This window comes from Halichoerus grypus, chromosome 1, assembly GCF_964656455.1.
Source record: "Halichoerus grypus chromosome 1, mHalGry1.hap1.1, whole genome shotgun sequence".
Taxonomy (NCBI): Eukaryota; Metazoa; Chordata; class Mammalia; order Carnivora; family Phocidae; genus Halichoerus; species Halichoerus grypus.
Window position 1 is genome coordinate 60,450,618 of NC_135712.1, and position 1,153,433 is coordinate 61,604,050.

Genomic DNA, 1,153,433 nt, shown 5'->3' on the forward strand with positions numbered 1-1,153,433 from the left:
AATGTGGAATGGGAAAGGATTTGTCCTGTGTCTCATGGCAGCTGGATGGCTATTAGGTGATTCAGAGAGGAGAATCTTGGGTACCATTCCTGACACTGATTCATTCGTGTATGTGCTACTTTGAGAGCTGAAGTCCGCTCTAGGGATGTGTTAGGTGGTGAGTCAGGACACTGTCAGCTCTGATTGATCCCATTCATAGTCTAGGAACAGGAACTGTGCTTTCCTTAGCTTAGTATCCCCTACCCCCATGCCCTGAATAGTCAGGAGTGCACAATACAGTGTTGTGTGTTTAATTTACTGAGCTATAACTCAGCATATGCACAATACAGCTGTGTTGAATGAATAAATTTATTCAAAAGTCAGTGGTATTCTTTCAGGCAAGAACATTTATTAGGCCCCCCAAAATCCTCATTCATTTACTTACTGGTATAAGGAGTTTTATTTCTTTTTCTCAAAGTTCTAATACCTATGAAAACTCAGATGTTCCCAAGACTAGTAATAATAACAATAAAATTTAACAATAACAATAAAATGTAACCTTTAATGAATGCTTATTGTGGGCCCATGCTGTGCTAAGCATTTTGTGTGCCTTTTCTCATTTACTCATTACAACATCCCGTTGAGGGAGGCACTATTATCAACTCTATTTTATGGCTGAGGAAGCTGAGGCTCAGAGGTCATACAATTTGTCCCAGGTCAAAGAGCTAATAAGGGGGAAAGCAGGGTTTGAATGAAGGTCTGTAGACCCCAAAACCTCACTTGCTACGGCATCAAGGACTTCCCAGTTTTCCTCAAAATGGTCGTTTACACCTTAGGAAAAAACCATGAAAAAAAGTAGGTAAGCATTTAAGAAAAAATACTGCAGAGTTGAGGATACTGGTGTTCACGTTAGACCACCGCAGGCGCAATTAAAAAGAAAACATTTGCAGAACTGAAAGAAAGAAGAGAAATTGAAGGCCAGTCAAACACTGGTGTTCTTCATGCTTGACTGTGAGCCAGTCTTGCCCATTCAGGTTATATTGACCAGGATACTTACAGATTTCCTCTCACTGCCTCTCCGCCGGGTTTTAGGATGCCTCACATGACTTTGACATGGCCTTCTCCAAGCATTTCTCTGCCTGAGAGCCAGCAAGTAAAATCCTTGCAGTTGCCATTAGAAATAGTGTTGATACAAGCATCATATAATATTGCAAGTTGAAGGTGATAGTTGGAGTTGACAACTGATGGCAAGGTACTCTGAAGATTTTTGAAATGCACATCTACTTTATGTATCTATATATGTAAATATCTAATATATTTATAATTTATATATAATTATATGTAATACCTATTTAATGTGTATATATTTATCTTACCTGTAATTTCCTGTACTCCAAGTTAGCCCTTCGACACCTGAGTCCTTTGGATACACCAGAGAATCCACAGGCTTCACTCTGGAGGTAAATGGACTTAGTCAACCACATATGGAAGAGAGCAGTTGTTGCTCCAAGCAGACAGATGGAACTGTGCCCCAAGTATTTTTCCAAAAGGAAATAAGAACAAGAAAAGAAAAGATATGGGGATAGGAGCCTGAGGAGAAAAAGTGTAGGCAGGAACACCAAGTTCAATGGACTCAAGCTGAACAGAGGAGTGGGCGGGACAGGGGAGGAGATTCACCCCACACTTGTCTGACGTTCTACACGTGTTACTCTCACAATAGTGGTTCCCAGCAGCATCATTATCTGGAGATCTTCTAAAATGTTCAGATTCCTGGGCCCCAGCCATGGCTTGGGGACCCTAAGAAAGTCAAGTCGTTTCCTATTTGTGCATCACTGGGTAATCTGAGCACCTGGGAGCTTGGGAAAGCTATTGTGTTTGCAGACTCTGTCTTGTTATGTCGTGGAGGCCATGAGTTGACTTGCACCTGCTACCGACTTGCTGTGTGACATGTGGCAGACTACGTGATAGTTTTCACCATCTCCATCTTTAAAATCGAGACATAGAATGCTCCCTCCTATGACAAAGGAAAGGGGGGTCAAAGCATAAAAGGCAGTTTGAGCATCTTGATAGGAATAAAGAATTCAGATACAACATGAGCTCCACATTTTATTTAGGTAAACCAAACATATCGGCATGTTTTGCCTCCTTTCACTGGCTTCCAGAACTGTGTATCTGGCAGGGGGGTGGTGACCCAGACTTGGGGCATCTCTGTCCTAGAATAGTGTTCTTAAAGTATCCACAGGAGCCCTGCAGCGGTTCTCTGGGGAGGGGAGAAATGCTTATTAAAAATGCAGATTCTCGAGCCCTACTCTACAACAGCGGACTTATCATCTCTGAGTTATGGCACCTGGGTCTCTGTGTTTTAACAAACTCCCCAGGAGATTCTTATGCACAATGAAGTTTAAAGACTATTGCTCTGGACTGTAAGCCTTCTGAGACAGGAATGGAAATCTATTCCTCATTGTAGCCTTTGCATTGTATTTAGGATAATAGATGGCTAAATAACATCTGTGTAGTAAAAGAAGGCGTGAAGAAAGAAATTATTTCATCCTTGGTCCTTCTGGGGGCATGTTTCATAATCAGAGGCCTTGGTAGGCGTGTACACGATGGCTAAGGCAAGCTTGCGGCTGTACGTCCTGACGAGGGCGCTTTATATTAAGGAAATGCCCCTTTCAAAATGATCCAGAATGACTTTTAAGAAAAGCCTCTGGGGAGCTAATTAAAGAGCCAGAGGCAGACAGGCTGCTGAATTAGGTCTTGGGTAAGCCACTGGACTCAAGGACAAAAATCATAGAGCAGGAATAGCCATGAGAAGCCTGAGGCTAGGGAAATGCACACTCTCAGGGAAAGGCCAGATAGCAGATCTGGTCAGTAACTTGGTAGCTAGAAGGGACAAGGCAGCCATACATCCAGATTCTAGAAAGTGTTCAGTCTCTATCCAGAGCAAGACAGAACACTGGGACTAGAGACACTTCTGAGTCTACCGTTAGTGATGCTTGATGGGTGAGGAGAAGTGTGGTTTGGTTGGAGGGTGTTCAGGGAGCAGAAGAGCCGCCTGGGGAGTAAAGCGCAAAACACAACGTTGTTGGCTCCTTCGTTTTTTTTGTTTGTTTGTTTTTTAAGATTTTATTTGTTTATTTGACAGAGAGAGAGAGACCGCGAGAGAGGGAACACAAGCAGGCGGAGTGGGAGAGGGAGAAGCAGGCCTCCCTCGGAGCAGGGAGCCTGATGCGGGGCCTGATCCCAGGACCCTGGGATCATGACCTGAGCCGAACGCAGACACTTAACAACTGAGCCACCCAGGCGCCCTGGCTCCCTTGTTTTAAAAGGACTTCCACTTTATCAGTTTGGTCCCTTTGAACAAACACCTGAGGCTTCTGCAGGGCCGGTGGAAACAGACCTCCCTGAAGAGTTAATTGTTACGAATTGCTTCTTATGATGAACATATAATTACATTTTGCGTTCTAGTGTTACTTGTAAGCCACATTATAGTGTAACCCCTAGTGAACTCTGTTCTGCTGTTATCCCACATGTCCCCACATGTTTTGACATTTCCCAAATAAAGAATTCCTTTCTTCCAGCTTTTAGTTAGGTAGAACCTTTAAAAGTGTATTTATTTATTAGAGAGAGAGAGAAAGAGAGAGAGCAAGAGCGCATGAGAGCCGGGGGAAGGGCAGAGGAAGAGGGAGAGAGAATCCCAAGCTGACTTCACGTGAGCGAGCGCGGAGCCTGACACGAGGCTCCATCTCATGACCCTGAGATCACGACCTGAGCCAAAACCAAGAGTCAGACCCTTAACCATCTGTGATACCCAGGCGCCCCTAGATGGAACCTTTAGACAAACCATGTAGTAGGAAGAACTTAGGAGACTCTCCCAAGAATCAGTGGTGCAGATGCTAAAACTTCACAGTACAAGAGCTGTGCAAATGGCAGAGGCCCTGGTGACAGTCTGCTAACACATATTGCTTCATCCACAGCTTCACACGACATTGTAGGAGCTGAGCCAGCACGAGTGATGTAATTACTCTGAAATAGGCAGTGGAGTCCCAGCTTCCTTCCTCAGCACGCTAATGGATCATCCTTGACCTCAGTTCTCTAAAACCCTTGAATAGCGTGAAAGAAACCCTAGAAAGGGGTAGGACTTCCCTAGACTTCCTTTAAGATGCAAACAATCTGGCCCAGGCCTGCAGAAACCACATAGATCACAGCCAAGGACTGCTAAATAAAGCAGCAAATCCCTCTAATTAGGAAGGCCAATTAGAGAATTCAAAGGGAAATGGTGAATCCCTTGTCGTGGAAGAAAGGTGTTTTTTCTTCTTTCTTGAAAATTTTAATCATCTGTGTGGTATTGTCCCAGGATAAGTACCCTCAGGACCACTTGTGACTAGCATCGTGGCAGAGAGTGTGTCATCCAGGACTAACAACGTGAGTGAGCCGAGGCAGTCCAAATCTGCTAAGTGTGTGCTCTTTTCTCCTTTGCTCTGCTTATCTCCACTCAAGCATTTTTGCTCAGTTTTCTGAACCTCGCTCGCAGGAACCGTGGTTTTCCTATGAATGGGAGGATAGTGGATGAGAGAAGAGAGGCTGGGTTAGGCAAACGATTAGTGGCAGGCAGGGGGTCACATGAAGAGCTAGGTCACGAAGCTGCACTAGGTGAGTGCCCATGCCCACCTGTGGTGCAGCCTCCTCACTCATACCCCTGACTTAGAGCTTAAGGAGAGCCTTCCTATTCAATCCAGTTAGGTTCTTAGGTAGGGAAAACATACTAAATTGTCTTACGAGGGATGTACAAAGGAACTGTGTCCACTTGAGATTCTAGAATGATGCTGACCTGTCTTTGATCTACTTTTGTATGAGCTAACATTTATTGAGCTGTTTACTCAGTACCAAGGATTGGTCTGTGCCCTCTCCCTGAATTCTCTCACTTCATCCTCACAATGACTTCTTGAAGCCAGTGCTACTATTATCTTCCTTTGACAGATGAGAAAACTGAAGCCTAGACAGGTTCAGTAATTTGCCTGAGGTCACAAATCCAGTAAGTAGCAGAGACAGGACTTGGACCGCTGGCAGTCAGATCCCCAGCAGGTTCTCCTAATTAGTTAATACACTCTGCTACCTTTGGTAAGATTGCCTTTGTAAAGTGCTTGTTAACTACAAAGTCATATCCACACATAAAATATTCTTCTTATTATTAAAATCCATTTAGTTTCTCTGATTCATTAAGATGATATAATAGACCTATTAAAATTTAGATATATGAGAAAATGTGGAACAAACCAACCTATTTCTAGTGATGATCTATCTTCTTTAAGTTCAATCATTGAGGACTAGAAGCTCTGGCTATGATTTCTTTTCATTTTTCATGTATCTGTAAAAAATAAAATAGACTCATTTGACCTAGCCCCTATACTTTTATTGAAGCCTAGTGAAAATAAAAGAAAGTATAGTTAAGGATAACAAGAGAGAGAAGAAATATAAACAAAGTAGTTTATAACATTATTTAATGCTTTCCCTAAGTCATTTGAATGATTCTGCATGAAGCCATAATGATATGCTCTTCTTTGAGACAAACTGCTTATTTTCTTGATTTCAAGATGCAAATTTTTTTCACATCTTGATGTTTTTGAAATTAGTAGATGTCTCCTAATCAATGTGAACGTTTAATGTAGGATTCTTTACCCTCCTTGCACCGTCCAAGAAGCCATTATTAAAACTAGTACCTGGCATTCTTGTTAAGATGTAGAACACTGGGTCAGCCAATATAGGTTGCCCACTGTTTTGCTCTATGGACACAGTTAGCTTTGCCCATACTGGCACTTCAGACACAACAGAGGAAACACTGAATATCTTGTAAAGCCTATGTTTTAAGATCGAATCGTATGCCTACATTTCCAATTCTAAGTATCATTTCTCCATGAAAAGGGACTACAGTTGATTCCAGGACTGGGGCAGAGAAAATCCAAGATGAGCTCAGAACATACTGCTGTGGTTCAAAGAAAGAACTGAAAAATGATGAGGACAAAGGGATACAAGAGCCAACTTGAAAGGGCTCCGTCTGATCAAATCTGTCATAATTTGTGCTTTGAAATGGATAATTACAGTAATTTATTGAATAAATTAAGCCCACTGAGCAAAATAAGAACCCATGGGCCCATATTGATAATAAATAAATAAATATATAAATAAATAATAGGGGAGAAAGGGAAGCTCTTCTTACAGTAGAATGTTACATCATAAATGTAGAAAGAACGATAAATTAAAAAACCACCATTTTGCAGTTACCCATAGTCATTAGGTAAAGAATTATCAAGGGATGCTATAATTTTTGGTGAAAAGTTGAGTAAGAAACAGTGTATTTCTATAGTCTCCAAAGATCTCTCCACAGATTTCTTAATACAAAGGGGAAAATGATAATCTTTCTAATGGAGAAACCTAACACAGAGCACCTCAACCAAGTGATCAAAATTAATGTCACCAACAATGGGACAACCTGACATCATGGGCCTCCTGATTGGATGCACATGGAAGGATACAGCATTTCTTACATACTATACATGCTAGAAGATGCATAACCTGCATGGAAATGTGAGGAAGTACCACACAAACTCCCAACAGTTGGGCTGTACTCTTTTAAAAATGTCAATGTCATAAAACACAATGAAAGTCTAAGAAAACATGACAACCAAATGAAATGTGTTATCTTGGATTGGATTCTGAATTGGGCATGGGGGTGGGGAGGATTGCTATAATGGACATTATTGGGACCACTGGTAATATTTTTATTTTTTATTTTTTTTCATCATGATAAGTGTACTCTTTAATCCCCGTGGCCTATTTTACCCATCCTCCCCCCCCCCCCCCACCAGACCCATCTCACTTCTTATAACCATCAGCTTGTTCTCTGTAGTTAAGGATCTCTTTCTTGGTTTGTCTCTCTCTCTTTTTTTTCCCCCTTTGTTCATTTGTCTTGTCTCTTAAATTCCATATATGAGTAAAATCATATGGTATTTGTCTTTCTCTGACTGGCTTATTTCACGTAGCATTTTACTCTCTAGCTTCATCCATGTTGTTGTAAATGGCAAGCTTTCATTCTTTTTATCACTGAATAATATTCCATTGTGTATATATATATATATATATAGATATATATACCACATCTTCTTGATCCATTCATCTATCAGTGGACACTTGGGCTATTTCTGTAGTTTGGCTATTGTAAATAATGCTGCAGTAAACATGGGGGTGCATGTATCCCTTTGAATTAGTGTTTTTGTATTTTTTGAGTAAATACACAGTACTGCTATTAGTGGATCATTGGGTGGTTCTATTTTTATTTTTTTGAGGAACCTCCATACTGTTTTCCAGAGTGGCCGCATCAGTTTGCATTCCCACCAACAGTGCAAGGGGGCTCCCTTTTCTCCACATCCTCATCAACACTTGTTATTGCTTGGACAATTGGTAAAATTTGATAATGAACCTTCTGTTAGGTAATAATACAGTGTGAATATTAAATATCCTCAATTAAATAAGTTTACTATGTTTATGTAAGAGCATGCCCTTGTTCTTAAGAAAAATTGAAGTATTTAGGAGTAAAGAGGCATGATTTCTACAACGTACTTTCAAATGGTTCAGGATAAAAACATTTTGAAGATTTGTGTCAATGGGTCTCATAGATAACAGTTAAGGATTACATTGGTATCTTATATCATGTATTTATATTTCTTTAACTTATATGTGCTGAGATTCCTCCAAGTAGCCTATCTTTTTTTTTTTTTTTACTATCTACTCGTTAGTTTTTTGTATTTTGTCATTTGTTTTTTTGTTCTGTTTATTATCTTCTGGTTAGTTCACTGTTCAATTCTGATCTCATGATAAAGTTCAATTTTAAAGGAAAAGGAATGTTGGCTGTAGCATGCACTATGGTCTAGGCCTCAATTATTCATGATCATGGTCCATGGAGTCATATAAAAATACCACTGTTAACTAAGAGAACATTACCTGATTTGTATGAAAGCTGCAAAATTGTTCACTTTGGAATCCAAATGTACAAAACAGGGAACATGCCGTGATGTCTAGTACATGTCTTGCTATCAGAGTCACACTCATTTTTAACTGAGATCTTGAAAGACCAATGCTGGTATATGCAGGAAGACTTTCTTTTTGGTTCTTGTTGATAACTGATGATTATGATGGGCAGCCCTGGGAACTTTGAAGCAACTGACTTCTTTTTTTTTTAAATGATATCAATATTTAAGTTTACAGAAATGTGTTTTCCTCCTACACTCTTGGTAAAACCCTTGAAAGCTGCAGTTTTTTTTTTATTTGAATGTCTAGACTCATAAAATCAAAATACTTGATAGTATAATGAGGCTGACCTTGACACAGGCATTAATTAGGCCTGAATTAGGAGCTCCTGGGTGGCTCAGTCGGTTGAGCATCCGACTCTTGATTTCAGCTCAGACCATGATCTCCGAGTCATGAGACTGAGCCCGACGTGGGGCTCTGAGCCCAGCGTGAAGGCTGCTGGAGATTCTCTCTCCCTCTGTCCCTCCCCTCGCTCGCTTTCGCTCTCTCAAATAAATAAATAAAATCTTTAAAAAAAATTAGGCCTTAATTAGAGAACCCAAAAGTACAAAATCATTAGTCCACAAGTAGTTATTGAATACGATGTGGGAAGCATTATGCTGGCTGCTCTAGGGGAAACACAATTAAAATGGTTCCTCTATGCTCCTGGAGCTTGACTTTACTTGGAAGATAGCATATTCACAATTTAGCTACAATGCAGGCATATATACCCTAAGGCTCATGGGGGTGGTAGAGAGTGGGGACCAGTGAGCCGTGGGTCATCTCTCCTTACTTCGTTTATCTCTGGAACCAGCCTCATTGTTAAAGGAGAGCCAAAGACCACAGATTATCAGTCCCAGAAGGAGCCCTCTAATACCACAAATGCAAAACCAAACTCAGAGAGGTTGTTATTTGATGAGAAGCACTTGTTACAATTCAAGTCTCCTGCTTTTTCTGATGTGAATAGAAGATTTTTCTTAGCTTGGGTTCTTAAAGCATCTGAGGGATGGTGGAAAGGGGACAAGACGCTAGAATGGATTCTCATTAATTACAATTTAGGACCCTTAATCATTTACAAACTCAATTTTATCATTGTAAAAATGAGCATAATAGTACATGCTTTGCATTTTATACCCGGTGGGTTGGTTAGGAGAATCATGTGAAACTACGTGAAAATACTTTGAAAGTAATTAAGTGTTATAAAAATGTAGAGGGTTATTAACAGCATCTGACATTTATTAAGTACCTAGTATGTGCCAGGCATTGTGCTGGCACTTTATATTCATTACCTCAGTTAACCCTTCCACAACCCTCTGAAGTAGATACTATTATTAACATTTCACTGAGAAAGAAACTGAGGTTTAGAGTGATTAATTTCATAAGAGTAAGTGCCCCGGAGAGATCTCAAGCTCAGGCAACCTGATTCAAGAGCCTCCACATAATCACTTCTTACCAGCTCTCAGTTATTACAGGAGAAGCCAAAAAGGATGCAAGACCATTGCCTACAGCTGGACAGGAACAAATCCTGCTCACTCTCCTAATGAAGCCCAGGTTTGAGGTTGGGGGGTCAGCATGGGGATAAAATCATGCACCTTGCTGGGACAGCCGGGAGCGCATGGAGCAGGTAAGTCTTAGGGAAAAGAGCATTTCTCAGGAGACTCACTAAATCCCTTTGCCTCATGTATGCACCAGCATGCACACTCCAGCCCTCGGTATTTAACCAAGCTAATTTCAAACTAATATTCAAGGCTTTGCAAGGAAGGCTCTGATTAATCTATTAGCTGCACTTGGTAACGACCTGAGGAATTATGGCTTCAACTGCTCTATTCCTGCTCATCAGCCTCAAGGGGCTGCCCCATGTTCTCTCCACAGCCACGGGGTTTAATGGAAGCCCCCAAGTCGGTAAACGAGACCACCCAGGGACACAGTTTGAGGCCGAAGCAAGAAGCAGCCAGGAAGATGGCTGGTGATTCTAGAGATTTGGGTTTCTGTTTATAAAGGTGAATCCGAATGCCGCATTAGCTCTCCACCACTGCTTGGCAAAAGCCTGAAGCTGAAAGCAAAAGGTGAGATGGATTTTGCAAATAGACCGCCAGAGAAAATGTGCGTGCGCCTGTGTATTGTGCAAGAAGCAGGAAGGAGAGAAGAGACTGAAGGTCGGCTGCGAGGGAGGGGCTTTATGTTTGCTGTTAGAGTGGTAGCGTTCCCAGCTCTGAGGGGGTTTGGCCAGCAGCAAGGAAGCTGCTTCACTCCATCCTCACCTGTAACATCTCCTGTTCCAGGCCCCAACAGGAACTAGCAATCATGCAGAATTGTGTACTGGCAGGAGGAACAGCAACGAGAGATGAAAGTCACTGTGCACTGAGGTAAATGCTTCCAGGCCATCCAGTTTGGAAGATAAATCTCTGTGCAGATGGTGGCCAGGCCAGCATGAACAGCAAAGCACATCACCTGTGCTACCCTACCTATACCCCTCCTTCCTAACCCCTTCCAGATGAATAAGGCAACAGCCATGATGGAAGTGACCTGGGGTCTTCTGACCTGCCTCCTACAAGCCTGGGATCCTCCCGAACGCAGCCAGAAGCTCACTGCCCTTGGTTTTGTTATGTGTCAGGCCTTGCCGGTCAGCCAATGTATATCATCTTACGTGATCCTCACAACACTCCTAAGAAATAGGTGTCGTTATTCGCCCCCCCTTCAATTTTTTTTAAAGATTTATTTATTTGAGAGAGAGAGTGTATGCGGGGGAGGGAGAAGGGGGGAGGGGCAGAGGGAGAGGGAGAGAAATCCTCAAGCAGACTCCCCACTGAACACAGAGCCCAACACAGGGTTCCAATCCCAGGATCCTGAGATCATGACCTGAGCCGAAATCAAGGGTCAGACATTTAACCGACTGAGCCACCCAGGCGTTCCCCCCACCCCCCTTCATTTTTACAGCTAAGGAAATTAAGGCTCAGAGAGATTCAATAACTCAGGTGTACAGACATGAAGTCAGAGTTAGAACCCATTTTGTCCAAGTCCAGAGCTTGAGCACTTACCCCTACAACTTACTGCTGAATTACCACACCTTGGGGATGTCCCAAGCAAGAATACTGAAGGAAGAGTTTGGCTTTGGTAATTTTAGGAAATGTGCATGCATGTGTCCCCTACCTCTCTACACCCCATATACACTTTTTCTCTGCTTGGCAGTTTTCTTATTCTCAGTTCTCCTGTCAACTGCCTGAGGAATTAATTCACATCTATGTGTTAGGAACTTACTAATTTAACTCTCCCTTGATTGTTTGCATTTTAAGAGGAAATAAAGAGTAAGACATTAATAAAAATGTATTAGTCCTTCAAGAAGGAGTAGATCCAGGGGCTCCTGGCTGGCTCGGTCAGTAGAGCATGAGACTCTTGATCTCAGGGTTGTGAGTTCAAGCTCCACGTTGGGTGTAGAGATTACTTAAAAAATTAAAAAAAAAAAAAAAGGAGTGGATCCAGGTGTTTTCTTGGAGAGGGGAAAATGATTTTAGGGATTATGCATCCCATCCTTGGCACAGAATGAACAAACACAAAAACTCACACTCAGACTAGCATCAGAAGCATAGGTACTGGAGGAGGGGGGAGAGACCAGCCAGATCCTGTTTGAGATTGCCCAAATAAGCACATCTGGGGTCTCCAAAACGAGAATCCTCCTAAGCCATATAAGGAACAAGGATCTCCCCGCATCACTGCGGCCCAGGCCAGGCAGGGCTGCGCCAGGAGAGTGAGCAAGGTGAAGTATGTGCTCTTCCCTGGCAATGCTACTTCATGCTGCCCACCACCCGGAGTAGACAGCCTCATTCTCTCCCTCGGCACGTATTACCTATTCCTTGTCAGCCGTGATGCACAACCTCAGCTGTCTGTGGCATCCAAAGCAGCAGAACCTGTGCTACAAGCTTCACAGTGAACAAGAAACATCCTTCCTACTTTCATATTCAGTGCAGAAATGCAGGCTCCAAAGGAAGAGGAGGATGGTGAGGTGGATCCTTCCCAGCATCATTGTTTTTCCCAGTCTAAGTCTGTCCCAAATATAGCAATTTTGAGAGTGACAGTCCTGGGCAGAGAAGGCCATGCACAGTGCAACTTTCTCAGGTATGATGTTCGGTTGGTCTCTTCTACCTCTTCCAATGCATATGCCTTTGATGTTGGTCTGAGTGTTTGCCTGTTCTCTTCTCTTTTGCAGACCTAGTTATGGTCTTTGTTTCCTTTTTCCCAACACCTCTCCCCCCAGACAAAATACAGCAAATTCTATAAGGACTAGAACTTTTGATAATTTTGTCAACTGTTGTATTCCCAGTGCCTACCTAGACCTGTGCCTATACATAGTAGTTGCTCAATAAATATTTATTTAATGAGGTGAAAGAATGAATATGTAGGCTTATGAGAAAATATATAGCTTGGTTTTAATATCTATAGACCCCCCCATTGGCATTTAGCCAAATATTCCTAGTGAAGAACTCGAAATTCCCATTCCTGGGCCGCTTGTTAGGACACAGCTGTAGCTGTGTTGCTTACTCCCATCAGTGCACAGGGCAGGGGATGATGTATCTAGCAGATCAATTTTCCCTTCCTGGGAATTTTAAACCAGATCTTAGCTATCCCACCTTCTGAGTTTCTGATGAGAGCCGTAACATTAAAATGCAGTTTTAAAAGACAATCAACAGAATGGGGGAAAAAATATCTCCAAAGCATATATCTGATAAGGGGTTGGTTAATATCCAAAATACAGAAAACATCCATGCAACTCAATAGCAAAAAAACAAAATAAAATACACACACACACAAAATCAAATAACCTGATTACAAAATGGGCAAAGGGCAAATGAGTAGATATTTCTCCAATAAACATATACAAGAAATCAACGGGTACATGAAAAGATGCTCAAAATTATTAGCCATTAGGGAAATGCAAATTAAAACCACAATAAGTTACCACCTCACACCTGTTAGAATGGCCATAATCAAAGACAAGAGATAAAAAATGCTGGCATGAACGTGGAGAAAATGGAACCCTTGTTCATTGTTAGTGAAATTGTAAATTGGAGCCATTATGGAAAACAGTATGGAGGATCCTCAAAAAATTAAAGATAGAACTACCATATGATCCAGCAATTCTACTTCTCAGACTATATCCAAAGGAAATGAAAACACTAACTTGAAGAGATATCGGCACCCCCATGCTCACAGCAGCATTATTTCCAATAGCCAAGACATGAGAACAACCTGAGTGTCCACTGATGGATGAATAGATAAAGAAGAAGTTGTGGTATTATATATATATATATATATTCCAGATTATTATTCAGCCATGATAAACAAGGAAATCCTCCTCAATGTTTATAGCAGCAATGTCCACAATTGCCAAAATATGGAAAGAGCCCAGATGTCCATCGACAGATGAATAGACAAAGATGTGGTGTGTATATGTATATACAATGGAATATTACTCAGCCATCAAAAAGAATGAAATCTTGCCATTTGCAATGATGTGTTTGAACTAGAGGGTATTATGCTAAGTGAAATAAGTCAGTCAGAGAAAGATACCATATGATTTCACTCATTTGTAGAATTTAAGAAACAAAACAGATGAACATAGGGGAAGGGAAGGAAAATAAGAGGAAAACAGAGAGGGAGGCAAATCATAAGAGACTCTTAACTATAGGGAAGAAATTGAGGGTTGCTGGAGGGGAGGTGAGTGAATGGATGGGGTAACTGGGTGATGGGCATTATGGAAGGCACTTGAAGTAATGAGCACTGGGTGTTGTATACAACTGATAAGTCACTGAATTCTACCTCTGAAACTAATAATACAATATACATTAATTAAATTGAATTTAAATAATAAAAAAAGGAAATCCTACCATTTGTGACAACATGGATGGATCATGAAGGCATGTGCTAAATAAAGTCAGACAGAGAAAGACAAGTACTGTATGATCTTATATGTGGAATCTTTAAAAAAAATTAAAAACTCAGAAAAGGAGTTCTTGTTTTTAGTAACTAGAAGCCAGGGTCAGGGGTGGGGGGCAGGGAGAGAACTGAAGAAAGTTGGTCAAAAAGTACAGACTTCCAGTCATAAAATAATTAAGTACTAGGGATATAAGGTACAACATGACTGTAGCTAACACTGTTGTATGATATGTAGGAAAGTTGTTAATACAGAAAATCCTAAGAGTTCTCATCACAAGGAGAACACTGTTATCCTTTTTTTTCTTCTTTTTATTGCATCCATATGAGAAGATAGGTGTTAGTTGAACCTACTGTGGTAATCATTTTATAATACATGTAAATCAGACCATCATGCTGTGTGCCTTAAGCTTATACTGTGTTGTATGTCAACTGTTTCTCAATAAAACTGGGAAGAAATTCAGTTTGTTCATTCATTTATTCAGCCAACATTTAGTGAGTACTGGTGCATCAACCACTCTTCTAGGGACTGGAGCTCAAACAGTGACCAAAACATGGGCTTGGAGCGTATACTCCAATGGAGTCATTTATGAAGAAGAAAGGGCTCTGCAGTAAGACATCTTCTACTCATCCCCGCCCCCAGGAGATATTTAGTGAGGTGTGCACTAATCAAAGAGGCTGCATTTTGCCTAACAACCAACATTTCAGAGATGGCTGGATGACTGAGGTGGAGAGGACACCAGCCACCAGAATTTCATTCTTTGGTTCAAAACATTAGAAAAAATATCCACAAAAAGGAAACGAGTTGATTAAAAAGGAAAGAGAAAAGTGTCTCTTTCTGAGGGGTGCTGGCATTGAAGGTTCTGTAAATAAGCACGGAGATGAAAAGTACAGCAGAGGGAATATAGTTAGTAATATTATAATAATGTCTAGTGATAGATGGTAACTACACTTACCATGGTGAGTGCTGAGTAATGTACGAGATTGTTGAATCAATATGTTGTCCACATGAAACTAACATAATATTGTATATTAATTATACTTCAATTAAAAAAAAAAAAACAGGGATGGCCACCAGGCAGATGCAGGGACATTCCCACATGTGAAACCTAACACCCCTAACACTGTGATGTGGAATGAGTTTCTCAGGCAAGTGAGCAGAGAATGGATGAGGGCTCAAATCCTAGCTCTACCTTACTTAGCTCCTGGTCTGGACAAGTTCCATAACTTCAGTGAACCTCCGTATCCTCACTTGCAACATGGGGAGGTGGTACTATTCCTTATTCCATAAGATTTTGTGAGCCTCAAGGCCCAGTGCCTAGCTCATGGTGTTAGCTGAACAAATGACACGGACTGTTGAATTACCGAAGAATGAGAGGGAGCAAAGATGGAAGGGAGATGAAAAGGTCTCCAAACACAAACCTTAGTTCTGACTTTTGCCGGAATCAGATCTTGCCCCTCCTCTCAGAAGCTAAACATGAATATTATTTAACTCAGGTTGGGTCTCATGCCCTATTTTTGTCTTCCCCTGTATAACAGTGATTCTTGAACTTTAGCATACATGAACATGGACATTTGTCGAAAAGGACCCAGATTCCTGAATTCAAACCTAAGAACTCTGATGTTGTAGGTCTGAGGCAAGGTTCAGGGATCTATATTTTAAAATGGCACTTCAAGTAATTTTCGTGAGTGTTATAGGTGGATCCTACTTTGAATCCTGCAAGAGAACTGCAAACAGAGGGTATCTAAATGAATCCATGACACAGAAGCAGAAATATATCAAAAATTAGAAGGTGTAAGCAGAGATTAATGTACAGAGTGCAATAGTAATTATATTTGGGAGAGGCCTGACTCAGGATCACATTTGGAATGAGTAATTTGATGGACTGAGGCCCTGCTATTTTTTAACCTCTCAATAAGACAGCTATCAGTTTGGCTCTCTTTATGTGACTCAAAAGCCCAAAGATACTCCCAAACATATAAATATTTGGTGGTCAGATAGTAGCCTGGATATCCCCTTTTTATCTCACTGACTCAGACTCATGTAGATGACCTTAATTGTCTAAGTCTTTACAATTCTAGGCTTAAGTAAGTTATTTCTGTAATCAAGTAACTATTCACAAATAACCAATTTCACAAAATTAGCAAGACAGGAAATAAGCAAGAGCAGACTGCCATAAGCAGCACGTGTTCCCATGTGGATAATTGCTGAAGACTAGCTCTTCTCAGAATGTCAGTGTAACCAAAGGAATCTATGTAAGTAAAAGGAACAGGAAAAATGACAGCAATGAAAACAAAATTTTTAGGTAGAAAGAAAATCTCATAGTCCCAAATAGGGTTAGCCACAGTAGGCCTCTTTAATAGTGATGGGGATATCCATGAAATAAAAGCTTACTGGCAGCGTAATGCCATTTAATCCCAGAGTAAGATGTGGTCTAGGAAAATGAAAATTTGTGTCTTTAGAATGCCAGCATGGCTAATTGAGTAGTGAAAAATCAAATCCTTCCGAATTGTCTTGTCTACATCCATATCTTGCAGACCTTGTCTTCACCACATCACAGCATACATACATTCTCTGCTGTACTCCATGGGCTTTTCCCTAAAGCAAAAAGAAACTTCGAATGGCATTATCATACTGGTATGGTAGACTATTACCTTGATGGCCCCAGAGGACCCATACCTCTTAGTACTTTCAGCCCTTGGGTAGTCCCCTCCCACATAGAGTGTGAACTGGCTGATGGTTTGGCCATTGAGATAGTAGCAAGTGTGACTCAGAGGCTTGATAAATATTTGCACACTGGGGATTATCTTCTGGAATGTTCGCTTTTAGAAGCCAGCTGCCATATTATAAAGAAATTTGGTCTTGACTACTGAATGATAAGAAGACAGAGTGAGGCCCTGGAAGGTATCTTGGACATTCCATCCCCAAAGTGAGCTCCCAGCTGAATGCAACCACTTGAGTGACCTCATTTCCACCATATGGAGCAGAAGAATGCTCGGCTGAGCCAGTCAACCCACAGAATTGTAAGAAATAAAAAATAACTGACATTTTAATCCATTGGATTTGGGGGTGACTGTTATGTAGCAACAAATAATTAGCATAGAAATTGGTACCTAAAAGTAGGGGGCTATTATAACAAAAACCTTAAGTATATGGCAATGGATTTCTTTATGCCTAGGAATTTGTTTTTACTGAGGTACAGTGAGGTCAACAGATCAGGAGATGATTGCCATTGGAAAGGCAATTTGTTCTCTTACGGTTCTCAAGAGGAAGAGGCATGCCACACTATGCGGGGCCACATGGGGAAGCATCAGGGTCTGTTAGGAAAGAGGAGTAAAGGAATAGCATGGGTAAGAGCCTTTATCGTGGTTTTCATGGGGAAGAATGGGCAAGGCAGATCATCAGGGTAAGCAGGTTTAGGATTGGTTAGTTTGAATAATTTCAGCAGGCTCTGGGGAGTAGCGATTGAGTTGTGTGATACCTGGCCCTGGAGTAATTAGGGCAGGGGCTAATGTGTGAGGGCTGGTGGTATGGGCTCAGGATTACTTTTTCATATGCGAAGGGTAGTCGTTTTTGTTTTGTTTTGTTTTGTTTTTAAAGATTTTATTTATTTATTTGACAGAGAGAGACACAGCGAGAGAGGGAACACAAGCAGGGGCAGTGGAAGAGGGAGAAGCAGGCTTCCCGCCGAGCAGGGAGCCCGACGCGGGGCTCGATGCCAGGACCCTGGGATCATGACCTGAGCCGAAGGCAGACGCTTAACAACTGAGCCACCCAGGCACCCCAAGGGTAGTCGTTTTTATCTCTAGGAATTAGCTAACCAGGTGAGGGACTGTCCCTCCTGGGTCAGCAAGGCCCCAAGATCCTTCAAAGCATCATGAAATACAAAAAATAAAAAACATGATTAATTCAGAATTTGGACTGCATGGAAGATGGAAAAATGAGGAGACTGCAAGTAGATCCTGGAAGAACTAAACTTCTATTAAAGACTGGAGAAAAAGGGACTGTGTTATATATTGGTAGAGGAATGAAGGAAATTTTTACACGTGGTTGTTACAGGATTTCTTTTCCTTCGGTGTCTGCAGTTCTTGGTCACGCCGCTTCAAAGAATGAAGAGGTAGATGGTGCCTGGGTGGCTCAGTCAGTTAAGTGTCTGCCTTCCATGATCCCAGGGTTCTGGGATGGAGCCCCGGTCTCATCAGGCTCCCTGCTCAGTGGGGAGCCTGCTTCTCCCACTCCAAGTGCTTGTGCACTCGTGCTCTCTCTTTCTCTGTCAGGTATATAAATAAAAATCTTTAAAAAAAAAAAAATGAAGAGAGAGACCAAAGAGTGGTGGGCAGCAAGGCAAAGTTTATTGAGTGATATTGAGCCATAGTACAAAGCTCCCCGAGAGGGTTGCTGATTTGGCCTTTAGATGTAGGGGTTTTTATGGGCTTGTTGGCAGGCTGTTTTAATCTGATTAATCCTCCATGCACCTGTCACCCAATCAGGTTTTTGTCATCTACCTATCACATGGGAAATAGTGGTGCGTTCCTTCCAGAACAGTGTAAAAATCCTTGTAAGGGTGGTTTCCCCTTAGGGCAGGGCCCTTGACCCTGCCTGCCTGCCTTCCAACTATCCTTCATTAGTGGTAACTTTGAAGATAGAAAAATTAGATATCTAATAAAGTTGAGAATTTAGCTAAGAATTTCGCTAAATTTAAGCAGAATACTGAATGTGCCAATTGGTGCTTTAAGCCACTTACAGTAAGATATTGCAAGAGAAATAGAAGCTAAAGAAAGTACTATTAAGTTTTCAGGCAGAACATAGAGAAAATATTTCCAACTCAGGACTTTTTGAGGTAGACAAGATAGCTCTTCTCATTTTCAGTCTTTCAAGTGGGTAAAACATCTTTAAGAATTTTCCTCTGGGAAAAAGATCACGCCAAGATGCTATCATCCTGGAGGCCTGAGGGCAAATAGAGAATCAAAGTTGCAGCTGTTTAATCCCTTGTTTAGGCCCCTGAAAGATTTAAGGCAATGCTTCATAGATCCTCTCACCTGAACAAAATCACTTCTGAGAATCTTAAGGGCATTTTACCACAAAACATGTATTCTGAGCTCAAATCAGGGAGACCTCTGGCACGTTATTTGCAGGTATGGGCTTTTGCCTAATGGATTTTAAAACTGGATATCTACAAGTCCACAGCATTTTTTAAAGAGCTGTATCAAGCTTGGACTCAGAGGAATAGGTCAAAATGAAAAGATGTCTCTGAGCCACCAACTTACTATTGGCCAGAAGCCATCTGAAAGTACCACTTAGCGGTAGGCATAGCCATTACTTATAGAAAGGAAGACCATCTCCGAAAGTGGAACCAAGAATCCAGAAGATCAAAAAGTGGAGGAGAGCAATGGATTAAGGAACCAGTTCTAGGGTTCGCAACAAACATTCTGTTCCCCCAAGTGACATGTGTCCCAGTGGATTACAAAATTGCTATGGAACAATAACTATACACCTTCTGCCTCCTCCCCCTGCTGCCATTTTTGGAAAGGTTATTATTGAGGTTATCCTTTCCTATTTTCACCATTGAATGTTGGATGTATGGGGACATCCTAGGAACCACATCTTCATGTGAAACTGATTTATATAACAAAGTGCTGGACCCCAAGCCTGAACCTGATGCTGAAGTGGGATGGTATTGTATGTCTGGGAAGGAACTGAATGTACTCTGAATGTAGGAGAGACATGTATCATTGAGGGCTAGAAGGCAGACTGTGGTGTTTTCTCACATTGGTGTCCCCAGCGATCCATGCTTCTGGGTATTCATACCCTTGTGTAGCCCTGTCCCACTTCAGCTCTGGGATTGGCCCTGTGACTTGTGTTGGCCAATGAGAATTTCACAAAGTGATACAAGCAGAGGCTTGATAAGCACTTGCAATCTGGAGCTTGACCTCTTGGTCCACTGCTGTAAAGGAGCTCAGACTAGACTACTGAATAACGAGAAGCTATATGGAAAGGGGCCCTGGAGGATGAGAAGCCATTTGGGATGTTCCATCTCCAGTTGAACTATCTATTAAATACAACCAAATAAGTGACCTCAGTTATACCACATGGAATAGAAAAACTGCCCTGCTCAATCAACTCACAGAATCATGAGAAATGATAAATCATTGTTGTTTTAAGTCAAGGGATGGCAAACTATAGCCTGAGGGCTAAATTTAGCCCACCGCCTGTTTATAAATAAAGTTTTATTGAGAAACAGTTATACCCATTTGTTTACATATCATCTGTGGGGGCCTTTGCACGACAATGGCAGAGACCACAGAGCTCATAAAGCTAAAATGTTTACTATACAGTCCTTACAGAAAAGTTTGCTGACCCTGCGTTAAGCCACTAACTTCAGCAGTGGTTTGTTATGTAATAGAATATTAACGAAATAGGGGTTTCAGTTAATGGAAGTAGAGTCTGAATTTTTACTAAAAGTAAGTATATGTTACAAAGGAGGAGAAAAGAGGAAGAAAAGTAAGGAGAGAAGAGAGGACAAAATATCTAGAAAGGGAGATGAAATATAGGAAAGAGATTTGATTTTTAAAAAAGAATGGGAAGAAAAGAGGAGAGGGAGAAAGAAAAAAGAGGAGTAAGTTTCCTGTGGAGTAGATATTAAAGTCAAGAGTAATATTTGAAACTTGGAATTTTTTGGTTATAAGCTATGAAGTCATGTTTTTGTTTTGTAGGTTGTCATCATTTATAACTAGTGAAAGCATCAGTGCTAGTGGTTAACACAATATTCATTATCCCTTAATCGGTACCTCAGAATTATGATTTTTATTAAGTGTACAATATACTCAGCTAAACTGCTAAGGAATGACTCCTGACCAACTGCAGCAAGAAATGGTCACGTGTCTTAGTTCCTTCAGGGTGCTGTAACAAAATATCATAAACTGGGTAGCTTATAAACAACAAGAATTTGCTTCGCACAGTTCTGGAGGCTGGGAAGTCCCAAGAGCAAGGCACCAGCAGATTCAGTGTCTGATGAGAGCCCTTTTTCTGGCTTATAGAAGACGCCCTCCAGCTGTAACTTCCCATGGCAAAAAGGCGGGAAGTTTCTCAGCTTCTTTTATAAAGACGCTAATTCTGTTTATGAGGCTCTGCCCTCATGACCCAGTTACCTCCCAAAGGCTCCCCCTCCTGATACCATCACATTGCCATTAGGTTTTCAATACACACTAGTCTTCCCCCATCCCAAGGGAGTATGTTCCAAGACCCCCAGTGGATAGTACCGGACCCCATATACGCAGCTCTTCCCCGACTTAAAATGGTTGAACTTACGATTTTTCAACTTTGCAAAGCAAAAGCAATATATATTCAGTAGAAACTGTACTTCAAATTTTTAGTTTTGATCTTTTCCCAGACTAGCAGTATGTGGTAGGATGCTATCTTGTGACATTGGGCAGTGGCAGCGAGCCACAGCTCCCAGTCAGCCAGGCAGTCATGAGCGTGAACAATGAGTATATGCTTACCGTTTGTACCCATACAGCCATTCTGGTTTTCACTTCCAATAGAGTATTCAATAAATTACATAAGGAATTCAACTCTTTATTAGAAAACAAGTTTTGTGTGAGATGATTTGCCCAACTGTAAGCTAATGGGAGTGTTCTGAGCACATTTAAGGTAGGCTAGACTAAGATATGATGTTGAGTAGCTTAGGTGTATTAAATGAATTATCACCTTATGATATTTCCCACTTACAAAGGGTTTATTAGGATGTTACTCCATCATAAGTCAAGGAAGATCTGTACTATGTTTTTTCCTATATATAGATACCTATGATAAAGCTTAATTTAGGGACGCCTGGGTGGCTCAGTCGGTTAAGCGTCTGCCTTCGGCTCAGGTCATGATCCCAGGGTCCTGGGATCGAGTCCCGCATCGGGCTCCCTGCTCCGCGGGGAGCCTGCTTCTCCCTCTGCCTCTGTCTCTCTCTCTGTCTCTCATGAATAAATAAATAAAATCTTTAAAAAAAAAAAAAAAAAGCTTAATTTATAAATTAGGCACAGTAAGAAATTAACAACTAATAATAAACTGGAACACTTAAAACAATATACTGTAATAAAAGTTATATGAGTATGGTCTCTCTCTCTCCCCCCCGCCAGTATCTTATTGTACTATATTTACCTTTCTTCTTCTTGTGATGATGTGAGACGATAAGATGCCTACATGCTTAGATGAAGTGAGGCGAATGATGTAGGCCTTGTGACGTAGCTTTAGACCACTATTGACCTTCTGATAGTACATCAGAAGTAGGATCATCTGCTTCCCAGCCATGGTTGACCATAGGTAACTGAAACCACAGAAAGGGAAACCATGAATGACAAGGGACTACTGCATGAATTCTGAGGTGGCACATTCAGTCAATACTATCTTGTGACTCAGTTCTGGCCAACGAGATATAAGAAGAAATCACTGGTAAGGACTTTATGGAAAGCCTTTTAGAAGGACAGACTACTGGCTTTTTGCTTCCTTTTGCCCTTTGCTTTTGTCATTTCACTCATTCTACCTGGAACATAGATGTGATTTGTGTAATTATAATTATCATCTTGTAACCACAAAGATGAAGCCCTGAGCCATGGTTGGTAAAGCAAGAATATAGAATGAGCCTTGGTCCCGAAGAGCACCTCTGAACGGCCAAATCAGCCCTGGACTACATATCCCTTATATCTTTTGTTATGTGAGAACAATAAGTCGCTTCTCTGTTTATGCCATTATTTTCCAGTTTTCTTTCACTTACAGCACCAATAAATCATAACTAAATACAGATGAAGATGTAGGTGAAGAATCCAGCTACAACGTGAAAGCAGCTCTGTTCTTCTCTGGAAGTATAATTTAGTGTCGATCAAGCAGCCCCAACTTTTAACATTTTGTAAATGATGAAGAATAAATGTATTCTTCTGCTATTTTGGCTTCTTCAGAGTGATATATAGAAATTAAACTTAATTACCGGCAAAATTATATTAGACTATGTAACCAGTGCATCATAAATTTCCCTTAAATTGCACATTCCTTTTAACCCGCTAATAAGGTAGATAGATTTTTTTTTTAAGTTTTAGTATGGAAACATCTACAGAACCATTAAAACAAAACCCCTGTGCCTGCTTTTTTGTTTTGTTTTTAACTTACCAATTGACTGACTGAGTTCTGCAAAGACCTTCAAACTAATCTTCCCCTCTGGACTATTTTTCCTGACACCAGCCAATTCTCTAATTTTCTGACACCAACTTGGTGTCCAACAATTCAACTCAATTATGACATTAACTATCAGTTAGCCCAGGCTCCACAGGTTACTGGGCTTAGTCCCATAAGACTGCCCCCACACCACACACCAGCCCCTGACCACTAGCACCTCTGACTGACCAGTTATAAATTGGAAGTTCCCATGACTCCCTCTTCAAGTTCAATTATTTATTAGAATGGCTCACAGAACTCAGAAAAACACTTTAAACATGTTTACCAATTTATTACAAAGGACAAAACTCAGAACAGCCAAATGGAAGAGGCCCATAACAAGGTATGGGGAGCAGGGGCACAAAGCTTCCCTGCCCTTTCTGGGTACGCCACCCTCCCTGCAAGTGGATGTGTTCAGCAACCCAGAAGCTCTCTGAACCTTATTGTTTAAGAGTTTTTATAATCCAATCTCCAGCCTCACCTCCTATCCCAAAATTTGGGAGGTGGGGCTGGAAGTTCCCATCTCTAATCAGTTTAGTCTTTCTGGTAACCAGTCCCCATCCTGAGGCTGTCTAAGGCCCCACCCTAAGCCACCTCATTAGCATAAACTCAGAGGTGATCAAAATGAGCTTCTTAGGAATAACAACTACAAAAAAAAAAACCCCTTTATCACTCAGGAAATGCCAAGGGTTTTAGGAGCTCTGTGACAGAAACTGGGGACAAAGACCAACTATATTTCTTATTATACTACATCCCCCATTCTTTTTCTTCTTCTACTTACCATAACAATGACATATACACAAATTCTATATTTTCCTAAGCAATTAATGAAATGAGTATGAACTTCGGGTGCCTGGGTGGCTCAGTCCGTTAATGGGCTGCCTTCGGCTCAGGTCATGATTTCAGGGTCCTGGGATGGAGTCGCGCATCAGGCTCCTTGCTCAGCGGGAAGTCTGCTTCTCCCTCTGACCGTTCTCTCTCTCAAATAAATAAATAAAAATCTTTAAAAAAAAATGAGTATGAACTTCATAAAATCTTTAACTCTTATACCTGTTAGAGCAGGCAATAATAGCCAATTTTTTAATTCCCCAGGTAATTCTTGAGTACTAGTTGATATAAGTGCATCTGCTCTGACATTTCCACCACAAGCTCTCCATAAAGTCCAGGTTTTTCCAAGACAGATGGAAATCATTTTGTATGGAAGAAGGTGTAAAGGCCCTTAACCTGGGTCAATCTACTCAGACAGATGGATTCGCTGAAAGATGGATCATGTATTTATAAAGAGTAAAAGTTTCTTCCTTTTCAGCTTGTCAAACCTTTCAGAGTCTTTGACATCTCTGAACAGCCCAGTTCAGCACAGTAAAAAAATGGTATTTCTGTCTGAGATGGAGATCCACAGCTGTTTAGATTATGGAGATGACTGTGTTCATATAGACTAAGGATAAGAGGAAATCCATACATGGAACAAAGGTTTGAGTTGGCTATTCTAACTGAAGTTCTACTATATAGAAGGGACAACCTTGGAAGTCTGGAACTTTGACAATAAAAGGCCTCCAGGTGATGTAGGAAACAAAGACAAAAGAAAAATTAAATTCCCTTACTACTTAGAGCCCATTGCAAGTCCTTGAAAAAGGCAGAGTGACATTCCTCTAGGAACTCAGCTGCCTCAATGTTAATACTTCACAAAGGGCAAAAGGCAATCTTAGCCGGACCCCCAGAATCCTGTGAATCTACTTGAATATATAAAAGTTCCTTTGAAAACTTCCTTTAACTACCCTCCAAGATACATGTTGGCAATCATCCCCCAAGTATATGACCCACTGATACACATCTGAAGGGTCTCATGACTGAGTTTTTACTAAAAAGTAATAAATGACATTTTCCTAACAATAACTGGCCCCCTCGAGGTCCTGGAAACCTTGTTCCTAAAATACCTTGGAGGCTTATGCTATCCCTATTCCCCTCCCAACTTGAAAGTATATAATGGGCCACTCATGACTTCAGTGCAGCCCTTTCTGCCCATGGGTCCTGTCCCCTTAAATAAAACCACCTTTCTGCACCAAAGATGTCTCAAGAATTCTTTCTTGGCTGTCGGCTCCAAACCCCAACATCTTTCCTACATCACAGGGACCATGGTATTTGTTAAACCTACTTCAGGGAAGCTGCCCAGACCATGGTTAGTTTCTGTCTGAAGCACTTTCTTAACTCCCACTTTCAGAGCCCACCCATACGCCTAAGTGCCTTGCCTGGAAATTTGTTTCTCTGACTTCAACTACCCCAAATAGCAGCTGCCTCCCCTGACCCTTATCACGCCCTCACCTGCCCACCATTCATCCTTATAATCAGTTCCCTGCTCCAATTGGTTAGACCTGACCTCACCTGACCTCAACTACCATCTGTTCCTGTAGCAGAGCCTGAGGCACATACACTCTGTGTCTGTAATCCAGTTATTGCAGTGAGTCTCCCATCGCTACCGTTTAACTATGGTAACTGCCTCCCCCCAAAAAATGCATCCACACATATGCCCTCTTGTGCATGCATGCACACAGTATACACACCTAAAAACACAAAGAGCTCAGTACTCAAGCTAATTATCAGATGGTTACAAAGCTAATTCCTGGAAAATAGAGATGATTCTGATCCTTTTCACCTTTTGTTTGCTGAAGCTATATTGTTACTATAAAACTTTCTCTTTAGTCAAAAATTTTTTCAGGAAATAAAGGTTTCACAAAATTATTTTCTGTGCCTACATGTACCAAAGCATTTAGGCAATTCTAATAATTTCATTAAAATAAAGAAATCAGTAAAGAAAAGAAGTTAGTCTGCTTTTCCGCCCCAAATGCATACCAAAAAAACAACTATTAGATTACCAAATATTTAGCTTCTGTTTGATGAAGTATTGTGTGGACCAGCCTAGAAAACAGAAGGAGTACAAAGCAACGGTAAAAACTTAGTAGAATCTGACCACTATAGAAAGATAGGAAAATGAAAGCTGGACATACAGTTAAGTATAATTCCACAAGGAAAAAAATAGATCAATCCATTTGCAAGATACAAACCTAATATATCTAGAATAAATGGTCTCAGTATTTGGGCATGGATTGTAGCTAATCCAAAAACTACATAGGCAGATATATGTGTATTCAAATATATACCCAGGCAAAAGCTTAAAAAACATATGTATCTATTATATTTGGCTTATATGTAAAATATAATTTATACCACTGTTCTGTTTGAATTAATGCTTTCAAAGAGAAATGAGGCAAATTGGAAAGCTCATACATACATGTAGCACCAAAAAATGGAATACACACAAAAAGAAATTTTCTAATAAGGCATAATAAATAAGTAGGGATATAAAATGAATGATGACTTTAAAAAATGAAGTACCGATTGCTTTAAAAATCTGTCACAAACAAGATAATTGAAGAAAGTAAAGTAGACAGAAACTAATGGCAAAGAGCAAGCTGGAGATAAACACTTGGGAGAGTTGAGTATTCCTAAGTAATCAGAATGAAGGAAATGCATCTGGACCACAAAAGGCATAAAAACTAGGAGCCAGCATATGCTTGGCAATCTTGTCTGTGTAGCTTTACTAAGCTGACCAAAATACTGCCAATTTGTTTTGTTTTGTTTTCTGCCATCATAATGGATAGTTATTGAGCAATTGATTGTATCATTGTGCAGTTGGTTGGCTTTGGTCATTAAGATGGATGGAATGATTGGACCAAGTGTTTCATGGTCTGGTGATCTTGGTCACCTTAATGACCCAGTTGTATTGACTGCAGAATCCTGACCGCCATGCATTCTCTCCATCTCCAATGGATATATTTTTATAATGCATATACTGTCCTTATAGCTATTTCCATGCTGTCTCTATTTTTTAAAAGTCTCAGAGAACTAAGGTGCTGCGAAAGAAGATCTAAAATTAACATAAACCAACGATGTGACTATATTAAGACATACAAATCTGTAAACACACTGTAGATAATGAATTCATGAACACCACCTACTACTGAGATGCTTTTTTAAAAAGCTGCAAGATAACTTTTCCTATGGAAATACTAAATTGAGGTTTGTAGATCCTGACATGCCTTCTGCTATCCCCCACCCCAAAATAATTTTAGGTCAAACATTAAGTATAACCTGGATTCTAGCAACTTCCGGGTGTTGTGCTCTGATCTCCTGATTCAGACAGAATCAGTCACTAGTGCTGCAAACCTACAGACTTGGTCCTGCCTCCCATCCTGAGCCAGTGCTGACCAAGGCTGGTGAGACTTTGAATTAAATCCTGACCCTAGACCTGAGGTCTGAAAATTCAGCTGTGGTTGTTGGGTTTTCTTCATGCCTTACAAGCATCTTGTACTGCCCTAGAGATCCACATGCTGAAGCTCTGGGTGAGTGAGTCCTGGGTGCCTGAGTGGCCTGTGTCATGAGATTGGCCCTGGCCATGTTCTCTTCCTTCTGCCTAACTTCCTCTTCCTCAGTTTGCAACCAGTCATCCAGGGACTGTCATCCCCCCTCCCTGTGACCAGAGCCGCACTCCGAACTGCAGTACATCTGGCTAGTGCCGGGGCCCCACCTGGCACCTGTCAGCTCTCCACTCCAGGAACTGGAGCCTCGCCCAAACTCAGCCTTCTGGCGGGGATTCTGCAACATATGGGCACAACTCCCAGAATCATGACTGCCACCTGCCTAGCTCCCAAGGGCTCACCCACTGCTGTGCCCTGTCTTACCAGATTGGACCTTGTGCCCAAGATCACTTAAACCATTCCTCAGCTCCATGATTTTCAGCTGGGCTTAGTCCTTGTCCTTTCTGGGACTAATACTATAGCCCATTTCCTTGGCTCCTGTTCCACTGGCCCAGTGTTTCTGTTATCGCAAATATTTCTCATGCAAAACCCACTCACACCTCAATCAAGTGGAGAAAACATCGAACTGGAGACCAGAATACCAAGGTTTCTAGCATTGTCTCAAACACTAACTACTCATTTTGACTTTTTCAGTCTCAGTTATCTGACCTATAAAATGAAAAATGTTGGAAGCTCCTTTTAGTTCTGGTCTTCTTTAACTCTATGAAAAGGCTTAAGATTTGGTTTAGAGATGTGAGGAAATTATAAAATGAGTACGTATACAGTTGGTGAGAGATGTTTTCATTAGGATGATTCAAAGGTTAATATTATACAATCTGATTTGTTGGTTTTTTTAAACATTTTTGTTTGTTTTTATTTTTTATTTGAGAGAGAGTGAGAGTGAGAGAGATCACAGAGAGAGAGGGAGAGGGAGAGGCAGACTCCCCGCTGAGCAGAGAGCCCAATGTGAGGCTTGATCCCTGGACCCAGAGATCATGACCCGAGCCGAAGGCAGACGCTTAACCAACTGAGCCATCCAGGCACCCCTGATTTGGTTTTATTTAGTATTATATTCATGATCTAGAAAAGGAAGTAAGCAGAACTCTAGTAAAATTAGCAAATTATATTAAATTTTGAGTTATATATCAGCACTGGTAAAAACAAAATAATATAAATGAACCTAAAGAGGTTAGAAAGATGAGTAGAAAAAATGAGATTTTTGTCTACTAAAATGCCAATGACCAGGGGTGCCTGGGTGGCTCAGTCGGTTAAGCCTCAGACTCTTGGTTTCAGCTGAGGTCCTGATCTCCAGGTCCTGGGATCGAGCCCCATGTCAGGCTTCATGCTCAGTGGGGAGTCTGCTTGGGATTCTTTCTTTCTCCCTCTGCTCCTCAACCTGCCCTCTCTCTCTCTCTCTCTCAAATAAATAAATAAAATCTTTAAAAAATGCCAATGATCAGGAGAGAGGTGAGGGGAGAAAAATTGTTCAAAACTGATGCTGTGCAGGTGGGAAAGGCAGCAGAAACATTGTCAAGTTATCCAGAGACAAGTTCAGTACAATTTTTGAATTAAGAAAACAATGGAGGGCGCCTGGGTGGCTCAGTTGGTTAAGCGACTGCCTTCGGCTCAGGTCATGATCTTGGAGTCCCTGGATCGAGTCCCACATCGGGCTCCCTGCTCGGCAAGGAGTCCACTTCTCCCTCTGACCCTAACCCCTCTCATGTGCTCTCTCTCATTCTCTCTCTCTCAAATAAATAAAATCTTAAGAAAAAAAACAACAACAATGGAGTAATGTAAGGTAAAAGCCAATACATATTGGGAAACAGGACAGCGATCAGACAGTCACATCTGATCTTATCCCCCAAGGCAGACAAGAGTTGGTTTTCAACCCTATTCTCCCTTACTTTTCTTCCACTGTGAAGGCTAAAAAAAAGTAAAATGGTTACTTTTCCAATCTCCCTGATGTCCAGGTATGGTCATTCACCTTAGATCCAACCAATACAATGTAGGGCAAAATCTGCCTGAAGGATTCTGCAAAGGTGTTACTTTGTTATAAAAGGGGCAGATATTGGTGCTGTTTCCTCCCTTTTCCTGTCTGAAAAGTATCCATAATACCAGGAGCTATAGCAGCCATTTTACTGTCAGAGGCAGCATACATGGGATTGAAAACAAACAAATGAACAAAATAGTTCAAGATATAAGAACAAAGAAAGTACAAAGAAAATCAAAGAACCTGGGTCCCTAATGATTCCATCCATGAGATGAATGAATGCAATCACCTACCATCATATTTCTTGTTATAAAATACGGAAATGACATTTTAAAGTCATCTTTAATTGGGTTTAGTTAATTACTTTGAGCTCTAAAATAGCTCTTTTGTCCCTGGTTTTGTATCAGTACACACACACACACACACACACACACACACACACACACACACACATATACACTCCAAAAGCTTTTACCCAACAGTGGTGGCTTTTATGTAAATGGCAGAGTTTTATCTATAGTACCATTTCTGGAACAGGAGAGTTGAACTTGGAAAAATTTTAGGTCCGTTGAGAAAAGAAAGTTATCCCACAAGCTAAGGAGTTTAATATTGGTACATTTATCTAGAGTTGAATATTGAAATTTTGGTTTGAGAACATAAATGAAAAAGTACCGATCCCAAACAGCCAGCATCTATTCACCAAAAATAAATCATGCTAGTTTCCACATATCTTTCTTTGATCGAGTATAAAATATTAAGTAAGGAAAAGTTATCCACTCAGTGAAAATATACTGAGTTACCTAAGATATGCTGGGCTTGTGCTAAGAACCGGAGACGCAAAGATAAATAGAATTCAATTTCTTCCTTTAAGAAATTTGTTAGTTTCTTAACTTCCATGTAACAATGAAGATAGCCAGGTAAGTAGACACTATCATAATGGATGGTAAGTGCTTGACAGGAGCCAGCACGAGAAAGAATAGTAACACAAGAAACGGTGGCATAGGGATGTCTTCATGATTCACGGAAGAGAGATTATTTTAGCTGTTATTTGGAAGAATGAGAATTTCATCACTAAACATGGGGGAAATTTTTCTGTGAATCAAAGTCAGTATGTGTAAAGGCACAGAGATAATTAAGGCATAAACCTCTTTGGAAAATGCAGTGAATTTGGTGTTCAGGGGATGTCGCTGGAGAGGTGGATAGGCAGACTGCCTGGTGGTGAGGCATTTGGACTTTCTCCTGCTGTTAACTGGGAGTTAAGCGGGGTATTACGTAAAGGAGGTCCATGATCTGGTATGGTTGTTTTAGAACAATGACTCTGGCTGTGGATAGAGAATAGATTAAAGAAGTGAGAGATTACAGGCAAGGCAGTAATTAGAAATCTATCACAAACAAATCAGACAAGAAATGAGAACCTGAAGAATTGATACCTCGAGGGTTTCCTGACCTACTGACTGACTTGTGAGGAGGAAGAGAGCACACTGTTGGCCTGGGCAAGTGAGTGAGCGGCAGTCCTATAAACCAGAATAGAGATTCCAGGAGGAGGTGCATATTTTGGTGAGAGGACGCGGGAGGAAGATAAGATGTTCATTTTGGGAGAGTGAATCATGCATATGGAGATCTGTGTTTGAAGCAGAATTCCAACAAGGTCTGGGCTGAAAATACAGAATTGGGAGTCACACAGAAAGAGGTGGTGGTGGTGGAGGAAGCTGTGGGCAGTGCTGAGAAGGCCCAGGCAAGTGGTGATTGAGGAAGAGAGATCTGACAAGAAGAAAGAGGAGGCATCCAGAGCTGGAGGAGGAAAATTAGGAGAATGAGTGTCAGTGAAACAAAGATAAAAGGAAATTAAAGGAAAAAAAACCCACAAGGAGTGGTTAGTCTTGAAGCTGCAGAGAAGCCTTGTAAGGTAAGGAATGAAAAGGTGTGTGTGAGTGTGTGTGTGTGTGTGTGTGTGTGTGAGAGAGAGAGAGAGAGAGAGAGGGAAAGAGAGAGAGAGAGTGATGGCAACTATGGGCACCTAATTAGAGCCAATGGATTGGTGAACACAAAGGCAAATCACCAATCAATGAGAATGGAAGAGGTGAAGAGGTAAAGATGGTGGGCAGAATATGATGCAGGGTTAGAGTTGAAGGAGAACATTTCATTTATGAGGAAATGGAAGAAGCTAGCGTCTTTTAAAAGATGAGGCTTAGAGATTCAGTTGAGAGGAAGAGGGGGATGAGAAAAGAGAGCCAAGATCTTGAGGAATTTTGAGAAGATACTATTCCAGATATGCAGGGGAAACTTCCACCTACCTCCACTTTGCCAGGTTCAGATTAAGTCTGAAGGTGTCAAAGCAGCAAATGAGTGAAGTCTCACCTGAATGCATCCACTTTCCAAGTGGAACAAGGTCACAGGATCAGTCATGCTGAGAATAGAAGGGTGAGATGAAATAGTAAGCCCCAAAAAAGTGGAAAAAATGGAATTCTGCAATATTCCAAATGGGAAACAGAAGCAGAGAGAAACAAAGATTTTTCCGGCACTGTTTATATGCTATGTTCACATGCTACGGGGGTGGAGGTAGAAGAAGAGGCAGATTGAATAGACAAAAGAGAGGAGGCATAACTGATGAATCCTGGAGAAAGTGCTCAGCTTTGCATAGGGGGTCGGTAATCTTTTCCTCTGACATGAGAAGAAAGAAAGTGAGGCTTCTGGACTTGAGTCATATACTTTGTAAATAATCTCTTGAGAATCTTACGAACAAGGTGGAGAAATTTGGACTGGATGCAAAGGCTATTAAGTAGACAAATATCTCATTGACTCAATGCTGATTAATGGTTTGATGCCTGTGTGGAAGGAGAATTCTATTTGCATGGCCAGGGATTCTGTCCTTGGCCCTGTCCTGTCAAGCAATTTTTTTTTTTTTTAAATTCAGTGCCTTGGATGAGACACATAAGGCTTGCTCATCAAATATATGGATGATATGAAGCCAGAAGGGATAAAGATGACAGAAATATGGGATGACAGAATTAGGATCTAAAGAGTTATTGACAGGATGAAATAATTGGTTGAATCTAACAAAACAAAAATAAATAAAAATACATATGCAATATTTTACCCAGATGAAAAAATAAAACAAACATCAACAATGGCACTAGACAGTTTCAGAAAGGTGTAGGAGGTACTTAGTTTAGCAGGGTCACACATAAACAAATGTTTCAAAATATCAGTTGGAGTAAATAAGTGGTATGATATATGGCCATATGAGCTTTTGCAAACTAATTGTTGAATTTTCAGGAATTTTGCAAGCCAGTTGTTAAACACAGCCATTATTAAAAATTAAACTATGCAAATTTAAAATTAAGTAAATTATATTAAAAACAAAAGTAATAAATACTCAAAATGTTTCACTTCCTTTTTTGGTTTTGTTTGGTTTTGTTTTGTTTTTACTACTGTCTATACTCTGCAGATGATTTATTTCTATTGTTTCTATTTGGTGGAAATACTATATAATGCTGTTTTGCTGTGCATCTCTTCCCAGCTCTGAATTCAGTGATGCCACATTTGTAGTTTGAAATAGGACATGGTGAGAGTATTTACACCATGGAAATGGGCAAAAGCTACAAATCATGTCTTCCTCATCCCTAGCCCCTTGAGAGCCAGTTGTTAAACATTTACCAGCACACGCATGAATAGGTTCACAATTTAATGGTATGGTGGTGGGACACACACACAGAGATCTTACAATTTGGTCATGTATTGATTGATATTGAACATCTAAAATTATGGCACTGATTTATTGCTTTCTCACTTCAAGTGTAATTATTAGGTAGGGATGCTACATTTTAAGGACTATTGATAAATTATAGTATAGTAAAAGGAGATAGGAGAGTAACCAGAATGAAAGGACTCAAAATCTTGTTAAATGAAAAATAGCTCAAGAGATGCTTAGTATGCAAGAGACAGGGAATATGGATGAGCTATATTTAAACACTTGCTGAAATAGTATGTGATTATCCTAAGTGGCCCCAAGGTTTACAAACAGGACTAACAGGTAGGAGACAAATATCAATTTCTATAGGAAAGAATAAGGACAACGAATAGGGACAACAAATACCCCAAGCGTTGTCAAAAGTGAATGAATGAAAATGAAGTGAAAAAAAAATGAAAAACTTTGGAAGTAACATTCTTTCCTTCAAGCACAGGATGTTTTAACATTTGGTAACATCAGATGAGGACCCGGGCCAGATGACCTTACAGGGATCATCCAACCTTCTGGAATCTTTGAAGTTCAGGAGCATTCAATACAAATGACTGAAGGCATGCAGGGTCCAGTTTCTGTGAAACTGATTACCTCAAGACTTGTTAAGATGGGCCCCATGTCCTCATTTTCCTTCAGACCATGAAACACATCCATTCAATGAAGGCCCCCAGAAGACAACAATATGCTAAAATGAGGGGAAAAGACTCCTCTAATACATCAGATATTAGAAATGAGGATGACAAAACCTTAATGAGAGACTCCCTCATCTTAAAAAAAGTAAATAAAACTTTAGTCATTAGTTAGTGTTTAGGACATAGACAAGATGACATTTTTGAGCTCCAGTTTCAGTAACTCAAACCTTTCAGTGCTGTACAGTCTAAATAAATGGATTAAAATATAAGTAAACTAATATGAATATAATATCACTTTCTAGTAGTAAACGTCTTTATGTGGGTCAAAGAGACTAGGGTGTGGACTGAAGTACAGGGCAATTGTAGATGGCCTGGGAGAATTATTACATGCTAATTTTGCCTGGAAAATTGAGGGAGGTGTATTTCAAACAACAGAGAGTCTTAAAACTTGAATGGTGGAATTTTTTTGTTGAATTTTAGAGAAGTTTGGGGCTTTGAGATGAAGGAAAGAATAGAGACTTGGAAATAGAGAGCCAAATAATCAGCAGAGGAATTTTGGAGGATCTAACAGGTACTGGAAGGGATTTAAAGGAATACCAGATGAAAATTGTTGGAAATAAATACCCCGGGGCATTAAGGACAGAGAATGGGGAAGTCTGTTCAAGAAAATTCTGTGGACAGAGTACAGTGGCAACTCTAAGTATGTTTTGAATGGCTTCACTATGAAGAATTTTAATGTAAAGGAGAGTAGACTTGGATTTCAGACAGAAAAGGGTCAAAGTTGTTTAAGCAAAAAAAGTTCAGTTCTAGACTTGACAGAATCACAGTGGACTGGAGAAAGGGAACAAGAAGAAAAATAAACCAAGGGATTGTATTGTAGGATGAGCTGCCCTGTTTGAATGAAGGTTGAAGTTAATAATGTTTAAGTGAACTCTATCAATGCTTCAAGTCAGGATGAGCAAATTAAATAATATGAAGCCATATATCTGAAATTTCTCTTACTGTCCAACTATACGTTGTGTAGTATACAATACCTCCCAACAGCTGTAGTCTATCAAAAATAGTAAAAGAGGTATCACAAGACATGGGAGAGGATAAAAGGTGATGAGTTTAGGGATATAGGCTTTGGAGGACACCTATCTGATTCCCCACAGAGTGGCAGTTAACATTTAATGGAACACAAATGGGGAGACTCATGTTCGGATCCCACCAAGAAGGCTGCATTTTGTCATTCCCCAAGCCACGTACACTCCAGAAGGAAGTTTAGAATGGGACAAATTCAGGATATGAGTGGAGCTGGTGAGAAACAGCCATTCTGTGTAGAACAAAAATCACAATTACAGATTAAAACGACTGGGAATCCTGAGAGTTAATGGTTGAAATTTAGTTCAAACAGCCTTCCTCCCTCTTTTTTTCCCCTTCTCTTCTCTCCCTTTCTCCCACCCTCCTATTCTTTAACAACTGTTTATTGAAGACTTACTGGCTCTGTGTCAATACTAGAAACCAGAAGCAAATTTACAAAGAAGCTAATTCAGCTTAAGCTTTAGGACTCCCCACTCACATGGACCATGAGCCACAGGTTTGTACATTTGTATAAAATTTGAAATAGTAAGATATTTTAATAACAACCCATTCGACTTCTGTCTCTTTCCACTCAAACTTCCTCTCGGCAACATTTCCCCTCATGTCAGGTTGTGTTGAGTGGCTGTGGGCAGTTCCGGGAACTGGGTAAGATGTGGTTGTATTGGTGTTACATTTAAATTGGGTTTAGTGGGATATATTTATGTTTCTTCTCAGGGCTTTTATGTACAGTTAAGTTATTGCTAGCCATTTATGGCTCCAAGGAATACAGTGAGCCAACTCACTGGGCATGGTAACCTGAAGTGCAGAACCAGAGGTTGAATTCAAATATAAACATCACTTGGCTTATGTTACGTAGCGCCTGAGTCATGTGGTAAAGATGAGAAACAAGATTTGAAATGTATGAACCAACAGCTAGTCTGTGGGAAATTTTTCCAATCATCAGCTGTATAAAATTTAATGTGAGAGAATCAGTTTTCACCAAAGCCTAACCAAAACTGAAGTTCTTTTCTGTTAGGAATAAATTTGATAATGACACATAATTAATAATTCATAATTTATAAATATACCATGCATATTTTTTTCTTTCCAGAGCAATTACTTGGAATTTCTCAGAATTCCTGTGTTTTTGTATTACCACTTGTGCCCTTTACCAAAAACGCATCGGTATGTGAAGTCTCATGGTTTAAGCCCCCCCAACTATCAAGAATAAAAACAAATCCAATCAACTGTGTTAGAAGAAAGGCTAGATTATCTTTCCATTCTTCTTTAGAATATTATATTATAAAGTCATTGTTATACAAAGAGATGATGAGAGAACATGTAGCCAAAAATGTAGGAATTATAGAGATGTGTCAGGTAGTTATTTTAAAATGTTACATTTATTTTTCTGAATTTTGTGATATTTATGGTAAAAATCAGTTTTATATATATATATATATATATATATATATATAACTTGTTGTGGTTTCTTATTCCAAATAAATATCCACTTTCATACTTGACTTGAATTCTTTTTCTTTTTCTTTTTCAAAGATTTTATTTATTTATTTGATAGAGACAGAGACAGCGAGAGAGGGAACACAACCAGGGGGAGTGGTAGAGGGAGAAGCAGGCTTCCCGCTGAGCAGGGAGCCCGATGTGGGACTCAGTCCCAGGACCCTGGGATCATGACCTGAGCTGAAGGCAGACGCTTAACAACTGAGCCACCCAGGCGCCCTTGTACTCTTTTTCTTAAGGAAGTCTCCCCTAAATCCTAAAAGCTTTAGGTCCCATAAAACCCACCCATACCCCTGCTGAAGACACCAGAAACAAATTAAAAAAAAAAACAAAAAAAGAAAAACTAAGACATCCAGTCAGAGAAAGACAAACACCATATGATTTCACTCATATGTGGAGTTTAAGAAACAAAACAGATGAACATAGGGGAAGGGAAGGAAGAATAAAATAAGATAAAAACAGAGAGGGAGGCAAACCATGAGACTCTTGACTATAGGAAACAAACTGAGGGTCACTGGAGGGGAGGGGGGTGGGGGATGGGGTCACTGGGTGATGGACATTAAGGAGGGCACTTGATGTAATGAGCACTGGGTGTTATACACAATTGATGAATCACTAAATTCTACCTCTGAGACTAAAAAAAAAAAAAGGTAAGTCACGGTGCTTGCCATTCAGGAATGTGCTTTACAGGGAGGAGACAGGCTGGCAAATAAGCTGTCACAAAACTTCAGGGGGAATAGAGAAGTATGGGAAATATTCTGTGGTTCTTTTCATGACCAAATCAAATGAGACTCTTATTTCAGCCCCTGATCCTGTGTTGGTGGTGGAGGTTTGTGTAACCTGATGGAATTTTTCACATCGGCTGCTATTAATAACTCCATAAGCCACTGAGTTAGATCTGTTCACTCAGGTAATCACAAACTTCCTCAGGAGCTGCATGGCTACTGAGTCTTAGCTTATGGGCCACGTGTCTTTCATCTCCTCCCGTGCCACCAGTACATGGTTCCCTCACTGAGATTCCTGTGTTCTGGGATATTGGCTACTCACAGATTCGGATGGCCTCCAGTGCGCTGGAAAGAGAAACTCTGAGGGGATTTGTGGCAAGTTTGGAAAGATGGCTAGAGACTTAGAGGGTCCTAAAAACCATCCGGGTCCTTGTCTGTCTGCAGGAAGCAGGATGAATTCTGGCAATGAGGCCATACTGAAATACTATCAGCCTAATTAATGTGGTGACATCATTTCATAGAGGCTCGCCTCTCCCTGGATCCCGATGTAGCCATGTCTGCCTGGAAACCTTTGGCAGGCTCACACAACTTCTGAGTCTTCTTTCTTACGATCTGATCCTGCGACACACTTGAAACTTTCAATGCTTTCTGAAAATGAATGCTTTCAGAACTGATTCATCACCTCCCTTACAGTACCAGCCCTTTTTCTGGACCTCCTCACATCTGGGTTTGGTATTTTCATTCTCCAGGCTGCCCAGGCCCAATCTCCAAACAACTTTCAGTTCTCCCATTTGTCTCTTCCCCAGGAGATTCTTCTGTGAGGTGAATGCGACAGAATAGGGAGAGTGCAGTATATGTGATACCTGGAACATACTAGGCACTCAGCAAGTGACAGTTCACTTTTTCTCCACCTTTCCTCCCTGAACTAAGCATTAGAACAATTCCACGATTCTCTCACCAGGTCCCAGTGTACCCTTCTCTCTATTCCATACTGTACAACATTACCACCACAGGTATTGTCTAAACTATTCCTATAACAAATCTTATGTCTAATCCGCTGCAGGAGGTTGACTTGTGTTCCTCAGAAAACTATCTAAATCCTAACCCCCACTTCTATGAATGTGACCTTACTTGGATAAAGGATCTTTGCAGATATAATTAATTTAAGGATCCTGAAATGAGATCATCCTGGATTTAGAGTGGACCCTAGATTCAATGACAGGTGTTCTTATAAAAAGAAGGAAAGACAGAGGGAGGGAAAGCCGTGTGGAGATGGAGGTAGAGATTGGAGTGATGCATCTTCAGACCAAGGAATGCCAAGGACTGCCCACAGCCACAAGAGGCTAGGTGAAAGGTATAGAATGAATTCTCCCCCAGAGGATCCAGAAGGAACTAATCCTGTCAACATTAAATTTGGACTTCCAGAAATGTGAAAGAATACATTTTTTTAAAAGATTTACTTACTTGAGAGAGAGACAGAGAGAAAGAGCACAAGTGGGGCATAGGGACAGAAGGAGATGGAGCAGCAGGCCCCCCGCTGAGCAGGGAGCCCAACATGGGGCTCGATCCCAGGACCCTGAGATCATGACCTGAGCTGAAGGCAGATGCTTCACCGACTGAGCCACCCAGGTGCCCCTGAAAGAATAAATTTATGTTATGTTAAGCCCCCAAGTTTGTGGAAATTTGTATGGCAGCCCTAGGACACTAATACACCCCCTTTGCCTGACGCTTGAGGTTCTTCCCATCCGGGTGTGGCCTGCCCTTCTAAGGTTCTCTCTTTACAACCCTCCTGTACAACTGCCCCTCTTCTCCATATTGACAATCTCTTGATCATGCAGTGATCAGTGGTACATTTTACCTTTTCCAACGTGACCCCTTTCCCTTCTCTAAAACCCATCGTGTCTTCTGTACTTGTCCAAATCCTAATCATGAAATGGAAGGTCTACCATAGTCCATGGCAATTTCTCTTATGTTCTAAATTCTTGTAACACACATTTGACATTGAATCGTGTTTTGTCCAAATAGCATTTGTTTCGCTTTTCACATATGTGTGTATCTCCTTGAGGGCAGGATGTTTTTGTAACCAGAAAATTTTGAATAAGTAAGTGATGTCCAAAAGTGCTGATGGAGAATGCACATGTAATGGGCAGAATTGGGTCCTTCGAAAGACATTATGTTGAAGCCCTAACCAGTACCTCAGAATGGGACTGTATTCAGAGATAGGGTTTTTGAAGAGGTAATTGAGGTTAAATGAGGTCATATGAGTGGGCTCTAACCCAATATGACTGATGTCCTTTAAGAAGAAGATATTTGGACACACACAGACACCGGGAATTCAAGTGCATAGGACAACCATGTGAAGAGGCAGTAAGAGGGTGGCCATCTACAAATCCATGGACAGAAGCCTGGAATAAATACTTCCTGTAGAGCCCTCAGAGGAAACCAATCCTCTGGACTTCCAGTCTCCAGAACAGTGAGAAAATAAATGTCTATTGTTTAAGCCATGCAGCTTGTGGTATTTTGTTACGGCAGCCGTAGCACAAGAATACAACAGGTAAAAAGCTAAGATTGAAAGTCAAAAAAATAAGCTCCTGAAAGGGGGAGTAAAAAGATGAACATATTTCTACCTGCACTGCTGACACTCTTCTCTCAAGGGCCAGTCCTTTTCCTAAAATGACACACTCTCTGATGGAGCCCTTCGTAAAGCCCAGAGTCTTCCAGGTTTATTATGAAAACAATATCACTTTAGTATGAAGTTTAAAGAGATCTGAGAGTGGAACTGGCACCTGGCCTCCACCACTCTTCACCCTCTTCTAGAATGATGTTGCTGCCTAACCTACAGTTAGGAATTTACCTGACAGTCTCATGAGTTAACCTGCCAATTAAAATTATATAAGGTTTAACCATGGGGCTTAAGCCTAGGCATTTTCTGGGATTGGTTGTAAGAGGATAAAGATTAGTGGCTCCACTGAATAGTTGGCTGGTGGGGATCAGGGTAATACTGGTATTTTATTTTATTTTATTTATTTTATTTATTTTAATTTGCCAAGATTAGATCAGTGTGCTTTTCCTCTTCTCATTCTTTTACCATCCTATAATCTCCATTGCTCAGGGGAAAAAAATGTATTGGAATTGAGTCCATAATATTTGAACTGAATTTGGAATTCTGAGCTCCCTTCTGGAAATTAATTTTAGGGGTTCATTGACTGAATGTAGTATGTCCAGAAGGAGGCATTCAGAATGGCGAGGACCCTAAATACTGAGGCACCTGAGGGTGATTGAAGTATGTGATGTTTGGTCAGAAGTATACAGAGGGCTTGCTGTTGGATGAGGGTATCAGCTTGTTCTCCATGGCTCTTGAGGTAAGGGCTGGATCTGTTAGGTGGACCTTGCAGAATGCTGGTGTCATTTCAACACAAAAACTTCCACTGTATTGTCTAATCCCCTAAGGACCAGAGGTAAAGAGGTGTAGCAGTCCATTGAATGCCATGTAGCTTAGTGGCTAAGAGGGTTTTGGAGTCCTAGCTTTACCTCTTATTAGCTGTGTGACCTAGGCTAGGTACTTAATTCACTTAGCTTTCGTATCCCGTATCCCTATCAGAATGGGATTAACGATCACACCTCCCTCATTTGGGTATTAGATGAATTAGTGCACGTCAACCGCTGGGGAAACTGGTGCCAAGAGGGTGGTTTAATGTATTAAGTCAAAGAGTTCATCCATGCCTATGCCTGGTTTTGAGCTCTAGGCTCTGCCTGACTTCATTATGTCATGTTGTTTCCAAGGTCCCTTCCAAAAAATAAAAGGGAAAAAGATATAATTGGGAGGGCAGAGGGGAGTGCATTGAAAAGGAAAGGAGATGGGCCCTTTCTATGGCCAACTAGGTTGCCATAGTTGACAAAATGATCTTATCAGTGAAGTTATGTGTCTCTTTAAACACCAAAAGAAGCAATTTCTTCTGCTTTGCCCCCAGTCCTCACCTCCTCGTTTTCCTTTCTTCTCCACTCTTCAACCCAGGGCAAGCCAGTAGGGCCATCATACCCACAACTGGAATGTCTCTAATGGAGCCCGTTCTTACCCATTCTTTGTCCTCTTCTACCACTTACATCCATAGAAGGTTGTTTTTGAAAGCTCACTCTGACTCACTATAACATTAAAAAAAATATTAAACTCAGAGTCTAACTCTGTTTCTTATCATAAAACATGAAAATTAAGAAGCCAACAAGGGAGTAAAAGAGCAGGTAAGGAAGGATTTGAAGCAGGTCACGCTCAGAAAAACCTCTGGGGATAATTTATAACCATCACCTCTTGGGTGTCTCTTTGAGATAGTCCATTCTGAGATGGATGTACCTTGAATTTTGTTAAAATGTATTAAGCACCTATTAAGCTCAGTGATCCTGATAATATGTATGATAATAAGCTGTCTGGTTGACACCCATTAACTAGGCTTGTGTCCAGGAGAGAATAGAAAGAATATAAGGTGTTTAATTGGGAATGCTTGTCACTAATGAACAACAAGAAATAGTTTGTTAAGTTCTTTGAGATATTCATTTAAAAATGCCATCAAAATTTCAGAAAAGTACAATCTCTGAGGTAAAGCTACTATGTAGTAAGAATGGCTCCATCCTAATGCTTTACATACATTATATTATTTGGTCCTCACAACTTGTTGGCATTGTAATCCATATTTGACAGATTAGAAAATTAGGTCAGAGAGGGTCAGTAACATTCTCAAGATCACACAGTACCATACATCTAAAAATTGTGTTAGATACACTTTTTCTTAAAGTCATATTTTCCTCTACTCAAATTATGAAAAAGCATAGAAGGAATTGAAGACATAGACATCATGATACATGTTTTCTTCTTACAACAATTACGTTTAGTTTTATTCTTCTTTTTAAAGATTTTATTTATTAATTTGAGAGCGAGAGAAAGCGAGAGACAGAGCACAAGCAGAGGGGGAGCAGCAGAGGGAGAGGGAGAAGCAGACTCCCCAGTGAACAGGGAGCCTGGCGACGTGGGGCTCGATCCCAGGATTCTGGGATCACGACCTGAGCCAAATCCAGACGCTAAACTGACCGAGCCACCCAGGCGCCCCGACTTTTACTCTTCTTGACCAAACTGTAAAATATCATTTTGGGCACCGTTAGTATTACAGACTTATTTTTCAAATGTGCTCTGCTTTTTAAATAAAATTAGAAGAAACCTCAATTTTCAAACAGGTGTGAGTGCATTAAGAACCACCATGTGATTTTAGATATGAATGCTAATTCCTAAACATTAGTTATCATTTCTTAACTTAAGTGCTTCGAATGTTTAAAATGCTACATATTCATGTGGATTTCTCAAGGATATTGGAGCATATATGAGATATGTTCTTTGTGCATATTTAAGCTTATATATATGTATTTTAGATTATATGAATACTGAGAACAGTATACATAGTGTATATTTACATACTATTTCATTTTTTTGAGAGAACTTAACCCTCACAATTATTAAATGTACATAAAATCTAAATAGCAAATATAACATATTGGTACAGGTCTGACTAAGCTGTTCTTTGCTCTTATGATATTGGAAAAGAGAAGAGTTAGTAAAGAAATACAAGCGTTCCTCAAGCCCCTCTTCCCTAAAACACATTCCATCCAATCTCCTGAACCGGCTGGAATATCCGTCTCTACCCCCACCCCACCATCTCAATGCAGTGGGAAAGTCGGTGGGTAATTGGGTCCAGATTGGAGATGTTTAAATATTCATGAGGCTGGCAGGGGACTGGGAGGGGGTGACTGTCTGGAATAGGGGTGGGGGCTGGGGAAATGATTAGTCATTGAAAGCTAGTGAACAATTCTGAGAAAGAGAAAGGGAAGAAAAAGACGGAGGGAAAGGGGGAGAAAAGAGGGGAAGAGAGGGAAGAGGAGAGAGGAGAGAGCCAGAGAGAGGAAGAGGGAGAGGGAGCGAGCGAGCATGTGCGATGAGCAGTAGCTGTGGACCTTACAGTTGCTGCTAACTGCCCTGGTGTGTGTGAGGGAGAGAGAGAGAGGGAGGGAGGGAGAGGGAGAGCGCGCTAGCGCGAGAGAGCGAGTGAGCAAGCGAGCAGAAAAGAGGTGGAGAGGGGGGGAATAAGAAAGAGAGAGGAGGAAGGAGAGAAGGCAGGAAGAAGGCAAGGGACGATACAACCATGCTGTGCTGTATGAGAAGAACCAAACAGGTAGAGCTAAAGATTTTTACTTCTTGCTGTTGTGAAATTACCAGACTACAATATTTCCCTGTAAAGGCAGAAAAAAAAATATTTTAACTGCTTCTGCTCTGGCCATGGTGCTCGCGTTTCCTTAGCATATGGTAACTGATGGTTGCATCCCAGCTTTTATTCCATTCTGTCTTTCATGCTCTGGTTTGGGAACGCTGCTACTAATTAGGATGAGGTTAGAAAAAAATATGCCTGTTTGGCTAGAAATAAGATTTGTGGGGTTCTTAGTGAATGCTCAGCGTTTTAGGTCTCTGGTTTTGCGGGTGTGGGTACAGGAAGGGGTGTGGGGAAAAGATGTGGACTCTACCTACAAGATGGGGAGGCAATCCTTTAAATTATTTGCAAAAAGCGGGGTCGAAGGAATCATATTCAGTAATGAGTGTTGCTTGTTCTGTCCTACGATTTTCTCACATGTGCTGCGGAAGAAGCCTTATTTCGTACATGCATGAGCTTCAAATGGGCGCAGGTATTAATGGAAAAACATGTGAAGGATTTATTTATTTATTTTTCAATGAATGAATGAAACTGTGATTTGGAAGATGTTTTTTTAAAAAGAGATTCTAAAGACAACTGGGGCTGGGGGAGAAATTGGCCGTGTGGAGGGGGAAAATCGCCTTCCCAAGATCGGTAGCCGATTGTGCACCAGCTGGTCGGAGGAGAAGGTGGACCACGCCCCTAGGAGCTTTGGGCTCCGATGGGATGGGAAAGACGAGCCGAGTATTACCTGTTGGAAATCAGGTCTTTTCCCTTCTCCCTACCCTTGCATCTTTCCGGGGATTGTCAGTGACTGGAGAGGGGCTAACATTTTGGATACTAAGCATGGTGACTCATTTTCATCAGAAGAGGGACACATACAAGCTTAGCGAGAATCCGCGTCCCTCCGTCCCTCCCCCACTACCCAGGTTTCTCTTCTATTTCAAATTGCTCACTTATTTCTTGAAAGACATTTTAGAAACTTGATTGGGCTGAGGGTGGGGAGGAATGACGAGTTCAGTATTCTGCAGCAACAGACAGTGCCCTGGCATTCTCCAAATGAAGCTTTCAAACATTTATTGGAACATGTTTGAGTGATTTTGGCGAAGGTTAAAGAGAAAAATGGGTGTGAGATGTGGGTGAGTATGTGTGTGTGTGTGTGTGCGCGCGCGCGCGCGTGTGTGCATACTCGTGGGGGGGGGCAGGTCTTGGTCAAAAAAGCCCTTTGCAGATTGATTGCCTTAGGGGTGGGGTGCAAGAGATAGGATTTGGGCATTATTCCTGTGCAGGTATTGGATATTGGGCAATTTGTAATACACTCGCTGAATCCGAAGTGGGTGGAGGGGAGCAGAGAAGAAACAGCCTGCCAGCTTTGCACATTTAGCCATCGCCCTGGAAGGGGCGGGGGTGGGGGGGTGGGGGGGATGAGGATGAAGAAGGAGAGGGAGGGGAAGGGAAACAGAAGCAGAATATAGATCAGTGGGTGCAGAGGGGTGGAGAGGCATGGGAAAAAATAAGTTAAATAAATAAATAAATAAATAGATAGATAAATAAATAAATAAATTTTTCGAAGTAGCAGACACCCCGGGGTTTTGTGTGTGGCTTGTGTAGGGGTGTTTGAAAAAGAGCATGAGGGTCTTACACGTACCACTTCCCTAAACTGCTATATGGTTCCAGAGATTGCTGCTTCCATTGGCTCATTTTTCAAACCAGGACATTTCCTTTTCTTGTCTCCCTTCATTCTAATACATAAATGCAATGGATACAGGTGGCTGGGTTAAGCACACTGTCAAGGAAACGTTCTGAGGTTACCCCACTGGTGAGCTGAGGAAATAAAATTTAGGAAGGCGGAGCCCTAAGGAAGCCAATGCTATTCATTAAAAAAGGTTTCATTTTGGATAGAAAAATATGCCGGTTTACAACTTTTTGCTACCCCATGTAGACACATACAAGTATACACACACCCCCTCCGACAAAAGAAACCAAGCATAATTTTAGAAAGGGAATTGAAGCTAAAAGAATTCCCTTCCCAAAAAGGGGGACAGCTGCCTTCGCTTGGGTTCTATCTCACTAACAGCCCCAAGTATTCACTGTGATGTGCAAAGTGATAAAGCTGAAATTGTGTTTGGGGAGTTGTAGAAATTCGCATGTAAATGTCTAGAGCCTCCGCATGCTTCATGTACAACAGTCAGGCATGTACTCTGCACAGATTCCACATGCCCGCATGTGTTTTAGCATAAATCATATTCAAGAGAGAACATGAAAGGTATAGAAATGGTCATATTTGCCCATGCATTTTATACATGCGTACCTCTGTGTGAAATGGCCATGTGCCCTGTTGAGTACTGTTGTGTATCATTCACGTAAGTCAGTATTTAGGATACCATTAAATCAGACAGAAGGAATGGTGTATTCAGGGCGTGGGCTCCACACTATACTGACTGGCATTTAGATAGCGTGAGTACTTAAGTCTCACACAGGTTTCCTGCTTGTGGGTGAAATGATCCTCTATCATTCAGGGCAGAACCCGATTGTGTTTATCCCTCTGCCATCTATTCATCATCCTAGTCCTTAACAGGGAATAAAACAAGGGCAAAAACCTGCAAAGGTCTAAACTCTGCCACACCCATGAAATCCAGCAGAAACGTGGGAGGGGGCTGGAGGGACTGCACTTCCTTCCTCTTCCACTTGAGCCGCATAAAGAAGCAATCTTGGATTTCTGAGTTGTAATACATGGCCAGTGGGTGAGAAGAAAGCGTAAATGATCTTTATTAGCCATTAGTTATCACTATGGATTATTATAGCAGGAAGAAGAGCATGAGAGTCGGGTGGCAATGAGAACATGATAAAGGAGTGGGCAAAGGAGGAATAAAAGAATCCCTGAGATTTTATTGGTTTCTGATTTTCAAATATCTTGGGGCTAACTTTAAATAGCTTAATTACCATGCGTATTGCAGATGATGAAAAACTTGCAAGATGTGATCTGTGTCCACAAAGCCAGAAAACTGAGGTGCTTCCTTTGTTTAAAAATAAGGATTTTAAATTGTAATCGAAGTGTAAAGAATACCAGTGCAAGCCAGTGGCCCCTCCGTCCCCCACCTCTCAACCCCACCAATATCTGCTTTTTTCCTCGTAAAACAAATAATTCTTATCTGAGGGAGTGTGATCTGTGGTTTGGAATTCCAGCCTCACTGCGCCTTTCCCTTGCGGTGTTGGAAAGGTGTGGAAGGATGCCGCCTTGCTGCTTGGTGCAGACCATTCCTCCTAGTGATAAATTGGATTCCTCCTAAATCTCCCTGAGCCACACCCAGTGTCACCCAGGGACTAAGTGAATTAATTAAATGGAGGCATTCTACTTAATATAATTGAAACTGTGTGTTTTTTTTTTTTTTAATGGTGATTTCTATCACACATTTCCGAATTTAAACAGAAGAGGAAATTATTTAAGGGCTTTTTTTTTTTTCTGCCAAATTATCTGGACTTGCAGAGAACCTTAGAAAATTCACAGTAAATCTAGAAATGAGTTCATATCTGGTGACTGTAATTCCTTCTAAGCCATGCCAAGGTGCATACACAATGAGCCCAGCTTCCTCATGCTGTCAATCTACAACTCAAGTCCCCCCACCCCCCCTAGGCTGAGGCAATGGGGATAAGAAAATGTAGGGTTAATTTTCTCTCTTGCTGAGTTGGCAAAACTACAGAAACCTCCTTTCATGTTTTATGCGAAAGGGCAAAGCTCCCGCTCACTGAGAGGGAGAGTAGCTTGGGTCTCCTTTGCCTCCCTCATGGCGAAATTGTCAGTGCAGTGCGTGGGGCTGATTAATCCACATACTTCAGTTTTACCTGACCCCATAAAGAAGGGGGGGTGTCTTTTAGTCAACAGGAGTGCATATATATTAACCAAATATTCCCCTTGTTCTCATTGATAGAGTAAGACAAGTCTAAAATCTTCCTCTATTTCAAAGGATGAACATACGCAGGTCATCTCAAGAGAAGATACAGCATTTAATTATTCACTTCCCTATTAGCTATCAGAGAGGCATTCAGGCAACCAAGCATGTCTGTTATCAATCAAGAAAGTGATTGTGGGCAATTCTCCCTTCTGAGTTTCTGAAGTGTGGTCGGATTGCCTCTGCACCATTGTACTGAAGTCTGCTTAACATTCTCTGAGGTGTTGGGAAGAGCACTGTGCTGAGAGTCCTCAGTTTATGCCACTTACTCATTCTGTGATCTTGAATGAATCAGATAATACCAGGCTTCAGTTACCTCCTGTAAGATGAAGACTAAAAAAATAAAACCAAACAAACAAAAACCCCACCTTGCTGACCCTAAAGGGCTTTTGTAGAGATTAAACAAAATTCATGTGAAGACAAAATCAATACAAATGTAAGAAAATTTTCTCTCCAAGCTGGTGCGATGGGAGTCTTGGCTTGGGATTGCCTGTTTGTCAGGATTGTGGTGTGCCTACTGTCAGTGAGCAATTCCTTCTGGTCAGGGGTGATTCCTTCTCTTTAGCACTCCTCATTCACTATTCCATTTACTTTAATAAAGCTTCTGTTCTCATATTCTAAAAAAGACACCACCTCCAGTGACTCTTTGGTTTCCATCTTATTTGATATCTCTTTGGCATTTTGTATTGTTGTCCTTTCCTCTTCCTGAAATTCCTCACTTGGCTCCCATGAGAGCTGCCTTAGCTCTCCTCCCTCTCAGTCTTCCTTGTTGACTTTCTCACTCTCTTCCCCTCAAATATCAATTATCTTTTCGTTAATGATCTTGATCCACTTCTCTTCTCATTTGACACACTAATTCTAGGTGGTCTCATCCATTTTGGAAGTTTTAACTGCCAGGGTGATTTCCCAATCTGTAGACTAGATATCTTTCCTCGGTGCCTGATCCGTGGATATCACTAGGTCTAGGTATTTCAGAGACACCCGCACTCATTATGTACAAAACCAGACTCAGTGTCTTCTGTGTGGTACCACTTAGTCTTCCTCCAAATTCCATCCCTTATGCTATAACACCATCTATCCAGCTTCCAAGCTCTAGGAACCTGGGTGTAATCTGAAGGCAGTCCTTGCTTTCAATCCTCACATCCAGATACTAAATTTTTCGATTATAGGTAAAAAGCTTTTGAATCCGTCCTCTGCTTTTCAACTCCATCACAAATAACCTGGTTCTGACTTTTGTTACCTCTCATCTAGACCAAGGCAATAAGCTTCTTGCTTGGACTTCCCATCTCCATCTTGCTCTTCAATTCTCCTTGCATAGAATACCACACTTATCTTTACCTAATGCAAATCTGGTCATATTATTTTCCTTGTTAAAATCCACCAGTGGTTCCCTGTTAACTGTAAGCTAAAATACAAAGTTCTTGGCATGGATGACATGATCTAGTCTTGCCTACCTTTCCAGTCCCATCCTCAAATACCTGCTCCTCCAACCTGATGATACCACATCTATATTTCAGGCCCTGGTGCTCTTGCTCATACTGTATACTTTGTCCACATGACACTTCTGTCTCTGCCTGGAAAATTCCCATTTCCTCTGTCAGAGTTAGCTCTTTGAAGCCATTCTTGACCTCCCTAAGTTAAGTTCCACTTTCTTTGTGACCATTCTATATTTTGTAGCATCACTATTAAATCACTTGTTGCACTATATAGCTTTTTTTTTTTTCATAAACCAGTGTCTCTACTGTGAGCTGCTTGGGTGGAATCTTAATTCTTTCCCTAGTTCCAGGCCTATCACAATGTTGGACACGTAGAGTAACTGGCTTTATCTGTGGATAATATGTTTCCTAAATAAATATAAAACCAGGTTTACAAACTTTCCATAACTTGTGGCATGGCTAAATGGATGGAACCACTAGCAGATTTTTGCTTAATCTATTGGCATCAAATTTTGAGATGAAGCTAATCATCATTGATTCTAATTATTGATGTATAAATATGACAATCATCAGTTTTTAATGAAAGCAGACACAAAATGAGCCCATTTATATTGTGGTTCTCCAAACTACGTAACTGGTGCTATCTGGAAACATCCTTTCAGTGTCTTCCCACAGCCACCCAGCAAACTAGTCCACCCTCTGAGGTTAGCAGAGTGCCAGGTTAGACACATGGTTACCAGTCTCGGATCTTCTATTGCCCTTCCTTTAAGATCCCACAGTGCTTACACATGGTGCTTTGCCCACAACTGTTCCAAATAGAATTTGACTCAGTTTCTCGCTACTTAGTTGATTTACCTCATTGACACACAAACTTCCAAAAATATATGTAGTGTTGGCCTGTGCCCTGGGGTCTGTGCTCAAGAATCAATTTTACCTTTACTTGGGTTTCTTTCCTTCCCACTGAAGTATCCAATTACTATTCCACAAAGGGAAATCTCTCATGGAGGTAAAAGGAGGTTGAATGGTAAGTAGCCCCTCAAATGTCTGTTACATGAATGAGAATCAGATCAACTTTATCTTTCTTACATTTCAATGGACTGAAGGGATTTGGCTTCTGAAATAGGCCTATTGTGGTTAATATAGGGCAAATTGCAACCACAGCTCTCCATGAAAATGCTCTTTGCCAGACTCTACATAGTTTATTTTCTCTGACTGAATTGGCATGGCCTTGAGAAGAACAGTAAGACAAAATGATTTATAGGTGAAGTTTGTCTTCAACTGCTAAAGCTGGGTAATGTTTTCTAATCTCCACACCTTTATTCCATATCTTGCTCATTGCTCTCAATCTCTTTCAATCTCTTTCTTTGAGTTTTTCTTTTTTTTCCCTCCTCAGGTCCAGGGGGAGGTTTCTGATTATGTAATACCGGCCTATGCTAGTGTTTGATGCATGAGGCTATGAAAAGAGAACTTAAAAAAAAAAAAAAAAAGAGTGTTCCTTCCAACTTTCCAAAGAGGTGTTTTAGACAAAATAGATATTTTAAGCTATGTCTAGCACATAGTAGCTTCTCAATAAAAAATATTCATCGAAGGAATAAAAGTAGGAAGGGAAAAGGGGCACCTGGGTGGTTCAGTTGGTTGAGCTTCCGACTCTTGTTTTCAGCTCAGGTCATGATCTCAGGGTCCTGAGATTGAGCCCTGGGTAGGGCTCATTCATCAAGGAGTTTGCTTCTTTCTTTCTCCCTCTGCCCCTGCACCTGCTCGCTTGTGCTCTCTCTCTTTCTCTCTCTCCCTAAAATAAAAATTAAATAAAATCTTAAAAAAAAAATAGGAAGGGAGAGATGGATAATGGGCCATTAGGGGAGGTGTTTTGGAGCAGACTATTCCTGTGAACTTATTCAGAGCTGGCTTTGTGTAAATGCATACTCAATTCCATTGGTCCTCCTCACAAAGTGGTTGTGGTCAAAGTTACAATTCCCTCTCCTGTCTGCTGAGATCAGAGTGCCACACTTGCAGAGAGTTCAGGTTATAGTATGGGAGTGTGACCCTCCAGATTCCCTATCCTTAATTATTTACAGATCTTATTCTTTTAGATATTCTTTGTTTAATGTCCTGTTTCATGTCTTTGTAGTGAAATAAACCCTTCCCCTGAGTTCTAGACCTGGCTCTGCCAATTGCTTGTCCTGTGACCTTGGGTAAGTAACTTAATCTTTCTGAGCCTCAGTTTATCCATCGATATAGTGGGCACATAAAAAGAACACTCCAAATCCTGACTTGCCTTTTCTACTAGGTTGGTGTGAGGCTCAAATAAAGTGATAAAAATAAAAGTGTTTTGCAAACAATGTGTTTTCAAGTGTAAGATATTATTAACTGAGGAATATCACATACTGAAACCCAAAGTGTTCATGGTTCTATGCAAAGAAGTACCCTTGCTTTCTGTATAAAATCCATTCCCACCTCTCCTTATTCTCTACAGAGTAAATAGGAACCATGCTAATGGATGGGAGCATAGTATATCTTTATCATTTCCTTCAAAAACTTTAGTGACAGAATTTAAATAAGCCAATGTTCAAATTGTCATGCAACCCCAGGGTCAGTTCAAATGCATTTAGAAATCTCCACTATTTTTTCTTTGATCTTTTTCTGTTTTAGTCTTTCCTTCATATTTAGATTTCTTCTCTTCTCCATTTGTTAAACTGGCTGCTTCTCCCCCATCCCCATCCCCATCCCCACCCCCACCTCACTTCTAAACCGGGTTCTCGGCACTCAGATTACCAGGCATGCTGTGCTCACATCCATCACATGAGGGCCCAGTCAGGCAGAAGAATAGGCGTGTGGGGCTGGTTGGGAGTGACTGACTATTGTGATGAAACCTGATTGGGGGAAGCACAGTTCAAAGATTATCACCTGAGCACCATTTTCATACTTCAAGGTTCCCCGATGCATCAGGAGTTAACCTTGATCAGAAGAAGTGATATGCAATCCTGAACCTTTTCCAACCCAACTCTTTTTTTTTTTTTTTAAGATTTTATTTATTTATTTGACAGAGAGAGACACAGCGAGAGAGGGAACACAAGCAGGGGGAGTGGGAGAGGGAGAAGCAGGCTCCCCACGGAGCAGGGAGCCCGATGCGGGGCTTGATCCCAGGACTCTGGGATCATGACCTGAGCTGAAGGCAGACGCTTAACGACTGAGCCACCCAGGCGCCTCTCCAACCCAACTCTAATGCCATATATAATCTTCTAAACTCAGGATCTCTACAAAGGACATTTCAGTTCTCCTGTGTCCCTGATTGATAGACATAAATTACCAATTTAATAAAATTTATCAAATTCTCATATAGGCAATGGAATTTTGCAACCTAAAGAATTTGATTTCTTAATATATGGGTAATATTTGAAATATTTTAAAGTGTAATAATTGGATCAAGTTTGTCCAGGACATTCTGTTTCTCCTAGAAGTAAAAGTCTAATATAGAAAAATTAATATCATGCATATTTTGGAAAATCTTTCATATGTCAGGCTGATATAGAGTTTAATAGAAAAGCATATTAACTAGAAATTTCAAAATAAGCTGGTGTCCAGAGGAAACAATCATTTCTTTGATTATGTTTACAGTTTATTAAGGGTCAATATCACCCCTTAATCCCTCACTCTCGCCACCTCTCTCTCTCTCTGTCTCTTTCTGTCTCTCAGTCTGTCTCTCTCTACACACACACACACACAAACACATACACACACACACTTCTATTATTTATATGTACTTGGATGGGGTATAATAGAAACCAACTTTAAGTCTATGAAAGAGATCTATCAAAGGGAAACTAGGTATCACACAAAACTAAGAAGTTGAACAGCCAAGCTCATAGAAACCTCAAGAGCAGGAATTCATAGACTTTATTTCTGGAGCCCTGAATTTAAAAGACCCAGTTACTAATAACCTTAGCTTCTCTATCTCACAATTCAAAATTCTAAATGAGAGATAAATATAAATATGTATATGTGTGTGTATATATATCATCTGTTCACATTCAAAGAGAGAGAGAGGATATAGAGAAAGAATGAGAATGAATGAATCTAATTCGTCCTTCTTGGATCAGCTAGTTACCAGTAATCCAATTATCTCTGATTGGAGGAAGGACCAAGTCGCACTCCATACACAATTTCTAGAGACCCACACCAGTGAATCTATTAAGAGAGTAAATTGGCTGAGAAAGAGTCTCCTGTATATATATGTATATGTGTATAATAGGGTAGCTAACCAGATCAGGAGGGACTTACCTCAGATGTGGTGGACACTAATTTTTCCCATTGGTTGCTTTCAATTTGTCCTGTATTGTGTATTCCTATTATTGGTAGGGTTATCATCCCTGACGATTCAAAAAAGGAAGCAGTAACCAAACAGATAACTGATCCCATAAAAAAGAAGGTTAGGGCAAATCTCCACACCTGGAATTGATAAGCACTGGGTTTTCAAGGTCTTCCAGGAGCTGAACTCTGGCAGGTACTACCTGTCTAAGAGGAATACTAGCTACCATATATTCTTGCTAATTTCACATAGGGTAACTTTGCTCTAGTTTTTCTTTTTTAGTTTTTGGGATCCATTTCTGCAAAAGGATTGGGCAATAATGGGTGTAGAACATCTCCCTTGGATTTGTATCAGAGAAATGCTACCCCTTGATATTAGTCATCTCATTTTGAATGTCCTTGAATTAATTCCAGCAATAATCATCATATGTATCTATTTTTAGCAAATTGGCACTTTCTGAAATATTGAGCTGTTGTCTCCATATGCACCAGTTTGCTCTAAATGTAGAATTTTGGTAATTAGCCTTACAGCCATTATTTATAATCCCAGTTCCAATAACTATTCAGAAAATGTTATTTTTAAATGAAAATTTGAAAGACCCTAATATCTTCCCATTAACAACTATATAAAAGAACTAGATAAGGAGAGTAAAAAATAAATTAATTAAATGATCTCCAAAGGTTAAGCAAAAATTGGCTGCTTCAGAATCTAAATCTAAATGACTTCAGAATCCCTTAGCACGACTAGCCAAGGAACTGGCATAGACCAGGGGCTGTTAGAATGCAAATCCTCTTCCCACTCTTTGTTTTGGTTCAGAAACCAACTTACCTGCTTGGGGTATAAGATGAGAAGTAAAATCTCCTCCTAATTACCAAACTAGATCCTTAACAGCTATTCCAAAGATGCCTTCCACAGTTCCATCTAAACTCCAGTAGAAGCAATTGTCTTCATTATTTACTTCCCCACCCCACCAATTAAACCAGAATTTCTTTAAAAAGAAAATTCTCAATTTCTAATAATTAACTTGCAGTTTAATTTCTAGGTATATGTCCTATTGAGGGCAGCTCAATTTGGCTATCCAGACTCTTACATATAGGGCTCTGGGGGGGGAAGGGCAATAGGTATTGGGTATGATTTGGTGGACATTGCATTGGAAGGTCCTTTCTCTTTAAATCACTTTTAAAAAGGTGTTATTTTATTTGAGAGATGTAAATTAATAGTGAGACTTTATAAGTGGCCCATCATCAACTTACTCCATTTCATCTTTACCTAGGCATTGAAGAATTTTTCTTCCAAAGTTTTATTGGATTAATGTTTCTAAAAACTTCTGAGATTTTCAAAAGGAGGGAGAGCATGATATCATCTCATTTAAAAAAACATTCGCTTTTTCTTTACTCAGATCTGACGTGGGGGTTTGGTTTATTCAAATGTATTTTGTTCTGAAGAGTATCTTTTGCAATCTTCCCTTAACCTTGTATCTCAAGGACTTGTTTACTCAGATCACCTGGGAAAGCTACTCTGGAGAAATCAGGTTGGTATTTAGTATTCATTTGAATAAGTCTTTCATGCTAATATAAATTCAATGTTCCTCATGGCTTTGATTGCCTTTGATTGAAAGACACTGGGGTGATAGCTTTTGATAACTCAGCCAGATTTGTGCTCCATACTGAGAGTTGTATAGAAAACATGAAGACCTTGTTTCTTGCATATTTTTTCTTCCATCTTGAACTTCATACCTTACACCTCTGGGGTGAAACCACTATAGAGGAGGAAATGAAGATTACTATAATTGAAAAGGGAGGAGGAGCTGTAAAACAGAATTACTCAGTTTGGAATTGGGCCATAACCCTCTAGTAAAAACTGTCATGGGAAATTTAATGACCACAGATGGCTCCGACTTCACTTCTGAACGTCAGCTGGAAGATGTAATAAGCCCACAATAAGCCCAAGAACAGGCGTATTCAGGAAAGAATACAAGAAGTTTGGGCATTAGTTTACTTATGTATATTCAAGCACACTCAGGACCAAATTCAGGTTTATCCTCACTTAAGCGGGAAGAAACTATTGATTCTTTTCTTTTCCTTTTTTTTTTTTTTTACCTTTTATTTATTTATTTGAGAGAGAGAAAGAGAACAAGAGAGAGCCAGAGCATACGCAGGGGGAGGAGCAGAGGGAGAGAGAGAAGCAGGCTCTCCGCTGAGCAGGGAGCCCGATGTGGGGCTTGATCCCAGGACCCTGGGATCATGACCTGAACCTAAGGCAGACGCTTAACCAACTGAGCCATCCAGGCACCCGAAACTATTGATTCTTGACTTAGAAAAGAAATGCCAATTTTGTCATCACAGGTATTGCCCTATTTTATGCAAGACTGTATCTTTCAATACTTAACGGGTTTTTCTGCAGGCCTCTCCAATTCTACGTTATCATTCTAGTGACGTTGGAAACTGATTGGCTCATGAACAAACTGAAATTTATTTTATTAAATATATTTTATCAATATTGTTACTTTGAACTTGGGTGTACTGTAAAAATCTATCCATAAAGAATCAAACTATAAGAACCATAGGAAAACCAACAGAAAATTTAATTTTCCCATAATCCAAGATTTTCGGATACTAGAAATATATATTTTTTTCTTTTTATTCTTTGTTGGTGCCTCAGAAAGTCTCATGTTAAACTAATTATCTTCTCCCTAGGTTAGAACTCTGACTCCTCTACTCTTGATAATATCTTTGAGAGATAACAGCACATTCCCAATTTCCCAGCTCATAACCTGGGAATAACTGATTATTCTTCCTTCTCTCACAAAAGCCATAATATCAGTTAGCAAATTCTACTTGTGGTATCTTTCACATCTGTCCTTTCCTTCTTCTGCCAGCCTTTTTCAACCAGCAATCTAAAAGACAACCAAGCCTTAAGGCCTATGAATATACATAATGAATTAACCTCTTTCCTGTGTGTCTAGACTGGTACTAGGAACACACCATCCTTGTGAGAATGGAGAAGATCATCACTCAAGTCATTTATTTATGTTCTGTGGTTTAGATGAGAAGCTCCAGGTGAGAAAGGCTGGATAGTCACCAAAATTCCTTGCTTTTGGCATTGGCTTTGCACACTGCCTTTTGGTTAATCTTACATTTCACTCCACTTTTTCTCAAAATGTCAATGGTATTTCTTTGTTTACAGGGTTAATTCCAATTTATTTATTTATGATTGTTTTTAAGGGCTCCTCAGAATCTTGCCCTGCCTTCTACTGGTTCCGTCATTGACTGGGCTTGTGAATTTATTTATTTATTTGTTTGTTTGTTTATTTATTTATTTATTTGACAGAGAGAGACACAGCGAGAGAGGGAACACAAGCAGGGGGAGTGGGAGAGGGAGAAGCAGGCTCTCCGCTGAGCAGGGAGCCCAATGTGGGGCTCGATTCCAGGACCCCGGGATCATGACCTGAGCCGACGGCAGACACTTAACGACTGAGCCACCCAGGTGCCCCTAGGCTTGTGAATTTAAACAAATTTAATCTCTTTGGGTTGCCATCTCCTTTAAATTAGACTAAGTTGTGTCTAAGGCCTTCCAGCTTACAAAATAATGTGTTCTGTAGCTAAGCTCCTCCTCCACTTCGGCATCCTGTCCCAGCCAGACTTAATATGAATTTAAGTATTAAATGGACCTTTGTTCATTGTCATTCCCACTACTTGCTAAGTCCCCTTTCTGCCTACTTCAATCTTACCCAACCTGAGTCCTGAATCAAGAGTTATCTCATGTTGAAGGCCTTTCTGACTACCACAGTTCTCTGTGATTTCTTCCCCTCTTAGATCTTCAGTAGCATATACTACCTGTCCCATTTCTTCAGCATACATTAAACAGAGCCTTACTTAATTGGCCGTATGTATTTATATGTACCTGATTTCTCCCAACTAGTTACAAACTCTTTGAAGGTAAGTTATCAAGTTCAGTATCTGGTTCAAGAAACACATATTGATTGATATCTTGATATCTACTCTTCAGTAGCTCTGCATTAGACTCCAAGGCAGTATACAATACAAACAGAAGTCTCAGTAAACTCTGGGAAAGACAAGTGGAGCTATCTTGAATGATCTCGCTAGGACATCTGAAACCATGAAACATGTTTTCTCTCTTAAATATCTTTACTTCCTTGGCTTCCATAATGCCTATTTTAGCTCCTTTTTCTCTCTTGCATCTTTGGTTGCATATTTTTTATTTCCGCCCCCCTCCCTTGGCTCCTCTTTCTCTACTAACTGAAAAGTTGGTGTTACCCAGGCTTTCGACCTTTTTCTTGAATGTTCTTCCTCAAAAGAAGCTCCATGAGTAATCTAATTCATGCCCACAACTCCTACATGGACAAGTGGGTCTCAAATTCTCTAGGCTCTCCAGTCAAACCTACCCGTGTGGGGTCTACCTCGCTTTATATCTAACTGTCCCCTGGAAATCTTTTTCTGACTGCCAACAGGATCCCCAGTCTCAACATACTTTAAAGATCAGTCATCATTTCTTGTCCCCAAATCTCTTCTCCTTTCTCATCCAGTCATTTAAATGGAAATGGAATCCTGATTCATTCCTCCCATCTCTATTTGATCATTAGATGCCACTATTTTTTCCAGTTTCTATAAGTAAAAAGCCCCTTTCATTCTTCCTTTCCCTCACTCTCTACCTCAAAAATATGTCTTGGCTCTGTCCACTTTTCTCCATCTCCTCTGTCATTGCTAACCCACTCATCTCTCATGGAGACAAATGCAATAGGTTTGGGCTCCTGGGTGGCTTGGTTGGGCATCTGCCTTCGGCTTGGGCCATGATCCTGGGGTCCTAGGATTGAGTCCTGCATCTGGCTCCCTGCTCAGCAGGGAGTCTGCTTCTCCCTCTGCCCATACCCCCGACTCAGGCACGTGTGGGCATGCGCTCTCTCTCTCTCTCTCTCTCGCAAAAATAAATAAATAAAACCTTTAAAACAAACAAACAAACAAAAAACTCAAATGCAGTAGCTTTCCCTTCTAATCTCTTTCCTTTTAACCTCAATCCCTTACAACTGTTCTCTCCTCAGTAGCCAGAGTTGTCTTTTATAAAGTGTCTATCAGATCATGTGACTCTCTCACTTAAAAACTTTTGATAGCTTTTGGAGTGCCTGGGTGACTCAGTCGGTTTAGTGTCTGACTCTTGATTTCTGCTCAGGTTATGATCTCAGGGTCTTGAGATCAAGCCAGGATCAGGCTCCGTGCTGGGTGGGGGGCCTGCTTAAGATTCTCTCTTTTTGGGGCACCTGGGTAGCTCAGTCGGTTAAGCGGCTGCCTTCTGCTTGGGTCCTGATCCCAGGGTCCTGGGATGGAGCCCCACATTGGACTCTTTGCTCAGTGGGGAGCCTGCTTCTCCCTCTGCCTGCTGCCCCCCCTGCTTGTGCTTGCTCTCCCCCTCCCTTTCTCTCTGTGTCAAATAAATAAATAAAATCTTTAAAAAAAAAAAAAGATTCTCTCTCTTCCTCTCCCTCTGCCCCACCCCCATCACACTCTCTCTTTCCAAAAAAACAAAAACCAAAAAAAAAAAAACCCCACTTTTGATAGCCTCCCATTCCACTTAGAATCAAAACCAAACTCATTACCACCAAGGCTTATAAAATATACTCTTGGTCACCACGTCTACTGGACTTTTAGTTTTTAAAACTCATCACACAACATTCCTTTTTCAAGGCTTTGCATGTATTACTCCCTCTACCAGGAATGCTCTTTCTCTGGCCTTTACTTGAGAGGTCTTTTGTGACAAATACATCTGAGTGGTATCCAGGAAGTCACTTTCTAACACATCAACCCACTTCTTTTATTTTCTTTTAGGATTTGCCCGCAATCTGGTTTTTAAAAAAATATTTACTTGTTAAATTTCTGGTCCCTGCCTATCTCTTTGAACATCAAAATCTACCCCTCTTCACATCCTACACTCCATTGCAATTATATAATTTCATGGAATAACCCATATTTCATCTTTTCCCTCTTTCTAAACACCATTCCTTTCACCTGGAATGTCTTCCTTTCTCTTCTTTTTATATAACGCATTTCTAATTTATTTCCATAATGTGGCTAGAGTGGGTTTCTTCTTTGTGGAGACTCTCTCATCCTCCAGGCAGATATGATGATCCTCTCCTTTCTGCCGTTATTGTGTTAGTATATATTTCTGCTACAACTTTCAACAGACTTAATTATAAATATTCATTAACATGAATGTCTGTCTCTTTTACTATACCAGAGCTCCTTTAAGGTAGTAATCATGTTTTGTTTATTGCTTATGTATAGCCCTAGTTCAATGCTTTGCACATACTAGGCTCCCATTAAATAAAAGTTGAGTAAATGGAACCTATACAAATGGACAAATATCAGTGTCTAGTAAGTAGTATGTGATGGCAAAATTTGGTTAGATCTAAGGCAAAAATCTCCTAGTTCCCACCGATCAATCATGGAACCTGCTCACTCTGGCACAGTTTATAATTGGGCACCTAATAGATATCTCACAGAGCTAAGACTACACAGACTTGGATTTCGCCCAAGTGGTGCCAGCTGGTTGCTTCAGCAAATAACAGGCACCATTTTGTAGAGAGATACTTCAACATTGACAGAAAGATAGCCATACTTGACACTATGAACTTCTTATGATCTGGGCTAAGGATGAGATAGCCATTTAAAATATATTGCTATAGTCGTTTTAACCCATTAATCTGCCTCCTAAGCCTAGTGCTAAATATCAGCCCTTTCCTAATACCTATAACTGGTGTCTTCTAGTACCGCTCCCACAGGAATCTTGGTGAGGTTTCATATCCTTCTTCTGTATGTTAATGATCTGACCTATATATCTGTATGTACATGTACACACTCTCCCTCTCCTTTCACTCTTTTAAATTTCTAGTTAGAAAAAATATGCATGTTTAATTGTTTTTCCTGGTCCCTGTATATGTGCTATGGAAGCATCCATCCGTCTGATATTGTATTTATCCCCAAACTGGTAAACAAATGGAAAGATACTAGTCCATTTACCTACAGGGGAATGAAGAAACAAATGGCCAGGTAATCACTGAGTTAGCAACATCTACTTTATGTCTCTTACACACAAAAATATGATTCCTTCTGGGGAATGGAGCTGAAAAGAAACAGGCTCTCCCTTGGAATTCTGGAGAGGGAGAAATATTTTTCAACTTAGCCTGTCTCCTTTTTAAGAATACTTATGAGAATCAAGAAGGGAGAAGAATGATCCATGCATGGATCCATGGTCACTAGGGAAGGGGGTCCTTTAAACCAAAAGTCACTTTAAAAGGGGGGGGTCCCTTTAAACCAAAGCTAAATGACATCGAGATTAAATATACATTTTTGGTCTGGAAAACTTAAACACTTTTTCAAATTTATTTCTTTAGGAAATGATATTCTAGGTTTCAAGCTGCTAACTTGCAAAACAAACTTTGGAAACACTTCTCATTTATAGGTTGGGGTAATGCTCACTCCAAAATCATATTGGGAAGGACCAAAAGAATATAATTTGCCTGCTTAAGGAATGGATGAACATAAGGAAGGCAAGATGAAGCAGATTCAGCTGAAAAAAAATGAGTCACTTTTCTCAGTTGTACATTTTTTATTTTGGTGATTATGTGGGAGGTGGAGAAGATGCTTGAGTAGTTTGGGTTGCTGAGAGAGTAGATGAGAGAAGCAAGTATTCAACATTGGTTGGTTTGGTGGGATATGGTGGAACTTTGAGAGACCCACCACACATAGGTGGAACGACTTGGAACCATTTCTAGAAGAGGATTTATTTTCCATCCCAGTGATCTAGCCATATATTTTTTGTTTCCACTTTCCACAGACTTTTCCGTAGACTGTTCTCTCAACAGAACCCTTAATAGGGTGGAAAACCATTTTCACATCAAGGTTCTGGGCTTCTCAATTGATGTATACCCGGAGACATTGCAGTGTCAGGCCACTATAAATTTTAAGTTGCCAATAATTTTATTATATTCCAGGAATAGCCAATAAATCTGGGTTGTTCTGATTAAGCCAAACTTCAGCCACACTGGAAATAATGGAGGTTCTCTCTGGATTCCAGTGGAAGGTCTACAGGTCAGACCTATGTTGGTACAAGAAGACTAGAGAATAGAATAACAAGACCTTCAAGGCATTCTGTACATACAAGCTTTTATTACCTCCTAACATTAAGTGGTGCTATTTTCTCCACCTGAAATACTTTCTTTTCCTCTATTCTGCCAAACCATGTTCTGCCTCCAAAAATTCTGTTGAAATATCACCTCTTTATAAAATCATTTCAGACATTTCCTCATTCCCCATCTGGTTCCATACTGCAATCACTATAGTAACCTCCCTAGTAAATCCTCCTTCTCCATATTGTTTGTGTATATTGGTATATGTTGCATAAATATACATACACACATATACATAGTCAGAGAAAGAGAGAGAGTATTTATATACATTTTATATGTGTATTTGTGTGTTGTCTTTTCCTGTTTCCCTAGACACTGCTTCGGTGTCATTCCTGAGTTCTCTTTCTAGATTTCACAAGGCACTGTACAATATTTGCCCATCCTGGGTCTGCAGTTTACCCTACTATCTTTTTATTTAATCTCCCAGGGAAAAGTTTTCATCCTTTTTCACTATATGTCTGATGGTGATAATTATCATTGACTAGTAGAGCTAAAGGGATTTTACAGTTTATGTAGCTTGTTTGTTTGTTTAATTTCTCTTTAGCCATAGAAACTTTTTGTCCCAGATATTTATCAGAATCCCAAATATGTAAAACAGATAAAGGTGCTGTTGTGGCTAAACAGAGTTTGGTGGTTCAGAGATCTGTCTGGTCAGCATCCCCCTCCTTCCTCTGAGGCCCCTCTGAGGAAGCCTAGGAAGCAGAGTTTTGGAAACACTGATCTACGTCCAGTCCTTCATGGTGCAGATGTTGGGAGTTGTGTGATCAAGGTCATTCAGCACAGGAAGGTTTGAACAGAAATTCCTTCCTATATCAGTACTACTTCTTTCAGAGGATGAAAGAGGATCAGGCTCTCAATTTCTACATGTACAAATTCCTAAATAGTCTAAATTTGTGATGTTAGCATTTATGTGGTTCATCAATAGACAGGATTCTTCTACAAATGAAGAAGTACCTTTTTTCCCCCCCACTTTTGACTTATTCATCTTATTTTTCAATTAGTCTTCTTTATCAGGATGAATTTTGTGGGATAATATTTTCCTCAAATATTATATGGATGTCATTCATTCATTCAACAGACATTTATGAATCATGTACTAAGCCAGAAACTATGTGAAATACTGGAAATATAGAAGTAATTTTTTAAAAAAGAAACAATCTTTACCCTCAAGTATAGTGTGGTAGACCTATGTGTGTCTATTTTAAAGTCTGTGTCCTAGAAAGTGCTCCTAAATAATTTTATTAATTTCAGTTGCATTTTCCTATTGCTCAGGGAAGCTTCCCATTATAGGCATAAATTAGTGTTTCTTCTCATTAGATATGAGTACCCAACTTGCTTTGGAGGCCTGGAGGGTGAGTTTTGTGAATAAGATAACATTCGCAAGTATTAAGGCTTAAATGCCAGAACTCTAAAGGGTTTTTAAGGATTACATGTGTTAATTCATGTAAATACTTAGAACTATACCTGGCATATATAAGCACTTAATGTTAGCTATTGCTCATTATAGTTGATGTTGTTGATGATGATGTTGTATCTATATTAAATGAATCCTATGTCTCAGTATCTTTTGGTAGGAATTCTTCAAGGACTAGCTTCTGGACTTTGGGGTGTGTGTGTGTACGTGTATGCATGTCTGAGGTTTAACGAACATATAATTGGTTAACTGAAAAATGAGTTATTAATGTCACGGATTTAGATTTTGTACACTCTGCACTCTCAATGCTCTTTAGGGCTAATATATATTGGTTCTTAGAGTCTAGAACTCAGAGATATAACTAGCCTGTCTTACAGATGTGGCCAATAAAATAGGAATGGAACTTTGAGCTTGCCTCATACTTAGAAGCTAAAGGAGCCCATCATTTCCAGGCAACTGGAATGTGAGCATCTCAAGATCTAGACTTAGACATTTTGAATCTTCAAGGAAAAATGCAAACATGCAGTGACAATTCTAAATTATCCTCAGTGGTATGGGCATCCAGGATCTGGTGGCTGGGGTGCCCAGTCTGATGTGCTAATCCGTCGGTGGTCTTGGCTTGTCTGTGTTTCCTGAGTTCAGCTTGCTTCCTGCCTGTTTTTCAAGTCGCCTTCTCTGGCTTTCCCATTAATAATGTCAGCTCCAATACTGTCCTAATGAAGTCTAGTTTCTGTTGCTTGCACCCCAGAATTTGACTGATGAAACCCAATACTCAAGAAATCAGGCCCGAGCTACTATTTTTCACCTGGATTACTGCAAAAGCCTCAGGACTTTGCACTCGCTGTTCCTTCTGGCTGAAATGCTTTGTTCACACCTATTCTCTTGACTCGCTTCCTGACTTCCTTAGGGCTCTGCTAGACTCTCACCTGTGTAGATCTCATCAAGGACACTTTCTCTCTTCACTCCATATAAAGCAGCACCCACTCTGACACTCCCTCTCTGGCCCCTTTTATACTTTTCATTTTTCTCTCTAGCCCTTGTATCCACCCAAGGTATTCATTTATTATTATCAGCTCATCCCAGGGGCATGTAAACTCCCTGACTCTTAGTCACTGATATTTTCTGACACCTAGTACAGTGCCTGGCACCTATTAGATGCTCAATAAATATTTCTTGAATGAATGAATGAATTTAAATTCTGCTCAGATGCCAGAATAACAATAAGCTAAAAATGTGCTATAGCTAATGCGTCCATTCCACCTTCCTTCATGTCCTTCTTGATTCCTGTCCTTTAATCTCAACCAGTAGCATCCTGTATATGTCTTTCTGCCTATCTGTCAGTCTCAGACACGTGACACAGTAGATTTGCTAAGAATAATGAAAGAGAAATTTGGTCCTGCCTACCACTACAAAATGCTTATTTTCTCTTCTTTTACATTTTAATTGTTTAAATATTTGGGGAGGATTTTCCTGCTGTGGTAAATTTATACTCATTAAATTGTCAAACGTGACGGTATTAGTTATTTATGTATTGCGGGCGCCGTAAGGGGAAACGCTTGCTTTTGCCACTGGCACCATCTGGCTTTGACTGATTATTGTATTTTACCTGATAGTCTTTGGACAGGACTATCAGGATGATGAATGGGTGAGAGTGGGAGGGGTTCAAACACTGGTTAAGAAAGGATAACAAACCTGTAGCCGTAAGTCAGACACCATGAGGCATTCTAAACACTGAATAAGATAGAACATCCATCGCATGTCCTATTTGCATTCCAGGTTAATCTTCAAAGAGCCAACATGGCAAAAACATTCCAAGATAAAAATAGCAAGATCATCTAGAAAAGATTCAAGTTGCAAAGAAAAAAGAAAAATCCTTTATGGTTGCTGAGTATGCCATGACTCCACATGATTATGGTTGTAGCTAGAATTCTGTGTATATCTTTTAACAGCATTGGTGACTTATAAAATGAGATTTTTTTTTTAAATGAACCTTTTAAAGACATCCCAAGACATTCTAAGAAGAAATTTGATTTGTAGGACTTGAAGATTAAAATATATAATGGCAAATGGCACCATGTCAGGCACTGAGGTCTGTGGTTATAAGCTGATCTTGAATCAAAACCTAGTCTCCCACTGACATTCTCAAAGTCCCGTTTTCATCAGAGGCTTTATTCCAGACAGAAGTATGGTGATAACTCTGCTAATGTAGGGTGTCTTCAGCCTACCTGGATCCATCTGACAGTCTTGTTGAAGCAGGAAGCCTAAAGATGCTATTATTTAATCTTTCATCTTTCACCAGAGAAAGGTATCTTTAAGGCACATGTGTGGCTGGTCCCTATATTATTTTGGTTTATCAATAGTTCACTTCTTTCATAGTATCTCAATGCTAGAAGAGATTTTAGAAGTAAAGTCATCCATGAATCTTTCATTTATTCATCAGGACATATTTACTGAGTGCCTACTACAAATTAAAAGATGTAGACTGAAAATATGAATTAGATATGGTTGTCCCCTCTATGGGATTCATTAATTCCTCTTCATGATATCCTTGTTAGGTTGGAGTTCAGCCTAACACTTTGTGTGTTGCTATGCATTTACAACACTCTACAAATGAGAGAAATTAGGTTAACCTCACTTACAAGGGTAGAGAGGCACAACTAAAAATGTGCTTACCCTTCATCATTCAAAAAGTCAGATGCAGAGATCAAAGGAGAGTCCTCAAAGCTCTGAACAGTTAATTCAGTGACCTCTTTTACCTTTGTATTCTTGTCTTGGTCCTGTCAAACTTCACTGTACCTGACCATTCTCCATACTCACCCAGAGATGGGAGCTAAATACTGAATTTGGATATTTGTAACCCAATGAGTATTAGTCTCCTGTTGCCACAAAGAATATCTCTAACCCTCTTAATGTATTTCAGAACACTTTCCCTTCTTATTGAATGGAGCCTCATTAACTCAGATTAGTTTTATTTGCATAGAAAAATTAAGTTTTAGAATAAATCTACAGTATTAAAATGAAATTCCTACATTTGTAAAATGTTTAGAGACATCTCAAGAAAAACATTTCTTAAGGCTTTTCAGCATTGGCCTTGGCAAGAATTAAGGCATTAAGATTTCCCACAAAATGAAAAATAAAATGGCATGCAAACACATACATATACACAAAAACTCGAGGTATGGAATTTTAGGGATTATTGAGATTTCTAGTTTGGGTCTAAGGTAATGGTCAATTGTCACTTATCAGAATGTTGGTTCAATAATAATTTAGAAAAATTAAACATTGAACTAATTTTTAAAATTTAAAATATGATGCTAAAACCAAAGCATATTAGATTATGCCTCTTGATAAGACTAAACCATGATTTCAGATTCTCCTAATATTTCCTCACTGTCAGGGTCCAGAAACTCAGGGCCAAGGGTAAGTCAGCCTTAGATAAACAGATTGTCTGGCTTAGGCCACCAATCTGTCCAACATTTGTGACCTATAAAGATTTTTCCTGCAAGCAGCTCTGCTTATGCCGACTGTTTATATGCACAGTGGAAACTTCCAACGCTGTCATTCCCAGGTTTTCTTTGCTTATACAACTAATTACCACTGTGCTGGGTCATTCTTTCTATCTTTCTTTATCTTTTTTTTTTTTTTTTTTTTTTTGCTATGTATTGGAGCCAAGAAAGGCTCAATTAACCTATGCCTTTTGGTCAAAGATAGAAGTCAAAGAAGAAGCCCTCAAGATTATAATGTTCAAGCTTTGTATAGTATGCCTTGGTCATGTAGCAAGGACTTAGGGACAGTTGCTGTAGGTGGAGATTCAGAAAGGGTATAATGAGAGAAAAGGAAAGAGAGACTGAGTACATGCTTCAAATCATTCTGAAGAAAGGGAAAACTGTAGAAATAATTCAAGACAAAGGAGGGAAAGCTCAACAGGTATCTTGGATTAAACATAAGCCCTCAGGGGCGCCTGTGTGGCTCAGTCATTAGGCGTCTGCCTTCGGCTCAGGTCATGATCCCAGGGTCCTGGGATAGAGCCCCGCATCTGGCTCCCTGCTCTGCGGGAAGCCTGCTTCTCCCTCTCCTACTCCCCCTGCTTGTGTTCCCTCTCTCACTGTGTCTCTCTCTGTTAAATAAATAAATAAAATCTTAAAAAAAAAAAAAAAAGCCTTCAGAAGTATTTGTGGTGCCCTAAGTAGATTGCCATTTCTTATATTGAAGATATAATCAGCAAAAACCTTAATCACAGGAGACCTCTCCATTGAGACTCATTTGCAATTTGATACCATATTATATGTTAGAAATCCCCTTCTCACATTGTTTTTTCTTAAGTATCTTTTTCCAGGAAAGTAACAACCAACTTGTCTTTCCTGAGCCCTTGCTGTGAGCCTAACTCCATGAGGACATATTGTGATGGCCAAGAGAATGTAAACCCCACCATTTAGGAGAGGAAAGAAGACTGATGTTTAAGAAATATGTACAAACTGAGGAATGACACTCATGAAAATAATGAAATAGCCAGTCTATAATTAAAGGATACAGGTGTTATGACAGATCCTTGTTGGAAGAGGCAGGGGAACATGAAGACTTTAAAGATGGGAAAAGCAGAGAGTGGTCAAGATGAGAGAGGAGAAATGGTATTCCAGCTACATGGGATGACACAGGGCAAATTGTGGAGCTTTGAGGGGACCATCCTGAAAAAAGTGAAGAGTGTTTGATGATAAGAATTAGGGGAGGAAATAGGTGTGTAGATGAGGCCTAGCCAAAAAAAAAAGGCCTGTTCTGGTAAGAAATTTGTATCATCAGCAACTTTTGGCTAAAGGAGTGACATGATGGAAGACGTATTTCGGGCATGAGTGCATGCAGCGTTTCCTGGGGAGACTGGAGGCAGGAAGGTGAGTTCAGAGCTCAGTATTTTTTCATATATAAGTAGGGAAATGAAACCTTGGACTGGGGTGTTCACAGGTGGAATTGAAATATAAAGCTGATGGTGGCCCTTTTGAAGAAAATGGACCAATTTCAGAGGCTAGGGGCATGAAGCAAAGTCTCTGTCAATGCATGTGGTCTGTGACTCTTCCTAGTCATTGGACTAGGTGACAGGTGGCATAGGTAGGATGACAAAGCAAGTCATAAGAGCAGCTCTTGTTTTAGGCAATTATTCTGGGCCCTTCTATGGATCTACTTGTTCCTCATTTTCAATTTCCTAGTTCTTGGATCACTAGCTCTATTTCCCACCCTTATTTTCTGCTTCTGACCCCTTCATGTGTACTCTATCAGGCATTCCTTCTTGGCCTGAGATTGGGGATTTTCCTCTACTGGCCTCTCAGTCCTGTTGTCTTCTCTGGCCTTGGAGACCATTTCTAACATTGAACTTTGTCACCCATTTCAAATCCAATGAACCCTATAAGCCACGCCAGTGCCCCTAACTCGCCCTGTGATGGGTAGAGAAATAAAATATGATTGTAAGATTTCCAGCTTAGATAAGTAGAGTGGAAATAGTATTGGCAGAATTGATAAACTTGAAAGTTAAGAGCTGATTTGTTAAGGAAGACCATGGTTTTTATTTCCAGCATGGGTTGTATGAGTAAGGTATCCAGAAATAAATGCTTAATTGAAAATTCAGAAGTGGCGGGAGAGGAGACAGGGCAAGTGACTCAAAGGATGATTGAAAACTTATTCAAGTCCATGGGCTTCAGTTAAAGGAGAGTTAGAAAAAGAAGAGCTGAGGGAAAGGCTTACTGTCCCTTCAGTGGCAGAAGATACTTCATTAAAAGAAAAGAAACAGTGGCACCTGGGTGGCTCAGTTGGTTAAGTGTCTGCCTTTGGCTCAGGTCATGATTCTGGGTTCCTGGGATTGAGCCTCGTCTCAGACTCCCCGCTCAGCGGGAAGTCTGCTTCTCCCTCTCCCTCTGCCTCTCCCCCGCTCGTGTGCTCTCTCTCTCTCTCTCTCAAATAAATAAATAAAATCTTAAAAAAAAAAGAAAGAAAGAAACAGATGAGTTAGTAAAAAACTAGCATACAGAATCAAAGAAGCCAGTAAGGAGAAAGCTCCAAAATAGAATGGTCAACATGACTAAATCAGAGTGATCAAAAAGGATGAAAATGGAGAATAGACCACTGCATGTGGGAGGACCATTGATAGCCTCCAAGTGGGCAATTTAGTAGAATGGTGAAGATGAGAGCCAGATTGTAGGGACGTAGGAGGGGACTGAGGTGGAAGAAATACAGGCAATTGGCAGAGACCACACACAAGAAATTTGGCACTGAACAGAGGGAGAGAGATGAAATTGTAATAAAAGGGTGCTATTTTTTGAGCTACGGAGAGACCTATGTTAAAGCAGAGAGAGGAATAGCGAAGGGAAGACTGAAAAGCTAACGCAGGAAACAAAAGTGACATCAATGACCAGACAGGTTCAAATTCCTAAATTTCAAGAGAGTTCCTTGTGGAGAAATATCCTTCAGAATAAAAAGGAAAAAGAAGAGGATGAGAGATTTGTTGGATTGGGATGTTATATATTCAGGGGATCCTGTCATATTCTAACACCCCTTCCTTTTTTTCTTGGTGAAGAACTTCAGCCAGTTGCTCAGAGTAAAAATGAGAAACAAACACTGTTAGGAGAGCTTACAAAGCAACAAGAGTGAGTTAAGTAGCATGTTCCCCAGTGGTTTATGAATTTGCATCACCTAGAGATTTTTCAAATGCAGTTTTCTGGAGGAGAGACTTCATATACAAGCTCCTCAGAGGACTCTGAAGCATGTGAGGTCAGGAGTCAGTGCCTTACTGAGAGGTGGAGCCATCTTGAAAATACTGTGAATTTAGGAAGCTAACAAGAAACTACAATGTCTCTCACCCCGCGGCCATTTTAATCTTCACAATCCTCAGAGTGCTTCCTTCACTAGGTGTATTTATATGGGAAAGAGAGTGAAACTCACCCCAGCATATACTGACAAGAGCTCTTGGTTAGGTCCATAACATCTGGGAAAGCGCTAAGGTGTATCTACAGCCAAGAAGAAAACCTCAATTTAATTAGGTATGTACCTGAAGTTTAGAGGATGATGTAAACCACTTATTTTTTCCACTGAATTTCCTTTTAGTTCATTAGGAATTTCCTTTGGGCATCTGGGAGTCCCTATCTCTCTCTGGGCTCCCTTATTGTTCTCTTTTCACTCATCCCCATTTTCTAGCACTTTGTCTGTCCCTCCTTCTCCCGCACCCCAGTTCCATCCCAGATTTGAGGTGGGATATTAGATCTTTATAGTTCTGTGCCTGCTCTATTCTAGTTCTTGGATCAGCATTAGAAGCTTCAGACATTTGGTCCCTAGAGTTTTCAAAGCTGCACATGTAGATCAACTGACATTTGCTTGGTAACCTTGCCCCCCTCTCTGTAGCATAACTTTGATATATTATTTTATATTTAAGAAGTCAGTGTTTCTTAATCTTGTCTTACTCCTCATAAAGAGTAAAGAGGAAAGAAAAAGTGTGTGGAAGAAAGTAAAATTCAGTTCTGCCACATGGGGATACCTTTAATTATTTAGAACTCATATACCAGGAGGCCCACAATAGCAGGAGCACAGGATTCGTGGTGGAGTTCTGGGAGTTGTAGCATTATTAGTTTCCTGCTAGGTGAAGTTTTAGTCTCTCTCTCTCTCTCACTCTCCTCTCTCATACACACACACACACACACACACACACACACACACATACACACACACACGAACTGTTATTTTATTTTGTTTGAAAAGTTAGGCTTAGTGTTTGAAGATTATCTCATTAGTTTTTAGTTTGGTTGGTTGGTTGATTGATTGAGTTTTTTGTTTGTTTGGTAGAAAAAAATTTACTACCACCTGGGGTGAGAGAGCGTCAACACTGAATGCTGGAACACTGAATTGGACCCTATCATCAAGAGTAAACATATCCTAAACTCATTTCATATGTAAATTCTATATTTTTGTTTCTTACACTGCATTCCATTTTACTTACCAATGCAGAAATGGGAGGTTTTAGTTTATTTCCTTCAACCAATATACCAATATACTTAAAAGAGTATAGTAGTTTCCTCCATTTTTATCTGTCCCACGCTTCTCTTAAACACATATAATTGGTCCTCCCCACACTCCTTCCCTGTTCTAAAATTGCTGTCTGAGGTCCTTAGTGACCTCTGCATTTCCATTTCCGAAGACCTTCTCTCAATTTTCACTCAACATTTTCACTGCATTGGACTCTGCTGGACACACCTTCTTGGGATTCTCTCTTCTCTTGGTTCCTATTCTGGTTTTTCTCAATGCTTATCAAGGCTGGTTTTCACTGGATCAACTTTCTCCTCCTGTCTTCTATATACAGATATCCCCCAGAACAAGATCTTAGTCTTTCTGACCTTTTATCTTCATCAGAAATCTCATTCACCTTCCTAGCTTCAGCAATCACCTTTTCATAAATCACTCCCAAATTTATGTTTCCTGTATTAAAATGATTCTTACTAGATATCTTTAATTGAATTCCCCTTCCAGACCCTTATGATCGAAACTGAATCCATCATCTTTCTCCAAAATCCATCTTCCCCTTTGGACTCCCCCCTTTCTGTTATTTCTTCCCGTCTCAGTGATGATTTTCTCATCTGAATTTGTAAAGCACATACTAACTGTACCACCCATTTAATTCTGAGCGTATGCTGCTTTGTGTTATTTATTTAATTCTTTCATTTTATTTCTTGTTACCATTTTATTGCTTGTTTACTTAAACACTAAATAGTTTGAGGGCAAGAATTGCATTTTCTCTGTCCCTATATTCCTGATTCTGATGCAGTGTTAATAAATTATTTTTATTGTTAAGATGTTTCAACTAAGTTGCTAATATTTTGTATATCTCTTTCATTGTTGTCACTTTTGAAAGGTTGACAGATTTTGATAAAAAGTAGTAGTTACAAAGATTTAATTGTGTTCGGACTACCATCTTGAGACAAAATGGCAGCTAATAAATTTACTTGTAGGAGAATTTCTGTAACATTATTAACAGTGGATTTTTTTTTTTTTGAAGATTTTATGTATTTATTTTAGAGACAGAACATGCACATGTGGGGGGGAGTGGGGAGGGGCAAAGGGAGAGGGAGAGAGAATCTCAAGCAGACTCTGCTGCTGAGTATGGAGCCCCACATGGGGCTTGATCTCATGACTCTGAGATCACGATCTGAGCCGAAAAAGAGTCAGTTGCTTAACCGACTAAGCCACCCAGGCACCCCAAACAGTGGATTCTGTACAATTTTATACATGCTTACACTGAATGTGTCCTGTTATTCATAACCTCTGGTAGAGGGAAGCTACAAAAAATTTATGAGGCAAGCTGAAGGGTCTAGAGTTAGGTTAGGTTAAATAGACAGCCAAATGAGAGGTAAGGCTGAACTAAGAATTGGACACTGGACTTCTACACCTCATTTGGAAAAATACTGACATCAGGGGATCTGCATTTTCTTATTTTTTCTTGACCAAATTATGGGATAGTTTTTCCAGCGTCAAAGGAGGCTAAGGAAGATCTGAGAAATGGTTTCTGCTCTTACCTTGTGTTTTGTGCCATTAGTTTACCAAGAGTAACCTCTACCTTAAACTCCTATTTCTCTCAGGAGTAGGTTTATAGATTCTTAGAATTAATGAGCTGGAAAGACTTGGCCATCTAGTTCAAGTCCCGTGTTTACAGATATGCAACCGCTGGGTCTTATCTCTGAAGCCTCAATTTGGTACTAGTCCTAGAGTTTGGGTAATTCCATCCAAATGAAAATATTGCTGTTATATTAAAAATAACATTTAAATTTTATTTATTTATTTATTTTTAAAGATTTTATTTATTTTTTGACAGAGAGAGAGAGACAGAGAGAGAGGGAACACAAGCAGGGGGAGTGGGAGAAGGAAAATCAGGCCTCCCAAGGAGCAGGGAGCCTGATGCGGGGCTTGATCCCAGGACCCTGGGATCATGACCTGAGCCAAAGGCAGACACTTAACTACTGAGCCATCCAGGTACCCCAACATTCTAAATTTTAAATGCTTTGTTTGTGTTTAATAGATTTTTCCACGAAAAAGTAGATTCACTTCTCACTTCTCAGATACTTAACATTTGAAATTTAAAAATTACTCCTAAAGAGTATTTCCCAAAATATATGTAACAATAGTGGAAAGGAGATATTACTCCCTTTGTCCTGTCCACTTTTCCCTCTACCCCAAATCTACTGTATATAAGCACTTATGCATTGCCTCTGTGATAAGATAATTCTGCCATTCTTAAGGCTGGAAAACTCAGCTCAGTTAAGTCTTATTGGTTTTAAGTTTTCTGCTCTGTATTTCAAGTTTTCCATTGTTTTCACTTTAATTTTTCAGTTGCCCACTATCTGTATAAAACAGAATTGGCACTGAGAGGAAAGTACCAAGTGATTCAAATATTGACTATTATATTCATTTTTAGTATGACTTTAAGCAAATCACATACTTGTCCACTTAGCCACCTACAGTGGATGAAATAGCAAATTACACAAGTTTATCTGAAAAGTTCTTCTCTGGAGAAAGAGACTTAGGAAATACAAACTCTCTCTTTATTGAAGAGCTCAGCTCTTCCCAGGAAGATCTGAGGAAATGGTGAGCAAACCCAATACTACTTCAGCACACCTCTCTCACAGTCTTGTTTTAAAAGCCCTATTTTATTTGAACACTGTGTTCCTGAGTCAAAAGAGTACTTCAGCAAAATCTGTCTTCCTGGGGGCAAAGCAATCTCACACAGTCACACTCCCAGAAAGACAGATACTGCTGAACACTGGACAAAAGACGTTGTGGGTTTGTTTTTTTTTCCTCCAGCAAAAATTACTCAAATTGCTTGAGAAAAAGACACAATATGATGTTTATCCCTGTTTACAGATGTTTAACCAGTGCCCCTTCAGAGGGTCATGTGCCTACGAACAGCATCGTAGTAATTATATCCATTGCTGCAAAGAACAGATGTGTAAATTGGTGGTTTCTTGGGGGAAAATAATACCAAGTCCACTTTCCAGAAATGTACACAGTGCAGTGCAGCTGTAATATTCTGTATGGAGGTCTCTTTAGTGTCTGTAACTGAATGTGCCTACATTTAAAGAGTATGAAAGTTCAGTTGCGCATCTAACAGGGAAGTCCAGGGTTACCCAGAAAATAATTCAGATTGTTTGGTGTGTTTAAAAATTCCTAGTGATATTGGACAAATTTCCATATCCAGAGAAGGTAATAACAAATCTTTGATTCTAAAGTTTTCAATCAAGAAATATGTATCGAGTAAAAAGTGGAATTAGGAAACCTCTGTGCATTTAAGATACAAAAACCAGATTTCAGTGAAACCAGATTGCATCAAAGTGATCATACTTTTGACCTGTGAACACCAGAATATTCCTAAACTCACCACTGCAGGGGCTGGCAAGGATTGGGGGTCCCTGGATCCTCCCCTGACAGCTAGAATCCAATAATTCCTTATTTTAAAAGCCTATGTTACCTTGGATATAAGAAGAATTAGATGAAATTATTTCTACTATTGAATTTATTGTATTGAAAATACTAGCTTTCCCTGAGGATATATATTTATGTGAATATATGGAAATCAGTGTGACCCCTAAAAATTAAAACAAAACACAAAGTGAACAAGGTAAGCTTATTGTTTTGGAATAGCTTATTGAACAGGCCTGTTACCACAGATATGGATATCACTATAAGCTTCACTACCTTCTTTCTGTATAAATTCTCTTCCTCTTAAACTGTGTCAAATTTCACGTGTAGAATGTTATACAGTGATTCAGTGTGTGCCTAAAGGATGCGATTTCTCCTGGACCCAGGCTATCTGTACCTTCACATGTTCCAAAACTTTGCAGAAGATCAGTATGTATCCTATAACTTAGTAAATGTGCTAAAACATCGTTAATTTGTACTTACATTACAAACTATAATAAGCAATGACATTATGCCTGACTTGGGAATTTTGCTTCTGGGGCAGAAGCATAATCTTTTATCAGGCTATGCTTTTCTGCATTCATGATTCCATACAAACTACCCATCAGCACCAAACCATGGTTCTATGATTGAAATGTAACAGAGGAACAATCTAGTCTGCTAATCTGGATCATTCAGGCCCAGAATGGAAGGATTATAAAGAGACCTGCCAATTGCCTTAGGCCAAAGCATGCCTTTTGACACTAATGATCTAATTCAGTTATCTACTTTGTTCCAAATTCAGCCTTCTCATTCTCTGTGGCCTTGGGGACTCAAACAAAAACACAGGAGATGATGAAGGCTAACCCAGCTCTGCCACTCACCTCTAGGCCTCAGTTCCCATGGCTGTGAAATGACATGGTTTGATGACCTCTTCTAGACTTCCGTGTTCATTGTGTCTGCGCATACTGGAATTTAGAATAGAAATTCTTGGTCATATGTGTGGGTTAGTGCAAATTGTCTCTAAAATCAGGAGGCAATGGGGTAGGAATAGAAAATTCTCACTGTTGCTTAATATAGACATTTCAAGAAAATCAAGGAAGCTATTTCCAAACCGGAGTGTGGGTCAGATTATAGCCCTTATTGTGGTCTAAGCCCATGAGGGTACTTATTAAAATGCATTTCATGTGCTCCGCAGCTAGCTCTATACCATACTCCCTCAGTGAGCATCATGGGAGATGGGGCCATGAATCTGACTTACACAAGCACTCCTGGTGGTAAATATGCATGCTGAGGTTTGGAAACCCCTAGTCCCAATGAAAGAGCACTTTTTCTGCTAACCTGAAGTTTTCTTGGGAGCAAAATCACTTAATTTGCCCTAAACCTCAATTTTGTAATAATGGAAACAGTATCAGGGCACCTGGGTGGCTCAGCTGGTTGAGTCTGACTCTTGGTTTCCACTCAGGTCATGATCTCATGGTTGCAGGACAGAGCCTTGTATTGGAATCTGGGCTTCCCCCTCAGCAGGGAGTCTGCTTCAGATTCTTTCTCCCTCTCCTCCTCCTCTGCCCTCCCCGCCAGGCTCACGAGTGCATGGGTGCGCGCTCTAGCTCTCTTTCTCTCAAATAAATAAATAAAATATTAAAAAAAAAAATGGAAACATTAGCCTTTCCCAATTTCCCAGAAAGTAAAAGTGTTAGTGTCTTAGTGGAACAGCCTTTTAGAAAACAGCTTCTTAGAAAAGCAAGCAATTTCCTAGTTACAAATGGATTGTATTTCAAAAATACAATGTTAAACTTAAAATGTACAATGCTTTCCCCACAGAAATAACATAAAATCCTCTTAAGATTTCTAGACCTGTCTATAAAATTCAGGTTAAGCCAAATGTAGCTCAAATTCGGTACATTGGTAATGGAAGCACAGGAGAAAACAATGTTATTGGGTTTTGGAAGGTAACAGAACCAGTTTTTTATATCTAATTTCATTTGAAAAAGGAAATACACAAACTTCCCTTTTCTGGGAAACAGTAGTAGGAATGAAAACTATAGCAAAATTCTTGTTTATTAGGCAACTTTGGGTCATAATGGGATTCTCTCTCTCTCTTCTTTTTTTAGAGAGGGAGAGATGGGAAGGGTGGAGGGAGAAAGAGAGAATCATAAGCCAGCTCCAGGCCCAGCACAGAGCCTACACGTGGGGCTTAATCTCACAACCCTGAGATCATGACCTCAGCTGAGTCAGAAGCTTAACCGACTGAGCCACAGCACCCTCATAAAAGGATTCTCTTGAGGAATGAAAAGAGGGGTGGTTAAATGGAAATTTCCAATGCTGACTGGATAAAAGTCAGGAGAAATACCATTGGGGGTGGGGTAAGGTCAGGACAGAGAGAAAATGGAGAAAAAGAGGAGTAAAGAGGAAATGAGTGGTTTATGTGAGCATGTGATGGCCTGAAGTGGAAGTGTAGGAGAGGTGAGTTGTTTAGGTCTAAGGAGAAAAACCTACTGGGTGCCTGTTTACCAACCCCAGACAGAAGAAAGGAACACTGGGTAAGAGATTTTGTCAATTACCTATATTTACCACCAGATGGCAAAATTGATCCAAGGCCTCTTGGGTACTGGTCAGTTTATAGAGAAGAGGGGAGATTATGTGGTATTATTGTGGCAATTCAATTATTTACTCCACAAATACTTATTGAGCGCTCACTATGTCCTATCAGCTATGCTAGGAACGGGTATTGAAATGGCCAACCAAAGTCCTTGCCCTCAATGAACTTACAGTTGAGTGGGGGGTTAAGCAAGCACAAGAGTGGCCCTAGAATATTAGTTAATATTCTTCTGCAGTGAGATACAGGCTTGCTCCTTTGACGACTTGCCTCAATGTCAGCCCAGACAAAACCAAAGACAGGCCAGGAATTCTTTCTCTCCACTCACTTATATGCCCACAGCGCCTCCTGAACTTCTACTCCAACCCGATTTCTTGGGTCTTTCAGAACCAAGTGTTCAGTCTTCCTTTAAACAAAGCTTACTCTCCTTTGGCCTTTCTCCATCAAAATATCCTGGTTAGGGTGACTGATATTAACCCGATTAACCAAAAAGAAGAGGTGTTACAGAATTCCTCAAACCTGGTGTCATTTGCATGTTAGGTGTTTTTTTGTTTGTTTGTTCTCTTTTTCCTTTTCTTTCCTACAATGCCGCAGTCTAGTAACATTTAATCTCCTGGGGGGTAATGGACACCTCTTACATTCGTAGTAAAGCTATGGACATTCAACAGAAAAATAATCATATAAACATAATTATATAAACAACCTACATCACATACTACTTCAGATTCAGGAACCCATCCTTAGAACACCCCAGACATTTTTTGAAAAATCATGCAATTCAAAGAACTGACAGAAACCATGGGAGTTTGTGGAACAGCATGACGGGGAGCAGCGGAGAGGGTTTAAGCAAACTTTTTCATCTTTCCTCAGGAAAGCTGGTTCTGCCGGGTCTCTCCGCACTCCGTTTCTCGCGGCACAGACAACTGTGCGCCTGGCCTCCCTTTCCCGAGTCGGGCGTCGTTGCTCAGCCTTTGTCCCCCGGCCTCCTCCCCCTGCACTTGGACTCGGGTTTCCGTCTCACTGACCCGCTTCGCGTCTCCTTCTCCGTCCCCTTCGGGCGTTCCCTCCCGCCTCTCTTTAGGGTGACCTCATCCCTTTGTTTCTCCCCGGCTGCGCCGCCGGCCCCCCGCCCCCTCCCCGCCCCGCCGGCCCCTCCCCGCCCCGCCGGCCCCTCCCCGCCCCGCCGGCCCCTCCCCGCACCCCGGCCCCTCCCCACGCCGCCGGCCCCTCCCCGCGCCACCGCCCCGACTCTGGGCGGAGCTGCGGGAGCGGTGGGCGGGGCCTGGCCGCGGGGCGTTGCTCGCACGGCACAGCTCCTCTTTTAAATCCTCGCTTTCGGGTTTGGCTTCCTGTTTTCCGCAGCACCGCGGAGTGCTGTTTTAACGAATCTCCGCCAGCTCCTGTTTGGGCGGTAACTGCTGCTTTCGGTGGCCCGGAGAACAAAAGCCTTGGGCCTGTCCACGGTGGAGGAGTACCAGGGGCGCCGCGCGGGCTCCCTCCCTCGCCCTTCATTAGTCTGTTGGCCTTCACCCCTTGCTTGCAGGACCAGCAGCAGCCTGCTTGCAGGGACTGGGCCCTCAGTCATGTCAAGGTTACTCTGCGGGGCGGGGGTGGCGGGGGTGAGGGGGAAGGAAGAGAGTGAAAGCTGGGTCAACTGGAAGTCGCAGTCTTGTCCCTCCCAGTTTTCCTTGCCTGGAGGCTGCAAAAAGCACATTAGCATTCCTTGGGTTGTGCGCGCCTGTTTCTCCAGCACCAGAAAAGGAGGAAGGTTTCTGTTTGTCCGCAGGAAAAGACCTTTGGAAACTAAGCAGCAATGCCTTGTCATTAGAGTATAACAGTGAGAAAACCAGCTAGGTCAGAGCCAGAGACAATGATCCTTCATTATTAAAAAGAGAAAAAAAAAAGAAAAGAAAAGAAAAAAGTTTCCTAGGCTGCTTCATTTGAGCTTACCATTTCCCACGATGAAATGCAGGCTCCTTAGACAATTGGGGGAAGGAAGATGACTGAGGCAAAAGGGAAGAAATGAGATGACTTCTGGAGATGTGGCCGAATTTAGACTTGGTGTGAGATTTTCTCTTAACCTGGAAACATACGGTACCAGCATGTATTCGTTCGTTCATCCAATAATATTGTTAAAAAATGGTTAAGGAAGTCAATTTAGGTGTTACAAACAGACTTTAACACTTCATGAAGCCAGCAGTCTCTGGTCTCAAGGGTCCCAGGGAACTGCAAAATGGGGTGAAAGGAAGCTTTTATAGGATAAACAATGAGGAACAAGGAAATAAATACAGAGACCAGGGTTGGCTTGACATTTGGGGATGGGCTGACTGGATATACTGTGTTTCTGGTTAAGTGGAGCATTTACAGGGACATGAAAAGTAACTTTCAGTTTACTGACATGGTGCCAGGGGCAGGAGCGCCTCCATCTTGGGCCTAGAAATTTACTTCAAAAATATGTATTGAACATTGAGCACTTACTCTATGATGGACTTTGTCTCTGGCTGTAAGTGACTTCAGGTCCACTTGAGGGCATAGCTCTGAGGAAGAGGAGGGGAGAGCCAGGGTGTGGCCTTAGCTCCTCTAGGGCCTGGATGCCCCTGTGCCACTCCCCCCCCCCCCAATGAGAGAATGTGAAGGGACCTGGAGAGTAGAGGAGCTGGAGAGGAAGACCAGCCACACTTGTAAGTGATGTGGGTAAGAAGTTGATGGGGCTTAGAGCCTTCTCTCTCTTTTTCTGACCTCTTTTTCTTAAGTAGGTTAAAACCAACTGTGGCAAAGAATGAGTGATTTGCATCGCCTCTTTATTTTTAGCAGTCTTGGTTTTTCCCCCCAACTAGGACAGTAAATCTCATTCAGATTTTCCACACAGACTGACAGTGAGGCCTTAAGAATTGTAAAGTAAGGTGTTCTTTAGAATTGCTACAGTCTCTCACATCAAGGCTTTGGGGAAGGTGGGGAAGAGGCAGCTTTTGGCTGACTGAGGAATGATGTGCTCCTGCATTCTGAAAGGGTTGAAATTAGGCGCCAGAAGGAAGGTGGTGTCTGCCTTCCTGATGAGGTGGGTCATTACTAGTTCATAGAAGCACCTGAGCAAAGTCATCCTGAACTGTGCAGATTCAAGAGTCTTAGTGCATGGGAGGCTGGTCAGTGGAAAAATCCTGTGCTCCCTCAGTTTGGTGATCCCCTTTGGAGATTGGCACATTTTGAGAATGATCTTAGTCTCATGAATGTTCAATGTATATAACTAATTTTAGAAGGTAAGTGACTGTGTGGGGGAGACCCTGTCCATTCCAGGTGGTAGGATTGGATGACAGTCAACTTCTCTGAGGCTTTCTTTTCTAGGGAAATAGGAAAATGGAGCATATATACGTTTGCACACAACTAGGACTCTGATACTTAGAATGTTTGAGTCTTAGATCTCCTAGTCAACTCCCTTCATGTAGAGACACAGAAACTGAGGCCCAGGGAAGTGAAGGGACTTCCATGAGGTTGCAAATTTGGGATGTATCCTGTTTCTAGCCCTGCTCTCCTGATGGCTAGTCCACAGCTTCTGCTACTTTGCCTGCAGCTTCTTATTTCTCTGTGCTTTATAAGAGAAGAGAAGCACCTCTGAAATCATATTTTTGTGTAAAGAAATATTCAAAAGGAACTGTGGATTTCCTGGGATGGGTCTGTTTGGTCTGGGTGTTGTAGGCCACATTGTGATGTGCAGAAGGTTTGTGGAAATGCAGATCCTGATGAGTAGATCTGGGGCGGGAGGAGAGTGCATTGCCACCCAGCTCTTGGTGGTACAGAGGCTGCTGATCTGAGTGCTGAGCCGCCCAACTGTGAACAGCATTTACTCCTCATCTTTTCTTTCTCACTGATAGAACAGCCCTGGGGATTTAAGGAGCCCCCCTTTTTCCCCTGTTACCAGGTCACTGTGTTCCTTCAGCTAATCTAGATGCCTTTCACTCCGTTGTCCTCACTCAGACCCAAGACTGTTGGAAACAGTCCCTGGAGACAGGTAGCTTGAGCTGGAGGGTGTGATCTTTTGTCTAGTGACTTAGCACCATCTAACTTGGTTCCACAAAAGCTTTCGCACATAAGCAACTTACTCAATTCTGATGGTAAAAAAAAAAAAAAAGTCTTTTTTCTCCCACGAGTGTCCTCCCAGCTGCAGCTCACTTCTCTCCTTCTGGGACTACAGCTGTTCTGCGGCTCGCTCACAGCCGCGGCCCTCCCCCGGGGGCTCAGCCATTCTCCGGGCATTTTTCCCACCGCTCACTTCTGCCCTGCATTTCTTCTCAAGCTGTGTGTGATACCTGGATTCAGGTCTCAGTGTCTTTGTGACCCCTTTGAGTTGAGCAGGCGTTGAAGGGATCACAGGACAGAAACCCCTCTAAGGTAGGCAAGCTTCAGTGCCACTCCGTTCTCAGTTCTCTGAAGCTTGCCTGCCTTGGAAGGGCCTCTGCCTTTGCTCTCTATATTGCTCTGAGAGCTCACTTTCAATCTTCCTTATTATTTCCTCACCTGTAAAAATAATAATATCGTTTCCTCACTAAAAATAATAGTCCCTCCCTCACACAGTTATTATTGTTGTTATTTTCCACGGAAAACACTTAGCTCAGTGCCTGGCACAAAGTGATCTATAAATGTTAGCCTCTGGAAGGGTCCAGAACCCAATTCCACTGTGGGGGTGGGGCTTTCCTATACCAACAGTGCCCCGGACACCAGCTAGGCGTCCTACAATTCAACTCAATTCTGACACTGTTTATTTGAAGATAGCATCAGTTCCCCAGGTAAAGAGCTCAGTCCCAAAATCTTGCCTTCCTCCCCAGACACCAATGGCAAGCTCAGGTTGTTACCTGTACTTCTGAACGGCGGCCTGTAAGTCAGAGGTTCCCAGAACCCCCTCTTTGGGTTCAATTAATTTGCTTGAGTGGCTCACAGAATTTGGGAAAACTCTTTATTCGCTAGATCCCCGGTTTATTATAAAAGGGTATAGCTCAGGAACAGCCAGGGGGAAGAGATGTACAAGGCAAGGTTTGGGGAAAGGGTGCAGTGCTTCCCTGCCCCCTCCCAGGATGCCGCTCTCCCCAAACCTCCATATATTCAGCAACCGGGGTGCTCTTGAGACTCTGATCTTTTGTATTTTCATGGAGGCTTTATTACTTAGGCCAAATTGATTAAATCATTGGCCATTGGTGATGGATTCAACCTCCAGTTCCCACTTCTCCCCAGAGGTCAGGGGGCTGGAACGGAAAGTTTCAACCCTCCAATCACTTGGTGGTTCGGAGCCACCAGCCCCATCTCTAGGTGCTCTCCCAAAGTCGCCTCATTAACATAACAAAAGCTGCCTTTATTGCAATCATCACAGGTGATTCAAAGGGTTTTAGGAACTCTGTGCCAAAAATGGGGACAAAGACCTAATATATATTTCTTAATAAAAGTCACAATATCACAGTCTCTAATAATAAGATAATATTCTTGCCCTCAAAAATCTTATAATGGAGTTTGGTGATTAAGTACACCAATAACTGCAATACAAAAAAAATTAATGAAAATACAACCAAGGATGCTGTGGGAGCTTAATGTAAAGGTATACCCTGCCCCAGAGATTGGTAAATGACAGTGTACGGGCTAAGAATGTTTTTATTTTCCCTACATTTTTAAGTGGTTGACAGGAAATTAAAAGTAATGATATTTTGTGACACTTTAAAATTGCAAGCGATACAAATTTCAGTGTTCATAAATAAAGTTTTATTGGAACACAGCCATGCTCATTCATTTACGCAGCATCTATAGTTTTTTTACACTACAATGATAGAATTGAGGAGTTGTGACAGACACCATATAGCTCAGAAGCACCCCCCCCCCAAAATTACTTTCTGGCCCTTTGCAGAAAAAATTTGCTGACCCCTGGACTGTTCATTTAGGGTGATGCAAGAAAACTCTCTTGCCAAGGAGGTAAGGATTGGGATGAGCCGTGAAGGGCAGGCGGGGTTTCAGCAGACATGGGACAGAGAAATGTTTGAGGGGGACCACATCATAAGTGAAGTCAGAGAACTCAGGGAGTGAGGTGCGTGTTCAGTGAGCAGCACATCAATTACTTGGCTAAAGTAAAGAGTGTACTCACACAAGAAGTTGGAAGGGCAGACTGGGTCCATTCCATAAATTTCTCAAATGCTGAAACAATGCATTTCTTTCTAGTGTGATAAGCAGTGGGAATATTTTAAGTGTTTTGGGAGGGGCAGAGGGTGGTTTGGGGTGGCAGAAGTGGACAAATTATAAAACCATAATTCTGCTTTCGCTTAATCCGATAAAATGTGTAGCAGAAGGTGGAAGGCAGACCAATTAAGTGAGTGTCTATAGTTTTAGCTTTCAGGGAATAATAATAATAAGGGAATAAGGGAATCATGCTCCAAGGTGGAATTTCAGCCTTTTGGCAGAAGGAGAATCTTTGTCTGAGTTCTCCCTGCACACCCCCTCAGCTACTGCCGCCAGCCACCCCCATTATTCCCTTAGCTCTCCACAGTGATTTAAGCCTTCTGTTGTTTATTCCTGGCTTGCTCGTACACCATGGCGCAGCCAGACTGTACACACACAGGCTGCAGAGGTACCAGGCAGTTTTACTTTTTTAAGCTCATGAGCTTTTCTTTTTTTTTTTGTAAGATTTTATTTTTAAATAATCTTTACACCCAACCTGGGGCTTGAATTTGCAACCTCGAGATCAAGAGTCACACGTTCAACTGACTGAGCAGCCAGGGGTCCCAGACTCACTGCGCTTTTATATGTGACTTTAAACTGTGAGTTCAGCCTGGGTAGAAAGTAGGGAATTATTCTAGCTTGGAGCTGTCCAGTTGCCCCAACTTGAGTTGCCCCAACCACAATGAAAAATGCTTATCAGATTGCCCTGGAATCTTTTTTTTTTTAGATTTTATTTCTTTGTCAGAGAGAGAGAAAGAGAGAGCCCACAAGCTGGGGAGCGGCAGGCAGAGGGAGAGGGAGACGCAGGCTCCCCCACTGAGCAGGGAGCCTGATGCGGGGCTCAATCCCAGGACCCTTGGACCATGACCTGAGCTGAAGGCAGATGTTTAGCTGACTGAGCCACCCAGGCGTCCCAACCCTGGAATCTTCGTAGTCTTGGGTCTAGTCCTGAGCAGACACAGGCATATGGGGAATCACTGACTTGTGATGAGTAAATCGGAACTCAGGGAAACGTGGGGGCATCACCCTACCTTCTGGGACTCTGAAGCTCAGGACAGTTTCCAAGGCCTCTCCGTGTTGTGACACATCCATAAAGCCCGTCATTTTTTGCAGTTTCACAGTGCCGGGCCGACTTGGTGCTCTCTGTGGCTCTTTGGGTCAAGCGATACCACTTAGGAGAGGGTCATGGCACATCTCATAGTTGTCTATGCCTCAAAAAGAAAGGAAAGTGATTTTCATTCACCTCAAGACCTCAGAATCAGACTTGATATTTCCTCATTTTTACCCAATTCTGGCTCAAAGATCAGATTATGATGGATCCCTGTACAGCTCATACAGACTCATTCAGAAGTTGTAGAATTTGCCTGTTTAGTTTCAAAAACTTTCTCTCTTTGGTGGTACCAAACAGTGTTTCTCCCTACAGAACCACAAAGTGGGAGGTATGCTGGTTCTTTGTGCCATGATGAACCCTGTCACTAAATTCCTCCAATGAACTATGTGGCATAAATAGTATGACAGTTTTTGAGAATATAATCAGAGCGACTAGTATGACATCCATGGAATGTTCTAGATGGATTTCCCTGTTTGCTTCACTACAATTGTGAGAAAAAGAACTAGAGTAGTTGGTTCAAAGAAAAGGCAGTGTCTCATTCAGGAACTCTGGCTGAATTAAATCCTCAGATTTGGGAATAAGTCACAGAACCTGCTCTTTACCACCTGCTCAACCCCTTCCTTCTGATAAGAATGCATATCGGTGACTCTGGTTCATTCATCTGCCTTTCTCATGTAATTACATAGCCCTAATTCCTGACTTGGAGTCCTCTCCCTGCCACTTTCCCCTGATCTCTGATATTTTTTCTCTCCTGCTTTCAGAATTAATAGGGAACCTGGTCTTTGGGCTGTTCTCAACATCTCAAGTGTGAATCTTCCCTGTCAACATCTTCACAAGGAAAATGAGTCATGGCATCAACCTGGGTGATGAGGTCCTGATACCACAGCCCCTGCTTTGAGAATGTATTTGTACTTTTCTTTGGTAAAGAGATTTTTGAAAGGGGAAGATGAAATTGTGGTGACAGCTCTGAAGCCTGGTCCTTTAGACACTCGGAACTGGCCCAACCCTAGTAGGCACTGGCCATAAGAAAGTCCTGCTCTGAATTACCGCATCCTCCTCTCCACATTTCATCTTGCCTGGGAGCCTGCAGGGAAAACCTGGCAGAGAGTAGATCAGCCCTGTCTTCTTGGGATGATTTTATCTCACATGCAACCTATACAAGTCTTTTGAGTTCAAATCCTAGCTCCGCCACTTATCAGCTGTGTGATTTTGAGCAGTTACTTAATGTCCTGTGCCTCAGTTCCTTTATCTGTAAGACAATAGTACCCCCGGTATAGCCTTGTTAGAATTAAGCCAGTCAATATATATAATATATTTCATAAATATATTTTTGTGTGTATATAAAATATGTAATAAAATACTTGGACGAAGAGTACTGGGCACATAGTACTATATATTTTTTTCAATTTATTATTGGTATTACTTCCTCCAAGGATCGGATGGTATTTTATAGTCTTTACCTTTAAAAGGTTTTGTTGTTGTTGTTGTTGTTTTTGGAGAGGGGCATTTATTATTTTTATGAAATGTGCATAGTCCTGAAAAAAATTCCTTCATGAGTCATCAAGGAAAGAAAATCATAAAATATTTATCAAATAATGCACTCAGTCCCTAGTCTCCAGAAAGTAGTAATTTTCACTTCACTCATAATATCTTCTTCCAACCAGTTATTTATGGAGTTCTTAAGTATTGGGCACTTTACAAATACTACTTTCTTTCATCTAAAGAAAATTTTGCACAGTAGGTATTAGTATCCCAATCTGAAGGTTCGTGAAGACCCTGCGTTCTAAAGGAATTGGGTAGTTTACTCTGGGTCATACATTTGAGTAGTGGCTAAGTCAGGATTTGAACTCAAATCATTTGACCCCAAAACCATGCCAGGGAACATGTGATCAGTGAGTGTCAGTGACTGATGATCAAGAGAGAGCTAGATGCCAAAAACAAAGGGAGGGATAAGAAAGGAAGAACAACAAAGACAAACACATCATGAGCAAATTTAGACTCAGTTATGATTTACTGTCTAGTAGCTTGGGAATAGAAGCCCCGTTAAATGGAAGTCTATTTGTCCTCAAATTCTATGCCCTTTACCTGACATCCCTGCCTCACCCCAACAAAAACACTCCATTGTTTTTTCCACACATGGAAGAATACCACAACACATCTTCTAGAATCAGAGAGGATACATACTTGCACTTAAAAAAAAAAAAAAAAGATTTTATTTATTTATTTGTCAGAGAGAGTGAGCGAGAGCACAAGCAGGGGGAGCAGCAGAGAGAGAGGGAGAAGCAGACTCCCTGCTGAGCAGGGACCCCGATGTAGGACTAGATCCCAGGACCCTGGGATCATGACCTGAGCCCAAGGCAGATGCTTAACTGACTGAGCCACCCAGACATCCCCACACCTGCACTTTTTGAAAGATTTCTAAAGTACTACTGTAAATGGGCAATCACTTACCTGGTGATTGATCTAGTACATTAAGCCATGTGCAAACTATTGCTGATCGATAGCAGTCGCCCTGTAAAATCATCCCACCAGCCACCTCATATAAATAAGCCTACGGTAAGAATCTTGCCATACGAGTGCAATTTCAGGCAGAATCACCTAACTCCCCCTTCCAAACGGGTCTCTGCCCCTAACCCCTCCTACATAGAGATTCTGGAGCTACCTCTGTCCCAGGATCTGAAATAAAGACCAATTCTGTTAAGTAAAAAGTGCTTCGAGTAGTCTACATGCTGATGTGAGGGTTGCTACTTCTTCAATGATAACTTCTGAGTGTTTAGTGTTGAATTCTTAGATTGAATTCTCTGTTAAGTTCCTTAAAATGTAGGAGATTGGAGGCCTAGGGTTAAGACCCATTCTGCCATTTGTGGGGCTTTCCATTCTGTTTCAATGTCTTCATTTTGTAAAAGGCATAGCACACTTGCTCAGCCTAGAGGGACAGTTTTATGAAGTTGAAAGTACTTCATAACCGGTAATACAAAAATTCAAGCTATTCTCTCTCTCTCTCTTTTTTTTCCTTAGCAAATGGAGTCCCGGTTCTTGTCCATCTGCCATCAGCTAGGTTTTATAATCACATGCATTCTGATGACAAGTTATGAACCATCACTAGACATTAGGTAAAATGACATTCAAAGAGTTCTACTAACTATCCAGTGGGGGTGTGGTGGATAGAGTTAGAAATCCCAAATCATGAAGCCCCTCTCTCCTCAGGACCAGATGTTCCTAAGCTAAGCCCCCACAAAATGTCGGGCAGCTGCATCCACAGCTTTTACCAGGTATGAGTATGACCAGACATGAGTAAACAGAGTAGCTCTCAGAACTTAAACTGGCAATTGTTTCACTGATGTGTAAGGTCTAGAGCTTGATCCCTGGGATAGATATATGAAATAGTAGCTGAATGAGATTTTTTTTCCAAGCAGGTGGTGGTCAAGTGAAGGGCATATATTTTGAAAATGAATAGATATGCAGTTTGGGTGAATTTTCATCACTGGATGCTGGACCATGTGGAGGTTTAGGGATGGATATAGTTAGGATTGATGTGTGCTCGGTGGCAGAGGAGAGGGATTATGGTTTATGCTTGACACTGTGAACAGATCCTCCCCCTTCCCCAGGATAGAAAGAATGGGTATTGTGGCACATTTTAGACAGATTTCTGCTCATTTCTTTGAGGATAGATAGCTCTGGAGCACTACAGAGTTAAGGAAATGGACTCTCCCCTCCCTGGGTAGGGATACCAGTAATCATGGAGATGAATAAGGTCTTAGGGCCAAACCTCATCGGTATGGTAGGGAGGGAAAAATTTTTCCTGTACCTTTCAAGGTCTTTCCAGCTTAACTAAGAATTAAATTAACATGAGACAGGAGAAAATTACATGTGCATGAAGGCCCAATAATGAACCTGAGATCCAAAGAAATGACCACGGCAGGCAGTTTTCATACATTTTAGACAACGAGATGATAAATGTGTGAGTAATTGACAGGATAAAGGAAACAGGTATTTGGGAACTTTAAAAAGGAATCCTAAGCAGAATTTAGGCTGAGGTAATAGGTTAGGAAAAAAAAAATAATAATAACAAGGTTTGTTTCTGCAGCTTTCTCTCAATTTTAAAGTCCCTATCTCTGGTGATAAGGATATCATTTTACTTCTTAGTACAGGGAAGGTATTTCTCATATGGGAGATTTGTTTCCTGCTTTTAGGGGGACAGAGGAGGGCTTGAGTGTCCTTGAACCAGTTGTTTCCCAAGTAGTTTCAATTCAAAATAATTAATATGCCAGTGTGGTATATTTTGGGGTGGCCTGGCCTGGGCCTCTACAGTACTTATCTTATTAATATGTCTTAACTTAGTTTAATGGTAATGTAGAAATTACTATAAGTGCGCCTGGGTGGCTCAGTCAGTTAAGCATCTGCCTTTGGCTTGGGTCATGATCCTGGGGTCCTGGCTTTGAGTCCTGCATTGGGCTCCCTCCTCAGCGGGGAGTCTGCTTCTCCCTCTACCCCCTCCCCCTGCTCCTGATCTCTCTCTCTCTCTCTTTCACTCTCTCTTGGATAAGTAAATAAAATCTTAAAAAAAGAAAGAAATTACTGTGAGAGGATAGTGATGAGGATAATGATCAAGATGAGAAAAAGTAGCAGCTAGCCGGTTTTGAATGTGACAGGGACTGTGCTAAGAACTTTATCTGTCATACTCACTCATGTGATCCTCACAGCAATCCAGTGTGAGAGACTTGTTCTCCCCTCCGTCATACAGGTAAGGACACTGAAGCTGACCAGCCAAGCTCGAGCTGGGGATCAAGTGACAGAGTCGAGATCCAACCTGACACACATTGGACTCTACAGCCCGTGCTCTTAAATACCAGGGAATCCTGGCTTCCTCATTCTTTAAAACGCACTGGATGAGGAGTAAGATTGAGGGAGGGTCCTGTCACTCCGAGGCTGGATAACACAGGCCCCTTTCTGTTTTCTCAGTTATCCTGACTATAAAATAGGCACCGCGATGTGTTCCTCACATGGTTATGCTGAGGACTGGGTTGAAATACTACCTGCATATGCTGTTTACTCTCGATACGTGTAAGAGGAGAGAGAGACCCCAAGCATTGGTGTCCCAGAGTGGAGACGGGACACCTGGCCAGTCAGCGGGCTGCCACTCGTGGACACCAGCTGTGCTCTGGTCACTAGCACAGTGTGGCACAGAGTCACTTGACGACAACTACAAATAAACGTTTTTGGGGCACCAACCACGAGCTGGCACTATTTTAGCTACTGAGGTTTTGAGGGTTGTAGAAAATGGACAAGGTCCTGCTCTCCAAAAATTTATAGTCCAAGGAAAGAGTCAGTTAGTAATGAAATAAAAATATGTCAACTAATTATAAGCACAAAGAAGGAAAAGCAAGTTAAGTAGACCAAGAGGAAGGGTGTGCATTAGAGTGGTTGAGGGAGGTCTCTCTCATTCATGCATTCATTGAACAAAATACTTCAAGTACGACTGACTTAGAATATAATTGATGAAAGAGGCTTAATTAGGGAATAACAAATCAGTAATCACTGTTCATTATAAGAGGAAGAATATAATAATTTATTTAAAAGCTCATTGTGTCCTGTATTCCTGAGTGTCTAACAAGAGACTTTTGGAGCATCTTGTCTGGAAGGAGGATAGTTTTCTATCAGGTTCCCTGGGGCCTGGGGCTTCTTTTCCCACTGCTTGGCTCTTAGCACCTTCTCCGGCAGCTTGGGGCGTGGTTTGCTCTTGGGAACTCACACCTGGGAGCAATTCACCCGTGATGGTGGTACGAGGGGCGGTCTGTTGGTTGGCTGCTTTTCTGTCTTCTCCCAGATGTACTGGCTGCCCGCGGTTCTCCCTCTTTGTCCAGGCGTTAGCAGAAGAAGCCCCCCAGTCTCTCTCACACTCTCCTGTGTAAGCCCAGCCTTCTCAGCACTTGACGGGGAGTGCCTCCCTTTTGTTGCCCGCTCAGTGGCCTCTGTAGGCATAGAAACCCCTCCAAGAGCAGGATTTAGTGTCTCCCTCACCTTGCCTGCCTTTTTCTCCTTTCAGTGTGCCACTTGTCAAGGCAGTGAACACTTGTAGAGGTAGTGAATACTTATAGAGGTCGTGAACTACAATGGACACTTGTCAGAGGGGCTCGTCCTACTCCCAGACCTGACTCTTAGCGAGTATTTGCTTGGACACCATGTTTGCCATACTCAAAGGTTTTCTGAAAGAGTTTTGTCAAATTCTGTCCACCGTATGTCCTGATAGATGGACCAGCATTAAGTATGTGCCTCATCTCAACTTGGGGCTCTCCGCAGCTCCAGTTTCTGGAGGGAGAGCTTTCTTCTTTGAATAACTAAGGGATTAGTAGTTATCCCCAGCTCACAATTATAGGCCCTGGAGCTTATTATACAGATTAAGTATAAATAGAGGGAAGGGGGAGGAGTCTCCAACAATCCCCAATGCATATTTTCACCTGTTTTACAAATGAAGCATCAGAGATATATATTTGAAAAATAATTTGATTGATATGACTCTAGCCAATTCATAGATAAGATAAATATAAATCATTTGTCTTTATCTTAGATTTATTGCCATTTTCAAGTGCCTTTTATTATCAATGCCATTCTATAGGTTTGCGATCTCTCTTCTTCTCTGATTTCTACTCATTCATTTCTGTAATTGGTTTTTGTGTTCAACCTCACCATATGAGGTCAGTTATTCAGGTACTGGGGGACACATACCTGTTTTAGTCAGATGCTCTTGAATTCCATCCCTGCGAAATCAAGGATTTTAAGGAAAGTTGACAAAATGGAACCCCAGACTTCCTTGTCTGTCATCATCTTTCTGAAATGATACTGACAGGGTCACATTTTGGAATCATTCAATAAATATTAATCAAACGCCTACCAAGTGCCAGACACCATTCTAGAAACTGGAAATCCAGCTGTGAGCAAAATGGGCAAGGTCTTTCATGTGCTGACTTTTGTCTGTTAGAAGCTACCAATTATCATATGCCCTTTACCTCTTCTCTCTGTCTTTGTAGGACAGAAAGAGTTACAAATACATAATACAAAATAAAAGAGAGCCCTTTTGAAAGGAAACTGAGTTCTCCTCCAGTAGCACCTTACACTGTGTTGTATATGCCACCTCATATTCTATAGCAGGTGGGCTGTGCATGTCCAATAAATAATATATGAGAGTGAGCTAAAGACCCACGTCTTGATCACTAGCTGTTATCTGAAAAGTTAACATTATTATTCCAGTTTCCAAAATGGGATATTTAGTCCTCTAATTTAGTCAAACAAGGAGCATTTCTTACTCATTTATTATAACTCTGGAGCTGCAGCAATATGTGGCACCCTTTACTTGACGGGAAAAAGAGAGTTCCCTCACCACCACTCTGCCGGGATTTGCAAAATCACTCTTGATGTTTTACATGCTCTCAGTCATTATATATTTGCTGTGCTCCCACCTGACCAGAAACTTAAAAAAAAAAAAAAAAAAAAGGGACTTTGCCCTGGACTGAAAATCAGAGTTGTTTTTTTTTTTTTTTTTTAAAGATTTATTTATTTCAGTGGGGGAGAGGCAGAGGGAGACGGGAAGCAGACTCCCCACAGAGTGAGGAGCTCCCTCACCCTACTGGGAGATCATGACCTGAGCTGAAACCAGGAGTGCGGTGTTTAGCCTACCGAGCCACTCAGGTGCGCCTGAAAATCGGAGTTTAAAAATGTGATGACAGTTGTTGGCAAAAACCCCCACAATTTCCTTGTTCTCACCTGCATTCTGCTCCTCCCACCCACTGCCTCACACCCTTAGTTAGATCTTCAAACCAGACTGAGTGTTGAGGGAACCTTGTGTATCCCAGCTGTGTCAATTCATCTTTTTACCAGACACTTCCTTACAACTGCCAAGAAACCTGAAGACATTTTATCCTCACAACTGGGAGAGGTTGGTCCATCTTCCTTTTTCTCCTCCATAAAGGGCATTTCACTAGATTCCTGATCTTTGACTAGGTTTGAAGAAATACAGAAACTTCAGCATGAACTTTAATGCTTGGGCATTTTTTCTAAAGTATATGCCAACTATATTTAAAATAAACTAAGCTTAAAAATAGAGTGAAATTTTCTATGTGAATTTTATCTCAATAAATTATTAATAAAACTAAAGTGAGCCATAGTAGATGTCTGCCAAATTTTATATACATCATCAATACTTTATTCTGGTTCCTTTATGGATTGCATAAGATGATAGGCATGAAAACTATAGTATGATAAAGAAAATGTTGCTTAAGATATCTCTGGCCCTTCAATTTTGCTTCTCAGAAATATTTTTTGCTCAGATGGAAAATACTTTGATTTACTAAAGATATTCTTAGGAAGAATTGGTATACACAAATGACTTTTTAAAAGCATTTACAATTCAATCTTATTTAAGAGAGAATTTGAAGTATTTTAATAGTAGTATTTATGGCTGGCAGAAATAGATACAGGGCCAAGTTTTTCTGTGCTTGGAAGGTTGAAGCAGTCCTATGATAATTGGAAAACATTGAATGAATTGAGATGTCCCAGTTGAACAGATGATGTTATTTTAGTTATGAAAGTCAGGCATTCATAGATTTTTGCCTAAAGTTCTTTTGCAACTTAATAAATGCAAATGTTTGGTCATCTTAGAATGAATCCTAAGTTGTGCCCTCCACCTTCCCCAAAGGGAAAGGAAACTATTAACCAGAGCAACAGTGTTGGATATTAAATAACTACATCTTATATGTGGCTTTCTTACCTGTGATTCTTAAACACTGTTGAAAATTATTGCCCCTTCACCTAATGGACTGAGAAATCTGACTGGGTTCCAACAAGTTAGTATGATGGTATCCATCTTCAGACCAATATTCATCCAAGATTTTAGCATTGGATGAAAGGTAAAGATTTTACATACTTTGAATTCCTTTGAGACTTTGTAAATTACAGAGCTCCCAAAAAATTGGTCAATAAAAACAAAAAGCTATAGAAGTGAAGATTCCTGAAAAAGTTATTGCAACTTATAATGAGACTGTTCCTACATATAATGCACTGCCCTGGAAAGTCCTCCTCAGTTAATTCACAGATAGCAACAGTCCCATGTGAAAAATGAAAGAATTTTGAAGTTCCCTCAGAAACATCAGAGCTCAGCATAAAGCTTATTTGTTACAGGACTAAGTTGAAAAAGTAAATGTTTATTTTTTTTATTTTTATTTTTAAGTAATCTCTGCACCCAGTGTGGGATTCAAACTCATGCTCTCCCAATGGAGCCAGGCAGGCGCCCCAAAAGTAAATCTATCTTGATGAGACTTATGAACTGATTCTTTAGCTATTGAATACCAGGATCCTCTTTTTTTCCAGACCTCCTCCATCTATAACTCACTGTGTAGACTATCGGCCCTACTTTACAAAATGAGCATAAGATCAGGTGTCTAATGTGAATTCCTGGGAAATTTCTGATTGTTAAGGCAGCATGAGGTTATCCCCCCAAAAAAGCATATTTAAAAAAGAATCTTATGTGGATAAATACAGTACCATCTGTTCACTAGTGTGTCCACGGTGCCTAGCATAGGTACTCAGTATTTTTAGATGAATAAATGAATGGTGGTGTTGGCATGATGCTTTATGGATTATCTGTCACAAGAAAGCCTAAGCTATTCCAGGTTACTAATGCAATAAAATCAGACTTGGGTTTGGGTAGGAAGGAAGAGGGCCTTAGTTCAAATACAAGCTGGGCTGCTGACTCACCCACACACACTATAAATTTAGGCAAGTCACTTAACTTCTCGGGGCCATTTTTAGAAACTGAAAGAGTTGTGCTGAATTTGCTGAGTGACCTCTGGTTTCTCTGGGCTCAAATGACCTTTGTCTTGGGTTATTCTTCTATTTCCAATTGGAAAAAGTCTCTGTGGCCTGACACGTTAGGGTTACCCTGCAGCCACTCTTGGGAAATGTCCTCTTTCTTGGTCCTCTCTCAAGAACATACACTCTTAGTCCAGTTACCTCTAATACTGTGAAAGGAATTTTATCAGAAAATAACCTATAGTTTAAGTCATATTAATAGAATCAATTACAGGTACAAAAGAAAGACATGCACACTCACAATCTAGCACTGTCTAGCTTAAGACCCAGTTTTTATTTAAAATATTTTTGTCTTTGGATGTTTTTATTCAATCACTTAAGTCTGACCTTATCTTAGGCTGGTTTCTTCCCTCTCCTCCCTTCCTCCCTCCCCTTTCTTCTCTTCTCCTCTTCTCTCTTCCCCTCACCTTCCATTTCTGTCTCAGTCTCTTTCCCTCTGACTCTCTGAAACATTTATGAGTTCTTTTTTTCAACCAATCTCTAAAATCCAGTTTCTCTAAATTTCTAATGATGTTAAGTGGTCCAGCAGTTTCTCCAGAATGAGCTGCAAGCCCATGGCATACTTTCAGCACCTCTTTGGTTCTATCTGCCTATTTTGGTGCCTAGCTCTTACAAGATTACCTTCACCTCTCCCCTAACTTTGGTCTTCCCTGATTCTCTCCCTTCCTACCTACCTCTTCTTCTCTTGTGTTCCTTATACTCTTGGATTGTTCCGATGAGGCTGGTCCCACAATCTTGGCACCCAAGCCTAGTCTGAGCCCTTCTAAATAGATATTTTAGCGTAGATGCTATGTACAAATCTCAAGCCCTGATCATTTGGAAAGTTAAAGTGGCAGATAATCTGAAAAAGTAAAAGAGAGAGAGAGAGAGAGAAGGAGAAAGAGAGAGAGGGTAGGAGAGAAAGGGAGATGAGTGGGTTGGGGGGAAGAATCAAGAGGAGCTCTTGCTGTATCCATGTAAAGTTTCTTTCGTTATAGCAGGCAGAGTCTCAGCTTCCTTCTTTTTATGTTTCCAGCTTTTTAAAAGTTTCATCCACTTTGCTTTGTGTTCTTAAAGAGAAAAAGGGAGTGTAAAATTGTAGCTTTTTTTTCTGCACACCTGCCCACTCTGAAATAATTGGTTTGTCTACTTTCACAAGGAGCAGTATTTGTATTAAAGAGCCACTTGGCATCAATGCCCAAGTGCAGATGTCCTATCATATACGACTGTGCCTCATTCAGAAAACTCAAGATAGAGTAAAATAAATTAACAACATCTTGGCTCTGTGCTCCATTCACAACTGTTAATTTAACAGGGTTATGCTTCCATCTCTGAGCGGAGAGTTCCTGGCAGGGACAGCTGCTCCCGTGCCCCAGATTGCGCTGTGTGCATCCCAGTAGGAGTTATCAAAAGCAGCAGGATGGAGGAAGGTGGTGGTGCATCAGAGAACTGAACAGTGTCGCAGCATGGCACTGGGAGGAGGGAGAGGAATGGGCCTCTCCAAAATGCTTTTCACCCACTCCTTCATTCTTTGTATGAATACATGCACATTTAACCGAGGAAAAAGAAAAACTTGTCTTAAATTTTACCGGAAAATTGTCAATCCTGCTTTTACTCTCAAATGTGGCTAATTTTCCAAAATATATGTATACCCACTAGCATGTTGATGAATCTACATAGCAACAGGCCCATCTGCCTGTCCAAAGAATGTCAAACACACCCACATCATGATTCACAGGATCTGGGTCACTGGGGCAGAGCTGGTATGATGGATAGAAAATACACCCTTGTGTTGGGCCTGCTGTGGCTTACCTCCTAAACTGGAGTAAAGGCCAAGATCAGGCCAAAGTCAAGATTGGGGCCAAACACAGCACTTGGTACATGATAAGCACTCTTCTATTATTAGTCTTTTGAAGGAAATTTGCTGTATTGTTCACTACTGTATTTCCCCATTGCCTAGAACAGTGCTCACAAAAGTGAACAAAAGTTAGATGTTCCAAAGTTAAAGGAAGAAGTGAATGGAGACTATAAGTAACCACATTAGGGCACCACGGTGAGCGGTGAGCAATGGAGCTATATAGAATTTTGTGTACTTCCTTATACATTTCTTTCCATGACTATACCTTTTCTGCCTATCTTCTGATTTAATTTCCTTATTGAAAAAAGTTATTTGCAGCATATGTTATTCCATAAATGTTACAACCAAATGGTAAAAAAAAAAAAAAAAATTGTGTTCTAGTCTCCTGCCTTCAGTACCAAGATGACTCCATTAATGATAATATAAAACTAATTTTAGGTTTAAATTGCTTTGGGAGTAAGAAATTGTGATTTAGTAAATATATACTCTTTCAAAAGTGGAAGCAGTGTTTTCCATTCTTTTGTTTTTTTAACTCAAAATAATGGCCATTTTCTGCATTCAAATTTTGAAGGTTTCTATGTTGATTACTGATGTTAGACCGCATACAGGTGAAAGTAGGCATCATTTTGTGACCAGCATTCTGAGTTTTCACAACCCGAACAAATCCCTCCAAGCCCTGAAACTCATTTGCGTTTTGCACCAAACCCTGATAGATCTGTCGTCTAAACCTTTATCATACTCTTGGCCTCCATCTATTGGTTTCCTGACCAGATTTGAAATCCTGGGGAAACGAATAGACTTTTCCATAATAATTTCTAAGCCGTCACATATTTCACAGAGGTTTCTTTCAGGAACTCTGAAAAACAGTATCTTTCGGAGCTCTTTGATTAAAACCTAGGATGAATGTAATTTGAATTATCAAGGTACATCCAAAAAAAAGTCTGGTTTAAGTTTAGTAATGGAGAGACATTGAGCTGGGGAAAGAAACACGTATAAAATAATGCCAGTGATTCTGGAAGTCCAAAAGGACATTAGTTTTGCCATAAGATAATGTGTGCGCCACTTAATTCCCCATCAAGGAGAGAGGAAAGGCTTGATTTGAATCCAGGGTATTGTTGATTTCTTAACTTCAAATCTGGAGCCTGACACAAAAGAAATCATTTAACGAATATTTGTTGAATGCTGTGATCTGAAGGAAAAGAACATCACTTCACCTCTTCTGTTTGTTTTTTTTTTTTAACCCCCCTTTTCTCCACAAAGGTTGAAAAAAATGATGAGGACCAAAAGATCGAACAAGATGGCATCAAACCAGAAGATAAAGCTCATAAGGCCGCGACCAAAATTCAGGCTAGCTTCCGTGGACACATAACAAGGAAAAAGCTCAAAGGAGAGAAGAAGGGTGATGCCCAAGCTGCTGAGGCGGAAGCGAATGAGAAGGATGAAGCCCCTGCTGCCGATGGCGCGGAGAAGAAGGAGGGAGAAGGTCCCACTCCCACTGACGCGGCCCCGGCCTCGGGCCCCAAGCCGGAGGAAACCGGCAAGGCAGGCGAAACTCCTTCCGAGGAGAAGAAGGGGGAGGGCGCCCCTGATGCTGCCACAGAGCAGGCAGCCCCCCAGGCTCCTGCCCCCTCAGAGGAGAAGGCTGGCTCTGCTGAGACAGAAAGTGCTACTCAAGCTTCCACTGACAACTCGCCGTCCTCCAAGGCCGAAGACGCCCCAGCCAAGGAGGACCCTAAACAAGCCGATGTGCCTGCTGCTGTCACCGCTGCTGCCGCCACCACCGCCCCTGCTGCAGAGGATGCTGCTGCCAAGGCAACAGCCCAGCCTCCAACGGATGCTGTGGAGAGCAGCCAAGCCGAGGAGAAGATAGGTGAGCCGCCGCGAGGGTCCCGCGCCGCGGGTGGGTGGGCCACCAAGGGCCGACGGGGGAGACGGAAAAAGTCTAGAAGGCTTTTCAAGGAAATCCGGGGAAGCTGCGCTTAATTCCCCAAAGTGGCGGCGCAGAGGGCTGACTCTGGCCACTTACATTCCCCCGTATCTCCAAGCCTGAGAGAGAACTCGGGCAGGTCTGTGTAGCAGTCAGTACTGGAGAGGTCTGGCAATCGTCTTGTTAATTGAATTTGCATAAATAGCAAAACTAGGTAAATCCCGGTTTTAAAAAAAAATATTAAGTGTGCTGGTTACACTTAGTTTACTAAGTAATCACGGAGGCTACATATATTTTATAGAAGGGAATTAGCTAATATGATTATTTGGCTCTAGGAAGTGCGTGGTTATAAGTACAGCCAACTCCCTATTGATCTAGATGATCTATTTGTGAATTGCTGGCAGCAAAAACATAATCTCAGACCACCTTTGCCTATCCCTCAGTATGTTTCTGGGCATTCTCCCCACCACCAATTGGTGAGTAGTGTGCGTATGTGTGTGTACGCTCAGAGAATGTTAATTGTACCATTGAATCAGGGTCAAACTAATTAGGAAAATAAGTCTGTTGATGTTGCCAAAAACAAAAGAAAAACCCCAAATACAGAACATGCTGTGAAGTCAAACATAAATTATCATTTTACTATTGAAGATACTACTTTCTACCATATGCACAAATAATTGAGGGTTGACTATGATTACAAAAAGGAACTGGGTTCTCTTCAGTTTGGAGCTTAACTTGAAAGCTGGAGTGTTTTCACTATTATGGCCCAAATAGCCTGTGCAGAATTGGAATAGAGCATTCCCAGAGCAAGATCAATCTATCAGAATGTCACCTCTGGAGACTAGACCCATCCCTCACCCTAACCATCCATAGTGGTGAAGGAGGCCAACAGTCTCCAAGACTTTTCTCTAGCCTAATATGACCCATGAATACCTTTCAGCCTCAAAGACTTTAAAGTTGCTTCTGTGCCTGTTTAAAAGTTTGGGTTTACTGCTTTCAAACTTCGTGAATTTAACCCATGATGTGTCCAAGGACCCACACTTGGACTGGACCACATTGTGCCCTTGAGAAAGGACCTACTACATGGGAAAATGTTTGGCATCTGACCATTATATTGAGAAAGTAATCATTGGACATTTGCCTTGATATTCATGTTAGATACTAAATTAGATATTACAATTGGCAGATGATTATTTTAGGTATTTTCAAGGCTACTTCTTTCATCTTACCCCCAAAATACTGTAAGAAGCCAGACTGTATTAATTCTTATTGTTATTAACATTCTCTAGCTCCAGACAAATCACACACCTCTTTCTCCCAGTGACTCATTCTAAATCTTTATTCTAACTACATACCTGCCCCAGGGGCTGGACCTTGTGGTTAAGAAGATGGGAATATTTCCCTAGAAAAGGTAAGGCATGTGATAAATAACGGGGAGTTGGTTTTAATTTTCTCAGCAAAACCAACCTTGTTAACTACTTTTTTGTTGTTGTTTTGTTTTGTTTTTTTAAGTTTTTATTTTAATTCTGGTTAGTTAACATACAGTGTTATATTAGTTTCAGGTATACAATATAGGGATTCAATAGATCCATACATCACCTGGTGCTCATCACAACAAATGTACTCCTTAATCCCCATCACCTTTTTCACCCATCCCTCCACCCACCTCCCCTCTGGTAACCATCAGTTTGTTCTCTATAATTAAAAGAGTTAACTGCTTCTCTTTAGGCTTAAGGTTATAATCTCAGATATGATGGCTGGAAATCATATCCTCATAAATTTAGAAATTGATCATGATTTTAAAAACAAAATATTTGAATGGCTGAAGTCATATTTTTTAATTGAAATTTCTCAAGTGTGAGAATAAACAAGGACATTTTGATTTTAGGTATGTGCTCATGATTTGGATTAATAGAAAGAAGGAAAGCTTGAATCAATGAGAAGCCTAAAATATATTTTTAAGGAAATTCAGTTTTGTTATTTTGCAAAGTATGGCAATTCCAAATGATTTAATAAAGTACTTTATGTAGTACATGCTCAATAAATGTCAAGTGATGAATGAATGAATGAAATTGACTAGATTTAATTTATAATGATTTGTTCACTCATTCTTATTCCTCCTGCAACCTTGCTTACTCCATTCACTTATTTGATTAAACATGTGTTTGGTTTTTGTAGGCAAATAAAGATTGTGCTCTGTCCTAAGTTTTACAGATTCCAACTGAAAAATGTCTCAATTAGTCTAATTTTTAATATGTATATCGAAAGGTAATTGAAAGTGTAGGTGAAGTTCCACTTGAAGGTAATCACAAAGGACAATTTATTTTACATTGTTTCTGAGTTTGGGGTAGGTATTGTCTTCTTGGTTAGATTCTGAAATGCTGCCGGTAGCTTCTTTCTGGACTGATGTGTCTATTAGCCTTGCCTGCTGTATGTGACAAGCACAAATTATCCAGATGTGGTGAGTCTCAGGAATCACAGAAACTAGAGGTGGCAGGGAGATCTATCACAGCATAGCAGGCCCAAATTCCCAGGAGCCCTGTACCACATTTTCTTCTATATCCCATTGCATTTCATTCTAATCCAAGTTAAAATAACAGTATTTCCAATTGAGCTCCACTGTCTGGAAATGGATGGCTACCCTGGGTTGCTGTAGGATTCTATGGCTGCCTGGATGGGTTTAGAGAGATAAGCAGAGAATGTGGAGCAGGGTTTGGGGCAAAACAAGTCACTAGAGAGAATTCAGGACAATAATTTCTGTCAGCGGGAGGGTAAAAAAAATTTGGACCAAATCTGATCACTGCTTTAATACAAATGGCAATGCTTTATAAATTATAAATATGTCATCTTACTTCCTTTACCATTTGTGGGTTTATTACACATAGATGCCATTTACATTAACCTCTGGAGTTGGTTAGTTCTTTTTCTTTCCTTTTGTTTTTTAAAATCCTCCAAGTATATCTCCCTCACTCTCTGCTCTGCCACTCTCCCTGCCTATCTCTTGATATGCCTATGACCAAAAGATTTCAGTGCATTTCTGATGATGATTCCTTTATAGGAGGAGGAGTATTTAGGCATATCTAGGACACTGCTCCCCGTTAGCCATGAGGAGAGAACGTTCAAGCCAACTTCAGTGATAGTGTCCTTGGTGTCTCTTGCTAAACAGTGTCACTCTCCTCATTGGGTTTTCCAGTGAAGAAATTCTGCTGTGTCTCTTCTCCATGATATTATATTGACTTTCCCCAATAGAGGACTCCAAAATTTCTGCTGTGGCCATATTCAGTGATGTAGTACTACCAAAGTAATACATCCAGGTGGCTAGAAACCAGAGAGGTTGAAGAGGTGGTTCCACGGGGTACTTGACTGATGCTAGTGGGGGGTGTAACTCTGTATTACCCTAGGCTTTCTGTATATTGAACTTGGCTGCATTTTAATTTCATGGTCTCATTACTTCTTTCTAACTGGAGTCACCAATAATGATCTTCAAAACAAGGGAGTTTTTTTTCCTTCACATTTTTATTTAAATTCTAGTTAGTTAACATACAGTGTAATATTGGTTTCAGGAGTAGAATTTAGTGATTCATTACTTACATACAACACCCAGTGCTCATCACAACAAGTGCCCTCCTTAATACCCATCACCCATTTAGCCCATCCTCCACCTACCTCCCTCCATCAACCCTCAGTTTATTCTCTATTGTTAAGAGTCTCTTATGGTTTATTCCCCCCCCCACTTTTTTCCCTTCCCATATGTTCATCTGTTTTATTTCTTAAATTCCACATATGAATGAAATCATATGGTATTTGTCTTTCTCTGACTGACTTATTTCACTTAGCATAATACCCTCTAATTCCATCCATGTCATTGCAAATGGCAAGATTTCATTCCTCTTGATGGGTGAGTAATATTCCATTGTATATACATACCACCTCTTCTTTATCCATTCGTCCATCAGTGAACATCTGGGCTCTTTCCATAGTTTGGCTATTGTTGATAATGCTGCTATAAACCTCGGGGTGCATATACTCCTTTGAATCTGTATTTTTGTATCCTTTGGGTAAAAACCTAGTAGTGCAATTGCTGGATCATAGGGTAGTTCTATTTTTAACTTTTTGAGGAACCTCCATACTGTTTTCCAGAGTGGTGGCACCAGTTTGCATTCCCACTAACAGCGTAAGAGGGTTCCCCTTTCTCTGCATGCTCACTAACATCTGTTGTTTCCTGTGTTAATTTTAGCCATTCTAACAGGTGTAAGGTGGTATATCATGGTTTCGATTTGTATTTCCCTGATGATGAGTGATGTTGAGCATCTTTTCATGTGCTGAAACGGGAGTTTGTCATTGTCATACCTCTTTTCCTTTTCCTTCTTCTGCTTCCTTCCTCCTTCCCTCTCTGCCTTCCTTCTTCCTTTTTTTTTTTTTTTTTTGTCTTCCATTTATATTAACTTTCTACTGTGCTAGGCATTAAGATCACAAAGATGAGTAAGATATGGCCACTGATCTTAAGGAGTCCCGATCCAGTAGTGGGTGTGGGGTGAAATTCAGGGAGTGGTGTTGAAAACAATCATAGTAATAATCTCAACTAAATTAAATTCTGCAAGAAGGTATGGACTACTTCTGTATGCCAAGGCACCATGGGACAAAATATGAATGAGACAGTGCTTCATGCAATTTGAAGCATGCTAAAAAAAAAGTTTCTATATAATGTGTGTCTCTATTGCCAAATTGTTAGCCAAAAGAATGGATGCAAAATTTATAGTTTCTGGAATCATAATTAAGTGTCCAGCCCATGTTTCTGGATTTGGGGCAATTCTTTATGTTCCTCTAAACAAAGTTTTCCTAAGTCCCAGGGTAACCATCCATAACATTTTTAGCTCTCCAAAGGACAGATCCTCTTCCACCAAACTCTGTGTTAGCTGTGAGATTTCCCAAGTATATTTACACTTATTTGGCAGGGTGCCTCATAAGCAGTTTTGATTTGAAATGTGGTTTCAACCACTTCCCAAATTTATACACAACTCATAAAGAGTGAAAATTTGGGTTGTGCAAGTCCATAAATGTTGTCTATAAAACATGGGCACCCCATCAGATACTCAGTGGCATGCTGCTTAAACCTGTTGATTATTAAGTTTTTATGGAGCGTTTTTATATTGCTAGAGTAATCATTTTTATTGGCTTTTCTTGACAACAATCCAGTGGCACTTGAAAATATTTTACTTTCTGCTTTTATGTTCTGAGAATAGGGGCAAAGTAAATGCATATTCTGCCCACAGACACAGTCAGTGATGAACCAGGGGTCAAACTGATAGGATTCTAAATTCTCACCTTAATTTTAGCCTTGCAGTTCTTTACATCTCTTTTAAGGTGCTGTTTTATCTCAATTCCTGCATTTTCTCTTTTTCTTAGCAGTTGCAACATTTTCTGATTATTGCCATACAATACCAACCAGGATTTTCTGGGCTGTTCTGTGTCCTGTGTGCCCAGTAAGATAATGCAGAGAAAAGAACACTGGACTAGAATAAGGAGACTAGGGTTCTATCTCAGTATTTCTGCTAACCAGCTGTGAGATTTTAGGCAAGTCGGTTCCAGTTTTAAGAGGAGGGGCTAGGAGAGTTGGCTTTTAAAGTTTTTTCAAGGTTTAAAATGCATAATTTTTATAATGGCTAGCACTTAAGGAGCATTTGACAAGTGTCTGACCCTTTGCTGACTGCTATATGGGGATTACCCCATTTAGTCATCAAAAGCACTCTGTGGTATAAGTACTTTGACAGACGAGGAGTCTGAGGTTCAGAGAGATTGCAGCACCTAGTCATTGTTAACAGCTAGCAAGTAACTGAACCAGGTGCTGAGCCTTACGTTGAACCCTGACACCACTATGAGTACTATTCCAAAAGAAACAAAGACAAGGGGGAGATCTAAGAACCCCAACATTGTGTCTTAATCTAAGAACATCCCTCTCGGCTCCTCCAGGAATCATAAGTGATCACTTTGACAGATGAGTTTTTAGTAATTATCCTTACTCCTGGCCATAATTCCCTCATAGCTCCATCACCCCAAAGTTATTGGGAATATTAAACTAGTTCTGAGTCTTGGGTTCCTAGTTTGAAAATCCTTAAGCACTGTCTTATTAAGTCTAAGAGAGTTATAAAGATCAGTTGAAATTGGTTGTCCTTAACAGAAGTACTACTGACTCCATCGAATATGCTGGGAGAGCTGAACATTAGAAAGTGAAACTTTCAGATCTCAATCAGATGAAGGTAATTTCATGTGTTCTAGGTGATGCCTACTCTGAATTTGGCTTATCAGAATTAGCATCTTTTAAAATTCTTGTTTATATCTTTTTCCTCCCTTTTGGCAAGTACATTTCTAAAGGACCCCGATACATTTATATTTGTAACTAAAATAATATAAAGAACTTAATAGAGAGGGCAGGTTGGAGAGCAATCACTCTCTCTTCAGTTTAAAAAATGGAAGCTGACAAAAGATCAGAAGAGATGTTTTAGAACCAAGAAACTCATATTTTGAAGCCTTTCACTGATTCTTTCATAGCTCATATTAAATTAATTGCTGTTCCCTCATAAAGAAGCTAATAATCAGAAAGGCATGTAAGTAACTCTACTAATTTTAAAGTGTAGAATTATATTTGGAACTGAAAATGAAAGAGTTTTTCTTAAAATACAGAATACTTCCAGATGCTAATGTATATTCATCAAATATATTTTCTCGTTTTCTCTACACACATACACATGCACACAGCAGAAGGATTGAAAGGAGGAGGAGGAGGAGGCAGAACTAAGAGCAGCGAGGGTTATACCGTCCATTTGGCTAAACATGGAGAGAGAGCAGAGCACTCAATTTAATGGACTAGAAAGCACTGAGCGGTCATTACTCTTATTTTCTTCTCACAATCATAGCTTCATTAAATAAAGAATGGAAAGCTTTCTATAACCAGACATAGAAGGAGGGGAAGAAGGAAATCAATGTTGCTGCTTCGAGCTACAGAACCTGAGCCCTTGAAGATCTCCCAAGATGATATGGTTTACAGCACGCATAAAGAGGAGGGAGGGTTTTGAGCGGATATGTAAGATTTGCCAACCCTCAGTCATGTGTGAATTTTGTGTCATAAGGAAATGACTGAATCAGGTGCTGAACCTCAGACCAATTCCTATAATCAAGAAAATCTGAACCTCTGCCTTCTTCAAAAATTTTTTGCCAATTATTGATCTCACAGCAATAAAGCTTGGCTCTCTAAGCAAATAATTTATTTCTGGGCTTATTTAAAAGAATTGCCCATAAATTGTTTTCATGAAGATGATGAATAGAATCCATATTTTTAATGGATCCACTATCTTATAGGCACTATTTGGTTCAAGTGCTCTGTGTTTTCAGCATAAATAGACTAAACCTACGTCTAAAGTCAAGAGAGTTGGGTTCTCGTTCAGGTCCTGCTGTGATTCCAGGCCAGCCCTTCTACCCTCTGAGCTTAGTTCCAACACCTGCAAAGTAAGTGTGTTCGACTAGGTCTGCTCTGCCTTCTAGTTCCAAAAGGCAATATGCAATGATAGACTGAAGAGAAATCTTTCAAGTGTGGCTGCATGGCCTCTTATTCAACCTTCCTTGCTTTCCTGCAGTCCCTTATTTTCTAAACTATTAAAAAGTGGGTTTAGGGGACAGGGCAGATAATAAACAAGTCTAAATAGAGGGGCAAAGAATCCAGGAAGAGTCAGCTTTAAGAAAGTTTATGGTTACACTGGAGGCCCAGGAGACTGCAAAAAAAACCAAAAACCAAAAAACAAAACAAAACAAAAAAAACAACTCAATGAAATTTTCTAACCCACCTTATACTTGAGATTGAAAATGAGGAGTTGACAATGATGTTTTCTGATATGGTTAGACTCTTGCTTATGTCTCTCCCGACCCTGTCTCTGAGATGGAAATCTATAGCTATAATTTGCTGTCAGCAGTTTCACTTTCATCTTGGACTTAATTCACTTTTTATTTTTTACCCGTCTTATTTGTTAAAATAATTAAAGCAACTCCAACAGTACATGGAGCCTTGGATTCCTGTGTAGAGAAATGGCTGCATCTGACAGACAATTGTGGTTGATAAGCATTTTAAAAATTTTGTCAGTGGAGTGTCACTAAAACATAAGGTTATGTGGATAGGCCCAATCCTGTGTCCCTCCAATTCTTTCATTCATTCTACCGTCATAGAAATTGGATCTTAGGCCGTGAGTGAAATTAGCTGACAGGTCTAAGTGGTTGGACTTAGGCTACCGAACATTCCAAGAAGAGACGGTTCAGGTGAGGCACAGGTTGGTTGTGAGGACTTAGCAATTCTCACGCATATTTTCAACCTTCAAATCACAAATTAGGGGAATGTAGAAGACAAAATATTTCAGTTTGATCATCTCATAGTATTCTGTTTGGAATAGAATACCATTCTTAAGGTATCTTCAAGGGAAAAAAAGTACCCTAAGAAGGCTAGGTGCTTTTTCTTATAAATCATGTTTAGTATTAATGTTCTTTCCTGGAGGCATAAATATAGTCAAGTAAGTTCTGAGCCTAGCGTTTTGTTTTTACTTTTTTCCAGTAGTAGTTGGTAGAAACTTTTGGATTTTGTAATACAAACCAGAAACCATTCCCCTAAAATAGTCCCTTCTTGCTGGTGCATGGTGAATGTGTGTATTTCTCAGATAGAGATGAACATTTTTGTAGCCTTGCAAGAATCTTCTCTTTGGGGTATGAAAAGGTGAAAAATATAATTGAGATATGTTTAAGCATTTCTGTGTATGGGCGTGTATCTATGCCTGTAGCAATACTCTTCTGCCAACTCACCAGCACATATGTACACACACACACACACACACACACACACACATCTGACATGTGGGAAGGGCCTGCCCATGTGAGTTCAGGCTATCAGAGAAGATCTGGAAGAACAATGAACTACATGTTTTTCCACTCTTAAGGCCATCAAGAAGCCAGGAGTAGGGGGAGGGGGCGGATGGCTCTGGGAACACCTGTGTGTCCTCTCAGAGGATCTCTGTGGAGGGTGCCCCTGCTTCCTCTGCTGGATGTGTCACTGGAATGTGTCTGTGAGTGTACGGTGAGATGGGAGGGGGGCTGGGAGTCAGGACTGAGGCTGTCTATGATGAAATCCATAGTGTGTGAAAATGAGACTTCTGTGTAGGCTAAATAGGGGAAAAGAGTCCAGGCAGACTTCTTGGTGTAGAGGTTACCTCTGCTGAGTCTTGAAGGACAAGATGTATCTACTAAAAAAAGGATATCTTTTGTTAAAAAAAAAAAAAAAACCTCGAGAAACTACCTTTCATTTGAACTAACACAAAAATACAAATAATTAAGTCATAATTCGGCAGCAGCTATTGAAGATTAATCCATAGGGGAAAAAGTAGCTCCATGACATGTTCTGTTTATTGTGGAGTCCCTGGCACCTGTAACAATGACTGGGAAATAGAAGGCAGCCAGTAAGTATTTGATGAATGAATTAAGAATGAGCGAACAATGGTATTATAATAGAGAAAGTCCTAAACTGACTTAAGAGACTGGATTCTAACCTGAATGCTTGGGGCAGGCAAATTCCTTGCATTCTCTGGAAGTGAGTTTACCCTTTCGTGGAACAAAAATATCAGACAGAGGATCTCAGGATCACCGCTGTTTCTAAAATAGCTCCACAGGGTGCCTGGGTGGCTCAGTCGGTTAAGCGTCTGCCTTCGGCTCAGGTCATGATCCCAGGGTCCTGGGATCGAGCCCCACATCGGGCTCCCTGCTCAGCGGGAAGCCTGCTTCTCCCTCTCTGACTCCCTCTGCTGTGTTCCTTCTCTCACTGTGTCTCTCTCTGTCAAATAAATAAATCTTTAAAATAAATAAATAAATAAATAAATAAAATAGATCCACAGTGCCCATTTATGACACATGCCAACCTCTATGCAGATTCTAAGTGCTTAACCAGAAAGCTGTGCTGCTGTCAACTTTCTGCTATTTTGGAGGCTGAATACAGAGCTTGCTGGAAATTTTGCTGTTACTCAGAGGCATACGTCATCCCTGAGGTAGCTAGATTTCAAGCCATTCGGAGACCAAAGTGAGCATTTTGCATCATGTTCAGAAACATATTGAAAACTAGAGGAAACCAAAGCTGCTCCCTTCTGAAAGCAGGTGATTAATTTCATTCCAGCACCATGAGTGACCTGTGTGAGGTTCGTGCCAGTGTGTGACAGGTACACCCGGGGAAGGAATGATCTGCCAGGTTCCTTGGCTCCTTTTCCTGCTCTGACATGTTTAAGTAATCTTCACAGGGTGTTAAGAGTCTCCTGAACCTGCTGTGCCCCACTATAGGATGAATTAATACGTTCCCAAGCCCACAGTGTCGGGACAGAGACCAGAAAACAGGCTTTCCCACTCCTGTTGCCTAGTCTCCTTTCCCACAGTGGTGTAAACATAATTTGTGTACAGCTTGCGAGCCATTTAGGCCACAGACCGTAAGGAACGTTGGAGTGGAAGGTTGAATAAATTTCTTCCCGCATATAAACTCTAACCTGAAGCCACTCTCATGGATTCAATAAAAAGAAAGACAGACTCTGTGAAATGTCTCTAGTCCAGTGGAAAGGGCTGAGCAAACCCAGAGTTTAGCCATGCGTTTGCAGCATTTGCCCACCGGTCAGTTTCCTCTTTCTTGCCAGTTTTTAAAAAAGGAAAAGCAGGGGTAAAAATGAAGCAAAGCCTTGTCAGTCTCTGATTCGCTATTTATCCATGTTTCTCACCCCAGCAGAAAGGTAGACCTGTAAGATGTAACACTGTTTTTGTACTACATTGAGTGTGGTCTGGATACCAGTTGGGTGCAATTGTCAAATTACTTATTGCTCTTGAACGTCTATAAGCCGAAACCCTTCTCTACTTTCCTAACATCCTGATAAAGCAGGCTTTTGCAAGAGTATCACACAATAAATGAATAGGTTTTCATGTTCCAATTAATGTGGGAACTCTGGCTGCATCGCATCAGAAGTCTCCACCGGAGGATTAGTTTGAAAGATGAGTTAGAAGGAGCATTTATCACATTTTCAGGTATTATAGAATAATGTTTCTCTTTCCCACTCTCTCCCTATCTTCATTGTAGTCATTGTCTGGCCATTTGCCCTGAGTTTCCTGATGATTACACATGGATATCGTTACAGTGTAACAAACAAACAAGCAAACAAACCCAAAACATAAATCATTCGTGATTGATGGCTTTATCAGATATCTGTAGTGATGTACTAGTAAACTGGCTCTCCAAAACAAGAAAAAACCCAAACCAAACAAAACAAAACCCCAAATTGAAAAAACCCTGGTTTGTAGTATTTGCCAACTTCTGTGGTATAAATCCTCCCATCATAGCTGATTTCAGGCTACCAATGTGTTGTCACTGAACACACAGATGGGAAGTGATGCTAACAACTTACTTTCAGTAGCCGATGTGAGCCAGCTCCATCATATCCCAAATGAATATATTCTAGAAGTTAATAAACTTAACTTTTGGTGACTAAAATACTGGACAGTAGTTATCAGCTCCCAAACAGTGATAAATATCTATCTATAACACTCACAAACTTACATATATATGCATTAACGTATGCCTTGAGAACTAGTTTTAACCCTTGCAGTGATTTCTGTTATGCATTGTACACTCATCAAAGGTTAAGGAAAAGGGTGAAGTTCAGAATCGTACCTGCTATACAACTAGGAAAATAGTTGCTTCAGGAGGAATTGATACATTTCTTGCCCTCAAAAGTGTGATCTCAGCTGCATCTTTTTAATTAGTTGAAAGGCTTTTTATCTTTTCAGAGGTGAATTCAGGGTTCAGATTGAATCACGACCATGCTGGCTTTTCTTACCTTTATTGTAGAGGAAGGGTTGCCTCTTTCCTTTCCTCATATTAATTTTTAGGGAGCACGATGCTTTTAAACCTAGGCCGAGCATTGTGACACCGTGAGGCCACAGAAGGTAGGATCAGATTAGTGAGTCATTATTGAGGACAGAAGTTTTAAAAAAATTTTAACCAGGGTACCACTTGTTCAAATGAGTTTCAAATATATGTACATGAAACCCCCAAACCGAGCTGATCTGGTTGGGAATGGCAGGGGGAAATGAGGCCCAGGGCTCCTTTTACTCTGCTTCTATCCTTCCCTTCTAAATGAGAAATACATTAAGAAATCTCTCTCTTACTGGCTTTCAACACATGGCCAGCAAAATGGTCAATGTCAGGTCCAAACCTGTCGATCTCACTCACTGCAGCTGGTCTTCACCACGAGTATGGTTACCTGGAGCCATGTTGATTTAGGAGTAGATTATGTGTATTATTTAGAAGGTCAACATAACACCCTCCCCCTTTATTATAGTCCAGTTGTTTAGACACAGATAGAATTGGTCTGAGGAACCTCTCAGCGTGGTGTTGGGTACATTAAACAGTGTTCTATTTTATTTTGATTCTAAACAGTATTGAAGTGATGCAAAATTTATTTTATAAATCACAAATCCAAGGAAAATTTATTTTCTAAAACCTTGTTTTAAAATCTGAAATCAGTGAATTTTGAACCGTGTTCCTTGGAGCCCTGAAATTCCATGGGGTAGCACCTCAGAAGTGGTTTCTGGAAACTGGGTTGTCTTGCAGAGCCAGGTTGGCAAAGATCCGGGTCCTCCACTATCCCATAATCCCTGTTTCCTCCACTAACTGTTTCTGGCTCTTGGTAAAATTTTGACATTCTAACTAATAATAACTGAAAATTACTGTTCTAAACTTAAGGCCAATTTCAAAAGTCCTTGAATGTTGGCATGATTCAGACTCAACTGAGCATAATTCAGAACTCATCTTTTCACTCAGGCATCCACTCTATATGTAGCCTGAATTGTTTATTTTACTAACAGATGATCTTCCCAGATATATTATAGGAACTGTTCAAATTCTAGTTGTTCAGATTCAAATAGGAGTTGTTCAAATTGTTGAAATCTATAAGAATTTGCTCATATTGCAAATTGTTAACAAATGGCGGTTAGGGAACTCACCCAGGGTTACTAACCAACGCTAAATAAAATTACTGCATCTGTAGTTTCTGGGTCTTTGAGAAAAAGAAACCAATTAATAATGCAATAATATTTTTTAGTTCTACTCCAATTTTCAACGTAATTATATAAACAAAACATCCTCTGTGATGCAATACCATTTAAAGAATTCCATCTATGTAGTTTCGAAATATCTACCAAAAGAAAAAAAGAAAGAAAAAGAAAAAAGATTTCTAGAAAGCTAAGCCCAAAATCTGTCTCAAAAATTCCAAAAAAATCTGCCACTTTCTTTTTTCCACTCCTCAGCCATGGTGGATACCTCTGTCTAAAAGGATGCCTAAAAGGGAAACACCCATGGGCAATGGGGCCAGTTCTTATTTTACTCCAGAGATTAACATCCTAAATGTCACTTGAATGATTAAAATCACAGTGTGAAACAACCCAGCTGGGTAAAAGGAGTAGATCCAATCATGCCATGATAAACTTAGGCTTAGGGTTTGAGGGTCTTTGATTTCATCTTACAATTTCTAATAGATTATCCTTTTTTTTTTTTTTAAGATTTACTTATTTATTTTAGAGACGGGGGAGGGGCAGAGGGAGAGAATCTCACTCAGCACTGAGTGTGGAGCAAACGTGAGGCTCGATCCCACGACCCATAAGATCATGACCTGAGCTGAAACCAAGAGCCCGATGCTTAACCGACTGAGCCACCCAGGTATCCCAGTCTAACAGATTATTCTGAAGACCACTCATACAAAGCTGCAAATGTATACCTATCCATATAAATGCCCTATATAAAGCCTTCCAGTACTTACCTTTAGAATGAAATCTAAAGGATTACCATGGCCTATAAGGCCCCGTGTGCTCTGACTTCTGCTTACCTCTCTGATCTAATGTCTTTCTACTCTGTCCTTCACTCTTCTTTAGCCACACTACATTTTTAACGTCTCTAACACTCTTCTCGTTCCTATGTCCGGGACTTTGCACTTGCTTTCTCCTTTGATCTTCCCTAGCTGGTTCCTAGTGCTGAGGTCTCCATTTGCAGTCACTTGCTCAGAGAAGACTTCCCTGACCATTTGACCAGAACATTACCCTGGTCAACCCCATCAATTCTTACCACATTACCCAATTTGTTTTCTCCATATTACTTTCAGTGCCTAAAAGGACTATATTTATCTATCTAACCTGACTTATTTCAGGTGCCTGGGTGGCTCAGTCAGTGAAGCATCTGCCTTTGGCTCAGGTCGTGATCCCAGGGTTCTGGGATCAAGCCCCACATCAGGCTCCTTGCTCAGCAGGGAATCTGCTTCTCCTCTGCCCCTCCCCCCCCACTCATGCTCTCTCTCTCTCTCACAAAAATAAATAAAATCTTTAAAATAAAATAAAATTACTTATTTCTCTATCTCTTGCTAGACTTCCCATTCCTCAAAGGCAGGGACTTGCATTTTTCAACCCTGTAGCCCCAGTCCTCAGGATGGAGCCTGGCGCATAGATAGCCCTTGATGGACATCACTGATGGACTAATAACATGAATTTCACCTATGGAGAGATTTCTCTTCATAAGCAGCTTGAGAAAAGGACAGAATTATTTCAGTTGTCAAATTTGAAGACCCACAATAAAAGTTAAGAGTTTTTAAGGCAAGAATCCAATTTTATTGCTTACAGCCCAACTTGTTTAGACTTTATAAATCAGGAACCTCCTTTCGATGACTTTCTGAGTATCAACCAGGCACCCAGACACTTTGCATCTGGATGTTTGGCTCAGAAGGAAAATTGGTTGAAGTATGAAAAGAAGCTGGGGCCCCTAGAAAAACCAGGTAGGTTGTGGGTGGGGACCCTTCAGTGAACAAAGAGGAGAGAGGAAGTAGAAGGGAAGAAGAATAAGAGAGGCTAGAAAATAGGAGAGGAAAAAAGTAGTAGAAAAGTAGATGAGGACCAGAAATGAAAGTATCAGGGGGACCAGAAAGAATAAGAAAGGAAAGAGAGAAAGAAAAGAAGGTAGAAAAAAGGAAGAGAGGAAAGCATGAAGCATGGGGGGCAGGACTGGGAGGGACAGGGAAGAGCAGAGGAAAGGCATGGAGCTAGGCACCAGGAGACTGTGTCCCTGCAGCTTTAGATAGAACATGCTCTCTGAAGTGGGCAGGACATATTTACCTTTCTCTCTGATAAAAGGATATGGTTTTGAAAGTATCTTCCATCTCTAGCACTCTCTCTTCTTGACCTCACAAATAGCAGGCCTGAAGACCTCCCTAGCAAATGGATTTTCTGTCTCTGAGCAGAGCTAAGTGGCAGATGGGGCTGCTCCCCAAGGAGACACACCCTGCCCCAGCCCCCAGGCTGGGTTCACTGTTGTTAGAGCCCTCTACAGCGTCAGTCCCCAGCCTCTGCCACCAAGAAACACTGTCTCTGCTTGCTTCCAGGCAGCAGAAGGAAAAAGGAGTTGAGCTTCATTACCCCACAAGTTTCAATGGGTGGCTCTTTTCATACAAACCCATTATGGATGCCAAGGCATGTTTGAGAAATATTTTTTTATGTAAAACGCCCCATAGGCAGACAGTACTGGGTCCTGGTTTCAGCTCCAGGTTTCCTACTGTGTGGCTTTCATGATTCTTTTAACCCCCAATCTCTTCATTCCTAAGATGGAGGTAATAACCTAATGCTCAAACAGTTGTTGTGGGGATTCAGTAATGTAACATATTTAGAGAACCTGGTACAGTATAGGTCCGCAGTGAACATCATTTTGCCTTCCCTGTCTTCTGATAACCTGAAATAAATAGTTCTCAATGCTCCCCTCTCCCCATATGGAGATCCCCTGGGCAGATCTTTGAATTGGAGGTGGTAGAAGCAAGGATTATCTGTCATCTGTCCATAGGTAAAATATTGAAAGAGATTCTTTCATCCAGTAAATAAAGAGAAACTTTTTTTTTTTTTTGCAATCCAAAGTAAAGTATCTCAAAGAGTATATAAGTACTACAGAAGAAAAATGTATTGCTTAATGGATACTGCAACAGTAGGCAGAGAGTTGCAACAGCCCTGGATTTAGCCAACTTTCTTCCTTAGAGACTTGCAGTGCAAGGAGAAGATCACAGGTGTTAGAATTGGACCTATCTGTGTTTGGATGAAAGGCCTGGTCTCTAACCAGCTTTATGGCACTAGCTCAACATCAGTTTTATCATCTCTGAAATAATGTAATATCCTCATTGCTGAACTTGGTGGTTGTTAGCATTACATAGATCACATGTAAAGTGCCTACCATGGTATTTTATTGAACACATCGTAAGTGTCTAATGGAAAGTCACCATTGCTCCTGGTTCTTTTCTGCTAAAGCTATCAGGAAACTTTTTTTTCCTATGGCGTTACACCTCTGATTTTATAAAGGAAATTAATGGGCAAATAGGACATGTTTTATGGCCAGCAAGAGAGACACATAATGATTTGCAGTCTCTTTTGGGAGTCGAGACTATTCTATTTGGCCTACCTTGTAGTTCAGCAAGATTACTGAGTCCTTACATTATCAGTAATGATTGAGCCTGTAAGTCAGCCAAGGCCACAGGTAGTGATGTTAGGATTAATTTAGGCTCCACGTAATTGGTCCCTCGGAAACTGTGATCTAGGGATTCAACAGAAACTGTTGGGGTCCCTTAAGGGAAATTGCTAATATACTCTTTCTAGGTAGATACCAGCTTATAAACTGTAACATCTTGGATTTCAGTCTTACATTCTTAGACCTAAAAGGAAACTTAACTATCGCCTAGATCTGTGGAATGGGTGGGCTTCGAGAGGGTCCTTTAATCCCCCAAAATCATTTGCAACATATTATATTATGTGTGTATATGGATGACATTCTTGTGTCCTTGTCTTTCATCAGATACTCAGCTGGGACCATGACACAAAAAGATTAAGATCCATTGTACTCAAACAATCTTCAGGAGATGTATGTTTTAATGAAAGATGAAACATGCTCGGGGATTCAGGTTGCATGGTCTGCCCATGGTCACACAATGCTTATCAGAATAGAGGCAGGAAACCCAGATGTTCCAACGACTGAATTTTCCTATCATTCAATTGATTTTTATTTTTAATATGCATAATTTCCATACTGCATTAGGCACGATGGGGGGTATAGATGTATAAATGTGAATATCTGCTGTCAAGAAAGTTGCAATCTGGTTGAGAGAAAAAAGTAGGGGTCTTTAAAGAAAAAAGAAACCCAGGACCAGTAAAGAACAATATGTCTGCTTGCAAGCTGCAGCCTGTAATTGCAGAGAAGGAATTCAGAAGTCAGGATGGTGGGTAGTGTCCAAAGGAAAGAAATGAACATCACTATGGGATATTGGTAGGAATACTGGCCCTAGTAGTTTGTGTCCATGCGGGGAAGGTGAATCTGCTGGATTTGCTTATTAAAAAGACTTAAAGTGTTCAAAGGACTTGACAGTGCAAATAAATAGAGGGTGCCTTATTATATTATTTTTCTCCAAGAAGGACTCTGATGTTTCTGCAAGATCTATGCAAATCACAATCTACACTTTACTAATTCACTTCAAAGACTAATAATAGTTTCAGTTTATTCCTTAAAGCACTTTAAATGAACAGTACTTGGACTGATCATTTCCGAAGGACTGAAAAATAAAAATTAATTTCAGGATGGCATTACAGTAGGACCCAGTCACAATAGGTTGTACCAACCCTACTGATTGCATCTGCTCTGTCACTTGCCTGGAGTCATTTCTTCCCGGAGAGTAAATCCTGACTTAGCATTCCACCCAAGCGCGACGTCTGGGAATGGAATTACGCTGGTGCCCTCTGCTGGGCAGAGATGGGAAGTTCAGCAGGAAACAATGGTGTCTTGGTCTCCGCAGTGTAGGGGCTGAGTCCCAGATTCTGAGCCCACAGCAGCCTCCAGGCTGGATCCATTCAGTGCTCTTTACAACCATCCCAGTCAGGTATGCTCTGGCATCATGCCTGAATTCATTAACCAAAAGCAGTAATCGGATTTTTATTGTAAAGAGGTTGTCAGCTAATTTTTAAAAGTAGTCCAAGAAAACTGGCCCCTTTTACTTGACAGTTTGAGAGCTGGACTCTCCTTTCACTGAACACAATACCATGACTCATTGTGGGTGGTGGCCATCTTGCTACAGAACAATACCTCTTGAGAGGCCAGTGAGAAACTCTGAGGCCATGTTTTTTTATCCTGTTCAATTATTGTTGGTTTTTTTTTTCAATTTTAATGGTGGGTAAAGCGCATTGATATTCATCACTGATTTCTTGCCTCAAATAATCAGAATTAATGCCATGGTGTTAAATTAAATTTCGAGTGTCTACTCTGGGGTTCCTGTAGTACCCTGCTCAGCTGATTTTTTGCTAGGGGTGCAAACACATTCAGTTGTAAGTAAGAAAGGGCTGGGGGAGTGATGAGAAGGAAAGCAGAAGAGAGAAGAGTTGTGAATTCTCCTGTGTGCACACGGGAAGCGAACTTCTGAAATAAAACGATGGGGGGAGTGGATGAAATGATCATTTCCAACACTCCACTTTTATTTTATTTTTTTTTAAGATCAATAGCATGGACATGGAGGTCTGCCTCTGGTTTCCATAACAACCTGGCTTATTGAAAGACTGCAGGCTCCACAAATCCCCAATTATCAGCCTTGCAGGGCTTATTAATGGAGCTGAGGATCCCAGCGAGGCAGGCAGCTCATTGCTGGCACGTGCCTGGTGGGCTGGCAGGAGGGTGGAGGAGATGGGAAGGGGAGATGTGTGGCGAGACAGCAGCCATTTGTCCCGCTGTCACTTAGGGGAGTGCAGTCATTCAGGAGGCTGTGTGAGCCCCCCCCCCCATGCCTTGAGTGGCTGTGGCTGCTATTGCAGGCAGCCCAGAAATCTGAGTGGAGACGGTTTTTTCCAGCCCCACCCTAAAAGCCATCCATCTGGAGTAAATCCATATGAAGATATCACATACCCTGTATGTTTATTGAGCTCCTATAATTAATTGAGGCTCCCTCACAAAGACAATGGCGACTCTATATTTCTAATATTAACTCAAGCCTTAATTAACATGTGAAGCCAATGCATATTCGCATCTAATGCATATTTGATAGCTCTGAATCGCTCAGTCTTTGGTGTGGTGCTCGCTTGTTAGGTCCTCACCCTAGAACAACTGCAGCAGCAACAATAAAAGTGCTGTCGGTAACAATATAGAGAACATTTACTTGCCTTGTACCAGGCTCTCTGCTATGATCCTTGATGAGTGGCATCATTGTCCCTTATAGGGAAGTAAGAGAACTTAAACAACTTATCTTAGGCCACATGGCTAGCGAGTGTCAGTACACCGGGGTCTCATTTCTGCTCCCTCTATATAATTACTTTTATTCTTCCCATTTTATCTAACTCGGGTGTCCTCAAGATAGAAAAGGAACAATGCATTTACAGTAAATTATATGTTCTCCAGTGTGATTGGGGAATGGAACATTCTGATAAATCAAATGTTTTGATTAAGAATTACCATCTGAGTTATAATTGGATTTCCATTTGGGAAAGGTTTAGGACATCATAAAATATACACAACATTAGAAGTATAGTAATCATAGTCATAAAATGCTTCAGCATCATTATACAAATGTCAATTTTTATTGTAATGCAGAAGTGTTAGTTGATAAAGATGTCTGTTTGACAGAATGCCAGATGAATTGTTTTGTAGCACAGACATATCAATGCCATAACACTTTTGAGTGTTCTATATTTTGAAGTACTTTATGTGAACCACCACTGGAGCTTATTGTGATCGGAAAAAAATCTTTTGGGATCTTTCAGAGTAAAGAATATTAGTGCTTGGAAAAGCTCAATCTCATTAAATATTCTGGATCACTGTGTATTTTATTAAACTGTTTTTACTAAACCAGAATGTTACACTATGTGGAAAATGAAATATGACATTCCCTTGAGGTAGTTCGATCCAAATCTGTTATAAAGCGCTATAGTAGATCAAGGTTAGCAGAATTTTCATCATAGCTGCTCAAACAACAATTTTTATGATTTTAGTCTCCAGAACGGGTAATAGAACTCATTCACAAGGACCCTGTCTTATTGAGGATTGAGAAAATCAATGATAAGGACTGTTTTAGTTAATACTTAGCATATCATCTGTGCATTTTATGTCGATACAACAACCCCTTTATGAGGTAGGTACTGTATCCCCATTGTATAGATAGAGAAATTAAGGTACTGAAAGGTTATATAACTTGTTGGGAGGGGCACATGTGTGGCTCAGTTGGTTAAGCGTGGGACTCTTGATTTCAGCTCAGGTCATTATCTTAGGGTCATGAAATCAAGCCCTGCGTCGGGCTCCGTGCTGCTGAGCATGGAGACTGCTTGGGATTCTCTCTCCCTCTCCTTCTGCCCCTGCCCCCTCTCAAAACAAAACAAAACAAACCAACAACAAAAAAAAAAACTTGTTTGGAAGTGGTTGTTTCCAGATTCAAACTCAGGCTGTCTAGCCCTTGAGTCTGTGTTCTTAACCAGAGTTGTCTATACTCACTGTCTACAATTTTCTTCTTAATCTCTCTTGAATGCACAACAGTCACACCTACCCTCCCACCCTGTACTGAAACAACTTTTGCTGAAGTCACAAATGACCTCTACTTTGCTAAAATCCAGTGGTCAATTCTAAGACCTCATCTTCTTTGGCCTACCTACAGCGTTTGATAGTTGACCACTTTCTACTCTTTGAAATGCTTTCATTACTCCTCTTCCAGCATATTGTCTCTTCCTGATTTTTCTCACATGTTGTCTATTCCCTTCCAGTTTCCTTTGCCCTTCTTTCTTCATGCCCTGGCTTCTAAATGTTGGGGTACCCCACAGCTTAGTCTTGGACCTCCTCTTCTCCATTCACGTCTAGTCCTTTGGTGATCTCTCTCGGTTCATGGCTGTAATTATTGTCTACAATCTGATAAGTCCCAATGTTCCATCTGCAGCCCAAATCTCTGTTCCCACTCCAGACAACTGCTTACTCTACATCTCAATTTGTATATCTAATAAATACCCAAAACTAAATATTTTGAAAACCAAACTCCTGCCTTTTCTCCCTACACCTGCACCTTCTCTAGTCTTTCCCATCTCAGGAAATAGCAGGCCCATCTCTTCCTGAGGCTCAGGCCATGTATCTTGGAATTATCCCTGAATTTTTTTTTTTTTTAATGATGTGAAATGTGTCAGCAAATCTTGGTGGCTCCACCTTCAAAATACATCTAGAACCTAAGCCCATCTCAATTTCTCTGACACCCATCTGGCTTCAACAAAAGCCACAGTTTTACAATGGCCTCAAAGCCCTCCACAATTAACATCCGCCTAGGTCCCTGCTTGGATCTCATCTTCTTTTACTCTCCCTTTCTTGCTCTATCCTAGCACTACTAATGCCCTTGCTACATCTCCAGCAACCAAGTGCGCTTACAGCTAGGGTGTGTGCACTTCCTGTGCCCTCTGCCTGGAAATCTCCCTCCTCTAGGGGCTCATATCATCCAATCCCTAACTCTCCTCAGCTTCTCTTCACATGTCACCTCCTCAGAGAGACTTTCCTTGTTTGATATTGTCACCCCACCCTCATCCCAGCATTCTCTATTCTCCTTCCCCCCATTATTATCTCTCTGTCGCACCACCTGACATGCTATACGTTCCACTTGTCTATTTATAGTATAATATAAGCTCCAGAGGAGAGGAGATTGTTTGTTTCATTATTGTTTTGTACACTGCTCTATCCCCAGCAACTAGAACAGGTAGTGAGTGCTCAATAGGCGTGCGTGATTCAACGGGTGAGGAAGAAGATACCTACTTAGCCAAACAGAGTAGCTGAGTCATCCCGATGGTCAATGGTTAGGTGGCAGAGTGACCCCAAATCACTCTGACATTCAGTTGGTTCACTCCTTATTGCCACTAAAGAAACTTTTCCTCTGCCACCTGGACAGATGTTCCCCCATCTTCCTTTGGCCCTGCAAGTTCCTTGGTGGCTCATATAGTTCTCACATGTGATGCTGTTCCTCCTATTGACCAGAGATGTTGGCAGCTGGACAGTGACTATATCTGGGCTGTGTTGGTGGCACCAGGGGACCAGCGTGGCCGTGTCCTAGTCTCACTGCTTCACAGTCATTCTCTACATGGAGCAAAAGTCCAAGGGCTGAAATCGGTTTCATCTCCCCATACAAAGACATGTCTCTAAAAGCAGAGAATCATTTTAGCAATCAGAACCACTGGGAATTCTACCCTGACTGGAAATAGCTGACAAAAACACACCTTTGCTTAGGAGTGAGCTGCCTTTCTCTCATGTGAAATCATCCAATCAAAGTCATGGAAGCTTTTATGTCTAATAAAGAGTCCCTGGTGGATTGAAATGTTCTATTTATCATAAATTACTGTTAAGTCAGCGTTTACCTCTTAGTAACCCTTTTTCAAGTATGTTGAATTTGCCTAATGTTGATTATAGCTCAATATGATAATGATGGGGGCATTTTTTTTTTTTTTTTCGCTCAGGAGCATTTCAGGAGGAAACCACTGTATACACATCTGCAGACTATATGTGTATATGTATATAATCAGGCATCTCTGTTGGTTTTGATTAGTCAGACTAGCAAGGATTAACTCTCACACCATCTATAAACTTCGCACAATTGGAAAGCAGTTCTGTGACCCAGATACCTCTAATAAAACCCGCAGATCTTCTGTTAGAGTCTATTAGGTGGGCAAGGTTGCCTGAGTAAAAGCAAAACACTGGAAACAAGAAACTCGAGTCTGTATAGCTGTGACGAACTTTGGTGAGAAAGGACTGTTTTGCAGGAGCAAAGAGCCTGGAGGTCCCTAGGGGTATGTTTGTCTGTGGTGAGGTGGAATGGAGACATGTGGGTGGGGGGTGGGGCTGGGAACAAAATTAGGTGATGAGAGGGAGGGTGCTGCCTGAAAAATCCCGATCCAGAAGGAATGGGTAGTGGAAGGAACCAGGATTATAGCACACAACTGGAAAGCATTAAAGTCTATGGATTGGAAACCTCTGATGATAAGAATCTGTTTATGAATAAAGAACAAAATACATTAATATGATTGATGATTTTGTTCAAGATTGGTAACTCTTCATTTCTTACTCATTCCCTCCAGATTCCCACCACCATCAGCAGCCAAACCTTGCATATAACAAGGGAAAATGGGGGCAGCAGGCAGGGAGGACACTTCAGGTATAAAGGGCTGTGATTAATCTTCATTGCTGACGGCTTGTAAAACTGGCAGCCAGTCTTGGGGATTGGAATTTCCTACTCCCAAGACTTCCACAGACAATTGTTGATCGTGTCTGTTTACTGTGGGAAGCTTTAGTTTACTGAGGAAGTACTTTGGCACTGGCAGGTGGTTGATGGGAATATAATCCTTCCAGCTCAGCTTTTCATCTTTAGCAACCTGTGTCCTGACACCTGCTGGGTATGGCAGATTTGTACTTTGTCACCATGTGTGTAATGTGCACAAGAAAACCAGTAACAAGGTTAATGCCCCTGTTCACAAAGAGAGTTTTGTTTGCTCTCGCTTTCTCTGCTACTACTCTAACACTCTCAGCCATTACTCCCACTTTCCTTCCTCCACCCCCACCACCATGTTCCCACCAGATCTCCTGAGAGTCGTTACTCCTCAGCCCATCAGCCAAAGTTAGTGGGTTTCCATGGTTACCAGGCAGCTGGTGTCTAGACACCCAGAGATGCCTTGCAATTGAGCTGCAAATCTAGCTTCTATCATACACACCCCTCTCTTCCCTCCTCCTCTTTCCTCCCATTTCCTCTTTATTTACAGTAGGCATTAATGCCAACACAGGATGGGAGTTCCTTTTGATAGGCCATTAAAGAAGGAGGGAAGAGAGAGAGGGTAGAAGAGCCAAACTTGCTGTCTTGTCATATCAGTGAAGTGCGAAAAAACTGAGGTGACAGACCCCAATCTGGCTTCTCTTTCTTCTTCACAAATGATTTTATTTAATTAAAATATTTTAAATTAGAAAACAGTGCCACTTGTCCATTGGGAGCCATAAGCATCTTTCAGAGCCAGTAAAAGCATTTCAGGATAGGCTTCAGCTGATGGCACTGGATTGAGGTAGAACCTTTCACCGTCTCTGGACAATCAATGTAATATCTCTTTCTCTGATGCTCAGGGGAATCATACATCCCTAAGTATTACCAGATGGAAAACTTTGGAGTGGGATACAGGCACATGCAAGGAAGGGCTTTAACAGCAACACATCAGATCTGGAAGAGTCAAGTTTAATCTCCCCTATTTCTTCTGAGAAAGAGAAAAGCAGCTCCTGATAACTAGGAGCTGGCCTGGCACTCACAGATAGGCCTTGGTATTCTCCTGTTGACAACCAATTTTATAGAATGCCAATATCAGACTTTGTGTGATGGCTCAAGACCACCATAATCATGTCTGAACACAGACTAATTATGGGCATTGTCTAAACCATAAAATAGCCAAATATTTCCCTAGCTGGCTAATGTGAGTGCTGATACTCACCTCATTCCTCCTTCCTTCTAGATAATGTTTGTTGAGATGCCCAATCATAAAATGACCCCTGTTTCATGGTAGCATCCAATTCAGACCAAAGCTCTGCTTCCTTGAATCTAACTCCAAATCCCCTAGCACAAGCCCAGATAAGTCCTTTCTAACCCTGTCTTACTGCGATGCCTTATGGTTTCCTTCCCACTGTCTATGTTCTCCCTGGGAGCAACATGTCAATAAATCCAACTTTATTCAACTACAGGTGTTCTTGGTAGTCCTTGGCTGGAAGGTGCTGATAATCCATAGAATTTCTTTTTATATTATAATTTATAGTCAAATTACTTCAGTCAAAAATCTTTTTCTCATTTTCTCCCACATCTTCTATTTCCAATGTTATCTTTATCCCCAAATTTATTACTATATCTCCCTGAGTTTACCAATTCTCCTTCTAAGATCTCATAAAAATCTAACTCAGAAAACAAAATTAACTCCTAATTTATCTTTCCTATCCCTAGTATTTTCTTGCTTTTGGTCTCAACATGAGACAGGATGACCCAGGCCCTTGGATGAGTTTAAAAGCCTCTCTACTCACATGAAAAAATGCTCAACATCACTCAGTTCAGGGAAATACAAATCAAAACCATGATGAGTACCACCTCACACCTGTCAGAATGGCTAAAATTAACAGCTCAGGAAACAACAGATGTTGGTGAGGATCCAGAGAAAGGGGAACCCTCTTACACTGTTGGTGGGAATGCAAACTGGTGCAACCATTCTGGAAAACAGTGTGGAGTTTCCTCAAAAGGTTAAAAATAGAACTACCCTATGACCCAGCAATTGCACTACTAGGTATTTATCCAAAAGATACAAAAATAGTGATTCAAAGCGACACGTGTTGCCCAATGTTTATAGCAGCAATGTGCACAATAGCCAAAATATAGAAAGAGCCCAGATGTCCATCGACAGATGAATGGATAAAGATGTGGTATATATATAAAATAGGATGTTACTCAGCCATCAAAAAGAAGGAAATCTTGCCATTTGCAATGACATGGATGGAATTAGAGGGTATTATGCTAAGTGAAATAAGTCATTCAGAGAGAGACAAATACCATATGATTTCACTCATATGTGGAATTTAAGAAACAAAACAGATGAACTTAGGGGAAGGGAAGGAAAAATAAAATAAGATAAAAACAGAGGGAGACAAATCATAAGAGACTCTTAACTATAGGAAACAAACTGGGGGTTGCTGGAGGGCAAGTCAGTGGGGGGGGAGGTGGACATTAAGGAGGGCACTTGTTGTAATGAGCACCGGGTGTTATAAGCAACTGATGAATCACTAAATTCTACCCCTGAAACTAATAATACACTATATGTTAACTAAATTGAATTTAAATAAAAATTTTTTTTAAAAGCCTACTACTCTTCAGAAATTTTGTAATCCGAATCAGCAGTGATGGCAAAGAAGTGGGTCAGACAGAGTGCAAACATCAAACATGTCTAAGCAAAATTATAGCGAGACTATGACCAAAAAATTTTTGATTTAGTACATTCTCATTTAAAACAGGAGGAAAGACATTTCCCCTGTTTCAAACTATGATGACAGAGAATTTGGTGAAGCAGGAACCATCTCTTCTCTCTTTCACATTATCATTTGCTGGCTTTAAATAACTATTTTAGCTACCACTATCAATGGTAGGGAAGACACTTTCAAGAGGGCCACCTTGGAAACAGAAAGACACATTGAAAGATGACTGCACTGGTTCAGACTTTAATGTCTCCACTGCCCCCTTTCTAGAATAGGTAAAATTAAAGAGCACTATACACAAGCAGTAGTAATATGGCTAGTCTCTATTCCCTTTGAGTTTGGCACATTTTTCCAACAAAAGTGTCAATACAGTTCTTATTTTTTTCTTTCCATTTCATGGCCTCAAGTAGAGAGATAAGTTGCTGAGAAAGAAGAATCAACAGATATAAATAAGGTGCTATAAAGAGAAGATTTTAAGGAATGATAAGGCCAAACTGGTTATATCTATAGTAATAATGATTGTGTGATGTCCAGTATAGATTGAGATATAGGATTGGAACCAGGAGTAGATCCAAGGATATAGAGAAATATTTGGCAGTAGAAATTGGAACTTAATGTATATGAGGCCAGGAGTCATTAAAATTTTGTGATAAAGAAAGTAATATGTTTTCAGTGATGTATAAGGATTAATAATATGATGGTGATGATATAAATTGGGCAGTTATTTGGTTATGAGGTCAGCGTTGAAGTCATTAGAATGTTTTCTGTTGCAGAGTCTACAAAAAAAGGTAGGATTCTTGAATTGCAGTCATGTTAGGGGACAGGGAATTAAAAACTAGACCCATAATGGCAAGAGAAGACCTAGGAAACAGCAGAAATAAATCTAGAACACAGTCTTCACTAAAGTTAAGAAAAAAAGGAATATTTTAAGAAACAAAAATGCATCAACAACTAAAGAGATTATTTTATTTAAGCTATTGCAATAGAGACTCCAACTCCCAAGATCATAGTAGCTTGGTAGGCGGTAGCTTTCCCTTAGACTTATAGGGAGGAGCAGTCTAGTCAAGTTACTGGTGGGGTGATTTACAACTGGGGTTGTGCAGTCAGCAGAAGTATATAGTCCATTAGCTGAACAGGATTTGTTTATCTCTGTATCTAGCTTGTTTCAAAGGGACAAACAGTTCTAATCTCAGCTACTCATGAGACAAAGAAGGGGCAGTTGGAGCGTCTGTGTCTGGCTTTGTCAGCAGGTGTAGGCAAAGATGGGGGAAGAACCATGTTCAGTCTTGTTTTTTTTCATGACCCGAGCCAAAGGCAGACGCCCAAGGACTGAGCCACCCAGGTGCCCCCATGTTTGGTCTTGTTACAGGTAAACAAGGGAGTCACCCACAAGTCTTCTGAGAATCATGAGAAAGTGTGTACAGCATATCATGGGGAGAAGGGTGTTTTGCAATAAGCCATTTTCTGGAGCACAAAAGGGTGGGGAGACTTCCTTAACTGTCACTGTATTCTGGAGCATGGAGCTCAATTAAAGGTCAACAACTGTCAAAAGAAGTAGTTATCAAAAAAAGATCTAGGACAACAGTAAATGACAAAAGACCTTATGACTTGGAATATATATATATATTTGGTGAATTTGAGGAGAGTACTGTCAGAAAAATGGTAAAGTTAAAGTCAGCTTATAGAGAAATAAAAGATGATGTGAAGAAATGATAGCATAACTGCAACTTGGCTTTTCATGCAGTTTGATCAAAGAGGAAAAGAACAGGTTTGTAAACTTCTCAAACAAGGAGGTAGTTATCTTTGTGTTTTTGGACTGTCTTGTACAAAAAAATATATATATTTAGGATATATTTTGTTCCATGTTATTCTATAATAAAGAGCTCTATGAAGGCTTAAGGGAGGTAGATTTTAGCTGGATATCAGGAATAAGTTACTGTTAAAGTTGGAATGGCCTGTTGAAGCAGAGGCTGTCCATCCACTAAGAGTGTTCTAGGGGATTCCTGTATTTAAGGTGAGGCATTGCTGGAGGGTCTCCAAAGCCCCTTTCTACTCTATAGTTTCTGTATGTACATAGTCTGATTACTTTCAAATAAATAGGGTTTTGAAAGAAGGAAGAGAGGAGAAGGTAAATTATAGACATAAGGTGTGCCTTGGAAAATGGCTTTCTTAGAGAAAAACACTGGGTGGAAAAAAGAGAGAAAGCCTTCAGTGGGATGAGCTTTCAAATGGGAGTATTATATGATGGGCAGAACATATATGATTGTATATCTATTCCAGGTAAACCACAGGCTCACTGTGAATCTTTATTCTTTAACTGCTTATTTTCCCAATGTCCTCAAATAGCCAAAGCTATTACATTCTTTGCCACTAAGTAAAGAACTTTCAGCTCTTTGACTAAAGAGAGAAAAATCAGTACAAATACAAATATTACTTTTTCGATAGTGTTCTGGTTGTATTCCAGTGAATGCTATTGATTTTTAAAGCAGTTTTTCACTCAAAGGCAGTGTCATAATTTGACAAGCCCCAGGAAGCCAAAACACACAATGAGTGCAAAACAAATTGTCCCAGTAAGAGATGGGGATTGCATTTATTTACCCACATGCAAGCATATAACACAAGCACCTTTTATAGGGCTTTCTTGTTACAATAATATTTTTAAAATTAATTTCAAAATTGAGTTAAACCTTCTCAGTTGGTTTTTTTAACACCCTGCTTCCATTGGGAAGTGAAGGGGGTGGTAGGTGGGATGACGTGCATTTTCATTTCCTCTTCTTCAGGACATAGTAATGGTCTTTTACAGGTTCCTAGATATGACAGCATTTGTAGTAATTTTAGCAATTCTGGAATTTTATTATCTGGTAACTCTTTAGTCACTTAGTTTATGAAACCTACCGTAGTTGGTGATAAATTTTCAGCCCAAGTTACTAATTTTAGAGGTCCCCATGTTTTTCCTCTCTGCATAGAATATCTGCTTCACCCCTCACAATCTGTACACAATATATTAAAGTTTGATACAACGATGATCCTTAGTCCTGGTTCTGAAAACATCCAGAGTATCTAAAAGTACTTCTGGTGACCCTTAAAGCAAAATTATATTGAATTTACCTTTCATTTCACAAAGGAGAAAAGGAATGGAGGGAGGGAGTGGAGAAGGGAGGTGAGAGAGAAAGGGGGAAAGGGGTAAGAACAGAGTTGGCAGGGGGTGGAGAAATAGATTTATGGAGTGCATTTAGGACCACTGGGGAGAGATGCAAGTTAAAATCAAGCAGTGGAATCCACTCATCCCCAAAGGCTGTGAGAGGTATAATGGTATTATGGCAGGGTCTGAATTCTAATTAGCTGTGTGATTTTGGGCAAGTCATAGAGACTCTCCATCGTCAGTTTTTGTCAGAGGGAATGAGGGGCTGAGATCAGATAATTTCCAAGACCTCCTTCAACTCCCACTATTCTGTAATTTTATGAACAGTTACAAGCCAACTCTATGACAATACATATAGTTTTTGTATTTTTGTCCTGAATTATGTGGTTTATCCACTTGCATTGATAAAATTAGCAACTGCCACATCTTTAGTTTTCTTTTGTACTATATAGATACAGCCATAAGGGAAAATTCAGCAACAAAGTTAAATAACAGTCTGGTTAATCTCAAGTACCACCCAAACATATCCTAGCGAGTCACAGCAAGGCACAAGCTGAATAGGACTCATAAATGTAGTGCTTTTATTTAAAAATCTAAATGTTACCTAAGCAATAGATACTCACAAGTAGGAAAAATTCTTAGGCAGCTATAGTCATTGTTGAAGTGACTCTGACACAGTTACAATTATGTCTAACTTTGGTTTCTGTATTTTAACTATCAGGTCAGATAATCAAATCATTTAATCAAATATCAGATCTTGGGATTTGACAACCTAGGATCTGTTTTTGTTTTAAATACAAATGTTGAAAATATAATCTCTGTAATAGGCATATTAACTCAGTCTGTTAAAACATTACAAATGATTATTTGAACTTTTATTTTTATTTTTTTTAAGTTTATTTATTTAAGTAATCTCTACACCCAACATGAGGCTCAAACTCACAATCCCGGATCAAGAGTTGCATGCTCTTCTGACAGAGCTAGCCAAGCGCCCCTGATGAGTTGAATTTTTAAATGAAAACCAGTATAGTGGTGGCTCAGTTGGTTGAGCGACTGCCTTTGGTTCAGGTCATGATCCCAGAGTCCCAGGATCAAGTCCCTCATCGGGCTCCCTGCTGAGCTGGGAATCTGCCTCTCCCTCTGACCATCCCCACTCTCTCGCTCTCTCTCATTCTCTTTCTCTCTTAAATAAATAAAATCTTAAAAAAGAAAAAGAAAAAGAAGATCAGTATAGTCCAGAAGATTGTTCATGAAATCTCTTAAGGTCTGACAAACACAAATGACCACACTTGCATAACTGATCTCTAGATGAGATCTATAGTGACTATAATAGAAATACCTAAGGAAAAACAAACTTGAAAAGGCTGGTACAATATCTAAGCAGCCTGTTTGAGTGAAAAGGAAAAATTGTGAGAAAGAAAAGCTGAGAAGTAGATTCAGTGAAAAATGACCAACAAATGATAATCCTGTTTAATTTTTCCCATCTCTTAAGTAGGGACCTAAATAATTAATATCAAATACCTGAGGGTCTGATTTTTTTGAAAATTACTAACTTTCTCCAGAATGCAGCAGGAGAAATTATAGATAAGCCTTGGTGGGGGGAATGCTAAATTAACCATATTTTAACAAGATTCCAAAAAGTATGGTATTTCCTTGCCTAGAATTTTTAAAAGAGAACAATCCTTCCTACTCTATCTTTACTCTGTCCTTCAAAGTCTGCTATAATTCCTTGCTTTAGAAGGTCCAGAAATGAGAGAGTGTTGTGCATAGGTGGGAAGAAAAACCCATCAGAGCAGTCTCTACACAGCCCCCAAGGACTTATCCCCCAACATACGCCCTGTCCCCAGATGACTGTAAGTCTTCTTGGAAATGAAAAGATCTTTCTCATAATGAAGTTGAAGAATCTCACTGTATCTAATAGTTTTCCTTAAGGTTAAAGGACAAGAAGTCTTAGGTCTCTTTCAAGTCTTAGATTCGGTGATTATTATCAAATAAGGAAATTTTTCTTAAAATTGGATATGATGTCTTGTGCCTGGAGAATTGCCATAACCTCTGTAAGTTGCCTACTGGATGCAAGATTTACTGCATATCTGGGGATGGGGGTGACTTAGTTCTTGTTCATTCAGTGTGGTAAACTTTTGCTACAAAATTTATGGAATCAAATGGAGCCAAAGCCAAAGATAAGGTTATTTCCTTTTGAAATCAATTAGCTGCTATTCTTTGGGTATGAAATAGAGGAGATTGTTCTGTTCTTAAGCAGAAGCAATAGCAGAGAAGTTCCTGCCTTTTGAAACATTACTGTTTAGCAGCCTTGATTCTTTCATCATACATCATAGACTCATGCCCTTCAAGTTTGGTCAGTTGTCATCTTTGCTGTTATAATCATTTCTGGACTTTGGCCCTTGACTTCAAAACCTTTTCTCAAAGAATGATTTTTTTTCCACTCTACAAGCAAAAAACTTTGTAAGCCACAGGCTATTCTTCCCTTTCTTGGGCTATTTGAAAAAAAAAAAATTGGGCCTGTGCACTAAGATTGGATAAGCATGAATTAGTGGAGATAGGGAGATGATAACTCTCATTTCTTAGGCACATAGGTAAGCAAGGTATCTTATAGTGTTACCATAAGGTGGGTAACAATACTAGCACCAATTACAGATTTTCCTTACAGATAAGGAAAATGAGGCAATGAGAGGTTAAGTAACTCACTCAAAGTCATGGTGTCAGAGATAGAATTTAAATGCAAATAGTCTGACTGAAGAACCAGCTTTCTTATTCACTACTCTACGCCATCATCTAAAAATAGTTATGCTTTTAGTACATATCTATTTTTTACATTTGGGGTTTTTTTTTATCTGAGTAATTTGTTATAAAATTAGAAGATAGACATAAAATTAAAGTTAACCAAAAAAAAAAAAAAAAAGGAGGAAAGGAGGAGAATGGGATAATGCTTTTCATGGCTATGAGCCAGGATAATGTTGAGGTTCCTTTTTATAATCCAATGTTTTGAAATTCAGACAGACCCCTGCTATTCAAACATTACAGGTCCACAGTTTTTCTGCTTGAGGCAATACAGGTTTTATTTACATGTCACAAAGCATTCCTGGGATTTTCCCTTCTTCCATATTTTCTTTCCCCTATAAATATTAAATGCCTATCTTGTGATAAGCATGATACTAAGAGTTGGGGTTAATGTAAATGAATTGATTCACTAAAACATATATATGTGCCTGGTACTTTTCTAGGCATTTGGGATTTATTAATGAATAAAATAAATTAAAAAAAATCTCTGCCTGAGGATCATAACAGAGGAACTGGTCTAAAGGATCATGGATGACTTTCTTGAGAAGTTAGCCTGGATGCTAAAACCTAAAAGCAGTGTCATACCAAGAGTGGTGTGGGTTGGTGGGAGTGGTCTTCCCTGATGAAGGGAAGTGCTTTATTATTTACTTTGTTTATAATTGTCAGAACATGGTTTTAATAAAAGGTAGACCAACTTAAAAAAAAAAATCTCTGCCTTTGTGAAGTTTAAATTCTAGCAAATGTATCCTTTGCCTTTGAAAAGTTAGTTCACGGTCAAGAAGACTCAAAGGATACCACAAACTGATGTATAATGCAAGAGTATAATTTCCATATAAATAAAGAGAAGGAACTGACTAATTACACCTAGGATAGTTTTGGAGGTGCGGAAACAACATTTGAGCTGTGTCATGAGGGAAAATTAAGCAGCCAACTCAAATGATTCAGACCTTGAAGACTCGCTATGCACATTGACTAAGATAATTGACTGGCCTGCCTCCCAACTCCAGTCCTTAATTTTTAGTTAAAGGAATAACTTTGGTCCCAGTCTCTAAAATCTGCACCTGAGATGGGACTCTTGTGTGAATACTTTATCGGTGGAAATCTGGAAGGGAGTGAAAAAGAGGACACACCAGGGGAAGAAGACAGTCAAAGATGTGAGTTCAGGAAAAGTGAAGTCTCAACCTGATCCCACAGAGAGCTCTAAAGTACAAACTGTACCACAGCCAGACTGTTTTGCCCCAAAACAAGGGCACTAGAGTCATGGGGGGCAAACGGGGCATCACCTTTCAGGCACCTCAGGTTGTGGTGATTCACAATTCATACCCCCACCCGAGGGGCAAGAGTGTGCTATTGGCGGCCAACACCTCCAGCAGCTGGGAGATGGCAAAGGGATCTGAGAGGGCACCGACAGCATCTGTGACAAGGAGCATAGGACATCTGGAAGGCCTCAGTAGGGATACAGAGATGTATCGAAAACTTGAATGGCAAGCAAAGGGAGAGATAATATTGTGAATTAACTTTTTGCTACCTCTTTTTGCTTTGGTAGGCCATTTATAAAACCTGAAATAGGCATTGCCTATTTTTATTCCATTCACTAAAAAAATCTTGAAATATGAATACAGATGGTCTCCGACTTAACGATGATTTGGCTTACGATTTTTGACTTTATAATGGAGTGAAAGTGATACACATTCAGTAGAAACCATACTTTGCAGTTTGATCTTTCCTCAGGCTAGCAGTATGTGGTACGATCTTCTCTCGTGATGCTGGGTGGTGGCAGCGATCTGAAGCTCCCAGTCAGCCAGGCGATCAAAAGGGTTAATAACAGATACACTTACCACCATTCTGCACCCACACAGCCATTCTGTTTTTCACTTTCAGTACAGCATTCAATAAATTCCATGAGATATCCAACACTTTATTATAGAGCAGGCTTTGTGTGAGATGATGTTGCCCAACTGTAGGCTAGTGTAAATGTTCTGAGCCTGTTTTAGATAGGCAAGGCTAATTAATGATGTTCAGTAGGTTAGGTGTATTAAATGCATTTTTGACTTACGATACTTTCTTTTTTTCAAGATTTATTTATTTTAGAGAGAGAGAAAGAGAGAGCACATACATGAGTGAGCAGGAGGAGGGGCAGAGAGAGAGGGAGAGAATCCTCAGGCTCCCCATTGAGTGTGGAGCCCAGCGCAGGGCTTGATCCCAGGACCCCAAGATCATGACCTGAGCCAAAATCAAAAGCTGGCTGCCTAACCGACTGAGCCACCCAGGCACCCCTGACTTATGATACTTTCAAATTACAATGGGGTTTTGGGAACATAACCCCATTGTAAGTCGAAGATCTGTAATTTAAAATTAACAAAATGAAAGAGGCATTATTCTTCAGGATTCCTGATTTAAAGTTGGTTCTTGAAGACAAATATGACTTTTATTCTGATTAAAAGGAACCTCTTTCATTTTGAAATCAGAGTCCACAAATGTATCTTCTTGGTACAATTAAAAAATCTTACTCCAGACACCCTGCCTCCTTTTATTTTTCCAGTGAGAGTGTTTTAAAATTTTTGAATGCCTTTTGACCCTACCACTGGTTTTACCAGTGGCCAGATTTTTCACATTAATGTTATCTGCCTGGCCTCTAAGACAATTGAGTTTGTAAAGGCCAGAGACATGCAACTAAGCCTTTCTCCCAGCTAGGATTCTCCTCACCTGGGATCCTGTGAAGTGAAAAGGGGCCATGGAGAGTTGAACTCCTGTCAGATGGAATTTTGAAGTATTTAAAAAATACACAATTCCACAGAAAAGAGGAAAACAAACTCAATTTTTAGGCTAAACTGTTTCTGATCATCACTATTAGCAACACTCAATATCACAACATCACTTTTGCATCCCTAACATGGCCCTTCTCCAAGTTTCTGTGTCATAGGAGCTGTCACTGTTTGTGCTGACCCCTCAGACTAACGGTCTGACGGAGAGCGGTGTCTCACTAGATCTCCAGATTCAACTGCCGGCGTAGCACATAGTTTAGCTAAGGGGAAGAATGAAGGGGTGAAGTTACTTGACTGTTATGCTAGAGTGAAAATCCCCCCAATTTTTGTTTTCATTTTTAACCTTTAAAAGTTGACTCGTTCATTGTGAGAACGGTAAGAAATACTATTAACAGTTTAATTTTATATATTTATTCCATCTTGTCCCAGAAATGACTTAGGGCAACTATGTGAGCCACATAAATTTCAATTTTTTAAAAATCTTTCTGCACGTTTCTAATGGGGGAAGAAGATAGAACACTAATTTTGATGGTTTGGCAGACATTTTACATAGAGAATGTTTAAGAAGTTTTCAAGGCCAGTCAACTTGTATGTTCTTTGACTTTTGCTTTGATTTTTTTCAAAACAAAAATATCTGGGTCATTTTTCTTTCAGGAAAGAAGGAAGGAAGGGATGATGGGAGAAAGAGAAGAAGGAAGGAAGGAAGGAGGGAGGGAAGAAAGGGAAGAAGGAAGCAAGGAAGCAAGGAAGCAAGGAAGCAGGACCAAAAAAACACCAACTTTTGCTCCAAATGTTAGAGATCTTAGATTCTTTCCCAACCTCTGTAACTGAATAGCTATTTAATTAATAAATCACTTGCATACTTATTTTCTGATCAGAGTCAGAGACTACAGGAACATTCTAGGGGAGAAGTGCTTTTAATCATTTATCTGGGAAAGAAGTTTTTTATCCCTTTGGGAATTTTTTTTTCCCCTCCTGGGATGAGAATGTTAAACTTGATGGGTGTTTTTCACCAGAATCTCACAGCTTGGATTAAAGTCTCAACATACTGCATTCTACACTTTAAATTTTATAAAGTCCTCTTAAATGCTTTCTTTGAGCTTTTATACAACCTGCAATAAGGTGGGGTGGTCAATATTATTCATATTTTGTATAGATTAGGAAACTGAGGCAAAGAAAGGAAAAGTAATTTCTTTGAGATCATATGACTAATTGGTGGCAAGGTCAAGGTTGGAATACAAATCAGCTTGGTCCTAGGCCTAAACTTTTGAGAGGAGTAAACATGTGTATGTATGTGTCAGGTATCACTGGGACCCCGCCACCATGCTGCCTTTGAGTTTTCTCCTTGGTTAAATTTTTGTTTGTTACTCTTTGAAATCCTCAAGTGAATAGTATAAGCAGTAAAATTATCCTCTCTTTCAAAGGCTCAGAAAGCAAGAGGTGGGGGCAGAGGTAAAATTTGCACCTTTCTGCTGACATCAAAATGGTGTATACTGGCTCAGTGCTTTGAAAGGAATTTAAACTGTAAAACATAGTTTAAAAAAGGGTGTTCAAAACGTGGATCCCGGTGACCATCCAAAGCCATGATCCAGGCTCCAAATTGACATCTGGTCCATAGCTCAAGAGGAAGACCATGTGAGCGACAAAGGGATGTATGTGAGTTAGCTACAGAATGCTTTTTAAATTACTTTCCTTTGAGCCTTCGAGGTGATAATGTTTAATATTCAAGAAAAGTGAAAATAAAAAGGGAAAGCAAACACCGCAGCCCCGTGTGATTGGTAGAGTAATTGTGGGCATGGCCCCAGGATGATAGCAGCTTCTATTTAATCAATGTTGACAAGGCTGGGGAGAGCTGGGCAGGTCCCAAGAGATAATGTTTTACTCGGAAATCCACTCAACCTAATTTCAGTAATGTAGGGCTGTGGAGGGGCCTGGAGCGGAGCCAGTAAACAGGGCCATTAGAGCTGAGGGTAGGCGATGGCAGCTGGGAACACGGCCATCCCTCCAGCAGCACTGCAGCCTGCAGCCGGGCCGCCCGACAGCACGCGAGCAGTCGCTGCTTCATATGCTCCTGCTGTGTGCTCACCGACAGAATGCACAGACGTGCTATTCTCACCCTTTCGAGGAAATGAACGGGATGCGTAAAGTCAAGAGCTGCTTCCAGACTTGATTTCGATAAAGATCAGAAAGCCAGTTTGGCATGCATCTTTCAAGGACCACTGTGAAGTCATCTGCCTGAGTCCCCTTACTCTTTTAAGGCCACCACCACACTGTTTCAAGCGCATACGGAAATGACTTCCATCTTTCTTGCTGTTTTAATGTGGTCTTGATCTTTCCTAGGAATGGTGGTTGTGGATCCAGAATGTGAAAAGTGCCAGGGTTTTCCATACTTTGAAACTTATATGGCTTATTAAAGATACTCAAATTTGCAAATCCAGGAGAAATTATGCCCCTTTGGGCTGAGTTCTTCTTGTCCAGTTGTGACTTTTTCCTTTAGCACTCCTTCTCCAACAAACAATACACATGACATATAAATATGCCAGTAATTACTAGCATATAAATTCCAGGAAGGTAGAGATTCTTACTTGGTCTTTTCATTGCGATAGCACCACTGCTGTATGTGCAATGCGTAGAATGGTGTGTGGCACATAGTGAGGCTCAGGACCTTTCACCGAATAAATACATGAATGAATGAAGACATTTTGTCTTCCCTTTTTTGTGTCTTCAACTTTAGAACTGTAAGAATTCATGACTTTACTCTCTGTGATGTTAATTTTCTTCTTAACACAGACATGGTAAAATTCATGGAGACCCCTAGTGAACACGGTCATTTCTAAGAGGTCTTTGGGTCTGAAAGAAGTAATGGTTTTGTCAAGGCTAAAATGCCAGTGCCAGAGAAGGTTACAGTTCTTTACCAGATGTGGACGTCATCTGTTCAAATTGACTACATGTAATTTTTGAGAATTTAAATATTTAATATATTTAATATCAATAATTATAAAAAAATGCCCAATTTCATTTTTTTTAAAAACAACTTTTTACCCCTTTAAACCAAACTGCTAAAATGCATCATCAGTTTTCAGTTTGGGTTTTTTGTTGTTGTTTGTTTGGGGGATACATTCTGCCTTATAATAAAACTGAATTTACAGGGTTGTTTTCCCTTGGTGAAGACTGATTTGTGGGGAGAAGCCATTGCTAGGTAGCGAATAGTAATGTCTGTTAATGAGAATAAGTTCACTGGTCACCTGAAATATCTGTGATTCCTGTGAATAACTTGTAATTCCTTTAATCTTGCTTTTTCTATAGTATCTTAACCATAATATTAGGTTTCCATGTTTAATATGAGCAAAAATGCTCTTGAGAGCTAACCCAAAAAAAGAGAAAGCATTTGCTACCCCTTAACTTGCTGGATTTCAACAATCACATGAGCAACTCCAAGCTTTCCTTGTTTGCTAGCTCTGGGCCCATTTACTTCCACTTGCTTGTTCTGTATCACCGGGTACTAAAAATCCCATTCAATCTTTAGCTTCCACAGCCTCTTCTTAAGCAGTAACTGTCTCAGAGGGAGGTTGATCCTCTAGATGGGGAAGGTGATTATTTACCCTAATTGGATCATGATAATTGGAGTGACCAGCTGGCCTCAGCCATTCATCTATCTCTGACACTCACCATGGTGATCAAAGTTTTCGTACAAAATACTAAAGATTACATATTAACTCATCTCTAGCATTTACAATTATGTAATTAGTGCCAGAGAGTGCCAAGACCAGATTTCATATTGTTCAAGACTAATCAAGATTCTTCCCTCCATTCTGAGCTGCTTTTATTAAGGCCAGTTTTTGGACTTTGTAGGCTGCAGGAGTAGGTACCAATGGACCCCCTACTCTAGTTCCCACTGTGAGCCCACCCATTCTTCTTGGGCAAAGATAAGGGCGGGGTGGGGGGTGGGCAATCTAAAATAGAACCTGCCTAGATGTCTCTGTCCTAGTTTGAAATTTACAGCTGCCATTGACAAACAGTCTAGCCTTAGGAAAGTTACTTCATCTCACTATACCTCAGCTTCCCGAGCTGTAAAATGGGACAATTAAAGAGCTGCAAGGATTCAATGACATGACACAAGTACATGTAGAACTGCTTTGAGTGAGCATATAGTAAGTGCTCAACTATGTTAGCTACAGCTAAATACTTTATACAACGGGTCAGGAAAGTCATAATTTGTGGTTCTTTCCAGGCAGTGAGGTTGCTGAATAGAAGAGGTAAAAAACTGTAGCTATACAAGTATGTGGTCAACATGATTTATTAACTACAATGACTTGTCTAGAGTTGGTATCGGAAGGAGAAGGAACAAGTTCGCAATATCCAGAAGTTCTCTCTGGCATTCAGGCTCAAATGGATGCATTTATACATAGCTCTTGGATTCTGTTTCCAATAACTTCCCCTTTGTCTAAGGTTAAAACCTTGCCCAAACTCATACACAGTCTCCCATCAAAGTGGATCTAGCTAGAGCAGGTATATGCTCCACATCTGATTACTGTTTCCTTCATTTGCATGTAAGTTTATTTTGGCTTGTTTCTGTTTTTGTGTAGGTCCTAAAAAATATTATTATGAGTTCTTAGCTTGCTTTACTTTTGTGGTTGTAGAAGATTCTTACTTTAGATTGTTTCCTTCCTCCATATTTTTTCTCCCCATAATTTCCTGGGGGCCTATATAAATTTCACTGAATCCACTGACTTGACACATTTTATTTCTACCCGCTAGTCATCCCTTCTTCTAATACAAAGATGATGCCTTTTTTCATTATTCAGTAATATCAAGTAAATAAAATTTAAAAAACTCATCTCATATAAAATATAATGTATATATAATTGTATGTATTCAGTTAAATTGAGTTCCAGCTAACTGACTGACATGTTCCCTTTTGTAGTCAACTAATTGAACTTCATCAGTTTTAATTTTATGGTTTTTATTTATTTATTTATTTATTTATAGATTTTATTTATTTATTTGAGAGAGAGAGAATGAGAGACAGCACGAGAGGGAAGAGGGCAGAGGGAGAAGCTGAGCAGGGAGCCCGATGTGGGACTCGATCCTGGGACTCCAGGATCATGACCTGAGCCGAAGGCAGTCACTTAACCAACTGAGCCACCCAGGCGCCCTTATGGTTTTTATTTTAAATTTTGGAACCAATGATTCGTTCTTAATGTCAGAGATTTTTTAGATCACTGAAAGCCTGTGGACCCTAGCTACTCATTTCTAATGCTGAATTGATAAAACTGATTTGATCTTGCCCTCCTCTGGTCAAGTTTGTCCACCTGATATAATGGGGAAACCAAGATTAGTCGAACTTCTAGGTTTTAGTCCTGGCTAGGTCATGAGAAAACCATATGGTTCAGGGAAATACCTGGACTTCTGATTCCTCATCTATAAAGTGAGGATGTCCATTCATTCTTTCATTCAACAAATGTTTACTGAGGGCCCTTTCTGCACTAGGTTCTGTGCTAGACACGGGGGAGTTCAAAGTTGAGCAAAATGATATTGTTGTTACCCTTGAAGAGTTATGTCTAGTAACTAGATGTTCTTTGAGGCCCCTCTCCCTGACAACATTCTATGATTATGGATTTCATTGTCTGTTCAGGGTATATTGTTGAAAGGCTTAAATGAGAGCAAGAATATTTGCTGTTTTTTTTCACCTCTTCTTCTCAATATCTAGAAGAATGTCTGACACATTGCGGGTATTCAATAACAACTTACTGAACAAGTAAATGAATAAATAATTATATTTCAAATACTTTGAAGCTTTTAAAGGAAATTAGATATTGAAGCTCTTTTAATAGGGAGTGGACAGCAGCACTTCCTGTCACAATAAACAGATGTATACAAGTTTCGCCCTTTCTCCCAGGGCCAGACAAAGGGTGACAAGATAAAGTATGGGAATTTGGGAGGATTTAACCTGATTCTACTCCAACAGAGGACAGAAAGTATGGCTGCTTCTCAGGATTCCTTGAATCTTTGTTCTTTTGTTTTCCCTTTTGGAATGTTGTTCCCTTATTCTACAAACAGTTCTTCTCACCTTCCCTATCCTGCTTCTACCTTTTCTCTCAAGTTCCCTAATCTCCCTCAAAACTACCTCATAGCTCCCAAGTTTTTATTTTAGAAAGAAAAGCTTAAAGTCTTGTCTTGTTCCTACAACTGAACCTTCTCTATGCTTCTGGCCACTTTAAATCAAGGTTCTCTTTCTTTCATGGTTTGAAGAGGACACTAAATATATTTTCTCTGGGTGGTAAGGATAGTAAACCACCTTGGGCATACTTTTGGTATCCAAAGCTTTGAGCAGGGCTGGGAACAAAGTAAACTCTCTAAAAGAATTCCAAATTGCTATAAATGAACCTCACCGAAATAAATCTGAGAATTTTCTTCTGGCAGAAAATCAGCTGATTCATTAGTACACTGAAGTTCTATAATCCATGAGAACAATGCTGGTACATAAAGCATTACAATGATCAGAACTGAGTTAGTCTTTTCATACAAAAATTTTTTCCTGGAAAATATGATTGGTATGCCAATAATGGTCAACTTAGAAGGTTATAGCCTTAAAATATCTTTATGAGTAATGGTAGGTAGCCTTACTGTAATAATTACATTTTGGAAATAACTTATGGTCAATGACAAATCCCCAAAATAAATCAGACTTAAAAACTTTGGCCAAAAATGAGTCATTGCAGGGGTGCCTGGGTAACTCAGTTGGTTAAGCACCCAACTCTTGATTTTGGCTCAGGTTATGATCTCAGGATCCTGGGATCAAGCCCCACATTGGGCTCCCCACTCAGTGGGGAGTCTGCTTGTCTCTCTCTCCCTCTGCCCCTCCCCCCACTTGTATTCTCTCTCTCTCAAATAAATAAATAAATCTTTAAAAAACGAGTCATTGTAACATTAAAATTATCCATCATAGCTGCTACCTTATTTACCAGACCAGCCTCATTTCATTCTAAAAATCAAATCTATTTTCAAGGAGATAAGCATTTTCTGCTACTGAAAGATTTAAGAGAATATTATTAGATGCTTGTTCCAAAGAAAGAACTCCAAAAATGTATTTCCAGTGGTGGTCTTATTTGGATGTGGACATTGAGCTTTATCTGAATATAAATATATAGCTGAATGATTTGAAAGAGGCATACATTTGTATGAATTCTTTTAATGGTCTCCTATAAGGCCCTGATTTCTCTAGTCTCAACATTTCTCAATTCTTAGAAAGGCTGCTTGTGAAGTTGATCCTTGGCTGGCATCTAGCAACTTGGATTTTGAGAGGGTTCTTACCATTCCCTAACTAAGAGTCTTTACTATGCCTAAACTCTTTTGCAAACAATGTGGTTTATGCTGGACATCTGTTTTCCTTCTGGGAGTCTGGATTTGGTACATGCTAGGTAGAGGGTGCCCACATGATCAGCCTCTGGTAAGAACTCGGTATTTGTAAGCTCAGGTGATCTTCCCTACTGGATGACATTTCATACATGTCACAGTTCATTGCTGAAGGAATTCAGCACATCCTGTATAACTCCATAGGGAACGGACTCTTGGAAGCTTGTGTGTAATTTCCTCCAGACTTCATCCCATGCAACTTTTCCCTTTGCTGATTTTGTTTTATATCCTTTCACTGTAGTAAATCATAGCCATGAATAGGACTGTATACTGAGTATTGTGAGTCCTAACAAATTACTGAGCCTGGGGGTAATCTGAGGGACACCCAACACAGGGAGTTTAGGTTACCAACACAGGTGATTGTAGGGCAAAGGAATTCTCTTTTCACTAGCTGGCATATTAGTAAACTGACTGTAACATGAAATCAGTTGACTGAGTCTATCAGGAAATCAGGCAGAAGAGTTAGAAAATTTGCCTACTTCCTGAGGAAAAATTATCCTTTAAAAAGATGCAGTCTTCCTTGCTAAGCAAAGCACATTGCCTTATGGATAAGTATATTGAGTTGGAATGTTCCTTGACTGCAAGAAACTAAGAACTACTATGGTTTAGTTTAGAGGTTAGCTATTTGTCTCATAATAATAAAAAAAAAAAAAGTCTGAGGAAAAGATGTGTAGGAGGGATAGGTCACTCAATGATAGTTTTTTTTCCCCATCTTTCTGCCCCACCGTCCTTAGTGTATAGTTTTTGTCTTCATGGTCAGGAGATAGCTGCTACACTATCAGGTACTGATCTATGTCTCAGTCATCAGGAATAGCAGAAAGTAAAGGGCAACCTCCTCCTCTGGGATCCTCCCCAGGGAATTCTTTCTCTATCTAATTGGCCATCACTGTGTTATATGGACACCCCTAGCTGCAAGGGGATCTGGAAACTCAAGTATTTTACTTTCCAGCCTAACACCACAAATAAGGGGTGAGAGAGTTGGAATGGCTGTTCAATGATCCCCCAAAACTATCTGTCACAATTAGCCTGACCTTGATGGAAAAGAGATAGAAGATTGTTGTTGATTCCTTATTTGAAGAGCCTATGTATGGATATCTTAATTCCAAGACTGAGAGATTAAAGACCATGGTAATTTCTGTTTAGTGGCTCCTTCCTCCAATGCATAGCTTTGTTCCTGAGCTCGTACATACCTGTCACTGAACAGCCTCCTGGAGGTAACATCTTCTGAACTTGGAAAATATATTACTGGGATAGCAAAATCTCTTTTTATCTTAAATCTCTTATGAAATGGTATGAAAAGGAGAAATGCATTGCATTATCATATTCACAAATGAGACAAAATACTAACCCCCTCTCCCCCCCTCCCCACCTTGTTTTCTTCCTCAGAAGCTGTAGATGAAACCAAACCTAAGGAAAGTGCCCGGCAGGATGAGGGTAAAGGAGAAGAACGTGAGGCGGACCAAGAACATGCCTGAACTTTAAGAAATGGCTTTCCACGTCCCCACCCTCCCCTCTCCTGAACCCTGTCTCTCCCCACCCTCTTCTCAACTCCACTCTGAAGTTTCCCTTCCTGTCCTGCTCACGTCCGTGAGTCTGTCCTCTCCTACCCACTAGCCCTCTTTCTCTCTGTGTGGCAAACATTTAAAAAAAAAAAAAAAAAAAGCAGGAAAGATCCCAAGTCAAACAGTGTGGCTTAAACATTTTTTGTTTCTTGGTGTTGTTATGGCGAGTTTTTGGTAATGATGATCCAATCATTTTGGGAAATTCTTGCACTGTATCCAAGTTTTTTGATCTGGTGCGTGTGGCCCTGTGGGAGTCCACTTTCCTCTCTATCTCTCTGTTCCAAGTGTGTGTGCAATGTTCCGTTCATCTGAGGAGTCCAAAATATCGAGTGAATTCAAAACCATTTTTCTTTTCCTCCTTTTAATGTGATGGAATGAACAAAAAGGAAAAAAATCAAAAACCCAGTTTGTTTTGAAAATAAATAAATAAACAAATAAATAAATAAAGCAAATGTGCCAATTAGCTTAACTTGCGGCTCTAAGGCTCCTTTTTCAATCTGAATATTAATAAATCATGAGAGTAATCAAACTCCAGTGGCTCTGTGTTTCTGTTCCACCTTCTCATTAATTGATTTGACATACTGGCGTCTCACATTTCGTCTTCTTTCTGGCCTCCCAGTCTGGCATCAATGACCCTGACAAGGAAAAGATGGATGAAGCCTAAGACTCTGGTCAGGACCAATCGCTTTGGTCCTTGATGGGATTGTTGCAGACTGTATTAGTTTGCTGGGGCACTATAACAAAGTACCCCAGCCTGGGTAGCTTAACCAACATAAATTTATTTTCTCACAATTTTGGAGACTAGAAATCCAAAATCAAGGTGTTGGTAGGGTGGGTTCCTTCTGAGGGTGAGGAGGGAAGGATCTGTTTCAGGCCTCTCTCCTTAATGTATACATGGCCATCTTCTTCCTGTGTCTCTTCACATCACCAGTGGGTATCTCTATGTCCACATGTCCCCTTTTTGTAAGGACACCAGCCCACCCTAATGACTTCATCTTAACTTTATTACCTCTGTCAAGACCCTATCTCCAAATAAAGTCACATATGCATTTGGGGAGGAGGGGCACAATTCAACCCCTATCAGGCACTAAGGCTTGCTTTAACTCAAATCACCTTAGAGTATTTTCATGACTCCGGAGAATTATGCAGTGGAAAGTTATTCTAGGTTTTGTTAAGTTTTATAGAGACATACATAACTCAGAAAACGCCTGGCTTTTGTTTAGATGATTTATTTTAATCCAAGTATTGACATAATACATTATATCTTTTTCAGCCTTAATAAGTTAATACTTCTATTGGGCTTATCCCCTCGCAAGGCAGCTGCCATACTCTCGATTACTTATAGTCATTGTTCCTGCAGGGGTGATACTATATGATGAAAAGGTGTACATTTAGCACATCCATCCTTTTCAAATTTCCTTCTAGTTCCCATTTTCTGAGCACTCTCTGTCAGAAGGTAAACAGTTCCCATGAGAAACAGCAATGTTCCTAAATCTTGAAGTGTCTGTTGCTGTTCTTTTTCCCTCTAACTTTCCTAAATCAATCCCAGAGCAAATTCCTAACATGTCCTACTCTGCCTTGTCCTTGAGTCCCCTCATAGACAGGCATGGCCAGTGGTCTCCCTTCAGCTTCCTATACTCATCTCCACATAGAATTCCCTGGCAAGGAAAAGAAAATTATGTCGAAGCCTTCACAGTAATGAAGAGCATGGAAATACGTGATTTTAGGAGGAACAACCTACACCCTGCTAACTCAGCTCTGTGTGGAGCTAGTGCCTACTGAATAAATTGAAGAAAGCTGATGTCACAGAAGGGGTGAGTCCTCACTGGATCAAGGGGTCTTTCCTCGTCACTGTTATTGAGTGAAATTTTCACTGGGAGAAACAGCCACACAGAAAAAGGTCAGAAAGCATCAGTAACATATTCAAACAATTTAAGAGCTTTTTTTTTTACTTCATTCTGAGTTGGTGTGATTTCCACAGAAGACTTTGGAGCAAGGATCTGGGACTCAATCATAATCTGATTAAAGTCTCAACAGGTGTGAGATAAGGTGTTGGAGAAGGTCATCCATGGGTTGGAGTCATACTGGCAGTATTTATTTAGGCATTCTCTTTTACCCTAAAGTTTTTTTTGTTTTTTGTTTTTGGTAAGATAAATGCTTTCATTTCTCTCCCAAATCTATAGTTAAAAGTAACATCCTTGTGACTTAGCACGGTTCAACTTCTTTTTCAAAGTATAATTCTAAACTTCTTCCACTGAATCCATGGTCACACTGAAAACAATAGCATTTTAAGTCTATACTAATATACACTGTTTGGTGGTCTTAGTGGTTGTGTTAAAGTTGGGATTTTGTTTTTTACATGTGAATAATCTGTTTTTTTGCTTTATAAACTCTTGGTTCCTTAAATAGAATTTTCAAGGTGGAGGAGGACACATCAGAGAAGCTTGTGATAATCCTAAAAGATATACCAAGGATAATTGCAGTCCTCACACTGACACAAAACAATGTGACTCAAACTTATACATAACACACACAAAGTCAGGGTGATACTGGCTAGTATAGACCATTCAAGATACAGAAATAAATAGATTCTAATTCTGGCCAGAAAGCAACATAATTTGTTGATTCCAAAAAATCTACATCTGGAGTACTTAATAAAAATTAAAACTAGGTTGGCCTTTCTCTTTCCCTCATCTTGGAACCTGTGGAGGCCTCCTGGGAACAGGACTCCTAAAATGATAAATATGTCTGGAATCCTGGTCCAAGGCCATTTTTGCTGGCTATAAGAGGGGTCTCTAGAACCAGAAGGAGCACACAGCTCTTCTTAAAATTGAAGGTATTTATGCTCGAGATGAAACGGAATTCAATCCAGGCAAGAGATGTGCTTATGTGTACAAAGCAAAGAACAACACAGTGACTCCTGTGGGCAAACCAAACAAAACCAGAGTAATCTGGAGAAAAGTGACTTGTGCTCATGGAAACAGTGGCATGGTTCACGCCAAATTCCAAAGCAACCTTCCTGCTAAAGCCACTGGCCACAGAATCCATGTGATGCTGTACCTCTCAAGGATTTAAACTTACTGAAAAGTAAATAAAGGTATAGATTTGTTCTCTTATATTTTTGTTAAAAAAAAAATTAGGGATGCCTGGGTGCCTCAGTCAGTTAAGTGTCTGGCTCTTGATTTCAGCTCAGGTCATGATCTCAGGGTCTTGAGACTGAGCCCTGAGTTGGGCTCCATACTCAGCTGGGGGTCTACTGGACACTCTCTCTCTCTCCCTCTCCCTCTGCCCTTCCCCCAGCTTGTGTTCTCTCTGTCTCTCAAATAAATAAATCTTTTTAATATATGTGCTGCCGAAGCGAGCACTAAATAAATCTTTTTAAAAAATTAAAACTAGGTTGAGGACAAGTAAAAAAAGCCTCACCATCAACAGGTGAATTTTTCAAATAGTGATAAAACCGTATTTTATTCCCAATATTCTACTGATAGCAGAACTATGGCCATGTCTACATGAAGTAGTCTTTTCATTGAGCTATATTATTTGGGTCTAAAATGTTCAGTCATGTTGTAATACAGTTCCTATCATTCTACTCACACTTTGCCCATCCTTCAATCTTTTTCCACCATCATCCATCCTGTGACTTATTTCAGGAATTTGGAAAGCGGGCTGGTATCTCTTTTCCTCATATATTTAATTATGAGCAAATTATGAGATAAACTTGGGCCTGCTGCTCTGACCAAATCTTCACTTTCCTTGCTCAGTTTTAAGTGTTCTGGAGGTCTTTTATAGTGGTCCCTGCCCATATTCAGCTCAGGGAGGGATTCTCAAACTGTCTCAACTCCTAAGGAAAAAGGCACTTCGGAGCTCTCAAAAATGCATTATTTCCAACATCAGCCAGCCCCAGAAAATCCAGTTCTGCAGTTGGCATGGAAGCCTGAGAAATAGGAAAATCAGATTAATGAATGATTTCCATAGAGCATTATTGAGATTACCACAAATCCCATTAACTTTTTTTTTAAACCTTTCCATACATTGTCTGTTGTCATGGAAACACAGCTTCTGCTAAGCTGCCTATAAAAATAATTTAATGATTGGTGACCCTTCTAGCTAAATGTTAGCTAATAAGCATTAGAAATGTGGGCCTTCTTTATTTCAAAAAAATGAAACAAAACAACCCCCTCCCCCCAAAAAAAACCCCACCTAGCTTTTTTTCCTGGGGGGTTAAAACTCATGCCTGCCTATCATGTAGGTAAGGCCTGCATCCACACCCACCAATTCTTTCAGTCACATATTTACTCTGATATAATTGCAATTTTGTCCTGTATTCCTGGGAAGAAATTCATCGTCATCAGGAATGAGGGCAAGATTATAGCTAAGAATGATGTGTTACTAAATGCTCTTGGAGAATTCTATTAAAGTGGCAAACATATTTTGAGTGTACATTTTCCAGCAGATCGATTACTTGATTTGTTTTTTTACAGGTGTGTGTCATTGTTGGTAATGGCTGCGTATTTAGTGTTGCAGATGGTACCTTAATAAGTACCTTTTTATTGAGGTGATGCTTCTATACCAAGAAAAACATTTCTGGTTAACATTGCATCACATGTGATCAGACTATGAAAACACATGGGCTTGTCAAAAGAATCTTAAAGTAATTTTATTGTTTAATTACCCAAATAATACTGTTTCATTTTAGAGAGGTAAAAAAATATAAATAAGAAAAGGAAGATAAAAATACTCCACGGTTTGCCACCCAAAATTGAGCATTTTAACATTTAGAGATATAGCTTTATATAGTCTGCTTCTCTGCCTTCTTCCCTTTCTATACACCTTCCACTTATCTATTTATCTATATCTCTATGTATATGTAGATATGTATTTAAAATGGGTTCATGGTGCACATATTTTGTAAATTGCTCCACAAGAGACATTTTCATAATGATTGCTAAAATTACAGACCGATGATTTAAAATTCATGGTTCCTATTGCTGCTTCCCAGTGCTTTATGGATGGCCAAGGTAAAGGGGGAAAATGTGCAACGCTATACATATACACTTATTAGAACATTATCCTATATTTTGGAACAAGTGGGAAGGCTAATAAATCTCTACAATCAAAGACATATCTCAATACAAAGCCTCACGTTGGTTGCCCAACCTGTTGTCACACCATTGTTACCCCTCATAAACCCGCCTGTGGGTGGCCATGGATCCCTTGTCAGGCCAGGGATCTAGGGCTGATTGAAAAGAACTGATGTCATTGTGCAAAAATACAGGGTTGCGGATATACGAACAGAAGCTTGTCTTTATTTGAAATTTTGATATTTTGTTTATCGCTAATGCATTTATCAGTGCCTTCATTTTGATTTGTCAAATATTGCATTAAAATATTATTTATCTTGGGCGCCTGGGTGGCTCAGTCGTTAAGCGTCTGCCTTCGGCTCAGGTCATGATCCCAGGGTCCTGGGATCGAGTCCCACATTGGGCTCCCTGCTCAGCAGGAAGCCTGCTTCTTCCTCTCCCACTCCCCCTGCTTGTGTTCCTGCTCTCGCTCTCTCTCTGTCAAATAAATAAATAAAATCTTTAAAAAAAAAAAAATATATTATTTATCTTAATTTTGGATTTTTTTGATGTGACCTTAAAGTTCACACTTGGGGCAAGCACCTCACTTGCCCCACCCTAATCCTGGCCTTGAGGCTCCCAAAGGGAATGCTAGAATTATTGTTTTCTCAACAGACACTTTCTGTTGACTGGCAGCCGTGACTACGTGGGCTCTTAGGGACACACAGGGACTGTAAGGCTTGAGAGCGGGTGGGCCCATGAGGACTTCAGAATTAAATGTCTAATATTCCTAGGAAGTTAATAGAATTACTTTAAGACGTTTCCTTGCCTTCAAGAGAAGGTAGAGACGGTGAAACACGTGGATATAGGCAGTATGGAGTGGTCCAAAGCTGGTTGGGGCTGTGGCAAAATGAATTCATGCCCTACCTAAATGCTCTGGAAATAAACTAAAAAAGTAAAGAAGAAGAACACTGGCCTGCCAAACCAAACCACCAGTTTGCAATGCCTGGTGGGCTCTACCACTCCTCACGGCCTGGGAAGCGCGCAGCTGTGAAACTAGACTTGGTCACTTCAAAACTGGGGTTGGTGGAGAAGCTGATCAACCAGGGTCTCTTAGAACCTGGAGCTAACGGTTACTAAGTGTTGTGAGAACAAAGTGTTCCTTTATTCACTCACCATGAGTGCAAATTTGTGTTTAAACTGTAGATAAGGGGCGCCTGGGTGGCTCAGTTGGTTAAGCGACTGCCTTCGGCTCAGGTCATGATCCTGGAGTCCCTGGATCGAGTCCCGCATCAGGCTCCCTGCTCGGCAGGGAGTCTGCTTCTCCCTCTGACCCTTCCCCCTCTCATGTGCTCTCTCTCTCTCAAATAAATAAATAAAATCTTAAAAAAAAAAAAAAATAAACTGTAGATAAGAAGATGACTATTTCACTTTATACTTAGGGATAAAAAAGAAGGCATCTCTCTTGTTTGGATTTTTTTATGCAAGGGAGGTAGAATTCTGCTTTTTAAAAATTTCTTTTCCACCATGTTGGAAAAAGAAGATGCAGGTTCGAAACAAAAGGAGAAATTTTGTGTCCATCTGTTCTTGTTTTTCTACCCTCCATAGCCCTTCCCCTCTATCTTGAGTAAGTGGAGGCAGGGAAGAGCCTGGAGACACTGGGGGGGAGGGGTTCAGTGAACAAGGGGGAATGCAAATGGCAGCCAGAGGGAGGCAGCCCCTGCGTGCTGAGTCACCTCCACCCCGGGAGGGTAGGCAGCCTCTGCCCTTCCCATAGGAGATCACCAACAGTGCTCTCCAGTGCTGCCTTTGCTGACTTTCTGACCTCCTACCAGCCTGGGCCTGTGTCCTGCCTTCCTCCCCCACCCCCTGCCAACGTAGCCCACCCTGTCTGTGTAGACGACTCCTGCCAGCCAGACTGTAAACCACTTAGGTGGTGGGATTTTTGTCATACTCAGTTTCATACTCTGGTTACCTGAGTGTCTGAAAATAGCAAGTGGATATCAAGCAAATGCTTCAAGAACACACGAATGGGTGAATGAATAAATGAATGGATGAGCTTTGATTCTTGCCTGTCAGTCTCTACCTCCTTTTCCCTTCCTTTGGTTTTGCAAACTTCTCACAGGAGCTCCAAGTTGCAACTAAGGCTCCTGTCTAAGAGAAAGAAGTACTTCCCTGAGAATTCAGCACTCTCGCATATCATACCCAGCGATGAACTTGGAGAAGCAAAGGCCCCGTCAATCTTACAAGTTGCAGTTCAGTCACAAATGGTGGATGGCTGAGAGATTTCAGCAACAGTATCCCCATTGTCCCTCCCTGCTTGCTCCACACCTGATTTTGCATCTTGGCCCTCCTTTACTTCATCATTGCCTTTGCACTTGCTGTCCCTTTCTGTTTGGAATGCTCTTCCCCTAGATACCTCTTTCAGGTCTTTCCTCAAATAGCATCTTCTCACCAAAGCCTTTCATGACCAGCTTGCTCAATATTTTGTATCACCTTTTCCTGTGAAAGTATTTCAGGTGGGAACAAGTCTTGTCTCCATTTAAAGTACTATTTCCTTGGGGTGCCTGGATGACTCCGTTGGTTAAGTGTGGGACTCTTGATTTCGGCTCAGGTCATGATCTCAGGGTTGCTAGGTGTGGAGCCTGCTTAAGATTCTCTCTCTGCCCTCTACCTCTGCCTCTCCCCACCCCCCACAGCTCATGATCAGGCTTTCTCTCTAAAATAAATAAATACATAAATAAATAAATAAATAATAAATATGATATCCTTTACTCAATTGTTTTATTCACCTATTTTCCATCATTACAATGTAAGATTCATGAAGTTAGGAACTTCCTCTGTTTTGTTTCTGTCTTCAGCTCTTAAGACACTGCTGGCATTGAGTAGGATCTCAGTAAACAGCGAATGACTAAATCTCTCTCAAAATTACAACCACAAACTTTACTTAAGTCTTTTATTTGCTCCCTGAATTTAGCACATATTTTTTGACCTTCTCACTTTTAAAACTGGTTTCTCCTAACTGGTCATCTAGTTCTAACAATGCCTGAAGCAACTACTAATCTTGGACTTTTCATTTATCCGTGTTAATACCCTTTTGTGCTTAAGTGAGTTTGAATTGGATTTCTGCCATGTACAACTTAAAATACTCCTGATATATCAACCCTTCTATGCTTGACCAGTCCCAGTAACCTCCTACATATAAGTAACCCCCTGGGTGATGCTCCCACTGGCTGGTCCTGGTTTCTCTTGGCCCCTGGACATTTTCACAACATCTGTGGCATAAGCATGGTGATTTGTTATCCAAGTATATAACACATTCCTTTTTCACCCCACATGTTGATCACATATTTTCAAGATTTAATGAATAAACTGAAATGCTGAGAGCTAACACCATTGTGTCTACAGAGGAGAAAAACATGATAATATAGAGCTGAGGTTGGAAGTGAGGTTTAGGGATGCCAATGATACTTTTCCCAGCCCCAAACTCTGACTGAAAGTCATAAAACATGTTATATGCTTAGAAGAACAGGATATCAAGTGTAATCTAGTCTTGAAATCATAGGTATCTCTCTCAAATATCAAACCTTAATTTATATCAGAACAGCATATGGTATGAAAGTAATTACACATCTCAATGAACATGAGTCCTTTGCTATTAGCAAACTATGTTGAACAAATATTTTAAAATATTTACTCTGGGTATATTACTGTTACACTGAAATAGAGTGGGTGTTGAATGAAATAAAAATTAGTATAGTTTTCTTGCCCAGAGTAGAAACACTGCATATATGTGAGTATGTATGTATGCATATATACACACATAATATATATGTATGTATGTGTATATATATATACACATATATGGTAATTTGATAAAATGCAGGAAGTGAGATAAGAAACTAAAATTTGAAAACAAAAATAAAACGAAAACACAGGAGGCTCACTTTAACAGCTATAATGCAGAATCAGTTGTCACTAGCATCTATCCCGGATCTCTTCCAGAGGAAGAGCTCATTTTGCACTTAAAATAAGGATGATTAGCTAGTATCCAAGGCCTGCCTAGAAGGGGGCTTTATTGTATTTTTGAAAAGACCAAGTCGGGTTTTTTTTCTTTCCCCTTTTGGCTTGACTTTCTCCAAATAGTCTTTGTGAGGCCTAAGTTGGACCTCACAACACATCGTGTTGTGTATTATTAACCAAGTCCTCATCTGTTACTTTAAAGCTATTACCAGGGCAACTCACATGGAATCACTTCTTCTATTTGTCTATGCTCAGTCTAGAAGCTACTCCAGGTTCAAGTCATCATCAGGTGATTCCACAGAAATGTGTTAAACATGTGTGCTGCCCAAAGGAGATACCACAAGAAATAAGATGTGGTCCATAAGATTAAAGGGTGCCAAAGTAAAACAAGGGCAGTGCAAGGTTGTAATGACTACTGTAGAGGAATAGTGCTGTGAGAACCAGGTAGAGGTGCACCCAAACTGTGCAGACAATAAGGAAGGCTTCCTGGAGGAGGGGGAGAAATTAGAGACATTTAGTTTTTAGTGATGTGGAAGTTTATTGGCAAAGAAATAGGAGAAAGAAATCCCGCCTAGAGTGACCACCTTTACAGACCTCAATGTACAAGAGAGCTTGAAATGACTGGAAAAGGCAAGAGGTCTCTATGACTATAAATGAGAGTACAAAGAGATATATGGTTTTATACAGGTAAGAGGCTGTAAAAAAGTGTTGGAGATACTTATAAAGAGTTTAGAAAACTAAGGAATTTGGACTCTATTGTATAAGCAATGGTGTATAGGGACTCAACCACTAGAATCCGTCTGGGATAAAATTCAATGGCTTTGTAAACTCAGATGAAAAAATAAAATAAATCTTTATCATGTGAAACATAGTCTCCTTCTGTCTCAGTCTGCTTGGCCTGCTATAACAAAATTCCATAAACTTGTGGTTTAAACAACTGACCTTTATTGCTCTTAGATCTGGAGGTTGGGAAGTCCAAGATCAAGGTGACAAGCAGATTATTTGATTCTTAGTGAAGGCTCTTTTCCTTTCTTATAGATGGCCACCACCTTCTTGCTCTATCTTCACATGGCAGTGAGAAAGGGAGCTCTTCTGTCTTTTCCTCTTCTTATGAGAGCACTGATCCCATCATGGGAGCTCCACCTTCATGACCTCATCTAAATCTATTTGCTTCTCAAGGCTCTCCCCCTCCTAACACCATAATATTGAGGGTTAGGGCCTCAGCATAAGAATTTTGGGAGAAAACATTCAGTCATAACACCTTCAATTATGAATGTAGCTAACAAAACACAGTTGTACCAACAGTACCTATGACTTTGTCACCAAAAGAAATCAGTTATTTTCTTTTCACATTACAGTCATTGCAAATACCTCAAAAAGATGTTTATGCTAATCACCTCTTCAAAATTTTGGTAATGAAATCTACTGCTACATCCTGTTGTTACCAAAGAAGCATATTAATAACCATATTACACATTTTTGAAAAAAAAATTGGTAACTATTTCACAATAAATTTGTGTTATAATTGTATGCATATTATTATTTTCAACTAATATTCTGAGAAAGAGGATAATGGATGCATATGCTTATACTACAGAAATTTTAGAGACTGGATTTGTGGTTTAAAAAGAAAACTGGCAATACTGCAGGGCACAAAGAAGTTGTGAAGATGAAGATTAGTCAGAAGGCTAAAATTATTGCTTAGATGGGAGATGGGGAAAAAGCAGAAACACTGGAAATAAGGGTTGAGAAGAAGGAAGCTGTGGGAAGAAGGGAGGAGGAAAAGATGAGGCCATGGAAATAGCAAGTGTGGGCCCTGAAGTGGGCAAGAGCTGGCTGTGTTCTAGCAAACAAATGCAGAGGAGTGTGGCGAGAGGTGATGAGTAAGGGAAATTGGGACAGCTTGAGACTGTCAGGTAGAAGGACCACATCGTTAGGTCACCGTCGCCTTGATAAGGAGATTGTACCCGACGTAGCATGAGAAGCCATTTAAGAACTTTAAGCAAGAGAGTCAATGTGATTTCATGTATCTTATAAGAAGGGGACTGGTTTTCTGAAAAGTGAGGCTAGTGGGCAAAAAAGAATGGAAATGGGATACCAGTGAGAGATGATGGTGGCTGGGATGGGGGAAACAGTGGTAAAGGTGGGAAGAAATTAAACATGGTGTGGTGGTTTAATTTAATATGTCAACTTGGCTGGGCCATGGTGTCCAGAGAATTGATTGAACATTATTCCAGAGTTTCTGTGAGGGTATTTTTGGATTAGATTAACACATAAATTGGAAGACTTTGAGTAAAGTAGATACCTCTGAATAATGTGGTTGGGCCTCATCCAATCAGCTGAAGGGCTGAACAGATAAAAGGCTTGACCCTTCCCCAAGTAAGAGAGAATTCTCCAGCAGACAGACTGGACTCAAACTGGAAAACTGGCTATTCCTGGTTCTCCAGCGTGATGGCTTTCAGACTCAAACTACAATATTGGCCCTTCAAAGTCTCCAGCTTGCCAGCCCACTCTGCAGATTTTGGACTCATCAGCCTCCACAATCATGCGAGCCAATTCTTTATAATCAATCTCTTTCTCTATATATACATGCCCTATTGGCTTTATTTCTCTGGAGAATGGTGACTAGTACATGTGGTATGGTTAAGAGTTGATTCAACAAAAAAACAAAAAAACAAAAAAACAAAAAAAAAAAGAGTTGATTCAACAAAGCTTGCTGACAGACTGTCTGGAGAGTGAGGAAAAGGGAGGTATAAAAGATATTTCTCAAACTCTTGTCATGAGCAACTGCATACATTGGTGCCATTTTTTGGGAAAGCAAAGAGGGAGGGAGAAACAGGTTTGAAAGATTAAATGAGTTTAGTTTGCATATGTTAATTTTGAGATGCCTATGATACATTTAATTGGAGATGCCAAATAGGAAGATGGATTTATGAGTCTCTAACATGGAAGAAAGAGCTAAGCTGGAGCTATAAAAGTTAAATATTATAGAGAGTATTTCAATTGACCTGGAGAGGGAAGAGAGAAAATGCTCAGGACCAAGCTCCAGGGCATTCATAGATAAGAACCAATAAAGGAAACCAAGAGGCAACAACCAGAAAGGCAGGAGAAAGACCATGAAAGTGTAAAATTCTTGGGAAAGAAGAGTGTTTCAAGAAGGAAATAGAAGTCAACAGTATTAACTATAAAAGCGATTTCACTGATGTATAATATACATGTAATTAAATGCACATATTTTAACTGTAGTGTTCAATAGGCTTTGAAAATGTATACACCTGTGTAATCTGTAATCCTTATCACAAGATATAGAACATTTCCATTATTCCCCAAAAGGTTCCTTTTTGCATTTTCCCAGTCGATTTCCAACCCTACCCCAACTCTCCAGCACCAATTGGTCCTCCTTCTACCACTATTTATTTGAACTATCTTTTCATATAAACTGAATCACATGGTGTCTGGCTTCTTTCAAGCAGCATCTTTTTGAAATTCATCCATGTAGTTTAGTGTACCAGATGTACCAGTAGTTCAGACTTTTCTGTTGCTGAACATTATTCTACTGTTTATCCACTCACATGTTGTTGGACATTTGAGTTGTTTCTGGTTTGAGACTATTACAAATTAAATTGCTATTAACATTTATGCACAGGTCTTTGTGTTAACATGTGTTTTTATTTCTCTTGAGTAAATAACTAAGATTGAAATTGCTGGACCACATAGTAAGTGAACGTTTCATTTCTTAAGAAGCTGATGACCTGTTTTCTGAAATGGTTATACCATTTTCATTCTAATCAGCAACGCCAGCAGGACTCCATTTGTTCCAAATCCTCCCTCACCAGCACTGGATGTGTTGTCAGTTTTTATAATTTTAGCCATTGTATTGGATGTGTAGAAGTATCTCACTGTGCTTTTAATTTGCTTTTCATAGATGATTAAAAATCAAAATCCCAGCAAGATTTTTTTTTTTTAAGGAAAGATTGGCAAACTGATTTTAAAATTTATTTGGAAAGGCAAAGGACCTAAAATAGGCAATGTAATTTTGAAAAAGAACTAGCTTGTACTACCTGATTTTAAAATTCACTATAAAGCTACAGTAATTAAGACAGTATGATGTTGCCCTATCTCAAAGGAAAATAACAGAGTTCAGAAATAGACCCACACTTATATATTCAATTGATTTTTTATAAAAAGCCAAGGTAATTCAATGGGGAAAGAATAGTTGTTTCAAAAAAGGGCACTAAACCAATATATCTGTAAAGAATAAAATAAACCTCAGGTCTTACATCAAATCATACACAAAATTTAACTTAATTCAAACTGCATCATAGGCTTAAGGTAAAAACTAAAACTATAAAAGGCCAAAAAATATAGGACAAAATCTTTGTAATCCTGGAATAGGCAAAGGACCTAACGATGTGGTCCTTTTTATATAGGACACAAAAAGTATGATTTATAAGAGAAAAAAATTGATAAATGAATGTCATCAAAACATCTGATCTTTGAAAGATAGCATAAAGAAAATAAATAGACAAGCTAGAGATTGAGAGAAAATTTTTTATATATTATATATATTTTTGTATATTTCATGTGTATTCTTACTATTGAGTTGTAAGAATTCTTTGATATACTCTGGATACATACAAATATAACCTGGAAAATGATTGTATCCAGAATATGTCAAAAATTCTTACAATCAACAGTTAGAATATATGTTTGTGTATATATATAATATTATATAATATATAATATAAATTTAATATATATGATTCAATTAAACACTGGCCAAAAGATTTTAACGGACATTTCACACAAATGGCCAATAAAATAGTTCTAAATAACTGCTTCTTTAACAAAAAAATAAATAAAAACAGGAACTTTATCACATTAGGTATATACACCCTTGAAGATGAATCTCATTTTAGAAGTATTGACATATGAAATATCCATGTTTTCAGAATCAGGAAACATACACTATGTTCCTGCCAAGTTGTCTACCTTCAGATTATCACTGTCCTATTACTCAAGGACCCCTGATCCTCAGTTTCTCCACAAATCTTTTAAGAGTATATTAAAGAGATCAGAGGAGCAAGATGGCGGAAGAGTAGGAGAGCCAAATTTTGTCTGGTCCCAGGAATTCAGCTAGATAGCTATCTAACCATTCTGAACACCTACGAACTCAACAGGAGATTGAAAAAAAGAATAGCAGCAACTCTCTGAACAGAAAAGCGACCATTTTCTGGAAGGTAGGATGTGCGGAGAAGTGAATCCGAGGCGATATTCACGAGGATAGACGGTGGAGAAGGGGGCCTCTGTCAGCCACTACTGGCAAGTGATAGAGCAACGGAGCACAAAATTGGAACTTTTAGAAGTCCGCTCTGCTGCGGGACATCACTCCAGTGGCTAAGCAGGGGGTGGAACCCTCGCGGGACAGTGTGCTCTCAGGACCCTCGGGGTCACAGAAAGACCGGGGGTGCCTGAGTGCGGCAGAGCTCCCAGGGATTGGAGCGGGGAAGTCTGCTGCAAAGATGGAGCCGAGGAGCGGGCTCTCAGCTCGGGGTTGCCATAAACCATGATCCCTGGCACAGTCGGGCCACTGCTCCTCCAGCAGGGACCCAACAAGCAGCAGATCCGGGGAGGAGAGGTGCGGGAGCACACCACAGGGATCTGCTGGGTTTGGAGACTCCACACGGGGTCGGGTGCCAGAGATAGAAACACTTGGTCACAGGCTGGGTGAGCACGGAGTGTGGCCAGAGACCAGAGAGATGGGAGTGATTGACTGCTTTTCTCTGGGGGTGCACTGAAGAGTGGGGCCCCGAGTTCTCGGCTCCTCCAGGTTGGAGATTGGGAAGCCACCATTTTCACTCTCGTCCTCCAAAGCTGTACAGAAAGCTTGCAAGGAACAGAAGCTACCAACCGGAGCAGATTGCTTAGCCCAGCCCCTGGCAAGGCTGGAGCAATTCCACCTCCGGCAAAGACATTTGGGAACCATGGCAACAGGCCCCTCCCCCAAAAGATCAGCAAGAACAGCTAGCCAAGACCAAGTTTACCAATCAATGAGAACGGCAGAACCCAGCACTAGGGGAATACAGCACATAGAATTCATGGCTTTTCCCCCCACCGATTCTTTAGTCTTTCAAAGTTAATTTTTTTAATTTTCTTTTTTTCTTTTTCTATTTTTTTTTAATTTTTCTTTTTCCCTTTTTCAACCAACATCTTATCAATCCCTTTTTTAAAAATCTTTTTTGTTTTTCATTTTTAGAGTCATATTCTATCCCTTCATAGTAGTTAACCTTATTTTTGGTATATATATAAGTTGTTTTCTCTTTAAAATTTTGGGATACAGTTTCTTCTAGCAGGCCGAAATATACCCTAAATCTCTAGTGTATGGTTTTGTTCTAGTGTCCTGCCTGATCACATTTTCTCCCTTTTTTTTTTTTAAATCCTCTTCTTTCTTTTTTCAACCAACTTCTTATCAATTCCTTTTATAAAATCTTTTATAATTTTCATCCTTACAGTCATATTCCATCCCTTCCTTGTATTTACCCTTTTTTTGGTACATATATAAGTTTTTCTTTCTTTAAAATTTTGGGAGGCACTTTCTTCTAACAGACCAAAAAACGCCAAAATCTAGTGTATGGCACTGATCTATTCACTAGCCTGATCATATTTGATCATATTCTTTTTTTTTTAATCTTTTTCTTTTTCTTTTTTCTTTCTTTCCCTTTCTTTTCCCCCGGTTTCAGGTCTCTTCTGATTTGTTTAGTGTATATTTTTCTGGGGTTGTTGTTACCCTGTTAGCATTTTGTTCTCTCATTCATCTATTCTCCTCTGGACAAAATAACAAGACAGAAAAAATCACCTCAAAAAAAAGAACAAGAGGCTGTACCGACTGCCAGGGACCCAATCAATACGGACATTAGTAAGATGTTGGAACTAGAGTTCAGAATGACAATTATAAAGATACTAGCTGGGCTTGAAAAAAGCATGGAAGATACTAGAGAAACCCTTTCTGGAGAAATAAAAGAACTAAAATCTAACCAAGTCAAAATCAAAAAGGCTATTAATGAGGTGCAAAAAAATGGAGGCTCTAACTGCTAGGATAAATGAGGCAGAAGAAAGAATTAGTGATATAGAAGACCAAATGATAGAAAATAAAGAAGCTGAGAAAAAGAGAGATAAATTACTGGATCACGAGGGCAGAATTCGAGAGATAAGTGATACCATAAGATGAAACAGTATTAGAATAACTGGGATCCCAGAAGAAGAAGAAAGAGAGAGGGAGCAGAAGGTATATTGAAGCAAATTATAGCAGAGGACTTCCCTAATTTGGGGAAGGAAACAGGCATCAAAATCCAGGAGGCACAGAGAACTCCCCCTCAAAAATCAATAAAAGTAGGTCAACACCCCGACATCTAATAGTAAAATTTACGAGTTTCAGAGGCAAAGAGAAAATCCTGAAAGCAGCTCGGGACAAGAGGTCTGTAACCTACAATGGTAGAAACATTAGATTGGCAACAGACCTATCCACAGAGACCTGGCAGGCCAGAAAGGACTGGCATGATATATTCAGAGCACTAAATGAGAAAAATATGCAGCCAAGAATACTATAACCAGCTAGGCTGTCATTGAAAATAGAAGGAGAGATAGACTCCAAATGGTAGAAAGACCTAAATGTGAGACAGGAGTCCATCAAAATCCTAAAGGAGAACGCAGGCAACAACCTCTTCAACCTCAGCTGCAGCAACTTCTTCCTAGCAACATTGCCAAAGGCAAGGGAAGCAAGGGCAAAAATGAACTATTGGGACTTCGTCAAGATAAAAAGCTTTTGCACAGCAAAGGAAACAGTCAACAAAACCAAAAGACAACCGACAGAATGGGAGAAGATATTTGCAAATGACATATCAGATAAAGGGCTAGTATCCAAAATCTATAAAGCACTTATCAAACTCAACACCCAAAGAACAAATGATCCAATCAAGAAATGGGCAGAAGACATGAACAGACATTTTTCCAAAGAAGACATCCAAATGGCCAACAGACACATGAAAAAGTGCTCAACATCGCTCGGCATCAGGGAAATCCAAATCAAAACCTCAATGAGATACCACCTCACACCAGTCAGAATGGCTAAAATTAACAAGTCAGGAAATGGCAGATATTGGCAAGGATGCCAAGAAAGGGGAACCCTCCTACACTGTTGGTGGGAATGCAAGCTGGTGCAGCCACTCTGGAAAACAGTATGGAGGTTCCTCAAAAAGTTGAAAATAGAGCTACCCTATGACCCAGCAATTGCACTACTGGGTATTTACCCCAAAGATACAAATGTAGTGATCTGAAGGGGCATGTGTACCCCAATGTTTATAGCAGCAATGTCCACAATAGCCAAACTATGGAAAGAGCCAAGATGTCCATCAACAAATGATTGGATAAAGAAGATGTGGTATATATATACAATGGAATATTATGCAGCCATCAAAAAAACCGAAATCTTGCCATTTGCAACGACATGGATGGAACTAGAGGGTATTATGCTAAGGGAAATAAGTCAATCAGAGAAAGACATGTATCATATGATCTCACTGATATGAGGATTTCTTAATCTCAGGAAACTGAGGGTTGCTGGATTGGTGAAGGGTTGGAGGGACGGGGTGGCTGGGTGATAGACATTGGGGAGGGTATGTGCTATGGTGTGCACTGTGAATTGTGTGTAAGACTGTTGAATCAAGACCTGTACCTCTGAAACAAATAATACATTATATGTTAAAAAAAAAAAAAAGGAGAAGATAGTAGGAAGGGAAAAATGAAGAGGGGGAAATCGGAGGGAGAGACGAACCATGAGAGACTATGGACTCTGAGAAACAAACTGAGGGTTCTAGAGGGGAGAGGGGTGGGGGGATGGGTTAGCCTGGTGGTGGGTATTAAAGAGGGCATGTATTCAATGGAGCACTGGGTGTTATACACAAACAATGAATCATGGAACACTACATCAAAAACTAATGATGTAATGTATGGTGATTAACATAACATAAAATAAAATTAACAACAAAAAGAATATATTAGAGAGTACCTTTTTTACCCCCCATTAGCTATGTAGATTCAGAACTAATACTGTTCCTCCCCTTACTTAAGACTCCTCCAAATCTCATATTGGAGAATCTTTTCAAACATCTCCAAACCAGTTTAGAGGACATCTTTCAGGTTTATTATAACTACTTTATATTCAATTAAAATGAAATTGCTTAGAAAATTTGAGGAAATATAATGCTACCTGCAGAATGGCACCTCCCTCCCCATCTTTGGCCTCCTACTGGCTAAATCTTCCTTAACGCAGGGAAGCCCTTACCCAAGAGATTCTCAAGTCATATAAAGTACTAGCAAGCTATATCATGCATCATGCAAAATTTTCAGATCATTTCTAACTGTTTGGTCTCTATTTCATATTTCATCATAAGTCAAAGAAAGAATAGCTGGGTTTTCTGCTGATGATAAAATTTATAATGCTGACCACTGGGAAAAAAGAAAAGAGCATGTACTGATTGGTATAACCAGGTGGGATAGTTAAGAGACTGAGTAGAACATAAATCCAGAGTCCTCAAAATATATATAAATATTCTGTACTTATTCTTTCTCCATTTCTTCTACACTAAGTTGGCTCATTTAGCAAAAGAAAATGGAAGTTTTTAAAAAAAGAGAAAAATCTTCCCTTACATTCTTGTAAGGAGCTAAAAGAGGGAAACCTGTGCAGGGAAATGCTTAAGCATCGTTATTATGAGTAGGGTCCCCTTTACTGTTTTTCCAGCTTTAGCTTACACCTTCAGAAACAATCACATTTCATTCTTCCTTCTCCCTTTGCCAGCATCAGACAGAGCTAAACTGGCAGTTTAGCTGAAGCTGGGTGAGAAAAACAGCTTTGCCCTGCTCCCACGACATTGGCTTCAGCTCTGCTGATGATGGGGAAACATGTCTATTTCAGCAACGTAAGCAGATAGAGGGCCATGATTACACCAGGCAATGCTCCTGTCCTCCAGACAACCACCCTCTTTGAGATTTGGTTATTTAGTGCACTCTTGAGAAATAACACAAGGAAGAATTTATCCGAAGTTGGTGATAGATTGCCAATGGGATGGAAAGGGTGAAAAGGAGAGAGAAATGGAAGGTGGCTGTAGGGTTATGAATCTGATAATTTAGAAGGATGCTGGTGGCAAGGAAGACAGATGGAAATGTGTGATCGCAGGGACATTTGACATTAGATAAACAACTTGGCTGTTTGCCTCTTTAAGCCCCATTTATTACTACTTAGACTGAATTGATTTCTGCATGGCAAATATTGACTCATCTTTCAAAAACCCCAGCTAAAATGTCACCTCCATGGAGAAACCTTTCAGATACTCCCCAGGCATTTAGTTGCCTCTCCAGGGCCCACAGAGTACACACTGCACACACTGTTCCTGCTGTTATATTTCCCATGCTGTAATTTGCTTACACATTTTTTCTCTCTGACCAGTGAGTCTGCATGCTGTGGTAAAAGAGCACTGCTTTTTGGAATAGACGGATCTGGTTCCAATTCCAGCTCTGTCATCATAACATAGGGACCTTGGAGAAGACTGGGTTTCACGAAATGTGGGAACACTAGCAATTTTGTAGGATTGCGGCGAGGATTAAATCAGAAATATACCCCCGAGGTTGGCATAAAAGTGGCACTTAATTCATGCTCTTCTTGTCTCTTTCTTTATCTTATCAAGACCATGTCATCCTTGAAGGCAGGAATTGGGTTCTTGGGATCCCTGGTCCCAAGCACAGTGTAGGTGTTCAATCAGTGTTTCTTGAATGAATGAATTGGCCCACTATCTGTGCCCCTTAGCTCCATGAAGTCACCTCTTCTTTTATAGTCATTGTGCAGTCTTTATTTGTTCATCTTCTTCATGACACTGTGGGCTACTCAAAGGCAGTGGACCATTAATACCCAGTACCACCAGGACACTCCTGCTGTTCACTAACTCCCCATGGTGCTCTGCCTTCTGGCTACAGGTTAGGATTGTACTTCTTGTGGCTGTGTGTGGATCATATGATTAGCTCTAGCCTTTGAGTTGTAAGTAGTAGTGACTTCCTGGCAGAAGCAAGTGTGTGCCCATGTGAGACTCTCAAATTCTTTCTTTCTGTCTCTGCAACTGGCAGTACTCAAGAAGGTATTTGGCCAATCGCTTGTGTCCCTGAGTAACTATAAGAGCAGAGCTCTCATCTTCCACACATGTCTAGGGGGACAAGTTAAATAACTAAGGACATACCCTAGTTGGTTTCAGTCACTGAGATTACTATAGCCTAATCTCACCTCTCCTGAGTGATGCAGACAGCAATGCACAGAATGTCTAGCATTATATTAAATAAAAGGCAATTATCAAGAGGCATGTTCAGCAAACCAATCTTATAGTATGTTGCCATTTAAGAAGAATTTTAGAAGTATTCTATCATTAATATTACGCAATCCTATTTGGTGGCTGAAAGGGGGATATTATCCCCATTTTATAGATGGGGCAACTGAAATTGGCAATTGTTATTCACGAGATTTTCAGCGTCATGCCAACACTTTCAGAGCCAGAAGTAGAATCCATGGTTTTTGTCTTCTAGATAGGTGACCTTTGACAAAACCTCACAGGAAATATTAGAAATGTAAAATTCACGTTGCTAAAACCTCTACTCTTAAGAAAACTATGTGGGGAGTGAAAAGACCTGAAGTACTTGCACAACAGTTTTAGCTCTAAATTATAGATACATGTGAATCAGCTATAGAAGATCAAAAACAGAGGAGATTAATTTTCGATAGAAGAGGTGGAGGGGTCTTCATAAAAAGATGAGATATGAGATCAAGTATGTAGCCTTTTATTTGAAAGAACTTTCTCTGATGAAACTAGAAACTTGTGTCTTGTACCAGTCAGTTAATTCATACTCACATTTCAGGACTCAGTTCAGTCACCGCTATGCCTGAGAGGCCTTTCCTGACTCCCCCATCTGCTTTTAGGGGGCCTCCCACATGTGTCTTAACTTCTGTGCTAGCCTGCCACTGCATTATAATCACCCGTTTCGTTGTCTGCCCAGTTAGTTGCTCTTAGACGCTCAATTCAGTTGTCTGTTAGACTCCGAGACACTAAGGGCAGGGATCACTAAAATGTTCTTTGCATTGCCAGCCTCTAGTACCGAGACTATTAAGTAGTCCTGTAATAATGTTTGTGTTGTGGACTAAACGCTTGTGCCCCTCTCCCCACCACTCCCCTACAAAAATTCTTATGTTGAAAATCTTATGTTATGGAATTAGGAGGTGGGGCCTTTGGGAGTTGCTTAGGTCATGAGGGTAGAACCCTTATGAATGGGATCAGTGCTATTACTAAAGCTGCCCGGCAGAGCTCCCTTCTGCCACATGGGGACACAGAGAGAGGTCAACAGTCTGCAACCCAGAAGAGCATCTTCTCCAGAACCTGACCATGCTGGCGCCTTGAACTTGGACTTTCAGCCTCCAGACCTGTGAGAAATAAATTTCTGTTGTTCCTAAGTCACCCAGTCTATGGTATTCTGGTAGAGTGAACTGAATGAAGATAGTTTGTGAGTAGGAACCGTGGTGTTTTTCAATGGCTCAGAGAAAGTTCTGTAATCAGGAGGGGGCTTTACTGATGAACTGATTCCAAAACATCTCGGTCGGTTTCTGCGCCATCTCTGCCCTCAGGGAGTTTACCCAGAGCTGATCACTAGGAGAACAGTTCCCGTTTTTTCTACTCCAGCAGTGCCAGTGTTCAAAAGACATACCCACTTGGGCTCTGAGTCGATAATGACAAATACGGATGGTTGGACAATTCAAAAGTGATTTTTACGTTGTGTGGAGGTAGCTAAAGAAAGGGAAAGAAAAGAGGCATATTTTGCGTCCAGCTCAGAAAACAGAAGGTATCGCCTCTTCCACACCTACTGACTTAACCGGTCCTAACAGCACAGAGGCCATTAATGAAGGCTTTCTAGCCTGTTGTATGCATGTGTGGGTTTAAAAGCCCTGTTCCCCTATGGCCATTAGACAGAGGACTGGGTCTGTCAGGCAGACAGTCCGCTTGCTCCTGGAAATGCCAGGGCTGGCTGCTGACCTGACCGACGGGCAGAGGCCTCGCACGGCTGGAGTTTGGTAAGAATTTGGGAGACGAAGACAGTTTCTACACACGTAGGAAAAGAATGTGGAGGAGGAAGACATGATACAAAGAAAAATCATTTCCTAGGCAATCAGTCTGTGCTCTGAGATTTATGTGCTTTGCCATACTCGATTCTCATCACACCATTCTAACGTGGGTGTTGTTATCACTGTCCCCCGGATCCTGAATTTTTTCATCTTGATATGCAGGTAAAATTCCTTCTGAGGTAATGCAGCCAGTCCATGTGAGAAACCGGATTCCAACCAGGACTCTTGGACTGGAAAGGTTTGTCCTTAACCATTGTGCTACATGGCCTCCCATGTCGTCGTTTTGTGCTGATAGGCACACAAATGTGGGAAGTCTGAAAAGAACTGGCTGAGAGAGAAGGCTGGAGAGGAAAGGGAGGTTTTGTCATGGTGAGAAGCATTTTATTTCATATCTGCCTGTCTTGCTCTGAAATCGCCTTAGCAGCTCTGAGTATTTCATTATTCAGTCGCTTTCCCCATTTATAGAAGAGTGTACGAGGTTTAATGGAGTCCCTTGGCTTTTCCCTTTGAAATATTCATGGGCCTTTAGCAGTTTCTTCCATGCTCACCTTTTCCCCCATTAGGGAAGAGACCTTGAGGAGGCAAGGAGAGGAAGCAGGTGCAGAAGATGTGTGGGTTGGTGGGTGTGGCAGGTGCTTAGTCCCAGCTCTAGGAGGGGAGGGGAAGTGCTCAGCTCTCCAGGAACCATGCCTGCTGTCCCCAGATCTGAAAGAAAGGGAGTGTAGAAACGGCCCGTTCTGGGACAAGGGATTTGACTGTCATTTCTCTGCCTGTGTCTGCTCTCTCCACTAGATAAGAGTTTTCCAAGGCTCAAAAGAATATTGAGCAATTGCCTCCAAGGAAGGGGCTTGGTGAAGGGTCAGCAAACAAGAAAAAAGCATGAATTGACCTCACACTTCTCAAAATAGCACCTTCATGTGTAGGCTCTGGGCCCTGCTCTACCTTCAGACCCACTCCCTCAGCTCCCTCCCTACTACCCTCCATGTGCCCCTCTTAATCGTAGGAGAGACATAGCAATCACATAGGCAGAGAGCAGGGCCCCCCAGGGGTTTTAATCCTGGTTTACTGAGGTGGAAGGAGAAAAGCAATCAATCAATCAATCGATTGATCAATTTTTATATAGTGCTTTCACTTAAAAGCTACTGCCTATCTACCAAACATGAGTCTCTTTCTAGAATAAAGGCTAGCCCTTTTAATAGCTGTCCTTTACAGAGTACCTATTATGTGCCAGGTACCCTAACAATCTTGAGATTGTCAAGTAAATACAATCCTCTCTGAGAGAGAAGGGAATGGAGGAATGGAGATTCAGAAATAAAATAATTTTAAGCCTCTTTTGGAAGAGCTGAGATTTGAAACCCACTCTGATTCCAAGGCCCAAACTCTTTTTATTTTTCTGCCTCTCTTGCTAAAGGCAGTTTGAGAGTTTCACCCCTTAATATCATTATAAAAAAGTAAACTAAAGAAAGTGTTTTGCAAGCAGAATATAGATACTCTAATGTTAAGCTTGGAGAATCCATGAATAGCCCTAATTAAATGAATAAGTTAAAAATAAATTAAGAGCATAAATTAAGTAAAAACCATAATAATTGTTCATTGTAAGCTTATATAACTATCATGAAATCAGACTATAAATCATGTGGTATGGGAGAATTCCTGCAGGAAGAATCTAGGAAACTGCATTTATGTGCACAAAGGAAAAACTACATAAAACTTAAAGATGGAGTAGCAGGCAAGATAACAAAATAGCATCTAGCAAAAAAAAAAAAAAAAAGCCCTAGACTATTAATTAATATTGTTTCTTTAGGTTCTAAAAATTGTCCTCCCTTCCCTGAGGAATTCTTCCATTTAATATAATCTATAGTCAGATGATATGATACTATTATAACATTTCTTTCTATCTACTGAATATACTAAGCAATGATAACTAGTATTTACTGAGTACTTATGTTCTAGGTACTCATTTAAGTATTTTATATATATTGCCAAATTTCATCCTCATAATAATATGAAGTAGACATTACTTTTATTGCCATTTAGAGATGAACACAGAAAGGCACAGAAAGGTTATGTAACTTGCCTGAAGTCCTCAGCATGTGGCGGACACAGAAACCAAACTTGGGAAGTCCGTTTCCAGATTGCAATCTCTGATCCAGTGTCCTATAATCCTCACCTAAGTATCAGGCACTGAACTAGGCCATGAGATGATGAAAGGAACTCTTTTAAGGATCTCACAGTCTCATAGGAAATAAAGCCTGGGACCAAGCCTCTCACCTATGACCTCTGACCCAAGCCCCCCAAACATCCAGTGCTCTGTTGATATCTCAGCGAAAACAGGCCCAGAGACCAGAAAAAATAAGTTTGTTCCCCCATAAGAGGCTAATGTGGAGTTGCCACCAAATTAATTGTGTAAGAAATGTCAAATAAGTACAAAAGAGCATTAAATTATTTTATACCATTCTCCTATAACACACCTTCCAAGGTAGAAAAGTCAAAATTGACAGGAGGTCTAAAAATGAGCTGCGATTTTATCTGAGAAATCATTTGGCTCGCTTGCCCTGATATGCTGAAAAGGCAGTTCTGCTTGGCCATATAAAAATAGAGCTTTTCCCCCTCGGTTCTGTAAGGAGGGGCTAGGCTCCTGCTTTAACTACTGAGATAAGAGAAGCAGAGATGGGAAATGGCACAGCAGGTTGAACGGGGCTGGTGCAGGGCCAGAAACCTAGTTCTTGTCCCTCATTGCTATGTATTTTTTCCCTTTATAAAAGTTAACTTTTCTTACAGAGGTTTTAAAACACAAAACGATATTATATAATCATCCCAGCTGGGATAGAGACTTGATAGTCTTCTTTGCAACCTCAATTAACTAGATCACCAGGCAATCTCTCCCCAAAGGTCAAATGAGTATAATCCTCCAGTTTCCCATTGCGGAGGCCTGTGATGGAGCTGAAGGTATGTGCCAGCCATGGTTGCACCAACCGCGTATGCCCCACTGTGTCAGAATCTGACAAAATAAATCAGGATTAGGGTTCAAAAGAGGGCTGTGAGATCTAACTGAAACAGAATCTGGAATGCAACCACTTCTTTCATAAAATAGCTCCATCTCACAACATCAGCACATTTACACTTGAATCCTGTCTCCCTGCCAAACTGGTAATGACTTCATCTTCTGCTTCCTGTTTAAGTTAAAATATTTATCTGCAAACTGTACCTGAAACATGTCCTGACACATCATTAGCAATGGTTTTACCATTCTCTGGGATGCCTGCGGTCCCTTGTCTTCAGTAAAACAAGGCTAATACTACATACTTCATCAGGTTATTGTGACAATTTCATGAAATAACATGCAATAGTGATAAAGAAATAGATGCTTTTGGTCTGTCTATTGCAAAAGTGGCTACAGTTCTTGATCTCTCCTTGTGTCCATGTGCTTTATAATATGACTTTAGAGCTGCTCCCCTTAAGAGATAGAGTCTATTTTTCAATCCGGGCATCTGGACTGGTCTTGTCCTTGCTTTGATAGCAAGCATAGAATATGGCAGAAGAGATACTGTGTCTGGCAGGTTTCTGCTTTCTCTATTGCTCTGCCTTCTTTGCTGTGAAAAAGCCGGGCCAGCCTTGCAGAGGGATGTAGGGGTAACATGGAGAAGAACCAAGGCTATCCCAAACCAATAGACAGCCAATAGACAGCCAGCCCCCAACATGTGAGAGACTCCAGCCAACATCAGCAAAGCCAATACCCAGATTACTGTAAATGCATGGGTGAAACCCATTGTGACCAGAAGAAGCCCCCATATCCTTCTGAGCAATAATAAATTGCTGTTTCAAGTCATTACATTTTGAGGTGATTCATTATGAAGCCAGAGCTTTCTGACGTATCAAGTCTTACCTTGATTCTCTGGATCAGAAAACCCAGGGCTGGAGCCCAGGCTTTTGTAACCTTATAATATCCCAACCCCAAGCCTATGATGTTGGTTAAAAAATGCACATCTCTAGGGGTGCCTGGGTGGTGCCGTTGGTTAAGGGGCCAACTCTTGGTTTCAGCTCAGGTCATGATCTCAGGGTCCTGAGATTGAGCCCCATGTTGGGCTCCATGCTCAGTGGGGAGTCTGCTTCAGGATTTTCTCTCTCCCTCTCTCTCTGCCCCACCCCTGCCTAAAATAAATAAAATAAATCTTTTTTTTTTAATCTATCCCAGGCAAAAATCAGAAATTAGGGATAGAGGAACCTGGGATTGGCCTGTTTAACAAGCTCCTCAAATTATTCTTTTTTTTTTTTTTTAGAAGTGGGGGCAGAGGCAGAGGGATCGGGAAAATCTTAAGCAGGCTCCACGTCCTGCGTGGAGCCCAATACAGGGCTCAATCTCACAACCCTGAGATCATGACCTGAGCTGAAATCAAGAGTTCCATGCTTAACCGACTGAGCCACCCAGGTGCCCCTACAAACATTGTAGTGTTCAAAGACCCTGGTTCTAAAGCTTGGCTGCATATTATATCACTTGGGTAGCCTTAAAAACTGTTCAGCTTGAGTCCAAGTTCCAGAAACTCTTATTTAATTGGTATCTAGCGTAGCCTGGGCACATCATATTTTAAAAACATCCCCAGATGATCCTAATGTACAACCAACTTTGAGAACCACAACTCTAAATTTTGCTGTTTAGAGTTAAATGAGAAAAAAAATAAAAATAAATCAAACAAAACTGGTGTATATGGTGTGGTCATTAAGATTCCCTGTGATGGTCCAAATTACCTACTCTTCAGGAGGCCTTGTAGCTCAGTTGACATCATTTATCAGCTACCTGCCTTTATCCTAATATAGATTTAGAATGGAAGGAATCATGGGACATAGAAATCTGAGAAGATCCTTCTTAAATTGCAAACACATTAAATTTTCCCACAAGGTTGAATGGTTTGGCAGTTGGATATTCTACACGTATTTTTTAAAAATATGCACTTATCCTAGAAGTATTTTTCACAGTACAGGTGCTCACCATTAAGCTTACTGTCAGATACTGACTGGAGCACATATTTGATGACAAATCTTTGATTGAACAAAGAGCAACCTTGCCATAGCCTTGAGTGGTTTTAGCCTGGGTTGTGGCCCAACTCTACAAGCATCATCATGAGTAGAAGCCTTGATTAAATTGTCAGTTGTATCACTAATACAGTGTGTTGATGTAATGCACAGGACTTTACTACCCTCTTTCCTTGTTACTTGAAATCCAGATTGATTTCTCAACACAAGCAAGGATAGGGAAAGAAAGAACATGGCACAAAAGTTAATGCTTAAAATTTTTGCCTACTCATTGGCTGTTAACTAAGCACTTTTAAAGCTATGATTTTAATTATTCAATCAAGCATAGTCTGAAGCAGCTCTTCTTCTACTGGCCTGGTTCTTTCCTGCTGAGTCCTGATTGTGAAATAGGAATTTAAAGATATCAGTGCTCCTAATTGCCTTATCTGTGATGATTATGATACTATCACTGCCAACAAATACAAAACAATTATTGAGCACTTACTGTGTTCTAGGAACTATGCTAAGGCCCTTATAAGCATTAGCTTATTTAATTTAATTCTTCCAATTGCCTTGCAAGGCAGGAGCTATTATTATTATCCCCATTTTATGCATGAAGAAACTAAAGCACAGAAAAGTTTAATAATCTCCATGAGGTCCTTCAACAAATAAGTAAATAAATTCACTGGAGTCTGGATTGGATCTTTAGCTGATGAACTCATTAACCACTAGATTATATTTCTGTCTGTAGCATGCAATGTTCTATAATGGCACTTACCAGAATCAATGTACGTAGAGTTGGGTAGAGACTTAGAGATATTTCCAAACACTATGTTTTATTTCATGGATGACAAAACAAGATCCCAGAAAGGTGAAGTGATTTGTTCCAGGTCATTGTGCAAGTTTCTGGCAGCAAAAAAAATTAGGATCCATGATTCCTCAGGAAATATACATATAGCTCCACATTTTTAAAAAGTTCTTAAATCTTGAATTATTATCCATAAAACCCAAGTTCTGGAAATGTTTTCACGTTCCAACACATATGCAAAATGATTATCTCAATGCCTGGTACACAGGGGGTACTCAAAAAGTATTATTATCTCCCTTGGCATTTTTACTGAGATGCTTTCTATCCTTATTAATTATTTAGAAGAATAAAAAATATATTTGATCTCTACCGTACACCCTCTTAAAACCTTCTCTCTTTTTGGCTTCTCCTGATTATATTTTACCTCTGAAAAGATCATTTCCGTATTCTTCAAAGTATTCTTTTCCTTTACCTCTTCCTTAGTGCTAATGTTTCCAGATTTTGTCTGCCATTCTCATTCCTTCCCGGTTTGTGCATCCTCCCTGGGCAGTCTCCTCTTTTTCTCTTGTTTCATCCACTTCCTGTGTGCCAGTGAGTTCAAAAACTGTGTCTTGAGGTTAGATATCTCTCCTGAGCTACAATCCTGTAGCTTAAACTGCCTACTATATACCTAGATGTCGTCTTCTGATGTTTAGGGACAACATGACTCAATGCAGAACATTTGAGGGGATGGTGGTGGTGGCAGATACTTGTTTGGGACAACTAAAGTTCTCACCCGGTTGTCTGAAACAGATCACCTGCCCTCCATGACATTTATCAGCAAAAGCAGACTAATTTAAATCTGCAGAGATGTCCAGTGGGTTAACCTGCCCTGCTTGCAGGTAGAGTCCAGAACTCACCATTTCAAAGATCTATCTCAAAGCCTCTATTTTAGGATATAAGTCTTTTTTTCTTCTTCCATTTTTTTTTTGTAGGCACAACTATGTATTTATATATGTGTGGAAGTGTATGTGTATATTCACATGCGTACCTATATGTATACATGTACATTTATATGCGTATATAAGCATACATATATACATACATATGAACATATATGTTTCCCCCTCCCTTTCTCACAGCATGGTTAAAAGGTAGTGGGGTAGGGTGCGGGCAGAGGCCACAGCACTCACACATTTATTCGTAGCATGAAAATATTCATCCGACTGCCTACACTCTTTCCAGGAGTGAAATGTTTATCAAAGTGTTCACAGATTGTTCCATGCTGCCATGAAATCGTCCTAATGTGTCCAGAATCATCCCAATTACCAGGTATTCATTTGCTTCCCACAGATCTTTCTACAGGGGCATGTCATTGATGAGGCATTTTGTTTTTGTCCTCTTGCCTTCCACATTCACAGAGCCAACCAGAAGCCAAATCATTTCAGCTGTTATCCAGGGGAAGTGAAAATCGGGCAGAAGGATACACTTCCCTGGTGACAACCAGCGTAAATTCCTACCACTTCTGCGGTGCCTCAGTTACAGGGATGGAAATGGCCACCTCCAGGTGGCATTTGGTACATAGCTTACAAGGGTATTATTTCTGAGTTAGGTTTTCTGTGGTGATGCATATTCCTAAATTCAATTTCCTATAGGCACAAAATATATTACCTTTGTTTTGCCATACTCTGGATATGGAAAAACATATGGAGAAGGGAGACAAGTTTTATTTCTACTTCCCACCTCAATTTATCAACCAACCATCCCATCCTAAAATAGAATTGTCTTAATATTAGTGTTATTTCAAATTCCCCCTGAACATGGATCATTGCCTATACAACTGAGTGCTTAATTAGCACTATTATTTTATAAAATTCAGAAAACTGCATGTATAAATTCTATAATTAAAGATCTCCATGAATTAGCATTTGTTATATGTATATAATTAAAACGTATCCCTTCATCAGGTTTTCAATTTTTACACATAAAATTTTACATTAATTTTAAAACCTTGAAATCAGGGTAGCATAGTAGAAAGGGTATGAGTCCACACAATGCTTGGATTTTAAACTTCTTTCCCATTCAGGAGCTATGTGACCTTGGCCAAGTTACCTTCCACCTTTTAGCTTGATTTTCCTGTCTGAAAATTGGTAATAACAATGCCTACATCTCAGGTTGTTTCTAGGATTACATTAAACACCTTCTAGTTAGTTAGTTGGGAGCCCCTCACCTTCCCCGGGACCTGGGAGAAAAGGTGAAGGGAATCTTCATCCTGTTGTGCATGGAGGGAATGGATGTTAGGATGCAGGGACTGACAGCTGAGGGACAGCATTTGTGCCCATGCAGCAGGAGCTCTGCTAGTAACAGTAATAACCATGTGCTTCATCCCTGATTCTTCAGGTCCTAGCTAGGCTCAGAATCTCTCCTTTGCTAATCTCTGAAGCTCTCACATGAGCTGACCCTCTGGTCTTGCAATTCTCAACTCCTCCTTCCTCCCAGTAGAGGATTAATTTTTATGAATGGCTCTGGATGGTAGTGCGGAATCACCCCTTTGCTTTTTCTCCATCCCCCACACCAAGAGGGTGTGATGATACAGATAAAACCAATTTGGAGTAAACCCTTCAAAGCAGTGGGATTGTTTTGTTGCAAAAGAATTCTGTTGATGTCATTGAAAGCAAACACGCTCTTAGACTATAGCAAGAAAAGAGGGAAGATAGTCACTTCTCTCAGGTTTTGCTCTTGTCAGGTAGAGCTGGAGGGTGATTTACATGGGAGCAAGACGAAGGAAGTATAAAGAGCCCAGTTTATGGCTTAGCTCATCTCTCCTCCTTGCCCACAGGGCACAAAAACAGATTCTTCAAAGAGTTAGAAGGACCAGAGAAGGAAAATCTGCAAAGGAAAGTCTTCAAAAAGGAGATGGTATAGGGCCGGATGTACAAAGCTGATTGTCCCTGGTTTAAAATATCCTCATGGCACAAGGCTTTTTATTCTGGATAAAGTGGGCTCTAGAGAAGGTGATGGATGACTCGCCCGCCCTGACAAACTGGAACTGATGATTTGATATCCTGAAGTAAACCAGAAAAGGTAAAAGGATGGGAAAGGTGAGGCCACGTTAATTCACTGCAGGAGCTTAGGGAGAGGACAGAAGGAGCCAAGGTCTCCATGAATTCTCTTTCTCACGGTAGCCACTTGTGTTCTCATTGAGCCCCGAGAGCGAGAAGCAGACAGATCAGAAAAGTGATTTCTCATCCCACTCTATTCAGCATTAATGGCATAAAATCCCATTAGTGCACTCTAGGGGTTCATTTCAAAACAGACAATGGCCTCTGAATCAGCCTGCCATGCATAATCATCTGGCAATAGGGAAATTACACAATCAAAAATTTAGTGAGGGACCATGAAAGGCAGCTATGTGAGGTCATGCCCATTCCTTCCTCTTTTGTGCAGAGGAGAAGAATTATTTTAAGGCCAGCAAGACAGTCTTTTTTCCAGCCCTAGCCGAATTCTCATGATCAGGCCAAGAAAGGTACCCTATGCTCTTTTGGAAGAGAAAGTAAGAGGAAGGAGTCTTATAAAATGATGAAAATGATTTTACTTGCCTTAGACAGTCCTGTGTTCCTTACCAGCCTTTTTAAAGGAAACTCACTCCCTTTTCTTATGATCAAGTCTGGGAGGATTTGTCCCTGTCATCGACCTGTACTCTCCCCTCAGCTCCAGACCTGCTTTTCCAATAGTTTGTCAGACTTTATCACATGCATGCATGTCTGGTATCAAAATATCATCTTCATGCTTCTCATTCTTTATTTTCAGACACGTTTATTGCTACATTTATACAGTTCCTTTCTGTTCTTAACATGCATCCATATACATTATCTTGGTTCCCACAACGAGGCTGCAACAAATTCTATCAGGATTCTCTCAAATCCTTCTTTCTGTTTCTACTCTCACTGCCATCAGTCAGCTTAAAATCTTATTATGCCAAGCTAAGGTTATTGCCATCTTTACTCTGGTCTTTGTGGCTTCAGTCATTCCCTTCTTTAGTTTCTTCTGCTGCTGGAGTAATTGTATAATAGCAATCCTTTGTTTAATTCTCTTTGCTTAAACGGCTTAAATTATGAGCTTAAATAAGTGGATTAAATTATTTGCCATACAAAAATGAAAGTCCTTCAGCCTAGCATTCAAGGCCTTCATTGAAAAAGGCACAAGTTACTTTTTTTCTTTTTTTAAACTTTCATTTTGTTCACCATTTCCTACCTGCCTCTATACTTCTTTCTGTAAAAGCTCTGTGCTGGGTCTCCCAGATGAGCCCCGTGGCCCCACCCATCTGACCACAGATGATTGGATAAGGGCAGACAACTGACTGGACTGGACCAATCACATCCTCTGTTCAAGGAATCTGGATTTGGTAGCAACAACTCAGTTCGTTATCTAATATTACCAGGGCTGGATGGTAATGTTGATGCAAGGGTGTGTGGCTGTCATTTCACCTCAGCTATTCAGGGCCTATGGATGCTGAGTCTTGGACGAAAGGAGAGCTCTGCAGAGAGAAGCAGATAAATGGAACCAAAAATGCAGAAAAGTACGAAAATGAGAGGCCCACCCAGAAAGAGAGAGAGAGATGAAAAGTTAATGACTTGGGGCTCTTGGGTGGCTCAGTCGGTTGAGCCTTAGACTCTCGATTGTGGCACAGTCCCTGATATCAGGGTCGTGAGATCGAGCCCTGCCACTGGTTCCCACTGGGCGTGGAGTCTGCTTAAGATTCTCTCTCTTCCGTTCCCTCTGCCTCCCCACTCCCTGCTCCCGCCCACGCAAATTTTCCCTCTCTCTTTCTCTTAAAAAAAAAAAAAAAGTAGATGCCTTGGTTCTTTATCCATGGCTCTTGTCTTAGTTCTACACAAACAGGAAACTTAGCTGGTCTTCCTGCCCTTGGGTTCCATGAAGCACTCTAGTTCTTTGAAGAAATCCCCATTAACGTAAGCTAGTTTGAGTGAATTTCTGTTTCTTGCAACTAAGAAGTCCCTGACTAATAAATGTGCTTTAGGGCCAACAAGATCAGCCTTCTTGCCAGGCCTGAAATACATCTTGCCAGTTCTGGCACCATCTGTCAGAAAGGCCCTGGACTTCATTTCCTCACATTCTTCAGCATTCCCTTCAATGCCATTTCTTTTATCTACACTTCCATAACAAGTCTCCTCTCAAAGATAAAACAACTTTCAGCAATTCCACAATCTGAAAGTGCCAACAGAATTTCAGGAATTGACTTCTGATCTATTGGATCTTTATGCAAAATGTTCAGGAGAAAAAACGAGGATAATCCTCCATTTTGTTTCAGAAGAAGAAAAAAATCCTCTCCGATTCATACTAAGGGACACACCAATTTAACAAATGAAAAGAGTTTGGGGGTGTTGAACCAAATCTTCTGTCTTTAGTCCCCAGTTGCTGATGCCTTGCCTCTACCCACTGCCTCTCAACCAAAACACGATTTTATTTTATTTTTTTTAAGATTTTTTTTTTAAGATTTTATTTATTTATTTGCCAGAGAGAGAGAGAGAGAGAGCGAGAGCGCGCGCACAAGCAGGGGGAGCAACAGGCAGAGAGAGAAGCAGGTTCCCCTCTGAGCAGGAAGCCTGATGTGGGGCTCGATTCCAGGACCCTGGGCATGACCTGAGCCAAAGGCAGATGCTTAGCCAACGGAGCCAGGCCCAAACTGGCCACTTCTACTACTGACACCTCAAGGTTTCTTTCATTATCATCATTGTTACATGTGCTCCTGATCATCCACTATATGGTACTTTGGATATTTTCCCCAGGTGATCTAGTTAGCATTGATTCAACCTGAAACTCATTTTCCTCCTATTTTCACAGATCCTGTTTTGTACTGCAGGACAATTTCTTTGTATCTTTTATTTTGTGTGTTAGAGAAGCCTACTGAATTGTGTGCTTAAAGGTTTTGGCCCTAGCTTTGTCCTGACAGCTTTGCAGTTATAATCTGGACCAGTTTTGAAACTGGTTGTGGTAGTAATTCTCCTTTATTGGGTGATTTCCATTGAAGAAATCTCATTTGATAGCAAACATTATTCTAACATACACTATGTTTAGAACTTCCTTTTAAAAATCACTTACAGGCGTGCCTGGGTGGCTCAGTCGTTAAGCATCTCCCTTCGGCTCAGGTCATGATCCCAGGGTCCTGGGATCAAGTCCCGCATCAGGCTCCCTGCTCAGCGGGGAGTCTGCTTCTCCCTCTCCCTCTGTCTGCTACTCCCCCTGCTTGTGCGCGCTCTCTCTCTCTGTGTCAAATAAATAAATAAAATATTTTAAAAATTTAAAAAAAATAAAAATCACTTATATATTTGTTAATTCTAGTTTTATTTTTATCTTTCTCTTCCAGATAAGTCTTTGAGTCTATAAAAATCCTATTAAGGATTTCCGATATGATTCTACCTCTTATTCTCCTTTGGGGCTGTTTCTGACCCTCATAGATCCTGACCCTTGCCAATTGGTCTAGAGTTGATATGTCTTTCTTAAATACTTCTCTTTGGCTCCCTGGACTTAGGAACCTATCTTTTTAGTCCTATGGTACCCTTCTCTTTATCCTCTTTCTGCTTCCTCCTAATCATCCTGTTCTTGAACTTCCCATACTTTGTTATGCTGAATTCTTTCTGAAAAATAGTCATATAATACGCATATTAGTAGCATCTAAGCAGACTTTTTTCCCCCTAGTCTTCTGGAAGCCAGATTTCAATTTTGTGACCTTATTCCCTTCACCATAGCTGGACAATTAATCCAAGGTTAACCATTTATCTTTGTTCTTTTGGGAATTTGAACTGAGGGATACAAGAGTAGGAGCATCATCTTTATTTGGCTATGGGAACAATTCAACAGAGAGCAAATATTTGATGAATTAGGAGAGAAAAGAGGACTTGCTAGATCAATGTCCTTGAGTAGACAAGAATGAATAGAATCTGGTCCACAAAAAAGGAGAAATTAGCTTTGTATAAGAGTATGGACCTGCCATCCATTTTAACAGGAAGGGATGTGGTGTATGTAGATACAGATTCTGGTAGATGGCTGTATGTGTTAGTGTGATGGGAATGTTTGGATATTTCTCTGTTGATTCAACTTTTTCAGGAACATGGGAAATTAAGTAATCAGCTGAGGGTAAGAATGGGTAATGTTGAAAGTTAGAGAAGAAAAAATTGGAATAGTTGTACATGCATTGGGAGAGGGAAGTGAATCATACAGTTTGACTGCCTACCAGTAATAGGGATTCACTTGGGATTCAAGATCATAAATTTCAAGTGAGTGAGATTGTGTATTTTTCTCCAATTAAGTTCAATGGCACAGGTGCAGTTTGGAGTAGGCAAAGAGTTAGAATCCAGCATGGAATTTAGCTAAGCATGTACAAGGAAGCAAAAAAGTGGGATTAAGGGAGTGATTTTAGTGACTGACTACAGAATTTAACTGGGTAAGGAGAAGAGTAAAGATATCAAGGGAGCAAGAAACAATAGTGGGGTGGTAGGGTCAAAGTTCAGAGATAACCCTAGAGAGGAAGCATAGTGCAGATTGGGATACTAGAGAGAATGAGGCAGAAATTAGGAAAATGATAGAGCATAAGAGGCAAGGAGATAAGATTATAGAGGGTCTGCTATTATTGGTAATGAAAGATAATGTAGGAGTAAGTGACTGAGGTTGGGGAAGAACAAGATGTTCTTGAAAGGAGTTAGAAAAAACTGAAAGGAGAGGGTATTGGAAAGATCATCTAGTGTGTATAGAAATCATAAAAAGAATAAAGGCAATCATATTAGAGAGAATTACAATGAGTCAAAAGTGCAGATCATTGAGAAATGAGGGGAAATGGCTTAGGTGTTGGTAAGGGGGATATAACCTAGTGTCATGCAATTCAAAGTCAGGGGGGCTTTCATGGAGAAGAAAGAAAGAATGGTCTATAAGTGGCAATGGGGAACAGCTACTCAGACTCGGCTCAGTGGTATCAGCTTTGTGGGAGAACTCAAGAATGTAGCAGACAAAGCAGAATCTTCAAGAATGAGGAAGGTTTACATCAGAGGAAAAAGGGAAGGGGACATTCACAGAACAGTTTATGGTAAGGGGACTTCTGTTAACAATAACCATCAATTCCAGAAGACCTGTGAATGGATTTTAGACGTTGGAAGAGTGGTGTAGTGATTAATTTTGTGTCAATTTGGAGGGTGTTTTGGATGAGATCTACATTTATGTTAGTGAACTTTAAGTAGATTGCCCTCCATGATATGGGTGGGCCTCATCCAATCAGCTGATGGCCTGAATAAAACAAAAAGACTGACTTTCTCCAGCAAGAGGGAATTATCTGGCAGACTGCCTTCAGTCTTCATTTGCCCTATTGGCACTTTTGGGTCTCTCGTCTGGGGGCCTACACTGCAGATTATGGATTTGCCAGCCTCCATAATTTCATGAGCCACTTCCTTAAAATAAATTTCTTTATGTATGTATATCTCCTAGTAGTTCTGTTTTTCTGAAGAAACCTGACTAATACGGGTGGGGAGTCAGGGGGAAAGGGGACTGAGTAGGGTATGTACAGAGTCTAATATGGATTAGTGTTCAAGAGATGAGGAATGACCTGGATGTCTGGAAATTTCTTGTTCTCACAGATATAAAGAGACATGAAAGTCCTGCTAAGATTAATCCCAGGGATGACAAGGCTCTGTGTGTGTGGAGTAGGGAAGAATATGTTTCTAGGGTCCACTCTTCCCCCATGATGATGGGATTAGAAGACCTATAGGTGTCATGAGTTTGGTCTCAATTCACATTTCTCTTGACTCCAGATGCTGGGATGGAAAGCTTAGGAAAGTTTTGATTGTAGACCTACTGTTTAGATTCACTTTTGATCCCTTTTGGTAGAAAGATTATTTTTCTCTGAGTGTACATGGCCTATCGTGAACACTGTTGATAGACTGAAGGAGTACTGTGGAAGGTGAGTGCAATATCAGGAGCGTGAGACTCTCCTCCCCCTTTAATGATGTGGGGAAAAGTGCCAGGGAAGGCTTGGTCTCAGACCTGGTGCACAGCTTCTGTTCCAAGGTCCCAGAGGAGAATATGGTAGGCAAGATATTTGCCCTCAGAGGGCTTACATTTTAGTGGAGGGAAATCGGAAATAAATAAGCCTACCAAATTTTAACATTTTCAGATAATATTAAAAGTAATGAAGTAAATAAAATAGGTTGATTTGTTAGTCAAAGAATAGTCAAGAAAAGACTCTCTGAAGATCCAATATTTGATCTTTCTCTTTGCAGAGAAGTGTAAATGTTAAGTAGAAGAAAAATGTAATGAAGTTGAGAATTTTATTCACTAGATATTTCTTGTAAAATATCACCCAGAGAAACTAAATGTATCAAGGGTACTAGTTGCCTTTCTTGTCAGAAAGCAAGGGAGAAAAGGGTACATGCAGTGATTGTGTCCTCCAGATTCTCTAGGCTGGCTTGGTACAGGTCAGGGTGGAAGGCCCAGGGGGTGACTTCCCAAAGGGAGCTGAGGCAGCAGGGTGCAGGGGACAAAGAAAGAGGGTAAAAGAAGCAGCGTGGGGAGAGGCAGATGGACCGGAGTAAGAGGGAGTGATGTAGAGGCTGCTGTGAGTTTGCAGATGTGGAAAAAGAAAAACATAACTAAATGGAATATTTGAGAAGGGGTCTCTGTGTTAGATGGCATAATGCTAGGATGACTATCTATCTAGGTTTGCTTAAGTTAGTCTTAGTTTAGGCCTGTTGACCCAGCATGATTTTTTTTACTATTTTTTATTTTTTTAATTTAATTTAATTTTATTATGTTATGTGAGCACTGGGTGTTATATGAAAACAATGAATCGCGGATCACTACATCAAAAACTAATGATGTATTGTATGGTGACTAACCCAGCATGATTTTTTTTTTTTTTTTTTTTTTTTTTTCCCAGCATGATTTTTAAGAGAAATTTCTCTCTTTCAAAAGCATCCCAGTTTGGAGAGTAGTTTACATAAAACCCCTTCACTGGGCCCTATATGAAACCCACAATAAAAATCTACATCATTTTTCAAGATTTGTAGAGTTAGATTTATGTTTCCTTTGAATACCGCTCCACGTAAGGCTGGACTATTTGGCACCCTGATTCATATGTGGATTATAAAAGCATTTACTGTGACATTTTAAAATTGGAATTTGTCAATCTTTATATGATTTTTATAGAAATAGTTTATGATCTTCCTGCAATGGAGTAAAGGTGAAACAGGTCTAGAAATAAGTAAATGCATTTTTATACCAAACTGAAAGTTGGATATTTAGGGAAAGCTATTACTTTTGCTTTTATCTCAGTCTGGGATATTATGTTAGAAAGAATTGAAGCTCACTCAAACTAGCTTAAGCAAAAGGAGAGAATGTATTGGATTTCCTTATATGTCCCCAGATCCTAACAAGGGCAGGATGTGCAACCAGGATTTTCCATGGATATGTAGCAAGAACTATAAACTCCTAGGAACCAAAAAAGCTATGTTCTCTCTCTCTTTCTCTCTCTCACTCTCTCTCTCCCTTCTTTCTCTTTCTCTTTCTCTTTCTCTTTCTAGGGACTCAGTCTCTCACTTCTACTGTACTCTTCTGTTCCCTGCAGACCGGCTCTTCTCAAAATTTATAGTCACTGTTCTAAAATGGGGCTCTCAGTCTGAGTAACAGTATACTCCCGATCCAGCTCCTAGAGTTAGTTGACCCAATCTTTCTGTTTCCATATTGTAAATTATTTCAGGAGCTTGTCTGATGGCCCCATCTTAGCCCTGGCATTGCCTTGCTCTCTATTAATGTAGAACCATTGTTTGGAGGGAGGTAGAAATCATATTGTCAGTAGGGCTGAAACCTCTGGCACTAAATGTGGGCCACGTTTCTAGAAAAAAAAAAAAGCGTAGGGTTAGGGAGCAAATCCAACTCCTGGTATACTTATTCACTTTAAGAAGCACGGATTTAGCATTTACTATGTGCATACTGTTGTGCTAGTCAGTGTGTGGGGGTGTCTGTGTGTGTCTTATTTACGTGATGTGTGTATGGTATGTTTGTGTGTTTCTGTGCATCAGAAGTGAAGGTTCTAGGGTAAGTGAAGCCTGTCAAGATGAATAAGATATATTTATCGTTTATTAGAAGGAGGGAAAATGGAAACATAACTAATGCTTATAAAATGCCTTCTATGAGTCAGTGGGCTTTGCTAGACACTTCACATACATTATATCACAGTCTCACAAAACCCTATGGACATTATATTCATATCCATTTTTATATGTAACTTGCCTAAACTCATGTTCAAGCATAAATCTGAACTCAGGTAAGCTTGTTTCTAAAAACTAGGAATAGTCTGCAATGGAAGGCCAACTATGTGTTAAATGATCTGATAATGAGAGAAAGTATTATGGGAACATGGAGGAACGCAGATATAATACAGGGAAAATGAGTTTATTAAGTGCCAGGCACTGTCTTAAGGCACTAATATGTTTTAACTCATTTAATCCTCATAGCCAATCGATAAAGTAAATACTATTATTACCTTTGTTTTAAGGGTGAGAAAATCAAGACATTGAAGTATAACTTGCCCAAAGTCATACAACTAATACATGGTAAACCAGGATTTAGATCCAGGCTGACTGGCTTCAGGGGATGTGCTTTTTTTTTTTAAAACCTTTTCATTTATAAATAATTTTAGACTTACAGAAAAGATGCAAAAATAGTACAAAAGAGTCCCCATATTTACCTCACTCGGCTTACTCTGATGTTAACGTCTTGCATAACCACAGTCCCCTTAGGAGAAACCAGGACATGAATGTTGGTGCAATATTATTAACTGACCTACAGACATTATTAGAATTTCTCCAATTTTAACCTAATGTCCTTTTTCTGGTCCAGGATTGAGTCTAGGATCACATACTGCATTTAGTTTTTGTGTTTCCTTAGTCTCCCCTAGTTTGTGACAGATCCTATTCTTTTCTTTCATTAACTTGACACTTTTGAAGAGCACTGGTCAGTCATTTTGTAAAAGGCCTCTCGATTTTGGCCTGGCTGATGTTTTCTCACAATTAGATGGAAGTCATGCATTTTGGATGCGAATATCATGTAAGTGATGGTGTGTCCTTCTCAGAGCCTCATTTCAGGAAGTACATGATGCCAATATATCTTTTACTGGTGAACACTTGCATTTTGAACACTTAGTTAAGGTGGTGTCTGCTAAATTCCTCTATCATAAAATTACTATTTTTTCCTTTACAATTAATTAATATCCCAGGACATGTACTTTGAGACTGTACAAATATTCTGTTTCTTCTCAACAAAGGATCTGCTCTTAACCACCATTCTATATTTTTCCTAAGCAGAATAATCTTATTAGGGAATCAAGGACATGTTCATAGAAAAAAAGGCATTCCATTTGAATCAAAAGCTAGATTTTAATAGGCAGGAATGAAGGGGAAGAATGTTCCCAGCTGAAGGAACAGAATCAGCAAAGCCTCAGAAGATGGGGTATGCATGATGCATTCTGTGAGACTGTGTGTGGAGAAAGTGAGAAATGAGTCTTAGAAGATATAGGGGCATAGATCATCCATGCCTTGAATTCTCTGCTCAAGGGCTTGGACCTTTGCCCACATGGCTCATATTCCTCATTTCCAACAAATTGCCATGGAGGGAGGGATTGTCATACTTCTTGGAGTCTGTATTTCTATCCCTAAAAGGACTCTTAGGTAGACTCTAATGTCCCTCTCCCTCAGGAAGCTTTACAATTATGTGAATTGGTAACATATAGATTCTTTCCATGCCCTGTACGTAGAAGACTCCAACGTTCACAGCTTAATGGTTTTAAAAAATCTATCCCATGAGGCCACTTTCTCTTTTCCTCTCGTGAAATCATACTCATAATCTGAATTTCCTCCACTGAAGAAGATGCAGGAAATTACTAGCCAAACTCTCCCTCCCCCCACCCCATTGTCTCAGATCAAAAATAGGGGAAGAGAAGGAAAGGGGTTGGTATATCGGCAAAAATTATGGGCTTAAATTTGGACATAGCTGCATGGAAAGGATAACAGGGTTTGTTCTTTAATCAGATGCAAAATTAGGATTAGTCAGGATCCATCACTTTATTGTACAGTCTGCCATGGGTAGGTGGAACAGCTTCCTTTCCTTGTATCATGAATTGAAGATAGTTGTAGACAGAAAAAGGAAAAAATCAGAGGGGAAAATTGGCAAAGCACAGAAGGATTTTAACAAATTAATAGGAAATATAAAAAGCATTGGTTCTGCCATGAATTTACAGAGCTTTCAGAAGGGTCACCTTGATCCTTCCCTTAGAAAAATAAAAGTGTACTCACATTAGCAGTTAGCAAGGCTTCCTAAATTCACTCAATTGTATTAGCAAACATAGCTTTGTAGCAGACCATATTGATAAAGATAATTTTACACTGTCTTCTTTTTATTACTGAATGCCACCATGCTTTTTACGGGAGTCCCAGACCAATGTTAAAATTGCAGATCAATGAGACACCAACTATGATGGATTGTCACTGGTTTCTTGATGTTCTCCATAAGCTTATTCTGTAATGACTCTCTGTGTACTGGATGGTGCATTTGATAGCTCCCTGATGTAGAAATATAAAATTTTGAAACCTAGCGCACTCAGGGGACTTGTTACCTTAGAATGCTCATCTCATATTAAGAATTATTTAACAGTTTGTGTGATGTTAACCATTCTAATTTTTTTCAAGTGCATTGTCATAAATCATATCACGGGTTTTGCTTTCTGGGTTATCAGTATTGGGAATATTTTATTTTATATCTGCATTACTCCAAAAAAGATTTAAGATGGCTTCATAGATACATGCCATACAACAAGATAACATAAATTAGAAGCAAATGAGAAAAAAAAAAGTGAAGCAGTGGGTCAAGACATAAATTAGAATCAGAAATGAAACTAATGCAAAAATAGATTCCTATTCCAAGCTTTCCAGCATCAATTTATATAAATTGTAAGACTATAAGCTCTTAGCAAACAAGTTTTTTCTCAGCAAGAAATAGGTTTACTTCTTAAACTATAAAGACATTTTTCCTGAGGGTTTTTATTAAAAAGATACACAATCATGAACAAATTCCTCAACAACATTCTTATGTTTGAAGTAAAGCATTTCGTAGGGCTGCTTCTTGAAGAGCCCCTCAAAAAAAGACTGGTGGCATCACACACTAGACGTAATTCAGAAAACGCTATCCTATGGGGCTTGGATAGGGTTTGGCAATACAAAATTCATCTAGTTAGCAGCTCTCTGCTAGCTTGACTGAATCCAGAGGTAGATTTTTATAGTATCTGGAGAAACGGATGTATTGCAGACCTATCAGCCTTCACTCACTCTCCGAGCTAAGCTTATGACAGATGCTGTGTAGCAGTCATGCTTTAGTGGGGGACATTGTTCATTGGAGGGAACAGAGAACCACATATATCGGTACAAGGAAAAGATGTACAGAGAGGACTCCCATAATTTAAACACGAGAAATAAAGAATAGCTGGGCTTTGGGGGAAATGTGTCTGGGAACCGCAAAGAGGCAAAAGCAGCTGATTTATCTGTCTCTCTCTGGACTCACTCTGGCATCTCTACACCTCTGGCACTTTGTGTCTGCTATTTTCTTCCCACTAGGGAGGCTTTGCCACCATGACATCCACGTTAGCCCTCAGGACTAACAACTTAGCACCACAGATAATAAACATTATTCACTTGAATTGCCCAAACCTGAATTCCCAGGAAGGGAACCTGACCCAGCTTTTCTTTTTGACCTACCATAGGCAGCTACCTGTCCAGCGTTGGAGAAAGAATCAAAAGTGTCCTATGGGGGGTGGGAGGAGGCACCTGGGTGGCTCAGTTGGTTGAATGTCCAGCTCTTGGTTTCGGCGGGGGTCACAATCTCAGGGTCATGAAATCGGGCCTGCCTGTGTCGGGCTCCGCACTCAGGCGGGAGAATGCTTGAGAGATTCTCTCCCTCCCTCTCCCTCCCCTTCTCCCCCTCCCCTGCTCATGCTCTCTGTCTCTCTCTTTCTAAAATAAATAAATAAATGAAATCTTTTTTTTAAAAAAACAGTGTCCTTTGGTCCAAAGAGTACGGCTCAATTTGTGGGAACACTTGATACAGATCTTAGGTGTAATACTTTAACATAAGAGCTGTAAGTGAGGGGAGGTTCCAAATGTGACCGGATCAGGGATGTCTTCTTGACAGGGCAGCTTGGTCCAAACTAATTCAGAATAGCCTCTTGGGGGTAAGAAGAGAGATTTATCTGCTGGCACCTTTCATCTTCTGTCTGTCCTTGGTCAAAATTAGCCTCAGAGAGTATTAATGATACCACACTTCCAGTGCATGCTACCCAGGTGCTTAGCAGCTGCTAGAGGCCAGACCCCATACTCCGTAGCTTCAGGTTAAGTCCAAAGCAGTGGGAGAAGCCACAAAGTTTAATCAGTCCTAACTGATATAAACTTTATCATAACTCAGTCCTTAGCCCATTTTTCCAAACTTGGAATCCCTTTTCATTGTCTAGTTATATAAAGAGGAAGTGCTTTATATCCAAAGGGAATTTATGTCCAGTCTTTGCTTATCTTACCTTTTTGCAGGACTTCCCTGGCCCCAGCCCCCATTAACTGGGGTGCGTAATAGGGGTGGGGATGGGGTGAAAGGTCACACATCCACTGTTCCTTTCTCATCCTTCCTCCTAGTCGTACCAAAATCCAAGATAATTTACTTGTTTAATTGCATATTTTGTAACATTTGGGATTAAACTTTTTATCTGTTAAAATATTTGAAAAATAAATAGGTCTGTTCATTTAATCAGTGGTCTCTAAAGTAGGCCATGATCCAATAGAGTGCAAAAAGAAAATACTAGATTTCTATTCATATGTTTTTATTTCACCCTCTAAAAATATTTATTATTTGTGTATGGTTTTAATTATATGTAACACATTCATACAGAAATGCAAGTACATACTTTATAAATAAATATACACATTTGAGGGCACATGCTCAAATGATTTTTTTCAAGATTGGGGACATGATCTAAAGTTTGGAGCCCATTGGTATTGAAGTCTCAATGAATGGGCATTATAGTTTTTATATCTATATAGATGAGCAGTTCCCATTTTGGGTCTGTGGCTAATTCTGACTCTAACTTCCTCATGAGGACCTGGTCCCCTAACACATTACATTATTCAGCATGTTACGCTTTCAAACCACTCACTCGTTATTTTATTATTTATTTAGTATGAAACCTAGGAGACAGATTGGATTATGGTATTTTATTTATGGGTTTAATTTTGAATCAGCAAGTCTGAAACAGCAGGTCTGTGATCACCACAGGGTGAACATCAGCTTATATCAGCTTAGAGTTCTCTGGGATCCTTGTCAAAACAGTAAAGTTTGAACCAGGGAACCAGAAATGCAGGCATCTGTTCCTTGGGACTGCTCCGTTAGAAAAATGTATCACATGCCCTGTAGCATATATGTCCTCCATGTGTACGGCAATTCCTAATATGTAGATGGTCAGTGATTGTTGAACTGGACGGGGCTGGAGATCAAAGAGGACTCAAGGATGACTCTTCCCCATGGTCAGTGAGGGGATGGAAGGTAGAGAACGATGGGTCTGGGAAGGGAGGGGCACTGATATTTAAGTGAGCACTTTCTGTAGCTGCTACTTACGCCAGACAGATAGGAATAAGCAGTTTCTCTTCGTGCCTTATTTTTCTTTGTAACTCCTGAAGCTGCTTTTCTATTTATCTTGTAGGACCTTGCTGAATCCCCCTGTGTCTTAATTTCTGTCCAAAGGCCTGGACTATGTGGCTCTATCCAAGGTGGCCTATCATGTCCCCTGGAGTCCATGTTCTAGAATCACCCACAGCACTTTCCTCCTTCCTGATCATGATCCCATTGAATTTCCATAGCCCCCCAATTGGGAAAGTTGATAAGTATCTAAAAGGATACTATTGGGGTCTATAGAGCTATAATTTATTTTTTAATACTCAAGATACTCTGCTTTCTCTTACATAATACAGGGACTTTTATGGTACATTCATATAGAGATTCCTGTGTACATGTGGTGGCTTTGTGCTATGTCTACTTGGCTGAGCTGGAGCCATATTCCAAGAATTCCCGTTGTTTCCGGGCTAGGGCTGGTCACGAGAGAGACGCGTATGAGATTTGGAAAGCAGAAGAGAAGGACCAGCCATCTTTATGCTTTGAAGTTGGGTATGGAACCAAATGTGGCTGCCGCTTACTCAGGTTGATGCTCATCTGCTGGCTCATCTGCTGGCTCATCTTGCTGGCCTAGGGCTCCACCAGCTCCTGCCAGCTTCTCTGGGCAGCTCTGGGGTGAACCGATCAGCTTATCCTATAAGTCACTCCCGTGGAGGCCATAAGAAACAGGCAAGGGTCCCAGTTTGTTCTTGTTCTACCCATTGCACAGCCTGTACCCGTTTCATCATCCCTTCTTGACTACTACTGGCCCTGCTGACTCAGGCCCAAGAGCACATGCAGAGACAGTGGCCTTATGTAGACTGCTTAACCCATTCCCATAATTGCATATATGGGAGAAATAACAATCACTCCTAAAATAACTTCCTGATTCTGTATTATTCACAGTGGCTCTGCTTCTCCGATAAAACCGTAACATAAATATGCAATGCGGTATGGCCTAGCTAGGGTTTCTATACAGTATAGAAGAATATTAATTTTTTTCACTACCATTTTGATTTCTATATCCGATCACATCTCTTTTAGCTCCATAGTTAGGCCTAAAATTTTCTATGGATCAAAATAATTATAAAAAGGGTGTTTCAGTTACTTTTTAGTATTTCTCACATTATTACTATGTCTGATTACCAAGGAGCAAAATATTTATTTTATAATTAAGTGCACATACATTAATCTTGTTGTATGTTTTATTTGCTTTCAACATCAGATTCTGTTAATACATGCATGCATGCATAGCAGAGATGGTATGCTTTGTATAAATGTTCTCCTAGACTTTAAAAAAATCATAGAGACAATCTTTGTGGTAGTCTGACACTTGAAGTATTATCCCATTGCCCATTTCTCAATAAGCTTCCATTCAATAGTATTTATCGAATACCTACATATGTCTGGGTCTATGAATTTCTATGAGGGATTCAAAAGAAATATAAGGCATGATTCATGTTCTTATGAAATTTATAATCTATTACTTTTCTTTTTATGCATGTTCAATTTTTTTTTTTTTTTTTAAAGATTTTATTTGTTTATTCATGAGAGACACAGAGAGAGAGAGAGGCAGAGGGAGAAGCAGGCTCCCAAGGAGCAGGGAGCCTGATGCGGGACTCGATCCCAGGACCCTGGGATCATGACCTGAGCTGAAGGCAGACGCTTAACCATCTGAGCCACCCGGGCGCCCCGTATGCATGTTCAATTTTTAAATAATTTTAGGGTTCCAGAAAATTTCAGAGTTTAGTATAGAGATATTTTTTTTCCCCTGAGCCATTTGAGAATAAGTTACCAACACAATGCTTCATCATCTCTGAGTGCTTTATTGTGTACTGTATTCCCCTCCCCCAAAAATCACAGCTATTATCAAAATCAGGAATTCACATTGATAATTTACTCCTATTCTGTTTCCCGACTTCCATCATTTCACCAATTATCCCAATAATGGTTTTTATAGCAAAAAGATTTAGTTCAGAACATGAGTTGCATTTAGTGATCATGTCCCTTCAAGTTTCCTTCAATCTGGAACAGTTCATTACAGAAGTAATGCTGTGCTTTCCTCTCTGCATCCTATCAGGTGCCCATGATTTTGATTTGTGCCATTTCTTACAATGTTCACTTTGATCCCTTGATTAAAATAGTGTCTCCCAGCCTTCTCCACTGCATATTCCTCTGTTCCCTCTGTATCTAATGGGTATTCACTGTGTGTGTGTGTGTGTGTGTGTGTGTGTTAGGGGTGGGGTGAGGATTATTCTGAAACTATGTAAATATTGCTTTCTTCATTAACCATCCATTCATTCATTCATTTGTATCAGTAGGGACTCACCTGTTTTATTCAACAATTAGTATTCTATTGCTATTATGATTTAGCTTAATGTTCAAATTATCCCAGATTTGGCCAGTGAAAGCCCTTTTAAGTTGGCTTCTAAGAGACACATGTGTCTCTCTCATTCTCTGAGCTTTCTCTTTTTTCTTTTTCTTTTTTTACTTTTTGGCACAATAAAATGTTCCAGGTTTATTTATACTTTCTTTTTTCCAGCCCTGGAATCAGCCATTTGTCCAAGGACGCTGGTTCCTTTTTTTTAGAGGAAATAAAACAAGTTAGGTATTTAGAAAACAAGGTCTGGGAACTAAGTGAGCTCATTACTTGTGGGTTGTTGCTGCTCTTAGTGGATAGTGCTGGGTTATGTATGTGTGCACACATATGTATGTGCATACATTGATAACTACATATACCCACTATTATCTATCATCTTTATTTGCATCTGTATTGGAAATTAACAGTTCACACCAATACCTCTGCTTTTATCCCAACACTATAGAGTTTATTTTATTTTCAATATTTCTACCTCCCTTCTCTGACAATGAGAAACTTAGCTTCCATTTTCTTTAATATGTGTATTTATTTGATCAATTCCCCTCCATGTTACCACCTTCTCACTGCTGCTACCACAGCATTACACTAAGCTTCAGGGCCCTGACTTGCACGGACCTCTATGAATGCTGTGCTTTGCTGGGACTTCTAGCATGTCCTTGATGAGGACATGGTCATAAACAGGACAATTCTGCATGTAAGCATTTTTGGTAAATTGCCTGGAGAAATATCATAAGAAAACTACCTGCATCTCTAAGGCTCCTGTATTTGTTGGGATTTCTTTCTCATTTTAAATAAATATTTACTTTTAACAGTTAGTTCTTTAATAAAAATTTTATATTCTTTTTCTTAGGCAAAGTCCCCCAAGTTGAATAAAGTTTAAGCATCTCAAATTCTGAACTTGCCTGTCTATACTTTATAGTTTATGTGCTTTGTCTGATCTAATGCCATAGTTAACTTTTGAGGTAAGCATTGTGATTGATAAATGAAGACACCGAACCTCTAACAACCTGGGTCATTTGCTCAAAGTTACACAGTTTGGAATTTGAAGCCACTTTTTCTAATGTCCACTGCCTTTTCCAATATGTCATACTCCCTCATGGAATATAATCTTGATGTAATCATGGCTTGGTGTTGAAGAGCTACTTCTTTAGGAAGTGGACAGTTTTTAAAGCTCTTAAAATGTGAGTAGGCAAAATGTCTTTGATTTTTCTCTACTAGGGCTGGCTCACTTAGGTCCAGAAGCAGAATGTACCTGCAAACTATACAGATTAGTGTAGACACTGGAGCAGGAGTTGACAAACTATAGCCCACAAGTCAAATCTGGTCCTCCACATGTCGTGTTTTTTTTTTTTTTCCTGCCTGTTTTTGTACAGTGTGAAAGCCAAGTTAAGAATGGTATTTACATTTTTTAATTGTTGAAAAAAATTTAAAGAATAATGCTTTGTGACAAGTAGAAATTACAAAAATTTCACCTTCTGGTGTTCATAAATAAAGTTTTATTCGGACACAGATACGCTCATTTATTTATGTATCATTTTATACAATAACACAGACTTGAGTGGGTGCAACAGAGACTATATGGCCAACAAAGCTGAAAACATATTTACTGTTTGGCCCTTTCCAGAAAAAATTTGCTGATCCCTGAGCTGGAGTCACACACATACTTGCATTTGAGACTTGGCTCCACCATTTGCTAGTTGTATAATTATGAGTATTTATCTAAGTCTTATTTTCCTCAGATATAGAGTGCAGATAACAATGGTGTCCACTTTTTAGCTTGAAAAGCTCTCTATAAATGTGTTACAAACATTTGGATACTAAAAAAATTGCACTTCTTTATTTGTCTAAGGCAAAGTGAATGATGGTCCGGCTCCCACATATCAGGATTGGCAGGTAAACTCACCTCAGTCATGGTAAGGGGCAGGGTGGGGGGGTTCCCTTCCACCTCCCTTGGGATCATGCAAGAACCCCAAGGACTCAGGAGCATGCCTAAAGAAGTTCTTGTAGGTGATCCTGTTTGTCTCCTTGATCAAGCCTACATGGCTTGTCCCAAGGCAGGAAGCTTTGCTGGTGTTCCCCCTTTCAGTGCTATCACAAGAGGCCACGGGATCTTCACCATAGCTCCCATTCCTGGGGCTCCAGATATCACAACACCCTTCTTTCTCAAGGTTTGGCCACCCCCCACCCAGGGGCACTGTGTATAAGCAGAGACCAGGTCTATTGGTGACACTTTTATTCAGGCTATTCTTGCCAGGCTCCTGTATTCAACTCTTTGCTCCGATCAGCCAGTCCCTTCCTCTTCAACCCATGGAGAATCCTTCTTCTCTGGTAGTTCACTCCTCCATCTCCACAAGCCCCTAGTACCCAGGAATCCCAGGCTCAGGTGCCTCCCAGGGGCATACAGTAGAAAGAGCTGAGAGTAAGACAATAGGGTGAAGTGGGTACTGTGGCAAACTCCTCCCTTCTAATGGTAGGAACAGCTCCTCAGCTCCTACCGATGGTTGCCTTTTAGGTCCAGTGTCTCCAGATGTTCTGCTTGTTCAAGGGAAGTTATATGTCTGAACAGTTACAAGAAAATTCCCATAAAAAAGACATTGTGGGGGAAAACAATCTGGAGCTGAATCCTGTCTAAAGGTAGCCAAATAATCCTACCTTTTCTAAAAATAAAGAAATGAATAAGGCTTCTTGCCCATCTGAATGTAGAGGGACCCCCAGACCTAGCTACTTTCTTGGAAAGGAAAAAGTACCTCTCATGCTCTCAACCTGAAACCAAGGAAATAAGATACAGTTAATTTCTTAAGCAACGTTACTTCGGCATATTGCTATTAATTATAATTATTTTATTACTGATCATGTAAAAACAGTACATGTCTGGCATATAGTTAGCACTGAATAAACGTTTATTATTAGTATTATATTAGTGTTATTACCCCTCTCCACCCTATTTTGGAATATGTTAGAAAGAGTGGAACCCTAGAGGGGCACCAGGACCCCGCGTGTGCGCGCGCACACGGTGTATAAATGTGTGTTGGGGCCTCAAGGAGGCTGACCGATGACAAACACATTCGTAGAGCTCCGATTCCAGCTACGAAGTTGCAGGTTAACAGGTCGCGTTACCGCCACCTGCCGCCCAGTCCGCCAAACTGGCACTGCTCACGGTCGCTCCCGCCGGGGAGGGCGGCTCGCCGGGCTCCCCTTTCTGGGCTGCAAATCAACCTTCTCCTCCCAACGCGCACACACTCTGCGGGCCGGCTGCACAACTGCCGGTCCCCCAAGTGGCCAAACAACGCTGTCTTTTAGATTCCTCCTGACCTGGTGACAGGGGTGACCGGTCCAACTCCCAGGGGAGAGGGACGACGCTGAGCTCGAGCGGGCGCGGGGGCCGGTGCCGCACCGCGCTGTGCGGACCACGGGGGCGAAGACTGGGGACAGTGAGCAGGAGCGTCGGGAAGACGCACGGCTGCGGGGGACCCAGCGGGCTCGCCCAGCTTTGCCTCTTTTCCTTCCCTAATCAGAGGCGGCATGACTCACTCCTTTGTTTCTGGAAAAGATGTATCTGTACTAGCCCGAGGCGGAATTCACCCTCCCGCACTCATCAGGAATCGCTTGCTTATTCGCTGCGCCTCCGCGCCCGCCCGGAACGCGGGCAGAATCCTTACGCGGGCTGTCAGCCGCTGTGGCGGGCTGTCAGCCGCTGTGACGGGTGACACCCAACCAGCAACCTGGCGAGCCCGCCTTCCCAGCGCCCGGTGGTGCGCTTCGCAGGGGCGGGAGCCCGCCAGCGCTCACCTCTGCCCCCTCGCGGCGGGTGCGGGCATCGCAGCAGCTCCCACGCCACCGCCCACCCGCAGTCCCCGCGGCGTCACTTCTGGGTGTTTTTCAAACAGCATTTTTACAGCTCCATTCAACTGCTGGGGGTAGATGTGGTTCTCAGATTAATTACTAATGAATGAGGTGTGTGTGTGTGTGTGTGTGTGTGTGTGTCTGTGCGTGTGCGTTGTGTGTGTGTGAGGGAGAGGGAGAGAGAGAAAGGGGGAGAACAGCTATAAGAGCATGTTTGTGACAGGATAATGGAGAGGAGAGAAAGGAATAGGAAAAAATGAAGGAAATTAAGAAGCAAGAGAGGCAAAATGACAGTGATGAGGGAATAGAGTGACAGCAAAGGATGCAGAAAGAAGGCAGGGAGCAACAGTTTGATGGGAAATGGGAGGGGACTTATGCATGAAAGAGAAGGGAGGATTTGACATCCGTGAGAGGTAAAGTTTCATTTTGGTGAAGTGAACCTTGTGAACATTTCAGAATACCTCTCCCCTATTTTACATCCCATTTTGTTTGGCAGCTGCTAGAAATGAGTTTCCATTCTCCTGCCTTGTTTTAATATGCTCGTGTCTCCCACATCACTAGATCATTAGAGGCAGAAACAATTATGCCGTACCTTCCGTGTGTCTGACAGAACCCTGGGTGCGCGCGGGCTTGTTCCCTCCCCGTCGCCCGGCGCCATCAGCCGCATCTGCTTTCCTTATTTGATCCAGGTTTTACACGGTCTCTCTCTCCACTGACCTCTATGGGCTGACTTGTCCTTTGGGAAACAGACCAGTAGCTGCTCAGAATCCAAATGTGTGTGTCAGACACTCTCACAAAGGCTTCTGCTACCTACCTATCAACAAACAAACAAAGCAAAGCCCAGCGGCAACATAGAGCCTCAAAAATGGGTTCTTTTGAATCACATTTGTAGCTTCTGACCTAATCGCTTTCATCTCTGGAAGAACAAAAGACAGAGGGAGATTTTGCAAGGTCTGTGCTAGCTGTAGCTGGGTACAAGCGGTAAAAAGGTTGAAAGGGATTTTCCATATCTCAGTCTCAGTTACTATTTTGCCAACATTACCCAATCTTGTTCCAAATTTGAGGGAGGGGGGTCACATTTAGAAAGCCTGGACAAGATGATAAAAACTGTTTTGGCAGGAGATGAATCAATGCATATGGGCGTGGGCAGTAATGCCCAAACTCACTTACCACAACAAATGGTTTTATGAAAATGTTTTGGCCAATACAGTTTATTTTGCCATATGAGAAGTGGTTGCCTATCTGTATGATTGAATGGAGGGGATGGGCATCTGATGGGTCACTCAGAGGGAGCTCTCCGGAGAGTGGACATCCTCGGTGTTCGACCCTTATTCTGGCACCTGACAGGAACATTCAAGGAATGCGGTTTGGAGAGAAATCATTTCTTATTGTGATTAACAGACTGTGATGCGGATAAGTAATAGGAAGAGAAAAAATGCGTTGGTCCCTCAAAATGCAAAACCTTTCTGTAACATGGTTATTATCAAATAGGGAGAGTTACGTTATTCTTGTCTCAGTAAATTGTTGTGAGGTTAAAAAGATAATGGTTGTGGACATGCTTTGCGAAGTCGGAAGATGCTCCCCAGAGCCAGGGCGAAACAATGCTTGGGAGAGAAGCATGGTTGCCACCGTTTTTTCAAAACCAATTAACGCTAGATCTCCAAATCATTAAATAATTGTTTAATTAATCCCCTAACAGTCAAACATTTACATTTTATTTCTTGTTTTCCTTTCACTCTTCCTTGATATCTCTTTCTGCTTGAATCTGTTTAGTATATTTCCTTATGATCCTCATCAGGGTTCAGCCAAAGAACCCATACTTTCATTGGGCTTTACCAAAGCTGTGGCAAGGTTAGTCTCCCATAGTGGTCAGTGAGCTTCTCAGTTCCATGCTTGGCTTCTGTACCACAAAGAGAGCTCATGGCAAAGAATTCAGATGAATCTGTGAATTTATACTACAGAGTGGGGTGGGAACCTCTCTAAATGTCTTTTCTATTGGTAGAAATCAATTGAAATGCATCCCTCTGTGTGTGTGTGTATATATACATATATATAATCTAATATTTTATACACATTACCCTCCTCCCACACACATACACACATCTAACTTTTGTTTTTTACCCCTATCTACACGATTTACTACTTTATAGGACTCAGTGGTTTGTTTGCCTTTAGATTTGGAGTGAGAGTAGAAATACATGTCCCTACGTAGTAGCTTCACCCTAAGGTTGAAAAGTAAGAACATTTAGCAAAACTTCACATGGACCAATGAATTTGCTCTCTGTATTGGATTTCTGCGACTGCATAAAACAGCACACACTGGTGGCTCATTTAATAGAAATTTATTTTCTCACAGTTCTGGAGGCTGGAGGTGCAAGATCAAGATGGGGGCAGGGTTGGTTTCTCCGGAGCTGTCTCTCTCTCTGTCTTGCAAATGACCACTAAATGGGATTCTGAGACCCGATTGCCAATGGGTATATGTGTGTGTGTGTGTGTGTGTGTGTGTGTGTGTGTAGGGGGTCCCCACACTAACAAGCAATTCTCCCACACCAGCTGGGTGTCCTACAATTCAATTCAGTTCCCACACCAGCTACCTGGAGATCGCGTCAGATCCCACTGGTTAAAGGCACAGGTCCACACAACCGCCCCTCCCCTTCAGATGCCAGTCACAAGCCCAGGGTGTTGCGCCTGCTTCTGAGCAACAAGCTACAGATTGGAAGCTCTTATGAGCAACCCCTGTCCTTGGGTTCAATTAATTTGCTAGAGCAGCTCACAGAACTCAGAGAAACATTTTACTACTAGATCACCAGTTTATTATAAAAGGACATAACTCAGGAACAGCCCGAACGGAAGAGGTGCACAGGGCAAGGTGTGGGGGAAAGGACATAGAGCTTCCACATGCTCTCAGAACACAGACCTCCCTATGCTCACCAACCCAAAAGCTCTCTGAACCCAGTCCTTTAGGGCTTTTGTGGAGGCCTCATTACATAGGCATAATTGATTAAATCATTGGCTATTGGTGATCAATTCAACCTCCAGCCCCTCTCCCATGCCCAGAAATGGGGGGATATGAATGAAAGTTCCAACCCTCTATTCATGGTTGATCCCCTCCTGGCAGCCAGCCCCCATCCTTAGGTGCTTTCCAAAAGTTACCTTATTCAAATAGACCCAGTTGTGGTGTAAAGGGACTTGTTATGAATAAAAAGACACCCATTTCACCTTTATGGTCCTGAAGCCATTTTAGGAACTGAGGACAAGAAACCAAATGTCATGACAAAAGATGTGCCTATTTCTTATATCACTCAGTAAATTCCAACGGTTTTGAGAGCTGTGAAACAAGAACCATGAATTTAGACCAAATATATATGGATAAGAAATATATTTTAGTCATCTGAGTGAGCAAATATATATTTCTAGTAAGTCACAATATCACAGTGACCTTCTTGCTGTGTCCTCACGTGGCCTTTTCTCTGTGCAAGAGCCTCCCTGGTGTCTCTTCCCCCTTCTTATAAGGGTGCCAGTAATATTGGATTAGGGCCCCACCTTCATTTAACCTTAATTATCTCTTTACAGGCTCCATCTCCAAATTCAGTCACAATCTAAGGTACTAGGGGCTTAGAGCTTCAACTGTGAATTTTGAGGGAACACAATTCAGCCCATTACCCTCTCTCAGCATATTCACATGGGCTACTGAAGCTGACAACTGAGAGTCCTCTTTTGGGTTCCACAGAGAAAGAGGTCTGTGGTAGAAACAACCCTAACATTATTAGACCCACACGGCCCAGGGATGGGGTGCTGGGGTCCCACTATTCAACTCGCTGTGTGACTGGGACAGACAGTTAATTTTCTGAGCCTCAGTCTCCTTATCTTTGAAACATGGCCTGCTAGTTCTCCATCATTATTCATGCATGATGCTTTAAATCTTTAAAGTATTTTTATGCTGCATCTTCGGACTGGTAATTCTTTGTGCTAAAAGTTAGTGCCGGGGTTAAGAGCAATGCCTGTGGAAGCATATAGATCTGAATTTGGATTCCAGTCTATTGATTTCCTTTGGGCCATCATTTAACTTTGGAAAAATTCAGTTTCTTCTTATGTAAAATAGGACTAATAATATTAGCGACCACCCAAATTCATGTGAAGCTTAACAAAAATAATACATAAAAATTTGAGGACATGAAAATAGTTTATCATCATCATCAATAGTTTATTCCTGTAAAGTCTTTCCCTTGCCCTTTTCCACAGGACCTTAACCTCCAAATGGAGCTCAGGCCTACTCCTGATTTGGGTTCCCTGCCTAATCTTTGTGATACTCTTTTGTGCTCATGACCATTTATTCTTCAGGAGGTTCTCTCTCCTCTTCCTCCTTTCCCCAAGCCAGCTTTCAGTGGTGTGCACCTCCACACATCATTCACATATTCTCATCGCCTCCTCTCCGGACAGCAAGCCCTCAACAGTCCCTCATGAGCATCACAGCCATTTCTTTCAATGTGCAATGCTGATTTGCTGCCACAATTTCACCTCACTTAACGCTCTTTCAAAATGATCTTCTCAACCAGAAGCTTGAGTAAGCAGGTAGAGATAAGGATCAAAAAACAGCAGTCACCTTTACTTGCAAGGCATCCCGGGTCCTAGCACAGAGCCCGGCAAAGAGTAAGGACCCACAAATAACCGGGTAATGAATGAAGAAATGAATGGTGTGTTGACAAGGGTGTAGCCAGAACACTAACCCTGTTTTCAGTGACAGATCATAAATGGGGGAAATTCCAGGGGGCTCATGATGCAGGACAGCTGTGAGGAAACATCGCTATGGACGCAGGTGTGTGTGTGTGTGTGTGTGTGTGTGTGTGTGTGTGTGTGACATATTCTGAGAGAACAGCAGAAATACCTTCCAGAATCAAATAGTTTAAAAGGGAAAGGAGGAATTAGGACACTGCATGTGGTAAAGAGTTCTGAAAAGTTGCACCCTCCATTCATAAAAGGTGTTCACGGCCCCATTTTTAGTGATCCCAATTTCACCTACACACAGCTCTAGGCGTAGGCCAAATGGCAGGACTCTAAAAGGGTTGTTAAAATACCTTATTTGCATCATGAAATGATTGACTTATAAATCTTTGTTAAACGTCTATCTTCCTGGGGCACCTGGCTTGCTCAGTCGGTAGCGTGTGTGACTCTTGATCTTGGGGTTGTGCGTTCAAGCCCCACATTGGATGTAGAGATTACTTAAAAATAAGATCTTAAAAAACCCCTCAAAACAGGGCGCCTGGGTGGTTCAGTCAGCCAAGCAGCCGACTCTTGATGTCGGCTCAATCATGATCTCAGGGTCCTGGGATCGAACCCTGCATTGAGCTCCAAGTCGGGCTCCGCGCTTAGCGGGCAGTCTGCTTGAGGATTCTCTCTCTCCCTTTCCCTCTGCACCTCCCCCCACCTCTCTCTCTCTCTCTTTCTTGCTCTCTCTCTCTAAAATAAATAAATAAATCTTTAAAACAAAAACAAAAGTCTCTCTGCCTGGATAGACATAAAGTCCGGAGGACAAGAGCTTGTCCTTGGGGAGCAGGTGAGTAATTAGGCATGGTGCCTGGCCCACACTAGTCTCTTCTTGGAGCCTTGTGAGTGAACAAGCGAATGAATGAATGCACAGTAATTGGCATCTGTGTATTCACACCTTCCCAGAGGTTTTTCCCACCACTCCCACTGGACAACGTGTTAAACAGTGAGAAGTGACCTTGCATTTGCAGCGCCACACCCCTCTATGTGAACCCTTTCAAGTGGACATCGTCAGGCCGTGTAATCACTGTCAGGCCACGGAGGTAGCATTCTCTCTCTTTTCTTTTCATCATCATGTCTCCCATGCCGATCTTGGATTAGTTCCATTGTTATTGGTGTGATAATATTTTAGGGTGTATTTATTTCAAAAACAATAAGGTATTTAGCAAATGTTATATATACAGGAGGTTTTAAGTGAGACAAAATGCAGCAATTAATGCTAATGAGGCTGCTGTTAGCATATAATATTCTTGGTGTTATAATCATGCATCACTGAACATGGGCCTCAGTTTGTTCAACAGATGCCGATCTTAATGGCCACATTCTCTTCCCACGGATAAGTTAGCTTTAGTTAAATGTACCATTAAAAATAACCATTTAAAATGTTAATGACAACAGTGACTCTATCCACCAGGAATTTTTGTTTTAACCTCTGCTTTATTACTTCTTTATTTTCAAAGGGACTTTGGGAAGATGAAAACCTTCGTGCCTATTTAGGGTACAAAAGAGAGAGAGGGAGAAAGAAAAGCTCAGTTAACTCCAATTAAGATCTGGTGTGAAAATTCACGGTGGCCTGGGGCTGCAGGCCTGTGTCGTTAGCACTAACCACTGGGAAACTAACTCTCCTGTGTTTTTATCTCTTGTTTCTTCTCAGTATTAATTTACAATGTGAATCAATGCAAAACAGTAATCTGAACAGTGACTACAAGCATATTATACATAAATATTGCATAATTATATTATCAAAAAAGTGGAGAGACATAATACCAAGACTGTATGGGTATTATTTTCACACACAAAAAATGCAGGTGTATATTACTACATTCCATAAATATTAATTTAAAAGAATTCATAAAAAAAGAAAAAAATTAGAATGTGAGGCAGAATTAGGTAATTGGGGTCCTTGCCAGTCCAACTACTTAATATCCAAATATCTTGTCATCCTGAAAGTACCATTATTTTATCACAAATTAGGATTAAAGAGGGAAAAACACCAGAATGTTGTTACTTAGGGATAAGAATATGATCCTTCTAGAACAACAAGAGAAAGCCTGAGCCAGGCTTTTTTCGCTGAAAGATGGAGTTTGTCAAACAAGGACTAATAGATGCAGAGGGAGAGCTGTGTATCTTTTCACATTTTACCACTGGTCATGCGTGCCCTGAGACAGATTCTCCAAGTCCTAGAATGTGGCTGCATGTTGAGTGAGTGTAGGGGCAGAGGAATGTGTGTGTCTTGGGAAAGCCCATGTGTATTTAATGGCCATGACTCAGGCCTCCTTCTGGCTCATTTCTTTCTTGGTCCAGCTACATAACTCTCCAGGCCAGGTGAAATCGGTTCAGGGCAGTGTATTGTAGCAGGTCTGGGCTGGTGAGAGGCGAAGCGGGGAAGGGTTGGCCAGACTTGTGGGCCATGTTTATGAGGAGCTTTTTCAAGTGCACAACCCAAATGTCCAGCAAGTGCGAAATGTCTCCATTCCGGAGGGGTTCTCAATCCTTTCCTTGGGGAATCCTCTTGGTTCTGGGAGGTTTTGTTTTCTTTTCTTTTCTTTCAGAATTTGCTGAAATATTAACGTATCTGGGTGAATCGGTGCTACTTGAAAGCTATTCCATCTCGACTGCTGGTATAGAGCCTGGGAATTTACATATTAAGAATAAGGCAAGGGGCGTCTGCCTTCGGCTCAGGTCATGATCCCAGGGTCCTGGGATGGAGCCCCGCATCGGGCTCCCTGCTCAGCGGGAAGCCTGCTTCTCCCTCTCCCACTCCTCCTGCTTGTGTTCCTGCTCTCCCTGTCTCTCTCTCTCTCTGTCAATTAAATAAATAAAACCTTAAAAAAAAAAGAATAAGGAAAAAACTCAACAGTACAGGTTACGCTAATAATCTAGGAGCCAGGAAAGAATAAAAGGACAGAGAAGTATGTTCAGAGTCCAGGGATTTGGAGTCAAAATGTTAATGCGGTAGAGGTCTGCGGATGGAGCCCGCGGTTGCTGTAGTAAAAACCATAATACAGGTCCTTTTTCATTGACAGCTGCCTGGGAGCTTCTGGACTCTTCAGCTGGAGCTGCTTGGGACTATAACCACACCATTTCTCTTGACCTAACCCGTGTCCTTCCCCATTCCTGAGGTTTTGATCAGGGTCTGTAACCCTCCTAGAGTTAACAGGTAGAGACTACCGGGGGGATGGGCAGGGGTTGTCACACAAAATAATCTTTATTTGCAGCAAATAAGGAGATCATGGAGAATAACTTTCAAACAGTGGTTCCCTGAGCAGGGGTGAGCGGGTTCTTTTTATTTAGGGTTTAGGACAGATAGTCACAAGGGGAGCTTTGTCATCTCCCGTAAAGGGCAAGCATGCAGTTGCGCAGGCATAGTTAGGCATCCTATGTTATGTTAATGAAGCTTGTGCCCCTCCTAGGGCGGAGACTTTGACATTATAATGAAGCAGAGGCGACTGGGGATAGGAGCTCTGGGCATGCTCCTAGAGCCCGGTATAAACTGGATAGGGTCTTGGGCTTATTATCTCAGGGTAAGGAATGCAGGGTTTTGCTTGTTCAGAGGCTGGAATTTCAGTTGACCTTGAGTCCAGGCTTCTGTAAAAACAGCTAATGGATTTATGAGTAGGGTGTGAAAAGATACAATAGCTGATTAGGGGAGAAACAGTTCTCTGAAAAAAATAAGGTTTAAGTTTTCTGCTAGTTTTAACTTCATTAACCCTATGGGGCACGGTTTCGATCCTGCAAAAACAATTCAGGAATGTACGTTGGATCAGCCTTTACTTTTGAAACAGCACTGGGAGTTTTACCATTGATTTATTGTCTCTGGTATGGTTAGGCTAATTCCTGGCTTGATAGAGACTGTTAGTTTTTGCATTCCATTTGTTCCCTTAAATCCTCAACTACTGAGGTTTTTGCATTTGTAATTCTAACACTCTGCTGGAAGTGTGCTTGGGCAAGAAGAGCTGGTAGGGCATAGGTCACAAAAATAGCTGGGGGAGGGGCGCCTGGGTGGCTCAGTCATTAAGCGCCTGCTTTCGGCTCAGGTCATGATCCCAGGGTTCTGGAATCGAGCCCCACATCAGGCTCCCTCCTCGGCGGGAAGCCTGCTTCTCTCTCTCCCACTCCCTCTGCTTGTGCTCCTGCTCTCGCTATCTCTGTCTCTGTCAAATAAATAAATAAAATCTTAAAAAACAAAAAATAGCTGGGGGACTAAAATGACTTGTGTCCTGAAAGTTGTCTTTCTTTTTCCGGGGACCCCTAACTTTTTCTGTTTTGAGGTCCACCTCTGGTGCCTGTGCCCACTGTCTTCTCCATGCGGACAGACCCGAGGTAGAAGTTCTTTGGACCAACAGATCTCGAGTTTGATCTGGGAGGCCAGACAGGGGCAGGGTGAGCAAGTAGAATGACACAAAGTAGAGAGAACATGGCCAGTCCCAATTTCACATGACCTTATGTAGTAAAAACTGTCTTGTTTTAAAAGCACATGACAAGTTAACCCACACCTTTTCATTGAGAATGGTTGGGTCTGTAAGAGGTGATTAAGTTAGAAGACCTCCCCTTCTCTGTTCTCAAACACAACTCCCAGGGTTTTCTAAAGATCCTCAACAGTTTGAGATTTGCGGGCCAGGAAGTAGCTTTAACTGATGAAAGTCTACGCCAATGGCCCAGTCTAAGGAGTAGAAGAGAAGGAACTTGGCGGGGAGAGTGGAGAAAGGGCCTTTTCCTCTTCACACCAAAGACCAGTAAGTCTCCACTCTCGGGCTTACAGGCAGCCAAGTGTTCCATGTTTGTGTAACAATTTTGTGTGTGTGTGAGGGAGGGTTCTGCCTTTTGTTCCATAGATTTGAATTTAGAAGTCTTCTGCCACTGTGGTGAGGTTACAGTGATTGGTAGAAAATAATTCCACATGAAGTACATTTGTTGGTTGCATTGAACACAACTCAATTCTATTTTGACAAATGTTTGCTAAATTATTAGCCATTCACTGTGCTAGGTCTGAAAGGATCACAAAGGTGAAAAAGACATGGCCCTTTCATTAAGAGGTTAGATTCACAGACTCCCTTCTTTCCAGCTCTCAGTTGCTGCTTTGAACATACTTTTAAATACATGGGTATAAAGGGAGTAGAAAGTGGGATATACAACAAGGAATTTCTTCTGGGCCACTCAGAAGGCAAAGCCTCAAGGTGGTGTTAACTTTCTAACCCTGTAGCTTTTGTGGCTAAAAGGAAAAAAAAATCTCAAGCCACTTGGGGACAATGCTATTAGAGACTCCCAAGTGGTTTTTTTTTTTGTTTTGTTTTGTTTTGTCTTTTTATGTAAGATTGGAAATGGGAGGTATATGGCTACCCTTTGCCCCAGGTTCTTGGGAGGTAACCTTTAGGTCCTTGGAATTTTCCAAGTAGTAGGAGTTTCTTTGTTATTCATGTTGGGCCCTTGGGTCACACCTGATAGTTCATGCTAATGAGGTAACTTCTGGTGGGCCCCTAGAGAGTTTATGACAGCAAGATGATTCAGGATTGGGGCTGGCATGCCAGAAAGACCAGCCAGGTGGTTAGAGTAGTGGGGCTTTGGGTCTTGTGGTAGTGACATCAGTCTGACCTGGAGAAGGAGTTCAGCTGTTCTGCCAATGATTCAATCAATCATGCCTAAGTGACAAAACTCTAATAAAAACTCTGTGCACCAAAGACTGGGCATTGTCACACATCAGTGTGCTGGGAGGGTAGTGTGTCCTGACTCCATGCGATAAGGACAAAGGAAACTTCATGTTTGGGATTCTCTCAGACTTTGCCCTATGTGTCTCTCTTTAACTGTTCTGATTTGCGTCTTTTTGCTATAATAAAACTGTAATCATAAGGATAACACTTTCCTGCGTTCTGTGACATTCTAGAAATTATTACATCTGAGAGGATAGTGGGAACCCTGAAATTGTGGCTCAGACATGAGCCACAAATTCAGGGACCTCAAGCCACCCTCATTTGTGACGTGAGGGCTATTTTGTTTGAGAACTATGTCTTTAACTTTGAGTTTGGTAAACTCATTGAAGAAAGGCATTTCCAGAATTTTATATAAAATTCAAATTTGGGAAGATTAGGCCCTTAAACGGTCTCTTTAAACCAGAGGGGACCAGGGGTTTGCTTCTGTCTGAGACCTTTTGCCAATCATTGGATTTGATCATGAGTGCTTACTTCCTCACCCTCTCCCTCAGCCACACTCTGATTCAGCATCAGTTCTCTTGTTTTTTCCTGATCTAATTTGGCTACTAAGAGTCAAACTTCAGACCCTCCCAATCACTTCTCATGTACAACGAACCAACCTCACCTCTTCAGATTGTGAATTGCTTATTTCTCATTTTCTTTCGCTATCTCCTGTCTGTCCTGTGCAATGCTATAGGAATTCTATAGAGATTCTGGACGCATTTTGTGAAGGTAATGGCTCTCAGTAAGAATAGACAACACTTTCTTTTTCACAAGTAGAAAAAAAAATAGGTGGCTTTAGAAAGTAATTTTGTTCCTTCTATTGCTATCAAGTAGGATCTTATTAAAACCAATCCTTAAAGATACCCCTACTATGGAGACTTTAATGAAAGAGTATACTCCCTAATGTTTTTTTGGGGATTATGTCCTAAGGTCTCATTCAAATATAACAATCTGGAACTTCTTAATGCTTTACCTGTAGCTTCCCAATGGTAATTAATGCTCTTTCTTATGATCCCTTAAGGGAGAAAAAGAAAAAGCTTGCAGGGAACCTCTTTGCTTAGTTGAAGACAATTATTATAAATGCCACATTCCCTTCTGTGATAGGAGAGATACTGATAGAGCCTGCAAGAGATTCTCTGGCATTCTGTCCACCCCTTCTTCACATTATTTTCATCATTGGCTCCGTTTCCTATCTTATTCGTGAGCACCAACCTCCAAGAGGCAGTGCGGTCGGCCACAAGATCACTGACTCAGGGCAATGAAGACATGTCTCCTTTTCACATTTATTTCATTTTGTTTTAAGATCACAGAAGAGCAGAGCATTCATACGTGTAAAGTAACAGAAGAGAGAAACAGAATTTAAATACATTTTAAAAGAAAAGAAAAAAAGCTTTTTTTAATTTTAATTTTTTTTTAAACACACATTGCGCTTTTTATTTTCCTTCACAGAGCTAGTGTCCAGGGAAAAAAATCCATCCAATAAACTTTGAACAACAACAACAAAAAAACAAATAAAAAATGGCCATGTGTTTGTATCATCAAGGAAAAGTTTTGTTTATGTCTACAGGGCTGAAAAAAAGGAATATATTTATATATATATATATTTATATGTATATAACACTGTTAATAAGGAGAATTCTAACCAAGAGCAGGATTTATACACCCTTCAGTAGAGCGGTGATAAGGAAGGGGTGAGGCAAGGTTGGGGGGAAAGAAGGCGGAGGTTTTGTCCCATGCTTCTCTCCCCCTGCATCTTTTTCCCTTTAACCTTCCCTCAAACCCAGTGAATACTTAGGGAGCAGGACTTGGCCATAATCACCAGAATGAACCATTTACATTCTCTGGTGAAAAGCAAAGACTTAGGGAAGTGGGTCCAGAAAAGGCCACAGATATCTTAGAATTACTGCCACATGCCATGAAGCTAGTAGCTCCATGTTTTTTCTTCATTTGCAAGAAGCAGATTTTTACTCTGTGCCTGGCTTTACATAGAGAAGGCTTGTGCAGAGGAAAATGTAGCTGTAGGAGTAGATCCAGGAGCACCACTCAAAGAGACACCTCTGAAGTAACCATGAAAATGGGGAGTTGTCCTATGGGCAGGTCATTCTCCCACTTAAAGAGAGCTTGGTAAGTGCTCTAAGCACATCCCACATCCTTATCTACATCAAGTGATACTAACGCTGGGAAGTTACGGATAATCCCTGCTCTACAGTACACAGGAGACTCAGATGGTTTCTGTTCTCCTAGGCAATGACTGAAAAAGCTAATTTGAGCCTCCAGGATAGCGTGGGGCTACGCTTCGATGGGTTAAAACAAGTGGGCCTGTGCTCAATCCCTTCAGAATATGGCACAAGAAAGTAATTCCTCATTAACTGCCTGAGAAGCATCATTTCTGTGTCCCCTCTTCTCAGAGAACTGAACTTCCACATTTGATCTTGGCTTTCACAATGACTCTTACTGTATTTGACTCTGTCACCTCCTGAAATGTGTTTCTTTTTGTCCTATTTTTAACTTGTCTTCTTTAAATGATATCGACCTGTACTTTTTGAAAATGAGGCTTGTTTTCTCTCTGTCCATTTGCTTGACTTCACAGCCTCTAAGTCAAGTTTAGGGAAACTCATGTCATGAGAAATTCCTTACAAAACAAAATGTATTGTCTTGCCTTTTTCTCACAGAACAGCCTTTTGAACCTGCCCGGGACCACATGCCTACTGCCACCAGCACAAGCAGAATTTTCAAGGATACACATTTACTGAAATGAGGCACTTGGCCCAGGATGAGGAAAAAAACAAAAACAAAAACAAAAAAAACCCCTGATGTTTCCTTTCATATGCACAGCATGCATAATACTCAATCTGGCTACTTTCCTTCCTATGAAAGATTATTAGAATACAGTGCAACAGTTCGATTTTTTATTATAAGGAAAAAACTCCAGCTATTTCAATGCCTTCAGTATCATCTGAATGTGTCCCTTCTCTACATTGCTAAGAAGTTTTGATCAGAAGAGGATTTTAGAACCAGTCCAGGGACCCTGTATTCTAGACGTTTTGGCTTTTGAAATGGAGATGATGGAATGATGGTACCGAGAAATGAAGGTGGTACAGAGGCCAAACTGAAGGTGACACACAGCTCCTTGGAATGACCAGCTGGCCACATGCTACATGAGCGTGAAATTCTTATTCAGAATCAGAGTTTAGAGCTGACAGAGGTCTTAGAGATGTGATCCAAATTCCTTACTTTCAGTATGAGAAAACCAGGTCTCAGGAAGGTTAAATGACTTGCTTAAGGTCACCTAGCTTGTTTGTGGGCAGACCCCAGCCAGAATCCAATTCTCTTGACTTTCTGCTTCACCTTGAAGTTGCCATTTATCTTGGGTGGAGGAGTGTACTTTAAGTGTAATGTCAATTTGACCTAAGTTGCTTTCTATAACAATCCATGCAGAAAGTTCATGTGATTCCCAAAGTCATCTCTTTGATAGCTCTTTGTGGCTGTTCAGATTGTAGAAAATACATATATGTCACTCTTTTAAACACATCAGACCCTTCAAAAAGACTCCAAGAGAAGGTGCCTGAGAGAGATAGTCCCAATTAAAGTAATTATGTCCTCATTTGCAATATTCAGGATAGATATGTAGAAATACAGGTCTATCAGATTAAGTAAAAGTAATCATTTCCTAGGGTAACTTGGCAAGATATTTCTCAAGGATATAGCATATTTCTTATATCCTACAATTTCTTAGAATCAAGATGAAAAAGAAGCTTTCCCAATGTCTTTCTCTGATGGAAGATAAAAACTGAGTAATATTTTGCTCACCAAGCTGTAGGTGACCTCCTTGGATCCATTTAAATAAGCCATCCTAGATGGTGGGTAAGAAGTAACAAGAAGACACTGGGAGTTGATGCAACAGATACATGAGACCTTAAAACTCCTTCCTCCCTGTCTTCTCATTTCCCTTGCTTTGGGGTCAGGTGAGACAGCTGTGGCAACAGTTGGGAGAAACTCCACTTAGGTCTCTCAGGAACAAAGAGGTGGCCTCCTGTGACTTGAGCAGGATGTCACCTTTAATAGTTCCTGTGGGTCTGCTTCCTTTTGCTGAGGCAACCTTCTTGTTCGGGACATTAGTCATACTCCTTCCTATTCTCACCTGTGAAATGCTTTAGTTTTTATTTGATTTTTTTTTCTTTAAGATTCATAGATTTAGCTGAACCTGGGCACTGCATGAAAAATGAAGTTTACATAGTTTATATTATGTACATAAACTAGTGATTTACATTGATTTACACATGATTGGTGCCTAATTTATTAATCAGCACACAGTATGTAAATGCACTGAAAGGAAATCAAGATTTTAAAATAAGTTTTCCATAATATCCATAAACATTTGCACTGGTGTAAATGTTAAACCTAAACCTAACGTTACCACCAGCTTCCTTGCCAAGAGGAAAGTGACGTATGTTGCTGGGGGAAAACAAGTTCTCTCTTGAATTTCAGTTGGGCCGCATTTGACAGCACAGCTACATGCAAATGAGAAGAGTTTACTTCTCTTCCACTAGTATGCACATAAATGTAAACTCCATTTTGCATTTAGTGAGATGTTTACAGATATTATGCCAACCATGATGGAAAATTTACATCACTGGGGCAAATGTAGTCTTTGAAAGAGAAATATTTTAAGTACGGAAGAAAGAAGAAGCCTTCCTGAACTGAATTTGAGTTTTTTAATTTAGGGTCCTATCTCACCATTTTTGTGCTATGTTTAACATTTGTCTTCAAAATATTAATAGTTTTTATAGGTCAGATATAACACTGCACTTAAATTTCTATAAAAAATTGATAGTTACTTGTAACCAAGACTAAATTCAGGCTAAAAAGTTAATGAAGATGAAGAGAAAAATAAGGCCATGGTTAATCCCATGGAACTTGGTCCACAAAAAATTCCTCTTAAACAAGTAATTACGAAGTGGAAAAAATGGGGCTCCGTATCTTTCTAAATGAAGCATAGCTCTTTTTTTTTTTTAACCAAATTCAGTATTTTTCTTCCTTTTAACCATTATTCTAGATTTGTCTTATAATACATACAATATTGTAAATATAGCATCTGTAAAGATAAGATTAAAAAAAATACATACACATATATATTATTTTTCCACAAATAATTCAAGGCCTGCAAAAAGCAAAAGGAGAGATTCCGGGAGACAAGCCAATAGAAACAGTCAAACCACAACCACCCTGGGGATGGAAACTGTGACTCTGGAGTAGTTAAGAAGCTAACAACTTGGTAGGTAATAACTCAGAAATAATTTCATGCTGAGGAGTTTAGTTTTTGTGTGCAAAGGAGGTAAGTCCATTTTTGGAGGAGAAACAGATTTGTGTTTCTGTCTCCAAGAACATGAATATCACGAGTACTTTTACAAGGTCTCTATGAATAGCCCCAGTTGACTGAATATGTAGTAAAAAAATGCCCATGGCAAGGGAGAAGTCTGACTTGGAAGAGAAGGCAAAGGTCAATAGGACACTTCTTCCCCAACAGAAGACACAATTTTTCCCTAAGCCTTAGTTCTTTTAGGGCAGAGGGATTTCATGTCTCAAAACAAGTAAGACTGTTCCTCCAACAAGGCAACACCTTCTGATGAACAGTTAATTGCACAGAAGATATAATTCTGCAGTTGTAAAACCTAGGGTAGTTCTCATTCTTCAGGAAGTGCCCTTGGTCAAGGTCATTTCTGCTTTCGTTAACTGAAGGTCGGTTCTAAGAATTTTGTTTTATGAATGGTGGAGTTTCGTTTTGCATACAGAGGACATTAAATATATTAGCCATTCAGATTAATTCATGAATTTCACTCCTCTCAGGGTATTATTTCCAACCAGTTGGTTCTTTTCAGTGCAGGGTTTCAAGTTTTGATTACCAATGGACAAGATTCTTGAAGGGATTTATAGCAATATGATGAACTAAATTCCAAGAAGTCCCATGTTCAGACTCAATTTCTTGGTGTCAGTCCTCCGGCTGCCACCTTTTTCCTGACCTTTCTCCAAATTAGGTTCTCCTCCATTCTTCACATTGCTTAGAGACATTCTCAAACCTAGGAGATTTCTGGGGCCAATGTTTGCTCTGAAACAGGAGCCAGGACAATTTTTTTTAAATTCCCAGATCCTGCCAGAGATATATGCAAACACCACAATATTCAATATATGTTTAATTATGTTTAATATATGGTCCATTATATTAAAACTCAGGGAACAAATGGTGCTGACAAGGCAGACATTCCTTTCTGCGGAGAATCTCCTTCCATAAAATCAAGACCTTGTCGTTATGATAGGGTGGAGACAATACGAAATGTAGGCGTATGATTAAAATATGTCACATGCCACAAGGATCTGTTCCTGAAACTGATACTAAACCAAATTAACTCCTGCTACTTTTCTTTTCTTATATATCTTTAAATTAGCATGCATTCCTCTAAAGCTTCCACCTAAGAATGTGACTGGCTCTTCAATATGTGGGAAACATTTATCATCAATGATGATAAACTTTTATTCCTGTACTAAGACCAAAATGTTAGAGAAACCCCGATTGTCAATAAACTGATGCTGGATAGGAATATGGCTCACCTTCCCTATATTTTAGTAGCTACTTTCTGGGATAAGAATTTCTGTACTATGCGAGGATCTGCCACAAATACTCTTATCCATCCCCAAGCCCAATTTGCCCTTCAGTTTCATGTCTAAACCCCAATCATAAAAGAAGACTGGTAATAAGCTTTCTAAAACAAACAATAGAATCCCCTAGAACAGATTTAAAATGTTGCTTATCAAAGAGATCATTACCTTCAAAGACAAGGCTCATTGCAAAGAGGCTTCAATTAATGAAATCTATCAGTAGACATTTTAGGTCTGTCTTTTCTTCTTCCCTCCTTTCCTTCCTTCCTTCCTTCCTTCCTTCCCTCTTTTCCACTTTTTCCCTCTCTTCTTCTCTTCCTTTCTCTCTTCCTTCCTTTTTCTATTTGCAGTTAGGACGTTTCCTGTTTTATATTCTGTGACAGCTATTTTGCAGGTTCCAAAACTAAAGGAGGTACCATATTTGGCTCTTCTGAAATACATTCAATTGTGACCTCAATAATAATCCTCTGTCTTTTCAAAAACTAAAGGAGGTACCATATTTGGCTCTTCTGAAATACATTCAATTGTGACCTCAATAATAATCCTCTGTCTTTTCATAAACTGAGCCACTTCCAATGCCTCCTATAGTTTAAGTGAAAGCAATGGTTGGTTTCTTGACAAAGACATCTACAGACAGAGAGCCAGCTCTCTCTGCAAAACCTTTCCTAAGAAAATCCTGGTGTTGTGGCGATACCAAGCTTTGTGGCGTGTGTACAACTTTGACCTAAATTATTACAAGTTTCCCAGTTCTTTTGATTAAGGAACTAACTCACATTTCAGATGACTCTTGTCGATGTAAACTTAGACATCATACCCCCCACAGTATCTTTTTCAGGAACCAGAAGCCAAAAGTGAGCAGGGAAGGTGGAATATATTCCAGCGGCCTGGCCTAGGATAATGATGGACTACTGCGAACAATGGTGCTGCAAACATTACCAGTGGAGCAAAAAAGGAGATTGTGCAGGCCACCAAATAAAGTATTAGCTTACAACACCAGGACAAAAATCTGCAAAGGAGCACAAGGAATGGATTCCTTCTTGTTATGGTCAATGCTTTGTATAGAGCTCTGCCAACATCTCTACAAAAGGAGTAGGGACCTGCGCATCTGTCTACTTTTCCTGCCTTGCTCACTCTCACTATATTTTATCTGAAATAGGAAACAATCTCTGCTCAAGGGAATCCATGGGCCAAATGCAGTGTTATTTGAAGATCAGGGAAGGGGCACAGCAGGGCTGCTTAGGATCTCCATGTGGCTCATCAACCTTTCATTGGGAGTTAACACTTGGAGACCTTCCTGGTTCTTGGGATTTACTCAACACACGCTACTCACTCCTGCAGCAGAGCAGGTCCAAGCCTGCAAAAAGCCAGGAAATACATGAATTCCTCAGACTCATGAAACAAGAGTGAAATCAGAAACCTTCTCTCCTAGGTCACCTCATTGACGTCACTGATTCTTTCTACTGTTTGCTCACCCCGTCAATAGTAGGCACTTTCATTTACAGTGATATTCTGAGTGACTCTCGACTGGGTTCTGATGATTGGACTAGGAGGAATATGAGGTTCTGCCCTTAGAAGGGGCACAGCTTGGTGTGGATACACACTGATGTCATGCGACAGCCATGGGGGAGGTTGGGGGACTCTGCTCCATGCCTCCTTCCCCACCATGTCCCCCAGCAACTTGTCACAGCCGCATCTCACAATTACAGTGCGGGACAGTATCTACAGCACAATGAGTCTATGTACACATGGACCATTCCCTTGGCATGCTTTAGAGAGAGACACACACACGCTCACACACATGTACACCCACGTGAGAGCGAGAGACTTGAGCACGCGCACACAGTGGAGAAAATTAAAATGGCACTTCCTAGCGTTTGCGGCATGACTAGTGCTGGGGGGTGTGGTAGGGGGTGAAGAGAAGCAGCAGCTATGGGGATGGGGGGGTATAAAGGGAGTCTCTGGGATGGATGTGGGGGAGACAGAACACACTGGAGGGGGAGGAGATGGTCTTAAAAGTTGGAGAGATAGTGGAGGCAGGAAAGCCAGGTAAAGGCTCAACACAGGATTCCAGCGTGGATTCCACTGATAGTCTGAAATGGCTATGAATCAGCTCAAATGAATAACAAAATAAAAAGATGATGGAAATATAAACACCAAAGGCAAGACCTTATTTTTGATTTCTCCACAGATGAAAAAGAATGAAGGAAGGATAAAGTGTGTGTGGGGGGGTTAATATCCATCTGACACTTCTTCACTCCTCCTATTTTTACAACATCCGGGTGTCCTTAGCATGATGTAGTCTTTATATAGTATACTTTTGCTTCGATATACACATATCCTTGTAGAAGTTTTCCCACCCTGATTTATAGTTAAGTTTTTATTGATGGACTTTAAAATGGTTTTAAGTGTATTTTCTTCTTCGTTTTCTTATTTCCCCCTTCATTTAAAAACACACAAAGTTGTAAAATAAACAGTCTCCCCCCATCTCGCTCTCTCTGTCTCTCTCTCTCTGTATCCTGTGTGACGCATTTTTGTGTGTTTTTTTAAATTATTTTTAAATTTTTATTCTATTAACATTTGCTGAGAAGGCAGAGCAGAGATGCTGCCAGCAGCCACAGTGGTACGGCCAGACTGATGGATCCATTTATTCCTCTCACCGACCCAGGCCCTGCAATGCAAAAGAGAAAGAAAAGAGAATAGTTACGTCCAGCCTCACTCTGTGTTACAGCTGACAGCCGACAGTATCAGAGGTAAGAATGGGCCAGGTACCAGCACCTCAAGGTCAGTGCGCTTATGTACAGCCCAAGAAGCGCTCCCAACCTTTCCTAAGTGCTTCTCCTTGAGTTGTAAGTATCTCAAGGAGTATCAGTGGTTGAACACTTCTGAATATAAAATGCTCTTGGAGAAGGCTATCACTGATGTGTGTGCTGGTGCAGCGGGGTCCTCTTCACCCAGCCTCCTCTCGCACGCTCTGCTCTGCATAGCGCTGTGATGTCGGCCCTCGTTAAGATTCCAAGCATTGGTGAGGGTCCTTCAGCAGCCAGACACGGGCTCCTCCAGCTGATTCATCACAGTGTCTCCATCAATAAAACATGGGACCAGTCTGAAACTCTCATTTCTCAGGGGAAGCGGTAATTATTTATTTGTTAATGGGAAGGGGAATTGCTTCCAAGGAACACTTATGGCTGAATGGCCCCTGAGCTGCAAGGTGGAAAATAAGTCAACTCCTTGTAGAGTCTTAAGAGGTAGTTGGGAATCATCTGGTCCCAACTCTTCATGTGACAACTTTAAAGATCAAAAGCAAAGGCAGCAGGAAAAACAACAACGACGACAACCAAACCTAGGGAGGTTAGGAGGCAGGTCCAGACCAGAAGCAGGACTGAGGCTGGAACTTGCCCGGAATTCCCCCAGGAGTGGCAGCCTCTATGTTTCCCACTGCCACCTTAGTTTTCCCAACGTGGACACAATTTGGGGCATGTGGGTGTGGATCTAAGAGGCAGACTGGAATGGAGAAGAAAGTGGAGAAGGCATATGTGTGTTGACAGAAAGGAGAGAATTGGGGCAGAAAATGCAGGCCCCAAGAGCTTGTCTCCTATGCTTTGCTTGCTCCATTTTCTCCTTCTGTATAGTTCTGTTCATATAGATCCATTACAAGAAGAAAATGTTAGTCTTTTTCACAACAAAGATTTTTAGATTTAAGACTGTATGCTTAGACAATGATGTTCGAAAGATAAACCAATGTGACTAATTTTGGTTCACTTTGCAGTTTTGAGGGCACATATGCTGATCAATGTGTGTGAATGAATGTGCATGTGAGTGTGCGTGTGCATGTGTGCACGAGCGTGTGTTTAAACCTATGACGGTTTGCATGGGCAACGGAAGCATCCTCTGGTAGGCGAATGTTTCCAAAAGTGTCTACAAACATATCAGATCAGAGGTCAAATAACAGGGAAAATGTTGAATTCAAGAATGTCCTCCTAATCTGTGTTTTCTATAAGTAATGGCAACAACAGCCAAATAAAACCGACACTTACACAGCACTTACTAGAAGGTACTGTCACAGATGCTTTACGCATGTAAGCATATAACCATGCTATGAGACGGGCATTATGATGAACCCTTTTTTACACTGAGATAGTAAGAGGCATTGCATACATTTACACAGCTAGTACGCAGAGGAGCTGGGGTTTTGGCCCAGGTGGCTGGCTCCAGTCTTTGCCTGTCACCACTATGTGGTGAAGTTCCACAGTGAAGGAGTGAAACGTTCAGCTAATGAATTTTGGGTGTGCTTAAAACAATAGCCAGAACAAACAATACACGACATGGAGGCAACCATTATCTTTGAAAACAATTTTCAATAGAATATATTTTACTAGAATGTCTTCTTGAGAATCTTAAAAATATTATTTACTCTAAAAATATGAATGTATGCAAACTTTGAAATGGTAGAAAATGAGCTTTATTATCTGGAAAGCTACGGAGATACAGAGTAAACAATTTAAATATTCAATCAGTCAATTCTTTAAGTTTTTGAGTGGCTATAGGATTGTATTAATAAAAGACACTTTTGCTACCTTCGGGTTCATGCCTTTCATGAGGAATTTAGGTTCAAGAAGATCATGTATTCTGCATAAAGCACCTGATGGGAATTGCTGACCGAGCACTAGAATACAGGTGTTCAGAGTCTCAGCTCCATGCTTTTCATAGCCCACCCTTCACACCCTTCATCACCATCCTTTTTGGCCTTTGTGACCTTTAAGTTCTCTCAGTGGCAACTCCCGGGGGCTTCTCGCCAGATGGTAATGCATTTCCCTATCATTTTAATTCCTCTATATGCTTTAAATGGCATTTACTTGGATTAGTGGGTCAGGACAGCTTCCAAAACAGAGAAAGACTACACACAAATTGAGGCCTCACAGGACCAAGCAAAAATGATTTTTGTTTTGCCCTAGGGATAGTGTGAAACAGAACGTTTTTAGAAAGAGTCTAATTTTGCCTATGTCCTTAACCTCACTTTTAGTGCTGGGACAGGCTAGATTATCTTTCAGACATCTTGGAGTTGAGTGGTACCCGGGGAAGTCTAAAAAGCCTAGTCTTATCATTTTATTTGAAGAGCAGTAAGTATTTGAGAAAGCAAAAATTCCATCATTGAAAAATACAATATATACATATATGAACCTAAATAAATATGTTCACATATAACATTCTCGCTAATGTATGTACACACATATATCCGCAGATACAAAGAGAAGTATATATTATATGCATACTCATATATACAAATATGATATACGTACACACATATTATTGGCCTTTTAATAGATATAATTGAGAATTAACTGTTATTTTCACATGCTAGTATATGATATGTGTAGGGAATCCCAGTATGACTGTGCTAATAATCTTAATTTTATCCTTAGTAGAATTATTATTATATATTTGAAATGCATTTCATGGATCTGTTAAGGATATCTTCATGTCTATCAATTATTATTTATTAAGTGCTCTCATATAGCTATTTGGTGTGCTTATATGACTTGCTCTTTTCATAATTGGTTTTGAGAGTAAATAAATAGCTTGAAAAAAAAATGCAAGGGTAAATGAATGATAGTTGGAACATCATCACAAGTGTGTGTGCAATTATAGATGCATAGGACTGCACAGGACACTACTTCAGTGAATGGCTATTTCAGGGAAGAATAATCAGCAAAATCATTAATTATGTTTTAGTTCATAGTTATGAAATTTCTGCTTATTTGTGGAAATGCAAATGATAAATCTTATTTCCCACACCAGATGGCCAGGCTCAGCAAGTGCTTTTATATACTGACAGATATAATGAAAGCAAGAGTCTGTAAACATAAATTAGCCTTAAGAATAGATGGGCAAATAGAACCACAATTCAAAAATTGTTACATGTTTTTCATACAACAGACAAAAATCATATCTTGGCATTTAGCCACATTCTATATGTGTTTATGTGTGTGTGTGCGCACTTACATGTGTGGTATCTAGTAAACATTCAATAAACGGTAGCATCATCATCATTGCTATTAACTATAGAAGCTTGGATTACAGAAAGACATGAAATACCTCTGAATCAAAGGCATCAGCTTGTGAGTTGGGTCAAGGCTTTTAAAGTTTGACCCGAAGGGGCAAAATTCAGCTGTAGCAAGATTGAGAATCTTGACTCAACACACCCAGGTCAAGGTTCTCCACCTCGGGACAGGATGATAAGTGAGACTCTGTACCAAGGTGAATGTTGGACTGCACTTTGCCACAACAATGCTTTTACAAGGGAATCTGTGATTAAGGACAAGGTTGATAAAGCATCCTGAAATTGCGGGATATGAGAATTTTCGGCAAGTCTCTACACGAATTGGATGCAAGATGCACAGCGCAGCCAATTGATTGTCTTTCAGTAAAATCTCAAAGAAAGTACAACGTGATTTTCCAGCACCTGCTTTAGAGAGCATGCACTTGGAGACACTTTGTGATTCATTCAAATCTAGCCAATGCATTTCTGTTGCTTCTCCTGAGTACTTAGGGCTCATTCCTAGATTTAGGACTAGGTTTATTCAAAATAATCATCCTTAAAACAAAACAAAACATTAATCACAGCTTCAGGGATCCTCGGGCATTCCTTTCAGCCACTAAGGAATCAAGGTCAATAATAATTTTATTCCTGTATGTAGTTGAGCCATGCAAGGAAAGAAGAAAGACCAGGTAAGTTTAATTTGAATTCTTCTTAGAACTATTAAGGACTGACCGAGTGACTGAAAATAAAACAAAAACTCGAATACCGAACAATTGTTAAGCAAAGGAGAAAAACAATCTTCTAAAATCTCTCTTAGATAATATGTAAATATGCAGGCTAAAGCCCTTCCTTGTCCTGGAAAGCCCCGTTTAAAGGGCAGCCTGATAAGATTGACTTTGGCGCCACCTGCTCTCTATGCTCAGCCAGTGCAGCTTCCTCTGCAGGATGGAATTGAGGATTAAAGCCTATATTCTCCAGGCTGGAGCATAGAAGAGGGGATAAATTGATGTTTAATTTGAGCAATGTCTTAGAATTAAATTTGGGTTCCTCCTACATAATTCTTTACGTATTATCTCCCCTCTGTATAAAGTGAGTCTTGAATAAGCCTAAAGTGTTCTCACCGTAAAGTTCATCACATCTTCTCCAACAAAACAGCATCAAATATTTGGCATACAAAATTTTGAAATTGTAGGCCAATACTAAGAATTCCTTTGGGTGACACTAGGAATTTATCTCAGTGGTCTTTGAAATAAAACCCTACGCCCTGTTTCTCCAACACCCTAAGATGTCATATGTTCCACTAACACTAGCCGCTTAAAATTCACACGTAATTGATAATCATGGCATTGGGGAGAGAAGAAGGGCTGAAAGGGACACGGGTTTACACCTTGCCCCAAATGATCTTGGTTCGATGTATGTATTTCTGGTGGCTTCGTCTCTGCTGCCTTATGTGAAGACTTGCTAGAGCTGGCCATAAACAAGGTGCTGACCCTTTCCTGGGAGTAAGCAACAAAGTGTACATAATCTCTGTGGATGCTGGTCACTGGTAGGGTCTAAGTCCCACAAGAATAGGTTTTCACAATTGAGAATGACCTGGGTTGTCTCATCCCCTTTGGGGCCCAGAGAAGAAACCATCTTCATACGAGACAATTACCAATCCAAGTGAGTGGCCATGAGGACTTAAGGAGGCTGTTGTCTGGCCATACAGGTCTGGGGACAGATACTGTTAAGGATTTATGTTGGACTTGTAAAGAGGGCACCTCAGAATTGGTCACTGTTTGCATCGTAGGTTTCAGTTCATGAAGTTTTCCCCTGATTGCATTGCCTTTGTAGGGAGAGGTGGGTGATTACTGTGTCATGGGCTGATGGATGCATGTGGTGCTGTTCCTGGGAGACCCCAGCAGCTGGGTGTACTGCAGAAGGGGGAGGTTATAGGAAGACCTGTGAGAACACTGAGGCAGGGAGAATATTAACTGTTCAATGCTTCATTCTAGGAGATGCTACTCTATTTCCTTTAGCAATGTATCTATTTTAATAGCCAACAAGGGACAGTAAGTAGGCTCTCTGTCTCTTACGAGAGCCCAGTCACTGGGCAGGGAACATTACCAAGAGTGCAGCTCAGCAAGGGTTAACCATGGCCACTTAGGATATGGAAAGTGGGAGGGGGATAACTTGTTCAGTTCCAGAGATTTAAAAAGGAATAGCTGTCAAAAGTGATATAGGGGTCACAGGTTGGATCAGGGCTTTTTGTGACTGAGAAAGTTCACAATCTGGGAAACATAGTGGCAAATATGTTATGGAAATTATTATCACAAATTATTGAGATGAAATAAACTCAAGAGTATAAGACTCCAATATATGGCTAAGAAATCTTAATTTTAACATACAGTAGGTAATCAGAAATAAGAACCATACCTTTTTGCTTGAAGTGCATGGTGGTGCCAATTTCTAAAAAAGAAACATTTAGCAAAACAAAAAAAAACAGATAAAAATTTTTTTATCAATTGAGAATAAGCACAAAGGTAATCTGGTACTCTCCACTGAAAGGAGAATGGGACAAAAGGTGGAAAGAACATTCTAATAGGAACACGTACTGGTAGAGATCGAAAGAAAGGCACACGGAAAGAGATTGTTTTGTTGGAACAAATGTTGTTCAGTTGGAGGTGGCAAAAATAATTTCCAACTACAAACACTTGATGCTACATGTTATGTGTATAGACAAGTACAAGAACTCTGAGAATGGCATGTAGAAGTACTCTTGACTGCAATTTAATGGGATGATAGAATGTGTCTGGCCTCTAACCCCCTCCTGCCATTTTGCCCCTGGTTTACTCCACTCAAGCCAGTTGACCTTGCTTTTCTCCTAACATACTAAATCCTTTCCAGCTTTACAAGTTGTGCACCTGTTGTTTTATGCGCTTGCAATGTTTCTTCCCCAGATCTCTGCATGGCCCACACAGTCATTTCATTCAGATTTCTACTGAAAGGACACCAACTCAGGAAGAACTTCTCCCATCACCTTATCAAAATGGTACCCTAGGTCACTTTCTATTCCTTTACCCTGTTTTATTAATATTCTTAGCATTTATCACTAGTTGGTATCATTTTATAAATTTACTTATTTGCTTGGTTAAAGTTTATCTCCTCCATTAGAATAAATGTTCTGTGAGGGCAGCAACGGCATCTGACTTGTCAACCATTGTATTTCTGTGCCGAGATTAGAGTCTGACATGCAGTATGTGTTCAATAAATACTTGTTAAATGTATAAATCTCAGGGTTGGAAGAGCTCATAGTGGTCAAACACATGAATTCCCTTTTGAGTAACTTTATCAACTAAACAACAATACTGTTAGATCTTTAGAAGTAAATGTCGAAAATTTCCATAGGCTACCACTTTGATTTTCAGGACCAGCTGAATGGTAAGTTAGATATAGGAGCCCAAACCATGGCTGTGGGATATGGATTGTCTTCTCTGTGATCAGGACATGACCTTGCACCCCCAATAACACACTTTCACTAAGGAAGTAAAGTGACTGAACTCTGAAGCTAAAGAGAGCTTTTTGAATTGGACATCTGGTTACCTCATTGTCCTGCTTGAAAATTGTTCATGCTTTCTTGCGTCTTCCAGGATAAATCCAGGACCCAAATCCTTAGCATGGCATCCATGGCTCTCCTCCCTTATCTCTCCAGCCTCATCATCTCTGCATCCCAGCCCACAAGCCTTCCTTCATTCTCCATGGGATCATGTTTTTTGTTGTTGTTGTAGGGCTAATGGCCCAATGTTATCACTACTAGAAATCCCACTCATCCTTCAGAAGTTAGGGAAGTCTTCCTTAGTCTCCTTAGTAAAGTTAAGTCCCTTTCTTATAAGCTCTGCTCTCCTTCATGACACTCATCTCAGTTTTAATTTTAAATACCTTTGTCTGATGTTTTGATTAATGCTTGTCTTCGCTACTGGACTGTGAGTTCCAAGGAAGCAGGGCTGTCTCTGCTCCTGTTCCCTCTTGTAGTATGGCCAATGCGTGAAGGCACTCTGAATGCACAATGGGCCAGAGCAGATTTAGAATCACTGAAATATGAGAAAAATAAATATAGGCCAAGCATCCTCCTAACAGAGCCTGAGACTGTTAAAACAACAGAGAGCCTGCGTAGCTAACTTAGGATCTGATTTAGCACAAAGATCTTCAGAATTAGGTCTGCAAAATTTCTGAGGTTCGGTGCAATCCATTTCCTTCACAGATTTTCCATTTGTCTATCCAAAGGAGGTCACAAGGAGAAGCCCTCAAACAGCATGTAAGCCAGGCTGCTCCCAACAGCAAACTGTATCTACACATAAGGACAGTCTGCCTAAGCTGGGTAGATGTGGGTTGGGGGATCCTAGTGTGAATGTTCTTTTGTATGGTGATTGCTGGTGGGCCTCTAGATGCACGTCTGAAGACGCTCAGAGCCGCTGGCGCCTGTCCTTCTGTCTTTGAAGAGTTAGTCTGTTCCTTGCACAGGTAATGGAAGTCTTCTGTGTGGAAGCCTGTACAGAAGGATGTAGTGAGAATTCTGTTCCTCTCCTAGCAGAAGCCAGAAACCAATGTCACTCTTACTGCAGAAGTGAAGCCAGATTCCATCAAGATAAAAAAAAAAAGAATCACTGTTTTGTTTATAAAACAACTCTACCTATTGACTATGCTGATCATCAGACTACTGATGTTTCAATTGTATATTAAACACACTGCCACTTATTTTCTTTCATAATACCTACTCTGACTACTTTTCTTTGAAATAAATATGTTGCCTTAAAAATTGTTGAAAAGGCACTGTAGAGAACGTACTTAGAATTGTATGATCAGTCACCCAGGGTCAGAGTAAAGCTGAGACTGAAATTTAGGGCTCTCACTTCTCCAACTCGAACCTTTCCACTATCCTACAATGCCCCTCTGGTGTTTTTAGGAAAGCAAGGCTATGGAACTATAGCCTATATAACTCCAGGGTTCTCGCTGGGATATTTCAATGATTCAGTATCAACTGGGGACAGTTTGGCTCTGCTCTTGTGCAAAGGGCAACTTCCCTTCTTTCTTTGGTCAAATCTTTCAATTTATCATTCTTTGGAATTTATAAGGGTGCTACAAGGTCATGGAATGATTGTTTTTCACCCAAAGAGGCCTAGATCCCTAACGGGACCATCTTTATGTCAAGAATACTTGGTTTCCCCTGCTCCATCCCTGATCCACAGGCCTCACGGGAATAATTCCAAGCAAGTGTTCGGGAACCTGGGCAGGCAGGAAGACCAATGGTTCTGCTTAAGCTAGAAAATAGCACTCAACCTCTCTTTGCCTAAGTTTCATTATCTGTAAAACAAATTTAATCAACGTGCTCCTTATAAATTCGTGCTACTGGTTAGATAAACTAATTATCATACTGTACTCAGAATGCTGCTAGATACATAGTAAGTGCTCAATGAATGAGAGTTATTGTTATCAGATTTGTGGTAAAATCCCCTTTAGAGAGGACTGTCAGTTTGGTGGAAAAGAGAAAAATATATCTTAACAAGTAAGCTATGGCAGTGCAGATCCAAAGAATAATAATAACAAAAAAATCTACTGCAGCAGTAAGGATGAACGAAACATCAAGAGATGTTAGTTAGCACACTGAAGTGATAGGGAGGCAGACTGACCAGGCAGCATTTTGGTCAGGAGAAAACCAGCAATATGCCTGGGTGAACCAGTCAGTGACACAGGCCTGGATAAGAGTCTACATGTCTAAATATTTCTCTTAGGGAACAGAAACTCCCCTGCTAATTAATTAAAAAGTGTTCATTAAAAGAAAGATTTTAAAACATTGTCCAAATATTATACTCTATGAAGAAAATAGCACAAAAAATAGCATTTGCTTGAAATAACTTTAAAAGCAAACTAGGTTATGAGTTAAATTTTAGGAAGCCCTCCCTATTGCAATAAATAAACCGGTTTGTGAAACACTAATGATTTTTTTTTTTTTTTTAATTCAGGTTAGTTAACAAACAGTGCAGCACTGGGGTTTCAGGAGCAGAACCAGTGATTCATCACCCACATACAACACCCAGTGCTCATCCCAACAAGTGCGCTCCTTAATATCCATCACCCCTCTAGCCTATCTCCCCCACCCCCTTCTCCGCTAGCAACCCTCAGTTTGTTCTCTACAGTTAAGAGTCTCTTATGGTTTGCCTCCATCTCTGCTTTTATCTTATTTTATTTTTCCTTCCCTTCCCCTATGGTCATCAGTTTTGTTTCTTAAATTCCACATATGAGTGAAATCATATGATATTTGTCTTTCTCCGACTGACTTACTATGCTTAGCTTAATACCCTCTACTCCCATCCACGTTGTTGAAAATGGCAAGATTTCATTCTTTTTGATTGAAACACTAATTAATGATCTCAAGACTTGGAATTCCATTTATCTTTAGGAAAACAAAACAGAGTGCTTATTTTGTACTATTATTTCCTATTCATCCTCTCTGTTGGAATAGAACATTCTGTTTTGAGAAGCAAAACCTTGAATGTTTTGAGCCTGGCATTTTGAAAACTTGGTTGTGTGCTGCCATCTTGTGGTAATACAAAGATATGTTCCTATGTGCTGTCTAAAGAAATTGCCTTTGTCCACCAGGTGGCAATAGTGGGAAAATTAAAAACTTCTTTCAGTCAGAGCCAGCACGAAATGCTACATTTCCAAAAGGAGTCTTTCCTATTCTTACAGAAAAGAAAAAAAAATTTGTTGTCCTTAAGCAACTGAGAATTATTCTTCCTTTTGTAGTGCTAAGGTGATTCCAAATTCTTGAGTAAAACTGACTTGGCAAGGATATTATTTCTGTAGGGATTTCCTGGACACACTCATTAGAATACAGTTGAAACCTATGATTTTTATACCTCTTAGGTATAAAGGTACAAAAAGTACATGCTTTAGCAAATACATTTAACAAGTAAGCATGGCAGTGCAAGTCCAAAGAATAAAAAGATAAATCTATTGTAGCAATACAATGAACAAAACTTTGTGGGTGAGTTTAGTACACAGAAAGTTCTAGAATTCTCTAGAAGCATTATTGCCAAATGCTTAGACTTTAGTTCCTGCTGATGGGGTACAAGGAGGCAATGGGGGAAAGAATTTAGTACTAGAAAAGGCAAGTGTCATGACACATTTATTCTAACCTGTCTTTGACTTTTAACTTTCAGATTCTTTATACCCATCCATGTTAGACAAACACACAGCATCGGAAAGAGCTGATTCAGCCTCTCAGTTGGCATAGACCGTGTCTTCCTTGTTCACTAGTGTAGTCTCAGCTCACTATTTCTCTAGCATGGAGTAGGTGTCCAATAGATTTCCTGAATAAATGCCCATGCATAGATGAGTGGATGAAGGAATGAAAAAATGAAAGAGCAATTGAATCATTTAGTACCTCAAGATCTATCCTAGCTAGGATTCTAGGTAGAGGAAGATTCTGTTCTTCTTTTGGAACCACCATGCCTTGGTGGAAAGGCAAAATTTTTGCTGGGAAATCAGGCATTTGGAGAGCCAAATGGGATGAGGAAGTCCTTTCATCAGTCCCCAATTCGGCCAGGTAGAAAATTTTCTGGGTGGTTGAGGTTTACTTAAGAATATCCTCTGGCCTGGGGTCACCTGGGTGTCTCAGTTGGTTATGTGTCTGCCTCTTGATTTCAGCTCAGGTCATGATCTCAGGGTCGTGAGACTGAGGCCTAAGTTGGGCTCCACACTGGGCGTAGGACCTGCTTAAGATTCTCTCCCTCTCCCTCTGCCCCTTGCTCCCATCTCTCCCTCTCTAAAAAAAGAAAAAAGAAATAAAAAAGAGAATATCCTCTTGACTAATGAAAATTGAAACCTTAGAAGATAGAAACCCTAGCTTCTTTTATTGTTCAAAGACCAGAAGACCTCTTACCTCTCATCTTCCATGATGTGGTGTGAATCATTCTCTCTGCCTCTCTCTCTGCCCAGAAATTGAAGTGAGTGATATGAAAGTGAGAGAAATGCATCCCTGGAAACTCTACAGAGTTTACAATTTGGAAAATCCCTTATTGCCCTAGGGAATGTTCAAGTCTATGTTTCTGAACAATTATGGCATTTTGTCTTCTTTGAGTTCTATCTGGTACAGTCAAGATGAGGGTACAACAAATCCGTAAAGAGAATTGATTTTCAGTGCTTTGACTCTTGACTCTTAACCACTTACCTCGAACTCCCTGCTTCTAAGCACTCATTCCCCGTCCCAGGTAAGATGTACAGAGCTTTGGGGTCTATATCATTTGTGTATGGTTGTTCTAGTTCCATGTTTACTTGAACATGAACAGCTCACTTTCTAATCTGCCACCGCCATCTGAACAAGGGAATATTCCCTCTTCCGTTGTGTACGGCACAACTCTTTGTATAAGGCTAGTCATCTGATGCACTTTAGGTTTTGAAAATGACATGTTAGTTTGAGGACTTTAAAATAATTAATTGCACTGTTTTTTTGTTTTTTGTTTTTTGTTTTTTTTCCTTCTGGGAGATCTAGTAAGACTGTATGTTCAGAAGAGAGGGAAGGTCCAAATTCAATGGGGATTTTACCCTCCAGTTGCCTGGAACAAGGGAGAGAGGCATGGGGTTAAAATCCTTAAAAAATTTAATAAAGGAAATGAAGAAGATTCGACGTGCTGCCTCTTCCTCTTTCACTGATGATGAAGACCTGAAGCATAACATTTATAAGGTTCTTCGATGGGAATTTATGTTTTATGTGCTCTGGCTTTTATTTTATTTTTTTTTTTTGGTCACAGTTTTGAAAAACAAAACCCTTATTATTATAGTGGTTTAAAAGCAGTACATTAATTAATTCAATTTTCAAAGCCGCTTTCAAGCTTAGAAAGTTATTAATTTCTTTCTCGCAGGTTTCTCCACTCAGAGACTTTAGGCAACTTTTACTTACAAGTATTATTATTATTGTTTTTTTGACATACAAAAAGATATGCCTGTGATTTCTGTTTAGATTGTTAGAGTTTTTTTTATTTTCTCCTACTTCCTATATTCATGTTGTACAAACCCTAATGCCTAATACCTCTGGAGTAATGTTCTCTGAGAATCACAGTAACCATTCTGGGCGTAGTTCAGGGGGAAAAAGCCAAAAGAGAGAAATAGGTCTAAACCTTAACCTTAAGGCTATTCCTTCTTTGTTTTGTGTTGGTTTTTTTTTTTCCTATTGTTGCTGTGTTTTTTGTTTGTTTGTTTTTAAAGTAACCTCTACACCCATCATGGGGCTTGAACTCACGTCCCTGAGATCAAGAGTCACATACTTTGCAGACAGAGCCAGTCAGGTACCCTGATTTCTATTTTCTTAGTTAGTTTATAGGTGGACTAATATCCTAACTACTAAGAGAATATTTCAAACTGGCTGGGGGAGACTAAGAAGTCTTAGCATGTCATCAATATTTGAGGAAGGATGTTGGCTTCCCTTAGCTAACTTCAGGTCATGAAAGGAATCTTACACTTTACTTTCAAATACTTCTGAGGGCTTTTCCCCTTAACAGTTGGCCTAAAATGGACTTCATGTGTTTGATGCTATTTAGGAGTGAGTTGGAGCCATGAAAGATTTAGCCAAATATTTGTCACTCTGGGCATATGGTGATAACTTCTAATTGAAAGAAAGAATAAGCCCAAACAAAATTAATGCTGACATAATTTCTTATTGTATAATGTGAATAAAATATCTGAGACTCACAGGGACGCTTGGGTTGGCTCAGTCGGTTAAGCGTCTGCCTTCGGCTCAAGTCCTGATCCCAGGAATGATCCGAGGGTCCTGGGATCAAGCCCCACATTGGGCTTCCTGCTCAGTGGGGAGTCTGCTTCTCCCTCTGCCCCTCCCCCTGCTCGTGCGTGCTCTCTCTCTCTCTCAACTAAATAAAGTCTTCTAAGAAAATATTTGAGACTCATTGTTTATTCTCATGAATTTATGGACCAATCCCCTGGAAACCAAGTGTTCTACAGTAAAGAGCATCAGGAAAAAAATGTTTTAAATGCTCATTTCATTAAAAAGAGACAAACTTATAAAAGGGGAACTCTCACTGGAAATCCTGGAAGGGACACAAGGGAAACCTCTGGTAGGAAGAGTCAGGTTTGACTGGGATCTGGAAGAGCTGCAAGTGTGTCTGTCGCTGTGGAGAGAGCCCGGACCCGGGGCAGGGGGGCTACTCCCGGGCCTGCCTGGGCTGTGAGCTTGGGCAAGTCACAGACACATGCCCAGCCTCAGAAAGGGCAGAAAACAGAATGGCTTAGGTGTTCTAACTTAACTCTTTTAAGCTCAAACCTTCAGATGAAACATTTGTTTATGTCATATTAATGATGTTATCTCTGAGGAGAGAGATTGTATCTGATCTTTATTTTCTTCTTTATAGTTTCACGTATTTTCAAGTTCTTCCATAATGAGAATGCATAACATTCATTATCAGAATAGAAAAGTATTTATAAAAACAAATCAATGCATTTTTAAAAACCCTCTAAATCTAGGGAAAAGAAAATAATATTTGGCTTTGGGTTGACGTCGTTACAAGGAGATTGAATTTTTTTTTTCTCACTCTTTTAGTTGGCTGGTATCATAGAGCAAAACTAAACAGAAGCTAAGATAGGTAAGGCTGAGTTTCTATAAGGAACATAGTCTTAACAACATGAAATGACAATGCAATAAAAAATGTATTATAGGGGTTTATGAGGTCCTTCTGACCGTAGGCTTGATATAATTGCACTTTATGTGTGTATGTGATGTAACTTTAGCCTCTATGGGCTCTGCTCAATGGTGAGATGGGTTGTTACAGAAAGTGGGGATTCGCTGAGCACTCCCACCATAAAGAGAGGGCTTCATTAAGTCTCTTACAGCAAGGCAGCTTCCTCAAATCCTACGGGCTTCTTATTTAGCCTGAGAAATTTAATTTTTAATAATCAATGAATTAAAATGTTAGAGAATGCCCAAGGGTCTAAGTTTAATAAAGGTTTCCCTGGGCCACTCCACCTAAAAATACATATAAGATTAGACAAACTCCAGAAGTAAATTTATTTGAATCAGCTGTCAGTCAGTAAGGTATTAGGGCCAGGCGTGCAGTTTCTGTCTTACGGAAGAAACAAGCGTTTCTGCCCTTGTATCTAGAGCATGCCCTTTGCACCTGTGGGTACTATCCTGGCCTTTTGCCCTTGTGGAATTAAAGACCAGTCTTCTATTTTAATAAAGAACTACGTCCCAGCCCCAAATCTACTTAGCTGTCGGTACAAAGCAGATTATATTTTCCTGTTTAAAAACATACATTTTATGTATATTTTAAAGCCTTTTGTGCCTTCATTTATTTGACTTGCTAAAAAGGATTAAAAGCACAGGTGTGGGTAGGTCTCTAGAGATTTTCATCCTTTCTGGTTTTCTTCCTCTCTTTTCATCTCCCAGCCCTAAATTGTGAATTGCAGATCTCTTTTAGAATACATTTTAGATTTAAATTCTAAGGTATTCCAGACTGTCTTTAATCCATGTAATGTGTGTTTTCATTTTGTATGTTTCAAAAAAAAAAAAAAAAATTTCAAGTACCATAAAACAAGGTAACTGGCCTGCAGAATTTGGATGCAGAGATAACAAATGAATTTGTGAGATTTCCGAGGGCTTCTAAGGCTCTTGGAAATTAGAAGATAAGGGATTAAAAACGGTGGTGTGCTCTGAGTTACCCTTGGACCCATGTCTATGGCACTAACCGCCACAGTCCAGAACTTGGTAAAGGCGGTTCTGCTTTGGACCTCTCCCAAGTGACTTTATTACTCAGAATGCCCGGAAGCCTCAGTAATTCATACTCCTGCTGTGTCATTGACTCAAAATATAACATCACCACCAGGTTCTGGAGCAGCTCCTTGAAAATACTGATGGCTCCTTACAACCTGACCATTCCTACAACTACAATTAAAATTTACCAGCCAACCTCTCTGTTGAGAGGCTGAACGTTTTCTCTAGAACGTTCTGCCAGATAATAGGCACTCAGCATTTTTTCCAGAAAACTCATCCGGCATAGTGCTACCTACCACACGGTATGCAGGATCACTACATGTCTATACAACAAAGCCAACAGATGCTTTCTTGTCCTAAGACGGTAACAGAGGTGGGAATGCAGATTCTCTTACCTTTAACCCCACTGGTTTACCACATGTCTTTTCTTTTTAGAACAAGCCAGATGCAAAATAGGAGAAGTAAGAAACTATTTGGGAAAAGTTATATTTTTTCAAATTTTGAAAATTAATTAGGCTTAATATTGTTCAGCTCTCTCTGAATTCTAGACTTTGGTATGTGCTGGAATGTTTGCTCCTCTCTTTTGTCCTTTCTGCCTTTTAAACTTCCCTTTCACCTGGAAGCCTTCCCTGATCAGTCCAGGCTAGCTAAGGTGTCCCTATCCTGTGCTCCCCAAATACTACACAGGTGTCCTAAACTTAGCGAACTTTTTTATGACTGCTTAACACATCATCCACTGCCCCATCTTGTCTGTAAGCTCTATTAGTGCAGAGGCTGTGTCTAGCTTGTTCTCCACAGGCATTCCCAAGACGACGTTCAGAGTCTGGCACATAGAAGGTCCTAGCATAGTTATTTTTTCGAGTGAATGAATGGTGTGATTAACATATTGTGCATTGTCAGGTAAGCTGGGCCAGAAATTACCTGCACTGCCCATCAAGAATGAAGTCTCTTTCTTGTGTTCCTAATGGTTAGAAATCTCAAGAAAAAGAAAACGTGGACTCTAAAAGAAACTCTACAAAGCAAAAGCAGGTGGAGAGTACATGTAAATACAGAACAAGAAGTCACACTATTAATTGAACCGATTTAGCACAGGAGGGTTGATTCTCTAAGGGAAAACCAACCTCCAATGAATGAGATTGCTCTTTCTCAGCATTGCAACAATGAGCAGCTTTCAGTGATGAACTTACCTGTGTTCTGGAACTCCAGGGAGGAAAATAGAACAAATCTCCCAATTTACTTTCTAACTTACAATTCAACACACAAGATACCATTTGATTTCTTCCTTCCATCCCTCCGTCCTTCCCTTTTTCTTTTTCTTTCTTTCTCTCTCTTTCTTTCCTTCTCTCTCTTTCTTTCTTCCTCCCTCCCTCCCTTACTCTCTTTCTCTTTCTTTCTTCCTTTCTTTATATAGTTGTTTCTGTTCTCCAAACATTCCCTGCTTCCAAGTCATAAAAACTCTACATGTATAATCGAGAAAACATTTTAGAATGGCCAAGCAACTTTCCAACATAGAACATGGCTGGGAATGCTTGGTGCTTTGTGGGCTAAAGAGGATGGGATAGTACAGAGAATGGACAGTCAGCCAAGACACAGCTATTTCCTTTTTTTTTTTTAAACCCACAAGATGCTACTGTTGCCCCCAAACAATGTCTCTTAGGCAGTTTAAAAAGTCATACTGAAACTGCAAGGTTTGCAAGGTGAGTGGTTAATTTAGAACCATTGTTACAAGCATGGGACTGTTAAAGTAGAATGGACTGACAGTTATGATTTATAATAAAGATACTCTGTTAGTGGTAATGTCTAGGGGTTAAAACATACATATGTGTTACAGAGATGTGGGAAGCGTTTTCGTCTACAATCAGCATAGTAATAAGCAAAACAGTGTAGTGAACTATGGCGATGCTTGGCTCCCCAGGGTCCAATTAGGAAGCATGATAAATGACTTGTAAAGTCTCTCCCCCCACTGATTTGTGGTGGATATAAGCTGACAATTCTCAGTGGAGTCCTAGTGAGTGGTCTGCCTACTCCCATCATACATCTGGGTACATATGAACACCTTAAATTGGAATTCCAAGCTCATTATGTCATGCTGCGTTCTTACTTGGCAGGTGTGTTTCTTCACAGCAGTAGACAAGGGGAGATGTAAGGTGGGACCACTTAAGCTGATTTCTTCCCCCCTGACGGAGGTGCTCGTTTAATTTAATACCTACAAATGACTTGTGATGATGAAAGACCACTGTGAGGATAGAGCGAGTGTATAAGGGAAGTTGTTACTAAGGTTAATTTGTATCTTGCCTCTTCAGAAGTAGCTGTGTCCTCCAGATAGATGGGGTAATGGCTTTGCTTGCATGGCTGCTAACCAGTGTTTGGAAGTGAATGAATTACTATCAAAACTTTTTCTTTGGTTTTATTTGAAGGATGTCAAAGAAAAAGTATATATGCAATGTGAGGTGAATATAGTATAAAATATAGAGAAAAAGAAAATCAAGAAGTACAGAGAGCAGGAATACAAATCTCAGGTAAAAAAGAAAGAGAGCCAAGGGGCAGACTAAAATTCAAGTTTATGCTTTGGGGGGCTATTCTAGGACATTCGTCAGGGGGTGACACTGTCAGTGTTTGAATTCCTGGAAGAGTATGTATTCTTTCTTTCTGACTCTAAGTAGCGCCACTTCCTTCAAGGCCTCCTGCTCCATACAATGTCTCTGAACATAGAGCAAAGCCCCCGAAGAAAGGACTTCCTTCCTGGCTACACCCAGCAAGGCTCCTCACAACACCGTGCTTCCCTCCTGCTAAATGGCACACGGATACAAACACCAAGGCCAGCTCTGCTGGGGGTGCACTGGAGAGACCAGAGAGACCTGCATCAGCATTTTCTGTCCATTCCAGATCCTGGTCTTCTCACCCTTTGGGGCATCATGCCAACATTTTCTGCTGCAAATCTCACTGAGCTCTTCTTAGGCAGCTTTATTCCTTTTAATTAAAAAGACAAGACTGTCAATTACTTAAACTTAATCCCCAAATGTAATTGTTACTTTGAAAGATTTTTTTTTCCCATAAAGCTCATAGAAGAGAAATATGTCCATCAAATTAAAATTTAGTGGGAGCTAGGATTTTCAAAAAAAATATTCATCTTCAAATCCCTGCTGGCTCTCGAAATCTACATAGCACAGCAAAGCCTAAGTACAGGAAGATCACCTGGAAAGTCTGACTGGTGTAGGCAGAAACAGACTAGGAAAATAGGAAAAGGCATTAGAGAAGAGTCTCGGTACGAAAAATTCTCCTACCTTTAAATTGATGCTGTAGGATTTTTAGCCATTTAGCTTGAAGCTAAATGTAAATTCTGAGAGAGGTAACACTTCCAAGCAGCTGTTGGGCATTTAAATAACAGTGTGAATACATTTCAGGTTTATTCTTGCTGGCAAATTTGAGCAAGGAGAGGACCAGAATTGTTTAGGGAACACAGCGGAAAGAAGAATGCAGAGCTGAGAAGAGTAAGGCACAGAAATGGATTCAACAGGGAGAAGTGGGTCAGAATCACTGTGTTGGCAGGTGAAGTATGGATTCTAGGTGAAGTATTGGCACAACTATCCCACTTGGTTCCCAGCCTCTGAAGAAAATCAGGAGGAAGTCAGCGTGTTGCTCCCAGTAAGGGAATCAGAGATGGTCGTCAGGTACTAATGTCAGCTCTTCATGATCTTCACGTGTGTTGGTCTGGGCCCATGATTTTGCTGTAAATTTGTGTTAACACTCCTTTCCAAGTACTATCAGTAAAAAAGCAAGGCCCTCTTTTTCCCCACCAGCTAGTGGGAAAAGAGAAACGTGTTTGAAAACTAAAACCTTCCCTGGGATGTGCTTTACACCTTTGACCAGAAAAAAGGGCGGGTTCTGTAAAGTGATGACGTTGGATCAGTCTGACAGGTGGTAATGTGCATGATAAGCACTCACTGAAAGTATGAGTGTGTGTGTGTGCGTGCGCCACACAATAGAGAACAGTGCAATGTGAAGCTTCTCTAAGTGTAATGTTAGGATATTGGTGAAAAATAATAAACAATGTTTTTTATTTGGCCTTGGGATACTTCCGTATTTAAACCTGTTAGCAGTGGGCATTTCAGACATTCCTAGAAGCAAACTATAATGAAGCCACACTGAACTTGTAGCTAGCTAATACCCAGGCAATCTGATACAAGTGTGTCTTTAAATATCAGTACTTTTAAAAATTATAAGAAGTATGTGTATGTGAGCATGATTATTTTATATTCAATATGCTTTCTTTCTAGGAACTTGAAGCTCTCTTTTGTATATTGTTTAAAAAACACTCTGAGCTTGTAGGCATGAAAAATATAATTTCTTTCCCATTTCACAGTTGGAAAAACTGAATTAAAGAGAACAATGCTAGTAATTATCCATGATTAACAGAGGTGTGTATGTAAATCAGCCTGAGTAAGTGTGTGAAATTAGATGTGCTGATGCCAGATAGCTCTGCTCATGTTTTTTAAAGATGAATGCTTTCATATAAATCTGTGTGAGTCGGGAATACGTCTCTGTGTTGAGTATGTCTGGAAATAGACTTTGTAAGAGTGTACGGATATTAAGGTAAAAGTGTTGTGTATTACAAGCATTATAATACACAAAATAAATTAGATGAGTGTTTAAAATTCATTAGACAGATACATATCTAATGAACGCAAATGCATTCACAATTGTTATTTATAATGCACTATAGATTTATGTATGTCCCTGGATGCCGCGAGGTGTAGATTGGAATTTGGGTGTACTTTGATCATTAAAAAGTGCAGGGGAAGGTGCATGTTAGTTTCTTAGGATTGTGGGGATTAATTGAGTTAATACATGCAAAAACCCTCAGAACTCTATTGGTACATGAGACGCCCACTGCCTATGTTAGCTTTGTTATTATCATTATTATTATAGGAGATGGCACTGCTGTTATAATAAGGAGCTGAAAAGAGGTATTTTCTCATTGATACCTGGGATAACATCCTACAGAAAATAAATGAAGCTGTAGGGATTATTTAGTTATCTTTACAGCATGCATTGATTTTTAGGATTTTTCTCCCAGTTTCCTTCCATCCGAGTGGAGTCTGGTCTGGGAGTGCCAGGTGGGGGCAGGTATATGGCCTCCTACTGGAGATGGAATCTGGCTGTTCTGAAGCCAGGCCCACCCATAACAACACCAGGCTCCCTTTGGAAGGAAACATGCCAGGTGGACCTCAGATTTCTGCACGCCTGGTTTGTTTGTGGGTTGGATTTTAATTTTTTTTTAACTTTAATTTTGGGGGGTTTTGTTTTGTTTCCTGAGAAAGCTTTAGACAGCTGTATTAGTCATGCAAACCCAGCCATGTGCAATGTGTTTTATCAATGGAAAAACAGGAACTGAATGGCAAGCAGCTGTGAACAAACCCAGTGCAAAGCCTGAGCCTGGAAGATAATCTCAGCATTTCCCAAACCCACTCGCCACGCGAGGTTAGTGAATAGAAAGGCTGTTCACTTGGGATAAATAATGAGATGGGAGGCAAGCAAGTGAGACACATTCCAGGGTTATTAATTTTTTTTAAAGTTGCAGTGGTGGAAGAAAGATGGGCTGATTGAGTCCAGAGAGTCCCACACTCAAGGGGATTCCTCACCTGAGGGTGATAAAAACAACACAGTGGTAATTTGTCCTTGTCCCTTCTCTCCTTTTACTTCATTTTAAATCTCTGCAATGGTTTTGTCACCTCATTTTGAACCTGTGGTCCTTCTAAATGTGAAGGCATCTCTAGCAGTTTTCCATCATGAAAGGCTATGCACAAGTGAGATCATGGGGAGGAGACAAGAGCAGTATCGTCACTTCCCAGGATTCAGAGGCCTCAGGAAACGATTTGAGCCTAACAAAGTGAGAAAAGTTCCCTCAGTCACTTAGAGCTGATTCTTTCCTCATTTTACAATTCAGTGGATTTTCTGCAGCGATATAGTCAGAGGTAGTTATGCAAATATATGCAATTCAGGACTCATTTCAGAATAAATAAACCTAAATTAAAATTAATGGGGAAAAAACACCTATCAGAAACAGATCAAGGATGGAACGCTATTTTATTTATTTATGTATATCTTTTAAATTAAGAAGTGGGGAAGCACACTGATTTTTTTTTTTTTGTCTTGTTTTTGGCCGAATAGGAAAGGACATTTGAAAATTTCTGATTGGCCACAGACAATACAAATTATCCTTTGGTGTAATTCCAGTATTATTATTATCACTGCAGAAAATCAAGCAATATGATGAAGGAAACCCAGGAGAAATACATTTGATTTATTGAGCCTTGTTTTTGTTTAATCACAGCTTGAAGGGGTTTAGGACTGCGTTCCTGCTGCGACTCTGATGTTTATCCTCAGTCAGCTTGATGAGCCATGTAGAGTGGGGCTGGGGGTGGGGAGACCCTCCAGTGAAAGATATTAACAATGAAGCAGCTGAAATTAAACATGCATTTCTGTTACTGGGAAGGGAAAGTTCTCTTTTTTATGATGGGTGGATGGAAAAGGACCTTTGCATCAACCAGGTGCTTATAGACACCTTAAGCACTTCAGGGTTGAGACATAGGATTCTACCTAGATGATGACAATATACAGTATGTAATTAAATGAAGGTGTTTTGTGCTATAAATATGACCAGAGTGAGGTAGGCATACTTTTCATAGATATTTTGGTACTCCAGTGGAACTATAAAAAGAATTAAGGATCCTATATGTTAATTTTTGTTCACGGAAAACTGCATTTCACACGGGTTGCCATCTTGATTGGACAGAAGAGAAAAAAAAAAAGGATTTGATCTCTACAAAGTTAAAGTCCTTGTAAGAAACAGGGAACTTAAGAGGGCATTATCTTTCTCTACCAGCCTCACACATCAGCTATCCCAAGTCTCCACGAACAGCTTTTCAATTTCTACCAGCAGAAGCCCAAAGTATTAGTAGTGAGATAAACTATATTCTCTAGAACTATTGGATCTAAAGAAGCTATCTACAGTCTATCTACAACGTCAAATCAAACTAGGGTCATTCTCCAATCAACAATTCAGTTTGTGGGAAAATATCGAGTTCAACAAAATCCAACATGCTCCATTCCTGGTCCAGATTGTTTTTCAATATCCAACAGCTGTCCTTTGTGAATCGTGACTGACTTCATTTTGTTCCATGTTATATATACATCATAAAGCATGATCAGATAAATATTTGAGTTTGTGGCTGTAGAACTGCTCTTACAAAGGCATAGTGACAATGTTCAAAGCTCATCCTGGACGGAGCATGACCTCTTTGGTGAAAATGTTATCCATTGGGACAAAAGTGTATGTATGTGTTTGTCACATCAAGATATTTGCAAGATGGCAACGTGATAAAATGGTGTCAATCTCTGCAGCAACACTAGAAGATAAACGTCTTAAAATAACTGGCATGTCAGGAATTCAAAATGGGATATTTTCCATGAGCACTAAGTTTCACGTCAAGCCTAAAAAACAGGCACATTTTAAGTCTTATTTTTAGTAACTGGGATAAGAAACAGATTTCATTAATGTTTTAGGGAACAATTTTATTCAACAGAGTTCTTCTAAAAATAGTTTAGACCCTTCTTAAAGTTTAAGAATAACTTTTTTATTAAGCTGTCTAGTTGATCCTTGAAACCTTGCAATCCTCATTGCAAATATAATTAAAATAAGTTTGCATATATGTGAATATGTACATATGTAAAACATAACATTGACACTCTGAATATCCTCACCCAATTCTGACCTAATTTTTAGTTTGGAGGAGTGTTAATGATACATGATCCGTCTTCAAACTCATAAAACAGCAGCTTTCTACCTTTAATTCTGAGCACACTTCTTTTATAGTGTATACAATAATCTTGTTTAATTAGATTTATTTTTTCCACACTAGGCCCCGCATGGCCTACTCTCCATTTTTTCTCAGGTCTTTGAGTGTTATTTGCAAATCACTTTTCTGGAATTTAATTTCAATGGTAGGTTGGTTTCATTTCAGATTTTTTCTATTGTTTTAATTTTATTTGCCAATTTGCCTTTAAATAGCCTTAAGCTAGAAGGCTGGGGCTGCAACTTGCATCTAAATGTGGTGTAGGAGGCGAAATTTAATTTGAGTGTGTGGAAAGATTTATGAAAAGGAATACAGAATGATTACCTTATTTTTTCATTTGTGTTTTCTAAAAGAGTTATGTTTAAAAGGAAAAGCCCTCAAATTGGCCAAGATTTTAAGAAAAATGAATGTCCTTGTAATCTGGGTGAGTTCAAACTTTGACAGCACTAGATAAATTCATTTTTACAATACCAAGGACTTCAGATTCAGATTGTGTAAGCCTCCAAACATGAGGGTGGTCAGTTAAAGGATTCGTATTTTTATGAGCTGCAGAACGTAACTGGCTGTGTTCCAAATGTGTGAATCCACAGTTACCTGTCATACATATTAATTGAAGAGAAAATTGCTTTCTGAGCTTGGCATCATCTTGCCAACAACTGACCAACTTGAGTCAGATGACAGATCTGTTACAGGCTATCAACTGGTGTGGGGACAATTGATTGACTTTCTTCTGAAGGTTTAAAGAAAAAAAAAGGATTTCTATTGTATGTGAATTTTGTGAATATGTATCCCCCGTTGTATGTTTTGCACATTATAGATGATGGAGAATGACCCAGCAACAGAACTACAGTCATAAAAATCATACTGACCTTGAATGGGAATAGGGATTGTGGGTGAAACACGCTCTAAAGGGGAAAAAATAGTAAACATCATGGAGAGTTTATATAGATCTATATCTCTTTCTGTATATGTATATATCCAAATATATATATATACATATTACTCATGTTTAGCTATTCAGATAATTATAAAACCGATGAATTTCCATGCTTATAGGATTATATCTCCCGTGAAGCATTTCTCTGTTCTTCTTGCCAACACTAAAGTATCAGAGAACTATTAGTAAAATTTTAAATCTAAAGCCTTTACAAAAATTTAGCTAGAGTAGGAAACAACATCTTATTGTGGCAACCCTACAAAGAGGATCCTATCCTACATTGAAAAAAACTCACTACCAAAATTACAGATTTTTTTGGAGGGCCGGGTTGAGGGTATTTAAATTAGTAGTGATCACAATCAGTCATGCGACTTCCTCCTGGTTCTGGTCTCTTTAACTCATGACAGATGGACCCATGATAGCTAGACTCCTTTCCTCTCCCTGAGCCCTACAGCTCATATCAGCTTTAGCCAAGTATGTGGAAAATTTATTTTGGGAAATACTAATTCAACTTTTCCCTCAGGCTTTTATTTCCGTATTACTAATACAAGTGCAAGAATAAGCCCAGGAAATAAGTAAATTGGCATGATATAATTCTATTTTGTCTTTTCTTTAATACCACCCTCTTGTGATAATACAATCTCACCTGAAATTTGATCAACCAATCAAATGTACTTGATGATACATCCTGTTGAGTAAGAAGAAGCATTCTTTTGAACACTTGAGTTTTAGCTTATGTGTCCCTCACGGTCCTAACCCCAAGCTACTGATCATAAATTGAATGTGCAGGCAGAGCTCAGGCTTTAAGGTATCCTCTATTTATCTTATCAAAACCACAGGTTTAACTCTAAATCCTCCTCTGAGGCTCTTTCAGAGAGGCAAAATGGTCTATTAGGGATAGGATACATTACTTACTGCCCGGAAACCCTATAGTGCAATATAATTAACCCACACTTTATATTCCTCCTGGCTGTTTTGTTAAATAGGTACTAATGATAAATTGAAATAAACAAAAATCAAGTTCATATTCAAATTTAATCTGCCTGCCATCTTGTACCATAAGTTTAGAAAGAGTAGATTTTGCCTGGAATTTGGGCACTCAGTACATCTGGATGCCAAGAAAACCCAGTCTCCTTGCAGAGTGAACTTTTCTCTAGCTTGGCTGAAAGTTGTAGCTTAAATGCCAAAGTTTCCTAAGTGCATTAAGAGGGAAGAGGTCAATAATAGCGCAGTGAAAAATTGTGTCTTAGTTACACAAGTGTCAAGTAGAAAAATGGTTTAAACCTCCACTGGTTATTTGGTATTAAGTTTCCAGCTTTGAAAATAAATAGCTAAACTACTTTCAGCATTTATGTAGCAGTTGGAGACTACTGTCCCATACGATAACCTATCCACTGTATTTTATTTTTATTATTACTATTATTATTCAGACTGTTTAAATGACTCAGCTTAATATTTTCTCATCACACTGTTCACAGCTGGGTAAATGCACTCTGCCCTCATTTCCACAAGACCATTTATATTGCTAAAATCTTTTCAGCCGCCCTCCTCTCATCGCCTTTTCAACTGTTTCCCAGCTTGCTATCATCATCTTAGCTCCACCCTGTTCTCATCATCTTAGCCCTATCATGCCCCACCAGTTACTCTCATTTTCTAATTCCACCTTACTGACTTATTCCTTAGATGCTTCCCCGTCCCAGCTTTTTATCCTTATTTCTCCACCATTACTCTGCGGCATTTTATAATTTATGCCAGGGTTTGTGGGCTCTTGTAAGAGTGTCAAGTGAAGAGATACCACTTAAAATGAAAAAGAAATTCTTCAACGTTTGAAATTCAAAAGTAGGGGGTACAGGAACTTTGCTGCTATGCACTTTGTCTTTTGGCTGCTAACATTTGGGGAAGTCAGTGGAGCTTAGCAGCTGATGGGAAGGTTTTAGGAACAGAGCCCTAAGATTGACCCCAGAAATATATGCTGTGGCTCTTAGCAAGATCCTTTGATCATCGGTTTCTTATTTGCTAAATGGGTGAGTGTGTGTGTTATTGGTTGATTCTGCTGGGACACCATGAGATAAATGGGCATTAACACTTAACAAGAAAAACCTCTGAATTAAAAGCACTCAAATGACAAAGGCTAGAGTTGATGATAAGGTGTATATATGGAGGTAATTTATTAACTCAGATATGATTTTCTTTTATTTTTCAATGGGTATGCAGATGTTCTGTAAACTTTCTGGAAGTCAGCATATTCCCCATCTATTCTTGAAACTAAATCAAGTCCCGATGCCCATCTATTTCTTATTGTAGCCCTTGTAAAAAGTTTGCAGCCAGTCTTTCAAACTACATGTGGATAGTGTTCCAGTAGCTGCTCACACTGTTTTATTCTGTGGCAACCAGAAGTAGCTGGTTAAGAGGCTTTGCCAAGTCTTAACTAGTATCATCAAGTGGTATATATTTAAACCCTGAGCCCCCAAGGTAATAACTTAAAATGGTTTCTAAACAAGTGGGGGAGGCCCTCATTTTAAGGGCTCTCTCCAGTGCTGGGTTGCTTAGGTAATACTTGAAATTTAATCAAGAATAGGTTTACAAGTTAATGATCTTTTAAAATTAAAAAGAAAATTTGAACACCTCTTACACACTGATGTGGTATGGCTCAGTGTAGACTTCTTTGCATTTTTATTTTTTTGTACTTAATAGCTTCAAAATGCCTTACCAACCCACACGTTTCTCTAAAGTAGAAGGTAATTGATTAGTAGGAGTTTCCTTTAACATGTGGGAATATTCCCCTCCTGAGGTCAAGCACTGATCACTAGGCTGGAATATTAGTTAGGAATCTCCATGTGCCAAAGCTAAATCAACGATCTAACTAATCCAGTGGACCCATGTTGGTGGGGGTTAATGGAAATGGAAATGGGAGGTGGCTGACACAGTGTCTCAGGTGGGAAGGGATATAACAATATTTAGTCATGGACAGACCTCGCTAAGTGAAAAAATGAGAAAGAAATTATATGTCTCTTCACTTCCAAACTACAAAAGATACATTTCCTAACATTTTCTCCACATATACAAACCCAGGTAACATATTGATCTAGAGCCTGGATTCTGGAAACAGATTACCCAAATTTAAATCCCAGCAGCTTTATTTGGTTGCTCTAGTTACTTAACCTCTTTTTCTAATGGAGAAGTAGGAGTCCCTACTAGGGTTGTCTTGACAATGAAATGAGATCATGTATGTTAAGTGTTTAGTGCATGTGCAGAGTACCTTGTAAGAATTCACTTGATCAGAAGTGACCACCTTAAAATCATCACCCTATTCTTCCTCCTATCCATTGTTTTAAAAGTAACTCAACATAAGCATAGAAACAAGATAGGTTTCCATTGTGGGTGCACTGTAGTCATCAGTGTGGGAACACAGAATCTGCGATGTTCCATATGCTGAGGATGGAGCTTCTCTTGGCATCAACAGAAATCTTCCTCCATGTGGTGCATATCTCCACAGCTGACAAAGACTAAGGAGCTGAATCTTTGCCTGTACATGCTGTACCATTGGATTAATGCATTCAGAAAAATTGCACAATGTAATGCTTTCCCCAGGATGGAGAAAAATATATAAACTTGGGTATAATATAGCCTGAGGTAGTACAGATTCTTGACAAACAATGCTGGAATGTGTGGAGAGGGAGACAAATGAGAAAGGAGTGCTTCCATTGGCTTAGGAAAAATTGCTATCAATACATTGTATTCTTGCACTTTCATTCAATTACTTTGACCCCTTTGGAGATCAATATTTGAATAGAGAGAGGAGAAGTATATGTATGTATGTGGTGGAGGACAAGATGAATCAGTGACCACAAACTGACACTGTGTAAAAAGTCAGCACATGTCACTGAGGTGGATGCTGAAAATGTGCTGACACCCCAGTGAAGATGGATAATCACGAACTCTTCAGGGGCTCTGGCTCTCCAGTTCTCCTTGCTTCCTCTTTCTGGCTTGCAGCAGCTCACCAGCTGCCTCATCTGCTCTGGACCAGCTGGGTCAGCACAGCACCCCGCTGCCTACACAGTGCTCTCTGTCAGGGCTGCTGTAGCCGCCCCTCCCAAGCATCTCTCCCGTCCTGACCCTGTTCTGTGGAAAAGTACCGCTACCTGCAGTGTCTTCCTTCTTCCCATTCAACCCCATCTACTTTGAGTCCAAGTAATGGGCAATCTGTTCACACAGGCACTTCCTTTTTCCCCCCTTCTCTTCCCTTTCTCTTTCCCCACCTTCTCCCTCCCTCTTTCTCTTTTGCCTGTGTGAAATAGGGTTTCATAGAGCTGTATTCCCAAGGATTCAGCTATCATGGCTGTAACAAGGGACCTCCTAACCCTAAATGGTCACTGTGGGGTGGGCATGGTGGAAGCGGCCTTCCTGTTAGGTAAGAAGCACAGCTTTCCCCTTAAAATGTGCATACTTGGGTCTTGGGTCTAAGGTCTAAAGAGGGCAGTAGTTCCTCTAATTTTCATCATGATTCCTCTAATTTTCATCATCCCCCCATAAGGTGGGAAACCAGTTACAAACCCAATGCTGATGCACATGCTGCCAAATGCAGAGCTGGTGCCTGGGAGGGCTGTTCTGCAGAGGGCAGTGTGGGCCCACGGCGGAAATAGCACACCATTAATCACGGCGCTGTGCACTTCTCAAGGGTATAATTGCAGGTGACCTCAGTGAAGTCACAATATGATGATGATACACTTGTCCAAGTCTGTGATTCTCAGCTTACAAACAGAAATTCTGTGAGATTCTTGGCACTTCTTACTTTTACTGGGTGGGTCCTTTAAATGGACTTTTATGAACAGGGCAATGGTATTACAGGGCTTGAGATTACCCTTCCTCACCACCAGCACACTCGCGGGATCTCCATTATCTCTGACCTTGCCCACCCTTGCTTTCTCCTCCTCAAGTAATCCACCCTTCCCTCCTCCTTCACCTTCCTCTCTCAGTCTATAGGTGTTATTTTATTTATTATTTGAAATATATTAGCACACTTCTTCTGGGTGGGATACAAGGAAAAGATACTTTTCATATGATCTCACTGATATGCAGAATTTGAGAAACAAGACAGAGGATCATAGGGGAAGGGAGGGAAAAATGAAACAAGATAAAACCAGAGAGGGAGACAAACCATAAGAGACTCTTAATCTCAGGAAACAAACTGAGGGTTGCTGGAGTGGAGGAGGGTGGGAGGGATTGGGTGGCTGGGTGATGGACACTGGGGAGGGTATGTGCTATGGTGAGCGCTGTGAATTTGTAAGACTGATGAATCACAGACCTGTACCCCTGAAACAAATAATACATTATATATTAATAAAAAAAATTTAAAAAAAGGAAAAGATACTTTAATGCAAATTATAGTTGCTCACTTTTTCTAACCCAACTGTCCCACTTTCTCTATAAAACCTCATACTGTCCCTACAGAACCTCTTATTAAGTGTATGTTGTTCTACTTAAGCAGGTTACCTTAGATATGTCAGAATCTCAAATTTAGAGTTGAGGCTGTTTGCCCCCATTTATGGAATCCCTGATGTCAACAATGAAACAAGTAACTACATTTCTTAATAAATATCTTCTCAAGTGTCTTGAGATATTGGTGTCTCTAGTTGAAGTAAAGGACACTGATGTTTGGTTTTTGGAGACAAGTAAACAGGGATATGAATTTTAAACTTCATATTAAAATTCATGTGAATTTTAAACTTCAAGCATTTGTATGACTATATCCCATCAAACTGTTGTAGGTTGAAGTCAATGGGAGTTATGGGGGAGAAACTGAAGCCCAAATTTAGAATAGTTTGTGGTTGTTGTTTTTTATAAGCAGAGTTGGATCTTGAACAGTTATAAAATGGCTTTAATACTTCATCTCAAGAGAACTCTCACTGAGATTGATTTTTCTCCTAAAAATATATATTTTTTTCTTGTAGGCTCATCTAAATTGGGTAAAGCAAGATGGAGACATCTCTCCTGGTCATAGTATTTCTAGCTTTTCCAACTGAACATGTGCAGAAAAGAATTCCTAGTAGCTTGTTATTCCAAAATAATAACAGTAAAGGTTTTGGACCTTCTCTTTTAGTCCAAATGAACTTTCTGGCCCAGCATGTGCTAACTCTTTTGTTTGTTTTACTTATTCTGATAAACATTTTCCCATTCCAAACATTTTCCTATTCTAAATTCCATTTTCTTATTCCGAGTTTTATGATCAGTTCAATGGGACTGATCACTAGAAAACTACATAAAAGTAAGAGATGATTGACGAAACTGTAAACTTGTTTTCCTATTCCAAATGCATCATTTTCTCCTAATTTCACCCGTCATACTTCTGTTTCTCAGGGGGCATTTGTGTCTGCTCATAGCCTCAGGGCCAGCAAGGCAGGGGGCCAGATAGCTGACCTTAATAGCTGCTACAGAGCCAGGCTCTGAAGTGGGCTCTTACTACTAACACCAGGAAGCTAAAACAACTGAGTCCTCCTCAGTCTGCCTTAGGATCTTCTCTGGTCTTTGGAAATGCTCCTCTCTCCTACCATTTTATCACTTCCAAAAATATGTCAGATAAGTAATGTTTCCTGCTGTCATACGGAAACCTTTCTGCAACCATTTTTCCTTCTTTAGATTTTAGATCATGTTTTAATCATTCACTCCACCATTGCTCTTGTTAAAAATACACTTTCTTTTCCCAGCCTCTCCCTCCTCCCAGCATCTTATCCATCCTCATGGAATTTTTCTTCCTCAATCACTCTCACTAGGGCCATTTTTGTATTGCCATCCATTTTCCAGGATCTTACATCACCTCTGTTCCTTAAGGAGATTTCTATTCTTTGAATATTCTTACAGTTAAATCAACCAGGAAACAAAACAAAACAAAACAAAAAACAAAACAAAACAAACAAAAAAGAAAAAACAACCCAGCAACAACAAAAAATCACAACAAGGTAGTTATCATAAGTAAACCAGGAAATCGAGAGAGAAGTTATTTCATTTGTAAATCCCGCCTTATGCATAGGGATGGAGGGCCTGTGTTTCTGTTTCAGTGACTATATTCTTATTTTTGTGTAAGTTTACTTTTACTAGGTAAGGTAAATGATAAGGTAAGGGGGTGATTTTCAGGTTTCCCACCGGAGAACTAGTTGACTGAGTTCTCCCACATCAGGCCCTGCTTTGGCATACTTACTGAAAAGGACTAGGCTGGCATTGGTGACCCCCAGATTGTTGGCTGCCACGCAGGTATAGTTGCCGTAGTGCTCCTCAGTGACGTTGGTCACCGTCAGCGAGGACTGGCCCTCCGTGCTCTTAATCTCAAGGCCGTTAGCACTGTTTATCCTAAGAGTTCAAAAACAGAAGAGTAAAAAGAAACAATGATGAAGACTTGGCGCAGTGATCCCTTTTTCATCATGATATTGGAGGACATGGAAAGAAATGTAGTAGTTAGAACTTGTGGGTCCCTGCTCAATTCCTCATTTTAATCGTGCAACCCCATATCATCAGAATCAATGTCCATTGATAGAGAAGACTCAGGAATGGATGGGTTTCATCGGGCTTTGCGGTAAGAGCTACAGGCCCCAAAGCCCTTGGTAAAGAGATTTAGAAAATGAAGAGTTTAATAGCGTAAACCCACATCATGACAGCGGAGCTTGGTTCTGTCCCCAGGACCACAGAGTGGAGCGAAGGGGGCCTGGCACATTTGGCACGTACCTGGTGTCATCCCGGTACCACTCGAAGTCGGGCGCAGGCACTGCCGAGGCCTCACATTTGAGTGAAGCTTTCCGCCCTGTGGTGGCTTCATTGCTCTTGGATTCTGTGATAGTGGGAGGATCTGTAGGAAAGACAGGCACACCATTGACATGAGAGTCAGAGGGTGCTGCAGAACTTCCATGCAAGAAGGACCCAGAAAGGACCGTCTGATCGGAGAGCTGCACGAAAGAAATAGTCTTCAAGCCTCATCTACATGAATTTTGTGATCAGCTGAATGGCACTGATCACTAGAAAATGAAATAAAAATAAGAGATGATTAATGAAACCGTAGACTTGCTTTACTTAAATGGGACACTTAACAGGGTTTTATGGCAATGGAATCTAGGATTTCTTTTTCCCTACTCCAATAGACCATCAATTATTTCAACCATAGATTATAATATTTACATAGTTTTTTCTTTTTATAAATTAAGTGGTGATACCAAAGGACTTGGGATTTTAAATGTCTAATTTCAACATTTTTCTTTTTCATCATCATCATTATCATCTCTATTGTTATAGTTTGAGATGGTAGTAAGAAGTCTGGTGAAAGTGATAGAGGATTAAAGTTCTCCCAACATAAGCTCAGCCTAGTATCATTGCAGGAATTCAGAAAAACAAACAAACAAACTAGTGTTAGATATTTTCCTTTTTTTCTAAGTGTTTCCTTGTTGCTATGACCCAAGTAAATTGTGCTTTTGTGTGTGAGTGTACAATTGAAGTGTACCCTGCCTCAGAGAAGCCTGCCTGGTGTGTGAGTTTTCTGCACTCACTGGCAGTTGGACACTTATGTTCTGCTTAGAATTGGGCCTGCAAAACTGTAGCAGGTTTGAAATGAGCTCAGAAACACATCTAATATTCTAATTTGCTATGATTCTTTCAAACAATCCTACAGAGGGTGGAACAAGCGTTTACAGGTCCACATGACTGAGCTGGGATGGTAGACTCAAGCTCCTGGCTTGACGATGCTGTATTTGTACAGGTTATGGACCTTCAAGGAGAAAAGGACTTTTCTGCCCAAAGGTCATTTGCCAGAAAATGGTAGGTTGGCTCTGTGCTCAAGTCAAAAATAGACCCAAACAATCTGTTTAGATTTTGTAGAGGAGAAAGTTTATTTAGAGAAATTAGCAAAGTAAACTCTAGTACACAAAATTTATTTAAATCTCTGCTCTTCAGCACTTGGTTCGGCTCACTCATTTTTGATTTTTGTCTTCATATTCAAAACTATTTTCCAGGTTTCCTGCCTATAGAAGACTCTGACCTTCTTAGTTTAAAAGGATGCACAAAACCACGAGGTTAGTTTGCAGTTTTATCCCCCATTTCATTTTTACATCAGCGTGGACATCTTGAAATCACTGCCAGAGAGAGGAGGAGTTAAAGCACATTTGGATAAGCATCACCAGCCCTTGTGTAGACAGATGTGCCAAAGCGGGTGGTGGAGGTGGCTGTTTTATTTTAGACCTATCTACTCATTTTTGTAAAGACACAAAAAAGCAGCCAGATGAGTGGAAACTAGGAGTCCTGGAATTTAATTTCTGTTTGGTTGTGTGGACCTCCCATCACACAATTTATCTTACTGAGCCTTGGTTTTATTACCTATAAAGTGAGGGAACCACACTTTAATGACCTCTGGTAACCCTTCCAGCTTTAAAAAAAACAAAAAACAAAAAACAAAAAAACAATTCTAGTCAAAACTGCCCATCTTTCACAAATGGGCAGTTGGTATCATTATGACCCAAGTGTACGTTCATACCCATAACTCATTTAACCCTTAAATTACTAACTTTCAAAATTACAGCTTATTTATCTGTTCTGTGAGTTAGGAGTCAGGATTAACAGTCAGAAACAGGAAACCTAAGGTCAGATTTTGACTCTTAACCAGAACTATGGCCTGCCCAAGTGTCTGCACCAGTTTGAGCTTTTTCTTTCTCTTCTTTTAAAAGAAGGAGTTGGGGCGCCTGGGTGGCTCAGTTGGTTGAGCGACTGCCTTCGGCTCAGGTCCTGATCCCAGGGTCCTGGAATCGAACCCCACATCGGGCTCCCTGCTCCGCAGGAAGCCTGCTTCTCCCTCTCCCACTCCCCCTGCTTGTGTTCCCTCTCTCGCTGTCTCTCTCTCTCTCTCTGTCAATTAAATACATACATAAAATCTTAAAAAAAAAAAAGGAGTTAACTTAAAATGATCACCAAGATTCCACAGAAAATTCTTTCATTTGGTGATTTGCTATATGGATCATTAGAGCACATTAGTTCAAAAGATAATGGAATAATTGGTGGTAGTGGTGTTGGTGGGGGAGGTATTTGTATAGAGATGGGGCACTGAACAGAGGTTAAGAGTTTGGATTTAAAGTTTGATAGACATGAGCTCAAATCCAGACTCTATACTTCACTGTCCTTCCTCATTACAGAAGATAGTGCTTTGTCTAGAGTCATATTGCCTCACCTTCCTCATTTATAAAAAGCTGGAACCAGAGGCAGGGAGGTCCACTTTGAGAGTACTGAAGGAACCCAAGATAGCCTGCACTAGGTTTGTGATAAAGAAAATGGAAGGGAAGGGACAGAATTGAAATTGAGAGATATGAAGCCTCAGAACTGACAAGAATAGATGTAATGGATGAGGGAAAGAAGGAGGAGTGTCAAAGGTAACACTCAGGTTTCTGGGTTGGGCATCTAAGTGATGCCATCCTCTGCCAAAAGATACGTAAGAAGAGAAAGAGATGACCATGAACAAATACCAGTTTCCCATCCTCACCTATTCACTGTAGTAGGTTCTGAAGCTGCCAGTGACTCCACAGTTTGTAGCATGCTGGCCAGAGAGATAATCTTGCTTGTGATTCTATTGACTTGTTTAATTTCTCAGTTTGTAAAATGAGTTTTAACCAGTGTTTGTGAATTTCTGGAGCCACATGGTTATGGGTGACAAACCCTTAATGATGACTACCTTTTTGCTAAACCAGCCCTAACCTAGATCCAATTCCACACTTTCTATCACCTCCACCTCTCACATTCATGGCTGTGGCACCTCAACATAATAATGCCATGGTACGTGGCTTCCAGCCCCTCCACCATGGAACCAGGAATGCAGGTCCCAGCTGTACAGTTTTGTGGGAGAGTTCTTCCTTACTCTGGATGTTTCCTTCTATGTGGTGGGACTTATTTAGTATACCTCCTTGCTCTGAGACCCACAAGGAAGGAATAATTTTGACTGAAAAGTCTGGGAAGAATAAATGAGGTTTCTTTGGTTCATCTCTTTCCTTGCTTCCTTTTGGGACCAACCTTCTGGCAGGGAATGGGGGTTCGCCTCTGTTTCTTCACACTAAAGTCTTACTCAGGCTCTCTGCTTCCTGCTCTTAGGTGAGTAGGCCTGCCCCATTCCAGGGCTGCCATGATTGGAGAGATAAGTCCCCCACACTAAGTACTACCTCTATCCATCTTAATCTCTAATAATGGGGGCAATTGGGCCTCTCATACATCTCCTTTACTTATTTCTCCATTTGTTTAGAGCCTGAATAACTATGTAATAAGTTATTTATTAGCTCCTCAGAGATGCCAGTATGGGAAAGGTGACAGCAAATTAAGGTTGAACACTTTTAGGTGCATTAATTTTGGGATAGGATGACACTGGTCAATTACAAAGGCCAAACACTTGCTTCTCTCCTTGAAAATCTAGGAAGTTTCTCCTACCAAGGTAAATTCACAGATAATGATAAATGTACAAAGAAGTCATTGTTCCTAATATTTCTCAGATGACACAATGGTGCAGGTCTGTTAACTCATGGCTTATTGGAATGAACATTTCAAAATTCATTTGTAATGAATTCTGTATAGGTGAGGCTAAGAAAAATTATTACAAATCACATTGCAGCATGCCTAGTATAGTTAAAATAATAGATGTCCATGCTCAAAATATCATTATAATAAAAATGTGGCTTAATAATAATGCTGCACAGAGTTCATTGCTATTCTTTATGTGACTTTGGAATAGCCTACAATTTTCAAAGGACTCTTCCAGTCTTTATTACTTCAAAATTCTGGGTTCTGAAAATATTAATAAGGACTTTCTTCATCTTATATCACCAATAACAAGAATTTTTCAATTAGAATGAATAGGATAACAGTGACAGTGGTCTAGCAAACAAAATGTCATTCACTTAATCATCCTAATTTTTTGGAATAATAATATAAAAAGAACAAAATTCTTAATAAAGGTCTCAATTTGTGGGCATTTACCATGTCAGCACTCTACTAGGCTTTAGGTATTCTTTTCATCCAAGTAATAGCTATCAGAGATAAGACTTATTAACCCTAGCTTATGAATGAGAAGACAGATTTACAGAGGGTTAATAACTTGTCCAAATTCACATAGCCAGCATTTGATGGAGTCTAGATCTGAACCCATGTTTTGAAGCCCATGCTCTGAACCTCTCTGGGCTTCCATTTGAATGAGTTCCTTTAAAGAGAAATGAATTCCTAATAGGGAAAAATACCATTTAGGGGAACATGTTGGTAGCTTAAAAGGTAAATGTTCTATTTCTGCTATTAAAGGGTACCAAAATGGCACAGCATGCAGTGACCTAGGGGGTATAAACCTGCATTAGAAATTAGGAGTTGTGAGTTCAATTTCTGCCTGTGCCACTTAGATTATCATCTCCTATGGGTGACATGTTGACTTCCTGGGCCCCCCCCACCTATAAATGGAGATGATGACCCCTGTAATCTGTCTCACAGGTTTGATGTAAAGATCAAACGAAATCATGTATATGAGAGCACGTTTAACACCTGAGGTGATTACTTTTATTATTATTATTTTACATTTACTATTTGTATTACTATTATTCACATGGTGTTTTGGAAGGAAAGAGGGCTGTGGAGTTAGAACTGGGTCAGAATCCCAACTCTACCTACCACTCACAAGTTCTTTGATTTTATGGCCAACAATGCTTATATTCTCTGAGCTCTGTTTTTGTCCTCTCTGTAGACGGATGATTTGATTATCTTTCAGGGTTAGTGTGCAATGGTGGACAAATGGAGGAGGGGCAGAGAATAGAGGCAATAAGAAAGGTACTATCTTTAGAGAATTTAAAGATAATAGAACTCACTTAAAGTAATCTTTTTTTTTTTTTTAAACACTATGTCCCAGAAATACTAAACTTAGCATACTAAATAATGTCAGATAAAGTAAATATCTCCTTGCTGGGGCAGTTCAGGCCCAATACACCTCCCTCCTTGGTTAGCCACTGTCAATGTGATGACTACAGTGAATCATACAAAACCTCTAGCACAGTCTTGGTACTCTGAAGGAATTCAGAAAATTATGGTTCTTGTTCACATTGCGAAGTTATGGTAGAAGATTTCTTTTTTTTTTTTTTTAATATTTTATTTACTTATTTGACAGAGAGAGAGACAGTGAGAGGGAACACAAGCAGGGGGAGTGGGAGAGGGAGAAGCAGGCTTCCCGCCGAGCAGGGAGCCCGATGTGGGGCTCGATCCCAGGACCCTGGGATCATGACCTGAGCCGAAGGCAGACACTTAACAACTGAGCCACCCAGGCGCCCCCTGGTAGAAGATTTCAATACTCTGGATTCATACTGGATATTTCCTCTGAAGGTCCCATAATAGAGTCATAAGCATTAGGACATGTCTTTACTGAAACCATGCCAAATATAAGAATAAACTAAAGGTTGGCATGGAGAATGCGTAGCTGTAGCTATGAATATCCAGAGAAAGTAGCCACTCTGGTTCCATTATGAGCAGTCATTTTCTTGAAGTCTCATCATTAGGTGATTTTTGAATCAAAGCACTGAAGAGTTCAGTTAAAATGCATATATATTATCTGGAGACAGTGGATGTCTCCAGTCCCAGTTGTAGATTCTATGGTAAGTAACCTCTACCTCCTCTAATAAATGGCTATCAAATGTAAGCATGAGCCTTAGAAATGCCAGCGTCCATGTCCCCCCCCATCTGTGTTGAGTTAGTTCTGGACATCAATGTGGAGGCAGAGCTGAGTTCAAAGGGAGACGAATAGAGGAGAAAGAAGTTATAGCTTGGTAGTGTGAACCTAGTTGGAGACATCGTTGTGGGAAGGTGGAAAGTAGGAATATTAGCTGGTTAATGGGATGGAGGGATTGCTTGAGAGTTGGGGGCAGCTTTGGAGAAGTATTTCTACAGAAACAGGAAAAGAGTTCAGTTTAAGGAGAATCCAGATAAACTTAACAGTCTGCATTTATTGACTGTTGACTATGCACTAGATATTATCCTCAGGATACTGGGCACTAGGATGAGGTAAACCCAAGTAGCTACTTTTAATACACTATGAGAACTGAAATTGAGGGAATCTGTAAGAAAGCACAGTTGTCCCTAGGGATGGTACGGAAGCAATGAGCAGCTGTACTGTAAGTAAGATACAAGAAACCAGGAGTCCTGTCTATTGTACTAATAATAAGCTTATTTAGTTGAAGAGATTTCAGGTCAATAATTTAGCTTCTGTAAACTCCAGGACATCTCACTACTTAGAAAATAGATTTTGCTTGTCAAATGGCTATATGCAATGCTCTAAACCAACCGTGGAGAAGGATTATCCAAGAGAAGTAAAAAGGAGAGACCGTAGAATCCAGCTTATGACGTAAACAGGAGAAACTGTTGTGTCTACATCTTTTATTTACTACTCTAGCTTCTCAGTGTCCTGTAACAAATATCTGTTGGCAACTGAGTAAATGAATCAATGAAATGCTTGTAGGAGAAAATTACCAGCATTGGGATTTTTTTTTTCCAGTGGTACTCAGGGTCTGTTTCATTAAAATAAGCTATTTAGTCATTATTTATCTTAGCCATCCTGATCCCCTGAACTAATCCCAAACCCTGTGTTTTGAAAAGGAAGAGGAATCCTTTAAATAATGGGACACTTTCACAGTACAGAGGCTTAGATGAAGTGATGCAGGTAATACTGGATATTTCTCTGTAGGACCAAGTTTTTCTAGCCAGACCTGGTTCTGTAATTCAATCCTGGAGACTTCATCTACTTAATACAACTACATTTAAATAGGACATATTGTATGAACAGTACAACAGGTACAATGGCTAGTTGTTTTAATGTAATATAAACACAGCTTATGCAGTGTTGGTAAAAAAGGTGATTACAAAGGAAATTGATATTAGAATATATTTCCTATTTGTGACTGAGTTTGAAGAAATGTTAAGAGGGCAGACTTTACCTATGAGTTTTTACCTACTCATTCAGTCAACATTCACTGAGCAATTTTTATAAGGTCAGGTATGTGCTAGGTGCTGTTGTTTAGGACATACATTCTGTATGTTTAACTAAGCTCATTATAAAACTCCATGTAATTTGTTATTAGATATCTTTTCAGAATCTTGAGGTTCTGTCTATATTCTTCCATGGTTCACTCATCACTAGGAAAAGCTCACATCTTCATAAAAGCCTTTTCTTAAAAACTATCAGTATTTTCTTCTGCTCTAAGTTACACTATGGGGACAGTCAAGAAGGAGCAATGTCAGACTAATTGTGCTAATAATAATAGGGCCCAGGCGGCTGGCTTTGATCTTGGGAACCATCTGCAATGCGGGCCACTTTGATGTTTCACACAATGGAAGCATAAATATTTTCTATGTACTCCATGATTGGACTTTCAGAAATCTAATTAAGATGAAGGTCAATTAAGAGAAAATGAAATCTTAACTCTAAAAGTCAGAGAAGAGGTGGAAGATGATGGCATGGCTGTGTGTACATAAAAGAACCTAACTAACCTAATTATAAACTTACATAAACACCCAGAGAAATTGCCTTTCATGTGAAAAAAAGGTCCTAAAGCATTTTATAACATTGAGATCATTAATGTGTCTTTGAAACACACCCAGCCCTGAAAAAGAATAGTAATACTGGCATTTCAAAACTCTATTACTAAAAAAAAAAAAATCGCAGACAGCGCCAGGACAAAAGCACTTCAGAGCTCATCAAATGTACCCCTCGCTTCTTGGAAATGATTGCCATAAGTGTCTATGGCAGAGTCCTATGTACTGGATTCTTCTAGATATTGGGGTGAAGGAGATTTCACTGTCTGTCTAGGAAAGCTGCAAGGCTAAAGCAGGGTAATGGGAAATGGTGCAGCCCGGTGTAGACCAGGTCACCTCAGGCAAGTTTCCTCAGCTCTCTGTGCCTCAGTTTACAAATTTTTAAAGTGTAACTAATGATGTTTATCTCATGAGTTTACTGTGAGAATTAAATGTAATTCCGTTAGTCCAGTACTGCCCATGTTGGGTACTAAGGATTGAAAAACGCCTTCTCTTCCTCTTCCTCCTGAGAACATGGGCTTTAGAATCAAATGGGCCAGAGTCTGAATCCCTTTTCTTACACTTTCTTCTACACTGGAAAAGCAATTTTACTTCCTTGGGCTTCAGAGTCTCAAACCCTAAAATGGAGTCAATTCTATCTACCATGACAAGGAATTTATATAGAATTTATATAGAATCGCTGGTACATAGGTAACTGCATGGAAGGCTTAAGATAATGAGAAGTAATTTACAATGGTCTAGAGTACATTTTCAAATATGGGTTAACGTGTTTGTGCATGTGTCTCTGTGTGCCTATGTACATGCATGTATGTGTGTTATATGTGCATATGTATATATGGGTGTGTAGGGGATGTATTTGTATGGGTGTGTGCACTAAATGCATAGGAAGGGAGAACTGTCAGGATGTCCCTTTGTCCCTGTCACTAGCCACAATTGTTTGATGTGGGAACTTGAATTTGAATGATGTGAAAAGTCACTCCTAACTGAACAGGGTAAACTAATTCTCTTTATTCCTTTGCTGGGTGACATACATCATATGGATCCACCCCCCGCCCCCTGTCTTTTGAACTACATCTAAGGATCTTTTCATCTGCGAAGTTCAAAGTATGCCCATTACCTATGCATCTTAGTGAAATCTTCGTTTCTAATGCCCATACTTTGGGGCAAATAGCCAAACTAATTTATCAAGTATCCCTGGTAGCCATTGGAGACACATGATAACCTGACCACAGTGACTTGAATTTGTTCTTAAGGCCAATTAGTTAAATAGCAGATGAAGGGTTATTGCCTTCTGATAAACAATGCAATAAGAGAAATTCCAGTTGAAGCAGATATGAGTTGTTTCTTTTTCCAAAGTGGTGTGACCTTAATCTCCACAAAGACCAAAATAGTGATTGCCAGAAATGCTAGGGCTGTCTGATCATGTTTTCTTAATTCTGTAGTCTGAGTAAAAGACAGACTGTATTGTTAAATGCATTATGGGTTATATTTAGAGTTGGTAGAGTTGATTTATCTAGTTCAAAGGCCGAGTCCTGCCCTTGGATGTGTCCAATGTATAAATGTGCATCCCTGACCAGAAGGGCATCTGCTTGAAATGCGATGTTCTTTTGTTAATGGGATCTTTAGAGCTTGCTCGTGGTAGAGGTGGGCCCTGGGCACACAGCACCTGCTGGCTTTTGCTATACTCACAGTTCACAGTGACCTTCACTTGTCTAACATCCGCCGAGGAGACTTCATTGGCAGCTTTGCACTCATATTTGCCTGACTGCTCCCTGGTGATGCCAAGGATCTCCAGATATTCTTCTTCTCCTTCAAACTCTCTCCCTGAAAAACAGAAATTTGCATGATTGTTTTTTAGGTTTAAAATATACAGTAGAACACCTATGTTTTCTTTTCAGAAGCAGTAAATACACATGGTTTTTTAATAATTTGACAATGCATTTGTCTGAGGTCAGGTCCCACAGAAGCAGACCCCAAGACAAAAAGTCATGTGAACGTGATTATGGAAGGAGCGTTCTCAGGAAAAACCAGTAGGTGAGTAGGAAAGTGGGACCTGGAAGAGGAAGAAGCCAAGAGAGGGTACAGGTCTCATCCCACACAGGGTAACTTGGTTTAATCCATCAGGGAGCTCTGGGGAAAGCACATGTCCCACTCAAAGTTGTCCTGACTGAGGGTCAAGAAGCTAGAGTGTTTATGCATCTACACGCATTAGTCACTGGTTGAGGGCTCAGAACACAGTGGGAATTGGGCACAGAGTTGTAAGGGCTCAGAGGGACTACTGTCGAAGCACTGTTACCATCAGTTACACCATGTGGCAAAACACGCTTCCGACCAAAGTTGTTATTAGGAAAAGTGGTTTCCTTTTGAGAAACTCATTCTTCTCCCTCAGATTCTGTGGAATTCTGTTTACAAAGGTCATGTTTAAAACCCTGTCATGTAGTTATGGTTTCCTTGCTCAGTGTCAAACTGCTTCATCATTGAGGCTTTCAGACTAGGAACCAGATAGATGAGGATGTGCTGCTGATGCTGTGCTTTGTGACAGACTGTGTCACATGGGGGTGGGTGGTAGGGAGCTCAATATCATTGGCTTAATCAGTTAGGATTAGGGCTCTGGAGGTCCTTTTTGGAAAGTTCTGCAAAGTTGGATGTGTCCATTTAGTAATGAAGTTTCAAGACAGGCAGGCTTGTTTTATTCCCCTCCTGTGGAGTATAATTGATTAAATGACTTTTTTCCTGGAGAGGGCGGGGGTCGCCAGAGAAGGAATAGGAAGTGGGAGAGGAGGAAAAGGAACCGAGGGAAAAGAAGATGAAGAGGAAAGGGGATTGAGCAGGGCAAGAGCTTGGTCAAAAAGGCCTATGGACTTTAATTCCAGCTAAATTGAACCCTCTTTAACTCCAGCTAAATTGAACCCTCTAAATTGAACAAATTACAAAACCCCATTGCTGTTGGGTTAGGATAAAGCAGTTGGGGAGGGTGCAAAAGGACATGGTCCTGCCCCGTGAAGAAATCTTGCTCTTGGTCATCCCACACTAAATGGTACCAATTAATAGCTTTGCTCAAATGCCACAAGCTGTTTTCCTTTTCTGGAAATTCCCCAATGGCCAAATCAACATAACAGACAGCTAGCACAGAGACAAATTCACTGTCTAAATATGTCAGCCAAGCCTGTTAACTAGGCTCCCAGTAGAACACAGGGCCTCTTTGATAGCATCCTGTAACACAACTGTCAGGACTATTCTAAGCTTCAAGTCTTCTGTCAATTGTCACTATCACTAGTGTTGAGGAGACTACACAATCCCAACAACAAAAGGCAGTAGTTATATAGAATTATCTGGTTCTGGAGTCCTGCACATTATCTAGCACATGTTTCTACTAAAAATGTTTTGGAATTAGTCTATTAAGTAAATAGCTGCATATTATCTATAAAAGATTAATTTTTTCCCTTGTCTGTGTTTTCACCTTTTTTCTTCTCCACATTCAGGGAAACAGTCAGACCTGACTTAACATGCCGCAGAAGTAGAATGTTGTAGGAAAGAAAACAGAAATCTTAGGAAGGGTAATAGTCTGCTGTACTGGATGAGCTGGGAAGAATTTGGGCTTGGAGGAAAAAAACAATCTTTCCTACATACTTGCAACTGTGGACTGAGAGTCATGTCAACTAATTGATGCTAAAATCTTGTAGCTAAATGCAAATACCCTGAAGACAAATGGCAGTGTTGACAACTCCAGGCCAAAATAGGTGTAAACTCATTAAAAAATCTGGAGTGCACGGGCGCCTGGGTAGCTCAGATGGTTAAGCGTCTGCCTTCGGCTCAGGTCATGATCCCGGGGTCCTGGGATTGAGCCCTGCATCAAATTGGGCTCCCTGGTCAGCGGGGAACCTGCTTCTCCCTCTGCCCGCCCCCCCCATGTGCCTGCTCTCTCTTTCTCTCTCTCTCACAAAAATAAATAAATTCTTTAAAAAAATCTGGAGAGCAGTGGTGGAATTGACAGTAAGACAGCATTACTGATTTTGAGAATAATGGTATATTGTAATAAAAGAAGAGTTTGGGGCACCTCCGTGGCTCAGGTGGCTCAGTTAAGTGTCTGACTCTTGGTTTCTGCTCAGGTCATCATCTCAGGGTCGTGAGATGGAGCCCAACATCAGGTTCCATGCTGAGCACCCCTGTGCCCCTTCCCCAACCCCTCCCCCGGTTTGTGCACTCTCTATCTCTAAAATAAATAAATAAAATCTTTAAATCGGGCTCCCCTGCTCTGCGGGGAGCCTGCTTCTCCCTCTCCCTCCACCTGCCACTCCCCCTGCTTGTGCTCTCTCTCATTGTCAAATAAATAAATAAAAAATAAAAAAAATAAAAAAAGAAAGAAAGAAGGGTTCCAAATGATTTCTGAATGGTGTAGGATTTCTTCCCTGCCAGGCCCTCACCTCCATCAACCTCATTCCTGGGTGGGTACTGAGCTGTCCGTTAAGAACAAATGCAGTCTTCTTAGAGATGGCCAACAACACTGTATTCTTTTCGATTCACTGGGGGAGAAATGGTATGCTGAGTCCTCTGCTGCTGAAAAGCTGGACAGGGCATCTCTGGCTGTGTCCTGAGGATGGATTTGCTGGGTGGAGTTGTTGGTTCAAAAAAAGGTGTGTCGAGGGCGCCTAGGTGGCTCAGTCGGTTAAGTGTCTGCCTTCAGCTCAAGTCATGATCCCAGGGTCCTGGAATCGAGTCCCGCATCGGCAGAGAGTCTGCTTCTCCCTCTACCCCTCCTCCCCCACTCGTGCTCTCTCTCTCTCAGGCGCTCTCTCTCTCTCAAATAAATAAATAAAATCTTAAAAAAAAAGGTGTGGTGATACCAACAGAGCCCCCAGGTGGAAACAGTCACCATGACATACCTTTTATCTGATCAAGTGCAGTTTTTTGTTCAAAGCATGGAGTACACGTTGTTCACCTTGAGTCAGAATTCTAAAATGCGCTCAGATTCTCTTGCTCCTCTCCCTTTGCCCCGGTATATCTGTCCCCCTCAGGGCACTTTTCCCCTCCATTCTTTCAGTTCACTCTGACTAGCTGCTCTCAACCCAAGGGTCCTGTCCCCATTTCCCTCTACTCTCTCAACCTCAAGAAGGCTCTCAGGCCAGAGTGTGACACTTAACCTGTTGTGACGTTCTCTGGTTGGAATAAAGCCCCCTGGCTACAACGTGGGCCTTTCTCTTGTTCCTATCTATTATTTTCTGCCCTGGCATAAATGTTTACTTGAAATGCAAATTTCAATATTTTGGTATTTTAAACATCTCAACCTATTTCCACAAGCCTGCTCACGTCGCTGAGTGTTATATTTATTCTGGGATCTGGTGTTTAGTTTAAATCTCCCTTTGCTTAATGTGCTTTTGTGTCTCCTGGCAATTTTCAGCTACCAGGCTAAATAACTTCTCGTCCTCCTCAGTGGATGCACCTTTCAAACTCTTGCACATAATTAGCATATCCCCTCGTAGTCACTGTTTACTCAAATTGTACATATTAGTTCTTTTAATATTTCTTCATAAGTCAGAAAGAAGGGCCTAGAGCTAACAGCAAGAGGAAAGTGTTCTCTTCTGTGTTCCCTAACGTAGAGGCAAATCAGCCAGGAATCACGCCAATTAAAGTATGCCAGGTGCCACCGTCTTAGAAGCTTCAGAATATTGTGCTTTGGTGATACTTGTGGAGTTCACATCCGAAATGTTGATTGATTCAGATTTCCAAAGTCAACCAGGCATTTGGAAGCAAGCAGCCACTTGAAATTAAATACGTTCCCGTGGCACTGGTCTCTCTCCTTCTCCTTTCTCTCTTTCCTCTCTCTTGCCCCCACCCCCCTCCTTCCCCTTCCCACATACCCATGTGCATACAGACAAATAGCGATTTATTTATATTTAACCATTCACTTGAACTTTTAGGAAACAGCATACAAATTCACTAAAACCCAAATATTTGCTTACTAAACAGAACAGGCCTATTCTTGAAAATTCCCCAGAGATGACAACAAGTGCCCTATTTGAGATTAAAAAAAAAAAAAAAAAAGGCTACTATCCTAATAATCATTATGATATCTTTCTTTTTCTTTATTTGAGGTACAGGAAATAGCATTTAGAAAACTTGTTAAAATTTGAGCGTTTTATGACTTTAAAAATGTAGAATTCCAAGGATTCATACATGTTAGGACAGGGAGAAATCATTTTTTTCCCCCTATTCTGAGAAGAGTCTTAGTATAATATCTCTGCAGATCATTCCCTCACAGAAGGGAAGGTGGGTTTGAAATGGGATTGACATTCTCTTTACTCTCCTAAATTTGAATATTTACTAGTGGATGTAAACAGATTAGCTTTAACACAAACACACATACAGATTAATGAAAAGCAAAGGATTGGAGCTTGCCTTGCAAGGTATGTGTGCTCGTATGCGTGTGAGTTTGTGTGGGCCTGTGGTTGGAAAGAAGAGTGAACAGTGTGTGCAAAAGCAAGCTATGAACTTCTACCTCTAAAAATAAAAGAAAAAAGGATTGCAAATCAATGATGCCATTTGAAGTTTTCTGTGCTAACTTCAAATACTGTAACAAGTTTCTGTTCTTACAATACGTTTCATGTTTTCTTTTTTTTTCCTAAGGACGTACTCACCTGTTGCTCTCTTTGCTTCCTTCCCTACTTTTTTTTTTTTTTATTATTGGCACATCACGTTCTACACAAACATGCAAAAAAAAAAAAAAAAGGAAGAGGGAAAAAACACAAGAAATCTAAAAAGAAATATGCCTGTGATGGGGTTCTGTTTATATTTCCAGCCATGCCTCTCTCTAGATCTTTGAAGTTTTGTTTCTCAGCTTCACATCCCAGCTGAGAGATCCTTTAGCATTTGACAGTGTTTCTGTCCAAAAGTTGAAACCACTTCTCATCCCCACCTCTCACCACCCATCGTGAGAGAGTTGGGGGGGAGGTAAATGATCCATGACTGAAGGAAGACAGGGGTGGGGGCAGACACAATTGTCATTAGTAGCAATCATAGGAGAATAAGGAGACACAGGGAGGAACACTGCATTGAAGACATACAATGGTGATACAATAGGGATGATTTTAAGGAAGAGTTTGAGGGATGGAAATGAAAGAAGAGAGAGTTCTCTAGAGAATGAGGCATTTGACTATTGAGGTATTTGAGCTACATGGAAGGGAAGGGCTTGGTTACTCTGCTGTAGAAATGTTCCCCATTTGAATAGGAAGACACAACAGGGTGTGGATTATGCAAATTGGTCCCATGCCTTCTGCAGCCCCAAAGGGTGTAGTTAGTACCCAGAAACCAGAGGCAAGCACAATGCCAGGAAAGATTCACAACTGGCTTTGGCTCTATGAATGAGCATGAGCCAAATGAAGAAGAACGCCCTGGCATTATTTTTCTTGGCATCCAGAGAGATCCAATTCATTACGGTTTGCATTTTTTGCTTTCACATACAAAAAATCAGCTAGTTGACAGTTTGAGCTCAGCATCCAACCGGAAGCTGCCATCTACACATCCTTTTTATTCCTGGGGCATGACATTCTGTTATTGTACTCATACTTAACCATTACCTCCTATCTGGTGTCAGTTTTTAGAAACTGTTCTGCCCTTCTAAATGGTAGGCTTGAAATCAGGATTCCCTATGTTCCTTTTTTTTTTTTTTTAAAGATTTTATTTATTTATTTGACAGAGAGAGACACAACGAGAGAGGGAACACAAGCAGGGGGAGTGGGAGAGGGAGAAGCAGGCTTCCTGCTGAGCAGGGAGCCCGATGTGGGGCTCGATCCCAAGACCCTGGGATCATGACCTGAGCTGAAGGCAGACGCTTAACCGACTGAGCCACCCAGGCGCCCCTATGTTCCGTTTTTTACAAGGGGAATTGTATCGATAATAGCGAATCTTCCATTGTAGGGACCATATCTTGTTTTGCTCATCATTGGACCCCTCCCCTCCGCACCAGGGTGTGCAGCACGATGCTGGATGCTGGGGTGCTCCAGAAATATTGCAGAGTGACTGCTGATGGAGCTACCACATAATAAACACGTACTAGGCACTGTGCTAGGTGACTCAGATATTATCTCATTTAATGCACAATACTGCGTTCGAGTGCTTACAGATGAGGAAACATGGGAATCCAGGTTTAGAGAAGACCTTAAAGGAACTTGCCCAGGTTTATAAGGTTATTAAGGAGAGCTGAGGTTTGAACCAGTCTGTGGGCTTCTGGAGCCCAGGTTCCCAACGAAGCATGTCTGCTTTTATCACTACAGTGCCCTGAGATGCTATCGTTAGCTGGTCTCTTAGCTCTCAGAATCTGCTCTATTTCTGTCTACTGAGTATAAAATGGGAGTTTGAGAATGGGAAATGGGGAATTTCCAAAACAATGTGGCTCAGTTATAGATAAAGAAAGTAAGAGACAGCCTTCAGTTTTTATAAGGTTTGTCCACTTAACTTTCTTATTGAAAGAACCAAATGAAGCAATATATGAGGAAAAAAAAGCTGATAGTTTAGAAGTTTAGCACCACCTACTTATTTATAGAAGCCCCACCGAAGACACTGGTGCACACAGATGCCAACAGGAGCAGTGTAGAATGGACTTCTTATATTAGGAAAGAGTTACTGGGAGGAGTGAGTTTTGAGGAAGCTGAAAAACACAAGTGCAGAAAATCAGAGCTGGCAAATTGTGAAAGGGTGTGGCAATCTGGCTAGCCTGCTTGAAACAGAGTTTTCCATATAGGAGAAATGAGCAGCATGATGGGAGGCGTGGTGTGAAGACTCTGAATTTACTGTGTTTAGTACCTCTGCATCTCAATGAAAGTACAAATGGAGCCTTCCAGCACCCACAAGGTACTGAGTAAAATAGCATTTTTTTATAATGTTTTTTCCTTCCTTCCTTCCTTCCTTTCCTTCCTTCCTTCCTTCCTTCCTTCCTTCCTTCTCCTCTCTCTTCTTCCCTCTCTCTTTTTCCCTCCCTCCCTTCTTTCCTTCCTTCTCTACCTCCCACTCTGTCTTTCATTTCTGGAGAAAACACAGTGTATAAGCACGGAATTCCTTGTTTAAAATCCTTTTGGGCACCTGGGCGGCTCAGTCGGTTAAGCATCTGACTTTTGATTTCGGCTCAGTTCACTGTCTCAGGGTCATGAGATCAAGCTCCACATTGGGCTCTGCTCTGAGCGCGGAGTCTGCTTGAGATTCTTTTTCTCCCTCTCCTGCTACCCCTTCGCTGCTCCAGCTCTCTAAATAAATAAATAAATAAATAATCTTTAAAAAAATAAAGTCCTTTTTATATCAATACCACTTATACTTAGTACCAGCTTCTTGGTGCTAAATCCTACATTCTGTTGTGCTAAGCTGCCCTGTGAACTGCTGTCGAAAGTGGAGATGGTTCTTCAAGGATGTCAAATAGTCATCATCAATCCTGACTAATTGGCAGTGGCTGCCGGGAGGATAATGTTGAGAAGGAATCTGAGGCAGAGTCTGGGCTCAGTGGAAAAGAGTGGCAATGTCTGTGAGAGCAGAAGAAGGGAATGTGTGCCACATACTTGGACTTTCACTTGCCCTGGGTCCTCCTGTAGTCCATTTGAGTTTTCTTCAGTATGAACTGTATTCTAATGCAGCACGTATGTTGAAAGCTAAGGACTTCCTGGGTTTGAATGCAATTGGCACCATTTGGGAAATTAGGAAGGAGTGCTTAATCTGGAGTGAAGATAATGTGTTCCATTCTTCACATGGTTGGTATCAGGTTTTCTTGGAACATCCTGGAGAGTATGTTCCTCAAGCACCCAGAAATACGGAGTTATTAAGAGACTGGGGCTACGTGTGGATTAAATGTGTAATAATAGACATTGGTGGGAATTCAAACCACTGTAGTAGAGACTGAAGAACATTTGTATGACATAGCATGATGTCCTAAAGCGGGGACTCACTGTCTTACTTCATTTTTATTTTCCTAAAGGTGTGGGGAAGAAGAGGCAAGGAGGTAAAACCAGAAACAAAAACAAAAACAAAAACAAAAAAACAAACCAAAAACCTTGGAAAAGTCCTTTGGAATAAAATAAAAATAAAAATTCCAGCAGGTGTCTGTTTTCTGGATGATTTCATAAGAAGGGGGTGACGTAGAGATTAGAACTGGTGGTCATAGGCAGCAACAACCATGATCTCTCACCATTACCATCAGAGCTGTCGGACGTGACCTGTCATTAGCGTCTGCCATGGCTGAGGATGAAATATCCAGAGAGGTGAGGAACAGCGGTTGCTGTTTTCAAGAGTCACATAAATCAATCGGCATTTTGTAAGTGAATGTGTTAAACTCAGCAGGGCAATTGCACTGTGGAAAGATCGCTAGGCGTGGTTTTGTGACTGCCACAGAAGCCTCTGAAAGGTAATTAAAACAAAGCAGGCAATAACCCCATCTGGCCCTCTGCCCTTTCATTCTAGGCCCCCATGTTGCAGTGACCTCATTTGGGCTCACCCCCAAATCCTCGCCTCACTTCTCCGGCTAGCCTCGCTGCTGAGTGAGCTGTTCGATCCCATTGAGAGAACTGTTCTTGCTTAAAGTCAATAAATAAGTAATGAAGAGAAAAGAGGAGTAAAGAGTGGGGGTAGGTCAGAAAAGGAAATGGTTTAAGCATGAACTAAATTGATGTTCTTAGAATGTTCCCATTTAACATAAGGCGGGCAGCTCCGGGCTCCACACGAATAATCCTGAGGAGTCTGGCAATTTGCTTCTTGCTTTGGGCCCAAAACGTAGAACTAGGAATTACCCCTATCAACACTCGGCTTGGGTTGCAGCCCTGTGTGTACCAGCACCCCTCCATCCTGGCCCCGGGTTTTTTGGTCTTTCTGGGAAGCAGATGGATCGCAGCGGGAGTGTTGGGAGCGCTGGCGTCGAGGCGGAGGGGGGCCAGGAGCAAGCCGCACCTGCTCTGGAAAGCGGTGGCTGTCGCCGGCCGGGCCCACGCGCTCCTGGAAGGCTACGAGGCTAGTGGGCCAAAGCTTAATAGGAAAACAGCAACGATTTGTCTCCACTGCTATTTATGTTTCAAGCGCGTGACAGGCTGGCAGTGCAAGCGAGGGTCGCTAAATTTACTGCCTTTCAGATTACTGCCACAGTCTCTGACTTGACAAGTCACTTCATTTAAAAAGCACCGCATGAGGATGTTTCCTCTACTTCTTTTTAAATAAAAACAAAGGCAGAGAAAAAGGCCACCACAGAGGTTTAGAGGGATGAAATGAAGAAAGCCCACCAGACTGGCCCAGCCCGATGGGAAGGCGCTACTTTCACAAATTCCCCTTAATTAAAGTGGCGAGGGAAGGAAAGGGATGACCCGGAATTTCTTGGTTTGACTGATTTGTGGACTGGATGACATTTTAAGTTGGGGAGAAATAGAGAAATAGGTAATAAAATTTAGTTTTTATACCTGTTGAATTTGAATCCCGAAAGGGTATTCAAGTGGAGATCCCTTCAAAACAACTGGATATAAATGAAGAATAAAACTAACTTATTTTTTTACTCTTCATTTCCTTATTCATTTATTTTCTGAGATCTTTATAAACCAAGGAAGATAACTATAGACAAAAATAAGGAACTAACCATTTAGGGGAAAAAGGGGATAGAGATGGGTGCCTCCACATGCTGAATAAGATTAATAATTCAAAATACAAATTTTTAGTATAAAAGGCCTAAATACTTAAAAACATATATGCAAGTGGGGTGTGGTCTGAATAGCAGAGCATGGCTTCTGAAGTACAATTATAAACAGTAATTATAAGAAATAGGAAGTAGAAGAAAGATATTGTTCTCACTCTTACGGAGCTTACATTCTCATCAGGGATAAATACAATTAAACAGTTCTGGAGGCCTTGACTTTATTTCACATGAGTGGGAAACGGATTAAAGGTTTTGGAAATTATATGTGAACCAGTTTCTGTTAAAAACTATTAATCATATTTTTGTCAATGATTTTAAATGCTACTCCTATTTACAATTTGGTTCTTGGTTCTGTTGTCTTTTGACTCTGTCTATTCTTGGTCTAGTCACCTACTATTTTATTTTTTAATTTTTAATCTATGTTGGGGGAGAGTGGGTAATAAAAATGAGTTTTTATACCTGTTAAATTTATACCTGTTGAATTACCATAGCTTTTTTTTTTTTTTAAGTAAACTCTATGTCCAACCTGGGGCTTGAACTTATAACCCTGAGATCAAGAATTGCACGCTTTCCCAACTGAACCCTGGCTACCCCCCTACCATAGCTTTTAATACATTTTAATTAAAGATATGGATAGTCATTTCTTAGAATTTTCATGATTGGTTCCATATATCTTTTTCAGATGAACTTTAGAATTATTTTCTAAATCAAACCAAAAATAAATATTCAGCTTTTTGATTGGTTTTGTATCAGATTTATAGGTTTATTTACAGAGATATAGGTTTATAATCTTGATTCTGTCTAAGAATAAGGTATCACATTTAAGTCTTTTTTATTCATCCATCAATTTTTTTTTCTTCTTAAGTCATGAGAATTTTGCATTAAGCTTATTCTATTTTATATTTTCTTATTTCTAGTGATTAGGGTCCTTTTTTGCTATTATCTAACTGGTATTAGCCATATTAAAAAAAACATAGTTTTATATATCAGTACTATAACCAACTCCCTAATGAATGATCTTTCTCTTTTATTGTTGCTAAATGGTGTCAAAACAACAGGCTATCCCTTGTTGAGAAAAAAAAAAAAAAACTTCCTTATATTATTCACCAAAACAAATTCAGATGTGCCAAATAATTCAAAATTTAAAATTAAACTATATGAATACAAAAAGAATAGACAAGAATTTAATAATATTGAAGAGGGAAAACCGTCTAAGCAAGTCATGAAACACAGAGCCATAAAAAAAGAGATGAGTCTGACCACATAGAAAATATTTTTCTGTAGTACAAAAAGTATTTTCTGTAGTATTTTCTGTAGTACAAACCCTTCATCAACAAAATAAATACATAAAGGAAAAGATAAAAAATGTATTTAAATAAAAAGGACATAAAAGGACCACATTTCTACCAAAGTTGAACATTTGAAGTCAGTAGGCTGGTTTGACTATCTGGGGAATCAGTGTGACAATATCTCCTAAAGCTGAGCACATGCATACGATCCAGCAATTCCACTACCATGTTCAGCAATGTTCCAAGCAGCACTGGAAACACCCATATTGTGTAAAAAGTAAATAAATTGTTGCATATTCATAAAATAAAATACCATACAACAAAGAAAATGAATAGATGACAGCTGTAAGTGGCAATATGGGTAATCTCCCAAACATAATGTTATGTGAAATAAATAAAACAGAATAAATACAGCATAAATCTCCTCATATGAAAATGGCAGACAAGCAAAACTGATCTACGGTTTTCCGAAATGCTGTATAGTTGTAAAATTATAAAACGAAGCCAGGAAAGGATTATCACAAAATATTTGAATTATTTATTAGTATTTATTAACTGCTTACTGTGTGTCATGCTTTTTATATAAATGTATTCACTTAATTAAGAAAATTTAATTCATGTAATGCTATTTAAGATATATTGATTACAGAATACTAGTTATAGTTTATCTTGTTTGTGTTAGATAAGTTGTATTCACACATAAATACATACATTCATATATATGCTTTTGAACACATTTGCTTGTATACATACAATGTCTACATAATATTGGTGGTGGTCTTCCGGATTATGGAGTCTGGAGGGCCAGAAGTGTGTAGTCACGGAATTTCCCTTCATTTTATGCCCTCCTATATTGCTTGAATTTTTGACATAAAGCATATGTTACTTTTATATTAAAAGTTTTTTAAAAATGGAATTGGTTTTAATAATTCCAGTATCGGGGAAAGATATATTCACCCTTTTGGCTGTCTCCTCAGGGTAGGTTTCTCATAATGAAAAAGAAAATCTCTGAGATTTTTCTATTTCTGGCATAAAGACAGAAGAATTAATATGGAAATAAGACACCAATACCAAATGACAGGAGGAATACCAGCAAGGAAGTCGATTTATAGGAAAACAGAACAGTTCTCTAATTAGCTGGACAAGAAAGAGTTTTAGTGACTGTATGCGCGCACTGTCGGTTCTCCCCTACCCTCTGTACTGTCTGACTGTTGCTAGGAAGGAACTGCGACCTGCAGGGCCAGCCCACTCTGCCCTGAAGCACTGAGATGCAAGCCTGGTCTTCCTTAGAAGTTCTTTCCTCACTACTGAGAGGGCTTTGGACAGCAGTGCTGGCCCTGAAGGCGGCGGGTACCTATATGCACACTCAGATACCTTTTCCCTACCAATTCTCCACTCTGCATGCCAGTTTGCTTGAGTCTTCTGTCCTTGTCACTGGTGCTCAGATCGCACTCCAGTCCCCAGCTGGGGCTAATGTGGGACCAAACCATGAACTTGGCCCATCATAATCTAGTTGTCGATGTCTCCCTTCCTCCAAGACTGGATGCTTCTTATTGTATTTCTGTCACTGACTAATAGCCTGCTAGCCTAGATGCAGTACCATTACCCATAAATCTCTGTGCCCCACTATGGTCATAGACCTTGGACCTGAATATCCTGAGAATGATCCCAAGCTCTTTCCTTAATGATATGAATATAAGTCTTCCAGGAAAGGAAAAGAGGTCTGAGATGTGGGTAGAAAGAACCCATCCTTTGTCCTAGTTTGCTTCTTCTTTTATACTTCTTCAGCAAGCAAAACTCAGCTATCTCTCTTTCTCACTGGGAACTTTAAAGTTTGCTAGTGGTTTAGGTCCTGCAGCAGCTAACAGGCAAAAATTATACAATTATCTCCTTAAAAATATACCATTTATAGGGTCCATATGGAGACCTTTCTGGATGGAGAGAGCACGTTATAACAAATACCTGTCATACAAAAATATGAGGCTCAGTCCTTTTTTCCACATTATACGGCACAGACTTTCTATCTCAACCAAGCACTGAAATGTACTCAAGCATTTGTTCATAACTGACAACTTTCCAGTCTTGTATTGAAGTCATTTCGTCATCACTCTGTTTAAAGGTTTGTCCCCCTCACTTCTCACACCTACCTTATAAGGATCTCACTGCAACCACCAGAATAACTATTCAGAGATTCAGTTGCTCTAATGGATTTCAACCTAGGATCTGTCAAATGCTTGTTTTAGACCCTTGATAACCACAAAGCGTATTGAAATCCCACTCCCAAAGTGGTAGTATTAAGATGTGGGGCCTTTGGGAAGTGACTAAGTCATGAGGGTGGGGTTCTCATGAATGGGAATAGTGCCCTTTAAGAAAGGACTCCAGAAAGCTCTCTTACCCCTTATTCTATGTGAGGACAGGAAGAAGACACCCATCTATGAACCAAGAAGTGAGCTCTCACTAGATACTGAACCTGCCGGCGCTTTGATCTTGGACTTCTCAGCCTCCAGAACTATGAGAAATAAATGTCTGTTGTGTAAGCCACCCACTCTATGGTACTTTGTTATAGCAGCCCAAACTGATGGAGACAGCATATCTACTCAGCATGCTACCATCCATTTATTTAAGAGCCTCTGGAGTCTATCAAAGGATCACGTATTTAGAAAGCAAACCAGTTGGACCATGATTATTTCTGCATTTCCTAGAAATGGCTTCACTGAAGTGAGACCACAGGCTTTTCTATAAAGACTAAAAAAAATTACCCTTTTGAACATATTTTCTACGTATTTCATAAACTTCAGGCAAATATATTGTCTAATACATTACTCAATACTCTTTATAAATGCCCTCCATGCATCAGATATTTGCAGAAAATATTTCCTCAGATGGATTTTTAAACTCTTGCCACTGTTTTTAAAATACAAAAGTAGCTATGTGAATCAATGTATTTTTTTCTTTTGCTTTCACTTTAGAAAAATTATGCTAATATCGTGCCCAGCTGTGGTAATCAGCTTATCTCAGGTTCCTGTCAGCATCTACTCTATTGTTTCTCAAAGTGTGATCCATGGACCACCTATATAAGAATCCCATTGGGAGCTTATTATATATGTGGATCACTGGGTCATTTCAAAGACTTACTGAATCAGAACCAGCAGAGGTGAGGCCCAGGAATCCATGTGTTTGTAAAGCTCCCTAAGTGATCCCTGGGCACACCTACATTTGGGAACCAGCCACTTGATTTTAGTAGTCTGTCATTCAGGGGCACGGCCCTTTTCTTCTCTCAAGGGACTTCAATTAACTTTAGCCGACAAGTTTAACTTTGGCCCATGATCAGGGATCAATCCAATTTTTAGGTCAGGGGAGACTGAAGGAGAAAAGTTAAGAACTCATCAGAAGAGTCAACATTCTGCATTGAACGTGACACTCAATTTCCTGTCCTGAGCTAACAATTCAAACCTCCATTTGTTGTTACCATTTTGTGTCACACAGAGATGCTCACATGTGCTAGTTCATTTATCTATATAGGCATATTCTTTTCTCTTTCTTTACAACTGATGTTGCTTAGGGTTAGAAAAGTTAAAAAGAACTTTCCCAACATCACATAGATAGTAAAGGGCAAAGCCACGAGGTCTGTGTGACTCTGGTGTTTTAACCATTATACCATATCTTAAAAGTTTTAGCTCTCTTCCTGGTACTAATCTCCATCTTGCCTACCAGTTCGAGACACTAGCTTCCTGACAAAAGCCAATGCTGACTACCTGCTGGCCTGCCTAGAACTCTAAACAAAGCTTGGCTCCCAATTCCCAATTGTCTGTTGTCCTATCCTTTCTGTCCTGCAATTCACCACGTTTTGCTGGGCATGGCCACTAGATTTTCAAATTGTAAAAGTAACAAAGAATAGGTCATTTATATGCAAAGTTGGGCAACAAATTGCAAATTGCCTTTCTTACCTCCATTACGCATGAATTTTGTTACAAAATCTTCTTTGATCAGTGGATAAACTAACTGTGAACTTGCAGAATGACAGATGGATGGCTATTGACCTTATCAAGTATTGGAAGATCCTCTAGGAGTAAATTAATTTATAAACAGATGAGAGATTTAATTTCTTTGGATCATGTTACATAAGATTCCGAGCTATCCCCCTCCACACTCTGATAGTCTGGTTGCAGAGTTACACTGAAATTATATGTGGCCAGCATGAGGTGCAGGCAGATTAGGTGATGCAAAGCGGGGGCTGCCTGCCTGGAGAGATTTGACAGGTTGCCAGGCAGGATAAATTGCCTCAAAGAAATCAAACTTTAAAGCTTAATTATTTTCCCATTAAGACTCTTTGTGCGATGCAAATATTAATGCAAGTGGTTATACCTTTTATCAGTTAGCGTCTTAATTCTCAATTAACACCTAAGGGACTTGTCAGCCTGCAGGCAATCAGGATAGGTACTTGCGGGAATAGGTTCTGGGGAACTACAAGGACTAGAATGGAAGAAGAGGACACTGCTAGGGATGGCGGGTGGTCACAGTTCGGATATCACATTTTACACAATTCTGGCTTCGCATATCTAAATGTTTGAGGTAACTAAGAAAGAAGCAGTAAATACTGAGACAGAAAATCATTCTTATTAATATCTAAATCTTGATATGAAATTAGGTGCAGATATGGATAAAGAGGACGTGTCTATACGTGTCGTATATACCCCCAAATAAGTCAGTCCTGGAATAGTTATAAAACATATTAAAAGTCTTCAGGTCCATTTGAGGTCATGCTAGGTGGTTTTTTAAACTTGCTGATTCATATCTTGATGAGAACAATTAATTGCCAGTTCTTCAGAAGATAGTTGGGTAAATTCTCAGTAGAAGGTCTTGGAATACCTTCAATAAATCCTAGGCTTTCAAATTTCCTCAGTATTCCCTTCCTTGTATACTATTCTAAAATACTGTTGGTTTCCTAAAGGCTAAACCTGATTATATCAGTATCTCCATGCAACATTTACTGATGAAATTTTAGGTTCCTGGCCTAAAAAGAAAACCTTGAAATTTCAAGGTGAAATAAGTGAAGCACTTCAAATCACCCTCTTTGGACAGATGGTTTTACCTGAAGGCAAACTTAGCTACTGACTGGCTGTGGTCAGCCACAGAGGAGACCACAGGGAAGATGTGAAGGCAGAAAAGTGAGAGGGGAAGTTCCTTCAGCAAACAAGAAGGTACAGGGAGGTCATAGAAAGAAATCAAGCAAAGCAGACCATGGGGAAGCATAAGAGCAGGGAGAAAATAGTACTGGACTATTGCAGCCTAGAGTAGACTTATAGATACCAACAAAATCAGCCTGTTGGCAGTCAGGGCAGACAGAGGTTTATTGACAGAGGTTGATTGACCCTAGGCCTGCTCACAGAAAGACTTCATTTGGATATGACATAAAAATAACCATGCTAAGAAGTGATTACCTGTCATTCTACACATCTGAGAGTAAGTGAATACATGAGCACATGATTGCAAAGGTGGCTGGGTTAGGAAAGCTTAAGAGTCACAAAAGTTTGGAGTGGTCATTCCTGACAACATAGTGATAACCTTCAGTCCTCTTTACAGGACTGGAGGCCCAAATAATTTTTTAAAAACAATATCCCTGGTCCTGATATCATTCCAGGTGGTCCAAGGGCTTTAGGTTTAGGCTTGGGTAGGTTACCAAGACTTTCTCTGCACAGCAGAGATAATGAAAGTTTTGTTCCTATATTCAATTCTTATCTAATGGAATGTTTACCCAGAGAGCTGTCAAGTGCTGTCATGGATGAGAGTTATTGGCCATTGCCATGAACTGCACGGGCTCCAGTGAGGCTAGTTAAACCTTAGGTAGAGCATGTTTAGGTTGCAACCACATTAATCAAAAGAAGATGCAGTTCCAAAATAGTCAGATGCTTGACCTCCTCCTTCCCCTATCCAAGCACTGGCCATTTAGTAATCTGTTCTTCTCTCCATTAAGAAGTCAAAGTTGGAATATCATAAAGCAACTTAAGGATGAGAGATATTTGGAAGAAAATGAGAAGAAAGAGAGAGAGAGAAAGAGAGAGAAAGAGAGTAAAATACATTCAGAGAAAGCTGGAGAAAGGTAAGTGACTGAATTTGGGTTAGCAGGAATGTGGAATTATTCTCCAAATTAGCAAGAATATAGTCTTTACTAAAGGGTCAAAAATAAGAAACTTGAGGCACATTTAAAATGAAGTTTGATAAAAAGAAAGTTTAAAAGTAATTTCACAAAATTTAATCATATAGATTTAATCTCCATATGCTGGAAAAGATACTTTTTTATAACTTTTCCAAATTACAATTCAGGATACAGGTTCTCAAATTTTTCAGGTAGCAGAGCACTCCAAAAATCATAGTAGTCTTTGTCTAACAACAAATCCAAATACAAAAGGCTAAATATTTGATTATGTGATTTTGTGCTTATCCAAATTGGACACCATTAAATTTTAATTCAGAAAAAAAATGTTGTAAACATCAAAAAATTTAAGAATGTTTCTTGGGAAAACCTTCAATCAATAAAATTCTGTTCAGCAGAATTCTATGAATTCTATGAATCAGTAAAAGAATGCCAATATTCCATTTAGCAGCAGAACCACTAAGTTTAGTTTCTGGAACACGAGTGTTCCTTAGCCAATAGTTTGAAAACCATTGAAATAGTTTCCAAAGGACACATCAGTGCAATTATGTTCAAGGAATAAACTAAAATCAAGCAATGATAGGGATGGTAGATCAACTCCTGATTGTCCAAACTTTGATAGCCATAAATGAAAAACCAAATATGGTCAGGAGATTATTTGACATCCTTGGGTTCCTCATAAAGATGAACCCTCTCTCTCATGCTAGAGAGAGAGCGAGAGAGAGAATGAAAGAGACTGAGAGAGAAATACAGGAAGTGTAGCTCTCCCTTTGTAATCTTTGAGGAGTACCAGCTCCTCAGAATAGAAAGCATATTAGAGAATTTAATTTGACAATTATTACACACCCAGCACTGTGCTGGGAAGATACAACAAAGCATAATAAGACAACACTAAAACGGAAAGGGGACATAACTATTTAGGGAACCATTTTATTGATAACATGTCATCAATAACTTGAACTTGCTTTTCCTGTGAATATTCATTAATTTGGATGGTATAAAGGAATAGATTCTAACATGCAAGTCTGAAGAATTGCATTTTTCATTGGGCTGTTGTGTTTAAATCAGGTAATATAGTAAGTAACAACAAAAATGTATTTCAGAGAGATCATTCTATGATCTAGGATCTAAGCAATTATTTTCAAATAATTGTAGTGTCAACACCCAAGAGTCAACTTTCATTTTAGGTCACCCTAAATATCAATCGAAAGCAGTGGCTCGCAAACTAGGAAAAATCAATAGGGGAATGTCTTTTAAAAAGGAAGACTCTTAGGCTCAGCTCCAGAAGTTCTAGTCTAGTAGGTTTATGGGGAGCCCTAGGGATCTGCATTTTAACGCCGTGGGGGTGATGCTGATGTACATTTTGAGTACAAAAGCTTCACCAAGGCACCCTGACTCACCAGTTCCTCTGCCCCGGCCTCAATAAACTAGCCACCGCGTAAGGAAAGCTTTCAAAGCTCTGACTGTGGGTACGAGATGAACTATTTTCTAGGGAAGAGATTGCAGCACTTGCTGTGGAGTTGCTCCCAAGAGAAATGCCGTAAAAGTTAGAATCAGACTAATAGCCTTATACTTGTTTCTTTCTAAAAAAGCTGAAAAGGCCCCATGCATTTCTTTTGCCTGTTGGAAAGATGGTGATCACAAACCTGTACGGTGCACAGCATTTGGTACCCACAGCAGAGAAAAACCATTATATGAAATCACACGCAAACGGTCAACAATAAGATGGGAGAGAAATGCACAAGAATCAGTCATGGAGCTTTCAAATTATGAAACTAAAAATCATATTTCCAAGAGTTGAAAAGTTTTCCCCTCTGAGAGTAGTAGTATCCCAAATTGACATTAAAACTTTTTCTTATTTTATGCTGCCTGGGAGTTCTTAAAATTGATGGACCACAGAAAAAATGGCACGACATTCTCATAGTGACTGGCAGCTTGGACTGGCCACAAGTTTAGACGCTGAAACATAGAGATACCCCCCCCCCACAAACTTATTTTACATTTTCCTCTTTGCCCTGGGTCAATGCTCAAGACTAAGAGTAAGTGCATTCAGCAGGGTCAGAGAAAAAATGGCTATAGAGAATCAGAAGACAATCATCCTTAGAAAGGTGTAGCCCTGGGAAATCAACCTTACTATTGAAGATTCCAAAGCCCTAGAAGGTCTCAGGAAAGGCAGAGACTTAAAGGAAAACAATATTAGCTGTTCAGTGCTGGAATATAAGAGATACCAAACACAGGATACCCCTGCTTAAATGATTCCAGTGTACAAAGAGCAACTCCACCCAAAGAAAACCAACATGAAAGTAGTGTGTATGTATGTGTGTGTGTGTGAGAGAGAAAGAGATTGAGAAAGGCGGGAGAGGAAGAAAGAAAGAAAGAGAGAGGGAGAGAGAAAGTATCTCCAAGCTCCTACTCCCCTACATTTTTTTTCTATATCTCGGATGAAGTTGCCCTATTGCCTGACTTTCCAGGGGTACTGTTGAAGTTTTGTAAGAGTCTAGGAAAATTTAAACACCTATGTGAATGAGCAGAGCAGGAATAGCATCTGCTTTATACAAGCTAGAAAAAGTATGGTACATACCATCAATCATTTTGCCTCAGGACATAATGTGATCACCAGCTGGACTCAGAAACATCCTTATACCATGTAGCAGAGAGCCTTGTGAGAAAGAAGAAAGTTACAAGCTGCTCAGAACAAGTGTACAGCTTGTCTAGTAGTGTTAAGAGGATGCTGCTTGTTCTAAAAGAATTAAAACATCCATGCCAAGTTGTCATTCATATCTCAGCATCTCCTTTTTTATGTCCTTTTTTCTTTCTTCTTAGATTTTTATTGATTTACATATTCCGTTATTTCTGAAGTTCTGAAAATGAGTGAAGAAAAGTAAATATAAATACAAAGATAAAAGGACTCACAAGAATGAGTGAGGAAGTGATCACATGCATAATTTGGGGGCAAGCTTATGTGTGTGTGTGTATGCATGTGTGTGTGTGTGTGTGTGTGTGTGTGTACATGCACATACGGAAGGTAGGAGTCAAGAGGATCTCTATTGTTCAATACATTTTGTTGTCTCTATGCTCCCAAATCAAAGACATCTAAATCATTTATCCTTCAGTGTTTGGATCAGCTTGAAAAGTCCTCTGGGCAGGTGGGATTTCTCCATCTGTCACCTTTAGACATTACCTGGTTTCTACTTTAGCTCTTGAAAGTTGGCACAGACAAGAGGAAAGGCATCAGGGATGAAGAAGAGGGTCATAGTGAGGGGAATACAAGAGAAAATCAGAAGTAGAATCTGGAAAAGAGAAGGGGTATGAGTGCCAGGAGAAGGATAACAATAGGAGGTGGGGAAGAAAATACACCTGAGATTCTTGAAGATGAAACATGGATAGAAGAGTTTAAATGGAGTGCAGAATGAAAATAAGGAAGAGAAAGAACCATAAGCATTTATTGAGTGAAAACTATGTGCTAAGAATGTCACATGAATTATATTACTTAACCTTCTTGAAAGCTCTGTAATAAAAGCATTATTACCTCTAAAGATGAGGAAACTGAAGTTCAGAGTTATTAAGTATCTGGCCTAAGATCGCACAGACAGTGGGGAGGGAGAAGAGAACTGAACACTGCTTCACCAAATAAATATTTATTGAGATCTTACTGTAAATCAGGCATGTGCTAAGCAATTCCACACAAACTTGTTAATTCAGGAACTATAGCATCACAATATAGTTATAGTGTGGGTGAGGACCAAGGATCTGAATTCGTTTTTCAAGATTATAAAGCTAGTAAGTGGTAGGGGCGCCTGGGTGGCTCAGTCCTCTAAGCGTTTGCCTTCGGCTCAGGTCATGATCTCAGGGTCCTGAGATGGAGCCCCAGGTTGGACTCCCTGCTCAGGGGAGTCTGCTTCTCCCCAGGCCCCTGCCCTCCCTCTGCCCCTCCCCCCGCCCACAGGCTCCAGTGCTCCTGTTCTCTTTTTAGCTCTTCAGCTCACATGCGCGTGCTGTCTCGCTCTCAAATAAATAAAATCTTTCTCTCTCTCTCAAATAAATAAATAAAATCTTTAAAAAAATAAAAAAAATAAAGCTAGTAAGTGGCAGAATCAGGATTTGCATTCTGCTTGGTCTAGCTCTAAAGTTCATGCTTTTTAAATTATAGCAGAAGTTCTATTTCAGAAATATGGAAAAGGGACTAGAATGAAAGGAGATATGTAGCTCGAGATGGAAGAAATCGAGAAAAAAAAAAGAGGTATGTATCCTAAAATATGAGATATTTGGTGATTAAAGTCTAATTAGATTTGAAAACTTTTTGATATAGCAAAAGATTCAGAAAATTTACTCTAGCATTTACATTTGATTTTCCTGATCATTCTACCTTATTTTACTGTTTGTTTCATTTTATTTTACAAAATAAGTAATGTTGAATAGTATAACAGCCTTGAAACTGGATTTAGGGACCTGAGTTTACAGTTTTGCCATTAATTTTAGGCAAGTCATTAAAAATCTCCAAAATTCACTTTCCTCATCTGTAAAAGAGAGGTCAGTCCCTTTCTTGATGGCCTTATAAGATGGTTAAGAAGTTCAAAATAGGTAATGTGCGCCAATTAGCAAACACTACATATATGTAAATAAATGCTCACAGTTAAACTTCACAGCACTTTTGCCTTAGACTGCTAGAGAACCTCTGTCTTGCTCCTCCTTTGCCCCCTCTGCAGACCACCCCAGGGTTTGATCTTCCCCTAGGAGTCAGTCCATGAAAGTGCATACCCAAAGGAACCGACCACTACCCATTTGCGGGATGCCAGAGTTCCCAAGCACTTAGGAGTATTTTACATGCTGAGCTTCTGCCATCTCATACGTTTATTCTTCCCTCCTGGAGCATTTGCAGAATTTGTATTGCATATTTAAATCTAATCAAGCCTTGAATATTGCCTGTGACTATTGCAAAACATCAATTTGTTTTGTTTGACATAATGGATTTGGAGCTTTTAGATTTCAGTGTACAGATTAATGCAAACAATACTTGCTGTCCATTTTCCTCCAGAAAGACATTCTTCTCCTTTCTGTGCTTTTTCTACTCAACCTTCAAAAACGAGTCCAAGTGACATCTCTTTTATGAAGTCTTTCTCAGCATGTTGCCTTCTGCTCCTCCTCCTAATCCCTGCTTGAAACTACCCCTATTGTTAGCCTCCAGTTTTTTTTTTTTTTAATTCTCCCTATGCTCCGATAATTTTGTTCATACAATTATGGTGACCTAGGTCAGTTGCACTGACATCATTTGTATACATTTCTGTCTCCCCAACCAGACTATGAAATTCACAAAGTTAGGTCTCCAGGCCTATTTATCTTTATATTCCCCTCTTCATTTATTGACTTGTATATTTATTTATACTTACATTCAACTAAATATATGATTGATTGTCCACTACATGCCAGACACCGTGCTAGGTGCTGAAGACTCAGCAGTAAACAAAATCAACCCATTTTCACTTTTATGAAGCTTGCCATCTCAAATGTGTATGTGTGTGAGGAGGGTAGAGGTTGTGGTGTGTGTGTCTCTTTGTGTGTGTGTGTGAGAGAGAGAAATAATTTGGGTAAGTCTAAGTTACAACCCTGTTTGATGCTAAGAAGGCAAGATCACCTAAGAAAAAAACATGTAAATGGAGATCTTAAGGATAAGTATTTTATTAACAAGGAAGGAGTTCACAGAACATAGTAGGTGCTTAAACAAAACAAAATAAAACACAATAAATGAAGTGTTTCTTCAAATAAAAGAGGAAAATGTTAACAGAAATAGCTATTATTTATAGGGTGTTTTCTATACACATCTATATTATTTCAGGTAATTCTCACAACAACCATATGAGAGAATATTATTTGTCTTATTTTTTATAACAACTTCAAAAAATAGATTAGAAATTAGACCGTGAGTGAAATATAACACAAACTGTTTACTTTCAGTCCAAGTCACAAATTATTCTAGAGATCCTCATCCAAATATTTTTCTCAGAAGAGATATCATCTTTTTTTTCTATCAGAGGAAGCAAACCAAGTAACCTTAATCTATTGTTTGAATTTATTTGTTTCAATTGTATTCTTTATCTTCGTTTCTCAAATAAGATTTTTTTAATACCCTCACTCATTTCTGCACTGAAATATTTAATTGAGTGAGAGATTAGAGTAGGGGTTTTATAAGTGGTTACTGCATTTCATTTTAACAAATGTGATGGGTTATCAAATTTGCTGCACTGTAGCCATATCTCTATAAATAGAAACCTATTACTAAAGGGTACAGAATAATTATATTATCCCAAATACCACTATACACTGTGCCTGTCACATAGTAGATACTCAATAAATGATGACTTCTTAATGATGAATCTGAAATTATTTTTTTGACTAGCCACTGCTATTGTGACTGAATATTCATTTGAGGGGTCACTGCCAGGGTTAAAGACTGTGGTCAAAGGACAAAGCGAAGCTCTCTAGATTATGGAGACTGTCCTTGTTTTTCTGACCTCATTAGCATCACTCCCAAGGTTCTTGAACTCAATACCAAAAACAGACCTTATGACTGCATTAAGGAAAATCACAGTTCCTCTCTACAGGAACATAATCACAGAAGAGTGCAAATAGGCATATATTTTGAAGTAACTTTACAAAATGCGACCATAGATGAGCTTCTACACAATGTTTTCCTTCTGAAGTGTAGGAACAAAATTCCTAATTCTGTAAGTAACATTGTTATGCTACTTACACCAGGTTGATGGTGTATTTCTATAAAGGTAAAATCCTCTCCTAACTTCCACAAACAGAGAATTGATTTTTTTTCTCCTCTCGTTTTAATTCTTAGAGCACTGAGGAATTCCTTTCTGTTCCAAACTATAATGAGGGCTCTGTTCGGGAGATTTGTCTCTGTAGCTAATTTTTTATGCTAATCAGTCATATGGTTATCTCCACTTTAATGCCCCTACTGATCCAGATCTTCTGCATGAATTATCTGCATTAGACCTGTAGAGGATTTCAAACTTACTCAGTAATTCCTCGAGTTCTGCATTCACATTTGCTAAAAGAAATGGTTCTGATAAAGAAAACAAATTGTTTTTTGGAGCAGCAAATCATACCCATGGTTTGTATAGCACTCATTAACTTAACCTTGATGAAGTTTTAATTTCCGTCAGGTATTTCACACAGACCGACCAATGATGTATTCGGACTCACCAATCAGGACTGTGAAGGAATGAGAGCATGTTTCTGTAGCGTTTATCTGTAAGGGGAACCAAAAAGCCAAGTGCTTTCTGCCACAGAGTATGAAGGTACTATTGATTTCCCCTTACTCTTTACTCTGTTGATTTATTTCTGTTGTAATCCTGCCACAGGTTCATTCTTTGGACCAAGACTCCTTCATCTTAATCATGTGCAGAGTAACTCCGCCCAGATTGCTGTAATCATGATCTCACTTTGAAGATCTCACTCAGGACTTCCCAGTTACCCTATGCTGCTCATTTCAACCACCAGCTAGCAGTTTTATCCTCTTTCCAGTCCATTTTTTTTTCTTCCTCTATTCTTTTTTCTCCCACTGTGATCATAAACATGTGAAGAACAACATGTTGGGATTCCATAACACCATATAAGTCCTCAAGTTATGATTCCAACAAGACATGGCTAATTCTCCATTATCAGGAGAGCAGTTTTAATTAGCTTTTTCTTCTTACGGTTTTCCTCATTCTGTCCATACTCTCTCCCCTCTCTAACTCAACCCTTCCTTTTTGGAAGCCTGCCAGCAATAAAGCAGAAGGAGGCAGTCTGAGAAAGGTTAGGCAAACACAACAATATTACTGGAATAAGTAACATATTGCTCATTAAACATTTAAAATCAACAGTTGCTCGCTCGATCTGCCAATATTTTGAGAAATGCCAGTTTTAGTGCTAGGTGCCACTTGGCTTGAGCTGCTTAATTCATGATTTGTGAACTGACATCCGGGATAACAAAACCATATTCCAGTTAGGATTTTGCCATCAAGAGGAAAGCTGAAATATCAAAACACAAAGCTCCCTGACTGTTTCCTTCTCCTTCCTGCCTCCCTCTCACCCTCCCTTCCTCCCATCCTCATGCCTCTGCCTTCATTCCAGAAAACAAATGGATGTGTTAAAACACTGAAATGTGTTTGTGGAAGATAAATAGTTTATCTTAAATATACTGTTGTAGTGTCAAACCGAGTCTCAAATACATGTACATATTTTATTCACAGACATAACATTTCAAAATGAGTAGTTTTTTTCAAACATTTATACATGAATGCAATGTCTATAAAAACTAAGAAATGAATGACAATGTGGCTCAGATCTTATCAGTATTATGTGCCGATCCCATCAAGAACACAAGCCCAGAGTGCAGTATTTCGTTCCATAAAAGCCATCAATTCCTGACTGGCAGTAGAGGAAAGTCTAGATTTTTAACACATCCTTCTCCCTTCTCTCATTTTGCAGTTTTGTTTTATTTTCACTTTGCTGCCACAAATGCGTGACTTTGTGGTTGAGGCTCCCAATCATATGGTCATCTCTGTGCGTACTTCAGCAAGGGAATCCTTTGGTCAGTTGAAACATCACTATTACCAGGCACTGTGCTATTTTGAGGAGGGGGCTGCAAACATAAATAAAATGTTGCTCCCACTCTTAGGCAGATCACAGGTGACTGGAGAGATAGCTAAGCAAACAAATGATGATGACGTGCAGTAGTAAGTGCTGAAAGAGACGTTTTGATCTTTTGCTACAATTCAGGTATTTAAACACAATGGGGTAGGGGGACACTCGGGTGGCTCTGTTGGTTAAGCGTCTGCCTTCAGCTCAGGTCATGATCCCAGGGTCCTGGGATTGAGTCCCACATCGGCCTCCTTCTTCAGCGGGGAACCTGTCTCTCCCTCTCCCTCTGCCTGCTGCTCCCCCTGCTTGTGTGTTTTCTCTCTCTCTCTCTCTGACAAATAAATAAATAAATAGCATCTTTAAATACAATGGGGTAGGATGCATGCCATCAGGCCAATGAGCCCCATCTCCCTGAGCCATACCCAGAGGCACAACTGCTCTGTAACACTTATGACGCAGGTGGCTGCCAATGACTAAAATGACAGTTCTCAGCATCCACAGAGTCATGGAGAGTTAATCGTGACTTAGAAGGGAGACTTTCACAGGGAAGTGAGACTCTTCATCAGTGTCCTCTCCAGACAAGTAGTGTGTTTCAGCATGAGACAATCTAGGTGGAAGAGGAGTAAGGGAAAGGTGATGGAGGGTACTTTGCGCCAAGCCTATTACCACTGGTTATAAGATATAACTTTGTATTAAAAAAAAAAAGGATGAAGCATTTTTGTGCCAGTTATAAAGAGTGACAAAGTAAAAGAATGCATCTGCTTTAGAAATTAACCAATGAAAAATTTATTTGGTATTTTAAGGAGGTGCTCTTCTATAATAGAAGTGTAATAATAATAATAACAATGATACCACATGTAAACAACTCCAGAAATAAGTGAGAATTACTTGGGAATGGATCCCCATATGTGGCAGCTGAAAAGGATTTGGTGAATCTAATTAGTTTTGGTGAAATACGGGGTCAAATTGAGTAGTTGATCCTGATGCTTCTGAAGCCCTGTTATTTGCACCATCTGCAAATTGAATACATTACTCCAGACCTGTAGTATCCACATCTCAAAATTTTGACAAAAGCTACATGACAGTGAATTTATGATAGGTCCTAAATAACCACTTTGATGCCTTTGGGGATGCAAGTTCAGTCAAGTTTGCATCATTATTACCATTCCTTGGGCTTACAAAGGACAAATTTTATGATCTAAGAAGTACAAGTCCAGCCAAGCAGGTAAATGGGTTCAGATTTATTGTGGAGACACACTAGTCTACCCCTGACACAGGTCCATAAGTGTGTGGGTTTAATAAAATTAATGGAAATTGTCAATTTTAAATTACCTAAGCCATTGGATACTTACTCATAAATAAGTAAATGGAACCCAAAGATAAAGCTCCAACTTTATACTGCTAAAGAATTTCAAATTCCACCTTCATCACTGAAGCATTTATTCGTTACTATTGGGTGTAAACTCTGACCAATCTGGGTTTTATGTGTCTCTTCAGAGTTTGTATACACTAGTTTATATCGTTAATAATAAATGAAAAGCTGATGTTAGAAGATAGGAAGAAGAGATGTAGTCATTTGTTTTCTTACCCATTCAACAAACATGTCATTAGTGCCTGTAATATACTCCACTAAGCATGGGACTATATAGATGGAAGGCTCTTCAGGGGCTCACACTTGAGTGACAATTTTAAAATTAGACAGCAAGCCTTGAACATTTGAGAATTGGCTGATTGGGTAAGCCAATGTATAGATGAGAAATAATGGCATCTCATTAAGATTTTCAAAAAGGAAGCCCAGATAAAACTAAAAGCCATGCCTGTGAGCACTGAGTACCACAAATACAGCCTTTTTTCTCCCAATCCTTCACTTAAAAAAAGTTTTTATGGCAACCCTTGATTGACAGATCAAATGCTTATTTGATTTTAAAATGCTAGCATTAAATATAATCTTGGTACCTATGAATCTAAATTCATTTAATTCCACATTAAAAATGTTCTAATTATGTGTAAACATTAAGACCCATTAAAGAAACACATAAATAAAAATAAATTTTAAAACTCTCACAGATTTGAACACACTGATGATCATAGACATCAAGGAACAAACTCTAATGCTGAAGCCAACATAAAATGAATGGATGCTTGGACATCAGTGATTTCTCTGGTGACCATTTCTGTGTTACTTGCCTCTGGACAGGCTAGCTGATTCCAGGGGAAAAACAACTTAAGCTATACTAATAAAACTCTCTCTTGGAAATGTGAAACTTAAATGGAAAGTCTCACATTATGAGTTTCATTAATAGCATCATGCTACAGAAAAAGACCCCAAACATCTCCTGCTTAAGAGTTGTCTTATTTTTGCCTTAACAAAGACATACTGTTCAGCTTTTCCTTTAAGTCTATGATTTATTCCTGCAAATTTCTAATAAATTCTCTGCTTTTCCCTATGCTAGGTCAGTTAGTTTCTGTTGCTTACCACCAAAGGATATCATTAACAGAGATAAATACTTGACAACGAACTTTTCCCCTTGAGATACTCAAAGTCTCTACAAAATAAAGGGCCACACTGAAAATTCTGTTTACTTACCAACACTTCCAAATCATTCAGAAAAATCTAAGTTCAGGATTATGAGTAAAATTTATGTAATCACTTAGTAGCAAATGGAGAATATTTTTAATGAGTTAGAAAATCAGACTAAAAGACCATGGTTAGATTGAAGCCTAAGTATTCAAAATCTGCTGTGTCAAAATAATGTACACAGTACTTTAAGTGCCATTTCCAGGGAGATTATATTATCCTTACACCTAAAGTTATTAATGTTCTAAATGAACAAGTAACATTTTAAGTCTCGCCATTTGCATTCACAGATGTTGCTACTAAAAGTGGCGATATACCTGTGTTCAGGTAAAGAGTTAACACATAACCACTGCTCTTTGTTAGCCTGTGCGCTTGAAAACTTCCCCAGGATCAGTAAAATAAGTTACCCCTGTGCCTTCTACCATTTGAGGACCTATGTTAGGCCTATTTAGAAAGAGCAATTCATGTTTGGGTGTCACTTTCCTACCCTGTATTTCCAATTATTCTTTTTGCCCAGGATTATAGAGCCATTCTGCATTGTTTGGGTCCTTGCTTTGATGTGCTCTTCTAGTGTATGTTCTGCTCACCTTACTTATGGTCTCATGCATCCAGCTGCTTATGAACCTTGTTGCTTTTACCCTGTCCATGAAAGCTATACAGAGCAAACCTTCTTTTATTGTTTCTTGACCGGTTGTGTTTCTGGACTTGGTTGTTGTTTATATTCACTTGCTATTTAAACGTGAGTTCCAAAATGACACTGATTAAGCCAGATAGGACATGTGCAGTATGCTGAATAAAATTCATGGTCATAACAAAAAATCAGAAAATAGGGGTGCCTGGGTGGTTCAGTCATTTAAGCAGCAGACTCTTGATTTTGGCTCAGGTCATGATCTCAGGGTCCTGCAATTGGGCCCCTCCTTGGGCTCCCCACTCAGTAGGGAGTCTGCTCAAGGATTCTTCCTATCTGTCTGCCCTTCCCCACTCCCCCATGCTATTTCTCTCTGTCTTTCTAAAATAAATACATAAATATTAAAAAAATCAGAAAATACCCAAGCCCTATAAAATGTGACGTTGGTTTAGAGTCAGATTAGGACATACTTACCTCTTCACTCATCTAATAAATATTTATGGGTAACTGCAGTTGATGTTTTAGGTAGCCAGTCTGGATTCCCTTTCCAGAAGGTATACCTATTTCCTGGCTTACATGAAAACTACCATTAGTAGTTCATACCTGTGGCCTTCTCTGGAGAATTTTTGGTGAATGGGAGCAAAAATGTCCATGAATTCCTAGGTTACAACTTACCTGTTCCCAAGTGAGTAATAATGGACTGATTCAGGATCCAAAAAGCCCACAGCCCTTCTGTCTCATGGTGGAATAATGCTGCAGTGCTATGTATAAATGAGAGCCTTACCATGGACCAGGACAAGGTGAGAATTTTCTTGAGGTACTATTTCTTTAAGCCCTTTCTCCTTCCCTATTCCACTTTTCTCCCACTTACAAGTTTTTCCTGAGGAACACTTCTCAATAAATCACAAACCCCTATATCCCTGTCTCAGGCTCTGTGTCTAAGGAACCTGCCCTAAGACAATCATCTACTTTGTTCCAGATACTAGGAATAAAAATTTGAGTAAGATATTAGCTCTTCCCCCCAAATTCTTGGGGTTTATTTTTACTTTTTTCTGGATTTCTCCAAACATATTCTGGTCCAATAATTGCTGGCCTAATAAATGATTTTCTTGATTCACAATTTCCTATTTTTTCCCCTAAATCCATACATGCTTGATGCACCTTATTTTATTCATGAGCCATGTTCTTAAAAAGTTATGTAATAAAGTTTCTGTAAATTGAGTCATATTTGAAATAGCATAGAGGAGTATGCTATTAAAAAAATTATTGTTAATCCTTTCATAAATTGAATAATCATGAAGTTACTCTACTTTGAAATTTTAATTTCTGTATATCACATTAATATAAAGTAAGTACTGATTTACTGGGTAGTATTAATACCAAAGGAATTTGCTGGTGGCTTCTCCCCAACCCCCTACCCTCCCTCACTCACCATTCTTACTTTTGCACTCCCATTTCTGTTTTTACGGTTGTGGTATTCTGGCCCCAGTGCTCTCATCCTGTTGAGTTTACCTTATGCTGATCAAATCCAGCTCTGTTTCCTTCCTTTCTCATGCTGGGCATGTGGGTGGATGGCTATATGCAAGAATTTGTATGTGATATAGGGATAATAAGGCAGATAAGACTGAATGAGAAAAAGAAATAGATGTGAACTCCTATTACACTAAATTCCAAAGGATTATTTAATTCTTTTCTTTTTCAGTTTCTAAAGTCCTCTTTCATCAATTGCTTCTGGAAAAAGTAGACCACTGACTACAGTTTGGGAATATCTTGAATAAACAGAAGATTTTGTTACACTGTAGTCTATTAGAACATATCTGGGTAAGAGAAAAGAGAAGTGATTTAAAAAGATGAGAAATTTGAAGGTCAGGAGGCAAGAAGGTAAGTAGAAATGTAAATAGAAGAAAAAGTGGTTGGGTTAAGAGATTCCTGGTATGCCTGTACTTTGGTGGAACAAGAGCTGGGAAATAATAACAAGACTGTGGGGGCAGGGGAGTGACCCAGTCGCCTGGGTGGCCCAGTCGGTTAAGCATCCCACTCTTGATTTTGGCTCAGGTCGTGATCTCAGGGGGTCATGAGATCAAGTTCCGAATCAGGCTCTGTACTCAGCATGGACTTTGCTTGAGTTTCTCTCTCCTTCTCCCTCTGCACCTCCCTCTCCCACTATGCTCTCTCTCTCTAGCTCTCTAAAATAAAATAAAAAATAAATCTTAAAAAAAAAGATTGTGTGGGTACTCCATGCGCTGGAGGGGGTGGGTATATAATTGGGCCTACAGTGTGCATCACATAGACAGTGTACACAGACAGTGAGTGCATAGAAATTGACCCCAAATGTAGCTGATGGGGTTCCTGAGCAAGCATTGAGTCTTCATTTGGGGTTCCATAGGAATCTTGGATCTGCATCAAGTGTGGGGTAGTAATTCTGGCTATTTTCTATTTATTCACTATTAAGCCACAGGTTCTATAAAGAAATGGTAGGGTATTTTAACTTAGAAGTGAAAAAAAAAGAAAAAGTCTACAAAAGAAGAATGAGTTAGAGTTGGCACAAATGATTAAAACTAGAAAAGAAGTATTTTTTTAAAACCTTATGAGGTTTTATGAGAACATAACTGAGTGAATGGAGTCAAAAATAAACGAGGGACGTGACATTAATGGTAAGTCCAAATGGCTGAGAGACTCAACTAATTTCTTAAATCTTGTTTTAATAAGAAAACAATTATTGTGTATGATTAGGATATAATTAAGTTTCTGCAAAAGTGGCTCCTAAAAGCAGAGAATGGAGTAATTGGAAAATTTGGACATTAACAAATCAGTGACTCTGAGTATGTGATGCCTACAATTGACTTGATAGTTGGATGTCACAGTGATTGAATTTGATTTTTGCAAAATTATGAACAAAAGAGAGAGCTCTATGTATATTTAAAAAATGTAGTGATAATAGGTGAATGGAAATAATCTTCATATTAGGTAAAGAGAATTATTTTGGAGACTGACTAAAGCTGTTTTAAAAAGGAACAGAACAATCTTAAATATCAAGGTGATAGGTAAACAATATTATCTCAAGAAGAACAAATGGTGGATATCATTTCTGATAGCTTTATGATGGACCTAATTATAAACAAGTAATAAAAGTCAATACAGGATAACTCATATAGTCGAGTTTCAATAAGTATGAAATAGATAATAAATACTCTAGTTAGATTCAAATTCAACCTGAAATTAATCCTATTAGGTTGTTAATTAGTAAGGATTTATCATGAATGACTTAAGAGCTAGTTCTGGTGATCTCTTTAGTTGGGAGTATTATAAGCTTCATCACTGTATACCAGAATGACTATGAAGAAGTTGCAGGTGGCACTTGACTTAAAGATATTGCAAATGTCAGAGAACAGAAAATAATGAAGGAATCCCAACACATTTTCAAATATGAACCAAAAGCATCTAAAATATGATTGAGCTTGAAAAAATAAATGCTGTAGCAGAGGAGAAAACAATCTAACAGATACACATATTCAATAAGAAGATGAACCTGGAAATCAGCAACATTGAAAAAAGAACAAGCATGAATGATTATAAGAAACACAAGTATATTCTGAATCCAGCAAATATAAACAAAAGAACTGTTCCTTTAGATTCTGAGTGTAAAGAAGCACTCTTCAAAGGTCAGAGAGATGCCTGTAGATACAACAGAGACGAATTGAATAAAAAAGAAATGTCATTTAACACCTAGTACATGCAAAATACTAAGCAAGACTCTCACAGAAGAAAGTATATTAAACATGCAAAATTAAATTGATTATCTTTATGACCCAAATATAAAAACTGAGGAAGCTTACAGAAAAAAAGGGCAAAAATTAATGAGGTAGAGAAGCTGTAAGAATTCAACAAGTACTCAAATTTAACATCTACTATGTGCAATGTAATGTGCTTGGTGTTCTGGAAAAAAAAAAAAAAAAAAAGGCAAGATTTGCATTGGTCTATTCCTGCCTGGCAGGGTTTATCCTTCTTTGGGAGAGAGATTTATATACAATAGAACCAGACCTGTATTTAAGAATTTTGGGAGTTGTGCGGTGCCTGGGACTCAGTCAGTTAAGCATCTGCCTTTGGCTCAGGTCATGATCCCAGAGTCCTGGGATCGAGTCCTGCATCGGACTCCCTGCTCTGTGGGGAGCCTACTTCTTCCTCTGCCTGCTGCTTCCCCTGCTTGTGCTCTCTCTCTGTCAAATAAATCAATGAAAAAAATCTTAAAAAAAAAGAATTTTGAGAGTTTTAAGTGTGGTACAGTGAACAGGAAAGTGGAGTGAGCAAAGATTCAAGATCCATTATAATTATGAGATTAAGTGGGTCAGTGAGATGTTTTCAATTCCCTTCTGTATATTATAATTCTATGATTTTCAGTTCTGAAGAAAAGACTAGAAGACTAGAGGGAAAGTGAAGCTATATCAACCAAGAAAAGAATAAGGGTGAATTGACGGAGATAGGTTTAATATCAGCTATAGACATGAGCCCCTTGTCAAAATTAAGGCTGGACTCATAAAGGAGTCATGCTGTGACCAAAACAGGTCAAATTTGGAAAGCAAAACATTTTAAGGGAAGTGGCAACTATCTGCCACTTAATGCATCTCACTTAGATACTTTTTATCAAACAGGATACTGGAAGCAACTTAGAAAAGCAAGACTGAAGTTAGAACCAAGAATCATGCAGGCTGATGCTGTTAGGATCTGAAGCAGTACCATGGAGAGCTCCCAGTATGCCAGAGGGTGGGAAGACAAGGTTGACTTGTCATCCCCATATAGTTCCCTATCAAGTATAAAGTAAGCACTTGAATTCTTAAAGCACCCAATAAAGAGTAACTTTGGAGTTTTCATCAGTAACAGGGCTTTTTCTACCCAAACATGGCTTTTAATGGAGGATTGGTTTCTTTAAATCTTTGTCAGAGATTTATTCTTTAAGTCTGCTAGTCTTTGGTGGAGATTTATTCTTTGAGAGCACAGATTCTCTCTAAATCTTCTTCTTTGACTCAGTCCCTCTTGGTAGAGGAACTATTTAAGAAGACTATGGAGTTACTGTTGAACATGAATAGCAGGGCATATATATAAGATCTGTTCATTCCTTCCTTATTTTTATTGCATATTTTATAATTTTACTATGTCCATATATAAAAATACCAAAATGAAAATGATAACGTAATTTTTAAATTTCTACCCTATAAAACAAAATAAAAGTTAAGGGGGAGTCTTATTTTAACAAATTCTAGGCAAAATGTTGGTGATTCAGATGTTTGCTGTCTATGATATGATATTTTGCAATTTCTTGCAGGCATTAATTTTAAAGGTTAGTAAGGATAAATGAATGAGGAAAAGTTAAGGTGAAATATTACAAAAGTATATTCAAAAGTCAAAAGCATATGTAATAGAATCATAGAATGTTAATTACGGAAGGAACCTTAGAGATTTCATTTAATTCCTCATTTTACATTTGAGGTAACTGAGACCAGAAAGGTGAAGTTAGTAGTTGACAGTGACTCCAATTAAAATTTAAATCTTCTGATACCTATTGCTCTGCAGTTTTTTCTTACATTACATGCTCAACACCACTACTATTCAAAATACGGTCTGTGAACTTTTTTTACTGGTTCATCAGGTAAGTATGCTTATCCAAACATTAACTATCAATTTCTATATTTATGTCATAAATATATACATATTTATATATGTATAATACATATTCATAAACAGTTAACATTTTACCAACTAGTACCGGTCTGTAGACCATACTTTGAGTAGTAGTAATATAAAGGACAACAAGCACCATTTGAAATGTGAACAGCTAGAGATAGTTACAGAATGGAAAAATGCTATGCCCAAGGAATAAAAGCCAAAAATTCAACTCTAAATTCTGCATTTTTTCCCTCTGGCTTGAAATACTAGTGACATTTTGTTTCTGGATATTCCCTAAACAAATTTGTTAATGCTGCTTTCAGTTCCGACTTTTAGTGTCTCGAGGTAATCTATTCGTAATCCCTTCTTGAGTGGTTGTCAGAAACAAAGTGGGCAAATGGGGCTAGCTGAATAGGCTAGAGCTTCATCTCCACAAACTCACCTCACTTGTGACCCAAGATGAAATGGAGCGGTTGTCTCTGAGGATGGGATGTCATTTGCAGGTTAACAATGTGTTGTCCTTTCTTATGTATTTTGGAAATTGGAAACCACCTTTAGATAGTAAGTCAACTTCTCTGCTCAAACTGCTGAATGTTTCATTGCTGCCTCTGTAAACAGAGTTCAGCAATAATGTTCCCTCGGATAAATATGCTCAACTTTAATCATTTTTTAAAAACCATTCTCCTGTGACAGAGGCCTAATACAAATGCCAAGCCAGCATCAGCAATAATTAACATACAAGAAATTTTATGTGTTCTTGATATTAGAACAACAGATTTTTTTTGAACCATCTTGCCCTTAAAACATGGGGCAAAGTAATAGCCTACATAAACAGGAATGGCTTTCACAGGAATTCAAATAATGTTTTATAGAACTTTCAGCAAATTCAATTAGTTTTTAAATGGTTGTTAATACTTTTCTAATATTAAATAAATACTCTAAGGTGGAGCTGATTATGATTAGAGGAGTGACTATATGAGAGCTGCCTTTCTCCTTACCTTTGTGTATATTATTTGTATAATTTTATTATGTCCATATATTTACACAAGTATCAGAAACTAAGAACAGCTTGCTGATTTTTGTCTTAGAATATAAATCAAAGTAATACAAATCAAGGTAAAGATGGATTTTATTTTAATAAATAGCAAAAAACAAAGTTCTGCCTATATTAAGACCATTTTACTGTTCTTGATAAAATGAATGGAATGTTTTAACAAGTTTCTGCCATTTAATAATTTCATTTAACTCAGATGTTGCTGTTTTGGTTTTCCATTAGGTAGAACAATTATATTAAATGAATTCATGTAGGAAGATGAATATTTTAAATACATATAACCCATTTCTCCAAATTGGAGTTAATTTTGGGGGACAAGGATAGGATGGGTTGGGTTTTTTTGAGCCACAAGAAGAAGCTGGGATCACTTTGTCATTTAATGAATTATCAATTCAGCAGACATCTGATATCTACACATATCCATGATATTTTAAGTGACAGAAGAGAGAGTGGGTAGGAAATAGGTAGGAATTTAGAGTAGGTGACCTTAGGGAGATCAGTGAATTACATACTGTCTTTGTGAATCATAGGTAAACTAGGATCTACTTCACCTGGCTACAGTAAACATAATCATGCTCAGAAGCCACAGAGTGAAGTATCAGTGGATATTTCAATTGATAATAAGTATCTTAAGATATGCTTTTGCCACGGAATTTAAAATCCGGACCTATATCATGGCCAGTAAGGGAAGCCTCATCTCCTATGTCTCAAGGGTCTTCACTTTATGCGGGGAAAATACCTGAGGCCTCAAGGTCCCATGGATCAGAATTTTTCTGGAGTCCCTTTTACTTACAGCTGAGGCCATCTGATACTAAAGGGGCTGTGATGAGGTAAAAGATATTGACCACTCTTCACTATTGCTGAAAATTTTATCTGAGATGAAAGGCCATGAATCCTCATGGTTTGTTAGCTGACTGTACCAAACTCAGAAAAAATCATTATAGCAGATTGGAAATCAGTATGGTGAGTAGTAGTTAGTTTGATGGATCAAAGAAATTCTATACTCCTATATTCAGATTGAAAGTGTAAATATGAAAAACATACAGTCAATCCTATTGAGAATTTAAAGTAAGTACCAAATATTATACTTATAAAGAGCCCTTGCTCTGCTTAATCTATGCTGTGCAGAACTCTAAGCACCTTTATTCATGTGGTCTTTACATATTTCAGCTGACTCTCCTGGGCTCTGTCATCTTGCCATGAGAATAACATGTATTGCTCTTGAAGCCTGGGCTCCAGCATGAACACATGTAAAGTCAACCTGAACCCAAAGTGCAGCCTGAAGCCAAGCCCAACTGACTTGCATCCTGAGGCATAATCACACAGCTGAGGCCAGCCTAGATCAGTTGAGACACAGTTAACTTGAAAATCTATGAATAGGAGGGTGAATGCTTATTTTTGAGAGTACAGTTTGAAGGTGATTTGTTACACAGCATTATTGTGACAAAAACTGACTGCTACAAGTATTAAGCCTGAATAGCCTAAAGCAATCATTGGCTAAATAGACATTCTTTTAGGAAAGTCCAGTGATATTCACTCTGTCATTTGATTGGATTTAGATCAGGCAATGATGAATAAGAAAGGAAAAATTTATTCCTTCATATTCTCATTTAAAATACATATGTATGTAGGATCTGTGTATGGCTATTTATACACACAATTCAGTTGATTTAGAAAGCAGCATAGAAGTTGCTATTTCATTTTTTCCCCACAAACCATAAAAAACCACAGCAAAATTTAAAAGAAGGAAAAGCTCTTAAGTGCCAGTTAATTATCTTGTCATTGACTTAGCTGTACTAAAATCTACTTCGAATACATTTGTGTTTATCTTCCTATTACCACCCCAGGCCTTTACTTCAGCTTCTAGTCCCATCTGTTCCCATACCTAGCTTTTATTTAGAATGTAGTTGTTAATTACCTCTTTAATACCTCTCTGCTACTCTACACTGCATCTGACCCTACATCACACTGTCCTCTGGTATAAATCATCCCTTCTGTTGTTCAGAGTTCCAAGTCTCCCCATTTTCTCTCTCAAATCAGTATCTTCCTAATACATTTAAATAGAAGAGGTGGATATACCCAAACTGTCCCTAGTCCAATCCAATCCACGATCCATTGTTTCACTGAAACCCTACTCTCCTTGAGAACCAGACTTCCATGCTTACTGCCTGGTCTCTTGAAGCTCACAACCTTTCTTTTTAGTGTTTTGAAAAATTCAGACAAAGAATGCCTAGGTTGAACAGATTTCTATTTCTCTACAGTCCCTTCCCCCTCTACCACCCTTATCTCAGACTGTTTGGAGGTATGATACATTTAGAAAAGATGGACATCAACTATGTGGCAAAATGGGATTGTTGAGAATATTTAGAATGGGAGCCCCATATACACTAAGTCTATGGCTGGAGGAAGTAAATTTGGAAGAATAAGACAGTTACTGCATACCAGCCTTCTGAGCACTAACAATCTGAGTTTCTTAGAACTGAGTGTAAAATCTGAGCTTGAACATCTGTATAATATAATTATTCTTAATGCCAGATGTTGTGTTGGTGAACTTTCAGAATCAGATGCACTACTAGGGGTGTGTGTGGCAGGGAGGTGGGGGGAATCACTAAGGAATGAAACTTGGAGTTTGGTACTCAAACTGGGGTTATATTTAGATGAGTTCTAGGAACTTTGGAGGAAGGCAAGCTATAAAGCCTGGGGGTAGATCCAACTGCAAACAAAACTGATATTTCTAATATGAACACATCATTGAATTAAGTGTTAGAAGCCCTAGTTTTCTGCTCTGATTTGACCTCCAGTTAGGTGTAACTCATAAATGGAGAAGGTGGCATTCAAGTCTCAATGAATTGGCCTTAGGGGCACCTGGGTGGCTCAGTGGGTTAAGTTTCCAACTCTTGATCTCAGCTCAGGTCTTGATCTCAGGGTCGTGAGTTCAAGCCCAGTGTGGATCCTTAAAAAAAAAAAAAAAGACCTTAAAGAGTGAAACAGGAGTGAAAACTGGCAATGGCTTTACAGATTAATATTCTATAATTCTATATGATAATCTCACAAAAATAACTTACTTCCTTATTATATCTGAACTGCTTACAAACAGTATCACCCTAGTAATTTGATTTAGGTATCTCTACCAGGCTATTGCCTATGACATGGAACCCTAAAATTTGAATAGTATAAAAGAAACCCTGTCTGTGCTTCCATCACTTCTAAAACAATGTGAAAAACATATAAATCATATTAAAAGCATGTTATATTGCATTTAAATATAGTTACAGTGGAAGAGATAATTTTAAGTATTCCCTCAGAACTGGCAAGAACATCCTCTTTTTCATCTCTCCCATTTGTTATTGTTTGCAGACACAGTGCATACCTAACACTTGTTTTATGTAAACAAATAAAAAACTCAATAAACAGTATATCCCTTCTTACTCTGTAGCAGTAAACTTCCATTTTAATGAGATTTAGAACTAACACAGCAATTTTGATTTTCCTTCAAGTTGGTTAGAATAAGATTCTACCTGAATTCCTAAATCTCAAAAGCATCCACAGCTCTATAGGCAAGTTCAATACAGAGAATGTTAATGTGCTATCTCTGGGACATTTCACATTTCACCCACCCTGAACTTATAGGGTGGGTACTAGAGCAAAAACCAGCTAAAATTTTTAATGACTTTCCAGACTAACAGTCATATAATTCTACATGGTTATCCAACAAGAACAATTTACTTCCTTACTATACCTAAACCCTCTATGAAACAATATGGCACTAGTAGTTTAGGTTAGGCTTCTCTCCCGGGACATGTTAGGCATGAGGACACTCTTCACTTTTCCAGTCAAGGATAAGATATTTTCACAGGTGGCGGAGGTTGAAGCTGGATTTTGAGGGAAGTTTGCATTCTTAAGCTTCTGATTTACTATCTATACTTTCTTTTCTACTCTTCCAAAGCCTACCTCCTGTTCTTTCCTCTGTAAAGCTTTCACATGTCTAGTTTTTCTCTTTTCCAGAAAACAACAACTGAAAATGAAATCTCAGTAAAAGATGTAATGATTAAGCTTTTAGGTACTCCTGTGTAAATGACTGATGAGTCTCATTGTATTATATCCTCCCAGAGGTGCTTCCATGTGGAAACAGTTTCTCACAGCAAAGGGATGCGTATCTAGTGGTGAAAGCCTGAGCAGCCAGCCGCAGTCCTCCCAATGAAGACCTTCCCAACTAGCATGCCGGATCACACAGAAATGACAGGAATTGGTTCCATGTGTACAAAAATAGTGAGCCCCTCAGTCCGTAGAGGATTCAGTAATTTTCCCCTCATGATGAGCATCCCAGTCCATTATGCTATAAAGATGTCATCATCTTTCCACGCATCCTTTAATGTGAAAAGTGTTTGTGGAAAGCTCGTTAGGAAGAAGGTAGACTTTTTTGGATGGGGAAGAGGGGTTTCCATTGTGGTGCAAACTATACCACAGGTGTGCCCTCTGTAGACTTTACTCAACCAAATTTAGCTTACTCCTAAAGATACTCCTAGTTGTATGTGTAGGGAAGGCTGGGAACCAGAGGTAGATTTATTAAACTCCACTTATGTAAAGTATAAAAGCAGGCAAATCGTGGCTACTCTTGTGGGAGGTAGTGGTTGGAAGAAGGCCAGAGGGGGCACAGGTGGCTGACAGTGCTCTATTTCTTGATCTTAATACCTATTTCATGGAAGCATATTTGTGAAAGTTCATTGAACCATACAAATATGAAATGTGCACTTTTCAATATGTATATCCTTCAATGAAATATTTGAAAAATTATAAACAGGATTCAGCTATTATCAAAATGGAAAAACCTTTTCTTTCATGAATATATTTGATGACAGTGTATATAATTATAAAATTATATATAAATGTTATATACTATTTATATATTTATGTAAACTGTGTGAAATGGCATTCCTCTTTTTAGGGAAGTAGTCTGTCACATTACTCTTTTTAGGGAATTTATTGGCATTCCTCTTTTTAAGGAAGTAGTCTGTCACATTACTACAAATATCGGGTATGGCAGTATAGGAATTTGTAGGTAAAACCCCGCCATATCATTGAATCAAGAAATACTTTATTGTCAACTTTACACAAAATACTAAAACCAACAACGATGATATATAAAGCTTTTAGTTTGCCACTAGGAATGAAAACATTGGCAACACACTGGTTAAAGACCGTTGTCAACTCCGTGTCACTGTATAAGAAAATTTGGAATGTCTTTGTATCTTTTTTTTTTAAAAAGATTTTACTTGTTTATTTGACAGAAAGAGAGAGAGAGACAGCGAGAGAAGGAGCACAAGCAGGGGGAGTGGGAGAGGGAGAAGCAGGGTTCCTACTGAGCAGGGAGCCGGATGTGGGGCTCGATCCCGGAACCCTGGGATCAGGACCTGAGCCGAAGGCAGACACTTAACAACTGAGCCACCCAGGCACCCCTGGAATGTCCTTGTATCTTATAGTTCAAAGATGAAAGAATCCCAACAGAGATTTTTTTTCCCCAAACTGACAATATTCCTGAACATTTGCATGATATTGCCAATAACAGTTGTGAACCTCAAAAAAGAAAACTTCTTAAACTGTCAATAATATAATACAAACTAATCTTCTGCAGTAGGGGAAAAATTGAACTCTTTCTATTTATTCTATGGAAAATATTACAAAAGTATACTCTTATAAAGAATCCAGCAAAATATATACAACCAAAAAAAAGTAGGGATAAAATATTAGATGTATATCAGAAGTTAATTCATAAATACTGATATTCTCTCAATTTTGTTCTTTATGGTATGTACCAGTTTTTACAGTCTATAATTTATTGTGACTTCTATTTTTACTTAAAAAAATTGACTTTTATACCCAAATTATACCCAAATTATTTTTTTCAAGAGGACTCCCAAATTATAGAAGTTTCAGGCCCCAAAGAACACATTTGCTGATCCTGGGAATCACCATGCATATATTCCACAGCTGGAATGTGCCCTAATTGCAGAGCTATCTCCCGTCAGGCAGGCTGTCATCCATTCAAAGGCCCTCCCACCTTCTGATTCTTCCTATGCTATATATCAGGGCTTCTTTTCTCCTTTCCTACTTCCAATTTCTCCTTTTTATTCTTTCTTGCTCTTAATTTTGACCGTCCCATTCTACATTATAATCTGAATTAAAGAAGTATGAGTGGATACTTCTTAATTGCAACAGCCCTTGCCCAAGAATTCAGACATCTCTCTTTTAGTGTAACTGGACAAAGGTCTACGATGCACCTACTTCATCTAGGGCAATCTTGCCCAGATCTCTGATTCATCCAGCAGAGCTCTAACATTTTCCTCACTGTCTACAATTTTCTTGCCTCTGGACATTGCCTGTACTTTACTACCTCCTTCCATACTCCTACTTTGTCCCTATTTTCATGCAGCACTTAAGGACAGAGATGAGAAGTGGAGAAATGAAGTGTGTGCTAACCGTACATGAGCTTGTCCAAGACCCTCACTGTTCCCTGGATGAAGGAATATCCTCATATTGAAATTCTGTATGAGTAAGGAAAGAGAATGAGCTCATTCTAAGCTTTATACATTTATGCTGGAAATTGGGGAGATAGAGAACACAATAAGGCAAAAATAAAAGACTTCTTTGACAGACCATCTTATTTAAAACTACCATATTCTGAGTTAAGACCACTAACTCAGCATTCAAATTTAAGTCAATGTTCATGAAAAATGAAAACCAGTGACACATATTTTTTCCTACAAGGAGTTGAGATAAAAGTCTCAGGCCACTGAAAGAAGGATTAATTTGCCTGTAATGAAACTGACATGCAGGAAAAATTTTAAATCAATCTCATGCTTAAAAGCAGAACATTGATGGTGCCTCCATATTTTCTCCCTCTTCCCACTGCTAGCTTGTTGCCAGTGAACACACATTATGCATATTACCCACAAATCTTTCCTCTATTTAAATTTTAAAAAGAAACACCATGTTTTTAATCAATCTATTTGCACTTGGCTGTCAAAATTCACAAAGGCACTTTGATTTCCTTTCATTATTCTCAAGAGAACTAAATGCAGATGAATAAAAAAGGAGAATGAAAAGGAGGGCAAATTAAGGGCTAATACACCTTGCTAAATTCAAACAAATGTAAAAAAATGGAGAACTGTGTTTATTCATGGCCTTTAAAAAAAAAAAAAATCTGTGCTATGCTTCCTTCCCAATGACAATTACCAGAATCATCAGGTATAAATACAGGCTTTTGTTCTTTAACCATCAGATTGTACTTCTATGTGCCTTTTTTTTCTACTTCACAAACTACAGCTTTTGACATCAGAACAATTCAATCTCTTGACTGTGAATTACAAGGTCCTAAGGGCTGGGTAGACCATCCCTAAGAACATTAGGCATGCATCATTTTCATGTTGTCAGTCAAATCTCTTTTACAAACAGCTGAGAGACCAAATGCTCATCAGGGGATCAGGCAGATGGTGTCAGGTGACTCCCAGCAAGTTCTAGTACTGGGTCTCTGCAGAGATAGTAGAACCTTCATCGGTTGCACAAACTGGCTGATGATTAGAACTTCCTGAGTGCAGCTTCCAGATTTAGCAAATAAAAATACAGGATGCCCAGCTAAATTTGAATTACAGATAAGCAACAGATTATTTTTAATATAAAACCCCTTTTCTGGGAGTGCATCAAGAGGGAATGCATTTCTTTGAGTGGATCCCTGAAATGTGAGAGGAGCAGAGGAGCAGGTGAATGGAAGTAGTTTGAGGAGGGATGCATGTGTTTAATACATAAAAGGACATATGACAAATTTGTAATTCCCTTTGAGTATATTTTTTCCTAGCAGAATAAAAATATATCTGTAAGACCATATTTATCCAAGACTCTTTGGAAATGATTCATTCTGGTGAGCCAAGTTTTTTTTTGTTTGTTTCTTAATAGCTGAGGGGTTCGTTCGTCTTTAAGCAGGAAAACATTTTACATTTTAACTTTTTTGAATGAAAATCTTTCTTAAATGTGTCACACATATATTCTTGCCATTTTAAACAGAAAACACTGCTATTAATTCAACTTCTCTCATAAAGAGCCAAGGTTATAAGTATGACCATCTATTATTGTAATAGCTTTTGATGTCTTTGAAATTCATTGAGGGATCTGTTGGACTATATGCCCTTTCACTAAATATCTCTATTCTGCCCTGAGTTTTAAATTTTCACATCTGTTCTTGTTGTTTCTGTGTTCTTATGGTCAGGCTATTAATTGTTATTATTGCTCTTTTCTAATTTTTCCAAAATTCTTTCTCCCTTGAATTTGTTTCTCCTTATCTCCTAAGGTTTAAATATAAGAGAGCAAAGCATTAAATTCAGTTCTTAGGACTGTGAAATTTAAAAAGAGCCCCATATTAAGGTCCTAATGAGGTCTCCTACTAAGAAAGTGCATTATAGCTTTAAAGAAAAATGACCGTGAGCTATCAAAATAGTTGCCACATAGATATTATACTCAAATTGACTGCTAGCTAGTTCCAGTAGGCATGGTTATAAGGTGGGTGCTTAATATCTTCCAGGTAGATAAGTGAGATGTAATATACTCCCTCTGGATACATACAGTGGTGCCTGAGATAAAAATTGCATGAAGGTAGGAAAAAATGGGAGCAGTAGTTGCAGGGCTGGTGGTGCTGGGTCCAAGAGTCACTGGACACTGACCATCCTGCCCTGTCAGAAACAGTATAAAGAGATTATCTAATCTGCCACTCACTGGCTTATGCAACTTTGTACTAGTCATTTAATCACCTTATGCCTTGGTTTTCTCATTTGTGAAATGATGTTGATAATGAATACCACTTTTGGGAAGTGAGGATTATTTCTGCTGTCCTCTTTATTTTTCTAAACTGGCCATATGGGATGCAGCATCCACTATTTTCCATGTAATCCACACCTCACTAGCCTCAATGGAAGAGACTTTCTAATTTGATAGAACAGAACCTCAATTGTTTATGGTCATGATTTATAAATGCAAAGTTTCCATGCCTTGAAGATAGGTTTCTAAGTTCTACCTGCACTTCTCTGCTCATGCATGGGTGGTGGGGATGTGTTTTGCATTCCCTGGAAACACATTCTGAGCAAGGCCTGTCCTTGGGGTTGGATCTCCACGTCTGCTTCTATTCCCACTCCTTGCTTCTGCCACTGGTTGGGTAAATGCAGACATAGACTTTTAGATGTAGAGGGTAGGGTGGGGGTGGGGGGTAAATAAAAAGACTCATTTATGATTCTAAGCCTAAGTTTCCCACTGGTGCCTCTTGGCAGAGAAACCCTAAACTGAATAGGGTTGCACTATGGCATGTGTGGCAGGGACAAGGGGTGGTAGAGGGGTATTCCTCAGATGCTTGTCCAGCTATTATTAAAGCCAATAATTTGTCCCCTCATTTGGCCATTGTTATTGCATATAATTTTCTTTACAGAAAACTTGCAGGGAGGAGGTAGAGCAGCATGAATCTAATTAAATCCCATCTAGAAATCTTATTACTCTTAGAGGATTATGGTAATTACATGATAAAAAAAAAGCTTGACACATAGTAGGCTCTGAGTTATTTACCTTTCCCTTTTCTCCAAGAAGAGAAGAGGGGAGGGACTGAGTAGAGGAAAATGAAATGTAAAAGTGGCAAATCATAGTGTTCTACCTAATAGGGAGGCTGTGAGGAATAACTAATGAATGATTGTAAAGCCTTTTGGAAAGATAAAGTCTATAGAAATGCAAAATAATAATATCAGGGAAGTAAAGATGTCAGTTGAATATAAAGGAGACAGCTTTTATTCCCATACAAATATCTTGGTCACCATCAGCATCAGTGGAGAAGAAAACAGAAAGAAGGGTATGTGACAGTTTAATAGTGTTTTGTTAAAAATAGAACACATTTTAAAAGTGTCTGGACTTTCTTTAAAATGAAAAGATGAGCACTGATTCACTGCCTGCTAGAATAGATTCCGAAGTGCCTCTGGCAAAAATCACTGGCTTTTCCACCTCCAATTTCTTATGTTAATTAAATTGGGAGGACAAATTTGGTTTATGAGAATAATGTCAGGAAGCGATGCTGGTAGGCAAAATGCCACTTCACGTGGGAGCAGTTTGTGAGTGTCCAACTCTGATCAGCTTGACCTTCCACCCTAGATCGAAGCTCACTCCAGATATAAATTTCTGGTCCATCATATTCCTCCTGAGGATGTTCTAGGGGTTTAGATAAGTTTAAGGAAGACCACCAGCTTAAGGACTTACATTCAAGAACCTGGAACAAGGGGGAGCTCTTGACTCCTTCTGTGAGTCTTCAAGGTTGTTCAGAGGCAGCATTGCCCCAAATTTTGGATGATGATAAATGCTTTGCAAAAAAAAAAAAAGTTTCTAAATAAGAAAGTTTCCCAAAATAAGTTTGGGAAACATCAGATTAAAAAAATTAATAGATTATTTTTAATTGTAGGAGTTCCTGAAACATTTTATGTCAACATGTGCTGTAAATTTCCAAAACATAAAAGGCACTGTGTTCCCCAAATTTATTTGACTATGTAACTTTTCCAGAGTATTTAGCAGGACAAGCTTTTTTTTTTTTTTTTTTTAAGATTTTATTTAGAGAGAGAGAGAACAGGAACACAAGCAGAGGGGAGTAGGAGAGGGAGAAGCAGGCTTCCCGCCAAGCAGGGAGCCCGATGTGGGGCTCAATCCCAGGACTCTGGGATCATGACCTGAGCCGAAAGCAGACGCTTAATGACTGAGCCACCCAGGCGCCCCGTAGGACAAGCTTTGAGACATAATTTGGGATATACTGTTCTGGGGTCACCCACAGAGTTTTGTTTTTGACTTGGGCTTCTTAAGGATTTTTTGAGGGAGCTGAATTCTCAGATAAGCCAAGAAAATGGAGTTGAAGATTCTCTCAAAGTCTGAATAAGTTATTTATTTATTTAAAGATTTTATTTGTTTATTTATTTGACAGAGAGAGAGACAGGGAGACAGGCAACACAAGCAGGGGGTAGTGGGAGACGGAGAAGCAGGCTTCACGCTGAGCAGGGAGCTGGATGTGGGGCTCGATCCCAGGACCCTGGGATCATGACCTGAGCCAAAGGCAGATGCTCAATGACTAATCTACCCAGGCGCCCCTGAATAAGCTATTTAGATTGCATCTCAGACCACTTTAGTACCAATATATGATTCTCCAAACAAGTCCTAGAGTTAGCAGGTTGATGAATACATTCAGGCATCCAAAAGAGACTTCTTTGAGCTTACCAAGATACATTTAGATTGAGGCCCACCTACTGACCAGACAATGATCCATCCTTCCCTGCTATGCTTGAATCAGGGGGACCTCACTTAGTAGAAAACTCTAAGGGCTTTTCCTCATTTGAAGATTGTGGAAAATCTGTAGTGGTGATCACCCTACTAAATAGCCACAAAAGAAGCTCGAGCAAGGCAAGAGAGGAACTAGTGTGTGTGAAGTTCCCTTTGGTCACTCTCAGTGTGGGCTGCAGATGCCAAGGGGTAAAGGTCATGTGAAGCCTCGCATCAATGCAGTCAGCCATGGGCATCTCAGATGGCACCACAGTATAGTATAGACAAATGAGTTCAGTATCTAGAACCCAAAGGAAAGAATTGTGCTGAAATCATAGAAAAAGATAGAAGAAGCCTCATTTTAATATGTTAAACACACACACACACACACACACATACACACACACACACACACACTTAACTAAGGCAGCCAATCTGAAGCAGAAGCAGATGTATTCAGGGTACAAAGAATAACATTTTTAGCTAGCTCGGCTTCCTTTCAAATGGTTTTTCTCAACAGTGAGAACTTTCTGAGAAATGCATTTATATAGGTACAAAGCATGTATCTCTGTGACAGCAGGAGTCCTTATTTGCATCAGATTTACTTCAACACCTGTTTGTTTCAGAGGGCACTGCCTTCCTAAGAAGCATTCCAGAAAATGAATTACATAAAGGAAGGATGCCTCACTTTGGAAAGAACAGGCAGAGCATTTACAGTTCCTATAAATCACTGAGTCTACTTTCTTTGGTGAATAAGAGAGAGGTAATGTTTAAAGATTATTATTAGGAGAGCTGTGATTACCCTTGCATGCATAACTGTCTGATGTCTATTTTTAAACCATGTCCTTGGAACACAATGAGTATTCAATAAAAGGTGTAACTGAGCGATTTCAAGAACTCTTTCCTGCACATCCACTAAAACAGATAAGTCAAAGTACCATGAAATCTAAATGTTATACTGTTTTACTCTGTTGATTAGAATGATTTGGTGTCTATCTCTATACATAGTCCAAACATCAACTTTGTACAGTCAGCAACAATCTAGATTCTTAAAACATCCTGAAAAGGGGACATGGCATCTGGCTCCACTTGAAGTTATGCTTACTGTCGACAACAGAATTCTCTAAAAATGGCATCAGAGTCTATATTTATTCACATCTAATTTACTTCAGAGGGAGAGACCCAGCTTCCATACTGAAATATGGTCTTCCTGATGACCACTAGGAATGTCCTATTTCCTTAAGATGCGAGAGGTAGAAAGATGATAAAGGATCTCTATAGATTACAGTTCTTTGTTTCCTCACAGTGGTGCTCTAAGCATGATAAATAATTTGGACGTAGAATTATATTTATCTATTCCTAGGATATCTGTTTCATTACTAGTCTTCCCTAAATTCAACGGATTAGAGAATTTCAGTGTGGGTTGTAACCTTAGAGATGCCTCTTTCTAAGCCTAAATTCTACAGATGAGAAAACTGAGGCAGGGCAAAAATAAGAGCTTCACCTAAACTCAAACTGCTATTTGATAGCACAGCCAGGTTTTCCCACAAGCGCAGACTGTAGGCTCAAAGACCAGGGGCTTGAGGATCATCTACATTTGCTGCTTTTCTGTATCATGAAAGGATGGAAGGGTAAATGAGCAGGTACAAAACCAAAAGAAGAGGTTTGCTGTCCCCATTGATTTGATTTCTTTTCTTTGTGTTTGGCATCAAAGGAAAAGCTGGAAGTGAAATAACAATGGTGAATTGGAGAAAAATGCTATTCTCTTGTTGGGTGCCTTCCTGGGCCCATGACACTACTACAGTGGATTTTGCATCAAGATGAAAACAGTAGATTTTGGCTTATGGCTATAGATAGATCCCTGAGTCAAAAATGTCTTCTGTAGTATAAACTATTTTCTTATTTATTTGGAATTCTTCCTTGCTGAGATGTTTACCTTCTCCCTTCTCAATTTTGACAAGGCAAAAAAAAAAAAAAAAAATTCTATTTCTTAACCCATACATATTTTCCACCCCTCTGTGTTCAACTTCACTTTAGTTGTGAGTAGCAGGCTCATCTATATAAACTTAGTAAAAGAAGCTAAAGCAGCAGGAGTGCATTTATCTGATGCATTCACTGCTTTTAGCTACTCTGGACAAACCTTTGGCGGCTCTGCCACTAGAAACATTCCAGGTCTGGGTTTGAACTGTCAGTAATGGCAGCCAACAGCAACTTACATAATTGCTGCCTTTAGCCAATTTAGCTGCAAAATACTAGACAGGAAGGCATATGTAAAATAATACATTTTTATGGGTTTCAAAGTGTATCCTTGGCTGCCTTCTCTTCTCGTTCTACTTACTTTACTTGGGCTACAATTACCCCCTTGATATAGATGCCTCCCAAAATAGTGTTTCAAGGCCAGGTCTCTCTGCTGAGCTATGGGTACCTATTTCCAAAACCTCAGAGTTTGAGCTCCACACACCGTTTGCAAAAAACCTGCGACACTCAGATCCACTCACTCACCAGTCCGTGGTGCGGAGAGGTTTTCTTGTGTGGACCCAACAGCATACTCTCTCAACCCCTCTCTTTTTTTCACTTTTCTCTCCCTGCAGAAAGGATTCCCTCCCCTCCATGGCACAGGCTTTTTTTCTCTCCCCCAGTTTACTTCCCTGCACCTTGCACCTATCACACTGCCTCCCTCCAACTGTGGTGGAGATCCTTCTTCCAGTACTCAGATCGATGTCCTGGGTGCTTCAAGTGATCTGACCTCAATACAGCTGTGTTCAAGGGACGAGGAAAGCCTAGGGTCCCTCTACTTCTCCACCATCTTAACTCCTCCCATGGGTACCTCTTTCCAACTATCTGCTACACATATTTACTGGATGTCATGCCAGCATTTCAAAAGCAACACATCAAAACCCAACTTTTCATCCCATTCCCACAAAACCAGCTTATTCCCCTGTATTTCCTATTTTTCTGTACAGCATCTAAATTCACTCAATAACATAAGTCAAAATATTGTTAGATCATCTTAGATTTTCAATTTCTATATCAACATCCCATTAATTACAAAAATCAAATAAAATTTATCAAATACATCCTCAATACATCCTCTCCCTTCTCCATTATGGCCTTAGTTCAACACATTGTATTATATCAAAGAGGCAACTAAAATTAATTTCTGGGCATATACAGAATATCCTACCTAACAAGCAGAGAATATAAATTCTCCTTAAAGCATAAAATTATTACAAAAATTGAACACATTCAAGAATGAAAAAGCAAATCTCAGTAAATGGGACTGGTATCTACAGATCAATCACAATCTCTGGTCAAAATGCAATTAAATTAGGAAATCAGTAATAAAATTTAACTATTTAGAAATTCTAAATAAATCTCCATTTAGAAATTCTAAATAAATCAAGAACAACAGTATAAATCATAATAAAATAAGAATGAACAATAATAAATAATACCACAAAGCATTTCCAGTGAGTTTCATTTAAAGCAATTCTTAAAAGGTAACCTATAACATTGTTTATGTTATAAAGAAATAATCTATGAAAATGGACTCCCAGCATGTATTTTTAGAAGTTACAAAAACAAAACAAAACAAAACAAAACAAAACATAATAATCTTGGAAAGTAGGAAGGAAATAGGAGCCCAAACTATTGAAAAAGGAAAAAGTAGGAAACAAATAATAGAAAATATCAACAGAACTAAAATTTGTTCTTTAAAAAGATTAAAAATTAGCCGTCAAGAGTGATCAAAAAAGAAAAAAAAGAGAGAAACAAATATTAGGAATAAAAAAGTGGCTATTTCTATAGATGCTAGTCAAAAATTGGATGTCATTATAGATTAAAAAATGAGGCACTATTATACTTATTTTAGGAATTATCTATTGGAAAATTACAAAACATGTCAAATACTTAAAAATTTTAGATATTAAAACAACATAAATTTGCAAAACTGATTCAAGAAGAAAGAGAAAATATAGTTTGTAACCATTTTAGAAATTTATCTGGTAGATTTCAGTCTTTCCATAAAGAAAACACCGGATCAGATAAAATTGTAGGAGAGTTCCACTCAACATTTAAGAATAAAATAAAAACAATTCAAATTTATCATATTACTCCTGAATTCATATTTTTATTATGTATATTTATATTATTTCCTGCACAGGAAATACTTCACAATTAATTTTATTGGGCTAGCAAAACTTTGAAACACTTCCTAATCTGTGTCCTAGTCTCCTCTCTCACTTCATTATCAGTGTGATCTTTCTAAAATGCAAATCTGATCACTCCAGTTCACCGGGGACACTGTTTCAGTGGTCCCTCATTACCACTAGGATAAACCTTTCCTCGACAATCTCATCCGTGCCCTGCATACCTTGCCATCCTCATCATTCACCACTCCCAAGTGTTACTATTGCAGTTTTCCAAAGATGCCATGCTACTGCACTTCTCTGCTTCTTCACTCACATATGCTTTGACTTCATATTCTTGTCTTTCAAAACTAGATTTAGTTGGTCCCTCCTTTGGACTCCCAGAGCACTTTTGCAAATCTTCAGAGCACCTATCCCACCATACTGAATTCTGCTTACTATCACAGTGTGTCTTTCTCACATTAATGTGAATTCCTTGAGGAAATTTATTTGTGGGTCTTCAGGGCCCAGAATATGCCTGGCACATGGTGGATACATACCATACTTCAGGCATATCATGGAAGAAGTGTTTTTTGTTTTGTTTTGTTTTGTTCTGTTTATAGCTTTTCTGGTAACTTAATCATCAAGTAGAATGTTACTTTTGTGAGAAAATACATTCCAGGGTACAAAGAACAACCAAAAATGCACTTTTGGAATACAATCCATGTCTAGGTTGGGATATATCTTTATTACCTTTAAAAAGTTTCTCAAAATAGGGAGACAATAAAAGCATCATCTTTCTCTCCTAGGTACTTCAAAAGACAGGAAACTCACAGTTGCTCTAATATGAGATAGTGATGATATTGGGAAGCATCCTTTAGTGCACGGACACATGGCATCCTGAAAAAAATCAATGTTTTACTTTCCTCCCTGCTGGGTTTCATTTCACAATACAGAGCTATCGTTACAAGCCTCAAAATATACCTGTTCAGTTTTTCATCTGTGAACAACATTACACTGATTTCAATTAAATTCCAAAATAGATACCCCAGAGTCCTCCCTAGAATTTTTAATATTTGGTCTTTAATATAAATTGATCCTTTGCTATTGAGTCAGTAACACAAAACTAGGAAAGAGCTTTGAGAGTTATTAAAGTCACAGGCCATGCAGCTGTATAGAGCATACCTGGGAACATGTGCTATGGAAAATACAGCCTTCCACAGAGAAGTCACATATTTATAATACATCAGAGGCTCAGCATTGAGAACCCAGCAAAAGATACCAAGATGTTCATTGCCTTCACTTGAACTGGCACTTGCAGTTTCCAAAGAAATAGGTCTCATTCTGGTGGTCCCTCATCTCAGGAGCATCTTCCATTATAGGGTGTCAGGAAGTCAAAAGCCTGAAGGATATTTTGTGAGGGAGCTTTGGGAGTGGGAAAATACTAGGCATTCTTGATTTATGGAATGCTGGGGAGGTGGAATAAGGTCAGGGACAGCCACAATGCCCAGGTCACGAGGCTATGGCAGAACTAGAAATAGCAAACACGACTTTTGGCATTCAGTCTGTTCATCTGACCATTGGACCCTGGAAACAGGTGCTGGAACCTTATGGCAAGCAATTAGAGCTCCCATCCAGATTACAGGCTTTTGCCAATGCCAAAAGGAAGAAAGAGCTGATGAGGTTACCAGCCTAGGGAATTTTGCTCTGCAGCTCTCTTCTTCAGTATTATGCCAGAAATGCATTCAGTGATGGAGCTCTGCCATTTATAACATGTGTCACTTTGTCTTTGGGAGAACAGAGGCAACTAAGTGAAGTTACTTTTATTTATTCCATTTCATCTATCTGAGACTGGCATTTATTAAGCATGGTACTGAGATTACGCTTTATTTCCCCTCAGTTTTCTTTTGTTGTTTTGCATGTAAGTCTTGAAAATAATATTGCTCTTGAGAGCAAATGACTTAAATGCATCAGATGTTGTCTGGGTGTAGGTATTGCTATGAGACCAACTTTAGTTTTAGTTGTTATCATAGTTATTGCAACATATAGCTATCTAAAGAGTAAACTTCAAAGAGCAGGCAGTTCATAGCTCTGTAATCCAAAGAGGGGGAGCAGCATGGAAGAGCAGAAAGAGCATTAACTTTGGAATCCCATTTCTCTCCCCTACTAGCTGTGTATACAGGAGAAAGTTACTGCAACCATCAAAGCCTTCATTTATTCATCTGTAAAGTAAAGCTAATAGCTTTGTTTGCTGAAGGCTTTAAATAAATTACTATGTATAAAGAGTTTGGCACAGTTTTTGGCACACAGCAGGGGCTCATTGCATGTTAAGTTCTATTCCTTATTTTAGACACGCTTTTCCAAGAGAGCTCAGACATAAGATGTGGTCCAATAATCAGGTATTACATATTAAACTGCATTAGAGGAGACTAATTATGGCTTTGTTAGTTTGATTTCAAAGAGTGAGCAAAATAACTTTGAGGTTTATTTGAATTCTTAGCTAGGTTCTACATAAAAAAAAAAAAACCCACGTAAAGAGGTCAACAATAATCCTAATAATTTCATATTAGCACAATATCAGAATAATTTGAATATTAAAAACAAACTTCTTTTCCTACAAAAACTGCACCAAGGGTTGGTTTCCTATTTCAGCCCTATACCATTAAACTACTCCAACACCCAGTGTTATTTGTTACAGTCACCCTCAGGTCTTATTGCTCCCAGCTGAATATAGTTCCTTTTTAGTTTCTGACATCGGCTCCAGTTTCCATTCCTAATCTTCCTTATCTTCTGACTTTCCGGTCTTCCTCAAGCTCACCACAGGTCTACTTCCCCAGTCAGATCTGCTTGACCACATGAAAGAAAATTCACTTAGAAACAATAAAATAGCAAAAGGTAGTTCCCCAGTACTTGGGAACTGGTTTGTGAGTACAGTATAAACTCAATGGTGAAGTTTTTTGATGAAATGATTTAGCTTGTAATCAAAGCAAAATCACCGATTTGTATCTGAAGCATTTTGCCAAAGAAAAAGAAAGATGTATGTCCCAGCTACTGCTGAATAAGACATGACACCATTTGGGGACTACTCAAAGCCTTCTTATCCTGAAGATCACCATTGACATTTGCTGGGCAGTTTTGAATCAAACAACGTAGCCTCATCTCATGTCACTGCTGACTTCAACTGTCTATCGTGGATCTTTAATGTTAAAAGTGTTAGCAACCTGCACTTAATTCATGAGATTTGAAGCCAGCGTATGTAACCATAAGGGGAAGATAAGAAAATATCCCTTATATTTTCTCAGGGAAAAGATCGCCTAACTAGCACTATAAACCTATCCCCAACATCTGATTGAATGATTTTAGTTCACTCCATACCTTACAAGATCATGTTTCACCAAGCTTATTCAAGTGTAGACTTATCATCACTTATGTTACTATTACTTTGCTAGTATGAAATTACTAATATTTCTCTGTCTGTAAGGCTCAGAATAAAACAGTGCAGATGACCAGATTGGCAAAAACCCAAATGCATGAGCCTATCTTGGTATTTAACAAAGTGAAGGTTGGGGTGGACTCCTGTTTAGATCCTCCATAAGCCTGATTTTGAAGTTGCTCATAGCATGACCTTTTTTCTATGATTTTTCAGATATGCATCCCCTGGTATTTATATAGAACTTATTTCTACTATGAACATAGAACAAAAAAGAAATGTAAAAATAAAAGGACCAGAAGTAGTGATTTTACTCTGATTACTGTTAATATTGTATCTCCTTTAGGAGTGCAAAAAGTATTATTTTTGAGTCATCTTAGACATGGAATTTGCAGGAGATAAACCTACATCAGAGCCTTTTCTGAAGTCCCCTCCACTTATGGCTTGCCTGTCTTCATGTCCAACCTACCTAGATGATCAACCTCGCCCCAGGCACTGACTTCTTCCCTTCCCTCTTAAGTCAAGTGACATAAGGTGCTCATTCATTCTTCAGGATTGCAAACCAAGTCATCCTTGCTGTTTGTTTTGTCTCCCATGACTTTGTAATTAAATTTAAATAGTATTACTTTTGCTTTTTTCTCAAAGTCTCACCTTAGACCCTAATTCTGATAAAGGATTCCTGTGTTGTTCCTATACGTACTTTTCCTGTCTTAATGGCCTATCTAGGTTCAGTATCTGTCTAGGACTGGGGAGTGATCTCTTTCTAGACATTCTTCTCCTCTCATCCTTCCTTAATCTTCCTCTCTTTTTTATCATCCTAATGACACAGATTTCTGATGAAAATGCCTTCTGGAATTCCAAGTTTTGGTTCTAGATTTCTGATTCTCTGCCCACCTGCCAGATCCCACATTTCTGCTAGTTCCCCATCTTGGCTTCTCTTAGTCTGCACAATCATGCAAATAATTCTTTCTTGCTTGATTCTGTCATGACTTATGAGTATAAAGAAGCAGTTGAAAGCTCTCATTAAATGAATGATTCAAGTGTCAAATGCCCAGGTGTTTATTCTTGCTCCCTTGGTATAGTTATTCACCTAGCTTACATTACTACTTGTCTTTTCTTTAGGAGCAATAGAAGATTCCCACCACTCCCACATCCCCCATAAATATACCTTGGATACTCCTATTCCTAGGTGTTGGCTCAGTCTGTAGGTTTCTATTTCCTAACTTTTTTTTTTTTAATCAAGAAGTGCATCACTTATTAGAATGAGCAGTATCAGTTCAATAGGAATCAGTTCAATCTCTTCTATTTGATTTTTAGGAGATGGTGCCACAAAGGTAAAATTTTAAATGTTCTAAATCAATAAAGTGATCATCTGCATTCCATCAGTTTTGGGTGAAAAGTAGTGAGACTAGTAAAGATAAATAGACTTTAATGAGATGTTTGCTTTATTAGAGAGTAGGTAATTTTGCTTTAGCCTAGCTCATTCTACATAAATTTATAGTACCTGTGTTTCCCTCTTCTAAAAAGCCAACACAAATATACTTATCCTACTCTTTGCCCTAATATGTTTAGGTTAGTTATTTTTTGCTTGTTAAAACATATCTAAATCCTTGATACATTGTTCATATCAGTGTTTACCTTAGTAATAACAACACTTTCTTAAGTTACAGACACATTTTCTCTCATTTGATTCTTATAATAACCCTGGGGAGGAAGGAAGAACATATTTTTAGTATTCCCAGTTTACAGAGGAGGGGACAGAAGCCCAGAGAAATTAAGTAAGATGTCCAAAGTCCCGTGGCTAATAAAAAGTAGAATCCAGGTATTTCTCTAAATCCTCCCTTCTTTCCACCCAACACTCCTCAAGGCTTTTCACCCAGGTACACTGGGAAACAGAGTTATGCAAATGCTTGTTCCTAGGGGTCTGCAATACAGTCTCAAAATTTTATTTCAAATGTAAAATGTCTTTGATGTTTCATGTTTTATTAAAAATTCAAGGAAAATTTGTATTCTACCCTTATATTTAAGTGTATTTTAATGTAAGCAATGTCTCCTCTTTCCTGATTTTTAAAATTATTATTTTTTTATTTTGAGTTCATTATAAATTCACAAGTAGCTGTAAGAAATAATACAGAAATCCCTGTGAACCTTCCACCCAGTTTCCTCCAGTGGTAAACCTATAGCATAATAGCATAATCAGGATATCAACATTGATATAGTTAAAATATGGAACATTTCCATCACCACAATGATCCCTCATGTTGCTCTTTTATAGCTGCAATACTGCCCTCCCATCGCCACCCCTTCTTTAGCTCTGGGGACCACTAGTATGTTCTTCATTTCTATAATTTTGTCCTTTAAAAAGTTTATATAAACAGAATTACAGAGTACATAATTTTTGATATTGGTTTTTTTCACTCAGGATAAGTCATAGGAGAATTGTCCAGTTTACTGTGTGTATCAGTAGTTTATTCCTCTCTTTGCTGAGTAGTAGTCCATGGAATGGATATACCACAGTTTATTCACCCATTGAACAGTTGTTTCTGGTTTTTGGCTACTATGAATGAAGCTGCTATAAACACTAGTGAACAGGTTTTTGTATGAATATAACTTTTCACTTCTCTGGGATAAATGCCCAGGAGTACAATCACTAGGGCATATGGTAGCTATATGTTTAATTGTTTTTTTAAGAAAATGCTGAACTTTTTCCTACAGTGGCTATATGATTTTACATTCCCACCAGCAATGCATGAGTAAATAGTTTCTTTACATTCTTGCCATCATTTGGTGTTGCAATATTTTTTATTTTAGCTGTTTTGATACATGTGTAGTGATACCTTATTGTGGCTTTAACTTGCATTTCCCTAATGACTAATGATATAGAACATCTTTTCATGTTTATTTGCTATCTATAAATCCTATTCACTAAAATATCTGTTCATTTCTTTTCTCCATTTTTTAATAGAGTTTTTTTGTTTATTTTTTTACTGTTGAGTATTGAGAGTCCTTTATATATTCTAGATATTAGTCCTTTGTTAAATAAGTGGTTTTTCTCGCTCTCTAATATGTCTTTTAATCTTTTTCACAGGATCCTTCCCAAAGTAGAATTTGCTAATTTTGATGAGGTCAAACTTATCAATTTTTTCTTTTTATGGATCATACTTTTGGTGTCAAGTCTAAGAACATTTTGCCTAGACCTAGATCATGAAGATTTTTTTTCTAAAAGTTTTATGGTTTTAAATTTTACATTTAGGTCTGTGATCCATTTTGAATTAATTTTTGTATAATATGTTAGACTTAGGTTGATGCTCAGTTCTTCTTTTTTACGTGTGGATGTCCAACAGTTACAATACCACTTGTTCCATTTGTCTGACACCAACCTATCTGTGAAGGTGAGGGCGGTCTCATTACTACTGGGTGGGTATGGAACTTCTCTACATGGACTCCATTTGCACCCAGGGAGTGGGTGGGGGGCACATTACTGGCCAGTGGGGATGAAAATCTCAGCCCCCTACCTGGCCTTCTCCAGGCTCTCTACTTGGCATTTGCTGGCATGAGTGGGTTGGAGCCAGTATTTCCTGTGGTATTTAGCTGGAGTAGAGCAGTTATTGTCTAGTTGTCTTGATATTTCACCTCTTTCTTGGTCTTTTAGTTAGAGAGAGCAGGCTTTTGTTGGGGCTTCTTTTGTCTATGTCTATTGGCATTTCCAGGTTACCAGCTTCTGCAACTCCAAATCTGGGATATATAAAACAAGCAAAAAAGCAAAAACAAACATACAAACAAAAACCAAAAAACAAAAATAACCCCCAAAACCAAAACCGAAACCAAAACCCAGGGAAGTTATGACCATGTTTCTTCCTCATATCCTGAGGTCCCCACCTAGAACATCTCTTCTCTCCAACTTTCAGAGTCTTCTATGTTTGTTTTATATGTAATATGCTGGGTTTTATAATTGCACTTTTCTGGAAAAATAGGGATAAGTATGTCTACTCTGTCTTTCCAGAAGCGGATGTTCCCCAATTTGATTTTTAAGTAAAACTTGATGGTCTAGAAAATGTCATGTTTATTCTGGCAGGCAAGCTGTGTTATTTTAATATGCTCTTCAAAGTCCATAGCACAAGGCTATAAGGAGGACAGATGCTTCAATAAATTACAGGATTTTCATGTTGATGATTTAAAAAAGAGAGGAAAAAACTCATCTTCATCAGTTGTGTAATCTGCCCAATAAGTGGCCTCTAAGGGAAGGGAGAAAATATAATTGATACCATTTTTTTCTCTTCCTTCATATTCCTCTAGGTGTGTACCAACTAATTTTCCAGAGATTCCTCTCCATTCCATTCAATTGTTCTATTGATATCTCCAGCTCACCTGGAAGCATGACAAAGCCACATCCTTACTGACCTGCAGGCTTCTGTCAGTCTACAAATATTTATTGAATGCCCCCAAGGGCAGAGGCTTGTGCTGGGTGCTTAGCAGGCTAGCAACAGTCAGTGTCCTTTGGCCTTCAACTTCCCCAGGGCAAGGACTGTCAGATAGCTGAAGGGTGCACAGGTGTTTCAGGTTAAAAAAAAAAATTGTCCTGAAAATGCCTTTCTTCAACAAAGCTTTTTGAGTATTATCTTGAGAAAAGGAAAAAAACAAACAAAAACAGTAAATTCCCTTTCCACTGATGAAGAATCTCTCTGACATGGAAATGGAAGATAAAACAGAGTCATGCATTTATGCGGGCTCTGCCATAAAACATCAGTTTTTCCAAAAGGAAAAGAGATTTTTTTTCATAAGGACAGGACCTGTGTCTTTTTCACATATGTCTTCTAGCATGGTGCCTGGCACAGGGTAAAGGCTAAAATCCTTCTATGTCACACTGAGCCACAATCATGTGAAAGCCCCCAGTGGACCTTGAGAAGAGAATGTTCAGAGAACTGAACTCCACAAATCCAAAGCATAAACATTTCAGAAAAGAAAGAACAAACTTAAAGAAAGAAAGAAAGGAAGAAAGAGGGGAAGAAAGGGAAAAAGATACAGAAACAGAAGACCATTAAATCAGTAGGTTTTATAAGATCACTGTGTGACAAAGGCAGCTCTGCAAATATAAGAGTTAGGGTGATTAAAAAGAAGAAAGGGGGAGGAAGCAGCTCCCCAAACATGGAAGATTCAGAGAACTGGTAGACCCGTTAATGAAAAAATTGTTCATGATACTTGTGAGACAGTAAGGCCAATTTTTTTCAAGACCATCAAGACAAGTATAGAGATCACCACAATGGGATTTTACAGTAGGGGGAAGAGATTGGGCCCAACTCTGAATACAACAAAGAAAAGTGGGAATTTATAGCCAAGGAAAGAGTGGGGTGGGGGTCAGTGGATGGAAAATTACTAAAAGGAAACATCAGGGGTAAAGGGGGAGGGATTCTGGCTACCAACCTAACAGGATTCTTGCTGAAGGCAGGCCAGGGTGATTGGACATCACCTGAGAGATGGTGGAGGATGTCCATCTATTGAGGGTGACTAGATCTCAAGGGTGAGAGATTCTGGCTAAAATGATTTAGCAGAATTCTTGCCAAAACTGAACAATGCAGAGACAAACATGGAAGCCCCAAAGTCAAGACCTTGTCAAAAAGAGAGCTCAGAAGAGTTTGACCAAAGTTTGGTCAAGGAAAGAATCTTTGCCACTCTCTCCTTGACCAAACCTCTGAGCCATCTTTCTGACTAGATCTCAGTCTTGGCCTCTGTTGTTGGAAATGCAGAGCCTGGTTTTCCCCCAAATCTTGCTAAGTCAGTTTAGAGAGAATCCCCCTACTTTGATCACCCTCAACATCTGATCAAATTCTCTATCCCCTACTATCCCACCCTTAATATAATCGTCTTGGCCTGCCATTAGCAAGAATCTTGTTAGGATGGTTCAGTAAGAAATCCCTCTTAATCTTTGATGTCTCTTCTTAGTAATTTTGATCTGCCAACATCTTCTCCCACAATGCAATCTCCTGACCCAATCTGGTTCTTGGCTATAAATCCCCATTTGTTCTTATACTAGGAATTAAGCTCAATCTCTCTCCCTTACTGGGATGGTCTCAACCTGCATCACAACAGTTCTGAATAAAGTTTTCCTTACCATTTTAACAAATGTCAGAATAATTTTTTCTTTAACAGAATCTAAATCTAGAGGACGACTTGATGGGCAGCTTCTTTTCTCCTCCTCTTTCTTTCTATATTTCCTTCTATTACCTCTAAGAGTTAGAAAAACTAGACAGATAAGCATCTCTCTTATAGGCAGATGGAACTGCTCACTGCTACTTCTAGATGTGTCCTTTTTAGCTGTATACCACATAAAACCAGACCTATTGTGTCAGGAAGAATGGGGCACTAAGTACTCTCAGGCACACAGATTTTAGAAGCTTCTTCATTCTTCTTAACCTCTTAGGATTCTTCTGCACTGCTGGGAAGTTGGGACTTGCAAGTACATTTTTATACTTGAAAAGACTGTATCCCGGATCGGACTCCAAAGGGGGTGAGAGAACAATCACCTTAAAAGTGGGTGGGGTGCAGAAGATGGGAGCTGTTTACTTCTTTTATTTATCAGGAAGCCAGAAGGCAGTGAGAAGCTGGAGCCTTGCTGTGATATAGAAACTGTCTGAAAAAGGATACCGTCTTACCCTTTCCACGCTATTATGCAAGTTAAGCCGAAATTGGGACACTCAGGATTTGCTGCAGCCCTCCATTCTCTGGTTTTCTTCAACTGTGACCAAACACCTGAGTGAAAGTCTGACATTACTAACTTGACTGAGACAACTCCCATGCTATTAAATATGCCTAACTCAGCTCCCTTATATTGGGCAATATCTTGTTGACAATTGAAGTGATAAATTAAGAAGTGGAGAAATAAGATGGGGTTTCTCTAGTGTCTGCTTGCCCAGTTGTAAGAGGTGACTTGCTGACTACAGAATTTTGTTGTTGGAAAAGACCTTTGAGATCAGCTAAGTCAACTCCTCCTATTTTATGGATGAGTAAAAAGAATTTTAGAGAAGTGAAATGATATGGCTTAGATCACCCAGCTAATTAATTGCTGGGGTGGATCTTGAATCTATATTTTCTCATTTTTAGCTTTCCCCCCCCCATCACTGTATATAAAAATTCCTGAGATTACCTTGCTGCAGCCTTTAAATGTTAGGTTGGGGAAGTGATCTGGGGATGATAATACCCTGTACTACATACAACCCCAAATATTATGCTAACTTTAGCCCAGAAAGGAAGGCTATAGGAGTGCTGACAATACTGACTCCATCTTTGGCCTTCCATCTTATTCATGTCAGTGCAATAACTTCCTTCAGGGCTGTGTGTTCCAGGCCCTTTGGAGGTTAATGTATGACCTGACCAGAATGTGAGGAGGCTGTTCTGGTCTTCCCTAAATTTGTTTAGATAACTAGTACAGGCAACATAATTTCCCCTCCATCTCCTGACATACAGATAGTGGCATGAGGTCTGTTAAGTGCTGGCTATCAGTTAAGTGTATGCAGACCCTCTGACCTCACCACGATGCCCTTCGCACATCTCCTCACTCTATACAATCTGTACACTGAGGTCCAGACTTAGCAGAGAATAGCTACTCAGCATCCAGATCCTTGCCTACCCAATCTTCCCTGTCAGTAAGTTAACCTGAATAAAACTCTGTGTAAACTGTGTGGAGCTGCCTGCTTCATTTTTTGGTCTCAAAGTGCCTTCTCAGTTTGGAGGATACTTTATAGTGCCCCCCTCCATCACCTAACAATTGGTGAGCCAGCCAGGATGAGACTGAAAATGAAACAAGCATGGGTACAGGGGGAATGCCAGAAAAAAGCCTGTTGTCCATGGGGGAAAAGCCATCATTTGTGAGGGAAATTCCAGGCTGGCCAGCGATCTCGATGTGGGGAGACTTCGCCAGGTTTTCTGAGCATTTCAGACCAGCAGGTGAGTATGGAGACGCCCTGAGAACGTCCGAGGGATCGTTAGATATCCTATCCAAAATGACAGACAGGAGGAAATGGAAGAGGATTGGGAAGAAGCTATTGCTGCAGTAGCTTAGCCATTGCTCTGTGCATTACGAGACACCATGGAAAGGGAATTACAAATAAGGAAAGAATGAGAATAGACTAGAGAAGCATTGACTTCAGAAAAACATGTAAGCTGAATGTTCCTCTCATGAGGACATCTCGTCCGAAAGAATCCAACAGCAGGAGGGATGCTTAGAGATTACGGCACATAGGATGCCGAAGATGCATGGGCACAGATGACCGCACAGTAAAGTCAGAACTACTATATCTTAAGAGAACTGAGACCCTAAAGTATGGGATCCCTGAGATAATAACTCTGCTGATGAGGAGGATATTATCATAGAGGAGGAAAATGATTTACAGGCATGAACTTTGATTTAAATAAAAGACCCAGGCCACTCATGAGCCTGAGAATGACTGAGAAGAAATTCCCATCAGTCAGAAAACAACCGTGAGGGAATATTCTGCCACTGAATTGGTAGAGCTAATAAGCCACTTTAAGCAAAAGGGCTGAGAAAGTGTGGCAGCTTGGGTGTTATGGCGGTGGGATATTGGGGGAGATGGTATTATGTTAAATGGGTCAGAGATGTCAAAAATGGCTTAGTCACACTGCTTAACCTGCCTTTTGACAAAGATTATATGCTGCAGGCATGGGTGAGAATGGTGGGCACTTAGCTAAACTGATTGATTGGATAAATGCTGGCATTAAGATGACCCGGCCTAATGAAGGAAATGTTACCTCCCTTCTATTATGCTGAACCTTTATGGAAAAATTACAAAAATTATACGTGAACTGGGACTAAAACGTGCCATTTACACCTAGCATTTTAGAGGCCCAGATGAAGAATTATTTACTGCTGGTATGAAAGACCGTACCTTACAGTCAGCACTCCGGGCATGGTATGCGACTTTGGTATCTGTCTTTGTGTCTATGGTTAATTGACCCATTCCTACAATAGCTGCTGTGGTGGCTGACATAAGTAAGACTGAAAGAATCTGGTCATAAAGGAAATAAACAGGTTGAAAAACAAAGACAAAGGATCCTGGCAACAATAAGATTGCAGCAAGGGTGACCATCAAGATCTTTCACAAACAATTATGGCAAGATTTAGTATTATCTGGGACTCCAAGAGGAAATCTAGACAACTCAATTTGGTCTTGCTGAGCCTATGGAAGGTATTACCTAAAGAAAAGTAGTTTACTCCCTTGAAGGAAGGCTCAAAAAAGCCAGGTGTATTACCGTGCTCCTCTGCTAACAGAGGAATTTCAGGGGTGGATACTTGCTACCTTCAAAGATTATGGGTCAGGCTAACATTGTTCACTAGCTCATGTGTGATAGGGAGTGACCAGAGGCCCCAGGTTGAAATAATCATTTATTGGTTTTGCACTAACAAAGACTGTACCAGCTCTAATAGGCACTAGAACTGAATGCACACTTACACATAGTAACCCCTCAAAATTTGGGGGGAGCAATAAAGGCTATTGATGGTTATGGGTAGCAAATGATCAAGGTCAGAAAAACTAGTCTCTGTCTACAGATTGACAGGTTCCCTCCCTGCTGTTTTCTAGTACATATTTCCTCCATTCCTGAGTATATTTTGGGCACAGATGTTTTATAGGATATGGACCTAACTACAAAGACAGGTGAATTCAGACTGTGCATCCAAGTAGTAAAACCTGTTGTTGTGGGTCATGCAAAATGGGAACCTATACAGCTGCTGGTTCCCCGGAGAGTAATAAACATAAAACAATGTAAGCTACCTGGGGTGGGGGGCATAATGAGATTACCACCACCATTAAAGAATTAGAAAACGTAGAGGTAATCAGGCCTGCTCAAAGCCCATTCAATAGCCTGGTTCGTCCTGTAAAGAAATCTAATGGAGCCTGGTGAACAATAATAAATTATAAGGAACTCAGTAAAGTTATTCTGCCCATTCATACCACGGTGCCTAATATAGCCTTATTGTTTGAGAAAATCGTGGCATCTATTAAGACCTATCATTGTGTACTGGACCTGTCTGATGCCTTTTTCAGCATTCCACGAGAGCTTGAATTACAAGACCAATTCGCCTTTATGTGGAATGAGAAAAAATGGACCTTCCAGGCATTGCCCCAAGGTTATCTCCATAGTCCCACAGTTTGTCATAGGATGGTAGCCAGAGATTTGGAAAAATGGATACTGCCAGAGAAAAATTATGCTTTATCCTTATATACATGACATTATGTTAACTTGGGATGATTTATCCTCTCTGTCTCAAGCAGCTGCATCATTACAAGAGTACTTAAAGTCATGAGGATAGGAGGTAAATAGCCACAAGATCCAAGAACCTGGTCAATCAGTAAAGTGCTTGGGCATCATATGGTCAGTAAGACAAAAGTGATCCCAGAGGTGGTCACTGATAAAATATAAGCCTTCCCAATCACTAAAATGGTAAAGGAATCATAGGCTTTTGTTGGTTTATTGGGTAACTAGAGACCTTTTATTCCCCATCTAGCACAGATATTAAGACTTTTATATACCTGGTTAAGAAGGGGAGTCGACGGGATTGGAATGTTAGCCAACAAGAGGCGTTCTCAAAGGCAAAAATGGCAGTAAAACAAGTACATTAGTGCCAGATGTGAATTATGAATTAGATATAAGTTTATATCCAGAAGGATTTGGCTGGGACTTATAGCAACGACATAACTGGAAACAAATCTTGTTAGGATTCTGGTCCCAGTGATGGAAGGGAACAGAAACCAGGTACGGTCCCATTGAAAAACAACTATTAGCTGTATATCTTGCATTGGAACAGAGGGAAGGATTAACTGCTGACTTGCCTGTGATGATATGAACTTGTCTGTTGATAGGAAGATGGATTAAAGACATGTTCAGCAAACCTTACAGTGCCTGTGCCCAGGGAAGTAACTTACAGAAATGGCATGCTTACCATGCTATAGCAAAGGAGCACTTGTAATACCAGCTTGCTGTCTCATGAACTGCACTTGTTACTGGGGCTGGTCACCTTTGTCTACCCAGCTCAACTTCCAGAAGTCACTGACATTATGCTTCCTCTCCCCCAAGTAAAGAAAGGGGTATGCCTAGACACATGGTACACTTACGGCAGTTGCCAGGGAGACCCACCTACTTGGCTTTTCTCTGCCATCCAGCTGGATTCTGATGTATTTTGGTTCGAAGACGGAACTAAACAAAGTAGTCATTGGGCAGAGTTGAGAGTGGTATGGACGGTGTTGATGTATGAACCCATGCCCATCAATTTTCCCACTGAAAGCTGAGCAGTGTGGAAAAGGTGAACAACATGGATACTATGTTAAACAGACCCCTGTGGGGAGTGGAACTATGGAAAGATATTTGGGGAGTATGTACTAAACCTAATGTAGCCATCCATGTATGGTGTGTGTCCGCTCACTCCCCATCCACATTGCCAGGTAATCATGGAGGCAGATGCTCTAGCCCTGGTGGGAGACCTTCTGCTGAAGGAAGAGCTGACCTGTCTGATGTGGCAGAATGGGTCCACAGTAAATTGTGACACTGAGGTCCCAAAACTACTTGGGAAATAGTAAAAAGATTACATTTACTTTTAAAATAGTCTGATCTATGAGTTGCTGACAAGGACTGCCTCCAATGCCACCACAGGCGACGGCTGTTGCACCGTACACTGGGGCATACCAGGTGGACTACATGCCCTGCTTCTCAAGGCCAACTCTATAGGCCCTTCGCCAGTATCAAAAGGGCACAAAAATGCACTGACCTGTGCAGGACTTGGTACAGCCTTTGCCTATATGACAGCCAATCAGGCCGCAACTATAAAAGGATTAACAAAACTGGAGGGCACGTATGAACACCAACTCAGATAGATAGTGATCAAGGGACACATTTTCCCTGCCATAAAGGCCAAGAATGGGCAGAGGCCTGGGATATAGTATGGACTTTGCACCTGCCATACAGTCCCACTGCTGAAGGTCTAATTGAAAGGATGAATGGACTAATAAAGAACATGTTAAAGACATTATCACCAGCCAGCTTCCTTGAAGGATGGCCTCCACAACTAACAGAAGAGATTCAGCTCTTAAATGCGAGCCCACAGCGAGACAGACAGACATCAGCACATGAATGCCTACCAACCAGCATGCCTGGTTCAAGTGCTGCAGGTGCAGATACTGTCGGGAGGTTTGAGCCCTATAGGGACTCATTTTGTTTTGCCACAAGTCCTCCCACCTGGTAAAACTCTAGTTCATTGGAAACTGGCTTGGAGTGCCCCCCCCCCCAGGTGGCATGGCATCCTAACCCCTTGGGGCCAAGGGCTCACATCTGGTCTTGTCATTAACTTCTCGTTCTATATTAGTCAGGGCCCTACACACACAAATGAAGAACTGCTTCTGGACATCTGATGTTTGGTACTGAAGTGGCATTTTTATTATGGGTGGCAACCTAAACACCTATGTACAATATAGACACACCCTCTGATGATATTAAGAGACAAAATATATGGTATCATTCCTCCAGGAAAAATACCTAAGCCAGGGGGGTATTCGCTCACGGGGACCAAACAGCTACTGTGTTGTTGCTAAATGGAGATTTGTCATATTTATTGCCTGTATAACATTTGTCTTATTGCCTCTAGACTCACACTGCTGCTGTCCCTCCCTGTTGTTGTGGGAAACACCTATCATGGGCTACCACTTATGCTGAAGCTCACATTTGCTGTGACTATGGGATTTGTGGAATGCTATCACTATCCAGCTCAGAAAGGATACCATGGACAGTGATACCTTTCAATATCATGGACTTAGAATGGTGGTTAAGTCTAGTAAACCCCTCCCCTGCCATGATATGCTGGGCACCCTGCAGAGAAAAAATCAGACATCCCCTACTTTTGACTTTCCACTAAGGCATACATTTATAATATAACTTGGCAGGGAACTAATGACTCCAATATTATTACTAACTACCACATTTGGGATGGCCTGGAATGGCTATGAGCAGAGCATGGCATATTAAGACTAACAGCCCCTCTATGAATTGAGAGGATTGATTATACCTCTGCCATCCCTTGACATACGGGATGGTTGCCCTACTCTCCGTATCAAAAGATACATAAAATTTTAGATACAGACTGGACAGGATGAGAAAATAAATCTATAAAGGTGGGGGCTTTCTTTACCCCCCAAAACAGAATTTGGATATGTGGAAGTAACTTATGGTTATATCTGCCTTATGGATGGACAGGGCAATGCACCCTAGTTTTCTCGCACTTAGCTGAGCACAAATATGACACCCTTTCTGGGATGCCCATAACTTACCAGCCCTAAGGTCTTGACGGAGCTGAAGTCTAGTCTGGTGGGAATGGCCAGCATCTGTTTTCCTATCTCAATATGCCAGTCTTAGTGCAAAATTAGAAATTCAGGCCTTGGCTAAATTTATAGTCTCTGTGTTAAATAATTCTTACCAAAGCATTTCTCCACTCAATCAAGAAAATGTTCAAATGAGAAAGGTGGTTTTATAAAATGGCATGGCTCTAGATATTTTACCTGCTGCTCCAATAGGGACCTGTGCCCTCCCAGGACATGACTGTTGTTCATATACACCTTCCTATGACAGTAATGTTACTGACTTAACGTCCCACATGCAGAAGGTGTGTCTCTTGCTGATGCCTTCACTAGATGGCTCACCTCTTTACTGGGTTGTTTGGAATCTATAGTTCTAAGTATTTTCTTTTATCTTCTAGGTATATTAATCTCATGTTGCTGCTTATATTGATGCTGTGGCATAGGAATGCAAGTTACCTGCCAGGATCTGGCTCTAGAGTTATTGTGGAAGAATGACATGCAAAGAATGTACGGGCCATGAAAATATTGGGGAAGGAGTGTAGGTGTGGTGACAATTCTGACTCCATCTTTGGCCCTCCATCTTATTCATGTCAGTGCAATGACCTCCCTTGGGGGCTATGTGTTCCAGGCCTCTTAGAAGTTAATGTATGACCTGACCAGAATGTGAGGAGGCTGTTCTTGTTTAAATAACTAGTACAGGTAACACAGTTTCCCCTCCATCTCCTGACACACAGATGGAGCCATGAGGTCTGTTAAGTGTTAGCTATCAATTAACTGTATGCAGACCCTCTGACGTCACCACGATGCCCTTTGCACATCTCCTCACTCTATACAATCTGTACACTGAGGTCCAGACTTGCAGAGCATAGCTGCACAGCATCCAGATCCTTGCCTTCCCAATCCTCCCCGTCAGTAAGTTACCCTGAATAAAACTCTGTAAACTGTGGAGCTGCCTGCTTCATTTTTTGGTCTCAAAGTGCCTTCTCAGTTTGGAGGATACTTTATAGTCCCCCCTCTACCTTCTAACAAGGACAGTCAACACACAAGTCATCTACAGGTCACCAGAAATGCCTTGGGTAGACCACCCTGTTTCCAGTCATTTTCATGTGGCAGAGCATGAATGAGATTGTTTTGTTTGTTCATTTGTTCACTTTATGGAGGAATGAAGCACATCTGAAATATAGAATATTAAAGTTTAAGGTCCAACACCAATTATCCAAGAGAGAAGTAGATGCAAGCAGACAGAGGAGGCCACAGAGGATACTTGGCCTTCCTTAAGGGGATGCCTCCCACTTCCCTCTTCTCTTCAAAGTCCACTGCTTAACCAGCTCATGCGTGAACTATTAGGGATTCAGAATGGGAAAAAATGGGGAGCTTCGAGGGGCTCAGCAGTCAAGCTACAAAGTAAACATCTGTTTACACTATGGGATATCAAAGGCAAAATATCTAAAATATACAATAAGCAAGCAGGAAATTTAGCTTTCTATAACATACCTGTCAAATATTAACTCTTCCTCTTAAGTGTAAATTCCCATTACTTAACAGATCTTAATTGTTCTGTATAGCTCAGATCAAGAACATAAAAGCCATTCAGTCATGTATAATATTGGAGTATAAGATGTATTAAACTAAGGAAAATTTCTATTGTGTTTAGTGGCAATCTTTATCTTCTCTTACACTAATTTTTTTTTTTACATACTTCCCCCCCATTATATACTGAGATATAGTTGATGTATAACATTTCATAAGTTTAAGGTACATATTGTGATAATGTGATACATATATTGTGAAATGATTACCACAATAAGGTGAGTTAATACATACTTCACCTTACATAATTACCATTTTGCTATTGCTGTTATGGTGAGAACATTTAAGATCTAGTCTCTTAGCAACTTTCATTCTCTTACACTAATTTCTCTCATTCATTGATTCTTTTCAAATCCAGCTTTCCAGGCATTTTAGTTGAGAGTAGGAGCTTGAAAGTATTTCTAGGATGAGGATACAGATGAATGTAATTCATTTTATTTTTATGACAACAATCTGATGAAATAGATACTATTCTCATATTGTAGATGTAAAAACTAAAGCTCTGAGATTATAAGTCACTTGTCCAAGGTCAGAAACTACATCCAGGTCTGTCTGTCCATCTGTCATCAAAGAATTATACACATTACATAAATGCCTTTATATTTCTGGAGATGGGGGAAGGACAGAAAATAGTGGGATAAAAAAGAAGTGGTAACATTCTCTGTATAAAGGATAGCTTCACTTTCCTATGAATGAGATCCCAATGTGTATATTATTAAAAAGTCCAAGTAACAGACCCACAGTTCTGCAAAATACTGAGTAGAGGAACAAGGGCCTCTGCTAATGATTTCTTGAAACTTGCCTTAGGCTTGCAGCTGGGAAGAAGAAAATGATTGCATCCCAAGGCACACAGTCACTTACGTGGATGGTTTCAGATATTTCCTAGGTTGGGAAACTTAAGGGAAAAATAAAATATTAAGGTGAGTGTTGAAATAGGATATTAAAAAGTGCTCAATAGCCCTGGGCAATCCCTGGACACTTGCTTCCATACTTCTAACTTGCAACCAACCCTTTGGTCCCACCACTTTAACTGATTGTTTATTACTTGTCTTTGCTCATACATTGATGCTACCTTCTGAAATAAAATGTTCCAATCCAAGGATCATAGAACCTCTATAGAAACAGGACTAGTCTCTTGGTGATTTTTTCTTATCACTTTTCCATAGGTAGCTCTCAAAGTATTGCTATTACCACCCTCTCTTCTTTGCTGATACTTCTAAAATGCATTTCCTTTTATCTTTTTCTCTTCCTCAAGAACTGTATAACCCATTTCTCTGTTTTGTACCATCTTTTTTTTTTTTTTAAAGATTTTATTTATTTATTTGACAAAGAGAGAGAGAGGGAGAGCACAAGTAGGCAGAGAGGCAAGCAGAGGGTGAGGAAGAAGCAGGCTCCCGGCAGAGCAAGGAGCCCGATTCAGGGCTCGATCCCAGGACCCTGGGATTATGACCTGAGCCGAAGGCAGACACTTAACGACTGAGCCACCCAGGCGCCCTTGTTTTGTACCATCTTTAAAGGTCATTATTATTTTTCATATTCTCTTATCCATTTATTCCATTCCTCCTCATTCTATCAAATACTCTTAAGTTAATGAACACCTTTATCAAGTTTATCATAACTTCTAGATATCTGAAAGCTTGCTTTGGGTAAGAATAGTATCACCAGTAGGAAAAAGGGTTAATTTGGTGTATATTGGATATTCAAAATGGAATAGAATGTTCTTCACTTTTCCCATTTTTACTATTTGCCTAAAAAATTATAAAATACTTTATTTGCTTTATTAAGTATAGTACGTTAACCTTGCAAATACGCTAATGACTAAAAATCTGCTGACTCAGCAACTTCTCTGAATATAAAAATAAATCTCTCTTCATCAGAGAGATTTTAATTATATATTATTATTTCTTAAGTGCACCTCCTGTTCTAAGTTGATGCAGTTTTCAAAATGCAAGTGCTTTTCAGTAACAGCTGCGAGAGAAGCAAAGTAGAACCCAGGGCCAATGCTGTGGCCACAGGCAGTGGTCAGGTTCAACTTTTTTTTTTTTATATTTCTTTTTTTTTTAATTTAAATTCAACTAATTAACATATAGTGTATTATTAGCTTCAGAGGTAGAGTTTAGTGATTCATCAATTGCATATAATCCCCAGTGCTCATGACATCACATGTCCTCCTCAATGCCCATCACCCAGTTATCCCATCCCCCCCACCCACCACCCCTCCAGCAACCCTCAGTTTGTTTCCTATAGTTGAGTCTCTTATGGTTTGTCTTTCTCTCAGATTTCATCTTATTTTATTTTTCCATCCCTTCTCCTATGATCCTGTTTTGTTTCTTAAATTCCACGTATGAGTGAAATCATATGATAATTGTTTTTCTCTGATTGACTTGTTTTGCTTAGCTCAACTATATATTTCTATCTACTGATTTCTCTCTGGCTCTCTGATCATTCAGGTCAGTGGTCACTGACTCTAGCAAAGGACAAAAGAAGTAGTTTTATTCTTTGAGTGCCATTAAGACCGCAGGTCTATTGGTAGATTCTTACATAGGAAGATTACTAGCATAAGTCTAAGATAAGATCATATTATTCCAAACAATACAAAGGTTAAGGATTATTCTTCCTGACCATGGCAAAAATCACCAAGTGAAATCAAATGCTCAAATATTTCTCCCAAAACTGAGAAATGAATGATGTTATCTGGCATGACATTGTATTCCCTCAGTAAAACAAATTCAGATTTACTCATTCGAGCAAAACTTTTGAGATCATGATAACCTCTTAGGATAGCTAGCTAAATTTTGAGGTGAGGGTGGGGGGAGCTTTTTATTTTGTCTGTGGCCAAGACTCATACCTACGTTAGTCTCTTACTGGCACAGCTATGATGAAAGGTACAGAATAGCCCCCAGTCAGCTCAATTATTCTGACCCTGACTGTGTCTTTGGCTTAGTGATGATGAACTGCTGCTCTCAGTGGCTTCTTTGCTCAGAGGAAATCCCCAGATGGCTTTATTTTTAGAGTAGGGACAAGATCCAGAAAGACAGTATTTTGTTTCTCCTTCCACCGTGCATATAGCTCAAAGGGATGGGGGATACTCTCAACTGCCTCTGAAGTAGTTTGGAATGATAACTCAACCAGATTAGGTAATAAATACCAATTATTTAGTGTTTTTTATATGCCAACTTTGTGTTAAACTCCTTACATGCACTATCTCATTTAATCCATAATCTGAACACGATCTGCACTGTCTCTGGGATAGGCGAAGACAGATGAGTTCTCTGCTGTTAGAGGAGCTGATGCTTGTCTACTTCCTATAGGACATTCCACACAATACTTGAAAAATTCTGCTTTTCTTCCCCCTGACTGTCCTGCTGGATGCTGAGTTGTCAATAGGACATTCTAAATTTAGCTTTGTGAATCTAGAAATTAAATGCCAACATGATCCATTCAGAGTCCTGTTTCTATACATCTTGGTTTGTTTAGCCCTGAGGGAAAAAGTTGCAGGTGACCTTTCTTTCTTGTGCTTACTAGACTTAAAAATACATATAGTTAAAGTAGCTTGACCAGACCAGCTAAGAAAGGCTGTAACTGCCTCAAAACAGGCCAGAGTTCTGCTGGCTAACGCTTCGTTTTCCACTACAAATCTACAGGGCCATTTTGGGTTGGGTCTGGATGTGAAATGTGTATGAGAATGTGAATGTGAATTCTAAAGGGGTGTGTGTGTGTGTTGTGTAGTGTATATCCATGAATGAGTGTGAATCGGCTGTTTGAGATGTGAAGAGTTAGCATCTCCATTGTTTACTTTTTCCTTTCCCACATCTGAAGATGCTACAAAACATGTTTTGCTATTTTTTTTCCTAATTGCTCAGTTTCTACAGAAACCCCAGGTTGCAAGAGATAGGCTCTGATATAGATTAAATTTGGTGGCTTCTCCGGAGTGGCCAAATCTGGGATTAAAAAACTGAGTGTACTATAATCATTTATCCTTGAAAAAGAAAAATGTCTCTCATATATATTATGTATAATGTACTGTACTTCAATCTATATTGGAACATATATATATATATATATATGAGAGAGAGGAGAGTATGTGTTTTGGTTAAGTTGGCTTCAACCTGAAGATTCAATTATTCTTGAAAAATGCCAATTCCAAGGGCGCCTGGGTGGCTCAGTTGGTTAAGCAACTGCCTTCGGCTCAGGTCATGATTCTGGAGTCCCAGGATCGAGTCCCACATCGGGCTCCCTGCTCAGCGGGGGGTCTGCTTCTCCCTCTGACCCTTCCCCTCTCATGCTCTCTGTTTCCCATTCTCTCTCTCAGATAAATAAATAAAATCTTTAAAAAAAAAAAATGCCAATTCCTTAGCAAAGAGATGTTTTATAGCATACTTATTTAAACTCACTCAAAGGAAAAAGAAGAAAATAGCATGGTGGTCTAGAGCATCTGGAGACTAACTGGACTTAGATCTCAACTTTATCACTTGCTAGCTGTGATACCTTTTATAAAGTTGGCCTAAACCTCAGGATTCCCATCTGCAAAATTAGATCGTGATAGTTATTTGTAGGGTCATTGTAAGTCTTTTATTTTTTAATTTCATGGTAAAAAACACATAAAATGAGATCTACCCTTTTAACAAATTTTTAAGTGTACAGTAAAGTATTAACTGTAAGCACACTGTTGTAAAGCAGATCTCTAGAACCTTTTCATTTTGCATGACTGAAACTCTATGTTGCTCATTTCTCCCTTTCCCTAGCCCCTGGCAGTGATCATTCTGCTTTCTGTTTGTATGGATTTGATTACTTTAGATACCTCCTTTAAGTGGAGTCATACAGTATTTGTCTTTCTGTGACTGGATTATTTCACTTAGCATAATGTCTTCAAGGTACTATCATGTTGCAGCATATGACAGGATTTTCTTCTTTTTTATGGCTGAATAATATTCTATTGCATGTATCACATTTAACAAATTTATTGAACCATCAATGGACATTTGGGTTGTTTCCTTCTCTTGTCTATTATGAATATTGCTGCAATGAATATAGGAGCACAATTATCTCTTAGAGATCTTGATTTCAATTCTTTTGGATAAATACCCAGAAGTAGGATTACTGGATCATATGGCAGTTCAATTTTTACTTTTTTGAGGAACTTCCAAACTGTTTTCCATAGTGACTACAACATTTTATATTCCCACCAATAGTGCAGAAAAGTTACCTTCCAATTTATCCACACCCTAACACTCGCTATTTTCTGTTTTGTCTTGTTTTGTGCATGGTAGCCATCCTAATGGGTGTGAAGTAATACTTCATTGTGGTTTGATTTGCATTTCCCTGGTGATTAATGATGTTGAACATCTTTTCATATACCTGTAGGCCTTTTGTATGTCTTCTTTGGAGATATGCCCATTTTTAATTAGGTTATTTATTATTTATTTATTTATTTATTATTATTATTTATTTAGTGCAGTCTTCTTAAATTTGTTAAGACTTGTTTTGTAATCTAACACATAAACTATTTTGGATAATGTTCTTTGTGCACATGAGAAGAATGTGTATTCTGCTGCGTTGGGTGAAATGTTCTGTATATGTCTGTTAGATCATTTGGTCTATAATGTTGTTCAAATCTTCTATTTCCCTACTGATCTTTTGTCTGGATATTTTATCTATTATTGAATATAGGTTATTGAGATTCTCTACTATTACCATTTTGCTATTTCTCTGTTCAGTTCTGTCAATGTTTGTTTCATATATTTGGGTGTTCTGATGTTGGGTGTTGGTACTTATAATAATTTATCTTCCTGGAGAATTGACCCTTTCATAATTATATAATGTTCTTCTTTGTCTCTTTGATAGTTTTTTACTTAAAGTCTATTTGTCTGATGTAAGTATGATACTTTTGCTCTCTAGTTATCATTTGCATGAAATATATTTCCCATACTTTCACTTTTAGCCTATGTGTGTGCTTAAATCTAAAGTGAGTCTCTCTTAGATAGCATATAGTTTAATCTTGATTTTTTATCCATCGAGCTACTCTACATCTTTTAATTGGAGAACTTAATTTATTTACATTTAAAGTAATTATTGATAGGGAAGAACTTATTATTGATATTTTGTTAATTGTTTTCTGTCTTGTAGCTTTTTTGGTCCCTCTTTTACTCTCTTGTTGTCTTCCTTTGTGTTTCATTTATTATTTTTATAATGATATACTTTGATTACTATCTCACTTTCTTTGTATGTCTTCCCTAGGTATTTTCTTTGTGGTTACCATGAAGTTTACATAAAATATCTTACAGTTATAACAATCTATTTTAGTTGATAACAATTTAACTTCAATTGCACATAAATCCTTTACATTTTTGCTTCTCCCCCTCCACATACATGTTATATAATTGATGTCACAAATAGCATCTTTTAATATTGTATATCCATTACTTTTGCCTTTTAACTCCTATACTAGAAGTAAAAGTGATTTAGGCACTACTGTTACAGTATTAAAATATTCTGCATTTATGTATATATTTACTTTTTCCAGCAAACTTTTTACTTCTATATACATTTGTGTTGCCATTCGGTGTTCTTTCATTTCAGCTGGAATGACTCCTTTTAGCATTTCTTACAAGTCTAGTGGTGATGAACACCTTCAGTTTTTGTTTTTCTGGGAAAGTCTTTATTTCTCTTTTGTCTTTGAAGGGTAGTTTTGCCAGACATAATATTCTTGGTTGGCAGTTTTTTGCTTTCCGTACTTTGAATATATCATCCTATTCCCTCTTGGTGTGCAAAGTTTATGTTGAGAAATCCACTTATATTCTTATGGGGGAGAGGGGCTTCCCTCTACATGACCAATTGCTTTTATATTGCTGCTTTCAAAATTTTGTTTGACTTTTGACGATTTGATTGTAATGTGCCTTGATATAGAATTTTTGAGTCCTCCTAGGTAGAGTCTGCTAGATTTCTTAAATCTGAATGTCTACTTTCTTCCTTGAATTTGGGAAGTTTTCAGCCACTATTTCTTTAAATAAGCTTTCTGATCTTTTTTCTCTTCTCCTTCTGGGTTTCTCCTAATGCATATATTGGTTGGCTTGATAGTGTCCCATAAGTCCTTTAGGCTTTCTTCATTCTTTTTCTTTCATTCCCTCCAATCCTTTTCCCCTCTAACTGGATAATTTCAAGTGACCTTTGAGTCCACTGATTCTTTCTTCTGTTTGATCAAATTTGTTGTTGGAATTCCTCTAGTGAATTATTCACTTCAATCATTCTTCAGCTCTAAAATTTATGTTTATTTCTTTTTTATGTTTCTATCTCTTTGATGGCATTCTCATATTGTTCATGCATTGTTTTCTTGAGCCTGTAGAGCATCTCTATGATGGTAATTTTGAATTCTTTACAAGGTAATTAATATATCCCATTTCTTTAGGACCATTTTCTAGAAATTTATTTTGTTCTTTTCTTTGGGGCATGTTTTCCTGCTTCCTTGTGTGCCTCATAACTTTGTGCTGGGGTCTGCACATTTGAAAAAAAAAAATAACACCTCTTCTAGTCTTTATGAACTGGCTTCATATAAGGGAAGGCCCTCACCAATCAGCCTAGCTAAAGATTCTGAGGCTTCTGAAAACTTTTTTTGGACGATGATATTTTTCTGAGTTTGTGCCTTTAATTTCTCAATTAGAGAGGGATGCTAGCTCCTTTTTCAGGACCTCTTAATCTCTTGCTCCCTCTGGTGTCTACCTGTGGCACTGTAAATTCCCTGTTTGAACTGTAGCAAGTTGTCTTATTTTTCCTTGTTTTCAGCAGCCACCAGGCATCCAAAGTCAGCTGGTTCCCTATCAGCACCCAGAGTCAAGAGAGATAGATATCAGTTCTATGAGGAGTCTGAAAAGCTAAAATGCTGGACACCCACCCCCACTCCTCTCCTTCTCTCCCATAGAAGAAGCCTCAAGTTATGTGCTTTCTCCTGATAATGATGAATTGTGCCAGCCACAGCAAGCCATCTCCCTGAATATTATTTGATTGTAGCAGCCCACAGGCATCCAAACTATGTTTGTTCCATCAGCAGTCCAGGTGAAGCAAGACAAAACCCAGTCCCTTAGGCAGCCCTCCAAAAAGCTGGAACAATGGACACATACTCCCCTCTTCTTATTCCCCTGAGGGAAAAGTTGTAAAGTTGTGCATTTCTCCCCGTTCTGAGCTGTGTCAGCTTGGGGAAAGAACTGATGCAGAAAATGTGAAATTGTTCTTCTACCTGTTTCAACACAACTGTTCTTGGCTTTATGCTAACCTGGACTACTGAAACTTCTTAGCTGGATTCTAGAATTCTCATAAAGGTATTTTGGTCCATATATCATTGTTAAATTGGGTGTTTCTATGGGGCAACAAGGCCTGGAAGTTCTTATTCCACCATCTTGCTGATATCATTCTTCTGACAGTCTTAACTGAGATAATCTGTATAAAGTGCTGGGGCATATTTCCTAGTATATAGTATATGCTCAATATATCCCATTAGCTATTACTATTATCAACAATGTTTGCCTTTACTGAAAATTTATATTATTTTCTGAACACACATGCTTCCATGTCTTATATTGTCTCTTCCGTCTTGAATGGCCTTTCCTTCCTTTTCCACTCAGCGAACTCCTACTTAGCTTTCTAGAAGAAGCCTGAGTGTCAAGTTCATTGTGAGTCACCAGAGAAAAATTCCCCCTCTATAATACTCATAGCATTTTTTTTTTCATTTTTACATTAGAACCTATATCGTATTGTATTATAATAGGTTTAGCATTATCTGTCTCTAAACTTCTTCAGGTGAGGGGTACTACCTAAATTGATGTGTTCCTATTCCTGACACCTGTCTTCTGTTTTCTGTCTAGTACCTAGCAAGGTGACTGGCTTGAGGTGGTTATTAAATGCATACCAATTGAATTGTATAGCGTAGCCATGCTGTTTTCTCTAAATCCCTAGGAACCTAATTCAGTTTCACATTAGCATAAGATAAGTTTTGCTTTTTCCTAATTTGAAATTTTTGGCCTTGACTAAAATTCTCAGCAAAAATGAAATGTCAATGGGCTTGTTCTGTATGGTTCTAGAATAGTGAATACATACACACAGCAGAGACAATGTTGAAATTGAAAGAAACCTTACAGACTGCCCAAACATTGCCCTCTCATTTACTAAGTGGTAAAACAACTTACCTAAAGTCACTCAGCCTTTTAGAAACAGTGAAGACATTGCCCCATTGTGGGTTTGGGTAAAAGGCAATTTTGAATGATGATTATGAATGATGATTTCATTGAACATAATGTTCATTGAACATTACCTAGGCTGACGAAGGGGGACAAATTTTTGTTATTGTTGTCCTGAAGAATTCTTTATTAAGTCTCTTAGGAAGGTACTATAAGGGAATATAATACTCCTTTTAAAAACCACATTAGAAATTATGCATAAATAGATGTTGGGTGAAATTAATGTTAACTAGAAACTCATTTTACTTCAGTCTTTGCAACTAAAATCCTTCTAAAACATAAAGGCTTACTTCTTCTGTTAGTACTATGCTATGCTTAGACTCATGCTAGGGAATCCCTTGATGTGGGTGCTACACAGCAGACCTTATTCTGCCCTTTCTCCTGTCATTATCCTTCTCATGAAACAAGGAATCTATGGGACCAATGGCACATGCCCAGCCACAGCCAGCATCTACGTATATGCTCTAGGTATATGAAACTCCCAAATCCCTTGCCTAAATGGCAATTGGTCTGCTCCAAGCCTCTGCCTGGGATTCCTTCCCAGTCCATTCTTTGGAGGGTAAGCTATATCCTAGGTGTGTGAATCCCTAGGCCCAGGGGATAGATAAGGGACAACTGTTTACAGAGAGTGTGTATGGATCTTTAAATACATGGGCCAGACTGCCACACACCTGTTCGCCAAATTGCTGTGCTATGAGACAAAACCAAGTGTGGAAAGAGGAGAGGATGGGCTACAACCCAGGATACAGGATTCAGCTCTTAACACCAGCACATTCTGGCACAGAACTCTGAGGTACGCAAGAATTTTCATTCAAACTTGGTTTCCATGCCATTTTAAAAATAATTTTGTAAATTACAGGATATAATTTTTTAAAGCTTGATTTGTAGCTTTATTTTTTTTATTATGTTCAGTTAGCCAGCATATAGTACATCATTTTGATCTAGTGTTCAATGATTCATTAGTTGCGTATAACACTGAGTGCTCATCACATGTGCCCTCCTTAATACCCATCACCTGGTTACCCCATCCCTTCACCCCCTCCCTTCTGTAACCCTCAGTCCAGAGTCTCTCATGGTTTGTCTTCCTCTCTTATTTCTTCCCATTCAGTTTTCCCTCCCTTCCCCTGTAGCTTTAAAATATGTATCTATTAGGTCATGGGCTTCCATTTGCACTTTTGTTCTGGGACCCACAAACATTAGGAGAAGGCCTGCTTACTTGGTAAGTATTACGTATCATGAAAAAAACTAGATTTGATAGTTGTAACCTGTACAATTTGGATCAGAAACATTACAAACACTTTTGGAATGTAGCTAGCTAATATGAACTGACCCTAAGACATACTTTGAAATTTTTTCTTTATTAAACTCTCAGTTATTGGCTCATTTATTTAAAATTTCTCTTTTTATTCTAAAAATGGAATGCCACTGATTGAGTGTTCCAGTTAATTGGATCAATCAACATTTCCTGAATAATATTATTTATGAATGGGTAGAAGATGTTGCTTTGCATAAAAACAGGAAAAAGAGGCTTAACCAAAGAAAGGTTTGTTTGTTTGTTTGTTGTTTTAAAGGGAGGGGTTTTATAAGGCAAATAAGATGCATTTAGCTATGGTATTTGAGGAAAACTTTGTGTCCAAAGGCCAAATTGTGAAAGAGAACTGAACAACATAAATGTTAATGACATAAGATACAAAAGAAAATAACAGAGAAGCATCACAGTGCATCCAAGGGAGTGTGTTGAACTACTGTGTGAGATGTATAAGGAAATGTGGAAAACAGGTGCCTGCAGATGAGGAGATGCTGCCTTCATGATCATGGGCAATTCTGTGTTAATTCTGGGCATTGCACTAAAACAGAAATGTGGGCACTTGGAGCATGTCTACATGAGAGTGACGGGGATGGTAAAGAGTCTGACATCACTCATACAGAGGGATCAAGGGAACATCATTTGAAAAAGTGCTGTCTTCAAATAAGGACTGCTACATTCAAATTCAGCTGAAGTTCTTTGTAGTCCCAGAGGACAGAGCAAAGGAGAGGAAGTCACAGGGAAATGGGTTTTGAACAAATATATCCATAAACAAGCTTCTAGTATTGTGAGATCACCTATACAGTTCCCTGAGGACAGAGCAAATATTTGCTGAGTTCATGGCTGTCTCACTAGTGTAGTGGTTCTCAAACTTGGCTGAACATCTGGTGGAGCCTTTTGAGAAAAAAAAAATAAGCATACTTAGCTACCATCATCAGAGATTTGGATTTAGGAGGTCTTACAGGGGCATGGTCTTCTGGAGTCCTGAACTATGTTATAGGGATGTTGATGTGCATCAGGAGTTGTGAACCATTGCCCTACTGTGAAATACAAGGCCTGATATAGGCTAAAAGCTTATTAATTTCTTGACTCTGGACCTTCACATTAGCTGTCCTCTGCCTAAACCATTATTCTCCAGACTTCTAAAAGTTTTGCTCACTCACTTCACTCCAATTTAAAATAGGTCCATCTAACAACACTTTCTTTTGCTTTGCCTTCTTTCTTTTCTTTGTAGTTACCCCTTATCTGAAATTCTGTTTATCTGTTTATTGGTCTCTTTGCCACTACAATATAGGTTCCACGAGGACAGTGACTTTGTCTTATTCTCTGCTGCATATCCATTGTTTAGAATAAGGCCTGGGAAATCATAAATGCTCAACAAATATTTGTTAAATTAATGTACAGATAAATGTATGAATGAGCACTTATTGATTTATTGATGGTTTAATTGGCAAACTGAAGTCCTCCACCCCTTATGGGGAAGATGTTCAAGCAGAGGCTAGCTGACCCCATTATTTGAGGATGCTTTAGGGGAAATCATCCTATGGAGGGCTGATCTCAGAAGTTTCTTCCCAGCCACAGAGAATAGATAGGGGATGGTGAAGAAGATGAGGGGAGAGTTGGCATAAAAGACAGCATAATTAAGAAGGAACTAGAGAGCACTGGAGTGAAACAGCTTGCTGAGAAGTTGGCTATGGTAGCTGACTTGTTGAAATATTCACCACGTTCTGAAATAACAGATGTGCATGGAGGGATCTGTGTGAGCATTTGTAACCTGCTGCTTTCTATGACTTTCTCCTCCTACCTGCCTCCCACACACAGCAGCTTGCTGCCTGGCCATCCACTCCCAGAAAGTCCTTCTTCTTTCCCAAAGAGAGAACCAGCCCCACCCCCATCAAACCATGGTCATATTTTATTTCATTCCTGAAGAAAAGGATCTTCCTTCTCTTAACTCTCTCTTCTCCCCTCTTTTGTCCCCTGCTACTTCTGCCCTTGCTCACTCTACTTAAGCCATGCTGACCTTCCTGCTCTTCTTTAAACACACCAGACATACCCCCAGGCATGCCCCAATGCCCCAGGCTTTGCACTGGCCATACTCTCTGCCTGGAAAGGTCTTCCTCCAGAAGGCCACTTAATTCCTTAATTCCTTCCCTCCCTTGCTTCAAGTCTTTGCTCAAATCTCACCTTCTTAGTGAGTCTCACTTTGACAACCCTGTTTAAATCAGCAACCTTGTCTTTTCCACATACTTCTGAGACCAATATCCTGCTCCATGATTTTCAGTGTTCCATGTATTTATTACATGATAATGTGCTTTTAAATTTTATTTATTGAGATATCGGAGGATAAACGGCAGCAGGAGGGTGCCTGGACGTGGGGATCCTACACCGCCGGTGAGTGACAGCCTCGCGCGCTGCAGACGTGGGGCACAGACTCGCAGACCGGTAGCATCAGGAAAGAACTTTAGGGCAGCCCCCGGGGTGGAAAACCAGACCGGCGGGGTCGCGCGCATGCAAACTGCAGCCCCCCCGGACAGAAACCGGAGCGACGGTCGCGTGCACACGAACTGCAGCCTCCGAGACGGAAACCTGGTGCGCTGGGGTCGCGCCGGTGAACTGCAACCCCCAGGGTGGAAACCCCAAGCGGTGGAGACCCCCGCGCGCGAACTGGGAGCGGCTGGCGGTTTTAGAAGCACAAAGGGCAGAGACGTGTCCCGACCTGGAGGCAGGACTGGGAGTGCTGCGGAGGGGCGCACAACCCAGGACGCTGCAGTTTATAGCAGCACGGACAGAAACGGAGACGGTGTGGCCTGGAGAGCTCACTGAAGAACAGACTGCGATCTCTCCGCTCTGAGGCAGAGGGTTGGAAACGGTCTCTTCTGCTCTGACTCGCGGAAGAGACGCGGAAAGCCGCCAGGGAAAGGCGCCAGAGAACAAAAGCCCCAAAGACTGATTCCCACTGAGCCCATCCCCCGCCACAGGGGCGCAGGGCAACTCCGCCCAAACAGGGTTGCCTGAGTAACAGCGCGGCAGGCCCCTCCCTCAGAAGACAGGCTGGGAAAACAAGAGGCCAGCAACCCTAAGGTCCCAAGAAAACAAGTGCATCTTGCTTGGGTTCTGGTCAATAATTTCGACTCTATACATTCCCTCAAACACCCATCAACAGAATGACTAGGAGGAGGAGCCCCCAAAACAGAAAAGACTCAGAGATTATGACTTATGCTGCAGATTTACAAATGGATGCAGATATAACCAAGACGTCAGAGATGGAATTCAGGCTAGCAATTGTGAAGACAATGGCTAGAATGGAGAAATCAATTAATGGCAACATAGAGTCTCTAAGGGCAGAAATAAAAGGTGATTTGGCAGAACTTAAAAATGCTATCAATGAGATCCAATCCAATCTAGATAATCTAACAGCTAGGGTAACTGAGACAGAAGAGAGAATAAGCGATCTGGAAGACAGTATAATAGATAAAAAGGGAAAAGAGGAGGCCAGGGAAAAACAACTCAGAATCCATGAAAATAGAATCAGAGAAATAAGTGACACCATGAGGCGTTCCAATGTCAGAATAATTGGAATCCCGGAGGGAGTGGAGAGAGAGAGAGGGCTAGAAGATGTATTTGAGCAAATCGTAGCTGAGAACTTCCCTAATCTGGGGAATGAAACAAACATTCGAGTCCTAGAGGCAGAGAGGACCCCTCCTAAGATCAAGGAAAACAGGCCAACACCCCGGCATGTAATAGTAAAACTTGCAAATCTTAGAACCAAGGAAACCATCTTAAGGGCAGTTAGGGGGAAGAGAGTCCTTACGTACAGAGGGAGGAACATCAGAATAAAGTCAGACCTATCCACAGAGACCTGGCAAGCCAGAAAGGCCTGGCAAGACATATTCAGGGTACTAAATGAGAAGAACATGCAGCCAAGAATACTTTATCCGGCAAGGCTTTTATTTAGAATGAATGGAGAGATGCAGAGCTTCCACGACCGGCAGAAGTTGAAAGAATATGTGACCACTAAGCCGGCCCTGCAAGAAATATTAAGGGAGGTTCTATAAAAGGAGAAAGACCCCAAGAGTGATGTACAACAGAAATTTACAGGGACAATCTATAAAAACAATGTCTTCACAGACAACATGATGACAATTAATTCATATCTTTCAATAATCACTCTCAACGTGAATGGCCTAAACGCTCCCATAAAATGGCACAGGGTTGCAGATTGGATAAAAAGACAGGACCCATCCATATGCTGTCTACAAGAGACTCATTTTGAACCTAAACATACATCCAGACTGAAAGTGAAGGGATGGAGATCCATCTTCCATGCCAGCGGACCTCAAAAGAAAGCTGGGGTAGCAATTCTTATATCAGACAAATTAGATTTTAAACTAAAGTCTGTAATAAGAGACACAGAAGGACACTATATCATTCTTAAAGGGTCTATCCAACAAGAAGATCTAACAATTGTAAATATCTATGCCCCCAACATGGGAGCAGCCATATACATAAGCCAACTGTTAACCAAAATAAAGTCATATTGATAACAATACGTTAATTGTAGGAGACCTCAATACTCCACTCTCAGCAATGGACAGATCATCAAGCAGAAAATCAACAAGGAAACAAGAGCTTTGAATGATACATTGGACCAGATGGACCTCATAGATATTTACAGAACATTCCACCCTAAAACAACAGAATACTCATTCTTCTCAAGCGCACATGGAACTTTCTCCAGAATAGACCACATACTGGGTCACAAATCAGGTCTCAACCGATACCAAAAGATTGAGATTATTCCCTGCATATTCTCAGACCACAATGCTCTAAAACTGGAACTCAATCACAAGAAAAAATTTGGCAGAAATTCAAACACTTGGAAGCTAAAGACCACTCTGCTCAAGAATGTTTGGGTCAACCAAGAAATCAAAGAAGAATTTAAACAATTCATGGAAATCAATGAGAACAAAAACACATCGGTCCAAAACCTATGGGATACTGCAAAGGCGGTCCTAAGGGGGAAATACATAGCCATCCAAGCCTCACTCAAAAAAATAGAAAAATCCTGAATTCACCAACTAACTCTACACCTTAAAGAACTAGAGAAAAAGCAACAAACGACGCCTAAGCCACGCATTAGAAGAGAAATAATTAAAATTAGAGCAGAAATCAATGAATTAGAAACCAGAAACACAGTAAATCAGATCAACGAAACTAGAAGTTGGTTCTTTGAAAGAATTAATAAGATTGATAAACCACTGGCCAGACTTATCCAAAAGAAGAGAGAAAGGACCCAAATTAATAAAATTATGAATGAAAGGGGAGAGATCACGACTAACACCAAGGAAATAGAAATAATTATTAGAAATTATTATCAACAACTATATGCCGATAAACTGAGCAATCTGGATGAAATGGAGGCCTTCCTGGAAACCTATAAGCTGCCAAGACTGAAACAGGAAGAAATTGACAACCTGAATAGGCCAATAACCAGTAATGAGATTGAAGCAGTGATCAAAAACCTCCCAAAAAACAAGAGTCCAGGGCCTGATGGATTCTCTGGGGAATTCTACCAAACATTCAAAGAAGAAATAATACCTATTCTACTGAAGCTGTTTCAAAAAATAGAAACAGAAGGAAAACTTCCAAACTCATTCTATGAGGCCAGCATTACTTTAATCCCCAAACCAGGCAAAGACCCCATCAAAAAGGAGAATTTCAGACTGATATCCCTGATGAATATGGATTCCAAAATCATCAACAAAATCCTAGCTAATAGGATCCAACAATACATTAAAAGGACCATCCACCACGACCAAGTGGGATTTATCCCCGGGATGCGAGGGTGGTTCAACATTCGCAAATCAATCAATGTGATAGAACACATTAATAAGAGGAGGGAGAAGAACTATATGGTCCTCTCAATTGATGCAGAAAAAGCATTTGACAAAATACAACATCCTTTCCTGATTAAAACTCTCCAGAGTATAGGGATAGAGGGAACATTCCTCAAGCTCATAAAATCCATCTATGAAAAACCCACAGCAAGTATCATCCTCAATGGGAAAAGCTGAGAGCCTTTCCCTTAAGATCAGGAACACGTCAAGGGTGCCCACTCTCACCACTGTTGTTCAACATAGTACTAGAAGTCCTAGCAACAGCAATCAGACAACAAAAAGAAATAAAATGTATTCAAATTGGCAAAGAAGTCAAACTCTCTCTTTTCGCAGACGACATGATACTTTATGTGGAAAACCCAAAAGACTCCACCCCCAAATTACTAGAACTCATCCAGCAATTCAGTAATGTGGCAGGATACAAAATCAATGCACAGAAATCAGTTGCTTTCTTATACACTAACAATGCAACTGTAGAAAGAGAAATTAAAGAAACAATTCCATTTACAATAGCACCAAAAACCATAAGATACCTCGGAATAAACCTAACCAAAGAGGTAAAGGATCTATACTCTAGGAACTACAGAACACTCATGAAAGAAATTGAAGAAGACACAAAAAGATGGAAAAATATTCCATGCTCATGGATCGGAAGAATAAACATTGTTAAAATGTCTATGCTACCCAGAGCAATCTATACCTTCAATGCCATCCCGATCAAAATTCCAATGACATTTTTCAAAGTGCTGGAACAAACAATCCTAAAATTTTTATGGAATCAGAAAAGACCCCGAATCGCCAAGGAAATGTTGAAAAAGAAAAACAAAGCTGGGGGCATCACGTTGCCCGATTTCAAGCTATATTACAAAGCAGTGATCACCAAGACAGCATGGACTGGCACAAAAACAGACATACAGACCAATGGAACAGAATAGAGAACCCAGATATGGACCCTCAACTCTATGGTCAAATAATCTTTGACAAAGCAGGAAAAAACATGCAATGGAAAAAAGACAGTCTCTTCAATAAATGGTGCTGGGAAAATTGGACAGCCACATGCAGAAGAATGAAACTCGACCATTCTCTAACACCATTCACAAAGATAAACTCAAAGTGGATGAAAGACCTCAATGTGAGACAGGAATCCATCAAAATCCTAGAGGAGAACATAGGCAGTAACCTCTTTGACATCGCCCACAGCAACTTCTTTCAAAATACATCTCCAAAAGCTAGTGAAACAAAAGCAAAAATGAACTTTTGGGACTTCATCAAGATAAAAAGCTTCTGCACAGCAAAGGAAACAGTCAACAAAACAAAGAGGCAACCCACAGAATGGGAGAAGATATTTGCAAATGACACTACAGATAAAGGGCTGGTATCCAAGATCTATAAAGAACTTCTCAAACTCAACACCCAAAAAACAAATAATCAAGTCAAAAAGTGGGCAGAAGAGATGAACAGACACTTCTCTGAAGAAGACATACAAATGGCTAACAGACACATGAAAAAATATTCATCATCATTAGCCATCAGGGAAATCCAAATCAAAACCACACTGAGATACCACCTTACACCAGTTAGAATGGCCAAAATGGACAGGGAAAGAAACAACAAATGTTGGAGAGGTTGTGGAGAAAGGGGGACCCTCTTACACTGTTGGTGGGAATGCAAGTTGGTACAGCCACTTTGGAAAACAGTGTGGAGGTGCCTCAAAAATTTAAAAATAGAGCTACCCTATGACCCAGCAATTGCACTCCTGGGTATTTACCCCAAAGACACAGATGTAGTGAAAAGAAGGGCCATATGCACCCCAATGTTCATAGCAGCAATGTCCGCAATAGCTAAACTGTGGAAAGAGCCGAGATACCCTTCAACAGATGAATGGATAAAGAAGATGTGGTCCATATATACAATGGAATATTACTCAGCCATCAGAAAAGATGAATACCCAACTTTTACATCAACATGGATGGGACTGGAGGAGATTATGCCAAGTGAAATAAGTCAAGCAGAGAAAGTCAATTATCATATGGTTTCACTTATTTGTGGAACATAAGGAATAACATGGAGGACATTAGGAGAAGGAAGGGAAAAATGGGCAGGGGGAATTGGAGGGAGAGATGAACTATGAGAGACTATGGACCTGAGAAACAAACAGGGTTTTAGAGCGGGGCGGGGAGGGGGGATTGGTTAGCCCGGTGATGGGTATTAAGGAGGGCACGTACTGCATGGAGCACTGGGTGTTATACGAAAACAATGGATCGTGGATCACTACATCAAAAACTAATGATGTATTGTATGGTGACTAACATAACATAATAAAATTTAAAACTACAAAAAAAAAAAATTATTTATTACGTTTAATTATCTGTTTTCCCACAACACATCTTCGTACCAGAGTGTTCATGAAGGCAGTGAAAAACTTGTTTTGTTTCAGATTGTATTCCCCATGAGCTGAAAAGTACCTTGCACATAGTATCTGTTCAATAATATTTACAAAATGACAAAATAAATGAGTGATATATTAAAATTTTTAAAAATCCAGTAAAGAGTTCACTAAACAATTCTCATTCCAATGAAAAAACTTGGGAACCACTGGTCCTTTGACTTCAGATTCCACCTTGCATTCACATCTGTTTCTCCTCTTCAATGATTACTTTACTCGAAAAGCATTTATTTAACATCACTGTGTATAGAACACCTCACCAGGTTCTTGAAGGAGGCAAAAGCAAGAGAGGGCAGTCCCAAGTACTTCACAATGCAGATATGAAGAGAACACATTGATAAAAATGTCCTCTGCCCAAAGACTGTGGATTATTATGAAAAGTGCTTACACCACATTTCCTTTGCTAGTATGTAAATGCAAAAATGTAATTGTCTTAATTACTTCATGGAAATCCGGGATTTTGGGGGAAGATAGGGAGCTGCCTTTAAAATATTAAGTGCTTATGTGAATCGTTGGATTTGTTTTATATTTGTTGAATTTATCCAAGTGAGATGACCTCTGCAGGAAAGGCAGAGTGCAACAGAGTGATTGTTGGGGGCAGGGAGAGGTTGGAGGAGGGATTGGTGAAGAGGAGGCACACAGAAGAAGTATGAGAGAAAGAAGATCATAGGTCCAGAATATTCAGGATACTTGATCCCAACATATGGAAATTACACTCTGTAATCATGCATCTCAGGTTACAGCCCAATGAAAGGAAATGGCAAGAAAATGAGAATCCTGGGAGAATGTTAAGCTATTTTCATTTGAGATGTGAAGGGCAGAAAGAGGAATACAGAGGCAAGGATTTACATGGAAGAAGACTAATGTCACAAATAATGGGATGTTCATGTGCCTTCTGTTCCCTATATGACTTATGATTTATTGTGTGTACACTATAAGAAGTTGAACATGGCTTGTTAGGTACCCCTTAACTATAATAATATTCATGGGAATCTTGGCTGATTATTGTAGATCATGAATATAATTAAAGAGGTGTCCTAGCCCCTAACTGGAAAGCAATACCTTACAGGGAGAAATTAAGGTGATTGATTGATTAACTCAGGAATAAAGAGTAGAATGTATGGCACAGTAGTGAAGCAAAAACAAAAACACCTTAACCCAAAGAGTCAGGAGGAGAGGGCACAGACATTTTAAGAGCCAAGAAGGGTCTTAAGGATTGGTGAGAGCTATAAACCTGGGCAAAGCTAAAGAGGCCATGTGGGACTCTACTTGTGACATTATCTCAAACCTCAGTCCTCAATCCTCAAATTGGTGATATTTGAACAAACTATATATTCTATATATTAGTGGAGTGGCTGAGAATATGAAGAAATCCTCTCCTTTAGTTTATTGGCGGTGGCTCTGAAGAGGAAATATTCCGGATCTACTGAGCAGGTAGCTGAAAATGCACACAGAATGTCAAGCATGGTGGAGTTTATAAAATACCTTCGCAGGGAGTCAAGAATTTGGTGCGCTGCAGAAGCCCAGCCATTAACCAGTTGTGTAATATTAGATTAGTAAATTTTACATGTTAAATAGGTGGATTACAACTTCCTTTCCTACTCAAAAGTGCTATGAAATTCTGAATTTGTTGTATAAAGGAAAATAATGTCATGAAGGCAAAAAAGAGTCCCTCCTAAGATATACAGGGCTGTGTCTATGACTTGGTAGTAAAAGTAGCAAGTTTCAAGATAACTTGAAAGGGCTAAGTGGTTCCCTCCCACTTCTGCATCCTTTAGATTCTTGAAATTCTACCCTTGGTTTCAGTGTTTAGTGATTAAATGTAGTTTTATTGCTGCGGTCATCTTAAAAACACCAGCATTCCTGAAAGAAATAGTGCCTGACACATAAAAGGTACACACAATGAACGTTTATACCCTAGGGCTATAAATTTACCAGATCCTTTTTTGAGTGACGTGTAAAATAGGTCTTGTGAAGTATGGGGACCTATGGGTACAGAATTCAGAATGGAGAAAAGGGTCACTTAGATAGTTAACTTCATAACCAGTGGCTCGGAGTAGGACTCCAACACCAGCTCCATCCATTTTTACAGTTGGGCTTGATGCGTGTTGAATTAAGAAAAAGCCTCCTTCAGTTAAAGTTACAGATTTATTTTTTGAGAGTGAGAATGCTGCCTTTGTACCTTGTGGCACTACAGCTAAAAGAAAAGAATAAGCACCTATTATGCATCTATTATGGGTCTGGCAGTGTTGGGTGTTTTGTTTTCACTTTTATTATTTGAACACCTCCTCTAGGAGGGATACGGAGAGACTGAAGGGTAACAATATGGTTTTTATGTGGCTAATATGCTAAAAGTAGAGTTTTCTTAGGTAGGACTGTCTCCTAGTCAGTACATCCTGAGGGAGATCCAGTTGGGAAACTCAGTCTATAGTAAGTAAAAGGAGAGAGACATGAAAGAAGAAAACCTACTCCAACTGAATGGGACTTGCATTTTTTATCTTTACTTCTTAACTTTGTGTCACTTTACATCCCATGATCCAATGAACTTTTGTGAATCTTTCAGTTTGCAAGGCTTTAAAGTGTAGCAAAATAGGGGCGCCTGGGTGGCTCAGTCGTTAAGCGTCTGCCTTCGGCTCAGGTCATGATTCCAGGTCCTGGGATCGAGCCCCGCGTCGGGCTCCCTGCTCCGCGGGAAGCCTGCTTCTCCCTCTCCCACTCCTCCTGCTTGTGTTCCCTCTCTCACTGTCTCTCTCTGTCAAATAAATAAATAAAATCTTTAAAAAAAAAAAAATAAAATAAAGTGTAGCAAAATATTTCATTGGCAGCTTAGATGCTAACTTTTGCCTTTTCCACTTTGAAAGATGAAAGGAAATTAACAGTGATATCTGTTTTCGGAAGTTTCTGGCTCTAAACACCCTGATACCATGGAGACTTTTCCTGGCTTGTTTTAGGGAGGTCATCTCCTCCTCCATGTCTGGATACATGAGATGAGGATATGAGCCTGAAAATCTTAATGGCATGTTTTGTTGTTGCATTTTATTATTATTATTTGCTATTGCATTTTATAAAGATAACAAGATAAAGAATTTTATACATTAGTTAAAAAAAATAGTCTTAAACTGAAGCTAGCCCTAGGTTCTTTAACGAACATTTCTGTTCTTACAAAAGCTATGATAAGGTCAATGTTGACTACAGATGATGAGCAACCCAGTTGGGTGTTTATTCTAAATATATCACTGCCAATATCACCCTTGGCAGCACCCTGCTTCCTCCTTCCATCCAGGATTTCCCACCAGATGGGGAAAGAGCTCATTACTAACCAGGAGGGGAGAACTGATGCTAACACACACAGCAGCAGTTCAGTCAACCCCTTCATTACTTTTCCTTCTGCCCAAACTCCCAGTGGCCTCTGGTGAAAACTTGGCCATGGCACACTGCAAATCCCAGGGCTCCTCACTAACACCTCACTTTTCATGGAGGTCATGACTAAGCCGAGCAAACTTTCTTTGCCTGCCCCCAGCTGAGTGACCTGCTCTCTCAGCAGCACAATTTCTCTAATGAGATTGTTTCACAAAGAGAAGAATGAAATCAAATGTCAGGGGTTTGGATCAAAGTGATTCTTATGCTCTGAGGCATAGGGTCAGACTGTAGGTACAAATGAGCTCTTGGACCAGAGAGGGTACTGTTGAGAGCACCCTCCCTGCACCATGTCTCTCCTTTCTCCTTGTCATGACCCACCTTTAAACTTGTGGAAAAGATTTCCCATGAAAATATCTGCACTGATTTCAAGAAAGATTTGTGGAATATCTACTGTATAGCTATTCTTTTGAGCACCTAGCTCATCCTCCACAAATTCTTGTATTAGTCATCATTACCTTATTTAATAATAATCCCGTGAGGTAGAAACTATTATCACTCCAAGTTTATTAAATGAGAAACTGAGTCTCAGAAATGCTGAGTAACTTGCCCCAAAAGAGAGTGCTAGTAAATAGCAGAGTGGAGATTTTATACCAGTGTTATCTGTCTCCAAAATTTATTAGTTCAAACTCTAAGACATAGCCAGTAATATATACATAGCACTGAATTGGATGCAAAGATGGAACAGAGATGAACTTAAATTATAGAAAGACAAGGGATGCCTGGGTGGATCAGTTGGTTAAGTGTCTGCCTTCAGCTCAGGTCATGATCCCAGGGTACTGGGATTGAGCCCCGCATCGGGCTCCCTACTCTCTGGATACTTTTTTTTTTTTTAAATAAGAAAAGAGGTTTTTTTTTTTTTTGGTGGGGGAAGGGGGCTCAGGTCATTCCAGGTAGTGGGGAAAATGTGCACAAAAACTCAGATGTGCAATAAGATAGCAGGATAGATTCCAGAATCACTGAAGAGTCAGTTATGGATAGAGAGGAGAGACAGTTCACTGCTAAAGCTAAAGCCTAAAAAAATGATTACCTAAATTTTGTTTTGCACATATAATACAACTTATACATTAAAAAAGTCATAGAGTGGTCAATTTGAAGGAAAAAAGACAACACATGGAATGGTTCTATAGGTCATCTTTAGGTATGCTATTTTATCAATTTTTAGTCTTTTCTAACATGGTAATCATTTAAAATTCACGTCTATCTCATGACTAGGGAATTACTCATTATTAGGGAAATATTAATCCAATTGAAAATGTCTTCTGATTACTGATCTTGTGCAAGTCACTGTATAAATAAGAGAGTAATGGCCAAGGAATGAATATTAAATTGAAGAGATACAATTCAATTCAAATGGAGACATAAAGCACTGGCACAAATACCTCTTCATGTTGAATAGCAGGCATGTGATAGAGATATAAGTGAAGTGTTAGATGCCATTAGAGGAAGGAGGTGGAACAGAGCTAGTCCTTGAGCATTCTTTCAACTGATAATGATTCAGGGGAAGAAAGAGAAAATGGAGGGGGAGTGAACACATTGAGAGCTAGCAGCCAAGGAGGGCTGGGGCACAGAACTCACAAAAGGGAGTATTCTAAGTGTGCATGGGTATGGGCATGCTCTGTCATGGACATGCATGCCAAACTGAGTTTGGACTCTACTAGGATAGCAATGAGAAACCACTGAAGGGAGTTCATAGTGTAGTGACAGCAGCAGAGCATCAGAGCATTAGAAAATTTGACTCTGCAGTGGTAATTTTGAATGGTTTGGAGTTGGAGAGATTGCAGGTGGGAAATATCTGTGGGAAATCTATATTTCTTGCTCATGTAAGTGCTAATGAAAAGGGTGGGATGGGTTGAAAGATGTTACAGGGAGATCAACAGGCTTTGTGAATGACTAAATTTTGTTCTCTAACAAAAGAGAAAAAAGAAGACAGTGCTAGATAAATAAGGAAAGAACTACTAACGTTAAGATAAATTAGTCATTGTTAAAAAGATCTATTGACCATGTTGAAATTGAAGTATCTAAGACATCCAAATAAAATGATCAGTAGGCATGGAAATTCAGGCTGAGAGTTCATTATAGCCTGCTTTTAAGCTCTGGTCTACATAGGCAGAAGAGCAGCCCTGAAAATGTGTATATAGAGAGAACATCAGGGGCAGAAAAATGCAGAGTATTTCTATATTCAGGGGACAAGGAGATGAGCAGCCATCTAAAGAGTTAGTAGAACCTTGGTAAAGTGTTACAGGACAAGGAGAGGAGAGTCAACTGTGTCAAAAGCTGCGCTACTATAAATGAGGATGTGCCATTTAGTGTTGTTAACTTTCTGGGGAGAAAACAGTAGAGTGTTTGGGACAGAAGTCAGCAAGTAGAATTAATATATGCCAAGGTAGCAGAGGCAATAACTAGAGTCCATTTTTCTCACAATGTTGGCACTGAGAGGAAAGGAGAAAGAGTAGTGGCTTGAGGAATTAGGGAAGATTTTTACAATGGAAAACAAAATTCTATTTTAGATATGGCCTTTGAACTCAAGAGCTTAAATTTATTTACCCTAAAATAGTTCCTTCAAATGGTTTCCTTAAATGTATAGTTTATACTGTGTCTTAAAAGTATTATTGAATTGAATAAAAGTCCTACATAAAATACAAATATACTATATTTTATTTGAACATGTGGACCATGAGAAATTGGATAATGTATTATGTAAGATAGCAGTAGTTGATGAACTAACGGTTTAAGCAGACAAAGCCTCTGTTTCACATTAAGTCAGACAATTTATTTTCTTTTCTGCACAGATTACTTATATCTGCCTCTGCTTCTATATGTAGAAAACTTGTGTACGTAACGGTCCTGGGTGTGTCACTGACCAGCTCTGCAGGCTAGGACAAATTAATTGGCTTGTCTAGGCCTCCACACCATTTTCTAAAAATAAATATTCCAGACATGATGATCTCTTAAACAGATGCCAGCTAGAAAGTGTTATATGTATTCCCTACCTTACTCTGGCTATATTTTGGGAGGGTTTTGAAAACATTACATATATGTGATGAGTAGAATTAGAAAATTGATCAAGCTTTAAGAAAAAAAAAAAGAAGTGAGCACTGAATTATTTTATTGGGAAAAAGGGCAAGACATGAATGAGACCAAATACACAAAACTCACCAATAAGGGGGAAAAAAAAGAGAATGATAGTTTCTGGAATGTTAGATATAATCTTGAAAAAGAAAATAAAAAGAAAGTTTAGCTTGATAAATAAAATATGGAAGCATAATTTTTATGTGGTCATATTGTACTCCTATAGACACAGGTTTTCTTTTGGTTTAATGAATAATAAACCCTGTGCTAGGGGCACTCATCGTGCCAGACATTTGACAGTCTCTTTGGCTGCATCCTGTTTGCAAAATGAGAAAGGAGAGGAGAGAAGGAGGAAGGGAACCGAGGAAGTAAAGCTCACTTAATGCAGGCGATTTTGCACCATGCTCAATTTCAGATGGAAGTCTTGATTCCAAGATGATCAATCAACTGGAGACATAAGAGGCCCTGAGAGATGTGACTTCTCTGCTTTCTGAGAAAGTGATGTGGGATAAAGAGCCCCTTGAGAAAGTCAAGTGGAAAGGATTGCCTACTATGGCAAACCACAGTCTTGCCTTCATGGTCTTCAGGGAGGCAGACAGAGTGTAAGCTCTACTTCACATGATGCTGGTCCCAGCAGAATGGAAGTCCATTAGGCATAGGTGGTGCTACGGTCTGAATGTTTGCGTAACTCCCCCAGTCAGATTCATATTTTAAAATCCTAACCCCTGAAGGTGGTAGTATTTGGAGGTGGGATCTTTGGGAGGTGGTTAGGCCATAGATCTGCCCTAGTTAATGTGATTAGTACCCTTATATAGAGGTCCTACAGAATTCCCTTGCCCCTCTGCCATGTGAAGTTGTGGTGAAGACAGCCAAGTAAGAAATGAATTCTCATCAGACACCAAATCTACCAGAACCTTGATCTTCGATTTCCCAGCCTTTAGAACTGTGAGAAATAAATGTTTGTTTTGCTTTGTTTTGTTTTATTTGGTTTGCTTTTTAAGTTTTTATTTTAATTCCAGTTAGCTAAAATACAGTGCTATGTTAGTTTCATGTATATAATATAGTAATTCAATAATTCCATACATTACCCAGTGCTCATCACAAGTGCCCTCCTTAATACACAATAATAAATGTCTGTTGTTCATAAGTGACCTGGACTATGGCATTTTGTTATAGCAGCCTGAATGGACTAAGACAGGTGGCTCTGCTGTTTTCTACCAAGTTATCTCATCATCCCCTTCTCTACTGCTTTGGGACATGATTTCAAAAGGTCTACCTTATTCGGAGCTGGTTGGGTAGTTGCCACTTTATTTCTTTCTAATTTTGAGATATAGCTCTGCACCTGCTGTATTTTATGAGAAGACGCCTATCTCAGAGTGGCAGGATGGGGATGTCTTTGGGGGTGTAGGAGAAGAAAAGACAAGGATTTTTCACATCAGACAATTTCAAGAAATAGCAAAATGTTTTAGTATCTGTAAAAGCTAGCAAGGTGTCATGACACCTCTTGGCTGTAAATAGCACTCTTTCAGAACCCAAAGTGTATTTGAGGTGTCCTGCCAGTCTCCTCTCCTTTCTTCCCACCACACATGCTGTAATACCTGTCCCAGGCAATCCCATCAGTTGTGACTTTGTGATCTGACCAAACTTTCACTATTTTGGTATTAAATTGGATTTGAACTTGGGTCTCAATTCAATTCAGTTCAATTAACATTTATTGAACACCCACCAGGCAAGGTCTTTAACCTTCTCTGTAAGTCACATCCAAACCTCTCTAAACAAGCAAATTGAACTGGAAGTCTGAAAGAGCCATACTTTCTTGTAACACTTCCAGTATCTTTCAGTGCTTTGCTACTTAAAATATCTCAAGTTTGCTTTAGAGAGCAATGTTACATGGTAGCTGGGATAGCTAAGAGACTAGATTTCATGTGGATCTTTACTCGAGTCAGGAGAGGGGGTCCTGACGAAGACTGTGTTGGTCTGATTTAAATTGCAAGTAAAGATCAGCATGGCATAGATTGGAGTTGCTGCTACTAGCACTTTGGAAATCAGAACAAAATGAGCCCTTCAGTCTGAGCACTTCATGTTTTTATTAATTTGATGTTCTTTTTTTCCCCCTTTACTATTTGTTAATCCATCTTGAAAACATAGAAAGAGTGAGTTGTCATAGGAAGAGAATCCTGGATTGGTCATATAATGGTCATGGGACGCTGGATAAATTATTTGATCCTACCTGGGTTCCTTATTTCAGTACATCTCTATCACCGGCACATAATACCTGGCACATTACATGATCAATTCTCCCTCTCATAATTATACATTGGTCATTAAATGATGTCCTACTAAGAGAAAATCATTAGATGTACAACTGTTTTGTTCTTTCTATTCAAGTGTGTTTTAAATGTTTAGTTTGCTTGAGACAGTGGCAATATTATGACCACAATAATATTATTGCCAAAATAATAATATTTTCCTGATTGAGGCCAAGTGATTAGAAAAATGGCAAGTGATATGTTTGACAGACTCTTTTTGACTTTAGTCTTGACAGAGAATTGGAAGTGATGATAGAAGTTCAGAAGGTCATTTTCACTCTGGCCTTTCAGGGAATCGACAAAGACCTATCACTATCATCTAGAGTTAAGGAGGAAAAGTGAGACTTCTAGGTGATAATGGAAAGGAGCAATCTAAAAACCTAGCTTTTGGGGTCTTTAAGCCAGGGAGAAAAGTTATATCCAAAGTTAATTTATTCAACCTATTCGTTTAAAATTATTAGGTTGAAGTCCTATAATATTATGGTACAGTTCTAGATGCAGGATATACATTTAACAGAGTATATAGTAGAGTTCCCATGCTGAAGTTAGCTAAATTCCCAGGAATTCTCACCCCAGGAGAAAAAGTTTGGGAAAATGTGCATATTAAACCTGAGAAACTTGTCTTAGGTAAGCTGCAATCAATAGTTGCTGTCATTTAGTTAAGTACATAAACTATACTCAAGTATTTTAATTAATTTTACTTTTCCTCCACATTGTATCTCTTTCATATACTCATGAATTATACTAAGTATGCCATTAAAATAATATTCATCTTTAAGAATTTTTAGATCACAAAGCATAATTTAACCTGAAAACATGTATCCTGTATCTATTGATCTACTTACTTTTAGTGTTTTTTAATATACAACTTTTCTTCGAGGAGAACCTACCATTTTATCTGCCAAATCATTGATAGCAGCACCTGATGTCAGTTTCTGGAATTTTAGGCAACAATGGACAGGGAATATAGCTCAATGCAATAGTGCTTTATGTGAACTGTAATTTAAAAAAAATGACATACGGTGGCATAAAAATGTAATGTCTTGTGTTATATACAAATTTTTAAATACAATGGTTAATCTTTTAATCAGCCTTCACTTTACCACATCTGCCTTACTTAACATTCTGTTCCTCTGTTAAAATGGATGTCCACAGCATGCTGAATGGCATTGGCTAATTATGTATGGTTATATACTTCCTCCACAGTTAAGTTGCTTACTCTGATATGGTTGTTTATTATCAAATCTGTTTCTCACAGTTGTACTATTAATTGTAATTAAGTAATTTAATTTAATATTGTGTACATTACTGCAATGTATGTGTGAAAGAAAACGTTTTTATTTAAACTCTATTCAATACATTGGAAATAGTTATTAAAGAAAAGTTGCTTAAATAGTACTATTGTACTGGATGTGTGTAAGACAACTGTAAAAGAATGAAAGCAACTGCAAAAATACTGCACTCAGGTTGTTTTTACAAAGGTCATTGCACTTAAAAGAATCTAAGACAGGAAACTGAAGATAATTATTATGGGCATAGCTTATGAGAGAAAAATGATACTGAACTCTAATGAGCAGACTCACAAAAATTACTATAATCCTAAGTCAAGCGATGACGATATGAATGTACACTCACTTGTGTACACTGAAATATTGAAATGCTTATGGAATATATATTTTTTATGATTTCCATGTTTGAACTGACTTTTCCAATACCTAACCATTTAGATTTCCTATTATATCAGTTTCCTTCTGTAATGACTATCTCCCAAAATATTTAACAGAAAGTCAATAACTTTTATCAGAGATGGCATGTTGAATAAACTGTAAACTATATTTATGCTCTTACAAAATGGAGGCACCACTTTAGCTAAGCAAAACATCAATCCACACTGTCTTTGGTAGAATTAATCCTGAAAATGAGTTTTGAATTATAGAAATTTTTAAGAAATATTTACATAAAATGTGTATTCAAAAGAAGACTCATAAAACACAAAAACTTAATTGTCTAGGTACACCTTATTAAATGGTGACATGTCAATATGAAGGATTAATAGTGATTTTCAGTATGTGAACGACTGCAGTTATATAAGCCTACCAAAACAAACATCTGCACCAACCTCCAAACTGAAATATATTTTTTGTTTCTGTGAACAAAACACTGAATTCATTTATTTCAGTACTTTGTCTAATTATATTTGAACTCATAGAGCCTAGATAGCAGGTATTCGGTAAATATTAATTTAAGAACACAAAACTTGATAGTTTTTGTTCTATCTGCTTTATTGACTTTCAGATTCTGAATCTATGACTTTTGGTATATATAGAAACAAAAATAACAAAGGGAATGCTCTTTGACCTTAAAAGCAAGTACTGGGGGTCACAAAATGACTTAATGCCAGTCACAAAATGAGTTTTGTATGTGAATAGAGATGTTCTATTAATGAAAATCTGGGTTCTCACAAATAATAAAATAAATTTAGCGTTGAGGTCTTAAGATTCTCCATCTTAAGAAGATATGTCTTCTTAATAAAAAAAAGTGAGGGGAAATATATAACCTAAAATAGAACAGGGGCGCCTGGGTGGCTTAGTCATTGTGCGTCTGCCTTGGCTCAGGTCATGATCCCAGGGTCCTGGGATGGAGCCTTGTGTGGAGCTTCCTGCTCTGCAGGAAGCCTGCTTCTCCCTTTCCCACTCCCCCTGCTTGCGTTCCCTCTCTCACTGTGTCTCTCTCTGTCAAATAAATAAATAAAATCTTAAAATAAAATAAAATAGAGCAAAACAAGTAGACCTTGACCTCATCTCAGAATTTTTCACTGTATCAGATTGCTTCCTAAAGGATAATGTTTTACTTCTTTTTAAAACTTATTGTTATTTTTTCATTACATTTTCCCTATAATAACTTGATATTATTTAATAAGTTCTACTAAAATGGATATACTGAAAAGGAGAACCAGTACTCTGACTAGTTGATAAAGGAAGAAATAGCAGAGTCATGCAATACAAAGACAGAAAAGGAAGGCTAGGCTAAGGAAAGAGAATAAGGAAATAGGTTTGCAAACAAATTTAGTGTCTCTTTGAATTCCATCATAAATGTTGCCCAGCATCAAGTGTGTGTTATTACTTTCTTCTTTATATGACAACCTGACTCCCTTATAAAAGTACAAGTATTTCCCATCACCGTGAGTAATAATTCTATTGGCATATGAAGGAGCAAAATAGTCTGCTTGTAAAAACTCAGACAAAGCTAAACCATGATGATTGAGTCCATTTCTCCTCTGTAAGCTGATAATTATCTCACACTATTACAAAACAATTGGGCACTGGAGAATATGTACTTTAAAAGAGTGCAACATGAGGAAGTGTTCCAATCTTTTGTATACAAAATTTGAACTGTAATGTTTCTAGTTTCACTCACATCATTTGTTTTTGCTTCATCTAATAACCATAAACACGATGATTCCCTCATCTCAAGTTTTAGTATATACTAAAAACTCTTGATGTGCTTGTTAAAATGCGTATTTCCAGATACCCCCACCAAAGATTCTGATTCAGTAGATCTGTGGTGAAGCCTAGGAATGAGTATTTTAAAGGCACTCCAGTAAATTTTCATGCAAGTGATTTGTAGCCACATTTTGGAAACACTGGATAAAGACCTATCTTGAACTTTTGGGTTTATGTTAAAGGTGAAAATAGAACCAAACTAGCATCCATGGCTTTAACAGTCTTCTTGTACATAGTTGTCAACATTAGTGCTTTCACAGATTGATTTCATAGTCTAGTGAAAGGAGATGAGCATAAACTCAAATAAGCATAATGCAAACAACAAAGCAATAAAAAAGTACTCAATGAATTGCATGGATGAACGACATAAGAAGAGCTCAGAGGAAGAAAATACCATTTTCAGATGTAAGGTTCAAGAGATGAATTCATTTGAAATGAGATTTGAAAGATGAGCATTTATATAAGGGAGAAAAGCATTTCAGTAATGGAACAAGTCAAGAAAAAACACTCGGAAGAAGGTTCCACAGTGATGAAGCAAGTGAGCCAGTGAGGCAGGAACACCAAATGCATGTCAGAGTGTACTGGGAAGAAAATTCAGGGATGTCCACTGGGTTAAGACTTAGATTATGGGTTAACTCTCATTCTTCCTTGATTTGGCTCTGACTTCTCTTCAGAATACTTCATCCAGATTGGCTCCTTTTGGACTTCCTGGACCAGCGTACCCACCTGTCTATAACGTTTAGACGCTCCCTTTTTCCCTGGAAGTCAAAATGAGCTGCATTTCCTGCAGTCAGGGTGTCCACCCTCAATGAAAGAATATGTTGAATGTTGGTTTCTTCCTTTTCTGCTGCTATTGTTAGACTGATTATTATCCCCTAAAATCATGAGACAAGCCGTCTGCTCTTAACTCCCTGGGATTTTACCTCCTTAAGCTTCCACTGAGGAGATTTTCCTTAAGTAATAGCTGCATATCTTGATAAAGCTGTTCTCACTTAACTAGGCATTTGCTAGAGAGATACTACTTTACCTTATCAGGTCTAATCTGAAAGAGGAACTAAACTACACATACCAAGATTAGAGTTTCTTCATCTGCCCTCACTGCAGCCCTCAGAAGGCCTTTAACAGGATCTTTAGAGGATCCAACTTGGCCAAGAATATCTGAACCAGTCCTCAAATAAGCCTTTGGGGAAATTCCCAACTGCTTGTAACTGCTTCTCTCTCTCCCTAAGGGAGAATGCATCTCCTTGTAACAGGCTTAGTTAAGAACAAGTTCCCTGAAGCTATCCTTCTGGTGGCTCAAAACCTAGGATTCCTTAAGAAGAAAATGATACATAACCAAATCCACAGATTTCCAGTCCAAATTAAAAACAATCATTAATGTAGTTTTCCCACAGTACTTAATGAGGATGATGGCTGGTGGTAATGATAAATTTCTGCCTGTATACTCTTGCCAGGGACCTTCTGGGGAAGGAAGCTGCTGCTAGATGAGGCATTTAGAATTTGTGCTAAACCCTTTTCAGTAGGAATGTCCTTGCTAGTGCTGCTGAGGAGGTGAAGAACTGAAGGTGAGGTATTAGCTCTCATTGAAAGCAAGAACTTATCGACCCTAGGCTATTAAAGACAATCTCTTTGGATATGTGCATTGTTATCAATAACATGACAGTTTTGCCTAAGAAATTCAGCCCTATGTTTCACACTGAACCCAAAACTTTAAAGAAGACTTCATCATCTAAGTTTCAGCAACCTGCGACTCCACCTCCATATAGTTTAATTGTTCCTGATGGAAACAAATAAAAATGTTAGGTTCCAAAGGCTCTGAGACCACAGTGTGCCTTGTTCTGCCAATACTGAAGTAATCTTAGCTACCACTTAAGCAGTGCTTGACACTGTGGCAAATACTTTACAAATTTTCTCAGTTAATAATTGCAATAGCTCTGTATGTTACTATCAATATCCACATCTTGCAATTAAGGAAATTGAGACCCAGAGTTAAGATATTGTTCAACGTCACATATTTTCCAAGTGCCAGAATTTGAATCCAAGACTATCTGACTTCATAGCCAGAGTTTTTAATCTCCACAGTATAGGGCCTCTCTCCAGTCTACTGGGACCATCCACATTTCCTCTCACTATACATTTGCTCAGATGATTTCTGCCACCTGAATAGTTTCCCTATCTGCATTCCCTTCCTTCCCTGTATCTGTCAAAAGTCTATGTATTTCTTCAGTGCTGATCCAAATATAATCTTCTCTATGAAGCCTATCCTAATTCTCTTTTTCTCTTTGCTACAGTCCTCTAACCAGACATGGGCTCCATTTTTTGAGTATTCTCAGCAGCTTCTTTATAACTGTTATGGCTCTTATTTTGTCTTGTCTACTTGGCTACTTAACCATAAATTCTCAAATTATGGCTCATGTACACCCTTAAAAGTCTTAATCAAACATTTTCCACATGGCAGATACTCAGTAAAACATTTATGAAATGTTATTTGCTAGAAGTATTTCTAGGATTAATCTGAATCAGGTCTCAGACTAAGGACCGACATGTCCTATTAGGTATTCACATATGGGGTTCTGGGATCATGGGTCTCTGTCTCCCAAGTACAAGACTAAGGGTTGTGATATGTTTGTAGGCTGCGCTGGGATTCAGAAATTATAAAAGTGTGAGGGATGAGAAGCAGATGGAAGTACTTACCAAAGGTCACATGAATTTGAAACTTCAGAGCCATTGAACTGTGATTCATATTACCTTCATACTAGTGCAACATTCTTTTTACTACATCATACTGACACAAACAGAACCACAAGTGACATTTCAAATACCTTGCTATCAATTTTTCTGGTCTTAGAGTCCAACAACTTTTCCCTTAAAATTTAACTAGAAACGTTAGAAGAAATCAGACCTAAGCTTTAAGAAATTATTTAACAGCTTTTTAAAAACAGTTTAAAAACAGTTTTAAAGAGTCTTTACTGTCTTAGAAATTCTTTGCTCAAGTAGACACCTCTCAATTATTCACAGATGGGTCATCTGTGAATAATTTTGAGTTATTATTGACATTATCACCTACTCAAATCAGCTAAATCCTTTGTTAAGGCTCCTTTAGTATATTCTTCTTCTAAAGTTTTTAAATACAAAAAGAGTTTGAAGGAAAGACTATTTTAAAGTCGAACTCTTAAGTAGAACATTCTCTGAAAACTCTACTTACATATTTAATACAGTTTGATTGAACAAATCATCACAGTCAATATAAAAATGAATGTCATGAGACTTCCCATTTCTAAATAGGACAAAGTAATTGGTATTATATTAACTCTTCTGTTGAGAAAAATTATAAAAGTTGGATTTAAAAACCCCCACCAAACTCTTCAGATTCATCAGAAAGCAACTAAGACAGCTGGATTTGGGAGACCAAGATCCCAAAAAGGAAGGGTAACCACTGAAGTAAGTCTCATATTTGCAGCTATTTTGTTTTGTTTTCCTTTGGAACATTTGTTGATTCAAAGTATGGGGCACAGAGGCCAAAAGAAAGGAGCAGTTCTTGAACTGGGGAGACATACATACATACATACATACATACATACATACATAGTGCTACCAATGCAGTGAGGACAAGAGGGGCCACGATCCTGGGATCTACAAGAAATTTCCCCTCAAGGTGTATGTCATATTCCAAGATGTATATGCATGGGGGGGAGGGGGCAAGATGCCAAGAAACCAGGAAAAAAACAGTTGCTAAGAGGCTAGAAAATCTAAGCAGAAGTGTTGTCATTTTCATAGTACTGAGCAATAAAAACTGAAGTTAAATTTGCTTAGGGGCCTGGTAAAATAGCATAGGCTTTCAGCAGAGACCTTTGAAAGACTATGCCCCAAGTTTAATACAGCTAAAATAGACCAGCTTTGACTGGGTCAAATTGATCTGCACATGCTCTAACTGCCTGAGAATGAGGAAACAAATCTTTTTGGAAAAAGATAGCATCACCTGGGTCTCTAACTAATATTGTTTAATACAATTTCTGGTATTCACTAAAACATTATCCAACCTGCCCAGAAATAGGATTCAATAACCAGAGACTAGGAGAAAATACATGCATACACACACAAAACAGACCCATAGGTGATACAGGTATTGATGTTATCAGATGCAGATTTTAACATCTCATAATTAATATGTCTAAGAAAATAGAGGACGACTTGGGCAACTTTAAAAATAAATGAAATCTCTAAAAACAATACATTAGAAACCTCAGAATTTGAAATAATACTCAAAAAATAGATTTAACAGTAAGTAGAGTCATAGATGACAGTTTGACCCACCCAGATTTAAGCTTAGAGATTTTTTTCAATAAAAGGAAATACAGAAATGGTATATCAGATATATGGAACATAACAGAAAGTTTGCAACAAGTGTAATTAGAATTTTAAAAGCAGAGAAGAGAGGTAAAATCGGGCAGAAGCAATATTTAAAGAGATACTTAACCAGAAATTTCCCAAACTAACAAATGATATTGAGCTACAAATCCAAGAAGCTCTATAAACATTAAGAAGGGTGTATTTAAAAAAAAAAAAAAAAAACACACACCTAAGTTTATCATACGATAACTAATGAAAATCAAAGGGAAATTGAAAGTTTTAAAATACCTTGTAGGGAAAGACACATTACCTTCAAAGGAGCAACAATAAGACTGACAGATGAATTTTAAACAGAAAATGTGGAAGCAAAAGACAATGGAATGGCACTTTTAAAACACCAAAGAAAAATATCTATCCATCTGAAATCTATTGAAAAATGAAGGCAAAGTACCATACCTTTTTCATATTAAACAGAAAATTTATTAGCAGGAGAACTACATGAAACTTTAAAAGAATAACAAACAGGAGTTCTTCAGGCACAAAGCAAATGATTCCCTATAGAAGCACAGTAATGTAGAAGAAGTGAGTACCCTAGAGGACAAATGTGTGGTCAATCTAATTGGATATCTACAGTTTAAAACAATAAGAACATCTTGCAGTGTTTAAGACATATGTTGCACTAAAATATACTATAGAATAAAGGTGAGAGGCAGGTAAATGGATTTGAAAGTTTGCCTCATCTTGGAAGTGGTGAAAGTACTGATTTAGACTCTAATAAGTCAAGGATGCAAGTTGCAGTCTTCATTCGAAGAATAATATTTAAAAGTGTATAATGAACAAACTAGCAAATATGGAATAATTTTTAAAATATGTGACTAATCCAAATGAAGGTAAGGATGAAAAAAAGATACAAAAATGGATGGGACCAAGAGAAAAGTAATAATATCATGGTATACAAACGTCAATAATTATATTAAGTATAAATACATGGAATACTGCAATTAAAAATATAAATTGTCATACTGAATATCAAACTATATACTGCTGCAAAGAAATACGCTTAAATATAAAAACACAAAAAGGCTGAAAGTTAAAAAAAAAAAAAAAAAGGCCTGGGGAGCCTGGGTGGCTCAGCCGTTAAGCATCTGCCTTTGGCTCAGGTCATGATCCCAGGCTCCTGGGATCAAGCCCCGCATCGGGCTCCCTGCTCAGCGGGAAGCCAGCTTCTCCCTCTCGCACTTCCCCTGCTTGTGTTCCTTCTCTCGCTGTGTCTCTCTGTCAAATAAATAAATAAAATCTTAAAAAAAAAAAAAAGTCCTGCCATGCAAACTCTAAATAGAAGTATAAAGTTCATCTAGCTATATCAGAATTAAAGAAGAAAAAATAAGGCAGGGATTACTACTAGAAATAAGGAAGAATATTTCATAATAATAAAGTAATAGAATATATATAATCCTGTATTTTTTTTTATTTTTAAAATGTTTTATTTATTTATTCATGAGAGTCACAGAGAGAGGCAGAGGGAGAAGCAGGCTCCCTGCTGAGCAGGGAGCCCGATGTGGGACTCGATCCCAGGACCCTAGGATCATGACCTGAGCTGAAGGCAGATGCTTAACCATCTGAGCCACCCAGGCACCCCAATCCTGTATTTTTGATATAACTAATTGCAAAGTCTCAAAATATATAAAATAAGAATCATCAGGGGCGCCTGGGTGGCTCAGTTGGTTAAGCGACTGCCTTCAGCTCAGGTCATGATCCTGGAGTCCTGGGATCGAGTCCCACATCGGGCTCCCTGCTCAGCAGGAAGTCTGCTTCTCCCTCTGATGCTCCCCCCTATCATGCTCTCTCTGTCTCTATCTCACTCTCTCTCTCAAATAAATAAATAAAAAAATCTTTAAAAAAAAAAAAAAAAATAAGAATCATCAGACCCAAAAGGAAAAATAGAAAAATCCACAAGTACAATATTTCAACATATGTTTTTTGGTAGCTGATAAATGAACAGACAAAAAAACAATAAGTATATGGAAAATTTGAAAAACATAATGATGTAATTGATCTATATAAAACACTCCATACAACCACAGCATAAAACATGTTTGTTTGTTTTCGAAGTGCACCTGGACATTTACCAAAATTTACTATATCCTGTGCCATAAAGTAAAACTCAATAACTTTCAAAGGATTGAAATCTTTCAGAGAGTATGTTTTCTGACCACAGTGAAATTAAGCTAAGAATCAATAATGGAAAAAAAACTAGAAAAGCCCAGATATGTCAAATTAACACTTTTACAAATAAGGCACAGGTCAAGAAAAGAAATTACAGTGGAAATTAGAAATATTTCAAACAGTGTAACAATGAAAGAAGACATGTCAAAACTTAAGGGATGTAGTTAAATTAGTATTTGAAGTAAATTTATATCTTTAAATATAGTAGAAAATAAAAAAGGCTGAAAATAATGGTATAAAAATTTATTTCAAGAAACTATAAAATCAATGACAAATTAAACCCCAATAAAATAAAGAAAATAAATAAAAAATAGAAATTAATAAAACAGAAGGCAAATATATTATTAAAAATTAAAGCTAAATATTAGTTTTTTGAAGAGACTAATAAAATTGATAAACCCTATGTGAGATTATTAGCAAAAAGAAAACCACCCAAACTTCTGAATATAACAGGAGTGAAAGGTGTACAATACTACAGAACTTATAGACAATAAAAATATAAAAATTAGATGTGAACAAGTTAGTAGCAATAAATTTGAAAACTTGGATGGAAATAATGTATCTCTTAAAAAACAATTTACCACAATTGGTACAAGATGTATTGAAAAATCTAGGTAGCTTAATAACTATTGAAGGAATTAAATTCCCATTAAAATCTTCCCACAGAGTAAACTGCAGGTGCTTCACTGATGAATTGGTATAAACACTGAAAATAATGTAATAAGGCAAGAAAAATAATGAAAGTTATCAGAACTATAAAGTAAAAGTAAGGTTGTCATTAATTGCAAATGACATGATGGTACAGATGGCATATACACATAATAGTAAGAGATGCCAAACAAGAAAGAGTACATATTATGGGACCGTATTTATATTAAAAAACAAAACAAAACAAAAACAAAACAGAAAAGGAAAACCTATCTGCAGTAAAAGAAGTGGTCATGATTGTGGTTACTTTTGGGAAAGTAGTAGTCATGATATAGTTACTTTTGGGAAAGGCACAAGGGAGTCATCTAGGTTTCTGGTTATGTTTCATTTCTTAAAATGAGATATGATAATATTAGTGTGTTCACTTTGTGGAAAGTCATCAAAATGTATGAAACTTTTAATCTCTTCTGTATGCACATTATAATTTAATTTAAAAGTTTATAAAAATAATTAAAAAAATAATTGCTTGATAACCCATGTCTTTATACTCTTAGATTCTTAGATTCAAATCAGTAAGTTGGCAATTAAGTGTGATACAAGTTTGTGAATGAACTGGTGTGGGAGAGTAGAATAAACTGAGAAAGTAATAAACTTGGAATGAGCCAGCCTTACAGGTGACATATTACCAGCTATGTTTCTGTGCATTCTTGTCATGTAACAGCTTACTTAGGCATCTTACTGGCTGAGAGGAGGGCCACTTTCAGCAATCTATTCCAGAACTGCACATTTAGGAGAGTGTTAAGGATAGAAAGCTCAGATGGAAAGCACATCTATGTATAGGTGGAGTCTTGACTGAGCTATGCAGAAAAATGATATCCATTTTATTGCAGCACTTAAGTATGAAATAGAGAAAATCTTGGGGACAGATAGTCATGTCCAAGAGAATTTCAGTCTCTTCTGCAACAGTAAAAATGCTGTAGTTGAAAAGTTGTGGATTTCCAAATACACTTTTCCTCATAAGTAATAAGTCATATTACAAAGATAAGATTTTCGTTTTGTTTTATTCCAAGTTTTTATTTAAATTCTAGTTAACATATAATGTAATATTGGTTTCAGGAGTAGAATTTAGTAATTCATCACTTATATACAGCATCCAGTGCTCATCACAACAAGTGCCTCCTTAATACCTATCACCCATTTAGCCCATCCCCCACCCACCTCCCTCCAGCAACCCTCAGTTTGTTTTCTGTGGTTAAGAGTCTCTTATGGTTTGCCTCTTTCTCTCTCTTTTTCTCCTTTCTTCCTTCCCCTATGTTCATCTGTTTTGTTTCTTAAATTCCATATGAATGAAATCATATGGTATTAAGACAAGATATTATTGAATGTAGATTTCATTCATTCGGCTTCCAGTTCATTTCTGCTTCCCTTCTTCCTTGCTTATTCAAAAAGTTCTGGTGTTCTCTCCGGTTCAATAAACTTGTTTAGGGCTTGATCTCTTGTGGACCAGATTTAGGAAGAAGATAAGGTGACAAGATATATAGAACCAAAGAACAACAGGTAAAATAAATTCGAAATACAAAGAAAATTATTGTAATAGTAGAAGCCACTACTGAATGCTTATCATATACTCTCTGTGTGCTTTATTATTTAATTTATTCTTGACAAAAACACTATGCAAAAGGCATTGTTAGCCCCAAGTTACAGATGAGGAAAGTGAGGTTTAGAGGTTATCCAAAGTTGTAGAAATAGTTGGCAATTGGTAGAGCTGGGATTTAATCTTTTTTCGGTATGATTCAGAGCCACTTTTCAGCCATTACATCTCACCCATCTTCCAGTAGAAATGGTCCTAGGGGCATGTTCTTTGTGATTGCATCTCAAATCCCGTTATCCAATTCTTGACTTTTTTCTTTGTACACACGTGTTTTGTTTTATTTTATTTTTGGATAAAGTAGCGCAATCAAATTTTGATTATTGGGTTGATTTTCCATGGCAAATTTTCATCCTGAGCCATTTTCTTAACATCCCAGCCACATATGTATATATGTAGTGGGATCAAACCAATGTTAATTAGCAAAACTGATCAGTGATAGAAATTTAATGGAGTAAAAAAATAATGTAGTCTATTTTTATATATTATACATGAATCTATGATAAGCCAAATATAAATTTCTCTTGGATCAGCAATTTTTGAGTTTTCTGCAATACAATATCCAGTCATGCTTTCCTGTTCCCCAATTTTTTCCTTATCAGGATAACAAAGCTCATCAATCTAGATACCCTAAACATGACCTAAAGAAAAATTAGAAATTAAAAGAGTAAGTTTTTAAGGAATCCTAATAAAATAGAAAGGCCTGGAAATATGCAAATTTCCTTACCATGGCCATCAAATCCCTGCAGAATGACACCCACCTTTCTAATGTCTTATGACAAGGTGTCTTTCTCCTGTGCTTTATCCACACTGTCCAGTGCTCTATTCCTTTAGTCCTTGCCTGCATTAGGGCCTTTGGTCCTTTTGATTCCTCTGTATGGAATGCCCTTTGCCCATTTCTTCCCATGGTTGGTTCCTTCTTACCCTTTAGGTCTCAGGTGAAATGGCTGCTTCTGTGATAGGCCATTCCTGAGTCCTTCGCTAAAGCAATTGCCCTTGCACCCTTGATCTCACCTAGTTATTTTACTTATATCACCTAGTTATTTTACTTCTTTTGTATCACATATAATAATCTAAGACTATATCTTTCATTTGCTTTTTAATTGTTTATTTTCTGCCTTATCCTCTAATGCTTCTTCCTTATTTCCAGCTGGCATGTATGTTCATATTTGATGAATATTTTTGAAGGTTTATTTGTTTGTTTGTTTGCTTGTTTACTTACTTTATTTTCTGAGCCTGCTTATTTGTAGCATCTGCAACTTTCCCACATCCATCTCTGGCATCTGGGCTGCAAGACAGGAGCACACTTTTTCCTGCAGACAGTTCACATTGGGCCTTTGGTGAAAAACAGCGTCCTGCTTCCACTCCCCCACCTTTGGGCATTCATGTACTTAGCTCTGTAAGCTTCTGCTGATGGGATGAAATTGACCTGCCTGCTCCGCTAGATATCCAGGTACAGGGATACCGCCATGAGGAGCAAGAAAAACCAAGTTCTGAGTGTGCAAAAGTAACCAAGTTACAATTTTAGTAAGGGGCCAGAGAAGTTGACCTGAACAAGATAAATGCAGAGAGAAAGAAGACTGGAAAAATGCAAAGTTCTAACATATTTCTCTTGGATGCATCAGCTGGGACACTGACATAGAAAACTGAATTGCACTGTGGCTGAGCTATCTCCATGTCAGGGCCAAATATAGACTAGAATAAAAGAGTTTTTAACCAAACAAATTATTTTAGATGGTTGGCAAAGAAAAAAGCATTCTCTTTCCAGAGCCTAGCATTTAGTAGCTCTACCATTAGGATAGGCTCTGATCAAAAAATAAGACACTGGGCGGGTCTCTTTTTTTTTTTTTTTTTTAGATTTTTTTTTATTTATTTGACAGAGAGAGACACAGTGAGAGAGGGAACATAAGCGGGGGAGTGGGAGAGGGAGAAGCAGGCTTCCCACCGAGCAGGGAGCCCGATGCGGAGCTCGATCCCAGGACCCTGAGATCACGACCTGAGCTGAAGGCAGACGCTTAAAGACTGAGCCACCCAGGCACCTCATTGGGCTGGTCTCTTAAAGTAGCTCCATAATTATTTTCTCTTAATTGTACCATATCCTGTTACCAGATTGGTTTCTGCTGGTTCCTGATCCTGTGGGTTCATTTAGTCCATGATAATTTATGCTAGGCCTTTTTATGTACTTTGGCATCACTCTTCTACCTGTTTGCTTCCGAATGTTTCTGATATTTTATCTTATAACTTGGTACATCTTGACCACATGCTCAACCCTTGCATCCTGAATAGGATTTCTGTGTTTTCTTGTTACTTCTCTAAAATTAGAATTGTTCTACCCATGCTCCTGGTTTAGTCCTGATAACTTCTTTCCTAAAATATCTCAGCAGACCATGCTCCCATCCCATGAAAATAGAAGTGTTATCAGACTTTACTCATTCTTTTAATCCATTCATTTACAAATATTTATCAAGCATCTACTGTATGCTAGATACTTTCCTAAGTGCTAAGGATAGAACAGTAAATAAAATCAGCTTGGTACTTGCTCTCAAGGAACTTACAGTTATGGGAGACAGGCATTTATTTATTTATTTTTATTTTATTATGTTAGTCACCATACAGTACATCATTAGTTTTTGATGTAGTGTTCCATGATTCGTTGTTTGTGTATAACACCCAGTACTCCATGCAATACATGTGCTCCTTAATACCCATCACCGGGCTAACCTATCCCCCCACCCACCTCCCCTCTAAAACCCTCAGTTTGTTTCTCGGAGTCCATAGTCTCTCATGGTTCAGGGAGACAGACATTTAAACAAGTCATTGTAATAACCACCAATGGGAAAAGAAGGGGTGCTAACCCAGCAGGTAGCTTTGTGTGTATGTGCGTGTTACTAGATAAAAATTTTCTGGATGAAATGCAATCCAAGTTGGGTTCTGAGAAATAGTCAGAATTAGCCAGGCACTCTGAATGTACACCAACAAAAAAACCTCTCTCCGCTTGCTGCTCTCATAGCATCCACATTCTGCCTATGTGGCTGGCTACGGAGATCATGTGTTTCTGGAGTTGCCACTAACAAAAATTCCCAACAAGAATGCTACTGATCCTGGAAAGGTCAGTAGTTTCCTTCACTCAACTATTTGGGCAGGTAAAAGGAGTGATGTTCTGTACATAAATAACCCTAAAGCTCTCATTAGGCCAGTATCAGATCTTTTTTCTAAGAGTTTTATTAAAAAATTCAAGCTGCTGTCAAAGAGAAAAACTTAAACTGAGCCATATAAGAGGGTTACCAGGGGTGTAACCCAGTTCAAATGTAGGCTACCATGATACACTTTCTTGCCCAGAACTTCTCCTGGAGACACACTACCCTCTATGATAACTTTTAGGAAGAACTTGTGACCTCTTCCATGATTATTATCTCCATATAGTTATATTGGAAAAAAGTATATTGGAAAATCTGACAGGAGGGGAAGACTTGGCAAAGCACTAAGGTGGGTATCTGATCAGGGGATTGGGACCTGAACCTGCACATAGAGTTCTGCAGGACAGACCTAATCTAGTAGGCCCCCCATCCCAGTATGAGTCAATCTGCATCATTCTGGAAAAACAGCCTAAAAGGGAGAAGTTCAAATATTGTAGTTCTACTAGTCACTTCCAAATGATCTTAATACACAGAGGAGAAATACTCTAGCTTGCCAGATTGACACAACTGAGTATCTACCCCATTAAATACACTATTTCTGAACCACAGACTTTAATTGACTCTTTACACTCAGCTGGTTGCCCAGCTCTATTCCTAGATAGGACCTATTTTTTGGTAGAAGATATCCACATTCTAAAAATATCCTCCATGAAAGTGGAGACAGGTATACTTATCATGTAGAAAATAATTCATTAAAGATTTGGATTTAGGTCCATGTCAGCTTGCTTCCATGATGGAATAAATCCAAAAGGCAAGAAGGGAAAGAAAAATTTGGGGACTTATAGTTAAAACTTTTACAGTTTTTTTAACTACTTCCCTATAAAAGATGTCAGTCTAGATTCAACACTAGCACATTCAGACTATTCAGAGGTCTTGGATTTAACATATTCATCCCTTTAGCCCTAATCTCCTCTTATAGACTTCTTGAAGGTCAGTCCATTATCCTTCAAATGCCATAAGCCTTCTAGAGCTTGAAAGCCTACTTTCATTCAGCTTTTTGAGAAGCCCAGTCCAAATGTACTCTCACAACCATTTATGGTCAAAATTAATACCTCAAACATGTACATTTGCCTGATTTTGTTTTGAGAGTACCCTGGTGCTATTTCTGTTCCTCATTGTGAATATCTTAGAGAAGTTTAGCTTAAATTAGCTGAATAATTTATGTGGGGTAAAGATACCCATGAGCAGTCTGACATTTTTATTTGAAGAAGTCTAGTACCCATAGAGGTCAAAATTCATAGCAGACAACCAGAAAGCTCCACTGATGATAGATGCAGGAGTCTATTCCATACCACATCTATTCCCAAGGACCACAACCACTACACATGTGCCTTATGTTGGAAAAAAGTGCCTCTTTGTTTGGGAAACTAACTCAAATACTTTTGGCCATAGACCAATCTAATATTCAGTGTTCCTTTGTCAATTCTATCCTGACGCCAAACTGCATCTTGAGCATCTGGAGTCCTCATCACTAATATATTTACTTTTTATTTTTAATCTCTTCTTTGGGAAGACTTAAAACACAATACATCTGTGGCAACTGGATAGTACCACCTAACCCTCAAACAGGCACTGGGGACAAGGACTAATTCACCAGGTTTCTTGATATTACATGACAAGTATGTCATTGCTATGAGTTCTGTGTCAGGACAAAGAGCTGGGAAATTTGCATTTTCCATGTCAGCATCAAATGCCTGTGTGGTGTAATTTCAATGAACTTAGTGATTCATTTGCTTTTATTTCAAAGATCATTTTGTACCTTTTTCTGGAAGGCATGGTGGTCCTCTTATGCAGAATAGCTTTCAAAAACAATATCCTAAACCATATGATTTTCAATTGTAACTGAATTATCATCTTGTTATGGAAGGTCCTTGTCTACAACCTCTATGTCTCCTCCATCTTTTGTCCAACATTTTCAGGTGTGTATTGCTCACATTTCCCAAGAGTGGACTGAGACAGGAAGGAAGCTCCTCTGGTCCCTGAAGGGGGTAGGAAAAATTCTGATTGCCAGGATTGTAGTAATAACCATTTTTGAGCCTATTATATTTTTTGAGATGAAAATAATTATTTTGGTTTATTTATTCATATATATATATGTGTACACACATATTTTGGCTCATTTTTATGAAGGATTTGAGGTGTTGCATAAATACATTGTTATTCAATGTCTTAATAGAACTTTAATTTTTGAGAGGGAAAATGAGAATCTGTAAGTATTGAGATGTTGATTTTAACAGATCTTATAAATATATGTTTTATTTTCTAACTAGATTACAAATGACCAAAGGATAGGAAATCATTTCTTTAAGGATCTTTGATAAGCTCAGAACTTTTTTTGAAAAATTTATTTTTGAGAGAGAAAGAGAGAGAGAGAGCAGGGAGAGGAACAAAAGGGAGAGGGAGAGAAGCAGACTCCCCACTGAGTGGGGAGCCCGATGCGGGGTTCAGTCCCAGGACCATAAGATCATGATCTGAGCTGAAATCAAGAGTCAGTTGCTTAACCGACTGAGCCACCCAGGCACCCCAGAACAGTATTTTTTAAATGGTAGGCATTTAAAAGCTTTGAAGACGTTTGTGAAATTCTATGCCAACATTGTTAGTATTCCTCTTCAATTTGCTCAGACATTGTAAACCATGTGTGATATGTGAGGAGAAAATGGAGGGCAATGCAAAGTTGATATAACTTCCCTGAAGGTCAGCCAGCAAGCTGGGGGAAGGACGGAATTAGAACTCACACCCCTCCATTTTCCAGGCTGTTGCTTAGCCCACTGAACCCCACTGTCTCTGACTCAGTGCATTAATATAGACTGTGCAACACAGATTGCCTGAACATATGGCAGAGAGGATGAGAAGATAATATTCCATGGCAGGATTTGTTCCTGCAGACGGGTGGCTGCAAAGGCTGTGTTTTTTTTTTTTTTTTCCAGAGGATTCAGTAAGTGAAGCGTTAAGCGCTTTTCTTATTTTTGTCTCCAAATGATACAACTTTTCCCCTTGAATGAGATCAATTTCTGGGTGTTCCTATTGTCAGGGGAAGCTAGTGGAAGTGAGGTCAGGAAGCGTGCAGATCTCCCCACAGGCTGTGACGGGAATAATGATAAGTCCCATGCAGAGCACTCCATTATACCTGGAGGGGTGCCTATAATTGCCATTCCCTCTCTTTCCTCAGCAAACCACATCCTGTATTTAGGACACAGGTTCTAGAAATGTCTCCTGGTCTAGATGCTCCTATTCTCCTTAGCAATAATCTATATTTTATACTCTTAATATGACCTATCTATTTCTTTATCAATATAAATGAGTAGATGTCACTAATAATCTAATTCAAAGGTTTCATACAAAACATTGGACAAGTAATTATAGATTTTAGCCCCAGATTCTTTCTTGAGCAGGAGACAGAATATAGGGGTTATAATGGGGTAATAATTGTGTCTACCTCACAGGTTTGTAATGAGGCCAAATGAGGGAGGAGAAGGAAATGAGAGCAGAGGACTCAGGGCCCAAGCCTTCCAAGGCAGAGTCCAAAAGTGCAAGGACTTCAGGCATAATTTAGGGCTGTGGCTTTCAAATTGGAGGATAGTCCAATGAGAGGAATTGGGGAGACTGCACAGACAGGGTTCTGTACTCCTCTTTTCTTTTCTTTTTTTTTAATTTTTTATTGTTATGTTAATCCCCATACATTACATCTTTAGTTTTAGATGTACTCCTCTTTTCAATTTATATGCTATATGTCTGTGCTGTATAATATAGTTTAATGTAAGAGTTTCATTGGAAAAATAGAGGGTTTTGTAACTAAAAGATAGTTTTAGAAGCCTGATTTAGGAAATGGTTGGTTCTATACAATAAATTATAGTAGTATAGAGTATGGGCATCGGCTTTAGTTGAGTATAGCTCTGCGTCTAAATAATCCTTTGAACTTGGACCCCTGTGCTTTAGATTCGTTATCTGTAATAATGGGGTAATAATTGTGTCTACCTCACAGATTTGTAACGAGGCCAAATGAGATAATATGTGGAAGTACTTAGCACTGAGACTGGCACACTAGTAAACACTCACTAAGAGACAGCGGCTGTTATAACTTTATCATTGATATTACCATTACTTTTGCAGTTATTATTAGATCTATTCAAACAAATTGGATTCATTAATTTATTCTAGCTTGAATTTAGGGAGAATGCAGTGGGACTTTAATGATCTAACTGTGAGTGATAGGTGCCCCACTCATGAAAAGAGAGCATGAATGTTCTGGTGGCAACAGAATGAGAAAGAGAGTCCAAGGGGAGATGGTATTTCAGGGTCTGGGCCATGCTGACTGGCTGAACTTGCCCCATGACAAGCTGAAGATTTGTGTCTCTTACTTAGGTCCTTTGTTATGGGCTGAATTGTGTCGTGTCCCTGTCATCACCACCAAATTCCTGTGTTGAAGCTCTAATGCCTAATACCTCAAAATGCGACTGTGTTTGGAAATAGGGTCTTTCCAGAGCTAATTCAGTTAAAATGAGGTCATTAGGGTGGGCCCTAATCTAATCTGACTGGTGTCCTTATAAGAAGAGAAAATTTGGACCCTGAGTGTACAGAGGGAAGACAATGTGAAGTGACAGAGAGAAGGTGACTCTAAAACCAGGAGAGAGGCCTGCAACAGCTTTCAGAAGGAACCATCACTCCTGACACCTTGATCTCACATGTCCAACCTCCAGAACTGTGAGAGAATTAACTTCTGTTGTTTAAGCCACTATGGCAGCCCTAGAAAATCTTGGAGATTTCATAGTTTAGTTTAATTCGGAAAGGTAGCTTTCCTTTACCAATCCAAATGTAGAGAAACAAGCGGGGGGCTAGTACTCCCCAGAATTCCAGTTCTACTCTTCCTTTTTCCTAAGTAAAACGCAAAAACATATTTTTCCTGGTACACATTGGGATCTTTAAGGCACCCCCCCAAATCAGCATTTAATTTTTTCAGCCAACATATTTCAGCCAGCTTTTTATCTGGTATTCTCTGCCACTTCTATCCTTTCAGAGTCTTTATAATGGTATCTCCAGCACGTGGCTGGTGCCTCAGTTGCACCCTGGGGCCTCGCATATTCACCACTGAGAGTTAGGGCTTAAAGAGTTTATCAGTCGAAGTTTTCACCAGACAATATAATGCCTGCCAAGATAATGCTTCTGGAATATCTTGAAATCAACTGTTAACAAAAGGCAAACAAATAAAAAAAAAATCATTAAATTTTTTCCCATCAAAACAATTTTTTTTTTTAAAATCCAGCTGTACCCAAAATGAAACAGCTATCAAAAAAAAAAAAAAAAAAGCTCCCCCATTCGCTGTCAATTCACAGCAACTTCAATCAGCTGGTGTGCCCGAGCCTGTGGTAATATCTCCCCAGCAGCCTCCCACATGCCAAACTTGACTGCTCTGTGTGAGCCACATTAAACTTGTCTGCCATCAATCCCCAGTCTCCTTTGCAGCAGCAGCTTAACGAGGTGAGGGAGCAGGCATCACCAAGAGGCAAAGGCTGTTTTAGGAGGACAGAGAGGAGCTGAGGGAGGAGCCGCCGTGGAGAAAAGCTGGATATAGGCCATTAAGCAACAGAGTTTTTCTGCTAAGGTCTTCTCATATTGTCATTTCTATGCAGATATGTGGTTTTCAAATCTCCTAATGTCAGAATAGGCAGTGGAAGATGAGTTAGGAAGCACCAAATCACAGCAAGCTGGCCACCCTCACATAATTTTATCTTATGGAGAAACTGGGGGACCCTATGCCAGTTTTTCTTCATGCATCTCTTAAAGACTTGAAATATGTCTCCTCCCAAGTTGGACTACAGATTCAGGTCCGGGACTTCCTTTAGAATTCACAGCAAGAAACACTTTAAGAAAAGTACACATTTTCTTTTTGCTCTCTGAGACCAGTCTGGTTTGAAGCACATTCACGGTGTATATCACCACTAGGGGAGCTGATCTAGCTTGCTCCCCCAAGCTGCCATTAAAGGGGGCCTCACCTCTGGCAGTGGAACCAAAATGAGAAGCAACTCAGTAATTACACACAGAAACAGCCCCCTAACCAATTCCTTGTGCTAGCAAGGAGAATACCATGTGGGGCAGCTCAGCCTTCCCCTTCACTCCCTTCCTGGGGCCAGTTTCACAGATTGCTTACAGACTGTAGCAGTTTGAATCTGGAGGGCCTTCTTGGAATAGAAGCTGAACTTCTATTTGAAATGCCTCCTTCCTGCTGTTCTTAAATAACACTGACAACAATAATAGGCATTTATACCAATAGGGTCCTTCAAAACCTTTATTAAATCTTTCCAAATATACTCTCTTGCTTCTCTCCAGCAAAGAAAATATGCTTTGTGACATGTGCCCAGAAGATGGCTGCATAGCTTTTGGCTACTGGAACTACCCACTGTCTAAAATAACTCCCTTATTTGTGTCCAGGCTCTGACAAATGCCTCGCAAACGCATTGGCCTGCAAATTTCCTTGACCCAGTAATATGGTGTATTATGTTTTTTTTTAAAACCACGGAAACTCAGCAAAGTAACCTTAATGATCCACTTGCTCAACCACACAGCTGACATTTGAATTAGAATTACAACCAAGTGGCCATCCAGTCTTGGCTTGAAATCCTGGGATGAGGAATATAGAAGTCACAACCTTCTGCACAGTAGTTCTCACTGAATACCATTTTCCCCCTTAGTATGCTTATATTCTCTTTTACTAATTCCATTTAGCCTATCCCTTTCCCCAAAGACCATGAGTATAATGGTTGTTTGTACTGAACATGACCAGTGTTTGAAGAGTGACATTTTCTTCATGTCTTTTATTATACAATTTGGGATAATTCTCTAACGATGCAACTTGGCTTAATGAAAATAGCTCTGACCTTGGAAGACGAAGATACATGTGTGAGTCCCAGCTTGCTCAATTACTACCATATAAATTGGGAGGCCTATCAATCTCACTGTTTATAAAATGGAGTAAATCTGTATGTCCTCAAGAGGGTTGCTAAGAGGGTTCAATGGGATAATATATATGAAAAGAATTTGTAAATGGTAAATTGTTACATACACATAAATTGTTTATTCTTTTTTTTTAATTTTTAAGTTACTTCTTGGAAAATTATGCTAAAGTGGGTAAAAAAGGGAAAAGGGCAAGCACATAGTGATTTAATTAGATCCGCAGGACATTGCCTTCACATGGGTAGATGGAGCCCCCAGCCCTTCGGATTTCAGCACATGGATATGTGGTAACTTAATATGCAAATGAAAGGCCTCAGAGGGCACCCAGTCTCCACATGTGCCAATTAATCAAAAGAAACAGTATCATCCTCTGATTCCACTAATTAGAGAATCATCCCTAAGCCACTAGGTTTCTGAGCTACCGAGGTTTAATAAATCTGCAATAAATTATGAGTAATACATTAGCCAGTGACTAAATTCCTACTGAGCAATATGATAAGAGGAGGACTCAGGTTACCTACGTATTTAAAGCTTTCTTTTCTTAATTTTTTTTTATTGTTTTCCATCCTAAAAAGATTCTGAACACCTTGGTTGTGAAGGACCATAGATTCCCATGGTTCAGTGTAAGAAGGGGTCCAGAAATAACACATAAGTACAACCATTAAATAATGTGATTGGAATTTTAACAATGTATAATTCATCCAAATGGTTGCTTGCTTTAAAACAATCACTTTGTGGATATTTGCAATTGTTTAATAATACCAAAATTGCTAAAAATTAGGGAATCCTCTGAGAATTGCTCTCACCTACTCATTTATTCATTTGAACCTTCCCAGGGGTAGCAAAATATCATCTGAGGGTAGATTTGAATTTGGAGGCAATTAAAAGATGTTTGGATCTACTCTGGTTATGAAGGTAGGTGATCAAGCAGAATAATCCTATTTGTCATCACTTGAAGGACCCGTCTTATCACCTATATGCTTGTATGAGAAGACTGATAGTGCTAGAACAAAACTCTGGGTATTAGACTTGAGTTCCAGTATAAGATTGGATTGGCTTGAGGATACACTGGATACATCTAGTTTGAATCTGTTTAAGAGGCATTTGGCTTTTAACTTCAATCATAGTATAGGTGCAAGAGAAGGAGGCCTTTTCTCATGCTGTTCATTTATCTAGAATTTTTTTTTCCGATTCAAACCCTACCCATTCTTTAATGTTCACCTTATACACCATCTCATTTACAAAGATTTTCCTGATAAGTCTCCAACTGATAGTTTTTACTGTGCTCTTTGAGCTTTCATTGTACCTGACTTGCACCTTTCTTATGGAGCTTATTGCTTTCTGTGTTTTATTGTGTTTGGTTTTATATACTTCTTATCACTTCTTATAGGTAGTAAATTTTGGGGGGGTAGGATTTGTGTCTCTTCTTTGAATCTCACATAACTAAACTAAGCTTTGTACATTATATTTCCTCAATTAATAGTAGTTTACTGAGTTATGAAGCAGTCTCTCTCTCTCTATATATATATACAGTATAAGCAGTATATACACACACATATCTGTAGACACATACATACACATATGTAGTAACTGTACATACCGAAAGACATCCAAGTAAGTACCTAATTTACATACATAAAATATCACTCTTAATGGTGAAATGTTAAAAAGTATTTCCTTTAATAAAGAAGATGTGATATATGTGATATATATATGTGATACATATATATATACACACACACAATGGAATATTAGCTATAAAAATAAATGAAATATTGCCATTTGCAATGACATGGATGAACTAGAGAGTATAATGCTAACTGAAATAAGTCAGTCAGAGAAAGACAAATACGATATGATTTCACTTATATGTGGAATTTAAGAAACAAAACAAATGAGCAAAAGGAAAAAAGAGAGAGAGACAAACCAAGAAACAGACTCTTAATTATAGTGAACAAACAGATGATTACCAGAGGAGAGGTGGCTCGGGGGATGGTTGAAATGGTGATTAAGGAGTGCACTGTCACGATGGGCACCCAGGGATATACGGAATTGCTGAATCACTATATTGTACACCTGAAACTAATATAACATTGTATGTTAACTACACTGAAATTAAAAGAAAAACAAGATTAAAAAGTATTTCCTTTAAAATTAGAACAATACAAAAATGACTTCTGTCACCACTTCTGTTCACCATTATGATGTCGATCCCAGGCAGTACCACAGGACAAGAAGTATAGAGACTAGGGGCACCTGGGTGGCTCAGATGGTTAAGCATCTGCCTTCCACTGGGGTCACGATCTCCAGGTCCTGGGATCGAGCCCCATGTCGGGCTCCCCGGCTCAGCGGGGAGTCTGCTTCTCCCTCTCCTTCTGTCTCTCACTCTGCTCATGTTCTCTCTCTGTATCTCTCCGTCTCAAATGAACAAATAAAATCTTAAAAAAAAAAAAGAAGTATAAAGACTAGAAGGAAAGAAACGAAAGTATCCGTTATGCACAGATGACAAAATTGTCTGTATACCGATGCACCCTGATAATGAGAATGGTTTTGACTTCGCTCCTCATTAGGAGAACAACTAACAACTATTCAAGAACAAGACACCACTGAGAATTTTAGAGCATGGGAGTGAGGCCGAAGCAACCCCCTGTACAACAGAGACCAAGACAGATGGCATTAGAAGGGTAAGAAAGTGGCTATATATTGACCACATTACCTTTCTCCCAGGCTAGTGCACCACTACATGGAAAGGTCTCCCCTGAGCCCCCAGTTCCTCCAATAGAAAAAGAGAACCCAGAATTGGGGTTGCTTTGCTGGAGCCCCATTTTGATCTCATACCACAAAGACTGCAGGGAAATCTGCAGCGATCAACTACTGGGAATCTGACTGTAATAGAGAAGGAGCCACATGGACCTTGGCAGACTGAGTTCATACATGCAGTTTCCAAGTAGTAATTCCAACTAGCAGCTTTTCTTATCCAAAGAACTACGTTGGGGGGGTGCACTCTGACCAGGGAACTTGGTGGGGTGCAGATCTGCCTGATTCAGATCCTCAAATGAAAAGTTTTGCCAGCCCTAGAGCCCAATCTGTCCATGCCTAGGAAAGGAAGAGTCACAGCACCACTCACTGTGGAGAGTGTCTTCTGATCACATCTGACCAGAAGGGCTGGTAACAACCCCAGGAAGCTGAGTGGCCCAGTGGTACCAGAGACCAGAGAAGGGTGGGCAGTGCTGATCGCCCCCAGAGCAAAGCCAGTATCAGGCATGGAGGGTTCCCCTGCTACCCACAGGCAGGGGGTTAAATTCACAGCTAAGGCTGAGGGTAGTGCTGAGGAACTCCCAACTGAAGAGCCTGTTTGAGAAATTGAGGGTAGTGTAGAGTGGCCCCTCTAGACCACCTTCCCAGGCAAAGGATCTGAGACATAGCCCCCACCTATTGTGAAGAGTCTTCTGGCTCCATCTGACTAGAAGGGTGTATGTGTGTGTATATATATATATATATATATATACCTGGAAGCTGTGCAGCTGGAGGCTGTGCAGTTCAGTGGTGCTTGAGCTGAGAGAAAGGCAGGCAGAGGTGATAGTTTGCAAAGCAAAGCTAGTGGCCCTGTTTGGCTAGGAAACTTAGGGAGTGGGTTGGTTTGAATTAAGACAAGAAGCAAAGAGCTTTGCTGGCTTTAGAGCTGCTTTTTCCACTGTAGCCAAGCAGGGAATCTAATCTGTAGCCCCACTCATCGCTAAATACAGTGTTCAGCCTGTCCAACTAGAGAACCTAACAAGAACACACAGGAAGATTTATAGCCCATTCAACATCCCTACGTACAATGGCACTTGAACAGAGAGTACAGCCATGGCTTCCTTTGCCTGCAGAACAAACCTGGTGGCCTCACCTGACCAGGGAATTCAGTGAATACTCTATCCTGACTTGGGTCCTCAAACAAGCTGCATAGGCCCTAGGCCCCATCCTGTTGCCCTGCCCTTCTCTGCTAGGGCAGGGAAGCTAATTCATAGCCCAAACTATTACTAAATACAGTACCCAGTTCCAATCATCTAGTTGGCCTCACCCAAGAATCCAGACAACCATGGAGCCCATCCTACAACCTCACTTGGGTAAGGAACTAAGCCAGCAGTCCTATCCAAATGTTCTCAGGCACAACCCTTCATCCCCATCCTCAGAGGTCAAACAGTTACCTCACCCCAAAATAGAGCATAATAGCAGGCCCCACCTGCCCAAAGACATTACCAGGAAACACATCCAGAAACCCAAGCTGAGATGACTGGTGAAGAACTGTCTCTGACTAAGCAAACCTATAAAGTCTGGAAGAGGAGCCCAATTACTCAAATGTGCAGATACCAATGTAAGGAATCAAGGATCACAAAAAATCAGGTAAATATGATACCACCAAAAGAAACTAATAAAGCTTCAATAAGTGACCCTAAAGACCTGAAGATCTATGAAATGTTAGACAAATAATTCAGAATAACCCTATTAAAGAAGTTTAGTGGACAAGAAAACCCAGACAGACAACTAAACAAAATCACTAAAACAATGCATGAACAAAATGAGAGGTTTGACAAGAAAATGGCAACTATGCCCCCCCCCCAAAATCTTAAAGTTTAAAATACAATAACTGGACGAAAGAATGCAACATAGAGTTTCAAAAGTAGATTCAACTGTGTAGAAGAAAGAATCAGTAACTAGAGGATAGGATATTAGAAATTACATAGGAGCAAAAAGAAAACAGAATGAAAAAGAGTGAAGAAAGTTTATAGGAATTATGAGAATGTAAAAAAATTGTACTATGGGAAATCCAGAAGAAGAGGTAGAGAATGGGACAGAAAGTATCTTTAAAACAATAATGACTGAGAACTTCCCAAACCTGGAAAGAGAAACGGACATCCATATCCAGGAGGCCCAGAGAATCCAAAGTAGATTGAACCCCAACTAGGCTACACCAAGACACATTATAATTAAATTATCAAAAGTCAAAGATGAAGACAGAATTTTGAGAGCAGAAAGAGAAAAGAGAGGTTACATACAAGGGAAATCAGTGGATTTCTCAACAGAAACATTTCAGGCCAGGAGAGAATGGGATGTCATATTCAAAATATTCAAAGAAATAACTATCAATTGAGAATTCTATACCTGGTGAAGCTGTCCTTCAGAAATGAAGGAGGGATAAAGACTTTCCCATAAAAACAAAGGCTGAGTGAGTTCATGACCATTACAAGTGCCTTATGAGAAATGTTAAAGGGAGTTCTTTGACTGGAAGTAAAAGAAGGCTAATTAACATTATAAAAACATAAAAAGTTAGCATAAATCTCACTAGTAATGGCAAATATATAGTCATAGTTAGATTCCGCAATATGGTAACTGTGGTACATAATTCATTTACAACTCTAATTTAAAAGTTAAAAAAGAATGAATGTAGCAAAACTAACCATAACTACAATAATCTGTTATTACACAATATAAGAAACATGTAAATTGTAGCAGCAATACCTAAAATGTGAGGTTGGGGTGGGGGGAGGAGTAAAAATGTAAAGTTTACAAATTCTTTTTTTTTTTAAGATTTTTACTTGTTTATTTGACAGAGAGAGAGACAGCGAGAGAGGGAACACAAGCAGGGGGAGTGGGAGAGGGAGAAGCAGGCTTCCCACTGCTTGTGGGAAGTGAGTGAGCCCGATGTGGGGCTCGATCCCAGGACCCCGTGATCATGACCTGAGCCAAAGGGAGATGCTCAACGACTGAGCCACCCAGGTGCACCTAAAGTTTCCAAATTCTATTGAGGTTAAGTTGTTATCAATTTAAAATAGGGTGTTATTAGTTTAAGATACCTTATGTAAGCCTCATTGTAACCACAAGAGAGAATCTTGTAGTAATTATACAGAAGAACACAATGAAGAGTCAAAGTATCAGTACACATCAAAACATAACAAAAGACAGCAGACCAGAAGACATCAAAACATAACAAAAGACAGCAGATAAGAAACAAGGAAAAATAGATCTACAAAACAACTAGAAAACAATTGAAATGGCAATATTAAGTCCTTAATATTTTATATAATATAACCTATCAATGATTACTTTAAACATGAATGAATTAAATTGTCTAATTAAAAGAATTTTGAATGGGTTAAAAAAACACACACAAAATCCAACAATATGCTACCTACAAGAGATTCATTTTAGCCTTAAAAACACACATAGACTGAGAATGAAGGGATGGAAAAAGACATTTCAACCAAATGGTAACAACAACAACAACAAAAAATAGGAATAACTATATTTCTATCAGACAAAACAGTTTTTAAACTAAAAGTGGTAAAAAGAGACAAAGAAGGCTATCATATAACAATAAAAGTATTACTACATCAAGAAGTTATAACAATTGTAAGCATTTATGCACTCAACATTGAAGCACCTAAATATATAAAACAAAAAATAACAGAGCTAAAAGGAGAAATAAGTAGTAATACAAGAATAGTTGGGGGCTTTTACATCCCACTCTCAACAATAAATAGATCATCCACACAGAGAATCAGTAAGGAAACAGCAGATTTGAATACTATATAGAGCAAATGAACCTAACAAATACATAAAGAACATTCTATCTAACAATAGCAGAATACACATTTTTCTAAAACACACATGGAACATTTGCTAGGATAGGCCATTAGGCCACAAAACAAGTCTTAGAAAATTCAAGAAGATTGAAATAATTCCAAATATCTTCTTTGACCACAATGGTGTGAAACCAGGAATCAACAAGAGGAAAGTTGGAAATTCATGAACACATGGAAATTAAACAATACTCTCCCAACAACTATTGGAATAAAAATTAATTAAAGGGGAAATGAAAAAGTTTCTTGAGACAAATGAAAATGGAAACATAACATACCAGAACTTATGGGGTGCAGCAAAATCAATTCTAAGAGGGAAGTTCATAGCAATAAATTCCTACGTTTATAATCAAGAAAGATCCCAAATAAACAATCTAACTTTACTCTTTAAGGAATTAGAAAACAAACAAACTGAACCCAAAGTTAGCAGAAGAAGGGAAATAATAAATATTATTGCAGAAATAAGTGAAATAGAAAACAAATAGAAAAGATTAACCAAACTAAGAATTGGTTCTTTGAAAAGAAGCAAAATTGACAAATCCTTAGCTAGACTAATCAAGGAAAGAAGAAAAAGGAAAAATCAACAAATTTTTAAGTGAAAAAAGAAACATTACAATGGATACACGGAAATTCACGCAAATTCATAAGAGGTTACTATGAACAACTATATGCCAACAAACTGGATACCCTAGAAGAAATGAAAAAAATCTCTTAGAAATATACAACTTACCAAAACAGAATCAGAAGAAATAGAAAATCTGAAGAGCAATTTCAGGTGAGGAGGCTCAATTAGTAATCAAAAATCTCCCAACAAAGAAAAACCCAGGACCAGATGGTTTCACTAATGAATTTTACCAAACATTTAAAGAATTAACACTAATCCTTCTCAAGCCCTTTCAAAAAATCAAAGAGGATGGAATACTCCCAAACTCACTTTATGAAGCCCGCATAATTCTGACATAAAACCCAGAAAGGGACACTACTAGAGAAAGAAAACTACAAGCCAATATTCCTGATGAATATAGATGCAAAATTTTTTTTTTTTTTTTAAGATTTTATTTATTTATTTGAGAGAGAGAGAGCACATGAGACGGGGGAGGGTCAGAGGGAGAAGCAGACTCCCTGCCAAGCAGGGAGCCCGATGCGGGACTCGATCCAGTGACTCCAGGATCATGACCTGAGCCGAAGGCAGTTGCTTAACCAACTGAGCCACCCAGGCACCCCGCAAAAATTTTTAATAAATGCTAGCAAACTGAATTCAGCAGCACATTAGAAAGATCATTTACACATGATCAAATGGGATTTATTCCTGGAATACAAGGATGGTCCAACATATGAAAATCAACATGATACATCACATTAATAAAATGAAAGAAAAGAATTATACGGTCATTTCAATAGATGCAGAAAAAGCATTTAATAAAACTCGATATCCATTCACAATAAAAACAAATTAGGCATTGAAGGAACATATCTCAACATAATAAAGGCCATGTACTTTAAGCCCACAGCTAACATCATACTCAATGGTGAAAGACTGAAAGCTTTTTCTCTAAGATCAGGAGCAAGACAAGGGTGCCCACTCTTCCCCACTCCTATTCAACACAGACATGGAAGTTCTTGCTAGAATAATCAGGTAAGAAAAATAAATTAAAAAGTATCAGAATTGGAAAGGAAGAAGTAAAATTGTCTCTATTTGCAGATGACATGATTTATACATAGAAAATCCTAAACTCAACCAAAAACCTGTCAGATTTAGTCAAAGAATTCAGTATAGTTGCAGGATACAAAATTAACATACAAAAACCAGAGCATTACTATACAGTAACAAAAAAATTTCTAAAATAGAAATAAAGAAAACTATCCCATTTATAATAGCATCAAAACAATAAAATATTTAGGAATACATTTAACTAAGAAGGTGAAACATATCCGCTCTTAAAACTATAAGACACTGATGAAGGAAATCAAAGAAGATACAAAAAATGGAAAGGTGTACTCTGTTCATGGATTGGAAGAATTAATATTGCTAAAATGTTAATACTATTAAAAACCTTCCATATGGGGTGCCTGGGTGGCTCAGTCGGTTAAGGGTCTGCCTTCAGCTCAGGTCATGATCTCAGGGTTCTGGGATCGAGCCCCACATTGGGCTCTCTGCTCAATGGGGAGTCTGCTTTTCCCTCTTCCTCTGCCTGATGCTCTGCCTACTTGTGCTCTCTCTCTGTCAAATAAAAAACAAACAAACAAACAAAAAACCTTCCATAGATTCAATGCAATCCCTTTCAAGATTCCAATGCATTTTTTAAAGAAGTAGAGAAAACACTCCTCTAAAATTGTATGGAACCATAAAAGACCCCAAATAGTCAAAGAAATTCTGAGAAAGAAGAACAAAGCAGAAGGTTTCACACTCCTGATTTCAAGCTATACTATAAAGCTACCGTCATCAAAACTGTATGGTACTGGCATAAAAACACACAAATAGACCAATAGAACATAATCAAGAGCCCAGAAGTAAACTCAAGCATATACAGTCAATTAATATTTGACAAGGGAGCTAAGAATGCTCAATGGAGAAAAGACAGTCTTTTCAATAAATGGTGCTGGGATAAATGAAAATTCATATGTAAAAGAATGAAACTGGACCCATATCTTACATCACTCACAAAAATTAACAGAAATAGATTAAAGACTTAAATGTAAGACTTGAAACCATGAAACTCCTAGGAGAAAACACAGGAGTACAACTCCTTGACATGGGTCTTTGTAAGGATCTTTTGGTTATGACACCCATAGCACAAGGAACAAAATAAAAAATAAACAGGTGGGGCTACATCAAACAAAAAAATGCTTTTGCACAGCAAAAGAAACCAACAAGGTGAAAAACGCAACCTATAACCTGCAAAATGGGAAAATGATATTTGCAAATCATATATTTGATAAGGAGTTAATATCCAAACTATAAAGAAACTTGAAGAGCAAAAAAACCCCCAAAAAACCCCAACAAAACAAACAAAAAAACCCACCAAACAACAGTAAAAAACACACACAAGAAACCAAATGACCCAATTTAAAAATAGGCAAAGTACCTAAATAGACATTTCTCCAAAGCAGATATTCAAAAGGCCAACGTGAAAAGATGCTCAACATCAGTAGTCATTAGGGAAATGCAAATTGAAACTACAATGAGATATCACATTATGATTGTTACAATGGCCATCATTAAAAGCCAAGAGACAACAAATGCTGGTATGGAGGTAAATAAAAGGGAACCCTTATGCACCGTTGGTGGGATTGTAAATTTATACAGTCATTATCGAATACAGTATGGAAGGTCATTAAAAATTTTAAAACAGAACTACCATATGATCCAGAAATTCCACTTCTGGGAATATATCCAAAGGAAATGAAAAATTAACTTGAAAAAATATCTGTACCCTCATGTTCATAGCAGCATTACTTATAATAGCCAAGTGTCCATCAGTGGATGAATGTAAAAAGAATTGTGATATATATACACAATACACACACACACACACACACACACACACACACACACAATGGAATATTATTCAGCCATAAGAAATGAGGAAATCCTAGCATTTGCGACAACATGGATGGACCTTGAATGCATTATGTTAAGTGATATATGAAATCAGACAGAGAAAGACAAATTCTATATGATCTCACTTATATGTGGAATCTCTAGCCCCCCCAAAAAAACAAACATAAAAAACTCATAGAAAAGAGATAACTTGTGGTTACCAGATGCAAAGGGAGGGGGAAGGGGAATTGGAGGAAGGTGATCGAAAAATACAAACTTCTTGTTATTAAAAAAAATTAAGTACTAGGGATATAATGTCGAGCACAATGACTAGCTAACATTGCTTTATGACATATAAGAAAGTTTTTAAGATAGTAAATTCTAAGAATTTTTATCACAAGAACATTTTTTCCTTTTTTCTTTTTATTGTACTTATATGAGAAGAGCGATATTAGCTGAACCTACTCTGATAAACATTTCACAAAATATGTAAATCAAATCATCTTCCGTACACCTGAAACATATACAGTGATGTGTATCAATTATTTCACAATAAAACTGGAAAAAAATGTCAATATAGAAACCCAATAAAATTTATACAATTTTGGAATTAAGAGAATTTAGAAAATTGGATGGCTATAGAACGATGAAACAAAAGTCAACTGCATTTCAGATCCCATTCAAAAATCAGCTTGAAGAAGGCTCTTTTTTTTTTTAAGATTTTATTTATTTATTTTATTTGAGAGAGAGAGAATGAGCGGGCAAGTATGTGAGTGGGGGGGGGCAAAGGAAGAGGGAGAGAGAATCCTAAGCAGACTGCACTGAGCACTGAGTCCACGTGGGGCTTGATCTCACAACCCTGACTGAGATCATGACCTTAGCCAAAACCAAGAGTTGGAGCCAGGCAGGCACCCTTAAAAACGATATTTCTGAAAAGATAAATAAATGAAAAGTATGCCATATTCATGAATAAGAATACCCAATATTATAAAAATGTCAGTTCTCAAATTGACAAATGAGATTTAATGTACGACTATCAAGTGTGAACTGTTTTTTTTGTTGTTGTTGTTCAACTTGACAATCTGGTTCTAAAATTTATGTGCAAGGACAAAGAGCCTAGAGCAATTAAGAAATACCTAAACAGGGGCACCTGGCTGTCTCAGTTGGTAGAGGACGCAACTCTTGATCTCCTGGGGTCCTGAGTTTGAGCCCCATATCGGGTGTAGAGTTTACTTAATAAAAGAAATACATAAAAAAATAAATTCCTAAACATAAAAAAAAGATGTAGAGAGGGTCCTTATTTATTCAATAGCAAGTCTATTTATAAATATTAGACAAATATAGATATGATATTTAAATATACAGAGAAAGTATAACTAGACATAGGAATAGAGAACTAGTTATCAGAAACAAATCTCTGTAAGAGACCTTGCATATGATCAAGCTGGCATTTCCAATTAGTGAGAAAAAATTAAACTCTTATAATCATTTTAAGACTATATTATTTATTCAGAGGGAAATAAATGAAATTATAGTTCTACCCAGCAACACTTAAAAAATATCAATTCTAACCCATTGAAATGCATATATGCAAAGATAAAAACTTCAAAACTTTTAAAAAAAATTGTAGGAATGTCTGATGACCATGAAGTGAGGAGAGATTTCCTAAATAAGATATAAAAAGTTTAAATGATAATGGAAAAGACTGATAAATTCAACTATATTAAGCTTTTTTAAAAAAGAACTTTTCATCAAACATTTTGAAGAAATAAAAAGCTAAGACACTAACAAGATATTTTTTCTTGCAATTGCAATTTATATAGCTGATAAAGGGTTATTATTCAGAATAAATTCAAAACTCATAAAATCAGTAAGAATAAGGTAAACTACACAAATATGGGACAGATATGAATAGGCAGTTCATAGACAAGGAAATACAAATGACTAATAAACATGAAAAATGAAACTTTAGTGTTAATCAGGTACAATTTTTTAAATGGTATAATATTTAATGTAATCTTGAAATTTTGAAGTCCGATAATTTTAAGTGTGGCAAGTATGCGGGGAAACAAAAACTGTCTTAATCTTCCGATGAATGTACAACTTAATACGGGTAGAAATTGCTAGTTATCTCCCAATATTTGTCTTTCTTTTCCTTCTCATTAGCAATTTTATTTTAACTGGATCCATGGCCAGGTAGAATAAAGACTTGATTTTCTGCTTTCCCTTGCAGCCAGACATGGCCATGTAAGTTCCGGCCAAGGGGATACAAGAAAAAAGTGCTGTGTGCATCTTTGGGGAAAGGGCTATACACTTCTTGTTTTTTTCTCTTTCTGGCCAGCCAAAATTGTATATATTGGCTGAAGCTTCAGAAGCCATTTTGGACCTTGGGTGAACTTGTGAATGAAAACTATACATATGAAGTGACCTGTACAACAGAAGGATCCTGTGTCTTCGATACTGTGAAGTATCTTACCATCTCTGGACTGGCTGCCTCCAAACTTCTTGAACCTGAGACAGACATGCATGACTTTAAACTATTATGATTTTTAATTTTTTATTATTCACAGCATCCTAACCTAATCCTAACCAATACAACCTCATTAGGAAAAAATCTGGCATTATCCCATAAAGTTGAAGATGTGCATATCCTACATTTTTCTAAGTATATGCTTTTAAGTACCACATTCTTATGTGCACCAGGAAGCATGTACAAAAATATTCATAATAACATGGTTCTAAAACTAAATATTGGAGATAACCCTTAAGCTCATAGATAGGAGAATGGCTAGGAATAAACTCAATCTCTAAAGAATCTACCAACATGATATAATTTATAAAAATTCAACAATAAGGAAACTTAATATATTATTTAGGGATACATCCATCTATACAATTTATAAGTTAATGCAATGGAATGATAAATTCAAATTTAGGATAGTCATTACCTCTGATGTGGGAAGGAGAGAGGCTGCAATCAGAGCTACAGGGGGAGCTTTAAAATATTCATAACCTTATATACCTTTTTATGCTTGGTGCTAAGTACAAGGATATTAATTTTATTATTTTTATTTTAAACTTAGATATGTGTAGATATTCTTTTGAATGTGTAAAAAGATTTATGATAAGAGTGAGAAAAACAGGGCGCCTGGGTGGCTCAGTTTGTTAAGCGACTGCCTTCGGCTCAGGTCATGATCCTGGAGTCCCAGGTTCGAGTCTGCATCGGGCTCCCTGCTCAGCAGGGAGTCTGCTTCTCCCTCTGACCCTTCCCCCTCTCGTGCTCTCTCTCTCTCATTCTCTCTCTCTCAAATAAATAAATAAAATCTTAAAAAAAAAGAGCAGGGAAAACAGTAGTGTGGACAAAGTAGTGCTTGGACTTTTGAGGCATGTGTGAAGTAAATCTATCTCTGGAAACATGAAGCGATTTAACTCTGACCGCAACACTAAAGCACAACTACTATGGCAGAGCACTTCTTTCCCTGCTTTTAAATATGCAAATGATTATCAAGGACCTGCAGTTCAAATGGACAAAGGTAACTGCCCCTATTGACAAAGAGACTCTGCAAACTCAGTCTATAATCACCACATCACAACTGTCTCCACCATAGCTATCATCTGCACCACCATCTCAATGTTGTTACTTTGTATTGTCTCTTAGGTTCCTGAGAGTTTACTAAATGCTTTATTATCTCAACAATCCTCAACAATCCCATGAGCTAGATGTTACTAACTCTTTATAAGATCTGCTTGAAGTTCAGCTCAGAGTAGTGAATGAACAAACTGGCCTTGTCATAGCTAGTAAATGGGAGTGCGTGGGTTCAAATGCAAACCCACCTGTTTCCAAAATGTGTACTCTTAACCATCATACTGCTTCTTCATAGCCCTCATTTCAAATATGTCTACTTTTACTATCACTGCTTCAGGCATAATAATTGGTACCATGGTTTCTCTGAAGCAATATTCATAGAGATGCTTTAAAGAAGTAACAAAAAGAAAGAATGTAGTGAAGATATCACTGATTACTGGCAATACTTCTGGGAGTTTGGAAGATGAGACACTGAGAGAAAAGACGCAGGACATGTTGAAAAATTGAGGGCAAAAGGATAGAAAAGGAGTAAGACAAATTAAAATCAGGGAAATAGGCAGGGGAAAAAAGGATCAGGAGAATGAACAGAAAATAATAAGACCATCCTAAAGAATTTATTTTTTCTTTTCCCCAGAAGCCTCTTTCTTCACCTTGGAATAGGTGTTTCATCTTCTGAAATGAGTTGGATAAATAAGAAGAAAAGGTTGAAAAGTAATTTCATGTCCACAGAGCAAACCCTACGATAGGTTGTTTTTCTCTCAAAAGCCTTTCATCCAGAAAGCTTTAAGGTCTCATGGTTTTGGCAATAATTATGGCAGTGGCAATAATAATGCTGCCTGGCTGGTGTTTTCCCCTTGGCAGTGTGTATACCAATCAGTTTGTCACAATAATATCTTCAAGTTCACACACTAATTTGCATGAATCCATTTGTTAGACTACAGAAGTAAGGGCTCTTTCATGCCCTTGGACCTCAGTGTATTTGGGGCTGTCTATCTTGGACATCTGCGCTAATGAGGTACTTTTAGGTCAAAACAAAAAAAGTTCTTGCTTTGACTTATTTTGTATATTTGAATATTTTAGCTGTGCATTTGAATGTATATATCACGAATCTATGTAGAAATTTCTATGGGGTGTGAAAACTCAGATTGTTAGGGTGGGAATACGACACTTCGTACTCGCAAAAAATCTTTAAAAATAGGATATTTACCTACTTATTAACAAGAGATAATTTTGGTACTGCTGGTTAGCAGGTGGGGTATGTGAGAGAACCCTTTCTCCTCTAAATTCTGTGATGTATGTGTTGTCATGAGCTCTATTGTATATATGTATTATGTGGTTTTTGTAGCAATGACTGTACATGATAATTCATTTAATCTATCTTTTTTATTTTAATGATGTTACGGGAGTTGCAAATAGAAGACAGAAAGGAGACAGAGTAATGGAAATAGTTCATTCAACCTCTCCAAGGCGTGTAGGGCTAGGAAATCAAAGGGTGTGCAGAAAATTCTGGGGCATGAGAATTAATTCCATGATGGATAGGCAGTGAATATTACTGGAAGGGAAGCTGTGGAGCAGTGGGCCTGGAGTCAGAAAAGGGTTGCAAAACAGGTTTCTTAACTCTTCATTTTAAAAAGTTCAAAATTCGGAGCATCACGGTGGCTCAGTCAGTTAAGTGGCTGACTCTTGATTTTGGCACTTTTAATGATCTCAGGGTGCTGAGATCAGGCCAGGCTCAGCCTTCCTGCTGGGCGTGGAGCCTGCTTAGGATTCTCTCTCTCCCTCTCCCTTTGTCCCTCCCCCCAACCCCCCAAACCCCTGCTTGTGCACCTGTGCTCTCTCTCAACAGAAAAAGAAAAGTTCAAAATTATGCCTGTACAATGTCAATGAGAGGTATATTATGATGAATTATGCCTGTACATGTTTTTGTTTGTTTTTTTCAAAAATTTAATAATAAACAGAGAGGTCAAAATCCAAGATGATTTTCTAAACTAGGGCAATGATCTGTTTAGACTATAATGGCAGGAAAACTATTGTTAGAATTTCATGATAAAGCTCTTTAAAAGGGCTTTATCTTATCTTCACAAGCCTTATCGGGGAATACTTCTCATTTGCTTTCACATTACTGAAAGGACTCTTGTTTTTACGTGAAAACTAGTTCTTATTTCTGATGCACTGGTTGACCTAATACCATAAAGCTTTAAAACCATTCTTGCATCAAGTCTTCTTTTCTTAATTATTATTATTTCACTGCTCCTGAGCATGAATAATATGCTAGATATTATCTTCTTTGTTCTTCTTAAAAGTTAATAAAAATTATAAAGTTTCTCTACTCCTTTGGTGACTACAACACTTAATTAACTTAGCCATTAATTCTTGTCAGTCATTATTACCCTGGGGATTTCCTTTACATACTATATATGAAACCAGTCTATTAGAATACCTATTAGATGGTAGGCTGTGTAAGGGAAAATTTCATGATTTTCACATAGAAAAAGGTCCTCGATAAATGTTTATTAGAGAAAAGAATGTATGGACAAATCATCTGCATAGATTTAGTGGAAATGTATCTTTTGAAAAAATGCCCACATTTACCCCTATGATTTCTTTCTAAAGTGCTTTGAACTATCATTTGAGAAGGTAAGTTTTCTAGATATTTTGTGGTTGTATAACCATATACATTCTACAAATTCTATATATCCATTAGATAAAGATGAAGAAAATAATTTTGAAGAGTATAAATTTCATTAGGTGTAGGACAGTAATAGGAAAGATCTAATGGGAGAATATCCATGAATTCTGCCTATGATTATATACTACTTAGCTTCTCATTTTATGAGCAAGTTCTAGCTGTTCATAAAGAAGTGTTTGATGAGTTACTAGAAACAATGTTGACAACATCCAGCATTTCCAAAGAAATGTAGGGCAAAAGGAAAGCCAAAAGTTGTTAAAACTAAATCAAACTAGTAAGGTAAACTGTAAAACTAAATCACCTGATTCTAAAGGGAGAACCTTGGAAAAATAAAGGTAAAAATGCCAAATTAATAGAACTGTACACTAGGGACGCCTGGGTGGTTCAGTTGGTTAAGCGTCTGCCTTCAGCTCAGGTCATGATCCTGGGGTCCTGGGATGGAGTCCTGCGTCGAGCTCCTTGCTCAGTGGGGAGTCTGCTTCTCCCTTTGCTTCTGCCTGCCACTCCCCCTGCTTGTGCTCTCTCTCTCTCTCTGACAAATAAATAAATAAACTCTTTAAAAAGAAATAGAACTGTACACTAAAAAGGATGAATTGTACTGTATGTAAATCATACTTCTATAAACCAGACTAAGAAAAAAGCATTTTTATAAGTATTTAATATGTCATTATTAAAATTTTTCTCCCATTACTGTGGCTTCAGTGAAGCCATGGGACTAATAACTGTACCAGAAGGGGTGATGCTAAAATTAACAATATTTGGATTAAGGTTAAGAGAACTGATTTTGATATCAGACAATATGGAAAACTGAGTATTTTATGTTACTTTGGGCTAATTTAAAAAACCTATATAAATACCAGCTTATTCAATGGTAAAATTTAGAAAAGAGTAAATATATGACAGGGTTATTGTGAGAATTTATGATGATAATGTTTATAATACACTTAACATACAGCCCCAAACATTTGAATCATACATTACCTTCTACTGGGGCAATTGGAAAGGCTTCACAGATGAGAATGAGTAGAAAGGACATTACTGGCAAGGAAAATAGAATGAACAAACTGACTGGGACATACAGGAAAAGGACATGTGGTTTGAGTGCAGTACTGAATCTCAGAAAGGGAGAAAAGGAAGATACATCTAGAAATGTGGAATATTACCAGATGGTAGATGGTGTTAAATGTTATTTTAAGGAGTTTGGATTTTATTCAATGAATAATAAAAACACTTAAACATTTTGGATTAGTAGCATGACATGATTTAAGTGGTACTTTAGGAAGATTAATTTGGCAGCAATCGATAAGGACAGAGTAGAGGTGAGAATGGCTAGATATGGAAAGTTCGTATAGGAGATTAAGACCACATGTAAGTGACAATGAGGTCTTGAATTTGAATGGTGGTGGTGGTAACAGTAATAATGCAAAAGGTATGAATATGGAGCATGTTTTCTAGGTAAAATTGATAGGATTTGGCCATGGAAATGGAGGATAGCAAGGGGCAACAGAGAAACAAACCAAAGTTGTCCTTGAGGTTTTGAACTTGGGCATCTTGGAGTGTTCCTGAGCCATTACAGAGATTTTATTGGATTTTATTGGTTCTATTTAGGATACTTTGTGTTTGAGATACAAACATGGATATCCTGATGGGCTTTTTGGCCAGTTTATTGTAAATACAGGTCTGAAACTAATGAAAGCAATTGGGATATAGTCTTGCATTTTTCTGATTTATAGAGATGACTAAAGTAGAGGTTAGAGCTTTGGAGGATTCTTGCATTTACAAGACAAAATGAGAAAGCCAATGAGACACAGAATATAATGTATCTGAGAAATCAACTTCAGTAAATCTATAAAGTCAGGAGCCTGATTAATGAAAATTCAAGACAGTAAAAGAGAAGGAAGGTGATAGTGTAGAGACAGTGAAGAGAGATGACTTATTCAAGAATAACTATTCTCTTGGCTTCTGTATTTCTGTGCCCACCAGTTATCCTCCTACTTTTCTGGCCATAGAGATTTCTAAAACCACCCAACTGTTGACTTTTTCTTGATCATCATCCTAAGTAATCTCTTAGCAGTATCCTATGCTATTAACTTCTTAAAAGTCCTTCACTAATACCCTTTATGTAAATAAAGCACAAATCTATATTTCAAACCCTTACCTCTTTCCCAAGTCCTAGCCTATCATTTATAACCATCTATATAGTCATCTTCACATGTCTTCACAAACTCAAACTCAGCATGTACCAATAGTACTTTCTTGCCAAAGGAATTTCTCTTTTGGCTTCATCATTTCACAATTCTCTCAACGTTAATTTTATGTTTTGAACATTATTCTTGGTGTCTCTGTAAGGGTGTTTCTGGATGAGATTAACATTTAAATTGGTAGACTGCATAAAGCAGTTCATCCTCCCTAATGAAGATGGACCTCAACTGAAGACCTCAATAGAACAAAAAGATGGAGAAGAGAGAACTTGTTCTGCCTGAGCTGGAACATCAGTTTTCTCTTTTCCTCCAACTGAGATTTACAACATCAACTCACTTGGTGTATCAGGCCTTCAGACTCAGACTAGAACTACATCGCTTGTTTTCCTGGATCTCCAGTCTTGCTGACTGTAGATTTTGGGACTTAGCCTCCTTAACTGTATAAGTCAGTTCTTTATATAAATGCAATTCTTTGGTTCTCTTTTGCTGGAGAACTCTAACTAATATACCATCACCACTGTTTGAAATCTTACAAGGAACTTTGATTTTCCCCTCTCTCATATTAATCATTAGTAAGTTCTACAGCTCTGTCACCATGACAAATACTCTATTTCTTTTCACACCACTCTAGGGAGCAATAATGCAGTCTTCTCCAAACTATACCCCAGTTTCTCCTCATTTCAATCAGTTCTACTTATGGCTGCCATATTAGTCTACTTAATTTTTTTTTTTTTGGATCAAAAACTTCAGTGGCTTCTCACTGTCTATTTGATTAAATGCAAATTTATTAGTCTTTCAATAAATATTCTTCATAAAATAGCTCCAGTTTGTCAGAGGGAATAAAAACTCCTTTATTTTGGTTCAAAACAATTAAGTACACAAGGACAAGATAAGGGGAAATGGTAAGGGGAGGGGAATTGAAGGAAGAAACTGGTTTAGCAGCTATAAAACTAAGTCAACTAATTTTATTGAAGACATAATATATACAAGAAAAAAGACTCAATCTGATCAAAAGTGGCTGAGCAAAATCAGCAAATAAGAAAGGTCATTACAGTAGAGGAGACTTCTCTTTGAAGGAAAATATTTCAGAAGATACTAGAAAAAGATGATCTTTAGGAGATGGATAATATGGTATTATTTTATCCTATTTGATCGGATTCATAGTGAAAATTTCAGTACTGGTAGGACCCTATAGGATGAATATTAGAAAAATTAGAGAACATGCTTAGGAGAGCGAGCATAATACTGAGTAAAGGATATGGATTTCATGCTATTAAAGTCCAGGTTATATTCATTGTTATATGAAATATTATTTCACATTATTTGAGATTTTAATGAAGGAACTGTTAATGTTTTGCTTGAAAATGAAAATATTTAGCAGGACCCGAGGTGTCTTTAAATTTAATAAGGGATGATTAAAAAGATACGTAATTTAACTTGTATAGCATGGCCCAGACAAGCACATTAACACCTATAGGTGAAAAGAAGATAGATTTATGCTCACTGATGAAAGAAGATTTTCATAGTCAGTGCTGTCAAAAGGTGGATTAGGTTGCTTCAGAAAAGAGTGGGTTTTCTGTCATTGTAATTTTTAGATTTATTCTGAATAAGTAGCCACTCAGAAGGAATATTATAGCATTAATTCAAACGTCAAGAAAAGAGTGTTGAGCCACCTGATATCTAGAGTGTCTTCCAAACCATAGTATCCAGGATTCTATCTTTCTAAAGCAGATTCAGCCCAATCCTGCTAATGTGACTGTAGGTTCTGCCAGACATGATTACTCAGAATCTCTTATTTTTACACCTTACCAACTGAATTTTCCCCCCAGTTTTGTCCCTTTCCTGAAATGCTTTTTGACTGACATACTCTACCAGCTGGAATTGTACCTACTAATAAACATCCAATCTTGATTATTCCTCCTTACTGAATGTCTCTCAACTTAAATATCTTCTCCTTGTTTTCTAAACTAGGTATGATGTTTTGAGAGAGAGAGCGCGCATGTGCGCACACACACACACACACACTCTCACACACATACCCACACACACTCTCTCTCTCTCTCTCACACACACACACACACACACTCATGCAGGGGGTAGGGGCAGAGAGAGGGAATCTTCAGCAGACTCCCCTCTGAGCATGGGGCCTGCCACACCATGGGGCTCAATCTCACGACCCTGACATCATGACCTGAAATAAAATCAAGAGTCCCAAGCTCAACTGACTGAGCCACGGAGGTGCCCCTAGGTATGTTTTTAAATAACAGAGCACCAGTGAACATAACAGAACACTGAAAATCTTTGTCTTATAACCTTTCTTCCTCCCTCCCTCTTGCCCTTTCTTTCTTTTCTTTCTCTTTTTTCCCCTTCCTCCATTTTTCTTCCTTTCCTTCCTCCCCCCTTCCCTCCCTCCCTCTGTCCCTCTCTCTCTCTCTCCCTACCCCCACTCCCTTTCAAGTTTAAATATGAATAGTTGACAGGGGCAAGTTTCAGTGGTTTTGGTTATGAAGGAAGAAAAAGAGGACCAAACTAAAATAGAAAGAAGATATTGTTTCACAGCCTTAAGAGTTGAATGAATTAAATTCACCCTAGGTTATTATTTAAGAAATTGATATTTCTGTTATGTTATGACAGACTCAATAGCTATTATTTTTGAATGGTCATGGAAGGTAAGGCCATAGCTCTAGGAATTGGAAGGAATTTGAAGGGGTATAATCGTTTCTTAAGGCAAGGAATATAGTCATCTCCTTCATATGGGTGAAGCAAAAGCAATGTCCCCTATAAAAGAGAAAACTGGAGGACGACTGTGGCGATAAATGGATCTATTTAACATCGGGGGGGACCTAGCTGGCTCAGTTAGAACATGTGACTTTTGATCTCGGGGTCATGAGTTGGAGCCCCACATTGGGTCTAGAGATTACTTAAATAAATAAATAAATATTGAACATTGGTTCCCAGTAAGAATATATGATGGATCAAAATAGTGCTTTAATATTCACAAGGTGCTTTTATGTACAATGTGTCATCTGATTATTACAACAATGATGTAAACAGACATTGTAATCCTCATTTGCAGGTAAGAAAAGTCAAAGTCAGTGAGGCTAAGTTACTACAATCTTTAATATTCTAATCTAGTAGTCTTTCTACCATATCAAAAATGATTCACCAGTAATTTACTATGAATTTTTGAAAAGCAAGGCAGCAAACACATTTTTTCCTTTTATGATAGAGACAAATTACAAGGGGGAAATAAGCATAGAAACACAGTATTATTAATTGTATTACTACTAAGTAAACAAACTCCATTCATTGATGATCTCATCCGAGGGAACAAACAAACAAATGTCATTCCATTTCACAGATGGGAAAATGAAAATAAGTTTGCAATGAAAAAGAGGAGAGGTCAGAAAGGATAAAGAAAAAAAAAAGATAAAAGGAAAAGGAAAGGAAAGGAAAAAAGAAAGAAATAGGGCCTAGCAGTGACCTTACTGATGGAGGCTTAGGTTTTAAGAGGAAGGAATTGTTGAGAGACTGAGTGCTGCTGTGAAACAAGGAGCATTAAGGTGATGGCAAGACCATTTGATTGTGCAATTAGGAAGAACCTGGTGGTGGCCAAATTTAACTGAAAATGAAGGAGGTGACTACAAAGATGAGATCTATTGTTTTCAGAAATTTGACTGAAATGAAGAAGAAATTTATTTATTGGTAAAGAGGGATGACATTGTAAATTAGAAAAAATCAATAAAACAGTCTTACGCATTTAAGGCAGAGAGCTAAGAATGAACAGAAAGAAGTTAAGGCAAAATAAGATCAATATATGAGGGTTGATGAAGTAGAATATTTGGAAGATAGAAAAAAGAGTTCACAGATGGAGAGAGAGGAAAGAAAAGACTAGGGTACTTGGTCTTACTGGAGCTTCTCCATTGAACCTAGAATAATATTTAGCTTGTACTAATATTTGTTTTAGGAGAGATAGTTTGAAGAAGAGAAAAGGGAAGATAAAAATGTTGATACCCAAGGTTCTAGTTTATCTGGCAGAAGAAACTGAGAAGCTAAAAATACTGTGAAACTTAAAAACTTGAAAAGAATGGAAAACTCTTGTTATGGTTATTATGGAATGTATATGAGTTATTCAGAAAGAGTTAGATACAAGTATTTCCTAGCCACAGCAAGGATTCAGTTGATGTTAGAAAGCATGGCTTTGATGGTTCTATGATTTTCTTTACAAGTACCTTGGGGCCTGGGAATATAAACAGGAATTAGACAGTGGCTATTATCCTCATTAGAGGTTTAGTACATAGTTTTTTGACATAACCTTGGAATGAGCTTCAAAGGGAGATTAACAAATGTCATTTTCTAAAATCTCCAAGGATAGAATGAACAATGAAGTTTCTTTGAGTACTGCCATTCCATGAGTAATTTTGATCACCATTTATCAGATTACTCTCCTCTAAGTAGACAAAGAAAGGACAGAGATTATTCTTTTTGATCATGGTATATTTTCCATTAGTTCAAATATTAATCTCTACATACAATAGGTTTTTAATAAATGTTTGCTAAATAATTCTAAGTGCAAATAAGCTTTGGAGAGATTGAAGGACCTTTGATGAGGTTATGATTTTTCTGCTTAAGGCTGTCCTTTCATCATTAGCATATTTGTTTCACTATTTTTCTTACATATTCTATTAAATTAAATTCACATATTCTTTGGCTGTAAAAGCAACTTGTATTTCAACTTCAGTAAGATATAGTACCTGCAATTCACTGCATCTTATTTTAAGTTAAGCTTGTCATATAAAATATGTGACTCCATGTTAGATTCCAAGATTTAGACTTTATCCTAGAATTGGGAGAGATTTTGATATGTAGAAAAACATTCTTTTAAGTTTTCAGACTGTTCATCCTTGCCAAATTCACTTCCCTTTTAAGAAATAATCATTTCATTTAAACTGTACATTTGTTATTATTTGGAGTTTCATAATGATACTAAAAAAAGGAGACTGTAACTATTTTTCTCCTATTGAATTTAGCTGCTAAAATCGTCTCTTTATAATTTGGAAAATTGCCACAGTTCTCAGACCTTCTGAAGAGATCATGTTTGCAATTCTTCAACTTTTTTCTATATCAAAGAAAAATAAGTCCTATAGATATCCCTCAGTTTGGAATTTGTCTTTCACTTAGTGTAAAAAAATTGTGTTAATTTTTAGTTTGAGACTATAGAGAGTAGGAAATATTTCCATATTAATTTTCACATATATTCCCTTTAATCCTGGTTTTATAAAAGCATAATGGAAAATACTGGAATACAGCAAGTTAACTAAACCCATTTTGGAACTCTTAGATACCTTGAATAATTATTGAGACCTTTGGTTATTATCTGTACCAAGTCTTTTGAGGCTCATCCATCTCTATTTTCCATTTAAAGGAGACCTTGGTCCTTGTGCCTTCAGAAAGGACAAGCCCAAAGGTCCCAGCTGCGTTCCCTTTTTATTCCCTAATCTGAGTCATCTCACTCACCTCCTAAGGCCACATATCTCTTGCTGTTCTCTGTTGCATGAAGTGGCCTTTATGCTTCAGAAAATTTAAAGGTCATTTTCCTTTCTTTGAAACCTCACTATATTTTGTTACTTACAGTGTCAGTTTCAGTAAAAGAAAACAGAGAGGTGAATTGTTATTTCACTGGTGATAACCAGAGCTTTGGGGAGTACCTCTGAGAGTTGTTTTCAACCCTGGGTCAAAATGCCATTGTCCCAGACTGAGTTCTCTTCCCATTTTAACTCCATAAACTATAATCCAACAATGGCATGGTATTCCTGGGGAGAAATGAAAGTTGTTTCATATGAAATTTTTTCATCACAGAAAATATTTAGAAAGAAGAAAAGAAGTGAGCTTACTGATCAAACAGAATGGAAATTAAGATAGTCTAAAAGATTCTGCCTTCTAAAGCTGAGTTCTTGGAAAGATATTGGGAAATTAACACCCACCACAGCTTGATAGAAATATTTTTTTTTTTCTTAGGCAAGTCATTAGACATTTATCTAAAGTTGAGGTTTTTTGCAACAAATAGAAAGCAACAGGTATTATGTTATAAATTTATTTTTGTTTTTGGGGTTTTTTTTAAATTATTTTCTACTATTGATATTAAGATCTTATAAAAAAAATGGCATCTCTTCCAAAGCTGCAAAATACATTTTCCAAGCCTGTTAACCCTGCAGCTTTATAGAATTACATTCTGATCCATTATTTTATAATCATTACATACCTGAATGCTGCCTTTCATCCATTTTCTCACATCAGCTGGTTACTAATCATGTGAAGTGAATACTGATTGGATGATACGTGCTTGCGATGAATTCTGATTGGCTAGTTGCTTAGAAGCATGAAGGTCACTTGCTGAATTGTTTTGTGCTTTAGTCAATGTTGTCCCTTGTTCTCTTGCAGACCTGATTTTTGAGAGCATTATTTAACAACAACAAAACCCCCTCAAATCCACCAGATTTGAGCAGAACTCCAACTATGGAAATTACATTATTCTTTTTAAGGCACCTTCCTTTAAATAGTCACACAAGAAAACCTTTGCATAGATAGTTAAGGAAACCTACCTATGTGTCATGAGGTGTCTAACGGTGAAGATGTCACTAACAATGGAAAAGTGTGAACTGCAGATCTAAAGTGTACCCATCTCAACCACTTGTGGCCTCTTGGTAAAGTTTTTTTTTCTCTAGTAAAGAAAGGTAATTTGGAAACATCAATGCCTTCACAATGTATTCATCTTTGAAGGAAGGAGGAGCTATAGAATAAAACTGAATTATCACTCTACCCATTCTGCAGATAGAGAAGGAAGAGGGTTGAAACATTCTCAGGCTTTCATCAATTGTTATTGGTGAACGAGAGGAAGTAACATCTTATGCAACTGGTAGATGGGCAAAGATGAACTGTATAAAGAAGAAAACATTTATAGACAGAATATCAGGGATGGGAGGCAAATGCAGGAAATACAGACAGTATGACTCGTGTCCAGAGGTACACTCGCAAAGTTCTCTAACTTCCTATATCAGGAATTGAGCTTCAAAATCATCTGAATACATATTGTTAGTTCACCCTGATTTTGAAGTCTGTCTCATAAGGCAGATGTTCCTTACTTAAATATTTATTTATTTTAAATGAAAGGGGGAAAAATCCTCCAAATTACACATGATTCTTGTGGTAACTAGTTAATGAAACAACTGAGAAGTGAGACCCAGAGGTTCCCATTTTCTATCCTCTTTGACTGGTTTCTCATTTTTTCAACTTCTTCCTATGTCCGTTCCCCGCACCCCGCCCCCCGGTTATTGTTCATTCTGTCTCATTGCTTTTCTTTCTCCCTCTGAGCCTCCACCCCACCATTCCTCCAGCCTCTCCAATTACTAGCAGGGCTGATTGTATTTCTCCTTTTTCTCTTTTTATCTCCCCCACTGTCTCAGCCAAGGCTTTTCAAGTACTCAAGATTTATTTATTTTATTTATTTTATTTATTTTATTTATTTTCAGCGGCTTCCTCTTTTTCTGTTTATCTGCTTGTCACTGTCTTTGCTTGCCTCAGCCTCCTCCCATGGGCGAATCGTTATCTCTTTTCTCTGTCTTAACCAATCATTGCTCATGGAGGCATTTTTTTAATCTAGTCTAAGACAGAGTTTGAATAGTATACAGGAAGGTCATTTGAGATTCTATTTAAAAATGAAGCTATGGAAAACCAAACTTTTTATATCATTTTCTTGCTGTTCTTGCTAAAACCAAACTAAAAACCTGGCTTTCTAAGACACAAAAAGAAAACAGAGATGCATCACCTCAGTCATTACAGGACAGTCCCAACATTTAAGGTAACATTTAGCAGTATAAGTAAATTAATTAATAGGTAAATTACAAAATACATTCTGATTTTAGGTTTTGTGCTTTTCAGTGTTAAGATTTTTGATAATCATGCATTCAGCCAACACATATTTACAGAGAGGGCTGCCTATAGGGAGGATTGTCCAGAATAAGTACTTAACATTTTGTCAGAGAAAGAGACATATAGAAGGAACAACATTCTTCATGAGAGGATAGTATCTTCTAAGGACAATAAATTATTAGGTTAGTTAGGTATGGCTCCCACATTTGTGCCCTGCAGGGAGAAAAAGAAGAGGCAAGACATGTGTCTCCAGATAGTCAAGGGTAGAGCCATAGGGTGTTCTCTATGTCAGCACAAAAGTAATGATTTTAACAGTCAGAATGGCTAAAATTAACAACTCAGGGAACAACAGATGTTGGCAACGATGAGGAGAAAGGGGAGCCCTCTTACATTGTTGGTGGGAATGCAAACAGTGCAACCACTCTGGAAAACAGTATGGAGGTTCCTCAAAAAGTTAAAAAGATAAAGCTACCCTAAAACCCAGAAATTGCACTACTAAGTATTTATCCAAAGGATACAAATGCAGTGATTTGAAGGGGCACATGCACCCAAATGTTTATAGCAGCAATGTCCACAATAGCCAAAATATGGGAAGAGCCCAGATGTCCACAGACGGATGAATGGATAAAGAAGTTGTGGTATATACAATGGAATATTACTCAGCCATCAGAAAGGATGAATACCCAACTTTTACATCAACATGGGTGGGACTGAAGGAGATTATGCTAAGTGAAATAAGTCAAGCAGAGAAAGTCAATTATCATCTGGTTTCACTTATTTGTGGAACATAAAGAATAGCATGGAGGACATTAGGAGAAGGAAGGGAAAAATGAAAGGGGGGAATCGGAGGGAGAGATGAACCATGAGAGACTAGGGACAAACTGAGGGTTTTCGAGGGGAGGGGGGTGGGGGGATAGGTTAGCCTGGTGATGGGTACTAAGGAGGGCACATACTGCATGGAGCACTGGGTGTTATATGAAAACAATGAATCATGGATCACTACATCAAAAACTAACGATCTATTGTATGGTGACTAACATAATAAAATAAAATTAGAAAAAAGAAGACGTGATATACAAATACAATGAAATATTACTCAGCCATCAAAAAGAATGAAATCTTGCCATTTGCAACAATGTGGATGGAACTAGAGGGTATTATGCTAAGTGAAATAGGTCAGTCAGAGAAAGACAAATACCATCTGATTTCACTCATATGTGGAATTTAAGAAACAAAACAGATGAACAGAGGGGAAGGGAAGGAAAAATAAAATAAGATGAAAACAGAGAGGGAGAGAAACCATAAGAGACTCTTAACTATAGGAAACAAAGTGAGAGTTGCTGGAGGGGAGGTACGTGGGGGCATGGAGTAACTGGGTGATGGACATTAAGGAGGCATTTGATGTAATGAGCACTTGGTGTTATATGCAACTGAGGAATCACTAAATTCTACTTCTGAAACTAATAGCACACTATATGTTAATTAAATTGAATTTAAATATACATATTTAAAAGTACATGTATTTTGAACTTCAAAAAAAGTAATAATATTAACATAAAAGTAAAGAGAAACTATTGATGGTGTTTAAACAAAAATGGCACAGGCCTAATTTATTTTGTAAAATAATCATTTTTATATCAGTGTAGAAAATAAATTGGAGGAATGTCGGACAGGAAGTAGGGAAACCAGTTAGGAGGCTCTTGTGGCATTCTTCACAAAACATGATAAGAATTTGAAAAATCCAAGAAATAAGAACAAGAGATATTTAAGTCACAAACTTAGTGACAAATTGGGTGTGGGGAACACTTCCTATTTAGGAAGAGTCTGGGAGTACACTCAAGCTTCTGGCTTGAGTGAATGGTGGCGCCACTCACAAAGAAAGAAAATTCAAGAGTAAAAATTGGTATGAATGGAAAACATGATGAATTTAATTTTGTACATACTGAATTCAAGTTCATTTTGGGAATTACAAATGGAAATTTTTATCAAAGAGTTAGCTATATGGGCCTAACACTCAGGGTAGGGATCTGGACTGGAGTTAAATTTTTAGAAGGTATAGAATATAAATAGAGATGTAAATAAATTTTATCATTCAGGGAGAACAGTTACAATTAGAAGAATGAGCCATGTTCATCCATTTTACAATTGTTAAACATTTATTGAATGTCTACCATAGGTACGATGAGATTAGGTAGCTTACCTTTATGGTAAGGATAGAAAGAAGAAGGAATGATCCTTGCCAATTAATTCATATATTTGCTTATTTGCATTTAATAAACATTTACTATATGATCATTACTCAGAATCCAGTAAGTTAGGAAGTACGATTGATAAAGCCTCTCTGGTAATGAAAAGTAATTTCTAGTGTAGCTCCTTTGAGGAATAAATATTGTAGTTCAGGAGATAATGAAATAAAACATGTTCAGAGTGCTCTAGTAGAGGTATGTATACACTGTAACAGTAGCATAAATGAAGAGTGACCTGAGGAGGAAGGCAGGGAATCTCAGGTAAAGTACTTGGCATGTACAAAACACAGAGGAATAAAACTCCTTATGATATTCCATAGACAGTGGGCAGTTTTGTGGGATTAAAGTATAGAATATCCATGCAGATTAGTTGGAGACTAAGGTGGAAATATAGACTAAGATTGGAATATGAAGAGCCTTGTAAGCACCAATAAGGAAATGAACTTTGTCTTGAAGGCTCAGGAGCCAAAGAGTTTTCACTAACAGACTGATATGTTCAAACATATTTCACAGAAGAAATTCTGGTCACTTTAGGGAGAATAGATTGATTATAACGGAACCTGGAAACAAGAAACATTTAAAATAATTTAGTGGGATTTTTTTGTTTGTGGTTTGGTGGTGTTTTGTTTTGTTCTGTTAGCTATTATTTAAATATCCTGGCTTAAAAAAAACCAGTACTCATTACCAAGAGTAAAGTGCTGCTGTAACAAAAAATGCAAAATGTAATTTTGGCTTAGTGGTTAATTGGTGAACAAACTGAAAGTTTGGTGGCAAGTTAAGGACAAGATGTGTGATCTCTGAAATGAGATGTGATCAAAATAGTAAGACCTGTGTTAACTTGTGAGGTAGGCTACATGCTTATGGAATGGGCAGATTGAAAAGATGTTCAAAATCTTTGTGTTTGCTACAGTTGGTTGCCTGTGGTAACCAGCCTCTAACATGGTCTTCAATGATCCCCATCTCCTGGTATTCATACTTTATACCCATGACATACTAATGCTGGTATGTGTGACCAACAGCATATAGCAGAAGTGACTGCATGTCACTTCTAAGATGAGGTTATAAAAGACTATGGCTTCAGTCTTGGGTGCTCTCTTGCTCACTTACTCTCTTTGAGAGACCCTGAGAAAGGAGCACCCTGTTAAGCTGCTCCTGGATTCCGAATCCACAGAAACAATGAGATGATAAATGTTTGCTATTTTCAGCTAATAAAACAAAAAAATGATTTGGGGTCAAATTTTTTATTCAGCAATATATAAATAATACAGTTGTCTTTGGAAGAAATGAGCAAAAGAGAGAATCGGCAAGTTTGCAAGCAAAAACAAAAGAAAATAGAAACAAAAGCTCTAGAAATTTGGAGCTTTGAAGGGTTAGAAAGTCCAACTGATTCTTGATCCCAAATAGCAGGAGATGGGATTTTAAAAGAGTAACCAAGTGCCAATAAAACCTTTCAGTTGATTAAAGAGACTCAGGGGAAAAATCTAACTGAGGGTGGGGCCTCAAGGTAGCTACCATCAAGTTGTTGGGGGAAGGGTGTAGAGGTCACAAAGGAAAAGAAGCAAAACATGTTTGAGCACTGTGTCTCAAAAGAACATTGATCATAGCTGTTAGCACATGTTGCTGACTAGAGGCAAATAGATCAAAAGCCGCTAAGATGTTAAAGATGCTATATCACCAAATAAATTATGAGCCCGGAATTTCTAGAAAAAAGTTATTCTTGAATTTGTATGTAATTGAGAAATCAGATGAAGAATTCAAGTTAGATGTTTTTAAATACTTTGGGGTACCATGAGAGGATGCTGAGCTGCAAAAGTTGCACAGTCTCCAAGGTGTGAGCATATTTCCAAATGCCCACTTCAGATGACATCAAGAAAATAGTGGGTGAATGATGGCCTCCTTCCCCCCTACAGAGGGTGGATTTAGGAGCCACTGAGAAAAAAGTGGGCAAGAACACAACATCAGAGATTCAATAACCACCAGGTTGGGGCAGAGGGGCTTTTACAGTATAACACACAGTACAATTTTGGAATCGGTTTGGACCTGTGACCAATATGTATCTCCCATTTATTCCTTTCTGCAGTGAAAGAGTTTATTGAGATTATACCTTCTCTGTTCCATCATTGTGTATTAGGTGTATATGTGATGGGAGACTTGAGGTGACAGACAAGTTATCTCTTTATTTCCTCATTTGTTGGGTGGGGAGGAATACTATCTGGACCTCATGGGTAAGACTGTGGAATTTGAAGTGCATGTAGTGTCTGGGTTGGCTTCCCTAGGGAGGGGGTGACAGTACTATGTGTGATAAGAGAAGTAGGTGACCATCTGGAGGCTGGAAGTGCTGACTGAAGCACAGAAAATGCCTTGTGTTTGCCATCTCTCATTTCATTTCTTCTTCAGCCTTTCCTGCAGAGTGAGTTCTGGCCAATGAATTGTGAGTATAAGTGAAGTGTGGTTCTTCTGGGCCGAGGTAGAAAGTGGCCTTCTCTGTCCTCTCCCTCTTCCCACTTCATGGTGACCTTGAAGACCATTTTTTAGGATGGCAGAGCTACAAAGCGGAGAATGATACACATAAGACTGTAATGTGAGGGAGGAAGATATTTTCATTGTGTTAAGCCACTGAGATTCCAGGGGCTAGAGTGGTCGGTAGGGTTAATTCTCGTGATTCACTTAGATTCCCCTCCACTATCTTCTCCAACTCATGTAAGAATAGTAAAAAAAAAAAAAAAAAAAAAAAATCTACTAAACAAATAATATTATTGGGATTAATATCCTCAAAGTTTGGGAAACATTTATCAGATAGAATAGTTTTACAATGTTTCATTTATAGAGAAGTTTCTTAAATGATTTGTGAATTCATGTTTATGCTATGATAATGATTATGTATCAGGACTTATTTTATGTATATACTGAGTTGTGCACCATACCTACAAACGATACTTCTGATATGGGACCTTAAATACAGGTATATTTTGCAACCTGGAGAAAATGCTTAAATACAAAACTTCTTTTTGTTTAAGCCATTGCATGGAATGGCTTCCCTATCACCCTATACATGAAAATATTCAAACTCTTGAAATTCTTCCAGCGTGCCAGAACTTCTACTTTCCTTCTAAGCTTTTCTATACATAAGGGCAATTAGAAATTATATGTCTGTGATTTTTCTAAAGGCAAATATGCATTTCCTCTGAAATCACTGTCTATCTAGATGATGACTTTCTATTCTGATAATGTCTACATTGTCCTTTCTCCTCTACAAATATGAGAAGATCCATCTCATCCCAAAGCTTTCTAACAACATGGAAACCAGATAAATGTAAACCACTATAAATGGGTGATTTCTTTATTCCTTAATTTAGTGATAACAAAATAACATAAAATTTTTAACTTCAAATGTCCCAAATATTATATGGATACCTTATTTTCATCATGAGCTACTATATTTCACTTAAAATGACTAGTTAATTATCTTTAGATAGCATTTAATTTGGGTCCATTTGCACCTAAAAGAGTAGTAGCAAGGCATGAGTGCTTTCCCAAACTTGCTTCTGGGACAAGTTAAAATTGGCTATCAAAGCAGAGAATAGAGTGGCCACAGGGTAAGATATCCTTGATAATGATTAACTGTGAAGAGTAGAATCTGAAATCTCATTTGAAAATTAGAGAAATACAAATTTAAACATGTATTGACTTCTTTATATACTTTTCTGATTTCCTTCCTTTTTACTAGGAAAACATATTTTTGATTATCAACATAGCTGATAGTTTGTAAGCTCTGAGTTGATAAAGGTTCTTGCAGTTGAGTTACAAAAAAAGTCATCCAGATGCCCTTGCTTATTTCCATCAATATCATCTATTTTGTTCTGTTTCCTGTGTTGTTATGACTGTCTAAAAATGTATTTGAAAACAATTAAAACTCTTTCACGCTTCAGGATGTTTTGATTCCCTTTCTCTTGCTGTGTTCTCCTCTCCAATAAAACTATAGTATTTCTTTAAATGAGAGGAGCACAGTGATATCAACTACTGACAATTCATTTCTTAAAGGGCATTCAATTTTCACACTAAATGAGTTGTTCTGAGGATGAGACTACAGTTCAAGGTATGTGGTAAATAGAACTGAAGAAAGTGAAAGAAATTCATAGGTAGAGAAGAAAAAAGAAAAGGGGGGAGTGAATAGTTTATTTTCTGTATATGATATAAATGAACAGAGAATCAATCTTGGTTACCTTCTTGGTGATTTCCTGTTTCAAGAAAACATCAACCACTACAATTATAGTTTGCATCATACCTCAGATAGTTTGGTATTTAGAAGGGACTTCTTCCCAAGAAACCACTAGTAATTTGACAAATATCACTATTCAATAAATAGTATTTTTAGTTTGTACTGATGACAAATCTTATCACAAATGCAGCTTGGTACTGGACACTATATTAGTATTATATCTGGCTGCTAAATCCAAAAGTTCATGTAAATCTTCTTGTTTGAGTTCTTTTTCCATGTTCTCTCTGTCCATCTGTCAATAAGTATTAAAAAGTATTTAATTAAATTAAATAGTTAGTTAAAAAGTATTCTATCAAGACACTGGATTCATATGATTAGTCTTCTCCATAGTTCTAAAGAAAAAAAAAAAACTGTGTGTGCTAGAATTTCTGGGTACAACCTGGTATATTCTGATTGTCAGTGACCCAGGCATATGTTATAAGGGTTTGTAGTATGTCTGTTTCCAGGATGGAATCATTTTTTTTGTGAGGTATTTTGTCACCAGTTTTTTTCCTTCGATTCTTAGATATAGAATAGACTGCACAGAACCAGCTTATTTTGTAGCCCTGGTTTTAGCCATTACTACTGGTAATGATAAGTGGATCAAATCTAGGCTGGGGACTTGACTTAGAGCAAGTTAGAGTGACTCAGAATAAGTGCAGGATCCTGTCAGAGGCATCTGATATTCAGTAAAATTATCAGAAAGAGCATTCCATGTATAATTCAGGGCTATAATGTAAATGGAGACCAGTCATTGTATAGAATGGACGTCTAGGATCAGTATAAGATCTGGAAAGGTTTCTGAACTGAGTGTGTTACGATGACTCACAAAGAGGTTTCCCCAAAGATCAAGAGAATCCAGTTCCTAACTAAGCAGCTTCCATGCAGGGGACAGAGATTTTAAAAAACATTCCTTCATTGATTCCTCCTTGAAATGTAATCCAGTCAGTGAGATAAAAATCTCCTTGCACTTGAGTCTTATTTGTCATAATTATGCATCTTTAGGGTTTCATAATGACCAATTTAATCATTTTGCCGTTTAGAGGGCTATAACAGCCAATCATGATAATAGGTTTGGTATTTGGTAGGAACCATTTAACGCCCAAGAGCCCTTATTCTGAGCCTCTTGATGCTACTTCAAATTGACAGGCAGCTTCTGATTAGCACACGTTGCAAAACCTTTGGTAAAATGCTCATTTCTTTTAAATAAACTCTGTGACCTAGTAGTAGGCACGTTGGCTTGAAAACAAGGTCACCATGTGAGAGAAGTTTTTTCCAAAATGCTTATTCTCTTCCTAGTCATCCATTATAACAGCCTGAAAACACCAATAGGCTTCCAGTTCCTCAGTAATTCCAAATGTAGGTTAGATCTAATTGGCTGGTGATAATGCACTAGAACTTCCAAAACAAGTTCTACCATTGCATTAAGTGATACTGGGAAAGTCATAAGCTAGTCCAACTAAAACTTACCATTTGCCTAGCATCAACAGCATTCTCCAATAACTTGTCACACTAACATGATGAGAAACAACAAAAAGATCTTAGGGCATTTGCTCTCAATCTTTGGTGGGCATCAGCACCACCAGGAGGTTCTTGGGGCTTATCCACAGAGGCTCTTACTTAATATGTCTTAGGTGGTTCCAGGAAACTCCATTTAACAAGAATCCTAGTGATTTTGATATGAGTAGCCCTGAATCACATTTTGAGAAATATTGTATAAGGCCAATTACTGGTAGATTGGCTACTATAGGTAAAGACATCTCCACATTTTATCTAAAAGCACTGATAAAATGGTTTTCCTTCCTTTCTTTCTTCTTCATTTTTTTTTTTTTTTTTTGCCTATGCTTCCATTTCCTCTAAACTAAACAATTGCTTTTCTAAAGTATTTTGTAAATGAATGTTTGAGTGCATTTATTTCTTTGGGGAAAAAAAGAAGGTAAAAAAACTCAAAGTTTTGTGTCTCATAGCATGATTTTAAAAATGAAGAGAGGGGTGCCTGGGTGGCTCAGTCGTTAAGCGTCTGCCTTCGGCTCAGGTCATGATTTCAGGGTCCTGGGATCAAGCCCCACATCGGGCTCCCTGCTCAGCGGGAAGCCTGCTTCTCCCTCTCCCACTCCCCCTGCTTGTATTCCCTCTCTCACTGTGTCTCTTTCTGTCAAATAAATAAATAAAATCTTAAAAAAAAATAAATTAAAAAAAATAAAAATGAAGAGAGATTAGACTCTGGAAAACTTTGCCAAGGTCATAACTCACAGTATAGTGGTTTGATCATGTGATGTGGATTCAAGTACCATCTATGGCACTTACAAGATTTTAGTTATTTAACCCTCTAATGCTCAGTATCCTCCTCTGTAAAATAGGGATAGTAATATATATCTTACAATTAAACATAATCATTTACATGTATATATGTATGTATATATAGAATACTTGACCCAGAGTGATCTTATATCTTTGTTGTAATCATCAAGGGACTACAGAGAAATATTAACATCCTCAAATATCTTTGTCTATCTGGGCAAAGTAAAATGGCTTCTAGCCACTCTCTCTAGCCTAGTCTTCCTTATAGGTAGAGTAAAAGTAGAATTACCCGAGAAAGAAAGAATGCCATTTAAAGACAGATAGGCTAAAGCACTGGAAGGAATGCCCTGGGACTGCACTGCAGGTGGCTAGATGTGCTGAGGTTGGCCCATGCCCAGCAATACCTTTGCAAGCTCAGATGGCAGGAATAAGGCAATGCCATGCTCTGGGGTAAAGCAGATCATCTGGAACTGTCTCCTTTTCCCCACTCATGTTTGTTCGTGCATATGCTATGATTTTTTCCCCCACAATTAGCCCATTGTTTTGTTCTGAAAGGGGACAGGTGGATAGCATGGCTTCAGGAACTAAGTTATTTTCTTTGCCATCAGTATAGTTTGAGAAGAAAATGTGCAACACACACAATTTTGTTATGACATACCCTACAAAGTATGTATGTTAGCCGAAGGATAACATTTCAAGCTATTTTTCCCAGATTAGATGTCCTCAGCCCCTATCTCTAACTTTGCACCAGCATCAGCCTATGTGACACATACAGATGGGGACCCAATCAAAATGGCTGCCTACGCCCTCATTTGCAATGACAGCCGTAGTTAATGAGGGCCAGAGGGTAGGTGAGGGCAATATAGTGATGATTCACAGAATTGCAACTCTCCCCAGGGTCGAAAATCTTTTTGCTGCTGTAGCTGCTGGTCTTTTCACTTTATAGTTTAAAAAATACACGTTTGGGCTCCTACAGGTGAGATGGTCAGAGCCACCCTCCTTCCTCTATTATCAGGAGTGCAGTCAGCATGCAAATCAGATGATCCCACTGACTCTGATCATTTGAAACCTCAGAGATGTCTTTTCATATAATGCAAATAAAAATAAAAGTAAGATTTATTTTGTAAATTCTTTTCTTTATGAAAACTTTTCAAAAATGCATTTATTTTTTTGAATTGATAGCCTTCCTTTGTGGAGATCTATGATGTCATGTTGACATAGTTCATAAAAATGACTAGAGTAACAATGGAATACATCGAAGTAAAAGTAAATTTCAACAAATTAAAGCTATCTTGAGATGGATAATTAGGAAGTTGCCATGACATGACTATGTACAAATTTATCTGCTGCCCAGATTAGTGCTATGTGTCAGGATAACACTGACCTCCCTCAGGGCTCTCTGCCTCCTCAGTCAGAGGACTTTGAGAAGCTGGTAGAGCCCTCTTCTCTCCTTCTTCTTCCTCTCTACCTGGCTGATATTGGTGCACTTGTTTTCAGGTTTCTAAAGCTTGATAGAGCATGCAAATATCTGGCCTCAAAGCTATCTATGCCTCAGCGTTTTACCCTATAAGCAGGGAATAATTTTAAATTTCCCTTACACACCATATAGGGTTATTTTTATTATTTATAAGTCAATATTTGTAAAGCACAAAGGTTCTTGAGACAGGGTGATAAATAAATGCTTAGAAAAAGAAACAAACAACAACCCCTTAAAGTTTTCCAGCAGCAGTTTGAATATGACATAAACCTGAGCTCAGCTCCATTGTAAAATCCAACACTTATCTTTTGACAGCCTTGAAGATGTTAGGAAAAACTCATCTTTTGGTTTTCATTCCAACCGCTGTGCTACCTATGACCATGGTTTCCTCTGATCTGTGGTGCATCTAGGAGATGTAAGAAATTTAGTATTCCATAAAGGAATCAATTCCTCTAAATTTCTGACTGTATTACACAGGTTAAGATAATCTTATTAACATTTAATGATTATGTAAACTAAATTCACCTATTTCTCTTTTGAAATTTGTTAATAACTTGTCTCTTGAAAGTTTTCTAAGTCATGACACTTCATGCTAATTTGATTTTTTATTTTCATGATTGTTTCCCCTATGTTCTTAAAGGGACAGATTTTATTTTTCACTGCAGATCTGAACATACATTCTTCACATTTTGCCCTGAAAATTGTGACACTTCTGCAAAGGTAGTATTTTTAAATTTTTAATGTAAAAAATGAAGTACCTCTGTAAAATGTAAAATGATTATGTTTTCCCCATCTCTTTCCCTTTCTTATTGGTATGCAATATTTTTACTCTTGACAAATGAAAGACTCAAGATGCAAATGCTGATTTATCTCAGCATTGGCATGATATACGGGAAAAGAACAGGGCTGATGGGTCCTTATGAGTGCATACTCTTAGGGGGAAAAAAAGCAAAGATTGCTTTCCAGGTTTGAGTTCTGTTTTGAGAGTCTAAAAATTAGGAGTACAGGTCCTGGAGCTTCCATATGGTGGAAGTTGGGACAAAAAAGCTTTTTATTTTCCCCCCACCCCTGTGATTTGAACCTGGCCATTGGAAATGACCAGTGGCAACTCAGCATTGCAGCAGTGGCAACAACAAACTGGAGACAGACAGTCTGGAACATCAGATTTCCTGCTCTTAATGGTGGCATATTCAGAAAAACAAACAATCAGCTTCAGAGCAGGAGGGAGGAAGCAGGTGGAATTTCATGGGTTTACCACCTGGGGATTCATGAGAAGTGACTCTAAAGAGGATAAAGGATACTCTCACTGCAGGCAAGAAGGGAGTGCTAGTCATTATGATAAAAACTAACTGTGACCACCTAAAATGCAACTTTATTTGGTAACCCAACTTAGGAGTGAGTCATATCAGTTATAAAATTATTGAATTATAAAAATGTCAGGATCCTGTGACCCTTTCATAAGGCTTACTTTCTCTTAATATTTTTTAGTCCTTGTCTGTAACTGATGTGTTGTGCTGTTGAATGATAATCACAGTGGCCAGGTTCAACTGCTGAAAGGCAGCTTAAGTTCAGCTTAAAATAAGTGATCCCTACATACTGGTAGTGAAATGCTTTGGGAATTTCTATGGAGAAGAGAAACAACATCAACTTAGTCATGAAGATTGAATTCTCCTTTTGAAAGTCTTGCTTTATACTAGAATCTAAAATGAAATTTGGCCAGAGGTGACCCCACACTTCCTTTAGCTTCAATCTGTGGTACCGAAGGGAACTGCAGTCAACTTTAGCTATTAAGTCTTTGCATTCTACACTGATTGGAATTTGGTTAATAGTAGGCATTTTCATGGAGAGGCTGAGGTGATCATCTACTGGAGAAAATCTTTCCCCTCACCCCTCCTTGAAACAGAAGTACCAAGTGTGATACAGGTGTAAGTGAGAATGTGGATGCCTGGGCATGGAATAATGCCCATATTTCCTGAGACAGGTACAAATAAAAGTTTATGCAAAGCATTCCTAGAAATGTCCTTTGTATACCTACCATTGTTGGTCTTGCTGGTTTAAGTTTAACTTTCCCCACATAGAATCCATTAAAGGACTTTTCCATAAATTATTTAAAAAAATAAGGGAAGAAGCCTATTCTGCCCTCTCAGAGCTATCCCTTTTTCTGTGTGATGCTACCATTATTCCTGTCAATACCCAGGTAATTAATGGTACACATGATTGATAGCTTGCTTTTTCCAGAGCTTTGTTATCCACTTCACCCAAAAATGCCTCTTCATGGTGGAGGTCAGCGCTGATCCCAGATAAAGGGGACCTTGGTCCTTTTGTTTAATTTAGTGCCCTTCCTCCACACAGCATTCAGGACCTAGTTGACTGCTTGGCACATGATACAGGCTACTCAGGGAATATTTGTTAATGACAATGGTGATTATCACCATCCATATCACAAACCATTAGGGCCTTCTCTGATTAAAAGACACCAAAATTCTTAATCATTGGTTTTATGTTTTTGTTGTTAGTGAATTAAAGGAATTATATATATTATAGAGGGTGTTCAGAAGATAGATGGTTTTAGAAACAGATTCAGACATTTTTTTTTTCCAATCACCTATTTAATGACCAGTGTTGTACTAGATTGATGGAGGTGAGGAGAAAATAATAAAATAGGGAGGTATATTAGTTCACTTGACTTTACATGTTACTCTTAGGGCAGAAGAGTCATTCAATGCAAAATTGAGAAAAGCAATAAACGTTACAGTCGATCACCAATGACTTACCCCAAGATCAAATTTTCCCACAAAATTAATGAGTATTTATTAGGATCTGGTGGGGAAACCTGTATATTTTTAAATTTTCCAGGAAGCATTGATGATTTGTCTCTGGGGACATATAAGTGGTCATCACAGAAAGCTTAGCTTGAGACACAATATATTAACAATCAAGACTCTAGATTGAATAAATACCTAGATTATGATTACCAAACACCTGGTTAAAGGAATACTGTGAGAAATATTAGAATGTAAGCAAAATATGTGTTAGAACCTATTTTTGTAAGCAACATGGAATGTGTGGACTGGATTATGGTAAAGAGGATTCATAACTGATTGAAAAAATTTCCCAAAGAATTAAAGGACTGATGTCACTTTGAAGGATCTAGGAAAGAACATGATAGTCAACTTTACCGATTATAACTAGTTAAACAGACTAAAATAGCTAAACTACAGAATAACAGTAATAATAATGATCACACATTGAATTTTACTACATGTTAGAAGTAGTTAGATGGTAGAATAGTATCTGAAGGGTAAGCTCCACTTCTGAACTGACATATGCAGCTAATCTGCCATCACCTTTTATTTTGATAAAAGGTGTTGATGTTTTGTTTAGACTGTTGTAATGAATTCAAGATCACTGCCTTGTTACGATACTTCAAAAATAAAGCAAACCTACTAAGATTGCATGTAACAGGGATAAATGTAGTCTTTTCCTCCTATTAAAAAAGATGATGTACATTCAAGATGGGAAATAGATGGGTCATTAGCCTTGTGTGTGAGATCACAAGCTTTTTGGTTGACTGTGATCTCACAGTCACTGGTAGGGCTGTGGGCAAAAACATTCCCACCAATTTTTGGAAGTCCTCATGATATGAATATCTCAAGGATAATTTCACATTTTTTTTTTGTTTATTTTTTATTCACTTCTCACTTTATTACTATTTTCTCAGGAAGTGTTATTTCCTTCCCTTTCCTCATTGTCCTTTCAATCTCCAAGAAAAATAAACCAGGTTTAGTCAATCTCAAGGTCAGGATGGATGGGGTTCTGGGTCAGTCATGCTCTGGAGTTTCCTTTCCATCTTCCACCCACAGAGATAAAACCAAAGACAGGATTCCTGGCCTTTTTCCAGCAGGACAGAAGAGAAGTAGGTCTGTTGGCAAGATTCATGTGCAGGCTGGCAAGTGAGCAACTCACTGTGAGTCATAAAAGTTAGTTATTTGTTATTATCTAGCCCAGCGGAACTCACACTCCAGTGTGTTTAGAAATCACAAGGAAAGTTTGTTAAAATGTGGATTCCTGGACCCCACACCTAAGAGATTGTGTTTCAGTAAAGTCTGCAATAGGGCTTAGAATTCTACATCTTTAAAAATAAACACCCAAGTAGATTTAGTTGTATGTTTACTTATTTGTTAATATTAATTCTACATATATTTCTGAGCAGGAAATGCATCCTGGGCACCCTTGTAGGGTACAGCAGTGTCACCAAGGATATGGCAGTGAATAAGATGAACAAAGTGCATATCGTCATGGGACTTATATTCTACTATGGGGCTACAGATCAAAAAATCTCATAAATAAGTAAATAATAAATTTTCAAATACTGACAGCACTACAAGGAAATAAAATAGCACAGTGGCAAAAAAGTAGCAGGGAGTGTGTGCTATTTTAGCTAAGGGTATCTGGGATGGCTTTCCTTAGGATGCTTTATTCAAACTGAGGCTTTAAAATGATTGTGTGTGTGTGTCTGTGTGTCTGTGTGTATGCATATGTGTGTATAGATATACATATGTATATGGGCATGTGTATGTATATATACATATAGTCTGAGGCATAAGATGTACAGCAAGTGCAAAGGCCCTGAGATAAGAAGAAGCTTGGTAATCTTGAGTAATAGAAAGCAGGGCAGTGTGGTCAGAGCAGGGTTTCTCCACAGTAGAACTAGTGATCTTTTAGCTAAATAATTCTTTGTTGTGTGGCGCTTTCCTGTACATTGTAGGATTCCACTAGCTTCCCTGGTCTCTACCCACTAAATGCTAGTTACATCCACCCAGTTGTGACAATGAAAAATATCTCCAGCCATGCCAAATGTCTGCTAGGGGGCAAAACTGACCCTAGTTGAGAACCACTAGGATAGAGCTAGTGGGAGAAGGAGAATGGTAGGAGATGGGGATATTAGAGAGTGGTTAAATCATGTAGGGCCATAATAATCCTTGGATTTATTCCAAGAGATTCTGAAAATCATTAGAGAGTTTTAAGTGGGGCTGAGGGAGTGATATAATCTGTTCATGTTTTTAAAAGAACACTCTGATGACTGGGCAGGGAACAGAGGGGTGGAAAATGTAAGTTGGGACAACTGCAGTAGTCCAGTAGAAACATAATGGGATTGAAAGTATTTAGTGAGACAATGATGGAGTCAGAATATACATTGGAAGGCACTTCGGCAGGACTTCTGGTGGTCATCAGACCACACTTGAAGAAACAACATTCTCCACCCTTGCTACTCAAAATGGGATCCATGGACCAGCAGCATGATCATCACCAGGGAGCTTAGATGCAACACCCCAAGCCCTGCCCCAGACATGCTGAATCAGAATCTGCAATTTAATAAAATCCCCCAGGTGATTGCTATGTATGTAAAAGTCTGAGATATTCTGAGAGGAAGAGTGGTCTGTTTGAGGTCACAGGGAGTCAGGGGCAGTCAGAATTGGAACTCAGCTTTCCGTTCCCTGCTTCCAGATCCTCCCCAGCAGCCAGCTCAGTGGGATAATGTGTATCTCCTGTTAGAGTCCTTTCTCAACCAGAAATAGCAAGTTTGTCCCTTAATTCTCGTAGGACAAGGAAAAGTCACCCTTCAAAAAATAAAAGATTGAAATTCCTCCAGGGAGGAAGAATGAAAGATCCATGGTATCAATTTAAAGCAAAAAAGCATTTAAAAACCAATTACCAAGCTGTGTTGTTGTTGCTCACAGGGCTGGCATCTTTCCCCTGCTCAGAGTGTTAACATTGCAAATACAAAACAAATCCCTTGCAAAGTGATGCCAGGATTGGGGTGTGGGCAATGATGAGAAGGCTTTGAGATCAGCCCCTGTGTAGAGAGCTGTTTGGCTGCACATTCAGTGACAGGAATCTTCCAGATCACAGGCAGCAGGATTTGCAACTTGAACCATGTTTCTTTTCCCTCCATATAAAGAGAGATTTTGGGAAACCGAATATCAGTCTGTGCTCCCCTTGTCTTTATCATCCTCTTCTCTGGCTAGCCAACTTGCCGCTTTCTCACCCTCCAGGGAGATGGACCATTTGTCAAATTCTCTTCTCCTCAAAACCTAAGTCGCAAAATAGCTACTGTCCTATTTGGCAGCTCCTGCAGAGCTAATATGCTGTGCTTATCCCAATATGTGGTCCCCATCATATCATAAATTAGAGAGCCTGCTTTGGAGGATGAGCTTGAGGGGAGAGAAGGATAAGAAAAGTGATTCAAATCCTCAAGGCTGCCTTTCATTTGACAAGATACCGATCTCCGTCTCTGAGGCTTGAAGTGTGAGGGCACCTTGCCTCCTTCATAGCTCGGGAGTAATTTGGTGAGCCACTTTCTGCCAAGGGGGTTTTCTGATTTCCTGGAGTTAGTGGAGTTTATAAAGGGCAGGTAAACCAACCGCTGTAAGAGCACAGTGGTTGGTGGGCAGGGAGATGGCTATAGGCTCACACAGGAAAGAGGATAAAGCCGCGTGCTTTTTTAGGGCTGGATGTGAAACCGTTCCTCTCTGCAGGGGACTGGCCCCTGAAGCACACAGCTTCTGTCATTGCACAGCTGTCATCTGCCATTAGCAGGTTCATGACAGGGACATGTGGAGTTCCCCAGTGCTTCTCCACAGCAATCGAAGCTGGGCAGTGATGCAGGTGTGTGTGTGTGTACGTGTGTGTGTGGAGGGGGGTTGTGGAGAGAGAGAGATAGTGTGTGTGTGTGTGTGTGTGTGTGTGCTGGGAAGAGACAACAAAGAAAAAAGAAGAGAGGTTAAAAAACAGATTCTGAACACTCAGATATTGATACATTATAGAAGGAAGAAAGTAGGATTTGAGCCAGATCTTCCATTTTGTTATTAGGGACTTTGAGGAAGTCATTTTATGCCTTTGGTCTTCCTTTTCCTTCTCCACCAACTGAGAATAGCAGCAATCTATGATTTCTAGAATCCTTAGTATGTGCCGGGCCCCAAGTTAGAGCATGTTGTAGGTACGACCTCTCTTAATCTTCACAATAACCCAGCAAGATAGGAACTAGTCTTACCTTATTTTTTGGAGACAAGGAAACTGAGGTATGAGAAGCTGAGGTAAATCTCCTCTACAACCACAGAGGCTGTCCAACTCCAGGGGCCTCATTCATTAGCACTGTGCCTCCTCAAAGGAGGATGCTCACCTTGTGCTGTGTCTGGGTCGTCAATTAGAGCATGGGTGGGGAAGCACGTTGTACCCTGAGTGCTGCACCAATGGCAGCTCTTCTTACTTAAGGAATTTGGAATTAACTTATTTATTATTGAGCACTTGCCGAGAACTTGGTTCTATTCTATAAAGTGTCATTAGGTATAACATATGGAGAAGGGGAATGAAAAAAGAAGATACTGGCTCTTCCCTCAAATAACTCACATTTTATCAAGTGTTAGGAAGAAAAATAATGTGTCTGTATAGCAGGTTCATAACACCAGGAATCAAGGACATCCCACATGCTCATCAAAGAAGACTAAAACAAAACAACTGCTTACCTAACCCCTGTTCTAGCAGATGGTGAGTTCTAGTTTCAGTATTTTAAAAGTTGCACTTAATCGTAACCACGAGACCTTCTTTTATCTCTCATCCCTATCAATCTCTAGGAAATTTCAAGGGAAATACTGAAAATGAGTACATTTTAATTCTGAAGCAGGCAATATTCCCAAAGCTGTAGTTTAACAGACATAGTTGAGGCACTGGATCATAATAAATGATAGTTTATCTGATGTTCATCACCTGGAAATGTTACCACTAGCAGGTGCTTCAATGGTACAATGATAATTGATGATCACAAAGATTACCCTGAGGCAGTGCTTTGTGGATCACTTAAAAAAAAAAAAAAAAAAAGAAAAAGAAAAAAGAAAGAAGTTTCCTTTAGTATATTTTTATATTATATTTTATCAAAATACAATTCTTTGAATATTAGCCACCAGTAATAAAGTATGTGATGATACATTGATCAGAGCATTTCAATTACCCATAATGCCAAAACAAGTAATTCTGTACAGACATGTTCAGTATCTTATTTTCCCCCAAAACAGTTCAAACTAATTTTACATATATGTCTGTCTATGAACAATGGCAAGGGGTCACTCCTTGTATTAGTTTTCCATTACTGCTTAACTAACTGCTACAAATTTAGTGGCTTAAAACAATAAGGTGGAAAATCCAAAATGGGTCTCACGGGGCTTAAAATTGAACTGTCAGCAGAGCTGCATTCCTTCTGGAGGTGTTAGGTGAGAATCTGTTTCCTTGCCTTTTCCCAGCTTCTAGAAGCTGCCTGCCTTCTCTGGCCCATGGCCCCTCCTCTATCTTCAAGCAGGCAGTGTGGCATCTCCAAATCTCTCTTGGATTGTAACCGCTGCTTTTGTGATCATATCTCCTTCCTCACTCTGATCCTTTGCTTTCCACTGATAAGGACCTTTGTGATTATATTGGGCTCACCCAGGTAATCCAGAATACTCTCCCCATCTCCAAAATCTTAATTTAATCACATCTGCAAAATTCCTTTTGCCACATAGGGTAGCATATTCACAGGTTCTGGAGATCAGAATGTAAACACCTCATGGGAATATTATTCTGCCTACCACACTTCCTAAACAAAAACTCATGCATCATAATGTTCTCCTCTGACTTTTCTTGTTGGCTTCCAATATCTGGAAGCAATGGTCCCTTTTCATATATGAGGAGTAGGGTGATCCTGAAATGAAAACTGAAGTTCATGAGATTGAAGAAAGTAACTTCATACAGAGCCTCTACTAATATTGAACCAAGGGGTCCAGGCCAGCAAGAGAAGGGCTAAGCTGACAATTGCTGCACCATGTGTACTTATACACCAATGATGGGAGTTACTTAAACTTCTGTTTCCTAAAGCTTTGACTTAGGGTATTAGAACAACTTGAAGTTAGAGCATAAAAGGAAGAAAGAAAATGATGGAGAATATTTTCCTGGTGCCAGACAGTGGAGAACACAAAAGGAGATTAGGAAGGAGAAATGAGGAGGCAGAAAGCCAAGCCGAAAGAAACTTTGGATGCCATCTGACAGGCCTTTTGAATGTGTAGGTTTGGCTGCCTGCCCAGCTACACCATGCACCTTATTTCCCTCTGCACTTTGTTACAGAAACAGGAAAGCATCCCTTGGAAAAAAACATCCCAGTGCACCCAGAGGATAAGGGAAAGTATGACTGAGCTTAGGAAAGAGACACTAGCCAAGGGCTACTGGAATTTACCCCTGTGTGGACAAGATGTTCAGATAGGAAGAAAGTTCACACAGGTCGAGCCAGATGGCCCTTCTATTTCTCAGCTGTAGACAACTGTTCTCTCTGCTAACCATTTACCCCAAACTCACACTGAATGCTTGCCTCTGAATTATGTTGGGTATTTCTTTTTTACCTCAAATTTGGGTGTTTCATAAGCCCTGCTATTTGCAAAACCATTAGGGTTTAAATAGGACACCTGACAGATCTATTATAAGCGATGTTTGAAGGAACAAGATCCATCATTTCACTGTGTTCAAGCCCAGTTAAAGCATGCAAAAATTCCTTTACAGCTAAAGCACTGGGGTGAAGGAAAGATGAAAATGTGTCATTGTTAGCTGGCCATTTTGTTGAGGGGGTGATCCTTTTTACAGCAGGGTCACTTACAGATTGGTGCCTTTGCACATAGACCACACTTTTTCCCATTTTTCAGTGGAACAACAATAACAGTAGCTATTTTTATTAAGAGCTTAATAGGTCAGGTACTGTGGGAAGTGCTTCATGAACACTGTCTCTTTAATTCCCACAACAATAATGGGAAAGTTTTATTCCCCACCCCCACTTTGTAGATCGTTATGTGGCTGAAGGAAGACGTTTTGCTATGGTCACACAGTTAGCAAATCATATCTAAAACTCCAAACCAGGTTGGCCTACTTCCTAATTTTATCCTCTTAGCAATGTGTACTTCTTTTATGTTTTTCTATAAAGATCTTGGTCTTTATAGGCAAACTCAGAGAACTGTGAAGTATATAAAATCTCTTCAGCTCACTTGATAATAAAGGCAAGATCTAATTACATTTGATTTGAATATGGCAATACCTGGAGCTTCCCACACTTTGCCTTTCAAAAGTCATTTGGGTTTGTTCCACTCGAATCTCATTATTCTCTACGTTATTTTTTTCTTTTCAGAGCAGATTGTAGTAAGTTGAATGGTGGCCCCCAAGAAAATTTGTCCAAACCCTACCCCCAGAACCAATGAGTGTGAACTTATCCAGAAAAAGAATCTTTGCAGAGGTATTTAATTTAAGGATCTTGAAATGAGATCATCCTGGATTTAGGGTGAAACTTAAATCCAGTGACTGGTGACCTTATAAGAGAATGGAAAGGGAGAGCTGAGACACCTGGACACAAAGACATGCAGGGAAAGACCATGTGAGGACACAGACAGAGATTGAAGCTATGCTGCCACAAGCCGAGGAATGTCAGGAGCCATGAGAAGCTGGAAGAGGCAAAGAAGGATCCTTCCCTAGAGCCTTCAGAGAGATTGTTGCCCTGTTGGCATCCTGATTACACTTCTGGCCTCCAGAACAATGATAGAAATACTCTTCTGTTCTTTTAAGCCACTATGCTGGTGATAATTTGCTGTGGCAGCCCTAGAAAACTAATACATAGATGTATTTTAATGGTGCAGATTTGAGAATAGTTTGATGAACATTACTAGGGAAAACTGCATGATTTGTGACTACAACTGGGTCATATGAATGCAGGTTTGTACCTTAGTTTCTTACTGATATAAACTGAGAAACCCCAAAGTATTGGAATATTTATTTTTAAAAACCTAAAAGGTACAATGATATCAAATTCACACAAATAATATAAGCAAATGTGTATACATACATGTATAAATGTAAGAATAAATGTATAAGTAATCTTTATATCACTTGTTACATGTTTGATTGGTTTCCTATGAAAGGCCAACAGGGGGACAAATTCTTACAAATGGTCCGGCAATGGTCTCAGGCCCAGTTCTTAATTTGTAAATGATTGCCTCTGGGCTTGGGTTGGGAATGGGTTCTGAAGATTCATGGAATTATTCATGAATGATTGGCCAGTAGATGCAATAAAAATTGGCGATTACAAATGCAGAATGTTAACATGACTGGCAGGTAGGCATTCCATCACTGACAATGGTAGTTCAAATTTGTAAGGTTATTACTAGCGGTGGCAGAAGTAGCAGTAATAATAGTAACAATAAAGGTACATGTGGTGAGAAAAGACCTGAATAATCATTTTTGTTTATACAAATCTCCTGGAACTCACTCATAGAAACTCCAAAGAAAGATAAGGAATGAGCTCCTTATCTTGGTGTTTTGGTAGATATTGAGAATCTGTTCGAACTCAGAAAGGTACCACCTTAAGCAGCTGAGATCCCAAATGGATTTCTGGATCTGCTAAAACAACTCTTAGCCTATCTCTATAAGAGGATTCTATTAGGATCAGGTCAGAAGCGAGGTGTGGTGGTTACAGGCTGGCCATGGTAAAGCAGCCCTTCATACCTCCTGTAGTCACCCAATCACCCACCCTTAGACAGCCTGGTAAAATAAGATTATGGGTTACTGCTGCTGCCAGACATTTGCTTGGCAGAACCACACCATGGACAAGAAACAGACCCGAGTGAGGAATCCCCATACATTCTTAAAGGCTTAGCACATTAGCCTCAGCACAGCCCCTGATCCACTCTGACACCCAGCAGCTGAGTCAGCCTCCTGTGGGGACCTTAGAGTGCTTGAATGTTCTGGGGGAATCACCTCTTCCAGCAACAGAACTGCCATTGGTAGAGAGTTACAGCTGCTCACACTATTAAAACAAATTTTCCTGTCAGCCTGGCCTGGGGGTGTTATAGGGATAACTGAATGGGGCATGCTTTGCGTCTCCTACTGGTTCTCTGGCATTATGGAGAAGACACCTTGACAGGACATTTGGATTCAGGGAGGGGAGCAAGCAATAGAGTAGTAATGTCATTCCCATTTGGTCTCTGGATGAGGGCTGCATATCCTAAGTTTAAGAGAGGATTTAATGCTGGGATCTATCCAGTCTTAAAGAAATGTGACAACAGAGCCATGGCAAGTCTCAGGTGCTCAGGAGCTCAGAGAAAGACAGGTAAGCCAGGAGTCCAGGTGGTCAGCATTGTGAGAACAGATACTACATGCTATGGACTGACTAGTGTCTCCCCCAAATTCTCATTTGAAGCCCTTACCCCCAATGTGATGATATTTGGAAATGGGGCCTTTGGGAAGTAATTAGGTTTCGCTGAGGTCATGATGGTGGAGCCCTCTTGGTGGGACTAGGGCCCTTATAATAAGAGACACCAAAGAGTCTGCTTACTCTCCCTCTCTGTGGGAAGAGATCTGGTGAGAACACAGGGAAATGCTGGCCATCAACTATCTAGGAAGAGAGCTCCCACCAGAACCTGACCATGTTGTCCCTGAATCATGGACTTCTAACATCCAGAATTGTGAGAAACTAAATCTCTGTTGTTTAAGCACTTTTGTTATGGCAGCCTAAGCTGACTAATACTCTATAGTGACAGTTAAAAAAAAAAAAAAAAGTGGGCTTATTTAACTATTTTAAGTAAGCGAGCTTATAAGAGTCATTACAGGTACAATGAGCATAGTTAGTCATCAAATTAATTACTTTGCTAGAAAATAAACGATGTCCACCTCTTCTCTCTTCAAGGAACCAGGTGAATTCATCTATCTTCTCCCAGATGGCTACTAAAGTATGCTGTCTAAATTCCAGAGTTACCCAAAAAATTGCCCATCTCTGTATCCATACCAAGTGACTCTAAGCTATGGGCAGCCAGGTCCTCAGTACCATATGTTATATTTGGAATACTTTTGTTCTAAGGTGAAATTCTGGAATTTATAATTTGTTGCAATTTGAAGCAATTTTCCCATGGCTAGTTCACTCACTCTATCTATCTATCTATCATCTATCATCTATCTATCTATCATCTATTTATCTATCTATCATCTATCTATCTATCATCTATCTATCTAGCTATCTATCTATCTATCTATCATCTATCTATCTATCTATCATCATCTATCAGGTGGGAAGGAATTTTTAAAAATGCAAAGTATCTCCTGGATTGCTTTATGAAGACTAACTTTCAGTAACTATTTTCCTGTCTGCCTTTCAAATCTCTCATTCCCTGATCTGGACCTGTCTTTCCACAGTCAAAATAGCATAAAGCCTCAGTGACCAGGCCCCAAAAATATTAAAAAAAAAAAAAGAAAAAAGGACTGATGTAATTCAAAGACTGACATTTCCGTTTTTATTACTAGAATACCTTGAAGAATTAGATCTGATTTGCATTGATATTTGCCAACTGAATTATTAAAGTTGTTTTTTTTCCCCTTTTCTCGTCTCTTCATCAGATTTTAACACTTTAGTCAACTGCAGTCTAAGTCACAATTTAATACTCATATGATTTCACAGAGTGTTCTGGGATTACTTGAGAAAAATACCTGATTTGATCCATAAAATGAAGGTAGGAGGATGAAGACATAGGAAGGAAATGGCCAGGTGGTTTTTGTAAAGGAGTCTGCTTCTCTCTAATGTTTCTTAAATGACATGGGGTCATTTTACTGGCATGTCTTCTGTAGGCAGAGCCACCGCATTTGAGTTACCTATTGAGGTTTCTTTGTTTTCTTAGAATTAACTGCAGTCTCAGTGTACTGGGAGACTTGAATATGAATATTAGAGAAGGATGAGGACTTCAGAACTGTGTGCACATTTTAAGTGATATGTTAGCCTCAAACATCATTAGACTGTAGATGGAAAAAGACAAAGTAGGGATTTCTGTGCAGTTGTTGCTTCTAAACCTCTTCATCTAAAGTGATAAAAATTCTAGCCACAGAGATGTGATAGTGCTTTTATATATCAAATAGTTTTAAACATACACACCACACATGCCACACCCACACACCCCAGGTCATCAAAACATTTTCTATTGATTTATTATTATACAGAAAGAATCTCAAGTGTTCCTATACTCATGCTTGGTAAAAGTAGCACACAATCCTGACTATCTCAAAAGAAGTTTTTTTTAGCATAGGGGTTCTCTAAATTTATTGTGCATCAGAATCACCTGGAGGGCTTGTTACACTACAAATCACGGGGCTTAGAGTTTCTGATTCATGTAGATCTGGTGTTGGGGTCTGATAATTTGCAGTTCTAACAAGTTCCTAGGTGATGCTGACGCTGCTGGTTTAGGGAACACACTCCAAGAACCACTACTTTACACTATCTAAAGACTCTGGTTTTATTACTTATTTTGGTCAAATGGAGAGCTTTATAGTCTTGCAGTTAGTCCTTTCTACTACCCAAATAGTAACAAAAATGACTACTGTAATTAAAGTCCATCTTTTGCCTTGCAGAATCTAAGATAATAGTAATAACAGCACCTGAATAATGCTTTATCATTAATAAATCATTTTCATATACATTATATCACTGGAGACAACACAGGAATCCTGGCAGTGAGCAGGCATCATACTCATATTTTATGGATGAAAAGCAGAGAGCTTAAAGGACTTACCCCAAAACCCCCCAAAAAGGTAAATGGTAGAGAACAGAGAATTGAACCTGGGTTTTCTCGCTCTAAACTCTGTATTCTTTCTACCAACTTACTCTTTCTCTTAATTGCTTACATTTGTGGAGAGCCTTACACTTTTCAAACTATTTACATATTCATTATCTCATTTGATCCCTCAGAGCAAGAGCGTGAGGCAGGTAGGGCACATAATATTGTCTACATTTTGTAGATAAAGCCATTATAAAAGATGATGAGAAAAGTGGTTCCTGTCATTCAGGCAGTATTTCTTCATATGCTAGGCTAAATTTTCCTGCAATATTTAGCAGCATCTGATAGAATAGGTAAAGCATTAGATGCTCTCCTTTCCAAGTGATAAATATTCAATGGTTCAATATTGTAACCCTACCCTCGCCTCTACACCATTTTTTTTTCTGGTTTCTTGGTAGAAATACATTTGGAGGGAAGGGAGAAAGGAGTGAAGTTTAGGGTTACTAGTTAGCAGGAAAGTGGGCAAAGTTCTTTCATTTCTACACTTTAAGTTCCTAGGAAAGTAGCTTTCTCTGCATACAAAGAAAGACTCTTCACCCCTACCTAGTCCAGGGTTTCTCAAAGTTGAATGTGCATACAAACCACCAGGGGATCTTGGTAAAATGTAGACTCTGATTCAGTGGGTCTGGAATGGGTTCCAATATTCTGCATTTCTATAAAGCTCCAAGGTGATGCCAATTCTGTTGCTTATGGTCCAACCTTGATAGGCAAGGATCAATCTTATTTCTCAAAACTACAATGATTTTTATTATTCTCTGAATCATTTCTGGGTTTCTGGGGGTGGAACAGAGAAATTAAAATATAAAACACTGTAACAATATTTGTGTACATTGTGGAACTTACTTAGGTTTCTCTGTGCTAAGCTATTTATATATCCCGCTATCTTCCAACCTATTCTGATCTCTTGAGAGATCCAAGATGATGCTTAAAATGTGGTCCATGTACTTGCAGCACCCATATTACACCTGGGTGTTTGTTAGAAAGGCAGAATTTCAGGCCCCATCCCAGGCCCAGTGAATCAGAATTTGCATTTTAACAAGATCCTCCAGATGACTTTCCAGCACAATAAAGTTGGAGAAACACTCCTTTAGATCTTGCCCTCCTGGGCTTACACAGTCATCATTCTGCTCACTGGACTCACCGGAAGGCTTTATTCCCACAGAATCCCAGAATTTCACCAAAAGAGATGCTTTATGTGTGGGCTGAACCAGGGAATCTGTAATTTTAAAAACTTTTGTCTCCAGGTAATTCTGATGATCAACCAGGTTTGGAAATCCAGTTGATTTCTAACAGTGGAGATGAAAATTATGTCATAGGTGGCTACTCCTGTAAGGGATGGTTTATAACAATGAATCATAGGAGGTATTTTAAAACTCACAGCTCTGCAGTGGAGGATCCTTTTTCAGGTTGACTCAACCTGTTCTCTACTATTCTCTACTATCAAAACTAGGGTAGGCCTGAACTCCTGTCATCAAACTCCCAACCCCCACTATAGCACTAGTTCACTATATATATGTATACATATATATAGTTCACTACATATATAGTTTACTACACACACACACACACACACACACACACACACACTAGTTCACTATATATAGCACTAGTTCACTATATATAATTCTTTCCCAGATACAGAAATCTGCAGTAGACATTTCACAGTATCCTATGGAAAGAAAACTGTCCCATATATTTGAGATGCATATGATATAGTAAAGCAAAACTATAGTTTATGAACATTCTGTTCTTAAAATCTAAACTGTAAGTAGTTTCTAATACAGAGTCTGACTTTTATCTGGAAAAAGTAATTCATTAATTCATTCAATAAGTATTTAGTTAATGCTTATTGTGCCAGCCACTATAATGAGAACTAAGGATATGTAGGGGTCTGATTTCATGAGGAAAATAGGCAGTAAAAAAGTAAACAAATGTTTAAGACAATTACTCTGTGTGATAACTGCTCAGAAGGAAATGAACAATTGCTGAAAATAATTGGGTGATATAGAAACTATTCAAGGATCTGATACAAAAATTTGAAGATTTCAGAGCATTCTATGGAGCCTAGTGAATAACAAGAGTCAGAAGCAGATCAGAACATCAAGACAACACAGGGAAAAAAAGGATATGAATAGGACCTAGACAGAGAACTTTCTTGAAATTTCCAAAACCTTCTCAGTAAGAAATTAATAAAACTATTAGATAGCTTTAGTTCTATAATTCTATTGTATTCTTTGAAGTTTGTTTTCCATTCATTCATGCTTTAATCACTTATTAATATGTATTTAGTTTACACTTCATGCTGTGCGTTATTTCCCAATAATACTATGTTTTTATTTTTTTATTTTATTTATTTATTTTTATTATGTTACGTTAATCACCATACATTACATCATTAGTTTTTGATGTAGTGTTCCATGATTCATTGTTTGCGTATAACACCCAGTGCTCCATTCAGTATGTGCCCTCTTTAATACCCATCACCAGGCTAACCCATCCCCCTCCCCCCCTCCCCTCTAGAACCCTCAGTTTGTTTCTCAGAGTCCATAGTCTCTCATGGTTCATCTCCCTGTCCGATTTCCCCCCCTTCATTTTTCTTTTCCTGCTATCTTCTTTTTTTTTTTTTTCAACATATAATGTATTATTTGTTTCAGAGGTACAGGTCTGTGATTCAACAGTCTTACACAATTCACACCGCTCACCATAACACAAAGCCTCCCCAATGTCTATCACCCAGGCACCCCATCCCTCCCAGCCCCCACCACTCCAGCAACCCTTTTAAAAGCCCTTACCTAAATAACTCAATTAATTGATTGACTGGTTGAGTACAATGTGCTAAGAATACCCATATGAGTAGGACATAGTTTCTGCATTTTTACAGGTCTTATAATCTATAGATTACACATAATTAAAATGTAATTTTGTTAGTTCTATTATATGGCTTCTAGGAGGAAGTGTCATTTTGAAGATCTTGCAAGAAGTTATGCTGGCAAAATGATGATATAGATGAAAATCATGTTTTAGGACAAAAAAACGGGATGTGTGAAGGCTCAAAAGCATGGGGACAAGGCATATTCCTGAAATATAAGTAGTATAATTTACTCAGTGCATAAAGCTGAGTGGTTAGGGGTTTATGCATAGAAGAAGAAGCTGAATGAAGGGCTTTAAGGCCATATGAAGTAGTTTGAACTTTATCCCAAAGGCATTGGAAAATTGGGAAATTAGTCAGGGTTTGACCAATTTTATATTAAGAAATAGTGTTTTTGTAGGAGAGGGAAATACCTAGTAGCAAGGGGTTCAACTGGAGAACTACTGAAATACAGGTGAGAAAAATGTTGGTGTACCTACATCATGACGATGGGGAAAGAGGAATAGACTGATAGCCAGTAAGGATGTAGAATCAAGACAATGTATCAAATGAGTTATTGATGGGGAAAAGGAAGCAAAAGAGGCTAGGATCACTATCAAGTTTCTGGCTTAGACGATTTGTATCTCTTCCCTTTACAATCTCTTGGAACTTGTCCTCTAACCCTTGCTTCTGACCACCTTGGGTAAATGCCTTGATTCATGGGACCCAGGATGGCCCATCTTAGCAAGGACTAAATCAGTCCTACTCTGGCATCTCCTGAAGGATCTTAGGATAGACCCTAGCTGACATCCACAGTCAAGATTCCAAAGTTATTTGTGGTGGTTCACAGAGTTATACAACCTAGCCTGACTTTTTCTTGTATAAGTAAGCCTTATCAAATACAATGTGAGTCCTATTGTCTCCTCTTCTATAGCAGTTCGTTTGGCTCTCAGGTAAACCAACCTGCACTTGTCTTGATGAATTTCATTGTACTAATATCTGTCCATTGCAACAATTCTATGATTACTTTGACCTTTTTAATATGCTTCTCCAAAAAACTCTATAATTTACCGCTTTCTTTTTGTTTTGTTTTTATTGTGCAGCCCTTCTGTTATGTTCAATGGCTTGCTCCTGAACACTGCCGATCATTTTTTTTTTTTTTTGGTGTTATAGTCTAATTATCGCCTAGAACACCAATTTTGTAAAAAAAATAATAAGCATTGGAATTTACAACCTATAGGTTCTATATAGCTACAGTAAATAAGGTATTTGCTGTTAAACAGCCAGACTCTGAGACTGCCCCGTAGGAGAATGAACACATTGATAAGGCATGCTAGAAAATCTTGCCCTAATAATATGTTGTCATCATGCCCTTTCGAAAAAAGGAACACCTCAAGTGGGTACGTTGATGCAATATAATGTAACATAATTTGAGACATAAAATATTAAGATTAGTTTTGATGAGAGAGAGCATTTAAAAAATCTCCCTGGTTGTTGTATGGGATGGATAAAGATGACATTGGGTTGTTTTCAATCAAATTATCAGTCTCCCCCCAAATTATCACTATATAAAGCTGATATATGGATAACTAATAATAAAAATAAATAAAAATAGTATCAATACTATCTAATACTGTATTAAGAACTTTACCTTAATTCTCATGATAACTTTCAACAAATTCTATCTTTATATCTGTTAAATTGTAAAACATAGACTATTTGGAATAATGGCAACATATATTTGAAATGGTGAGATTCTGAGAGATGTGGACTCTGTATTTCTGTTCTCCTAGGTCATGGACAAAGCTTGTAATTAAGCTATATTGTCCCTTCCTGACCCAAGCTTCCAAAATGTCCTGGAGCTCTCAAATCCAAACTAGTACCCCAGGGACATATCTTGGGTGGTTCATTTTTCTTCAGGAAGAGTACCCTGGGCATCTGATGACAAATCTGGGTAGGGTAAGAGTGTGGTACTAAGGTGGCAGGAGAGCATTTGTCCAACACTATCATTTGGTTTATATGGCCAACCATTTGGAACATGTGGTCCAACACATCTGGTTGTGGAGCTCTTCCCATGGCTTGAAGGTTGCAGTGTCAGTTATGGTGAGTCTCTCTAGGATTTTAAGGTTTGGAGGCCAGTGATCATGTTGTTAAATTTTATTGTGTTCATTATCTAAATTACCCAATTGTTTTAAAAAGAAGGCTACTGAAAAAAGAATTTGTATTTACTTGATTAGGTTATTATGGAATCACCTGTATAGGCAAAGACTATGTTTCTGACTTAAATTTAAGATATTCACACACATAAATAACTGCCTATATGCCTGCTACATTGAGAACATGTATATATCCCAGTATGTATTGTGGTGTATAGACTAGTATATATTACTTTGTATATTTAAAACCAATGCACAAGTAAGGTACTGAAAAGAAGATATAGCAAGATATCTTTTTATTTTTTCCACTCTTTGAAAGGGAAAACAGGAATATTTTAAAAAATAAAAATAAATAATATGTGCTTAAAGAATAAAAGGTTAGTATTAAAAAAAACACTAACATCATGGTTTCACATAAAGATGCTTGCCTGTATTCCTAAAAATGCTCTCTTCTCTGCCTAGGACACTTTTCACTCTCTTTTTTTGCTTGGCCAGGTCATATTCATCCTTAAGGTCTCAGCATAAGCTCCCCTCAGGGGAGCTTTGCTGGCCTTGCAGATTTTGCTATATGGCCCTGTTTTATGGTCCTATTGAATGCTATAATTTTTCTTTATGCTGTATAAATCTAATTAAGTGGTTATTCATGCAATTTTAGTTCAATGCTCTGCTTTCTTGTTGAACTATAAACTCCATTTGTGCAGGGACCATGTCTATCTTTCTTTTCATTTTGTCCTTTAACAAAGTGAGCGTTTATGAATATATATATATCTTTTTGCCAAAAGAACAAACTGGGAGATGGAGATCAAGATTAATCTGAATATTATTCTGTATTGGTGGATGACATATTTTAAAACCCATATACAAGTAAGATATTGAAAAGAAAACAGAGCAAGATTTTTTATTTATTTTTCTGGTTTTTGTAAAAGGAAAATGGAATTTTTTTCAAATGCAAGAAACAAATGAAAACAATCAACATAACAGGTTGAATCATTATTCTTGCTTAAATTATTACCATATGGTCAAGAGCATTTACCTGTAAAGTCACCAGTTTGATTCTTCCACATCCATATATGACCAAGATTAACTCAAAGAACCTTCTGGAAGGTCCATACAAGAAAACCCTAGAGAAAGAATTTCCTCAAACTTGAACTGCAGATCATATGTTCTCTGTGTGGAATATGAAGTCATACTAATTCTAACATGCTAACTAACAATAGCTGATGTTAGTTACTTGCAACACATACCTCTGGAAATCAACTTAAAGAAATTACATTTAAAATTATGTATTTTTCCCAAACCCATGAGGGCCAAGTCTAGGCTACATATATTAATAATTGGTTAATTTATAATATTAGAAGTAAGACAGATAGGCCTTAGCATTAATGGAATTCAAGAGTATCATCAGGCAAGGATTCAAATTTGGAAAAGAACTGAAAGGGAATCTCTGACCAAATGATTAAAACCCAACATCCAATGAGAAATGGGATTCCAGACACCCAGCAGTCCTCTTAGCTCCTTCCAGAACAATGTTTTCCCACCTACCCTATCAAAACACAAAATATTTCTCAAGTGATATTTTTATATTTCATATTGATGTCAAATCTAACTTCTTCCTTGGACAAGAGAATTTTACAGCACCTGCTAAGTTGTTCTCAGCCTAAAGGGCTAAGTCCTCAGTGTGCCTGAGTTTTTCAGGTATAGAAAGCTACTGAGGATGCAAAAAACCTTTGTAGAAACAAGATGCATAGAAACTCCTTCTGTAACCCTGGGCAATCCTGATACTATGTGAGGCACGCTTGAGAAAGGGACTTCCTCTGGCATGTGAAAAGAAAGATGGAGAAACAAAGTTAAATGAAGATGGGAGCAGCATTGCTCACAGAAGGGAGATCAAACACTCCATAGAAAATACATGTTACGGTGCAATTGCCCTCTGGGAGTTACAGGATTATGAAAGTCTAACTTAATTAAGGGAGAAAATAGGTCACATTTAACAACCACATATGTGACATACCATTTTGACTATACAGAATAACTGGAGAGAAGAGAAAAATTAAGAAATCAGAAATATAAGAAAAGCAACCATGGAATTCATCAATCTCTTTTCCTCCTAAGTCAGGTGTATGTTTTGATTATGTATATATGAAAAGATTTACCATTATTAAAACTTTCCTCTTTAAAAACTCTTGCAGTATATTTGAAAAATAAATTTCAAATGTCAAAATAGAAACAAAATGGCACAACCAAATTTTTTTTAAAAACCAAATTAAGAGATAGTAAATATTCTTCTTATAAAAATACACCTTGCACCCTCTTTCCTTTTTCCCCCCTTGTGTCATCAAATGACAGGTAATCGGGTACGTGTGAACCCTGCATAGAATCTTCCCCCTTTCATGGCTCCATGCCCCTGTGGGGTCGAGCTAATTACAGGTACATTTCCTCTGCAAGGCAGTCACACTCTATACTGTTGAAGGCACAATTAATAATTGAACAAAGCTAGCTGGGTGTTTTTGCTCACATGGCCATGGGTTGCAGGCAGTTTTGCTGTCACACAGGGAGCAAAGTCTCCTCCTTGAGTGCCTCCAAGAAAGATTTCATGTTATAGACTGAAAAGGATCACTGCCTGTTTCCAAATTTGGAAAAGAAGGGAAAAAACCCACGTAAGACCAAAAAAAACCAAAAAACCTCCACGATAAACCTAGTTTCCCTTATAGAACAGTAAAGGCAAATTTTCTCTCCTGTTACCAGGAATGTGATTATGATCAGGTGGTTATTTAGGTCAGATGTGAAAGAGAAGAAAGAATGGGCCTAGGAATTAATACCTTTTGGAAGGGAAATTGGAGTTTGCCCTTGAGTTTGTGAATGCAGCATGGAGCTAGTTTTGCATGTGACAGAATAGAATTTGACCCACAGAGAGGGCCTAGCTAGAGGATTATAGAAGAATAAAGTTCTTTCCCTTGAGATGTATTTAGGAACTTAATGGAAGATATCCCCAGAGCCTCGTGGGGTCATAGATGAGTGCAGAAAATCTTTATCTGTGCCCCAAGCCATAGTCTTGAGCAATGGTCTATAAACTTTTCTAAAGGGCCAGATAGAAAATATTTTAGGTCTGGTGAGCCAAGCCATCTTTGTTGCAACTACTAAACTCTCCTGTTTTAGAACAAAAGCAGCCATAGACAACACAAAAATGAATAAGTATGGGTGTGTTTCAATAAAACTTTATTTATGGACACTCAAATATGAACGTCAAATTTTTTGCATGTCAAAAAATAAAATTCTTCTTTTGATTTTTCCAACCACTTAATCATTTAAGAACCACTTTTAGCTTGTGGGCAGTACAAAAGTGGGACAGGCTGGATTTGGCCCACAGACTAGCTTGCTGACCCCCTGGGCTTCCTATTAGAAATCCCTATGAGTATACTGATTTTTCAAGTTGATTTTGAAGTGTCCAGCGTTCTCTGAGAATGTAAATGCTACCTTTACTCTGGAAGATATGGTCTCTTGTTGACTTTAAAACACCATGGATACCAGGTTATTCAGGATTCAAATCAGATATTCATTATCATTAAAAAGTTAGCTATGGAGATCTAAACTCCTAGGTCCAGCCTGGAAAAATCTTGAAACTGTGATTCTATCTTATTATTTTTCTGAACCCAAAGGATAATAAAGAATATATCTTTGGGTTCAGGTCATGAATAGCATTTCTCCCTGAAAATAAAAAAATAATAATAATAAAAAAATTAAAAAACCCAACTACTTAATAGTTAGTAGTATACCAAAAGGAACAGTCTTTTTATTAATTTAATTCATTCCTTGTTTATAAGTTGACTATAATCTATCTTCCTTCCTTCTTCCCTTCTTCTCTCTACCACTTGTTCCACAAAAAGAAATAAGAGATTATAAATAATATATTTATATAGATGCTTAAATTAATTAGAAAAGGTGAGACAACATAAAAAATAATAGCAAGAAAACAAGAGGAAAGCAAGATCATGGTCTCTATATGAATTTGATGCCATAGAATGACACAGAATTTAAATGTTTAAAATCCATTTTATTAACATGTATTTTATATATGATTTCCTACATTCTTTTACAAATGGGCAATAAATTTGCCTCTAAGGTAATAGTCAATTCCATGGAATCATAATCATTTATAAAAATTCACTGAGTTCATTCATAAAAAACCAAACCATTGCTTAGAAAAAGGGCAGTAGAAATACTGAAAACAAAGAGGAATTTTCTCAAAAGGTATTTTCAAAAGGAAACTGTAATAAAATTAACAATCTCTCAAAACATTATAGTAAATGCAATGATTTTAAAGGATATTTTTATAACATCTTTAAATATGGGCCAATAGCTTTTATACCAAATAGTCATTCAGTAAAAACAATTCTGCATTGGAAAGGAGTAGGTGTGGGATTGGGGGATAATATAATTCCATCCAGGCAGAATGTGCTCTGGATGTTTAATTTAACCCATGGGAAAGGTGTGTGATATCCAGAGGTTCACATTTCAGACAATCTTCCATATGCAATTTTTTTCCATGTGAAGTATAAAAAGGCTCTGAGAGGAAATGAGTTTGAGATTGATCTTCCAAATAAGTGCCTCATTTATTGCTCTTATATATTGTCAATAAATGACAAGTTGCATGCATTTAAAATTAGGATGGGTTCTGAGAGACACTCTCTTAAGAAAATAGAAGCCTTTAATAAGAGTAGCTGCCAAAATAAGAGACCATTCTATAGGCTGGTCCAAATTCACCTGAAAAATTAATTTGAGAGCTAACATGACATGAAGGCCCCTATTCTCAACCATAAAATACAGATTTTAAAGATTTTTAAGCAAACGCTACCTTGGCTTTTTAGAAATACTCCAGGATAACTTCCATATATGTCTCACTTTGCATAACAATTTTGTATGGTGTTCATTCCAAAATGACTATATTGTTAATCAAATCTCTAAATCCTTCTATAAGGCAATTTTAAGATAATATCATATATAAATCAATTAAAAATTGAGGGCTATCTACCAAAATAAATTACATTTTATAAGAGTAATTGATCCACAACCTTTCTTTCTGAGAAATCAAACAGCGGGCCCTATTTTACAAAGACTATGCCATTTGTAAAAGCATGGTGTTGCTTATAAGAAAATGTAATCTGTAGAGCAGGAGAGCATGTAGGCAGTCAACCCAAGTAATTTGATAACAATATTTAAGTGAAGTTCAAAAAGCAGCAAGGCCTGAGAATTCAGTTATGGTGGTGGTGCTGAGAAGGGGGAAGGGAGGATGCAGAAGACATTCCTGGTAAAGGATTTTCTGACTTTTAATGAATTTGTATCAATAGCTAGGGACCCATCATGAGCTCATGCAGCTTAGTCCATGCCTGATGACCCTCCACAGAGCCAGATACCAAGGCCATCAGAAGTCACTAACAATTTTGTATTATTCCTGAAAGGTTTCTTCACAAGGTGCTACATATTAGGAAACTATAGTTAAAAAGCAAAGCAAAACAAACCAAAAAAAAAAAAAAATACAAAGAACTAGGTAAATTTAATTCATACAAAACACTGCTCCAGGACACTCAAGCACAAAACTGGCATACATTTTAGACATAATACTAGGTCATTTAATGCATTTAATTCTTCTGTATTTGTTGCCTTGAGGTGATGTTCTTTTTGAAAATGAAATAAGAACTGGTTGTAGACTTTATAGAGATGAACATATTAGCAAAGACCAGGGAGAACCAAGGTAAGTCCTAAGTTGCAATTGTATTAGTGTTTTAATAACCAGATACAGGTTTGCCTTTCTGATCCAAAAGCATGAAGATATCTTAAATGATGTGTGGTATTTTGAAGACTAGATGGTTGCTTACCAGTTGGCGTAAGGTGTCTCCAGGTGATCACAGGTTCAGGACGGCCATTGGCCATGCAGACCAGGGTTACATTGCTGCCCTCATTCACAGTGACATCCGAAGAGATGTTGGAGATCTTTGGTGGAACTGTAAAGACAAAAGCAAATGGAATATGTAACCATGCCCATAAAACCAGCTTTGCAGCATTGGTCCATGTCACTGGAAATAGCAAATCTTAGTTAAATTCTTTTGTGACTTAAACCATTTGAAGTTTTGTATTAAGAAGCCAGACTGCTTTAGGACCTCCTTACAGACTTGGCAGATAAAAAGCATGGTCTTACTATAAAGAGAATCTCTCCTCTATGACCAAGCAGTGTAGGAAGTTCACAGAGGAGTATAATGAAAATGTCTTAGCTCTTTTCTCATTAGGATAGACCTTATCTGGATATTAGAGAGCATTCAGAGTTATATATATTAATAAATTTTTCTTATCACTACATGGTATCTATATTTATTTTCTTATGTATATAAAAGGAATATAGTCCAATCTGTCCTCCAAATACCAGGAAAAGAAAAACACTATTATTTAGTATGAGTTGAATAGTTGTGTTCTTAAGATGTGGTAATACCTGTTTACTTATAATTTAGCCACATAAGGCTACCATCTGTAAATCCTAATAGAAAGGCTCTAAATATCACCTTGCTATGTGACAGACTAGATGATATACTTTAGAGCTTAAAAACTGAATTAACAAGACCTATGTCACAGACATCACAAAAATAATACTATTACTCCCAATACTTTAACCACCACTATTATTTTTTTAAAGATTTTATATTTATTTGAGAGAGGGGGAGTGAGTGTGCGAGCAGGGGGAGGGGTGGGGGGAAAGAGGGAGAAGGAGAGAGAATCTCAAGCAGACTTTCTGTTGAGGAGGAACCCCCCTGTGGGGCTCAATCTCATGACCCTGAGATCGTGACTTGAGACGAAACCAAGAGTTGGTCGCTTAACCTACTGGAGCCACCCAGGTGCCCCTCACTGCCACTATTATTAACAATTTAATAATGGCTAACTTTAGGCACTTACTATATGTAAGATCCTATGTAGAGTACTTTATAAGTATTATATCAGTAACTCCTTATAATAAAGAAATGATACCCTATGAGGATTTTATTTATAGGTGGGAAACTGAGGTATAGATGGAGCAAAGTGAGAAGCAGAAAACAGATTCGAATCCAAGAAGACTCCAGGGCCCACACTCTTAAGCAATACTTAAATGAAGCTTCATCTTCACAATCCAGGCTACCAGATGGCTGAAAATGAAGGAAATTACTTTTTGGTGGTGTGAGAAATGAGTCCCTGAGGTCTAGCTGTTCTGCCGTCTGACTTCCTTCATTAGTGTTCAGGGCGGCAACATTAGATCTCATATTGGTAGGCTTAAGTGGAAAGTGAATTACTCACAAATTTCATCACAGAGGTTATACACTGATTACGAATAGCAGCATTTATGGTTTGACTGTGATTTTCCTTTTTTTTTTTTTTTTTAAATCTTAGTTGCTTATGCTGTTCCTGAGCAAGTACGTGTCATGGGGAGAGAGGAGAACAAGACAGCATAAAGGAGTTCAATAATAAGACTCATTTTTTCTCACTCTTCCTGCCCTGTAGTGACGAATAAAACAGAAATATTTTCTGCCTGTAGAGACAGCTGTCTGACAACCATATGATTCCTGCAAATCTCTGTTAGGAGACACAAATGGTACTTGGGCAACTGACCAGGTCAGAGTGGAGGAAGGAGGAAGTGGGAGGAGGACTCTTGACCTTAGCATCTCTCTTACAATGACATCTTACAGACTTGTGGTTAGAAACCAGAAATTCTAAATCAAACCCAATGGCAGATATGAAATATAGTTGATTCCTATTATTTAGCAGTATCTATCTATAGGGTTTCTATTTCCCTTTTTTAAAAATTATTTATTGTTATATTAATCACCATACATTACATCATTAGTTTTTGATGTAGTGTTCCATGATTCATTGTTTGTGCATAACACCCAGTGCTCCATGCAGAACATGCCCTCCCCAATACCCATCACCAGGATAACCCATCCTCCGAATCCCCTCCCCTCTAGAACCCTCAGTTTGTTTCTCAGAGTCCATAGTCTCTCATGGTTCATCTCCCCTATGATTTCCCCCCTTCATTGTTCCCCTCCTGCTATCTTCTTCTTTTTTTTTCTTAACATATATTGCATTATTTGTTACAGAGGTACAGATCTGTGATTCAACAATCTTGCACAATTCACAGTGCTCACCATAGCACATACCCTTCCCAATGTCTATCACCCAGCCACCCCATCCCTCCCACCCCCCACCACTCCAGCAACCCTCAGTTTGTTTCCTGAGATGGTTGGATTCCTTGTTCTTTGGGTGTTGAGTTTGATAAGTTCTTTATAGATTTTGGATACTAGCCCTTTATCTGATATGTCATTTGCAAATATCTTCTCCCATTCTGTCAGTTGTCTTTTGGTTTTGTTGACTGTTTCTTTTGCTGTGCAAAAGCTTTTTATCTTGATGAAGTCCCAATAGTTCATTTTTGCCCTTGCTTCCCTTGCCTTTGGCAATGTTTCTAGGAAGAAGTTGCTGCGGCTGAGGTCGAAGAGGTTGTTGCCTGTGTTCTCCTTTAGGATTTTGATGGACTCCTGTTTCACATTTAGGTCTTTCAACCATTTGGAGTCTATTTTTGTGTGTGGTGTAAGGAAATGGTCCAGTTTCATTCTTCTGCATGTGGCCGTCCAAATTCCCAACACCATTTGTTGAAGAGACTGTCTTTTTTCCGTTGGACATTCTTTCCTGCTTTGTCAAAGATTAGTTGACCATAGAGTTGAGGGTCCATTTCTGGGCTCTCTATTCTGTTCCATTGATCTATGTGTCTGTTTTTGTGCCAACACCATACTGTCTTGATGGTTACAGCTTTGTAATAGAGCTGGAAGTCTGGAATTGTGATGCCACCAGCTTTGCTTTTCTTTTTCAACATTCCTCTGGCTATTTGGGGTCTTTTCTGGTTCCATACAAATTTTAGGATTATTTATTCCATTTCTTTGAAAAAAGTTGATGGTATTTTGATGGGGATTGCATTGAATGTGTAGATTGCCCTAGGTAGCATTGACATCTTTACAATATTTGTTCTTCCAATCCATGAGCATGGAACGTTTTTCCATTTCTTTGTGTCTTCCTCAACTTCTTTCATGAGTATTTTATAGTTTTCTGAGTACAGATCCTTTGCCTCTTTGGTTAGATTTATTCTTAGGTATCTTATGGTTTGGGGTGTAATTGTAAACGGGATCAACTTCTTAATTTCTTTCTTCTGTCTTGTTGTTGGTGTATAGGAATGCCACTGATTTCTGTGCATTGATTTTATATCCTGCCACTTGACTGAATTCCTGTATGAGTTCTAGCAGTTTTGGGGTGAAGTCTTTTGGGTTTTCCACATAAAGTATCATATCATCTGCAAACAGTGAGAGTTTGACTTCTTCTTTGCTGATTTGGATGCCTTTTATTTCTTTTTGTTGTCTGATTGCTGTGGCTAGGAGTTCTAATACTATGTTGAAGAGCAGTGGTGATCGTGGACATCCCTGTCGTGCTCCTGACCTTAGGGGAAAAGCTCTGTTTTTCCCCATTGAGAATGATATTTGCTGCAGGTTTTTCATAGATGGCTTTTATGATATTGAGGTATGTACCCTCTATCCTTATACTCTGAAGATTTTTGATCAAGAAAGGATGCTGTACTTTGTCAAATGCTTTTTCTGCATCTATTGAGAGGATCATATGATTCTTGTTCTTTCTTTTGTTAATGTATTGTATCACGTTGATTGATTTGTGGATGTTGAACCAGCCTTGCAGCCCAGGGATAAATCCCACTTGGTCGTGGTGAATAATCCTTTTAATGTACTGTTGGATTCTATTGGCTAGTATTTTGGTGAGAATTTTTGCATCCATGTTCATCAAGGATATTGGTCTGTAATTCTCCTTTTTGATGGGGTCTTTGTCTGATTTTGGGATCAAGGTAATGCTGGTCTCATAAAATGAGTTTGGAAGTCTTCCTTCCATTTCTATTTTTTGAAACAGTTTCAGAAGAATAGGTATTAATTCCTCTTTAAATGTTTGGTAGAATTCCCCTGGGAAACCATCTGGCCCTGGGCTTTTGTTTGTTGGGAGACTTTTGATGACTGCTTCAATTTCCTTAGTGGTTATAGGTCTGTTCAGGTTTTCTGTTTCTTCTTGGTTCAGTTTTGGTAGTTGATACATCTCTAGGAATGCATCCATTTCTTCCAGGTTATCTAATTTGCTGGCATATATTTGCTCATAATATGTTCTTATAATTGTTTGTATTTCTTTGGTGTTGGTTGTGATCTCTCCTCTTTCATTCATGATTTTGTTGATTTGGGTCATTTCTCTTTTCTTTTTGATAAGTCTGGCCAGGGGTTTATCAGTCTTATTAATTCTTTCAAAGAACCAGCTCCTAGTTTCGTTGATATGTTCTACTGTTCTTTTGGTTTCTATTTCATTGATTTCTGCTCTGATCTTTATTACTTCTCTTCTCCTGCTGGGTTTAGGCTTTATTTGCTGTTTTTTCTCTAGCTCCTTTAGGTGTAGGGTTAGGTTGTGTATTTGAGACCTTTCTTGTTTCTTGAGAAAGGCTTGTGTTGCTATATACTTTCTTCTTAGGACCGCCTTTGCTGCATCCCAAAGATTTTGAACAGTTGTGTTTTCCTTTTCATTGGTTTCCATGAAATTTTTTAAATCTTCTTTAATTTCCTGGGTGACCCATTCATTCTTTAGTAGGATGCTCTTTAGCCTTCATGTATTTGAGTTCTTTCCGACTTTCCTCTTGTGATTGAGTTCTAGTTTCAAAGCATTGTGGTCTGAAAATAGGCAGGGAATGATCCCAATCTTTTGGTACTGGTTGAGACCTGATTTGTGACCTAGGATGTGATCTATTCTGGAGATTGTTCCATGGGCACTAGAGAAGAATGTGTATTCTGTTGCTTTGGGATGGAATGTTCTGAATATACCTGTGAAGTCCATTTGGTCCAGTGTGTCATTTAAAGTCTTTATTTCCTTGTTGATCTTTTGCTTAGATGATCTGTCCATTTCAGTGAGGGAGGTGTTAAAGTACCCCACTATTACTGTGTTGTTGTCAATGTGTTTCTTTGCTTTTGTTATTAACTGCCTTATATAATTAGCTGCTCCCATATTGGGGGCATAGATATTTATAATTGTTAGATCTTCTTGTTGGATAGACCCTTTGAGTATGATATAGTGTCCTTCCTCATCTCTTATTACAGTCTTTGGTTTAAAATCTAATTTGTCTGATATAAGGATTGCCACCACAGCAAAAGGTGTCCATTAGCATGGTAAATGGTTTTCACCCCCTCACTTTCAATCTGGTGGTGTCTTTGGGTCTAAAATGAGTCTCTTGCAGACAGCATATCGATGGGTCTTGTTTTTTAATCCAATCTGATAGCCTGTGTCTTTTGATTGGGGCATTTAGCCCATTTACATTCAGGGTAACTATTGAAAGATACGAATTTAGTGACATTGTGTTGCCTGTAAGGTGACTGTTACTGTATATTGTCTGTGTTCCTTTTTGGTCTATGTTACTTTTAGGCTCTCTCTTTGCTTAGAGGACCCCTTTCAATATTTCTTGTAGGGCTGGTTTCATGTTTGCAAATTCCTTTAGTTTTTGTTTGTCCTGGAAGCTTTTTATCTCTCCTTCTATTTTCAATGACAGCCTAGCTGGATATAGTATTCTTGGCTGCATATTTTTCTTGTTTAGTGCTCTGAATATATCATGCCAGTCCTTTCTGGCCTGCCAGGTCTCTGTGGATAGGTCTGTTGCCAATCTAATGTTTCTACCATTGTAGGTTACATATCTCTTCTCCCAAGCTGCTTTCAGGATTTTCTCTTTGTCTCTGAGACTCATAAGTTTTACTATTAGATGTCGGGGTGTTGACCTATTTTTGTTGATTTTCAGAGGGGTTCTCTGTGCCTCCTGGATTTTGATGCCTGTTTCCCAAATTAGGGAAGTTCTCTGCTATAATTTGCTCCAACATACCTTCTGCCCCTCTCTCTCTTTCTTCTTCTTCTGGGATCCCAATTATTCTAATGTTGTTTCGTCTTATGGTATCGCTTATCTCTCAAATTCTGCTCTTGTGATCCAGTAGTTGTTTATCTCTCTTTTTCTCAGCTTCTTTATTTTCCATCATTTGGTCTTCCATATCACTGATTCTCTCTTCTGCTTCATTTATCCTAGCAGTTAGCGCCCCCATTTTTTATTGCACCTCATTAATAGCCTTTTTGATTTCGACTTGGTTAGATTTTAGTTCTTTTATTTCTCCAGAAAGGGTTTCTCTAATAACTTCCATGTTTTTTTCAAGCCCAGCTAGTATCTTTAAAATCATCATTCTGAACTCTAGGTCCGACATCGTACTAATGTCCGTATTGAATAGGTCCCTGGCAGTCGGTATTACCTCTTGTTCTTTTTGTTGAGGTGATTTTTTCCATCTTGTCATTTTGTCCAGAGGAGAATAGATGAATGAGAGAACAAAATGCTAACAGGGTAACAACGTCCCCAGAAAATATACTCTAAACAAATCAGAAAAGACCTGAAACTGGGGGAAAAGAAAGGGAAAGAAAAAAGAAAAAGAAAAAAAGAAAAAGAAAAAGATAAAAACAAACAAAAACAGAACAAAACAAAACAAAAAACAGAATATGATCAAATATGATCAGGCTGGTGCATAGATCAGTGCCACACACTAGATTTTGTGTGTATTTTGGTCTGTTAGAAGAAAGTGCCTCCCAAAATTTTAAAGAAAGAAAAACTTATATATGTACAAAAATAAGGGTTGATACGATGAAGGGATGGAATATGACTGTAAAGATGAAAATTTTAAAAAATATTATGAAAGGAATTGATAAGATAAGAAGTTTGAAAAAAGAAAGAAAAGGATTAAAAAAAAAGAAAAAAAAAGGGAGAGAATGTGATCAGGCAGGAGACTAGAACAAAGCCATACACTAGAGATTTAGGGTATATTTTGATTTGTTAGAAGAAACTGTATCTCAAAATTTTAAAGAGAGAACACTTATATATATATGCCAAAAATAAGGGGAACTATTACGAAGGGATAGACTATGACTCTAAAAATGAAAAATAAAAATGTTTTTTTTAAAAAGGGATTGATAAGATGTTGGTTGAAAAAGGGAAAAAGAAAAATTTAAAAAAAAAAAAGGCAGTTAAAAAAATTAACTTTGAAAGACTAAAGAATCATGGTAAAAAAGCCATGGATTCTATGTGCAGTATTCCCCTAGCACTGGAGTTCTGCTGTTCTCATCGATCTGTAAACTTGGTCTTGGCTGGCTGTTCTTGCTGATCTTCTGTGGGAGGGGCCTGTTGCCATGGTTCCCAAATGTCTTTGCCGGAGGCGGAATTGCCCCGTCCTTGCCGGTCTGGGCTAAGTATCTGCTCGGGTTTGTTCTCGGGAGCTTTTGTTCCCTGCAAGCTTTCCGTACAGCTTTGGAGGCGCAGAGTGAAAATGGTGGTCTCCCAATCTCCACCCTGGAGGAGCCGACAACTTGGGGCCCCGCTCCTCAGTGCGCCCCCAGAGAAAAGCAGTCAATTGCTCCCGTCTCCCCGGTCTCCATCTCCCCTGTGCTGACCTGGCTTGGGGGAGAAAGGGGAGTCTCCCCAGATCTGCCGCTTGTTGGGTCCCTGCTGGAGGAGCAGTGGCCCGAGTGTGCTGCAGATCACGGTTTATGGCAACCCTGAGCTGAGAGCCCACGCCTCGGCTCCGTCTCTGCAGCCGGCTTCCCCGCTCCGATACCTGAGAGCTCTGCCACACTCGGGCACCCCCGGTCTTTCTGTGACCCCGAGGGTCCTGAGACCACACTGTCCCATGAGGGTTCCACCCACTCAGCGCAGCCAACTTCTAAAAGTTCCGATTTTGTGCTCCGCTGCTCTATCACTTGCCAGAAGCAGCTGATGGAGGCCCCCTGCCCCGCCGTCTATCCTCCCGAATATCACCTCGGATTCACTTCTCCGCACATCCTACTTTCCAGAAAGTGGTCGCTTTTCTGTTCAGAGAGTTGTTGCTATTCTTTTCTTCGATCTCCTGTTGAGTTCGTAGGTGTTCAGAATGGTTTGATCCCTATCCAGCTGAATTACTGAGACCAGATGAAATCCAGGTCTCCTACTCCTCCACTATCTTGCTCCGCCCCCCTCTATTTCCCTTTTACCTATTGGGGTTATGGGTCTTTTTTTCATTTTTGCACATTGACTTGCAATATACCCTCCCAGGCTTTTACAATGAGGACCTAAAAAGTTATACCCATTTTTTAAGGAAGAAGGTGAGGCAGAGAGAGAAATAATGACTTGTCAAGGGCAACCCCATCACGAAATATGGCTGGGCTTAGAATTCAGGGCTCCTGAATGTCCAATTGTTCCGTTGTTTAAGATTCATCATTTTTAATTCCTAGATAAATAAGCCAGTGTTTTGAACATCTCCAAAACACTACAATAAACTAAAAATCTATTGTGGTGTTCAAGAATAAGATTTAGACATCCTAGGCATCTTCCTCAATAATCTAAAATCTGCAACAGGAAGCTATGTAATAATTATAAGAGCTCATATTACTCAGTTTGTAATTAATTCTGAATTGCAAGACAGGACACAGAATAGAAAGAAGAAATATAGATGTGTTTGGATTTTAAAAAATGTGTAGAGGGGGAGACTTCATATTCCTAATATAAAAATATGCAAATTTGCAAAACAGAAAAGGATCTCTAGTTGTCAAGTTCCCAGTGAATTATTACCTATGATAAAATTTACTCATAATTACCTCTATTTTTATAAAGGGGATATATATCTAAGGACTTTGCTTTTATATGGTATGCAAGTTGAACCACTTGTTCAATGTTACATAGACAGGTGATAATAAAGTTAAGAATAAAACCTAGAATAACTGAGTACAGGGCTATGTTTTGACCATCAAACCATATTGTTTCTTTTAATTAAGGACAATATACCCAGGTCCTGGATCTCAGATACTGGAGATTTAGAGAGTGTTTGTGTTCAATAATTGGAAATTTACTCAGGTAGACATTGTATCTCACCCTCCTCTGGGTCAATACCATTGGGTTTCATTCACTGCCTATCTTCTACATCCTTGTACTTTGTACCAGTTTCTTCCCACAGTATTTATATCTGATGCAGTCATTTGTTTTAGAAATAAATCCTTCCCTAAATTCCATGTTATCCTCTTACTTTCAAACTCTCTGTCTCCAAATTTCTTGTAGAAATTGTTCTACATCACATCTTCTTCTCCCATTCACACTTTAACCTTTGGTGCAATCTGGATCTCTCCTTAACATCCCAAGAAACTAATCTCAGGAAGCTCACCAATTTGAACCATATTGTTTCTAGGTCCTGTGAACAATTTTGTTATTATCCCATTTTTCTCTGAAGTATTTGGCTCTGTTGGCTGCATCTTTCTTCTTCCAGTCCTTTCTATTCTTGGTTTCTAAGATGCTAAACTCAACTGTTTTTTGTCTTATCCCTCTGGCTAGCCTTCCCATTTTAACTTCTGGACTTATTTTGACCTATTCCTTAAATATCTGTATTTCTGAAAGGTTGATCACTGTCCTCTTCCTTCATATCATTCCCTGTGAATGATCTCATCTACTCTCTAGCTTTAGAAGCTAAGGCCGTATTATTGATAACTCCCAAATCAGTATCTGCAGCCCAGATTTTTCTCATGACTTTTACACGTATTTTCCAATTGACTCTTCTACATTTTTGTCAGATACCTCACAGATACTCAAGATCCAACATACTCAGAACAGAAATCATTATCTTCCTTCCTACAGAACACTTGTAGTCTTATTCACTATCTCAGGGAATGGTGTCATGCAAACAGTTGCTCAAGCAAAAAAAGAAAGTTATCTCCCTTGACTGCTCTCTCTCTTTTACTGCCCTCAAGTAAAAAGGGTCCTAAATTCTGTGGTTTATGCCTTTTAAATCTCTCTCAGATTCATTCATTATTCCCAATCCCTACTCCCACCATCCATAAGCATTTCTTTTTTTTGCCTGAATTCTGCAAGAGTATTTACAATTAATTTCTTTGCCTCTAGCCTTCCTTTCCTCAGGCTCACTGTCATTCATTCATCACATACCAAGAAGTTCCCTGCCCCCCCAAATTGCAAACGTGAGTATAATATTCCCTGATTAATCTCATTGCCCTCAAGATAAAATTCAAACTTCCCAATATGAATTAATACACCATTCATGATTGGCCCCTGGTTATCTCTCTAGTCATAAGTCCTACTCCCTTTTCATTGTATCATCTAGTCAGATCAAACACCTTTTGGTTCCTGGAAGATACTATGCTTGTTTACTCCCAGGTATTTAACACTCGATTTTTTCTACATGGAATATTCTTCTTCCAACCCTTCATGTAGTCAGCTCCTTTCTCCCTTCAGCTTTCAGCTTGTCAGCCTATTTTCTCACTTTTTCCAGGAAGACTATCTTGTCATTTACCATCCTCATCCCTAACCCCACCCTGAACCCACTCCTGACTTCATATTGGGTGAAGCATCCCTCCTGTATTCTCACACTGAGCCCTCTCTTTCTTCACCATAGCCCTGAGTCATCATTGCTAGATTACTTACCTGTGCCTGTCACTAAATGGAAAGAGGCAGATGAAAGGGCCTGTTTTCTTGACCAATGAACCTTACAGACCATAGCACTTGGAACATGGCAGGTTCTCACAGAATGTTTGAAAAAAGAAATTAATGAAAATGCACCCCCACCCCCACTACCCTGCCCCAAATCTTCTGAACTCAAGGAAGTCATTCATTGAGTTTTTGTAAGAAAGGAGCAAACTTCTATTTTGAACCTGTAAAATACAGCTTTTATCAATATTTCTTTAGCTACCCCTCTAACCATCTTGTTCACTATCAACTTCTTTAGCTCTTAATAATAATAAAGAAAAAATTAACCATGGGGCCCAGAAATGTTTGTGTATGTTAGGAACATAAGAAGTGAGATAAACTTGGTGTCCAACTTCCTGAATTATAGACATTTTCAGAGTTTAACTTTGTTTTTTTCTTTTCTACAAGGAGTCATTCATACATACTTGTATGTATGTATATAAATATATATAACTTTTTTTAGTTTAATGGTTTAAAAGTTCCTTCCTAGCTTCCCCCAGCACTTCATGCAGTCTACATTTACACTGTCACCGATAATATAACATGAAAGTGGCAATGCGAGGTTTTTATTCTATTACCTTGTAAAATCTTTATAAAGATTCTGGAAAGTAAAAAGTATTCTCATTATTGCCATTTTACAGATGTGGACATAGGGACAAAATGGGTAGATTTCACACAGCTAAGTAATTATAAAGCTAGTATCAAAACTTAAGGTTTATAGATCTCCCAAACTTAACTCTTCCTCTAGATAATATTCACTTTTACAATAGTGGTTCCAAATAGGATTTTTGCTCTATTTTAATTCTCAGTAAGGATGACTATAGGAAATACTTTTAACAAGATAATCTTATTTTCATCAGTAAGCATATGTTGTTTATTTATCAAAACCACTGTAATACTGATTTATGCTCATGGGTCATCACATATTCTGGGTATTTTGTTTTCTTCTGGAATATTGCCTAATAATTTTTATTCACAGGATATTAGCGTGCCTTATTATATTTTCCTAAATGTAATGCCATGAACCATTTATTTGATGTTTACAACCTATTCAGTTTCAGTGATCTCTCCAATTTGTCTGGATTATTTTGTTTTTCTTACTGATTAATGAGAGCTTCTTATACATTAGGGAATTGACCTTTTGTTGTCATATTATTTGCAATTTCGTCAATTCATTCCAAACTTCTTAATTTTATAACCATTTTTGTTTTGCAGAAGTTTTAAATTTCTTTGTTGAGCTTTTTAATAATTTCTTCCATTGCTTTTGTGCATAGAAGGTATTTTCCTAACATAAAATTGTTAAATACTTATGACTATTTCTTCTTTTTCATTCAATTTTTTTTATTGCCCTCTTTAATCATCTGGAATTTATTTATGGCCTGAGCTGTAACTAGGTTTTTTTTTCCCTCATGATATTTTAGTCAATTTCCCCACTATGACTGGTTAAGTTATATAAAAGGTATACATTGTTTTGGTTTTCAGAATTACCCCACATAGAGCTACCAACCTGACCAGAGCAGTATTTCTGGGAAATATATAAATATAAACCTTACTTGCCATGCCAAGTAATTGTATCAAAATACTTAAAAATATGTCATTGCTGTGGCTAGGACTTCTAATACTATGTTGAATAGCAGTGGTGATCATGGACATCCCTGCCGTGTTCCTGACCTTAGGGGGAAAGCTCTCAGTTTTTCCCCATTGAGAATGATATTCACTGTGGGTTTTTCATAGATGGCTTTTATGATATTGAGGTATGTACCCTCTATGCCTATACTCTGAAGAGTTTTGATCAAGAAAGGATGCTGTACTTTGTCAAATGCTTTTTCTGCATCTATTGAGAGGATCATATGGTTCTTGTTCTTTCTTTTGTTAATGTATTGTATCACACTGATTGATTTGTGGATGTTGAACCAACCTTGCTGCCCAGGAATAAATCCCACTTGGTCGTGGTGAATAATCCTTTTAATGTACTGTTGGATCCTATTGGCTAGCATTTTGGTGAGAATTTTTGCATCCATGTTCATCAGGGATATTGGTCTATAATTCTCCTTTTTGATGGGGTCTTTGTCTGATTTGGGGATCAAGGTAATGCTGGCCTCATAAAATGAGTTTGGAAGTTTTCCTTCCATTTCTATTTTTTGAAACAGTTTCAGAAGAATAGGTATTAATTCTTCTTGAAATGTTTGGTAGAATTCCCCTGGGAAACCATCTGGCTCTGGGCTTTTGTTTGTTGGGAGACTTTTGATGACTGCTTCAATTTCCTTAGTGGTTATAGGTCTGTTCAGGTTTTCTATTTCTTCCTGGTTCAGTTTTGGTAGTTGATACATCTCTAGGAATGCATCCATTTCTTCCAGGTTATCTAATTTGCTGGCATATATTTGCTCATAGTATGTTCTTATAATTGTTTGTATTTCTTTGGTGTTGGTTGTGATCTCTCCTCTTTCATTCATGATTTTGTTGATTTGGGTCATTTCTCTTTTCTTTTTGATAAGTCTGGCCAGGGGTTTATCAATCTTATTAATTCTTTCAAAGAACCAGCTCCTAGTTTCATTGATATGTTCTACTGTTCTTTTGGTTTCTATTTCATTGATTTCTGCTCTGATCTTTATTATTTCTCTTCTCCTGCTGGGTTTAGGCTTTATTTGCTGTTCTTTCACCAGCTCCTTTACGTGTAGGGTTAGGTTGTGTATTTGAGACCTTTCGTGTTTCTTGAGAAAGGCTTGTATCGCTATATACTTTCTTCTTAGGACCACCTTTGCTGCATCCCAAAGATTTTGAACAGTTGTGTTTTCATTTTCATTGGTTTCCATGAATTTTTTAAATTCTTTAATTTCCTGGTTGACCCATTCATTCTTTAGTAGGATGCTCTTTAGCCTTCATGTATTTGAGTTCTTCCCGACTTTCCTCTTGTGATTGAGTTCTAGTTTCAAAGCACTGTGGTCTGAAAATAGGCAGGGAATGATCCCAGTCTTTTGGTACTGGTTGAGACCTGATTTGTGACCTAGGATGTGATCTATTCTGGAGACTGTTCCATGGGCACTAGAGAAGAATGTGTATTCTGTTGCTTTGGGATGGAATGTTCTGAATATACCTGTGAAGTCCATTTGGCCCAGTGTGTCATTTAAAGTCCTTATTTCCTTGTTGATCTTTTGCTTAGATGATCTGTCCATTTCAGTGAGGGGGGTGTTAAAGTCCCCTACTATTATTGTATTGTTGTCGATGTGTTTCTTTGCTTTCATTATTAATTGGCTTATATAATTGGCTGCTCCCATGTTAGGGGCATAGATATTTATAATTGTTAGATCTTCTTGTTGGATAGACCCTTTGAGTATGATATAGTGTCCTTCCTCATCTCTTATTATACTCTTTGGGTTAAAGTCTAATTTGTCTGATATAAGGATTGCCACCCCAGCTTTCTTTTGTTGTCCATTAGCATGGTAAATGGTATCACCACTGCTATTCAACATAGTATTAGAGGTCCTAGCCACAGCAATCAGACAACAAAAAGAAATAAAAGGCATCTAAATCGGCAAAGAAGAAGTCAAACTCTCACTTTTTGCAGATGATATGATACTTTATGTGGAAAACCCAAAAGACTCCAGCCCAAAACTGCTAGAACTCATACAGGAATTTAGTAAAGTGGCAGGATATAAAATCAATACAAAGAAATCAGTGGCATTCCTATACACCAACAAGACAGAAGAAAGAGAAATTAAGGAGTCAATCCCATTTACAATTGCACCCAAAACCATCAGATACCTAGGAATAAATCTAACCAAAGAGGCAAAGGATCTGTACTCAGAAAACTATAAAATACTCATGAAAGAAATTGAGGAAGACATAAAGAAATGGAAAAATATTCCATGCTCATGGATTGGAAGAACAAATATTGTAAAGATGTCAATGCTACCTAGAGCAATCTACACATTTAATGCAATCCTTATCAAAATACCATCAACTTTTTTCAAAGAAATGGAATAAATAATCCTAAAATTTGTATGGAACCAGAAAAGACCCCAAATAGCCAGAGGAATGTTGAAAAAGAAAAGCAAAGCTGGAGGCATCACAATTACGGACTTCAAGCTCTATTACAAAGCTGTAACCATCAAGACAGTATGGTACTGGCACAAAAACAGACACAATAAATCAATGGAACAGAATAGGGAGCCCAGAAATGGACCCTCAACTCTATGGTCAACTAATCTTCAACAAAGCAGGAAAGAATGTCCAATGGAAAAAAGACAGTCTCTTCAACAAATGGTTTTGGGAAAATTGGACACCACATGCAGAAGAATGAAACTAGACCATTTCCTTACACCACACACAAAAATAGACTCCAAATGGTTGAAAGACCTAAATGTGAGACAGGAGTCCATCAAAATCCTAAAGGAGAACACAGGCAGCAACCTCTTCGACCTCAGCTGCAGCAACTTCTTCCTAGAAACATCGCCAAAGGCAAGGGAAGCAAGGGCAAAAATGAACTATTGGGACTTCATCAAGATAAAAAGCTTTTGCACAGCAAAAGAAACAGTCAACAAAACCAAAAGACAACTGACAGAATGGGAGAAGATATTTGCAAATGACATATCAGATAAAGGGCTAGTATCCAAAATCTATAAAGAACTTATCAAACTCAACACCTAAAGAACAAATGATCCAATCAAGAAATGGGCAGAAGACATGAACAGACATTTTTCCAAAGAAGACATCCAAATGGCCAACAGACACATGAAAAAGTGCTCAACAATGCTCGGCATCAGGGAAATCCAAATTAAAACCTCAATGAGACACCACCTCATACCAGTCAGAATGGCTAAAATTAACAAGTCAGGAAATGACAGATGTTGGCAGGGATGCGGAGAAAGGGGAACCCTCCCACACTGTTGGTGGGAATGCTAGGTGGTGCAGCCACTCTGGAAACAGTATGGAGGTTCCTCAAAAAGTTGAAAATAGAGCTGCCCTATGACCCAGCAATTGCACTACTGGGTATTTACCCCAAAGATACAAAGGTAGTGATCCGAAGAGGTATGTTCACTCTGATGTTTATAGCAGCAATGTCCACAATAGCCAAACTATGGAAAGAGCCAAGATGTCCATTGACAGATGAATGGATAAAGAAGATGTGGTATATATATATATATATATATATATATATATATATATATATATACACAATGGGATATTATGCAGCCATCAAAAGGAATGAAATCTTGCTATTTGCAATGATGTGGATGGAAGTGGAGGGTGTTATGCTGAGCGAAATAAGTCAATCAGAGAAAGACATGTATCATATGATCTCACTGATATTAGGAATTCTTAATCTCAGGAAACAAACTGAGGGTTGCTGGAGTAGTGGGGGGTGGGAGGGATGGGGTGGCTGGGTGATAGACATTGGGGAGGGTATGTGCTATGGTTAGCGCTGTGAACTGTGTAAGACTGTTGAATCACAGACCTATACCTCTGAAACAAATAATACATAATATGTTAAGAAAAAAAAAAAGAAGAAGATAGCAGGAAGGGAAAAATGAAGGGGGAAAATCAGAGGGGGAGACTATGGACTCTGAGAAACAAACTGAGGGTTCTAGAGGGGAGGGGGTGGGGGTATGGGTTAGCCTGGTGATGGGTATTAAAGAGGGCACGTACTGAATGGAGCACTGGGTGTTATACGCAAAGAATGAATCATGGAATAGTACATCAAAAACTAATGATGTAATGTATGGTGATTAACATAACATAATAAAATAAATAATAAATAAATAAATAAATAAAATATGTCATTAATCTTTTGGACACCATACTATTATTATGTGTTGCTAGTCCCCAAATCAGTTGTTTATTAGATGAACACTTCCTAAAATGTTGAGTGAAAAACATAATGTAGATACCCCTCTTTCAGGACACCAGTGAAATTCATTATTCAGAGGAATTCTCAAGGTTTCCACTGTAAAAAAAAAAAAAAATACAAAATGAATATGCCACACCTAATAGTTGTAGTTTTTAAATGTGAATTACTAAGTAGGTGATATTCTTTCATTGAAATCTACCTAAATTCTGTTTTAAAGAATGTACATTTTGTCCATGTAGTGCAAATTCAATGACAGTTTCTAAAATAATGTTAACATCTAAGTACATTTGTACACATGGCTTCCTTCAGCTGTGTAATGAAGCAGCAGTAAGTAGGATTATGACACAGTCAATCTGCCTCTGCCACTCATGTTTTTATTGCCCCTCTTCATCCTTCTTGTAATTCCTTTGCCCACTGTCTCCACCAGACCTGCAGGGGCTGCCCCGGCCTGTGGGAACCTAGACCTGCCTGCACATGTTTGTATAGTTCTCTAGGTTCCTATGCCTTCCTTCTCTTTTGCATAAAACTAACATCTCTTTTGTTTGACCAAAAATGGAAATGCAGGCAAAGTCAGGAACATAAATGGAATTGACATATATTATTTTAACTGCCCAAATCTATGCCATCTTCTGTCTGGAAAGACAACCCTGGTTTTCCTTTGCGGAAAACACCTCTCACCAACTCTCACTGATTTGTTGAGACCACCAATCAAGTGACCTATTCTCCCTTGGCCAAGGAGTGGGTGTGAGACCTAAGCTGGGCTACTTGGACTTTCCCTCCCTGGAACCTGGTTTTTATAAGGAATGACTCAAGAGAGGTCAAAACTGATTCAACCAGTGGTAAACTGTGTTAATGGCCCCAATTCTCCACTCTTTCCTGTATCCACACCTTTTGCCATGCCCATGCCCTCCTTCAGTGGGTGGCGCATGCTTTTCCATCCCTGGACCATGTTACTTGTTTTGACCAAGAATATAAACATAGGGAATATAAGCAGAGTCTTGAGAAGTGTTGGCACAATTGGACTCACTTAGTCTTGTGCCCTGTCAGTTGCATGTGAAGAACATGCCCAGCTGAACCTGTTGGTCCCAGGAGAAGGAGGATGGGAAATGGCAAATAGGATTGCCAAACAAAATACAGGGCATCTTGTCAAATATGAATTTTAGATAAACAACAAATACTTCTTTTAGTATAGCATGTTCCAAATATTACATGGGACATACCTATACTAAAAAATTATTTGTTATGGAAACTACGAATTTAACTGGGCATCCTATATTTTTATTTGGTGTATCTGACAATTCAAAGACCAGAGTCACCTGTAGTGAAGCCCAGCCTGGACCTGCTGACTTGCACACTTGTGAGAAATAAAAAATAACTATTGTTTTATGTCCCTGAATTTTGGAATGGTTTGTTCAGCAGCAATAGTTAGTTAACACATATCATGAAAGGGCAGCCACCTAAAAGGACTATTATTTTTCACTACTGTCTGCAACTTGCCTCCCTAGAGATGCATGGCTTCTCTGCTTTCCAAGGCAATATTTTCTGCTTTTCCTTTGATTCTGTGAGCTATTCCATTTTCTTCCAAGGAACTGCCCTCTTTTTACATCAAATTAGCTGGTCAATTTCTGTTGCTTAAACCAAAGAATCCTAATTGTTACAAATTGGGAAGTAGTCAGAATAATGAAAAAATTTGAAGAGGAACCTTTTCATACAGGTAAATTGTCATCTATGCTTAGGTACTCCTTTGGTTTTCCACAAAACCAACTTAGCCGCATGTCTAGCATTGGTTCTTATCTGTCAGTACACATTGCTTTAAAAATAATCCTAGGTCTGCAAGACCATCTAATTCTAGCTGTGAATGTTTAAGTACCTTTATCTGTAGTCCCTAACTGACCAGCCGGCAGAAGGACAATAAATCAGTTCTGGAGTAAGGGAGAAAAGTGGGCTCACTTCTCTAACCTCAAATAATTAGCAGTTATAACTTGTGTTCAATTCAAAATGCTCTTCGTAATTATGCAAATTATTAAGAAATTGGTCTCATCAGTTATCATTTATTTGAAGTTTGGGCAAGGTGCAGCGACTACTGTGTGTGCGGTGGTGAGGGGCTCTTAAAACCACAACACTATCACTTCCTGATTTTTCACCTCTCTTTCATGTGGCTAAAGAAGCTTAAACCCTAGCTTTTGCACATGTAACAGACTGGAAAATTATGGCATGTCTATATAAGAGTTGGGTTCAGAAATCTACAGCATGTTTTTTAGGCAGTCCTTGGGTTTAATAAGCATAATCCAAGAATTCAACACTAAGAATAAAAATATACAATATAACACATTGCTGCTATCTTATGAAACATCAGACATCCATCTAATCTGGCATTTTGCTTCTGAAAGTGCCAATGAAGCATGTTTTGCTGCATGGTGTGGTAGTTTCCGGGAGGGATGGTAAGATTGGAGAATATAGCACAGTATACTAGTTTGAGAGCTAGGGATTTTGATCCTGCCCTGACACGGGCTCACAAGACAACCACATATTCTCTGATATTTGTTTTTGAATCTTCCTCATCAGGTACATTGTAGGTGTTTAACAAATTTTGAATGAATAGACAAATTAATGACAAATGTTTAAATCTCCCTGAGACTTAGTTTCCTCATCTGATAATTGAAAGTAATGTATAAAGTTAATAATAATATTACAGGATTGCTATTAGAGCCAAATAAAATAATTCATATAACCTTGTTTTGTAAACTGGAAGGAGTTCTCTAAGTGGAGCTATTATTTATTACATGCTAAAACTAGCTAATAAAGCACTGCTGGCTTAACACTTCCTAAGATAACACAAAAAATAGTTGATGCATTTCTATGGCTAATGGCATTCTCGTTATATTTTTGCAGACACCATCATTGCCAGAAGGTTTAGGTGATTACTATAATTCATAATTAATCATTAATATTGGCATTAACAAAAAAATCACCCCAGAAATATGTATCCAGTTCTACTAATGGACAGAGTTATGCCAATATGTTCAGCCCTTTAGTCAATGTCTAGACATTTTATACCAATATTAAAAAGTGACACGAAGATGTGGGAATGTACAATCATAAATGAAATAAGTTTTAGAAGTTTAACTCTTGGGCTCCCAAGGAAAAGTTCTCCAAATAAAATGTGATCACCATTACATAATTTGTAATGTTAAGTCTCAGTAAAAGGGAGGTCTTCTTTTATTTGTTGTTCTCATAGACAACAGAGGTTGCCAGGGGCTTTGTGACTTTAATTTCAGTCTCTGCGGCCTTAACTCTGGCAGAATAAAACAACCAGCAATGATCATTTCTTTGCTAATATTAGTTCTCACTCTTACAAGAATCCATTTATAAAGCCAGAAACATCTGCCTCTGAAGTAGGTATGTGAAAAGGAGCACGCTTCAGGAACATGATTCCTTTTAAACACAAATTTCATGGGTGAGTAGGGAAAATATGGAAACTATAGATAATCTTTGAGTGTCAGATGAATCTGAAAGTAGAAGAAACTCACTATACATATCAGTTACTCATATTTCTTTGCCAGGAGTGATTACAAATGCTGCACTTATGCATGCATTAGATGATGAACAAAGTAACTTAAGGAAACTAGAGATAATAGGCTAACAATTTAGAGGAAAAGATAAAATGTATATATAAAACAAAGCCAATGCCATATGAGTGGTAATGTGGTATAGTCAGGGAAACAGGAACAAGGAAGCTCATGAAAATGACATATTGAGACAACATGCAGTCAAGAAAAAGCCATCCTTTTGTAATCGGAAAGGAGCAATTTCTGAATTATACATGTAACTATGAGTTAGTGCCTAAAGCCTCACTTAACATACTCCTCTGAGCTGCAGCTGGTATTTTACTGTGTTGGCCAAAGGTGTAAGCTAGGTAAGACGTCCTCTTGGCCTCTGAACCCTACATTATTATCACATTCTCAAGTGGCCCTATGAGTTCCTGGCACTGTCTCAGATAGTCGGACTTAAACCAGAATAGTCCCTACAGACTCATCCAGACAGTAGCCAACATCACAAAGGAGGGTTAATTTGGGTCAGACTGTTTTCAATAACTCAAACACAGTAGCCATGGTACAAGGAAATGCTATGTGCTCCCTTATATACCACCCCATGGCAGACATGTACTTAGGGTGATACATGTGTGGCAGGGATATCTGCATCTGACTGAGGCCCCCAGGCTACCAACAAAGAAAGTACATTAAATTGGAATTTTTCTATATTTATTAAATGTTCAGAATTACCCTGGAATCTAAGTGTGTGGGCTGGGTTAGAAAGGGGACAAATTATTCAGGCACCAACATTTGCAGTCATGACCAGCTAAGGGCATCCATTATTGCTGCTTCAGCAATATGTATACTCTGTGGGATGTCAAATGGCTGTTCTCATGTACGGGTCATTGCCTGGCTAAATAAGAGCAAATGGAACTATTCTGACTCTGTTCACTGAGGCTGCAGTTACTCAACAAGTCAGCAGCTTCTCTAAAATCTCACATTCCCAGACCCTTATTCCAGCTGTTTAGATATTTGTTTTTGCTAATCTGGGAAAACATCCAGAAGCTGATTTAATCAATAGATGGGAGGAATAAATCTGCTATCTTCTCTTTACCTAGACAAAATAGCTGTATCATTTCTGGTACTTACAGAATAGTCTAGATACCGCCTAAAGCAGCAGATGGTTTTGCTATCTGGCAGAAGTGGGGGTATCGAGCGGAGGGAAGCTCAAAAATATCAGGCTACCTAGGATAGGTAGCAAATAGCAACTGGGTAAATTCCAAGGGCTCAGAAATGGTACCCACAGACTTCAGCAGAGAAAAGAGAAGTGCATCTTTTCTCTCTTTGCACTCAAAACTGAATTTTTCTATGTTTAAAGGAGTTGTTCAGTATAATTCTTAGAATATATTAAAACTCAGGCTGTATTCCTGGCATCTGCTAAAAACCTACTCCTTATTCCATGAAAAGCCTGCAAAGATTTAGCCCTAAACCATGACATATCTTAAAAGCTACAAAATACATTATGGGTAGCCAAAACGTTTTCTTTCTGTGTTTCCATTAGTTTTCTAAGAAAAAAAAAAAAAAAGTGAGAAAAAGTTACCTGTATCCCATGGATGAATTCTTTAGTTATTAAGAGAATATTATAGACAAGTTCTTATATTGAGAGGACAGAATTTTAAAGTTTTTATTTTTAATTGTTTTTAGTAATTTCTACCACCCAACGTGGGGCTCAAACTCACAACCCTGAGATCAAGAGTTGCATGCTCATCCGACTGAGGCAGCCAGGTGCCCCAAAAGAGGACAGAATTTTAAATCAAAGAGAAATAAATGATAAGTTAACAGAAGTATAAAGGGTTCAGAGACTAATCTTCCATCTATTATATTTAGAAATAATACAAATGTACTGAGAGCCTATAACATGTATAGGCACTGTGCTAGCCATAGCCAGAGGTGAGGTGGAGATAAAACACTGAAAATTATGATCTAGATCAGCCACTTTTTATTGTTTCAACAAAAGTGCCAATAAAAGGTTGCCACAAAAATAATAAGAATACTTACTCTAACATTTTTAAAAATGCTTTTCTGTTCATCTTGTTTCTTCATTCCATTTGGGGAATCAGATATATGTAGAAATCACTACGGTACTTGTAAGAATCCCTTAAACTTAAAGATTTCATGCCCATATCACTAGACTAAATTCTATTTTTTTAGTTGCTTAAGGCATATAGTGTTCTTTGTGTATAGGGAAGAAGGTAGATTCTAATAGAAACCAACTAGGGGGAACTAAAGCATGCCTTGAATACAAGGAAAATAATAAAAGTTGTTTCCTGCCACTGCTCAAGGGCCCAGAAGATAGAATATCTAGACAAAGAATAGGATTGACAGGAGGTTTTTAGAGTTTCTTTTTTTGCATTGCCCTTGTTCAAAGCTTACTATGAACCATCATGAACTGAATGTGGAGTATTCCACATTATTTCCTTCTAAACAGAGTCACCACAGTGAATTAATTAATACATTCATGCCAATTATAATTTTTTAAAAATTATATGTAATGGTAGAAGATACAGTAATTGTTGCAAATGTTAAATATAACTAGGAGAAACAGCATACTTTCTGCCATTCTAAGTAGGCTTAAAAATTCCAGAGAGGTAAGTAGGTATGCAGCATTTGTGCGAGGAAGGAAATATAAAAAACAAAGCCTGGAGTTGATGAATATGAGTTAGATCTCCATTTTACCTTTCCTTGCCCTCAGTTAGAGGGACAAAGGAACATTAAACAATGAAAAAAGACATAAGCAAGCAAAAAGGAGAAATAATAAAAATAATAAAGATAATTAATAATAACAATATCTGAGGTAGTATGGTATTATACAATTTATGAAATGCTAATAAGTGCCTTGCCTTATTTGATCTACACCCTATCCCAATGTGATGGCTTGGGCAAGTTTTATTACTGCCATCTCCCACCTACATATTGGTTGAATAACTGAAGCTCAGTGAGGTTCATTCCCATGGCTAAGGTCATGAAGCTAGAAAGTGAAAGTACAAAGTTCATAACCAGCTCATCTGATTGTGTTGAGAAGATCTAGGAAGACCTTGGTATTTCAAGACTAGATAGCTACTGTTAAGATGTGAGATGGTACAGTGTTGATTGAATTAGAGAGCTGCGAAGTAACCAGGACACAACTAGAGATAGGGAAGTCTGGGTAGGTGGGTACTTGTGCTTCATACAGTGATGGAAATGCCACTGATTGTGTAGAGGCCCTGGAAGTTTGGTTTACTTAAATCTGTTTTCTCTGCATTATTCAGTTCAATTTTTTAGTTCAATTAATATGACATGGTTGAGAATTTGGCTTTCTGGATTTGAGGTATTTTAAAAAATAATGCTGATTACATTCTTATCTGTAATTTGGAAAGCTTGAACAATTTTACAGTGGAAACTGGAGACATCCTCACAGGCCTTATTTACCGCCTATATCGCATTTCCTCTCCCTCGATTTGGCCAGTGCAAACTGGGGGTTTGTCTTCACTCTCCCTCCTCTTCTTAAAACTCAAGAGGGGGCAGGTGGTGGTGGTGAGAAGGAATGTTCTGTCCCTGCTTCCACAAATGAATCCCGAAGGGGGCTAGTCTCATTAATCTTGAGCTAAATGTGAAGTTAGACATGAAGGCACCCCGGGTCCCCACTGTTTGTTCAGAGCCCTAGGCATGTTGCGGAGAAAAATGTCAAAGATTTCTCTTCTCTTGCTTCTGCACCCTGCCATGATGTTTTATTCAAACTTCTATGTCCTAAGGAAATAAACACTGGCTATCAAAATCCTCCACCTGGCTCCCAGTCTCACACATAAACATGCACAACACCTGTGTTTAGGGGAGCGGATCAATTCTCGCCAAGAGCGGTCTCCAGGTAACATGCTGTGAGGCGGGAGCGCTCAGGCCAGGGATTTCGGAGGCGGCAGGGCCCTCCGTGACTGTGTCCATCTCCCTCTCACAGTGCTTGTGCTCAGATAACACAGTGTGTCTGCCGACCCTGTCTGCCAACAAGGGGTGGTTTAAACTGCGAGTTCAACTCTGGGTTCATATCAATAAAAAATGCTGGGAAAAGAGGGTAAGGCAGGGGGAGAAAATAATGCACACATGACTGAGTACACGCGTGCATCAGCCGCATGTCAGCGAGGGGAGCGGGAGGAAGAGCTCCTGTTTGGCTCAGCATCAGCTCTGAATTTCATAGCACCCGGGTGGCCAGCAGGGCTAGCAGCTTATCCATAGGGCCTAGGCCAGAAAACACTGGAAATTCATTCGAGTTTCTATAGACTCTATGGAAAGTGTGAGCATGGGAGGGGAAAGTAAGCAGCACCCATAGCCTGTTCTTTGCCTGTGTCCTTCACAAGCACAAGAGGCAGGTTGTGGAGCAGGAATTAGGATGGGGTGGTCACAGTGGTCATGCGATTGGATGCACACTGGTCTGGTCAGTCCTGCTATCCACCACCATTCAACTGTCTGAAGGCAGCTGACGCGTTGGGGGGTTTTGTTCTCAACAAACCTGGGGGTACACGAGGCAGACACCCCTGCTGTAGCCGTGAATGGGATTCTTGGGTTTTTATTGGTTCTAAACAGCTCCAGATGGACTGAGAACCAGCCTCTTGGCCACTAGAAGTATTCTTGATTCTCAGTCCACAATGCTCCTTTTTTTCAATCCCTGGGGAAAGGGCAAGTACATTCTCTGTTACTCTAACTGTCCTCCCTCTGGCCTTGGGCAAGTCACTTAGCCTCATTTGGCAAATGATTTGGGCCTGGGAGACTGGCCATTGAGGATCTCTGATTTCCGTGAGTCAGACTCACTCATACCTGTCACACAGACCTGAAAACACAGTGCCTAGCGTGATGTGGCTTCTCACTAACGGGTAAAAGGAGTGAATTAGTAACTTGACTGAATCTTCAATATCATGTGTAAAATTACATGGAAACAATACTCAGAGCCACTTGTGATTACTCTGCTCTCTTAGCATTTTAATATTGCTTTCTTCTATTAATTATACAGCCATCACACTTGATGGTAAAAGAGCACAAGCAGCTCAAGTCCAAACTGCAAATTTTTAGCTTCTTTCCTCTAATAATTAGAGGCTGTGTGAGAGAAGGCAATGTCGGCCGCTTTCCATGTCCTGTAAGTTGAATGTATGCCCAGAGTAGCTAAGGTTTACGTTTAAAAGAAACTCTTCAATATATTTAACATATGCATATATACATATGTTGTTAGAAATATAAAAAAAAATATAAGGAATATATAAAAGAATGTAAAACATCTCCCTCTGTTAACTTTTCATGAAGCTCCAGAACACATCGGGCTTTGCCTTATGCCGGCCCCTCTGCTAGTTTTGAGAGTCAGATCAGGTTTCAGCTATAAGCCAGCTGGTGCCATTCATTTAAAGGAAAACAGCTATGTAAGTGAGCAAGATTCTAATCACTAAATCTAATTACAAAGTAGAGTAAATTATTACAAATGTTTTTAGAAGTGTCTTAAAACACCGTAAAAAAGAAAAATTATCAACCAAACAGAAATCCGCTATGCTGGTAGTTGATAGCATCGTTAGGGAGTAGGACATTCATGTGTATAACTGTTATATACTCTTTCTGACACCTGAATCTAGCATTCACACATTAAAAACTTTATAACCTTTCTTTCTCATTAAATCAGATGCTAAACTGTTCAACTCAAAGTACACCTTAGTTTATAGATCCTAATGAGAGTAATAGGAACATTTCACTTATACTAGAATGAAGGGGACTTCAAACTGCTTCATTAAAATGGTGACAGTTAGTCAGAGGAAGGAAAAGGCGGTGGGGAAATGAAGAGATACTTTACATGGAAAGTATGTGTGTATTTCCCAGTGCAGATTTATCCTTTTCTATTTAATAACCTTTATTAAAATATGTGAAATGCCACACATTCTCCATATCACAATGCAAAACCAAAAGACAAACACATTACCATTTGATCCGTGGCTTCCAAACTAGCTGTCTGCCCAGACATGTCTTACATTAGCTGTGTTCACACCGCTGTCAGGGCAGCATGGAGCTCATCCTTTAGTGCATCCGGCCCCTGGAGGGATGGATGTGTGTGCTCGTGTGCTAGTAGTGTTCAGAGCTCTTCAGAATGGTATTCCCCAATCATTGTCTAGTAATTCCTTGGAGGTTGTGGAGGAGGCTATTAATGCTCACCAAGTATCTGTGCTTCTCTACATTTTCCAACCTGCTGTGGTTAGTTTGGGACCATAAAACTGGGCATGGGCCAATAAAATGTTGAGGAAAGTGAGGCAGCCGCATCAAGGCCTGGCCCCTAAAAATTGTCAGCAGGTCACTCCAGCCCTTTCCCATCTTGTGATGGCAACTGTGGGGCCATGTGTCCAGATGGCAGAGCTGCTATGTAGCAGGGGGCTGCCTGACCTGAACTGGGCTTCATTAGTAAGAAAAAGAAAAAGCCACAAGAGTTCAGCAGTATCTACTGTGTTGGCTAGCGTGGATTTCTCCGATCAGAACATCATTAAGAAGAGCAAACTATACAACCTTATTTAGAAGTAAACTGGCCTAAAGTTGGAAATGATATGATGCTCTCTTTCTTTTTTTTTAATTTTTAAAATTTATTTATTTTTTTATTATGTTAATCATCATACATTACATCATTAGTTTTTGATGTAGTGTTCCACGATTCATTGTTTGCATATAACACCCAGTGCTCCATGCATATAGCACCCAGTGCCCTCCTTAATACCCATCACCAGGCTAACCCATCCCCCCACCCCTCTAGAACCCTCAGTTTGTTTCTCAGAGTCCATAGTCTCTCATGGTTCGTCTCCCCCTCTGATTTCCCCCCCTTCAGATGCTCTCTTTCATATATTGTTAATCATGACTATTGAACGAATATCCTCTTCTCCTCCATTCAGTGAAGACTTAGATTAGCCATGGCTAATGACTACATAATTAATCTTCACGTCTTCCAGCCTACTCATCCATTTCTTTTTTATTTTCTGACCAACTGTAGCCTCCTACCATATACTGGCCCTCTTCTATAAGACCCTGTAGGAACCTCTCCTCTGTTCTGTGGTATCGAAGCCATAGTGCAGTCAGAAAGGGAGGTCTGCCTAATTCTGGACCTGGCTTTTGTCTTTGCCACCTATCAGATCTTTCCTACCTGCACACCTACTTCTGCTTATAAGCCTTTGGTGTTAAGAACTGGGACATACCTGCTTCCAGACCCCTGACCTATAAGTCATATATCCTAGAAATTTGGAGTTCTCAAGTGTGAATTTTATAATCTTATATAAGATTCACAGTGTGAAAAGCAAATGCTCTGTAAAATCTAAGCAAATACAGTGTAAAGGAATATTATTTGAATTAGCAAAATGGCATTTCCCATCAAGTGAGTCACAACCTCTATTCACAACTATAGAGATAATGAAACAGTACAAGATATTTCTAGAAATTGCCTGAGGAAATATTGCACTAAAAATGCTTATTTTGTACTCCAGGTACTATAACCAAATTTCCCTCCATTTGCATATGCTTGCTAGTAAATAGCACGCTGCCTGGAAATACATGAGTCTTGGGTTATATTTTTGGTTTTCCCTCTGTCTTGGTATCTTTTATACCTGCAGGGTTTTGTTTTTTTTTTTCCTCCCCCCCACCCCCCCCCCCACAGCTAGAGGAGGAGGACAACGCCCCAGGAAAGATTTATGGAAACTGTTACATAATCAATGCAAGGACTCAGAGACCTCTGTATTATTCCCTTACTTAAATACAAAATCATACTTTATCAGAACAAATAAGGTTTCTAACGAGGGTGGAGTCTGTCCTTAGCTTTCCCATAGAAAAAGGGTTCTATATTTGGCATTCTGCAGGCCTCATTATTACACAATCATTCCTTCATAAGAAAAACATAAAGGAATTTCAGTGAATATATTTCTAGTACACGAGTTATTTTTAAGGCCAACCAGGGAGAATTTCAGGATAATAGTGAGAAGAACATACTGAAAATGTGTGACTCTGAATAGAAAATAAGATCCGACCCACATAAGTAAACAGAGTTATCTAAAAGCAGCCCCATTCACTAAATACAAGGCTTCAAGGGGACCTAGATTTTGAGTCCCATACTTCCTCTCACTCCCAGTAGGGCTCCTTCAGGCCACAAAAATCTCTCTATACCTCAGTGTATTCAATTCTAAAAATAACAGATGCCAATCTTCTAGATTCCAGGATAAATGTAAGGACTAACTGAATTGTTAGGGAAGTATACTGGGTATATATGCTTAGGATATATTCTTTTAAGTGACTTTCTTTTTTCATAAAGCAAAAAAGGAAGATAAAATTGACTCAGGATTGTAGAGTAACATGACTGATTCTCATGTGGGGCTCTATATTACATCCGATGACCTCATGATTATGCTTGGTCTAGCACATGTTAGGGACTTAGGAATTCATCTTTAGAGTTTGTATATAGGTCAACAATATCCTATATAAAAAGATTCTACTCAACCTCAGTGGTTTAAGCTTATTCTATTGAGAAGACAGCTTTGGAAGTCAATCTGGAGGGCTGTTCCTTGAGTTGGGCAACACAGCCCTATAGCTAATGCTTCCCTGTACCCCTGAATATAAAGGCCAAGGGTCTAAAGTCAGAAGTGTAGTGTGATAAATGCTCTGATGAAAGGAATAACTGTTTGAAGACATACAAGGGTAGGAGCCCTCTCTTTCAATATATATTTACAGAGTATAACTTAGTGGCTGGACACTGGGTTCTGAACCCAGGCAAGGCTCCAATCCCAGTTCCTTAATGTAGTAGCTGTTAAATCTTGGGGAAAACTTCGACTCAGTTTTCTCTGCAGAATGAGAGACTTAACCTATCTCATAAGATTGTCAAGTATTAAACAAGATAATTAGTGTGTGCAAAATATTTAACTGGATGCCTGGAATATGTAGTACGTGCTTATAATAAATGTTGATCATGGAACATTTTAGTGGCACCTAACTGGGATATTGGGGACCGTGGTTTAAGATACTTTTTGGAACACAAGAGGGAATGAATGAATGAATAAATCAATTAAAGAATGAATGAATGAATCAGTGGGAGACAGAAGACTACTCTCTGGAAATATACTTTTGGGAGGTAACAACGACCAGTAACTTCTATCTACTTTAATCTGTGATTTCTCTGAATAGAGTAGACTGAAGCATCTATATAATATTTATTTCTTCAACAGTGTGATAACACTAAATGCTTTCTTTCTATTTCTAATGTCTTGGCTCTCAGTTGAAGCCCAGCTCCCCTTCTGAAATGTATACTACAGTTGCTCAGCACTGCCACTTTTAATTGAAGGTAATTCATTTGGTTGGTCTAAAGTAAAGATATGGAAATGCAAGTCAGAAAGGCAAGGGAGGGCAGGGCACCAGAACAGAACTTTTACCCACATGCTTGTCATTTTCTCTATACCCTAAGACTAATGACTGAGATCTTCCCTTATGCTGGATTAGAGTTACAGTTGATTGGAAAAACCATAAATGAATAACTTCTCTTTTATGCAATTAAAATACCCAACCTTAAGGCAACATTAGAATATTTCACATATTCAGGTTTTCATGGAAGAGGGGAAAAAAACACAAAACCTTAATTTGATGCAGTTCCAAGGTCTGTCTTTCTTTCCTGCCAGGGTTTGAAATGGCCTATATTTAAATGTATAGAGGTGCCTTCAGAGAAGCCGTCAGAGAGAATTAGAAGTCTGTAACTGGAAGCATCTTTTGGGGTTGAGCAATGTAAGCTATTGTGGAAGCTCGACAATACATGTTGAAATAATTAAATCCTTTTGGAAATGATTGAACTGGATGTTTTCAAATAAGCAAATCTACATTTGTCATTCTGAATGCTTTTTATGGAAAGATGGTGTTTCTCCCTCCCGTTTAGGTAATTAAAAATAGTCACCTGATGATCATTCATTATCAAACATTTCCGCACATGGAAAAAATAATGTTTTGAGGCTGAGACCTTGCTTGTGAAATTTCATCCTTCAAAGGAGGTCTTTCTCCAGAAGCCATTATTCACTATTGGAGAGTGGGATTGAAAGCATTACTTCACGCCTAAGTAATGTATTCACAGCACAGAGCATCTCTCCCTTGGTGGCTAGGTTCCAGTGCTTGCATTTTAGGTAGATACCATGCACCGTCCTGAAAAGCTGGACAGTTTCCATAGCATTAGGCTTTGGAGGAAGAGCTGTTGCTCCTTAGAACTTTACTTCTTTTATGAATATTACTGTCTCAATTTATTTTAACACGATGAGTGGGAGAGAAGGTAGGAATAAAATGCATACACAGAAGCCTCTATCTAACAGTCCTGCTGGTTTGAGCATCACAAAAAGAGGCACAAGAAAACCTTTGAGAGTTTGGAGCCTGCTGCATAAGACAGATAAAAGTAGAAACAGCAAATTGGCTGCAGTACGAATGGCAGGTGCATTTGTTCATTGGAGGCAAGTTGGCAATTTAGTTTTCAATGACCAGCTTGTCTCTGTAAGGTTCACCTTTCAAAGTCCTCCCTTTTGCCCTCAATGTACATCACCAAAGCTCTGCCTCATCTTGAGTCCCTATGCTCCAGGTAACAGCAAATCTTTACCCTGTTTCTTTTTGGGAAAAAAAAATGTCCTGGTCCCTTTCTCTGCTTACTGGGAGTAGAATTAAAAAGGAGGCAATGGAAAACGCTGAAGCTAGCACAGTGGAACAACATGCCCGAAGAGAAAGCAAATGTGTGTTGGGTATGGATGGCTTTGTCTTACCTTTGGAAACTCAAACCAAGGAGAGGGGAGCTCGGGCAGAGCACGGTGATTCTGACCCCACTCTAGCATTTCTACAGATAGCAGGGAATTCAAAGCCTTTTTCCCCACTGCCAGGACGGGACTTAAGAGATGCAGATCAGAGGAAAAGAATTTAGAAGAGAGAGGCTGATGAGAGCAATCTGTCTTCCAACTCCCTGCTTCAGATAAGCAAGGAGAAATGACTGCTTTCTGGGTATAGCTCATCTGGACAAAAAAACATCCATTCATTTCCCCCTCACAGACAAGCACACCTAACCTTGAAATGTACATGACATACATGCCAACACTTGTTTATTTTTGTATCCACCATTCTTATTATATTGATTGGTTCTTCACCTGTGTTTCTATCATTATTAACTATCTGAGAAATTCCTCAAAAGGCCATGAGGGTGCTCAAATCAGCTAATAATCATAATCATACTCTTTTGAACACCTTTGGTGCAGATGGAAAAGATCATAGTAGGATCTTCTATGAGACTTCATTTTAGGGACTCTCAAGTGTCTGGAGTGAAATAGGTCACATGGTGTTTTGTTTTTGTTTTTATCATTTCAATGAATTTTTTAAGTTTCTAGCACTGTCCTATTCAGGGCATAGCAAAAAAGATAAAAGTCCTATTTTTAATTATTTGAGGAACTTCTGTACTGTTTTCTGTAGCAACTCTACCATTTAAAATCTCACCAACAGTGTACATGACACTGTTCCCCACAGGGCCAGCACTAATTTCTTGTCTTTTTGATGGGCACGTTTGTTTTTTCTTTTAAGATTTTATGTATGTATGTATGTATGTATGTATGTATGTATTTTAGAGAGAGCACACGCACGAGCAGGGGGAGGAACAGAGACAGAAGAAGAGAATCTCAAGCAGACTCTGTGCAGGGCACAGAGCCTGAAGTGGGGCTTGATCTCACGACCTGGAGATCACCACCTGAGCAGAAATCCAGTCAGATGCTCAATCGACAGAGCCACCCAAGTGCCCTGAGGGTCACATGGCTTTTAAGGCCTTCTCTAGTCAACAAAGCAGTAAACTGATCCTAAAAAAAACAATCAAAAGCAGAGCATATAACAATAAATGATTTTTTAATTGTACAGTTTTCTGGTAATAAATATCAACGTATCAAACATGTTTGTCCTAAGTTTAGCTAAAAATCGATGGAACACCTCTGTCTCAAAATTGTCTCTCCCTTTTGTGAAATCAAAGGTTCTGAGTTTAAGCAAGTGATTATAATTCCTATTCAAAATTCAGTTGGCTTGCAAATGAGTGACTACATTTTGAGTGTCCCCTGGGGCCTCTTCTGCCTGTTTGTACAGTGGAAGAAGAAGGGGTAAAACTTAGATATTTTCACTTTTCAAATCATTCATCAGGCAATCGAGGTGTGTACCACAAAGAATGAACCAGTAGAGATGGCAGTAGAAGTTAATGTTTGATACCAACAAAAAACCTCTCCTATTCTCAATAGATACAGCTCCTGAGATATCATTTCATTTTAATTCAGCAAGAAGGAAACAAAGTCATGCATATGCTGTGAATACCACAAAAGTAAACCCTGACTTCCAAATAGAATACATCATTCTGTATACAACCTGTTTTTTTTAAAAGATTTTATTTATTCATTTGAGATAGAGATAGAGAACGCGTGAGAGAGACAGCATGAGTGGGGTGGGGTGGAGGGCGGCAGAGGGAGAGGGAGAGGGAGAAGCAGGCTCTCCACTGAGCAGGGAGCCAGGACCCTGGCATCATGACCTGAGCTGAAGGCAGACGCTTAATTGACTGAGCCACCCAGGCGCCCCTGTATACAACCTGTTTTCAAAACTTCTTGAATATGGGAACATTTTCTCTCTGTTTATTGTACTTGAATATATTGGAGCATTAATTTGTACTTGAAGTAAACTACATGATTTGCTTTTTCTTGCTGTAGACCTCTAACACGTGGCTAGAGTGGAGCAACGTATGTATGTATGTACACAATTTATGTAGACATGATTGAAGTTAATTGTATATTAAGTTTATGAACAATGTTTGATGATGAACAGGGTCTTCACTACCTGAAAAGTTTGTCTACCACTCTGAAGCATGTGTGACTCAAGTTTAGGATTACCTATTTTTTTCATCCCTCTCTCCTTCACCCATTTTGCTCAAACCCCACTCCCCTCCCCTCTGGCAATGATCAGTTTGTTCTTTATATTTATAGTTCTGAGTCTGCTTTTTGTTTGTTTATTCATTTTTTAAAGAGTCCATTTATGAGTAGAATCATATGGTATTTGTCTTTTCCTGTCTAATCTATTTTCCTTAGCATAATACCCTCTAGATCCAACCACGTTGTCTCAAATGGCACAATCTCATCCTTTTCATGACTGTGTAATATTCCTGTGTGTGTGTGTGTGTGTGTGTGTGTGTGTGTGAGTGTGTGTGTGTGTGATTTCCTTATCCATTTGTCCATCAATAGACACTTAGGTTGCTTTCATGGCTCAGCTATTTTAATTAATGCTGCAATAAGCATAGGGGTGCATATATCTTTTTGAGTTCGTGTTTTTCCTGGGTAAATACCCACTCGTAGAATTATTGGATCATATGGTATTTCTGTTTTTTAAGTTTTTGAGGAACTTCCAAGCTGTTTTCCGCAGTTGCTGTACCAATTTACATTCACACCAACAGTGCACAAGGGTCCTTTTTCTTCACATCCTCACCAACACTTGTTTCTTATCTTCTTGATTTTAGCCATTCTAACAGGTTTAAGATGATATCTCATCGTGGTTTTGGTTTGCATTTCCCTGATGATTAGTGATGCTGAACCTCTTTTCATGTGTCTGTTGGCCATCTGTATGTCTTCTTTGGGAAAATGTCTATTCAAGTCCTCTGCCCAGTTTTTTAATCAGATTGCTTATTTTTTTTTTTTTTTTTTGGTGTTGAGTTGTACAGATTCTGTAGTTATTTTGGATATTAACCCCTTATCGGATATATCATTTGCAAATATCTTCTCCCCAGTCAGTAGGTTGTCATTCTGCTTTCCCGATGATTTCCTTTGCTGTGCAAAAACTTTTAATTTTGATGTAGTCCCAATAGTTTGTTTTTGCTTGTGTTTCTCTTGCCTTAGGAGACATATCTAGAAAAATGTTGCTATGGGTGATCTCAGAGAAATTACTGCCTGTGTTTCCTTCTAGGATTTTTATGGTTTCAGGCCTCACTAGGATTACCTAATCTCATGTTCTCACTATGAGAAAATGTTAAGGGATATGATAACAATATGTAATATTTATCAATTACTTGCTAAGTATTTTGCATACATTAATTCAATGAATCATCTTTACCTTTCTACGAGAAAAGTACCATTAATAGTTCCATTTTATAGATGAGGAAAGTGTGTTACATAGTTAGACTGGGTTAGACTCCTAGGTTTGCTAGTTTCTATTTATTTTAAGACTCTGTACTCTTAACACTGATCCTATATTCTCTATAGGCATCTGTCAGTCTATTAATAAACTCTGAGTCAATTAACCTGACAATATGTTCTCTCTCTTTCTCATCCACTCTGTCTGTGTGTCTCTCAAAGATCCATGCTTGGTACCAAAGGATGATCTTATAGAACAAGAAAGATAATCCTTCAGTTAGAGTTGTAGAAATAGCTATGTTCTCCTGCTAGAAACAATGGGACAGTAATGAGCCAATGTCTTTTTTCTCAGTCTATCCCTGATCTGTTTGGAAATTTTATACCTTTCTACACATCTTTCCAGTGTAGGGCTTCTCGACCTTGGCACTACTCACATTATGGGCTGGATAAACCTTTTGTGGGAACTGTCCTCTCTCTCTATATATATAGAGAGAGAAATTGTCATATATATATATATATATATATATATATATATAGAGAGAGAGAGAGAGAGAGAGAGAGAGAGGGAATGCTAGGCAACAGCTCCAGTCACTCTCCAGCAGATACTAGTAGCTCTTCCTTCCCCCATCCTTTGGCCAGTTGTGACAACCAAAAATATCTTCAGATATTACCAAATATCCCTAGGGGCAAAACCACCTGTGGTTGGGAATTGCTGCTCTAGAGGGTTGTGTTGGATAGACTAAGGATGGACAATGACTTACCAGGTTACTGGTAAATATAGATGGCATGACCCATTTTTCTCAAAGACAATGGCAGTTTCCACAATAGAGAGTTTGGACCTGAAATAAATTACTCTTCTGTCTCTAGTCTGAGAGAGTAAAATTAACTATGACATCAGGTTCTTAAGCAGCTCCAAAAAGCATATTAATTTCATTCCTTGTAATGTTGCTTCAGTTAATTAAAAAGTGATAAAGGATGGTTTAACCCATTACCATTACTTTTTAAACATTCATATCTAGATACTGTATCCCTTTTTAAAAACTAATTAATAAATTAATTAATTAAAAACCTTCTAATTTAGGTGTTTGCAGAAGGATCTATGACAGCACCCTATTTACTTTTTTCCATTTAGAACATGAGCCATGATGGTTCTGGCAGGCTAATATACATAATTACTAGAGTCAGTTTAATGCCAATAGACATGAAAAGCTTGCTTCTGATTCTCTCCTCTGCTTGAGGGAGGAGTGATGTCACTATCTACCTAACTCAGAGCAGATGTCACCTCAGCACAAGGCAACAAAATGGCATTTCCTGGGCACCGAAGCAGCATCACAGTGTGAAATACTATCCAACAAAACTTACCAGGAACACCACTATGTTAGCTTGCTGCTATGTGAAGCAGGCCTGCCAATAACACCTGGCCTGTGTGCAAATGGCACTGTATGATTGGACAGAAAATGGAAATAATCCATTCTGCATATCTTTCCACTTACCCTTCCATAGGTTCCTCTACTCTACTTCCCGGATCTTTCTTTATTAACTTAAGGCAAAGGTAACATTATTCTCCTTATAATTCAGTATTACAAAGTGAGAATTCTTTAGATACATGGACAGACAGAACGTTCTCAGGGGAAATGCTCAGGGCTGACTACCTGGCAGTATGTTGTGTACTGACAGAAATGCTGCTCTGTTTTCTGGATGGAAAGCAATGGGAATAATAATATGTAAATTGATGTATCAAGATTTCTGAAAGCTCAGCGTTATTTCCCCTTGCCCAAAGATTTCACCTCGCCTTATTAACTATTCTAACAACCCTGCCTTTTTTTTGTTGTTTGTGTAATTCTTGTTTCCTCCCATTTAGCACATAGAAAAAAGCATTAGTAACACTCTTGGTTTTAAATGAACCTTATTAATATTCGCTTCTGCAAGGGACTCTGGGATAATTTTGATAAATGTGGCCATGAAGCTGATCTGACAGAGCTGAGTGTGATATTTGTGTGTTCATGGGGAACTGCTTCATGCACAAAATGGGGACAGACTGAGATGGGGAGTCTGGCAGGTCTCTATTTCTGAGCCACAGCTAGTAACGTAAAGTAGAAATGTAATTGTACTTAAACAACAACAACAACAACAAACAAACCCTAATCCCAAATAAAACAAAACAAGCAATTTTTATAAAGATAAAACAAACCCCACTACTTTCTGACCAAGAGGTTATTCACTTTTCAGAATTCTCAGTTCTCATAGCTCTGGTTGGTCAGATCCAGAAAGATGCATGGGCAGGGAATGCGAAGAAAACCTGAGTGTATAGGAAAGGAGGTGAGCCTGCAGGGCTCAGCCTGCATTTCTCTCTGTTTCCCTCTAACAGTGGAAATTGTCCCTGAAAGACTAAATGCCTTGTGGTGATTACATTCCCAGACTGGGGGGGCGGTGTGTGTGGAAGACAGGCTGCCAAATTCTGAAAAAGCTTCAGAGTAAATGTCAGAGATTCCTGGATATAGGATCATTCCATATACATAGATTGCCTGAAGAGGGCTTTACAAAGTTTGCTAGTTTTGAAATGGAATACATAAATAAGTGATGTAATATAAAAAGATTATGAACAGCATAAAGGCAGTTATTAATTATGATAAAGAATTTTCTAGCCTAAGCAAGATAAAACTCCAAATATGAGCCCATAGAATAAAAGAGAGAAAATTGAACTTCTTTCTACAACTGCCTCCAAACAGTGCCCTCCATTCTCTTTAGGACTTCTTTTTTAATTTTTATTATGAGATTTGATTCTATTTTGGGAACCAGTGTCTATTTACACAACACAAAAGTACACAGACAATCACAATGAGTATCTCTGAGGAGGACACTGGCAGGAAACAAGTAGAGACTGAAGGTAGCAGTGGAAATGATTTGGTGACCATAGTTTGGGAAGAGATGGCACACCTGGGAGAATATGATAATAGAATAAAACAAAAGAAGAAAGTGTAAAACCACAGACAGTTCAGAATGCTTGTTCTTGGGGAGGAGGTTTTTAAAAACAGTACAAAAGATGGGAATTCTTCACAAATGGAATATTCCCTAAGTGTTTCTGAGAAGCGGAATGGAAAGATTGATGCTTACATAGCTATCACTTATCAAGCATGTATATAATAGTAAGTCTTGTTCTAAGAATGTCATATTTAATTATCAGATTGTTCTTGCAATGCAGATTATTATTATACCCACTTTACACATAATTAAACTGAGGTTCAGAGATTAACCATGCTGCAAAGTAAACAGCATCACTGTCAGAAGGCAAAAACCAAGGCTCAAGTTTAGGGCTTCCCAAAGTCTCAGAGCCTACAGAGTCAGAGTCTAGGCCTGCTTAACTTCAGAGTAGAAGCTCTTTTTCTCTACTTACTCATGCTCTTGATGGATTTGGCCCTTGCATTAGGAGATGGGAAAGAGAAATCCCTTTTGATGGACTAAAATAGGTGTGTTTGCTACTCAAGCCATTCTCCATCCATGTAATTGTCAGTCTTTCTCTAAAGAGTCATATAAGGCAACTCCATTAACATAACCTATCTTAGAATTTAAAACACATACCAAAACTGTATTTTTGAGGCTCACATGGCTCTTTTTCTGGGCTGCATTGCCTTTGGGGTGAATACAGCCCCCCTGTTCTTAACTTGGTTGCTGGGAGCCTGCACCTGGTAGAGGCATCTCCATCTGGTGGTCCAATCAGAACCCATTAAGCACTGAGGTAGACTGCCTGGAAGTGGAAAATATGGAGTGGGGAAGCTCAGCTTGGGCTACATGACTTCACCTTTGGAAAAAAGAAACAGGAAAAAAAAAAAAACAAAACAGCCCACACAGCCTACAGAGCAATTGTTCCTGCACAGCAACTCTGGTCTAATTGATTTGGACACCACAGCTAATTTTCCCTCAGACATCTGTTAGCGCACATTAGTGGATGTCGTTAGGTAGGGAGGTGCAGATTAGATGGGGAGCAGAGCTCAAAGGCCCTGGTTTGGGAGCCTGGAGCAGACGGAGGAACGACAACAGATAGAGTTCTGCCAGCACCCCAGCAATGTCAGATACTTCTGCTGCAGAAACCCTGAAAAGAAACGGTAATGACTGGGAAGCCGTGAAAGTTGTGTATAATATTCGGATCCTTTCAGGCATTTGCCCAAATAATCAGTGTCGTCTGAACTTCCAAGGGCAAAACAAAGGTGCTCCAGATGCGAACAGAGGCCAAAGCACACATGAAATAAAGACAAGCCCTGTAGATGCTCCTTCTTTCTCTCCCCAAGTCTCATCCCTTCTTGTATGTCCGACATTAGCATGCAGTGATGATTCCAGGGCTCACTCATACACCAGTCAGGCAGGTGACAGAATGCTGGTCAGGTCAGACTTGGCCAAATGATCTCCCACGGCAAAGGGCTGAGAAGTAAGTCCCAATTTATTTATTTTTTCTTATGCAGCCATTCTAAATACTTAACTCATGCCAAAATGCAGTTCCTATCCTTTGGGACATATTTTGCAGTTGAGCAAGTAAAAAAAATCATCTTGATGCCCTCAAGGAAATCCCCTACGAGCTGGTCTATACTGATGACTACTCTCCCAACAAATACATTTAAAAGATTATGATCCTCTTTCAGAAGCAGTACAATGTTATGCCTTTCAAATAAACTGGTGAAAGAAAACACTGCGTCTCAGTCCAAAAGAGAAAACTCTTACATACAGGCAAATATTTCTATTGGTGATATAGACTCAATCTTTCCTCACTATGCCTGACATCCTTTATAAAATATGCCTCTCATCATTTCACTGCCCTCCCCAAATCCTTACTTACCCAACCCCACAAGGTAAAGTCAAATATCCTCTGCAAGGTGTTCAAAGCCATCATATTCTGGTGTCAAGTGATTATTCCAGCTTCATCTCCTCAAATTCCTCTTACTCCATTTAAAACAAGCTACTTGCTACTTCCTGAACATCCTAGCCAATCCATGTCTTTCTTTTGAATCCTATCTCCCTTTGACTACCTGAACAACTCTGACTTACTCTTCAAATCCTTGCTCACCTCTCCTCCTCAGTGAAAAGTTTCTCATATTCCAGAGAGTCATTCCCTCTCTGTGTGCCAGTTAGACTTTGTTCATATTTCCACAGATTTTGTGAAATATATATATATATATATATTTTTTGTTTGTTTGCATTTCTAGTCTTCCTTCTTAACTTACCTCCTCAGCATCCAAACATATTTAGACCTTGATGGCAGGGTATGTTATTATTTTTAGCCATCTTTGAATTTCCAATATCTGGCACAGTGCTTGGCATATGGTAGGCCCTTAATAAATGTTTGTCAAAGGGATGAATCTATGAATAAACCTCACCACTGAATATACTATCTTGGTAGCAGGTGATGGAGTGATTCATTGTTAAAGAACAGTATCAGTGATAGGACTTCTGAATGACCAAGTATCTTTCCCTTGGTAGAGCTGACAATTATCTCCATATAGGAAAACCTGGTCATGCCTGTACAGTCTTTACATAAAATGGCAAAGAAAGAATCACCAAACGCGATGTCCTGGAATGTCACCAGTCTACCAAAGAAGGAATATTTTGTGCAGTACAGTTCTGAGGACTAAGTTATGGTGAATTATATCCAAGACCCTGAAAAACGATGAAGTAAAGTGGGGTGACAAAAGATAATGCATAAGGTACCCACAAAAGCATACCTCAGATTAGCATGATTTATCTATGGACCATGAATTAGGTCCACCAGAAGAAATATAAAATAAACAGAGTCACGTAACTTCACTGTGAGTAGGTAAATGAATAGATATGTAACAACAGTCTTTCCCCTGAGCTTCTTTTTCTTCTATACTACCTTAATGACCAGAGAGGGGAGAATCAAAGTATTTATTTAGCACTTATTATATATCACACACTATATCGAGTCCTTTTATGTTATTTTAGACAAGGTATTATCCTCATTTAAAAGGTTAGGAACTGCGGTTTAATGAAATTATACAACTCATTCCCATCACAGATCTGAAGCTGTAGTACCAAAATCAGACAAGAGTTCTGGTTTCAAGGCCGTGACTCCTTTCACTTCTTTCTCTTTTCTTACGTAATAACTTTCTGCTTCCTTTCTCCATTTGGTAGGAGACAAAATAAACTAGGACACAGAGAAGACACAGGAATTGAAAATAAAGAGGACCAGGGCACTACTGAAATAGAAGAGGGGAAAGGCAGTGCAAGAACGAGTACGCTGGGATTCACTGCTGTAACTCGTATGAGAGCTGATGCTATAGAAGGTCAGCTGAGCACAGAACCTCTCCTTGGTTCACTCTCAGATGATGATTAATAGGCGGATAGATACAGTGCTTGTGTGATGGAGGCTTGCAGTGCCCCACAAGAGCTTGAAGCCAGGGGTGTCCATCTGTCCTAGCTTTAATGGGATTGATCAGGCTTTGCTATCTCTGCTTTCTGCCAAACAGAATCAGAAGGCATCGGTGTTAGTAATTTGGGAGCAGTTTTTGGCTACCTAAGTGGCTGTAGTAGAATTTATGGACAGTAAAGCTCAATTCAGGGCCAGCCTGCAGCAAGACCAGGGAGCAGGCAGTTCATCTTCTCTATGTTCCTCAGTGTTCCACTCTTCCCAGTGACCATTAGCTGGGAAGAAAATATTTGTAGCAATTTATAATTTATAGCAAGGTGTTGGTGGCATCTGCCACCTCTTTCTCCTCCACCTGCTCCCAGAAAAAGGTATTTGCCTTTTAAACTCTGTCTTAAGTTCTATGACTGTACAGTAGTTACAAGTTATAACAGGATTGTTTCTGATCTAATCACCTTCACTGACTACTCATAAGCTGCCTTTTCCCCCATTTTTTAGGACTGGATTTGAGGGGCCTCTGGGTGCTTCATGCATTTCCTAACTTTTATTTTCATGAATCAATTAACCATTTTTTTCTGGAGAAGGGTAATTCTGAATGCATAAAAATACATTTTTAACATCACTGATTAGCCTTCAGAAATTAGATAAAATACACCAGTGTTTTCACTTTATATTTCTATTTCATGTATATCTTAATCAACATTAATTGCTGAACCAAAACAGACAGCAATGTAGAGTTGGGTTCTATACATGTTTTTTTGTTTGTTTGTTTGTTTGTTTGTTTGTTTTAAAGATTTTATTTATGTATTAGAGAGCGAGAGAGAGAGAAACAGCATGAGAGGGGAGAAGGTCAGAGGGAGAAGCAGGCTCGCCGCTGAGCTGGGAGCCCGATGTGGGACTCGATCCCGGGACTCCAGGATCATGACCTGAGCCGAAGGCAGTCGCTTAACCAACTGAGCCACCCAGGCGCCCTGTTTGTTTGTTTTTTGAGGAAAAGTCAAAGGTCTTTGCTTATTTATCTTACTTAAAAGAGAATCTGTCTCTTTTAAAGAAAAAGTAAAGGGTTGCACACAACCCAGGGATTATTCTTTTGCTGGATAGCTTCCATTTGTACACCGCGTCCCTACCCAGATTCCCCTCACTCTGTGCCCTGGAAAGCTGACCATATGAATTATGTCAATGGCATCTTTGCTTCTGGCTTCCAGTTGAGGAACTGGCTTCTGCCGGTGAGGAACACTGCTGAGAGATTTGGAGGACAGAGCAGAGTGCGGTCTAGGCATTTATTGCCCTGTCCTCTGCACCAGGGTCTCCGTGGGCTGGCAGCAGTCTCCCACTATACGACCCTGCTCTTGTCAGATGCTCTCTGCACACAGCTCTCTCCTTTACTGGCTTCTAGTCACTGCTCCCTCCCATTACCCTCTTCAGACCTAGAGGGTATAACAGCTTCCTGGAGTTACCAGCCCCAAGGCGGTGCACTATCCCCTGTGATTTCCTTACCCCCTGCCTCTTGCCCAAATATTTAAAAAAATATTCTCTATTAAACTTCTTTGAAATTATCCAATTTGGGTGTGCCATCTGTTTCCTGCAGGGACCTTGACTGATAAAGCCCTGTAACCTAGATTTACCTTTATTCTGAAGCCTGAATGTGGTTCTTAGGGAAATTAGAAAAAAAATGCATCCACTAAGTCACAGGGTCAAAAATGGGTGATGGGTATTAAAGAGGGCACGTACTGAATGGAGCACTGGGTGTTATACACAAACAATGAAACATGGAACACTACATCAAAAATTAATGATGTAATGTATGGTGATTAACATAACATAATAAAAAAAAAAGTTCTAAAAAAAAAAATGGGTGGTTTAGCCTAGACAAGCACTAGGAAACCAGATGAATTTCCCATGCCAGACACTGGCCGTTATAATGTGGCTCACATTCACCACTGAAACATGCTTCCCAGCCAAGGTTTTAACAGCAAAATAAAAGGTTTGGAGTCAGCTATGCTCTCCCCAGGCCAAAGGCATATTTCCCAGTTACTTCTAAATGACTTCTTTTTTAAAAGATCCAAAATATGAGTTGCTATGAAATGCTGTCTTTTTTCTAACAACCATAAAATTCATTTGTATCAGCAGTATGATCAATGAAAGATAAATTATGCCTTAGGAGGACACAGTGCAGGGCACATTAGAGTCCGAAAGTCCAACATGGCTCCTTGCAACAATTCCAGAAATACCAGGAAAGTGTTTAATAATAATAATAATAATAATAATAATAATAATAATAATAAAAGAAGCACAAAATATTTGAAATGGTGATATAATGAAATCTTCTTCCAGGACTGCCTCCAGAAGAAAGCTGGTGGCAGGAGCAGCAAGGGACATATTTGGGAAACTCATTTTCCCCTCCAGAGGTATGGAATATGCAATTGAAAAGAAAATGAAAGAGCTTTGGCACCTGGCACAGCTAAGGGCTGTGAATCATCAAGGCCAGCCCAGGAGCAGCAAGGTGAACGACAGTGACCTCCCTTGTCAGGTTTTAGCCTCCTATACATTTGGCACGAAAAACAAGGGTTTAAAATAGCTTTCCTGCAGGTTCCATGTGACTCGTCACTGGACCCAGACAGCACAAAAGGGCTGATTAGTGAGGCAAAAAAAGAGGATCTTCTCCTGAGATGACTTCCAAAAGCTGCTTCTTGCAGCACAAATCTCCCTTTGAAAAGGCGGAACTTGCTGGGAAAGGCAGCAGCATTCTCCCCTTCAAATGACTGAAATTTGCTTGGGAATCCTTTTTTTTTTTTTTTTTTTTAATGAAGATCACCTTCTAGCTTCAACAGTCTTTACTTAAGAATTTTCTTTGGACAATTTCTCACTAAAGCCACTAACCTGGTCTTCTTTCCCACTGGCCTTTAGCAAAGAATCTAGCCTCTTCTTCATAGAAAGTTGTGAATAATGGCTTCTTGACCAGCTCTGGCTGCCAGCAGAGTCACAGGGTATCACTTCTAGTTTGGGTGCTTGCACAGAACTTGATGAAGGCCCCATTCATATTAGGGCTGCCAGTCGAGAGGCACTGGCAGGTGCTGATCACTGGAATGGTGCAGGGGGCTGGGGAAGGGGGCAATTCAATTTCCTCTCCTGATGGAGTAAAATTGCTCCCTGGGGGAACACAAGTGGAACAGCTGTCATCCTACCACCAACTGCTTCAGAACTTCCTTGCACCCATTAATCTTTAAATGTTGAGCAAAGCACAGAAAAACAAGAAGTGTTAAGATGTGAAGTAAGATAAAGAAAAGAGAGGAAGTTTGAATTTAAAAGAAGAAAAAATAGTGGTAGGGAAAGGAGCCATGGGGTGAAGAATTGTCATGCCACCAGGATGGTCAGTTATCCAAGTACTTCAGGACTGTGGATAGCAGTTCAACCATGGATGCTTCACAAGGGTACCACGACTAATAGTTTATGATTGTGGACAAAATCCTCTGTGTATAGAGCTTGTAACGAAGAGAAAGGAGAGAAGAAGAAGGATGATGAAAGAAGAAGGAGAAGACAAAGAGAAGAGCAAGACAGAGAGGGAGACAGATGGGGGGGTAGGGAGGAGGGATAGAGAGAACTTAAAGGAACATAGAAGAAAAATTATGTGTGGCTTTTATTTCCCTCTTAATCCATTGAACATCTTGGGTTGTAACTTTCACAAATAAGTACTTATTTTAAATTAAGAAAACAATCATATAGAATTTATACTTTCTGTATACATTTATTATAAGAATTGCTTCCCTCCAAGATGTTGCACAGAAAACTCCTGGCGGGCATTATGCTTCTAGGTCCCTGATAGGTGGACACTGTGTCAGTGAGGCCAAGAAGTTCAATGTTAAAGGATGAGGGGCAACAAGGCAAGACATTCTGCAAAAGAGTTCTGGTGTTTGAACTCCCATTAAGAAGAAATTATTCACCTGCTACTACTTCCCAGGCATCTGGGCTCCATTACCCAGGACACTTCCCACCCTTATGCATTCTGATAGCAAACAAGTCAGTGTGGTGTCGTTCAAGGTGCTCATGTGCTCCCAAACCTATTTCACATCTCATTGCTTAGCTGGATGGGGTGTGATTGTACATGCTCTTTGGCCTCTCTGACCTGGGAGAGAGAATCAACCAGTTCTGAAGCAAAACTCAGTTTCATTAAAGGAAGCAGAATGGAATGCAGAGTCAAAAGACTGGAAATGAGATCAGGGTAAAGTATCTCTAATTTACAAGTCAGCCTGGCTCTGAGTTAGTGGAAGGGAAGGGAGGATCCTGGAGCCCGGTGGCACTGTCCATCATCTGTTGCTCACTGTTACCAAAAGTAAAAATTCTTAATTTATAACTTTAAGTATTGATCTCCATTTTTATTTAAGAACTGTATATCCCAGTCCTAGACCTATAGCCCCAACTGCAAATATCAGGTGTTCAATTCAGTTAGATCAGGTTATTGAGCTCCTAGCTCAAGGCATTTTGCAGAAAACAACAGGAAATTTACTACTAATTTTTTCCTACCCTCAGTGTTCTTACCATCCAGAGGAGGAGATAGGCATATGGACAAGCATAGCACAAAGATATGGGTCACACTGTAGAATACAAACAACAAAAGAGTTTTGAGGAAGGAGAGATCATTTATGAATGCTGGAAAAGTCTCTTTGAGGGGATAGCATTTAAGATGAACAGGAATATTTCAGAATACTGAAGGGATAAAGAGGAAATTCTAGGCTGAGGAACCTTATGTATAAAGGTTCAAAGGTCGTAAAATTCTTGAGTTTTCCAGGAATTGACAAGTAATTTGATATGACTGAAACATGGGAAATGTAAGTCAATGTAAAAAGATACATGGTTTGAATAGAAGGTTATAAAAAATTTATGGGAACGATGAAGGTCAGGCTAAACTGTGGTACTTTATTAGTAGGTATTAGTATACAATGTGGAGCCATTCAAGTGATTTTGCATGAACAGTAAGACACTGGTGTGTTTTTGAAAGACAACTCAAATAATAGAAGGCTTTAGATTGGAGACAACTGCTAAATCTGCTTTTCTTTCGATCCTATACACTTAATGTTTCATTTTACATTGTGTTGGTTTCCTATTGCTGCTATAACAAATTACCATAGACTTGGTGGTAGTAGCACAAACATATTATCTTACAGTTTTAGAAGTCAGAAGTCCAAAATGGTTCTCACTGGGCTAAAATGAAGGTGTTGGCAAGGTTGTGGTCCTTCTAGAGGCTTTAGAGGAGAATCCATTCCTTGCCTTTTCCAGTTTCTAAAGGCTGCCTGTATTCCTGGGCTCCTGGTTCCCCTTCATCTTCAATGCCAGAAGCATGGCATCATCAAATCTCTCTTCTCTGCCACTCTGCTTTCATTATCACATCTCCTTCTTGGGCTCATTTAGGGACCCTTGTGACTATACTGGGCTGACTTGGATAATCCAGGATAGTCTTATCTCAAAGTCCTTACCTTAATCATATCCGAAAAGTACTTTTTGCCATGTAAGATAACATATCACAGGACCCCAGTATCACAACGTGAACATCATCAGAGTGCAGGCTTTATTCTGTCTACCACAGACGTTCTTAGGTCAGAGTATAAATTTTAAAAGGAGAGGGTGGAGTGTGACGCTCCAAGTACAGACTCCTGAAGACCTGCCCTGGATTTCCACGAGTGAAACTGCCCTATTTGGAGATTTCTCACAGGCAAATCAAAATAGTCCAGGAGGAAAGGGCTTTAGTTAGGATTTTTCTGCCCCACCTACATATTCAAACTGTTTGAATGAACAATGCTGATCAACACTGAATAAAGATTTAACGAGTACGAAAGATTATATCCACTTAATGTCAAGGGAAAGGAAGAAAAATATTTTTTGCAAAAAAATGGATTAAACATTTAGAAAACTGAGATTATTCTTTTGCTTTTGCCTGAAAAATTAGCAACAAAGAGCCAGCCTGACATTTATAGTCACATTTACCACCATGTGGTAATGTCCTAACGCAAGATTGCAGAATAACAGTGTCTTGTGTTTAGGGTATTCCTTTCTAGGGCTTAAGACTTTGGAAGGTTTACTTATTTTTTCTTATTTTCTATTATATTTTTCATGTTCTATGTACATGAAAATATATTCTGAAGTAAAAGTATAGACGATATAAGAATGTAGTACAAAGATTCTTAGCCTTGAATTCAGAGAAACACCATGATTGTCCCTAATTCGTTATATGATTAGGACAAGATTAGTAATACTATAATGTCTTAATTTTCCAGTGTGTTACTGAAGTGTTAAAAAAATATTGGCTTTAGGTATATTATGGAGATGTGGGATGAAAAGAGATAGTGTATGAGAAAGTCCTTTGAATAAAGTTAAAAAATAATGGAGGTTACTATCCACTCATTAACCATGGGCTATTTGTCATGTGTGGTTCTGCACTAGGGATACAGTGAAAATAACACATGGCCTGAAGCCCAGAGTGGGTAAGAATTACTCAGATCATTGCCGTAAGAGGTACAGACATTGTGCGTTCACTTACCTTATTTGGTAGTTGAATGATGATTTGAGGAGTCTATTTAGAATGATGTAGGCAAGCATTCTCTGGAAGTCAGGGTTCAGGGGTGAGGTCTCCTTCCCCAACCCTTGAAAGATACTGACCTACCTCATATGTAAATGAACACAACTGCAATTGGTAATGCCTTCAGCTCACAGGTAACTAATGGAGAGGGACAGGGCTCTTTGGAGTTCACTGGAGACCATGTTTCTTAGTCCTGGCTCACTCTGGGACCTATTCTAGGATCAGTCATATATGTCTTTCTTCAAAAGTATGTAGAAGAAGTAATGAGTAACTGGAGAAAAGTGACAGTGAATTCCATATGCTTCTTTTTAAAATCACTTATATAGCAAATCTCCTTAGTCTACATGTCAAGAGAGGATTTTTCAAGCTAAGGTTGCAAATTCCATATAGATTCTGAAATTCTGCCTCTTCTTACATCATCACTATTTTCAAAGAGTTTGCAGTTGGACTAAAAGATGGAAAAAGGCCCCTGTTTTATGTGTGTGTCTGTGTGAGTATTTTCACAGGATTCTTTGATTTCACAGGACTATGAGGCAGCAGCTACATTAAGCTTGGAGACTTGCCTTTTATAAAATAATATTTCTTATTCCAGGATTACACTAGTTATCAATTCTTACTCTGATGCTGATTTTATTTATTTATTTTCATCTCTGGGATATACCTCTGGGAGTACAAACTAGGGAATAGAATTATCATGTAGTAATATTATAATGTTTTGTATATTAACACAGATTGTCTACTTGAATGAATGATAGTCATTATGCTGTCTTTTTCTGATTGGCTATGGATCAAATTGATCATTCACATTTCTTTCCATTCTATTCCATGACCAAATATACATGTTGAACTAGTTTGAGCAATAGTGAAATCTGGTATAGACCTAATAACTAATTCATGTTGGAATATAACCCATAACTAAAAATGATTCCAATAGATAAACTGACTCAGATATATCATAAGTGTACTTATTATTAATAGAAAGCAAAGAGCACAACATATTATACAATGATATTAGTCAGAAATAAGAATTCTTGGAAGAATAGTTCTAATTAACTCTCTGAGCATAACTATTATTTTTTAATAGCAAATTCATCTTCAAGTTCAGAGATGCAGCTTAAAAAATATGATTTCAGTGCCCTTGCCTCCACTTTCCATATTTTCTTTGTTGTCAACATCTCCTTCATCTGCTGGAGACCCCAAATACTTACAACAGACTTTTCCTTTCTGTTATTAGAAAAAAGGTAAACAAGAAACAAATCCTCACCAAGGCATTAGGGATCTAGATACACCATCCCTTGAGAAGTTTTTACTCACTAATTTGTGGATTCACTAAATAAATCTTTAATGAGTACTTACTATGTGCTGAATAGTATGCCATGCATTCATAAAGTGAATGACAGAGACTTAGCCTGATGTACAATATAAAGGAATGCATAATAAAAATGAGCTATGAAGAATTCCGGGTGCAGCCTCTATAAAGTTAGCACACATCATTCACATCAAAGCTTAACCCTGCTGAGATCTCTTCTGAACAGATTTCCCACTGAAATTCAAGATCCACTAACATACTATTTTGTTTGTGGATGCTGCAGACTCACTGGTTCCTAAAACCCTCACTTTGAATTTGGCTTTGGTTATTGGTGCCTTTACCAATAAAGCAAAGATGAGACAGATAAGAAACACAAATCTGTCACCCAGGTAACTAGATTATAGGGGAGAGAACTTCAGTATGTAAAAGTCTCTCTTGACATTTTTCACTTTACATGCACGGGAGATTTATCTTCCTTTAGAGTTCTTTGTTACTTTTTATCCACCTGGTGGGGCTATCAAACAACTGGTACAGGGCTGATCATCTGACTCAAGCTCCACTGATACAGTGCTGGTCATCTGACTCATGCTAGCCAATCAGAATACTGTTCCCCTTAGAAGGAGTAGTTGGTTAATCAATGAGCATGTGACTGAAGCAGGGCCAATCAGAGTCTTTCTTTTCATGGGCTATAATGGCTGGAGAAAGAAAAGGGGGGGGGGAGAGGAAAGATGAGAGGGAGGAGAAGAGGTTGATTTAGAGAGAGGTTGATCTTTTCTCTTTCAGGGTCACCTTTCCCATTGTATGTAGAAATCCTGACTGAGAATAAGGTTAACATAGAAGAAGAAATCATAGCCAAGAGGTATGGAGAAAAATGGAATCCTTATGACATCATTTGAACTACTGGATCCAACCATGCCTGAAATTAAACCACCCTTGTATTTTCCAGTTACATGAACCATACCTTCTCCTTTCTACTTAACCTATTTTGATATGAGTTTTGCTGTTGATTTATTCACCCTAAAAAATTAAAACTATGGCTATGGTTTGAACATGCACACATACACACATCCATGCACATATACATATGCACATACATATATGAGCTGAATTAAATAAAAGAATTGATTTGGCAAAATGGATCTGTTTTGGTGAAAAGGGAATATTGTGTCAATGTAATGTGCCTGTGCCTTCCATGTCATGTGTTAACATAGGTATTTGAAAATGAATGGCAGGGGCGCCTGGGTGGCTCAGTCGTTAAATGTCTGCTTTCGGCTCAGGTCATGATCCCAGGGTCCTGGGATTGAGCTCCACATCAGGTTCCCTGCTCAGCGGGAAGCCTGCTTCTCCCTCTCCCTTTCCCCTGCTTGTGTTCCCTCTCTTGCTGTCTCTCTGTCAAATAAATAAATAAAATCTTTAAAAAAAGAAAAGAAAAAGAACATGAATGGTATTTATTCTAGTGAAACTGTAATAAGGTGGCATGGTACAGTAGGGAGAATATTCTACTGGGGTTTAGAAGGGACAAGTCTGCTGAATTATCTATCATGAATATATTTTACTTTTAGAATCAGAAAACCAATGAGGCAGCTCCATTCCTGAAATGAATCAAGGAAGGTCTGGGTTCTAGTTTCAATTCTGCCACAAGCTAGTGCTTTGATTACAGTTTCCTCCTTTGTAAAAGGAGGGATGGTGAAGTGGCTTTCACACTAGACTCTCTAGATCCCTAGGAGTTTTATGGAGTAAATTGAGGGGTGGAATGTGAGATGGGGCAAAAAAGTGGGGCTCGCATACTCTTCCACCCTGCTCTGTAAACCAGAAGAGCTCTAACCATACCACTTTCATCTACTAAGCTTGAATGTCAGCTTTTAACTAAAGCATTTCTGTCATTTAAAATTTGGGGGAAAAAAGTATAAAACCATTGGGCTTGAGGATCCCTAAGTCCCTTATGCTTTTAACATTCTTTGAAGCTAATCTCCAAATTAAATTTTCTACCAGAAATACAGTATTGCTACTTGAAAAAAATAACCATCTTCTGTAATTGCTTTTATTTAATCCAAGCCAGTGGTCACATTTGAATACTCAGAATCTTTACCTTTGTGAAGTATGGTTACAACAGTTAAAAAAGAAAACTTAGTTTGAGAGTTCAAATGAGTGTTTTAGATACTCAGATTCAGAACCCTTAAGGAATAGGGAAAGCATTAACCCAATTTATAGCACTATGACATAAAAGATAAACTAAGAAGGCTGAAAAAGATGACTAAAGATCAATGATTTATGTGTTTCTAAGACACATACAAGTCTTCAGCCTCTTAGCCCCTAGGAGAGAAACCAAACACAGATGAATGGTGTTCATAAACTAGTAAAAATGTTTTTGTTTGTTTTATATCTGTCATTACCAACAAACAATGGTTCTAGGTCTCCTCTGTCCTGAACACTATGGCAGACCACTGTACATGTTCCCCATCCAGTTAAGAACAGACATGAGCTTAAACACAGATACAGCTGCAAATGCTAAGTTCCAGCGATTAAATTTGTTATGTCTGAACAACAGTGCAGCTCATTTAGCACCTGGTTTGATGAAATTTTAAGTGATTTAGGTTTCACCCTAAAATCTTACTTTACTTTTTTTTTTGCTGGATTAAAGAGGTAAATTATTTTTATTAGAGGATGTTTAGCCTCCTGCAGAGATAAGGCATCTGAAGAAGTACTAGCCTTTTGCCTTACCCAACTCTCTTCAGCCACTCACATTTTTAAAGGGACTAAAAGTAACGCAATTTGGAAAATATTGTGTTTCTTCAGTTCTGCTTATTTTGGATCCCTCTTGGTATTTTGCTTATCAAAGTGAAAGAGTTGTGGGAGAAGATATCTAGCTCCTGAGAATTCTGACAATTAGCACCTTTGTTCTACTTTTCTGAGCTATTTTCCTTCTTCTTCCAGCATATCTTATCAAACATTATAGTTCACCTAGGGAAAGGCACAGTAGAGTTCCAGAGGAGTCAATGGGCTGAGCTGGTGTCTTCTAACATAGGAATTTTCATCCAAATCTCAGCTGTGATAACCTAAAGGTCTTGTACACACAAGTAGCCAAACAGACGTAAATGAGGTCTCTTAATTAGGTGTCTGGATTTCTATTGGTTGACTTGGCTTCAGTTCAGTTTGAGAGGATGAAAAATCACCTGAAATCTCTCTGATGAAATCCCTTGCCCTGGCATATGGGGGTTTGTGTGAATCATGAGGAAGGGTAATAAGGAGTCCTCACTGACCCAACGGAGGAGCATGCTGCCCTCCTGCTGGAAGAATGGCTGGCTTGCCACACCGCTTGGAGTTCTCCCTGAGTCCTCCATTCCTGGCTGAGCACAGCCATTCTGTGATTTACGTGACAAAGCAATGCCTCCAGGTAGAAAATGCTGCCAGTAAGTACTGAGATGGGGGACTGCGAAAATGCAAAAGCTTTCTTTGGGTTTTTCTCTGCTTTTTTCCTTCCCTCTGCTTTCACCACCTCTTCTCTTTCTCCTGTCCACTTCTCTCTTGCCTAACTCTTTCCAGCAATACACTTCTGTACTAGCAGAGCTATGAAGGTAGCAAAATAAAAGTTGATTGTGAATTCTTCTCTTTCCTTTCAAATCAAAGTACAAAGGTGGAAAAACACACAAATACATCAAATCTGCTTTAAAGAAATAATGCAAATGAGTTTTCATAGCTAAGAAAACCTAAGTGTTAATGAATTGGTTGTTTCAAAATCTGAGAGATGGAAACTCTAAAGAGTACTTTAAAAAAAACCAACACATTCAGGGGCACCTGGTTGGCTCAGTCAGGTAAGCCTCAGCTCTTTTTTTGGCTCAGGTCATGAATGATCTTGGGGTCGTGAGATTGGCTGGCCAGTGTAGACTACACTGGGTTGGGTGTGGAGCCTGATTGGGATTCTCTCTCTAACTCTACCTGTGCCCCTACCCCGCCCTCAACTGCACTCTTTCTTTTAAAAAAATCATTCATTTCACAAAATTTTAATGCCTTTAATATCCAAGGCACAGGACTATGAAACATACCAAAATAAAAATAAAATACCACAATGAAAAATTTTAAAAATAATAAATTTCTACCATTTAGAAGTTTACTTTCTAGTATAAAGAGATATATAGAGGACATGAGACTACTCAATCACAAGTTGTAAGGAAAATGAAAGAGAATAGAGTAGAGCCAGGGACTAGGAGAGGGCATGGGCACTTAACATACTTCATTGTAGTAATAATGCTTATTATATTCTCATAAGAACTTTTAATAGTAATATTTCTATTTGGCAAATCGGTAAACAGAAGCTGTCCTATATTAAGTATGTAGCTGGTAATTAGCAGTCAGGATTTGAATCTTGGTTTCTTGGTTCCAAAGCTCATGCTCTTTCTAGCATGTCACACAGAAAAGAGAACCATGCATAAATCACTTAATGGAATATGTTAAAAAATGAAACTATGTAATTAACTATGATAAACTCTTTAGGTCCCTTTTCCTCAGGGGGTTGAGGGAGCAGCCTGCCATGGCCAGGTCTTAATTTTCCTCCATGCATAGCTAAGGTGCTTATGTGACACAGCCCAGTCTGTGTAAGAGGCAGAGTCAGGTGGTGGTGATTACTAAGTACAGTTAACCCTTGAACAACATGGAGGGTTAAGGGCACTGACCCCATCCCCCCAACACACACCCAGTTGAAAATCTGCCTATAACTTCTGACTCCCCAAAAACTTTACTAATAGCTTACTGTTGGCCAGAAGCCTTACTCATAACAAATAGTCAATTAACACCTATTTTGTATGTTATTTTGTAGGTTATATGTATTATATTCTGTATTCTTACAATAAAATAAGTTAGAGAAAAGGAAATGTTATTAAGAAAATCATAAGAAAGAGAAAATACACTTATAGTACTGTATTTATCAAAAAAAAATCTGTATATAAGTGGGCCTGCATAGTTCAAACCTGTGTTGTTCAAGGGTCAACTGTACTTACTGATAGCTAACTCTTATTAAGCACATATACTATACGAAGCATATATATGTATGTGTGTCTATATCTATCTATTATTTATTTCTCTAATTTGATCTCAATTCTAGATTTCTTGGATCAGAGATTTGTGTATTTGACTCATTTTGGAAAATTTTTGACTATTATCACTTCAAATATTTCTTGTCTTATTTTCTCTTTTCCTTCTGGGATTTTACCATTTCATGGTCTCACATAGAACTAGGGTGCTTTGTTCCATGTTTCTCAACCTTTTATTTTGCATATGTTCATTTTGGATAATTCCTATGATCTGTCTTAATATTCACTGATTCTTTTCTCTCTTGTGTCTGGTCTGCTGATAAGGTCATCAAATTAATTCTTTATCCTGATGTGTTTTCCATTTCTAATATTTCTCTTGGTTATTTTTTATAGGCCCCATCTCTGTGTTGAAGTTCTTCATCTCTTCATGCATGTTGCTGATCTTTCTCATTAAATCCTTTAACATATTTATCATAGAATTGATGTCTTTTTTAAATATTTCTAATATTAGGGTTATGTCTGAATTTGTTTCTATTGACTATATTATCTCTTAATGACAGATTCTATTTTCTTGCTTATATAGCCCCATAATATTTTATCACATGCCCAAAACTGTATAATAGAATAGAGACTGAGATAAATAATGTATTTCCACTTAGACAAAGGCCCATCTCTCCTATTTCTGGACTGTCAATGCTGAGGATGGGGTCCAAGTAGAGTTGATCTGAATTTCGGCTGTGTTGTTTCAGTTACCTATATTACATCACTAAGAATAAATTCTTCCAGTGATAGACTGACATGTCTTGGTTTTAATTTAAGATCTGAAGTGCAAGAGGGATTTTTCTCAGTTCTTCTGCCCTGCCCATACTTAGGTAGGAATTGTATTCTTTCTTCTTGGAGTAGGGGGATGGAGTTCGGCATTCCTCTCCTTTCCTTAATTGCAGATGGCCAATAATTTATAATCTGTGAAGTGTAGGAAGTTTTGTTTGTTTGTTTGTTTGTTTGTTTGGCTTCTTCCTTAGACACAGACTGATCCTGTGAAAGTGCCTAAATCTATTGCTGTTGCTCCTTCCTCAGGGGCAGACAAGAGATGTCTGGTATGTGGTATGAAGCCTGAAATCCCTCCTCCCAAACAACTCAAGGATCTTAGATAGCTTTAACTAACAGTTCCTCATCCTTTATCTCCTTTGACATTGTATTGTATTAGTTTCCTCTTATTTTTAATTCTCAAATTAGCTATCATTTTTATTTTTATGTATTTACTTATTTTTGTGAATCTCAAGATGTTTTTCCATTTATTAAAAAATTGTGGTAAAATATACATAACATTTTACCACTTTAACTATTTTTAGGTGTACAATTTAGTGACCTTAAGTATATTCACAGTGTTTTGCAAACATCACTGCTATCCATTTCCATAGCTTTTCCCTCATCCCACACTGAAACACTGTACCCATTAAAAAATAACTCCCAATTTCTCCCTGCCCCAACCCCTAGTAATCCCTATTCTACATTGTCTCTAGGACTTTGAGGACCTGGGCTAGGTATACCTGAAATCATACAATACCAGTTCTTTTGTGACTGGCTTAGTTCATTTAGCATGACCATAGCATCTTCAAGGCTCATCCTTATTTGTAGCATCAGCATTTCCTTCCGTTTTAAGGCTGGATAATATTCCATTGCATGAATATACTGCATTTTGTTTATCCATTCATCTGCTAATGGACACTTGGGTTGTTTTCACCTTTGGCTATTGTGAATAATGCTGCTACAAACATGGGTTTATTAACATATGAGTCTCTGCTCTTGATTCTTTGGGTATTGAATCTAAAGGTTTGATGACACAAGTGCAGCATATGATTTTCTCATGAAGCTCTTATTTTCCTTCTTAGACTCTTCCATATCTTCCTCCTTGCCATAACCCTCACAGCAGTTCATTTTCTCTTTGGGGTCATCTTTTGCCAAGAACTACAGCTTTATATCCATTCACAAGGCAAAGCTAGGTCAACACCAGCAAGGTGACACTGATGCTCCCTTTCACCCCTCTTCAGATGTGCAGTAAGTGTGGAAAAAGAAAAATTATACTGCAGGGGCAGAAAAAGTTTCCTTCTACCCTTCTAGGTTTTTGGCTGGTTTAATAATCAAATTGACAGAAGACAGATTAACAGGAGAAAATCAAACAAAATTATGTACGTAGTGGAGCCCAATAAAGATATGAAGACCCAGAAGGCAGACAGGTAACTGAAGCTTATGTAACACCCTGAGCTAAGGAAAGGGGTTGAGCTCTAGGGAGGAAAAGGGGAGGAAAGCCATTCACAGGAACACAGAGGAGAGGTTTGGAAAATAAAGTTACCCTGTTATACAGATAAGTTTCTTAGGTAAAAAGTTATCTCTGCTAATAGCTCTCTTCTGGGTACAGGTCCCCTCACCAATGTAAATTTAGGCAGTTGAGGGGGAGGTAAAGAGCTTTTCTTAAATCTGCTGGGTTTTGATTGCCTTTAGCTCAAAATAATTCTTTTGCAAAGAAACATATTTTGTGGTGGCAAAATCTGCTCCCCTTCAGTTCCACTTTTGAAACTTCAAATAAGAAGTTTCACAATCCAGCAGCTCAACTGATAGATTGCTCTGTATCTCGGTGGGCCAGTCTCAGTCTCGGAATAGGTCAGTGCAATTAAATAGTTGTGTCTCACTTCAGGAGGTGGGTGATGCAGATGGGCCCCCACAGTTAGGCATTTATTATATAAGCAAGCAAGCAAGCAAGTATTTAATAAAAGCATATCTATGGAAACAATTGAAATACAACAGTTAATGACTGGAGCAGAATATAATCCCAGTTTCTGAGTTCTGAGGGCAGCCAGTCAAGAAGATTTCTAGATGTCAGGCACAAAGCATTTTCAGATAGAGTGACAATCTCACAGATTATCCTGTTTGTAGTTTGAATGTCTCTGGTGATCTGACTGCAAATTAGCCATTATTTTTAATTCAATGCCTATATATAATTACCAAAATGTTTGTTAATATCTTTGTTCACTATTTCTTCCTGTATTTTACTTCTTCTTTCTACATATACCTTTTCATTTATGAAAAACATTTTTACCCCCAAGGAGATGTATCAGTGAGGTCTGTGAGTGTTATAGCCTTGCAGTCTTTATTGGTTTGAAACTATTTTTATTTTGCCCTCAATCTTGAATAATGTTTTTACCTGGGTTGATTTTTAGGTAGCTTACAGTTATTTTCCCTCAACTCTTTAAAAACAATTACTCCATTATTTCCTGGAATGTACTGTTACTGAAGGATGGTTTTCAATCAGCCTGTTACTCCTTTATAGGCAATCTGTTTTTATTATGAATGTTCTAAGATTTTTCTCCTTAGTTTTCCATGTGTTTCAGTTACATCATAACATGTATCAATTTGTAAATATTTTTATTCTTTGTATTGCTTGAATATGATTCTTTAATCTGTGATTTATGTTTTAAGTTCTTGAAAACTTTTTCAAACCCAGTTCAATTAATATCTCTCCTCAATTCTTTCTATTCTCCCCAAAACGGCTATTAGACGTTATTTTGCAATTTATTCAATTTTTCAGATCTCATAACATTTTTTCAGATGTTCCATATGTTTATCAACAGGGATTCATCCTGGGTGATTCATTTTGATCTAGATTCCAATTTCTTAACACTCCTGTTATGTATAACCTAGAACTTAACTCTTTCGTGGAAGGTTTTGTTTTTGTTTTTTTAATGTACTTGTTCTTTTCTCATGATAACCTGTTCATGCCTAATGGATAACCTATTTAAAAATTTAAGCATAGTAATTTTAAAGTCCTTTTTAGATCATCCTACAATCAGCAAGTATAATACTCCTATATACTGGACTTTGACAATATATTTAATGGCATCAAATTTTCTCATGAGCTTTATACATTTTAAATCTGCAAACTCACCTTGAATGGAAATTATTACCTGAAAGAAGAAGTGCTAGGTCAAAGATATCCCCTATGGGGTAGTCTCATGATTTTTTTTTTTTTTAAGGTTTTATTTATTTATTTGAGAGAGAGAGAGAGAGTAAGAGCACAAGTCAGAGGGAAAGGCAGAGGGAGAAGGAGAGGGAGAAGCAGGGTCCCCGCTGAGCAGGGAGCCCAATGCGTCCGTCTCATGATTGTTTTTGCTGGAGATATATGATAATCATTAGTTTTGAATGTATATTTGTTAGGTACACTTGAATAAACAATAACAAAATGTGGTAATCCTGAGCCCAATATCTATTTACTTTTAAATTATTTCCGTGTTTGAAAATAAGAAAGACCTATGCAGGTATGGATAGATTTCTAGTCTCAGCTCCAGATGTTATTCAGAACTATTTCTATTTTAGGTCCTTGAACAGGGAGGTGGAATTACTCCACAGCTAGTTTTCTTAGTGACAGATCTTCCCTAGCTCCTAGTTTTAAGTGTGAAGACCAGTCTATCAATTCCACTCTTCATAGGGTGTCTTGGCACTTGACCAGTGGTGCTACTACTGTGGACTTCTACTTTTAACTTCTGTTCACCTAAGTGTGTTTTCCCTTAATTTTTGGCATCTGGAGATTACCCTGTTAGTTATGACTCTTAAATATATATTTTCCTGATGAATGGTTTGGATTACCTTGAAAAACTCCATCTTAGACGTATGTGCTCAGCTTGTGCCACTTGTGGGTAACGACCAAGGAATAAGAACATTCAGCCCAAAGAGTGAGATGGGCTGTACAACATCAATAATGGTTTATAGCTTTATTAACAGCCACTGTTTTTACTTCTCTTATCTAACTGAATTGAAATGGTAGAATATCATCAATAATATTATCTTTTTTTTTAATATAGAGACCATAAAATGGGATTTATTTCATTATGGTACATGGATATAATTTGTGTGTATGTCTGATTGTGAGTTGACACAGACATATCTAGTATGTTTACATTATGCTCACAGAACGACTTTCTTCTTTTAGCTACTTTTATTTTTTAATAAAATACAAGTATAGCATGGTTATCTATGAGCTTTTCAGGAATTTTATTTTAGAAAAATATATCCTTACTTCAATAATGTAATTATTGTTCAAATTATTTCTAGAAATTATTTTGGGAAGTGATTCCTAAGATCTTGGTACCCTGGTACTAAGGCAACAAATATTTATTCACCAAGACTAAATCCTAACATTAATAATTAAGAGTGTGATTGAGCTGGGTAATACTGTGCTCAGTAAAGAAATCAAAAAAATAAGTATTCGTAAAGTAGCAAAAATTCTTCTTTTTTTATTTAAATTCTTAAAAAGTAATCTCTGCACCCAATGTGGGGCTTGAACTGCCACAACCCTGGGATCAAGAATCCCATGCTCTACCAACTGACTGAGACAACCAGGTGCCCCAATAAAAATTCTTATTGTTCATAAATTTATCAGTAAACAAGAAATTTTCCAAAAAGGTGAACAGATTACAACTTTCAAAAAGAGTATACCACTCAAATAGAGTGGACTATTTTGAAGGATAAAAATAATTTGAATTTATAACAACTTATATTATTTATAAATTAATCTTGTTATTTTTATAATACTCATTGTGTCTGTACATGTTTGTTTATGTTTGCAGTGTGTATGTGTGTGTGTGTGTGTGTGTGTGTGTACAAATAACCACTTAGAAATTAGAGTAAATTTGTCTAATTTAATCTAAACTCTAAATCTGGATATCTGTTTATAGCGTCCTAATCTTTGGATTTGACAAACCTCATTAAGCATTTTACAACTGAAATTGCTACACAGTTTCTAGTACTCCTTCTGAACTACACAGTAGATTTTTTTAATCAATTAAGCTGCTAGAACACACTGAAGTGGCAAAACACACAAAACACAGTCTAAACCACTTTTCTTTTAAATGGGGAAAAAAATTATTCTCATCCATTGTCAAAAGCAACTTAATTTATAACATGTTTCCAAAGGATTGACTCATTGATCCTACAGGAAAAATAAACAGAATAGCTGTGTATCTTGCTCTATAAAAGCCTAACATTGCACTGAAGATATGAATGCAAAATCAAAGATCAATTAGGAAATGAAAATGTTTTAAATAATGTAAGTATATGAAAAAAATAAAATAAAGATTAATTTTAATACAGACCTTATAGAAGTGTCTATTGAAAAAAAAGAATACCCGTTTTTCTTCAGAAGGCATGGCATTCTATCAAAACAGCTATGTTTCTTCTAACTCTCCCTTTCCTCCAGGCATATAATTTTTCCCTCATAATTTGAAGCATCTTTTAATCTGATGTTATTTGTTTTGCTTTTTGCTATTTCCTTGGCCAAATTCTAGGCAAATGCAATAAATGAATGCTGATGTAGAAGAGTAAGCCAGTGGATTATAGTCATATTTTCTTCCTTTTTAGGGTTTGGTCTCAGAAGAAGAATGTTCTAATAAAAATCAATAATTTGATAAATCAAACTTCATTCATAATTCCTAAAGGCATAATTTCTTCCTCTTCAATGTCATAAGCACTTGGCATTTCCTACACAAGATAAATATGAAAAATTTCAGAAACACAGAATATAAATTTGTACCTTTTTTCCCTATGGAAATCCAGGTTATGAGTTATTTAAAATATTTTTCTTAATATGAAAAAGTAGCACAGAATAGCCCAGGTGTAGCTAACTTGTTTGTAAAGTAAATAAAATTAAAAAAAAAAAAACTAATATTAATTGAGCATCTACTATATATCAGGTAATGTGAAAAAGACTTTAGATTACATTTTTTCTCAATATGCACACACACATACACGCAAGTATGAGTGTTACTGTTACATTCACTTTTTACAGAAAATGGAACGCAATCACAAAAGAGAACATAATTTGCACCAAATCACATAGCTAGCAAATGAATCAGACTGGAATATCATCAACCATACATTCAGACCTTAGAACCTATGCTCTTAAGCCACTATGTACTTAATCTTTATGGCTACATATGGCATTTTGGCAGATCCTTAGTCTGATAGTCTAAATGTCAGTTTTAAGATAATATAAAATAAAAATTTAAAAAATAAAATATTTTTTAAAAAGTTACCATATATGAGCTGGTTTTCAGATAGACTTTTACCTGATGCATAAGAATAAGATTCAGCATCAGTACTTTGATAGATATTTCTTAAAAGACAACACATCCAGAAAAAAACAAAACAAAACAATGTCTCCTGTAGATGGGTGGATAGCATTCAGTTTGCAGCTTGTGACTGAGCCAGCAAAGGATTCTGTGAACAGCTGTTCACTTGGACTATACAACCAGTATGCTGAAAGTGGGTCCAAACTGTGCCCATGCCAATCCAAATAAGAAGAGAAATAATGATGATTAAAAAACAATTAGATTCGTACATCTGAAACTAATATTACACTGTATGTTAACTAACTGGCATTTAAATAAAAATTTAAAAAAATATGATATTTATTATTTCATGACATAGTAATACCTCAAAAGCAGTTATATCTCTAGTTTTTTTTAGAACTATATATTCAGTTTTGTTTTCAATATTTGGTTGGTAGTTGTGATAATTGTTGTTTGCTGTAGCTGTGTAGGGCAATTAAAGTGCTGTTCCAGCGACTGGTATTGTACTAGTAGGTGGTAACTTGGAATAAACGCAGATAGGGCATGTGGATCACACTCACTTTCAGCAACACCATTGACATGAGCTAGTTTTCTTAACATAATCAAGTCATTTATCCATACCATTCCTCAAATAGGGACGGTAGTACCTAACACCGCATATTTCACAGGTATGCATAGAACAAACCCAGCAAGTACTTTGTATAAGCAACATCTCCAGATGGCCATTTCCCTGCTAACTCAAATTAAATATTCCCAAGAGAACTGTTCGCTCTTTTTTTCTTTATATTTCTCCTCTGTGTCCAAGGAAGCAGCATGTTAGGAAAACAAGCAAACAAATAAGCAAATGACTTCTGGAATCAGACAGACCTGAGTCTGAATCATAGTACTACTACATATTAATTGTGTGAAACTGGGTGAGTTATTTAATTTTCTCTGCCCCCATTATCTCATCTTTGACCAGGCTCTTAATGCTCACTCCAGAGGGTTTGTGTGAAGTTTGTAGGTGTATGAATGTCTGACACATATGGTAGATTCTTCAAAATGAGAACTATTGCCTTACCATGACACTCCACACCACTCGAGTGGAAACATGCTTAGAAGAAAGCTTAAGTTAACTTTTAAACTCTGTATTGTTTTCTGACACAATTTGAATATTTTTACCAAACATTACAGTCTTTACCTGTTTAAAAACATTGCCCCACTCTCTTCATCCATTAGAACTGTAATCTGGATATCTTCTTTCCGATACTACTATTTTCTGGAAACTGACTTCAAAAATATCCTACTTCAGATTGATTATCTTTCCTTCACTGGAGATCCCATCCATCATTTTTACCCAAATAATGCTTTTTGACCTTAAGAGACTTTCAATCTCACAGGGAGCAAAGACTAATATTCATATCAATTACCTTCAAAATTCTTTGTATGACACCCTCCACCCTAATATATTTCTTCCTAATCACCTACCACTCTCTTGGTTCTTAAAATCACTTCATTTCCACATAGTCATTTTTTGTTTTATCCAACTCTTGTTTTCTTCAAGCTTTTGTGCTCTTCCTCCAGAGCCTCCCCCATTTTTTCCCACATTTCATAACTGATCTTCCAAATAACAGGGGAAATCCCACCTATTCCAGAAACTCTGTGGTATTACTATTTAGAAAGAGAAGCCTTAGCTGAGTTCATATCTGCCTTACAGAGAAATTCTTACCTTCTTATATCAACTTAGGGAAAAGCATCAGTAACTCCCTTCAGTGTATAAGTCCCACAATTCCCTCTTTAGGCTTCAACTTGACTAAATATATTCCTTTGATGTCATTCTTTCTATCTGTGTATGATGTCTTAATGTCTGAGCTTGTACCTTCCTAGAGAGCATATAATGTGTCTGCCTCAAATGGTAGCCCATGCAGAGATGCTTCAAAAATATTACTGAAAGTTGATGAAGAGGGAGATGAAAAAAAATGTGGTATTACTAGCTAACCTGCAAAACCTTAAAATTCTAATTTTACCCAAACCAATTCTACCATCCCATGCCCCGAGGCACTCAAGCAGTAAGGCTGCACAGCTTACGCACACTGCTGTGAAATGCAGACCTCATACAGCAGCCGAGGTATATAAATATGCAAATCATAGATGTATACAGACACAGCCTTCCAATAGAGAACACCAGCTGTCACAGCAGCAAAATCACTCTGAGGACTTGGCAATGGTGAGTTGGCAAATACCCCCTGGTTGTTGCTGCCCCATCAATCAAGGGCCATTTGGCCAGGCTGCATTCTTGAACAGGTTTTTCTCCCCCTCTTAATGCAGTGTAACTCAAATAACTTTTCTTTTAAGGTGATGAAATAAGCTGCTATGAAATTTGATCTGAGTCAGAGATACAGGGAGTTTATTGTTCTCTGGACATATCCTTTCCTGTATTTTGCTATTTAAAAAATCTAAACTGTCCCCTCCATCCCCTGTCAAACAAAACAAACAGAAACATCAAGCTAATGTTTTGTTTCTCTTTATTAAAGAACTTTTAGGAAAGATTCTGCTGGGATATGGGTAATGAACCATGCGCAGATATTGGTAGTTTATTCATCTTTTTTTCAGAGACTCTTGAAGACTACTCTGTCCCAAAAAACTCTACACTCTCAAGTTATCAAACATGATTATAAAATGGAAGTGAAATGGGGAGAAGGATGAAAAAATAAGAGTGATACTGACAAATTTGTGGTATTCCCAAAATCTATGGAAACTTGTTTAATGGGAGGGGGATGAATAAGAAATTTACTTCTCAACAAAAAATGAAGAATGGTTTACAACCATAGAGGCATTCTGAGAGAAGTTAATATGTCATCGATTTTAAATAGCAGGATTATCCAGCAGAGAGTAGATCAATAAAAGTTGCATAGGTTTTTAGATGCTTCAATATGTTAAAGAGTAATCTCATTTCCCCCTTCCATGTACCATTCCATCCAGAAGAATAATTAAAATGTGCCACAAATCATTATTTGTTCAGCAACCAATCACCATTCAGGAAAGAGATATCTACTCCTCTTTTCTGTTTTGGAGCCTTCTGAAATGCTCTCATTTTTGTTAACTCATAGGCCTGGTATGGCTCTTGTGACTGGATATGTAGTAGAAAATAGTAATTTATCTTTCAGATTTAATATTTTTCTCATTGTAGCAAATATTAAAAGAGAAAACTGCTACTTTTCTTGGGAAAACTTAAAATATTCAGTAATTATTAGTTGGGTGATGTTTGCTAAACCATTGTAAAGAAGTTGATGAGATTTATTGCTGTTTGAAAGATAGAGGGAATTGGGTACAGACAATTAGAAAGATTTGCTCCTTCCATACAAAGTTAAGGTGATGATGAATCACAATGAGTATAGACTAAGATTTCATCAACTGTGAACATTCCTTATATGATTTCACCCTCCACTAAGAACCTGGATGTTATTGCTAGAAAGTAAGACTACTGATCCTTTATCCAGTATTTTCTGAACTTACTATTTTCTGAAGTTCTGTGTGGTTTCAAAGAGAAACAAGACATAGTCTGTGCATGCTAGGAGCTTATCCTAGTAGAAGAGATAATATGTGTATTCAAATAGCCATGTGACAAAGTAGAAAGTGATATGTGTTCAGAGAAAGATAAAGTGCTTCTAGTATTACAGAAGAGAGAGTTTGCTTGTGGATGGTACAATTAAGTAAGTCATGATAGAGAAACAACTCTACAGAATGTGTAGAGTGATTTTTTTTTTTAAACTTCAATGGGAACATGTTACTCCCCTGCTTAAAATTTTCAATTGATTTGCATCCCCACACTTAGAATACCCAAACACATCCTCCAAAAACCAAAGCAAAATAAAACCCTAACATACCCTGCAAGGATCTGTGTATCTTTGCAGCCTCCTCTTGTCTCCCATCCCTCCTTGCTCACCATGTTCCAGCCTACTGGCCACATGCCTTATTCCACCTGGAATCCTCTTTCTCACATTACATGACTGGCTAACTCTACTTTCACAATTTTGGGGAAGAGTTTAATTATCTAGGTTACAGAGTATGCACGTACGAAGAAGGTAGTTTTGAACAATATGTTGAGGAAAAATCACTCAGAACTAGACTATTCTGTGCACAGTTATGAGAAGTTGAAAGTTTTGAGATAAGGAATGTTAATATCAGAGCTATATTTGACAAATATCTGGAAGTGATATTCAGGCCAATTTAGAATACAGAAAGATAAGAGGAAGAGATACCACTTTTCTTGAAAAAAGTATGAGAAAGAGGTAATGAGGGACTAAATTAGAGAATGTAGAAAACGTGATTCACAAAAACATGTGACTGATTGAATGGAAGAAATAGATTGGGATAGATGGGAATGAAAAGTTAGAAATAGCCCTTCTTTCAGGGAGATCAATTGTGCCATTATTGACAAAAAGGAGGGGCACCTGGGTGGCTCAGTTGGTTAGGTGTCTGCCTTCGGCTCAGGTCATGATCCCAGGGTGCTGGGATGGAGTCCCGCATCGGGCTCCCTGCTCCTCAGGGAGTCTGCCTCTCCCTCTGCCCCTCCTCCCACTAGTTCTCTCAACCTCTCTCTCTCTCTCAAACAAATAAATAAAATCTTTTAAAAAAAGGAAATCAGAAGGAAGAGGGGGAAATGCTTTGGAGGGAGTGGTTAATTTTGACTTGAGCACAATAAACATGGAGTGGCTAGTAGAGAGAAAAAAATGCTCATGAAATGTTTCTGGACTAGGATTCTCTACTCCACCACCACCCCCAATGGAAAGGCTGGCAACAAAGCCTTGGAATAAAACTGTACAGATGTTACATTAAAGATGAGGTCATCAATGGACAGAATTTGAACAGGAAAGAGAAGCACAGACGGTTCTGATGAAACATACAGAAATAAGATCATACAACTAAAAAATTTCAAGTTGACATAGTCTGAGAGACAGAACACTAAGGGCATTATTTCAGGACATAAGAAGAAAAGGGATTGCAAAAAAAAGAGAGAGAGAGAGAATTATTAGCAGTGTATCTAATAGACTTTTTTTAAAGAGCATAAATAGAAAAAATTCTAAACAGATTGGCACTTTAAAAAGAGAGGAACAGTGGAAGGTTGTAAACTTAGAATAAGGAAGACTAGGAAAAAATGTTTTAGGCAATTGAGTTGAAAATCCGCCAGTGATGAACAGAGATTTCTAGAAAGCATGAGGACTCAGCTGAGATTAGCATGACTTCGTAGGGTACTCAATAAAATGTTACAATATCCCATTTCCTAGCAACCTTTAGATAAAATAGAGAAAAAGAATATGGAGTTACCCCATGGCTAGGGACAGAAGAGGTCAAAACAAGATAAAATCAAATAGACTTGAATTTAGTGTGCCAGGAAGGAGACCACTTAAATGTGAGACTGTGGGCTCCAGCTTGGATAGACAGGCAAATGAATTCAATATTAAAGCAGCATTCAAAAAAATCTAGCGAGGTTTTTATTTTTTGTTGTTGTTGTTGTTTTGTTTTGAAATCAAGATGGGACTTAGAAATTGATACAAAAACTTGTTTATTCTACAGTTGTACTCAATTTGAGAGGACTGACAAGGTCTTTTCACATGAAATCTCTGTTTTTGTTCCTCCTCTCCAAGATATTGTAATGTGTGTGTGTGTGCGTGCGTGCGTGCATGTGTGTGTGTTTAGCATTATCTTTATAATATCTCTTTAGAAAGAATGTATCTTTGCAAGACATATGAAATTAAGGCCTTATCATTTTTAGAATAGATGATTTTATGAGTTTGCTTCTACTCTGGAAAAAAGAAAAAAAAATAGAGAAACACTAAGGAAAGGGAATGATGGAAGGACGGAGAAAAAAACAACAACAACAAAAAAATGGAGGTAGAAGGCACCAAAGAGAAATTGTGCTCTCTGAAAATTTTTCTAAAAATCTGTCCTTTCAATAATCATAATTATTATTTTAACAATTTTTAAGCTATTCTCCAAACATGATACACATGCACACACACACACACACACAATTGGAAACTAAATAACATAAAAATTTACCTATAAACAAAACACTCAAAAAACTACTTTAAAACATTTTTGGTATATTTCATTCTTTCTTTTTTTCCAGTGGATATATGAGTGCATATGGTGTGTGTATTTATTATAGTTTACAAAATTCAGGTTACGGATTATACTTTTTTGTAACCTACCATTTCACTTAACCATATACAGCAAACATTTATCATGTAATAATATGTTTTATAAAGCATGATAGTCAATGGCTGGCTGCTTAGTTGTGTGACTCAAGAGTTTTAAGTTGGAAGAAAGAGAAAACATCTCTGGCTGTCTTGTGCAGAGGAGGAGCTCACTGCAACTCACAGTATCACTGGGAAGCCTGCAAAACCAGAATAGTGCCAAAAAATCATGAGGGGAGCATGACTGCTGGTAAATCTGAACATGAGGTGCTATAGCTTTCACCATTACCAACATGGCTCTCAATCCAGGCCTTAGTGAAACCTCAGTGATAGAGCTATTGTCATATATAAACTCACTTTCACTAGTGCCACCAATTACCCAAATAGACTCTTTTGGTCTCAAGTTTCTTGTATCAATAATATCTATTAATAATTCCAAGTCTTTGGCAGGTACAAGTTTCAAGGCCTGGATCTCCTGTCCGAGCCATAGTTTTGAGGGTGTTTGCATTTGATTTCTGCTTTTACACTGGGGGGTTATGTCTGTACCCCAGTATTGAAAGGATAAAGGTTCTACACATAGGGGAGAGGTTGGTGCTGGCAGCTACTCTCATGTCCATGCTAGTGGTATTTCTGCTTAGGAAATGACCTTAATTTAATCTCCTCATTCCTTATTCTGAATATTTAGGGGCTTTTCATACTTTTCTTTAAAAATAATTTGGTGATGACCACTTTGTACAAAAATCTGTTTGCATTTCAAAGGATTTTCATGGAAGTGGAATTATTGGGTCAAATGATACAAATATGTTTTAAAGCTTTGATAGACATCCCCACAATACCCTAGCAAAGTTTCCAGTAATTTACACTCTCAACAGGGAGATAGAAAAGTGTCAGTTTTCATACTGACTTGCCAATTCAGCCTAGCCACATTTTGTTAACCCTTTCCCAGTATTACTGGTCTAAAAAATAACAATTTATTGCTGTTTTACTTTGCATTTCCTTGATTATTAGTGAGGTTTTCACAGTTTTTCATATGTTTGCTATATCCAAGAGTCCTTTTGTAAACTGATTTTATGCCCTTAGACAAATTTTAGTCCTATTTTCTGTACCGATATTTTTTCTCCCTTTATTGACCTGTTGACATGTAATCATATACCAATGACGTTAAAGCATTATTTTTTACATATTTTGTTTTTAAATCACTTTATCACTTCCCTTAATTTTATACATTTATATATACCTAGTCAAATTTATTCATTTTTTTTCTTTGTGTTCTTTGCACTTGCTTTTATATTAAGAAAGCCCTCCTCACTCTGTTACGGTACATATTTATTGATGGTTCCCCCAGGCTTTTCCTTTATTTTCTACTTTTAAGTCTTTAAAAAATGTGGTATTAATTTTCATGAGTGGTTTTTTAGTAAAAATACAATTCTATTTTTTCTTTAATTAGTTATTCAAAACCATCTGTTGAATAATCATACCTCCTCCATGATTTTAAATAAATCTAGATCATGTACATTCTAATTACATGTGGTAGTGTTTTACACATTTCATCTATATCTTAAACCAAAAATACAGTGTTTTGATAATTTTATCTTTACAAAATATGTTAGCATCTAACAGTACAAGAGTTTTCCTGCCCCAATAAAACAATTGGTATTTGTCTTTCTCAGTCTGACTTATTTCACTTAGTATAATACCATCTAGGTCCATTCATGTTGTCACAAATGGTAAGATCTCATCCTTTTTTATGGCTGTATAATATTATATATATATATATATATCTCACATATTTCTTATCCATTTGCCTATTGATGGATGCTTAGGCTGCTTCCATATTTTAGCTATTGTAAATAATGCTGTAATAAACATAAGGCTACACATATCTTTTCAAATTAGTGTTTTCATTTTCTTTGGGTAAATACCCAGTAATAGAATTATTGGGTCATATGGTATTTCTATATTAAAATTTTGGAGGAAACCTCATACTGTTTTCCACAGTGGCTGTACCAATTTACAAGGTACTGTACTAACAGTACATGAGGGATCCTTTTTCTCCATATCATCATCAACACTTGTTATTTCTTGTCTTTTTGAAAACAGTCACTCTGACAGATGTTAAGTCATATCTCATTGTGGTTTTAATTTGCATTTCCCTGATGATGGGTGATGAACATCTTTTCATGTCTGTTGGCCATCTTCTTTAGAAAAATGTCTATTCAGTTTCCCTGTCCATTTTAAATCGGATTATTTGTTTTTTGGGTGTTGTGTTGTATATGTTGTTCATATATTTTGGATATCATTTGCAAATATCTTCTCTCGTTCAGTAGGTTACCTTTTTGATTTGTTGATGGTTTCCCTTGCTGTGTAAAAGCTTTTTGTTTTAATGTAGTCCCAATAGTTTATTTTTGCTTTTGTTTCCCTTGCCTTAGGAGACATACCTAGAAAAATGTTGCTATGGTTGATGTCAAAGAAATTACTGCCTATGTTAAGAATGATATTCTAAAATCAACATCTGGATGCTAGCTATGCTCACTGCTACTGAGTTATAAGTGCTCTGAGGCCCTCTCAGTAAGCAAGGTTAGAAAATATACACATATGTATACATCTATCTAATCTTATCTATCTATCTATCTATCTATCTATCTATCTATCTATCTATCATCATCTATCTATCATCTATCTTCTGTTAAGACTCATGAATAAACACGAGTAACTCCAATTTTGATCCAATACCATTCAGTTCATTTTAGCTATCCCCTTTCCATATTTATACTTCTCTTCCCCAGCAATGAAAAATTGGTTATCATTAACCTCAATATATTTACTTTCTCAATTTTCTTGAATGTAGCGAAGGTCCTAATCCTCCGTGACTGCCTCCTTACTCAGATGTCCTTCTTTTGTGAACCCTGGTCCCTGTAGTGTTTGTGTTCCATTTGGGATACAGACTGGGCTGCTTTTCCACTACACTTGAGCTTGCCTATTAGCTTTTTGATTGAGAACAAGGAAAGGGGCCTTACTATGTTTTGTATACTCTGTCACTGAAGCAGACCTAAGACTCGACAAATTTTAAAGACAACCCAAATCATCTCATTGTCCAAAAATAAATGTTACCTATTTAGAGAAAACTGAAAACAATGAAAGTACTTGTATATTGGCATATATATTTATATATTTTTTCATATACATTTAATATACATTTAATATCTTTCTTGACTGTTAAATATATGACTTCAAAAAGTTGCCTTTAATATTTTTAAGAGTACACAGGTTTCTTTTTGGGGGGTTGTTTATTTGTTCTTGGTAATGTATAGAAAACATAAATGCTATAGATGATGACAATTTAGGGTAGCTTACAGTATTATTTAAAAATACTAGAAAGGTAGCTATCCTTACCTTGATAGGTAAAATATCTGTGTAAAAACTAGCCCATCTGTCAGTTGTCACATATGATATATAAGTGTAAGGAAAACAATCTGTAGTAGAGACTGGATACAGCTAAACCAGCTAGCATATGCAGTTCCAAAATGGAATAAATCCCCATCCCCAAATTCTTCCTGATCACCATCAAAATTCTGACCATAATGTGTTAAAATTGATGTAATGGTATAATGATTCAAGATTTGAATATAGCTGATCATTAATTGGTCTCTGTCTTCAGGTAGCTTTCTTCTTTTCATGGAGTCTGGATTTTTACACTGAGCCAACTCTGGGTTCTAAAATAACTTTGTCTCTGGTCCCTTATTTTTTGTCATCTTCAAGAAGGACAAATGCAAGTTAGAATAGAAAGTATGTGGACATAAATAGTTGATTTATTTTGATAGCTAAAGGGTGGACTGCAGATACATATAGAAAGCTTGGAGATAGTAATTAATTTTGGGGGGATGAGCTTGATTTAGATAAAATTTGAAGTCCTTCCCAGAAGTGGAATATCAACTTAAAACTGCAAACATAACACAACCTCTGAAAACTGAGAAGAAGTTATCCTTTTGTAAAAGACATTTACATTTATAAGGAAAATGTCCATTTGTGAGGGTGTCTCCCTTACTGTACCAGGAAGAGGGGGTTGATTCTAAATCTCTAGAAACTCTTGTCAGTGGAGAAAGCAATGGCTTAGCTCTGTACAACAACCTTAACTCTTGTTTACTGTGCTTTTCCTGGTAAGCTCCCACAACTGACTCCCCACCTCCAACATCTTTTGTCTTTAGCTGAAGATGGTATTTAAGGTGATGGCTTTGGCCATTTTGGGGAGTTACTCAGTATTCCTGGGTCTCTCACATGTATACAGAAGGTATACATGTTATTAAAGTTTTGTTTGTTTGTCTCCTGCTAATTTGTCTCATGTCAATATGATTCTTAGAAGAATCTCAAGAAGAACTTTGAAGGATACATAAAAATTTTTCCTCTCCAACAAAATAATCTCAAATAGTTTAGTCCTAAAGAGTCACTTCTTCCCATTACACTAGCTGTCTGATTGCTGATGTGGATAGTGATGTCCTTACAGTCAGAACATGGCTTTTTAATAGCGAATCAAGAGACTATTGTCTGAAAAATTAAGCTGAAGAGTAGGAAAATTAGTAGATTTCAGCATATGAACTCCAAATGAGAATTCCAGCTAATCATTAGGATTTTCAATAATCAACAGAATTAACCCTAGATCAAATCCAACTAAAGAAGATTTAAAATTCTTTATTTTATTGTATTAAATATGTGAAGAACTCCAGGCTAAGTTCAATTAGAAGCACTGACAAATATTTTATATGAAATTTTGTAAGCAATGTTAAGTTACTGAGAAGATAATCAATGCAACATGATGCTGATTAAAGAAGGGAAAGAAGAAAGATGGAAGGGAAAGGGGAATAAAGGAAGTATAGTAGCCCCCTTCTTTATCTGCAGGAGATACATTTTAAGACCCCTGGTGGATGCCTGGAACCATGGATAGTGCCAAACCTTATATGAGTTGTGTTTTTTCCTATATATACATACATACCTATGATAAAGTTTAATAAATAAATTAGGTATAGTAAGAGATTAAAAACAATAACTCATAATAAAAAAGAACAATTATAACAATATATTGTAATAAAAGCTATGTGAATGTGGTCTCTCTCTCTCAAAGTATCCTATTGTATTGTACTCACCCTTTTTCTTGTGATAATATGAGATGATAAAATGCCTATGTGATGAGATGAAGTGAGGTGAATGACATAGGCATTGTGATGTTAGGCTATTATTGCCCTTCTGACTATATATTTCCAAACCACAGTTGACTGTGGGTAACTAAAACTGTGGAAAACAAAATGGGATAAAAGGGAAATATAGTAATGAAAGAAGGAAAGAAAAGACAGATTAAGAGAGATAAAAGAGACACCTGCTTGGAGTTCTGGGTAATACATTCAGGTCAGAATTAGGAATGATTATTAGGATTTAAAATGCTTCTAAGAATTTAAATCCTAGAAACAATAAGTTCTAGACAGTATTCATGAAAAAAATTACATTGGTATTTCCTAACATTTGAGTTTTCAATTTTTAAATTAGAAGGGAATCTATAGAATTACAATTGTAGGTCAATATGGATATTCTAAAATTATGAGGTACAGGAAATCTGGCTTTTTAGGCATATAGATTTGAAAAAAAAAAAAAGGCCAAATATGCTCTTACAAGAAGTCCCACTTTCATATTTTTTCCATAATTATATTGGTTTAATTAAGGTAATTATGCAATAAATTTCCTTACTTGTACTAGATTCTCAGAATCTATGCATATGACTTGTATCACAGTGGTGAGAAAAATGTCTGGGGTTCTCTTTAATATTATAGTGAAATTTAAATATTAATTTAGAAATACATTTCAAAAACCAAAAATGTTTTCTTAAAATTCTCCAATGTTATTATAAGCAGATTAGGTCATTTCTACAACAATGGTAACCAAATTAGAATAGAATAAAAAGAGAACAAAAGACTCAACATGGAAATGACCATTCTAGTATGGGTACTGGGCACAAAAATAATGTAATAAAATTTTGAAAATATGATAAATGTTGCAAGGAATGGTGAATAAGATATTTATTTATTTATAAAGAGTTTATCTATTTATTTATTTATTTGAGAGAGAGTGCAAGTGGGGGGGTACGGACAGAGGGGGAGGGAGAGAATCTAAAGCAGACTTCACACTCAGTGCGGAGCCTGATGCAGGGCTCGATCTCATGACCCTGAGATCATGACCTGAGCTGAAACCAAAAATCCAGTGGTTAACTGACTGAGCCGCCCAGGTGCTCCTGCATAAGATATTTTAAAATAAGATTCACTTTTAAAAAATTCTGTCATGTTAGGGTGTCCTTCGTATTCATATACACATGGAGATTCTTAATGTTATAGTTTTAAAAAAATCTCATTTTTGAGGCCACTATTCCCAGCACTCAAAAACATCTGTTTTCAATAAGGACATAGGTTTATTTTATTTTATTTTATTTTATTTTATTTTATTTTTTATTTTTCTATTATAAGGCTCTAGTACCTGCTCCACAGGGCATTAGATACAATTTGATGCTGTGTCATACAGGAAAATGAACAGGCAGGCAGGAGCAAATTCCTCTCACTAATTGTTTAGATCCCTACAACAGTAGTTCTTGGTTTTTCACATGTATCTGAATTGCCTTGAGAACACAGTGTATTTGCAAATTTTGGCTGTATTCCCAGGGACTTTGGTCCAATTGTTCTGGGAGTGGTTCTCAGGAATCTACATTTTGACAAGTACAATAAACCAAAATGTTGACTTTGTTGCAGGTTATGCAAGGATCACATAAAGAGAAACACAGTTGTAAAGCAAGTGCCTCCATCTGTGGCATGATCAGAAAAAACGATCATAGGAGGATAACCTCTGGAGAAGAACTGGACATTATTAATAGGAAGGATGTCAAAGTACTCTGTTTATTAAAGTTAAGGATGGTGTTTTTTAGTCTTTTGTCTCAGAATCTGTAAAGAAGGTGGTATGGGAACCAAAATATCTGGCTTTAGAAATGAGTCCCATCATTAAGTATCTCAAAGCATGTTCATATTTGAATAGCTTTGGGTTCCACAGATGCAACATTTAATACCACTAATCACAAGTCAACCCAGAGATCATTATTGATTTGTGTATTTGCTGATGCAAAACTTTCACTTGTGTACCTCATGAGGAAGGTGTGTAGAGATGTCATTTAACTAAAGATTGAGTTTAGTGAACCATGTAGCATATTTATTTCAACACAGGATATTTTATGTGTAACGACCCTCACAAACTGACAAAAACAGAGAGAAAATATTGGAGATGTTAAATGATCACTAATGTGGTGGGAATACATATAAAAGGAAAGGAGGCTTCCAGGGAAAGTGAAACATGAAAAACATGAAGGGGTACAAATACTTAAAAATGTATACAGGTGAGATTTTTGAAGCCTAGAACAGTTTCGTGTCTCAACCATTTTTTTTTTTTTTTCAGCTTTGATACCTGAAAATGGACAGTTTGGGAAGAGAGGAGATTTTCTTTCCACAGGACTAGGCTAGGTAAGTAATCTCAGAGGGCCTAAGATGTTACCATTAAATTTAAGGTATTTTCAATCTACCTGTTCCCTGTCTCATGTCCAGTGAGATTAGTTTTAGGTGTATTTGGGGGTGTGACACTATCTGAAATTAATGAAATTATACAGGAATATTTCTTCTGATGTTCCTAAGGTACGCAGTTCTTTTCGAGCAGTGGTTCTCAAGGTGTGGTCTTTGCATCGGTGGAATCACTATCACCTTCAAATGTGTTAGAAATGCATATTCTCAGCCCCAGTCTCCAGATCTACTTCATCAGAAATTCTGGGAAGTTCCCACCAATCTAAAACTTAACAAACCCTCTAAGTGTTGCTGTGAAGCATGCTGCATTTTCTCCTCAATATGCTTAATAAAGGGAACTAAGAACTTTAAAGTGATGCTGGTCTAAGAAGCCCATCAAAATCCTAAGGAAGTAAAGCTAAAGACTGAATGCTAAGAAAAAGGACAACTGAAGAAAATGGACAGGAAGGATCTAAAATAAAAGCTGAAAGAGTCCACCACAAGGGTAATAGGCAAGAAGTGGAAGCAGTTGTTAGACTCTGGGCAATAGCCCTAGGGCCAAAGTAAGCCTTGTGACAGATACGGGATCAGCAGCAGCATAGTTGGCTGTCATCATCATCATATCACCACCACCATCATCATCACCATCACCACCATCATCACCATCACCACCATCATCACCATCACCACCATCACCACCATTATCATCTTATTGGGTGAAAACAGATGATATCCAGACACTGGACTAAGGGCTTACATAGATTATCTAGTTTAACCCCTACAATAAATTTGGGAGGATTTAAAATTTGAATTTTATCTGTTTTATACATGACAAAACTGAGCCTTAAAGAAATTAAGCAGTTTACCACCAAATTTATTTAAGTAGGGAAGAAAGAAAACTGAAATTTGAAGCAGGCAGCGTGACTTCAAGGCCCACGTTCTCAACTGCTATTCTTTCCTGATATCTCATAGCATCTTGGAGCTAAAGGTGGCTTCACCATTAGGCAAGAAAAAAAGAACACAGTATTTATTTAATGACTAGTTAAATGGGATGAACAGAAACTGTGAAGGGTGAGGAAGGTAGAATTTGAAAAATTCAAAAGACTCATATTTTGAAGGAAGGTGCTGTGGGGTTGGAAGGAAGAAGGATGGCAGCCATTCTTAGAAACAGCATCTTTGATATGGTGAAAACACATGGTTGAAGCATGAGTAGGAAGCAGTATGAACAAAACAGGATGATCACTGATATAATCATAAGGTTTAATGTCTTAAGGGGCAGTGGATCAGCCATCTGGTGCTAGATATAAAATGCCAACACCCACATAATTGTCAAAAAAAATCCCCCTTCATGACTTAGGCTCAAGGAGGAGAAGATCCTTTCTTCATCTCTCTTACAAGTATACGATTTGTTGCTCATTTTTTCTTCCATAGCAATGTGATTAAAAAAAAATACAATAGTATCTTGAATCACACAGATATGGGTTTGAAACCCTATCCTAGGCCAACAGGCAGCCTTGGGCAGGCTCCTTATTGTCTCTGAACTTTAAGCTTTTGCCTATTTATAATAAAGTTATTAATACCTAAATAATAATATTATTAGAATCAATGGGAAAATGAACTGTAGGGGTTCAGAAAGAGTTGCCCCAAGATTTGTACCTTTGGCATGCAGATTATTTAGAGCTAAAAATAATCAAGGCCCAAAGACTCAGGAAGAAATGTTGACCTTCCCCCTAACTGCTTAAAAGAATTTAGATAGAGGACCTGCTCCAGCAAGAGAGTTATCACCATAAATAACTACATTATAATATGAACCAGGGGCAGTAGATAAGGAGGACCCTTGCAAGCACTGTTTAATCAAAGTCCTCCCTATGTCCCCTTGTTTCTGGATGGCTCAGCAACATTTGCTTCCCAAACATTTACTCTTCTTCATTTTCCTGTAATTGCTTTCCTTTTCCTTTGAAGTCCCAGACCAGCAGCCTTTTCTCTTTAGTTCAGGATGATATATATACCTCATTTTGCCTGTTTTTGGAATCTCATGTCTATGTGGATCCCCATATATATGAAATTAAATGTGATTTTTCTCCTATTAATCTATTTTATGTCAATTCAATTCTTAGACCAGTTAGAAGAAACTTGAAGGCTTCGCAACAGAATAAACAGTACCTGGCACTTAGTAGTTTCTTCTCCATCACTTAATATTCATTTATTGAATTTCACTTAATATGAAGTTATTAAATTTAACTTCATGTTAGTTAAATTTAAGTTAATTTCACTTGTGCCAACATGGCATGAAAATATATGCAAGTATGATCTAACTTATTTCTAGCTCTAACCCTCTCAGGATTAGTACATTTAGTTCATAACTAAAATGTACATAGATAAATAAGAAAAAAAAGGGGAGAGGGCTTGGGGCATTTGGTGCTAAGAGCTGACTTAAATATAAATATGGTAGTTTTTAAAGTGATAACAACAAATTTCCCTTCCAGTAGAAAATGCTTCAGATTTGAATCTTGGTCTGCTTGGCTCCAAACTACTCACTCCTTCAACTCTTCATGTGACCTTGAGCATGTAACCTAAATTTAATGAACTTCTGTTTCCTCATCTAGAAACAGGTTGCTTCTCCCTCTGCCCTTCACCCCGCTGGTGCTCCCTCTCTCACTCTCACTCTCTCTCAAATAAATTAATAAAGCCTTAAAAAAAAAGAGAATTCTCATTCTTGTTAAAAAAAATTATGTAGGAATCTCATAATATAATATGGAGCTGGTCATTAGATAAGGGGCTTTAAGAAAACTAGTTACCTCCCCTCCTTCTGCCATTGCATGGGATAGAACTTCTTTTGTTTTGAGGAAGGTGTGTGTGTATGTGTGTGTGTGTGTGTGTGTGTGAGAGAGAGAGAGAGAGAGAGAGAGAAAGAGAAAGAGAGAGAGAATGTATGTCGTACTTGTGTTTTTGAGGGAGCTGGTAAATTAACCCAATTGCATATTTATACATCTCTGGTTATGTTTATACATTTATAATGGACTGCCTGAGATCCAAGCCCTGAAGTATCATGTTATGGAGCTCTACGACTCTGTACTCAACTACAAGGAAAACATTCTATGTCTGGACTGTGACTGGAACTTTGCAAGTCAGTAGACATGCCTTTAACAAGCAATAAAATGAAGCTGTCAGCCATTGCAAATGGACCGAGATAGAGGTCACATGACTAAACCACCTCTGGACCAGGCAGTCTCTGATGTATTTTACTCCAGTTTCAATCTATTAATCAGAGGAGTTGGGAGAGCAATAATTTAAATGCTGCAATAATCAATTCCATAACACATTAATAGAAGCTACAGTCAAACTTTCCCATACCACTGACTGCATTGGAATCCTGACAGGAGCCCTAAGACCATGCCTAATTTCCATTAAATTTACATAAAATTGTAAATCAAGAATACATGAAAACAGCCCTAATATTTGTTAGTGCTTAGATCTTTCCTGATAGATGGATTGATACCGCTTGTGGTTTAACTTCCCTTGCAATAAAATTGTGCAGCTGATCAGCTTTGTTCTCATCCTGCAATTATGGGGAAAGGGACTCATGAGAGCTATAGTTTGGGGCATGCGTATGCCACTTAGGGTTTTCATCCTATAAAACCATGACTCAGATGTGACCTTGGGAACCCCAATCTAGAAGCAGATTGTCCCCAATGACTTTGCAGATCCTGGTCACTGGATTTGCTCACAAATAACGTACCATTAAATGGGATACAATTTAAAAAGAAAGCTGGCAATGACTCATGGAACACTACATCAAGAACCAATGATGTAATGTATGGTGATTAACATAACATAATAAAATAAAATTAAAAAAAAAAAAAGAAAAGAAAACTGGCCAGCTGAGAGGATGTCAAGGCCTCTGGAAATTTTATTTTTTCCAAATAACACTTACTATCATAAAAACAGATAATTAGTAACATTCTTTATGCTGAAGATAAAAATCAAGCCTTCAGCAAAGCATCCGGTACCTAACAGCGGATAAAGTGCACCTCACATGGTTCTAAGCATTCTGTGTGTTCTTGTTACCCTGTTCCAACCTCTTCAATAGATAGGGGCTTTGCTATGTGCTTTTATATTCAGGGCTAAGAGAGAATATTCTCATCAAGGGTACTGGCTCACAGTGGCACTTTTTATATTCTCCTTAGTCCTCTTAAGTCTATCCTTTCCGAGAGAAAATGCAATAATGCATTTGAAAGTTTTTTTTCCTTCAGAAAGGATTTTGCAAATATTGTCCATGTTTATTTTCTGCTTCTCACCTCTCCCTTACCACCCATCTATCCCACCTTTTCTTACCTTGCACGATCAAGTAAACTTGGGAGGTCTTGGGCTCATGCTGTGTCTGAACTGAGCAAGTATAGGAACCCTCATCATAGACATCCACCTTCTGGATTCGGAGGCTGTATTCCAGAGAATGGCGTTTCTCCAGCTCAACCCGAGGGTCCAGAGACCACTTGTCATGCCCAGCAAAAATGATGCCAGAACGGTTCAACCAGGCCACCTTCGAGTTCTTGTCTTCTACAACGCACCTGGCAGAGCAGAATAACAACATTAGAACCTCAGCCCTACCTGCATCTGCATTCATTCTCCACATGATTGGCCTCAACAAGACCAATCAAGAACAATAATTATATGCAGGATGAATAATTGCCATGCCATTTTTTAGAGTCCTAAGTATTGTCACTATTTCTCCTAAGACTAATTACCATCCAATGGATGGATGTCATTATATTAGACTCAATATGGCAATAAACAATCAGTATGAAAAATGCAGGCAAATAAAATTAAATAGGTATTGACTTCTCACTGGATTATCTTCTTCTTGTCTAGGAAAAGGTCATTCACACAGAACTCCATCTGTTTAAGTACCTGAGAATTTGACAAGTGATAATGTGGCACATTTAATGAGTTTTGAATTGTATTAATTCTTCCACAAGTATTTCCTAAAGTCCTATGTGATGGTAGATACAATTATGCCCCACTGCTGTAGGAATTAGACCAGATTTCAGAGTTTGCTTCACGTTCTTAGAAGTTTGGAATGCCTTCTCCCAGGAGTGACAAGTGTGTGAATAGATACAAAGGTAAGTAGACAAGTGTTATGTCAAGGAAGTCAGGGCCAGCATCATCGTGCCTAAGTCTGGTTCCGGCTGCTGAGGGCAGTATGATGTCTGCTGGCAAGACGGCTTACAACCAGCATTTCCGGCGCATCAGAATGAATTCAATATTTTATGGGAGATGAAGTAACCAATTTCATAGTTCGTATTCCAAGAAAGATGAAGGAAAAACGTTTATTTGAATGACTACTTATTTTAAAAACCTAAAAGGATCTCTTTCTGAAACTTGCAAGAAAGAGGCAAAGAATACGGATTAATGGCGAAGGGGTAGCTACTTCATGGTGAATGCAGTTTTCTCCTTCAATTACACTGAGAATCTGGAAATGGAAAAATCGAGCAAAAAACAAACAAACAAACTTCTCTCTGTATCCCTTTGGCAAGATTTATGTCTGCCCCACAGGGAGATTGTCCCAGACCCTGTTCACAACTGTAGAGCCATCTGCTCAGCACTCTGGGGCATGAGGGATCGGGAGAAGAAGCCAGGAGCATGACAGCAGAACAATTAAAATACCATGTTCTGGATTCTCCAAACTAAGTCAAATCCAGGTTTTCTCTCCAGTCAAAAAAGGCAGTCATAGAGATTCTGCACCCACGCATAGACAGGAAATTAATGCATTATCTACAGGCTGTCTACAGTAGGTATACAGAGGCCAACTCAGTCTTAAAAGGAGAAAAGCTGAATCCTTTTAAAATACCTCACCTATGGTTCAAAAGACCTCCTAATCCCATTATTTTTAAGTGAACTGAATATTTTTTTTTTAAAGATTTTATTCATTTATTTGAGAGAGAGAGGAGAGAGCGCACATGAGAGGGGGGAGGGTCAGAGGGAGAAGCAGACTCCCCACTGAGCAGGGAGCCCGATGCGGGACTCGATCCTGGGACTCCAGGATCATGACCTGAGCCGAAGGCAGTCGCTTAACCAACTGAGCCACCCAGGCGCCTGTGAACTGAATATTTTATTTAACATGAGAATTTTATTTAATTACTTGAGTTCCATGATCCACAGGTCTCTCTTCTCTACCTATTTATTTTCAAGAACATAAGGAGATGAAGTCATCATTTAGTGTCTCTATTAGTCCGTATGCGTTTCTCTGCCATGGAGATATTGTTGGGATTAATTATATGTTTGATAATTTAGAACTTCTCCATGAGGGAGTACAAAGCTAACTTCATGGATGCTTGCTGCTTCTTTCCAGACTTGATTTGACTTTTCCTGTTTTATTATTTTGTGGCATTGTTTCTCTGTCCTTCATGATATTTGTGGCCCTTCTCAACTGAGAATCATTTAGGAGTTAATAGGCTGTTTGCTGCTTTCTAGAACATAAACTAAGTCACTGATGTAGATTTACTGTGTTTTTCTTTTCTACAGAGAATGGAAATTTGCCTCTACAAATGCATTTTAAATCTTCTATCATGTATCTCCTTGCACTTTTCTCCTCTATGCAGTTCAACATAGCAGCAAACAGATATGCTGCATCATAGAGATGTATTCTGAATAATGTCTAGCCAAAAATATGCCCCTAATATGTTCATTTTGGAAAAAAAATACTATATAATCTATTTTACATTAATATGGCTTACAAATCAATTAAAGACAGATATTTTGTTCTCTTCATTTAGGTACCTCCAAAAATTAATCTTATGGAAAATAGGTACTTAGTAAATGCCTGCTGCGAAACTGACAGTGTCACCCTTACAGAGAAGAGGATATATGGTTACCTATTTCCCACTTCCCCATCCCAAACCCTACAACATCAACTAATGAACTGGACAAATTTCCTCATCAGCACGAGGTAGAGTTTCTAAGTCAGGTGTTTAGGGTCCTTTGGACATTTTAGCAATTTTTTGTCCATGGAAAAGTTAAACTTATCACATAGATCATTATTCCAAATTATTCTCAGAGAGTGTTCAGATTTATCTTACCTAAAGACGTAATTGACTATTTCAGCAAAATTGCCAGACCCACAAAAATGTATCTACTGAAACAATACATTATGTGGAAATTTTGCTATGACAATCTACATAACATCTTATTCTTACATTGTGTTTTGTCTTATATTTATTTTTAAAATTTATCTTTTACTTACAAATAAATGAAAGGCATATTAGAATATATACACATACATATACACTCACACTTTTTACTAACTTAGTATGGTTAGCCAAGAAGCTAAGCAGAGCACAATGTGGTAAGTTTCTTTTTTTAATTTTTACTTTAAGTAACCTCCGCACCCAACATGGAGCTTGAGCTCAAAACCCTGAGATCAAGAGTCACATGCTCTACTGACTGAGCCAGCCAGGTGCCCCAACAATGTAGTATTTTTAAAAGGAAAACCACTCCTCCAGATAGTTAAGGGTTCTTTTTTCTGTAGTCAGTAGTTCCAAAGTAAATATATTGACTCTATAAACTAGAAAATAATTTTCCACAACATGACTAAAACTTTCATACTGAAAAATGGCAAAAATAATACAATTTCAGAACTAATTTAATTTTTTAAAATTTTGATATCTTGATTTAAGGTGGCAACTATTTCAAGCCATAAGAAGTGCACATAAGTAAAAGATGGTAAGAGTCAAAATAATCTCAATTTGTAGAGCTTATGGTTGTTCAATGAAAACAACCAGTCACACAGGGTAGTCACAGAACACCTAGTTATTCAAAAATGAGGAAATGCTGATTTAATGCAGACCCAGGTTCCCAGAATGCACTGACTGACCAGCAAGCATCATGAGCTTTCATCTAGGAGGTAAGTTGGCTTAATTTTGCAGTAGGCATTCCGGTAGAGTAAATGAGTATTCTCATGCCATGCCATCATAATATAATAATGAATTACCCCCTATTCAGAATGCTGCTTCAATACCAGACAATCCAGTTCAGAACTGGATACCTAATGACTTTATTTTCAATATCAGCTGTGGCTAAAGCTGGAAAAGTGTGAAGAGATGTATTTTATTAATAAAATATTTTATTTTTCTATTTAAATTCAATTTAGTTAACATATAGTATTATTAGTTTCAGGGGTAGAATTTAGTGATTCATTAGTTGCATATAACACACTGTGGTCCTTACATCAAGTGCCCTCCTTAATGCCCATCACCCAGTTACCCCATCACCCCACTCACCTCCCCTCCAGCAACCCGTTTGTTTCCTAGAGTTAAGTCTCTTATGGTTTGCATCCCTCTCTGTTTTTATCTTATTTTATTTTTCCTTTCCTTCCCCTATGTTCATCTGTTTTGTTCCTTAAATTCCACATATGAGTGCAATCATATGGTATTTTTCTTTCCCTGACTAACTTATTTCACTTAGCATAATACCCTCTAGTTCTATCCATGTCATTGCAAATGGCAAGATTTCATTCTTTTTGATGGCTGAGTGATATTCCAGTGTGTGTGTGTGTGTGTGTGTGTGTGTGTGTGTGTGTGTGTATGTGGGCTATATATATATGTGGGCTATATATATGTGTGTGCTATATAGCACATCTTTTTTATCCATTCATCTGTCGATGGACATCTGGGCTCTTTCCATATTTTAGCTATTGTGGACATTGCTGTTATAAACATTGGGGTGCATGTGCCCCTTCAAATCACTATGTTTATATCCTTTGGATAAATACCTAGTAGTTCAATTGCTGGGTTGCAGGGTAGTTCTATTTTTAACTTTTTGAGGAAAATCCATACTGTTTTCCACAGTGGCTGCCCCAGTTTGCATTCCCACCAACAGTGTAAGAGGGTTAGCCCTTTCTCTGTATCCTCACCAACATTTGTTTCCTGAGCTGTTAATTTTAGCTATTCTGACCAGTATGAGATGGTGAGATGTATTTTAAAAATCTGTAAGTGTTATGTGTTGTTTAGATTTAATAGAATGTTTTCTCCAGGAGCTCACGACATTGCAAATCATTCCTGGATTTAGAAAGGACGGTTCCTTAAAGAGAGTGGGTGTTGGTGCCAAGAAGAGAGGAAGAGAATGTCCTACTTCAGGTAGGATTTTCTGGCAGGCAGTTGAGAACATAGGGTTACTGTTCTCTAGGAAATCATCTATTATTAGTATACCATTCCTTTTCATGGATCTTTCTTATGACCTCATCATACTCTATATCACATTAGCATTATCTGTATTTACCTTTCCTCATAAGCTTATTAATGACAGTGGCCCTCCTGGAATTTACCTATGGAGCCCTCACAGGGCCTAGCAGCACACAACCACCATGTACACAGTAGGCACTCACTGAGATGTAGAATACATAAACTGAATTTGATTTAATACATTACTATTAGGTCAAACATCAAATATTTGTTAATTATCTAAGAGGTGCAGAATAAATGGGTAACTATTTTAACATTTCTTAAGAAATAATTAAAAGTATCTGATACAATGGGAAATTTTAAAAGAGAATTATTGAGTGTGGTAGTAACATGAAAGTAAAGGAGAGAAAAGTATGGGCTCAGTGCTTTCATTATAAAGAAACATCATGTCTGGGAATTACATAATCTGTGTCACATGTGAAAAAGTGAAAGAGGGATGCCTGGGTGGCTCAGTCGGTTAAGCGTCTGCCTTCGGCTCAGGTCATGATCCCAGGGTCCTGGGATCGAGTCCCGCATCGGGCTCCCTGCTCTGCGGGGAGCCTGCTTCTCCCTCTGCCTCTGCCTCTCTCTCTCTCTCTCTCTGTCTCTCATGAATAAATAAATAAAATCTTTAAAAAAAAAAAAAAGTGAAAGAAACATAAAGCACTAGAAAAACGTTTAGTGGGTTGCCCACTCTAACCACTAACCCACAAATATCAGGTGGGTTATTTACCTTAACTATGGGCCTATGATTTTTTTTTTAAATCAGCTTTTAAAAAAATTACAGGAAAGGAAAGCAAACAAATTTTTATCTTCCCTGTTCAGTATATCTGCAGCCATAAAACTGTCACAAAAAATCAATGCACCCATAAAAATCTCAAGCATTGGATCTCCGCAAACACTTTACACCAAGCATATTATGCACATTTATACAAAGAGGTACATCGACAATTCTACTCATACTGCCTAAGTCTGCTCCTAAAACGATGAGTATAATTGGAGGCAGAAAAGACATGCTAAATTCAGTCTATAGCAATAGATTGCTTAATAGCATATTTACTGACAGTATATCCGTGATATACGTGATACAGATATACCAGATATTAAGCCTGTTCAATTGCTACAGACATATCTCTTCGTATTTAACAAACATTACTTGCTGCTAAAAATGTTTTGATTTAGCATTAGAATTTATCTAAACTTTCCTTTCTTTCTCAGGAATGCAATCTGGTATTTACTCATTTATCACAAGTAAGTACATTTTACTCAATCTCTCACCAGTTATCTATCCTCATACTTCTCAACTATAAGGACCAGGGCAGTGGAAATGGATAGGTAAGAGATTTGTTTTTAAAATTAAGAAAGAACGTGAGATTAGTGGTTCTCAAGTGGGGGCAATTCGTGCATGCAGATGATATGTGGCACTATCTGGAGACATTTTTTTCATTGTCACAACCTGAAGTGGGGAGGTTGTTGCTGGCATCTAGTGGGTAGAGGCCAAGGATGCTGCTAAACATCCTACAACATAAAGGACAACCTCCACAATAAAGACATCGCACATGTCGACATGGCTGAGCTGAAAATCCCTGAGTCAGAACTTGGTCTCTTGGTTTAAATATCTGGAAGCATAGGGCAAACATCTATAGTGCAATGGTGTTTTTTTTCATAAGCATATGCTTTTTAATTTACAGATACTTAATTGCCACTAGCAAAGTTCCTGAATTATAAGTCATGTTCACAACAGAATCACTACAATGAAGTCTAGTCATGCTCTGGTCATAAGTTAGTAGTAAATGAAACACTGCCCCTTTGCTGTTTCATTTTAGTATTATAATTATACATCAATATAGTCTTGTACAGACAGTCCCCAGCTTACAATGATTTGACTTATAATTTCTCAACCTTACAACAGTATGAAAGCAATACACTTTTAGTAGAAACCATACTCTGCATTTTGAATATGGATCTTTTCCCAAGGTACTGATATGTGGTTAAGATACTCCCTGGTGATGCTGGGCAGTGGTAGCGAGTCACAGCTCCCCGTCAGCCAGGCCATCACGAGGGTGAACAACTGATACACTTACAACCATTCTGTACCTACACAACCATTCTGTTTTTCACTTTCAGTATTCAATAAATTACATGAAACATTCAATATTTTATTATAAAGTTAAGTTTTGTGTTAGATGATTCTGCCCAAGTGTAACCTAATGTAAGTGTTCTGAGCACATTTAAGGTACGCTAGGCTAAGCTATGATGTTCGGTAGGTTAGGCATTTTTGATTTACGATGTTTTCAACTTATGATGGGTTTATTGGGATGTAACCCCATCATGAGTCAAGGAAGATCTGTACACTACTGATGATGAATAGGAAAGCTATAACTTGGTTACTTCCTAATTTAATGCTGGAGAAATCATTTAAATTTAGTCTTTTTCTTTTTTTCTCTCTGTATAAATGGACCCATCGAATCCAGAACAGATAAGGAAGAATCAACTCAATTAGAGCAATCTGACTTTTAAGGAAATTATTAAACTTTAATAAAAAAAAATTTAAAAATTAAAAGAAAATAAAATAAATGGAAAACTATTTTTAAATTAACTTTTATTATTTTTCACATTTGGACTCTCCCTCTTTTGTAAGATGTGTAATGATTCAAGATGTGAATGGAAAAGAAGTCTTCAAGAATATGTTTGCCCTTGATTTTAATGTTGTTTGCATTGTACTTTAACCCTACAAACAAAATCCTTAGTGAATCACCAAAACTATCATAGAATGTAGAAGGAAAGATTCTCTGTCTGAGAGGTAAGGCTGTACATTCCCAGCATTAGTGCGTGAAATCAGGACAAGTAGACAAATAAATGGAATAAAGTAGGCTCTCTTGAGTCAGAGGTCCTTAGTCTCATTTTATCATATTATTTTAAGTATAATGAATTCCAACAGCACTGTGCAAAGACATTAAAAACAATACATGCCAAATTAGTTAAAAAACCAATTTAAATATTTTTGAATTATTAAACATTTTGGGTCATCTCTGTTTCATTACCATGCTGTAAGATTAAAATCAGAAATAAAAGAATTGTGAGCACTGGTGACCCTTAGGTGCTCCTGCTAGCGTTGTCTGCAGCAAGAAGCTTCAGCTCTCTAGCTGTCTTGCTCCCATTTCTACCGCCTTCCAGACTTGACTTAGGGCTTTGAACCCTGCCTACTCTCTTGGCCTCATTCTGCTGTTCTTATGCATGTATGCTCTCTTAATCTTGATCCTCTTGAAACTTTTGAACTGATCTTAGTTTGATGATAATTTATTTTTCTATATTCCTACTGAATTTTACTCCAATTAACACCAGTATAGTTATCTACATGGTATGATGATCTCCCCTCACCCCAGCTGCTTCGCACACATTCATGCACAAGTGCCCGCATGCACACATGCATATAAACACACAGAGAAGTAGTGACAGATGTTCCACAGAAGGTGACAATGGAGAGGTAGCAAACCACAGGAACCAGATTCATGTGATTCTATTACTGGGCATAACGATTTAGGAATCTGTACTCTTCTGATGGAATGTTAGGATAAAAGACATACTGTTTTTTTTTTTTTAATTTTTTATTTATTTGCAAGAGAGAGAATGAAAGACAGAGAGCATGAGAGGGAGGAGGGTCAGAGGGAGAAGCAGACTCCCCGCTGAGCAGGGAGCCCGATGCGGGACTCGATCCCGGGACTCCAGGATCATGACCTGAGCCGAAGGCAGTTGCTTAACCAACTGAGCCACCCAGGCGCCCAAGACATACTGTTTAGTTCCTACAGGATAACTGATTTTAGTTCTGGTCTTCAGAACACAGGTAAGTCACTTAGCCTCTCTGTATCTTAGTTTTTCATAAGTAAAATGAAGCTAATGATACTTTACCCAACTTCCTAGAGCTACTCCATGCATAAAATGAGGTGATGTACACGGAAACATTTTATAAGATGTAAAACAATATCTGTGCTCATATTCATACTCTCTCACGGTAGATAAGAAGAAAATAGTTATATGTAGGGGTGGATAGGAAGGAAAAACAATGATTTCCCTAGGCCATTCAAAAAGTTTATCTCTTCACAGAGTGTATTATTTCCCAGACTCTCTGATCAATCATGTATTTCTTTAAATATTCAATTTGCAGTAATTATTTGCATGCACTATGCTGACAAAGCACCCTTTCTGTCATTGGGTTACTCTCTACTAGGATTATTCATCATCTATAAGAGCAAAAAAGAATCCACATGGCAACTGGTAAAGCCAGGGGAGTTTGTGTCATTTCTGAAGCAATGAAAAGTCCTCCCTAGACATGCTTTTTATCTCTTTGTATCAGTAGGGAGTACTTGTCCAGCCACACATGCATCCTTTTTTTAAATTTTTATTTATTTTTTTTCATGCATCCTTATATAAGCATGATACGACACATGTATTGTTATATTTTCAGGCTCACTTTCTTTAAGAAGAAGAATTAACACACATCCATGCAGGTGGCACAGGTGAGGAAAGCAAGTAGAGAAGGAGCAGAAATTATCCACCAAATTAGGTACTGAGTACGTCGCAACAACTTCTCAATTCTAGGACAATCTGTGCTCCTCTGCTTTTCACATCAATTGTGTCGTCTCTACATTCACATAGAAGAAATGAATGGAAAAGAGGAAGAAAGAAATTCTACAAAGAGATCAGAATGGAGACTGAGGCCACGAGAGAACAGAGTTCTATCTCAGTCACTGCTAAGATCAATCCCAGGAATGTTTATAAGTGGTTGGAAATAGCTCTTCTAGGTTCTTTCCAATAGTCTCGATCAGCCTAGAAAACAAATCGTTATGTTCTTAGTCACATCGTAATTCAAGATCCTCCATTTATTTGTAAGAAGTGAAGTGGAAAAGTCATGGGTTCCATAGTTTAGTAGCTTCTGGCAAGTTACTTAGCAGAGAAACGCAGCACCGGGCGTGTTTCCGTGTTCAGGTTGAAGAGCAGGAGCCAGTTTCCTGCTCTGCTTTCTAGCACCATCACATACTTGCTCTGTGCTCTCAGGATATTTGCTTAACTTCTCTGTGCCTAGGGTTCCTCATCTGTAAAATGAAGAATGATAGTTTCTACTTCAATGGATAGCTGTAATGTTTAAATGAGCCCTAAAAGGGTTCATTATTACCAAAGAGCTTCAGTGTTTTTCTTCAGCAAAACATGGATAATGATTTTCTTATCATATGATTGTGATTATTAAATGGGCTAAAGTATTTAGAATACCCAGTAAGCTTCGGAAGAGCCTAATAAAATCCTGTCCCCAACGCTTTTCATAATTTGAGTCTCAGGCATTTCACTCTGCATAAATCCCATTGTTGGGCTAAATCCAGCAACGTCCAGAAAGTGTTAATCCAATTCCTTCCTTATTAACAGCCATTTCTGGGAAATCTCCTTCTGCAGGCCTGGGTTCTTTTGCATCTGATACCCTCTGGCCCCTCTAATCAGTAGTTGTGCCCCTAAAGCCGACAGGTGTTAAATTGAAAGCAAGATGATGCAGTATGATTATGGTGCAACAGTGTAAACTGAGGTTTTAATGCCATCTCTGAACATTTTTAAGGGTTTTTTTGGCATACCTGTGCAGAGGCAGCTTAGGTCTTAAATGCCTTACCACTTTCAATCGGATCCAGTTAGAGCCCACACATGGCTCTCTCTCCAAGGCAGCTTGAACAGAGGACAGTTGGTCAATGCTGTACATTGTGATCTGCTGAAATCTGCTTGGTGGAATTGGGGTTCCTCCTGGACTGGATGAGTCACATTCTTTGCCTTATGGACCCTCAGGTTGCAAGAACAAGGCTTATCTTTTCTCCTTCTCAGTATGTGAGTGGCCATTATCCTCTCACCGAAACAGCAAGTATCTATAACTCTTTCCTCTCCTTTAAATTATGGATTCTCCTATTTCCTTACCACTTGGTTGAGTGAGGGTGAGAAGCAATTTTAAATCTTGATTTGTTTTGATTCTTGCTATGAGTCTCTGTTCTCTGTGAAAAATCTCTCTCATTTATTTATTTATTTTATATTTGACAGAGAGAGACATAGTGAGAGAGGGAACGCAAGCAGGGGGAGTGGGAGAGGGAGAAGCAGGCTGCCCACCAAGCAGAGAGCCCACCAAGCAGGGAGCCCGATGCGGGGCTCGATCCCAGGACCCTGGGATCACGACCTGAGCCGAAGGCAGATGCTTAACGACTGAGCCACCCAGGCGCCCCAAAATCTCTCTCATTTAGAGGGGGGAAAAAAGCTGCCTTTAGTTGTACCTTTGAAAGAATAAAATGAGTCTTAGAATCCTGGCTCAGATTTCTAGTTAAAATTTTTACTTACTATGCAATTAAAAACAATTCCACAGCTATTTAAAGAAAATTTTGTTACCTTCTGAGTCACTACAAAGTAAATATCAAAAGTATGCTATGTTCTAGAAGTAAAAAAAAATGTCCTCTATACTGCTCTATACTATGCAGAGTTTACTCTTTATCTCATTCCAGCAGTAGGGAGAAATAAAAGTGCTCACAATAAATTATAACACATTTAGGATGAGCATTCTGTTGTATGAGACTTGGCCATAAAGTCAGGAGACTATTTTCCACAAATCTCACTTGAAAACCCAGCCCCCTACTTTATAGTCTTATCATATACAGCATTATGTAAATGTTATCATTGGAGCAGAACCACGTTATAACATGACTCCTCATTACATGCATTTAGATATAATTTGTATCAAATTATGCCCTCTAAGACATGGCAATTAATACAGCATGTATGATATAACAGTTAACATACAGTAAGCATATAAGTAAATAAATAAGTAATGAGACTGTCTATCAGAGCTACCGTTACAAAGGGTTCTGCTGTCTAGTTTGCCTTCCTTATTAGAGGTAGCAGAAATAAAGGCAGATAAATACAAAGAGCAAAAGAAGTCTATTTTTTAAATGTACTTTGTGGATACAGATGTGAAATAGGGGACTCTGGTAGCTGCAAATTGAAAGAGCACATATTATCAAACAGATCCATCTTAGCTGAAGGAAATGTAGTGGTCCCCTCCCCACACTGACAAGAAGCCAATAGATCACTGAATGCTTATAAATCACAAGGACTGTTCTCACATGGAGAATTGTAATCATAGGGATTTTCTGACTTCCACGTTCACTTTTCCATCACCCACATTCTACCCCACCTCGCTTCCTTTGTTTCCTATCTCCAGAAGTATTTTTTTTTTTTTCTCATCACTTTCTTCTAAAGGACAATGATGTGAGGAGGTCTTCATCCTTGTGTGATAGCCAATTCTTGTGGTTTTTCTTCTTTCTCTCTCCATCATTTTTTTTTTTTTCCTTACCAAACCCTTCCTTGAAGGCCTGCCTGTGTTGACCATATCAACGATCAGGACATGAATGGGACTCAGGATTAAGTAATCAAAAAGAGCTTCAGAAATTACCAAGAGAATGGGCATGAAAGCAAGACCTGATGAGTTTGGGATGAAAACCCATCTGTGAGCTACTCTACTGAACTTGGTTTACTCAAACTGGAGAATGATACCTGCCACTGTAATCCCCAACTTACACAGAACCCTGACCCTGGGAGGGCGATGGGGGTGAGAGGAAGTAAGTGGTGTCTGGACGTGGCAGAGAGAGGAAGTTAAAGGCCAGTCACCCTTTGTACTACCACATCTGCCACATAATTAATTCTAAAATTTCATAGCCAGCCTCCGTTAAAGAGAGAGCTGCAGATACTTCAAGGTGAAGGTCACATTCTGAGTTCTAGGAAGAGTCACATGATTCAAAAGTGCCATCTCTTTACCATGAGAGCGTTCGTATTTCACTTTCCCACCCTCTCCGTCCCTAGGGCATTCTACCTTGGAGATTGCATTACAGAAGAGGCATCTTCTCTCACAGCAACTCTCAAAATCTGGCTATTAAATGAAAAGACAGGCAGAGTGAGAGAAAGAACTAAATCTAAGTGGAGATTAATAAGACATTGTTTTGAAATCATTCCTCTCTTTCTTCTGGATTACTTATATCACCATTTGTGGTTGTGATCTTTTGACATGGTACCAGGAACTCTGTCGAATTCTCTGTATGTGTTCAGGAACCTGATCTGAGTAGCAGCAAGAATTATGTTGACTAATTAACAGTCCTCATAATGTTGATATTGTGTTATTAATCATAATGTTGATAGTAGTAGTCAATATTATGTTGACTAATTAATGTCCACTCTCCCCTAAAGACCAGTCACCTTCACCTGGCTCTATCAAAGAACACTTTTAGAAGGATGTTGGTAATCCACTAACAGCCAAATCCAGTGGATTTAAGTATTTGTCCTACTTCATCTCTATATAGCTTTCAACACAATTTGCCACTCATTCTTCATTTTCTTGTCTCTCTTCCTAACTCCCACTATTTCTCAATTTCTATAATCGGCTCCTCTTTCTCCACTCACCTCCTGGCTTCATGGAATAGTCCTCATACATTTCATCAGACTTTTTGGCTTTAATTATACTTCATCATATTGAAATCTAAAACAGCATACTCAGCTGTTCCACATAGATATCTGAAGGCACCTCAAATTCAGCATGTTTTGAACCTAAACTCATTATCTTCCATCTTATTCTTAAACTCATTCTAAATTCCCAGTTTTGGTTAATAGAACCATAATCCATCTATTAATCCAAACTAGTAGCCCCAGAGCTGTCCTTGTTTCCTTCTCCTTCAAGTCATTTGTATAATCAAATATATTTTTACATTTTTTCCCCTAAGATTGACCTCTAATCTCCATCCATACTGTCACTACCATTGTTCAGAACCTTCTCATCTATTGTCAACATCACTTCCAACTCGTGTTATCACCTTCTAACTGGTATTCTGGCCTCTGACGTTGCATCCCTCACCTAGAGTGTTACCCATTCATCCTTCATATAGAACATACATGAAGCTGATCACGTAAGCCTCTTATTTAAATGTACTTGGTCTTTTTACTTTTAACAGTTCAAAGAGATTAGCATAACAAATGTCAGCTCAACCTACCTTTCCAGCCTGATCTCCTGACTTACACTCCCTCCCTGCTATGAACCTTATTCTTCCATTTGGCAAGTTCCTATTTACTACACAACCCATCTCTGGTGTGCCTTCCCTTGTGATGCATTCTTTAATTCTGTAGTTGCTCCCCTGCTCGTGGTAGCATTCTAATTCTTTCTCTGCCTCTCATTACTATTTTAAGAGTGAAGCATGACTATGTCTTCTTGATCTTTGCATCTCTATTGTCTCACAAAATGCCTGACACAAAATCCCTTAATAATAATTCAATGGATGAATGAATATACCAAGAATCTTTCTCCTCTCATTTCACATTCTTAGAGATTTCTGCTTCCTAATACAATCTTGAAGGTGGAAAAATCTTACTATATCCAATGGTTTCGAAAGAAAAGTATGGCAGGACAAAGCCCTTTGTCTTTTCTAATCTAGCCATTTTATTTCTCTTCACTTGATGCTACCATTTTCTCTGTCTCTCTTCGCCTGGAAGAGATGATACTATCTATTTATCTACTTATTTATTTATTTATAAAATATTTTATTCCTTTATTTATTTTAGAGAGAGAGAGAGAGAAAGTACGAGTGGGTGTGGAGGGGCAGAGGGAGAGAGAAAATCTCAAGCAGACTCTGCACTGAGTGTGAAGCCTGATGCGGGGCTTGATCTCACGACCCTGAGATCATGACCTGATCTGAAATCAAGAGATGGATTTTCAAGCGACTGAGCCATCTTAGTGCCCTTATACTATTTTTTTAATGATATACCTATGATACACTATAATATATTCATAAAAACAATTTTTTTTTTTAAAAAAAGAAATACAATGTACGGTGGAAACTTAACTCAAAAAAATTTCTAAAAATATGCTGTATGGTGAAAACATGTTTTCAAATTCACCAGTGTCCCTCTTCTTGTCTGGTGGACTTGAATACTATCCTTGATATTATCCTATTGGTGTCTCCTGCCCTAGAGGTTCATATTTAAGGATAGAAATTAACATTTTTTATCAGTATTCAGATCTCACACTGAGGACTAACCACCTCCAGCTACGTAACCCAATCTCTATGAGTTTATAGTGGGTCTCTGACTAAGTCATACCCAATAATTTCACTGTTCATCTCTAGTGAAATAGGTTAATTTGATCTCACAAAACTTTAAAAATTTTTCTTTCCTCACTATATTTCATTGTAAAATTAGCACTTACGTTCCCCTTCAAGATAATAATATGACCAAGAAGACAACCAGGAAAGGTGATAAAGAGGTAGATAAAGTGAGATTTTCTTCACTGATACTTTCTTGTCTGGGAAGCTACTGAATTTAGACATTCTAGAGTCTTCCAGTCAATATGGGACACTATTATTATTCAGATAAAACTATGTCCATTCTTTAATATTAGTAAATTTGGTACATTTCTTTACTCTGATTATTACAAGATATAATCTTTTCATTTTGGATGTCAGCCTCCAAATCAATCATTAGAATCATGTAAAACTTCCCCAAAATACAGAATGAGATAAGAATAAGCATTAACAAAATATTTTTAATGATTTATATCTTGCTCTCTTTTTGTCCTTTAAGAGAAGATTTCCTAGAGTTCCTATTCTGTTACCCTGAATCACAGTATTCTCCCAAAGAACTCTATTAAAGGAACTACTATAGTTAAGATATGTCCTCATATTCAAACTTCAGGAATGGTGGTGTGGATGGCCTTATTCAGAAGTGGAATATTTAGTTTCTTTACTAATTATTAAACATTAATCACTATATTTATTCAGTCTTGAGACTAGAATGTGGTGATCTATAGCTATGGTATAAATCATATATTTTTGTTCATATTTTATGTGTCACTTCTCTCATTCCATCTCTTTTCTGCCATACTCTTTACAACTGAGACCATGAATCAAAGAAAATGGCTTATTTATATGTCTTTACCTTTTGCTCTTATGTAATATGAGTCCCTTAATCTTTATGAACATTCTTTTGTCTAGATAAGACTTACTACTATGTCACATGATGCTTCACATTAAAATTATACTTCTGCTAAACTATAAAATTAAGGAAGTCAGAGTCCCTAATTTCTCTAAGTATATCGGTGCAGAAATGATTTGAGTGCATGAAAATCTGTGAGTATTCAATAAAAAATTCTCTAACAATGAAGGAAATTTCAAATATACAATTTCCTATGGATTACTCTACCTCTGTATAACATCTAATCACAGAATACTATGATTGAGTGTAACAAAATAGGAACTTTAAAAAATCTGTACTTAGAGGCCAGAATCAAAGGACAAAAGAGCAAAGAATATACTGTTCATTAAGTAGATGCTTCCTCTAAGTGAATCTAAACTGATTTTCTTTCCCAGTCACTGAGTTCTACACAGGCCCTCTGTGGTCACCCTAGAACTCTGAGCACTGGCCAGTGAGTCCAATCTCATCATTTCAAAACCCTTTAGCAGTTTTCACTTACAGATTTCTCCTAATCATCAGCTCTTAGCAGCAACAAAATAGCAAGAGGGAAATAAAATAAGATCAAAAGATACATATTCAATGCAAAACAGCTCAGCCTGTTAGCCCCAAGCAACAAATAAGTGGAGAACATTCTCCACAGTGTAGTAAAGTATGTTTCTGGGAGGCTAATGCTAGATGCAAATCTGCCAGAGGCAACGTTAAAAAAAAAAATCAACAAGCCAACAATAAAAGCAAACCAGACCTGCATTTTCTGTTCTTCCATATAGTTCACCCAGTCTTTGTCCATCATGTAGGATATCAAGTATTATTTTACAAGTAAGATTAGAAGAGATTAACAATCTTACATGAGCTATTAATCTTTTCTATTATATTATTTTTGCCTAAATTCTTCATTTTTAAACAGCATAGAAGATCAGATATTGCCAAGACGAAGATATTGTAGAAAATAATATGCTTGTTACAATGTGATCCTTTGCAGACCACCCACTAGTGAACTAGGGCAAATTTCTCTAAAATCAGAAAACACAATTAACTCTTTCATCTTACTTTTAAATACTAAACCTGTTCACCCTACCTCTCCAGTTGGTGATGCTGGGTGTGAGATCATGCCAAAATCTTCCCAAAAGACCTCATAGCTATACCATTCCTTCTCAATGTCAGATGAAAAGCTAGTAAGAATATGCTATAGGCCAGAATCATACTTGACTTAACACACTTTCATTTGCCAACCTCCTGAAACATACTACATACAGCTATAGTAGGAGTTTAGAATTAGAGCTATTCCTTGGATGTCCCAGGTGCTTTCATAGCCTACTCCAGGATTATAAACAGTGCAGGATATGGGCTTGCACAAACCCAGAAGAGCCATCTACTCTCTAAAAGCCTTTTGAAAGTTTGGGGTGTGGGATAGTTAGCATGTTGAAGGCATTTACAGGGCTCTTCGCTAGTGAAGAGATATTTTTCAGTTTGCCTAGAATTTTTTTTTTCCCACAGCTGGTGATACACAGTACAGAATAAGGAAATAAGCACTGCCAGCCAATCCTTCAAGACTCTGTTCCAGCCACAGTAGAAGCACAATGTGAGAGGACTAACTGCTACAAAGACCTCCCAGCTTCTCATGCAGTCTACGGACTGTCAGGCACATCTCAGTAGAAGGAGTTTGGGAGCCAACTGTAGGACTGTGTGCAGCCAGCCAGGCACTGCCATTGAGAAATGGTTGCATAGGTAGCTGTGTCTTCCTTTGACCAATAAAATTTATTCCCTCTGATTAGTAGAAAGCAATTCTTGACATGGGTGGGTTCATGAATTTGCACTGGGACAGGAGTTAATTCTTCATGTTCATCAATGGCATTAGAGTGTCCAAAGACCTTGTTTAGAATCACTTAATAAATGTTGATTTCAAAATGTCCCTACTTTGAAGCTTGGACCTATAACACCCTATGTAAAAGCAGGTCTTCACAAAGTAATACAGTTCTTTGTCTTTTCCTCCCTTCTCCCCCTTTAACACACATTTTTTTTTTTTTTTTTTGCCATAGGTTGTGAAAAATTTGTTAAGTGTGTTATTCACACAGATTTGTAAGGCTATTTTTTTTTCTGTTTCATTAATTCTGCCAATTTATCAATTAATTTGGGTAATTCACTCCCTTTTTACTACTCTCCTGATATGAGTCTTCCAATGTTGGCTGTATGTTTTATTTTTTTATTTTTTTCAAAATCAAACACCTTTTTTTTTTTTAATGTTGGCTGTATGCTTTAAAATGTGCTTTCAGTGAGGCTAAGGTGGTCTCTATAATGGATGTTGGTGCAAAATCAAGGGGACTCTAGCAACAAGTTGGCAGCATGTGAAACCACTGTGCTTCTGTTAACTAGCCCTGAATTTTCAAAGGCAAGAACAGGGAGATGAAAAGAAGGGTTTGGATAGCATAAGACAGCTTCTCCTCCAGTATGTGAAAGATAATTACTCAGTGGGATTTACCTGGACAGAAGCCATGTGCTCTTGATGAGGCCTGCTTTCTTGCAAGGATAAGACTTTCTAGCTGGATTACAAAACAGAAAGTTGCATTCTAACCTGGAATGCCAAATAGCTCTAACAGAGAAATTGGAGCTCTACAAATGTTTTTAACAAGAGAGTTCAAGATCAGGACAGGGATACCCCTTAGAAATGTGGATGCTGGGATCACAATTGATGAAAACCAATCGTTCCTTTAGTGATAGAGAGTATGTAGATATGTGCACCTTAACAAAAGGGCTCAAATGTATGATGGAGGGCAGAATGGGAGAGAAGAACAGAATTCAGCTTGTCTACACAGTCTAAAACAGCCAGTCCATTCTCTCCTTAGAACTCAAAGGAGAGGTGTAGGGATGGACAGAAGCTTCCAAATGACTATGAGAAGAAAACAAATAAAAACTCTAGGAATTAGAATGGCTCACAATCTGTTAAATAGTTAAATATTACAACCTCTACTCAACCGTTTAGTATTTTAATAGATGGATCTTTTGATCCATAGCTTATAGTATCTTGCAGTTTTTTGAAACATAGGAACCAGCCCAGGAAGTCTGCAGTTGGAAGGAATGGATCTGGCAGAATCTACAATGCAGGTTTAGGAACTCCTGGTCATTGTTAGTACTTTGAGAAGGAAGGCAGGAAAGAGTTTGCTTTGAAAGGAGATCTATCAGGGGAGTTAATTATGCTGTCTCTCCAGGGAATCTTCTTTCAACTTCCTGAGCAAACTCACCCTACAATATCTACATCAATATCTATATCTTTATTTCACTTTCACCCCACACTAGGCTATTTCAATAATAGGCTATTTGCAATCTATTGGATTTGCCAATAGTTGATTTAACTAAAATAGTCTTTTTACAATTTAATCAATCATTACCTAAAAACTGCCATGATTTTAGCCTTTGAACTTTTAAATCTGAGTTTCACATATATATTCTTGAAAATTATGTGGCTCTGAGAGGAGATTCTGAAATATTTTCCTAAGTACTAGTGAGTTTAAACTTTTGGAATTCCAGTGTTCAGATACTTTATGTTTTGTTTTATTTTATTTTGTTTTAGTATATCCAGGCAGATGGAGAAAACCAGAGAAGTATCAACGAAAAAATAATAAATAAGGGAAGCATAAGAGAGTGTGAGGCAGAGAGAGAAAGATTCATATATAAACTCAGTGTGAGACAGTGTGAGAAACAGAATGAGAAAGTGAAGAGAGAGAAAGGAAGAGAGAGAGAGAGATGCTGCAGACAAACTATTGGAGAATCAGATAAAAAAGCTGATATGAAAAGCCAAAAGAAATTCTAGAATAGATGTTCAGAATGACTTTTCTTTAAGTAGAAGGTACAGAAAAGAGAAATAACAATATTTGCATTTGGAAATGTTAGGTCACACTCTCCCTCTTTTCATCTCAAGTCCCACACCCTTTCTCCCACTCCCCTGTAAAAGAGCAAACCTGAAAGATCGGTAAATGATGTAGGGTAGAGAAGTCTAGAAATTTAGAAATGTTTTCACTGTATGTTTTATGATTATGAAAAGCACCTGTTCTGCATCAAAAATTCAGAAAAGATGGAAAAATACAGATAAAACAAAAACCATCAGAAGATTAACAATGCTTATCTCTGATGATTTATATTTAAAGTTATACAGCCACACTTAAATTTAATTGGAATCATACTGAGCTTATAATTTATAAATTATACCCTTATAAATGTACATAACTTTGAAAATGATTTTAAAAATGATTCTGTTAGACAAGTAGTGTGTGTTAATCACTGAATAATATACTTTCCTCTTACCTACTTACCAGTAGCTCTAGAAGGTGTTCCCACAGAATAGAAATTCCAAGACAACCAACATTAACACCTATGTAGTATGTCAGGTATGAGAGTAGACTTTAATGTAACTCACTGTGCTCAGTAAAATAAACCTTAGCTGGAGAAGTTGTTTCTCTAAGCTGCAAAGGCTCTCCCTCACTAATACTCTCAGGATTTGTAAGTGATTTCTACACTGTCTCTAACTAACACTGGGCTGTGTCCCCAGGTACATTTGTTGCTGTGTGGTGTGGGAATCTGAAATTAAGAGTAGTGTAATTGGAGCAAGCAGACTGAGGAAGTTCAAATCTCGGCTCCACAACATATCAGCTACAATAATTTAGGCAAATTATTTCACCTCTTTAAGTCTCTGTTTCTTCACTGGATTGTTTTTGGACTTAATAAATCACTACATGTAAAGACCTTAGAGTAGCACCTGGCATATGGAAAATTATCAGTAATTTTTACATAGAACTGTTGATATTGTCATTGCTGTCTTATCATTACCATTGCTATTATTTACAGCCACAAACATGGAATGAGGAAAGATGAGATGGGAGACATTTTTTAAAAATGAATTAAGTGGGTCAATAATTGTTAAGATACAAGAGGCAATAAGGAGGGTCCCAAAAATGTCCACTATGAGGAAAACACTGATTGAGATATAATTTAGTGAGCAGAACTTCTGAATGGGAAGAGAGGAAATAGTAGAAGACCATGTGGAAAACAATGAACTTTATCTAAACCCTGTGTTCCCGTTCCGGGAAAGCAGGAATGGTTAGAAAATCTCCCCACTCTGTGTTCCAGGAAATGGCTAACTGCAAAGGACCCCAGTGCCCTCACATAATATGAGGTAAGGCTCGTCTTCATTCTTCCTCATGACTTCCATAAGAGTCTGATAACTCCCCACCCCTATCAAACCCCAAGCTTCCTTCCTTCTTACTGCAACAGCCTGAATAACATATCTGTAAATGGTCTGGCCTTTTGTTTTTTGCATGTGTCACAATGTTCTCTGTGCTGGGTTGCCCTTTGGAAACATAGGCTGGGAGCAGTGCCCAGAACAATCCTGGACAGTGCATGGGATGGTAGATGAGGGCAGAAAGGGGAATTGTTATTCCTATTTGAGTGTCAACCTGTTCATTATATTATCCCTTCTTTCACAAAATATATGCATTCCAGAAATACATTTTTTTCTGGTGCCTTAGGGTCTGCTATTAGAAAACAGGAGATCCCTGGGTATAATGAAATCCTGAAATGTAATAAAATCAGACACTTAAGCAAGCAGTAGTACCACTTTTTACACTCACATATTTAAGAGAAACAGTAACTTTGCTTTTACAAAACATTAGCAGTAATACTCTCAGCACTTATAATCTTGTGATACCCACCGAATAAGTCACATAATGAAAATACTGAAAGTGAACCCCTCAGGTAGATTTTAGACTCTGATGATCTGCATATGCTTTGGAACATCCCTCCATGTGGGTCATAAAGTTAGGAATTTGGCATTCTTTGTCTATTCAGTTTAGTTATTATGTCAGCAGGGTGCAGAGTCCCTACATTTTATTACGTTTTCCTTTTATTTTATGCCATTGGGTTAGCAGTCGAATATCACCACTTTTAGTATCCAGGATATCTGGCAAATGTAGATGCTTTTCAATAGTGTTTTATGAAGTGGAAGGTATTGTTTTGCTTATTATTCATCTCTTTATAATTGTTTGCAGGTTTTAAAGGTTTTTGGAAACACTTTAAATGGAATCCTTAGTCTAGCTCAGATTTTATGGCCTGATAAAGTGGAAACAATGTGGCATGCATTTGGGGGACTTATTTTTCTTAAAATAACCCAATATATTTATGTTACTTTTAATAAGGACTGAATGGGGGGGGCAAAACAGGGAGGGGAGTTAGTAATAAATGGTAAAGGCCAATATTTGTTGAGCATCTATTCTGTGCCAGGCATTACTCAAATATATTTATATTTTTTATATATTTTGGGTACTCTATCCCCATTTTACAGAAAGAAAGTGAGTCACAGATAGGTCAATTACATTGCTCCAGGAATCTTAGTTAATAAATAGTGGAGCTGGGAATAGAATCTGGTTCACTCTCAACTGTTTGCTTCCTACATTTCTTGCAGAGCTATAATCCTATTATTTCTCTTTGCCTCTGTCCTGGGTTCAATCTCTTATTTTTTCTCTAGTTCATATCTTTCTCTTTTTTTATTTATTTAGTCATTTTGGTAGAACACATCTTTTAAGAACTTCATGATTAAGATGTGTGACATGTAAATTATGTGATGAATTTGATGTCTATCAACCAAGTGTGAGGGTAAAAAAAACAAAAACAAAAACAACTTTGTTGAGTAGAGAATGCTAGGTTGGAAATTATTTTCCTCCTAAATTTTGATGATATTCTCCATTGAATTCTAAACCCCAGTTTTGCTATTGAAAAGTCCAAAATCACTTAACATCTGATCCTTTGAATGTGACTTGCTTTTCCATTTTTTTTTCCCCACTTGGATGTTCACTGGTTCTTGTGTTTGTCCCAGTGTTCTGAAATTTCAAGGTGAAGTGCCTTAAGGTGGGTCTACTCACCATGTGCTTTCAATCATTTCAATCTGGAAATTCATAGTTTTCAGTTTAGGAAGTCTTTATGGAATGATTTCATTAGTGATTTCCTCCCTTCCTTTACCTCAACTTTCTGTTTTTGTAATTACTATTATTTGGATGGTAGGTCTTCTAGATTTGTCCTGTAATGCAATCTTTTTTTTCTTTTTCTTCTGTTTGCCACCTTTTTTTTTTTGTCTTTTGCCTCCACTTCCTAGGAGATTTTCTCAGCTTTTAATGTCAACATATCTACTGAGTTTTCCTTTCTACCCTTATGTTATAAATTTCCAAGACCTCTTTTCAATCTCCAATATTTTCTCTTGTCAAGAATATTAATGATATTTAAAAGTTTTTTTCTGTTCAAACCCTCTCTCTTTTCTTCAAGTTGCTATTACTGTTTATTTTCGTTTCTTTCTTTCATATTCTTTCAGCCATTCCATAGGTATCTGGTAATCTTCATATGCTATTCATATTTAAAATGGGTAATAAAATGTGAGTTATTGGAAGACTTTCTCTAGGAGCCATCTCAGAAGTTTAACCACCATGAGGCTGCCATGCTGGAAAGTCCATCAATATTAAGTACTCGGGCCAAGAATTCTAGCTGAGCCCCCCTGTCTAGGCATGCTGTCAAGGTGACGGACAATTGAGTGAAGCCCATCTGAACCCTCCAGACCAGCCCAACTGTGGGCTGAATACCATGGAGCAACTTCTGTCAACACCATATCAGCTAGTCAAGCCTTGTGTACATTCCTGAATCTTGAGAAAAAATAAAATGGTGGTTGTTTAAGCCACTAAGATCTGGGTAATTTTTAGCGCAACAAGGGATAATCAAAACACTAGATTTATATGTACTAACATGGAAAAGTGATGTCCAAAATACTGGTAAATTAAAATAAATGCATCTTGTTATAATGATCAAAGAAATGGTGACTCAAAACTCTAATGTATGGGTGGCACTCCTTGACTAAGAACTTGACTCCAAGAGCAATATTCCTCTAAGAAACAGCATAGCATTTTCCCCCTGTTATTTATTTATTTTTAAGTAAACTTGTAGAACAGTTTTAGATTTATAGAAAAATTGCAAAGACAGTACAAAGTTCCCATAAACCCTAAACAATTTCCCCCTATTATTAACAACTTACCTTAGTACGGTACATTTGTCACAATTTATGGGCTAACAATACATAATTATTATTAACTAAAATTCATAGATTATTCATATTTCCTTAGTTTTTGCCTAATGTCCTTTTTCTCTTCCAAGATCACTTCCAGGATTCCACATTAGTTGTCAAGTCTCCTTAGGCTCCTCTTGGCTGTGACATTTTCTCAGATTTTCCCTGTTTTTGATGACTTTGATAGTCTTGAGGAGTAGTGGTTTGGTATTTTATAGGATCCTCTAATAAAATTTATCTGATGTTTTTCTTTTAATTAGACTGGAGTTATGGGTCTTTGGGAGGAAACCACAGGGGTAAATGCCATTTACATTATCTCTTATTACGAAGGGTATGTTCGATCAATATGATTTGTCGCTGTTGACACTGACCTCGATCATCTGCCTGAAACAGTGTTTGTCAGGTTTCTCCTCTGTACAGTTACTTATTTTCTTCTCCCCTTTCCTACTGTCCTCTTTGAAAGGAAATCACTATGAACAGCCTACATTCAAAGAGTGGGGAGTTATGCTCCATTTCCTGGAAGGAACAATATCTACACAGATTATTTGGGATTCTTCTGCATGGGAGATTTGTCTCTTTCCACATTTGCCTAATCACTTGTTTATATCAGTATGGACCTACAGGTATTTATTTTATGATGCCTTCCCCCTTTTCCCTACATTTATTCTTTTCAATTAATTATATTCCCCAGGAAAGAGTCGTACAATATTCTGCATAGAAGGTAAAATCTGGCTGCCAATATTTGGGAATCTCAGTGGAAAATTAGTACTGGGGTGAGGGACCTCATATTTACTAGAAATATCATGTACCCTACTCTTAACTGTATCTGGTATCCCCAGTACAGAGACACTGTTTTACTTTCTCCAGGAGAATGAACCTAAATTATGTTGCTTGGTTTAGCTAAGAAGAATCAGCCAGGAGCATGGAGAGAAAAGATTTAGGGATTTAATTCACTTTTAAGCATCAAACAACTTCTCTTATTTTAGTTGCTCCCCCATCCTAATCTTGACCTTTCCCCAACTTCCAATGGTATATGGTACTGCCAATTCCTGAACAGTTCACAGGAAGAACTAGTTTGGTTTTCAGCTCTCCTTGTTACTGGCTTAGACTTCAGAATTTTCCTGTCTGCTAACTCACTTTCACTCATCCCTGTGCTTTACAGCTCCCAAAATTGCTTTTGCTGTGCTCTCTTGTCTTGTTCTCCCCACCTCCCCTTGTATGTATGTCTTTAGGGAAGAAGAATTCCTTTATAGTAGGTATCGTACAGTTTGGGTGTGTTCAATCCACCATCTTTTCGCAGATTGTTTAGGATTACAGAGTTAGCTCTGTGAGACCAGAGGCTCTGTCTTACTTATTTTTGTGTCCCCCATCACCCACACACATGCCTGATAAAGAGTAGGAGTTAATCTGAATTTCTACAAATGAAAATAGGAAGCAGAGCCAGGACTCAAATACAAATCTAAATCCAAGTTAATTTTTATTTTCTACATTACACTAAACTTCCACCCCACATCAATTATAAAGTTTGTACTTTCAACATTTAAAATGGAATTTTTCATCCATAAGATCATGCAGATCAGTGCGTTTCAAATTTTTATGTGCATACAAATGCCCTGAGGATCTCTTAAAATGTAGATTCTGATTCAGTAAGTCTGGGCAGGGCTGAGTCTCTGCTGGTCCAAGGACCACAAACATGTAAGCAAGGATGTTTAGTAATGGCACTATATATTCTGGCATTGTAAAATGTCATTACACATCTAATTTCTATTGTAGAGGTACTATTTGCATAAAAATTTTGTCAAAGTCAGGACTTGGTAGTAAATAGTGAGTTGTCCTGGGTAAAGAAAGAACTAGGAGCTCAGGTCAACCTACCAGTTGAATAAAGACATAGGATATAATGTGAGAGTACAGCCGGCTTTTAAGAAAACAAAACAAAACATAAAGCGTGTGTGTGTGTGCGTGTGTGTGTGTGTACGTATTTATGTATTCATTTCAGTGGGAACTAGATTCCATCCATAAGATAAATGGCTGGGAGTAGAAATGATTACATGACTACGTGTGTGTGTGTGTGTGTGTGTGTGTGTGTGTATCATACCTTATAAATTATATCAAACTGATTTAAAGTGGCTTACCTATGCATGAAAGTAGTATTTACTAAAAGAAGCAAGGGAATCAAAGCAAAGGGAAAATGACAATAAGAAAGATAAAATAAAACAAATGTTGAGGTTAGAATACAATATGTGCCGTGACTTCTGCACATTAATGATAGGGGTATCATAAATATAGCTCTTGGTAGTTAGTGCAAAAGTGGATAAATACACAATCATTTACATAAGTCACTTTGGCTAAAAAGACAATTTTTTTACTTTACCTTTATAAAGAGGAGGCCATGTAATGTTCCATACAACACTGTCAAGGACAGCCTTATAATATCTGTCTTAGAAGGCAACCCAGATAATAAAAAGTTTTTCAGGCATGCCTCTGGGTGTTAGGGATGGAGAGACAAAATGACACACTTTTTAAAGGAGCTCACAGTCCTAGGGATAGATTAAGAAATTTCAACTAAGATGTGTTTAATAGAAGTACAAGGTATGCTGGTAGCCCAAATGAGGAAGAAATTAACTCAAGAAGAGGAATAGTGGGGGGTGTAGACTGGTTTATGGAGTAAGAAATAAAAACATGCCTGAACAAATGTATATTACATGTTGGCAAAATCTCTAAGAATACACAATCTCAATCTAAGTAGGTTCTGCACTGTGGTCAGTAGATATGAAAACAAGTACAACAGAAAAGAAAAGAAGGAGAAGAACATTTTTGCAGTTAGAGAATTCTGGCAGCAAGTGTGTGGAAACCAGTCCCTGGGAGACAGATAGATGTTCAGGAATGAGACTAGAGACAATATAGGAGCCCAGTAACTCTTTACTTGCAGCAGAAGTCAGGGACACAAGCTTCTGAAAAGCCAATGTAAGGACAATCACCAAAGTGAGGTTCACAGGAAGCTGAGGCCAGCTTCTGGAGCAATCCAGCAGGCTAGATGAATGGCCCTTAACCAGTTTTGGTTCCCAGATACTTTTGAAAATTTGACTAAGGTATTTAACTTCTACTTAGAAAAGCTTCAGATGGACACACACATATAAAGTTTTGGTTTGGGCTCAGGGGTTTTAAGACTATCACAGACCTTTTCAAGCTTTCCCTGGACTCTGAGTTTATAAAACAGAAATAAAAACACAAAAAGCAAGCTAAATTTGATGGATGCATCAGGCTAGCATCATAACTTGAGGTTGGGAACCATTTAGATATTCTTGGTAACTCCCTTTACTTTAATTGTATGCTCATCAAATGACCTTCTGATTACAGAATATCAACAATTTCAGGTGGATGACAGATTCCATGAAGCCCATTACGGGAACTTCAGGTTAAGAACACTCAAGCTAGGGGCAATGTGATGATCTAGAGTCACGAAGGTCACAACATCTTCAAATTTTTCATCCCAATCACGTTTCATTTGTGTGCACTTTCCTCATTACTTGAACTCACTGGCCTTTCTGCAGACCTTTTCACCCAATAATAGTTGCTTACTCTAAGACCTACAGCTAAAAACTGAAATACTGCATTCTTGTTTAGCATTGAGACCTCAGTGAGTAAAAGATAAGTACTTGGTCAATGTCCAAATATTGAGCCCAGCAACAAGTTTGCCACTTTTCTGACCTTCCCAGGAAAAACAACCACAAACTTCCACGGGTCATGAAAATTTATTTATTCTTGAGTCAGTTCCTGGGGGATATCATGCACTATTTTTTAATCTGCACAATTTTGACTTTACCTAAACTTTCTTACAGATTTTTAAAAATGAATCACAAACTTCTCTCACAATTAGGATAATAACTGACAATGTTTGGTTGATACAGTATACTTCATTCTCTGCCAAGTTCTCTAGAACCTATAAATGGTAGCTCACATTTAGTGAGATTCTCAGGTGGTGCCAAACATTCCTCTGTATACAACATGAGTATCATCTCAATGAAACTTTCTACCAGCAACGCTATGAGGTAGGTGCTATTATTATAACCACTTCAGAGATGAAAAAACTGATAGGTTAAGCAATTTGCCTAAGCTGTATAACCTTAAATGGCAGAGGCAGGTCAAAATTCAGGCAGGTTGCTTTCAAAGCCTGCACTTTTCATTATTTCGATATACCCCCTTCTCAACTGTGTAAATATAAAAATTAAAATATCAAAACATTGCAAATAAAAGTGGAAACAACAGAGAAAACTGATTCAATATTATTACTTGAATTTGGTTGAATTTTTGCTGTCATTCAGATATTGATTGTAGAAATAAATTTAGTGGGCTGGAAAAAATATTCACAATATATTCTTGAATGAATAAAGCAAATATACTCTATAGTAAAACCTATTTATACATACACCCATAATACCTACACAGACACTCACACATACAAAGGATATATATCAAAATGTTAATTATGATGATTACCAAGTAGTACAAAGTTAATTATGATGATTACCAAGTAGTGGGTAAATAGGTAGTTTTCATTTAGTTTCTCAAGAACACTCTTCTGATCTTTGCACAGCTGGCTTCTTTTTGTTTTTTAGAGCTTAGTTCAAATGTCACCTTATCAGAGAGGCTTTCCCTGATGCCCTAGTAGTCTGAAGGAGACACTAAGGTACTCTCTTTATATCTCAATATGATAAGAATTATATCATCACACTTCAATATTACATTTTATTAGTACTTTTTATATGTTTTTATTGTCTATCATTTCCGCTGTAAGTAATCTCCAAGTATGAATACCACATCCCTCTTGTTCACTTCTATATATTCCCATGATTTAGAAAGTTGTGTGAGTGCTCTGTAAATAGTTACTGAATAATGAGTGAACAAATAACAAATGAATAAATGATATATCTACCATTTAACATACTCTTATAACATGTCATTTTACCACAGCAAATCTCAACCTCAAATTTAACCAAAGGAAGCTCACTGATTTTTTCCTTCCACTTATCTCCACATGTAACTGGTTCATGTTGGCCTATCGTAACCGTGGGAGACATGGAGGAGATGTTCCCTGCCCTTAGAAAGTTACATCCAGTGGGTTTGAAAGACTTTTAAACAAATAACTCTATCATAATAAGGGATACACAAGAGTAAATATCAACCATAGGCACTCAGAAGAAAGACTAACTTGAGTTACTTTCCAAACAGGAGAAGCCAAAATAGCTCACTTGTTTTTTAAATTTATCAAAAAATTACAAAAGCAATTCCCATGGAGAAATCAATAGTAGGAAAACAGTAGTAAATTATTAGTGTTTGATCAGGTCTCCTCTGCCCATTTATAGATAGATATAACCAAAGGTAGAGCGAGCTGCTTTCTCATTTGGGTAAGAGTGATTGTGTCCTAATAGGAGCTTTGAGAAAGTGGCCCGTGACACCTGCAGCCAAGGGCCACAGCTGAAGCATTTTTCTCAGAGATATAGTTTACCCTCTGCATATATTCTAAATTTAACTTGTAACTCTGACAAAGCCTATGGAAAGAAATAGCAAGGAAAGTCTAGGTTTTTCAACTTCAGTGACATTCCAATAATAGGCAAAGCTGTAACACATGGAAAATATTATGATGTAGAAGAAAATTGAAAGAGCAATAACAATTATTAATTTACCATGGAACTTGAAGAACAAAAACCATTCTGCTTTAGCTGCTACACTCTCTTCTTTACCTCTCATTAAAACCATTGTGAATCAAAAGTGTTTTATTGGATTATGTTTTTATTTTAAATGAATAAGTGTACCCAGGATAGTAGGTCTGATTAATGGAAAAAAGAAAAAAAAAATCTCCATTTGCTCTGAAACTTTGTTAGCATAGCAGATATCCGTCAGGTTTACACAACCCATCCTTGGAGTATGTCCTAAATGCCTTGCCTTTGATGCTGTACAATAGTCCCGTAAATTTTGAGATGACTTAAGTCAGATAATACAAGGTACGATTTAGAGAAAAGGTCTATTCATTAAGGAACTACAGGAATACAACTCTGGAACAAGGGGCCACATGCCTTCTTTCCCAGCAAGATATGATTTAGAGAACAAGACCTATACACTCAGAAACTATAAGAATATAACTATGGGTTTGGTTACCAGAGGAGTAGTTGGTGGGAGGATGGGTGAAATAGGTGATGGGGATTAAAGATTACACTTATCATTATGATCACTGAGTAATGTATAGAAATGTTGAATCACTATATTGTATACCAAAACTAATATAATACTGTATTTTAATAATAATGGAATTAAAATAAAAAAATTTAATAAAAAAAGAATCTAAATATGAAGCAAAGATTCCTTACTACCTAACATGGTTGGACCACCAGGCATAAAATCAACAAATACGAAATTTTTTCATATGTCTGGTGGAAGACTAACTTCTCATCCAGAAAGAACAATGATAACACTCAGCATCGTCCACTGATGTTCAAAAATAAGAAGTAACTGAGCAACTTGAATGGAGAAAGACCCAAAAAGTTTCTTTATCACTGAAACTTTTACAGTTTGAATAAAGACCTACCACTCCTATACCCTCAGATAATCAAAGACATCATTTCTTCTCACACATGATCATTATTTGTGGGCTCTGAAGCCTTTTGAGTTGCTCCAGAGTTATACCAGAGTATTACATTCCCAAACTATTCCAGTCTTCAGGAAATCATTCAGGTGCAGTCTTTGTCTCAAGCCTTAAAAGGCCTATTCAGATTAAATTATTTGGAAAAAAAAAATCTAAATATATATCCTTAACATTTAAGCATTTTAAGTTAATTAAAATGTAAATAACTTTGACAACATTTTAGAGTCTATTTACCACTAACCATATTTATAAAAGCATATTACAGTTGGGTACAAGTTTCTGGCCAAGAGAGATGTGAAAACACAAAATAAAAGTGTAAAAATGTGAGGAAAATAAAAAAGATAGTAAATATTCTTCATTCAACTTTAAAACTACAGAATGCGTGGAGTTAGGAGCTAAGTAAAGAAATTAAGTTGTTTATAGCAGTTAGAGACTGCTTGTAGACATGGAGATAGTCATGCACGTACTCAAAGAAGAAAATACAATTGGGGTCACAAATATTTGGAAGTTTTACAAAAATATTCATTTTACACATGTGAACAATTACTGTTTTCATTTGAAAACTTCACTCTGAATTTTGCACAGCAAAAAACTGACTGGCTTTTGCTAATTTGGGGAGCACAAAGAGGATAGCAGTGTCTGGAAGGATGCTGATTATTTTGGGTTTCAAAAGGGGAGAGTTAGAAAAAGAAATTCCTCTCTGTAGCATTTCAGGGCCATTTATTTCCCAGGGACCTCTGGCTTAGCCTGATGTCCTCCCATTGTGTGTGATGTCCTAGCTCCTGTTGTCTCTTTCCCACTTGAAAGCAGAGAATGGCTTCTGTTATAGGGAGCAAGACAGTGACAAACTCATTTCCATATCTAAAGCCAGCTCTGAAATATCATCATATAATGAAGCTTTTATGAGAACAAAATGAGACTTCATTTGTTTCATATGTATTTTTCCCCAACAATAATCAAGAGATGCCATCTTTTTTGGGATATTCTGTTTGCTTTTCCTTTCTCTACTTCTCTCCATTTCATAGTTGTTAATTACTTACTGCAGTTTCTTTTTTCTTCCTCCTACTTTTCTCTTTTTTTCAGCAGGTCCCTTTATCTTTTCTTGGTGTCTATGTTCTTTCTTGTGATCCTTCTTTCTTGGTTGAATTTTCAACCAGGGGCATTCTTCCCTTCATGTATCCTCCTTCACTGCTTTGACTCTCTTCTCTGCTTTTCCAACACCCTCCCCAACCCTTTTCTTTAACTCCCCTCAACTAGACTGTCCTATACTCAACAGAATTTATTTCCACAGATTGATTGCATTTATTTGCTGCTCTATTTCAGTTGGAAAAACAATGAAATGGAGGAGCATTTTGTACATTAGTTCTTAGGAGTTGTGTTCTGAACTCACTTTCAATCCACTACTCATAATGAGCTTTATAAACTAGGGCAGTCTTAAAACAAACAAACGAACAAACAAACAAAAAACTTGGAAGAGTGTACTTGGTGGTATTTTTTCTGGCAACAATGAAAACTGGAAATGATTTTTAATTAGTAACCAAAAGAGAAAAGACAGTAAGGGTTAGGGAATTAGGATCTTTGGTTGTACCGGAGCTCATTGCTTTTCCAAGGTAAATGATATTCTTTTACACACTAAGAGATCTATAACTGTGGGGAAAATGTGGATAATAGAATCTGATCTCTGACTCTCTAACTCCATTTTATATCCATTTGCAGGCAGGTTTCTTCTGTAGATACCATGGATGAAGAGAAAAGGCTTTTTGTTGTTGGTGGTATTTTTTGTTTTTGTTTTTGATTTTGGCTTTTTTTTTTTTTTTTGAATTGGGGGTTAGAAGATTGAAAAACTGAAATAAACCTGGCTGTGAACTTTGAATATATTGATCTGAAGCTTCTATATTAAATGAAAAATCATAATAAAAACAAGGAAACTGAAACAAACAGCTAACACATCTGGATTTTCTGTTTGGCAATGTGAAAACTCAACTTGAATCTCAGCCAGTCAATAGGAGTCATGACCCATCTAGCTGCCTCAGTGTAAATGGTGAAATCTGAGGATCTATGGAGGCAGAATGTTAGAAGACAAGTCCCTCTCAAGAGCATTATCAATGGGACATGCCCAAAGGACATCAATCCCCCTGCCAAATTTTTGTTGGAAGGAAGGCAGAGTTGAATCAAGGTCTAATGAATAATAGAAAATAGTATCCTGGATTATGTCCTTTATTTATACTTGTTAAGCATCCAAGTCAAGAGTCAGAGCACTATGTTGGGTGCTTGCAGATATGAATAGATCTTACTGAGATAAGAATTTAGCTGGAGAGCTGATAAAAATCTGTCAATAAATCCTACTACTTGCACATGAGATTTGTCTGGATCCTATCTCTTCCTTGCTCTGGGGAAATTCAAGGCATTCTATGAAATAGAAATCTAGGTAAAATGAGAATTCCGGTTTAGGTCCTAACTAGTCATTTCTGTAAACTTCTCAGATGTCTGGATTCATGTATTTTGATTCATTTATAAGGAATAATTAAAATGATATAGCGGGCATCTCCAAGATTTGCTAGGAACTGCCTACTAATAAAATGAAAAATTCATATGCTTGTATTATTTAATTTATCACATGAAAGTTCAATTAATTTAGATACCAAACAAGTTTGGTTTATATGTTGAATTATATAGTCACTGATACGATTGTTTGAACAATTTTCTGTGGCTGTTGATAATCACATCCAACTGACACATATGTGCATTGGTCAGAAGATACAGATATATCCTTCCCATTCCTTTGCATCTATGAGCCCCACCTTAGTCAAATTCAACTAATGTTCTTTTTCCAACAGGTGGATAAAAGGCAAAAAAGAAGAGAAACGCATGTTCAAATTAATACTATCAGAATATGTTTGCAAGTCTTGAATCATTTTCAGGAGATGTGCAAATTTACAAGTACAAAAGTACCATATTTAAAAATAAAACTTGAGGGAAAAAAGTTCCTTTAATACACCTTCTCACAAAGGGAATTAGTGTCTCTAGACAGTCTAAATGCTGAGTAAGCAAATATTTTCTTTTCAGTGTTTGTGGATGGTTCTTGTAGCAACACCACCTCATGAGGCAAATAGTGAAACCCTTTGACTTTACGATGGAGACAAACTAAAAAATGAAGCATTTCTTTATTGCTGTTTTTTATTTATTAGGAGAATTAATTTTAAGCAACATATATTTCCTCTAAAACTACTATTGTTAAGGGTCAACTTCATATATCATACTGCTTAGCATCTCTAATAGAAGTTTTCAAAGGTTTACTGTCAGGTGCTCAGCCGGTTCCTCAAGTCTTAGTTTTATTTTCATTATCACCACTAGGCCAGGTGCTCTCACCACAAAGCACGGGGTGATCCAGGCCCATCGGGTGCTTTTATTGGCTCATTTTAGTTTTTAATTAGAATCTCTGGTGTGATTTTCTGCATCTATCAAAGGTTAACATTCACTCAGTCATTTTAATAAACATTTATGGAATGTTTTCTCAGGGAATGCCCTACGTTTGGTGGATATCAGGAGTTAAGATATAATGGTTGCCCTGGCAAGATCATAGGATAGTGGAAGAAGAGTCATATTGATTGGATAATTATGGCCAATCAGAGCCTTTTTTATAAAGATCTGTTCATTTATTTCTCCCATGAAAAGAATGAAGATCTCAGACAAGTTGGCCAATTTCATGCAGCTGGATAGAAAAGTAGTGGAATTCATCATACACCTGAGTTTCTGGCTCCAAAGCCATACTTCTTTCCCACTAAATGATGTTTCTGGAAACTGGTGGAGCAGTTTCCCCCCACTATTCTTTAGTGAATGCACACATTCCCATCATGTCCATGGGTGAGAAGTTAACTGGATTTGTTCATGTTATTCCCCCTCAGAGCACATTCTCACAGCCATAGCTCCCATAATTGTACTGTGATCTGCATCATGTGATATAATAGACAAAGTATAGGAAACAGCTGTGCTGCCACCTATTTGGATTGTACATTGGGACACATTTCAACATTTCAAAGTACAATATCATTTAAGTGATCATTATCACTATATGTGAGGTCTGTCCCATCACTATAATTGAATAAGACATTACTCACACTGTATGGTAAGGTGACTTAGAGAAAAGATCCAGACAACATACTTCATTAACTAAGATTAATAAGTAGAATAAGAACACAATGCAGAAAAGAGGGAAATTTTTAATTCTCACTTCCATGTGACCTCCACAAAGAAAAAGAACATTAAAACAAGTCACCAATATTTTTGCTCAAGGCCAATCATATGTCACCTGAGTTAACTAAAAACCTTTCAGCAATGTGACAACATTCCTGGGTATTTGTCAAAAACAAATGTTCAGGCTACTGAAAAACATAAAATTACAAGGAGAATGGATTCAAGAAGTTCATAGATGTCCACAGTACAGCAAGAGTGTGTAAGACTACGTGATTATATTACATCCATGATATCCCTTGAAAAACTTAACAAAATATGGCTTCACAAGACCTTGATAGGTGGCAATAAGAAATACTGATAAAAATTTACTTGGCAACACAGAAGGGTCAAATAACAGACTAGTTACATAATGTAATTAAAAATCCTGAACTTTCTTTTTGCATACACAACAGCTTATGGCAAAGCTCTGAGTAAATCATGAACATAGAGTGGAAATGCATTGCACTTCACAGAACATCCTCAGGCCAAAAAAGACAAACAGGAGAGGCTCTGATTAAATATTTGCTCAGAATATACCCTCTGATAATATAGTACCAATTTCCTACCTTGGGTAAATAGCATCCCCCTTTCCCAAGGTAAGTAGGTCTCTGATATATTGGATTTTATTTACAAAAAGGAACTCTGGCCACAAAGCACACAGTAGTTATGTGAAGGGTATGGCCCAGCTTGTCTCCAAACATAGTCAGTATGACCTTTGGCAAGGGCCCAGTAGAAAATCACTTTCCCTAAAGGAAGCCCAACCCCTTTCCCTATAATCCAGCTAGCACGATATGGTGTTAATGAAGCAAGCCCTGCTTCCAGTGGCCACAACACAAATTGCCTCATTTGGCTTGGTCACTAGAAGGACAAAAGCCAGGTGGAGATGTGCTCACGTGAGCATATCCAAGGTTTCCATGGAAATTCTACTTTTTCTGCCTGACCGGCCCTAGGGATGCATACAGCCCTGCAGGGATATGATATCTCTTTCTTGGGGGCAGCCCAGTAGAAAGTAAAGCCTTGAGAGATGCACTGGACTCTAGATTCTAGGTGTTTATCTGGAGGGTAATTAGAGGAATTGGGTTATCAATCTCACTTTCAATATTCACTGTATCTTTTTTTTAAGATTTTATTTATTTATTTGACAGAGAGACAGAGAGAGAGCACAAGTAGACAGAGCGGCAGGCAGAAGCAGGCTCTCTGCTGAGCAGGGAGCCTGACGCGGGGCTCGATCCCAGAACCCTGGGATCATGACCAGAGCTGAAAGCAGACGCTTAACCGATTGAGCCACCCAGGCACCCCAATATTCACTATATTCTGGACACCAACCCCAAAACAGCAGCCCAATATTCTTTTATTGCTGAGTCCAAATATAAAGATGAACAAGCTTTCCCAAGCATATCAGGGAACACTCTCAGTAGTTTTAAAGACAATATTTTAAGGAGACAAATGCTCTGGGTAACTGTACTAAAAACCATGCTTTCTAGCCCATCTCATGGCTGTTCTATCTAGCCAACTTTCTTTTTTCCTTCATCTCATTTATCTGTCACTGCCTCCTACCCACCTTGTTACCTGTTTCTCTTAATTATAAAACTGTTGTCTATGTTCCATGGAATCCCTTGGAAGGTTATTTGGCTGATCAAGAATCCTACAAGCTGGTAGGGTGATTTAGTATACGAAAGCCATCAGCATATGGATAGAATATTTGGGCTGATGAAATCTCAGCCCAAATATTTGTATCTGTGTAGGTACAAAAGTAGGTAGCAAAAATTCTAACATGAGCTGGCTTGTCCTTTCAAACATAGTTCAGTCATCCAATGCCTGACTGAAAAAAATAATAAGTATCTAATATGAAAACATGGATGATAAATATTGTCATTTTATTTTATTTTTTTAAAGATTTTATTTATTTATTTGAGAGAGAGAATGAGAGACAGAGAGCATGAGAGGGAAGAGGGTCAGAGGGAGAAGCAGACCCCCCGCTGAGCAGGGAGCCCAATGTGGGACTCGATCCCGGGACTCCAGGATCATGACCGGAGCCGAAGGCAGTCGCTTAACCAACTGAGCCACCCAGGCGCCCCTAAATATTGCCATTTTAAAGATAAGGCTTCAGAGTTGTGAAGAGATACTTGTATTTTTTCGATACATTGTTGAGTGAGTATGTTGAAAATATAATTTGAAGGGGGCATCTTTTTGATGATAATGATGAAACTCAAAAATATTTTATTCTTATTCTTATTCTTACTTTTTTATTTTCACTTTTTAAACATTTTGTCATTAAAAGTTTTTAAATAAAATATATGTAGTATAGTCACAGATTCTTCCACATAAATTAAAAAATCACTTACCTACCGAGAAATTCTAAACCTACTTCTAAGTACACTTCAGGTCTGTGTAGATACTCCCCCTCCTTTCCTCTTCTCCATCATCTATCCTTCACTTTCTCTTCAAATCCTTCTACTACTTTTAGTCAATCTTGCTCTAATGAACACGTATCGTTCTTTAGTCACTCAGGCTTCATTCACTTTACTTAAGGATCCATTTAAGGATACACATGTTTATCTCTCCACCTTTGTAGGTTGGCTGAGACCCACTTGCTGACAGTAGGGATGGTACCAAGGGCTAGGTCAAGCTCTAGATCTGTTATTGGTTCAGAGATAGGAATGTGACCCAGTCAGAACCAGTAAAATAGAATGAGGTGGTTTAGGATTTTAATTGACTGCTGCTTCCTCCAAGGGATTCAATATGTAGAGGATACAAGGTCTGGTGCTCTACAGCTATTTTATGACCATGAGAAGAAAACATATTCAGGAATACAGTTAACAGGGAAGTAAGTAAAGCAAGGCATAGAAAAAGTAGTCAACTGATAAGTGCAACTAGCCCTTCCACTGTGTTTCTCACTTTTGTGAACCAATAAACTCCCGCATTGCTGAAGCCAGTTTAAGTCAAGTATTCTGTGTCTTGAACCAAAAATTCCTTAATGATAAACCCACCCTATAAAAAATGCCAAACAGGTAGACAGAGACTGAGTCTTATACAAGTAACTCCCACATTTTCAAGTCCAAGAATCTCTTTGAGCAATTGTTGCTCATACATTGAGAAATACTGCTCTAATCCTTTGCAGCTTAATAGCAAGTTACCAATAGAGCTATATAATAAAGAAAATAGTCCAAATGCCTCAGTATTAATGTCCCTTGGGGCCTTCACAGGCAAGCATCTTTAACCTGCTAACACATATCATTCCCCACAGGACACCCAGTAGCTGTGGTAAGCCCTAGCCAGCACTACTTGGCAATAAGGATCAGGATGAAGAGAATGCAGAAGTTCACACTGTCTTCTCCTCCCTGCTGCACACCTGATGGATTATTCGTAATAAGACACAGTTGTTCATATTTCCTTTGTGAAATAGGGACTATAAGAACTTGAAAAAAAAGGAGAATACAATCTTCCAGTACATAACATGTTTCTCATGAATTTCTCATGACTGAAAAAGTCCCCAAATTTTTAAGAGAAAAAACCCTCAGGCAATAATTTGTATCATTTGGTATTTCTACAACTGTCCCCTTTTCTTCCTCTCTCCTTTCTTCCCTTAGTTCTCTCCCTTACAGCTCTTATAGTAGTCTAGCACTTTTATTTCTCTTCAACTGGAATAACAACAACAAAAATTTCAATCGAGTAATAATTAATGACTTGGTATGATTCAGTGAATCAGTTCATAGTTTATTTTGGCCTTAGGCTATGTGCCTCTCCAAATATACTTTCTTGAGTTATCCTGTAATGTTAATTTTAACTTTGGCTTAAAATGTGTTCATCTTCCCTTCCTATATTTGCACTGCTTACTCTTTCCTAGTACAAATGCTTTGTTGGAGAGGGGCCAGTGCTGACCAATCACCTTTTCCCATCCCCCATCACTCTCTTCACATCAACCTCTGTTAGTTATTTCATAAGGGACTAATTCATCTTTTCCATGCAGATTATAAGATCCATAAGCAGAGAGTTTACTGTCTTGTTCTCCTCTGTATCCCCACTGTCTAGCTGTAAGAGACAATAAATATTTGTTAAGTAAATGTATAAAATCTACGAAATTAAATAATTCTCTGGGCATGCACATTGATATTTCTTTCTAAAATTTTTCCAGGCTCTCAATAATCATATAAAAAGGTTATTTATGGAACGCTTATGGTGTATGAGGCACTAAAGGCATTTAGAAAGCACTCAACATACATTACCAACATGCATTTTTCATTTGGTCTTCACAACAACTTTGACAGGCTGGCATTATTATGTTCATAACCCATTTACAACTTAGGGAACTAAGACCCAGAGAAAATATGTTTATTAGCCAAGAATTCACAGTTCATGTATGGCAGAGCTAGGATTCAAATCTAACTCTGTCTGACATTAAGACTGGTGTTCTTCAACTCACAAACATCACCACCAATCATACACTTTCATACCGGTCCTAGATACCCAAACAGAAGTGAGAACCTGTCCCAATGAATACCGTTACTAGAAAGCAATTCCCAAGTGCTTACTATACATAGGGTATTATCTATGTTAGTTCTCACACCAACCCTAAGATGCAGGTCCCTTGTTTCCATGAGAAAAATTTGGCTCAAATAGATCAGATAGAATTTGAACCCGACCTTGTCTGACTCCTGAGACTGAACTGTTAACTATTCTGGGGTAACATTTCCCCAATCCAGTGAAAGGCAGTATGACTTGCCAAGTCACAGATGACAGGAACCACCAGTCCAGGCCTGTGCTACAAGCCACACGCAGCCCTACTGCATGACCAGTGCATTCATCTTGGTCAAATGACAGATGCACTGTGTCTCTAACTGTGGAAACCAGGAATCACTCTGCTGGCTGACCACCAACTCTCTGCCAAGTAGAGGAAAAACAACCACAGACCTAAACTTTCATTATTATAATAGTGGTACCTCCTTCATTTATTTTATAAGCAATAAACTGTGCTCGTCCATTGTTTCAATTAGGATGTTTCAAATGAGATTGAAGATAATGCATCCCATAATTTCTCACCCTTCCCTGTTCCACAGGCTTAGGCAGAACTGATTCCAGGGTGGAATTTGCACTCTTCTGATTGATGAGGCTAATAAAGTGCCTTTATTGTGATATAAATAGCCTTAAAAATGTCCTAGAGAGTCAATATCGGTGTTTGATGGCCTCACACAGGCAAGGTCCTTGTCTTAAGTAGCACTAAAGCTTAATGAGTTATGTTTTTGAAAGAGTTTGTCATTGAATTTGGATATTGATTTGTGAGGCTACAAGGTGGCAAGACCCACATTAGTGACACAGATGGAGCAAACTATTTAAAAACCACCCATTTCTTTCACACACCTAATATATCAATAGTTTTAACACCCTATTGGATCATGCAGCTTTGGCAAGGGATTCGAGCATGCGTAGAATAAACCACACAGGTATTCATTCAACCAGACCAATGACTATTGCCCTATCCACACTAGTTGTGAAAGAGCGCAGGGCACACTTCCTAGAAGGTAAGAGTGTGTTTCCAAACCCCTCCTACTAGTCACACACATGCAGGCAATGCACTCACACATACACAGAGGTCAGTCCAGAGATAATAACAAAACACAATGTTACAACTATAGTAACTCCAAAGCCCCTCCCTCCCCCGCCCTGCCCCCCATTAAATTGTGATTGTTGAATTAGAGGGTAAAGGTCATTTAGTAATTTCTTTATGTAATGGGATTATCATCAGCCAAAGGTTAGGGCCCTTTATAAACACAGTTGTCCTAGATCTTTGGTTGTTTTTTTTTAAATCTCTGCCTTGCAGTTTTAAAAGTTGCTTTAAAAAGCTTACTTTGCCTTTCTCTTTTCCTGCCAATTTTCCCATTCTTGGCACCATCATTTCTTCTGGTCTGCTATTACTGTTCTATCAATCTTTATCCATCCGTGCATGTGTCCTGCCTCCTGTGCATATGTGTGTCTCTTCATGTGAAGAAACGGAATCAGAAGAGGACATAGAAGTAGGGGTGTGATGACGTTGGGCAGGGGAGTTATAATGTCAAAGCCACTCACTCAGTCAGTATATTACCAAACAATTTATTTAGCCTCTTATATCGATTTCCCATGGTTCCTGTAATAAGTTATCACAAATTTAGTGACTTAAAACAACAGAAATTTATTTTCTCACAGTTCTGGAGGCCAGATGTCCAAAATCAAGGTGTCAGCAAAGCTCCAAAGGCCCCAGAAGAACCCTTTCCAGCTTCTTCCGTCTTCTGGTGATTGCTGGCAATGGTTGGTATTCTTTGGTTTTACAGAGCATTAGGTTTTACTCTAATCTCTGCTTCCTTCTTTGCATGGCCTTCTTCCCTTTGTCTCTCACTGTCTTCTCTTCTTTTACAGACACGTTCCTCATTAGATTCAACACCACAGACATATTCCTCATTAGATTCAGCACCCTCCCTAATCTAAAATAATCTCATTTGGAGATCCTTATCTTAAATATATCTATAAAGTTCCTTATTCCAAATAAGTTTACATTTTGAGGATTTTAGACATTATCTTTGAACAGGTCACCACTGAACTCACTATAGTCATTTATAGATATTTAATTTAATTAATTAAAATATACTGAGGGTATATCTTTCTCTTTTTTTAACAAGTATCATACATTTTATTTGGCAATAATATATATTCTAAGACTAACCACAAGTAAAAAATATGGCTAATGACACAGGAATCAAAAAACTATGGGCACTAATTACTTTTCTCATCCTTCCAAGGAGGTAAACATACATCCTTTAAGAAATGGTCAGTCCTTGGGGCGCCTGGGTGGCACGGTCAGTTAAAGGCATCCAACTCTCGGTTTTGGCTCAGGTTGTGATCTCAGGGTTGTGACCTAAGGATCATGAGATTGAGCCCCCCCTTGGACTCTCCACTTAGCTTAAGACTCTCTCCCTCTGTCCCTCGCCTACCCTGCTCTCTCTCTCTAAAATAAGTAAATAAATCTTTAAAAAAAAATAAATGGTCAGTCTTCTATAGTAAATATATGTATGGCAAGTTTTTTTTTTTTAAGATTTTATTTATTTAGTTGAAAGAGAGAGTGAGAGTGAGAGCAAGAGAGAGAGAGCACAAGCGGGGTGAGGGAGCAGGGATCCCGATGTGGGGCTGGATCCTGGGACTCCGGGATCATGACCTGAACTGAAGGTCGATGCTTAACCGACTGAGCCACCCAGGTGCCCTATATATGGCAAGTTTTAAAAATCGATTTTTTTTTTATAGCTGCCCTAGCGAATCAATTTATTTTGGAATTACTGATTAATCTTCAGAAGAATGTGATACAGGACAGAAAAATCTTGAATACTTATAAAATATTCCATATTCTACAGAAGAAACTATTGTGTTTTTTTTCTCTTTTTTTATTATGTTAATCACCATACATTACATCACTAGTTTTTGATGTAGTGTTCTATGTAAAGAGGATCACTCTCATATTAAACTAGATAATGATGCCTTTATAAAGGATAAAGAATACCCAAAAGAATGGGAGAGGCATGTTTGTGTCTATAGGCAATAGATAGAAACAGATCCTCTCTGTCCTTTTCAATGAAAAATCCCACAGGAATCAACATAGAACTGAGAAATACATTCATAGGGCAACAGGTTAGGAAAACAAAGCTTGACCATCCTAATAAAGGGATAGACATATAGAGAAGCAGTGTTTTCACATACGAAAAACCAAGGGGCTCTTGTTAGAATGCAGATTCCAGTCAGTGGTAGGTCCTGAGGGTCTGTATTTCTAACAAGTTCTGATAATGACCAAGGACCATACTTTGAGTACAAAGGTTATAGAGGATCAAGTTATTTTAACAGGGCTGGCAAATTATTATGCCACATAGGCTAAAGATTATAAGGCTTTAGATCATTCAGCAGACATTCGCTGGGCTCTTATTCTATAGCAGTCATTTCTGGTAAATACAAAGATAAATGAAATATAATCCATGCCCTCAAGAGTTTCTCTCTCAGCCAATTGTGGATTTCTTTTTTTCAGGTATAACATTTGGCAACTACTTTCATTTTCAAACAAAATTAGGGAAATAATGGAAATAAAATATTTTATAAATTGGCAAAAAAAGTTAACCTACATTTACTAATTTCATAAAAATTGATGTAATTGGTCTCTATTCTAAAAGATACCCCTCACCAGCAGTGAGACTGCTAAAGATTATTTTCAGGGAGATAGCGTAACAACTCTTGCTCAGATTTTGGGAGTCATCAGAACTGTGCCATGGGTTCCAGGCTGGAAGCAGAGGCAGCAATGAGCAGGAATGACTCACGAAGATATAATAAAACATTCACAGAACGAAGTATTTAATTTATAGAAAAATCAATAGGTTCTTGTTTTTTATTTAATTTAATTCTATGCCTTGCTAAAAAGATTACGCTAGAGAGTAATGGCCCTGGCTGCTGAAGACTAAACTTATGCAATTGTCTCTTTTTTCATGTTGGTTTGGGTTAAAATTGGGGATTTCATGGGCAGGTACCAGCCAAGGCAATTTGTTGAGTCAGTTTGAATGAGAATCCACCAAAGACTATTCTGATCATAATAGTTGTTTAGATATTTGCACTGTCAACTGAAGATATATATTGATCATTATGTGTGTGTGTGTGTGTGTGTGTAATATACATTTTCAGGAGGGTCTTTAAGGTCCTGGGAAACTTGCCCTATGAGGAATCTGCTCATACTCCTGCTGCGGAAGGTAGTAGTAACTTCCCGATCTTCTTCAGGGCTGAAGATTCAAAGGAAGTTGCAGTATCTTGAATTTTACCCAGTAAATGGTGCAACTATTTACTGCCACCATCACAAACATGGCCTGATATCAGGGCCCGATTTTCAAAGGGTAACTGTTCACATTTTAAAAAATAAAATAAAATAAACTTATTTTGATCAGAAGCATTCAAGATCACAAAAATATTTAGTTCTGATATTAAACAGAATTCTTCTCCAGTTTGTGGACTGAGAGTTCTGAGGCCAACCTGGAGTCCTCCATCACGATATCAAAGAACATGGCAAATGGCTATTTTAACTACCATAAGCAAATTTCATAACATAAGGTAAAGATAGATTCTGTCTTCAAAAAGTTTAACTATCTCTTCACCCTCGAAGCCGACATGATGGATGAAATATTTGGCTTTGCTATTTTCATTGATCAAATAAGCTAGCTAATTGCCAAATGTATGCTGCCGGATTTTAGGTACAGCTGTATTGCTTAAATCATTCAGTGTCAACCTATGCACCTTTATATTCCTCCTTAAATGTCAGCCCAGACCAGTTCATTACAGCACACAGGAGACATACGTTTAGACCTATAATGCTTCTCATGGTTCCTGTATTTGGAAGAATGGGGAAGATGTAGGAAGAGACAACACTGTTTTCTGTTCTCTCACCAGCCGTGCATTGTATGACTCATTTCAGTATAGAGAGAAGAGCATTGTGCCTGCAGACAGAGTTTTCTTTGGGGTACAGTATCTTGCCTGTGGTTCTTACGGAATACATGTTCTACTCTTCCAAATAAGCAAAGAAGCACAATAAAAGAGAGATGGTTTTATCAGCCCAAAATGTTACCACGATTTCTTCAAGTTTCTACAAGTTACAAATACATGTGATTACAGACATGGAGGGGAGACCCAAAGGATCCCTGAACACTAGGTTGGACTTGTCAGAATGAGGAATGATCTTCGGTCTTTGAATTGAAGTCTCATAGCATGATGGAAAGGGTCTGGTAGTTCTCACTCTGAACTACACTTGGTAAATTAAGATGTTTTGTTTAATTTTTTAGAGGTTGATTCATTTCTCCTGTAGACATGGATACTGAAAAAACTTGAGGAAAAGCCAAGTGCAATCACTTGAATATACCACCAGGTGACAGTGTTTCTAAAATTAATCTGATTCGAGAGCACCGGGACCTGTTTTTGTAGACGGGACCACATTTTGACAGGTGAATGAAAAACCACATGATTGTTTTTAAATAGTAAGTCAAACCACTACCTGAATTTCTTTTCCTAATTACAATTATTTAAATGTGATGAGATCACATACCCAAGTGACAGTGATGGAAGGTTACTTTAGTGCTGGATAGGCCAGAATGACTGGATCATCTTAGAAAACTGGTAAGCAGTTTGAAAAGCTAATTTTCAGCAATTCCTCTGAAAATCAGATCAGCTAAATTAAACTAAAGAAGGTACAGAACGTAATTCATATTTTTTACATGATGGCAACAAGACACAAAAACATTGAGACTTTAAGGCAATAGATAGCAACAGGTTTATAGCAGAATAACATTCATGTAATTTTGCCCAAAAGATAGATCTTAAGTGCTTATATTTACTAATGTAGATAAAATACATACTTGGGATTCATTTGCTGAAATGGTCATAATTTCAAGAAAGTGAAACTATAGAGGGGGAATGTTTCAACTAATCCAAATAAAATGGGAAATTCAGGTTACTGGAAAGCATAGGAAGAAGAGGGAGAAGCGAAAAATGATCAGTGATTTTCTCTGTAGGCTTGGAGTTTGATAACTAAAAGGGATTTACCTTGGCCTGAATGGAATAGTCACAAAAATAAAATCCATATATAGTTATACATGGATTTATATATATATTGTATATATTATAGTTAGGAGGAGGCCATTGCCCAACTGGTTAGAGTTGATGGCTTAAGTTCCATTCATTTCTACTAAAATGTCTCAAATAACTCACTGCCAAGGTGACTGAAATTCTATTTATAGTTTATTTGAAACCATTATATTTTATATTAAAATTTATTTACAGTAAGTGGCAGAACTATGACATACGTGTAGACCACCTCATTATAAACAGAATTCTCCCTGTTACATACCATTCAACTACTTCCTACTGTTTCTACATACGGGAAGGTAGAAGATAGATGAATAGAAGGGGTTTAGGAGAAGGGTGAGAAGAAGTGGAGGGAGGGATACTTCAGAATGTTGTACATTAGTAAAGAAGGGTGAAAAAATAATTCTAGCTGGAAAAAGAAGTAGCACACTCTCAGCCTTCTATTTCACCTTCTCCTCTTCCTTCCTCTGTTTCCATTATGCCCCCTATTCTCATTACTATTTCTATACCTTCCTATTCTCACTAATAACTTCCCCAAATCCCAAGTTAAATTACAGAACAAGGCAGGGAAAGGAATGACTCCTTAACGTTGCTTATCAACTTAAGTCATCCTCTTTAGAACATATATTAGTTCTCCTCACCAAAGCGAATAATGGAAAAAAAAAAAAGGTAAAAAAACAATTTTTCATTTCCTCTTATATAAGTTTTATCATTTATTTTTTTTCTAAAAATACGCATTTTATCTAAGTTTTCTAGTGTGTTGGCTTAAAAATGTTTATTTATTGCTCTTATGATATAAACATTTCTACTATATCTTAATGATGCAGCCTTTTATACATACCAATGATTTTTCTGCCTTCTCTTTTTTTACTTGATCAAACGTTGCATAGACTTTCTTATTTTATTAGCCTTTTCAAAATAATGAGCTTTTGAATTTATTCACCTTCTCTATTATCCCATTTGAATATTTCTTCTTCCCCATCTTATAAATAGGCATACCTTATTTTATCCCACTTTGCTTTATTGCACCTTGCAGATTGCATTTTGTGCAAATTGAACGTTTGTGGTGACCCTGCAATGAGCAAGTCTATTGGTGTGTTTGCTCACTTCTCCTAACAGCATTTGCTCACTTTGTGTCTCTGTGTCACATCTTGGTAATTCTCACAGTATTTCAAACTTTTCATTATCATTATATTTGCTATTGTGACCTATGGTCAGTGATCTCTGATCTTTGATGTTACTGTTCTAGTTTAGGTGTGCCACCGCCACGCCATATAAGATGGTGAACGTAATCCATGAATGTGTGTATTCTGACATGCTCCAGCAACTGGCTGTTCCCCATCTGTCTCCCCTTCCTGTGGTACCCTATTTCCTGAGACAGAACAATATTGAAATTTGGCCAATTAATAACCCTACAATGGCCTCTAAGTGTTCAAGTGAAAGGAAGAGTCACACATCTCTACTTTAAGTCAAAAGCTAGACATGATTAAGTTTAGTGAGAAAGACTCTTCGAAAGCTGAGATAGGTCAAAAGCTAGGCCTCTTGCACCAAACAGTTAGCCAGGTAGCCAGGTTGTGAATGCCAAAGAATAAGTGCTTGAAGGAAATTAAAAGTGCTACTCCAGTAAACACACAGATGATAAAAAAGTGAAACAGCCTTATTGCTGATGTGGAGAAAGTTTCAGTGGTCTGGATAAAGGATCAAATCAACCATACATTTTCTTAAGCCAAAGCCTAATCTAGAACAAGGTCCTAACTCTCTTCAATTCTGTAAAGGCTGAGAAGTAAGGAAGCTGCAGAAGAAAAGTTGAAAGCTAGCAGAGGTTAGTTCATGAGGTTTAAGGGAAGAAGCCGTCTCCATAACATGAAAGTGCAAGAGGAAGCAGCAGGTGCTGATGGAGAAGCTGCAGCAAGTTCTCCAGAAGATCTAGCTCAGATCATTAATAAACATGGCTACACTAAACAAGAGATTTCCAATGTAGATGAAAAAGCCTTCTATTGGAAGAAGATGCCATCTAGGACTTTCATAGAGGAGAAGGCAATGCCTGGCTTCAAAGCTTCCGAGGACAGGCTGACTCTCTTATTACAGACTAAGGCAGCTGGTAACTTAAAGTTGAAGCCAGTCCTCATGTACCATTCCAAAAATCATAGGGCCTTTAAGAATTATGCTGAATCTACTTTGCCTGTGCTCTATTAATGGAACAACAAAGCCTGGATGACAGCACATCTGTTTACAACATGGTTTACTGAATATTTTAAGCCCACTCACTATTGAGACCTAGCACTCAGAAAAAAGAAAAGATTTCTTCTAAAACATTACTGCTCATTGATAATGCAACTTGTCATCCAGGAGTTCTGATGGAGATGTACAATGAGATCAATGTTGTTTTCATCCCTGCTAACACAACATCCATTCTGCAGCCCATAGAGTGAGGAGTAATTTCAACTTTTAAGTCTCATTATTTAAGAAATACATTTTGTAAGGCTATAACTGCCATGGATGGTGATATTTCTATAGATCTAGGTAAAGGAAATTGAAAATCTTCTGGAAAGGATTCACCATTCTAAATGCCATTAAGAGCTTTCATGATTCATGGGAAGAGGTCAAATGATCAACATTAACAGGAGTTTGAAAGAAGTTGATACCAACCGTCATTGATGACTTTGAAGCTTCAAGATTTGACTGCAGTTAACTGAAGATGTGGTGGAGATAGAAAGAGAACCAGAATTACAGCCCAAAGATGTGACTGAATGGATGTAATCTCATGATGAAATGTTGATGGAAGAGCAGTTGCATCCTAATGGGTCAGCAAAGAAAGTGGTTTCTTGAGATGGAATCTACTCCTAGTGAAGATGCTGTGAAGGCTGTTGAAATGACAACAAAGGATTTAGGATTTGACATAAACTTAGTTGATAAAGCAGTGGCAGGGCTTGAGAGGATTGACTCCGATTTTGAATGAAGTTCCACTGTATACAAAATGTTACCAAACAGAATCTCATGCTACAAAGAAATCTTTCATGAAAGGAAGAATCAATTGATGGGGCAAACTTCATTGTTGTCTTATTTTAAGAAATGGCCACAGCCAGCCCAATCTTCAGCAGCCACCACCTTGATCAGTCAGCAGCCCTCAACATAGAGGCAAGACCCTGCACCCACAAAAAGATAACTCACGGAAAGCTCAAATGATGGTTAGCATTTTTAGTGATAAAATATTTGTAATTAAGGTATATGTGTATTTTTAGACATAATGCTATTATTGCATACTTAATAAATTACAGTATAGTATAAACATAACTTTTATATACAATGGGAAACAAACAAACAAAATCCTCTGACTTGCTTTATTGTGACATTTGCTTTATTGTGGTGGCCTGAAACCAAACCTGCAATATTTCTGAGGTATACCTGTACTCTCTTTTTCTGAAACTCCTATTAGGCCTATTTTGGAATTCTCATTCTGTTTGAGTCAGGGTTCTTCAGAGAACCAGAGCCAAATATCTATATCTATCTCTATATATTAGCCTTTCAATTATTTGGGTGATAGCAGTCAGATTTTCCTCTAGTCTTCCCCAGGTAATTAGCTCCAGTTCTTAAAAAATAAAATCTCATATGCCAACTGTCTTTTAAAAAAAGTGCCATATGGGCAATTGTGAATGAATCTTTTTCACTGAAATAGCAAACAGCAAAATAGTTTCTGCTTTTCATTCTGTATTCCAGTACCATTCATTACATATTTCTGTTCTAAAATATATAACATTATAATGTGATTCTTGGTTTATATTTCTTCATCTACCACTAGGCTGGTGGTCTTAAGAGTAGGAGTTGTACTTGGAATATAACTGATCCCTAATATAAGCTGGTGGCTTTGAATTTACAAATTTAAGACAATTTAATATTATCAGACCACGAAGCATATCTTTTTCAGTGGGCTTGGCACTGCACTATGTACATGGGTAAAATAGGTGAGACATGACTTAATATCTGCTATTACTTGTAGAAACAAAAGAAGCCTTAGAGATCTTAGCTGACAAAGAGCCCAATATAAGTCAATAGTATGTTGTTTCCTTTTAGACAAAATGCCTCCTTGAGTGCAGAGAAAGTCTTATTTTTCTTTCCATCACCAGTACTAGCACATCAATTGGAATAGTAACTATATGTTGTATGAATGAATAGCAACACTAACAAAAGAGGAGATGTTGGCATGATAGTGTATATTTCAAAAGGGAAATACAATCTGACAAGGGTAATGAAAGAAATTCTTAGATACCTAAAGAGTTGTCAGATAGAAGATGGATTAAGACTTTTCTGTGTGATTCAAGTGAACAGAATTATATCTATTTGATAAAAGTTACAGGCAAGTCAATTTGGGCCTAAAAGAAGACATTTATGACAATTTTAACTATATAAAAATAGAATGCCCCATTTTTGTGGTATGAGGAGGCTGAAACACAACTTACAGGTATTGTTGAAGGAATTAATATGAATCATAAAAAAAATTGGGCAAGATGAAAACTGTGTAATTAGTATCTCATGGTTAGAGGTAAAGGTGGGTCATTATTCCCCTTAATTCTAATGTAACCTAAGGTTCTCTTTATTTTTGGTATAACTTTGTCAGACTATTGATTCGAATTGAAACTGCAGTCAACTTGACAGCAGAGTTGTTTTTTTTTTTTTTCCATATATCTAAATGTTCAACAACTTGGCATATATTCTTGCAGTCTTATTTTCTGAGATTGTATTATTATTCCAAATTCCTGAAAACTTTTAAAATTCCAGGTCTGCTCTTCAGCATGTTATGTGTTCAACCACATTCTTATTACACGCCCAATCTCTGTGCTCTATCTCCTCATAGAATCCATTAAAAGTAATGTTGATCCTTACCTTAAGAAATTCCCTCTGGGTGAGCTCAGTTTTTAAAAATTCTACTCATTTTTTTAAGGGGAGCCTGGGTGGCTCAGTTGGTTAAAAATTCTACTCATTTTTCTCCATTCTGTCACCAATGGTATCAGGGCATATACCCTCTCATGTTTTGCTAATATTCATCTATGCTACATATTCTCGTCTTCTAATAAACAGTTTTGTAAAATGGTCAGAAAAGCACATGAGGTCAGTCTGACATCACCTGATTTTCAGTGACCCCGTCCCAGCTCAGAGTAACCACCATTTTCTTTTCTCACAATTAAGTTAGTAACTTGTATGTAATATTGTTCAAGAATTGGTAACAGGTCCTACATTGTATGGTTGAAGACATCTACTCCTCACTCTTTAAAAAAAAATGGGACCCAGTTTTTCTCATCTCTGGTCTTCTGGTCCATTATCTTTGATTTTTCAAAAATCCCAAATCAGTTTTATTGATTTTATCAGCAGGCACTGGGGCATATTTCGTATGATCAAGGACAACAAAAGTCACTTAAGTTAGTTAGATGCTCTCTGTATTTCTGCATGTTTTGAGCTTCATCTTTTCCAGTTTAAAAATCTTTCTTCATTACCTAAATGACAATTTCAAAATTGGAAAAGAGTGGCTCTATTCTTTCCTTTTTATCTGAACCTAGCTCTTCTTTATTCTTTCCCTTAATTTGAATGAAACTAATATATAATTTTTTGTCCTTACACATTTTTCCTGCAGTTCACCTAATTCTAATTTTAAGATTTCCAAACACTCTTCTTGGAGATTTGTGGCATTTTTAAAGCATTTTTTCCTTCATCATGTCCTAATCCTTGATTTTTTTTTTCTACAAAAATGTATGCTTCTTCTGTTCATAAGGAATGGTGTGCAGTTTGCATGTGTACCCTCAGAGCTAAACAAGAACATCAACAACAAATAAGGAACTGTGCTGGATTTGTTGATTATTTACTCACACAAATTGACCAGTTAGCCAAAATCCTTTTCTATGGAACAGAGAGTTATTTTGCAGACACGGATTAATGTTTAGAAAATGTCACATAGGTAGTTCCTGCTCACCTTCTCTGGATTATGATTATTAGGAAGACCTCAAGTTAGTCCAGTGAGGAGCAATGCAAGAAATTTACCTTGTTCTCCTATATTTTGAAGCAAAAACCTTATATGTTGCTGCAACATAAAGGACTTTGGTCATTTTACCTTTGTAGTTACACCCAATTCCAAATAAAAGAAGTTGTTTGGAGCACAAACCAGTGTTCGAGGTAGATATGGAGCCGCTAATAAGTCAAGGCAGTTTCTAGCTGTGTGGGAAATTCTTGGATATGTAAGTCCTAGTGAGTTAACGACACCAGAAGATAATGACAAGCCATCCAACATCTTTGATCCATTTAATCTCAGGGACTGAATTTACTTGCCTTTAAAAATGCATCTGTCAGAGTAATTTAACATGCGACTGGTAAACAGAAAGAGGTCTGTCTATTCCAGACTCAGAAAAAATGAGTAACTGATATTGAACAATAGTCCCCAGTATGTTTCAAAAGAATGACAGCAGTTTGCAGTAGTATATGCATATAGCAAACTACTGATTTTGGACAACAGCACCTACTTTCTGCTCTCCGCAATCACAGACATCAATAGAGAAAATGGCACAGACTACGAAAAGACTAATTATAGTAGGGGCCCACTGCTATGCTAAGGCACAGTCACAGAGCAACTGATTGCATAAGATCATCTATTCAGCCCCTAATGGTCTGTTGTTAGTGCTCTGTTCAACCTTCCACTAGGCACCAATTATATTTACAGTTAGCAGTTTGGGTACATATTTACTTCTCTGGAGAGTGGGTTTAGGTGCAGAATTGTGGTGAATGGATCACAATATGGCCCTCCCGCTCTCCAAGTGCAGCCTCCAGGAGAACCCGCAGTATAGCTCGAATTGTGCTGGAAGAAAGAGAAAGGAAAGAGGAAGAGAAAAACAGAATGGCGAAGGGGACTGCAGGGCAGGGTGGGGTAGGAGAGGAGGTTGCACACTGCCTTTGCTGCCCCTAACAGGAAATTACAACAAATCCAAAAGGCTTGGCCTGTGACTAAAGAAGCATTTGTTCCCGACCATTAAATCTGGCTTGCTCACCAGAAGGATTTTACAGTCCCTTTGACCATGTTGAAAATTTGAGGATGGAGATAATCCCTTTCACTCCTGTTTTTTGTTGGTCTGCAAAACTGTTTGAGAGATTGAAACTTGGGCATTTGTCAGTAAGGTCTAATGCACATTTTGCTCTCTTTCAATGGGTATTCAGCAGACTTCAGATCTATAAAAATTCGACTTAGTTGTTGCCTGTTTTCTCATCTATGGGGGCTGGGCAGCTCAGCGTTATCTGAGAGGTACCAGCTATTGCTATTACAGACAGCATTCAGTGGTCCATTTATCTGAATATGTACGGTTACCCTGCAAGATCTCAGGGAAGGAGACTGTTGTGGTGGTGATGCACTTCTTTTTCGATGAAGCTCTTGAATAAATATCATTTTTTTTAAAAGGGGGGCTCTGAGTGACTGGAAGCATTTCTCATACACATACTGACTTCAGCAGCTGAGAGATACATGAAAACGCCTTGTATATTGACATCTCTACCAAAATATATATATATGGTTGAAACAGCAAATATCTGCCTATTATAGCTCTGAATATTACTCACGGTATATATGAAAAAGCAATAATGACCTTCATTAATCTGATTGCAATTAACATGTTCAATTATTAGATGACTTAATACAATGTTGAACTGAATGTATAAAGCTGATTCGAAAGTAGATGGACTTTATTAAAATCATTTAGCGTGCTTTAATTAGTAAATTATACTCTCCTGACCTCACGAATGTGTTAGAATTTCACACACTTGCTTTTCACAGCAGAGGCCTGAGCTTAGTCATCATTTTCAATTAAACTAACACAAGAAATCAAGGCCTGAAGGTTATTTAAGTCAACAAATTATTTTTTTTAAATTCCCAATGTACAAATAGATCTCTAATTCATAAAATAGCTAATTATTCTCCCTTATTGTGGACTCTAGCTATTGTTTGATAATTGAGTCTAATGTCTGCACCTGTCAACTTAAATATCCTTAGACATTTAGCTTAAAGAAACTTTTGAAAGCCTCAAGAATAAGGAGGTATTTTTTAGGAGGACTATTATGACTTTTTTAAAAATTGCAAATGGATGCATTAGTTGAAATAATTCAAATACCAACTACATGGTAGCAGAAAGAAAAGTGAAAAATGGCATTTCTATTACCAATGAAGACTGGCCAGGGGCGCCCGGGTGGCTCAGTCCGTTAAGCATTCAACTTTTGGTTTTGGCTCAGGTCATGATCTCAGGATTGTGAGATCGAGCCTGGTGTCAGGCTCTACACTGAACATAGAACCTAAGATTCTCTCTCTCCCTCTCTCTCTCTCTACCCCTCCCCCTGCGCTCTTTCTCTCTTAAAAAACAAAAAAACAAAAAACAAAAAAAAACCGGTCAAAGAAAAGCTAGAAATGGAGATGGACAGAAAGGGCAGAAGACTGCATGGGGCTGAGGGCCAAGGAAATGTATTTGATGCTGAGTGATGCAAGCTTACAGAAGCCATAATGGTTAAGGATGTGATAAAAAGAGGCACATAGCTAACTATCTCAAGGGCTAGAAAATGTCATAAGAGAGGGAACAAGCAGTTTTTAATGCGACCTGAAAATATGAGAAGCAAGTTTTAAAATACAAAGAAAAATATGAAGATATATTGGTATAATACAAACTACTAATTTGGAGAAGAGAAACCTGCTGAACAGGTAAAAATCTAAATTGCTAAATGTACTAAAGAAAAGCAATTTCACTACTTTAGCATATGTGAACTATCTTTGGCTCATAAAGTATTTCCAGGTAGTGTCCTACTGGATCCCCTGTAAGGATGGGGAAAGTCATTCCATAGAATCTCGGTTGAGGCAGGGCATATAGCCATAGGCTCTATTCCACCCTTAACTAGTATAGAGCTTCTTCTTGACACAGTCCATTTTAAACCCTATTATTTCAAAAATCCTTCCGTACATTGAGCAAAGGTAGGCCCTGAGGATACTGAGCTGAAATTCAAAGTCTGTAGGCATCAAGAACCTTGTAATTTAATGAGGGAGACAGAAAAGTAATAGTAGAATTTATGCATGTTGCATTAGATCATGAGAGAAACATCATACGTATAGGGTGTAATTGGGTTACAAAGGAGGGCATTTATTCATCTCAGCCCGAACTGAGGTGGAGGGGACATAGTAAGAATGGGTTTCCTAAGGATAGTCACATGTCAGTTGAGTTTTTAAGGATGTGTGGGAGTTAAGCAAGTATAAGGAGCAGGAATGGGCATTCCAAAGGAACGCAATGATATCTTCAGAGGTCTGGAGACCAGAGGGACATTGGTTTGATTGGGGACCACATAAAATTCACTGTAACTCTAAATACAGAAGCCGGTGTCCACTCCATCTTTAAATACACTTTTTTTTTTTTTAATACAAAAATATCTATTATGCCTCTTCTGTGTATCAGTTCAGTTTCCTTCCTCAAGATGTTCAGTTAAGGTGAAGGGGAGGGACAGGAAAATCAGGCTTTGCTGTTGAACCGTGCAGATTGGACACAGTGACTGCCATGTGCCAGCGCTGCCCATGGAGACCAAACTCCAGGAACTCGATGAACTCTGCTGGGAAGGAGCAGGTCACTCAACTTCACCAGTTCTTGAACACACAGACCAAAGAACTCCCTTCACCTCCCCACACCACAAACTCTGCTGGCCACTTGCTTCTAGATATGTGGAGAGGGCTGAATAGGTGCATGTTTCTTTTTAAATGAGGCACCCAGAATTGACACAAGACTGTAGCCGTAAGCCCAGCAATTAGTTGGGGAACAAAGGTTTAAGAATTTCTTATAGTTCTGTTCAGTGTTTTCTTCTTTTTAGATTATCTGACTATTCTGGGCCTGACCTCAGACCTACCTAACTATCCCTTACCTTTAGTCTAAACAAAATTCTTGGACCATTCTTCCTCACCAGGCTTGTTTAGTTCTGGCCCCAGATCAAGTGTGATAAAACCTCTAGGTACAAAAGTTGTTTTAATTTTATTATGTTTTAAAAATGTTAAATGCCAAGACATTCTTTGGGCTTATTTTCATTCCCATTCTTGCAATACACTCCATGATTAATAGCAAACATCTCTTGAGGGCTTTACTATGTGGCAGATACCCTTCTAACAGCTTCCCATGCATACTAATTTATTCCTAATAACCACACTATAATTTACCTGCAACTGTTACCCATATTCTGTGATTCAATCAGTAACTTTAAAGCTTAGGAATGTGTAGAAGGTCATTAGGAATGTGTAGAAGGTCATTAGGAATGTGTAGAAGGTCATCATAGGAATGTGTAGAAGGTCATTAGGAACGTGTAGAAGGTCACTTGGAACGTGTAGAAGGTCACTAGGAATGTGTAGAAGGTCATGAGGAACGTGTAGAAGGTCATTAGGTATGTGTAGAAGGTCATTAGGAATGTGTAGAAGGTCATAGCTAGTAAATGGAGGAGCTGGTGTGTACATCCAGGCAATCTGCCTTCAGAGTTTGCCTTTTTCGCCATGACCCTGCACTGCTTGACCACTTTGCTGTATTGTGCTTCAGTTGTACTAAACTGAGCTTGTCTCACTTAGAAAAGCTATTGATTGCAACTCCACTTAAGTACTTTATTGTAAAAACTAATTGATCAACAAATATTGAATGAGCAACATCTATGTGCTAGACTCACTGTTTGGGGCATCTAGATACACAGGCAGAGAAATCATGTGGTTAATATTCTTATATACATTGAATTCTAATGGTGTAATGTAAATTACAGAAGATCATGTGAAGTGGAAGCTGTAGGAGATCCAGAGATCAAGTCCAATTTACTTATTTAGCAAAACAAACAAACAAAAAAACCCAAAATAAAATTCATTCTAAGTACACACACACACAACTTACCTAAAGTTATAAACATATCATTAGAAAAGTGTGGACTAGAATCCAGTACCTGTATTCCATCCTACTGGTTTTGTAAATTATAGACTAAAAAGCACATAAACATTTCCTATATTAAAGAAGAGCCTCTGAGCATGGTCTCAGTTCTACAAATAAATGCTTGAAAAACGATTAGAAGTAAATTTGCCAAAATATTATCAGTATTTACTTTTCCATGATATTGTGGATAATGTTTTTTAAACTGTCTTTTTTACTTAAAAAAGGGCCTACATTAAAAATACACAAATAGGGGCGCCTGGGTGGCTCAGTCGTTGGGCGTCTGCCTTCGGCTCAGGTCATGATCCCAGGGTCCTAGGATCGAGCCCCACATCAGGCTCCCTGCTCGGTGGGGAGCCTGCTTCTCCCTCTCCCACTCCCCCTGCTTGTATTCCCTGTCTTGCTGTGTCTCTCTCTGTCAAATAAATAAATAAAATCTTAAAAAACACACACACAGTCAGAAAAAAAGTGTTTAAACTGAAAAAAGAATCTTTTCAAAAAAAAATTTTTTTTGAATGTTTCAAACCACTACATGCACTGTTCCGAAATTCCTTGGAGTTTGATTTCATGCTCTTTTCAAGTTCCTCTAAAGCTGAAGCCCCTCTGTTATCTTTTGGCCACTCCAGACCATTTGAGAACACAAAGGGATTTCTCAGACTGTACCTACATGACTTAGCTAATGACTCAACTCAACTATAGGAAAATGAAAGCAATTCCATATTTAGGAGCTAAGCTCTGCAGGGTTTCCCCTGAATAATGGCTGTAAATTATGCCACATGCTATGGAAGGCCTGCTTTCTCCTAAGAAGAGATGACTTATCAAACTGTGCTATCTCTTTACTAAATGGACTAGGCAAAAGAACTCAACAAAAATGAAAACAGCTTTGGTGCTGGAAAGGCCACACATATTTCCAATAATGATTCCAGTAATTAAGGGAAAAAAAAAAGATCAACCTGGAACTCTCAAATTGTCCCATTTTACTAAATGGACTACAGACCATTATTCCAACTTTAATGCAGCAGTGTGTATAAAATTATTTTTTATTTTTGTATAGACTTATAGTAGTATATAAAACCAAGAGTGGATTTAATTCAGAACAATAAGAGTTTTATAAGATGATAATAATAATGTTGTTACAAATTCATAGAAAACTATGAGTGAGCTGTCATATTATTTAGAGGAGAATTGGCATTGGGTCAATTAGATCATCTATCTCTCAGCCTTTGCTTAAGGCTGAGAACAAGTTCCAGGGGCAAAGGGGCACTTGGCCTAGAAACCTCTTCATTCAATCTCATAAGATTTCTTTAGGAATAGTTTTAACAATTTGCCTTTAACTAAAATCTAGTCTAAATTGTGACATTTACAGTGCCTAACAACTACTCATTCATTCCATTGGCTAACAAGATCTGGTAGATTTACTCTGTAAATAAGAGAAAGGAAACCCAAGAGAAATCTTATACAAAATTGTTGTCCAATCCTTGTTTTTAGAGCATCAAAACCAACCAACCAACTAGAACTCTTAGCAAAGTAAACATTCTAAATCTGTGTTTACTTATTCAGAAGATTGGACAAATCTACCAAAATAGGTAATATCATGGAATAACCTGCAATGATAACCTATAACATAAGCAGCCTAGTGGTTTTCCTGGGCCTACCTACCTCATAGTGTGTTTGCGAGGATTAACAAAGCTAATGCAAGGAAAGCACTTACTTCCTGTTCGGTTACATATTTTCACACAATAAAGCAATATGCCAAAGGAAAATGTGATTCAGAATGATGACGATGATGAGCATGGTCATGATAATTATCAATCACAAATATATATTGGCCTACCTTGAGGAACTACAAGACCAAAGATTCAATTATATTTGTTATGCCACTTGGTACATTATGTACCTTGACTAATTTAGAAAGGCACTTTTAATAACAACGCTTGGAACACAAAGAGTATTCTCATAAAATTTAATTTGTCTTAAGCAACCCATTCATTGACAAAATCAGTTGCTCAAGGTTTAATATGCTCTGGTAAAACTCATTCTCCACAATTATTGAAAACGATTGTCTCAAAATTCGAATGGAATCTTCTTACTCAGTGATAAAACAGTTCACAGCTTCCCATTGGTCTTAGGTTGGTGACTTAAGACATCACTGGGTTTGACAAAGCCATGCTTGTCTGGGAGCTAAGGTCTTCTTGAGGTTTACCTAACTGTCCGTTCTCTCTCCCATCCATACTGGGCCCCTTTCAGCTTTTCAGGCCTACGTTGCTCACTCCTTCCTCTTACCCGATCCCTACTCATTTTGTTTGGTCCACATAATGACATCCTCAAAGATGAGACCCAAAGTAGAATGTATGTGCCCTGTGGGGAATGCAAGACAGTCAGTCCTCTGGGCCCTGGGAAGGGGTGCGGGGGTGGGGAAGGGAAAACTTTTATTTCTATTTATTTTTACCTAAACTTAAAGGTAAGTTATGCTTTTAAATATTGAAATATCCATAGGCAGGAACATATATAGGTAATTTATACATAATAAATGCATATCTGGAGCGTATGATATAAAACAATTGTTTACAGGCTGCTGCCTCAACTGTTACCTCTTCATGTAACCTCATCACAAATATCCCAATAGCTCAACTGTTTACCTCATTATGAATGCCTTCCTTTATCAGTCAGACTAAGACAAAAACTCCCTGTAGACTCATAGCACGATATACTTCTGTGAAGCAAAAGGGTAGTTATAATTTTACATTTATCTCTGAGACTATTTAATTAATGTCTGTTTTCATTCACTAGACTCTAATGAGGGCAGGCACCGAGGTCCATATTTGATCACCTTTTTTTCTTTCATAATGCCTAGCATGTTGTCTGACTTATAGTCAGCGCTTGATAAATATTTAATGAACACAGAGAGGTACATGTGAGTGTGTGTGTATGGAGCATATAAATGTATACATATTTGAAATATGTAGTATACGGGGGCACCTGGGTGGCTCAGTCAGTTAAGCGCCTGCCTTTGGCTCAGGTCATGATCCCAGGGTCCTGGGATCGAGTCCCGCATCGGGCTCCCTGCTCTGCGGGGAGCCTGCTTCTCCCTCTCCCACTCCCCCTGCTTGTGTTCTCTCTCTCACTGTGTCTCACTCTGTCAAATAAATAAATAAAATCTTAAAAAAAATAAAAATAAAAATGAAATATATAGTATACGTTTGAAACATTAACATATACCCATATATTTGAAACGTATATGTCTGTGTGTATACATAAATAAATTTGTCAAAATAAAAGCTCTTCAAAGGGTGAGCTTTTTTCTCCTTCTCTCTTTGTAACCAATAAACCCTTTCTCTATTTCTCTAGTTCCTTTTTCCATTGATTTCAGTGGATTATTTTTGTGTCATATGTTTATTTGCTATAGATTTGTCAGAACAAAGCTCAAATATCAGCTGGGTCCATGATGCCCACAGTAATGGCAAAACTGTTTGCGGTAAAACAGATTAAGAGGCCCTACTCAGCAAGCACGGAGCCAAGTTCTTCCCTGGCTGCTTCAGGAACATGTGGCAGGGGCTCTGTAATGTGATGGATAACATATGAAGTGCAGAGGGCTGCCCATATGCTGCTGCAATTTTCCTGTACAGGATGTGCTCTTCGGACTTAATAATGGTGATTTAGGACACTGGTTGAAAATTCCAGTTCTCTTTAGGTCTCATTCAGAGTTCCCAGGCAGGGGGTGGCAAACCTATAATCCTACACTGCAGGAAAGAAGATGAAAGAAGGGGAAAAGAGACCTCTAGGACTGACTTGTATGATCAGATCGGTTAGTACTGTCACAGAAGGCAACAGATATCCCTGCTCAAAAACCTTAAAGTTGAGTAAAAGAATGCATGAGGTCACACAACACCCTTCTAATTTGGGGTGGGGTTGGAGGAAGGAATGCTGGTTATCCTTATCCTTATTTTATCTCATTTGATATATAAATATATAAAACCAGTGGTGAGATTCATCCCCGGGATCCTGATTCTACCTTTCTGCGTAACTGCTAGAGATAGTAATAATCAAAGAACTGGCAGAAGGAGAAAGGTGTCACTGAAGATTTGAAAAACTTTATGATTTATGAGGTTTTTTGGTGAGAAGTTTTGATTTCTTTAGGTGCTCCTACTTTCTATACTTTATTCTCTGCTGATGTTTGCTTATGCGATCACTGGCAAAGAGAAGATATAAAGATTCTTGGTCATCAATTCAACAAAAACAATTTAGTAATTACTCTCCCAATAGGAATTATAGTATGACCCAAAATATATGGGGAAAACATAACTCAGTGAAAGAGAGAGAGAGAGAGAGAGGGAAGGAGAGAAAAGGAGAGAGAAGAAAATGAGCAAGGGAGAACTATTTTAAATAAAATATATTTGGCAACATTTTGGTGACTGGGAGCTGAATGTGTAATGGCTGTGAGGACATACACCTTGAAGTGTTCTCAAACTTCACTGCAGAAACAGAATATTTGAGAAGTTTGTTAACATGCAGATTTAAAGACTGCACCCCAGAGATTTTGATTTAGCAGGCCTTGAATGGTGCCAGAAATTTGTGGTTTTAATAAGCAGAAAGAACAACTGTACAGACTGCATTTGGAGAAATTACAGTGCTCTCCAATAGAACTCTCCTCAGTGAGGGAAATGCTCTATTTATGTGTTTTTCAATGAGATAGTCCCTAGCTGCATGTGGTTGTTGAGTACTTAAAAAGCAGCTAGTGTAGGTAAGGAACTGAATTTTCAATTTTACTTAATTTTGATTATTTTAAATTTAAATAGCCACATGTGATACTGGAGAGTTGAGCTTTAGAATACACTTTGTTTGGGGACAGGAGCATCACTTTTCCTTTGCATTGTACCCACTACAGTGAGGAAGCAAGGGATAATAGATCTCAGTAGGAGTAGCATGAAATAACATTTTCTATAGGATGCTTCCATTCCATCCATCAGTGCATATAGAAGTGTGTATTATCAGAATAAACATTTTTATTCCTATCCTAGTCTGTAAATAGCAAGTTATGCCATATATAGGGTGACCTAATGAACGATCTATGGTTATCTCCATTTATTTGTTCTTAAAATGAATGAGCACCATACAGTGGGTATGTTGTTGGACCTTGGGGCAATCCCATCAGTAAGCTTCATGACTATTCTGCCTGGGTCTAATCAAGTCAGCCAACTAAGCCTTGATGAGGTGTTAGAAAGGGCTACACATGGGCTTGAGGAGCTCCCCAAATCCATAGACCTCTCCTTCCTAAGCAAACACCAGCAATGCTGAATGCCAAGAAAGTCACAAGGGAACAAATGGAGATTCCAAGCTATCTCATGGATGGGTTTAGTGCCAAAAAAATATTCTAAATCAAAAAGCATCAGGGGCTAGTATTCATGCAACAAAAAGAGACAATGTAGCAGATTCTCCTTCAAATATTGGTTGAATTCCTATGCCAGACTTAGCAGAGATGTGAAGCTTTATCTTTATTGGACCTGTTCTGAAAACAGCATTTAGATAGAAAAGCTAAAAAATGTGCGTGTGTATGCGCATGCACACACACACACAAACACACACACACTGGCTAAATAGCTGGAGTTTGGCAGGCGAGGGTGGAGAATAGTGGATTTGGAGGCTGGAATGAGTGTGCATAATCATGTCAAAATAACTCACCCCCAAGCAGAGAATAAAATAAAAGGGAAGTAGGGCAGAAAAAAAAACCCCCAAAAAAATTAATGGATCCACCTCCTTTGCCCCTAGAGACAAAGGTTCTTTCTGCACCATTCACATTAGCCTTTTGGCATATGAAAATGAATTCTGATGCTAGTCTATAACAAATTACTGCTCTCCTAACTGAAATCTTAGACAACTTTATGTAGCTGGCAATAAGTGGTCTTAGAGAATTGTTTTCAGAAATTTGGTGATTGACAGTACACATATTTTGTGTATGAGTTGGTGTTGGCAATATTTCATGACCTGTGCAATGTGGTGAAGTGGCCTGGTTCCTGAGAGAACCTCTCCTAGAAAATTGGTACTGGCCAGAAAACAGGGGGAGGGATGGATTCTGTAGCCAATGTCTCTAAATCTTTCCCCAATGAAGTCAGGATATAGTGAGGGCTCGGTTGGTTCATAAATTAGTTCTTTAAGACTCTCTTTGTAATCAGAGTTGGGAAATGATTCCCTAGTGTAATGTTTAAAAAGCTATCCTCTATACGACACATCTCAGTTTCCTTTTGTGAGTAATGCTTTGTGGGCTCAACAACTCTGACTGTCACAATTTTATAGATGCAAAAGTGGATGTTCATATAATGTCATATGATAAGCCAATGGTTCATTTGGGATTTAAATTCTGGTTTTCTGATGTTTAATCTCAGGCACATTTTATGATACTGTACTACTCCCTATCTTAATACTATGTTTCTATAGAATTTAGCAGAAGAAGTTTACAGATTTAATTTAAAAGAAATAAAAAGATTGGCATTACCTGGCTGTGTGTGTTACTTTTGCACTGACAATTCTGTCTTTTTGTCTACACAGGTGTATAGGTATGTATGTGTGTATATATACTTTTCATCCTAAAGCTTTAATTTTGCAAGATGTCGTAGCCTTGATAAATCTCTGTGACCTGCTGTTCTGGCCGCAATTCTAGGCTTTGTTCTCTCTCTGGTGATGCTCCCTGCACAGATTTCATTATGGCTGCCATGGCTTGGCCGTCAGCCTCCTTGTTCCCTGTGCCTGGACTTCTTGCTCACTGACTCCACTGGGATCAACAGGTAATTGGAAGTTCCTGGGTCTGTGGAAAAAGGGAAGGAGCTTGGAGAAGAGGGAAAACAACATGAGAAGAAAAGAAAAATGAAGAAGGCCACACACATGCAGTTTACGGTTTTCAAATGCTTTCCATTTGGAAATAAGAATCACACATGCATCCCAGGGAGTCTGAATTGTCTAGACAGATTCATAGTTGAGCCTAAAGCTTGCCAGAAAAGGTTGTTAAATATTACTGACTTTTGTTTTGCATTTTAACCCTGTTCCCACTAAATTCTCAGCTTGAGTTGGGTCCTTTGAATCATGAATATGCTGAATATTTGTACAAATGTTGGATAATAGTGTTTTTTAACTCAACCACTCATCTTGCTTCTTGAATTCCTGTTCTGTTTACTTACGCAAAATGCAGTTAACAACAAGCATCTGGTTTCCATTGTTAGATTTAACACCAAACAATGCCCTATTAGGACGGATAGAGCAACAGACAATGTAGTTAAATCCGTTGAAATTCTAGCCCATTCTCCTTCCCTTTTGATTCCATCTCCTAAGAATTGTGCCAAATAGTAAAGAAAATGAGGACAAGGAAGAGGTTTTGAGGTGAAGATCTCCACGTGGAGAGGATATTTTATTGCAATTAATCTTGTCGCATATGAAATCAACATGGGGTTGTTAACTCAACTAATAGATACCAAGTACCTTTATGTTTCAGATCTCTTCTCATCACTTCAGATATAAGCATGCACATGAAGCCTTCTCTGCCCTGGAGCCTCCAGCTTAGTGAAGACAGGAACAGGGAGCAATATAATTGCCATGTATTATAGTAGTAGGGGAACATGCAGAACCATCCCTACCTAGTACTGAGGTCTCAGTGAAGGTTTCCTATAGGAAAAGAATTAATTCTATTACTTAAAAGTGGGTGGTCTTTATAAACTAGAGCCTGACTCTTCACTTATAATTCTAAAAAATACCCCATGCAGCTCTAATATACCAGGGATGGGAGATGGAAATATTCACTGAATCTGACTTTCCCATACTGATCACTAATGCTTTGTTCAGGCATAAAGTTGGTATTTCCGAGCAGGGAATGGCCCCAGGTTGAAATTTTGTACATTCAGCACATAAACCAAGTCTACCTACCTTTTGCCCTTTGGCTGGGGATGGGGGCTGGTCTCAGAAGCCAGAGCTTTATCTGCAGTCACCACTAACATCTCCTTGGCCAGAACCTGGCTCCACACTGCCATTTTGCCCCATCATTGCAGCTCTCTCCTCTTGTGTTAAATCAATAGTTTATGACATGTACAAGGGAAAGCTGTAAATTTAATTTTGTCCCCTGCAGTGCGATTCCTATCTTGTTTGCTGGCAACATAATGAATGTGTTTGCCCTCCAGACCCCCCACCCAGTGGAGCAATTGGAGGATAAAGAAAGAGAAAATAGCAAAGCACAATTAGGTAGATGGATTAAAACTGGATTAATCAGAAGCCCGAATAAAGATAGGTACATGCCTTTTGTCTTTGTGTGTGTGTGTGTGTGTGTGTGTATGTGTGTGTACACCCTCCCCCTCCCCAAAAATCTACTAGACAGGAAATGATAATTAAGGAAAATTTGGGTTCTATCTGTGCCTTGGAAATTTAAGAGTGGTCCAGATAGGTCATTTTTAGTTATGAGGGAAATGTGAGCAGAACAGGCTAGCCCTACTTGACCCCACAGGCCTCAACTGCTGTGACCCCGTTCCCCCGTCCAGCTTCCATGCAGCAAAAACGCCAAGCTCCTTATCACTAGGGGCTCTGCACTGCTGATCCCTTTAATGTCTTCCCCCACTCTATGCACGATTAGCTTCCTACCACTGGTTCTCAGTTGCCTTCCCACCCCACCCAGGCTCTCCTGAGCCCTTTAGCCCTGTTGCATAATCTCTAGAGCCTTTACCATCTGAAGTCAGCTTGTAGATAGATAGATAGATAGATAGATAGATAGATAGATAATCTTACGTATCTATCTATCTATCTATCTATCTATCTATCTATCTATCTATGCATTTCCTTTTATTAAAAATTTGTTTCTCTCACTAAGAGGTAAGTTCAGTGGGGACAGAGAATTTGTCTATTTTATTCCCTATGAAGTCCCAGTGACTAGATAATACCCATCACATGCCATCACTCAATGACATGCGGAATCAATGAATGAATACTATATTGAGGTAATAGTTACTCAGGAAAAAAAAAATATTTCCAGCAGTTTTTGCTATTGTAACAATCCCCCAATGGATCCTATCAGAACTGCCCTTTACAAAGCACTCACCACCTGCCAGGTCCTGTTCTAAGTTCTTTACACACTAACATATTTAATCCTCACAAAAACTTGAGGGGGCAAGCCCTATTATTATCCCTAATTTTTTAGATGAGGAAACTGAAGCAGAGGGAACACAGAGCACTTCTGCGACTTTCCCATGTTCACAGAGTTACCAAGAGGCAGAAGGAGTGTTTAGACTTATGCCAGAATGACTTCAGAGTCTATGCTCCTCAGGACTGTATTAGATCAACTCTCAACTTACATCATTATCATAAGAAACTGCACAAATAAGACAACAATAACATCAAAAGGCCCAGTGTGTGAGTGTGTGTGTGTGTGTGTGTGTGTGTGTGTGTGTGTTGTGCGTTGTAATTGCACTGGACCACAGGCTACTAGAACACAGTCATTGCTGCCAGAAAAAAAATCTAATGTAGATACTCAAGAGTCCATCTGCAGAGTCCTGTGACCTGAAGTCACATGGTCAAACATATTCAGCTCAGATCTTAAGCAATCTATGCAGTTATACTGCTGTATATAAAAGAAGACATTTGGCCTGAGAGATTGTTACACAAATCCACTGTTCAAAAAGGTGGAGAGAAAGATGTGTGTGTGCGTGCGTGCGTGCGTGTGTGTGTGTGTAAAACTCTACAGTAAATTGAAATGGCCTCAGGATCCTATGAAGCATGTGCAGCCTTTGTACCTGGTCCATATGTCTCTCTATCCACCCACCCATCCATCCATCAGACGTCTGCTCTAAGCCCATGGCTGCCAGTGATGTAAGCAGTGACCAAGGCAGATACTGCCCCAGCTCCCATGGAGATACATTCTGGCATGTATGTTCTCAACACTCCCTGGCCCTCATCCCATACGTGGAGTTTTTATGCAGTGCCAATTGTAAAGAAGACAGAAAAATCGGTGTGTGAGTGTGAAGACCAAAGGGAGAGCAGGAACAGAGGCAGCGCCATCAGGAAGAGAAGCATGGGGTAATGGCCAAAGGAGCAGTGAGGGGAGGGTGGGGGTATGAAGCCAGAGTGAAGTAGGGGAAGCTGGGGAAGAGGCAGAATCAAAGAAGGAATGACAACTTCATCCCAACGGACTCAGCAGTTTGATCCCATGTACCCAGGACAAGTGGGACTGTTCATCTGAAAGTATTTTTTCAAGTGTTTTAAGATATATCAGGGGAAATAAAGAAGTTGTTCAAAGTATTTCTTTTTCTAAGGAACACAAAGACTCCACCAGCCCATCACCCCTGTGTGTGAAATGCCCTGAGAGTTTTCTTTCCTTTTTGACCAATGGGTCTATTAGAGCACAGGAGATGATACCCCCAGAGGGCAGCTCTCTCTGTGCCATGGGGAGTGGCAGAACTGTGGCTGCATTTCCCAAGAATCAAAGGACATTAATTTACATGTGAAATGAAAGAAAAAAAATCCATCATTTTATTGTCAGTTTTGTTCCAATCAATCCATGCCTCACCATGACTGCCAAGTAAACCTTTGATAGACATTCGTCCCAGAACCAGGATGTAAAATCTTAATGAGATGATTTTGATGTTTACCAGTTCTAAGAAGGTCCCCCAAAAGTCATGTGGAGGGAGGCATTTTTTTCCTGCGTACACCTGATCTCTGAGCATTAACTTATTGAATCCTGACAAGACTAATTGGGATACCCCTGGCTATGCAATACCTTCTCACCCCTGTGGTGTAAGTTGACAGGGCAGAGGGCAGTCTCAATGACCTGAACATCTCCCCCTGAACATCCCCAAGATGCCTAAAATTCCAGCACTAGTGATTAATAAGTTAGGGGAAATCAAGGAGCCATTATGGATTAGCTAAGATATTTGTACGTTCAGTTTCTTAATTTAATTACCAAAAAGCACAGTACGACTCATTATACACTTCTAAACACTAAATCTAATTCTGCTGTCTTACTGGTATCTTTTTCTAGAATGGAACTCTCTTAAAGGGAACAGATATAGAAGACTTTAAAACTGATTTGTTGATCAAATAGTTTTACTCCCTACACTTACCAGTCAGGAAAAGGCATAGGAGAAAAACAGAAAAGGCAAGAAACACCCAAACTTCAATTGTTTTTTCCCCTAAACTGCCTGTAGCGAATCTAGGAGTGGAACAATTGTTCTTAAAGACCCTTTTCTATATTCCAGTTTACATTCCAACCAGAAAACAGAATGAGAAAGACAGGCTCAGGCGAGGGCTGAGCACAGGGCCTGAGGCATTTGCCATATATTAACCTCCCAGAGCCTGCTTCGCTCCCAGTGCACACCCTTCTCTTTCTCTGCTTCCCACAAGAGGTGTAGCAGTGAATAACACAGTCCTTTGCGTGTTTCCAGGAAGTCTGGAGCCCAGCAATGCTCTCCACTCTCTGCAGAGAAAGCCATCATTGCTTTAGGAGAAAGGCCCTCCAGAAATTAAAGTTCTTTTTATAGCCTTGTTCTTCATTTTAAAAGCAAACCCCCAAATGATAACTCTGTTTCTTTAAACTCATCCCATTATTTGTAGGATCAGAAGAATTACTGATGATTTCAGCTGAAAGGTTTTAAAAATCTAATTTGTTTTTCTCCCTACGCATGCTGCTGATTACTGTCAATGGGTCTTGTGAAACTAGACTCATCTAATGCTTGCTGCCTGATCAGTACATTTTTAAAATAAATGGGTGTGAGTTTGAGTAAAGCTTGTGCCTTTTGTTACATACAGGCTGTAAACACCAATGGTGGGCACTGACGACTTACTTAGCCAAAGCCCACAGCTATTGATAATCAATGGGCTTATGCCTCATCTATGAGAAATCATGATCATACAGCCAGCTCTCCTGTTAGACTTTAATCCATTTCTTATGTTTCTTGTGTTTGCATGTGTGCTTTCACCATAATATTTACATTTTTCAGGCATCAAAATTTTTCATCTTCCTCTGCAATAAGGCAATGTAATAAATATATATATATATATATCATATATATACTTGTATCACATATACATATATATGAGACTAGCCATATGAGTAAGCATAACTAAATAAAATTCAATTTGGAAATAATTTTCAACCTGCATTAAAAGCAAAGAAAAAGTACGAAAAATGTCAACATTTTTGCTATTAATTGCCTTAACATTTCTAACTGAAATCAGTCAGACGAGACGCGTATTTTTGATTCAATCTAATTGCTTAGTGGCATAAAATAGATAGTGTAATGCACTTGCTATATGTCCACTGTTTGACTTAAGGCTTGATAGAGATAGGGATAGAACTATCTTTCTCTATTTGTGGATTTCCTATTACAAAAGGTAAAACTTGCTTTGTGTTACAGACATTGGATAAATGGATTATTATAATGGAATAATTTTGTGATTGGGAAAGACAGTCATGCAGGGTGTTTAAGAACATGGGCTCCAGAGTCCAGTATACTGGCCTCTGACTCTTAACATGCTGTATGATTGCGGGAAATTAGTTAATCTCTCTAACCTTCAGTCTGGATAGGGGTATAATAAAACCTATTTTAAGTTGTGAGATTTACATAAAATAATACATGTAACATACTTGCTATGTGATGAGGAGTGGGATTAGCATTCAATATATTAATAAGTGCTTGGATGCTTTTGACTGTAAAACAAGAGAAAATCCTGATACAGGATTTAGATAAAAAGGATGCTTATTATCTCACATAACAAGACATAAAAAGGTGGGACAGGCTCCAGAGGGGCGTGTCAGATTGTTGGCTTTGCTTCTCTGTGGTTCCCAGCAATTTCCTCCTTTCTGTGTGAGTTCAATACTCAAGTGTAAGAATACTCTCTAAAAAAATTCCCAGCAGTTTTTTTTTTTTTTTTCCTCAGATCTCATTGGCCAGAATTCGGTCATGTGCAGAATAAAATAGTGGTTCAAAAAATTAAAATGGGAATAAGGTGGCTTAAGTTTGAATTCAGTTGTTGCAATTCATAGCTGTTTATCTCTGTGCAATTGCTTCATTTCTCTGTGCCTCAGATTCCTCATTTATAAAATGAGGATGTCAATATTACCTTCCTCATTGGATTGTTATGATGATTACATGGGTTAACACAAAGCAAACAATTAGAACAGTACCTGGCACATAACAAATGTTTAAGAAGTATTTGCTATTTTAAATTCTAAACCAATCACTGAGAAGAGGAATTGGTTAAATTAATCACAGTTTATGAGCTAGAGGAAAGGTCACTTTTCACTGAATCATGTGGGTGAATGGAAATTTTAACAAAACTGAATTACATCAGGTAGGCAACCAAGTCTGATCACCACACTCAAAGTACTAACACTCTTTCTATTCCTATTTTACTTAATAACATCACCACATTACCTTTCTCCCAAAATGAAGATCTACTGACTGAACTACAGGGAACACTACCTGATGATTTTATTTTTTATCTATTATTTTGAACATGAAACATACTTTTGTCAGCAAGTATTTTTTTTAAATATATGTGTAAAACTACTTGTCAACCATGATATCACTGAAATAGGACTATATTCTAGTCTTGAGTCATCTGAAGTCTGCTGTAGCATCTGAGCTCAAGGATCCAGAGCATTTGAGCCCTCTTGTCCTCTAAGGAACAAAGATCCCTGGGCTCCAGTGAGGTAAGGTCAACAACAAAATGGAACTACGAGAGGAAGGACTATAAAAACTAGGTGGAGAAGGAGACAAAGTCCTGGGGGGAGGGGAAGAGATTATTTATCTGTATCTCCTTAGAATTGAACACAGTGCCCAGTGCACTGTGGTTCCTCAAAAAATGTCTGATGAATAAAGGAGTGAATGAACAAGCATTGATCCTTTAAGAGGTGAGTGTGTACTCAACAAAAACATTTACATACAATAAAATAAATTAATTTGGTGTATGGTTCTATTAATTTTGAAAAATGCATTCAGTTATGTAACCATCAACACAATAAAGATGCAGAATAGGTAGATTACACCCTCTCTCCAAATTTATTCTATAAGTATTAATTGATCTATATCCTGTCAGGTACTGGGCAAGTATTTAGTTATGGGTTGGTGAATAAACATAGGACCCCTGAGGATATAGTGATTGTAGCTGCCTGTTTGTGTGTTCACTACCCTCCATAATTTGGTGGCAAAAAGAGTTAAAATTTCACCAGGCAGAATAAGTGAGAAGTAAAAGTGGGTATTTAGCAATTCCATTGTCTTAAGGTTTTTTCTTTCAAATTTTGTCAAAAGCCTTTAAGTTCTTCTACCTTAATTATCAGCATCTCTCACTTCCATAGATATAAAAATATCCGTAGGAACCAGATACAAATATCTGGAATTTGTTACTGGGGCTTACCAAACAACTGATATTTTTTGTTTAAACTTGTACTAGAGATGAGAAAATGTAGTGAAAATAAAGACAACTGCAAACCTAGGTTTAAGAGCATTTGAAAACTCCCAAGGAAGTTGCTAGCAATTTTGTAAAGAGGATATGGGATAGAAATGTAAGCACGTAGTTGCTCTCAAATATTCTCTCAAGAAGGCTTGCTTCCAGAATCATCAGTGTTATCGATGCGGTGTGTCATGATTGAAGCTTTGCTCTATAACCTAAAAGTGAGGATCAGTTTGTTTACATTGGCATTGCTGAGTGAAGTGTCTCCCCCCACCTCCCATATAGGAAACAGAATAAAGTCTCCACACTTACAGTGACTACTGGAAAATAGGAAGAGGAATGATTGAAAGGAGAGAAGAGAGTTCTATCTTCTCAAGTAAGACCTAAAGAGTCAAGTAAATTGTCGATAATGCTATCTACTAAATTCTCAAAAATCTTAATATCTACTTATTTCAACATGCATGAATTTTGTTAGTTAAAAGAGCCAGGTTAGCTGTCCCAAACACTGGTTAAGTAGAGGAAGCCCCTATTTGTAGTAAATCCTACTGCATTTCTCTCACTCCTCCCAAACCTTATTGAAATAATAGAGCATGATATGTACTGTGACCTTTTCAGTCTGTCAGTTAAGTGGCTACACACTGATCAACTTGTGGATAACAAAGATCTACTAGAAAAACATTAATAGTAACTCTAGAACTCACAATCCAGTACCACTAATAATTCAGGACTTAAAAGATATGTAAATCTGTCATTACTTTCTTTATAGCATGAATAGAACTATTTAAACTTAAAGATGAAATCCATCTATCTTTTTATGATGTATATAATATGTTTTTGATCTCCCATCAAATATTTTTAAAACCCCAAACTTGCATTATTGGATTAAAAAAGAATTTTAAAGGCAGGTATTTTAATTGAAGGTAAAGATAGAGTTTATTTAACAGTTGATATTATGTCTGGCAAAATAGGTGAAAAGGAGAAAGAAACATTTTCTCTTTCTTAACCATTGGAAAAGCAATCTCCTGTTTCTCTACCCTTCTCCTTCTTCTTCCATCTTTCCTTGTTCAAAAGATGCACTTCACACGGTTACATTGTTATTGGACAATCTATTTCCTACCCCTTTTGAAAAAGTATCTAGCACTTTGATTAAACAGTTTTTGGTCCTCACATTCCCATACTTTTCAAGTCTGACAGTTTAATTTCCAGACTCAGAACTTTTCGAAATCAGAAAATGCCAGATTTGTGCATTGTCACAGGTAAAAATCAAAGCAGTCTCATTTATTTCCAAAGGCTGTTTAGCTGCCTTTGGACATACTTAATATTATGACTCAAAAGATTATTTCTTACAGCTTATGGCTACAGTATGAGCAACCATTGCAATTAGTTCTTATAAACTTCCCAAGACAACAAAAACAACCAATACGGTTATGACTATTGTTAATGACACCTTGCATTTATATGGTGTCTTTAATTTGAGCTGATCCCTACACATTCTAACAAGCCATATCTTTGGGTATCACTTCACCCATCTTCAGTATGCAGCCACCTTAGGGTAAAAAGTAATAGCTGTTTAACATAGTACTGGCCCACAAAACAGCACATTAAGACTATTATTCCCTCTTCAAATCTTCAAGGGGATTTTATAATAATAGCAATCATAATAGCTATGTCTTTTATTATGCTCATTCTTTTGCCCTACTCTTAGACCAGAGGCAGTATGCACTAAGAAAACATAACTTCACTAAAAAGCACTAAAAGAATTAGCTTATAAAATTATTGGTCATCAAATCCAGTCATATCTCATATTTATCCTGTCTCCTTCACTTCCACAACCATATTTGTCCCCCCTCCTTCATTTCCACAACCATGATAATAAGCCACAGGGAGATTTTTGTGTCCAACTTTCAGATGGCTTTCTTATCTTTCTGCTCCTCTACATATAGCTAAGTCTATCTCAAATACAATATTTACTTAACCCATATCATGTCGAATGGATTTCTGTTGTCATTCACATTGTATACAAGCTCTACTAATCTCCTTTCAAAATCACCTTTGTTTTTCCCATCTCCACTCTCTTTTCCATTCTTGTCTTGGAACTTGACTATGTGAGTTATCCTTTGTTTCAACCCATTTCTCATCACCTGGCCTTATTCTTTTGGTATCTCACCTTCTTGTGTTGGCTATTGTCATTCCTCTACTACCCACCTTCATAAATGGCCTCTCCATCAATATGACAAGTCTAGACTCCAAGAGTTCTTCCTTAATAAATAATTCACCACTGGAACCATTCTTTAGCCTATGTAGTGATCCTTTCTCATGGTATATCCAACTTGTCTCAAAACATCTGAGATTCTCATTCTCTAGTATTTTTAGGTCTTTCTAATTAGACTATGCTCTGCAAAGCCTAGGACATGTCCTCTTATTTCTTTGACTTTACCAAAGCATCTAGAACAATATAGGAATCCAGGAAGTACTAAATAAACATGGATTAAATGAGTATATAAGAGGTATATGCCTGAGGAATATGAAGAGGAAACAGACCTGTGGCAGCACGTGTGCATACACAAATAGAACCACATATACACACATCTTAGAATGATTCCCTTTTTTTCTGGAAAAAGCAAAAACAAACAACAACAACAAAAAAAGACTGGGTCAAAGTGGATGTCATAAAGGTGCAAGCAGACATCTTTGCAGGATGGCTCATAATGAAGGCACTACTGTGCTAAGAAGCCGAGCCAAGTTTCCTGACTTTCAGGACAATGCAAAGAACATTGTGCTAATGGTTATAGTAAATCCAATGAAAACTCAAATTGAAGGATGTGGAAGTCTAACACCCAAAGGCAAACTTATTTTTCTGTTTATAAAATTGCACTCTTGTGCAATTACACAGAATCATAAAAATTAAGAGGTGGAAGAAGCTTTGGAGGTCACTCAGTTTTAACCCTTTGTTTGATACAGGAATTCATGATATAATATTCTTGCTACAAATAATTCTCCACCTTGACAGAGCTTGGCAGGGGCACAAAAAAACCTGCAATATTTCAATCATTTTCCTCACTGGGAGAGTCAGAAATGCAGACATATAATAACTGGTATTTTCAGACATATCATTGAGTACCCTATACATGCAAATAATTGCACTAGAAACAGTAGGGAATGGAGCAATTCACAGATGGATGAGAAATAATTTTGGCCCTCAAAAGAGGCAAGAAGGTATAAGTCTGCAGAAAAAGAGACACAATAGAAAAATGAAAAGGAAATGCTAAGTGCAGGGCTAATGTGGAAGTAACCACCCCATGTTAAAATTGGAGCATAGTACATCATTGACAGAGTGTTAAATATCTAAGAACATTTAACAGCATTTCATGATCTTGCCCAGTCTCAATGTAACGACTGACACAATCTTACTTGTCAAATTAATAAATGGATGCACCAACCAACCAAACAAGCAAACAACTAACCAATCAACCAAGCAACCAAAGGTTCTTCCTTAGTATCAGAAATAATGGCTATCAAAAAGTAATATTCACTAAATAAAAAGGTACATGTGGTTAGGGAACTGTCTTAGTCCAATCAGGTTCAGGCTGCTATAACAAAATACCAGAAACTGGTGGCATATAAACAACAGAAATTTATTTCTCATTGTTCTGGAGGCTGAAAGTCCAAGATCAGGGTGTCAGAATAGTCAGGTGAGGGCCCTCTTCCCAGTTGCAGACTTCCTGTATCCCCACAGTGTGGAAGAGAAAAGGGATCTGTCTTGAGGCTTCTTTTATAAGGGCACTAGTCCCATTCATGAGGGTTCTGTCCCAGTGACCTAATCACCTCCCAAAGGCCCCGTCTACTAATATCATCACCTTTGTGAATTCAAATTTAACATACAAATTTTGGGAAAATGCAAATATTCAGGCTATAGCAGGGACCTATCTAATTTTTGTTTGTTTGTTTGAACTAGTTATAACTAGCAATATATCTAATGTCTGGCACATAGAGGTACTCAGAAAATACTCACAGAATCTTGAACCATTTTATGAGGGGGAAGTGGGTGTGAAAGAAAGCAATAACATTCTGCCTCCGTAAGTGACTTTCAGGTGGGATGGGTGTTAAGAAAAATTAGAAATGGGTGTTAAAAAGCTTCTAATATTTGAAGGACTGTTTATGGTTAGTATCCGGTTTCCATCCCTTTGTTCTTATCCTCTGATATAGTTGATTTCATTGTTTTTAAAGCTTTGGAAATGTTGTTGTGGATGCTGTTTTCCAAAGTAAAATCTTACTTGGAACCCAAGTTATACAAGATAGATAAAAGCAAAGTTGGCAAAAGTTTCAGCTCTTCTGAGGTAACATCTTCAGAAGTCTTTTAAGAATGCTAACAGTCATGGGGATATAGTTTAAAACCACTACTCTGAAAGACTCAAGAAGTGCATTGCAGTTCTAAAGTGCAGTGTTTGTGTATTTGGATTGCAGCTTTGTATGCAACACTGACTGCAGAAAGGAACAGTAATTCCTGAGGCTGACATTTCTGAATTGTAGTATGTCTCAGAGATTTAGAATAAGGGATTTTTGGATCCCACGTTTTATAAGTGACAAGAGAAACTAGACCAGAATCAAAGGGGGAAACACTTCACTCTGATCAAAGTAAATAAGAATCCATGTACTATAGAGTATATGAATACATAAGAAATCTCCCACAAGGCAGGCATGATATAGCTCTCTTGAGATTCAATAATTATAAAATGGGTCAGGAAGTTTTTATAATGTAGTGAAAGGGTTTTTGTGTGCATTTTACAATGGGAAATGTCACCATGTGAGCAAGATCATGGGAGAGTGTAAATAGAAAAAAAATTGTAATAAATAAAAACAGTTCCTTAAGAATGGTCCAGGGATGAGAACTGTAATAAATCTTATTGAAGGTTTTTGTAAAAATTCATCTCACAGGGAAGAAAAGGGGGATAATTTTATCAGATTCTTCTAATGGCCTAGATGAGATCACCCTCAAAAATCGCTGAAAACAGTCATCCATCTACTGAGCACCTACTATGTGAAAATCACATCCTAGTTATTATAGAGATGCAGAAATCAATAAAACATTGTCTCTGACTTGTGGGAGTTCACAATCTAGATAGAGAGGATAATGCTTCCATAACAAGCTGCTAGGATATGTGGCAGATCATGTTAAATTCTATCAGAGTTTATACTGGAAGGAAAATCAATGGAGAGTCTTAAAAGTAGGAGAGAAGTTTAGATTTTAAATGAGAAAACACTGAAAGCAGGGTTCGTACATAATCACATCTGTCTGTAAGGGCAGTCGTACTGACTGTCCTGCGTATATGTGTATGTGTGTGTGGGCATGCATACTTGTACATGCTTGCATGTGCACACACATGCATGCAAAAAGGAAGAGACTTAAAACAGATCAGATAAGGGGCGTTTATAATTAATTTCAGCCTTATTACGTAAACCAGGGAGATGGCAGAGAGAGTGGGAAGGGCAGGATGGATGAGGGGGTGCTTGTTATAAATACTAAGAAGAAGTAGGATGAATTAAGATATGTGGGTAACAGATATTTTGCTCCCCCCAAAAAAGGCTACCAATGAAAAAAGGAACACATTCTTGGCACTTGGGAGTCCAAAATAAACCAAGTCCATTTCTCACCTGACTATTTTAGCCTCCAAAATACATAATGATAAAACAGTTAAATTTTAAAATTAAACAGATAAAGGAGATACTAAGGGGGCATTTTTTGACAAAACTATCAGTTCTTTCTTGGTAAAAACTTCCTACCCGAAGCTCCTTTAAGTGCTATTTGGTCTCCTGGTCTTTTCTTCCCACTGCCCCCGTCTCCTGAAGCAGTCAGAATCCTTGCGAATCTATCAAATCAAGTTTTAATCACTTTCTAGTTCATGAAAAGGTGTTGTATTCTGGTGCCTATGCAAGGGTCTCAGCTACCCAGTTTTTCATACTTAAAAAAAAAAAAAAAGCCTCTTGACAGCAGTGGCCTCCTCCCATTTCCTGAAGAATGATCCCTATGATTGCATCATAGCTTACATTTCTCCAAGAGCATAGTCAAACAGATTGAAAATAAGGACTTCCAGACCAAGGCTACCTCCTGTCCGCTCCTGCTGCTCTAGGCTATGACCACAAAAACCTTTGCAGACATTTCCTGGAAGCAGTTTAATCTACGGTCACTTCCTCCTACCCAGTTCCTCAGCTCCACAAAAGAGATACACTAGTAACATCACTGGGGGCATAACTTCTGTACTCAAGCACCTTCCATGAGAAACCCTGTCTATGCTTGATACCTGAGCATTGGAAGATGAATTTCAAAAAGATGGAGGAGGGGACAAATGACTAATGAGCACGTTTGATAGTCCCCAATGAAATTAATGTCAGAAAAATGTAATAAAATTATACCTAACCAATTGCTGCTAGAAAGAAATACTTTTTTGACTTCTCAGTCTCTTTATTTAATTTTTTTTAATAGCATTCTTGTACTTGTTCTAGGTCGATCTAGCATATTTTTAATAGTATTATAACAAACAGCTTGGGCGCAGGTCTGGAGATGTTCACTCATTTTCAGTTAATAATTTTTTTCATATGACAAATGTTTTAAAGATTATAACCACATACTTAGTCCCCAGGACATCAGAGGGGTTAGGTACAATGAACAAATGTCAGGTACCGTGCTTTGTGTTGGGGATGTACCCCTGGATTAGATAGACATTGTCCCTGCCCTCAAGGAACTTAGAGCTCACTTGAGGCAGCCGACAGATATCGAGCAGGTTAACTGCTCAGATGAACACTTGATTACAATTGTGATAAGGAAAAGATAGGCAAAATACATGATGCTATGAGAGTGCATTACCAGAACCTGAAGATATGAAGGTTTGAAGATTTAGGTTTCTTGTTCCAGATGTTTTGTACTATATATATATTTTTAAACCCAAAGATTAGAGATGGTGCTAAATTAGTTAAGTATCTGTCATGGCTGAGAAGAGCTGTTCCATCGAGAAGACTTCTGGGAAGATGAAGAACAGGGACAGTTCACTTGAGACTGCTTTTGGTTATTATAGAAGGAAAATGATCAGAAAATCCCCTTAAGATGTAATAAATTACTCATCTTCATGGTTGAGGAAGTTAAGAAGGAGTAAATATGAGATATGACTGGATTTGATGATCAGTAGTTTTATGAGCTAATTCTTTTGATACTTAAAAAAGTTATGTTTTTGTTACCAAATCACACCTCTGGTCTGTAAGTAGGGCAAAGCAACAGCATAATAAAATGCATAGCTATCATTTTTGTTATTATTACAAATCCCTTTAACCATGTGAGGAGAGAATAATATCTTGATGTGGTGTTTTGTGGGCCAGTGCTATGATGTAGCTATTACTCTTTACCTTGAACATGGCTGCATCTGAAGGTGGGTTAAGTGATCCATGAATATGGTTTGTAGAATACTGAGAGATCTGCTCAAGAAAAAGACAGTAGGAGCACCTGGGTGGCTCAGTCAGTTAAGCATCTGACTCTTGATTTTTGACCTCAGTCATGATCTCAGGGTCATGAGACTGAGTCTGCATTGGGCTCTGTGCTCAGTGCAGAGTCTGCTTAGGGTTCTCTGTCTCTTTCCCTCTGCCCCTTCCCCCCATCTTGAACTCTCTCTCTAAATAAAATCTTAAAAAGAAAAAAAAAGGGACATCTGGGTGGTTCAGTCAGTTGAGCAACCTACTCTTGCTTTCCGCTCAAGTCATGATCTTGGGGTCATGACTTGAGCCCCACGTGGGCTCTGCGCTCAGGGGGAAGTCTGCTTGGGATTCTCTCCTTCTGACCCTCTGCACACTCTCTCTCTCAAAAAAAAAAAAAAGACAGCAAATGGGTGCTGCTGAAAATGAGCCAAGAATAGTCCAAGATGATTTTCAAAGTGTTTTGTACTTCAAGTAATTCTTTAAGTCCTTAGTCTGTCATTTATGCAGAAGTTTCCTAGTTAGCCTGCTGTATCCAGTTATAATTTATCTTTAAAAATTAAAACACTGCACAATAATTCAAGTAGTCTTATCTGGTTCATTATTTAACTTTCTTATTCTTCTCTTCACAAGAGTTGTACTAACACAGTAACAAAGGACAGATTTCCAAACCACAGTGAAAGGTGCTATTTAATACATAGTTTGCCAGTTGTCGGGCTCAAATGTAAAAGTTAATGCGAGGGACACTGATAATGAGTTTTGAACTGGTGTAATTGTTGTAAAAATACCTGATTTCATATCTACAGAGAAAGTTTATGTCTATAACAACTTAGGACATCCCAAATGCACCTCAGTTCCCTAAGCATGCCCATCACTCACAATATCAAAAGCCCTTGCAAATATTGCATAATGACATCAGTATAACTGATACAAAGTAAAAATATTACCATACTCCTAAATGCTTGGCATTTGCATGCCCCCTTACTTTCCCAAAGCCCTTTCAATTGTTTTTATCATTCATCACAATATCCTGAAATAGAGAGCCATGCTTTTCAAACACCAGACTCCCAACCTCATAGCCACTGTGACCCAAGACTCTGATTGCCTGTCCATGCATCTATTTTCCTTAGGAAGAGGTCTAAAAATTTAATTTACAAATCCTACCACAGATTTTCCAAATGAAAATCTCCTGTGTAACTCAGGAATCTGTATTTGTGCAAAGTTTTCCCAGGCAACTGCATTTCATTCTATGTAATGATTGCTTTTAGGAGCCATTGTTACAGAACACTTGTGGAAGGAAATTCAGAGATGATGAGATACAAACTTTATTAAAGATGAGTAGAATATGTTATATTTCAGCTTCAGTGAGAATCGCCTGCCTGCTCTGTACAGGTAGGCCCTCAATGTGTCATGTTTGAAAGTTCTTTTAATTTAAAGGAGCTGGAAATCATTTTCCCATGGAAATAAACTGGTAGATACTGGTCAACTCCAAGAACATTCATGAAACCTCTGAGGCCAATGATGCAGCCAAATAACCGGTGCTGTGAGATACTACTTCAGCCATTCCTACAGTTCTTTTCATAAAAAAAAATATTTTCTACAGGAAAATAGATAACGCATTCTAGCAATTCATTACCTCACTTTTCTGTTCATTAAAATATTCCATTTTATACTGAATATATATTGGACTTCATGTATAGTTCGGCACTGTGCAGGACACCAAAGATAAGACACTGAAAAAAATGAAAATGGTCTTTGCCCTCATGAACCCTGTAGTCTAATGGAAGAATATGCCAGTTACAATAAGCAGTTAGAAGAAAGTACTGTAAGTGCTATGACAGGATGCTATGGAAATGCCTCTAGATGGCACCTGATGGTTTCAGTGTAGGTGTCTGCATGTGTGTGAAGAGAGAGTAAGGAAAGGTAAGGGAAGACAACAAGACTGTCTAGAGCAAATCTTGCCTAATATCATTTCTTTTTTAATTTATTTATTTGAGAGAGAGAGAGCATGAGAACAGGGTGAGGGGCAGAGGGAGAAGCAGACTCCCCTCTGAGCAGGGTACCCGATGCAGGTCTTGATCCTGGGACTCTGGGATCATTCCTGAGCTGAAGGCAGACTCTTAACCTACTGAGCCACCCAGGTGCCCATCCTAATATCATTTCTAAATAGAATGAGGATAAAAGGCACTGAAGAGTCACCTGGGTTTTTGTTGTTGTCTGTTTTTTGATAGAGATGCTTGAGCCCCACACTAGACCTACAGAATCTAAGTTTTGGGAGGGGGAGTTGAGCATGGTAATTTGTATTTTTATATATTCTAATTTTTTAAAAAGATTTACTTATTTTGGGGGGGGGGGAGAGACTCTTTCAAGCAGACTCCCCGCTGAGGCAGAGCCCAATGCAGAGCATCAACCTAATAACCCATGAGATCACAACCTTAGCTGAAACCAAGAATTGGAAGCTTAACTCACTGAGCCACCCAGGCACCCCTATATATTCTAAGTTTAAAATACATGTCTTAAGTTTTTAACTATATGGCAGGCATTGTGCTATACATTGGTAAGACAAAGATGAAGAGACTTAGACCTTATCATCACAATAACTTTTGACTATTTAATGAGAGAGATCTGTAACAGACAAGAAACATGGGTGGGGTGGGTTAATAGTCACTATTGTCTGATTGCTGGTCTCTGAATGTTTATATCCGCATAAAACATTACACCTCTTTTCAGTATCTTTGAGTTTCCAAATTTGACTCCATGAAAGAACTCAAGACTAAGGTAGATGTGGGCTGTTAGTTTTGATATATTTTGAAATTAGGGACTATCTATATGTGACCTCTAGGGACAGAATGAATGAAGCATGGGGGCAAAGCTAATATAGCATCCCACACCTCTATCATGGCCATACACACTTTTGGCTGCACCAGGGAAAGTCAACTCAATTCACCATGATTGTTTGTTTATTGTACCGAAAGCACAGCATGGGCTGCTGGAGATATGTCCAGGTACAACAGAGCTTAGAGAGATTTTTAATTTGGGGAAATGGAGAAGAATGTTGAATGGGAAATAAACACATGCACAGAAGTCAGGGCAGTGTAATGGGTTAGTAAGAGCATATTGGTTCTGGACTCAGAAAGATCCAGTCTTCCCAACTTTCTGGTTGGGTGATTTTTGACTAAGTTACTTTACACTGTAGAGTATAAGTTTCCTATCTCTAAAGGAAATAGTGCTTACCTAATGGTACAGAATTCCCGATACACTGTTAACATTCAATTAATAAATGACAGTTGTTGATTTTAGTATTAAAACTTAGTAATATTTAGTATTGATATTTAGATGTTAGGAATGGATAACATCTTTGATCTGAAGACCTGGAAAGGATTATAACAGGCAAAGCCTGGATAGAAAGAGATCCCTAATAATAAGAATAGTAAAAAGAAAAATAGATATGATTACTTAGGACACATTTGGAAAAGAACAAGTAGGGCATGTGGGGTAGGGAGGAAAATGGCCATATGAGCAAAAGGAAAGTATAGTAGGATACTGAGTCTCAGTAAAATAGGACCTTAAATACCATGTTAATGGACATGGGAGCCTTCCTATAACAATAAGGCTTTGAGCAGGAGGAAAAACATTATCAGATGTGCTATAGGATTCCAACTCTGGTAGAAGCATGAAGGCCGGACTTGAGAGAACAAAGAGCGGAATCTGGGGACCCATTAGAAAATTGGGTCTTGTGAAAGATTAGATGACTCTGAAATCATCATTATCTTCATCACCACCACCACCACCATCATCATCATCATCATCATCACTACTACAACCACACCACCGCAATTATAACTAAATTTATCAAGCATTGCATGTATTAACTAATTTAAACTTGAACATAATCCTATGAGATGGTTTATCACTATGTTTCAGTTTACATTTTTGACAACTGAGGCAAAGCGTTCAGTCACTTGCCCAAGATGACAGATGCAATAAGTGGGAAGACCAGGCTATGAAACACAAGGATATATACCAGTTAACTCCAGAGCTTGCACTCTTGATCACCACATTACACTGAATCTGAGAGGAAAATGGAGAAGAGATATAAAGGGTAGTTTCAAGATGATAGAATCAATATAACTAGGTAACTGAATGGGATATGAAAACTAGGAAAAAGGGGGAAGTCAAAAATATCTCAGACATTCTGAACTGAGGTAATTGGGATTTGGGGCAATAGAGTCTATTGCCAATAAGTAGGAAGGATTGAGGAATGTGTTGTATGTATGTGCAGAGGCATCCATGTAGATGTAAATGTGCAGCATCTGGAAGTATTTTGAAATATGGATCTATGTGTAGGAAAACAGGGAGGAAGTTAAGGACAGAGGCTGGAACATGATGGGAGAGAGAGAAATTGATTAGAAATATGGACTATGAACATACCAATCCAAAAATAATCATACAGAGCTGAGTCAATAGCCTTTTGGTTCCCAAAAATCCTTTTTTCTGTTTGCTCTATATATTACCTGGAATACCACCTGTTAACTATGTAACCTTACAATAGATCCATCTATCATCTCCCTCTCTTCCTCTTCTTCCTCTTTCTTTTTTTTCTCCCTCTTCTATGTTCTATCAAATATATATTGCAACATCACTTTTATTAAGTTATGGAAAAATTGTATCATTTTTCATGTTTTAGTTGTCTTTCCAGTCACTAAACAGGTAGGGAGATGAACAAAATTATTGTGTAATGGGATATAGCATAATTTAAAGGCTGGAGACTAGAGAAGGGGCTGCCATAGGACAGGAGAAAATACATAAAATATTGTTATTTGTTAATGGAGTCCCTCATCAGCTTCACCAAAAAGTATATTTGAAGCTTCATAGTATTGGTCATCTGACCTCTTGATATTTTCCCCATAATCCTTTGGGAATTCAAGCCCTGAAACAACAAACCAAAAGTGAAATCCCAACCCAGTAGAGAATATTCTTTAGTTGACAGAGGTGCCAAGGAATCAAATGTGAAAGGGCATAATTTTCAATTTTAAAGTTGAACATTCACATTTTCCCTCTTCCTGCCACTAAAAACCAATTTTGGAACTAGCATCCTTGAAATCATACACATCCTTTACTACATTGTTCATATATTTAGTATTTACCACTTGAAGATTTAAAATATATCATACACAATGTAGCTTATTTTTACTTGTCCTAAAATGACCTTTTTCATATTTTCAGGGGTGTCCCATAATGCTGGTATACCATGCTCTATTAAAAGTGGTGTTCTCACTAAACACTTCCATCATGGTTCCGTCTCAGCTCAGCTTTCCTCTATTCTAACTAATGAGTCTCATTCTCTCCATGTGGTTGGTCTCCATACAGCTGCGTTCCCATTCCTTTGGCCCTTTAACTCACTCTCCACTTTCTGTATAGCTCTATTTTGTCACATGCAGTTCAGCTGAACAAAAGCAAGGTTATGTTTTGTCTAGTTGGTTTTTTTTTTAACATTTTATTTATTTATTTATTTGCGGTGGAGGGGGAGAGCAGAGGGAGAGGGACAAGCAGACTCAATGCTGAGTGTGGAGCCTGATGCAGGGCTTGATCCTACAGAACGCGGGATCATGACCCGAGCTGAAACCAAGAATTGGACGTTGACTGACTGAGCCACCCAGCCCCCCTGTTGTGTTTAGTTATGAATTCCCATCTGATGATACCCAAATTTGGATAACTTTACTGATATCAAATCCAGATGGTATCAGTATAAAAATGACATATAATAGCTTCCAGATCCTTTGTTATACTTTTGTTGACCCCATAGACTTGCCTATATTGGGTCTAACCTACCCCTTCTCTGATCAGTTACAGTCTCTTTTAGGAGATTATTTCAGTTTATTCCCATTGAGCTGGCATTTCACAACCCCCAAAATGATGGCATCATTTGGAAGACATTGCTAATTATTCCCTTTTTGGCTTTCTCACAAAAAGTATAATGTGGTATACATTTGTATTGGGCCAATATTGTGTGTGTTATCTTTATGTTTGATTTCCTGTTTTTAAGTTAAGATCCTGGTCCATATTTAAAGAGCAAAATATTTCCCAATATGGATTTTGGGGTTTTTATTTGGGGGGAGGAGGAGAGGGAGCGAGAGAGAATCTTAAGCAGGTTCCATGCTCAACACGGAGCCCAACTCCGGATTCTATCTCACGACCCCGAGATCATGACCTGAGGCAAAATCAAAAGTCACATGGGTAACTGACTGAGCTACCCAGATGCCCCTTCCCCATATGGCTTTTTAAGAAATCATTTTTAAATGTAGAAAACTTAGAGTCTTAATAGTTTTATTATGTTACTTCTACTTAGAGGAGCTGTGCTATCTTTCTCTCAACAAAGGACGATTTATGAGCATTGATTGAGTCTTCTTTTCATCATGCATGCCACTGGTAAAACCAGTATGGAAGTAAGATAGTCAATTATTTTTGTCATTATTTTACCTAATTGCTCTGAATGGAATATTGGCTAACTGGAACTTATTGACCTATTTTATAACTAAAGGAAGTCAATATTTAAATAAGCTTCTCTGATTTTCCTTTTTTCTCCTAAGCCCATTCTTCATACACTGACCATCAAATGGTGCTGCAAATTCCCCAAAGAATTCTGTCCCTTGAAGTGTGGGCCTAGTTGAGCTTCATGCAAGTTCCTAAGGAAGACTTGGCTACCTGATTGAAAGCCACTTTTAGTATTATATTTTCAGTATCTCTCACAGGATCCTCTTATGTGGATTTCTTGTGGGCTTGGTGCTTGCGCTGGTTGGTTGATTTTCCAGTTCTTAATTGTTTTTCTCTCTCCCAAAGATGTCTTTTTTGGTTTCTTCCAGTGAAAGATTCTTTGACTTTGCTGGTTATTCAGACAGTTTTGTTTTCTTTCACCAGCCCTTGGTCTGTTTGATCCTCAAAACGCATTTAACCTGAATTTCCAGGTTCCTTGTGGTTTACTTAACTTTGCAGGTCTTCTTAATTTTTTTTTCAATTCCCACATTTTGGCACAGTTTTCTCTCCTGGAGTTTAATAGCTGGGTGATAGATTTCTTCACTGTTTCCTCTCCCTCTAGAATTGTGTGGTTTGGTTTGGTTTGGTTTGGTTTGTACACATTTATACATATCTGCAGCACCAGCTCTTATTCAAATCTCAGGATTACCTCGACATTTCCTTTTCATTTGGGTTCTAAACACCTGTTGTACGCATCATTTATCTATCAGGAAATCTTACCATTTCCTATTTCCACCCCCCCCATCTGTATATTTGCACTCCATTTCTGGCCAATTCTCATTCCTTAGTATTGCTATTTGTCCTTTTTTTTTTTTTTTTTTTTTTTACAGATTCTCTGTGTCCCTCCATATCTTAAGATCATGCTCATTATTTTGGAGAGATAATCTAGAGAGTATCCCTATGGCCACATTTTATTATTTAAGTGAGTGTTTCCACACATGGGAATTCTATCATATAGTGTTTCCTTCTGCTATAAGGTTTTTACTGTTTACACCCTCCTTCATATACAAGGTTTCAGACATCTCTATGTACCCCTCATATAGATTGTGAAGGCTATAAGCTACTCTACTGGTTACCTTTCCTCCTCAACACCACCCAATTTTAAAAACAGCTATCTCAACCAATATTTAACAGATGTTGAATATAGCGCAGTGTTTTCAAACATTCTAATTATCTTCTGTCATTGTTTAGCAGTAAATGAATGTTCAGGCTTTTTTTATTCACTGTAGTGGTTTAAATGCTTTCTAAGAGACAATCATTCCCCTGCCCTTTCCTGTACTAAACCCACTGCTGTGTCTTACTGCTGAAAATGGGAGATTCGGGGTGAAATGTGCAAAGGGGGAAAAGAAAGCAGAAAAATCTCTCTAGTTTCTCCTTAAATTCACATTTTTTTTCCTAGAAAAAAATCAAAGGTTGCATGAAATGTCTACCCCTTTAAAAAATGTAAGCTGATTTTTTTTAATGCCAGGCACTTTTATCCTCATAGCTTAAAGGCAAAGAATGAATGAAATGTAGAAAATGAAGGACATGTGACAGTACCAAAGAAGCAAAGCAAAGCGGGAGAGTGTGTGCCTGGCTCTATCAGGCCAGGGTGGGCCTTTTTAGGGAGACCATTAAGGCAATCTGGCTGCCAGATGAAGTCTTTATGAAAGGGCAGAAAAGATGTATAAAGTCTTTTTGATGTTTTAAAGGACCTCTCCTTTATACCTCCCCCTCCCATTTTCCCCTCACCATCTTATCTCCACCAATACCATCTGGCTTGCAAAGCAAACCACAACCATCTGTGGAAGTGTTTTATGTTTTAAAGCATTTGGATCTTGGCTTGATCTCTATCATGAGGGATACTGGGGCATTTTTTCATTTCTGCTAGGAGAACACAGTGAGTTGCTGGGTAGGATGGGTAGAAGCCTCTAGGACATTTTGAGAAGCAGTGGTTAATCAGAGTGGAATTAATCAAGTCCTATTTACCTAATCAAGATAAGGGTTATTTCTTGAACAGACTTAATTACATCACATTGGCACCATTAGGACAGCATGACAAATCCCCTCATCTTATAAATAGGAAATGGAGCTTCAAGGACTCACAATTAGTCCAATGAAATTACAGGACTACAATCCATTTCTTCACACTCTTGCTTTGTATACTATATAATCTCTCTCTTTAGTCTCAGAAGACCTCAATTACCATCTCTACCCCTGCCTTCTCTTTCTTGGTATTTGACTCCATCCCTCTGTCTGGAAAAACTATTCGACCAGCAGGGTTTGCTTCAGCTGGATATGCCTCTGAGTATATTCAAAGCCATGGCTTTGAACAGAGTTGGGTTAGTAACAGAGAAAGAACCTGCCCACGAGACTACTTCTGGGGGGTTGGGGGGCACCCTGGTGGTCAGGGTTATAGGTAATAATGACCATGTTCTCTGGGACAAAGAAAACCACAACAGAGAGTGCATCATGCCCTTACCCTGACCTCTCTGGTTTTCATAGCTCTTCTCAGTGATTTCAACTCTCTTATCTTCTAGATCTACATCAACTCATTTTAGATTTTTGTTCCATATATACTTAGTATGTAAGTAGTATGGCATCAGTTTAACTGGACATCCTAGTAAAGTAAATGCAAAAGTGGACTGTCTTAAGGGGAAACTGAAGACTTCTTGGATTCAATCCCTGTCAATGTCCATCTGTGCAGCTTTAAGCAAATTACAGATGGGAAACCTGGACCAGAAAAATGAAGTAAAATGAAGAGGTTAGATTTCAGAACTTTTAAAGTGATTTTCAGTTCTTTCTCTAAGAACTGGGGGTGGGGGGAAGCCACCTTTCCTTCCTTCTTTGCCTGCTCCCTAGGCGCCCCCCCACTCCTCTTTCTCAATTGCTGTGATCTTTCTATTGCCTCAGAACGTCAGCTGTATATTCTTCGAAGTATCAAGTACTCAGCACAACGTGAAAGCTTTGTATTATTCCTGTTCCTTTCCCTCTTGAGAGGAGATTCTTCTCCAATGTTATTATACAGAAAGTTACTGAGTTCTAAAACTTCCCTCTGACTCATTCAACATCCTTCTTTTCCCAGGACACAGCTTCCCCTCAATACTCGCTTGCCCACACCAAAGGTACATCACACCTGAATTTTTTTTTACATAGTTACAGAAGGCATATTTTATATGCCTTTGTACACATCTTTCTATGCAAATCATCCTAATACATAAAAACAATAGGCTCATTATAAGTTTGTTGGATCTCCTTGCTGATGCCCAATGCCATACCTACATGTCCTTAAATGCTGTCCCTATCCTGAACACTTGTTAGGAGGAGTTCTTTGCCTCATTTAGTGATCCAGCTAGGTACAAGGAAAAGCAGATGTGGAAAATCCATTGCCTCAGTAGATCCTCCTGTCATGCCTTTTTCTGGTAGACTCCCCAGGAATAGTTAACTTTGAGACTATCATAGGATGTTCAGTTGATTAGAGGTCTAATACAACATCTTATACCACATTTAGCAATGTCTGGCATCTGCATATGTCTTGGGGCTCCCCTGGAAGCCATTAATTTGTTTAGCCTCAGAGTTTCTTCTTCATGCCCTGAGATCCTGGGGATTTTAGATGCTTCCCACTGGCAGCTGCCAAAACTCACTCCATCCATGGATGTCCTTGCCTCCCTCCAGCCTGTTTGTGGTGCAAAAATATGGTCTCTTTATTGGCTCTCAAGTTCTTGCTAGCCCGGATATATGCACACAGACCCCTTTTATACTAACCTATGGATTTATTGCTAACCATCCCTGAAACATAGGAAATAAGAAAAACAGAAAATGTGGCACGTTCATCCTCAGTCTCCCTGTATTTACTGAGCTTCTACTAGATTCCAGATATGAGGAATTTAAAAGTAAATGAGAAATAATGCTTTCCTCCAAGAAGCTCCTAGTCTAACAGAAAAAAAAAAAATCACTGTATACTCAATAGATTCTATGATAGGAAGATGAATGGGGGCTGTGGAAGGCATAGTAGAATGGATAGTTCCCATTATACTGAAAGTTGAAAGTATTCCAAAAGTGTACAAAGCCTTTGCAGTCTTCATCTCATGCCTATTGATTAATCATATATTTTATTTCTTGATTCAAGAATTATTTCTGAGTACCTACTATATGCCAGCTTTATTTTAGTACTGGAGATACAATAATGAAAAAAACCAACTGAAAAAATGGAAAATAAACATGTAAACATTAGAGTTTCAGCTCATGATGAGTGCTATGAAGAAAAGGTGGAAAAAAATTAATGTGCAGTCAGTGAAGGCCTCTCTGAGGAGGTGACGTAACAGTAAAGGCCTAAATGAAGTAAGGTAGAAAAAGCTAGATGATGATCTAAGGGAAGAATTTTCCTGGTATAAGGAGTAACTATAGCAAAAGTTCTGGGGCGAGAATGATGTTGACAGTTGAGGAGCATGAAGAAACCCTGAACAGATACAGCAGAGCCCCTCAGTTGGCCATAATGGGAGTCTTTACATCATGGAAATTAGCAAACACTACAAATCAGGGTTTCAGGAAATATGCTCTCTGGGCATTTCCAGAGATCCAGAGAAAAAGCGTACTTCTCAAACCTCCAAAACCATCTTTGTTCCAAAGAAGATCTCCAACAGAGATGGACAGTCCCAGGGCTTCAACCCTGTAACCACAGTGCCTGGAAACTTCTAAAGCTGTTTAGGTCCAGGGTGAAAGGAACCAAAAGAGAAGGTCTACTTAGGCTTTAAATGGTCTGGACTATCTTGTAAGGAGCCATGATCCCCACCTCCCCAGCTTTTTATCAATTCAGAACCCCAGTTCGCCTGCTCTACTTTTTGTCCTGTGGTGTTACATCAGATACACCACATGTAAACACTAAATACAAGAGACCACGGCCAGGACAAGAGAACATAAAGACGTGGAACAGAGGAGGAAATAATTACTTCACAGTTTAAAAATACTGAGAAGGGTACCCAGAGAGAATGCAAATGAGTATCAAGCAACTTAAGACTCAAAGACCAAACAACAGGATGAGCCTCAGATGCAGTAGTAGAAGCATACACGTGCATACACCCATGCGCACACACACAGGATGCATTAAAAAATCCCTACTTCATAAATCCTCATAAATCTGCTAGATGATCTCCCTACCCCCACCCCAAACTCCTGGACTGTGCAATTGTCACACAAGAGACTGAAACAATTATATGTGTACTTAATTAAACATCTATACTTCCAGTGAGTGACAGATATGCCTTCTTCCCCCCCCCCTTTTTATTAGAAGCAGCCCAGAGATAAAACCTTCAAGTTATGAGTAATTATACCCTGCTGAGAAAAGTGATGGAGTGCCACACTCAGAAGGACTTATCAAGCCCTGAAAATGTGGAGTCAACACTTAAGACTTTTTTTTTTATTATTATTTTCCCCAACACTAACAGTTTCCCAGCTTGTTCCCAGAGGGAGATAAACAAACAGTGTGTACCTGCATTTTAATGGAAATAAACAGACCGGCTCATTCACTTTTTTACTACACTGGCTTCATATTTCCAAACCAGAGGGATACAGTAAAAAGTACATGTGTCATGGGCAATGGAAAACTACAAAGAAGTAATATTTGCTGTTACTATGGGTGGAGTTTTGGAATAACATTCTGTAAACAGAACTTAGCAGCTTAGAATACAGTTTCAGATGGTGTCAAGAAATGCGGAAACACTCCCTTAGATGCCCTCTGAGGCTCATACATTAAGTTAGATGACCTCCCATCTTCGGCACCTTCAGTGGAGAAAAACACAAGAACTGAGTACCACTGGACTTCCTGGAGGCAGTGTTCATCTTAGCATTAACATGGGCTACATAGAAACATTGTTTAATGTTGGAACAGGGAAGGCTGAGTTTGTGGGGCAGTCTCAGATTTATTTTTCTAAGACAGATGGGTTTTTGGGGTCAATGGATACTTATAACATAAGTTCTCAAATGTTACACTGGATAAGAATCAGTTAGAGGACTTGTTAAAAACACAAATTCCTAGCTTCCACCATACACATAGACTGTTTTAATGGTTTGGGATGGGAATCAGGAATTTGCATTTTAAGAAGCAAGCATTCGAGGAGATTCTGTTGAAGTGGTCCAAGGAGTGTGTGTACATGGAGAAACACAGTCTATAGACAGGTTTTGGGAAATCTGTGAATGTCTGATACTGAATGAAATCGTCATTTGTGAGCTCTTACAACTATGCGTTTTTCTCAGGATTCCCAAATGGGTCTGCAATTCAAAGAAGGATAAGAACCTTGGGGAGAAAAGATGATTTTAAACAGCTGGGGATTCCACTCAACTTCTGGATCCCAATCAGCCTCATTGAGTTCCAAAGTCCACCTGGAAGCTTGTCTGGAGAAATGGAACTCATTTCCTCTGCTGGTCTGATTTCTCGTTTAGCTACTCTGGTCGGAATCTGGGTTTCTGTGCTGTCTTATTGATCCCAAATTCCCTCAATTAACCAATGAAATAAACAGACCGGCTATTTCAGGGCTTTTAAAGGCCCTCTAAAGCCATGTTTTCTAAACTATAAAAGTTTTTAGAAAGAACGGTAAATATTAAAAACATCCAAATAACATCTCTAGTTCCTGTTCAACCATATCCTGATTATTTCATTCAGGAATCAGATTTAACTCCTGCATCACTTAGATATACATTATTAACTCAGTGTGTGAAATCCAGTAGGTTACTTAACACCCACAGGTCTCAACTTTCTCATCTGTAAAACACAGTTAAAAATATATATCTAAATTTCTGAATTACTGTGAGGAAAAATGAGATAACAGACATAAACTAACTTTTAAAAATTGTTTAAAATATCCTATTACAACAAAGTATTATTTTTGCAACACAAGTTAGTGTGGCTTGTGTGGCCTGATGATTGTTAAATCCAAGAGAACAGATGACTGTTGTATGAGGTATTAATATAATAATTCATGAGTCAAACAAAGGCTTTAATAGAGACTTTCTGATTGTTCCTGTCAGTGAGAAGTGGCTTGAGAACCACCATATGCTGTGGTGGTGACACAGGAGTAAACATGATCAGGAAGGAAATGGAATAAGAGCAGGAAATATCAGACATCCCTTCTAAACCTTAGCCCTCCATCTACCTCTTTTTAATCACTTGCCTGTCTGCCCAGCCATCCTCATCACCTTTTTGCATTCCATGGTTTCCGAAATTTCTCCAATTTTTTTTCCTTCTCTCTGTGTGTATCTTTTCCTTTCCCAATCCAACTCTTTTCTCCTTTATTTTCCAATGTGCTAGGGGAATGGAATTAGAGAGAACAAGTGGGAGAATATGAAGGCATAGCAAAATATTATCATTAAGTGACATCTGGAAAAATGGAAAATTAAAGAATTAGGTGGATGAGATCAATAAATATAGGCAAATGGATAGAGTTTCTGACCCCTCCCCTTCCCCATCATTACTGCTACAACTTCGGTAATGGTTAGTGGTTTTCTTCCCTGGTTTTCAGTGGCTTTTCTCATGAACCAATTAAGATATTGGAATAGATGATCACTAAAGCAGCTTTCCAGCTCTGAAAGGCTGGCTGACAAACAAGGAGCTGTCGAAGCCAAAGATTAAATTTTCAGTCTAATTTCTTTTACCTGGTAAATGTAATTGGATTACACCAGTACCAGAGGTGCTTTCACTACCATTTAATTAGATAACTTTTGTAATGATATGCTCACCACTGCACTGACAGAACAACCCCATGGTAGATGATTAGTTTCTTGTGCAATTAGAAATGAGGATGAGGGTGATGTTAATCAATATCCTTTACTTTTATAATGCTTTAGTATTTATAAAGCACTTTCACACACATGAACTCACTACATCCTCACTAAAATCATGAGCTATACGCAGTTACTATCTTTTACAAATGAGAGTGCTGATCTGGAAATCATTTGTTTTGTTCAAGGTTGACCAGGAACTATATAAGGCTGTCTCCCATCTTCCATAAAAGAAGGTAAATTGACTTTTGATTGTTTCAATTTCTCCTCTGTTGTTCAGATAACTGGAGGATTTGAACTCAGACAGTCTTCTCAAAGTTTCCATCCTTGGTGTTATTTTGTCACAATAGACATGAGCTACAGCCCCATAAAATCATTAATTCATGGTAGAGAAAGAGTTCATCAAGGCATTTTTTTTTTTTAAGGCATTTGTTTTTGGAAAAGCAAGGTATCATTTGTCTTGTAATGTGAGGATTGCTCAGATTTAAATGAAAATCCCCTCATCTAAAAGAATTGAACCTTGTAAAAAAATTTATATATTTACAAAAACAAAATAAAATAATGCTACTGCAAGCCAGACACTGTGCTAGACAAAGTCTAATCCCATTTTGCAACAACATACTTCATTTTGGGGTTGGAACTGCCTCAAATTCGTGTTAAGAATAGAAGCTGGAGAAGACTTGAAAGGTTGGCCACCAGAATGTAGGAAAATACACCTAAGCCTTCCCATCCTTCAGCCCACATCATCCAACTAAACATTAAAGCAAAATGAAGAATACAAAACCATGAAAGCAAAACATTAAAGCCCTGGCTAAACAATAAAATATTAACTGTAATACTCTTTAGGAACTGAATCAAATGCCACACTATCCCCAGCTCCAGTCTTCTCTTAGCTGACCCCAGTTCAGTCCTCCAGCCGCTGTTTTAGTACATGCAGTGTTTCCTTTTATAGCTAAGTCATGCTGAGTTTCAGACAGAGAGCTGACAACCTTTTGTAGCTGCATTCAAGCTGCAATTGGAACTGGCCCCATTCCTAAAGCAAGCCCCCTTCCCCAGGAAAGAAAGAAGTCAACATAAAAAAACACATCACACTGGGAAGAGGTGGAGGAAGCAAGAGAGATCAGGGCTGAGAAGTGATGATAGCTGTTAGGAAATGGATACAAGATCTTTCTGCATAAATCAGAATATATCAAGCGGAAGATGGCCAAATGCACACGGCCACCATGTGAGACCCTAGAGAGAAATGCAGAGAGCAATCTAGGAACAATGTCAGCAGTGGAAGACACCCGCAGAGAAAAGCGGTTTTCTTTTTCAACTTCTGTGGATCTCAAGCACTACACTCCCAAGGAAGCAAACTGTAGTGGTGAGATGGAGCGTTCTTAAATGACCCCTCCCTCTCACCCCTCCAACCTTGCCTATGCTCAGGTAAATCATGACTGAAGGTTCAGGCTGGGTACAATACAAGAAGGGACTTATAAAGAATATCGGAGACAAAGTTCTTGGCATTAAAGTAGATCCGGGAGAATCATTAAGGTCAATTTGGGGATATATTCCCCTCTCTGCTGGTCCTGGGCTCTATTACTCTGTCTTATTAATTAAACAAGGAGGCCATATAAGCTATATAGGCCATAATGCCCTGACATTAGAGTTTGGTTTGCTGGCAAACCAAAATCTAAGCATGTAAATACTTCAAGGTTACAAAACTGAAAACTAAGGACAACCAATCACAAACAGCCAACTAGGTTTTAAGCTATAGCCAATTGATAATCTCCTTGCTTTGCTTCCCCTTTTTCTCTAAGTTTTTCCCAGCTGCATTAGACTGAAGGCTTCTAACCACTCCTGGTTTGTCATGCCTGATTCCAATTGATTTTTGCTCAAATAAATTCTTAAATTTTTAATATAGTTAATATAAACTTTTTAAATAAAAGTTTATCTTTTAACAACCCTAGCAGCCATTCCTTATCCCCCCACCTTCCCTTGAATCACTGTGGAGCTGACTGGTACACACTGCATTTCACAGGCTCCCCTGTCAACTGAGTTCATTTAGTAAGAAGAACTGGCAGAAAATTAGAGGACAGGGCCATGAGATATGGTATTTCTCCAGGGTATTTCTCTCTCCTTGTCCCTGGTCACCATCTTTGGCTATGGCTATAATCTGGAGATTAATCCCTTGGCTCTGGCACCCTAATCCTTCTCACTGTCTCTGTAGTTGATGCTAATCTTGGTTTTGCCTGGATGCCCTCTGATTGGCTTCTCACAATTCCATTTCCTGTGTAAAAAATTTTTTTTGAATTTATTTTATTTAAATACCCTGTAATTTATATTTTCCTGATTGTACCTTCACTGACTCAAAAATCATTTTTCATACTTTCTAGTATTAAAATCTGTTTTAATATTTCTGATTAAATCATTGTGTCATATTCATGATAATATAGCCAATATATATAATCTAACTTTATCTCCAGTTTTGCTAAATTTTCTCCTAAATTGGTATGACAGTGAATCAACATCAGTATGTAATCTACCACAATCACTATCATCTGGAGCATGAGCAAGGTGCAAAATAAATTAGCAGAAAGAAAGCTGGAATAATACATAGGACTTTTGGGCATAGATGGAAGTCCAAAAATAAATGAATGGATTTTTTTTTTTAAAAACTGTTCCATGAGAAAGGTCTTTTAGGAGAGAAAATGGGGACAATTTTTCAAAGAAAGTTCTCTCTATACAGCAATGTTTCTCAAAGTATTGTTCATAGACCAACTATATCAGAATCATTCAGGCTGCTTGTTAACAATAAATTGTTCCTAGATCTATTAATTAGAATCTTTGGTGGATGGAGTCCAGAAATCTATTTAAAAAACACATTTAGTAAAACAAACAAACAAACAAAAAAAACAAAAAACACATTTAGTGATTTTTTTTATATGCATTAAATTTTGAGGGCCATTGCCCTGAAAAGGAAAATAGAATACTATTGGTGATCAGAAATGACTGAGGCAGTAATAATTTAATAGTTGGAACAACACACATATTTCGGAAATGTAAAAACTTTTTTTTTCCCATAACAAACACAGAGATGATGGTCAGTCCCTTCACCTCATCTTCTTACTGGTCTTCTCAGGACTGCTGGCAATCTTCAGCTGAATTTTGACATGCAGGGATCTTTAGCTGAATTATGCTATGATTTTGACTAAGATGATAATTAAGTAGTCAAGAGGACAAAGTTTGATCTGCAGTTATGGTGACGTTAGGCTCCATCTTATTACAACAAGTAGAACAGTTTCTAGCTCTAGTAAGTCCTAGGTCTAGTAAGTAAACATTTGGTTATGATACTGTCTTATCATCTCCTTATTCACAGAAGCTAATACAGTGTCTGACTATCAGTAAGTATTTGTTGAAATGAATTGAATTAACAACAATTTCACTAAACCCTTTCATTTCACGCCAATTTACCAGTGGGCAGATGAAAACATTTGAGTCCTATCTCAAGTAGATCATAATTAATATAGTATTGATTTTACTTCTCCCCAATATACTACCTAAGCCATCATGTTCATTTTTAAGGATTTCTATTTCAGCCATTGTTGCCAAGATAAAATTTCAATTTCTATGAAAACTGTATTGCAAGAGGAGAAGAATTTAGGGGAAAAATATAGCAGGAATTTTTCCCTCTTAGAAATCTGCTTTATCATGCCTAGTCAAAATACCAAGCCAGGGCCTACCTTGGGTAAAACCGGAGAAGGGGTGAAGTGGATCTTTCTTTTACAGTCTCACCTGTTCTCTCCCTTCCTTCTTTCCTGCAGTCTTCTTTGGATCACCTTCTTTCCAAGCACTCCTTCATTCAAAAAATCACCTCCTTCTTGTACTCCCACATTGTTTGTGGCCACATCCCTGCTAATGCTGATTAACTCCCAAAAGCCTCCCACTGCCTCCCAAGGCCTGGGTTTTTTATTGTCATTGTCTCCCAATCTGTTACTCTCTTCACCTGGGGGCCAAGTGTTCTGCATCTCCTAAAAGGTCCACTAGATTAAGGGGGGATTAGAGGCCATTCAAAATCTCTCTCTTCCAAATAACAAGAGTTTTTAAGCAGCAGTCTCTGATCAAATAGATCCTCTGGCCAGCCCTGAAACAAAAGTAACTACCCCTCACACACACACACACACACACACACACACACACACTTTGTCTGGGTTCCATCTCCCACCTCCTGATGCTACCTTTGTTTCTGTTTGCCCTTTTTATCCTGGAAAGACCAGAATGGGTTTGGGAGAGATGCAGAAGGATTGCACGAATGCAGACTCTAGGTATGGAATTTATAACTGTGTCCTTGTCACTCCTCCTTCCAAACGGCTCACCTTCAATATTCACATAGAGCCAGCTGCTTCAAGATGCAGACAACATCATTTTTTTAAACTACAGTGCCAGGCAATCATGGTTTACAAAGTAGTATGAAGTATACAGACTCACCTTACTCAGCTAGATTGGATAAGTTACAACTCTACAGACTCAGCGTATTAAGTTAAAGATTGCTTAAAGCTCTGTGCCAACTCTTCAAAGCCTTCCCTATTTAACTTTCTAGGCAGGACAGCAGATTTTGTAACCCAGTCATTTGGATTGTTCTCTTTTCCTCTCAAAACAGTCTTAATTCCTCTCTTCCAATATTAAATCAACTGTTTTCCATTATTCTTAATAAGAAGAACCTCTGTTTCTTCAGAAGAACACTGGGAAACTGAGTCCCGGGAACCACACTTTAACTCTGTAGATGTTCTCCAGGCATCTACTGAACACTAGCATAAGACCCAGTCCTTGTTCCCAAATAGATACAGTCTAGTGGGCAGACACATGTATAGCTAACTTTATTATAACATGATGTAGGCTATTGTTTTTATATATGTATAAATAGATATACCTATATACGTGTGTGTGTGTATATATATATATATATATATATATATGTAATAGATATACCTACCTACCTACGTATCTGTCTATCTGCCTAAAAGGAACTAATTCTTCCCAGAGAATTATAGGAAGGTGGCATTTAAACTGAGATGTGAAGAATAAATAAAATTTCACCAGTCAGAAAAGAGGAGAGGCACAATAAGGAACACTTTGAGAAATAGCACACAGATATAGACAAAAATGACTTAGGTAAGCAGGAACAATCTGGAATGGGAGAAGTACAAGGCAGGAATAAAAGAATAAGGAAAGATGGTGTTGAAAAGGTAAAGGTAGGGAATAAAATCTTAAAAAAAAAAATGCATGGACTTTCTTTTGTAAGGATTTCCGTGAGACTAAATTCAAGGAGATCAGGAAGTTGTCACTATTCATAATGAGATATGATGAAGATCATGGCTACAGAACGAGACAGGACAAAGTCGATCTGATGCTCTTTAGGGAGGAAGAATCTGCAGAAGCTGGTGACCAATGTGTCCTTAGGTTAAAGGAAAAAGATGAGAACTTTCACATACCGTGATTCTTAGCACAGATAAGTCTATTGCATGACTACTAGAATAAATGAATGAATGAGTGAATGAATTAATAGAATGAAGAACAGTGACACAGAGATTTATCAAAAAGATTGGTTGAAAGCAAGTCAAAATTTCAAGAAGGCTAGCTGTGAAATGCTGCAGAGCAGTCAAGTAGAGTGAGGTCAGAAGAAGGACTTGATTAGATTAAGGAAATGATATTTAATTGGATTTCCTAAAAAGAAGATTATCTCAGGGAACAGAAGTCAGAATTCAGTTTTTTGATGAATTTATGAAAGAGAGGAGGTAGTTCCACCAACAATTGACTATATCAGAAAAAGAGTTTAAGAGAAAGGGAGAGTACAGATCTTGATATTGGGTGACAGGGATTATATTTTTGGAACGGGAAGCTTGGCAAATGATTTGCATATGTTGTAAACTGAAAGGGTGTGTATTAGAAACCAGGAGTGAGGAATATAGTAATAAAATACTTAAGAACAAAGAGAAAGACACTTTATAATTTTATCGTTGTTTACAATCTCACTTTTCATATCTCTATCTCTCTGCTTCTCTGTGTGGCTCTCTCTCACACACACACATACACACACACACACACAGCTAAATGCATAGCAGGCATTTTCTATCTGTTGATAGATTAATGAGAGGTTGAACAGTTAAATGCCAGGCAGGAGAGAGGGCACCATTTTCTACTGATACTCTGACATTCTGGGAAGCTTCAACCACACTATTGGAGGAAGAGGAATATTCACAATCATATATTGGAAGTTTAGTAAATATTTTAAAAACTATTTCTGGCAAACTGTAAGAGGGTTTTTTTTTTTTTTTTTTTTGGCCACATGCTCAAGTTGAAGACAGCGTCATTTGGGTACTGTTCCCCTAAGTATAGAAATGTGGAATGTGCCATTCCCAATTAAGAGTCTGATATATCATATATGGTTTCCTAATGACAGTAGATTTTTCAAAGGAAGATAAATGTGACATTTTCATCTACTGTGCAATTTGAAGACAAAGTCCAGCTTTCTGGACTTGCTTTTCTCCAGATGCAAGACAATCAGCTCATGGCCCCAAACAGAGGAGACCCAACCCCAGTGGCTTCAAATGTTATTTATCATGAAATTGCCCAGTCTTCTTTAAAATCCTGCCAGAACACTTTATTTGATTTGGTGTCCTTCTGCAACGGTGAATTCAACAGGTTAAAGCTGCATCTTGTGAAAAGTGTTCATTTGTTTTAAATTTACCACCCACTAATTCTGTGGAGTGACCCTTTGTTCTCCTATGAAGCACCAAGGAAAAGCAAGAAAATCGGCATTACAGCTCAGGTAAGCCTGGTACCGCAGTGTTTTCCCTTTTCTTGTTCCTCTTCTATTTGTAGGTAAATAAGCACCCAAGCTCCTGTCTGCAAAATTCAGTCCTAGCTCCCACCACCTTGTCAAACTCTTCAAGGGAAACATTATTGCCTTAATTGCTTAAACCCAATTTGCATAATATGGAGTTCTGACAGCCACAAAAACAGGGATGCAAAAAGGAGATTAACAAGTGAGGTGCACGCTCAGCCAAGCCTGTGCAGTTTGGAAACGAGAGCAGAGATGAATTCATCGGATGGGTGGGTTCGCTGTTTCATCTGTTCTCTGTCCCTCCCCCTGCACCTCCTTCTCTCCATCCCACCTTCAGGTTTGTTTGTTTCTCATTTGCATGCATTGGCTCCTAGCATGTGCCTAGACTGTTAATGGCCATTCCCAGCAGAGCCTCCTTCAGGCCCGGGTAAAGCGCAGGCGGCACCAGCCAGTACAGATTTTAAAACAGCCTTGCCTCTTTACACCAAGATCATCCAAACATTCAAAATGTTAACACTTCTCGGGAAGGCAGGGACTGTGCCTTCCTCATCTTTGTGCTGTAGTGTCTTTTCATAAAACCAAATTGATTTCTCTTCGGAAGAGTCACGGAAGGTCAACTCCTCTCTGTGATTTCCATCAGGACCGTCCTCTGAATGGCTGCCAGGGTGTCCCCAGCCCCCAGGGCAGAAATCTGTCTGTGCCATTCTGTTCTTGAGAGTACTTCGTAGCTTCCTGTTGCCTACGGGTTAACAGAGCCCTTAAAAATGGCCTCTAATCTATATCCAGTCACCCCATATTACTTTTGTAAAAGGAAAATGTTTCATTTACTAAGGCATTTGCCGAGGAGATACAGAAAAGAAATGCAACTTCTCTAACCAGCGGAAGTTGTTCAAGCACCGTGAGTTTTGAGGGACTCCTTTCCCTCCATCCCCAAACCTCCATCCCCAGATCTTTCCTGACCAATGAAAAGTGGGACTTGCTTTAACCAACTGTATTGAGACCAAATGACTCATTCTATCCTATCCAGGGTACTAGCTTTTCATCCTTAATTGGCACAAACACCAAGAATTCTCACCTTCCATTACTTAGAAACCCCTAGCATTTCCCCTTCAGTGAACTACTCAATGAATTTCTTCACTGGTGTTGCCTGGAAAGATGATAAACTCATCTCCTCCCCTAAGGTCTCTGATTTATTCTCCAACATTTGCAATGCTGTGTTTGCCCTAGCCTCCATCTCTATATCGCATTTCACTCCAGCCAAGACTACCCTGGTCCCACCCATCCACATCCCTTCCTCATTCTTACCAGCATCCAACATCGAATACTAGTTTCAGTAAGCCCTGCTCCAGAAAGTGTTTCCTCCTCCTAAATAAACTCCCCTAGGGTGTTGTAACTTCTGCCTTTTTTCCTGGGACTCCCCATCTCTTTGCAAGTTACGCATCCAGGTCCCAATCACTGTATGTGCATACCACTAAAGTTACCTGAGAAAGAGAAATATATAAATGTGTTCTTTGTTGCTAAAGTATACAAAACACAATTGATTTTTTTTTTTTTAAAGATTTTATTTATTTATTTGACAGAGAGAGAGAGAGAGATCACAAGTACGCAGACAGGCAGGCAGAGGGAGAGGGAGAAGCAGGCTCCCTGCTGAGCACAGAGCCCGATGTGGGGCTCGATCCCAGGACCCTGGGATCATGACCTGAGCCGAAGGCAGATGCTTAACCATCTGAGCCACCCAGGCGTCCCAAAACACAATTGATTTTTGTATATTCATTTTGTATCCAACCACTTTCCTAAACTATTTTGTAGTTCTAATAGTATACAAATCCTCTTGTTTCATGTAGACAATCATATTTTCTACAAATAATAAGAGCTTTATTTCTTGCTTTCCGATCTTTGTGCCTTTTATTCCCTTTCTTGTCTTGCTTCACTGGCTATGAGACTTTCAGTGTGATGTTGTGATATTGAACATCTTGGTCTCATTACTAATTTTCAAGGCAATATTTAATTTCATCAGTATCTCCTTATATTTTTCTAGATTTCCTTTATGAGGTAAAAAAAAAAAAAAAGGTTCCCTTTAATCCTAATTTACTAAATGTGTTTATTATGAATGTATATAAGATTTTATCAAATGCTTTTTTTTTACATAAATACCCTCCCTAAATTCCAATCTGTTTTTAGAAGTATGTGTATTTTTTCCCTGATGCATATAGTTTTCCAAATTTTTCATACATGCATGATAATGTAAGCCCAAACAGTTCAAACTAAAATATCTCTTGCATGTACTTTGGTTTCAGTGTATATATGTTCATATGTGGTTGGTGGGGAGGGGACTTTGATTTTGGAGAACCAAGAAGAGTTAAGGGGGAGCCCGAAGTAATGCAAACAGTGATCAATAAGCTCGGATTTAGTCCTTAGTTGAGAGTTTAAAATTGAACAAACAGATTTTGGATTTTGTTGAGTGTTCACTTAAGAGGAAACTGTTTAGAAATAAATAACATATATCTGTCTGGCTTTCGTGTCCCAGGTTTTATTTGTGATGATGATGTTCTTGATGATGATGATGATGATTTGGAAACATAAATACATATTATAGGCCAGTAGTAGGGAAAACTTCTAATACTGAATGACTAAATAAAAAGTCAGAGACATCTGACCAAAGGCAGTAACCAAGATTGTATTTAGCGACTGTGACTTTACACTTTGTCAACCCAGAAAGATGGGGAAGCCAAAGGTTTTTAGGGTATTTAGAATAAATACTGAGAATCTAAAAACAGGATAAAGTAGAGTGACCCATCATTCACACCTTAAATACGGTGGTGGGCAGCAATGTGCTGACTTTATGTGTATATGACTGAATTCTTATTAGATATTCAGATTTGGGTCTTGGATTTAAAAGGAATAGTCAATCTAATAAAACAATGACAAATAATTTCAGATCATAATGTATGTTAAAGGAAGAGGCTCAAATACCTCTTGTTTAATGAGGACTCTGCCATCTACCAGCCTCTATTATCAGATGCATACAAAAAATGAGGGATGCCCAGGAGAGAGATCATAGCAGGAGACTTTGGTATTATGGGTTAAAGCTTGTGTCAGTACTCTGATTGTGCTTCCTCATATGTAATAGAAGAGAGAAGTCAGGTTACAATTGGATTCTGATCGTGATAAAGGCCATGAAAAGAATGCTAAAGGCTTTTACCCAATCCAGTGACACAGGATTTTATTACTTGCCACAGTTTGTTGAGCAGCCACGAGGCAATTCACAGTCTGGTACTTCTGAAAAATAATGAACCATGTGTACTGTGATATCAAATAAATGGAAGTTGGAATTGAGAGAATGCTTATGATCAGCCAATTGAAACAATGCACAAAGTTTAGTTCTAGGTACAAAATGACCCAGTAGTGATGAAAAACTTATCCTCTGAGCAAATTTTAAAGATGCTAAAGGTGAAGCTTTTTCCATTTATGGCAATACCATAATATTTCCTGATAAGTATCAGAATCAAAGGAAAAGCCAATTTTAAACAGCATAGAGATGGAAGTAATTGAGAAACTAATCCATAGACTGGTATTCTTCTGAGCGTATTTACTATTCAATCTCACTTTTAGCATTTATCCTATTAAGGCAGAGATTTAATGTAGAGAATTTTGTTTAGCGACAAAATAAAACTTCGAAGAAACTACAGAAGTAAAATTAACTTCAAAGACACCCTTCTGAGTTGACTAGATATAATAAATGTTTATTTAAGCATTTAATGACCATCTAACTAATGTTTAAAGCTTACAAAAATCAGGGAAACAGATTATAGAGTTTTCGGTTTATGCAAGTGTTAGTTCCTTGTAGCATTCTTTCCTCTTCATCACGTGGGTGAAGGTAACCCTGTGTACATACACTGGGGAGCAGCAGGTTGCAGGGAACCTGACTTATTTGTCTCTTTAAGCACCAAGCTGTGTTGCACTAGTGTAACCTGTGTGAAAATATAAAGACCTTAGATCTTATTAGTAAGTGAAAAGGTCCAGTAATATGAGAATTTTCACAGTATCATATTGTAATTTGTGTATTTTAAAACCATATTCAAAGATTGTGAAACTTCACTATTACCAATTCTCCTTTCGTAAGAACTGTGGGACATTTATTTTAAAGGACAAAACCTTGGGATGCCTGGGTGTCTCAGTCCATTGAGTGTGTGACTGTGGCTCAGGTCATGATCCAGGGATCCTAAGATTGAGGCCCAATCGGGTTCCCTGCTAAGATATATATATATATATATATATATATATGCAGTGACACAGTGATCAGGATAACCCATAATAGATGGGATAATTAAGTTGATTAAAGAAAGGGGGTTCACCAAGAAAGTGATAAATAGCAACAAAGATTTTCTTCAGTAGGTGAATGGATAAATAAGCAAATAAACTAGGGTATATCCAGACAATGGAATATTATTCAGCATTAGAAAGAAATGAGCTGGGGCATCTGTGTGGCTCAGTCGTTAAGCATCTGCCTTCAGCTCAGGTCATGATCCCAGGGTCCTGGGATCGAGCCCCACATCGGGCTCCCTGCTCGGCGGGAAGCCTGCTTCTCCCTCTCCCACTCCCCTTGCTTGTGTTCCCTCTCTCGCTGTCTCTCTCTGTCTGTCAAATAAATAAATGAAATCTTTAAAAAAAAGAAAGAAATGAGCTATCAAGCCATGAAAAGACATGGAGGAAACTTAAATGAATATTATTAAGTGAAAGAAGCCAATAACAAAAGGCTACTATTGTGAGTCCAACTATATGACATTCTGGAAAAGGCAAAACTATGGAGATGGTAAAAAGATCAGTCGTTGCCAGGACTGGAAGGTGAGAATGGGCAGGCAGAGCACAGAGCATGATACTGTAATGATGGATACAAGTCATTATACATTTATCTAAATGCATAGAAAGTACACCACCAAGAGTGGACCCTCAGATAAACTACAGACTTTGGGTGATAATGATATGTCAGTGTAGATTCATCAACTGTGACAAATGCATCACTCTGGTGAGGGATGCTCATAATGGCTGTACACCTGTGGGGGCGGTGGTTATACGGGAAATCTCTGTACCTTCCTCTCAATTTTGGTGTGACTAAAACTCCTCTAAAAAATAAAGTCTCAAAAAGCTCAAAATGTTCATTTAAATTGGGTGATTTCTATATGTAAGTTATGCCTCAACAAGGCTGTTTAAAACAAATAAAAACAAATGGAAAAAAAAAAAAGAAAATGGTGACGAACAAGGCTCTGATGATTGAAGAATCCCAGTCATTCAGCACTGCTGACAGCTAACGAGGTCATGCGGTGTATTTCCCTTTTCTGTACATGTTTATTTCCTACAAAATTTGGAATAAGTAGCCATGCAACAGCTTCTTGTATAGGAAAGTCACTACCTCACAAAGGTGCTTCTCTCTTTTTATTAAGATCGACCATGAGAAAATTCTTCTTTAGATAGATCTGAAAGCCACCTCTCCCTAGTCTCTAAGGAGACTAAGTTCAAGTTTTATCTTTAAAAGTGACAAAAAAATAAGTTTAATCCTCTTATTATATAACATCCCTTTAAATCTTAGTTTGTCAGGTCTCCCTTTAGCCTCTTTATTTTCAGATAAACTTCCTCAGGGGTTTTTAACTTGCCCCTTACCTCCCAGGACTTCCAAGCCCACTGCTGTCTAGATCACTCTGTAATGCTCTTTTTCAGTTTGTTGATATTCTTCAGATGTGCCCAGAATTGAATGTACTACTGTAGGTACGTCCTGATGAGGACAGAGAAGAAAAGTGATATCCACTGTTCTTGTTCTGGGCACTGTATGTCTTATAACAGAGAATAAGATCAAATTATTTTTTTTTTTAGATTTTTTGTTTCTTTTATCTGGTAGCCCTCCTTTATTATCTAAAACCAATTACCCTTACATCTTGTCGGAGAGGGCATGAGCGTGGGAGATTCTAGAAGAAGAGAAACAGAAAAAAAAAAAGATTTTGGTAATAATCTAATGCATGAAGTGAAGAGGAAGGGAGAAATACAAGAAATGGTTTAGGAAAAAAAATAGTAGGTGTACTCATGCATTGGATGTGAATAGTAAAAAAAAATAATAATTAAATAAATTTGAAAAAATAGAAAACTTCACTGAAATAACTATGAGTTTAAAACAGGGGATTTGGGAAGGAGTGTTGGGGAGGAGGTATTAGGAAAAGATAGAGATTTTTTTCAGTGCTGTTGAAATGTTCACAGCTAGTTTCTGCTTTACTTGATGGGGAAAGGAGATAAATAAACTACTTTGGAAGGAGATCATGTTCAGATGCAAAGTGGGACAGAGAGAGGAACGCTTGTTTCTCTGTACTGTTCAGAACCGCGATGGGAGAGGAACAGATGGTATGGTGGTTCAGATAAGCACTTAAAGTGAGGCTGTTCTTATCCGAAGCTTATTCCAAACACCCAAGTTTCTTGAATCTGTGATATGACATTGGAAATATCACAATCAGGAAGCTTTCAAATGAGATTTCTGGCACTTCCTGAGGCAGTTGTATTCTCCAAAGACTGTTTTAATTAAGACTCAGAAGATTAATTCTCACTGCTGGTGGCTGTTATGGTATGAGCCCACACCTTCACCAAACAGATAAATTCATGCAGGTAATTGAGCCAAAACATTTTAAAATTGAGTCTCAAGGATTTATGGCTGTTTTCATCACCAAGCCTGTACAGTTAAAGGAATTGTGCTTGAAGAAGCAAGAGCTAACCCTCCACCAAGTGAAGACACTAAAGAAAGCATTCATGTTACAGAACACTGACTGGCAGCATATAACAAAATCTATCTGGCTTCAAATTCCAGCTCTGCGAACAATGGGTGTCTTTGGGCGAGTTATTTAATCTGAGCTCTCATTTTAGATTTTGTTCGTAAATGCATGCATTCTTGCACTTGTTACTTCACAGTGATTAAGTGCCTACTATGTTCTGCACAGCTATGAAGACAAGTCTCAGCTCCAGAGAGTTTACAGCCTAGCGGGAAGAAGCACATTGGATTACAGTGTTCTCCTTACTTGTTTTAAAGGGTTTCCATGTGCCAAGGGCTGTGCTAAACATTTTATACAGTATTTGCTTATTTATTTTGCACAGAAGCTCTATGAAGTTATTAGTATCTTCGATTACAAATGACAAAACTGAGGATTAGAAAGTTTAAGTAATATGCCCAGGTTAATACTTGAAATCAGGTATTTCTAAGCCTGGTGCTTCTGTTCCCAGCCTCTGTACCACGCTACTTATATCCGCCTAAGTGCTAGGTGGGGAACGAGAAGGGACTGGAGGAACCCCTGAGGAGCTCCCACACCAGGCCATAACCCAGGGAGTAATAATATTTTGTTCATAGGGTTTGGCAGAGGCTTTTATTTCCATAGTGGTTCAGGTGAAAGAAGAGCACACTTCAAAATTCTTTTTTTTTTTTTTTAAGATTTTATTTCTTTATTTGACAGAGATAGAGTGTGTACACAACAGCACAGCACAAGCAGGGGGAGCTGCAGAGGGAGTGGGAGAAGCAGGCTCCCCGTTGAGCAGGGAGGACGCTGGGATCATGACCCGAGCCGAGGGCAGATGCTTACCTGACTGAGCCACCCAGGTGCCCCAGGGGAGCACATTTTAAAACTGGGTGAATAGCATGTCTAGTCTTGAACTCTTTGAGCACGGGAAGATGCTACTGAGCAATCTAACAACGTGAGAAAGAATAGGGATTGGGATCGTGTGGTCCTGGTACTCAGGAGTGGGAGGCAACTGTAGGAAATTGGGAAGGAAACAAGCAACATGAGTGGAAATCCTTCCTTTCAGGTAGTCACCTTCCAAGAGTAGTAGGGCCCATTAGATGTTAGAAAAGGCAGACTTACAGACTGGATTTAGGAGAAAGAAGATGCAGATTAATGATGTAATCAATCCCAGAAGAAAACAACAGGGATCAAATGTCAACATAGTACCTATGGAGTGTAGTAGATCATAACAGGCTGTATTTGATGAACTCTGCTTTAGAAGGTGCAGAAAGAGTTTCTCCTGGTTATCAGTCACCAGAATATACTCACCATTTTACTGTTTAACTTGCTGCAACGCACCTCCCTTGTCCCACCACCATGTCCCTACCAGCCAACAGTTTGCCAAACAATGTTACAGCACTGAGGTCTTCTCTGTGCCCAGCAGTACTTGCATGGAGTTCATGGATAGCTTCCCAAGTGGCTGTGGATCCCCCCTTCCGCCCCACTTCTGCTTTCATTTTCAATACCGTGTAATCAGCCCTCCGCTTTTTAACTTTATTCTGCGTGGACTCAAATTTTTTATTGGTAACAGTTTATGCTTCTGCCCTTGAGCCCTAGTAGCAAAAGAACTACATACATTTTAATAAAGTGTCTTGCCCTTTTGCTCTGTCATTTGCATATACGCATCCATGTGTGTATATGTATGTGTACAGGTGTATGCATAATATGTATATATACTGTGCATTATGTGTATGACATATATATACACACACATACACACAAAAGATAGCTCTAGGGCGCCTGGGTGGCTCAGTTGGTTAAGCGACTGCCTTCGGCTCAGGTCATGATCCTGGAGTCCCGGGATCGAGTCCCACATCGGGCTCCCTGCTCAGCGGGGAGCCTGCTTCTCCCTCTGACCCTCCCCCCTCTCATGCGCTCTCTCTCATTCTCTCTCTCTCAAATAAATAAATAAAATCTTTTTTTTAAAAAAAAAAAGATAGCTCTAAAAGGAATGAAGAACCAGAGAGAGGGACAATGAGAAGAGATGGAGCTGATATTGGAACAGAAGCTAAATGTGGGAAAATGTATAATAAAGCATAATTTATCAGTGACTGGAAAAGAGAGTATTGGGACTTTGGGACATTTTGTGCTGCCAAGCATTAGAAAGGGTGGACAGTTCAAAACACCAATTTCTTATTCACATCAGGTATCAGGATTGCTTGTGTCATGAAGCAACCATTATGGATTCTCAGGCATCATATCTTTAGGAGTTTCAGGATTTATATTTCTCAAACTGGAACTGAAGAATGAGATAAGGGATTTGGGGGCCACTTATCTACTGCTGTAATCAAGCACGATGGATAGGAAACCAATTCTGACATGGGCAAAATAAGCAGCCATTCTGTATTCAAAAGTGTATTAAATGGGATTCAGGAAGCATGGTCCCAGTCCTGACCCTGAGATGAAGAAAAAGTGAAACAAGCGGGGAAAAAAAAGAAAAAAATCTGAACATTTATTTAAAATACTGAAAACTGCTTCTTTACACAAACTGCTTCATTTTACCTTAGAACTGGCCTATATAAAAAATGTAATTATCCTATTTTATAAACGAGAAAATTGAGGCTCAGCAAGTTAACTTGGCCAAGTTAACAAATCTGATAAACTCACAGAGGCAGGTTTTGGACCAGGAACCTCAGGATTCTGATAAGAGTAGGCAGTTCCTTAGACAAGAGCTGGAGGCAAAGGCAGTGATAAATAGCGGATGCGTTAGAAGCCTGAGGGCACAACATCCTGACTTCGTGGCTCTTAACACCCTGGCCTTAAGGCTTCCAACACCCCTGGGCTGACAGACCTAGAGCCACGGGTGCCCAGCAAGCGCTCTCCTCAGCAATCTCTGCCCCAGGGTAACCTAGAGCTTCATTACAATATATTTACATCATGATTTTGACAACTCCCACCCTCCCACTGAGATGGCCCAGACAGGCCCTGCCAGAACCTTGTAGGACCAAAAGCTCCCCCTCCTAACCTGTAGGAGGAGTCTCTAGAAGCCAGGAAACAACCTCAGTTGGCAGGAAACCACCCTATGACTCATAACCTCTGCAAACCTAAAAAGCAAGACACCCCTAAGCCCGGTGCAGTTGCCACCGCTGGGCCTGCCCACTCTCGCACCTTGAGGGTGTACTGTCCTCAATAAACTGCTTTGTGCTTACTACCTTCCTTCCGGCTGTCTGTATTGGAGCGCAGATCCTCACGTAAATCTTTCATGGGGAATCCAAGAAACGAGAACTCCCATTCACACAAAGCAGACTCGGCCACAGGTAACAATTCCAAATTACAGCCCTTTCCACTCTCCCACCTCATCTCCGACAAGCTGGGGAGGTGACTCAGCCGTCCCACCTGTTTGAGCCTCCACCAGTTTGCATGTGAAATGAGAGAGCTCGGGGAGACCCATGCTTTCCAAACCTGTGTGTGAAGGCAGAACCATCACCATCACAAAATAGTACAGATCTTTGCTGTATGTAACAGACACCGACAGAGTTGTGCTGATTAAGACACCAGTAAAGGCCCTGCTGCCTCACCCCTCCATCCCCACTGTGACCCTGAAGAGATGCTAAGGGTCACTTGTAACTTTGCAGAAAACAGTTTGAAAACCTCTGTGTAACACTGTGTAAACAAGTATGTGTTTGTGTAGGTGTGTGTATGGGGGGGTGGTAAACACATTGAGCGATGCCTTTTTTTATTGCTCTTCCTCAAATGACATTTTGTTCACAGTTTCACAGTGTGGGAATTCATTCAAAAGACAATTATTAAGCATCTATTATACGGGGTATCTGAGGAGCCTGTCTCACCTCATTGGGCTCACCTCCATCACTTGGAATTGGAGACTGCTCCTCTTTCTGGAAGAGAGATCCATAAAGATGGGGTTGTACAAACTCACTGATCGGGGTTCTATTCCCAGCTCTAACACTAAGCTGTGGGATTTTGGAATCCTTGTCACTCTCTTGTCATTTATAAAATAAAGGTGATCCTTAAGACCCCTTCCAGCTGTGACATTCTATGATGTTATGCCTATTTTATGAGTTCAAAAAAAACAAATAGATAACTTTTCTATTTCCATAGTGCTGCATCCTATGAGCTGACAGTTGCCTGCCATGGGTGAAATTACTTTTTAATAACTACTTGCTTGGTGTTTGCTTTAAATTTGTAAAGTATCTCCTTTGAAGAATAAACACATTTCTGTATCTAGCTATTTATTTATTTATTTATTTATTTATTTTTATTTTTTAAAGATTTTATTTATTTGTCAGAGAGAGAGAGAGGGTGAGAGCACAAGCAGGGGGAGTGACAGGCAGAGGGAGAAGCAGGCTCCCTGCTGAGCAAGGAGCCTGATGTGGGACTAGATCCCAGGATCCTGGGATCATGACCTGAGCCGAAGGCAGACGCTTCACCGACTGAGCCACCCAGGCATCCCTGTATCTAGCTATTTAAATGTGAGGTAGGAAAAGGCTTAAGGTCATAATTTTCCGTTCTAATTTTATTGGTTGGACTTCAGGTCTGGGTGTGAAGCCTCTGCAATAAAAGCTATATTTGATTGAGAGTTTTGTGCTATGACTAGTGTGTATTGGGGCATGAATCAAGGAGAAGAAAGGACAATGTACATCATTTTATAGAAGCCAGGGATGGACTTTGTGGAGGAATTTAACATCCTCATTACCTCTCTTGCTCTTTTTCCTCACCTTTCATCTTCTCACCCATTTTTGAATAGACTTCTGTAGATAAAAATCCTCTTTTCAAAATAAACTGCATAAAGGGTAGAATAGTTTTCTTTAGTGTAATAGACCCAAGGCAATGCCCACAAACTAAAGGAACTATTAGCCTAGATTTGTTTTTATTTTTATTTATTTATTTTTATTTTGAAAGAGAGAGGGAGAGTGCATGCACATGGGGGGTAAGAGGCAGAGGGACCGGGAGAGAGAGAATCTTAAGCAGGCTCTATGCCTGGCATGGAGACCAAACTCAGGACCCCCAGACCATGACCTGAGCCAAAATCAAGAGTCAGATGCTTAACTGACTGAGCCACCCAGGTGCCCCTAGATTTGTCTTTAGATGTGTAATAGACAACAAATACTGGACAGATTGAGAATAAAAGGTATACATTCAATTTGGTGACACTGTAAAATAGCTAACCCTTTGGATAAGTAATAGAAATTCCAAAATCAGAATGACACCCCTAGTAATATTAGCCAAGAACGGACAAAATAATTGTATTCATCCCTTCACCAAATATTTATTAAGCACTTCCATTATATCAAGAACTATTTAAATCAGTCAAAAATTAATTGAAATTTATCTATAATAATCAAAAATTAGAACCAATCTAAATGTCAAAAAATAAAAGATTGATCTAGTGTGGCACATCAATTTATTCAAATAGTATGAAGGCACTTTACACCAAAACATATGAAAATATGAAAACTACTGAAAATGTTTAGGCAATCATGTTAAATAAAAAAGCAAACCATAGGGGTGCCTGGCAGGCTCAGTCAGTAGAGCATCTGACTCTTGATCTCGGGGTTGTGAGTTTGAGCCCCAGAGTAGGTGTAGAGATTACTTTAAAAAAAAAAAAAAAAGCAAACTTGCCCACTAGCATCTCAACCATGTAATATATATGTTCACATGGACATTGATTTGAAGGAAATATTTTAGAAAGTAAAACAGTTTTTATTAAAGTGGTGATGTCGTGCATGATCCTTTTGAAGATGGTGTTTAATATTGATATTATAGTACCTTTGTTTAACAATAAAAAGGGGCCTCATTCCCTAATTACACTTTGTGTGAATATGATGGCATTTAACTATATAAGAGGCTTCTTAAGTTTCTCGGTGATTCCAGTCCCACAATGTGGCTGCCTGAGGTCTGACCCTATGTGTGTACCAACTGCACAGAAGATTGTATAACCCTTTGGAACCTGCTGATACTTTCAGCTCTAATTCTTTCTCCAGGGGGATATTTAAAAGTGGCTCCTTTGCTGATTTCATAAATTTTCATTTTCAAACTTTTCCCCTCAGTCCCTTTCTAATGAAGTTTCTTAAAAAAAAAAAAAATCCTTCCTGAAGTTTCATGCTGTAGTACCACCCGTGGGTATGATTCCCCATGTGAGGATGTCAAATTTAATTAGATTGTTCTCTGTGTTATTTAATGACTCACCCAGGCTTACAAGTCCAAGATCATAACCTCCCTACTAGGCTGCCAAGTTAACTATTCCAAGGAACAACTATTCACGTTATTCCATCATAATTATTTTAAACCATACCCAGAAAATAATAAAAATAGTAATGCTCACTTAATTAGACCCTTCACCCAAGGATATCCAAGCATTTTACAAGATTTCTTTATCAGTCATTTGCACAACACACCCAAGAAACAGGTGAGCAATATTAAAAATCATACTTCTAAGGGCTTCTTTAAGAAAATACTATACACTCATCCTTGGTTCCTTCCTTTTCTTCTTATAACTTTTCAACTTATTTGAAGATTCCAATGGAATCTGACGAAAGAATATAGAACCCAGAATTAGATAACACAATAAACATTTGATTTGGGGGGGGGAGGCAAACAGATAAAGAGGATGCATTTTTCTGGATCCAAAAATATTCTTTTTCTTCTGAAAATCTTCACAGCCTATACACTTTCGTGTTCCTCATTGATCATCCTGATCTATAAAGCACCTACAAACATGTAATCAATGAAGCAACATGTGACAGAAATTCTGAGACCTAAGCAAAAGCCTCGTCAACCTTACAGAAGTCAAAAGGCACAAAGGAAAAGGCAACCTTTTATCCCTGTGTGAGAGCCACCCTCCTTCAGCCTATCTGGCTTGAAGGACACTTGTGAGGTCATGTTGCTCGGTGATAGTGCTGCTGGCTCTAGAATGATTGATTCCTAGTAACTTACTGTCTATTTTGTTTACCACCACACACCCAGCACCTACGATAGTGTGTCTTGCCTATAGTAAGTGCTTAGTATTGACCTGTATTTGTTAAATGAATGAATCTACAGTACTTTTGATTTGTGGATCACAAACAGATTTTTCTGAGCTTGTAATTTAAATACTTCGCCCAATGAATAGACTTTGATAGTAATTTGAACAAATTGGCTACAAAGAGTATTTTAGAAAATATTTGGGGTAAACTCAAATATGTACATGTAGTGAATATACTAATGGCCCCCAAAAAGATATGCCCAAGTCCTAATTCCCAGTACTTGTGAATGTGACCTTATAAGAGAATAGGTTCTTTGCGGATATAATTAAGAACCTCAAGATGAGATCATCCTTTAGGTGGCCAGTGACTAGTGTTCTTAAAAGAGAAGACACAGGGAGAAAAACCACACAGTTAAGAAGGCCATCTGCAGACAGAGACAGAGATTGGAGCTATGCCTCCAGAAGCCGAGGGACTCCTCAAACTAATAGAAGCTGGAAGACACAAAGGAAGATTCTCCTTTAGAGCCTTCAGAGGAAGTGCATCCCTACTACACCTTGATTTTGGACTTCTGGTCCTCAGAAGTTTGAGAGAATAAATTTCTATTGTCTTAAGCCACCTAGTTTATGGTAACTTGTTGTGGGAGCTTTAGAAAACTAATATAGTCCTTACAATAGAGGGTATTAAGAAAGAAAGGAATTATTGCTATTTGTGTTAGGTGTAATAATGGTACTGAGGCTAGGAACAGATTTTGAAGTTAAAAACTTCATTATTTAGGGATGAAATATATGTTATCTTTAATTGACCTTAAAATACATCATCCAAATATAGATGATGTGACAAAACGATAATAATTGTAGAATCCAGGAATTGAATATTTGAGTATTTACTATATTATTCTATTATTTCCTGTGTATTTGAAAATAATAAATAAAATGCTGAAAGTAAACACTTCCTCAAGCTGTCTTATATCAGGATGTTTAGTTCTTTAAAATAACAATCTGTTCTCCAAAATAGACACTCAATTTTACAAATCATCTTCCAATGTGTAAAAGAAAAGCTCTAATCTCCATAATTTTTCCTTCTATGCCGTGTGACTGGCTTATTTAATCTTTTCACTACTCTGCTCTATGCATCTAGCTGTCCAGCTTTCAAAATCAAATTGAATGCTCTTCATGGTACCTCTTCAAATTTTTCTTTTTCTCAGGTTAAAATCATTGATTTAACCAGTGAACAATCAATAGGTTTCTCCTAAATTCTATCTCTAATTCTTCCCCAAAACTTCACAAACTGCTGTACAGAACAGCCACTACAAATCTCCACACCCTCCCCCTTTCCCTAAACATTAGGTGCTAAGCTGGTGATTGTTCTCATGCTTCATGGTCAAGTCCCCTCCTCTGGTGATAGACTGTCTCCTCAGCTTCTGAACAGAGCTGATTGTCTAACTCAGAGGGGTGAGACCAAAGTTTGACAAATTGCCATTTACTCCACTTCTACTACAAGGTGATCCCAGCAAATCAAATTTTCTTTCCGGTATTCCTTGGTTCTCTCTCATCCTGTTACTGATCTTTGCTAGAGGGACAGAGCTGTCCACTTGCTCTATGTTATCACCAGAAACTGTTCTCATAATCGTCTTTCAGTGACACCATCTTCTGGCCAACAGAACTTATCTTTTGATCACTCAAGGCCCCAGTACCATCATGGGTACTCCCTTGTCTAGAGAGAGTGACATCTAGCATAAGCTGTTCTTCATCCTATTATGGCCCATATCCTTGCAGAATTATATATTAGATGGCTTATTCCCTTTAAGGGTTATTCTCTCTGTTTTGTGTGTGTAATGTAGACATATCACAGATGAGCTTCATAAAGTGCATGGCTGGTATTATTATAATAGGAAGACTACTTCTTCCTGCCTGTCCTGCAGTAGATGCTGAGGAATAAGGCTCCACAAATTCCCCCTTCCCACCCTATCCTATCATACTACACCACCACTGACTTGTCTTTGGCAGCCATTCCTTCCTTCCCCTTCCATTCTGTAACAAATTTAAGTCATGGATTATTTTTTCCAGAAACAGGCAACCAATGTTGTACCCTGATAACTTCTATCACAATTATAAAGGAATTAAAAGGGTGCTCCTTGAAAAGGAAACTTGGGTTTGCCATTCTGCTTCAAATTCATCTAAAACCAATTCCCCTTCATAGTGAGGTATCTAAATCATCACCAAATCACTTGTTTAAGATTCATGAAGTTACTTCACATTATCAATGTCTTCCAGTATAACCTACACACCTGCTTGTAAATTACACTTATGTAGCGTCTCTTGCCCTGCTCTTCACACAGGTCAAGTCTTCTCATCTTCCTGGTCTCAATTTAACTACTCCTTGGAGCGGTCTTACCTGACCACACAATCTAAGGCACATCTCCCAGGCATATTTTTATCATACCACTAACCAGATTATGCACTTATACAGTATTTGTGGGTTGAAATTTACTTTGCTTGCTTGGCTCAAAGATCCATGTCTATTTTCTTCATTACCATAAACCTAGATACACCACAGCACCAGATATACCACATACATATGGTTAATAAGTATGTGTTAAATGAATGATTATAGTACATTCAAAGCCCAGCTTTATCCTGCTTAACTGATGTCTGATATATATATTTTAGGCCCAAGCTATTTTTCTTTCATAACAGGATTTCCCCCTTCTTCTCTTTCTGTATTGTTGTTATTGTGGTTTTAATCCTCTTTATTGCATGTGGGCCATAGTTTTTCCTACTCAACAAAACTCTTCTTGAAGAGGCTGCAAAGTACTAGAGAAGACATCCCTTCAGAAAAGCAGCTGTGATGGTATTTGATGACGAAATCAGTGTTGCCAAGGCTAATAATACATTAATCATTAGAATCATTAGAATAGTTACAACTCAGGCATTGGAATCAGATGGATCTGGGTTGAGTGAAGTTTTCCCCTTACTAATCTGTCCCTTTGGGCAAAGTCCTGAGCTCTCCAAGCCTACGTTCTTTATATGTGAAATGAGGGTAATGATAGGGTGATTGAATGGGCCCCAAAATTTATTAGTCCAGTACAGGATAAGTATGAAGAGTGAGTATTCAATGAAATGATAGCTACTATTATCACTGTGATTCTCGTATGTATTGCCATGTTGCTGTGGTAGCAGCAGCAATCGCTTTGTTCTTGTGAAGTGTGAAAAGAATGTGGCAAAATAAGGGAGGTCAATTCTAAGTGCTGTCAAACAGAAAACACATCAAGTAAAGCCAATGTCGGTACCATAAGAAAACTGGTCTGGCCTCTCAAAAAGAGATTAACATGAATTCCCTCTTTACTCATGAAGGAAGCTGGGGGCATTTGGGCAAGCAGCTATTCAGTGGCCCATCCAGGATCTCCTACAGGCTCTTTCAATGATAAATTGAGGAACAACTTGGGAAGTATCAGCTCCATCATGTTGCTTCAGGGGTTAGTGAAACCATCTGGATTAAGAAAGTAATAAAAATGTTTGACAAATTCAAATCCAAATAGACGTCATGTTTCATAAAAAATTGAATAAATTTAGCAATTAATTTCCTCTACAATTTTTATTCTGCTTTGTAAGCTTTCTCATGGAAATTTCACAAACAAAGGATATTAAACCTTCTTTTGAAAGTATTTTCTTGGGGGGAATTATAGTCTTTTTCTGCAAGATTAAGATATTCAGAGAAAAATCAACAGAAACATTTGCCTTTCTCTCACATCCTCAAGTAAGAACATAAGATTCATTTACTTATTTAAGGAAAACAGAGGAGATCTAAAAGTTATAATATATTCTCAGAGTAGTTACAAATAAAATCTAAATTCGGATCAATGTTAATACCACAGAGGTAAAATTAGCTGGAAATTCCTGCTTATTCTAACTTTTGTTAGGCTAGAGATAAATTGCTATATGGATATCACTAAGTTACACTCCTGATTACCAATAACTACCAGCAAATGCCAATATACAAAGTATGCATCCCAAAATTTCATTTATAATTCAGTCTTTTAGAACTGGCAACACACTTTTCCCATAGAAACACTTTCATAATTTGTGGTTAAGTTCATATGTAAGGCTACAAATGTTACTTTTATATAAAATCATTTTGAAGTATTTTACATTTACAAAAACTAATTAATATATAATTTTTCAATAATAAGATAAAAATAAAAGTCTAAATTGAAATAAAAAGTATTATTTTATGTTTATTTAAAATTGTATGTATTAGAGTAATGATGGTAAAACTTAAAAGGGAAGAGAGCTGGGCTATCTTTGGTAGAGTTTCCGAAGAAAGCATAAATAAGGGCATCTTCAAGGACTTCAGAGTTTACTAGGCAAGATTCTCTCTTTCTCTAAATAATTTCATATCTTACAGATGGTACAGGTAGATTTTCAGAACCATATTTAAATATTATCAAGTATTGACTAAAAAATGTAATGGAGAGAGAAATAGGGTAATCGATTTACAAGGAAATGGGGGTGTGGTATGGGGAGAAGATTTTAAATAAGAATGTAGGAATTTCTGGAATCAAAGGAGATTGCCTGGGATGAAATTTTTGAACTGTATGCAGAGAATGATAGAGATGCAGAACTGTGTATAATCCTTTGGCAGCAAATTAAGGAAGTTTGGGGGTAGAAGTAGGGGTCTACTTCTATGAGCTGTCTACAAAGTGGCAGGGATGTTGCTTCATGACATTTTGGTTGACAAATAGAGAATGCACACACGTTGCATGAAGAAAAACACTTAGAAGTTTCTGCTCTGAAGGTATGGTGATTAACATAACATAATAATAAAAAAATAAAAAAATAAATAAAGAAGTTTCTGCTCTGGTATACTTATTGAGCCTTTCAAGCTTGTGGGTAGAACACTTTTGCTTATCTTTACCAGGTTAATACGCAAAACTTCTGATCTTACAAACATTTAGTATTAGCCAGTCCTCTCTAGCCATGAATTAGGTATTGGGCTTTAGCTTTTTAGCACATGATGAGACTGCTTCTTAATTAATAGGACAAAAACCAAATGGTGGGGAAAAGGACACTTGATATTATATTCACACATACTGTAGTGCTATGCTATTGCAGTTCTTTTCATATATTTCAAAATTTGTTTGATTTCTGACTTTCCTATCAAACGGTAGACCTAGTGGGAAATCCAGAGACTCTATGAGTAACCTTTTCCCTGTAATGCAATAGTGCTGTCCCCAGTCTGTAGGCTGTGTCACCTTCAATTAAACAGTGGCTCAATCAGTGTGAAGACAGCCTTCGTATTGTTACCATAGAAAGGTTTCTCCTTTGTGACTAAGCCTTTTCCAGCTGTTGAGATGTTCACCAATTGCTGCCTCAGCTCCTTGGAACCCACTCGGCTTGCACGCGCTGATGCATTCACTATACTAGTAATTAATGCCGTTAGCTTTGTAATTAAAAAAAAAAAAACTTTCTGCCTTTATACTCAGGGTGATAATGCTTCAAGTAAAAATTAATTAAAATGAGATGAATTGCCTTCAGTTAAACGAAACGGAAAGAGAAAGGGAGGGGTAAAGGGAGGAGGAACCTGACAAAGAGTTTGTAGCCTTATTAATGAAGCAAACTGAGGAGGCTGGGCTTGAAATTTTCTCCTGATTCTTTTTCCTTTGCATTACAGTCTGGGTTAATGGAGCCAAAAACTATAAGCTGGGGAGGGAATACGAGGAAGTTCCACTGTTCCTCTACTTGACTGTGGGTCACTCTGAAGACCACAAATATGACGCCCATGTTTGTTCAAGTCCCTCTTCTATTTTCCCATATTGGTCTGTTTGAGGTAATGGGCTGTGAAATTGGCTTTTATATTATTATTATTAATTACATCTGATGCTTGATTTTTTTTTTTTTTAACACTTGATGCAGTGAAAATCTCAGGTCTGGTTCTTTTTACAGGACAAAGTCCTGACAGACTCAATCACTGATTACAGCAGAGCATGAGTGAGGACAGGGACTCCTTCCCATCCTGAAGCATAGCCCTGGTGAGAGACAAGTTCTGCATTTTCCGCCCTCTTGATACAGGGCACGCAGAAAGAGTGAAAGACATTCCCTGTGTCTTCCAGGAACTGATACACTCACTAGAAAACCAAAAACTAAGTTGCATCAACTACTTACAGGCACACAATGAAAGGCTAAAGGCTCTGACACTCTGAGTGAAATGCAAGTCTATCTAAAGAGAACGGGCACATTGGTCTGAAGAAGTCAGTAGTGACTTCATGGTGAGAATGAACCAAAGGGGGAAAAAAAGCAGAAAAAAGGACACAGTTAAGGAGGAAAGAACTTTCACCACAGCCGAGAACATATAATTTCTATATATCTCAGTCATCAGTCAAGAGGGGAGAAAACATGTCAGCAGGTAAATGATCCTGGTATTTCCCAAGCACTCTGGGAGACTTTTGTATTCTAACAATATGTAAAAGACTCCTTTGGTTCTGTTTGGTGTTCTGTAGATTGTCACACTTTGAATATTCTACCCTTTCAAGCCTTCAGTCTCTGATACGCCTTCCTTACATTTTCAGCCAGAAACACAGTTTGTAGATGGAAATCATTCTATGGTTCATCTTTCAAGGTTAGGGCCCTAGTTTTGGTGCATGAACTAAGCACATTTAGAGAAATATACATTAAACCAACAGCTCTCTGCATGAGTTTTGAAATTAGTACAAGAAGAGCTGCTGGAGAGCCTTCAGATCATCTCTCATAAGTACTACATATAGTCCCCCAATTCCACAGTCATCCCAAGTTTGGGCCCATTTCACTAGCATTGCCAGGTAACAGCTTTCCAAGAAATTGGTAGTAAGCGTGACCATATGACTTACTCCTTCAACGTCTGTTACAGATTGTAAAATTAGATTCCTTAGACTTAAGAACGAAGTTGACATTCTCTTAGTGAAGCCATCTGTATTTGTGCAAAGGGAATTTGTAAAAGTCCCTTCAACCAAAGATGTTTAGAGAAAAAATATTCACTTGGTCCATTCAATATCTAGATGTAAACCCTGCTGACAATCTGTTGAGTCCTATAGAAGCTGCCCAGATGCTTTATAAAGGTCTTGGCTTGGTGGAGCATCTAATTTCCAAGTGAGAAAAATTGATCATAGGTCCAGCTACTTTAGCTAGAGAAAGAGATGGTCTGAAGAGCTTTTTTTCCTTTTCTTTTCTTTTCCCTTCTTTTTCTTTTCTTAAGCAGCAGGGTAGATGTGCTACCCTGAGGCAAGGAAGGTCCTGAGTCTCAGATGAACACAGGTCTTAAACACTAAGGAAATAGAGTTGTTAGGTTAAATGAAAGTAGTGGGCCTTTGATGGATGTCAGGTGGCCTCAGAGCACCTGCTGAACGACTCAAACCAGGGAGAGGCCTGTACCAACTGGAAGGATCCTTTTGCTACATGAGCAAAAAATTAAAAAGCAAAGGACATCTGTTTATCCCACCTGCCTTTCTGATGTATGGGCCACTGTCAACTTGTGTGGCATTCACAAAAGGTAAAGTACACAGCTGATTCTTTTCCTAGCCTTCTTTAAACATTCCTTAGAACCTTGTAGAAAGGAAAACCGCCATTTAGAACATCTGAGAGCTTGCAAGAAAAAAATGTGCAGCCACATTTTAATTAAGAAATTATGGACTAGATTATATTTATGACAAGAAAAGATGGACCTTGGTGTAACAAAGCAGTATGGGGAAAAATGGGCCAGAATAGAAATTATACTACATTACTAGTTTAAGGTGAATTGCTGATATCCTGTGACCTCTGTGAAGTCCATGTTGCAGTTCACTTTGTAATGGTCACGTGGTTTACTTGATTCTCCCCTCCTTGTTCCAGAAGGCATAGCAACATGCTCTGTGAGCAGCAGAAAATTCTCCTGCTGACTGTTTGTAGATTCTCCACTTGAAGTGCTGGACTTACAGTCTGGTTCGAGCAAAGAAGTGCTGACTGGCAGCTGGCAGCTGCACAAGCTACTGGCTGGGATACTTTAGGGCTTGGCTCTTAGAAACAGATGCAGGGGAATGAGAGCTCTGAGAGCTGGACACAAACCATCTCTATGCACACTCTTTCTGCGATAGTTCAGTCTTCTTCTGTTGTGTATGTTGAACAGGGGCTTTTCTTAGGTATTTACAGGTCTGATCACAGATCCCATGGATTCGAGAATATAGGCTCATTCATTTTTCACTTGAATTTCTCTTGGGGCATGAATGTTAGGAGAAAGAAGAAAGAATGAAAGGGCATACACAGAGAATAATACATGAAATGACCAAATGCTGCCTGATAAGATAAAAAGATGGAACTTGTCAAAAAAACAAACATGGTGAAAGACACTGTGGCCAGCTTTAAGACCTCATTCATTCATTCATTCATCTAAATAAGAAATCCCATTCCATCAAAAGAAAATGGTTTCTTGTTTAAAACTCAACCACAGAATTACCATCAGAGCTGACTGCATTAGTCCTGATGGAGCAGGTTATTAGAAAAGAGAGAAATTTTATTCTGTGTTAACCGAAAGATAACAAAAACAAGGCCTCTTCTGAAAAATGAAATTTATCTTTTCTTCCACATCCCAATTTTTAATTCTCTGCTCTTGAGTTGAGGACACAAGTACTTGGATTTCTTGATATTGAAAATGGAAACAGCTATTTTTTGCAGAACTTTTTTCTATCACTTTCAACTCTGAAGTGTAATACACATCCCAAAATTACGTTTCATGGAACATGTGGGTTCTTTGGGAAATGTTTGCGATATTCTAGATAATAATCTGCTCTTTGGAAATTCATAGTCCATGCAAACATACTGAAGGCTGTGAGTTGTCCTGTAGAAAAAAGACTTTTAATTGGTATCCAGCAAACTTTCTCACCAAAAACATAAATATATTTTTTAATGGAACACAATTATGTTTCTGCAGAACAAATATTCTAAGAGACATGTCTTGGGACATGCCATGCCATTATAGTGAAAGGACACAGACCGACCACTCAAGTAGGCCAACATTCAAGTTTTTGCTTTCTTGCCAAAGCGTGTCCTTATTACCTTTAAAAATCATACATGCACATGCATGAATGCACAGAGAGGAAAAGATAAAAGGAGAAAGGGAGGAGGAGGAAGGGAGTGAGGGAGAGAGAGAGAGAAAGAGACTCAGAGACAGAGACAGAAAGGAGAGAGAGAGACAGATTAATTTTGCCCTAAGCTTTAAATAACTTAGTCTCCAAATCTTTGATATTTTATACAACAATAATGTGTATCAATAAAGAAAAAGGAAATGACATTTGAAGATATACTATGTATCACTCACTTTTAAAAGGTACATTACATATGGTATTTCATGAAGCTGCTAGAATATTTATTATAAAATCATCTTTTTCTCTGAAGAGATCAGAATAAATCCTGGATGTGGCCTTACTATGTAGACAGTGGTGTATCTCCATATTTCCTGTGATGTCGATATTCTGATTTTATATTTAAATTAAATAAAGGACTGAAGAATAAATCCTGTATGAATTATTTTAATCCAGATACTGCGATGGGATTTAGACTAAAATGTGTCTTCCTTTCCAGCCTTTAGATTTCACCTCCAAACACTACTCTTTTACACATGAGTCAACATACCTGAACCAACGCCAATAGGGACATAGGAGGCATTCAGTAAATGTCTGTGGTGCTTTCTATTATTAAAATTACTAGTCTATCTGCACACCACTTGTGTTTCTCCACTCTATACTGATCATCATCAAAAAACTAAGAACAAGTGGAGCCCAGTTCACTGGTAACTAGAAAAAAGAAAGATTTGCTTTTTAGTGAAACATTACTTTTTTTTCCATTTTATTTCCCTTTAAAAATACTTTTACTTTCTTATATTTGGTCTAGAATTAGATTTTTTGAATGTTATTAATTTGTGATTTTAAATCTGCTGTGCATTTTCTTTAAAACACACACACATACAAATGACCCAAGTCATACTAGTTAGAAGGTTGGGAAAAGGATTCATTCCCAGCCCATTAATGTATAGTATAAAGGCTAAGCTTTATTGTTTCGTATATCTATGTTTTGAAATTCACATCAAATCTAAAAGAAAAGAATACTATATACTAAAAGAAAAAAAAATGATTCTCCATGCCCCTTACTCCCAATGCTGACCTTCATTTTGACCCTCACTTCAGTACAGGGGCCCACCTTGATTTCATTTGTGAAATGCTAAACCACATAACATTAAGTAATGGCTTTTTTATAGCCCCCAGTTATTAAATGGGTAAGATAAAAAACATCCCCCAAGATCATAAGATGATAGCAAATGCATGATTGTAATTGAACAAGCTACTGAATGCTATTTAAATGCTTAGTTAACATCTTTGGGGCTCATACATTTCCTTTAATGTTACAGTATTTGGAAAAGTTCCATTTTTTAAAGTTTTTTATCTTTATATATTTGAATGAGAAACAATATATGAATTCAAGAAATATTCAGAAAAATTTTCCTTTGAGCTACACTTTTAGTATGTACTTCACCTACATGAGCCTTAGGTTCTTTATTTGTAAAACAAAAGAACTATACTAGATGATTTACAGGTCATTTCCTTTTTCAAAAATGCTATGCCTCTACAATTTAAATAATAAGTATTTTTTCAGACATAACATTTGCCATTTCAAAATCTAGAATGTAAAAACTGAAGACACTGAAACTACTTTCTGATGGTAACGTCAAAAACAGGCCTACATGAATAAAATTTAGTAAGAATACAAGGCCTAGTCCTATCTTAACATGTTATTAAATCCACTCTCCAAGCACCTGCCTTTGGCTCAGGTCATGATCCCAGAGTCCCAGGATCGAGCCCTGAATCTTTCTCCCTGCTCAGTGGGGAGTCTGCTTCCCCCTTTGCCCCTCACCCTGCTCATGCTCTCTCTCTCTCTCACTCGCTCTCTCTCTCAAAAAATAAATAAAATCTTTAAAAAAAATCCACTCTCCACTCTTCCTAACAAAGATTCAAGCAAAGGTGAGCCTAACAGCAGAATCGGTAGCAACACGTACATCCTATAAGTAGCATGTTCCTTTTATCTTAATATGTGTAACTCTTTCTTCAGTGTACTGAAAAGTAGTACATGAAACATCCAAATCCGTAGTGGTTTGGTAAATTTTACTCTTTGTTTTCTCCCCTCTTTTGCTTAGCTTCTATGGTGGCAATGCTAATAATTGTTGATAATCGTTGAGCAAAGCAGGAAAAATAAAAGGAGAGCCAGAAGCTTTGCCATTTGTACACGGTAATGAAGTATGGAATGGAACACTTAGCACAGTGCCAAGTACATGAGCTTCATACATGTCTCCTGACCTAATTAATATACAGGTATTGTAACTACAGGATATCTACTTCTATTCCCTTCATTTATTTTTTGCCATCATTTACTAAATACACTAGCATTTAGTCCTTACAAGAAACCCTAGAGACATTGTTAGCCCTATTTTATATATGAAGAAGCTGAAGTTCAAAGAGGACAGTAAGTGGCCAGAGGTCACACAACTCACTGACCAGGGCTCAAACCCAGATCATTTAACTGTGAAGCCCACGCTTTTATCGCTGCATAATTCCACGACATACTAAACCAAGTTCTCATGTGTGTCTTAGGATTGATGGAGCGACAGGGTATCAGGTGGTTCACATTTAAAGACCAGTCCAAATAAATTCCTCAAGCAAGGTTTCTCAGCCTTGGCACTATTGACATTTTAAGATGAATAATATTCCTTGTGAAAGACAGCCATGTACATTATAGGATAATTAACAGCATTTCTAGCTTGTACTCACTAGATGCCTTGGCATCCAGCACTTCCCCACCAAGATTTAACAACCAGAATTGGTTCTAGACATCACCAACTATTTCCTGGGGGGCAAAACAGCCCCAGGTTCTAGGGGAATTATGCCTTTACTATGACCACCTGAGTAAGTGATCCCCGCAGGGGTCTGATACTTATAACTGGACTTCTGGGGCCTGGATCTTCTAGTTCTCTCCTACCAAGGGATTGGCTCGCTCAAAGGTTCACTAAACAACATAATGTTTTTGGCCTTCACTAAGCTAATCAAGCTCTTTTGATCATAGCAGCATTATTTTGATCGTGCCTGACGTTTTTAAAAAATGGTTAAGATTCTAGAACAGAAGCATAAAATAGCTGTAATTTTGAAAACATTTTCCTGAATTTTTTACTATCCTGCATAATTGTGATCTGCTTCAACACAGATGGGCCCTGACTTAAGATGGTTCGACTTATGGGTGGGGGGATGGGTTAGCCCGGTGATGGGTATTAAGGAGGGCACGTACTGCATGGAGCACTGGGTGTTGTACGAAAACAATGAATTGTGGATCACTGCATCGAAAACTGATGATGCACTGTATGGTGACTAACATAACATAATAAAATAAAATTAAAAAAAAAGATGGTTCGACTTAACGCTTTTTTGACCTTATGATGGTACAAAAGCAATACATATTCAGTGAAAAACATACTTTGGAGTTTGAATTTTAGTCTTTCCATGATCTAGTGATATGTGGTAGGCTACTCTCGTGATGCTGGGCAACAGCAGTGAGCTGCAGCTCCCAGTCAGCCGGGTGATCATGAGGGTGAACAACCAATACATTTACAGCCACTCTGGACCCACACCACCGTTCTGTTTTTCACTTTCAGTACAGTGTTCAATAAATGACACCAGACATTCAATACTTTATCATAAAATAGTGTTTGTTTAGATAATTGGGTCAAACAATTGGCTAATGGAATTGTTCTGAGCAATTTTAAGGTAGGCGAGGCTAAGTTACGACATTCAGTAACTTAGGCGTATTACATGCATTTTCAACCTACAATATTTTCAATTTATGATGGGTTTATCAGGATGTAACCCCAACATAAGTTGAGGAAAATCTGTACCTGTCCTGACTGCTGCAGGGGGTTACTTATATGTGGGACCATGACTAAGCAGACGACATTTTCTAAGTCTGTGAGTTCCCCATGGCTCACAGCTCAGGTGCAAGATATCTAGGAAGGGAAGGAATGAAAAAGAGGAATAAGATAACGGAACCTAATGCCTTTCTACAAAACCTATTTAATGGGTGGACCCTTTCCTATGTTGTCATGTCAGTGTCACCATCAGTTCCATGTCATGGCAGTCATCTCTCCTCCTTGTGCCCAGTAAAATCAGCTTATGAGATTCCAGTCCACCCGCTCCTCCTCTAAAATTAGCTAAGAAAATATAAGCCTGATATCAAGGCAATCATATGTATTGGCATTTGCTGACTTCAGCAGAAAATGTGCTTAAAATAAAAATGAAATGATAACATGGTTATCTTTTGTTTTGTTTTGGAGAGTAGTGATACTAAGCCAGTCTGCCTGCAGTCTTAAAAACAGATGGAGTTTTGTGCTTTTATTTTTCCCCTCACCACATGCATCATCAACAGGACATCCTATAACCATAACCCAACTGACAAGGTTTTGATGATTCACAAGGTGAGAGTGAATTCAGCTTAGTTCTCCCTATGTGGCTGAGGATAGCTATGCTTTTAGAAACTATGAGTAGTAGCCTTGCGTTTGTGTCATGTCACCTGTGATAGTCTAAGTCTAGAATAAAGAGAATCTACTCCAGCTCTTCTTCTGTGAGGGTTGCTGACCTCACCACAGGACTGTGAAATAGATATATAGTTCTCCACTGGGAGAATAAAGTGGATGACTTGGGGTCCCAATCATGATATACTGCCGAATGAATGTTCAAGTGGAAACACACATGCACACAGAGCCATATGTCTCTGTCTTGATAAAGTTCACTTGCTAAACTATAGAAAACTGAAGTGACTTCCTGGCTCTCTAAGCTTAGGAATTATAACTTGAGTTCCACAAATCCTAGAATACAGGATCCAGAACATATGTTTAAAGAAAAAGAAAAAGAAAAAAAAAAGATTGGTGAAATCAAGATCTACTGAAAGCCAGGAATCCTATTCTTAAAATCCTAATTAAATTTAAGACAAGATACTATATTAAGAAATATGTTATTTGATTTATTGAATAAATTACCACTACCTAAATAAAAAATGATTAAAATTGTTAAATTATTGAAGCAGAGAAGATAAATTAACTTGCAAAACAATAAGAAGCACCGAAGTACAAAAAAAAAAAAAAAAAATAGAGTTTCCAACTAGTGGTGGAATACAAGTATATAACAACTATATAAGAATTCATAGGTTTTAGATTTAGAATAATTTTAAAAATATAATTCTTAGAATACTTTTAAGAGGTTTCCTGATGCATGGTTGTCTAACCTCTGCTTGAACTCTTCCAGGGATAGAGAGCTCACTATTTAAAAAATCCAATATTCTTCTGTTGGATGGATCTATTTGCTTTAAGTCATCCTGATATTAATCTGGTTTCTTTCTACCTCACCCCCTCCATATATCCCATACTCACTAGCCTAGTTCTGATGCTTGGATCGATTCAGAATAACTGTACTCCTTCTTATGTCAGTCCTTCACGAATTTGGAGACAGTCATGTCTGCATTCTCTTCTCTATGTTAGATTTAACCAATTATTAACCACTTGGGTTACATTTCATGATTCCTTTTATTAACAAGTGTATGATCTATAAATTCTATCACTTGAAGCCCCTTAATTGAATGTAATCTAGCTGCTATTGCTCTTCTCCTTTTTTTTCACTTTTTTGACATACTATATATATATTTAGTCATTTATAAGCCATTCAGTATTATATAAATATTTCTTCATTTTTTTAAAGACATTTTTTAGAGCAGTTTTGGTTTACAACAAAACTGAGAAGAAAGTAGACAGATTTCCTATATGCCCCCCCACTCCCACACATGCATGGCATCCTCCATTATCAACATCACTCATGACAATGGTAATTTTACTTTTCCTTCCTTCCTTCCTTCCTTCCTTCCTTCCTTCCTTCCTTCCTTCCTTCCTTCCTTCCTTCCTTTCTTTCTTTCTTTCTTTCTTTCTTTCTTTCTTTCTTTCTTTCTTCTTTCTTTCTAAACCAAGGATGAACCTACACTGACACATCATAATCACTCAAAGTTCATAGTTTACCTTAGGTTTCACTCTTGGTGTTACACTTTCTATGGGCTGGGACAAATATATAACGATATATATATATCATTATATTATCATACAGAGTATTTTTGCAGCCCTAAACATCCTCTGTGCTCTGCCTATTCATCTTCCCACCCCATTTTTATTGTCCCCATAGTTTTGCCTTTTCTAGAATGTCGTATGGTTGGAATCATACAGTATGTGGCCTTCTCAGATTGCCTTCTTTCCCTTAGCAATATGCATTTATGTTTCCTTCATGTCTTTTCATGGCTTGATAGCTCATTTTCTTTTTAGCACTGAATAATATTCCATTGTCTGGATGTACCCTGTTTATTTAACCATTAACCTCCTGAAGGATATCTTGGTTGTTTCCAAGTTTTGACAATTATGAAGAAAGGTGTTATAAACATTTGTTGGCAGGTTTTTGTGTGGGCATGAGTTTTTAACTCCTTTGGGTAAACATCAAGGAGTGCAACAGCTGGATTTTATGTTTAGTTTTATAAGAAAGTACCAAACTGTCTTCCAAAATGGCTGTATTATTTTGCATTGCCACCAGCAATGTATAAAAAATTTCTTCCACATCCTCGGCAGCATTTGTTGTTGTCTGTGTTCTGGACTTTGGCCATTCTAATAAGGGTATAGTGGTATCTCATTGTTTTAATTTGCATTTCTCTGATGACTTATGATGTGGGGCATCTTTTATATGCTTATTTGCCATCTGTATATCTTCTTTGGTGAAGTATATGTTATGATCTTTGGGCCATCTTTTAATTAGGTTGTTTGTTTTATTATTGTTGAGTTCTTAGAGTTCTTTGTATATGAGGATAGAAGTCCCTTATCAGAAGCGTCTTTTGCAAATATTTTCTCCCAGTCTGTGGCTTATCCTCTAAGTATCTTGGCATTATGTTTAGCAGAGTAGAAGTATTTAATTTTTTTAAGTTTTTAATTTTATTTTTAATTATTTTTTAAAGATTTATTTATTTGAGAGGGGGGCAGGGGCAAAGGGAGAAGGAGAGAGTCTTTTTTTTTTTTTTAAGCAGACCCAGTGCTGAGTGTGGAGTCTGATGTGGGGTTGATCTCACAACCCCAAGATCATGACCTGAGCCAAAACCAAGAGTCAGAAGCTCAACCAACTGTGCTACCCAGATGCCCCTAAGTTTTTAATTTTTTTAAAAAATTTTATTTATTTATTTGATAGAATGAGAGAGAGAGTACGGGGGAAGAGCAGAGGGAGAGGGATAAGCAGACTCCTCGCTGAATGTGGAGCCCAACACAGGCCTCTATCTCAGGAACCTGAGATCATGACCTGAGCTGAAACCAAGAGTTGGATCTTTAACAGAATGAGCCACCCAGGCACCCCTGAGTTTTTTATTTAATTATCAATTATTTCTTTCATGGATTGTGTCTTTGGTGTAAAAAGGCATCAACACACCCAAGTCCATCTAGGTTTTTCTTCTATGTTATCCTCTAGGAGTTTTATAGTTTGCATTTTACACTTAGATCCACATCCATTTGGAGTTAATTTTTGTGAACCATGTGAGGTCTATATATAGATTCATTTTTTTGCATATGGATATCCAGTTGTTCCAGGACCTTTTGTTGAAAGGACTACTTTTGCTCCATTGTATTGTTTTTGCTCCTCATTCAAAGATCAGTTGACTTTATTTATGTGTGCCTATTATTATTCTGTTCCATTGATCTATTTGTCTATTCTTTTGCCAATATCACTTTGTCTGATTACTGTAGCTTTATAGTAAGTCTTAAAGTTGAGTTGTGTCAGTCTTCCAAATCTGTTCTTCTCCTTCAATAGTTTACTGGCTATTCTAGGATCTTTTGCTTCTTCATATAAACTTTAGAATCAGTTTGTTAAAATACATAAAATAACGTGATGGGATTATTTCTTCATGGTTTTACAAAATCTTCATAATATAGAAAATATCCCCAAATTGCATAATTAATGGCTGTTATAAGGAAGTGTGATTCTGAGATTAAGTCAAGAAGCTTTACAAAAACAAATATCCTTTCATCTTCCCTTTACAAAGAAGATATTCATGATATGAATGCTTGATTGGACATAACAATACTTCTCATAAATGCAATTTATAAGATATGTGGAGGCCAGGTGTCTTGGAGCTTCCATAAAACCCATAAAATTCCATAAGTTCTTCCATAAGATTTTTTGAGGAAAACCACATCACTGGACCTGGATCTGTTGCTTTTTGAGTATCAAAGGAAAACTTTTCCACATAGCTTAGGGTTAAAGAGACTCAGAAGGGCAATCCATAGTAGCCAGATTCAAAAAGGATGTATATTAAGCAAGAATGCGATACTATTAATTTTCATTGATGAATATGTCTGCCAAGTGAAGCAAAACATTTATACTAGCTCTAGTTGGCACAATCTCTCCCCTACAGAAAACACTACAGAAGAAAGAAAATTGAAATTAGGAGTTCACTTGATGAGGATGAGATTAGAGTAAAGCCAAAATGAAAAATGATCTATATAGCTAGCAGCACCAATTACAGAAGTTGTATCAAGTATTTTTAACTCATGTCTATGGACTCTTGGGCTTTAAGGCATCTGGGAAACTCAAGATATTGCAAGAAAAATAGAAGTGCATTTATATGCAAATGTCTGTTTTTCAGGACTGAGAAGGCAACAGTTTCATCAGATTCTCAAGAGGGTCCAGAAAACAGACAATGTTAAGCTTTAAATAATATGCCATGCCAAGTGAATAAGAAATCTCCTGTCATCTATACAGAAATTTCTCTTCCTTTAACAACTTGAGACATACACATTTTTCTCTTTCACTTCCTTTGTTCCAGGTTTCTTGCAGACCACCCTTTCTGTTAATTTATTCTTTATGCAGATGATTTCTAAATGTATACTTTTCTTTGTATTAAAAATTTCTGCTCATAAAATATATATAAAATTATGATGCCAATCACACCATTTGGAGTCTAATCGCTTCCCAAGTTCCCTAATCACATATTTAAGGCCAATTTCTGAGGAGTGGGTGCATCTATAGTCAGTGAATATCATCCACTGCATATCCCCATGTCCTAGGTCATCATGAGGAAGCTTTCAAATATTTGCTGTCAACACTGAGAAAAGGAATGTTTTCAAGGGCATATCTATTGATATTGTGGATATGATCCTTTGCAAAGAACAATAGATTTGGATTTATCACCTTTCACCTCTACATATGACTTTTGGCAACTCATGATCCTGGAAATTAGACACAACTACACAACCACCATAAAAGTAGGACTTTCTCTTTAGACCCAACTTCACCTCATTGGCTGAATCTTTCAGTCCTCTCTCAGATATTCAGACTGCACATCACCTCCCCTGTGTTATTTTGCTCAGTAGCTTCTATCTCTGTGGAAAACAGGAGCAGAAAACTACGAAAATAAAGAAAAGCAAAATAAAACAAATTGCCAAGGAAAGATATCCAAAAACTCATCACAGAGAGAAGGAAAAATCGAGGTCTCCACAGATGAGTGCTTTTAATTAGGAAGAGGGCTGAACAGCAAAGAGCTTATGCTAATAAGAAGCCTCTTTTAATCAGCTTATTAAAAAGAAACATTTTTAACAGCCAAAATAGTTTCAAAAATGGTAATTATTAGAAAAGCATTAGCAGGTTGATGGTAGGGGGAGGAAAGGGCTGGTCATGAACCGAAATTAAAAAGCTTCTTGGATACTCCAAGCAGGCCCAGTGATCCAGAAGAAGTGGGACAGCATCAGTGTGGGCATGTTCTGTGTCAGCTTCATCTCTTTGCTTCTGTAAAAGACTGCCTTTTTTTCTTCTCCAAATCCTATGGTTTCCCACTTTTCCTTGTGTTTTGGACTTTTTTTTTTCCCTCTGCTGCCCCATTATTATTTCTAACATGTTTCCCCAAATACTTTTTCTCTTCCTGCTTTGTTTTAACTTATAAATATGCTTTCCTTGTGTACTGATCTTTGCAGTCCAAACATGTTCAACCTATCTAACTTGAATTTTAACATGAAAAAAAAAAATCTATTAAGAGTTGGCTTCTAAGGAATATTTCCAGCATTTTGCTCTGTTCTGCATTGTAGTTATTGAATTCAAATAGTTATTGAATTCTATTCCATTGTGAATTAAAATATCAGAATCTCTTACCTTGAAATAAGTTCCTAATTTTACTGTGTTAGTCAAGGTATAAGCAGAAAACACAATCTTTCATGAGTCTTTAAAAGGAAAGGAAATTAATATAGGAACTTGATAAACAGATGTTAGAAGAGGATGAGAAGTCATCCAGCAGACACTGAGGCCAAAAAGTGATTAGCAGCAGCAGAAAGCTGCTCCTTCCTTCAACTAGACAGAGGAGATGGGATTGCTTAAACCCAGGAGCAAAAACTGGAACTATGCAGGTCTGTCCTGGCATCTGGAATCACAAGAGAAACTCAGCAGGTTGTCCAAGATACCAACTGGAAAAGAGAGAGAGAAATACTCTAGCTGTTCCCTCTCTCCTGCTCCCAGTTTCCCACCATGCCTTCCACTGCCTGAGCCCAGCAAGAAGGTCAGCTTAACGGGGGTGTCTTGGAACCGAAAAGTCTGCAGAGGTCTCAGCTTAACGGGGGTGTCTTGGAACCAAAAAGCCTGCAGACGTCAAACTCCTGCTACAAAGAGAGGAACAGAACAGTGTGAGGACTGGATTTAAGAAGCAACTGCCATAGGGCCAGCACACTCTACCTCTTCAGCATAGCAAAGAAATGGATTATTCTATTTCTTCATTTTTCATTTCTCATATGTTAGCAAATTGTCAATGCCTAGGTCAAACAGAATTCAATTATCTATGAGACCTAACATCGGAACTATTTTGAAATTTCTAAGTTCTTAAAGTTTTAACTACTCAATGAAATGTTTTAAATTTGAAGTAGCCACACTGAAACAGTGAAGGTTCAAGAACTCCTATGCTTCCAGACAAAATTTTCCCTCTGTATCCATACAATTTGGGGAGAATCAGGACTAGGAAAAGATAGTGTGTCTGTGCAGTCATGACTTTTACTTATTTCATAAACCATTTGCCACTACCAAGCCAAATGTGTACAGTGATATAGGAAGAAGATATGGAAGAGTAAATGGAAGTGAAATTTATGACAAGTACTTTTTTATTTGAAGACCATACTTAATCTATTATAAATTATCTGAAGACTTACAATTACGAAATTTGTATTTCTGTATTATAAATCTGGTGAGTGGCAGAAAGAGCAGAATAGGGTAGTCATTTCAGCAGAATGTCCTATGCTGCTTGGCAAATCTTTTATTTGTCCTTGGAAGTTCTCTTATGCACTCCCTGTCGTGGGTGCCCTAAACTCTTACCACTCTGCTTTATAGTCCACATCTCAAACATATTCAAAATAAAGTCCTCTAGGTAAGATCTTCCTCAATTTCCTCTCCTGCTACTTTAACACTTCTAGATTTATTGACCTTTACTTAATCCCTATCACAGAGGAACTACTCCATTCCTTCACACTGGAGTCCTATTCTACCTTGGGTCTTAGCAACTATCCTCTCAACTCCTCTGGTTATGTCAGTTAGGTTCTTCTTTGGAATTTGCTACTTTATCTCTTTCTCAGCCTCAATCATTTAACTTCAAATTTCCTCTAACTTTGTTTATTCCCAAATTCATTTCAATGATCTAATCTCCTTTCATGTAGCCAGATATATTTCCAATTCCCTACCAGGAAAATCCATGTTCTAATACCTAATATGTCCTTATCTTCTCTTCCAAACATTCTCTGTTCCCTTCATTTTAATCTATCTAAATTCCAAAACAAGAATCCATCTGTGTGTCTAGAATATTCTTCTTCTTACTAATCTTTGTGTGTTTGGATTTTAACTTTCATTTTCTTTTTTGCCTCAGCGAGACTTACTTAACTATACCAACTTAAAACAGCTGCCCTAGGGCAAGAGAAACAAAAGCAAAATTAAACCATTGGGACTAAATCAAAATAAAAGAGCTTTTGCACAATGAAGGAAACCACCAACAAAACAAAAAGACAACCCACCAAATGGGAAAAGATTTGTAAATGATATATCTGATAAGGGGTTAATATCCAAAATATATAAAGAATTCATACAACTCAACACCAAAAAAGTCACAAATAACCCAATTAAAAATGGGCAGAAGACATGAATAGACACTATTTTGAAAGAAGACATACAAATGGCCAACAGACACATTAAAAGATGCTCAACATCACTAATTATCAGGGAAATGCAAATCAAACCCACAATGAGATATCACCTGACACCTATCAGAATGGATTAAAACAAAAACAAAAACAAAAACAAAAAAAACAAGAGCAGGGAACCTGACATGGGGCTTGATCCCAGGACCCTAAGACCATGACCTGAGTTGGAAGGCAGACGCTTAACCAACTGAGCCACCCAGGCGCCCCCCCATATTTTCTTCTTAGCCTTTATTCCTACCTTTTCCATCTATACATTATATTCAAGGTGTATAAAATTTCTCACTTTTGTCCAAATATATCAGACCCTTAGTTCTAGTATATACTGTTCTCTTTGCATAAAGTGTTTTTTCTTTCTTCATCATAACAATTCCTCTAAAACCCAATGTAACCTCTTTTGTGACATTTTTCCCATATCTTAACAAAATCAGTTCTGTCCCTTGTGTTTTACTTTAGCACTTACTACATCACACTACATATATATGTAGGCAGTATGCCTCCCGCTGGACTGTCAATTTCTGTAAGGCAGGGAACATATCTTAACCATCACTGTATCCCTGTAGCCCAACACCTGCCTGCAACAGAATTTGCTGAATGGATGAATACATATATTTGTTAATTCAAACACATGGGAGACTATAGCCATTTTCTTGGGAGTTTTTCATTTTCTCAAAGGAAATCAAAATTGAGACAGAGAAGGATTGATTCTAAGGGAAGAGAGAAGGAAGAAAGGGGGCGGGGGGAGAAAAGTGGAATATACTTCAGAAATGAAATGCATTCTTTCACTCCATGGTTCTTAAGAAGAAAAACGAGGAGGAGGAGGAGAGAAAAAAGAAAACGAACACACACACACACACACACACACACACACACACACACACACACACACGGAGGTCAAAAGGTAGGGGGTCTGCATTACTGTTTCATTAGTTCATAGAAATATCAAATCAAAGAACATTAGAAGAAATCTTCACAGTCATCCAGTCCAAACTCTTCACTTTGCCAATGAGAAAAATTATACATCAATAGGTTTGATTTGCTGAAAATCACTCATTTAATAAGTAGTAGAACTTTGAGTTTTCTAAAACAAAGATTAATGATCCCTTCACACATCAAATTTTTCTTTTAGACATTTGCTAGTTCCTAGAATTAAAACACATTCTTGTTCTTTCTACTATCATTTTTATTTCAACGTTCCAAACACATTCTACAAGCTTAAATGCAATTTTCTGATATATCACTGCCTAAGTACATTTAAGGGAATACACAGAAAGATAAATACAAAAAAAAAAAAAAAAACAAACAAAAATAAAAACATTGTACACAAAATTTCACTTGATAAAGAAATGTTAGGAGCGCAAACATGTTGTATGCATACAATAGAAGCCTATGATACCTAAACACATGTTATTTTAAATCTCTGAAAAAAAATAATCCTCTATACCTTTTCTGCAAAATGCCTTATTTTTATTGTTACGCTTTGATATGAATGACTATAGCAGGCAAATGCCAGTATTCGCAGCCCTAGTCCTAGTTTGTCTGAGAAAATTATGCCAAGCGTGTACTGCCATCTGCTCCTGTAGCGATGCCATCCTTCCATTTTTCAGCCTGGTGATAAACAACCCAACTGCACATTATTCTCTGAGCTCCACAAGCACCTCAGGGTAGGAGAGGGGAGGGGATGAGGTCCCCCTATGTCACATCAGAAAGGATGCATATAGCAGGGCGGGCGAAGGGAGAGTCAAGAAGTGAACACTTGGAGTAAAGAATGGGAGGACAGTCCTAGAAACACCAAAACAGCAACAGGACAGATTCTCTCCTACTTTGCAAACGTCCTGGTAGTGGTGATGATAGGACAGAAGTGGAATAGGGATGGGGGGTGATGTTCATTTTAGAACATCTGAAATCAACAAGCTTAATATTAGCTTTCTTGTCCTCAATTTTTTTAGGGACTTTGGTCATTCTCTCACTAATGAATAAATGGTCAGAAAATGGGTATGTAATTAGGAGGCAAGCTGGTAAAATTATATAGAAACGTGTGGTATTAACAATTCATGCAGGGCTTATATACCATTTTTAGTAAGACATAAAAGTGAGGTCATGGAACTCTAATCTCAATAAAGTGATGTGAAGGTTGAGAGAACTCTAAGTCTGGAAGTGACCATTATCTAATATTTAAATTGCTCCTGTAATTTCCCTACCTCTGTATTTAGCTGGCTTCTGTTTGTCCATAATCCATGATAGGAAAGTCATTACCTTGTTCTATCCCACAAAGAACTTTCCATATATATTCCAGAATTTGTAGACGTTTTAGGGATGTATCTGTCACACAGTTTCTTAGCATATAAATAAAACAAATCATTATATGGCATCAGTGTTATCCTCTAAGACCCTAATACACAGATTGGATAAGCATTTAAGAAAGTTAACATGTCAAGATGTATTTTGCTGATTTGAGAAATAAAAGTCCCACAAATATGACATAGGAAAATAAAATTATGGAGATATTTGGAGACATTTTTGGGGAAATGGTGGGAGCAAAGTATATAATAACATTTTGGAAAGGAAGAAGTTTTAGTACTAAGGTAAGCTTATGGGTACACTCAAGGGAGAAGAGTTTCTGTGGGTAGAATATCAAGCTGAATTGTGGCCTAGCATCAAGCATGTAATCCAAAATAAGAGACTTTAGCAACTGAGGTCTATCTCTGGTCTTTGACTTCTTAAAGTACAGGTGAAATAATGTAATTAAACCTAAAGTGATCATGAAAACCAACCAACATCTTTGCCAGGCCAAACTGACCTATCTGAGAAAGTTTATGCAATTACTTACAACTTCCCTCAAATGACAATGAATCAGCATATTTGCATCTAGAGAATTATAGAACACGATGGGTTTGCATCCATGTGCTATAGCAGAAAAATCACAGGAGAGTAACGAAAAGGGTGGTGACCTTGAGGACATATTCTCAAGGACATATTCTTTAAAAGTGATACTATTTGTCACCTGGGTAGTGACAGTTACCAAATTCAGTGCCAGGTAATATGCTTGGTTCTAGAGATACAAAGATGAAGCAGACAGATATCCTACTCTAGAAGTTCAAATATTAGAAGGAAAGATTGATGCACACATAACTAATTTACTTAGAAGCAAGGAGGCAGGCCTGCCTCCCGGGGTAAGTTAGAAATGACTCTAGAAAGGAAATGGAATTTTAGCTTCCAGAGCCTTGGAAGATGAGTGAGATTTTGACAGCTAGAAAAGGAGAAAAGGCCATTCCAAGCAGTTGTGATGTTTGGACAAGACCTATGGGGAAGAATAAACCCCTTAGTCCATACCCTCCATTCTGCAAACATTACCTTGACTTGGCAAAAAGTCAGGCAAAGGGAACAAGGCTCTCTTCTATGTCATGGCCAAGCTGCTCAATTTTCAGGTCAGCTCCTTTGGACCCTTTTGGCCTTGAACTCTCTACCCTGCCCTGCTCATGCCTTATTGAGGTTCCTTGAGCAAGACACCAGGCCAAAGATGCCTGTGCGTATATGTAGATATGAGTACACCCAAAGGTCTCTATGACCTTATGTGTGAAAAACTGGATTCTGTTCTTCAGGATGATAAAATCCCCATCAGAAGAGTCTTTAAAATGCACTATTAGAGTTTAATAACACTTTTGAGATTGTGAGAGTCAGGGTATGTGTTGATCTAAGGTGTGTCCAAAATAATATCCCCTGATTTCAGGATTAATAAGTCATCTAGTCGCTTTATCTGATATTCTTTTTGCCTTGGTGCCTGGCAAAGTTGTCTGCCTAATCCTGGGGAACTAGTAGTTCTCAGATGTTTCTGGAAACTAGAGAAGACCCTTTAATATCTAGTCTTCTGGAAACTGCCTACCTAGGAAAGTCCCAGAAAATACTGCTCCAGAAAGCCCCTTTAGATAACACTTAGCCAGAGTTACAAGCCAGTACTACTTTGTAGCATAAATTTACTATTATTATGGTTATAGTTTCACCAATGACAATATCATATTACCAATAACCAGGGTCCTAAAATGATCATTTATAATTTACAAAGTGCTTCCAAGTGCACTATCTCATTTAAGCTTCCCATGAACCCTAAAATAAACATTACTATGTGTATATATATATATATATACACCATTTTATAAATAAGGAGCCTGAGATCCAGAGAAATAATTGACTTGCCCTAGATCACTCACTTATTTGACAACAGTGCCAGAGAAGAACCCAGATCTTCTTCTGAATCCTATGCTTTTTATTGCCCCAGAATGACGATCTGTGCCAAACAGACTCAGATTCAGTAAAATGAATAACAGAGTGCTTGACAGTAATACTCATACTGTATTTCCTTCCCAATTTTAGTTTGAAGATGGTATTGTTATTTTCCCTATGAATACTTGGTTAAAGTGAGAGGACATCTTCTTTGCTGCCTGAGACATGATGTAAAATCCATAGTATCAGGAGTTTCTGGAACTTTCTATCTAATCTAAAAAAATACACACTACTATTGACTATGCATTTGGTAACACTTCCCTTTTTATTATTTTATTTTTTTAATTTTTTGATTAATTTATTTTTAGAGAGACAGTGTGTGAGTGAAGGTAGTGGGGGAGAGGCAGAGGGAGAGAAAGAATTTTAAGCAGGCTCTACACCCAGTGCAGAGCCCAATATGGAGCTCCATGTCACTACCCTGAGATTATGACCTGAGCCAAAATCAAGAGTCAGATGTTTACTGACTGAGCCACCCAGGTGCCCCTACACTTCCCTTTTTAAAGGGCTGTTTCCTTCACCCTGACTTCCATTCATTTTTCTTTTTTTTTTTTTTAAAGATCTTATTTATTTATTTGAGAGAGACACACAGAGAGAGAGAGAGAGCATGAGTCAGGGGGAGGGACAAAGAGAGAGGGAGAAGCAGACTCCCCACTGAGTGGGGAGCCCGATGAGGGACTCAATCCCAGGACCCTGAGATCATGACCTGGGCCAAAGGCAGATGCTTAACCGACTGAGCCACCCAGGCACTCTATCCGTTCATTTTTCAATTCATCCTTATAAAAAAATATATATCCACGAAAGAACCCTATCTATACAGAAATTAAACATAAATCATTACCCACAGTGGAGCACATATTTCCTACCTCCTCCTTCAAATGTTCAAAATTGTGATGAAAAAGGGAAAATAAAAAAGAAAGAAAAGCTATACAAGGAAAGAAAAGGAAAAGGAATCACTGCTGTCCATGTGCCCACCTCCCTCTCAGAGGTGGAACAAAATATGCAAGCAGAGAATGGATGATTGGATCATTCTTTAGGAGGGATTTCCTCGAGGGACAGAAGGTTAGCTGTCCATGTGCCCACCTTCATCTTGTTGCCTTGTGTTCAGACCCCTACTTGCTGGGACACACTGCCCACTTGCAAAGACATGCTGCCCCAAGCAACAGTTTGCGTTTTTATAAAACACATCCCTGCCATTTACACAGATCAGTTGCAACAGTATTCTGCTGGAGCAAATTATTATTAATTTAAGGTAGAAACATCTGGCTTGAGCCTCTATTTGACTTATGATTTGTCTGATGAAATCCTCATTAGAATTTCATAAACCCTATAATCTAACATTACTAATTCAGCCACAAAACTTAGTGTTAATATTTTGCAGACGGCATGGTTTGTATAAAAGGTAGAGATGGGAAAGAAGCAGCAAACACCTTAATACCAAGAAAACATTTCTAACAGAAGTCGGTCATGGGGGCCAAAACCACCCAGCAGGTGCTTTACCCATAAGGTTAATCACACTGAAAGAAGGTGAATTCCTTAGCAAAAGAGAATACACATATATATACAAATACATATATAGGCAGGCAAGGTAAGATAGTTCCAATCTGGTGGGTCACTTCTTTCATATCAAGACTATAGAGGGCAGCTCCTTTAAAGAAACTGAACTAGGTTACGCAAAGTATTTCAGCAAGAATAGACAGCTGACCCATTCCTCAGGAGGGATTGCTGTAACAGGATAGGAGCTGAGGTTGAATGACATCTAAAAACAATTCCAGTGCTAAGATCCTATGAAAGATTTCAATTTGCAAATACTTTAACTTCATTTTAAGGAAGCCTTACTTACTTAGATAGACCAAAATTCAGTGCTTATCACTTCAATCATGTTGTGCCTTCAAATTTAAATGGATGGTAAAGAGCATTATTTGTTAAGCCTTAAGTCCTCAAAGCTGAAAAACTCATTCTGCTTCTCATACATTTGACCAATAGTGACAAATCACCAGCTGTAGGCAGCCCAAGCGGCCAATGTTTATTAAATGTCTCACTCAAACCCAAACCTCATGAATTGTTTAACATACAAGAGAGACAAAAAGCCAGTATTTCTCCTCGTGTCAGCTCTTGTTAGGAGTGTCTCTGCTCCTCTCACTGATGGCTAGGAACAACATTAACATTCGCTGTTCTTAAACACATGGGGGTTTGGGGAGCCTCTGTAGACACAGCCAATCCTGGGCCAAATGTCTACAAGTGTACATGCAGTCTATAAACACAAAGAGACAAATGTGAGGGCCACCCCAATAGTACACACTTAGAAGGTTAGGGCAGTTCAGAGCGTTCTGCCTCCACTGGCAACAATTTGGAGGTGCTAGAGAGAGAGAGAACCCAGTAGTTTCACACCAAGAAGAAACCCTCATGAAATCAATACAGACAAAATGAGACTTTTCAAGTCATCCATTTAAAAGTTAGCCATAAGGGAAGTGGCTTTAGGTAACCTGTGACCTGCAAGATGAAGATTCTTATTCAGCCTTTGGAGTAATTAGAGAATTTCATCACTGTTGTTTTTCCATGCCGCTTCCCTCAATAATTTGTGGGGGAAACCAGAGGGTGCACTCTAGGGATAGTAGGTGGTTGGTTCATTTGAAAAATCTCTCTAGAGGCACTTGTAACCATGAGTCCCTGTGACTCTAAGTAGATTTTTAATGCATGCCTTGGATTTTTCTCTGCAAAGAAAATATTTTTAGTATTATGAATGTGAATAATTCAAGGAAAACTTTCCTGCAATAAATGTCTACTTGACTTCACAAATGTCACCATAAAGTTAACCTTTCTTTCTGATTTGTAACAGCCTCCAAGAAGGCCAATTCCACAACACCCATCATTAAGAATTAGGGGATGATTCCAGTGAGTAGGAGATGTAAGTCCTGATCAAAGACAGAGGCCTCTTTGGTCTAAAATGTCCTGACCAATGCCGGAGGCGGGGGGACCCACTAAATTTTGAGTAAGTTTATCCCTTTCTAGAGTTTTTTGGTCAATATGCTCTTCAGCTAAACCTGTTGTCCCAGAACTATTCCAGATTTGGAGAATTATCAGAGCTATGGAGCACAGCACATGGCCTCACTCTTTCCCTCCTCTTTCTTCCTAAAGAGAGAGCTAAGCATCTTCTTGATATATTACTATTGCAAAGGAATCTAAAAAATGGATACATTTTGCAAACTGAACAAATACAGAAAGAAAACACCCTTCACCATCTGCACATACCGACCAGCTATATAACATGATTTTCAGTAATCAGATGTCATCCATGGAGAGACAGAAAATGGGAGGTGGTATTTTCCATTAGCAAGATCCAATCTCTGAACAAAGAGTTTCTGTGGTGGTTGTAAACATCAGGTAAACTCCCTGGACAAACATATTTTTCTAGAACATTGCATATATGTAATACATATAGCATGTTTTTACTACTATTATTTGTCTTTTATCTTTCACATATCTTTGCAGATGACAATTCACAGCAGCCCAAAATAAGACTGCAGAGGCAAGGGAAAAAGAGAGCACTAGATAACATTAAGTGTACTAAACCTTAAGATTTCTCTTTGTTGTTCATACAGCTGAAGCTAGTCTATGTGTATTCCTTTTTAGAAGTATGGAAATTTCTCATTTGTTGTTGTACATTGGACATTAGCAGCTGCTGTGCTTCAGTAAACTCCAAGTTTTAAAGTGGAAAAAGAAAATAAAGAGATAAAACAGAGTTTGAAATTTAAGAGTGGAGGGCAATGTCAAGAAACCAAAGTGGAGTGGTGGGATTCAAGCGGCTGTAAGGATCATAGCAGTAACTCTTCTTTCTCAAAAGGGCCCAGCAAGATCATTCTCATTCTCCAATCATCATAACATTTTGTAAGTGCATACACATTTTAAATCATCAAGTTCTTCCCAATTTAAATACCGTGGGCTTCTTCCCATTACTGCCTTTCCCTAGAGTTCCATGATGGGCCAAAATCCTCTAAAATCCAGCAGCACTGACTGTACACATCCTTCATGGGGGACATTTACTATGATAACCCACAGAGTAGTTTCTCTGTTAACATACCCTGTATATACATGGAATATTCTCTAAAGACAGAGACCATGATATATCTCATAGTATCCAAAACCCCTCTGTCATCCCACGCAGAGAAGAAGGTAAAAAATTATCTGTTGATGATAAAAGCTTCTGTATCCATTTTATAACCAGCAGTCTGTCCAAAAATTAGATCGGAATTTGACAGTTCTTATATTCATTCATGCAACAAATAGATTTATACAGATTTCACTCACTACTGCCTACTTGCGTTTCAGAAAAGGACAATGGCATAATGTGGCTAGACCAAGAATGAGAAGGGAATAGATTATTTAAAACAGAGAGAGATTAAAAGAGGGAGCCCAACATGCCATGGTAGAGATGACTGTTAGCCTGGTTTACTCTATTTCTGCTTCTCACGAATAATCAAAACCAGTTCCTCTGTGAACACCTTCTCTTCTCAACAATGTCACAGACAGATCCCATTGAGACTCAAACTTGAAGCAAGTACCATTGACTTCACCAGGACTAGAACAAGCTAGCATGTGGCTTTATACAAAACTCTGCACTTGATCTTAGCCAGAAGGCCGAGAAGCGATTTTTATACAAAACTCTGACCACAATCTGTGTAGTGGTTGAACTCATCAGTTTAACCTCTTCAGAAAAAACTCTAATGATTAGAACTATTTCCCAAGAAATTTCCCAGAACCCAAAAATCGTCCCGTAATGTATTTTTCCACAAACCTCCCTGGTTAAAAACTTATAAATTTGCTAAGAATATTCACTTTTGCATTGGGTATTGGCCAATCTCTCAATCTCTCTTCTTTTTCCCTGGAGAGCGTTTCTGATAAGAAATTTACCCTCATCCTTCTTCAGATTGGAGGGGGGCTCTTTACCAATTACTGAAGTTGGACATCAGAAAAGCACCTTTCTCCTGTGCCCCATGTGACATGACATTTTATCTACATTTCCATCTCATTTCAAAGAACAGTTCTAGATTTTATAAGCCAGAGCCTCTTCTCCTGATCTGCCCACCATCACTGATGGTGATATTCATTTCAATAACATGGTTACGTCCTGACATAACAATTATGAAACTGAAAATGAAAAAAAAAATGAATAATTGAGTGCATTATATTTTAGAAGAAAATCTCAAAGCAGAATTGTATTTTAGCACATAAGTTAAGAAAAGGAAGATTGGCCAGAGAGATGCAAAGGAGTACCAGAGAGAAAAAGTATGATGTTTTAAACATGAATTTACTGACAAGTTTGCTACTGGGTAAAAGTCTTTGGTTGGAGCAGACACAGTGTAGAAGTCCACATGCTAGCACAATTTGATTACGTGCCAGAAGTCTCTTTCAACAGCCACTTTGAAACATGTATATTTATAGATGAAGAGAGCCATAAAAATTGCATATGGTCTTTTGACTGCTTGAGCACTTAACTTTAACTACAGAAGTGAAGTGGAAGCCAACTTAATCTTTCTCCTAGTTTTTTAATACTTTGGTGCTACAATATTACACCTACTGTTACAATTTGCTGCTCTTAGTTAAATCCCTGTAGGCCACCTCTGAGATTCCTAAGACTAGAAGTTGAAGGATCTAAGGAGGGGAAGGATTGAGCTTCCATAACAATTAGATGAGAAGTCCCTTTAGGAATCCAAATCAGCTTGGGTTTGTGGGGGAAAAATGTATGCTTTCAGGAAAAAGAAGAAGAAATTTGTATTATTAACATGGCCTAGAGGAGAAACCATACTTAAATAGGAGGTGCCATTTGAGAAGGTTGTGTGTTTGTTTTATTTTATTTTTTAAGTGACACACTGAGTCATAATGGAAAGGGTCAGACACCAATGTATTGTTTATATTTGTGACCATTTTCCTTCTGTCCCAGTTTTCCTTTTTCTGGCTGGTGCTTCCCTGTTTATCCAATCTAATGCAATAAAATGCATAATTAATTTCTAAACGCTTCTGTTGAGCGGTGCAATTTGTCAAGTCGAGTTGTTAATAGAATTAAGCTTTTTATCAGTGATTAGCAAAAGAAGGTAAAAAAAATTAATTACGGAATTGTATGCCTCCCTGGTTCAAAGCCAGGTTTTGGATTAAATGTTCGATAAAGGTTTCCTGACATGTTATAAAACATTTAGCAAGAGCTACTTTCCCCCAGTGTGTTTAAAACCTGTCTCTGTGCAAAACCAACCAGCAAGGCAGACCTTTGTGCACGCCAGCGTGAGAAGATAGAAAATCAGTTTTACAAAATACTGAGGAAAACACTGGTTTTCCTTACACTGCTCAAGAGAAGGGACAAGCTATGACCTCACAGGTGTTTCCCATCGTTTAATTTTTGATAGTGTGATTTGCAGCTTGAGTGAAGGTGAAGAATTGGAGGGAATAACAGAACAGTATACTGATGACATGATTAATATATAATATGCCTTCAGCTGTAATTATATATATAACTTACCTACACAGTTTAGTATGTAAAAGCTGTTCAAAATACCTGATTTTACCTAAATCTCTAATAAAATTTATGCACTTCTCCTGCACCTGGTACTTTCTTTCTTTTCTCTTCTGTGTCCTCATCACCTCATTTTCTTATGAAGTCAAGTAATTTGACCTATTTCATACCCTTTCTCCAGTCCAAGTGACGAGGAAGGAGAGAAAAAAATGAATCTGATGGATCAGATCCTGACATCCATTAGGTCACTATTTATGAGTGGTACAAATGGCTGTTCTTCAGTATCAGGAAACAAGCCCCATTTTACCTTTTTCCAACTGCCTGTGCTCAGGTGCAGCAAGCACTTCTTGCCTGCTTTTCCACATCTGGAGCTACCATGCTTCAGGTCATCTGTTTCCAAATCCCACTGTTGGGGCCCCTCCGGGCAAAGCCCAGGGCATGGTTTCCATAGCAAAGTTGTGCTCTTCAAAGAAGGCACACTCAGTGTGGAGGTCCTAAGTCCTAAACTTAGGATGGGAGGCCAGAGGTTGCCCCTCAGCTTCAAAGTCATGTTCCCTAATGTCCCCTACAGCAGAGAACCAAGCATTGGAGTTACAGGGAACTTGCACAGATGAATAAAATTGGTACACATTTACAATTGGAGGAGATCCAACCTATGCATATATACTCTATCCATCAGAAACCTGGGGTGGAGGGGGGAGAAGGAGTGGTAGGCTCTAAACAATATGTAAGCATTCTTCTTCTATCATAGGAACTGTCAGTCTGAACTGCTATTAAAAAAAAAAAAAAGACCACAGACTGGGTGACTTAAACAATGTACATTTATTTCTTATAGTCCTAGTGGCTGGGAAGTTCAAGATCAAGGCACAAGCAGATATGGTGTCTGAAGAGAGCCTGCTTCCTGGTTCATAGATGGTCATTTTCTCACTGTGTCCTCAATATGACAGAAGAAGCAAGAGAACTCTCCAAGATCTCTTGTATAAGGACACCAATCCCTTTCAGGAGGGCCCCACCTTCATGACCTAAACACCTTATAAAGGTCCCACTTCCTAATACCATCACATTGAGGGTTAGGATCACAACATAAATTTGAAGAGGACACAAACATTCAGTCCAGAACAGATTCTCACTCTTTTCTTCTTTTTCACTAGTCCTCTTTTTTTTTTCTTTACTGTCTTTTCGGCTTTCCAACATTCTTTGGATAATTTGTTAAGTAGTCATGCAAGGTTCAATTTATAAGTATTAAAAGAGTAGTACAGTATGACTATTTTATGTAACAAATTTGGATTATATAAAAGGTGTTATTGTACATCCTATATAAAATCATAGGTTTTTTTTCTAAATATTTGCTGCAAATTGTAAAATAAACAAAAGCAATAACAGAACATGGAATCAGTTTAGATATCTGGTTAAGAATTGTACTGAATCAATGGAACAGAATAGAGAGCCCAGAAATGGACCCTCAACTCTATGGTCAACTAATCTTTGACAAAGCAATAAAGAATGTCCAATGGAAAAAAGACAGTCTCTTCAACAAATGGTGTTGGGAAAATTGGACAGCCACATGCAGAAGAATGAAACTGGACCATTTCCTTACACCACACACAAAAATAGACTCAAAATGGTTGAAAGACCTCAATGTGAGACAGGAGTCCATCAACATCCTAAAGGAGAACACAGGCAGCAATTTCTTCGACCTCAGGCGCAGCAACTTCTTCCTAGAAACATCACCAAAGGCAAGGGAAGCAAGGGCAAAAATGAACTATTGAGACTTCATCAAGATAAAAAGCTTTTGCACAGCAAAAGAAATAGTCAACAAAACCAAAAGACAACCGACAGAATGGGAGAAGATATTTGCAAATGACATATCAGATAAAGGACTAGTATCCAAAATCTATATAGAACTTATCAAACTCAACACCCAAAGAACAAATGATCCAATCAAGAAATGGGCAAAAGATATGAATAGACATTTTTCCAAAGAAGACATCCAAATGGCCAAAAGACACATGAAAAAGTGCTCAACAACGCTCGGCATCAGGGAAATCCAAATCAAAACCTCAATGAGATACCACCTCACACCAGTCAGAATGGCTAAAATTAACAAGTCAGGAAATGACAGATGTTGGCAGGGATGTGGAGAAAGGGGAACCCTCTTACACTGTTGGTGGGAATGCAAGGTGGTGCAGCCACTCTGGAAACAGTATGGAGGTTCCTCAAAAAGTTGAAAATAGAGCTGCCCTATGACCCAGCAATTGCACTACTGGATATTTACCCCAAAGATACAAATGTAGTGATCCAAAGGCGTAAGTGCACCCCGATGTTTATAGCAGCAATGTCAACAACAGCCAAACTATGAAAAGAGCCAAGATGTCCAAAGACAGATGAATGGATAAAGAAGATGTGGTATATATATACAATGGAATATTATGCAGCCATCAAAAGGAACGAAATCTTGCCATTTGCAACGATGTGGATGGAACTGGAGGGTATTATGCTGAGCGAAATAAGTCAATCAGAGAAAGACATGTATCATATGACCTCACTGATATGAGGAATTCTTAATCTCAGGAAACAAACTGAGGGTTGCTGGAGTGGCGGGGGTGGGAGGGATGGGGTGGCTCTGTGATAGACATTGGGGAGGGTATGTGCTATGGTGAGCACTGTGAAATGTGTAAGACTGTTGAATCACAGACCTGTACCTCTGAAACAAATAATACATTATATGTTAAAAAAAAAAAAAAGAAGAAGAAGATAGCAGGAAGGGAAAAATGAAGCGGGGGAAATCAGAGGGGGAGATGAACCATGAGAGACTATGGACTCTGAGAAACAAACTGAGGGTTCTAGAGGGGAGGGGGGGTGGGGGATGGGTTAGCCTGGTGATGGGTATTAAAGAGGGCACGTACTGAAATGAGCACTGGGTGTTATATGCAAACAATGAATCATGGAACACTACATCAAAAACTAATGATGTAATGTATGGTGATTAACATAACATAATAAAATAAAAAAAAATTGTACTGAATGATGTAATTTTTCTGATCATTTGAATTTAAGTTCCATGAACATTAGGGACATTTTTAGTCTTGCTTATTATCACTGTAACCTCATTACCTAGAATTTTTATACATAGTAGTACTTCATAAATATTAGTTAAATCAATAAATGGTTAAGCGAATGTTATTTGTTGTGTTTTTCCTTGTTCCAACTCTTTTATTGATTTTTTTAAGGTATTTCTGTGCTTCCTCAACAAACACAGAAACATACTTGGACTTTCCTTAATGGCTCAGAATTTTTCAGTGTCTCATTAAATAAGTAATATTAATTAACACTATAAAATTAATAACCTGACAATTATCAGGTAAAATGGGAGGAATTAAAGCTGATCCTCATTGACCCTAATTGTCACCCCACTTTGCTTTTGACTGATTCTTTGATTCCAGCTTGTTTTCTTGTCCTTAATCTCATTCTCATAAAAGAATAAAGAATGTGCAATTCTATGGCCTCCTGAACTAAATTTAATACGGTTGCCTTTCTACAAAATTAATGAGTAATCTAAGGATGAATCTATCTTCTCCCAAATTGTTTTCCAACCCTCATTTTAATCTTTCTTATCATTTGTATAGGTCTCTTTTGAATTTTCAGTAGCTTTTAAAATATCTTTTATTAGCTGAGCATTAACAATAACATAGCTAAGGAGTGCGAGAGGAGGGGGAAAGATGGCGGAGGAGTAGGGGACCCTATTCCAACCAGTCCCCGGAATTGAGCTGGATATCTACCAGACTACTCCGAACACCCACGAAATCAGCCTGAGATGTAAGAAGATATATCTGGATCTCTACAAACAGAATATCACAGGTGGTTGGTTTCGAGGTATGAAGCGGGGAGCCATGATTCTGCGGGCAGATATTGGAGGATAAATGGCAGCAGGAGGGAGCCTGGCCATGGGGATCGAACACCGCTGGTGAGCAAAAGCCTCCCACGCTGGAGATGGGGCACAGACTTGCAGACCTGTAGCAGTGGGGAAAGGACTTTAGGGCAGCACCCTGATGGAAACTGGGGTGGCGGTGCTGCATGTGCGAAATGGGGGCGGCTGGCAGTTTTAGAAGCACAAAGGGCAGAGACGTGCCCTGACCAGGAGGCAACACTGGGAGCCCTGCAGAGGGACGCACAACCCAGGACGCCACAGTTTATAGCAGCACAGACAGAAACAGAGATAGTGTGGCTGGGAGAGCTCACTGAAGAACAGAACGCAATCTCGCTGCTCTAAGGCAGAGGGTTGGACCCTCAACTCTATGGTCAACTAATCTTTGACAAAGCAATAAAGAATGTCCAATGGAAAAAAGACAGTCTCTTCAACAAATGGTGTTGGGAAAATTGGACAGCCACATGCAGAAGAATGAAACTGGACCATTTCCTTACACCACACACAAAAATAGACTCAAAATGGTTGAAAGACCTCAATGTCTCTTCTGCTCTGACTCTCGGGAGAGATGTGGAAAGCTACCAGAGGAAAAAAGCCCCCAAAACCGGTTTTTACTGAGCCCATTCCCCACCACAGGGGGCAGGGCAATTCTGCCCAAACAAGGTTGCCTGAGTAATAGTGTGGCAGGCCCCCCCCCCCAGAAGACAGGCTGGGAGAACAAGAGGCCAGCAACCCTAAGGTCCGTAGAAAACAGGTGCATCTTGCTTGGGTTGTGGTCAATAATTTGGACTCTATACATTCTGTCAACCACCCATAAACAGAATGACTAGGAAGAGGAACCCCTAAAATAGGAAAGACTCAGAGATTATGACTTATGCCACAGACTCAGAAATGGATTCAGATACAACCAAGGTGTTGGAGATGGAATTCAGGCTAGCAATTGTGAAGACAATAGCTGGAATGGAGAAATTGAGTAATGGCAACATAGAGTCTCTAAGGGCAGAAATGAAAGCTGAATTGGCAGAACGTAAAAATGCTATCAATGAGATCCAATCTAATCTAGATAATCTAATAGCTAGGGTAAGCGAGGCAGAAGAACGAATTAGTGACCTGGAAGACAATTTAATAGATAAAAAGGGAAAAGAGGAGGCCAGGGAAAAACAACTCAAAATCCATGAAAACAGAATCAGAGAAATAAGTGACACCATGAAACGTTCCAATGTCAAAATTACTGGAATCCCTGAGGGGGTGGAGAGAGAGAGGGGACTAGAAAATATATTTCAGCAAATCGTAGCTGAGAACTTCCCTAATCTGGGGAATGAAACAAACATTTGTGTCCTAGAGGCAGAGAGGACCCCTCCCAAGATCAAGGAAAACAGGCCAACACCCCGGCATGTAATAGTAAAACTCGCAAATCTTAGAACCAAGGAAACCATCTTAAGGGCAGTTAGGGGGAAGAGATTCCTTATGTACAGAGGGAGGAACATCAGGATAATGTCAGACCTGTCCATAGAGACCTGGCAAGCCAGAAAGGGCTGGCAAGACATATTCAGAGTACTAAATGAGAAGAACATGCAGCCAAGAATACTTTATCCAAGAAGGTTGTCGTTTAGAATGGATGGAGAGATGCAGAGCTTCCAAGACCAGCAGAAATTGAAAGAACATGTGACCACTAAGCCGGCCCTGGAAGAAATATTAAGGGGGGTTCTATAAAGGGAGAAAGACCCCAAGAGTGATATAGAAAAGAAATTTACAGGGACAATCTATAAAAACAAGGTTCTCACAGGCAACATGATGACAATTAATTCATATCTTTCAATAATCACTGTTAACATGAATGCCCTAAATGCTCCCATAAAATGCCAGAGGGTTGCAGATTGGATAAAAAGACAGGACCTATCCATATGCTGTCTACAAGAGACTTATTTTGAACCTAAAGATACATCCAGACTGAAAGTGAAGGGATGGAGATCCATCTTCCATGCCAATGGACCCCTCAAAAGAAAGCTGGGTAGCAATTCTTATATCAGACAAAATAGGTTTTAAACTAAAGACTGTAGTTAGAGACACAGAAGGACACTATATCATTCTTAAAGGGTCCATCCAACAAGAAGATCTAACAATTGTAAATATCTACGCCCCCAAAATGGGAACAGCCATCTACATAAGCCAACTGTTAACCAAAATAAAGTCATATTGATAACAATACGTTAATTGTAAGAGACCTCAATACTCCACTCTCAGCAATTGACAGATCATCTAAGCAGAAAATCAACAAAGAAACAAGAACTTTGAATAACACACTGGACCAGATGGACCTCATAGATATATACAGAACATTCCAGCCCAAAACAACAGAATACTCATTCTTCTCAAGCACACATGGAACTTTCTCCAGAATAGACCACATACTGGGTCACAAATCAGGTCTCAACCGACACCAAAACACTGAGATTATTCCGTGCATATTCTCAGACCATAATGCTTTAAAACTGGAACTCAATCAGAAGAAAAAATTTGGCAGAAATTCAAACACTTGGAAGCTAAAGACCACTCTGCTGAAGAATGTTTGGGTCAACCAGGATTCAAAGAAGAACTTAAACAATTCATGGAAACCAATGAGAATGAAAACACATCAGTCCAAAACCTATGGGATACCGCAAAGATGGTTCTAAGGGGGAAATACATAGCCATCCAAGCCTCACTCAAAAAAATAGAAAAATTCCGAATTCACCAACCAACTCTACTCCTTAAAGAACTAGAGAAAAAGCAACAAATGATGCCTAAGCCACACATTAGAAGAGAAATAATTAAGGTTAGAGCAGAGATCAATGAATTAGAAACCAGAAACACAGTAGATCAGATCAACGAAACTAGAAGCTTGTTCTTTGAAAGAATTAATAAGATCGATAAACCACTGGCCAGACTTATCCAAAAGAAAAGAGAAAGGACTCAAATTAATAAAATTATGAATGAAAGGGGAGAGATCACGACTAACACCAAGGAAATAGAAACAATTATTAGAAATTATTATCAACAACTATATGCCAATAAATTGAGCAATCTGGATGAAATGGAGGCCTTCCTGGAAACCTATAAACTGCCAAGACTGAAACAGGAAGAAATTGACAAGCTGAATAGGCCAATAACCAGTAACGAGATTGAAGCAGTGATCAAAAACCTCCCAAAAAACAAGAGTCCAGGGCCTGATGGATTCCCTGGGGAATTCTACCAAACATTCAAAGAAGAAATAATACCTATTCTACTGAAGCTGTTTCAAAAAATAGAAACAGAAGGAAAGCTTCCAGACTCATTCTATGAGGCCAGCATTACCTTAATCCCCCAACCAGGCAAAGACCCCATCAAAAAGGAGAATTTCAGACCGATATCCCTGATGAATATGGATTCCAAAATCCTCAACAAAATCCTAGCTAATAGGATCCAACAATACATTAAAAGGATCATCCACCACGACCAAGTGGGATTTATCCCTGGGACACAAGGGTGGTTCAACATTCTCAAATCAATCATGTGATAGAACGCATTAATAAGAGGAGAGAGAAGAACCATATGGTCTTCTCAATTGATGCAGAAAAAGTATTTAACAAAATACAGCATCCTTTCCTGATTAAAACTCTTCAGAGTATAGGGATAGAGGCAACATTCCTCAAGTTCATAAAATCCATCTATGAAAAACCCACAGCAAATATCATCCTCAATGGGGAAAAGCTGAGAGCCTTTCCCTTAAGATCAGGAACACGTCAAGGATGTCCACTCTTGCCACTATTGTTCAACAAAGTACTAGAAGTCCTAGCAACAGCAATCAGACAACAAAAAGAAATAAAAGTTATTCAGACTGGGAAAGAAGAAGTCAAAATCTCTCTTTTCACAGATGACCCGATACTTTATGTGAAAAACACAAAAGACTCCACCCCCAAATTACTAGAACTCATACAGCAATTCAGTAACGTGGCAGGATACAAAAATCAATGCACAGAAATCAGTTGCTTTCTTATACACTAACAATGCAACTGTAGAAAGAGAAATTAGGGAAATGATTCCATTTACTCTAAGATCAAAAACCATAAGATACCTCAGAATAAACCTAACCAAAAAGGTAAAGGATTTATACTCTAGGAACTACAGAACACTCATGAAAGAAATTGAAGAAGACACAAAAAGATGGAAAAATATTCCATGCTCATGGATCGGAAGAATAAACATTGTTAAAATGTCTATGCTACCCAGAGCAATCTATAACTTTAATGCCATCCTAATCAAAATTCCAATGACATTTTTCAAAGTGCTGGAACAAACAATCCTAAAATTTGTATGGAATCAGAAAAGACCCCGAATTTCCAAGGAAATGTTGAAAAAGAAAAACAAAGCTGGGGGCATCAAATTGCCTGATTTCAAGCTATATTACAAAGCAGTGGTCACCAAGACAGCATGGTACTGGCACAAAAACAGACATATAGACCAATGGAACAGAGTAGAGAGCCCAGATATGGACCCTGAACTCTATGGTCAAATAATCTTCAACAAAGCAGGAAAAAATATGCAATGGAAAAAAGACAGTCTCTTCAATAAATGGTGCTGGGAAAATTGGACAGCCACATGCAGAAGAATGACACTCGACCATTCTCTAACATCGTACACAAAGATAAACTCAAAATGGATGAAAGACCTCAATGTGAGACAGGAATCCATCAAAATCCTATAGGAGAACATAGGTAGTAACCTCTTTGACACTGGCCACAGCAACTTCTTTCAATATACATCTCCAAAGACTAGTGAAACAAAAGCAAAAATGAACTTTTGGGACTTCATCAAGATGAAAAGCTTCTGCACAGCAAAGGAAACAGTCAACAAAACAAAGAGGCAACCCACGGAATGGGAGAAGATATTTGCAAATGACACTACAGATAAAGGGTTGGTATCCAAGATCTATAAAGAACTTCTCAAACTCAACACCCAAAAAACAAATAATGAAGTCAAAAAATGGGCAGAAGGTATGAACAGACACTTCCCCAAAGTAGACATACAAATGGCTAACAGACACATGAAAAAATGTTCATCATCATTAGCCATCAGGGAAATTCAAATCATAATCACATTGAGATACCACCTTATACCATTTGGAATGGCAAAAATTGACAAGGCAAGAAACAACAAATATTGGAGAGGTTGTGGAGAAAGGGGAACCCTCTTACACTGTTGGTGGGAATGCAAGTTGGTACAGCCACTTTGGAAAACAGTGTGGAGGTTCCTCAAAAAATTAAAAACAGAGCTACCCTATGACCCAGCAATTGCACTCCTGGGTATTTACCCCAAAGACACAGATGTAGTGAAAAGAAGGGCCATATGCACCCCAATGTTCATAGCAGCAATGTCCGCAATAGCCAAACTGTGGAAAGAGCCAAGATGCCCTTCGACAGACGAATGGATAAAGAAGATGTGGTCCATATATACAATGGAATATTACTCAGCCATCAGAAAGGATGAATACCCAACTTTTACATCAACATGGATGGGACTGGAGGAGATGATGCTAAGTGAAATAAGTCAAGCAGAGAAAGTCAATTATATGGTTTCACTTATTTGTGGAACATAAGGAATAGCATGGAGGACATTAGGAGAAGGAAGGGAAAAATGAAGGGGGGGAATCAAAGGGAGAGATGAACCATGAGAGACTATGGCCTCTGAGAAACAATCTGAGGGTTTTAGAGGGGAGGGGGGTGGGGGGATGGCTTAGCCCTGTGATGGGTATTAAGGAGGGCACATACTGCATGGAGCACTGGGTGTTATTCAAAAACAATTAATCGTGGATCACTGCATCAAAAACTAATGATGTATTGTATGGTGACTAACATAACATAGTAACATAAATTTAAGAAAAAAAAAAAAGACAGATGAGTGCCTAGAGCCACACAAAATCACCGGCAAGAATGTTCTTGGTATTTCTGCTTGTACCATCCTCCACCTGGAAACAGCTCCTATGTCCACCAACAGGGGGATGGACAAATTGTGGTTTATGTATACAACAGAACATTTCACAGCAATAAAGATACTTGAAAGAAACATGCACACATACTCCTGCTACATCCCGCGTCAGGAATGTATCTCACACACATCACGGGGAGTGTAAAAGGCCGAAGCTGGCAGAGTGCACACTGCGGGATTCTGTTCACTGGAAATGTGACGACACAACCGCGGGGTCGGGCATCAGCACACATGGTGGTTACTTTGCAGTTGGGGAGTGACCGGGGGGAGTGACAGGGAGGGCTGCTCGCATTGTGTTTCTTGATCTGGTGCTATCCACAGGGTGTGTCATTGTATATTGTACACTTGCATTTCTATGTGTTTACATCATAAAAAGGGTTTTTTCACTGCTAAATATATATAACATTAAAAACAGAATGACTACCAAAAAAAACCAAAAACAATAACGTAGTTAAATATGGAAGCTTTACCTCATTCTTTTTTTTTTTTTTCATTAAGAATCTTCTCCATTTTAAAGATTAGTATATTTGAAAACTTTAATCTTTAAAAAGTACTGAACACAGTGTCAGGGACAATTTTTCAAGGTTTTCCATTTTACTAAAATTTAACAGACTTCTAGAAAAAAGCAACATTTAAAAAAATCTTGTATTATAATTAGGCGATGGAAATCTCTTCTATAGAAATTTATTATATTCTAAGTAACACCGAGGTCCATAGTTTGAATTAAGGAAGCAACAATCACCAACAGGAAAATATCACATGTTAACTCTGCTTCCTCAAGGGAACACAACTGCCTAACAGTAAAACAGAGTTGTTACTTTCAGGTGAGCATATGCTTCTAGAGTGATCCCTTTTTGCATGTATAATAAAGTGACTACTCAATAGGAATATGAAAGAGAAATACAGAAACACGTTTATGCATAAATTTGCAATTTCTTAGCAAATGGTTTATGTGCAACACTCTTGAAAATTATTGGAATGATATTTTCCATCAACAAAAATTTCATTTAAAAAAATCTTATTAATACAGCATTTATTTGTCTTCCCACTGTCAAACCCTGAGTTAACTACTTTCCCCAGGCTGCCTGAGGAAGTATAGTAAAAAGAACATAACAGGACAGATGAGACATGGGAGAAAGACCTATGTATGGGAGGTGGAGATGGCTCCTTTACAAGGCAGAGGATGAGAAAGGCCCCCATCATCTAAAGGGCTCCCTGACCCCTGAGAAGGCAAAGGGTGGAGGAGAAGAGCTGTTGCTTCAGAGAAGGGTCCCTGGCAGAAGCAATGATGAGGCTCCCAAACACAATCCCAATTCTGGTCCCAGTGCCAGCCACCTCTACTCATGGCAGCCCCAGCCCCAAGGAACTTGGCTGCTGTACTGATGTTCCTTGAAATGTCCCCTGAGATGGAAGCTATAGCTAGGAATAAGTGAGGTCAGGGCATGAGGCTACCAAGCTGCTGAGACTCTCATCTGTCAGTCTCTGGTTGTTTTAGCACTACTGTAGACAGTGGTTGGCTCAACAGCTGAGAGGGGATCCTGACCAAGAAGGGGATGTAGATGAACTTTGAGCAGGTATATCTTTTTAGGAGAAGAGAGTTGTGGCAAGAGAGCTGCTCCCATCAGAGAGACCCATAAAAATTTCATTTTTAAAAAATTTCATTTTTAAAAAATCCCATACATGTCCTTACTACACTGAATCTACTCTTGAATTTGGCTTGACCCTACACAAGGATTGTCTTTTTTTTTTTTTTTTTTTTTTTACTAAAACATATTAGCTCATTGGTGCTCTAACACTGTTCAACATATTTGGTAATTAGGACAACAGAAATTCAAAATTCTGCAGAATTGTTCAGTTGCTACACATTTAGCTGATAAATTTTCACAATATACATTTAGCTATCCAATAACATGTGGACATTAAAATGTCAATGATCTCTTTTTTTTTCATATTCATTAGCCTTTATTTTTTTTCTTTTTCTTTAAATTTAAATCCAATAAGTTAACATCTAGTGTATTATTAGTTTCAGAGGTAGAGGTCAGTGATTCATCAGTCTTATATAACACCCAGTGTTCATCATATCACGTACCCTCCTTAATGCCCATCAGCCAGTTACCCCATCCCTTCACCCACCTCCCCTCCAACAAACCCTAAGTTTGTTTCCTATGAGTAAGAGCCTCTTATGGTTTGTCTCCCTCTCTGATTTTGTCTTATTTATTTTTCCCTCCCTTCCCCTGTGATCCTCTGTTTTGTTTCTTAAATTCCATATATGAGTGAAATCATATGATAATTGTCTTTCTCTGATCGACTTATTTCACTTAGCATAATACCCTCTAGTTCCATCCACATCATTGCAAATAGCAAGATTTCATTTTTTTGATGAAAATGCCAATGATCTCTTGCCAACAATGCATAGACCTCAAGTCAATTAATTGTATGTACTCAAAAACATTTATCTTAGCTTATTCATGATACATTGGGCCACAGGTAGTAGTTAGAAACACACTAACAAAATGTGGTTTGCATGGTCTAATATTGCTCTATGGGTATAAGACAGTATTCAATTGTTATACTTTGCTCACAAATGGTGAAGAATTTAGACTGGTTCATTTTCATAAATGAAAACTGGAAAAAATTTTGCCCAAGTTTTTTCTTATGTTCATTGTTTCTTATATGTGTGTTTTCCTATTTTTAAAAAAGATTTATTTATTTATTTGAGAGAGAGCGAGAGAGAGAGAGTACGTGCACGTGCATGGTGGGGAGGGCAGAGGGAGAGGGAGAGAAGGAGACTCCCTGCTGAGCAGGGAGCCAGATGAGGGGCTCGATCCCAGGACCCCAATATCATGATGCCAGCCAAAATGAAGAGTCAGATGCTCAACCTACTGAGCCACCCAGGCGCCCCTGTGCTTTCCTATTTTAAGGCTTATAGACACTTTGATTACTTTTCTATCACAACTAGAAGCCAAGATGATGTGAAGTGACTAGAACTAGTTTTTATTTAGAAAGCAGCACATAAATATGTGCAGTGGTGATGCTGGTGGTAGGGTTGCTTGTAATCTCCTGTTGGTTGAGTGTGAAGATGACTGAGAATTCTTTTGGTAACAAATACCCTCAGATAAGAGAGATTCTCCCACTTCTTCACTCCCTGCCATCAAAACAACCAGCCCAACCCTCTGCAATATCATTGCTATGCACTCTCGCTTCTTTGTTCTCATTTTATTTAATCTCAAAATACTCCCCTTTTTCCTAAATTTTTTCCACAATGTTCTACATGCAATTTCCCAGGTATGGGTTGTTGCTTGAAAGGGTACATTTCCAAGTTTAAGTATTTGTCTCACAAATAGGGTCAAATCTCTGGTTTGCATCCAGGAAGATGTTCTCTTTTTCTAAGGAAAGGGATGATAAATTTTCCTTCCTTTTAATCTTTTAATAAAGATCCCTTTTTACATTTGTATAAGCACATTTAAGTTTTCAAAGGGCTTAAACACATTTTATTTCATTTGATATTACTGAGGCCCCTGGTGGTAGGTAGGACTCTGACCTCTAGGGGTCTCTGTCCTATCCAGTAATACATAAATTTAAAAAAAAAAAAAATTGTATTAAAGCACATGACCTCAATCTATGTATATGTGCTTATTTTTAAATAATATGCATGAACTGCTTTACTAACATAAGCCATACTAATATATTAAAAATGTAGTTTATACAAAAATAAAAATGAGATAGAAATATAGAGTTTCTAATCATTTCTTCAAGACCTCAGTGCATACTCTTGGGACCCTCTTTGAGACCACTGCATGATCTACCAGGTCATTAGCAACAGCACTGGGACACCTAGAGGGAGTGCTGACCACCTGGGGGGGCTCCCAGGTGGGGTTGGGGTGGAACATTTGTATTGCTATAGTAGCATAACTTCTAGGTTCCCATCTCCAGTCCCATTTTCTCTGGCCTGAGCCAGATCAATATTTGTGAGGCTTAGAGAAACAGAAGCCAATTAGTGTGCATCGTGCATCTGTGCCTTGGGGAGGGAGAACCTGGGCCCAAGGCCCAAAGTCCAAGGCAGCATTTCCTGCGGGAGATCTGGCCTTCAGTGAAGTGCTTCTCCTTGAGTGTTTGTTGATGGGGGTAGAGGTGTAGGCAAAGACAGAGCATCACCTGGGGGAGGATGCAGTTGATTAACATTCTGAGCATGTGAAACAGTTTGTGCACAATTAACTTTTCTGAAGTATATTCCAGAGCTTTCAAATTATGTTTTGCATAGTGTAATTCTATCCTATTACCCTTAGCCACATACACCTTGGCATCAGAGTATTATAAATTATTTCTTTACCTCCTTAGTGTTTACAACTTTCTGATATAGCACTTGTAGATAGTGATCATGCATATTCCTTCCTAGTTATCACAGTGAAACTAGAGCTATTTTATTCTTGTAATCTTTCTTCATTCGTCCTAAAGTTCTTTAATCATTTTTGTTGTTGGTTTCTTCTTTCTTTTTTTTTTAAAGATTTTATTTATTTATTTGAGAGAGAGAGACTGAGAGAGAGAGCACATGAGAGGGGAGAGGGTTGGGAGGGTCAGAGGGGGAAGCAGACTCCCTGCTGAGCAGGGAGCCCGATGCGGGACTCAATCCAGGGACTCCAGGATCATGACCTGAGCCGAAGGCAGTCGCTTAACCAACTGAGCCACCCAGGCGCCCTGGTTTCTTCTTTCATTTCCAGTTATCAGTATCTTTCTGATCCTGGGGCGCTCAGACTTATGAGGGGAATGCCAGATAGAGTCTCCCCTTACCGAATAAATAGGAGCTATGGCTACAGCTTCCCTGTCCTGTGATAGCATGTGTCTGTTTAAGAAGCTAATATTCTCATGAATTTTTATTATCTTAGCATCACATTGAATTATCAGCATGTCACCTTGCTATTTAGAAAGCTGTCATCTGATTCTTCTTTATGGCATCCTTCCACTTTAGTTCAGTCTTTCTCATAGCTTTGAATTTCTTTTTTTTTTTCCCTCTAGTTTTGCTTTGCTTGAAGTGATCTGTGGTTTCCACCATTTCCTGTTTAGGAAACAATTGCCTCTCTAGGAAATTAGCACAGTCATTTAGCATCCAAGCTTTCTGAAGGCTAGGTTCCTCAGAAAATTCTTAGCCAACTGTGGACAGGTATGCAGAATGTACTGATCTTGGAACTCTCCCTTCTTAAATGCTCTCTAATTTTGATCAGTCTCTTTGCCACTAGAATGTGTTGTGTTTCTCCATCTGGGTATGCATATCTACATTCCCATCTTTTTCCTAAATTAAAGTAAGACAGGATTGAGCAAATATCTTAATACTCTACGTGGTGGATGTATACAATAGAAGAACAATTTGAGAATATAATAAATACTAAATTACTTCCCTAATGAGCCTAATGGATCCTCTTCCTTACCATTTTCTTATTATTTTTCTGACCCAAATTGAGGTAGAAATATACTACTCATATTTTATTTGCCATTTTAGATGTTTTTCACCTGACTGTTGTGTTAAAAGAGAAGCATCTCAGGCGCCTGGGTGGCACAGTAGGTTAAGTGCCCAACTCTTGGTTTCAGCTCAGGTTGTGATCTCAGGGTAGTGATATCTGGACCCAAGTCGGCTCCGCTCTGTGTGGAGTCTGCTTGGGACTTTCTCTCCCTCTCCCTCTGCCCCTCCCTCTCACATGCTCGCTTGCTCTCTCTCCTTCTCCCTCCCTTGGTCTAAAATAAATAAATCAATCTTGAAAACAAAAGAGAGAGAGAGAAGCATTTCTTCTATGGGCTATACAAACAGAATTAATAGTTAGGACCTGTTGTTGAGTCTTTGAGTTGTTAATATTAAACCTGAAATTTAATTTTAACTCAATGGGAATTAGAAATCGTACACCATAGATCCTAGATCATGCTGTAAAATTTTAGTCTTCTTGGGCTTAGATTTTAGGTGATAAGTGATACACATGTTGATAAATTTCCTCCTTGACTCTGCATTGACGTCTTGAATCCAACCATAAGTGCATTTTTTTGGTGTTGATGTTTTGAACATTTTTGACTCATCAAAATGTTCAACGTTCTCTCTGAGATTCTGAGCTTTTGGGCTATAGGCATGTGACATTCTATTCACTCTGATGTTCTCTATGAGTACCAGATAGATGGCAGATACTTTTTGGTACATGCAAAACAGAATTACTAAAACTTCTTTAGACCTCAGACTACTGTGTCTGTAAAGCTACCATTGCACAGAAAAGAATGCAGTAAATTTCTAGTCATAAATCATTTAGCACATCTTGCTAAGGGAGCAGGGAAAATGTTCAGAAGGATACAATGTTCTTAAGAGGGTAGCAAGAAGAAGGAAAAAGACATTTACTGGGGAAGCATGAAATCATCAAAGTCAAAGCAAGCCATATAGCATGCAGTTTTCTGTGCTTGGAACCTTCTTCTAGGTCCCTCATGAAGTAGGTGCAGGGACTAAGAGGTTTGGATAGACACAGAGAAACTGGTTTGCTGGGTGTCCAGTGAGTAGAAAGTGCAGTGATTTTGTTTTGTCGGCTCTTAAAGCAATTGTTTGTTTAGGGGGATATTCTATGGGTTGAGCTCTGTCATTCCACCCATCCTCACTGGGGAAACCTAGCTACTCTCCAATAGACATAGAGAAGATGACACTCTGGAGGAGAGGAAGAAAAAAAATGGTAAAAGGCCATCCGTTTAATTTATGAATGGCCAAGATAACAAAGAATGTGAACAGGACAGAGATAGAAAGGTGATCATAATGAACTATGTATACTTTAATTGCAGGAATTAATTAATCTACTATATAAAAGGATAGATATTTTTATAGTGACATATTTGTTAAGAAACTGTATATTAAGTGCCATGTTTAAATAATATTTTCAGCTTCACTTCTATAATGTGAGGCATGCTTTCATAAGCATATACCAAGATTATAGTTTTTGTATCATTTCTTATTAGATCAACAGTTTTATGTCTTGAAGTACAGAGAATTCTAGAAATATGACCTTGTATTTATAAGACTCCATTCTAACAATTAATGACTAGATCCACTAACATCACTAATTTTAATCTACATAAAAAACGTATTCTCTTTGTTGCATCCATTGACTTCTAAGGGAAATATGGCAGCACAGTTTTGAGGCGAAGATTTTTACTCAGAGTGGAAGAAAGTCACTTGTGGGTTCTTCCCTTAGATGGCAATGGGACATACTCAGCCTCTTGGGACAATAAGAAGTAAGTACAGAGGAAAATACAGATCAGTTCTGAGAAGCTCCTTCTGAAAATGATGGTATGTTTCTACCAGGCAGGATAGCAATGGAACATGTCTACATATCAGCTTGTACTTTGCTGTTAACACATGCCCGTCCCACTAAAGGGAAATATCATCTTTTAATATTAAAGCATCTGCTAATCCTTCAGAGCACTTTCTGCCACCTCCTTGGTCTCTCCCTTTGTAGCGGATAGAACCCTAAAAATTTACTCTTCTGGGATGAAGAGATAAGAAAGTTCTCCCTCTGTTCTTCTTTCAGATCGGATTCTTAATTTGCACTTCACATTGGACCAAGGTGGAGTTATCTGGAGTTGAGAGCCTTGGGCAATGAAATGGTCTTGTGATATTTTCCATATACTGGAAAAGAGTGGCTTTCAACACACCAAATCATGGCTCCCGTGCACGCCAGGTGAATGTTGGTACAGCTCAGCTTCTGAGGTCAGACTCTCTGGGAGACTCACAGGAGCTAAGGGAGATTGTTCGGTGTTTCTGCTTTGTGGCGAATACCAAGAGAACAGGAGAGGGAAGGGATAAAGAAGAGCTAGAGAAGATGGTGGCAGGGATGGGTAAACATTATACTCATCAGCCCTACTCTATTGTTAAGCCACTCATTTTCCAAGTCTCTATATTAGGGTTGTCTCTTTCTTCGACAATGTCCCTAGTGATTTGGCAACTGTTTTCTAATGTCCATGTGCTACTCTATATTATTCTCTTTATATTAACTTTTAGTTGAAGGAGGTTGGTTAGAGATTAGTCTCTAATTTGAAACAGATTTATAATGCTGCACATATTTTACTGAAAATCATCTTCGGAATGAAAAAGCATGTTCTCAAGAGCACCAGAGTTGTCAATTCTTCCCTTCCTGAGGGAGGGTGACCTGGAGAAAAGCTAAAGTTCATGTTGGAATTTTTTTTTTTTAATTGGAAATTTGACACTTGTTTGAGGTGTAGATAATTTCCAAGAGATTACAGGACTGTATTACTATTAAGGTTCAGTGTGGAACTGCATTTGGTACTTTATATCCTAACAGGTTTACATCTGTCCTTTTTTGATGATATGATAACTTTTCAAATCCACATATAGAGGGCTCATAGCTCTGCCATCTGTTTCCTCATCAGAGGAAACCCAGTAGTTTATATTCTGCCAGAATATGGCTTTGGTTTATATGTCCTGCTGCTCTGGCCATAGTAATCTAAATAATTGTTCCAAAGTGATGGAGTTATTTTCTGTTTTTTTAAGATTTATTTATTTATTTATTTGAGAGAGAGAGAGAGCACGTGCAAGCATGAGTGGGGGGGAGGGGCAGAGGGAAAACCAGATTCCCGGCTGGGTGCAGAGTCTGACATGGGACTCAATCCCAGGACCTGGAGATCATGACCTGAGCTGAAGTCAGATGCTTAACCAACTGAGCCACGCAGACACGCCTAAAGTGATGGAATTTTTAAGAGGAGAAATTTCTCCCCCAGTGCCTTGCCTCAGACCAATGCCATGACAACCATCCAGAGAAATGGTGCATCATTTTTCCTACAACTGGGAAGAAATTATATACAGTGTAATTATCATGGTCATTCTTTGGAGCTCACATACGGGCTCCTGAAATGTTTCTGGTGCTGAATAATCAAGGACTCATTAGAGTTCCTTAGTCAACTGATGATTTGGGCAGTTGTCTTCCCCTTGTCCTCTTCTCCCGACCTGGGCTAGCAATACAACACAAGTTGTGCTCTCATATCAAAATCAAAGACAATATATGTTTTTATCTTTGGTTTAAATTTTTAAAAAGCTTTTTCCTTCAAATTACTACCAACAAGAATGGAAACAGGGAGGTTTTTATCTCTTCATTTTTTTTTTTTTGACATAAGGGAAGTATTTTATTTTCTCCCCTTGAGAGTTTGCTAGCTGCTTTGTCTCCAGGGTCACAATTATTTAAAACTTTATACTTAGCTTTAACACCCCTTTCCGTCACTAGCCAACCTCTTCTCCCCCCTCTTTTTCCCCACATGAGGGGAAATTGCAGAGAAATACTACTTAATTATCACACCACGTAACTAATTAAAAGCAGGATGCTTGTGTATGGTATGCTAATGAGCTATTAGAGCTCCAGCATGCTTTACTGACAAGACATGGGTTCCTATTCTACCGTTCACCTGGCTGCAGATTTCCAGTTGACAGTTAATGATGATGAGATGGGGATTTATTATGCCGCTTACAAGCCAAGAACTTTGGGAAAGGGCAGAAAGGATAAGCAACAAAATCACTGAGAGAGAGCAACACCTGAGCTGAAACCAAGAGACAAATCTGAGGATCAGGTTTTATAGGAAACCATGGGATGTGTAGAGCACATGGCAGAGAGTGTTCAATAAATCAGGACGTCTCATTATTATTTCTGGTGGGCCCAGTGATGGAAGATGAGCATATTGAAAGTGAACTATTGATTAGCTACTTGTATCCACAGATTTGAGCATAGTTGTTCAAAAGTCCCCCCAAACAGCCTAAAAAGATTGACATTTCATGCAGAGTGAGGTCTTGGGCATGCAGAGAAGTGGATAGAGAAAAAAGAGGATATGATGAGAAAGGGAAAAGGGAAAGAATAAGTATATATAACCACTCTTGTCTGATTGTGAGAAAAGTGTTACAAACAGAATAAGGAGGGTTATTAGCAAGGAGCAAGAAGATAGTAACACTAACGTTCACAATAATGATAAACAACACCTACTGGGCGTTCCTTTTCTGGGAGGCAGGCACCTGCTGAGCACTTTACATGCATTATCTTACAGATCTCCCATCCTAGAGAAGACTATGATAAGGTCAATGTAGGGTTCTGAAGCTGTGTCTCTGACCATTATCTCAAAATAGAGATTTAAAACTAAGAACTTTTGCAATGCACCTGGAAGAATGAATTCCCACAGTGCCTAATGAACTGGAATGCAAGGTGAATGCTGTATTTTTTAGTGTACATACTCCCTTCATCCAGAATATAATAGGTACTCATTTAAGTGGAAATTAACAATGGAATGTTAGCAATGTAAATTAACTTTGAAGAGATCCATCCCTTTCCTGAGTTGACCTTGCCACCACCATGTATTTGGGATCTAGTACTTAAACTCTATTAAGGAACACATTTTGAAGCAACAGAATTAGCATAACAAATAATTTAATTTTGCTGTCCCCCCAATGTGTTTTTACAACACTTCTTGATGTGCTCCTGCTGGTGTTTCACTTAAGTCTTTCTCCTTTCTCCTTAAGTCTTATTATCAACTGAAAGAAGAAAAGCAACAGTCAGAATTTATAGGAAAATTCTTTACTTTCAAAGGGGAGAAGACACTGGCCATCTCTGCCCCTTTGGGAATCCCAGAGTTGGCAGAGATACTGTCCCTAGGACAGCAACTCCCCTAGTGGACTGCTTATTAGGTTAGGAGCTTCTGTTTTCCTGCCATCATGTGCATATCATGTGCATTTCAATATAAAATGTTATTTCCATCTGTGTTCACCCCAATATTTATTCTTCCCTTCTCCAACCATAAGAGAGTATCTGTATTATTGGCAATGAGCCCAGCTAAAAACCTTCACTTTGCAGCCTCTCTTGTAGATGGAGTGGCCCATGAAGTGTATGAATATTAATGGACAGAGGCTCCAGGGATGTTCTCTGAAGTGGAGATGAAAATGTAAAGGCTGGACCTCCAAAAACTTCCTTGAACCTTGAGGATGGAAGCCACACATTAAAGATGACAGAGTCAAACTACAGGCTCAGGATAGTTGTGACATAATTTCATTTCCAGATATCTCTTCTGGACAATCTTACATTAAAGAAAACTAAAAGGCCTCATTTATTTAAGCCACTTTATTTGGGTTTTCTGGAATATGCAACTAAATCTAACTTTGACTAATAACATCCTTTTCCTAATTTCTTCTTACTATTCCTAGACTAATACAAATAGCTATTTTTTTTCTTTGTGGTAGATAAAACACAAACACCCCTTCTTGTTTATAGGAAGGGGTACTCCTTTTGGTAAACATAGTAGTCATGTCAGCTATGAATGCCTCCCTTGCCTGGCTGACCAAAATTCCTTTCCCTTGCTATAATTCAAAGATTCGTTGTAACTCCATACTCTATCCTTCATATAAGGCATGACTTTTTCCCCCCTCTTCTTTCTTTCTTAGCTATATCTGAGGAATTCATGTGGGTTGAGGGGGTTTGGAAGCAGAGGATGAGCTTCTTTATATGCTGCTGCTGGATGGGAGCCTAAAGGTTCCTGGCACCTCTCTAACATCCTTAAGGCACTGCAATCTGTGAGGGCATCAGAAAAAATCATTGCTCCTTGGAAAAACTTAAGCATAGAATCCTTCCATTTTTTATTTGACCTCAATATTTTGTGTGTGTTTCAGGATTTCTAAAGTTCTTTCATTTCTTCTTGCTCAAACACTCTCACTTTAACTCTCTTTTCTGTTTTATTTCTTTAACTTTTGTTTCTTTTGGACTTTACTCTTTATTTTAGAAACTGTGGTACATTGAAAGAAATATTATTTTTTTGAAGGATGAAGACAATGAAGACAGGGCTGGTAAGAGAGCAGAAAATTCTGTGGAGTAAAAAAAAAAAAGGAAGTAACTTTTCTTGGGATTTAAATAGCAAATGAAATGGCAGCCCAACCAGATGGGAGAATCTATGTAACATCAGATCATTCAATGGGCTGGATAGCCATGCTGTCCCTGTTAGTGTATCCACATGGGTCATGAATTGCCTTGGTAGGGCTAGATAAGCCCTCCATTGAATGGTCCCTATAGCTCAAAAAGCTGCTGTTTTGAGTAGAGCTCTACCCATTCCTTTTTCATCATTATCTCTGTCCATTCCCTCCCATATACTAAGCACAAGGTTCTTTAATGCATCTCTCAACTAAGCCTAAAGGTGAAATAATGGAAGGACAAGTACAAAATTTTAATAATGAGTAGCTATAAATTTCAACTTTTCTATGCATGAACTGTGGGAGAATTCGATATGAAAGCTCTGCAACCATGTTTCCTCACTTATACAATGTAAATTGCAACCTCTTATTAAATGTTAAATGAGATATACAACATGCATGTTATATACTTTGTCCATTTACAGTTCATGTTGAATCTCTAGCATCCCACACACAATGCTCAATAAATTGCTCTAAAATATTTATTGACACACAGTGCTCAAAAAACTTTCACTTAAGTTTGAATAATATATCATGAACTAATGAATGAATGTCTTAATGGCAGTGTTCTGAGTCCTTGCTAAGTTTTATTTGTGTAATACTATTTTATATCCAAGCTAACATTGAGTAACATTGAGCTTATTCCATTATGCAGCAACTCTTGTCAATAGGGCGGCCACATATTTCAAACCAGGACATTTTTGAGAACAAAAGGGGAGCACTATTAATAATTACTACAGGACAACTGGTATAAACTGAGACTGTCCTGGGCAAATAGGGACATATATATGATCACCTTCTTAAGAAGCACATGACTCTTTGCTTGATCCCTTGGGCCAGGATTGAGGATGAATTTGTAATTGTAAAGGCATGCATAGGTTCAGTGTTCTCAATGTTTAAGCCAAGAGAACTGCTGAAACATTGTACAAGTGTGCCTTCCTCTGTGCAACAGATTGCTTCCCTAACAACTATGTTTATTGGATTTTAATAAATGAAAGGACATATACATTTTCATGAGGGCACTCTCTAAAGAATCTTGGTATTGAATCATTGTTAAAGAGATAAATTCTAAAATTTGAATAATCAACCCTCCCACCATGAACCCTGATATCCAATTTATTTGCTTATAAATTAAAGCTTGTTTTGTTTAGTTTTATATTGAGTTTTCCAAAGCATGATACAGTTTTACCCCAGAGTCTTGTATGAAACATGTCCTAATAATATGTAATGATCAATTAGTCATCTGGGACCTTTACTGTGATGAAAGTTGTCAACTTACTGGAGTGATAGACAAAAATGGCAGAGGACTGTCATTAAGCAATGTGAAAGGGCAATTTCCCTTCAAGTTAGCACCCCATTTCCATGAGTGGCCAAAGAATTAACATCCTTCTGCCCCATGAAACTCAAATTGTCTGTAATTGAGGTTGTGGGGTAAGATGAACCACAAAGGTTCTTTGTTGTATTTGAGATCTTGGTTATGATTATGTTAGCATTCGAGTTTATCAGAATGCCAGCAGCAGCCTTGGTCCTTCAGTGGCTAATCATGAAATGAAACATTGGTTAAGTTGCTCTCAGTTAGGTCTAAGAAAAATGTATTCCTGAAAGCACCTGGGCACTGTAATTGCTAAACCCTGGATAACTTTGACTTGCTGAGGGAGTTTTAATGTTTAACATATGTTGGAAGGTTTCAGAAGAACTTTCAGCTGTGACTTTTGTGAGGGCTCCCTGTTTATCCTGTTTGAGCTGTGAACACAGAATGTCACTTTACAGAAGATTTTAAGTAACATCTTAACATGTTTCTTAGCCCTTCCACACCCACCCAAACATCCCACTTGAATAGCAATATATAATAAGCCATAACAATACCATAACTTAAAGTCAGGAAAATTTAAAGTGCAGGTTGTGTTAGTTATTAGCTCTGAGATCTTGACAAAGCCTGTTTACTTCTCCAGACTTCAATTACTTCATATGTAAAAGTAGAAGTTTGGACCATATATCCTCTAGATTCCTTTCATAACTAACATTTTAGAAGTGATTCTTTGAAGCCTTAAATAGATAGAAACCTAGGGTGTTATAGGATGATGGAATGATATTCCATGGTTCTACTGTAAAGAGTTGGTGACCAAGAAGAGAATTAACTAAAGAGTTAAGCCAATAAAAACAGAATTCAGCCTTTGATATGATACAGATTATTTTCAGTATCTATACATAAGGTATCAGTTATTGTTATTACTACTATAATATGTTTTTCAGTGTGAAAATAATCTCTAATACATAACTTAATTGAAGAGGAAACAGACCTAAAGAAGTTAAATATCTTCTTTGAGTTTGCAAAACTTGAAATAGTCCAGATTTGCTTACTCCCAGTTAGCTAATTTCATATTTTAAATATCTTCAGGTGGAAATAATAACAAAACTGCTTGTGCTAATAAACAGTTGGGGCTAGGTGTTCTAGGATTACTGAACAAGAACATCCTACTTTACTAACAGTATGAAAACAATGGAAACATTTTTCCTTCAAGTTTCTTATCTTATATCATAGAAGTATAATCTACTTTGTGGATAGAGCATAAAATACAATTTGCTGAGGGGTAATGAGCCAAGTTGTAGTTAATCTAAAAGAGAAGCTGGACTTTTATTACAGTCTTGTAGAGGAGTAATCCAATAATGATACCCAAACTCATTCTTGGGCTCTTTTCTGCTACAGGGAAGGATAGCTAGAAACACTAAGGAGAGAAGTAAGAAAGTACAATGAGTATATTCTTATATAATCTATTTGAATTGAGTATGGGGGGAATAAGAGATGGGCAAGATGCAATTGTGAAAAGAGAAAAAAATAAAAACAGTGATGAAATGGAAATGGGATTTTAGAAAAGCAAGCAGAATGAAAGAGGAGATGAATGTAAAAATAAGAGGCGTTAGTGAAGCCCTTTTACTGTCTTTGTCTGTGATAGCATTGACCACTTATTTATGCATATGTCTTATGAGTCACAGAACCATAAACAACTAAACGTGAATGTAACAAAGACAGGGACCATATATATATTAATAAAACTTCTGTCTAGTGATGCATTTGTGCATGGACAGAACTTATCATGAGTTCTGTTATATCATGGAATGGAAGCCTCTAATTAAGTATTTGGAGAAAGGCAAAAATAATACTATAAAACAAAAAACACAAACCTACAACACCAAGACTTTGAATTAGGATTCCTTCACTTGGCAAGATATGTCTGACTGTTTGATACAAAGACCATTTAGAACGGTCTTTTTGCACTCATTAAATGATTATTCTCAAGCTAACTATTTGATAATAGCTGGAGGTAGCAGTTCAGTACACATCCTCAAATTTGTCATATGCTGGCCCACTGGTTAATGAGGAGATACATTTTCTTAATAAAGAATTAACCTAATTTGTCTTGGTTCTATATTTTGAAGCAAAGACTTTGAACTACATTGATGTTCTGTTTCTGCCGATCATAGTATTTTCTTGTTTTTGCTTTGTTTTGGTTCAAAGACAACAGGAATAACTATTCATCACCTGGTGAATCCATTATTTTTTTGCATGATTTTTGGCTTCCACAGATTCAGGGCATATAGAAATAATGTCATCCATTATGTGTAGGAATCTATTCTAAATACATGGTAGAAAAGTCTATTAACATGAAAAAAATAATCCAGAAATTTTGGTTTGCTATTTGCTTTAAATGTCTTAGCTATAACAAACTAACTTTCTTGTTGTTTAATTTTCTACTCTTTCATGGAAGCAGCACTTTGAGTATAAATAACCTCTCAGAATCAGGTAAATTATTTCTAGGACTTTATGATATGCTAATGTGTTCCCTTGGATTTCCTGAGTCCTTCTGGTGTTATTAAGTGCTGTCATTCATTGTTTGAACACTACTTAGAATTGCTCACAGTTCCCCAAAAGGTCATCAAAGCACTTAATAATTTTAGAAAGAGATAAGCAGGACAGAAGACCTTATCTGTATATCAAATGTGAGTTCATGTGTGACCTGCTACATCAGCCAAACTTCTGTCCCTATCAATCCTATCTCTACCTCACCCTATCCTTGACTAACACAGCACTGGATAAGGACTCCTTGATTTTCCATTCTCATCCTGGCTTCTAAATTGATTTGCTCTGTAACCTCTGACCTCCAGTCACAGATGGAAACCTAGTCCATCTTAATACACAAAGGCAACTGACAGAAGTAGAATATTCTTATAAAATGTATTCCAGGAGTGATAACAGGCACCCTGGTCTTTAATACAGAAAACATTAACTCCAAAAATTCTTCTGGGTTTGTAGTTTCTGTCTCAGATAGAAATTAATTAATGCTCTCTTGAGGAATCTATTTCAGAATTACAATTATTGTGAATTACAGATATGTGTAATGTGCTTTTTCTGTCTCGCTTAGTGTGTGTGTGTGTGTGTGTGTGTGTGTGTGTCCAGAAGAGCCTGGATGACCACCTATTACCTCTGTAAAGGTGTTTCACCATGGGCCAGAACACTAGCCCCAGGTGACCACTAAGATTCCTCCTAAGTTTAAGTTTCTCCTCTGGCTCCAATCTGTTATTTTCTATCTACATCCTTTCTGTTTTCCCACTAAACTGCACCTCTTCATTGTGTATCACCTCAGTAGAGTTTTCCTTCCTGGTCTGTCTCACACTTAGTATATTACTTTAAAAATTTGCATTTCCCTTTCTAATCAGCCTTTGAATTTCCCTCTCAGAGTTTCCGTGTATTAGAGTCCATATATTAGAACTTGGAAGACATGCAGTTTGTATTGGAATATGTTTTAAAATAAGTTGTTATTGTATTCTGTATTTTGTACTTGTATTTTTTCACATTATCTTGCTGTTCTTATTACTAGGATTTATGTAATATAAGAATAAATAAATGTCAGGGGCTGTTAAGAACTGGGAATATAAAGGGAACAACATTCATAGAGTATTTCCATAATTGATAAGAATAGCATCAAGTAGTAACATCCAAAAAACTAATACCCGCAGCATAGGCTTTTATTTTTGAACTGCTTAAAACATTTATTGGTTCTCTTGTAAACATGGTCACAAATTTCTGTTCCGTCTCTTCTTCATAAAATGAAATCTGAAAAACATCTATGTTTAACCATCTCAGCCATTTTTGTGGAAAAATCCAATGTCTATCTGTAGGTGGTGGTGATGGGGATGGGGCATCTACAAATTAAATAAATGTTCTTTATCTAACTCAAGCTTGACAACAAAAGAAAAGAAATCGTATAGGATATAACTGCATTTTCTTTTTTTAACCCGATTTTTAGACATTCAGACTAATGTAGAAATATCATCAAGGAAAATTAATAGTCTTCTCTGATTTTTGAAAGAGGGATTGTGGGTAAAAGTTCAAAATCTGCTTCTTAAGAGGATTAAACATCATTAGTAATAATGAGGTGTATGAGGTGGCCTACCTTTCCCTCTCAATTCCCTTATATTACATCTTTTACTCCCTGCATTCTTCCAAACTGAGACCTATATAACAATTAATTTTATTCTCATAATGGACAAACAGAAGAAAGCTATAATAATGGTAGTATCATTCGACACTTAACTGAAGAAGACCAAATCAGGAAAAAGCACAAAGGTGAAAATATGTGGTCTATATATACGCACTCACACAAGGAGATAAAAGAAAAAACAAAAAAACCTCAAGACTATAGATTTTAAGGGCAATCAGACTTAGAAGGGGCTATGTTTTAATATTAGAGCTAATTGATTTGATGGATTCAAAAAGATTTTCCTTGTAAATATGTGATGAATATCCCCAGGAAAATATTTCTTTAAATATACTGAGTGCTCTATAGTTTAGGACTTTTTTTTTTTTTTTTAATCTTGAGAGAAGGTGGTGCAAAGAAAGTGTTATCTATAACTAGGAAATATTTGGATTAGAAAGAAAGTAAATGCACCCACCTGCTTCCTTCATGTTAGGGTTGGATGCACCTTTAAAGCTCTCAAAAAGATATATTTGAAATAAAAAACATTACTTTATGCATGATTAGTCAACACAGGATGTAAGGATTATTTTAAGAGTTAGTTTAGGCCGAAAATAAATGCAGTTCAAAAAAAAAAAGAATTAAGAAGTTTCGTGGGCAATAGATATACAAGGTATTATTAAGAGAAGAGGGTCTTTGTGGTAGATACTAAGCTTAAAGACTGAAGTCTGTAAACAAATCCCATGAGAGAGAGAATATAAGAGCAAACACATAGAGCTGGCCTGGTGGAGCAGTTCTTACTGAGAACATTCTACACAACCTGCTGAGAGAGGCAGCCAAGCTGTGTCCATTATTGAATGAGCTGACCACCAATGGTCACCAAGGGTGAACTCTGGAATGAAAAGGACTCCAGTGCACTCATGTTCTTCATATTCATTCACAGTCATGGTTGTGGCAGATGCTGACACCCACAGGTTCACACACATGGAGCAAAAGACAAGTGAATTGAAAAGAAAGGCGGTAGTAGTAGTAGGGCTTGCGAGTATTGAACGCTTTGTCTACACGTCAGTAAACACTTGAATGATCATCAAACAACAGGCAATAGAACGTGGTCCCTGACAAGAGAGACCAAGCAACATTAGGTCTATAAACAGAAGTGAATCATAATACTCTGGGAGGAAGTTACATGTCATCAGCATGTGGCTAATATTCATGTGGCTAATATTAACAGTCAATACTTGCTACTTCAGATAATATACTGAACTTTGCAAGTATGTAGCATCACTGTAGATATAAGAATGTCCAGGGATATTTTTTTCCTGGTGCTTCAACATTTGCTTTTAACATGACAATTCATTTGTTCCTCTTGTTCCGGTTTTTACACATCTGCAAAAGACTGTGGATCAAAATCTGTCTACCCATGTCTACATATGTTAAGAGTTTTAATAGTCACCTGGTATAAAGTTGTAAATGCCCCAGGATAAATACACCAAATATTTAGAAAGACATGATGGACTTAGCCTATTCTTACCTTCATCATACACAAGAAGAAAGTCGTGTTTCTTGCTTATTTTAAGAAGTCATCCTATCTTTTGGACACTCACCTGGTATCAGTACTGTGATGTACAAGATGTCACTGTAATGTTTCATAATTACTGTAACCCTATTTAATGCTATTTATCTGTATGAGATACTGTGCTGACAAAATGACACATTTAGGAGAGGGGCTGAAAGTAATAATCCTATAATAAAAGTAAAGTATATTAAAGATGGAAAGCACTATTACCACAGGTAAAATCCTTTGAGGGTGCTGAATGTTTCTCTTATTTATAATTTAGTCCCAGCAGGACAACCCTTCTGTGTGCTGATTATCAGAGCAATTCTAGCTTTGGGGAGCAAAAAAAGTCACACACATACCCAGAAGCTGAAATAAGCTTTTCCCTTCATGTGATTTAAGAGCTATTGTCACTCTGTGGAACTCTGAAAATTATTCCATTTGAAAATAATTCAGCTCCTAGATTATATATTGTTTAGGTTTCCTCTTCCTGCTCTTTACTACTGAGGACATTTGAATGAAACTATTAGCTGATTTTTTTTTTTTACTGCTTATTCTCCACCTGAAGTTATTATACTTAATTCATATCATACTCATCTGCAAAGCAACCAAACAGGAACATGAATTCAGTGGGGGGAAATAAACAAGAGGAATGGAAGGATTTATAAAGCATAAAAGGCCAGGAAGAGAGGAGTCTCTAGGGAGACATGGCTACACGTATGGCTCTTTTCACCTCTAAGTTGATGATTTAACTACCTATGTTTCAAGTAGCTGAGAATTACTTCTACTGTGACATAATTGTGGCCATGGATAAAGTAAGAGACCCCTTTTCTGTTGGACACATACCTACCAAAATTAGCTCCTAGGATGACAAAGTTGTCCATGCTTGATTCTAATCAGGTCATAACTCAACACCCAACCCCTAGCATGGCTCATGGTTGTCGCTCAATATATTTTTGTTGAATAGATATTTGAAAAATATATATTATTGAATTAGAATATGTATCTCCCAAATTGAATGCTTTGGTAATCCCCTTGTATTAACTCATCTGCCTCACACAAGATGGGTGGCTCTTCTGGCCTATGGTCAGCCTCGAGAGACAATGGAGAAAACCCTTATTCTGCCAGAGGCCTGGGAGAGTGTACGTGATGCTTCATTCTACAAAACTCTCAGCAAGTCTTTGTATCTGGTGTTTGCTTTTACCATAGGGGAGTTTTCATAAAGAATCTTTTTGCTAGTACTTGCCACTTGAATAAAATTTGGACATGAGTCACAGGAATGCATTCACCATTTTTGTCCTATATCTTATTTTTTTAAACATTTTAAAAATTTTTTTAGCGAAAGACAGAGAGAGAGCAGAGGGGGAGGAGCAGAGAGAGAATCCCAAGCAGGCCCCACACCCAGCGGGGAGCCCAACATGGGGCTCGATCTCACAACCCTGAGATCATGACCTGAGCCGAAATCAAGAGTCAGACACTTAACTGACTGAGCCACTCAGGTGCGCCTGTCCTATATTTTCAAATTATATTAAATTGTATGTGTCCCTGTAAAAAAAGAGGTACAGAGGAAACTGTGAGAGAGCAGAGTCTTCTCTCAAACATACACATGTCACACCTTAGTAAATTACTAGTCACAAGAAGTCTGTCTTCCAGAGGAGAAAGAATGGACACATGAGCACTGCCTAAAGCACCTTCTCACAAAGGGCCTGATTTCCAACAGCATTCTTCCACAATGATGACATCCCTGATACGAGCTTTCTTGGCTCCCCAGAAAGTATACTTTTCTTCCTAGATAAATACCTCTTCTTGAGTTTAACTATAGTCTCTGCCTAAAAACATCTTTAGAAGAAAGAGGGAGCCCATTAGTAACTGTGGCTGTGTCATGTGAAGGATTCTCTGTGCTGATTTTTGCTTGTGTTAGTCTCAAATCTTGGAAAGTTATATAAATTTTTCACATTTTTAAAAAGAATTATGTGCTTGCCTAAAGAAAAAATATTCTTGGTTATTGTATTTTATTGCTTGTAATTATTAAAGAAATAAAATTATGTTCAATAACACTGTTACTTGTATATTGCTGACTGCTGAGCATGTATTAACTGTATTGAATTTTGGAAATCTGTTATACAGTACATGAAAATTTCATCTAAAATGCTAAGCATTTCTGGAGACACATTTTCCCCAAATTCCATAAGTTAATGATTATTGTGCCCTGTTGTAAATGAGTTTTCCATATACTATGATAGATTAGCCGAATTTACCCTTTTTTCCAATATCATCTGTTCTGGTACATGTCAGAAATTTTAGGGATACATTCCAAACACTTATCATTATTTATGGTCAGTCCTATTTAGGAAAATAATAATTCAGAAATCTGAGTTTGGGCTAAATATGGACTCTGTAATATATCCATTTACAAGGGATCTTTTATATTTAAAGAACAAAACAGGGGTGTCTGGGTGGCTCAGTCAGTTAAGCATCTGCCATTGGCTCAGGTCATGATCCCAGAGTCCTGGGATCTAGCCCCACATCCTGCTCCTTGCTCAGCGGGGAGTCTGCTTCTCCCTCTTCCTCTGCTGCTCCCCCTGCTTGTCCTCTCTCTCTCTTTCTGTCAAATAAATAAATAGATAAAAATCTTTAAAAAAATGAAGAACAAAACTCTAGTGGTTCCAATTACTGATGGTTTTTGTGAAATTTTTGTTTTGGTGTAATGAAATATTTACACCATAGAAGACAAAACAATAAAAAGTGATAATAGTATTAGATCAATATATAACAACTTTTTAACCTTGACATATTTCACCTAAGTCATATTGGCTCCCTGCCATGACAACTGAGTGAGGAAAGCATGGCAGATATTTTTACTTTAGAAATGAAGACACTCATCACAGAGATGCTCTGGGAAGTGAAGCATCTCAGGGTCCCATGACCAGTGAGTGAACCTGAAGGGAACAGGACCTAGGTTCCAGAGCCCCAGTCCTCTGCTTTATTCCCTGTACTAAACAGAAAAGAGGAGGAATTTCAGGGACTTGGTGACTGGAACTTCCAATTTATATGTGCTACTTTGTTCTCCTTTCTTAAAGTAGCTTGGCTGCAGGTCAGGATTCAATTGACTGAGGAAAGAGACCTAGTACTGGCATCCATTTCCATGGTGCTGGCCAGGAAGTTTTTAAAATGCTGTCTTATTGGATGATGCTTAGCAGCTGGGGCTTCCACACAAACTTGTATAGCTCTGAAAATAAGCATCTTCTGAGAGTGTGGTTCATTTACAGGAGGGGGCAACTGACAGGATTCGCTAGGCTTCTGTCCTATAGCTCCTCTTTCTTTCCAATAGTCTCGCTTCCCTCCTTCATGATTCTGTTAATTTCCCTCTAACCAGGGGAAGCAATCACTCGGTACAAATTTAAAGAGTAGAATGAGAATGACATGCTGCCTCTTGTGAAAACCCAAGAAATGTGATTTTTTTTTTCCCCTGACATATACCCATCTAATAAGTAAATTAAATTATCCCATCCTCAAGAAACTGGAAGACACTGAGCTCACAAATGAAAATGAAAGGGTAAGGAAAGGGTAAAGGAAATGCAGGTAGTAGAATAAATATGAAAGAAAAACCAGCAGCCATAAGCGTTGAAACCATACAGGCCTGAGACATGTGAGATTCCTGAAACAAGGAAAGACAAGAAGTATAGGAAGTTAGACTGAAGAGCTTTGTGAAGAATTTTGAGGAGGTTTGAAGAGGGGAAAAAAGAAGGACATTAAAGATGCATGGAATGGAGTAGAGGAGAGGCAGGGGAGGACATCTTGTACTTCTGGAACTCTTAACGATCTATTTTTCAAGCTTCACACGAACTGACATCTTGCTGTTTGCAAAGTACTTACTAGGAAAGTTGGTGAGAGAGTCCCTTTCCTTTAGTGTTCGTGACAGTGACTCATTTTGTAATTAGATAAGAAAGCATGACATCTATCATAACTGATAAATGCACACAGAAGAGCCATACTTTATCTCTACAGTGGCCAGTTTCACACATGGCAGTTAGAGCCTGCATTAAACTGCCATCTGAAAAACAGGCCCAATAACACTACCTTATGGGACTCTTGTGAGGACTAAATTTGAACATGAAACCATTTTGTAAAATATAAAACACTACACAAATAATAAAATGCTATTACTACATTACTTTTAGCATGAATGCAAATCCAAGCATCTATCTCTTTATGTTGGCTAGGTGCACTGTTAAATCTAAAGATACTAGTTACGTCTTTTGATAGGAAGATTATTTCATTTAGAGTACCACAACGATCTGGAGCACATTTACCCCCAGGATTTGACTTTGAATTTTCTATGGCTATTGGGAATTTCCTCATATTGTCTATGTCATCTTTTAGTACTAATCAATAAATGTTAGTTATACTTATGTCTTGAGAGGTGTTGATCTTAAATGAAAACATCCTTCTTCACATTAACAGCCTCCTTAATTACCTTCTGACACTGCCAATATGGAAAGGGATGCTATGTAAGTTGCTATTATGGAAAGGGATGCTATGTAAGTGATTATGCATGTGCTGCTGCTTTGTTTATTTTCTATAAGAAAATCAAGATGCTCTTTAAAATCATCTTCACTCTTTACTAAAAAGGAGGATAATTTTGATAAATTTCCATGCTCAGAACATGGACTAGGCTCATGTTGGGCAGCACTTAACTGAAGTAATGACAACTTAGCTTGATGTAAGTAGGGAGAGAGGATAAGCTATAGAGGTAACCCTCTCAGAGCCAGTTATTCCTCTGGTTTCTCCCATCCCTGATTTACAAGAGCAAGAACACCATGTAATTACAAAATATTTCTTGGAGAGTCAGTCCCTGGAAACAACCTATAGTTTGGGAATTTGTGCGCATGTGCACACACACGTATGCACACACACACACACACACACACACAATCTCTGTTGTTTTAGCCAGTGGTAGCTAAACTCTTCTTAAAACTAACTTAATTGGTATCTGTATGTCATTGTAACATTTTTTTTTCTCTTAACATGTCCTTTCCTCATGAGTACTTCCTCATGAAATAGGAAATTACAAAATAACTTCCTTATTTTTTTTTTGAAGAGCACATGTAACATTTTTAAAAAATTTTATTATGTTATGTTAATCACCATACAGTATAACTTCCTTAAATGGTTTCAGTATAGCAGGGATGCAAGTTACATCTTACACATATCATACATATATCATATGGATATGATGGAAGTTCAAAGCTATGCTATGAACCCTGTCCCCATACTCTTTAATCTATACATAAGTATGCCTCCAGTCTTTGAAACTTACATTTTCTGATATATGAATTTTAACTATCCCCTAAGCAGACCGTACAGAACAACAACAAAAATGTTCTGGAATGTAACTAAGCCAAGGATGTTGCGACATTTCTTTTTGCCAAACAGAAGATCTTCCACTAACTCAGGAATTGCAGTGATATTCTTATGAAGGAAATATGAGGTGTATATATGCATAGTCCACTTCACAGCTGACATTGAGACCTAAACTGAAGCCAATCCAATGTCTTTCTTCTAGGCAAGACAAACCTGAGGCAAACTCGTGGAAATGTTTGGTTTGGACCCCTTGCCTGTTTCCTTTTCAATGCCTCTACTCTCTCTTCTACTTCTCTTCTAAGACACTGCTTATTGCCCTCATCCTGCTTTTGACCATCTTGGCCCCATCAGTACTCTGTAACAATGTGCCCTTCCTTGACAGTCGGCCCCCTGTGAAGGCATCTCTCCCTCTCATGAGTGGAGTGCAGCAGTAGATGTTGTAGTAGTAACAACAGCAGGTGCAGCAGTAATCATGACAAATCACATTTGGTGAATATTTCAATCCTGTGTTGTCCTTAAATGTTCATCATCTTATTTAATCAATACGACAGGACTGGGTAAGAGGGTATTTCTGACCACAATTCACAAATGAGTAAATTAAAATTCAGAGAGTTCTATCTTGTACTACCAGCAATAAAATCCTATGGGTGTTGAGTAGGGAAATGGAAATGTTTTAAACTCAGGTTTTCTGACTCGAACTCAAAGCAAATGCCCTCTTTTCTTCTTTTGGAGTTTCAAAAACCCTACAAGTTATTGATAGAGATGGAGATAGAGGAAGACTATTATTAAAAGGCATAAAGGTCTTCTGAGGCATTAAATTATGCCACAGAGACAAGCTGCCTATCAATGAAGCCATGCACACTCAGGTTACCCATCCAGTAGACCGGGTGAAATAAATTCCAAGTATACACTTTGGTAAAAATTAAGCTTAAATTAGAATACTTGCAAGGTTTCTCAATAAATGAAGCAATAAGAAGGACAATTACTGAGGTGATTTTAATGACCATACAGCCCTCCCCATATTAAACGAGGTACTGAGAACAACGTAAGCTTACAATGTAAGCTTTGGTGGAGAAAAATATCAAATATCAAAGGGAGTTGTGAGATTAATTTTAGAAAAAAAAAAAAAAAACAGTGGTAGGTTAGAACATTTTTAAACTTCCCACCAACATAAAAAAATAAAATAAAAGGTTTGAAAGCTAAAGGATATAAAAAAGAGAAACTCTGGAATAAGCTGTGCTAGAGCCATTTTCCCAATTGATTGACAGCTCCCCAATCACCTCAAGAGAGGTTTCAACAAGACTCTCTGAGAGCTTTATAGGCAATGAGGGGTTACGTGGACTTGTATCTGACTTCCACTGAGCATTCAGAAGTGTAAGAGATGGGTTCAAAGTGGAGCTACAATGAAGTGATTATACTCTATGGTCTTCACTCCCCAGTATCTCCAAGAATCTCTGGGTATTTCCTCTGCATGAGATATATGCCCCGCATGGCAGAGAGCCAGGATGAAGTCTTCTTAGGTCCTTTTCAAAAGGGCAAACTATAGAGAAAAGCAGGGTTAAGCAAAGATCAATTGAAGTTCTAGAACTCGATTCCTATAGGGCTTTAGAAGAAGCCAGTCATCACAGGAAGAGGGATGCATTCAGTGTGATCAAAAGAGCTACAGGTGAGTGCTTTCCAGAGATGAATGGGGTCTCCTAAGAATCCTTGAAGGTGTCCACTAGAGAAAGAGTCAGCTTAAACTTTTTCCAGGATTAGAGAATGTAAAATTGTCTTATGATAGTACAAATAAGGTAAGATGTTTCCTGTTCTCCTTATCCTTTCTCCCTCCCCAGAGCCCCAACTCTACACAAATTAAAAAAAATAAAATAAAATAAAAGTAAAGTAAAAAAGAAAAAAAGAATAGTTACTAAGAGGAAGGAAAGAGAAAGGAAGCTGGTATCCTCTTTTCCCAACTGAAGTAGACCTTATCCTGAGATGGGGGAGGAACCTTGGAATAAAGGCAAAACTGTTGACTAACTAACAGGGCTTAACAGTTTACTTTTAAATCAAATCTATGCTTTGTACTTAAAGCTTAGGACTTTGTACTATCTGAGTGATCAGCAAAGTTCTGGTCAAAGAAAGGGGGAAAATACCCCAGTGAACAAATTTTAAAGAGATACTGAGAATAAAAAAATAAAGATGATTTATAATGAAGCCCTTAAGACTTGCTTTTTCAAAGTCCAGATAGAGGGTGTGATGGTCTGAGGAGTCTACCCAATGAAAAAATCACACTTCCCTCTTCTCCATCTTCTATAGTTTGTATTTCGCTCCCCATTAGGATGGTCCCAACTCACTCAAGACATTTATTTATATATAGGTTTGTGATTTTATATGTGGTCAGGAACAGTTAGAATAATGGGACAAGTGTGTGGAAAACACTTTCATTACTCATGTCTTCTAAAAATAAAGATGAAAAATCACTGTAAAGATCATTTTGTTTCATGCCTGAAATTGCTTCTGTATTGTTATGTTTCCTCTTGTGGAGTAATTCACTACCTAGATTCTCTGATTCAGAGTTCTGTGCCCCAAAATGATCATTTGTTATGTATCGATCTTACAGAGCTATCAGTATATAGTTTTAAGATTTTTTAAAATATTTTTTCCTAGGAGAAAACATATATGTTCTTCAGCACTCAAAAGGACCTAGAAAGCATGCAATTTGCTCATAATGCATTTGCATGATTCTGTTCAAATTTAAAATTAAATTTTATCTTCTCTATGGATAGTACATTACAGAAGCTGTGGACCATTTCTGACATATTCATCCTATCTTCCTTCCTGCCACCAAGTGAGATATTTTTATTTCGTTTTTTTTAAAGATTTTATTTATTTATGTGACAGAGAGAGACACAGCGAGAGAGGGAACACAAGCATGGGGAATGGGAGAGGGAGAAGCAGGCTTCCCGCGGAGCTGGGAGCCCGATGCGGGGCTCGATCCCAGGACCCTGGGATCATGACCTGAGCCGAAGGCGGACGCTTAACGACTGAGCCACCCAGGCGCCCCTTTTTATTTCATTCTTGACTCCAGCACAGGGCACTGCTACTTTGGTACTGAAGAAAGGATAACTACTGAGGTTAACTTCTCCATGGCTGTCACCCTGCTGTATATAGGACAGCCCATCAGTCACGTCACTTCTTTCTCATGGACTCTCAATCCAAAGAACCACAGGACAGTTTCCAAACTTCAGAATCCTCCTAAAATGATCAATTGCATACGAAATTAAAAGACGATTTCTGAAATGACCAAATTCACCCATAATTCTAAATTACCTGCTCATTAATGCTATTTGAAGAAACATAAAATATGATACAATTATGAAAACAAAATAAACTGGGACAAGTATATATCCCAAGAGTTCCTCACACTGTAATAAAGTATCTTTGCTTAGTAAATAGTTGAATGACCTTGCTACTTTCAAGGATAAATACTCAAAGGAGCAAAGAAAGTAAAGGTCTTGATCACAAAGCTGAGACTAAAATCCACAATCTCTGAGTAGGTCTTACTTGAAGTTTGAACTTCAGGGTTGGCTTGGCCCCAAATCGACTAAGTGTTTGGGGTACTCCCTTCAATTTCCTGATTCTTGGTTGTACCATGTGACCTTTTAAAATGTAAATCATCTCATGCTAATCTCCTGAATTGTTTTCCCATCACACAGGAGATAAAATCCCAACTTCTTACTGATGACCCTAAAGGAGGTTATCCTCATCTACCACCAAACCCTGCTTTATTCTTGCTCTTCTAGATACCTTGGCAACCCTGTCAACTCTCAAGCAGTCCAAACTTATTGGTGCCATTCCCATTTCTTCTCCCTGGAATGCTTTGCCTCCATATTATGTACGGCTCATTTCCTCTTCTTTTAGGACTCTGCTCTAATGTAACTGCTCCTGAGAAACGTATATTTTTTAAAAAGCAGAATATACTTTCCAAAATATTCCCCATCCCAAAGCCCTACCCTGCTTCAGTTTTTTTCCTCTAGAATTTATGTAAAAATCAGGTCATGGTATTTATTGTTTTCTCTCACTAGAATATAAGAGTCATGGAAATCGTGAGTTTGCTTCTAGACCATGGCATCCCCTATAACTAAAATAGGGTCAAGTCAGGTGCTTATTAGATGTCAACAGAAGGTAAAAATGAATGTCCTCTCTTGCCACCTCTCCCTTCCCTACACTAATATTAGCTATAAAACCCTTACAAGGGAAAAGAGAAAAGGCTTGTACAGATGCAACGGCTATCTGAGAGACAGGACGGTTATGTGCCACTCCAGGGTAAAAGGCTAGAAGGGGCAGAGCTCTTTTAAGTTTTTGTTTTAATTCCAGTTAGTTAACATACAGTGGGCGTAGAGCTCTTCTAAAGAGAAAAGGAAAGCAGGTTTCATCTCTAGGGCTTACAAAAAGGAGGGCAAAGACTGTGGGGGAGCCAACCTAGGCCTGAGACATGACCCAGAGGGCTTCACCGTAGCAAGTGACCTGCGGGGTTCGCAGCAGTCCTAGCCTACACTTTGAAGTCCCAAGAGGAGAAGAGGTCGCTGGAGGCAATGTCCTCTTCATGTTCTAGGAAACGGGGGAGCTTTACGATGCATATGGAATACACTCTGCAGTCCTGGCAGACATCCTGCCTTGGGATGACTTTCTTACTTAAGCCAAAGACCTTGAAATGGAGACCTCATGAGTAAATATGTGCAAATGTTGAACTAGATTTATCCCATAAAATTTTTAGGAAACAACCTTGCCATGGATACAAGCTGTTGAATACATTATCTGCTGGGGTTAACAGGGTTTCCTTCTGTAGAAATAAATAAATTAAAAGAAAGCACTGAAGGGTTCACTACTCCAGATTTGTCTTTAATAACATTCCATTAAAAATGACAGAAAGGCACAGCTCTTACAGTAACTCAGTCTCAGAGTGATGCTGTTCTCTTTCAGGCTCATGTCCTCAGATGAGGCTTCTGTGGTCTTAATCACTTCTTTTCCTCTAACTCACCCCCTTCAGTTCCTTTTTTTTTTTTTCCCTCCCTTTCATTTTTTGGTCTATCTTTCCATCTATCTGACTATGGTTCATTTACCTTGATTAGCAGAGGAATTGCTATCACATTTTCAATGAGGACTAGTGATTTTTAAGCTATTTAAACCAAAAGTTACATAAATCATCTGTAACATGCAAAAACAGGGTCTGGGGTGAAAGAAAGTGTGCATCTAGCCAGTTTTTATCAGTACAAGAACCTAATGCTGAATATTAATGCCAGAGACTGGCAGTTCCCAGTTCCCAGGTCCCAGTTTTGCATTTCCTACTTTGATACCATGTCTGTCAGTTAAAAACTTATGGGTAACTACGGCCTAATAGGTGTATAAAAAGACACTGTCATCACTAGCTTATTCTTTTCTATCTATGCCCATCTAGATAAAGACAGAATATTCCCCTCCAGTCTCCACTGCTTGCTTCATAATAGACACTTGCAGATATAACCAGAATTGGCTGAAGTTTGTAACGTTTTCTTAGATGTTTATGTGTAACTTGTTTGTAAAAAGTTAACTGTTTATGGATTGATGGGAGTGTGTTTGTGCATGTGTGTGCGTGCAAGCACCCAGGGGGAAAATGGAGATGCTATCACATGCAGAGAGCCATAAATTCCCCTTTGCAGATTAGATATTGGTGTGGTGTTGTTTGCCTTGTGGAGGTGAGGTCAGAACTCTTGAGCACTCCTCTGTGATTTTCTCACCTACAGCCCTCACAACATGACCCTGTAATAGGAGGAGATGCAGTCCCAAGCACGAAGCCTTAATTTGTAATCCAACAAACCCCTCTGTCAAAGTGGATTGAGGGCATACTCTTCAGGCTCTGGTACAGCACCTGTGTGCATGTGCACATTGGTGGAGAGAGGCTGCCTGTGAAATGTTTATTTCCTTTTGTGTGTATTGTATCTGGCTCCATCCCTTACTACAGCTTGATGGATTTAGCATTTTTCAAAGACTAAAGGTAAAGGTGTAAAATAGTAAGGACTCTGAAAGCAAAATGCACTAGAAAAATAAACCTGAAAAAAAAAAATCAATGTTGGAAAGGGAATAAATTTTAAAATGTTTCTTTCTTATCAGATGAAAAAGATGAAAACTGAAAGCAATGGCCATTTATCTAACTTTCCCATTCTCATCACCAGCATGTCCCAAAGCCCCACCTCCATTCTGATCGTCTCATGCTCCAATAGCTAACCCCACAATGCAGATTTCTCTGCCTGCTCTTATTCAAGAGAGCTCTTAGTTTGCCCTCAACCACAAGCATTAATGGGCCGCCTCCCTGGCTAAGAACACTGCACAAGCCTCAGAATTTATGTAATTCCAAACCAGCTGGCTTAGACTCAGGAAGCATACTTCCTCTTCATTTCTAATAACTTTGACCTTGGAAAGAATAGACATTGCTGCTTCCCCAGAAGAGAGGCAGAAAAAAATTTTGTAGGATACTATGACCATGTAAAAGAGGACAGGGTATGTTTCTTTTCTTTATTTTAGGGGGAAGAAGGCAGAGCTGACCATCCTGGTGTCTTTCGTGCTGTTGTCTAAATGAGGTGGAGGGAAGGAGGGAAGGAGCAAGAAAAAAATGCAAACCAAGGCAGAACTGCCATTTAGCCTGTGCCCTCCTCCCCACCACTGACCATTACAAGCAGTGAGTTAAAATATATATTCATTGGTGCACATGGGATTATTCTCACATTGTTGATCCTTCATTGGGACCTGTAGAGTGAAGGTTTGTGAAATTTCTAACTCTTTAAACTTTAAAAAAAAAACAATTGAAAACTTCACTCCCTTTTGTTGTGCTCTCTCTCACAAAGTCTGAAGGTTTTCTGTGATGAGCCCCTAAAAGTACTGAGAGTTTCCATTTGCTGACTTCCTCATAACATGCACTGGCTGAATTTTTTTCAACCCACTCTGATCTCTTGGGTCTTCAACACAGCACTATTCATTTTTCTGGCATAAGGCAGTGAGAAATTGCTTTTGCTCCCAAGTCACCCGGTAGAATATTTTTCATATGGGGACCTCCAACAAGAGCTGGGCTCCTGCATTAACTGCCCTAGTATTTAAAACATGTCAAGACAAAGAAGAGACAAACAAGCAAATAGTAGGCCAATTCATTTGAGAATAAATGAAGTGAAGTTAAGTTCAAATCTCTATAAATGTTTAAGCCATTTCACACACAGTAAAAACAGATCCGTGCTTTTTCAGTCTTAAATCCCGGTTTATTAGGTTGGCTTGAAATGATTTACTCTAAAATACAGTGCATGCTTAGAGATGGAAACTAAACTCATAGAAAGAACCCAGAGTTTCTGTTTATCTGTTTTATAAAATTCCATGAAGAAACAAACAATCATTAGCACCGACAGCAATCAAGAGAAAGCCTAACACAAGAGAGAACACACCAATTTATAAGAGAGAGGGGCAAATCAAGACTGGTATTCTCCTGCAATATGAATAAACAGTTCTCAAAAATTGACGGTAGGGATTTTTTTTGTCAAATATTTGAAAACAACTACTTTTTAGTTGTTCACAATGCACTATAACATATAAAAGTCTCTGAAAAGTCCATTTCCCCAAACCTGTTTAATTTCGTTAACCTGTTTAAACAGCAATCCCTGCCTATATTTAACTCAGAACAGACTTTTTTTCCAGAAAAATGGAATACCCACTAACAGTTACGGGATTCCCTAGTTTGTCACAACTCGTTTAAGGAAATGGTCGGTTAGGTCAATAGCCAAGTGATGCAGCAAAGGCTACTGAAGATCCACTGACTTTGTAATCAATTTCTCCTATCTTTCTAACTCTGTTTCTTTTATGCATGTAATGTCCCAACTGCATGTTCAGAAAATATCTTCTATTTGACTTTTTTTAATTCAAAGTAGCTCAATGACAATATCCTTTGAAGTCAAATATGCCATCTGGTAGTCACTCGGTGGCACCGTCTAATGGAAATCTTATTCCACTGTCTCCAACACAAACCTCACTTATTAAGTTTTTTAATTATCAACTGGCAATATCAAAAATTAGCTCAAGATATTCATCAGTTTGCTGCAAAGAACAGAGACTTAGGCCACCTTAAGAAAACAGGATTTATTGTGAAGACGTATAGCCTAAAGCTAAACCTGGACTAAAAATCTATCACAGCACAAGGCAACTGTATCAACTAGTTACTTTCCTCATTTCTCTCTCTCTTTGGATTTTTTTTGTCTTCTCTTTTCATTACCTGTTGGTCCATCCTCTCATATTTCCTAGGACAAATACCAGAGGCAGCTACTCTGATGGATTAGCAAATCATTAGTTACCCTATTGGGCAGAGCTCTTTGTATCAATTGATCTCATGGACTCTTAGGGTTGGATGTACACCTCCCTCTTGCATTCATAAAGGCTTTCGTTTGAGCAGCCTGTAATGACTTCCATGAGAAGGTAATGGATTAGTGGCATTTTAGTTCATAAGAGACATTGTATGTGGTGATATCCTTACATGGCATGTCCCTGTACACTGACCCTGGCTACCCTGATGTAAATTTCACTATCTGTGCTGTACCATATTCAAGAAAAAGTGGACATTAAAAATCGGAATCTGTATGTTGAAGAATTTCCTCCCATCTTCCCCAAAAAACATGTAAAAATAATCTAGACATAAAAATACTCTCTTACTTGGTCTTTGTGCCTCTAAAATCTCCTTGATATAATCAATTCTACTTTTTGTTATTGCATTAGTCTAATTGAGAACAGTTAGGACAAGCCACTGTTTTAAAAAAATCTCCAGTATCCTTCCTTGTACCCGAGATCCCATCCAAACTCTGAAATTTCACTGAAGACTCTAGATATCTTGATCCTGAACTATATCTTTATTTTTTTTTAAAGATTTTATTTATTTATTTGAGAGAAAGAATGAGAGAGAGAGAACATAAGAGGGTGGAGGGTCAGAGGGAGAAGCAGAGTCCCTGCTGAGCAGGGAGCCCGATGCAGGGCTTAATCCTGGGACTCCAGGATCATGACCTAAGCCGAAGGCAGTCGCTTAACCAACTGAGCCACCCAGGTGCCCCTGAACTATATCTTTAAATTTATGTTCCCCTTCTGTCCAACAGGAAACTGTTAGTCTTTGTACTAGTTGCTAAGGATACCAGCCAAATTCTCATATTTATGTCTTTTCTTAGGTTATTCTCTCTGCTGGACATCTTTGCTTCCTTACCCTAATCTAATCTGTCTACTTGTCTGCACATAAATGCTCTAAATTATAAGCCTGTGCCTTACTAGTTAGAGTTGACACATATGGGTAGGTGAATTGGAAACAGAATTAAAAAGAAAACAATGACCTTGATTTTCTGTGGCAGAACTAGGAATTGAGGACTCTGTCATATGGACTCAGGAGACTTGGCCTTATGGACAGATTATATTGAATCTAACCTTAGATTAGATTTTGTGTGGCAGAACTAGGAATTGAGGACTTTGTCATATGGACTTGGGAGACTTGGCCTTATGGACAGACTATATTGAATCTAACCAAAAGCACTAGCATAGGAGTCATGAGATCTGGGCTCTAATCTCAAATACAGTACTAACAAGTTATTTAACCTTGGGCAAGACACTTAACCTCCTTGGATTTCAGTTTCTTCATCTGCAAAATGAGTGCTTTGACCTAGATGATACCTGGAGTGTTTTCAATTCCTCACATTCTAAGATGTCATGATGAATGTCTTCATTCTAATAGAAGTTGGCTTCAGTGGTTTGCCACAACTAATATTAGGTTGGGAAATGACCTGGGTTAGAATTGGGGGTAGGATTTATGCAAGGCTCATTTCAGATATACAATCAAGCTTTGGTGGCTTCCTCCCTTCCTTCTCCAAAGCCCAGGTATTTCTCATGCTCCACTGCAACTTCCTGTGCTCACCAGGGCTTCAGATAAACTCTTGGTGCTTGAAACTTTGGCAGAGCTCCCCAGTTATGAAATAGACACATCCGCTTACAGACCAGACTTCAGAAGTTGCATTTAATCTACAGTTTTCTTGGGAAAAACAGTCCTTGACTCACACATAAAAGTGCCTGGCAGAGCTCCCATTGTTATGGAACAATCTGCCAGGCAACAAGTCTTTGGATTTTTTTCTCTTTCTCTCTCTTCATATTCTCTTCTATATCCCTACAAAATTCCCCAGCTCTAAGGTCACCACTCAGCAATCATTTTCAAAGTAAATTGTGTAACAACAATTCTAGCCAAAAAAAAAAAAAAAAATCAAATCCTAGAAAGACTTATAGTTTGTTACCTTTTGAAACATACTCTTTCTGGGAACACCATCCGTGTAAAATGACACCCCTCACAAAAGATGTACAGAAGAAGGTATTTTCTCTCCTGATCTAGAGTGAGTTAATTTAAAATTTACCTTTTATAATCTCCTGTACTTCTTTTATTTCATTTCTGCAGCTTGAATTGAATATACATTTTATAATTAAATACAAGTAGTAAAGAGTATCACACTGACAAGGCTCCTAATCTCCCCCCAAGATATTGTCAGTGCATCAAGTCAACTCACCTTTAATCCTGAGTCTCACTATGCAAAAGCAGCATACAAGAATAAAAAGATGAGGTCAACCATAGCTTCTCAAATGGTGATTATAAGACACCAATTGTGTGTATGTGATGGACATAAATTGTGAATATGGATAAAAGATATTGTGTGCTTATGTGCTGTCTACCTCACAAGATAAGTGAGAAAAAATTCTACTAAGTAGAAGGAAATCAGTTTTGTAATCTAGACTCAGCCATTATTTAACTATAAGATCTTAGGCAAATACACCCAATGCATATCCCAAAGTTGTCCTGAGAAATCAATACAGCAAGGTGAACATTTGAGTTTATAATTTGTAGTGTGCTTTATGAATGTAAGAAATTGTTTAAAGATCTTTTACTCAACCTCAGCTTATCTTGGTCTAGCCTTCTGACTTCTGATCCACAGTGTAAAATTTAACACCAAAAAATGACTTCATAAATGATCTTGTTCCCCACCTTTATTTTCCAGGAAAGATAACTGAAGCTCACAAGGTTAAATGGTTTGCTCGCATAGTGTCTCTGTTTTCCTGAAAGTGTTCATTTACGAGACAGTGAACCTAAGAGCAAGTAAGGGTAAAGCTCAGAATCATATCAATGTGCAATAACCCAAAGGCTATCACATTAACCTTTTTAAGTCCAAATCCTATGGAGAATTACCTCTTGAACATTCTTGTGTCAACCTTAACAGAAGAAAGCAAAAACTATTTCCTTCTCCATTTATTTTCTTTCTTTCTTATGAATGAATACCAACCCAAAGGCCTTCACTTGTACCACCTTCATTTTCTTAGACCCACCACCATTTTCTTCAAAGACTGTTCATCTTCTATTTTTTTGCTTTTTCCTGTGAGGCCACAATACTTTTGGATGTGCCCTGTTACTGGCGCTGCCACCGAGGTGATTTCTCTTTCACAGGACTCAATACACAGTACCATATCTAGATCGTAAGTATATCAGGGAACTTTATGAGGGATATGGCTAATATCCATATATGGATACCCCTTCATTTTAAATTCTGTTAGAGGATATCAGTAGCCCTGAAGATTAGCCCCCAAGCCTGAAAATTCTATAAACTAGGAAGCATATAGAAATATAGAATAACACTTTATTTCCTACTTCCATTAAAAAATTCTTTTGAAAGGTGAGAAACAAGCTAGAGGAACAGGCAGAAATTTAAATGTTCTTAACTTACAAGACAGGGATAAGAAATACTGTCTATGGTTCATGGAGCAAAAAATGGAAGTAACTAGTAAGAAAATTAAGAATATATTTACAATCATATTGGGTTGAGAAAATGAGCAGATGGTTTGAATGGGCCAAATTATTATCATAACATAAAGTCAACAGATAATATCTAAAACTGATAAATCTAGTAACATCATTATAAGTGTTACAGTGAAATATATGGAGCTATTCAACATAAAACAAACAATAAATTGGGAAGTAGGATTTGGGGGCAGGTAAGGTAGGAGACTGTTCTATACTTTAATGTTTTTAGCCATGTGCATGTATACACTAGAAAACATACTTTTTATCCTTCCAGGTGATCTACAACATAAAAATGTCCTCAGTAGATACTAGTTGTTTACTTCTTTGGTTGTTTAGTTGTCTAGCTGAGGGGTTGAATGAATGAATAACTGAATACATGAAAGAAGGAATAATCATCATCATTGCCATCATCTTGCATCTATACCTTCTGCACACGTACTTACTAACACTAGAGCATAAGAACCCAAACCCGTTGTAGGTACCTGAAGAAAAACCACTTGACATTGAACACTGGTTATAATCAGTCCATAGAGCAGATTCTTCAGTCAAGATTATCAACTATTCAACTATGGTTGAATTTCATAGAATAGGCTGGGAGGACAATGTTTTGGGAACAATATTTCTATGTGATTTTGAGTCCTGATTTTACTATAGTTATTTCAAAGGTTGATTGCTGAATCTTACTACAGTCTACTAAAGCGTTTGAATATTCTAAGATCCAGAAATAAGAAGCAAAACAAATAATCACTTCTATTTCAGAAAAGTCATTTTACATGAAATGAATAAAAGCATGTGGAAATCAATCTGAAGTTAAAAGAAAACATTTAACAGACTATAATAAAGAGTAAGGATTTTTTTCCTTTGGTTACCATAGCGGCAGTGATTTTTAAATACTATTCACACAGATTCAGCATTATAGTAATCAGCATTTCCTATTGTCCTTCAAGGTATTAAAAGCAACATACAATGTTACAAGCTTAAATTGTTATTTAAATTTAAATATTAAGAGATGTTATGAACCAAAGGTTAATTTATATGGTGTATGGATAATACCTGATGTGGGATATTATAGGGTCAGCCATTGCACCATTAACATCAAATAACAAAAGTAACCTGCACTTAACTTTCAAGCCCACAGTGATTGGACGTAGGGGGTAGTGAGGGAGGGTGACAGAGGGTGTAGAAATTCAATTTGTTGCCAATAGAACTTACAACATTTATGCTGACTACAGGCCAGATTGAAGAAACTGTAAGTTGTGCAGTTCTTCCTGCAATCGTTTCCTGAAACGCAATTAAAACTCATTGGCAAGGGAGCAAGAAATAGGAAACTAATAGGACAAGTTTTATCTCCTGGTCTTAGGGGTATAAGAATGGCCCTGTGTGGAACACCTAAGACTGATGGAATACTACTGGGAAGAGAGTGATAAAAGAGGACATGAAAACCATTATCTTCATAGTTGAGGGAAAAAGAAAGTGTCCACAATTGACATCACACAATTGTCCTGCTCTTGGGGAGTCATACACATCTGGCCAACACTAAGAAATTTTGAATTCTGAATAAAATTAATGCTGAGGGGGAGCATCCTTTTCCTGATTTCTGTTTTCCACCTTGAAGGACTTTCAGTACAGTAATGCCTTGACCTTCTGACTCTCTAAGATTGAGTTATTTAGCTATCAGGTGACATCATGGATCCACATTTCTTGACTAGATAGAGCTGACCTCCATTTAACAGTTGCATGCTACAGGAATTTACTTATTTTTTCTCCACCTTGAAAAACATAAAGCTATAATTCTAATTAAGTGTGCCTATTCTGTAGAGTTAAACCTTCTATTTTGTGGTCAGTACCAAGGGCTAGCCCCCAGGGACAAAGGAAATTTGAGGGAGACAGAGGGGATAGAAAGTGTTAGCACAACATTTTAGTCACAGTTCTATAGGTTTAGCTCCAGTTAGCATTATCAGTAATAAAGAAATCACCATCTCATCATATCAGAAGAGATACTGTCTTCTGTGTCTTATTTCTTAACTGGATCAGAACTCAGAAGGGCAACAAATGGGTATTATATATTGATTCCTCCCTTAAGCCCCCAAAAGGAAGAGTCTATGAGTATTTTGTTATGAAAATAGTTGAATTGATGAGACACTATGTGAGGAAATACACTCCTAAAGTTTCAAAACTCAGATTAACAAGGGGGATAAAGCATTTTTTCATGCCTTAGGATAGCACAGTAGAAAACCTACATACTTGCTTACATAAACTTGAAAAGGACATTAAGATGTAATTTAGAATAAAGCACCCATTTCCACTGAGTATACAAGATCCATATCTGTGTGTGCTGGATGCTCTGAGCCATTTGGCCACATAATGCAATGAGTATGAGTATTAGTATGGTCACTGCAGCCAAATCATATACAGACAAACTAAATCAATTGCTAAAGAGCATGAGATGAAAATATATTGCAGCTGCTAATCTATTCCCTTTGTTGATTCCCTACTGAACTTTGAATATAAAGAAGACTCTTTTCTTAAGTATTGAACAAGACAAAACTGACACATTTTGTGGATTATTTAAACCATAAGAGCTTTACTTACTTTAAGAGATATCCTAAAAACAACTTGCACTAAAAGAGATTTTGTGAGAATAGCTTAAAACTATACTGTTTGACTAAAGCAGTGTTTGCTTTGTCTAAGTGAGGTAGTTTCATGTCCAGTTTCATGTCCATGTGAGTTCTTCAGGTATTAGGCCTATCCCAGAATAAGGATTTCTTTCTTTCTACAAACAAAACAAAATGTGACTGGATTTTTTTTTTTTTTTTTTGGATCCTAGTGAAGAGACTGAATTCTGTATCTAAATTGAAAATGGGTGAAAAAGAGATGAGACATACAGATAGAAGACACAGAGGCAAACAAAGCTGTAAGACTGAAGACCACAGGGGTTATTAATATTCTTCTAATCGGAATCACTAAAATCTTGGGGAGACCACCGAAATTCCCCAGGATCTGACATCATTGGTGGGGTCCAAGAAATTTGCTCTAGATAACAAAGGGCAATGAGACCCCTAACTGAGAGTAGAGTCAATGATATAATATTCTGTGTGCTAAAAAAATACTGCCTGATATTAAAAAAATAAATATATGTGTATATATATATATATATATATATATATATATATATATATTCTATTTTATTCTATTTGACAAATGAGACCTTCATGTTATTCTCCGGGGGGACAAAAACAAGAATGTTTCTTCTATAAGTAATGATATATAATACCATAGTATCTATTGATTTCCCTAAAATCTAAGTGCTAAGTTTGACAATGATCAAAGAGCATGCTACATTTCAATACCTTTGCCTCCATTCTTGTCTTCAGAAATGTCTTTCTGGATAGACTGAGAGTAGAAATCTCAAGATTATTGTAAGACACACCAAGCAAACTGTTAAAGTCAACGAACTTCTCTGTACATCGGCTTCTTCATATATGATAAGAATAAACTAGCTGAAAATTATCTTTTTTAGAAAAAGTAATTGTTTATCCTTGGAGCTCACAGGAGAAAAAAAAAAAAGCATAGTATTTCGGTTTTGCTTATGTTTTCTAATTTTATCTTCATTATTCTTCTTCTGTGATACTCCCACGACCACCCCTTCTCTTCTTCCAGAATCCACCAACTCTGTAGTCATAATAGATTTCCTGCTTATTGGCTCTCCTTTATCTTCTTTATGTGTGGCATCTCTGGCAGCCAAATAATCTTCCAAAAGGCATTCTGTGACACAATTCTTCAACGCATGTTCTATTTCTCTTTATCATCCATCTAGGTATCTATCTATAAATCCATCTAGCTATCCATTGTGCTTTTGTTGAAGACACGGACACCTAAAATATAATGTAACAATTGACTTACTATCTCTTGGAAGCTAAAGAAACCTTCTGTCTGATTCTTCTCTTCTGGTTCCAACAGAAATCCCTGCAGAGCCATGGACAGAAGGGAGAAACCCTCCTTCTGTTCCCCTTTCTAATTTTCTACCCAAAATCATGCCCAGTTTTAGCAAATAAATCATGGACTTAAAACCAGCAGCTTTATATCATCTGGCTCCAACATGTTTAAATGTGTTTGAAAGATGTATGTGTTCAGAAGTGAAAAAAAACCTGGAAGTTCGGAAGCTTTTCTCTGATTTCTGGAGTTTGCTAGAGAAGAGAGGGAATAAGGGGGAGAGTACTGAGGCACAAATAAATCTGGGCAGTATTGTTCAATAGAAAATGTATTTAAGTGCTCTCTTCTCAATGTATAAAGAGGCAGTCATTAATCTGTGGCCTTGGGGAAAAAATAGCTCCATAAAATTATTTCCTTATCTATCAATTTAAGTATGTTATATATGTTTTGAGAAGTACTTTCAAGGCACAGTTTCACTTTCTTTTCTTTTTTTTTTTTGCTTTTTGATCTCTCTTTTTAAAAAAAATTTTATTGTTATGTTAATCACCATACATCCTTAGTTTTAATGTAATGTTCCATGATTCATTGTTTGTGCATAACACCCAGTGCTCCATGCAGAATGTGCCCTCTTTAATACCCATCACCAGGCTAACCCATCCTCCCACCCTTCACTTTATTTTCTATTCTTCTTCATGCTGGAGATGGAAATAATTTTCAAGTCAGGCTTAACTAAGAACTTATGACTTTTAAATATGCAAGAGACTGTAGAGTGATACTGGTTTATTTCCTGGTACATTATAGTTTCCCCTCTTGTGCCACATTTTTGGTGCAAGAATCAGAAACAGGTACAACCTACCTTTGTAGAGGTTTTTTAAATTGAGCGGTGCCTACCCTGATATATAGTGTACGTATGTCAATCACTTAAGGACTTTGGAAGAAAGGTGTGTAGGGAGTGGGGAGACAATGAAACCAAAATTTTTTTTAAAAACCCACAAAACCCAAAAACCCCAAACCAAAAAACAGCAGGAGTGAGAGGGGAATACGGACTACTGCAAATGACACAGGGTTCAGAGTCTTGCTAAGTAATAGACTGTAGATTGCCTTTTGTTTTGATCGTCTAAGTATTCTGCCCTTTTCAATATCCCTAGGGAATGACCACCCATAAGGCCCTAAACTGGTGGAGTGGGAGAAGTAGAAACACAATGACTGAATTCTTCTAAACAGCAGCTGTGGGTGGGGAAGGATTACTATTGACTTGCTAAAAGGTCATTGATGTATAATCTGTGACAGGTAGGGCCTACAGGAGACCGCAGTCCCATACTGGAAACAGTATTGATGGAGATGCAAATTCTTAGCAAATATTATGAAAACATTGTAAAAAAAAAACGGTATAGAACCACACGGAACCCTGCTCATTCTTTCAATAAGCATCGGATTGAAAATTGCATAGTGATGGGAAGTTGCTACAAATTCAGAAATATTTTAAATGAATTTATGATGAGTTAGGATTGCTCTTTATCCTACATACAGATGTTTCTCGGTATGCATATGATTTTGAGACTCCACAGTATTTCCCTTCCTGTCCAGGTATCTGGAACCACTGGACCATCGCACCAGCTCAGAACAGGGTTAGAGATTCAGAGATCCCCGCCTGTGGCTGGTTGTGCATGAGGCATGCTGAGTTATGAGGCCACCTACGGTCCAGAAAACAAACAAATGGTCTGTGTAGAAGTCTTGTCCTGCTCTAGGAAGACCTAGAGAGACAGGGCCTTCATAGCACATCTCAGGACACCAAAGCCAGTAGGGAAACCCATAGCTTGTTGCAGCTACAGCCACAAGTCAAGTAAGCACTGAGCCTGACAGCTCAAGAAAATGACCCACTTCTTGCCGACTCAGACAAAAAGGCTTCACTTAGGCCTAGGGAGAGTGTCTCTAATAAGGCCATCCGTTAACCGCGTCGCCTGAGTCCCTCTCAGCAATTCTTCACTCCCTCCCTTCTCACCTCCCACCCTGAAGCCAGCCATTAATGCAGCAGATACCAAGGAAAATGAAGCTGTTGGGCTCAGTAAATATTACTGAGTTCCACAAGGAAACACAGCCCCATTATTTAGGCTCCCATGTCTAAGGCACATTGTGATCACATCCATTTAACAGAGAGGTGAAGAAAGCAGGCTGGCTGTGCAGCAGCACTCAGTCATCCGTCCCCTTGCTCAGGCAAAGCCATCTTAGAAAGCGATGAAAATGAAGGAGGGGGAATCGGAGGGGGAGACGAACCATGAGAGACTATGGACTCTGAGAAACAAACTGAGGGTTCTAGAGGGGAGGGGGGTGGGGGGATGGGTTAGTCTGGTGATGGGTATTAAAGAGGGCACATATTGAATGGAGCACTGGGTGTTATATGCAAACAACGAATCATGGAACACTACATCAAAAACTAATGATGTAATGTATGGTGATTAATATAACATAATAAAAAAAAAAAAAGAAAGAAAGAAAGCAATGAAAAGAGATTGGCTTCAGTCCCCAAGGGTTTGAACCCAGAGAACATAGGACCTGAGAACACATGGAGGGAGCTCTGGGCAAGTACTCGGGAGTCTTGGAATTTATTCTCTGCTCTCCCATTGACTTGATTTGTATCATAAATAGAGTCACTTAAACTTGTAACAATGATCTGTCTTGTCTAACTCTATCTCATCACATAAGATTGCAGGTGATATTCATAAGATAAGACCAATCTAACTTCTGGAAATAGGGTATTCATTCTGGGGAAATGACTTAACTCTTTCAGGTCATTTGTGTCTGTCTTCACAAAAACAAAACAAAAAACCCAAAACAATAAATAATCTTTTAAAATGTGGTTACTGACCTAATGCCTCAGAATATTATTTCACTTAAAAATAACAAAAGTTAATATATTGAGTACACTTCTCACATATTTGGGGAATTAAAACAATTATCTTTAATATTTGGAAATGGAAAGAAAATTTGATATCACCCATAACTAGGATCATATTGGTTTAAATATGTCTATTGAAATGAAAATCCAGGAATGGAAATATGCAATTAAAAGGCCACACTTATATGCTTGAGACTTAAAGTATTTCAACAAGACCAAAAGACAGAATATCAAATTACTTGTAGGCTGCAGTTGAAAATATGACCCTCTGACAACCAAACTGATTTTGATGACAATTGACACAGAACTCAGAAGATTCACTCAACCTCCTGTACCTGAGGTCAAAACAAACAAACAAACAAACAAAAAGAAATAAAATAAGACCAACGAGGGAGACCATAACAAACACAATCCAGTGATGCAGGTGAAGGAAGATGATAGAAGAATGTGTCAATAACATTTTTTTTTTTAGTATTCTCTTGTCCTAGAAAGAGGTAAACTGCTAATTTCCAAGACTGTATCTCTTCCTCAAAATGGTTTCTTGAGAAAGCTGTCCACCCTGAAGGGACTGAGAGGTATTTCCAATAATGGCCTGAGATTTATGCATTTCATTGGATGAGTCACTGGAGACATGACTGAGCCCCATTTCTCATACATATATTCATAGTAAAAAAAGTATTCCTATTAAACCATGAAATTAAGGCTTTATAAGGTAAATGAAAAAAATTAGTGAAAGTGTAAAATTATGATTTTAGATATTATAAAGACAGATAGCAAGCAAAATATTTCCTTGACATAAAACCATCAGGACAGAACTGGCAATTTGATCCTAATTGGTAGTTCTTCCCTCCACCCCAATGAAAAGATCTCCTATAGAAAAATGGTCAATTGCAGCTGTGTGAACATAGTCAAAATTCACCCACATTTCCACCATCCAGAGCAACTCTGCTTGGTAAGGAATGGTAGATTCTCCAGCTCAGGTCTCTTCTTTGTTACAGATACCACTGCTCAATGGCTCCAGATATTAAACTATACTCATTTACTGTAGAGATCATGGCATTCTGTCAAGAAGGAAGAATGTGTTCCAAAATGAAGGCAATAATAATTGTGACCCAACAATAAAACAGAAAGGGTCCACAGGTTTTGTAATTCCCAGTGGCATTCTACATGATGTGCTCATTTTGTTTACCATAGCACATTTTCAGAAAATATTCCTTCCCAGATACATATACCTAGGATAGCCCTAGGCAAAATTATATATGAGTAACTTCCCCCCCTATAATTCCCTATCCCTTTGTAAGTATGCTCATTTTACTGGCTCCTCCTTCCATTATCTAGTCCTCAGCCTTCATCTTTCTAAGCTCCAAAATAACTTTTTCCATTAGGATACACTAGATGCGAAAACTAGTCTTACAAGTTAGTCATATATGTATTTGTCATTCTACCAAATAAATATACAATTTTTCTAAATTAGAAAATCTAGAATTCTAAACTATTTTGGCATTTGGCTGTAAGTGGCTCATAGTTCTAAATTAGATATATACTGACTTTGTTTTTGTTTTTATTTTTTAATGAACTCTGAAATTAACGTGTGCCCATGAACATTGGAAAATGAAACAACTAGAGAAGCCTTCTCAATCTCTTGCAAATGCCTAGCTTCATCTTGAAGGAGGGTAAATAGTAACTGAAATGTCAAGTTGTCTCTGAGTTGAATTAAGCAAACTACAGAAGTCTTACGTCCTGTAGAAGATATTTGGGAGAAATAAAGATTTTGAGAAAATTGCCATATGTCATTAAAGCTTGGAGAATATATGAAAGATATGCATCATTCTGCTTATTTCAAGATAAAAACATTGAAGAATTGAAAGTGTGTCTATGAACAGACAAATTTTGGTATGGAGGCATAAGGTAAGTAATCTGTAATAGATTTTTTCTCTTTCTTTTCTTCTTCTTCTCCTTCTCCTTTTTCTTGGTTTGTAATTCATTGTCCATTATGTCTGAGATGGAAATGAACAAAACTAGAAAAATATGCTATTTGATTCTCCTTAAATTTGAGGAACACTGAATTATTCCACACTGGTAAAACTATGTCAACAGATATCCAGCAACATCTCAGTGATTCGGGGTATCTTCATAATCTGAACAGGGCCCAGAGTAAGTTCTTGTGAAGTGTACAAAGAGGTTAATCAAAAATGTTACAGTCACTAACCCTGCAAGCAAATAATCTGTATGTGCAGACTGGCATGAGCATACCCAGAGCACAACAGATTTAACAAGTGGATGCACAGAGCAATCTTTTATATGGTGTGTGACTTTGGGTTGCTATCTCTTATATCATTGTGAAAAGCAAATGTGAACTGATGAAAGTGTTAGAACAATCAAACAAATTTAAGGGACACATCACTTAAAGGTAAATAAAAGGGTATCAAATGACAGGGCTGGGGTAATACCCATGGAGAAGTGAGATTAGGGGCAAAGCATTATAAAACCTTTCAAGGAATAATCATGAACAGCTCATAAATGACTTTTACCTTACTAAATGGAGCATGGTTATTAATATGTTCTCTTGCTGGCTGTGCTAACTCAGCTCTGTCTGAATATCTGGTAGAATGTTCTATACATTTCTACAAATATATTAAGCTACACTGCCATGTGCCAATCCTGAGGACCTGAGAACCAGTAAGAGACAACCTCTGCCTCAGACAGTCAAGAGTTAATTGGGGGGCGCCTGGGTGGCTCAGTTGGTTAGCGGCTGCCTTCAGCTCAGGTCACGGTCCCAGGGTCCTGGGATCGAGCCCCGCGTCGGGCTCCCTGCTCTGCGGGAAGCCTGCTTCTCCCTCTCCCACTCCCCCTGCTTGTGTTCCTTCTCTCGCTCTCTCTCTCTCTCTCTGTCAAATAAATAAATAAAATCTTTAAAAAAAAAAAAAAAAGAGTTAATTGGAAGGAAGGAGACATGCAAGTAGTTCATTCCAATATACTTATTATAATCATGGAAAACCAGGTAAGATAAAGGAATACACAGAGGAAGGGGTAAATGATAACGTGGGACCTGGAATTGAAAGAAACATTCATAATCAGGGAGGCTTCTCTTAGTAGGTGAAAGACAGTTGGACATTCAGACATGAAGAAGTTGTTACAGACAAAAAAAACTACAGGGCCAATGCTGTGAAACCACATGTAGTCCATTAGGAATCAAACGAGACACATTTGTTGAAGTTCAAAGCATGAAGGATGAGTTTGGGGTGAGAGAGGGAGCTATGGGAGAAGAAACTGAGCAGGAAGGTATGGGTCTGTATGACATGCTTGTAATCATCTAAAATAAAGACAAAACAAAGGATTTTTAGCAGGTGAATGAGAAAGTCAGATGTAGATTTTAGAAAGAGTTCTCTAGAATCAGTCAGGGGAAATGAATTTTGGTGCAAGTCTTGGGTATGGAATATATTATGGACCCTATTATAATAGTCCTGGTGATTGCTGATAAGGACTTAGAGTAAGGCAATGGTGTTGATGGTACCTACAAGGAATGTGCATGGGGAAGTAGAATGAACAGAAATTTATGCACGAAGGTCACTGTTTACGTTTCTGAATGATTTCCCTATGGAGAAGGGGAAGAAAGTCACAAGCTGAGCTACAGAATCCAAGATGAAGATCAGGGAAAGAAGTAAAAGTACTCGACTTCATATGTTGTTAAGATTTCAAGACGGTACCAGACATCTAGAGCTAATTTTGTATAACAGTTTGTCTTTTAAATAAAGATCAAGGACATAGCAGCACTTTCGCTTAAGCACATAGTTCCAATATCCTTCCCTATTTCAATCAAAAGGCCAATGAATTACAGATGGTGATACAGCCTGTACATAATTATATTATAGTTCCCTCAAAATCATAATATATCCCAATTATAGTTTACAGTATTTTTTGTAACAGGAGAAATATTTCACTTTAGGATGAGTTATTTTACACAAGCCAATAAAAGAAAACAGAATTCTTGGGTTAAGAAAAGTGATTAAGAGGAAGAGGAAGGCCATAACGGACCACAGCATTATATGGTCTACCCTACATCAACTCATTTCATCTTGAATAAAGAAGTCCTAGAAAACCCTAAAGCCTGAGCCAAGATGCCCTTAAATCAAAAAGAATCTGATTTAACCAAGGAGGTGAAAGACCTGTACTCTGAAAACTATTAAACACTGATAAAGAAATTGAAGAAGATACAAAGAAATGGAAAGGTATTCCATGCTCATGGATTAGAAGAACAAGTTTTGTTAAAATCTCTATACTACCCAAAGCAATCTATAGATTTAGTGCTATCCCTATCAAAATGCCAACAGCATTTTTCACAGAACTAGAACAAACAATCCTAAACTTTCTATGGAACCACAAAAGACCCCAAATAGTCAAAGCAATCTTGAAAAAGAAAAACAAAACTGTAGGTATCACAATTCTAGACTTCAAGTTACATTATGAAGCTGTAGTAATCAAAACAGTATAGACACATAGATCAATGGAATGGAATAGAAAACCCAAAAATAAACCCACAGTTATATGGTCAATTAATCTTCTACAAAGGAAGAATACATAATGGGAAAAAGTCTCTTCAACAAATGGTGTTGGGAAAATTGGACAGCTACACGCAAAAGAATGAAATTGGACCACTTCCTTACACCATACACAAAAATAAACTCAAAATGGATTAAAGACCTAAATGTGAGACCTAAAACCATAAAAAACCCTAGAAGAGAGCATAGCACTAATTTCTCTGACATCGACCATAGCAACATTTTTCTAGATATGTCTCCCGAGGCAAGGGAAATAAAAGCAAAAATAAACTATTGGGGCCTCATCAAAATAAAAACCTTCTGCACAGCAAAGGAAACAATCAACAAAACTAAAATAGCAACCTACTGAATGGGAGAAGATATTTGCAAATGACATATCTGATAAAGGGTTAGTGTCCAAAATATATAAAGAACTGATATAACTCAACACCCCAAAACTAAGTAATTCAATTAAAAAATGGGCAGAAGACATGAACAGACAATTTTGCAAAGAAGACATACAGATGGCCAACAGACACATGAAAAGATGTTCACCATCACTCATCATCAGGGAAATACAAATCATTTTTTTTTAAGATTTTATTTATTTACTTGAGAGAGAGAATGAGAGAGAGAGAGCATGAGAGGGGGGAGGGCAGAGGGAGCAGCAGACTCCCTGCTGAGCAGGGAGCCCGATGTGGGACTCGATCCCGGGACTCCAGGATCACGACCTGAGCTGAAAGCAGTTGCTTAACCAACTGAGCCACCCGGGCACCTTGGGAAATACAAATCAAAACCATAATGAGATATTACTCTACACTTGTCAGAATGGCAACTATCAACAACACAAGAAACAACAGGTATTGGTAAGGAAGTGGAGGAAAGGGAACCCTTGTGCACTATTGGTGGGAATGCAAACTGATGCAACCACTCTGGAAAACAGTATGGAGGTTCCTCAAAAACTAAAAATAGAACTACCCTACAATCCAGTAATTGTACAGCTGGGTATTTATCCTCAAAATTAAAAAAAAAAAACAAAACACACTAATTCAAGGGATACATGCATCACTATGTTTACTGCAGCATTATTTACAATAGCCAAACTTTGGTAGCAGCCCAAGTGTATATTGACAGATGAACAGATAAAGAACGTGTGGTGTATATGTATGTATATGTATGTGTGTGTGCGTGTGTAATATTATCCAGCCATAAAAAATCTTGCCATTTTCAACAACATGGATGGTTCTAGAGAGTATAATGCTAAGTGAAATAAGCCTGTCAAAGACAAATACAATATGATTTCACTCATATGTGGAATTTAAAAAACAAATGAGCAAAGGAAAAAAAAAAGAGAGAGAGAGAGAGACAAACCAAGAAACAGACTCTTAACTATAGAGAACTAACTGATGGTTACCAGAGGAGTAGTGGGTGGGAGGATGGGTGAAATAGGTGAAAGTGATTTAAGAGTACACTTATCATGATGGGCACTGAGTAATGTATAGAATTGTCCAATCAATGTTTTGCACACCTGAAACTAATATAACACTGTATGTTAACTATACTGGAATTAAAATTAAAAACTTAATAACAATAAAAAACAAATCTGACTCAAGCACAATCTACTACCTCTAGTCTTATTTCCATTTCCTTCTTATCCTTCATCTTCAGGTAAAATAATTTATGAGCTAGCTCAAAAAAAAAAAAAAAGAAGGGTAAGGTAAAGAAATATGTAACATTGTTATGAAAGTACAAACATCAAAACCCAGTGGGAGGGCCTGGGTGGCTCAGTCAGTTAAGCATCTGCCTTCGGCTCAGGTCATGATCCCAGGGTCCTGGGATCGAGCCCCAAATCGGGCTCCCTGCTCAGTAGGCAGCCTGCTTCTCCCTCTCCCTTTGCCCCTCCCCCACACTCAGTCTCTCTCTCTCTCTCTCTCTCTCTCTCTCTCTCTCTCTCTCAGATAAATAAATAAAATTTTAAAAATATATTAAAAAACAATGAAAAATGCTTATTAATTTCACAAAAATAATTATTTATATTCATCACAATTCTGTGTGTATCCTGAGTGTCCTAAGACTAATTTTTAATAGGATACTGAAAAATGAAATTATCTAACCTAGTGAATATAATAGAAGAAATGGCTTTCCAGAAGTTAGCATATTTTGAAGTACGATCACAAATTAAAAAAAAAAAAAAAAATGTTCATCTCCCAGTTTAAAGGAACCTATTTTCCCTCTGCCTCTGGGATTGAACTTATTTCCTCATGGTTTTAATCATATATTTATTTTTCTTCAATTAATATTTTGAGGTTTTATTCTGTGCCCACCACATGTCTAATTTTCCACATTAGGCTATCAGTCTTTTAGAGTAAAATTCACTTATTTATTTATTCAACGAATATCTATTGAGAGACTACCATGTACCCAGAATTGTGCCTGACCCTGAAAAGCAAATGGTACATAAATGCAGGTGCCATCCCTAACCTCCAAAGAGACTGAAATGGTGGGGAGGTTGGCCGGGGGGGGGGGGGGGGGGGGGGGGGTGAAGGGATTATCTTTAGATAGAAGCATACCACACCCTCCCTTTCCCCCACTCCATTGTAACAGTAGGTGGGTGGCTGAAGGGATAGGTGAAGGTATAGTCAGATTAGAATGTTAATTAGGAAGTGGAGAATGTTCCATATGAAAAAATCTACAAGGGATGATCATTTGCTGAGAGATGGAGAGGGTCAGAATTTTCTACTCATATGCATATTCTTGGCAACAAGTGGAACAATTCTTAGCACATACCGGTACTTCTGAAATGATGATTGTATAGATGGCTTTTTAATGGGAATGAAGAATTGAGTGAATGACCCTGTTGCACTTGTACTCAGAAGGCCTGACTGGTCAAAAGTTAATGAGGGCTACAGAAGTGTCCTTCAAAGCAGGTATTACTAGTCTACAACCTGGGATTCATCCCTGTGTTTAGCGGAAGAAATGTGTAGATTTTCCTGTCCAGACTCCACAGCTCCAGGGCAAAGAGATGAGTTGCAGAAGAGAACTATAAAATCAAAGTTATAATACATGATAATAGGATCATTGTTTTCTGCATGTCTCTTATTCTATTTTCTGAAAGCAGGCACATTTTGAGTGAAAACAGGTTTTATGTCCCAGCAATAAAGAGGTGTAACTATAAAAATATATGTCATATCAGCAGGCATGTCTCTAAATAGAATGTTTTACCAAGTTTCCCATGAGGCGTCTCAGGCCCTCTAAATTATAGGGTATATGAGCTTCCCTGCAGGGCAGCGTTTGAACTACAACTCATTGTCAATCTAAAGCAGGAGTGGGAAATGAACCTTTCGGAAATGAAGGGTGTATGTTCTTCACTCAGCATTTCTAGGTTTCTCCCTTAAAATGGATTCCATCACCAAGCAAGAAAAGAGATGTACAATCAGTATGGGTCAAGTGAAGCTTAGTAATTTTAATTGCATCCATTTAGGGAAAAAAAATTTCACATCTTAACCTAAACCTTCACATTTCTCTCGGCCAAATTTGACTTAGGGCAAAGCAATCAAAAATGGCCAGCACTCACTTAAATGGACAGAACACTGTAATAAGTAATTCAGAAGAGCAGATAATCCAAAGATCACCTCTATTTGGGTTTGTAATAACATTTTCAGCTGATTTGCTTTCTTAATTATATTTTTTTAGGTTAATATTAAAACTAATTTGTAATCACTCAGAATACTCTTTTTTTTTTTTTAAGATTTTACTTATTTATCTGCCACACAGAAAGAGAGAGAGCACAAGAAGGGGGAGCAGCAGGCAGAGGGAGAGGGAGAAGGAGGCTCTCCGCCGAGCAAGGAGCCTGATGCGGGGCTCAATCCCAGGACTCCGGGATCGTGACCCAAGCCAAAGGCAGCCGCCTAACCGACTGAGCCATCCAGAGGCCCCCATTCAGAATATTCTAACTAGGTAGCAGAGGTCTGGAAATACCCACGTCTTTAGAAGTAGCAACTTGGTGTTGTTCAATACACTGAAGACAATTCCCAAAAAGAATAATCCAAAATAGAGCACATTCACTATGGTTTGAATACAAAGGAAATCTCTGGGGCTTTCTGTGAGTCTATGAAGAAAATTCTGAACCACAAAAATAATCATGCTCTGTTATTCAAAATAGTAAAAAATTGGAGACAACTTAATGTTCAACAATAAAGGACTAGTTAAACAAATTAGAATACATCAGTAAGATGGGTTCTTATACTATTAAAATAACATATATAAAGAATTCTAATGACTTGGGAAAGAGTTTATGATATACCATAAAAGGGAAGAAAAATCAGGTTATAAAACTGACTATGCATTATTATCACCACTACATGGTTAAGAGCACAATTGCTGGAATCTGGCTAAGTACATTTGATTCCTGATTATATCAGTTATGAGATATTTGACCTAGAGTAAATTAGTTCACCTTTCTGAGCCTCAGTTTCTTTATTTGTAAAATGCAGATAATAGCAGTGCCTATCTCATAGTGTTGCTATAAAGATGAAGAGATGTTTAATGTATTTACAAAATGCCAGGAATAGAGTAAGTACAATACAGAATACTGTTTTTATTTGCTCTAAATCAAATAATTTTGCTCATGGTATTCATTCCACTTCTCCTTTTGAATTTTACCTATTAGTTCCCATTTGCCCTCTGAGGTCCAGCTCACATTTTGCCTAAAAAGAATATGGAGTTTTTTTCTTATGACTACCCACCTCTAGACAGAATTCATCACCCTGGGGTGACTGGCTGGCTCAGTCATTAAGCATCTGCCTTTGGCTCAGGTCATGATCCCAGGATCCTGGGATTGAGCCCTGCATGGGCTCCCTGCTAAGAGTTGGGGGAAGGGGGAGTCTGCTTCTCCCTCTCCCTCTGCCTCCCCCCCCCAAACCCCACACTCGTTTTCTCTCTCGCTAGCTCTGTTCTCTCTCTCAAATAAATAAATAAATAATCTTCAAAAAAAAAGAATTAATCACCCTTTCCTTTGCACCGTCAGAACATTTTGTAATAAATGCTATCCTAGTATCTATGCTACAGGATGGTAATTAATGTATATCCCTTTCCCCATCAGAATGTAGGGCCCCTCAATATTAGTGGCATGTCTTGCTCTTTGTATTTCCCACAGCTTAGCAAGTGCTTGGCATAGGAAAAGTGCCCATTCCCACTGGATTAATGAATGAAATGAATGCAAGCTAAGTTCTATGACTGAAGCAGGTAGAAAGGAAAGATGAAAAGCAGTTTCTTCTCCTGTGACTTCCAAAGGTTCAGGTGTATTTCTTCAGCCCGGAGGAAGAATGGGGAATATTTTCAGCCCATATTTCATGACTCCAAACCCTCAACATTTCTATTCTCTTTCTATTGTTGCCTTTTCTAAAATATAATACTTGTCCTGATAACTGAACAGCGTGGTAAAATAGAATAAAAAATGAACTTAGAAGTCAAAAGTTCTATTGCTGACATTCAAACCATATGACCTTGAGCAAGTAACTTAACTTCTTTGAACATGTAAAATAGGGCTGAAAATACACACCCTGCCCCCCCAATCTACTCCACAGGGTTATTTTAAGTATCAATTAAAGAATGCATACGAGAGCATTTTGGAAAGGCAGCATACAAATATAAAGTATCATCATTAGTTATTTTGCTGGTAAAGCTTTCCTCATTCAGAAGTTCACATTTAATATTAGACTGTTTTACAAATTTACAGTAGCCTATAATTCTTTGACAAGATTAAGGACAACCTTTCAGTATTTCCCTCCACCTCATTTTACAAAGAAGCTGTTGGAAAGACGGAGAGGTTTAAAACTGTTAAATAGAGTTCCTATGGAACACAATGAAAATGAGGAGTGTTATTCACATTAATATTTAAATATACAAACACTCTTCTGTGTTCTATTTATAAAGCATCAATTAGCAATTACATTAAAAATGCCCACATAATACCTGTTTGGTTGACAGCATCCTTCTCATATTTCAAAGGAAAACTGAGGCACAGCTAGGTCTATGTGTATTATTGCATATTACCAAGAATGATCTGACAAAGGTATTGAGAATTCCTTTCTAATCCAGAACTGCCCAACAGAACTTTCTGCGCTAATGGAAATGTTTGATAATCTGCGCTATTCAGTATGGTAGCCACTAACCATATGTGGCTTTCAGCACTTGAAATGTGGTTTGTATGACCAAGGAGTTTAATTTTAAATTTAATGTTAATGAATTTAAATTTAGATAGCTACATTTGGCTAGTGGCTACTTACTGTATTAAACAGTACAGTTTTAACTAGTCACTGTATTTAGCATGAGCATTTGCTCATTAGTCAAATGAACACTTAAACGCTCAAAAAAAAGAATGGCAGTTTATTATTTTATAATGGGAAAAAAAATTCCCACACAGACTTTCAGCATGGTGTCTTTTCCTCATTGGAAAAACATTATGATCTGAGCTTGGTTTAGAGGGCACAGAATCAGAACAAGGAGAATGAATGGATGAGTCAAACGTTTTATGGCACCTGCTTACAATAATCTGGCCAACAAAACAAACCGGTCTTATTGCTAGACTACTGAGTCGGCCAGCCAAGACTTTCCTTGGCTATTGCTTTGGTGGCCACTATTGCCCTTGCTTTAGTGACTCTCCTTTTCCTGGCCAACCCCCTTTCTGATTGATAAGTCATTCTTTCTCTTTTTTCTGCAAACTCACACTTAATGTGCACTGGCAAAGAAAAAAAAAGTTTGTCCCATCTCTTCAGATTTGCTTCCCCATAACTCTAAGTCCAACACACAGATCTCCCCTTTTATCAGCCAGAGAAATACTGGGAAGGCACAGAGGAGAAAGAATATTTATTTTAACCCTTCTGATAAGGAAAGAACTCAACCTGTCTGGGAACAGCCGTTCCTTCTTTTCCTTCAGACATACCGTCAAGAGCATCTTAAGGTCAGACTGTAAATCATGTAAAATATCTTTATCTTTTCAAGGCAGTTTTTCGCCTATATTATAATCAAGGACAAGAGAGGTCGCAGAATTCCTGCAATAAGAGTCCTTGCAGTGGCTGGTGGGAATGGAACTTTTAGCTGCTGAAACTGTTTCACAGAACTAAACCAGGTTCTGGGAGGGGCTCATTCTCAGCTAAGATGAGGTCCTGGGCTTCTCGATTTGATGTGTGGGTGATTCTGATATTCATTAAAATGACAAGCTGACAGAGTGAGGCACAGGCCACCTTTACCCACTCATCAGCTGTCCAGTCCTAAAATGTTCTGGACTATTTCGATCCTCTAGGCTTTCTGTATATATAGCTTTCAGACACAAGCCTCAAGTCTGCCCAGAATGATTCCTAGTTATTCCAGAACTGGCCTTTGAAATAGTCATTCTATATTTACTGAATTGTGAAGAAGTTTCTTAATTGGAAAGAAAAATGTCTTAAGATAAGAGCGTACTGAGGAAAGATGGCCCATGATCTTAATTCCATTTATTTTCACAACTTTATTTAGTCCAACTTCCTCATTACACAGATGGGAAGTCTAAGCCCAGAGAGGTGAACTGCCTTGATCATATACAAATAATGTCTAAGCAAAAGTGTTGACAGTTATAACTTGATGATGATGATGATGATGATGATGATGATAAACTTTTGTTTTGTTTTGTTTCCATGTATGGTAACTAGATTACTAGACTAAGTAAACTGAAAAGTTAGAACATCAAATTATGGTAGCAAAGTACAATAATTTAAGTGCACTTTAAAGCATAAGATCTATTCAAGACAGCAAGGGTTAAGGATAGTCATTTATAGAACTGGTAGATGCTAGTCTAAAGCTACTGACAACTATTTTCCAAAAATCATGATGTGATTTCTAAGACTTAGATAACCCTGGAAATTATTAAGTCAACTAAACAACCTCAAACAGCCTTCCACAATCTCTACTTCTTCTTGTTGGATCTGTTTTACCTTTTATTCCATCTTTTTTTTTAAGATTTTATTTATTTATTGGACAGAGGGAGAGAGAGAGCACAAGCAGGGGTAGCGAGAGAGGGAGAAGCAGGCTCCCTACTGAGCAGGGAGCCCGCGGGGCTATCCCAGGACCCTGGGATCATGACCTGAGCTGAAGGCAGACGCTTAACTGACTGAGCCACTCAGGCATCCCTACCCTCTACCCCTTCTTATTAGAAGGGATAATATATTGCCTTGACTATTAAGGATTAACTGCAGTTCTCAAAGTTGGCTGGGCTTTGGAATCAGCAGAGATTTTCACACATTTTTCTTTTTATATTATGGATTCCTGGGTCCCAACCCAGGGTTTTTTGGTTGCATTCTGGAATCTACATTATTAATAAATTCCCAAGGGATTCTGATGCATCATTTGAAAATCACTGCCCAGAACATTCAACACCATTTACAATGAATTGGAGTTATTTATGTATATGTCTTTTCATCCAGTAAATTTTAAATTGAGGATACTGCTTTTGGTATGGGCTCAACCCTATTTCTTGCATAGTGATCTAGACAATGATTTAGAGCCAGACATATCTCAGCTTGAATTCTAGCCCTGCCATTAATAACTCCATGATTTTAGCAAATTACAAAACTTAGGTGAGCCCTCGTTGCTCGTATAATTGTATATACATTAAAAGTTTGTTGTAAAATATGAATAAGATGATGTGTCAAGCAGGTAAACCATAATAATATGGGTTTTTAATAAATGCTAACTCGTGGTTATAGTGGTAGAGATAGTGGTATTAATAGCAGTAGTAGTGGTCATGTTAGCAGTACTTGTTTAATAAATACCTTTTGATTAAATTAAGGAACAAATTAAAACAATCTATTTAATCTAGAAGAAATAAAGCTCTGAGCAACAACTAATGCCTGTATGAGGAGTAAATGGTACCAAGTTATTTATTTAATCTTCATTTCAGAGTGACCATGAAGGAAAGGGAAACAGTAGATGCAATCTATCAACAAATAATAACTTTGATTCAGTTGTATTCTGTAAATAAGCAAGTAAAAGGTGGTCTAGATCTGTGCATCTCAACCCTTTTACTACATCACTCAAAATGCCCCTGGACATTCCTATTTCTCTCTCCTTACCAGCTCCCCCCCAAAAAGGCAAAAATTAAAACAAAAATAAAAACATTGTGCCAGGTCATAAACAATGTATTTATGTGGGCATTGGGTACAGATAGCAGTAAAGGGAGTGGATCAGGTAGAAAGTCCTCCTTAAAAATGTTGGCTCAGTAGGGTGCCTGAGTGGCTCAGTTGGTTGAGTGTCCAACTCTTGGTTTCAGCTCAGGTCATGATCTTGGGATCATGGGATCCAGCCCCACATCAGCAGGAAGTCTGCTTGAGATTCTCTCTCTCCCTCTTTCTCTGCCCCTCCCCCAACTTGCACTCTCTCTCAAAAACTAAATAAATCTTTTTTTAAAAATGTTGGCTCAGCAACCCTGATGGTCTTTGGACTTTGTTTTGACCTGTCTAGAGAATATGACATAAATATTCTAAGCCTAATATAAGCATTAGTATCCAAAGAGTCAGTCTAGGAATCTTTGACAGAGTCAGTCACTATGTAGCACCATAGATGACTGCTGGTGGCACATACCCCTCCTGACTATGCTCACCTCCTTCTCTTTCCCTCTTTTCCATACTGAATTCTTTATTTGCAGTCTTCCTTCTTCCTTGAATTTTTTTCATAATCTATTTCATTTTCCCTTTTCCTTGTTTTTTTCTTCCATTTTCTATGCCTTTTAACCTATCCACAATTCTCACAAATAGTTCTTAGGTGCACAAGGTCACATAGGGCTTAGCAGCTTTCTATAGTCCTTACAAGAAGTATGGTCTCTAGCCTCTTACATACCATAGAAGATTCCTGTCAGGAGCTTGAAGTCAACTGTAAGGATAATGGAAGTAAGAATAATAACACAATAAGAGAATAATAAGGTATTTGTTCATATGATTTTTTTTAAAGTGTGTCTTTGCAAATATGTATATGTGTGTTTCTTTTGCTCTGTAGGCACGCAACTAACTCACAGAATATGTGCATTTCACTTATGCCATTGCTCCCCGACAAAATTTTATGCACAATATGGTTTCTAGGGTACCTGGTTGGTGCAGTTGGTTGGGCATCCAACTCCTGGTTTTGGCATGGGTCATGATCTCAGGGTCATGGGATTGGCCAGTGTTGAGCTCCATGCTGATCTCTCCCCCTCCCTCTGCCTGCCCACCATGTACGCACACTCTCTCTCTCTCAAATAAATAAATATTAAAAAATAAAATAAAGAAACAATAAAATGTGATCTTTCCTTATTTTGCAGTGATAGTTTTAGTCAATATTAAGGACTCAGTAACAAAAATACAGACTCTGAGCTTTTGGGAAGAAAAGCATATTCTAGTGAGGACCCCATAGCTAAAAATGATTTTAGGGGTATCTTTTTTCTGACAGGCTCAGGTGTATTCCTTAACCTCCTGCTTTGCTTAACCCATGGAGGCCTGGGCATGGGGACAACATATTATTCCATGACTTTCTAACTTGTCCTTCAATTAATCACCACAGCTTTATAACACTTGGCAGTGCTCTGCTGGAGTCACATGAAACAAAATGTGCCCTTCTGCTGATGAAACTTTGCTATCTGTGGAGATATTTTAGCCTGCTGCCTGGATAATTACATGTGTAACTCACATTAGAGATCCAGAGTGACTTGAGGCGGGTACACTCAGCACGGACACATGGGGCCCTGCACTGATGTGGTGGCCCCTTGCCATCATCGGTCATTGAAGTGGCAGCTGTAATAACCTCAGTGAGTTCTGCTCTCTCAATAATCATCTGGTGCTGCCCATATTCTCCTTCCTTCAAGTAAGGGCGAAGACCTTCTGGTCCATGGGGGTTGGGCATAGACTGAGACAGGATGTCATGTGCTTTAGAAAAGTCAAGTTTGGTTCACAGGCCTCTCAGGGCAAAGAAGGGTGAGAAAGAAAGAAAAACTAGCATTTATAAAAACTTAGAATGTACCAGACCTTTTGTTAAACACTTTCACACATGTCATATAACTTAATTCTCACAATAACTGAGTAAAGAAATGAGGCTCAAAGAAGTTAAGATAATTGCCCAAGGTCACCCAGCTAGTTTGAAGCAGACCTGGGGCTAGAGATCAGGTTTCCTAGTTCCCTACCCAATGTCTTTTTTTACCAAAATGTGCATAATGACATTTGTTCCATTTATACATTTCTACATGGAAGATATTTAAGAGCCAGGCCCTGGAATTACACTGAGTTCAAATCCTAACTCCAACATCTATTAATTACACAAGCTGGAAAATTTTCTTACCCTCTATACACATCAGTTCTCTATGTATAAAATGAGATGAACAATAGTATCCACTTCACAGAATTGTTATGAAGGTGAATAAATTATCCATGTAAAACCCTTAGTACAATGCCTGAAACATGGCAAAGATTTCAAGAAACTCCTGACAGAGCTCACAGGCTGGTGGGGAAGACAGACATATAAACAGATAAATTACACCACAACATGCCAAATACTAAAATAAAGTTAAAAAGGAAATGCAGTGGGAGCTCAGAGGAGAATCCCTACCTAGCACATCCCATCCTGTAAAATGTGAAATGAGTCTACCTTAATAAAAGGAAAACAAAACTCACAATGGTATCTATGGAAACTGGCTGTGCCAGAAAATAGTTATGAGTTTAACTGGTAAAGACAGATAAGGTAGTTCCAGGGGCCATTTTTTACTCAGAACTCCCCTGCCTGCTTCTGGAAGCCCTCTGGGGTTGCTGTATGGAGAGCTTAGCTTGACCATTAGTACTGCTGTTTTTAGAGCTGTCAACATTTATATAAAGCTGAACTCTTATTCAAACATGTCATATATAAGGCCTAAGAATGAATCATTTTCCCTTAAAAAAAAAAGAGTCTCACAATTCTCAGAAAACAAAGCAAAATCAATTTCTAGGTTTTTGTTTAATCTACTGAACAATGATAATATTCAAAAAATATAAATCAGGGTGCCTGGGTGGCTCAGTAGTTTGAGCGTCTGCCTTCAGCTCAGGTCACGATACCAGGGTCCTAGGATTGAGCCCCGCATCAGGCTCCCTGCTTGGCGGGGAGTCTGCTTCTCCCTCTCCCACTCCCCTTGCTTGTGTTCCTTCTCTAGCAGTCTCTCTCTCTGGCAAATAAATAAATAAAATCTTTAAAAAAATAAAAATAAAATAAAAAATATAAATCAGATAAAAATATCATTCAAGCTTTAAAAAACTGACCCCCAAAATCAGTGTTTCACCCCTATTTTCTAATTTTTTTCTCTGGTACTGTGGTTTACCCACTAAACTGAATGATTTGCAATTTTCCTAAACCTGTCTCCATGCTTTCTGGCCTTCCAGACTTTGCTCATTCCAGCTCCTCCATCTGGGTTGATTTGACCCATATCCTAATGTCTATGTCTCAGATTCTAGGGACTGAAGCCTCTAAGATTCACTCAGATGCTTACTCTTTCCTGAAGCTACCTTAAGGAATCAAAAATTTCCCCTGATGTAACAGAGGCCCAGTCTCATCTATGCTTTCTTTTTCTTGTCCTATACTTGTTTTAGATAGCCTCTTAAACTGAGACCCATAGCAGATAGCATACGTTTTTAAAAAGTAGAGGCAGGAAATCTATGAACCCATATTGGGGGCAGAGACAGAGCCAAAGGAAAAAAAAAATAGCTGTTAAACACCACAATCAGTCAATTTTAGTGTCTGTTATATGACAACCACCATAGACACCTCTCCCTTGGCTCCAGAAGAAATAAAATATAGAGACACTACCTTTAAAAATTTTATGCTTAAAGATATAAGACATATACCCAGAGAATAGTTATTTACAAATGTAAATATAAAATAATAATAGCATCTGACATTTTGCTGAGTGTTTATTGTTCCAAGAACTGTTCTAAGTGACGAAGGAATATCTCTATTTTTCTGTCATCTACCTACCTACCTACCTACCTATTTCCTCCTTTGATTCTGTCCAGAACTCCAGGAGGTAGAAACTCTTATTATCTCTATGGAAGACACTTGGATTCATAGTTTAAAGTACTGCACTGTATCAAGTGTCCTTTTTTTCACCTGTTAGTCCTTATTTGACCCGAGTACTTGATACAGGACCTTGACCATAATTTGAGATGTGATCATTCAAGTAATAAGGAACCATCATTGGTCCTAGTGAAGCAGTAGGATGCTGGACTGAAACTGCAGATCACTGGGATTTACTTGTGAGTAGGATTTCATACTGTATCACATAATCCTATATTCTCTACAAAATTCTCTCCTTGTTATATTTTTTAGATTGTTTTAGGAATCATTTATTATTCATCATTACCCTCCATGCCCAGCAAAATCCTTGGCAAGCTGTAGGTGAACATAAATGAATGTAGGAAAAGATATCTGGGAGAAAATAGGATGGGGCAGTATGGGAAGGCAAGTAAAATATGTATGATTCAAAAATGAGGTGGTAAGTATGAGTTAATAAGGGATAATATCAAAATGAAGTAAAGAGAATGAAAGTAGAAAAGAGGAACATTCGATCTGGCTGGAGGGATGTTTGAGTGATTTTCATGGGTACTATTCTTGTGATGAAAAGAGCACAACCTAGTCTGCATGATGTTAAAAGCCAAACACAGATACAGTCCATGATTTTTGTTTTTAATTAGTAGCAGGAAAAAAGGTCTGTAAGTGAACAACTGGATCAAGAATCCATTTAAGAAGTCAGAAGTCTCTTCATTTAAACTGCGAATCCAAGTGTCTTCCATAATTCAGTAATAAAACACTCATGGGGTGTCTGGGTGGCTTAGTCGGTTCCGTGTCTGGCTCTTGATTTCAGCTAGGATCATTGTCTCAGGGTCCTGAGATCAAGCCCCATGTAGGGCTCTGCGCTCAGTGGGGAGTCTGCTTGGGATTCTTTCTCTCCCTCTCCCTCTGGCTCTCCTCCCCCAATGCACTCACTCACACTCTTTCTCTCAAATAAATAAATCTTAAAAAAAAAAACAAAACAAAACACTCACACTTACCACTTATGGCAGCAACGTTGCATCAAATCCTTTGTGTCCCTTGGACAACCTACATGGCACTAATCAAAAGCTGGGGTTTTAATAATAGATTGTATGAACAAGACATTGAAAAATTAAATTATTCATCTAAAGAATTCATAGCAAGTCAGAGGCAGATGTAGAACCTTGTTTCCACTTAGTCTCTATACCAGGAGAAGGAAGAGTTTGGGCATGACCATCTCTGAAGCTCTTCCAGTCTGAGATTCTCTAACTCTGTGCAGACTGTCTCCTCACTGCTATTCTCTACCCAGTGAACTTCCTTCTTCACCTACGCCAACTGCCAGCCTGACCTTTATAAATGATCCTTCCTTGTCTAATTAACTCCATGAGAGGTTTCTATTATCCCATGGTATAATTTCAGCTAACTTAAAATTTTAAGAAAAGTTAAATAATGAAAGTAATTAAACATAATGCAGATAGCATTCAATGTACACATCTAATTAACGCCAATACCCACATGAAGGCAAAATTCATGAAAACAAAATTCAGTGCAATATATTATGTTTGGATACTCTAACAAGTACATCTTTAAATATTTTCTCCTAAAGCAAAGCATTTTTGGATGATAAAAAGAACTAAATTCTGTAAGAGTAGTGATCCATTGACAGAATTAAAGCTATGAATGATTTCAAATAGAAATGCAAACTCCCAAGCTTTACTCTACGGGGCTGAGACCCTTTCCGTAAGATGTAGGAGAAATGCAGAACAAAGAAAGCAAAAGAAGTAGAAGACTGAGTTTGAGGCTCAACATTTTGTATCCTAAGCTAGTTCTAGGTGAGCCTTTGCAGAGACAAAATACTGTTGCACAGAATCAGTGGTGGGGGAGGATTGGGGAAGAATGCAAACAGTAATTTGTAAACTGAGTTCATGGATCATAGCCTATTTTTCTTTAAACAGTGGTATTCATTTAATGTCACAGGAATACACTTGTTTTACAGAAAAGTCATATGCAAATTAGACTAAATTTACTATGCTTCCTTTCCTCTATAAAAAAGCGAGCAGATTAAAGAATGAGATTCCCCAGCAATTTGGGTATACATATTCCCAGTTGCAAGTAGTATTTTGTCAGCCGTGTTGGAGCGATTAGTTTCACTATGTCATGCATCACCCCAGATTCCCCACTCAGTAGAGTCTTGTATAGAGATGGATATGTGATTTCTCTTTCTATTCTATATCTTATCAGCACCATCACCATTCATTTCATATTATATACAAAAATCCAACCATACCAGTAGGCATAGCCCTTGGAAAGACTTGCATCCACTTAGCCAATTCATGAAACACAAACATTAGTGAACGAAGATTTTTTTAAAAAATCAAATGATTTCTCCCATTTAAATAAATATAAAAAGAATATTAGCTGGAGAGTGCGTACATGAGAAAGAAAAGGGATGTGTGTTAAATTTCTCATCTCCCTCTGGATCGGCACCCCTCTAAAGGTCAGCTCACTAGCCTCAGGTTTAATTCCCTTTCTTGCTGCTACTGTTCAGAGGTAAATGCTCGCTTTTTATTAAAAATCAAAAGCACAGGAGCTTGTAATCCTCTAGACTCAAAGTTTTTTTTTTTTTTAATAAAAATGGAAAGTTTAGCTCAAAGCAATAGCAGCTAAAATTAGAGTGAAATCAGCAGCTGCTCCCCAGGGAAGATGGAAAACCAAACAACGTGGGTTTTTTTTTGTTGTTGTTGTTTTTTCTTTGACTACAATTTATGTTGTATTTTTTTTACCTCCTTTAAAATTGGAAGACTTTCCAAACATTTGCATATGTCAGCGAAACAATACGTTATGTTTATAACTCCCAACCTTTACTCCTCTGAAATGATGTCAGACACTAGCCTTTCAGGTAAATGTGTGAGAAAACTGCTATTGTGTTTCCAGTGTGGCAGCCCCTGGAAACAATGGCAGTAATTAATAGCGCTGGCGAGGCATCAATCTGGACCACCAGTCAAACTTGCATCCATTTCTCCCTTTGTATAGCTGTGTCAGCACGCATGACAGTTGGCACAAGCCAGAAGTACTAGATTCTCTGCGGGTGCTGTGGCATCTAGCTGATTGTGTTGCTCAGAAATCACGGTCAGAATGGGTCAGGAATCAAATACTGAGACAAAGCTTAAATCTCAATTATCCTCACTCTCACCTGCTTCTCTCCACCCTGTTTTCTGCTTCTTTTGTTTACTGTCCTCTTGATACTGAATGTTAACTAAGCTTATTATGGTAATCATTTTGCAACATATACATATATCAAATCATTATGTCCTATACCTAAAACTAAGACAATATTATATGTCAATTATATCTCAATGAAAAAAGAAAAAAAAAGGATGGTTTTTCTTTCCCTCTCACCATTTACTACCCCAAATCCAGTCTTCATTACAGTGGCAGCCGTAGCACCTGCAGGAATATCATAAGCAAGCAGTGAACAGAGTATCACACTTGGATACACTTACTCCACATTCGTTCTTTCATCTGCCTTCAGAGTTTTCTCCTCCAGCCTTTAGGATCATTGGGAGGGCATCTGGGCTATGCATTTTTCTTCCAACCTTCTCTTATGCAAGAGCTTTCTGAGCCAAACCGGCCCCTTACCTCTCTCAGTGATTTCTTTGTGAGGATATCTTTCCATGGAAATCCAAAGGAAATCCCTCTCTCTACAAACAGGAACAGGTTATATCAAGAATAGCTAGTGTCATTTTTAGCAGTTCACCTTTACTAGTTGCTTACTAGATGCCAAGTACCATGTGAGGGGCATTTCAGGCTCTTCCTCACTGACCTTCACAACAACTCTATGAGGAAGGTGCTATTATTGATACTTAACTGCTGAGAAAATGGAGTTGAAGGATTAATTAGCTAAGATCATACAGTAGCTGGTAAGTGATGGATCCTGGGTTCAAATTTAAGTACCTTGACTTTCATTCTTTCATCTCAGTGTTGTTTCAGAGCTGCTCTCTTTCACATAAACACACACACACACACACACACACACACACACACACACACACACACAGGCATGCACGCACGCATACACACACTCATTCTTAGAGCCTGAAAAGAAAGGAGTAAATGGTTTCTAAACCTCTCCTTCTCCTCCAAAACCAACTAATTGGGTCAAATCTGGGACTGCTGGTGAGACAGGGTTTGGAATTTAAATGTGGTCCCAGTTATTTTCAACAAACTTCCATGCTCTAAAGCCTAAGTCATTTTCAATTGTTCTTTTCCAAAATTCATTCATTCTATATAGGGCTTAGCGATGTTCAGTTATTATGTGAAATAATGACATGAGAAAATAATTTGAGAAAGACTCGAAAAATGCAATACTCTTTCAAGGGAAGACAGAGTATTTATAGGACAATAAAAGAGATCTGTAGTTACATTATCCACTGAAGCAAAACTATGTTGTAAGGGTCATCAACCCATATGTTTTATAACATAAACTGATCAACAGAAAGGGTTAGGAGAATATTTCCCTTGGGCATACAGTTTGGGATAATTAGACACATTTGAGGGATTTTACACCTTTCTCAGTCACATCCTACACTAGCCATTTTGAGAACTGATAAACTGTTGACCACTTCTGGTATAGTAATTTTATGACCCAATAAAAAAATAAATTTTGTTGTATTGTATTATTGAAATGGCTATAACTATTCCATTGAGTTGTTATATGGAAATATGCCTGCCTCCTTTATGTGAACTCAACCAGGGACATCCAGACATTTTTCTTTAATATATTTTTGGGCTCTGTAAGGAGGCTTAACACATTTTTTTAAAGACAGTATTAGTAGTACATGGACTCTTGGTACACAAGTCACATGCAAACACCACCTCTCTCTTAACATTATTTGAGTCTGCTTATTTTACATTATACTTGGAGGCATATTGTTTACCCAGATTTAGGACTTATGTATTATAGGCATGCAAAATTTTCAAAATTGACTGTCTTATTCCTTTTGACAGATGGTAACTTTAAAAGACTTATTATAGGTGAACAAATTTTTTTTTAAATTATTTATTTTAGAGAGAGAGTGAGAAAGAGAGTGTGAGCTGGGGGGGGGGGGGAGAGGAAGAGAGAGAATCTTCAAGCAGAACCCGACTGAGCGTGGAGTCTATTGAAGGGCTCAATCCCAGGACCCTGAGATCATGACCTGAGCTGAAACTAAGAGTCAGACACTCAACTGACTGAGCCACCCAAGTGCCCTGGTGAACAAATCTCCTTAAACTCCAAACTCACTTAAGGGGATTTGCTAGCCACTTATTGGATCATATTCTTCCTATCCAAATCTTTCAATCTTTTCATTCCTTACTTCTTTCAGTCTTTTTTTTCCCATCCTTTTCTCCTTCTATCCCTTCCACCCTCCCTCCTCTGCTTCTCAACCTTCTTTCCTTCTTCCTTCTCTCTCCCCTCTCTACTTCTCTACAAACTAGATTAGGCCAACTAAGAATATAGCAACCATATTTTTCCAAACCATTAACAGAAACCAACTTTGCTAGTTGTGTGTGAACATTGGGACAAATATATATAAAATTGAGAATGTGCCAAGGCAAACTGGCTGCTTAGTTGTCATACAAGTTTTAATTTGGATAGTTTGGTTATAAAATAGGTTTACCACAAAGAATAGGGTCTTACTGTGAACATATGCTGTCCAGAGAGCCAGGAAAAAAACGGAAAACTCCAAACTCAGGAAGAGCAGGAATTATATAAGAGCAAGGCTGCAGGAAGAACAGGAGATGATTAACATCTGTCGATCATAAATATGACTCAGCTACTCTCTACCAATCTCCGTCTCTGGATGTGCACTTCTCTTCCTAGTGCCGCCTGCACTGGGAATCCCTTCCTCTTACCTTTGCTTACCTTTTCTCAACTTCATAACTTCTGATTAGTCACAGCTTGTTTTCTCATAACTCGAGCTTCTTAAGACCATTAACTCATGAGTTCGCTGCACAATTCAGCTTCAATTTCCTTTGCTAACTAAGCCATATTGTAGTAATACCTCCACTTCAAAATCCAGAACAAATTTCTTTAGCCCATTTTATCATTTTGCATTGACCAGTTTATAGATTCAATTCCCAGTTGGCAAACACCCACTCCAGTGAATTGTGGTAGGGATGAAGTGAGAATAGTTTGGGCAGGAGGAGGCAGGATGGCAAAAGCATGATAACACAGATATTTTCCCAACAGAGGCTATAGGTGAAGGGTGAGACAATTTCTTTCCAAGAGGGCTTTCATTGCAGGCACCATAATGAAAATGTCCAATTGAGGCATTATAAGCAGTATTCTTTTTAAAAAAAATTTATTTGAGAGAGAGAGAGAGAGAGCATGAGCAGGAGCGGGGGGGGGGAGGGGGGCAGGGGCAGAGGGAGAGGCAGAAGCTGACTTCCTGCTGAGCAGAGAGCCAGACACAGGACTCCATCCCAGGACCCTGAGATCATGACCTGAGCCAAAGGTAGATGCTTAACCAACTGAGCCACCCAGGTGCCCCTATAAGCAGTATTCTTTATACCACCCTATTTTTCATATTATCTGGTCCAGATATTTCTGTACCTAGATGAATTCTCTTCTTCCTTGGTAACTCTCCTTATTTCTACCATCAGTATAAAACAGCCCTTTATCTCAGATTCTCAGGTCCTTGGAAAAGCAGAATCTTCCATCTCTTTATGTTGATACTAACTCTTCCAACAAGTATGTAGACTAACCTGCAGATTTTGATCATGGCCCTCAGAAATTCTTAGAACATACTGTCCTGCTTTCTAAGCACAGAGACCACTCAACTGCCTCATTTAGAACAATTTCTCAACTTCATTAAACTTCTTCACTTACTCCCCATGAAGATTTAAGAACTAAAGACCCCAAGCAATCTTCAACTCTTCCTCCCTGGGCCAAACTGCAATTGTTCAAAGAATCATTGCATGGTAACTCCTGCAAGTAACATTTGAGGAAGTGTTTTGGTTTATTTATTTGATTAAATTTTTTGTACGTCTGACTTGTGGGTAATTGCTTTAGGAAAGTAAGAATAATTGAAAATGCTTCTTTTGAAGTACTTTATGAATAAAAGGGATAGTTTTCTTTCTAGAGATAATGTAACAGTATTCCTCCTAGAGGCAATAAGAAATGTGCAGGTGCCGTGATATCTAATGCAGTCTTTAAATTCTTCAATTCTCTGTATTTCTTACCTTCCTACCCATCTCAAATCATCAAACATAATATTCATTTATTCACTCATTCAGCAAATACCTGTTGAGTATCCACTCCTAAGAACCAAGAGTTGTGGATACAGAAAGATACAGTTCCATTCCTGCCCTCACAGAACTTAATAGCATAGTCTGCCTGTTTTTCTTCTCGTTTTTAAATATTAATAGCTATTCCATAGCTATTTTGCCTAAAGTATCACTAATCCCCAAATCCACCTTGAAAGGTAGTGGGATCTCTATTCTATAGGTGAAAAAAAGTGAGGCTCAGTTGACATATCAATTAGCTCAACCTCAAAGAGCTGGCAAATTGCAGACCAAAAGTTTGGCCCTAAACACAGTTTTTGCAGTTCACCACACAGCCTTAAAGATTAGTTAACATCCATCATTTGTATATGCTAGAAATTAGGGTTCTAAAGAGGCATAAATCATTGTCTGCTATCTTCATGTATTTTACAATCTAGTCAGAAAACAAAAAAACATATATAAAAAATATGTTCTCTCTTTTATTAGCTTAAAGTCTCCAAAGTCCATCATTTATTTTATTATTTTATTCTATTTAATTTAATTAATTTATTCTTATTTGAGTATAGTTGACACACAATGTTACATTAGTTTTCAGGTGTACAACATAGTGATTCAATTTCTCTATATGTTATGCTATGCTCACAAGCGTAGCTACCATCCACAAGTCTACTCACCATACACCTCTATTACAATATCATTGACTATATTCCCTATGCTGTGCCTTTTATCCCCATGACCTATTCATTCCATAACTGGAGGCCTGTATCTCTCACTTGCCTTCATCCATTTTGCCTATCCCTCTACCACCCTTCTTCTGGCAACCATCAGTTTATTCTCTGTATTTATACATCTGATTCTGCTTTTTTATTTCTTTATTCATTTGTTTTGTTTTTTTAGATTCCACATATGAGTGAAATCAAATGGTATTTGTCTTTCTCATTCTGACTTATTTCACTTAGTGTAATGCCATCCAGGTTCATCCATGTTGTCACAAATGGCAAGATCTCATCCTTTTTCATGGCTGTATAATAATCTATTATATATATATATATATATATATATATATATATATATATATATATACCACATCTTCCTTTTCCATTCATCTATTGATTGACATTTAGGTTACTTCCATATCTTGGCTATTGTACATAATGCTGCAATAAACAGGGGTGCATACATCTTTTCAAATTAGTGTTTTTTTGGGGGCAAATACCCCATCGTGAGATTATTGGATCTTATGGTATTTCTATTTTTAATCTTTGGAGGAAACTCCATACTGTCTTCTGTAGTGGCTATACCAATTTACATTCCCACCACCAGTTGCATGAGGGTTCCTTTTTCTCCACATCCTCACCAACAGTTTTTATTTCTTTTTTTTTAAAGATATTATTTACTTCTTTGTCAGAGAGAGAGAGAGAGCATGGGAGCTCACAAGCAGAGGGAGAAGCAGGCAGAGGGAGAAGCAGGCTCCCCACTGAGCAAGGAGCCCTATGTGGGACTCGATCCCAGGACCCCGGGATCATGACCTGAGCCAAAGGCAGATACTAACCAACTGAGCCACCCAGCCATCCCTATTTCTTGTCTTTTTAAAAATTTTATCCATTCTGACAGGTGTAAGGTGATACCTCATTGTGTGTTTTCTCTTATATTGTTATTTATCTAAGTAACATTTTAGTGATAAGGACAGAAGCCTTGCTTTCAGTCGAATCTCATCTTTGAAATAACACTAAGAATCACTACTCAGGATTACTATTCTCAGGATTAATATACTTATACCTGATTTAGTCAAGTGAATGGCAGTTACTTGTGGAATGAGTAATAAAGCATTTTAGAGTGTTTAGAAAAGAATCATAGAAAGAGAATATGATCTCATTAAATTTAATTTCATTCTTTAACCAAAAAGTATATATTTAGCAACTACCATCTTTAAACAAAATTCCATTCCCTAAATTAGTCTTTATTGAGCAACAACCATGCACACAACACTGTATTAAAGACAATTCTTTGAACTTTGATGGACTGAAACCAGTTTTTTTTTAAGAACTATAAAAGTCTAGATGTGCTTGTTATGCTTAAGACAGAAACACATGAACTTCATGGACACATAAAGAATTGCTAGTTTCCACTTTTGAGAGAAATAAAGAGAAATAATTAGAAAGAGAAAGAGGGAGAGAGATTCTTCCCCTTAAAAAATTTAAGGACTCTACATCTTAGCAAATTATTCTTTAATCTCTGATCTGCCTATTCTGAAATAAATTAGATATCCTCTGTATTCTGCTAAATATATGTATATTGCTGATGTAGCCTGGTTTCTTCTCACCATGGGTCTCAATTTAAATGACACCTAAAAGAGGACTTCCCAGACTATTGTATATAAGCAGTCTATCCTCATTTTATTTAAGCAATGGATCTCCATAATGCCATCTTATTTTCTTCCTTCATAGTAATGTTGTCATTGAAGTCATCTTGTTCAGCATTTGTTTTTGTCTTTATCTGTCTTTCTCTGCCGGTCTATAAGCTCTATGAGCATGAAGATGAGGTCTCTGTATTGACAGCTGTAGCTCTAGCACTCAGAATACTCCCTGATCCTTTCCTAGGCATTCAAGTATCATTTATGGAATGAGTGAACATATGAATGAATAAATTAATGAATGAACAAATGAATAAAGGCAGTGATCAACAAACTGGTGCCACAGCTCATATTACAGAGCTTTTCCTTTTTTTGTAATGGTTATACATGAGTCAAATCAAAGTATAAAATTCAACTGATTTATTCTTTTTATCTGCTAAAGTTGGGATGGGGGACATCTCACCAGACACTCATAGCTCTGAGCTGAAGCAGCATTTCCTTCTTAATTCTGTCTCTGGGATATTCAGGCTATAAAAGCTCTTTCTAAACCTTGAGTTTTGCCTTTGGAGTTAAGCAGACAGAGGTATTACACAAATTATCCATCTTTGTTTTTACTTCAGACTCAGATCCTAGAAGTCTGACTATTTTAGATTACCTAGCCAGACCTATACAGACATCGACACACTATGTAGTCAATAAAACTTTTATTTTCATTAATAATACTAGTGTCACAGTCTATTCATTCTGAGCTCTTAGACACCTGAGTCACAACAAACAAGGCTTTCTTTTTCCCCCAGATGCTCTGCTCTTGATTTCCTTAAATTCATCCTTTTGCAAGTCATGTTTGGTGCCCATAGCTCCTGTGTGAAAAGCATTTCTTCTTGAGTGAGAGAAATTATTTTTTCTTTTTCTTTCTTTATTTTTTATTTATTTTTGTATAATTTTTTGTCATATGTTTTTTATTTTATGTTATGTTAATCACCATACATTACATAATTAGTTTTCGATGTAGTGTTCCATGATTCCTTGTTTGTGTATAACACCCAGTGCTCCATTCAATACGTGCCCTCCTTAATACCCATCACCAGGCTCACCCATCCCCCCACGCCCCTCCCCTCTAGAACCCTCAGTTTGTTTCTCAGAGTCCATAGGGAGAGACACAGTGAGAGAGGGAACACAAGCAGGGGGAGTGGGAGAGGGAGAAGCAGGCTTCCCACTGAGTAAGGGAGCCAGATGCGGGGCTCCATCCCAGGACCCTGGGATCACGACCTGAGCCGAAGGTAGACGCTTAACGACTGAGCCACCCAGGCACCCCAGAAATTATTTTTTTCTTTTCTGCAGTTTATCTTCTCTAAGCTGGGCCACAACAACCAGTGTGTCTTGGCATTAACTGTAATATTTAAGACTTTATAGTCATTTACATTCCATCTTAACTGCCTCTTTTTTTCAGAGGCTACATGGACTGTGATTTCATTTTTGCCCTTCCAGGGTTAGACTGGGTCCTTCAGCCTCTCACCTCCCTCTCACACACCATATTCCAAGATGGTAACATTTTTTTTAATGTTTCTTGGCCGTCTGTAGAAGATCTGACCACAGATCTGTTAACACATTATCCAGATGTTTTAAATATATATATTAAATAAAAATATTTTTTTAATTAATTATATATTTTTGTATATGTTATAAAATTTTACATATTTTTAAATACATATATATATTTGTTTATTTATTTATTTGACAAGAAGTCAGTACTTCTCTCTTCCAGCTGCCCTCTGCTCTAATCAAATCTCCTTCTACTCACACACTCTTGTCCCCTACATTACTGGTGTTCCTATTCTTATGATGTGAATGACAAGGGAAAGTCACATATTGCCCTTAAAAGCTAACATCCTTGATTTCAGTGAAGGCATTGAGGTCCCTCAAATCTTGAGATAAATCAAGATTTTTATTTCCAGTAGGAGGTGGAATTTCCAAAGCTAGAAAAGACATCTTTTATACAATAGGAACAAACAGACGGTCTAAGCATCATACTTCTACTTTCTTAACCTCACCTCTTAAATATTATCCTTTCTCTCTGTGATTTCTGTTCTCTGTATTTTTAACAATATGCAGAGTTTCAGGGTGTAGGTGTTAAGCAACACTATTTGCCTCTGAGCTAAAGTTGCCAAAGAACTGAATACAGAGCTATTTTGAGCCTTCAATGACCAAAGTATTATTTGGGAACCACCAGAGCAGAGAAGCCCTCCTATTTTGATGATGAAAAAAATTCCACTTTCTCTCCACCAGCCAAAGTAAGGATTAGGACCCCAAACCCTCAAAGAAAATAAGAGTGAAGCGAGCACAAACATATCTATTCATGATTTTTCCACAGGTCCCTTATCACCATTTTCAACTGATTATCAAAGAACAAATAATTAAGGAGTGGGAAATTTTATTCTACTCATATTTCCAAATTGGACATTTCTCAATGGAATCTTTATTTCCAACTTAACTATATAAGTAATGACCAGTTTCTATTTAATCAATCAGATTATCTACGTAGACATTTTAATTCAATCATTAAGATGAGTTCTAAACTTTAAACTGGCCATTATGCAGTGGTCTGCAGTCATGGTCTTTTATACTCTTGAGCAGTGAAAAAGGAAAGCTAGGTGACTTACGTCAGGATTTGATCCCTATTCTTATTTAGAGTTAATCTAAAATTAACTTAAGTTTTTGTCCTGGCTCTGTTCTGCCTCCCTTTGTAACTGCTTAAAGAGTAAAAAGAATTATATTGCTTTAACATTTCACTGAATCCCAACTCCTTGAATGGGTAACACAGCCATCCCCTGGTGGACCTCTGCTCTGAGTGTCTCCCAACTCCCAGTGTCCTCAAATCCTCCATTCCAAAATGATGCTTGGGGCGCCTGGGTGGCTCAGTAGGTGGAGCAGGGGACTCTTGATCTTGGGGTTGTGTGTTCAAGTCCCATGTTGGGTATAGAGATTACTTAAAAAAATAAAATATTAAGAAAAATGATATTACAATACAATGTAGCAACAGGGTCTATCCAGGTCAGGGTTCCACAAGCTCATGAGTTAGGAGGGCAACTTAGAGAAGATGAAACAGCATTGAACTTCGTATTAGAAAAGCTAATTTAGTGTCTTTTCCTTTTATTTCTTTCTTTCCTTTTTTTTACTTCTCCCTCAGCCATGTGACTTTCAACAACTGACATCACTTGTCTCAATTATTTCATCTGCACAATGAGGAGACTGATCATGATCTCACCGGGCTGAAGTGAGGAAAATATATATGAAAAACTGACAACCATTATTCAGTAGAAGAATATTAAGTTGTTAACATTAGCCTTCAAGATTTTTCAAAGTGTCCCTGCTACATTCCTTTTATCCTCATATACCCAAGGCTTTCCATGCCAGGTTTGCAATGGTAGGGATTGGGGGTGGGGGGTAGGTGTCACTGAAATCAAGCAACAGAAAGCAGGAGTTCAAGGCCCAAATTAAACTTGAAGCTACTCTGAGGAGTCTGTTCTTGGTGAGCAAGGAAAAGAGAAAGATAGAGACTAGTTGAGGAAAACTTCTGGTCCCTCAGCTTCCAATTAAGTCTTCCTCAGATCTGTCCAACACTACTATCCCAGTGCTATTCGTGCTTTATTGTGCAAACAAATCACCTGGGGATCTTGTTAAAACCCAAATTCTGATGTAGAATATCTGGCCAAAGGAGTTGCACTTCCAACAAGTTCCAGCCAAGGCCAATGCTGAGGGCTGTGGATAACACTTCGAGTAACAAGTCCTACATGACCCTCTATGATTTGTTACCTTCCTCTCCTACCATATATCCTACCAGTGTTCCTGTACCTTCTCTTCTAGTAAGACCAAACTGCTGTTTCCAGGAACACTCTAGTGGTTTTCTTCCTCTGTACTTTAGCTCATCTTAATTTCTATGCTTAGAATATTCTTTTTTACATCTCTTTTGGACTCTGCCAAAAGATTATTTTCTCCAGGATTTTATCCTGGAAACCTCCAATCTTAGTTGCTGCACTGTTGTCCTTTCAACAATACCTTCATATCAAGGTTTAAATTTATGTGGCTATTTAGTCTCATTAGACCCTGAAGTTATCAAGGACAAAAACGCCATCTGATTTTCTATTTTCCCAGCTTCTGACACACTTCGTGGCATACTAGAGCACTTTGTAAATATTTGTTCAACTAAGTAGTATATAAAGAGCATGATGAATTCTAGACTCATACCTGGCTGATCAGGCAGTTCAGAATCAGGTAGAATGTCAGTCCTTACTAACAGCTTATTATGCTTCTTACTATGAAATAACACACTCGGCAAAGAATGTGACTGTGATAGATGTTAAAAAATAAATAAATAAAAATAAAAATAACCAGAAAATAAATCTTTAAAAAATTATAACAGGCAGAGTAAATTAGGTTGGAGTCTGTGTGACATGTGCCTTGAGGACATCAGTGAGTCTCTCTCACACCCATCCTAATTTGTGCTGAGACATTACAAAGGTCAGGACACTTGAGGTATGGTTGTGCAACCACCCTCCATCAGTTAACTCAGTTCTGTTCCCTACTTCGGAAGCACTGATTCCCTCATCTCCCTTCCTCTTGTATTTTCCTTTCCAATGTTTTGTCTATGGCCCTCTTGGTGCTCATTAGCTGAGTACTCAAGGGTCTAGGTTTGCTCCTTTGCTTTCATCCTCCTTTCCCAATGCTGGAGAGGAGGAAGAGTGGTAATCCATCATGCAAAGGAAATGGTCTCCCATAGTCACTTGGGCACTAAAGAGATGTCAGGCCAAGAATATTTTCCTTCATCACATTCAATCTCTTTCCATTACGAATTTCAGCTATTCTTCTCTGGGCCTCAGAGATCTTTCCTGCAAGCCTGACACTGCTAATGGAAAATTAGATTTAGAATTCTTCACTGACTTAAATTAATAGACCTAAGATTGAGAAGAAGAGCTGTAGAGGTACATTTGTGTTCCTCCTCTGACCTCTAAAAAGCATATTCTATTTCCAACATATGAAGGGAACTCAAATTAGAGATTAACATTACAGGTAATATATTTTGGCATTGTGTATCTAATATGCTTCTATAATCATTAATTATTAGAATTGTCATGTAAAATGAGAACCATTTATTAACATTTAATACACTGAACATGAGGGAATCAGTAGTAATAAATGAAGGTGGTTAGGCGCTAATGAGAACAGCTGAAGAATGATAGGGGCATCGTCATTACTACCTTGTCAACAAAGAAGGCCCTTCTGTACACTGACATTTACCAAAGCAAAATGGGAAAGAGATGGTGCTGTTATACATGGCCAATGAAAAAAGGTAATTATCTTTTTTCAAAGATGGCCCATTTTTATCTGATTAAGTTATTTAAAAACATGTATATTTTTCTATATACTTTTTGTAGAAAATTAAGGGTAAATAATTTTTACTATTTAACATTGAAATAAACCTCCATGACTCTACAATTTAAGATTACAGCTTGATGTATGTAGAAATAAAAACAAATGAATTTGAATTTCCAGATCTTTATAATTCAGAATTTCATTATCATCAAGAATGTTTTGTAATTATGAACAAGGTAAAATGTCACCCAATTCAGAGTCATGTAGGGTAAGGCACTTTTGGCTTACTACAATGTATGAATTATAGGGTAGTTTCTAATAAGAATAGACTACTGCATGTAGGTAGAATTTAATACATGTTATAAACTTACTTTTTTAAATAATAATTGGAAACATGTATCGAAATTTAATAAGCTCTATTCTAAGCACTGAATGTACATTTTCTAAAACAGCCCAATGAACTTGATCCATCTTTTATCCCCATTTAGGGTTAAAGAAACTAAAGCCCAAGGCGCATCAGCTGTAAGTGGAGAAATCCACACACAATGTCTTTTAACATTCAATTAAATTATTTTCTATTAAAATTGTTCAACCAAAAGAATTCTAGTTGTTTGTTTCTGTTTTATGAAATTCTTTGAAATTAAAGTAGATTCCCCTATTAAGAATAAGACTGAAAATTGTTAGCAGGAAAAAAAAATTTTAATAAATATGATTTTTGTACTTTGGCTTCTTCATCTAAACAGTAAATGTTTTAGCCAAATCTAAATTTCCTTGAGGCTACATATGCAAATCCTTAGCTATCAAAAAAGTCACAAAGGGAGGGATGTCCAAATTTTCAAAATTCAACAGTAATTCTGCCAATACCAGGTGTTCATACATTTTCCAAATATTATGGAGGAGGACTTTATTATATAATGATAAAGACTGGACTAGAACAAATGTACCATTTAACTTCACTTCTAATGTTAGATGGCATTACATCTAAATTTTGTTTTTCCAATCAGTTTATTGTATTTCCAATCCATTTTATTTTTAGTGATTTATTATCAGTGGGCTTGAGGGGGGCAATTAGTGCCACGCATAATAAATAAGCAATAAGAATCTTAAAAAAGAATCTTAACTTATTTAAAATGATACTTTCGATATATAAATACAAAGCCCACTTGCATTGAATTCAATGAAATTTTGGATACCAAAGACTACACAGAGTCTTGCGTATATAAGTTGCTGAATAATTACTACTTTCCATTTCTCTTTTCTACATCACTCTTCTAAGAAAATTAGTCAAATAGGGCAATTAACTCACATGATCTTTGTATAGTGTCCATTTATTAAAGCCCATTGATATTGTTAATTTGATATCTGTTGGGACTTTGATTTGAATGTTACACAGCTTCTACTGGCTCTTCCAGGGCTGGGGAAAATTAGTAGTCACTGGGACATGCAATTTTACTGGGTTCAAATATAGAAAATAATCTCTAACTTTTATTCAACAACCAAAGAGTCATTTTTACTGTATTCTGCACTGTAGGTAGCCCTGTCCTTTAGAATGTTTGCTGACCTAATGACTAATTAATATCAAAGAAGACTCTAACTACTTCATAAAGGTCAACCATTTAACACCATCAAACTTCAAAAGACCCTCCTAGTGCCGTGGGACAAGGACAGAGAAAAAGTGTGTGCATGTTAATAGAGACCTTTAGCAACACTATTCCTGGCACCCCTAACACTGGCAATGACAGGATCTAGGTTAATGCTTCTTCAATTAGAGTGTTTCCAAGTCACTGGGCAACTCCTCATTCTATGGTCCCATCTCCATAGTTGCTGATTAAGTAGATCTAAGGTGGTTTCTAGACATCTTCATTTTTCATAAAACTCATAAGAGATTCTGATGCAGACTGTTCAAGAAATACACTTTTGAAGATACACTTAGCTGGACCCAGTCTGAAATCACCAAAGAGGAGAGAAAGGAAGAGAAAATGTTACCTTCTCTTCTTGCCCTACACAACCTCACTCCAAGTCCTACAAAGAATATGACATGGTTTTCATTGGGTTTTGCTTGTTTTTATCTACTTTTCCCAAAGACTTACCTCTGTGGAGGATTTGGAGAACATGATTCTTACTGATTGTCATCTCTTTAGTCTCTGACAGATAGAGTGATGCAACAGTGGCTGAGATTTGGGAGGACTATAGTCCAGTAAGTTTAGCAAGCAGAGTTTGACCTTCCTGACCAGTGGATGAATGTAGTAGCGTTCTCTTTATAGCTTCTTTTATTGAATTGCAGGACAATCTCCTTAGTAACTTGTCCCTTGGTCACCAGCCTCAAAGCTACAGAAAGCTCTTCCTACTGTAAGCATTTTCCTCCAACCTCTTCACCCTCCCCAGATGATCCTTTATAGTCTCTTCTCTCCCGCTCCATGCATGGATACTAGGACTTGTGAAACTCCTGATAATCTGAAGACTGGAAGCCAGGCAGGTGAAATAGAAGCATCCTTTCTCTTTTATGTTTAATTTAAGTAGTGCTCCAATTCCCACTGAGGGGGGACTGATTGCGGATGCAGATGTGAGAGATGATGTCTAAGAGGAGAAAAGAGTTAATAGATTTTATCAGCCATTCCTCTTGAGGTGTGGACTGCCACCCTCCTCTGGTTCTAAACCTCAGAAAAAATGCTGAAGGAAGCTGACAAGTCTCTTTGAAGATGTTTTCATTGGAGTGGAGCTGCAGCAATGGCACCCCAAAGTGGCACTTCTGTGCACACATCAAGTTATAAATATGCAAATTGAGTCACTGGTTGCCACTAGCCCAACCATTCACAGTAGAGTGATTATCAACTGACAGCTTTAAGCTGGTACACCCCCTACTGTGATAGCTTCAGCAGATATTTTGCTTAAAGTCCTGCCATCCATCCATGATGAGATGGGGAAGGGAGCTCCCAGGATTCCTCTTGCAGATGTAGAGGTGGTGTTTTATAAAGCGTCCAGTGCCTCTCCAAGGCAGGAAGAAGAGGTAGAGATGACAGACAAGCAGGCTTAATAACAGACACAAAGGAGTTTACCAGACTGGGGCAGTCTTACCAAGAGTGGGCCCGGCTACAGGCTTTTAAGAACATCTCTTCCTATAGAAGAAGTGTAAGTAAAACTTAGTGCTTAGGTTAGACTGGCTGTCTAAGAATCACCAGGAGCTTGATAAGACTACAAATTCCCAAGCTCCCTTCCTAGTAATTTTGTTGCAGAATATTTGGAGTGGAGTCTGGAACTTGATAGGTTTATCATGCTCCCCAGTGGTGATGAATTGCAGTCATGATTGAGAGCCATAGTAAATAAATCAAAGCCATAAGAGAGTTCAAGAACCCACATCAATACTTGAATTACAGAGGTTTTAAACATGTCTGAAAATTGACATTTTCCCATGAGGAAGTGGGGTCTACATCCCCTCCCCCTTGAACCTGGGCTAAATTTAGGGAACAGCTGACTAAATAGAGTACAGAGGAAGTGATACTAAATGATTTCCAAGTGTAGATCCTAAAAGATGATACAGCTTCTGCCTGATTCTCTTAGGATACTTGTCTTCAGAGCCTTGATCCACCAGGTGAGACGTCTTAGGCTACCATGCTCCACATAAAGGCATAACTAATTATAGGTATTTTGGCTAACTGTCCCAGCTGAGGAACCAGCCAACAGCCAGCATCAATGGCCATATATCTAAGTGAAGATGCCCCCAGATATTATGAGCTCTGTACTGTCGTGTCACTCCAAGCCATCAAGTCACCCCCAGCTTTGGTTCTTCCCAGTTGAAGTCCCAGATATTGTGAAGCAAAAACGAGCTATCTTTTATTATTATTATTATTATTATTATTATTATTATGTTCAGTTAGCCAGCATATAGTACATCTTAAGTTTTTGATGTAGTGTTCAACGATTCATTAGTTGTGTATAACACCCAGTGCTCATCACAACACATGCCCTCCTTAATACCCATCACCTGGTTACCCCATCCCCCACCCTCTCCCTTCTTAAAAAACAAACACAAAAATAAAAACAAACAAACAACCCTCCCCCAAAACCAAGCTATCTTTATTAGGCCCTTCCCAAATTCCTGACCCACAGAGTCTTGGGCATAATAGTTGTTTTACAGGGACAAGTTGTAGGGCAGAACATACATCAGGGCCAGAAATCATTCAAGGCACTGTGGTCAGAGCAAGGATTATAGAATCTAATAGTCCTAGCTTTGTCATTCAATTATCCTTGTCACTCAATTAAAACCTGTGTGACTTTGGGTAATTTACTCATGTTCTCAGAAGATCATATTCCTAATATGTAACCTAGAGAGAAAAGTAGATCTCAGGATTATAGTAAAGGTTAAAAGAGGTAATGTGTAAGAATGTGCCTGACACAGTGCCTGTAACATAGTGAGAATTCAATAATTATCGCCGTTATCTTTTTTATTATTATTGTTGACATTGTTGTAACTAATTATCAAAGATCTCTAGGTATCTCAGTGGTGATCAAAGCCATTACCCCTTATGATTGAGGGAAAGAAAGAGAATATATCCAAGTCAAGGCAAATAAATTTTACGGTGAAAAGAGAATTTCAGAATCTGTCCTTCCCAACATACCGCTTATACAGATGAGACACTTATGTTGAAATATTTTTTCCAGAACAGTGAATGAAACATTTTCCAACATAAGGACTTCTTTAATGTTAAGAAAGCAAATAAGAACACTGGACACTCATATGATAACATTTACTTTAGAAAAAAAAGACATGTTTTGTTACTAACCCATAACTTCTATATACATATTAAAAATAGCAGTTTATACCTGTCACACAGCCTACAGACAATACTCTCAAAATATAGAGCCAAAGCTCTATTAGAACAAATGTCTTCATTGCTCAATAAACCTCACAACCTTGGAATTCTTTTTTTTTTTTGTTTTTTTTTTAAAGATTTTATTTATTTATTTGAGAGAGAGAATGAGAGAGAGCACATGAGAGAGGGGAGGGTCAGAGGGAGAAGCAGACTCCCTGCCGAGCAGGGAGCCCGATGTGGGACTCGATCCCAGGACTCCAGGATCATGACCTGAGCCGAAGGCAGTCGCTTAACCAACTGAGCCACCCAGGCGCCCACAACCTTGGAATTCTTATCACAAGTCAGTGTCTCTTTCCAACTTGCCACATCTAAACTCTCCAAAAGTGACACTATGTAACCACACCCAATTAGAAACATGTTTTGTAGTTTTCTTTGGCTCTTAATAGAAGGGAAATATTTCTGATAAGCTCTGTACACATCACCATCAGTGTTCCTATAAGAGAAGCTGGTATGATTATTTGTGTGGCATATGGAGGAAAGAGAAGCTAAATGATCCTTTTAGGGATCCAGATGGCCTCCAAGTAACTGAGATAATGACATTTAAACACTTTCAACAGTGATTTTTGTTTTAACAACTCCAAATCACGCATAGGTAAAATGTAGTCTCTATGACAATATATAAGTATTAGAAAACTCTCAAAAACTCTATTAACAAAATAATTCCCACTAATTCACCTAATTCAAAATGGAAAGGTGTCGAAATAATATTCTTGTTATGTATGAAAATAGTGCTACACAATATTTTTCTTTTGGGGATATTCTTAGCTCAGGTCCTAATAAATCTCTCTAAAAATGACCTGGAAGAAGGGTTATTTTCATTATGTTAATGATCCCTTAGGTAAGGAAAGAGTGAAAATAGCTCATTAATGGAACTTCCAGGCGATAAGATGTATGGCAGGCTCCGGTGAAGCTCCTAAGATGTTATATAAATGCACCCAGAGAGGGTAGTGATATGAGTCAAAAATAACAAAATGAGATTCAGCTTAGAAAAATAAAAATCAATACATTTTCCTCAAAATAATTCAGTGGGCAGGAGAAACCTGGAGAGTAGTAACACTGACAGAGACCTGGAGCTGATAATGGAGGACAAATTAGATTATCAGTTTGCAAAGTAATATGGCTGCCAAAGGGGCTGATGCCATTTTGAACTGAATACGATGATCCATTATGTTGGGACAGAGCAAAAATATAGAGAAATGACTCCCACCTTCCTTGACTCTGATTAGGCTAAACTACTGTCAGGCTTCCCGATACTTGCAATGTGTGGAGAAATAGAACTAAGCGCAGAGGATAGCACTGATATGATTAAAGAGATGGAATGATGCATTTACGGGGGAAGATTAAAGGAGCTAAATATATATTGCCTGGATAAGCAATGACAAAGAGGGCTAGGGTGGCACTAAGTCAGCATTTGAAAGTTGTAATTTTCCTCCGGAGGAAGGGCTATATAAATGTAAAATAATAGAAACAGTATTAAGATGCCATGGGAAAGTGTGTAAGAGGAGATGGTGTAGCCTTCGTACATGGCTGATGTTTGACATCACTTCCGGACATCAGCTAGAATGACAATAGTCCTTTCGGTTGTTATGCTGTTGGAAAGCACCAGACAGGTCCTCTCTTCTCAATCTCATGGTAGAGAAACTTGAACGGCTGGGAGTTGTTACTGGGAACAGTTAAATTTTGTGTATACGGTTTTAGTGCTTTTCTTAACACTAGCCTCCATTACCCTATTCTTCAGTCAAAATGTAATCTGCTTTGCCTTGTTTCCAGAACCCACATCAAATTTTGCTTTTGCTTATCCGTCTCTAGGAACTCTCTCCTAAGTCGAACAGTAAAAAAAAAAAAAAAAAAAATGGAGGCTCTGAACCAATTTATACTAAGATGCTAGTCTGTGAGAGAACAGCTTAATATATTTCTCTAATACATGCATAACAACATATTTTTCCCACAAAAAAGGTCTCTGTCCAATAGATGAGGAATATGTTTTGATATGGACCATCTCTGTGCCCTTCAAATCACATTCTCTAAGCTTTCAAGTGGCAAATGCTTGTATTTGGAAGTGCCTCTTGCACCATTTCAAGCTGCTAAAATAGCTGCAGCATAGTCTTAGAGACTGAATGGGCTCAATTTAATAGATGTTTGGGGTTTTGCATTAAAACCCCAAACATCAAGTGCATGTGACATGCTTTATGACATATGAAACTATGTGGGGGAAATTTTCATGCAGCTACAACAAGCCAGGACATGCTCTATTGGAAGCATAGATATAAGAGAAATATAACTTAGCTCCCTTCTAGCTCCAACATTCTATGACTCTATAATTCAACGACTGAGGATCATTTTCATGATTCAAGCGTCAATATTAATGAATTCTTTCCAAAATGAAAATGTGAGAAAGAAGGTGAAAGAGAGATGAAAAGTTGTTCCATTATACGTTAAGTGTTTAGAACACCAGGGAGATACAATTTGGAAGCAAAGTGAGTGATAAAGTAGCATGGGTTAGCAAACAAAAGGGGGGAAAAAAAAAAGACTGCAGTGACCGTTCATCACTGATCCCTGGAGTGGAAGGGAGGAAAATGTGAAATTCCTGCACCTACTTGTGATGTATTTGGAAAGACAGGATATCTTGCTCAGGGGAAACTTTAAAGAGTCAAACATCTGCTGTAGAGCAAACACAGTGAAACATGGGTCACTAAAGAGCCCCTAAGTTACAGAGAGGACAGGTTTGTGACCCTGAGAGTAGGCAGTGCGGGCAGAGCAAAAACCCACTCTAGATCTGCCACTGACTGGCCTGAAGGGATTGATGGGGAATGTGAAAGCAATGTAATAATCACCAGGGTCCACTTGGTATTTATATTCTAATGGTAAAGAAAAGAGCTTCTTAGGTTTCAGGTAATTTCCTAAGACAAGTACTTTTATGGAAACAAACACCGTCACCTGAGTCAGCTAGTTTAGCCAAACACGGTCAGTAAAATGTATCGTCCTGTGTATAAAATGGCCTGTCCTGTTGGCCAAAGGCAGTTTTTATGATGGATTTGGGTCACTCAGGGTTTACTGATAGCATGGCTTTCTGTGTTGATTATTAGTAGCCAAACATAAAAACTATTTTAGCCATGTCTCATAAATTATCTCAGCTTCCAAGAGGCACAGCCTGGGTCAACACCACAGAAGTCAAAGACAGGATGCAGGTCACTCTGAAATACAGAGATAGGCAAAATTAGCCAGCCTGCCGTCTGTTTTGGTTTCAACCGTATATGGGTAGGGATTCTTCAGCCACCTTAGTTCTCCACATAAACCCGGACAGTTTTCAATTACAGCATCACTGAATAGACACTGAGAATGTAAATTGATTATTCATGAGTAAGAAAGAATCTATAACATGTGTAAATCTCTTTGCCACAATTTTAAGGTAATAGTTGTGCAAAAAATAACATTTCAAGAAATATAAGGATTTGAACTGTAGAATGATAAGCTCATCATGTAGGTACCAAAAACAAGCAAACAAAAAATTAGGAGGATCCTGTGACCACATTTGAGTAATGGGACCACCATCCCTCATTCAATGCCAGCTAGTTTTGCCATATGGATTGGCTACAAGTATTAAGCTATAAGTGCGCTGAACTTTTGCTCTTAGTCCAAGTCAGCTGTGGTTTCAGAGATACAGACAAGAGACATGCATAAAGATCTGAGTGAAAGAAAGATGATAATTGTAGGGGCGCCTGGGTGGCCCCGTCGTTAAGCGTCTGCCTTCGGCTCAGGTCATGATCCCAGGGTCCTGGGATCGAGCCCCGCATCGGGCTCCCTGCTCCGCGGGAAGCCTGCTTCTCCCTCTCCCACTCCCCCTGCTTGTGTTCCCTCTCTCACTGTGTCTCTCTCTGTCAAATAAATAAAATCTTTAAGAAAAAAATAAATAAATAAATAAAAGATTATAATTGTAAAAGGAAAAGCAAATAACCCAGCATATCCCTAGTCATGTGTGGCTTGAGGGACAACATAAGTCCAAATGCAAAGTATAATAACTGATTGATAGCCAAAGTGAAATAGAGGGAGGAAACATACTGCAACTCAATGTAGGCTTGCAGAAAGATTTGAGAAACCCGTCAACAGAGAAAATACCTATAAATCTAAATTAACCATACCATCTTTACTAAAGAAATATCTACCTCCAGCCTCTTCCATTCCACTTCCTATAACTGTCACTTCTGAAACTCATCTAATGCTAACATCTAGAAAACCCACCCCAGATGATCCCAAATCTAAATTTCATGCAATTGAACAATAACTATTTATCTGGATACAAAAGGTGTCAAGGGCTTCATAAGTGTATTTAATCTATACACAACTCTAAGAGATAGGTGTTATTATTCTGATGTTAAAGAAGAAGAAACTGGAAGGATAAATATTTATATAGTCAGTTTAGCACTCAAAGTTCAAAGCCAAGTCTAACTAACTCTAAAGTTTCTACCAGAGAAACAATGACAAGAGATAAATAGATTTCCTTAAAATCATTTAGGCCTCACTCTCTGATTCCTATATCATTCACTGTAGGCGTTTCTTAAAACTTACTTTAATTTTCTTTTAGGCTATAAGCAAATAGATTGTGATACCTGTATCTGAGTGTGTGTGTGCCCACACACGCACTTATGTATTTTATTTGTTCAACAGATATCCGCTGTACACATAATTCTGTGCTAGGCACTGTGCCAAGTACTATGGATAAAACCATAGGCATAGTCTCTCCTCTATCTGCCTGCTCTGTTTGATGAGGCAAGATTATTTAAAACCAAATAGCAGGGGCGCCTGGGTGGCTCAGTCATTAAGCGTCTGCCTTCAGCTCAGGTCATGATCCCAGAGTCCTGGGATCGAGCCACATCGGGCTCCCTACTCAGCGGGAAGCCTGCTTCTCCCTCTCCCACTCCCCCGCTTGTGTTCCCTCTCTCGCTGTCTCTCTCTGACAAATAAATAAATAAAATCTTTAAAAAAAAAACTTGATAGGCCTAATGATAAATTAAAAAAAATAATAAAACTGAAAAGCAGCCAAAGTCAAACAAACAAACAAAAAACAAAAAAAAACAATGCATTAAAGTATGGAGAAGTCTGGGATTTATAAAGAGATATATGTAGCTACTTAAGGGATCAACTATATGTGAGATATCAACCTTGTAATACTATTGTCATCATCATTATTATTATAGTTATGAAATAATTTTTATTACTGTAAAATTGAAGAAATTAGAATTCTGCAGGACTGCCAACTCTCAGAGCAGGGGTCACCTGGAGAAATGAGAATAACTGAACACCTGCCCCAAGGTTCAAGACTCAGGGTACGTCAATCTTCTCTTTTCTGTAAATGAACAGAGAAATAACCACCTTATGTGAATGACAATTATTGAAATGTGATGTCTCCAGTGAATTCCAGGAACAGGCTAACTGGGATGGATATTCAGTTACACTGAATAATAAAACTGTGCTCACAATTTCATTAATTTCCATAATTTTAGTTTCTAGATCTTTAATCCACCCCATTTCCAAATGTTATTTTTTTTAGAACTTCTGTTTTTTTTTCTCTTTTGATTGATCTAAGGGAAAAGAAAAAATGTTTTGTTAATACATAGGTACCTACCCCAGGAAGACCAGCAAGTGTTCCCTAAACTTTGGCATGGTAGTTGTCAGTTGCTGGTCCACTACCAAGCCTGAAGGAGCTGGTATAACTATATGATGAAAAAGCAAAATGCAAAATAAAACAGAGAAGGAAAAACAAAATTGGGGATAGTAATAACTACTGATTGCTTCCTACAGGAGTGTTCCTTTATTATGAATGCCATACTTGGTGAATAAATAAATATGATACGCATATACATAATCTAAAGGAAGAATGAATTTTGAAGTGAAATGAAGGGAGAAACCAGAAGTATTCTATGAATTAAAAGGTCTGAGCATAAATTATTAAAAATAACACACATCCTAGAAAGCTTAGACTCTGGAACCTTAGTCAAAAATTTTGAAAAAGAAAATTACCTTTTAATTGCAAATAACCGTATCTCCACAGACAAGCATTTCATGGAGATGGGTGCTACTTTGCATTGTTAGATGTTCCTATTAATGAGATTTTTAAATTTTATGTGCACATGTATGCCCAGAGTTCCCACTCCACCCCCGCTAAAACCAGAACAGGTTATTTATTTCCTAAGGGTTAGTTATATCTTATTAGAGCTCTAATAACTGTCTATAGATTTCATGAGCATCTGTAGGCCTTTGAAGATAGCTCCCACTATTATTTTGATTGTTATTAATAATCATTATGGAATCACACAATTTTAGAGATGAAATGATCCTTACAGATTATTGCCCAATACCTTCATTTTGCACACGACGATAATGAGAACCAGAGAGGTCATATGTGTTAACACACGTCACACAGGTATTTCAGGCATGTCTGGGAATTTAACATTCAACAAACATTCATTAAATACCTACTACGTGTTGGTTTTTGTTGTACATATATCCTATAACAGTCGTCTCCTGACATATTCTCAAGTGTCTCCTTCCCTTCCCCAAAACTTTTAAATCTATATGTTCATTTTACTCACCAGAATAGACTGTTATACAAGTCCCTCTATACCTAAGATCAGTTCCCAAACTTGATAAACAAATAAAAATGATTTATTTATGTATGGTTTTGAAAAATAGCCAAGTGGTACTTTTAATTTATGTTGAAACAATAACACAGAAAATCAACTTTCCACAAAGGCTTGGGTAATCCAGAGTACTGCTAGAGGAATATAGGACAAGTACATTTTCTAATTTTGCTTGGAGCTCTGCATTGAGCACTAAAGTGCTGATAATTTTATGCACGCAAGATAGAACAAAGTCATAATAAGAACAGTATCTCCTTCTATTCAATCTTCATGAAATGAGCTTTGATGATGAAGGTCAATCTTCGGATGTTGTATACAGAACTTGCCTCTTCTTCCTTAGGCTTGCCCTTAACTTAAAAAAAACATTTTTACAGCTGGTAGGTCAGCCAAATAATTGCTTCAGAAAACAAATATTGGTTCCCTTTAGACATATAGGCAGATTCATTTAGGTCTAGTTTAACACGGTCAGGCAGTAATGACGTGTGTAGAGGACTGACACTAACTATAGTTGAAGGATATGACCCCTTCTATTAGGATACCTTTTCACCTTTTCTCCTTTTCACTATTATTTCAGTCTCTTTCTCTCTCTCTCTCTCTGCCTATTTCTGTCTCCCCCTCTCTGTCTATCTCTCTCTTTCTCTGTGCCTTTAAAATATTTGGATATGTTTGTTTTCATGGATCGAAGACTTCCTATTCTAGGAATAAGCTATACAATGGATTTTTTTCCTTTTTTTAAAAATTTTTTATTGTTACGTTAATCACCATACATCATTAGTTTTTGATGTAGTGTTCCACGATTCATTGTTCGTGTATAACACCCAGTGCTCCATGCAATATGTGCCCTCTTTAATACCCATCACCAGGCTTTTTAAAATGCAAACTGTAGGTAGTGAGACAGTACAAAAAAGGGCAAGCAGAGTCCAAACCAAGAGGACAGGACCATTGCTCCATAGTCCATCCGTACTACAACCCAAGAAACTCATGGCAGGCTTCAGGTCTTTTTCTCCTATCTATAATCTTAACAACTGGAAGAAGAAATATTTTATGTTGAGGATGGAGGAATATGACAATGTGGAAAGATGGAAAAATAACAAATGAGAGAAGGAAAGAGGGACAGAAAATGGCAGACATGAAGTAAATGAGATGGAAAATAATACTGCCCATCATTTTTTCCATATTTTTTCACAAGTAGACTTTGAAACATATATGTGGAAAAAGTAAAAAATGAAAGTCTGGGATACATAGAGTGGCCATACATTTCGGCTTGCATGGAAAAATCTTGGTGTACACCTGTTACCTGGCATAACTAGTGGTAGCACTCCTTCTATTCTCAAAAGTTCCACAGTTCAAACAAATTATATGGTTACCCAAAGGATGGAAATTACTCACAATAGGTTGGCCATATGACAAGTGAATAAATTTTATTTCATTTCTCATTCATAGCCCATTGTTTATAATATAGACTCATTCACTAAAAGATCATATTCTCTTCATGCCTGAATACAATGGATTTGATCCTAGTTAGAATAAACTCAGCTAAACTGCATTATTGGAAACCTCCTGACAATGAACTAAGTGAATCCCTAGCCCAGTACCAACACACCAACAGCCCAAGTGTACTTAGCATTATGACTCAACTACCATGAGTTCAACTTCCTGCATCTTTAACAAAGCACCTGACATTCAAGGTTTGGTTCATCCTATCCTATGTAAAGGAAAGGGCAGTGGCAGTTAGAAATACCTCTATTACCAGGATTAGGCATTTCCAAATCCCTGTATCCCTAGTAGTAAATTAAAGGTACATGATTGTGTAACCAGTAGCAACTGGCCTTCACTCCCATTTCACGAAGGCATCTGCTGCAGGCATTTTCACTGGTAAAACAACATAACCACAACCTAACCACAGGATTAATCCTCACTAGAAGCTATTTTCAAAAACAGCTTTTCTTTTAATCCATTACTTCTGTAAAATTTTAAAAATTAATAGAATAACAAAAACATCAAAAATTTATTGATGAGGATAAAGGGAAACAGACACTCATTTACTGCTGGTGACAGTATGAATTCTACAACTTGCTTGGTAATTGACTGGCATTAAGTATTACATTTAAAACATGTTTATCCTTGATAAACCCACCCCACTTCTGTAATCAGCATAATGGTTAAGAGAGCAGGCTCTGGATGCAGACTGCCATGGTTTGAATCCTAGCTCAGTTTCTTAGAAGTGTGGTTCTGGGCAAGTATCTTAAACTCCCTGAATCTCAGTTCCCTCTGTTGTATCCCACTGTATGGAAATAAAAACTAAACCTACTGTATAGGACTATGGGAAAAATTAAATGAGTTAATGCAGGTAACATGCTTAAGAAAGTCCAGGCCTAAACACAATCAGTAACTTAGCTGTTATTATTACGTATTAGAAATGAAAGTACCAGCTTTCATAAGGATAATACTGGATAACATTGAAAATATGTTATTTTGTTTCCCAATGTAAAAACTGTGTGTCCATCAATATGACAATGATTACATATAATGTACAATCCATATTGTGGAATATTATATACATTAAAAAATGTTTAAATGAGATAGTTGTGTATCTATTGTCTTTGTGGGATTGCTCAGTACAAAAAACAAACTACAGATCCTATTTGCTCAGTATAAGCCCACTTTTTAAAAAGCAAAATTACCATCCCCAAAGAAATGTGCTCTTTATATATATTTATATTCATCCTACAAATAATTGTTGAGCACTAACTGTCAAATGTATTACAGCACTGAATTACAGCAATAAGAAAAACAGACACAAAATTTGGCCCTTGAGGAGCTTATATTCTAGGGGACAGGGAACCCCCCCAAAAAACAAATAATTAAGTAAAATATACAGTATATCCAATAGTGATAAGTGCTATAGTAGAAAAAAAAAATGAAGTAGTATAGTTGCACATAGAGAGTTCCTGAGGAGGCAGTGGTGGTTGGTGGGATCCTAACTTTAAATTGGGGTGGTTAGGACAGGTCTCTCAAGGGAAAAAAAAAAAAAAAGACTAATCCTAATAAAGCAGAATCCTAAAAGAGGTAAAAAGGTGAAGTATAGTTCTATGTTTTCTGATTATGTGCATGTGTTTGTATATTTTTATGAACATGAGGTAATGTGAAAAAGAGAATATACTAAGGTACTAAACTTGAATACTTCAGGGAAGATAGAGATCGAAAGGAAACAAGATTGAGGGAGGTTATTACTGTCTTCTTTATAGATTTTTTATTGGTGCAAATGTTATTTTTGACACTAATTGATTAAGAAAATTAGAGCAAATAAGTTTTTAAAAAAAGAAATGAGAGATTTAAAAAAATGACCAAACATCAGATTAATAAATTTCCTGTCACGGCACATGGTAGGTGCTCAATAAATACTGGCGGACCTAAAATATGAATGTGTCTTTGTATTGCTCAAGTACTCTCCAGGGTTTGGCAGATAAGGTAACTGAGGCCTGCAGAGGTTAAATGTTGCTTAAAGAAACAAAAGTTTTAATTGATGACATTACGTACTCTATACTGACTTATCTCAGGGGATTTATGGATAGATTTACCTCAGTACTTTTTGTAACGAAGTTTCCTCTTACAAGCCTGAGGACTGCCTGAGAGTCTGTTGAAACGGTTTACATGAAGGAAGGAGGGATTTGGGATTTGGGTCTGGGGGAGGAGAAGGGAAGGACTGCATTGTTGACAGCAAGGCAGCACACCTGCTGTGTCCTACACACAATACAACTGACTCGTTTGAATTTTGCCTTTGTCTCCTCTCTACACCCTACTTTTCACTGGAGGTGCTGTTAAGCAAAGAAAAAAAAAAAAGATCAAAAGCTAAACATCTGAAGGGAGAAGAAACAGAATGAGAACACCTCAGCAACATTAATCCCTGAATAATGGAAAGGTGGCTTCAGCAGCTGACAGGGAAGTTGCAGAGAGGGTTGTTGGCCTTTGCTATGTTAGGAAAGGATTCTGAAGAATTTTCCGGAGTCAGCAGCATATCCACATATGTAGCCATCCACCCTTAGCATCACGTGATTATGTTCTTTCTTAACTGAATAAAGGCAGAACTTGTCCGCCTGGACTAAACACTCTTTCTAATGACGAGAAGAATACTCTAACTACATAATAAATGGCAGTGATGAACTAATTTAATAAATAAAATCACAGTCCCAAAAGCCATTGTCTGTTCATCGGGATTGCTGCTGAAAATGGGAAAGATATTATTGCTCTCCCTTCAAACTGGCTGCTCGGGTTCACACATGCTTTGGGTAAATACATTTGAAGCTCTTGAAATGTCCAAGAACAGTATTAACTAGAAGCCAAACAAAGGTGTTATCTCATTTCTTCTCAGGGACAAACACCAACTAGCTCCTTATTTAAATAAGCCAATATCATCCACATGGGAATATTATCTTCTCTCAAGTATTTTTCAGGTAACAGAGTGTGAAAATGTCAGCAATGATGTCAGAGGTAATTTTGGCTAACTCCTCAGTTGTTGTGACATGATTTTTTGTCAGCTCTGTAATTTGGTTAAAAGGTTAATCAGGCTTCACCATATGTAGAAACTGAAGAAGCAGACATCTACTCAGGTATTTAAGCAGGAAGTTCCACTTGTCTTAAAAATACTGCCTGAGTTCTCTGACACTGCCACCATTAAGGCAAATTGTCAACAGAAAGGATCCTTTAAAAACCACACATCACTCATTAATACCCATTTAATTAATGGGGAGTTGGTTATCAAGGCACCTAGAAGAGAACGGGGCCCTGAAATGTATATGAGAAGAGAACTGAGATGGGAAAGAAAAAGACAAGACAGATCCGAAGCATGGAACTTGCCAGTGGAGGCCACTGGAATGGGAGCATTTTAGTAGGGAGCTAGGGGCCTCACATGGAGAGCAGTACAAAGACAATCAGAAGAGAAGCAAGAGAAGTTACAGGGGGACATAGGAATGAGAAAAGGCAAAGCAGTCTTGCTTACTTTACAGTGTCAGCTAGAGAATTAAATAAATCTCCTTTCAAGTTTTGAGCTCTAATATGGAAATATTCTGTTAAAGATGCAGTAATAGTTCCTTTACATCGTTCTCTCCAAAAAATGCGGTATGCCTCAAAGTAAAACATTATAATAACTGAAGGTTATCTCTTTAATCTCTGAAACACGCTTTCATTTTAACAGTTTTTCTTGTAACTAAATTATAAAATACATCAATCATTTATTTTATTTAATTCATGTGTATTCCATTTCAACAAGCATCAATTAATTATTTTACTGCATTGTATAAGGCAGTAAAAGACTTTTTTGGGATCTCATAGTATATGTACTTAGGTTATTTGCCCCAATGTGGAATGCCTCAGATCCTGTCCAAGGTTATAGCTCTTTAGTTTTTCCCCTTTGTCATTAGTTGCCTGTACACAGAAGGGCTTACTTCTTTATACAGGATTTGAATTTCATATCCAACCTGGTTAAGAACACAAGTATAGTTCACCCTCTTCTAAAACTCATTCAGTTGGAATCTGTAACCTCAGAGTCATCTCTACTTGTTCTGGTGTTTAGAATATATTCTGGATGGTAGTGATTAACTATAGTTTAACCTCTAGTTAATCTGGGTATCATACTTAAGCAAAAACATAAGGATCATGAGACAGAGATACAGCTGTAGGCAAATCAAGAAGAAACAAGGGTTAATAATGCCGCATGCCTAGGGATGTGACTAAGTTATAAAAAGGGTTGGGTGACCTAACTGGGAAAATTAAGACAAAGATAAATTATAGCCCTCTACTCTTGCTGAATTATTCAAAATGATCAATTAACTCTGGCGAGTTCTGCCTATAAGAATTACAGTTTGAACCATATAATTATGGTGCTTGATGATATTTAATTTAATACTTTATTATAAACTGTCTTGGTATTGTTACTCAATTGCTTCATGTTCACAAGTTTTATTTCCTTAACAGGACTGTACACGCCTTGAAGGCAGGGATCAAGTCTTTCCACCTAATTTGATTTCTCCACAGCTCCCCAGATAAACCAGTGCACGTAGAGAACACTCCATAATTCTGTACTGAATTGAATTGTTATATAAGAATCTTTACAACTTAAGCTGAAATTTAGGATAGTATAATCTTCTTTCTGCTCCTATCTAACCCAGTGACAAACAAAAATGGGAGAAGAGGAAAAGTGGATAGGTATGAGTATTGGGAAATTGTGTAATAAAAGTCATATAATTTATTCTCTATCCCATATTTTAATATAATGGAATGCCTTAGATATGTACAGGTATAAGCATATTCATACAAACACTTGATTATACATTATGAGACCCACTTCAGGAAATAATCACTTTGAATCTATCAACTAAAGGATTCAATTAAGATAAAGTTCATGAAAATCATTGTAGAAGACTTTCTAAGATAACCTCATATTCATTCAATGCCATCCAATGTGTTTTTTGTTTTTGTTTGTTTTTGGTACTTGACAGCTAGAGTATCACTAATAGAGTTTGGCCAAAAAGATATCAGGATCTGCTAGAACTCTTCTCGCCCTTTTCTTTCAACCTTTGAAGCTAGAGCCACTTACCACCAACATATACATTTAACCCTGATCAGGGAACATTTAAATAAATAAAATTGTTAGTTTTGCTTTATCTTCAGACAGAAATCCTGAATGGGATTGGATGACCTATCCCTTGCAGCCATATATCCCTGATCCTTTCTAAGACCATCCCTGAATCAAAATCCAAAGCAGGCATTTCCAACATCAGGTACTTCAATGCAAACTGCAGACCTTGCTGATGCTCTCTACTTCTCTGTCTGTATCCTATTTAAACCACCTTCTTAGAAATACCTTGACCACCAAGTCAGCCATTCCAGGCTTGACTGTTCCCACTACTGTCTGAGCCATGGCTTTGATAATTACCAAAAATCTTGCTTTGTCTTTGCTGAATTTGTAGAATCACAGCTCTAGTGGCTTTTCCTTGGCAATGAAGGAGCTCCAATATTTTCTTGTACCCAGAATCACAGAATCATAAAAATTTTGGAGTTCAGAGGGACTGAAGAGATCCTTCAATTTTAAAGCTGAATTGGGCATCGCATGTAAATGCAACATTTTATGATAAGTTGCCTTAGTGTGTCAGAGGAAAGACCAACATATATCTACTACCTATGTATTCTCAAAGGAAATAGAAACCAGGATAGACACTGGGGGCATCACCAATGTTTTGTAGTTCCATACAGGAAGATGGAAAAAGCCATTAAAGACTTCTAAGGCTGCAGAAAAATGATGTGTGTGTGTGTGTGTGTGTGTGTGTGTGTGTGTGTGTTTTATTTCCTTGAGGAAGAGAGGATTTAGAAGACTGGATGAATGCATACAACACTTACATCTAAATGGCATGACTAATTCTCTGGGATTCCACTACAGATGTTGCTTTTTTCTTATATGATAATATACAATTGGTTTTTATATTAATTTGAATAAGTAGCTGACTCTATTAAGCTATTGATTCTATAAAATGAAATCCACTACATAAAGATAACTGGTTCAGAACATATATTTGTTTTCCACATTTATATGTCCATACATACTCTGAATTTTAAGATTTGAGTAATAACTGCAATAAGGAGAAAACAAGCAAATTCACATAGCCTGCTGTGAATTTTCTTTTAAGATAATTCTTTTTCAAAAGACGAGCATTCCTGCTGATTAGGAATTACTATATGAAAATATCTTTTTAATTTTTTCCTATAAGAAGTCAGTTTCTAATAATTATAGACCTAATCAAGAGTTAGGCCTTTATTTAACCTTACAGCAAGATCAGCAAATTGCCAAACAAGATCACTAGGCCTGACTACCCCAATATTATTTTTTAAAGTCAATGCTGAAAACTGTAATTTTATAATAAGATAAAAGCAGATTTCACTCATTTAATTAATCTCTATGTAATTAAATGCAAAAAAATGTTATATTCATTTAAAAGTAATCATTTTCAACATTTACCCTGAGAAGTAAATTACCAGAATTTTCTTTGACAAATATGAATCTTTTGTGAAATTACTGGAGATTTTATGGGACCAAAGTCTCTTCAAGTTCAAAAAAGGCAATGCGGGGGGCGCCTGGGTGGCTCAGTTGTTAAGCGTCTGCCTTCGGCTCAGGTCATGATCCCAGGGTCCTAGGATCGAGCCCCACATCGGGCTCCCTGCTCAGCGGGAAGCCTGCTTCTCCCTCTCCCCCTCCCCCTGCTTGTGTTCCTTCTCTCACTGTGTCTCTCTCTGTCAAATGAATAAATAAATAAAATCTTAAAAAAAAAAACAAAAACAAAAACAAAAAAGGCAATGAGTATCCTGCTAGGATTATCCCAAATATTGACAATTGATGACATCTTTCGGTTTAAAGGTAAAAGTAGATAATCCAAAATCATGCACAGTGGTAACTAAATTATTCCCAGAAGACTGAGTCTAGGAGATTTGAAACCATAATTCACCCAGTACATTATAAGACAATAAAAAGAAATGTTTATATATAGAGTACAGTCCTCAAAGAAATGGTCAAGCATGCAAACTGAATTATTTTAAGGCCAATTTTATGTATATCCTAAATGGATTTTAGGTAAGGTTTACAACCATTGGGTCCAATTATCTTGTTCCAAAGCTAATAATGATAAATAATAAATAAAACCTGAAAACAGAGTCTAAGAAAAATTTATATCAGTTTGTGTTCTTCATTGAAAGCAACAGAAAATTTCCATTGAGACTAATATAAGGACAAAAAAAAAAATTGATTTGACTGGCTTCACAAGGTAAGACTGAATTAAAAAGAGAGTTGAATACACAGGGCCTAAGAAGTAGAACACCAGGGAAACTTCAGAGAGCTTGGAGGCAAGAACTCACTAAGAGTCTCCTTAGGTTTCATCTTGAGGATGAGTTCCAATTGCTTTCCATCTTCACATGAGCATAATCCATATTAAAACTACTGAGAAGAGCTGTTTAGTCTAGTCGCCCTAATTAAGGTAAAGAAGGCTTCATGGTTGACAACCCAAATAGCACCAGGTGGAATGCAAGAGTGGCAGTTCCTCAAAGGAAAATCTAGTTGCTTTTTCAGGAATAAAGGAAAAGGGATTCTGGCAGGCCAAATCCCTTCATTCAATGTAGGCATTCATCGGACTTCAGTAGTGAGTTAATGTATCAGGATATGTGAATATAGGGAATTTGTTGGATGGCAACAGTCTAAATATCTTGAGAAGAAGGAACTAACCTCAATTGCAAGGACACATAAGAGGGACTGGCACAAAAGCCTAACAGCCTGCTCACATTTGGGAGGAAGAAAAGCTTTGTTATGTATGCCAAGTTACATCTGATGGAAGAATTAAAAAAAAAAAAAAAAAAAGGCCATTAGATATACTCACTCATTACTGAAATACAATAATAAATTCACCAGTTGGAATGCATTTTTAATACTTTAGATATGAGTGATGTATTAGATGAAAGACATTCTGTCTTTATGCACACCTGTTTCTATATAAAAATGTTGGCCAAATCAAAGTCCCTACTATGAAATAAAAATGTGAGATATTCAAACATTATTCTTTAATGATAGGTGCTGATTTTAATGATTTTTTTAAAAAATAGTAATATGTACAAATAAAAAGCTAAGAATTATTAACAGAACAAATACGGATTTGAATAATGTATTTGGTAAGTATTTTTCTCCAACAAAAAGCATTTTTGGAGTTATGTAGGATGTAAATAAGTAAATAGTCCAGTTATAAACTCTGGACTGCATTTAAATATCTGCCTATCTGTCTTTGGTATCTTTACCATGAATAATATTGCTTTTGCCATACTAAACTAAAGAAAGGAAAATCTAGCTTCCATGAAAGAAATTTTGGTATATTTGAACTTCTGAATTTTGATTACTATTAAATATATTTCAGATTATCTTTTAAACTTATTGAGAACATAGGCTGTGATATATATTACTTTGAGTTCAGCTCTCTTCTAAGCTGAGGTACATTTATACTATGTGTATATTTTAAATTCATTAATTAATCCATTTATTAATGTGTAAAGATCATTTCCCCTTGGGGCACCTGAGTGGCTCAGTCAGTTAAGCATCTGCCTTTGGCTCAGGTCATGATCCTGGGGTCCTGGGAACCAGCTCCACACCCCCCAGTTGAGTTCCCTGCTCAGTGGGGGGTCTGCTTCTACCTCTCCCTCTGCCCCTTCCCCCCACGTGCGTTCTCTCCCTCCCTCTCTCTCTCAAATACATAAATAAATAAATCTTTTTTAAAAAAGATAATTTCCCCTTGACTCAGTAGTTGCTGAAAGAACAAAATGTTTTTGGTGTGATTCAAATAAACAGGATCAAGATACTGAAGGTTTTAAAATGGCAAAAATAATAAAGACATAGACTGGGCCTGTCTTCAACACAGCACTGTGGCATCACACTGTATCAAACCAGTCGTTGGGTCTGGTAACACAGAATAGGTGTCAAAGGTCAGCCCAGCTCTTCGTACCTATATTGTGTAAATTTTGCATAGCCTAGGCCCTTCAGCAGCTTTTTTTGAGGGGGTGGTGCCAGTGAGGGGACTTTACTACTCAGCCCTTACGAAAATAAAACACCAGGGAAAAGAGCTTAAAGGTAGGAAATCAACAAGAATGTCCTTAGGTTTAATCCTTAGGATGATGAGTTCTAAAACAATATCCTTGACAATAAACTGCAGTTTACTCAAAGTAAACTTTGAGTGAAATGGGCCAGGAGAGACACGATTCCCTTGAGGCCAATATCTTACTTCTATCAAAAGTATCTCCTTCCAAGACTCATCAACTTTTCATAAAAGTGAAGACCAGGATTGATAAGCAATGAGAATCAGTGTGTTTTTACACCCACAACAATAGTTTTTGACATTAACTACTCAGACTATTCATCACTGTTTGTGTCTTTACATGGTCATTCAAAAAAAAAAAAACAAACAACTATTACTCAAGATCCTCCCCACACATATTTTTATATAAATGAATAAAGTTTCAAGGAACATGGAGAAAAGTTTCAACGGATCAAAGAAGTCCAGTTATACAGTCCCCAAGGAGGTACGGAGGAAGTGCTTGAGAAATAATGCATATTTGTTCATTTATTGTTTTAGAAAATCATTTTACTGAATAACTACTTGGTGTTAAGGGCTGGGAATTCAGAAATGGTAGATCAATTCTGTGCTCTTCAGAGTTATCTTCTCTACTTTGCCTTAAAAGAGTATTAGGGAATGTTCTAGGTACCAGAACCAAAGACCCATTTATTCTGCCACATTGTAATCTTTTTTGAATTTCCTTATCAAACACACACACACACACACACAGTCTTCCTATCTTTCGGAGTCACTTTCCTAATATCTGCATTGCCTAGCCCTTTACAAAATATGAATGATGGGGGAGGTGGATTGATTTGATTTGCCAGACTTTGGGAATAAGGTGCTGACATATCTTGGACCTGAAACAATTACTGCCACACCTTGCTAAATAATTCCAATTGGCTCATTAGACATTAATAACCTGTACAACAGCAGCTGATTAGATTAATACTAAGATAATTGGATCCTTTCATTAGGAAGAGTCAAAGGTATGGATATAGCCTATATTTTTTGAATATGTGTATCTGAGGCCTTAAATTAAAGAAACCACAACCGACTGCCATCTTCAAAACAGAGTCACTGATCTATTTCTTAAGCTGGGGGTGGAGTTTGTGTGTGCTAAATACTTCATAAAACATAAAAAGAAGGATCAGGCAGCCATCCATTATAAAGATATTAGGAGGCAAATATATCTTATGATTTGTATCCCTTTTATTTCCTCACTTCCTATTAAATGTAATTCTTTCTGACCTAAGTTTCTTCATCTCTGAACAGGGTATTTCTCTCTCTTTTTACAATTATTCATTTTCTTGCCTTTCTTTTTATTTCATATAAAACCCACTGCTTACAAGCAAGAGTAATTATTCACTGGTTCTCTTATCTTTGTTTCCCCACACATTTCTTCCAGGCATAATGACTGTGACTATATGCCATCTCGGAATATGTGGGTCTGCAAGCACAAACAAATATTCTCCTAACCTAAGGACATGAGTGGCAGGTGAGTGAGTGGGAGCAAAATTGCTTCTGGTAAATGTAGGTGGGTGGAAAATGTTAGCTGCCTGATAAGTTCTTTTAAATGCTGTAATAATATTTCTCATTTAATTAATAGTGTGAGAAGAGCACTGGTAAACGCTCAGAAGGATGCCCATAGTGTTCTTCAGCAGCTGTGCGTAGAGGAGGTGGAGAACATCCCCTGACAGGTTAAAGCCATGCTAATATACAGTGAAACAGGACTGAAAACAACCTTGCACTCATAACTCCAAAACAGGTGATTGACAAGAGTAGGACAGGAGTCATGTTAACTCTTCTGTAAGCCCTACAAAATACTTCTGTTAATACCTATGTAGTCCGCTTGTATGTCAGAAGACATACATATTTCTCAATATAGAAAAGCACCAAGTGAAAAGTTCTAACAAATCTCCATAACTGACAGTGATTATTCAGATTCTAAACAAAGTAAGGGTTCAACTGAAAGAGAAAGAATTTAGATTTGTTCAATAAAACATGCTCAAGGTTAAGTGAATAGTATTTGGAAAAGCCTGTCTCTGAATCTACTTTATAAGCCTCCTAAAGGATGGCTAGCTTGAAGAAGTTGACTCTAGCCAAATACGCTTCTTAGCTCTCAAACTCAAAGGAAAAGTAATGTCAACAATTATATTGAACATTTTTGCTAAGATTTACTATGAATATGACATGGTAAAGGAAGAACTAGTGACTGAATGTTCCATCAAGACAGGCTACCATAGGGGTGCCTGGGTGGCTCAGTTGCTTAAGCGATTTCCTTCAGCTCAGGTCATGATCCCAGGGTCCTGGAATCGAGCCCTGTGTCGGGCTCCCTGCTCAGAGGGGAGCCTGCTTCTCCCTCTTCCCCTCCCCCTACTTGTGCTCCCTCTCTCTCTCTCTCAGTCAAATAAATAAATAAAATCTTAAAAAAAGAAAAGAAAAAGGCCATAATAGAAGTCAGTACTTCTATTAATTGTAGAGTTATTTTTCAGAGCAGTGAGGAAAGCCTCTATCATCAGAGTCAGAATATAAGAATTGCAATTATTCCTAGGAAAAATATTTATATTTTCAAGGCCTATATAATATGCATGTATAATTATATGTATGCATGTATATACATACATATACACATGTATATACACATATGTATACACATGAATGTATGCATATATGTATATATGTGTGTGAATATATGTAGTTTAACTGAAGAAAAACCCAAAAGTGGTTATAAATCTTCCCATATAATATTTCAAAAACAGGCAGTATTTTAAAAGACGGAACATAAATTCATGGCCAATAAACTAGAATTTTACCTCATCAGAAAAGAATGCTTATTTTTAATAAACTGAGGGAGCTATGAAATTAACAAGTAAATATTCTGGAGCTGGTATAAGGTAATTTGTGCTAATGGAAGTACATAAGTAAAATGTAAGGACAAATTCAAAAACAAAGCTTAAGACTAAATATGTGAAAGTTTAGCCTGAAATTTTAAAGAAGAAATAATTTTATTAAGTGCATAACATTGAAAGGAATTCACAGCTTTTCCACGAGCGTAAAGAAGAAAGCTAGAAAAAAGAAGAAAGATCCTATGATATAAAGGTCTTTAGACAGAGGTTGTGAGCAATACAATAAATAAGACATAGCCTCTGCCTACAAAGACCTTACAACCTACAGGTTGAGGCAGACAGATGCAGCAAATAGTTTTAATAAAAGACTGAATGTGATGCATGTAGAGTATTTAGAAGAAAAATGTTATTTACAACACTAGCTGTAATCTGAGTCACAATGATGGAAGCATTCATTCCAAGAAGAGAATTACTCTTACCTTCTGGAAAACATGTTTTTGGTACTCTTTAGTTATGTTCCCTCTTCCCACCCTGGTAGGTCTATCAAAAAAAAGAGAGACCAAGAAGTAATAAAGTACAGGAAGGTGGGCTTGCCCTATTGTAGCTCAAGAATGATGAATTGTGTTATGGAGTGGCATAGGAATCTGGAGAAGAGGAGGAGAAGGGTTACCTGAAGAACATAAAGGTAGTCTGGGATCTTAGGGGAAATAGATTGTTATGGGTTAAATTTTGTCCATCCAAAATCCATAGGTTAATCCAGGACATCAGAATGTAATCACTTTTGGAGATAAAACCTTTAAACAGGTGAACATTTCAAAATGAGACATTTAGAGCAGGCCCCTAAACTAATGTGACTAGTGTCCTTACATAAGGGAAGGGCTGGCACCTTGATCTTGAAATTCTAGAATTGTTAGATAATAAATATCAATTGTTTAAGACACCTAAGTCTATGGCATCTTGTTATGGTAGCTCTAGTAAACTAATACAAAGAACTAGTGAAGTCAGGAAGAAAGAAGAATATTATAATAGAAAAACTATAATTTTAAATTGTTTTATTGTGTGCTATATTCTATGTCCCTTTCTTATAAAATCAAGCCTTTAAAAAACTCTATTCATATAACAATTTTGTGGTTGTAGTGTTTTGAAGAATAGAAGAGAAGTGGTGTAGGAGGGAATTCAAGGCAGAGACAAGACATCAGCTAAAATAAGGGAGTCTATAAATACACAATTAAGAATTCAACAAGAGCAAGAATTTAGCATAAAAGTTATCAGAAAACCAGGAGGATTCTGGAAAGATGGTAGAGTAGGAAACATCAGAAATCTGTCTTCCTGACCTAGACAACAATTGCCCTGGCAGAATCTAGCTGATGTAACTATTTTAGAACTCTGGAGTCTATTGAAAACTTGCAATTTCCAGAGGAAGGCTTGGATGATAAATTTTGGTCAATTTCAGCTCTTAACACAGCAGCAGTTACCCATCCCCCCAACCCCCACCTCAGCCCATGGCAGGAAAAGATATACATGTTCATGGAAGAGCTTGCACACAGTTTGTGGAAGCCACGATGGGCAAAAAGGACCCTGTCCTCCAAATATCAGAGATCTGTGCTTTGATTGCTGCTAGCAATCAGAGATGTGAAGAGAAAGAGGAGGAGGCCATTGTTCTTGCACCTCCTCTCCTTATTGCAAACTTCTGCCCCTTTGGCTAAAGTAAATTTCAGAGGATTAAAGGGTTGGCATCTTCTTTCCCCTCATTTTTATTCCTCTTTTGGGAGCCAGATATTGAAGGCTAAGATATTTAAGAGCAACCACATATACCAAGGAAATGAGAGAGTCATTGAACAAGCCCACAGGAAGACACATGTGCAGAAAGGACCTGAGAATAATGTAAATTTTTCCCTCAGGTTCACACTCTGGCAGAGGCAGTCTATGTTAATTATAAAAACTGTCTAATTAAAAGACAAAGATTAGTAGAATGGGGAAAAAAAAAACAAAACACCCATGATCCAACTATAAGCTATCTATAAGAGATTCACCTTAGATTGAAATCACAAACAGATTAAAGTAAAGGATGGAAAGCAATATTCCATGCAAACAGTAACTAAAGGAGAGCAGAGAAAACTATGCTAAAATCAGACAAAATAAAATTCAACTCAAAAAGTCTGTAAGACAAAAAAAAGGACATATATTAATAAAAAGTTCAATATGGCAAGAAGATATAACAATTATAAACATTTATACAACTAATAATAATCCATCAAAATATGAAGCAAAAATTGAAAGAATTGGAGGGGGGGAAGCCAGTTCCACAATAACTGTTGGAGACTTCAATATCCCACTCCTAATAATGTATAGAAAACCATACAGAAGATAAGTAATGAAGTAGAGGACATGAACAACACAACAAAGCAACTAGATCTCCAATAGGTATATATAGAACACTTTACCCACCAACAACAGAATACATATTCGTCAAGTGCACATGGGACATTTTCCAGGAAAGATGATATATTTGGTCACAAATTAAGTCGCAACAGTTAGATATCTACAAAGGATACAGGATGAAGTTAGAAATTAATAACAGAAGTAAAACTAAAAAATTCACAAATTTGTGGAAATTAAAAAGAACACATTCTTAATTAACGAATCAAAGAAAAAATCACAAGGGACATTAGAGAATATGTAGAAATGAATGAAAATGAAAACACAACGTATCAATACTTATAAATTACAGTGAAAGCAGCACTACAGGGGAAAATTAGAGCTATAAAAAAAGGTTACATAAAAAAAAACAAAAGAAATTTCAAACCAACAATCTAATTTTATCACTTAAGGAACTAGAAAAAGAAGAAGCCAAAACTATCAAAAGGAAGGAAATAATAAAGATTAGTACAGAGATTAAGTGGAATAAAGACTAGAAAAATAATGAAGAAAATTAAAAAACAGAAGTTGGTTATCAAAAAGATCAACAAAATTGACAAACTTAACTAGATGGACTAAGGAAAAAAGAGAGGAGACTCAAATTACTAAAACTAGAAATGGAAGTAGGGATAGTACAATCAATTCTATAGAAAATAAAAGATTATAAGAGAGTATTATGAGCAATTGTACACCAACAAACGGGATAACCTAGATGAAATGAACACATTCCTAAAAACACAAAACCTACCAAGACCAAACAATGGAAAATAGAAAATGAGAAGAGACCTATAACTAGTAAGAAGATAGAATCAGTAAGCAGAATCTCCCAGCAAAGAAAAGCCCTGGACCTGATAGCTTCACCAGTAAATTCTACTAAACATTTAAGGAAGAACTGACACCAACACTTCTTAAATTTTTCCCAAAATATACAGAGAATGGTGGACTCTCTAACTCATTGTATGAAGGCAGTATTACCCTGATACCAATGTCAGACAAAGACACTACAAAAAAACATTGATGCAAAAATCCTCAACGAAGCATCATCAAATTCAGTATCACATTAAAAAGATTATACACAATGGCACATGTAAGATTTACCACTGAAATCCAAGGGTGGTTCAACATAAACTTAATCGCTATTATAAACTACATTAACAGAATGAAGGAAAAGAAAAAAGAAAAAAATCCACATGAAATCTCAATTGATTCAGGGAAAAAAATTGACAAAATATAACACTTTAATGGTAAAAACACTCAACAAATTAGGAATAGAAGGAAACTACCTAAACATAATAAAACCACATATGAAAAGCCTACTGCAAACATCATACTCAAAGGTGAAAGACTGAAAGTGTTTCCTCTAAAATCAGGAAGACAGCAAAGACACGTGCTTTCACCACTTCTATTCAACATAGTACTGGAAGTTGTAGCCAGAGACATTATCGAGAAAAAATAGATAAAAGACATCCAAAACAAAAGAGGTATAATTATCTCTATTTGTAGATGATATGATCTTATATATAAAAAATTCTAAAGATTCCACCAAAAAAAAAAAGTTAGAACACATGAATTCAGCAAAGTAGGAGGACACAAAGTCAACAAAAAATCAGTTTCATTTCTATACCTTAACAATGAACAATCCAAAAAGGAAATTAAAAAAAAAATTCCATTTACAGTCACATCAAAAAAATGTAAAATGCTTAGGACTAGACCAAGGAGGTAAAAAACTTCTGCAATGAAAACCACAAAACATTTCTGAAAGAAATTTAAAAAGACAAAAATAAATGGGAAGACATTTCTGTTCAGGGATTAGAAGATTTGATATTGTTAAGATGTCAATACTATCAAAAACAATTTACACATTTATGCAATCCCTATCAAAATCCCAAATACTGTTTTTGCAGATATAGAAAAACCCATCCTAAAATGCAGATGGAATCTCAAAAGACCATGAATAGACAGAAAAAAAAAAATTCTGAAAAGGAAGAATAAAGCTGGAGAATTCAAACTTCCTGATTTCAAAACCTGCTACAAAGATACAGTAATCAAAACAGTATGGTACCAGCGTAAAGACAGACACAGCTCAACAGAATAGAGAGTCCAGAAATTAATCCTTATATACATGACCAAATGATTTTTGACAAGGGTGCCAGACCATTAAATGGGGGAAATGACAATCGTTTTTAAAAAAAGGATGCTGGGGCTGGGGGAGGGACCTGGGTGGCTCAGTTGGTTAAGCCTCCAACTCTTGGCTTTGGCTCAGGTCATGATGTCAGGGTCGTGGGATCAAGCCCCAAGATGGGCTCATGCTGGGTGTGGTGCTTGCTTAAGATTCTCTCCCCCTCCTTCTCTCTGCCCCCACCTCACATGTGCGTGCTTTCTCTGTCTCAAAAAAAAAAAAAAAAAAAAAGGTACTGGGAAAACTGAATATTCACATGCAAAAAAACTAAGTTGGATCTTTACCTAACAGCATCTACAAAAACTAACTTAAAATAGATCCATGACCTGTAGAGAAAGGGGAACCCTCTTACACTGCTAGTAGGAATGCAAGCTGGTATAGCTGCTCTGAAAAACAGTATGGAGGTTCTTCAAGAAGTTAAAAATAGAGCTGCTCTATGACCCAGCAATTACACTACTAGGGATCTACCCCAAAGATACAAATGTAGTGATCCAAAGGGGCACCTGCACCCCAATGTGTGTATAGCAGCAATGTCCACAATAGCCAAACTATGGAAAGAGCCCAGATTTCCATCGACAGAGGAATGCATAAAGAAGATGTGGTATATATATATAATGGAATATTACTCAGCCATCAGAAAGGATGAAATCTTACCATTTACATTGACATGGATGGAATGGAGGATATTATGCAGAGTGAAATAAGTCAATCAGAGAAAGACAGTTACCATATGGTTTCACTCATATGTGGGACATAAGAAACAGTGCAGAGGATCGTAGAGGAAGGGAGAGAAAACTGAATGGGAAGAAATCAGAGAAGGAGATAAACCATGAGAGACTCTTAACTCTGGAAAACAAACTGAGGGTTGCTGTAGGGGGGCTGGGTGAAGGGATGGGGTAACTGGGTGACGGACATTAAGGAGGGAATGAGATATGATGAGCACTGGGTGTTACATGCAACTGATGAATTACTGAACTCTACATATGAAACAAAGTATATACTATATGTTGGCTAATTGAATTTAAATTAAAAAAAGAAAAAAAAATAGATCCATGACCTAAATGTGAGATATAAAATTATAAAACTCTTTAAAGAAAACATAGGGCAAAAGCTTCACCACATTGGATTTGGTAATGATTTCTTGGATTCGACAACAAAGGCATAGGCAAAAGAAAAAAAAAATAGACAAATTGAACTTCATGAAAATTTTAAAGATTCATACATCAAAAAATACCATCAAAAGGGTAAAAACGTAATCCACAGAATGGGATAAAATATTTCTAAATCATATATCTGGTAAGAGATAAATATCCAGAACATGTAGCGAACTCGTAAAACTTTGGAACAAAAAATAAACAACCCAACTCAAAAATGGGCAAAGGTCTTAAATAGACATTTCTCAGATATACAAATTACCAATAAGCATAGGAAAAGATGCTTAAGATCACTAATCATTACAAGAATGCAATCAAAACCACAATGAGACACCACTTCATGCCTACTAGAATGGCTATTATCAAAAGAACAGAAAATACCAAGTGCTGGTGAGGATATGGAGAAATTGAAGCCCTTGCACACTGTTGGTGGGAATGTAAAATGGTGCAGCCACTTTGGAAAACATATGGAAATTCATCAAAACATTAAAAATAGAATTACTATGTGGGCCAACAATTTCACTTCTCAGTATATATGCAAAAGGATCAGAGTCTTGAATAGATATTTGCATACTCATGTTCTTAGCAGCATTATTCACAATAGATAAAATGTGGAAGAAACCCAAGTGTCTACTGACAGATGAATGGATAAGCAAAATGTGATATACACATACAGTGGAATATTATTCTACCTTAAAATGGAAGTGAGTTCTGGCATATCCTAAAACACAGATAAGCCTTGAAGACATTACGCTAAGTGAAATAAGCCAGTCACAAAAAGACAAATACTGTATGATTTCACTTACATGAAGTACTGAGAGTAGTCAAAATCATAGAGACAGAACATAGAATGGTGGTTGCAGGAGCTGGGAGAGAAGGAATGAAGAGTTATGGCTTAATGTATATAGAGTTTCAGTTTTACAAAATAAAAGAGTTCTGGAGATAGATGATGGTGATGGTTGTACAACAATATGAATGTACTTAATATCACTCAACCATACACTTAAAAATGGTTAAGATATTAAATTTTATGTTAAATGTATTTTACCACAATAAAAAATTGTGACAAAAGTTACCGAAGTTCACATAATCTCCCCAACTCCCCCCCACCATACCTTCCCCAAATAACACCCTAGATATTTTCAGAAATGTGAGGAAGACTTCTGAACTTCTTTCATTAAATTAAATTTGTGTTGAACAATTTTGCATATTGAAGAAAAAGGGATTCCAATAATCTGGATAAATGGGGAGCATCTACATTATCACATAATGTAAAATGAGATTCTATAATCAATATCCATGTCTCATGGGGTAGTTGACTTTGGATTGGTGTTGGGGGAGGCCATCAAAAAGACATGACTGACAGTTAATCCATCAGCTCAACCCTGGCAATCAGAGGCTCCTCACCTCCTTCCCCATCCTTGGAAGGTGCATTCTTCTTGCCTTCCTCACCCCCAGAGGCTGCTCCGAGGACACAACCTTGAGATAGTGATGTGGTGTTGAGATCATCTAGCAGTAAACATGACTGAACTCAGTTAAAGCCTTCCTATAAACTTTTAAGATTTGGTGGGCAGGTGCAGAGGCCTACCTGTCTTAGCAGCTGCCCACGGCAACTCTCCTATGTTAATTCCCTTGCTCATTAAAACCGCCATGTACCAATCTGGAATGGTCTACCTCTTTCTTCAGTCTCCATGCCCTCCACGTACAGGGGCCAGTTTCAGTTTACACCTGGGAAGCTGACAAACCAACAACTGGTTTCTCACATATCAAAGGTGATGAAGAACATTCTAGGTTGAATAGAACAATGTGATCAACGACAATAATCTACAAAACTTAAAAATCCTAGTCTGGTGACACAAAACAAATAAGAATTCTTACATTGTATTATAGTAACCTCTTCAATCCTCCATTTCATGTCTAGTTCAATGTCCCATTATTAATGTCATACATGAAAGAGTCATCTACATAGTACTCAACTTATACGATGAGACAGATCAACAGTAAAGAGATTAGACTATGGCATTCGTTTATGATCATGTAAGAAAAAAAAAAAAAAAACATGATTACTACCTTGCAAGATAATGAAAATTTCTCTATTCTGCTGAGGAGAGCAATGGTTCTCTAGTCATTTTCAATAGAAGTACATAAAGTTGTAATAAAATAAGAAGCTGGTTTGTAATGTATTCAAGAGGATACTTATTTTTTGCGTGGAGACATCCTATTTTCATGGAAAGCTTTGAGGAAACTGGGAAGTGTTGGTCATTTTATGGGTATAATGCCACCTGACACTTAGTACCTACCTTCTAAAAGTTTCAATAAGCTTAACAAGTATTATTACAACATTAAATATATTTTACTAGAAATGAAATGAGTGATGAAGTGTCTGACCCCATGTCACTAAACAAGTCAACTGTAGCAATGAAAACCAAACATCTTGTCATCTACACCTTAGCTATTAAATTTTTGGTTATTACCTTGCTCTATTATTCCTGCAATGCATCAAATTTCAACAAGAACAACAAAGTGCAACATAGGATGATCAGAAAAATCCCTGTTGTTGACTATCACTTCTTGCTTTTGGAAGCCACTATAACTGTTAACACTTCTTTGCTGATGCATTTTTGTTATCACCCAAACTTTTTCTTCAAGTTATGAAACTGAATCTAGACTTGGGAACTGGAGGTCACAGTTCTTCTAGGATCCCAAAGTATGAATTATTACCAATGGAGGTTCTGAGAACAAGGAAGTGGTGATGAATATACTCCCTGGGTAAATAAATAATGGCTCAGCCAAGATGCAAGATGCCTCCTTGCCAATTGTATAGCTCCTTTAATCCTTCTGCCTTGGACCTAGCCAAGAAAAGGACTGATTTCCTTTGGTAAATAAGTCATTTACTACACAGAGTTGATATCATGAGAAACAAATGCGTAAATCTATGTGAAAATTGCTTTGAAATGCATGTAATGCTTTTCAAATACATGCTTTGTCTTCTTTGTCTATCATCACTATTATGATCATCATTATATTATTACTGAGAGAAGAAAAAGAGGCTATTTTAACCACTGGTGAGGAAAAGGATTCTAAGCTGTGTTCCATGCTAAATAGTTTTGAGCTGCTGTTTGTTGCTGGGATAGTATTTGAATGAATAAATGAATGAATGAATGAATAAATAAATAAAACACTTTCATCATTAAAAATAAACAAATTTTAAAATGTTTTTTAAAAAAAATGCATTGATCAAATTTAGGAAATTCATAATACACTTAAAAATAAAAATAATAAAAATAAACTCCCTTCATCTTACCATCTAATGATAAGCACTACTAACATTTAATATTTTTCTGTAAGATTTTTTTTTATGCACTAGTTTGATTTTTGTTTTATATTGTGCATAACATGGTATACATAAAATGCTGCATCTTTCCTTTCTCTTCATTTTTCAACAAAAGTATTTTTTCTTATTTGTAATAACAACAGTGCTTAATGGTAGATTTCATTTGTAATATCTATAAGGGATTGTCTTGACTTTTATAGTTGAGACTCAAATGATCATCCTGAAATTAAGTATGGTAAAGAAACTGGATGTAATCAACACATTCACTTTAAGAGCATTCTAGATTATTACTTTAGTCATTGAATCTGAGAGTATTTTCATGATTAAAATCCCAACATACTTTTCTATAAAATCTCATTTTATATAAAAATACTTCAAAATGTAAACATTTATATGAACTGCTTATCATTTATGACTACTTTCTTTGTAGGATAATAACTATTGTGCATATTTTTACTATGTATATAATTTACTTTTTATAATTTTTATTTGACTCCAACAATACACTAAATTCATTAATATTCAGTGAGTTTTATTATTAATATAGCAGGATTTACTTTTCAGAACTTTAAAATAATTAGTTAGAATAATGCTTGCCGAGAAACTTTTGGTACACAATCTCAGTTGGAGAGGTACTGCAATTAAATGTTGTATGTCTTATAAATTCCTTACAAGGAAGACTCTTTGAATTCTGATAAATACAATCATAATAAGGTAAAACACCCAGTGGGTGAATTAATTTTAAATACTGATGATGAGGTATTCTTGCTTCTAATCATCTATTTCTCAAATAGAAAAACCTTGTGTCTCTCATTGTAGGTTAAAATGTGTGATGAAAAATAATTCCTTCTTTTTACAGTAACAAATGTTTTATCTTCACAAGCCAAACTACAGCTTGACCTAATGTTTCCAAAACAAAAGACAAAACAATAACAACAACACCTTTAATATCAGGCAATTATAGTGAGATTGGAGTTTTATCCTGGAAACTACACAAATACTTCATGAAAGCCATAGTTTAATTTTTGTCATTAATGGTTCTTTGGGTTTAGCAAAAGAAAGAACACTTCTGTACTATTTGCCAATCATCTGTCTTTGAGCATTTTTCCTTAGAGCAGTTTTTATATCTAACTAGTAAGAGCACTATTTTGATTTACATATTGGATATCCACAGACTAGGTATTTTTACTGATGCCAAAACAAAATTTAAAGGAAGTTGAAGAAGGAGAACACATTTCAAAGATGCCCCTGTGGGGTCAATTAACACCTATAAATATTTATATAATCCATTACTTAAGGCCAAATCAATATTTCTAAAACTTTTTTTGTCAATCAGTTCCATGTTCAATAACCTCTCCACAGATATTAAATAAAATCCAACTCTTTAGCTCCATCTTTTAAGATAGCCATCAACAGAATTTGTCTTATCTATGTTAACTATTTCCAAGACAAATATTTTTAAACCTTTTACTTTGTATTCCCTCCTTTCTTCACCTTACCAGTTCAAATACTATTTCCCCTATCACATAAAACCTCACTATTGAATTTAATGACCAATATCCTACACTTTCTTCAAAGTCATAGCCACTTCACCTTTTATTTCCGTGACTGTTAATAATATTTAAATTCCATAGAACCCTTTCTTTTTTCATAAAGAATATATGTGTCTATGACACACAAAAATACACATAGACTATTGAGAGAGAATAGAAAAACATCACTGGTCCCCTTTAACCAATAAGGAAACAGAGAATGCAGCTGGCTTGAAAATAACCAGTTAATTGGGAGCCAGAATTAGAACCAGCAAATTAGTTTAGCACATTTCTCTGAGTGTACCATGTCCCAGGTGTCAGCACCCCTCTTCCACCCCTGACCCAAGAAAGAAAAGCCATGACCTTGTCCCTTTGCCTCAAGGGGGCCTAAACTTTAGAATGCTTTTCTCAAAATTTCTGTTTCCCTCTAGGGCCAAAAGCCAGGCACAACTGTTTCTCTTCTTCATAGTGCACTCTAAAGCTCTTCTCTATGTGGAGTCAACCAAATGTCCTCAGCAGTTTGCCAAGACTCATGACTATGGAGTCAACCTGAGGTGCCATGGCCAGGCCCAGTTCCTTGTGGGTGGCTGAGTTAGTAGATTGCTCCTGGTGGCTGATGTGGTATTTCTTCCAAGGGACCACATGACATTGGGCTACCAGAATGGTGCAAACATACTAATTTGGGGAACTTTTTAAATTCACATAGATAGAGGCCTCTACAAAAAATATTTTCCAGAAACTCACTCACCCTAGAGGTGACCTTCCTCCTGTGGTATGAAGAATAAGAAGTTACAGTAGTAAAGAGAATAATTTACTACTATACATTTACAGTGTATTTTAGAATTTATAAAAAGATACCACACATATCATCTTATTTGATCCTAAGAACTTAATTGATTAGTGCAATAAATATTTATTGAGGGTCTTCTATGTTTTGGCACTGAATTAGATGCTGAAGACTCACAGACTTACAAGATAGATATTATCCCTGACATCATGAGATTTACAGTCCAGTGGTGTAGACAACAAATAAGGTAATTATACAAATAAATGTCAGTTACAACTGTAAACACTGCAATAAGGTTGACATGAGAACCCCATCCCCTCATCCCTCAATTTGAGAACCACCTCACCTAGTTTGTGTTTTAGATGTGGCTATATGATAAACAGTTTCATTTTAAGTTTACAGCTGATTGAACTTGACAAAGTCAAATTAACCTTGGCCAAGGTCAGATAGTCCTAGGTGGTAGAAGTAACACATGAAATAGGACTTATACTTGGTTTGTTCTTTTACTATCTGTAATTGCTTAGTCAAAAAATAGTAGGACCTACCAGATATAAACAAGTTCATTCTTATTAAAAGCATTTGTGTGTTTGCAGGTATTCTGAATGTTGTTTTTATTTCAGGTACATTTTAAGGACATAAAAGCAACCGTGAAGAATTTAATTGTATTACTGACTATACGTTTTATTGATATATTAATTAAAAATAAACAAAGATGATAATTTTTCACCTATATAACCAAGAATATATCCTTATATGTTCTCAGAGTTATACTGAGAATTAAAACAGTCTGCTGGTATAGAAAGTGATTGGGTAGCCAGAGCAAATTCTCTGAGGTGAAAAAGACAACAAGGACCCAGACTCAGAGATCCAGGGTTGGGCATGTCAACAAGAGAATATAGCTAGCCTGAGTCATGGAAAGTAGAGTACATGTTACTGGAAGTTAGAAAAAGGCTGGACCATGTGTGGCCTTTGTAGGATGGGATAGGAATTTGTATTTTATTTGTAAAGCTCTGGAAAGATGTTAAAGAATCCTAAGCAGATAAGTGACATGATATAACTTACATTTTTAGAAAACTGTTCAAATCAAAATCTCTTGGGATCAAGTGGGCATGTAGAATGGAAGTAACAGTTGGTCTAACTGGAAATGGTACAGAAGAATTATTTATAGGAAATTAGAGGGCTTAGGAAGGGAAAAAATTGTCTGACCAGAAGTAGAAGCTGTATGAATCAGCACAGTCAAAAAGATCTGTGGTAAACAGAAGAAGCAGGATTAAAAGAAATAACTTGACAAGAAAGGAAATTAGACTAATGTGGATAACCATGGATAATGTCATAAAGGAAAACACCTACTTGCAGGCAAATGTAGAATTGAAGGATGGAAAGTTAGTCATTGTCATAAACTGTGGGTCTCACCCAGATTCATTTCTGTGTTCAGAATTTCTGATTCAGCATTCTATAATCACTGGTTTTCCCATGTGTAAAACTCTATATACCTGGAGCCTTTCTGGACACTACCATACCTTTTGTGTGATTGCAACACATTGCTGAAAACAACGGCTTTAGATTTAGGCAGATTGGGGTTGAAAATTCAATGCAACCTCTTTCAGCCCATAGGAGTATGAACAACTGATTCAATCATGGTCGTCTCATTTGTAAAATGGAGTTATCAGTTGCAGCTGTGGGTAGCAAAAAAAGATAATTCATATAAAGTGCTGAGCACAGTACTTGGATCATTACATTTAAAATTATGGTTTTGGCTAATATTATTATTTTTTTAAAGATTTTATTTTTATTTATTTTTGAGAGAGAGAGAGAGAAAACTCAAGTGGGGGGAGGGGCACAGACAGAGGAAGAGGGAGAATCTCAAGCAGACCCCACACTGAGTGCAGAGCCTAACATGGGGCTCACTCTCACAACCCTAAGATCATGACCTGAGCCAAAATCAAAAGTCAGAAGCTTAACCACGGAGCCACCCAGGCACCCCTAGCTATTATTATTATATATCAAATTAAAGTAATATAATCTATGATTATTAAAATTAATTGTTTTCTTATATTTTGGTTGGCATATAATTGATGTATACCTCACCTCATTAACTGGTATTATCTGTTTAAGATTAAGGATACAGGGGCGCCTGGGTGGCTCAGTCGTTAAGCGTCTGCCTTCGGCTCGGGTCATGATCCCAGGGTCCTGGGATCGAGTCCCACATCGGGCTCCCTGCTCGGCGGGAAGCCTGCTTCTCCCTCTCCCACTCCCCCTGCTTGTGTTCCTGCTCTCGCTGTCTCTCTCTCTGTCAAATAAATAAATAAAATCTAAAAAAAAAAAGATTAAGGATACATTTATGTAATTATGCCCTATATTTCCTTTATTTGCATGCTTTCCCCTGTCTTTATTTTCTTTGTTAACTTGATGAATAAGTAAAATATCACAATCTCTACACATCTTTGCCTACCTCCCCCTTTGGTATCTTCGAGAGGCAACCAATTTTAACAACCTGGATGTATATTTGTTTTCATATTTCTCCACGCTCATCTAAACCTATACACATATCGTGGGGGTTGTTTTACAAAGTGGGGGCCACACTATTTAAATGACTCCATGATTTAATGAGTCATGGACATTCTTCCACATCAACAGATTCAGATCTAACTCATTCTTATCAGTGATTGCAAACTATTTCATAATATGAATATATCATGATATCTTTAAGCATTCTCTTATTGATGAATATTTGGATTGATTATAGTTTTTGCTTTTTGTTTTTGTCTATTACAGCTATTGCTACAGTAAAAACAGTGTGGACTTATAATCTTATTACTAATAGGATTAAGTCAGCAAAGCCAGAATGCTAAATCAAAGGCTGCTTCTTACCCTATGTTCTTTATTGTACAGAGCAAAACTATGCATATTGAACTGAATTCTGACAAAATGTACTTAGGTTTTCAGTCTTCATTAGCACTCATATAGGAAGAAATGCTTGCTTGATTTTAAAAGAGCTATTTACTCCTTTTGTTTGTTACTCCTTTTTGTTGCATCAGATCCAAACAAGTGAAGAATATTAATAAACTGGTGGGTTCTTTCCTAGAAAGCATTTATCTTTCTTTCTCAACTAAGGACTCTCTATTGCAAATATACAAGTTCTAAGGGTCATTCAGAATGCCCAGTGAAACAGGTATTAATTAACTGACATATCTAGTACTGTGTGGGCATGTAGGCATATGAATATGTGCATTATATGTATATGAAAGATCATGCATACTGGTTATCTTTTGACTAACTTTTCTCATTGAGGACTGTAGAGGAGAATGAAGTGAATACAAATTGTTCATTATCAAAAATGAAGGGAATATTAGTATTATAAAAGACACACTCTTCATTATGTCTCACAATATTCTTCCCTCCCAGGGGAAGTCACAGATGAAGTTATATGGTAAAGAAAAGAGAAAAAAAAATCACCTCACAGATTTTCAACTTTAGCATTGTTTTTCAGAAACACATTAGTTGTATAAGCTAGAAATACTCTGGACAACAACCTATGTCTGGAGCCCAATGAGTTTTGGACAGAATTGGGAAATCTGCTATTCAAGATTTCGTGTTGCTTATTGGAAAATTTATCCCTTCCAAGAAATGAGTCTTGCTTTGAATGGTCGTCAAGTTGAATAGCACAGAGATCACCTCTTAAATGTCACTTTAATACATCTTGATACATTAATATCCCTTGTTATGAGCACCGGAATGTGAACATCAGTGTACCTATTGGCCTAGGTGTCTCAGGACCACACAATATGGGCATGACTCTAAGGCAGGGGTTGGCAAACTATGGTTCAAGGGCCAAATCTTTCTTCCTACCAAAAAAGAAGGGATAATTATTATCTGCCCCAACTATCTCTCAGGGATATTATAAACTGAAATGAGAAGAAATCTGATCTCTTCACTAGATGCTATACAGATCCTAGGCATTGCTATAATAATTCATTATTTAAGAGAATATTAATGAAAAATTATTCCACAAAATAACTATTCTAGGAGAAAATTTGGAGGTGGCAATGTCACCTTGCAACGTACTTGGAAGTATGTTTTCATATTTAAAAGTTATTTTCTTCTCCCTCCTCTATATCTCTATAGCAAGTGAACTTCACTTCCTATGCCATTGACTACTAATAGTAGGCACCTTGCTTGCTGTACAACCTATGGTTCAAAAATGAGTCATCATGGTGATAAATAAACTTGATAAAAATCATTCTATGGATACAGACACAGAGCAGACATGCAAGAAGTCTTGCATTCTAGAAGTCTATTATTTTATTATTATTTTTTTAAAGATTTTATTTATTTGACAGAGAGAGACATAGAGAGAGAGGGAACACAAGCAGGGGGAGTGGGAGAGGGAGAAGCAGACTTCCCACTGAGCAGGGAGCCCGACGGTGGGCTGGATCCCAGGACCCTGGGATCATGACCCCAGCGGAAGGCAGATGCTTAATGACTGAGCAACCCAGGCACCCCTAGAAGTCTATTATTTTAAAGTAAGAAGGGCATTACTGCTTATCTAGTTACATTATTCCTATACTTAAGGAAAAAAAGCTCGGGGAGATGAAATGACTTGCCCTTGTAGTAGAACTAAGATGAGATCGTACGGCTATTTGAGTCCATCATAAAAAGAAAAAGGAAATGGGGGAAGAAAGATGAAACACAGAGCTTGGAAAACAAGAAAATAAAAGGAAAATGGTGTATGTAAATACATATTTAAAAGTATATAGAAAATGAGATATAGCATCTCTATACAAGGAGGAAAAAAGACCCAAAGTGGGTAACAAATTGGCAATGCATGTTCTTGTTCACCAATGCCAGGATTATCCCAGGGAAGTTGGGCCAAATTGCCATGACAATAATTAGCTCTAGTACTTTGACAGATCATTATGAACACATTAGCAGGGCATTAGTGACAATTATCCATTTTTCACACATTGATGACATGCCATAGTTCGCTCATTAGTATATTGGTGTCTAATAGCTGCATTCTAACTAGCACTTTCCTCCTTCATCTGAGATATAAACCTACTAACCTCAGACCAAGCCATATAAAAAGACTCTGTTAAATTAAATAAGTACAAATCTGTTTCACTTATTTAGGAAGAAATTCATTCATCAACCCAGAGAATTATTTGGCTCATCTCTGTCAGGCAATGCACAGTAATCTGCCATCTTCTTCTGATTAAAACGACATGTCATGTATTTTGGGGAAGAACAAAAGATTACAGCAGCATCCTCCAGACTTTCTCTGGTTACTTCCTAGGCTTCTGCTATCTCAGATCTCAACTCAGGCAGAGTGTGCCTCTCACTTTATTGTCTTTATTCTGAGGAATATTCTTGTATTTCATCCACTTCACATATCAATTGTCTTGGCTTATGGAACCACTAAATCATTTGCCCTCAAGAGTGTGTACATTAGAATCACCTGGAAAGATTTCAAAGAAATAACTGCCATATGATCCAAATTCCAGCCCAAATAACTCAGAATTTCTGAAAGTGGGACATGGGCATCTATGTTAATTTATTTGTGTTAAGCTGAGAAAGGTGAGTCTGATGCACAGTGGGGGTTGGGAGTTATTGCATCTTCAAATATATGTTTAGGCCCATTAATGTGGAATATTGGGTAATGTGGGATATATAGAGTGATAAAGTTAATAGATCAGTTGGATTATCCCCGATATTGATGACAGATGGTGCATTGTGCTGAGTACATGTGAACAATCTAAAAATCCTAGGCAGAGAAAAGGTAATTTTGAGGGGGTGTTTTGTGATTTTTTTTCCCTTTTCTTGCATATCACCACCTGTCCTCCTACACAGAAAACACATTTAATTTTGAGTAATATATTTTTGAAGGTACAATTCTCTCACACTATTTTTTGAGTGATTATGTTTTCCTAATTCAAAGAAGTCCAGCATGGATACCCAAGGCAAAGCTCCCTTCACCCTCCCTCTCCTTCCCTTCACTTTCAAAAGCTGTATGTCAAAACAACACTGACTAGAATGTGTGAAATGAATTATTGAGATGCTAGGAGCTAAGCAGTCTCCAAGGCTAGTTGGATTATAGGACAAGCAGGGGTGCATGTAAGTCATTGAGCTCCACTCAGTCACAGGGTCAGAATCTAGTTTCTTTTATTACCACAGGAACCTCGAGAAGGAGGAAATAAAAGACAAAACAAAAGAGAAAGAAGGTGAGGGGGAAATACTGTGTTTATCTGACCCTCTCTCTCCAAGAGTCTAAAATGAAAGATTGAAATTAGCTCCATAACCCTGACCAAGATACTTTCCATCTTCTGGATTCAGTTTCCATACCTGTTATATGAGAAAGTTGACTAAAATCCTTTAATTCTCCGCAAGCAGTAAAATATTATGATTTTATGAAATAACTTCTTAAAGTCCCAAATAGTAGGGTACACATAAGCAGACTTCAGCAATGTTAGGTAGATCTTTGGCATTCAAATGTTTATTTTTATAGTTCCCATTATTTGAGAGTACTCCTAAAGGTACAAGGAATACAATAAAATGCAACTTGACCAGGGACAAGTTGAATCTTAAGTCCAAAGAGGCCGTGCTGTAGGCAAACCATAAACCTATCCACCTGGGCATCAGTGGGGCATTTCCTTTCTTTAGTCATCTTTACAAATTAAGGATTCACAAGGATCTCAGGCTCTGTCTCCCGTGATTGTTAAGAGACTCTCATTAAGTCTCTCTACGTTTTATAGGAATGCCTTTACTTAATATGGTTGTCTATTTTAAAATATCTAACCTCTCTAGTTATCATTTGAGGCACTGAAGGGAGCAAGTAATTTAAAAGATAATGAATGCCTTGGGAACTGTTTAGGGGTATAAAATTAGTTTACCAGGGCTGCTGTAACAAAGTACCACAAACTATTTGACTTAAACAACAGAAATTTTCTTTCTCAGTTCTTGAGACTAAAAATCTGAGATCAAGGTGCCACCAGGGTTGGTTCCTTTGAGGGCTGTAGGAGGGAAGGATCTGTTCTAGGTCTCTCTCCTTGGCTCGTGAATGGTCATCTTCTCTTTGTGTCTTCATATCATCTTCCCTCTGTACATACCTGTATCCAAATTTCCTCTTCTTATAAGGATACCTTTCATACTGGATTAGGGCCCACCCTAATGACCACATTTTAACTTGATTATCTCTGTAAAAACCTTATATCTAAATAAGGTTGCATCCTAAAATTCTGGGGGTTAGGACCTCACAGAGTTTCTGTTTTGTGTTTTTTGGAGGAGTGAGGGTATTAGGGTACAATTTAGCCCAGAACAAAGAGCATTTTCTATATGTGAAGAGAGCGTTAGCCACAGGTGATTTTAGTAGGTATGTGTACAACAATCTTGTTGAAATGTGAATTGAAGAAATCAAGCAAGGAATAATTATTATTATTGATATTAATGCTAATAATACTACAAATAGATACCAATTATTGAATACTTACTATAGGCTGGAAACTATACTAATTATCTTACACACATTATTTTCTTTAATGCTCAAAAGAACTTAGTGAAATTTTAAATATTATTTTCCTCATTTTATAGACAAGGAAATTAACTCTTATTAGATTGGCCCAGGGTTACACAGTTAGTAAAGCAGTAATGACAGTTTTATAATCCAGATCTGTTTGAATAGCCTAAAGTTCCCAGCACACAGTAAGTACCAATAACACAGTAGTTAGTTTGGCATGATGGTTATGATAGAACTTGGAGTAAAGAGAGTATCTGAGAGGGTTTTCTCCAATAAATTTTCTATTTAGCCATAGAGTTAATCTTCTTGATGTTCTGTTCTGATAAATAAAAATCTTCATGACTTTACATCTCTTATCTCTTACATTTAACTATTTTGGGTAGACGTTCAAGGTGATCTGCCACCTGGTTATAATCTATGTTGCCCCTCTTAATGATCACAAACCCTCCATAGTATTCCTAGTACAATCTATGACTCATGTTCTTTTCCATTTATCTAAAATGCCCTCTTCCATCCTGGAGCCTCCAGCTAATGCATTCAGGGAAGTCTTGATGAAAAAAAAAATAACATTTTTACTGGATCTTGAAGGATAACTTGAATTTTGACAGGTAGAAGTTGGGCCTTTGGAGGAAGGGAGGTGAACATCTGAGAAGGATGGGTATGAAGAAGAGGACATTGTAGCAGAGTGAATGTTGCAGAAGCACTGAGAAAACAAGTCAGGCCACTTGACTAAGAAATTAGGAAATCCTTAGGAAGATGCATACGCTGACCCTACTTTTTAAGATTTCAAGTAACTGTTTGGTCAATGCTCCTGAAGGTAAAGGTGAAAGGACAGATACTGAGTATTTTTTCATTTACCTTTCATTCTCAATTACTCTTGCCGTTTTACAGCTCTGGACAATTTACACCAACAGCTTTCTCTATCCCCCAAAAGGCATATAACTCTGCAATTGACTGTATCTAACAAAAGGATTTTTCTACTTTTGTAAATCTTTTTTAAAATGAAAATAAGGGGGGGGTGCCTGGGTAGCTTAGTCGGTTGGGTTTCCGACTCTTGATTTTGGCCTGAGTCATGATCTCAGGGTTATGGGATCAAGCCCCGCCTTAGGTTCCATGCTGAGCTCAGAGTCTGCTTGTCCCTCTCCCTTCCCTCTGTCCCGCCCCTTTCCCCCTCCCCCCCATGCATATGCACTCTCTCTCTCTCTCTCAAATAAATAAATAAATAAATAAAATCTTTAAAAATAAATAAAATAAAATGAAAATAAGGGCTCTGAGATATGGAAAATTCTTTCACTAGATGCCAACAGAAAGCTCTGGAGAAGGAATTAGATAGAAAATAAATATATATATGAAACACCTTTTTACCTCTCTTTCAAAGTGGTGGCCTAGCAATCTGTGGAAGATTCTAATGTTCAGATTCACTACCTTCTCTTTCTCTGATCCTGATCTCCAATAAACAAAGTAAAGAGACAGAAACATACAAAATTTTCTTTTGAACATGATGCCAAAGTGATTTGGCAAAAGACGACTGTAGGGCTTTTCACCAGCCCTAATGTATATTGGGACCACAGCTCTGAGAGTTCTGAGCATAAGCACATTTGAAGGTAAATCAAGGCTGACAGCAGGCATCTTAAAATTTAAAAAAAGAGCCTAATAGAAAACACATTGAAATGAAGAAATAGGAGGCCAGGCCAGAGAAGGAGAAGGTGTTTTTGTGAATTTCCAGTTGAGAGTTGCTAAGCAATAGCCAGAGGAACCAGTCAAGGGACCCAGGTTCTAACTGCAGATGTTACATTCCTGTCTTGCAGGGATAGGGAAGAAGTTTTCAACAATCAAACAGGATGCTGAGACTTCTCTCCTGACCTTGGGCCAAAACAATCTGCTTTTTAACTGGAGGCAACTGTAATCCATTCTGTGAACAGATGGTGTAGAGAAAAAAATGCAAACATAGGCTCTCTAGTGTCTATTCCAAAAGCTAGCCAACTTCCAGCTATGGTAGGATAGGCAAGGGATGATAAAGGTCCTAGTGGGTACAGGAGAGTTGTTTAAAGAACAGAAAAGATACTTTCTAACAGTGAAAAATAACAGGCAGGGAGGGATTTCTTTGGTTACAGCGATGCTGGATAAATTCACATTGCGATCACTTTTATATCAGTTATACCTCATAACTCTCCTGGATCACCCACGATTTCTGCCTCTATAAACAGGCCTGTATCTTTTTTTTTTTTTTAAGATTTTATTTATTTATTTATTTATTTGAGAGAGAGAGAGAGAGAGAGAGAGCACAAGCAAGGAGGAGGGGCAGAGGACAAGGGATAAGCAGACCCCCTGCTGAGCAGGGAGCCCAATGTGTGGTTCAATCCCAGGACCCTGGGTTCATGACCTCAGCTGAAGGCAGATGCTTAACTGACTGAGCCACCCAGGTGCCCCAACAGGCCTGTATCTTCTGCATTCTCTGTCCCTCTGATGATGACAAAACATTGTTCAGTTATTATTTAGATTTCATTTCCTCTTCATATCAAACAACTTGAAAGACATAAACTGCATTGTTAAAGTTTGCTCACATGATTTAAAAGGGTCATAGAAAAAGACTCAGCAAGAGGAGATCCTTCCCTTGACATAATCAGGGGAAAAGACACAAACAAGACTGAATGTCCATGAAATATCCAGGGATTGGACAGTGTCAGTTTTGAGCATGATATTAATATATAATCCATGTTGATATTCTCTATTGACTTCTCAACTTATAAAGTGTTGACTGTGAATACACTAATACTATTTCTGTGAAAATTTTATTTAAAATACTAAAAAGGAATTTGGGGCATAATATAAATTCTAATTACTAAGAGAAGAGTGTGGAGGTGTGGATCCAAGGAGCAAACACTCCCACCATTGTTACTGCTGCAGGACATGGAGTTAAGGGTGACAGTTTGGGTAGGAAAATTATTTAAAATAAACAGACCAAATATCCCACTGGTTGCAGATGAAATGGACAGAGATTTCTACACTGGGTGGGAGCTTAGACTTCATTAACTCAAAAGGATCCTCCAAGTAAAAACCTCAATGTCTCCTACATTCAATTTTTTTTTTTATACATTCAGTTACATTCAGCAAGATTCACTGATACTATGTGCCAGACATGGATCAAGGGTTCTAAGTTTTCAAAGATAAATAAAAACATAGACACTATAGCCAAAGGAAACAGTCACTGAAGTGAAAAATTACAATGCAGTATGATAGGGTGCCTGGGTGGCTCACTTGGTTGGGCGACTGCCTTCGGCTCAGGTCATGATCTTGGAGTCCCTGGATTGAGTCCCACATCGGGCTCCCTGCTCAGCGGGGAGTCTGCTTCGCTCTCTGACCCTCCCCCCTCTCATGTGCTCTCTCTCTCTCATTCTCTCTCTCTCAAATAAATAAATAAAATCTTAAAAACACAAAACAAAACAAAACAATGCAGTATATGTCCTATGTTAGTGACTAAAGGTGTTACAGTTTTATGATAGAACAAGTGTCAATTATTCCAGGTTCAATTAAAGAAATTTTCATGTAGAAGTTAAAGCTTAAGTAGGACATCAAGGATGGGGCAAGAGTGCATCAGCCAATCAAAGGGAAGAGATTAGTTAAGGGAATGTCAGAGAAGGAAAGCCATGTACCAAAGCAAGTAAACACATAACAAGGTGGTGCATTTGAAAAGCTGGAAGGAATGGGTTGAGGGCAGGGTGGGGGGGGGGGGGCAATTAAAGAAAAATCAAGGGTTATACTAAGAAGTAATGACAATATCCATATTTTGCAGGCAATATGGAGCCTACGAAGTGCCGTAACCTTTGCAATAGATTTGGTCAGCGCTCTGCCCATATCCCCTCAAATCCTCTGCCATTTTCACGTACACTGTCTCCCACTGAGGTTCAACAGAAAAGCCAGCAAGTGAGGCTCTTTGTCAGTGGGCTGCCCTCAGGCTGCTAGAGTTTGTTTTGCCTAAACATCTGGAGCACTAGAAGTGCCCTCAAATTTGTGTTCCTCCAATAAAGCCCTTAACCAATGATTGAAGGTATGATACTCAGGCCCTCTTGCTTCAATACCCACTTTCCTACTCATCTACTGGTTTTTCCTTGGAATGATTCCTGATAAATCAGTTAGACACAACTCCTCATTTCAGGGTCCACTTTTTTGGGGGAGTCCAATCTAAGATAGCCTTTACACTCATGGCTGTGAGCTAATAAAGTGAATCTGTAGAGAAAATGTTTCATTGATAAACTAAATAGAAAGCCATGATGAAATGAGAAATGTTTGTAATCAGCTTGTGGTGTATTGCAAGGTGGTAGCATTAAGAATAGATGAAATTATACATTTACACATTTATGTGGAACAGTAAGGAAGCAAGGCTTTAGTTGTATCATTTGCATTGGAGCACCATTTCATGGGCATTGTCCGGGGTTGGAACTGATGATATTATGGCTGGAGGATCAGTGAATCTGATCCTTTTACTCCGGGTGCATAGGGCTCTCTGCGTCTAAGGCACCCATTATGCAAACGCTTTTTTTTTTTCCTTCCCGTATTTCTCTCTTCATTAGAGAAAATTCATTTCAGTTCCACATACTTCAGGTTAGAGGACAATCAAATAAGGGGGAACCTTATTACAGTGGCAAACATCCAGGTTCTGTGTACATCAGCAACATTGTTCTAGTCCCAACCTATTCTTTATTTTATGGTTATTTCATTGTAAGCCAGAAAAGGCTCAAATTCCTCAAGCATGAGAAGCAACTAAATGATAATTAGTTTTTGATATATGTATATAACATTATCCATGATTATAGCAACATTGAGAATAACAGTCATAGAGTCCATTAATGCACCTCAATCCCATGTCCCTCTGCTACTCCTAGCCTAGGCCCATGACAAGTTCTTTCAACACACCTTGAGCTTTAGTAATCTTTTCTCCTGAAAAATGACACCTTGCTCCCCCTACCCCTACTACACACACAATGCTTCCATGTAATGGATGCCAGCCTGCTGTAATTTTGATTCATTAAAGCGTGACTCAGAGCAGCCCCCACATTATGCTCAATTTCTAATTACTAGGACTGGACAATCTTAGACAGGAAGAACAACAACACACTAAGATCTCTGGTGTTCAATGTAGAGTGACTTTTTATTGTGGTTGTGACTCCTTCTTCCTCACAATTCCTCACTCCGTTCTAGCTTCCCCGGTTTTTTGAACTAATATGTGGTTTTCCTCCCAAATCGCTAGCAAGAGGACATAATTCCTCAAGAAGTTGTAATATGTAAAATCTTTCCCCCTCATCCCTCATCCTTTCCTTCATCACTAGCTCTTATAAGCCCAGTGGCTGCCCACATACAGTTGTATTTACGTTGGCTGACAGAGACTCAGCAAAAAGATCTCAAATCTACTTATTTCCAAATATTATTGAGAGCCCTGCACTAGCTTCCTACCAATCAGGCCAACTCTGTCCTTTGTTCTCATTTCTACAATTCCTTTCCTCTTTGTAATCACTATTCCCTTTATTTTCTATTCCTTCTGTTATTCTGTCCCTTTTTTTTTTTTTTCCTTTTTACCATCACTATCTACCCCGCTTCACATGTAGTGACTAGTACATTCATTTCCTTTCCTGAAAATAAAATAAGAACTTCAAAGAAGCATGAATGATCTCTCCGGTTTCAATAATTAAAGATGAATCCACCACAAAGCTCGCTCTGCCATTCCCAGTGTTCATATTAGATCAGAAATGGCATTTTTTAGCCCCAAAACAAATATATCAGAGTAGTTCCCACCCTGAAATACATGGCACAAAGCCCAGCTTTTCCCTGGAACCAGCATGTTACCAATAGGTCTGTTTCAAAGTAAGTGTATTCAGAATATGGGAAGGAGGACTTGATAGTGTTTGATAATTCACAATTTAACAGCTAAGGAAAGGCAGCTTATTATTAAATGCAAATAAAATGAAATGAAGTCCGGCTGTCTGGGTGCAGATAGAAATTACACAAAGCCCATTAAGACACTCTGGAGATCTTAACTACTAGACAGAACAGAGCTCTGGGAGCTGCCAGCAAGCACAGATCCCTTCTTTGAAGGGGCCTGCACCCTGTATTACCTCCAGAGAAAGACTCAGATGATACAGTCTGCTTGGAAAACTTAAGGTGTGACTAGAAACAGGGCAAGGGCAGCCACTTCATGGAAGGCAAACATATTTTGAGGTTTGAAGTATTTCAACCTCTTTAGTTCCTACTGTTACTTTCCTCTTCTGCAGGATGGTTTTTACTGGTCACTGGAAAATTGCCAAAAACAGCCTAGAGCAAAAAGATATATATTGCCCCAGACTATCCAAATTTACAGCATTAATATGACTGCTGCCTAATGGTCACAAGTATGAACTTGAGACATGATAATAATTTTATATAAACAGTATTTATATAACTTTGTTACATCTGTTTATATTTTAAAGTAGAGGAAGTATTTCAAAGCTATGGAATTAGACATTTTTGTCCCTTTATCGATTAGACTTCAGTGCTATGATGGACAATATTTTGGAGGAAGTACTAAAGCTGGATTTGCACAACTGAGTAAAATTCAATGTGGTCATCAGATTCATTTATGGAAAACAATGCGTTACATATGTTATTCACTAAGTCAAAAAGCTCTAAGGATACTTTTTGACCAGATCAAGTTCATATCATTTCTTAAGCAATTCTATATTTTATAATCCAATTTGAGTCTTCCATACATACATTCCTAGACAGATGGGAAGATCTCATTTGTGTTTCAAGAGTTTTGTGTTCTCATTCCCTGTCTCCTAGGCCTGGGATACCTCTCCCTATTGCAACTACTGAAATTCAACACTTACTGATAGGCTATTTCAAATCGTGTTTTCTCTTTGGACCCTTTCCTGAATGTACATCTCCCTTCTCTGAGGTGTCACTGCACCTGTGTTCTCCAGCATTCATTTTGGTACTACATCTCCTGCTTTGCATTGCTTATTACTTTTATGTGTCTATCATGTTCAGCCAGTAGATTATACATTTCTAAAAAGCACAGGTGGTATTTTAGAGTTACCATCTATCTCCTGTAGGATTTATCATTACATCCAACATATCTCCATCCTGGACATTTCTCTTGGACTCTAGACTTCTTTATCCATCTGTCTACTCAACATCACCCCTTAGAAGTGTAATAGGCAATTAAGCTTAACTACATTCAAAACAAAAATCTCAATCTTTTCCCTCTACAATCTACCCTGCACATTGTTTTCACTATTTCAATTTTTGGAAGTTCCATCCTTCTAGTTGTTCATGCCAAAATACCTTGGATTCAGCTTTCTGTGATACTCCATGTCTCATTTATCTTGAAATTATCTAATTTCTATCATCAGAACAAATCTAAAATATGACCACTTCTTCTATTTCCATTGCCATCATTTTTGCCAAGCCATCATCATCTCTTTCCTATTATAATACTATTAAATATTAAATATGCTAATCAGTCTCCATCCTTCCATCCTGCACTCTGCAATCCATTTCCAACATAGGAGCCAAGAGGTCCTTTGAAAACATAAGTCAGATCATGTCACTTATCTTCCCAAATCCCTTCAATGGCCTCACATTTAGGAGTTAGTGTTAAAGTCTTAATAGGGTAGGGGCGCCCGGGTGGCTCAGTCAGTTAAGCAACTGCCTTCGGCTCCACGTCAAGCTCCCTGCTCAGTGGGGAGCCTGCTTCTCCCTCTCCCTCTGCCACTACCACTGCTTGTGCTTGCTCTCTCTCTCTCTGTCAAATAAATAAATACAAAATCTCAAAAAAAAGTCTTAATAGGGTAGTGTTAACATCTTAACAGTGATCTACAAAACCCTAGAGACATTCCACCATTTCTCTGACTTTATCTCCTTTTTCCACCATTCACCTCACTCCTGCACACAAGTCTTCTGCCTATTCCTCAACTATTCCATGTAAACTCCTGGCTAAGGGCCTTTTCACTTGCTGGTCCTTCAGCCTGGAGTGCTTTTCTGTTTAAATATACCCACATACACCTTTGGCAATACACTTTTGGATACCCCCTTCCAACTAAGTTTTGTTCTCCATATACTTATCACTATCTAAACATACTAACCATACTAAAATGTTTACTTATTTATTTCTTTTATTATCTGTCTCCGTCCACTGGAATATATTAACTTCTGGTGGGCAAGGATTTTTGTATGTTTTGTTCACTGCTCTATTGCACAGTGCTAGAATATCACTAGGCAAGAAGTAGATGCTCAATAATTATTTTGATGGTATATGAATGAATGAATAAACAGGCAGGCAATATAGTCCTGCTAAATGCCTGAGTTCTTACTAAATGAGTACAGTATAAGATAAATGGGAATTGCTCTAAACAAAATCTCAAAGACAGGCACTACTCAAAGAAAGCACATTTCTCGGGGTGCCTGGGTGGCTCAGTCGGTTAAGCATCTGCCTTCGGCTCAGGTCATGATCCCAGGGTTCTGGGATCGAGCCCCGCATCGGGCTCCCTGCTCGGCGGGAAGCCCGCTTCTCCCTCTCCCACTCCCCCTTGCTTGTGTTCCCTCTCTCGCTGTGTCTCTCTCTGTCAAATAAATAAATAAAATCTTTAAAAAAAAAAAAAAAAGAAAGCACATTTCTCTACTGTCATGGATAGTTGTGTTTCCACCATGGCTAAGAGTGGTTGACTCCAGGCCAAACTCATCCACTCATTACCCACATAATCCCAGGAAAAGACTGATATTCTCCTTGTCTTGGAGAGTAAATTTGTTATGATGCCTGTCTTTGACCTGAGTCCTTTGTGTATTGTTGTATAAATTTTTCTCATGCTGTCTTTTCTATGAATATTTAACTTCTAAAATAGAGTTAAATATCTCTTTTACATAACATTCTATATCCAGTAGCAGATTTATGATACAGAATTGGTAAATAAAATAGGACTTATCATCCCAAAGTTTACATTCTGATGTAGAAAAACAAGTAAAGAATTATGAACCATAAATTTAAAACATAAAATAAAGACATAATTAGCCTTTATAATACTGCATTATAATTTCAAGCTTGACAATTATATCCTAAATATAGTAACACTGCCTTGTCTATAGTATTTGCTCAATAAATGTTCACCGAGCAAAAAGATAGTTTATAAAAAACATATATAACTTACTGTTGAGAGTGAGTGCTCATTGAGGAGGGAAGAAATGAGGAGAAGGAAGATGTTATGAGATGACCCTGTCTCTTATTAATTTGACTCATTATCTCATAAAACTCCATGAGAGATACAGTTTTAAGATTTTTTGTTTATTTTAATGAATAAAGAAAGAGATGGTCCTTGAACCATGTAATCCTTAGACTACATGAGAAAATTACCCAAATACGGAATGTGTTTGGAGAAACTTTAGAAATGTGTATTTAAGGAGGGTGAAGAATATTTGGTAATGTTAGAATCTTAGATAAGATTTTTAATTTAGAAGGTAAGCATCTTGAATATTATCTCAATATAAAAGGGACTAATCAAGTTTTAATACCTATATGTAACAGCCTGTGCACTAGATGCTAGAAATAAATAAAACATCACTGTTCTCAAGGAGCTGACAATCTCTGGAGGAGGGAAACATAAAGGAATAAATGAACCCAACAGTGTTGGGCATATAAGGGTTACCTAACCAAGACCACTGGTGGTTCAGGGAAGGCGTCCCAGGAATGAAAATTGAGATAAAGACTGAAGGAACAGCTGGAATTAGACAGAAGAAGTGCTTTAAAAAGATCTGTGAAAGAAAAAATGACACATTGGAAGACACAGAAGAAGATCAGTGTAGTTCAATTTCAAATGAACTGAAAGCCAGAGAAAGGCAGAGAGGGGAAGAGAAGGTAGGCAGAAAATAATTTTAAATGAGACTGGGAAGTCTATAAGTAGCAGCAAGATTACAAAAAGTTTGTTTGCTTTTGGAAGAAATTTTAATTTTATTCTAAAAATAATGGAGAGCAACTGAAGTATTATAAGAAAAGCAATGACATAATTAAAGTAGAATCACATTTAGAAAGCTCTGCCTACAGTCTGTAGAATAGATTGGAGGTACAACACCAAGCACTGAAGCCAGTGGGAGGTTATTTCAATGACACAAGCAAGAAATAACATAGGCCTGAGTATGGGTAGCGATGACAGGGAAGGAAAATAAAGGGATAAATTTGAGAAATGTTGAAGAAATGAAATTGACAGGAACTCACTGCAGAAAACTCTGGAAAAGAGAAGAAAATGTAATGAAGCAAATGGGTTAGAATCAGAGAGTAGTAGCACTAGAAATTGGCATTCTAGCAAAACTCCAGTTGAGGACGGGTGAAAAAACAGAGGCTTTGTCATTGTGGAGGGAAAAAAAAACAGCGAGTCATAAGAAATGTGGTGGCATTGTCACTAAGCTTCCCAAAAGTCAGGTGCTCTTCCACCTCTGGCTTGCCAACATCAGTACCACTTCCAGCTACTTCTGAACTTGTTCCTTGTAGATAGCACTTTTTTTTTCCTGAGTGCATTTTTTTTCATACTCGACTTTGATTCCCTCTTTAGTAATTTTATTAACTTTTCTTTAGGTCTCTGTAATGGTTTGATCCTACTGTTCAGTCACCTGTGCTTATGAACTAAGAGCCGTGGGATGGACCTACAAGCAAATAGTGTCCCATCTCTACACCCTCACCTTTAGAAAGGAATAACACAAGTACAGATCCCCCAAAAGAAGGCCCACTGATGGTAATGCTATAGTTCTGCTCTGGCCTTGTATTTTCCTAGGCCAAACCTGGCTGCCAGGCATCTGAAACATGAAAATGGTAAGGGCTTCTAAGAAATTACTGGTTACTTAATATTTTTCTGTACTTTGCCACATACTGAGTATTTCAGAGCTTCCATATAACATCCAGGAAAAACTGGATAGGTAAAAGCTTGTTGGGTTATACTCTATATCTAGAGTGATTTCTTTATATCATACACCCTCCCTTGCTGACTTGATCATCCCTTCCAATCCTTCAAGATTCATTTGCAATTATTTCTTGCAAAGCATACCTAACCAGGCCCCTGATTCTTCCTTTATGCAAAATTAGGTTTTCCTTCCTCTGAATAGCTCAGAGCACAGCAGTTCATACTAATAATTAATTCTCTATTCATGAAAAATGGACAAGTAAAGGCTACATATGTTCTGCCATATAATACCACACATGTGTGTATATATATATATGTGTGTGTGTGTGTATATATATATAGATGTGTAGGTGTATGTATACACACACTTATTATACACATTTATTAAGCTGTGCAAGTCTGTTCACTCTATAGATTGTCATCTTGAGATCAGAGGCTTGGTCCTACTGTTTTTGCATCCTCACCACCTAGCACTATACCTGATGTACAGGAGGTAGTTAATTTTTTTTATGAAAAGAACTAAACCACTTGCTACTCCATGAAGAATCTTATTTCATGCTTCCATTGCCCAGTATAGGAAACCAAAATAGAAAATTCAACCACTGTCATTTTTCAATAATACACTTCACTCTCTTCATTGTGGAAAACATTTGGTGACTCATAGTCTAAATATACTGTAAAAACAGCTGATATGATGCTATTTTAAAGAGATAATTATGTATTTTATTTGTGATTTCTCATGTTAGGGCTAAAAACAAACTTAGGTTAATATGTCTAAAGAACGAATAGACATTAGCACATCCACTCATTAAGGTACTGGTTGCAATTCTATTATGATGAATAATCACTTCTCATTTAAGAAAGATCTTGACTCTCCCTAAAAACTGTCATCCTATGAAAATGCCGACTGAGGTTAGGACTGACTAGGAAAAGCAAATGTGTGCACGTTACTTATACAACTTTAATTTAAAATCAGCTTATCTCAATATCTCAATGATCAGAAGTAAAGAAATTTCACACACACACACACACACACGCACGCACACAAATACTCCAAGATCTTTGTTTAAACAAAAAGTCATTTTAATTGTTTATAGAAATACCATAATCATAATACTAAATTAGTTTTCTAATAATTAAATTACTATTCATGGACATTAAACAAAATTAAAGCTGAATATATATGTATATATATATACATATGTATGTGAATATATAGGTATATGTATGCATGTTTACATATTTATATGTGTATGTGTGTGTACACATATATATACATCATTAGACACATATACACATAAAACTGAGATGATTTATTTAAAGTATGCACTACGATTACCTTCAATTAAAAAAAATAAATCCACTATGTAAGACTAGATGCTATAAAACCCCATCTAATGCTGATTGTGCCTCTATTCAGCATTCCTTGAGTATATATGCTGTACTCTGTCATGACCTAGTAGACATATGTGTGCTTCTCCTATGTAGTAAGTACATCTTCATGCTTTTCATTCATCTGGTTGAAACCACTTTTACCTGCTGGGACTACTGTCTGATCATCCACCTACGTTTTTTGTTTTTGTTTTGTTTTTAAAGATTTATTTATTTTATTTTAAAGAGAGAGAGAGAGAAAGAGACAGACAATGCCGGGGGGAAGGGCAGAGGGAGAGAGAGAGTCTTAAGCAGACTCCACGTTGAGCACAGAGCCTGATGCAGGGCTTAATCTCACAACCCTGAGATCACAATCTAAGCCAAAACCAAGAGTTAGATGCTCAATTGACTGTGCCACCCAGGCACCCCTCATCCACCCATGTTTTGAATGGAAGCCCCCAATTCCATTACCCCAAGTCTCTTGCCTTAACTGTTAGCATGTGATCCAGAAATGGACAACCACTCTATCTCATTCCTCTGATCACAGTGATTGCCCCAGAGACGGCATAAAACCTAAACTAAGTTAATCAGTCTTCTCCAAGGTAGGGTGATTAAATAATTTATTGCCCAAACTAGAATACTGAGTGTGAAAGGGTGTTATTAATAGTTATGTTGAGACAAGAGGCTTACAGTTTCCTAGACAATAAACAAAGACCGATAATAACCTTCCGAGAGATTTTCTAGATGGTGTTGGTGCTTCCTTTATGGTTATAACTCTATAATTATGGGTGCAAGCCCAGCACTGCCAGTAACACTGTAGTCCTCTAATATGTGAGAAAAGCCAATGAGCAGCACAGAAGAAAGAAGCCAGAAAGGAGAAAAGGTAGAAATAGGGGATGGATAGAGAAAAGATAAGTGCACACAAGTTCGAAAATTAAATTGAACTGCATCCTGAGGCGTTTTTCATTCGTATCTGTAGAGACTATTTTTTCTCAAGCTAGTAAGAGTTGGGTTTTCTTACCTGCATATCTCTGAATAAATGATGAATTGTAGGACATCTAGCTCAAGTCCCTTATTTTATAGGTGAGGAGACTGAGGCCCACACAGGTTAAATTACTTATACAAAGGTCTAAAATATTTACAAGTAGGCATATAATTCAGGTTATTGTCTTTCCTTCCATTTCTTTTTATAGATGTAACATCTCTTCTACATTACTCTAAATTATGATTTTATTCTTTCATATTATTCATATACTCATTCTAAGAGAAATGTATATCTCCTTTAAAGAAAACTTGATACACTTCCTATATCCTTCATTCAATGAAAATTTAATAAATTCTTCAAAAATTAATAATGGGTAAATAAATGCAATTAAGCATTTCATGGTCTGCCTCTAATGAGTTTCCTTTGTAATGACAAAAATGGATAAGAACCCAATAATTTCTATACATGTATACCAATGGGTAAATTTTCATTATAAAATTTTAATGCCCCCAAATACCCACACTTCTGCAGGCATTAACTATGACCATATGTGAATTATTATAAAATCATAACAAGAACAGGGGTGCCTGGGTGGCTCAGTTGGTTAAGCGTCTGCCTTCGGCTCAGGTCATGATCTCAGGGTTGTGGGAACAAGCACCGCATTGGGCTCTCTGCTCAGTGAGGAGTCTAGTCTGATTCTCCCTCTGTGATCTCCCTCCCTCTTTCACTCTCTCTCTCAAATAAATAAATAAATAAAATCTTTAAAAAAATTATAACAGGAACAACTAGTCTCCTAGAAGTAATAATGCTCATTTGAAAGGTGAAAGACATTTCATCTAAGGAATAGCATTTTAGGAACGTTTTAGAGACATAAAACATCTAAGAGAATGAAATCTTCATGATGACAGACACCATTTCCATCTTAATAACTGCTGTCAGAGAAAGTAGAAATAAGGACTGGAGAACTATCCTTGAATGAATGGTAACAGCAGGGGAAGCCAGGTGGGTTACGCATGGGGAGCAATTTCTTTTTTAAAAGGGAGTCTATGCTGCTTTTTCAGTCCTGTGCTTTGTTCTTTATGTGCTACTGTCATAAAAATAATCTTAAAACATATATATATATTTTTTTTCAATATATATATTTCAGGGGAGAAAGTCTATGAAATAATTCTAATAAAAATCATAGGAATTTGAACAAAAAGATATTAAAATTCCCAATTAAAAAATACCAATTGGGGCTCCATTCATATACATTTTATAAATAAATAAATAAATAAGTACATAAAAGGGAGTCTATACCTAAAACAGTCAGGACAGCCACTTAAGTAAGAGCCACAGGGCAGTGGGGTTGAGATGAAGGATTGGTAAAAAAGATGATGAGTAGTTGGAAACAAGGAATAATGGATTTTATTTCTATAAAAAAAATCACTAAAAATACATTGAGACACCTAGTTATGCACCCTAGAATTTCCTTTTATAATACATGGTTATTGAATAAATATTTACCAATAAGGCTAGATTAATCTAGAAAACATTATTTTCAAAGGCTATTCAAAAAATTCCCTGGGGGTCGCTTGGGTGGCACATTCAGTTAAGCGAATGGCTCCTGGTTTTGGCTCAGGTCATGATCTCAGGGTCGTGAGATCGAACCCCACAAGGGGCTCTGTGCTCAGTGTGGAGTCTGCTTGAGGTTCTCTCTCCCTCTCCTTCTGCCCTTCTTGCTCCTGTGGTCTCTCTCTAATAATAAATAAATCTTTAAAAACAATTCCTTGGTATAAATCAAATCAACTTACAACCTGGAGAACATGCATTAACCAAGTCCACATTAAAAATTTAGCTAAAAGTCTAATTGAAATAATTCCATGTGCTCTCAAAAATTTATGGGTTGAATACATACAGGCTTATTATTTACATATTTTCTAAAGATTAACATGGTGAATGTCTCTCAAACGTGATTAGTTAACAACATGAAAAGTGTCAAAATTTAAGTTCGGCTTAGAATCATTTACATGTTAAAAATAAGAGATTTATGAAAAAAGTGTTTTCCCCCTAAGAGTTTTAATTCACAGTTCAAAAAACAAACAAGTGGTACAGAATTCACTATTTGAAATGTTACTGTAGATTTTTAATACCATGAATGGATATGAATATTCTATGAGTTCCATGATTGTATTGATTGTAAGTTTTAGATTCAGTTTCTACAAAATCAAATTTAAGTATCTCATTCTTATGATGTAATAGTGAAAGCTGAAATTCTATTTTTAATGTCTCAGATAACATTAATTTCTGCCTGCCCTACCGGTTTCTAATAAAGTAAAATTATGTTCAATTATAACTAAACCTAATTGGCTTGAATAGGTGGTCATTTTAAATTCCTTGAGGACAGTTCCTGGTTCCTTGCATTGTGCCTCACAATACGTATGCATAGAAAACATGTGATATTAATTGATGGATGAATGCATGGATGGATGAATAATGGGTGGATAAATACAAATAAGTTGTGCAGGTGACGGAAAACATGCTTTCATTATTATTACAAAGATAACGATAATGATGATAATGACTATGATGATAACCACACTGTAGCTCTATAGATCACAGAAGAAATACTCTAATTTAATTGAATAAAATATACTTTTTTTCCTCTCATCAGCTGACCTCAGACAGATCATGATTCCAAGGATGAAACAAACTTGTCTTTGTTAGATTAAATATCAAAAGCCATGCTTAAAATAAAAGGAGAAATATAGCTCATTCTTTTTCCTAGAAATTTTCTTCTTGTTGTCTTGTGTACAGTACTCAAACATATGGAAAATCTATTTCTCTCCCTTTAAATGTCTCATCCTCTAGTATCCAAGGCTGGTGAATAATGCAACTGAGGACTTTAGATATAACATTGTACAAAAACAAAGATTTATTTAAAAAATTTTAGATATAAAATTGTACAAAAACAAAGATTTATTATTGGGAAATGGCAATAAAAACAGATCCAGATCATTTTATTCAGAGCTGTCAATGAGATAGGTAGTAGAAAAAAAAAATGGATTTACTTCCTAGAGGTAGGTAGCTCAAAAAGACTCAAAGAACAAGCATAGGCAAGTGGTGCTGACCACAAAATTTCTGTGAATGGGAGGCCAGAGTAATTTCCCAATCTTAACAACAGGGCTGTCTGGGTTGCAGTTTGGGGGTGTCTTATATCCTATTACATTACACTATCAAAACTGCAGGAATTGCAGATGTTACGCCATTACCTTCTAGACAGACAAGCTACTAAATTATTTGTATGGGGAAGATGAGCCATTTACTTATCGTCCTGATATGGGCAGATGATAGGTGGGGACTGTCTGGGAGACAGACAGGGGACTTCTCTGTCTAGATTGCAAAAGTGCCACTCTTTTGAGATGTCTTATCTGACTGACACACTGATAGTAACAAACACATCAGCAATATGAAATGTTTCCAATAGGATAAATAATTGGAGAGGAGGTGTTACATCTTGACTTTAAATGAACAAATAAAGAACAAGCAAAACAACTCCAGTAAATGAGCATTTTTTGTGATCAGTAAGAGTGCTAAGTATAATATAAGAAAGAGGAAAACTTTTAATGAGTCTCAAATATTTATATCTATAAGGCACATAAGAAGTGACATAGATTAATCATTTCCATCCCCCTCAAGTGAAGATACTAAATCCACAGATATTGAAACCTATACAAGATAATGTAGTTAATAACTGAGAAGGGGTAGAATCCACTCTTCTGATCTGTCAGGAGGGATGTATGTGAACCAAAGTGTGGAGACCAGAAAGAACTACATGAAGTTGGATAAACTAGAAACAATTAAAATTAAAATTTATTATTGGTGTCCTAGTCTAGAAAATTATCTGGATCCTCAGGCAAAAACTTTATGAGACTTCTGGATTTGCCCTACATTCACTTTGCTGCTAATCCAAATATGATTTCCCCACAGCAGTTAAATTTTTATCTCTTTTTATACTTGCAGTTCTGGCTAAAATCTGGAAATATACATCTACCAAGAAAATGAGAGGTCAACAAAGGACATGGTATCCAAAATTCTTTCCTTCTTGGAATAATCATTTACTTAAAGTTTAGGGGATTCTGGAGATGTACTGCATGAATGAAGATATAGAGGCCACGAATACCAATGATGAATAAATTAACAGACAAAGAGATGTATGCAAACACTCAACTCTTTCTATGCCTTGGAACTCACACTATACACCCAGGTTAAAGTAAATAATATAAAGTATAGCCTAGAATGAATAAGTGGCATCAAAGAGTTATTAGTTTTAAATTCTGGGAGGCATGGCTTTCTTTCAGGATGAATGATATTATGAATCCTTTTTTGCTATTTCCTTCTTGATTATGCCTCACTAACCCCCCTATTACTCTACTGGCATACATTTACTTCCTGCCTTTCCTATTTGTTATTGATATTTAAATTATATTATGCCACTTTATCTTCCCATTTCTCTGCATCTTCTTCCCATTCTTTGATTAAGAGTTGGGTAGAAAATGCCCACTACAGCAAGAGAGAGGAAAAATGGGAAATTAAAAAACAATCATTTTTCTTCTTTAAAGGCCTACTTCCTGCTGTTTTCTTCTACTCTGCAGCCCTATAATAAAGAGCGAAAACTAAAATAAATGATCATTGTTTGATAGACATTAGGTGAAATAAAAAAGAGAAAACAGGGAGACTTAGAGTGAAGATTAACAAATAGAGCAGTAGAATATATAAGTGTAAAGAAAAGCAAGATGAAGATTAGAAAGAGGTAAAAAGGGGAAAGACAGTTATAAGAAATTATGGGGAAAAAAGGATGTACAGAAATAAAAAGACAAGTGATGGCTCTTTTTTGTAATTCTTAAGTCACCTTTGATTCTCAAAGTATCTGCTGTGAGAGTATGAAAAAAATTAACTTCCTGCCTTAACTAATTGATTTTTTTATTTAAATTTCAAGTTCTTTAAAAAGACAGATTAAAAAAAAATAGCCAAGCATATCTCTCTGTAAAGGGAACACATAGTACATTCCCATCAGTTCATCATCCATTCATGTATCCCTCTCCCTATTCATCTTCCATCTAACTTGTCTACACCGGTTCATTATTTATGTATGTGCCTTCCCAACCATGCATCCATCAAACACCTATGTGAAGCAGATAAAGAGGGGAGACTATTTTGAACGAAGCAGAAATAGTTTTGCTATTTGATGCAGAAATATGAAAGTAATTGAAATTAAAGTCAGATTTAAAAGACCTTAGTCTACAACAACTGATGACCCTTAGTTGAAGCTCAATACTGAATACTGTAAATCTTAAATAATATTGATTCTCAGTGGTAGCAAGCCTTTGAGGAATCCCTATGCTACTTATTGGTTTTGTTTTGTTTTCCCAGGAGGGATACAACAAGTTTATATTCTCTATATTCAGGCTTTTGCAACAGATATTTACGTTATGACAAAGGTGTAACTATAGCCTAAGGATTTGCAGGAAAGCAAATGGTGACTTGTGAAGGCAAGTCTGGGTTGTTCAATCCTAAGATATTGTTATTTATCGTTCATGTAGTACTCTTATTACTGTGGTACATGATTTGCATGCTTGATTTGCTCTGTCATGTAATTTGATAAATTTGCATGCTAGGATCTATAAGTTGAGCATGACAGGAGCAATCCAGAGGCCAGTGCGTACTAAGCCCAGCTTCCCAGGTGGCCATGGATGGTATTTGTTCTTAACTCCAGATACAACTATCATTCAACAGGGAAACCCATTCTAGTGACACTCTCCTAAACCATAAACTTCTAGGAACACAATTAGATTGTAAACAAGTCTTTTTTAAAAATATTTTATGTAGTATTAAAACATACTATTATATGAGCCATGGTAGATAAGAAGGTAAATATCAGAGCCTGATGTAAATTTATTGAGGAGTAACCTTTGAGGTAACCATCACACAAACTTCTTGTTATAATACTTCTTATAAACTAATTAGAGACAAAGCATGCACTCCGAGAAATACATTCTTGGAAGAAATCTTAAAGAAAAACACCAAATACTATTCATGCTTTCTTTACACATATCTGTGTCATTTAAATTTTACATAATGAGTGTATACTGTTTATCATTGGAAAATGTGATCTATATAAAAAGTTACACTTGTAAAATGGTAAACAATGTAAGTCAATAAATGGATGGATGAGACATCAATATATATGTTTGTTCTACAAATGCTGAATGATTTTTTTCCTTTGGAGAAATTCACTAAACTAAAAGTTTATTTAACATAGACAACCCCACAATGTGTAACTTCCAAAAATGAAATCTGAATGAGAAAGGATATTTGGCATCTTTTTTTTTTTTTTTTGATATTTTATATTGAGAAAAAGCAGTGGGCATTGGGTTTTTCTCCCTATGAATTCAATCACACCTGAATGACTAATACAGGCTTTACATTAATGTTCAACATACTGAGAAGCATCCTATCTTGACTTTGGGCATTGCAAAAATAGGCGTAGCAAAAATAGGCATATAATCCTCACAGCCATGATGCATGATAGATATTATTTTCCCCAGTTTATGGGCTCAGAGAGGTTAGAGAGATTGTAAAATATCTCAGAGCTAGTTAAGTGGCTGAGTCAATCTGACTCCAAAGTCAACGTCCATCACACCAGGAGCATAACTGTATTAAAGCATAACAACGGGTTATAAGTTAGCTTACTGTTTCTCAGATATGTAATGCCTATAGAAGCATAAATCCTTCTTTGCTTTAGTTGTAAATAGAGTCTTTTTCACAGAGAATTCCTCCTTAGGTATGTGGTCCAGTGACTACATAGACAGACCATAGTCAGGAGACACACATTCTATTCCCAGGACTGGTACTGAGTCATTTCCCATTGTAGAAATGGGAAAAATAAAAGTATTTTGCCATTCTTCCACATTGGTTTCTCCATCTGCACACCAGAGATCATATGTGCCTCCTAGTTCCCTTGGAGATGTGTTGGGAGCTCTAATGAGTTATCATGTGTAAAGCACTTCAGGTTTCTTGGATGAGAGATGCTTTTAAGTACAAAGCTTTAGGTTATCATTGACATTGTTACAAGACACAGTAAAAGCTTAACCACCAGCTGTTTGTTTAAGCATTTTCCCTCTGGATCCTTCAGGCACAATGTAAGACAGGTATGGACAAAGCATAGTGTTCAGGCCAAATTTGGTATAAAGGCACTTTACAGTGACCTCGACCATCTTCCCCTTTACTGATGAGCAATATCTCAGGGAAATGAAACAACTCATTATGTATTCTTTTTTTTTTTTTTTTAAGTCAGCACCAGGAAGCTGCTTTGCATGCTGGGGTCTGTAGTTTTCATTCATCATGCCTCCCTTTTAAAGATGAAAGTAAAAGTCACCTGCTCCAATTTATACCTATGGGAAATTGCCCTGGTAAAGTAAAGTAAAAGTAAAGGCAACAAGTAGCATCAGCCCTCTCCATTCTACTCGTTAGAATTAGCATTAATTAAGACTGGAAGGGTGAGCAATAGATCCACTGTTATGCCGATGCCAGCTCTGACACACTTTCCCTGCCATCATTTAATTACTCCGTATTAATTTATAAATACAGGGAGACAACCAAAGATGAGGTAGGTAGAGAAAAACTGTGCTTATTTAGTTAATTATTAATTACTTGGAATTTTCAACAATGGAACATTAACATCTTGGCCTTTTAAATGGTAATAAATAGCGGACATATGTCTAATTAAGGAGCTGTGAATGCTTTGGAGGAGCTGAATGGAAGGAGAAGCACACTTATTTACAGACCTATTCTGAATAAAAAAGAGAGCTACTGGTGTGTTTAAAGCCAGCTCTCATGTACATATCTGCACAGATCCTCAGCTCTCTCTGCCTTCTCTGCCAGGGCATTTCTCACTAAGGCTGGTGCCAAGGGGAAGAGGACTCATGGATTCTTTAAATAGTCTCTTTCAAGAATAGTCTCTGAGTGGACCTCAGGTGAATCTCACTTTCCAATATTTCCTGAGTTTTCATTATTAGGATACAATTTTCATCACACTGAGACCAATTTCTTCTGCTTCTGTTGCTAAATCTCCATATAACGCCAAAATTATAACTCTAAGTAATAGGATTCTTAGCCCTCTTCATAGACCGTTACACTGAATGGAAAGAACAGATCTTTTCTTCTAAATAAGACCCTTGCTTCTTAGCCCCCACCAACAGAGGCTAACTTAAATATTGAATTACCAAGAGGAGATTATAAAAGGGAATTTCACACAAAGACTTTCAGTGTCATGTTATTCCAGTGGACTCTGGCAAAGCTGAAGGACACTGCAGAGCAGGAGAATTAGTGTTAGAGGAAGCCCCTTGAACTTTCATCCATCACCTGCTGGAATTTACCTCTGAAACTGCTGGTGTGTAAAATCTTTGTAGAATAACCAAATTAGTCTTTCTGATCTTGGAACAAACTTCCTTTGCTTTCTTCTATTTCTAGCTTCTGTTTTTAAAACACTCTCCTTAACTGCTTTTCATACCAAAACTTAGAGCAAAATTCACGTCACAGCAAAATAAAATGTGATCAGACAAGTGCACAACACAAGTTGTCGTTTGGCCCATCCGAGGAATTCTGTGCCAATTCCCCATTTCACATCAGCTCTCCTTTCTTTATTCTCTATCCTCCAAGGTTGGTCACCCTGCCTGGACAGATGGAGTTTTCTCAAGCCTTCTCTTCCCTGGTCTAACCTGTACTTCTGAAGTGTGAACAGCAAAGGTTTTATAACGACTTTCTCAATTTATCACCTTCCTTCTAGCAGTGGCTCCCCCTCCCCTATAGCAGATTTTATCCTTCCAGGCCATAGGTGTCTGGCTGTGAGGTTTTACTGAAACTGTTATTACCACTAAATCTGCTCCCCTGGAACTATTCCTTCAGAGGGACTTGGTTGGACACAGCTAGAAGCCCCAATTGTTCATGCATGATCATACTGCCCAACAGCCAGAATGGAGATGAAATCATGAAATGAACAGGGAAGCAACATGATAGATTATATTAAGTTAAAAAGAATCCACTCTCTAGGAAAAGTCACAGAGGATTCTCTTGGCTCTGCCTGCCTAGAACTCCCTTAGGATATACTATCAGTCCTCACATTGCAGTCTCCCACATTAAGGGCATTGCAAATACTTGCTTTACTGATGTGTTTCCATATCTCTGGCAACTCACTTGAACTCTCATCCTCCTTTATAGGAAATGTTTTGAGAAACCAAGGACCTGTCTCAATAAGAAATAAGCTTCTAAAAATTTTTTTTAAATATTTATTTATTTGATAAAAAGAGAGAGAGAGCATGTGAGTGGGGCGGGGGTAGGGGCAGAGGGAGATCATTTTCAAGCAGATTCCTCCTTCAGCACAGAGCTGGACATTGGTTCGATCTCACCACCCATCAGATCACTACCTGAGCTGAAACCATTAACAAGGTTACTATACTTTAAACTGGATCAACACTGATATCCTGCATTTTCTCCTCTCCTGCTTCCCATATCCATTTAACAAGTAAGAGAGAGGCCACTCTGCAACGAAGACTCTAAGTACAAATTATCCACAGAAAAAGTTTCAGACATCAATTGCAGTTGAGGGTATCCTTGGTAAGTAAGCACAGTAAAATTCAAGAGGATGCCCGATGAAAGAGGCAAAGGCCTCCATAGCAAACTCGTGGCTCCAGTCTGCACAGGCTGATTCAAGAAAACAGTTACTAGCTTAATCTCAAGGGAAAAAAAAAAAAAGTAAAAAGGGAAAAGAAAAAAACATAGGAAACATTTTAGAAAGTAGTTCTTTTTGTGCCTTTATACAACATGCATGTCACTAATACTTACACAGTTCTAAAAGAGGTGAAAAAGAAAGCAGTTAGGGAAGGGGGTGGGGTAAAAAAATGATCCAGTAAAAGAATGTACATTATTCTTTTTAAAGAGAAATTTCTTCATTTTTTTAACATAGTTGTCTGAAAAAAGTATTCCCTTTATTTTTGTTTGATTTACGTATATTGTGAAATGATTACAATAGGTTCAGGCAACACTCATCTTTTCATATAGATACAGTAAAAAGAAAAAAAAAGAAAAAGATTCATTGATGAAAACTCAAAGGATTTTCTCTCTTAACAACTTTCCTATATATCACACTGAGTGTTAGCTAAAGTCACCATGTTGTACATCACATCCCTAGTACTTACTTATCTTATAACTTGAAGATTTTACCTGTTGACCACCTACCTCCAATATCCCCTTCCCCAACCCTCCACTTCTGACCACCCTAAGCCTGATTTTTCTATGAGTTTATTTTTGCTTTTTTTTTTTTTTAAGATTCTACATGTACCTGAGATCATGCAGTATTTGCCTTTCTCTGACTTATTTCATTTAGCATAATGCTTTAAGATCTATCCATGTCACAAGTAATAGGATTCTCTCTTTTTTTAAGGCTTCTTTATCCATGCATCCATTAATGGACACTTAGGTTAACCTGTTTCCATGTCTTGGCTATTGTAAATACATGCTGCTACGAAGATGGGGGTGCAGATATCTTTTTGAGTTAGCATTTTCATTTCCTTTGGATATATTCCCAGAGATAGAATTGTTAGATCACATATACTGTTAATTTTTGAAAGCCCTCCATACTGTTTTCCATAGTAGTTGTGCCAATAAATTATAAACAATTCCTCAGTGCACAAGTTTCCCTTTTCTCCACATCTATGACAAAATCTCTTGTCTTTTTGATGATGACCATTCTTTAAAAGACATGAGGTGTTATCTCATTGTGGTTTTAATTTGCATTTCCTTAATGACTAGTGAGGTTGAGCATATTTTCATGTACCTGTTGGTTTTCATATATCTTCCTTGGAAAATTTCTATTCAGGCCTTTTGTCCATTTTTCAATTGGGTTATTTGTTTTGTTTTTGTTTATTTGCTGTTGAGTTATATGAATTCTTTATATATTTTGGATATTAACCCATTATTAGATATATGGTTTGCAAATGTTTTCCCCTTCTGTAAGTTTCTTTTTACCTTGTTGATGTTTTTTTCTGCTGTGCAGAATCTTTTTAGTTGGATGTAGTCCCACTTATTCATTTTTTATTTTGTTGCTTGTGCTTTAGGTGTCATATCCAAAAAATCATTACTAAGGCCTGTGTTGAGGAGATTTATTCCTATGTTTTCTTTCAGAAGTTTCATAATTTCAGGCCTTACATTTAACTTTTTAATTCAATTTGAGTTATTTTTTGTGTGTGGTGTAAAATAAGGGTTGAGTTTTATTCTTTAACATGTAAATATCCAATTACCCCAGCATCATTTATTGAAAAGACTGTCTTTTCTCCATTGAACATTTTTGGTTCCCCTGTCAAATATTAGTTGACTATACATGCTTAGGTTTATTTCTGGTCTCTTGATTCTGTTCCTATGATCTGTTTGTTTTTATGTCAGTACTATACTGTCTTGATGACTGTAGCTTTATAGCATAGCTTGAAATCAGAAAATATGAGGCTCCCTGCTATTTCTTCTTTCTCAGGATTTTTTTTTTTTTTTTTTTTTTTTTTGGTTATTCAAGGTCTTTTGTGGTTCCATACAAAACTTAGAAGTGTTTTTTCTACTTCTGTAAAAAAAAATGCCATTGGTATCTTGATTGGCATTGCCTTAAATCTATAGATGACTTTTGGTAGTACTGACCTTTCAACAATATTAATTCTTCTTCATGAACACAGAATACCTTTCCATCTATTTATGTCTTCTTCAATAACTTTCATTAATATCATGTACTTTCCAGAGTAGAGATCTTTCACTTAGTTAAATTTATTCCTAAGTACTTTTTTGTTTTTTACACTATTGTAAATGGGAAAGATTTCTTTCTTTCTTTTTTTAAGATTTTATTTATTTTGACAGACAGAGAGACAGCAAGAGAGGGAACACAAGCAGGGGGAGAGAGAGAGAGGGAGAAGCAGGCTTCCTGCTGAGCAGAGAGCCTGATGTGGGGCTCGATCCCAGGACCCTGGGATCATGATCTGAGCCGAAGGCAGACGCTTAACAACTGAGCCACCCAGGCGTCCCGGATTTCTTTCTTTTTCAAAGAATTTGTTGTTAGTGTATAGAAACACTACTGATTTTTGTATGTTAATTTTGTATCCTGCAAATTTACTAAATTCATTATATCTTAGTTTTTTACTTGAATCTCTAAGATTCTCTGTATATAAAATCATGTCATCTGTAAACAGAAACAATTTTACTTCTTTCTTTAGAGTCCTGATACCTTTTATATCTTTTCCTTGTTTGATTGCTCTATCCAGGACTTCTAGTACTATGTTGAACAGGAATGGAATAGGCACCCTTGTCTTGTTCAGTCTTTCAACATTGAGTATGATGTTGGTTGTTGACTTAAAATATATAAAATATAAGTTAAAAAAAAACTTAAAATATATGGGCTTTATTATGTTGAGATATGTTTCTTCTATGCATAATTTGTTAAAAATTTTTATCATGAAAGGGTGTTGAATTTTCTCAAATGCTTTCTGTGTGCCTATTGAGATGATCATGACTCTTTTCTTTCATTCTTTTAATATGATGTATCACACTAATTGATTTGCATATTTGTTGAACCATCTTGCATCCCAGGGATAAATCCCACTTGATCATGGTGTAAGATCCTTTTATTGCATTGCTGAATTTAGTCTGCTAGTATTTTATTGAGAATTTTTACATCTATAGTCATCAGGGATATTGGCATATAATTTTCTCTTCAAGTAGTTTCCTTTTCTGGTTTTAGTATCAGAATACTGCTGGCACTGTCAACTGAATTTGGGAGTGTTCCCTTCTGTTAGATCTTTTGGAAGAATTTGAGGATTGGTGTTAATTCTTTATATGTTTGGTAAAATTCACCAATGAGGCCATCTGCTCCTGGGCTTTACTTCCATGGCAGATTTTTGATTACTGATTCAATCTCCTTACTAGTAATTGATCTATTCAGATTTTCTATTTCTTCCTGATTCAGTCTTGGTAATCCATATATTTGTAAGATTTTTTTCTGTTTCTTCCAGGTTGTCCAGTTTATTGGCATAGAGTTGTTCATAGTAGCCTTGTATGATCCTTTGAATTTCTGTGATATCCATTGGAGTGTCTCCTTTCCCATTTATAATTTTGTTGATTTGGGTACTTTCCCTTTATCCTTGGTTAGTATAGCTAAGGGTTTGTCAATTTTGTTTGTCTTTTCATAGAACCATTTCTTAGTTTGGTTAATCTTTTCTATTTTTTCTATCCCTTTTTTACCATTTTTAGTTTAAAGTCTATTTTGCCTGATACAACTTCTCCTGCATTTATTTGGTTACTATTTGCTTGAAATGTCTTTTTCTGTTTCCTCACTCTCAGTCCGTGTGTGTCTTTAAGGCTAAAGTGAGTCTCTTGTGGGCAGCATATTGTTGGATTTAAGTTTGTTTGTTTTAATCCATTCAGCCATTCTTTGTCTTTTAATTATAGAATTTAATCTATTTACATTTAAAGTAATTATTGATAGGTCAGGGCTTACTATCGCCATTTTGTTAATTGTTTTGATTGTACTGTAGCTTCCTTGTCCCCTGTTTCTTATCCTATTGTCTTTTGTTGTGATTTGATGTCTTTTGGTATTGGTATCTTTGATTTCTTTATCATATTCTTTTGTGTAATTACTACAAGATTTTCCTTTGGGTTACTATGAAGCTAACATAAAATATTTTAAATTTGTAAGCTGATAAAAACTTAATCTCAATAGAATTTGTAAACTCTACACTTTTACTTCTCACATTTTATTTCTATTACAATGTGCATGTTTTTTATATTAACTACTAATAGATCATTAGAGTTACAATGTTTTTTTGCTACATTCATTTCTTCAACTTTCAAATTAGATTTGTAAATGGGTTACATACCACCATTACCATATTGTGGAATTTAACTATGACTATATATTTACCAATGCCAGTAACATTTATACTATCTTTTTGTTTTGTTTTTTTTTTAATTTTAATTAGCATTCTTTTACTCCTACTAAAAACAAAACAAAACAAAACAAAAAAAACCTCCCTTTAGCATTTCTTGTAAAGTAGGTCTGGTGGTAATGAACTCCCTCAGTTTTTATTTGTTCAGGAAAGCCTTTATACCTCCATTGTTTCCAAAGGACAGCTTCATTGGGTATGTCACTGGTTGACAAGTATTTTCTTTCAATATTTTGAATATGTCACTTCATTCTCTCCTGGCCTAAAAAGTCTTTGTTGAAAAATCTGCCCACAGTTTATGGAGGTTCACTTGTGTGTAACTTCTCTGTTTTCTCTCACTGTTCTTAAAAGTCTTTTTCTTTGACTTTTCTTTGATATTGAATTTTGATAATTTAATTATAATGTGTCTCTCTGTGGCCCTATTCTGGTTTAACCTATTTGGATTTCTTTGGGCTTATGGATCTGGATAATCATTTCTCTTCCAGGTTCAGAATGTTTTCTTCAATTATTGCTTTAAATACTCTCTGTCCCTTTCTCCTTCTATTTTCCTTCTGAAATTCTCATAATGCAAATACAGTTTCTTTTCATTATGTCCCATAACTCCCATAGGCTTTCTTCATTCTTTTTCATTCTTTTTTTCTTTTTGTTCCTCTGACTGGGTAATTTCTAATGTCCTATCCTCCAGGTCACTGATTCTTTCTTCTGCATGGTTGGGTCTACTTTTGAAAATGCTCTATTGAATTCTTCACTTCAGTTATTATATTTTTTCAACCATAGGATTTCTGGGGGGATTTTGGTTTGGTTGGTTTCTTGGGTTTTTTTGTTGTTGTTGGTGGTTTTGTTATTGTTGTTGTTGTTTTATGTTTACTATTTCCTTGCCAAACTTCTTTTCTCACTCATACAGTGTATTCCTAATCTTGTTAGTTATCTGTCTGGGTTTTCTTGTAGTTCATTAAACTTCTTTCTTTTTCTTTTTTAAATGAATTCTTTGGGGCACCTGGCTGGCTCAGTTGGTTAAGCATCTGCCTTTGGCTCGGGTCATGATGCCAGGGTCCTGGGATCGAGCCCCACATCGGGCTCCCTGCTCAGCAGAGAGCCCGCTTCTCCCTTTCCCTCTGCTGCTCCCCCTGCCTGTGCTCTCTCACTCTCTCTCTCTGTCAAATAAACAAATAAATCAAATCTTTAAAAAAATAAATAAAATGAATTCTTTGACAGTTCATATATCTCCATTTCTTTAGGGTCAGTTACTGGAGCTTTACTAGTCTACTTTCATGTGTCATATTTACATGATTTTTTGTGATCCTTGATTCCTTACAATGGACTCTGAGCATTTGAGTAATTGGGCTCTTCTTCCAGACTTGACAGGTTTGTTTTAGCAGAGACAATTCTTCATGAAACAGCTCAGTTTGGGTTTCTGGGTGTGTCTGCTGGCCATGTCCTTGGGCAGGTGGGGCCTGCTATTATGGTCTCTTTTTGGGTGAGGCGATTGTTCAAGCTCTGAGGAGAGGAATGGGTGGATGCGCCACTGGCTGAGAACAGTTGGATAGAATTGCTGGCTTACTTCCTTACCCAAGTGAGGCTGTAGTATTGGCTCCACTGTTGCCTAGATTCTCCAGTCAGACTTACTCAATTGTAGGGACTGGGTACTATATTCAGTAGTAGATGAGGCTATGAATTAGCTTCCTTGCCCTGGCAGGGCATCAGGATGGGACTCAGAGCCCATACAACTCATTGTTTGGGGACCCAAATCAGACCACAGTGTACACTGAATTCCCTCGTCAGGTGAGGCCATTGGTTTTGCTCTGCAGATTGGGGAAGCCACAGGCTATGCTCTCTGTTCAAGTGCCACTGTACACAGGGATGTTGAATGGGTGATGCAGCTTCCCAGGTGCTCTGGTTAGGTTCCTGGTCCAAGAGGCTGAAGGTTATATTCAGTAATTAGTGGGGCTATCAATTGGATTTCCTACCAAGGTGCAGTGAAAGAAGCAGCTCTAAAGTCAGTAAGGCTCTTTGTTTGTTGTATTAACTCAAGTCGACCCACAACCCAAGTGCCCTGATTGAACAGGACCATTGGCTTTGTTCTGTAAACTATCAGCTTTGCCTGCATGACTCTCTGTGTGTAACACAGGAACTCTCCACACCCTGTACTGGCTTTGCTATTAATGGAAGATAGCTGGAAGAAAGGCAAGGCAAGGGGCCCCCAACCTAAGAGGAAACTACCCTTAAAAGGAAAAAGACCCCATCTTATTATTTTACATCACCCTGGAAGGAGCCCTCCACCCCCTCCCACGTGAATACCTGATAGGTAGATAAGCACATGGACAGAACCTGATTGGGTGACAGGTGGAGGGTTAATCAGATTAAAACAACCTGCCAACATTCTCATAAAAACCCTTAGACTTAGAAACTCCAACGGCAACCCTCTTGGGCCCCCTCCCTCTACGGGAGCTTTGTACTATCATTCAATAAACTTTGCTTTGCTGCCCACCTCTCTTCGTGTGGTCTATCGCTCCACTGTTTGAAGCTGTGTGACCAAGAACTGCAGGCACTAAAGGAAAAGAAATCCTGAAACACTATGGTTGTGATCATCTCTGTCTGCCCACCTCTTGGCTCAAGTGCCACTGGGCCACACTGCTTGAAGGAGTTTTCCATAGCCCTTCTGGTCCGGTGGGGGCCAGAAGACACTCTCAACAGGTGGGTGGGGCTGTGATTTAGTTCCTTGCTTGGGCAAGGGCAAACAGGCTCTAGGGCCCATAAAATCAGGCAGATCTGCACCCCACTGAGTTCTCTGGTCAAAATGAGCCCTCTCCTTGATTCCACAGATGAGCAAAATTGTTGATAGGGATTAACACTTGGGCACTGCAGGTATGAACTTGGTTTGCCAAGGTCTGTGTGCTGGTTGTTGCAAGACCTCCCCCTCCTCCATCCCAGTCAGATTCCCAATGGTTGAGACCCACAGATTCCACTGCAATCCCTATGGTATGAGGTCATATTAGTGCCTCCCACAAAGTGACCCACAATGCAGGGGGGAAGCTTGCTGTCCCTCCTGGATTCTCTTTTCCCAATGGAAGAACCAGAGGCTCAGAGAAGACCTTTCTGCATGGTGCAATGCTGGTGTGGGGAAAGGGCAATGCAGTCAAAGTGTAGCTTCTTCTCTTATTCTTCTAATGCATTCTGTCTTGGTCTCTGTGGTGCTGGCGGGGAGTGGGGTGCTTCAGCCTCACTCTCGTGTTCTAGGATTCTCTTGAGGTATCTTGTTCCTTAAATAGTTGTTAATTCCTCTTATGACTAGAAGTAAAGTCACTAACAACCTATGTGCCCGTCTTGGTGACATTACTCTCCCCCTTCATTTTAAAGTGGCCTTGTACACTGTCAGATCATACCAATTTTCATTTTAGGGAATTTATATTTTTGGAGGGTAAATTTTAGAGCTGATCTAGGGACTATTATCACTGTTCAATGGGCGCTCTGGAAGCAGAAATGACAGAAGTATTCACTACAGAAAAAAAAGGCACTAGAATCTTTATTTTTCCCTAAAACATTCCCCATTGCTTCAGTAGCAAGTTTCTCAAAATGCTCTATCTTGCAGTACAGTGGATTTCAATAATACATCCAACCTCTGTGGTTTATTGCACAATTCCTTCAGCATATCACAATGCTGCCTGCCTTGTCCTTCAAGATAGTTAGTTCATTCATTTATTTACTCATTCATTCACCCAACATGTATTAACATATGCCTGATCTAAACAATCTTACATCTCAACAATTTAGAGCAAACAGAGCAATCATCCAACCCTGGGTCCTTCTCATCTCAGTGGGAATTATATTTCAGCTAAAAATCATCTAATTCATAAGAAAGCCTAAGTAGACTCTTTAGAGTGCCTTGAGGTGCTAGAAGGAATTGGAGTCTGGAAGGAATCACACTACTTTTGTTGGATCCTATCTTTACTGGCTCACAGAACTTTAATGAGTTCCTTGCGTTCTACTCTGTGGTCTGCTCAATCACCATGCTCAACTCTTTGCATATGCACTGCCATTTAATTTCCACAAAAATCCCAAGCAGCAGTGATCAAGTTTTCACAGTTCATAACGACCTATTTTTTAACTTTACTTTGTCTTTTTCTGACCAAACTTCAGTCAAGCTTCTGTCTTTCTTACAGGCCCCTAAACTCTGCTTACCACCAAGCTTGACCGAGCACTAAAAAAGTGAACTGTGCCCCCTTATCAGTTTCTCCTGGGAATCAGCTGACCACAGAGAAATACTTCCCGACCATACCCCAGTGGTCGTTTACCCTTGTTTGTCTAAATTACCCTCTAAAGATTCTGCTTATCTCTGCTTACCTCTCCTTCAGCCTATCAAATAACACTTTTTTTTTTTCTGTTTGATTTTGAGAAACTTGAAGATTTCTGAGATCACAGTGCTCTCCCTATTGTGATAGTCTTGTTTTCTAATTAAAGTCTCCCATATCTAAGGGCAGATTTATATTTATTTGACGGTCATTATTATTATGACCATTTTACAGATGAAGAAAGTGAGGCTCACAGAGGTGGCTTGAGGCCACATGAGGTCAACTGAGGTAATAAATTATAGGAGTAAGGGTTTATAGAGATGTATCTAAAAATAGTTACTTGACAAAATAAAGACAAATGTTTCCTACTTCACAATATTGCTGAAGGTGGGCTATAGCTACAACAGCCCAACCTGACAAAGGTCAGAGGACCAAGTTAAATCTGCTATAATAAATATAGGTAAGTCAATGAGCTTGAGACCAAGAAACAGGTTCCTTGGTACTTTTCAATATGTACAGCAAAATGATTAGGGTAGGGGACTACTTCCTGGAACTGTGGCAGGAAGAGTTACCCAGATTGTCTTCATTTTCTTCTCTCTTGGAGAGAGAGCTGACATGTTCTCAAATTACGTGTATAGATGATTACTGCAGACTGGAATGATGCAGGCATTTGAAACTTCCCACAGGTAAAGTGTAAACTCAAAGCATCATAATAAATAATAATAATGCTTTACCCTTCATGTGCATTGTAATGCCGCTGATGTCAAATTAACATAGGCCCTTGCAGAAAATGCAAATGAAAGCTCTGTAATATGTCAACAGGGCTTTGGGCAAAGGATGGAATGAGAAGCAGCCAGAAGGGGAAAGACAGGTGGTCTAATGGGGGATGGGAATGAAAGGAACAGGGCTGGGGCAAATGTATTCTAGAAATTTTATAAATTTTAAGGTAAAATGTTTATTCCAATTCAAACACTTCCCTTAAAGCGATGACATTCACAAAGGCTTCACTGTATATTCTTACAATTCTAAGCATAGAAATCATACATAAATTCAAAGAAGCAGAATTATCATTCACATGGGTTTTATTTCCAGAGATTAAAACATTACTTTATTCTATAAAACCAAGGTAGAGTGGGAAATGGTTCTGGGCCATTTGCCTTCAGTCAGCATTATTGAAATAAATGATTCACCAACTGAGCACTTCTATATGACAGGAACTGTGCCAATGCTGGGACCACAAAGCTGGACAGGACAAGTCTCAAGGAACTCATATTCTTACTTGTTCTATTTATTGTTTCTACTTCTAGCGTTTTCTACTCCAAGCCCAAACATATTTCTTAGCTCATCTCCTCCTCAAGATCCATCCTGGGCTACTCTCACTACCTTTTCCAGTTTCAAGCCACCTAACTGCTCACTCTCCAAATGATGCAGAATCCCTCCCTGGTAGGTGCCAACATGTGTTTTGTACCAGGCCTGGAAAAGAGGCATTTTTCTGCTTATAGTTATATTGACATGCTAAATAGGGGGTCTTAAGGGAGCATCAGGATTAGAGCTGGAGAAACTAAACACTAGCTCACAAGTTTGAAATCCTACATTTGGAATAAGAATGAGGTATAGAAGCAAAATGGGGATAAGAAAACAATGAAGTTGAGTGACTGTCTCAGGCAGGTGGTGGCAAATCTGCTGTAGTTTTCAAGGTGGAATACATGTTTACTTAGAGACTGCTCTTTAGTGGTGCTGGTATATAGCTCACACAGTACCTGAAATACATCATGTTCTTTCTGCACATGCTTCCTTCTCCTTATCCTTTTGATGGATACCTAGCCATCTTTCAAGACCCAGGACAAATCTGTTCTCTTACATGAAGCCTCCCTCAATTTTCTCTTGCTCCCACAGCACATGGTACTCTGTTACAGGCTTCTAACATTGCTGTTTTGTGACTTATCTGCTGCCTGGTTCCTCTGCTAAGTTGAAGGCATGTCCATGATGACAGAGACTTTTTTTGGGGGGGGGCCCTCTTTGTATTCTCAGCATTTAGAGAGTATCTTAATAATACATATTGTTAGACAGAATCAAATAAGATTAGAAAAAAGGAAGAAGAGACAGGCAGGAAAGAAAGGCAATGGTGGGGAGGGAAAAGGCAAAAGGAAAGAAGGAAAAGGATAAGGCAAGAACAGAAATGAAAGAAAGAATAAATCTCTTTTTTTCTCTCTCACATTTGGATGCAAATTTTGCTTTTCTACTTTCACTTTTTACCTTATTTTACTCTTATTTGTTCTAATCTCCTGGTTTTTTTCACCACAAAAATGTGCATCCCTCAATTCTTGAAGTTCTAGAGGCAACAATCTTTTTTTTTTTTTTTTTTGGCTTAACTAAAAACTCAGGGGAGAGATAACTTTATTCCTTTATTGTGAACACCATTAAGTAAGCCCAGAATCTGGTCTTCCACTACAATGGATTTCAAAACAGAGGTAGGCACACTGGGGTTTAATTTCCTCCTCCTCAAAAGGAAGGGATTCTATTGCACTCTTAACAGGATTGTTTCTCTGAGCCAGCCCCAGCCACGCAAAAACCCACTTGGGAGGGGGCCAAGGGGCTGTGCTGCCCACGCTGGAGGATGGCTATACTGGAATGAGAGCAGAGATTAATCAATCCAAGACAACATCTGTCAGGATATTGAGTTTGGCTCTTGTTATCAGCTGCCTACACTTCAGGGGCTGTGTAATATTCAATTTGATTATCTCTCACCTGCAAAGAGTAAGCTTCTCTCTTCGCTTAAAAATCACTGGGACTAGCTGAAGAGGAATCGATCTGTGGAGAAAATGCTGACAGGAAAACAAATCAGAAATAGGACAAGGGGATGAGAAAGGAAGGGAGAGTTTGGCTTATGTCCTGGTCTTTCCGGTTTTGTTTTTTTGTGAGTTGTGTGTGTGTGTGTGTGTTTTGTTTAATGAACTGGATTAGTTCCCTGTTGCTTTAAGGGAATGAGACTCTTTGTTTCACTTGTCAGTCCTGATTATGATAAATGATAACAAGAGGTCAACACAACTCTTTTGTATTTCTTTGAGATTCCATTAGTAAAAAAAGAAAAAAGAGAGAAAAGAAAGAAAGAAAAAAGAGAGAGAGAAAAAAAGAAAAGAAAAGAAAAAGGAAAAAAAAGTTTTGCTTTTTGTCTCTAAGTACCAGGACCCAAGTTCTGTGGACCTCATGGATTTCCTGTTGGAGAGGTCACAGCAAGGCTCCATGGCACTTCTGTACATTGCAGAGGAAAAAATTGCCCCCTAGAGAGACAGAAGTGACAGGGTTGAGTCTAATCACAGTTACTTTAATAACCTAAACTCCCTTGATATATCACTGATGCAATCTTTAAAAGTTGTACCATCTTTAGGGCATTTGTTTCATTAATATGCATTTATTCTTTTTCACTCCCTCTCACTGGTACCTGGACTTTCACATGGTCATTTTCCTGTACAACCACAATGGATGAATTTTTATGCCATTTGTGTTTATTTTAAACTATTACTCTCTTTTCCACTATCCTGTAAAACTTCCTACTCCAATCTTCAGCACTGATGTCGCTCGTGAGATTTAGTCATTTATCTTAGTTGGCTAGCAGAAAAGTTTCAGATATCTTAATGCTATCTCAAAAATCAGCAGATCTAAAAACTCAATTCATCAGTTTTCCTCACCAAAAATGCTCCCATTCCTTAATTCTTTATTATTTGCAAGCTTGAAACTTCATTGACATTTTTGACTGCTCACTCATCCTTGACATGTAAGTCCACAAATGTTTGTTGATCATTTTTTCAAGATATTTGTTCATATCTTTTTATTTATTTCAGTTCCTTCTCACCCCTGTCACTTATCTCTTCAACATCAAACACATGCTATTGCAATAAGCTTCTAGATGATGCTCCTGTTGCTAGCCTTTCCTCACCTTCAAACTATCTCATAGGCCACAACTATAGCAATGTGAGTTACCAAATCATGTCCCTTTGCCTGAAAAAAAATACACAAATAAAAATAAAAAATTAAATTCAGACTCCTAAACCTGGTATTTAAGGTTACTCATAACTGATCCATTCTAAATTTTCAGATATTTCTACTTTGATTCTCTTTGCAATCTTCATATTTGCCCAGTAAAGATCCACCATTTTCCTAAAATCACCTTGAGCTTCCCCAGTTGGATCTCAATTGCTCATGCTCACATGCATACTATGCTTCAACCATACCAACCCACTCTCAAGTCCCTGAATTCTCCATACACCTCTAAGTGTCTCTACCTTTGCACATGTTATTTCCTCATCCTGAAATATATGTTCTTCTTCCTCCTAACCATTATAGATGAACTCTTACTTGAATGTTAAACAGTCAATATCGATGTCATCTTTCTAGATGTGTTTCCCCTTCTCTCCCACTCTGTGTAGATAACTCACACATATTCTCCAAAAGCACCCAATGCTTTCTTTTTCTCTAGCATTATACCCGATGATGAATGAATGGATGTATGAATAAACAAATGAAACTATACTGTCTGGAGTTGCCTATTTTTCTATTCTTCCCACATCTCTACAAACTTAATCTTAACATCCTTCAAGGATCTTCATTTGCCATATATCTTCAAACCTTTCCTTGACCATGCCCATTACAAGTGACTTCTCGCTTTTTAAATTCCCTAAATTCTTATTCAGCAAATCATTTACTGCTTGTACTTGGAATTTATAGCAATTAGATCATTTCCTTTGTTTCTGGAAAGTTTGGGGAATAGGTTAATGAGATTTTAAGAAATACTGGTTTTAGAATAATTTCAATTTCTTTTCTAGAAAATTGGTGTGCTAGAGTTTAAGTCAAGACAATGGTCCTAGAAAAAAAAAAATAGAAAAGGAGTAAAATGGGGCAAAGTGGGACAAATTCAGAGTATGAAGACAAGCAAGATTTTAAAGACAATTATTTGGGGATAAAAGAGTAATCTTTAAACAATGCAAAATGGGCATCAACAGGAGCAAGGCAGACTGGTGGAAACGCAGGTGTGTAAATTAATAGGGTGTAGACAAACAAAATAAAGGCAAAAATAGACACTGTGGACCAGAAAAGGTAGGGTAACTTAATTATTGTTTAACATAGCGATGGATATAATTCTTGGTATTCTCTTACCTGTACTGGCTACTTAGAAACTTATAGCCAACATTCTGGATACGCAACTAAACGACCAGTCATATATTTTTCATAGTGTCTTTCATTAAGATGACTTTCTTTTTTTTTTTTTAAAGATTTTATTTATTTATTTATTTATTTGACAGAGAGAGACACAGCGAGAGAGGGAACACAAGCAGAGGGAGCAGGAGAGGGAGAAGCAGGCTTCCCGCAGAGCAGGGAGCCCGATGCGGGGCTCGATCCCAGGACCCTGGGATCATGACCTGAGCCGAAGGCAGACGCTTAACAACTCAGCCACCCAGGCGCCCCTAAGATGACTTTCATATGTCAGCTTCTTTTGACTTAAAAATGCCCACTGCTTCATTTTGCTCTTTATAATATTTAAAAGTGACACTGTACCTACTCTTATTGATATGTATGTTAAGGCATACACATCAAAAAATTTTGAAAGCAAAAAAAAAAAGAGAGAGAGAACTCATATCTCACTGTGCCTAATACAGTAGGTACATAATGTAAGGACTATTTCTTGTATATCGTTTAGAAAACTAGGCAGTAACAGAGAGGGAGTACTATACATTGCAGGCATCGTATGGCAATGACTGGTCTAGGGACAAAATGAGAGATTTCAGCTCCATGGGGCACTATTCTCTTCGGAAATAGAGCAATTTAAAAATAAATATATTGGCAAAGGTGCCAAATAAAATCTACAGGATAAGATAGTCTTTTCAACAAATGATTCTGAACCAATTGGATATGCAGATTGAAAAAAAAAAATGCATTAGAATCTACCTCACACCATACACAGAAAGGAATGAAAAGTGAATCAGAGACCCAAATGTAAGAGCTAAAACTATAAAAAAATTAAGAAAAATACTTAGATTAATCTTTGTAACTTTGGGCTAAACAAAAAGTTCTTAGGTCTGATACCAAAAGCACAAATCATGAGAGAAAAACTTGATAAATTGGCTTTATCAAAATTAAAAACTTTTGTACTTCAAAATAAAATAAAAAGATGAGCCACTGACTCTAAGAAAATATTTGTAAATTTATATATCTGATAAAGGAATTATATATAGAATAAATTTAAAAATTATTACAATTCAATAAGATGAACACACCAACTAAAAATGGGCAAAATATATGAACTACATATTATCAAAAAAGATATGCAAGTGATTAACAGGCACTGGAAAAGATATTCAACATTAGGTATTAAGTAAGTGCAAATTAAAACCACAGTAAAATACCAATACACCATCCACTCCAATGGCTATATCAAAAGGAAAACATCAGTAAAAGTTGGCAAGGATGTAGAGAAGCAAGCCGTCTTCATACATTGCTGATGAGAATGTAAAATGGTGTAGGTATACTGAAAAACAATGTGGCGACTTCTTAAAAGTTAAATATAAATTTGCCATACAATCTAGCAATTGCAATCCTAGGTATCTACAGAAAATAAATGAGAATGTATGCTATGACAAGTGTTCATAGCGACATTGTCCATAATAGCACCAAAGTGTCCATCAACTGGTGAGTGATTAAATATAATATGGCATATCCATATAATGAAATAGTATTCTGTCATAAAATGAAAAAAAACCTGGGGCACCTGTGTGGCTCAGTTGGTTAAGCATCTGGTTCTTGATTTTGACTCAGGTCATGATCTCAGGGTTGTGAGATTGAGCCCCATATCATGCTCTATGCCCAGCATGGAGCCTGCTTAAGATTCTCTCTCCCCTCTGCCCCTCCCCCAACCTTCTCTCTGTCTCTTCATCCTCTATCTCTCTTTTTCTGTCTCTCTCTCTAAAAAAAAAGGAAAAAAAAAAACTATGCTGCATGCTACAGTATGGATGGACCTTCAAAAACATTATGCTAAGTGAAAGAAGACATATGTAAAAGACCACACACATATTGCATAATTCAATTTATATAAAATGTTAAGGAGAAGCAAATATACGGAGACAGATTGGTGAGTGACCATTGTCTGGGGTGGGAATGGGGTTGACTAAAATGGGCTTAAGGAATCGTTTGGAGATTATGAAAATCTTCTAAAACTGGATTGTGGTAATAGTTGCACAACTCTGTACATTTACTAATAATCATTGAAATGAACATTTTACATGGGTAAATTTTATGATATGTAAGTTATACCTCATTAAAACTGCTATAAATAAATAACAGTGCTGATAAGCTTACGTAAACGCTGTTATGTCTCAGCTTCAATATCACCTCTTCAGAGGGGCTATATCTGGAAACTTTATCCAAAGTACCCCCTCCATAGTTTCTATTATTACATCCTTTTGATTTCCAAGTATAGCACTATCACAAGCTGTAACTATTCTGTATGTATTGGAATATTTGTTTATTTTCTTTCTCAATGGAATGTAAGCCCCATGAGGGCAGGTACTTTATTTTTCTCATTTACCACTTTATTCTCAGAACAGTAGCAGGCACAAAAAAAAAAAAAAAAAAAAAAAAAAACATGTTTAGCAGCCATTTGTCAAATCTATGAATAAATAAATAAATGGATATATACATAAATGCCTGCAGGAATGGATGACTCATATTTTCTAAGCAAATTATTTTTATGTATTTTTAGGAGACACAGAAAATAATCCATTTTGAGAGGGAAAAAAATGCAACAGAAGGGAAATGGTATTTCCTCATGATCAAGAAAGCAGAACCCCTTCCCCAGATTAGGCATCTGAGACTCTTATTCCCAGAGAGGACAAGTTGCCAGAACTGAGCATAGCCAACTTCACCTCTCTTTTTCTTTAACCATCCTATTAACAAAGTGATTTTCTCCAGGGTCTAGATCCAATTAAGAGCAAGGGCAGCAGAGAGGAGAACATTGAGTGAAGCAATGTTAAAGACATTTGCACACATTCCTCTGGGGGATAGAGAAAGCTTTATTGGCATTCTTACCCCTCCTCCTCCTTTTTTCCCCCTCCATCCCCCACCTCCTAAACTCCTTTGCAGAAGGCATCAGGACAAAGAAGCACCCAGCATTCAGCTCAGGAACAGAAAATAAATACACTGGGAATACTCCATGGTCCCTGGCTGAATACAAAGCAGTGATTCAGCAAAGAAACTGCAGCCTCAATGAGAACAGAGAGCCTGCACTGAACACAGCACCAGGAACAAGAGGAGAGAGAGGGAGAGAGAGAACATCTTAATGTCTTCACCATCTATCCCTCTGGTGATGTCTCTTACAATAATGAGTTTAAATGCAATCATAAGTGAAAGAAAGGGAAAAGGGAATGGACTGATAACACCTCACAAAGGGGAGAAGAATATAGCAAGATAAAAATATCTGTTTTCTTACAAATTTAAGACAAGAATGAACTTGATTCTAAAACAGGTGGTGGAAACAGGAGATTTAAAAAGGGAAAGTGGAGAAAAATAAGTAATATAATTTATTGGTTAGTTCAAAATGAACCAGGGAACTGTGTTCCATTCATGTCCTGTGGCCACTGACTGCAGTTATCTTGCTGAAAAGTCTGAGCTTTATTTTCAGTGTATGTGGTGGGGATAATGTGCACGTCCTCCTTTCCTTCTTCACTAGGGTCTGGTGAGTACTAATTAGGCAAAGTATGTGACATGTCTTTAGAACTTTAGAGTGCTAGATAAACAGAATGCTTTTTTGAAGTGCCTGTATATTGTTGGTGCTGAATAAACATTAAATCACACTCAAGTTTTGAGGCTGAGCAAGAGAGAGTTTATAGTTCACTGGGGAAAGATATAAATTTCATTCCAGCATTTCTAAGCTAGTGAAAAAACACTACTACTTTTCCATAGCCCTACCTTCTCCAAGGGGCAATTGGGGGCGGGGGGAATCAGAGAAAGCTCTTACTAATGAAAGCTGAATGTTTTATAACCAAGTGAGGGTCATAGGATAATACAGAGTATAGTGGTATGTGGATAAAAGGTAGAACTCAGATAACTACAGGGTGGAAATTATAAGGAGTATCTCTAGGTTTTATACAGAGACTCAGTCTTACAAAAGATGATAGAGGAGATATTGTGGATTAAATATCATGTTATTTACCCAATAAAATCTACAGAACCTAGTAAGTCAAATGCTTTTTTTTTTTTTTTAAAGATTTTATTTACTTATTTGACAGAGAGAGACACAGCGAGAGAGGGAACACAAGCAGGGGGAGTGGGAGAGGGAGAAGCAGGTTTCCCGTGGAGCAGGGAGCCCAATGCGGGCTCGATCCCAGGACCCTGGGATCATGACCTAAGCTGAAGGCAGACGCTTAATGACTGAGCCAACCAGGCGCCCCAAGTCAAATGCTTTAATAAGAGTCTTGGAAAGCCAGGCTTTCCATTCTTCTGATGGATGGAGCTCTGTATGCAGCAAATAAGGCTGGGTGCCAGGTTAATACTCTACATATTAAGAAAACTTTGGGGAGTGTGCCATTTTATTATAATTTCATTTCCCCTGTATGCAGAATTCCATTTTTCTTGCCCTTCAACTAGATTAAATACTGTAAATCACAGCTTTATTGATAGGAAAGGAGGTATTTGCATTACTCTTAAAAATGCCATCCCCAAGAGGCCAACTTCACTAATGAAAAAAAAAAAAAAAAAAAAAAGAGGAGTCTGCCAAGCCAAATGCATTGCCTACTGTGAGGGGGCTGGGCATTTAGATCTGGTGGCAATATTAGATGTCTAAGTCATAAAGATTTTGCCAAGTCATCCACTCTGGGAATGTGATTATCACACAAAATCAGCATGAAAATAATTTCAAAAGAATTGTTCACCTTTGGTATTTTCACTACCCCTAAAGATTTCATCACCCCATATTTAATTCTGACAAAGGAAAAACAAATGTCCTATTGTCACTCCATACCTCTGGCCATATATGATCCATAGAATAGAACATAGCAACAAACACACTTCACTCTGTGCCTACCATTAAAAGAAATTATTGAGCACCTGCCATTTGTCCAGCTCTGTTCTAGGCAATATGTGGGGCAGAGAAAACACGGTTTCATGAAAACAGTAGTGATGTAGACTAGGATCTGCTAATAACTAGTTGTTTGACCATAGGGAAGTCATTTTTTTCCCCTAGAGTTTTTTTTCTTCCTCTTTAAAATGCAGATAGTATGATATACTTGAGTAAGTGTATCAGAACAAGTATTGATGGAGAGTTACCCAGACCAAGGTATTTTGTGGTCTCCATCCTTCCTTGATTCTGTAATTTAGGGAGTTTGCATCCTTGTTGAGGACACAAAGCTAAAATGAATGAAACCATTTGCAAATACTTAAGCACTAAATTGTTTGGTATTGCCTAGAAGTCCAAAAATAAAAAATAAATAAATAAACAAATAAGGAAAAATAATAAATTGAGGATGGAATAATTGGGGTATCTGGGTGGTTCAGTCAGTTAAGTGTCTGCCTTCGGCGCAGGTCATGATCCCAGGATCCTGGGATCTAGCCCTGCATTGCATTAGGCTCCCTGTTCAGAGGGGAGTCTGCTTCTCCCTCTCCCTCTGCCCCTCCCCACCCAACTCATGCTCTCTCTTCCTGTCAAATAAATAAATAAAATCTTAAAAAAAAAATAAATTGAAGTTGGAATAATTAATGGTTTCTCACAGGAGGAAGGAATTAAAGTGAATAGAATCTAGGTAAATGGAGAAGGAAAAAATGAACCATATATTCTGAAGGAAGATAAAACATTAATATTTAAAAAAAAGAAATGTGGGTATGGGGTATCAGGAAACATTCCTGACAAAAAGAGAGGATGGATATTACAGAGAGACATATTAAGGCCTGATGGTGCTTAGAAATTGAGGCTGATGGGACCCAGACTGGAGGCCAATTATAGTTTATTAAGCATGGAAAAGAACTGATGAGAAGCTGTGTTTGCAGAAGAATCTAAACAGTGGTGAAAATCTAGAAGTTTAGACTATAATCTCCATATTACTCACTGCTCATTGCCAGTACTCAGTCCAGTGCCTAGCATAAAGTACTCAATACATGGAAAGACTGAAGTCAGTCATGCACTGATAAGGGTTTGGAATAGAGTGATAGCAGTGGGAATAAAGGAATTCCATTACTCAGTGACAGCTCATTAAAATTACTAAGTATAAAGAAAAATAAAAGCAAAATAATAATATCAATAATAATATAAATAATAAAAACTGTAATAGCACTGTGGCACAATTGGGAAATCAAATCTGAAATAGGACTATATATCTTCTGTGACTGTCCTGTGTCTCTCTTTGTCCTGAACCCTGGAACCATTATCAACATATTTCCTAACTTTGAAGCAACATAGAGCCATCAACAGCAGAGTGAGGCTGTATTTCATGGTAAAGAATGATGAGCCAAAGTAGTCTACAGTATGGTGGGGTGTAATTAGAATTACTAATCTGCCTCAAGGTGAAGAGGTGTGCCAAGAAGTTTGAGATAAAGATCTCCTGGTGTTTTACTGGTAGTACACAACTTGAGATTGGGTTACTCTATGTATTATACCCTCACTTCTTTACTGAAATGCCTGGCTTTCTACTTTGTCTCTCTACCCCCGTTCAAGTTTCACCACAACCCTTAAGACTCAGCTCTTTCATTAAAAATGTCCACGGTACCGCATCAACCCACAGCAGTTTTTGAAAAGCCATCTGAACCATCATTAGGAATATATTGCTTTCATTGTCACTTAATTTTTCATTTGTATTAAGTTCCTGAGGAACTAGAACAAGTATGGATCCAGATTTTTGTGGATCCTGAAATTTATACAGTGTGGAGTCTTTCTTTTAAAAAATACAAAATTGTAAATTAAAAATTAGAGACAAAGCTTTGGAATAGCTGGTCCATGCAAGTGAAGAGCCCCAAAGCTTAAGCTTCCCTGTAAATCTACTTCTGTCGGACATTTATTAATCCCCATAGAAGGTCCAGCACAGGGCTATGCATACTAACTACCCATGTTACATTCTTTCCCTTAGCAATTTCATCTAAACTATAGATAAAACTATCCCCTAATAGGGAAATATTCCACAGTCCTCAGTCACGCAGTTCTTTTTCTGAAGGCCAGAGTTCTCAGATTCACTTGCCAATGAGCAACTTTACCTGAATACCTCACAACCCCTCAAACTCAATTTAACCAACCAAATTAATCTTAGTTTGAAAATCTATTTAATTCCACATATCCTTTCATATTTGTTCCTAGCCTCCCCATATCTGTATTTCCAGTAATACTTTACCTTGTTTACTTAGGACTCTCCCTCTTTTTTGTCATTCTGCCAGCCTTCTCATTTCCATTTCCAACCAATATTTTAATTGAAACTATCCTTACCTCCTCTAGGTTTGAAAAGCAATAATTTATTTACATGTGAGATATATAATGTCTACAGATAATGCTTAAGGTTCATATGGAAGTTTGGAAACTTTGCAAAAATTCTGTGTTTGCCCAAGAGACTAGGACTTGGGAACTGATTGCCTAACCCTTTTCTCTTGGGACTAATATTGAATGAAACTGAGACATTATCCACAAGGAATTAACTCTGACATATTTAGGACTTTGTTAGGTAATTCTTAGGACTCCTTGTCATTATCTTTTAACAAGTTCTATTTTTATTTTAGCATCCACCGATTTTCCATTGGGGAACTGACATTCGTGGGAATATTTTCAGCTTTACACACAGATAACCCACTTTGGAATGGGGCTATGCGTGTTTTACTGACATGCTGACATCTGGTCCTTTCCTAATCTGCTTGGCCCTAACCTGTCTCTGTCTTTTCATTTCTCCCTTCAAATTCTCACTTTTGATTGCTTGAACTTTCTGAGCTCTTTCAAAACTATTACCCAAAATGCTACATTATGTATTTAAAAGTCACCCAGTTCCATAGGCAAAGCTGTGCATCAGTGATTCTTTCAGTATGAATACAGCTAAGGTAATGATGAGGTTATTGGCTAAGAACCTGTCAACTCAACAGGGAAGAGACTGGTTTAATATTCTGATAATTGCTGTTTACAAATTTTAACAGTTGAACTTTCAGGTAAATTAAAGTCATTTTATAAAAAATAAAATAAGGAAACATGCATATAAAAAATAAAGCAAAAATGCTGAAGTTGGTGAAAGAGACTGGGTTCAGCAAGATTGGGAAATATGATTTACCTAGATATATTGAGGGATGCCATTCATTACTTGACCTCATATTTAGTGGCAGCAGAGATTATCTGAATTGTAAGCACAGCAAATCAGACATTCAAGTTCTTTTGCTTCATTATTTCTGGGAAAGGTAGGTGATACAAAAAGTAAGGGAGTGGTACAAACAAAGCAATTTAGGAATAGCAGATTTACCCACAGGTAAAGCCCATGGACACTGCTACTCCACTCCCATTTTATTGGAGATGACCTCTGATGATACTGAGGGAGTCAGCCGGAAGTTCTTGTATCAAATAGCTGGGGATACTTAGTCCTGTCAGGGCTCAGAGGGAGCCAGGACTGGAGGGTTCAAGGCCTAGGATATTTCAGTCCTCAGAGTAGAAAGAGAACCAATAGGAAGCATGAATTTGGAGATAGTATCATGTTTTACTCATTGGGGGAGTAAACAAAGTAACAATTTGAGCCATATTGAACAGTGTAAGAAATGAGTCCCCCATTTGACCGAATCAATCTTACCTATCTCTATGAAACTGCATGAATATAAAAGTATCTTTCTAAGACTAGATTTGTCTTAATATTGATCTACATAGGAAGATGAAAGACCTAAATAGATCTTCCATTTTAATGAAACACAATCCCTCTCTCTTAACATGTTTGCAAATTCTCCAGTGGGAAGAAAGTAGTAGAGGTATGAATATTAAAACCCACTGAAAAATGATTAGATAATATATTTCTGAATGAAATTCTTCATAAACAATCAAAGTTATAATGGATGCCAGGAAAATAAAATAAATAAATAAACACACACAAAATAAATTAGAGTAGAAACACAGAATATCAGAGAATGAGAGAACATTAGTGGTAGTATATGAGAAATCATCCATTTCAACCTTCTACTACATAAAGGTTTTTGGGTTTTGGTCCTTTTTAAATAACATTTCTTAATTGTGGTTACCTGGCCTCTGCAAGGAACCCTGTTCCACTTGGCAGAATAGCAAGGGACATTTATAAAATAAATATACCCACACCTAGATATAGATATAGATGATATAGATATAGATATATAATTACAGATCCTTATTTTACAGGTCCTTCTTATTTCATTCTTATACTAGCCTTCTGCTGTAAGAGGGTAAGTATTATTATCATTTTCATTTTATAAATAGAGGACTTGAGTCCCAGCAGGGATAATTTGCCCTTTTTTGCCCTTGCTTACAAAGCTAGGGATTGGTAGAGGAATACTTGGAGCTTAGTCTCCTGGCTTAAAAGCTGTGTTATTTCCATCATGCCATAAAACTATTTGAAAGATCATTTATAAAAGAATTCAGCCTGATTTACTTATTTAAATTATGTTCTATTTAAATTATAAGCTATCCTAAATTCTTTCCTTTTTTTTCCTTCTTTTTTTTGGGGGGGTGGGGAGATGAAGTGTGATATAAACACACATACATATGAATAACTTTCTTTTACATAGAGAGTGATAATTTATCTCTCTGTAAGCTTTCATCCATTTTTACCTTATAATTCTGTCAAAAAAGAGAACCCTTTTATCTTTGTGCCATACACATAGTATGACACAAAGCTAACCTCTTATTTTTGTGTTATACATGTGGCAGCAAGTTTGCTTCCCATGTTTTTTTATCCAAATATTGAACATGGCCAAAGACAGACTGAGAGAATCCTTCACCACCATCAATCAGTATTTCTTTGGCATGATTATCCAATTAACTGAAAAAATCTAGCTCATTATAGACCAATAATCTGTTTATATGTCTATCAGGAGAAACTTGTCAAAATACAGATACTCAGAGTAAATGACATTTCCCTGATCTACCAGTCCAGAATTTTGTTTGTTTTAAAGAAATCTATTTACCATATTACAGTTTGTGCCCAAGGAACCCGTATTGGCTCCTAGTGGTCACTGCTTCCTTTTTAAAATGCTCTAGTATTTAGGCTTTTGTTGTTGTTATTGATTTAATATCATTTCCCCCTTTTAACTAGGACAATATTATATGTCACCAATATTGTGAAATGGTTTCTGTTTTCTACAGGGTTTCAAATGTTAGCAATAGTATGTCTATAATCATACTACTGAGTTGTTTTATTGCTCTGGATATAATGTATCTGAGTCTTACACCCAAATTTATTTCTATTATTCTAATCATTTCTTCACTTGCCTTGAATCTTTAATATTGAAAAGGGCATAAAAGCATAATTATGGTAATTTTACTTGATAAACAAATTGAAATTTAATTTAAATTCTTATTCTTCTCCTTCAGTGGCCAGTCTCTTATTTCAGCAAGCATGCCTGTTAACAGATCACAAGATCTCTTGGTGACTTAGAATGAAAGAAAATGGAAATTTAGTCTAGAATTGTGATCAGAAATATGAAGAATTCACTTCACTTTTTTTAAGTTATTTCTCACTTAGCTAATACATCATTAGTGTCTATCCTATAATCCAAATAAAAGAAATGTTATCTGATCTTATGTTACTCCTTAGGGACTAATAAGTATGTTAACCAAGATACAATGAAATAAACATTAAGTCTGGAAAAAAAAAGAAACATTAAGTCTGACTTCTCTTACAAAATAATTTTGGCACGTGCATAATGATTAACTAAAAAATAAAACATATTAAAACAAATTTAAAAAGACATCACATGATGCTTCTTATATTGTACCTATTAATATACTTGATAACCTGGAAAATTTAGTTTTCTGCAATAAACTTCTCCACATTGGTGCATCAAATTAAATTAGATTCCTATTAAAGTATACTATGACCCAAGTTAACAATAATATTCAGATTCATATTGTATGTATGTAAATTTATTGCACATATAAAAAAGCACATGTATGCTTTTGCTTTTTATATATTATTATTATAAGCAAAATAAACTAAATGTTTTTTAAATCTGTGTTCAAAAAATCCATACAATTTAATTAAGTACATTTATGACATAATTTGTTTACACATCATAACACATTCTATATAAATACATACTTTTATTTTTAGAAGAACTAGATTTTGAGTTGTTTTGTTTTTATACAAATATTAATGCATTAATGCAAAAATATTTTTAAGTTTCTTATGCCATGACATTTATAAGATAATGCAGTTTACTTTTTTTTATTTGAGCATATCACTGTCCCACTTATGACACCACACATTTCTTCTAATGAACTCAATCATATTCAAAAACTTAATGTCAGACTAGACCAACATCTTTGTTTAAGAGGAAGTAGGAATTATACCCATTTTGGAGTTAAAACAATAAAAGCTAATTCCCAACTTTCTACACTTAAGGTTTTGCAGAACTAAAGCCTAAATCCCTTGGTGTTCAATCTAGAGGTTTATCTGATCTATAGACTTTAGGCAGTTCCTTGAGGTGCTGATGATTTTAGATATAATTAGCTCATTATATTAGAGTAACAAAAGATAGAAGAGGGACTCCTGGGTGGCTCAGTGGATTGAACATCCAACTCTTGATTTCGGCTCAGGTCATGATCTCAGGGTAATTAGATCAAGCCACAAGTTGGGCTCCATGCTCAGCAGGGAGTGTGCTTGAGATTCTCTCTCTCCCTCTCCCTTTGCCCATCCCCTTGCTCACACACTCTCTCTCTCTCCCCCCTCTCTAAAATAAATAAATATTTTTTAAATGCATTAAAAAATATAGAATAAAGGTCAGAAAGTCAAAGAAAAGTCCATCTGCTAAGTTAATGATTCTGCAATAAAAAATGCTGATCTTAAGATATGCTCTTATAATTACATCATGAACATGCATAAGATGACAACCATCTTAGTTATCTCAAGACAAGGATCAGCTAAAAATTGGCAACCATAGGTGACTCAAACCCCATAAAACAAACAGGTCTGATATAGATGTGCTAGAGTGAAGTACGACTGAAGAAGCACAAAAATTAGAAATTAGGAAACCAAGTAATTTTCCCAATCAATATTTTACATGTATACATTTGGCTATGCATGACTTGGTGCTGAACTGCATGACTCAGTTTTGTCTATATTGTTCCTAGCAGAGAAGTGTGGCAAATAGTAGCATGACTAAAGCACTATTTTAGAAAAGATACTATTAACTTTTGATAACTTCAAAATATAGAAACTCAATATAGAAATGCATTGCCAAAAAAATTATAATGGAATAAATAGTAATGCATTATTGTATGAGAAGCTAGGTTTCATTTTCCTCAGTTATAGGCTTTTCCTCTGACCTCATATAAATAATGCCTTTGTGCATTATGGCAAAACATACAGAGAGAATTTGGGATTATTAAAAAGTCCACTGTAGGGGTGCCTGGGTGGCTCATTCAGTTAAGCGTCTGCCTTCTGCTCAGGTCGTGATCCCAGGGTCCTGGGATTGAGCCCCACATCCGGCTCCCTGCTCAGGGGGAGCCTGCTTCTCCCTCTCCTCCCCGCTTGTGCTCTCTCTCTCTATCTCTGTCACTATCTGTCTCTCTCTCTCAAATAGGTAAATAAAATCTAAAAAAAAAAAAAAAATAGTCCACTGTACATTCAAGTTTGAATTTCACCAGGAGTGAGTAAAGAGCTCAACACTGCAAAACCCAAGTTGGCATCACTGTTCAGTATGAATAATTACTTTGTTTCAAATGAGTGCAAGTGATCTGTACTTTGTCTTATTTCACAAGAAAGTAGAACAGATGAGGTGAATATATCTGTTGCACAACAATCCTGCCAACCATAAGTAACTCCCAAATCCTCAACTTAGTCCCTGAAAGTTCACAGCCACCTCTAGAGGGAGAAAGCCTCAACAGTTATCAGAAGGTATATTCCTTCTCTAAAACTACCGCAGATTCTGAGCTCTTCACGGACATTGGACATGACTCACTTCAGGAGCACTGAGTGACTCCTAGCTTTGTCAAAAGCTCATCCATCAGTGAATGGAGCACACTTTATCTGGGCACCTGTGATTAAAGTTTTGGGTTCCCCTAAAATGCTCCTATATGCCTTTCTCATACTCTAGAAAGCTGTGCTTAAAAAGAGTAGCTGCAATGGGAAATGTTGGGGGTGTTTCTAGCCAAACCCCTTATCCCCCTAACCAATGATCAGAAAATAATCCATCTCTGATTTTACTACTTAACCTTCTTCAACCACACATTTATAATTTCCCTAGTAGTGGTTGGTTGTATCACTAACATATCTTGCTTCGTCCCTGTCTCCTTCAAACTTATTTCTTCTTCCATAAACCAATTTCTGATCTGCTTGATTTACAGTATGACTACCCCCTATCTGAGCACCTACAGGTACTAAGCTAAATTCTTGGATGGAAAATTAAAGTAGATGAGACATCTGTCTTTAAAGGACTGATAGTACATTTGAGGCAAGAAAAGAGTGCCTTTAAAGTGAGTAAATGCTAAGTTGAGGTATGCATATACCCAGCAATCCCACTTCAAGGCATATATCTGAAGGAAATCAGTGTCCTAAAGAAGTATCTGTACTCCCATGTTCACTACAGCATTACTCACAATAGCCAGGATATGGAAATAACCCAAGCATTCATAGATGAATAAATGGAAAAAGAAAACATGAGATGTATCTATATCTACATCATTTATATCTATCTATCTCTGTCTACACACACACACACATACTGGAATGTTATTTAGCTATAAAAATGTTTTAAATCTTGCCATTTGCAACAGCATGGGTAAACCTGGGGGGTATTACGCTAAATGAAAAAATGGTAGATAAAAGCAAATACTGTACAATCTCAATTATATATGGAATCTAAAAAAGGTCTAAGTCATAATAACAGAGAATAGAATGGTAGTTGCCAGGGACTGGAAGGTGGTGGAAATGGGGAGATACTGGTCAAACGGTAGACTTCCAGCTATAAGATGAATACATTTTGGAGATCTAATGTACATCATGGTGACAATGGTTCATAATGCTGTGTTGTAATGTGAAATTTGCAAGAGAGTGGATCCTGGGTGTTCTTATCACACACAAAGAAAGGTAGCTAAGTGAAGTGATAGATGTGTTAATTAACTTGATTGTACTAATCATTTATAATGTGTGTGTGTGTGTGTGTGTATAAAATCATCACACTGTACAACTTAAATATATAAAATTTCATTTATCAATTGTACCTCAATAAAGCTAGGAGAGAAAAAACCAGATATTCAGAGAGGCTATCACCAATAATAGAGTACTTAGTCTGGTCTGGGAGAATAAAAGATTCCTGAATGAGATATCACCAAAACTAGCCTTGAGCCTGGAAGCAGCAAGGAGGTAACCTAGCAAAGAAATATGGTTGGAAAGAGTGGAGTGGGGGGGGAGAGAAGGTTCTAGGTAGAGAGAGTTTCATGAACAAAGGTAAGAGACATAACTGTGTGTGTACACACATTCACATGCTCATGAACAGAGAATGTAAGTGGTTCTGAATTAGTAGATGCAATGAGGTACCAGGGCATGGAGAGTTATCCAAGCTAAGGACCTCTGACTTTATGTTGTAGATAATGAGAAGACTTTGAAGGATCTGGTGATATTTCCAGATTTATACTGGAAAACAATAGGCCTGGGATAGTCAGGCAAGGTCAGTTCCATGATTCTGCCAACTACATGGGGTCTGAAAGGATTAAGCAGAATAAAGATGTAATCTAGCAAAGTTGCCTAAGTCAGGGAGAAGCAAGTAGTGTTAATTCTTACCTCATTTCAGACCTCTATCTCTATCTTTTCCCCACCTCATTAGACCACGTTTTATGATCCCAAACAAGTTTAAAAAGATGGAGTTCAGTGCTCTGAGATTTATCTTCGTGTTACCCCTTGGTTACAACAGCTTTGATACAGAGCTTCAGTTGTATCCTTGACCAAGTCAGCTATCTTGGTAGTATGTCTGGGGTGTAAGTCCCTTATTACTGAGGGCTCTGTCATGTGTAAGCCAGCCCTTATCCCATGGACTTTGTTCTGCTCTGAGCCTCTGCCTTGTGGCTAAGTCTCTATACGAGCTGAGCTGACATACCTCACTGTGACACCTGCCTGCCTACCTGTAGGGGTCACTCTGATTTGCTAACCTGTTATTTTCCCCTTACTGTGCTTTGTCCTTTTTTTGGTGTAACATGTTGGACCTCCCTTGGCTCCCCTGCTAAAAAAGCTTCATGAAACCTTGTTCTACATGACACACAAGAAACCCCCTAGGCACTTGTAGTAGAACTTAGTATCCAGTGCCTCCACCATCCCAGGAAACTGGTCTGTATCTATGTCCAGTTCCTCCCAGTGACCACCATCAGCCCCACTGTTAGCCCAAAATAAATTCTGTACAAATTAGAAAATAAATTTTACCTTCCTCAAAGAATTTTAAGTGTAATCTACAATGACTACAATGGGTAGAGCACCCCTTGAAGTTGTGTAAAGGATAGCCTACAAACTGAAAGCAGAGGCTTGGACCATGATCTTACTGTGCAGTCATCCTCATCAGGATCTCTAAGAGGGACAAGTAGTAAGAGACTTAACCAGGTAGAAAGTCATAAGTAACAATAAGGAGGTAGTAGGGCTGAGGAACCCAAGTCAAATACTGGGGTAAAGAGTAAGAATTCAGATAAGAAATCTGAGTAATGGGCAGAATATCAGAAACAAAAAGGAAAATAAAACAAAACAAAACTTAAAAAAATGTTATATAGATTCTGCAAAGTACAAGACTGGCTTTGCAAATATGATAAGATGGAAGCTGCAAGTGAAGAAAGAAAGCCTATGTGGTTAAGAGAGATGATAGCAGACATGTAAACAGTAAAGTATTTACTGAAAACTTCCTCCTTGACCAGCACTAGCTGGAGGATCATTCGTAGGAAAGCTCAGCTTTGATTTTCAGGGATGAGAGAGAGAAAACAGGAAAGGAAGAAGAGGGGAAGGGAGGAGAGATGAGAGATAGAGAAAGAAGGGGAGAGAAGCATAGAAAAAGGAAGAGACAGGAGAGGAGGCAAGTGGAGGGGAGGGGAAAGATAGAGAAGGGAGGAAAGAAAGCAGAGAAAGGGAAAGGGAAAGACACTTTTGGCATAATTTTAAAGAGCATATCATGAGATAGCATGAAAACCAGGAAGATAACTTCAGTGCTACTGTGGAATAAAAATCTCTGAATGAGAAATAGGAGACATGAATTCTAGTTCTAATCACTCACATCTTTAGACAACCAACTAAATTTTTATCTTCTGTTATATCAATTTATTATTATTTTTTATTTGAGAGAGAGAGAGAGAGAGAGCATAAGCTGGGGGGAGGGGCAGAGGGAGAGGGAGAAGCAGACTCCTTGCTGAGCATAGAGCCCGACGCGGGGCTCGATCCCAGGACCCTGGGATCATGACCTGAGCTGAAAGCAGACACTGAGCCACCCAGGCACCTCCTCAGTTACATCACTTTAAAATGAGATGGTGGGGGTACTTGGGTGGTACTCATCTTAGGTCATGATCTCACTGGGGAGTCTGCTTCCCTTATCCCTCTCCTTCTGCCCCCTCCCCCTGCTTGCACACTCTGTCTCTATCTCTGTCTCTCTAAGTAAATAAATATATAAAAATAAATAAATAAATAAATAATAAAAGAAATGAGATGGTGGATTGCCTAATCTCCAAGGCCTTTCCTATTCTAGATTGCCACAGGTTTATCCTATAGTAATTAACAAAATCTGAGGGAAAGTGTTTTCTTTTGTGAAGGTTAATCACTCATTAACTTGAGGTTATGTTTTGATTACAAGTGACTACAAAAAAGTGTTCACTCACCCTGTACTCCTGATAAAAAACTCAACTAATATTCTAAGATACATGTAACTTTAAATGACTTTAAAGGGGGAAAAATGATACAAACATGGAGCAGATGGCCATCCTGACCATAGATATAAAAACAAAAAGCTCATTTTATCAAATTTCCTACTGTTCTAAAGGTTATTTCCTACTATGAATACAATGACAGTGATTTTATTAAGAGCTTATATTTTATGCAATTTTACAGTTTATAAAATACTCTAATACATGGTAGGTCATTTGATCATCATAAAAATAGTTTGTGTAGTAAGCCAAGTAAGTGTCAGTTATTCTCATTTAATAGATCAAATTATTTCAAGCTACTTAGATCTAGGTCTTCTGAGTACTTGTTAAGGCATTCTGAACTTATTACACCCTTGAGAGTCTTTACCTATGACACAAAGACTTGATCCTAAGTTTCAGCTAAAGATTGATCACCATGTAAAACTGAGATTAAGTCCACAAACAGATAACTATCATATTGTAAATCATATATTTGTGTATATGGCAACGTAAGGGCACACAATTAAGCCTGTTTGAATAAGTTATCACTGAAGACATTTTCCTTACCCAAATATTATCTCTTCTCTCTCTTAGAGATAGCACTGAAAAAACATAGTAGAACTGTTTTGTGTCTTGCCTAATATAAATGAAAGTGAGAACATGAGACAATAACCTTTCAAAAACCAAGTTTTAATGCTATTTCAATAGATACTATGTAAATTGGATCCATTTTAAAATAAAGTCACTCCATTTTCTATGACACTGTAGTTATGGGATTGTGTGGTAAAGAAATAGATCTATGATGGTCTCATTCTTCTCTCCCAATTCAATTTGTACATCTCTGCTGTTGACATATTTCTCAAGCCATACAACATGAATGACTTTAATTTTTTACTACATAGCCATTAAGCACTGCCCCAAAGGTGTTTTGTAAAAGAGATTCCTCAACTGATAAAGCAGTGGTTCTCAACTCTATATACATATCAGAATCATTTAAAAAAAAAAAAAAATCTATGCCAGGCCCTACCAAAACTAATTAAATAAGAATTTCTGGAAGTAGAAAATATGTGGCTTCAGTATTTTTTGAAAGGTCTCCAGTTGACTGTAATGTACAGCCATGGTTGTGAACCATCTCAAGCAGCACTTCTCCAACTTTAAGGTGCTTGTGAATCACTTGGGGATCTTGTTAAAATGCAAATTCTGTTCTGTTAGGTCTGGGATAGACCCTGAGATTTTGGATTTTAAAAAGCAACTGTGTGATACCTAAAGTACTCATCTGCAGAACACACTTGTAATAGCAAGAGTCAGTGGTTCTCAAAGTGTGGCCCAGTCTTGCGCATTAACATCGTCAAGAACTTGTTAGAAATGCGAACCTCAGACCCTACCAGAGACCTACTGAATCAGAAACTCTGTAGGTAGAAGCCAAGCAATCTGTGTGATAACAAGCACTCCTGGTACACCTTCTGATACACCTTCAAGTTTGAGAAACACTGGTCTAAGCAAAAGAGCTCCCTAAAGTCAGAACAACCGGTTGAATGTGGTTGGAAAATGACTAATATTTTTATACTTATGAGGCAGTTCACAATTGAACTTTATCTCTTCTGAGCTTCTTAAAACAACTCTGTATAGTAACTACAGTAACTAAAAAAAGGCAGTTTCGGCATTTTATAAATGAAACTGAAGCTCAAATATTTAAGGGATTTGTTCAAAGTCATGTAGCATACAAGGATGGAACCAAAATTAGAGCCCAGGTCTACTGAGTCATACAAACTAACAAGCAGGACATTCTGAAAACAGGGCAAATGGCTGTAAGCCATAAGTAATAGCCTGAAGAGAAGGGCTCTCTAAGGTCCAAGCAAGCCATGACAGCAAGGGTTATCAGCACACAGGTAACTTCTTATCACATGAGTTACAGACATTTGTACCTGGAGCTCTCAGACCAAAGCAAAATACGCACTAATCCACTTTTTGCCTGAGTTTGCTATTATGTAGAACCAACTTCAAGAAACACAAATGGTTAGCCCTCACCCAACTAATTAAGTGGATAAGTCAGTCAACTTTGGTTGTTCACTCCACAATTCTACAAATAATTCATTCAAAGTCAGATGACATAGAATGGAAAAACCACCTTAATATGTGTGTGGGGGGGTGTTTACATACTTATGTGTTTCATATTTATAAAAACACAAAATGATCACAATTTGCATTTGTCACATGAGACTTGGCTGCTGTGTTCCTCTGTCCATAAATAACAACAAATGATACAATTCACAGGTACATCAATGTTAATAAGTGTAGCTAATATGCCATATTCCTAGACAAGATATAGTGTGCTATACTCTAACATTTACCAAATGTATTTGATCAAGGATTTAATGTGAAATCAACGGTCCTTAAAGTATCAGTAATAACCAATAAATGTTGATTAGTGATTTAGCCACAGAGAAAGAAATCTTCATAATTGTCACAAACTTTCCCCAAAGACCCATGCCCACAAAGTTTGTTTTCAAATAGTGAATTACAAGTGGTAGAAAAATCACAGATTGTGTCAGAAATATGTTTGAGTGTTGACACTCTCTTTGTAAATGTAGGCGTTCCAGATGCCTTGTAGAAGAGAAGCCCTTTTTCCCTTGAAATTTGCACAAAATTCTCACACTGCACTGTCAAATAATCATGTCTTTTGTGTTGTTTCCTCTTTTTCTCCTAGTGTAAAAACAAGGGAATAAAGACCCAGAATTTTGATAAATTAAAAACTTAGCTATACTGAACTTAGATACTTAATTTCTTATACCTAACTCTTATTAAGTACATTCACATTTAAATGGGAAAAATGCTATCACCATAGAAAGTATTATAGTATCTTCCAAACATCAAATAGGGTCAGAATTGTGAAACAGATAAAATTTCAATACCTCAAATTTAAAATATTTAAATCCACAATAGTATGAAACCTCTGCATTTTATCATATATGCACTTACACAACATGTAAAAATATGCATATATATATCATTTTTACAAAATTACCTTTTGAACAGATACATTAGGATCAATTATTTTATAATTATCTTTCTAGACATATGCTACTGATATTAAAAATATAGTCAGTGGGACTGTTAAAAATGAAAATTTAAAGGCTAGATTAGAACACTATCTATTTCCATTTTTCCTTTGACTTATCAAGAGAGCCACATGATTTCAACCTGCCAAGATTAACCAGGAGGTGAATCTCTTTGGGAGCCCTTGTGCAAGGCTAGAAAGTTAGAAAAACCAGTGCTAGAAACGTGTCTAGTAATTGATGAATTTCTGCACCTGTTGGGGGTGGCAGTGAGGCAGGTGGGCTCTGTTCAGAAAAACACCTGAGGCACTCCCGTAAGTCAAGTCCTGTGGGTATGTCTTACACTTTACTGCGCATACAAATATAAATAAGGATTCTGGTTCAGTATCTAGGAAGAAACCCATGTGCAGCTGCTGCCACTGGTCTCTGGATCATACTTTGACTCTATTCCCTAAGATAGAGGATGGTGTGTGGTTTCCTTTAGCTCTTTAAGGATCTCATAAAGAACCTTTGAAGATCTAGATTCTTGTCTGGGAAACAACAGGGTGAGGTTGGTATACATGAGAGCATTTCTCTTTCCATCCTGTTCTATCACCTTCATTCTATAGTCTTTTATTGTTTTTTTTCCCCCAAAAGATAGAAATTACAAAGTAAGACCCCAAGACTAGTATTCATCTCCTATCATAATTATACAAAAATAAGCACCAGTTCCCCAAAAATATACTTTTTCTTTCCATGGGAGTAAGGCAGTAAAGGTAAGTGTTTTGGGGATGGTCAGCCAAACTCCTGTCACTGGACCACCAGAATTATAAAACCTTCCTTGTCTCCTTTTGCCATTTCAGATTATTCAGGGCCACAGATTCACTGAGAGAATTTTTTTTTTTTTCTCCTTGCCATTTCACTTTCTCAGTGCCAAACATCTACTGTGGCTTCCAATGAATCAAGTTCTCCTTCCTCTCCTCCCCTGGAAGCTCATGCTCCCAGTAAAATGTCACAAATAAAGTAGAAGCAAGTATTTCTCAGGCTAGACTTGTAAACAGAAAGCAAGAAAACCATTCTTTACCGGGAAACTGACCCACAAAGCTTACTGGGCTCAGTTAAAGAGATTGAGAAGAAGGTCAGCTAAGAAAACAAAGGGAACTCTCTCCATAGTTACTTCTGATAGAGCTCCATCAACCCAGAAATAAAAGCCTTGTCCAAGGCAAAGGAAATTTGAAAAAAAGAGGGCACATTAGGTGAGGTCTGGAAAAGCAACAGACTCTCACAGGTGACTTCTCCACAAGCTCTGTTTGTCTATCTTCTCTTTCCCAGTGAATAACTGCTTCTATATTTATTCTCATTTCTCACTCCCTCCATTTCCACACCGTAATGTCTACTAAAGTGTAATGCTTAAAAACTCCATTTGTTTTAAGCCAGAGACACATGAAAGCACATCGATATCATATGTAGATATTTATGTAGTAAGATACCTCTCATAGACATAGACTTTTATGCATATGCTATATGAGAATATAAGAATATCCTTTTCTTCTGAATTAACATTTAAATGTTTACCTAACTCTTTAATAACTGTAGCTTAAGATACGGGTGATGCTGACTTACCAAGTTCATGGGCATTTAAATAAAAACTCACACATTCAGGGTATTCACTTTCCCCATATTCAGTCTCACAATCAGCAAAAACAATCTTCTTAGGGATAGCATAAATTTATGTAGAGTGCTTCACTAGTAAAGGGTTAATGATGTTAGGGAGTATGAATGTGAGCAGTTGAGATGGCATGCTTAAGTGTTTGCAAAAAACATTTTCTGCATCATATCCAAATCCCTTTGCAAACAGATAAATTACTCTATAAATCTTATTACTCCATGTGGATAAATCACACATGCAGGTTTACAGGGCTGGAAAACTGGTAGGGAAAATCTGCTTTGGATAGTAGGATCTTTGGGATTCAGGATCACTCAAGAAACGAAGAAAGGAGGTTTTTCTTAGTTTTTACAATCTGCAGCAACACACACACACAACACAACACACAACACATACACAGTCCTCTCTAACAAAGCTAGAGATCCCAAAGCAGGACACTGTGACAGCCAACCAAATTTATTTCTGAGGAAAGGAAAGAAAACTTTGCTGCTGTAGGCAGCTCTGCTAGAGAACTGCTCCCTGATGCCCCAGGGTTTATGCACTATCAGCTCCTTGCACACAGATTAGAGGTTTACTTTCTATAGTTTACTGTTTTTTATTGCCGCAACAAGCAATATTAACTGTATGGACAGACTGACACTGCCATTTTATTTGGACAAAATGAGATTTTAAAGGATCTCCAAGGAAAACATTTTTTTTTCCATTTTTTTTTTTTGGTATCTGATAGAAATTTAAGAAAGCTAGAAAAAAAGACTAGGGGTATGTGCAGTGGGTGGAGGAGGGGAAGAGAGAAGAGAAACATAGGAAAAGAAGCTTGAAGCTTTTTTAGAAATAGAATTATGGCTAGGTTCCTTCTGAGTTTCTCCAGCTAACTCTCCCTTATAGGGGTCAAACTCCCAAGGACTGGGACTCTCCCTGCCCAAATTTCAATCCCAAATTATATTTCAGAGTTTGGCAGAGCCACACAGAGATAGGACTTTAAGGTCAATAATCAATTTGAAATACCCATTTTACACCAGGTTAATTCTTGCCTAACCTTTGCACTTAATACTCCTATTCTTAAATATCAGCAATTTGGAAAGTTCCTTTTTTTTTTTCTTCTCTACTTTCATGTGTTGATGTCTATCCACATTCCAGAAAAGGCTCAGTAACCAACCGAAGTTCTAAGATTGATTTATTGCCTTCGATGTCAATTAGATGATCCTTACAGAAAGTCTCCAGTCCAAACTACTGCTGGGGCAGAGCGAGAGCCTTGATGCACATATATTCTCTCTCTCTCTCTCTCTCACACACACCCCATAGAGAATGCAGTACTGTGTACCACTCTCTGAGTGCCATAATTCAACAACTCTTCTTTCCCATTTAAAGAACCCCAACAAAACTCTTAAGTGCAAAGCATCTGAAATTACCAAAGGAAGAATCCTGCCCAAATGTCACTAATACCATAGGTGAAGTTAGGCTTTCTTGGTAAGAGAAACAAGGTCCTAAGAAACCAAACAACATTCAACCAACATTGCTGGTCCTTGACGGGAAACAGAATTCCCTTGAAAATTGTTGGCAGATACCTGGGCCACTCAGTAAAAGGCGCGTGTGCATGCACGGCACACACACACACACACACACACACACACGCCTGCAGCATCAGAAGCTGGAGTTGAAGATCACATACACACAAACACACACACACACACACCCGTCTCGCGCACAGCAGAAAAGTTGCCCGAAAGCCCTACCTGAGGATGGCTGTGTCCCCCTGCCTCACGGTGATGTTGTCCGTGCCTCGGTTAAAATCCACGCTGCGAACAGGCAGTCCTGTGGGGAGAAGGCAGAGCAATCTCAGTAGGACTAGCGGCAACTGTTTCCGATCGGGCTGAACTCTGCCGACCATGGTGGCCACGCCGAGGTGCAGGTCCGGGTGTACTCTGGAGGGTGTGTGCGTGCTGCTCACGCCGAGAGGGCTTTACAAACACAGGGCTTTCATCAACAGCCAAGGCAGAATGGGCTTTCCCAGTTTGTGCTCCTTTCCACTTTGCCTCTCTTTTCCTGGCTCAGTCTCTCTTCCCTCTAAGACTTAACAAAGCCCTCATAAAACCCAAGCGGGGGGGGGGGGGGTTAGCCAAAGGAGCACAATTTAAAAAGAGAGAGTACAAATATAAAACCCTCTAGAAAAGATGAAGAGAAAGCTGCAAAAGGAAGGTGTTCTTCTCTGGTCTGTCTGTGGCTGGATGCTCCTTTGCCAGTGTCTGAGCTGAGCTCCTTCCCTCCCTAACCCGCTTTCCCAGGCGGGCGGGCAGGCAGGCGAGGAAGCCGGCACCCAGCCTGCCAGGGAGTGTAAAGAAACCCACACAGCCGCGGCAGCAGCCCAGAGCCTCTCCCCCCGCCCTTTCCTGTTTCTCCCTCCAGTCCCTCCCCTCCGCTCGCACTTCCCCCGCCCCCCGCGGATTTCAACAGCCCCTCCACGTCATCCCCTCCGCCCTCCCTCTGGCCTGGCCCCTCGCTTTGCACAACTGCCCCCTTCAGCAGCCGCCAGCCTCAGTGAAAGCCTGATGCGCCTTTAGGTTGTCAGGACAACAGCTCCATCTGAGGCCTGGCTGATTTCCTTAAGAAGAGGGAATGGAGCTTGGATGTACTGTGCAAGAGAAAAGGGAGGAGAGGGACTCGGGCTGTAAAAGCACAGGAGAAAGAGTGTGGGAAAGGGCCGGAGAAAGGGGGGAAAAAGAAGGAAAAGGAGCCGGGAAGGAGAGAAGGCAAGCCGGGACAGAGGAAGGGAGTGAACCAGAGAAGGGTAAGAAAGCATGGGGAGTGGAGGGGTCCCGGTGCCCAAAGATGGGATGGGGCATGTAGAACAGAGAAGAAACTTGACAGGGGAGGCTAAGATTAAAAGCCAAAGTTGATTTCAAAACTAAATATTCCTGGCCACTGGCTTTTCATACTCACCTCTTGTTCATTCTTTCCTCTCTCCTGCACTTTCTTTTACAGGATTAAAAAGGTTTCTTTTCTCTCCTTCCTTTATCCCCTCCCCCTCTTGGAGCCCCCTTATGAAAGATGGATTGGAGACAATGCTGGTATTGAGTGGTCTGGAGTGTGAATGCCTGGTCTGTCTTTTCCAAGTGCCAGCCTCAGCAGCTGATCCCCAGTCCCTAAATCAACCTCACTCTCCAGGAAACCCTCTCTAAGTCCCACACGTGAGGAATGGTGCTGAGGATTACTGTCTAAATATCATGTTGCTGTTGCTACCTAGCTTGCTACTGGCACTGTTTCTCAAAATGTTCATATGTAAGGAAGAGATTGGTATATCAGAAAGCTTGTCATTTACAGGACCACACTGAGGCTCTGTAGAGCACTCCTGCGAATGGCAGACAGGTTACCATCCTTTGTCATTCCTTCTACTCCAGGAGTCAAGCCAAGTGAGAAGGACCATAGGGGCTAACACTGTTAGTCACTCATGTGACAGCCCCACACTATTAGATATCTCCCTCACCCCGGATGCTGAGGATAAAAGATAGGGGTGGACCAGCCAAGGACTTCTTCTTTTTTTTTTTTCTTTTAAAATTGTGTTTATTTATTTGAATAGTTAAGGCATAGACATGGTGCAAAAATCCAGTGGTATAGAATGCTGCAGAGAGAATTGTAATTATCTTTCCTACTCCTGTCTTTAGGCAACCATTGCTCCTGTTTGGAGGCAACAAGTATTTCCAGTTTCTTATACAACTTTCCCTAAATCTTCAAGTATATACAAGTAAATACGCACGCATATTACGTCCACCGCTCTTAGTTACACAAAGGATTAGCCAAGGGCATGGGGTGGGAGGGAGAATATGTTTAGGAATTCTTATCAAGTCCCATCAGAGTACAAGCCCTAAGGAGGCATTTTCTGTGCTGACACCTGTCTTGTCCCCCCAGAATTCAAAGAATTTATCTGCTGAACTTTTTCAATTTGAAAGGAGGTACACTCTTACAGATTATGTGAGGAAAATAAGGAAAAAATTGTGGTTTTTAAGTGTTTTTGTACTATGTTGGTGCTGATAAGCAGGCCCAGATAATAAACCAGTGATGTTTCACCCCTAATTTTTAACTCAGCTGTTTAAAACTTGGAACCTCTTTTGCCACAAGAAATCATTAAGTCAAGTGGTTAGGTGAACTACAAAACCCATAACCCTTGGTTCCCAGTATCAGTGGGAAAATGAACTTCAAGTGCCAAATGGAGATGCATGGATTACATAACTCTACGCAAAGATTGCAGGGAAAAGAGCACCCACCCTCACCCCCAGTGGGCTTCTTCTGAGCTTTTAGAAATGAAGGATAGTCTTAGATAGAACCTCTTCTTTGTGTGAGTGGTGTTTCTCCAATGTCAGGAGGAAGAAAGTAAAGACCCAAAGGCCTGGGGCCACTGGAAAATCTATTTCCATTGATGAGGCCAGGTGAATGGTATGAGACCCCCTTCTCTCCCCATGGGAACTAGAGTATCAGTATCCTCTTGTATCAGTGGACTACACTTTGAATGAAGAAATGAAGAGGTTTTTTTCCAGGGCAAGAAGGAAGTAAGGTGGGGTGGTAGCATATGATTTGCAGGAGATGCTGTATAAGGGTTGCTGACTAATGTCTATACAAGTAATCTCAAATTACCAATAGGACTTGTCCAGTCTTCTAAGATGAAACATAAAGATTGACTGGGGTTCAAAGTAATTCACACCAAAGTAACAGGAATGTGGAATTTGTAGCAAATCAATCAAATCTGGAGTTTGTCACTATCATTCTGAGAAAAGAATGTATTAAGTTAATCAGGATTGTAATCAGAAATGGAATAGACATGCCTAAGAAGATAAAATCATAAGTACATATTTACATAGAAAGAAATGATATAATGTAATTAAAAGTTTTTTTAAAATATTTTCATTAAAGTCCATTTATTGGTCACTTTTGTTAAACTAAATTGACTTACTTTGTTCCCTGGAAGTAAAACACAAAAAGACTACATTTTATTTTATTTATTTTTTTAAGAAGACTACTTTTTAAAAAATTCTCTAATTTAGACTGATAATTTATACTGGATTTCTGAAGAATTTCCAAAAAATGAAGTTTAACATATAAGTTAATTCTTAAGTCTTTGACACAGAGGCAGCACTCTATAATTGATGAATGTGAGAACAGAGGAATGACTGAATGCCTAAGCCCACTCACATGGCTTATCCCATCATTTATAAAGTAATAAATCTATTTGTGAGTGTACCATTGACTTGCATTTCAACTTTATGTTCTCTCGGAGTTTTTCCTCTTCTTACTCCCTTGTGGACTCCTTCTGGTTTTCTTGCCTCCAGGATCTCTCACTGAGATCTAATAGATTCTAATAAATCCAGTAGTCTATATATATATATATACTGAGAAACTTATCTCATCCTAATGGTCACTCCCCCAAATGTATTCCAAAATGAACTCCTCTGCTTGCTTTCTTAAGAAATGTAAAGAAGGAAACAAATAGATGAGTTACTGAAATTTATGCAAGCTATTTTTCTGTACACCGCTATATGCATTCTTCCAAGAGGGCGGCAAAAATGAACATACTTTCGGGTTATTTGTGAGGCAAGTATGGTTGTTAGCCATGTGAAACAGCCATCATCACCCAAGTAAGATGATCTTAACTACTCCTTTAAAATAACATACTGCCTTCTAAAAGAGGCTTTAGAAGATTCTGGCACTCTCCAGGGACAAATGCTGCAGGAAAAACAAAAACTGGCTAATGTCTGAGCACCCTAAGAAGCATGAAAGGTTTATTCTTCTGTTTAGCTTTGTAACGTAACAGGCTCACAGGAAATCCAGATGCAGCCTGGAATGTACAACTAATTTAGTTACATTGCTTGCATTTTATGCTAAACATGTCTATAATATTATTAATGTACCACTCTACATTTCTACAGTTGTAAGGTCTTAATCATAATAATGCCATGCCTGTACTTTACTTTCATAAGTGGAATTAGCATTTCCATATGAACTAGAAATGCAGAAGTGTTAATACTTCTCCTTAGGATTCCTGCTATGACATTTTCAATGATTTCATCATAATTTAGCAATATTCAAGTATCTCAGTTTATGTTCATAAGCATGGCACTATCTCGTGTGAATTTCCTTCAGAATCTGGCTCCTTTGAATACGGTAGCTTCATCCACATGTGCCTCACTGCCTAACAAAATCAATCAGCTTCAAGTCAGTTAAATATTGTTCAAATCCTTACTACAGAACTCTCACTCAATCTGTAGTCTGCACAAATAAATTGTTCTTTCATGGTTTGATTTTCGTTCATGCTTTTGCAGTATATTGTTACCATATCGGTCTTCTGCTTCTTCGTTCATTCATTCTGTTTTGGTAAGTATCAGTACTTGGATCTAAGTTTTCATAAGGTCTTTGAGGTTCTTGAGCTGCTGTTTGGATCTTCCCACACCAGCAAACTTACTCTCATATGTATGTCTTATTATTTCACAGACATGTACGTACCATCCCTAAGATCTTCCTTTTTTCTGGATTGTCCAGTCTGCCCCCATGGACAAAGAGGTGGCAATTGCCAAGTAATGCAGCATCTGCATTGCTACTGTTCTTTTATCTAGCCCTCCCATATGGGGAGAACACTGCAACATTTGGAAAGATGGTGGTAGCAGCATCTTCAGTATAGCAAGATATTAGTACAAGCAGGTAATCAGATAATTATATCCTCTATTTGTGGATACCGTAGTGACTTGGATACCTATACTCAGGAAATAGGCCAAGGAGAAATGAGAAAGAGTGGAGGCAGGTATGCCGTTCTGTACTCTGACATGCCCAGTAGGTTTATGAGTCATTCATTCATTCATTCAGTGTTTATTGATATGATAGTTACACAAGACAGACCAAGACTCAGTTCTCACAGAACTTATATCCTTAATGGAGAAATAGACAATAAACAAGTAAATACATATTAAGATTATGTTGGAGAGTAAATGCTACGGAGAAAAATATGTGTGATACAGAGAAAATGGCCTAGAGGTGTGGTGAGGGGAATGTATGCCCTGAAATCTAAGGAAGCAGACATGCAAATATCTGCAAGAAGACTTCCAGATAAAAGAAATGGCATGTGCAGAGGCTCTGAGGCAGGGGCAGATACACCATACACAAGAAAACAAAACAAGGACAGTGACCCAGGAATGTGGCTTATATGTAGGCTGTGGGAGGTAGCTAGAAAAAGCAGATGAGATTAGAAATTGAGGAGGGGTCATAATGAAAAGATTCCAAGGTAAGAATTTAGAATTTATTCTAGTGACTTGAAGGATCAGTAAAAGATTTTTTTTTTAATTTTATTTTTTTATGTTATGTTAATCACCATACAATACATCATTAGTTTTTGATGTAGTGTTCCATGATTCATTGTTTGCATATAACACCCAGTGCTCCATTCAATACATGCCCTCTTTAATACCCATCACCAGGCTAACCCACCCCCCTACCCCCCTCCCCTCTAGAACCCTCAGTTTGTTTCTCAGAATCCATAGTCTCTCATGGTTCATCTCCCCCTCCAATTTCCCCCCCTTCATTTTTCCCTTCCTACTATCTTCTTTTATTTATTTTTTTTTAACATATAATGTATTATTTGTAAAAGATTTTAAGCCAGGTATTGAGAGGAAGATTGCTCCAAATATCATATGGAGAATGGATTGTAGAAGAGCAATAGTGGAAGCAAGGAGACAAATGAAAGTAAATCTTTGTCATCTGGTGGCAACTGGCTTGGACTGGGGGGTAGCAAAGAAATGGAGGAAAGATTGAGTTAACTAGACCTGCTCATGATGGGAAGACCCTCCCCCAAAAGGCCATGTTCAATCGCAAATGATCAATATTTCCCTCATACTACTGTACTAGTTCAATTCTCCTGTACTGTTCAATTCTGGTGTTCCCTTACAGGAAGTCACCACTCATCAAATAAGAACTGACAGAATGCCAAGTAGACTGTAATTTATACCAGCTAGTCAAGAAAACAAAAACAAAACTGTGTCCCAGTTGGTGCTTTTCTTCTGGTATAAACTTTGCTTAGCCTTACTATGGTTATTATATATTAACTAAATGGCAGTATAAGAAAGTGCTTTGCTACAGATTAAGAAGTACCTAACAAGATGAGCCGATGCCACTTAATTGTTAAACTTTACTAAATATTTTCTTATATATCTGTATTTATTTAGCAGGCAGTAGTTATCCTGCTAAATCTAAATGGAATGCCTATTTAAATATCTTGAGGCTATAAATCATGTAAATAACACTAATATGTTTTCTCAAGAGTTTACTGACAATATTGAGCTGCAGGGCAAGTCTAGTGTTAGGTCATTATCTTATTCAAAAGGTCCCAGAAGTTTGCCTGCTTAAAAGTATCTTCCTTTCCTATCTGTAAATCACATTCTCAGCCCTCTCTCCTGTTAGCAATGAATTTGGGAGAGGAAGAGGATTCACAAGATGTGTCTCATCAGTGGTGTTGCTATGTAAAAAAAAAAAAAAAAAATTCACTAAAATAAGCAATTTTTTTGAGACCTACCATATAACTACTGTGCTAAACTCTGGAGAAAAAATAATGTACACAACTGACACCCTGCCTTCATGGAAACTAATGAGGGGAATGCCATTCAAACCCCCTCCTAGAGAGGTACCAAACATCATCTTTGTACAATTATAAGGTAATCCTCTCCCAGCTGCTCTCCATTACACAACAGGACCAAAATTAATCAACATATATGCCCAGTCCTCTCTGGTACTGAGCAGTACTGCAAAATAATAAAATTCAGGGACGACAACGCAGATGGAGAAATTAAGTAAAGACATATGAAACAGAGAATAAGATAGCCAGTGAACAATGGAGTACTAAATTAGAAGGGAACAGAATCAAAACACCATGGTACTTCAGAAAAGGTAATCGAGAAAGAGCCTTCTTGGAGAAAATGGTATATTAGGTAACCTTTGGAAGATGTGTAAGAGGAGACTGGAGGAAGGCAACACCTTATGCAAAGGATGCAAAATATGGCCATGAGAACCATCCCGAAACAATAATGGAACTGGAGGAAGACTTACCTGACTAGCAGCAGGGAGGAGAGAGTGAAGGCTGAGGAGAGAAGCTACATAAGGGAGAATCCCGGATGCCTGAATGAAGAATCACACTTCACCTCATCACCTCCAATTTGGAAGGCTACTTTAAATTGTGAAGGAGTGGGATGAGATATGGGCATCTTAGGGAGATTATTCTGGCAATGAGAAATTAGAGTTTAGAAGGAAGATGAAGTAGAGAAACTATTAGAAGACTAATAAAGCTGCTGGTGACAAAGGAGAAAGGGAATAAGCATTATTCATTGTATACATTATTGCTTTGTAATAATGAGGAGGAATGAAGACCTTCCTTCAGAGACTTTATGTTAGTGAGCAAGGTAAGTTGTAGGAAAGGATGTGGACTTAGAGATGGAAAAAGTTAAAATGGAAAATGACTGATTTTTGTAAGTTGGGTTCAGTGAGGGTCTCTGCAGGCAAGTTAATGAGTTTGTCTTTATTCTGTATGCAAAAGGAAGCCATTAAAGAAAGGCTTTAAGCAAGTGACATCATCAGACTTGTGTTTTAAGAAGATAGACATTGGGGAGGGTATGTGCTATGGTGAGCGCTGTGAATTGTGTAAGACTATTGAATCACAGACCTGTACCTCTGAAACAAATAATACATTATATGTTAAAAAAAAGAAGAAGATAGTAGGAAGGGAAAAATGAAGGGGGGGAAATCGGAGGGGGAGACGAACCATGAGGGACTATGGACTCTGAAAAACAAACTGAGGGTTCTAGAGAGGAGGGGGTGGGAGGATGGGTTAGCCTGGTGATGGATATTAAGGAGGGCACGTTCTGCATGGAGCACTGGGTGTTATACGCAAACAATGAATCATGGAACACTACATCAAAAACAAATGATGTAATGTATGGTGATTAACATAACATAATAAAATTTTAAAAATGAAAAAAAAAAGAAGATAACTAACTGACAATGGAGTGGGAGATGGACTGGGGCAAGTCAAACTCAAGGAAGACCAGTTATAACCTTTCTGCAATAGAACAGGCAAGAGATGGTAAAAGCAGGTCACAGGACAAGGATAGTGGAAAGAAAAAAGGGGTGAAGACTTTTGGAGGCATTTCAGAGAAGGACTTACAGGACTTGTCAACTAATTGGATACAGAAGATTTCATTCTTTCCCCCACCCCCACCCCCCCTGTGTGTGTGTGTGTGTGTGTGTGTGTGTATTTTTTTTAAATCCTTCAAGTGCAGGCTGATAAAATGAGAAAGTAGAGTTAAGAAACTAGTTTCAGAGGAAATTTGGAAATTCTACTTTTAGAATTCTGAATTGGTTCCTAAATTGGTACTCAAATAGTCTGTACCTCCAGATGGACATGCTTAGGAAGTTGTCACAGGAATATGACATGCTTCGTAGGAAAGCTATCTCTGAATTCTGTAATAAAGTAAGCCCAGAAATCAAACACTCCCCCCCCCCAATTTTTTCTCGTGTTTTCTTTCTCTCATTTGTTTCTGTAACTTTAACATACAAATAGTGCATTGAGCTGGTGATATATTTGCCAATAATATGAGCCTCATTTTAATTTTTAAAAAACGCATGTGCACATAGCAATTAACTGCTGTGTTTGAAGAAGAAATATAATCTGAACCTGTCTCCCTCTGCTGGTTGCACACTGAAGTATCATGGGTCTTTTATAATAGAAATAGAAATAGACAATAATAATTTGTTATGCACAAGTATGGAACTTTGCAGTTCAAAATGCATAGTGACACACATAATTTTACATTTTATCTTCACTGTAACACTTTGAGATAAACAATGCAAGTATTATCACCCCATTTGTCAGAAAAACACTTTGACTCCAACCCATTAAGTTCTCATTAATAGATTAAAGAAATCAGAGGAAAATCAGGAAGTATATGTAATTAAAAGAATTGCATACTGGTTAAAGCTGGTAAAGACCCAGAAGATCTCCTTGTTCAATTCCTCCATTTTACAGCTGAAACATGGAAGCCTAGAGTTTACAGTTATTTCAGATCACTGACAGTATTCAGAGAGTACAACTCTCAAAACAGTACTCTTTCTATTGTACCAAGTTGTCTGCCTAATACTGTCAGGATATTAATCCTTTATGCCACAGATGAAACATTTACACACGTAGGCTGGACTGTAGTTTAGAAATGTCCATTTCTCTAAGGTTAGATCTACAGAGCATCAGAACAGTCCATACCTATGTTAAACTTACAAGCAAGTAAGAAACAAACAAACAAAAAAAACAAAAGGCAGGTACATCAATTGAACAAATAGATAATAAGGCAAACACCAATCCCCAATTACCTGTTTGAATAGATTTGCGGTCTGTCCAGCCTTGGGGCTCTAAAACCATAGGCAAGGCTTGAGATGATTTTCAGAGATGCCAGGGCATTATAGATTGTGTCAGCAGAAGAACTGGAGTGGAATTCCTCACCCTCTAACCACCTGGAGCACTCTTTTCTTCTTCCTTATATGCTCTCCAAAGACAGTGTACTACAGCTCTCTGGCTACTCACTCAATATCCTATTCTCCAAAGTCATCTCCAATCTTTTTCTTTTTTTTAAGATTGTATTTATTTATTTGTCAGAGAGAGAGAGCACAAACAGGGGGAGAATCAGGCAGAGGGAGAAGCAGGCTCTCAGCTGAGCAAGGAGCCCGACATGGGACTTGATCCTAGGACCCTAGGATGGTGACCTGAGCTGAAGGCAGATGCTTAACTGACTAAGTCACCCAGGTGTCCCCAAAGTCATCTCCATTCTTAATGGATATTCCTATTTTCTCTTGGCAGAAAAAAAAATCCAATTAAAATTATGTATACTTGTGTGTGAGTGGTAAATTCCAACTTTTGAAGGGATGTGAATATTATACAAGGGGAGTTTCCTAAACCCAGTAAATCTTTATTTGGTAAAATAAATAGAGAAGTTTTTTTGTTTGTCTGTTTTCAAATGGGAGAGTCCTTTAGTAACTCTTGTTTTTTACTGACAAGAGATAAGAACCTTTGAGTCAACAACTATGAAAGTAACTTAAGAGATCTAAAATTAAAATTAAAAAAAAGAATTTACATCATCTTAACCCATTAAATCATAATATCCCCTCACACAGAAGAAAGCTTAGGTCATCAACTCAATATATTGTGTCTATGAAAAAAAAGGTTTTATACAGATGATAGATATTGGTCGGGAATAGAGAAATACCAGTGAAATTTTATATAATATATATACACAGATAGAAACAAATATACACAATATAGACAATTCCAAAACATAGAATATATCCAATACACTTGGTAAATATTTCCAATACCCATATCCAACAACAATTTATCAGTTAAACTTCTCACACAGACTTTTTTCCAGTAGCAAAATCAAAATTAGAGTCCTTTCTTTAGTGGTGTTCTCTTTTTCTCTTGCAAGAAAGCATGACAGAGTATTGATCTTAAGCTAGAATCAGATTGGTAAGTGGTTTTAGAAGCCTTTTGTGATGTTTGGAAGCAATGAGAATGAGCTGATATGAGGAATACTTGCTGTTTCAGGAAAAATAGGTTATAGTTAGAGCTTTGATGTAGAAAATATCTAGCTTGGATATAAGGACTAGACAGTTTGGGGAAGTAGGAGGATAGAGAAAATGATAAGCAGGTGTGAAGATGCAGATCTGAAAGCACTAAGTGAACAAGAGGGAGTACAAGACAACAGGGGCAATGAGAGAGGAAGATAATAAGTGAAGGGAAACTTATAATGTGCTCTATTATTTCTTAAAATAGATCATTTTTATTCATCAGCTAATGTGAGGCAGTCTAATATTGGTACTTATTTTAATGCATATAGCCAATGAGTAAAATTATTTTTCTTGGGACAAAAATGACCACTTTGTTATTAAGAAACAATACTAAATGATGGTTTGCAACTTCTTTCCACTCCTACGAATTTGGCTTATGATATTTTTGGTTTGTCATATTATTAATAGTTTGACTGGAGGAGGGGAAAGATGGCAGAGGAGTAGGGGACCCTATTTCAACTGGTCCCCGGAATTGAGCTGGATAACTACCAGACCACTCTGAGCACCCACGAAACCAGCCTGAGATGTAAGAAGATCTGTATCTCTACAAACAGAATATCGCAGGCAGTTGGTTTTGAGGTACGAAGCGGAGAGCCGTGATCCTGCGGGCAGATATCGGAGGATAAACGGTGGCGGGAGGGTACCTGGCCGTGGGGATCCTACACCGCCGGTGAGTGACAGCCTTGTGCGCTGCGGACGGGGCACGGACTCGCAGACCGAGTAGCGTCAGCAAAGAACTTTAGGGCAGCCCCCGGGGGGAAAACCAGACCGGCGGGGTCGCGCACACGCGCACTGCAGCCCCCCGGACAGAAACCGGAGCGATGGTCGCGCGCACGTGAACTGCAGCCTCCGAGACGGAAACCCGGTAAGCCGGGTCTTGCCGGTGAACTGCAACCCCCGGGGGTGGAAACCCCAAGCGGCAGAGTCCCGCGCGCGGGAATTGGGAGCGGCTGGCGGTTTTAGAAGCACAAAGGGCAGAGACGTGCCCCGACCTGGAGGCAGGACTGGGAGCGCTGCGGAGGGGCGCACAACCCAGGACGCTGCAGTTTATAGCAGCACGGACAGAAACGGAGACAGTGTGGCCTGGAGAGCTCACTGAAGAACAGACTGAGGTCTCTCTGCTCTGAGGCAGAGGGATGGAAACGGTCTCTTCTGCTCTGACTCGCGGAAGAGACGCGGAAAGCCGCCAGGGAAAGGCGCCAGAGAACAAAAGCCCCAAAGACTGATTCCCACTGAGCCCATCCCCCGCCACAGGGGCGCAGGGCAACTCCGCCCAAACAGGGTTGCCTGAGTAACAGCGCGGCAGCCCCCCCCCCCCCCCCCCCCCCCCCGCAGAAGACAGGCTGGGAAAACAAGAGGCCAGCAACCCTAAGGTCCCAAGAAAACAGGTGCATCTTGCTTGGGTTCTGGTCAATAATTTCGACTCTATACATTCCCTCAAACACCCATCAACAGAATGACTAGGACGAGGAGCCCCCAAAACAGAAAAGACTCAGAGATTATGACTTATGCTGCAGATTTACAAATGGATGCAGACAAAACCAAGACGTCGGAGATGGAATTCAGGCTAGCAATTGTGAAGACAATGGCTAGAATGGAGAAATCAATTAATGGCAACACAGAGTCTCTAAGGGCAGAAATAAAAGGTGAATTGGCAGAACTTAAAAATGCTATCAATGAGATCCAATCCAATCTAGATAATCTAACAGCTAGGGTAACTGAGACAGAAGAGAGAATAAGCGATCTGGAAGACAGTATAATAGATAAAAAGGGAAAAGAGGAGGCCAGGGAAAAACAACTCAGAATCCATGAAAATAGAATCAGAGAAATAAGTGACACCATGAGGCATTCCAATGTCAGAATAATTGGAATCCCGGAGGGAGTGGAGAGAGAGGGCTAGAAGATGTATTTGAGCAAATTGTAGCTGAGAACTTCCCTAATCTGGGGAATGAAACAAACATTCGAGTCCTAGAAGCAGAGAGGACCCCTCCTAAGATCAAGGAAAACAGGCCAACACCCCGGCATGTAATAGTAAAACTTGCAAATCTTAGAACCAAGGAAACCATCTTAAGGGCAGTTAGGGGGAAGAGATTCCTTACGTACAGAGGGAGGAACATCAGAATAACGTCAGACCTATCCACAGAGACCTGGCAAGCCAGAAAGGCCTGGCAAGACATATTCAGAGTACTAAATGAGAAGAACATGCAGCCAAGAATACTTTATCCGGCAAGGCTTTCATTTAGAATGGATGGAGAGATGCAGAGCTTCCACGACTGGCAGAAGTTGAAAGAATATGTGACCACTAAGCCGGCCCTGCAAGAAATATTAAGGGGGGTTCTATAAAAGGAGAAAGACCCCAAGAGTGATCTACAACAGAAATTTACAGGCACAATCTATAAAAACAACGTCTTCACAGGCAACATGATGACAATTAATTCATATCTTTCAATAATCACTCTCAACGTGAATGGCCTAAACGCTCCCATAAAACGGCACAGGGTTGCAGATTGGATAAAAAGACAGGACCCATCCATATGCTGTCTACAAGAGACTCATTTGGAACCTAAAGATACATCCAGACTGAAAGTGAAGGGATGGAGATCCATCTTCCATGCCAGTGGACCTCAAAAGAAAGCTGGGGTAGCAATTCTTATATCAGACAAATTAGATTTTAAACTAAAGTCTGTAATAAGAGACACAGAAGGACACTATATCATTCTTAAAGGGTCTATCCAACAAGAAGATCTAACAATTGTAAATATCTATGCCCCCAACATGGGAGCAGCCATATACATAAGCCATATACATATTTAACCAAAATAAAGAGTCATATTGATAACAATATGTTAATTGTAGGAGACCTCAATACTCCACTCTCAGCAATGGACAGATCATCTAAGCAGAAAATCAACAAGGAAACAAGAGCTTTGAATGATACATTGGACCAGATGGACCTCATAGATATTTACAGAACATTCCACCCTAAAACAACAGAATACTCATTCTTCTCAAGTGCACATGGAACTTTCTCCAGAATAGACCATATACTGGGTCACAAATCAGGTCTCAACTGATAGAAAAGATTGAGATTATTCCCTGCATATTCTCAGACCACAATGCTCTAAAACTGGAACTCAATCACAAGAAAAAATTTGGCAGAAATTCAAACACTTGGAAGCTAAAGACCACTCTGCTCAAGAATGTTTGGGTCAACCAAGAAATCAAAGAAGAACTTAAACAATTCATGGAAATCAATGAGAACGAAAACACATTGGTCCAAAACCCATGGGATACTGCAAAGGTGGTCCTAAGGGGGAAATACATAGCCATCCAAGCCTCACTCAAAAAAATAGAAAAATCCCGAATTCACCAACTAACTCTACACCTTAAAGAACTAGAGAAAAAGCAACAAACGACATCTAAGCCACGCATTAGAAGAGAAATAATTAAAATTAGAGCAGAAATCAATGAATTAGAAACCAGAAACACAGTAGATCAGATCAACGAAACTAGAAGTTTGGTTCTTTGAAAGAATTAATAAGATTGATAAACCACTGGCCAGACTTATCCAAAAGAAGAGAGAAAGGACCCAAATTAATAAAATTATGAATGAAAGGAGAGAGATCACAACTAACACCAAGGAAATAGAAACAATTATTAGAAATTATTATCAACAACTATATGCCAATAAACTGAGCAATCGGGATGAAATGGAGGCCTTCCTGGAAACCTATAAACTGCCAAGACTGAAACAGGAAGAAATTGACAAGCTGAATAGGCCAATAACCAGTAACGAGATTGAAGCAGTGATCAAAAACCTCCCAAAAAAACAAGAGTCCAGGGCCTGATGGATTCCCTGGGGAATTCTACCAAACATTCAAAGAAGAAATAATACCTATTCTCCTGAAGCTGTTTCAAAAAATAGAAACAGAAGGAAAGCTTCCAGACTCATTCTATGAGGCCAGCATTACCTTAATCCCCCAACCAGGCAAAGACCCCATCAAAAAGGAGAATTTCAGACCGATATCCCTGATGAATATGGATTCCAAAATCCTCAACAAAATCCTAGCTAATAGGATCCAACAATACATTAAAAGGACCATCCACCACGACCAAGTGGGATTTATCCCCGGGATGCAAGGGTGGTTCAACATTAGCAAATCAATCAATGTGATAGAACACATTAATAAGAGGAGGGAGAAGAACCATATGGTCCTCTCAATTGATGCAGAAAAAGCATTTGACAAAATACAACATCCTTTCCTGATTAAAACTCTCCAGAATATAGGGATAGAGGGAACATTCCTCAAGCTCATAAAATCCATCTATGAAAAACCCACAGCGAATGTCATCCTCAATGGGGAAAAGCTGAGAGCCTTTCCTTTAAGATCAGGAACATGTCAAGGGTGCCCACTCTCACCACTGTTGTTCAACATAGTACTAGAAGTCCTAGCAACAGCAATCAGAAAACAAAAAGAAATAAAAGGTATTCAAATTGGCAAAGAAGAAGTCAAACTCTCTCTTTTCGCAGACGACATGATACTTTATGTGGAAAACCCAAAAGACTCCACCCCCAAATTACTAGAACTCATCCAGCAATTCAGTAATGTGGCAGGATACAAAATCAATGCACAGAAATCAGTTGCTTTCTTATACACTAACAACGCAACTGTAGAAAGAGAAATTAAAGAAACGATTCCATTTACAGTAGCACCAAAAACCATAAGATACCCCAGAATAAACCTAACCAAAGAGGTAAAGGATCTATACTCTAGGAACTACAGAACACTCATGAAAGAAATTGAAGAAGACACAAAAAGATGGAAAAATATTCCATGCTCATGGATTGGAAGAATAAACATTGTTAAAATGTCTATGCTACCCAGAGCAATCTATACCTTCAATGCCATCCCGATCAAAATTCCAATGACATTTTTCAAAGTGCTGGAACAAACAATCTTAAAATTTGTATGGAATCAGAAAAGACCCCGAGTCGCCAAGATGTTGAAAAGGAAAAACAAAGCTGGGGGCATCACGTTGCCCGATTTCAAGCTATATTACAAATCAGTGATCACCAAGACAGCACGGTACTGGCACAAAAACAGACATACAGACCAGTGGAACAGAATAGAGAACCCAGATATGGACCCTCAACTCTATGGTCAAATAATCTTTGACAAAGCAGGAAAAAACATGCAATGGAAAAAAGACAGTCTCTTCAATAAATGGTGCTGGGAAAATTGGACAGCCACATGCAGAAGAATGAAACTCGACCACTCTCTAACACCACTCACAAAGATAAACTCAAAGTGGATGAAAGACCTCAATGTGAGACAGGAATCCATCAAAATCCTAGAGGAGAACATAGGCAGTAACCTCTTTGACATCGGCCACAGCAACTTCTTTCAAGATACATCTCCAAAGACTAGTGAAACAAAAGCAAAAATGAACTTTTGGGACTTCATCAAGATAAAAAGCTTCTGCACAGCAAAGGAAACAGTCAACAAAACAAAGAGGCAACCCACAGAATGGGAGAAGATATTTGCAAATGACACTACAGATAAAGGGCTGGTATCCAAAATCTATAAAGAACTTCTCAAACTCAACACCCAAAAAACAAATAATCAAGTCAAAAAGTGGGCAGAAGAGATGAACAGACACTTCTCTGAAGAAGACATACAAATGGCTAACAGACACATGAAAAAATGTTCATCATCATTAGCCATCAGGGAAATCCAAATCAAAACCACACTGAGATACCACCTTACACCAGTTAGAATGGCCAAAATGGACAGGGAAAGAAACAACAAATGTTGGAGAGGTTGTAGAGAAAGGGGAACCCTCTTACACTGTTGGTGGGAATGCAAGTTGGTACAGCCACTTTGGAAAACAGTGTGGAGGTGCCTCAAAAATTTAAAAATAGAGCTACCCTATGACCCAGCAATTGCACTCCTGGGTATTTACCCCAAAGACACAGATGTAGTGAAAAGAAGGGCCATATGCACCCCAATGTTCATAGCAGCAATGTCTGCAATAGCCAAACTGTGGAAAGAGCCGAGATGCCCTTCAACAGACGAATGGATAAAGAAGATGTGGTCCATATATACAATGGAATATCACTCAGCCATCAGAAAAGATGAATACCCAACTTTTACATCAACATGGATGGGACTGGAGGAGATTATGCTAAGTGAAATAAGTCAAGCAGAGAAAGTCAATTATCATATGGTTTCACTTATTTGTGGAACATAAGGAATAACATGGAGGACATTAGGAGAAGGAAGGGAAAAATGGGCAGGGGGAATTGGAGGGAGAGATGAACCATGAGAGACTATGGACCTGAGAAACAAACAGGGTTCTAGAGGGGAGGGGGGAGGGGGGATTGGTTAGCCCTGTGATGGGTATTAAGGAGGGCACGTACTGCATGGAGCACTGGGTGTTACACGAAAACAATGGATCGTGGATCACTACATCAAAAACTAATGATGTATTGTATGGTGACTAACATAATATAATAAAATTAAAAACTACAAAAAAAAAAAAAAAGAAGTCAGGACTGTGGTAGGAGGCTTGTGGGCGCTGATAACGTTTTAGTTTTCATTTGGGTTTGAGGTACATAGGTTACATTCATCAAGATGTATGCTTCTGGTCTGTATACTTTTCTGTATGTGTATTTTAATAAAACAATTACTTAAAAAAATAGTTTGATTACTTAATTAAATAACAAGAATTTAACGATCACTTTTGTGTAAGTAAGTATTCTGAAAGATCTGTGGGAACCATTCACTATAAGCTCTATGATAAGGTCCTTCGGTAATAAAAACAAATTTCAATCTTGTTAGGAAACGAAGATCAACAAATAGATTGGTGAATGATTCAAAAACAGTATACAATTAAGTCTGAAATTTTGAGAAAAGTTGCTCTAAATGCAAAAAAATTCAAACATGTAGAGTTCACTTCAACCTTTTACATGTCAGTCAAGACACTAGGCACTGAGATCACAAGAAGCACATGGAAAGATCCCTGCTCTTAGCTTTGAAAAGAGATTACAAATGGTTGGACAATGACACTAAGTATGAACTGGACAAATGCTTACCTCGTACTGTGTCCCATAAAGAAGACCACCTAATCCAGACTGGAGGGAAGGTTTTCTGAAAGAGATGGTCACGGAGTTGTATCCTAAAAGAGAATTCACCTGAGAAGGTAATATTTGAGGACTGGGTCCTTAAGGATGTTTGGGATGTTAACAGTTGGAAATGAGTGTGGAATAAAGTTCAGGAGGGCAAACCAGAGGGATGAATAGCAAGTTAGGAGTCAACATCCTGGAGCAAGGCAATGGGGCAAGGAAGAAAGTGCCCCTGACCAGAAAGGACCCCTGCTGGAGAGTAGTATGAAACTCATTTGGATGAGGAGTGAGGAGGTGAATTACAGTCTTAGAAGTCAGGATGGGAGAAATCTAAACTTACTACATTAGCACACAAGAAGTGTTTTATTTCCTTGGGCAAGGTCTTGAAAGTGGCAATCGGTATAATAGTTGTATAAAACACAGGGCCCAATTAGGATACTATCTCAGTAACTCAGGCTTGAAAGGTAATGACTTACAGTGAGGGTGGAGAAGAAGGATAAATGTCAGAGACATAAAGGAAGAGTCAAAGGAGTCGTTGACTAACTGGATACATGAAATGGGTTAAGAGGAAGGTATCCAAAATGAGTCCTAAGAATCCCCTCTGGGTGTCTGGAGAATGGGGTCATCACTGCTAGAGATCAAGGAGTTGAAAAGGCAAAGTGTAGTATCCTGGGGATGGGAGAGGGTGAGGAACTAATTTCCTCTAAGCAGCAGCCCTGCCATTTGGTTAGCTACACTTACTGGAGGGGGTGTGCTTGTTAATGGATTTGGCTGCATTAGCTCAATTCGTATGAATTTCCCAGATGTGCATAATTAAGAAAGAAAAAAAATTCCCAAAAGAAACCATATGATCCTTTCAGTATTCATGCTTACATTTATAATTACTCATAAATAAAATAGCATTAGTTATTCTCTAATATCCACTCTCTAAAAATGTGATACACATAAAAAATATCTAAAATATATGTAACATCTGGGCTAAAGTGAGCCTTACTCACTAAAGGTAGATTATCCTAAATTTCTAATATAACCCTAGATTTTTTTTTAACTCATTCTCACTAGATCTCATCCTCAAACTCTTAGAGTCCAAAATATCCCAAGCTATGCTCACTGAACTTGTTTGTTCATTATAATCCTCTACCCTTGAGCTTCTTATACCTTTCTTTATTATAATCTATTTCTAACTGGGGCCAGGCCATTTTTTTTAATTCTGTACATTTCAAAATGCATTTGGAATATCAAATAAAGTTATAAGATAGTTTTTCTAATGATAAATAAATAATGAGCTTTATGCTGGGAATGTTAGATTTGTTTAAATATTAAAGAAGAAATTTACAAAAGATAGTTATAAATATGAAGCAGGGTTTTAAGAAATGATCCAGTAGTGAAATACAGATTGGGGAGTCATCAGGATAAAGCTGAGAGTTGAAACGTGTGTGTGTGTGTGTGTGTGTGTGTGTGTGTGTGTGCACGTTTGAAAGAGTAAAAGAAGATAAAGAAGAGCAGAGTCTGAGAACTGCACCATGGGTAGGGCTTGCCATGTTGGAGCAAGAAAACAAGAAGTAAGAGAAGTTGTCCTGGAAAGCAGCAGATCCAGAGTGAATCTCCTTTCATCTGTAGAGCACAAAGTGCTTCAGCGTTCATTTGTCTTCACTTGGCACCCTATTGCACTCCAGAGAGCTCTTTGGAAGAAAGATGTTATAAATGTCAGGTGTTTAGATAATAAACATAAAAACAATAATAGATACTCAAGACCTTTAAATAGAAAGAGAGTGCTGCCTGTATTCATCACTAAGTGGTCTGGATCAATATCAAAGGACAATGAGAACCCAGGGTAGAGAAAACTTAGGACATCCTAATGTATGCAATAGAATGATAAACTCACTGGAGGAGAGGGGTGGTCTCCTCTCCAAATATGCTTTTCTGTCTTATCCAAAGTTCCATGAGGCCTGTCATTAATTCAACAGATGAGTAGAGAGATTCATCAACAGATGAATAGAGAGATGATTGCTACATGTATAACAGGACTTCCGTGTTTCCAAGAGAAATTCTAACATCACAGGCCATAACTTCATCATTAGCAGATGATGGCCCTTTAAGAAGAGAGCAGCTTAAACACATGTTTAATGTGTTTTTCTAGTAAACAAATGAAATGGAATCCGTTCCCTAAAATGCCATTTTATAAGTTATTCCAATTTGTAAATACAGTTTGAGATTCTGACGTTATCCAAGCATTTTACAAACGAAAAGAATACCTTCGGTAACCAGTACTAAATTCTCATTTTCTTCCCAAAGAAACATTTTAAATCTAATATGAAAAGATATAGAACACACACAGAGGTATATGTACAAAAATATGTCCACCACAAATATATGAAAAAGCTGGACAGTTAGTGATGTACTAACCAGTTAATTTTTATTCATTGACTCATTGTTAATTCATCTAAAACCTAACAGTGTAATTGGCAGAGTTTAAATTTCAAGTTTGCTTCTTAGCTGTGCTCACATTGCTTCCAGATGGGGCAAATGAAGTACCAGAGAACTGAAGATGAAACCTTGAGCTCCAAATCCTGGAGAGATGTTTGCAGAGGAAGGATAATATGTCTGGTGCTATCTTTGGTATTTTATGTAGTTTCTGAACTCAAGTTTTCGTATTTGACAAATGCAAATCCTACAGATATTCAGATATGAGCAGAAGATGTGGTACATCCCCACTGTATTTCCAGCCATTCAATTCTCGCTGTCACCTGGAACTTGAAGCTGTGCACGGCACTGATTCTTTATCATGTCCACTTGCCTAGGCAGAGCCAGACAGAGGGTTATAATGTACTATGTGTCAATGTCCTAAGTCTTAGCAGTGCCTTTTCTTATCTGAAGTTTGGAGGGTGAGGGGGAAGTGTTCTTAATTTTTAAGGAAAAATGTTACATTTATATCCTAAGATATATGTATTACCAAATAGTAAAGAAATTGGGAGTGAAGAAATTTTAAATTTGCAATTATTTTTCCTACTAGTGAGAGTCAAAAATGTTTTCCCTTATATGAAATTTAAAAATCAGCTAGCTTGGATCACTTCTAATGAACTATTCTTGTATCCCCTAAATCATGAGTTTTAGATCAAACAGGTTTTAACTATATTTCCCAGTTTTTTTCATTGGATGGAGCTCTAGCTATCATAGAATCTAGCCTTTTCATTTTATAAATGGAATAACTGAGATCCAGAGACTTTAAAAGTCTAGCTCAAGGTCATACAATGGATCCTAGCAAAGCCAGTCCCAGAAAGCATTTCTTCTTAATACTTAGTTCAGAACTCCGATTGAAATATGCTGACTTCCAGGACACATGAGTGTGTGCACAAGTGTGTATTTGTTTGTGTATGAGTGTGTGTTCCTTTGCTTGATGTGTTTTCTTGGGTAGAATATCCCTTCCCCCTCCCCCAACTTTGTCACTTCAACTTTTCTTTAAGTGGCAAATTCTTACTCCTTAATCAAAACCCAGTTCAAATATCATCTCTTCCCGCCCACTGATTTAACCTCCTAAAAAGCACTTGAAACATTTTGGTAGCACAGCTGTCAAACATATCAGAGTTCTTTGCAAACATTTATGTCTATTTTATTGGAATAGATTATAAACTAGTATCACTGCATCATAAACCCCTTAAGGATAGGAGTTGGAATGCCTTGCCTTTGAATGCATGATGTGCATGGTGCTTGGTGATGGTGAGTGCTCCGAAGGGATTTGTAGAAATGGCTTAATTTCATTTAGACCAACTGAACAAAAACCCTACTCTTCAGAGTAATTAGTGTAAGACTTATACCTGTACTGTGTAGGCATCACATTGCATTTTATTTTAATTCCTCTCAAATATTTAGAAAGTATAATAAGGACCTAACTTTAATGAGTACTTTGTGGGATGCAGGGGCTGGGGACCAGGTATTGTTTTTCAGAAGCAATGTTGGTCTTTGCCCACAAATTTGATAACCTAGATGAAACGGACCACATCCTTAAAGGACAGAAACAACACTGGTACCTATGTTTCTTGTTAAGTCTTATTCTAAAGAAATATTACCTATAACTTCTCCAGATCTATTGAAATCTTCTATCTCCCTGTGTGATATTTCTCAGCCATTTATAGCTATTTGGTTAAAATCATCAGAGACAACCTAAAATTTCAGGCCTCATCTTAAGTGGGTGATGCTTCACTTAATGATCTGTTCACTAGCCTGAAGATTTGCCATTGGGGAATATCTGAACTATCACATCTATTCCTATAAGACTAAAAATAGATTATTTAGAGAAGGCTACAATTTCAGAATGTGTGAATGAGACCTTTGAGGACAAGACAAAGAAGGGTCAGCCATCTAGTTCAGCTATGTCTGCAATGGCAGATTTTGGAAGATCATTTAACCTCAGCTGTATGTCCAGACCTTGACAGGCTGAAATATGACAAATTTTGATCACTGGGGAAACTGGGGGGGGGGGGAGGGTCACTCACACAGTGTTTGTTCTATTTTAGCATGTAACATCTTTGTCTTTGCCCTCTGCTTCTGTTTTCACTTTTTCAGCTTCCCTACTCTTCTTTTTTTTTAATTTTTTTTTATTATGTTATGTTAGTCACCATACAGTACATCATTAGTTTTTGATGTAGTGTTCCATGATTCATTGTTTGCGTATAACATCCAGTGCTCCATGCAATGCATGCCCTCCTTAAGCTTCCCTACTCTTCTGATTCATATTCAGTTTAGTTCCTATTCCCAAAATTTCCCTTTTTTGCACCCCTTTATCTTTTTTAGGACTATCTCTTTTTTTAACTTTAACCTCACCATTTACCCCATGTCTCACACTGGGCCATAAAAAAAGGAGTCACAGGTTTAAAAATGATCTAATATATATACTGACAACATTTTGTGTTTCTCTTCTTAATTTCCTATTTGGTTTTCAGTTACCAAGCACTCTTGATAAAGAGTGTTTGAAAATGAAAATACTAAACTTACCCTGAATATTTATGTTTGACAAAGAAACAAAAAAAGGAGATAGGTACTATACAAAGTACTGGGGAATATTTTTGAGAAAGACAAAGTCCTTGTCCTCAAGAACATTATACTGTAGTGGGTAAGGCAGACACACAAATTACTTTCTGCTTATGTGTGACCTGAGACTGAATTTCAAATTTTTGTTCTGTAAGTCATTGGCTCACAGAAATTCAAGGATTCTCACTCTGCATTTTGATATATTAAGTGAGACAAAGAATGGAATATTAAACAGAAATACTAAATTGGGAACATAAGGTAATCCTTTTAGACCTTTATTAAAATTGGCATACACTTTGAAGACTTGAGACTTTAGTGAGAAGGAGGAGATTTGGAGAGGTTCTAAAGCAGAGCCCCAAAAATGATTAAAGCTGTTAGAAAAATTAGCAGATGCCCAACAGTTTGGAGCCAAGCAGATATTGGTGCTGGATCAAATTAGAATCTGCCCAAAGGCCTTAGGAAAATAGCTCTGTAAAGTTAATGTTTTCAAACCATGAATGTCACCACAACTTCATTTTCTTTACACTGCTTTAATCAGCCCCAGGCATTTCAATCCTCTGTCAGCCCCCTTGCAGAATTCCAGGCTTGCTTCATTCCTTGACACCATCTCAGCAAAGGCAGGATGTGATCAGTGGTCTTTATTGCCATTCCTTCACCCTCTAGACTCAGTAACCCAGCCATAGGTTCTGCCTCCTATAATGTTCTCTCTACTCCCAGCTTTCTTCTTCCAGAAGTAGCCTTCATAGCAAGCCAGTCCTAAAATCCAGCATATCAAGGTAGAATGCAAATAATTGGAGAGTAACTAGATTTTCTGAGCCTTCTCCAAGAATGAGATTTCTCATGATATTGTGTATGTGTGTGTAGTATACAGAGGTATGTATATTGCTATAATATACTATATATATTATATAAAATATATATTAATTATGTTTAATTATATAATTATATGCTGGTTATAACATATATTAATTATGAGGTATTATAATATTATTTAAAACATAGATGGTATATTAAGTAATGTTACTATAATATTATATATGTATATAAATAACTTCTAGGTGCCAGGTACTTTGTCAGATACTGGGAATATAAGGAAGAATTACATATACTATACCTCCATAGTTTAGTAGAACAGGGAATGTCATGCAAACTAGCACATTAGCATACTAGAAATTCAAGATTTAGGATAGACATTTGCAGGAGGAAGCCTGCAGGCACAAAAGTGAGACTGATTAAGTGTTCTCAAGATTCTGGAACAGGGCAAAAAAATTCAAGGAAAATTCAATGGTTAAAAGGATGCCAAAGCTAAATACATTTCTTTTAATTGAGAAGAGGGAAGAGTGGGAAGAAAGTCACATAGTATACCACTCATTTGGTACTGCAGGCTGTTTAGTATGTCTAGAAAAAGACTATTAGTAGGAGTTCTAGAGAGGCACATAGGAGTCAAGTAATAGAGGACTTGCACTGACTCCTACTAGCACCCAAATAGGAAGAGAGTGAAGATGTTAGAGGACAACATATACAATTATATGGCCACACTTCTTCTGTAGCTTCACACTGATTTATTGCACACACTCTACACATACTAAACACTTCATTTTCTTTCTAGATTAGTGAAGTATAATATAACTTATTAGTCCAAATTAAATATTCATTTTAGAGTCTGGCTCAGTTCTGTCCATAAGAAGGACTTGAAATAATGAAAAAAATTATTTAAATATTTCCTTCTATTTTCTCCCCAAATTACTAAATCTAATACATATTTTTTTCTCCTATTCCTCTTCAAACCATTCACATGCACACAAACATGTGCACACTCACATAAACACATTTGCAGGGAGAATTAGGAAAGTTAGAGAGAGACCAAAAAAGGGGTGGGGGGAGGACAGGAAAAAAAGAGAGGGGACTAGAAGTGAGGTCTTCAACTGCTTAGGCAAGAAAGAGCTGAAACATATTAGAATGACAGGTTGAGAGATTCCCAAGATGGCAGTGTAGGAAGATCTTAAACTCACCTCCTCCCATGGACATACCAAGTCTACAGTTATATATGTATCATTTCCCTCTGAAAACAAATGAATTGCTTCTCCACAACAATAAATAAAAGGACCACAACAAGACTGGTAGGAGAGGCAGAGACACAGTCTTACTAAAAACCCCATACCTGGTATAGTGATGCATAATAGGAAGATATCTTACCAGTCTGGCACTTTTCCTGGAGGAGCAAGTGGTGGGTATCCCACATCAATTACCCCAACCCAACCCATAGGATCTGCCCTAGGGAGACAAGCTCCTCTACGTCTGGCTTAAAAAACCAATGGGGCTGATGTCCAAGGAACCCAAAGTGCTAATAAGAAACTGACATTCCCCTTTTAAATAGCTTGTATATGCTCCCACTTGCCTCAGAGCCCAGTGTGGGGGCGGGGGAACAGCAGTTTGAAAAGCACCTGGACTATATGTGAAGGAAGTTCATTTGCTAATCTAAAAGTATATGCTAGAGAAGCAGAGGACAGTTGAAACTCCCTAGAGATGAAGGCACTGGTGGAGGCCATTTTTAAACTCTCCACCCACCCAGCTAGCACAGGTGGGCAAGCTCTGATGCAGCACCCTTTTGCCCCCTAGCAAAGACAGGTAGGAGCAAGCAGTTGTGGCACTCTGCTGCTGCCTTGCTTAAGCAGGAGTATGGTGGTTGTAATATTCCCTCAACTCCCTGGTTGGGGCTGGAGAACATGAGCAGTCATGGCATTTTCCTACTCCTGGCCTAAAGATGGCACACATGCTGTACTCCTCACACCTGTGGGCACACCCAGTCAAGACAGTTTCCCCCCAGTTGCCTTTCTGAAGCCAGTAACCATGGCCCACCCACCACATTCTGCCTTTGCCCTGATAAAGCCAGCAGACATATGCAGTTCACACAGGGGATACTCTTTGATCACTTTGCCCTAGTGGCTGGGATTCCTGAGCTCCATGGAAATGTAACAATCAAGAAGACAGTTCTTGGAAGGCCACCACCCCCAGGGGACTGCACAGAAAACAGACTGAAACATAAAATAGTCTTCCTGTGGAAAAAAAAAAAACAAAAAAACCAAAAAACCTATTTAGTTATCCTGGAGCTTCAACCTAAGGGACAGACTTCAGATTTCCCATACATCCAGAGGCTAAGGAGGAGCTACTAGGGAACGTAAGCAGGGAGACACCATCCTTGCACACAACTTTGTCTCACTATAGCTCCACAAAACCTCCAGAAAGTAGCTTATATACGCATCTGGAGTCCTGATTTTTGCAACTGCTATCCAGAGAACACCTACAGATATTCTGGTCCAGGGACCAGTAGGGATTATGACTGCAGTCCCACAGGACAGTATATATTTGCATATTTTAAAAACTGCTGCTTGAGGGTCCAACTTCCAATCAGCCAAAACTAGGTGCTAAAAGAGATCCTCCCACCCCCTTTGGAACACCAACAGGTCTTGGCACACCCTCAACAATGGCAACATATCAAGAATAAAGCAGACTGTTCAGACAATTACACAGCTTTGAGAGAAAACAAAGAACTAGGGTAAGATTGAATGTTTCGTTACCTTCACAAAGCCACTTCTCCAAGACTGAGAGATGTAGCAGTTCTGACTAATATATACAAAAACCACAGAGAGTCAAGCAAAATTAGGAAATGTAGAAATATGTTCCAAATGAAAAAAAAAAAAAAAAACAAGGCAAAACCTTAGAAAAACACCTTAATGATATGGAGAAAAGTAATCTTCTCTGATAAAAATTCAGAGAAATGGTCATAAGGATGCTCACCAAACTCAGGAGAAGAATACACAGTGAGAACTTCAACAAAGAGATAGAAACTATAAAGTACCAAATATAAGTACAGAGTCAAAGAATACAATGACTGAACTAAAAAATACACTTGAGGTATTCAACAGCAGACTGGATGAAGCAGAAGAATAGATCAGCAAGCTGGAAGACAAAGCAATAAAATTCATCCAAAAAGAGCAGCAAAAATAAACAAGCATATTTTAAAAAGATTACATAAGGGACCTATGGAACAACATCAAGTGGAATAACATTCTCAACATAAAGGTCTCAGAAGGAGAAGAGATAAAGGGGCACAAAATTATTTGACAAAATGATGACTAAAAGCTTCCCAAACCTAAGGAAGGAAACAGACATACAGGTCCAGGAAGCCCAGACAGTTCCAAATAAGATGAACCCAAAGAGAGCCACATCAAGACACAATAATTAAGATGTCAAAAGTTAAAGATAAAAAGAGAATCTTAAAAAGCACAAGAAAAAAACAGATTGGTACATATGAGGGAAACCCCATAGAGCTATGAGCAGATTTATCAGCAGAAACTCTGCAGGCCAGAAGAGAGAGGCAGGCATGATATATTTGAAATGCTGAAAAAAAAAAAAAAAAAAAACACAGAACAATCAAACAAACAAAATTTCCAATGAAGAATACTCTACCCAGCAAAGTTATCATTCAGAATTGAAGGAGAGATAAACAGTTTTCCAGACAAGCAAAACCTAAAGGAGTTCATCGCTACTAAACTGACCTTACGAGAAAAGTTAAAGGTATTTCTTTAAATTGAAAATAAGTCACTAATTAATAAAAAGAAAAACATGCAAAAGTAAAAATCTCACTAGAAAATGTAAATATGTAGTAAAAGTGGTGGATTAATTAATTATAAAGCTACTATGAAGATTAAAAAAGAAAAGTACAATTGACTAAAAATAAAATAATTATTTAAGGGATACATAAAATAAAAAAGATGCAAAATATGATACCAAAATATAAAACAGGGGGTAAAAATGTAGTTTTGTAATGTGTTCAAATTTAAGTTGCTATCAACTTAAAACAGACAATTTTATAATAGGATGATATATATATAAACCTCATGGTAACCCAAAGCAAAAACTTGGAGCAAATACACAAAGGGAAAATGGGAAGTTTATCTAATAACAAAGGAACAAAGAGGAACTATAAAAACAGCCATCAAACAATTAACAAAATGGCAATAAACACATACCTATCAATAAATACTTTAAATACAAATGAACTAAATTCCCCAGTCAAAAGACATAGAGTGGCTGAATGGATTAAAAAAAAACAAAAACAAAATACATCTATATACTGTCTACTACAAGAGACTCACTTCAAAAGTAAGGACACACATACTGAAAGTGAAGGGATGAAAAAAGATCATGCAAATGGAAACAAACAAATAATAAAAGTTGGTAGAGCTATACTCACATCAGACGAAATAGATTTTAAAACAAAGACTATAATAAAAGACAAAGAGTACCACTACATAGTGATAAAGGGGTCAATCCAGCAAGAAGATATAACATTTATAAATATATATGCACCCAGTTTAAGAGCACCAAAATATAAAAAAGCATATATTAATGGACATAAAAAAGTTGTTGACAGCAATATAACAGTAGGGGACTTTAACACCCCACTTATATCAATAGACAGATCACCCAAACAGAAAATCAAGAAGAAAACATTGGCTTTAAGCAACACTTTAGACCAGATAAACTAAACAGATATACACTGGACGTTCTATCCAAAAGCAGAACACACAGTCTTTTCAGATGCACATATAGCATTCTCCAAGACAGATCACCAGTTAGGCCATAAAATAAATCTCAATAAATTCAAGAAGTTTGAAATCATATCAAACACCTTTTCCAACCACACTGATTTGAAATCAGGAAACGATTACAAGAAGGAAACTGGAAAAACTAGAAATATGTGGAGATTAAAGAACATGTTACTGAACAACAACTGGGTCATTGAAGTAATCAATCAATGGTAAAAAGATAAAAGCTTTTTCTGTAAGATCAGGAAGAAGACAAGGATATCCACTGTTGTCACTTTTACTCAACATATTATTGGAAGTCCTAGCCACAACAATTAGGCAAGAAAAAGAAATAAAAAGGATAAAAATTAGAAAGAAAGAAGTAAACCTGTCACTATGTATAGATGACATGATACTATATAGAAAACCATAAAGACTCCACCAAAAAGCTGTCAGAACTAATAAATTAACTCAGTGAAGTGGCAGAATACCAAATTAATATATAGAAATCTGTTGGATTTCTGTACACTAATAACAAACTACCAGAAATAGAAATAAAGAAACCAATCCCATTTACATTTGCATCAGAAAGAATACTTAGGAATAAATTTAGCCAAGGAGGTGAAAGACCTGTACACTGAAAACTATGACATTGATGAAAGAAATTGAAGAAGACATACAAATAAATGCAAAGATTTTCTGTGTTCATGGGTTGAAAGAATATGTTAAAATGTCCACACTACCCAAAGCCATCTACAGAGTCAATGAAATTTTTATCAAAATTCCAATGGTATTTTTCACAGAACTAGAGCAAGTAATTGTAATATTTATATGGAACCACAAATAACCAAAACAATCTTGAGAAAGAAGAACAAAGCAGAGGTATTATACTACCTGATTTCAAACTATGCTACAAAGCTATAATAATCAAAACAGCATGATACTGGCATAAAAACAGACACATAAGTCAAGAAACAAAATAGAAGGCTGAAATATAAACTTGTGCATATATGGTCAATTAATTTATGACAAAGGAAGTAAGAACATACAGTGGGGAAAGGACAGTCTCTTCAATAAATGGTTTTGGAAAACCTGGACAGCCACATGAGTGAACTTCTTTTGTTTTGTTTTGTTTGCATCTGACTCCAAAGGCAAGGGCCACAAAAGCAAAAATTTTTAAAAATGGGACTACATCAAACAAAAGCTTTTGCACAGTGAAGGAATCCATCAACAAAATGCAAAGGCAACCTTCTGAATGAAAGAAGATATCTGCAAATCATATATCCAATAATGAGTTAATGTCCAAAATATATAAGAAAACTCATACAACTCAATAACAGTAACAAAAAATATTCCAATTAAAAATGGCCAGAGGATATGAATAGACATTCTTTCCAAAGAAGACATACTACGGCAGGCAAATGAAAAGATGCTCAACATTACTACTATTACAAATCACTAGTCAAAAGCAAATCAAAACTACAATGAGATATCACCTTAAACCTGTCAGAATAGCTATTATCAAAGCAAAGGGAGAAGAAATAACAAGTGTTGGTGAGGATGTGGAAAAAAAGGGAACCCTTGTACACTGTTGGTAGTGTTGTAAACTGGTGGAGCCACTATGGAAAACAGTATGGAATTTCCTCAAAAAAATTGAAAATAGAACTACTATATAATCCAGCAATTCCGCTACTGGGTATCTATCTGAAGAAAATGAAAACACTAATTTGAAAAGGTATATGTACCCCTGTGTTAACTGCGGCATTATTTACAATAGCCAAGATAAGGAAATAACCTAAGTGTCTAACAATGGATGAATGAATAAAGAAAATGTGGTGAGATCTATCTATCTATCTATCTATCTATCTATCTATCTATCTATCTATCTATATCTATCTATCTATCTATCATCTATCTATCTATGGCCCTACTCAGCCATAAAAAAAAGAATGGAACCTTGACATTAGTGACCTAGGGATGGACCTAGGGGGTATTACACTAAGTGAAATAAATCAAACAGAGAAAGACAAAGACTGCATGATTTCACTTACATGTGGAATGTAAAAAAACAAAACAAACAAAATAAAACCCAGATTCATAGATACAGAGAACAGGTTGGTAGTTGCCAGAAGGAAGAGGGTGGGGGAAGGTGAAATGGGTGAAGTGGATCAAAAAATACAAACTGCCAATTATAAAATCAGTAAGTCATGGGAATGTTATGAACAGCATGAGGAATATAGTCAATAATACTGTATTAACTTTGTATGGTGACAGGTGATAACTAGAATTACTGTGGTGATCATTTCACAATGTATACAAACGTTGAATCACTATGTTGTGTACCTGAAACTAGTATAATATTGTATGTCAATTATACCTCAATAAAGAGAGAGAATGCCAGTTCCTTTTACTCATTTTCCCCTTCTGATATTAGCCATAAAGTAACCTGACTTTCCAAGATCATGAGGCATACCAAGTGAAATTTCAGCCAAATGTCTGATTTATAATCCTTAGTGAAAGCATCTGATCTGAAAACCAACAAAACTAGGTGTTACAGAAACTCGAAATATTTGAGTAGACTTTTAAAATTCAGAATATTTAAAATACCTCTCAAGATTAAAAATACATATATTTTAACATCTAGTTTCACGGGCTTGTTACTGAATCAACAATATACAGATGAGAGCTGTCAGAAGACTAGCATATAAATGTGTTTTCCCATCCAAAGCTCTATTTCTTCATTTCCTCTCTCAACTCTGTAGCCCATCTGGAAGTATATAGACCACTGGGTGAATTCAAACTTGGAAATTGAAATTTCAGCCTTGAAGAAAAGGTGAAAATGTTCAGAATTTCCCACTAGCTTTAAAACCCCCAAACAGTAGCTATCCTATTCTGAAATTCAGGCAAGAGCTGTGGGAACTTTTTGTATAAAGCACTGTGGATTAGCATTTTACAAAAATCTTTGGGAAAAAATGATGACTTCACTGAAAAGGTAGGTAGCTCCTTCCCCACCCACCGTCCAAATCCTCCTCTACTCATGGTTGCAAAAGACTGAACAGACCTGGTTAGATGTCTGTCCAGCTTCCTCTTGCTAGGAGTGGACCACCACATTCAATATTTCCCTATGAGAACTTCACTGAATTGTTAGGCAAAGGGGGAAAGAATGGAAAAAAGAAGCCTGAGTGAACAAGAACTGGCAGAGATTATATCCCTAACAACATTTTGTTGGGATGTGTTGGGTCATTTCATCCCTCTGAGTCACAAATTTAATCAGACTGCATTGATTATTAATGAATATGCAGAGTTCAGTCTTCTGATCCAAGTTATTTCCAGGAGTATTTTCATGGCTCCTCTTCCTACTACAGTTGATCCTTGAACAACACTGGTGTGGTGGTGTTTTCAAACAGTTGAAAAGCTATATGTAACTTTTGACTCCCCTAAAACTTAATAGCCTACTGTTGAACGAAATCCTTACCAATAACATAAACAGTCGATTAACACATACTTTGTATGTTATATGTATTATATACTGTATTCTTACAAAAAAGTAAGCTAAAGAAAAAATATTAAGAAAATCACAAGAAAGAAAAATACATTTATAGCACTGTACTGTATTTACCAAAAAAAATTTGTGTATAAGTGTACCTGCTCCGTTCAAGCCCATGTTGTTCAAGAGTCAACTGTATACTTATATGTTTCTTAGAAAAATATTGATTTGGGGGACATTACTTCTCCATGAACTCATCTTTCTTTTATGGTGAATTCTGTTTCTAGATGTTTGTTTGCACACCAGTCAGTCAACAATAAGCTTAGTCAACAATCAGCTACCTTTTCCAATTGATCTTTAACATCCATATCAATTCCCCTCTCAAAGGATTTCAAATGTTTCTAGGACTGTTTTAATCTCAAAAGTAACCTATCAGATGCCATCCACTTCCCTGGTTTTCAGAGTATGATCCTCAAAAATCTTTGATTTTTAAACAGATGATCCAAGGCCACAGTGAGGAATGGGGGCAAGAGAATGCCAAGAAAGGTTTCAAAACAAGACTTTAAGACTTTAAGCTGCTTTTAGACATTGAGGCTCCACTTTCAATTTCATTTGATAAAAGATCTTTTTGTTAGTGGATGAGAAGTTCTAGTCTGAGAGAGATTCAGCAACTTGTTTCAGATCACTCAGCTAATGACAGAACCAGCTTAGAACCAGATATCCAGAATCTTCACCTAGTATTTCTGCCACTCTATATCTGACTCTTCTAATTCTTTTTTTCTATCCTATTAGCATCTATTGATTCTCTTTAGAAAAATTTCCCACTCTTTCTTCTTTTGGCACTTTATAGTTTTATCTAGAGCATCTTGTTTTAGTTTCTCTATGTATTTTATTGAATATCTTTTTTCTCATCAATTCTGAGAATATTAGCCCACTGCCAAAATACTGGAGGGGTCATTATTATCATTAGTAATATTATTGTCTCCCACATGGATAATATTTTTTTAGAGACATTCACCTTTCATAGATTCACACATTAATTATATTGGTATGAACTCATATACCCTTATAAAGTACACAGTAAGAGGTATGAAAACTAAGACCCAGAAACAACTTGCCCATTGGCTCACAGCTATTCAGAAGCACAAGTAGGGTTGGAGTCCTGTTTTCCAGTTTCCACTCTTTCCACTTAAGTATTCCAAATGAAGAGAAGGATTGGGGTGGGGTTGGGGGGTTGTGTTAAATTCCTATTCATGGGCTATTAGCCTGCTTTTCCTTGACATTTCAAATGACTTGGTTCTTATTAAATCAGTCATGCATACACTTACAAATTACTCCTTCACCTTGCCAACCTCACCACCAACCTGCTGGAGCAAGACCAAAGGGCCATAAGTTCCTTCATAAACTTTTCCCTACAATCCACATGGTTGATTGCCCTTTCATCTAAGCATTGTTTAAATTTTGACAATGTTTTCAACATAACTGATCCTCTTTGACCTCTCATCAGTCCTATATTTTTTCTTCCACTGGATTTTTATTCACATAGTCACCCCTACTCATACTGGGATATCTCATTTGGGGAACAACCCTCTGTAATATACTATCCAGGACTTGATTTTATCTTTGTCCCTTTGTAGAGACTCTAAATCCTTATCTGAATATTCAGTCTAGCAAGCATAGGACATTGGAAGAAGGACTAGTAGCCAAACATGAAGTAGATGCTCCTTCACAAAAAGTAACAATGGCAGAAGAAGGCAAATTTCCTAGCAGTGGCATATGCATAACTCCAACATAACATGTACATATATTCAGTTAGATATATAAAAGATATATAGGTATATAAAATAAATCTCATGCAGCTCCTGAACCCCTCCATAACATAAAGGATGCAGAGAACGGAGGACACCCCAAGTTAGAAGGAGCAATATATTTGTGAAGAGCTACATCCATTTCCTTGATCCTCCAGCTGAGGGGAGGCATATAAATGGTAGTGATACTAATAAATCCTAATCTAAAGCTCATGCCCTTTGCCCTAGAGTAGGCAGTGGGGAGGTTATAGGTATAAATCTGAACACCTGCTGAAGGGTAAGGAACTTCTCTATAGTATGAGCAATTCAATTTTCTATTGAAAACTAGTATCTTTCAGAAATCAGGGTAAAAAGCCATTTCTGGGTCAGTCATGGCAAAATGATTATAATCACATTTCTCTATTGCTTGATTAGGTCACTATTCACTAATGCCCTGAAGCCATCAGATTCTTTGAGCTCTCATTTCATACCCCATACCACTTGTGGTGAGCTTCCCTATATCTAGTTTGGAAAGCCAGTTCAAGGCAGAAGGTGGTTTTCTTTCTCTACTATAAAAAGAGTTTTGGGTCATGGGTGGTTGCCTTCTCACTGTGCTTTTAAAAGAAGAGAGAAAGTGCCGTCCGTTTGCTGGGAGCAAAAATATGTTCTTTTTCATCTGAAACCATTCCTTGCATCACACTAAATATTACTGAGCATCCCACAAGTAGCCTATCGTCTTACCTATCTGCAACAGTAAACTGAATGTATTAGGAAAACCTCTTCAGACTGGTGGAACCCAGCAGCTTAGGAAGCTTTGGGGAATAAATATCTGACAGCAGGTGGCTTAAGTAGACCAGCTGTATGGCTATACATAGGAACTGCCACTTAACAAGTTAGGGCAGCTTGTTCCCATAGCTCATGGGGAGTTGGACACATTCTACTCCCTTTAGACTCTCTGGGCTATAGAGGAAAAACAAGCATTTCATCATGTCCAATGCCTCCTTAATTATGTGATTTTAAGTTGTTCTAAGACATAACAGTTTCTTTTTTTCTTTTCTTTTCTTTTCTTTTCTTTTCTTTTCTTTTTTTCTTTATTTATTTGACAGAGAGAGAGACAGCGAGAGAGGGAACACAAGCTGGGGGTGTGGAAGAGGGAGAAGCAGGCTTCCCGCCGAGCAGAGAGCCTGATGTGGGGCCCTGGGATCACGACCCTAGCCGAAGGCAGACGCTTAACGACTGAGCCACCCAGGCGCCCCAAGACATAACAGTTTCATGTAAGGAGTACAAATGGCAGTCCCAGGACATACTGGACCATTGACCCACTGTTCATATGTCACTAGTCTTCTTCTCCTTTGTGACATAGTCAGTTACCATGGTAACAAGTAGCCAAAGTTTATTAGTGCTTGTTAGTATTTAAAAGGTGATTTATAAGCATATAAATAATTGGCTGCTCATTAACAGGTGGGGCTCCTGAACTCAGCTGCCTTTGGCAATTATCTACAGGATTCCAGAGTTGTGCTCCTGTCCGCTGCAGCTGTTTGCCTGTTTGGCTCAGAAAGTATCAACCTTGAAAACAAGGCAAAGAGAAAACAATCCATCAGCAGGGTAGGTGGAGCAGACCTTGTGACCGGTATTGGTTGCTTGCCTAGCAGAGTGCACAGGAGCAGATGGGAGGGAGTACAGGTTGCCACTTTTAATTTTCCTTCAGAAAATGTACATACTGTATTCTGAAAACTCTTGTTTCTCAGCAAATTCATTAGGAATGGAGCCAGACTTACATATAAATTGTTGTTTATACTGGAAGAGCCCCTTGTCTAAAAATACCTCCCTGAACTAGCAGTCACAGAATCTGAAAGTGCATCAGAATAGATGTATTATTTTCAGTATTGTGTGTGTACTTGTGTGTGTGTTTATGTATGTGAAAGAGAGATTGAGAGTGCTAGACAGAGTTATATATTGTTTGGGGGTGTTCGAGGGAATGAAGCTGAGAGAAATGGAGTATTTCACTACTCCCAATGGTAGGAAACATGTTAACCTTGCTGCTGACCACATTTTTAGTAATTGGAGAGACCCTGGATAGCCTGAGAAAACATAGTTTGTGGATCAGAGTCACAGTTTTTCCAGATTGCCATTTTGACAGGCTAGACCTGACTTAGATGATTCTGGGGTTTTGGTTTGGTTTTACTTTTAATTTTTAAAGACCCTTTTCCACTTCTAATTTTTTCACACAGTTTTGGAGTTTTGAATAATTGTTAATAAAAAGATACACTTATTGAAGCATACCATGCATTCATCTTCCTAATCTATATAGCTTACTAGTACTATTATTATTATTACTTATTGTTATTTTGACTTGAGGTACATGAGAACAAGGGAGAGGGGAACATGGGAAGATAACTCTAAGATACCACAATGGTAATAAAATGTAAGAGGACAGATTTTGAAGAGGGAAAGACTTTAAAGAGAGAGATTAAGAAGAGAAAAACTGGAGGCTAAAAAAGATGTTCCATCTGGTTTCTGCAGCTTCTTTCTTTCATTTATAGACAATCTCAGGAGCCGAGAACAAGGCACAGTCAGCCAGTGCTGCTTGAGGAATGGCATAAAGAACAGTAAGAGAATCAGCTGTGCATTGCCCTGTAGGGTATTTCATAAACTCCAGGAGGTATACAGACCAGCAATGATAGTGTATATCTCAGTGCCAGAGAGGCTGATTACCCCTTCAATTGTTTTAATTTATGTAACAGCATATTTTCTCCCCCATTCAACTAAGTGCCTAATTCTACTGATGAAGCATCTAACTCACCAGTAACTTTGAAAGTGTTATTCAGGTTGATTAAACACTACTCTATTTATGGAAATACCTTTTGTTTTAATAATTGGTAGTGGTTTTTAACTCCACCCTCCTCAACATGTGTGTGTGTATGGGGTAATTATCTTGATCCTCTAGCTTGCTGAGATTTTTGAACACATTCTACATTTTCTGAAGAAAACTCTATTACAAATAAAAAAATAAAAGTAACAGGCATTCATATAATTTTTTATTGTTTTAGGCATCACTCTAAGTGCTTTATATAACTCATGTAACCTTCAAAAAATTTACAAATTGGGTATCATTACTATCCCTTTTTTACATGTCAGGAAACAGAAGGTTAAAAAAAAACTTGCTTAAGAATATAGAAAGGAGCAAATTAGGAACAGACCTAGAATTTGAAAACTTAACACAGGACAGCCTGCTCTTCTGCAACCCTTCGTGCCATCAACAAATGTATTGAGTTCCCATAGCTCGTGGGAACTCAATATTATGAAGTAGGAAGTTATAAGAGAGTGTAACTCTCACCATAACAAGCAAATCAAATCACGTGAGGTACTAAATTAATTTTCCTAAACCCCTGAGAAAAGCGACATTGAAAGACTCTTTAAATAAGCTAAACTCCAGTGATGATTACTTCATAGGAGAAAAGACATACAAAGCTACTCTCCTTGGCTGACTAGCAGGAAAATAAAACTTTCTCCACAGACAGAAAATCAGCAGAATCTTTAACAAAATTTTAAAGCCTGTATGTGGGCGGCCAAGAAAGATTGGAATTCTGAGACTCTAGTGAAGTTACAGAGGAAATCTGCACTCACTCACCAATTCTACTGCCTGTGTCTTTCCTGACTATTTAGGGGCAGTTCTCCACAGGCTAGAAGGCAGAGGAGGAGAATTGAGAGGGATCAATTTCAACTCAAGATTTCAGCTTCTAAGAGCTGGAGACAGCGTTCTGAGAGGGACTGCTTTGAGGCATTCTGGGAAGAGAAAGATCTTCCTGGGCATACAAAGTCTTAGTATGGCTGGAAGAGAGCAAAGAAAACTTCCTAGAAATACGAAGAGCTGGAAGTGCTATAAAAGCGGAAATCTTCATGTTTTAAAAAGCTAGCGCTGGGCAGAGAAGCATAGACACCTGTGGATCTCACTACTGCTCAGACCCAAAGTCTGCAGGGTTTCATTCTAATTACACTTCCAAAACATTTAAAGTCTGTGGTCAAACTAAAGCTGCAACAAATCCCAAACACATCTCAACTAGAGACCAGATTTATTTAGCTCTCCACTCTAGATCTTGGGCAAACCTCATTGACAAGCCTATTGTTCACAATAGGCTTTCATTAGTTTACTAAGTGCTGTGTGCCTCTTAATCTTAAATGGCACTACAGAACCATCCAGACCCAATAGATCTTTGTTCCCAATCTTGACTCCTTCCTTGTGAACAATAGGCTTGTCAATGAGGTTTGTCAATGAGGCAAAGGGATGAGCAGCCAATCAATGAAACAGACATTCCTGCATAGTTGGAGATAGAGTATGAAGATACAGTTGATGTGTTCCAGCAGCAAACAGGAGGTGTTTACTAGAAAGGGAGCCTGCTACTTTACTCCAGAACTCTGTTTATCCAGATCAAAAGGACAACCTAAATTAGAAAACTGCAATTTGCTTCCACCACATCCTGATTACTACACTAGAGTTCTCTCAATTCTTTCATTTTCCCTTTCCCCATTCCTTTATTGCAGATAAAGTAACTGGTGTATATATGCAAGCATATTGCATTTTTTAACCAAATGGCCAGTGATATGGTTTGATCAGTACCAAATGGAGATGAGATAGGGAAAAATATTGATTTTATGAAAATACCCCTTTCTCCATTTGTGGCATTCAGCTCCTATCTTTATATCTCAGTGAGTTATTTTGCTCTCAAAACAAAACAAAAAAGAACAACATAAAAATCCTTGCATACTTTGTTTGATTGGAGAATTTCAATGCTTTTCATTTATCACTATAAAACCAAGGACAATTTTATAAATTTTTTGTACACAGCTGTAACATGTAGGATGATCTATCTTAAGTAGGAATAAATTAATCTAAAAGAAGATTCCTAGATATTTTTCAGTTCAAGTATCTTGTTGTTTAAATAAAATTCTTGTTTAAAATGAACAAAACAAATCAATAGAAGGCATCCAAACTAAAGCCAAAAAAAAAAAAAAAAATAGTAAAAAATAAAAGAGAGAGAGAGAAGTGTTTGAGATCTGTAGGACAATATCAAACCCACCACGAGTGTAGAGAAAGAAGATACTGAATAGGGTAAAAAAAAATATTTAAAGAAATATAGTAGAGAATGACTCCAAATGATTGAAAGATGTTAACACATATCTGATATTCAGTGGATATTTAAAGAAATATAGCAGAGAATGATTCCAAATGATTGAAAGATGTTAACACATATCTGATATTCAGTGGACCCCATGCAGAGCACTACAAAACAAAACACGCCTAAACTCTTCATAGTTAAATTGCTGGAAACAAAATTTAATAATTTAAAAGCAGTCAGCAAAAATAGACACATTATCTTCATTAGTACAATATGCATGATAGTTGATTTACCACTAAAAATAATTAGAGAATATATTATTGGACAAAGCAATAATATAAAGTGCTAAAAACAAAAGTCAACCTAGGAATATTATATATAGATCTATCTATCTCTCCTTTAAAAGAGAGGGCAAATAAAGTCATTTCAGAGAACAAAACTTCAGGGAATTTGCCTCCAGCAGCCCTTACTATAAGACATGCTAAAAGTAGTTCTTCAGAAATGAAGAGAAATGATGCCAAATGAAACCCCGGATCTGCAGGAATGAACAAAAGTCATAAAATAAAGTAACTATCTGGGAAAATATAAAAGACCTTTCAACCTATATCTGTATTTATATCTTATGTATATTTTTAAAAGACTGCCGAGCATTTAAAAGAAAATAATAATAATATATCAAATGTATTTAGGGATTTTTAGCATATGTAGAACTAAAATATAAGAAATGAAGTGCATAAAGATGGCAAAAAACCTCACTAAACTGTTTGTAATATAGCATAATATTATTTGAAGTTAGGCTATAATGAATCTAAGATTCATATCGTAAACTCTGAACCTATGCTGTCCAATAGGGTAATCAATAGCTACATGTTGATATTTCAATTTAGGTAAAAATTAATCAAAATTAAATAAAATTAAAAATTCAGTTCCTAAGTTACACTAGCCACATTTCAAGTGCTAGTAACTATATATCTGTAGTGGCCATCATATTGGACTGAACAGATATAGAAGATTTCCAGTTATTTCAGACATCACTGCCCTAGATAAAGCATAAAAATATAACACAAAGATATAAATCTAAATACCAAAAGTAGGAGTAGAAATGGAATACAAAAAAAAAAAAAATGTGATTTACCTCAAAGAAGGCAGAAAAAAAAAACAGAGACATGTTTAATAAATGAGATAAATAAAAACCAAATATGAAGATAGGAGATTAAAATAGAACTATATCAATAATTACATTAAATGTCATTAAACAAAACATTCCATGTAAAAGTCAGAGATAATAAGATTATATAAAAAAAGACATAACTCTATAGATTTTATGTGTAAAGGCAGAGCAGTTGAAAGTAAATGTGTAAAAAAAGTACCACTGAAACACTAAAATTAAGAAATTTTAATTATATAAGCAAGATTTGTTGTGTTAAAGATACTATTAAACACAAAGATTAAGAAATTGGTTGGCTATCTTAATATCAGACTAAGGTGATTTCAAGGGAAATAATATTACTGGAGAAATAAAGAAACATTTCATAATTATAAAGGGGTTGATTCATCAAGAAGTTATAACAATTCTAAAAGTGTATGTACCCAATAACAAGATTTCAAAATGCATGAAGCAAAACTTGACAGATTAAACGAAGAAGTGGACAAGTCCACATTTGTGGTCAGAGCTTTTACATAACCATCCCCCAACAACTGTATATGTATAATTCTACCCCAACCACTGCACACAGTCTTTGCATGTGCACGTGAATTATCCACCAAAACAGACTACCAACTAGGCTATAAAAAGTCTCAAAAATATTAAAGAATTAAAATCATATAGAATATAGTCTTTGGATATAACGGTATCAAATTAGAGATTGATTTTTAAAAGCTATATAAACAATCCTAAAGTGTTTGGGATTTCACAACAAATTTCTAAATAACCATAGTCAAGAAGAAAGCAAAAGGAAAATTAGAAAAGACTACGAAATGAATGACAATAAAAACATAGTATATAAAAATCTGTATGATTCAGCTAAAGGTGCATTAGAAGAACATTTAGAGTTTAAATGTTTATAGTAGAAAAGAGGAATAACTTAAAAATAAGTAACTAAAACTTCTATTTTAGAAGCTAGACAAAACAGAACAAATTAAGCCTAAAGTAAATAGAAGAAATAATGGAGACAAAAATATAAATCAACAAAATATAAAACAAAAAACAGGTAATCAAAATGTTGAAAGTGGAATCATTAAAAAGATTAATAAGCTTGACAAATTTCTAGTAAGATTTATCAAGGAGAAAGAGAAAATACAATGACATCAAGAATGAAAAGGGACATTACTAGAGACTGCAAAAAATAAAAGGATTAAAAAAAACACTTTATGCCGATAAATTCTACAAATTAAATGAAATGGACACATTCCTTGAACAATACACTTACTTAAACTGATGTAATAAGATAAGAAATAGGCAATCTAAATAGCCCCATGAATATAAAATAAATTGAGTTCATAATCAAAAACTTTCCCCCAGAGTTATTTCAGGCTCAAATGGCTTCACTGGAATTTTATCAAGTATTTAAGTAAGGTATAATGCCAATTCTATATAAGTTCTTTCAAAGACGGAAGGAGGAAGAAATACTATTCAAAAAATATGGTCTGATTCTAAAACCTGGCAAATATAAGAAAAAAACTATAGACTGATATCTATTATGATCACAGATGCAAAATCTTAAAAACACAGAAACAACCTGAGTACAACAAGCCAGAGTCACACACAGTGATGCGTCACAACAGATGGATTTTATCCCAGGTATGCAAAAGTGCTTCAACATTTAAAAAATATATATAATTCACCATACTAACAGAAAAAAGAGAAAACAACAACAACAAAACCCCCATATAATCATCTCAATCGATGTAGAAATATGGCTTTCCTAGTACTCTCCCAAAGAAGAATGCCCTCTCTCATCATTTCTATTTTGTATTTTCCTGCAGTTTCCCTGCTGTACAATGGGGCAGGGAAAATAAATAAAAGCCTAACAATCTAAAAGAATAATTAAAGCTGTGCTATTTGCAGGCAAAATAATTGTAAATATAGAAAACCTTCACAGAATCTATAAAAGGACTAGGACTAAGTAAATTCAGTGAAACTGTAGAATTCAAATTCACAAAAAATCTAGAGTTTCTATATACAAGCAAACAGAAATTAGAAAAAAAGTAAAATTATATACAATATTATTAAAAATATTGAATATATAAACAATCTACTGAAAAAGATGCAAGATGTCCACACTGAAACTATAAAACACTGTTGAGAAATTTAAAAGACTCAAATAAGTGAAGAGATATGCCTATGTTTCCTGACAAAATTTAATATTTTAAGGATGTGCTTTTCTCTCTTAATTGATCTATAGACTTAATGTAATATCTATCAAATTTCCAACAGGCTATTTTGAAGATATTGACAAACTTATTCTAAAATTTGGGTAGAAATAAGAAGGATTGAGAATAGCCAAAACAATCTTTTAAAGAAAGTTAAAGGACTTAACACTATCTACCTAAAGACTTATTACAAAGCTACAATAAACAACAGACTGGAATAATTGACTTAAAGAATTAACATACAGATCAATGGAAAATAAAGTCCAGAAATAGACCCACACATATAAAGTCAACTGATCTTCAGATAAGGCACCAAGTTCATTCAATGGAAGAAAGAAAAATCTTAAATGATATTGGATCAACTCAACCCTTATACTCCATAAATAAAATATTAATTTGAGGTGAATCTTAGATTTAAATTCATAAAGCACAGAAAAAAATAAGAATAATATCTTTGTAACCTTGGGAGTAGGCAAAGATGATTTCAACACAAAATCAATAACTCTAAAAGAAAAAAATCAGTAACTCTAAAAGAAAAAAATAGATAAATTGAACTTTATCAAAATTAAAATTTACATCTCATTAAAAGAAACATTAAGAAAATTAATAGGCAAAAAACAGACTGGGAGAAAGTTTTCATAATACATCTATTTGACAAAGAACTCATATCCAGAATATTAGAGAAATCCTATAATACAATAAGAAAAGGACAAATAATAAAAAGGTGCACCCAATTATAAAATGGTAAATGACTTGAATTCATACTTCACAAAGAAATACAAATGGCCAACAAGTGTGTGCAAATGTGTTCAAAATGTCCAAAAAAAGTCCAAAAAAAAGCTTGTAAAACAATGTTTACAGTGACTTTCATATTCATAATTACACAAATATCCACCAACAGAATGAATAAGCAAAATATGTTATAGTCATGCAATAAAATGCTACTATAGAAAAGGAGAAACTACTGATAAAGGCAAAAACATTATGAGGAGTGAAAAACCAGCCACAAAAAGATGACTCAATTACTTTATATTATTTCCAAGAATAGATAAAACTAATCTACGGCAATTGAAATCAGAAAGTGGTCACCTCTGTGGGTGGAGAGAACAAAGCGGAGATTGACCTTAAAACGACAAGAGGGAATTTTCTGGGGTAGTGTAGATGCTGTTAATAAGAAAAAGAATAGGCAAGACACAGACTGAGAAAAAGTTTTCATAATACATACATCTGACAAAGGACTCGTATACAGAATATATGTTTTCTATACATGGTTACATCCTGTACAAGGTTAAATAAAATGGCTAAAATTCATTAAGCTGAATGCTTAAGACCTGTACAAATTATTATATTTAAATTACATCTCAAAATATATATATTGACCAGTGCCAGATTCTGTGCAATTCATTGGAGATATAGTGATGAACAAGACTGTTCTCGTAAAATTAGAAAATCCAATAAATGGACTTTTTTAGGCCATTCAAGGACTTACCTCAACTACATCCTTCTCTTTGTTGTCCACATACTTAACTATTGTTTCTGTACATAATATAGTGAAAGTGTGTTACAAAAAGAAATCAGGAGTCCTGAGTTTTTTTCACATTTCTGTCCTTGACTGTCTTTGTGACCTTGAATAAGCCATTTATCCTTACTATACTTACCTGCAAAACAAAGGTGTCAGTCCAATATCCTTTTAAGCCCTTATCTTTATTGGTTTTTATTCTTATTACACACACTAATGATGATATCATTTATTTATTGTGAAGCTGTAAACTTGAGGGGGAAAACTGTGCATCACAGAAGGAGACAGCCCCAATTTCTTGACCATAACATGGTAACTGTCATAACTTGCCAGTGTGTGGTATTGCCATTGAGCCTTTTCTAGTGAGTTAAGCTGAGAGTTTACAGAAAATGAGATCTGACTAGTCTAGCCTTTATTTGAATTCTAATTCCTTTTTTTTTAAAATGGCTTTTTCAGTCTTGTTAATTTTGAGTGACCAACCAGATCTCAAATCTCCAAATCAAAAGACCCCCGTTGCAGAAAAGGCTTTTTAGTCTGCCAGGTACACAAAGCTATCTTGTTTTTTAAGTGAATTAGTTAAGATTCAGAGATGGGACAGAATCTAAAATCTGTATGCCCATAAAACATTCTCTCTTAGAAACATTTAGAGAACATGCAAGAGTAAATTGCTCTTTTATGAGGTCTGCAGAGGAACATAATACATAACTTGCTTTCGTTGTGGTTTTTAAATTTTGCCTTTCTCCCAAATTGCTTAATCACTTTTTGGTTAGAGAAAATAAGCCTCAATATGGCCAAACCTCTACCCAAAGACCCCATTCCATACCCCATGCTGCTCATTTTCTCTTGGAATCTGTAACCTCTTCTTATCACTCTTCCTTCATATTCATCCAAATGCCTTTCTTTTTGTGCACAGTTTGAAATTAACTTATGACAATCCTTTTCCCTATCAGCTGATACTCATAACTTCTTAACATTTTAACATTTTGTAATATCATTAATTCATTCATTAACTCATTTCCACAAAAACTTACTGAAGTAGAAACAAAAACAAAAACAAAAACACGCAAGATGCTATGTAGGTGCCAAGAACAGAAGGGTGAAGAATCTCCCTGCTACCCGGGGGTTTATATTCTAAGATTTACATATATAGTCTATATTTTTAAATATATCATCTAATTTTTTTAAGAATTGAATGTGTGCTTTTTTCCTTTATTAAGTCCTCTTACAACCCTTTGGTCTGTGAGTGTGGGCTTAGATTTACTTTTCAGTGCCCTTGATTCAAGTTATCAAAGCACACGAAGCTTCGAAGCTGCCAACTACCACTACAGTCTTCAGAGTGACAAGCTTCTTGCTTAAGAAACAGTTTCTCAGCATTCTAAAAATAGGTCCCCAGGATCTCCCTGTGAAAGTAGTAAACAGAAAAACAACTGGGGGAAAATTAGGATATGTATGGTCACTGTTCTGTTCCTTTTGTGGTTTTCTGCTTCTAGCTTTTTGCTTTTAATTCTTCCATTCATGTATTGATTGGTTCATACATTGATTTATAAATATGTATTTAATGCCTACAATGAGCCAGGGAGTATACTAGATGAGTAACACCTAATCCTTGTCTTATAGGAGCTCAGAATCAAAAATTCTATTTCAAACCGTTTGGACACAACAAACATGACTGCCTTTGCCAATCGAAAAAGTGGATTTTTCCCACTGTTCAAAGAGATGTTTTCAAAATAGATTAAAAAATATTTAAAGGTAAAAGGACATTTTTAATGGTGAGATATTTTACTAAATAGTTTCTAGGCTGTGTGTGCACATATGTGTGTCTATGAGTGTGCGTGTGTATATGGCCTTACATTTCTCTTAGTATCATATGCCTACAGAGGCTTTTTTAAACTATCTTTAATATAAACTGCATTCTAAAATAGCCTTTAAAATAAACAACAGATGACAGAAAATAATTTTTAGACAAGATATTGCATGCAATATTATTTTTTTATTTATTTTTTTTAAGATTTTATTTATTTATTTGACAGAGAGAGACACAGGGAGAGAGGGAACACAAGCAGGGGGAGTGGGAGAGGGAGAAGCAGGCTTCCCACGGAGCAGGGAGCCCAACGCGGGGCTCGATCCCAGGACCCTGGGATCATGACCTGAGCCGAAGGCAGATGCTTAATGACTGAGCCACCCAGGCGCCCTGCATGCAATTTTAAAGTATAGATTTAAAATGTCTTCATTGCATCCTCCGACAACCCAAAATACAAATGATGCCCCCCCCCCCCACACACACATTCAATTGGGAAGATGGCGGCAATATTTTTTGTTTATTTAATTCACATAAAAATTATTTCATTGTTATGGATAGTAACAGCTATTCCTGTTCCTCAATGAGTATTTATTGAGTTGAAGCTTCTTTAACAATCCATTCCATCAACACTAACAGCTAGTTACTAGTAGTATCTACATTTATAGGTGAGAAATCTAAGGAAAATCAATGTTAAAGAACTTGACTTGTTAAATATTTAGTACAAAATATAAGATAATGCAATTTGATAGAAAAGACACAAAATCTGCACAGAAGAACCTTTAATAATCAACAATTATTTTTAAAATCATGTACTGTAGTTAAAACTTATGAAAAGTTGTTTAAAGGATGTGACTTTTTTCCCTGACTAAAACATGCCTTTGGGAAATTTTTATTTCCTTGTCTTCATCTCCCTCTTGGCATTTACCAATCCTGAATTTCTCCTTGTTTTCTCTCTTCTTTTCTGCAGTTGAAAGCTTTAAATGACTGCTGAGCAGCCCATCTCTCTATATTCTAAAGAGACCCTTTGCCTCTTGGGAGAAATATAGTATGTTGTACTCGTTTGGATACAAAAAAAGGACTACTTACTTACTTTTCTACAATTGTAAATAGTCCTCTAATATTTTCATTATTAATTAAATGTATGAAAAGTTTTAAAATTATAACATTCTCAGTCATTTTTCATAAAGCCCCATGCTCTCATTTTGCATTCCTCTAAGACTTCTGTCCTGTCTTGTTCTGTGGAGGCTCCCTGTGCCCTTTGTCATTTTTCCATGGTGTCTTTATCTACTTAGCTATGAGCTCCCTTCTCCTAATCCTCTTCTCATACCCATTATTTTCCAATATTATTAGCCTGGTTTCTTTTGACACAAAAGCTTAAAAGCCACTGCCTATTTCTGTGTTGCCAACTTTTCATGTCCCTGTCATAGTGACACCTTAAATCTCTGACAGCAGATGTCAAAATCTCCCAAACTGCACTGTAGACCAACTTCAGCTAAATTTAATAAAGTATTGGGCAGTTCTGATTAAAACAATTGGAACCCATGGGAAAAAATGATATTAATGGGGTCTAAATCCAAGATACTGGCTATTTCAAAACATAGGCTTGACTTTGTATATTATGTTCAAAACAAGTTAGTTAGTCCTTCTTAGTACTTTGACCAAAAATTTTAGTGACTTTCTACAGGTGAATGGGGGGTTTGGCTTGACTAGGCTATCCTAAAAGTTCAAGTATTTTCCATAGTTCCATAGAAAATAACAGAGCAGGGAAATAAAATAGAAAAGGTTAGAATTTAAAAAGTAGTTAAAAGCCTACTTAGTCCTTATTCTCTACCAATTACCTACAAACTTTTGACTTTTACTTTCTAATCTTAGTATACTTACTCTAAAGACAAAACTCTCATTCCCTCCTCTGTTTCTTATTCCTTTGGCATTTTAAAATATTCTCTTTCTTTTTAATTGCTAGTAAATACTGAATGAATTTCCTCTTGGAATAAGGATCAGAGCAGATTTGTACAACTTAGCTACAAAACCTCAAAGCAATCTTTTAAAATGTTTTCTGAACCTTGGCTCAAAAATAGGTTTTTCTCTATTTAACCTTTAAAAAAATGGTTTGAAATGTAAAAGGACAAAGCGATTCTTAAACACAGCCACAGTGACATCCGTCAAAAGCTAAAAATATCTCATTGGTTTAACAGGCCAAATTTGTAGTCCCTACGAAGTCCTAATGTTATTGTGAATGCCCTATGATGGGTTACATGGGTAAAGTGATGTGTTTGTAGAATTACATGGTAATTCAAAGAGACACTGATAAGCTATATTTTGTACTTTTGTTCCAGATGCAGGAAGGAAACATTTAATCCATCTAATTTGATCCAAAAAACTGTCTTGATGACATTTGGAAGGATTTAATGACATTTTCCTTGGTTCCAGCTCTACTATTCAGCCATACCTCATCGTATATGATTAAGCTGTAACTCTGCAGACAGTTACAGGGCCCAATGCATCAAGTTCATAATTAAGATGCAAAAAAAAAAAAAAAAAAAAGAAAACCTCCAACAACAACCAAAAAATAATTTTGCAAAGTACTCCTTTCCCAATAATTGACTTGAAATGCTCTCTGTTCTCTACTGAGCTCTGAGTTGTGAAGCAGTTCCTTGGATGGGGACTATCAGACTTGACTCACACTAGGATCTTTTCTAACTGCTTTCGTCTCCCAAATGCCTACCATGATTCAGAGGTTACCAGATGTTGCATATAGTAACAAAGGTACAAAAATGTAGGACTCAGTGGTTGCAGAGTAAATCAAAGGGAGCCATAACCGACCACTGCATAAATAATGGGCCAGTGTTATGAGTGGAAATGTGTCCCCCCAAATTCATATGTTGAAGGTCTAACCCCCAGTACTTCAGATGTAACCTTATTTGTGAATAGGGTCATTGCAGATGTAATTAGTTAGATAGGTCATTGGATTATCCAACATGACAGGTTGTTAGAAGGTGGAGGAGGGACAGTAAAGTATACTCCAGGCTGAGAAGGCACTTTGAGATTGAAAAAGGACACAAGCCACTCCATGCTATTTACAGAGTTTTAGTCAGGGTAACTTACTAACAAGGAGACTCAGGCAAAGGACTATTCATGGCAGCAGCATACTTCCTTTCTGCCCCCATTCTCTGCCCAGTCCAGACCTTAATCCCCAGCTTTTATAGAACGAGAGGTGAGGTCAAAGGGTAGTTATCTAAAGTGGCATCATCTGTGAGCCAGAGGATCTCTGCTAGGATATGAAGTGGGGCCTTCTGTGTACCAGTCATTTCTACTGCTTATCTGAAGTGGAGCCCTCTGTGTGCCACTTTAGGGAAGATCAGAACGAGCCATCCCACATTCAGGTCAGGACATACATTAACCTCCTGGGAGCCTGGAACATGTAGCTACGAGGCAGGTCATTTCTCAGGCATGAACAAGATGGAGGGTCAAAGATGGAGTCATTGTTTTCAGCACTCCTACACAGGTATCCTTAGAAAAAGGGGGGATTTGATTTACACATACACACAAAAGTATCATCATGTGAAGATGAAGGCAGTGATCAAGGTGATGCATCTACAAGCCAAGGAATGCCAAAGACTTCCAGCAAACCACCAGAAGCTAGGGGGGAGGAAGGGCAGCTTCTCCCTCACAGCCATTAGAAGGAACCAACCCTGCTGACACTCTGATCTCCTGGTTCTAGCCTTCAAATCTGTAAGACAATATATTCAAGCCACTTAGTTTGTGGTACTTTGTTACGGCATCCCTAGAAAACTAACATAGGCAGCCAACTCCAGAAGATGGCTTGTGGACAACTGGTGCAGTACAGATGTCAGAGAAGGACAACCTGGTATAAAAGCTGAGCAAACGGCAAATGCCGTGGCAGAGACACAGCCATGCTGACTGACCTTTCTTCCCTGTGGCAGGCAGAAGATTAGATCCCAAGTTCCCAGAAATCAAGGAATTCACAAGGTGGGAGCAAAGGCTCAGACACCAGCAAGTGTTAAGTTATGTGGAGAAATAGCAAGAGAAGAAGGCAAAATCAGTTGGTTCCTGTGAGAGCAGAGGCCAATAAAGTAACAAAGTAGGGCTCTGACACTAAGGTCTCAAATCCTCCATCGCTCTATTATGTAGGCAGTAGGGATCACTGGGAAAAGTCAATAAGGAGTTAAATATAAATCAAAGCTGCATTAGGAAGATTTCTCTGGCATTTGCGTGCAAAACACATAAAAGTCTGAAGAGATTACATGCAGCAAGTATGTGACCTTGAGCTCATTACTTCAGCTTCCTTATCTGCAAAATGGAACCAAGTACATAATCATTTCGTTGGATTTTTGTGCGAATGAAATGAGATAATCCATGCCCAGTGCCTCATACAGTCAGCCCTTGGATAAATGTCAGAGGCTGAGTCAGGTATATACACAACTATAACTCACAGATGCCTTCAAATTAAGTATGGACATTACCATTTCTCCTTGTCCCTTCCTGACTGCCAGCTCCTGGAAAACAGTACCTGTAACTCAGGCTTGATTTTATCCCAGACAACACTTACCCAATATTATGTATAATGAAAAGACAGACATCTGAAGCGTGGGTGAATTATAAACAATATTAAAAAAAGAGCAGGTGCATGCTGATTCCCCTTAGCCATTCCCCAGCCTTGACCTCTATCATCCTGCCAACCTAAAGCAGAGCTCCAGGCTGAATCCATCACAAGAGAGTCAAAACATGCTTGTAAATTTGGGCCTGATTTGCTCTAATGAGTTCTTGCTTCTCCTCCATTTCTAGGGGAACATAAAGCAGTGAATGACATGATTCACAGGGTAGATAACACCTCTTTAATATCTCTCCACATGCTGACCTATTTCATTACTGTGCACTTCTCAGGGATGAGAAGCTATGCAAAGACTAGAAGAAAAATACCTGAGAGGCTGCCTCCTCCTGGGAATGTTTCAGCTTTTCAAGATTCTAGGTCATCCCTCTCCCTGATATTTGGAGTTCATTCCCACTGGGAGAGCAATCTGTTCATACAGCCCTTTTCTTTTTTTTTTTTTTTTTAAGAGTTATTGTTTATCCACAGTATAGTAGAAAGCATATTCAAAAATAAAATCTTCATAATTAAAACCTTTATATGGAGTTTTTCTTTTTAAATTTTAAGAATTAGGAGTAAGGTACATTCACTTCAATTCTGAGTTAAATAATTGAGTCACCTCCTGAGAAAGGCATAATTTAACTCTTTACAAACGGCCAAGTAGAGAAACTGAATGCTGTTGAAACCATTGATCCAGGATAAGTAAATTTGTTTAGGGACTGAGAGGTGTCCCGTGGTGCCAGGGAGACTGACTAGGAAGCATTCCTAACCTCTGGTGGCCCAGAGGCTTCTGGCAACAGAATGTTACTTCTGCACCAAATGTACGCGTTTCTTAGAATGAAAGATGATGTTCTCTAGGCTGTGGCCTCAATGAAAATTACTGTCCAGGAGACATCTGCCCAATTTTGAAAGTCTGGAAAAATGAAGCAGCTTCAGAATATAGCCTCAAGATTACCCATGAAAACCACTCCTTCTAGTTTTCTTCCCAATTTCTTTCTAATTGGAGCATATAGATGTGCGGTGTGTCTTAGTATGCAGGTGTCTTTGTATCCAAGTGGGTATATATTGACTTTGTATATAGGGCATGTATGTTTGTACATGCACCTTTGTTTATGCATAGTATCATTGGCTCTTTCCAGACAAAATTCTCTATGAACCTATGGCTTTTTTTTCCAAACTGAGAGGTGAAAAGAGACCATTCCTGATAGCTGTCTGCATTAGTCATTTTAAAAAATTTTAATAACTATTTTCTCACCTCCTGAGACCCCATCAAAAGCGCATCAAATAGGATTAGTTTAGAGATTGACTCCACTTGCCACATTATAAAACCAGTTCAAACAGGTACCATTCTGGTCATCTGGTTTTTGGAGGACCTAGAGTTCTTTTAAAACCAGGGAGACTTGACTTCAGTGCATTCACAAAACATGTATCAATCAGCATGTGCAAATACACACAAACGAAAAAGCTAGTTTGCAACTCCACCACAATTGCTGTGATCATCTGTGTATTCTCACTGCTCTGCGGTAGTGGGGGTACACGCACTGTTCATCTGAATATAAAGCTTTACAGATAGGCTTGACAGAATTTTCCATTAGACTAGAAAGACTGACTCCCTGAAAGATAAAAGATTAAAGGAAGAAGGGAAGCAGCAGCTGGATCTACCTGGTAAACTTGTTGCTTTACAGAATCCCGTATTTCTTATATCCGCAAATAGATCTTGAGGAGAAAGAAACTGCCTGAAGGTGGATGAACACTAAAACACACTCTCTGTAGTAGGATTCCCAAGAGGTGAAAGGAAATTGGTAGAGCAAATTTATATGCAGGTGATATCAGGGGAACCTAGATATGAAATATCTTGCAAACAAAAAGTGGAGAAGAAAATGTTTAAATAGAGAAAATGCAACAGAACCTTAATTACTGCTTCCCCATGATGTCTGCCCAGTCCAGAGGCATTTATCATGTGCAGCTGAAGGACAACATCTCTGCCAAGCCTACCTGAGCTCCAGGAAGAACTCTGCACTCAAGTAGCCCTCGGAGGACTGGATGATCTGGAATTCTCCCAGCTGCGCTTCACTGAAAAGATGACCAAGTAGCTGGACTTGAGCCTGATTATGGAGCTCATCCTCATGTTCTATGTGGACAAGTCAATCGACTGGCTCCAGGATCATTTTCTGTGGATTAAGGTCTGTAATCCTAGGAAGGATGTGTAACACCGGGACCAGCAGAAGACTGCCTGAGGATCAGCTTCTGGCCATACCTCTTGAGCATGTGGGCAGGTGAAGAAGATCCAGAAATGGAAGGACAAGGTCCATGGGAAGCAGGCACTGTGGAGGGTTCACGTGACCTGCAGGCCTAGGTGAGGACAAGCATCAACCCACACAGCACTTGAGCCAGAGAAAGCCTACCTGCATGAGGATTTCTTCTGGGGATTTGCATTATGTGTGTTTTTGTTTTTTTTTTTAAACAATTATTTGCCATACAACACGTGTCAAATGTTGTAGGTAATTTTGAGATTACAGTATTTCAGGGACGAAGTTCATCACTAGCCTCAATTTATTTGGTCAGAAAGTTGTGTGTTTGTGTGTATGTCTTTTCTCTTTCCCAAAGAGATTGGAGAGGAGGTCAGGAAGATAAGAAAACTTTTAATTGGTGCATTCAGTCAAGCAGTTCAGCAATAGAACATTAATTTTTATTTTAATAATGTGTTTTTAATTGAATACTTTGCTGGTGCTGCACTAAATTGGGTTTGTTATTTAAAATTACATTAAGAAAGATCATCCCCCTTCTACAACTAATGCCACCCACACTCCCAAATAACATGTTATCCATTGGGGAAGAGGCAGAATAAATTACTATTCCTTGAGGGATTCTTCAGCAAAATGGGTTACATATCAGTAGACTAGCAAGTTGTTGTTTTAGAGTAAACAAAAATACTGTTGAAATATAGCTTTTCTTTGATACATTGTAGCAGTGATCTCTCACTGTTCAGTGAATTCTATTACGCTTTCTCCTCCAGTAATAGGATGGTAACTAGGCACCTCCCTTGTAGTGAGGTGTGTCTATGACTATGTCTTGCCAATAGGTATGAGCAAATGTGATATGCTCACTGTTAGACCAAGGCTATGATGAAATGTTGTGTGTCTCCCCCATGATTGCTTCTTACTATTTCTCTGGCTGGATATTTATTATGACATGGCTCTGTGGGATGGTGGAACAATAAGATGGAACCTGATCCCTTAGTGACCACTAGGAGAATTTTTCTGATCCCCTGAATACCTATCCAAGCATATCTATTGTGTTAAGCTATTGAAACTTAGGTATCTGCTCTTGCAGTCTAAGATGTCTTCCCTATGACATATACCACTTTAGTTGAATTATATTTCTTAAATGTAGAAAACATTTTAGAATCCATTGGTGGGTTGACTGTTTCTTCTTACATTTTCTTTTTTTTTTTTTTAAAGATTTTATTTATTTGACAGAGAGAAACACAGCGAGACAGGAAACACAAGCGGGGGAGTGGGAGAGGGAGAAGCAGGCTTCCTGCTGAGCAGGGAGCCTGATGTGGGGCTCGATCCCAGGACTCTGGGACCATGACCTGAGCCGAAGGCAGACACTTAACAACTGGGCCACCCAGGCGCCCCACAATCTTGTACTTTCATATGCACAATTTCATAAAACCCTGCAACAGAAAAACTATGCTATCGACATTTTACAGTGAGAAACTACTGAGGCTGTTTCACCATCCTTAGGTTTTATTGCAGATATTTGGCTGAGACAGAATTAGAGTTACATATTTCTCTATTTCTCATTTTGGGGCCTATGTCATCCAAATTTTACTGCTTATGGGAACTTGGTAGGTAATCCTTTGAACTTATCTATAAAATGAAAATAATAATATCTATTGTTAACATAATAATGTATGCATATTTACATGTACTATTTTTAAATTGATTATTGCCATCAATATACTGATTAAATTTTACTGTAATTTAGAAACATCTGCCTCCTGTGTTTCATGTAAGAGTATTTTGGATTAGGCAATAGTATTTGGATTTCAGAAGTAGATGGAGTAAAAAATAGGAAGAAAAGTAACTCTGCATTGCAGGTACCCTGGCGTTGCTGGGTTTCCAGAATTTAATTGGTAGATTGCCTCCAAGTCCTATTCTCTTCCATCCTCACTCCATGTTCTAGATTTTCTATATCCTTCAACTTCATCTTTTTATCAAAATGTTTCTGTGCCTTTTGTCATTATTGTGTGGCCATGTTTGAAAGTGAGGTAAAATCAGCTATTATAACAAATTAAACCAAACTAGTTGGGTGGTGTTGTATTACTATTCAGTGTCTTTCTCAAGACAGTGTCTTAATACTAGGAGTTGTTATAAAAGGAGATAATTTAGGTAGTAAGGAGAGCTGTGGGGAGCATGTTTTGAGATATGATTCTGGCTGTGATTAGTAATAAGTATAGTTATTATGTGTTAGCACCTAACAAGTACCAAGCCCTGTCTAAGTGTTTTTATAATCATCATCTTAGTTAATATAAATAATAAACACGTGAGATGGTGCTATCAAGGAAGAAACTGGAGAAGTCAAATGGCTTGCCCAAGGTCACATATTTTGTAGAGAACAGTGGTAAGTTTTCAATCCAGTCTATCTGTCTCCCAAAACCATGCTCTTGACCACCATGCTTTATTGTATATTCTGTGGATAAACTATCTAGGAGTTATTTTCTAGGTGTTGGGATGAAAAATAAGCCTTTCAAATACTTTGAGCATAGAGAAACACTAATTATGGGTAGGAAAAGGGGTGAGGGACTTGGCTAAAGAATCTTAAATCTGATGAATGAATCCTAAATAGTAATAAAATGTTGGTGCTTAAGTATCTGCATATAAGAACTTCTGTGAAATTCAGGAAGATGTCCAAAGGGACAATAATGAAAAACCTTTGTGTTGCTTCCTTAACTAAAGACATACCAAATCTTCAAAATATAGGTGCCAAAATGTAGGAGCAACACTGGTTCTGAGAAACCACCACCCTGTGGTTATTTATTGTTAAATATAATAAAGAAAGATAATGTGGCCTCTGACTTCTAAAGAAAAAAAAGATTCCCACTGGAGTTAGGATGCCAAGGCCAAAGGACTGGACTTTTTAAGCATCTGCATGTGCAGATTGCAGCAAGGAGCACATGTGAATCCACTTTTGAAAATAAAAACCAAACATCCTGTATATTTTTATTTGATTTGCATAAAAGGTGTTGGTGCCTTATGACCTTTCAGAATATGTATGGAATGGAAATATAATATTGAGATTAAAACAGAAAATAAAAGCAGTCCTTGAAAGGATAGGACAGAGGACAATCAACCCCTGGGTTAGAAATGACATAAAACTTCATATCTTTAAGACTACTTTGATGGGAAATAAGTGAAAATTTTGACTGTTTCAGAAAGGGAACAATATTCAAAAATGATCAGGAATAACAATGCCTTTTTACTATTGGTTCAATTTCATATCATGAAATTTTTCTTCTCCCTGTGCAAAGGTGGCTAATATTTACTTTAAAATATAAGCATGTTAAAATTTTGTCAGTAATTCTAGGATCCTCTGTTTTATGACCTTACTTTTCCTCACATGAAAATTTTTGACTCCCATTATTCCTCTAGGACCTAGAGTTTAGGTGTAAAATAATTTTGATACTGTACATATATGGTTATGGTATACTGGAGAGTCACACCGCTAGAGATAATTGAGAGCAGATTCAGTAAAGAGAATCTTTGCTGAGAAGTATTAGGAGCAGGTAACCTGGGCCAAGAAAGACCTAATGATTAATTGGACAAAAATGTCAATCATTTCTGCTTTGTTGGTGAAGAAGGATATAGGGACTATTCAGATAGGACACTAAAACATGGCGGTGAGAAAGATATAAAACCAGAAATTTTATTTTATTTTATTTTATTTTATTTTTAAGATTTTATTTATTTATTTGAGAGAGAGAATGAGATAGAGAGAACATGAGAGGGGGGAGGATCAGAGGGAGAAGCAGACTCCCCGCTGAGCAGGGAGCCCAACGCGGGACTCGATCCTGGGACTGCAGGATCATGACCTGAGCCGAAGGCAGCTGCCCAACCAACTGAGCCACCCAGGTGCCCAAAACCAGTAATTTTAACTACTCAGTGATTTTCCGCATTGTATTATAAATACCTTGAGGAGAGGTGCCACACATTAGTTATGCATGCGGTCTTATCTGGTTTGTAGGAGTCAAATTCTTACATTGAATAGGAACTTAGTAACAGAAGGAAGGGTGGGAAGACAAGAAGATGAGGTGAGGCGGATTTACCCTCAAGAAAGGAAGTTGATCCATCTTGCAGGCCACAGGGCTCTTACAGACAAAGTAGAGGTAATTGCCTCTGGCTACTCTGTGGAGTAGGATCAGTCCCACTGGTGATTAGGTAAATCAAATAGGAAAAAGAACAATGAGTTAGGGTTCCAAGTATAGAGAAACATAGAAGAGCAGATAGTTTGGTTTTAGAGAAATAAAGATCACTAAGATCAAGGCTATGCAAAGTACAAACTTCTACCTAACCTGGCGTGAAAGGAACAACTCTAGGATCTCTGTCTGTAGATAAAAATCTAACATAGGTTATGAGAGAGGCTGAAGACCAAAATCCTTATTCTTACACCAAACAAACCTCGGAGTTGCTATTTGAGTGTTCTGGTCAACTGTGTATTCCTCTACATTAAAGTTTTTGATATTTGGGATGAGGGAAATCAACAGCTTCCTAAGCCAAGCTAAGTCTATTTTTAGGTAATCATTCAGATCTGAAATCTTTGTTCTTTAAATCCATCCATTGCCCTTATATTTTTTTATTTAAACATTTTTCAATTCAAGTAAAGCCTAATCAAATTTCTTTAAATGCTGAGAAAACTTTATTTTTCCACACACTATCTCTGATATGTAAGGGGATCACTGGGCCCCCAAAATTCAGATATGGCAGAATCTACAGGAAGGAGGGGAAATTTGATCTGGACAGAGAGTACCCAAAGAACCAAGGAAGGGAGGTCTTTCTGAATATTTCCAAAACTTACTGAAGACATATAGAAGTCACCCAATAGAAAGGTGAAGAGTCACTGGGATATAGAGTATGGGGGCAAAAGTAAGACATTGCTGAGGGCAAGGCCCCAGGAAAAAGAAGCAATCCTCATTTTTCTGCAGTTAAAACTTGGGCACTGTAGACTGACCCTTTTGGTTTATATTATGCATTAGAATGTGCTGCAAATGAACTGATGGTGTTTAAGAAGATGGGGCAAAGAGAGATAATGCTCTAAGGAAGAGCTATTCATTAAGACTAAAGTTTGTGATTCACAAACTTCAGCTAGAACTGTGTCATTTTATTGAAGAACTAACGTGTGGCGAACAATTAAGGCTGATTTAGAAGCTACTTAATGAAGTCTAAACACCTATAACAAACACAGATCTATACACGTTCAATCATCTCTTATTTAAATTGATTAGGTCACCATAATGGGCAATAAATAATAAGTACTAACAAAAAACAGTGGGTTACTGAAAACATGCACTTCATTTTTTTTAACACTGTTATGGACTAACTGTTCATGTCCCCCTCAAATTCATGTGTTGAAAATCCTAACCCCCAATATGATTGCGTTAAGAGGTGGGGCCTTGGAAGTAGTTAGGTCATTAGCTCTCTGGCCCTCTTTCTTCCATGTGAGGATACATGGAGAAGTTAGCAGTGTGCAGCCTAAAAGAGGGCTGTCACAAGACTCCAACCATGCTGGCACCCTGATCTAGAATTTCCACCATCCAGAACTATAAGAAATAAATTCCTGTTGTTTATAAGCCAATCATTCTGTCATATTTTGTTATAGCACCCTAAAATAAGACACTAACTTAATATAAAAATTTTAGTACTACAGGCAAATTTATTAGAGTCCCAAATTATATGTGTGTTGTATAACAGACATATATAAATGTATATATGTATATGATAATGCATATGTGCATATATATAATATTGAATTCAACAAATATTACATCAAAACCCATTTTAAAATTTAGAAAAATGATGATTTCTTCTTGGTAAAACATTTTGTAGCCAAAGAAAAATTCCCTGTCATCCTTGGATAAATTCTTTCTTATCTCATGAGCTCTCTCATCACATTTCTCTACCTCTCCTCACACTTGTCAGCACATTTAAATGAATATAAAATGGATAAAATGAGGGCTTTTAGATTCACTTACTTGAACCAACTTCTTTTTTGAGTATCTTTCTCTTACAGTCTATTCACTGTGTTGGCTTTATATTATAAGCTCTGTTCTTCACTACTCTGTTAACACAGCAGCCAGCCCCTGGATGGCATCTCTTTCCCCCTTACTTTCTCTCCTAACAAGTGTTGCCAAATTAATGTATGAAGCTAAATCCCTTGTTTAAAATGCTTCCATTGCCTCTGGAAGATCAAACACCTAAGCCTGCCACTCAAGGTCCTCCGTAATCTGACCCTACCTTACATTTTTCTTTTTTATTTCTTACCTCACCTGTACCCTTTCCCAAGATACAGACTGACCTATTAATATACTTTCACCTTTGCCACATTCTCTTAATACACTTGATTCCATTAATACACATTCACATTTCCTAAGTTCATGCCCTTGCTTATGCCATTCCCTTCGCCTGGAATGCCAGTTTCTTTCCTCACATCTATATCTGTTAAATTTTTACACTTTCTTTAAAACACAGTTTAAGTGCCATCTCCTTCAGGACTGTCTCTTGTCCCTACAGCTAGAAATGATTTCTTTCAGTTTTTTAAAAAATTTTTTCTGATTATATTATTTGAATAATGTTTGTCACATGTTGCCTTGTACCACATTTTTTAGTGCATTTGTTTTATTTCTTCAACTTGGTTTACAAGTTACTGGAGAGTTGTGACTTTCATTTCTCGTATTTGACCCTGGAAAATTACAAATGAGAGATACTTAAAGACATTTATTGAATGAATGAATGGATTTTTGTAATCTCCAATTGTGCCTAAGATATGGTGTTTGCCACCTGATAGTTACTAAGAATTTAATTGAAAGTTGGAATTGAATCAAGTGGGTGACTCTCCAGAAAATGAAAATCTGTGTTCATTTCTCTATTGTAGTAAGAACTATGTGAAAATGAATCTTTCTATAGGGTGACTAAAACTGTTGTAGACAAACATGCCATCTATTTCTCATGTTGCTCTAATGATCTAACTTTGAATGTCCATGAAATATACACTATATGACTCATGTGACAGTGCAATGTAATAGGTTAGACCGGTGGCCAGATGGAACTTTATCTTTCTACTCTTTAGTAGACATTTATTGTGATTTTAAACATATTTCATATTCTCATCTTTTGTTACGTTTCTTGCTCCATAATGACTTTTACCTAAAAAGGTATATTTTCTATAAGAAGGCGAATTTAAGATTGCTCAATTTCTCTAAGTTTTCATCATTAGAGATTAGAAAAATCACTGACCATTTACTTTTTCTTAAAATTAAACAGGCAAGGTACTCTCAGCACTGGAAAAAAGAATGAGTGTTCAACAATACTTATAAAGGACTTGAAATAAGACTTTTAATTTTTGTTGTTCAGCTACTGAGAAAGACGTAGTGTCCTACAGGATTTCCATCAGTCAACTCTTAGCATTTACTGCATTTTTAGTAAGTGAACTTAGTTTATTACTAAGAGAATCAGAAGGGATTGATATATTAGCTTCATTCCCTCAAGAAGCTTATAATCCTCTATTTGGGACATTTGTAAGTGTGTCTCCCTAATTGCTGCTATAGATTTTGATACCTCTTTTACCATGTCTCAGATTCAGCAAGATTTCTTTAACTAAGGTGATTGTTCCCTATTTACCTACATCATCCCTTAGCTTATCACTAGTGTCTGATTATCCAATGACAGGTCCAGTTGGAAGTGGCCTGACATTTACAATGATTAATATTATTGAAATGACCAATATTGTACTTTGTTTCTGGGTCTCCTTTCTATAGAAAAGGTTTGTTTAAAATAGTTAATAAAAGTCAAAGCTCTAGAGACCAATTAAGAGAATTTTTTTTTTATGAAGTCCAGGAGAACTGCAAGACAATTCGCTCACGGACCAGGACTGCTATGTTTTATCTCTTCTACTCAAATGGAATTAACTATGCAAAGAATAAACATCACTGTATTGGGGAAGACCATGTATGACATGGAAAAAGAAAGTGACTGTGAATTGAAGAGTAAAGTAGAAGATAACACATAGTAATAACAATGAAATCTCGAATGATGCCCTATTAAAGTGTGCTGCTATGGATTAAAAGTAGGGATAGTTTTCAGGGTAAGCAAAGAAACAGATGCATTAAAAATTAATCAAGAAAAAAAAATGTCTTTCATCTTATAAACACGTTCTGTCTCTCACGTAGACCATAGATAACTTGTATAAGTAGTATGGTAGGAACAGAAAGCGTGGTGGAAAAAACAACTACAAATAAATGACATATCCTCACGGAAATGAAGATAAAATTCACATTAAATCTTTTTTTAAAGATGGGCACTCTGACTCTGTATAATAATGTTGGATTCAAGAGAGAATACTTCTCCACATATATCATGGCCTTTCAAAATTTGGTTAGGACTTCAGATCTCTTGGTTTTTGAAATATCAAGAATCACATTTTTTTTTTACCAGGATATGTAACCAGAAACTACTAGGGGATTTATAGAAGCTATCTTCCCATCGAATCACAGCTTGAGGCTATGCTGGGAAAACTTTTTTTAAAAGAAGTTCAGAAAGTAAATATTTTTGACTTTGCAGGACATAAGATCTCCATCCCAGCTACGCCACTCTGCTGTGGCAGTGCACAATTAGCCATGTACAATATATAAATGGATGAGTCTAGCTGTATTCCAATTAAACTTTATTTCCAAAAACAGGTGGTGGACTGGATTTGGCCCATGGGCTGTGGTTTTCCTTCCCGTCTAAAGCAAATAATAGTGGTTGAGATTTTAATAACAATGTCACACATTATCTAATTTTTGTTTAAAAAATGAACCAAGAAAATGAATCCTCTACTTTTTAGCACAATGAAAAATAATTTAGTTCAGACACACTTATTTTACATAAAGAAATGTGTTATTGTATTTGGTTTTATAGCTCCTCTGAAAGAAAGCCCTTTAAGTGACCTATGGTCATGAAATTGTTCACTAACTTTAAAAAACTTGGCAAGGAAAGCAATCACAAATACTATTTCCTAAAGATATTTGAACTTTTTGCTGAGTTTAACTCTTTGGGAATTAATGATAAAATTAATTTATAGTAAACAACAAGTGTTGGCAAGGATGTGGAGAAAAAGGAAACTTCATGCACTGTTGGTGGGAATGCAAACTGGTACAGCCACTGTGGAAAACAGTATGGAGGTTCCTCAGAAAATTAAAAATAGAATTACCATATGATTCAGTAATTGCACTAACTGGGTATTTATCCAAAGAATATGAAAACACTAATTTGAAAGGTTATAATGCACCCCTATGTTTATTGCAGCATTATTTACAACAGCCAAATTATGGAAGCAGCCAAGTGTCCATCGATAGATGAATGGATAAAGACGACGTGGTATACACACACACACACAAACACACACACACAGTGGAATATCATTCAGCCATAAAAAAGTGAAATCTTTCCATTTGCATCAGCATGGATAGGTCTAGAGTATAATGCTAAGTGAAATAGGTCAAATAGAGAAAGATAAATACCATATGATTTCACCCATATGTAGAATTTAAGAAACAAAATAAACGAACAAAGAAAAAAAAAAAGACCAAATAACAGTAGAGTTACAGTTCTCTTAACTGTAGAGAACAGATGGTTACCAGAAGGGAGGTGGGTGAGGGATGGGTGAAATAGGTGAAAGGGATTAAGAGTACACTTATCATAAGCACTGAGTAATATAGAGAATTATTGGATCACTATATTGTACACCTGAAACTAATTTAACACGATATGTTAACTCTACTGGAATTAAAATAAAATTTAAAAAATTAGTTTATAAGACTCAACAAAATTATAAACTAAAATGTATTCATTTCTGACATAATAGGCTTTCCTATCCATCAAATACTGTACAAGGCCAAGACTGTGAGATTATAAATAATGACAGATTGTTGTGTTAACTAATTTGTGAAAAATAGGAAAGTTTTAAATTTAAAACTTCAAAATTGGTGGAAGGAAAGCCTGCAAGTGTCCTTAGTAAAGGAAACTAAGGCACCTTGTCTAGAGGTCTTTTTTCTACAACTACCTTCATCAAAGTTTATTTTCTTTTATGTACAGGGGGATGGGCCCACGTGTGCCTCAAGTACCTCCTGGTAATCTGGGAGCATTGAGACTGTATGTCTGCTTGATTCTATGTGAAAGAACTTGCTCCACAGGCCCATAAGGAATCATAGGCACACTTGGACATGACCCCTTAGAGGTTCCCATGTTAATATAGTTTGGGAACTAGGGAGGAAGCTTCTCATTATTTTATAAAAAACAGCAATTCCACGGTCATGACCCTAAGATTGGCTAAATGTTGGTCGCCTCACAAGGCATTTTAACCTTGGCTATAAAGTGACACATGTGGATGAAAAAATGGTGACAGCTGTTTAAGATCAAAAACTTATACAAGTTAATGTAAACACCATTTATTCAGTACTGAGGAAAAACCATCACATCCTCCTGTGGTTATCCTAAGGCCTACACACTGATGGTAGTCATGAAATTATAGGTATTATTGCATTAATCTTTGCATATTAGGTGACTTTCTCAACTAGTTTTTAAAGGACTTTCAACATGTTTTGAAAATATTCTACTGTGATAGGCAGTATATCCTATAACTGTTGATAAATAGGTTCAACTCATTAACCATACCAAATGTGCTTTTTTATCTTGCTTTTCTTCATAAAAGAGTTAAAAATGTTAAAGATAAAAAAAAATAAGGAAACCTTGGTAACTTTTAAATTGTACTTGTACTTGCCCTTCATCTTTCCTCCCTTTTAATATTTCTGCACTTTATAGTCATTCATATTTGATTTATGTTTCTCTTAATAGAGGAAGAACATTTTAGATTTAAGTTAGGGTGGAGGGAAAGGATTGTGATTGATTGAAAGATCAGGGAGTGTGCGTATAAGATGCAAGCTCGGCTATTAATGGGTAGTGTCCCCTGAACTGTCCAGGCCCTGAATTCTTTATCTGTAAAATGAAGCCTCTTGATGACTTCTAGGGAGGCCTACACCTCAAAGTTATGTGAAATACCTTTGATATTGAAGTCCCTGAGGCCTCACATGAAGTAAAAATGCTGAAGAAAAGCTGAAGTACTCTCAACTCTCGCTCTCCTCTCCTTTTGCTTTCATCTCTTCTCTTGCTTTCTTCTCTCTCTCTCTCTCTCTCTCTCTCTCACACACACACACACACACACACTCAAACACACAGGGCTCTATGGAACAATCTCCAGGGATTCAATGGCCTTACCTCTGTAGATCCTGTACCAAAGATAATGCCACATTTGTTGGGTTCCCAGACTTACTTACCTAATACACTCTACACAGGATAGACAGATTATACCTAGATATATAAATATATCATAGAAAGAAAGAGAAAGGAAATAAAGGAAGAAGATAGATGGAAAACAGGGAAGGTAAAAGAGACTATGAAACTTTTTAGGTATTAGATCTCTACTACCCATGATGTTGCACAAATAGCCTCTCTGTGATGACTCTTCTGTGTTTCCAAGAGACTCTGCTGCTTCAAATTTAGTAGTTCAGGACTTATGCAAGAGTGGATAGATGTATCTAGAAAGAGTGGATAGAGTGGAAAGAGTGGACCCATCTATCCATGCAAGACTGGATAGATGGATCTAGAAAGCTAATCTATAACTTATACTTTAAACAGCTCCACTGTATGCCTAGAATAGCCTCTGACTATGCTATGTGTACATAGAGAAGATAATGCCTATTTCCTTATGTCAGTTAATGTCAATGATTAATTGTAGGACAAGCACAGAATCCCTTGGCAAATTTTGCAAATTCTGAGATGTTGGCTTGGACAACTGAAGAGTAGGATGATACACCAAAAAAACTGAATGAAAACTGAAATTGGAATGAGGTGCAACAAACATAGTAAATATTTGTTATTTGTAAGTTCTTAGGGAAGCTTGGATGCAATAAGTAATGAGGCAGAAGAAAACCTTAGAGACTCTGGCAAAAAGAATCATCTTTTAAAGAAAAGGAGAAAACCACAGGGTTAGAATAGCTCTTATGTTTAACAAAGCCACATACAACGAGAGTGAGCAACAGTGGCAATCTGCTAACTTAGTAAATGTTTCTTTAAAACTAAATTTCACAAGTTTGAGTTGGGTTCAGAGAATTTGAAATCCTGGAAGACAATCCTTGTTTAGCCATTTCCATTTGTCTCAAGTAATGAAATACTTTCTCTGTAATATAGAACTTTCTTTGACTAGCCATGCTTTTATGATTCATAATCACATAAAGCAGCACTGTTATCTTATCAGTGATGCACTGTGAGTCATTCTACATTCTGAGTATATTTCCAAGGTTTAAATCTGTAATATTTGCATACTTTGGGTTCTAAGTACCTTAGCATTTGTAATTTTATTTTCCTTTTATATTGTAACAGAACAAAAAACAAACAAACAAATTATAACTAATTGTATCTAGATTTAGAAGATCAGGGGATGGGTAATTTTCCACAGAAATCCCTAGCCTCCCCACCTACTATGATAAAGAGACAGTGGTGATTTTCATAACATGAAATAAAATCTATTTGTTTAACTTGGTTTATTCCCTTGTGGACTTTCCTTGCTGTGTTTTTTTTTTTTTTCCCCTTCTTATTCTTTATACCATGCATCTCTCTAATGGTTGCACAGTCATCTGGAAAATACGATGAAAGGGGAAAAAAGCTTCTGCCACATCAAAGGTAAATGAGGTTAAACTGCCCAAGGAAACAAAATAATAAAATCATGTACTGGATGAGACCTTGGAAGATATTAATTTAGAATGGTCACTGCCCTTCAATCCAAATTACACCTAAAACATTTCTGGACTAGAAATACTTTGTGATTTTGAAAGTCTTGTACAAAGAAAAATGGAGGCCTACAACCTCTTCAAATGTTTAACATTTTTAGAAAATGATAATGTATTTCAGCAAGGTAACAACCCTTTTTGTTGAGCACTCTTCCTTGAATTCAACTCAATTCTGAAAGCCTGTTTTTTCATGTTCTTTCTTAGTAAAGCCAGCATATAGTTAGAATTAATACTTTGGGCTAGATGTGATTTTCATAGTGTGTCCCATCCTGTAGGAGGAGAGGAGAAAAGTCAGAGAGACTAGTTTCTCCCTTTTGGGTATATGAAGGAGGTCATATACTGCCTTATGAAGAAGATGTGGTGGAGCCTGGGGTTCCTTGACTCTGCCAGCAATCAAGACTCTTAGTTCCTTAGGATGCTGAACAATCAAGAGCTGTGATCCTCAAACTTCACAATGATCAACAGGCTGCATATCTGATTTTAGATCCAGTGTTCTATATAGCTTCAATATCTCAAGAAGAGCTGATATTTTAGTTCTTAACAGTTCTTAGAACTATAACAAAAACAGTTAACACTAGAGAAACAAAATATAAATTTTATATTTTAAGAACGAAGACAACGCATCCAGTGATATAATTTTTCCCCCAAAGGAAGGCATTGGGATTACCTTTTGAGGTCTGACCCAGCCAATTAGGCTGTAACTCTATTTCCTTGAAATTTCTATACAGGGTCCTTCTAATATTTCCCCTGCACTTGAGTATTAATTGTTTCATGTATCTAATTGTTCATTTTAATTTCTTCATCATTTGACATAACCTAGGACCTAGTGTTGCACTACTTCTCTTTTTTATCTATTCTTAAACCTCAAGTAACTTCATGTAGTCTTTAGGCTTTAAATACTACCCAGTGGACCTCAATGTATATTCACACAACACCTCTTCCTTTATCCAGAATCCTATAGCTGCCTAACTGGCATCTCTATATTTTTTGTCTAACAGGTATTTCAAAAGTAACATGTTCCAAACAGAACTCTCCATTTCAACCCCTGACACACTCAACCTGATCTTTACCTAGTTTTTCCCATCATGTTGAATGTTTTTCAACATTCCCATTCTTCTAGTTGCTTATGTCAAAAATCATGGAATGATTCTAGAGTCATATCTTACTTTTATACCTACACTGAACCCATGGACAGATCTTGTCTTCTCTCTCAAAATATATCCCAAAACTGACCTTATAACCACCAGGTGGTCCCAGACATTATCTTATTTGGATTATTATCTGGATTACTGCAATAATTCCAACTGGCATTTCTCCTTCTACACAATATTCTCTAGCATAGAAACTATTTTCCACTCAATAACCAGAGTAATCCTTTCAAAATATGTCAGATCTCATCACTGTTTAAAACTACTCACTTTTTAAAAGTGGTTTCCCTTATCAAAGTCCCACATTATCCACCACCTGCTACCTTTCTCTGACCTCATTTCCTATTATTATTTTTTTTCACTTACTGTCTTCCTGGCACATTGCCTCTTTGCTAGTCTTTACCTTCTGCCTCAAGGCAATTCTACCTACTACCTACTATTTTCTCTCCCTAGAAAACTCTTCCTAGGCATCTTGAATGGCTTGCTTCTTTACTTTCTTCAGATCTCAATTCATATAATCTATAAAACTGTCTTTCCCTGAATATCTTATTTTAAATATAAATATCAATTAAATGTAATAACTTAAAAGCGTATTTTAAATATGCTTCACACCCTCCCTTATTCCACTTTTTTATTCATACCATTTTTTACTACATGACATTTTATTTAAACTCCACAAACTCTTTAAAGAATTTTATTTACTATATCCACAATACCTAGAACAATGCCTGAATGAATGAAATGGTATTTATAAGATCTCAGACCTTGTCTCTGCGATGGAAATGGCTATTTTCTGGGCTATAGTTATAACAAAATGTTCCTCCACATCATTAGCTACTTTTCTTTGCACCAGGCAATTAGAGTACTGAATCAATCTCATATCCTAAACTTAATTCTGAACTTTGTAAAGTTGTAATTCTAGCACTTTGGGGAAGTGTTATTAAAGGTGGCCAGGATTTGCGATTGCATTCATTGGTTCAATAATTCATTTATTCATTCACTCATTTGACAAATATTTATTAAAACCCTTCTTACAAATTGCCTGGCTCTGGAAGAATGTAAAGTTGATTCAGAATTTGTCCTCAGAGAGCTTATTCATCTCACACAAAGGCTATGGTTCAGAATAATCTGATTTCACTTCACAATGACTACTCATTTTCTAATATTCCTAATATATCAGTGCTCCAGAAATAATGAAAACCCAACATATTTCAGTACAAAATAACAAAATTCTCAACCAGAATGGAATTCAAAAGTGCCGCAGAATCCAAACCTTAAAATGCTCTTTTTACTTAGACTCCTAGAATAATGACACTCTTCAAAATTAGTATTTTCATTTACTAATTAAAACCTGAGAATTGTATCAAAAATATAATAGAAAATGTTTCTGTTGATTACATTTCTTTCTAAATGATTATGTTATATACTTTTTTTTTTAATATTGGGAGGCATAACTCCCACAAGATCATTTCAACTTTGAAAACTTATTTTTTATTCAAGTATAATTAAGTGTTATATTATTTCAGGCATACAATATAACAATTTAACAATTCTATACATTAATCAGTGCTCATCATGATAAATGTACTCTTAATCCCCTTTACCTATATCACCCATCCCCCCATAGACACCTCCCCTAGGCAACCACCAATTTGTTTTCTACATCTAAGAGTATATTTTTTGGTCTTTTGTTGTTGTTCATTTGTTTTGCTTCTTAAATTCCATAAATGAGTGAGATATATGGCATTTGTCTTTCTCTGGCTAACTTATTTCATTTAACATTATACCCTCTAGATAAATCCATGTTGCAGATGGCAAGTTTTCATCCTTTTTAATGGCTGAGTAATATCCTTGTGTGTATATGCCACATCTTCTTTATCCATTCATCTATGGATCAATACTTGAATTGCTTCCATATCATGACTATTGTAAATAATGCTGCAATAAATCTAGGGGTGCATGTATTTTTTTTTGAATTGGTGTTTTCATCATCTTTGGGTAAATACCCAGTTGTGCAATTACTGGATCATAGGGTAGTTCCATTTTTAATTTTTTGAGGAACCTCCATACTGTTTTCCACAGTGATTGTACCAGTTTGCATTCTCACCAACAGTACCTGAGGGTTCCTTTTTCTCCATATCCTTGTCAACACTTACAATTTCCTGTGTTTTTTTTTTTTTTCCTATTTTAGCCATTCTGACAGATGTGAGGTGATATTTCATTGTTTTGATTTGCATTCTCCTTATGATTAGCGATGGTGAGTATCTTTTCACATGTCTGTTGGCCATCTATTTGTCTTCCTTGGAAAAATGTCTGTTCGTGACCTCCACCCATTTTTAATTGGATTATTTTATTTGGGGGTGTTGCGTTGTGTAAGTTCTTTATATATTTTGGATTTTAACCCCTTATTGTATATCATTTGCAAATATCTTCTCCCACTCAGTAGGTTGCCTTTTGTTTTGTTGATGGTTTCCTTTGCTGTGCAGAAGCTTTTTATTTTGGTGTAGTCCCAACAGTTTAATTTTGCTTTTGTTTCCCTTGGCAGAGGAGACATATCTAGAAAAATGTTTCTACAGCCAATGTCAAAGAAATTACTGCCTATGTTTTCTTCTAGGATTTTCATGGTTTCAGATCTCACATTTAGGTCTTTAATCAATTTTGAGCTTATTTTTGTGTATGGTGTAAGAAAAGGGTCCAGTTTCATTCTTTTGCATGTAGCTGTCCAGTTTTCCCAATACCATTTGTTGAAGAGACTTTTTCCTATTTCATATTCTTGCCTCTTTTGTTGGAGATTAATTGACCATAAAAGTGTGGTTTATTTCTGGACTCTATTACATTCCATTGATCTTTGTGTCAATTTTTGTCCTAGTACCATACTGTTTTGATTAATAAAGCTTTGAAATCTTGGATTGATAACATCCAATTTACTTTTCTTTTTTCAAGATTATTTTGGCTCTTCTGGGTCTTTTATGGTTCTGTACAAATTTTAGGATTATTTGTTCTAGGTATGTGAAAATGTAGTTGGCATTCTGATAGGAATGGCTTTAAAACTGTAGATTGCTATGGGTAGTATGGACATTTTAATACGTCTTTCACCTCCTTGGTTAATTTTATTCTTAACATTTCCTAGAATTGTAAATTACCATTTATAATAGTAAATGGGATTTTTTTCCTAATTTCTATTTCTGCTAGTTACTAGTATATAGAAATACAACATATTTCTGTATATTAATTTTGTGTCCTGTGATTTTACCAAATTCATTTATCAGTTCTAGTAGTTTTCCAGTGGAGTCTTCAGGGTTTTCTATAATAGTCTCATGTCTCCTGCAAATAGTGAAAGTTTTATTTCTTCCTTTCCAGTTTGGATGCCTTTTATTTTTTCCTTGATTGCTGTGGCTAGGACTTACAGTACTATGTTGAATAAAACTGGTGAGAGTGAACATCTTTGTCTTATTCCTGATCTTAGAGGAAAAGTTCTGTTTTTCACTATTGAGTATGATGTTAACTGTGGGTTTTTCAGATATAGCCTTTAGTATATTGAGGTATGTTCCCTCTAAACCTACCTTGTTGGGAGTTTTTATCATAAATGGATGTTGTACTTTGTTGAATGCTTTTTCTGCATCTACTGAGATAATCGTGTGGTTTTTATCCTTTCTCTTGTCAATGTAATGTATCATGTTGATTGATCTGTGAATATTGAATCACCCCTGCATCCCTGGAATAAATTCCACTTGATCATGGTGAATGATTTTTTTTAACATATCATTGGATTTGGTTTGCTAATATTTTGTTGAAGATTTTTGCATCTGTGTTCATTAGAGATATTGGCCTATAGTTCTTTTCTTTCTCTCTCTTTCCCCCTTCCCTTCCCGTCCTTTCCCTTCCCTTCCCTTCCCTCCCCTCCCTTCCCTTTCCTTCCCTCCCCTCCCTTTTCTTTCTTCTTTCTCTTTCTTTCTTTCTTCTTTCTCTTTCTTTCTCTTTCTTTCTTTCTCTTTCTTTCTTTCTTTCTTTCTTTCTTTCTTTCTTTCTTTCTTTCTTCTTTCTTTCTTTCTTTCTTTCTTTCTTTCTTTCTTTCTTTCTTCTTTCTTTCTTCTTTCTTTCTTTGTAGTGTCTTTATCTGGTTTTGGTATCAAGGTAATTCTGGCCTCATAGAATCAATTATATAGGAAGCTTTTCTTCCTCTTCTATCTTTTGGAATCATTTGAGAAGAATTGGTACTAACTCTTCTTTAAATATTTGGTAGAATTCACCTGTGAAGCCATCTGGTTCTGTACTTTAGTTTGTTGGAAGTTTTTTGATTACTGATTCAATTTCATTGCTGGTAATCAGTCTGTTCAAATTTTCTGTTGTTTTCCTGATTCAGTTTTGGAAAGTTGTATGTTTCTAGGAACTTATCCATTTCTTCTAGGTTGTTCAAGTTATTGGCATATAATTTTTCATAATATTCTCTTTAATCCTTTGTATTTCTGTGTTTTTGGTTGTTATTTCTTCTCCATTTCTGATTTTATTTGAGTCTTCTGTTTTTGTTTTGTTTTTTTTGATGAGTCTGGCTAAAGCTTTATCAACTTTATCTTTTCAAAGAACCAGCTTCTACATTTAATTCATCTGTTCTCTTGTTTTCTTAGTCTTTTTTCATTTATTTCTGCTTTAAGGTTAGGTTGTTTGTTTGTGATGTTTTCTTGCTTCTTAAGGTAGGCCTGTATTGCTATAATCTTTCCTCTTAGAATAGGCTTTTGCTTCATCCCAAAGATTTTGGACCATCATGTTTTCACTGTCATTTGACTCCATGTATTTTTTTTTTTTTAATTTCCTCTGATTTCTTGGTTGACCCATTCATTGTTTTTTGTCATTTGTTTTTGTTTTTGTTTTTGTTTTTTTAGGATTTTATGCACTTATTTGAGTGAGAGAGTGGGAGAGAGAGCAGGAGCAGGGAGGGGGGAGCAGAGGGAGGGGGAGAAGCAGACTCCCTGCTGAGCAGGGAGCCTGATGCGGGACTCAGTCCCAGGACCCTGAGATCATGACCTGAGGTGAAGGCACCAGGCACCCCCATTCATTGTTTAATAGCATGTCATTTAGCCTCTGTGTATTTGTTTTCCAGATTTTTTTCTTGTGATTTCTAGTTTCATAACATTGTGGTCAGAAAAGATGCATGGTATAACTTCAGTCTTTTAATTCATTGAGGCTTGTTTTGTGGCCTAACATGTACTCTATTCTAGAGAATATTCCATGTGCACTTGAAAAGAATGTGTTCCACTGTTTTAGAATGGAATATTCTGAATATATCTGTTAGATCTATCTGGTCCAATGTGCCATTCAAAGACACTCTTTCCTTGTTGATTTTGTCTGGATGATGTACCCATTGATATAGGCGGGGTGTTAAAGTTCCCTAATACTATTTTATTACTATCGATTTCTTAATAGCTGCTTTATGTATTTCAGTGTTCCCATGATTGGGTGCATAAATATTTACAATTATTATATCTTCTTATCAGATTGTTCCCTTTATGATTATGCACTCTCCTTCTTTGTTTCTTGAACAATCTTTGTTTTAAATTTCATTTTGTCCAATATAAGAAGTGCTACCCCAGCTTTCTTCTGTTTGCATGATTAATGTTTTTCCATCCTTTCACTTTCATTCTGCAAGTGTCTTTAGGTGTCAGGTAAGTTTCTTCCACCTGGGCCTTGTTTTTTATCCATTCTATCACCCTATGTCTTTTGATTGTTGCATTTAGTCCATATACATTCAAAGAAATTATTGATAGGTATGTACATATTGCCATTTTGTTACTTGTTTTACAGTTGTTTTTGCAGTTCTTCTTTTACTGTCTTCCCTTGTGGTTTGATGGCTTTCTTTAATGATATGCTTGGATTCCTTTCTCTTTATTTTTTGTATATCCATTACAGGTTTTTGATCTGGGGTTACCATTAAGTTCATATGTAACACCTATACATATAGCATTCTATATTAAGTTGATGGTTGCTTAAGTTTGAACCCATTCTAAAAGCACTGGATTTTTACCCCTCCCCCATGTTTTATGTGCATGACATCATAATTCACATTCTTTTATTTTGTGAGTCCCTGTACTGATTAATTATAGATATAATTGATTTTTACTCTTTTTGTGTTTTAACCTCCGTATTGGTTTTATAAGTGATTAATCTAGTCGTATTACATTTGTATTTACCTGTGCATTTTTTTTCTTTCCCTAATTTTCTTACTCCTGATTATGGCCTTTACATTCTACTTGAAGAATTCTCTATAATGTTTCTTGTAAGGCTGCCTTAATGGTGATGAACTTTTAAGTTTTTGTTGTTATTGTTGTTTTGTTTTTGTTTTTGTCTAGGAAACTCTTTATCTCTCCTTCTTTCCTAAAGTTAACCTTGCTGGATATAGTATTCTTGGTGCAGGTTTTTTGTTTTTCTGTTTTTTTCCTTTCAGCACCTAGAATACATCATGCCACTCCTTCCTGGCCTGCAGTTTTTGCTGAAAAACAAAAAACAAAAAACAAAAAACAGCTGATAGCTTTATGGGATTTCCCTTGTATGTAACTGTTTTCTCCTGCTGTTTTTTAAAATTCTCTCTTTATCATTACTTTCTGCTATATTAATTATTGTGTTTTTTGGTGTGGACCTCCTTGGGTTGATTTTTCTGGGGGTTCTCTGTATGTCTTGGATTTGGATGTCTGTTTCTTTCACCAGCTGGGAAGTTTTCAGTTATTACTCAAAATTTCTGCCCCCTTTTCTCTCTCTTCTCCCTCTGAGATCCCTATAAAGCAAATGTTATTACACTTAATGGTGTTGCTGAGTTTCCTTAACCTATTCTCATTTTTTTAATCATTCTTTTTTCCTGTTCAGTTTGGTTGCTTTCCATTACTCTGTCTTCCAGCTTGGTGATCTGTTCTTCTACTTCCTCTAATATAGTACTGATTCCCTCTACTCTACTTTTAATTTCAGTTATTAAGTTCTTCACCTCTGATTGTTTTTTTTAAATTTTATCTCTCTCTTGAAGGTGTCAGATTCTCCACTCTTTCCTCAAGTCCAGTAAGTATCTTTATGACCATTACTTTGAATTCTCTATTAGACATGTTACTTATCTCCATTTCATTTAATTCTTTTGCTGTGATTTCATTTTGTTTTTTCATTTGGGACATCTTCCTCTGTCTCCTGATTTTCTGTAAACTCTGTGTTTTTTTCTAGTATTAGGAAAGTCAGCTGTGTCTCCTGATCTTGAAAATAGTAGTCTTATGAAGAAGAGGTCCCGTGGTGCCCTGTAGTGCAATGCCCTCTATTCACCAGAACCAGGCACTTCAGGAAGTGTCTCCTATGTGTGTTTTGTGTGCTCTACTATTGTGGCTGAGCTGTGTTTGCTGTTAGTCCAATAAACTGCAATGGCCCACTTTGCCTGATGTGGGCAGGGTTTAGTCCCTGAACCATGAAGGGGCCATTCTGGGGCTGCCTTGTGTTTGTAGTTACATCAGACCAGGCCTGCCCTCCACCCATTTGCTGGTGCTGCAGTCACAGAAAACTGCAGGGCACTGTCCCTGCATTGTACCTTGGGAGGCTTTTGTTGGTGGACAGGACCTGCAGTCAGACCAGATGTCTACCCCCAGTTCATATGTTGGGGTTGCAGTGACCATGAGGTACAGAGCTCTCTACTTGTGCTGTTCTCTGTGAGATTTTTGTTGGTGGATGGACTAGCAATTAGAGCAAATGTCCACCCTCAGCCTATTGCTGGAGCTGTAGTCAAACTGGTGAATGTGGTTATTGTCGCCTCTATCCAGGACAGGAATTGGCACAGGTCACTCTCTGGGCTGTTTGTAGAATAAGATGTGTTCAGGAGCCACTGTGGAGGAACTCCTGCTGAGTAAGCAGGTTGGATGGGGCAGATGTGCAGGAGAATGCAGAGGCAGGGTGCAGTGTTAGCAAGTTAGGTGGAGAGTGTTTAAGCTGGCTCCTGTCCACATCTGGGTATCTAGACTTGGGGGAGGGGGTTATGTGAAGAGAATTATGTCACTTAGTAATGATTTAATTGTGAAAATGTGGGAATTAATATTTCAAAATTAGGGATCAAAACATAATCTTTAAGGGCACCTGGGTGGCTCAGTCTTTAAGTGTCTGACTTCAGCTCAGGTCATGATCCCAGGGTTCTGGGATCAAGCCCCACACTGGGCTCCCTGCTCAGCGGGAAGCTTGCTTCTCCCTCTGCCCCTCCCCCTGCTTGTGTTCCTGCTCTCGCTATCTCTCTCTGTCAAATAAATAAATAAAATCTTAAAAAAAAAAACAACATAATCTTTAAATCTTGCAGAAGTAGGCAAAGTAAATTTGAATTGTAAAAATAAAACAAAAATGTACAGATTACTTTAGAAATGAAAATCATATCTATTAAATATTGAAGTGAACTAGAGTTGAGACCACTGAAACACACAAAGTGACAATTAAGACAAGATAAATATTTATTAAATGTGACTAATTTATAAGGCTATATTGGATTACATAAATGTAACTCAATATCTGAATCATATCTCATCCTGATACAGCCTTCATTAAATCTGAAGTCTCAGATTTGAAGAGATATCAAAAGTTCCCTTCAGTTTTTAATTTCTTTGAAATATCAGTTTGATTCTTGGGAATGCTCTGAAAATCACCAACTGAAGTCTCTTATCAATGAGACTGTTCTATTCTAGAGAAGACAACTTGTCACAGGCAACATCACACTTTAAAAGGGCAGGGATTTTTGTCATTACCAATGACCTAGAATACTTGCTTGCCAGATGGTGAGGACTCAATAAATGTTTATATTTATATCTATACCTATATGAATTACCTCTTAATTTCTTTCTATCTAAAATGAAGTTATTTAACCATAGAAATTTTTCCCAAAATTGTATCTAAGATTCACCAGTTAGATATTAAAAGGCATTCTCTGAAAAAATAGATTCAATGGGTGAATTATGTTTGGGAAACAGAAAGTTAAACAAAATTAGTAGGATTTCTTTACTGAAGGAGTTTTCAGGACTTTTATATGTAAATATACAATGAAAATAACTAAAAGAAGAAAAGCACATCAGGATTTCTTGAACCTTTCTTTTTCATATAAAGCATCTGTAAAAGTTACAATACATAAATTAACCTATTTTACCCCTGTCCATTAACTTATGATAATGGTCTCTGCTCATTACTCAGGATTACTCCATTCAAAAATATTATTCCTATTCTTCTTCCCCTCCTCTACAGTACCTGGATTATGTAGCAAAATAAAATTTTGTTATTGTTATTGTTCTGTTCTTACCAACATGGACAGATTACAGTTGAGATCTGAAACAATCTTTGAAGTAAATTTAATATAAAACCTGGTAAAGAGCAATTGACTTGCTGCCCCATGTTGTGTAAGCATGGTCTGGATGGCTAGCCCTGCTCCTCAGTTTTCTTACCCTCCTAGAAGTGAGTCTACAACTCAGAAACAAGTGTTGAGGAAGGCAACACACCTGGTCTCAATGAAGGAGTTATTCTTAAGTTGCTAATGACATCCAGGAAATGTATTCATATGACACTAAACAAGTTTGTATAGACATTATTTTTTTACTTAGTTGATAATAATGTTTTCTTGAATATCCAACTTCGATGCCTAGACCTGATCCAATATTCAATGTCCTTGGGTTCCTGGGAAATCTCTTCTTTGGTATGGTTGGAATTTCTGAAAGTGCTGGAACCTAACATCTTTCTCTTCTCATACCCAGCTACTGAAGATTTCTGGATTCTTCATGCTCTTCTCTCATTTCTTTTTTCTTTCATTTTGCAATGAGCTACCCATCGCCTCATTCACGTGGCTCCCTGAGTATTGGGGTTCCTTTGAGACTGTTGATTCTGGAATCAGTCTGAGTAAAAATTCCAACTCTAACATTTACTCTCAGACAACTAATTTCTCTGCCTCAATTCCTTCATTTGTTAAGGAGGGACCATTGTAGTTCTTAACTCAAAATTATTGTCAGGATTAAACACGGACTAGCATAAAGGGGGTTTAGTAGTGAGTTTAGCACTAAATGAGTTTTCAGCAAATGTTTATTATTAATAAAATCCCCTAAAATAGTCCTCCTACTCTCCAACTCTGTGCTGACCTCCACCCCCAGGGACCTATATTCTTTTAATCTGTTTTCTAAGATCCAGAGTGATATTGCCTTACCTAAATTAGACAGAGGCAAGTGTTGTTCCTCCATTAACATTTAGCTATAGCGTTTACCATATATAAACAAACTGACAGCTTTGGTACCTACCGAAGATAGCACATATTCAGTTGTGTGAAAAGGAGAAGGGAGAGCTGGGGAAGGGAGAGTAGGGAGGGTGGCAGGCGTTGAAAGATGCTGAATTTTCCATACTTGTGGTTTGCACTGATTAGTCACCACTTAATTATTCACCAATATATTTCATTTTGAAGTTTTTTACTATGTCTATAGGACATGCCTAGTCTTCAGTAGCATAGTTGTTTTTTGTTTGTTTTTCCTTTTTTTACCCTGCCATATTAACAAGTGATAGCCAAACAATTAATCATAGCTAGACTATGGTACTCTGAACAAGATGTCAAAGAAGCTAAAATAACTAGACCAACTATGGCACAATCTGCTTATTTTCAGTTATCTAAGCATGGCCTGAATCTCTCACTTCAATCAATTCTTTATTAACTCTTGCTTTCCTGGAACCTTGTTTTCTGCTTTTTGTTGAGTTAGGGGATGACAAAAGAAACAGGGGTATTAAAAAAGTCAAGCAGAATTACTTGCTAGAATTGTATGGCAGATGCTTAGGAGACATGACAACTACTTGTGTCTAAGACCAGCAAGCATGCAATGGACTACCACTGCCCATCAGACTCCTGATAAAAAATTTATAGGTACATTAATGAAGTGTTTGGCTTAAATATTCGATGTGTCACCACATCATCTTTTCCTTTTTCTTTCCCCAGGAGAAAACAAAGGAAAGGCTGCTCATCTCCATAGGGACCATGCATGACAACTTTTATTCTGGAAGGTAAATTTGCAAGGAAAACACGTGACACCAGATGGCTGGAGAGATTTAGAAAGTGAGCAGTATGTCAGCCAAAGCTGTAACTAGTAGCTAATGAACAGCAGCCTTCAAATGATTAAAACCAAAGTGAAAAAAGTACTTGAGGAATGGGCTGAAAATGGAATGGTAGTCAAGTGAGCAAAGATAGAATAATCCTAATACCAGTTTATAGAGAATCCAGAATAAAGATTTCTGCTTTCTGCAGCTGGACCAAATGTTCTTTTCCCTTCCTCAAATTCTTCTCATAATGAGAAGTCATCATGATCATAGGAGACAGAGACATTGCCTGATCAATATCATCAAAGATGTTGTTGCATACATCAGCCACTGCCCACTCTACGAGTGTCCATGAAGCAGATTTTTTTTTTTTCCCCAGAAAAGTGTTCTTCCTGACAATATGGCTTATTTTGTCCTTGTCACCTTTGGAATATAATTTTCATTTATAGGTCTTATTTTGGTTTTAACAAGAATCACACTCTAAGACAAAGATTAGAATAAAAGTAGTTTTTTTGGAAAGAGCAGGGAACATTGCAAAGAAGTAGTGAGGTATTACAGAAAATTGAAGGAAATGAAAAAGCTACCAGAGTGGGCTACTGAAGCTTACTTCCACAGAGAGACTGTGGGAAATGATTTAAAGAAACAACAACCAGAAAACGTGTGCCTTAGAAGGGTCACTTTTAAGTGATAGGGGGATAGGGATATTTGTATACCAACTCTTGCTAGTCTTCAATTGAGGCTACTCTGTGGTGTTAAGTTCTCAGCACTTTCATTTGCTTCCTAAAGTTTTGGGGTAAGGAGTCCTAGGCAAAGATGCAGGAATGGTCACCTGAATACTAGCGGGAACACACTGAAAGTCTTAGGCAACATGTGCAGAGGACTGACAGCATCTGCTACAGTGTTACTGATTTGGGTATTTTGTTTTTTTGTTTTTTCTTTTGTGGGTTTTTTTTTTGACATTCATAAAGTAAAAAATAAAAGCTTATCTTTAACAACTGTACAAGACTATTATTTCTTGTATTTTCATATATTTGTCTTACTCCTGCAACTTATTCTTTGTACCCAATTTCCCCTTGCTCCAATTTTTATACATTTATTTTCTACTTGTATCTATTTATGAAAGGTTTCCCTTATTAGTTTTAGAATGATACTGGGTGTAAATCAATAAAAATGCTCAGTGATAATTCAACAATTATTTGTTAAATACCTATTATATGACAGGCACCATTGTTGGCACTGCAGATAAAATGGTTGGCAAAATATGTATGGGATCTACCTTTACTGAGGTTACAATTTATTTGGAGTTTCCCCCCAAAGAGACTAGGGGAGGTGATATAATTCAATAAAATGAAATCTATGAAAGATCTACATAACTGTCCCAATATCTTCCAAGAAAGAATACTTAACTTTCATTTCCTCCTTGGTAGTTCTAACCAGTTAGTATATAAAATTATGTAGAGATTTTAAACGTGAAGAATAAATCATATATCCACAGTCCATCCATACTTACTGAAGGAAGTACTGGCTAATTGTGTCTTTAGTTGTAGCCTTTTAATACAGTTTTTGAATTCATTCAAAAAACATGAAAGCCTACTTTGTGCCAGGCATTAAGTTACACTCTGGGGATACAAAGATGAAAAATACATGATCTCTACCCTCAAGATGCTTACAAACTACATGGGAGAATGACAAGCAAAGAGACAAGAATAACAAGAGTAGTGCCAGAGTGAGGATACGTAGTACATGACCTACACTGTTATTTATACAGCATCAAGTATTATTTCTGTCAGTCCAAAATTTGGGGATGCAATATTTTAAAAGCAGATATATTTACTACCTTAACTGTGGTTGAGCTGGCCTAGCTATGGCTGTGCTCAAAATGATATGGTCCTGTCAGTATAGTAATTGATAACTCCCTTTCAACATCTATCTGGCTAGTACAGATATAACAACTTGTCCCACCCTGTTTGCACAAAAATGAATTCAAAACTACCACAAGCCCTGCAGCCTTACAACAAATCATTCTCCCTAACAAGTTTCTGACATAGCACTTAGACGTAGAAAGATTGGGTAAAGCTGTCTATTACACATTCAGCCAAAACTACATCATGATCTTCATTTAGAGAGTCTTACCTGGGGTCCAAGACTGATAGTGTCAGGAACTCAAACCATAGCACAACATTTTGATTAGAAGAAGTTCTGTTCCACCAATGTCATTTCCAGATATCTAGGAAAGGATCATATCTTCCCCACAAAAATAGAGTTTTCTGTGTTTTAAGAAGTTAAATACATATTCTAAAACCATTTAATTTCAAAATAGATATGGGGTCAGTTTTTAGACCTGTTTTCAGGAATTATTTGGCTAACTATTGGATATACACATTGGGCAGAACACTTACCCTGGGTTGTTTACTTCTGGGGTCCCTTGATAAAATTTAAGAGTTCCTAATATTTATCTAGCCTGAAATGGAAATGGTTACCTCCTTTTAAGATCTCAAAATAAGTATATAAATACTAGTTTTCAAACAAAGGAGTTGGAGTAATAAGGAGAAATAGCTCAGAGTGATGTCAACATCATGGCAGCATGAGTTGTTCCCTTTTTCTCTCCCCTTTGATTTATAGCTAATTGGACATCCAAAACCAAAAACAATAAAAAAAAAAAAAAAAAATTAAAGCCTGTGTACAGCATACAAGGATACCTTGGATATCCATCCATCTGTGCACCTGGAAGAGGTCGGACTGGACTACAGAGATGGCAGAGCAAGGGAAGGGGCAGTGGACCTTGTGGCAGTGGAGCTGGTGACCACAGAGAAGGCAGTGGCAGGCTCATCAGCAAGCTGTCATGACCTTTCTGACAGAGGTGGGGGGAGAAGATGGTGAGTGGAGACATGCCCACCACGTGTCCTGCAACTGGAGGTACCAGTTGCTCCCTCTGAAGAGAGACCCCAGAGCCTGGGGGGAAAGGAAAGGGAAGGGAAGTAGGCAAAGAGAACTGTAGGAAAGCGTCTCCCTGGGAAGTACTAGGGACTGCCCGTGGACCTCTGGGGTTCTCTTCCACCCGCTTGAGGATTTCCCCACCAGGCTGTGGGCATACCCAGAGCCCCAAGTGCTAAGTACACATTGGCCCCCACTCTGCCACCAAGACTTGTTTTGTTTTGTTTTTTAAATATATATGTATAGGGTCTTGGCCTTAGGGTTAGGTCAGCTAAAGGAAACTAAAAATTGGTGCTATAGCACCACCTTCTGGAAGACAAAAGGAAGGTGCCCACTACCAACCTGTTGAACTGATTTTTTTTTTTTTTTAGAGATCGAGTACAAGCAGGGGGAGCGGCAGGCAGAGGGAGAGGGAGAAGCAGGCTCCCCGCCCAGCAGGGAGCCCGATGCGGGGCTCGATCCCAGGATCACAATCGGAGCCGAAGGCAGAGCCCAACCGTCTGAGCCACCCAGGCGCCGCTGTTAGAATTAAATAAACAAAGCATTGCCTCAACAAGAAAGGTCTTTGCTACTTCAAATGCCAGAGGCACCTCTCATCAAACACCATGAAAAATCATGGTAATATGGTATCACAAAAAGAAACTGACAATTTTCCGGCAACTGAACCCAAAGATGTGGGAGAATGCAATCTAACTGATAAAGAGTTTAAAATAGCCATTATGAAGAAAACCAATGAACTACCAAAAAAAAAAAAACAAAAATAAAAAAAACACAAAAAAACCTAAGGCGATACAATAAACTCAGGAATAAAATTAATGAACAGAAGGAGTACTTTACCAAAGAAACTGAAACTCTAAAAAGGAACCGAACAAATTCTGAAGCTGAAGAACTCAATAAATGAGATAAAGAATGCCTTAGAATGCACTGGGAATACAGCGGATCATATGGAAGAGAGAATTAGTAGGCTCAGGGATAGAAATATAGAAATGATTAAGGGGAAGAAGGGAAAGAACTGAGATTTTTAAAAAGTGAAGAAACCTTATGAAAACTGTTTAACTCCGTTAGAAAGTCAACATAAGGATAATGGATGTCCCAAAAGGAGGAGAGAGGGAGAAGGGAGTGGAAAACATATTTAAAAATATAAAAGCTGAGAACTTCCCATACCTGGGGAAGGAACTGGATATACAAGTCCACAAAGCTAATAGAATACCTTATTATCTCAATGCTGAATCACCTTCTCCAAGACACATTATCTTAAAGCTGTCAAAAGTCAAGCAGTCTTGGGGGGAGGGGGATACAATAATCTACAAAATTACACCCATTAAGCTAATGAGCAGATTTCTTAGCAGAAACTCTACAGGCCAGGAGAGAGTGGAGTGACATATTAAAATATTGAAAGATAAAAACTGCTAGCCAAGAATACTCAATCCAGCAGTTATCTTTCAGATGTGAGGGAGAAATAAAGGCTTTCCCAAACAAAATTTGAGGGAGTTCACCACCACTAGACCTGCTTTATAAGAAAGGTTGAAAGGAGCTCTTCAAGCTGAAATGAAAAGATGAGAGTACACAAAACTCTGATTAGGTGATAGAATACTGTAATTTTTTTTAGAATACTATATTAAACTCTTGACGATAGCATAAAGGTTATAGCTTCTAACCTTAGTAAAAATCACAGCATAAAAAGAGGTAATTTGTGATATCAAAAGTATAAAAGGGGAAGAGTAAAAGAATGGAAACTTTACAGGAAAATGAAGATAAACTGGTATCAGCAGAAAAAGGACTATTATATCTATGAGATATTTGATGTAAACCTTAAGGTAACCACGAAGCAAAAACCTAGAATAGAAACACAAAACATAAGAACAACAAAAAACCAAAAGACTGAGCAAATCACCATGGGAAAAAACAGCTTAGAAAGGTAGGCAGAAACAGAAGGACAAAGAAACAATGAAGAGACAAAATAACCAGAAGGCAAAAGATTAAATGGCAGTAGTAAATCCTTACATATCAGTAATCACCTGAAAGGTAAATGATTTGAACTCACCAATCAAGAGGCATAGAGTGGCTGGATGGATTTAAAAAAAGAATCGACTATATGCTGCTTACAACACACACATAGGCTCAAAGTAACTGGATGAAAGATGTTATTCAAAGCAAAAAGAAACCAAAAGGAGGTGGGTGTAGCCATACTTATATCACACAAAACAGACTTCAAGCACAGGGTCCCAGCCTTAGGTAAATACATCAAGAAGAAATAACACTTATATACACTCCCAACTGAGCACTGAAATATATTAAGCAATTAATAATAGATCTTAAGGGAGAAATAACAATACAATAATTGTAAGGGACTTCAGTACTCCATTATAAGCAATGGATAGATCATCCAGACAAAAACAAGGGAATGTGGGAACTGAACCACACCTTAGGACAAATGAACTTAATAGACATATACAGAACATTCCATCCAACAGCAGCAAAATACGCATTCTTCTCAAATGCATAAGGAATATTCTCCAGAATAGATAATATGATGGGGCACAAAACAAACTGTAGCAAATTTAAAATTGAAATCCTATCAGGGGTGCCTGGGTGGCTCAGTCAGTTGAGCAGCTGACTCTTGATTTCAGCTGAGGTCATGATCTCAGGGTCCTGAGATCAAGCTTCTAGCTGGGTATGGAGCCTGCTTGGAATTCTCTCTTTCCCTCTTCCTCTGCCCCTCCCCTAGCCCCACTTGCACTCTCTCTCTCAAAAAAAAAAAAAAAAAAAAAAAAAAAAAGACTGAAATCATATCCACTATCTTTTTTGACCACAATAGCATGAAACTAGAAATCAATAATAAAGAAGATGTTCTACAAATATGTTGAAACTAAACTGCACACTTCTAAACAACTATCGAGTCAAAGAAAAAATCAAAAGGGAAATTTAAAAAAATGATCTCAGAACAAATGAAAATGAAAACACAATTTACCAAATATTGTACGATGCAGCAAAAAACAATACTGAGAGGAAAGTTTATAGCAACAAACCCTTATATTTAGAAATTAGAAAGATCTCAAACCACCTAACTTAACACCTCAAGGAACTAAAAAAATAAACCCAAATTTAGCAGGAGGAAGGAAATAAGAACCTTTTGCAGAAGTAAATGAAATAGAGACCAGAAAAATAATAGAAAGGATCAATGAAACTCACTTTGAAAAAGGTAGAATTGACAAACCTTTAGCTAGACTAAGAAAAAGACAAAATTAGAAATGAAAAAGAAGACATAACAGATGCTGCAGAAATACATAAAATCATGAAACTACTATGAACAATTATAGGCCAAGGAATTACACAACCTGGAAGAAATAGATACATTTCTAGAAACACAGAACCTACCAAGACTGAATCAAGAAGAAATATAAAATCCAAATAGACCAATAACAAGTAAAGATAATGAATTAGTAAAACAGCAACAATAACAACAAAAGAAACTACCAACACAGAGAACTCCAGAGCCAACAGCTTCACTGGAGAATTTTATCAAACATTTTAAAGAAGTAGCACCAATTCCTTCAAACTCATCCAAAATATCAGAGAGGAGGGAATACTTCCAAACTCATTCTATAAGCCAGCATTGCTTTGATACGAAAACCAAGTAAGGATACCAGAAGAAAGCTATAGACCAATATCCCTGATGTCTATAGATGCAAAAATTCTCAATAAGATATTATCAAACCAAATTCAAGAACAAATAAGATTATACACCATGACCAAGTGGGATTTATCTCTGGGATGCAAGGCTGAATCAAAATATACAAACTAATAAATGTAATGCATCCCATCAGTAAATTAAAGATAAAAATCACGTCCTAAAAGATGCAGAAAAGACATTTGACAACATTCTTTCATGATGAAAACCCTTAAAAGAGTGGATATAGAATGCCTTTTCTGCATAATAAAGGCCATATATGACAGATCTATAGCTAACATTATACTCAATGGGGAGAAAAGTGTTTCCCCTAAGAGCAGGAATAAGGCAAGGATACCCATCCTCACCATTCCCTAATATTGGAAGTTCTAGCTAGAACAATTAAGCAAGACAAAGAAATAAAGGGCATTCAAATCAGAAAGGAAGAAGTAAAATCATTATCTGATATGATCCTATACATAGAAAATCCCAAAGAATTAGTTAAAAAAAAAAAAAACCTGTTGGAATTAATAAAAATTTCAGTAAAGTAGCAGGATACAAAACATACAGAATATAGGATATTAACATACAGCAATCAATTGCATTCCTTTACACTAATGATGAAGCATCTGAAAAAGAAATAAAACCATCCCATTCATAATAGCATCAAAAATAATAAAATACTTAAAAAAGATTTAGCCAAGGAAGTGAAAGATTTATACAATGAAAACTATGAAACTTTGCTGGAAGAAATTGAAGATGACACAAACAAATGGAAAGACAACTGATGTTCATGGGTTGGAAAAATTAATATTGTTAAAATGGCTATACTCCCCAAAGCCATCGACAGATTCATTACAGTCCCCATCAAAATGCTATGTTATTCATAGAAATAGAAGAAACAATCCTAAAAATTCTGCAGAACCACAAAAGACCCCACATAGCCAAAGCAATCCTGAGAAAAAAGAACAAAGCTGGAGGTAATATACCTCTAGATTTCAAACTATACTACAAAGAAACAGTAATAAAAAACAGTATGGTACTGGCACAAAAAAATGGATACATCAACCAATGGTACAGAATAGAGATCCCAGATTTAAACCTCAGCATATACTGTCAACTAATACTTGACAAGGGAGCCACGAATACCCACTGGGGAAAGGATAGTCTCTTCAATAAGTGCTTCTGGGGAAACTGTAGAAACCCATGTTGTACAATGGAATTGGACCTTTATCTCACACCATTCACAAAAATTAACTAAATATGAATCAAAGACTGAAACATAAGACCTGATGCCATAAAACTTCTAGAAGAAAAGGCTCATCAATATTGTTCTTGGTGATAATCTTGGGGGCCTGGTGTCAAAAGCACAAACAACAAAAATAAATGGGACCACATAAAATTCAAAAGCTTCTACACACGCGATGTGATGAACCCTGGGTGTTATACACAACTAATGAATCATTGAACATTATATCAAAAATTAATGATATACTATATGTGGCTAATTGGATTTAAATTTAAAAAAAAGCTCCTATACAGCAAAAGAAACAATTAACACAAGGAAAAAACAAACTACAGAATGGGGAAAAAAATTTAAAACCATATATCAGATAAGGCATTAATATCCAAAATATATAAATAATTCAGTCAACTCAATAACAAAAAACAATCCAAGGGAAAAAAATTGGCAGAAGAACTATATAAAGATTTCTCCAAAGAAGACATTAAAATGGTCAACCATGAAAAGATGCTCAACATCACTAATCATCAAGGAAATGCAAATCAAAATCATAGATGTTTAACAACATCTAACAACTCTCAGAATGGCTATCATCAATAAGTCAAGAGAAAACAGGTACTGGTGAGGGTGTGGTGAAAGGGAAACTTTATATATTGTTGACAGGGATGGAGGTTCCTCAAAAAATTAAATCCCACAATCCAGCAATTCCACTTCTGGGTATATAAACAAAGGAAATGAGAACAAGATTTCTATGAGATATGTGCACTCCTATGTTTATCACAGCATTATTCACAATAGTGAAGATATGGAACAACTCAAATGCCCATTGATGGATGAATGGATAAAAAATGTTATACATATATACAATGAAATATTATTCAGCCATGAGAAAAGAAGCTATCTTCCCATTTGTGACAATATGGATGGATCTTGAAAATATTATGCTAAGCAAGGTAATTTAGAGAAAGACAGGTACTGTATGAAGTTCCAGGTTCTCTGGAAATGGTCAGAGTGTATTTCTAGGTTCTCAAGAAACAATTTCTAGAGAAGCTCACCCAAATGTTGTGGCATCATTTCTTTTTTTAGAAATCAAATATATATTTTATTTAAAAAAATAAAAATGGAAGCCAAATGTAAGGTTCTAAGCAGATAATTCTTTATAACTAGCCTTTTAAAAAGAATAATAATACAAATGTGTATTTCTTTTTACAATTTTTTTTTTTTTTTTGAGAGAGAGAGAGAGCATGCACACAAGCACAGGGAGGAGGGGCAGAGAGAGAATCTTAAGCAGGCTCCCCGCCCAGCTTGGAGCCCAATGTGGGGCTTGATTTCATGACCCTGAGATCATGACCTGAGCCAAAACAAAGAGTTGGGCGCTTAACTGACTGAACCATCCAGGTGTCCCTCTTTTTTACTAATTCTTAAAAATTTCTCTTAACATTGGCCATACAATAGCTCAAAAACAGACATTGCTAAGAATACTATACTTCATAATTATCTAGAAATGTGCAGTGACATCAAGCCCTACCTCCCTCAATTTCAAGGCTACAGACATCAAAACCTCAAATGTTTCTCTGCTATTGAATTTTACTTTCTTCTTATAGGAGATTTTTCTGCTTATCCTCTGATCCATTAAGAGCCAGGTAGGAACACCAGTCAGCAAGAAACATAGAGGACAGAGAAATATGAAGACGCTCAGAAAATTATTTAGGAAGAACTGGGAAATGTCAAAGAACTGTAAATCTTAGGTATTTTTGACTTGTGCTTTTGAGGTTTTATGGTGTTTTCCTTAGTACACACCGGAGACCCTACCATCATTACCCATGCACTTCTGCCACAGCCGATAGCTTTAAAAGCTTCCTGAGGCCTAGGTTTCTGCTCTTTTTCCTTTGTTTACTCTATAGTATTTGTTTACAAATACATATCTATTTTTCTGATTATAAAAATCATATATATGAATATGTTTTATATATATGCACTTATTTATTATGAAAAATAAGAAGACAGAGAAACGTATAATGGGGCAAATTTAAATCCCCTATAATAATTATAATTCTCTAATAATTATTTAGTATAGGCCTCTTAATTTTTTTTCATTTAACCTCTATTTTCTGCTTTTGTAAAAAATTACACACACATCTTTTTTAATTTTATAAGATGAGATAAGACTATACCGTTCTTAGTTTGCTTTTTTTCACTTGACAATATGTCGTGGATATTTATCTATATCTAGACATAGATCTTGTTCTTCATACATCAACTGTTTAATAGTCTAGTATATGTATCTTCCAAAATTTATCTAATTAATCCCTTATTAATTGAGATCATTTACAATTATTTTGCCATTGTGATGAACACTGGAATGAATTTGTGTATGTGTATCTTTGTGTAGTTATATGACTATTTCTGTGTGGATGTTGTATAATAGGAATTGCTGAATCAATGAAAAAAATTTAAATTTTAATAAGTATATTTAACTTGCTTTCAAAAATGATTGTACCAATTTACATTTTTACCCATATAAAAGAAATGCCCATTTCTCCATATCATTGCATGTTTAGGAATACATTAGACAATCAAATAAATCTAAGAGACTGTCTTCTTTTATGTCTTTTATACAAAGTTTAAAGTAAAGCCAAATCTTCAGATAAAAATGTCTACTGCATTTGCATACTTGAACTCTACAAAATCCACAGGTGGTTATGCTAATTTTCAAAGGATACCACACATGGCCTGAGATGTACAATCAGTTCTAGAATACCAAAGGACCTTTATCTTCTTTTTGCTTCTGAAAGTCTATTTCATGTACCAATATATATAGTACACAGGACCATTGCCTTAAACTTTCATCTTTCTACCTTCTGATATACACAAAAGAGGATTCAAGTAGTGTTATTTCATCAGCTTCTCTGCTGGATAAAGATGTCTTTGCTAATGGAGTAGAAATGTTTTGCCAGCCCATATCCCATTGTCTTCAGAGGCTGTTCTGAATGGGAGCCACTGCCATTATGTGAATAAGTCATGCATGATCCCAAGGTATATTATCAGCCCCTTGTGGAACATTTTTACCAATGATGAAATGTTATTGTGGTCAATGTCAGACATTCAGTCTTTATCAGTCTCCTTCATGACAGCCCTCATTATTCAGGCAGACTTGGGACAACTTCAAGGTAAGAACTTTCAATACAAGGTCAAGTGGACAAAATTTCTTTCCTATCCACTGCTCAACCATTTCCTTTCCCTTTCATCATGACTCACAGATCAACCTCTCTTTCTTGAAGACTGCAGTGGGAAGAGTAAGCTCATTCTGCTGAGATCCTAGAACCATCTAAATAATAGAAATTTACAATTTCTCCCTGTATCTTTCCTGAAGACTTTAATTATGTCCCTAATTTTTTTTTTTTTAAGATTTTATTTATTTATTTGAGAGAGAGAATGAGAGACAGCACAAGAGGGAAGAGGGTCAGAGGGAGAAGCAGACTCCCTGCTGAGCAGGGAGCCCGATGTGGGACTCGATCCCGGGACTCCAGGATCATGACCCGAGCCGAAGGCAGTCGCTTAACCAACTGAGCCACCCAGGCGCCCTAATTATGTCCCTAATTGTTGACATATGTCCTTATCCACAAAGTTCCTGTAGAAGCAGTACTATGCATTAGAAGCATTTGTGGGCTTTAGAATCAGAAATACTCTTTTTTTCAGATTTCAGCTATATGAACTCCTTAACATCTGTGGGCCAGAAATCTCATCTCCAAAATGGATTAAATGCTCTTTGCCTTGTAGAACTAGTGTGAGATTTAAATGTAATAACGTGTATAGAGATACTTTGCTCATTATCTGGATTGTCATAGAGTTTAACAAATGTTCGATTCTTGCTTCCACTCCATTCTTATAATGTTTTGTGGCAAATACTACCTCAACCTTTTTATGATTATTTTGACCGCCAAATCAGTACTATGTTTGGGAATAGAAAAAGCATAATCTTTATCCAAGCATTTCTTGTAATTTCCTGAAACCTGAAACCTAAGCATTTGAGTTAAGACCCCCATGTAAGCATTCCTTTGTCTCATACCCCTACTTCTTTGGCCCACCTAATTTTGACTCACAGCTCTTTATAGATTCCTCAAGGGTGAGGTGCTGAGAGGTGCCTGCAGGGTTTAGAGGACTGGCTGGAATAAACACATGAACATGTCAGAATGTCAGCTCTCCACATTTAGACTGGCAGATTGGACATGCATTATGCAAGTATTAGAATGATGATGATAGCCCTTCAATCTCAGAGGAGTGAGGAAGAATTGGTGGGGTTCACAAAGACAATGTGGGGCTGAATGGGGACACATAGATCCTCCATAGCAACAGATCCTTCAGGGGAAGACACACAGACCAAGGAAAACATTCATTTTCTCACATAGTATATGTATTCTACCATTTTCTATGCTTAATCATAAAAAAAATAAACACATACATCATAAACCTAATGGTATCCAGAACTATATTCTCTGCAAGACGCTCTGGTCAATGAACTGATGCATAACAAAAGACTATACCAGAGAAAATATTTACAGTTAACATTATGCAAATTTAGGTAATAGAAATGTATTTTAAGAGCATACTAACTGAAAGGGGAAAAAATTAAGCAACAGTATCTGAAAGCAGTTCTTGTTACTATTGCTAAAGAGTAGTAGTTATATACTATTAATGTCATGCTTACTATGTGTGGGTAATGTATTGAGTACCTCATGTAGATTATCTCATTTAATTCTCAACTCTTTGAAGTAACTACTATGACCATTTGAAGTAATTACTATGCCAGCTGGAGCTTTGAATCTACATCTATGTGATTACGAAGGGTGTTTTTTTTTTTAAATTATGCTGAGCTAAATGTACACACTGATGTTGCAACAACAGTTGTATTATCTGAGGGGGCAAAGGAGATAGATTTCTAAAACTGAATATCACTGAGAAAATTCAAAAATTTATCTGTCACTTATGCAATTCATTCATTCCTGACAATACTCTTGAATGACTACTGTATACAAAAGACCCTGAGAGTCATCTCTGAATTAGAGTCAGAAAAAAATCCAAGAGTAACAATTATGAAGACCTAAGAGAAAGCATAATCAAAATATTCTTCATGTTAAGGTATTTTGGTTTTGCTATGCGTTCTTCATTGAAAAAAATCTGTTATAGCAAATATTGTAACTATTACTTGATGATAAGTACTTTAGAAATAGAACCCTTGGAAATTTATCACATAGAAACATTTCTCTGGGACTTAACGATCTAGCAACAAAGTTAGAAATAGTGATAAGGGATTCACTTCTTCTCAAGTGGAAAAAAACGGATTCTTCTTATATCACTCAAAGATATATGTATGAAGAGTATAGTCACAACTCCACCACAAGAAAATGAGTTGAGAGCCAGGGTCATCAAATGGTTAAAAGTCGAGGTTCTAGGGACACCTGGGTGGCTCAGTCAGTTAAGCGTCCGACTCTTGATTTTGGCTCAGGTCATGATCTCAGGGTTGTGAGATTGAGCCCTGTATGAGCTCCATGTGGGCCCTGTGTCAGCCTGCATCGGGTCTGTGCTGGGTGTGGAGCCTGCTTAAGATTCTCTCTCTCTCTCTCCCTCTTCCCACCATCTATATCTCTCTCAAACAAACAAACAAACAAAAAATCTCAGGCTCTAAATCCAGACTTTCTGGGTTTGAATCCTGGCTCTACCATTCATTAACTGTGAGACCCGTGGAAAGTTACTCAACCTTTCTGGGCTTCAGTGAAGTTTAAAAGGATTTTATGATTTAAAACATTTAAAGTGCTTAGAAAACACTTAAAATAATACATAGGAAACACACAATAGATGCTAGCTGTTGTTCTTTTAAAATTATTTTCTTTATTAGGGGTCATACTTCATTCTAAAATATTTCTTCTAGTTCTAATTAAAAAGAGACAGAGAACACTAAGACGTATCCCGAATATAGTATCTACTGAACTGTAGGCATGTGCTCATTAATTAACTAGGGTTCCCAAAAGAAGGTAAATATTATGTGATTAAAGAAAAATCGGTAACAATTATTTCTATAGATTTTCTTAAAGCCTCTTATAATAGCTGTTAGTTAATTGAAGGTTGTTAACCAACAACAACAACAACAAAATGGAATAATGATGAAAGGAGGCAGGTACAGGTAAAACTAATAGCAAACAAACCAATCAGTATACATTTGGGTGAAAAAGTGTAGAGAACATACCCAGGTATCTTTGTTATTTCTTGTTTTAAACTACTGTTTTTATAAATTCTGGAATATGGGAAAATTTTAGGGTTTTAGGTTACTCTAAGTTCTTCAACGTACATTAAAATGCAAAAATACCTTAAAGGCTCTCTTGATTTCACACACACACACACATACACACACACACACACACACACACAGTGGTTAAATAACTTCTACTTGCCCATGTTCAAATACCTTTAAAAAAATGTTCAGAAGGACAGTATGCCCCTTTCGTTAAGTGCAGGCCTAATAGATATAACCTTGAAAGGAATATTAGAAACTCTCTTGATTAATCCTTGAAAAATCTGGGTTAGTGTTCCTGTAGGATAAAAAGATAAGCAGTAGGAGACTATTGTTTGTTAGGAAGGGGATTAGAAATAAAATCCAAATTATAATTGTACTTAGAATAATACTCCTTCCCACTTAAAATGGCATACATAATTTTTGTTATCTTTTCTCAAAAAATAAAACACACACCTGGGTATTTAAAATTAGCAAAGGAATGGAAGCAAGTAGTGATGTGCATGTGTTGTGACGGTAGACGCATACTCTAAAAATGCTTCCTACCGCCATAATGAGGTTGCTGAGGAATATGAGCCCTAAACCGATGAAAGTTATGGATAAGATGAAAGTGACCTTGTCCACAAAATTCTAGAATAATAAAACAGAGCATCCCCTTTGAGGCTTGAAGTAGTTTGTCTTTGAACTAATCAAAGGAAGTGCTATTTTACAAAGGCAATAGTAAACATCCCAACATATTTTCCTACAAGACATAGGATGGAGAAAAAAGTTTAGGTAAATAATGAATGACAGATTCGTAAAGTGTTTTTAAGAGGGAGTTACAGGCATTTAGAGTACATCTTTCACACTTTGAAGCAAACATAAGTAAAGACAATAATTGTATACTTCTACCTAAGTACATACCTCCTATATTTTCTAAAACAACCATTCAAAATAAGCACTGAGATAATAATTTTATCCACTGTGGCATTTGTTATATTGCATGCCTTTCTCGTTCATGCCATTCATACATTAACCCATTTTTTAAAGTACTTACTATGCATAAGCCACCATGCTTGCCACGGTGATGCCAGCACAAATGGGACAAATATCTGTTTGCTAGAGTCCTATATATTACGGGGGGAGAGATGCAGTAAAATAGTTTGAACATTGATGAGTATCAACAGAAGTATGGCAAATGTAGTATAGAAATATAAAAAAAATATATATATATTTACTTTGTCTTTTTTTTTTTTAATGAGTTAGGAAGTAGAATATATATTCTCCTAGCATAATGTGTAATCAAACTAGGGTTAATGAGGCTGAAACATGGAAAGAAGCCTCCAGGAGTATCTGTGTGCAATAGCAAGAGAATCGGATGGCTGGTAGGACAAGACTTTGCCAATATTATTACTCAGCACGAGAAGAAGAGCAATATAACTCAGAGTTAAGATCTCAGTGGAGAACCTATTTTAAGGCTGTAATTGAATTCAGGTGTAAATTACTAGACTATGTTTTAATTACAGGGTAAACGGCATCCATATTCATGACCAATAAGTTGAAAGCAAATGAATGATATAGCATAACATTTGCATACCATAAGTCCAGGCAATGACAATATCTCTCTGTTTAAAACACAAATATAAACCAAGAGAACTCTGAAAAGCCCAATACTCACAGCATCTTTTCTTCTGTGTTTACTGTTCTTTTTTGGTTATGATGGTGTTTTCTGCAAAGTCAGTTGTTCATACTTCTCTCTAACTGCATATTGACTTCTAATAAGTCTTCATGTCTCAAAAAAAAAGTGCCTGATAAACTTAAGAATAGTTTTTTTTTTTTTTTTTCCCCAAAATGTTTTTTGATGACTTACTCCTTTGACACCAGAATTCAAAAGACCAAATCCACATCTCTGAATAGGACTGAAAAGACAGAAAATTAAAGAAGGCCCAAATTCTATTCAGGGCATTTTTATCATTCAAAATAAGATGGCTTTATACAAAAGGTTTACCATATAGTGTTATATATTAACAGAAGTATGGTCGCTCATATATACATGTATACAGGGCTGATATTCAATAAGCACACCAATACAGTCCTAGCAGTTGCTAAAATATCATGATATTTCCATATAGAGGGTAAATAACCACTGTTCTAAGATTCTTAAATGCAACATCCCTGCCCAGGAGTCCTATGTCTAGACTTCCTGTCAGCCACATTGTTGCTTGTTAATCCCTCCTGTCAGCCAGTTGCTGATAGGAGCAATAGCACTCCTGTGGGTGGCTAGTGTCCTGGTGGGCAAGGGTTTGATGCTCATCTGGTTCATCTCTGAAGGACTTGGGCTCTGGAAAACCCAAGAAATAAGGGAGAAGAGGTAAAAAAAAAAACCAAAACCAAAAACAAAAAAACAAAAAAACCCAACCAAACTTATAAAAAAAACCACCTGGAGCTGCTATAGGCACCGACCTTGTGTCTTAGACACTGATGGGCAACACTCCAAAGACAGAAAGGAAGCTTAAGGGATAGATAGGACAAGTGAGAGTCTATTCCACTGGGATCCAGTGGAAGCCTCATGTGGGAGTATCCTTTTTATCATCCCTGTTGAATATAATATTCATTTTATAGATGAGGAAATGGAGACAAAGAGCATTTTTTAAAACTTAAGTAGCACAGCAAGAATTTCAGTCCGAGAAACCCAGCAACAGATCTCAGTTCTTATTGCCCCCCTGCACTACTTATCTGGACTGAAAGAGGAGTCCACCTATTCAAATATAACTTTCCAATAAATGATGCTTATGATTGAGTCAATAATAAAGCTATTTACTATATTTTTAACATAGCAAACAATATGTTAAGGGCAAGAATATTTTTATTGTGATTTCTGTTAGCTGGCAGAAACTGCAAGTAGATTAAGTACCATTGACGATATAATTGATGGTAAGAGAAACTTTCCAATTAATGGTACCCCCAATCACCCAATGATTATCACTTCAATGAAAACATCACTAGGAGAGTTTGACAGGATTTGCTGTGTCAAGTCATGATGCACATTGGAGCATCACTTCCTTGTTGGCAGTAGTATCAAATAAAAGATCACACCTGGGAGAGCAGAAGGCACCAGTTATCTCTAAAAGACAACTGATCTGGAAATGATTAGAATGAGTTAATGAAAAAATTTCACCACAGCTTGTATCACTTGGTAAACACATCTGTAATATATGCAACTGAATATGTGTAGAAAATTAAGTGGAATTTAAAATTTTGGGATTTATATATTGATTTATATATTAGTTTGTATTGCCACAGTGATTGTTAAATAATATTAATATAACTGATGCATATAGTCAAAGAAAAAAGGTTAGAAACTATGCACCATAATGTTAAGATTGGTTATATCTGGTTGTTGAGATTAGATGCATATTTTACATATGCATCAATGAACATGAATTACTAGTGTGAGTAGAAAAACTACAAGTTATATTTTTAAAATGCTGCTTCTAACTAGCCCATCAATTCTTTTTTTTTCCACTAACTAAAAACTCATTTATGCTTTAATGTTAATTTAAGCTTATTCTTAAATAGGTCACAGGTCAGACAATAACTTTTCTTGAGTTTTTTGCAAACAGGTGCTTCAACCCACTAATTTGCCACCTTCCTTAACCCAATACTGACCTCAGAGGTCTTAATCTCACCTGGAATTCTAATACAAACATGGAACAATTGAGGTAACTTTCTCAGAATGCTTCTAATTGTTCTGTTTTCTTTCTCTACCAATCCTTACTTTTCCCAAACTACCCATCCATACACACCAATCAAGGAGGACATAAAGGAAGGAGTTCTGTTTTAAAGTTGTTTCCTACCTTGATGAGCAAAATATTCCACAATGTGATAGGCCATAGAAGGACAAAATTGCAACTCTTGGAAGAGGCTCTTTTCAGAAGATTGCCACTTAGGAGGTCACCTTGGATTCCGTTTTATATCTGACTTGTAGCATGTTCTCATTCTCTCCAGTTAGAATCATAGATATTAAAATAGTCTGAATTGTCATCCCTGTTTTCCTTAGCAAATTGTGAACTGCCCCGAGAAGACAGGAATGGAGAGGCAAGGTTGTATCATATCTCTCCACCCCTATTTAACAGAGCCCAGGATCCTCCCTTGCACTGTCTAAAAGCGCCTGCTTATTCCCAATGGAGAAAATCCTGAAGTCTCAATTTACCCAGGATACAAGAATGCAGATAGTGAAAATAACTAAACCTTACATAGCATTCACTATGTGCCAGGCACTGCTTTAAGTGCCACATAGTTATTTTTTCATTTAATCCTCACAACAAACCCATGACATGGCTACTGTCTCTCTTCCTACCTGAGTAACCTTCTCAAGGCTATATTTTAATAAATAGCATAACTGGAATTTAACCCCAAACAGTCTGGTCCCAGTCTTTAACCACTATGCTATACTGAAGTGGGCCTGGGAAGGGGCCCAGCTCACATGGCAGAACTTGGATCCAGCCCGAACCCATTGGATAATACTTTCATTTCTGGTTATTCCCAGAAGCCTCCAGTCAAGAGAACTGTAGTAAAGCATGCAACACTCTCAGGTAATTGCTGGTGTCAGTGAACCAAAGCCTCATTTTCTCTTATTTCAATATTGAGAAATTCCTTAAGAATTGAGCAACCAAGCTTTTCCCCACCTTTTCAACATATATAAAAATGGGGATAATAATAGTAATTAAAAAAATTTCAAGGTGATGTGAGAATTCACTAAGATCTTGTAGATAGATTGATCGACAGATGGATAGATAGATATAGCATGGTGGCTGACATATAATAAAGTGTCTGTAAATGGTTATTTGGAATACACGAACACAAATGAGTGTATGGATGATGGCACAAAGTTGAGCATTTAAGAGCCACAGAATGAGAAGTATGGCTTCTGCCCTTAAGAAACTCAAAAGTCTCGGGACACCTGGGTGGCTCAGATGGTTAAGCGTCTGCCTTCGGCTCGTCACGATCCCAGAGTCCTGGGATCGAGTCCCGCATCGGGCTCCCTGCTAGGCAGGGAGCCTGCTTCTCCCTCTGCCGCTGCCTCTCTCTATCTCTCTCTCTGACTCTCATGAATAAAAAAATTAAAAAAAAAAAAAAAAAAAGAAACTCAAAAGTCTCACAAATGAATAAAGTCAGGCAGAGAACTAACCTTTTAAAAGCTAGAGAAATAATTGTCAAATAGAATCAGAACTATACAGCTGCAATCTTGAGCTCAGGTTACTAACCACACCTCTATATTATCTCTCTTCTGTATTGTTTATAGCCAAAGATTACATTATCCTATTGATTCTTCATAGGTTACCATGGCATCCAAATGACATTTACAGAGTTCTCCCAATGGTGGGTGTTCCAACTCAACCTTGTGAGAGCTTCCACCTCTCATATTAGTCCAGAGTCATTTTAAATGGATTTCTTATGCTCAAAAAGCTAAATATCTTTTAATCGTGCTTCATTCTCATTTATATAGAGCCCCTTGTAAAATTACATAATACAATGATAACTATTACCAGTAGCAATTAGAAGTATTGAACTCTGAAAATTCTAAATGGTTTATATTTATAAATTCATTTGTAAATTCATTCATTATATACATCAGTGTTAATATATACAGCATATTATGTATGTATACTTTATTTTCCATTTCTTAATTATTTTTGTATTTTTATATTTTGTATTTTTATATTCTTCTTAGATTCCTGATTTGGTTTTCTTCTTTTCAAGTATCTTGCATAAGTGTGAAAAACTAGGACATTGAGTGAAAAACAATACCTTTAAATGATTGATGATGAATAATTCCTGGCTACTGGCACACTCAAGTTGGGGGTTGGGGGGGTACAAAACAAAAATGATACTATATCATTTGGGTCTTTAACACTTAAGGGATTTGCTAGAGAATTGGGTGCTTATCTCATTACTTCCAATGAAAATCTACTTTCTTCCTTCAGGGCTTTCCTGTGGATTTTGTAGAATAGGGGGTTTATAGTTATTCCCATTTGTGAAAGATACTGTACTGCTAGATTTCCATGATGAATTCTCCCACTTCTGAGTTTTGAGTGATTTCTAATACCCTGATATGGAAACAAAGAAAGCAAGTAAAGAAGAATTTTGAAGAAAGGATATGGAAATAACCGGGAGTCTTCCTGCTGAGCCATCCCAGAACTAGGGTTTTGAATTATGCATGTTCCATAAATCTAAGTGTCCCACTCTGCCGCATTTTAGAACAGGGAGAGAAAATAATACCTACTGTCCACACTTATCACCAATAATAAATTGCAGGGCTTCTGTGTGTGGTGACGATTAATGCAAAATGCAACCCAAAACACATAACTAAATAAATAGATAGTTTGACTTTCTTGGGGGTTATCTCTCTCCTTCCTTCTTTCTCTCTCTCCTCTTTAAATAGAGAATGCACTTAAAATCTCTAGAACACCTACCCTATTCTCTTTGAGACAGACAAATGGGCTCTTTTTTTTCCCCCAAGCAAGGGCAGGTGTGTGTGTGTGTGTGTGTGTGTGTGTAAGAGACAAAGAGAAAGAGATAAACAGAGACACTGACACAGAGGCAGAGACACAGAGAGACAGATAAAGAGGCAGGAGTTTCAGTACTGGAGAATTCACATGCACTGATAGGATATAAAGAGAGTGGTAATTGTTAGAGTGACTGTACAACTTTGGGGATCAAACAGGCATGCAACAAGCAAATTTTTAGAGGATGAATTTGCAAAAGTTGGCAGTAATTGCTTTCAGTTAGAATTTGAAATATTTTACATAAAAAAACTCCCTAAAATCCTTCAGAAGTTTTTAAAAAATATTAGAATTTACATAGAAATTACATATTGATTATGCATCTAGATAGTGAAAACCCTTTCAGAAGGTGAAAAAAATGAAACTCCATCATTAATAATTAATACTAGTTTTTATAGTACCCTCTGAATGCTGTTATGGCCCCAGGTTGAGCCATCATTTATAAGACTTCAATTTGTAGGCTTCTACCAGAGTTCATGTATTGGCTTATTTAATTTTCTCACCAACCCTTTGATAGATTTAGTATTATATCTATTGCTCAAAGGAAGCAACAGGTTCAGAGAGACTAAGTAAATTCCCTGAAGACATATATCTGCTAGGGAGCAGCATTGGGATTTGATTTCCTCTTCTGTTAAACACCAAAGGCCTATGCTGTATGTAATCTGCCATAAATAGGGTTGCCAGATAAAATACAGGCCATGCCATCAAACTTGATTTTCAGATGCTAAATATTTTTAGCGTAAGTATATCCCAAGTATTGCATGGGATATACTTATACCAAAAATGTATCATAATCCAACATTCAAATTTAACTGGATGTTCTCTATTTTTGTTTACTAAGCCTGACAACTCTTGCCATATATATTCTCTGGATCCATCTGTCTATCCTTGAGAGGGAATAAAGCAATGAAAGGGCAAGGCATTCTTCATGAAAGAGAAGAGGGAGTATAGAGGTACCTGTTCCACTCAGTGTCAGCATGTTCCTGCAAGGTGCAATGTACTCTTGGGAAAATTATCAGAGCTTTCCAGATAATGTCTGACATCAAGAGCAGCAAAAGTGTGACAGTTACACCATGAATTGGGGATGACTGAATTTACACGAATAATCCTGGATTTCAAACTTCAGAGAGAATTGGATGTTCTCTTAGTGCTATTGTGTTGACTTCTCTACTATACATAATCAGTCAAGGAAGAAATCTGTGTCCAAAGACTGCTTTGTTTCCTCATATACCATTCCTTCCGATGAATGTTGCAGCTCCCCATACATGGGAAAAGGAAAAAACTACCCCTTTCCTCCTTAAACCACGTTTCCAGGATAAACACTACTGGGCATGTGAGTGCAACATTTGTTTACACAACTGAGGCTTCAGTATTGCCCTTGCCCATGCTCCCCTGCCCTGGTCATCATTGTCTGTCTGGGCCTGCTATAGCCCGTAAGGCCTAGACCATTCTTTCCAGTTTTCTTCTCCTCTTCAAATTCTTGAATCCCACCAGGCATATCCAATTTGTCCTCTGCCTCACTTACCTAGCGTTCTGGCTTTCTGCTGTCTGCTAGGGAGCTGATAAACATAATGTTAGCTAATGTGTTAATGACCACCAAAGGGCTTATCCCTTCCAGATAGCATCTGCTGCCTTAAATGCTGTACCACCAAAGCATAAGTAGTGGAGACATTTTAGCTCAGGTAGATGTTTTCTTATCACTTCTATGGTACATCAAATCAAATGATGCCCCTACCTCACTCCACCTCATGTAATTGATCAACCAGGGTATCTATTTTTTTTCCCTCCATCACACTACTGAATTTATTTAAGCATGGAATATTAGGAAAACCAATTTTTCCCCTTATTCTTAATTGAAGTGCAGTTGACTGAATGGGAGTAGCCTTGTTTAGTAATGTACAGAAGCCCTGTTTTGCAAAATGAGAAATCATTAATAAAAACGACTCTACCAGCAGAGTAAATCCCTGACTTTTCCCTCATTCCTCACCCTCATTCTTACATATTTTTGTAAAGAATTGATTTATGTTTATCTCTCTCGAGGACACCTTTTCTTCCCATCAACAACTTTCCACATTTATATCCCTTATGTTTTTTCCCATCATAGCACTGTGGTTACAAATACGAACTCAGGAGCTAAACTGCCTAGGTACAAATCCTGACTCGACCATTTAATTGCTGTGTGACCTTGGACAACTTAACTTAATCTCTCTATGCCTAAATTTCCTAACTGTGAAACGGGATAATCATATTGTCTTCCTCACAAAGCTGCTCTGAGGATTGTAAGTACATACATATACAGAAGGGGGGAGGGAGACATAGAGTGCATAAAACAGGATCTGGCGCACAGCAAGCAAGGCATAGATGATTACAGTTATTTATTTCATATACGTGTTCACACATCTGCCTTCTAATACAATAAGGTTTGGAAGGCAGGAAATCTGTGCAATTCATGTGTACATTAGTAGCATTCATTGCCTTGCCCGCAGCAGGCTCACAATAAATGCTTTTGGAACAAATATATTGCTGTACATGGTTTCTAATGAATAATGGAGGTAAAAATTGACTTGGACTCTTATTCTGAGAGTAGAATGCCAAGTAACTAGCATCGGAACTCAAAAATAACTTTTTTTTTCCCCCCACAAAAGTCACAAGGTCTTTTGAGAACTCCAAACTCCAAGGATGAAAGATAGTTGTTTGGTTAATTGATTCACTTGTTTATCTATGTTTATGTAGTAGCTGGCCTGAAATGGTTGATTTTGACTGTGAGTCACTTTGCTTCTATATAGAAAATCTTTGTTTAATCAAGAATTGTTTCTCTTCATATTATCATTTATTTTTAGTCAAAACCTGACCTATACAAAGAAAAATATTTTGAACCACCCAATACCTTTGCATGTATGCATATATATGAGTGTATATACATATATGTAACATATACATACATATATAAAGTTTTTCTTTGACTCATGTTTTCTCCCCAATATTTACTATAAAGACTTTATAATAAAAGTTTCAAGTTTTGGGGTGCCTGGGTGGCTCAGACGCTTAAGCCTCTGACTCTTGCTTTCCGTTCAGGTCATGATCTCAGGGTCATGGGAAGGAGCCCAGCATGGGCTCCACACTCAGCACAGAATCTGCTTGTCTCTCTCCCTCTGCCCCGCCGCCCCCCACCCCCCCGTCTCTCTCAAATGAATAAATAAAATCTTTAAAAAAAAAGTTTCAAGTTTCTAAATTTCTCAGAACTAAGTCCCAAGGATGCCTTCCTGAGGTATAATTAAAAAGTAGGTCACATCTGTTTTCCCTGCTCCCTTTGCAGCCAGGCTTTGTACCAACGGGCATCCAAGGCCTTCATAGTTTCCTTTTCTTTCCCCAAGTCCTTTGTCGGCCTGCTGCTTCAGCCACCACTGCAGTAGTTCAAGATCATTATCTTTTTTCTCCACTCTTTGGGGATTTTCTCTTTATCAGAAATCTAATCCACTATTGTGAACTAAGGTGTTTATGGCTGACACTAATTTAGTCTTCCCAGATAAGGGACAAAAAGTTTACATAACATCCAATCACATTTCCATCACAAAATGGCAATACAATTTCACCCTGAGGTGGGAGGAAAAGTCAGGGTAAGGAAGGGAAATGAAAAACCTTTTAAATTCCCTTAAATTCCAGCAAATCAGTTTAAATTTAAAAAAATAAGTTTGTGCTCTGCATGATGAGAAGGAAAAGATAGTTCTCTGCTCTCCTGGAGTTGTGAGTAGCGGGAATCCATAGCCCTAATCTGGTCTACTTGGGAAGGGATTTAGCTCCAACCAGAATTAATAACACCATATAAATGTCTGCAACCCAGGAACTCACACTCCTATCTAAGTATTCTACCGTAGCCGTTACACTTGACTGGGGAGAGTGGCAGAGGGCAATGAGAGAACTGCTAGGCAACATGTCCACAATATGAAATCTTGGGATATTTCTTTTGTGAATATCAAGTCTGATCTATAGCAACATTTCCTATGATTAACTCAATCCTCCAAGTCCAGTAAATTGAATAAAATACATTCAAGTACTTATATAACCAGGAAGGTACCCTCTGAGTCTATAATAAAGACCTAATTTGTATGCCCAATATAGTAGTGTCGTTCACGCCTCTCTGAGCCTTTCCTGATCCTAGGGCACCCCTCTTTGTAGAACAAAATGATGCACAGTGCTCTAATGATTACCACCATAGAGAAAGATTTTGTTCTATTGTTAAAAAACACAGTGGAACATTGGACTGTCTTTTCTTTTACAGTGAAGAGGGACGAAGGATTGATTCACTCTGGGACTTTTGTGGGGTTGGGAGATTTGGTGAAATAAAATGACAATATGAACTTCTTTCATTATAAGGGAATAGTAACAGTTTACTCCGGGGCGGGGGGGGGGGGGTACAAAAAACAGCAGTGGACTAGCAAACTTATAAACCTCCAAAAGCTAACAATGAAAAAAGGATAAAATGAGAAAAGATTCAATATAAAGGGGAAACCTAGTAACTCTCAGCCTGTTGGCATATTTCTCAGTGAGCTGACTACCGATAATTATGCTAGGTCTGGAACATATGTTTTACTCTTGATTTAATCTCAGTCTGGGCAAACTTCAACAGTTTTACATATCAGGATTACAGAAACCTGGTATTCCCTAACTCCTACCTTGGGAAGCACAGGAAAAAAATTCCACATTCCTTTTAATATTGAGGTACTTTGAGCCATTTCCAGGTAAGTGAGCAAACAACGCAAGAATTATCAACGAGATTTTCTTCTCTTCAGCAAGAGCCCATTCTTCTTTTCTGGATCATGTACTCTAATCAAAGACACCATTCAATAGTGCAGGGTGTGTGGAGAAGGAGACAGAAGATGGAAGGAGCTTGAATGTGAGCACATTTCTGTGTTCTGCTGTTTATTTTTTTATTTTTTAAATTTTGCCCAAGATAAATATAAAGTCATTTGTCCGACCAGCAATTTTGCAGTCATATGCTATGACTGCCAAGAAACACACACACACACAAATATTCCATAGTGGACTGTGCAGGAGTATCAGGAGGGGTATGATTGAACAACTGTGGCTAATCACAAGCATTCGCAAGCACCACACATATTTACACCAGAACATCAACATTACATTAAATATACCATGAGTGGAAGGGGTGGTGGAAACTTAGAGATGAGATTGAGAGAGGGAAAGGGAGAGATTTGAAAATTTATACAGTGTGTATATGGTTTTGAAATTTTACTACAGCTGCATTTCTGAGCAGGGCAGTGTTTGGTACCAACTGCCCTGTGTATATATTTGCCCCTATTTTTCATTTAGAAGATGCAGACCTATATGGATGCTACCAGTGTACTTGGTAATAACATTAGTATATGACTCATGTGACATATTTTGGTTACACTATTAAATTATTTAGTTTTTAACATTGGAAAAGGTAGATGGCACTTTTTATATTTACTGAGAAAATCTTCTTTGGTGTGCTAATATTTTACTCTAATTTGGGTGGGTGAAAGGAAAGGAAACTCATGTCACTTGTGGGTATATACTACGAAAGTCATCAGAAAGCTTCATTAGCCTTTATATTAATAATCTTATATATTAAACAATAGTGGGAAATCAACAAAGTAAATCAGGATCTAGAGCTCTTTAATATTACCTTTAACTATTTTTTTTAATTAAAAAGAAGTGTAATATGGAGAATTTGTGTTTTCAGAAAAAAGTCTCTTGTGGGAGGGAATGATTTGCAACTGAGGACAGGTGGTGTTTACATTTATAATTTCCTTATTTTTCACGTTTGAGAATGGAATCAAAGGGAAGAAGCATCAGGAACAGTTGCAGCCCCAGATTATCATTTATGGCATCCTCCCTGGACATGTGAAATGCAATTGCAGAAAAATCGTCCTGCTCACTGGTGAAATGAGATAATTCAGGGGCAGAAACTAGAAGGGTGGGGGCAATAGTGCAATGCTTTGGTCAACAGTCCCTGGAACTGGCCCACTCTAGGGCTTCTTCCTCTTAAGTAAATACCATGTGTAATGTGACTTTCTTTGTTGATCATAGGTCATTCTGTGAAATAAAGGCTACAAGTCATAGAAATAAATCTGGCTAGTGGAATAAAATATTGAGGAGTAAAAACAAATTTTTGGAATGTAATAACTTGAATTTAGGCACGACATTATATATTTTGAAAAGACTAGTGAGGTTTTTTGTTTGTTTTGTTTTTTACTTAGGATGCTATCATCTTGAGAGTTCTGAGCATCCAGCATCTCTAAACAGTTGGTCACCATCCAAGTGACTAGGTTGTCTGACACTCAAGTGCTGTCCTTTGGCAATAAGTATCAGACTGTACCCTCCTAACATTAAAACAAAAGGGGAGACTTGATGGGTTCTCTCCAATACAATTTGCAGTAGATAGATGCATACTTGGACCATGCTATTGCTACTCTGTTCGCCTGGGACCTTACAGACCTCCTGTCTTTCCTGACGTGTGGTCAAGGGATATAATTCTCTGGGACACTTGGCTTCTTTAACATTAGCACGTGTTTCCCTAGACTGGAAAGAAACTGTAACACTTCATGTGAGTTAAGGCAGGATTCTTCTACTTCCTTTCCAATGGGCTTAGGATGTCAGGAGGCAGCACTGAAACTTGCTTGTGTTTTTTTACTCCTCCATTATTTGTGAGTAAATGCCTCAATGTAAATAGCTATTTATCTAAACAGAAAATAATTTGTTCAAGCTCCATCTTAAAAGTGTTTTTTATATAGCATACAATATATACCATATAATCCACTCACTTAAAATATAAAATTGAGTAGGTTTTAGTATATGCATAGATGTGTGTAGCCATCACCACAATTTTAGAACTTTCATCATCACCACAAAGAGAAACCCTATAACCTTTAGCTATCACGTCTCTGTCTCCAATTTCCTACCCCAAGCATTAAGTGATCACTAATCAACTTTCTGTCTTTATAGTAGCACCTATTGTGGATATGCCATATAAATGGAATCACACAATAGGTGTAATTTTGTGACTGGCTTTTTTCAGTTAACATGCTCACAAAGTTCATCTACATTGTAGCGTATATCAATCAGTACTTCATTCCTTTCTATGGACCAATCATATTCATTGTATGGATAAATGATATCTGTTCAGCTATTCATCTATTGATAATATTTGTGTTGTTTCCATCTTTTGTATATTAAAAATTGTGTTATGAACATTCACATACAAGTTTTTATTTGAATACTTGTTTTCAATTCTTTTGGGTATATACCTAGTGGAATTATTAGGTCATATATAATTCTGTGTTTACCTTTTTCAGGAACCACTAAACTGTTTTCCACAGTGGCTGTACCATTGTACATTCCAACCATAAGTTCCATTAGTCTTTTTCATATCAATACAGGTAGGTTTAAAATAACTGGCTTTTCACTTTTCCAATATAGACATTAGTAAGCAAGTGGTTTACATGGATTATATTATCTTCCCTGATAAGGAAAATATTTATCTTTACATAGAAAGGTTAAATTATATGTTTGAGGACCAAGGAAGGGTCTAGGACTTGCAGGCTATATAATAGAATGGAAAATAGGGCTAGAATAGTTATGGATGGGGAACACAAAGTGATCAGTCTAAAGTAATTTACTACCACTATACCTTGAAATGACCCAGAAATAGTACAAAGGAAAGAAATGATAGAAAACAGTGACTATAGGGGTATGACAATGGGGCATTTAAACATAGTGTCACAGTTTATTAAATGATACATTTGACAAGAGAAATACACAGATGTGAACTGATATCACTTTTTTTTTTTTTACCTTAAAACTACAAATGACCAAATGCTTACTCCTGATACTGATGCATTGCTTTGAATGCTTAACATCTTAACAATGAATGTAGTTTATTGGGACTAAAATACAATTTTAATGGAAATCAGGGTATCTCATTATCAAATATTTTTTAATAATATGTTTCATCTATGCATTCACTCCATTACCCCTTAGAATTTTTCTAGGTGATTTGGGAATTCAAAGAAAGGGAAATGCTGAGAGTTTTTAGTTTAGATGGTATACAGGGGAAATATTTACATAATAATCTGAGAGAAAATTAGCTGACAGAGGGAATGATGAAGGCATGAGTTATGGGATTACTCTGAGAAGTTCTGGTAGAGTAGGCTTCATGGAAGAGGAAGAGGGGCTTATGTTCAATGTTTATAAGCAAAGGGGAAGAGGCAGGAATTTAGACTTTGAGCACAGTATGAGTAGAATCCAAAAGACAGGGGGTGAGGATGCTCTGTAGACAGTTCACACCACGCTCTATCCAGAAAGAGGGACTCATGGAAAATTAATAGGATGAAAAGATGGGAAAATTGGCTATGGTCAATAAATTTTGGCCTTAACTGTCAGGTTAAAGCATTCCACCGAAAGAAAGGATCTCCTGAAAAGCTTTAAAAGATGGGGAATTATCATCAAAATGTCTTTTTAAAATGCCATTTAACTGTGTAGAGTAGGGCAGATTGAAAACCACACAGGAAGGGGAAAGAGATGGGTTTGGTGCCTTTGTGATAATTCAGATCTCTGGAGAGGGCGTCCTTTATAGAGAGAAAAACAGAAAGGATGGAGAAAGCAGAGAAATGGCAGCAGTTGGTCGGTAGATTAGACATCGTGGGTTGACAAAGAAGTCAAAATAACTCAAATTGCAATAATGATTAATAAGATCAGTATTGTGGTTATTTTGAAATTATGATACAGTAGAATAAAATTGATCACAAGTCATCAATAGATAACATCACTGAAAATGTGTTTTGTGAACTAACAGCATAAAAAATTAGTTTTAAAAAGCATTTCTCTCCTATTTATGTTTCAAATGTATAAGCACAAAAACCCAAAGGAGGAAGGACAGAATGCAAACCACCCAGACTGAATTTTCTTGCAAAAAAAGATGAGTTTCTCTTTAAATCCTGAATATGTAAAGCATATGTACATTTCTCTGAGACACAAGGCAAATAATGATTTCAATGTCTTGAAATTCTCTAACAAATCGCATAATATTAATATTTCTATATAGATCTATTTCAAATAATGTCACTGTCCCCCAGCAGTTATTTGGTGATGTATTTATTTTTTTCTTTCAAATAGTTTGGGGATTCTTCAGAAAATACTATGATATTCCTGGGAGGTTTTTCATAATGTCCAGAGAGTGTCTGAGACCATTCTTCCTTTACAGCATTGGCAACGAGCGTTAGTGATGTAGAGAAGACTGGTGCTCAAATCCACTTTAGCTTTGAAGCTAATGAAAGCTAATGAAAGGGCTGTGGTTAAGAAGGAGGAGTAAGTATCATTTTTTTTTTTTTTTTTAATAATTGAGAAAATTCCTAGACGGGCATTTACCACCTTCCCTGTTCTTACATAGGCACTTCCTGAGTATTTGCCTACATTCATTCTTTGATAAGCCAAGAGAAAGGGCAGTAGGTGGGTTTCAGAGGAAGAGAAGGAGATGATGGAAGAGAAGGAAAGAGATGTCTTGGAAAGGCTTACAGTGGGGAGTACAATTTTAGCCAGTGTCCTGGTTCAATTAAAAACTAAGCAGGTACAATCTCAGTTTCATCACTAGATCTGACAGGGGGTGGAAGCCTGCATGTTTCTCTTTATCAGTGCCCTGGGAAACTACTCTATTTCCCCTTCCCATAAAAGACAGAAGTGATTTAAATTGATACATTAAACATTTCTACGGCAAATTAATGAATCCCTACCACTGGTATAGTAGTTGTGATCACTTCAATACCAATACCACCAGTACCAATACCACTTCAATACCAGTACCAATACCTACACACAATCCAAGTGTTATTTAACATTGTTGAGTGCAATTATAAAATATCAATTTTCTTTTTTCCTTTTTTCTGAATTCAAACTGATAAAGTAAAATCTGCACACCTCAGTGAGTAACTTATCTGATTATCTAATTGTTATATTTTGAATATTTAGGGATTTAGGTAATATTTGCAATACCTGCTACTTTTTTCACTTTAAGAATACTTTTATAACTGTAGAAACTAACACTAGTATATCCAACTAAGCACCTGCTTTAAGTATGTCAAGTTAACCTTCTAAATCAACTTCTATTGCATTTTTGTCTACTTTTCTTTCCCATTCTGTTAGGCATCTCTAAACTAAATAGAAAAAAATCACACTCTGTTACAAAATATGCAACTGCCAACTTTTTGTGTGTGGTATATGACTATTTTTGCTTCAGGACTGAGGAGAGAGACACAAAGCTCTCATACTTAGGTATTCTGGACAGTGAGAATCTCAGAAGGGCTTCCATGCTGGTGAGGATTTGGCATAGTGACAAAATGAAGTGAGCAGTGCCCCAGTTTTTTCCTCATCCTTGAAATCTCTGCTACTCAGAAGTAAAGACTATGTGAAAACAACCTCAAAACAAACCAGGCTATTATAAGAACTCTGATATCTATTTTGGTCCACCAAGGATATAGAGGCACACATTATGAATTTAGAGGAGTTATTAGTAATACTATTTACCTCTTGCTGGATCTGAGAGTGCAGTTCATGTTAAATCCAGTGGCCCACCCAAGGTTGTAAGAACCTTTCTGTCCACAACTCTACCTATCATAAAGACAGTCTTTTTTTTTTTTTTTTAATATTTTATATATTTATTTTGACAGAGAGAGAGAGAGACAGTGAGAGAAGGAACACAAGCAGGGGGAGTGGGAGAGGGAGAAACAGGCTTCCCATGGAGCAGGGAGCCCGGTGTGGGGCTCGATCCCAGGACCCTGGGATCAGGACCTGAGCTGAAGGCAGACACTTAATGACTGAGCCACCCAGGCGCCCCAAGACAGTCTCTTTTTTTATGGTCTTTAGTTTGGGACATCTCTGGCAGATTGCATTCAGCTCCAAGATATCCAGGACCTATGACTATTTGGGGCTTTCAAGATCCCCATAGATACTGGAGAAAGTTGGAACTGTAGCAGATGTCTTTCATAAGTTCTCCTGGGAGAATTTATTTTTTGCTCCCAAGAGGGGGAAGTTGTCTCTGGTGAGATTTAAAGGGAGGGAGCACCAATCTTAAGAAAACTGTAATAGGAAACATTAGAGCTAGCTCTATTTCAGAATATCAGTAGTGATTATCTTATATAATGAAGGTTATATAGAAAAGGACAGATGAAAAATAATATTTATTTTTTAAATCATTAAACTGCTTTGGATTATTTCAACATAGACAACTGCATTAGGTAGAAATAAAAGGCATTACTGTATTATAACATTTCAAGAAAGTTTTAATATTTTTTATGCCAGTGGGAAATTTAGGAAATTTTAGTTAGTTGGAAGTCTGAGCTTATTCTATTCCCAAGTGGGGGAGGGAGGAGTAAATGCAAATGAAGTATTAATCTACTAAAACAATTATTTATAATTTTTTTCATTCTTTTTTGTCTTTTTTTTTTTTTTTTTGTCTTCTGCCAACTGAAAGGGCCTCTGTGTCAGTGCCAGGAGGAGCCTGGTAACGATTAATTGATTTGGCAGTCAAACGAAGGCAGTGAGTGTATAAGCAGGAGAATAGTGTGAGGGGCACAGGTCATGTTTTTATGGGGATACTTTGTTTGGAGACCCTTTGTAATAAAGGGTGGGGGAGGATGAAGAAGGAGATATAATGTACAAATAAATGTGTCCACAAAGAAATACATTACTAAGGAGGTTTCAAGCTTCCAAATATCTCCTAATCCTTATATATGTGGGCACACATTTCTTTTATCTTTTAAGGATTACCTCTCAGCTAATTACTAGAAAATTTACAATGTTTCAGGTTACACTCTGACCCTTGTCCACTGAATTTTTCTCTGCTTGGCTCTCTTGTGACTTTGGGAAAGTTACTAAGTTTGCTATATTGATTTTTCTAAAAATGGAAGTGAAACCTATCTCAGAAGAGGTGCTCTGAAAAAACACATGACAATAATCTAATGTAAAAATAATATGCAGTCATGCTAAAGACTGTGTGACATTTTATTCTCATATTGTGTGGAGGAAGATCTCCATAACAGATACAGACTCTTTCAATCAGGTCTCCACAATACATCAGGCTTGGAGTTGACCCAACCTTCTTGATCTAGTGGACATTTATAATGATGGAAGAGGTAAACAATTTATTCTGTTTTTGCTAGGTTGCCAGTCCCTTGACCTTACCAATAAGATTGCTAATGAAACCATGTTACAAACTAAATTTTCTTCCCTTAAAAATAAACATGTTATGGGGCCCCTGGGTGGTTCAGTCCATTAAACATCTGCCTTTGGCTCAGGTCATGATCCTGGGGTTCTGGGATCGAGCCCTGAGTCTGGCTCCCTGCTCACTGGGGAGTCTGCTTCTCCCTCGCCCTCTGCACCTCCCCCCACAACTGTGCTCTCTCTCAAATAAATAAAATCTTAAAAAAAATAACCTTGTGGGGTGCCTGTGCCTGGGTGGCTCAGATGATTAAGTGTCTGTCTTTGGCTCAGGTCATGATCTCCAGGTCCTGGGATGGAGCCCTGCTTCCCAGTCGAGCTCCCTGCTCAGCGGGGACTCTGCTTGTCCCTCTCCCTCTGCCCCTGCCCCCACTTGTGCTCACTCTCTCTCTCAAATAAATAAATAAAACCTTTAAAAAAATTAATAAAATTTAAAACTATCTACTTCTTATATCTAATTTCATTGAAAAGACAGTTCATCTTTTATTGTACCATTAAGTCACTCTGACTTATTTTTTTCGGTGCTAAATATGCTACTTAAAAAAAAAAAAACACAAATTGTATGTAATAATAAATTGGCCTGAAAATGAAGGTATACATATATGAACACCGAGTGTGTAAGTATATGAATATCAGGTATTAACATTTCTAGCAGCACATTTATGTGAATCTTTTTTAATAAAGTTCTGTGGATGTATTCCTCAAGAATTTTGCTAAATTGAACTAAGATAATAGTCATGTTACATTTCTTCCACTGATAAACTTGGATCTTATCTACACTAATGATGACAATAGTTAACATTTATTTGGCAGTTACAGAAGCCAAGCATTTGAGCTTGGGATACTAAAGACTCACAGCAGCCCTCAGAGGTAGGTTTCATTTTCCACAGACAGAAACGAAGACTAAGAAATTTAGGATTAATTTAGGATTTAGAATTAGTTTCCCAAAGTCACATGAGGAGTTGCTGGACCTGGAGTTCGAAACCAAGTCTATCAGACCCTAAAGCTCATTCCTATATTGTCCCCTGCCCCAGACACTCTTCCCATTTAATGCTCTGTGACTTCTGCTTTTAAGTCTCTAGTTTTTTTATGAGCAAACATAGTTGAAGATTTTTCTGCTTTGTGTCATTCCAGCTCTTTTATAGAAAGACCTTTACTAGAGTGTTTTATATGTCTCTTTCAGGACACATTCTTCATTGAAGGATCTTTGCTTTATGTGTTTTTTTTTTTTTTTTTCCTTTTCTAATTTACTGTTAGAGTTTTTTTCGTATTAATACTGATTTACACTAGTGGTTCTCTGTTTTGATTTCCCATCCAACAACTCCACAACATTTTTATATAGGGTTTTAAAATTTCATAAAACAATAAACAAACAAAAACTTTGTTTGGACAGTTAAAGTGTACTAGAAATTAGGCTGGCAACTCAGGATAGAGGACTTTCTAAAGCCCCGTCCATAAAGTAACTAAACTAAAAGAAGACACCCATGTAAACAAATACATTAGCATACAGGCAACAAATAAAATGATAGGAACGTGAGTAAGTTGTGGAAGAAGCTTTGAGAACTGTTTTTATGGAGGTAGAGGGACAAACAGAAAATGATACATGAGTTAAGTTTTGAAATATGAATAAGAGTTTGTCTGGTGGGTGGAGGCCTGATATGGTTATAGGAGGAGGAATGAATTCTGGGCTGAGGGTAGATATATCATTAGTGACCCAGCCATGCTGGGCATAAGTTCAAATTACAATTTCCCAAGGAGAACTCTAGAAAAGCACCTCTCTCCAGAGCCACCATCCCGAAAATACCAATGTCTGCTTATATACACCCTTCTCATGGAGAGTTCTGAATACTGCAGTGGCAATTTAAATGCTAGTTTCACTTGCACTTTGAAGGTGTATTTTCTGTATGTTCTCTGAAGATCTTATATAACTTTACTGTTCATTTTTTGTTAATTTATGGACTAGCATTCCTGGCGCTGCTTATATTAATAGGATCAATCATTAATACCATTGTACAGGAAAAGGATCATGAGACAGTACTATTATTTCTTTACAATATTTATTCATAAGAAGGGCTCCACAGCAGAGTCTGATTATCCTAGTCATCAAAGATTAAAGTTAAGTTGAAAACTACCTACTGGACTATCGTGCTTGAGGGCAAGATAGAATAGCAAATAACTTTTTTGCAATTATTACACACCAAGCTTTTATTCTAATAAGTGTTTTACATGCATTAGCTCAATATAATCTTCATGATATCCCTGTAAAGCGGGATGTATTGCAATTTCCATTTACAAATATGTGAACTGAGGCACAGAGAAGTTTAGTAACTTGGCCAAGTCACACAGCTTATCGGGGTAGAATTCAGATTCAGACTCCAGCAGTTCGCTCCGAAGTCCATGTTCCTAACTGCTGACTTTGTTAGGCTGTTTACTGAATAGAACAAGAGACTTGTCTCTTTTAAGGTCTAATCAGCAAGTTATTACTTAGTAACTGCTGCTTTTTCAGCTCAACTTTTTCATTGTTGTGCACCGTGAAGACACAGGTACAGAAGTCAGTCCTGCCCTCGAGGAGCTAAACACTTTCTTTGAAAGATAATATTAGTGGCTGAAATCCTTGGAAAAGACAGAAATACACATTACAGAAGCAGTAGCAAAAAGAAAAAAAAAAGAATAGTGGAAGAATATATTTTTTATAAATAAATAATGGAAGAAATCATTAATTTCATTATTCAGTCTGTCAAGACAATTTTGATTACTCATTGTGTGTAGAACTCCATAAAAGAGTTAAAAATGTACAATTTCAGGCGGTTTATAATCTAGCCAGGGAGATTTTTTTTTACACCCACCTGAAAAGAAAGAGTAGCACAAAGAATATTATCAGTAAGGAAGTAAGAGAAGAATTAGGTAAGAAACATTCATCTAGTTCCTATTATGTATGTAATTCTATACCACACATAGCAAAATGCAGAACGTTTTGTAAACAAGGTCAGTGATAAGCATCATTTATAATTTCACAGGAAAGAAAGAAAATGCACATTTAGAATTCCTTGAGAAAGGCTGCTAGGTAACAGTACGACAAATGAAAGCCGGCTGCCCGCCATGTTAATACCTAAAACACAATGACGCAAAGCAGAAGAGCATACATAGAGATACATGACAATCTCCGGAAACACTTCCAGGAAGGTGAGATCTTTGAGCCACTCCGAAGGAAATGAAGCCCATGCATTGGCAGGGTGCTGGCAGGACAATCTGTACAAGGACTCCGCAACATCGTGAAGGAGATACATGTCAGTGTGAGGGGATGTGAGGCAACGGGGCTTGGCTGGAATAGGGGAGACCCAAAGCAAGGGTGACAAGTGATGTCCCTGGGAAAGAATGGTGTGGGCAGGTGACAGAGGGTTTTGAGTCCTGGGCTTGGAGCGAAAATGTGACTTAGGCCTTTAGGGACCATACTGGTGGCGTGGGGTAGAGAAACAAAGAAAAGACTGTCCAGAAGCTTAAGAAGGATGAACGGTTTGTAGGAGAGACTGAGGTCAGCAACTCAAAGCCAATGGAACCCTACGGTAGAGGCAGTGGGATCAGAGATGGCGATGAATTTGAGAGAGACGGAGAGAGAACTGAAGCAAGGGACTGATTGGAAGATATTAAGACAATCTCAAATTCGCTATTTGAAATAACTTAATGTAAAAGAAACATTAAAGGGCCAAGGGAAAAGACAGCTGTTAGAAATGGAGGCAAAGGTGGGTTAGAAGGAGGAGGGAGAGGGTTAGGACGTAGAGGAGGAGAGTTAGGTAGAAAAGGAAATGATTGTGCCTGTGTGTGTGTGTGTGTGTGTGTGTGTGTGGTGATTCACCTAAAAGAATCAACATACTCATAAATAGTGTCAGGAAATCAATTCTACTACATTTCTGTTATATTTCAATTACTGCAGCAGTAGTGGCTTAATATGTATTGTACGTCCACAGTATACTGGGTACTGGTAGGCAGATCTGCCTTTCTCATTGTTGGCAGTATCTTAGGATGTATGTTGTGCAGGGAGAACAAGCAGGTGCTAATCAATAATTGGGCTTTATGGACAAGATAACATTTTTACTGTGCATATTTGCTTCCGTAATATCAAAAGCGTGCAGATTTTTTTCCTACAGGTGTTGCAGAGATATTTTGGAAATATGTGTTGCCCTGCCTACACTTAGTATTTCTCGCGAATATTTCTAATATTCACAATGCATACAGGTGTTAACTACAGACTAACAAATGCACAGGTGGGCACGAACACATTGTTTGTAAATTGTAGCCTTTGTGGAATGCCTACATTTTTCAAGGCCCTGTAGCATTAAATGTGAGGCAGGGCCCACTCGCACTCGGTTCTACCCATCTCTTGACAATGCATCCAAGGAAAATAGAAAATGATGGCCTCCCAAATCTGCACACTAGTGAACACAAACTCACACCCAGTGACATCTTTCTCCTTAAAAATAATGATGCAGGCTGTCTCTGTTACTTAAGGGAGCCCGAGCTCACACTGAAAGGTGTCAAAACCCCGTATTATCCCACTTTGCCTGGAGCTGCCTTCACAGTACCTTTCCTGCCATAAGAGTGGATTACAGGCAGGGTGGTAATCAGTCAAGAAGTTAGTACAAATAGGTTCTTTTAAGAGCAGGGTGTGAACCTGTGAACATCATAAAAAGAGTTTACCACCACACTGACTAAGGGAACAATTAGTTCCCTGCAGCCTTAAACTAACCAGGAAGAGCATGGCCCCTTGCTACAGGTTGGTGAAGGGCAGCGGGGAGTTAATTGGTCCTATGATGGAAACAATGATGAATGCTCTACAAAACCTACTAAGTAACAACTATGTTGAACTCTGCAGATCTTTGGTGAAAGGTGCCATATGAATGTGTAGAGACAAACGATATGGGGGAAAATGAGAGACAGATGGAAAATGAAAGGGAGAGAGGCAAGAGAGGAACCAGATGATGCTTCAGGCAGGCAACAGAAGGAAGAAAGCAAGAGTCAAAGGCAGAACAGTAGAGACACCAAATGGAATTCAAAGAGTTTAATTCAACAAATTCAACATAGCTGAATTCAGCAGGGATTCTCTGAGATGCCACCAACTGTGCACAATTACAACAAAGGATGATCCTCAGGTGACCACTAAAGAGATCCTCTAAGGGCCCCACAATAGCAAGTCTTCTGTTATTTCTCTAGGTTTCCCACCTGGTTCCATAACTAACTCAAAGACTCTCACCAGCTAACATTGAGATTCCGTGAGACACAGAACTCAAGGCGACACTAGATTGAGAACCAAGGTTGCCATGTAAATCACAGTGTTGTGAGAGGTTAAGAAAACTCAGGGGCACCTGGGTGGCTCAGTCGTTAAGCGTCTGCCTTCGGCTCGGGTCATGGTCCCAGGGTCCTGGGATCGAGCCCCACATCGGGCTCCCTGCTCAGTGGGAAGCCTACTTCTCCCTCTCCCACTCCCCCTGCTTGTGTTTCCTCTTTCGCTGTGTCTCTCTCTGTCAAATAAATAAATAAAATCTTTAAAAAAAAAAAAAAGAAAAGAAAAAGAAAACTCAGGCAGAAGAGCCACAATTTGAACTCATCCTTGTCTCTTCATTTTGGAGTTAGATGTGTCTCTCTGTAAGAGACCAGAAGATTTCCTCTTGGTTCTCCAACTGGGAGGATGACTGCTGCTACCATGTTGGTCTCCTGGGCATTGTTGTCCTTTATATTCTTATGCATTTATGGTACAAACAATAATGATAGCTATTTCTTGAGAGCTTACTATGTTCCACCAACTGTGCTAGGTGCCAAAACTATGTGATCTCCTTTCATCCTCACATCGATCTCATGACAAAGGTATTATCCTTAGCGTCATTTCCCAGAGGTTGACACTGACAGTACAGAGAGGTTAAGTAAATTTCCCAAGCCCAGGTACACAAGAGGTTGCAACCTGACTCTCAGGCCAGGTATGTGGACCCCAATGTTAAATTTGTTTCACTCACCCGCTATTACCCCTTATGTTTCAGTAATAAAAAAAGTGGAATTTTACTAAGCAGCATACTCTTTAAAGCAAACATAGGGGCGCCTGGGTGGCTCAGTCATTAAGCGTCTGCCTTCAGCTCAGGTCATGAGCCAGGGGTCCTGGGATCGAGCCCCACGTCGGGCTCCCTGCTCAGCGGGAAGCCTGCTTCTCCCTCTCCCACTCCCCCTGCTTGTGTTCCCTCTCTCGCTGTGTCTCTCTCTGTCAAATCAATAAATAAAATCTTTTAAAAAAAATAAAGCAAACATAAAAATAGATAAAAAAAGATTGATTTGCCTGGCATAGAGTTCATAGAACAATATGGACTGGGATCACCAACGAGGCTGGATAAAAATACTAGTTTACAGAATCTCAGGACTTTTCCTTATCCAATCTCAACTGGTTCTATTTTTCCACAGTGTATTCACTACTTAGGCACACAGGCTGTTCTCACTTTCCAGAGAAATTCTGCTTCTTAATCCCTAGTTCTAAGCTAGCATCTATGCCGAGATGGGGGATCCCTCAGAACTCCACCAGATGTCATGGACATCACTTTCTATTTCTAAATTCTACTACTTCATGGAATTCCATCAATTTTATCTTTCTAAGAAGTGCCCTTAGATATCCGTTCAACTGTGTAACAATCATGATTGGCATCCCTAGAGAATAATACCACCTCTTAAAAATTGGGTCATATATAACTTCCTGTTCTCAAGGACTGTAACTCTGAGATATACCAAGAATCTGATCACTTATAACTTCACGGCAACACCATACCCATTAGTCAAAGCCACCATCGTCTTGTGTATGGATGATTTCAATAGCTTCCCACCATGTTGCTCTCCACCATTGCCCATTCTCCAGAGTGGAGAGCAGCTAGAGTAATGCTTTGGCGTCCTAAACCAGATTGCATCCTCATCTACTCAAAACCCCCTCTGGCTTTCCTTCTCACTCAAAGTAAGATCTAAATTTCTTACTATGGCCTAGAAGGCCCTACAGGCTCCGGTCCTTGTCTACTTCCTTACAGCCAGCCACAGCAGCCTGCTGTTATACCTCAAACATGAGCATTCACAGCACGTCCCCACCTCAGGGACTTTGCACCTGCTGGTCTCACTGTTTAAATGCTCTCCCTCTAATAGTCATACATCATTCAGCCTCCTTTCCCTTGGGTCTCTGCTTAAATATCATTTTATCAGTAGAGGCTTTCCTGCCAACCCACTATACACATTATTTCTTTAAGATAACCTTTTCTGTTTTTAAGTTGAACATCTCTGAGAATTGGATGCATCTTACAACTGATGGCATCTTACAATTATAACTGGACGCTTTCTTTCCTTTTTATTGGTATATAAATATAGGTGCATATTTGCAATTGCTCATGTCTTTGTTTGACAAAATACAGTAATATAACTCTACCTGCTCTCTTTCATATCATCACTTTTTATGTCCAATTTGTTTTTCCTCCATATCACCCTGTGGTATACTATATATCTAGTAGTTTAACTGCTCATTATCTTTCTACTTCAACTAGAATGTAAGCCCCCTTAGAGGAGGAGCTTTGCTGCTTTGGGTCACAATTGTACCCCCACATCCAGAAGTGTGCTTGACACCCATTAGACACTCATAAAATTCTTGTTAAATGAAAGGCTGTCTCTGATACTTTATTCAGATATGAGCCCTGGCACCCTCCCCATTACCACCATATCCCTAGCATTAAGGGGTAGCTAATAGAAAGATGCCAGATCCCTGTAGATAGTAACAGAGGAATGTAGTCTCTTGAGCCCATGTGCATGGAATCTGGAAACAAACCACTAACTATCCAGTGAAAACTCATAGACATACCTTACAATAATAAAATCTTAAAATACCTCTACAGCTCAAATGGGGAAAAAGTAAGCATCAAACATTCTAATAACGCAATTGGCTGATGAACTTGGGCTAAACAAGGGGCTCTGTCAGCTCATAGAAAATGTTTTTCTAGAACCATTCCCAAGGTCATTCAGTCAGAAATTTGAAAAACAATTTCATTTTAATAACAGATTTCCATTTTCCATATGTTCCTGAAGATTTCCTGTCTGTACTCAGAACACCAGCTATGATACAGAACAGTTCCTCTGGTGTGTAAACATCTACCAAAAGGGAGGAAGAGCTGCTAAAAACCTTGAAGCTGCCCAAGTGTGTCCATTAGTAGAGAATCAAGTGTATGTACAGATTTCCAAAAGGTGTGAACTATTTTATGCTATTTATATTTTATGGGCTTTTAAGAGTTTTTTGTAGTAAGCCTCTGTAAATAAATGATTGAATAGTAGCCTCTGAACCACAAGATCATTCCCTTTGTTTTTGTAACTCAGTGAAAACTTTAAAATGCTATTAGTGGGTTCTCAGGGGAGCAGCTCCCAATTTGTTCAAACAAAGAAATCTATAGCAAATTCCATGAACTCATCTCCTAACAGTTGCCAAAATTTGATGTTTCATATGTTCTTCTATGGACACGAGCCTTTCAGTGCTTTAAGGACGACAGACTTGCCTGTGGAAATATAGTGGCTTTGAGTGGCAGATATCCCTGTGAATGTATCTCCCTCACTAAGGTTATATTTTCTGTCTTCTAACTTAATGGCCAGACCAATTTCAAGGAAAATTGGGTTGAGAGAAATATTCTGAGACTGAAGCTTTCTGTGTCAAATACTGCACCCTGGGGCCGATTTTTACAGCTGGGAGAGAATGGGCATGGCATATGATGACTGGCAGACCCTCGGGAATGAGAGTGCTTTTGAGCGTCACAATCAACCTTATGTATTTTGTCTTGGCTTCAGAGACCCTTAAATAGAAACTCCACTTAAAATAATGTATTCACGGTGGTTCCAGAAGACATTATTCTCCTCTGAAAATAAAAACAAAAACCATGCTCTTCTCTTTCAGCTCTGGGTCCTGACTTTCTGGCATTTACATTTGAAGAATTTTCAACACCTTTGAAGTGAGAGACTTCAGATTTTTCTAGCTGCTTAGAGTACACGGTTTGGTAGACCTCAATGTTCCTAGGACAGTTGATTTTTTTTTTCCTGCCCTTTCAGTCACAGGAAAAGTTCCTGTGTTACAATTCAGTGCCATGTCAGAGAGATACAGCGGCAATGACCCCTTCCCTCCTGCTCATTGGTTGTTTGAAATCTAGTCAGACCTAGAAGAAGGTTTCTATCATCTCTCTTGTCTCTCATATGGTATGCAGGAGGAACATCGGAAAAGTCTACTTTTTAAAATAAATATCTCTGGGGGCGCATGGGTGGCACAGTCGGTTAAGTGACCAACTCTTGGTTTCAGCTCAGGTTGTGATTTCGGGATCATGAGATCGAGCCCGGCGTTAGGCTCCGTGCTTAGAATCTGCTTAAGACTCTCTCCCTCTTCTTCTGCCCTTCCCCCACTCAAGTAAATAAATAAATCTTTAAAAAAATAAAATACATATCTCTGCATATTTATTAAATTTTTTCCAGGGAAAATGAAAATAATTTGAAAAAAAAGTTGCAAGTGATTTAACTACCCATCGAACAAACAAAGTTAAGTAAAGCGGCTGGGTTTGTTTGCTTTATTGGTTGATTCCAGGAAAGGTGTTATGTAAACTAAGACAAGAAAATATTGTTTGACCCTTGACTAGGAAAAGAGCCCTCTTAATGAATAAATCACTCTATGTGTTTTACAACTCCTGTACTCCTTCATACGAGCTGCACACAGACTTTTTCAAGTTGATGTTATGCTGATCCTTGAAAGTCAACACTCTTCTGAGCAACCTGTCCCTGATACCCCTCAAGGGAGATACCTACTAGTATATAAAACTATCTGTATGATAGTATTGAATGGGATCTATAATTAACGTAGAGCAATGAGCATCAAACCACAGTACGCTTAAGAGTCAACTTAGAATATTGGTAGAGCAACTAAATCAGAATCCTTAAGTGGGCCTGGGAGTCTGAATTTTGATTATATATGCCGGATGATTCAGACGTAAGTGGTCTGTAGGCCAGATCCTGGGAAGTCTTGGCTTACAGAGTTGATTTCTCTATAGGAAGTTTATGGAAGAACCCCGCTAACTTACAGGTATCTTCCCCCTTACTTAGGCTTATCATGTTATCCAATAGAAAACCATTTTTACTGAGATATTGGGGTGGCACTATCTATTAAAATATGATTATATTAACCTGAAAAATAAATATACTGAATATATCGGGGACTGTCAATATTCTGAGCACAGACAACACTTAGCTAGACTTCAAACAGGAGCAGAATTCTGAGAGACTGAAATCGGGAAGAACTATTTCAGAACTATGGGCAGTGGAAACATCTGGAATGAGTCATTACAATAGGAGCTCTAGCAGGGAGGGAACAGCAGATCACTGAGGAGTAGGAGGAGAGACTTCTGGATTTTACTAAAAACAGTATGCTGGCTATATCTATGCATCACCTTCCAGTTAACAAAATATTCTCATGAACACTCTTAATTTTATGCTTGTGACCATCCTCATAAAGAAATTAGTAGTATTAGAAGTAGAGTATAAAAATTAGCAAAAAAAAAAAAATAATAAAAATGGCTCTAGGGTCAGATTTTCCTGGGTTGAAATCCCTGTTTCACTACTTTCTACCTTCGTGAATTCAGACAGAAAATTTAACTTCTGTGTCCCAGTGCCCTTATCTGTGTAGCAGGAACAACGATAGTGCCTACCTTATGGGGCTGTAACTAAGTAAGGTAAACAGAAGATTTAGTTGTCACAGTGTCTGACCCCTAGCCCAAGATCAAATGTAAACTTTTATTATTTTTCATTTGAAAGGAAACTAAGACTCAGAATATTAATAACTGGGTCGTTACACCCAGTGATTAAGTTCACAGGGACTGAATGCAGTGATTCTGGCTCTAATCCCATATCCTGACTCTTTCTTCTATTCTATCTCTCTTTAAAAGGACAAGGTGGAGATCAAGAAATAAAGACCTCACTTACTTCACAGTTGCTTTAAAAAGTACATTTATAATTTATACCTGGCTTATTGTGACAAACATCTCTGTGAAACTGGACTAGTAGACTGTCTGAAATATGTCCAAATAATTCTGACTCACAGAGTTGGCAAAATACCCAGATCTGTGGGACTTTGCAATTGTTGCTTACATGCAAGATTTCAAACTAATCCTTGAGCATTGCTAGACTCAATGAAGTGCTCAGAGATCCTGAAGAGGTTAAACTGAATATATTCTAAGCAGAGAATAAGCTCTCCTCATACCTCTAGGGCTTGGATCTGTGCTGAGATACCCTTTGCTGATACCTGAATCCCTGGCTTTCCGTTTCATGGGAGCTGCTCTGGAGACAAGAGGCCCCAGGACCACAACTGGGTCTACCCTAAGCATGGCATTGCTTCACCAGTAGCACCATCTGCTTACCGTTGGAAAGAGCCCCCCTTCCCCAAAATAACATAAAGCTTTGACTCTGGAAGACAATCAGGTGATGCCCTAAAGCATGAGACTCACTTCCAGTAAAGGACTGCTTGATTGGTAGTTTCCTAATTGACCCCCCAACTATTTGTGCTGTATTGAACACAGCACGGCTATCAACATAGCTTGCTAAATAATCTAAGTCCTTTCTGCTATGTATATAGCAGAGAATATATGTGTATACATATTATGGTTAAAACAAGAAAAACAGTGACAAAATTATCTGTGGATGCCAAATCAGAATGTATAGACACTATAGCAGTGTGTGATTAAGAATGCCACAGACCAACAGGCACCTTCTGTCCCTACCACCACTAGGTCCACAACCATTATGTAGAGTATGACACTTCTTAATGCATTCACCAATGACATCTACTACTTTTTCCATAGGGAGTAAGTTATAATAAAATAAAATACTCCTAGCAACTCTTGCAAAAGTAAAATGTACCAAAGGTGTGATTGCCTTAAAGATTTTGATCTAAGTGTTAAACAGCAACAGTTATAAAGCATAACGTGAGATTCTCCTTCTCTCACTCTCCTAAGTACTGAACTCCGAATTACCCAGTTAGCACTTGGAGCATGTGCTCTGCATTATGTATGGGGGAGAAATATTGACGGTGAGTGCACTTAACTAAGCCCACCCCATGCTCTGAGGTTAAAACCAGAGAGTATCTGTGATCAATTCCCTCATGGAGCTGTTAAAAAGCCAATGTGTACAAGACTCTGGTTTCCAGATGAGTCCCACAACATGCTTATTAAGTAGAAAAACCACTGGACTAATGCATAGCAAGTGGCTAGGTACAAAGGGAAACTGATCTGGAAAGGGTTTTAAACTCTGGTCTGCAGCGTGCCTTTCCTTTGTGTCCTGTGGCTTTTTAGTTAAAAGCTTTGACAGATAAGCACTGCAAGTCATCACTTTTTCAACTAAGTAGACAGTTTTGGTTTTCCTTAGGTTTTGTTTTATATTCACAATTGAGGATTCACATTTATCTCATGCTATTTATATAGAAGCCCTTATACCCAGTACTGCTTATGGTTAAATGGTTGGGAGTAGAGAAGCAACGGGCCCCTCAACTTTAGGACCCTAAGTAAAATTTTGCAAAAGACCTACTCCCTGCAATCTGTAGTCCTCAGGATAAACATAGGACCATTTCCTGCCTTAGATCAGGAGATACCGCAAAATTTTAGTGCAGCACATAAACTGACAGCCACTAAACTCATGTTCATTGATTTTTTTTTATAACAATAACTTCAATTCTCACTACTTCTAGCAAAAGTAATTTCATTCTCTAGCTACAGATGTAGTCTTGCTCATTTCTATTGAGTATTCAAATGTTACCACTGTTCTGGGCTCTGAGTTCAAATCATCATAACAAGTATTCTGTCAGTTATCTTAGAGCCTGGTGCCAATGAGGGCAGATACTGCTGCAGGTCTGACCTGGAATAATAGTGATGAGATCACTGAAAGAGCCAGGTAGGATAGATCAGCAGGTCCAGATTCCATATCCCACTTAGCCAGGCCACAGCTAAGCCAGACTCTGGTTTCGCTTGCTATGTGATGACATTTTGGTATTCTAAAAACCTCTTGAATCTACAAGCTGCTTTCTGGAACTCATTGTTAATTTCAATTTTGTGTATTTGACAATATATACTCAAAATTTCAGGTGAGAGAATCTTAATTCAAACTAGCTTGAGAAAAAAAAATCTTGGCAATAAAAGTCCAAATATAGATTTAGTTTCTACTACACATCTGGGTCCAGTTCCACAAATTATTAATAATCAATCTCTCGCCCTGTCTCTGTTTCACTCTTTCTCCCTCCCTTCATCTCTCAGCTTTGTTTCTCTCTCTACTGGTTTCACTCTCAGGCGTATTTTCTTTCCATATAGAGGGGAAGTCTGTTACACACAGGTCTAAGAAGCATTTCAGCCCTGTGACTTTCATGAATGGTCTGGCGAGGACACCAAGGCATCAGGTGGGTCACATGACCACTCCTGAAGCAATCCCTACGGTCAGGGTAGGGGGTGAGGTGTTCTAATTGGCCAGCTCTGAGTCAGATACCTTCTCCTGGGCCTATACAGGCAAGCAGAGTTACAAGAGAACAGGACATGATGATTACTCAAATAAAGGGATGGTTGACAGGCAAAAAATAAATTATATTTCACTTTACTGGTCATGGCCAATCAATTTTTCACTGTCCCACACTCAGGCTGGTTTTGTATCTCAAATGGAAACTATGCTTTGTATTGGTTTTCTCCTATGCAGGTTAGTGTACAACCTCCATTTTCTTCAGTTAAGCATTGAAGCGGGTGGCTTGTTTTCATGTTATGGTGCATGGACACTACTAAAGAAGCTTTTTACCTACAGAGTCCCCAGGGGGAAATGTCTCCAGGGTTTATAATGCTTTTCATAATCTTCCTGAGCTAAAGAGTTTTCCAACTGCACAGGGGATGTGTTCTGGTGTTGTCCTCAAAACTTCTTGTGGCTCGCAGTACAGTGGTGTAAGTACTAGCATACTAATGGGTCTATTGTGTCTGTGTTCCACTTTACTAATCAGGGGGACAAGGCAGGCTGGGCTACACAAAAACCTATCAAGTAGCCTTGGTGAGTTTTTTGAGGCAACTTGTAGGGGAGCTACAGTTTTCCAGATCTTCTAAAAGTCTCTGGATTTTTTTAAGTGAATAAGCAAAGTGGATTAGTCCTATTTTCCTGTAGTTTAGAATTTAGGAATGAAATCACAGAGTAAACTGTAGTCAAAACCGTTCTATTATTCCATGGGTTTCTGACTGATGATATCCTACAAAAGTCTATAAGGATGCTAACCAGGATTTCTTACAATGTCCAATACAGGGCGTGATTTCAATCAAATCAATGCACTAGACGAAGCCAGCCAGATGTTACTTTGATGTTAGTGATTAAAATGAAAAGCTAAAGTTGTTCAATATTACGTGTCTTCAGCTTTGAGAAAATTTTGACATGTTTCTTATTTATAAATCAAATTGCTGAGAGATAGTTTAATTTTCATAGGGATAAATATCTAAATATTTTGAGATAAGTGGACCATGCAGGTCTATACTCCTTACTAAGAACTCTAAAAATGTGCATATCATAGTCTAATTTCTTTGTAGTTCCAAAGCTCAAGCTGCATTCAGTATTACATTTCTGTACCTATGTAGAAGACTGATGAAGGGAACTAGAGAAATACATCTTAGACCTTTGAATAATATAGATAGATGATTTTTCCTGTTCCAGACATCTCTCTACACTTCCTTTTTCCTCCCAGACTGCCTTCTCCTTTGAATACTAGCTCTTCCTTGAAATCATCTTTTAAAGTATGTGACTAGAACAGAATCCTTAGCACACGAGTACTATAAACTTACCACATAGATGCTATTGCATTTTTCTCTATGGATACAGAAAGGCACTGTCAAACTCACGGGTAAACATGGTGAGATATGAAGGTCATGACTCCATGACCTTCATCAAATGTCCAGAAAGTTTTTATGCACACATCAGCATGCATCTTTTTCTCCGAACTTGTAAGAAGCACATTACTGGTTCTTGCCATATTTACAGATGCAACTAAAATCAGCTGCCTGCATGGGAGTCACAGTTGCTAATTTGCCATGCTTTCACCATTTATCATTTATCCAGATACAACTACTAATTAGCTACTGTTGGTAAACTTAGATGTTTGCACAAGTCAAAGCCTTGCTAATCTCGTTCTTCCTATTTGCTGATTTCTGTAGTTACAGACATATCAGAAAACAACATGGTTTGGATGGTTTCTGTGCCAAGAAGCTAAATGTTCCTCAATTAGAGTAAGTAATTAGAAAAGCAAGTTTAACACCAAAGGCAGTCATCCTGTCTGAGAGCTGGGATATTCGGATCATTGGATGTTGGTGACTGAAGTCTCAAGGTAAAGACAGTATTGGTGCTTGGTTGGGGAAAATAGTTCAATTTTAAAACATTTCATTGAAGTTTTAGTTTGTGACAGATACCGTGAGTCAACTGTCTAATTTCTTTTTTCTATCATTACCTTGCAAGAAAGCCCACATTAGGCTCAGAGCAGCATTGTGCATAGGTGAAAACTGACTCCTTTCAGTCCCCTTTGCACAGAGGTAGCCACAGTATCTTCTTTCTAGTCACTGAAGTGGAAGTAGCTATCTGCTGGAGGTTCCTGGGAAAGTCTTTGTTTTACTGATGAAAGAGAGTATATTTGTGGCTGGCATACCTCCACTCTTCTTTCTGCCTGAGTAGAACCCAGTATCTGGACCTGAGGCCATCATGTTACAATCATAAAGGAAAGTCCAAGAATATTGCTGATATATAAGCTACAGCAACAATAAGATATTGAACTAAAAGCTGCAGCATTCTTCATCTGGCCTTCTTGATTTATGAGAAAAATAAATCCTTATTTTAAAAATCACTACAAAAAAAATTTTTTTTTTTTGTTACTTGCAACTGAACACACTGAACTGACACATGGACTTCATTTTCTCTCATACCATTCAACCATTCTAATCACCAGGTGAAAACATTTACCACAAGCCAGGAGAGTCACAAAAACAGCCTCTGAATTCCATTCAACTTAAACTCAATACAATTACATAAACATTTGAGTTGTAGTTTATAGGGAGTTTTCTGATATGCATTATATACTTGCAGATTGTTTATTTAATAATATTTTGCAAGCTATAATTAACTGCTTTTTCTGAGTAAAAGAAACTAAGGCTCAGAGGCGACAAGTAATGTTCTAAAAGGACACAGAGCTAATAAAAGGCTAAGTCAAGACTAAAGCTCAAGTTTTCTGATTCCAGGTCTGTTTTTTCTCTAGAATGCACTGAACCTGGGTCAAAGAGGAATGGAAACAAGAACGTAGTCCAGACTTCAACACCAGTAATGGAAAATTTTGCCTACTCCAAACTTGTAGGTAATGCAAATTGCATGTAAGATAGACTGAGATAAGAAGGTTGGAATCTAGGTAGGGGGTGTAAGTGGGGTGTGTGTGTGTGTGTGTGTGTGTATGTGTGTGTGTGTGTGTGTGTGTGTGTACATATATGAGTGGTTCTTAAGTTTGAGCTCTGGGATGTCATTGTCTGTGAGTCCTAGTGGTTTTATGCTCTTACTTTTCAGCAGTGTGACCTCTTGCATGTGTGAACCCACTAGTCATTAGAGCAGTACTGAAAACTCTATTGACTCTATATCTCATTTATAACTCGAGCTGAAAAGTATGCTCCATATTTCTCAGTTTCCTTTCTTTTTGTAGTTAACTACATTATTGAATTCTGGGAAGCAGCTCAGAGAGCTAGTTTACATAAATGTATAAATAAATCAAACTGAGGTACAGCAAATTATGTTAGAATTTTCTAGTATTTGTGACCAAAATCATAAACACATATTAGAGAACATTTATTTTGAGCAGCAGTCAGGGGCTGTAAGCTAGGTAATTCTGTCATGCCCATGATTCTTGATTATAATACCTGTACTTTACCCCAGAGACAAGTAAGTAATGGTCTAAGGACATTCAGCATGATATGTCAACCCAGTGGCTCTTTCAAAGACAAATCACCATAGGCCATGTCATTTATGGTCATTTCCTTCTCTCACTCCTAGGCAGGGCTGGTGGTCATCAGCTGCATATAATTTGGAAAATATTCTCCTATTGTAAGAGACCCTCCTTCTCCATGCCAGAAATGATAGTAAGACAGGGAAACCAAAGGGACCCCAAGAAAACTGTTTTTTTTTTTTTCCTCTCCTTTTCCTGATTCTGTTCCTTCTAGGACCTATATACCCCTTCCCCCCCCTTATACACACCTTATAGAACAGATAATATATGTCCTCCTTGTAAAGGTTAAGGAGTTAACGATTTCTTTGGAGTCTTTTGTCACAATAGATAACATCTAAGGAGTGACTGGGTGGGGCAGTCATGAATCCCAAGACCACTGACTCATCAAGACCCCTGGCTCCTGGTCATAAGTGACTTATGGAGAACCCCCAACCACTGGTTCTTGTTACTGGATTACTAGACCATTATCCTCAGTAAAAACCCTAGGCTCCAAGGAAAGACAAAACTTATTCCCCTTCCTTTTCTGAGGCTCTTGGACACTCTATCCATATCTACAATCTCTCTAGATCTTTACCAAACTCTGCTCCCACTTCCTGTAGGCTTGTCTTTGATTTCTATGCTACATAAAGCCAAAGATCCTCTTGGCTGGTCCTGTAGGACCCCCTCTGGGTTCCTGGACCCATCTAGCCTGCATCAATGGTATCATTAGCTATTTCAGTCACAAAAGTTTCTTTGGAGAAGGACTGTGCTTTATAACTTTCTTGATCTTCTATAATCTTCCCCACAGTATCTTGCAGTGTAGGCCCTAAGTAACAGGAGATATCCTAAACAAGAGGAATGGGGTATAGAAAGGTAGAAACCAGAGATCAACTTCAGACTTCAACTATTTTACAGTTTTGCCTAAGGTTAACTCAGGCTAAGAAAAAACACAAAGGTAGATCACTGAGCCATTCCAGTCCTATATTTCGCCTGAGGCAGCACAAGATTTGGTTCTTCCCTTTGTAAGTCAGTGACCCTTGAATGTCTGGCATTGACCTGAAGGCATAACAAAGCTGTTAAGGATGGTGTCTCTCCTCTTCCCTGAATAAAAGAGAGAAAATGCCTGAAGGTAGGGTGATGAGAATGAAGGCAACATAACTGTAACACAGGAAAATATCTCTGCCACAGACATTTCTCTATCAATCTATTTAGCACCACTTCTGGTCCACTTGGCTCTATTCCTATCCTAAGAGAGAAAACAGTTTTGCTGGAAGAGGAATGTTCCAGAGCATTAGCCAAATCCCAGTTTGAATGCTTAACAACTCACAGGGTTTATTAAGAGTACTCCAAGCACTACACAGAAGCACATTAATTATACATTTCTGCTGGTGATGTCATTCCAAACCTCTGTGCCATTTGAAGTGGGCATTAGATCCTTCTTCCATTCCTGTGTGAAGCATTTAAGTAGCTGTATATCTGTTGAAGAGGGGCCATGTTGTTTCCTAGAACTGGCTGGGTGTCAGAAAAATAAGTTTGAAATAGAAATATACCAGATCATCTGCATCACTTAATGAATGGTGTGTGAATCTAATTTGGAACACAATTTAGCTATGAATCTTTAACATGATTTTTCCAAGAGAATGAAAGGTATTGCATTAATGACATTTAATTAACACACAAAATAGATTGATCATTTTATTACCAATGCATAAAACATTATTCTGTACATTACCTATAAAAAAAATGTTAACCCTACGCTGAAGCCCCTTACTACTTAGTTGGGCTCTAAGTCATTACATATTTCTTCCTTCCCTTGTCTCCTTCCTCCTAATAAATGCCTACTCTTCAGGAATAGGGATTTATTTTAAAATCAGCTTTGAACCACTTAAAGCTGCATGAACTTGAGCAAGAACTGTAACCTTACAGACTTATTGTGAGCATCCAATGACATCATGTATATGAAGATGTCTTGTAAAGTTTAAGCATTATGCAAATGTGAATGGTTATTATTATTGCTAACTTCTTTAACTGTGTCATTAGGTAAAAGGCACTGTGCTGAGGGCTCTTCATATATTATCTCACTTGATATAATTCTCACAACAATCCTGTCAGGTAAGTACTATTATTACTCTATTTATACAGAAGAGGAAAATGAGACTTGGGGAGGTTAAGTGACTGGGCTAGTAGTGATATAGCTACTAGATGATGAAAAAGTAAAACTCAATGCCAAACCAATATAATACAGTTAAGAACCAAATATAGATGAAATTGTTTATTAGTTGCCATTTGGGATTATCATTACTATAGGGGCCAAGGGCCACCACCCCAAAATGTGCCACTTTGGCATACTGATTATTTTATTTATTTTGGCATACTAATTATTTTAAATAAAAGTTACTTAAGAAACAGCTGGTTCAAGGACACTCAGACTCTCCTCTGGCCCCCTGAAAGCCAGAAACAAATCTTCCATATAAGAAAGTACCCTCCCTGTACTAAGAAGTAAAAAAAAAAATAAATAAATAAAAAAAATACATGCTTATCACCAGTGATAGGGATTTTAAATCCACGAATGCTATAGAAACAAACCTTGTTACTTTTTCACTAATCTACTACCTCAGCCCAAATTTTGCTTAGAATTCCTTACTAATTAAAGCTCCCAAACATCTGCTTTTTTTGTTTGTTTTTTTTGTTTTGTTTTTGCTTGTTTGTTTTTAGAGAGAGAGAGAGAGTGAGAAACTGTTGGCGGGAAAGGCAGAGGGGGAGGGAGAGAGAATCTTAAGCAGGCTCCATTATCAGCAGAGCTTGATCTCAGGACCCTGAGATCATGACATGAGCTGAAATCAAGAGTCAGACGCTTAATAACTGACTGAGCCACCCAGGCATCCCTGCTATCTATCTATCTATCTATCTATCTATCTATCTATCTACTTACCTATCATCTATCTATCATCTACCTATCTATTTCTGTCAATTCCTTATAAATTTATTGTCTCTTTGTGTAAAATGTATAAAAACCATCTGCCTTGGTCATTTGTTTAGGTCTCAATTTCATTATTGGGACTCTGTGAGCATGTAGTAAAACTGAGTTTTTTTTTTTTTCCTCCTGTTAATCTGTCTCATATAAATTTAATTCTTAGTCCAGCTAGAAGAGCTTGAAGAGTAGAGGAAGAATTTTTCTTTCCTAACACACTACCACTGTTCCTCTCCAAAAGCATGGTGAATGAAATTTTATTGAAGTAAACTGTTTTTACTCTGAGGAAGCTTCAGGAAAACTCATTCTGTGCTAATTAAGAAATGGAGAGTAGATGCAATTTCTGGTCTTTGTGTAAAATTGGAGTCTTCCCACTACCAGTGTATACTCCTTGGGGGTAAGAGTATGGTAGCCTGTTGGAATTTAGCCTGTTGAAAGACCATCAAGAGCTGGAAATGGTGACACATCTTCAAACCCAGCCCAACTCTCCCCAAAATGATCCCACAATTCCTCCTTTAGTGGCTCTAGATGTTTTAGCTAAAGGGCCTGAGTAGAAATTCATGTTGCCCTAAGAGTAAATGGCACAGCCATGTTCTTACATCAATAACTTACCTTGCCTCATCCCCTCTGTACAATTACTTACTTTCTTCCAATGTATCTGTTTGTCATACATGCAAAATAAGCATGAAATCGCAAATGGCAGGAATCCTCATGTCCGTCTACCATGTCTAACACATGCTGGCCCTACCAACCTTTCTGACATCACCTTGCACCTCTCTCTCACTGCTGCCTTCGGTACCCTGGCCTACTTTCTGTTCTTCAAATGCACCAACTAGGACTTTGCATTTATATTCTCCATGGCAGTCCCCTTATTATCCAATTCTCAATTCAGAGGATACTTTCTCTGAGAGAACTTCCTTGAATACCCAATCTAATACTTCCCTTATAGTCCCTTAATCCCTCACTTTATCACACAAAACACTCTGTTTTTGCTGTTTTTCTTCATAAAATTTATTACTACCTGAAGCTGCCCTATTCATTGTTCAGTGTATTATTTGTCTTTTCCTATGAGGTCCAAGCTTCTTGAGAGCAGTATTTCATTAACCACTGTATGCCCCACATCTAGTTTCTAGCTAAAACAATGCCTCTTCATTTTAGTGCTCAATACATGTTTGTCAAATAGAGTAGCAAACTGGTTGACACAATCAGTTCAATGTCTAGCACTGAAAGATCAATAATTTCCCTGAATTACTGTTGTATGAGGTTGGCCGTATGCAACACTACATTATGTGGAGCAATGTTAAGGGGGAAATTGTACCAAAACCTGTCTCAGTTATTTTTGCCTACCAAAACCCAGAGCTCAAGCTTCAGCATGCACCTGGTGGTTGTGTGCTACATGAAAGGGAAATTAGCTTTTGAGCACCATTAACAAATATCTCATAATCACTCCTTTAATAAATCTCAATGTAAAAATTGTGGGCCATAAAATAAGAAATGAACTCACAATATTTCCCTACAGGGGAAAACTGTTTAAGGACCACTGTATTAAAGCCCTGTTAAAATAACCATTCTAAACAACTTGGAAATAACCCTGAAGTTGCTCCGAGATCACAGTATCCTTGTTATATCTAGTAACTCTTAGTTGAGGAAGAAAGACTAGACCTTAGGGTTGGATTCAAAGATTCAGTCTTAAGCCTAAAGGAAGAAAAGCAGATACAGAGGAAAATTCAGGAAGATACAGAGGCTCAAACAACTCTCAAAGTGTTTCAGAAGAAAACTGGGTGGCAACTGGATCAAGCTGAAGAAAGGGTGAAAGAAGGAAGTGAAGTCAAGAGGGCAGACAGAAAATCAACATTATTAATAAGTCATGAACAAAAAGAAGAATCAAAAAATTTGAGTTAACAATGTTCCAGACCTCCAGTGATGTATGTAGAAAAACATAATTTGTTATTACTAAACATACTGATATTGGTGATGAACCCCCTTTCTATATTGTGTTCCCACTGTCTTTTCGATCTCTAATATAATAGGGAAGAATATAATATTCATGTAAAAAGGATCCTGCTAGAATGAAATGTGGAGCTGAGAGGAACTTGAGACGCTGCTAAATCAAATACATTATAGTCTAGCGGACAATTGAAACATACACACACAGCATCACACCCTGGAGGTCGTATGTACACCTATGTACACATGAAGACTCAGATATATCCTATAAGGGTATTCCATACATGGTGACATGAATTAAATGCATTATAATAATATGTTTAATTGTTTGCTTTTTTTATCTTACAACTTCAAAAGGATTTTTCAAAGCAAAACATTGTTGTCAAATAGGCAAAATATTTCTTTTCTGAAGAGAAGGCTCTGCTGGGCCTATGAATAGTGTACATAATAGATCTGAGCGTAGGTTCTTTCTTCTGCAGGATGGGGCGTGTGATACTTGTTCCTTATCTACTGCTCAAAGACCATAGGAGAGTCAATGAAATGATGTCCCTAAAGTTCTCTTAGCCGCTGGCAGCATCCCAAATGTGAGGTGATATGTAGTTTGGCCAGGCAGGATTGTTAATTCTCAACAGCTATATAAGATGTAAAGTGAGTTCCTATTACTTGGGGCCTGTTGGAAGCAAAGAGCCATCTGGTTGCTTACCGTGAGTGAAAAGTTGGATTTGAAGCTGAAAGAGAAAAGGGTTCCTGGTGGAAGGAATGACCTGGGAATCTGCCCAAGTCTCTTGAGGCATTTGTACACATGCCCACTTGTGCTCTTGTGGGAGCCTCCCTTGGATTATAACAATGCAAGGGAAGCAAAAGAAGAAGCACATGCATTACTCATAGGAACACCATACTAGAAGGAAAGAACTAATTAAGAGACAAGATCCATGAAAGGCAGCTGGTCTGATATGAAAAGGAAAGATTTTTAAAGGGGTTTATTCAAAAAGGGATCTTAAGGTAGTGATATAAGAAACTTTTCCTAACTTTGCCGTAGCCAAGAATTTAAGGGTTCATTTCTTGGAAATTTAGCCTTTCTATTCCTTTTTAAAATTTTATTTTAGGGGTGCCTGGGTGGCTCAGTTGGTTAAGTGACTGCCTTTGGCTCGGGTCATGATCCCAGGATCCTGGGATTGAGCCCCATGTCTGGCTCCCTGCTCAGCGGGAGCCTGCCTCTCCTTCTCCCTCTGCATCTCCCCCCACTGGTGCGCGTGCTCTCTCTCCCTCTCATGCTTGCTCTCCCTCTCTCTCTCAAATAAACAGATACAATCTTTAAAAATAAAATAAAATTCTATTTTAAAATAATTTCAAGCTTACAGAAGTTTGCAAAATTAGCATAGAGAACATCTGTATAACATTTCCCAGTTTTACCAATTTGTATTACTTTGCCACTTTTGTTCTCTCTCATTAAATAATTTTATATTGATATATATTATATATGCATGTGTAATATATATGTATATAAATGTATATATGTATGTTTTAAATTCACAAAATTTAACAATACTTATCTAATCTACAGCCTATATTCCAATTTTATCAAATGACTCAATTATGCCCTTTTTAGCATATTTCTCCTTCAGTGAAGATCCAGCAGTTCATGGCTTATTTATTGCATTTAGTTGTCACATCTGATATTTCCTCTTAATTTCATTTTAGGTAATATATGCCCATTTGGAGTATTATATAAGGGATGTGTCCTTCTTGGGTATCCTATCTAAAGGCATCTTATCCATCTGCCATTCATTGGTGATGTTAATTTTGATCACCAGGTCACAGTGTTGTGTAATTTCTTCATTGTATAATAACTATTTTTCCCCTTGCAGGATTTGGGATTATGCAAATACTCTGTTTCTCACCAAAATTTTCTCCCTAAAAATCCTTGCCTAAAACAATTTTTTTCTGTGATTGTTGCAAATAGTATTTTCCCAAATTCACTATTCTCTCCACATTGATCAGTTGGCATCAGTTAGGAAGAGCTTTCCTTTCCTCCCCATTATTTGTTTGTTTACCTATTATTGATCAGCATGCATTCATAGATTCCTATTTTATTCAGTGTGTTATTAATTCATTATGCTTCCAAATATTGAAATTGCTCCAGATATGTACAATAGAAGTCCCTTCAAGCTGGCTCCTCTGTCCTTTTAACACGCTTGCCTTTTTTTTTTCAGTAGCACCTCCTAAACAATCAAATGATACAGGTTCATCTTTTTTTTTTTTTTGATATAGTGTTCCATGATTCATTGTTTGCGTATAACACCCAGTGCTCCATTCAATACGTGCCCTCTTTAATACCCATCACCAGGCTAACCCATCCCCCCAGCCCCCTCCCCTCTAGAACCCTCAGTTTGTTTCTCAGAGTCCATAGTCTCTCATGGTTCATCTCCCGCTCCGATTTCCCCCCCTTCATTTTTCCCTTCCTACTATCTTTTTTTTTTTTTTTAACATATAATGTATTATTTGTTTCAGAGGTACAGGTCTGTGATTCAACAGTCTTACACAATTCACAGCGCTCACCATAGCACATACCCTCTCCAATGTCTATCACCCAGCCACCCCATCCCTCCCACCCCCCACCACTCCAGCAACCCTCAGTTTGTTTCCTGAGATTAAGAATTCCTCATATCAGTGAGATCATATGATACATGTCTTTCTCTGATTGACTTATTTCACTCAGCATAATACCCTCTAGTTATATCCACATCGTTGCAAATGGCAAGATTTTGTTTTTTTGATGGCTGCATAATATTCCACAACACAGGTTCATCTTATACCTTCCCTGCCTCCTTCCTGGACTCAGCCATATCTCTCAATAGCCCTAGTTCCTTTTAGTGGACAATTACATTTAGAAACCAACATCTAGGCTTTAATTATGCTCATTATTCCTGAGGCATCATTGCTTCTTGCACTTTCAACAAACACAGGAAATCTGTATCTCCGATTCCAATCTAACCTCATCAGGTTCTTCTTTGCCTTCCTTCACTCCATATTCCATATTCTCTGACTTCCCCAACATCACTACATTTACTCTTTTGTTCAGTCCTACAGTGCACACAAAGTACTTTCAAAACTGTTATATCCACATCACAACCCAAAACAAACAAATAAAAGGATAAATAAAAGTTTAAGATTTGTTTGTAGTTTTTCTCTCTAGATAGAGGGCATGCAGTCAAGGCACTGTGTTTGAAAGATAGTTGTAGACACTTAAAACTGGTGAACTTTATTGAATGTAAGTTATATCTTAATAAATATATAATTATATTAAAAATTTGGATTAGTTCTTTATTTTTTCCTTTACATGTGGCTATGCTCTTCATTTAAAAGACAAGTGACATTGTTTATTTCTGGCTGTAGCCAGTTACTGGTTTTCTTTTTCCTGTTCTAATATTTTTGAACATAAGGAACACCAAAAAACTTTCAGAAGTCCAAACTACAAAAAATCAGAGAAGTTTCACATTCTCCCCTACCTACCCCTTATACTTTGTTTCCCCTGCCAATGCCTTATAATTATAAATAATTCCTTTAGTTACTTGGTTTGTATCTACTATACTTCCTTTGTAAAAGTAAGCAGGTACATGCATATTTTATTATTTCCCTTTTCTTACACAAAATTTAGCATGTGATATATATGCTTTTATAGTAACCAATTCATGAATAAGAAAGAAGAGATCCTACAATCATGCAAGTATTTTTACACTGTACCCACTGTCTGCATTAAATGGATAAAAACACAAGGTGAGGAGGGTTCTTATGGACCTATTCTTTAATTCTGAAGTCTTCTAACCAGTTACTCAACTCTAGTATATTTGTAGATTCTTTTCTTAATACTTAGATAAACAGACTGTATGTTATTCTTTAGTTTCATCTTTAACTACACTTGTTCAAAATCCCTAGTTTCATTAAAGCAATGGTCTTCCCTAATTTCCATGACCACCGTTTTTTTAAACTTTACCCAAACAATGCTATCCTGCTTTGTTCCTCGAGTCCCAAAACAGAAAGCCAGCTACCTTCCATAGAACCTTCTCTCCATTTTTTACCCCTTTCTCTTTACTAACAGATTTGTCTTGATTTATTAGGCTCCCATTCTCACTTGGAGGTCATAGTATGCAAATTAAACCTTCAAGTCTAAAATCAATAATCACCCCTCCATTGCTTTATATAATTAGGATTTTTCAAGATAGTTTCCTGTAAAAGCTGCTATAGAGTAGATTTCATATTCTAGTAAACATTTTGGGGCATAGGGAAGAAAATTCTGGACAAGGAGTTAGGAGATCTTTCCTTGATACCTAGGTCTTTCCTCTGATGTATTTGAACTTCCTTAAACCAAATAAGCAAGCTGGGATGTGCACATTTGTGTGGTAAGGTATTTGTCTTCACCCAAAAAGAGATTTAGCCATTGTCATAGCCCCTGGGAGGCAACCTCCAAACCTATGGAATTTTCTGAGTGATAAGTGTGTTTTGTTATTAATGGTGAGCCCCTCAACCACACCTGACAGTTTATGCTAACGAGGTGACTCATAGTGGGTTCCTAGATAGTTTATAGCTAAGAAGATGACTCAGGATGAAGGCTGCCACTCCAGCAAGGCCAACCATGTGATTAAATGGTTGGTGTTCAGAAGGTGGGAATGGGAAGCTAGAGACAGAATGCAATAATTCAATTAATCATGCCTATGCAATAAAACCTTAATAAAAACTCTAGACATTAGAGCTCAGGTGAACATCCTTGGTGGGACGTACTCCATGCATTGCTATGTGTTGATGCTGGGAGGGTAATGTGTCCCTGAGGATGATGAAAACTTCACGTTTTGAAACCTCTCACATTACTCCTTATGCCTTTCTTCCTTTGGGTGGTTCTAACATATTCTTGCATTATAATAAAACTGAAATCATAAATATAACACCTCCTTGAGTTCTGTGAGTTATTCTAGCAAGTTATCAAACTTAAGACTGGTTGTAGGAACCCCTGAGCTTGCATCCAGCTGATGTGAACTGAGAGTAACCTTGAAGACCCTTGTACTGTGGCTGGTGTCTTCAGGGATGGTAGTATCATGACTGTTTCCTCACACTGTTAAATTTGCCTAACTCTTACAGTATATAGTTTGTATAAAAAAGGAATTAAAATATGATCTTTAAACTTCTTTATACCCCTAAAATTCGAAATCCATGATTCCATGCTATTTTCCATTTAGATTCTCATTTTCCCAACTTCTTGGTTCATTTGGAACCTGAGGAAAACAACCTATTGGAATATATATCTATCTACATTTACAAATAAACAAAATCAATAGAATGGCATAAACCACAGTCTTTCTCTTGGAGATAGAAATGCTCCACCAACAACAGGATGAAGAGAGAAAATAAGCTTTACTTCCAAATTAGGTTGACAGTTTATGAATGATCTAAAGTGGAAAAACACATGCCTTTTAAGCATGCAATTCCTTGCAAGTGTGTATCTATTAAATGACATCATCACTGCTTTTCCAAAATTATGAGCCTTTAATTATTCCTATCCTAAAAGCAAGTGTCCATTTTCTGTCTAGTCATGACCTGCCTATGTTAAACATCGCCCAGGACCATACTCTGTTCTGCATAATTACCTCACAATGAAAAGTTAGTAGATGAAAACAGAGAGACTTGCTTTTCTCCAAGCAATTCAAGACCTGAAAATTAGATGTCAGCATTCACTTAGACCCAGCTCTGTTTGCTGCAGTGCAGTAATTACTAAATGAAAAAAAAAAATTAATTCAATGCATTTTTTTAATTCACTGCCTCATACCTTTTCTAAATTAGTCCATCAGCCAGGCAAAGAAATAAAACGCAAAGTGAGAATATATACTAGATTGTGGGTCTTTGCTATATTATGAAAGCCCCAGCCCCCTCTTGCTAATTCCAACTCCTGCCCCAAAGCAAGTCTTGCTGAGATGCCTTGAGGTGGTCTTACTCAACTGGGGCACATGTCCGGGCTTCTAGGATGGCAACCACCTCTAGGAAAAGAGGCTGAGGAAAGGAAGCAGTAGGATGTGGAAGAAACATTATTGAATATTGTAGGGGGCAAAAAAAACCCAACAAACTCCTTAACAAGGCTATAACTACAGCAAAGTTCATGCAAATTAGTACAAATTAGTAACCCCTTTTCAGGTTAATGGCAGTTCTGGGAGTGAGAAAGAAAAATGACCAGCCAGCCTACAACCAGCACTTTTCTGAAGCTCATTTCACTTATTCTACAATATTTGTGGAATATTTACTATGTTCCAGGCACTGTTTTAGGCACTATGGATACATAGATAGACATGTTACTACCTACAGCCCATGTAACTAGCTTATGATTACTGAATGTATGAGTACCCCACAAGTGAACAGGTCTAGGGGGAAGCAAACAAACAAACAAACAACTGACCCTTACAATTCACACTGGTAATTTCTAGAGCAGAGAACTTTGGTTTAATATGCAATCTTAGGAAATGGACAAGGAACTTATTTCAGTGTCTTACAAGGTCTCTGTCACATTAGTTTTCTTACATGTGATATCCCAATTATGCATGGCCACAGTAAAAAAAGCTTGAGGAATATTCGTCTAACCTTACATTTATTTTAAAAAAAACAAGGAATCTCTAAGGCTTTCTAGAAGAAACAATACAGGTAGAAAACACAAATAATCTTGCTAGACAGTTCTGAAAAAAGAGACATAAAGGTTGAGACCAAGTCTATCTTATTCACTGTTTTATGCCCAATGCCAAATGAAATGGCAGAAATGCATCAGGAGCTCAGTGATCTCTTGTGGAATGATGAATGAATGGGTAAAGGAGATTCAGTGTTTTAGAGGAAGAACATGACATAGACAATAGGAAAAAAAATCTGTATTACCTAAAATAAAGCTATTATATGTCTCTTCTCATAGCAGTTGAAGAAGCAGCTACTTCCCATGAGCCACATTATATTAAAGAGGATTTATTGGCACTAATAAATTCAAGGCATCTTATCACAGACCTTAGGAGGAAGATATGAGCACAATCACTTATAGAACCATCTTTATGTACATTGCCAAGGCTGATTGAGAGGTTTATTATTTTCCCAGAGCACTTATACAAGGGGTGATGCTGTGCCTCCCAAGACTCATCAAACTCACCATTTGCTACCCACACTGTTGATCTAAGTGGGAACAAATGGTTGAGCCAGAAGAAACAGGGAATGTATCTTTAGAGACTTTGACCTTGGATAAGTCATTTCCTATTCCTAGGATTCATTTTCCTCATTTTCAAAATTAGAGCATTGATGCCAATCATATTGAGTGTTCCTTCAAGATCCTCAGCTCTACGATTTAAAAATCTGAGTAGCAATTATGGGTACAAGTGCATCTCCATCTACATTTAAAGGTTAGCATTCTGGAAGAGATTTTTGAATGTAGCTATTTAAAGTGAAGATTAATCTATGGTTGTTTCAAAGGAAAAAAAATGTCAAGAAGCAACTTTTAATACCAAAAAGAGGGATTTCTAGAAACTATACAGTACTTCTCAAAGAGTGGGGAAGAATGCCTGGCAGAAGACATGAAATCTTAAGAGAATGAAGAAAAATGCTCACGTAACACCAGCTAGAATAAAGAACTGCAGAGTTGATAGAGAAAGTAGAATGGGGGGTGCTTTTCACTGTGATTCTCCAACAATAAAAAGTGACAAACAATACTTACGACTATTGATCAATACATAAAGAGTAGAAAAATTAAAAGCAGTCTTGGACTTTTAATAGAAAGATATAAATATGATCTTAGTTTACAGGGAATAAGACCTGTGGTGAGAATATGAAAATGTGAGAGAAATTTTCTGATCCGGAATCATGGTAGAAAGTATCTTGGCAAAAACATTTAAGATTGTTAATTGAAGTGCTATTACTATGTGTACATATCACTGTTATGGTATACATGGCACTGCACTGTAGGGACTATTCAAATATTAGTTTCCTCCACTAGATTGCGAGTTTCATGAGGACTGGTACTTCTTTCTTAGGACTTACTATAGTTGTTACAACAGTATAACTCACTCTTTGTGGAATTAATGCTAAGCCAGTGTTAACTATATGTCAACTACTTGGATAAAAACAAAAAACATGGACAAATACATGACTCATCTTACCCGAGGCACTGAAAATAGTCAAACTCATGGAAACTAAACAGAGTGGTTGCCAGGGACTGGAGGTAGAGGGATGTGGGAAGTTGTTGTTCAATGGGTACAGAGTTTCAATTTTGGAAGACAAAGAAAGTTCTAGAAATCTGTTATACAGCAGTGTGAACATATTTAACACTACTGAACTGTACCTTTAAAAATGGTAAAAATGGTAAATTCTACGTTATATGTTTTATATCATAGTTAAAAATTTTTTCATTATTAAAAAATGAAAACAATCTATAATAAAGTTACTTGACCAAAGATATCTAAATATGTTAAAGATACTGATGGACAGCTGGTTTTAGAAGCCAGGGAAGAAATTATTTACTCGGAATGTCCATACACTTTCTTTTTTTAAATTTAAATTCAAATAGCCAACTTATAGTACATCATTAGTTTCAGAGGTAGAGTTCAGTAATTTATCAGTTGTGTATAACACCAGGCACTCATCACATCACGGGCCCTCCTTTTTTTTTTTTTTTTTTTAATGTTTTATTTATTCATGAGAGTCAGAGAAAGAGATAGAGAGAGGCAGCGGCAGAGGGAGAAGCAGGCTCCCCGCTGAGCAGGGAGACCGATGCGGGACTCGATCCCAGGACTCTGGGATCGTGACCTGAGCCGAAGGCAGAGGCTTAACCATCTGAGCCACCCAGCCGACGGGCCCTCCTTAATGCATACACTTTCTTACTACAGCCACTAGGAGTGCTGTTTAAAGAATGAGTAACATTTGGCGGGCTAGGTTCTCAAATGCATCCTGGAAGCAAAGCTCCAGTGTTTCCCTGCTCTAGGACTCCAGACATCTGACCCCTTCTAAGGAGGCATGGACAATCTCCGTGAATAATGCTCTTCTCATCCTCCACTACACTGGCCTCCATAGCCACGAAGGACAACGTGTTCGTTTAGAATTCCCTTGTGACAACTGGACTCCCATGTGTGAAACAAGCTGAAATTCAATTAAAGAGGATGTGGTACCTGCAATCTTTCATTAAGTCCCTTGGCAGCAAACAGCTGTAGACATTCCTTTTTTTTTCCCTTTTCCCTGGGAACCACCTTCTGGGTTTAAATTCTGAATAAGGAGGGACATAGGGGCTTCTCCAGAATTCTATCTTGAAAAATAACATCTCGGATTGAAATTTAGAGACTGTCAATAAACAACCTCATGTTCCTGCAGCAAGATGAAGAATGGATCTGATTGTATTTCCTATCAATACCGTAAAGAATGAGGGGTAGAAAGGAGGTGGTAAGTTTGACAGTAATAGTTTTTAGCAGCTCTGACAAGCCAAGAAACTTCATCCGTTCATCACACTTTTCCCTTTCTGCTGATTTTAAATGCAAGCCCCTTACTTCAAGCCTGACTGACTTCTCTCTTGATTCAGAGTAATTGGGATCCTCAGAGGCTTCCCAGAGGAAACATTTGCTAGTGTATCATCTCTGGGTGTTAACACTAGATAGTGGTTTGGCTTATGTTTAGTATCTTGGGGTATCACATTGGGGCCTTAGAGTGTTGGGCTGCTGAAACCCAAAAAGCCCACAATGGGGAAAAAGTCACAATAGCAGCTTCTCCTCTCCTACCTAGATCATCACGCGTTTCAATTATGTCGCGTAATAGAAACCATGAAATTTTGAGAGCAAAATAGTCTTGAAATACTTCCAAACTTTCTAAACCATGCTACATGTATGCATGTGTTGATATAAGAAACATTAAGTACACATTGCAATCACATTGATTACTACTTGTCATCATTACAGATGGTCCTGAAGAAGTCTAGGATTTTAATGAGCCTGTATGGATTTCATGCTCTACTTTTGATCTCAGAGACAGCAGTAGCTCCTTTCAGTGGAGATTGATTCCAACAAGGCTGAAATTTTTAAGGTCAGCTTGTTTCCCTTTGAATGAGATGCTTATCTATGAAATGGACAAAACACAAGAATCAGATCTTTAGGGTAAAGTGGAAGAAAGAAAAGAACGATTTTCCAGGGAATCTGATTCATTAGAGAGTTAGCATGGACAATTCAGAGCTTTATCATCAACAACTTTCAATAGCCAGCTACTTCAGCCCTACTCTTCACTTTGTCAGTGCAAAATAGTAAAAGAAATGTTATTTATAATATCCTCCAGTCTCCGGAACACATTTTCTTTGAATTTAGCAGAATGCTTTTCTTTTTCCTTTACTTACCTGATCACATATTTCAACACTAATATTTATGTGGATATCATTATATATATTTCTGATGGAAGAAAATTTTAAAGAAATTTTTGTGTTTGTCCAGTAACTCTAAAAGTCAAGACTCTGAGTACTGCCAACTTGGTGATTGCACTCTCTCACAATTCCTTCCCTTTTGTGTGTGTGTGTGTGTGTGTGTGTGTGTGTAAGTATGTTAGTAGAACAAATACATCCTGTCCCTACAGTGTTACTATAAGCCTGGATCTTGGAAATGTTTGAGTCAAGGGGGGAATACATGATAAGCTAAACTCTTGCGTTACAGATCATGTGAGCACATAGACACAGAATTGTATATATTTTCCCAAAAACTGAGTGTACAGATCAGATGGTGTAAATTTCCATTTTTCAGGAGCCTGGGGGAATTTAACTTTGACTGTGAGCCAGTAATCCCCAACCATTTGCATCTCCATGGCCCTAGAATGCTCAAACTTGGGAGAGAAGCATTTTGTATTACATGCGCAATTGTCCTAGCAATCAATCCATTAAGAGGTTGTTCTTTTTTTTTTTTAGAGGAATAAAAAAGATATGAAACCTCTGAGTGAACATCGGAGCAGCTGAGACATGAACGAACAGAGAAAACCTGCATCAGTCAGAGTTGCCCTTTAGCTTTTGGCCAAAACTTATATACCTTATTTTATTTCCTTCTGGCTTTCCTAATCACCAAGTGTTCTGATTTTTGCCTCTCTTGCCAAGTCAATTTGTTTCCCTTTTAAAATTTTATTTTCTGATTAAAATGAACTTTCCTTACCTTTTCCATACTCCTCCTCCCATTTTCTAAGCACCATTTTAATTAGGGTGGAAATATATAGAAATATCATACCTCTTATAGAAACTATGGAGAGAATGGATGCAAAATAAATGCCCTCAAGACACAAGTGTTCTTGTCAATAAGCTCTCAAGACTATAATATAAAAATATGATTTAAAGAAACAGATTGCTTTTATTTCCTAATTCACCTTTGATTCAAAATAGGAGACAAAGATTCTATTTAATAGAAGAAGACTTTTTTCCCTCCTAACTGATGATCTGGATTTGGAATGGAGTTTTTTTTTTTTTTTTTAAAGATTTTATTTATTTGACAGAGAGAGCACAAGGAGAGGGAGAGAGAAGGAGAAGCAGGCTCCCTGCTGAGCAAGGAGCCCAATGTGGGACTCGATCCCAGGACCCTGGGATCATGGCCCCGGGCCGAAGGCAGCTGCTTAACCGACTGAGCCACCCAGGCGTCCCTGGAATGGAGTTTTTAATAAAAGGTCAACAGAAGACTCTGGGGAGAGGGGTAGTGAAAAGAGAAGAGTAGCAATAAGGTTTTTTGGCCTTTAATTATAAAGAAAAGAGGATGTGTACTTTTCTGTATATGGGTGTGTCTGGGAGTGTGTGCATCCTTACATTGGGGTATGTGGGTCTGTCTGCATCTGAGACACAGGAGAGAGATAGATAAAACCGAGAGCTGTGAAAACATCTCTTGTGTTTCCTTCTTATCATGACTATGCTTGTGATTTCTGATTCTAAAATCATTTCAGAACTCTGAAGTAGGGATATTTCTCCTTGCATTACTTTCATAATCTTTACTACAGGAACTTTCTTCTTCTCTTCATTGCTCACAGAGCCCCCATTTCAGTCTAACTCAGACCCAATCTTTCCCAGCCATGCTAAACACTCTACAGAGTTCCAAACCTTTGCATGAACATTTGCCTTTCCATTGTCTCATGTGTGTTGTTCCTATTTTCTAAGGCAAGTTTGTCTAATAAAATAAACTAGCTTATGAAGTACAAAATATGGCAAGGAAAAAAGATTGATGTAGATGGAATTGCTTAAATAGGTATAGTTTTCACCACCTGCCTAGATCATCACCAGAATTTTAGATGAAATACTCTCGAATCTGTACTCAACAACAGCAACCCTGATGGTAAGTTGTGTTAAATACAGTGAATGTACAAATAGGCCAAGAATGTGTCGTGGCTTGCTTGGAAGTGCAATATTACTAATTTGCATATTTTGCAAGTTATCACTGAGATTTGATGATTTGTCCAAGTAAAGTGCATAAAAATAGAAAAGTTTAATGGGTTCATAGTCCGTTGCACTTTCTGACATTGCCTGTTGACACATTCTAGTATATTTTAATGCTTTTTCACACTTGACATGGCACTACTGTACAGTAATTAAGTTCCCATAAATATGTTCAGTAATAATTGCTATTTAAACTGATTAGCTATTGATTCATTCATATCAATTCAATGACAACTCTGCTTTTCAAATTAAACAAGTCAACAAGATTATGACAGTCTTAACTTACATCATGTAATCTGAAGTAGAAGAATAAGAATATGCTAGGACAATATGCTGGGCACTGATCACTGTCAATTCATTTTTAATAACTGTTGAGTTTTGTACAATGTATGTACTTAAGTTTTCTTACATTACAAAGATGAAAAACAAGGATTCATGTGAAAAATATTCAATTTACAAGATGTCCCTAGGAATCCAGAAATAAATTGTAAAATAAATGTGAAGCGCATATCACCTAGATCTACTTCATCTCAGCATTCTTACCCAGGCTAAGCAGATGAGTTTATGCTGTATATAAGTATAAAACTCTCTCTATATGTATATATGTATAAACTGTATAAATGTATATATGTGTAAAACTCTCAAGATTAAAAAAAAAGGTAATTATTCTGTCTGAAAGCATCCCCTAACTGCTTCCCTTCACTGTGAGTTCTTCTGAAAATGTTCCTATCCCTCAAATTTCTATATAGCCTAGGGATGATATCCAAACTATGGAATCTGGTATTGGGAGACCCACATATTTGGTTTTCTGACCTTGTCATCTACTTCTCTCTAACATGAGCTTTCTTTCAGGGTATCTTCTTTACTTACTCTCCTCCAAACAAAAACATCCCAGAATCTCTTGCACAACTCTCTGTCACTGATTCCTTCGCGTGATCTTTCTGTAAAATCAATATTTTGGGATCCTCCAATGGCTGTGTGTATGTGTGTGTTTCTTTCTGCCCGCCTTTCCTCCACAATAGAGTGTAAATCATTCAGAGATGACTTCATTCCATCGTAAGCTGTCATAAGTGGTCACATGCATTTTGTGTTGTGCAACTCTAAGGGACCTTATCCACGATGACCACAGCATAAACTGTGAGCCCTAACAATCTGTCTGCTTTCACTGACTTTGTAACTCATAATCAACAAGTGGCTGAGCAGACATTGGATATACATGCAACATTAGTAAATAACAAACTTTGGTATCATTTTAAAAAGCAGAAAATGAGAACAAAATGAATGAAGAAAATATTGACTCTGCCTGTGTATCTGCCTGGGTCAGAAAATTTTCTTTTCATCATGTCAAATTGCTCTGTTTCAAATGGTGCAATTATAAGCAAAGTTGATGAACTGAAACACAGTTTAGTGATTAGATCTTCTCCTTGATCCAGGAGAGGTATCTTGCAACTGGAGTTTGGCCTCAGTTATCTTTCTAGACTGCTCTTTTGCATTGCTGACAACCTCATGCCAACCTCTTTTGTCTGTTACTGTTGTTCCTATTGAAACAACAAAATTTAATTTCTATTTTCTAATACTCCTGATAAAAACTCAGGAAATTGTTTTGTGCTCTTCCCTATTTTGGCCTCTCTGACATTATATGACATGGTTCCCCACCCCCAAACCCCAATCCTTTGACCACTCCTCCCTCTGTTTTTTTTTGTTTTCTTTTGAATAATCATTTTCGGATTTCTTTTCTCTTTTTTTCCTCCAATGATTATCTCCATGCTCTGTTTTTCTCTCTGTATTCTGTCTCGAGTACCTAATCCAACTATTACATTTTCTAATCATCCTTATGTAGAAGATGGAAAATAATATTTATTTATTCATATATCCCTGACTCTTTCTCAAGCTTTGCACTCATATTTCCAATGCCCCACTGAACATGATCAATGGGATATGCTGCCATCCACTAAAATTTAATGTGTCTAAACAAAAATGTATTCCAGTGAATTCTTCCTTCCTTCTCTGTATCTGTTAATATATTACCAATCTTCCTCTGTCATCAAGGATTGAAATCTTGAAGATATCTTTTTCTTTTTAATTTCCTTCTACTTCTCTCCCCTAACCCCCAAGTCTATCAGTAATCAAGGCATGCTAATAATTCATTCAAAATTGTTTCTTACATCTGGCACTTGCATCACATTCATACCATTACCAGAGTGCATGCCCTAATTTCTTCACATCTGGATTCAGATTAAGTTACAGGGATCATTTAGTAAGCAACTGATAGGTGCCAGACACTGCTAGCTGCTTTCACAAGCATTGAATGTTTCTCTAAATTCTCTCTCCTCCAGACTATAGTCAACCCAACTTTTAGATTAATATTCATAAAATGTTAATCTAATCATCTCTTCATTCCCTAGCAAAACTCTGCAGTGGCTCATTCAAGGGCAAACAACTATGTTTCTTCATTTCTTTTCAACATTAACTCTACTCCACTGAAGCTACATCTTTGATCACTGCTTGATATACTGTGTTATACTGAAAAAAAGGACCATAGACTTTCCCCATCCTCACCTGAATACCACTTTGCAAAGTGAAATTGTAGTTCTTTCGGTCAAAATGTGTCATCTATTTCTCCAGTTTGTCTTTTGACTAGCTTTGGCCAATGGGACGATAGCACACATAACTTGAGCAGAGACTTGAAAAGTGGTTTTGCATTAAGGCTTGCCCACTCCTGTTGCACTGGGAATCTTGAGCTCACAATATTAATGAGCCTAAGCTAGGATGATGGAGGAATACCTTGGCTGACAGTATAAAATCAATGGACACGGGAATGAGGCCATCCTGAATTACCAGCCATCAGCCAAACCACCGGCTGTTCACATATGCATGAAAAACCCTGTAGAAATCAGCAAAACCAGCCTGGACTAGAACAATCACCTGCCATCCACAAAGTCACAAACTAAATACATTAGCTGTTTTAAACCACTAAGTTTTGGTGGGCTTTGTTATGAATCACAATCTAATCAATACCTTGGTTTGGTTGCCTTCTTTTTGATGCCTTCTTAAATACTCTGGTCCATGATGCTCTCTCTCTCTTTTCTGAGGTTGTTTTTTTTTTGTTTTGTTTTGTTTTTTTTTGGTGGTGGTGTTTTTTCTGTTCTGAGTTCTTAATGATATTCTGACTGTACCAATAGTTCCAGGAGATCCTGTTATTTTCTCGTGCAATGTTACCACTGTCTTTTTCATGGGAACAACTGGTCTGTACTATTTATCAGACACTTAATCATATCTTGTCTTATTGTTAACATCTTATAAGTCTATTTTCTCCAAGTAAGTACTACATCTGGCCTATCTACCTAGAATTTTGGTGTCTGTACAGGATTTATCAGCATTTCATGGCCAAAGTAGGCTTTCTTTTCATTTTCTTTTTTTTTTTTATTTTCTTTTTTAAGATTTTATTTCTTAAGTAATCTCTACGCCCACTGTGGGGCTTGAACTCAGAACCCCAAGATCAAGAGTTGCATGCTCTACTTACTGAGCCAGCCAGACACCACCAAAGTAGGCTTTCAATAAACAATTGTTGATCAATGAAAGTACCTTCCACAATTAAAAAAAAAAAAGTATTAAAATTACTATAAAAGTATATTGATAATTTATACAACTGAAAAAGACACATTCAACCAGATTGTACATTTGAGCAAAGTTCTCTTCTCTGTCTTCCTCCTGTGCTCATTTCGGAAATCTGACTTAAGAACTCCCTGCCCAGAGAGATACACACCAGCAAAACCGTGTAAAGAGTAAGACCCTGGCTTGCCCTTGATATATTTTTTCAAATCCTTCATAATAAGTAGTAAGATGAAAGTGGTTTACCTTATTTATCTTTCAGCTTTATGTCAAATGTACATTTTGATATGCATAGGACACACAATGAAGCTGAGATTTTTGTTCTGCAGGACCATTAAGTTAGAAATTTCTGGCTTTTATTTTCTGGAGTGCCTACAGCATTTTTACTTCAGTGCTGCATTAAAGTAATTTTTACATTTAATATGGAATAAAGGTAAAGCTGTCTCACAATGCCTAACCACAGGTATGTGGGCGAACAGTTGTCTACAGATTATAGCTTGGAAACAGATTCAAAGGAAAGCTAAGAAAGGCAAAACAACTCAATTTGGAATGTGAATCAGCCTTGGAATTGGCATGCTTCAGTGAGGATGGTGTGTTTTCTTTCCTGCTTCAGAGATGGTGCCCCAATACAAATTCTGTTTCCAATATATAAAGGGTATTGCCTTCCAAACTGGAGAGATTTTAAGGCTCTCTGAGCACAGAATTAACAAACAAAAAAACACAGTATGTGCAATTTTCATCAATTTCCTGTTAAAGATAAATGCTTAGATATAATTATTATCTTTCTGTGTTTTATCTCCTGTCCATCTATATCAACTTTCATATTTTAAAGTCCTGGTCCATGAGAGTCCGGAAATGGGGATTTTAATTGCAGCATCTTAAAATATAATAATTGTAATCTTCTTGCAATTATTCATGATGGCTATATGTTTGGTTCATTTTTCCTTTTTATGTCAATGAGCTTTGTCCATACATTCTCCGTGCAAAGGGTATGATAATGTATCCTTCTTTGTTCTTGATTTTCAGATTAATTTCAGGCTATGTATAACAATTCTACAAAATTTTCTTTTAGCTTCAAAAGCTACACTCCTCAATGATGAACAGCTGGAAATAAATTCTCAGTTAAGTAGGCATGGTGATGGAAAGGAAGGAATAAGCATGAAGGAAGTCAAGGTTAAAATAAATAAAAGGAGTTAAGTTCTTCCCCTTTTCTAAATCTTCAAGTTCTAAAGACACTGTTTTGCTCACTCAATCCCATACTCCATTCTTTTATTGATCAAATATCACTGTGCCCAAAATTAGAAGCAGAAGATATTGCTTCAGTAAGTGAATAGGTTAAAAACAAACAAACAAAACCGTATTATGGTCACACAAGGGAGTATTATTCAGCAATAAAAAGGAATGTATAATAAAGTCACAAAAAGAAATGGATGAATGTTAAATGCATAATGTGAAGTGAAAGAAGCTTAACTGAAAGGTTACATAATGTATAATTCCAGTTATGTAATATTCTGGAAAAGGCAAAACTATAGAAACAGTAAAAAGATCAGTGGTTCCCAGGGATTCCAGGATGGGGCAGGGAGGTGAATAGGTGAAGCATGTTTTTTGTTTTTGTTTTTTTTAGGGTGATGAAACTATTCTGTATGATACTGTAATAATGGATACATGGCACTATGAATTTATTAAAAGTCACAGAACTTTGTAGCACCAACAGTGAACTTTAATGTATGTAAATTCTTAAAAAATCATTTATAAGGTTAAGGATCCCAGATGGAATAAAGAATGTGAAAAAAAATAATCTAACTGTATTACAAATGTATGAAACAACCTCACTGAAGAGGGTTGGGGAAAAGGTGATGACCTTACTTTGGAAGTTGATAAAGTTGCTTCCCATGGGGGTACAGGTTAACAATTCTCAAACCACTATATGAGTATAATGGAATTGAAATTAGTAAGTGGATGATAGATTGTAGAAGCCAGCTTTCTTACTGTTCGAGTCAGGGGCGGGGGGGGGGGGGGGAGGTCTCCAGATAAGCTAGGGTCAGAAGCTAGGATGACCCATGTAGTAATGGATTAAGGTGGAAGCACATAGAAATACCTATAGGTATGTGTGTGTGTGTGTGTGTGTGTGTGTGTCTGTGTGTGTGTGTGTGTGTGTCTGTGTGTGTGTGTGTGTGTGTATGGGTTAGTAGATACACATATATTTCCTTGCTCTGTGAGTTGAGAGGGTTAGAAACAATACATTCCAATAACAATAGGCACATCTAACATCTAGATTTGGCTTTTAATAACACTCTACAATAAAAGGAACCAGGGCTCCTTGGATAAATGGCTAATCCTAGGACTGGGGCAGGGAATATGTAAGATAAGCATCTTGTAGTGCCTAAAAGTAAGAAGGTGCTAAATACTCACACATATGGACACACACATGTACACATGCACACACAAATGGTGAGATTATGTCAAAGGCACACAGTAGCAAACTGAAAAAGCTACCAATGGTCAAAGCTGGAACAATTTGAGCAATATCATAAACAAAATAGTGTTGGATTATAACCAGATGTATAAAAGAAATGTCCATGAATCCATGCTGATATAAATAAATAATTCAATAAATAAATAAATAAGAGAGACAAGATTTTGATGGTTAATTTTCTATGTCAACTTGGTCAAGCCATAATGCCCAGTTATTCAGTTAAACACTAATCTAGGTGCTGCTATGCAGATATTTTATAGATATGGTTAACATCTACAATTAGTTGGCTTTAAGCAAAAGAGATTATTATTGATAATATGATCCAATGATAATAATGGATTGGATGATAATAATCCCATCAGTTGAAGGACCTTGAGAGCAAAACTAGCATTTCTTGGAAGAAGTTGTTCCACGTCTGGATTCTCTGGACTGGAGCATCAGCTCTAGAATATCTAATGTGTTAACCTACTCTACACAGATTTTAGATTTGCCAGCCTCCAGAAGCATACAAATCATATCTATCTATCTATCAATCTATCTATCTATCTATCATCTATCTATCTATCTATCTATCTATCTATCTATCTATCTATCAATCATCTATCTATCTCCTACTGGTTCTGCTTCTCTGGGAGAGCCCTGAAATTTCCCATGTAGAGCAATTCCAAATAGTATTTAGATACTCTACCCTTAAGGAGGTGGAGTGTAACTCCCCACTTTTTAAGTGTGGGCTGTACATTGTGACTACCTTCAAAAAGAGTGGAGTATGGAATGCTATTGATGTTCAAGGAGGGAGAGATCTACTGGGCTTCATGGCAGAAGTAACTTTTGAGTTGGATAGTAAGAGGCAAGTGGGATTTTGATAGGTGAGGAGAGAGGAAAATAATTTCATGAGGAGAGAATATATGGAGCTGAAGCCCCAAGGGATAGGGTCTGGCAATTAACGTTGGTCTAGTTTGGATAAGGATAGTGTTTATCTATGAGAATATGGGGAGAAAACCAATGAAAGTATATTTCCTTTCATTGTCTTTCCTCCCCAGAATTCATACTGATCCTCAGCAAAGCTTCAAAACATGGAGGAGATTATGCTAAGTGAAATAAGTCAAGCAGAGAAAGTCAATTATCATATGGTTTCACTTATTTGTGGAACATAAGGAATAGCATGGAGGACATTAGAAGAAGGAAGGGAAAAATGAAGGGGGGGAGATCGGAGGAAGAGACGAACCATGAGAGACTATGGACTCTGAGAAACAAACTGAGGGTTTTAGAGGGGAGGGGGGTGGGGGGATGGGTTAGCCCGGTGATGGGTATTAAGGAGGGCACGTACTACATGGAGCACTGGGTGTTATAAGAAAACAATGAATCGTGGATCACTACATCAAAAACTAATGATGTATTGTATGGTGCCTAACATAACATAATAAAATTAAATTAAATTAAAAAAAAATTAAAAATAAAAAAATTAAAGTTAAAACCATGGTGATCCCTTAATATCCCAGTAAACATAGCCAGGTCCTTTATGAAAGACCTGGTAGAAATGCTAAGGATATATACACAAAAAGCTTATACACATTGAGTTCTCACCCATTAGGAGAAAAGTTAAAGTGGCCATTTATTGAACTTTATTATTGTCAGGCTTATACCAGGTTCTTTTAATTTCACCTAGCCAGCACCTACTCTAAACCAGGCAATATTTCAGGCACTGAGAACTCAACAGCATAGTCTCTTTTCTTTCTCATCATATTATGATTATCTGTATGTTTATCGTTACTCCTAAATTATGAATTCTTAGCATGAAAAAGATCACTGAGAAAGAGAGCGCCTTCTCTGAAACTTAAAATACCACCTCCTTCTATTGTTTAGATGTGACTAATTAGACTGAAAAGTATTATTTTATAGAGAAATAAAATTATTTTTCTTTTCTGCCCTAAAACAAAATCTTTTAGTCTTGGACTAATTATACTACACACAAATTACTCCTGTGGGCTGTTTGTTTGGTCTAAGAATGTAGAAAAAAATTGCATTAGAAGAAGATTTTTGGAAGAGAAAAGAGTATGTGTTAACTTCACATTTCATCCTCTTTCAAATTACAGAGAATCTGCATAATTTTTCATTATCTGAAAAAATATTATGGCTCATCTGCCGTACGTCAGGCACTCTGCTTTATGCTGCTGCTCACTGATGGAAATATAGTTGGTTTGCCCTCAGTGAGAGTGCAATCCAGTGGAGAAACAGACACATGAATAAAATATATGGAAATCAATCAACTTTTCTATTGAGCATCTACTATGTACAAGCACTAGTCTAGGCAGTAGGAATATATTGGTGAATAAAATCAACTCAGTCTTTCCTTATGGAGGGTATATAGTCTAATGGGGAAGATATATACATAAAATAAGTAAACTAAAAAAAATAAAAATAAAATAAATACGTTTTACCAAATATAATTATAGATCTAAACCAGGGTTTCACAACTTTGACATTATTGGCATTCTGAGCTGAGTAATTCTTTGTATATTATAAAATATTCAGCAGCAGCCCTGGTCTCTACCTCCACTAGATGCCGGTAGTACTCCCCTCTCCTCATTCCTGCAGCTGTACAATTAAATATGGTTTCAACATTTCCTAATACCCCTGGGAGGAATATTGCCCTAGACTGGGAAGCATAGCTCCTAACTTAATCTGAGGTCATTACCAATGTTATCTTCATTTTACAAAGACAGTTCCTAATTTGTCTCAGGGTCCTACAGCTAGGAAGAAGTAGAAAAATAATTCTAACCAAGTTCTGATTCTAACTCAGGCCATCCAAATATGTGCTGCATTTACTATTCTTCAGCAGAGCCAGACTTTCTTAGTGAGCAAAACCAAGGGGGTAGAAGTTAGTGTGGATTTTTATGAATGTGGTCTCAAAAATTCTTAGGCAAGACTTATAAAGGAAATATAAATGAAGGTTATTTTTTCTCATATATTTTTAATTTTTCTATTTTTTCTAGGGCTTGGTAAATTATAAGATTTAGATATAATAGTAAGGGAGAGGGAAGCTAAGCATCTGGAATAATTCCGATTTTTGTTTGACTTAAACATCATCCAGCCAATAAAAAATTGTAGAGAGCAAGGGTGGGGTTAGTTGTTTCATCTGGTTTTAATCATAGCGATCTTGAGGTACTTGAATGCATTCCTACCTAGTAGGCAGTGGGATATAAGAATCTAGATGACCATAAAGATTCCTGAGGAAAAGTAAAAAAGAAAAAAAAAAACTTACCTAATAGGTCAAATCACAAATGGTTTAAAAAAAATGTAATGATTAGTGTTCACATCTATGAGCATGTCCAGGCATAGGTTTATCTCTAGATTTTGCCACTGTTTAGAGTTTTCCTCATCTTAATAAATAGCAACTTTATCTCTCCATATTTTTACCGTTTTTCTCAGGTCAAAAAACTTGTAGTGTCCTTGATGTCGTCTCTTCTCTCACAAACCACATCCAGTCTATTAACAAATCTTCTTGTTTTGCCTTCAAAACATGTCCAAAATTAGACCTGCTGCCATTATTGTCCAAGCTTATCACTCAGATTATTTCAAAAGTCTTTTAAGAGTTAACTTTGCTTCTTCCCTTCCTGTATCTCCCAGGGCATATTGTCAACACAGGAATTGGTAGTCTTTTTAAAATGTAAGGCATATATGATCAATTGATGTTCAACCAAAACACTGAGCTAACAACATGGGGAAAGGAAAGTCTAGAAAGATATGATCTCTATGGAAAACAAAACAAAACAAAAAAACAAAAACCCTCCTCAATCCCTACTTCACTTTATATACAAAAATTTATATGAGGTACATCATAAACTGAATGTAAAAGCTAATATTATAAAACTTTTAGATGAAAATAGAAAATAGCTTAGTGAACTTGTGAAAACATATTAAACAAGACACATAAAGTACTGATCTGAAAAGAACAAAAATGATTAATGAGATTTCATCAAAAGTAAAAATTTATGTTTATCAAAAGATTTCCATTAAGAAAATGAAATAGGCAAACTACACACTGGGAAAAATATTTAGAATATATATATATATATATAAAGTACTTTTGTGAGTACATATACAAAGAATTTCCACAAATCAACAATACAAAGACAAGAGACTCATTTACAAAACAGAGAAAGCCCATGAACCAGCATGTCACAAGGAAGATATAGGAATGATCACTAAATGCAGGAATGGTGTTCATCATCATTAGCCAAAAGAGAAATGCAAATTAAAACAACAAAGGCCATTTAACGCCCACTTGTATGAATAAAATAAAAAAAAATTACTAGCAATATCAGTGGAAAACAACCACAGCCCTTATACAATGTTAGTGGGAGTATAAAATGAAAAACACTTTGGAGAACTGTTTGTAAGTTTACTATAAAGTTGAACACGCATCTACTCTATGGCCCAGCTAGGTATATACTCCAAATAAATAAAAGCATACATCCTCAAAAAGACATCATAGCAACCTTACTCATAACAAGCACAAACTGGAAACAGCCCAAATTACATCAACAGGAAAAGGGATGCATAAAAAATATAAACAAATAAACATTAGAATGCTATACAGCAATAAAATGAAATGGACTATTAATTTATGTAACAACAAGTATGGCTCTCATAGACATTATGTTGAGCAAGAGATGCCAGACACAAAAGGGTACATACTATCTGTTCTATATGGTTCTATTTATGTAAGTTCAAGAACAAAAAAAAAAAGGAAGAACTGAATGGAAAGGGCATGAGGGAACTTCTTGGTGTGATATGAATGTTCTCTATTTTATTGGGGGCACTGGTTACATGGATATACACAACTATGTAATTGTCAAGACTCCTAGTGCTGAAAATTTAAGACTAGTGCATTTTATTGTGGTAAATTTGTTTCATTAAGTTACAAGAAAGAAAATAATAATAATTAAAAAAACAACAAAGGAGATCATGTAGTCCTATAAGAAAGTCAGCATGTATACAAAACCCTTAGAGGTCCGAACATAATCTTCCTTCCCTCAGACCCACCCTGTTACTTTCAGACCTCATCTCTTACCATACTCCCTTCCTTCACTCTGTTTCAGACACCCTGGCCTCCTTACTTTCCTTGAACATACCAACCAGACTCACCCCCAGGGCCTTCATACCTGCTGTTCTCTTCTTGTAGAAAACCCTTCTCCAGAGCTTCACAGTTTTTTTTCCACTGCTTCCTTTAGTGTCTGCCCAAATGTCATCTTATCATAAAACCTTTCCTGCCAACCCTAGTAAAAATAACTTCACACACATACACTTCACACACACACATCTATACAACACCACCACCATCAGAATCCCCATTCCTCTTAGTTGCTTTATTTTTCTCTGCAGCAGTTAACACCATCCTACTTACTATATAATTTACCTATTTCGTTTTTACCAATTATCTCCCCTAAGTAGAATAAGTGCTTATTAGTGAGAGCAGGGACTTTTTACTTAAACTTCTTCATTCCGAATATCTAGAACAGTGCTGTATATAATAAATTTTTGAAATATATTTGTTCAGTAAATATTACTTCAACATAAATAATTTCATTTAAGCCTTAAATAAGTCATGAAATCTGGAAAAGTTAGAATGCATGGCCAAGGAACAGACGGGATAAATGCAAATATAAGTATATAAAAATGGAATTAATAATGGGACATCTAGAGTTTTGCAAAAGTTTGAGTCAGGTAGTAGTCAAAGTCTATAAGTTTGAATAAGCTAAATTCATACACAGTTGCAAGTATTCTAGTTAGAGAACCACATTTCTTCACCATAGCCTGGCATGTGATGGTATTCAGTGTTGTAAGAGACCTGTTAATTGTGTTCTAATGAATTAGGAAGTTGTGAAGCATGTGGGGCTACTGAGAAAATGTGTTTTATTTTTTTAATTCATCCAAGTTGTATTTATGTTCATAAAAGAATAATATAATAATGCTAATTTTAGTGAAATAAAACATTTTGGATGTACCTTAATAGAAAGTACATTGAAGTCTATTTAGAGCTTTCTTTTATAAATAATTATGTATTATTTTAATTCTCTAAATTAAATTCTGACTCTTGCAGTGTAGCTAATCCATGTTTTTTCTTTGAGAACTTAGCAAGAAGTGTGCTATTGTAACCTTAGTTCTACTTCATAATGAGCAAAATAAATGGGCAAAACAAATATAGAGATTAAAATAAAGGAAAGCGCTCTTAGGAAGATGATAGATTTCAAAGATAAAGATATGAAACTGGGATTTGATAAAGAAGGTAAAGGGTATTATGAAAACATTTTATAGAAATGCTGTGAAAGCATCTAAACAAAAGCAATTATTTCATAGCCTTCTAGTTTATTCAACAACCAAAAATAAATGCTAGCCTAGAAGTTGTAAGGATTGAATTAGAAACTCTGTAAATATAGTAGGAGGCAAGAAGTAGTTGCTGAAACATATAATTTTGAACAGTTTAAAATTAGAAGGAAGCTTACCAAAAAGAGGGCTGGGCTGAGTGACTTGCCAAGCACTACGCTAATGTAAGTTCTATCTGTGGCTGTCCTTAATTCTAAAGTCAAAAAGCATGTAGAAGAAAGGTCTATATCTACTAGCTTCTAAGTCAGAATTGTTACTGGAAATTATTGTGCATTACAGGAACTGAATGTATGGGCCTTATCGCTACCCATTACATATTTCATTCATGTAATGTACCCATTACATAGTTTTATTTTAATGCAATCTAGGTCATAATGTACTGATCTGCACCTCTAAGTTTGAAGAAATTCATAAAGTCATATCATATGCTGGTCATTAAGTATCCTCAGATTTCAAGAAAAATTACTATAATACCTCACAAACAAATACTTAGGTATATTTTAAATACACACACACACACAAAGACGCTGAGGGTGTAGAAAAGCCACATCTATGAAAATGAGAAGGAAAGCTAACATTTACTAAGTTTTTTCTGTGTGCTTAGCACTGATCTGAGCTGTACTTGCATTATTTCATTTGATAAATGTAATGATATTTTATAATATATTAAGATTTTATTTATTTATTTGAGAGAGAAGGGGGGAGTGCACAAACAGAGGGGAGGGGCAGAGGGAGAGGGAGAAGCAGACACCCCACTGAGCAGGGAGCCTGACTCAGGGCTTGATCCCAGGATTCTGGGATCATAACCTGCCTGAGCTGAAGGTAGACAGTTAACTAACTGAGCCACCCAGGCACCCCAGCTTTATATATTTTAATAATGAATCTACTTTAGCTAGAGTCATTGATTTGATTTTTCATGCCAATTATTGTGAACTGTGATGAAAAGTTCTAGCACATGCATTATAAGCCCCTCAAAAATGCACTTGGTGGCATCTTTCATGTGGCATAATTCTTCTAAGAAGTTCACTTTCTTTCTAAGTCTTTATCCTTAGGAACAGTTCTACTTTAAAAAAAATCTGACACAAGATACGTCTTTTTTCACAAAGGGAGAAAGTGGAACAGAAAGTTATCTGGTGGGTGGCTTTTCCTTTCTCCACTCTCAAGCCAGAATCAATGACCTGACAAGTAACACTTGGCTTATAGATTTGGGAAAGAAAGTAGATTTAGGGATTTAGGAAGCAGAGGAATTCTTGTAAAATCCATGCCTAAAGAGTTTAATTTAGAATAAATGAAGAAAAAAAAAGCACAGCCCAATCTGAAGACAAAGGGATGGGAAAATATTTAAAACAGGAACTTCTAACCTCATGGACTTCTTAGTCTTGCGGTTTGATGTCATTAATGAAATGATAGGGACACCTGGGTGGCTCAGTCGGTTAAGCATCTGTCTTTGGCTCAGGTCATGATCCCAGGGTCTTGGGATCGAGCCCCACGTCAAGCTCCCGGCTGAGCTTAGCAAGGAGGGAGTCTGCTTCTCCCTCTGGCTCTCCCCCCCTCCCCTGCTCACGCTCTCTCTCTCTCAAATAAATAAATAAAATATTAAAAGAAAAAAGAAATGATAGAACCCTGGGGCTCTTGGGGACAAGAGCCAAGAAAGACCTAAATGAGTACAAGGAGAAAACATGTGTTTGGGCATGTGGGAAATAAAATAATACTGAGCAGAGGGTGGAGGGTGGGTTAAGGAGAGAGGATGGGTCATGGAAAGTCTGACCAATAATGGTCTGATTGTGTAGAAAGCAGTGTGTAAATTCAGGATACTGAAAAAAGATAAGGAAACTCTTAGGGCAAAAGTGGAATGTGATTGCAGGACCACCAAAAAGCAGAAGCGACCTATGCATAAGAATCATTACACCATTACAAAGGGCCATCATTGGTGCTCTAATTATGAATTGTTTAATAGAGCTCTTCTCTGTAGTCATTCTATATTTATTATAAAATAAGTAGACTATTCTCTGGTCTTTACTTTTTGCCTACTTAAAGCTGGTAAATTACAAAGTGTGATTTAGCCAATGCCCAGGTATATACTAGATGCTCAATAATTACCTGTCATTTGACATCAAGGTTATGATCAAAGTTCCATAACAAAGTAAAATTATTCCTCCTAACATGGTTTAAAAGGCTTCTTTATTTTAGGTGGTTAGAAAATATTAAGAAAAAATCATCAGAATTGAAAAAGAGTACTAAGTTTATTTCAATTAAGGAAGCATTAAATATTAGCAGAGATCTCAAAGATTTCAGAAGTCCTGCTCTATTTGACTCTATTTTTGTAAAGAGTGCTATGTATATTCTTAGAGACAGAAAGGGAAGATTATCTGTCATGTAGGATACAAATCACACTTACTCAGGAATGCTGTCTTAATAGTAAATCAGTATAAATTACTGCCTAGAAGAAGATATTATTCATTTTCAACAAGCTATCATTTGCAGTGAGAACATATTTATCTTATTAATATGTACAGTACAATTGTAATTCACCTGACTGAAGTGTTTATGTTCAGCCCTAGACAAAATGGGTATCTTCATAACTCCATCCATTCCAGGCCTTCTTCACCCTTTGGGTCACCAAACCCATCATCCACTGATCTAACCAACGCTCAGTGTGCATTTCCACATCCAGGCCTGCCTTCAAGTTTGATTCTGGTCCATTTGTACTTAAATACAAAACTCTTAACCTGTCTTTTCATACATCTACCCACTGAAGTTTGTCTCTTGTCTTCCCTGGTTGGAAGGAAATCCCAGGTTATTCTAAATAGATCTAGGCTAAGCTGTTAAGACCTGATCATAGGAGCTAGTGCCGCTCCTCTTAATATTTTGATCAGGGGATAATTCCTTAACTGAAAGGTGGAATTACAGCTCTCTGTGGCAAACTAGCACAGGAAACTTTCTGCTGCAGAACTTTATGAAAGAATATGGCCTTTGTCAGTGATAGTACCTAGAGAGTTAGGGGTGCATCTCAATGGGAGATATATATATATATATATATGTGTGTGTGTATGTGTGTATATATATATATTTTAATGAAGCAGTGATAGTTGTGTTTCAAATATAAAACTGTATTCTATGGCCATTTTGAAAGTAAGTTCAATGGTCTGTAGCAGTTTATTCACTTTGTTCTGAAATTCTAGGTTTATTCCTATGTCTGTACTGGTAAACTTACTAATGCATTAATGAAAATAATTTAGTAGTATCTTTAAGACACTGCTAAAAAAAAAAAGGTTATTGCTATATAGTATGTATAAAGGATATAAGAAGAGTAGAGACTCTATTGTAATTCCACTTTTCATAGGTCCCAGCATCCCTGGCTATTAATTTTCATTCATTCCTTTATTCATTTAATCAACAATGAGATCTCATTATATGTCCAATGCTGAGCTTGATGTTGAATATGGAGATTTTTTTCTCCTACAGCTATTTTACAGGCCAAAGTTCCATTAAGGAATAGATGTGTGTATGGGGTGGAATAGTTATATATAGGGAGAAAAACCTGTACATGATAGCCAAAAAAGGAATCAATTTTGAGAGTATGGCAAGAATATATATATATATATATATATATATATATATATATATATATACTTTAAAAGATACATAGGGGAGCAAGAAAATAATGAAAAAGGAAAGGGACAACATCTGTTTCCTAAGATAATATCCAGGTTAGAGTTTTATTCCAAAATCCAAGTACAAATTTTGGGGAGGATAGATTTTGCCATGATTGATTACAGAATTTCTAAATATTCTATCAATACAACATTTTTAGGAGTGATTCAATGACATTTTGTTTACTGCAGGCTATCCCGAATACCTTGTTTATGCCTTGCATCATATAAGGTATCCTGTTCAACATAATAGTGTATGTGCTGTCAAACATATAAGTGCAAAACTATTATTTCTTTTGGCTTTAGGGAAGAGAATGAGAGAGAAGCCGAAGGTAGGTGATAGGATAGTCAGGGTAAATTGGCAGCCAGTCAGATGAATAAAGTAAATTCTAGAAGAGGAGAAGATAAAGAGGGATTTCTCAAGTGTAAGTTAAGTCCAAGCTGAAACTGAGGCAAAAAGAACAATAGGATTTATATGTAATGACAAGTGATAAGTGATCACCATAACGATTTTCCTGGAATGGAGTCCTGCTAATCTCTCCTCTCTCACACCAACTGCTGTGGCTCTTATAATGCTCTTTGAAATGGTATTTGCGCAAGCACAAGCAACTGTATTGTCAAGAAGGATTTGTTTTTTCTTAGTTATGTCTTTAAAAAACCCAAACAACTTTTGGTTAGTCATGATTAATATTTGGAAAGAGGAATGTTTATGCTTTCATTGTTATTTTCATTTATGATTCAACAAATATATTGAATGTGGATAGATTTGTTTTTGTGGTGAGGGACTGGGGTGGGGTGCCTTGAAAATAAGACTGCAAACCACCTTATCTCTGCCTTAGAAAAATGTACCTCTTGAGAGGAAAATCCATGTCATAACAGATTTTATAAATGCCTAAAAACAACAACAAAAATATGAATTTAACTGCTAGGGTTCTGCTTGCTGACTTTGAGGTCTCTTCCAGAGTCAAGAAAGAAACAGTAAATGAATATTTAACCAAATCCTTCTGAACAAATGCTTCCCTTATACCCACAGTCTCAGCACATAGTCGCTGCTTTGCTGACCTCACTCTTACTACCTGACAAGTTATAGTATGTCAAATGTATTTGACTGTGATCACATTTCCTGTCTTCCTCTTTCCTTTTTTTTTTTTTATGTCATTAAGCAATCACATTTAGTCGTTCAAGAGTCACCTCAAATGTTACCTGTAGTGTGAAGCCTCTTTGACACCTCCCTCCCTAGTCAGAATCAGTTTCTCCCTCCTCAGAATTCCTATAATAATTTGTTTATACTTTTCTTCTTTCTAACCTGACACTTTCCTGCCCCCAACAGCTGGAAGAAAAGACAGAGATGATCCCTCATTCTTCTACCCTAAAGAGCCTAGAAGAGGGAGAGAGAGGTTGAAGAAGGGACTAAGGAAAAAAGGCCTAAAAACACATATTTAGCTCAGAGATACTGAGTGCCTATCCATGCCAAAATATTACATTAAGTGTTCTGCATATTCATCTCAGATAATCAAACAACTGCTAGCTAGTGCCAAGCACTTTACATATACCATTGTTTTCAGTCCTCATAGAAACTCCTTAAATTGCGGTTATTAATATCATCATTTTACAAGCAATGAAAGGAAGACTCAGAGAGGTTAAATAATCTGCCCAATATCAACCACCAGCAAATTAGAGAAGAGATGTGAAGTGAGTTGGATTGATTCCAAAGTCCATGATCTAAATAGCCATGAAACACTATTAATTGGTGGAGAGCTAAGGAATCTGGCAGATGTAATCTGTTAACAATATACATTCTTAGGACAGATGATGATGGTAGCAGGTCTTAAGGTAGTTTGGAGACTGGAGAGATGAACTGCAGTCATGAGAAAAATTAGAGAAGATGCTGTATAGGCGGTGACAAGATAGGAAAGTTATTCCCGTGTGTGATAATAGAAAACAACTCTGGGCTTATGGAATATGACTCAGAATTCATTCTGGTACAAAGCTGAGTTCCACACCAGATATAATTTCATTTCCCCTAGGCATCAGTCAGAAAGTGGGTAACTTGAGACATGGGCCTGCTTTCATGTGGACCTGCAGCTGTGAGACAGCACCAGAATCTCCAGGGCCAGCTTGTGGGAATCCTTTGGGCTTCGTCAAGCCAAAGAAAAAGCCCCCAGTGAGAGTCATTGGTAGCCTGGACTCTCTGAATCCTGCTAATAACTGGCCAGACTAAAAATGCACCTTCCACAGAGACTGGTTACTCAAAGATCACTAGAGGGTCATACATATTGGCTCACATTCTGAATGCCCTATAGCTCCTTCCCAGGAGACAGACTGAGAAATAGAGCTATCAGTCACGAAGGGATCTTCTAGAGTGGAAGATGCCAAGGTTTGAAGTGAGATGAAGCACTGTTGTCTGGGAACGAGTTAGTTAGGATGTGTCTGTTGGTGTGTGATACGCCAATATTAAGGGTTGCTAATCATGCAGGTATTCTTCAATTACAGTTCATACCTCCCTGTGAAGGTTTTTATGTCACATGACGACTACAACAAAATGACAAATGAAACAACAGTAACAAAAACAGCAGTGATAGTTACTGAAGAGTTACAGTGGACCAGGGACTCTTATGTACTTTACTTTCATTAGCTCCTATAATAAAGATAAATACAGGGAGATGTGTATATATAAATACAGACATAAGCCATACATAACTCAAACTCATGTTAATTCTCACATATAATCTATGTCCAAATCATCCAATTATTAGACACAATCCAGAAAACCTGAACACTGGATCCACACATTCCAGGCTTGGGGATATTTATGCCTGTAATCATGTGACAAAACTTAGCATAGAATTGGAACAAACCTTTTAGGATTTTCCTCACATTAGACTAGGGCAGGAATCAGTTCAGCCTACAGAATAGCATTCTACACGTGGAATTTGAGATCATGAAATCTGAGATCATCTTTTAACCCAAAGGAAATTTTGAGGGAAATCATTGTTGTTAGAGAGATATTAGGTTATAGTCATCACTTTATGCTGGAAGGATACTTGATAAGACTTAAAAATTAATAAAAGATTCTAATAAAAGGATGTTCATGAATAGGAAATAAATTATTCCAATTATTTGACAAGCATAAAGAGTGTTCTGGTAGCTAAATAAATTGTTTTATTGGCCTCTTAAGCGTGACCAACCATTATGTCTTCTACCTAATGTCACCCACTTCCATCTAAAAATATTGTTCGATTTACATCCAGGTAGGAAAACATGTCCCATGGATTCAGACACAAAAGATCTAATGCTCAGGAGGAAATGAGGCACCATTTGCACATTGCACTGGCAAGGTTTCTTTGCAATCTCACACAATATTTGTGCCAATGACAGCCTTTTAACTTCCCCATCTATACACAGCCAAACATACCTCATGTTCTTACTCTCATTCTCCAAATATCTACTTAGACATCTCCTAATGGCATATCTATTTACTTCAAGCCTAGGAAAGTCCTAAAAAAATCCTTGCCACCCCTTACCTATTCTCAGATCGGTCTCACTGTTTAGACACCCTTTCTAGTCTATGCATACCTACTTAGAGTTTGGCCTCTGCAGCACCTCTTGCTGAGAGGAAAACAATAAGGTAGTGCTGGGATGAAGTTAGACTATGGGCTCGTGTGTATAGATGTTATGTCTTCCTGCTTCACCAAAACTCTAAATACAGAGAAGTCTTTAGAAATAAGAAGGCAATGCTAGAAATATATTGACACATGGTTGCATAACACATAAGAAATTCTCATCTACTAGTCCCTTACATCAAGATCTTAAGTGGGAATATTTTTGTCTTATTTTCTCTGTGTGTATATATTTATATGACATATATGAATACATATGATATATGCACGTACCTATACACACCCAGACATATACACATACTTATATGTGTCTGTATGTGTATGTGTGTGTATGTGTATCTCTTTTTTTAAACTTACAAAACTGAATCCAGTTAGCAGATGTCTAGAAATTGCTAAAGAAGTAACAAATAATTTCACTGATTACAATCCATGGTTTAAGAAACATGACTTCCATAAGAAAGAGATATCTTAAAGTTTGACCTGGAGAGATGGCACAACTCCACAATGATATTTTTAGGTGTTATATATTATTTGGAGAGAAAAAAAAAAGATCTTCAGTGTCTGAATTTACAATGGCAATCTGTCTTCCTACATGTATAATAATTCAAGAAGTGTAGGATATCAAATGAGTTCAAGGATTAGGGGATTGGGTTGACAGCTGTCATTTCCAGTTGTTTCAACCAAAACCCTATTTAAATCCCCAAATGCAGCTTAGCTTTTCCACATTCTAGTTTTTAATTTGTAAATCGGGATTTAAAGTGTTTAACCTCTTTGGAGCATATTTAACAATTTCCAGTGACATTAGATCACAGTAATTAGTGTTTGTAAAGAGATTTGGGATTCTGGATGAAAGCAGTTATAAAAGTACAGAATACTAGCATGTCTGTATATCATGAGACAACCTTAAAGAAAACAGAAATAGAACAATGCAATAATCTAAGACGAATCAAAGAATCATAGGTACATTAAACCTTTACCTTAACAACAACAGTAGTATTTTTTCTCTGGTTTTCAAGCAGAGTTTACTTTAGCAAATATAAAAAGAAATGTCGAATATATTAAGTCAACCTTTTTGTAGATAGATACATGTGGGCTTTTTCTTTTTCTTCCCTGAAAGATGGGATTAGGCTAAGCAGCAGTAGCTGTCAGAAGCTCAAACTCCCTGCCTCCCAGAATGGGTACTTGTAATTAAAAGCTTAGCTCACCTTATCCTTCCAGTTTCCCAGGCGAAAAGTCAAAGCCTGCATTTAATTGCATATATATGTGTGCATGTTTCTAAAACCACAGCTCCAAAGAGAGTCAGTACTTAGGAGGCTAAAAAGGCTATGCACAGATATTTGACACAGAATCAAAAAAGAAAAAAAAAAAAAAAGCAGAGAAAAGGGGACGATGAGAAAACAGAAATGTGGCACTTCTCTTTGGTTTGTTACCTTTAGAATGGGGAGTGCTTGTTGTTTGGCGTTTCTATGTAGATAAGCAGCAAGAACAAACAACCCAAGTATGCTGTATTTGCCTGAAGATTTGCCATAAGCGTTTTCCATTTTTTGGTTGGTATATTTAATCGGGATGTTGTCAGAACTGGTATTAGAATGTGGCAGAATCATTCCACTGAGGGAAAGCCAGCACCAAGTATGCCCCCAGTGGTGCCAGTCTGTGGCATGAAAGTAAGGCCGGGTCGATTAGAGGAAGGATGGTCATTCAGGGATCAAGATTCTGACCAACTACAGGGAAAAAAAAGGGTGCAAATCTCAAGAACGTTGAGCTAGAGGCCAAAGTATCTTTTTAAACAGAAAAAGGACAAGCAAGATTAGAGTTTCCAATACTAGCTAATAAGCAAGGGCTAGGAGGTAGGAGTATGGCAGTAATGATCATGGGGAGACTAGAAATTAAATAGAGAACATCCGGTCTTTGCGAAGGTTGGACATAGAACCTCAAATACTCATTGGGAAATAAGGAATATTTTAACTGGATAGAAAGACCATATCATGATCAGCAGTAGCAAACTGGACTCAGTGATGAGACCTGTTAGAGGCTGAAAGACAAAGCCTGAGGATTACAGATCAAAAAGGAAGTTAAAGGTTACCTAGATTCACAGTGCCCAACACACAGTAGGTTCTTAGTAAGCGACTGCTTGATAAGAATGAATGAATCCTCCTTATACAAATGGAGCAACTTAGTCCCAGACCGGGGAAGTTACCTGCCAAAGTTAAAATGTTAGGCAGGGCATCATCACAGTTGGAATCCAGCTCTCTCCCAAGGCTGCAACATTTAACACCATAGTCTGATACCTAACTCTGGAGAGCAATCTGGAGATTTCCTGGGGCTGCGGGTTAAGTAAGTCCTGAAGCTGAGGTCAGTGGGAATCAGCAAGCCCAGGCAGCCTTTTATGAACTGACGCCAAAACTTTATGGAAGACAAAGCAGTCATCTTTTGTATCAAGATGATTGTGAAAAAATGCTATGGTCGTTACTGTTTGTATGGCATTGGGGTTTTCTACAGTGTGGTTTTGGAAAAGATGCTATTCAAGAGCCTAAATTAGTGAAAAAGCATGGAGTTTTAAAAACGTTAGTAACTAGGGGGTCACTGAGGTGGAATGTGCCTGTGGAGACCAGAGCTACAAAGCACTAATGCTGTGCTGGAATAAGTGAACAGGCCAAATTGGCCTCCCAAGTCGGATATTTTAATTTCCTTTTTGGCCTCTCTGAATTTGTATGATCCTTAGAGGTCTGACCTGATTGACCTCTGGCAAAACTGCTGAAGTAAGTAACCTATTTCCCCTCTCAGGGTTTCAACCTTCATCCAAACATTCATCTTGCTGAGGCTCCTGCTCAACTATAGCAACTAATTCCTCTAAGGGATTTGCTGATAAAACTGAAGTATCATCTTTTAGTGGGTCCTCCCTCCCCTCTCCTCCCCGGCCCTCCCTCCCTTCATTCCTTCCTTTTCTTTCCTTCCTTCCTTCCTTCTTTCCAAATAGTGTGTGCTTAATATGTCACAGTCTTTTAATAGGCAAGGAAATAAAAATCTATAATTGAGAAAACTGAGGCATAGACAGATGAGTGAACACAAAAAAGTGAGGGGCAGTCTTTTTATTGCTACTCAAATCACACAATAAAGCAAAACCCTACTGTAGCTTTGTCCTAAAACTATGAAGCATTAAAAAGGGAACCCATGTTACAAGCCCCGGTGAACATGATTTATTTTTTGAGGGGTAGAAGATAAACAAACTTTCACTAGACTTAAACATAGAAAAAATGGGGAAAGCTGTTCTGCTAAACTGCTAAATGAGACAGAGACACTCCTTTCTTTCTTCAGTGCCACAATTTGGACTGCAAAGCATCTTCGTAAGATGCTCTAAACCTCAAACCTCACTCGTCCCCTTGTGAAATTTTACATGGTTTTACAGAAAGCAATTTCTTTCTTTTAATACCAACCCTCATCTTAAGTTCTGCCTCAAATCCCAGTTTTCTATCTCATCTCAGAAGTTCCTTCTTCAGAAAATCATCTTTATTATTCTGTTCTCTCATCCTCTGCTAAGAACTAGAAAATCTTGTCTCTGAGTAGTTTGCTTAGCAATCTCTAGTATATTCTCTCCTGCATAGGGGCACACTATCCCTCTACTTCCACAAAACATAAGGCCACAGGTTTATTGATTTATAGGTTGTTTAGCTGGTGTCTCCTAGCAACTGTTTAAGATACAGAGAGGAAGAATTTTTCAAGTCCTAGAATCCCTTAGAACACAATAAAGTAGAACTTTAAATTCTTTCAGCAAATAAAAAGGAAACAACATCAAACATGACAAAGAGGTTGAGGGAAACTGAAAACCAGAGTAGGAATGGAAGGTGTTCCCCCTCTAAGCTCTGTATGGATTTATCTCTTTTTGTTGTATGCGTGTTAGGACGGCTGTATTATATAGAAACATGGCTGTTCTTCTGATGTCTGTGTAGAACCAGGACATTGATTGTTAGATGAGGTCAGGGAAGAAATTGTCAACTGTTGGAGAGGGGGCCTGAATTTAGTTACTAATACATGTTGGCTTCTCCTGATCTGTACTTTGGAGAGTCTAGGTATATAGGAATATAATGGAGGGGGCTAGCTACTTAGCAACACTCAAGAAAGAACAAATTTTTATAAAGAAATCAGCAGTAACCTAAGAAAGTAAGATATGGTTTTTCAAATCAGATTATCCCCAACAGAGATTATTATTTGTGGCCCATATATGGACACTAAAGAATCCACGAATTGTATTAATATACAGACTTCCTGTATGAGTGTTTATGCATAGTTTAATCAGTAAGAGAACCTGTGATTTATGTTAGATTTTCAAATCTCTATAACAGCACAACAGAACATCTTCTGTTCACTTTCCCTTACTAAGATGTTGCTTGAATATTCCAGACTTGTCTCAGCTATGGAATGGGTATTAAGTGAAGGGTTATTTATCCAGGTTACGACCAGGGTATTTACAGGGAAATCAAGTCTTATAAGCATTTTTGAAATGGTGACATTATTAGTAAGAAAATCCATGGGGAAGGTGGCCCACAGAGGCAAAGTGGCATTGCATGGTTCAGCTTCTCTTTTCTTTCTTTTCTTTTCTTTTCTATTATTCAAGTATAGTTGATACACAATGTTATAATAGTTTCCGTTGCACAACATAGTGATTTGACAATTCTATACATTACACAATGCTCACCAGGATAAGTATAATTACCATCTGTCATCATACAACATTATTAAAATTTTATTGACTATGTTCCCTATGCTATCCTTTTCATCTCTGACTTATTTTAGAACTAATAAGTGAATTCAGTAAAGTTGCAGGAGAAAAAATTAATATACAAAAATCTGTTGCATTTCTATACACTAATAACAAAGTAGCAGAAAGAAGTTAATAAAGCAATCCCATTTACAATTGCACCAGGAAGAATAATATAACTAGGAATAAATTTCACCAAGAAGCTTCAGGCCTTCTTTCTCAGTAATTAAGTACCTCAACAGCATGGGACTTAAGTCTGAGTGTTACTTTTACCCAAAAAAGTGTTTTTTGGTTTTTTTTTTCTAGTAAGGACTAAGAGGATATCTGTAAAAATGACACCCAAAACACTAGATGCAAATGACATGCAAATGAAAGGCCAATTGGCACCCGCTATTTCCCTTTAGCAGAGATTACAGATTTTTAAATAATAGATCTGAACTATAAATATACTAAACTATCATTCTACTTCCATGAAGAGATGATAATGAAAGACAAACTTCAAGCAGCATTTGTCGGACCATCAAGGAAGTACATGTACTAGCTTGCCTCAATTTACTCAAGTGTGTATTATAGCTGCCCTGCCTACCTCACAGGATAGTTACAAGGGCCAAATGATTCACTGAATATGAAAACATTTCACAAACACCAAAGAGTGTTTCATTATTACCATGTATATATGTCAGCACCTGGATCTATTAAGCATTCCCCTAGTGGAAAGGAAAAATGGCTGAAACATTGGGCAGTCTGGCAAAATGAATCATAATTTAAAATTTGTACTCTCTCTCTCTCTTTTTTTTCTTTTTTTTTTTTTAGAGAGAGAGAGCAAGAACAACAGGGTGGGGGTGGGAGGGGCAGAGGGAGAATCTTAAGCAGGCTCCACAGCCAATGCAGAACGGGATATGGGGCTTAATCTCATAACCCAGAGAACATGACCTGAGCCGAAATCAAGAGTCACATGCTTAACCGACTGAGCCACCCAGGCACCCCCCAAATTTGTACTCTCTCATAACCAACAATTCAACTGAGAATGTAATCCAAAATTATATAACAAAATATAATCAGATTAATATCAAAATTGTATTTTTAAGATTTACAAGCATTGTTTACAAGAATGTAAAACTTGAAATAACCAGAATGTTCATTAATAAGGAGGTGATTAAACAAATAATGATTTTGGGCGCCTGGGTGGCTCAGTTGGTTAAGCAACTGCCTTCGGCTCAGGTCATGATCCTGGAGTCCCAGGATCGAGTCCCGCATCGGGCTCCCCGCTCAGCGGGGAGTCTGCTTCTCCCTCTGACCCTCCCCCCTCTCATGTGCTCTCTCTCTCTCAAATAAATAAATAAAATCTTAAAAAAAAAAAAATAATGATTTTAATATACAATAGAATTCTATGTAGCCATTAAAAATAGTTATGTACGTCTATTCTTGCTGACATAGAAACCTCTCCATAATATATTTATTGAAAAAGGAGAGAGTAAAATGTGTTATAGCATATAGCTCAGTTTTCTTCCATATTAGCAAAGAAAAATATTGAAACATGATATAAACCAAAGTGTTAAATGTGGGTTGTCTCAGAAAAGGAGTCTTATAAGTGATTATTTTATCTTTTTTTCTCCCTGTACCTAATCCATACTTGTATATGTATGGATTGCCTTAATGATGAGAAAAAGTAAATAAAGCTATTTGCATTTTATTTATTTATATTTTTAAAAAATACTTTTTTACCTTTTCCTCCTGGATTATGCATTTACATTTTATTTTTTTCAAGTTTATTTTAGTTCTTAGTAATCTCTACACCCAACATGGGTCTTGAATTCACAACCCTGAGATGAAGAGTCACATGCTCTTCCAGCTGAGCCAGCCAGGTACCTGGCTATTTTCATTTTAAATGAGAAAGAATACTGTCTTGAGAGTTTTCAGCTCCTCAAAGGCCCAAATAGCTAGAATAACATCCACCCACCACTGTCAAGACTCATTTATGAAGAGGCAAAGTACTGAGTAGTGCAGGGACACATAACAACCTGCTTCACAGCTGTGCCCGATATCCACGGTACTTATCACTGGCATTTTAAAATAAGTATCTCCAACAACCCATCAAATTTCCAAAGGCCAAATCAACATTTTTCCTTCTTTCTTTCCTCTCCTCTGCCTACTCACTTTTCCTGATTCCAGACAAATTCTCTTTATATCTTATATATATCAAAGGAAAGAAAGGCCGTTTGCTGGAAAGATTGGAGAGCCTTGTACAGTTGACCCTTGAACAATGTAGGGATTAGGGATGCCAACCCCCACAGTGAAAAATCTGCATATAACTTCTGACTCCTCAAAATCTTAACTACTAATAGCCTACTGTTGACTTGATGTCTTACTGATAACATAAACAATTGATTAACACATGTTTTGTACATGTATTATATATTATATTCCTACAATAATACCTAACTTTTTCTTTTTATATATATATATTTAGGCTACACAGTTTGTCTACAAGTTTGTTCAAACTGTTAACAAACCTCCAAAAAAATTCCCAATATATTTATCAAAATATATCCACGTATAAGTGGACCCACACAGTCCAGACCTGTTGTTCAAGGGTCAATTGTATTAGCAAGTTTCTCTTGTTTTAGATTTGAATTCCAATTCCTACCATATCAATGTAGAGAGTTGGGAGGGGAGAAAGAAGTTACATATTTTGAGCCCAGAAAATGTGCCAGCTCTTTTAATGTAAATTACTTTTACTTAAAGTTTAAAATTCCCTTAAGAAGTAGCTCTCTTTTTTTCTCTTATTTTTTTTTCAGATGTTAAAACCAATACACGATGAATAACTTGCTCAAGGTCACCTGAATCATCTGACATAACCCATTTCTGATGTTAGATCTGTATGACTCCAAAGCCAAGGAGCTTGCGTTCTTAAATAAATAAACCTTATTGAGTATCTACTATACGCCAATCACTACATTACATTACAGAGAATATATAGCCATGGTCTTTGTCTTCAAGAATCTCACAGGCTGGGGCGCCTGGGTGGCTCAGTTGTTAAGCGTCTGTCTTTGGCTCAGGTCATGATCCCAGGGTCCTAGGATAGAGCCCTGCATCAGCTCCCTGTGCTTCTCCCTCTCCTGCTCCCACTGCTTGTGTTTCCTCTCTCCTGTCTCTCTGTCAAATAAATAAATAAAATCTTAAAAAAAAAAAAAGAATCTCACAGGCTAATAGGAGACTCTGAGGATGATGAGATGATACAATGATTTAGCCAGCTTCTTTGCACAATTTTCTATAATAATATGGGAGTAACAACACTTGTGTTGTTACCAGATATTTATTTTACAAACACAAACTCAGTAAACAAAAATGAAAACAAAACTCTAAGATCACAAATTTGACCTGTGGGTTAGGAGGCCCTAAATAAATGACCTTTTATCTTCAGCTCCATTCCTAGGTAACACACGCACTCTCTCCGTTTCTATGCCGTTTGTGAGTAATACACAAATTACTAAAAGCATGTAAACTCCGATTTTATGAACAGTTTTATATTACATATGCAAATTGTGTTGTACTGATTTGGTTTTCAAGGTAAATGTTGACAATTGTTATCAATATTATTCACTTACCTAAATTTACAAGTTAATTAAGGAAGTTGGCTTGAAATACATGGTATTTTTTTTTTTTTTAAAGGAACAACCTTTAGGTAGGGAAGATTTGGAAACCTAAGGAACATGTTTTAATTCCTTGGGGGAATTAAAGGAAATAGGAATTAAAGGAAGTAAGCATATTAACCAACAATTACAAATATATGCCCAATTTTCATGTAGGATCATAGAAACATGGATCATCCTCACTATTGAATTATGGATTAGTCATACTAGGTCTTCATTGCAAGCCTGTAGCTTGAATTTCACAATGTTCATTCATGACATTTCAGAAAAATTCTATTTATTTATGTATGGCTTCTTAAACAATAGAGTAAAATACAAGATATGAAAATTGGTGTCATAATATAGCTAGCTTTTACATGTGGTGCTAATTTCTTTCTTTTAGTCCTGTGGGAGCATTTCGCATTTTGTACTTGCTATACTAGCAGCCTTGATGAAAAGATAGGAGATTTTCAAATGAGAGAAGGACATCGGTTCCCATCCCTTAAAAATGAACAACTACACATGGAAGAGAAAGAAAATGAAAGCCTAGAGGTACTTATCAGTTTCTCTTTTGCAAGGCTTACTGTACAGAGACAAAATGCAGATGAAGATGGGGACCTGAGTAGCACTCTCCCCTCTGGAATTCGTGGCTGCCCCACGCATCTGCCTGTCATGTCGGCCAGGGGTCCCTATTGTGAAAGCTCTGGATTGAATATTAATGGTGCTCAAAACCCAACTCTATTTCCTTCTCTCTTCCTTCTAAGTTGTGAATACATTAGCATCTCTGGCTGAATGAGTACCCCCCAGGAACCTCACATTATATTTAAAGTAAAACGTAAAACATAAAAAAGCTACTTTTGAATGCCAAGTCAACAATGTTGCTCACATGGATGGAATGTCAGAAATTGGACCAAGAAATACTATTCACTATTTTATTGCTCCTGAAAAGGTGGTGTCTGTCAGAATGAAAGCTGCTGACTTTTGCTTAGACTTCCTACCACTCAGCAAGGGCAGCATGGAGCCTGACACAGGAATCAACACAGACCTAGAAAACACCCAAAAGGGCAAGAGCACTTCACAGCTGCTCTAACATAAACTCTTTACTTACTTAACAACACTTCTTAAACCCAAACTACTAGAGTGACATCTCTAACTGTTCAATGTCAGTACATTGTCAAAATGACTGGTACCACTTGATATCTTTTTAATTTGCAGTTTTCTAGGGCTATTTGGGAATTGGAATGCTTTTTATATTATGCAGCCATCTCCCCATAACAAACTAGTTTTAATTTCATGCAAGGAGCGTGCAAAGTGTACACAGGGGAAATGTGCAGGTTGGTGCTCACAGGCTAGGGAGCAACATCCCACCAGGATGGCATTTTAATCACCACTCTCCAATTCAGGTTTCTATGAAGATTGTGACTTTCCAAGTTCCAACCAACTGTTCGACTGCACAACTTTTACAAAGGCAGAAAGGAAAGAGGGGTACATGCTGCAGAATGATTTATTGGAGTTGTAATACTAGGACAGCACAAAAAACCCATAAATATTCTTCTTAATGTTTTACTTTATATGACAGCCTTCAAGTGATATATTGTCTGACAATTTTCAAGATGGCTATATAAACACATTCTTTGCTGCAGCCTAATATATGATGAAGTCTCTGCAGCCTAATATATGATGTCAGGGTGTGTTCCCGTGGGCATAGTCCTGATAATTGAGATTTCTATACCTAAAAAAATCTATCCTGACTTTGTACAGTGGGTTTCTTCTTACCATTTCAAAAGAAAAAGGAAAAAAAAAAAAAAAGGTGAAAGCAGAAGAAAAAAAAAATCAAGAGTAGTACCACACGTGTTTCCATTCTTACTCAACCAACCCTGAGTATCTGTAATTTCTACATAAACAGAACTCACAGTATTAGAATCTCTTTTCTCATCTTTATGGGACCCTATACCAAAGCCAAAGTCTTGATAGTGCCTTTTAAACTAGATGTTTAAAATTAGACAGATGATTGATTTTTCTTGGTAAGGAAGCCATCAAAGACACTAAAAGTAAAATAATCCTGCAGGAAGACTCCTAGTGACCACTGAAATGAGATACTAGAACACAAACAAGTATTTATTATTTTGTTTCTAAGAATTGGCCAGGATTTGATAGTCTTGCCTAACTTCAGCCTGAGCCATGCTGTACCTTGCAGCAGAGGAGCTGGCAGGAGGAAACTTTCTGGAAACAAGGAAATCTAGGCTCTGAGGAGTTATCCTAGGGTAGTTGTGATGATACTCCAAGGGAAGAGTCTGAAGGCCAAATTGCTAGATCCAAAATAACACAGTGAATCCTTTAGGTGTAAGCTGGATTTTCCAAAAGGTCTGATTTAAAAAAAGAGAAATAAGGGAGGCCAAGGAGGGATTGGCTTGATACCCAGCAGGTGAGGGTACTGAGCCCTGCTGTCAGGGAGTGCCACCTGGGTTTAAGCAGGACCGCAGCAGTAACGGACGATGTGGGGAATAGGATCTAGACCCTGAAGGGAGACATCTGCAGGAGTGAGAAGGGGGCTAGAGGCCTACACAACTGGGCCTGGACTTGGGGTTCGTTACAAGAGGCCCTGAAGGACAGGCAGCTCAGGAGAATAGAATGGAAATGCACAGGGAAGGGGAGGGGTAGTGATTAGAGAACGAAAGCTCAGCTTGGTGCTGATGCAGTCCTTGGGAGAAAAGGGACACCTGGCATAGGGCTACAGACTAATTTTCTTATTCCTGCTGGTAGAGAATTAGTTTCTAATATACCACCAGGCCTGAATCTTAATGATTCAGGAATTAGGCAAAGCTGAGCAATCTGTTGGGAGCTCTTCAGTAGCCACAGCTGGGAGTACAGTGGCAGGAACTGACAAAGAAGTCCATACATAGCGGGGATCTTTTTTTATTTTAGGAAATTTAAAATAAATGGGAGAATCCATTTAAAGGGACACATTTGATGCTTCAAGAATACACAGAGCTTAACTATTTAGAGGAAGAGAATCTGTCAGAGTGATTTTTTTTGTCAGTTGCAAATATATAAGCCACATGTCCCAGAATTATTCTGTAGGGTATAGCATGCATTCAGTCTGCTCTGACCACACTTTTAAACAAAATGTGATTCTAGGGAAAATCTCAATGCAAGTCCTCAATTCTGCTTTCGGTATCAGAAGAAATTCAGTAGTACGTCTACTACCTTACTTATAAAATAAGAACTTGGGAGAAGAGGGTGTAGAAGTGTCAGTAAGATGATCTTTAAGGGCACTGCTAACTCCAACATTTTATGATTCTATCACTCATTCACTCATGTAGCACATTGGCAGTACCAGAGTCTGTATCTCTAGGAGAAGCAGTCTTCCATCTGCACAAGGACTACTTGGAGAAGAGGAAACTTCGATGCTTAATTGCTTCTTGCGTGTCGTTAGCCAGCAGCAAGGAGCCTGCAGTCCCCGCATCCTCCACTCACCCAAACCATCCACCCGTGAGGGAGATGGTAGTTTACTGAAAAGACGAAAAACTGCTCTAATACCAAATCAGATGAATTCTGTATTAATGTATACTGACTGAATCAGAATCTCTTCTGGAAAGGCATAAGTTGGAAAGCCTGGGGTAGAGCAACCGAGCCTGATTTAGTCACAAAGCTTCCTAATCCCATCTATATTACACAACTGCACATAGCATCATTTCCCTTCATGAAGATAAACTCAGTTTTCCAAATGTCTTTGAAGAGGAAAAAAAAAAAACTTTTCTGGCAGAAAAGCTGAAAAACACTACATAGGCACTGCTGATTTTTATTTACTGGACCAATTAAGTATTCTTCAAGAAATTCTTAAATGAGGGGCGCCTGGGTGGCTCAGTCAGTTAAGTGCCTGCCTTTGGCTCAGGTCACAATCCCAGGGTCCTGGAATCGAGCCCTGCATCGGGCTCCCTGCTCAGCAGGAAGCCTGCTTCTCCCTCTCCCACTCCCCCTGCTTGTGTTCCTGCTCTGTCTCTCTCTCTCTGTCAAAAAATAAATAAAATTAAAAAAAAATAAATTCTTGAATGCCCTATGACTACTTTGATAGATGTTCTCATTTTATGAAATTTCAATTCAACAACCATTGAGTGAACAAAAGAGATTAAAGGTAGAGGAAAGTAACAGTATCTGTTCTCATGGTACTTACCATCTTTATCTGTACTGTCCTATACCGTAGTCACTAGCTACATCTGCCTACTGAGCACTTGAAAGGTGGCTGGTCTATTTTGAGATTTAATATAATGTTAAATACACATCAAGTTTCAAATATGTGGTACAAAAAAACCAGAATGTGAAATATGTCCATTGTTATGTAGATTATATGTTGAATGATAATATTTTGTATACATTGAGTTAAATAAAACATATTAAAATTAATTACCTCCTTAAACCCTAATGTAAATGCTATGGACTTTGGGTGATACCGATATATCAATGTAGGTTCATTAAGTCTAACAAAGGTATCATTCCGATAGGGGATGTTGATAATGGGGAGGCTATGCATGTTTGGGGGCAGGGGATATATGGGAAATCTCTGTACATTCTGCTCAATTTTTCTGTGAATCCAAAACTGCTTTAACAAATAAACTGCATTTTTTTCAGAAAGTAAAAAAAATAATTTCCTTTTTTTTAGCATTTTAAATCTGGCTACAAGAAAATTTAAAATTATATATATGCTCACATTAGTGGCTTGCTTTATATATATTTTGGACATCACTGATCTATAATCTGGTTGATATAGAACAAGTAAACCCAAACCTTATGGGACAGGTAACAAGTGCTAGAAGGGGCCATAAGTGAAATATAATGGAAATTTGGAGAGAATATAAGTCATCAGAAAGAGACTTTCCCCACTCCTTGCCCCCCAAACCTGCACATTACTGGGAATTCACACCTAACTTCCTGCCTTTGCTGTTGTTACAAATAATCAATTAGCTTCCTGTTTACGGCTAATACTTTGCTTGCTTTACCTTTTATTCTGAGACTCATAAGAATTTTCCCTCTCTTCTGTATTTTGAATTTCGACTTTCTACTGGACCTTTCTCTGTAGTTATGTAAACATACTGTCTCTTTCATAACTTAAAATATCCTCTTTTTAACCCATATTTACCTTTAGTTGCCAATGTCCTTTTCACTTCTTCACAGCCAGTCTGCCTATACCAGTTCTCAATTGCGGTGCCACCATCTTACTCCCACTCACATCTCAACCCAGGGCGGTCTTGCTCTAACCCCTTAGTTCTACTGAACATGTTTTTTCCAGAGCTCCCATTGATTCCTTTTTGGGTAAATTTAACAGGCACTTCTCATTCTTTATCTTACACAAGTCCTTAGGAGTATTTAGCTCTATTGATCAGCTGTATTTCTTCCTGATGTGTCATCACACACTCTGTTTCTCCTCCTGCTTTTGGCCATTTCTGCTTAGACTCCTTGACCATTCCTTAAATATTGGTATTCTTCAACTTCATGTTTTAGGTTCACACTCCTTCATACTAATCTTGAGTCATATCATACTCTGCTGTTGAGTTAGTAACCATCAGTATACTGAAGATTCTCAGACCTAAATTTTTTCAAAGTAGCTCTCTCCTTTCTTGTTCTGTACACCACTTTCTCACTGGATAAACTTTCCTACCGTAGTTTGATAACAACTGTTATAAACTTTTACTTCCTCCCACTGTCAGCTTTCATCACTTTTTAAATTTGTTTTATGCTCAGATTTTTTAAAAATTCTCTCCATTCCTCAAATATTCTGTGCCTTTTTTTTTTTTTTTTTTTAATGTTTGGGCCTTAACACATGTTTTCCATCTGTATGGAACCTTCTTCCCTCATCCTTATTCATCATCCCTACATGTGATAAATTCTGATTCCCAGTCTTGGCATAGATGTCACTGTTTCATAGAATCCTTCTTTCATGGCTCAAGACTGGGCCAAATTCCCTTTTTATGTATCCCCATAGAACTTTGTGGATCTTCCATCATAGCATTCTTTGCACACTGTTATGCTTCTCTTTTGCCTCTCATTGGGCTTAAAAATACTGAAGGCAAAAAAAAAAAAAAAAAAAAAATCCTACTGCTAAATTATTCACAATTGTATTTCTAGTAACTAATGTTCTTCCTAACATATAGTGGCTCATTAATAAAAGTCTATTGTCCATGAAAAGAAGAAAGAAGTTCAGATGGACAGGATAAATGATTTTCTGGCAGAGATATTTGTGTTGGATCTTGAAAGATGATGAAATTTTATCAGTTGAGGAGATGTTATTTTAGACAGTGGAAATAAAAGCAATTGGCAAAACATTGACAGGGACCCAGGAAACACTTTATAGGTCAGTTTAGAGGCAGATTATATATATGATAGTATAAGATTAAAGAGAAATCTTGTTATGAAAGACCTTGAATGCCAGACTAAATCTGTACTTCATTTTAAAGTTAATGGAGGATAACATAAAAGATTTTTGAAAGCTGTGACATGATTGGTGATGTTTATGAAAAAAAAAAATAAGTAGCAGGAAGAGGGGTCCAAGATGGCAATGCAGGAAGAATTCTGAACTCCCATGGACACAGTGAATCTACAGCTACATATGGATCATTTCCTTCTGAAATAGATCTGAAAACTAGATGAATAGGTTCTGGATTACACAGGATAAAAGGATCACATCAATAGGGGTAGGAGAGGTGGAGACACAGTCTCACCAAAATCCCCATCCCTGGTATAGTGACACACAATAGGGAGGGATCTCATCACTCTGGAAATTCTCCTGGAGGAGGAAGGGGTGAGTACCTCACATCAGACACCCCAACCCTTGCGGTCTACACCAGAGAGAGAAGCTTCCTGGCTTAAAAAACCAACAGAACTGATGGCCAAAGTGCTATAAAAAAAATGAGATTCTCGGGGGCGCCTGGGTGGCTCAGTTGGTTGGGCGACTGCCTTCGGCCCGGGTCATGATCCTGGAGTCCCGGGATTGGGTCCCACATCGGGCTCCCTGCTCAGCAGGGGGTCTGCTTCTCCCTCTGACCCTCTTCCCTCTCGTGCTCTCTGTCTCTCATTCTCTCTCTCTCAAATAAATAAATAAAATCTTTAAAAAAAAAAAAATGAGATTCTCTTTTTAAAGGGCTTGCATGATGTCCCACTTGCTCTGGGATATAGCACAAAAGTACCAATTAAAAAAGCATCTGGAATGTATGTGAAGGAGATTCATTTGCTACTTTAGGGGTATCTGCTGGAAGGACAGAGGACAGGCGGGGCTCTCTGGAGATGTGATGCTGGAAGATGCCATTTGTGTGCTCTCCACCTACCTCATTAGCACAGACAGGCAGGCTTCAGCATGGCACCCTTTTACTGCCTTGCTGAGGCTAGAGAATGCATATAGTTGTAGTGATCTCCTGCTCCCTGGCTGGGGTAAGGGAGTGTGAATGGTCATGGCATTTTTCACTCCCTTGCTCAAGTCAGCAAGGGCAGTTTCAAACTCCCCAGCACCCTGCTTGGGGCTAGCAAGTGCAGGTGGTCACGGCATCTTCCTGCCCCAACCTGGGTCTTCTGGGCATGCACAGACAGGGCACTCTCCTGCTGCATCACTGAAGATCATGGGTACACCCAGACAAGACATTTTCTTGCTGTCTTTCACTAGCCCATGAATGTGCCCTGTCCCCTACACTTTACAGTGGCTCTGCTAAAGACAGTGAGTATGAAAACCACTTGGGGATGCCTCTTATTTGCCTGGCTATGGCGGCCCAAGCGGCTGGTGTTACTGAGCTCCAAGGAACTAAAACAAACAGAATGATAAGTTCTTTGGCAGGCCAACTCCCTTAGGGTACTGTACATACAGCAGACAGATGTACCCCTCCCTAGTCTTCCTGTGAAAAAGGCCTATTTACCTATCATAGAGCTTCAGCCTGAGGGACAGGCTTCAGGTTTTCCACACATCTAGAGGCTATGGAGACACTCTTAGGGAATGTAATCAGAGATACACCATCCTTGCACACTCTCTTGTCTTTACTACAGCTCAAAAAGGCCTCCTGGAAAGGAACAAATACATTTATCTGCAGCCCCAATTTTTGCAATTGTTGCCCAAGGGATACTACCAGATTTCCCAAGTTGGAGGCCAGCAGGGTTTGATTGTAGCCCCACAGGACTGTATATATTTTCATATTTTAAAAGATGATGCCTGAGGGTCTGGCTTCCAATCAGCTTGAAGCCATGTGTTAAATGAGATTCCTTACCTCAGAACACTGATAGGTCTTGGCACACCCTCAACAATGGGGACATATCAAATATAAATCAGGCTGTTTAGAGAATCATAAATGTTCAACAGACAAACAAGAACTAGGACAAAAGTGAATGAGAAGTTGTATCACCTGCACAAGGCCACTCCTTCAAGACTGCAAGAGGTAGCTATTTCACCTAATAAATGCAAACAAATACAGAGAGTCAAGCAAAATGAGGAAACAGAAATATTATCCAAATGAAGGAAAAAACCAAACCTCAAGAAAAAAAACCTTAATGATATGGAGATAAATAATCTGCTTGATAAAGAATTCAACGTAGTCATCATAAATATGCTCACTGAACTCAGGAAAAAAAAAAAATGGATGAACACAGTGAGGACTTCAAAAAACAAGCAAGCAAACAAACAAAAAAACCCTAGAAACTTTAATAAAGTACCAAACAGAAGTCAAAGAACTGAGGAATACAATAATTGAACTGAAAAATTCACTACAGGGGTTCAACCACAGACTGGATGAAAGAGAAGAACAGATCAAGGAGCTGGAAGACAAAGCACTGGAGCTCACCAAGACAGAGCAGCACAAATGGAATAAAGAATTTTGAAAAAGTGAAGATAACTTGAGACCAACAGAACAACATTCAAATTGTCCTAGAAGGAGAAGAGAGACTTAAAGGGGCAGAAAACTTCTTTGAAGAAATAATGGCTGAAAATTCCTCTAACCAAGAGAAAGAAACAGACATCCAAGTCCAGGAATCCTAGAGAGTTCCAAATTTGATGAACACAAAGAGATCCAAACTGAGACACATAATAATTACAATGTCAAAAGTTAAAGATAAAAAGAGAATCTTAAAAGCAGCAAGAGAAAAGCAACTTGTTATGTACCAGGAAAGGCTGTAAGCAGATTTTTCAGCAGAAACTTTGCAGGCCAGAAGAGAGTGGCATGACATATTTAAAGTGCTGAAAGGAAAACAACAACAAGAACTTCCAACCAAGAATACCTGGTAAGGTTATCATTCAGAATTGGAGAGATGAAGAGTTTTTCAGATAACCAAAACCTAAAGGAGTCCATCACCATTAAACTGGCCCTACAAGGAATGTTAAAGGGACTTTTTTAAGCTGAAAAGAGATGGCACTAATTAACAACAAGAAAATATATGAAAATAAAAATCTCACTGGAAAAGGTAAATATGTAGTAAGGGCAGTGGGTAAATAACTTATAAAGCTAGTATGAAGATTAAAAAACAAAAAGTAAAATTAAAACTACAATAGTTAAGGGGTACATAAAATAAAAAGTGGTAAAATGTGACATCTAAAACATAAAACATGGGTGAGAGTTTAAAAAAAAATGTAGAGTTTGGAATTTGCTATCATCCTAAAATATACACATAGGATGTATATGTCAACTTCATGGTAACCACACAGTAAAAACTTATAGTAAGCACACAGAGGAAAATGAGAAAGAAATATAAACATAACTCTAAAAGAGAAGGGAAGGGAAAGGAAGGGACTACAAAAACAGCCTGAAAACAATTAATAAAATGGCAATAAGTACATTCCTATCAATAATTACTTTAAATGTAAATGGACTACATAATCCAAGTAAAAGACACATAGTGTTGAATGGATTAATAAATAAGACTCATCTATAGACTGTTTATAGGAGACTCACTTCAGAAGTAAGGACACACACAGACTGAAAGTAAAGGGGTGGAAAAAGATATTACATCCAAATGGAAAAAAGAGAAAGCTGGTGTAGCTATACTCCTATTAGATGAAATAGATTTTAAAACAGATTGTAATAAAAGACAAAGAAAGGCATTACATAATAATAAAGGGGTCAATCCAGCAAGAAGATATAACATTTATAAATATATATGCTCCCAACATAGGAGCACCAAAATAAATAAAGCAAATATTAACAGACATAAAGGGGGGCATCAAAAGCAATACAGTAATAACAGCGGACTTCAACACCTGACCAGCATCAGTGGATAAATCATCCAGACAGAAAAATCAATAAGAAAACACTGGCCTTAAACAATACATTAAATTAGAAATACTTAATAGATATATACAGAACATCCCATTCAAAAGCAACAGAATAGGGGCACCCAGGTGACTCAGTTAAGTGTCTGACTCTTGATCTTGGCTCAGATCATAATCTCAGGGTCATGAGATTGAGCCCACATTGGGCTGTGCACTGAATGTGGAGCCTGCTTAAGATTCTCTCTCTCTCTCTCCCTCTAACTCTGCTCCTCCCCCACTTGCGTGTGCACACACTTTCCCCCTCTCTCTCTGAAACAAACAAATAAAAAGCAACAGAATACACATTCCTTTCAGGTGCACATGGGCCATTCCCCAGGATAGGTCATATGCTAGGCCACAAAACAAGTCTGAATAAACTAAAAAAGAAATCTTTTCAAGCATCTATTCTGACTACAGTGGTATGAAACTAAAAATCAACTAAAGAAGAAAACTGGAAAAAAAACACAAATGTGTGAAGATTAAACAACATGCTACTGAACAACCACTGGGTCATCAATGAAATCAAAGAATAAATTAAAAAAAAATACCTAGAGACAAATGAAAGCAGAAATATGGCATACCAAAATTTATGAGATGCAGCAAAAGCTGTTCTTGAAAGAAGTTCCTAGCAATACAGGCCTGCCTCAAGAAACAAGAAAAATCTCAAATAAACAATTTAACATTACACCTCAAGGAACTAGAAAAGGAATAAATGAAGCCCAACATTAGAAGGAAGGAAATAGTAAAGATCAGCGTGGAAATAAGTGAAATAGAGACAAACAACAAAAACAATAGAAAAGATCAATGAAAGTAAGAGTTGGTTCTTTGAAAAGATAAACAAAATTGCCAAACCTTTAGCTAGATATGACAAGAAAAATAAAGAGAGGGTTCAAATAAATAAAACCAAAAATTAAAGAGAAGTTGCAACTGATACCACAGAAATACAAAGTTTTATGAGACTACTATATGAATATACACCAACAAATTGGACAACAGATTGGACAGCCTAGAAGAAATGAATAAATTCTAGAAATATAAGTCTCCCATGAGAATCAAGAAGAAATAGAAAATCTGAAGACCAATTACAAGTAAGAAGAGTGAATCAGAAATAAAATCCTTCCAACAAATAAAAGTCCAGGACCAGACGGCTTTACTGGTGAATTCTACCAAATATTCAAAAAAAAAAAAAAAAAAAAAAAAGTTTTAATATCTTTTCTTTTCAAACTCTTCTAAAAAACTGAAAAAAAAAAAAAAAAAGAAAAAAAGGGAACATCTCCACATTCATTCTGTGAGTCCAGCACTAACCTGATACCCAAACAAGACACCACAAAAAAAGAAAAAAAATTACGGGCAAGTATCCCTGATGAACATAGGTGCAAAAATCCTCAACAAACTAGTAGCAAACCAAATTCAACAATACATTAAAGGGATCATACACCAACCATGACCAAGTGGCATTTATCCACAGGGATAGCAAGGATGGCCCAACATCTGCAAATCAACCAACATGATACACCACATTAACAATATTAAAGATGGAAATCAAATGATCATCTTAATACATGCAGAAAATACCTTTGATAAAATTCCACATCAATTTCAGATAAAAACTCTCAACAAAGTGGATATAGAGGGAATGAACCTCAATATAATAAAGACTATGGCAAATCCACAGTCATAGTATGCTCAATGGTAAAACACTGAAAGCTTTTCCTCTAAGATCAGGAATAAGACAAGGATGTCCACTCTCTTTATTTTTATTCAGCACAGCATTGTAGTCCTAGCCATAGCAATTAGGCAAGAAAAATAAAAGGCATACATATTGGAAAGGATAAGGTAAAACTGTCCCTAACAGCAGGTGGCATAATACTATATATAAATAAAACCTTAAAGGCCCTACTAAAAAACTGTTAGAACAAATGAATTCAGTAAAGTTGCATGACACAAAATTAATATACAAAAGAATCTGTTGTGTTTCTATACACTAATAATGAATTATCAAAAAGTGAAATCAAGACAACAATCCCATTTACAATTGCATCAAAAATAATAAAATATGTAGGACTAAGTTTAACCAAGGAAATGAAAGACCTCTACACTGAAAACTATAAAACATCAATGAAAGAAATTGAAGAAGACACGAATAAATGGAAAGATATTCTGTTTATGGATTGGAACAATTAATATTGTTAAAATGTTCATACTACCCAAAGCAATCTACAAATTCAATGTAATTTTTTATCAAAATTCCAATGTCATTTTTCAAACAACTAGAATGAATAATTCTAAAATTTGTATGGAATCACAAAAGACCCCAAAGACCCAAAGCAATCTTGAGAATGAATAAAAATGTTGGAGGTATCACTTTCTTGGATGTTAAACTATACTACAAAGGTATAAAACAAACAAACAAACAAACAAAAAACAAAGTTATAGTAATCAAAACAGTATGGTATTGGCATAAAAACAGGTAGTACAGAAGAAAGAGCTCAGAAATAAAATCATGCATATATGGTCAATTAATCAATGACAAAGGAGGCAAGAATATACAAAGGGGAAAGGACAGTCTCTTCAATAAGGGTGTTAGGAAAACTGGACAGTTACATGCCAAAGAATGAAATTAGATCACTACCTTACACCATACAAAAAATTAACTGAAAATGGATTAAAGACTTGAATGTAAGACCTGAAATCATAAAACTCCTGGAAGAACATTGACAGTAAGCTCCTTGACATCAGTCTTAGCAGTGTGTTTTGTTTCTGTTTTTGTTTGTTTATTTGTGGGGTTTTTTTTGTTGTTGTTTTTTTGTTTTTTTGGATCTGACTCCAAAGATAAGGGCAACAAAGGCAAAAATAAACAAAGGAGATTACATAAAACTAAAAAGCTTTTGCACAGTGAAAGAAACCATCAAAATATGAAAAAAACAACCTACCCAGTGGAAGAAGATATTTGCAAATGATATCTGATTAGGGATAATATCCAAAATATATAAAAAACCCAATTAACTTAATAAAAAAATTTTGATTAAAAATAGGCATAAGATCTGAATAGATATTCTTTCTAAATAAGACATACAGATAGCTAACAGGCACATTAAAAGATGCTGAACGTCACCAATCATCAGGGAAATGCAAATCAAAATCACAATGGGATACCACCTTACACTTGTCAGAATGGCTGTTATCAGAAAGACAAGAAATAACAACTGTTAGTGAAGATGTAGAGAAAAATGAACCCTTGTGCACTGCTGGTGGGACTGTAAATTGATAAATACCGCATGATTTCACTTAAAGGTGGAATCTAAAAAACAATACAAAACAAAACCCAGATTCATAGATATAGAAAAGATTGGTAGTTGCACAGCAGGGGGGTGGCACAAAATGCGTGAAGAGAATTAAGAAGTACAAACTTCCAATTATAAAATAAGTCATTAGATGTAATATACAGCATGGGGAATATAGTCAATAATATTGTCTTAAGGGATGCCTGGGTGGCTCAGCTGGTTAAGCCTTTGCCTTCAGCTCAGGTCATGATCCCAGGGTCCTGGGATTGAGTCCTGCATCGGGCTCCTTGCTCAGCAGGGAGCCTGCTTCTCCCTCTGCCTGTTGCTCCCCCTGCTTGTGCTCTCCCTCTCTTCCTCTCTGCCAAATAAATAAATAATATATTTAAAAAAAATAATAATATTGTCTTAATTTTGTATGGTGATGGATTGTAACTAGAGTTATTGAAGTGACCATTTTGCATTGTATACAAAGGTCCAATCACTATGTTGTATACCTAAAACTAATGTGATATTGTATGTCAGTTATATTTCAATAAAAGTAGGTAGCAGTTTTATGTAGAATAAGAGTGAAGATTTTGATGTTTTAATAATATTGAAAGCTAGTCTCTCACTATACTTTAAATATTTGGGATGATGGAAAGTAGAAGAAGGAAAGATGAATGGGTGATGAAGAGAAATAAAAAGAAAGCTTAGCATCTCAAAGAGAGCAGGCAAGTAGAAACAATCTAAGTCAAGCCAAAAGAGAAATAGACCTTGAATAAAACCACAATTTTCTTCAAGCACAAATGATCAGTAGGAACCTCATAATCCTAATAATGTGTAAATATGATCATATGTGTTTATGAAAGCAAACACCAAGGCTGGCTCATAAGTGTCTTCTGTGGTTAGATCAGCAGAGAGAGAAGAAGAATTTTTTTTTTTTTTCTCATTTAGGACAAGAGAAAAGTTCATAAAGCACAAGTTAAGTACCATTTCCATCTAGGCATTTAGACGAGATTGATGGATTCTCAGAAAATGGAAAGTGTTGGTCTTTCTCCCTCAAAGAATGATGGGTAAGATAAAATGGATCTAAACCGTGTATCATCAAGGACAAGCCATTTTCTCTATATCCTCTTGAAAATCAAATCGTATGCAGGATTTTATGTAGGGATTACTGGTTTGAATAAGAACATCACAAAATGAAAAATGGCAGAAACTGTCAAGGGTCTTTCAAAAACTTAACTTGTCAGAAAAGTTGGCTACCCTTTCTAGAAAGTTGGGCTACCTTTTCCAAAAAAAACACATGTATTACATATGCTTCAATAGCTTTTTTTCCCCTCAAAATGTTTATCTTTAAGAAACCATCTCTCTATTTTGATGAGATAAAGGGGCTTCTGGCTGTAGCATAGGAAGGGAGAGAGGAAGAGAGAAAACCCTACCACATGTTGAATTACTTTGTGTTTAATTTCAAATCAGCCATTTCAATGTGAATGTGATAGAGAGTTCTAGGAGGGCATTTTACTATAAGCTAATGAAATGAGAGACATGGGGAGCAGAAGACATGGCAGGAAGGCACAGAGCCCAGTTCTAGGGCTCATTCTGTTTCTGCCACACAGGTTTTGTAATCAAGGGTCAACAATCACTCTTATAATTGCAAAATATTTAAGATCTATCTGGATCTAACATTGTTGTGTAATAATAATAAAAAAATATTGTTTAGTCTCTGTCCCAGGTTCCCAGCACAGAGCTTCTGAAACCCTTGGATTTCCATAGTAAAGTGTTTGTTATTCATGAACCCCTTAGCTCACAAATGAGACTACACTAATGAGACTTACAGTGGGCCCCCAGATAGTTACAGCCTGGGGCCTGGTCACCAGACAGACCAACCCCTTGATCAGAGTTGGACTTTGAGCCAGCCTGAACTCTGGAGAGGGGAATGAAGCTAGAAACTGAGTTGAACATGTGGCCAATGATTTAATCAGTTATGCCTGTGTAATGAAACTCCAAGACAGCCTCTGGACACAGGCTTAATGGAGCTTCCTGGTTAGTGATACACTGATGTGTTAGGAGGGTGACCTGCCCTAATTTCATGAGGGGAAGTCATGGAAGCTCTGAGTTTTGAGCCCTCCCAAATCTCACCCTATATATCCCTTCATTTGGCTGGTCCTGATTTTTATCCTTTACAATAAAATTCTAAGTACAGCACTTTCCTGAGTTCTATGTGGTATTATAGTAAATTACTGAATCTAGGTTATCATAAGAACCCCTGAATTTGAAGGCTCTCAGTTGGAAGTGCCAGTGGCCTGGAGACTCCCAACATGCAGCTGGCATCTGAAGTAAGAGCAAGTCCTGGTGGGAACCATATCCTTAAACCTGTGGAGTTTCACACTAACTCTGACTTTTTAGTGCCAGAATTGAATTGCAGTATACCAGTCGATGTCAGAATAAATATTATTTGCTTGTGTGAGACCAGAAATAACTAATGCTAAAAGGAACTGGGCGGGGGGAGGAGGAAAAGATGGCAGAGGAGTAGGGTACCCTATTCCAACCATTCCCCTGAATGGATCTGGATATCTACCAGACCACTCTGAACACCCATGAAATCAGCCTGAGATGTAAGAAGATAGATCTGGATCTCTACAAACAGAATATCACAGGCGGTTGGTTTTGAGGTATGAAGCAGGGAGCCATGATTCTGCAGGCAGATATCTGAAGATAAACAGAAGGGGGAGGGAGCCGTCAGGATCTTGCACCACCGGTGGGCAATAGCCTCCTGCGCTGGGGACAGGGCACCGACTTGCAGACTGGTAGCAGTGGGGAAAGGACTTTAGGGCAGCCCCCTGGACTGAAACCTGGAGTGGTGGGCCGCTCATGCAAACTAGGGGCAGCTGGCAGTTTTAGAAGCACAAAGGGCAGAGATGTGCCCGACCTGGAAGCTGAGGGGTGCACAACCTGGGACGCTGCAGTTTTTAGCAGCACAGACAGAAAAGGAGAGTGTGGCCTGGAGAGCTCACTGGAGAACAGACTGCGATCTCTCTGCTCTGAGGCAGAGGGTTGGAAACAATCTCTTCTGCTCTGACTCTCAGAAGAGACGCAGAAAGCCACCAGGGAAAGCTGCCAGAAAACAAAATCCCCAAAAAACCGGTTTTCACTGAGCCCATCTCCGCCCCCCCCTCTGCACAGGGGGCAGGGCAGCTCTGCCCAAATAGGGTTGCCCAAGTAACACCATGGCAGGCCCCTCCCCCAGAAGACAGGCTGGGAGAACAAGAGGCCAAAAACCTTAAGGTCCCTATAAAACAGGTGCCTCTTGCTTGGGTTGTAGCCAATAATTTGTACTCTGTACATTCCACCTCAACAGAATGACTAGGAGGAGGAACCCCCCAAATAGGAAAGACTCAGAGACTGTGACTTATGCGACAGATTTACAAATGGATATAGATACAACCAAGATGTTGGAAATGGACTTCAGGGTAACAGTTATGAAGACAATAGCTAGAATGGAGAAATTGATTAATGGCAACATAGAGTCTCTAAGGGCAGAAATGAAAGCTGAACTGGCAGAACTTAAAAATGCTATCAATAAGATCCAATCTAATCTAGATATTCTAAAAGCTAGGGTAAGTGAGGCAGAAGAATGAATTAGTGATATAGAAGACCAATTGATAGAAAAGAAGGAAAAAGAGGAGGCCGGGGAGAAACAACTCAAAATCCATGAAAACAGAATCAGAGAAATAAGTGACACCATGAAATGTTCCAATGCCAGAATTATTGGGATCCCTGAGGGGGGAGAGAGAGAGAGAGGACTAGAAGATATATTTGAGCAAATCGTAGCTGAGAACTTCCCTGATCTGAGGAATGAAACAAACATCCGTGTCCTAGAGGCAGAGAGGACCCCTCCCAAGATCAAGGAAAACTGGCCAACACACCAGCATGTAATAGTAAAACTCGCAAATCTTAGAACCAAGAAAACCATCTTAAGGGCAGTTAGGGGGAAGAGATTCCCTATGTACAGAGGGAGGAACATCAGAATAACGTCAGACCTATCCACAGAAACCTGGCAAGCCAGAAAGGCCTGGCAAGACATATTCAGGGTACTAAATGAGAAGAACATGCAGCCAAGAATATTTTATAAAGCAAAGCTGTCATTTAGAATGGATGGAGAGAGGCAGAGCTTCCAAGACCAGCAGAAATTGAAAGAATATGGGACCACTAAGCCAGCCCTGCAAGAAATATTAAGAGGGGGTTCTATAAAAGGAGAAAGACTCCAAGAGTGATATAGAACAGAAATTTACAGAGACAATCTATAGAAACAAGGACTTCACAGGCCACATGATGACAATAAATTCATATCTTTCAATAATGCCTCTAACGTGAATGGCCTGAATGCTCCCATAAAATGGCACAGGGCTGCAGATTGATAAAAAGACAGGACCCATCCATATGCTGTCTTCAAGAGACTCATTTTGAACCTAAAGGTACATCCAGACTGAAAGTGAAGGGATGGAGATCCGTCTTCCATGCCAGCGGACCTCAAAAGAAAGCTGGGATAGCAATTCTTATATCAGACAAATTAGATTTTAAACTAAAGTCTGTAATAAGAGACACAGAAGGACACTATATCATTCTTAAAGGGTCTATCCAACAAGAAGATCTAACAACTGTAAATATCTATGCCCCAACATGGGAGCAGCCATATACATAAGCCAACTGTTAACCAAAATAAAGAGTCATATTGATAACAATACGTTAATTGTAGGAGACCTCAATACTCCACTCTCAGCAATGGACAGATCATCTAAGCAGAAAATCAACAAAGAAACAAGAGCTTTGAATGACACACTGGACCAGATAGACCTCATACATATATACAGGACATTCCACCCTAAAACAACAGAATACTCACTCTTCTCAAGCGCACACACAACTTTCTCCAGAATAGACCACATATTGGGTCACAAATCAGGTCTCAACCATTACCAAAAGACTGAGATTATTCCCTGCATATTCTCAGACCATAATGCTTTAAAACTGGAACTCAATCACAAGAAAAAATTTGGCATAAACTCAAACACTTGGGAGCTAAAGACCACTCTGCTCAAGAATGTTTGGGTCAACCAGGAAATCAAAGAAGAACTTAAACAATTCATGGAAACCAATGAGAATGAAAACACATTGGTCCAAAATCTATGGCATACTGCAAAGGTGGTCCTAAGGGGGAAATACATAGCCATCCAAGCCTCACTCAAAAAAATAGAAAAATCCCGAATTCACCAACTAACTCTACACCTTAAAGAACTAGAGAAAAAGCAACAAAAGATGCCTAAGCCATACATTAGAAGAGAAATAATTAAGATTAGAGCAGAGATCAATGAATTAGAAACCAGAAACACAGTAGATCAGATCAACGAAACTACAAGCTGGTTCTTTGAAAGAATTATTAAGATCAATAAACCACTGGCCAGACTTATCCAAAAGAAAAGAGAAAGGACTCAAATTAATAAAATTATGAATGAAAGGGGAGAGATCACGACTAACACCAAGGAAATAGAAACAATTATTAGAAATTATTATCAACAATTATCTAACTATATACCAATAAATTAAGCAACCTGGAAGAAATGGACGCCTTCCTGGAAACCTATAAACTACCAAGACTGAAACAGGAAGAAATTGACAACCTGAATGGGCCAATTAACCAGTAACGAGATTGAAGCAGTGATCAAAAACCTCCCAAAAAACAAGAGTCGAGGGCCTGATGGATTCCGTGGGATTCAACATTCAAAGAAGAAATAACATAAAACCATACTTGATACCTATTCTCCTGAAGCTGTTTCAAAAAATAGAAACAGAAGGAAAGCTTCCAGACTCATTCTATGAGGCCAGCATTACCTTAATCCCCAAACCAGACAAAGACCCCATCAAAAAGGACAATTTCAGACTGATATCCCTGATGAATATGGATTCCAAAATTCTCAACAAAATCCTAGCTAATAGGATCCAACAATACATTAAAAGGATCATCCACCACAACCAAGTGGGATTTATTCCCGGGATACAAGGGTGGTTCAACATTTGCAAATCAATCAATGTGATAGAACACATTAATAAGAGGAGAGAGAAGAACCATATGGTCTTCTCAATTGATGCAGAAAAAGCATTTGACAAAATACAGCATCCTTTCCTGAGTAAAACTCTTCAGAGTATAGGGATAGAGGGGACATTCCTCAAGTTCATAAAATCCATCTATGAAAAACCCACACCGGATATCACCCTCAATGGGGAAAAGCTGAGAGCCTTTCCCTTAAGATCAGGAACATGTCAAGGATGCCCACTCTCGCCACTATTGTTCAACAAAGTACTAGAAGTCCTAGCAACAGCAATCAGACAACAAAAAGAAATAAAAGGTATTCAAATTGGCAAAGAAGAAGTCAAACTCTTTCTCTTTGCAGATGACATGATACTTTATGTGGGAAATCCAAAAGACTCCACCCCCAAATTACTAGAACTCATACAGCAATTCAGTAATGTGACAGGATACAAAATCAATGCACAGAAATCAGTTGCTTTCTTATACACTAACAATGCAACTGTAGAAAAAGAAATTAGAGAAACAATTCCATTTACAATAGCACCAAAACCCATAAGATACCTCGGACTAAACCTAACCAAAGAGGTAAAGGATCTATACTCTAGGAACTACAGAACACTCATGAAAGAAATCAAAGAAGACACAAAAAGATAGAAAAACATTCCATGCTCATGGATCAGAAGAATAAACATTGTTAAAATGTCTATGCTACCCAGAGCAATCTATACCTTCAACGCCATCCCGATCAAAATTCCAATGACATTTTTCAAAGTGCTGGAACAAACAATCCTAAATTTATATGGAATCAGAAAAGACCCCAAATCGCCAAGGAAATGTTGAAAAAGAAAAACAAAGCTGTGGGATCATGTTGCCCGATTTCAAGCTATGTTACAAAGCAGTGATCATCAAGACAGCATGGTACTGGCACAAAAACAGACATATAGACCAATGGAACAGAACAGAGAACCCAGATATGGACCCTCAACTCTATGGTCAAATAATCTTCAACAAAGCAGGAAAAAATATGCAATGGAAAAAAGACAGTCTCTTCAATAATTGGTGCTGGGAAAATTGGACAGCTATATACAGAAGAATGAAACTTGACCGTACACAAAGATAAACTCAAAATGGATGAAAGACCTCAATGTGAGACAGGAATCCATCAAAATCCTAGAGGAGAACAAAGGCAGTAACCTCTTCAACATCGACCACAGCAACTTCTTTCAAAATACATCTCCAAAGGCAAGTGAAACAAAAGCAAAAATGAATTTTTGGGACTTCATCAAGATAAAAACCTTCAGCACAGCAAAGAAAACAGTGAACAAAACAAAGAGGCAACCCACAGAATGGGAGAAAATATTTGCAAATGACACTACAGACAAAGGGCTGATATCCAGTATCTCTGAAGAACTTCTCAAATTCAACACCCAAAAAACAATCAAGGACAAAAAAATGGGCAGAAGACATGAACAGACACTTCTCAAAAGAAGGTATACGGGGGCGCCTGAGTGGCTCAGTCGTTGAGCATCTGCCTTCGGCTCGGGTCATGGTCCTGGGGTCCAGGGATCAAGCCCCGCATCGGGCTCCCTGCTCAGTGGGAAGCCTGCTTCTCCCTCTCCCGCTCCCCCATGTGTGTGTTTCCTCTCTCGCTGTGTCTCTCTCTGTCAAATAAATAAATAAAATCTTAAAAAAAAAAAAAAAGAAGGCATACAAATGGCTAACAGACACATGAAAAAATGTTCATCATCATTAGCCATCAGGGAAATTTGAATCAAAACCACATTGAGATAACACCTTACACCAGTTAGAATGGCAAAAATTGACAAGGCAAGAAACAACAAATGTTGGAGAGGTTGTGGGAAAGGGGAACCTTCTTACACTGTTGGTGGAATGCAAGTTGGTACAGCCACTTTGGAAAACAGTGTGGAGGTGCCTCAAAAAATTAAAAATAGAGCTAGCAATGACCCAGCAATTGTGCTACTGGGTATTTACCCCAAAGCCACAGATGTAGTGAAATGGGCCATATGCACCCCAATGTTCACAGCAGCAATGTCTGCAATAGCCAAGCTGTGGAAAGAGCGGAGATGCCCTTCAACAGATGAATGGATAAAGAAGATATGGTCCATATATACAATGGAATATTGCTCAGCCATCAGAACAGATGAATACCCAACTTTTACATCAACATGGGTGGGACTGGAGGAGATTATGTTAAGTGAAATAAGTCAAGCAGAGAAAGTCAATTATCATATGGTTTCACTTATTTGTGGAACATAAGGAATAGCATGGAGGACACTAGAAGGAAGGGAAAAAGGAAGGGGGTGAAATCGGAGGGGAGACGAACCATAAGAGACTATGGACTCCAAGAAACAAACTGAGGGTTTTAGAGGGGAGAGGGTTGGGGGAATGAGTTAGCTCAGTGATGGGTATTAAGGAGGGCACGTACTGGGTGTTATACGAAAACAATGAATCGTGGATCACTACGTCAAAAAACTAATGATGTACTGTATGGTGACTAACATAACATAATAAAATTAAATTAAATTAAAAAAAAAAACTAATGCTGAAAGGAACCGGGAACAATTTTTTCATGTAACCTTTAGCACATATGTTGAAGGGGCACTTTTGTTGATTGACATAAGACTGGTAAATCCTCACAAATTTGGGGTTAAAGACATGACTACCGATGAATTTGGTGGTTTCTCTGACCTTAAGTGAATTGTAAGGAAAAAGAGTTCCATGGCACCTTTATAATCTTGTTGCTCTTTGAGTCCTCAAAATGACTACTTGTGTAAGTACAAGCATTAGAAATATGTTGAGCAAATTCTGGGTCAAGTTTGTCTAATAAAGAATCTCATTTGTATCTCACAGAGTTTCTACAGCCTATAACATGAAACCATACTTGATACCTGATGACCACTTCCATTTTCTCCCTCATATAAAACCTGCTGAATCATATTCCAAATTCACAAGATTTCATTCTCATTCTGCCCATAGCCTGTGGGTGGAGTGGAGGAAGGGAAGCAGGTGGGGACAGGGGTGGTCATGGTATTAGGTTCCTGGTCTAATGCTACCTACTTCTCAAAAGGCTCGTACATCAAACAGTAGTGAGTGATGAGAGACAAAAAAGCGCCATCAGGTCTCTCTCTTTTATAGAGGAGTTTAGACTTTCAACATGATGAATTCTCTTTGATAAAAGAATAAAGAGATGCATTGTCTCTAGAGGAAGCCGCTGGGGTTCCCATCGTCTTCACAACAGGCCAAGTGCCAGCTAACCATACCTCCTGTCTCTTCCTTGTTTTGTCTCTTCCACATAATAAAATGAAAGACACAGATGTCCAATTCTACTCAAATATTTTCTTTTAAACTACAGAGATAGACTGCTACCTCCCTCCATTTGAAGGACTGAACTTTTGTGAGAAAATAACAAAAAAGACAGCTTCATTAGAAGCTGCTGAATAATGAGGCCATGAGATATGAACAGGACAAGTGGTCCTTTAAACATCATCAGAAGTATCAGTGCTGTAGCCATTCAGCCATACGCCCAAAGGAGCAGCCCAAAGGAGCAGACACCAGATCCTTTGGCTATACCTTGTTCTTTCTTTCTCCCTCTTCCTCTAAAGTTTTAATTAAATATATAATATTTAAGCGATATCAGAACTATGAGAAAATTTAATCCTTGGTCAGTTAGTATTAGCTTTTATTCAGTGAGAAAATGAGTTTCCCTGCCTGCTCCTGGATCCAGCAGGGACTGCATGTGAGTGTTTCACAGGGACATTGCTTGTATCCTAAGGGCTGAATTATCCTTACAATCTCAGTTAGTGTCACTTTAAGACTAAATGCATCCTAAAAATGGAAATTTAGAATTTGAGCAGTCTGAGAGCCTTTCACTCAACAAGTACAGCTATTGTTTGGAAAATTTACCCATTCCATTTTTCCAGTTCTTTCAGCTTTTTTCTGTGCAGAGAACTACACTTCTAGATACATGCAGACAAATTCACACATCACATCCAGCCAAGGTGTAGTAAACCACATTCACACTCTACTCCTTTACCCATTAAGTTTCAAAACATTCACTATATTTGTGAAGTCACAGTTCCTAGATTCTTGTTTACACCAGAAAACCCCAATCCCTGGCCTGTATACATATTAAAACTTATGACTGCATCAGTTTATTGGGTGACAAATTGACTGTGACTATAAATATGTCAGAGTATATGATGGAAATTCAAAGCTCAGATTCAGATTCTAGAGAGTGGCCACGGAATCTCTACATATGCCAGTTAGAAGCTATCTCTACATCCCCTCCAGTCTCTGTACAAGATGTGTGCATCTTCTCTGGATAGCATCCATGTTGATGATTGGGAGTCACTGAAATAGATATGACATCTGTTTTTAGTCTTCAGTTTTGCTCAGACACAAATTAATGCACGAAGACATTGACCATTCCTTAGTTTCCACCCTGAGCATATCTCTTTTCTTGTATAATGAAAATAGTACAGGGGTGCCTGAGTGGCTCAGTCAGTTGAGTTTCCAACTCTTGTTTTCAGCTTAGGTCAGGATCTCAGGGTTCTGGAATTGAGCCCTGCATCAGGCTCCATGCTCAGCAGGGAGTCTGCTTGAGTTTCTCTCCCTCTCTCTCTGCCCCTCCCCCTGCTTGCACTCTCTCTTTCTTCAATCAATCAACCATCTTTTTTAAAAAAAGATAATAGTATATAACTTAAAGCCAAAGAGACCCAATCCTTCACCTCTCACTTATTAGTGAGTAATCTTCGATATGTTAATGTTGGATATGTCATATCAGTATGTTTTAGTTTCTTCATGTGTGAAAACGAGGATAAGGATGCCTATTTTAGAGGATTATTGTATGGATTGAGTGAAAAGTTATATTTAAATATCCAACATAAAGGGTGGCCCATAACAAGTACTAAAAACATGTTAGATTCCTGCCCATGAAGAAAAGTCACAGGCCTAAGGCAACATCTGAATAAAAAAGGAACATTTAGAATAGATGAGTCAAGGTCAGTAATGTTTTCTTTCCGAGGTGGAGAACTGCTGTGCAGTTGTGTATTAACTTTTCCTTAATTGTCAACTCCTCATCCAAGAAGTTATATATCTAGGAACAGTTGTTCCCTAGATAGCCATACAAAAGAGAAAGAGTGAGGAAGAAAGGGGGAAAAAATGTGCCCCTCCCTCCTTTACTACACTGTCATTTTGGTTTAAATATCATCATTTGCATATTTTTTCTCTGAACTGAGAAAGGCAAACTTCTCATACCTAATCACCAGGAAGCAGCAGGCAGCAGCTTTGGAAACTTTTATCAGTATGCCAAATTTTATTTTAGTTTATAATTTAAAAAGTGAGAGTGAAGTGACAGAGATGGTATCATTTCAAAGGTTTTTCTTTTTTTAACATATTAAAAAGCTCTTGCTCGGTCTCTCTCTCTCTCTCCTTCTCTCTTTTGTGAGATGGAGTAGGAGGAGGAAAAACATGGTAATGAAGTGAAAAAATAAAATGAGAAATAATCAGGATCCAAAAAAGGAAAAAGTAGCAATACCATCCACCCCCTCCTCCTTCTTCATATATACAAACTATCAGAATAGCTAAGGATCATAAGGTGAGAGGAAGCAAAAACAAACAAAAAATTAAGTGGGGTGGGACATAGATTAGGAGAGAGAACAATACCAATAAGCCCTGCTACTTTGTTAAAGATCACCATTTTTGGGTAAAGTGTTAAACTTGAATGTCTATAAAATTAAGCTAGAAGTTAAAAAATTACATAGAACTGGCTTCAATCTACCTTTTGGGAGCAAAAACTTCCAGTGTGACAACAACTATTATTATCACTACTACTACCACTATTACTGCTACTACTCTACTACTACTACAACTACTACTACTACCACCAATAATAATAACAAAAATATATTTCCTTTAGCTTAATATGTAACAGGTGATATTTACTTAAAAGTGCAATTTCAAGCGGGTGCCTGAAAATGTAATGGGATTAGATGGGAGTATGGTAACACCCATGAGCTCTCTCACCCTATGAATAACCAGATCTAACCACAAGATCCATTTCCTCTATAGGCTCTCCATATATGTTCAGAGTGACAATATAGAATTTTCTTTTCTCTTTATTTCCTTGTGTCCTTCCTCTTCACTCCTTGAGGAACAGGTGTCTTTGATAAGAATAGGAACCAGACATTTTTCCTCATAATAACTCATGAAAGCAATGCTATGTGAGTTGACCAATATTATCAAGAGAAAGATGTTTTTGGCCATAGATGCACTGCTCTGAGGATTAGATCTTTCAGAAATATCTGCTGAAGATGCATAATAAACACTTGATACTCCCTTCCAGGACAATCTTATGACCACAAAAACCATGGGGTATGCTCTGTGGGATGGAGCCAGTACCCATTGGCAGAATTGGGAACAAAATCAAATGACCAAGACAAACTTGAAAAGTATAAAAAGAAAGGGAGATCCAAGAAGACACTGTAGATGCCCTTTGTCTCAATTGAAAAAATTAAAAGAACAGGAAGGGAAGATTTTTCAACATCCTTGAGTCTCTCTACAATGCCATTCTGCATTGTTATCTGGGTCTATGTCTTAGCTTGACTACTCCAACTTCCTGGTTTCCCATGGCTTCACCCTTTATGGATGCTCTTTTTCAATCTCCTGTGCATGCTCTGCTTCCTGTATTTACTATATAAATACTGGTATTTCTCAAAGTGTGGTCCTGGTTCTTCTGTTTTTCTCAGCCTTAGAAACTTCACAGGATAGTTCTTTCTAATCTCATGGCATCAATTGCCAAATATATACAGATGACTACCACACACACACACACACACACACACACACACACACCCCAGATGTCTCCTGAGCTCTACACATGAATATCCAACTACATAATTAAGTGCTTCTACACAGAGACTTCTGAAAATCAGCATGTCAAAGCTAAAATTCTGTCCCCCAACAAATTTACTTCTATTTATCATATCCCAGTAGTTGCTTAAGTCTGATATTTAGTTGTTATTTTTGACTCCATTCACTCTGCCACCCCCTCAATCCAATCAATAATGGAATCCCATGGAATCTAGCTCATAAATCTCTCAAATCTTTCTATTTCTCTCCATTGTCACTGTCACCACTGTCATTCAAGGCAATATCATATTTCTCTCAGAGCACTAAAATACTCTCCTAATTGGCCTCTTCATCACTGATGTTACTCTCCTCAAATACATTTTCTACTTTGCAGTCAGAGCAGTATTTCAAAAATACACAATTTCACATGGCATCCTTCTTTGTGAGTCTTTAGTATCTTGTCACTTTATTTCAGATGTAGTCTAATATCACCCCATCCTCCACAATATACATACATACTATTGCTCTGCTCATTTCTCCAGCCCCATCCCTAGTTTCTCTTTCACTAATCTTATACTCAAGCAGTAATATATGTATCCTATATCCTCAAAAACACCACGTAGTATTTTCTTTTCTTTTCTTTTTTTGCTTGAAACACTCTTCCCCTCTCAGCATTTATTAGTGTGCCACTGAAAATGATGATGTTTATCCAAAGAAGACATACAAATAGTCAACAGGTACATGAAAGGTGCTCAACATCACTAATTATTAGAGAAATACAAATCAAAACCACTATGAGATATCACCTCACATCTGCTAGAATGACCATCACCGAAAGATAAGATGTTTGTGAGGATGTGAAGAAGGAACCCTTGCACACTGTTGGTGAGAATGTAATTGGTTCAGCCACTATGTAAAACAGAATGGTTGTTCCTCAAAAAATTAAAAATGGAAATACCATATGATCTAGCAATCTTCTGTATATATATCCAAAGGAAATGAAAACAGGATCTTGTAGAAATATCTGAACTCCCATATTCATTGTAGCATTTATCAGGATAGCCAAGTCATGGGAACAACCTAAGTGTTAATCACTGGATAAATAGATAAAGAAGATGTGACTGACATATATATATTCAGCCATGAGAAGAAAAAAATCCTGTCTTTTGCAACAACATGGATGGAACTTGAAGGCATTAGGCTAAATACAACAAGTCAGACAGAGGAAGATAAATACTGTATAATATCAATTATATGTGGAATGTAAAAAAGCTGAACCCATGGAAACAGAGACTAGAATGGTGGTTAACAGGTGCTGGGGGGTGGGGGAGAGGGAGATACTGGTCAAAGAGAACTTCCTGTTAGAAGATGAGTAAGTTCTGGGGCTCTAACGTACAACATAGTGATTACAGTTGATAATACTGTATTAAATACTTGAAAGTTACTGAGAGTAAAACCTAGATGTTCTCACCCCAAGAAATAGTAATTATGTGATGTGATGCAGGTGTTAACTAAAGCTAAGGTGCCTGTCATTTTGCAAAATACAGATGTATCAAATCAACAGGTTGTACTTGCGCACCTTAAACTTACACAATGTTATCTGTCAATTGTATCTCAATAAAGCTGGGGCGTGGGGAACAATGAGTTTTAGAGATGAGCCCTGGATTTGCCCCTTACTAAGTATGCAACCACTAGAAATACACCTGGGCTTTCTGAACCTCAGTTTCCTCACTGCTTTCTTAAAATGATTAATAACTATTTTAGAGGCATCTATATTAGGGCATAAAATCCATAGATTAACAATTTAACATTATAACTTCCAATTAATATTGCTGAGCTTCAACCATTGTACCTATAAATGAAAGACAATGTTACCTTAAAGAGTAGTTGAGGATTAAAACACATATGTAAAAGTGGTCTATAAACTTCACATATTATTATAATTAGCTCTTATTGTTAACTATGTGTATATGTAACAATATTAACTACTATTAATTTATTTTATATCAAATAATATGTGCTCAATAAATAGTCCTGAAGAGATTTATGAATTAAAGAGAAATATATTACTTGTCAACATCCCACTGCTAAAACTCACCAGCAACATCTACACTAGGAAAAAAAAAATTAGGTTTTCTAATTCATTGCAACAAAAGAATAAAGCCATGAGGAACTGTGGAGTGTCTTAGTAAGAAGGTGTCAGAAAGGACTTATTATAGGAACCAGGCTTCTATTAGGTGGTTTGGGGAAGATTTAAATATATGGGGTTTGCTTAGAATTGGATGCTGTCATGGAGCATTTGTATAATCAAAATTTATTTTGTCACCTCATTAAAAGTATGCATAAGAACACATATATTTATTGTTTTAACCTTGCTTTACAAAGAGGTACAGAGAGGGAGAGAAAGAGATCACCTCATTAAATAATAATAGAGACAGAAAACATCTTTTAACATCGCTCACTTAAAATAATCATGCTGTGTTTTCTGACAAAAACAGTATTTATAAAATTTACCTGTAAAACACACTTGCAGAAGTCTGGGTGAAGATGGCAGGATAGGGACAATTATCTGCTCCCCATGGAGCCCACAGAAAGCTGGCAGGCAAATGAAAAGTGGAGAAGGAAACCCCATCTTCTGTGTAACTAGTAGATACCAACAATTTTGGATCAAAACTTATGAAGAATGTTTCATTAATGTGTAGATCAAAAAAGCAATCTCTCACTGGAATCCCTCACACATGGGCCACAGGAGCATCCTGAGGCCTCCTTCCTTGGGGATGAAGAGAACAAAAAGAGGGCAGACAGCACTGAGGGGCTTGGTATATGCCATCACTTTAGGAGGCAGGTAGGATGGGTTTCAGGGTGGAATGTGGACAGAAAAAAGATGGAGAAGAAGCAGGTAAAAACAGGTGGGTAAATGCTAAACCACCACAGAAGACTATACCTGTGCTGAGCTGATTGGGAGCCTGTGCAACTCTTGCTGATCAGGACGGCAGAACCTAACAGAATGAACATGTCACAATGGTAGAGAATTTGCTGAATGTGAAGAGAAAAATATTCTCAGACAACTTACCAGAGCTGAAGATTCTGCTTTCCTAAATTATTCTGGTCATTATTTTAAACATATAGTTACTTTATAAAATAATAATGATGAAAACATTATGTATCCTATCCAAGGGATATAAAGAAAGCTGTGCCTGAAAGAACATTTATATAATTAAATTCTTATATCTCTTAAAAAGAAAGAACAAAAATACATGGATTAATTATTCAACTGAAGAAATTAGAGCAACAAATTACAATTAACAGAAACAAAAAATGTATTAATGAAGATAAAAGCCAAATAAAAATTAACAAATTAAAAACTATAAAACCAATAAATATATCCAAATGAACTTGTTTGGGAAGAAAAAAAAAAAGGCTAATAAAATACTAGTGAACCTAGCCAATAAAATAAGAGAAAAAACCCTCAGAAACTCAAAATTAGAAATAAGAATGGGGAACTATTCACAGAAAAATGCACAAGAAGCCTCATAAGATACTTTTTTCTTAAATGTATACTGATATTCACAAAATTTGGGTGCAAAACAAAATTGAGCCAGAATAAAGTGGTAACATAAAGGAAAAAAATATATATAGTGCCATCAAAAAGAGGATAAAATAGCAACCCAGAGACTAGGAGAAGATATTTGTAATATAATAAAGGGCTCAGAGATCATAATTATAAGACATAAATAACTCAAATAATCAATATGAAAAAGACAATCCAATAGAAGATTTGACCAAATGATTTAATAAAATTTGACAGAAAAGGCTATCCAAATGGCCAATAAATACATTAAAAGTGTTCAATTTCATTAGTCTTTACAAAAATGCACATTAAAACCACAATACACAGCAATATCCACATAACAGAATTACTAAAATTAAAAAGATAGAAATTACCAAGGGTTAGCAGAGAATTAGAAGCCCCCATTTCTACTGGCAGAAATATAAATTTGTATAGCCATTTGGAAGACTGTTTTGCCGTATCTACTACACCTGAGTACACATTTTCTACCACTCAGCAATTCTATTTCTAGGTATATATTCTATAGATATACACTCATAATTTAAAGAAAGACATATGTTAGAATGTGAAGAACAGAAATATTCATAAAGCATCTAACTAAAAACTACTCAAAATGTTTATCAACCTAAGAATGAAAAGTATATTGTGGTATGTTCACAATTCACATAATGGAAAACTATACAGTAATAAGAATAAACAAACAATGTAGTAATATGAATTAATCTCACAACTGTAATGTCAAGAGAAAAAATTAGGCAATGTCAAGAGAAAGAATTCAGGCAAGAGGTATTTAGTGTATAATTCCATTTATATGAAGAACAAAAATAGGCAGAACTAATATATGATGACAGAAGTAAGAAAAGAGGTTACCCCTGGGAGTGGGGTAGCAAATGGAGTGGGTACCAAAGGGCTTCTGGACACTGGTAAAATTCTGTTCAATATCTGTATTCTGGTTACAAAGTTATGTTCAGTGAAAATTCATTGAGTGGTTCCTTAAGGTTTGTTTTTGTTTTTGTTTTTGTCTTTTTAAGGGGCCTGGAAGAGCTGGAGAACCTAGCAAGATGTGCACTATTAAGAAAAAAAATCGGGGCTCCTGGGTGGCTCAGTTGGTTGAGCATCAGACTCTTAATTTTGGCTCAGGTCATGATCTGAGTCGAGATTGAGCCCCGTGGGGCTCTGCACTCACCTGGGAGTCTGCTTGAGATTCTCTTTCTCCCCCTCCCTCTGCTCCTCCCCCACTCGTGTGCTCTCTCTCTCTCTCTCTCCCTCTAAAATACATAAATAAATCTTTAAAAAAAATTGAAAAATTTGTTTAAAAAACTGCCCTCTTTTTCTCATGGACCACCCCCACCACTACCAAAACAAAAACAAAAATAAAAAACAAAACAAAACAAAAAAACACTTCCAGTCTTTGCCACTTAGGGAAAAATCTTTCTGGTACTGTTTAATTGCTTTTGAGCATAAATGAGGGGGGCACTTTCAAGTTCTATTTACAAAGCTAGCAAAACATTGGTATTAAGACATGTCAAATTAGTCCCAAACCAAAAGAGAGAAATCATAGATATATTTTATAGATACAGATGCAAAATACTAAATAAAATATTACCAGCAGCATGCAGCAGAACATGAACTGGAGTCTATAGGATTGCAAGGGTGGTCCAATGAGTAAATCTATTAATACTGTTCACTGTATTAAGAGATCAAGTATAGGGATGCCTGGGTGGCTCAGTTGGTTAAGCATCTGCCTTGGGCTGAGGTCATGATCTCTGGGTCCTGGGATCGAGCTCCACATTGTGATCCATGCTCAGCAGGGAGTCTGCAACTCCCTCTCTCTTCACCCCTTCCCCCTGCTCATGCTCTCTCTCTCTCAAATAAATAAATCTTTTTTTTTAGAGAGATCACATATAAAAATATGTTGAAAAATGTTAAACATATATTCAGAAAACACATACCTTTCTCATTAGGCAAATAAATCTGAATAAAATACATGATCTTTTTGTTTTTGTTTATCTGCTATTTCTATGGATTTGCCTATTGTGGATTTTGTATATAAATGGAATCATGCAGTAAGTGACCCTTTCTGTCGGACTTCTTTCACTTAGTGTAATGTTTTCACAGTTTGTCCATATTGTAGTATGTAGTACTTTGTTCCTTTTTATGGCTGAATAATATTCCATTGTATGGAGATACAACGTTTTGTTTATCCATTTATTAATTGTTGGACATTTGCATTGTTTTTACATTTTGGCTATTGTGAGTACTGCTGCTGTAAATATCACATACAAGTCTTTGTTTAAATATCTGTATTAGTCTGCTAAGACTGTCATAACAAAAATACCGTAGATTGGGTGGAAAAAAGCGACAGAATTTTTTTTTTTTCCTTACAGTTCTGGAGCCTGAAGACCAGGATCAAGGTTGCAGCAGGGTTGGTTTTTCCTTAGGTTTTTCTCCTTGATTTGCAAATGGCTGCCTTCTCACTGTGTCCTCACATGGCCTTTTCTCTGTGAGCCTACAATCTTGGAATCTCTTTCTTCTTATAAGGACACCAGTCATTTTGGATTAGGGCCTTATCCTTATGACCTCAGTTAACTTGAATTACCTCTTTAAAGTCCCTATCTCCCAGTATAGTTACAATGTAGTCATATCAGGAGTTAGGGCTTCCATATATGACTTCGCGGGAGTGGAGGGAGGGGGGTGGTACCGTCTTTAACAACAACTTTGGGGACTATGGTAATTTTATATTTAACTTTTTGAGGAACCACCAAAATGTTTTCCATGGTGGCTGCAGTTATTATATTGCATATATTACATATAACTGCATATATAACAGTTCCACCAGTAATATGAGGGCTCCAATTTCTCCATATCCTCACCAATGCTTCTTATTTTCCAAAAAATATATATATATATATAGTCATTACAGTAGGTATGAAGCAGTATCTCATTGTGGTTTTGATTTCCATTTCCCTCATGCATTTTCTTAATAACATTGAGAATCTTTTCATTTGCTTATTAGCCATTTGTGTATCTTTGGAGAAATGTCTATTCAAGTCCTTTGCCCATTTTTTTAATTGGGCAGTTTGTGTTTTAGTTGTTGAGTTATAAGAGTTGGATTCTTGCTAATATTGCATTTTATACATGCATATGTCTTATAAGCTCATATATAATAAATACACATACAATTTCTTTCTCTCAAAATAAAAGCCAGTATCATGTTTAAATGTCAAACATTTCATTGCATTCCTATTAAAGTTAGTACCAAGAAAAGAATATTTGGTATCACAAATATTTAACACTGTTCTGTGATTAGAGATCACTATAAATAGACAAGATAAAGAAATAGGTATGTACCAATAGTAAAGCAGAAGCAACACTGTCATTATTTAGATAGACCATATTTATATATCTATAAAATCAGAGAAAAAAACTGTAAAAGCATTAAACCAATAAGAGAAGTTTGACAACAGTCTGTGCAAAGTCAACGTATAAAAACCAATAGCTTTTCTACATATAAGCAGATGCCAGTATAAATGTAAAGAAAGAAAGCATCCCATTTGCAGCAGCATTGTGTTGCAGATAACAGTGCAGTAGAATTATACTTGAAAAGCTATTAACCACATTTAAGGTTCAGTTTCCCTATCAATAAAATGGGTACAATGATCCTCATTCTGTCCTACATCAGAGAGTTATAATAAGGATCAAATGAGTAAAAGCTTGCTTGGTGAGATACAGAGGATTATACAGACATTGCTGCCACTAGGACATGGCAGAACTGATTGGCTGTGTCCCTAATCCTAATTTCATTGGAGAAATTCACAGGCATTTGATCTCTTTCAAAGTCCTCAGAAGCTCCTGACTCAAGAGACATTTTGAACTCTGATTTGTCTCATCAATTAATATGTTGTTTTCTTTCCAGGTGGCTGTGCAGTCATCCAAAAGAACTGAAAGTAGGATTAACTATTATGACAAGATTTAAAATAGCTGGCAATTATATTAGTTCTTACAAAAGAAAAGAAATGCAGCATAGAAACAACCTGAGTCCTGATTATTTTATGTACAAAAAGAAGGTAAGAATATTTTGGAGGAAACTTAACATTATTGCATGGTGATGAATTTTTAGGTTAGGCTTACTTGCACAGTTTGCATGTGTAATTTAGGCATTATCTTCTCTATGGCTAATGATTTAAAATGGGGGGCAGATGTGATACCAATCATTGAGTCACTTGAGAGAGGAATTCTGTGAGTGTACTCAGTCCTGATTATGGACTAGAGTCACCTAAGAAGCTATTTTAAATATCAATATTCAAGCTCCAACTGCAGAGATTCTCATTTAAATGGTCTAGATGGTGACCAGGGTATTGGCCTTTTTAAAAGTATTGAAGGCAACTCTAATGTGCAGCCATAAATGAGAGCCATGTAGTCTATGGACCTGAATGGAATACTCACTTCACCCTTCCTCCATTTAACTTCCTTCTTATATCTGTATTTTTTTTTCTTCAAGCAAACTATGAAATGCTAGATTTTTATGCCATCTTTTAATTAAGTGACATAAACATCTTTCATTTATTTTTTTTTCAAAATATGAATTATCCAAGTCTCACATAACTGATGAGGTAAGTGAGTAATGGTTAGGATCCATTAAGTCACCCTTCAGATAGGCCCTAGCAAATGTTTAACAGCAGTAACAGAACTACCACCCAGCAACAGGGAAGAGTGCTGTATCCAAGTGAAATTATTTGAGGGAATTTAGAGAAAAAGACAATAATTAACTTGCATTTGGATTTGGCTAAGGGGCCATGAGTTAAGACCTGAAAATTATATGCCTAAAATAGATCTTTAATATTGGCAAGCCATCTGGATCTGGACTTTATGTATTATCCAAAAAATCATTGCACCCTTAATAGACCGAGTATCTCTGTAGATGAAGGGAATGTCCATTTCTTCACATATGGGACAGCCTCAAGTATACTGCTTATGCTGCATAAAGTAATAAAAAAGAGATCCATTCAAAAAACAGTTGAATAGTGACACCGATTGCTGGGAAATCAGACAGTCTCCAGTCATTTCCCAACCAAATTCAGAATTTCAATTTTACTTTAATCACACACCAGAACCAAAGCCATCACACACACACACACACACACACACACACACACACACACACACACACACACCTCCCTTTGTTTTTTTTTCCAAAACGAAACAAAACAAAAAAAACCAACAAACCCAAACCAATCCAAAATTTGAGGCTTACCTTAAGAAAATGATATTTATAATAAGTATTTTTAAAAATTCCTCACAAGGCAAATTGTGCTAGAGAGGAAAGGTAAATTTCTTGGAGAATCTTTACCTCTTTCTTCCCTGTTTTACTCAGTTGCTAGAGCTTGAAGCTCTTTAAGGGTAGAGACTTACAGGTTTTAGTCACAAATTGGCAGTAACTGTTGCATTAAAATGAGCTACGCTTTACCTCTGCCTACCCAGATTGCCTGATGCCTAGTAGTTAGAATATGTACCTCTATCTTTCCTTTTCAACAAAGGCAACACTGCTGAGGATCAAAGTGGCTTTCAGTTAGCAACCAACCTTAGAACTTACTGTCATTCTCTGTTCCTTGAGTGTGGGCATCCCATGGAGCTAGGAAACCTCAGGGGATGCTTATCACACAAAGATGTCCCTCAGAATCTACTCCCGGGCTGATTTACTGCTGGCCCCGGGGTTCCCTCTACTGAGCTTTATGCCAGCTTTATGACCAATCTAGTAACATCAGGCCACAAGAGAAGGACAGAATATGATATCTCCGGAACCCAATGGGATGAGACCACCATATAGTTTCACAAGCAACCCCTTGCCTATGATCTTCTCAGTTTAGCCATTTTGGCTTCAGAATAGTAGCAACCTTGAATCTTGTCTCACTGAGATACCATGGGAATCAGACTCATGGGGAATTGCAAGTTGGGTCTTGTATTAGTCAGATTCCCTGGGTTGTAAACAACAAAACTTGACTTTGGTATACGTTAGGGGAGAAGCCTACTTTAGAACAATATACTGAGTGGTTTGTATAAACATGGCTTAGGAAAGACAGGGTCCCTGGTATTTCTGAGGATTTGATTTGCAGAAACTTCCAGGAGATTTCAAACTATTGATCTTCAGCCATTTTATGCCTTTGGGTCAGTCAGTCAGACTGCCATGGACATCTCTAAGTAGGCTCATTTCAGTCCATTCACAACTCCAAGACACTGTTGGTACTATGTCATTTAACTTGAGAGGAATTTGCCTCACCTAGTTAGTGCCAGAATTATACTCAAAACATACTCAAAACTTTATACTCAAAACCAAAGTTCCTAAGTCAAAATTTTATGTTCTTTATCTTCCCATATTGCTTTCATGACTTAGAAGAAAGTTGCTGGAAAGACATTGAAGTTAATTGTGGTGTGTTCTCTTCTCCCAGGAGAGTTTGCTGTGAGATGCTGAGATGCTACAGGGAGGTTTAGAAGAATGAGGGCTTTCCTAAGAAGCTGTATCAGCTATGGAAAAGCATGGCCTTGGGAATCCTATAATACAAGTCGAATTCTGGCCTTTTCTCCTATTAACTGTATGACCATGAACAACCTTCTTGTATCTATAATCTAGGAAAAGACATACCTATTTTGAAAGAATTAAATGTGATGATGTAGGCAAATCTCCCAGCAGAGTGAACCTAAGTGACTTTAATAGAATGAGGGAAGAAAGAGAAATAGAAAATAATAGAAACTGGTAAAAAAAAAAAAAAAAGAAAAGAAAAAAGAATAGAAATAGGGAAAAGCCAAATGGGAATAGAACTCATCTAGGGAATATATGTCACTAAACCAGAGGCTTATGCTGTCTGAAGATGATACAAAATAGAGATAATCAACAGGGCTGTTAGGGTTTGATCGACTGGCCTTCTAAGAAGTAGAGGATACAAAACTTAGGGACCACTGCAAGAAGCAAAAGATAGCTGATGGGGCACTGTGATTATTCACCAAGGAGGAGATGAGATTCCATGCTACGCCAGAGATGGAAATATCACCTTAACAAGCATGGACAGCCCCCAATGGACTATAAAATTCATTTGGTGGCTGTGATAATTCAGAAGAGCCAGGTGGCACATCAGTAACAAGGGAAGACATAAATTTTAATTTATGAGGCTCATCAATGTCCTGGTCAGAAAGGGACAAACTCTCTACTCTTTGGCTCAGTAATCCAATCTAAAGGGAAGAGAAAGTATTTTGAAGTGAAACTCATCACTACTAAAGAACCCTTTTAAAAGATTATTGTGTGTGTGTGTGTGTGTGTGTGTGTGTGTATTTGGTGGCTAAATTGTTGACAGGGTAGTGTGGGAGGGAAACAATCAGTAAATTTTTGAATTATATATAAGCTAACACTTCACATCCTCAAGGCAATTTCTTTACTGAAAGTCTGATGGCTTTATGAGGAAAAGTAGGGCTGACCATGCTTTGTGTCCTGCCTGGAAAAGAAAACTTGCTTATATAATACAAACATGACTCTAAAATGAAAATACATTTTCCTTTACTAACACACTCTAAAAAGGAATTATCTTTTTTGAGAAGACACAGAGAACATGACAGGCAAAATTCATGAATTTGCTAAGTATTCTCTGCGGCAGACACAGTCCATGTTGTTTTCTACACAACAGACCTTCCTACATAAATTCTTGTGTATCTACACACATGTACCATACGTCTGAGTGTCTAGTGCATGGGCCAAATCAAGCAGCTGCTCAATAAAGATTTAAAGAATGACTGAGGCCTAACTAGTTTACTTTTAAAACTTATACCCTCTTTATATATTTATTCTCTCTATATCTATCTTTTATCTACCTATTGATCATCTATCTTCTATACTGAACTATATACATACATGTATATGATATATAGGTAAATATACATACATATATATCCATATACATATATAGATCTATATATTGATATAGACTCTTCTGTGTCTCACAGTCACCCCCAACCCAGCCACTGCCACCTCAGCCTGGTACAATTACAATGATACCTAAACCCCAGCCCCATCTCACCACTATCCAAACTGGCCCTCACATTTATCAATAGAGCTCTTTCTCAAGTACAAAACCACCCCTAAAAATATTATCACCATTTGTTTCCTCTCAAATTTATCTCCATACCCTCACTCAATTCCACTTTCCCAGCTTTATTTTCCATCGTATCACTTGCCAGCATTTGATGATATTTGTGTGTTTTTATTTTAGTTTACTTGCTTATTGTCATTCTCTGTTCATATTACGTGAGCTCAGCAGAAGCAGAGACTTTGATGTATTCACTTCTCTATCATTAGTGCTTGGAACAGAGCTTGGCACTGATAGGGGCTCAAAACAATTTTTTCCAATAATGAATGAATTCCTCTACTACCTAGGTAGAGCACAGTGCCTGATACAGAGCAAGCAATCCAAAAGTGTTCATCGAATAAATGAATGAACACACAGACATATCAAAATTGAAAACATGTCTAAGAGGTATCTAAAGACTAAATCTCCTCCTCTCTTTATTCTCCCTCCTTCTCTGATTCAGTCTTATGGTTTTGCAGTTAATGATCAAATCTGTGTGAATGCTCAGGTTGAGCAAGACACAGTAGGAGAAGGCATTGGGCCTCTTCTGCCTACCTAATCAGCCCATCTGGGTCACAGCATGCCTTTACTCCCCACCCCTTGAAAAACTGGCATGAACCAGAAATTAATAAATTGACAATATTCTGCTTATATGTGTAATCAATTAACACTCTGCCTACTCATTCATTTCTTTCTGGGCTTCCTCCAAAAGCTCTAAATCTAACAGACAGTGGGGAACAACTGTGAGACTATTATCCAAACGATTTAAATGAGAATAAAAAGCTTCCAAAAACAGAAGCAAAATATTCACAAGATCCACACTCCCTCTCCACTGAACTAAGCCATTGTATGCATATTTGCAGAACACACTTCACAAGAAATCTAAAGAATTTTGTTGAAAATCCTTTAAAAATCCATTTTTCTAATGTCAAGAATCATGAGAGTTATATTAACGTAAACTTATTTGAAACAGATTTCTCCCTTTAAAAAAAAATGGATGGAGATCCTCTAAGATCAATTAGTTAACGTATTTTTCATCTTTTTTACTACAATCGCCCTTCTATTCCTAATTTTATGGTTATATACGAGTTTTATTTTATTTTTTAAAGATGTATTTATGTGAGGGGCGCCTGGGTGGCTCAGTGGGTTAAGTATCTGCCTTCAGCTCGGGTCATGATCTCTGGGTCCTGGGATCAAGCCCCGCATCACCTGCTGGAAGGGAGATCTGCTTCTCCCTCTTCCTCGGCTCCTCCCCCCTACTCATTCTCTCTCTCTCTCTCTCTCACTCAAATAAATAAATGAAATCTTTAAAAAAAGATTTATTTATAAAAGAGAGAGCAAATGAGCGAGCATGAGCAGGGGGAGGGGCAGAGGGAGAAGGAAAGAGAGAATCTCCAGGAGACTCCTAGCTGAGCACAGAGCCTGACAGGGTCTTGATCTCACTTCCCCAAGATCTCACGACCTGAGCGGAAATCAAGAGTCCAACACTTAACCAACTGAGCCACTGAGGTACCCTTTTAGTTTATTTTTTAAAATGTAAGAAGAAAATAATCACAAATATCTTAGAAAAAATGTTAAGAGATACAAATAACTCTAAAACAATTGACCACTCATTAAGCAAATATTTATTGAGTGTCTACCAAATATCAGGTGTTGCTCTAGGGGCTGCAGATATAGCAGTGAACAAAAGAGACACGTATTCATGCCTCAAGGCACTTACATTCTAGTTGGGCAGGGGGACGTGGGCATATAACAAAATTAAAAAGTTAAAAAAGATGTGCAATGGAGCCAAATGAAGCAAGGAAAGGAAATGGGGAGGCTGAATGGGTTAGTTTATTTATTTTTTTATTATGTTATGTTTATCACCATACATTACATCATTAGTTTTTGATGTAGTGTTCCATGATTCATTGTTTGCATATAACACCCAGTGCTCCATTCAGTACGTGCCCTCTTTAATACCCATCACCAGGCTAGCCCATCCCCCCACCCCCCTCCCCTCTAGAGCCGTCCATTTGTTTCTCAGAGTCCATAGTCTCTCATGGTTCGTCTCCCCCTCCAATTTCCCCCCCTTCATTCTTCCCTTCCTGCTATCTTCTCCTTTTTTTTTTTTTTAAACATATAATGTATTATTTGTTTCAGAGGTACAGGTCTGTGATTCAACAGTCTTACACAATTATTTTAAATAAAGGGCCATGAAACCCTTACTAAGAAGACATTATCTAAGTAAAGACTTCATGGAGGTAAGGGAGGCAGCCAAGTGGATATGTGCAGAAGGGACTCAGATATCATATCTCATCTTTGATTTCATCTGTGCACTTAAAAAGCACATCTCTGTTCATACTATGTTATTTATGGCAGAGAGTTTTGAGTGAGGAGCAAAAGTTGTATTTTCGAAGTTTACCTGCTCTTTTTAAACTTGTAGATCTCCTCTTTTCTTTCCGGACAATTCATTTTCCTCACTGTACCTCTATTACTCATTCTTTTATAATGAGGATATTAAAATATTTGGGTAGATCTGTCATGGGATTGATTCCACTGTGTAATGATCAAGACATTTGTTGCATAATTATCAGAAAACCGTGATTTTTATTTATTTATTTATTTTATTTATTTTTATTTTTTTAAAGATTTTATTTATTTATTAGAGAGGGAGGGAGAGAGAAACAGCATGAGAAGGGAGAGGGTCAGAGGGAGAAGCAGGCTCCCCGCTGAGCCAGGAGCCCGATGTGGGACTCGATCCCAGGACTCCGGGATCATGACCTGAGCCGAAGGCAGTTGCTTAACCAACTGAGCCACCCAGGTGCCCAGAAAACCGTTATTTTTAGCACAATTCAAGGTACTCACATGGTTCATGATCCAGAAACAGGTTGAGGAGTCTGAATGTTCACTGTTCTTTCTGCCCCATGGCTCATTAAGGTTCCATCTCTTAAACTTTGTAAAGGAAATACATAAGCAGAATTGGTGGGGTAGTTATTTTCTTTGGGCAACTTGTTCAGGCTTAGATGCTCCCACCCCTGTTGGACCCTTCCTGTAGTCAACTTGATACTGACCAAGGCATATCAAATTATTTGTAAACAGAAGGTCTGTATTGATAAGTTGTACCAAAGACTCATAGAATAAGAGATTGAGGTGGAAGGAGACTGCAGGTGAATCTCTAATGCTAATATTTAGCCTTGTAGGAATACAAGGGATACTAAGACGTGAGAGGTAAGTAGCGTGTCAGTTACATCAGAAAGGAAAGCAAAAATGTGGACGTTACAAAGAGAAAAAAAATGTGCTAAGAGGGACATAACCAAGAAAGGCACAGGAGTTTATCATGTTAATATGGTATGGTTAAAGCATATTTCATTTAGAAGGAGTTGAAAGTTATGGACTGCTGAAAGAAAAAGGCAATGCCCTGCTGTTTGAGAATATTTTATTTATCATGTTCTTGTGTGACATCATCCTAATCTCCAAGGCATTCCTCTTCTCTTACCTCTTTTCCTTCCCTAAGCACTACTGCTTTTCCACTGTTCCCTCTCTTGGCTAATACCATTGCCATCCACTCAAATGCTCAGGCAAACAATAAATAAAATAAAATAAAATAAAATAAAATAAAATAAAATAAAATAAAATAAAAGTTATCCTTGACTTTTCTCTTTCCTTTGCACCCCACATTCCTACCTTTCCTTCTCTAGATTAGATAGCCACCTTCTCGATTCTGAAACATCTCTTATTAATCTCCTTACTTCCAGTTTTGCACTATCTTCCAACACCAATCTATTTTCCATAACGTTGTCAGAGTCATCTTCCTAAAACCCAAAACACATCACGTTTTACTTCTTTAAACTCTCTAACACCTACCTATGAATTTCAGGTTAGGAGCCAAACTACCAATGTGCTATCCCAGGCTCTTCAGATTCTTCTGTTGCCACCTCTTAACAACTATCTCTTGACACTCCTATTCCACACACTGAAAACTCCATTCCTGTTAAGCTTTTCCACTTCTCATAATGGCCACCCTCGAATGCCCAGTCCTTGGCTTGGCTACCTTCTCCTCCCCTGCAAGACTCAGCTTAGGAATCGTCTCTTCTAGGAAATCTTTCGTCATTCCCCAAGCTGGGAAAAGGTACTATCCTACCTTGTCCCAGCTTTTTCTACATAGCTCATAATAAAAAAGGAACTATGATATTTATTTATCTCTAAGCCCTGGAATAGTCCTGGCATATAATAGACATATATTAATGTTTGTTGAATGCATAATTAAATGCATGCCAATCTATTGGGCTCCTGAATAACAAAGAAAAATAAAATGGGCTGACTACTTTCAAAGAGCTAACTGTTTATATATTTGTTTGTGGATTTCTCTGATAGTTTATATAATGATGTAAGTTCCTTGAATAAAGATGCTTTTGAATTACGACGAACAGCCCTAATGTTTCATTTGTACTTAAATTTGAAGGAGCTTGTTTATTTCTGAGTTGGATTTGAACACCATTTGCTACCATATTACCAAATTCAAACGATCCAACCCGCCTTTCAATTAAGTGAAAGGAGCAATGACTTACAGGAACTGTAAATGTATTAAAAATGTCACAATCACTATATTTATAGAGCAACATAAAAATGTAATTCAGGTACTTTAAAAAAAAATTGACACAGTCTAAGCAGAAAGATGAGCCAGAGGGGATTACTTAGTGATCTAAAACTCAGCTCTGCAATATCTCGAACCTCAGCTTCAAATCCAGCCTGGGTCAAGACAACCTGTCATTCTCCAGAGACCAAGCACTGCCTATCTCTTAGTTCACTGTGTGTGTTTTTCATATTGCTTGAGGACTCCATGTACTTAAAAAACCTCACGGAATTTTCTTATAAATGATAATGCTATCCTTAATAAGCTTAGCCAAATTCAGAGAGCTTCTTGATATATAACTGGCAGCTCTGGATAATGCCCTCGGGTTGTTAGCCATTCTACAAAAATCAAGTTCAGTCAACACTTCAGAACTTGAGTTTGCTAGAAAGTTACCTCATGCCACTTTTTCCGCTCACCCAATGTCCCGTAATAAAATGAGTGTATAATTACTATTAACTGATTTTGCATGAGTAACAATCTGTTACTTAAAAGCAGTGAGAAACATGTCTTTGTTTTTTCAAGCATATAGGGGGAGTGACCCAGTCAGGTTTCTCACTTCTATGCTTCCAACTTTCTGTGCACTATCCACATGACAGAACAAACAGAATAAAAGGAGACATCTGCATATCTTGGAAATTTTGTGATTGATAAGCATTGCCCTGTCAGTTGAAGACATGTGCATGACAAGTATTTATGATATAAGGAGATTCCCAGTTATAGAGAAATAGAGTTTAGTCTGATAAAGGACTTTCAAGATTCCAAACACCATTTCCTTCAAGGCAAGAGGATTAGTGTTGATGTTTCAGAACATAGTCTTATTATATTCTGAATCCACTTTTTAAGTGGAAAAAGAAAAGACATTTGGCTCTCAGCATACCAACCCCCCCCCCCCCCACACACACACACGAGTGCACAAACACACATTTAGAGAATTCAGAGTCATGGTATAGAGAGGGCTGATTAATAGGGACAGGGAGGGCCATCAGGCCTCAAGGGAATAGAAGCAGAGAAATTAAACAACTGTCAGACTGACTAACAATTATCTATCAGCCAAGGATGGAGGTGTGCAATAGCATCAAAGGAGCTTTCAACCATGCACAAACAAAGCTGCATTTAAGGAGGGCATGCGTTGGGATGAGCACTGGGTGTTATATGCAACTAATGGATCACTGAACACTAAAACAAAAACTTATGATGTACTGTATGCTGGCTAACTGAACAAATTAAAAAATAAAAAATAAATAAAATAAAAAAAAATAAAGTTAGGCCAAACAACTTGTGACCTTAGAGGAGAGATGGAGAATCTTAAAGGTAGATGTATATCAATGAGCAAATTGAATTTCAGACCATGAGGATGCTTGGATTCAATTGACAGTTTTCCTGAGATTTTTCAAAGGAATAACAAAGCAAGTAACTCTTTGGAAAATCATAACCACCTCAAACTAAAGAGATTCACATTTTTCCTTCAAGTGTTCCAACCAATTTCTGAAGGAACTTTTGAATAAGACAGAGCTGACTGTCCCTTGCTGTGTTGAGAAGACTGAAGTGAGCTTGCAGAAATAGAAAATTTTACCAGCCTGAACCCTTTTTAGGTGGAGGCAACTGGGGAAAATCACCTCCATTGCACACCATAACACATGAAATCAAGCTAAGGTTCATCTTAAGAAAACAATTTGGAAAAAGTACAAGGACAAAGTGGAGTCCAGGGGGTATTAGTGAAAGGTCTTGACGTGGAGATGGATCAGGAATGATTGTATGTGTAAGTGTCTGCAGGCATATATCCATGCTCACTGGGTATCAGGCATATGTAGGCATGTGTATCAGCCCATAAATTTACCTGTGAACCCCAGGTGGTCTTTGTTTTTTGTTTTATTTATAATTTATTTTACACCAGTCGTCTCCTACCTGCAAGGTTACTTTCCATTTTCCTTTCAGTGCAATGGGCCTAGAAAGTATTTTCAACTTCCAAGAAATGGTTTAATCCTGGGTGTAGTAGGCAGAATGCCACCCCCCTCCCAAATGTCCACATCCTAATCCCTGGAATCTGAATACGTTACTTCACATGGCAATTTTGTAGGCGTGATTAATTAAAGACCTTGAGATGGGGAGATTATCATGAATTACATTGGTGGGCCCAATATAATCACAAATTCCACTAAAGGTGGAAGAGGGTGGTATACCAGTTAGAGAAGGAGATGTAACAACAGAAGTAGAGGCCAGCAAAAGGCCAAACCAAAACAAAACACGTAGCCTCTGGAAGCTGGAAAAGGCAAGGAAAGATTCTCCTCTGGAGCCTCCAGGAGAGATGCAGCCCTGTTGAACCATGTAAGACTTCTGACCTCCAGAAACAGAAGATAATATATTCATGTGGTTTTAAGCCACCAAGTTTCTGGTGATTTGTTACAGCAGCAACTGGAAAGTAATACACTAGGTGAGCCTCTTCTCACATATTCTTCCACAGGAATATCATGTTTTGACCATTTGTTTTCTTGGCACTCATTTGTCATTCATCCTCTCCTGTGCCTTGTATTGACCCCTGTTATATCCTTCTCCTTCTTCTTGCAGCTGGCAAGACAAACATCTGGATCTTGTCTTCAAACTGAATGGGAAGACATGATAGGGATAAGGATAGAACTGTGCCCAGCCTATGGGTGGGGTCCAAAAGAAAGAAGGTCAGTTCCACTTAGGAAAATGATTGGCAGGTACTTTCTCAAATGGAAATTTGAAAGGTGTTTTGTTAGTTGTCCAGTGGAAAAAAAGACGAGAAGAAAGATCACTACAGGCAGGGGAGTAGGATGAGAAAAACTTCAGATGCTGAAACAGGTACATATGTTTTGGGGGGGAATGTAGGGGTGTTAGTATGCATGTTGACAGAGAAAAAACTGAAGGTCTAAGTCCAGAACATAAGGTCTGAATTTTACCTTGTGAGTGATAAGTCATATTAATAACAACAGCATCAACTTTAGATCTATGTTTTAGGAAACTGCTTTGGTAGTAAGTCAGAGTCAGAGAGACCAGTTACAAAGGTAAAAGGCTATTGTGATGGTCCAAGCCAAAGGTAATGCAGACCAGTCTAAAGTAGCAGCATTAAGAGATGGGGAGAATGATACTGAATCAAGAAATAGTAAGAAGGTAGATTCAGCTGGACTTGATGACTGATGGGATAAAGTGAGAAGAGAAACGGTGGAGTTCAGGTGAAATCTGAATTTGAGGCTCAGGTAGCTTGAGTTCTGCTTTGCAAAAGAGGACATGTAGAAGGAGAGCCAGCTCACTGGACACAGATAATGACTTAATCTCTATTTACAAGTCTCAGTTTTATGTATTCTTTCAGATTCTCTCTAATTCCTTTATGAAATAGCATATGTTGTCTTGAGAGGAGGGACCGTATTTTCTATCTTTAGCATTTCCCTTGCCTACCATAATGCTGGGCACATGATAAATTCTTGTTGAATTGAAAAGAATATTGTGCTCAGCAAGAAAGATGTGTGTTTTGAATCCGATTCAGATGTGGTGCTTGGGGTTTAAAATTACCCTGAAGGTCAATCAACATAGCTCCAGGCAAAGGCCTATCTCTTAGAAATGGATTAATGAACTATTGATGTTAGAATTTTTCTTCTAGCATGATGCATTATCTTTAATATTAAGGAAAAGAAACAAGTCCCCTTGTATTCTGTTACTTTGATTTTAGGCATAACTAATGAACAGGGTGGACTTTCAATATCTTTATTGTTAATCTAGGAAATAGAACAAGTGTTTTTGAGTACCTACTGTGTTCATGGAGTTCCCCTGACATAGAGCAAGAGGTATTTTTTTTATTCTATTAAAAATCAAATCAAATTTCTGCTAGGTTGATCAAATCCTCTGCTGTACAATTAATGACTAAAAGTTTAAAATATTGAACTACAAACACCACAGCTAATCCAGTCACAGTGTTAGACATGACAGAATGAAAGAAATTTTAATTCTCCCAGAGTTGAACCTACTTAGCCAAATGGATTTTTATTCTGACTTGAATCATATATCATCCCAATTCACCAGTTAATATACCAGTTCATTTTGGCTCTGTATTCAATTATGGAGGAAAAAGCATCCTAAATGTTTCTTATTCTAATATCAAATGGGAGTAAGACCTTCAACAAATAGTCCCTAGGACTGAATACTGAGTTATATTCTGAGTTATTATACCGAGTATAATATGCTAGAAAGACCTCAACACCACAGCAACACACTCAGGGGCCAAAGCAGGTTAGAGTCCTAATTATATGGTAATATGCAGAACAAACATGGTGTCATGGCACTTGGGGAAAACAGCTGGTGAGAATTTTCTGGATGCTTTCATTGTGTCTTCTTGGCATAAAGCAATAACAAACAATAGGTCAAGTTGTAGGAGTTCATTACTAACCCATGGTAACCAGCAAAGAAAATGGTGATAATTCCTTGGTGAAGAATATATCAGCAAATGCTGTTTTGAAGATTTAATCTTATAACCAGAGTTAGTAATTGTTTCACTATTCCTTGAGCATGAAGAACTCAGAGAGTAAATGATTTATTGTTCTGACAACATAGAACAAATTTTAATGTTTTGAAAAAAAATGAGACCTATTAATCCTGGTGTGTGTTACTCTTAAACCCAAGGAAATGAAGAAACATTGATCTAATTTCTGCCTTTCACGAATGAAAGTATATATTAACCACAGAGCACCCAGCAGCATACACAACCAGCACCCCCAGAGATACTTAGCCTGACATCAGAATTGTGTTCTGCCAGCTAAATACTGATTCCCTCTTGGTATTATGCAATTCATTTCAAACAGACTGTTAGATCCAGCAGCTAAGAAGTCAGATGAAAATCCTCAGTAAGGATGTGCTGAAATAAAGGGGCAGGTACAGGCAAAAAGGCCAGGCACAAAAAGGCAGAAAGAGGAAGAATAAGTACCATTTGCTTTTAGCCGTGCCCCAAAGTTACCCGGCTTTTTTGTCAAATGCAGATTCTGAATCAGAAGATCTGAGGAGGTGCTTTCTAACAAGCTCTGGGGATATGCCACTTAGCCGAGGAACGTGCTCTGAGTACCAAGAGGAGCACTCTTCTGGTGTTTGAGAAAGCTCAAACCACCACAATATACCTGCACGGCACACCTGCCTCCAAGTTTCCTTCATGTTCTCTTTTATGGGAAAGAATTTTGTTTCTCTGTAATATCGTTTCACTTGTTGTTTTTTTTTTTTGTCCCTTATTATGTCTGCTACCTTATCTACTGGCCTGGTTTTTGGACAAAGAATAAACGCAATGTCCTGAAACGATCCTTTCCTTTAACACTGGTCCCCAATTAGACTATGGAGCAGGCATGGCATCTTTTGCCACTTGCCTGATAACCTAGAGTAAGACTTTTTACCTACCCTCGAAAAAGAGAAAAAGGAGAGTAAATGACAGAATTCTGCAAAAATTAAGCCAGTGAAGAGGAAACAAAAAAACAAAAAACAAAGAACAAAAACAAACACACAAACCAAAAAACCCCGATTGCCAGCCTCCAAAGAGGAGAGTACTGTAATGATTAAAAGTAATTTTAAAACTTCTGAGACACGTCCTTCATGCTTCAGTTCTCCCATGAGAAAGACTGGATCGGACCAGAAGTTCTGCCACTGGTGGGGGGTTCAAGTCTGTCTCTGCTGCTGTCTAAATATTTCTTCAGCTGAGGAAGAAACATTTCCTGTAAATCTTAATCATAAAAGCCAGACTCTCTTGCCAACTAGGAAGACAGGGGGGGAAATAAGGAGTAGGGTAAGGGTAAGGAAGAGAAGATGCACTTCAACACCTGTTTCCTCTCTTAAGAGCTACTCCTCCTACTAGAAGGAAAACATCCAAGCCAGCTCTTTACCTTCCCCTTCTACCCTTTCTGCCAGGAAAAAAAAAAAAAAAAAAGAAGCTAAAAAAAGAGTAAAGGAATTAAATAAATATCATATTACCCAGAAGGCAAGAGTAGTATAACACAATGGCAATCAGCTTACCCAGATCTGTAGAGTGATGTTCTAAACATCTGAGGTTTACTCCTGGGTAAACACTGCTGTGGCTCACATGAGGGGTCCACATTTGTGAAAGAGAGTGTGCTATGCATTCCAAAGGGCCTCGGTCTTCATCACCTTGACAAGGGCAGTGCAGGCAGAAGGTGTTTGTCATTGCCTGCTTCACGGTCAACATCTGTGAAATGGGAATCCTCACAGGAAAAAGCATGCCGAGCTCTCATGCAGGAATTAAGATGATGGAGTTTGTGACCCACAAGTGAAGTACTGCCACCACCAGTTACAACTGCCGCCTATCCAGAGGGAGGACAATTATCTAGGAAAAGAAGGAGTGGAAGAAAAGCACAGGGGGAGAATAAGCACCGGGCATGAGAAAGCCAAAGACCTGGGGAGGAGGGCAATCAAACCCCAGGCAGCTGACTGCACTTTTAAAGAAGTGAATACATCTCATTTCAGTGGGTGACTGCATGTGGTCTGCATGGATGCAGCAGCAGGCTCCTCAGTACTTGCCCGCCCTTCGGCTGTTTTCCTGCTCGCATATTATCAGGCTCGCTCATCAGACATCCCTGGTTCTCTGTCTTCCACAAGCCGACAGAAAGCAAAACAAAATAAAACAAGGCAGGAGAAAAGAAAACAGGAAAAAAAAAAAAAAAAAAAAAAAAAGCCTGACTCTCAGTACTTTAATACAAGGGAAGACAGAGGAGGGGCACAGGAGAAGAGATTAGAAAATGTATTAAACTTGCCCCTAGCCTCAGGTATGGTGCTTTTGCACATTACCAGACTTTCTCCTGAGCAAGAGAATATACTTTGCCCCATGGCCACAAGCAAGGTGGACTGGATAATAAGAATATTAGGGGATAGCAATTCTGGAGATGTAAAAGGTACAAAGTCAAAAGAAAAATGAGAGAAAACACGGGAATGAAGAATAAAATAAAAGATTAGCAAGAGCCAGACGAAGATAAAAGAAAGCGCAAGAGAAAAGTGGTCCATTTGTAGAATTGATACATTAAACTCTAAAACATTGTCCCAGGTTTCAAAGAAATCAGGGGATTTTAAAAGAAGACAAAGCTACCAGGAATCTGGGTAGATTATATAATATGTGAAGCTGACTTGCAGAGCAAGAATAAGAAGATCTACTATTTGTTGAACTCCTACTACGTGTCAGGCATTCTCTTGGGGCTTTACATTAATTAAATCCATCAGTGTTTGTTGCTGTCGTCTGATAGAGGCCGTTCAGAAAGCTCAAATACACTGAAATTTCTTCCCCATCCCCGCCACAACCCTCACTTCCACTACAGCTTGAAATTGCAATTGAAACTTAGTCCTTGATTTCTACTATTACAATATAGGAATGTAAAGTATAATGGCACATTTTTCAGAAATAATTTAGCCTGAGTTAGCCATCAGATAGCTGAGAGAAGGTAAGGTTAGTGATAAAGTGGAGATGAGAACAACGAAGATACTGGGGAATAGACAGCATTCTCGTAGTTGAGGATCTGGGGTTCTGAAACAAGAGATGCATAACTATAGGCACGTGTTTCCTAGTCCATCATTTTACCTGGAGCTGGTGTCAATGACAGGTATGTATGGGGGGAATTTTAGAATTAATAATAAATATATATCTCTGAGGAAAGATTGGAACCCTGCTTTTGTGATAATTCAGAGTATTTCCAGTATTCTGAAAGAGTGGGGGCAGTCAGATGTCTTCAAGTAAAACTAATTTAAACACACATACACACTCCTTGAGGATCTGGCTTTGTTGAGTTGCAAGGCTGTTACAGGTAATCTCTTCTAATCTCATGTCGTTTCATAGGTGGGGAAACCATGGCTCAGTGAGATCAAGGGGCTTCCTCAAGCCACGCCATGCAGCAGTTAGCAGCATGCCTGAAATAGATGTCTGATGACATTCACCCAATATTCTCAACATTACTCACCATATCAAACAGCTCTACATCACACTAAAGAAAGTATACTTTGGAGTGAAATTAAACAGAACTCAGGCAAATACTTTCAGACCTATATAACAATGGCTAATGGTCTATGGGGAATCACACTCATGATACAGTGGAGGAATATAGGCTTCCTAATCAAACAGGGGCAAAACATGCATAACCCAAAATTATACAGAAATTATGGGTGTTTTATTTTGCCAGCTGTATTATTTATATTTTATGTTATTGGGTTGCCTTTTGTGAGAATTAAATGAAATAACAGATGTAAGAGGCCTACCAAAGAACTGATTCTCATTTCTTTCCCCAATTACCAACAGATCATTTTCTTTGGGGAAAAAAATATAAATGGTTCTCTCATTAGTCTTCCTGGATGCCTTCAAGATCTCTTCCCAACATCCTAATTCTGTTTAAACTTCATTCTCTTTTTCACAGATGATGATCAAAAGAAGGTATAAGATGTTTTTTCTTGATTAATCCCCCACCCCCAATCTTAGAGGTGTGAGACGCTTTCTCTGCCTTATAACGGTTATGCAAAGAAACAATGACAAAGCAAAGTATCTGTGATATTTCTCTAAGAACAACAGAAAAATTCTGAAATACAAGTAATATTGGGGTTGCTTCTGTATTTTATAAGGAAGAGACTGCACATGTTGTCATGGGGAAGTATGTAGTCTGAGGTACTTATGCACTTAACCCTTACTGTGTTATAACACCTGCCTCGTGCTGGCTGGGCATGTAGGAATATAATTATTTTAGATTCTGGCTGGCTTTCACAAAGTCCTGTCCCTGGCAATTTATATGCTTTTCTTTCCCAATCTATACTGAAGCTCAGGAGCAAAGAGTCTCCTGATTTTGGGCATTGGTTTTGGAGAAAATAGGGTAGAGAATGAAAAATGTGTATTATTGAGCATGCCCTTATGCCAGGAACCACTGTCGATATTTATTTAATTCATACACCTATCTTGCCCTCTGGAAGGTAAGGTAAGGTAGAGCATTTGTTTTCTGGCTCACTACTAGCACTAAGAAGAAGGCCTGACTCATAGTAGGGGTTGAATATATACTTGTTCAATGACTAAATGAGCAGTCCACCAAGCTGGGTAGCATTCTCTTCATGGTACTGTTAAAGTGGCTAAAATTCAGAAAGATTAAATTTCCTGGACATAGTTTTAAAGTTAAACACTACGTAGAGCTTGAACTTAAATCTGAGCTATTACCAGGCCTCCATTCTGTCTACCATGTTGCTTTGGTAAAAGGAGCAATGGATTATACTCAGTTCATTAGTCTCATGGCTTAACAAGTTCAGAGGTGAAGCATTCTATACTAATCAAAAACATGTTAATTTGATTGTCTCTAGTCCATGATGTGACCATCTTCCCTGCCCTTTGACCAACTTAAGTCTTACTGAAAAAAAAAAAAAAAAGTACATCTTGCAGCCTGCAGATATAAAAGATTATAAAAGATCTTAGCTGATTGCATGTGCTGAGATAATTTCTAATGATCAAGGGCAGTACCATGTCTTGGCCAAAGATCTTGTATTCCAGACCTTGCAAAAAGGTGAGTAGTGTGACCATGGGCCAGTCATTCAACATTTGATTCTTGCTTTCTTTATCTGTAGTTTCTGAAGTGAGAAGAAGGTAAATGTTAGCAAGGGCCATTCCAGAGCTAATATTCTATGATTTCTTTTCCCTCAACCATAACCAGGCAGCTCACATTTTAAGAATTGAGAAAATGTGAATTTTACTTTGCTTTCTCTCTCCTCAAGGAACCTCATGCATTTTTAGAATTGTTACATATTTGTCTGTAGAGCCTACTCAAGAACATTATGAATTGGGGAAAAAATGGAATATGTTTGTCCTTGCCTACTCACATGAACAGTTAAGATTGTTTTCAATGGTGATCCCCTGTTCATTAGATAATTTTTTTAAAGATGTTATTTATTTATTTGGGAGAGAGAGACAGAGTGAGCAAGATGGAGAGCACAAGCAGGGAGAGAGGCAGAAGAAGTGGGAGAAGTAGACTCCCTGCTGAACAGGGAGCCCAACACAGGGCTGGATCCCAGGACGCTGGGATCAGGACCTGAACCGAAGGCAGACGCTTAACCAACTGAGCCACCCAGATGCCTCTAGATAAACCTTTCTACATCTTTACCCCTTCTTTATTTTTAAAATTATTATTTTGATCAGGTTAGATTTTTTAGTTTCACTCATTATTTCCACTTTAAGTTTCAAAAATGTAAGTTTGCTATAGATGTAGGTTTGTTATAGATGAAAACATGACAAATTTGAGCTGTAATTACTGCCACTGAACAGGTTTAGCCAGAAATTAGAACATTTTACTGATTTTCCCTGACTCAAAATTATGGGTTTTGACCATGGCCTATAATGGAACAGTTAAGATTGTCAATTAAATTAAATGTCAATTAAGCAAAGTGGATCAGGAAAAACAACAACGACAACGAAGTGAGGAAGAACAACTAGCATGGCCTCCATGTTGGGAGTGGTAACAGGAACTTAATAGAGACTATGGTTGAATGAAGACCACAGTTCCTGTCTAAAGGAGGCAGTGCTTACTGAGTTTAGCCAAATTTTGTTATGTATACTCATTGGTCTAGTGTATCTAAATCTTATGGTTTTTTTTAAGCAAAGCCATAAATCTTGAACTTTCTATGAAATGTGCCAGTTTTTAATGCTATCTTCAATTCTTAAAGTAAACAAAAACTGTATAGGCCAATAAAATATATAGTTGTGGAATGAATTTGGATAGGGGAATACTAGTTTGAGTACTTGCATTTAGAAAGATCTGTTTCTGAGAACTAATGTTTCCTTCTTGAGCAAGCAGAGTATGTATCTGTGTGTATATGTTTGTGTGTATCTGATTTAGCAAGTAACTTCTAGACACTAAAAAAAGGAGTGGCAGGGGTGGGGGGACATATTGATGAAATAATCTATGATCTCATGGGAAACAAAATGGAGTTCCGATGATACCGTAGATTGTTCTGTTAGACAAAAGCTACCCAAGTCTATTCTGGGCTGCTTCTCTAGAAATAGATTCCACATTAAAGACAGAGAAATATCCTGCTAGGAGTAGGAAGATGGCTAAAATTAGTTCCTGTGGATAGAGGATGAAGTGCCCTGCATATGGTGGAGATGTGTGCCAATGGTTTAAACAAGAAAAGCCCCTCTTAAAAGTAGAAAGATCAAGGACTAAGACAGTAATGTTATAAACCAGACTGTACACACAGATATATCCCAAGCCAACGCTAACTTCTTGAGCACATTTCTCTTTTTTTTAATGAAAATTATATATGCATATGTTTTTTTAATTTAATTTAATTTTATTATGTTATGTTAGTCACCATACAGTACATCATTAGTTTTTGATGTAGTTTCTCTTAAACAATGAATGCTCTAGTATACAAGTTAAAATTTTCTCCACGTCTTTAATTTTAAAATAGTTTCCCAATGTTTTAGTGGTATGATATATATGCACATATAATCTTTCAAGTACTATTGTTGGGGAGAGTAATTGGCAAGAGAATAAAAGAAGACCTACCCCTGCGTTCTCCTCCTTCTCTGTGGGAGAATGGGTCTCAGCTTTACACAAAAGTGTCTGCCACCCAGGGCCTCTCTGACCCACCGGCAACAAGTGTGCAGTGAGCCACGGCACAGCAAAATATGACAAAACAGAGAAAATACTAAGCAGAAAAGACAGCTGAGATGAAGAAGCAGGAGAGGAGGTGGCACAAATCCCTCCTGTCCTAGATACATTAAAAAGTGATCAGAAAAAAAAAAAAAAAAAGGTGATCAGAAAAGTGATGGTAACCATATAGTTGCCACACAATGAGATAACAGAGCCCCAGCTGGGTTTAGATTAATTTTCTGTCCCTTATTTATCTACTAAATTTTAAAAATTCCAAATATTATATCTAAATGTAAGTACTACTTTTTACGCAATACAAGCAATTTTCTCATTGTCTCCTCTGAATCTTACTAGCAACACTGACATGCTTGCAGAGTTGAATCCTGTTTCTAAAGCAACATATTCTAGGAATGAACCTTGAAGATGAAAGAAATGTAAGGAGATATGATTATCTTTACCACACAATGAAAAACAATAGTACATATTGTGCTTTTCTGTATAGCAGTTTCCATACTATCATCCCATGCTATTCTCCCCTGGGTGTTCCTGTATTCCCATCTACCCTGAGAGTTAAAGAGAACATGGATAATTACTCTATCTAAAGACTCCAAGGCATTTCCTAAGTTCCCATTGCTGGGTGAACTGAACCCAGACCTTAATTCCTTTGAATCCAATAACGGAGCTTTGTTAATTTGCCCATCAATCTTTTTTTCTTTTAAGATTTTCTTTATTTATTCATGAGAGACAGAGAGAGAGAGGGAGGCAGAGGGAGAGGGAGAAGAAGGCTCTCCACAGAGCAGGGAGCCCGATGCTGGACTCAATCCCAGGACCCCGGGATCACGACCTGAGCTGAAGACAGATACCCAATCGACTGAGCCACCCAGGTGCCCAATTGGCCTAGGTGCCCAATTTGCCCAATTTGCCCAATCGACTCAGACACCTAGGTGCCCAATCTTGATTTTACATTCCCATCTCTCAAACCCTTATTTTAGGTTAAAAGTATCAAAGGGAAGATACGAATTAATAATTAAGAATAATCACTTTAACAAGGCCTTTATCTAAGAATCACCATTGGTGAAATGTGGATAGTATGTATGACCACACAACCTCAGAAATATTCTCAGAGTTCTAAGAAATAAGGACATGCAAACTTATTCTGGCAGCTCTCATGCTAGACAATGCATGTGCTATGAAGTAACCATCTTTTTCCCTCTTCCTTACAGCACAAAGTAACAGATGGGCTATCTCAACTAAAAATGTCAGCACTTTATTGACCAAACTTCTACTGGATTTCATAACAGCAATATGTGAATTACGATTTCTCTTTTTAGGAACTAAGGGGGCATAATTATCATTCAGGAAAACTTGCTTGTTTTTTTTCGTGTTGCCATTTCAAATGTTATTCCATTTTTAAGACACTTGTATTTTTCTCACTCTACAATATCGTCCTATATAAGAAGTATTTCCTTTCTGACTCATAATTCAATGCTCAGACTATTAGACCATACCACCTGCTATAGGGTGACATGCATCTCATTAAAGATAGTTGCCATTATTAATGATCAAGCACAGTTCAATGAGTACAGTAAAAACTTTAAACATAAGCATAAAGCAAAATGCTAAAGATAAATTAGGGCTGCAGTGAAACTCAGCTTCAATAAGGCATCTGGCTGAAATATCTATATTCAACTTCAGTCTAAAACACTAGAAAATACTGGCTGTTGAGTATTAACTATGGGCCTTCCAGAGAACAAATATTCATACTTTTATCTCTCATTCATCCTGCAAGTAAACCTAAACATAAATCTTAAAACATACCTAAAACCTTAAATGGAAACTCTATATAAATTTACAGAACTCATCTCTTTTGTGGGGCACATTTTATGAATCGGGTATTATCTGCATTAGTATGGTATAAGAAGTGTGTTAAATATTTTAAATGACTTGATTCAAATTTCCCTTCTGCTTTCATATTGAGTAAAATAACAAAAAGCATTTCTCAAGATAATATTGTTCAGAGTTTACCACTGTTTCTCCCAAATGTGAGAAAGAGTCTAATTTATGACATTATGCTACAGTATTTCCTTATCTTATTAAATGATGCCATTTTCTGCCTTTCTCACCCAAACAGCATCTGCTAGTCACAAAACTAGAAACACATCTTTTAATTAAATGCTTATTTTATTTTCCCTAGGGACAATGGATTGTAGAATTACTTTTTCAAAATTTACTGTTTCCTTTCCCTTTTTCTCAAGCCCCGATATACATTCAACATGTCCTCTGAAGTAACAACCGTCCCATCTGGCTGAGAAGTGATGGACATGGCTCCTTAATCACACCGTACACTCCGTTCTTGGCACCTCCATGCCCGAAAGATATCAACAAATTGGATGGAATTCAGAGAACAGCAAGAAAAATGATTAAAGAGATGGAAGCACTGACTTATGAGGAAAGATGAAAGGACAAAATCTGTATAGCTTGGCAAAGCAACAACTTAGGTGCTGTATGAGAACTGTCTACAAGTGCTTGAAGAAATGTAAATACCAAGAGAGGAGAGGGAACTTTTTAGGATGGTCTACAAAGCAAGCAGAGCAAAAGAACAGATTTGAAGAAATGGGACAGATTTCCTAAGAGGGGGTGTTTGCTCAGTTGCAGGTTCTGATAAATAACAAAGTGAAGTCTAAAGAGAACAACTTGCATCTCATGCTTTTAGGTTGCAATCAGGGTGGACTTACATTGAAAAATGGCAATCTGTTTGCATGTACACATATAATATCTGTGCTGTCTTGTTTAGTTTACCAAGTGCTTCCATATGCATTATCTCATTAAATTAACAGAATGATCTTATGCCATTGCCAATTAATCTTAAATAAGAAAAAGCTGGAGTTTCCTTCTTCATAGGTGTCGAGGCAAATGGGGAATTCACATGCAAAACATGCATAACCTTGAGTTAATAATCTGTTTGCTCTCACAACACTCTATCTTCCAGATTTCCAATACAGTGTAGATTACGCTCACTCACAATCTAGAAAAAGTATTTGGAGTTATGTTGAAAGCAACAGTCCTCATCCTACCTGTTCTCTTGCTGTTCTTTGCTGGAATAGATTGATTATGAAGTATTACCTGAGGAAAATTGTGTAAGTAATCTTTTAATGCTATAGATGACCTGGTGTGAAAATGATTCCTATTTGGTTATTCTCTTCCCTTGGGTGATGGGCTCCATCATGCCTTGACTCCCTCATTCTGTCAGCTGCAGCCCTCAGATCATTCATTAAAGCAAACTGTTGAGATCCACTTAATATGGTACCCCACGCCTTCCAAGAATATTAGTTGTATAACATGAATCAAATTTTTTAAAGAGATGCCATTCAAATGTACTAAGAGATGTTTGTGTTTTGTTGATTGGTTCCATGTTGTGAATCCTTTCAGCCACCTACCACATGTGCGGTTTCTGATGGAGATCTCCTTAGAGAATAATCCAGGTATGAACGTTATTGTTTCTAACTAGAGCTTTGGGTCCAAATCCCCATTGATGAACTGGTCTGGGATATGTATGAGTTGTAAAGACACTTCTGCATAGCATAGAGTCTGAACTATATTCTCTGTGTCATGCTTCCTTTCCCTGGTCCACAAAATGATTTCCTATTAGTTTTTTCTAAATTATTGCTGGAAAGAAGGACACATTTCTTACCCATTAGGAAACCCCAAAGTACCTATACCATAAGATATATTGGGGAAGAAGTAAAAGAATCAATCCCAAAGTAAGTAATCCAGTGAGAACAAAAGATCTCCCCTAAATCAGGAGAATCTTTCTTGTAGACCTAAGAGCTCTTAGAAATTTTTCTCTTCATCCTGAAATTTGTGGACCTTTGCACAAACGTGTGCCCTTGATATAGAACATATAAAACTCTTTAGGGGAGTATAAGGAAGTTGGGGGTGGGGAAACATTGGCCTTCACTCTAAAAACTACGGGATTTATCCTAAATACAAAGAATTTAGCAAGGGATGGTTTTCATATGACAACATTTCTGAGATGCTCTCATTAAAATAGTGACATCTACTTTAAAGTCAGTTCTGCCTGTTAGATGTTAGATGACTTCAAGTTTTTGAGTGTATATGTTCTAGAGCAGTATGTCTCAAACTTTAACATATATATGAATCATTTGGGAATCCTGTTAACATGCTGTTTTGATACAATAAGTCTGGACCAGGGCCTGAGATGTTGAATTTCTAATAAGTTCCCAGATTAGGCTGTTGCTATTGGTCCATGTACTACATTTAGAATAGCAAGATTCTATAGGACACTTTCATTCTAGCTGTATGACATAGCAGTAAAAAAATGGCTACAGACTAGCCTTGTACATTTCTGAGAAAATTTATATTTGAAATGAAATTCTTCATTTCATATGGTATTTACAGAATGCATTCAGGTAATAAAGCAGGCACATGGGGCACCTGGGTGGCTCAGTTAGTTAAGCATCAGATTACAGCTGATTACAGCTCAGATCATGATCTCATAATCGCATGGTTGTGAGATCCAGCCTGGAGTTGGGCTCTGTGCTGGACATGGAGCCTGCTGAAGATTCTCTCACTCTCCCTCTGCCTAGCCCTCATGCACCTGCACAAGCTCTCGCTCTCAAAAAAAAAAAAAAAAGAAAAGAAAAAAGAAAAAAACAGGCACATTTATTTGTAGTTTCATTTACATTAAGATTTTATAACATTTTCCTTCTTTTAATTCAAGCTCAATTTTTATAAATATGTTTCTAAGTCCACGCCCTAATAATAATCTTATCCTACAGAGCCCTGTAGAAGAACAGCCAGAAGAGTCAATTTGCCATAACCGTAATGGCAAAAGCCTCACATGTAGATCACTGATGCTTTACAAATAGGGTTAATGTGGAGTTGCTATATTTTTTCTGATAAAAGCATTAATTCCTGTAATAGAAATTGACATTTAACATTTCCTCCTTTTTTCATATAGAAGACACCTCAAAAAAAGGTAGAAAGGAAGAAAGAAAGAGAAAGAAAGAAAGGATACAGAAAAAAAAAAAAAAAAGTGGCTCCAGCCTGTCTTGACATCTGAGAGATATTTTTGCAAGGAATTTTTAAGTTTTGGCCCAAAATGTGGTCTTTCGTTCTTCTTCCTGAAGGCTAAGACGCAAACCCAGATGAAGAACCCATCAGCTGCTGTTCTGAGGGGTGGAGGAGGGGCCATCCTGACCCAGTGAATCACCAAGGAAACACAAGGCCTATTTTTCTGTGAAGCTAAACTTCAAAAAAACAAGCCAAGAGATACAAAGGGAAAAGTGTGATTGCTTTGACAGCAAAAACAAGCAAATATCTCCAGAGGGGATTAGTCCCTCTGCTTCAAAGCAACCAAAACAAAGAGAGCCGAGCCAGCTTCACTGAGAACAACACCTGTCCATCAGACAAGGATGAGCTAATCGAACAGCAGACAGCACCTATTTGCACCACTCAGCAGCCTGGATGGCTAATACCAAGTAACACATTTTCACTACCAAGATTTAACTTTCTAAACCTAATAGCCTCTCCTGGAATCATAGGGAGGATAAAGATCACCCACATTCAGGCCAAACCCCCTTCCCCACCCTCCATCCCCCAAGGCCAGTGTGCCCTTCTTGTTCATCCTACTAGCCTGCCGTCTAGGCTCCATCCTAGCAGGGTGATCCCTGTTTCACAGAACTTTCATTCTCGAACACACTTTAATTACTGGGGGAAACACAAACAAACAAACAAAAGAACTTCCTTAAATTGGAGCCAAAAGTTAAGTCTAATTTATGAAGACGGTTTTGGCCTTTGGAGAACAAGTTTAATTTCACTTCCACTCAAGACCTCTTGAAATAGGGACACCTGGGTGGCTCAGTTGGTTAAGCGTCTGCCTTTGGCTCAGGTCATGATCCCAGGGTCCTGGGATTGAGCCCAGCATCAGGTCCCGCTCAGTGGGGAGCCTGCTTCTCTTTCTCCCCACACCCCCGCTCATGCTTTCTCTCCCGCTCTCTCTCTCATAAATAAATAAAATCTTAAAAAAAAAAAAAAAGACCTCTTGAAATAAAAGGATGCCTCTCATGCCCCCATGAAATATCCTTTAGGCAACTCATATGGTGGTATACAGATTTATTTATTTTTTTTAACCATCCAATTACTATCCAGTTTTCAATGGGTCCTTTAACATATATTGGCTAAACATAAGGCTCCAGATGTAATCGAGTTAGTGCAGAGTATGTTTCGATTTTTACCTCCCCAAATCTGGATGTTATACATCTCTGAACTCAGTGTAAGATCACTCTACTCTTTATCATAAATTGCATCAAAATTCGTTTTATAAACGTTTTTATATAAACTGATATTAAGTTACATTTCCCCCAACCTGTCTTGTGCAATGGAAGTTTTAATCTAAGCGTGGGACTTCACATTTATTCCCGCTGATTTTCAGCTTGTTAGTTTTAGCTCACCTGTTTAAGCTGACAGTCTTGAAGTTTTATTTTGTTATTCAGAATATGAGATATCCCTCGCAAATTAGACTTTTGAAAATTTAATAAGCAGGCCCTCTATTTTGTTATCCAAGTCACTGCTAAAAATATCAAATACAAAAAGGCCCAAAGCAGGTGTAAATGCAGGTTAATAGTGACTTTCAGCATATTTCCTCAGCCAAATACAGATTAGCTTAAACATTCCTCTCTCTCTCTCTCTCTCTCTCCTGTTTCATTTACTGGCCTTAAGCAAGGCTCTTGTATTTGGGAGAACACACCAGACCTAAGAGAATCTTCACTTCGATTATTAGTTTCTCACCCTTCCTTCCAATTTCCTCCTTCCCTAAAGATAAGACTAATACTCAAGAAAATACTCAAGTAAGATAATACTCAAGGCTAACTAGGACTTGCTCTTAACCTTGCATGTCTTGGACTACGCTATACTGCTTCGCAGAATACAGACAAGTTCACTGGACATTCAAGGAGTCAGATTAAAGAGTTATGTGACTCTCATTTGGGGAATTTAAACAATTGGTGACCAACTATTGCAGTAAGAATCCTCATGGATGGACTTAGGGGTGTGTTCCCTATACTTGAATAAAATAAAAAAAAATTAGAGAGTTGGTAAGTTTACTATAAGAAACAATGTGTTATTGCAGTAAGTCAGCAATTTAGGCTTTCAATCAGCCCACAGAGTTAGATTTTGTTGAAGGCGAAATGCTCAGCATGGTTACTAATCAGCACACTCTCTCCAAACATCCCCTGCCTTTATTTTCAGTTGCTTGTTACTTCAATTCACACCGATTTATCCTCCCTCACAACTCAAACCACAACTTTCTCATTGCCTGACCTGAGGCATGGATAGCAATTTTCAGTGTAATCAGCCAGAGGATGTAATCAGTGCAATTAACAGATGGATTGGGAATATACATGAAACCTAAATTAAAATCCCACTAAAATTACTGTATCTGTAAATACTCACACTAAACAAATATTTCTTGTGATAAGTTTCTGGCAGTGGGATAATAATTTTAATGTAAAACTTTTGATGAGTTGGGCCCCCATGGTCTATTCATTGATTCAGTACACTTTATTGAGCACCTACAGTATGCCTATTCTTATGATGAAACAAAAGTGAAATAGGATGTGGTATCTTTCCGCAAGGAAGACTTGTGTTAAAGTTCTGAAAACAGTAAAAAAACAAAACAAAACAAAACAAAAAACTGATAGACTAAAGAAGCAAATAAAAAATAGATTGGGAACAGGAGTTTTGTTTGTCCAACTAGTAATCTGTCTTGAATTCCATTGGTCAGTCATTATGATCGGCCTGAACTCCGTTCTCTCTCTTCCTCTCCATCACACTTGATTTACTTCCCCGCCACGCCCCACCTTGCTGAAACCATCCTCTCCTTTGCCTTGCCTGTACAGGAGCAGCTAATGGTGCTGGGGGAGGGGACAAACAAGAACATACAACCAGCCTGACTAGTTTCACTTTAATTCATGACCATAAACTCATTTGGACCCTGACCACTGCCAAAATCCTATTACTTTCTTCAAGAAATATGTTTCCCCCCTCTCTGAATATATTATTTCATAACTCTTAACTTTCCTCAAACCTCCCATTCCCACTCCCCTCCTCACTCTAAGTTGGTGACCTGTCTTATACTTCATTAATAAAATGAACTATTGGAGGTAATTTTTTTTACACACTCAGTAACAAATTAGAAAAACCAACTTGTATCTTTAGCCTTCCTAATTCATTATAAAAAACATTCTTTCTCCCAGAAAAGAGAAAATCTCTCCACTTGCAGACCAAGTTCTATCTTCAAATAATTTCTCAAGGGCTTTGTTCCTTCATTTTTTCTTTCTTAACTGCTTGGTAAACCCTTCCTTTACCACTAAATCATTCCCATATGAAATTCAAACATACTCATATTCAAACTTGTCAGTATCTCTCATATGTAAGGAGAAGGGAGGTAGGGAGAAAGGAAGGAAGGAGAGAAGGAGGGAAGGAGGGAGAGAAGGAGGGGGAGGGAGGGAGGGAGGGAGGAAGGAAGGAAGGAAGGAAGGAAGGAAGGAAGGAAGGAAGGAAGGAAGCTCCTCTAACTTATCATCTCCCTCGGCTCCCTTACTATTTTCCTGTTCTCTTTCATACCCTAACTTCCTCATCTTTTATTCATCTTTTTTTTAAGATTTTATTTATTCATTTGACAGAGCAAGAAAGTACAAGCAGAGGGAGCAGGAGGGACAGAGGGAGAGGGAGAAGCACACTCCCCGCTGAGCAGGGAGCCCGATGGGGACTCAATCCCAGGACCCTGAGATCATGACCTTAGCTAAAGGCAGACTCTTAACTGACTGAGCCACCCAGGCACCCCTCATCTTTTTGCTCACTCTAATCTGGTTTCCAACTTCACATTTCAACAAACTTCTTTTTTTCCTTCTAATAACTTCCATGTTCCATATTCCAAGAATAAGTTCTTATTCTATTATAGTCAGCATTCCACACAATAGATTACACTCTCCCTCCTCAAATACTCTCTCCTCTAGACTTCTGTGATGGTACACACCCCCCTGGTGTCTTTCCAGCTCATTGTTCTTTTATTCTCAGACATCTTTGCTGACTTCTCCTCCATCAGACTTAAAAATATGAAGTATTTCAGTATTCCTCCCAAGCCCATTTTTTCTATCAACACTTCTCCCTGCTGATCTCATCCAGACTTATGTCTTTAAATGTCATCTCTATGCTGAATATTCCCAAATTATAACTCCAACCCAGATTTATCCTGTGAGCTCTGAACTGCCTATGTATATCTATACTTGAATTTTTACCAGGAATCCTCAGTCTTAATATGCTTACATTGGGATTCTTAATTCCTCATTCCATCTCTAAAATAGGAGATCTAAAGAGAGAAATGGATAAGTTAAGGGACCAGAGGGTAAAATGAGATCAAAATAAGATAGTTGGAGTAAGGAAATAAGAAAGTTGAAGGTTGTGGTTGTGGTTAGGAAATGGAATTTTGAAATTTAATATTTAAGAAATGAACATTTTAAGAGATGACAAATTTGAATCCATTATTAATGTGAGTACTGAGAACTGCAGTGAGGTTGAATTGAAACTTATAAGAGTCAAAAAAGCCAAAAAATTAGGAAATTAGAATGTTGCACTGACCAGCCACATAGAACCTTAAAAAAAAAAATAGGATGATGACAGGATTTAGGTGGAGCAATGAGAAATAAACTAGCTGGAAGGATAGAGACCAAGAATAGTAGAAAATAGATAGATGGCATGAGAACTGAAGGGAGATCTGTTTTGTTTTGTTTTGTTTTGAGATCAGAGAATATTGGTTGAGAATAAACAATAACCATCAAAGATAATCTAAATCCACGGGCAAAATGATCATTCTCTACTTCTTATAGGGTTTCCTGTGTAAGCAATATCCTTGGGAGTGAATCAGATTTTAATTAGAGCAAGTGGTGAAGGGAAGGAGTTGAGTATGTTTGAAAATTAAATTATCGTTGGTTTAACATTCCAGAACACAAAGAGGAACATGTTGACAGGAATAGAAAGATGAATTCGGAATAGACAGCAATAGAAAGATAGAGAGGAATTAGATGGTCAGAACAAGAATAAAAGTATGGGAGAGAGCGGATGACATAAGGACGTGGCCATCCTTCATTAACGATGGCAAGGCTATGAGACAAAGTACATTAAATTCACTTAAAGTTTACAAATGGAACTTCAAGTTTACTGTCTCCTCTGATGTAGGTACAGGACTTTCTAATGGCTGTGTGACTAAGGTGCTCAGACCTCAGCAATGAAATTTGTGTCATTAATCTATTTTCTTATTGAACTTTATAAAATATTTTAAACAATAAATACATGGGGTAGATAAATATGGTAGATTCTATCCTTAGTTTATTTTCCTTAGTGAACACAATCTCTCTCATGATATTAGTAGTCAAACTCTTGGGAACTATAGATGGAAAGGACATATATTGCATGTGTGACACTTAATCCATTATTTGTCATCTGGAGTATCATTCAAACTGGTTTGCTAAATGCATCAAGAAATTCTCATTCTATCCCCATATCATTTCCTTTTAAATAATCAGTGTAAAAATACAATTAAGCATTTATGCAGTTGATTAGGAACATATGAAATACCTTTCACATGAATTTGAAAATTCTTAGAATTTATTTGAGAATGTAATTTTATGAAGATTAAATTGAGTTAATGCTTCTAAGTATATTCAGTGAGTTAATTCTCTCTAGAATGGAATAAAAGAGATGAAACATTTTTATATAATGTAGAGGCTTCTGAGATTTCTTCTTGGGTGCCATTACTTAAAGTTCTTTCACCATCTCACAAATCTAAGCAACCTGATTATGTGATGTCTAAGCTCAGCTCTCTAGCATCTCACCCTCCATCTCTTGATTCTTCAGCTCTTTTCCCAAAGACATATGATTCCCTGTTCTCCAAGATCTTTAGAATATGGAGCTGTCTTTGAATTGTTAACTTCCTTTATTACGGCCCCTAACACAATAGATTTGTTTTGCCTGTTTTTGAGCTTTGTGCAAATGAAATTATATGGGTTTTATTCACATTATTGAGTGTTGTAATTTTGGTGAGAAATATAAATTTAGAAATGTAAGAATATCCTAGACAATTTCACTAGGAAAAATGCCTCCAAAATGGCCATTTTGTTTTCTTGCAATGAAGATTTTTCAAATGAAAACTGATTATCAGTGCATTAGGAGAAGAGGAATATTATATTAGTTAGGATACAGGTTATACATTGATAAGTACAACAGCATTTGTTTCTTTCTCACATTAAAGTTCAGGTAGATGATTTGGGTATGGTATGGTGGTTTGATGGTGTTGGGTCTTATCAGTCTTCAATTCTCAAAGTGTGGCTTCCATCTCATGGTCCAAGATGTTCTTTATTTCCCATCATTATAAACACATTCAGTCAGGAAGAAGGAGAAGGGAAGGGCATTGTCTCTTCCTCTTATGGAAACAGCCCATAGTATCCAAAATCTATAAAGAACTTATTAAACTCAACACCCAAAATAAAAATGATCCAATCAAGAAATGGGCAGAAAACATGAATGGACATTTTTCCAAAGAAGACATCCAAATGGTCAACAGACACATGAAAAAGTGCTCAATATTGCTCGGCATCAGGGAAATCCAAATCAAAACCTCAATGAGATACCACCTCACACCAGTCAGAATGGCAAAAATTAACAAGTCAGGAAATGACAGATGTTGGTGGGAATATGGAGAAAGGGGAACCCTCCTACACTGTTGGTGGGAATGCAAGCTGGTGCAGCCACTCTGGAAAACAGTATGGAGGGTCCTCGGAATGTTGAAAATAGAGCTACCATATGACCCAGCAATTGCACTCCTGGGTATTTACCCCAAAGATACAATGTAGGGATCCAAAGGGGTACATGCACCCCGATGTTTATAGCAGCAATGTCCGCAATAGCCAAACTATGGAAAGAGCCAAGATGTCCATCAACAGATGAATGGATAAAGAAGATGTGGTGTATATATATATACAATGGAATATTATGCAGCCATCAAAAGGAATGAAATCTGGCCATTTGCAACGATGTGGATGGAACTGGAAGGTATTATGCTGAGTGAAATAAGGCAATCAGAGAAAGACAAGTATCGTATGACCTCACTGATATGAGGAATTCTTAATCTCAGGAAACAAACTGAGAGTTGCTGGAGTGGTGGGGGTTGGGAGGGATGAGGTGGCTGGGTGATAGACATTGGGGAGGTTATGTGCTATGGTGAGCGCTGTGAATTGTGCAAGACTGTTGAATCACAGATCTGTACCTCTGAAACAAATAATACATTATATGTTAGAAAAAAGAAGAAGAAGAAGAAGATAGCAGGAAGGGAAAAATGGGGGGGGGGAATTGGAGGGGGAGATGAACCATGAGAGATGATGGACTCTGAGAAACAAACTGAGGGTTCTAGAGGGGAGGGGGTGGGGGGATGGGTTAGCCTGGTGATGGGTATTAAAGAGGGCATGTACTGAATGGAGCACTGGGTGTTATACGCAAACAATGAATCATGGAAGACTACATTAAAAACTAATGATGTAATGTATGGTGATTAACATAACATAATAATAAATAATAATAATAATAATAAAAGAAACAGCCCAAAACTTGAATATAACATTCCTACTTACATTCTATTAGCCAGAACTAAGTCACTGGGCCATACTTTTCTGAAAGGAAGGCTTGGAAATGTATTCTTTATCTGGGTAGCCACATAACCAGTGAAAAACCCTATTACTTCAAAAGAAGGGAAGACTAGACAGCGAAAAACAACTAGCAGTTAATGCTACACATAACCATTTTTTGCTCTAAAGAATGGTTGGATTTGTCCTATGGTATCTTATAAAAACCATATTAGTGTGCAATTGATACAAATGTATATTTTGTACAATTAATATAATTGACAATTATGTACTTATTTTATGTGCTCACTTGTTTAATGTCGACCTCCTTGACTAGACTCTAAACTCCAAGAGTGTAGGAATCATGTCTGCTTTTTAACCATTTTGTAATCTTCTTTCTACCACAAACAGTTATTTGTTAAAGAAATGAATACGAGAAGGATTCCACGTTGAACAATGTTGACCCCTAGCTTCTTCACCAGGATCCAAGGATTACCAAAGTTGGTGATTATTGAAAGGAATCAAAACAGTAAAATTAGTTTCCTAACAAAGTTTTTGCTCTCTGAGATCTATAGCTGACCAAGAGTTCTGGACCCATGGTGGGCTCAGAGGAAAGGCAGATTCGTCAGATCATAAGGAAGCTTGTGACTTAGTCGCCCTCCCCTCACTCATGTGAAGCTTGGTTCCTGTGTCCTGTTCCTACCGCACTCTTATTTCTAATTTCAGATTCCCTTTTCAACTGAATACACTCATGTGCTTATGTGTCTACTCCTAAAAATGGAAATATTTCTGTCTGCAAGCCACAGTGTTTTATAAGTATGAGTTCTCCTTCAAAGAAGAAAGTAAGGCAGTAGCTTTGTGCACACTGGAATTGTTTCTTTAAAAAGATGTCTTAAAACAGTCAAGCATCTAAGCTCAAAGTGAGTAATATAGGTAGGGTCATATTTTGTAATAATTTTGTCACAATTTTCCAAGAAATATATCAAGTGTTCCCTGTATGGGTGAGGAAAACCATATGAGAATACTGCCTAGTATGTTCACTTCCATTACTTCTAGTCACAGGATTCTCTGGTTTAACTTAGAAATCATTCTTTCATATTCAGACAGAGACTAAAGCACTGCCAAATGGAAGAGAGCGAGAGTAGAGAATGGAAGGATAACTGTCTTGCTACATGCCATTGGCCAGGGTCAGACCAAGTCCATTTGTATACAGAGACACCTCACCTGTTCCTCAACCATTTCAGTGCTGTGTGACTTGGAGAGGTGAAGCCGTAGGACTCTAGGAAGCTATAATTAGGCAATGTTTCAGCCACTGTTTTGTTTTATTTTTTGATCTAGATATTTTCCTATTCTGCTGCAAGTTCTATGAAACTGAGTGCATTTCCTAGTCCCCAGCATTGATTTGATCCCCATTCTGAGAGCCCAGGTAAGATGGCAGAAGCACTTCATATCCATAGTCACAGCCCACAGCTGGCAGCTTGGTTCCTGGACCCATAATCATGCCAATCAGTGCTTCCTACACAAAACCTTTTCAACAACCCCAGAGCCAAAGGCCCCAGTTGATACCACCAGATTTCTCTTTCAACTCAAATCTTACAATTAGGCAGCTTTGTGTTTTTTCTACACTTATGCATTATGATGGTTATTTAGGTTGTGTACAATAGTCTCCAAGAATATGCTTCTCCAATCCATGCCTTCCTCCTACTCAGCAATGTTGCTAAAAGATGCAGAGACATTCAATGAAGGTCACAAGCAATGCTGGTCGTTAAGGCAACAGGCAAATGGTTTATTTTTCTCCAGCTCTCCACTGGAAGAAAGCACAATATAGAAACCTCCATGGAGCTTCCTGCTCTGTCCTGCCATTATAGCCTGGTCCCTCATCCTGATATACAAAAAATCCAAGCATTTTCCTCACGTAGCTGTGCCTTCAGAGTAATTGTGTTATCAAACCTACCTATAATAAGACACATAACCCCACCCACTTGATATGGTTTAAAAAGTCTCACTAAAAGGAAGTGGTCATTTCTGTTGAAACTGCAAAAATAGAAGTCTTATTGTAGTATCTGACAGCTATACAATAAATGGGTAAGAACATTTTAGAAATAAGTAAAAGCTGTGATCATCTTTTTCCCTATACAAAGCAGTTCTCAAAAGCACCAAATACCCAGTAGTCAAAATGAAAATAAAAAGTCAGAATTGAGTATGAAATTATAAATCTCTCACCCTTGATGGAAGAATGACACTTAAAGTTTTAACACAGGAAGTATCATGGCATCCATATTTCTACACTGTGGGGATGGGCTAGAGGGAGAGAGGGAAGGATTTGTATTTATTTTGCATTCCAATAAAAAAAAATTAAGGTTTTTTTGTAGCAAGGTAGAAATATGGATAAGAAGGAATGATGAAAGTTTGCTGGGGATCTTTAGGGAGAAGTAAGCAAAAACAAGTTATTCCTGAGATGTTAAGTAATGTAGACAATCGGCATTTTGCAGAATATTGTACAGTGTAAACATCCATAAGAATCAATAGAAAACAATTCCACTTGAACTTTCAGCATTTGAAGACACAATGGTTAAGAATTTTCTTCAAATCATTAAAAAAAGCCCCTTAAGTAGAATGAGTCCATCCCAGTATGTAAAGACAGGACATATAGGAGGGTATCAGAAGACTCCATGTTGGGCCAGAATAGATTATTCTTTCGGATATGCTAATGAACAGTCCTCTCTCCGACTTTCATAAACCCACTGCCTAATTTTCATATTTTAGTGCTCAAATAATCCAGTATTGAATTTTCAATCCAAATAACATTGGCTCAGAACCTATTCTATCATGTATGGGAAGTTCCACTGATGGTCTTCAACATTCCCATGAATCCATGGACCTGCTCTTCTCATGATCATAACCCTCTACCCCTATGTCCTGCTTTCTCAGTCTCTTGTTTGTCTTGCTTCCTTTGACTCTTCTTATCTCTTTGTCCCACGGAGACTTAACCATGGAACATAGACCCTTTTCCATGACACCCAAGACTTCACTTTCACAAGGTAGTAAGATATTAGACCCAAGGGTAGCAACTGAGGTGGGAGAAGATGTCACTTTGCTACACATTACAGCATATAACTTAATTCTTTCTAAAATGCTTCTTAGGTAATAACCACTACGTTGAATTTCTCACTGGTTATCATTCTAAACTCCTTTGACCTTACCATGTAGCTGAGTTCCTAAACCTACCTTTCAAATTTCCCTCACATATTCCCGTTTCATGTCCACAGAGAAGTAAAATAGGAAAATAACAATGACTACAAAGTTGTTAATAATGTCTGGGTGGCCATGTGGTGCCAGGATGGTCCTATAGTTTATACTTTAGCTGCACCTGTTGAAGACAGAGAAACCTGACAAGCACGGAGGCAGAAACTGTCCATGTCAGGACTCATACCAACACTGGAAGTACAAGTTGTCTTTCTGCATCCTTGATCTGTCCTGTCTTGGAAATTTGGCACTCAGACTTAAGAGTATCTGTGAACTTTTAAAATAACTCTTGCCCTTTTTTCTGGAGTAGATAATAAAGGGCCAATTCTGACTATGCTCATGTACACTATTATGGACTCAGAAATTAAATAAACTATCTTTAAAAATCCTTCTGACAGAGTTGATCCTCTCAAGAGTTTAGTAAGTAGATAGAGGTAATGTAAAGTGCTTCCAAGAATATGGAAATCGGTTTATCCACTGAGAGTGAAATTAGTAAGAAGCAACACAGACTGGAAGAGATTAGTCATCTGTAGAAGTGCCAGAGAGAGTTTATAAAATGTGAAGCTAAGCAGATTTGGAAATGCTCAAGTTTAAGTAAGATGACTTGGGCAAAAGCTTACAGAAGCAGGACTGGAAAATGAAAGGTGAAACTCAATCACATTATTTAACCAACCTGAAGAACAGGAAAGAATGGTTTGCATAGGTTCATAAAGGAAGCCAAAGGGCAAGGAAATGATGTCAGTGTATCTTCAGCATTATCCAGGCCAGAGAGTTCCTTGGTGAGCAAATATGGATCTCTTCTTGGCACATTTATGTCTTCTGATGGAATGGAGTACAGATTATACCAGTATATCTTGATGTATTTCACCACTAAGAAAATCTACCTAAATTGCATTGCTCTTGATCAATGCTCAGCAAGCAACCTTCTGATGATAATATCTGGTTTCCCATGTAGATTTTCTAACAGAAGAGGAAATACAGGGGCAAGCTGACATGAATTTTTGGTCAGCTTGGCACTTCCATTAACTTCTCTACGCCTTAATTTCCACTTCTATAAAGTGGAGTTAATAACAGTGTGTGAACGAATTAAATTAATTAATACATGTAAAGTATTTAGAGCAGTGCTAGAAATACACTTGAATTCCAAATTAAATATTAAATCTTATCACTGCTGATAAGAAGCTGAGTTAGAAACAAGGGAGTTAGTCCCCAAGACTTGATAACCTTTGAGTAGGTTGGCAAAGTCAAGTACGAATAATGTTGGGGACCTGAGAGAGTAACCTTTGCAAGTTACTTCCACTTTGTGAAGACCTGAGCCAAGCTGTCTCCTTCTTATTTCTGTTTCTCTTCCATATGCCCTCAAAAGAATATGTAGTTTGTAGGATGTTATATTGTTTTTAAAAGGTGGGGCACATTCTTTCTACAGCCAGGTTTGGTACTCAAAGTATATATGACATTTATCCTGAATAAATTTTCATTTCAAGTGAGATTAAAATGAGTTGGGGGGAACCACAGATTAAGAGTCAGCAAACTTTCTGTCCAGGGACAGACAGATAGTAATTTGAGCATTGTGGACAATACAATCTTCGTCACAACTACTCAACACTAAAGTCTTATCATGAAATCAGCCACAGAAAACATGTAAACTAATGAGTATAGTTGTGTGTCAATAAACCTTTATTTATAAAAGCAGGTTGTAAGCTGTACTTGGTTCACAGGCTATCATTTACTGACCCAAAGAGATGAAGAAATGTTATTAATTAAGCACAAAGAAACTGAAATGACCTCGAACTTGATTCAGACAAACCAACTATGATTATCTACCTACCTATGTACAAATTAGAGGAATGTGAATACTAATGAATATTTAATATTCATTTTCACACTAATTTACAGATTGACAGTAGTATTGTGGTTATGTTTTAAAACATTCCTATCTTTTAGAGGTGCCTGGGTGGCTCAGTCGGTTAAGTCCAACTCTTGATTTTGGCTCAGGTCATGATCTCAGGATTGTGAGATTGAGCCCTGTGACAGGCTCCACACTGGGCATGGAGCCTGCTAAAGATTCTCTTTCTCTCTCTCTCTCTCTCTCTCCCCCTTGCCCCTCTAAAAAATAAAAATAAAAATAAATAAATAAAAACATATCTATCTTTTAGAGATATGTACTAAACTATCTCCAGATGAAGTGATATGATGAAGATTTACTTCAAAATTAGTAGAAGAGAGATGGGGTGGGAATATATATGAAACAAAATTACTCATGAATTGGTAATTATTGAAATTTGTTGATAATAATGCAGTGTTCTTTATAACATTCCATCTACTTTTTAATATGTTTGGAATTTTCTATAACAAAATGTTTATTTGAGGTTAAAAATACATAATGCAGACTTTCTCCCTCTCTCCCTCTCTCTCTCTCTCACACACACACACATGCACACACACACACACAACCATGCAATAAGATGCAGGCTGACAGCTCAAAGAAAGGAGGGAAAAAATTTCAATATAGAGCTAAAGGGATGGAGTATATGACATAAGATGCCTTGGGTTGACTTCAAAATTATTATCTTAAATGATGTAAAATTATAGTTTAATGAGAGGTGCAGTGGAATATAATTCTGCAAAAAATGAAGATTCTGATCATGGGTCCACTACATGGAGTACCACTTTCTAATTTAGGAGAAAAGGAATGAACAGAAGATAGGGCAAATAGGCATAATTTCTCCTCAGAGACCTTCAATGTTGGAATAAAGCCCGTGTAAGGAAAACCAACAGTGGCAGTTGGGTGTGGGATCTACATGTTACTATGGTTTACAAAGCAAAACTCCAGGCCTTTCCACATACTGTTCTCTCACTCTAGAATATTTTCCTTCACTTGCCATCATCAGTTTAAGACTTGTTCAAATGTCACCTCTAGGCAGAGTTTTACTCCCTAATGCTCTGACTGCATTTATCAGTCATATTTGGTAGTATCACAATTTATCTGTTTACTCGTCTATTATCTTACTCCAACTATGTTCATAACCTTTTAAAACAGAGACAGCATCTTCTTGGTATCCTGAGTAGCCTGCATAAGGCCTGATTCATTACCAATTACCAAAAAATATCTTGAATGACTCCATATTTATTGACAGAAGGGAAGCAGTACTAAGCACTGTTGATCCTGTACATATCCAAAGGGTCACACTTGGTCCTCAACAGGTTGCACTAGACTCTTCCCTTTTGCCTGAAAAGGTATACCTGCCAGACCAGTATAATGTTACCTCTGTCATTAAATCTTTCCCAACCATCTTTTATCTCTTCCTTGCAATATCAATATTCTCTTGGCAGTGTGTGTATGTGTGTGTGTGTGCGTGTGCATGTGCGTGTGTGTGTGTTCTAACATAGTAATTTTAAAACACTACTAGTTAAGGATATTTCTCTTACCTTCACTAAATTCTGATCTGTGGAGAGTAGGGGCTATGCTTAACACAGTATCTAATGTGGTATTAATTTTCAATAAACATGTTTCAGTGAATGCAGGAATGAGTTGGATTGCTTTAACTGTACACCTTAAGCTTCAAGTTGGTGTCAAGAGTTTCCAGCAAACCTTTTAATCAATTTGTTCAGTCTATTTTCTAGGACCTGTCTGACCTGAAAAAAAGTCCCTTTAAGAGGCTTCTCTCCACTTTCAAGACATATCAATTTACTAGTTAATTTCTTCCTTTCCTGCTTTCTCAAAAATAATAAAATGATTCCACTGTCCCTCCGCAGATTTCCCATGCTTCCTAACTTTCTGCTTTTCTAATAATTAGTACTTTATAATTCCTTCTCTCTACTTTTGTCCCCTGAGCACAACTCTGTACTTGTCACCTCAGCCTTGGATAAAAAGCCAGTCCATCATGACCCAGTACATACGTTTATATTCCTAAAGTCAAATGTGCCTTATTATTACACTTGCCAAAAGCAGACATGTAAGAGGAAATTCATTTGAACAAAAAATGCTTTTCTTTTCCTGGTGCCAATAAAGATATTTTTGTTTTTAACTGCCTCCATCCCCACAGTTTACCTTCCTTGTCTCTACTAGTTATTTTTATGTTCCAGGATTTCTGCAATATTTCCCTATCAAATTTCTCCTCAAATAGTTTGTTGCTTTTCAGGTTTGGATTCTTGCCTTTTTAAGTCTGGGGAAGAAAACTCCTAATGTCTGAAGTTCAACTTTGTAGTTTTTACAGTCTAAGGGTGGTGCTTTTTTCTTGATGAAAGAAGAAGAAGAAGGAGAAGGAGAAGGAGAAGGAAGAAGAAGAAGACGACGACGACGACAAAAAGAGGAAGCAAGCAATTGCTAGATTCAGCAGCACAGAGTCACGCTGCCAGTAAATTACCTGATAACTGGGACAGTAAATTACCAATGAGTTTCACTGCCAGTTATTTATCCCCTGATCTATTCTGTCATAGCACAGTGGTGTTAGTTGGGTCCAAACCACTAGGTAATAAAATTTAGGGGCTCTAGGACACTCCTGCATGGTTGCACAAATGAGAGCTTTGCAAAAGCTTTGGCAGGAAGAATGTGACTTCTGAGATTGAATACAGTTGAGATGCAACATACCATTACAATCGATAGTATAACTTCAAGCAGGGCTCATTTTAGACTTTAAGGAGAGACTTCTAGAAGCACAGAGTTAGAAGTCAGGCTGCCTGGATTGAAAAGCCAGTTCTGCCACTTAGTCGACATAAGCCAGTTACTTAAAAGATCCACGCTCAGTTTCCACATCTGTGAAATGGGGCAATGAAAGTATGGGTCCTATGAAGTTATTGTGAAGATCAATTCAGTTAATATAAGTAAAACACTTACGATAAAGCCTGGCACATAGTAAATGTTAGCTATTGTTCCTATATAACTAAACATTGGCAGATCCACATATTTGAATCATGTGCAAACCAAGGGGATCAGGTAGCTTATTGCCTAAGGAGACTTCCATATGAACTGCTGAGGGGCCTGCTGCAATCAGTAATAATTGTCACTTCCAGGTCTTGTGATCAAATTATTCTTTCCAAGGCAAGACTCTGTAAAGTTTACTGTAATTCAGTTGCATGATGCTTTCTCCCTAGCCAGCTATTGTTCTCAAATTATTCTCATATTGGTTTAGAATAATCCGATTTGACCCTTACTTACTGTTGCCAGGAAGATTAAACTAAAGTCTTTGGCAGCCAAAAATGCAAGAGCTCAGACCAATAGTCCTGGACTAATCCCTGTCATTCACGGCCTTAGGGCAGATCTGTACCCTGCCCAAGGAACACCTTGGTAGGCACTTGGCCCAATTTCTTGAATGCACTGTGACAATGTTGTTAAAGGTCTCACGCAAGAGAACAGAAGCTGAATATGCCACTAAAGCTTCACTTCAAAACAAACATTTGGCAAGAGGAGTTTATTTCTGGTTTAACCTCCCAAAGTGTGTGCATGTTGGGGTTCTGAAAACTGTCCTTATTAAAACAAAGCTTTTTAACCATTGAAACCTAGGTGGTATATTCCTAAATGTCTCCAAAGCCAACATACAGCTATGGTTTAAGAAAAATGTGGGATAAGAGAAATTTTTGCAAAATATGGGGAAAAGAAAATGCTAGCAACTTTATGGTTTGATACTTTAGGGCAAGCGTTTGAAAAATATGCACACCTGTGAACTCTGAAGTATTCCATACCGCACATAATGTTTGATTAATCACCAAAGTGATTACACTAAGTGGCATCCACAGTAATTTAAACAGATATATAAATGGTTTGTAATTACAGGATATTGGGCTCTATAATTCATTGCTTAGCAAAGAGGTATTTGTTGGGTAATTACTGTATCTTTGTGAGATATTTGCTGTGCATTTATGGTGTAGCTTATCCTGAGCTTGTAGGCTACCGACTATCTTTGGTTCCCTCATGCCTAAAATCAAGAAGTCTTTAATAAAGGGTAAAGCCACAGTTACTTTGCCAGATGAAGCACCCTATACTATGTGAGAAGTCCAGGAACATGGAGAGATTTATGATAACAATATTCAAAAAGGAAATACAGTTAACACTTGATTTTTCCACACCACTGAAGGGTAGGATTGGTGTGGCTAATAGTGTAGCTCAAAAACTCTGTGCAGCTTAACTCAAGTCATGGCCCACAATGAACTCATTTTGTGGACTCCAGGAGTGTCCATCTAATATGGCTTTGTAGTTAAAAAAAAAAAAAAAACAAACAAACTATGCCCCAGTGTACACTGGAAATGTACATAACGAAAATACATATGTACCCCCCACATGGATAATAATGCAGAGTTGAGCTGAAGGGAAAAGCTGACAGGCAAGAATGAAAAAGTGTTTTAAAAAATCAAAATTTTCCCTACACCCTATAATGAACAGAGGTATTTATGCCTGTGAAACTGGTTGTTATGTAATGTGTCCAATTGTCCACTTCCACTAAGTAGAGAGAGAGAGAGAGAGAGAAAGTGCTATGTGAAAAGAAGAGAGAGAAACAGCAAAAGGAAATTTAAACATAAGGAGAGCTTTAGATGAGTATTTGAGAATTATTTTCTTAAGGAACAATGATAACTGAGATGAACACACAAATAATCCGGTTAATAGAAGGAAATAAATAGCTAAGTAAGAGATTTATATCTGATGTTAAGGAAAATTTGAGATTTCTGGATTTCCATCATAATGACAGTCCTATGGAGAAAGAGTGTAAGTGGGCTGTGTAAGCTGGGCTTTAGGGAGCACACTTGGCCTGGAGCAAATTTGATATTGTCTCTGGGAGTCATAAAGATGATGAGCAGCTAATCATTTCTATATATGAGAATGTATGAGATTTATAACTGTGCTCATACTCAATGATTATGCATTGCAAATGTAAGGAAACTGTGACTTCCAAATTAAATGATGATAAATATGTAGATATTAGTAAAAGAACAATTTAGTCAACAAGAATAAATAACATATAATTAATGCTTTCAGGTAAAAATGACAAAGATCTCTGGAAAAACTTCTCTTACACCTAGAAATTAACTTGTCCAGTTAGGACAGGAGATATAGTATGTGGCATATTTGAATAATTCCAAGCTGGGCACTCATAATCTTACTGTTTTCTTTAGAAAAATGCAAAATAATCATGTAAATAGATAGAAAAGATTAACACTTTCCTCCAGTTCTTTGGAAATTAATCACAAATGATCACAAATTTTGTTTTTCTTGTTACCGGGAAGAAAATATTAAACTACATCTGTACAGTTTTTTAGTAAATTTAAAATATCTACAATCAAGGTTTGTGATAAAACACACACACGCGCGCACACACACACAGAAACCATTAAGGCATTGGAGACGTGTGTTTTAGAAGTTTCTAGGCATCTCTTCTATGATCTTTCCATCTTAGCCCTTGTAGAATATAAGGTTCCCTAATATTACAGCCTAACCATGGTAAAGGGCCATTGCAGACTTGTTTAGAGCCCAAACATATGAACTTCAAGATATGATCCAGTTACTTGAAGATATATAGAGATAGAAAGATCTGTATTTAGATTTATAGATAGAAACCATAAAAGAATGGTTTTCTAAAACACCTCACTTTCAGATATCCTTTCTCATTGTTTAAGTAAACCTCTCAAATTTCTGGTAATTTCCTCTATTCCAGAGAGTAATCTATAATTTCCACTTAAGGCATAAATATTTTTCCGATGATACTTCCATATTAAAACATCATCAAACATATACTGCAACTACATAAAAAGACCTTCAAACATTTAAGTTCAAAAGAGATCTGAAAACTTACATATTCAGGTTTTCCTTACACTTTCTACCCATGGCTATGGCAGCAACTGCCTCTCTTTTTGTCTTTGCCTAAACGCCACCTTCTCAGTGAGGTCCTCCTTGACTGACCTTTCAGAAATCACACACCTTTCCATGATTACCACCTCTGCACTCTCTATCCCCTCACTCACACTCAATTTATCGCTCATTGATATACATTTTACCTATTTATTACCATTTGGCTCCTCCTGCAAAAATGCCAGTTCTACAAGAAGTTGAAATTGTTTTGTATTTTGCTCAGTTCTAAATCCTCAGCACCTAGAAGAATCTATGGCCTATAATTTACTTCCACTAAATATTTCTTGAGTAAATAGATCAACTTCCATGATTTCAGTTGCAATTTTTATATGGTTTCCAATTTGTTCCTCTAGCCTAGAACTCTTTCCTAAGCTTAAAATTTATATATTCAACTGTCTGTTTGAATCACCCCAAAACATCTCAAACTCAGCATACCTAAGACTGAATTCATTATCTTGCCTCCCCACATCTCTTCATCATCCCCTCTGCCTCCTATAATCTTATGTAATCTCTTCTATGGTGATTATCAACCATCCATCCAGATACTAAATGAAAAATCCTGAAATTATCTCACAGATTCTTATTGCTAGATCCTTAAGTGCTCTTGCTTTTGTGTCCTCCCTTTACTAATATGTCTTAGCACCTTTTCTACAGTACCCTTGTCCAAATTAATACAGTAGGCTTTTAATTGGTCTTCTTGTTTCTGGTCTCACCTCCCTGTGATCTCTGTTCCACACTGCCCAAAATACTCAGATCTGGTCATGTCACTCTCTTAGAAACACTTAGTGGAGATCAGTGATTACAAACTACTTAGTATCATAAAGAAACCCTATCATGATTTAGCCTCTACTCATCTCCACTGACTAATTTTCCCATGTATCTTGAGCTCAATCTCAATGTCAACCTCTCTTTCAAGTTACAGGTTGCTTCATTTATCCAAACTCTTACTCGTGTTCACCTTTCAGCAGAGAAAGCCGTTCTTTAATTTGTAAGCTCCAACTTGATTTTAAGATTTAGCTTAAACTCTGACTTTTCTGTTAGTTTTATTCTCAGAGAGAATTTGAAATTCCTTCCTTTATACTGTGTCCCATATACACTCTATCATAGCATCATACATTTATTGTACTCATTTTTGTATATTTTTATTATCATATTACTAGGCCATAAGTTCTTAGATAACAGGGGCCATATATTACTCATCTTTGCAAACTCTGTGCTGCTTATAGTGCAGGGTGGGGGGGGTACAGCTACCTTAGCTAAATAAATGAAAGAATGAAGGGGCGCCTGGGTGGCTCAGTTGTTAAGCGTCTGCCTTCGGCTCAGGTCATGATCTCAGGGTCCTGGGATTGAGCCCCGCATCGGGCTCCCTGATCAGCGGGAAGCCTGCTTCTCCCTCTCTCACTCCCCCTGCTTGTGTTCCTTCTCTCACTGTGTCTCTCTCTGTCAAGTAAATAAAGTCTTAAAAAAAAAATGAATGAATGAAGAACTCAATTTAAAATGTATATAGGAATATAGTTATTATAAGTTCATGAACAGGAAGTGACAGACTTAAATTTCTTTTTTTAGAACATTTGAATCTATTATCAGCATTAAGAGGCTTCATATGGAATGAAGGCGAGGTCCTACAATTAGGAAACCACTGAAGGAATCTAGAAATAAGATAGAGAAAAAAAAAAAAAACTATCTCAATCCACCAGTTTGAATTAATCGCTACCATTGCATCTCTCCACATCATTACAGCTAAAATGCTTGAAGAGCACCTGCTTACTTCTCTAACTCTCCCATCAGATTGTAAGCTTCTAAGGTCAGGGCTGTATATTATTTGTCATCATAATGCAAATAAATATTTGCCACAATGTCTGATAAATGGTAGATACACAAAACTTTTGCATAAGTGAGTTAAGAAGAAAAATAACAGCTCAGATTAGGGTAATAACATTAAGAGGGAAACAAAGAAAGATAGGATGCAAAATTTCATTGGAAGATTTTCTGCTGAGGTGGCTCAGTCTTGCCTTTTGGTGTTCTAGGCATGGGCTCAATGCTCATTCATTATACTCGATCTCTTCATTTCATCAAAATGTCTTCCTTTTCTCACTCCTGATTGCTAAATTTCTGCTTCGGTGCTTGGCTGGCTTTGTGGTAAATAAGCATTCAATAAATTCTGACTGAACTGTAAGTCTAGGCTTTTGACAGCCACTCTTCTGCTAATCAATCTGAATCGTATCTTTAAAATCTGTGCTTATCTTCCACCATATGCAAGTCCCTCTAAAATGCTTCCCTCAGCTCATATCTATCTCATCCACTTATATCGGCTTTTTTACCAGCACCCATTACCACATATTCCCACCTTACATGCTCCCAATCCCCTTTTACTCAAGTTGTGAATAAATGCTCAGGCTCTTCCAGGACCCGCTCTTACCCAGCCTCTTCTAAAAGTGTAACATCTTGAAAATGTGAACCTTAGGTATATGATCCCTGGATACCTACCCATGTGACTTTAGGTAGGATTCTATTTTTACTTGAGGCCAATTAACTGTCACCACCTGGTCAGAAAGCAAAGGCTCAAGTGTTAAATTACATGAGCTCTGACCATATCATAGTCTGCGGTTGCTGTGTATTTGCTCTAGTATAGTGAAAGACATCAAATTAGGCATACATATCTATGTATACATACCTATGTATTACATATACACATAGACTTATTTTTTTGATAATGAAAGCAATATATGGTTATTAGAAAAATTCCATCTGTACAGATAAAGTACAATGAGAAAAATAGATATCCAAAATTTCACCATCCAGAGATAATCACTGTCAACATTTTATAAACATTTTCCAGACATTTTTTCAAGTTCTATACAAATGTGAGCATATACATATGATTATATACATACCCATATTTCCAAATTAGATTACATAATGTATTTAGGCTTCAAAATTTGTACTTCTTATTTAACAATGTATTATGGAACTCTTCTCGTGACAAATTTTATATATATACATAAATACATATATATAAATATATACACACATATATGTATGTATTATCCTTGTTATATACATATATGCATGCATATGTATGTATTATCCTTGTTAAATGATGGTTATTACAGTGTTGTGTCAATATTTAGTTAACCAGTCTGTATTATTTTATTATAGATATTTTGTACATCCCCATTTTTTTCTTTCTTTTCTTTTCTTTCTTTCTTTCTTTTTTTTTTTTTTTTACATTACAGTCTATGCTGTGATGCTTGCTTGTGCACAATATATCTTGGTGCCCTTGTCTGATTAGATGCTTTGGACAAATTCCATGAAGCACAACTTCTAATCCAATGATCCATAAGATTTTTAGAATCTAAGTGCCTGACTATTTTAGTAACTTCCTTTCCCTCTGGATCACTGATGGCAAAAGACTATGGCCAGATGTCCCTGCGTATTATTTTCTAGTACCAAAGAACTCATCTGAAATAGCACCATTAAAAAACTGGTGTTTATAGTGACTAATACTGTTTATTATAGTTCTTTTTTTGTGTTTTGGATCTTAATTACATGGAATGAAGAGAGATTAGAGGTGCTGAAATGTATATCTTAAACTAATTTAATGTAAAAGGGCTACTTGTATCTTTCTTAATCAAATAAGTACATTAGGACAGGACATGGACGGTGAATGAATATTAATGATAGAAACTTGAAGGTGAGCTCCTCCAAATACCACTTTCAAACAGAAAAACTGTTGACTGTGGCATTGAACTTAATCAATGTTGATTGATGGTTTTTAAGGGCCAAGAAGGAAGTTGCAAACTGCAGGAATTGAGCAATGAGCATAAATTTTCAGTTGAAGAGCACAGAATTGGGTTTTGCCTATAGTATGTCCCCAATTCATGCACAGAAAGATTTAATTACTGTAGTCTTTCTGACATAGCTACTGAATCAAATAAGGAGCTCAAGGCTGAAGGCTGTGTCAACATTTTCAGTATTTCAAAAGAGGATTCTTAAAAAACAAAACAAACCAAAACAAAAAACTAATATAAAATAAAATAAAAAGAAGGAAAGAAAAGCACCACTGAAACTTAAATTCATAAGAACACAAATATCAGGAATTTCACATTTCTGGTGCCCATGGTAACTATAATTTGGCTCCATTGTGCATATATAATAATTTAGAGTTAAGTGCATATTTGGTAATATGAAATGTTACATATGCTCAAGGGGAGAAAAGTTATGGTTGCTGTGGGAAACAGAACTCCGAATTTCCTGATTTTTGTGTTGTAAAATCTCAGCCATCAGGTTGCATTAGCATCATTTTCTACATTTAATAATAGATTGCTCCATTGTTGCTTTCAAGAGAGAAAGGCTTTTTTCCCCTTTTCCTAATATATTTAAAGTGATGGGATTTATTTTAAATTGAATTAACCAGAAAACACAGGTTCTTTATCAGATATAAGTGACAAGCAATAAGCCTGCATTCTGCCTCCAATTAAACAATTTAATCGGAATAGTAGTTAAAGGGTTCTTAATTTTTAAAATGTGAAATATATATTAACTGGGTTGACAAACATAAAACCTAAAAATGATCTTATTCAAAAGATATTTAAACATATTATTTAAAATTTTTTTTCACACAAGCCCTTTCCCTTAATGGCTACCTATAATACCAGACTCTGCAGTAATAAGTAGTATCGTCTGATTTTCCTCTGAAAGGGAGTCTGATATGGCTGTGATTGCATTTTGAATCATCTCCATCGTCCTCTTTATCCTCAAAGTAGTTTTCCTACATTGAGGAAACTGGGGCTTACAAAGTTAAATAAATCACTCACAGTCAGAGAAAAGAAGCTGAGATTGAACATAGCCAGGTCCAAGTGATCCTAAAATCCATGCACTTTCTATTACACCCTTTAGCTCCTGGCCTGTCTTCCTGTACTTGATCTGACTCAAGAATGTATACCCACTAAGGGCAGATGGTAGTAATAATGATGATGATCAGGATTATATGCAAAAGCTTTGTAACACTGATAACAATGAACTGGTATGGTATCAGTATGCAAGAAGGTAAGAAGTTTGGGGGCCTAATACCTACATCATAGCAGAGTTAAATGAGGAAGAGCCAGTCTATTTTGTACTGTGACAATGGATTGTCATGACATGGGCATAGCTTGTTTCCAGGTGACATTCCAAGCACTTTACAACACTAACCCATCTAATTTCCATGACAACAGTATGATGCAGTGATCATAATTATCCCAAGTTTACAGATTAGAACTCTGAAGCACAGAGAGGTTATGTAACATACTTAAGATCCCACAGCTATTAAGTGGTAGAATTAGATTGTGAAGCAGGCTGCTTGGCTTCAAAGTGGGTTCTCTCAACCACTATGGAAGAAGACGAAGAGTGTTGTGAAGCACAGTGAATGGACAAGTTTATGTCTTCTCTCTTGGTGCTTGATTAGTTATATACCTTCCCACAAAGCACTTTGGTACTGCCTCAAGATAACATAAGATCTTGAAAGGAAACAAAAAATCATGAGCTAATTTTGATTCCCATTCCCACCTGTAAAACAGATCGGTGTTTAAAATATCAAATTTTGATTCTTTCTACTGATAATGATTCCATAAGCTGTTCCCAAGCCACTTTTATAAAACACTTGTTTTTATAAGTCCATCTAACAGCTCATCTATTTCTCTCACAGTAAACGTGACTATATGTTTTTCGATTCTGCTTTCCTAGAGATTGTGACCATCCTGTCAACATATCATTAAAACAACCCATTACATGTCTTAGTTGGAATACTTCCTTGTGTCTCAGCCGTCACTTCTGCAAGTTTAAATGCCCCCATGGATTTCCTGCTCCCTCCATGAGACATATATTGCAGAGATGTTCCCAAGTAGTAGAAAAAGATGACGGTAAATCAAACAATATATGCAAATTCATATTATGATCTTAGCATGAAAGAAATTATTTTCTCCCTTAAATACACAAATTCATCAAGTCCTGGGAAGCAGGAAGGGAGAAATAAGACTTCATTTTTTCATCTTAATTTTTAAAATTCTGAAAAACAGCCCCTATCCCCTTCCTTGCACCCTCCCAAATTTTTCAATTCATCACTTGAATTAACCTCCTAAGCACTGCAGCCATCAGATAGCTAAGGCACTATCTGGTCCATCAGCGGAGCCCGGCGCTCCAGCGAGGCAGTGCTGAGCCAGAAGCGCAGGGCCTCGGCTCTGTGGGCTTTGATAAGCGGAGCAGAGCCTCCTGCAGACACTGCAAAGCAATTAAAACCGCAAAAGGGCTTTTACCCCCACCTCTTTTCCTCTTTTTTCTTCCTCCAAAGTTGAATAAAAATGATTTGATAAATTATTCTTTTCAGAGCTAACCACTTGAGAAAGAGAGAGAGAGAGAGAAAGGAAAGTCGCTCTTGAGAACTCATTATTAGCATGAATTCCCAGCACTCCAGCAATTATTACAGACCCACACAAGGGGAAGGCAATGGAATAAAAGGACAGAAGGGAGTTTTATCTCAAGGCAGGCAGGAAAGAGGGAAATGTTCTCCATAGGCTCATAGCCTGGTCAGCATTGGAGGCTCTGTTAGGCCTGGTGTCTTTGAAAGGCAAACCTCAGACCCTGAGAGTTAAATCGAATCTTGAATGGAAGGAATAAACCTCTGTAATCTCCACTAAGACAAAGGGTATCCCCTGAATCCTGGCTAGGGAGTATCTTCACAGTAAGTTAGACCTGAATGTGGAAGTAAAAAACCAAGAGCCTCCTGATGAGTAAAAGGAAAGAGGGCTCTAGAGACTTTAGGAGAAACTCTGGGGAGGGCTGGAAACTTCCAGGCAAGAATGTCAAAACAACAGGGAAGCTGGGGAGAGGAAAAATAAGAATTTAAGACATTGGTCAAGGCACAAAGTGAGAAGGTGCTCAATACAGATATAGGTGGCCCTTGAACAATGTTGCGATGGGGATGCTGGCCCCACACAGTTGAAAATCTCCATACAATTTTTGACTCCTCAAAAACTTAACTGCTAACAGCCTACTGTTGACTAGAAGCCTTACTGATAACATAAACAGCTGATTAATACATATTTTATATGTTTCAGGTATTATCTATTGTATTCTTACAATAAAGCAAGCTAGAGAGAAGAAAATGTTAGTAAGAAAATCACAAGGAAGAGAAAATACATTTATAGTACTGTACTGTATTTATCGAAAAAAATCCTCATATAAGTGAACTCCTGTGGTTCAAAACTTTGTTGTTCAAGGGTCAACTGATTTTGCACGATTGAGTAGCTGTCTTGCTAAAATTTGTGTGTAGGAAAGTTATATTTGTGCAATCTCTATGGTGTGAAGAAGAAGCAGAAGGGCCTTAGATTCCAAAACTACTAGAGGTATGGTAACAATCACTAAAATCATTCCCCATAATTGAGGAGATAAAAAACTAAGGATTAAAACTCCCCTGCTCTCTGGAAGGCAACACGGAGGACAAGTTTTAGACGCTAATCTTAATTCAGTGTCCAGGAGGACTGATGGATTACTAACAATCCGAGTCACTTAGTCAGAAATTTTGATTCATAAATATCTGATATAAAAGAAAATGGATTGTCATGTGACGATTATGACATATGACATTATGGTACTGTGCCATAAAAGGAACCTGTCCTCCAAAACATTTCTCCCCCCCGGTTCTCAGTCACGCCTCACCTCAAATCTGGTCACTCCTCTGTGCTTGAGGGGAAAAAAAATTAGAATCATATTGCTTTCTTTGGCCCAATGGGATTGTGGCACTTTGTGAAATGGGATCACCAAAATTTTAAGTGTGATGGCAACATGCTATGAAAAAGCCTGAATGAACATAATGTGGGCAAAGAGCAAAATGGAGGCAAGGAATATGAGTGACAGAATGCAACTGGGGAAGTCCAGCACAGAAAGAAATATATAATCAAAGATTCTTTTCTCTTGCAATGGAAAATGATTTCTTCTAGATCTCCAAGTTAAGCAGACATTGGTGTCTCTTGAAGAGTGTTACTTTTTCCTAACTCCTTACCACATACTTTCAACCATCATGATATTTCTGTTCCTTTCATCACCAGAATACTTGTAATATCAAAGTCAATAAGAGAAGCAGTTCAGTTAAGCATTGACTGAATATCACTTCCCTTGCTAGGCATTAAAGCTATAGACATGGATACAACACAGCAGCTTTCTCAAGGAACTTTTAGCCCAGTTAAAATCCTACATATAGAAATAAGAAATGTTAGTATGCATGGTATGGTGGAAGCTCACAAGGGTGGCATCTAACCAAGACTAGAAAAGAAATAGTAGAGGAAGACAAAGAAGACTTCTTGGAGAAGATGAAGCTCTAAATGTTGAAGATGATGAAAGGCACAAAGGGTATTTCATATTAGGTGAGCAGAAGGAATAAAAATTTATAAGCATGCAATAACACAACACAACTGGGAATCACAGTAAAGTTTCAGAAAGTGCAAAATATGAGAATAGACAGGTAAACAGGCCAGATTACAGAGTAAAATCTCTGTACTTGGAGATAACTTTGACTTGTAGACATCACTTCCATTCATTATCCCACTGCCTGGAGCTTAGTCAAAGGGCTAGATGCAGCTTCAAGGGATGCTGGGAAAAGTACTGTTGTTAAGTAGTCAGTGTTCCAGGAACAAGGGAAAGATGAATCTTGAGAACACAATAGGCAGTCTACAACATATTTTATCCTATTGACTATAGATAGTATCAAAGGATCTAAACATGGAAATACCTTAACCAAATTTGAAACCCAGAAAAAAATGTTCTTGGGGAAATATAGAGAATGTATTATATAGTATAATGGAATCAGAGAAGCCAGCTAGCAGGATGACTGAGGTGCTAGAAGAATTCTGATGAAGGTGGCAAGACTATGGCCTGGAGTGGAGATTAAGTTCATTTAATGGGGAAAAAAAAAAAAAAGGAGTCATCTTTTGTATCTTTTATATGCTTTGTTGACTAAAATTTACCCTTGCCATACATTTCTCCATTATTTCAAATTCTTTTTGCCAAATTAAACTCATTCGGCAGTACCAGGGAGGATTCCAGGCAAAGGGAATGACTTATGTAAAGACCTAGATAAAAGACAGAGAGAGAATGATTGGTATCAAAGAAGAGTATGTTTTAGGGCCTGTACAGATAGGGTTTGGTGAGGAAAGGCACGGGAGTGGTAGGGAGGGTCCAGATTGTGTTGCCTCTCTTAGGCTATGCTAAGGATATGGGACTTTATCAGGTAATGCACAACCACTAAGGGAAAACAAGGATGTTGCATCACTAACATTTTTGTTGTTGAAAGATCACCTGGATGCTGAGTGGGAATTAGATTGGAGGTGAGAGGGGTGAACTGGAAGCAAGGAGACTAGTTGACAAGAGAAGGTTAAGTACATATGAGAAAATTCTCCCCAAACTGAAAATGGACAGAATGATTGGTCCTATTAGTTTACAGTGAAGGTAAGGAGGCAGACAGTTTACTAGAGAAAGCAGATGTTGTACAATGACTCAGGAGCCAGCAAAAGGGAGATTATCAGAACACTGCACAAAGGGAGTAGTTAAGAAGGGGCGAGCCAAGGGTACTATCTTAAAGACAGAATCTGAAGGGTCATCCATCAAAAGGAGTTCAGCCTTTCAGTCCCACTGCTAACGGGTGATGAAACCTGATTCATAAAACATTCCCAGGGTGTCACTGAATTGAAGTATTAGAGGGTTTTACTCACCCTGAATAAGAAATCACTTCCAGTGCAACTTTAACAGATGATCTTCTCCCACTTGTCTAACACACACACACACACACACGCATGCACGCACGCACACACGCCTTTTGAAGTGTATGGCCACAGTAACTATAGACAAGGTGGGAAAGGTGAGAGACCACTAATATACTTGCTGCTGTTATGACTGATTAACTCATTCAATCATTCATTTATTTATACATTCATTTTCAGTATCCATAAGAGCTCATTTAGGGAGTTTTAGAAACCGTAGTAGAAACAAAAGGTGATACAGGATCTCTTTTTGATGATCACTGAGCTTAAAAATCATAAAATCCCAAGTTTGGAAAGGAACTTTAGAGGTATCAAATTCCACTCTCTAAATCATGCATGATATTCTACCACAATATTCAGTTATATAGTGGACTAGCCTCTGAACAATTCCTGTGATAATGGATTTTTGACCATCTGGTAGCTTATTGATAGTTATTTATTTCTTGATTCAAAATTTAGTTTCTGAATTTTATCTGGTAAACTAATTTTTGTCATTTAAGATTTTTAAAAAATAGCATTCAGTCTCTCTTTCACACTACAGCACTTCAAGATTTTGAAAACGTCCTCATCCCTTCCTCCATTATAATCCAGGTTAAATAATCAATAGTTATTTCAGTATTTCCTCATATGTCATGAATTTCAGACCTCCCATCACCCTACTTACTTTTATCACTGTGCATCGACATTTGTTACTGTCTCATTTAATTATGTAAAGAGAACTAAATGTAATACTTCAGGTGTGGACAGATAAGCTTCAGTATAGCTATTCTCTTGCTTTAGTTGCTCAAGAAATTATACTTCCAGGACTTCCATTTGGAGCAGTATGGCAAAAAAGATACTTTGAAAGACCCACCTATGATAATACAACTATATTCCAGATAAATTACAAGGGTACTTTTTAAAATGTGAACTAAATGACCAGTTTAAAGTACAGAAAAATAGCATCAAAATAAACCCCCCAAAATAGAAAAAAAGATTTAAAATATAGTAGAATAAATTAATAAAAAAAGCAAATAATGCTAAAATAAAGACATTCAACCCAACTCATAAATTTGAGACATTTACTCAAAGTAAAATATATTCCTATGTAAAGACTAAAAAAATAGATAAAACTTTGTCAGAACTAATCAAGAAAAAGAGAGAAAATAGGCATTCAGGGATTAAAATTATAATAATAAAAGTAGGGTGCCTGGGTGGCTCAGTTGGTTAAGCAACTGCCTTCGGCTCAGGTCATGGTCCTGGAGTCCTGGGATCGAGTCCCGCATCCGGCTCCCTGCTCAGCGGGGAGCCTGCTTCTCCCTCTGACCCTCTCCCCTCTCATGCTGTTTCTCTCTCTCTCTCTCAAATATATAAATAAATAAAATCTTTAATAATAATAGTAATAATAATAAAAGTATCTGAGCACTTTTATGCCAATAAACTTGAAAATTTAAGAAAATCAGACACATCTGGCACAAATGCAACATATCAGAACTGATTCAAGAAGAACTAGAGAGTCTGAAGAATCCTATATCCAATAATTAAAATACAGAGTGAGCAGTTAAAAAAAATCTTCCTACAAAGAAAAAAATTTAGCTTAGATAGTTTTATAGAAGGTTCTATCAAATTTTCAAGAAAAAGTTCATTTTAATCTCTTTTTTTTTTTTCTGGAGAGTAGAAAAAGAGGAAATTTGCCTGATTTCATTAACATAGGATAACATTGATACCAAAAGCAAGTGAGGATCATATTAGAAATGAAAAATATAAACCAATCTCAAAAAACTTGGATTTAAAACTTCTAAACGAAATACTAATAAAAAAAATTCAGAAGTATGTGGTAAAGATAACTATAGCCTAGTTGATCTTATCTTAGGTGTCAAAGGGTAATACATTATAAGAAAATCTATAAATTTAATTTATTACATTCACAGATAAAGGGACAACAAATACATAATTATCTCAATAAACACAGAAAAAGCATTATGATAAAATTAAATATTCCATAACAAAAATTTTAAGCCAGTTAGTAAGAGAAGGAAACTTCCTAAACTTATTCAAGGATATCTAGCCCTCTCCCCCCACCCCCAAAATGTCCAGTGGGCAGCTGGATATGAAGAACTGGTACTTATTAAAGAAAGCAAAACTGAAGATACTGACTTATAGTCATCTGGGCAGAAGTGATTTTTAAGTACACAAGAATGAATGCATTCCACAATACACCCAACTTCCCACTGATTTCAACATCAGTCAAAATCCCTAAGTGTTATCCATACCTGATACTTTTTAGCTTTTTCTTTCCTTCCTCTGGAAGTTTAGACTATACTTCTCTGACTTTTAGAAAACAAAAGCCAGGAGAAGACATCCCTTGAGGGCAACTTCTGATCGCATTGCCACAGACCTCCTCCTTGGAGACAAGAGAGGACAGGGCCTGACTACTTGCTCTAAAGAAGAAATGGAATGGTAAGAGCATTCTGGGAGAAAAAAACAAAACTATCTCAGAAAGTTGGCCACATCAAGAACGGGAGTTAGGTACTTAAGATAATGAGGAGCAATTTAAAAAGTTGTGTGTTTGATTTTTAACAAAGTGATATTATTGAAGTGGGATTGTAGGAAAATTCATTTAAAAGAATGGAGGCGGAAACTAGAGGGGAGGAGATTAGTATATTATAATAACCCAGTGAATGTGAATATAAATAGGCATTAACCTTTTTCCTACCTTATAAACATTTGTGTCTCCAGTCGTTCACATTTTTGCAGTTTTTGCCAGATTATTAAAAATAGTAGAGGAAGTCAGTTTATCCCAGGTCATTGGCTGTGGTAGTTCATTTTATGTCAACTAGGCTGGCCATGAAGTGCCCAGATTGGATATTATATCTGAGTGTGTCTGTGAAGAAAATTCCAGTTGAGGCTAGCATTTCAATCAGTGGACTCCATAGGGTAGATGATCCTACGCAACTTGGGTTGGCACCATCCAATCCATTGAGGGCTTAAATGGAACGAGAAGCAGAGGCAGAAGAAGGAGGAATTTGTCCCTCTTTTCTTTTTTCTTTTTTTTTTGGCCTTACTGTTTGAGCAGAGATATCTCATCTTTTCTTCTTCTGCCCTCAGATGGGGATTTAAACCATTGATTGGGTCCCCCAGTTCCTAGGCCTTAGGACTGCCTTTCTGGATCTCCAGCTTACAGAGAGCAGATTGTGAGCCTCCATAATTGTATGAGCCAATTCCTCATAATAAATATAAATAAAGAGATAAACAAACATATGAATGCATAAATATTGTTTCTATTTCTCTGGAGAACTCTGGCGAGATACACTCGCTAATCCTATGGAAATGCAACTATGATACTGATGAAGAAGGAAAGCATAGGCATTGCTTGGAGTGGAAATGTGGAAGTTGAAGAGCAGCAATTAGAAAAGAATTTAAGAGAAACTTCTACAAATTAGAACTCAATAATACATCTGGAAGGTCAAACCTTATTCTCTGCCTTTTAAAAACTATCTTCTGGGGCACCTGTGTGGCTCAGTTGGTTAAGCATCTGACTCTTGATTCTGGCTCAGGTCATGGTCTCAGGGTCCTGAGATACAGCTCCGTGTGGGGACTCCACATTCAGCGGAGAGTCTGCTTGAGATTCTCCGTCCCTCTCCTTCTGCCCCTCCCCCCATTCACAAGTTCACAAGAGCACTCTCTCTAATAAATAAATAGAGCTTAAAAAAATAAAATAAAAAGTATTTTCCATTTTTCTTTTTTTTAAAAAAAGATTTAATTATTTATTTATTTGTCGGGGAGAGAGAGAGAGAGAGAGCACAAGGAGAAGCAGGCTCCCTGCTGAGCAAGGAGCCCAATGCAGGACTTGATCCCAGGCCCTGAGATCATGACTTGGGATAAAAGCAGACGCTTAACTGATTGAGCCACACAGGCATCCCTATTTTCCATTTTTCTGTAAAAGTTTTTCAAATTCCAATTTCATATATATTAGAAACCTCCTTACCTATACAAAGTCCAAATAATCCTTTTATTCTTTAATTTTTATTTATTTTTATTATGTATTTATTTATTTAATAGTTGTTCTTATTGTGGGAAACAAAGTGGAAAAAAGAGAATGAAAATGATACCTTGTATAATGTCTTTCAAGTTTACATATAATAACTTTGGAATGAGGTCATATACATATACTAAAGGAAGTTTAGCCATCTTTCAAATTCCCCCATCTCTGATGATGGCATACGCATGCTCCAGAACCCTGCAGGGTTCAAAATCCTGTACTTGAAATCTTTTCTTTCCTTTGTGCACCACACTGAATCAGTACACAAACCCTTCCAGGCTTTCCCCCATGTTCCCCTGATTTGTCCATTCTTTTCATTTCCAAAGCATTCCCACATTTCTTAATTCACGTCTGGATTCCTGTAACCATTTCCTGGCTTGTTCTCTCTGGGATCTCTCCATCCTACCCATAGATGACAGATGGCCAGCTGGAACACATTGTTCAATTTGCTTTTCCAAAAACCACTCTGCATGCCTTCCTATGGACTCAGATCTGAAGCCTTCTAGCAAATGCCTCCTTCTTATCGACCCAGAATCACCCCTGTCTTATTCCTCAAAAGAGTCTTTCCATTCTAGGAAATGAAATCCAATCTGCTTGATGCTCTTAACTTGTTAACTCCCACATCTGTGCCTTCTTCCTTCATAACAGCACCTTCTTCACTTTCTGACAATATGTTTTTATCTGCCTTCAAAACCCATCTGCAGGAAGACTTTCCTGACTCCCTTTGTGTCAGCTAAATTCTCCTGGGCTCTGCATCCCCTGTGTGTGTAAGGATACTACTATTTACATGCTGCATAACCATTTCCCTCTAGCTGCTTTATTCAGGTCTTTTTGAATCTTTCAAAAAACTATTTTGTTAGTATTCTTTTTTTTAAAAAATTTTATTTATTTATTTGACAGAGAGAGAAGGAGAGACAGTGAGAGAGTATAAGTGGGGAGCAAAGGGACAAGTGGGCTTCCCGCAGAGCAGGGAGCCTGAAGTGGGGCTCAATCCCAGGACCCTGGGATCATGACCCGAGCCGAAGGCAGACGCTCAACCAACTGAGCCACCCAGGTGCCCCTTTTGTTAGTATTCTTATTAGAAGTTTCACTCAATAAAAATGCAAAGCTGAGATGGATAGTTATTATAATAGATGAAAACTCATGATTGAATATCATTTCAACAGGATAAAAAATGGCGAGGCTTCTAAGAGGTTAAGTTAATGGATGGAAGGGCTACACTTGGAAAGTAGTGGGAACAGCACTGGTGTTGTCACTAAACGCTGTGCAACCTCAGCCGGTCTATTTATCAACTTTCCTTACCTAGAAAATAGAGGTTGGTTCAGGTGATCCCTGGTATTCTTTTCAGCTCCAATCTTCTATGTAAAAGGCAAGGGACATGTCTTCAGTGATGTTTTCCATAGGAAAAATTATGGCCCCAATAACAATCCATACTCAATCCCTGGAGTTGGGACTATGATACATTGCATGGCAAAAAGAACTTTGAAAATGTCATTAACATCACTAGCAAAGAGACCGTAAAACAGGGTGATTATCCTGGATTATCCACTTAGACCCAATGTAGTCACACGGACCTTTAATAGCAGAAGAAGAAATCAGAGATGAGAATTATAGGAAGGACTCTACCTATCATTGTTAGTTTGAAGATGAAGAAGGCCACACGGAAAGCATACAAGGAAATGAATTTTCCACAGCCAGTGAACTTGAAAGAAGTCCCTAAGCTCCAGATGAGAACCACAGCCCAGCAGATACCTTGATTACAGCATGGTATGACTCTGAGCAGTATACTCTCAGCCATGCTGTGCCGAATCTCTTACCTACAAAACTGTGAGATAATAAATTTGTGTAATTTTAAGCTGTTAATTTTGTTACAGCAGCAATGGAAAAATAATGCACTCTCTAAGAACAGAATAATGCATTTCTTGTTTTACTAAACTATATTGTAACCAATATAGAGTAATCTTGAAATGTCCAGAGGGCAGCTGGACATAAAAAACTGGAGCTCGTAAGACAGAATAAAGCGGAGATACTGACTTTAAATCATCTAGACAAAAGCAATTGTCGACTGTATAAAAATAGATGCACTTAGGGGCGGAGCAAGATGGCAGAGGAGTAGGAGACCTGGATTTCGTCTGGTCCCAGGAATTCAGCTGGATAGGGATCAAACCATTCTGAACACCTACAAACTCAACAGGAGATCGAAGAAAAGAATAGCAACAACTCTCTGAACAGAAAAGCAACCACTTTCTGGAAGGTAGGACGTGCAAAGTGAATCCGAGGTGATATTCGGGAGGATAGATGGCGGGGGAGGGGGCCTCCGTCCACTGCTGCTGGCAAGTGATAGAGCCGAGAAGCACAAAATTGGAACTTTTAGAAGTCGGCTCCGCTGAGGGACGTCACTCCGGTGGCTAAGCAGGAGGTGGAACCCTCATGGGACAGTGTGGTCTCAGGACCCTTGGGGTCACAGAAAGACTGGGGGTGCCTGAGTGTGGCAGAGCTCCCAGGGATCGGAGCGGGGAAGCCAGCTGCAGAGATGGAGCCGAGAAGCGGGCTCTCAGCTCGGGGTTGCCATAAACCGTGATCCGCGGCACAGTGGGGCCACTGCTCCTCCAGCAGGGACCCAACAAGCGGCAGATCCGGGGAGACTCACCTTTCTCCCCTGGGAGGAGCGGCGCGGGAGCACACTGCAGGGATCTGCTGGGTTTCGAGACTCCACACGGGGTCGGGTGCCAGAGATAGAAACGCTCGGTCACAGGCCGGGTGAGCACCGAGTGCGGCCGGAGACCGGGGAGAGGGGAGTGATTGACTGCTTTTCTCTGGGGGCGCACTGAGGAGCGGGACCCGAGTTCTCGGCTCCTCCGGGGCGGAGATTGGGAGGCCGCCATTTTCCCTCTAGTCCTCCAAAGCTGTACGGAAAGCTTGCAGGGAACAAAAGCTCCCGAGAGCAAACCCGAGCAGATTACTTAGCCCAACAGGGCAAGGGCAGGGCAACTCCGCCTCCGGCAAAGACATTTGGGAACCACGGCAACAGGCCCCTCTCCCAGAAGATCAGCAAAAACAGCCAGCCAAGACCAAGTTTACCGATCAATGAGAACGGCAGAACTCCAGCCTTAGGGGAATAATGCACATAGAATCCATGGCTTTTTTACCATGATTCTTTAGTCTTTCAAAGTTAATTTTTTTTAACTGCCTTTTTTTTTTTTCTTTTTCCCTTTGTCAACCAACATCTTAGCAATCCCTTTTTTAAAAAAAAAAATTATTTTTCATTTTTAGAGTCATATTCTATCCCTTTATAGTAGTTACCCGTATTTTTGGCATATATATATAAGTTGTTCTCTCTTTAAAATTTTGAGATACAGTTTCTTCTAACAGATCAAAATATACCCTAAATCTCTAGTGTATGGCTTGTTCTACTCTCCTGCCTGATCACATTCTCTCCCCTTTTTTTTAATCCTCTTCTTTCTTTTTTCAAACAACTTCTTATCAATTCCTTTTATAAAATTTTTTATAATTTTCATCTTTACAGTCATATTCCATCCCTTCATCATATCAACCCTTATTTGTGTACATATATAAGTTTTTCTTTCTTTAAAATTTTGGGAGGCACTTTCTTCTAACAGACCAAAATACGCCCAAAATCTAGTGTGTGGCACTGATCTATGCACCAGCCTGATCATATTTGATCATATTCTGGTTTTTTTGTTTGTTTGTTTTGTTCTATTTTTGTTTGTTTTTATCTTTTTCTTTTCCTTTTTTTTTTTTTTCTTTTTCTTTTTTCTTTCTTTCCCTTTCTTTCCCCCTGGCTTCAGGTCTTTTCTGATTTGTTTAGAGTATATTTTCTGGGGACATTGTTACCCTGTTAGCATTTTGTTCTCTCATTCATCTATTCTCCTCTGGACAAAATGACAAGATGGAAAAAATCACCTCAAAAGAACAAGAGGTAGTACCAACTCTCAGGGACTACTCAATACAGACATTAGTACAATGTCGGATCTAGAGTTCAGAATCATGACTTTAAGGATATTAGCTGGGCTTGAAAAAAGCATGGAAGTTATTAGAGAAATCCTTTCTGGAGAAATGAAAGAACTAAAATCTAACTAAGTTGAAATCAAAAAGGTTATTAATGAGGTGCAATCAAAAATGGGGGCGCTAACTGCTAGGATAAATGAGGCAGAAGAGAGAATCAGTGATATAGAACACCAAATGATGGAAAATCAAGAAGCTGAGAAAAAGAGAGATAAACAACTACTGGATCATGAGGGCAGAATTCGAGAGATAAGCGATACCATAAGACAAAACAACATTAGAATAATTGGGATCCCAGAAGAAGAAGAAAGAGAGAGAGGGGCAGAAGGTATATTGGGCAAATTATAGCAGAGAACTTCCCTAATTTGGGGAAGGAAACAGGCATCAAAATCCGGGAGCACAGAGAACCCCTCTCAAAATCAATAAAAATAGGTCAACACTCTGACATCTAATAGTAAAACTTACAAGTCTCAGAGACAAACAGAAAATCCTGAAAGCAGCTCGGCAGAAGAGATATGTAACCCACAATGGTAGAAACATTAGATTGGCAACAGACCTATCCACAGAGACCTGGCAGGCCAGAAAGGACTGGCATGATATATTCAGAGCACTAAACGAGAAAAATATGAGGCCAAGAATACCATATCCAGCTAGGCTGTCATTGAAAATAGAAGGAGAGATAAAAAGCTTCCAGGACAAACAAAAACTAAAGGAATTTGCAAATATGAAACCAGCCCTACAAGAAATATTGAAAGGGGTCCTCTAAGCAAAGAGAGAGCCTAAAAGTAACATAGACCAAAAAGGAACACAGACAATATACAGTAACAGTCACCTTACAGTCAATACAATGGCACTAAATTCATATCTTTCAATAGTTACCCTGAATGTAAATGGGCTAAATGTCCCAATCAAAAGACACAGGCTATCAGATTGGATTAAAAAACAAGACCCATCGATATGCTGTCTGCAAGAGACTCATTTTAGACCCAAAGACACCCCCAGATTGAAAGTGAGGGGGTGGAAAACCATTTACCATGCTAATGGACACCAAAAGAAAGCTGGGGTGGCAATCCTTATATTAGACAAATTAGATTTTAAACCAAAGACTGTAATAAGAGATGAGGAAGGACTCTATATCCTACTTAAAGGGTCTATCCAACAAGAAGATCTAAATTGTAACTATCTATGCCCCTAACATGGGAGCAGCCAATTATATAAGGCAATTAATAACAAAAGCAAAGAAATACATTAACAACAATACAATAATAGTGGGGGACTTTAACACCCCCCTCACTGAAATGGACAGATCATCTAAGCAAAAGATCAACAAGGAAATAAAGACTTTAAATGACACATTGGACCAAATGGACTTCACAGACATATTCAGAACATTCCATCCCAAAGCAACGGAATACACATTTTTCTCTAGTGCCCATGGAACATTCTCCAGAATAGATCACATCCTAGGTCACAAATCAGGTCTCAACCAGTACCAAAAGATTGGGATCATTCCCTGCCTATTTTCAGGCCACAATGCTTTGAAACTAGAACTCAATCACAAGAGGAAAGTGGGAAAGAACTCAAATACATGGAGGCTAAAGAGCATCCTACTAAAGAACGAATGGGTCAACCAGGAAAGTAAAGAAGAAGTAAAAAAATTGTTGGAAACCAATGAAAATGAAAACACAACTGTTCAAAATCTTTGGGATTCAGCAAAGGCAGTCCTAAGAGGAAAGTATATAGCAATACAGCCTTTCTCAAGAAACAAGAAAGGTCTCAAGTACCCAACCTAACCCTACACGTAAAGGAGCTGGTGAAAGAACAGCAAATAAAGCCTAAACCCAGCAGGAGAAGAGAAATAATAAAGATCAGAGCAGAAATCAATGAAATAGAAACCAAAAGAATAGTAGAACAGATCAACGAAACTAGGAGCTGGTTCTTTGAAAGAATTAATAAGATTGATAAACCCCTGGCCAGATTTATCAAAAAGAAAAGAGAAATGACCCAAATCAACAAAATCATGAATGATAGAGGAGAGATCACAACCAACACCAAAGAAATACAAACAATTATAAGAACATATGAGCAACCATATGCCAGCAAATTAGATAATCTGGAAGAAATGGATGCATTCCTAGAGATGTATCAACTACCAAAACTGAACCAGGAAGAAATAGAAAACCTGAACAGACTTATAACCACTAAGGGAATTGAAGCAGTTATCAAAAATCTACCAACAAACAAAAGCCCAGGGCCAGATGGCTTCCCAGGGGAATTCTACCAAACATTTCAAGAAGAATTAATACCTATTCTTCTGAAACTGTTCCAAAAAATAGAAATGGAAGGAAAACTTCCAAACTCATTTTATGAGGCCACCATTACCTTGATCCCAAAACCAGATAAAGACCCTATCAAAAAGGAGAATTGCAGACCAATATCCTTGATGAACATGGATGCAAAAATTCTCACCAAAATACTAGCCAATAGGATCCAACAGTACATTAAAAGGATTATTCACCACGACCAAGTGGGATTTATCCCTGGGCTGCAAGGTTGGTTCAACATCCACAAATCAATCAACGTGATACAATACATTAACAAAAGAAAGAACAAGAACCATATGATCCTCTCAATAGATGCAGAAAAAGCATTTTACAAAGGTACAGCATCCTTTCCTGATCAAAACTCTTCAGAGTATAGGGATAGAGGGTACATACCTCAATATCATAAAAGCCATTGATGAAAAACCCACAGCGAATATCATTCTCAATGGGGAAAAACTGAGAGCTTTCCCCCTAAGGTCAGGAACGCGGCAGGGATGTCCACTATCACGACTGCTATTCAACATAGTATTAGAGGTCCTAGCCACAGCAATCAGACAACAAAAAGAAATAAAAGACATCCAAATCGGCAAAGAAGAAGTCAAACTCTCAGGCTTTGCAGATGATATGATACTTTATGTGGAAAACCCAAAAGACTCCACCCCAAAACTGCTAGAACTCATACAGGAATTCAGTAAAGTGGCAGGATATAAAATCAATGCACAGAAGTCAGTGGCATTCCTATACACCAACAACAAGACAGAAGAAAGAGAAATTAAGGAGTCGATCCCATTGACAATTGCACCCAAAACCATAAGATACCTAGGAATAAATCTAACCAAAGAGGCAAAGGATCTGTACTCAGAAAACTATAAAATACTCATGAAAGAAATTGAGGAAGACACAAAGAAATGGAAAAACGTTCCATGCTCATGGCTTGGAAGAACAAATATTGTGTTAAGATGTCAATGCTACCTAGAGCAATCTACACATTCAATGCAATCCCCATCAAAATACCATCCACTTTTTTCAAAGAAATGGAACAAATAATCCTAAAATTTGTATGGAACCAGAAAAGACCCCGAATAGCCAGAGGAATGTTGAAAAAGAAAAGCAAAGCTGGCGGCATCACAATTCCGGACTTCCAGCTCTATTACAAAGCTGTCATCATCAAGACAGTATGGTACTGGCACAAAAACAGACACATAGGTCAATGGAACAGAACAGAGAGCCCAGAAATGGCCCCTCAACTCTATGGTCAACTAATCTTTGACAAAGCAGGAAAGAATGTCCAATGGAAAAAAGACAGTCTCTTCAACAAATGGTGTTGGGAAAATTGGACAGCCACATGCAGAAGAATGAAACTGGACCATTTCCTTACACCACACACAAAAATAGACTCCAAATGGTTGAAAGACCTAAATGTGAGACAGGAGTCCATCAAAATCCTAAAGGAGAACACAGGCAGCAAACTCTTCAAACTCAGCTGCAGCAACTTCCTCCTAGAATCATCACCAAAGGCAAAGGAAGCAAGGGCAAAAATGAACTATTGGGACTTCATCAAGATAAAAAGCTTTTGCACAGCAAAAGAAACAGTCAACAAAACCAAAAGACAACCGACAGAATGGTAGAAGATATTTGCAAATGACGTATCAGATAAAGGGCTAGTATCCAAAATCTATAAAGAACTTATTAAACTCAACACTCAAAGAACAAATGATCCAATCAAGAAATGGGCAGAAGACATGAACAGACATTTTTCCAAAGAAGACATCCAAATGGCCAACAGACACATGAAAAAATGCCCAACATTGTTCGGCATCAGGGAACTCCAAATCAAAACCTCAATGAGATATCACCTCACACCAGTCAGAATGGCTAAAATTAACAAGTCAGGAAATGACAGATGTTGGTGGGGATGTGGAGAAAGGGGAACCCTCTTACACTGTTGGTGGGAATGCAAGCTGGTGCAGCCACTCTGGAAAACAGTATGGAGGTTCCTCAAAAAGTTGAAAATAGAGTTACCCTACGATCCAGCAATTGCACTACTGGGTATTTACCCCAAAGATACAAATGTAGGGATCTGAAGGGGTAGTGCACCCCAATGTTTATAGCAGCAATGTCCACAATAGCCAAACTGTGGAAAGAGCTGAGATGTCCATCGACAGATGAATGGGTAAAGAAGATGTGGTATATATATATATATATATATATATATATATATATACACACACACACACACACACACACACACACACACACACACACACAATGGAATATTATGCAGCCATCAAAAGGAATGAGATCTTGCCATTTGCAACGACGTGGATGGAACTGGAGGGTGTTATGCTGAGAGAAATAAGTCAATCAGAGAAAGACATGTATCATATGACCTCACTGATATGAGGAATTCTTAATCTCAGGAAACAAACTGAGGGTTGCTGGAGTGGGGTGTTGGGTGCGAGGGATGGGGTGGCTGGGTGATAGACATTGGGGAGGGTATGTGCTATGGTGAGTGCTGTGAATTGTGCAAGATTGTTGAATCACAGATCTGTACCTCTGAAACAAATAATGCAATATATGTTAAGAAAAAAAAAAAAAGAAGATAGTAGGAGGGGAAAAATGAAGGGGGGGAATCAGAGGGGGAGACGAACCATGAGAGACGATGGACTCTGAAAAACAAATTGAGGGTTCTAGAGGGGAGGGGGGGAGGATTGGTTAGCCTGTTGATGGGTATTAAAGAGGGTGCGTTCTGCATGGATCACTGGGTGTTATGCACAAACAATGAATCATGGAACACTACATCAAAAACTAATGATGTAGGGCGCCTGGGTGGCTCAGTTGGTTAAGCAACTGCCTTCAGCTCAGGTCATGATCCTGGAGTCCCGGGATCGAGTCCCACATCGGGCTCCCTGCTCAGCAGGGGGTCTGCTTCTCCCTGTGCCCTCTTCCCTCTCATGCTCTCTGTCTCTCATTCTCTCTCTCTCAAATAAATAAATAAAATCTTAAAAAAAAAAAAAAAACTAATGATGTAATGTATGGTGATTAACATAACAATAAAAAAGTAAAAAAAATAGATGCACTTACTAAAACATTTGAGTAAATCTAGGAGAATAGAAGTACTCAGGAGTAAGTCTTTGGAATGTTCACATTTCAGCAATGGGAAAAAACAAAGAATTAAGGAGACAGAGAAGAAATGGTGAAAGATTAGGTTGCAAACAGATTAACATAACCTAATAAAATAAAATGAAAAAAAAGAAGGAAAAGTATACACATCAGAAACAAAGGTTGAGGACTTTTAGAAAGAAGGGGTAGTCGCACCAGATTGCCCCCATCATTTCAGTGAAGCCAGAAGCTAAATCAGTTCAAAGTGGTGCTTACTGGAACACTGACAAGAAAGTTCTGCAATAGTCTTTGCAGTCAGTGTTCTAGAACATCTATTAAAAGGGTGCCTCCCAGCCTCTCGGGGTGGCTGGGTGATAGACACTGGGGAGGGTATGTGCTATGGTGAGCGCTGTGAATTGTGTGATCTGTACCTCTGAAACAAGTAATGCAATATATGTTAAGAAAAAAAAAAAAAAAAGAAGAAGATAGCAGGAGGGGAAGAATGAAGCGGGGGGAAATCAGAGGGGGAGATGAACCATGAGAGACAATGGACTCTGAGAAACAAACTGAGGGTTCTAGAGGGGAGGGGGTGGGGGGATGGGTTAGCCCAGTGATGGGTATTAAAGAGGGCACGTTCTGCATGGAGCACTGGGTGTTATATGCAAACAATGAATCATGGAACACTACATCAAAAACTAATGATGTAATGTATGGTGATTACCATAACAATAAAAAATTAAAATAAAAAAAAACAGCAAACCAAATAAAATAAAATAAAATAAAATTAAATTAAAAAAAAAAAAAAGGGTGCCTCACCGGCCGTAGGGCCAGAATGATTTTGTGGTGAGCCAGGAGGATGATAGTGTTTGCATCTTCTTCTAGGATACACTGGGATTTAGAACCAGGAGAGCCATTTGTGACAGGCTTGGGCATTGGTACGTTGTGTACAGCAGAAAATCAATGAAGGAACGTTCAAATAGAACAGGGGATAGCATAGACAGGAGATTTTGAAGAGCTCTCAGTACAACAAGGAGCAGGGTGTATGTCGGGGTCAAGGAACTGAGATCCCTACAGGAGGGGTGAAAAGGCTTTGCCGTGCTGGAGAATAAAAGGGGTGACAAGCGGCCTGCCTTTCTGAGTGCAGCACTTTTCCGCATGGATCATCATATTCCATCTTGTCAACTTTAGAATAGGCACTATTTATGCTCATCTTCCAGATATAGAAATAGAAGCTCAAAAGTTTACATGGCTTATCCAAGATCACATAGCAGGTCAGAAGCAGAACTTGAGTTTGAAAGCTTTGCGTCTGCCTCGAAATTCTGCTGGAGGTTATGTGTTTGGAAAGTGCTGCAGAAGGTACCCGGACCTCAGATTTCAAGGCCTATGCACTCACCATGTAATCACATTGTTTTGCAAAATCATACTCTTGGTTATATCTATGTTCCTTAATGAGCAATTTTATATGCATTGCTCATTTTATCCTCATGGCAAACTTGTGATGGTGGGGTGGGTGAAGATTTTTATTCCCATTTTATAGATAAGGAAACTGAGGCTTTATGAATGTAGGAGACCTAACCAAATAGCACAGCTAGTCAGAGAGTTAGTATTCTTATGCTAGCTTTACCTCTACTACCAGATTTTTTTTCCACTAAATACCATTTACCTACATTCTTTTCATCTTTCCTCCTTAATTCTTTTAGCCTTTCTTACTGTCCTGGAAGCAAAATTTCATGTATATAAAATCCCAGCACAACAGTGCCTACTTCCCACTTTACCCAATCACAGACAAGACAAATGACACAGCCAGCATTTGGTCTCCAACCTGAGCTCAGAAGCTACTATGCCCTCTTAGAGATCATCTCCTCATTTGGAACGAGAAGTGGGATTTGGGTGTGTTCTTCCTTACACAATTTCAAATCATAAGGAACTGATGTAGTACAATGGGGAGACTTTCAGAAAACTGACAGCTGGTTTAAAAAAGCTAAGTTAATTTGCATGGGAAGTGGCAGAATGCCTTAAAGAACATGAAGCAGTTGGAAAAAGAAAATAAGAAATAATAGATGTCTTAGAAGAGAAAAGAAGATGGAGAAGAGAAAATGGGATAAAGGAACAGAGAGAAAACAAAGACAAAATCAGAGGAAAAAATGGGAGCATATCACAAAGAAATAAATTCTTTGAAAACAGCTAAATAATAATGATAGTAGTAATAATAGCAATCTCTTAAAATACGGGCTAAAAAGAACATATGTTGCCACCTGCCACCCCCGCCCCCCGTTCTTCTAGTCCCTCCTTTCACTTAGAAGAGAATTTGTTAGGTAATATGCAACTAAAAAAATAAACTAAGATTTGCTTTTTCTACCTTACCTTAGGATATTTCTTTATTTCCAAATTTCCATACAATAGGGATGTATCCACATAAACATGCATATTTATTTCTTATTGTATCCTTTCTCCCGATCTAACTCTCTCCTTCAGGAATCCAATGAAATAAGATTATGGGAGGAGAAGACCCATTGAAGGTTAGTTGGTACCATTAGTCACTATATTAATGAGGCCAGGAGATGCCACAGCACAGCCTCAGGAAATAAAAAGCCTCAATAATGGCCAGGACCACAGTGGCCATTTCTAGCCTTTGAAAAATACAATGAATCAGAGGCAACATCTGACACTCCATTGGAGTTCAGTAACTTTAATTTAGGTAATGAGCAAATAATGTTATGTATTTGCATCTAGTCAGTGAACTGCTTTAAAACTGGAGCAATTCTTCCCCAATACACTTAGAGATAATTTGTTTTCCTGGACCTCACTGGGTTCCCTTAGAAAAGAGGATTTTGCACCTTCTGTGGTTGGAGACTTAATTGTGAGATGGAGGCTCCCTCTACTGGACCTATGGTTAGTTGCAAATGTGAGTTCTAACCTGCTTTGAGTAGCTAATTCCTTGTGCCTAGTGTATGATTGTGGCCAATGAAGTGAGCACCAAGGATAATGTCTAATTAATGCGCACACAGACCACTCTTCTCTGAAAGTCTAGAATGCAACAATCTATTATGAATAGGATTTATTCTCTGTTGCTCACTGTAGATGTCTAGGTTAGTTTTGTTTTGTTTTCTTATTTCTCTAACTAGATTGTAAAGTTTAAGGGTTGAGTTTTTATGTTATACTGACCCAGGGTCAAATTACAATTTTCCACTTACTAGATTGAAAGCATGGTTTGTACACTTACTATTTGTATTACCTTAGGTAAATTAATTAACTTCTTAGAGCCTTGGTTTCTTGATTTTAGAAAATAAAGAAAATATTAGGATTTCCTAGGTTCATGAGAATTAAAAAGAAACAGATGTCAGGTGCCTGGGTGGCTCAGTCGGTTAAGCCTCTGCCTTCAGCTCAGGTCATGATCCCAGAGTTCTGGGATTGAGCCCTGCATCGGGCTCCCTGCTCAGAGGGGAGCCTGCTTCTCTCTCTCCCTCTGCAGCTCCTCTTGCTTGTGCTCTCTATCTGGCTGCCAAACAAATAAAATCTTAAAAAAGAGAAATATATGTCAATATATACATAATTTTTTTTGGCATGGCAGAACATGATTGTCTAAGTAGTTAATAAATGCTCATTTCATGTTCATTCTCTGACTTCCTCTTGTGGCTAGGTCAATGGATTTAACTAGAAACATGTGACTCACAGTAACTAAAACAGAGTTGAATTTGTCTTAATACTGATAATGTCTACCCAAATGAAAATATCTATTTGGTATCTTCTCTGACAAGTCAATATGCTAGAAACATAGGCTGTAAAAATGAATGAGACAATGCTGCAGGTTTCTTTCCTTCCAGGAACACACGGAGGAGAAAAGGTCTGTTTCCTGCCACTGTCTCTGCTCCTGCTCCGAGGCATCCCTAGTAATGCTCATTGTAATCGCTCAATAGATGCTTATTGAAATAATCTTTAGCCATCTATCTTGCTCTCCACCTTCCCCTTTGTGAAGTATAAAATACACGTACTTCCCATCCAGGACAGCCTGCCATTGAACACATGCTTCTTTTTCTATGCCACATCTTTTTTTTTTCCCACTCCCTTCTCTCAACCTTTTAATACACTATAATGGTGCTGCTTTTTCATTTTTTACCTTTCATGCTGAGAGTTCAACATATACTCTATTGTTAATCCATATACCTTATTGTTAATGTTTCTCCCTTTTGGAGTATCTTATTCCACAACAAAGAGCATTGCGTACCCACATAGAGAAGTAAATACGTGAGACTAAGACTCACTTGAACCTAGAGAACACAGTTCATTCTCTTAACCTGCCTTGAACAAATAGCACCAAATACAACTAAATCCATGAGAGAGAAACAAGAAATCTCTGGATTAGTGTGTTGCCACTGAGGCTTGGGAGTTTATAATGTTTGGAGTAATCAAAAGCATGGCATGTAAGTATGATACATATTTCATTCCTAGTAATTTTAAGATATAACATGAACTGCACTTTAGAAATGCACCCTGTATCAATATACTCTAAAAATAAAACAAAATAATAACAAAAACTAAATAAAACTTAAGATGCAGACTCCGAATAACTCTTTATCCCCAAAAGCCTTTAACACATTAAATAGGTTTTTGCTATGGATTGAATGTTTATGTCCCCCAAAATTCATACATTAATATCCTAAGCCCTGATGCGATGATATTAGGAGGTGAGGTCTTTGGGAGGTGATTAGGTCATGAGGGTGGAGCTCTCATGAATGGGATCAGTGCCCTTAGAAAAGAGCCCTCAGAGAGCTTCCTCACCCCTTTTAACATGTAAGAACACAGCAAGAAGATAGCCTTATGAGCCAGAAATGAGTTCTCACCAGACACTATCTTGGCCAGCACCTTGACCTTGGACTTCCCAGTTTCCAGAACTGTGAGAAATAAATGTTTGTTGTTTAAGCCACTCAGTATGTGATAGTTTTGCTATAGCAGCCTGGATGGACTAAGATAGTTTCTTTCCTTGGAGCTTCAAACATGATAATATGAATTATGACTCTCCAGGAGAGGTCAAAGTATATAATAGTTATTAATTTAATAAATCCCAGAGCCATCTTTATTTTACAGTTCATCTCACTTGAGTTGGATTTTCTCCCTTGCTAACATAAATGTCTCTAGAAATTACATGTTAAATGCTATCTTTTTTTTTTTTTTAAAGATTTTTTATTTATTTATTTGAGAGAGAGAGAATGAGAGAGAGAAAGCACATGAGAGGGGGGAGGGTCAGAGGGAGAAGCAGACTCCCTGCCGAGCAGGGAGCCCGATGCGGGACTCGATCCAGGGACTCCAGGATCATGACCTGAGCCGAAGGCAGTCGCTTAACCAACTGAGCCACCCAGGCGCCCGTTAAATGCTATCTTGTAGATGGGACCACAAGCTTCATAAAGGTAGGGTTGGTATTAGTTTTGATCTCTGAGGCATCCCTGGTACTTATTACAATGCCTAATATACAGCAGGCACACAATCCATATTTGTTGAATTTAATTGAACTCAACAGAGCATCTTTCCTTAAAATATTTTTTTAACCCAGGTACAAGTGCATGATGTGTTAAAAGCAAGATTCTGAAACAAACCAGCAGAGGCCCTAGGGTGTCAAGATAATTTGAATGTATATAAGTTACTAAGGTTTGGTTTAAAAATGGTGGCACTGGAGGTGGGGTTGGGGGAAAGAATCGACTATTGTAATGATTTTCTGCCATTCACTCCCTATTATCTTTCACCTTACAGCTCTTTGAGTTTTTATATTTGTTTTTCTTAGTCACATGTAATAACTAAAAGAGAACAATTGAGTCAGACATCTGCCACATTTAGAATTTCAGCACAGACATGCTTTATATATGGATCCCGATAAAGAGGAAAAGGATTCAAGCCGACAGTCACTATTAATATCCATCTAAGTCTTCACCTAGCTGTACTTCTGTAGATTGACTATGTGTCTCTTCTGATGTATCTACCTAGTAACCTTGCTTGGCTGGAAACTATTATATTTTCTGGCATTTTATCACTGCACAGAAGTCACAAAGTATCTTCCTCACTTCCTTCTCACCCTAACAAGGATAAGATTTGGGACCCAGAGAATCAAGGAAGGGGCCAGCCACCCCACAAGAATATCTGCCATAAGAAATTGTCAATACTTCAAAGATCTGGGCAGGATAAAGGGCATGGCTGACAGAGCAAAGCTGAGAACATAAAGCCAGTCTAAGAGCCACGCCAAGGCCCAAGGTTAGTATTGACAAGGCAGGATGAAATGCCTGCTACATAGCAATGAATTTGAAAAGACTGGGTCTGGGGCATCTGGCTGGCTCAGTTAGTGGAGCACACAACTCTTGATATCAGGGTTATAAGTTTAAAAAAACAAAATCTCAAAAAAAAAAGAAAGAAAGAAAGGAAAAGACAAGACTGGTTGTAAGCTGGGGCACAGAGAAAAGAATAAAAAATGGCATCTCATATCCATGTTTGACTCACATTGACTCACACTGGTCTTTTCACTGTTATGCTATTTTCCATCTCAGGGTTTTGCCCTCCCAACTTCATTCATTATTTTCTTTATTTTATGTCTGTCTGTCTGTCTCTCTCTCATGAATCTGTGTGAACAGTCATGAATAAAATACCAGAACTCTTAGACAACAATCTCTGCTAATTAGAAAAGAAAGGGTATGAACATACAAGAGAGACACCATTATTGGTTCTTTATGAACTATGAGAATTCTATCAGCATCATTGCTAAGTATTATGAAAAGGAAGAAGGAAAATGGTAGAGTTGCACCAAGGAGGAAACATTCTCCCTTTATTTCCTCTCAAAGTCATTGCTATTTACTCTCAGAATTACCTAGAGCTTCTAGCCATCTACTTACAGTAGGACTCTTTCATCATCCACCAGTTCTGAGCACTGAAACTTGTGTCCTTTGTGATAGGGGTAGATATTACAGGGATTTTACCTGTAAAGTACAGCTGAGCCTCTGTTTCCAAGCAGACATATCACATAAAAACTGGAAGTACAAATTTTGAGCTCAGAAGGGAGGTGAAGGAAAAAATGCAGTGTCTTGGCTTACACGTGGTCCATAAAACCAGACAAATGGGTAAGATGGCTTTGATAACACAAGATAGTATGAAAAGGAAAGAGTATCCTAAATTGAGGTCTGAGGAATTCCAACATGTAGAAGTTAGGAGGAGACAAAGGACCCAGCAAAGGAAACTGAGATGCAGACAGAAATATGGGAGTAAAATCATGATAACCCAGTGTCATGGAATCCAATGGAATGCAATCTATGAAAGACAATGTCACAAGAAGAAAGGCGGAAGTAACTGGGCTGAAAACTGCTTGGAGGTCAAACAAAATGAGTTTTGAAAAGTGTTGAATTTGGCCATATGTTGGTCGCTGGTAAATTTAGCAAGAAACACGTCAATGGGATGGTGGTGGGTAGAAGCCAAGTTGGAGAGGGACAAATGAGAGAAGGGAGAACATCATTCATAATTTAAATTTAAAATACTATAAAAAACACATGGACAATAGAGAATAGAAGTGAGAGATGGGGACAGCATGGGCGTCTGTGAAGGGCAATGAAGAGGTAGGACTGAGGGCATAGCTTTGCAATCAAGGCTTTGTGTTTATTTGCCTTGTTAGAATTTATATAATTGCTAAAGAAATAATATAGTAAAAAAAGAATAACGGTAACGTAAAGTAAAAAGAGACTTAGGAGATTGTATATATGTGTGCATGTGCGTGTATGTTTGTGTAATAACTGATGGAATTGTGTCTCTCAGATAGAGAAGCAGATAAACATTCCAAAAATTTGGAGAGATGCACTTTTGATAGGAGGAAGGTTGCTTCCTCAGTAATAACCAGGGAGGAGAGAAATAATCTAATTGCAGGAGAAGGCACATTTGTAGATGATGTAATGGGAAGGCAGGCAAGGAGAGCTGTCCCATTCGCTAGCTTGTATTTTCCTTATGTAAGCAGAAAGAGTGAGAGGTCCCCAGGAAAGAAAAAGACGAGACAGCTTTCCTGACACAAGAGAAGTCATTTTAGGCTCCCAGCCATTTTCTCTAATCTGTGCCTGATTTGCCAGAGCACACCTCTTGCAGAACTTCCTAGCAGGAGTTAGAACAAAGAAATGCAAAAAACCTTAGTAGTTAAGGATTTTAAGGGAACAAAGGGAATGCAAAAACTAACAATCTCTACCAGACCAGGAAATAGCCTAATCATATCAGAGACAATAAATCAATGTATAAAACTCCCAGTGCTGTTTCAAAAGTAAAGATTGACCTAACACACATTCTTGAGTTGTTTTTGCAGGATTGAAACTGTGCCCCATAGGGTTAATGAGGTTAAAACTGTCACCAGCAAGATCCCCACTAACCCCCCTTGTTCTTCACCGGAATGTTAACCCTATCTTTAGAGGCAAATGATAGGAAGAGCTCCTGGGGACCGAGACCAGTTTGAGCTCTACCACCGACTCATACCTGTGCAGATGGACCACAGAGTGTCCTACAGTTACCTGGACACCTCATTAGAATGTGAAAATCTTTTCCCCAAGAGGAGCACAAAATTTATCAACATATCACGCCATGCATGTACAGGCATGTTTCCTAGGTACTCTACACGCCATGACAGAACTCCCCTTTCTGAATATTCATCTTAACCCTAAATAAAAGAAACCCACTCACCCCGACTTGGGGAGTCATGGTTTTGGAAATTATTCTCCATGGTCTCCTTATTTGCTGCAAATAAAATTCCCTTTCTTTGACAGCTCTACCTGGTGTGGTTTCTACCTGGAACTCAGTGAGGAGCGAGCTCACTTGTAGTTGGTTACACTTAGGGAGAACCCTGCTTGGAATAGCACTGTATTTTCTCATGAAAGCACATGCCAATATCTCCAATATATAGATTCAATGCCATGCAAATAAGCAAAATAAACATACTGGAAATGTTAAGAGTCTGGGATGCGTGTGTCATTTCAGAACCTGGGTTTTAGCATGTTATCAAAAGATATAGCACTAAAAAGAAAAAAATATATAATAAATGTTATGAAATATTTAGCAGCTACAATGCAGAAAAGTTTTCTGAGCTTTTCAGAATATTTATCTGAGTTCAGTCTATCCCCTGAGCAGTTTCCCAGCACTATGTCAGGGTGTCTTTCAGGAATATTATTAGATTCTATTTCAAGTGGGTGCCAGTTAACTATACCGCCCCTTGGTCTAAGCAAAATAATAGCATACAGTGTGTGTGCATGTATGTGTGTGTGTGTGTGTGTGTGTGTATAATGTGCTGATATTTCAGAAAACAAAATTTCAGTACCTAGAAAATGTAATCATAATGTAATAATTTCTGCTTATAGAGTATATTCATGAATGAATAAAGATTCTTTTTTCCCAGGTTTGTTCAATTTTTCTTAACTTGTGATTACCATCAATTTACTCAAAAAGAACAAAGTCATGCTTTTGCTTGTAACACAGCGTGGCAGGGGAGTTGGTCATTGTTAAAGTTTATACATTTTTATGTTTGATAATATCATCTCCTTAAATTAATCAGAGGACCAAGGTATTGTTCAAAATATCTGATATTTTCATAAATACAATTTCACAATGCAAGAGTTGTGATGTCATTGAAGATTCAACTTTGAGCGTTGCTTAATGCCTAGAATTCTATTTAAAGTTGAAAATTAAGGATTAGTTTATGAACAGAAAAAATATCTAGGTCTCATGTTTACAGATAATTCTGATGAGGGTGGTAATAGTGATGATGCTGAAGATTCATTGTTAGTGATGATTATAAATATGATATAAGCTCAGAATAAACATTTTTCCAAACATTCAAAAAAATGACCAATGTATTGAAGGGCACTTTTCTTTCACATCCAATCTACAATCTCCAAGCAAATGAGACAGAAGAAGGAGGGGAAGCCCCTACCTCTGCTCTGTAGATTTAGAGATGGTACAATATTTCCATACCGTTGACAAAGGACTATTGCTGCCCAACCGGTAAAGGATATTTTTTCTAGATCACAAAAATATCTCTTGAAAGAAAGATGCTTTGGCCTTTGACTTAATACATCATTCTCTAGAAAGGCTGCCCTATGCACCACCAAAGGTGTACTATAGCTGATCTTTCTTTATTGTACAAATATGGGAAATGAGTGAATGACAGAAAAGTCAGCTGACAACAGAAGTATTTCCAGGAAGGAAAATAATAGGTCAAAACTTAGAGTCAGGGGTGTCTTGGTGGCTCAGTTGGTTAAGCATGTGCCTTTGGCTCAGGTCATGATCTCTAAGCCCTGGGATTGAGCCCCACATCAGGCTTCTTGCTCAGCAGGGAACCTGCTTATCCCTCTCCCTCTGTCCCCACAACTGCTTGTGCTCTCTCTTTCTCTCTCAAATAAATAAATAAAATCTTAAAACAAAAAAAAAAAACAAAACTTAGAATTAATCCTGAGATTAAACAGTGTCAGTATCTATACCTACAGAGAGTAGACTCTGCCTACTGTATCTATACCTACAGAGTCTAGACACTGCCAGTTTAGATGAAGAAAATGATAATAATAAATTATCTGCAAAAATGGGATTAAAACATTTTTATAGCATTTATACTGGAAACATTGCAGTTTTAATGTCCAGCAACAAAAAAAAGGATAAAAAGATTGTAGAATATTTGCTCAATAGGATATTATACACTGATAAGGAATAAACATATAATTCTGAGTGAAAAGAGAAAGTCCTATAAAACAATGTATATTTAACATTATTTTATAAAACTTAAGAACAAGTAGAACAAAGTAATTTATTATTTCAGCATATATATGTATACACACATTATATGATATATGTGTGTATATATTGCTATTTTACATATATCTGGTATATACATAACCATTTTATCAAAAAGTAAATACAAAATTTAGGATAATTGTTACCTACCTCTGGGGAGAGGAAAGGGGATGAAATAAGAAAGGAACGTATTGGTAGATGCAAATTTGGGCAATATCCCAGTCCTTAGGTTGGTTATTTATTATAAATTTTTACTTTGTCATTATATATATGCATATATATATAAAATAATATTTTATGGATATATACATATTTATATACACATATCACATGCACATTATATATATGTGTATATATGTGTATGTAACTATAAAATATTATTTAAGCAAAAGTTAGAACAAAATAAAAGTCTCAGCATTAAAATGTGTTATTTCTCCAAAATATGAAAATGAGATATGTTTAAAACACATAGTCATAATTCCCAATAACTGAGGATTTATGGTATAGGAAGTAATCAATCAATACGCACACTGCATCTGGAAGGTAGCAGTTATGCCCCAATCTGTGTTTGGTATCACTCAGTTGACATCTTTTCCTAAATGTCTAGAGTATCCAATATGCAACACAGTACAATACCAAAGAAATACTCACTTCAGTGTTTTTTCCCTGATTAAGGATCAGGCAATTTAGATGCTGACATAAAATATTCCTATCAGTTTATATTACAAGCCATTTATGTAGCAATATTTCATACTCCAGGTTAAGCTATCATACTGTTTTGAGACTGTTGACTTTCTTTACTGTTTTCTGAAACACAAAACATTCTGGTTCCTCACAATTTAAAAAAAAATATATATATATATATAATATATCCCAATAATCTAAATTAAGAGTTAAGATAAACTGGACTCTGCTACTATTTGTGTCTCAGAAATTCCACCTACTCCTGATTATACCAAGGGATGCTAACTAAATGTACATTTTTCAATGCTTTCTCACCTCCACCACCAAAAACTCTATCTCTGAAATTTTATAAATTGATGCTCAAATTCTGCTGGGAGAGTCATGATAATTACCACTGCTTCTGCAGTTACAAATCTACTACATCGATTTCAGCCAGAAGATACATGTCTCCAAAAACCATTTCTCTTCTGTGTAATACCCTGACCTAATTATCCAGGAAGACTAGGTTTCCCTAAGTGGGGTGTTAGGCATGAAAGAAACTACTTCAAGTCTTTCAGGCCCCTAGTGTAGCAGCTGTTAAAAATTTGGGGTTCTCATGCTGTATGTAAGAATATGCTATATTTGTCTTCTCAGTAAAATGTACATATCCATATGCATCAAATGTGTCTTGACTTTCAGGGACTTACGTATTTCTGAAGCTCATTCATAGACTAAGGATCTGTAGGTTTATACTGTGGCAGATTGCATGTCCGATGCCCACATCTTAACTTTGAGTCAACATGAGTAATAAAGGTGAGATTTAGACGTGTTTATCATCATTTGAATTACTAAAACCATCTCCTACCTGATCTCTCTGTCTGCAGTCCCACCAACCCTTATCCTCTACACTGCCTCAGTAATGATCTCTTGAAAACAAAGATTTAATCATTTAATACCCACTACTCCCTACTGAAAAAAATTTAAAAACTTTTTATCACCATTAAAAAAAAATAATAAAACTTCATAAAAGCATGTAAGACCCTTGGTGATATAGCCCCACCTACATTTTGTGTTTTCTCTTTCACTCTGCCCATCAGACCCTACATCCTCTGTACTTTGCCATGCAATTTCATACTCTGAGCCTTTGTATATTTGTTACCTCTGCCTGGAGTATCATCCTATGGCTTTATTTTCATGTGAATAATTATAATTTATCCACCTTTTCTAAGACTCAGCGTGGGTTTCACCTCTTTCACAGAGCCTTCTCTAGCTGCCCCCCCCCACAGTGTGTCAAATGCTCTTCTAGTTGGTCCCCAAATAAACCTATGCAATCTTCCATTACAAAATTTATCAAACTGCCCAATTGCACCAGTCTCCCTCTGCAGGCTGTGAGGTTTGTAATAGCATGGACTGGATTTTTGTTAATGTACAGTGACTTCAAAGGTATGCTAGACATAGTAGAAAAAAAAACCAACAACAACACAATGCTTGCATGGAATGAAGAAATAAAAAAAAAAGCAGCTGTCAGGAACAATGTAGTTTATAGGAAGATGAACGGAACTGGTTATCTGAAGACTTTTTCTGGTCTGGAATCTGCTACTAATTCACTGCAAACACTTGAGGAAGTCATTTTTTTTTTCAGAGTTTTCTTTTCCTTTATGGAAAAATGACATGGTTGGACTAGATGCTCTCAAAGGCCCCTCTCAACTCTAAATTTCTATTTTTATAAATCTTTCTGCTTAGTTTCTCCATCTATCTAGGATATGCATTATTGGTATGTTATATGATTCGAAGAGAGAAGGAAGAAGAAGAAAAATAGAATTACATGTACTCAACCAATGTCCTCTGGTAACATTAATAATAAGCTTTTTTTTTTTCAGTTATTTTTTCCTGCTGTGAAACTAAATTTTCATTATATGTTCTTGGTCATGTTTTAAGTTAGAAGGAAGTAGGCAGAGAAGGGAAATGTTGCTAACTAGCTTACATTCCTCATTTGTTTCTTAAACAATTATTTAGGTTCCTAAAATGATATTTCTGACAGAAAATAAAATAAGCATATTCCTATTATAAAGCTTAAAATGAGGACAAGGACCTTGTCTGTTTTGCTAACCCCCATTTCACTAGTGCCAGACACCTATTGGTTGCTCAGTAAATATTTAGTGAATGACAAGTATCTCACCACAGTTCTATTCAGATGTATCAAGGAGACCCCAGTTCAGGTGGGTTAAGTAATACAGAAGAATTTCATTATTTTGTTATGCAATATTTCAAAATATGTGTTTGGATATGGGCTAGGTGGAGTGTTTATAAAGAAAGGGTTTGCTAAGCTTACCTGGCTACTCTTAATGAGTTTTAGAATGCAAGTTGAAAAACAATCAAGGGAAGAAAATTCCAATTGTTATTTTAAAAAGTACCTATTTACATATAAGTGATCAATATTTATCAAACTATGTTTGATTTTAAATTGTTCACTGAAGCAATCACCCTAAATAATTGCATTAGAGCACTCTTTAAAACCTGTTTCTGTGTAAGATGCTAGTATGTTTTTCTTTTAGCAAGGTATTTACTTGAAACTCTTGATTTACAGAAAGGAAACATTAACATATAGCACTTTCTTTTTTAAAAATTTTTTTTCTCTTAAAATGTTTTACTGAAGAAGCAATGCTTATTACATAAATAAGCAGCTGAATGAATGATCCCAGAGCAAATATCCATTAAACCACTAGCCAATCGAGAAAGAGAACATTTTATTTATTTATTTGAGAGGGAGAAGGAGGGAGAGAGAGAGAGAGCACAAGAGCAGGGAGAGGAAAAAGCAGATTCCCCACTGAGCAGGGAGCCTGCTGTGCAGCTCAATCCCAGGACGCTGGGATCATGACCAGAGCCAAAGGCAGACGCTTAACGGACTGAGCCACCTAGGCGTCCCTAGCATTTTCTTTATAAGTGCATTTTTCTCCTAAAAACATATGTTCAAATTACTAACAGAAATAGTTATTTCAGATTTACAGAACATTCAATGTTTAGATGTTTGATGGAATATAAAGATGAATGAGTCATCGCCTCTGACCTCAAATAGCATAAAACGTAGGAAAATAAATGAGAATTAGGTTCAAGGGATAATATGTACCGTATGTGTGGTGTGTGGTGTGGCAATTTTTTTTTTTTTTTTTTGTCTGGAAGGCTAGATGAGGTGATCATGGGATCTCTTTTTTGGCATGGTATTCAGAGAAGTTATCAGAAAAGAGTACGATGTAAGCTCATTCTTGAAAGAGGGATATAGTTTTAGTAAATGAAAGGAAGGGGAGGGCATTTCTGGTAGAGAGAACTGCATGGCAAAAGTCTAGAATCCAGGTAACACAGAACCTACATGAGGGACAGGCTCACACAAAGGTGTGATCATGGAGTAGGAGCTTCTGCAGCGAAGACCAGAGTTCCAAATCTAGGACGCACTGAAAGCCACATTAAGAGTACTGACTCTCTTTCAGTAGGGAGTGAGCATTCAGCTAGAATGCAGGGACCAGAGCTGGAAACTGAGCTGCAAAGCTGTTTTATACCTAGTTGAGTCTGGATGGGATTTGGGGGTGGAGGGAGTGGGGTTGGTGGGATATGAATGGAAGAAGGATGAAAGGAATAAAATTTGAGAAGAGTCAATGGAAGAAAATGATGCCATCACAGAGGGAAAAGACAAGTCAACAGGCAAAGTTAATTTGCTAGGAAGATGAGAAGGGATAAGGGACAAGGCTGTGTTGTTCATTTTATAAATGTTTATTTTCATTTTTAAAGTGTTGAATTTCAGGTAACAGAGGGTCAATTAAAAGAAAAAAAAAGAAGGCCAAGAGGCAGTTGTGAGTTTGAGGAGAGGTCAGGGCTGGTGGTACTAACTCTTCAGAGATTTCTTGTTATCAAACCTCAGGACCAATTATAGAGTGTCAATATAAGTATTTGTCTTGCTAGGGAAACAACTCTAATTGGGGACCTATCTCTCTTTACCACCACATTTCTCCTTTGGTCACTAGGTTTTTGCCTAAATTAGTTGAAGACATTGTAGGCATCACAATTTAGCAGTTTGAATTAAGGTATAAAGTGCAACATTTGAAAGCTAAAATTGTGAATGGCTTTTGGAAAACAAAAATAGCAAATGATAGACTACGTGATGTGAGTAATTGAGATTATGAATATCTGGCTGCTCTTAGTGACAGCCCAGGTATAACCTGTTAGCCCGTAAAGAATGTGTCCATGATTCTCTTTCCAAAGCAGCCTGAGGCCACAGGCAGAGATCTGGTTGCTCCCACTGTCATTGCACATTCTGAGTCCTCTCGGTAATAATACCGCTCTCCTCCTCAGTGGAAGGGGCTGGATTGGTTACTTGGGGTGCCTTAGGCTGCAGGGAGAACCCCCATCTTTCTTATCCATGGTCAGCGTGCTTAGCATCCCTCTTGGGTAGTGGGAAATTATTTCCTTTCTTTCCATTCAGTCGGGGAATGGCAGTAAGCATCAAATGCTTATTTCTGTCTATAGATTTAGAAGGTACTAAATCAGTTTAATGCTGATTTCACCCCCGCAAAAAAAGCAGACAGGTGAATTAGAGAGACAAATGGGAAATAGTTGAGTCACTCACTTATCCTTTCCAGAGATTTTTATCATGGGCTTGCAACAGGCCTAGTAAAAACTTAAACCTCTGTTGACTTCATTTAGCGGGCAGCCTGGAAAATGCCTGTGATAAGTTGTATTCCTTGGGGAGCTCAGCGTGTATTCGTCGTTTCTTCCTTGATAATTCCAGAAATACCATGGAAGGGGTAATAATATCTACAGTAATGAGTGTGCCTTGGGAAATTGCTAAACTTTAGAATTCACAAGAAGGCACATCTTCATATCTCAAAATAGATTCTCACTTGCTATGCTCAAGCTCAGGGAATCGCAACATGTAACCACTTCTTTGGCCAGCTGAGGGCGCGATTGATCTGCTTTTGCAGATACAGCCCTCCTAATGCCTTTGGAAAAAAGGAGTCCACTAAACCATCTGCAGGGAGGGAACACCAGGATAAAAAGGTAGTCTGGAGGCAGGGGAGAGTGGGCAAGAAAATCTAAATGCTGCAACACAGAGCAGCCCCCAAGAGTTTTGAGAAGCATGGAAAAAATGATATTTCATGAATAAGACTCAAGAGCTTTTGTTCGCTGAAGTGTATTAGGGTTATAGAACAAACAGGATAACTTTCCATTTTGTTCATGTGTGTGGGTAGGTTTAATAAACATTTATTTTCTATAATTTGTAATACCTAACTTCCACAAATCTGCATCAATTAAAAAACAAAACAAAACAAAACCAGAATGCTGATTTTGAGTTTCTCAGCCCAGTAATACATTGATAGCAACTGTATTAGTTTTGTGATTAATTTCTCATCTTATTTTAAGTACAAAATAACGTTGAAAGGAAAATCATAGTGTCTTCTAGGAGGACGTATTTTTTCTCACTTTGAATGAATACCCTGACCATTCATAATTCATTACTATAAAGTGAAAACAGGAACTTGTTAGATCTCACTAATAACTTTATAATGTAAAACACCTAAAATATGTATTTGCTGGACTCCTTCCCTACAGGAGAGTTAAAGGTCACTTGTAGGATATCAGTATTTACCTAGTGCATGTATGGCCTCCACCATTTTCAGGTTCAGTTCCAGACTACAATCTGGAGCAACTTGGGCTTGATAAAAATCACCTCTGCTACTGGAAACGATGTGTTTGATTTTTCTCTTTCAGTGTTTTTTTGAAAGTCCATGGTATACCCCTTGAATCATAAAGTGTACATACAACGGAGTCACGGGAGGTTCATCTATTTCTTTCAGGAGGTTTGTCTATTCAATCTACTTTGTAACCCTCTAGAAAAATCTGTTTCCTAAGGTGGTCATGGATCCTAGGACCCTCTCTTACTGAAGAAAACATCACTGCCCAAGAAATCCCTGCAAGTCTCAAGATCCAGAAGGGGTAAAGGTCCATAAAGAGACTGATTAATCAAAATAATCATAGGTGTGATACCAGAAGTGAGATTATAGACAATTCCATTTATACTCTATCGCCAGAGGAATCTTGTTAAAGCACAGATCGATACATTTCACTTACCCTTCCCATCATGCATAGCATAACCGCATTGTCCCTGGCCTAACAGTGTCAGCCCTCTTTGAATTGGCGCCAGCCAGCTCTTCCAATCTTTCTGCTGCCCCTTGAATTCTAGGAAAACTGAACCAGGGGGTTTCCACATTCATATCCTTCCACTTGACCCCTGGGCAGATCCCTCTCTCTAGAATTCAATTGGGATGAAGAGTGACCCGGTTTAGTAAAGGCAGCTCATCTCCCTACCTCCACACATCTATGTGCATCCTTGCTGATCCAACCTAAATATAGTTTCTGTTGTCAAGTTTTCCTAATGTCCTCTAGAGACTCTGAACTCTTTTTCAACATGCATCACATCTAGTTCTCTTATGACACTTAATTCTTTCTACCTTAAAATGTAGGTCTTTATGAACATATATTTTCTACCAGCTCTAAGCTGACTGAAAGTAGAATCTATATCTAATCTATCTTTTTATCCTCCAAAACATTTAATACAATGCCTGGCACCAATAGGCACTCAGTAAATATTTACTGAATGAATTAATAAATGAATTAATTTACAGTTTCTGCTAAACCAAAGTTACTTTCTAGGGAGGTATCTGATAAGTTTAATGTTGTTTAAGTAATTCCCTTATATGCCAAATTAACTACCAGTCAGCCATCTAAATGCATAGGAATTAGCACTTTGCTGAAGAGCAATTACTTAATTCAAAGGGTAATTGTTTGTATGGTTCTTTTGAAAGGAGAGCGTTCAAAACATTAGAAAAAGGTTGAGAAGTCTCTTTACTAGAAACTCTCAGTATTCTTGAAAAAAACTATGGAGAACTTTATAAAATACTGCTTGGTGCTCACAAATCCTAACAGTACATACTTCAGTCCTTAGTCATGGAAACAGCAATAGTTGTCTCCTTGAAATTGCCTTTCTCCACACCCTTTGCTTGATTTTGATAGTGAGACACAGCTAAAGAATTCAAGGAAAGCAAACAGAGCCTCTAAAACATGTAAGTCATATATACATGTGTATCACTAGCGTTACGTCACATGCGGTGTATATATATATATATATATATATATATGTATATATATATATGCTAAACATTTACAGTGAAGACAAGAGGTTCAGCTCTGCAGTAGGATTTGAGATTCAAAACATTCAAAGTTTTCAATAAGAAACAGGTAAAGAGTAGATTTTAATTTGACAAGAGAGTTTTGAAGTTTTTTTAAGTCTTCCTTTGGTACTTTAAGAGACATTGAATGTTTTTTTACTTTCACCCTCTATTTTCTCGTTAGACAAATATATAGCTTTACCAGTTTCTTTACAACCTTTGAAGTAGTTGCATATTTCAGCACCTAAAAGCAAAGAATCCATGCTGTCCATTCAACAGTTCTTTTGGACCCTGTGATGGGATAGAACAGGTGCCAGATAGGGCCTCAGCCTCCTCATTGAGATGAAAAAAATATTTTACCAAGTACACAAATTAGGGCGCATTTATGCCAATATATAATAAAAAATTAAGCAAATGGCATGGATCAATGTATATTCAGGAAAGAAAGAGTTAGTGATGACTTCAAAGTTTCTAAGAAAATTGATTGGGATGGATCTTGATGGATCCCACCCAGCAGGCAAAGATTTGGTGAAAATAGGCTATTTATAAAGTGTGGGCAACTAAACAAAGACAGGATTGAAAATGACATATTTATTGGATAGTAGGAAACTTGAACTAGTATACAGCAAGCATTTATTGAGTATTTACAATGTGGTAGGCAGTGTACTAAAACATCTGAGTGAACAGGGTGTATTAGGGTTAGTGGTTCTTAAAGTGTGGTGTCCCTGGGCCAGCAGCGTTGGCAGGACCTGGAAACTGTTACAAATACAAATTCTCAGGTCCCACTCCAGAAGACTTATCAGAAAATCTGGGGTCGGGGCCTAGGAATCTGCATTTAACAAAGCTCTCAGGTGATCCTGATGCTCACTCAAGTTTGAGAACTGCTCTGTTAGAGGAAATAACCCTGACCAGGTGGAATAAGAGCTAGAATTCCAAGCAGTAGATGTATGAGAGACAGGAAGTCACAGACACAGTTTAATAAGACCAGTGGCATCAAGAAAGTGACGTTTATTTTGTTCAGGTCACTCAGAAGAAATATCAGGAGAGGTTAAAAGTATGAAAATAATTATATCGGGATTTCTGAAATCTTTATAAAAGTCCCCTTAAGCCATACAGCTACTGGAAAACAGAGGCAAGTTTAATGAAACAATTCCATCTTTTGAGAAAAAAAAGTGAGTCACTCTTCTTAAAGAAGTTTCAGTGAGATTACCTATCTAATTTCTCCTCTCTGACTGCTCTCTCTGCCTTCTCTGGAGTCTCATTCGGCAGAGTCAAGAAGAACTCTGCACTTTACCCAAGAATTATTGGATAGAACTCTAGTCTATCATCTTTTTTAGTGTTCTTGATTTTTAAACATCAATTTCAGCTACTAACATGAGGAAAAAGAACTTACATTACACAGCCTAGATTTTATATGTTTTCTTATTTTATTTTTATTTTTTTTTTTAAAGATTTTATTTATTTATTCGACAGAGAGAGAGACAGCGAGAGAGGGAACACAAGCAGGGGGAGTGGGAGAGGGAGACGCAGGCTTCCCGCGGAGCAGGGAGCCTGATGCGGGGCTCGATCCCAGGACCCTGGGATCACGACCTGAGCCGAAGGCAGACGCTTAACAACTGAGCCACCCAGGCGCCCCTGTTTTCTTATTTTAAAATGAAATACTGAAGTAACTTCACATCTCTCAGCTATTTCTTATAAATATAACTCCCTTCTTCATTATGTATATATGTATATATGTACATATATGCTTATAAGGTGTGTGTGTGTGTGTGTGTGTACTTATAACATAATTTTCACTTTAAAATACCTTGAGAAAAAGTGAAGCTCTGCATTTGGCTCAGGTGGCTGGGAAGGGCACCCTTCTAGAGAGCCATAATCGATAAGGTGGTTATTGATTATTTCAGGTAGGAAGGAAAAGCAGGTGTAAGACAGAAATAGGCAAGGTCTGAAATGCAATGATAAGCAAAATTTTAAACCGTTAAGTAGAAAAAAAGAAAATTTTAAAAAGCTGGAAGCTGAATGTTATAAGAATTGTGTTGAGTCAAAAGCATCTATAGAATGATGGGTAGTTATAGGTATCGGCTATCTGTAGTACTTGTGAATTTTATTTATTAGCCCGTAGCTATCTGGAGAAGCCTCTGTTCCAGGGAAGTGTTTTCTGGAAGATGAAGGAGATTGACCAGATCATGGAGGTCTTTGGGGTGGGAACTGTCTAGGCGCTGCACTGCCTTCAGTCTCAATTGTAAGCTATAGTTGATCCTCATTATTTGGGGAGTCCATTATTTGTGAATTGGCGTACTCATTAGAATTTATTTGTTATCCCCAACTCAACACACACTGCTTTTATTATCATTTGTAGACATATGCAGAATAGTGAAAAATTTGAGATGACCAACACACATGAGTGTTCACAGCTAAGTTGCCTTTTTGATTCAGCACTCATCCTATAAACAAAAGTCTTTTTTGTAGTCTGCTTAGTGCTGCATTTTTCACTTTCTTGTTTTTTTTTTTTTTTTTTGTTGGTGATTTTGCTGTTTACAATGGCCCCCAAGTGTAGTGCTGAAGGGCTGGCTATTGTTCTGCAAGAAGATGTGATCTGCCTACAGAATGTGAGTTAGATAAACTTCATTCATGCATGAGTTACAGTGCTGTTGGTGTAAGTTTAGTGTTAGTGAATCAACAACATATATTTAACAAGGGGTCTTTAAACAGAAACACACATAAAACTAAGTTATGTATTCATAATTTGACGTAACTCTTGTGACCTAAGGTTCGTAGGAACCTAATTTTATATTTACCCCATGAGCGATAGTTCAGTATTTGCTAATTCATAGTTCATGGCAATTTTATAGAATATAACAAATCCAAATAATGAGAATCAACTGTATTTTGCATGTAATTTTGAGTATTAACTCAAGTGTTAAGTTCCCCAATTTTATTTGCCCTCAATTCTATATATGTTTGCTGTTAAGGTTAACAATTCTTTACGGAGGGTGGGGGCTGGTGATTAGGGTAGAAAATATTTTGTAGAGTGACTTGCTGACTTCCATCTAAGTGTTTTGAGTATTAAGAATTAAAATTGTACTATTATGATTAGAGTGGCATAGAGACCCAAATTATGATTTATATGTGCCTTTATTTGTAATTAACATCTTAAAACCTCAACCAAATATTAGTAATGAGGAGCTTCTGGGAGTTTTCTGATTTGGAAAGAAACAAAGCTTTGATATTTCACTGCCTACAGGTAATTTAAACCTCAGCATCTTAAGAATTTACCACACACAGGTCAGTTGGGACCCTCGGTGTCACAGTGAATATTGGAGAAGCGCCTTTAAATGTTTCCTTGCACGTATCAAACAACATCTCACAGGATGTTTTTGGTACATAAGAAATGTGGAGAGATGTATGTGAGTAACTGCAATAGCCAGAGAAAAATTCAGTTTGATTCTGCATCAAACACAGAAAGTCTTCCTGAGTTTTGTCTTGATCACAACTTGGGCAAAATAAAACATGGCACCCAGGAAGAAGGAAGCAGGGCTAAACCCTACAGATGATGAACTACTTATAATATGAGCACTTCTTGAAGCAGACCCAAGTAAGTAGATTGACTGCTATAAAGAAAAGGAAAACAAACAAAACAAATTAAAACTATAACCTGTGTCTGTGATGTAGGTCAATCTCCTGTCCATAACAGGTAAGAAATTATTAAAAGTAACTTTATTTTTCTTCCTGTCTTATGTTTTGTCTCTATGCAAACATATTTCAAATAAGTGAATCCAAATCCAAATCAATTCCCAGTGATACCCCTGCCTCCATACTCCCCAAGCTTTCTAAAGGTCTCCAGTGACATAGGCCTCTATGTGTGTATGGTATGCACATGTGTCTCTGTGTCTGTCTCTCTCCGTTCTCCTCCCCCTCCTTCTTTTCTGCCCACCTCTCCTCCACACTTCACACCATCTTTGCAATCAGAACTCTGCAGACCCACATAATGGCATTAAGAATCTGGCTCAGTTAATACTGTTATTTAGGAAATGTGTGTAGAATAGTATTGCCTTTTCTGATTTATCAATGAAAAGAAACTTGTAGAATAAATTAAGCCATAAAATCAGAGGGCTCCCTCACATGAGGATAGTGAAAGGACGGTGGTGAGTGGGAGTCAGGGTTACCGATGTTCTGCCTTCTGTTGCTCGATTCAGCATTCAGGACGTTGAGCCCAGGACGTTAGGGCTCATTCCATCTATTGGTGATCCAATGTCAGGCAGAGTAGAAGAATGCCGGGGTGAGCATACAGGGCTCTGGGTATTTATTCAGTCTGCTAGGTCATTTTGTGTTGGGCTAAACTCTTAGGACTAAATGATTAAAGAGGGTGATTTCCTACTGAAAAAGTTTCTTTTCACTGCATTGCTAGACTATGTTGTCTAGCCTACTCACAGCTGATGTGTTACTGAAATTTTCCAGGACGGAAATTTAACCTGCTGGTGAGTAGTAAGACAAGAGGAGGGATTGTCGGCTTTATAAGAGGTGGTGACACACAGTATGGATCCCAGTGAGTAAGGGACAGCTGCTGCTCTCTGAGACATAGAAAGGGAGCCATAGAAACTGACAGACACTGCAGTTCAGAGAGTAATTTGCCCCATAGGAGGTAGAGGTGTCACCCTCACTGGAAAAAATGATAGCAAAAAAAGCCATTCGCCACGGTGGCCCAGGGGAAGTGAAGCCTTTGAGGTGTCCCAGATAAAGAGAAGAGCCAGCTCATTAGATGGAGGTGGGGGACAGACTAAGAGCTACTTGAGCCACTGTAGAAGTACTTGGGCCCCCAGAGAGGAAGTCAGCCTGCCTCTTGGGGCCACCCTGGCTTATTAATAGGGACATGTCACATCAGAGACCTGGCCATCTAGGACTGTTTCAGAACTTAGGTCAGTGTTTTTCAAGTATAGCAAAAAAGATTAAAATTTGGAGAAGGAGTAGTGAAAAGTGTCCTTGAGACAGACTTTTTTTTAACAATGACAGATGAACAAAGGAAATGGCAGAAGTGGGTTTTCCTTCTACTCCACAAACTACTTCCCCTTTCCAGGATATTATCACTATGTAGAGGGAACTTCTTCTGAAAATACATTACTGATACTCACTAAATTACAGATGTTCTTCCTTTACAGGGGAAGAGGTATAATAGAAAAGAACTAAGAAACCTATATTTAAGAATAATTTTTAAATTGTATTTTACTTTCAAAGTATCCCTAATTCCAAACAAGGAATCCTCTAGCCCTTGTAGTTTACATCTGAGTCCTTACAGACACAGGACGCTATAAATGCACACATGCACGTAAGTGTTTCATGTGTACTTTATGCAGCATTTAAAACATAAATTTAGTCCTCAAGGAGCTTGTGATCTATGATCAATATGACCTAAACAATAAAGAGATTTTTCCATAAAAAGTAAATGCTAACAATAGAATTTTTTTTTTTTTTTTTGTATTGAGGTCTATCATGATAGGGTGTTTTGACCTATGAGTAAAACAACAATGAAGTGATACACATTGTCCTTTAATGAGTCAGATGGAGTTGATTTCATGGACCATGTCTAAATGGTAGAGTGTTTTAAATAAAAATAAATAAATAAAGTAAAAGCAAAGAATTTCCAGGTCTAACAAAGCAAGTAAAAAAAAATAAAAAGGAAGTCTGAGTGACTGAATACCAGTGTGATGAACAGGCACACAAGAGGACCAAGGAGATAAAAGGTGTGGCTTGGTACAGAGTCACCTGTTAGGGGTTTTGAAGATGAGGACAAACAAAACAAAACAAACACACACACACACACACACACACACACAAACGGTTCTTAATATGTTAAGCACTGGAAACTAATGGTGTTTTAAAAGATGGAGACATTTGCAGGGTTTTACAATCAAAGTGGTAAATAAGCATTCAAAACAAGAGAAGGTTTAGATCTTTAGGTATACTATATGGATATAAACAGACACATTGTTCTAGAGGATTCAGCTCACAGATTAAGATACTAGGCCTCAGATGAGTAAATGGCTAGAGTGGCCACAAAGCTAGCCAAAGACAGAGGCAGGACTACAACCCAAATTCCCTGTTTTAAAGACCTGGGCTTTCTTCTCTTCTAAAGACTATTAGACATCTTAGAAACACAGAACTCTTTCTATTAAAAAAGTTTACACAGGAATCCAAGATGAAAAACAGATGACACTTTGTTTAAAGAGATGAGGTGAGTATGAGGGGATGGGGGTGTGGAGGGCAAGTAGAACCCCCCAAATCCACTGTCTCTTTCAGGGCCCTTCAGAGGGCTCCTCAAGTCCCTAAGACAATTGAAAACTCTTGAAATATAAGACCTTTTCTGTTTTCTGTTCAAATAAAGAATAAGCCCGAATACCTTAAGTGACAGCTTCTAAAAAGTATAGTCTTTGAGAAAATAAAATTATGTTCACAATTAAGTAGTGCTGCATCATCTTGAGGGGAAAAAAGTAATATTCGAAATTTATGTTTTATTTTTCATTCTTTGAATTTTCAATTAGTTTCTCATCTATTCTTTCCACTGATTCTACAAACACATATTTAGCACTTATTATGTGCCAGACCTTGGGCCAAGTATTTGGGAAACAAAGCCAAATAATAGGTAGTCTTGCCACCAAGGATCTTACGGTAAAACAAGACTATAATGCAGGGTGCTAAGGGATGGACTTGAGGCCAGAAAAGGGTGTTATGGGGGCATAGAGAAGAAGGATGCAAGTCAGGGAAGTCTTCCTGGGGAAGTTGATGCTTACACAAGGACTTGGAGGATAAGGATAAATTAGCTGATTGGGAAATGGGGGGCCATTTCAGATAGGGCAGCAAGTGTCAAGATATGGAGGTGGGGAATATTGAAGCCCACTTGATTCAGTATTGAATACAATTCTGAATATAATAGGTAAGCATTAGAAGTTCACTAAATTAGTAAATGATAGCAGATTAAAGAATTAAGCTACAGAGTGTCTTGACTCAGTTTCCTCCCTATAAAAAGCTAAATAATAGCAGCACTTCTCTCACAACTGCTCGGGGAGGTCATTGGCCAGGTTCCCCCTTTTATATAACCTCCCTCAAGTAATGAGAAACACAAATTAAAACTACAGGGTGATGCTATTTTTCATTTATCAGAGAGGCAAAAATCAAGTAGCTGATGTACACTAGGAGAGGAGTGAAAGGGTACTTGCACATGGCTGGTGTGAATATAAACTGGAGACCTCTAGAGAAGGCAATCTGGATATATGGTTCTGATTTGTAAAATCATACAAACCCTTTTATTGAGCAATTCCCCTTAGGAAGTCATCCCATACCTAGACTCAGATATGTGGTAAATGACAATAGGTTTCAGCCTATTACATGGGTAATATCTTGATATTTGTTTAATACTGTTTTGGATTGAAAGTAAAGGTACTAGAACACCATTTGATTGATTTTTGTCTCCTGGTATTCTGAATCTTACCACTAACTCCCTATGTTGAAGTTTGCAAATTAGTCCTAGCACCTAAAACAAGGAAATGGCGGGTTTCAACACATGAATTCCTGTGAAAATGTCTAGCATAATGTCTTACGACATGGGTCGGTCTCAACAAAGGATATTATTGTTAGCTATTAGATAATAGCTAAAGCTATTAGGAACCATTTAGTGATTTTAAGCAGAAAGTGATTCAACAAGATCTGGGATTTAGAATAATCACTTGGGCAGTAGTAGAAGGATAAGGTGGAGAGAGGTGACACAGGTGGTAAGGAAATTAGTTGGAAGGCTATTAAAATTGTCTAGATAAGAAACTACAAGAGCTGAGCTAAAGCATCAGGGACTGAGAGAAAAGAACAGATTGGAAGATGTTAAGGTAAAAATTCTTCCGTATGTGGACCTGAATAAATGGAAGAGAAAGTAAATATGAGAGACATTTACATATCCTACAAATATTTTGCAGGCAACTTTAACATTAAGGAAAAACATGGGGAACTTTGAATAAAACTGAATCAAGTCAATGGAGGAACATCTTTGTCAGCACTTCTTTGCCTAGGCAGGATTTTTAGTTAGATGTCTACTCAGACTCTTTCCAGCTACCATGAAACACACACCCACATGTACCCACATGCACACACACACACACACACACACGTGCTTACCCAATCAATCACAGAATGCCTTCTCTCCTTTGAGCTAGGAAGACCCTAGTGTCATAGCATCTCAGGTCAGTATCCTTGCTAAGAAATGTCATCTCCTCTGCACTCATATCAGCAGTGCCAGGGAGCTCTCTGCCTCCAAGGGACAATGCACTGTGATGTTCAGCCATCAGCCCTACATCCACAAGCTTAGTGGTTCAGGAAGGCGTGTCCTGCCAATATCACCATGGACTCTTTTTTTTTAAGATTTTATTTATTTATTGTCAGAGAGAGATTGAGCACACAAACAGGGGGAGCAGCAAGCAGAGGGAGCAGCAGGCTTCCTGCTGAGCAAGGAGCCCCGTGTGGGACTCGATCCCTGAGCCAAAAGCAGCTGCTTAACTGACTGAGCCACCCAGGCGTCCCTCACTATGGACTCCTAAGCACTATTTTTTATTTTGAGTCTTCTCTGTTCCTAATATACTTCAGATGTCAGGCATCAGCTAGATCCACTCACTGTGAGAAGAACAATTCCATGACATTGGAAAAAATACAAAACATGTCTCTTAACATAGTAACTTATCCCACCCATCCCCCAAACCATCCCAGATAGTCAGGAAATTATATTGATGATTTTATAAGGAAAAAGAAACTGATTCATATTTATTTCTATTTCTTTTTTTTTTTTTTTTAAAGATTTTATTTATTTATTTGAGACAGAGAGAATGAGAGAGAGAGCACATGAGAGGGGGGAGGGTCAGAGGGAGAAGCAGGCTCCCTGCCGAGCAGGGAGCCCGATGCGGGACTCGATCCAGGGACTCCAGGATCATGACCTGAGCCGAAGGCAGTCGCTTAACCAACTGAGCCACCCAGGCGCCCTATTTCTATTCCTAATCATGATTTTAACACTATTCTCAGAAAATGTTGCCTTGATTGCTTTCTACCTCTTAAATTTCCATATGCTTCCTCAAGCAATTTTTCCGGTCTTTAACTGGCTCTGGATAGAGTATGTGTGACAAGGAGGCAATGCTGGTCTCCCACCCAACCTACCCAGGGGACACTTAAATAAGCTTTTAACCCATAAACATTTGCATTCAAAATGGAAAACCTCCCTGAGCTAAGTCATGTCAGGAAAAGTATGGCTCACAGAAAAGTACAGAAGCTGCAACCAGACCAGGCCTCAAGAGGGCAATGCACTCTAGGGTGTTTAATAAATACTTGCCAGTTGACTGACTGTTGGCCCGTTTCCAGTGCTGACAGGCTGCTGTCATCTCTGAGCACACAAGCAAGAGCAGAAAACAAACCATCTAGAACCCCGAGCAGCAGGACTGGCCTCCCAGGCATATGGAACAACCATTTGGCTCTGCAATCTGATCAGAGGAGAGCAGCTCACAAGTTAGCTGCCCCCAGAAAACATTCTCACTAGTCTCTCCCTGAGATGCTTCAACACTAGAAGTTTCTATTTATTAGGGTAAAGGTCTGGGCTCTAGGAGTCTTCTGTCATAATGCAGAATCCCTGCAGGAGTCACACTGTAGGCTAGAAATACCCCCTTAGTGATTTAAAAGGTGGCGTATCAGGTTGTTTTCTAATATTACCACTGCTTAGCTAGAGTGGAACGCAGAAGAAGCCATCACATTGGAGATGGGTCAAGGTGAAGGCTGCACCACGGGCTGTTGCCCAGAAAGTACAGTTTGAGACCCCAGCAGAAGCAGGAAATATTCTGTCCCAAGCGTTGTCATCTGCTTCATCCCTTTGCTTTCTCAGTATAGTTCTGCCAAATGCACCTATTAGCAAACACACTATGTGCACCAATGAGCAAAAACACATGTAGCATACCGGTGTTTATATTTCAGTTGAGAAGCTGTAAAATTCATCTCTCCTATTATTTTTCCTAGTTTCATAGGGCAGGATTTTTTATTCTTTAGGTTAAGATTCTGTGGTCAGAGAAGTCAAGTACATTGTTTTGTTTTGTTTTTAAAAATCATCTTATCGTATTGAATGGAGCACTGGGTATTATATGAAAACAATGAATCATGGAACACTATATCAAAAACTAATGATGTAATGCATGGTGATTAACATAAAATAAAATAAAATTTAAAAAAATCATCTTATCATATAACTTAGGAATAGTGTTGATAAAGAAATAGCCACAGGGCAAATCAACATCTATATAACTCTCCTCCAACTCTATCCTAGATACATACAGGAGTTTTGTTTTGTTTTTTTTCCTGAAAAAAAAAAAAAAAAACAAAAAACAAAACACTTAAGGCTATTTTTAAGGGAAGGAAAATCACAAAGAATACATGCAGCCAGAAAGAACTAGCAGATGGGCAGTCACATGCTAATTTTGTTCCAGTAAAGGTGGGGTCTGCTCAATTACAGGCTGGCCTTAGAGTGATTACAGTGGTCCTAGATATTTTCTCCCTCGCCAGTTATAGCTGTCAGGAATTGCCCCCTCACACTATTGAAAATTGGGCCCTGAGTCGTTTTCATTTGCTTTGGCTACTGGTATAGCCAACCCAGCCATTGTGTCTGGATGCTACAATATGATAGACCATTTATGGATATCCATATTGTCTTATTCTCCAGATTCAATCAGCCAAAGTGAGCTTCTAAATATATAAAGCAGGCCCTGCTATCCTCTGGCTTACATGCTTTTAAAGATTCCTCATAGTTCTTAGAATATGATCCCATCTCTATGGTGGTCTATGGTGGTCTGCCAGAGTCGGCCCTCCTGGATTCTCTAGCCTCTCATG

General features: G+C 38.1%; 2 protein-coding genes and 1 pseudogene across 4 annotated transcripts; 2 read left to right on the top strand and 1 right to left on the bottom strand.

The window, feature by feature from the left end:
• Nucleotides 1–43,242: 43,242 nt before the first annotated feature.
• On the top strand, nt 43,243–141,395 carry GAP43 (growth associated protein 43). The gene is made up of 3 exons (XM_036092709.2): nt 43,243–43,403; nt 97,000–97,609; nt 141,270–141,395. Exons 1-3 carry the CDS (start codon nt 43,374–43,376, stop codon nt 141,356–141,358), a joined length of 729 nt encoding a protein of 242 aa, XP_035948602.1. The 5' UTR covers nt 43,243–43,373; the 3' UTR covers nt 141,359–141,395.
• A 2,810-nt stretch (nt 141,396–144,205) lies between these two features.
• Nucleotides 144,206–144,520, top strand: LOC118536017 (large ribosomal subunit protein eL33 pseudogene; annotated as a pseudogene).
• Nucleotides 144,521–204,215: 59,695 nt separating this feature from the next.
• On the bottom strand, nt 204,216–849,982 carry LSAMP (limbic system associated membrane protein). Of its 3 annotated transcripts, XM_078066398.1 has the most exons (9): nt 849,339–849,981; nt 514,587–514,819; nt 435,801–435,926; nt 253,445–253,579; nt 243,911–244,031; nt 243,390–243,538; nt 236,127–236,162; nt 218,059–218,091; nt 204,216–212,274 (listed from the first exon to the last, which is right to left on the bottom strand). In XM_078066398.1, the coding sequence occupies exons 1-9, from the start codon at nt 849,491–849,493 to the stop codon at nt 212,177–212,179; spliced, it is 1,086 nt and encodes a 361-aa protein (XP_077922524.1). In that variant the 5' UTR covers nt 849,494–849,981; the 3' UTR covers nt 204,216–212,176. The 3 variants fall into 3 exon arrangements, with proteins under 3 accessions (XP_077922524.1, XP_077922526.1, XP_077922528.1); XM_078066400.1 differs by lacking the exon at nt 236,127–236,162 and having other exon boundaries at nt 849,339–849,982; XM_078066402.1 differs by lacking the exons at nt 218,059–218,091; nt 236,127–236,162 and having other exon boundaries at nt 849,339–849,979.
• Nucleotides 849,983–1,153,433: the final 303,451 nt, after the last annotated feature.

Bases quoted from the DNA above. Each gene is read 5' to 3' on its own strand.
- GAP43 (XM_036092709.2), top strand. From the start codon at position 43,374: ATGCTGTGCTGTATGAGAAGAACCAAACAG. The intron at 43,404-96,999 runs GTAGAGCTAAAG...TTCTCCACAAAG, and splicing joins GTATGAGAAGAACCAAACAG to GTTGAAAAAAATGATGAGGA. The intron at 97,610-141,269 runs GTGAGCCGCCGC...TTTCTTCCTCAG, and splicing joins CCAAGCCGAGGAGAAGATAG to AAGCTGTAGATGAAACCAAA.
- LSAMP (XM_078066398.1), bottom strand. From the start codon at position 849,493: ATGGTCGGCAGAGTTCAGCCCGATCGGAAACAGTTGCCGCTAGTCCTA. The intron at 435,927-514,586 runs GTAAGAAAAGGT...TTGTCTTTACAG, and splicing joins AGTTTACTTGATCGTGCAAG to TTCCACCAAAGATCTCCAAC. The intron at 212,275-218,058 runs GTATGGTTCTTA...TTTGCATTGCAG, and splicing joins CATGCACTTCAAGCAAAAAG to GGCCTGGGTCGGTGAGAGGA.